The sequence below is a fragment of the Epinephelus fuscoguttatus genome, linkage group LG22, assembly GCF_011397635.1.
Source record: "Epinephelus fuscoguttatus linkage group LG22, E.fuscoguttatus.final_Chr_v1".
Classification (NCBI taxonomy): Eukaryota; Metazoa; Chordata; class Actinopteri; order Perciformes; family Serranidae; genus Epinephelus; species Epinephelus fuscoguttatus.
In genome coordinates, this window is record NC_064773.1 from 27,521,253 (window position 1) to 28,522,802 (window position 1,001,550).

The 1,001,550-nt window shown below is 41.3% G+C and overlaps 15 protein-coding genes, 1 long non-coding RNA gene, 1 other non-coding gene and 1 pseudogene across 65 annotated transcripts; 6 read left to right on the forward strand and 12 right to left on the reverse strand.

The window, feature by feature from the left end:
• Positions 1-6,669: 6,669 nt before the first annotated feature.
• On the reverse strand, positions 6,670-51,880 carry slc38a4 (solute carrier family 38 member 4). The gene is made up of 16 exons (XM_049567158.1): positions 51,735-51,880; positions 30,355-30,597; positions 28,348-28,444; positions 27,622-27,737; positions 24,695-24,768; positions 24,110-24,202; positions 23,903-23,984; positions 23,731-23,813; positions 22,920-22,978; positions 21,635-21,895; positions 19,875-19,954; positions 19,597-19,697; positions 18,908-19,032; positions 10,138-10,282; positions 9,514-9,611; positions 6,670-9,296 (listed from the first exon to the last, which is right to left on the reverse strand). The coding sequence occupies exons 2-16, from the start codon at positions 30,477-30,479 to the stop codon at positions 9,192-9,194; spliced, it is 1,644 nt and encodes a 547-aa protein (XP_049423115.1). The 5' UTR covers positions 30,480-30,597; positions 51,735-51,880; the 3' UTR covers positions 6,670-9,191.
• Positions 51,881-60,318: 8,438 nt separating this feature from the next.
• On the reverse strand, positions 60,319-60,429 carry trnal-caa (transfer RNA leucine (anticodon CAA)). Its single transcript has 2 exons — positions 60,392-60,429; positions 60,319-60,364 (listed from the first exon to the last, which is right to left on the reverse strand). It is a non-coding gene; the product is annotated as a tRNA-Leu (tRNA).
• A 36,748-nt stretch (positions 60,430-97,177) lies between these two features.
• On the forward strand, positions 97,178-103,386 carry LOC125883160 (amphoterin-induced protein 2-like). 2 transcript variants are annotated; one of them, XM_049567367.1, is made up of 2 exons: positions 97,178-97,389; positions 98,690-103,386. In XM_049567367.1, the coding sequence occupies exon 2, from the start codon at positions 98,773-98,775 to the stop codon at positions 100,282-100,284; it is 1,512 nt and encodes a 503-aa protein (XP_049423324.1). In that variant the 5' UTR covers positions 97,178-97,389; positions 98,690-98,772; the 3' UTR covers positions 100,285-103,386. The 2 variants fall into 2 exon arrangements, with proteins under 2 accessions (XP_049423324.1, XP_049423325.1); XM_049567368.1 differs by lacking the exon at positions 97,178-97,389 and adding an exon at positions 98,327-98,379.
• Positions 103,387-126,619: 23,233 nt separating this feature from the next.
• On the reverse strand, positions 126,620-208,608 carry LOC125882860 (anoctamin-4-like). 3 transcript variants are annotated; one of them, XM_049566784.1, is made up of 30 exons: positions 208,502-208,608; positions 206,005-206,499; positions 201,594-201,668; positions 181,827-182,051; positions 168,378-168,578; positions 165,648-165,796; positions 165,184-165,333; positions 163,474-163,574; positions 160,522-160,566; positions 160,304-160,435; positions 159,965-160,071; positions 159,321-159,376; positions 159,037-159,158; positions 158,704-158,838; positions 157,110-157,206; positions 156,837-156,897; positions 148,381-148,463; positions 147,544-147,684; positions 145,263-145,427; positions 145,017-145,053; positions 143,442-143,553; positions 142,738-142,795; positions 140,397-140,494; positions 140,020-140,162; positions 138,210-138,362; positions 137,956-138,103; positions 137,129-137,248; positions 135,138-135,243; positions 130,840-131,043; positions 126,620-128,382 (listed from the first exon to the last, which is right to left on the reverse strand). In XM_049566784.1, exons 2-29 carry the CDS (start codon positions 206,237-206,239, stop codon positions 130,852-130,854), a joined length of 3,447 nt encoding a protein of 1,148 aa, XP_049422741.1. In that variant the 5' UTR covers positions 206,240-206,499; positions 208,502-208,608; the 3' UTR covers positions 126,620-128,382; positions 130,840-130,851. The 3 variants fall into 3 exon arrangements, with proteins under 3 accessions (XP_049422741.1, XP_049422740.1, XP_049422742.1); XM_049566783.1 differs by lacking the exon at positions 208,502-208,608 and having other exon boundaries at positions 206,005-206,582; XM_049566785.1 differs by lacking the exons at positions 181,827-182,051; positions 201,594-201,668; positions 206,005-206,499; positions 208,502-208,608 and adding an exon at positions 177,938-178,372.
• Positions 208,609-208,712: 104 nt separating this feature from the next.
• Positions 208,713-251,295, forward strand: LOC125882957 (NXPE family member 3-like). 9 transcript variants are annotated; one of them, XM_049566994.1, is made up of 10 exons: positions 208,713-208,874; positions 213,893-214,043; positions 221,919-222,007; positions 240,578-240,708; positions 244,873-245,310; positions 245,606-245,898; positions 246,876-246,946; positions 247,058-247,129; positions 247,279-247,503; positions 247,588-251,295. In XM_049566994.1, the coding sequence occupies exons 4-10, from the start codon at positions 240,619-240,621 to the stop codon at positions 248,127-248,129; spliced, it is 1,731 nt and encodes a 576-aa protein (XP_049422951.1). In that variant the 5' UTR covers positions 208,713-208,874; positions 213,893-214,043; positions 221,919-222,007; positions 240,578-240,618; the 3' UTR covers positions 248,130-251,295. The 9 variants fall into 9 exon arrangements, with proteins under 9 accessions (XP_049422951.1, XP_049422952.1, XP_049422949.1 ...); XM_049566995.1 differs by having other exon boundaries at positions 213,902-214,043; XM_049566992.1 differs by lacking the exon at positions 213,893-214,043.
• Positions 251,296-255,438: 4,143 nt separating this feature from the next.
• Positions 255,439-262,879, reverse strand: LOC125882959 (angiopoietin-related protein 5-like). The gene is made up of 7 exons (XM_049567003.1): positions 261,902-262,879; positions 261,604-261,678; positions 261,465-261,492; positions 261,271-261,362; positions 258,838-258,955; positions 258,031-258,216; positions 255,439-256,126 (listed from the first exon to the last, which is right to left on the reverse strand). Exons 2-7 carry the CDS (start codon positions 261,670-261,672, stop codon positions 255,846-255,848), a joined length of 774 nt encoding a protein of 257 aa, XP_049422960.1. The 5' UTR covers positions 261,673-261,678; positions 261,902-262,879; the 3' UTR covers positions 255,439-255,845.
• A 135-nt stretch (positions 262,880-263,014) lies between these two features.
• LOC125882953 (NACHT, LRR and PYD domains-containing protein 12-like) lies at positions 263,015-275,160 on the reverse strand. Its single transcript, XM_049566960.1, has 11 exons — positions 274,634-275,160; positions 274,508-274,531; positions 272,632-274,381; positions 272,301-272,474; positions 271,930-272,103; positions 269,852-270,025; positions 267,533-267,703; positions 266,548-266,718; positions 266,296-266,469; positions 265,819-265,865; positions 263,015-264,819 (listed from the first exon to the last, which is right to left on the reverse strand). The coding sequence occupies exons 1-11, from the start codon at positions 274,902-274,904 to the stop codon at positions 264,272-264,274; spliced, it is 3,678 nt and encodes a 1,225-aa protein (XP_049422917.1). The 5' UTR covers positions 274,905-275,160; the 3' UTR covers positions 263,015-264,271.
• Positions 275,161-279,596: 4,436 nt separating this feature from the next.
• selenoo2 (selenoprotein O2) lies at positions 279,597-296,090 on the reverse strand. 5 transcript variants are annotated; one of them, XM_049566963.1, is made up of 9 exons: positions 294,438-296,090; positions 290,800-291,003; positions 290,530-290,707; positions 290,262-290,392; positions 288,760-289,037; positions 288,497-288,659; positions 287,991-288,176; positions 285,580-285,736; positions 279,597-280,328 (listed from the first exon to the last, which is right to left on the reverse strand). In XM_049566963.1, the coding sequence occupies exons 1-9, from the start codon at positions 294,869-294,871 to the stop codon at positions 280,158-280,160; spliced, it is 1,902 nt and encodes a 633-aa protein (XP_049422920.1). In that variant the 5' UTR covers positions 294,872-296,090; the 3' UTR covers positions 279,597-280,157. The 5 variants fall into 5 exon arrangements, with proteins under 5 accessions (XP_049422920.1, XP_049422923.1, XP_049422922.1 ...); XM_049566964.1 differs by lacking the exon at positions 279,597-280,328 and adding an exon at positions 284,406-285,125; XM_049566966.1 differs by lacking the exons at positions 285,580-285,736; positions 287,991-288,176 and adding an exon at positions 283,198-283,383.
• A 7,426-nt stretch (positions 296,091-303,516) lies between these two features.
• Positions 303,517-330,593, forward strand: LOC125882956 (NXPE family member 3-like). Of its 21 annotated transcripts, none has more exons than XM_049566978.1 (9): positions 303,534-303,734; positions 321,658-321,783; positions 322,157-322,298; positions 322,779-322,901; positions 323,044-323,490; positions 325,352-325,647; positions 326,457-326,524; positions 326,799-327,002; positions 327,085-330,593. In XM_049566978.1, the coding sequence occupies exons 3-9, from the start codon at positions 322,203-322,205 to the stop codon at positions 327,636-327,638; spliced, it is 1,788 nt and encodes a 595-aa protein (XP_049422935.1). In that variant the 5' UTR covers positions 303,534-303,734; positions 321,658-321,783; positions 322,157-322,202; the 3' UTR covers positions 327,639-330,593. The 21 variants fall into 21 exon arrangements, with proteins under 21 accessions (XP_049422927.1, XP_049422925.1, XP_049422935.1 ...); XM_049566977.1 differs by lacking the exon at positions 303,534-303,734 and adding an exon at positions 304,222-304,372 and having other exon boundaries at positions 321,658-321,787; XM_049566986.1 differs by lacking the exon at positions 303,534-303,734 and adding an exon at positions 304,222-304,372 and having other exon boundaries at positions 321,658-321,787; positions 322,157-322,220.
• An 832-nt stretch (positions 330,594-331,425) lies between these two features.
• Positions 331,426-342,448, forward strand: LOC125882954 (zinc finger protein 530-like). Of its 2 annotated transcripts, none has more exons than XM_049566961.1 (9): positions 331,426-331,720; positions 332,442-332,644; positions 332,800-332,898; positions 332,976-333,071; positions 333,298-333,408; positions 338,014-338,137; positions 338,233-339,352; positions 339,542-339,597; positions 340,931-342,448. In XM_049566961.1, exons 1-9 carry the CDS (start codon positions 331,687-331,689, stop codon positions 342,196-342,198), a joined length of 3,111 nt encoding a protein of 1,036 aa, XP_049422918.1. In that variant the 5' UTR covers positions 331,426-331,686; the 3' UTR covers positions 342,199-342,448. The 2 variants fall into 2 exon arrangements, with proteins under 2 accessions (XP_049422918.1, XP_049422919.1); XM_049566962.1 differs by having other exon boundaries at positions 339,545-339,597.
• A 614-nt stretch (positions 342,449-343,062) lies between these two features.
• apex1 (APEX nuclease (multifunctional DNA repair enzyme) 1) lies at positions 343,063-347,762 on the reverse strand. The gene is made up of 5 exons (XM_049567002.1): positions 347,664-347,762; positions 345,783-345,914; positions 345,485-345,648; positions 345,205-345,397; positions 343,063-344,199 (listed from the first exon to the last, which is right to left on the reverse strand). Exons 2-5 carry the CDS (start codon positions 345,841-345,843, stop codon positions 343,685-343,687), a joined length of 933 nt encoding a protein of 310 aa, XP_049422959.1. The 5' UTR covers positions 345,844-345,914; positions 347,664-347,762; the 3' UTR covers positions 343,063-343,684.
• Positions 347,763-347,950: 188 nt separating this feature from the next.
• LOC125882960 (O-sialoglycoprotein endopeptidase) lies at positions 347,951-359,534 on the forward strand. The gene is made up of 12 exons (XM_049567004.1): positions 347,951-348,097; positions 349,736-349,855; positions 349,955-350,074; positions 350,834-351,009; positions 351,155-351,250; positions 351,340-351,389; positions 351,491-351,569; positions 354,726-354,791; positions 354,926-355,016; positions 357,074-357,149; positions 358,006-358,104; positions 358,360-359,534. The coding sequence occupies exons 2-12, from the start codon at positions 349,741-349,743 to the stop codon at positions 358,397-358,399; spliced, it is 1,008 nt and encodes a 335-aa protein (XP_049422961.1). The 5' UTR covers positions 347,951-348,097; positions 349,736-349,740; the 3' UTR covers positions 358,400-359,534.
• Positions 359,535-359,538: 4 nt separating this feature from the next.
• Positions 359,539-365,846, reverse strand: si:ch211-214j24.10 (uncharacterized protein LOC558894 homolog). Its single transcript, XM_049567005.1, has 4 exons — positions 365,714-365,846; positions 361,894-362,691; positions 361,743-361,775; positions 359,539-360,393 (listed from the first exon to the last, which is right to left on the reverse strand). Exons 1-4 carry the CDS (start codon positions 365,727-365,729, stop codon positions 360,344-360,346), a joined length of 897 nt encoding a protein of 298 aa, XP_049422962.1. The 5' UTR covers positions 365,730-365,846; the 3' UTR covers positions 359,539-360,343.
• Positions 365,847-366,985: 1,139 nt separating this feature from the next.
• On the reverse strand, positions 366,986-375,025 carry LOC125882746 (zinc finger protein ZFP2-like). Its single transcript, XM_049566596.1, has 7 exons — positions 374,898-375,025; positions 372,345-372,547; positions 372,158-372,250; positions 371,887-371,982; positions 371,658-371,768; positions 370,510-370,633; positions 366,986-368,993 (listed from the first exon to the last, which is right to left on the reverse strand). The coding sequence occupies exons 1-7, from the start codon at positions 374,935-374,937 to the stop codon at positions 367,513-367,515; spliced, it is 2,148 nt and encodes a 715-aa protein (XP_049422553.1). The 5' UTR covers positions 374,938-375,025; the 3' UTR covers positions 366,986-367,512.
• Positions 375,026-375,901: 876 nt separating this feature from the next.
• Positions 375,902-377,361, reverse strand: LOC125882749 (uncharacterized). Its single transcript, XR_007448408.1, has 2 exons — positions 377,139-377,361; positions 375,902-376,378 (listed from the first exon to the last, which is right to left on the reverse strand). It is a non-coding gene; the product is annotated as an uncharacterized LOC125882749 (long non-coding RNA).
• A 2,534-nt stretch (positions 377,362-379,895) lies between these two features.
• On the reverse strand, positions 379,896-919,634 carry nav3 (neuron navigator 3). Of its 12 annotated transcripts, none has more exons than XM_049566143.1 (42): positions 919,394-919,634; positions 798,048-798,137; positions 778,460-778,919; positions 545,726-545,843; positions 542,601-542,653; positions 515,401-515,473; positions 506,671-506,845; positions 495,927-495,995; positions 485,432-485,574; positions 476,775-477,915; positions 473,014-473,129; positions 462,622-462,730; positions 451,083-451,493; positions 449,148-449,267; positions 427,595-427,718; positions 424,817-425,126; positions 422,532-423,258; positions 420,781-421,206; positions 419,941-419,982; positions 416,456-416,613; positions 415,134-415,328; positions 414,602-414,654; positions 413,360-413,383; positions 411,994-412,017; positions 411,717-411,794; positions 404,180-404,263; positions 402,991-403,102; positions 401,902-402,026; positions 397,869-397,892; positions 397,228-397,394; positions 395,994-396,147; positions 394,755-394,941; positions 392,623-392,720; positions 392,441-392,536; positions 390,280-390,448; positions 389,866-390,101; positions 388,761-388,915; positions 388,482-388,553; positions 387,736-387,932; positions 387,410-387,528; positions 386,431-386,634; positions 379,896-384,880 (listed from the first exon to the last, which is right to left on the reverse strand). In XM_049566143.1, exons 3-42 carry the CDS (start codon positions 778,526-778,528, stop codon positions 384,761-384,763), a joined length of 7,077 nt encoding a protein of 2,358 aa, XP_049422100.1. In that variant the 5' UTR covers positions 778,529-778,919; positions 798,048-798,137; positions 919,394-919,634; the 3' UTR covers positions 379,896-384,760. The 12 variants fall into 12 exon arrangements, with proteins under 12 accessions (XP_049422100.1, XP_049422102.1, XP_049422095.1 ...); XM_049566145.1 differs by lacking the exon at positions 919,394-919,634 and adding an exon at positions 842,579-842,648; XM_049566138.1 differs by lacking the exons at positions 778,460-778,919; positions 798,048-798,137; positions 919,394-919,634 and adding an exon at positions 612,403-612,889.
• Positions 919,635-929,507: 9,873 nt separating this feature from the next.
• On the reverse strand, positions 929,508-932,461 carry LOC125883205 (fish-egg lectin-like; annotated as a pseudogene).
• A 51,513-nt stretch (positions 932,462-983,974) lies between these two features.
• e2f7 (E2F transcription factor 7) lies at positions 983,975-994,271 on the forward strand. Of its 2 annotated transcripts, XM_049566164.1 has the most exons (14): positions 983,975-984,177; positions 984,710-984,825; positions 985,269-985,577; positions 986,192-986,351; positions 986,707-986,946; positions 987,594-987,758; positions 987,847-987,990; positions 988,163-988,339; positions 988,452-988,533; positions 989,397-989,712; positions 990,328-990,481; positions 991,334-991,728; positions 992,549-992,752; positions 993,299-994,271. In XM_049566164.1, the coding sequence occupies exons 2-13, from the start codon at positions 984,727-984,729 to the stop codon at positions 992,702-992,704; spliced, it is 2,397 nt and encodes a 798-aa protein (XP_049422121.1). In that variant the 5' UTR covers positions 983,975-984,177; positions 984,710-984,726; the 3' UTR covers positions 992,705-992,752; positions 993,299-994,271. The 2 variants fall into 2 exon arrangements, with proteins under 2 accessions (XP_049422121.1, XP_049422120.1); XM_049566163.1 differs by having other exon boundaries at positions 992,549-994,271.
• The last annotated feature ends 7,279 nt before the right edge of the window (positions 994,272-1,001,550 follow it).

Sequence of the window (1,001,550 nt, forward strand, 5' to 3'; positions counted from 1 at the left end):
GATAAAATTAGGAAGTAATGACACCTTAGGTCAATTTCGGTATGACATCATAATGTTTTCTGGCCATTATTCAGCATCATACCTCAGAAACAGAAGGGGAGACATTTGATAAATATTGACCTGTTGACCTCATCTTGGGGGTTGAAGTTTCACCAAAAAATACACTTAATACCCTTTGTTAAATTCCTTCAAGTCTTAACTACATATATTACGAGTCTGACGTAAACTGCATCTTCACTAGTTGGTAGAGGCACACAACTGCAGGGTGTTTTTTCTAGTTAATAAGTTATTCACCTGTTTTAAAATAATTATTCTTTATTGTCAGTGACTGATTCACACTGTCACCTAAATGGCTTTGTTTTGTTATTTTCTCCACTGTTGATATCTGTCCTCTGAACCTGATGATGACTGCTGTGTGACGTTCAGCCTCTGTTTGTGTATGTGGGACTGTGCTGTCTGTGTGTGTCTATACTGAAGGCTGATAGGATCCTGGAGGTCACATGACCAGAACATCACACACACCCTGTGCTTATTGGCATATTGAAGCCTGTGTTTAGTGTAACAACAGGGTGTGTTTTATGTGTCTGTGTTCACTGAATGCATGTGTGGTTGTGTTTGGGTGTGCCTCAGCGTGTGTATGACTGTATGTAACGTCTGCCACATGTGATCTTTTTACTGTATTGACGGATGCAGGATGCTGCGCTCAGAGCAGCCATCAGCTCCTACCAGTAGCCTGATGCAGCATATGTTGAACCAGATGCAACTCAAAGACACAACACCAGTCCAACAACACACATACACACACTCACACACACAGTCAAAATCATTTCCTCGACAGGGTAAATCTAATTCATTCCATATTATTTAGCAAAGTCGCTGAGCTGTGGCGACATTTGGCCGATGCTTTCATTCAGAGAGAGCAGGGCTCTGTTTGACTCCACTCAGCTGTTATGGAAATTGAATCTGTGTTACATAACAGGACATTAAGCTGAGTCCTTCACCTTTGGTTATTCACCACATTCACATAGGATGTCCTTTATCACCTACACTGTCATGATTTTCATGGATTTTATTATCAGTATTCATATTGGAAATTACATATTTGCTTTTATCATTATTTTAGGTGCAGTGATTTAATCCATAGTTTCTGGTCGTCTATCAAAAAAATGAAATAAAATAAAATCGGCAAATGATGCATTGGTCTCTCCCAAATTTTTTTTGTTTTTTGAAGGATGTAAATGCTTGGAGAGGCTGAACATTCTGAAGCAGACGTGATGATGTCGTGAAGTAGTGTGGGATCATGGGAGTTGTTGTCTTCATTGTTAAACATCCACCATAGCAGATGAAAGTCTATCTGACGTTACTTAGGCAGGAATCATGTTCATGGACGAGGTTATGTGTTACAGTTTTATTCAGGTTATGACATCAAATTTTAATGAAATTCCCGCAAGTAATGTTAGCTAACTTTTCTCTGGATGTAAACATTGTTGGAACACGTGGCTCAGGGGATAGCGTGGTCCTCTATGAATCAGAGGGTTGATGGTTTGATCCCTAGGTGTTGAATTGCCCTTAGAGAAGATACTGAACCCTAAATTGCTTGTGAGTGTGAGAGAATGTTTATGTGCAGGCGGCCCCTTCTATGGTAGCCTCAGACACCAGTGTTTGGGTTTAAGGGTTGGCCTGGTGTAAACATCTTCAGTTTTTGATTTCAAGCCAAACTCTGGACTGGACTGGTATTCTGTATCTTACCAGGTGTCACAATTGACTTAATATGTGCTTCTATAATGTCATGTAAACAAACCACATAGCTATCAGTTGTGTGCTTGAGATCAGACTGAAGACATAACCACTGACAAGATAGGTGACTAGCCTACTTGTTATCTTCCTACATTTGTTACGTTCCTTTTTAAAACAGAAAATGCATGTTTTATATTGTGATATTTACAGGGAATGACATAAAATATAGCCAGCAAGTAGCCTAGCTTGTTATTAGTGATGGTCATTTACCAGAAACTTTCAGTGGCGAACTCCCTCCAGCCAGCTACTGCCTTATTTCCTTTTTTGTAGGGAAATAAGGAGATATCCTAGAAAATTCCTCATTTCAACTTCACGAATCAGACATTCCTTGTCCATTGCAGCAATTATAAAGAGATCATCTTACAAAAGTCCAGCTCAAAATGGCATACCGTGTTGCTTGGAGCCACTTAGGACACCAAATCTAAAATGTCGCCATATTGGTGCAGTTTTAGTTGTCTTGAGAGACTAAATCTGCCATGTCTCCTCTAGTCACTATAATGCACTATATAAACGCAGTCCATTTACCAGTTGCGATACGTAAGTGTAGTTGTTTTTAGAAATTTGATATGGAAATGTTAAATGTTATGCCTTTTCAAAGGAGTAGTTTAACATTTTGAGAAAGATGAATATGAAGCTACAGCCAGCTGGTTAATTTAGCATAAGGACAAGAAATAAGGGGAAACCTGGCTCTGTGTGAATTAAACAAAATCCCACTATCTGCACATTTAAAGCTCACTATTTGGTATGATATATCTCATTTTGTAATCCGTGAAAAAAAAAAAAAAGTGTAAAGAGGTCATACTGTGGTTACAATTTTTTGGTCGGGTGTACTGAGAACTTTTTAGCATTGACTTTCATGTTTTGTTTTGTTTTTCCTGTAATTGCAAACTAGTCTGCGTTTTACTGTTCATTTTTCTTGCCCACTTGTTACGGCAAATCAAGCTCATCCAAGTTCACTTGAGGAGTTTTTCTGAGAATACTGTGTGACTCGCGGCTGGCTGGTTGGACTGAAAATCTCTGCAGATTGCTGCTGCCGCTGCTGTGGCTTTTTCCCACACAGATAGTAGGTTATTAACGGTGGCTGTATTCCTGGAATTTACCCCACTGTACAGAACAGTACAGCTAATCCTCATAAAAGGAAGATAGAGGGGGGGAAATGCAGGGAGAGAAGGGGGGGGGGGGGGGGGGGGATTAAGTGGTAAAGGGGGAATAGGAGGGAGAAACGAGGGAACTTAGTGAAGGGAATGGGGGGCAAGAAGAGCCAGGAAGGAAATAGCAGGAGACACAGGGAATCATTAAAAATTGAAACACAGAAAGAGGTACAGGAGTAAGGGTGGGTTGTGAAGTGGCTTCATTCATCAAGCAGGTTGGTTTCTATCATTTTCTTTAACAGTGATGAGACACGATGCAGTGTATTGTACATTTCTTCATTTATTAAATTATTAAACTATTTTTTTTTTCATCTTTGTAGCTGCACTGAAACTACTTAACACTGAATTGCTGCAGTCACAATGCCTGAAATGCCATGTGTGGTTTGTGTACAATGAGTCACACTTGGGTTGAACACTTCCTCTGTTATGGATTTCTTTAGTATGTCTATGTGGCAGATGAATGTACTTTTGAACTCAAACAGTCACGCATCCAAAACCCTCCCATCTGCTACTGCAAACACAATAACTCAAATACTAACAACACAATGGGCTCTTGGGAAGTGAACGTATTTCAGTGAACATGATATTAAATACAGCCATGCATACTGGAGCTCTGATGGCTCATATACTATCTGTACAATTCTGTGAGAGGATAGAGTGAGGGTGGAATATAAAGGTGTTAAAGATGTCCTGAGCACGGAGGAGAGTGCTGACAGCACAGAGAGGTGAACGGAGGATACAGAAGGTTATCACCCGGAGGTCAAAACCCACGGGTGTTGTGTAACTAGATTTACAACAAAACCGTTTGCTGGAATGTGACCTGCATCCTGATAGGGTGATGCTGCCAAATCTCTCCCTGCGTCTTTCTGCCTTGCTAACACACACATTATTATAACGCTCACACCCGCAGCCTCAGCCATACATGTCTCTGTAACCTTTGTTATCCAACATGCTTTCTCATATATCTAAATGAAAGCTCAAGTTCAGCCCGTCCAGAACATGAGACCCTGATGAGCAGCATGTCAGTGTGTCCGCAAAAAATCTTTAAAGGTCAATGACCTCGATGACAATGACCTTGGCAGTCTGCACGCCACGTCTTTTATTTATGAACAGAAATAAAAAGGTGCTCAACCACATATTACATTTTACAATTGGACATATTTTGTTTATTTATGTTTTATTTTTTTTACCTGTTTGAAATGAAAAGAAAAAATCAAATTCACTCAAACAAAACAAGTAACTAAAGCCCCTTAGTCATGTAGTCACTGTTTCTAAATGTAGTAAATGATGAATTTGCCTCTGAAAAAATAGAAAGTCTACATAAACAATTACTCAGGGAAAGTATTAAAACTAAAATTCTTCTTAAATACAGCACTGGAACTAATACAAACTAATCCCTCGATAGAAGTGATGTAGACTAAAAAGATCCTGTAACCACATTTTGGTTGCTTAACAGTAAAAAAATATTTTTTATAATATTTTTGCAAATATTATTGCTTGAAATCTTTACAAAAACAGCAGGATATCAACACACCTTTGCTGCACTGCAGACTTTTGTTCTTGTCCTCTACCAATAGTCACTAGTGGTTTCTTTGAACCATGACTATGATTTTCGATCACCTTAACCAAGTACTTTCATTGCCGAAACCTAATCAAACCTTAACCATAGCAGCGGCAAATCAAGCCATTTCATCATTTAAATTGGAGGACTTGAAATGTCTCCATACTTAAGACTTTAAATTTAGTTTGTTTTAAAAAAAAAACCCTGAACATTAGGAAAACCTGAAATCAGTAATTTGGCAAAATAAAATTTTCTCTTCTGATTTCTGATTTATTTATATTTGATGCACTTGTTCTTTATTCATACTCTTCATTTAGCAACTTTATTCTAAAAAATGAAATTGCTTTAAAACATTTTCAAGGCTTTCTGCATCCTCCTTATATATTGTCCTGGTTTGTCTTGGAGCCCAGATGATGAATCTGGAAAGAAAGAGGTTACCTAACCTTTTGATTTGACGGTCTGGGAACATTACAACCTGGTGTTACATGTCAGCAGTAGATGCTACCTAGACAAGAACAGGAGAATCTGTTTTATTTCTAGAGGCCTCATTTCATCTGATCATTATGCCAGAAATATGACTTTGGCTGTTACATCCTGAGACGCCAGTCTGGACAGAGATGTTATGTAAGCCCAGTGTGTGTATATAGAAAGTCATACACACATTTAAAATGGGACTTAGGTAATAGTGCAGCAATGTCATTGGTGCATTTCTATTGGTTATCTTATCTAAGTTTCTTTTAAAGTGCAACCTTTTCAAAATAAAGGCAGATGGAGAAAATTCTTTGTTTCACATTTTTATTGTTCATCATAATGAAACAGCATCACTGATACAAAAAAACATCCCCTTTGTTTGGGTAAAATTACAAATCTGAATGTTCGGCCTGATCCACAGGAAGCAGAGACACTGTGAACAGCAGAAACATTTAGCCAGTGCTTCTCCGCGGCTAGAGGTCCATAGAAAAATAAGGCAGGTTCTGTACAACTCCTTTCTAAACACTGTCAAAATTAGCTGGGGACTTGTCTGCTTTTACATATCCACGAGACGACTTCTCATCTAGGCCTGTACAATATACAACAGCATTGTACAACTTGGCTCAATCATGCAAAAGAAGTGAAGAGATATGAAGTTGTCCAAAAAGTGAGAAGAAATATTAATCCAGCCCAAATACCTGAGATACTAAAGGGGGTAGAGGTGTGGTGTTGGGAGCATTCTATTAAAAACCTGCCGCCTTTCGCCCTTTGTAAAATTAGCCATTCAAAAAGACGAAAGCCAACCTGAGGAAAAGACGAAGCTGTAGACTGGCAGAGTAGCCACTGACGGCAGGAGGCTAATGAAGTTACAACCAAACATTCGTGAAGAAATTAAGAGCGGGTGAGCCAGATTTTCAACAGAGAACAACCCATTATTGAACATTCATAGCGGGCACTGAAGGGGCTGCATAGACCCTACAGTCATGAAGCTAGCTGACTTTATCAGGCCGTGGAAAGCTTCAGTTCAAGTAATGTCATGGAAATAAAACCTCACCAGAGGTGGGTATGAAAAGGTTTTCTTTATGACAGCAGGGATCTGCATTATAAGCCACAGTAAGGTATAAACTACAACTGTGTACGATTGTCCTGGTAGAGGTTCAAGAACTGGCAAACATGGAAGGTTCTTGTGCGTTTTGTTATCCTGTGGTAGAGGTGTACAGCTACATGTTAGCTTAGGTATATCGCTACACGTTAGCATATGTGCTATGCCATGTGATAAATGGCCGAAGAGCCTTAAGTTCTTCTTACAAATTATTAAGATGTTCTGTCCTGTAAGAACCTTCCTGTAGTGTGGTCACGAAATACTTCAGATGATCTTTTCTTGCTTCTGTTAAGTGTTACAGCACTGTTTTCTGAAAAGCACATTCAACATCAATACTGCTTACTTCTGGCTTTAATTTCAACCCAGTGTTGGTCAGCAGAAGCCAATTAGCTAGAAACTTGTTGCCTCGTTTCTGAGACTCTGGGAAAACCGTGTTATAAAGTAGGCCATTGATTAATTCATCCTGATATGATGAGTTAACATTAAAACATGAAAATGGATATATAGAGAGCAAATTTTCTACAAATATACAAGCTTGAAATAAAGGAAAAAAAACCTACTGTCATACAGCAAGAGAAAAAAAAAGATCTAATACACGATATAATATTTATATATATATATATACTAAAACAAACACTGGATTGCAGAAGTCTTGTAAGGCAGAATCCCCCATCAACCCAGTCACAGACAATGTGTGTCAGTGTACCATAAAATAAAGATTATTTACAGAGCATATACAATTGTCCAAAAAGACCATGTTGTAATCCAAAAACATGCACATAATACACTATTTCATTTGAAATATCAATTTGTTTCATGTACATAGATCCGCAAAGGATCTATAAATGTTGTCCACTTTGGCTGGATGTGTTCGTGACACATAACAGCTTCGGAGAAGAGGTGAAATGAGGTTTGGGTGTTGTTGTCAATGATTCTACCAAAGGCACCGGTATAAGCCAATTATAACATGTACAATCCAAAGGCACCATTTCAAAGAATGTTCCTGTCAGGAGTTTAATCGGATTATTGACTGTGTGTGTAACTACAGAGCGAAACTATGTTACTACCTGATAATCAATCCACTGAGATTAATAAATGAACTATCTTGTCAATCAAGCAGATGAAGTGACCCAAACACACTAGTACAGTAAAACTAAACATATTTTTTGGTGAACTTTGACCGTTTATGGACAGAATTTTTAGGATTTTAGTTAAATACATGATTGAGCTTGGTTAACAGTCTTAGACTTTTTAAATGGGTCACATTCTCTGCAAGTTAATGTATCAATATTTACGCTAGCTCCTACATTACAGCAAGTGTCATGATGTGTGTGATACCGTTTATCATCCAGCTTCTCCCAAATCTCTACTCTTAAAAGGAAAACTTTGAATTTTTTTTGAAAAATAAAACCTATTTGCTGCTGGCGAGACCACTTTCATGTCTTGCTCAGTTCAAAGTTAAAATCCGCTAACTAGCAACTATAAATCTTTTCAGCTGAAACATTATATCTCTTAAGTCGACTTTGTATGAAAACCAAAATGTAAAATCGTCTTTATGCCAGGCTAATAGCCTGCTGGCTGTTACGCTAGCTTCATGTTTAGCATTAAGATGACAAGGAAGTGAATAAGAACGTTTTCCAAAATGTCAAACTTCTTTTAAGCTGAATAGCAAATAATCAAGTTGAAAAATAGAACTAAGGCCATTCCGAAATTACCTTTTGAGGAAAATGTTGGTTTTCTAACAGTGTTGGTGAGAATAATTTGGCACAAGTTGAAAATATTTAATGACAACCTTAATATCTTAAATTTCTAAACTCATTTTAAAATGGATTATTTCATGTTTGGCTCTTTTTGGTTGAATTGTTTTTCCTTGCGCAGTTGCAACTGCATATTTTAAACTGTTTTTCATACACATTTTTGTCAAGTATCTATAAAAATAACAACAAATGGTTTTAAATACACCTAGCTGTCCAGTCGCTATTCAAAGAGCCTAATAAATTACTCCAGCAGGTGTATGTACTGCATGTTGGAAATAATCACTTAGCTTCATACAACCTAAATGGTATGAAGCAAAGTATGATATTTTGTACAACACTCTTTTTTTTCAGTAGACACACTTAGTTATGTAAAATGATACCTTGCATGTTCAGATCCCTCTGTGACAGTAATACTGAAAGCACCTTCTTGCTTCGTGTACACAGCCAGGATAAAAACAGCCGGCAAGGAAGACCCTTAAGAGTGTGCATGAACCTGATTGACTTAAAAACTTTATGTGCATGTAGACTTTGGCGAGGCTTCTGATTGTTACCATGTAGCTGAGCAGCATTTTTCCTGAATAAAAGTTCTACATGGTTGAATTAAATTTTTGATGAACCGCTGTTTTGAGACGAGTCGACTGCCTGGTTAATTTCAGGAATTTTTCATGGATAGTTGCTTGAAAATACAGGTGGAGATGTGTTTTACTATGTCTACGTGTGTGTGTGTGTGTGTGTGTGTGTGTTAGCTCTATACACAAAGTCAAAAGTAATGCTAGAAGTGCTCCTTGTTTCATAGAGGACGACACACTCCCCCTCCAAATGTCTCCTTCAAGTGCACAGAGGACTGAGGGACTTGAATCGTCTTTCCAGCCCTGCAAATCGCAGTTCACATATCTGCTGCAGGCGAGGGCTGCGCAGTATGTTCCGTCTCTTCATAGGTGGAAATAATAAGGAAGATGACGATGATTTCAGGCTGTCTTGGTGGCACATTTAACCAGAGTCTGTTTTCCCCTCTCCAAGTTTTGATTCTGTGTCTCATCCAGAGCAAAAACATAAAGAAAGAAAGAAAGTAATCAAACAAAAAAATCCCCTCCATTGATATTCTCTGGGGGGGGGGGGGGGACTGAAGATGTCTGAACCAGGTGCAGCACATTATGCCCGTATGCTGAGGTTATCTGATTGATATTTGTGATTTCATTGAGGGAAGGGAACGGTAGATGAACCCTGCTCCCAAATGTTGGACCAGCAGAGACAAACCAGAAGAGACACGGTGGGATGGGATGGGGTGGGGGGTGGCTGTAGAGGTGGTTCGCTGCACTCGTAAATGTGAATCTCAGGATGGAAGAGGGGGCTTAGTGACCACTGCTGGAGCCCGGGGGGTTGTGGACCCAGTCGAGGGCGATGAGTGACAAGCTGCCAATCATGAAGACGATTCCCACGACTAGGAAGATGAACGCCTGAAGAGAGACAGATGTAAAGAAACACAGAGGAGGGATTAGATGTAGTTAAATGTGTGGTGATGCACAGTGGGGGTCTGTTGGAATTTCTAACAAGTCACGTTTTGAAAATGTTATCTGCCCCTTGGGGGATAGATTGAGAAAAATGATACAGTGAGAAAGACGTTGATAGAGTGAGCCTGTGTGTGTGTGTGTGTGTGTGTTTCTGCACACTTACCCCGATCTTCTGTGGGGAGCGGAATGGGAGAGATTTTACCAAGCGGAGGTAAAAGGCAGCAGGTAGGATAAAGATGAGCATAGTGGCCGCAGAGGAACCTGTGATAAAAACCAGGAAGATTAATTCAGCAGTTTTCAGACAGTTGCAATATTTTAGCTACAGATAATATACAACTTTTTTATGTGTATATTTTATGTGTACAAGCAAAAAATATATGTAAAACCCTGCCATCACCAATTCTAAATTAATAATTTGAAAGAAGGCAGCTTAATGTCAGGGAGACTTGTGTACTTTTCAGTGTTTGTGTGTGTTGGCAGCAAGAACGTGAGTGTTTAGATCCGGAGGTCACAAACAGCTCACGCGACTGCACAGCTGACTCGACCCGACACCTTAAGCTTCTGTTCTTCCAGCGTCTTTACTCAATAAAAAAACCCCTGATCTAAAGGTGCTAATCAGGCCTCGACTGCCTGACGCCCTGTTTTATTAACTCATACTTGTCCATGTTGTGGGTTTTTTGTGTTCCAAGTTTTTGTCTTTAAACCAAATCTTCCTCAAGAACATTTGAGGAAGTAGAACTGCTACACAGATGCTTTCCTGTGCGTCAGTGTGTCAGGCAGGACTCACCAATGAAGCCGAAGATGTCCCTGATGGTGGGGACGAAGATGACCAGCATGTTGTTGAAGGCCAAGATGGAGGCGGCAATCAGCATGTGGCGAGTCCAGCTGAACTCTCGACCGCTGAACAGCAGCGTGGTGATGGAGGAGCGGATCTGGACAAAAAAAAACAAAACACCAAGTATTGACATTTAAGTCTTTGGTTTGATTATTGTTCATTAATATTAAAGTTGTATAAAGTTCTCCATCAACTGAGCGATGACAGAGGAATGTGTAGGAATCACACAGCATTTTTTGTTAACTTTATCTGTATCAGTTTGGTTTACCCCAACTTTAAAAAAGTTAGGATGCTATGTATAACAAAATAAAAACAGAATGAAATGATTTGTTGATCTGTTTTTTTAACCTAAATCTAATTGAATACAGTAGAAGGACAAAACAAGAGTTATCTGAGATGGGCTGACTCAAAATAAAAGTGAAAGAGAATGAGTGTGCACATGTCAAATTGTTCATTGAAATCATGTACATCATGTTCTTCTGGCTTAAGAGGAAAAGGACCATCCATATTGTTACCGGACAAGGGGGTGGGGGTGGGGTGGGGTGTCTTTCTCAGGAAAGTCGCTGCTTATTCCAGTAAGACATGAGACACATTCTGCACGTGTTACAACAGTGTGGCCTCAGAGTAAAAGAGTGTGGGTACTAGATTGTTCTCCCTGCAGTTCACACTTGTCTCCCATCGAAACTATGTCATGTTTAGCAACTGAAGTTGTATATGATGCAAGAATGTGAGAGGATTTCACTTTCAAAATTTCAACAGTTGGTGCCCTCAGTTCCCAAACACTCACTCAGTGTTGTTGGAAGAAAAGATGATGTGACAAAGTGATAAACATGCAACTGTCCCACCTTTGTTGGAACACGTTGCAGGTATCAGAATAAGTGTTTACTTTACATAAAAACAAACCAACAAAAAAACCAATACCAATACAGTTGATCAGTTTAAACATCACATATCTTGTCTCTGTATTGTATTCAATTGACTTTAGGTTAAAGAAGATTTGCAATTCATTGCATTTGGTTTTTATTGAAGTGTTACACAGCATCCTTTTTCGAATTGGGGTTATATTAGAATAAAAATTAAACTTCAGCACTAAATTTCCTGTACTCCTCACTGGAGTGTAACTAAACACATGTCACTGTTATTCTTCTACACCCTGTGTCTGGCAACGAAACAAATCATTAACAACAGTCTGTATGTCTGCTGGCCTGCGCCTGCGGCTGATTCCCAAACTTGGCTACTGACTGAAGTGTGTCAAGTGCTACAAGAGGCTAGTGTGTGTACTTGTGAGACTGTGTGTGTGTGTGTGTGTGTGTGTGTGTGTGAGGGAAACAGTGAAAACCAGGAGACCCCAGCTAAGGCGCCTGGTGCTGCTGAGCCACAGGCAGCCTGTTCAAGCCTCCAGTGGGTGAAAGGTTATAGATATCAGGTGAAACCTGAAGCACCATCAGCTCGCAGGCCCCAGAGGGAAAGGTTACAGGAGGCGGTGCTTGCAGCACCCATTCAAAAAGGCAGGGGATTATCTCCCACAGCGTAATGGAAGCATGGGATTGCATCAGCCAGGAGTGAGATGAGGGCGGGCTCGCCTGCAGGGGGTGTGTCTTTACATGAAGCAACTATTGTCACTTGCAGTTGACTTTTTTTTTGTCTGCCTGCCTAACTTCCTTCCTCTTTTACTTACTAGTCCCACATTAAGGCAGATGAGAGCCACCAGTTGCCATGACAACACATTTAATTACAGCTGTGGCAGACATTTGTATGTGGAGAATGAACTATGAGAAGCAAACATAGTTTTAGGGCAGAGTATCTTCTTGATTTTGTTTACCTGAAAGAGACGAGGCATGTGCAATCCTTTCCATTTTTAAGAGCCACTGCTGGCAGAACACTACAAGCCTTCTTTGAATCCTTTCAAGTCTGACTTAAGCACAAGATTTATATCTCTAAGCATGGTACAGTGGGGGGAAAAAACACATTAAATGGATTTTCTTCACTGTCAGACTGAACCAAGTGACCTCCATCCTGCCTGTCTGAAGGCACCCGGACGGCGCCTGCGCTTCACTGCCCACTGCCAAGAAAGTGTCTCTACTTCTTGTGGGAGATATCGACAACAATTAAACCGCATCCCTCCTAAAATTCTACTGCATGCCCCCTCCCCTGCCCCCCGTCCCACCAGCTGTTGCATAATTAGGCAATCCAGGAAAACTAGAGCCTGGACGTGGTATTTCTCTCCAAGGCTCCAAACTATTCTGCACCTGACTGTTACTTGGCGCAAAGTCTTTAAAGTTCTCCCTGTGATATTTGCACACTTTGGGCTCCTTACTCTTTACCTGTCAGAGGCCTGCACACACATGTACACACTCAGAGTATGTGGACTGACTAGTTTTAGGCAGCCGGATAAATCCAGCCACATCTTGGTTCAACCAGTTAGCAACAAACCAGGGACTAAGATATAGAGCTGCAACTAACAGCTATTTCGATAACTGAATAAACAGTTGATTACTACTTCAGTTATTCAATTTGGAAAAAAAGAAAAAAAAAGCTATTATTTCCAGCATTTTATTGCAGAAAGCAAAACTTACTCCTATTCCTTTACAATGCTTGTTACCACTTGCAGATAAAAGAAAGCAAATGAAGTTACATCAAGAATAGAGATAAAGCCACTGCAATGAAAAAACAGAGATCAAATAAATACAAAAATGGGCATGCAGCCCCGTACTGAAGAGTAAAAGGAAAGTGTAACATTATATACTTGATCACATATCACTCAAGTTTCTGTTGTGAAGAAATAAAGGATTCACATAACTTGACTGTCTTTGGTCAATGGCATGAAAAATGTCAATACCTCCATAACCTTACCTTATACTCCAGTGTCTCTCTGACCTAATTTCAACTAGACTTGAAGTGTTCCTGTTGTCTGTTTTGACAGACAAACACACAATTGCAGGTTAAGTTAAAAAAATACAATAAAATAAACTAACTAACTGACGATATATATAATGTGGACAGAAATACCTTCTGTCTGTTTTCTCTCTGTATAGTGATGGATTAATATAGCTGGGTGTTACCTTCATGGGGCATTAGCTTTAAAAATAACAGGTGCTGAGTGTGAACTGAAACTACATGCAGCAGGAGAAAAGTCCCCTTTTCAAGAAAGAACATCAACAGGAAAGACACAAAATTTTTGACTGAATCGTCACTGCATAATTACTTTAAACTAGGCAGCCAAACTTGGCAAAAACAAAGATAAGTTTCACAAACTGTACTTTACTACAAAACAGAAATAAATATGAGATACAGTCACATACAAGTTGGACCCTAAAACTGAGGCCATGAATGTAGACATGAGCTCTCTAGTGGTGACACTGACTCTCTGCAGCGTTTCATCTACACTCATGACACAAAACCACACTGTTTCTGGATGAATCACACAGACTGTGCCCCTTTTCAAAACTTTACCTAAGAAACTTCAAAATGTACTTTACTGCACTGTACAACTTTTGGGTTCTCAGGTTGTGAAATATCTCAGGATGGTGATAATCTGCCTCCAGCATGACATGTTTTATTGTCTTTAGGCTTTTTAATTAATCAGAGGACCAAGCCAAGCTCTTTGTACATATGTAACAGAGCTTTAGAGCATGTGGACCAAATAACTTGTTACAGAGTGAGAAATGGGAGACCCTTCATTAATGACTTCATTTGAATTCCAAATGGAGTCACAAATTTAAGCTAACGATGGACGTTTAAGCTAACGCAGAGATAGGACCAACACAGAATATAGTGTGTTGATAGCACACAAGCTAATTTTAATTAGCTAATTAACAAACTAAACTTTTGTTGTAGTGTTTTGCCGTTAATGTTATGTGTAAGGAAAGCAAAGATAGCTCCACTTCTTGTTTCATGTTTAGCAGGATAAGCTAACTGCAAATTTTCAAGGCTAACAAACAAATGAACCCCTTTGTAAGTAAGGAAACAAACTGCTAACATATGGGGCTTAACAGACAAGTGCTCAAGCTAGCACTACATAGGAAGGTCTAGATTAAGACTGAAATTTTATGGTAACACATAAAGGTGACAGTGTTGCTGTTTAATCAGCCCGTTTACAGCCATCTCCAATGGTTTCAGTCTCCAACTGGAGCCTGAGAACTGGGGCATGTTTGACTGCACATTAAGCCCTTTCATTATAGACTAGATCCTGGCAAAGCCCTGTGTGATCTGGCCTCTGTTAGCATCTATCCTCCACATGACTGCACACCCACACACATACACTTTCATGCCTCGACACATGTCTAAACGTACACTCCCACACACACGTTCTCCCCTCTCATATAGAACTTCCTGACTGGAGCCAAGGACAGTGGCAGACGTTAATCTCTAGCTGGAGGAAGGCAGCGTTTCCCCACAAAATGAAGGTCAGGAGGATTCAAGGCGAGATTCTCAAATGTCAGATGGAAACTTGGCAGAGTGACCATGCAACTGAGTAGTTCTTTTGATGTGATGCCTTACATGCATCCAAGTTCATCAATCTTTTGACCATGTAACAGCAACACCGTTTAATTTACTGCAAGAATAGTGATGGTTAGCTAATTAAACATTCGCAACTCTGACCAAAAAAGAGACAAAATAACCATACAAAGACACAAACCCTAAGATGATACTAGGATCCTGCAAAGAGACACAAAATAACTACAAAAATTTGCAAAACAACCACAAAGAGACGCAAAATGACTACAAAGAAACACAAAACGACCGAAAAAGAAACAAAACAAACACAACAAGACACAAAATGACTACAAAGAGACATAAAACAACGAAAGAAAGAGACACAAAAGGACCATGACCGCAAAGAGACAAAACATAAATTCAGAAATGGATCAACCATCCACAAATAGGCAAATACTACAAATAGATACAAAATGACCATTAACGAAACATAATAGCCACAAAGGGATGGAAAATGACCACAAGGTTATGCAAAGGACCAACAAAGAGACACAAAATATTTCTGAAAATAGACTTAACAACCACAAAGAGACTCAAAATGACTATAAAGGGACCAAAAAAACCAACCAGCCAAAAAAGTAAACAAACTAACAACAAAGACACACAAAAAGATCACATGGTTATGCTAAGGAACCGGAAAGGGACATATTAAAACTACAAAATGGGCAAAACAACCGCAAATAAACACAAAATGATGACAAAGAGACACACGAAAAGCCCAAAAAGACACAAAACCTCAAGCAGATGCAAAACGACTACAAAGAGATGCAAAACTACATCAACGACAACACCAACAAAAAAAGGGAAAGTCATCACGACATCTGTGTGTCTTGCTCCTGTGTATGAGAAGTAGTAGGTCCTTTTGTTTATCTATGCTCAGGGGCTGACTGTCTCATAAACCACCTATCAGAAACTGGAGTTCAAAACTGAACCTGGCTCATGCTTTGACTCACACCCTTTGATGGGAATCCATACAGGTAAACACAAGCCAAAAACCAGTTTTTAACTTGACATTTTTTACAAGCTTCATTGTTGATTCAAGGCCCACTGGCTCATAGCTTTCTGTTGGCTGCAGTGAGATCTGAACCCCTAACTCCTGGCTGCCTTTCTCTTTTCACTAAGTTACAATTCACCTCAGCTGCTTTGCGGCATCCCATTTCAGTCTTGTGTTTCTCAGTCCTTATCAAATTTTTATCTCCTCTGTTATCCCAGTCCACCTCCTTTGCTCTTCTCCGTTTCAAATACATTACAAATGTATTCAATGACAGTAGCAAAGTCAGAGGATTGAGAAGCAGAGATAAAAGCTTTCATGTTCTCACATGTGAATAATCAGATTCGAATAATCAGAAATGAATGAGGAAACCAGACACATGCATGTAATTGCATGTTTGCGGTTAACCAGACTGGTTAAGACTCATAATCTTAAAATAGAAAACTTTCACTGGTATTCTGATTTGAAATTTGGTTCATGGCACAGCCAAAGGAGTTATTAATTCTAAAGAAATCATACCATATTGCTGTGAAATTCTTAGAGGTGTGGTCCATTAGACATAAACCGTCCTATCTCTTGAGCACACTGTGAAATTATAACCGTCTACATACAGTGACAAATGAAATCTCGGCAATCCTGTACAATCTGATGGATTTCTCCTTATAGACTGCACTGCAGCAACATTAAAGCAAAATCAAAGGGACACGTCTCTGCGCTATCTGACTCCCTTTCACATTTGGCACGACTCATCCTTGTGAATATTCCTTATATGGCATTAGATGGGATTCATGTATTCTTCCATGACCACCATCAAACAATCACTACATTGTTCCTCGCTATCTTTGATGCAGATCCAGATGTAGATTTCCAACAATTCTATCTTTAACACAATTCATTTGGAGGATTGTGTGATTGTGCGGCCCTAGCAGTGGTTTGTCTTTCTGTCTCCCTCCTCTGCCAGTTCACCCCCCGTCTCACTGACTCCGCCTCTTTATCTCCCTGAAGGTAGCAGTCAGGGTGAGGGTTTTTCCACTGTCCAGTCTGAGCCTGTAAAGTTCCACTGCAGAGAGAGGGGGATCCTCTCTCACATTCCCATACACAGAAATAACAGCAGTGTCTGCTGTGCGTGCGTGCGTGCGTGCGTGTATTAGTCAGAAGGATATGAGGGAGAATGGGAACACCCAGTGTGAGAAAGTATCAGATTAAAGGCCAAAATGTGACCAAATGTGATGTATCCTGAATGTGTGTGTACATATGAGGCGGTGTATTTATAATTGTAGATAAGTGTGTATGTTTATTTACTTTAAGTATGTATGAACGAGCGTGTGCTTGTGTGTGTGTCAAGCCATAATATGCAGTCATTGCTGCATCATTTTGTCAGCACTTTACTGACTGAATATCAACAAACTTGCTGCCCCCTGGTGGCTGCCCTTTGTACCTGCAGCCACTTCAGAAATGACTCACAAATTAACAGTTGCTTGTCTACATTAAACCAAATGTGTGTGTGCGTGTGTGTGTGTGTGTGTGTGTGTGTGTGCCTGGAAACTAAAATGGGACAAGTAACTTCCTCTGGCCAGCAGTCGTTTTTGTTCCCCTCATGTCAGACAAGGGCCAAGTTAAAATTAGCCCATGAACATATATGGATCGGGAAGGAAGAGGAGAGTCTACGTATGTGTGAATGAATGTGACTGAGATAATAAGTTTTGGTAGCTGGTAACCTTTTGATCCCAGCTTAAGAGCAAATGGGGCAACAGACACAAAAAGTAAGAGAGGCTTTACTGTTAAGATCCAGAAGTGTGTGTGCAGGCATGTGTGCCTGTGTGTTGGTGCAATTAAGAGGTGTGGCCGTTTACGACTTCAGCCTGTGTGCTCTGGGATTTGAGATGACGACAGAAGTCGATTGCCAAACCGAACAGCGTGTTCTGTCTTTCTTTTTTTGCCAAACTGCCAGGAAAGAAACAGCTGCATCCAGAAAATGACAGAAAAAAGACTGACTCTGCAGCAAACACAAAACACACTCTGTAAGCAGAATGACACAAAGTGGCAGCAATGTTCTACTGAATGAATAGATTTACAAGTAGCTGGCTGGCGTTGGGTGGAAGGCGGTGGTCATGTATTTTAAATTACAAGGGCTGAGTGTGTTTGCTGACGTGAATCAAATTATATCAGTGCCTCAACAGACTCCACTTAATGACACTATGAGGGGGGAGGAGACGGTATTACTGTAATGAACGTCACTGAAAAAGCCATAGAAATTAGCCCATAACATGATACTTTACGACTACTGCTATATGTGCACCCTGCTTGTCCTCAAAGAAGACTGGCTAAAACAAGATTTACTGCCTCACAGTTGTGTGCCGCCACAAACCAGTCAAGCTGCAGTTACAGTTTACAATCACGTTTGTGAAAACATGTATGCTTCACACAAACCTTCCCCTCGGCAGCACAAAAGATCTATACAATCAGCACAGTTTTAAGATAAGTGTCACTGTATCCGACCAAATGTCTCCCATTCTTATGATATTACGTGATGGCCAGAAAGATGTTTTTGCAGAACATTATGATGTCACAGTGAAGCTGACCTTTGAGCTTTTGGATATAAAATGTCATCACTTCATCATCTCATTTTATGAAGATATTTGTTTAAAATGTTGTCATTGTTAGCATATGAATTTTTAAATTATGGCCAAAAACATGTTTTGTGAGGTTAGAGTGACCTTGACCTTTGACCACCAAATTCTGATCAGTTCATTCTTAAGTCCAAGTGGACGTTTGTGCCAAATTTGAGGAAATTCCCTCAAGGCATTCTTAAGATATTGTGTTTACGAGAATGGGACGGACGCAAGGTCACAATGACCTTGACCTTTGACACCAAATTTTTATCAGTTCATTGTTGAGTACAAGTGGACATTTCTGCCAAAGTTGGAGAAACCCTCTAAAGTTCCTGAGATATTGCACTCACAAGAATGAGAGGGATGCAAGGTCACAGCAGTGACCTTGACCATTGACCACCAAAGTCATATCACTTTGTCCTTGACTCAAAGTACATGTTTGTGCCAATTTAAAAACATTCCCTCAGGGCCTTCTTATGATACTGTGTTCAAAATAATGGGATGGACAGATGGGCAACCTGAAAACATAATGCCACTGCCCACAGCTATTGCTGGCACAGAGGCATGTAAACATTTTAGAGACAACAAGGGCAGACTGTGTGTTTGTGTATGAGGTACTCACAGGGAACAGGACGATGGGGACAGTCAGGGTGACGGCAGTGAGAACAGCCAAACGCACCAGCAGCAACATGGTGTCAAATTTATACACCTTGGTGAAGGTGTGGAGCAACTCTGCCTCCACATTGTCTGTGGTGGAGGACAAAGAAAGGAAATAAGAATGTAATAATTTGTGCACAAAAGATGCAAACTTTTAGAAGAGCAAAAAAATACTAATGCCAATGTCAAATTTCCAGGATTTCAAAGGGACGTCTGCAAGACTACTAGCCACCTCAACAGAGTTGGTATATTCCTGGGATTTCAAAGCTCTACTTTTGTTCTTGTCCAACTAAACTAGACTTCTATCTCTTATTCTTTTTGTCTAGAATAAGGGACTGATATCTGTGTGTTTGTGTCTTATCACAGAAAAAGTTGACTATTCAGGGAACAGTAAGGCTTGCCTGGGTCAAGTAAAATGCTGCATAGGGCTAATAAAAAGAAGAATTAAACACATTGATACTTCTGGAGCTGATGATAGAATCTTGCTTCCTTCTAATCTTGAGAGTTGCATATGAACTAATTCGTCTTTGCCGTTATTTGATAACAGCTAATAAACAGAACAATAAAACAAGTTCAAAAAGCAAGTGGGAAAAAAGAAAAAAAACATTAACGTCGCACCCCGCTATTACTGCCTTTGAGTATCGTTGCTCTTACCATAAAAGGTGAGGTAGCCAAACAGCGCTGACAGCATGTACATGATGAGCATAGTCAAGATGGACAAGTTGGAGACGTTCTGCATCTTCTTCCGGGAGCGGCTGCAGAAACAATAAATGCAATTGTGAGACACTTCTCAACTTCAATAAATAAAAGACTATGTGCATGGCTTGTAGTGAGAGAATGGGTTTTACTTAGTTGAACTGGCCCTTAAAGGTTGTTTGAAGGAGTGCTGATGGTACTTTCATGCTTGGTGTAAAGGAAGGACGTGCACTTACTCTTTCAGCTCGCTGTAGATGGGCAGGACCTCAGGATGGCAGACAAAGGCGAAGGCAAGGATGGGCACAGTGTACGCTGTCTGGAGACGAAAAATGTACAGAAAAATTTAAGACACAAAAATTCAGCTTTAGGCAGTACAAGACAACGATGGTGCTAATATATATATAAACAGCTACAGCTGACGACAATGACTCATGACTTTGCTTGGACTTGAGCCCCTTGACTAAAAAAATACTTGTAATACATATTTTAAATAAAGAAATAAAAATTCTAAAAGGCATTCATGATTGATTTTTTTTTTTTTTTAAATAGTTAAAATGGAACTACATTTAACTAAGAGCGCATTATGACTTTTTTAGAACTTGAAACTCAAGTTTAGGACTTAAGACTTGGCTTAGGACTTGTCTGTCTTGACTGAGTGCAAAGATTTGAGACCTACTTGTGACTTGCATAACAATGACTTGGTCTCGCCTCCATTACATACTGATATGGTTTTATTTTCTTGATTCTCTTGAGCCTTGTTTTGAGCTGGTCATACATGTATGTGCGGTTTACCATCATATTGTTAACTACTTGATGATGCATCTCCGGCGATGCTGCAGAGCAATGCAACAGTAGTGTTGTAACCATAGTGTAACAAATTAGATTGTACAGGGGGTAATTAGATTGAGGAATGCATTACTTTTGTAATGAGTAACAATGGATAAGGGCGTTGCTTCCAAAGCTGAGGGAAAAAAGGACTTAAGAACAGAGAAACCTTTGCGGAGCACTTAAGGGCCTCAACACAAGTTGAGAGCTGATGAGACGTGTTGGGACATTGTGACCCGCAGCTTTGGCCCGCCATTTCTACTTTTTATTCACAAGTACCACAGACTGACGATAATACAGAGCCAGCTGCAATTTTTTAGGAGAAATATTGTCCATTTGTTGTTCCAGGCACATAAAAAGACCATCAGAGTGGCATGGAAGTGGAAAGGTAGTTGGTAAATGCTGCTTTTTACAAAAGTGCAATGATAACAAAAAAACATTTATGCTGCGCTTAATTCTTTGAACTGCAATTGGTATGTGATTAAAAGACTAAAATAGCTCAAAAGCAGCAGGTAGTCATGTCAAGGAAGGTGAAATGACTGCTTTCACTTCTAAACAATGTGAAAATAACAACCTTGGTTGAAGCAACTTAACTTAACCATCCCCATGTGAACACAAAGCTATGTGTCATTTTCTAGGCCTGATTTATAATCGCTTGGGCCCAGACTCAAATCCCTAAACACACACTGAAATGTTGAAACACACCCTAAAAAACCCCACCTTTACCAAACATGTCTTGGCAAATGCTTGGCAATCTACTTCTGTTGGATTTGTAGGTTGCTAGATGCATTCCTGTGTGTTAGCCCAACTGTCTTAGATTGTTTTTAAATACCAATGTATGGTACTCACATGGATTATGCTTACTATGTTGATTATCTCTTCTAATAACAGTTTTCATTATACATGGGACACTTTATCCTGGCTTCTTTTTTCTTGCCGTCACTGATTCAAATGGTACAATGCACCAATGGAGGACCCATTGTGCGAGTGAATAGATAACACACCTTAACAAAACCACTGGGGCTGCATTTCAAAAGTCACACCCTTTACACTTTCGCTAAAAGAAACTTTGTTTCTAGAGACCTGCAGACTTAAAAAGAGCTTCTATTCATACATGACACTGAACTGGAGCAAGTTGGACAAATGTAAGCTACCAAAAACCACATCGTACCTGAGAGTTGAAGACAAAGTATTTGGGTGTGCACATCTCCTCATCGTCGGGGTGAGGCTCCACATGGACGCCAGTGGAGTGATGGGCGTCATGGCTGCCAAGCACCGCCGGGGAAACGTCAGCTCGGGAGAAATCCATTTGTGCTGAGCTATTCAGGGGAGGGTACAACCCAGGCATATGCGAGGCGTTCATGCTGAGGTTGGCTGAATTGTGGTAAAAGAATGGAAGAGGGCAGGGCAGAATGGTCTTCTTGTAGATCACCTGGAATAGAACAATATTAAGTCATGTTGTGTTTTTCCAAGTGGTGTTCATTGAAATAATGAAACAAGATTTTGACATTGTGGCATTATTTTCCAATAGATGTGGTACTTCTCCATTTTCTACATCGTGTAATTTTCTTAACCATGTTTCCATGTAACCATGTTTGTCACATCTTTCTACATAAGGTTCTCAGCCATATTGGAAGTCCTCGGCTCTCAGGAAGGACGATATCATCATAAGACACCTAATTAGCAAGTAAACAATCTGATTCTATTTTGACAAAACTGTTTTTTACTTGGGGGTGCCAGAAATAAGCTGTTAACACAACACTGACAGTGATCGCTCTTGCATACACAGTCATGGGATCCATTCTTTACTTAGTTTGTCTTGCATGCCTCCCTGGTGAACAAAGAATCTAAAAAAACAGAGAAAATTCTTGATGAATTGAATTAATAGGATATCGTATTTCCATTAAACTTAACTATTTAAAACATTTCTGCATAAACTGTCTCAGGCATGGAAAAGTAGTGGGCCTGTGCTGATTATGCAGAGGGGTTTAAAATAGTAGGTCACAACAAAAATTCATGTGTTTGGGAAGTACTGAGCAACCACTGCATAAACGAGACTGGGATTATGCTACATAAGTTGTATGAGAGTTTGTAAACAGATGTTTTGGTATAGTTTTGCTGTTGTGAAACATGGATCCCAATGACTTCAATTCATTAGGCATTTTCTCTGTTTTTGGATTCTTTGTTCAGCGTAGAAGCATGTGAGAAAAACAAAGTTTTATTCTTGGATTTAACATTACACAGGGTGAATAACTGATATACAAATTGTCATTTTGTGAGTGAAGTATTCCTTTAAAATAAAAATATTGATTATAGCAGCTTTAGTATGTGTCATACGCAAATGCAGACAAATGCCTGATGTGAATTTAAAGTACATATAAAGATGCAGCTTTATTTGCCTGAATCCCACATTCTGCTCATGGTTTTTAAAAAGGTTCTTACAGAGTTGAACTTACCACACCCAGGAAGAAGACCATGCAGGAAAGGGAAAAGCCGCTAGTGTAGCCCAGGTAGCCTAAAGAGAAGAAAACATCAGTAATAGAAAAAAAAAACCCCGACACTGCAGATACAATAGTATCTGATACTGGTGCTATGCTATACTTTGCTATTCTTACTCTTTACCTCTGTTAATCTCTCCTGTCTTTTTAACATCATTTTGGTGTCTAATCTCAGAAATGGGTCACACTCTATTCTAGGTTGTGACCCACATCCTAAAATAAGAGAAATCTGATATGAGCAGCAGTTCAGATTTGAGCTGCAGTGTGAATGAAGCCTTTAAGGCCTGAATGGAGCAGAGACTCAACCTAACACCCATGAATACAAATCTAATGTCTGCAAACACCAAGATCATAATTACTGTTGTCATTTATTCAATTGAATTCGGTCATGTAGCTTTGATCCTATTTGCTTCTTTTTGTCTGACTGTATTAATTACATAATCTGCGCAGTGGGCTAATGGTGCAGACTTCTTGGAGCTGAGCCAGCTGAGGCAGATCTGACTCTTTAGCTCATAAATCACATCTGAGCGACAGTGCTGACTGCGGGCTTAATAGAAGTGTTACGTTACGGTAACTCCTAATTGCCTGAGCTGACTAAGGGCTCCACTAGTGTTGCGTTACTCCCGGTTTTGCGTAGGTGGTTATGGACAGCTGCAAGAACTTGGAAGGACTGAGAAAAAAAATGGCTTCAGACTGCAGGAAGTGACATGGGTCCTGCTTCTTTGAAGTCAGTGGCAGTGCTAGAAGTTTGTGAAAACTGAGTCCTTACCAAGATTTTTGAGGAGAGACAAAGGCAGAATGACTCCGATCGACACAAACACCACCAGGTAGTTCCCATTCAGGTACCATTCACTGCAAACACAGCAGGTTGAAATGAGGTCAGAGCCTATACTGTATCTATACACAAACACATAGTTATCTTTAGAAACACACACACTCACCCAGAGATTTCCTCCAAACCCAGGAAGGCACGGATCACTTCAGGCAGCTCATACTTCACGATAAAGAGGTAGCTGGACATAGCTGCAAGACATTACAGAGAAGCTTAACTATTAGTTTAGCACATTTAGCAACTGTATTAAAATTCAGTAAACAGCTGTATTTTCAAAAATCAAGCTGAGATACACACACATGAAATCACCACCCACCTCCGATATTCTGCATAATAATGGATCCGAACGCTGCCATTTTCCCAGGCCAACCAAATGCTCTCTCTCCCAGCTTTTCATAGATAAGAGATCCTGCCACAACAGACAAGATGACATTGATTTAATCGTGGAAAAAAACTCTTCACTGAATAACTGGATAAAAGCATCAGGTGTTTTTCATATTGCCAGTTTGTTCCTCTAAATTCACCTAAGTAAATTCCATTTAATGCACAATTGCTTTCAATGACCACAAGGGGGGTGCATCAGTACAGAAATACAGTTTTGCCAATATTGTTCTAAAGCAGAAGTTTCCAACTTTTTTTTGGCTTGTGAGTCCCTAACAAAGCAATATCTCCTTGTGACCCTTGTCATAAGTTTAATAACTATGAGTTGTGAGCAGTTCAGTCAAAACAAGAGGTAAAAGTATTCCACATTAACAGCTTTTCACAAAAAGAAGCAAAAATTGGAGAAAAGTGAACATGGTTTTGATTAATGTTGAGCTGATCAGCTCCCGAACTCTTTGATTAATGACTCCAGGTCGCCCCACGAGGGAATATGAATCCAAAGTTAGCTTTTCATACTAACCTCCTTCTTTAGCTGTCACAAGAAGCAGATGTACAGAATATAAGGAGAGGATGGCCACACCCACGAGGAGGACTCTGCACAGAAAAGGAAAGCAAAGGTCAAGGATCAGTCTAAAACTGAGATATGATACAAGTGTTTGCCTTGGTATTTCAAATCCATTCAAATCTAAAGATTAAGGAAGTGAAAAGTTGCGGAGGAAAGAAATAAAGGAAAAGTCAACAGTATGGAGAGGGTTTTTGTGCTGGTGGTATTATCAAGAAAATGTAACGTTTGTGATACCTCTATTGTTAGAAGAAGGCAGGAGTTCATTAGTATTTCCTATCTACTATCATTTTTCAGTAGCTACTCCACTGACACTGAGCTTCAGAGAAGTGCTCTCTTGTTCCCTGAAGCCTCCCCGACTCATTAGGTGGCCACGCAGCAGAGGCGTGGATAATACACAGAGGAGGGTGAGGGGTGTCAGATGTTGGAAGGCACCCATGAATGCTGATATGCATATGCACGGGACAGATGGTGCTGTTAGGTGAAATATGTCAGAAGAACTGAGGGTACAGGGTGCAGGAGTTTAAAGATGTCAGTGAAGCAGAGCTGCTCTACAGTATGTTCCAGATGGTAATGTGACTATACAGTAATTTATATTTTTGCAAGAGGTCATTCTGTCCCACTGGTGAGCTAACACATAACCATGTATCCTAATGACTCGGGTGATCCCCTGGCATCTCCTGTAGCACCACCAGCAGAGTGACATTTGTGGTTTAGAGTGAAATGTCTCACCAACTTTAGTATACACACCCATGCCCCCGTCTGGATAGATTATGAACTGATTGTGATTCCTATGACCAGGTTAAACTTACTTTGATTTATAAAACCTGCATAAATAATGGCGTTCCCATCAGCCTCAGCTGAGCTTTGGGTTTAGTGTTAATTTGCAAAGGTTAGCATGCTAATACTCTACACCAAAGACTGATTTATAGTTGTATGTTGGCTCTACACAGAACCTATGCCGTATCTACACCAGCAGCCTATGCTGTTGTAAGTATCTACACTCATGCGGTGGTGGTGTCTCTGCAATTACACCTCCAAACGATTGTTAGCTGTGGGGTTTCTATGTCACTGAGATGAGGTTCTGTGCAGTTAGGTTTTATTGATTCAACTATCCCTCTAAAGCCATAAAACATTGCTTTACAGTGACAAAATTAATAAAAGTATAGTGTGTTTGGCTCCATTATAACTCACAAGGTCCACAGACAAAACAATTTACAACACTATACAACATGCTAACGTTATTAAGATATGCCTATGACATTTACATTTATTATTAGCTAAGCCGCTAGCGGACCCTCCCTCTACTAATATAAATCCAGAAGTAACAACGACATTTACTGAAGCTAACGTTTCAAAAGTAATCTCCAGTGTAACTCACAAGGTTCCCGAACAAACAACTGTCCTATGCTTGACACATTTTTCCCACTGAAACAACATGCTAACATTATTAACATAAGCCTACAATATTTTACATTACGTAAATTAGCTTAGTTGCTCGAGACTCTTCCTCTACTTATGTGAAGCCAGGAACAACAGCAACGTTAAATAGGGGTAACATTATAAAATTTGTCTCCATTATAACTCACAAGGTTCTCCTACAAAACAATTCTATGCATGACACATTTTCCCCGATAATACAACATGCTAACATTATTAGCATAAGCCTACTATGTTTTACATTGTAGAAATTAGCCTAGTAGCAAGAGGACTTTTCCTCTACTTATCTTGACAATTTATTGTTTATATTTTTAAAATCAAAGTCGATGTGTAGTCCTAGTAACTTTCCTGGTTTGGTGCACATCATCAACATCACCCTGGTTCACTTGACAAAAAGGAAGTGGGATTTTTTTCCATTGGGGTTTATAAGCTCTGTGGCAAACAAGTGTTTATGATACTGACATGTTTTATTCGGCATGATAATCTCAACAAAGGGTTTTTATGATTATGAAAGCGTAAATGCCAGACGTAAGTGCTGCTAGAATGTTAGGCCATAAACTAACTAAATCCGGTGGTATGACTTTAACTCTGCCATCACACTGAGGCTGAAAAGCCATGTTTGGCTTGATGACTTTCTGTAGTCTCATTTAGCCACTTTTTTTTAATACATGAGAATTTAAAATTTACGAGTGTGGAATTTAGTGACATTTTTTATATCGTAAAACAAAACGAGAAAGTCTCTTAAACTTGTGTTAACGACAGACCTTATTTTAGGCATCTAACCAAAACCTCTAGCAAAAAACCCATTGACTTTAGGCGAGGGAACCAGGACTACTAACATGGTCATTTTCGGGATTTAGGACTCCTGGAGTGCTTTAGCATTTAGCTCGACGCACCGTTGTTTCTAAATACTATCTCACAGAGCTGCTTGCATGGCTGTGGACTATTTTTTCTCTAAATGTGAACAAAATACAGTCATATCTTGTTAACATTTAATACCTTTGATTTAAAAAACTATATTTTACAGTGAAATGTATGGTACATAATAAGACCATATGCTTAATACATGATTACTAGAAGTGAAAAGGTTTTCATTCATCACACGTAGCCTGATGAGTACCAACCCTTCACACATGTTCCATCCAGTAAGGTTTTACATTCCTGTTATATATCATCGCTCTATAATTAAACTTGACATGAAGATGTATTAATTGGATGATGGCGGTGTAACTGAAACCTGTGTTAGTAAACTATGTCTGTAGGTTATTTCAGGGCTTCAGGATTGTGAGGAACCAGCATGGACAATGTTGAGGCATAGATACAACCTAGCTATGTTTTTGAATGCCAGTATACAGACAATGGAAAGTTTGGAGGAAGTTATATCAACATCTGCTCTTACTAGAAGAATGCTGTCAATTTCTGTGTTGTGCCACAGCAGTACTTACGTAAAGAGCACGATGCCGGTGTTTGCCATGGCGAAAGACAGGCCCAGGATGCCACTGCCCATGATGGCATTGCTCAAGTTGAAGACAGACATCCCAAAGGAGGTGTGGCCAGGGTGCTGCTCAAAGAGAAAGAAAGAAGAAAGACATTTGTATGACAAAAACAGATCAACAGTGCTGAAAAGATCATTGACAGCAGCATAAAATCGTTAATGTAATCGCTACAACAAGAGAGAGAGAGAGCAAACATCTGGCCATGTGCAGCAAACCACACAAGACTTTAATACCAACAGTAAATACTTTGTAACCCACAAGTTGTAATTTAAGGAAAATCACCCCCTCACGTTCTCATACACTGTTAAACAGGAGTTGTTAAGTGCATTTCCAGTAGTTGTTAAGTTTTATTGACTGGAACCATTATCCCTCAACTTCTTTTTCAACTTATAACTGCCAGCATTTCCCAGAATGCCTTTTATTCTAGTGTACTCGAAACTAAATCCAAAGCGTTGTGTTTGTACTGGAAATGTCCATGTACAAAAAAAAGTGGAACACTTGCTACAGATTTATGTGATTGGTCTCAGAGTGCATATTTTTGGTTTGCTAACATACTGTAATAGGAGCTTCTAATAACCTTCATGGCTGCTCATACGGTGACTAACAAGCTCCATCACGTGGAGGGGCTGCCTGTTCAATAAACAGACTCTTGAATACTGTAAATAAATTACTTACATATTCTTCATGGTATTCCTCATATTTCTTCTTCTTCATTATTCCATTTGATAGGAACTTCTGGCTTTCTCCGTCATCATTGTCATCCATAAACTGGCTGCAAGGACCAAAAAAAATAAAACACAAATTAACATATCCATGTGGACAGTGGACAGTTCACTATATAATACTACCTTTATGTTGTATTTGGTGACTCGAAATGTCAAACTCCTGGCATCAATCTTAGCGTTGTGTTCAAGAGCAAAGAAAAGACATGAGTTTTGATCAGCTATCCTCTGTCAGTGCTGGTTAATTTATTCGGGATGCTTCATTTACTTAATGTGAAATTGAAAACTTGCCACTTCTCACCAGTCAATCAACACTGTTAGATCATTCTGAACACCCACTTTGAAGTCACACTGCGCTCAATTAATGAGATGCTGCCCTGCGGGTTTCTAACTCGATAAGTAATTAATTTATTCACTTAATCTAATGTCTGTCAGCTCCAAATACCCATTAGTGATAAATTAACATATATTAATGCTGGGGAACATGCTGTGCTTTCGGTCTGTCGTCAGAAATTATATTTACATGCACATGATTATCCAGGTTAGTGGGAGACGTCAGTTCAAGGCAGGTAATTGGAGAATGTGAGTACATGTGACGCAGTAACCTGGTTACAGAAAAACCCAGGTCAGTCATAAGATCTGTCCAGAAATTATCCTTCATGACTCTGCTCACAACAAGGTCAGTGGATTATTTTGAGTAACAGAGTCATTATTTCTGGAAAGGGACATTACTGTTGAGTTTTCAGATGTACTTTTAGTCGCTTTGAGCACTACAAGTCAAGTGCTATCTAGTTCCATGATACTGGGTTCTTGGATAAATGCCTGAAATAAGGTCTGTGATTAACATGGCAGTAACAATCATTTACCATCCCTGTCTCCCAGACCTCACTGTTATCCCAATTTGCGTTCATTTTTTCCACCGCAGTTCTTCTTTGACTTAGCTGTTAACTACTAACAGCTATTTTATAAACCTCCTGTGGTAGGCTGCACACTTAACATGTCATCATAACATGCCACCCTCCGCGTCTATGGACCCATCCTGCTGGCTGTCCAGTTTATATGGACAATGTTTTGTTACTGTTACCTCCAATGCCAGCTTAAAGGTGAGACAACTGTGTCTCCCATTCTGCAGCTGTATCTTTCATACAAAAAGGTAAGGCAGAATAATGGCGTGAAATTCCTGCCTTGAATCACAGCCAGGAGGAGTCTCTAACACAGTGTCAATCACTACACGTGCACACGCTGTGCAGCTTTCCTCTTCTCGTGCATGCTTTCTCAGTAAGGCCATATATCTTCAGTATGGGAGCTTTGCAAACACAATAGCTGAAAACAGCAGTAATCAAAAAAGCAAGGCTATTTCCTCCTTTGCCAACAATAGACAAGTAAACAAAAGACCTACAGTAAAAAGGCAAGCCCAAAATAATTTGTTAAACTGAGCCCAAAATAAGACAAGAGTAAACACTGGCGCAACTTTTCTGAGGTGGAGAGAGCTATGGGACCTGAGACGATTAAAAACTGTGCACACATTGCTGTGTACACCGTTGTTGGCAAAGGAGGGACTGACAGGTTCTTCATTGCCAACATTTCCCAGAATGCCTCGTGTACTACTGTCAGGATATAGTGACTGAATTATTTTTTTATAAAAGTTACCTGCTGAAGTTTAAAAGGTATGAATTCGGAGAATATGAGTACAGGTGATTCACGAACCTGGTCACAGAAAATTCCCAGGTCGGTAAAAAGATTTGTCTGGAAATCTTACTGCAGAAACCTTTCAAGATTAATCAGGTTTTTCTTCACCTCTCATTGAATTCACAGACAAATTCAAGAATGACCTAAAATGTTGAGAGGGCATACATTTACAGAACTATGCTACACACTAACAAAGCTGCAGTGTCAAATGACTGGTGAGGCTTTCTCATATGGGGAAGGAAATAGAAAACTTGGCATCATGGTTGCTGACCTGTCAATGGTGGCCTTCTCAGAGTCGATGGGCTCTGTGAAGCGGTCGTCCAGGCTGTCTGTGCTGTCATCATCACCCTCTGTGGAGACTTTCTTTAGTTCCATACGATCCATGGCTCCCGGCATTGTGGTGCAGAGCAAGGCGAGAGGCGGAGAAGTTGGGTTTTCAGTAAGTCAGGGTTTAGATTTCACAAGGTGGTGATGTGCTTCTTTCTCAACCTCTGCTCGACGTCTTAAAGAAGACCTGAAAAAAAAAAAAGAAAGACAGGAAACATTAGAGGAAGATAGTTTCTGAAGATGCTTGTTCACATCTCCAACAACACTTGCTACTTGCCCACATCTTAAGAATTCAAACCACACTCATGTTCACCACAGGAATGGCCATTTTCTGATTACAGGCTTGCAGACGCATGTATTGTCTGGCTTTATCTGCCTCAGCAGGGCCTTTTGGCCTTGGATGAAGAACACTTCAGAGTGAAATGGGGCCCTCTACCCTCCAAATCAGTCCATCTCGTTTCCTGGAACTGAGAGACTGTTTGTTATGTTACCTTGAAGAGGAAAGCTAGGACATGATGCAACCTTGGTGCCTCATACAGCTTTACCAACACTAGCAAGACTCGAGTCCTGTTAGCCTCAACGCTATATCCATTTCTACACCAGCTTGATTTGTGGTATGAACAACTTTATTGTTTAAAAAGTCTGCTAGTAAAATACAACATAAAGTCTCACTTGGGTAACTTCTGTCTTGGGGAAGACATTACAATGTTGACGTACATAGAGGTTGCTGGTGGGAGTTAAGTCAACAAACTTGAAACCAGGTCAAGGTGGCAATGAGTTCAAGAGGCCGCCTGACCACCACCATCAACAGGTCGCTTGTTCGTGTACGGGCTGGTTTGCTCAGCCTCACCCACTACCCTTAATGAAAAAAAGGGGGGAACACACATTTTCCATCTGCAGTATTCATCATGAAGTTATGTAAGGAGACAGTGAACAAAGCCTGAATGATTATAAATGCTACTAACAGCCAAATTATTTACAGAGCTGTTTGCCACTCACACAAAGAGTTCTTTGATTGGGAGGAGGGAAAGATCCGAAGTTCTACTCACTGGCTCTTTTTGCACAGATATCATACAACAGGGCCACTACACAGTCCCTTTGTTAAGAAACCTTTGCTTTTTACACAGAACCAGACGACGGCGAGTGACAGTGAGTGATTTCTGACAGCATTCTTAAGTCCCTGAAGCAAAAGAGAGGTGTGACATGCAATAGAAAACAGTGTCAACATCTAGTATGCAGGTAACTTGTGTCAGTGGCGCTTCATAAACTATGATAATGGCATAGCATGGCAATAACAACCATTTTTCATCCTTGTTATATGGCGGCTGATCTTGCCCTGTGCTCAGAGGGTAAGCAGCTTCCGGACCTCAATGTCTCCCCAATTTGTGGACTTTTTTGGCTGCTGTCCTTCTTTGTGAATTAGCTGCTAACTGCCGATAGCTGCTTTTTAAATCTCCTGACGGCGAGTCACATGATTAACACATCATCAAAATGTCAGGTCCCATCCTGCCAGCTGTTCCTTCTACACAGAAGTTGATTTGGCGCTGTTACTACCTCTGCTGCCACCTTAAAAGCGAGACAGCTCTGTTTCCCCATTTCATGATTGTACCTTTTATAAAAATGTTGAGGCAATAGCCACTTTTTCATTGCCTGTTCAAGGTGGGAATATCATACCGTCATGCCACCTCGCCATTCTGTATAAGGTACAACTGCAGAATAAGGGGGGCAGAGTTGTCTCGCCTATAAGCTGGGAACAGAGGTAGTATCAGCCCCAAAACAAGGTCTGTGTAAAACATAAAGCCACAAAGATGTGATCAGGAAAGATATTTTGATTACATATTATGTTGGCTACCTCACCATGGAAGATATCAATAGCAGCTGTTTGCAATTAGTGGCTAACTCAAAGAAGAAGAACAGTTGGCTGTAAATCTCTGCATATTGTGAAAACAATAAAATTTAGAGGCTCCTTACCCTCGAGCATAGGATCAGATCAGCTGCCATATAACAGGGAGAGTAAATGATTGTGATTGACATGTTATGTCATAGTTCTTATTACTAGAGGCCGACGCTGTAGCGTTACATGTCACAGCCTTCATGCCTCTTTTGATTGCTATAGCCGAATGATACCTGCCATGTCATTTGGTTCTGTGTAAAAATGCAAAGGAGGCATAAAGAAGGGATTTTGAAGCAGCCTTACAACGCAATCTCGGTGTACGAGGACTAATAATAGTGTGAGATTCCCGCCTTGAACAGCCAGTGTAAAAGGGGCTATTGACAAACAAACACGCATCATAGCGATAAGTAAACAACCATCACATCGTAGGTGTTACACAAGAAAGTATAGCTCTAAAATTCTCTTTGTTATGTTAGTATTTACAGCACCAACTGAGAAGTGTCACTTCCAGCACTGGGAATTTACTGAGACTATCTGGCAGCTAAATGCTTCTCTGTGTTTATGAGTTTATCCCTAATTTCGTCTGAAAATAGCTGACAGCTGTGGCCAAAAATAGGTAGGGCATTGAAAGTGAAGCAAACAGTAATGCTGACGGTTGAAAAAAACAAAACAAAACAAAACAAAGAGCTGAAAGACACAAAAAACAATAGTATATATTTTACTATATAATTTAGGGCTGCAACTACCAATTATTTTATTGTTGATTATTCTCTCAATAAATTGATTAGCTGTTTGGTCTATAAAATGGTGAAAACAGTTGATCAATGATTGACAGTGTCCTGAAATGAATTCTAGCTGTGTCCACAACCAAAGATATTCAGCTTACAGTCCTCAACTTATCAATTAGGGTGTTCGCCGGGTTCTTTAATCTTCAACAACAATATATAATTTTGTTAACTGATCATTGTTTTTGTTTTGTTTTTTGTAAAATCTCAATCTGCAAGGTAACTGTGAAATAAATGTTGGAGAGTAAAGCAGTACAATATTCCCCTCAGAAATGTCGTGACTGTAAAGTTCCATAAAGGGGAAATAGGAAAAGTACAACCACCAGTTGATGCATGTTAAACAACAGTTTGGACTGAAGGAAGTGTAGCAGCAGGCTTTTTGCATCAGAAAGTGTTTACAGTCAACACGCCACCATGCATGCACTAAAAACTTTCCATTTTCCAACAAGGTTACAGCTGAACACAAAGTCAGAGGTGTTAAAACTCTCTACCGTAACCCCACCTATCTGATGACAAAACTTTTTTCTTCCAACAAAGTTTTCCTCATTGATTGTCTGTTGTTTTCCCTGTGATCCTTCTCTTCGGAAGTAGGCTGTTTTAAAACCTCCAATATCTTTGAGCCAAGAGAGATTAAGTGGCTACATTACCGTTAACAACCACATCACACAGGCCAGTACACCTAATCTCTCACTGTCGCTCTCCGCTGTGTGGCGAGAGAGAATCGGAGAACAGTCTTCACTTTTCACTGCCAAGTGGATTAACCTGTCTTGGTTGACTTCACGCCTTCCTGAGTTTATCGCTGCTGTTGTTACAACCATAACACTATAGAAAGCACACGTTTGGCAGTGTGCCACAGCGGCCCGGCTCTTACTCAGTATCACATTTGCGGGGCTGAAACTGACTGTGGTTCACACCTCTGATTAACATATTGTGTGTAAAATGCTCCTTGATTGGCCACTTGTTGCTGGAACTTGTTCTCCTGCTTACAATTCATTGAATCCTCTCAAACAGAAGAAGACACACATTTGCACTTAGCCACACAACCGTAAAGGTAGACTGCTGAGGGCGTTTGCATACTGGATAGAAAAACACAAAATGCTAACGACACAGCCAGAAACAAACAGCGCTGTAGAGACGAGAGTTTACATGTTAATGCTGTATGCGCACAAATGCATCTCTGAATGTGGCTGAAGCTTTCAGATCCCATTGTGTCCTCTCGGTGTCCTGGGACGTCTTCACACTTCTGTTTACAGCTGTTCATTGTAATGCTAATTGTGGGCCAGGCCACCACGGCCAACACATTAAGCTTCTGCAGGTCTTTCATGATTACATAAATTCACAATGTCTCTATTTGCCTCAAACTTTAAGTCTTAGACGATGATCAGCATTAAAAATAATTTCTCAAGTGTTTGCTGAGGGATTCTGTCACTGATTTTAAAGCAGAAGCCACCATGCAAATTCATGCACAGTGGCTTGTGAAAATAGAACACAGGAAAACACATGCAAATGAACCAAACCTATCAGTTGTCATGCTTCCTGTTGTTGGTTGTTTTACCACATGATCTAAAGCTTTAAAAGGACAGCAAGCAATAACTAGACTTTGTTCTGAGAGTTGACAAGAGTCAACAAGTTTAGGGCCAAAAGATTACACATATTCAGTTTGCATTGGAGATCAAGAACCTTGCAGGTATGTATAGAGCTTAATTTGCTTTGCAGAATATTCAAACACCAAGCATTCATTGAAAGCAGAAAAGCTAAAAAAAGATCATAAAAATACTCCCAGTCTCAAAACTTTTTAAAATCAGTTTAAAGTCAGTCTAACGCTGCATGTGTTCACTCTGGAAACACTTCTAGTATCTCATACATCCTCCACCCAAACAAACTCTTGCATCAGCCACAACCTGAGAGTGAAATTCCTTCCAGCAGTGCACACTGCACAGACTCTGCTCTACTTGGCATTTACAGTTTAAGTTCCTTAAACATACCCTGCTGCAGCTAGAAGAGTCCAAACCCCAAAGCTTAAAGAATTTCCATTCTTGCCTTAACAGCAAGCATACTGCTATTTTTGGAAATTAAACAACGGAAAGCTGGAAGCCTTATTTTCATGCACACTGTGAACACAGTTTTCAAGCAAAGCAGGCATACTCACTTATGTTAAAAAAAGTTCCTTTAAGAAGTTTCGGATTGTTCCTTTATTTTCTTGTAGAAGAAAGTATATTCTTTAGAGAGAGGACAGACAAGTGAATGGGCGAGGAGCTGCAGCTCTTTTGTAATTCAGGTGAGGAAGCAGGCTTTTAAAAGAATGGGGGGAGGGCCTGTGCCAACCAATGAGGACAGGGTGGGTTCACTTAGGCCCTTCCTCCTTTGAGTGCCATCATAACTCCACTAACACACACACGCACACACACAACACACTGCCCTTACAGCAATAAGCAAGAGGGCTAGCGTCAGAAATTCAATTTGGGACCCCCACAGTAATGTAAGAAATAAGTATTACAATTTTACAACTAAATTTGAAAAACCTGATTGAGAAATGATGATACAGAGGAGTCAATGTAAATAATGAAGAGAAATCAATCATAACATGACCAGAACGTTCACCACCATCAGACTGAAGGCGCCAGTCCACACAACGCTGTTAAATACCCACACTCGCTTCAAGACATGATCACATGTCATGCCATGTGACCATGACTGTCCAGTTTTGAAATCATACAGGCCAAACTAATGTGGACAGATGAGAGGCCGAGGTCATGGAGAGCTGCTGGCTGACCGTGGGTGGACTGAACAGTTCTGTCAATCACATTCCGCCGACTGATTCTGTCGTCATTGTACTGTTTCTTCTTTGCTCACAAACACACACAAATGTTTGCACATGTAGCTGCACACTCAGATGCCCACGAGTACTGCAGGCAACTGTCAGAGGTTTTGGGGTAGGTTGTGCCGCTGGCTGACCAATCAGGGGACAGCGTTGGGGATGTCGCTGTGCCCAAGGTCGTGTTCGTGTCAGGGATGAGGTTTTTTATCTCTGTCCACTTTGTAACGCTGTCCAAAAAGAGGAAGGTACACACATGCGGCATGTGATGAACAAACTGCAACACAGCAGTTCTAAGTTTTAAATGTATTGAGTGAAATCTCTGTATCGACAAAATGCTACTAGATCATAAATAAAAACAAAATATATCAACTGGGTTAAAGACATGAAAACCAAATCCTTGTGGTGGAACAGTCTGCAAATGAGACTTCCTGTCTTCTGACAATCGCAAAACAAAAAAGACAACCATACCATCCTAATCATATGAGATCTCCCTTCCAATCACAAGAAAATCATTTTTTCAAGTTGGTTAATGTTGACATAATTGTCTATTTTGACTGCATTCCTTGAAATCAAGGGATGAGTATTGGTTAGCTACTACAAAGTGCTCCAGGCAAGAGTCCTAAAACACAGAAATGAGCTAGCATTTCAGCGGTTCCTTCGTCGACTGTCAGTTGATTTTTTTTCAATGGGTTTTTGAGACTTTCATGTTTTGTTCTACAACATAAAATAAATAGTAAATACCTGACTCATTAATTTTGAAGCTCTTATGTGTCTTAAAAAAGGTGGTTGCTAACAAGTGGCTAAATGACACTACAGAACATGATCATGCCAACGCAGCTTTACAGCCGAGCTGTGCGGGCGACATTAACATGGAGTAGTTTGTTTATAGCATAACGTTAGCCTCTTACCTCCGGCAATTGCATTTGCGTTTCAAAAATAATACTGATAATGCTGATAATATTGGTATGTCAGCATCAGGATCGACAAATATCGGCTTTAAAATGAACTATCAGAATCAGCCAATGTGCTTTTCCTTAATTTGCACAATAAATGAATATTACACTGAAAAGCATTCTATTTCATGTCTCCATCTGCTGGTGGGCCATCACAATAAGAGTATGCATGCCTAATTTCACTACAGAAGAGACTTGATGATCACTAAGCTTAAAGGGATAGTGCACCCAAAAATGAAAATTCAGCCATTATCTACTCACCCATATGCCGAGGGAGGCTCAGGTGAAGTTTTAGAGTCCTCACATCCCTTGCGGAGATCCCAGAGGAGAGTGGGTAGCAACAAAACTCCACCTAATGCAGGCTGGGCACCCCAGATTAAAACGTCCAAAAAACACATAATTGAAAGCACAAAATATCTCCATACTGCTCGTCCGTAGTGATCCAAGTGTCCTGAAGCCCTGACATAAAAAGTTGTTTGGAAAAACGTCATTTAAACTCTGCCTGTAGCTCTAACTGCCTCTCTGTAGACCGTGCTCACATGTGTGTTGCTAGCCCCTCTCCCCTTGGATCTCCGCAAGGGATGTGAGGACTCTAAAACTTCACCTGAGCCTCCCCCGGCATATGGGTTAGTAGATAATGGCTGAATTTTCATTTTTGGGTGCACTATCCCTTTAAGTGGGGTAAAAAAATGGTAATCGGACAAATGAGTTATTTTATATTGGCATACTGAATATCTGCAAAAATCCAATATTGTGCATCCCTAATTACTTTTGTTATTCATATGACATTCAGAGCATTAATATAGCAGCAAACAACTTTGCTATGTAAATATACAGTGTAGTAATGGTGTTCTGAGCAGAGAATGAAGTCACTATCCCTGCGTGTGTGTGTAATAATCTAAGCATTTGAGTTTCTCTGGGTGTGTCCCACTCACTAGCTAAATGCCACCACTCTGTACTGCACTCAAAGGGCAATTACGAGTGGTTAGCTTACACTGATAACAGCACCTGTGTCACTAGCAGCAAGTGGCGTAGCACTGTTAGCTGCTAGCTGCTGCTTAGGCACCTCCATGTTGAGAGCTCCATGGTCTGAATGTTGTATACAACTCCTGTAAAGCAACATTACGCTGCGCTTACTCAACAGCAGCCACTGTGCCTACACATGAAAAAGTATGATAATGCTAAATGCTAATAGCTACTCTAACAGTAGAACACATTGTGTACTGAACTGAGAAAATGCATCTTTTCTTGTTTGTGAAGTCCAGAAGTTACAGAGTCTTGCTTTAAGTCCAGGAGAATTAATCAAAAACATGAAGTCTAATTCATTAGCACATATGTGAACAGAAGTGATAGTAATGCATGTTACAATCCAAATAAGTAAGAGTTTGTTAAAGGTTAATGGTTTTCAACTGACTACAAGCTCAATCCCCCACTAACAATGTAGTTTAGTAATATGGGTAGTGGTCATTCAGGAAAAAGCACAGACACGAGAAAGCTAACACTTTGTATATGCAATTATCACTACACAAAACAACATAACTGAGCTAACAGCCGTGAAAGTCAAATCCCCACAAACCATGAACTCGTCACCATGATTCTGGGACATTCCTTAAATGGCATCACAGTCCTTCAAGTCTGTGTGTGGGCCTTCACACATACCCTCAGCCAATCACCTGAGACTAGAAAGCTGTCTCTGAGGCGATCCTGTGACATACCAAACAGGGATGGGGTTAGCTTGGGGGGTTGGGGGTCACAAACTTCAGAGTGGAACAGCAGCGAGCTTTAGAAGTGACTGAGCTGAGTCTTTGAGGTCAAAGACGTCAGAAACATGAAAACAATCGGGGCTCAAAAGACTTGTGTGTGTCAAGTTGGGGGTCAGAAACCTATGTAACCTGTATCTTGATAATATATTGTGTATGTAACAGCGTGTAGCAACGGCAGAGATTTCTATTATCTGTGGTACAAAAATGTAAAGGGACGCTCCACAAATTTTACATATGGAGATCAGTTTATCAGCATAAGAAGTACTATTGAGCCAGTGAAAGCTGTTGTATAATGTCTGTATAATGTCTTGGCAAATTCTCAAGAATAACCCTGATGATGTCATCAGGGCCGTCTTGTGTTTGGGCTTTGGACTTCAAGCTTCACTTCATTATTAACAGAAGGTCTGTGATACAAAGTGGGGAAACAGAGTGTAACATTTGACGTTGTGATGCATCGTTTTGTTTTGAAAACCCTTGTCGTCAATGTGAACATTGGTTCAGTTAGCATTTGATTTTTGCACAAAACACCTACTAAAAACGTCACTTATTTATTGACTGATCTATCTGGAACAGGCTGGTCAAACCTTGACACGTTTACATGGATTTCCACTCTTTCAGTTTCCATCTGATGCTTTCCAGTTAATGTCAATCAATGTTCCAACCAACGTTCTTTTCACAAGTATTTTGGTAAAATTGTGTCATCTTACTGACAGTCACCACCTACTACAGCAGCATGCCAAAACATTTTGACAGTTTTGTGAAGTTCGTTTGATGATTAGCTCAATTTTCCAAAGTGATGTTCTGTGTGATGAGGAAGTTTCTACCTTTTAGGTTCTGTTTTGACACAGGATTTGGTGAAATAGGGATGGTGTAACAGTATTTGCTTATTTCACTCTTATTCAATATGCAGCTGCTGATCTTTAAAGTGGCCTACTGGTTTGACCTCTCTGTGTGTTTGTTTCAACTTGAGAACATCAGACCTCATAAAGAGCCCACTGAAGACTTTCTAAACAGAACACTGTGTAAAATTGTCCTCCTCTTTAACTAATCAACAGGTGGATGTGTAAATGAAATTCCTGGAGCAGGAGAATAACACAGTGTTGACATCAGCTGGTCAACATAAGGGCACAGAGGGTTGTTTCCATCGTGGATCACGGGGTTATTAACCTCCACTTTCTGACCAAAACATCTCTAATGTGACACCATCAACTGTAACTTGTACTTTTGGTTGTCTGAATGGATGAATCAGTCCCTCACAAAAACACTTGCATCCCAAACCACATCAGCCTGTATCTTTGTTGTGCAGCTGACTGCCCCAACAACTCTGTCAGTGATCATTATGAGCTGGAATTTGAAGGCCTCTAAATTAAGCCTATACCTCTCAACACCATGTGACCGGCTGTGAATGCCACACACATTTTGCCGGTAAATTACTGGCCAGATGTCGTCCAATATCTACTCAAATATAAAAACAAAAGGCATCTTTACCATGGACTTTCTACAAAGGATAAGACATAAAGGATAAAAGCATGTGTTTCTTAAAAATAATCATATAAACTGTATGCATGCTTTGAAAACTAGGCAGCTCAAAGAATTTCACAGGTCCAGGGCAAAAGATATTTCTGTCCCCTGCGTGTAAAATCTATCGGCACTATGCACTTGTTTGCATGTAGGCCACTGCTATATGATGTAACGTGCATCATATGACACTTAGTCATTGTTATTTGTAGAAATGCATCCAGCCACAGGACATTTACATTAAGCCCTTTTAAGTTCATTTCATAACTAAAAAAATCATTCATTAAAAAAATCACATATTTTAACTTTATTTGAACTAGGCAGGTCATTTAAGAACAAGCAGGACTCAGTTGCACTAATTCTCACATGTCATGGAAGGTGCAAACTGCAACCACAGTCCTCCACTGGGTGCCACAAAGTGAATGTAATGAAGCAATTTTGATGTAGAAATGTAGTTGTTAAAGGGAAATGGAGGTCTGGTAATTTGTTCTTAACATCAACAGCCTGCTTCTCTAACCGCTAGACTCAATTATTAAAATAATCAAGAAAACTGTCACTCAGAATACCACAAGTTAGATGCCGAATTAGCAACTCAACTCAAAATTACTAACCACAAGCTGCGTTGTCCTGAGAGGAACTCTGGGAAAATGGCCTTCTTTGCTTTCTTGCAGAGAGTTAGTTGAAAAGACTGACTACTTGCATATCTGTACGCTAAATGTAAGCTATAGCCAGCAATTAGCTTAGCTTAGCGTAATGACTGGAAACGGGGGCATTGTCCTTAACAGTAATAAGTATTTGAAAAAAGATGTCTTAATATGGGGACAATGCATTTACTTTTGATACATGTGTATACTTTAGTATTAAACTGTTGATTTCAATGCCTGAAAATTGATAATTAATTACTCTATGGGTGAGGGGTCTCTGTTCAAGTCTAAAGCTGTTCAAAGCTGTTCATTTCAATGCCCAAACGTGACTGAGCAAAAGCAGAATTACAAACAACATGTCTAAATGCATTCTGATTTATTCGTTTTGTTACTCTTAAATATTCCTTGCTCCATACCCAAATCTAGGAATGTCCTTTTTGTCTGTAGAAACAGCTTTAGCCTGTGTGAAATGCTGCGATAATACATCAATAAAGTCCCATTATCCTAGTGTTTCCTAACTAAAAGCATGTTAGCTTGTTTCTGTTGCTGCAATTGATGAAATTTGTGTGGCATATCAAACGACAAATGTTATTAAGCATAAATAAAGATGTTGCAACCATGAAATCTGATCAGGTTTTGTACCATGTCCACTTTTGTGTTGGAATTAGCTGTAGACTGATGTGGCAGAGATAGCCGAGATCTTGTTTTTACATGGAATAGTGTATTGTGCTTTTGCTACCACTACATGGCTCAAGAAAGTGTCCACATACAGGACAACAGGTTTAACAGAATGAAGCAAAGAATAAGTGCATTTCCTAAAATGCTTAACTTTAATTAATTAAGCCCACTAGCCCCTCAGCCCAAATCCCAACTGTCTATTTGTCTTCTCAGGGGTAACAGAGATGGTGTAAAGGGTTGCAATGCTCACTGTGTGGTAGCCTGCTGATAGCTACTGGTGACGCATCTCATAAACAGAAGAACAGATTTACAGCTACACGTTATGTTAAGTGTAGTAACTTTGGAAGCTACTGTAATTAGTTATAATATGTAACATTTGAGTCCTTGATCGACAAACGCTAGAGCTACAGAAACATAACCACATCATACAGAACTAAAAGCCACACACATATGTGTTGAGCAACGTGCACACCGCACTCCAGATGATCCAGTGTCAGAGCTTCCACATGGGAGGAATTTATCATATGTGGCATGTTGAGACAACTCCCTCCTTTCTTTAGCCTTTTCACTCATTTCACATATTGGAAGCATTTGGACTATTAGACTCTGCTATTGTCTACTACTAACATCTGTTTCCAATAAGTCAAATCATTTTTGTCTTTAGGTTTATGTTGAAAACATATCTTGTAGATTTCCATTTAAAATCAGTACATTTTGACTTGCAATATGTTGAACCTAGAAATCATCTGATCCAGGAATATATTAAATCTCATACAACAACAGCCCTCTGACATACTTCCAGGAGATGCCAATGATCATAAAGAAGCAATGACTGACAACTCTGACTCTGTCTAGTACTGACTAAAACTCAGCTGCATATTTCTGATTCTTCAGCTGAACACCAGACTCCAAAGCCTGCACACGTGTGTGACGGTGTTCCAGCCTGGGCCATCATCTATCACCTGACAGGTGGTGTAGGTGTGTTTCAGACCTAGCTAAGCTCCAGACACTTACTAGCTACACAATAGCAACTGAGTAGCAGTGATGATTCTACCTCTGTAGGCCTCAAATGGTTGATTTAATGAAGCTATCAGAGAAGTTTACAGGGGAAATGAAACGACATCTGAAAAGTGGCATGTGGCTCCACCCAAACACTGCTTTTGGTAAAGGGTCACAATAAGTCAAAGGGTTGGGAGTCAATATCTTTAGCAATGCATTGTGTTTCGTAAACTTTTCATATGCTTTTTAGTGTAAAATCTTAAACTGTCAGATAACTAGTAACTATAAATATATCAAATAAATGAGGTGGAGTAGAACTTTAATGTAGCCAAATGTACAAATAGTTAAGGAAAGTACAAGTATTTAAAAATAGTACTGGACTGTATTGTACCTGTCTCATGGACTCTCTCAGAGCGTCTGTAGCATAACAGAGGCCTCCTACAGTCAAGCTAGCAGCTCTTTGAGGCTGTACTTGTGGTGATTGACCATTACTGTACCAAAGTTTCAATTCATCCAATAGCTGCGGAAACATTCGAGCCTGGACCAGTTTTGCCACCCCAAGAGCCACGCCCCTAGCATGGCTGGAAAAAAACCTCACAAGTCAGATCATGTGAGCCAAAGTCCTAAAAGCTAAGCCTATGTAAAGTGCTAAGCTATGTAACACATACAGCAAAGAGAGCTCTCGCACATGCCTCTTGGCTGAGATGACAGCTATAAGGCTGCAGAGGTCCCTGGAGGAATCACTGTCACTAATAAAAGTTTCACTTTCTTTTGGTTCTTTAGAGTAAGCTCGCACAAACCAATGTATCATCATACAACAGCTCGTATGATATCTAATGAATTAGCACCCAACAAATTAGCACCTATACCGGGTAGGTATGGTTTAGGAAAAGAGTTATGGTTGGGTTATTTGCTCAGAGAAAAGTTAGGTAGATTAGGTTTAGGAAAAAGAAACATGGTTGGGCACTGTCATGTTACGTACTTAACAAAAAGTTGCGTACAGTAGTGCAGTGGTAGTTGATGAGGTGGATGTACTACTAGGTAGATGGGCAGGTTACTGAGGAGGAAGTGGGTATACTCTCCTATATATTCCAATGGCTTTTTGACTAATACATGGGTGAACTGCAAACAGACAGGAAAAGAGGTGGATATACCCTGTATACTTGGATATACCCTCCAAAACGCCACGCTACTTAACGTAACTTGATGACGTACCTTAAAATAACTCAAAGTTCACTTGGTTTCTTCTTTACACTCCCTCTTTCTTTACTCCCGTAAGTGCATTCACCACGTCATCGCAGCCTTCACGATTACATGAATTACATACAGATTACTGGCTCGTACGAAACATACAAGTTCTACTGCATTACTTTTCATAGGTATATGTACGAACAGTGCAGAGAAAAGCCTACACAAACACAATATCTCCAGAGGTGTGGTGGCTGGTCATTATACCTTAGGACCATGGGTATTTTATCTGGCCTGGAGCAAAATAGACATGGAACTGTTAGAAGCATTTACTGGCTATGATACTTGGCACATCTATAACAAAGGGCCATAATTCCATAAGCACCAGTGATGGCTATTTTGGGGCTGTCCCATTTTTCCACACTTGGCTGAGTGCACTTGGTTACGCACACACTTTGGTGACATTTTGCCACACGGAACGTACATTTGCCGATAGTGTTCAAGCACGTATTAAGTGGCTAAGTACGCAGGGATATTTAAACGAAATTGGGACAGACTTGACAACGGCCCTTAGACTGCGCATTGGATGTTATTCTCTGGGAACAAAAACATTATCCAAACATGATCCAGTTTAGAAAAGGGTGTAAAGAAATAATTTTCATGTAGGGATGAAAAAAGGCGTGGATAATCAGCAGCTGTGATTTATGTTGAGCTGAGTATGTATGTATGTATGTATGTATGTATGTATATAGATATATGAATATATTTTCATGTTGGTACATGAACAGTTCATGATATTTCTATGACATGCATTTAAGGAAGTCAGTTAATATACTGGCATAACACTACGTTGGATATCTAAAGGAAAGTTAAAGATTATTAATTAGTGAATAAAAGGGATAGGATTAAATAAGTTAACTACTGTTTTGTAATATTTGTCATGTTCGAAATAAAGATATCAATCAAAAGAAATGACGGCGCAAACTACTCACCTGTATCCATCAGCTGCAGTATTTTTAGCCCCGGTAAACAGGTAATCGTTTTCCGAATTGGAAGGTTTGCAGACTTCACCAGCTTCTCGTTCTTTAGTTTACTGGTGGAACTCCACCAGCCGGTGATGCATTGTGGAATTTATACTTGGCCAAATACTGCTCAGGTGTGGTCTTACCATAAGTGTGGATAAAGTACAAATCAAGCGCACTGCACTTTTGGTCGTCGTAGAAATGGGATACACTTGCGCACTTACACTAAGCACATGGACGCGCACGTCAAGTGTCCAAGTGCATAAGTGTGATCAAGCACGCATAATGGGACAGGCCCTTTATTGGCATTCAATAACAAGAACACATAAGATGACAGAATACAGTACAACAGCTAACAAAGCTTTTTTTTTGCTTCTTATCATTGAATAATGAGGAAATAGTATAGGTTCCTTATGCGGAAGAGTCTTTGTAAATTCTTTGGGAGTGGGCAGAAAATCTCAAAGAACATTAGCGTTGCTCTGAATCAGGATCTGTAATTGATGGAGGACACTGAAACTTAAATAATAATTCAAAAAGCATGTGGAAATGCATGTGAAGGATCTAGTAAAACAAAATCACACTGCAGTAAGAGCCAAAGACAAAAAACATATTGACAAAACTCTGACTTCAGTAAACAACGGGCCTTTAGTAAACACCATACTGGCCTTTCGTACACGAGCATGGTGTGTCCTAACCTTGTTTGTGAACCCACTCTTGCGAAACCTCGCTCTGTTCATCTTATCAGTTAGTATTGATCCACGTGCTCACGATGACGGCAGCATCCTCCTTTGTAATAATATGTAATGCTTTTCAAGCTCAAGGTTTTGACCTTGACTTCAGAGGCAGGGGAGGACACTCAGATGGTCCGAAGAGGTTTCATATTTAAAAAGCACAGATTGAAATGACTTCAGTTTCTGTTTGACTAAAAGACAGTTCAGTCTGCTTTTTTCCCCACCACGTGTCTACTAGGAAAACACCACTCATGGTGTTATTTGAGAGCACACAGCCTTTGCTTTTGTCCAAATATCTGAGTCACCTGTACAAAGACGTCATTGGCCACCAAGCATGTGGGACAGACGGCTCATTTAGCAAGCCATCACATTTACAGAATAATTTTCTTGTTTGCACCATGATGAACGCTCGCCTACTTAAAGAGAAGCTTCAATCCCAAATCTAAAATACATATTTTTCCCCTTACTTGTGCTATGTATCAGTTTGGATTGTTGCCAAAGAAATACATTTGAAAAACTCAACAGCAATGTCTCTTTCTAAAAATCATGACATGGTTACTCAAGATAATCCACAGTCCTTGTTGTGAGCAGTTTAATGTAGGAACTATTTTCTTTTTATCAAACTACACCCTTCATCTGTATCACTGAACAGAGGGAAGCATGCATCTACTCATGGACAGAAGACTTGTGCTTGTGATAGTATGAGATGTAAACATTAATGGTGTCCTCTGCTGAACTGTAACGTCAGCTAGCTCAGCTGAGCTAGCAGTATTGAACTAAGGTGCACGCTTCCTTCTGTGCAGTGATACAGTTGGTGGGTAATACGGCAGAAAGAAAGTTCCTCCATGAAACTGCTCAAAACAAAGTCTTTCAGTTTTTCAGTTTTTCAAATGCATATTTGGCACCTTGAGCACCACTGTCTAGTTCCATTATTGTAGAGAAGGCAGACATCTCTACGGCTGATATCTCCAACACTCAGAAGCCCTTTTTAGATAGGAATTGTGCAAATTTGCAGGAAAGCCCAATCAGTCTTTTTTCAGCATTGGCAGTATAAAAACAAAATCGGGGAGTGCAGAAAAATGCCGCTTACCTACTTTTGTTTATACAGAATGCACCTTTTCCGGGGCAATGGGGGTCGTGAGCAAGTAACAAAACATGTAGCTCAGCGTGTGACATAAACAGTGACGTGGGAGGGAAGCTGCGACTGGTCAGGCGGCGATTCTCTTGTAAATCGGCCCGTTCTTCACCGTTCCTGCCATAAGACGGTTAATGGCCTCTTTGTTTGCGAGGACAAGGACGGCGCGCAATTCCTTGTCTCCCTAGTTGCTCATCTTTAAGGTGTCTGTCAGGTTTGTGTTTCCCTCTTGCTACTAGCTGCTCGCTAACTCCTGCAATCAGCTGTTTCCTGTTTATCCACCGCCAGTGGCTCACATGTGCGGCGTCATCAACAGCTCCTCCCACAAGTCTTCAACAGCCACTCCCGTTGCGGAAGGCAACCTCGGTCTGTTTAAACTAAAAGGGTTCCGCCAATATGACTACCCTTCGAGGCGGAAAATTGGGCACCTCGAATCAAATCGCCAATCTGGCTCTGTGTGTCTAAACACTCGCAGCTTGCCGGCAAAACGGCCCAACATTCGCAGAAAATCTGGCAGTGTAAAAGGGGCTTTACAGAGAAGGCAGACATCTCTACGGCTGAAATCTCCAACACTCTGCAACTCACACCAAAACTATCTAGACTGATAAACAGCACCACAAGTAATAGGAAATATATGTATTTTTGATTTTAGGGTGAACTCTCCCTTTAAGTAGACCGTGACTGTGTCCTGAATTGCCTTTTTAGGACAAATAAAGTCGTCTGAATCTGTAGAGAACATTGTACATTTTTAAGTTTATATGTGAAGCATAGATGTGTTAAATACACAGAACTAATTTGACTGCTTGTTTAAAGACATCAGATGACTGTCATCATGACATGTCTCCACCCAAGTTGACATTTGTACAACCTGTAAACAAAGCATACCCTGTTGTATGAAGTGTCCGCCTCTATAAAGATAAAGTTTCACATTTTGTGGGCCCAAAAATTCAAAACTCAACTCAGCAAATGAACTGCCGGGACCCTTTCTACAATCTCTAGCAGGTCAAATTAAGTGCAGCAGAAGCTGAATGGCATCTTTTCACATTATGTAAGCCCGAATACATAATTTAGGTCAATTTAATTATACAAAATGGGTCATAAGCATGCACTGTTCTCTGACAGATTTAATTCCTCTCTGATCAGGACAGAGACAGTGCGGGACTCCTCACTGAGTCTGAAACTGATGTACTGTTGTATCAGTGGCCATGAAACTGTCATGCTCTGATTATTCAGAGGCCCGGTGTCGTTATGACACGCCGTCATTTTGGAAGAGACTAGAGACTGTGATGACATCACTTCCCCCCTCCTCATCTTTCCTAAGGATTGCGTATTGTTAAGACTTTATAGACTGCAATTGTACTCATCAATATAGACTGATATTGGATCCTGTTGGGCCATGTTAAAGGCAAAAACAGGCCTTATATTCGCCAAGTTTGGGCTGCCAGTCATTCCTCATAGATGACGAGGGATTTTATGATTCTTTTTGGTTAAACTCTGAAGAAAATGTGCAAGTTCAGTGTGGTCTGTTCAGTTTTTACAAACCCTGCTGTTAATAGCAATCACAACTTGTAAAAAGTTATGGATCCTGAGCTAAGTGCTCAAGCAGCTATGTCGGCAAACATCCCTCTGTGTTTATAGGATCTTCAGCAAGACTCTAAAATCCTGGAGCTGACCTCTGACCTCAGACCACCACGTGGCGGGCGAGAAAAAAAAAAGGGACTTTCCCTGCGAGGATTAACAGTGTTTCTTATATTAAAGAACTTTGCATATGTATGCTTTGTTAACATACAAGTGTCCTCAGTGGACATTCCACATCACTGCATTATGCAATTCCATAGGTAAAAATAGGCAGCGCCTTATGTTTTACATCATGCCACCTTCTCAGATTTCTATTGAATGTGTTGACAGCGTTTTGGAAAACTGCCAACTGGTTCTCCCCTTTGTGGCACAGCGTCACTGTGTCTTTGTGTGAGTGACATCCTTTGAAAATGCCTCGGCATCTGGCTCACAGCTCATTTTGCTCAATCGCTCTCTAAGTTACATCAGCCAGCACCAGCAGCACTTCCACCCCCAGCTGCTCAACAGGGCCTGACCTACATGTCGTTCAGGTCTCCTAACAGCCAATGAGGAGCAAGAATCCACAACCAAGCTCCGCCCCACTGACAGGTGTTCAAGCCTGTGCTGGTATTTTCCTCACCTGCAGCTTTGAGAAGTTACTGAGGAGTCTTGAGTTGGGTGTTTTAACTTAGTTTGTTAGAGTGTACAGGTGCAACATTAAATGGACACTCCACCAATTTTACACATGAAGTTCCAAAGATACTTTTGTTTGCGTGCAAAAACAATGCTGTAATTTGCAAAGAATTAACTGCAATACGCAAAACTTACAGGTAAAAAATTGTAGATAGAGACGCAACAACTTCCAACAAATTTGTTTTAACTAATACATACAAATTATAGAAAGTATCAATGATTTGGTGAAGAGAGCATTATGACTTATTAAGGACTCAAAGCTCAAAGTTTAGGATTTGGGACTTGACTTAGGACTTGCCTGTCTTTACATGAGACTTGAGTGCAAAGACTTAAGACTCAGTCACTAATGACTTGGTCCCACCTCTGGTAATTAAAATACTAAATGGCTGGAGTGACCCTTAAAACTAGAGGTCTTACAGGGGAACTAATGTTTTTTTCAACCTGTTTTCAACCTATTTTCTGATCTACTTTTGTCTAAATGAGTGATAGGATGTTCATTATTTGACATTTCTCCAGTATGAAGCTAGGGCTGACCTGCCTGCAGCCTGTGAGCGTGTGCTATATTACATAATAGGGCACTTAGACAGCATCAAATGTCAAAATACGTCCACTAAAAGTGCATTTTTTTCCACACAGATAGGCTCGGATTGTTAGTATAATTATCCGACAACATAACGGAAAGGAGAAATGAAAGTCTGTGTTAAACTTCAGCTGGGTTTGGACATGTTCCTCTGCCTGTTGCTGCTCCCTCTCACTCCTCGTACGCTCTTCAGTTTCAATGAGCTCTGTGTCCGTGTACGTCTGTGTATTCCGTGTTCAAATAAATACGGGCAGTCATCAAATTCAAATGGCTCATCCAGATCTAGTTGGTCAAAATTGGGTAAAAATTCAGCCATGACTACTCCAAACAGAGTAACTCCTCGCGTTTGTAAGGTCACTTTAGCGGTAACTTCCTGCAATAACTCAAATCTTGCGAGATGTGAGATTTCAGAGCCAGAATTTCATTCTCTGAGTGAGTGTTTCGACTTGCCACAACAAACATGTTTGAATTTTTACCCGATTTTGACCAACTGGATCTTTTGGTGGATGTATTTTGACGTTGTCTGAGTGCCCTATTATTTAATAGAGAGCTGCAGGCAGGTCAGCCCACACTTTGTACTGGAGAAATGTCAAATAAAAAGTAGAGACAAAAGTAGATCGGAAAATAGGGCCCATGTTGAAAAAAAATTAGTTCCCCTTTAATAATGCAAATTTACTGATTTCTATTTAAACTTTAATCAACTTAATTACACCTTAATTACTCCGTACTCCTTTTTAAAATGTGTAGTTGCAGCCAAGCAGTGTGACTATAAAGTTTCTTCAACAAGTGACATTCTTCTTGTTTTTTTTTCCATCCCTATCTAAGCACATTTCTGTAAGAAAAACAATGCGTGTGAAGGAATGCAGCCTTTAGTTAAGCGAGTGTGCACCTCAAAGCTTGAAATTAACCACAGTCACCATTAAACACACCCACTTGGTTATTCTTAAAACTGGATTCTTTTCAGAGCTATCTGACAAAGGCATAGGTGGAGCTTCATTAAGGGAAGACATCACCAGATCACTTCTTCTTATGCAACTAAGGTGCAGAGAGAACAGAGCTGGTTTGAGAGTGTACATTCACTTTCAATGTATGGCAACCGGGTATTTTTAGCAGTCAGAAAGGCGATGATAGAATCTGAACTCACAACTTAAATATGCCTAAGCCAAGATATTCTCCTGGCTGAATGTATTCTTTGTTTCCAGTAGCTTTGCTGTATGTGGCTGGGATTATGGAGTGTCGCTTCAAATGCTCAACTTAAACTGGGTTAAGAGGATGAACATAAAAGTATTACAGCAAAGAAAGTGACAACAATGTGTATCAAAAGTATCCAAGCAAAGGCACATCCTAGAAAATCCCTCTAAAGACCTAAATGATACTGCTCTGTGTTGCTTTTAGATCCGTTTCACTCTCACAGTCTTTACCAGGTACAGAGTCAGAGAGACTACACAACACATCAGTTTAAGAGATAAGAATGAGACCAGATATAAGAAAGAAAAACTGGTTTCTGCTCAAGAGAGCCTATAGGCAGGTTTTTGGAGATTAAATCAAGTTAAAACAATTTCAAAAATTTTGTACAGAACTCTCAAGCAGAGCCTGGCAGCAGTTTGAGCCTGTGATTTGCAGTCATAACATATTTATTGGTTCTCAGTGAGACCTGCAGGCCACACTCGGCATGCTCCTGTGTCCTGTTACATAAACCCATGCCCTACATTACACCATTATCCATATTCCTCCTCTGCTCATCCCTGCAAAACTACTTTATCTCCATGACTTAGAGGCTGCATGCACACTGGGAACAGGAACAAAGCAGTCTAAATGATGCAAAGTGGAAACAATACCAGTCGCCTTTGTGTTTTCTGTCACTAGGAGCGAAAAGGCAGCACAACACAACATACAACGTGTAGTTTGACTCCATATGATCAACTGGTGACTGCAGGAGATGTGTGTATTTCCGAGTGAAATCAGACACTAAGTGATCAGCGTGCAGCAGACTACAGCTAATTCTCTTGTATAAATAAAGCCGCGTGTTTGGCGCTTTACGCGGCTTTATATTGACTTCAGGCAACACCCTGCAGGAAGCGCTCTGCACACCGCTACTGTTGCTCCTTCCCTTTAACGCCTTACTTTGTGAATGGATCAAGAAAAAGAATTCACAGTAGAAAATAAAGTTTAAAAAGCATTAAACTCACGCACAAACACGCCTCATTTTATTGCCTAACTAGGCTATAAAATCCTCTTTATTCCAGTAAAACCAGTAATAAATCAGAATTAAACTACAGCAATCAAAGATGTTGGTGGGAATAAACCAGCAGCTGCAGGGTAGGTTAAAAAAAAAGTAAGGATATGAAAATGTATGGTGGGCTTACCTAATGTTTCAGTGTGGCGGACAGCTGTAGCAGGCGGAGGAGGAGGCGCACTAGTGGAGACAAGAGTTGGAGACCCTTCCCATTTAACAAGCAAGGAGACTGAGTGGAAATTTCCATCTGCCATGTGATGATGGCAACTCCTGAAGCGTCATGTTACACTGCTGGGGGGTTTCTTGCATATTCTGTCATTCACCTCCCTCCAGCTACTCATTTGGCAACACACTGAGCGCACGAGCCGGGAAAAAACATCTTAAAGTGACGATTTGAGTGCATTCATTCGGGTTTAATTGTTCCCATTCCCTCATCTTAAATACACTATCTTAGGATATAATCATCGGTATGCGCGTGTATACAGGCTGGAGGATGTTTGTGCAATGTTTGAGATAAAAAGATTTGGTTTATTTAATGATTTGGCCGGTTTACTGAGTGGGATCCTTTGTTTACATTCCGCCTGGCCACGTTGTCGCTCCACACTGCTCTTTATGCGTGAAAGGGAAAGTGGGGAGGGAAAACGGGAGGAAATGAAGAGGTGGAATTTGGGTTACATCCTGCACTGCATAATTTTACTAGTATTGTGGTACAATCATGATGCAACTTGATATTTCTACTCAGTGGTGGAAAAAGTCCTCAGATCTTTTACTTAGCCTAAGTAAAAGAAGCAGTGCCACAAGGTAATCCTCTAAGTAAAAGGCATGTATTTAAAAAAGTCTACTTAAAGGGGCAGTCCATCTACAAATAAAAGATACATATTTTTCCTTCTACCTGCATTGCTATTTATCAGTGTAGATTGCTTTGGTGTGAGTTCCCAAGTGTTGGAGATACAGGGCATAGAGATGTCTGCCTTCTCTCCAGTATAATGGAAGAAATTCAATCTAAAAACTCAACAGTAATGTCTCTTTCCAGAAATAATGTCCCAGCAACTGAATCACTGCACAGAAGAAGCATGCATCTACTGTAGTCTCATGTAGCACCACTGAGCTAGCTAATGTTACAGCTCAGTCGAGGAGGATGCCATTAATGTTTACATCTCGTGTCACAAGCATGAGCCTCTCGTCCATGAGTAGATGCATGCTTCCTTCAATAGGTGGATTTATGCTTGTGCGTCAGCTCTATGCAGAGCCCATGCTATGCTATGTAGCCTACTCACGTGGCTTACACCATTGTGAGCATTTATATTTATGTGTCTTTGTCACTTTGCAGTTACACCTTCAAAACACTAGTCGGCGGCAGGGTTTCTGTGAAGTGCTTTAAAGTTGTGATGATTCAAAACACACATTAAACATGGCTTAATAGCAACAATTTCAAACACAAGTACAAAAAAAGGCTTCACTATAAATCACAGGATTCTAAGACAAAGCAATTTTCTTTCGGGGGACACATTTTCCCCACAAATACAACATGCTAATGTTTTTAGCACAAGCCTAAGCCATTTTACATTGTACAAATTAGCTTAGCAGCTAGCAGACATTTCCTCTACTCATATAATACCAGGGACAACAGCAACATTTAACAAAGGTAGCGTTACAAAATTCCAGTCAATTACAACTCACAAGGTCCACCGACATTATATTAGACAACAACATTTATGGAAATTTTAGGGAAATGGTTTCAGCTTACAGAAATAGCCAGGAGGTCTGTGTGGCGTTGTCACGTCTGTGATGTGTTGTTACATTTCTGGGGAGGTGCACGTCAGGTTATGGTGTAGGCTATGGCGTTGATTTGACCCAGAAGTATAAATCCTGCTTCAGTCTCGGAGGATGCCATTAATGTTCATGACATCTCGTGCTGTCACAAACACAAGCCTCTCGTCCATGAGTAGACGCATGCTTCCTTTTATGAGGTGAGACAGTTAGTTTGGTAAGACATTAGTTTTTGATATCTGGTCCATCTTGTTGCCTGTACTTCAGTACTTTGACCTGAGCAAAATGTCCAAAATTTAGTACTTGAAGGGAGTAGGTCTGTTTTTCAGATTCCCTCCGAATTCCTGAATCAAAAGCAGGCAGCTGTCAGCACTGTAACTCCGAATCTGCCAGATATCTGATTTGTGTTTCTCCTTTTTTCCTTTGTGCCCTTTTTTCCTGCGCTCCACTCTCCAGAGTTCACCTGTCGATCAAACAGTGTATGAGCTACTGTGATTTTTTCTTTGATTTTCTTTAGTTATTCTTCTGTTTACTCCAGACAAACAGCATCAATTTCTCTGTGCTGGTATTTTTTTTCCCCACAAAAGAACTACCAGACTTCATTCAGAAAACAAGCTTTTATATTATTTTTGTGTAATGCCAAACATTTGGCCAGTCTCACATGGTACTGGAAGAACTGTATGTCAAACTAATATGTATAAAAATAATAAATATCTCCCATATACGGCACAAATCCAAAAGAAACACTGTAACATAATTCTATAAACTTTCAAATTATGTGCAAAACCTCAAACATATGACCCACAGAGGAAAGAAAACAAATGCTACAAGCCTAAAGGCCCTGACACACCAAGCCGACGGTCGGCCGTCGACCAAAGTCGGGCTGTCGGTGAGTGTCTGTCGGCTTAGTTTTTGCGGTGTGTCCCGCACCGTCAGCACTTCAGCGTCGGCGGCTTTTCAGCCGATTGAGCATGTTGAATCGGCAGCGGAGCTAGTCGGTGAAAGAGATCACTCTGATTGGCTGTTTAGGTTTTATTCCCTCGCCCCTGTAGCAAGTGAATCTGCCTGTAGTGAAACCGGGGCTGGCCGGTGCTTCCTCCTCAGGCTCCACTTCACTCAGCTGCCCACAGATCAGCTGCTTCTTCTCACTTTAACCTGAATAACAAACCGGAGCTAGCTGTAAGCGGCCTGCGTTAGCCGCAGCATGACGGAGGGACGCGCAGCCAGTTAACCTCCACTAGTCTCTGAGCTAGCCCTGGCTCTCCGTTTGGATCCAACCGGAGCACCGAGACCTGGTTTGTTATTCAGGTTAAAGCGGGAAGAAGCAGCGGGTTTGTCGGGCAGCTGAGTGAAGCTGAGTGAAGTGGAGCCTGCGGAGGACACACCTGGACTGTCTGAATGTAATAGTCCGTGGAGGTGCTGCGGTGCTCGGCTGCACAGATAGGAAACCCCTCGACTGACAGGATGTACCACTCTGTCACTCCGCTCTCTCTCACACAGGCGCAGAACGTACGTGCCACTTGGCTGTCGGATGTAGTCCATGTAGTGTATACAAATGCAACTGACACGGCGACGTGACGCAACGTAGACGACGCAACAGTTGGCTTTCGTCACCGCTATTTCTTTGACGTCGGTTTGGTGTGTCTGCACCTTAAAGGTTTGTACATCTTCATCAGTCAGGCTTTTTTCAAGTTACAGACTAACTTAGATGTTTCACATGCGAGTAGTCAACTCATTCTCTGTGCGTCATTAATGCTTAAAAGAATTTGTTTTTTCTTTCATCTAATCAAAGTATTGGGTGGTTCCTGGTGAAAAGCACAATAGAAAGCAAAAGGGAAATCCTTTCCTAGATCATGAAGACGGCACGCTGATGGCACACCTTTCTCAATGGATTTTTACTATGTGTCTAATGTTCTCTGCTACTTCCTCCTTCTGTATTTGCAATGTGGAAAGAGGAAGCCAATGCGTGCTTGTCAACATCCGCCCACAGGTTTCACCTCTCTCAATGCCAGCAGGCGTGTTACTGTTGACGGGCATCACTTCCTGTAGGATGTACAGTTAGATGATTATCAGGTCTCTTCCCTTCCTATCTTCAGACTCTCGGATGAACACACAGCTCACGTACAGCCTTACGGTCCAGTTTTGCAGGCTGCCATCTTTTAAAATTTGGGGTGAGTGAAAAAATGGATGGTAGCTTGACTATTTAAAAATGGTGAATATTCTAGTGACAGTACCCTCTGACCAATCAGTGGTCTGTAGTGTTTCAACCCCACCTTCTAGTATCAGCCCGCATCGAACCTTAAATCTGGTGGTACCAAAAAAGGTACTGTCCATGACTTTTGCCAAAGGAAAACCAAAACACAGTGACCCCAGCTGACTAGAGCTGTGCCATATGATGCAGTGGATATGTGGCATATGGTCTCACTAGTTAAACAGCCTAATTTCCATCTAGTCATCTATTATTTTTACCCCTTTATCCAGTGAAGCCTGTCCCAGCATACACTGAGCGAGAAGTACACCCTGGAGAGGTCACTTAACCTGTGCTATGGCACTATTTTTTTGTGTGTGTAGTCTCATGGAAACTATTCCTGTCCATTGACTTTGCTATGGGACAGTAAGAAATTTACTGCACTTATGAGGGGAGCTGAAACTTATATTTCATTCTATAAAAAAGTGAGACCGTCCCCAGCCTTCATATTTTCACTGGATCCTTTCCATGACATTAAATAAGAAAATGCAATCCCTCCCCTAAGGTCTTAAAACAAGCATTTATGACAAATTTAAAGAGGTGAAAGTACAGCCACTCTTTAATTTTGAATAACGAGCTGCAAAATAAACTTTTTACAGCCACAGAAGTTGCAAATTATGAACAGGCTCCAGACTAGCTCCAGACTTTGCTGCTGAAGAGCTTGAGTGCCGCACTATATTCACTCCACCCAGACTTACAACAAATAGCCTAAAAATAGACATAGATTGGATCAGATGATGTTGCAGCCTCATGTCTGACTGTCCGTCATAATTAATTTGACATGATTCAAAGTCACGTGGCTGGGTAAGTTAAAAACATTGCCTCCAGGCAGAAAGACAGAATGCAGATAGATGAGCCGATAACATTTTGAAATCAGCTCTTGTGTTTGTGTGTGTTTGTTATAAAGGGAGATGTTTCATTATTGTGGTTTGAAATTGACAGTACTACAACCTTCTCCTGCACCTCTCCCCTCTCTGTCCTAAGCCCCTCCCACCAGACAATCACAGGCATATTATCAGAATCAGAATCAGAAATACTTTATTGATCCCCGAGGGGAAATTATTTATGTTACAGGTGCTCCTTGCAAGAGAGGAAAGATATGCGAAAATATAAGAAATTTCAACAATAGTATTAACAAATATATAGTTAAATAAACAGGAATTATTAACAAACATAAACGTAAATAAATATATATATATACATATATATATTGTAGACTGAACAAGATTATTTACACAAACAGCATAAAATTAATTGCAGTGTGTGAAAAAGTCTCAGGGCCACTCAGAGGGAGGAGTTGTACAGTTTGATGGCCACAGGCAGGAATGATTTCCTGTGGCGCTCAGTGGTACATCTTGGTGGTATGAGTCTCCCACTGAAAGTACTCTCGTGCCTGACCAGCACATGGTGGAGTGGGTGTGAGACATTGTCCAAGATAGTTCGTAGCTTAGACAGCATCCTCCTCTCTGACACCACCATCAGAGAGTCACACTCCGTTCCCACAACGTCACTGGCCTTGCGGATCAGTTTGTTGAATCTGTTGGCGTCTGCCACCCTCAGCCTGCTGCCCCAGCACACAACAGCATAGAGGATAGCACTGGCCACCACAGACTCATAGAAAATCCTGAGCATAGTCCGGCAGATGTTGAAGGACCTCAGTCGCCTCAGAAAATAGACCCTTCCTGTAGAGAGCGTTAGTGTTCTTAACCCAGTCCAGTTTATTGTCAATTATGCATGTGCTTCATATCCCTTGTTTCCCATACATTGATGTACTTAATCTCATTTCATTGTAGAGCTGAAGGCAGCTCATTCACTTCTTGCTTGCTCTCTCTCTGTTTATCAGACCACGAAAAACACAAGAATAAGCAAGTCTGCTGTCCCTTCTCTTTGCTCCCCGCTACTGTGGACTGCCTCCCTGGAAGAAGTGCAGGCAGCAGCTCAGTAGATGGACCTTCACTTGGTGGCTATAGTGGCTCAAGGTCGGCTAGCACAAACCCTCCCGTGCTAGATGTCACATCAGGCTGGTGGCCATTAGCAGTCCTGGGTGTCTGGTCCCCTAGAACTGAGGTTTACTCTGGCTGGATTCATGTTGCTGCAGATGCTAACTCTGGAGCTGCTGCCTGCTCACCTCTCAGCAAGGTGGTCTGTAAAGGCGGGGAGTGAGGTGGAAGCCACACTGTAGCCCTTTTTAGACAGGAAATGTGCAAATTTGCAGGAAAACCCAATCAGTCTTCGTTCAGCATTGGCAGTATAAAAACAAAATTGGGGAGTGCAGCAAAATGCTGCCTACCTACTTTTGTTTATACAGAATGCGCCTTTTTTTGGGCAATGGGGGGCGTGAGCAAGTAACAAAACCTGTAGCTCAGCGTGTGACATAAACAGTGACGTGGGAGGGAAGCCACAGCTAGTCAGTCCTTTGGCGATTCTCTCGTAAGTCGGCCCATTCTTCACCGTTCCCGTCATCTGACCGTTAATGGCCTCTTCGTTTGCGAGGGCAAGGAGGGCGCGCAATTCCTTGTCTCCCCAGTTGCTCATCTTTACAGTGTCTGTCAAGTTTGTGTTGCCCTCTTGCTACTAGCTGCTCACTAATTCCTGTTATCAGCTGTTTCCTGTTTATCCACCACCAGTGGGTCGCACATGCGGCGTCGTCAACAGCTCCTCCCACAAGTCCTCAACAACCCCTCCCATTACGGAAGGCCGCCCCGGTCTGTTTAAACTAAAAGGGTTCCACCAATATGACCACCCTTCGAGGCGGAAAATTGGGCACCTTGGATCAACTCCCCAATCCGGCTCTGTGTGTCTAAACGCTCGCAGCTTGCCGGCAAAACGGCCCAACATTGCCGGAAAATCTGGCAGTGTAAAGGGGGCTTGATTCAAGGCTCATGGTAACGTTAGCAACATGAACGAGAACTTGAAGCCACAGCCATGACCCTTTTGCCCCAGTAAGCAGAAGGCTAAGCTATTAGCAACACTTTCTCTCCATCTCTGCAACACATCTCTGATATTAATACATTTTATTTTGTTGATTGTCAGATTCAGTTTTAGACAATCTTTTCAAATCTATATCTATATCTATCTATCTATCTATCTATCTATCTATCTATATATACATATATATGCATATTTTTTTTATAGATGATTTCATTTATTGATTTCTCTCTGGATGTTAAGAGCTGCTTTTAATGGAGAAGATGTTTGACAGCAGACAAGTTATTTCCTGGCTGGAGGTATTTCCCACATAGCATTACCAGATATGGGACAAATAAATGTGTACAAATCTACTAAACATCGGCTAAATTTGAATACATATATAGATATTTTTAATCTAGCTAATCTGGGCCCCCTGATGATTTAACCCATCAGGCTACATGAGTCTGAGTCCCATAATCAGAAACATTATCCAGGTGTGTTTTGGAGCAGCAGCTGGAGACTCAGAGGGAACTATTTCCTGCCGAGCCAAACAATAACATTATATCAAAAAACAAGTGAGTGATTTTCAGTAAATGGTTAAAGTTACTGCGCACACACACGTGCAGGCGACAGGGAGACAGCTGTGTGTGGCACATGCTCTCACGCTGCCACAATGGTAAACTCTCATTTTACACACAGCTGGTTAAGTGTTTTACCACCAGTGATACATGAAAACAAAGTGTTTTGGTCATAGCTCGACTAACTGTGAACGAACAGGTGATAAAGTGTGTTCAGATCAGTTTGTGGGCTGAAGGAAACTAGGTGCAGAACTCTATATTAAATTATATTATAAGTCATTCAGAGTTACAATTGGTGACATATGATACTGAACCTATTGCACTCTAACTCCTGTAAAACACATTTAACTTTACTTTAGTTCAGCTCTCTATTGTAAAGCAGAATGAAGGAGTGACTGCACAGGAAGAATGTTATATAGTCTTTACAAGAGATGTTCAATTAGTAATAACTAATAAGCTCTGCATACATGTTTCTCAAAACAGACATCAGCTGGTGATGAAAACAAAGCCTTGATATAGAGGAAGATGTTGGAAATAATCATTGCCCAGTCCCTTATCATCATCACAAGGAACCACTTAGGAGTCGCCAGTGTGCTCTACCTTCATGAGGATTGTCATCTGTATTATTTAATTGATTGCACTGCACTGTACCACATAAAATGGTGTTAAGAGAGTTTGCTAGCCTCCCTTACATACTGTTGCCACACATGTCAAGCCTTAGCGCCTGCGTTTTTTTGGCCAATTCCGTTCAGCTCAGCCATGAGAAGAGAGACAGAAGTGAGGACAGAAAACAAATGGCTAAAGTCAAGAGGAAGTGAGATCAAAATTAATGGAGTATATTAGGTAAGATTATTTTTTTTGCCGTTAAGCTCTTTAGCAAAAGTGGCTCATAATTAGTGTTACTGTTTGCTAGCGCACATTAAATATGCTTTATTATTTCAACATCAGATTGTGTTGGTAATGTGCTAACTGGCTAACTAGCATCTTGAATCTGTCCTGTCAGTCTTCCCAAATCAGTTTTCGAATGATGAATACAGTCTACTGCCACCTGCTGGTTTGGAGAGACAAAGAACAGCAGGGATGTATTAAATTCAAGTGGCTGTGATGAAGCAAGCATCTTGTTGGAGTATTCGCCAGAAGTAGATTTAACTTCACTGTCACTGCATTTCACAGAGTGTCCCAAGAAATGAGACAATGCTGAAAAGTTGTGTCAGGAGTGGGATTTGAACCCACGCCTCCATTTGGAGACCAGAAGTCCCTTTAGTGAGGGAGAAGTCAATCCTTGAGTCTGGCGCCTTAGACCACTCGGCCATCCTGACCACTGGTGTAAGGGACTGCTATGATTTTCTTTAAAAAAAAAAAAAAAAAAAAGAAAGAAAATTTAAAACAACACTTTTGTTTTTGCTCGCAGTTAAATTTACGATCCAAAACTTTTTTTATGCTCTAGATAGGTATATGTCTGGTTGCAAATTTGTTAAAATCCGTGTTAGTGAGCAGTACCTCTCTTTTCTCTTTTTCAAAGATAATCTATCCACCTGACAGGTGTGACATATCAAGATGCTGATTAAACAGCATCATTACTACACAGGTGTGTCTCGTGATGGTCACAGTAAAAGGCCACTCTAAAATGTGCAAATCAAACAACACAGTGGTGTTGCAAGTTTTGAAGGAACATGTCATTGGCATGCTGATGTCAGGAACATACACCCTCAGGGCATTGGTGGATTAGTGGATAGAGCCAGCTCCCCATGTGCAAGGCTGTCGCTGCAGCGGCCTGGGTTTGACTCCAGCTTGTGGCCCTTTGCTGCATGTCATTCCCCTTGTTTCCTTGTATTAATACATATACAAGTATGTTTCCTTGTATTAGTTTGTGGACATAATGCGCAAAAAAAAAAACTTGGTTTGAACCTATGAGTTGTTTTTAGAAGGAATGTTCGAACGTCATTTTTGAGCAATTTTGACAGCCCTAGTAACTACACCAGCTCAGGACTTCCATATTCAGCGTTTTTACGTGCAAGATCATTTGAGACCAGCCACCCGACAACTGGTGCAAAAATTGGTTTGCACAACTGAAGAATTTCTGCACAAACTGTTAGATAAGTCAGGGAAGCTCATCTGTATGCTTGTTGACATGGGTGCAGATCTGATGACAAGTTTAGGGGGGACACAATCAGTTGTGATTTTTTTTTTTAATTGCACGCGTGCAAATCATGCCCACAGAGCGCTTGAGATTGCCAGCATATTTCATGATTTCATAGAGGCTCATCACCATCACCAAGTCATTCAAAAAGCACTACAAAGAGAATCATATGCTTACCTTTACTGTTTATTTCTCTTAAACAGCCAGTAGTACATGGAACTAGCCATCACCCTCCTTTTCACTGCTTCGCTGTTAGTTAATGCTACTTCTAGTTTCAGGGTCTCAGGCATGTTATGTCCACTCACATTCTCATCTCTTGCCTCTCACGGATTCCCATTTCTTCTCATCATCTTCCCTTTCTCCCAGTATATAGGACTACTGTATACATTTGTTCAATTTCAGTCATTTAAGCTATTTAGAACTGGGGGGGACAATTTGTGTTTTTCAGAATTTGGGGGGGACATGTCCCCATGCTTGTTGATTTCTTCATTGCCTTGACCTGACAGTAGTTCATCGCCTTAACCGACTTGAGCACTCACGTTCAATGGCATCTGGCACTTCGGAGAAGTTCTCTTTACAGATGAATCCCAGTTTGCACTGTACCACAGCTGGCAGACAGCGTGTATGGCGTCATGGGCAAGTGGTTTGCTAATGCCAGCACTGGGAACACAGTGCCCCATGTTTGCACTTGGGTTATGGGCTGGCATGAGTTACGGACAACAAACACAGGTTTATTTTAATGATGGCAGTTTGAATCCACAGCAACACCGCGATGACATCCTGAGGCCCACTGTCATGCCATTCATCCGCTGCCATGACCTCATGCTGCAGCATGATAATGCAGTTCCTGGAGGCTCCCAGTTATTGCATGACCTGCATCCTCACCAGACACGTCACCTACTGAGCATGTTAGGGATGCTCTGGATCGGCGTGTCCCGATTCCTGCCAATATGCAGCAACTTCGCATAGCCATTCAGGAGGAGTGGGCCAGCAGTCAACAACCTGATCAACTCTATGTGAAGGAAATGCCTCACACTGCACGTGGCAATTGGTCACATCAGATACTGACTGATTCTTTGGGGTACTGCGACCAAAAATGCATTTCTGTAGTACTAGTTATGTGAAATCCTGATAAATGTCTTTTTTCAAGATAAAACTGCACTTTTTAGAGGCCTTTTATTATGCCAATCTCAAGGCACACCTGTCATGTGGACGGATTATCCTAGAAAAGGAGAAGTGCTCACTAACATGGATTTTAACAAATTTGCAACCAAATTTGAGAGAGATATCTATCAAGTGCATAAAAAAGTCTTAGATCTTTAAAGGAGCTATATGTAAGAAATCTAAAGCAGATAGTCGTAAAATCATCCTAATATGTCACAGAGAGGAATAGAGAGGAAGGAATAATGTTCATATAACATACTGATCTCACTGACAACAATAGTACAGCCAGAATATTTGCAAAAAAAAATTTTCTGCCTGCAAATCATGTTTATGTTTTGAATTTGTGTTTTGGCCTGTTTCGCCACCCACCACCGTCTACCAGTCATGCAGTCAGTAGAGTTTCAGCATCAATTACAGTTACGACTGAGCTACAATGACTGACGGTGCGACTAAACCCAAACAACCTCGTTATGATTCCCCAAAACACCAAGACAAAACTCGAGGAAAAGCGAGGGTCTATATAGGCGATGCTTTTGAACGATGGAGACGGTTGAAAGCGAAGAATTTGAAATCGGATGTTGAAGTGGCTACTCTTCTCCTTGACAGGTAAGCTTTAGCCAAAGTTGGCTAACTAGCATCATAGCTAGATTGACATTTCGAATTTTCGATCATACACTGTAGCCTATGTGCAGGTGGGTCATTGAGCCGACTGATTTATTTTAGAAACAAACGTTAGCAGCACGGCAAGCAGCATTAGCAGTGTCCCAGTACACAGCATTAGCAGCCGGCTCCTCCTCCACTGCATCCCGGCAGCAGAGTTAGCAGCAGAGAAAATGGACTTGCTCGAACAGTCTGCTGGAAAACCGAAGATCAAGGACGCGGTGACGCAGCCCTGCCACGGCAGCCGCCCATGGGCAAACAAATCACCCCCAATTTCCACCAGATGCGTGTTGGTTGCGTCTGCACTCTGGCATTACAGCGGAGCCGATAGGATTCAGTTCTAGTCAATGTGTGTGTTTCCACCAGCTGCGGCTGTGCTGCGTTCCGGCTCCGTCTCAGCTGCGGCACTCCAGAACCTCAGCAACAGATACGCAAGACTTCTATTTTTGCCGGACGCCAGAGCACAACGCAGTAATTCAGCACAGAGCAGCAACCTTGAATCTGTAGTGGAGGTGCGGCAGGCACGACTCACGGCAGTATTTTGAATTTGAGTGCAGTAACCATTTTGGCCACATTCTTACATACAGTGCCTTTAACTTAAACAGCAGCAAAAAACAAAAGAGTTGCATTTAAATTTTTGTTTAGTGTATTTTAAGAGATTGTTGCCTAGTCTCAGTGCACATGGAGCATGTGGGGATGCAAAGACAGCCACCATATAGGTGTTTGTAAAGATCACTGAATTTTGTTTCCTGATAGTTACTCTTTTCACCTGGCTGTTATTCTTTGCTTAGGAAGCTCTTATTCAACTAAGTCCTCCTGTCCAATCTGTGGCACCTGAAGCACCTACAAACAGCCCTTCATCCACCTCATTCTCTCAGCCAACATACTCTGCAGGAGCTGAGCCTCTCAATGCCACTTTGCTTACTTTGTTCTCTTTTATTTACTTAATAAACTTAGAAATTAGCTTATCCATTTTCTTTTCTTCACTCATTCCCTTAAGGCATAACACCGATGGAAAAAACAAAAGAATAATGTCTGAACCTATCAGAGCTGCCACTGAGTTACAGCATCAAGATGCCTCATTATCACCCTTTTGATGAGTCTCCACAGTACACATATACCCATGTTGGAGGGATGCTCACTGTACTCCTTTGATGCTACATGTCATGAGTTGTCTCATGTCCTGAATCACAGCACAGAAACTCAGTAAAGCATCTCACATGAGAGTAGACCACCTTCATATGATACTGATTAAATACTCCCAACACTGTGGGACATCAGGCCCAGTTTCAGGCAAGTAGGACTTGGGAGCATTTAAGTTCACCAGAAAAAGTATCAGCTACATACCTAAGGACTTGCAGGCTGACATACTATACTACATAACCAAACTAGTGTGATGTAGCTCACAAAGGTGGATGACCCAGTCAGCTGAAATAGAAAGTGATGATGATGGTACCACACAATGTGTTGCTTGTCTTTACTGGTTTTATTTTCAGATACCGTATACTGGCCCATAGGAGAGTAAAGGAGTAAACATTGCTGGATGGTTTCACTTCAAAGATGGCTGACCATATATACTTAGCCCATTGGTTTGTACTCTATAGAAATAAAGGACATTTTGGATGCTGGAGCCTTTAAATCTCCACATTTAAAAAAAAAAAGAAACAATAAAAAAACAATAAAAACACCGTTTTTTAGCCTCTTTTAGCTCATTGTTTTGATTTCAAAGGCAGCACATTTATTGAATAATTCATTCTCAAAGTTCTTGTCAACCAAATTTCCCACAGCAGCAGACAGCTGTTGTGTAGTGGTTAGAGCACTTGGCTCCCATGTTGAAGGTCCTGGGTTCGAATCCTGCTGGGGTCGTCATCATCAGCGTAGGCTTGCAGTTGCAAGGGGTTCCCACCACCAAATCTGACTACCGAATCTAAACGGCAAACAGACAAAGTAAGCAGCTAATGTTTGCTGGTGAGCAATCTCAAAATCTAGCTAAATTAAGTTAGACAAATGGAGCCTAATATTTCTCAGGAGTTTAGTGGAGACCAGCTCTTGCATAAAGGAGAGTGAATACAGGACCTAAACCAGGCTGTTCTCATGCACTGCTGTGTATACACACAAAACGTAATATGTCAGAAATCATGCCCATGTAATGATGAGCCAGTAATTTATATACATCCCGTGTAATCAGGAAGGCTGTGATCACTTCACCAATGAGACTAAAGAAGGATTTATTATAAATAGTCTGCAGAGATAGAGGTAGGTAAGGGTGGTGAAATGGTCAAACAAGCATATGACTTTCCCCCAGGAGACTGGTGTTAAGGCACAACGTCACCATGTTTCATTTCCTAAAGCCTAACATGCATAATTGTCCTTACCTAACCTATGTAACTGTACTTACCTAAACCTACATACGAAACTTTATGTTAAGCACGTAATGTGATGATGCCTAACCATATTTCTTTTCCAAAACCTAAGGTATGTAATATTACTTGCCAAAACCTAACCTTTGAAACTTCACTTGCCAAAGCAAAACATACATAACTTTACTCTTCCGAACCTAAATTACATAACTTTACATTAATTATGTAATTATACATTAAGTACGTAACATCATTCATGGGGTGCTAATTTGTTTGATATCATACAAACCATTGCATGTGCATTTTCGTAAGATATAGATGGAAGCTGTTTGCTACAGTTAGCCATAGAGCTAATAGGTGATAGTGATAAAATATCAGATATCTTGTGTTTTTTAAGTTCCTCGGTTTCCATGAAGCCTACTATGATTTACAGTGAAAATGCCTGTTGTAGAAAAGGTCTACCAGTGCCCAAAAGTTGTAGATAGGCTTTAAAGATTTTACAGCTTTGGCCTTTTAAGTTTAGCTAGTATATTATTGAACCACAAACCTTGCCTTGTTCTCATCACTGTCAATGCAGAGGTAGCAGATGGGTGGTCTGCTAGAAATAAAGCCTCAGAGCCGTTGAAATCTATTGGTAAATATCAAAATGTCCCCAAAACTCTGTGACTATCTTCTGCATTTCAGTTCTACTTGCAAATTCACTTGGTTTCATCCTGGTCTTAATTAAGTTGCAGGAAAATAACTAATAACTGATCATGTCAGTGATCATAGGGCTCGTTATGGCTTGCGTCTGCACGTAAAGGCATGTACAGAACCTGGGACTGACTCAACTAAGTGAAACGAAGTTATGCTTAAGGTTTACGTCTGTGTTTGTTCTTTACTGAGCGTATTTTATTGTTTGCCTTTATATTGACATGACCTGAAGGCAGTAACCTGAGAAGTCCTAGCGACTGACTCTTGAGGAAGTTGCCCTTTAACCTCAATAAAGATGATGGAATCACTGAACTCACATTTGCTGAAATTACACTGGACCTATGTGATGAAAGAAGTAACGGATGTGCTTTCAGCCATGTGATCGTGAAGTTTATCGCATTGCAGTTGTCACTTTTGCCTTTGTGTCACAAACTTTCTGTATGAGCGCAACCCTGCCCAGTAGCTTCTGGTGTGTCCCTTGATTATGAAGAGTTAAATTTGGTCAACGATGTGTCTGTGTAACTGATGTTATTTCTTGTTTGTTTTATGTTGCACTCTATGCTGCGAATCAATTGCCCTTCGGACAAAAGGTTTGAAGTTGAGTTGAACCTGCCGCAGCTGTCCTGTCTTCTCTGTTCAAACACTGTTGAACTTGATCACTTGGACTTGGGCATAATACTGACAAATAGAGCTTACATAAACTTCAGAGTGGAACATACCTGTTACTGCGTGATAACTCCCATTGAGCAAACTAGTCAAACAAAACCTCTCGTTATGTAACCAACTCAGAAATGACAGACATGGACTGAACAAATGACTGCTCTTGTTTGAACGATTACTGGGAGAACTTGATTTTACTTTGCTGGAAATTGAACATGTGAGCCCTGCAATGCCTTGCTCATGGTCGGAGAGAAATGGTGCAATCGTCAATCAGTGTTTTCTAGATAATAACCACATCTGTGTTTTGCTGTTGTTGAAAGTCTGGCGGACTAACAGCACAGGAGGGCGAATGCTCAGACCCAGTGTTCTGTGTTTTTGTGAAATCCAACATCTGTCAGCTTGATTTAGCATAAAAAAATTCATCTGTTGGAGGCAGAGAGCACAGAACCCGACAAAGACCCTTCACCTCTTACAAGTGGATGTTTATCCAGATGGATGTTATTTTGACCGTGAGAGCAAAGACAGTCTAAGAATAGCCTTAAGCCTCTAACACAAATAACTGAACAAAAGAAGTTGAAGGTGAAGCCTTTCAGTAAGAAAACCTTAATAAAACCAACATGTCACTGCAACAAATATCAATATCAAAGAATAGACATGGAGTTAACAGAATTTTGAGATAAATGTCACGCCACCAGAATTACATTTTACATCAATGTAATGAGGAAGCAATTTTAATGAACGTATGTGCCGAGTCTTGAAATGTCAGTACAGAACATATATGTTAACTGACAACATATTTCATTTGTTTTCCATACTATAGCCCCTGGTAGCATCTAAAGCATGATTATGATTTAGAAGAACATGAAGAAAAACAAGAAGAAGATATACTTTACTAATCCCCAAGGGGAAATTCAATGTTTTCACTCCCTTGCCATATACATATACACACAGGCCCAAAATACACACACAGAGACCAAACAGGACCTAAACGTACATTAAATGGAGAGATGTCAGAGTGAGGGGGCTGCCAATGGACAGATGCCCCTAGCAGCTGGGGGTTTGGTGCCTTGCTCAAGGGCACCTCGGCCCAGGAAGTACCTCTCCAGCTACTAGTTCACACTCCATATTTGGTCTGAATGGGGACTTGAAAGGACAACTTCACTCAAGTCCCTGTGGACTGAGGTTTTGGCGCCACAGTTACGGTTGGTTATAGGCACTCACCACACTTTGTTAAATATTGAAAAAAAATCAACCCTAACCCTTTAACCAGAGCAGTTTTGTTGCCTAAATCAAACCGCATGCAAGACTCTGAACATTATCCAGACAGCCATTACATTTTTCACCACAGTGTAATTTAGGAAACAATTTGGAATTGTATAAAAATTATTTCTATGAGACAGGGTTGATAAAGGACTACTCGCAATTATGACCATTAAAAGCACTGGCTCAAACATCCCTCTAAATGGGTCAGCAGGTCAGCTGACAGCCTGAAATTCTGTCTTACAAGCTTGTGAAAGAGTTGCTTCTTGTATCTGTATCATGTCAGGAGGTCAGTCAGTCCACAAAATTTTCCCCACCCTTTAAGGGCCCACAGTTTGTGCGCCAGGAGGCTCAAATTTAGCTTGGAGTTCAAGTGTGTGTATGTGAAGGTGTGTGTGACATGCTGGTTAAGTTAGCTTATAGGGGGTGTGACAGTGGGAGTGGCCTAGCACAAAAAGGCACATAATTTCCAAACAAGCTATTAAGAAGTCTGACTATGAAGACAGTTTTCACCATGACCAGTGGAATTACACCGTCTCATGATGCCCTACAGCTCCAAAAAAACTTTCCTCCCATTGACTTACATGTCAAAAGATACGTCTGTAAACCAGTGGATACTTTTAAGGGTCACAAACCCTGTGAAATGACTATTTTCATTATTAGAATTTAACCCACCTAATGAGATAATATTTGGCAAGTCTAGAAGAGCTGCAAGATGAAATCATTTTATCCCTATTTAAGTTTACAAAGCACTGTACTGGAAGTAGCTGGCTCAGCTGGTGGAAGTCATACTGATCATCCCCGGATCACCAAGATAATTTTAAATGTCTCAAATTCAATGTTACTGTTGTAACCACAGTACACGTATGTCTACCATCCGCCCCGACCAACTCTCTACAAATCCAGCATGGTACAAGTAGTGTTTCATTACCTTCAAGAAACATTTACTCTGAACATAATCTTGTCACCACAACATAATCATGAATGCAATTAAATATATAAACATCATTTTTAGGAGACAGGGTTGGAGTTGACATAAATAATAATACCATCACATGAGCATGCATGTACTGCACCACATGGAAATGAACCTGCAGCTTTGTTATCAGGTAGCCTATGATCAGGAACTCGCTCACTCAGTGTGCAGAAATGTTATTGCCCTCTCACACTGTGGAAACCAAGAGGAGGAGCCTGACAGATTCCTTCTTATCTTAACTTGGGTTAAAGTGTTTGCAAATACTATACTCAGATTTATGAGGTACTTAACCCAGATATGCCTCAAATGGGTGGGTGGGGTTTGCCACAACACTGAAGGTTTAGAGAAATACAAGTCAGTTCAGTGTCTTTGTTTTCTGAATTGTCCCAATCTGTTAACTTCCACCAATCTGCCCTTAATGGTTCACTTCACCATCAACTGTTTTATCATTTCAGTTTTTATAAGTGACATTTTGAAGAATATAATTTCAGATCCTGGGTATGTATCTTTGTGTTGATCACTTTATCCTACAATAGTGACCGTTCAGAGGATGCTAAAAGTATACTCTATCTACATTTCTGAAAGAAACTTGTACATTGTCAGGTTTTTATTAAACTGTCCCTCTCAGCCATAACAAGCAGTTAGCGTTCTGAGCCCTCTGCGTGCCCCCTCATGCCAGGACTGCAACACAATAGTTCAAGGCCTCAACATAATTTCCCGATTCTTCCGCTTCTTTGCTTCAGCTATTAATTTCTGGGGTGTGTTACATAAGGTCTTATGCAATGTGTTTTTCCAACATCTATTTTTCTGGCCCCTGCTCTCTAATGGGTCTGGGGGCAGGTTTTTGGTGGCCGAGGCTGCTGTTGACATTCACATGCACATTCATGAAAGGAGCCCCCCGCTTCTCCCCTGCTGTCGTGGTCTGGCTGCAACAAACCCAAACAGGCCAACGGTCTGCTGGGTTGGAGGGACCACCGCCACGACGCACACGTATCCCAAAGAATTTGGGGAAAACAGGGCACGTGTGCAGTTTGTCAGTTACTGCACAGCTTAGCTCATCTTGGACATCAATATAATCTACTTTATTATAATTAGAGTTCGAGCAGAGAAAAGCAGAGAAAAGAATGATTTACAGGCCATCTGCTGTGACATATTTCTACTGTGGTTTCACACTGTCTGTATTGGCCTGAGACATCTGCTGTTTAAGGTGGAGATAATTGTTGAAACAAAACAACATCTACATGGTGTTGCAGTAACCCAAAAGGAAAATTAAAGGACACAGCTTGTGTTTATAGTTTGTTGCATTCATGAAATTGATCAAGATCAAGTTTTGTTAACACTTAGTCTTTTGGCTCTCATGCAGAAACAGAAAAGAAGAGGTATCACAAACATTTTAAACCTTTTTTTTTTTGTCCACTTGGAAGCAATGCAACAAGCAAAACACAACAGCGTCATATTATCTCATTAGTTTATCTTGCAAACCTGTTAGCATACAGTTACATCAAACAGACAGGGAGCAAAATTAGCATTGATCTGGAGTCAAGTTTCTCAGGCTGTTCTCATACACTGTTGATCAATTTTCCTATGAACAGTAATGCACCACACTAATGCATTTCCCACTTAATCATGACCAGTAATTTGGCATAACCCACATATTTTGGAAGGCTGCGATCACATAAACAGTGCACTAATGGGAGTAAAGAGGAAAGCGAGTGGTCTACCAAGGAGACAGGGGCAGTGAATGGGTAAAAAAACACAGGACATTGAGCCAGGAGGTGTCCTCTGCGACAGAATTTACAACCAGGTGTTACATAGCTCTGTCACACAAAGTGAAAACACAGGTGACTTGGACAATTACTGGAAATTAATAGAATACATTATATAATAAACACAGAATTATCTTATGTGATACATTTTAATCCATTCTTTGTAAACAATACGGCATCACCATCGCAACAAACTGTCATGCATATTTTGTGTGCCGTCCTGCCATTCCATGTGACTGTTTTTCACAAGGTGTAACCTTCTGTACTGTCATTGGCTAACATTAACTAGATGTAACTTTCTACACTAGCTAACATTAGTCCATAAGTTAATTGTTTGGTGTGGTGCATGTTGCTTACAGTCCCTGCATCATCACTTTTTGGCTGAAAATAGCTGCTAGAAAGTGGACCAAAAAAAAATAGGAATTTGTGAGCCATAAAACCAAAGCACAGAGCTAATTCGCTCTCCTTTTAGCTCGCTAGCTTTTACTGCTACTTTCACGGTCAGTGCAGCTAGCTAGGGGACAACCTGAGAAGTAATTACCTTCATGACACTGACTATATTCTTTGGTCTAACTGACCAAAAATATAAGCTATAAAACCCATATCATCTGTAACAGAGCTGTGCAGAGACCTTCAGAGGGGCAGGTGCTCTAAGTAAGAAAAGGGCACATGGAACAGTATTTAAAACAAAACACACTGACAAAATTTACAGCATAACCACTTGAATTATAGCAACCCATACTCAATATGTAACATGGAATCTTACAGCAAACCACATCGTAGTATTTTCATGTCCCCCACCAGAAGAAATCAGCAGGGGATTATAATAAATAAATATGAGGAAACTACTAATGTTATAATGTATTTTAGTACACTTTCACTTCAAATATCTCAAAAACTGTACAGTAAACCACATAAAAATTGACATGGACCTTCCTGAGCTGGAATCCTTTGAGAATGCCAAAATCTATTCAGGGTTTTTTTTTTAAATGACATTTTTAATATGAGAAAATTATATTTATGTGTTGTAAAACCTTTTGAACCTTTGTATGGTCAGAGTCAGGGTCAAAGATAACTATTTCATGATACTTTAACTTTGGAGGTCCCTTTTATATAATGGGCAGTAATATGCCATTTTACTTGGTCTATCAAATGTGAGAAATTATTGCAGAAATACGGATCTTCCTTCGTACTTTTTGGCTGCTCCAGGCACCTGTACCTTGACAGACAAGGATCACAATTCAAGCGGCAGCTGGCTTCCCCATTGCTCACAAACACTGGCTCGATTGACCACAGTGAGAGCCAGCAGTCAGGACCATTGTTTGACTTATGTTGCATAACTGATGCACAAGTTGAAGGTGAAGCTATGTAACGCTAATACTGTAAAAATAGCATGAGCGTTGCCACTGAATGTCCGCGGTGCACTCTGCCGCAACAGAGGGCCTTTCACCTGCAGCATCATATAAATTGACTGACAGCAGCCAGGTCATTTTATGTACAGATAAATTATTATTAATTGTTAAATGTTCTACTTGATAAACACCACTGACAGGCTTTCACAAAGAAAAAAAAACAAGCCTTGACAAAAAGACACTTGGACATCAAGGGGTAAAGGGGCAGGATCTCAAGCATCCTCAGCCTTCTTCTCTGTACGTGCCTCATCTGTAAAATGAATCAAACGTGACACTGATATTTACAGTCTCAATTACCTAAACATAACCTTTACTTTCTAACCGTGTTTCTAAGAATTGTCATTTGCAATAACATAACCATTACTGTGCGTTCACACCGAGCGCGAGTGAAGCAAATTACTCACGCGTAACGTGAGTAACGCACCGTGCGTAACGCGTGAGTTTGGACGCCGGACCATTTTGTTAATCCGCATTATGCGTTACTGCGTCAGTCGTGCAAGTAGCGAGCCCGCCCATTTTCACTAGATAACAACATCTTGCCCGCCATTCTCTTCTCAACCATGGCTGAGATAACCACCATCGCTGCTTTGTACCTGCTCTGGAAGTCCCAGATGCATCGGAGGGCCAAATGCCTTTGTTTTTGGGTTCACCCTATCCTGCAGAAGCGCATCCAGCACGGGGAGTTTCACCACCTCCTCCAGGAACTTCGTCTGGATGAGAGCTGCTTTCAGCGGTACTTCAGGCTGACTGGGGCCCAGTTTGAGGACCTGTTGGCGAGGGCTGGCGCAGCAGGACACCAACTACAGGCGCTCCATTTCAACTGTGGATCGCCTGTCCATCTGTCTCCGGTGAGTAGCAGTTTATTGTTGTGTCAACAACTGGACGTCAGGGCGTCAAGACGTCACTGACATCATGATGCCAGTGATGTCGGGAGAATCTCAACGCTGATTGGCTTTCGCGGCACAGCATCACGCGAATTCGCTTCAAAAGTTCAATATTTTCAACTCGAGCGATGAGGCGTTGGACGCGAATTTCACGTCTATCGCGCCGCGTCTATCGCTTCCATCATGTCGCACTAGATGCATCCATCACGCCGCCCGGCGCGAATTCGCGTCTCATCGCGTATTTGCATTGACTTTGTATGTAATCTCCATGGGCGAATTTGCGAATTCGCGCTCGGTGTGAACACCCCTTTAGAGTTCATCATCTGTAATATAACATCTAAATATATATTCCTATATAAAACTCTGGTTTAACTTGAACCTTGAAATGTAAGCCTCTGACAAGACCCAACAAGACGACCTGCCCCTTTAAACCCAAAATAGCTATTAGCTATCTTTGTCCTCATGTGACCAACAAAGGTTAACTACCTTCACTGGTCACATGAGCTTATCATATTTGTCCCTAAAGTGTCTCCTGCCCTCCTGAAGCCAGTGGGGAATAACATCTCAAAGACACTTGACCAGAGTGAAAGTTTGCCAGAACTGTAGACTTGACCTTGTTGCTCCACCCAAACAGCAGCTTCAGTTCTTTCAATGTCAACTCCATTATGGGGGCAAATGACATGCTTTGAAAGGAGGTACAGCAATCCGTCAGATCCTCTGTGGGAGTGAGCATTCAAGGCCACAGAGGCTCAGATACGCTGTCGCAATACAGCCATAATCTCCAATCCATCAAACATAACTCAGTGGAGTGCTGCCTAATCAAATAAGACTGTTAGCCTGATCTGAAAGTGCCCTGACTTGACTTGCTAATAAATTTGCCAATCCAGCAGATACAGAGCAACATTAGCATGTTCAATATTTACTGTGCTTTCTGTGTACTTTACTCTCTGCCAACTCTTGAGGGAAATATCTGACTCCTCAGCTGCTGAATTCTCAACTATGCTCACCAGATAGTCATTAACATTGTCCGTCTGCCGTCTGTCTGTACCCATTGGGGACTCTTTTGGCTGAACACCCAGGAGTGGACACAGGACAGGACAGGTGAGTGTTTCTGCAGACAACTCAAACAATAATACACTATATAATTCACAAGCATCTGCTTGACATTGCGATATAGCACACAATCTTACCACACACACTCGACAGACCCTAATCTTAACTGTTATTCATCAGTTATGAACACAAGCATGCACAATGTTATCAGAGCCTATTTCAACTCTACTCTCTTTCAGGCGGAGCCAAGTACCCACTCCAACACCTGCCACAAGACAACACAATCAATAAAGCATTAAGATATTTTATAAATACTGGTGATAGATATTAAATAAATAGAGCCATAAAATATTTGATTAAAAATGTGCAAAATGTTCTGCGTATATCCCACTAATTAAGTTCATATTTTGCAACCAAAGTAGGTGGGTTTGGTATGTCGTATTCACTGGCACAGAAAACTGATTAATAAACAGTAAAATGCAGCGTAGATTCCAGTGAAAATGTTATGGTTGATTGTTTTTTTTTTTTTTAATATTGGCTACATATTCAGTCTCTCTTTTCAAAGGCCAGTGTGTAATATTTGGCATGGTTTATTGTCAAATCTGAATCTGAATCTGAATATTCTACCCATTAATATGTTTATATGAGTGTATAATCGCTATAAAATAAAATTTGTTTGGTTTTCGTAGCCTTACAATTATGCTTTTATATCTATATCTATATCTATCTATATATCTATCTATCTATCTATATATATATATATATATATATATATATATATATGGGGACGGACACAGAGGGTATTTTGTGACAGTGCATTATTAAATCATGCTGGCAAAGAGGTTAAAATTTGTACATCCACCTGAATGTTGTATTTCCATCACTGCTGATTGGAGCCAATCAGAGTTGGAGTCATTAAATACCTCGACTACTGCCGAGTCATTTGTCCCTGGAGTTAATGCTGATTGTAACCTCTTTCCTTTAAATACAAAAGCCAGTTAGTGCAGGTCAGTGTTTTTTTTTTTGTGCAGTAGGAAAGGGGCTTCAGAGGTTCACATTAAAACCTCAGCTCATCTGCTTCATATGAACTTTGTGGGTGTGGTTTGATCAGAACCTTTGATAAGGTGGCAACATAAGTCAACAACCACACAACTGTCCTCAGATTTGAAATCAAATGTTGCTAAATCCTGATTGGTGCATGGAAGTACATGACATCACATTCTCCCTACTGAACCCCACCAACTTTAAACCACTTGACAAGATCACAGCAAAAACAGAAATACAAAAAAGTTGGTTGTTGATGTTGGATCGCTTCTCTTAAAAAAAAAAAAAAGGTGATTGAGGGAAAGGTATTTATGTCCACCTGGATACTTTCTTTGCTGTGATATTTTTGCTGTGTTCTCTGTCTTGTTTTATTTTTTGCTGTGTCACCACTCATGACGAGTAGTTGCCCCTCGTGAGAATGTTTGCACAAACAGGGATTTGTCTGATGGAACGTCATGCGCCAGTTGTTTTCACAAATTGAGTTGCGCTAATTCTACACACAGAGCTGCAGCTCAGGAGGATGAGATGCTACCATACGCAAGTGTGGGTGGCCGGCCAAAGCCCTGTAATTTTCCATCAGACAGCTGAACAAATGGAAAGGGCCTCTGGAAGTTTCTAAGCGGCCGTGCCTTATCAAGGGAAATCTTTTTCCCCCCCTTGTCCTTCTTCTCCGTAGGCTTTTGTCCGGATGGTTGAAGGGGGTTGGGAGGCCAGAAGAAGTCCCTGTTTGAGAATGTTATTGTTTCCGGAGGTGCAGATGACACGCTTCTTAGCGACCGAGGAAGGGTCTGCTGAGTGCGAGACCAACGCTTTGTCTGAACGCCTGCCACTTGCATGGGCCCCGCTACCTTCCTGTCAGTAGTGTATTTTTGGATTTGACCCTCTGACCTTATAAACCGACCACAAATGGGGGTAACTCAGCAGGAAATTGGTGCGAAAAAATTTAACGGCTCTAAAAAGCAGCAGTTTGCAGAGCAGAATGGAGTTCATAAAAAACTCAAAGCTGCTGCAGTGTCATTCAAGGACAAGCCTCATGTCCTCTACCTGGAATGTGAACTCTCCAACCTCCACTAAGCTACACCTTTCCCCACTGGCTGCTGGGTGAGGGCTCGGAGAGGAGAGTGAGTGTGTTTGTTGAGGGGGGTTGTCTTTATGTTTATTCAGTGATGATAGCATGATGTATGACGTGCACAGCCCTCCCACGGTTATCACTGCAAGCACACGTGTGTCAACATGGCAGCAAAGGAAAATGATCCCTGACACGATGGGCCACACACACACATCTTGACAAACAGGCTCAAAACAAACACCTATACACACAAAACACACAGCTACACAAACACAATGGAACACAAAAATGTGTAATGAAGAAAACATATTTATTTTTATATGATAATGCCTTATGAAAATGCTTAAAAATAACTGATTTGAGTTATTTGTCAAGATTGAATCATTCAAGGTCTTATGAAGACATCCCTGCCGGTTATTTTTTCCATTGAATTATACACAAATAGCATTTATTCTCTCAAGTGTTTACCTCCTGAGCGATGTAGCAGAGCTGCTCTAATATGATTCTGTGACTGGAAATTCAATTATAACAAGACCAGGTTCGATCATGCTGTCCGTCTCTGTATCTCAGTGCTGACCACTCTTACATGAAGTGGTCAGTTACTCTTCTAATAACTTTTGGGACACATTTTTGTGATGTTAAAATAAATGCTCTCTCCCTCTGGTCACTTTGCCAGTAATTTTTGGACAGTTCCGTCTTACGCTCTGTGGAAACATGGAGCCTAAAACTTGTAAAAATATAGTAAAAGGTTAAGCAAATACATCAATAAGCAATACATTAGTCAATTAATTGAAATGGAAGGTTGACTTAAATTTAATGTCTTATACTTTTCCTTTAACCTCCAACCAGTTTGTGGAAAACAAACCCCACTTATTTATTTATTTTTGGGTCTTGGTACAACTTTAATTACTTACCTACTTCCTATTTTCACAATGCAACATTTTTGAAATGGCCGTGTCCTGTATGTCCTGGGAAGGGAGTGGTTGAATGTGTGTGTGTGTGTGTGTTTACTTATGCTATAGTGAGGGAAAAAAACAAAACAACGTATTTTAGCAACATAGTGAGGACATTTTGACCAGTCCTCACTTTTTTAAAGGCCTGTTTTAGTTCAGGTGGGTTCAGGTTAACAGATTAAGGTTAGGGTTAGAAAAAGAGTTAGGGAAAGGGAGTAGAAATAAGAATTTAGGATTACAGTTAGGAATGGGTCGATAGGGTGACTTATCGGGGGCGGGGAGGTTAAAGAGTTAGGGAGCGATCACACCGAGATGAAACGCTAGAAACGTGACGCCACTTAAACCATTGTTTTCCTGTGATACGGCGCGTCTGAACGGCATTCAAGTATCTTTGTAGACGCGCGTTTTTGTAGACGCTTCTTTTTAGACGCACGTAGACGCTGAAAAATTAAAATGTTTTAAACTTTTTGAGCATCAGACGCCAGTAGCTAGCGTGCATTGAATAAGCGCCTCCAGCATTTCAAGTGTCTTTGAAGTGTCCACGTCTCTAGCATCTCATTTCTGTGTGATCGCCCCCTTAAAGAACGGGGGGGATATAAAACATAGTAACAGTAAATAGTAAATAAACTAAATAGAATATATTCATGGATTTAGTCAGTATTGCAATTGAAGCAAATTAGTGGGTACAGAGCAAGATAGTGAGATAAATATGTGTATGTATGTATGTATTTGATTATTGAGGTAGGAGCCCTGACTGATAAAAAAAAAAAAAGAACAATAAATTAGAGAGTAGGAATTAATAATTTGCAGGATCCCAAAACCAACCAGGTAGATGTAGTCACAGGTGTACTGAATTAACCACAGCACTGAAAAATTCATAATTGACATGCAACTTGATGACTCATGCAGAAAGCAGTCACAATACCAAAAATAGACCTCTATCTGTTTAGTTTTTTTTGTTGACATGTTGACATCCCATGGTGTTATCAATGATAATAAACATGTATTCAACCCAATTTATGATAAGATTCAGAGATCTTAAATTGTTCTTCCATTTATCATAATGTGAAGGCAATTAGGGACTGGACTCATTTGGCTTTAAGACTCATGGTATGTTACATTCATCATCAAGCAGGAGCACCCTCATGGAAGAAGATATAGTACAGGTGAGTAAATTGACAATCAGCACATTTATAGACATTGGTTTCATGATCTAATTCTAGTCTGTAATTTTCTTTCTTTTTCTTTCTTTCTTTCTGGAGAGGGAAAAGCAGTAGGACTTTGGAGGCATAGGAAAGTGATTTAGAAGTGAATGGACAGATTCATTTACATTCTCCACCAATGGTGCAAAGTTAAAGTACCAAATAATCATCAATAGCCCACCGCAGAGGAGCCACCCTGTGGTAAAATATATATATTTTAATTTAATTTAATTGTATATACTTTATTAATCCCCCCTGAGGGGAAATTCAATTTTCTCACCTTTTTTTTTGTCATTAACACACAGGTCCGAAAGACACACACGCACAAACAGGAGTGAGGGGGCTGCCTTGGTCAGGCAGTTTGAAGTTTGGTCAGCTCAGAAACTTCAAACATGGAGTTGAGGTATGGCCATGGGTGATCTGTTCAGTGGTGACCCTTCAACACTGATTTGTTTTTGTTTTTGTTTTTTTTCATGTTCTTTCCCTCCACATCCACTTCTCTCAGTAGTGTAGTGGTAGTTTAGTGGGCACCAGAGAGCTTTTGTTGTTTTGACATGATAACAATACAGCGTGTTTCGCTGTTTACGTGACGTCAGATAACTCGCTAATCTCCCCAAGAGAGCAGGTAAAGTGTACGAGCTGGACAGGGGGGCTGGGGGGTAACAGGAGCCCAGAAAAATAAAGGCCTCTTGCTATGCATTGCTATGTTGGTATGTGGATATGGCCTTATGTAATATATCTAAATAACTGTAGCAATAGTGTTAGTAAGATGTAGTAAAGGTAAGTAGTAAAACAATTTGATTTTTTTAAAAATCCGATTATAATTTCAAAACACAGTTTCTGGCTATGATCAATAGCATACTTTAGGAGATTTTAAAGACAACTCGCCTTTCAAACCTGCCAGCAGGGTCAAAGTTATTGAATAAATACCAAATACAACCATTTGAAGTTGTGTCACTCTCACTCCTCAGCCAAAAAAACACAAAAGTGCTTAAAAATTATTTGACATGCCTCCCTTTGATTTGCACCAGCCCCTTTCCCCTCATAAATAATGAACTGTCCCTTTTCATATCTCCGCTGTTAGCGTAGCCTACTCTGAGAATCTGCATAGCTCCATGTGAAACAGTATGTGGCAGCCCAAACAAAGATCCTTAACAATGACTGAGGCACACGCCAACAATGCTCATGACTCATGCAACCATTCTTTCAAGTGTTCATCTCTGTACCTCATCTGTCATCACCTTAAATACTTTAGTCACACAATGTGCAGGACTCTTTTGTCATCTTATTAATATCAGATTTGGACCGGTTCCACCATCTTCTTTTCTCTCTCAGGCACCACAGAGAAGTGACGCACCATTGTACTGAGCCATCATGCTGTCAGATAAATATTAATGGCTTCTATCTGCGTGTCAGACTGTACTTAAAATCACACTGGTGATTACCTGCACATTCTGATGCTGAAAAAGGAGGACAAACACTGAGTACAAGACACACTGTCAAAAAAATCTAAACAAAACAAAATATTCTGGGGATCAATCAGATGGTATGATCCTATGGACTGATGGATTCAGTCAAACTACTAGTTTCATTATCTCTTCTTATATCTTAGAATGACCTGGCTGGCTTGGAAGTTGTTGTACATCTAGCATAAATAGAAACTAGTTACTTGATACACCAATATTGCTTTATTCATAACACTACACAATAGCTCGATTTCTTTGGCTCCTCTTGTGGTGTGCCAGGCTCCTGGATGGAAGTCTCCTGCTGCAGGAACTGGTGCCAGTCTGGCTTGTGAAATGGTTGCTCTGTCTGAAAGTGGAACAGCACAGATAAAGTTTAAAACCTTTGCAATAGACCACATCACCATGATGTCATGTTAAAAACAAATACTTCTGGGTAGACAAGTGTCAAGTCATTTCAATGGTATGTGAAATCTAAAGAATAAATAAAAAATACAAGGCGCCCCCTGAGATTTAGGAATTAATCGTAAACCCCTCAGTTGACTGAGATTACTTAAAGTTGAGGGTTTTTTTGCCGGTCAGTATGCAATGTAATTTTGGGGATATTGTGGCCCCCAGATTTTGCTGCAGAGTGAGCGCTCTTCACTTTCACACTGCTGTCCCGTACAGGCAGCTGCGTACATGGAGGCAGCTGCGACTGGAGCAGAAGAGGCTCTGCCCTGTAAGGCTCTGAAATAATGTAATCTTCTGCTTTCTGCTGAGAAGTGATGAGTTTACAGCTCACAATATGATAGTCTCTGGCTTTCTTTAGTTACACTTTCTTAACCCATAAAGGCTGAAAATACAGCAGTACAACGGACAAAAGGCAATATGAGCAAAAGATAACGTAGGCAATAGAAGAGGGCAGATCGAAATTAAGTTAAAGTTAAGTTAAATTTTTAGAAGAACTGAAAATGGATGAAGACAGCTAAGCTAAATAGGAAGGAAGGACCATAAACACCAAATGCTGCCTTCCTGTGGTACTTTGTCCTCACCAAAGGAACAGCTAAAAGGCCAGTGTGCGAGGACCTGATTGAACTTGTCCGTTGATGATGTTGTTGATTTGAACACCAAAAAAAGAATTTCATATCAGGCAGCCAATTAAGGGACTTTAACCCAGCATACGCTGTATGATTTTGGCCTGTCCCAGATGAAAGATGACCAATGTAAAAGAAATGTGGTGATATCTTTAGTCGTGGCTCTAAAGCAGCGGTCCTACATTTCACACTGAGAGAAATTCAAGGATGGCTGTTGTCACAGTTTTGTGATCAAATACAGCCTGGGATAAAATGCTGCAGTGTTTTGGGATGACCATCTCACTGTGTGACTGCTGTTACAACCTATGTCCTCTAACAAACCAATAGAAATGCAACATAAACAGACAGATAGCAGCTTGACTTGGAGGCAAAACGTGCTAAAAGAAATGCGTGGGATTCCAGCAAAGAGGAAAACCTTGTCGAGTTGTGGCAGCAGAAGCCTTGCCTGTATGATGTGTCTTCCAGCTCTTACCATGATCATGTAAAGAAGAACATGGAAGGAAATAACAGCAGAGTTGCAGCTGCCAGGTGAGCAACCTAGCAGCTAGCACACACACACACACTGCAGTATGGTGGTATAAAACTTAAGGTTATTTAATAATGTGACCCTCTATGTTTTGCTTCATAGTCATAGTTTGCTTCATGTAGGGCAGTGTAGCTTTAATTAAACTTATAAGACTGATAAAAGCTCACGGTCTATGGGAGGCTTTTAGGATGGGTGAGATGTGTGCTCTCTTTCTGGTCTTGGTAAGTACATGCTGCTGCATTCTGAATGCACACTTCACCCTTCAGTTTATCAGAAACATTCAAATTTATAGTAAAATAAAAAGGAGATGCACAGTTTTAACTGGACAGGAGGGGTATGAAATATTGTGATATATAAAGGTAGTAACCAGCTGTCAGACAATTGTTATGGAGTACAAACTTTACAAAATAGAAGTATAACATTGCATAATTGGAAATACTCAAATAAATTTCAAGTGCCTCAAATTTGTAAAATACTTGAGTAAAACACATTGAATGTGAGGACATGTCTGCCTAATGTGTGCACATACTGAAATGAGCAGTGAGTGAGTAGAAGTACCTCATGTGTCCACATGAGAGCGCTGTTTTTCTACATAAATGATAGCAGTGGGGAGTTTAGTGTAGCTACTGACCACTTACTTGTCCCATAGGTCGGTGTCTGTAGAGGTTTAACGTCCAAGGACCCTGAGTAAATTATTCCACACTATTTGAACATTTGTATGTTGGCATGCTTTGGAGCTTTTCACTCCAATTAGAGGATGTTAGATGTAGAAATAAATCTGCACCCAGTGAGACTGAAAAGAATTTCAAATCATTTCCTACTGCATGAAGCCAAATCCATTTCCCCCTGTATTCCCTTTGGATTCTTTAGCTGCTGAATAAAAATAGTTGTTTTAAATGAGACAAATGGCTCAAGATAAAACATGTTTGGTTTTTCTTTCTAATTGGTGCCGGACCAGAGGATCAGAGCTGTACATGATTCCCCGGGGACACATGTACACATCAAAAAGTCTAGAGAGTAAAAGCCGGCACTGTTTGCTGCCATCACAAAGACCTAAATCTGTCAAATGTATTAACATTTACAGCAGCAGCAGCACAGAGATAATTTTATACAAAGAAATGAGCAGCACTAATGGCTAGTCATTTTCATCTTACTTATCATATTCTCCCAAATGCTTTTCTTACTGTACACTTCATTAGTCTAATTAATCAGAGCATTTTCTTTTTTTGTCATTTTCACTGCAGTATTCTGGTAATGTGAACATTTTATAGCACCCCAGCAAATCACTCTAGGCTAGAATGTACGCTGAGTGGCGAAAATGGCAAACATACGCAGGAGTCTTGTTCTATTATTCAAGACTCTGCTGTTTCTGCAGTGAATATTCCAGAGAGCATCTTTCACTCAAACACTGTGGGTGGTGCTTTCAGGTGTTTCTCCTTAAGGCTCATTCATACATCCTTTAAGTGCAAAAATAGAAACATCCAGCTCAAACATTGGAAATGTCACTGCCCTCATACTATCATGCATTCATGATGGCATAGATATAGCCAATAGATGGCAGAAGAGAGTCAAAGGTTTCGCGCAACAACAAATGATGTGACAGTGGAGGAGGTCGTGATAATATACCTTTAAATGCAGGCAGCATTGTAGACAGTAGTGGTCTGTGCAGCCATTTTACACAACTCGTCATATGGACAGAGAATTTCACTTTATTACCGATTTGTTCCGTTCCACCATTATTGTAAAACTTCCAATAGCCCGGGCTATTATTTGCTGAAATCACTGAAATCAACAGGTTAGGGTTTAGGCCCTGACACACCAAGCCGACTGTTGGCCGTCGGTCAAAGTCGGGCCTGCATTATTGGCACTTCAGCGTCGGAGGCTTTTCGGCCGATTGAGCATGTTGAATCGGCGGTGGAGCTTGTCGGTGAGAGAGATCACTCTGATTGGCTGTTCAGATTTTATTTCCTCGCCCCTGTAGCGAGTGAATCTGCCTGTAGTGAAACCGGGGCTAACCGGTGCTTCCTCCTCAGGCCCCACTTCACTCAGCTGCCCGACAGACCCGCTGCTTCTTCCCACTTTCCTGAATAACAAACCGGAGCTAGCTGGGAGCGGCTAGCGGAGCATTAGCCGCAGCATGACCGGGGGGAAGCACAGCCAGTTAGCCTCCACTAGCCTCCCAGCTAGCCCCGGCTCTCTGTTCGGATCCAACCGGAGCACCTAGCCCCGGTTTGTTATTCAGGTTAAAGTGGGAAGAAGCAGCGGGTTTGTCAGGCAGCTGAGTGAAGCTGAGGGAGGTGGAGCCTGCGGAGGAAACATAGGGACTGTCTGAATGTAATAGTCTGTGGAGGTGCTGCGGTGCTCGGCTGCACAGATAGGAAACCCCTCGGCTGTCAGGATGTACCACTCTCTCACTCCGCTACTTACTCATGCATCTCTTGGACTTCCGTTTTCCCTTTTTACATTATTTTCTCTCACGCATGCTACTTGATAGTCGGATGTAGTCTTTGTAGTGTGTTCAAATGCAGCTGACACAGGGTGACATGATGCGACGTAGACGATGCAACAGTTGGCTTTCGTCGTTGCTAGTTCTTTGATGTCAGTTTGGTGTGTCCGCACCTTTAGGCTCACACCAAACTATTGTTCAGCAAAGATCAGGAAATACAATCAAGTTGTTTATTTAAACCAGTATGAATATTACTTGTATAAAAATCAGGCTTCAGATAATAAATCAATTATGAATCATTCATTTGATCTAGCTCCAACAGACATCAGAGAGAGTTATGGTACCCGAGGATTACGGCACCCGGCATACCAACACAACATCATATTATCCTGTTAAAACAATACTCACAGCTTGGATTAAGTTTTATGAAAAGCCCTTTTGATTCTTTTTGTCTGAGGACACTTACTGACTAAAGGAATATTAATTACTTACTGGTTAATCGAGAGGGGGCAGCACGGTGGTGTGGTGGTTAGCACTCTCGCCTCACAGCAAGAGGGTTGCCGGTTCGATCCCGGGCGTGGGAGCCCCTCTGTGTGGAGTTTGCATGTTCTCCCCGTGTCAGCGTGGGTTCTCTCCGGGCACTCCGGATTGGGGACTAGGTTAATTGATAACTCTAAATTGTCCATAGGTGTGAATGTGAGCGTGAATGGTTGTTTGTCTCTATGTGTCAGCCCTGCGATAGTCTGGCGACCTGTCCAGGGTGTACCCTGCCTCTCGCCCAATGTCAGCTGGGATAGGCTCCAGCCCCCCCGCGACCCTCAAGAGGATGAAGCGGTTAGAAAATGAATGAATGAATGGTTAATCAAGAAATGGACACATAATTTGAGGTAGCCAACAACCTGATTTTATACATATTTTATATATATGTATATTTTAACTTCTCAAGGGAGTTCCTGGTTAAATAAAAAATTAAAAAGACTTGATTTTGAGTTTTGTGTTGATACATACTGTTGTTGAACAATGTTCGAGTAACATGTTGTACTAAACAGCACAGTGTGTAAAACAACTACCAACATAGTGCACTGGCAACATACATTTCTAATGTATACAGTATGTCGTAGTGGTCTCTGATTGACACATGACGTGATTAGAACTGAAAGTGTTAATGAATGTCAATTATGTCAGTTTCTTAAAGCAGCTAGCAACTAACACTCATTCTTCCACGTGAGAGTTCCTATTATTCCACACATCATCATTACCTGTCTTCTATTGTTAACATTTTCTGTATATGAAATAACAGTGCTCTCACATGAAAGTAGTTCATAATCAAGTATTGATATTCACGTGACATGTGTCTGTCTTTGCTGTCAACACAGGCTCAACAGTAAATAACACTGTGGGCTGGTGTTGGGTTGAATTTTTAACACACTGGTTTTAGGTTACGCTCAGATGAAGCATCCCCTTGAACCCAGAAAGGGTCAAGGCTCACATGAGAACCATATTTCTAGTGGTTGCCGTGCTACTGTGGTGTTTGTGGCCAATGAATATCATGGCATTGATGAGTACAACATGGTGTTATTAATGTTCAAAATAAATAACTGAACCATATTACTATGACTAATTAAAAATCCTCAGTGCTGCAGTGAAATTGTTATTCTGTATTCTTCACAGTGAAAATGTAGGTTTGGACACTCAAATACTACAAAGGGTCCTGCAAGGTGCTGCATGCATTATTTATACCCACACATTGTCTTACACACACACAAAGAGGAGGTGGTAGGCAGCTTTTGAACAGGAGGGGGAAATGTGTGGAGGTCGTGACATCAACATTTCTAGTGCAAAACAAAAGTGTTTGGTGTAACTCAGACGTAACATATAGGCACTGCAGCTGTCAGCGCTGAAGTGAACAAAGAGTGGAAACATGCAGGTGTTACATCAGCGATGGTGGTGTATGCTATGAGTTATATTGTTGATGATGAAAATTCACAAAAGATGATGCTGCAATTCCTCATTTTTTGTACATGTGGCCTATTTACTTTAAATCTAGACAGCTAATTTGTTCATTTATTAGTTGTGTCTAATCATCACTGCTGCTTTTATCAGTACCTAGACAGTAAAATGAGGCAAGAGCCTAACTTTACTGAAAATGTAAATCTTTTAAAACAGGTCACAAATAAACTTTACCTCTTGAAAAAGATGTTGGTAATTGACTGAAACAACTGGGCACTCTATTTTCTTTTTTTCTTTTTTCTTTTTAAAGATTATTTTTTGCGCCTTTTTTGCCTTTAATGTACAGGACAGTGTGAAATGGGGAGACAGAGAGAGTGGGGGGACGACATGCAGCAAAAGGTTGCAAGCTGGAGTTGAGCTTGCGACCACTGCAGCAAGGCATCGCCTCTATACATGGGGCACCGGCACTATCCACTAAGCTACCCAGCACGCTATTTTTTAACCAATGTTACCCTAAGAGACGGAATTACTGCATTTGTTGGGAACTATTTTCAGCTGGGGATGAAGACACATTTGGTGTACTTGTTAGGATTGCACCTGGTTTTTTCCTTTCCCTCTTCCCTTCCCCCCTTCTTTCTGTGTGAGTGTGAGCAGGTGAGGCAGGCTGCAGCAATCATCTCCACACCTGCAATCATTCAGCAATCAACCTGGAGTATTTGAGACCGGCTCTTCTCTGCAGTCAATGCCAGTTCGTTGTCAACCTTTGTGTGGTAAAGCTCTTGGCACCTGTCTTGCACCAGGTTTTGTGCATGTTTGTTTGTGGTCGTTTACCTTGCTCCTAACTCTGATCTCCTCGGTTTCCAATTTACATCTCTGGAACTTCAGCTGCTGACCTGCCTCGCCTGCTACTGCCTTTGCCTGCTGCAGTCCAGCCTCAAGCTGCATCCTCCTCAGCCTGCTCTGCTCCCCTGCCTGCTCCCCCCACCCTGCTTCAGTCCAGCTTTGTCCTCTCCCTGGTCCTCGTTATCTGTGGTACCTGCCAGTGAGTACAACCTGTCCATGTGGTCCAGCAGCAGTGTTGTTGCCTTGTATGCAGAAGACCTAGGTTCGTAACCTACTCTGGACTAGAGTGTCCAGAGTGGTGGAGTATTATTCTGTTGGTGGAGCAAATAAACCTTTTTTGAACTGAGCTCTGCAGTTGTCTGCATTTTTGAGTCCACCTGTCGTTCTTTAATTTAACAGCACTAGGATACAGCCACACATGAGCGAATGCTGGCGAGTGACCAGGTGAATGCCGTGGTGATATTTGTGCTGAATTTGGGCAGTGCCTGATGTGACAGTTGTATCTGTTAGCTAGCTAACAAATGAATGCTAGCTTGCTAATAAACACTGAAATATGATGTTTTTGGTTCTTTTTCCATTTTCTTAGGTTTCATGTCCGTCTCCCAAGTCACTGGCAGCATCTCTGTGGGGCAGTTTGTATTTTTCAAGGCCAATATTCAACAATATCAGCCCATTAGACACAAACCACCATTATCTCCACCATACAGATACATCTTTGCTATTGGTTGAGTCTGCAACTTTGCAAGTCAAAGTTCACCAAAGTTGAACTCCATGCAATGTGAAGATACAAAATTTATTTGCCCCTGGATGCAAGTGTCGTATTCACCCTAGTCTGAGTGGGCGGAAATTCGCTGCATAGATCAGCCTCTCTCATTGGTTGGAACAAGCCACCTGCTGAAGTCCCGCCCTACCACCTCCGGTTGTGTAGCAGTTTTCAACACATCCTGTACTAACTTTTGCGGTGTTTGATCTTGCGGGGATGTAGCCATTTTTCTGCCATAATTCACGTTCTGTAGGTGATATTTTTGTGGGCGTGTTACACCAAAACCTGTTTTCCCCCCGGCAATATTTTTGCAAGCGCACCATTACTGTGGCACCGCCAAGAATGATTGTGATTGGTTAAAAGAGAGGAGAAAAAAAAAAGCCGGGGCTGCTTTTTTTTTTTTTTCTCCTCTCTTAAAGTGAGAGTCGGCGCAGCCAGACCTTTATTTTCTTGAGAAAGGTCTGGTGAGTGAGGCTATATTCACCCTGATCACATTGAATGGCTGCCAATTGGAGGAAAATAACACCTTGTTTCCACCTATGCAATCTGGAAATCCATCGGAAATTATTTTTTTTTCTTCCTTTACCTCTGGAGGCACAGAGACGATCGCTCACGCCCTTAACTTCCGGCAGTGCCCCCAGGGAATCGCCGTGTTGTTTACAAATACTTCGGGTAGAAAACCAGCAGAGTTTAGCTATGTATCACATTTTTCACGTCACTACATCACCGTGTAGACTAATCTGATGTTTAGTCTATAAACACAATGATTGAACAAATGTTACTATTTCTGTGTGTTTTGTAATTAACATGGTTATTGTAGATTAGCCGGGCTAACCGTTAGCTGTTAGCGTCAGCCATTAGCGGTGTCTGTAATAACCATAGACTGCATAAAAATAAGGTAATAACTCCAACGGTCCGTGAATAAATTTTTTTTCCAGCGGATATCTTAGTTACAACATGATTGAGCTAGCAAAGCAGTTTTGTGTTGCTATGTGTGATATTTATTCAGTTATGGGAAATCACGATGTCTAGAAAGCAGCAGTGGCTGCAGCTGACAGGGACAGTTAACAAAGCTAACATCAGGATGTCATCTGTTAAAAGCCTCCCGTTGTCGGATACGACATGAAACTAAGTATGTAACTAAGACATCTGCTGGAAAAAAATATATATTTTTTTTTCACGTTGATGAGACAGTGTTTTGGGTGGAGCGGTCGGTATGGACGCAGAGCTTGCTGTTTCTGTAGGTACACATTCCTGGGGACACCTGCACGTCTCGGCCATGCCCCCTCCATTGTGATTGGCTAAAGCGCAGCAGCATCGTTCAAACTCAAAGCCCCGCCCTCCCCCCCTCTGTAGTCGTCTTTCACACAGGGCTGCCGACAGATTCTACAATGTAAATTGCAGAATCTGTCTTGAGAGATTACCACCTATGTGACTGGTGTCCATAGATCCGTAAATATACGGAAGATGCCTCTAGTGTCCAACGCAAGGAAGTGCATTTCTTTACAGATGGATAGAAACTACCTGTAGCCATGGGGGAGAGGCTACGTACTATGTACAAAGGAAAAGGATTTGGGCCTTACCTGACTTGCCAGACTTATCTTTTAAAGGGACTCCATTTTACATGTGGCCACGTGTCTTTGAAACAGTTATACAATGTGTTCTTTAGCTCTGAAGTAGCTTGATAAGGAAAATTACTCAAACTGTGGCCTAGGCTACCACAAGTGAAATGTATAACACAAAGCCTACATTACTAACTTAAAGTGCAATTTGAAAGACATAGGTTATTACCAGGAGGGGAGTCTGTAATGAAAAGCGCTCCTCTACTGTATAATGGGAAGTGTACGATTACAGTTCTTCCATTGAACCCACTCTCGCAGCTCTTCAGGCCTGTCACAGCTTCCAGTGCTTGACATGTCGTCATTAACAGCAACCGCTGTATGGAGAAGTGTAAGATGAAGCACTGTGAGGACTGGGTCGCTTCTTAAAAGTAGTCTGTGCTATTTTTTTTTGCTCCCAAGTGCTTATTTTCATCTTCCAGTTATGATCTGGGTCAACACTGCACAATTGGACTAAAAGCTTGTTTTTAGAATTTAGAGATAAGACAAAATAGAAATGTTTCATGTACACGTCCAAACTTTGCAGTTTTTGTAGATAGTAATTATGTCGCTCTAAGGTTTAGCAACACCTGTGCAGTTTGTATAATTTCACATAGGTCTGCTTTCAAAGGGAAATATTGTCAAACGACTCAAAAAAATCTGCTCAAGGGTTTGCCAGTGTTTGCACTCAAGTGAAGAATGGATGGATTTCCCTCTCTACCAGTGAGCTTATTCATTTTCACCTGGTGTTTAAAACTGCAGTACAGTTTTGGAAACCCAGTGCTTTAAAGTTCAAGTGCTGCAAATGGAGACAGTCAGTGCTGGGAGATGTACACTTGATGGCTGTGATTTGTCACAGTAAACATTACTGACATCATTTGATTTTTGTTTAAAACAGCAACCGCTCCAAATGCAATACTCACATATTCTCAAACGATGTGTGTGTAGATAAGTATGAGAAACAAAATTTCAGCACAAATTGTACCAGTCATTCTGTTTCGCCTGCTTCGCCTGACCTCTGCGGTGAACACTATATTATCTGCACCGGAAACCTCGAGCCGTGAATGTCTTGTTATGAGAACATCACAGAGAAAAAAGTGCTTGCTGCTTATGTCAGCCTTAATGGTATGTAAAGGTCAAGTGTGGCTTTAATTCACATCCTATTTGGTCGAAAATGATGTGTGATTTACACAGGTGTGTGAGGTACAGGCATATACTAATGAAATTCTTGCTTGTGTAGCAGAGTGGATTTTTCCTGCCTATTAGATTGTTACCAGGCTGCATCCAGTGACTCACCGGCGCTCCAATCACTGGGCAGAGCCGCTGGGTTTATCTTCATTCATGTGGTGTCGGAATAATTGGAAGGATAACAGTAGTTCTCAACTGGGATAATTTACAAGAACGCCCCATTTTCAGAACAGCATATTCGGAACTCGGCGAAAATTTTGGTGTACAAGTTACCATCATACATGCAGAAACAGGACGGCCGAAAGTAAATGCTCAGTTGATGGTGATAAACTTTTTATTTATTCACATATTGCATGTCAATTTTTTGATCATGTGTAATTTGTAATGTGGTTTTGAGTTGCTACCTTCAGTAGCTGTTCATCTAGAGTTACCTAGATTAGTTAGAAAAGTATCTAGGGATGTACTGGTGCAACAACAAGTGAGGAACAAAATCATTTTTTCAGACCGTTATCAACATCTTGTTTAAATGCTCCCAGCAAGGAAATACAACACATCTTCTTTGTAGCGTCCATGTTGTTTCCACATTACAACTTAAAGCTCATGACCAAGTTGGAAGAATGACGGATATGGGACCATGTGAATGCAGCACATCTTGTCGAATGGCTGCCACTTATGAAGTACATTTCCTGCCTAGCTTCCGTCTTGGTAGTGTTGTTCGCAGTCTGGCTGGGTCAGACGCTGTTAGGTTTCCCAGTGATTGCAAGCAGAGCGGGTTCAAGCCTTTACTTAACGCAACTTCCCTATGTGTGGAGAGAGCGAGCCACGGCCTGGTGCCTCTCATCCGCCTTTTGTCCGGGAAGCTGCACTCTCTGGCACTTCTATGCCAGGCTGTGCATCACTGTGGCGGCCTGTTCCATATTCCTGGCCTTTACTGCCTGGCATAACTGCTGTATATCTCCAATCGTCTCCACATCTCTATGTACTTTGTATCTTCACGTCTCTACTGCTCCATGTGTTCTGCCTCTATGTTGTTTGTCTCTGTTTCCACACTTAACACTCCTTTTTTTCATTTTTTTTTTTTTAACTCTTGTTGGATTGACTTTTCTTGTTCTTGTTTATTTGTTTTTCTGTAATGCAGCTGGTTCGGCTTCGCAGCTTTGTCTGCACTTGCTTCAGCAGAGAGTGGTAAAGCTGCCCATTGGGACACTGGGAATGTTACTGGTTTCCCCGTATGAATACAAGCTGTGTGTGTTTTATCTTTGTCTTTCTTTTTGTACAAGTTGGTTAAAGTGGCTGTATAAAGTTTATTTTTTAGTTTGTTGGTTTGTGTATTTGCAAGAGTTATGTTTCATGTGTTACTGTTGTCAAGATTATTCATATGTTTGTACTGTTGATTTCTCCTGATTCTGTTTAAGTGATTTCAAATATGTGTGACCTTTTGAGTCTAAAGTGGTTAAGTGCTCTAAGAATTTCCTGAGGGTGAAATTCTCTTGGGTAACATTGTCTACTCATCTAAAAAAGAAAATGCTATCAATAATATTCCTAGCTTAAATTACAAAGTATTTGTGTCTTGAAACATATATGACAAAGACATAAGCCTACAATATTTTTTAAAATGTTCTACCTTAAAGAGACAATTTAGAAATATGTTTATTTGCTTTCGGCTGAGAGTTAGATGAGAAGATTGGGATTGCTGTCATATCGGTATGTTAAAAATGAAGATACAGCCAGAAGTCAATTAGCTTGTATTAGCATGAAGACTCAAGAAGTCCTCAAGAACAGCACCAGGCTTTGAAGCCAATTTTTTGTGGTGACCAAACAATTCAGGGTTCGTTGCATGAAGCCATTGGGCGCACAAGACTTTTCCCCATAGACTTACATTGTGAAAGACTCTTCTGTAAATCAGGATACACTTTTCTGAACGTTGACTGGTTTCACTATCAGGGTATAATACACTCAGTTCGATAACATCTAAAAAGTCTACAACAGCTGCACTATTAAATCGCTTTATCGCCATTCAAATCAGTGGAGTGCTAAACTGGAAGTTAAGGTGCTGACACAACAAACCAACCTAAAAAGAACTAGCGGCGACGAATGCCAACTGTTGCGTCGTCTACGTCACCTCACGTTGCCCTGTGTCAGTTGCATTTGAACACACTACACAGACTACATCCGACAGCCAAGTAGCACGTACGTTTTGCGCCTGTGTGAGAAAGAGCTGAGTGAAGTGGAGCCTGAGGAGGAAGCACCGGTTAGCCCTGGTTTCACAACAGGCAGATTCACTCACTACAGGGGCGAGGAAATAAAACCTGAACAGCCAGTCAGAGTGATCTCTCTCACCGACAAGCTCTGCTGCTGATTCAACATGCTCAATCGGCTGAAAAGCCGCAGACGCCGAAGTGCCGATGGTGTGGGACACACAGCAAAAACTAGGGTGACAGATGCTCACTGACGGCCCGATTTTGGTCGACGGCCGACCGTCAGCTTGGTGTGTCAGGGCCTTTAGTCACTTGGCCGCACTTGACTGCCGTAAGTCTCCAATGCGCTTGCTCAGTGGGCCTCATAATGCAACAAATCAGAGTAATTTCATACTGCGCTTTTCTGGCTTCACATGCTACTGAGCAGCTGCCATCAGAATATAGTATTCTGACCAGGTCTATTTTCATGCTGGAAGCAGGCAAACAGTTAGCCTTGCTCAAAATGGAGGTAACAAAATCTACCTATCAGTACCAATGAAGTTAATTAACATATTACATCTTGTTTGTTCAAACACTACACAAACCAAGTGTAAAAACAAGTTGCAGTTTTATGGGGGGTTATGTCCCTGTCTTGGTATTTGCTGGGTGCAGTTACTTGCTGGAGTCTCCACAAATGTCCATTTTTGTGCTGAAGAGGTGTTGGGAGCAGCCTATAGAGGATTTGATAACCTTTGGAAAGACCCAAGCTAGCTGTTTTGTGATGTTTCCATTCTTTGTTCTACACTAAGGTACAATAACTTTCTTCAGTCGACATATAGTTAGTTAAAATCACCTAAAGACAATTTTAAAGTGATATAAAAAACAAGACAGCATTTGCAGCCCTGATCTCCTCAGAAAGGTCATTCCCAAGACGTGGAGCTCTGCAAAGATCTATCCCCTTTGTGAATTAATCAAGACCTTGGAGCAACAAGAAAAGATGCATCTGAGGATCTCAGTGTGCAAGAAGGAACATAGGACAATAAAAGATCGGTTATATAACTTGGAGCAAGGCCTCTCAGGGCTCTGTAAGTAATCAATAAAATCTTGAAAATTTTAAAAGCAACAGGTAACTGACTTTACAGATGCCAGAGAGCAAAGAATTGTAATCATCTAATCAACTGGTTATAAATGCATGAATAACAGTTTCCATTTGTTTGTTGGAAAGGAATGATCTGATCCTGGAGAGATTTCTGAGATGGTGGAAGTCGAATCGAATACTGAATTTACATGTTTGTCTAAACTGAGGGTTTGGTGTCTGATGCCGCAACTCACTGCCCAAGCACCGGACTTTGACAACCTCGAATTGAGAGCGGGTTGAAATTACACCAAGGTTTCTGCAATGTGAAGTTATTGAGTGGGACAGAGAACCAAGACTGTTCGATGTTTTAACATTTGCACTATGTTGTCCTATGAGCAATATCTCTGTCTTGTCAGCAATAAACTGCAGGAAATTTTGTAACATCCACTTGAGCAATTAAGAAAACCCAATAATTTACTGAAAATACACTATGCATTTTTGAAATAGAAACCCTACTTTAAGAGGCCTGCAATTTAATTTTTGATGCAGCTGCTTGTAACTCTCGAAACCTCTGAAATTGTAAATCGATTCTCTACAGCTCAGGATGCCTCTGTGACTTTTGCCCAGTGCATGCTGCGATGATAGGATGGTCTCCTCATCATGCTGAAAAGTAATAAGCAGTTAGAGCCAGCGGATGTAGAGATACATGGGTTGCTGAACTCTAGCTAAACTAAAAACCACCCAGACCAGTGTTCTACAACCCTTGTCCTCATCCAGTGCTCAGAATCCTGCTGGCATTTGCTCTAACCATGTAATCAGGGACTATTTTACACCTGGGTTGCAAAATAGATGCAATTACATACATCTAAGTGCCAGATAGTACCAGCAGGGATCAGAGGATGCTGAGTTGAGTGAAAGCTACAAGCCATTTGAATCCACCAAGGTGAAGGACTAAAATGTAGCCTGTGCTTGATATTCTGCACAGGCTACATTGTCCCTTGGTGTTGTTCATTACTTACCACATTCCTGTTATCAGCACAAAGGAGGTAGGAATTGGAAACATGCTGGTCCATCCATCCCTTGCATATCAATGACCTGACTGAGTGATCCTGGAGCAAAGATGGACACACTGGCAAAATCCCAGGAGGACTTCCCCTTTGATGGTTGGCGCCATGGAAACATACAGCGATTTGTCTGTCACGGTGTCCTGTGTGGAAAGCTCATAATTACCAGTGCATTGTGATTAGACTGAAGTCTGGAATATAAGACAACAGACCTTACACTCACTTGTCTTTCAGCTAATGGGATTGACTCATCTTCCAAAATGAGAATTAGATTGATTTTTTTCTCCCTTTTCTTTTTGTCGGGTATTGAATTGGCCTCATTTGTGAGGATCCGCGAGATCGAAAAAGAAAAAAAAACAGCTGATAGAGCTTCAAGCTCTCAGCTTACAACCTTGACAAAGTGATTAGTTGGAAGAATACTTTCATGTGGTATGAAAAACGCCATCTGCTACGTGCAAACACACATCCAAACACAACACACAGAGTGGTAAACAGCCCCGAAGCACACAGAAAGCATTTTAGAGAATACAGCTTCATGTCATAGTAATGGGGAACACTTAGGACTGAATGTGACCACATTAAGTGAATAAATAAAGCAGCAGGCTAAATTTCGTATTCCAACACTGCACGGATAAACACTAGGTTGAAAAATGAGGGGGATTATGTAAACCCTTTGCACAGCTTAACGCTGTCTGAAATATTTTGCCTCAACAAGCAAATCCTAAAATGCTGCTCTTCTTTTACAGTAGAAAAAAAGGAGAAAAAAAGCGTTGTTGTAAGCTGCAAACGTGTTTGTTTACTTATTTTCACAACTCAATCTTCTTTTCTCTGGCACATATTTAATCTTTAGACCTTTCATAACAGTGGAATCCAGCAGAGGCTGTGGCTCTGTTGAAGAAAATGAAAAAGACATGTTTCAGGTCACAGATGTTTAATTACAATGATGTTATCTCTAATTAAACCAAATCGTCTTTGCCGAGTCACCATTACCAGCACAATGCTGTGCTGTATTGGCAGGCTTGGCAATCTCTGCAGGGGTCATGAGCCTTCTGCTTGAAAGAATAATATCTAAACCTTCTAAACTGACAGGCAAAGTATATGGCCACAGATGTGTCTGTCGGATTTTAAGACTTCCGGGACGAATTAAAGTGGTCAAAGATATCACTCAAACACCATGTCTGGCATTTAAAGCTACAGCCCAGTCATGGGAATACAGTGTTGGCATTGTATATTTCTGCAATTCACAGATCTGATATGTTACATCTGTAAGTTCTATGTATCATATCAACATTTCTGAACTGCAGCTTACATGTATATGAGCTGAGTTTTTCATCAGAAGGAGGAGGGGACGGCTGTCAGCAGCAGGCCACAAACAACAAAAGAGGGTATTTTAAACAGCACATTGGGATATTTTCAGACATGTCCGTTGTGGCAAAACTGACCTTTTTCCAGCCATGTTTGTTGCAACAAAACTGAATATTTTAACAACATGTTAGCAGGTATTTTTTTAAAAAAAAATTGGGACATTTTTAACTGTGTCTGTTGCGACAAAACCAGGTATATTTCCATCCATGTTTGTGGTGACCAAAATGGTTATTTTAAACAAAGACATGATTTTTTCTTAATCCTAACCAAGTTTTTTTTGTGTTTAAAACCTAACCACACGTTACCACAGCACTGTCACAACATCATATTTAAAACTGAAACGGAAAGAAACGTAAAGTTTCAGTATATCTAAATGTGCAAATGTATCATATGAAACATGCAAATGTAACATACCCATGGTTTGCAGAAATGTACAATGCCAACATTCATCTCAGCTCAGCTCATCACCACCATTACCACCACCAGCATCTAGACTCCATAGGGGGAGTTTCCTAATCTACTACATCTTTACCACCCTCCTAGAATATATGATATATGGGGTCTAATCACCAGACTTTTCACATACTAATACACATGTAAATAAACATTCTTTTCTCTCAAAGTGAGTCTCTCCTGATTGAAATGGCTTTGTCACTACATGCAACACCTTTTACATTAGGCATAGTCCTTTGATCCACTGATGATTTAAAAATGTTGATACGTGCAGCTTTAATCTGTCATCTAGTGAACAGGTTTTGTCAATTTGCAGGTGAAAAGTTGTTTTAACACCTATTGCAATCCAGATATATAACAGATGTTTCTATGGCATTTTAATTAGGCTAAGTGACTTTCAGGTTCAGCAGGTGTGAAAGTGCCAGGAACACCTTTATATGCCCCTCTGCCATCTGCTTTTATAATCCAGCTTTCATACTCATAGCGGCTATAATTCGAGAGAGACTGTGTTTTGTAACTTCTAGACAAAACATCAAAGAGCTAAATGAACTAAAACTACTCCAGTCGTGTTTTCACAAAATGCTCTGAAACATCTGAGTTAGTGGTGCTGATGCTGCACGCTCTCCAACCGCACCTTCTCCCTCTCCTCCTCCTCCTCCTCCTCTCCTTCTCACACTCCCCCTCTCTCATGTTATTGGTGTACTGGCTGGTGATGTGTTCCGTATTTACTCTGAGGGCAACCCCTCCCACAGCAGCATGCAACCCGACCTGCAGGTGAACAGTTCAGCTGCAGCTTCCTCTTCGCACTCCGGGCGGATCATTTGCGGAGCGGCGAAGTTGCCTGTAGGTTTTTGTTTTGTTTTGTTGGTTTTTTTTTAAATTTATTTATTTATTTTAGGATTCATATACGGTCCTGCATCGCGTCCGGATGTTCGTGTGGATGTGGAGGCAGACGAGATTATGCCATGAATGAGCAGCAGTGAGGGCGCAAAGGTGAGCTGTCTGCGGGGTTTTTTCTGTTTGTTTTGGTGCCATTAAAGTCGTAAAATCCCGGCTGTTTCCTCCGTGACTGAGCCAGATCATGTGTGGGCAAAGAGCAGGAGAGGACACAGTGGGCTCATACTGATAATACAGTATATGTAACACAGTCTATGACTTTTAGTAACCATTATGTCATGCTTTTACTTGTATAAACTTCACCAGGGCTGTAACTAACAGTTATTTTCAGTATTACTTAATATGCAAATTACTTTCGATTAATTTAATTGATTGGCTGATTGATTGTTTCAGCTAGAAAGAATCAAAACATAGACCTAGAAATATTAATATTAAAAAGGCTGCAGCCACAGAATGACTGGCATTTTTTTCTTAAGAACTGATTTCAATGATATTATTTTTGAATAATATTTTTGGTGTCATTTCAAAATGAACACTGCAATAGACTGTAATGCAGACAGACAGACAGAAGGACAGAATTAGAGGGACAACTGAATAAAGGTGACCAATGGAGGGGTGGATGGACCATCTATTTATCTCTCTATCTGTGTTTAATGGTCTCTCCAATTAAAGTGATATCAGTCTCTTGTAATATAAATGGTTAATACACCGAGAATATTATTCAAAACTGAATGCTCTTGCAATATTTATAGTATAATTACACAACTCTGGTATTCATCTGTTTTCACAGACTGTTCTCACAATAATCATTTAAGATAAGCAGTAAAAAGTCCAGCAGAAATAATACTAAACCAAGTTAAATCGATTAATCGATAAGTCAATCAATTACCTGACAATGCTTTGATAATGGATTAATCATTTTACTTAGTTATTTAGTAAAAACACTAATTATTCTATGGTTACAGCTTCCTTAATGTGAGGATTTGGGCATTGTTCACCGTTCTCAGACTAGTGACATCTGGACGTCCAGACAAATGGACAGACGGACAGATAGATAGATAGGTTTCACTTATTGGGAAAAATGAGGTATGAGTATGGATTGCCAGCATTATGAATTAAGTTACAATTGCTTCAGAAGTTACGAATTTAATGTTGGTTACTATTTATTTTATTTTATTTACATGCATGCAGTGCCTGTACCTGTGTTACATGCTCTCATATAGCCTGTGTGTTCTTTCTGTTAATCTTGCCACCCTTTTTGCTCTTTCTTCATGTTACTGAACTCTGTTTAGTGCCAGCAGCGCATTTAGATTATTTTAAAAAAAAATAGTGAAAAAAAAAGAGATTAATTTCCATGTTCCCTCCTCCTTTCTTTTCTCTGTGTGTCTCTCTTCAGTTAACTATCAGAAGCTTGTAAACCTGACATGTGTATACCCAGTGAGACAGTAACCTGAGACCCCATCCCGAGGGAACAGCAGGATGCGTCCCATTGCCTCGAAGCTTTTAGCCAAGACCTGTGTTGGAGGCAGCCATTTGAACCCTGCAACTGCCGCCTTGCTGCTCTCCCTGTGTCTTGGCTTCCCTCCCTCTATGGCCACTTGCCCACCCTACTGCCTTTGTGCCAGTGATATAATTTCCTGCAGCGGGTGCAATCTGTCTGTTCTGCCCTCTGATCTCCCAGGCTATGCCACACGGTTGGACCTGAGCCACAATGCCCTCACTGTCCTGCCTGTGGACTGGATTTCCCGGCCGTTTGAACGCCTTGCTACTCTGATTCTCAGCCAAAACTCTGTTAACCAAATTGAAGTGAACGCCTTTACTGTGACGCCACATCTCCTCCACCTGGACCTTTCTTCTAACCAACTAACAGTGCTGAACTCGTCCATCTTCACTGGCTTGAAGGAACTGAAAGAGCTGCTGCTGTTTGGCAACCAGATCATCCAGATTAACCCAGGGGCCTTCAATGATCTTCTCAGCCTGCAGAGGCTCTACCTTTCTGGGAATAGACTGACGGCTTTCCCCATGGGGCTTTATTGGGAACCTGGAGGGCCTCGTAATCTGACCTTTCTCGATCTGTCATACAACAAGCTCTCCAAAGTGCCCATCCAGAGCTTGCTGTCTCTCACCCGGCAAGGTGGAATTTATTTGCAGGAAAACCCTTTGGCCTGTGACTGCGCTTTAATCGCCTTGCTGGAGTACTGGATGTGGAAACAGTATCGCCCCCTGGTGGACTTCCGTAGTGAATACCCATGTAGAGACAATTTGGAACCAACGTCTGAATGTAGCCAGCGAGTAGTGTCAAATATGCCGCTTGAGGCACAGACATACCAAGTAGAGCCTGGTAAATGGCTAAGAGTGCCATGTCCAGGGTTGGCATCCCAAGCCCAGGAGGAGCAGGGGGTGTTCTGGGTCACCCCAAAGACTGTGGTGAATTCATCAACCAATGATTCGAGTGCCCACCTAACAGTTTCCTCCAATGGCACTCTTGAAATCAGAGGAGCGCTGATAGAGGATTCTGGTATGTATGGGTGCGTGGCAGCCCGCGGTCGCCAATATGACCCCAGAGAGTCTGTGGAGGTCAATGTGGTTGTTGGAAACTTAAGCACTGCCCCCGCCAGTGGCTTGCCACACAGCAGCGGTGCCGAGCATTTCAACACAGCGTTCACCACCCTGGCTTCCTGTGTGGTCAGCATCATACTGGTGCTGCTCTACCTCTACCTCACTCCCTGCAGATGCCGCGAAAACCGAGGATCGAGAGGGTGCGGCGGACGAGCCATTACCCTCTGTTCAGACCCCAGAGAGGTAGAGTCGGGTCAGCGGCGGTCAAACGGAAAGAGGGTGGCTTTCTTAGAGCCTCAGGCAGAGGACTCTGATATTGGCGGTCCAAAAACACCAGCAATGAATTTAGGTCACGTTACCACTGAGGGAATTCTCAAGAATGGAAGTAGGACAGTAGGACAGACCTTCACGGACCCTGCTCACATGGCATAGCAAGGAAATGACCTTTTACAAATTCCTGTATTCTAACAGCCTAAACCCAAGTGTTTTGTTTTCACTGTCTCGTTTCAGTACACAATGAGAAAATCCATTTGATGTGAACTAGTGTGCTATGATTCTGTTAAGTAGTTATGCACTGTAGGTTTTGGGTGTTTGGTCTGATGCAGAAAATGCAGTCCTTTTGTAGGCAGCATTTCAATTATGTCTCGACTGTAAGTGGTGTCTGTTTTTTACATTAAGAGTTCATATTTCACTGTTACCACGAGAAATTGTTATTGCAAAGATCACAAAGATCATATAAACGTGGGTGGTGTTTTAAATTGGACTGAGAGGAATATTCACACTGGATTTGATAGGATGCTAGAGGCATTCATGGTCATTCTACAGTATGTGCATTGTGAATACTGACATCACAGTGACCCCTGTTATTTTTAACCACCTGTCTTGTACTGTGCAGCGTTATCATTTTCAAAACATGTCAGTACTATGTGTGAAATTATCTGTACACGCCCTCTTCAAATTGTGTAAATCAAACATAACCCTGTGAATGTTCTTTTCTCAAAAGCAGAGCAATACTACAACGTGTGACATAGAGTAGCCTGTTGTGTTGCTTTTAGGTGGAAACCTACAAAATGTTTACTTTGCCCTTAGAAATGCAGATTTGTGTTTACTCTGACAAAACTGCATTCAGAGAACTTAAATGTAATTCTCTTAAAAAAAAGGGTCATTTATTAAAATTGCAAATGCACTTTTTTCTTCCTTTTACCCACACTTTTTATAAATTGAAATTTAAGTTTTTTTCCAAAGACTTTCCAGGGCCAATTCCCTAAAATTCAAGGACCCAGCATGGCTTCGTTTGAGAAACAGATCAGAGGTAATTCCTGTTATAACAGTGAGAATTTTTATATTAAGACCTATAACCGATTTCACAGAGGCTCACACACAACAGTTAAAAATAGCCCATTTACTAATGTAACATAAAACAAGTATTAGTTGCTTAGGTTTTAAGATTTCAGTCTGTCTCCACTTCGATACAATGGAGGTGAATGGAATTTTGTTTGAGTTGTCCAAAGCACTGAAAATTCTAATTAAAGCTGCATTAACCAACACTTTTTTTTAACCAGCTAACAATGAGTCAAATGACTTTTTGTAATCTGAAAAGGGTTACTTGAAGTGAGGGACAAACTCATAACTATAACCCACTTTGTGCTGTTCGTCTCCAGGATGTGGTGTAGGCAGTTGAGCACTAATAAAACTATTGTACACTAGCTGCTCAACACCATATGGCAAAGCATTTGGCAGTTAAAACCCAGATATTTCTTGGAGGAAAAATGAAGCTAAAAGGAGAGTGAACATTTTAGTTTAGTATATATACTAGTAGAAACCTAACCTAAATGAATGCTAGCGGTGCTTTGTGTTTGCTGCATGTACGTAGGCAACAGTTTGCTATCACATTTGGCATGTTAACTTTATCAGATAATATCACTATTGTTGTTTACAGCTTGTTTCACTGCCCTCAGCTGGCTCAACAAATCTAGTAATAATGCTTTAAAACATAGAATTCAGATCATGATACATTGTCTGGCAAAAGCCATAGACTGTATAAAGTAATGGTCGAAGCCACCATGACATCAACCATTAGTTTGTGGACTCTGTGCTAGTTGCTAGCTTGGTTAGCATGGTGCATTTACAGCTATGGTGTATTGTGATAATACTAATCTTATTGCTAATTTTTACTAGCAGAAGACATGATGGAAACAATTAAAACAAAATGGAAGGTACTTATTGGAAAAACTGAACATCTGACTGTTTATAGGTTCTTTACGTACAATCAGATACTGTACAAGACTTTTAAAGCAACCAAAATGTTACTATTAATTTTCATTAACTAAAAAACACTGAAATAGCAACAGCTATCACTACCTGTCCTCTGTGAATCAAGGATTACGCCATTGTAGCAACCTGTCAAAGGATGGCACTCACCTGTCACTCAAAGCAGCCACGCCCTAATAACATTTAAACAGGTGAGTTATACAAAAATTCAGCCCCGTACACTTGTCATGACTGGGGAAATTAGCTACAGAGACCAAACTTGATTTTTGGTGTCAGACTGTAAACATGTTTATTTGTGCTGTTAAGTTGGGCATTTTAACATGGAGGTCTACTGGGATTGATTCTGTCTCAGAGCCGGACTCTAGTGGCCATTAGTGGAACTGCAGTTCTTGTCATTTTGCGATAGCTTTGTGTTTCAGCCATGGAGGCTGCTGCTTGGCTATAACAGTAGACGATATTCTTGCTGCTGTTGGCCGTGCGTGTTGTGGATTATCAAGGATAACATGGGCACATGTTGCTATTGAAATTTTTGATGCCATTTTTCAGTGCTGTGAGACCACATATAAAATTTCATTGAACTTCATTGTATTGGGGTGAATTAAAATCTGTATGGCTAGATACCACTTGACTACACTGATCATTTAATCCAATAGATGAACATGAAATATCATGCCCATATCAGGTGTGAGGTATTCACATGGCAGCAACTACTGTACTGTTTAACTAATGTAATTTGAGAACTATATCAAAATAGTAATATCTGTTGAAAATTAAGTCCACAGTTCCATAGAGTTGTCACAGTTCCTGTCTAGACCAGCCCACCTGGAGCTGGTTTGGATTGACCCTCAAGCAGGCTGGACATTTGTCAACCTGATGTCTGTCCATCTTGTCAAAAATTGACTTCTCTGCTCACCCTCGTTACACTGACCTACAACTTTACAAATGGCAGATTCACACAGGAATTGATCTTAATCAGTTCAGACAGGAGGAGAGTTTGGGCTTGGAGATGAGGCCCCAGTCAGGCCATATTAGTATCACAGAAACCCGAAAAGGGTTTGCCAGCTTGCCCCAAGCCCACCATGACCCACATTCCTCTGTCCTTCCTTTGTCTGATTGTTTTTTAGGTGTGTGGAATCATTTTCAAGGTGCCAGGAGGCTTGTTAAAGTTTCCTTGGCCACACACGTCCATGCTACCACTGTCTGAATATTAACTTCTTACGTGTTTCTGTTCTGTTAAAAGGGTGACTTTAGAGAAGAGCAATGGAGAGCAAGCCTTGTCACAACTACAGTGACTGATATTTGCAGGTATGAAATAAAATGTTTCAATTTGGAGGTTGACTGTGTTCTTTTATCCTTACAAGTGAATGTAGCAGTAATACTCACATGTGACTTGTGTAGTATCTGTTTTCATCATGTTTGGCTCCTCTCTGGGGATCTGGTCAAATCTTTTTTGGTATTACTCTGAGCTAAAATGAAAAGAGGCAGTTTGGGTGAAAAATGAAAAGTAGTGTTACATCAGAAGGATTTAAGGATGACGAATAACCTCTTAGTGAGTCAACAAATCGCATTTTCAAAAATCCTCTTACAAGCCTTTTGGATGGCTAGTGAAAAAAAAGCAAAACCTTTTAAAACCTTTTTCTTGTGCACTTGTCGGTCAGTACTTTTCCAAGTGGAAAGACATTTTATATGGACGGACACTAATTTAAGAGTGTGGTAATGACGGGGAGGACACGAGAGGACCCTTAAAACAGCTTTATGCTTTCTGAGGCAACAGGCCAGTGGTAGGTGTTGAATACAGTCTTAAGGTAGTGATGGATCCCAATGGGACTAATTTAAGTGTCCCTGGCCCTCACACAGTGACAAGGTGCTTTTCACAGGTCAAGATAGTGACATTTGGAATGTTGCAGGTGTTGTCAGTACAGTAGAGAGAACTAGCCGCTCATTTCCCCTTTACATTTAGCAGCTAAGTGGTCACGTAACTGAATAATATCATTGTAATGATGATGACTGCAACAATTTATATTATTTGTAGAAGAATGATATCATTCCAATCCAACCCTAGCCCTAATTTTACGTCCTGCATTTTGTTTTGTTTTTTATTGGTTTATTGGAGGTGCTCTACTGATACTACACAAATAAACCCCAATTATTTAAAGGTGAGCTTAAATTCAACACAATTCTGACAGAAAGCTTGCATTACAAACTGGGTACACTGAAAGAAAGACGGAAAAGCGGACAGTCATAGAAAGAGGGGAGGGTTGGCATTGTTAAAGTACAGGACTAAGCACTTTTTCAGTCAATCTCTCCCGAAAGGCAATCATAGGGCTCTAGTTTCCCAGCGTGGCGCAGGGTGGCGAACCCTGCGCAGAGCTAGTTTCGAGCAGCGCAACCCGAGGCGCGCTCGGTTTGGTAGTTTGGCAGACCGAGGTCCGCTGAGATGGGTGTGGCGGCGCAGCAGGGGGAGGTGTCGACAGATCCAGCTTGGCGCAGTGACAGTTTCGTGCCAAAAGGCTTCGTCGAAGATGCATGAAAAGCTCGCCAGCTGAAACCAGGTCTACTGTCAGCGCAGGCGGAGCGCAGCCGGTGTAAGCCGAAGTTTGGCTGACCAGCAGACAGTGCACACACGTCACCAAAACCTCACAGGCAGGTTTCCAGAATGTCAGGCACATTAATGATGCAATAAATACCCAAAAAAACACTATTCAATGCAACTATCTGCAATCAGCACATAAATGTATCTCCATATCGACTGTCTTGTCACATCTGATGTCAGATCAAAGAGGACTGGCAAACAAACAGCCACAGCATCAGATAGGGAGTATATATTCAGCATCTGTCATCTTATAAAAGTCAAAAGAAAAGAAACAGAGTGAGACTGCGAAAGAGAAAGAGAGAGCGCATGCGCACGAGAGAAACGCAACATTGATTTACAATTGTGGTGACCTCCTCCCAGGCTACCTTTACATCATCAGCCCGTGGAGGTCTGCTCACAGTTCCGTATATTCGGACAATGCGAGCTTGGACCTCCCGGACCTCCTGGGAGAAGTTTGGCCGTCTGACGCTGCTGCTCTCTTCTGCCATGGCAAATTGAGTAAACTCTAATTACGCCTTCGCGCAGCGCATTTAAGGGCGAGGAGAGGGGTTGTGTAAAACCCACTCCACGCCTTCTCTCCTCCCTCTTTCCGACTTGCGCAGGTAGGAGGGACGGAGGTGGGAAAGAGGAGTAGCTGCGCCAGCGCGTATGGTGTGCCAAACTTGCAAAATCCGCGTTGCGCCCCCGCCTCGCCCGGTCTGCGAAACTAGAGGCCATAGAGTTGCACTCAGTTGTTCACTTGAAATGTGACGCTAATAGGTGTGTGAAGGATCCAAAAAAGAGAGAGAAGTTCAAACCCTGCTTACTCTCTCACCCCTGCCTAAACAGTCACTGCAGTAAATTCAATCAGTACAGACTTCCTGAGAAATGAACAAATACAATGAATTGACATATAATATAAGGGGGTAGTGAGACCAAGCATGGTAAAGGATTCCTCCCTGATGGAGTCTAGACACTGGTATTGGTGATGGGATGAAGGGAATGCTGAGATCTGTATGAATGTGAAGAGAAGCAGCCTTTTGGTGAGCTCAGTACTGGGTGCTGGTAATGATGAGACTGGAGGTGAAAGGGGTGAAGGAGGGACACGCCACTTTGCACTGAAATGAGAGGAGGGTGGAGAGAGAGAAATGTGAATGAATGTGTAGCATAAAGATAGTCTTCCTGAATGAACTAACACTTAATTTCGCTTGGTGTTCATATTGCACTGTCAGTTTCATAAAATTACAGAAATTATTTGAAGTATCCACAGGTACCACGGGTACGATGCTGGAAAGGTGGGGGGAAGAGGGGTTCCAAAGCTATTTGACCATCCAACAACCAATTCTGAGGGATAATAGGGGCCAAGCCCCAAGGTAGTGCTGGGGCTCTGACGCCAGTTTTCATAGTGGCCAACCAGTGGAATTACTTGGTCATATTCCCAGCATCTTCTCTTCGTCGCAGCAAAATCCACTCCTTTGGGTTGGATGTCTTTAAGCCATCTGGCAGCATCCATCACCCTTTGACAGTCACTGAAGTTGTGGAGCTGTGCTATCATGGCACAGGGGAACCTAGACATCTGAGGACCTGGATCGCTTAATGCAGCTGCCTTTAGTTTCTAGTTGTAGAAGCTGAGGTATCCAGGACAGAGAGCAGATGCTGTTCAGTATTGGCTGATGCGTTTTCCACTGCTTGGATATTGCTCCTCCTTGCTAACTCCACGAGAGACATCTTTTAAACTCTGAGATACTCTCGGTCCATGTCATGTAACATCTTCCCTAATTTTTCGTTCATCATAGCAGCTATATTCGGCATCATTACCTCAAGAGCTTTTGACAAACTCGGGTCAACTTCCAAGCTAGCCGTGTCAGCTGCTAGCATAACATTGTTATCTTGAGGAAGGGCTGCTGGTGACCCTTTCTTTTAAGAAAGTTGTTTAGCATTTTGCCCACAGGTTTTCTCCAAAACTGATCCAAGGACACTTCCTAAAGTAAATACTCCACTCTGCTTTATATTTATCGCCAGCAAGGATAATAAAAGCAATATTGCAGGATAGCGTGCCAGAGCTCCTACAAAACATAACTACACAGCTATGCTATGCTATATCCGTCATGTGATGCCCTGTGGCACAATTTTTTTAATCCTCATTCATGTTCGCAGAGCACTGAACTGGAAGTAGCTTGCTCAGCTGCCAAAAGTTTGTCTGCTCTATGGGCTACGCAGTGCAGACGCAATGCTAATCATTCAGGTTATTTTATCCCCAGATGTTGAGCTGACTTGTGTTCATGCACCACTGAGCACCAACAGGGCCCCGCCTCCAATGTGATATTCAGTTCTCTTGATACATCTATGATAGGGGGCTGCTTAATGCAAGCTAATGTGTTTGACACATGCCCTTAATATCTGCTGTTTTGATTTTTAACCATTTTTCAATCAGCCTTACTGAGTTCCCATCTTTATGAAAATAAACCCCATTTGAGTTGGATTGAATTTTGGGTTCCAGAACAAAGCACAAATGAAAAGACACAATTGATTTGCATAACTTAAATTGTAGAGGATATAATGTTTTTAGAGCTGGAACTAAAAGTCAGGGTATCTGATTGACTTTGATTAAAGAAGAAAATCTGTATATCTCTCTTGTGAGTTCCTCAACTTTATGGAAGTGCAATATTAAATTGACGGAGTGCCCCTTTAATTTAATTTAATTTAATTATGTTTATATGCACCTACTTGCATATTTATATATCTAAGTATGTACAGTATGTATATGTATTTATTGTTTATGTGTGTATGCATGCATGTATCTGTCTGTGTATGGATATGTACTCTAAGTATATACTGTATATATAGTTATAGGCTGTACCCAATGTAAATGTTAATATGTATCCTATTCTGTTACACTCTATATTTCACATAAAGAGAAGCTCCACTCCATCATATTTTTGCACTGTAATATTTAGTCTATGATATTATTGTTGTAGTTTTAGTAATTTACTAGCAGCATTCTGTAGTAGTACTGGTGGTTTTAGTACTAGTAGGTGTAATAATGGAACTCTAAGAACTCTTTAGTTTATATAATAATATAATTTATAAAATTCTCCTGCAACATTCAGAAATTTGATAGACAAAAGTACGACACCACAGAGGCGTTTAATCTCCTCTGTGCCCAATATAAATGTAGTAATTTCCTGACTATCCATAATTCAAATGCTGGAGGAGTGTAATGGATGTGTGGGTTGCAGCTGAAATAGGAACATTAATATGAACACATTCCAGACAATGGGACCATTTAGCAAATTGTTTAATTAACATGATTTTACTAATGTTGGCCTCTTAACTGTACGGGCCATCCACCATGTTCTGACAGTAAGATCTAAAGCTGTGTGATGGGAAAAGACAATGAGGAAGTTTTACTTTGATCACTCTAAAATAGTGGTGATTGTGACCCCCTGCAGACCTGTTTAATAAGCCAAGAGTTGCTTATGATTATTATTACCTTCAATTATTTTCCTTGAGTTGATTGCATTTGCGCTTCCTTTTGGAGCAAAGACTCAAATAGCAGCACACACTGTAAAAACTTGTGTAAATTCTTGTCAAATATTCTTACAACATACACAAAAGATGAATGCAATTTGATGGAGACCTCCTCCATTTACATCACTGTAAGCATAGACACGTGGAGCATGTGCAACCCCAGTGGGATTTGATCCTGTAGCAAAAGTAACACTTGTGCTACACTTTATACACGCTCTACAAAGTAATGCTGCTTACATGCATAAAACAATATCCATAAAAATACACTACTTCTATTTGCATATTTTTCATTATACTGAATGGAGTGAAGAAATATTATTGACCCTATAAAACATTTAACAGATAAATAATTGAAACCAGCAGGCTTCTGGGAGGTAAAATGTATGGCTTACTTACAGTTTCTTATGAACGTCATGCTCTGCAGAGTTTGTGTCATATTTTCCAGAGGAAAAAAGGGATAACACGGACTGAAATCCCATTACCTGCAGGATGAAAACATAATTTATCTAGCACACCACCCATGAGTTCTGTAATGAAGGATTACAGTGGAAGAGTTTATTACATCCTGCAGGGTTTTGTCATGTATTCAAGATGGACTTTCTTTTTGATATCTTACTTTTTCCTCATTATAATAAAAGAATCATATTACCCAATTTATTTGTTTTTATTTACCTCTTTTAGTTTTCCAGAAAATAAAGAGTTTGTATCAACATGGGGGTAAAAAAAAAAGACCCATGAGCATTTTCTATTGAAGTCCATGAGAACCTTTTATCTTTATCAGTTATTTAGTTATTTATATCAGGTACATACAATATTTACTGTGAACCATACTTCAGTTGTCATTAGCATCACCAGTGGCTCCATTAATTTACACAGCAAGACAGATTTACATTTCAAACATATGAGAAATTGAGTCAACCCAGTTCCCTGAAGCCTTGGGGAAGTGTAAGGTGATAAAATGAATAACAAATGAATTTATTGATAAACTAATTATTGTGACACAACTAATTAGTTTGCACATATTATGTAGGTAGCATATATTTATTATTAACAAAAGATAATAATTTCAATACCAACTGAGTTGCCAGAATAAATGTTGGCACTGTATGTTTCTGAAAACCACAGACATGCTACATTTGGAAGATACATTTGTACATTTTATATGTAGTGGATAAGTTGAAACTTTACATCTCAATTTTTAGTTTTATGTTGAGACAAGGCTGTGGTTATAGTGTTGTTATGTTTAGGCACAAAAACCACTTGGTTAGGGTTAGGAAAACATCATGTTTTGGCTAAAAATAGATTGTTTGGTTGCCACACACAAAAATGACCTGTTTTTGTCTCAAAAAAACATGGATGGATATGTCCTGAATTCTCATTAAAAAATCCCCACTCTTGTCTCTACAAACATGGCTGTATCTATCCTGATGTGTTTTTAAAAAATGTCCGGTTTTGTTGTTTGTTGGTCTCAAACAGTTGTCTGCTACTGACTGCTGGCAGCTGTCTTGCCTACATGTCATGCCAGCCACCATCTCCTCCTCCTGATGAGAAACTCAGCTTATATTCATGTAATCTGAACTATGTCACTTCATAAATGTTGATATGATAAGTATGAAACGTACAAATGTAACATATAGTCAATGTATTCTAATAAAATGGTTCCTATGATACCCCACGAAAATGCACATACAATGGTTCATATCTAACGTATAAGCACCCTATGAAGGACATTAGCTGCTTAACACAAAGCTGTGTACTTAACGTAAAATTGTGTGGGTTAAGTTTAGGTAAATAAAGTAACATAGGTTAAGCTTAGACTACTAAAGTTACATAGGTAAGGTTTAGGCAAGTAATGTTACGTAGGTTAGGTTTATGAAAGTAAAGTTACTTAGGTCAGGTTAAGGCAAGTAAAGTTATGTAGGTTAGGCAATTAAAGTTAAGTAGGTTAGGTTTAAGCAAGTAAAGTCACGTAGGTTAGGTTTAGGCAAGTAAAGTTACGTAGGTTAGGGTCAGGAAAGTAAAGTCACAAAGGTTAGGTTTAGGAAAGTAAAGCTATGCAGGTTAGTTTAAGAAAGTAAAGTTAAGTAAGTTAGGTTAGGCATGCAAAGTTACGTAGGTTAGGTCTAGGCAAGTGAAGTCATGTAAGTTAGGTTTAGGAAAGTAAAGTCATGTAAGTTAGGTTTAGGCAAGTTAAGTAAAATAGGTTAGGTCTAGGCAAGTAAATATACGTGGGTTAGGTTTAGGAAAGTAAAGTCATGTAAGTTAGGTTTAGGCAAGTTAAGTAAAATAGGTTAGGTCTAGGCAAGTAAATATACGTGGGTTAGGTTTAGGCAAGTAGAGTCAAGTAGGCTAGACTTAGGCAAGGTAAGTTACATAGGTTAGGTCTAGACAAGTAAAGTTACGTAGGTTAGGTTGAGGTAAAGAAATATGGTGCCAACCTACCTTGAAATAAGTCAAAGTTTACTTGGTTTCACATGGTTCTGAACTCCAGTCTCCTCAGGTCAAGTCCTGTGTTTTGTGACTCATTCACCACTCCAACCTGCCTCCTAACGTGGACATGTCCTTCTTTATTACCATCAGTGTATTGGTCATGTGACCACAACTTTCCTGATTACATGAGTTATACACAAATTACTAGCTCATGATCAGGTTGGTTACATATGAATTGTTTCCAGTACTGGAAACTGGGCTGCTAATAAGAGTCAATTTTGACTCACTTATGGAAGAGTGTAGGCTGCAATGACCTATACATCTAATAGTCAAACACTCTTAAATCACAGCCTGGCTCGTAACATTGTATTTTTTTTTTATTGTATTAAGAAAGTACTTTAGCAGAATATACATCTGACAAAGTTCCAATTATAGCACCAAATCTGCAAGTGACAGTCTCAAGGAGTGCAACGGTAATAATCAAAGAGCGTGAACATAATTTTGCAAGCCTAGACTGATGAAGTGCTTGAGATCAGAACAGCGAGAGCTTAGGAGAGAGAATGAGAGTTTCATCAACCGACATGCTTTAGTTTAAGGGGCATATCAGCGAGAGTGGAGGAGGCAGACAGAGGAGGGAATGTGATTCAGTGCTGAGAGAGTGATGGGAGCTATTTGGTGAAGGGATGAGTGTTCAGCCCACAATAAGATAGGGAGGAATGGTAATGTTATGACTGTAGATTAGAGCTAGTGGATATGTAGGGTGAGGTTTCTAAAAGCCACAAAGAAAGGAGTTGTGTATTGGTGGTGGTGGTGGTGGTGATGATTATTAGCTCCTACCGCACCTCGTTAAAATGTGCAATGTTGAAGCAGTGTGCTGCAGGCAGTGCACAGAGTATTGACTGGGATTCACAGGATACACAGCACATTACCTGTGAAATTGCCAGAGAAATCTCCCTTGAAAATGACTTTTGGGAAGAAACATCTGTGCAGCTTAAGTGGGCAGAAAAACAGCACCAACCCTGGCACATTTGGAAGCTAAAAATGAAGCCATTTAAAAGAGGCTTTTTCAGTCTTTTTTCATAAAAAAAAGATAGACTGCAAACCTATTTTTAAGCTGACATTTTATTAATAATTTGAGGGTTTCGCGCAGCTCTCAAGCCTGGTTCTATGAGATGTGTGGGTTTTCCAATAATCAAGGTAATGTGACAACACCAAGAGATTTCCTCTAAGAGGAAAAAAAGAGAAGGTCATGTACTGGGGCTAATGACGGCCATGAATAAAGCAAGATAATTTGCAATCAAACGCTAATGATTGCAGCGTAATGAGGTGTAAAGGAAAGGCACAGAATGCTCACAAGGACACAATTCATTTAGGCACATTTCACCTCAGGCTTCCCGGTTATAACCGTAGCACCTACCGCCCTTCCCCCTACTCTTTACCCACTCTAGGAGGGTATACAGGATTATTTAGACTGCATGGCAATAATTGTCAAGAGACAGATTTTGTTAAATTTTTACTCAAACACCATCAAGGCCAAACAGAGACATCAGAAGTGTTTGGATGATCTGTCACTTAACCTCTTGATGCAGCTTTCATCTCCGTTCAAAGTGAGCAGATGTTTTATACCTAACATGTCATGTCCTCGAGAAAGGCACTGAATATAAAGTATCATGTTCTGTTTCTTTTTTCTATGTTTCACAGCTTTTGTGACAGCCCACCTCTTTTGCTTCCTGTGCTGCTCTGTTGTTTTCTTCTTGCAGGATTCTCAAGAGGGTCGTCAGGGCAACGGGATGTACCTGGGGTGGGAGTGGCCTAAGGTTTAAAAGGACTGCTCTCCCAGGCTGAGTTCTCCCTCACTTGGCATCCTTAACATCTCATAATCTCTACAGCTTTACAGTTAAATTGTACTGGGGACACTTTCACCTAAATATTTAGAACATATGCATCCCTCCCCAACAAAAACTTATGGGGTGCTGTTTGTAAAGTGGCTCACACTGAAATTAACAGCAACATTTTGCCACATTTAGCTTCAAACAACGTTTAAAAAAGTGGTGTGAATTTTTTAAAGTCACTTTTTTACCACATTTACAGCAATTAAACAGTTAAATCTAAATATCAAATGTTAAACCTAAATGTTAAATCTAAATCTAAATGTTAAATGTTTAATCTAAATGATAAATCTATATATCTAAATGCAAATCATATGTTCCTTATGTTAGCATGTAAGCTAACGTTAGCTAGTTTCATATAGTTTACATGCTAACATAAGGAACATATGCTGCGCGAGTTAGAATACAAACTTACCGTTGGTGCTGTAGTGGCTATATGGTTGATACTGTCGCTGTCGCCAGTGATGCACTAGGTAGTTCTTATCACGCTGATGTATGTTCAAGTGTTCATTTTCTCCGATTAGTTTGGTTTTGATTTGTTATTTGATGCTATTAACACCAAGCACATTGAGATTTAACATTTAACGTAAAGATTTAGATTTAACATTTAGATTTAGATTTAACATCTAGCTTTATATTCAACATTTAGATTTAACATTTAGGTTTAACATTCAATATTTAGATTTAACTGTGACATTATATTTAACATATTTCAAATATTGCTGTAAATGTGGTAGAAAGTGACAAAAAAAATCCACACCATTTTTTTTAAACGTTTGAAGCTAAATGTGGCAAAATGTTGCTGTTAATTTGAGTGTGAGCCACTTTTCAAACGGCACCCCATAAAAACACGGAGGTAGCAGAGGACTTTTATTTTAATAAATTTAAAGATATTTACACCATAAATTGATGCAGAAAAGGTGTAAATTGGTGTATAAAAGTTCCACAGAATGCAGGAAATTGTGTTTCATACTCAAATTTTCTGGGGGAGGGCTTCTAAATTCTCCTGTTTCATATGTCCCCCACCCAAAAGTTGAAACTGAACCTATACAGCCTTGCTCACACACATACCCTTACTCATCCATACATACACCACTGCCTCCTTCCATAGCTCCACACCCCATCATATTTTCTAAATAATTGAATAAATGAATATGGCTTTTGACACTTTTACGCATGTGGACTCCTTTTTGTCACAAGCCTGAGTCAAGTTTGTAACAAGTGGGGGCACGTCCAGTGTAAGATCCCTTTGGTAAGGTTTAATTTAGCCTTAGTGTGACAAATGTGGCTTATTGAAATTTCCACTGCATGGCACTAGGGCTCTACTCGACTCGCTCTTTTATGTTTTTTTCATTAGGAAAAGTTTTGGATAGTACATGGCAGTGGCATAACATAGTTATGACAGGCCCCAGTGCATGATATTATGATGGCAGACATGCTATTGGATGACATTAACAGACATATTACCCACCAATCAACACTGCCTGCACTTTCCGCCCCAGCATCTGGTCATTTTTTTGGTACCACCTCAGTCAGTGTTCCAAGTGAGCTGAGCCAATACTAGAAGGTAGAGTTAAAACACACAGACCTCTGATTGGTCGGAGAAAATCTTCACTTGCGGGACACGGAACATCTTGAACAAACCCGCCGATCTACTGCGAATAGCATCCTCATTTTTTTGGTTCACTCAACCCAAATTTTAAAAGATGTTAGCCTGCAAAACAACGCCGTACAATACGCCGTACAATTGACAAAGTGTAGGCATTCCTTTGTTTGGTTGTCGATGAAGGAAGATTCACGTGGTGTCATTATGGTGATCAGCTGAGATTTCCACCCACAGTGAAAGGGTACTCTCTGCAGTGGAAAAGGAAATAGAGAAAAGGACCTGTTACCAAAAGTGAGTTAAAGGTCTTTGCCCACCGAGTCCAGATTTTTTTCCAAAATTGTTGTATGTCAAGAAAAAAAAAAAAAAAAAAGGTCTCACGTTTCAATCATGTTCGATTTTCTGTGTTTTTGTTTCATCTGCCAAAAGCCTTTCCAGATGTGTTTGAGCAAGAAGCACTGATAAAAATGTAGTGAGACCTGTGGGACACATACATTTCCAACAAGAGAAGGAAACGGGGTGCACAGTATTACCTCATTACTTTGCCTGCTTTCAACAGGTTAGATAGTAGTAATATTAGGGTGGATGATGATGATGATTATGATGAAGAGGAGTATTAAATAAAGAATGAAGACCGCACACAGACACAGAGAGAGAGAATGGTAGTGTGGAGACAAAAAGGAAAGACAGCTCAGCCCCTCAGGGTACTGTGGTGCCAAATGCAAGTCGTGGCCAGAGAGTGGCGACAGCCAGGGAGATACCTCCGGTGGTGAGAAGCAAAGGAATAGATCTATCTTTCCATTTTGTCTCATATCGCAGGTAGAACAATAAAAGGCATAGGACTCAGTGTGCAAGGCTTCTGTGTGTAGCTGTATTTATCAGATTAGGGATTTAAAAAAGCATACAAAAATATGGGCTTGGTGAGCAAAGGCCTTAAAGAGGCAACAGACAGCATCTTTTCCTAAATATATCATTATGAAAATAATGTGGGTTGCACAGGGTAGTGGGCACAGTAAAATCAGACTATCAGCGTTTACATAGATTACTTAGTGGCTTTGTAATAAGCTTCTGCCTCCGGTGCCAAAATTTTGCGGAACAAAATCTGCTTTACAGCAGGAAACGCGTCATGTATTGCGAAATTGATCGGTCAGCCAATCAGGGACTGGAGCGGGTCCTTATGAGGAGTTGGGCATGAGATAGTTGAGTCACGAGCACAATGGCAGATGGACAAAGTTTGGAGACGTGAAAAATGGCCTGGCAAAAGAAAACAAGCTCCTCTGTCTGAGAAGGCAAAGAAGAGCAAAAAGGAGAGTGATAAAAGAAGAGGGAAAAACAAGAGTCAGGCGTTCAAGAGATGGAGGGAGCTCCGTGACCAAAGAGGCTTCAAAACCGATGTCCAGCTAGCTTTCTTTCTAATGGATCAGAAAGAAACACGGCTAAATGTTAGCTAGATGAGAGAGGACTGTACTGTACTGGCTGCTAGTTAATTCCTAGCTGGCTAGCATCGCAAATCGCTGCAACCAGGGACCGGGTAGCGAGTGTTGGTCGGCTGACATCCTCATTGCCATTCTAAAGCAGCCCTCAGACAGTGATACCCCCTTCCCTTCCTTCTGTTCTCTTCTCACGGAGGCAGCTATCGACAGACATCGCCCAGCTAAGTGATGCCCAGCTAAGTGAACACTGAACTTTGTTTCCCATTCAATTTGAGCTCCAACCGGCCGCATTGTTTCCATACAGTGCCGTTTATTCTTGAATCGGAACTGTTTACATGTGTATATTGGTATAATTCCACCTGTCTACTGTTGTTTGTACTGATACCGTACATATTGGTATAATTTACTGTGAGTTGTTTGTACTGGTACTGTCCATTCTGGTATAATTATTTGCATTACTATTTGTTTTTTCTTCAGATAAATCAGATAAACCCCCATTTAACCCTACACTACAGATGAACATAATTAATACAAGTATGTGAAAATAAAATGACACACTGCACCACACTGGGTTGCCAGGTAACGATACAAATCGCTAACTGCAGCATCACATGGCAAGCGGTTATTAATAAGTTTACCAACAGAGTCGAGGCTTTTAAAAGCTTGGTGTTGGATCTAAGCTTCTGCTAATTAGCTCGTGCTAACACTCTGGAGATGGGCCTTCAGCGCTGTGTCAAACCTGTTTAACACCTGCAGGAAGTTTGTTGATCTGGTGAAGTGTCAGACCCTCCAAAGGTCTTCCTCTGGAACTGTGAAAGACGTCCACACTGCGACATGTTTTGCCCTCTACACAGCGTGCTGCAGTTGTTGTTCTTCTCTGTGTTTCTCAGTGACTCACAAGCCACGTTTAAAGGTACTTGTACCACCATCTGCTGTGTCAGGGTGCTTAGATGCTGCCCTTGTTAAGTCAATGAAAGCAGTCTGGTTCTGTAGTGTCTGCACTATTTATCAGCTATAATTTAATTATCAGAAAAATGCGTAATTATAAAAATCCATCCCTAGTAATAGGCAATCTGTTGTGGTTGTCTGTGATTTCACCATTGCACAGGTTCTGGTATGTAGTCTGTGCTAGACCATCAGTCATCCTGGGACCTCTCTCTGTCTCTGTCCTGGCTGTCGGTGCCTCATTCCACATATTGGATCTGGTGTTTGTTTGATTCCACCATCTGTGTGAATGATGTGCCTCAGTTTTGCATCTTGTGTGTTTGTGTAGTCTGTTCTCCTTCCAGGATAAAAGGTTGTGTGGCTCAGGCTCTAGCTCAATGATATTTTACTTTTGGTCCACAGACCAAATCTGGCCCAGGATAGGGTGCCAGGTGGCCCACCGACCATTTTTTAAGTCACAATGAAAATAAATTGATTCACATTGGATTATTTTTTCTTTAACAGTAAATGAGGTGCTAAAGTGCACAAAAAAAACATCAAAATAGAACTGGTTTATCAATAAAAGGGAGGATCCCCTGGAACCCCTGACAGAGGTCCAGGGGATCCTCCCTTTTATTAATCAATTGTATATTAATTGTAATGTTTGTTTGTTGCCTTGCCCCTGGCCTCCTGTTATTCTGCAGATGTGGCCCCAGGCAAAGCAAGCTGAGTATCCCTGCTCTAGCTGATTGGTAAAGCTTCTTGACATCCTCTGGGATCCATATTCTTCATCTATATTTACATGTATCGGTCTATTCAGTGTATCATTTTGGTCATTAGGATTGTCTTTATTGTAATTTTATTATGTTGGTTATTCAGTACACATTTGCACATACGTATGTCCACCCAGGGAGAGGGATTCCTCCTCACTTCCTGAGATTTGTTCCAGTTTTTTTCTTGTCAAAGGTTTATTTTGTGGTTTGAATGGACACTTTAATGTAGACCAGCATTTATCTTCTAACCATTATTGTTTTTAAACATATTTATTTGACACTGCACATATTCTTGTGTATGCAAGAGCCATATTGTCCTTCAGCAGACAATTACAGCCACTCTACGACAGCCAAGTGTGAAGTGCATCATCCAACCCTCTCTTCCTTCACTGCAATGAGACAGTGGGAGATGTAAAGCCTTAATACTGAAGGGACAAATGAAAGAAATGTGCTGGCCACAGATATGGCAGCTGAAGCTGACCCAGATTCCTTGGGAAAGAAGGTGAAAGGCGCGTCTTATCTCCAAAGTAATTTCCTCTGTCTCTGAGGCAGGCGGTGACAGCTTTGCCCTTAAAATTGCCTGATCAAATATTTCAGCGCGGATGTCGGGTCACAGTCTGGGCAGGATGTGAGCTGCTACCCATATCTTCAACATGTTATTAGGCCTTATTATCTGTCCACTGTTTCACAATGGAAATGTGTGTGTATGCCTGTGTTACCGAAGTTATGACAACCAAATGACCTCAGAAGGGTAGAGTAAATGAGAGGAAGTTCTAAGTTTGAAGGACTTTTTGACTGTTTCTAACAAGCCCCCATGACAGACGAGATGTCTGTGAATCAGTAGGTACATTTTTTTTAGCATCACAGTCCCTGCAAAATTGTTTCACCACCAGGATTTGATCCACTTGGTCTTATAACCTTTCCAAATTCTAGAAGAGCCACACAAGTGAATCAGCTTTAACCCTATTAAAGTTTGCGGAGTGCTAAACTTGAAGTTAGCCGCTCAGCCACCATAAGTCTTTAGTGCGCTCTCTATGCACTACTCTATGAGTATAAATTTTATACCTAGGAAGTCAGCTAATTTTAGCTTCATGTGCTACGGAGCAACTCTCATAGGAATGAACTGGGCCTTGCCTTCAACGCTTTATCAAGTTTTCTTTATACATCCATGGTTTCTAACCAAAGTTAGCACTCTTGAATGGATTAAGACAGAGTTTAAAGTTAAGATTTTGATCAAAGGTTAAGACAAAGATTAAATTCTATGTTTAGGTATCTTGAGATAATGTTAAAGCAGTTATAATCAGTATCCTTATATTAACAATAGATCAGATTTATGTTGAAATGGTTGCTTGTAGTGAACCTACGGAGAATTATCACCTATCACTCTGCACAACTCCCCTGCTTTACAGTGTTTTAACATCTTTCAGCTTCTTGTTTTGGTTTTGGTTCCCTCAAATTTACTGTTTTGGTTCAGCTTCATTGCTCTATGATTGTTGTTTCTGGCTGCAGCAAGCAGCTGTTTTCAGTGAAACTGACCATAAGCTACATACATACTGATCAGCAGACAACGTTAATGACCCAATGCTGTGTTCACACCAAACGCAATGCAAATTTTCTACTCGTGTGAGTTTGAACGCTGGAACATTTTGTGTTAACTCGCTTTATACGCGCGAATAACTCACGTCATAAGAGTATTAAATCACTGAATCGATGATGAACTTCCGCTGGTATGTCCTCAGCATCATATGTCCCTGGAGAATCTCAATGCGTATTGGCTATCGTGGAGTGAATTGGAAGTTCCAATTTTACAACAAATAAGCGTATGATGCAAAATCGCGCTAATTGCTCCATTTCCATTGCTTGGAATGACTTGCTTCACTTGTGTCCATCGCGACACCAGGTGGGAATTTGAGTCAAATCGTGTCTTTACATTGACTTTACATGAATGTCACTCGCACGCATTATTTATTCAGGTCCTGTGTGAACACAACATTTTAGTGTTAAAAAAATCAATTAATGCAGCTTTAAATTTGAACTCGAGTCAAATGGAAGTGGTTGACATTTGAGAGCTGATGGATATGGACATGTGCTGTCAATTTCCACACCACAGTAGGCAACTGGCTGGCCCACATCATATTGTAAAATCCTACAAATGTTGATACAAGACATTTTCACAAGTCCACATAGCACTGATTATGTAATGTTAGTGATTTAAGTAGGTAAGTAGCCTAAGTAAAGCCCAGTTCAGACCAATGATTGACAATGAGACAAAACAGAGAAATGTTGCAGTGGTGTGAACTGGTTGTCTGAGCTCGACTCAAGGTGTCAGGTGTCATCTCTGCCGGTCAAATTGCCAGCGGCTGGTTTCAGAATGTAATGCACGTCACCTGTTTCAACAGCCAGTTGGCTCATAGTGAAGTCAACTGGTCAAGTCAAAATGACAGCAGACAGTGTGTTCGCTTGCTGCGGCAGGTGTCCTGTCTGTTTCCATCCTCATGGTGTGCCAGTGTCAGACGGTGGGTCACTGTTGCTGCTTATTCACATATATTTATATTATTGTGATGTATTTATTATGACTACAGTCCTTCTGATGCTCGTTTTGTTTATGTTTTTTGCCATTTCATCACTCCTACAAATGCATTTGTAGCCAGTGTCTCATTATAACTATCCTAATTAATATTTTGCTGAGCTGTTGCATAGAGATGATACACCGTCCCATCGAGTTGCATTGGTGTGAACCATCAGGATTTTCAAACATTGCAGAACGACATATTGCAAGAAGTTGCCTGTTTCAACTCGTCTCGTTGTGAATCTTTCGTCTGAACTAAGAAGAACTTTGGACCAACACTGTTTGAGGTCATGTAAATGTAAAATAAATACACCTTAAATTTCCTCTTTCTGGTATTTTCTATTTTTACCAAGTAAGCGCAGTCAACAAACATCAAAGATATATTGATTTGACAAAAAATGAATTTTAATTTCAGTTCAACTTTGCAAAGTTAATATTAAAGGAATGACTATGACAAGTGACAGTTCAGTAATCAGCATGTGATGAATGTGTGTGTGTGATCCTAACTGTGTGTGTGTTGAAGAATAGCAGAGAAGGAGGAACAGCCTGAAAGAAAAGAAAGGGAAGTAGAAAACCCGGTCAGAGCGAGTGAGACAAACTGAGGGAAGAAGAGAAAAAGAGGGAAATAGAGATGGAATTGTCAGCTGCGTCGCCCTGGCAACCGCAGCCAGGAAACAGCAGGAGTGTTTTATTTTCATGTTTTTTCTTTGTTTTCCTGGCGTTTGCAGCGATGATCCAGGATGTGACATCAGGGCCTCGCTGTCTAATGTCTATGAGTGCAAACAATCTGCCAGGCAGCTTACAAGCAGCGCTCGTTATCTGAAAATTGGAGCCAGGCACCTGGAGCCTTGATATTTAAAGGAGGCAGGCTTCTGGCACGTGGGTGATTCAACTGGACGGCGTGTAGGTTACGAGGGGAGGAAAACACGTGTCGGCCGCCATAGCTATCTGTTCTGTTTAAGCCTTTAATGGATGCCAATATTCCATATGGAGTGGGATATACAAAGGAGACAGTACCTGAAATATTTGAGCAACGAGAGAGGGAATGTGTTTGACTGAAAGCCCAACTAGACCACTATGCACACTGGAGGGTCTAAATGATTCTGCTTTAATTTTTAATGTGATAGAACTTATTTCCAAAACAAAGATGAATGCATCACATGAGATAAGACAGAAATACAAAAACAAAAAAACATTAAAACTTTATACTGGAGAATAGTGCAAATGAAAATTCAGAAACATTTTAAAGCACATCAAAGTAAAATAAATAAAGTACTTTACACAAAGCTATGGCTGCCCTTCTTTCTTTCCTTTGTGCAAGTCCAGTAGCTGCCTAAAGTAAAATACAATAGTACATGAAAGATATTCCACTAGTGCCGATTAAGCCAGTTGCTCAGAGCCTGGGGATGTGCCACATTGATGGACGAATTAAATTAAGTTTGTCCAGACAGCTCAATTGTCTGTGGCAGAGTAATAATCACAAAATCCAAAATGTTGGTGTGTGACAGTTGGTTTGTGGGATCAGACGTTGGTGGAATTGAGAGGTCACCATGTCAAGACGGCACAGACTTGGGTTTTTGTTAGCTGTTGCGGAAAGTAATTACTCCTGCCATTCCAAAACAAAATGGTGACTGTACTCAAGGGCTCTTTATTGGAAAGCTGGCTCTTTAAGCTGATCAGGTCACCCACGCAGCCAGGCAGGTACAATGATGGAACAAAAAGAACGGCTAAAGTAATTTAGCCAAACAGCAAGCACAGCTGAATGATACTGGACATTGGAGAGGAATTATGCTGCAATCCATTGTACTCAGAAATTGGAAAAAACGACCTCTGACATGGAAAAGTGAAATACCTTTTTGCATATGACGCCATATATCACTGTGCTGTCCAGATGGAGGACAGGCAACTGGAGGCAAAGATGACAAACAATGCACAAATGCCCATGATTTGCACTATTTACAGCTGATCAAATTTGGGCAAAAACGAAGGTCACTTTGAGTCCAGACAATAGCAGGACAAAAAGGGGAGAAGTAAAAAACAGCTGCAGATGTGTATCAAAATCTTCCATCTTCAGTCTGCAGGAGTGGAGTCGACTAATGTCAGACTTTAACTTGAATCCACTTACAATGTGCTGGGACAACTTCTCCTTGTTATTAGACATGACCCCAATTTGCAACAGCATTTCACCACACCTCTGGGAATGGTTGACCTAGTAGTTTGAAAATAATTCATCCAGGTCATGGTAATCCTAAGTGCTATATCGTAGGCAACTGGACTTGCTTGCATTTCTTGAAAACTCTGTACCAGTCATTTAGAACTGAAGAAGCTTCTTGGATGAGAAGCGAAACGTCTTCAAGAAACGCAAGCAAGTCCAGTTGCCTACGATATAGCACTTACGATTAGGTAGAAAATAGTTGCTAAAATTAGCTGATGTTAGTTAGTAACGTTAGCCTGACAATGGTGGTAGTTTGTAACAATGATCATGTCCACACCACGCAAACTGGTCAAGTTGTGGGGGAATCACTTTCCGTCATTTTGTGTGGCACACATCCAACGTGAATTTCAATTTTCTGATAATACCTGCTGCCTGCAGGTTCGTCCACACTTTAATGTAGTCACTTTACTCTATATCCAATTCACACAGTTTATTGTATTTATTTTGCTCTCATTGTAGTCACATGGTTGCAAACATACTATAAATTGGTCATTTGGAATTCCAACTCGGAAACTTTGACAAGATCCATCCAGCATGAGTTTGCTGACATAAACACACCTGATGTCACAACAACACGGCAGCGCACACAGTGAAATGAACAGAGCTTTTCATCAATTATTTCACTTTATGCAGTGTTTGTGTTGTGAAAAGTGTTGATAGTACGTTTTAGCTACCATTTGTGGACCCCAGTAAGAGTAGCTGATGTATCTGCATCAACTAATGGGAAATATAAACACAGATATAGATCAGTTTTGTGCTTGATACAGTAGATGACTGCAGATGTCTTTGCAAGTATTCATCTCCGTCCACACAAAACACCTTTATGCTATTGGCGGTGGTGATGCACACTATTATTAGTTGACTTATTTTAAATGCTGTTTCCCTTCTGTCTTTTTTTTTTAACCTGCTGGCATTGGTTTTATATTATGCTCTGTAAGGTGACCTTGAGCGTTATGAGAGGTGCCTTTTAAAGAAAATGTATTATTTATTTATTTACTTATTTATATTATTAATGATGCTGTGGCATTTTATGTAGGTCCTCTATAGATGCTTTTGAAGCTCACGGACTTGCCATACAAATGTTTGCTGCGGGCGTCCATGTTTTCCCAAGCAAATGCACTAAGATGCATTTAGAAAGGAAATTGGGAATACCAACTCGGAAATATTACCTACAACTTGCAATGGACTGCCACATAAAACCCAGGTGATCAAACTAAAGATGTATTACTTTATCATTTATTCAAAATTGTGTTTTTAAGCCATATATATATATATATATATATATATGTTTGGTTTTTTTGCCATTTGAGGGCAGCACAACAAGCTGTGAGCACTACGTTCACACATTATCACCTTATAAAGTTGATATGATGAATGTCCAAGTTAAGGTGGCTGTTTACACACTCTGCAGACACAGAGCAATATTACCATTCATTTGGAGTTTCTTTTCATGTGGCAAATGTAAGTCCAGTATTTACTCTTTTTGTAGCTCTGTTTTGGTCTTCACCAACACCTAAGGGAAATATCTAACTAAAGGCTCTGCTATCTTTACTAGCAAGTTGCTATGTTGCTTTGTCTGACAGCCATTTGATGCTGAACAGCAATGGCAACCCCAGAAATCTTTCATAGGAGGGGGCCAGATGGCTAGAAGACTAGTTGAAAACTGTGTCAGTATGGAGAATTAAGGAATCACATACTGATGTACTTTGGTTTATTAATTTACAGTTCTAAAATAATATTAATATTAATAATAATCTGATGTGTATAGACTAATACTGGTACAGCTGGGTATGGGTACCCACAGAACCCATTTTTCCATATCTTGAGGTGAGAGTAAAAAGAACCGCTTGAAAATCCCCATGCTGGTTTTTCCACTTCCAAATGCTAGCCTACTATTATTTAGCCCACTTTCTGGAAAGCTAGTATGACATGGTTGGTATCAATGGATGCCTTAGATTGTCTGGTTTCACAAGATACCAATATCCTCGTTAGCTGAAAAAAATGAGTGCGCCACAGCCTCTTAAAGAGCCCAAGAGTAGGTTGAGCACAGTGGGTTTATCACCTTAAAACAGCTGGAAATGAGACTAATAAGAACGATGAGAGCAGGGAGAGTGAACATGAGCAATAAAGTTGGGTTGTAAAACCAAAGCAATGAGGTGAAAGATTATATAGTTAAGTGATAACTCTCTGTGGGGTTGTCACTATGAGAAACACCTTTCACATTACACAAAGTCATTTGATCCAATGTTAAAACAAAAATATTGATTAGTGCAGCTTTAATATCGCAATATGGCAGCGAGATAGAGAGGCTGAAATGGCAACACAAGGTATCTGAAAATCTTTACTTTTAATACCTAGAACATATTTGAGAAAAAGATGTCAGTGAGTCTTGCTCTCTCTGAACCTTCATGCTTCACAATTTTACTTTATCACAGCCGAAGAGCTTCACCTAATGGTAATATCACTCAGCTGGACCAGCTGTCAATTTTCTCTGTCTATGACACAGATTTAAATTAATAGTGTACATGACTGCAACCACAGAGTGTCCCATCCCTACTGACTCAGACTGCCAAATGTATTTGCCCATTGGTGGAAAGTGGAGAACAAGTCCTACAGAGCTCCAACAATAGCCGATCAAACATCTATCAACATCAAACATGAAGGAATAGGGTATTTGTTCGAATGATGACATATATCTGATCCCATTTTCATATACAGCAGTAAGGTGAGAGTTTTGTTCAGTCATATAAAAAGATGCCATCACTTTCCAGTGGTGACAAAGTGAGTCCACACATCCCATCTTTCTATCTTGTACACTGCACACTTACCATTCTACCACACCTCAGCCCAGCTCCACCGAGCTGCCAAAATGCAGGATATGAGGAAATGTCAGATGTTATCCTCTGACAGCCTTACGTAACTCCTGAGCGTGTGTCAGGGATAATCCTCTTAGGGAGGAGAGGAGTCGCCTTAATAGGAAACAAAACACAGTTTGCCTCCTCTGTCCCCTGCTTTTAATAATCAAAATGGAGTCGAAGGCCACCACACTACAGTAATCCATGCTGGAGGACGAGCCCCTGCTCTCTAATCTATGATTATTTGTATGTTCAAAATGAGCAGATAGTGATAGTCGTTGTGTAAACAGATGTGTTTGAGTATTAAAATGCATCTGGGGAGATGTTCAACACAAAGCAAATCCCAGGAGCATTGTGTTGTCAGGCATAATTAAAAGAGAGACGTGTAGGAACTGATGCAAATGAACTTGTAAAAAAAACTACTTATTCACACTGATAGGGATTGCATGCTGTGGTCCCATCTTAGTTTATATTCAGATAAATATTAAAAATTATATTATCATGACAAGTATGAACATAAATGCATGTGAAAGTTAACTGCTGCCGAAGTGTGTCGAAGCACTCTGACCCCCTCTGGTGGTGTCAACAAGAACTGCTGGTGTGGCTTATCAGCCCTAATCTTTTACCCAGAGGCCCTAGCTACCTACCAGTGAGGACACTAAGGTCATGTCCTCAGGATTCATTTTGTGAATCTGGGGATTTCAGCAACCAGGGAGTAGTTTGCCCTCAACAACTGCAAACATCTACTTGGTGGGGATAGGCTGATTCCAGTATTTTCCATTTATCAGTGCAAAATGCCATTAAAGGGGAAAAAACATATTGATTTAAAACTCTCATGATGGGGAAAACACATTCATACTGAGGAATATTTAAGGTGCTTTTTAGTTTTACTTCTGATCTTTGCTCGTTTATTTCTTCATGAAACATTAAAAAAAAAACACATCAACACTAAAACAAATCTCCTGCCCTATTAAACACAAAACAGTACAGATGTTAATTTATTTCATTAAGTATATCGGAGTGGACTGGATTTTAGTGGATTTGATATTATTAGTTCCAAAGAAAAAAGTCAATTTCAATGCATACACTTATCACCTCTGCATTGATTTATTATAATCGTCAGCTTCCGACGTTTCTTTTTTAAATAAATCAATGCAGAGGTGACAAATGGGTCCAGGAAATCCTTTAGGGGAACTGATTGATTCCCTGCACCACAAAGGAGACAAAGCAAGTGGAGTTCGTGTTGTCTACTACTCATTTGATGTTGCTAGTCACTGTGGTTACATGGTCGATTGTAAAGTCATCAAAGAAATTTATTAGTAACACTACTAAAAGACTGTTACATTACCACTTCATTGGATTTAATTAATTTGAAGGGTACCAATTGAACACTCTTCCTATTTCCCTATAACTACTACCAAATTGTATCATTTTTTTTCCAGAGAAAACCCATTTGAAATTACAAACCTGTGAAATAGAATTACCATTTAATAAAGTTATGGACTTTGTTGGCATGATTTATCTGACAATAATGACCACAATGACCAGAGTACTGTATATCTGCAGGAACAAGGGTTGGCAGGGTTGTTCCTATAGTAGCTACCAGCTGCACTTGACTTAATAAACTTGCTGACAATGCTGAAGAAAGACACATAGCCAAGTCAAAGTTTCTTTACAATAAATAATGTTTATTATTGCAGTTATGAACCTAAATTTAAATGGAAAGCATTTCTCATTTAAGCCAACTGTAGACGCTGCCACAGCCTTTATAGAATTAATCTCTATTTAACTTTTATTGGTGGGATTGCAAGAAATCCCATCTATGTTCTTAGACTCTCATTATCAGTGGGATTGTTGGGCAAAAGCTGCAATCCAATCTATGTTCTTCTTCTTCTTCAGTGCTGTTGAGCTTCACTCAGACTTCAAAATCTTCAGCACACATAGGACATTCTTTTTAAATTACTTTTAGTGTTTGTATGTTTCATACTTTACAAAATATTCAGCCTTTTTCTGGCCTTTTCCTGATTCAAATGAATAGATGGAATGTTCAAAGTTAGAGGCTGATAAACTTTTCTCTTCAACTCCGCACCCCTGCAATTTTCACTCTTCATCTTTTCACCAATGTGTTGAAAAATTTGCAGTCTTCAAAAAAGGTGACTATCTACGCACGGACTTACACATTTACACTATGAGTCTCAAAATGTTAACTAGACAGGAAATTCCAGGTGCAAAATAGAAAAATGAACTAAGAAAACAAACAAACAAAAAAACAAAAACAAACATCCTCTAACATATTTTACAGCAACATTTTCAGCTGAGTCCCCTCTCTCTCACGATACATATTTAGGTGATAGGAATTACAGTCCGTGAGTAATGAGCCATAGTTTGAGTGGTGCCTCTCAGCTTAATCTCTAACAAAACTGTATGACCCAGGGGTCACTCAGCAGGTTGTCACCATGGCAACCTTTAACTGTAGGTGTGGACACACAGGTGAATGAGATTTGCGAATTAGACTGCTTCCCTGAGTATAGGGAAAGCTTTTCCGGTGGACTCTGGTGTATGTAGAATTTTCTAAATAACAGCTTGTGGATATAAGAATTTATTCAGGTGGGCCAATAGATTTTCAAAATAAAAGCCCCATAAGGTATCAAGAGCTCACAGCAGACTTCCTGAGTGCTAAAGATTTTTAAAATAAAAATTTCAATGACTTTTTTTCTTTATTGCTCACACTATATTTTGCCCTTTCCTATTATTCTAACTCTTCATACTCCTTAAGCTTTTCCTTCATACAAAGAGAAACCAGTGATGGAGTTTAGCTTCCAGCCATTTATCAAGCGATACTGTTCAGCTCCCTGCTATACATGACGCAGTGTAGTTCAGCTTCCAGCTTTTCAAGCATTGCAGTTCCTGACTTTCCAATTTTCAGCAGCCAGCAATCCCACCGCACTTTCCTCAGAAATTGCATTCTCTAGTATTTATTGCACTACACTATAGCAGAGCAGATGGCCTGACATTCATTTAAATATCTTTATTTACAATAAAGCAATATGTGAGCTCCTTGGACAAGGAGAAATGTAAACAGGGTTTGTCATTCAGTAAGCTCAGTAGAGTTATTCTCTTTTGTCTAAAACAAGAAATCTGTAAAAGTTTAGTCTTGCTTGAAATCTACATTCAGGATCTGAAGACATACGCTGTTGAGAGTCCAAAGTGGTAGAAACTATCTGGAGAAAAAAAAGGTAGCAAAACCCACTGCCGATGTTCAAGGGGACATCTGTTAGGTGTATGCAGGCACGTAGGCCCCATGGTTGTCGTGTGGCCCTGCTGGGTGCAGTTCATCAGCTGTCCAGTTGAAGGTGCTGGTCTGACATGGCAGGAGGGAAGTATGAGGGTCCAGAATCATGCAGGAAACCCAGCGCTCCTCTCCTTCCTCCAGTTTGCAGTGAAAACCGAACACTAGCTAATAACCTGGGAATAAGAGAAACTATATGGTAAGGCCTGTAAACACTGGGAAACATACATTACACTTCAAATGCTTTCATTTCTATTTTGACACAGCTGAGGTGTGATAGGCACTTTGTTGCGACTTGATTTTGTCCTTTTAAAAATCTTTTTATTAATTGTTTTAAACCGTGTTAGCATGAATTTAGTAGCTTTGTTATGTTTGCAATGTAAAATTCATTCATTAAATGTTTTGTGGATTATTTGTGGATTAATGCTGCCAAGAGTTTAAATTTAACCTAATAACCTGCTATGGAGCTTAAAATGCATAACGTTACTCACTCAGTCTTGACCATTAGCTTAATTACTGTTCCCACACCCATCACGTTTTCTGCTCTTGCACCACAGATATGCAGCTTATAATGATAACAGTGCCAGATTTAACACTCAGGATTTTTAGTCATTTTTTAAGAAGGGGTTTTTGATTTCAGACAGAGGTAGACAAAAGCTGACTTCTCATTTTTAACCACCAAACATTGATTTCTATGGCTGGAATAGCAGCTGTTGCTAATAGATTTTATTGCTATAGCTAGCTAGCTAATTAAGCTAACGTTATCTCCACAAATTGGTTGAAAACGCTGTCTCTAACTGACTTTGAAATCTTTCTAGCTGACTTATACTGTATCAACACTCATGTAAAATGGGTCTTAAATACTACATGACTGCACTTTACATGACACTGAGCTTCAAACTGATGCTAAAGATGCAACAGCAAAAAAAAGGACTACATTGTTCATAAATTGTACTGTAAAGCCACTTAGTCCTAATAGTTTGATGTACAAAAAAAATAATGAGCTGCATAGTTTATATATTCATATTTGTGTTTTCATTTTTAATGTTACAAGACAAATCATTCTTACACCCAACTCGTCAAATACCGACGCTTGGTCAGTGGCCCTATACGTCAAAATATGATGCACTAAGTACCCCTCCTGTGTCGGCGGTTAGGTTAAAAAACATCATGGTTTGGGTTAAAAGAACCACATTTTTTACTAACATAATGTAATGTCACTAGCATAGGATGCTACACATACTAGCACACTACCTTGTTATTAAAATAACTCAATTGACTTTTGGTTTCACACTGGACCAGTGGCGATTGCTCTAAGACTGCAAGGGAAGCTCAGCGTCCCCTAAAATGTCAAAAAATAAGTGGTCAAATATGTACTCTTGTGTTTTCATGTCATTGACGAAATATGCGGTAGAACGCGTTCAACTTTTGTTCAGAATCAGCTACTGATCACAGGTCACTGACGCGACTTTCTTCTCATTCATTCCCGTAGCGTCACAGTGCATTAAACAGTGTTGAAGCTCAGCGTCCAAAGACTTCAGTGGGGAAGCATAGAGTGGGTTGTTCCACTGCAGCGAAACTAGACAGTCATTGGATAAATGCTCGGTTTTGTCCCGCCCGTCGGACGCTCAGCATCTCTGGGGGTCTATGGGGCAGTGGGCTGGCCTCGGCTGGCCTGGACGCTGGGCTTCTGCATGATGATTGGATGATCTGTCTGAGGCTGAATCCCTTTTTGATTGACAGCAAAATGAGCAAATCAGCGATCTTGAAATATAAACCACCAGAGCATTTTTCAAGTTTCATTCCGTTGTTCCGAGTTGATCTGGAGACTTTTCCAATCCTCTTAGTGACTTTTTTTTGTTAAAAACGACTAGCGATAAATCTAGCATCTTGTTCTGGTGTTATTGGAGACTGTACTCGTGTTTGGAGACTCTGACTTCTGTCGCTCTGCAGTTACTGTCCCCAGCGAGCAGCGGGTGCTGCTGTGAGTCCCTCCATCGTCCTAAAGCACACATAGGCGGTCACTCTAGCCTCACGCAGCAGGGTAGAATTTACGTATAAATAAACGGACACATTTTATCATGTAGGCCGAAAATGAGCTTCCCGTCCTTGAAAGACCAGCAGACGCCACTGCACTGGACACAAACAGTGGTATCCTGTGTGAAAGTGTGTGCATGTCTGATCTATCCGCCTTCCCTCTCAATTGCCCTATAGGGATGTTCTGACTCTTTATACTACGCTAGTTGCTTGGTGTGTTTATGCTGCCGACTCATGTGTCTCATACCACCACTTAAGGGTGCCTCGTTTGTGTTGGTATCTGACGCCGAGGACCACTGACCAAACGATGGTATTTGACGAGTTTGACAAGTGAGACTGGGTTGTACAAGAGAAAAGGCTTTGGGTGAGCCCCAACTGAGGTGTTAAAATATTAAAAGTATAATTTTTGTAACAATGTCTTGGGTTTCTGGAGTGTAACTTCCCTAAATCCAATAAGCAGCAGGACAAAGTTGCTAATGTTAGCCTTAACTCTGATAGCATCATGGATTGACTTCTTAGTGTGAAAATACTACAAAGCAAGTCACAAACAGATCTGAATAATTTCTTGTACAAAGTGTTTCTGAATCCTGCTATACCAGTTGGCGCATTCAGGGCCATTCCTTGTGATGTGCCCTTTCTTTCTTCTTCTTCTCATTTTTTTCCTTCTGCAGTCTCTCTAACTCAGCCTCATACATCATCTCCTGGATCAGGTATTTCTCTCTGCGCATTCTATCCCGCAGGTCTTTTGGGAGGTCGGGGATCAGGTATGCAATCAGGGTCTTGATTGCAAAGACCATATGCTGCAAAAACAGAAGAAGTTATCAGCAATGCTAGAGCCTCCACAAGAAAAACAGACCAAATACTGAAGTGACAAGGTGGGAATAAGCAAACACAGGGGATTTAGTCCCTCCCTGGAGACTAACAGACATGTAGGCTAATTATAAACAAGCTTTAAAAAAGAGTCTGATTTGTTTAAAAAGTACACGAGCATAGTTTGAGCTTCTTTCCATATATTGTACAATTAAAAAATGCAAGATTAGGACTGTTTGGAATTGGAAATGCCTCTTTGCTGTTACATTGTGTCCCCAAGTGTACTGTTTTCCTGTTCATCATTGGATGCCTAACAGAACAGGTTTTTGTTGTTATTTGGCCCATATAGACAGTATAGGAAAGCTGCAGCAATGTGTGATTAGTTCCATAATGAAGCAATGACTTCTAAAATGTTATGCTCTAAAATGACCTCAACAGCAGCATATAATCATGTCCGAAAGAAAGAAGAAGCACAGGATGACACTGGTTATGTAATACAGTACAGTGCAGGACAGTGATGACGCTGTGCTGGTTACCTGAACAGTTCATGAATAAAACCTGGAGGTGTGTGTGGGTGTGTCTGTTCCATGTTTTTCTCCTCACTGACTTGGTCAATCCATGTGACATTTGGCACAGTGGTAGAGGGTCATGGGAGGATGTGCATGAAGCAATATTACATCAATTGGCCAAAGGGGGGGGTGCTATAGCAACCAACTGAAATTGCAAACTTTGAATGGACATATCTCATGCTCTGTATGTCGTAGAGACATGAAACTTTGCACAGAGATGCCTCTCAAATTTGCCTCAAGAACCCATAACTTCCGGTTATATAGATTTTCCGCCATTTTGAATTTTCTGAAAAACACTTCAAATCGATCTCTTCCTAGGATGCTTGACTGATCTGTATGAAACTCGGTGAACATAATCTAGGGACCAATATCTAAAGTTCCCTCTTGGCAAAAGTTGGAAAACTTACTAAAACTGAGCTTCTATTAGGCAATGAATATTGCGGAGGGCGTGGCTCATCACATAAAGGTGTATAACATCTCAAGGGTTTCACCGATCACCATGCAACTTTGTAGGCATATGACCACACATAATCTGAGGAGAACCCTCCATTATTGACCCGATCAAACAAAATGGGGACGCTAGAGAGCTAATTTCTTATCTAGGCCTAACCGCCATATCGATTTTTACTAAACTTGGCAGATATGTAGAACAGGACGCCTCAAGGTGACTGGAGAAATTTAATTCTAATTGGCAACTGGGTGGCGCTATAACAACAAAAGAATGCTTAAAAATGGCTAAAATGCGACCGGTCGCTGTGGCTCCCCCTGTGGCCCAATGTTGTTGTTTTTTCTAATTGTTGGTATGACTAAGTCATGGTATGGTATGCTGTACTCAGTGACTAGTAATACTTAAAAGCATTAAGTTTCTAGAGTTATATGTTTTTATGGACACGTAAAGAATTCCTGATGTCATGTTTCTTAAAGGGAGTTTGGTGTAATATTTCCCACCAGGAGCCGGTTGGGAAATAGTTTCAAAAGGAATCTAGTTGTAGTCTTGCAAATAGTGATCCAGCAAGATCCCTGGTCTTTATAAAATCTTATAGTGTGCGACTAAAAAGTCCCATTGTCTTAATATGTGAGAGGCTTTAGTCTGTAAATGTCTTTTTAAATTCCTCTAGTGTTAGGCATTAGTTACTTTGTGACATTGTGAACAAAGCTAAATGAGATTAATTTGAGCCACCTGTGTAGGGCTTTTAGTGTGCACATGGCACTGAACTGAGGCTGCTGATAAATGCAGGCAGCAGGTGATAGAGAAGTAAAAACAGACAGAACAGATGAGGCATAAATGCCCACAAACAATATATCAAAAACTTTCAAGTAGCAAGTCCGCACATGGTGAAATGAGGTCATGAGAAACTCACCAGTCTCAGGTACTGTTTTCATCAAAACTTGATTTATTTTGATGCCTTAAAATTAAATGTTGATGAGTTGCTCCAGTCAAAATATTTGTCTTGCTAGTGGTACCAATTGGTAACTGTCAAAATCTAAATGCTCTGTGGCTCCTCTGAGAGACAACATGAATTTAAAGTTAAATCTGTCAACACATAGACTAGATTCAAGCCTGCAGTCACCCAGCCCAGGCTATTATTTGCTTAAAGCCACAGTGTGTAGGAATTTCTCCCGTCTAACTTTGAAATCATATATTGCATTCAAATGGATAGCGCACTCTAGCGCCTCACTGTTTCAAATGAGTATTGCAACAACTGTAGTTGCTGTGGACAAAAAACCTATGATAACGTTGATGAAACCATGTCATCCGATACTTCATGGAGTATTCATTCAGGCTCCTACACAGACACAGGCAACGCGAGTTGACAAACCCCCTCCTCACCATGCTGGCTGTGTTTACAACTTACGACTGTTGGGGCGGATGTAAATTGAAACAAACCAATCACGTCTTGTCCTTTGACAACTGACAAGTGGCTCAACCTCACACACCTCATCCCTCTCCTCGCAACACTGCGCCGCTTACAGCTGTTAGCGGCCAGCGCCGGCACTACCGCAGCATAACAAAGTCCCACTCTTTGAGCATAATGCAGGATCATGTATTATGCAGCATCACGGGAGACGGAATCCTCGTCGCCAAGAAGACACAAAAGGGAGTCAAAAAGGCAACATGACCGGCGATTGCATTACCATTCTCCTTCAGCAGCTCTCTCTATCTGGGAAAGGCTACCCCGATGTGGACCCTCATTTTTTTAATTCACCGGTCACGTTGCCTTTTCTATTCCCTTTTGCGCTTTCTTGGCGACAAGGATTCCGTCTCCCATGATGCTGCATATGCATGATCCTGCATTATGCTCAAAGAGTGGGACTTTGTTTCAGATTTGCCAGGGTAGTAGCGAAGCGCCTCTTGCTCCTCTCCTTCAGCTCCTCAGTCACACAGTGCTGGCCTGGTTCTCAATGAAAATGCCGAAGGCGGGGCTGTATGTCCCTTGCTGGCGGGTGTATTCTCAAGATGGCGAAACATTATGGAACCCCACAGACGACTTACCCGCACAATGTACAAGCAAATCCGAAATTCTCCTTTTACGAGAATAAGTCAGATTATTGGTGAAGGTAATAGTACACCAGTTATGACATATTTATGAATGCAGAAATCAATTTTTGCCAATAAACAACTGAAAATGTTACACAATGTCCCTTTAAATCACTAAAATCAACAGGCTTACATTTGGACAGGCTTTTAATTCCTTTCACACAAAACTGTTGCTGAGCAAAGATGGGAAATACAATGAAATTGTTTATTTAAACCAGTATGAATATTACTTGTATAAATATAAGGCTTCGATTAACAAACCAATTATGAATCATTCATTTGATCTAACTCTGAGAGACAATGCATCAGAGAGCGAACGAGAGTTACAACACTCATTTTACAGCACCCGAGGATTACGGCACCTGGCATACCGACACAACACCAATTTATCCTGTTAATACTCACAATTTGGTTTCATTTTTACGAAAAACCCTTTTGATGGAACATGAAGTCATCTCAGTAGATTACTGTTTCCTTCGGTTCTCATACTGTAGTTTCAGTCAAATGAACTGAACGATTGAGGTGTGGAGAATCTAACCAAGCTAACATTACATAGCATCTCCACGTTGACCAAAAAAAAAAAAAAAATTATTTGTATGTGCCATCAAAGCAGCTAACTAACATTAGCTCAAGTGGGTAGCCAACAACCTGTTTTATACATCCAAAGAACTGAATGAATGAAGAATGAATTGTGAAATACCAGAATATCCTACAGCAAACCATTAAATCAAATGATTAAATAAAATTCATCTGTAGTATAGAAGTATTGACAGAGAAAAAAATAAAGTCACCTTCACATCCCCAGACCTCTTTATTTGCTGTGAACAAATTAGGCCAAAATATTGAAAAAGACGTAAATGGGCACTTATGAGTGGAGACAGAGAAGTCAAAAGCATTGACAAAATAATATTGAAGAATCCATTTCCAAACCCAGCCCGCTGTCTGCTATCATTTGTCACAGATTAAAAACACTGACCTCAAACACAATGATGAATGCTAGGCGGGCTGCCAGGACGTGCCAGAACTGTAGAGTGTATGAGTAGGGCTCTGCGGAGTCTGGAGGCTCCCTGTAGTCACGATACCTTATGGGACAAACAGGGTTTAAAGATTATCACAAAGCAGTGCTAATGACATCTATTGACGTCAGTGATTCAACTACCAACAGAAATCCAGGATGCTGACAACATCTGTATACATACAAACAAAATAAACTGTTAAAAGGCATATCAAGCTTCACAATAACTTGTGTACAAAAGATGTTGTATAGCTTGAAGTTCTATTTTGTATAACAGGAATCTTTTGCTTTAAATGACTTTGTGTCTTTATGTATTCTTGTTGAAGCTGGCTTCTGGGTTTTATCTGAATTTGTGTTTGAAGTCTTTATTTTGTAATTTAGATTTTAAATGGAGCTCAATAAGATCCTGTGTGTTGGTTAATGGGGATCATCAATAAAGTGATGGATGAACACACACACTCCCACACGCACATGCAGGGGCAGAAATCCTGGGGGGGGACAGGGGGGACATGACTCCCCCTTCAATAAAGCTGTACCCCCCTAGAATAATTTGAGACACAATTAATACTTTTTGAACAATGCAGTAGTATTTATTAAAAGCACAATGTAAGCAGTGCTCATTATAAAAGCGCAATAATGTGCTATTTAAATCTTAAAAGATTTAGTCCCCCCCTCCCATTCCTAGTAGTGGTATATCCCACACTCTTTCCAACGGGCGGGGCTAGCAGCCGTTAGTACTTGGCAGCAGCTGCAGCGTGTGGCTGGACCCCGCTGCCCACATCGCGCGGGGTAAGATGTACACTCGCAGATACAGTTTAACTTACACAAGTTACAACACATCCCATTTACTGTGACAACAAGCCCCAGGCCCAGGCTGATAATATGAACTGTCTGCAACATTTCCCCTGCATTGTTCAAAAGCCAGAGTTTAGTGGTAGTCAGAGAGGACAGGAGAGAAAGAAGAGGGAGAGGACAGGACAAGAGCAGTCAGTGACGGAGCGGCTCGTAGTTAATATCTGTAGGCTCTCCACCTGTCAGTGAGACAAACATGACAGACCTGCAGTTTAACTGACGAGGAGCGGCTATTACACGCGATTATTACGCACAGTTTTGAGGTGCGCAGCGGCAGATCTCACAGCACACTGTTTATAAACCATTCACCAGTTTAATTGCAGGAAATGTTTATCTCACTGCTGGTAAAAAAACAAAAAAAACAAACAAAACGGTTTGCTCCTGCAGCCAGCAAGAGACGAAGGAGCCATTCCACACACCTGAGCCAGATGAAAAAGAGGGAGAGAAAGAGAGAGATCGAGTTTCGGTCTTTGATGAATGAAGCCTTATTGTTTTGCTGCTATTAAACAATGAGAGACATGTTTTCTCCGTTTACTTAATAGCATAAATATTCACACTACTGTGCACGGGGAGACAGAGACCTGCTCTGCTCCAGACACACTCAGCACCTTGGACAGCACGGCGCACCTGACTGTTGTCGTTGTGTACATGTTAATTTGATTTCAATCATTTTGTTTTAAATCTGGACATGTGCAGGTGGACTCAGCCAGTGCTAAGAAAGGTCCTATGCCTGCCTGTTGGAGAGATTGAGAAAAGATTAAAGTGTCAAATTGAGGTAAAAGATGTTGTATAAAAGACAGGCTACAACTTTTTTTCCTTGTCCACCCCTGGAATTATTCTCTAAAATTTTACTGTTTATTGTCCCCCCCAACTATGAAATGGGATTTTCGCCCCTGTGCACATGCAATCCTTCCTGGGGTTGCACAAATGCTTGCAGCCAAATCCTTAAAATGAATGAGCTTCAGACGAATATTTCTTTTTTAGTGGAGCAGATACTTGTGAAAACCTTAAGAAATAACATGATGATTTACAGTGTATTTTGAACACGTCACATTCGATGAGCACTGAAAGATGTTGGTAAAGACACACACACTCCTTACCTGCAATACTTTACAGCTTCTCCAAACAGCTCAGAGCCATTAGTCATTGACTGTGACCTCTTCTCAAAGTCAGACACCCGAAATATTGAGAGACTGGCGTTAACGTAACCCATCATACACCTGAGAACATATGAGAAATCATTTTATCCAACAGTTACGGTAAAACAGGCATAAAATAACCCACTGCTACACAAAGTTATTGAAGTAAAGAAACAACAGGGTCAGGAGTCCAGCTTATTGCTAACTGCTATTAAACGTCCAGTGTGTAAGATTCAGGGCAATTTAGTGGCATCTAGTGGTCAGGATTGCAGACTGTAACCAGCTGAAACTTCTCCCGGTTAGAATTCTTTTCATGTTCAGGAGGTTTTTACTGGGATACGAATTATCTGCAAAGGTCTCTTCCTCTCCAAAACAAATGGACCCAGTAATTTAAACCAGTAAACACTGAATAAAGCAGTTTAACATTAAAAAAAATCTGTGTTGTCCTGATGTTCGTCATGAAGGGACTGCTAACCATGGTGGCCCATGCGAAAACACAAAAACACAAAATAGCCCTACTTCGAGCCAGGGTTTGGTTTGTCTGTTTCTGGGCTACGGTAGAAACATGGTAATCTCCATAGACAGGGGCCTGCTCCTTATGTAGATATATATAAACGGCAACAATAACCGGTGACGATAGCACAATGATTGTTATTTTCAGGTGATTATACTCCAAAGAAAACATACTTATTTTAATATATTCCATGTCTGCCAATATATCTTCCTTAATCCTACACACTGAACCTTTAACTAAACTAAAACATATTTGCTGTTAAACCATCACTCACCCTTCCCCTGCTCGACCTTGACCAGCACAAGGTCCATACTTGTAGGCATAAACAAGGCGAGGGATGAAGTCTGAGGTAACAGCGATGACAAAGGCATTGGTGATGACAGCCAAGACGCCTATGCCCTCCAGAATGCCATACCAAATCCCTGCCACAAGCATATACAATTAGACATGAGATTACACCTAAAAGAAACATATAAACAGTAACTTTAAAAACATCAGCATTTCTTTTATGTGTCGTATTTAATTCACCTATGTCTTTGGCTTGTGAGGGCAGAGGTCGCCGCCACTGAGTGACAAACTTGTAGGCGTCTAAACGAATCTCGATGACATTGTTGAGCAGTGCTAAGAGGGGGGCCAGAGGGAAAGCTGCCACGAAGATGGTGGTGAAGCCAAACTGTAGAACTGAAACACAAAACATGAGCCTTTAGGATAGGGGTTTTCCCGGGTCTACCCGGACCCAAGGACCTAATGCCCAACCTGGGATCTGTATGGGTTCAGGTCCACCATTTATTATGGTTCAACTGGGTTTGGGTCGGGTCTATTACTACAGGTCTGTTTAACATTATGGGAAATACCCGAGTGGATCCAAGAAGACTTGTGATCAATGCTGATCACAAGAGAAACGTATATGAGCTGTGTGCCAGTGAGTTATGGGAAGCGGAGGAAAAATGGATAGTGGGCCTGACAGTATTCACAACTTGGATAAATTTTATGAAAAACCCTTTTGATTCTTTTAATCAGTGGACCCTGACTGATTAAGGGGAATTAAATAATTGAGCAATGGACACATATTCAGATTTTCTCACTACTTCAAAGGTAGGGAGTCTCGCTTCTCATTTACCATGCTTGTAAATCTTACTGAATTACACTTCGGTGCACATGGTTGTACTGTGGAAAAATTATTGACAAATGTTTTAACATTTATATTTGTATGCACTATCTAAGCCGCTTAGCACCATCATACCTTGTCAATGGCAGGTCACATCATATCACAACAACAAAAAATGACAAAAGAATATAAAATAAAAATAGACACTATAGACGTTACACTAAGATGGATAAAAACAATATGTTGTATACAACATGAAAAACATTTTTAGCAGTAGAACTGCACTTATAGTAGCAATTTTTATTACCAGACATGCTAATATTTTGGGCCAAAAAGGGGTGGGTAGATCTATTTTTAAAAACTATCAGGTCCAATCAGATGTCTGAATACATTTTGTGGGTCCATTAGGGTTAGGTCTGTCATTTTAGACCTCTGAAGATGTCTATTTCAGATCCCAATGTTCCTGTAGAGAGAACAGTTGGTGTATTTACTCATCCAACAGATATGCAGATATGGAGCAACATTAGCATTTATTTGGAGTCACCTTTAGCTCTGTTCTCTGTTCTCTCCACCGACTCCTGGTAGAGAATTATCTGGCTCTGTTAGTAGCTAAATGCTCCATTAAGCTAACTAGCTAGTTGCTAACTTTGTTTAGCAGCTGTTTGGTGCTGGGCAGGTAGTGTACAGGGAGTTAATGAGAGCCTTTCGTCTGAAAACAACGCATAGCAATGACAGTGAACCAAAACAGCGAAGCTGCGAGCTGGAAAAACCAAAGCAATGAGCTGAAAGATGCTAAATGCTGAAGGAAACTACACAGCTGAGTGATAATTGTCTGCGACCCCTGTAACATTACACCTAGTCATTTCTTTTATTGTTAACATAACAATATAGATTAGTGCAGCTTTAAGTTTGTTGAGTATTGCCTACTCAGCCACAGATGCAACAGTGGAAAGCAACATTAAAAATGTGAGCTTGTGGAAAATCTACCCGGCCCAAAGTTAATCCACAGCAAATCAGTGTCACGGTTATGTAACTGCATCTGTTGGGTCACAATGAAAAAAAGTTTAATTGTTCAAAAAAACTGTATTAAAAAGGATTAAGCTGTGGAGTGCATTTGAGATAACCTCACACCTGAAAACTAAGGTTGGGGCACATACATGGATAAGGTTTTTACTATCTGTGCTAAACTTGTCAAGAAAATGTACGTGTGGCACTTCAGTTGCAACATACTCATTTCTAAGTATTCATCAAAGAGTCCATAGGCATTCATTGGCTGTAAGTTATAATCCCTCTCCCACTGTGGGAAGCTGGCCTTGGCGTGCTGTCCGTGCTCTCTCCTCAGCCTCCGCCGTGTCCACCAGTTCTGGATCAGCCTAACAAAAGAGAATAAACAGCATAAGAAGATTGATTCAGTACGCAAACAAGAGGATTTGATATCATCTGTTATTACTCTGCAGTCAGGAAAACAGTTGACTCATACTGAATCTGAATGAGGATATTCACTTTAACTATGAATACGTTTTTTTTTATTATTAATTACTTGTTGTTTCGTCAGAAACATCTTATATCTGACATTTGAAGGTTATAAAAAAACACTTAAAACTCACGGGTAGCCGAGCTCCATGAAGTTGTTCCAGGTCTGTTTTAGCACCATGATGATCCCCATCTGCATACAGAGGTCAATGAGACAGCCACTGGGGTGGCACTGCAGAAACACAGACAGAGATGTGGGTCAAATCAAGCTGTAGCCCTTGCTAACAATGACGCCCTGCATTGCTGTAGAAAGGTTTTGTAAGCATTGCACACTGCAACTCAGATTTGCATGTTGTGTGTTAAACTAGAAAAGTGCCAAAATTAGGTATGCTCACAAAGTCAGTATGTGTACTAAAATACTTGAGTTTTAAGTGTGCTGAGAGGTGTGCACAGAGGAAATGGAGGAGCTCCTCAGACTGCAAAAAAATCGTAAAAATCGCAACTGATGGTGAAATAGCTCCGGAATCTTAGAAAACAATACATATCACACCTCTTCCAAACATGCAGTGAGCGAAAACTCTGGCAGATGGATCACAAAACATGTCCAGATACTACGAGTGACAACAACATTCAGGGAGCCTATTGAGCCTTGAGTGAGCCTAAGCAATGGCTTGCTGTGGCTCTATTAATAGGTTGGAGGTAGGTGATATGGCCTATATCATGATATCACAATTTTCTGTAGGCTATATCGTGGTACAATATATAAATTTTGATATTCTAAAGCACTGTGTCCCCGTAGTGTTGTTAAACATGAGGATTTATTCACTGTGAGCTGGAAATAAACTAACACCTCTCCAGTTGCAGTGGTGCTCCATGGTTGCAAAATGCGATTTTTCTTCTCTTCTTCTTTTTCTGTCTGTGAGAAGGAGAGAGCAAGAGACCTGAAACGCTGAAGCAAGTCCCATGTTGGTGGCTTAAAAAATTAAACTGATATTGGCTATTTATACTCAATGTTTGCAATAACAATAGTAATTTTACACATCCTACGTGGAACACACCACGATACATTGAGTATAATCTATACATCGCCAACCCCTAGTTGGAGGAGCATGAATCTTCGCCAAAGTAGAGCCAGGGTGAGTGGTTTTAAAAGCAAGTGACACGTTGCTTAGCCTGTTCGCTGGTGCACGGAGCAGTTTAGGACATCCCCATTGGGAAACATTGTAACAAATTTTTTCTTATTTTAAAACAGTATGTTGATTTCTAGTATACACACTGTATACTGTACCCTCGTACATATAGTTCATACTGTATAAAATCTCATATGGAATTGTATGGGGAAACACAGTATTATTTTAATTATTTTAATGTCTTTCAACAGTGAGCAGCTTCTCCATTTCCTTTGTGCACTGCATTGTGGGAGAATTCACCAAAAATCTTTTTATTTTATTTTTTTTTAGTATGCATTTTTGACATGGCATACTAAAAAAAAATGTAATTTTGTTGGTGTGAGCACACTACATACTCTAAACATGCATTGCATAAATTTGTAATCTATTAGTTGTCTTTTCCATCTTAACGCATTGGTAGATTTTAAAGTGTATCTTGTGTTTGATTCAGTGTTTCAAATGGACTTGTCTTACAATCTGGTAAGGGATACTTGCAAAAACTGTTATTTTTGTCTTTAATACTCAACCCTTTGAAACCTGAGCAAATTGGCTTGATTTCCCTAAAAACATAAGAAGAAGGCAAAGAGCAATGAAAGAAGAAAATAAATATATAAAAAAATATGACAGAAATTAGTGAAAAGAGAAAATTAAAAACAGTTTAAAAAAAGAAAGAAAAAAAACAAACAAACAAGGAAATGACCCTGAAAAAGTGCATAAAAATTACAATAAATCTCTACTACAATTTTTAGATATTGATCTAGATATGTTTACCTGATGTACATACAGAAACCTGTAACACTGTAAATTATTGTTCTCAGGAACCTTAAACCTTCTTCAAAGGTTCATGTTGAATTATAAATTCAACATGAATTTATAATCAAAATGTTTTGCAAGAACACCTTTCAGATGTATACTTTTTGTATTTGAAGCTGCAAAAAAATGTCCAAGCACCATCATGGTTCTGCATGACCACAGAAGGCTGACTAAGGCTGCGCTTGGACTGCACATGACACTTAACAGAGAATTTTTCCATTTCCATTTCAGCAGCCATGGGAACAACTGGGGGCACATTAGCTCAGCACCTGAAAGCGCCAGCTCAGGCCTTTTGTCCCCTTGGACCACTTCAGTGTGTGTTATTTCCCTGCTTGTTCCCATAAGTACTGCTGGCAGCAATGCTTACTGCTGAGGGGGGGTTAAATGCTCGGTGGTTGGGCGTACAATAATAGCTTAATGTCCAATTTAGAACTACTAGAATCCATAATGCTTTGCTGCTATTCCCCAATGGGAAAGCAAAGTAATTACTCACTTCTTCCAGTTTCCAGCGATTGATGAGGCGTATATATGCACCAGGCCGGCCTGTAAATCTGTCAACCAAGGAAAAAAACAATAACTTAAAAATAACGTTTATCTTATGTCAGGTGACAGCTTTACTATCACTCAACATCAGCAGACTATGCAATGGCCAATGAAGATGTCTTAAGTTTAGGTCCTATTACAGTGACAAACCAAACACTCTGTTGGAAAATATAAATGCCAAACATATCTCAGATCAGCTCTGCTCAAACTTGTAAATGTATTAGAATAATAATGCTAAAAGCTGTAAATGTCCCGGATACCATAAAACGATCAACTCTAGATTTTCTAATCTCTATATTTAGAGGTTAGAGTCTTGGTTTGAGTTTTCTGGCACACGTTTCAGATTTACTGTAAAAGCTGAGAATACTTTGGTTCTCTTTGGGAGTTCTGAGAAGAGAGAGTCAATATTTTTCGTGGTCTGCCCCAGAGTTCTGTCTATTTGTCTATTTTAAAATATGGTGTCTTGTTACTCAGATAACACACACATCTACATTTCTGTTTCATCCAATGACATCAGTAAGTTTATGTTATTCTATTTGTTAGGGACTTTCTGGAGCTAGGCACAACTGATTTTCACTACACGTTGTACTATGTCTTACTGTGTATGTGACAATAAACTTGATTTGATTTGTAAGTTCTGCAGGACCTTCTCACCTTCCCAAGAAGAAGGCGATGTAGAAAGTTGAACTGTTGAGGTTGACGAACTGAAAAAGGAACATCTTGAGGGTAAAGCTGTTCTCCCACTCAGATTCTGTCCTTGGCTGTTCTGTGGTGGCATGAAGAGACAGAAAGCAGGAAAGGTTAGATAAACTGATAAAATAGGATAAATATGGAGGTGAAGATACTGGAGTAAAGTTGGGCGATTGGATGAATATATTGGCTATCGGCAATTGAATATATCGGCTATCGGCAATTGAATATATCTTTGAAGATGTTTTTGGGGGCATTTTTTAGCCTTTATTTGATAGGACAGACAAGTGTAAAAGGGGGAGAGAGAGAGGGAGTGACATGCAGCAAAGGGCCACAGGCTGGAGTCGAACCTGGGCCACTGCGCCAACAGCCTTGCACATGGGGCGCCTGCTCTACCACTAAGCCACCAGCGCCCCAGATTTAGGGTTAATTTTGACAACACCAAAAGTTTGTGATTGTTGCAACATTGTTAAGGCTAACCAAGACAGCTATGCTGAGTTTTATCAGGGTGATCTCATATGCTGTTTGTTCATATACCTAGGAAAAGTACTGCACCACCCTTTTCCCAGAAGACTTGTGTTGGAGACCGTGTGAAACCAAGTGAACTTTGAGTCATTTTAAGGTACGCTGTCACCATGTTTTTTCCTCAACCTTCCCTACACAACTTTACTTTCCTAAACTACGTAACTTTGCATTAAGTATGTAACTTACTCTAAATACGTAATATGACAATGCCCAACCATGTTTCTTTTCCTGAACCTAACCTACGTAACTTTACCTGCCTAATCCTAACCTACCTAAATTTATGTCAAATACATAATGGGACAATGCTTTATTAGATACCATACGAACCCTGATATGTAAGCAAGAACATGAAGAAACAACAACAACATGAATTCAGAATGTGTATGGTTGTATTTTTGTCTTTAGTAAAGAAAATAGGTGTAAGACTATTTCCTTTCTTGACATTATATGAGTTTATTTTGTTTTATATGTTATATTACTAAGTTGGAACTTCTCCACATGTTGCTTTTGCTTTGTGTGAATGAAGACCTACTCTGCTTTACAGTGTTGCTTTCGGTGTTTGGTTGCTCCTTAATTTTATTGTTTTCTCTCGATCTCCTGGTGGTGTGGTGGTTCACTTTTACACTGTAATTATAAGGCTTTAGTTTCTATCTTTAACTTTTTAACTTGCTCTTACTGCTGAGTCAGTTTGGCATCCTTCACTATCTTTTATTGCAGATCCTTCTGTTTCCTTCTCTCTGAAACTGTGTTTTCCTTTTTCTCAAAAATAGATAATATTTCTTCAGGGAGTGTAGTTTTGACAGGGGGCTCCTTGCTAGCTCTGACAGCTCGACCAACACAAAGATGAGGGGTCTAGCAAAGGGTCAGTTACTTACTTTATGGTTAAAAGAGTTGGATCAATACTACAGTACATTCAGTAATGATTCAACACAGAATTACAGTCATAATTAAGTCTGCATTAAAAATAACCTTTCAGCTTCAAGAACACTAAATCTGCTTAAGCAGTCTACTTACCTAAATTAGTGAGAAGAAGAGCAACTTTTTCATAGAGCTGGGAAAAGACAATGTTGGAGGCCATTAGTGAACAAGGAAGTTAAACAGCCTATAACAAGCATATGAATGTCATTGCACATACAAAAAAAAGCATCCTGCATTTAGAATCTTTGGATCTTGGTTGAGGTATATTCATGATTATCACCACATTTTTATGCACCACTTCACCTCTGCACCACTAGCTGCTGACCAACAGCTGACACTCACCACATTGAGGAGCATGATCATGCAGAAGTTGATACAGACTGCCGTTCCAGTGGTCGCCACCTGAGAGTTGTTCCTGATGAGAGCCCAGCCGAAGGCGGCAAAGGTGCTGACAGTGATCACGCGGTAAATGACAATGCCAAACACAGCAGCAATCACCACCAGTATCTGTGACACCAGAATGACATACAAAAATTTCACTAAAAACAAATGTAAGTATCAACTCACCATTGGATTTATGCTAGAAAAATGCTTTACAATAAGCATAAAAATAGGAAATAATACATGAGTTAGATGAGACAGATGGGACAATGTAAAATACTGTAGGTAGTCCATAAAAACAGTTAACACAGTAATTGTTTTGTTTATACAGAGTTTGTTAATCTCTTCTACTCCATGGGGACTGTTTTAAAGCCAGAGTGTAGATACTGGTAACATCTGAGACTAGAGGACCTATGGAATCCTTTGGTACCAATCATGTCATGCTAGCTAGCCAAGAAGGGGGTTAAATTACGCCCCAAAGTGAGGTTATATTTTGGAGAGGGTAAAAATTGCCATTGGCATTTTCAGAGGGATCCCTAGAACTCCCACCTCAAGATGTCTGAATGAAAATGGTTTCTACTGTATGGGTACCCACGAGTCTCCCCTTTACAGACATGCCCACTTTACGTTAGTCCCATGTAGTTTGATACCCTGGAAATCCAGAGGTGTCGTGAGAGCACAATTTGAATTTGCTCAGCAAAATACTCTGGCAATCAGTAATGATGCTCATTACCTATGCCCATGAAACCGAGCTACACCAATCACATCGATGTATCTAATATAGGTGGGCCAGAGGCGAGCTAAACAGATGACAACAGCATTGCGACGACAAAGTCCGGAGTCAGTCAGTAAACATTGCAAGATGGCTACGGATGAACACCATTTATTTGAAACTGCTTGGGCCGCTAAAATGAATGAGTTAGACTTGGCTTTTTCTCTAAAAGAGGAACAGAAGATGGCGCTCGAGTCTTTCCTTTGCAAGAAGGACGTTTTTGCTGTTTTGTCGACCGGATACGGCAAGAGTCTAATCTACCAGTTAGCTCCGCTGGTAGCTAAGCGTATACGTCACCCTGTGTATTCTTCTGATTGGTCGTAGTGTTATCCAATTGCATGCAGTGATATTTACAAATGCGTGCTTGGTGCCGCCCCTCGAGTTGGGCCATTTTCATTTTATTCATGGCCAGACCCTAAATCTTTCTAGATTTGGGTCTGAATTTCCAGGCTAGTAGTTTGAGGAAAAAACATTTTTTATTTAACTTGCTGTACTAATATGTTATTTTTGCCTATTGTATTTGAATATTTCTGAGTGCTGGGGTCCCTAAACAGTCTTGGAACTGCATAAATTGGGTAGGACTGGAAAGCTAAGACTGTTGTGTGATGATGTAAGTCCCAGTAGTAGCCATTACATTGTAGTGAGACCATTATTAACATGGACATCACTGACTAAAATGACCTATTGTGACCTAGGATAATCACAGCCTTGTGAAACTTTATGACGACAAAGTAGAGACCTCAGCCATTCAGAGGATGTTTGGCTTCCATAGGTATAATGACAATAAAGGGGTTGTCAGCAGGTTCCACAACAGAAGTGTTCGCCATCCAACAGCTGAAAAATGCAATTTTTGCATAAATCTCTAATTGTCAAAAGTTTTTGATGTCAAATCACAGCATTGATTTTCTGTGGTGATTCTCAAGGTCTTGGTGTCTTAATATAGTAATTTGGAGAGATTATGGACAATGTTTATCAATTCTCAAGTGGTCAAAAATGCTTAAATTTAACACCAAAGGTAACAAAAGGTATCAACCCAAAAAATGCTGCAACAACTTATGAGACATAATTGAACTTAGGAATGGCCATACTTTCATTATCATGTTCTAAGCCCATTAACATGATTAAGCCTCTCAGACAGGGCAAATACTAGGGCTAAGTATCGTTTCAAAAACTATGATACCAGTACCCTTAAAATTATGCCATATCAATAGAGTACTTCATTTGATACCTGTCATGTGAATGGAGTTGTAGTAGTAGTATAGCCATACTTTCACATTTTTTGGTGGCATCTCAGGACACTAAACTGCCAACTGTGTCAAATATGCCGCGCTTGACTTCACCACACCGCAGCTGTTGGATGCAGCTCCAGAGAGGGCAGCAACAGAAAGTTTGCAAATCTGGCAGGAAGTCCGAATGGTCTGGAGGAGTGGCACACCTGACACTGGACATTTATTTACCCCAAAAACTGACCATAAAGAAGATTCCGGATGCTGAGACGATGAGGCGACTGTATTTGTCAGTGAAGGCCTGGTATGGCTCAGGTTTTCCAGATATGGGGTTCATCCTCTCCTTCTTGGAGTACTTGGCCTCAAACTGAGGGCGTATTTCTTCCTGAGAGACAAATTACAAGACACAAGCAAAGCAAAATTTACCAGTGAATGTAAAGGGCTTTTAAAAACTCTGATTAGGCTATCAGGTACTCCTGGTTTAAAAACAGACTCAGAGAGTTTGATATCTCTGTCTTGTCTTCTGTACAAAGCAGAGTGAGACTGAGTCACTTTCACACCTACAAACAGCAGCCCTTCAAAGAACACATTTACCAGTTTGAGTATGACTGACAGTGGAGGGCTGGAGGTTGATCCATAAGACAGGCATGAATGTTATAAACCCACTAAAAGTTCTGTTAGAGCCAAATTGCTGTGTGACAACTGTATAGAGGTCTGAGCTTTCATTATAAAAGTGTTAAAAACTGTCCATTTTCAGTGAGTCATGAATTGATTTGAGACAGACTCCCTTGGTGCAGGCTGTCAGCACAGCAGTCCCACCTTTTTAAATATATGCATGCAGACGAGCACAGACTGAAAAAAGGTATGAGTAGGCAAACATTTCTCAAGGGCCAAGCTGCTCTGATGGCAAAAATATTGTCTGTGTTTGAGTTGAAACCACAAAGTCAAAGAGCAACAAGTTAGCTAAATCAAACTTTGGAGAAAGAACTCTGAAGAAAAATATAAGTGGCAGCAACTTTGTTTTTCACTCTTTCAACTTCTCATACAGAAAAACAAAGACCACATGGAGGAAGTACTTCACCTCCTCTTCCTCCCAGTCAATGAGGTCCCAGTCGTATGCGAGGACAGCTCTGCGCCTTTTCCAGAACTCTAGAAAGACCGTTGCTGAAACACATGAAGAAAACAGTCAGTTGTTTGCATATGACCATTTGTGTCAACCCTAGACAGCACTGATATTATACTCTCTAAATATTTGGTAAAACTCTTCAGGGGAAAGAACATGAGTTGGCCTGAAGTTTTATGGAGAGCTCCAGTTTCTATTTTTTCCTGCTAAACTGTATTTTAGAGGTTAGTTAGTGGTATAGACAATACGTAGGGTCTTGAATTCAGTTCTTTAATTAAAGGTGTTGTGTGTAGGATTTTGTGGCATCTAGCGGTGAGGTTGCAGAACTGAAACTTCTTCAAGTGTGCAGGAGAACTACAGTGGCTAACGCAAAAACACGAATGTCCCTATCTAGAGCTAGTGATTGGTTTGCCCTTTCTGGGCTACTGTAGAAACATGGCAGACTCAGTGACAGATGGACTGCTTCATATGTAGAAATAAACAGCTCATTCTAAGATACAGAAAAATGACTCTTAGTTTCAGGTGATTATACACTACTGAAAACATAGTTATGAATATTAGATTCAATTTCTGCCAATAGATCCCCCTAAATCCTACATACACTGAACCTTTAACTGGAAGCCAGTGCAAGGATCTAAAAATTGGAGAAATGAATTCTCTGTTCTTGGTGTTTGTCAGTATTCTAGCAGCAGCATTTTGAATGAGTTGTAACTGTCTAATGGTCTTACTGGGGAGGCCAGTGCATTATCGTAGTCCACCCCACAAGAATAAAAGTTTTAAGCAATGTTTTTAAAATGTCATAATGATAATAATCTTCACATGAGTTTTTACACCAGGATTCTTGACATGGGTTTTACATTTTAGTCCTGTAGAATCAAGATAAGTATTAAGCATTCGCCTTCCTTCTTATTGCTGAAGATAATTATTTCAGTCTTATTTTAGTTTAACTGAATGGCATGTTGCATCTAATTATTTACTTCCTCAAGGCACAGACAAAGCAAGTCTGGGGGGGACTGAAAGAAAAAAGTAAAGTTGCGGGCGCAAAACCAAAACAATGAGGGGGACAAGAAGGGAACTGCAGAGTTGGGTGATAATTCTCTGTTGGTTTACCACTTTGAGCGACCCCTTTTACATTACAAATCATCAATTGACCCATTTTTAATACAAAAATATTGATTAGTACAGCTTTAACCTGGTACGATAGCTTCACTCTGGACAAAAGTCACTTTGTTCCATGCTACTGGAGCAAGCTGCCAACACTGGTAAAAACAAAATGGTAATATTATACTTTGAAAGGTTGTCACACATAGAGCTTTGATGTTGCACTGACCAACAAACAAACCATGGGAAGCGAAAACAGTCACTCGCATCAGTGTCAATGACACCAACTAGGCTCGAGCCGGTTTGAAAATTTTCCAACCAGTTTGATTTAAAGCCAAATATCTAACCGAACCGATATATTGAATTATATACCTAATTTTACCACTGGGGGTCGCATTTTTCCCAATAAAAGCCCATTAAAGGTGTAATGTGCTTCCAATCCACTACATGGCGATAATGCTGTATTAACTGCCAATACACACAAGGTTACACAAGAAGAAGAAGAAGCAGAAGGACACTTCTCTCAAAGAGCATGGATACCAAGAGGTGAAGCTCCGTTGAATTTTTGCCAACAGCCACTAGGGGCGCTAACGCCATTTTGGACTGTTGCGCCCAGACAACATGCAAGATGTCAAGGAGAGAGGAGAAAAAAAGTAAGAAGAAAACAGTGTAGTGCAATTAACTGCAACAACTATCAGTGGAACACGCCGCACCTGGCCTTCCACCATTTCCCGAAGGATCCCGACAGAGGTGTACGTTTTAAAGTGTTTTAATATCAATTTAATATGCCAGTTTTGGTAGGAAGAGATAGATATATATATATATATATATATATAAATGGTCCATATATGTATATATATATATATATATATATGGACCATTTATATCAGAAGTGATTACTGCTTTAGCATTGAAATATAACATATTAAAATTCCTTATATATTATTGTTATTATTACTGTCCACTTACTGTACAAACTGTAAATAAATCATGTGTTTCTAGTTAAAATATAGATTTTTTTTTATTATTATTTATTTATTTTTTTGGTAGATTGGCTTATGGGGTGATTTTGAAGGAGTAATTAAGTTAATCTTCTCATAAGTGGATGTAATATGTAGAGATGCCATCTAGGCCGTTTTTCCTTGTTTTGTTTTTTTAAACGTCTATATTTTGCTTTACAAAAACGTGAAAAAGCAGCTGTGACCAAGCTATCACGAGGTGAGTAGCATTGTAAGCATAATTAATAGTGATATACTTCAGTTTGTCTGTGTGTTTTTGTATGTAAGCGGGTCTCCTTCACTTAATTTAAAAACATACATAAACCATACAATACAATGCAAGATAAGTTGAATATAGTCCCTTGACACGCCGCTGACGTGAAAAGCTCCCCCCCCCCAACCCGGTTTATCCAGTTGACGTGAATTTAACCAGTTGGAGCTCTTAAACCGGGCCGAACTGGTTAAACCAGAAATCGGCACAAGCCTAACACCAACCTCATTTTTTCCATAAAACATTTAACGGACAGGGACCAAAATTCCTCACGTGAAGACAAAGGTGAAATGGTCAGATCCCTCTTGATCTGTTCTCATTACATGTGGCTCTGTGCTGCCTGTTGGTTCGATGCCAAGATAATCAGACAGAGCAGAAACTGTCATGGGTTATATAGAGAGGTCACTGTGGAATAGGTGTATGGGGGGGCGGGCACTGCTGAACAAAGTCCTTTGGATAGCTTACTTATTTCCCCATGTCAGCCTGCCTCTCCACTGAACACTGATCACAAGCTTTTACCCTCTGCATTTCAAACAAATGCTTATTTTCTCTATTGTGTCCACATCCCTGTTGAACACAGCAACATGTTTTGAAGGCTCAGCTGTCTGAGAAGGGCACCGCTTCCCATGAGGAGCCAGCGGGGAGCACACTTCTGAAGAGCCTTAATGAAGGGATTTGAACTGATTCTCTGCTGCAGTTGAACCCCAAAATATATTCGATTGGACAGCAGCAGCAGCAACAGCAACTTTCAAGACACAGTTACTGCAAGGTCAGTACATAAGACTTTTCTTTAAACTCGATAAACATGTTACACTTGACTGGACTCTGACGTATCTAGTCAGCTGTAAAAACAGCTTCATCTTCCACATCGCTTTTCATAGAGTTTAACATTCTTTACTGGTTTCCCGATTCCTGACACAAAAGGTAAATATCAGTTTGGCATATTATTTGTTCGTGTGACAACCTCTCTGTGTGTTATGTTTGGATAAGTATGCATATATCTTGTTTTACATTTTACCCTATTTTAACAAACTCAGATTTATTGGTCTCAGGTTTTTTTTATGCACCCAGTCAGCTTCGATGTTTAATCCTTTTTTCTTGTCCTTGATGAAACTGTTCCTTGGGCTGTTTTCTTTCCTCTTTTACAGAGAATAGCAAATGACAGGTTATACTTAAAATTATGCTATACAACACTAAGTCAAATGTGGATCCTTTCAACCTTACATTTCAATAGGCTGCATGACTTCAAAGTTCAACACGTTTGCACTGCACTTAAAGGTCTGTAACTTATTAAAGGTTGTCAAAGTTAGTTTGTAGGAAAGATAAGAGGGATACTCAGATAATTGCAGTTGGCATTTGGCCTTTTCACTTCCTTTTCAATCCTTATTACCTTGAATATTCTTCCAGCTGTTTTGACACACGCATTGAACGCATCATTTTTGTCACATACATTTTAAGTTACAATCAACACTGTAGTCAAGTCTCTGTACATGCAGACAAGCAGTCCAGAAACATTTGCAAAAGAATCAGTTTAAAACAAGTTACTATAAGAACAGCTCTGTCATGATCTTAGTACAATATAAACACAAGTTCATCAAAGCAATTTTGCTCTTAGCATTTGAATCAGAACAAGCAGATCCAGAAGAACATCATGAATCTGCAGATGCTCCTGTTCAAATTGAGACCAAACATTTCTATGGATGTCAGTTTTTAAGCTACATTGAAGGCCAAAGTGTGGCCTGCAACAGACTAGATAGGATTGTTGGTTTTAGCCGAGCTGATTTCGGAAAACTTACGGCCCCTACTGGCCAGTTAACGGTACAAAACAGTTTATAAAACAGGTTTTTTCAACGATTGCGAGTCACTGCAACTACCTAAGGTCCTTGAGCATACAGTCATAAATGTGCACACAACAAATTAGGCTGATTGGTCTTGTAGTTTGTGAGATTAGTTGCAGACAAACAGATATGCATAATCACACGTACTTGCACACACACAACAAAAGGCGTGACAACCTCTATGTTAATGCCTGGTGGCAATAATAAAATGCAGGAAAAAGGATCAAATCAGTATAAACAGAATATGAAATATTAATTTTTATTTGCATGTGAAAATGGTGTTTTCCCTACTTTACCACAGCCTTGGTTTTCAGTGCTCATACAACTTCTCCTCAAAGCCGAATTGTAACAAAATTTAAATTAGATTTGATCCTTTTAGTGTGCAGAAGAAAACTTTAATTATTCCCAGGATGTAAGTAAATGCAAGCAAATGCCTCTGCCTGGCTGCTCAGGGATGCTCCTGGAGCCGTGAGGGATCTGACTGATGGGATTTCTCCAGAACCAAAACCTGACTCAGCCAGAGGTCACCCACTGGGAGTCAACACCACACCTATCTGCAGCAGGTACTGTAACATTTCCAGTGCACGTATGAAATAAAAGACAATCTCTAGTGTGATGTTTGCCAAACAAAGATTTTAGTGACCTTTGCAAGTATTGCCTTCACATCTAAAACTTTTTTTCACACAACTGCAATTCACCATAAAACATTTATATGTGTGAAACTGATAGGGTTTCCACCTCAATGAGGACATTGTCTGAATATGTCCGAGTGTCTGAATTATTAACACACATTAATGCAACAAGGCCTGCACAGCCTTCATGAGTAGATATACTGTAGTGTATGAGCCACAACACTTCTGTGAATTATACCATACGAACGTGTTTTCCTTTCTGATGTATGTATTTCAAGGGTAAGTTAATTTTCAAACTAGACCCTATTGCCCATGTTCTTGTTGTCTAATTGCCAAATGGTAACAACAATTTTTAAAAATTTGTTTAGTATTGAGCGAGAGGGCTGTAACAGGCTGCAACATGACCTATTGGGGCATGTTTGCACCGTCAATTTACATCCACGAAAAATGCTTGTTTTTGCCACTGACAGGCTCAAATTGTTATTCTAAGTGTCTGAGAGAGGATTTATAGAGAGGATCCCTACAGAGACAGACCTTTTTGTTAAAGAAAAATATCCTTTTTGTTTTGTTTGTTTGTTAACCAGAAACAGCCCCGAAATTGCTATTATCAAACCTACCAGACTCTATTTAAATAAACAGTAATTTTTCATCCTAAAATGCACTTTATTCAAAGTTGACAGGTACAAAATAAAACTCACAAAAATCTTGGTTCTTCCTTCCACTTTTCCAACAATCAGCAACTCTGGATTGCATAGACCCTTAATTCATGCTAAAATGACTGGCCAGTATGGCGGTGGTAACTTCAAGGGTGTTTCTGGTTAAACAATGTGGATCCTTCTCTTTAACAAAAAGGTCTATCTCTGCAGGGATCCTTTTCATAATGTTGTCAAACACTTAGAATAATAATCTGAGCCTGTCAGTGGCAAAAACAAGCATTTTTAGTGTACATAAATTTATGGTGTACAGTTGCCCCTACTGATTACATTGCAGCCTGTTCCGCAGCTGTTGACTACAGGCCTCTGAGTACAGGACATTTTTCAAAAATTGTTGTCTACAATCATGACTTCAACATAAAAACATGGGAAAATAGGGTCCAGGTTGAAAAATACCAAACTTACCCTTTAAGCGTTTGGCTGCATTACATTCAAAGCATTAATACAGAACAAAATTGCATACACCTTTAGTTTTAATGGAAATGTTCTGGCAGTGTTCGTGTCATGATTCTGTGTTGAGCTACAAAACACCATTAAATTATACACCTTCTGTCCTCTTTACCCTCAACAGTCAACAACACCATAATCGTGCTGGGCGTGTTGACCTTTGCCCTGCAGCTGTGTTTAGTTCTGCTCTTCATGCTGAGATGTTGGACATTCGACAACAGAGTACGAGAGGCTCTTAAAGACCCAGAGACTGTTAAGAAACTCATTGGTGAGGATTAACTGTAGTTTGCTGCTATTCCTTGCTCTTGTTTTTAGGTGGTATTCAAATTTTACTAATCAACAAAGTGTCAGTGTCGATCAATTAGTATATAAATTGCAAATAATGAAACTTTACAAGTGGTGTGAGTTGTTTTTGAGAAACAACTCACAGGTTAAGAAGCAGATGCAGCTAAAAGTTTACAGTGATATCAACCTTTTTACACTAAAAAAGTTTACTGCAAAGGTTTACTAACAAATATCTATCACATATGTCATGCCACCAGGTCTGATTTTGTAACATATTTTGTACCCATATTAGTCAGATTAAAAAATGTTTAAATAGCATAGAGAAAAGTCAGAGAAGCAGCATGAAGTGTGAATGTTGTCTCCCCCTGGATGAAAAAAATCTCACCTGCCACAGTTTGAAAAATGTCTGGTCAGCTGCCTTGCTAAGTTGAGCTGAATTTTCTAAAAACTTTCTTCTGTGTATATTTTTCTTTAGCAGAGCAATTTTTAAAAAAAACTTTCCTATTTCTCAGCCCCCTCATCCTTCCACCAGGACATTAATAAACAGACCAGCTATCAGCCATGGGATAAAATTGCTGCTTCATCAACAGCCTCGTCTGCAGCAGGACCCTTCACAAACTCTCTGTTTGCACCTTCCATACCCTGGGACCTTGTTCAGAGCTGACAGGCTCCTGATCCTCCTGCCGTTTACCAAAGTAAAATAAATTGTGGACATTCAAGGATAACTTTATTATGAGTATCTTGAATGCATCCTTTTTAAATTGTGTACAATCTACATGTAATGCAATAATGTGTTTTTAACTGTAACAATAAGTTTTGTTTTTAGAGACCTCTGACAATATTTCAGTTTCAATAATAAAAAAAATGTTAAGTTAAAGCTGCACTAATCAATATTTTTGTATAAACGACGGTTCAAATGACTATGTGCAATGTGAGAGGTGTTGATCATAGTGACGAACACACAGAGATTTTTCTCCAAATTAAGCAAATGCCCTCAGTCTCAGTTCTACAGCCAGTTTTAGTATCTTTCAGGTCATTGTTTTGGTTTCACAGCCTGCAAATTTAGTGTTGTGGTTGAGTCTCACCGCTCTCATCAGTCCAACTTCCAGCAGCAGAAGGCAGCCGTTTTCAGTGATGACGTTCTAATAAACTCTAAGCTACCTGCCCAGCACCACACAGCAGAAAAAGTTAGCCACTGGCTGGTGAGCATAGCACAATGTTTCCCACAGAGGGAGGGTAACTTTACCTTTCTGTGAACTTTTAAGCTGCACAGTGGATAATTGATCAGTCAATCTGATCACAGCTGATCAGATTGGATTGATGATGAGAGGAGCAGTTGTTTGTGAGTAAAAGCACACTTCAGACCCAGCACACTGAGAGTTAAACTTCACTTTCACTACGCCTGCCTTTTTTGCTGCTCCGTCCATGCTCTCAGTCTGTGGAGCAAATACAGCCAAACGGTATATATTCCAAAGGTGCACCTAATAAACTATCCAAAACATTAAATCTAAACATGGTGGCAGACCTTTTAATCATGGCAGCCCGCCACAAATTCATTTGTGGGAAACCCTGTAGCTAGTGAGACTTCTCTCAGTAGCTGGTGAAGACCAAAACTGAGCTAAAAGGAGAGTGAATGTTGAGCTAACAGTCACCAGTTAGACAGAAACTCCAAATGGTTGGAGTTGGAGCCCTGAGACTGGGAGGTTGTGGGTTCGATCCCCAGCCGGATCATACCAAAGACTATAAAAATGGGACCCATTGCCTCCCTGCTTGGCACTCAGCATCAGGGGTTAGAATTGGGGGGTCACCACATCACCACATGATTCCCGAGCGCGGCAACGCTGCTGCTCACCGCTCCCTCAGGGGATGGGTCAAATGCGGAGAACAAATTTCACACACTCAGGTGTGTGACAATCAGTGGAACTTTACTTTACAGTGTGTGGTTGCTGGTTTTGTGATTAGGCAACTTGTTAGCCACATGAAGTTTCTGAAGTGATAAGATATCAGTGTTTTGTGCTTGTTGTGCTGCCCCCAGGTGGCAAAAAATCCATGCAGTATTAATGCATGCAGGAGTATTGAGGGAGTTACAGCTGTACAGTATGTGTAGGAATCTTAACTCTTCGACTTACCCCAAACAGCCATGAATACGGCAAAGAAAACAGTTGCGCCATTGTCGAAGAGATGGGTGACCTGAGGAGAGGATAGGAAGTTGATACTGAAACTGACATTAAAAAAAATGAGTTAGAAAGTTCACAGTTAATCTTTAGCTTCAGTCCCTGACCACTACATTTTCACCAGAGTTGGCTTTAAGTTACTAATGTGCTCAATGATTTAAAGCAGAAGTTACTGATACACGTAGCTGACGCATGTCACATTTTGTCCCATTGCTGTGGTGACAGTACCTTGGCGTAGATGCAGCTGTCTGACAGTCTCAGGTAGGGGCAGTACTGGTCACAGATGGGGCACATGATGACGTCAGTGGCCTGGCAGATTTCTTTACTGGAGAACAACAAGAAGCCCATCAAACACAGTAAAATTCCAAATTGATGCAACTTTGAGTTTTCTGAAAGAAATCCAAGCATGTACAGTCCTGTGTGTGTGTGTGTGTGTGTGTGTGTGTGTGTATCTGTGTAACAGTTTTTATTTGAGTTGTTGAAGTTTTTCCTCTGGGGGGAAAAGTCCATGGTTTCATATTCTTCAGCACTGCAGAGTTTCACACCGTGTCTTATAAAGGGACAACAGCTCATTTGCATTTACATCTAAAGCATGTACTTTAATCAGAGAACCTTGAATACATTTAATTTCCTTTATTGCATTAAACAGGCATCCAATACAACAAGTTACAGGGGACAATTTCACACTCCGTTGCCTTATCTGTAATACTAAATTAGTTTTGTATTCAAAGTCACCTGACCTTTTCACTAAATAAACTTTTTATGTGATCTGTACTTACTTAATTTCTATACACAAATATAAGGTAAAATGTTCTGGTAGCAAAAGCTTTCTAGTTTCCATCTGTAGTGCGAGTAGTATTGATAAATCACGTCTGAGCAGGCTTTGGTTGCCTGTAGATAGAGAGTCAATGAGCAGAGCCAAAGAAGAGGAACCAAAGACTGTATAATACAGATGGACAACTTAACAGCTGCCCAAATGTGAAGCCAGAACATCAGTGCACTGCAGTATGAGTCATAAACCCTGCCCCCTCAATGTTAATGGTTGAGACATTTGCCAAACTAAAAGATCAAAGTACGTGTCAAGTACTAGTTTCTGTCATGTTCTGTTATTATCACTGTTATTATCACACTGGTGTTTATTTTTCTTTATTTTCCTGATAATTTTGCCTTTAATTAGTTATTTGATGCTATTAAAAGAGGGTTTGATGTCATGATTGACAGTGGTATGTGCCAATCAATGTGCTCAAGATCAATGGTGCTGCTCGCAATTGGTCGGACAGTCGTATGGGTTGACACTCAATATAGCAAAGACGGCGCAGACTCTGGCTTCGATTAAGTGACCAGCTCGACATGGCAGCGGCAATATTTAGGATAATTTGGCTTCATTTTTGTACCATGGGAGCATTTTTGTATCAGTCTATGAGTAGAACCCATTGGCAATCTAGGAGCCTATTAGCTTTTTAAAAGTGTATGTGCATTCGTATGCGGATATCTTTTTATAGGGATTAGCTGACATTTTGTCCTAATCCGTCAAGTGGCTAATCCAACAATAAAGAATGAGCTGTGTACAGAAGAGGAAGTCTTGGCCTGGATATCTGTTTGCTACACCAGAGTCCCTGAAATATTGGCCGTTGTCCCCAGAGATTTATTGCTGTCAGACCGATACTAGATGGATTCCGAGACTGGTATTTATTGTGCAGTAGAAACTAAGGCTTGTTCTTCCCTTGAAACTCTTAAAAAATATTTTCAAACAGCTTAAAATATAATACAACCACGAGCTCTGGGGACACGTATTTTTATCAGAGAACAGAGGTTTGTTTACCTGACCTGGCAGTGCTCCAGAGTGAAGAGGCCATACAGGAATACCAAGAGGCCGACAAGAGCTGCAGGAAACAGCATCCCTGTGTACCAGCCGAGCCAGGCGAAGTACAGACCTATCTTCTCCCCGAAATACCTCCTGAAGCAACAGAACATGAGAGTCAGGAGTTAGAGGTATTCCTCAGTTTGAGTGTCCTTGATAATACAAAGCATTCATATAAAATATAGCTTACTGTTGTATAGCGACAGTTTGGAGAGAAGCTGTGCTACAAATACCTGCCATGATATTGTGGTTTTGTGGACATTCAAAGCCTTTCAAGTGTCTGAATGTAGTTACCTGATGAGGTCCAGTGGTTGGTACTTGTACCAAACCCCCCACCAGGCCCAACATTCGTACAGCAGGTGCCGATGGTTCTCTGCTCCGTGTGTTCTGATGGAGTTCTTGCTGTGGTAGCTGCCCTGTTAAAGTCCGGGCCACACACACAAACACAAACACAGAGAAACATAATCTATGTCTGTATTGCTGTAATATCAGTACACAACACAGAAAGCAATTATGATTTAAGATCAGATGACAGAAAAATAATCAATGTATGGCTTTTTGGAGATCAGCCAAATTACCTCATGAAGAGGGAAAGCTGCCTCATAGGAACTGTTGTTCAAAAGACGATTAAGCCCTGAAATCAAAGACAGAGAATCATGAAAGAGGAGAAACAGAAGCCTGATGCTGTTAGTTGAGCAGAGCAGCTGATGTCACTTTTTATTTAAATTCAAATCACTGCTTGAGCATGATTTGTTTGAATAAAAAAATAAATCAAAATAAATTTTTACAGATGAGGTCACAGTGACCTTGACCTTTGACCACTAAATTCTAATCAGTTCATCATTGAGTTCAAGTGGACGTTTCTGCTAAATTTAAAGAATTTCCCTCTAAGTGTTTTTGAGATATCACAAGAATGGAACGAACAGACAGACGGACAGACAGATGGAAGAATGGACAAACAGACAATCTGAGAATATAATGCCTCCAGCCATGGCTATTGCTGGCATACAGCCGTAAAAACTAGAGGTGCAGTAGGACAATAGGAAATCTGATTGAAGAGCTTCCCAAAAATTTTTAACCTTTTTTAAATTAAAAAAATATGGTCATTTTCATGCCAACAGCTCACCGTCTCTCTCACTAAACACTCTGTCTCTCTAGCCTCCATTTTCCCCACATTTCAAATATTTCTACAATTTGTCACAATGCCCAGGGACAAACTCACCCATCTTGTTTTTACCCTCCTCATATTTGACCCGCTGAAGGATGTGGTGGACGATGCGACTTCTGGTGGCGTTGTTGAAAAAAGTGTCTTTGTTGTGGATGATGAAACTGCGGTGAAACGAACCAGTTATTACAAATCTGTCTGCTGTGAATGATATTTCTAGTGTGTGTGTGTGTGTGTGTGTGTGTGTGTGTGTGAATTCATTTGAGAAAGGCTAGAGAATTTCAAGTGGCATGAGTACAAAAGATGAAATGGAAATGTGCCAGGCACCAGTCTAAGAAAAAGTTGAAGTCATTCCTCAGGGACGAGTTTTTAAAGGACTGTTCCATGAAAACTTACTGATGTATCCTTGATCGACAGAAGGGGGCGGTAAAGCTCTCGTTCTCCTCCAGGTCGGGCAGAGTGTCGTTATCGAATTTCATGGGCTTGCGGGGAAGCCAGCCACGAAACTTGTTGATGCGCTTTTCCATCCTGCAAGTGAAGCTTCTGTTAAAGCTGCCAGAGCAGATTTTTCTGTATAAGCTGATCTGATGCTGCCTCTCTGACTGAACACCCACCTGCTCATGAACTTGTGCCGTCGGTGCTTGTAAAAGATTTTCCTCCTGAAATATGCAGGATGTTGGGAATGATTAACTTAGGACATAGTACAGTTTAGTAATGAGGATAATAACATAAATGAATGGTACCACTTCTACTACTGGAACTACAGGCTATTACTGTTTATATGCTGCTGCAACACTACTATTGCTGGTAATTATAAATATAACAATACTAATACTACAAACATTAAAGGTAGCCACTGGAGTTCTTTGACCACTAATAGCGCTAGTGAGCGGTAGAGTGGTGCCAGGATGACATTTTTCTGTAGGCCAATGTGAAGATAAAGCAGTACGGACAGTAGAGTACAGTTCAGTACGTTTTTTTCCGTCTCCACTGTGAAAAGTTGTGGATAATACCAATGGATCCGTTCCATATCGTCCCATTTTTGGTCACCCCTCTGTTGGGGTACCTAGCACACAGATCTGATACTAAACGGTGGAGCTGTGAACACTGCAGTCCATTGATTGGTCAGTAGCAGACTCTGCTCAGGGCTGAGCTGTGGCTGGTTTTGAAGCTCATGTAACCACTGTTTATATGGAGAGTTTTGTTAGCAAACTGTAACTATAAAAATAAAGGATGCTGCCTCTCACAGCAGGTGGAGTTGGAGAAGAATTACCTTAATTCACTAGGCCGACTGCCGGCAATTTTTAAGGAGGAACTTTAACTTGTTACGTTACTCAATGCGTAAGTTGACAATGTGAATCCATCAGCACACCTTAAATTTCAGTGTACCAACTTTGACCATTCCATTCCTCTCTTGGATGACAGACTTTTAGTAATGAATAGATAATTTGGTAATGAGTGTAAATGTTTATGTATTCTAATTTCAACCGGGTTGTGTGAACTGCATATATTCTCATTCTCACTTGGAGGAAAAAGCATTGCAGAGAGTCGTTCCTGCGGGCTCCGGCAACACTAAACCCCCAAGCTTGCCTTAGAAGGAATAAATGCACCAATCCACTATTTTTAAATATCCCAGTGAGGGACTCTCACTGCAGCCTGTTCTATTTTGTTTTGTTTGAAGATACTGGCGTGCAACCTCGTTCTGTGGATGATAAATGAGGTGCAGACTTCCCTGTGTCACCAGCGCAGAGGGAATAAAGCGGGTGCTTGACGAAGGAGTGAGTGACAATAACTCAGCTGACATTTGAGGGTACTGTTTGCGGTGGAAACACTAAGCAGACCTAAAGTGTAATTTACAGTTCTGCGTTGAATCAACACATAGGTTACGACGTAGGCTCCACGTCAATTTGGAGCCTTTGCCGTAACCTACGACATAGCCTGACACGCACCTCCCTAGAATTATAACTGTGCGTGTTTTGGAGGTGTAACTGCAGAGTGACACAGACACACCACCGCAGAAGTAAAAATGCTAACAATGGCATAGGCGACATGCGTAGGCTACGTGCGTAGGGTCAATGCACGACCATAAATCCCCTTTAAGGTCTAGGAACCATTCATGAAGGATTACTTCTGGTTCCAAAGGTACCATACTGAAAGTGTTTAGTGGGAATTTTCCATTGAATTTTAGAATATTGTTGAAAATAAGTTCTGTGGCTCCTATGCGATCCCCAAAAGTAATAAGCTAATGCTATAAATGAACTACACCACGTCAGAGTCCTGCACTGGGTTGGGTAGCCAACAGGTACCTGCAAAAACAGCTGATTTGCGGGTGGTTTTTAAAAAAACATTTTTTTCCCGGGTTCGGACTGGGTGGAAAAAATAACATGCGGGTCGGATCGCGGGTTTTAGATAAACACATCAGTCATTAGTTCGGTAAACTACAGATAACTATCTTGGTCATTATTTACTCTCTGAGGATCGCCTCCGCTATTTCGCAACCTTCACTGGTTCAGCTGTTTACACGTGTTTCACCATCTAATAACACAATTTGTGATTGGACGACAGAATCAACATGGCTGCCACCGTCTAACAAGCGCCGCTTCCAAAACAGTAAATAATTATTTAGGTATTTGAGAAATAAGTGAATAAAACGTACAACTGTCACTTCATAATGTTTCTGAAGTGTTTCCCTGATGGATTGCTTCTCTCCTCGATGGATTCTAAAAACACGTGACGGCTCGTAACTGCTGAACGTCGCTCTGGATAGACAGTAAGTCTATTATTACACATGTAAAGTTCCTTTACATAGATTAAAAGTTTAAAAGCATTAAACGTAACAAACGAGTGCTTTTACACTCGTATGGGAGAAGAACACAGAGGGTTGATGATGGAGCTGAAGTCAGGTTTTTATTGTGAGAGCTGCTTCATTCAGGTCGTTGTTTACTTACTGGCACCTTAACTGTGGCGATATGCTGTTCAATATTCAGCCAATATGACCCAAAATGATTACTCTAAATCCGGGTTACGGGTCGGGCTGCGGGTCGTGTTTCAACAGGTCGGACCGGGTTGCGGTACTAATTGGCCTGATGCGCGGGTTTGCGGTTCGGATGCGGGTTTGTACGTTGCCGGGTTGGGTCGGGGCGGATCTTGAAAACTGGACCCTTGCAGGACTCTGCACCACGTTCACGTGACTTAACATCACCACCACAACAAGGCTGTAAAGCTGTGTTAGGCGTGATGACATTCTATAGTCTCATATAGCTACTTGTTAACAACAGTCTTTTTTAGGACATTTAAAAGCTTCAAAATTTAGAGGTGGGGTTATTTGCTGGTGTATTTTATGTTGCACAACAAAACGTGAACGTCTCCTCAGCTTGTGTGAACCACAGACCTTATTTCAGGCATCTATCCAAAAACCCATTAAAAAAACACTGACTTTAAGACGAGGGAACCAGGAGTGCTGAAATGCTAACTCATTTCCTGGTTTTAGGACTCATCCCTGCACCACTCTATATTTTTATAAATGGGCCCATTATGAGAGACTTTATGAGTGTTTGTTGTCTCACCTAAATGGCATGCGAATGTTCATGAGCTCTGCGTAGCGACAGAGAACATCCCACGGTGCATGAAGCTTCAGAAAAATCACGTCACTGTTTGTTATAGAGGCCTGTGAAGAAACCACACACACACACACACACACACACACACATACATACACACACACACAATTTAATTTCAATAAAGATGGTAAGATAGTTAAGATAAGCAGAACTACAAAATATCTCAGTGCAGGCAGCAGCTACAACATCAATTCAACATCAATATATGTTTGCTATGTTCTGCTCTTTTCCTCACCTGTTTGCACTGCCTGACAGAGTAGGAGTCAGTCTAAAGGTACACGAATCAGGAGCTTACTGGAAAGAGACCTAAAAATAACAAAATGCCTCCATGCAAGAAACGCACACAAGCGGGCTGCTAAAGGAGAGAAAAGCTATTGTCTTCACCTGCATGTTCTAGATAATGATGACCTTGATGCTACTGCATTGGCAGATAGTGCAGAAGTTAACATACAGACACACACACACACACACACACACACACTCAAACAGATCACAACATCCACATTTTCCACTCTTTAAAGTGACACTTTTGCCAAATAAGAAGCAGCAGGGGAGAAAATTGCCATCAGCACATTTGTTTCGGCTCTACGTATGAGTGGTGGCTCGACAATAAACGCCACAGCAGCACTCTGCTGTTGACCCTTATGAGGCTGGCACACAAAGGCTCAGAGCAGTTTGAAATTCAGCAATCTGGCCATTGAGATTACATGCATTATAGGACTGAGCATTAAATTGCTTCTTCACACAAATTGGTATTGATGTTGCTCATGTTGCACACTATGAATGCAGCTGCAGGTTTGCCAAAGTAATCACAGCAGAGCTAATTCTCTGTCAGGGCAGGAACCTATCCAGCTCTGTGTTTATTTGCGGTTGTCAGTTTTCAAAGAAGTGGCTATTTTGGCTCTGCAACTTGGCCAGAAAGTGACCCCCCCCCCCCAAACTGTGCAGTGGCAGTAAAATATGATATGCAACTTCACTATATTGGTCCGGTATCATCAACATTGTCTCCAGCCGTAGTAGGCAGCTGTTTTTAGCAAAATTACTCTGAAAATTAAATAAATATTGGACGTAGATTCTTCAATGACAAGAAATACGACACCAAATGAATGCCAATGTTGCCCTGTGTCTGCTGGATATGTAAAAAGGCAATTGTGTGCTGACACATTTGTGCTGCCAGAAAACAAATTGATGCAGGTTTATGATTTCCCTTTGGGCTTTTTAATGGTTCTGCATGGGACTATCAGAATATTAATATTGCAGCAAACCACTATTTGCTTTGTCATAGTAGAGAGACGGTGTCCTGAACAAAGAATGTCACGCTCCCTCTGTGTGTGTTGTAATCTGAGCTCCTCTGTGGTTTGTTGTGGTAAGATGGTATGGCTATGCATCCATGTTACGCCAGGTTCAGACAACATAAAATTTTTGTCTGTTTCCACAGTCACTATGTCAGATTAGGCAATTGTGGAGTCATAATATCTTACCATGACTTGGCCGACAGACATGACAGACTACACACTGCTGTGTATAAAGGCCTTTACTTGACACCAAACTGCTCATCATCTGGATTTTATGGTAAGGCCAGTGCTGGTATTATGATTTAGCTGAACCTTTGTCAAAATAATGGAGTAAGCAGTGAGTGTATAAAATGTTCTTTACCTCCTTTTCCATCTGTAAGCCTTCTGCGCGGATGTTCCGCTCAAATATCTCCCTCTTCTCTGACTGTGAGCTGGACTTCCTATAAACCAGGATGTAGTCAATGCGACTATTTCCATCGCTGAAGCAAAGGCCACTGGACTTACTCCTCCCCTTATAGACAGACGGACAACAGAGAGAGTGAAGAACGAATATTAATTGGCTTCAGAGGGGAAGAGTCTGCTAGCTATTTAATAACTTATCTTTCATTTTTTATCATGGATGGATGAATATGTTGATGTAGCTGTTACTTTTACACAACACTTTATAAACTGCTGCACAATCTATTGGCCCAGCAAGCATTTGAGTTGTTTTTGCATTAGAGTGAGGATGGAGATATTTTGTAAAATGAAGGTCATTTGGACAGAAGTTTTTAACAGAGAAAAAAAAATCACAGACCCTCACAGGGCCTTAGTTTCACCACTGACCTCTGGGAGGCCAGTATCAGACTTTGTGTTGTCGTCAAGGATGCTGCTGTTGGTTCCCGGGTTCAGCAGAGTGGAGTCGTCATCTCTGGACGGGCTGCTGGTGCCCTCTGACCTTTCTCTCTCAAGCAGCACATTAACATCCTTCACAGCTGGAGAGAAGAGTAGTAGAAATAATTGAAGTAAAATTACAGTAATATGATACTGAAAGCTGTACAGTTAACAGTCTGCTGAATAAATACTTATAGACCCAACAGGTACAGAGCAACATTTATTTGAAGTCGTTTTTCCTGCCACCTGATAACTCTCTTTTGGGATTAACCAACTTCTGAGAAAAATATCTGGCTCTTGCTAGTCAGCTGGCTAGAGACTAAAATAAAAATGCTAAGCTGCAGGTTGTAAAACCAAATAATGAGCTGAAAGTCACTAATATGCTCTCTTTATCTATGAGCTGAGGGGAGCAGCAGAGTCAGCTGATCATTCTCTGTCACTAGAAGCGACACCTAATTAAAGCTCCTATATTGTGAAAAAAGAGATTTCTATGTCTTTTTAGAATAAAGCACATGTGCTATATAAATACTGTGAAAGTATCAAAACGCTCAGCCCAAAGAGAAATCCACACAGTTCAAGTTTATGATGTCACAAGTGTACTATATGGTCCGTTTGAACCATAAATATTCGAAATGGGTCCTTTTGTGTTTCTTCTTGGGATGTTTTGCAGTGTATGTGAATGACATCAGCTGACAGGAAGTAAACATGGACCCAAGCTGTTGCCCAACAATGCAATTTCAATTTTCAACGGCCTATAAAGATAGAGAAATGGAGCATTTCAGATAGAGGATGATTACAGGCGTATGCAGACAGACAGTATGAGATAAATAGTGTGTTTTTTGAACACTAAAGAACATGTGAACATGTTCTAGTAGAAAACTAAAATACATGTATGAACCTGAATATGAGCATAATATGGGACATTTAAATCTTAAGAAGGGTCTTTCAAACCAGAGGGCTTGTATTGTCTGCAGAGCAGACTCATTTCAGCCTTTCATGACAGGCACTAGTATCTTTATCCAGGCTGTACTAATGCACTGTTCGTACATTTACCTACAAAAAGTAATGCACTACAATCTGTAACACAATTACTCCTGATAAGCCAGTAATTAGTGAATATTCCACACAACCAGGAAGGCTGCGATCACAGGATCAATGCGCTGACAGATGTAAAGAGGGAAAGAGTTTAAAAACCGAAACATCATGTAAGGCCACAGTTTGGTTTGGTGGATGGGTCAAACAGCACAGGACTTTCCCCCAGGAGATGTTTCTGTCACATGTGAAACAAAGTGAACTTTGATTTATTTTAAGGTACATCGTGACCATGTTTCTTTCCCTAAACCTAACCTATGTATCTCTACTTGGTGAAACTATGTTATATTCATTCACTAATTCATAATATTATATATTATCATACATTATTATATATAATTTCTATGAGGATACGTTGCTTCATCATATTAAAGTACAATTTGGTTTGAGCACGCTACTTCAAGGCAGTGGACACTGTCTCTTAATTAGACTCGGGCTCCATTTGGACAGATAAACAGAAGGCCCTTTATAAGAGGAGGGAGAGACCAATTAAAAAGTTGACAGGAATACAGATTGTTTCTCCAAGACCCCACATTTGTTGCCTGTCACTGTAACATCCAGGCTAGGTTTCTATGCTGAGCACATCATGGAATTGGTTTGTAAGTCACAGACAATGTTGTATTCAGCTATTAGCTGTCAAGTAGCTTTTCTTTGCATTCATCATTAGTAAGCAAAACATCGTCCCCCTTCTTTGATGTAGAAGGTGACCAGCTAGTGCACCTGGAAGCTGTAACGTCAGTGATGATGATGTGATTTAGACTGGTGACATGAAATTTGACAGTGTGGGTTATGATCTCAATAGGAATATTTGTAGTTTCATTATGATTTTACTTTGTTATAAATCATGATTAATTCAATGTGACTACAGAATACAGCATTTTCCTTTCCTTTGATAAACCTCTGAGGAGAGAGCCTGTGTGTGTGTGTCTACTTGTGTTTGCTACGCAGTGAGGACCAAAACAAGCTTTTAAATAGCAGTTTGAAGACGTTTTCAGAGAGTGAGGACATTTCGGCTAGTCCTCACTTCTTCAAAGACCTGTTTGAGGGTTAGGACTCGGTTTTAAGGTTAGAATAAGGATTAGGTCAGGGTAAGGGTAAGGGTTGGGGTTAGGTATTTAGTTGTGATGGTTAAGGTCAGGGCAAGGTGCTAGTAAATGCATTATGTCAACCAGGGTCCTCACACAGAGAGAAATGCAAGGATGTTTGTGAGTGTGTGTATGTGTATGTGTGTGTGTGTGTGTGTGTGTGTGTGTGTGGGTTAGTGTATGTGTGTAAGAGAGGGAAGGGCTGGCGGTTGCTGAAATAATATCTGTGATATAGATAAGTGACTTATAATGTTTACACAAATACTTAACAAGCATTGTAATCGTAGCTGCTAGCGTAGCTTGCAACCACATGCAGTACAACACTGCTGTTTAAAACTGTTCACGTTACATTATTGTGCACATGGCCGTGTTATACACACATATAACTGGAAGCTTCAGAGTGCAACAACAAGACTGACTCGTCTCAGTTCTATGCCACTGTTAAATTTAAACAATGAAGGTATAAGTAACAGTGAGTTGAAGCCCTAGTGGTGCTGGGTCTCACCGAGGGGAGGCACATGGTCTTGAGTGCTGGTGTCCGTGGCTTTAGACGAGGATTCCTCCATGATGTCTGCCTTCCCGGAGGAGGGAAAGGCGAGAGGTCTGTCCGCTGCCTGGTAGCCTGAGGCCGAGGGCTGCAGCTGGACTCTGTGTCGGTGGGGGCGCCGCCGCTGGGGCTCAGACCCATGTAGAGATAAACTCACACCTACAGGACAGAGAGCACTTTTTTTTAACACTTTGTTTCTTCATATTTTGAAGTCACTCTATCTAAAGTAACCCTCCGGTACTACTTGTCTTTTGTGTTTTATTTCTTGCTCTCATTGTAAACACACATAAATGTACAGAAGAGAAAGAGTGAAAAGTGAACGAGAGCTCAAAGTGAGTTCTAAAAGCCACTTACTCAGCAACTAGCCAAGCACTGATTGAGTCACTGTCATTGATCAGTCAACCTATCAACCACCATTAACATATTATGGTCATTTCATTGTGGTTACGCAGTAAAATGTACTTTCAAACCCTTTAACACACCCAGTTACTGTCAGCTACTAAGCAGATTATTAGTCATGCGTCTAGGTTGTAACCATTCACACAAGACCTGTGCATACAACTAGCTTCATATTTCAGGCAGTCTCAATTTATATGATTTATTATTGTAAGCAAACTGTCATTCTACACATAAGTTAAAACTTTTGGTTTGACAACAGTAGAAATTATGACTAATAGGACTAAAATTCACCCTTAAATGCAAAGAGTCACCTTTTCATACCAAAGTAAGGCTGTGTTAGAACAGCATTAAACTTTGAGAAAGACACTTTGTGATTATGTTTTAGCTGAATGCCAGTTAGAAAACATAAACCAAACAGCAACCTCCAGGGCTGAAAAATGAAGCCAACGTGGAAGTGCCAAAAACCGCAGTTCTTTGAATGGTCATTCGAGGCTGGCTCTTAGTGCAAGTCAATACCCATTGACTCCCATGTTAAAATGTCCTACCTCACAGCAGAAATAAACATGTTCACAGCCTGGTGCAAAAAATGATTTTGGTCTCTATGCTGCAGCTAATTTTAACAATCATGGCAACCGTACTGGGGATGAATTTAATGTAACTCACCATTTACATTCTATCAAGGCTAACATTTACACACAATTAACGGCAGGCTTCTGACAGGCTGTCTGTGAGGCACTGCTACAATATATGACTCCACCCATCGCCCTAGTACGGTCACTTCTATCACCAAAAATCAAGATGGCGATAGCAGAAATGTCAAACTAAAGACTTCAAAACAGGAGTCCACAAACCAATGGGTGGCATCACAGTAGCTACATCCATTATTTTTTTTATAGTCTATGGGTAAAACCTGCATTCACTGATTGTTTTTTTTTTGGTCACTGGGGCACTGTGACAAGCTGTAAATGCAACATTGACAGATTTTCACCTTTGAAAGTTTGCAAACAGTTGCTTTTTCACAAATCCAGCAGACACAGAGCAAAATTAATATTTATTTGATGCTATGTTTCTGGCCACTTGATGAATAACTCCAATATTCACTCTCTTTTTAGCTCCATTTAGCCCCAACCAACTTCTGAGGCAAACAACAGGGGCCGTATTCACAAAGCTTCCTAGTGCTAAAATAGTTGCACCTAGTGATGAAATTCTGAGAAAATTCTTAGAAGTGTGACTTTTTCTTAGAATTTCTCCTTAAAGTTATTCACAAAGCATTTTGAGTTTAAAAGAGCTCCTAAGGTGAAAAACTGTTAGGAGCAGGGAGGAGGACTTCTAAGAGGCTTAAGAGTTTCTTAAGCTAAGGAGAAAAAGGTGTAAACACAAAGAGGTCAGAGAAATATTCTCCAAACGCTGGATGACAGTGAGTAAATGAAATGCTACAGATTAGATCATGCAGGGATAATATGTGTGATCAATCTCATTAGGGATATGCACACATTTCACACCCAACGCAATAACACTGTAACGCCAGAAATAAAATCACAACACTAAGATATTTGAAAAACTGGAAAAAGCAACACTGAAGCAGTGATGACTTGGGTCTGTCTCAACCTTCCATCAGCAGAGTGATCACACAAACAATGTCAACACTTTCACAGTCAGCAGTTCATTTAATTTCCACTGGGCGTCCACACCTTGCAAGCTCACAAAAGTGCATAGCTCTGACAACCAATCACATCTGTTAAACGAATGCATCATATCTAGCAACGGGGTCAACCACACCTCCTCACAAAGATAAAAGCTTCTGTCCCTTCCTTAGTAGGAGTCGCTCTGAGAACTTTCCTAAATCTCACGTAAGATTCCTTACTAAAACTTATTAGGCTAGGTTAGGAGTTTTCTAAGAATGTTTGTGAATATAGCCCCTGGCTCTTTAGCTGCTAAATGTTTCATTATCTTCACAAGCTAGTTGCTAACGTTACTGTTTCTCGCTGGTCAGGTAGAGAGTTTAACAAAACTTTCTTTAGCTTAGCTTTGGAAATGGCTACGAGGAGTGCAGTGAGAGTCAACCAAAACAGTAAAACAATAGAATCCTTAAAACAAAACACTGCGCTGAAAGATGCTAAAATGCTCTCTGGGTCTATCACTGTATAATCCATAGACCACGGAACCGGGGGAGCCAGGGGGGCCATGGTCCGGGTAACTTTTGTACTCTGACATAGAGGGCTGCATTGGGATTGGGTCCTGCCGGGTCCCGCGGGTCCCCATTAAACAGCAGAAGAAGAAGAAGAAGATGTAGCCTAGCGACAGGATGTCAACACAGGAACTTGGTGCACATGCATGAGCGTTTCCACTCCATATTTATTCATAAATGGACGAATATGCCCTAAACCAGCTTTCATACCAATTTGCCGCTTGCTCCACCTGTCTGTCTGTCTGTCTGTCTGTCAGCTCCATCTGTCATGAGACAAACATGAAAGAAGACGTGCAGTTTATCGTGTTTCACCGTCGATGAGCTGTCATTACGCGACTATTATGCACGTCTGCGCGCTCTTTATAACTCACTGTGTGAACCTATGTTGCATAATAAAGATTTGCCCCCTTGTAATTTTTAACCGCTCTCTCAGTAACTTCATCCTGGCGCCGGGCTTGCCTTAACCTCAGTCACTGCGTGATTTTATAAAGGTAGAAAAATAGATAAATACAGAGGAGGAGAATAGAATATGAAACAGCCTTTATTTCATTAAAAACTAAATGAAAACAACGAAATAGGAGCGCTATTCCTGACCAGTGTGTTAAAAGACATGTAGGCCAGGGAAATGAAACAAACAATCCCATGAATCTCTTTATTAATAGCCTATAAAATGACGTGTTTTCTCCTGCGGGACAGGAGAAGACACAAAATCAATGTATCTCTATTATTGTGCAGGCATAAATTCTCAGAGTTTTGCGGGAGCGGGCGGGAGTGGACATACACATTGCGGTTGCAGGCGGTAATGGTCAGAAATTCAGCGTTCTGGTTACTTTTCAGTAACTGCGCACCTGCGCTTGTTTTGTTGTGTGTGTGTGTGTGTGTGTGTGTGTGTGTGTGTGTGTGTGTGTGTGTGTGCGGCTCTGCACATCAGTCTGACATGAGTGTTGACTTGTGATGATAATGAATATGATGCTGATCTAGATTCAAGGCAGCAAGATGAGTTTTGGTTGTGGTTGTGGACTGGATGTACTTTGTTGTTTGCTACAGTTTCATCTGTGCCTTTCTGTGTAAATAGGCTTGGCCTGTTGTGTGTGAATGTTAGAGTGGGATCAGAGGGGTTAATCTGAGCAAGCATGTATTCCTGTTCATGCGTGTACTGTAGATGTGACTGTGTGGCGTCGGAATAAAAAAAGTGCTCCGCAACATTATTTAATACATCAGTAATATTGTCTGTTTCAATACATATGCCCCCCCACCCCCTCCGCGTGACTTGAAATTATGGCCCCCACTTGTTCAGATGCGTTCCGCGGTCCATGGTATAATCTGTTTCTCTAAAAAGACAAAGGAAAGCAAAAAAGGAATAAAGCTAAATTTAACAAAATATTCACAGTAAGTGAATCTTCATTGATTATTGCTACTTGCAAAATGCCCATATACAGTCTTAAAAAGGCTTCAGAACGCAGGAGGTTAGCATCTTGGAGCTAGCTTGTGCAGTTGGGAAATGCCTCAGCAAACCCAGAGCACATGATGTTCCTGAATTAATTCAGTTGGAGACAGGACAGAACTGGAAAGCTTTGTGCAACAAGTGAACCTTGACAGTAGAAGTATGGCTGTTTGTTAGCTAGGGTCAAAATCCAATTTAGCAATAAAAGCCAAAACAGGTTCAGATACTTTTTACCTGGATTGTGGAGTTACAATTAGAAAAGGTAGGATGAAAGAGACAAAGCAGGAACAGAGAGACCAAGACAGATAGTGTGAGAAAGATGTGTGAAAGTCAGAGGGAAGACCCAGAAAAAAAGAAAAGACAGCTCAGTAACTTTTATCTCCTTAATAAGGATTAACCTTGAAAGACCTTGAAAAGAATCTCTCCGCAGGAACACACAAGTTAATTGGGTCTATTTGTCAAACAGACTGTGTCCTTTGAGGGGGAGAAATTATTCAAAGCTTAGCAAAACAGCTTAAATCATCCATCTAAATATGTCTGTATCTCTTACTTTCAGTTCTCAGGAGAGCAGGAAGACCTCAGCGGAGGTGGGTGGCTGTCTTCGAGGTCTGCGTGCTGAATTTTCGTTTGTGACATGATAGGTGACTCAGCTAAAATTTCCGCTGAGCTGTAGTACCGGGGACAGAGATAGAGGTTGGGGAAGCGTCTCGGCTCTTCATCAGCCGTTGATGCTTCGGAACATTGGAGCCTATGGGTGCAGCTAAACAGAAACGCGATAAATTTAATACCAGTGAAAAATCAATGTGCAGTGTCCTGTTCCTTTACTCAGAGTGGTAGTAAACATTTGACTGCGCTGAAGTTTAACTATCCAAACAGAGGCTGCAGCGGTCAGACAGAATTCATACAGAGATGGAGCTGATAATGAATCCAGTGCAATTAAAAAAATCCATTTGCTGTAAAGAGCTTCATGGTGCAATGCACTGTACTGTATGTTAATGAAAACAGAGCCTAGTAATAAAAAGACTTGAGACAACAACCTTATTCAGAATGCACTTCCTACACATACTGCACATGTATGTAATGACCATGGGGGTCGACAGCACCAGCTTAATAACTTCACCTCCCTTATTCAAGACACTCACCGACACCGTTTCCTCAGCACTTAACGTCAGTCTCATTAAAGGAAGAGAGAATTGCTTACTATAAATATTGTCTCTCAAAGGACTAACACACCACATATTAGCCCACATCATGCTGCTGTACTGAGACAGTGCCAGTCAAACAATGTATCCATCAAACTTTAAAGGCCCTATGGTGCGTCTGTAACCCGAGCCACGCTGAGGACACATGGTCCCAGTGTTTGCGGCAGCACACAGGGCTGTTATCTTCGAATATGACATTGACATTCTTCCTCATTGCCTCCCCGTCTAACACTCAGTAAAATTAAAGGGATGGCCAGTCGTTGCCAATACAGGAAATATACACAATTTACAAGATGTAGATCAGGGTATACTCAACTTCCTTGGCCTGGGGGCCACTTCAACAGAATGACAGAAGGCCAGGGGCCAGCTAGTAAACAAACATTAATAGTATTTATCAGTATATTGCTGTCCTCCCTCATCTTTGCCAAGAGGCAGATCTAGCCACATCAGCCCACCACAGGTCAGGTGTAGAGAGGGATATTTCTAAGATTTGAGGACATTAACCTGGACCTCTGTTGGGGGCATTCACGGATCCTCCCCTGGCTTAAAAAAAACACAAGTTATATTTTGTTGCTTTTTATGCACTATGGCACCTTACTTTTATTCAAGGTTGCTAAAAAAAAAAAGAAAAGAAAAAAAAACAGTTGAATCAATTCATTTTCATTGTGAATTAGAAAATAGTTGGCAGCCCATCCAGCAACCTAACCCCATTGCTGTAGATGAGCAGCCCTTCCAAGTGTAATTACAAGTGGCAGCTAACAGATAGCTAACTATAGCTACTGCAATGTTAGCTAACGGACTTCCCCAGTTCTGACACGCTGCTGACCATTTAGCAGTAGATCACCAAACCCTTACGATCACTGCAGACTATATAAACATGGACAATGCATCTCCACCAAAGACTCTAAAGATCATGGGCGTAGCTATACTGTGAAGTCACATATTGGTTTGTGGACTCCTGTTTGGAAGACTTGAGTTTAACATTTTGTCCGTCACCAGCTTAGTGTTTTGGAGCAAGATGTGACCATATTTGGGCAAGAGGCTGGTACTGTGGAGGAGCAAAGGGTTGTTCTCAGTGACAAGCAGAGTAAACTTTTGGTAGACAGCCTGTCACTCAAAGTGGCCTTAATTATGCAGAACTGAAAGACTCAATAAAATGTAAACAGGTAAGTCCATCCATTATACAGTCCATGGTTATTACCCACAAGATGATTTCCTTTAGCATTTAAGTCAAAGTAACATTTGCCAAGATAAAGACTGACTCCTCCTGACATCCTTTATGTATAGAGTATGCTCTCTCATTGGCATTAGCATTCATTTATCCACCTAATAAGCACATGGTCAGATACAGACACCACATAGATCTGTTTTGCTGTACACAAACTTTTGCTAGATGTAGAACAGAATCAATTTGCTGATTGAAATCATTTTGTTTAGTTCAGATTCATAGTCCCTGGCTTTGTTATTTTGTATATTAACTTTTTATTCAAAAAGATCGACGCAGTGGTGAGTCTTCTCTCGTAAAATAGTCTCGCTGATCCCATTATGTTATTGTCGCAAGTCTGATTCTCCTTTCGTGTTCAGTATATCATTATCAATAATTTAAAGTCATCAACCCAACAGTTCTGAATCAGGACCTCCAGTATTTGGAGCAAGCAGCTCATAAAAATTCATGTGTGCAGTAGCAAGTAGGTTACGCCTTTCATTTCAGTGTGTCAGATACATATTTAATCAGCATTTCATATCTTGCGCTGCTCGTCTCATTTTCAGGTTGAAGCTAGTATTTCTCTCTTCTTAGTCAACAAAAAGGTGATTACAGATCTCTGCTACGATGTTGAAAGAGGAAGGGAAATCTAAATAAGTTGGGGGATTGAAATGATTTGGATGTGATTAAATGTGATTAAATTATATTAGACATGCTATCAATTTCTAAAAAAAAGCCCCTAATCATTATGGGAAATGTAGTTTGAGATCTTTTTCACTTTTACCTGTCTGCACTGTTCTCCAATAAAGCTCAAACTCCCTTAGCTAAATTGCTGCTTTTATATTTAGCACATTATGTATCACATATCTCAGCCCATTTGGATTTAATGAGGGATTTCACTAATTTTACAAATCAGGATCGGTTTAGTTGTGTTTGGAGAAGCTACTCAGCCTGTGGAAAGAGTTGTTTAATGTCTTTGTGACTCTGGAAGGAGAGTTCTAAAGTATGAAGTGTGTTCAGACAGAACGGAGGGCAAAATTTAGAGGCGGAGCAATTACAAATTCAAGGTGGAAAGACATGCTTACTGTAGGAGTTTCTGGTAGGCAAATGGTCACAGAGCACCTACCAGCAATGTCTACAATTTGATTCTGGCCAGATAAGAGGGGATAAACCTAGACTGCACAAATGATCAAATCTACATGAATGCCGTGAGATGAAAGCATTCTCTGCTTTCTGTCAGGGATGATCTGACAAAAGATGTCATAGAGGTGTAGAATTGGGGCGTTGGTAGCACAGTGGATAGTGCCGGCGCCCCATGTACAATGGCAGTGCCTCGCTGCAGCAGTCACAGGTTTGACTCCAGCTTGCAACCATTTGCTGCATGTCACCATAGAGGTGTAGAATCCATTGTTTTTGGATCTTGAACCATATAGTACTTTAAAAAATGTTTTGTTATTTTAAAATCTGCTTCCCACAAGGACCTTCAAGCGGGATACTAAGGCTGGTTTCAATCTTCGAACACTCCAAAAGACCCCTCTGAAACAACTCGTACTCAGACCTCCTCAGTAGGTGGTCTAAGTAAGGATTACTTCAACCCTGTGCTGTGGTTTGCTTAACCTGTGTATTGTGAACACAAAGTGCTCCAGGTTTGCTTAGCTCTTTGCCATTGCAATTCAGTCCTCTAAAGCACATCCTATTGCTCTGGGACACTCAAAAAAACAGGCTGTTCTCATGCACTGTTCATTGTATACTTACGAAAAGTAATGCACCAAAATCCATACATGTACCACATCATCATGAGCCAGTGATCTGTGTATAATCCATGTATTTGGGAAGGCTGCAATCACATTAACCAACGTGCTGATGGGATTAAACAAGGAAGTACTCCACATAAGGAGGCAAGATAGGAAAACACAGGACTTTCCTCCAGGAGACTGGTGTTCGGAACCATGTCACCATGTTTCTTTTCCTTAACCCGAAACCAAATTAACTTTACCTTCTTAAATCCCAAAGTTTGGTCCAAGGAAGAAAGTACGCACTTCTCAAGATATGCAACAAAGAACACATCAAACAGAACTGTCTACACGTACGACTCATGATTTACCACACACCTCTCTCACCTGTATATATAGTGGTAGGCTAAAGGTCTGAGCCTTTTCAGTCGGTTTACTGAGTTTGCTTCACTGAAGTGTTCCTTTGTACTTGGTTTGGCTATTAATTTCTCACACAATTAACCTGCAGTACCACAAAAACCACTTGCTGTAAGTAGCAAGACATCATGTCTAAAATCTATTGCAGATACTGTATATGATTGTCAAATCAAAGTGGGTTATATAAACTGCTACTTGATTTGCCTATTTATTAAATTTAGTCCCATTAATTATCTTTGCAGTTCTAGTTTGTAAGTCATAAAAAGCACAGTGTGGTTCCCTGCATAATAAAACCCAGCCTGGAGATGACAGCTCACGCTGAGAAAAGAATAAAAGATTGCAGGTGGAAAGGGAAGAAGGACGGGAGGTGGTGGGGGTGTGTGATGCGCTGCTGATGGGGTCGGGTGTCAGTCACTTGTGAGGAGAAATCGTTCGTTCCATCTGGATGCTCCCATCATGCCCCCGGGCAGAAGGGAAGGTGCATGTTCTCCCTGACGGCAAGCAGTACAGATTTTGCGCCTGCCAACCTGCTACCGGTGCCCGGATGGCACGGCCGCAGCACACACACACACACACACACACACACACACACACATTTACACACTCCTCACAGAGGCATGACCCATTTCTGTGTCTTACAACTGATGCAGCATGGAGGACAGAGAGGTAGAGTGGATGAAAAAAAATTACATTAACAATCAAGGGAAGTGGGGACAGCTCGGAGAACAAATGAGTGTGTGTGTGTGTGTGTGTGTGTGTGTGTGTGTGTGAAGGTCAAATGCTTGCATGGTCACAGGGAAAGAGATGAAGCAGCGCAAAGAGGAGTGTGAGTAGGACACAGCAACACATGAGAGAGAGAGCACTGCAGCAAAAAAACATCCACTGTGGTGAACAAGCCGCCTTTGCTCCAAGACAACTTGACAACACTCACCATGTGAAGGTGGAGAAGGAGAAAGACAGCTTCACCCCTCAGAGGGGAAGAGAGGGAAGGAGGAGGGGGGCTTTCCAGCAGAGCCGCAGCAGACGCCAAAACAGCCAGAGGATTTTTCCCCACACACACATGCACACACACACACATACACGCACAGAGCGTTCACCCCTCCTCCCCCCCCAGCTCCAGCGTGCAAATGACCTCGCTGAGGAAAACAAACAAGCACGACGTCCCACGAGGGAAACCAGCATCCCCACTTTTTACTCCTTACTCCTCATCACCGCATCCCTCGATCCAGCATCACCACAGACACACACACAGAGTCCCACACAGGCGGATCTGTCATCATGTAGAAGCTACGACCCAAAAGCTCACATAAGCTGTCAAAGATCTTCTCTGGAGGAAAATAATCACAAGCATGAGCAGGATGTTTACAGTGAGAGACAGAGAGAGGGAGAGAGGGAGAGAGGAGGTGCGTGCCGTTCATCGGCATTCTTAATCAGTCTTCCCTGGCAGCCAATCAGAGGTTAAGCTGCTCTGACAGCGGCCAATCAGAAAACAGGACCGGCTGTGTCAATGTTGCTGTAGCCCAAAACAATGACAGTTGGCACTCAAGACAGTGTCAGTGTGTACCTTTTGATGGAGGCTCAAGGGCACACACACCGCAGCTCACACACACTTGTTAATCAGTAGGTATTAAAGGATAGGTTCACTTCTTTCAAGTCTTATTTAAAAACAATATGTAAGTATAAATATTGATTAGTCCTCCTGTCTGTGCTGACCCTGGAGAGATCTCTTGCTAAATTAACTCTAATGTAACTGATGAGGAAAAAATCCACCTGTGTGAAAATGCATTTATTAACTCAGCCAAAGCTTATATGAGGGTTCAGTAGCGATCAATCCCTCCACTGCAGCTCAAGAAAGGCACAACAGAAAGTGGGAACTTTGCACTAACGACGCTGTAATTTTAAAAAAGATATCAACTTGACTTGTCTAACACAGATAGCTCACACCTCATATTAAGTAAGTATGGCAAAACATGACAATTAACATGACATCTTTCTTTTTTTAAAAAAAAACAACCTGAAATTACTTGCTACTTAAGTGGCCCTAAACGTCAAAATATGATGCGCTAGGTACCCCCCTACATCAATTTTGGACCCACAGGAATGGTGTGTCAATTTTCGTTCCTTAAATGTTTTTTAAATTATCTTCCATTTTCACAGGAAATGTACAGTTTCTGATCATTAAATGCATACAGTCTCATTTCAAAATAAATTTAAACATAGGTAAAAAAGTTAGTTTTTAGCTTTACTTCTTTAGGTTAAGGCAGAGCCAAATAATATATTTGAGCCTTGTAATGAAGGTAACAGTAAGTCTGAATTAGCCCATCCAAGATAGATCTACATGAGCATTTATTATTATGTTTTACCACAAGGTGGCTACTCTGCAGGGGGCTATTTATGATTATTTGGTGCTTTAACTTTGCAGGGATGGCAGTAAAAGCAAGCAATATGTCCACACACTGTTAAATTATCTGTTGTTCTCCAAGACTTTTTTGATCTGGGATCCATAGCTAGCTTAGCTGGGGAGATCCAAGAAAAGCCACTGCTATTGAGATTCAACAACATTTATATAGGCAACAGCCCATTTGATGCACATTTAATTGATGAAAAGTAAAAAAAAACATTTTTTATTCTGGGTATAGGCTACACTTTTTTGCAATTGAGAATGAAAGAGTCACAAAAAGGCCACTGGGAGCCACATGTGGCTCCAGAGCCCAACGATTTTTCACCGACACAGCCGTACCCATGCTCTACAGAGAAGTGAAACATAAAGTTAAGGAATCTGACTGCAGCTGGAAGGGTGGCATTAACTTGTGACGCCTGGACTTCAGGGTCAGTGGATTCATATGTGACTATAACGGCACATTATCTCACAGAGGACTGGCGACTGCTGTCTCACATTCTCTAAACTAGAGCAGTACAGGGAAGTCACACCGAAGCAAACACTGCAGACCTCCTGCAAAATGCAGCACAAGAACGGGGGACGAACAGACGAACGCTTCGCACATGGGTGTTGCCATTCAGTTAGCAGGATACCTGCATGTTTAGTATTTTGCTCACACGCTTAATCTGGCCTCACAGAGGGTGTTAAATCTGCCAACAATTTAGTCTGTCAGGTGTATGCAGCATTTCTGACAGGATTTATGACAGTGTTGGTCAGTCTGTCTGCGCTGCATCACAGTTTGCTGCAATAAAAATGATTAAAGTCAGATGAAAAGACTGAAAGCTTTATCTTATGAAGTAAAACGATGTTGACAAAGTTTTCCTTTGGGGCAATAATGTGGAAAAAAAGGTAGTAATTGCATCGCAATTCTCAGCATATCACCATATTGCTGTAATATCACATCCTGACCTAAGTATGGTGATAATATTGTATTGTGGGTCCTCTGCTGATTCTCACCCCTACTGATTAGTATAGACTTTTCAAATCAGTGCCATGAATATACATAAGTCCATATTTGACCCAGCACTGGGCTGCAGAAACAAACCATCTGGTTAAATTCAACCCAGCATTTTTTAAAGAGTGCCTTAGAAAGAAAGAAAGTCAAAAAAAAAGTTTATGGCAGCAAAAGGAAAGGAATAAGAAGGACACATACTCAGACTTTATGACTGAATCAAAGATAAGGACTTGACACTTTTTTTCCCCTCTTGCTTGTTGTTTATGCCTAGTATGAATAGATTATACTTTGATGCTCATGGCTTCCATAAAGTGATCTAAATGATTGAAGTGTGGAGAATCTAACTGAGCTAATGATGTGTAGCATGTCCATATTGACAGAAGTTAAATCATTTATATCTGTATGTGTGATCTTAGCAGCTCACCAACATTAGCTCAAGCGGATAGCCTGCTGGGCTTCAAGGGATTTTATATCCAGTTAACTTCTATAAAAATAAACCACTTCACAGCATCAGTGGCAATAAGTGTCTAATTTAGACAAGTGACATGAGTTCATGTGTAAAAATGTGTAGCTAGTAAACGTTAGTAAAAAAGGGACTCTGCTTTTAATTGAAATTTTATAGTCCTGTCTGCCATAATATATTTCCATTGCTTAGTGCAACCCCAAGGCTGTTTAAGAATGTACTATGGAGGATTTTTCCTTCAAACAATGTATAGTCCCTCTCAGTCATCACTCATGACCCACTAGAAGTGTGCGGCGGTGTATTTACCTGCAGAGAGGGGATTTACAAAAAGGTAGCAACCAGGTGCAAGGTCACAAGCTGCAGGCATCCATGAATTGCCAAATGAGAGTGAATCTGGGACTGCCTTTTACTTTTCACTTTCGCTGGCAAGTGTGTGGGGCAACACGGTGGTGTGGTGGTTAGCACTTTCACCTCACAGCAAGAGGGTTCCTAGGGCGGGAGCCCCTCTGTGCAGAGTTTGCATGTTCTCCCCGTGTCAGTGTGGGTTTTCTCCGGGCGCTCCTGCTTCCTCCCACAGTCCAAAAACATGCAGGTTGGGGATAGGTTAATTGGTGACTCTAAATTGACAATAGGTGTGAATGTCTTGCGATAGTCTGGGCAACCTGTCCAGAGTGTACCCTGCCTCTCGCCCAATGTCAGCTGGGATAGGCTCCAGCCCCCCCCGCGACCCTCAAGAGGATAAGCGGTTAGAAGATGGATGGGTGGGTGGAAAGTGTGCTTTCAAACAGTATCCAACAACCCTGCATAGTATACCTTTAAACATCCATGTACATATATAGACAACATTACCACTTCAACCAGTCAGAGCTGATCTATAAAGTATTTTACAAATTTAAATGTCAATCTGCTGCTGCAGTAAACTAAGATAGTTTCAAGAATGTACTGTACCGCACTGTACATACTGGTGCTGCTGTCACAGAGTGTCTCCTGACTGGCACTATAGGTGGGCAGCGGGGTGATTGACAGCGACGCCGGGCAAGACACTGGCTCCAGGTACTCGCTGATGGGTGGGACAGCAGAGGCCTCAGAGTGAACGCAGTCTGGGCTGGGGAGATTCTGGCCACTCGCTGGGAAAGGACTCTTCCAGTGGGAAAAGCCGATGGCCACTTGACCACCGAGGTCAAACCCTGCCGAAGGACAACGATCAGAAGAGACAGAGATGAAGAGAAATTTACTTCAAACTTACTTGGATTTGTTTGTTCTGTCTTTATTATGCACAATTTACACTTTAACTGTAAGACTTTTTTAAGTGTCACAACGAAAGATTAAAGTGAATGTACTTCTTCTCTATCACACATGATCATGGAGATATTTGCATCTCTGTGGCCTCTGACCACGTAACTGGCTCTTTGTAATGCTGGTGGAGCCATAACAGTCCAAAGTATCACAGTAATGTCCTCAGCAATGTTGCCCTCTAGTGGTGCACAATGACACCATCATTACAACACCCAACTGTCTCCTGAGTCAGCTGAGTGTTGCAGCTGAGAGCAAATGTGAATAGCTGGGTGCTCAACAACTCAGCAACTGTCCTGTCTCTCATGTTACAACTCTACAAACTAACACTTATCGCATTTAGCATGACAACATATACATACTGGAACAGAAAAAGCATCTTCTTAAACAAAACTCTAGTTTTGCTGTCACGTTTTTCTTTCAGACTTTCACTGCCTCAGATCACAGTACAAAAACTGTTTCTGTTACCAGTCTATGACAAGCTGCTTATACAGAAACACAAGGCACTGGTTTAAAGGACACTGGTTGTGCTCAGATATGACTGGGAGCTGTTATTAGGTGAAGTTCCTCAGCATCACTCTGACAGAAGAAGAGCAAAGAGCAGCTTTTCTTCTCCGCTTCATGAGGACTCTCAGACCTGCTGAACCAGCTCGGCTCACCTCCGGCCTTCGATTTTGTCCTCAGAAGGCTTCTCTCTCAGTTTCATGAGACCTCTGAGACTGGTGACCCAGCTCGGCTCAGCTCCGGGCTGAGCTCAGTGTCTCTGGCAGGTTGACTGCTGGGCCAAACAAGGCCATAAATTTTCTTTTTTCTTTTTCTTCCAAACACATCAGGGTAAAGTGGAACTGTAAATTCTCCTCAAACTCGTTTCTTTCACTCTTCCTCAAAATGGTGTTTGCTTTAATTGATTTGATACTGTAGCTGTGTCTTTGATGCAACAGTAGATTTCAGGAGTTTGAAACCCTGTTTTTTTTAACAGTTCAGTTTTATTTGTTTATCACAGGTCTGTGTGATTTGATTATAAGTTAGTAGCGGTTCTCTGAAGGTTCTGTTATGTCACACACATTTTAAATACTTGAAAATGCCTCATGAGTGAATTCTTTTACTATCCATCTTGAGGGATCCAATCCAAAGAGGACCTATTATGCTCACTTTCCAGTTCATACTCGTATTTAAGATTTCTATTACAACAAGTTTACATTCTCTATTGTTCAAAAACATTTTATTTTCCTTATACTGTCAATGCTGAAACTCCTGTATTCACCCTCTGTCAGAGATGCTTGACTTTAGTACCTGTCCCTTTTAGCTCCTCACAGCCTGCTCTGATTGGTCAGCAGGTTTTTTGTATTTCTGTGTCTCTGCTCTATCACTGCAGCCTTGGAATGACTGAGCATGGCTCGGACACTTAATTCCATATCAAGGAAGTCAGCTGCACATAGTCCACACTTGTAGACACACTGCACAAAATGAGCATAGCGTTAGTTCAGGCAGGACACGATGTCAAGCTCAGCTCACATCCCAGCTACATCAGCTGATCTCAAGCAGCCCAATCAACTGATGGAGCAGCTGACTGATGAAAGGGAGTCAGCTGATAGATCATATGATTCCTTAAACGCAACCAATTGGCAAAACTCATTCAGGGCACCCTATTTAGCCTTAGGCTTTCTGTGTATGCGCATGGAAGGACTGGGAGGTTTGCTCTCTCTGCCCCAGGCTTCCCTCCTTTGCGCATGGAAGGGCGGAGAGGTGTGCTCTCTCCACCTTAGGATTTCTGTGTAGGCCTAGGAAAGGCAGACAGGCCCCAAAACAGAACCATACCATCAAATATAATACTGCAAATGGAAATTAAGTTTTCTTTGACTAAAGTGTTCCTGACTGAAGAATGAACTTTTCACCCACATCCATACTGTAAGACGTAATGTTGTTTTTGCTTTTGTTTACTTTGTTGCTAATGTAGCTACAGTACATTTCATTTTCACTTAAAGTGAAGGGAAAGTCCAGTTTTTTGGCAGAGTGAAAACAAGTTGATACACTTTAGAATATCTTTAAATATGAACAAGTATGGAAAGCCATTTAAGTCAATATTAAATAAATAAATAAATAAATATGACTGTGATTCTGTGCTGTTGTAGTGCTGTTGCTCTGGTCTGAATCTGTGAGCTAAACCATGTCCCATTTGAATGTAACAGATGGAAATCGAAAAAGCTGGGAAATTAATGCAGCACAAGAAATAAAAATCCCCTGTAATAAATAAATGTGGAATTGTGAAATAAAAGTCCCCTGAAAAAAACATTTATTTTTATATTTATTGTATTATTTTAGGATTTTTTTTCATAGGCATATTTATTAATTAGACATATTAATGACATATTAAATGGCATTTTATACTCAGGGCTTTCCTTATGTGATTTAAGTTTAAAACTTAATCTTAGACTTATTTGGTAAGTAAACTTTAGAATTTTGTTTAAAAAGTTCAAAATAATTTTTGTGGTTTATTTCGCTGACATTATCCTTCATGAGATATTCATTATCCAACAAGCAGAACAGTGTGCTGTGATTTTCTTACTCTGCTGATTCCCTGCACACTGCCGTTATGTAACACACCAGGGGCAGGTAGGACTAGGAACACACTCACCCCCCCACCCCCTGGCTTCCTGTGAAACACAAAGCCCAGCAGATTTCAAAGGAGCATCAGCAATGAACAAACACAGCCCGATCAATAGCAGAGTAGTGGAAGGCCTGGCAGTCCCAGCTGGCTCCTCACACAGCACATTCAGCTGGAGGATAAATTCGGAGGTAAATCTAAGCTCTTCGTCTCATCTCAGCTATTCTATAGCCTCAGATTCTCTTCCAGAATAAAGGGGTTTTCACACGATGGAGCTCAACCGCGTTAGGCTGGGCGTCCCCGAAAAATAATGTTTGTGCTTAAGTCAGCACTTGCAACAATTGGAACACAGAGAAGGTCTTTATTGTCCCTCAGAGGAATTTTTCTAGTACAACACCTTCTGGCAAGAAAAATCTGACTGCTGCTTGAACATTATAGAAAAGAGGATGTTTTGGGGTGTGTAAAAGTTTGAGGAAAAATGAGTACAGTAAAAGATGCAGGCACTACTCCTACATCTGTGCATGAAAATGATGGCCACAAGCAGAGATTTTCTTTTTTTCAGTGATGGACAAATACCTGAATGTCTCTTTTTTGACAAGATAGGCTTATGTGTTACATGAAATTATGCCTCTGTGGAGATATACATAAATGTCTTTGCGAGAGACTCAGCACACACCTCTCAAATTTCAGTAACAAGAAGTGAGTGTGTACCTGAGTGTCAAACAAGCTGATTGGCTGATTGGCTGATTCAACAGTGGTACATTTTGGTTGCTTAAAGGGGACCTATTATGTTTTTTCATATTTTTCATATATGCTGTTAATTTCTCCCCAGTTTCAAATTCAATTCCTGTTGTAACATGTTCGCTTGTGATTAGAAGCTTTTATTGGTCATTTTTCACAGTAGAAAGTGTCACTGTTTTCCGTTGCAGTCATTCCTTGACTGCGATGATGGTGTAGAAAGTCGAGGTACAGAGGACCTGGAAATGCTCTGAATGGGGGGCTTAAAGAGACAGGCGCTAAAAAGGGAATCTCTGACAGGAGTAACCATTTAAGCATGTACACATATTCTAGTAGAAACCTTATATGTAAGTTTGAGCCTGAAAATGAGCATAATAGATACTCCTTGGAGCAGGAAAGAGGAACTTTTGTCTCCCCCCTCTGGCAGCAAGCGTAACTACATAAACACTGTTGATGTGTGCTTCAAACAAATGTCTGCAGGTGAGCTTGCCACATCTCCCCCGCACCCAGGAGCGCTCTCTACGAGTCTTTTTTTACTTCAATCCTCCTTCTGAATGCCGAGTGTCTTTTTTAGCTACACATGCACTCCAGAGACTGATGCTTTGGATGCTTTTTAGGATTTGCTGCAGTAGCTTTCATCGTACTCCCATCGTCACTATGGTCTCTCCCCACTTTCTTTATTTTTAAAATCTTTCTTTCAAAGTGTCAACATACACAAGAAAATATCAGAATGACACACATACAGATGAAGTATTGAGAAAAGTAGAATTCAAGTTGCTCTTTAAGTTAACACCCATGTCTATGAAAACATGGATGCTTCAACTGCCCCCCACCCCCATCCCCCAGCAGTACAATCAGCACTGTTTTAAGGTGGACACCTAAGATCAGTGCCTCCACCTCAGTATTCAACCAAGTGTCTCCCCCTCTGTTCCTGAGATATGACATTGACTAATGGCCAGAAGAGTGAACTGTGAGTGAAGCTGACCTTTGACCTTTTGGATTTAAAATGTCAACACTGTCATCATTTTATCCTATTTGACATTTGTCAGAAATTTTGTCAAAATAAGCATATGAATACTTAAGATAGTTAGCTTGACGTTTGACCATCAACTGCCACATTCAAATCAGTTCATTACTGAGTCCAAGTGGATGTTTGTGCCAAATTTGAAGAAAAAAAAAATCCCTTTAAACGTTCTTGAGATATCACATTCACGAGAATGAGATGCATGTAAGGTCATCATCAGTTCATTGTTACCGTATATCCAACTGGACACTTAAACACTCACTTAAATTTGAGGAATTCCCTCAAAGCATTTTTGAGATATTGCTTTCACGAGACGGGAGGACAGACGACCTGAAAACATAATACCTCCGGCCACGGCTATCCCCGGCATGGAGACATAACAAGCTAAAGGAGTGCCAAACAGAAAAAGACAACAAAAACAAAACAAATCAAACATTAAAAATATCCATTTATCTCTCCTGCTTTTGCTCCTTTTGCTTTAGTTGATGCAAAATGCACGAATACCCGATACAAAACTCTGGTATATTGCCAAATACAGAGCTTTCCCTGATGGCGATAGGCTTAATCAGCATTGTGTGAACTCATTTGGCAAGGGCTTGAATGTTACGGCTATTCATTTATATGTTAAAGTCCCACCCTCCTACTTTAAACTTACTTCCAAGTGGACATGGACATTATGTCCCCAGTCTGTTCATAGTTCCTTGTGTTTCTGTGAGTCCCTGCCCTCTTGCCTCCCTGTGTGTCTCTATGTTTGTGTATGTGTGTGTGTGTGTGTGTGTGTGTGTGTGTGTGTGTGGCTACCCCTGCTCCTCAACTTGGCAGCTGGCACCCCTTATCTTTATCATGTAAGTAATCAACCCAGACTCTCCACCCAGACATCACCAGGGGCCTGTATCATGAAGCAGGATTAATGTCTTAGCGAGGTAACTTCAGGGTTAACCCTGGGTTTTCGGTCTCACGAAGCCGGTTCAGTTCTTATCGGGGTAGATCACCATGGTAACTTACTCTGAACAGCTATCCTGCTCCGGAGCAGGGTAAGTTCAGGGTTGAATCTGATCCTATAAAAAGCACCACCCACTGGCCAATCAGCTGTTTGGAAAAAAATGACTCCGCTGACAGAAATGCAGCCCAGTCATGACGGGAAGTTTAATTAATCTGATTGATTTTGATCTGAAAGTTTATTTTGAACATTAAAAAAAGAAAAGAATGCAACAACAACAGACAATGAAAAGATTGTTCAAAAAGGAGTGGAAAGAAGTCAAACTTTCATCCCACCCCTTCATAAGAAAGAAACTGATCATTTGCGGACACTTAATAGCACCATTAATTAGTGCCAACATTTTTTTTGTTGGAGGAATTGATCCCTGTTAAAGATAATGGGCCTAACTGACAGCTTTGGAAATGTGGAAAATACACTTCTGTCTACACTTCATAGTGTTTGAGGGATTTTCCTTTTTGTTTTTTAAAGAGGGAGACTAGGTATATTTTTGCGCAGCTGTTAATTTCTAACACAGCTCAATATCAGAATGATTTTATTCAGACTATCAACTTGGTGTTGATATGATTTAATTGTGGCGTCAGCTTTAAGCTTTATTGTAGCATATATAACGTTATGACAAAGAAGACCAATTTATCAGACGCAATGATGTTAGACGATAATTGTAATACACGCAATTCATCTGCGCAGCATTGATTTCATGGGATTCAAGGGTGTGATCAGTGTCAGATGTACAGGTACAGGTACTGTAGCTACTTGAACCAGTGATGAGTAATTTAACCTACACATCATTTTATTTGCGACCTTGTTTTGTCTTGATTTTTCCCTCTCTCCTCCTCTGTTTCTTCTTTCCTGACCCGTTTTTTTTTCTCTCTTCTTTATTATGTGATTTCATTGATGTTTTGACAGGGGAATTTCTTTGATAAGCTTTAAGTGGCACTTTTCTTTTTTTAATCTTGTAAATGTTATACTGTCTGTTTTTAACATTATGCGCAAATAAACTAATCTAAACTAAAACTAAACATTATTCATCCCGTTATGTGTTGCCATGCATGTTTTCTCCTCCTGCAGCTGCCACGGTGTTGTCCTTTTCTGTAATGTTGCTTTTCTCCTCCTCATATTTTAGTAGAATTAATCTCTGATCCTCACGAGAAATACTTTTTTTCCCCTCACATACAGCGCTCTGTGACGCTAAGTGACGCTCAGTGACGCTGTGCTTCTCTCATGATTGTGATTGGTCCGCTGCGTGCGCGTTCACGGCTCTTGATAAAGCAACCCTGGGTTGAGTTACCGAGTTGATATCCAGCATCGTGATACCGATTATCCTGATTGTCATCGTTAGGGTTAGTCAACCCAGGATAGGTCTGGCTAACCCAGGAAAGGTTGATCTCGCTTCGTGATACAGGCCCCTGATCGGTTCGTCTACAACAGTGGTAGCAACATTCTCAGGCCAAAGTTGTTTTTTTGCCTAGATTGCTGTGTTTGCTCCTGAGTTTACCTTTTGTCTCCTTGTGCTCAGATTCATCTAAGCCTGCCAGCCTGTCACTCTGGATTTGCTGCCTGCCTGCTCATGCTTAAACTCAGCTCCCCATTCCCACTCCTCAGCCACTGGATCAGCCCAACTAACACTCACCCCCCGCCCTGCCTACCTGCCTACCTGCCTAAAAATCCCAGTTTGAAATAAATCTGCTTTCTTAGTCTGTGTGCTGCATTCTGGGTTTATTCATTACTGAATTTAACTAAAACCTAAAATAAGACATAAGACTGTAAAGCCAACCTAAAAAAAGTATTACAATGAAAAACACTGTGATGGAGCTAATGTGCTTCTTCTTGACTGTGTTGTGGTTTGATTAGATTTAGTTAACAGTGGCCTGGCGACATAACCAAACTTTTTTCTTTTCAAATTTTGCTAAATCTTGATTGGTGCATGGCCACTTGTGACATCACAGTTTCCAAATTGAGCCTTGCCTATTTCAACCACAGACTGTATAATGGACGTTGCTACAGGGACATCACCTGTTGGTTTGAGGACTCAAGTTCGGCATTTCAGCTGTCGCCATCTTGATTTTTTAGACCATAGCAACACCTCGCAGACAGCCTGTCACTCAAGCGGCCCCATCCTTAAATCTGCGTAATTTTAAGCCTTAAAAAATGTAAGTCGGTGATTTATATAATAGTTCGCCCTCAAGTTGGGCATTTTAACATGGGTGTCTACGGGGATTTACTCACTTACTACTTGAGCTAGCTTCAAGTGACATTTAAGGAACTGCGTTTTTTGGCACTTCATTTTTTCAGCGCCAGAGATTGCCACTTGATTTCAACCCCAACTGAAATGCAGAAATCTCTCATGTAAAATAATCCAAACTGTCTTAACTGTGGCAGAGAATGTGTTACTGTCAGAGCTCATTACTCACAGCAGGAATCTGACTGAGAAAAGGTCCTTTAAACACAAGAAACCCTGGTGATGGATTCCCTCAGTCAGAAAAAGTGATGCTCTTGCAGTTCATAAAGTATTAAAATTATAATAGAAATTGCTTCTTGGTGAACATTGAGGCTGGTGGATTTTAGATTTGTAGAAATGTCCTCAGTCGTCGACTGAGTGATTTTGGCTCCATAAAACTGAAGGGTTGTGCTGAAACTTGCTCCAGGTTCCTATAGTGTAACACAATTCAAAAAAGCCATAAAGAACTGCATTGAGCCAACAGTCCTCAACATCCCATGAAAGTCACCTGAAATGGCGGGAGGGGCTGAGGTGGTAATCTACACCTGGCATGTATCCGAACGACCTCCAAAACTCACGGTGCGCGCAGCCTTTTCGGACATAGTGTGTTCTAAGCAATATCTATGTCGCAGTCATCAGAAAAAAGTGCCCGCGTGGCTCTCTGAGGAGAGAGAGAGACCCAGATATGTAGCACTTCCACTTCCTGACACCCTGAGATGTAAGACAACAAATGCAGGTGCAGGTATCTGGGTCACGCGCTGCACTGTGCATTAACAAGTTTCAGCTCTGCAATGATCTCTGAGAGGCTTGCAATGGAAGTCCTTCAGGTGGAAACAGGGCTGGTGTCAGAGTGTTTAATGTGTCCACTGTTTCTGAGTGTGTTTTAACAGTGAATGTGCTGAAGGTGCAGCTGAATAAAATAGCCAGAAGATAAAAAGAATATCTCTTCTGCACTTTCTTCTTGTAAATGGCAAAGCAACAGCGTTGGACGGCTGACAAATTGACACCAATTAACAATATATGTTGTTACCCTACCCCGATTGTTACAGATCTTCTTTAATGAGAAAACACACTGTGTAAACGAGAAGAAGGGGGAAAGCTCATTACATTTATGTGTACACCACTAAGCGATTCCTGATCATTTATATTGGAAATGTCAAAAATAAAAAGGACATCTACACATGTACAGTATGTCAAACTCATAGTTTTCATACTTCTGGTGACTATAAATAATTCAAAGATGGCTAATTTACGGAATAACCGCTCTCAACATGGTTTTCATTTTTGCTTCTTTTATAACCATGATTATCAGATGCAAAATGTGCTCTAGATTTGGATAAATATTATCAGGGGGTTCATGAGAAATTTCATCTGCTTTAAAGTAATTTGTGGTCACAGGGAGGGATGTCACGATTAACCAATTTAGCCAGTACTGCGAACACGTAATGTCACAGTGATGCAATATCAAGAAGAGCTGTAAAACTGTCAGAGGCAACTAACATTCCAGTCTTATACCTGCCAAAAAAGGTGCCTTAAACTGGTAGCATGGGAACATTTTGGATTAGTGATGGTCACAAATGAAAGAACAAATCTTTTTTAACGACTCTTTTAAGTGTCCGATGTGTACCGGTTGTATTGAGGTTGTGGTTGATATGTAACATCTGAGTGCTCATGAATCCCTCCTCCCAGTCGCAGTTACTCTAGGGTACCGCTCACACTGCCTGTGAGTGAATGAGATGCAATTGAGTTGGACTCCACTTGGAACAGTTTTCGTATTCTGCTTGCCCAGGATGACAAATCGATGCGGTCAGAACGTATTTCTGTAACATCTCTTGGGCTAAATGGCCTACATACATACATACATACAAGCATGGGCTCCTTATTTAGACAATACATTATATACCATATAGATAACTTGACAGAAGTTAGATGTTTTACTGTACACCATAAAACATTATTTTATATCAATAGTCACCCCTGGTACTTTGAATACCCGACAGAAAAAAGTTATATTCCACAAATAGCATTACAGCAGTCAGCTTGCCACTTTAACAGCCTGCTAAATGTCATGTTGTCTCAGGGAAAAGAACAACTGGAGTCAGAGGAAGACACAAACGAAACGAGAGTGTAATTCACAGCATTTTTTCATTTTTTAATGTGAGCTGCAGACAGTGATACAATCCTCGGCTGTAGTTAGAGAAGCCAGGAGGCTAGAAGGAGGAGGATGGTGTTCCTGAGCTGCCTTAATGGTTGACAGAGTTAAACTGGTTGTTGTACTTGTTTGTGAGGTGACAGAAGTGTCGTCTTCTCTTTCTTCAAAAATCTGCACAGTGGCGTGATTGTAAATTAACATGGGCCGTTTAAATCGATGCCCCAAGGCCAATGGTGCATTCATGTGCTCCTCTGATGATCATTCTTCTGAGTTTAGTGAGTTAATGAGGTTTAAGTTGTAATGTAGAAACAGCATGGACGCTATTAGGACAATATGTTGTATTTTATTGCTCAGAGCATTTAAACATGTTGATAACGAAGAGCAAAGGGAACAAATAAATGATGAAATATGATCGGGACTAATTTTTCAGATTTTTCTGACATCATATGAATGCAGCACAAGGCTGTGGAGGTTACTGCGACATCTGCAGTGCAACTTGCCCTCAAAGAAGCTTACATGGCCTGTGAAGGATGCTGAAATGCATTTAAATGAAGCTTTATTGATGTTAACTTATACATGACTAGACAGCACTGAAGAGAAGTTTCTTGGGGCAGGCAGCACTAGCTGTCAAACGTGCATGTACTAACGGAGTGTAACAGAAACTGACACCCTTGGTGGCAAAATGTGGCAAAACTCCAAAGGTTCAATACATTTACATGTATCAAGTCTAAGGAACAGAAGCTGTGAAAGGAATCTTCCCATCACTAATTTGGATATCTACAAAATGACCAGGAAGTAGAAGTTGGATATTCAATTTGCAAAGCATGACATCAAAAAGTGACTGCAAAGTGGTCAGACACTTCGATTATGTTCCACCATCTCCAAGATAATCACCGGACCCTGTATGTCCAAATCAAGGTAAATAAAATGTAACTAGCTTATATACTAAGTTGCACAAAAACAGTATAACGTTTCACAACGTGGGAGAGGCTGTCCCTCTTCCTACTGTTCCCTACCGTTTTTATGTTTTCAATATGAACTATGCTTACATGTTTTAGTTGTTTTATATATAATCTTTCATTTGATTTTTAAAAGGTGCATACTGTATTATTTTGGTTTCAAAAGGCAGCTACAGTGTTATCCATCTTTTTAGAGCCTGGTCTCACTCCACAGTCGTTGAAATCCAGCGCTTGAACAGTGACTTGCGACGTCAGAAACCAACGAAATAAGGCTTCTTTTGATGTCAGCATGATATGCGGCCGGTTGCCATTATAGTTAAACAGCACCCGGTGGTGTCACAGAGGAAACACAGCAGGACGAGGATGAAAGTTAAAGCAGTGAAAAAGGGCGGGAGGGGTGGTGGATAGGTCCAACAAACACCGACTCACCAGAGAGAGCAGTGTTCTCGTCACATAAGATTCCAAAGTCAAACTCTGTTCTTTTTTCCCTAAACCTAACCAGTTCCTCTTCTTGCCTATATCCAATGATGTGTATTTTTTTGTTGAAGGAAAAAAAAAGTCAATTCGCTCTTCTGTTTGATTTAAACTCGCTTTTTCTATGAATGGGTCTCCATGCTGTGTAGTGAGACAAGCCTCCTATACCCAAAATACAGTCAAAACTTTAATCTATAAATGCCAACACAGCCTCCATAATTCTTGACCAGAAAAAAGGCATAGACGAGAAGCCGAGGACACTATCTGCAGACAGCTTGTCACTTAAATCAGCCTACCCTTAATTATACGAAACTTTAAGCCTTAATAAAATTTCAACAGGTGACACTAGAAAGACCAAAACATGTTTATTTCTGCTGTAAAGTTGGGCATTTTAACATGGGGGTCTGTGGGGATTAACTCGCTTTTGGAGCCAGCCTCAAGTGGCCATTAGAGGAACTGCAGTTTTTTGGCATTTAAGCATTAGTTTCATTTTTCCGCCGTGAAGGCAAGATGTGATGAATCATGAAAGTGAAATAACTATTTGTGTGAAGAATAACAACAACAACAACAAAAATGATTGCCTCATTATGTGGACACGATTGTTAGATTGTCTGTTAAAAAATGTTTCAAGAATTATCAGACACAGTCCCCTTAATTTCAACGTTGCAGAATTGCAGGGTGAGACAGTTTCAGACGCTGTGTGACAGTCCGACAAGCACTGACCTCTTTAGCCTCGATCTGAAAAAGCATGAGCAATGTCAATCCCCTGCAACATGGACTCACTTTTTAACGCCAATACAAATAAGTTTTTAAAAGAAAGAAAGCCAGACACTTTATCTGACAATAAACTAGATAAATGTCAATAAAATTCTATTTCTGCAACCTGAAGTTCCCTGATATCCTTCTGAAACTCACAGAATAGACCTGATAACCAAAACGCAGAGTCAGCAGAACGCCAAAAAACACACTCCTCCAGTACAGCTACTGCCCCAAACATGAATTCAATCATTTCCAGGGATGCAAGAGAAAATGTGAGCATGTTCATAGCTCCTGGAAATGTCTCCTAAATTGAGTTCACTCTCAGTTCTATGGATGTGTGTAGCTGTTATCAGTCAGTGCTGTAGAAGTTTCAGCATGGTGCGCTTGATTGTTTTTCATGTCATCCTTGACTGAATCCCTGCCTCAGGGTGAAGATTAGCTCTGTCTATCAGCTGCACAACCGCAGTAAATTCCAACAACAACAAAGCAGGGTGGAACTGATGGAAGATTATAATCGATTAGAACTTTTAAGAACCTACAGTGATGCTGACTAGTATTTTCCTCCCAAACAAAGGCCAGGGCTTTTAAATCACGGGCGGCACACTAACTTTTTGATGTCAGAGTGCAGGACAAGACTATAGATCTTTCCCTTTGTAAAACCAAGAGGGTGAGTCTCAACGGTCCAAAGCTCTCCCTCAGCACTTCATTAGTTTTTTTTAATTTTTTATTTATCACAGAGAGAAGAGAGGAACACCTGCATGCAGCAGCAGCAGCAGCACAGCCTCAGCTGAACCCACAGTCTCAGCTGTCACAGCCTCCAGCATACAGCCTCTCTCACTAACCAGGCTGTAATATTCATCGAAAAAATGTCAAAAGGCAAGGTCTGAATGTTCAAAAAAGCCAGAGGTTGCAGTTTTGTGACAGACAGGGAAATTATTTCAGACAGCTATGTCAACAACGCGCTATTTCCTGTCGCCAGCTCCTGACATTCAGACAAAGTAACATGTCAGGGGAAATCTTTAATTTTCTTACCGCTTAGCAAAATTCAACATTTAAATCCCCTCGGCGTGTTGTCAGTGAGCTTAGAACTGACAGCACCATACTGTACTGCAGTACGCTCTCTAAAATCTTACTGTAAGTCATCACTGACCCACTCACACCAGGCATTGCTGTTTTCATCGCACAGCTTTAATTTGCATAGTTATTTGGTACTTCAAGTTTTAATGTCACTGCAGACACTTTGACTTGACATAGCAGGAAAAGCGCAGGTGTTACTAATAACAGTAATGATGCTCTGTTCTGTTTAAGCATCCCATTAAGTCATCACAGTGTGACAGTGAGCCAGCATTAACAGCACCAGGACCCTGAAACTGAAGCAGCGACATGGAATTCATTTCTTTATTTATACCTCTGCTTTTCCTGCTGACATGTCAAGATGTCTTTCATGAATATATATATATATATAAATGATGCAAGGATTTATCCGCCAAACACTGATATCAGCTGACATTCACTGTATTGACTGCCATCAATCTATTAGCTAATAAGATGCCATCAGTGGCCAATATTTTTTTTTAAAAATGCTAAAAAAACAGGGCTTTAGACTACTCCAATTGTCAGTAGAAAATGTGTTTGGGATGACCAGAGATCTTCTGCAAGACGCCTCCTGGACAAAAGGACACAGTGAACTTACTATCCTTATAGTTTGTTTCCTGTTTTATTTTGAAAGGCGGGTCATGTCCTGTGTTACTTCCTGCCTTTGTGATTGTCTATACCACCCCGATTAGTTCAACTTGTCCTTTAGCCTGGCTGTCAAATGTTGATCGTTTACACCCTCTTTCTTCTTATGTAGTCTATGTTTTCACTGTTCCAGTGTCAGGTTGTCTATTTCTGTTCCCCGTTTCCAGCGTTTTCCCAGCATACAGTGTTTTCTGCTTGTGGTCCTCGTGCAATCCCAGTTTGTACATAGTTTAGTATTTTAGGGGTTCAAGCCCGTAGGCCTGAGACCCTACTGTTTTTGTGATATTTTATTATCATTATCATCATTATTATTATCATTATTATTATTATTATTATTATTATTATTACTACTATTCAGAATTTTTTTTTTTTTGCAAATTCCCGTGAGATGGTACATCGTAGAGACATGAAATTTTCACCAATATTGAAGTTGTGTGCAAATGGTGCTCAAGAAATATAATTCTAATCGACCAGATGGGGGTACTATAATTAAGATTGAATTTTTTTTTCTTTGGAGGGCCATGCTCTTTCCACCGTATGTTGAATCCATGTGAAATTCAACACACATGTCCAGCTCAATGTGCTCTACAGAACGCCTCAAGAAACATGATGGAACTACAGGTAAAATTTTCCGCCATTTTAAATTTTTTGAAAAACACATTTTTGACATCTCGTAAACCATAGGTGCTATTCATACCAAACATTCTGTGGATCATCATTGGACCAAGCTTATCAAAAGGTAGTTAATATCTCATTGTGATACTACTGACCAATGAACTTTGGAGGGAGCGTGGCTCAGTACATAAATGGACCTAACTCAATCATCAAAAATCTTGTAGGAAATTCCTACATAAGTACCTGAATCATACCCTAAAAGTTTTATTCAAATTGACCACTACAAGGCACAATTGTAAAAAGTTAATATCTTATAATAATCTACAGAGATTTGATACACAAAATCTGGAAATGATTGCCAAAAAGGGTGTTGCTTATCATAGTAAATTTAAATTTCAAGACATTTTTACATTCCAAACTTCAAAAAATCATAATAAATCACCAGTGTGTTCTACAGAGCTGAATTTTTGTCAGGACATCCACTGAATTGTGATCCAAGTTAGCCCCACTGCAAGCTATAGTCAATTCAGTGTGTCACTATATCTTTAAGAATACGCAAAAATTCATTAACATCTATACCTCCAAAAGTCTTCATTCAAACGCAACAAAAATTCACACAAACAATCTTTGGATACTAGATATCACATGTTTCAAATGGTGATCATATTTTAACCCTTTATGACCTACCATAGAACAAGTTCGCCAGAGCATATCTTTACAATTTTACCTGCTGTAGTGCCATTTTTTTGGAGAATTTTAATATGCTATACATCAATACAAGCCTTAAATCCCAAATTTTAATGATATGTGTGGACATATGTCCATACTAATGAAAGAAATTGCTAAAAAGTGCAATAAACCACACAAAAAATGAAAATCGTTTTTGTTTTTACACATATTTTTCTAAATACAGAAATATCATGGCTGTATCCCTCAAAATTGTAAATGTAAAAAAGTTGCACAATATCCTTTCAAACCACAGAAAACTTTTCATAACTTAATTTTTTGAGATACACTCATTTTTATAAAATGTGACAAAAACCAAAGTAAAATGCACATTGTGCACAATTTGCAAAAATACAACATACATCAAAATAAACTATTTACAATAGAACAACCAAAGTTCCAAGTTCAAAGTCAAACATTACTTTTCAATAGCACCAGGGAAGCTGTGATAGGTCTTGTGACAGTTGCTGTCCACAGTGAGCAATATTTTTTGCTGCATTTTTATTGATGTTGGCACACAGTGTTTTGATGGCAGCCTGGTCAAAGTACATCCTAAACAGCTCAAATGGAGTGTGATTGTCCACATACTGTGATAGAGGTGGCTGCACACCTGGCCTCCTTTTGGGCAATGTTATAAAAATTATGATTACACTGTGTGTGTGTGCTACTATTTTACACAAGTCATGATGAATTGTTCCTGTTTTGTACTGCAACACTGTAACATCAGCAGACTCATCAGCTAAGGTTAAAGGAAGTTTAGCACTATATTTGTAAGAGGAAGACAGAGAAACCAAGGGTCGGAGACAGGTCGAGAGCATGTCATCTGGGGGTCATTCTGGCAGGGGGTTTAGAGGAACTGAAACGCCTGAACTCTAAGGGCTCTAGTTTCCTGGCGCAGTGCAGGGTGACGCAAGGTGGCGAACCCCGCGCAGAGCTAGTTTCGAGCGGCGCAACCCGAGGCGCGCTCAGTTTGGTAGTTTGGCAGACCGAGGTGCGCTGAGATGGGTGTGGCGGCGCTGCAGGGGGAGGTGTCGACAGATCCAGCTTGGCGCAGTGACAGTTTCGGCCAAAAGGCTTCGCCGAAGGTGCGTTAAAAGCTCGCCAGCTGAAACCAGGTCTACTGTCAGCACAGGCGGAGCGCAGCCGGTGTAAGCCGAAGTTTGGCTGACCGGCGGACAGTACGCACACGTCACCAAAACCTCACAGGCAGGTTTCCAGAATATCAGGCACATTAACGATGCAATAAATAGCCAAAAAACCACTATTCAATGAAACTATCTGCAGTCAGCACATAAATGCATCTCTATATCGACTGTCCCGTCACATCTGATGTCAGATCAAAGGGGACTGGCACCGTTTGGCACGTTTGGCACGCGTAATGGAAACCCAACCTGATTTGATTAACACAGCTGCAAACTAATGAGTTCACACCCCTCTCAGCCAACCACAAACAGCCACAGCATCAGATAGGGAGTATATATTCAGCATCTGTCATCTTAGAAAAGTCAAAAGAAAAGAAACAGAGTGAGACTGCGAGAGAGAAAGAGAGCGCGCACGCGCGCACGACAGAAACGCAACATTGATTTACAATTGTGGTGACCTCCTTCCAGGCTACCTTTGCATCATCAGCCCGTGGAGGTCTGCTCGCAGTTCCGTATATTCGGACAGTGCGACCTTGGACCTCCCGGACCAAAACATCAGTTTCCTCCTGGGAGAAGTTTGGCCGTCTGACGCTGCTGCTCTCTTCTGCCATGGCGAATTGAGTAAACTCTCATTACGCCTTTGCGCGGCGCATTTAAGGGCGAGGAGAGGGGCTCATTTGATTGGTGTGATGTGTGTAAAACCCACTCCACGCCTTCTCTCCTCCCTCTTTCCTACTTGCGCAGGTAGGAGGGATGGAGGTGGGAAAGAGGAGTAGCTGCGCCAGGCGCGCGGTGTGCCAAACTTGCAAAATCCGCCTGGCCACACCCAGTTGGCGAAGCGCAGGTGCGCTGCGCCCCCGCCTCACCCGGTCTGCGAAACTAGAGCCCTAACGCCCACTTATGCTGTATAAAAACTTGCAGTAGATGCTCCTCAGGGAGCCTTTTCTCTATAACCTCATCTTGTGTGTTGCACTGTGAAACACTCCTTCTTGTACAAGAAAATACATTCTGTTAAACTCTGATATTTCGGCTCTGGTCTCTGTTGTTTTAAGGGTCATTACGAAGTAATTCTTTTGACAGGCAGAAAATGTGGTAGGGTATGTGGCAAGATGTCAGGCTCCTTTTCGGTTCTCCAGCCAGCTGCATCACCAGGGAGTGTCTCTGACCTGGAGCCTCTGTTTGCTGGAGACCGACTCCTTCCTCCCCCTCTGCCTCCCTCTGGGGTGCAGGGTGAGGAGACCCCCACTTCCTCCTCCTCATCATCATCATCAACTCTGCATACAGATGTTACACAGTGTGTTAGATAAGTTCAACATGAGAGTAATACAATAATGATGCGTATTTAGTGCAAAATGCTTTCAGTTGTGTTACATGTATATTTTCTTTACTTTACTCTAACTCAAAAACAAACAATATTTCATGAATATATACATACATGTCATAGGAAGGATCTCTCCCTTGGATGAAGTCGGCTTTATCTCCACTGTCGGTAGAATCCGGACCAGATGAGTGGACTGAATCTTCATCCGACACTGTAATTAGCTCGAAAGCTTTGTGCCAGGAGAATAGCTGTTTCGTGTATCCGGGTTGTTGCGGTTCCATAAATATATGTGTGCGAGTGTGTGGTGAGTATCTAAGGGTGTGTCTAAGTGTTGATGTGAAAGAGTAAAATACAAAACGAGAGCAAGAGCGAGTGTGTGACTGCAAGCTGAGAGAAATATTTACCGCGGAAGAAAGAAAGAAATTTCCCGGTAAATGACATCACTCCTTGCTGTCGCGGGTAGTGTCGCGAGAAAGACACGTAAGAAAATCACGTGACAGTTCATGCTCACAGCGTGATGACACTTAGTCCAGCATAGGAAGTGCTGTGAATACCCGCGATGAGGATTATAATGTTTTTGCTCTGTGCGCTTTTTACTGCATTTCTACAGACCTATCAGTGCAAGGAAACAGCACTCTGGGACATGATGAATGCATGGTATGTTAGTGTAACTCCTCCGGTTTTAAAATACAAAAAGAATTATTGCTCTGTCTTATTTGGTTGCAATTCTACCGGCATATGAAATCAATATGCAAATGGGGTCGCGGACGCTCCCGCCGGTAGGAAGGAGTTAACAGTTAGCTCACAGTGATATGCATTATCTTGTTGTAATTTCTACTGTATGAACAACATTTTCTGTTTCATCTCATTTTTAATCAAATGTCACAAAAATATTTGACAATATACCTGAAATCAGCAGAATGTGAGTTTTTTTTCCAGAATATTATCACCAACGCTTTAACTGTTATTGATATCTGGTTGTGTTTTGAAGATACTGACCAATAAACTTCGGAGGGGCGTGGCTCAGCAAATGACTCCACAACATTTGGGTCAATCATCACAAACCTCGCAAGCAATGTCTCAAGCGGTATCCGGAACGTATCCTGTTAAATTAATTGAAATTGACCACTAGGGGGCATCACAAATACAAAAATGGGCGTTGGATGACCAAAATCTGACTATAAACCAGAAACTCAATGTCAAATTATTACAAAACTTGCAGGGTATGTTAAATTATAACCATGAAAAATGTGTATTTAATTATTTTGGAATTAGTCAATAGGGAGCACCACCACTTACAAACAAGTGCAATGGCCTTTTGCAAAATTTGGCCATAAATTAGTGAGGGTTCATTCAAACATCACCAAACTCAGTGGACTTTTTTAACTAAGCCATTAAAGCATGCCCCCAAAATGTTTCTGCAGCCGACCAATAGGAAGCGACACAGTTTCCAAAAAAGAGTGTGGCCCAGTAGAGATTTGGACTAAGTGAATATGTCTGATTGTCATAAAATTTGTTTATTGTTTTTAATGCTGTTTAAGTGTCAGAGTTCTTGATGACCCAGCTTTCAAGATATAAGGGTCCATGCTGGCTTGAACCACAGAACTGCCGCTTGCAGCTATATCGGTATTTGTACTCAGTCTTAGATTTTGTTTTAGCGACTTCTTTGGTTTTCCTTGTCTTACGTCTTATCAATGTGTATACAAACAGGTGGAGTAGGGGAAAACCCAACGTGTAACCAATATTGAACTACAGCGGTAAAAATAGTAAATAACTTGCTACAATTATGCAACAAAGGTAAATACATCATGTAAAGACATTTACAAATTCATAATCATCATTTTAAGTTCTGGATTTCAGATACAAAATTATACTGTCCAGGTATGAGACATTAGGAAACCTGCAAAGCATTTTTCCTGTTTAACAAGAACAGCTCAGTGAGTCTCGAACAAAGTGCGCTTACCGATGGTGATCTGACTGACACAGCTGTAGAAGGTTCCTGAAGAAGCATTGTAGCTGCTACTGCTGGGCTCACGGTCTGTGACAGGTGGAGAGATCACACATGTAGATTCTGTTATCCAACTTACACTACAACAAAGGCATGGATTTTTAGTACAGGTCACCATTACAGTTTGTTACCTTTACAGCCATTGCCTTTGTAAAAGCAAAAAAAGTTTTTCTGTATCATATATCCTACAGTTCCAAATGTGTCCACTAAGCCACTAAGCCACTAAGCCTTGTGCTGGTCCTGGGGGTTTGAGAAAAGCCATGACCCTGCAGCGTTACAGGAATGAAACCCCTAATCCTGCAATGTTAGTGCCCTGCTCCACACATTGAGCCACACAAGGGGGAAAACCCTTGACCTTGGCAGAAGTAAGAAGAAAATAAAATCCATGAGTCTGGCAGCTTTAATGCCTTAGTCTACCAATTTATGATGGGAATGAAATCATCCACTGTGAATAAAACACTAGCAGTGAATGAGCCCATAACCCTGAAAGTCTTAGAGAAAGAAAACTATTCACTAGTCCTGACAGTGTTAAGGGAGGGATGCCTCAAACCCTGCAGGAGCTGTTTTGTCGCTTACTCATCTGGATGCACCCCAGTCTGCAAATCTGCCTTTACAACCCCTAACGCTTTGATTAAGAGGCTATAACATACCAATTCAATCTCACAGTAGCTACAGTCTCTGATGAGTGTTAGGCCAGCATAGCACAATAAAAGAATACATATGGAATGTGACTGAAATGGTGAGATGCGTGCAGCAGGTAATTCTTGCAAGTTTACTGGCACACAACCACAACTATATGCATGGGCGGATTATGAGACAATGGGCCCCTGGGCACAGATATGTAAAAGGCCCCACAACCTTGCCAACACAAAAGCAAGACACACAGACTTTGTGGTAGTTTTCGCATTATTTGTTGTTGTTTTGTGTCTTTCTTTAGTTCTTATGCACATTTTTCATCATTTTGTGTTTATTTGAGGTTGTCTTTTAGCCCCTTTCCTCCAAATTAGCTCTGGTTCTTCAACAGATCCTGAAAATATTTGGAACTTTGGTGCTATCTAATCTGTTATTACAGACATTTGTTAACGCGTTCAAGCTTGTTTTTTGGGTAAAAACAAGCTTGAATGTGTTACTACTGAGACAACTGTACACTTTGTTTGTCTGACAATTTCTCACTTGACTTGACTCCATTCTATCTTTCCAATCTGTAATATGACACATTCACTGATGTTGTCTCTGTTCACACTGCTGCTGTTTTTTTTTCTTCTTTTTTGGGGGGTTCTCAACCAATTTCTTTTTGGTCAAAATGCTCTAAATGTTTCAAAATTAGGTGCAGGAACTGGAACAGAACTGTTTACATGTTGGTGGAAAAGGGGTATGTGTGTCTTTTTGTGTCTCTTTCTGGTTGGTAATTTGAGTGACATTTTGCAGATGAAGGTCGGAGTGGGGGGGCACCTGAGACTTTGGGCCCCTGAGCCTGTGCCCAGTAGGGCTATTCAGTAATCCATCCATGACTACACGTATACAACACTATACAGTACAGTAGATTATAGTCAGGTTTATTTTATGGATTTGTAACTAGTTTTGTAGCAAAAGGTAGTATCTAGGGCTGCCACTGATTATTGTTTTCATCACTGATTAATCGGCAGACCATTTTAAAAAGCCTATAAAATGTCACAAAATGGTGAAAAATGGCCAACATATTTTCTTTGTTGACATCATGATTTCTGACCAACAGTCCAAAACCCAAGGATAGCTCTACTAAAAACCACTGCTAAGTCATTAAAGTTAAATGCAGGAATTGCCGGTTATTGTGTGCAAACATCACCGGGGAACATGAAAAGTTACAGTAAACCCTAGATTCACTCTTGTTTTAGAACAAGCTTTGTCAAACTGAGGTGTCGCCTGGCTACATTTCCATTTTTTTCGATGGCACAATTTTCGTAGCTACCTCTTAGATGTGTGCTGCTTATGGCCTGGCAACTGGTCGCTGCCTTTTTATAAATTCCCGACCTCATGTATGTGCTGTGCCCAGGAACGTCCCCACCACAGTAAAGTAAGAAGAAAGTAAGAAAATACAGACAGAGGGTAATACAGAAGGTCTCTGCAGATAAATATACCATCACATACTTCTAGTGGGTCATGAGTAACAATTGAGGGGAATTACTTTTGTCTATACATTTTTTATTTTTAGGAAAATCATGCATAGTATAGCTTTCCAACAGACATGGCACAGGATATAAGATTCATGTTTCTGACATTACTTTCCGTCTAGGTTTTTTGGTTCCGTCTCCTTAGGGGGCATATTTGGCTCTTTGGCTATTGAATGCTAACACATTCTCACTCCGACCTCGTCACATATTGATGTTTTCGTCATGGACTTTCCACATCCACATACCATGTGCAAGGTACCCTGGGTGAGTTGGTTGTTGAGGTTCTGGGACACCGTGTCAAGCTCTGCCTGTTACATGCATTGTCTTCTTTCAAGATACACTTCTGTTTTCACAGGAAATAAACGCACTACATCGATACAACACCGTGATTTGATGTTTTTTTTCCTTCTACAACAAACACACATGGTTAGGTTTAGGAAAAAAGAACAGGGTTTGGCTTTAAAATCTTTCAGGACACGAACACTGCTCTCTCGGGTGAAAGTTGATGTTTGTTGAACCCATCCACCACCGCTCCCGCCCACCCACTTGGACTTTCGCTGCCTTAACTTTCATCCTTGTTCTGCCACATTTCCCCCTGATGCCGCTGGGCGCCATTAAACTATAACAGCAACTGGCTGCGTATGATGCCAATGTCTGTCAAACCAAAACAATGAGCTGAAAGACAATGATTCATACAGCTGACGGGAAATGCAAATTTAAGCAGTAATTCTCTGTTGGTTTGTCATACGAGCAACACCTCACACATTACACATTGTCCTACTATCCAATGTAAATATAAAAATATCAAACAGTGCGGCTTTAAGGTCAGATCTACATAATATACGATATTAACACAGAAAAAAAATTTAAAATATAATTTCTTCTTTGCAGCCTTCACAACTTTTCGATGTATTTGTCAGTGTACAAGGTGCTACTATAATGAATTACAGCTTCAATCAACCTTGTGTGTCATTCTCGCTGCCATCATGGAAAGTTGTCCCGTAAATATATAGTATCGAATCACTTGAATGACTTGATGAGAAACACTGCTCTCCATCACTGAGGTTCCACATATAGTTCCACATATAGCAAGAAAGTAAAGGGCTAATTTGGAAGTTATCAAGGGAGACAGAGGTTAAATGATTAATCTGCCTCAGCAGAGGAAAAGACTTCCCGTGGCACTGCAGTCACTACTCTAAGGTACAGCCTAACATTATTTTGCCTTGGACTAAGAGCTGAATACAAATGCTTTTGCTCATTTTGCAACTTTCATAGAAAACTCTCATTTCCTTATACTCTAATCTAACACCTACAGCCCCGTCAAAGAAGAGCAACTGCAGCACGGTGCAGACATTCATCACTGACCGAAAGTCTTTTCAGCGTTAGCTGGCACATTTGCCTCCATGTTTGGAGATAAACCTGCAAGTATCGTTTATTACCAAAGTTATGAGAAGTCAGCGTGCACGTTTCACAATCCACATGAGCAGCTTCCAGTGACATCCATAGTGTATAACCAGATGAAGCTTTGGAAATGTTTTCACATCATTCAAGCTTTGTGTGCAAAGTCATTTCACTCACAATGAGGTTCATCCGCTATCTTTACTGACTGTAGCAGCTTCACAGGTTGATAGATAGACTACTGTTTTAAGAGCAGCAGATAAGAAGCAACATACTCTGATGCAGCAGCAGTGCCTCTAAATGATCTTTTCACCCACAGGCAGCTGTAATCAGAAAATAAAGAGTGTAGTGTGTGTGTGTGTGTGTGTGTGTGTGTGTGTGCGTGTGCGTGTGTGTGCGTAAGCAAAGACTGAATATGTTTCAAGTTAGAGACTGTCATGAAAGGGGCTCTAACTCCTGGTAGAAGAAAATAAAATATTTCTAAATCATATTGTTTTGCTCAGGACCCTGGTGGTCCCTGTACACAAATTTAAAACCACGTGCCGTCACAGACTTGTTTATTTATCTGGTGTTATTCATAACTCATTAAGGGAGGTGCTCCATTCATTTTTCATATGAGAATATATAGGCTAAGTCTTGAGTTGTCCCAAGCAGTCATCTGGAGCATTTTGGGGCGCCACACCCTCATTCCAGCCCACACTCAACAGTGAAATTAGGATAAACTGAGGAAGCCATATGAACTACACATGTGATGACACATCATATAATAAGTCATGTTACTGTTTACTGGTCCCATATGGTGCATAGGAAGCCTTTACCTGCGGATCCGGAGGAGAGGCGCGTCGCGATGGCGCGGCGAGGACTCCGCGGGCTTCCCGGACAAACCCGCACCACCTCCTCTTGACATTGCAAACAGATGACCTGGTTCTCCTGATTTTCTCCGACTTTGCCGCAGCCCTTGTGCTCCCCCCCAGCCTGGATCTTCATACCTGCGCTGATCTGACGGACCAGTCGCATGTCTGCTCCTGCCTCATGCTCCAGCATCCTCCTCATCGGCGGCGGTCACACTTATTACGCATGGCTTCGGCGTGTGAAGGCAACAACTTCTACTGTACCTAAAGCATCTTAAAACTCCACCCACTGCACTCGCTTTCAGACGATGTTCATTGAGAAGCTGCTCCCCGCACCGGCTCACCTCCGCTCCATCAAGTCAGCCTCTCTCTCCGCCCGTGCCGCGGTTGATGTTGCAGTCTTTACGCACGACCGCAGGCGTGGCTGCTTCACGTGGCTGGCGAGGTCGCAGTGTCAAGCTCCTGTGGGAATAGAAGTGGTACCAAGATGAAGAAGTCATAAAATAGGTCTCTATTAAGTACCACGGGGACGCTGCAAAACCCAAAAGCATAATTACTGTAATACTAATTTGATGAAAATGCCACAAAGTAGTCGCTAGAAGTTCATCAGAGGACCACGGAGATGCATGACATAACTGTCCAATGACGCCTCCAGGGAGGGCCGGGGCCGGGGCCGGGGGCTGGGCCTCCCAACGAATATAACTGGATTCCGACATTACTGTCATTAAGATGTTGCAACCTGACAACCTCAGGCACCCACTGGTACCAACATTGGCTAAGAAAGGTAGGATGGACTCCAATGCGCGCCATCGTCACTTCACATGATCAGACACTTGACAGTGCTATATACAGTAGTGTATATATCAGATGACAGATCAGATCAGATGTTTTTCATTTAATAAGAGTTCTTCTTTGAACAACAGTCGAAGTTAGGTTAAATTTAGGCAAGGGAACAAATGGCATGGCAACACATTCTCACTCTGATCTCATCACATATTGACGTTTTGGTCATGGACTTTCACGTCCACATACGACATGCAAGGTATCCTGGGTGAGTTGGTTGTTGAGGTTCTGGGACACCGTGTCGAGTTTTGCCTGCATTGTCTTCTTTCAACTTCCGATTCACAGGAAATTAAAGTTTACATACAATCTCTTTCAAAATAAACGTCGCACTATTGTCATTTTTTTTCCTTCAACAACAAATATACATGGTTGGGTTTAGCCACCAAAAACACATGGTTAGGTTTAGGAAAAAAGAACAGGGTTTGGCCTTGGAATCTTACAGGATGTGAACACCACTCTCTCACGTGAAAGTCGGTGTTTGTTGATACCGCACCACTTGGACTTTTGCCACCTTAACTTTCATCCTCGTCCCACTACGAGCCCCCCTGACGCCACTGGGCGCCCTTAAACTATGACGGCAACCGGCAGCTTATCGTGCTGATGTTAAAGGCCGCCTTTTTTTTGTTGGTTTCTGATGCTGCAAATCACTGCCTAAGCACCAGATTTCAATGACAGCGGAGTGAGACCGTGCTTCGCATGGCATTTTTAAAGGGATCCTTTAAACTCTTACCTCAAGATATCTGAATAAAATGGGTTCTGTGGGTACCAATGACTCCTTTAAACTATAACTATATAACTATATCAATAAGGCTTATTATTATTGCACTGCTAATTTAGGGAAAAGGACAACCAGCCTGTTAAAAGAACAATGAATTGTCTATCACAGATGCATTGAAACACATCAAAACAGGACTGTTGTGGAACTTAAAACATTAAATGTTCTGTAATATTAACTATAAAATGAGAAACCAAAGTATATCAGTATGTAACGCCTTAACTCTCCATACTGACTTACAGTAGTTTTCAAATAGCTTTACACTTAAACAGCATAATAGAATTCCTGAATTTCCACTGTAGTTATCTAGGAGTGAAATAAACAAATTACATTTGTTCTCCTTACTGTAACAAAGTTGTATTTTTGTGTTTTAGAAAATAATCTTAAAAATTTCGAAAAACATTTCAATTTTTAGAAATCTAATTTTAAAAAAAATCAGGATAAAATACCCCACCCACAAAGCAAAACAACTGGTCGAACAGTCGGATCTGTCTATCTATCTGCCTGTAAAGGGCATGTTCAGTCACACTATGCAGCATTCATCAAACACATAAAGTAAGGTCCAGTCTTCTCGGCTAACGCTCTATATAACAGTTGTTCTAAGTGGCATCCTCAGAGACTAAAAGCAAAAGTCACCAGAAAAAAGCATTAAGCATTTAAAGACCCTGAAAACTTACAGTGAATGAAACTCTCACTATTGCCAGAGGCAGAGCAATTTTGTTTGAGATTTCTGTTCCTCTATTTTACCCTCCTCTGTGCCCTCCTATTTGCTTTTAAGTTAATGCAGAACTTGTATTAACTGCTGCAGGCAAAGGTGGCGATCCAGTGGCAGGACCATATACTCACCTATTTTGATTATTTTATCCTTCCAGTTTTTATCCACCAGCAGGGACCCTTATTTATAGATCATAAAATATACACAGTACATCAAAAACTGATCTGGCATTGTACAGATGCTTCTCAAGTCTGGCAAAGCAGTGCAAAAGAAGGAGGAGCAACCAAAACTATGATGACACGGTACAACAAAGCTGCAAAGGTCACTTCCCTATGACACACAGGCTTGTTTGACAGCTTTCCATCTAACCAGGGGCTGCCAGCTCAGTGGTATCGCTAATGTGAAGAACTGTAATGTTTAAGCTGCTTAGCTAGAAATTTGTAATGCAAGTTGGGCTTGAGCTGGAGCATCATTGCTGCTGTTTCGCCTACAACAACTTCAACAGTAAGTAAACACTGATTTCATAAAATTAAATATGTCATTTTCTGCACTTTATTGTCAGGAGTTTGTCCACATTGGCATTAGTTTGTATTTAGGACCAGAAACCTTCGGGGAAGCAACACCTAATGCTTTTTATCAGTAGCTGTGGTTTGCTTATCTGCTGTCAAGCGATCAACTTGGAAAGGCGTCCAGCTGAACACATTTCTTGTTCTGCTGCAGTGAGAGCTGTCAGTAGCTTTCTAACACAGCTGGCAGGAATGCTGTTCTGACATAGAAGATCCAGCAGTCACAATATTCAGACAGATATATTGATGCTATCACTACATTGTTGTCTCATCTGATGATAAGTAACACTGATGTCCCAGGCGTGTTTGCTTGGAGTGCTGGTTGTGGTTCATTTTGGTCGAACACAAGGAAAAACATTTTACTCAAAGTAGATTGCTTTCTGATTGGAGTTCATTTCACTACCAGTACACCAGCTTTTATATTATGTATGTTCCAACAACTGATATTTACCACAAATGGGAACTGCCCATTGGTCCGACATCCCATTGTTCCGACCATATTAAACCCATTGTTCTGAAGTCCCGTTGTTCCAAAATCATCATGAAGCCCTGTGGTTAAGGTCTGGTTAGGTTTAGGCACAAAAAACACTTGGTTAGGGTCAGGAAAAGATCATGGTGTGGGTTAAAATGAAAAAGAAAGTGACAAACACATAAGCTGTGAGCCTGCTTCGCCTCAAGCTTTTCCCAGCTGACCCAAAGCCGGTCGCGGCGCACCATCAAGGCAGAAATACGCCCGCCGGGAGCCGTTCAGCACCGCGGACCATCGGACTAATGGGATGTCGAACCAATGACGTGGACCCCACCAAATAGGTTAAGCCTCGTATCACCATTTAGATCAGCAGCCCCAGAAGTTGATGAAACAGCCATCTCCAGAAAAAGGTGAGGAAAAAAATAAGGATTGTTGCACTGGGTTAAGGCACTGTGTAGGTAGTTATAAAAAAATCAGGTGCCTTTACATAAGACTACTTTACACTATATGGTTCAAGTGACCCAATTCCGATTTTTTCCTCTCAAGTGGCACAGATCGGATCTGTAACATGAACGTGTAAACAGGAAAAAAAACGCATGATGTCGGATATTGCCAGATCAGATTCAGGCCTCCTTCATATGTGGAAATATATCGGATATGAATCAGATATCTGCCAATAGGTCTGTAATCTAAACAGACAGATCGGATATTTCCTGGCAATCCACGTCGTACGTCATGAATAATGCGACGACAGCGCATTTTGATGATGTGCTCATGAGCGAGGGAAAGGAAGGAAAGCCGAATAAATCGCACGTTAATCAAAAACTATGAACCAAAAAAAGCACAATCTATTCCGAGTGAGACAAACTGCTTGATCCCCGTCTCCAGTGTACCAGCAGAGAACCTGCAGAACCAAATCAGCGAAAAAACACACCAGGCTACCCAGCCTCTCTACCTGAGTAGCTGAAGCTGCGGCTTGCACCCTTGACACACACACACACACACACAGACGCAACTGTGAGAAATAAATATATGAGGTGTACGCTGCTTTTCTTTTTTTCCTTTTCTTTCTTTCTTTCTGTCAGCGACATACACTCCTAACACAGAACGGGTTGTTTTTATTGACTGAGTTGATCATTAAGCCATAGTGATACGCGGATCAGCTCTGATAGCACCCAAATCAGCATGTACCTATCAATCATCCAGCCGCACCCATCTGCAGCTGCACGGACATTCCCACCGCTCTGTGTAGGCTAAGTTACCTTTTAAATTATGTGCAGCAGCGCCAGCTTTCCAGGTGACTTATTCTTTAACGATTAACTTCAAATATTTAAAGTTAGTCCTTAAAATTGTTTTCAGTAATGTAAACATTTCCATGCGTGCAGTAATGTCGCTGTAGCAAATACCGTAGGACATTTACACAGTGGTCAAGAGTGATGGACCGGAAGTCTCGCACAAAAAAACGGAAGCTGGCTGCGTTCTGTTTTGCCTCCGTGTCTCTGTGAAAAATAAGGTGAATAGAACATGTAAACAGCAGTCAGGAAAAACCGGATATAAGCAACAAATCGGAATTGGGCATCAAGACATGGTAGTGTAAAGGCAGCCATAGTCACATAAAGATGAAATACGTTGACTGGCCAGCTCACTTAATGTAAAGTCCATGGTACAGGCAAGCAGTCCAAAAATGCATCTGAGGCACTGTAGTTACTAATCCTTTATCAATTCTTGGATAAACCAACGTGTTTCAATTAAAGAGACTTCATTAGAGTGTAAGATGCATTGGCAATAGGTGTCTCATGTAAGGGTCATGTGACCTGTTAGACAAAAACCACATTGAAAGAAATTGCAAATGGCAATGAAGTAAATGTATACTATCAGTAATTCACATATCTAGTAACAACAAGTCGCTACATAATACCCCAGTTTGGTGTCTAAAAAGCAAGTGGAAAACCAGCGAAGACCTGCTAAATCAAATCCTGTTGTGTGTTTGTTGGTTATATCTACACCTTGGCAGGTGACTCACCCAGGTAACACACAATTCAACATCCCCTCCACCTCCTGATGACAAAGTCAGTTCATAAACTACATTAATTTAGAAACGCTGACATGATTGCCTGACATCAGCTAGAAGTGTCAAACTCCATTTCCAGTCAGCTTGGTGAAGTGGGCCAGATCCATGCAAATAGTCATGGTTTGCAGAAAAGTATAATGGCAACATTTTCTTCTGGCAATTAGGCTGCAAGAAGACAACTTCAGTTTATATTTTTACCTTAATTAACCTCTTTTTGTGGCCTAGTCTGGCCAGGCGTGCAGTATCATGATAAACAGCTATTCATGAACACTTTGCAAAAAAATAATATCACACATACAGCAGTTTCTTAACAACTACAAACTTCAGTAATGAAGCTGCAGCACCAATTGATTATCCTACTGATTTCTTACTGAATGTTTCCCACAAGACGCTGGAAAACATTGTAAAGTGCAGAAACTGAGCCAAATAAAAGCAAGTAAAAGCTAAAATTCTGACTCCAAACATGGTGTACAATCTCTGGCTTCCAGCTTTGGCAGTACACTACTGAGCACTCCGAGAGCCTTTGAGAAAGAAAACACTTCGTCTGAGGAAGGCCCCTTTTGGCTCAAGGGAAATAGCCCAGATCTGTCGAGTAATAACTCAGCTACTGCAGAGATACTTTATACTGTTCCACATTTACGAGCAGGGTGTAGACCAAATTAAGCTGAGCAAAGTCAAACCTGCAGTTTGGTAATCAAACTGCGTGTCAAGATAAGTGTGCTTAGCTTGGAATCATCCCAGACTTTACACGTAACGCTGTCATCATCTCTGACAGCTGTGACTTGGGTGTTTTTGTAAAGGTAGAATGTGTGTGTGTGTGTGTGTGTGTGTGTGTGTGTGTGAGGGAGGGAAAGTATAGCAAAATCAGATGCATGAGCCAGTGCAACAAAAGGTATCTATAATGTTCTGTCCATCTCCAGTTACAGTACCTGTACATTCTGTACAATCCAATACTACAGGAGCTCTGACTACAGCCTCGCAATAAAGTCAACACCTCCCTGACACAACTCTGACTTATCCAGCCCCATGGCTTTTCCTTTGCATAAATCTGTTTTACAATGCAAACAAACACAATTCCAACATTGGCTTCACATGTAAGCAAACAACTGACCATTAAGATTTGACTCCTATACACAACTGAATACACAAGTGTAAGTTTTTAAACACTGCTGGATACTCAGTGTTGAAATTGAAATACTACTAATTTTATACTATTACATTTGGTGTAATACCTGTATTATCAATACAAGGAAAAGACATAACGGTAGTCTGAGCTCAGACTTTATTCAGATTCCTTTTGACATCTCGTCTTGTGTGTTACTCATTATCAGCCATACTGGTCAAGTCCAGCAGATGGCAGACTGAGAGGAGTGATCAGTGACAAGTGAATGCAGCGGCACATTCTTGATAACATCATCACATACGCAACCTCTGTGATGTCTGGAAATGTCTGATTGCAAAACACTACAGATACAGAAAATCTATAGAATATGAATTTAAGATTTAAGGTTCAAAACGTGGCAACAAGTTTAAAGATGAAATAAAGTCCACTGCTGCTAAAATTAAATCATAACAAAAGTTTCTCTAAATAAGGAAAAGATGGCAGAATAATGAAGAGTAAGGAGCTCATAAGTCAATTTTGATGGGAACTTGTCCTCAGGGTTATCCTAACTGTCTTCTATGGAAGATTTTAAATGGCTAAATCAAAACAAATCCAATCAAGAGAAAGTAAAATAAATGCACATTGTTATATGCATGTTCTTTTTATGTTTGCAATTATTGTCATAATTCAATAAAAATGTGTTAAAGGACAATTATTATGTAATTCTCTTTGTAATAAATGACTAAATTGTTCTTCGTTGAGACATGAATTGTCCATGTCACATTAAAATTAAATCTAAGGCAGAGTGAAAAGATGCACTATATTTTAGTATTGCTATGGAGGACTTTCCATCCATCAATCCATTTTTATCCACTTATCCGGGGCCAGGTTGCAGGGGCAGCAGGCTAAGCAAAGCACCCCAGACGTCGATCTCCCCAGCAACACCTTCCAACTCCTCCTTGGGGACCCCATTGCATTCCCAGGAATATATGAGATATGTAATCCCTCCAGCGTGTTCAAGGTCTGCCCCAGGGCCAAGGGTGGCGGATGTTCACCAACAGCCCAACTTTAACCGACCAACGGCTTGGTGTGTCAGGGCCTTTCAACTACAAGAAAGAGAGGCTGTGGTCTTTGGTTGTGGTCTTGGTTAATGGTTGATCAATCAAAGGAATTTCTGTAGTGGCTGGATTTTGTTTACTTCTTATGATTGAATGAATTGAGGATTTTGTAACGAGTTCAAGTTTTAGCAAGCAATGCTCTTTACAATAGCAAGGCGTTGCTTGCCCCTCCTCCTTTTTTGATGTATTTCATCAGGTACCAGAGGAAGTGGTCACAGTTCTATCTGGCAGCCTGAGATAAAGACTGATCGTCAACCATGAAGGCCAGAGCTTGTAAAAGGGAGTTCAGCATCATCTTCCTCTTGCTGGTTGTGTCTGTCTTAATTATTCTGCTACAAAACATGGAGGTGAGAACCTGACTTTGGTGGGACTGCTTGAAGGGGGACCCTAATATCAGTAATGTCTTCACTGCAAGTAAATCTTATTTGAGTTTAAAGTATTTTCTCTCTTAATCCTGCATCTTGACTAACTGACAGCAGCAGCTTCTATAGTTAAAGGTTAAGGCTGGCATTGTTCTAAACCTTTGTGACAAGACCAACCTACTGGTTCCCATTCATTCCTACTGAAGACATAAATCTTAACAAATAGTTCACAAATGTATAGTGTTTTGAAAAGCCAAGTCATGGCCACAAAATGTTGGACACTAAAGAGATGACTAAATGCGATTTCAGTTGGACTATAAATTACTCTTTAAATATGACTTTTGACTCTAAAAAATACCCGTGTGTGTTACTGTCATCAATTTTGTTGTGTTCAAAGCTTAATATTCCTACTGAATCATTAACTTTAACCTCCACTGTGATTTGTCATGATTAATCAGGGGAAATTAGTTAGAGTTGTTGTCTAACTTCTCTCATCAGTTTGTGAAAATACTGAGGGTCTTTGGTAAGTGTATGAGGAACACACACACATTTGAAACAGGGGAGGTTGTGTGTCATCCATCCATCAATCCATCCATCCATCCATCCATCCATCCATCCATTTTCATCTGCGTCTCAGGGGGAGCAGGTTGAGGAGACTTCTCCAGATGCCCCTCTCAGCAGCAAAGCTTTCCAGCTCCTCCTGGGGGGATCCCAAGGCGTTCCCAGGCCAGATGAGATATATAGGAAAGCAGTAACTTAGTTCATAGGGACTTCATTTGGGAATCAGAGGGTCGCCCGCTCAAGTCCCCGTGCGGACCAAATATGGAGTGTAGATTGGTAGCTGGAGTGGTGCCAGTTTGCTTCCTAGGCACTGCTGAGGTGTCCTTGAGCAAGGCACCAAACCCCCAACTGCTCAGGGCGCCTGTCCATGGGCAGCCCACCTACTCTAACCTCTCTCCATGTAATGCATGTATAGGTCCTGTTTGTGCATGTGTGTGTATTCAGGCCTGTGTGTACATGACAACAGCGTGAAAAGACTGAATTTCCCTTTAGGGATTAATAGATATTGTATATATTCTTCTAATCATGTCCAGAAAACCTCTAACAGGAGGTGCCCAGGAGGAATCCTGATCAGATGCCCCAGCTACCTCAACTGACCCCTTTCAACATGAAGGAGCAGCTGCACTACACCGAGCTCCCTTTGGATGTCCGACCTCATTACCCTATCTCTAAGGCTGAGCCCAGCCACCCCACGAATCAAACTAATTTTGGTCGCTTGTATCCACGATCTCATTCTTTCTGTCACTAGTCAGAGTTCATGACCAGACGGTGAGGGTTGGGACATAGATGGACCAGTAAATCAAATGCTTTGCCTTCCAGCTCAGCTCCCTTTTCACCACGACAGTCCAGTGCACTGCCTGCAACACTGCAGAGGCTGCACCAAACCGCCGATCCATCTCGCTCATTTATGAACAAGACCCCAAGATACTTGAACTCCTTCGCTTGAGGCAGTAATCATCTGGTTTGCGGCAGAGAACCATGGCCTTAGATTTGGAGGTGCTGACTCTCTGACTGCTTTACACTTGGCTGCAACCGCACCAGTGCATGCTGGAGGTTCCCAAACTGCACCCCTTTCTCCTCCTGGCTGTGCCTCAAGATCTGTCTGTGAATGTCACAAACATAATCGGTAACAAGGGACAACCCTGACGGAGGCCAACACCCACCGAGAACGTGTTCAACTTTGCGCTGAATGTGTGGACGGAGCTCTCACTTGTGTCATACAGGGACTGGATGGCTTGTAACAGTGAGCGTACCCCGTAGTCCCGCAGTACCCCCCACAAGACTCCCCAAGGGATGCAATTGAAAGCCTTCTCTAAGTCCACAAAACACATATAGACTGGATGGGCGACTCCCACAACACCTCCAGCAGCCTCTCAAGGGTAAAGAGCTGGTCCACTGTTCCATGGCCAGGACAAAATCCACATTGCTCCTCATAAATCCAAGGTTCGACAATCTGTTGGAGCCTCCTTTCCAGCACCCTGGAGTAAACTTTTTGTGGGAGGCTGAGCAGTGTGATACCCCGATAGTTGAAGGACACCCTCCGGTCTCCTTTTTTGAAAATGGGAACCACCATCCCAATCTGCCACTCCTCAGGCACCATACCCAACACTGAAAAGGTGTGTCAGCTGACAGCCCAATAGTGTCCAGAGCCTTCAGCATCTCAGGGCGAATCTCATCCACACCCGGTGTCTTGCCGCTGGGGAGCTTTTTGACTAACTCAGCAACCTCAAAGTGCTCCTTTCACCGCTTGACGGTATCCCCAGTTGGAGTATTATTTCAGCCCGAATTAGCCCAAATTAAAATTGAAAGGAAAAATAGAAAACAAAAACAGAAAACATCAATCTTTTATTGTATTTCAGTGCTCAGAATAATAAGGCCACTGGTAGACGTTAGAAAGAAAAACAAAAACCCTGAAAAACAGAAATTGGACATTGAAATGACAAACTAATATTGTAAATTGAGTATTTGAAAATTAAGAGTAAAATTTAACATCCGGAATGGAAAGTAGAAATGCTTAAATGTAAATGCCCAAATTGAAAAATGAAAACATATAGTATATAATCTGAAAGAATTTGAAAGACTCAATAAATTATTAAAATACAAGTCATGTTTTTTCAGGGTGGGGCTGGAGGAGGGAATCTGCCTGCAGCAGTGTGAAATACAGTACACTTAAGGCTGCAGACTGCTCCTGCTGCTGGTCGGAAACCAAGCTTTGGTGTTTTAAAGATTCCTAAACTCACACAATAACACAAACAACCGATTGCGGCAGTGGTAGACCAGCAGGTTCACATGTTCACTGAGGTAAAATTATTGTTTTTGTCAATGGAGTCTGTTTTTTGAAAAAAGGATAGATAAACTTCACTTTTAGTTCAGTTTCCCATTGGAAAGGGCTGTCTGTTTGGGAGGAACTGGATACATGAGACTTGAATTATACTGTACCAGTTGTGTGAGATTTTGAAAACGGATGTTTTGATATAGTTCTTCTCTTTGTAAACCTGGACTATGACTTCAGTTCATCAAGATTTTTTTCTGTTTTTGGATTCTTCGTTCAGTCGAGGCACACAAGGAAAACAAAGTTTTTCTTTTTTTCACAAATTCAGTGTAACACAGAGTGAGTAATCAGAATACAAATGGTCATTTGGGGAGTGAAGTATTCCCTCAAAGGAATACTTTGCAGATTTTCAACCGGCTTTGTATCGTAACAATGCTAAACTTTTTCCGGATATTTTCAGACGAAAAGCAATGCACCCAAATTCGTACATATCCCATGTATTTTGAAAGGCTGCAATCACGTGGCTAATGCACTGATGGCAGTAATAAGGATGCTGTCTCAAGCATTTGTAAGGAGGCAGGTTGGGATGGTGGATGGGTCACAAAAAGCCAGACTTTCACCTGGGACTTTTCCCTGGAGTCACGTGTTCGGATCTGTCTAAACTTGGATTCATTTTACAGAATGTCCTCACCATTTTTTCCCCCCTAAAACCTAACCTCCATAACTTTACATTAACTACATAACTGTATGTTAAAGGGATAGTGCACCCAAAAATGAAAATTCAGGCTAGCACACCTAATGGCAGATGGCGCCCCAGACCAAGAACACAAAATTGAATCCACAAAGTATCTCCATACTGCTCATCCATAGTGAAGTGTGCTGCAGCCCCGACAGAAAAAGTTGTTTCGAAAAACGTCATATGAACTCTGTTTTTAACCTCACTGTAGCCTGTAGCTCTGACTGCTTCTCTGTGCTCCGCGCTCACGTGTGCGCGCTCAGTCTCGTCAGTACCGATGTCCAGATTCTCAAGACTTTCCTCATTCGTTGGCATTGCTTTGCATTTGAAACAACTACACCACCAGGTTTCCAGTGCTCGACTCCAGTATTCTGCGACTGGCTGAGGCTCATGAGCTGCAGCGGCTGCTTCGTCCAGTACCCTGAGTTCCGTCCGTATACTCGGGCTCAAACAAATACGGCTCAACAAAGAAATGCTGTTCCTCCTCAATTTCAAAGTCTTCAGACATGTTGGGCTGTCTTTTGCTAAAAGACCGTAGTGCAGATTACCTTTTAGCTACTGTGGTTACTGTTGTCTCCCCCTGCGGTGCACGTGTCACGTGATGTAAACATGGGTGAGCAAAGCTCATGCTTTCGCTGGTCTCGCGCAAGCGTGCACACGTGAACGCAGAGCATAGAGAAGCAGTCAGAGCTACAGGCTACAGTGAGGCTAAAAACAGAGTTCACGTGACGTTTTTCGAAACAACTTTTTATGTCAGGGCTGCAGCACACTTGGATCACTACGGATGAGGAGTATGGAGATACTTTGTGGATTCAATTTTGTGTTCTTGGACGTTAGTCTGGGGCGCCATCTGCCATTAAGGCCCGAACGTACTCGGACATACCATAGGCGGAGCGGACTCCGCAAGGAATGCCCGCAGTCATTCGGGCTTTCATAGTCAAGCACAGTTCCGCGTTGTAGTTTCCTGTAAAAATGTCCATGAAAAATCTCTGGGATGTGAAAAATACATGCCGCGCAGTCACTGGTGCGCAGAGCGGAGTCCGCGCGGTCATAAAATCTGAGCTTTCGCACACAGGGCTTGCGGACGTCCACTTTGAGTCCGCGCGGACCTCCGCGGAGTCCGTTCTGCGTACGTTCTGCCTGAGTATGTTCGGGCTAGCCGCTTCCCCCGCCGATCTCCGCAAGGGATGTGAGGACTCTAAAACTTCACCAGGCCCTCCATCTGCATATGGGTGAGTAGATAATGGCTGAATTTTCATTTTTGGGTGCACTATCCCTTTAAAGGGATAGTTCGACATTTTGGCAAATTCGCCTATTGCCGTAATCCCTATAGTCATATGGACAGGTACATTATCTTTAATTGTCAGTGCCTGCAGTTCTGAGATCGGTGGAGCAGAGCTGCCCGCTGAAATGGAGGTGAATGGTACAGCCCCTTCTCTCCCTCAAAACTAATCAAATACACCATCAAATGACTCCAAAACGCTCTAGTGGAAAACACATGGCTTGCGCATTCCCCACGCTACGAAATAATAATGTATAATTAAGTAACATTACGACACATGAAGCAAATACTCGGAACTACTTTCTTGAGTAAACCACTGGGCGGAGTGACACAGTGCACAGCTGAGACAGTAGGCCCGTTTCCACTGAAGAAGTTCCTGGTACTATTTGGAGGGCAGGAACTACTACAGGAACATCCTCTCACTCGGCCCTCTCAACCGCCGTGTTTCCACTGAGAGAGCGGAGTCGGAGGAAGGTTCCTGTAAAGTTACCAGGCTCTGGATGTGATGTAATCGTTGCATGACCATTTTGACCGCGGCGACATAGGAGCGTAGGGACGCCATTAGTTGTTAGTCCTTAGCGGTGTCTGTAATACTCAGTAACTCAATAAACGGTCCGTAAAAATTTTTTTTCCAGCAGATGTCTTAGTTCAAACATGATTGAGCTAACTGGAGTAGTTTCATGTCGTATCCGACAACGGGATGCTTTTAACAGCTGACATCCTGATGTTAGCTTTGCTGCTAGTGTTAGCTGTCCCTGTCAGCTGATGCTTTCTAGACATCGTGATTTCCCAAAACTGAATAAATACCACACATAGCAACACAAAACTGCTTTGCTAGCTCAATCATGTTGTAACTAAGATATCTGCTGGAAAAAATATTTTTTTCTCGGACCGTTTATTGAGTTACTGAAGCTATGAACGAGCTAACCCTCGTCTGCTGAGTTTTAAAAATGCTGGCTATTTTGCCGCTTTCTGTTGATGTCACATCCCGTCTTGAGTATATCCAATCAGCACCAGGTAAACCCCAAGCTCCAGCCAGGAGTTTTTCAGGGCCGTTCTGAGTACCTACTCCGAGGCAGGGACTTGTTTAGCCCCTGTAAAAGTTCCAGAACTCTGTCCTTCGGGGGTGGTTCCTGCGGTGGAGACACGCACCAACGGCCCCGGCCCCGTAAAATTACCCCGAAGATCCTGTGGTGGCAACGGGCCTAGTGCCATTGTTATTGCTTGTAGCCATTTGCAGTATTGTCAGCTGGATGCACGAGAAGGTTTGAGTAAAGTTTTATGTTTTTGTAAATCATGGTTTACACATGTATTGTAAAAGGTTGTGGTAACAAGCTGAAGACATGGAGCAAAGTGAAGTTTCACGTAGTTCCAACCAGTAATACGGACAGGATGAAACAATGGCTATTTGTGCTAGACGTCGATCCCAACACGCCTGTGGAAATGGTCCGGAAAATGTTTGTGTGCTCCTGCCATTTTTTACTGGAGGACTACACTGGAAGGATGGAGCGCAGAAGCTCAGGAGTGGTTCAAACTCCTTTCTTGAGAGACACTGCCATACCATACCAGAGCATATAGTGAAGTGACTGGCATTACTTCTCATTGTTGGGAATAAACAAACTGTTAGGGAACATTTTATGTTGTTGTTCCTTCAGGAGTTGTGTTGATTTATGAGTGTGGAGTTAGCATGTTCTCCCTGTGTTCTGGTGATTATTTTGAGGCGTACTCTATATTTATATTGCACAGGTGTACCTAATAAAGTGGCCAGTAAGCGCCACATTTACACCATCGGCTCTGGGTCTCCCTTCAGCCCCTGGTTGCTTGGCAGCCTCAACCTCTCTTCTTGCTCTCTCTTCCTCTGTATATTCTGGCTTCTTCTCAACAAACTTGTTTTAATGACGGGAGTAACTGCACTAAACATAATATCGTAATATTACATTATTATTTCATAGCGTGGTGAATGTGTAAGCTGCAAGTTGTCCACAAGAGCGTTTTCGAGTCATTTGATGGTGTATTTGATTAGTTTTGAGGGAGAGAAGGGGCTGTACCGTTCACCTTCATTCTGTGCGCTAAGCAGCGGGCAGCTCTGCTCCACCGATCTCAGAACAGCAGGCACTGACAAATAAAGGTAATGTACCTACCCATATGACTATAGGGATTACGGCAATAGGCAAATTTGCCAAAATGTCGAACTATCCCTAACTATTTAAGAATATAACGTCATTCATGGGGAACAAAGTTGTAGCATATTATACAAACTTTCTGATAGGATGTCATACAAACCGCTCTATGAGAATACGTTGTCCATCTTGCCAGTGCCCAGAGTTCCTAGCTCATCTCCCAACTATAATATGCTGGATGACACAGTTTTCACAGGCTCTAGGGTTGTTGCACGAACTTCAGATTGTACTTTTGAATGTGGATCGACAGAAACCTGCATCTACCTCTCTCTCAAACTCAGACCAAAATCCAAACAGTAGAACTAGGCAATGCTGATCAAATATAAAACGTTTTCAGAAACATATTTTAACTTCATGTTTAACTGTTATACAACAGATTGTTTGGTTCTAGCCTGCCACCATATTGCTTTGTGTGTTCAACTGGCATTAAGTCACCCACCAGCGGGATCATTTGTTGGTCCGGTGTGGTGCAGTGCATTCTGGTAGTTGTAGGTTTTCTACCTCTTGCCACAGTAGTCCTTTTCCTCTGTTTTCTCTGGTATGTAGCACCAATTTCAAAGTTATTGTATCTTTCTACTGCATAAACAGCCCAGTTTTATGAAAAAAAAACTATCTCCAGCTGTGAAATATGTCTTTAATGTATACATTAAAAATACACATATAACAAAGTGTACTGTATTTCCTTTTAATTTAGACATTTTAAATTGTCCATACTTCATAGCATATAATCTATCAGAAAATACTATGAGACTGGAAGTACAGTGAGAAAGTAATGAAAATTGTAAGGCTTCCACAGTGATGTTAATTGTGACAGATATTCATGCTGCAGGGCTGTCTGTGGTCCCCACCCTCAGATTCATCACCAGGAAGTCAGACAATAAAGAGCAGGATCACACTACGTTTTGACTCTCTGCTAAGGTAAGACATGTGATATGCTTAAACTAAATATATTTGAAGTTTTAAATTAAAAGTTGCCACTAACTAATTCTGCTCCACTACATTTCAGAGAGTAATATTGTACTTTGGAGTTCATTAAATGAACTTGCCTGTGGTTAGCTGAAACTTGATAAACTTGAAAAAGATTTAAATACAGACACCTTATCTGCCCTGACTGTGTCAGTTTTCGATTACAGAGTACAATTTTGTGTTTCTGACCCTGAGCATGTAAAAGGATATGAGATATGGACTGTGGGTGTGAAAGTATATGTCCCTTTTGTGTTTGTTTTTTCCCATTCCATTTCTTCATCATTCCTTAAACTCCCACATGATACCAATAGTCTTCTGTTGGCTTTTTTTTTTTTTTTTTACAGTTAAACACATTAGGATAATAGATATTGATTTCAAATGTCCCCTGAAATACACCTATCTCTCTGTATTTTCAGTACTTCAGTATTTCAAAATAAGTTCATGTCTTGCTCTGTCCCCCCGGTCCAGCGCTGAATATTAAACCCCATTGTGCGTACTGACACACTTTGTATAACAGGGTCTGGCTAGTGTGTGATTCCGTATATCAGTAATCAGTGATGGAAGTGGTGAAGTACCTGAAAGCCATACTTAAAAGTAAATGAACAGATATTTTAACAGAAAATGACTTTGGTAGAAGCTCAGTTTACTCAGAATTATACTTGAGTAAAAGTCTTAAAGGATCTGATATTTACTGTACTTGAATATCAAAAGTAATTTCATGATATTAAATGCGCTTAAGTATTGAATGTACACATTAAAATGGAGCTTGCATTAGAAAAATGAGGTCTGGGACTGATGTTCAAATGTATTAAATTTTGGAACCAAACAGTGCAGAAAAACATTGAAGATGACAATTCCAACTAATTTTGGGAGGCCCATTCATTTGATGATATTATGAGATTGCCAGAGATCGAAAAATCTGATAGGACAATGGCGCTTAGACAAGATTTGTGGTAAAAGTATGGTCCAGTTTCCTGTTTTTATAATGGTGCAGGGACAGGAATGAGCTGTTTAATTAGAGCGCTATGATATGAGGCATCAAGGTTATTGCTGACACTGTGTCATTAACCTGAGGACATCTGTGTTTTGTTAACTGCTTCGACTTGAATTGCTGTGCAAATGACATGCTTCAACTGTTCAAAATAGATCAAGCAATGGCAAAGACATGAAATTACTTTAAATAGCTTTGGGTGGGGACAAGATCAATCGTTTGCATGCCAAATACAGTAATCAAATCAGCAAGCAAATTTGAATAGTTGATGAAATATCCATGATTGATCTTAAACTGATGTCATATATTTTTTGCAGATCACTTAAGATCTAACAAAGTGGTGTTTAATGTTTTCCCTCCATTCGGTAATGTAAGTGTGGTCGCTGTGGGAGATTTTTCTCCAGTTGCCTCCAGTAAAAGGGAAGCCATTGTATGTTGACGAAGTAGATGTTAACGTGTGGTGCAACGTATTTAAAATAGTCAGCTGAACACTGTTAGGCAGAATGATGCTGTGTTTGCACTGCGTGAGAAAGGACACATTGAAAAGGAACACCACTGTAAACAAGTGACATAGATTTGTTAAAGATGCATGAAACTTGTGAAGACAGTTTATCTTTGTACACACTTCCAACAAATGCTCAAGTTAGTAATCATAATCTGGAGCCATTACTGAAAACATCTCAAGAATTAATAGGAATAAGAAAGCAGGGAAACATCATACTAAAGTGTGTGTTACATGTTAAGTTGAAAAGCTGCTTCCTTGAGAAAATGCAAGTGTAATATTAAATAAAAATGTGGATGTGATCGCTGGACCTATTAATGGGGTATGTGGCAGAGGGACACATACATATGGTGATATTTTTTTTAAAAACAATGTATGTTCAATTTGATGACAAGTTGGCGCACAGAGGACAAAACAATGTGCATATCCCCACAGCCATTTAGTGATCGCTACACCTACTGTTTCACAAGAGGAAAGGGTCACTCGTAAAGGTGACTTGGGCTTGGACAGTACATTAAATACAAGGAATTGCTATTGATGGAGTTGCAGGACAGGCATATGTAGAATTAAGCCTGTTTCAAGTTCATCAGGATCACATATTTAAGTCTTTGAAGACGTGTCCATCAGTTGTGAAGATGAAACATGATAAAAGTGCATGCTGTGGTTTTCCTGTGGAAACTACACGGACAGTTTGTTTTTTGTTTTTTTTTTTTCACAACTTGTCTGCATTGGTCTTCATAGCTTAGCACCACAAAAGGGTGTAAGCTTCTTGTGAAGATTGATGCACTGTTAATTTTGCAGTCAAGTATTTTATACCCATAATGCGTGGTTGTGACCGTCACCCACCCTCCCTGGAGACTAGCCTAACAGCCTTTATTGGAAAAACTTCCTAATATGAGTCAGAGAGGGCCGTGATACACCAAAGTGTGTCAAGGGGGAAGTAAGGAAACAAGCAAGGGGGAGGGGGCAGGTGGTTAAGTCCTGAGTTTTATAGTGACAGTGCATGCGGAGAAGAAGGAGGAAAAACAAACAAACAAATAAACAATCAAACAAAAAAAAAACAGAGGAGAAACAGGCAGTGTAGCTGATGTATTGTGGCCTTGAGGTGGTTGTGCTCCATGCAGATTATCAAAAATAAACATATACATGTCTACTATACTGTACTGAAAAACAAAAACAAAAGAGAAGTCTATACTGAACACCAAAAATGTGAGAGTCTTGGTGGAGGGGGAAAGCCTGATTGTAGAGAAGAGCTGCCAGCGCGGTGTGTAGGTTTGAGACGCAAGTGGGCCCCTTTGGAGTGATCCCATCGGTTCTTTGCGAACCGATGCGTGTATTTGAACCCTCCCAATGTTTTTATGAAAACCATCACCAGGGTCCAGGGCCAGCCCTGTGGGGGAAGGGGGGCGGTATGGCACCCCAAGACCGCAGGAGCGCCCAGACCCCAAGACCAGGGAGCCGCAGAGGCTGCAGGACACCACGCAGGCCCAGGGACCCAGGGCGGCAATGGCCGGCACCCCCAGAGAGCCAGAGACACGCCCCAGATAGGCGGGGCAGGAGGGCCCACCCACCCACCACCCGACGCGGACCAACACCACTATTTTGTAAATGGGCTCCCTGGCTCCAACCCTCAGCCCAGGAGGGCCGGGCCCCACGAGCCACGCCATGCATATCTACAGTGTGTGTAAACCCACCACCCCCCTCTTACTATGATTCTCCGATCCCTGACGGAGAAACATTAACCCTACACCGTGAATGTGAATGTCAGTGCCCATAAGTGTGATGTAGTGCATTAAAATTGAGGGACATAGGAGACAGGTGGGGGCAAGGCTGATAGCTACAGCACACTGCTGTCCTGCAGCCCGTGCAGCCATAAGCACCTGGAACCTGTTCCCATCTGTCCCACAAGATGTAGGTGTATGTGGTGCTTTAAAATTGGAGAGCAGATAAGGATGGGCCGGGGGGCAGCATGGAGGGCTACCGGACACCACTGTCCCATAGCCTGCCCCATCATGAAGCCCCCCCAATCCATCAGTGGTCTGCACCTCGAAGAGTGAGTGTATGTGGTGCATTAAAACTGTGCAATGTGTGGTGAGTGAACTAAATGTGGTTTAGGAGGCCAGGCCAGTGTAGGCCCTGCCCGAGGGTTGGAGGGATGGATGAGAGGGGCTAGAAGGTGGCGCCAACCAGACCCCGGCGCTGCGAGGCCCCCAGCGCCCATGGACAGCGGGCCAGGCGGGCCCCAAGGAAACCCAACAGGTCCCCACCCAACCCCGCCCCACAAGCAACTGCAGCGTCAGACCCCCGCAATGGTCCCAACCTGGGCCACACCGCCCGCAGCAAATCGACCCCCAGCAGAAGGACGAGGCGCGCCACCAGGGTGCACGGACGACGGGCCCCACCCAGCCCCCCCGAACCCCGACGCGCAGGAGCACAGGCCAACCCACAGACCCAAAGCCAGACCCCCAGCCCATCCGACCCGCCCCCCACCACCGGCCGCACACAAACGGGCAGGCCCACACTGCGCAGCACCAGAACACCCCCCGCGGGCAGCCCCCAGCCCCCACACCAGGCCCCCCAGCCCGGGGGAGGACCCCGGGCCTGCCCGAGGCCGGGAGAGAGGAGCAGGGAGGGACGGGGAGAGGGGGGAGGGAGGAGGGAGGGGGAAGGGCGGGAGCGGAGCGAAGGGGGGGGAGGAGGAGCCCACCCACCCCGCACCACCAGGGGTGGAAACAGCCCCCCAGGGGGGCCGGCCACGCCACCCCAGGCCCAGGGAGCATGAGGAGACCCCACCCTCCCCAGGCACACAGGGCGAGCAGTTCAAACGCACCCACCCCCAGGAGAAACCGCCCGGCCCTGCGATCCCCCACAGAGCCAGGGAGCAGGCCCGGATTCAAGGGGGAGAAGGTGCACCTAACACATGCTTAAGACCTTGAGTTCTGATAAACCGCTGTGGTATATTGTGGTGAGAGAGATAGAGGGATTAGGGGTTACATCATTAACAGAAACCCGTTACATATTACACAACAGTCTTTCTTGAGTTGTAATATTTATATGTACAGGTGGCATATGCTCACAGGCTGAGTGGCACTATACAGATACGTTTAGTGAGTGAGTAAATGGTGACCATTTTTCTGTAAAGTATGTTAATTGGTTTCTGTGGCCAGCAGATATTTTCTCCAGCGAAATATGTTCTACAAGGAGATTCAGCCAATGGTTGATGTTGAGGGTCTGTTTATCTTTCCAATTGACTAGGATTGTTTTCTTGGCAATGGCGAAAGCTACAAGAAGAGAGTTGCAGTGGCTGTTTGGGAGGTCAATTGTCATCAGGTCACCAATTAAGCACAGGTTGGGAGATAATGGGATCCTGCAGTCCAAAATGGAGGAGAGTTTTTGAGTGACTGTTGACCAAAAGTGCTGGACGGGTGAACATAACCAGAGTGCATGAAAGTAGGTGTCAGCAGTGTTCTGAGTACACTGAGTGCATGTGTCAGATTGACTAAAGCCCATTCTATTCATCTTTTGTTGGGTGATGTGTGTTCTGTGGAGTACTTTAAATTGGATAAGTTGTATATTAGTGTGTCTTGTCATCTTAAATGTATTTTTGCATATCTGAGTCCAGAAGTCAGGGTCCGGTGATACACCCAGCTCTTTTTCCCATTTTAAAATTGGTAAATGTATAGAACTGGTCTTTGACAGTAGTTTATAAATCTTAGAAAGGTTCTTCTTATTACCCAGAGAAAGCTTTGTAATATGTTTGACAAATTCTGGTGGCTGCAAAGTGTCCTGAGGCACTGGAATTCTCCTCTTGATTGTTTTTATCAATTGTAAATATTGTAGAAAATTTCCATTTCTTATTTCAAAAGTTTGAAATAAGTTTGTGTATGTCATAAGTATATTGCCTTGGAAAAGGTGATGGAGATGAGTTACTCCCTTCATCTCCCATGTGCTAAAATGGAGAGGTCTTTTGTTAATTTCAAAATCCGGGTTGTGCCAAATTGGAGAGAGCAAGCAAGGTTCTATCGGAGAGTTTGTGATTTCTAGTGTTTTCCACTAGGCTGATAAGGTGGAAGCAATCATTGGGTTCTTAAAACAGTTATGACGTCTGAGTGTAGTGGTGATAAACAGGAGGTCAGAGAGTTTTATATTGTTGCAGTCCGCCTGTTCTAGTTCAAGCCAGGAGTTGTAGTCTTCGTTAGGATATAACCATTTCAATAGGTATTGTAGCTGGTTCTAAATAGTAAAGTTTAAAGTTAGGAGCGTCCAGTCCCCCTTCCAATTTGTTTTTCTGAAGGGTGCTTAGGCTAATTTTTGCTGTTTTGTTCTTTGAGTAGAATTTTATAATTGCAGAATCTAATGACAGGAACCATTTCGATGTGGGTGTGAAGGGAATCATGGAAAAAAAAAAAAGTTAATTTGGGGTAGAATTTTCATTTTTACTGTGGCTATTCGTCCCAGGAGGGAGATGGGAAGATTATTCCAGCACTTCAGGTCACTACAGATCTTATCTAGCAGCGGGCTAAAGTTCAGGTGGACCAGGTCTGATAGTTTGGGTGAAATATTTATGCCAAGATATCTTATGTTGCCCACAGGGAGAGAAAATTTTTGGTCTGCAGGATTCCAAGAGTTCTCCGTTATTGGCAGTATTGTCAATTTGGACCAGTTGATGGAGTAGTCCGAAAGTTTAGAAAAATTTGTTATGAGATTAAATACTTCATGTAAAGACGATTTCGGTTCTTGTAGATAAAGTAAAATGTCGTCGGCATATAAATTAATTTTATGCTCTGAATTGGTGGAATGGATACCTATGATCTTGCTGTTCTGACGGACTGCCGTGGCCAATGGTTCGATGAATATTGCAAACAGTAGAGGTGAGAGTGGGCACCCTTGTCTGGTTCCTCTCTGCAAAATGAAGCTTTTAGATGTGATCCCGTTGGTGGTGACTGTGGCCTTAGGGGAATTATATAAGGCTGATACCCACTGGATAAATGACTCTCCAAAGCCAAATCCACTCAGGGTGGCAAATAGGAAGGACCAGTTGACCTTGAAGGCTTTTTCTGCATCAAGTGACAGAATAATTGCTTTGGTATTAACGCGTTGTACTTTACTTATCAGATTAAGAACTCTTCTGACATTATTACTTGAGTGTCTGCCATTAATGAAGCCCATTTGATCATTATGAATTATTGATGCGATTATTTTCTCCAGTCTAGAAGCAAGTGCCTTTGAGATAATTTTGATATCACTGTTGATTAGTGATAGAGGACGGTAGCTAGAAGGAAGTGTGGGGTCTTTGTCTGGCTTTAGTAATAATTTGATTGCTGCTGTATTCATGTGAGGTCTTATACCTCCATTCTTTTTGATCTCTGTCACTGTCCTGATGAAAAGTGGTGCTAATATTGTCCAGAAATGTTTTATAAATTCGGCAGGAAAGCCGTCTGGACCTGGAGCCTTACCTGTTGGCATTTTGTCTAATGCGCACTGCAGGTCATTAATAGTCAGGGGGGCGAAACATATTTCTGTGTTCCGTGGATAACTGAGGTAAATTTAGGTTATCGAGAAAAGCCTGAATATCTTCTGGGTTTGGATTTTTTACTGTTGAATATATGTTATGGTAGAAAGAATAGAAAATCTGATTGATCTCCTGAGGAGATTGTGTGTAATTTCCGGACGGCCCCTGGATTGTTGGTATCAGAGATTTTTCTTTATTGCGTTGGAGCTGATTAGCCAAAAATTTTCCTGATTTGTTACTGTGTTCAAAATCATTATATCTTAGTTGCTGTATGATAAATTCAGTTTTCTTTGATAGAATATCGTCCAGTTGCGATTTTGTACACTGTAATTGGGTCCATACTTGATCACTTGGATTGTTTGCATATTCCTGTGTTAGTTGTTTAATTTTTTCCTCAATGTTTTTTTCTGCTTGCAATTCCTGTTTCTTCTTGTAGGAGGAGTATGATATAATTTTTCCTCTGATTACTGCCTTCCCAGTTTTCCATATTAAAGATGGAGATAAATTTGGAGAGTCATTGTCTTCAAGGAAGTTTGCCCACTCCCATCTCACCATTTTGTTCAAGTCTGGGTCTTTAAGTAAAGAGATATTAAAGTGCCATGTTGGGGGCCGTTTATGGGTGGTTTCTATTTGCAGATTGAGTGATATTGGTGCATGGTCGCTGATAATGATCGGGTGTATTTTTGTGGTAATTTTTTGTGAAATGGAGTTATTTAAGAGAAAAAAGTCAATTCTTGAAAATGAGCGATGCACAGGAGAGAAGAAAGTATATTCCCTCTTCGATGGATATTTGAGTCTCCAGCCATCGCCAAGCCCAAAATCATCTATATATTCCTGTATTACCTTAGCCGATTGTGATTGCTTTGTGTGTACTGAGTTACTAGATCGGTCTAATGAACCATTTTACACAGACAGTTTGACTCACTATTTGTTAGATTCAAGCATGTGTTCACAGCATTTGCCCTATTTTCTGATTTACTTTTGTCTAAATGAGTGATAGGATGTTCAGTATTTGACATTTCTCCAGTACAAAGCTTGGGCTGACCTGCCTGCAGCCCATGAGTGCATGCTATATTAAATAATAGGGCACTCAGACAGCATCAAACAACGTCAAAATAAATACACTAAAAGTGCATTTTTTTCACGCAGATAGGCTCGGATTGTAAGTATAATTATCCAACAACATAACGGAAAGGAGAAATGAATGTCTGTGTTTAGCTGGATTCGGACATGCGCCTCTGCCTGTTGCAATTTTTACCTCCACCAAGGAGGTTATGCTTTTGCCGGAGTTGGTCTGTTTGTCTGTTTGATGTCTGCAAAGTAACTCAAAAAGTTATGAACGGATTTTGATGAAATTTTCAGGAAAGGTAGATAATGGGACAAGGAACAGATGGTAACATTTTGGTGGTGATCAGTTGAAGCGAACTTGATGTTTTGGTCATGCACATAACGTTAGTGATTGACATTACATTAGCGGTTAGTGAAAGTTAGCTACACGTTAGCGATTAGCTAACATTAGCCAACGTTAGCGATTAGCTAACGTTAGCGATTACATTTAAGACATCTTCAGCTGGTACTAGAGCTAGCACATTTTTAAACAGCCATAAACGGCAACATTGCCTATTTCTTTCCTACAGGTGTGTTTATTCCTGCCGTTACGAAAGTTAGCTAAACGTTAGCGATTACCTAACGTTAGCCAACATTAGCGATTAGCTAACGTTAAGGGGGGGTGGGGGGTTCGGGGGTGAGGCTGTAGGGAATATCACCTATTTGGCGGAGGTCTGCACTCTCTGAGCGCTTTCCTAATAGTATATGTGCTACTGAAGTAACACTGCTCCCTCTCTCTCCTCGTCCCTCTTCAGTTTCAATGAGCTCTGCATCCGTGTACGTCCGTGTACTCCATATTCAAATAAATACAGTCCATCCAGATCCAGTTTGTTAAAATCGGGTAAAAATTCAGACATGTTTATTGTGGCAAGTCAAAATACTCTCTGCTCTGAAATCTCACATCTCACAAGATTTGAGTTGTTGCAGGAAGTTACAAATGCGAGGAGTTACTCTGGAGTAGTCACGGCTAAATTTTTACCCGATTTTGACCAACTGGATCTGGATGAGCCATTTGAATTTGATGACTGCCCGTATTTATTTGAACACGGAGTACACAGACGTACACGGACACAGAGCTCATTGAAACTGGAGAGCGGACAGGGAGACAGAGGGAGCAGTGTTACTTCGGTAGCACATACACTAAAATTGCAACAGGCAGAGGAACATGTCCAAATCCAGCTAAAGATAAACACAGACGTTTCTCCTTTCCGTTATGTTGTCGGATAATTATACTAACGAGCCTATCTGTGTGAAGAAAAAGCACTTTTAGTGAATGTATTTAACGTTTGACGCTGTCTGAATGCCCTATTATTTAATATAGGCAGGTTAGCCCGAGCTTCGTACTGGAGAACATCCTATCACTCATTTAGACAAAAGTAGATTGGAAAATAGGGCCCAGGTTGAAAAAAAAATTGGTTCCCCTTTATCTCTGTTGTTGTTACAGGAACCAGACTTGCTTCCTGCTAATGGTTAGAGAGAAGTCTGTCAAGTTTACAACACAAGAGCAAGAACCCACATTGGTTTCTTTGCAACTACATAGTAGTGTTTCTATGTGAAGTGCAGACAGTCTGATATGCTGCACTCTCACGGTAGGCTACCAAGTGTCTAGAGATGCACCAATCCAGCTTCTTCAGTTTCGATACCGACCCCAATGCTGTGGCTGATCTGATACCATGGTTGACCTAGAAAGCTATATACCTTTACATGTAGAAGAGAAAAGACTAGAGGCATCAGGCATTGATGACTACACAGGTCTTTCCTAAGATAAAATGAAACAAGATGAAACAGATTAATGCAATGATGAACTATTCAATTTTAACAAAAATAAACAAATGTGCAACAGCAGTTGAAATAGTGTGCACACAGCAGATTATCTCCTTCGCTCCATGACGTATGACGTAGCTCACGTTGCAATAGATTTAAAGGGAAAGGATCATAGGTTGCATTTTCTGATACCCGATCCATCTATTTTGATGATATCAGGGCCAATATTCGATCCAGATATCGGATCGGTGCATCCCTACAGGTGTACAGATTTTAATTGTTTAGTCTACAAGTGCGTGACTTACAACATAGTAATAGCAGTGATTTGCAGACGACCACCGTCTTATCTGATGTCTTTGAAGAACATTGAGGCAAGTTATTTGATTAACTGGATTCAGTAAGTAGTAGAAGATTTCAGTGATGACATTTGCAAATCACCAACAATATACAAACAAAGAAAGTGTGCTCAGGTATTCAAACAACCAGCACAGAAAAAGGCACACTATTCTATCAGGCGTATGTGAAAACAACACGGTGTGATGTGGATTCAATAGTGTTGCCGACATATTTCAGTGATTATGAGGGGATTTTATTATTATTATTATTTTAAATGTGGATTTTTTACAGTGCAGAAAGAGAATAACCTCAGGCTTTTAACAATGTAGGTTTAACCCCCAGGGTCGTGCACAGATCTGTATGGGGGCAGGTGCGTGTAGTTAAAAAGAGCACATGGAACAATATTTTAAAACACTATACACCAAAATAATTTACAGCATAACCTGTTAAACTAAAGCAACCCATACTCAACCATAATGTAACATGCAATCTTCAAACAAACCCCATCATATGATAGTCATAGTCTCCCACCAGATGAATTCAGAGGGGGATTATGATAAATAGGAGGAAATTATGAATATTATAATATCATTGAGGCGACTTTCCTTTTAAATTTCTCAAATGCTGTGGGATAAAACCAAATGAAGTTTGACATGAATGCAGTCAGGGTCACCCTGAACTGGAATCCTTCAAAAATCACATGTAACCTATTATAGATTTTTAAGTGAAATTTATAATATGAGGAAATTATGAATGCGTTATAATATAATTTGAGGTGATTTCAGCTTTGAATTTCTCCAAAACTGTACAGGAGCTCCTTTTCTCTAAATTATAAGAAAGAAAACTACAAAAAACAGAATAATGTCAAACATTATTGCAATAAGATTTCATATAATGTGCAATATAATGTTGTTTTACTTGGTATATCAAATGTGAGAAACTACTGCTTACATGCAGACCTTCCTTTGCACTTTTTGGCCGCTCCAAGTACCTGTACAGACAAGCATCAAAATCCAAGAGGTGGCTGGTTTTAGCAGGTGCTCTCAAACGACTGCTCACTTGACCACAGTGAGAACCAGCAGCCAGGACCATTATTAATCTGATGTTGCGTAACTGATGCACAATGTAAAGGTGACGCTATGTACTGCCAATTCTATAAATGTAACGTAATAATCAATCACACAAATAAAACTCATCTAAACGTCGCAGCTGAGTGTCTTTCTGCGCAGTCCTGTGAACTCTCTAAAATAATGGGGTTTCACGGTGACATTCTGTGGTACACGTGGTCAAGTTAAAAAAAAAAAGGACTTGTACAATAAACAGGTTTTGCAGGCTTGGCAACATTTTTTCTGTATGTTCGTAAAGCCTGGCCTGCCAGGAGGTTCCTATGTGTCTGCATACATACAGTACACACATCCGACTGTAGTTAGGCCTCAGGAAAATCGCCCTCCTGAGGCTTAAGCACATACAGTACATTTGTACATACAGTACAAATGTACTGTATGTACAAATGTACTGTATGTACAAATGTACATACAGTACATTTGTACATACAGTACAGCATGCATGCAGGATGCCGGGAGGTATCTATTTGTTTTCCGGCAGCAGAGGGGTTCCTGAGGCCTCAGTACATACGATACTACATATGAGGTGTCTCAATATCTATACTATGTGCACCAAGAAGCTGCTACACATACACTGTCTACATTTGTCAAGTATTCATAACAGGCAACAACAAACAGAACAATGCCACATTGTGCACCCTCCATATAAGCATTCAAAATGAACAAATCTTTATGCAAAATTGTAAAACACTGTTCTCTGAATAAATGAAATAATCAGCTAATCATCTACATTTCATAATACAAAGTAGGCCCATGTTCAGTTGCAACATTCAGGCTAACGGTGTTTTGCTCTCTCCTCCCCATTTTGTTCTCCGTTGTTCTCCTTACTGTACTTTATTCTCCACTGCTTTTCTTTGCTCTCCTCCTCTCAGTATGTTCTCCTTTCCTCATTTGCTTCCCCTCCCCTTTCTTTTTTAGATAGTCACACACTAATTAATAATTATCTTCAAAGTAAGCATTAGATATTCTTAAAGAATTCAAGAGAACAGATGTGTGCAGTGGCTGCAGCATCACACTCTTCCTCTTCTCCTCTGTGGTCTTTGCGCATGTCATGTTTGCACATCACCAAACCACATTTCCAGTCTCTTTAAATAACTGTCAGAGCTGTGGCGTGGAACATGTAAGCATTTTTTCAAAGTTGACTTTTGGTTTATGACGACACAAGGAAGTGGGGAAGCAGTTCAGCATTTGTGTCCATTTCCACCAGACAGTTGGTGAATCTGATGGTTGATGTTGGAGGAAGAGGGTGTGATTTTACCAATGGATTTTACGCCAGGCTAGCTTACTTGATGTTAAGCTTAATGGTGAGTTATTTCCTCAGTGGGCTGGCTGTATTGAGATGTTTTAACGGTGATTCAATTTCACAACAGTGATAAACAATGCTGAGGCTTAAGGTAAACTCTATGGTTACCTGGCTATCTATGGAGGCAGATCAGGGAAACGTGGCTGCTCTGCAAGGGACTACATTTGCATGTGTTCCCCATGGTGGAAGTTGAAGAGGGAGGGGCGGGGGCTCGACTCAAAGGCAGCTGTCAGGTATACAACTCGCTTTTAATTCAGTCAGTTTCTTTAGGTGTGAGACCAAATATACAAATTATAGGAAAACATGACTAGTATATTCTGTATGCCTTCATACTTGTGTATTATTAAGTTATTATTCATTATACTTTGAATTATGATGTTTCAAATTCTGGTCAGGGTCTTAGTCAAGGTTCTTAATCCCTGTATCCCTACCTTTCTCAGGATGAGGAAAACCGCAAATGCAAGAGTTGGATGTTCGGCTGCTCGGACATTGCCTGGGTCAGGTCTGCGTCAGTTGTTTGGCAAGCCTAATGAGAAATGGGCCACTGGAACAAGTCGTAGATGGACTAGAGCAGAGAATATGGACTTGTTGGATACCTATATATATAGGTATAGATAGATAGATAGATAGATAGATAGGATAAGATATTTAGATATAGACACTGACAATATCCATCATCTGCCAAATCACAGACCAAATAAAGGGCCTGTCCCATTTCTACCCCTTAAATCTTCCACTTGGTATTGAGTGCCCTCGTTTGTGAGATAACTCTTGATGAGGGAAGTGAGAAATATTAGGGTACAGCTCTTTCCCTAAGAAATGGGACACCACTTCATGCAAGTCAGCATGGCCGACGTGCAGGCATACGTCAGGTGTAGTAGCGACGCAAGACAGCGGTAGTCATTCAGGTTTGAAAATGTTGGCTCCAGTGCTTGTGTTGTGGCGTGTGCTATGTTTATTCTTCTCTGTCTGATGAATCAATGGAGAAGAAATGCTGAAAACAGGAGGCGCCTACAACGTCTTGTAGTTCTGATCGATTTTGTTCAGTAAGTTGATTTGTTTAAATATTTTTGATGCTGTGCTCAACTGAGTTGCTGATGAGTTTACGCTAGTGACCATCTGTTGATTGTATAACCTACATTCTGATCGTACAGTAACAAACTGTTTTCCAAACTTTTGCCGAAGTTGCTGACTTCATCTCCCACCTCGTTGTAAGTGTGGGTCGGGGCTCCCTTGGAATCTAAGGCGAATTTTAAGTGTTGGAAACCACTTCCACTACCTCAATTCTGTTTTGGGACACCGCTAGCCTAAACGTGAACAAGCACAACCAAGCGCAAGTGGATATTTCTAGGGGAAGTTTGTGTATTATTCTCTACCTACCATACTCTACCTTCCTCTTACCTTACTTAGGATACCTTTTCTCGGGTGGTCATGGCATAGGGTTTCACACACAGACACAAAATTCATTTTATTTTTATGGTTCCACACCGAAATGTTTCTGCTCCAGCTATTTGAGGGTCCTTAGCATGGAAAAGTTTGGGAACTCCTCACCAAGCCACATTTCAGTTGATGCAATCATCAGAGGCAGTAGACCACCATGTTGCAACGCATGGGTCTCATTATGTGGATATACAGTATTAATGTTTGTTAAAACATGTCATCAAAGTAACTATTAGTACTTTATTATAGTAATAACATAACAGTGCTGCAGCATTTCACCCATCTGTAAGAGTCTTAACAAAAATATAATCCATTTATTTAATTTGAAAAAAGGCAGGTCTAAAATCTGCATACATGACGGTGAATTCATGTTTTTGTCTTTTTCAACAATCCACTACAGACTTTTTTCTACCTGACATAGATTTTGGTACATTTTGAACAGGGTCAGATCACATCCTTGGGCTGCAATATAAGAGAGTGTCACAATACAATTCTGTGCTAGTTTTTTCCCTTGGTTTACTTGCAACTATTTCAAATACAGTCATAAACCTGTAGGTTTGAATTTCTGATCAGATATCAAAGTATGTAAACTAAAAAGGACAAAAAGCCTTACTATACTGTATATTATATTGTTTGCCAGTGTACCTTGGCAGGTCTTCTACAAGGTGCTTTGCCATGCTGACAGACTGACTCTCAACTCTTGTACACTCACTTGCCGAGTATACATTGAACAAATATTGACAAGATGGGATCCCTTAAAAATTACTTAAAAAGACCTAACACTACCAAGCACTCAATATTCAACACTAACTTGTTTTCAAAGGAAACCTGTTAGTGTCAGATTAATTTTAGTTTAATTAGTTAAAAAGACAATAAAATTCATCCAATATTTTCCTTGCACGTGACGTGGGGCACATGTTATGATATTCTAATGTCAGCATAACTGGATAGGGAAAATTTAAAGTAGTTATCTGCATTGTTTTTACAAAACTAACATAACTCACCCTCCATCGTGGAAAACTCATGAACATGCCCTCAGGCCGAGTGGGGCTGAGCTGTCACAGAGCTTGCGGAAGAGTAAACTGCTATATCCTGCTAAACCCATCCAACGGAGGGCACATCACAGGTGATCTTTAATCTGCTGCAAGTGAAAGATCATCACGTGATGTAATCTGACTGACAACAGCCAGGTCATTTTATTTATTGCTAAATTTCATGGTTAATTGTTCTTCTTGACAGAGGTCAGGGTCAGGCTTTCACAAAAGAAAAAAACAAACAAAAAATAACCACCTTGACAAAAGGGCACATCAAGAGACAAAGGGGCAGGTGCTCCAGCACCCTCAGCCTCTCCCTCTACACCTGCCGGTTAACTGTGTTCACCTTTGTTTGCCAACAGAGGCAGAGAGAGGATTCACATTCACATATTTAATTTTGTGTTTTTTTCTTCATCTCTTTTATTTATATTGTATTATATGCATGTTTCCGCTATGAGTAATTGTATGTTATTTAATGTGTGTTTAATATATATTTAAAAAAAGACCCTGCATTACAACAGTGGTTATATCCAGAAAAATGGACTGATAAACATTCATCTCAAATATCGCACTTACTCAAAACTGCACAGATTAATTGATTATCCAGATATGTACAGTGAAATTATGCAACTAAATTCACCACAGTGACGCCATTAGGTATTCTTTTGCAAATTTCAATTGATTGCTTATTTCTTGGTAAATGTTTACTTTGACCTTGACTTAAGTGCATTTTTTTTAATTCTGGTCATCTCAGAAGTATCACCACATGAATGGGCATCCCCAGTTTAGCTTGAAATGACACCTGAAATATTTTTTCTAAACTGTTTATTTCCCAAATTAGACCATTGAACATTAAGGCCCTGACACACCTAGCTGACGGTCGGCTGTCGGTCAAAGTTGGGCCGTTGGTGAGCATCTCCTGCTATTGTCGGTGCAGTGTGTCTCGCATTGTTGGCCCTCGCCGGCACTAGTTAGCTTTTTTTCCACGGATTCAGCATATTTAATCAACGTTGGCGAAAGTGGAGAAATCACTGATTGACAATTCAGCTCGGTGCACGAGAAGAAACACAGAAGTGAGGAAAGTAAACAAAGAGCTAAAATGGAAAGGGAGTGAGACCGAAACAATTTTGTTATATGAAGTAAGACTGTCTTTCTTTAGCCATTTAGCTCTTCAGCAGAAATGTTTCCTGATGGTTTGTGTTGCTGTTACTGGCACACAGTAAATATGCTTTGTTCTTTCGACATTAGATTGTGTTGTTAATGTGCTAACTAGTTAACTAGCATCAACACGTTGTTCCGGTTTCCCCTTTGGAATGATGATTGGCAGCCACCTTGGATTTGACCTCTCACTGTCCTCAGAGCTCAAATCTGATGTTCCTCCTAACCAAGCTACAAATGTGCAAAAAAAACCTTTTTTTATGGGATTACAAAGGAATTTTCCTATCTCTCAATAGACCTAATTTGACAGTAAACAATGGACACACTAGTTTGACTATTTCATTTGTTTACATCTGCCAAACATTCAGCATAGGGATGGGAATTGATAGGATTTTATTGATATCAATGCCATTATCAATTCTGCTTATCAATCCGATTCTTTATCCATTTCCTTATTGATTCCTCCTGTGAATTTTCTGTGTAGAAAAAGTAGACCTTACAGGTTTTCGGTGTCAACAACACAAATTTTATTGAGTTTCTATTCTAAACAAGAGATAAGTGCTTGTGTAAGAAACAAACAAATATGAAATTGGTCCACCGCTATCATCTAAAATGGAACAAATGAAAGAATATTTGTACAGCTACATCAAATAACGTTACAGAATCTGTCATTGAAGGCGTTGTGCTATCATTAACATGGGACAGGACATACGTGGAATCATGAATCATGAATCATTCTGGAATTATTAGGCTGATATTGCTTTGAATGCAACAGCATAAAATGTGCTGAAAATAGGCACCACCATCTCTTTCAGTGTTTCCCCTATATGCAACTATTTTTTCTTTTTTTTTTTCTTTTTTTTCTCCATCTTAGCTCTTTAGAGACTATCCTTATATTATTTGGCGCTACAGACGCTTCATATCCAGGTCAATTCAAACACTTGTGAGTACAATGGAGGAGAGGAGAGGGCTCCGTCTTATCTCTTCATAAACTAAAGCTATATTATTTTGTGCGACGGATGCTTCATATAATAAGATAACATACTAATTACCATGTTATACAGTGAAACGTTTCACCTTATAACGTGATGGCTTATATTGTTTACACAACGGCGTGTTATTTCTGTCTCTACATGGTCTCTGTATCGCGCATGGCAAAGTTAGGCCCCGATGTGCACACACACACACACACAGACAATCACGATGGCGATGCTTAGAAGATATATCGTTCAGGCCTAGCTGGTGATGTTTCCGCCCTTGCATGTAATTATGGTGCTGCATAAATTGCACGTCGCACTGTTAGTCTTTTTTGATGAAGTGAAGCCTTGCTTTCGACTGCTTGTGTCTCCCCGCCATTACGTCTTCTTTGTTGCTGAACGTGCTGCTGACCGATGAGCATGTCATGCGCCATCGACGTAAAGATTCGGCGTAATGAAAAGAATCGATAAGGGAATTGTTAAGCATAAAGTCCAATGATGTCGATGAATTGAACCAGTTGGAACCGGTTCTTAACAGGAACCGGTTCTCGATTCCCATCCCTAATTCAGCATCTGCTAATTGCAAAGCAAACAGCCATGTTCTCCCACCATTTGCACATGAATGTAATGATTCATATGATAGCCTGTTAATTACTGCTCCATGAATGACGTTACATCCTTAACATAAAGTTACGAAATTAAGGTACAGTTACAGAGGTTAGGTCTGGTCAAGTAAAGTTACCGTGGTTAAGTGAAAAGAAACATGGTGAGGACGTACTTTAAAATGGCTCAAAGTTCACATGGTTCCAAACAGTTTCTGAACAAGTTTGTTTTGGTCTCACTCACTCTTGGCTTTATCTCTGGGTTTACTGTACTCACTTCCATTTCTCTTCTCATGGTGTGTACTGAGCTGAATTGCCAATCAGAGGGATTTCATTCACCAACGGGCTCCACTGGCAGATTCAAGATGTTGAATCGGCCCCAAAAAACAAACAATGGGGGCTGACGTGGGTCCAATTTTAACCGACCGAGGGCTTGGTGTGTCAGAGCCTTTCAACTATGAGATAGAGGCTGTTGTCTTGGTTGTGGTCATGGTTAATCGTAGATTGATCGAAGGAATTTCCTGAGTGGCTGGATTTGGTTTAGTTCTAATGATTGAAAGCCACACATACTGCACTACTTGAGGATTTTGTAACTGAGTTTAAATTATAGCAAGTTCTTTACCATAGCAAGGTGTCACTTAACCCTCCCCCTGTTTTGATGTATTTCATCAGGAAGTGGTCACAGTTCTATCTGGCAAGACTGATCATCAACCATGAAGACCAGAGTTTGTAAAAGGGAGTTCAACATCATCCTCCTCTTGCTGGTTGTGTCTGTCTTAATTATTCTGCTACAAAACATGAAGGTGAGAACCTGACTTTGGTGGGACTGCTTGAATGGGGACCCTAATATCAGTAATGTCTTCACTGCAAGTAAATCTTATTTGAGTTTAAAGTATTTTCTCTCTTAATCCTGCATCTTGACTAACTGACAGCAGCAGCTTCTATAGTTAAAGGTTAAGGCTGGCATTGTTCTAAACCTTTGTGACAAGACCAGCCTACTGGTTCCCATTCATTCCTACTGAAGACATAAATCTTAACAAATAGATCACAAATGTATAGTGTTTTGAAAAGCCAAGTCATGGCCACAAAATGTTGGGCACTGAAGAGATGACTAAATGCAATTTCAGTTGGACTATAAATTACTCTTTAAATATGACTTTTGACTCCGTGTGTGTTACTGTCATCATTTTTGTTGTGTTCAAAGCTTAATATTCCTACTGAATCACCACCTTTCACCTTCACTGTGATCTGTCATGATTAATCAGGGGAAATTAGTTAAAGTTGTCGTCTAACTTCTCTCATCAGTTTGTGAAAATACTGAGGGTCTTTGGTAAGGGTATAGATTTCATTTCAACACCGGGGGGTGAGAAACACACATTTTTGAAACAGGGGAGGTTGGGATCCATCCATCCATCCATCCATCCATTCATCCATCCATCCATTTTCATCTACTTATATGGAGCGGTGTCTCGGGGGAGCAGGTTGAGGAGAATCCTCCAGATGCCCCTCTCCCCAGCAGTGCTTTCCAGCTCCTCCTGGGAGGACGCCAAGGGGTTCCCAGGCCATGCCTGTCCATGGGCAGCCCCCTCACTCTGACATCTTTACATTTCATGCATGTGTAGGTCCTGTTTGTGCATGTGTGTGTATTTTGGGCCTGTGTGTATGCCAACAGACTGAAAAGACTGAATTTCCCCTCAGGTATTAATAGATCATGTATATCTTCTTATAATCCTTCCAGCGTGTTCTGGGTCTGCCCCAGGGCCTCCTACCAGTTGGATGTGTCCACAAAACTTCTAACAGGAGGCGCCCAGGAGGCATCCTGATCACATACAGTACAGGCCAAAAGTTTGGACACACCTTCTCATTCAATGCGTTTTCTTTATTTTCATGACTATTTACGTTGTAGATTCTCACTGAAGGCATCAGAACTATGAATGAACACATGTGGAGTTATGTACTTAACAAAAAAAGGTGAAATAACTGAAAACATGTTTTATATTCTAGTTTCTTCAAAATAGCCACCCTTTGCTCTGATTACTGCTTTGCACACTCTTGGCATTCTCTCCATGAGCTTCAAGAGGTAGTCACCTGAAATGGTTTTCCAACAGTCTTGAAGGAGTTCCCAGAGGTGTTTAGCACTTGTTGGCCCCTTTGCCTTCACTCTGCGGTCCAGCTCACCCCAAACCATCTCCATTGGGTTCAGGTCCCGTGACTGTGGAGGCCAGGTCATCTGCCGCAGCACTCCATCACTCTCCTTCTTGGTCAAATAGCCCTTACACAGCCTGGAGGTGTGTTTGGGGTCATTGTCCTGTTGAAAATAAATGATCGCCCAACTAAACGCAAACCGGATGGGATGGCATGTCGCTGCAGGATGCTGTGGTAGCCATGCTGGTTCAGTGTGCCTTCAATTTTGAATAAATCCCCAACAGTGTCACCAGCAAAACACCCCACACCATCACACCTCCTCCTCCATGCTTCACAGTGGGAACCAGGCATGTGGAATCCATCCGCTCACCTTTTCTGGCCTCACAAAGACACGCGGTTGGAACCAAAGATCTCAAATTTGGACTCATCAGACCAAAGCACAGATTTCCACTGGTCTAATGTCCATTCCTTGTGTTTCTTGGCCCAAACAAATCTCTTCTGCTTGTTGCCTCTCCTTAGCAGTGGTTTCCTAGCAGCTATTTGACCATGAAGGCCTGATTCGCAGTCTCCTCTTAACAGTTGTTCTAGAGATGGGTCTGCTGCTAGAACTCTGTGTGGCATTCATCTGGTCTCTGATCTGAGCTGCTGTTAACTTGCGATTTCTGAGGCTGGTGACTCGGATGAACTTATCCTCAGAAGCAGAGGTGACTCTGGTCTTCCTTTCCTGGTCGGTCCTCATGTGTGCCAGTTTCATGTAGCGCTTTGATGGTTTTTAAGACTCCACTTGGGGACACATTTAAAGTTTTTGCAATTTTCCGACTGACTGACCTTCATTTCTTAAAGTAATGATGGCCACTGTTTTTCTTTAGTTAGCTGATTGGTTCTTGCCATAATATGAATTTTAACAGTTGTCCAATAGGGCTGTCGGCTGTGTATTAACCTGACTTCTGCACAACACAACTGATGGTCCCAACCCCATTGATAAAGCAAGAAATTCCACTAATTAACCCTGATAAGGCACACCTGTGAAGTGGAAACCATTTCAGGTGACTACCTCTTGAAGCTCATGGAGAGAATGCCAAGAGTGTGCAAAGCAGTAATCAGAGCAAAGGGTGGCTATTTTGAAGAAACTAGAATATAAAACATGTTTTCAGTTATTTCACCTTTTTTTGTTAAGTACATAACTCCACATGTGTTCATTCATAGTTTTGATGCCTTCAGTGAGAATCTACAATGTAAATAGTCATGAAAATAAAGAAAACGCATTGAATGAGAAGGTGTGTCCAAACTTTTGGCCTGTACTGTACCTGAACCATCTCAACTGGCTCCTTTCAACATGAAGGAGCAGTCTCTCTTCTGAGCTCCCTCCAGGTGTCTGAGCTCCTTCAGAGGAAACTCATTTCAGCTCCTTGTATCCACAATCTTGTTCTTTCGGTCATTACCCACAGTTCATGACCATAGGTGAGGGCTGGAACATAGATGGACAAGTAAATCAGGAGCTTTACCTTCCAGCTCAGCTCCCCCTTTACAATGACGGTCTGGCGCAGTGCCCACATCACTGCTGGGGCTGTGCCAAACTGCCGATCCATCTCACACGCCATTCTACCCTCACTTGTGAACAAGATAGTGATACTTGAACTACTTTGCTTGGGGCGGTTACTTTTTCCCAACCCGGAGGAGAAAATCCACCATTTTCTAGCAGAGAACCATGGCCCCAGACTTTGAGGTACTGCCTCTCATCCAGACTGCTTCGCACTCAACTGCAAACCGCCCCAGTGCATACTGGAGGTCATGGTGTGATGGAGCCAACAGGACCACATTATCCGCAATGACTCTCTTGTTCCTCAGGGAGAACTACACAACACAGCAGTGTTCTGCCGAGGGTTCATGAGCATCCCCAAACTCGCTCTGCCCCTGTTACCCATGGCAACTGAAAAAGGCAAGAGTCCAGCTCCTCTGCAAGAGTTTGGCTCCAGAACCAGTGCTACGTGTACAGGTGAGCCCAACTATATCTAGTTGGTACCCTCTACCTCCCCACCAGCTCCATTTCCTTCCCCACCAGAGAAGTGAAGTTCCACATTCCTTATGTCAGTCTGTGACGCCAGGGTTCAGCATGTGTGGGTCCCTGCTCTTGCCTGCCACCCAGCACACAATACACCAGACCCTGATGCCTGTCCCTGCAGGTGGTGGTCCCATAAGTCTGAGGCTTCATGGTGTCTCTTGCCCCATGGTGCAAAGCCTGGCCACTAGACACTCGCCAGCACCTATCTGTGCCTTTCCCTCATTAGTTTAAAGTGGAAATGTCTTAAAGATCATCATAAATAAAAATAAATTAAATTAAATAAAAAATAATAATAAAAGTCCTCTGCTACTTTCATGTTGGGGGGACAGACAGACATGTTCAAAATATCAAGGATGACGTGTCCTCTGCATGTACCCCCAATATACTCACCCCTCTAAATCTATGCCTATGTTCCCTGATGTTTTATACTTTTAGTGTGGTTCAGTCAAATCTGTATGCATTCAAATTCAATGAATCTTTTAGCTATGACAAGCTCCCACGGTCATAACCACCAGGAGTTCAACACCCTCTATGGTGCTTCTAAGCTAATGACATATAGCTTGAATTTTTAGTGAACAAGAACTTGAAACACACACAAAAAACTCTGGCAATCTTGGGCAATCTTAACAGTGGTTACCCCCCCCCAAAATACTCATATGGTCTTCTCTCTTAGCCTATGTACTTTATTTAGTTCATTTCCTTTCAGCACATTTGTTTGATTCATTTTATAGTCACTATCTCTCTCTTGACCCCCTGCCAGTTTCGCCATGCAGTGACCACCATTGCTGCCCTGAGAGTTTCCATTAACCTCACCAAGAATCATAGCTTCTTCGCCTTCCAGCCACTCTCCACTGAGGATTCTGTGGAGGAACGCCTCCTACTGGACTCCATTGCTTGGCCTGAAACTCCACTTTTGCCAGGTCCTGTTTCCCTGGAGAATACCAGTGATCCAGCTCACAGCACCTTCACCATTCTCCCAAGGAGGGGAGGACAGTGGCATGTAGGGGATCAGCTGGAGGTTATGATAGAAATGTGTGACTTCCAGGGTAGTCCCAAGAGGTATGGGGGGGACCTCTTACTTGCCCGGCTGCACAACCCAAAGCTTGGTGCAGGTGTTGCTGGGCAAGTGGTGGATCATCTCAATGGGAGCTACTCTGCTGTATTCTCTCTACTCTGGGAAGGAGACGCGCAGGTTGAGGTGATGCAAAAAACTATGTGGTTGTACTGCAGGTGTTTAATCTGTCCTTTAAATGATTGATCAGTAAGCCCCCTTCTCTTTAGAGTAGTTACTGTAGCTACATCTGTTAGCTTTCACTTCTCACATAGCACATACTGTATACAGTTTGTAATAAAACAGTGGCAGATTTACCACTCCAAGTTCTTAGTTATTTTAGAAACAATGTGCCTTTTCCATTTCAGATGAAGCCGGGGTCTCATTTCTTGCCACCAATTGTAGATTATTTGTCAAAAGCTCTGGTTCTCTATCCTACCAGGTGATGCTGGTTCACCCTAGTGAGGCCATTGCAGTGCTATGTAGGCTGACCAAAGAACAGCCTGACAGGATTTACTTCAGGAGCCTCTTCCGCTCAGGCTCACGCTCTGAAAGTAGCATCTGTAACGTCCGCCTACATCCAACCCAGCCGCTGTGCAACTATACTGACCTCCGTACAGGCGAGCCTTGGTTCTGCTACAAGCCAAAGAACCTGAGCTGTGATGCCAGGATCAACCATATGATGGGAGGATACAAACAAAACATCAAGGCCAACGAGGACAAGCTCTTTAATAAGTGAGGAAACAGAGAGATAGGACTGGCATTTTGTTCTAATGAATGCATACATCCGCTGTTACCTATGTGTCTCCTTGGTGGGGAGTTTCAGAAGTTTGCAACTACAGACAGTTAAGATTGAATCTGAAGATGTTTACAGTCTAAGATAATACTGTTAGAAATACAACAGCCCACCTGTGGGCCCTCCTATGGTGATTCTGGATGATTATGATATGTAAAACAGCTGCTGTATTTGTTGTTATTTAAGGGGTTTTCTCATAGGACATATCATTCGAAAGCTATCCTCCTCACGGTGCCATTAATGGTGACCATTTCAAGATACAACCACCACAGCAGGCTCAATAAACACTTCTGTTGGACAAAAAAGAAGAAGAAGAAGAAGAACATCATCAAATAAACAGTTATAACTCACCTATAAAGCATTATCATAATCCACAGATCATATTTTCCAGACCAAATCACAGCTTACACAACTTACACTTCTCACACACTAGTAGTTCAGATGATCTATATCCAATGTAAAACACATGATTACATCCACAGATATCCACAAACTGCTGTTACATTGTTTTAAATTTCACATTTCTCCACATATTATCCATAGTTTCTCCCATACTGCATGTATACAAACCAACTGGCATATCTCAAAATGAGGGCAAACTCCGAGTATATTCCATTGACACTTCACTTCAGCGGCCAACCAGTAAGAAAACTGGATAGTGTTCGCTGTGATTCATTAATATTGGATTGTAAATGTATACATTTTGTTTTGATTGGACAGCAGTAAGCTGCCAATCATCAGGCCTTATTGTCTAGCAACTAATTTCCATCATTTGGAAGTGGATTTGCTTTAATCAAATGGGGGTTGGAAAAACCATAGATGCACACAGGTTAGCTAGCCAACCTGCTGTGACCCCTAGCGCTGGGATCTGTGCCTCTGACAGTAAGATATTTTCTTATGTGTGCTTTTCCTTCAGTGGTGCCAACATGAAAGTCTTCATTCAATCTTCAGCACCTGCCAATGTCACTGTGTTGCCAAAAAATGAAGGTAAAGCCTGATTTACTGCCACCACTGCCTGTAAAGATAATTTAAAACTGAATATGACAGAAAATGAAAGTAAAACATGCGTGACAAAGGACTCTACTTTCCTCTGGGTAGTGTTTTCCTCTAGAGAGATGTATAGAGGTCAATTTGAGAAGAGCCCCAGGAGCATGGAGCACTGGATGAAAGGTTCATAAAGACGCACCAGCTGCTGGTGGATTATAGTTTCTCATAAGTAAAGATAGTCTATAATAGGTTTATATAATCATTTTATATTTTATGCTTTTTTCATGGGATTTGTTTGCAATAAGAACAATATAAACTAACCCCACCCTTAGCCTTTAACTTCCTCTCAGGTCAGCCAGAGGTGAAGAGCAGCTATTTGACACCTGGACCCTCCGGCTATTATTATCAAGGTGTATGGCGAGCACTAGGAGGCCCCACAGTTCACCAATTCAACAACCCCCCTGCCATCAGTCAGTGTCTGAAAGGCAAGGTGGTCCACATGTATGGAGACTCCACCATCAGACAGTTTTTTGAATACCTCACCCGAGCTCTACCAGGTAGCTGATCTACAGGATTTATGGCAACAGTTTGATTTTGTTCACACTGTTCACACTAATCTGTTCCCTCTGTCATGCTTTTAGATCTTAAGGAGTTCGACCTGCACAGCCCGAGGCAAGTTGGACCTTTCATGGCCTTGAATTATGCAAACAACATCATGGTCACATTCCGCTGCCACGGTCCTCCTATCCGTTTTGGCAAGGTCCACACCAGTGAGCTTCGTTACATTGCTAATGAACTAGATGACATAACTGGAGGCACCAACACTGTCGTAGTTCTTGGCATCTGGTCTCACTTCAGCACTTTCCCCATGGAGGTATACATCCAGCGGCTGCAGAACATCCGCAAGGCGGTGGTGCGACTGCTGGACAGGGCTCCAGGCACAGTGGTCATCATCCGGACAGGAAACCCCAAAGCTTTGACACTTTATGAGACAATAACCAACAGTGACTGGTACACTCTGCAGCGTGATAAGGTGCTCAGAGCCACATTCAAAGGACTGAATGTTCATCTGATTGATGCCTGGGAGATGGTTCTGGCCCACCACCTGCCGCACAGCCTCCACCCACAGCCTCCCATTATTAAGAATATGATTAACGTTATCTTGTCCCATATATGTCCTTAAAGGGCAGTTAGTTGTGTGTTTGTTGGGAGAGAGGAGTAGGGATTAAAGCACACATTAAGTTTATGTTAATGTTATTGCTGTGTTTCTACCATGTGCTGCGTTTTTCCTTCAGCAGCCCATGCACAGGCTAGACTGACAATCAATTTTTAATCATGGAATGCTGAGTGAGCACAAAAAAACGGCTAGAAAAAATATCCCTCGAAAGAGAGAACAAGATTCTGCTGTTCTATGATTATGTATACTGTTTGACATGTTAACTGAATTACATCTTTGGTTGTGGGGTGGTGTGACGTACAGATATATAATTTCCTTCTGAATTGCAATTTTTGTATTTTTAATTTTATATAATGTCAGGGGAAATAACAAATGACATTTACTCTTGTTACTGTAATTAAGTTGTGCTTTTTTTCCCTTTTGTTTTGAGTTCTTGTACTTCTTTTCTTCTTGTACTATTTTTTTTAACTGTTTTTGTTGAGTTTGTTTTTTTTAAATCATACCCTTTTATCACAAGGATTGTACTCAGGTACATTTCTAGATATATCTGCAGGGAACTGTTACATGAAAGTCAGGTTGATGCTAGGACTTAGTAAACAAAACCAAAAGTGCACAACAATGCAGTATGATTTTGGATAATTTCCTTATGGGATATTGTCAGCATTATCATACTCTGACAAAGTTTTAAAAAGGGTTGCATCTACCTTAATTAAACACTGATTTAAAGTAGCACCCGGTGAGAAAGCTAAGTTACCCAAATCAACACACCTGTTGCTGACCCAGTTGCGTGCTAGGTGTAACCAACACACTAAAATACCACCAGCAGCAACTTCTGCTTTTATTAAGCAGGTGTATATAAACTGAGTCTCTCCTTTGCTTTGACTTGTATGTTTATACATCTTAGTCTTGTTACCATGGTGATGTTGATTCTGTAAAAAGCGGCAGGCTATTTATTTAATGTAACCCTAAATGGGTTGTTGCATGTGTCATGGTGTCCATAGAATTTTTTTTATTGTTTTATCAAATGTCTTTAATTTTCTGAGTTTTGTCCTTTTTCTGGGTAACTGTAAGTGGGCTGCAAGAAGGAAGGTGGTTGTACCATGAAATTTCAATTAATAGCCTGGGCTATTATTTGCTTAAATCACTGAAATCAACAGGCCTCAATATGGGAAAGGTGTCTATATGGGACAGGCTTTTAATTCTTTACTGTTGCTCAGCAAAGATCAAGAGATACTATCAAAAATTAGGCTTCAGATAACATATCAATTATGAATCTGATGAATTTGATCTCGCTCTGACAGACAGAGCATCAGAGAGACAAAGAAATGAGTTATGGCCCTTGAGGATTACGGCACCTAGCATACCAACACAACAACACTTCTATAAAAAAAAATTAAGGAGTTGGCAAGACCAGGCTTCTAATTGAGACAGGTGTTTGTTTGTCAAAGTGCAGCCACACCAGGCCAGTAATTGGGAGTGGGTGTTTATTTGGGACCAGGCTTTTAATTGAAGTGTAACGGTAACTGATAGTTGTATGAACAGACTGAAAAGTGCAATCTATAGAAATTGAAATAATTGTTTGTTTGGACAGAAGGGCTGATGCTGATGCTGTTCCACTTGTGTACATTGATATTTAAAGGGACACTTTGTCAATTTTCAACCAGCTTTGTATAATAATAATGTAGTATGTGTAAATGAGCAGTGGTAAACTTACCTTCATCTTACCAGCTCTCAGTTCTCCCAGCTTAAATCCGCTCAAGATAGCTGGCTCTAAGGTTTTTGCCCAAACTACGGATTGTAACTTTGTTATTTTCAAAATGCCCGCCACCAAAAGATTCAAACAAAACCCCAGTCACCAGTATATCGCCAGTATAGTTTGGTAAGATTTTTTTTTTTTTTTTTAATTTTGTAAGTGCTCTTATTTTGAAGTTTTTTGTTGTAACCTGTAAATATTGTCAGAACATTATCACTGGCATCGTCAGTCTGGACCGCAGAAATCAAACTACTATAATCAACATTTATTAAACAAGTTAAATAATGCAACACATCGCTCTCATCTGTTAACTGTTTAACTTTAGGAGCATGTTGGAATCTCTGTTGGGCGTCTATGTGGAAATTAGAAGCCTTCTGCTGTCTACAAGTACACTGTTTGACTGTAATTCGTCACCAGGCTCTTCACATAAGGCGAAGAGCCTGGTAGTTGTTCACTCTGAATTTTGTCTGGATTCTGGTTCCGGTATAGAGAGCGGATGCGGAATTCACCAAATTCACCAAAGTAAAACTTTAAATTCTGGCGCACCATCGATTTGGGGCGATGAGGGGTGTAAGAAAATTGATTAACTTAATGGCTTGGGCCTTTTCTTGTAAATTATATTCTTTAAATTAAAAAGTTTCACCGCATTTTTATTAGCTTGGCGCTTTTATTTTGACGGAAAGGCGCATCCATCGAATTCCGGATCCCGTCTCACTTGCCCTGGCTCCGGTTCCTTGCCAAAACGGCCACTAACGGCCCCAGACTAGACTGTAATACAAAAAGTGGGCACCATGCTGTTTCCTGACTTGTGAAAACAGAGGCTGAAAAAAAATGAGAGCAAGATTTTAAAACTAAGCAGTGTTGATCTGCGCTGCCTATTTCTCACCTCAAATGTTTTCAGAAGAATACTTTAGCTCACTGTTTAACGGCAATTTGAGATGGTTTGTCACCAGCTGACTGGTCAGGGTACCTTCAAGCAATTTTTTCATTTATTGTTTTGGACAAAAAGTAGAACTGCGGTGACATCAGAGGCGGAAGTAACTTCAAAATAAAAGACAGGAAGATATGCTTGCCTATAAAACTTATAAATATCCTATAAAACTTTCCCATGTATCTTTTATTTCCACTTACACCTGATGTTTTAAACTTTCCCATGTATCTTTTATTTCCACTTACACCTGATGTTTTGCGCATTTTGAAAAGCTGCCTGCCATTGCTGTGAGCAACTTTTTATTCATAAAAATAGAAATAAAATGTTATGATCGCAAATTTTATGGCTACAATAAAACTTGTTGTTCAACCATAACGTTGCTGTTCAGAGACTAATAAGGGAAATCGTCATGCATATTGTTCCCATGAAAGACGTATAGGGATTCTCTCTGTGTTTTAATATTCATTCGCCGAATTGTTTGCAATAAAGTAATCGAGGATATAATAAATTATTGTGTGTGCCGCGTTGTTACTGTAACTGTAGCGATGAGGAAACTGCGCCTCATTGGGAGGTTGACATAAAACCTAAATTAAAATAGGAAAAGTTATTAGAACGTAACATAGCAGCTCCTTCACTTGCCTTCATATGAACATTAAAGGTTCCTCATCATATTCAAATGTTCAATAGTAGCTAAGGTGTTTGTATTCATGTATTTATTAGTTTATTTGTGAGGGACATTGCAAGAAATACTAACATGTTAAAATAATATGAATCAGATGTGTTGCATACAGTTAGGGCTGCCACTAACTTATATATTTTTTAAAAAATAATCGATTAATAATTGATTATTTTATTCGATTAATCAGATTTTGAAAAAAAGGCACAGGATGTATTTTTGTATGACATTTCTATTGTCATAGTAGGTGATAAAACATTTTAATTACATGTAATTAAAATGCTGCCCATCTCTGCCAACAATACATAGGCCTATGTGATACAACAATATAAAAGAATACAAGTAAATATATGCTGCATATAATTTGAACTGTCTATATCAATAACCTGAAGAACTGCAGGTCTGTATAATCCAACAGAAACTAAGAGAAAACCAGGCATTCAACGACAGCAAATAAATCCATAGGCCTACTGCCATCTGCTGGTAAAAAGGACAAACATCAGCTTGACACTTCACTGACACAACAATGCGTTATGGAGAAAACCCGTGTTAACAGTAACAACAGGGCACACACAATAATTTATTATATCCTCGATTACTTTATTGCAAACAATTCGGCGAATGAATATTAAAACACAACCTTTGAGGGAATCCCTATACATCCTTCATGAGAACAATATGCATGACGATTTTCCTTATTAGTCTCTGAACAGCAACGTTATGGTTGAACAAGTTTTACTGTAGCCATAAAATTTGCGATCATAACATTTTATTTCTATTTTTATGAATAAAAAGTTGCTCACAGCAATGGCAGGCAGCTTTTCAAAATGCGCAAAACATCAGTTGTAAGTGGAAATAAAAGATACATGGGAAAGTTTTATAGGATATTTATAAGTTTTATAGGCAAGCTTATCTTCCTGTCTTTTATTTTGAAGTTACTTCCGCCTCTGATGTCACCGCAGTTCTACTTTTTGTTCAAAACAATAAATGAAAAAATGAATCTGCAAAAAACCAAAATCGAGCTGTTATTTGAATTTGGTTTTGTCGTTTTTCGTTTTTTGGTTCTGATAACAAAAACGGAAAAACGGCTCCGTTTTCTCGTTTTTTCGTTTTAAACCAAAAAGGAAAAAACGGGAAAACCATGGTATTTCCGTTTTTTCCTTTTTGGTTTAAAACGAAAAAACGAACTGCCTGAAGGTAGTTTAGTTTCTTCTACTTTTTCAATTATTACATTGTCAATTTTAATTTGAACTAGGACATCAGTTTGTGTTTACCAAATAACATAATCTTTGTTTTATCCAAATTTAGGAATAGTTTGTTCAAAGTGAACCAGTTTTTTTTTATGTGGTCGTTTCCAGGAGTTGCTGTAAATTTTCGCAGGAGCAAATAATGTTGGTGTACAAATTTCATCACATTTGATATCAAACATCATTAATATACAATATAAATAAGATGGGGCCTAATACCGACCCTTGAGGTACACCACAAATTATATCCTTACAGGTTGAAACATGATTATCTATTTGTACAAATTGCTGTCTCTCATTCTGATAGCTTCTCAGCCATCCTAGAGCAATACCCCTAATACCATATCGCTCTAGCTTGCTTAACAAAATTTTATGATCTATGGTATCGAATGCCTTTTTAAGATCAATGAAAATACCGACTACAAATTTCCTTTTATCAATACAATTTGTTATTTCTTCAACCAAGTCTGTTAACGCCAGAGCAGTTGATCTTTTTTTCCTAAATTCATATTGGCAGTCTGACAATAAGTTATATTTCTCAACAAATACGTTCAACCTATTAACAAAAAGCTTTTCTATAATTTTTGAAAACTGTGAGAGGAGTGAAATGGGCCTGTAATTTGTAAAAAGATGTTTGTCACCTGTTTTGAATAATGGGATTACCTTAGCTGTTTTCATTTTACTTGGAAAAATTCCTGTCTGGAAGGACAGATTACAAATATATGTGAATGGTTTAACAATTCCAGCCATGACCTTTTTGATTATTGTCATATCAAAATCATTAAAATCTGTGGATGTCTTGTTATGACAATTATTTAGTATGCTAATTATTTCATTTTCATCTGTTGGTTTAAGAAACATTGCATGCGGATTTTGCTCCACTAATTCCCCTGGTGACCCGGATTTTTCCGTTCCACTCTTGATGATTTTTTCAGAGAGCTGGGGCCCAACACCCGCAAAAAATTTGTTAAAACCTTCCACCACTTCCTCTATATTTGGAATTGATTTATTGTTTTCCATAAAGTAATCTGGGTAAAAGTTCTCATTTGTCTTACTGATAATGTTATTAAGTACTTTCCATATGTCCTTCAGATTATTTTTCTTACTTTCAATTAAATTAGCTTAGTAGTCCTTCCTGCAGATCCTCATAATAGTGGTTAACTTATTTTTGTATTTTTTGTATTTCAGTTCTGCCTCCTTGGTTCTATATTTAATAAATTGCCTATGTAAGTGGTTTTTCTTTTTACAAGCATTTATCAGTCCTTTTGTTAACCATGGGCTGCTTGTACTTTTATTTTTCCGATTGACCTTTTTAAGTGGACAATTCTTATCATACATTCCTGTAAATATTTCTAAAAATTTATCATAAGCTATATCTACATCATCTTCTTTCAAAACTGAATCCCATTTTTGAAGTAATAGGTCAGCTTTGAGTGCATTAACTGATTTTTCTGTTCTTATTCGTGTGTATTTGATATTTGATTTATCTTTCCTCAATCTATAGTTACGATCATACACCATGAAAACAGGTAGATGGTCACTAGTATCATTATACAAAAGCCCACTGACTATATTATTATATGCAATATCGGTAAATATATTATCAATCAAAGTGGCACTTTGCAGGGTTATCCTACTGGGTCTTGTAATTGCTGGAAACAAGCTCATACAGAACATTGTATCAATAAAGTCCTCTGTTGGTTTGTGTTTCCTGGCATTTAGAAGATCTATGTTATAATCCCCACATATAAGTGAATCTTTCTGGGTGTTTGAAGAGAACAGCTTTTCCATCCCTTCCTTAAATACCTCTATATTTGCTCCAGGAGCCCTGTAAATACAGCTTACTATTATATTTTTCTGTTTTCCCATACATATTTCCACTGTTATAGAGTCATACACATCTTCCACAGCCACAGACATGTTTTCTATCACCTTGTAATCAAAGTTTTTGTCTATATATAGTGCAACACCACCACCATTTTTACATTCCCTGTTTGTGTAAAACATTTCATACCCCCTAATTGCAAAATCTGTTCCTTTGCTTGATTTTAACCAGGTTTCAGACATAGCTATTATGGTAAATGATGAATTAAATTGGTCCAGACAATATATTATAGAGTCATAATTTGCATAGAGACTTCTGCAATTAAAGTGTATAAGAGATATTTTATTTTGCAGATCAATGCATTTATTACAATTTGTTTCTGAGTAATATTTACAGCTATGGTTAAATTTTGCATAGAAATTATTATAATTATTGTTTGTTTTTTAACCTCTTAAGCAAAAGCAAATGCCACAGCCCTTCTTCTCTGTTTTCTCTGGTCATGTTGTGCTAGTTATAAATCTATTTACTACAGACAACCCGGTTTTATGAAAAGATCATCTTTAAAGCAGTGACATACTTCTTTACTGTAATTTATTTTGTAGTCATTGTATGCCCCCTAATTTTATTTAAGTACTTTTAATTTTACGTAAGTGAACGTTCTTCAAAGTAAAAATACTTGGGTACAATATATTGTATACTGCATAAACAAAACCTATGTATAAAAGAAAACTGGAATAATAATATGAAATGGAGATTAATTTTTATAAAAGTTCTCATACAATATTAGTGTGGATATGATATATGTGATGTGTGCCCACTGTCAATCACATGGTGAAGGTTTTTTTTTTTTTAACAGGAATAAAAACCATTGGACAAACGAGGGTTGCAAACAAAACTGTTTAATGAATATGCACTTCAAAAACATATGTTTGTTCAGCCTTTAGATGTCTGCTTGTTTTATGTAACAACCAATTGTAAGAATATAAGACTTTAGAGATGCCTCTAAAGCCAGTTATGGGCATCCAACATTCTTTTGGTTTTTTTTACATTCTTTAAAGGAATACCTCAATGATGGCCTGGCCTCTCAGCTACTCTTTCTGAGGTGTTACATAAAGAAGTTATTACAGTATAAAGAAAAATCAACCCTTGTAAGTGTGAAATAAACAACACAACCAGTATCTAAAAAAACAAAACTGATTTTATTTTTATATAAATATGTGATAAAATGTAACACCACTCTTACATGCTACAAGAAAAGCCAATATGAAGTTACATGTGAGATGGGTCCTCTCACACAGACTTGATCATCATTCTGGTGGCCCTCAGGGAGTATGGCGCATGAGTTTTCCAGGTTTCCCAGTGGAGGCCTGACGCCCAGCCGATATGGTCACCAGCAGGATGCCAGTCGCCATTCAGACTGGCGGATCCGCAGCGGCTGTACCACCAGCCACCACCGTCTGACTGAGTACATTCCATGAGAGCAATGTCACCAAAGATGCATGGGGAGCAGCCGTCATTGTCACGGTCGGAGGTGCTGAAGCCGTAGCGGTTCTGGCTATGCATGGCGTCACCTTTGGGCAAAGATGGAACAAATTAAGGAATAATTGAGTTTAGAATTTAGAGTTTTGCTGAACATTGGGCACAGTGACCAGAAGTTGCAGATGATGGCACCTTGAATTTCCCTGCATTTTTAAACATTCTCTTTGTGTTACATTTGTCCTAAAAACATTAAAATGTGTATCTTTTGTATGCTAATATGTAGTGTCACTGCAGCACAACTATATATAGTATAGTATATACTCATAAAGCCAGTGAGCCTATTCAGTAATGTCACTTATACAGCTATATCTGGCTTAAGTTTGCCAACATTAGCTAACCTTAGCCACCATAAGCTACTGGTCATGCCTGACCAAGTAACACTGTAGAAGTAAAACCCCTGAGTGCAATACATTAAGGTGTATTTCATTACTTATGAATTAAACTTTTCATTAATAAGAGGAAAAAGTGTTGTTTCATCTTTAAAAGTACTGTCTCACATCAAATCTCCCACGTGTAGCATTTTATGTGTAGATCAACACATCATTAATCTATACCAGAGCTGCAACGATGAATCGTTAACTATTAGAGTAATCGCCAACTAATTTGCTCATCGATTAATCAGTTTGAGTATTTTTTTTAGAGAAAAATAAGTCAAACTTCTCAGATTTTAGCTTCGTAGATGTGAATACTTTCCAGTTTATTTACTCCTCTTTAACAGTGAACTGAATATCTTTGGGTTGTAGATAAAACAAGACATTTAACGGCGTCATCTTTTCACCATTTTCTGACATTTTATGGAACAAACAACTAATCAATTAATCAAGAAAATAATCAACAGAATAATCAACAGTGAAAATAATCATTAGTTTCAGCTCCGATCTTGACACATTATAATTGAGATCATTCCTGAGAAGACTGCCAGCCCATAGCTGCTCTACACTTCTGCACCAAGGCTGGTTTAGAAGCTGCTGGACTGCTTTACACCACAAAACCGGAAGAGGGCGCTGCTGTATCACAGAAAACAGCTTAGACAGAGTTTGTGCTGACAGCAGATGGTGATGACAGGAGTGAAATTCAAAGGGGAAATCACTTTCAGTGCAAGTGGTGGAGCAATGATCTTCAACAAGTTGAAAATGTCATAACTGTAAGGACTAACGATATTAGGCCACTATTAGTGTCTGATACAAGCAACAAGCCACCTTTTAATGTGGACCCCAGGACAAGTAGTTTCAAAGGTAACAACAATAAATAATAAAACCTCCTTTTCTTTTCTTGTGCTGACACAATAACTTGACTTATTGTGACTTCACAATAACGTTGTTGTTCTGTTAGAAATTTCTGCACTGAGCAGCTTTCATTTCCAAGCATTAAAATGATAACGTACAAATAACAGTGGCAAAAAGATTATTCCAACCAGTCAAGCTGGCACCAGACGTTAATATGACATCATAAAAATGTTTTTTTTTTCTCATTTAGATGTAACACACGTTCAACAAGGTAAAATCAGAAAAGAGAAACATTGCTTAACAAAATGTGGGGGTGTACAGGTGACACTCAGATGTAATGCAACATACATTGAATCTCATACGTCCATTGTATACAAGCCTTTCCAACTGCAGGCTACTATTGTGCTCAGACGGCAGAAATATGTTATTCTTGGTCAAGATGATGTTTGTAAGGTGTTGGAAGAACTTCAATTCAACAAAATATCACCATCATCTGTCGTCAGTATTTTACGTCAAATCGACGTTGGCATTGACATTGAACTTTGGTCACTCAACATCACAGCCTAAATTTAACTACATAGTAACATCTTACAACGTTGGTGCGCAGCTGGGAGTGCAGATGAAAGTGAAATACATGGAATAGCATCTGTGCATAAGCAGCAAAGAGAAAAGAGGGACAGTGAGAGAAGCTAAAAAGCAGCTCACGATACCTGCGGTTCCACTGTATTTCCCCACATGCAGTCTGAAAGCTGCTTTTGCACCGCCCAATTTGAAGTGTGCGTACTCAGCAAAAGCAGTGTCATCTTCGTGGTCCCATAGGTCGACTCTCATGGTCCACTTCTTGTGTTTGTTCTTGGTCAGAGAGAAAACCTTTTGCAGACCAAGCCAGTGGTCACCTGAGAGAATCAGCATAACATAAGGAAAGGATAAATGTTTCTTTATGATACATCTTTGCTTTGAGTTGTTGCTGCAGGATGAAGGGTTATAGGTCGCCTATAGGTTAGTCAGGAAAGAATTCAGGCACAGCTGAACGTTCAATCTTGCAGTTTAGTTTAGTTTTAGAGCTGGACTGTGTCAGCCTACGATTCAAAGATTATGCAGAAGAGCATATAACAGGAGAGTCTTTCCTCCTGCCAGTATCAAGGAAAAATTATGTCTTTATTTAATTCAGTTGAACCCCTAATCCTCTGTGTGTCACAAGTCCTCTCTCATTCATTCAGTGTGCATTCATTAGTCTGCCATGTTTTCCACTTCACCAACTGTCACAAATGTCACACCTACCTGTCCTCTGATTACCCCTTTTCTGACAGCCCTGTCACCTGGCCTGCTCTTACTTACCCTGATTGTGATAGATGCTGCCTGTTCTGTGTCTGTAATCGTTACACTATATACTCTGTATGGTTTTTTGTTCTATGTAAGAAAGACCTGTCCAGGATATTTTTTTCAGTGTTACATAAGGCGTTAGATTACACCTCACACCCTCAATAAACAAAACCAGTTTTAAACCCTTAACTTACGTGTCAGGTTTCCAAAACCGTTTTTATATGCTGCCCATTTCCTGTTGAAGGACACCACCCCTTTGCTGCGCCTCTGAAACACCGTCCAGCCTCCATCGGGGCGCATCTCACAGTACACCTAAGCAGTAAACACATTATGTCAGGAAAGCCAGGTGCCAGGCTTTTCAGATAATATCTAAAGACTGAGACATGTTCTCCAAGGGCTTGGAAAAGTTGACATTATGTGTTGGATAAACAAATGAGATGCATGCTGTATTTCTTTTCTTCACAAAATCTGTCAGAGCACTGATAAAGGTCCAGTATGTAAGATTTAGCGGGATTTAATGTATCTAGCGGTGAGGATTGCAGGTTGGTTTTCACTGGGAGCTGAATTATCCACAGAGGTCTCCAAACAGGTGATTAAAACTGGTAAAAACACTGAATAAAGCAGTTTCACGCTACAAATCAGTGTCACCTCTGGAAAAGGTGAGAGTCCAGCCCCTCTCCTGGAATTTGGTTCCAGAATCAGAGCTGCGTGTAGAGGTGAGCCCAGCTATGTGTAGTTGATACTGACTCACTCACTCCTTCCCAGAAAGATGATGTTCCACTTCCCCAGAGCCAAACTGTTATGCCAGGGATCAGCATGCCCGGGGCCCTACTCCTGCCTGACGCCCAGCACACAATGCACCCAACCCTGATATCTGCCTCTGTAGGTGGTGAGCAGCTTCTACTTGCTCAAGCTGGACACTCGCTGGCTAGCTCCACCCTAGGTCTGGCTCCAAGGGGGGGCCCAGTGTCCACATACCGGGCGAGGTACTCGGTATCCAAATTAGCTGGGTCATCAAGGTCTTCTTGAATTGCTCTTAGTCTGGCCCCTCTCCTGGGACCACTTTGCCTTGGGAGGCCTTACCACGGGCTATTAGCCCCATACAACACAGCTCCCAGGATCACAGGTACACACAAACCCCTCAACTATGTTAAGCTGGAGATTCCTGGACTGTATTTAAGTACTGTACTTAAATGCAGTACTTGGATTACTTTACTTTGTTACTGTCCACCGCTGGTTAAAACACCAAATAAAGCAATTTCATGTTACAAAACAGTCTTTGTAACCTAGCACCTACTAATGTGTGCTCACTTTTTTCTTTGATATCTTAAGATCCAGATGTTCTCTCTCCCTCTCCAAAACAAATGTATCCAGTGATTTAAACTGGTAAAAACACTGAATAAAGCAGTTTCGTATAAAAAAAATCATCATGGAGGGGCTTCTTACTACGGTGGTAGATGTGAAAATGCGAGTGGCCCTATCTAGAGTCAGTATTTGGTTTGTCTGCTCTGGGCTACTGTAAAACATGGCCATGCAACATTATGGAGACATAGACAAAGACCCGCTCCCTCTGTAGAAAGCACAACTGTTTGTATTCTCAGATTATTATACACTTAAGAAAACATGCTCATCTTACTATATAATGACGAAAACTCTGTCTGTCTGTGTGTCTGTTCCACGTTGGGGTTTTTTTTGTCCTCACTGTCTTGGTCAGTCCATGTGAAATTTGGCACAGTGGTAGAGGGTCATGGGAGGATGCGAATGAAGCAATATTACATCAATTGGCCAAAAGGGGGCGCTATAGCAACCGATTGAAATTGCAAACTTACTAAAACTGAGCTTCTATAAGGCAATGAATATTGCGGAGGGCGTGGCTCATCACATAAAGGTGTATAACATCTCAAGGGTTTCACCGATCACCACGCAACTTTGTAGGCATATGACCACACATAATCTGACGGGACCCCTCCATTATTGACCCGATTAAACAAAATGGGGGCGCTAGAGAGCTAATTTCTTATCTAGGCCTAACTGCCATATCGATTTTTACTAAACTTGGTAGATATGTAGAACAGGACGCCTCAAGGTGACTGGAGAAATTTAACTCTAAATGGCAACTGGGTGGCGCTATAACAACAGAAAAATGCTTAAAAATGGCTAAAATGCAACCGATCGCTGTGGCTCCCCCTGTGGCCGAATGTTGGGGGGGGGTTCTAATTTTTGGTATGACTAAGTCATGGTATGGTATGCTGTACATAATCATGGAAACTGTCAGTGTGTCATTCTGTCAGTCAGTCATTCTGTCTGTCCCATGTTTTTCTACTCACTGACGTGGTCAATCTATGTGAAACTGCACAAAGGCATTGAGGATTGGCATAGGTAGAAGGTGACAAAGCTACCAATGAGTATGGACTAGTTTTATTATATTCTATTTCTGCCAATATATCCACCTAAATCATACACACTGGACCTGTTCAGTAAACAAATGACACAGCAGAATAAGCACTACATTTTATGATACGCTATTAGTATAGACAGGCGTAGCAACAGTGACTAAGAGGGTGGGGTTAGTGAACAGACAGGAGTTGTTGTACATCACATCTCAAGATTAGGGTGTTTTATCATACCTTAAACGGGGTCTTGACTTTTTGAGGCTGGATTACATAAACCCCACTGGATGCTTGTGGTGAGAGAGCCTTAATCTGTGTGCAGTCTGTTCCTGAGGTTAGCATGACAAGAGACACACATTACCAACATGACCAACACTAAGTCTGAATATATGGTGTAAGTATCCTGTAAGCAATAATAAAATTCACAGTACCTTGAGAGGAAAGTGGATTGTGGTGTTTCTAGCAGTAACACAGAAACAGTTTAACAGTGAGATTACATTGTCTGAAGCATATAAGTCAATAGAAGGGGGAGACACTGGAGAAAGGAGCAGAGTTTGTTGTTTTTATTACCTTAGCCTGTACTGTGCAGCTCAAAAGACATGCCAAAATGAGCACACCAAAGCCAACCAGACTCTTCATTTTGACCTGATTTTCAGAGGTGACATGTTAGCCTTGATATATTTAAAAAACAGTTTATAAAGAAATGTAATCTTTTATTTAAACTAAACAGACAGTGTTACTTTAACAAGTGTTAAATGCCACCAGCAGTTTGTAAAATAAGACATTTCAGCATTCATTCACTTTCACAAGACTACAGTGTATAATACTTCCTAAAATAGCCAATAATAATATTCTGTCTGACACTTACCTGTGTGTTGGATGAACCTTGTATGCAAGCTCAAATTCCACGACAGGAGTGCCAGTTTCTCCCAACAAATACACTACCACACCTCCTTCGCGTTTACGACAAATGCTGTCACTTCCTGTTGTGCAGACTGAGCAGGAGCAAAGTCTGAACAACAGACCCAGTCATCTAACTTCCCCAATTCCAAAGTGAGTTGTTATTTCTACAAAGTATGTCACACAGCTTTCACAACTATGACATTTAAACTCTGCTGTGGAAAAAACTGCCCGGCAGTGTTTATGGGTTTATATCTCTAACTTTTCCCATCAGGCTGGACCTCTCAGAGCAAACACCATTCCATGGTTGACTCAAACAAGAAATACCTGCTGAAGCCTTGGATTGGTTTGTCCGGTACTCACTGTTAACTCATGTCTGTGAAGCATTGTGAAACAGCGTGGGATAGAAGACAGCTCTTTTGAAATCCACAGACTAATGAAATAACAAACTTTTTGCCCTGAATTACATTGAATTTTTGATCACCAAAAAATTCAGAATTGTGATCACCAGCTGATGAACCCTACCACTGATGCTTACTCCAACCTCATCAGGAGGTTGACTTTTATAGTGGAATGTCTCAACAATTGTTAGATAGTCTGCCATGGAATTTTACACAAATATTCATAGTGCCCAGTGAATGAATGTCAGTGACCCACTTGTGATCCCCTAAAATTTCGGCACCAGCAGGTCAAACCTTTCACATCCAGTGATATCTCTTTACCTGCTTGATATATTGGCACCAAATTTTGCACAGACATTCATGGTTTCCAGGTGTACTTTTACACTAATGGTACCATGTGGCTGACATTTATGGTTTTGAGGTAAATGTCTTGACGACTATTGAATGGATTGCCATGAAATTTGGTCCACCCCCAGAAACTTTTTGTCGAGGATGCCAGATTGGGCCACTTGGGGTGGCAAACCAAAACTAAAAGGCATTACTGAATATCAGGATTAGATTATCCTGTTGTAGTATATAGGCCACTTGAAATCTATGTCAGTAGAGTTAAATAATCGCATACTGTTATACTTTGATGTCTTATTTTACGTTTTAAAATTACTATTTTTCATAGACTTACATAGATTATACTGACACTTGAACAGTTAATATTTTAAGCTACTGTTTTTTTTTGTTTTTTTTTTCCAATGAATAAGAACACGTATAAAAGAATTTGATCAATTTCTGCTCATGTCATCTTTTGACAGTATCATATGAGAGTTCTGTATTTGAAGCTCAAGTCTTTGGCAGTACTCATTATAGATTTACTTTACAGCTTTGCCTGCCTCACTGCCCTGAGTATGATGTCAGGTCGTTGTTGGTCTTTTATTTATCTTTAATTTGTCATTTCAAACAATTTTAACAGGCTTCTCTTTGTCTTTTCTTCCTCCTTATTTTCTTCCTTCTGTTTGTATATTACAAAAGACAATTTGTCATTATATTTATTTTTTCCAATTAAGGGCCTATTGTGCACTCTCCTTTGTATCTTGACCATTTTGTGGACATATCATTGACAACAGTATAATAATTACTATTAATTATTACACTGTCTGAAGCTGTAGGCTATATTGTTTACACATTTCATAACAACTACCAACTTTAGCAGCTAGCAAAGTTGGCTTCCGCATGGCTGCTGCTAGATAATGTTGCTCTATGTATACACGTGACCATTTGCCCCAAAAGTACTGAGACAACCTGACCCAGAGTGATGTGCTACTGCTAGCTATACCACAAGCTAGCTTTAGTGTCATAGTGTCAGGAGGACCCCTGGCCTTCACTTGCAAAATGTCAAATGTCTAATTAAAATGCACCAACTAGAAGAGACACAAAAAGACATAAACCCAAAAAAGGATGCATAATGACCACATACACAACACCACCACAAAATCTGTGTGTCTTGTTCCTATGTAGGAGAGGTGGTGGGGGCCTTTTGCATATCTGTGCCCAGAGACCCATTGTTTCATAATCTGCCCATGCCTTGAACCAAGAATCGTGTTTTTATTAGCTTAGAAAGAGCCCTTCATCTCTATAAGTGAGGGAGTGGGTCTTCTTCCACAGAGCATCCCACGTTTCTACAGTAGCCTGGAATGGACAAACTACATGCATAGAGGGCCTCTAGTATATTTACATTACCTGAAGGACACTGTAGGTTCTTAACAACTTAGAAAAGGAGGGGTGAGCATAGGGATATTCATTTGGTTGTAATCTGCAACCTCACTGCTAGATGCCAATAAATCCTTCATACTGCACCTTTAAATTAAAATTGAACTTGTTCCCACATCAACCTGTGCTTGAAATACATCAAATCTTTCTGCACTGGCTGACCGAGAAAGGAGTTCTTACAAACTCTCCACTGTACAAATAGTTACAGAGCAGTCATTGTCCTCCATCCCGAACCCAGGGTAGAGGGGCTCAGTAAAAGTGCTGTAGAACGTGTAAAGGTGGCTGAGGGTCCCAGAGGAGGAGACGCTGTAGAAGGACAGAGTGCCACCCGACCAGTCCAGATACACTCCCACCCTGTGGGAGCGAGACGGAGGTGCTGAAATTTCCACAGACTGGTGGTCATACTGAGCACTGTAGTGATCCTCAGAGCAGTACAGACTCCAGGACTGCTCTGTGTAGCCAAACCCACAGAGGTGAGAGCTCGCCCTCCGGTGGATCCCCTTCATCGCCACAGCGACGTCCACCCAGCGTCCTCGCCACTCCACTTCCCAGTAGTGGCGTTGGGTGAGGCCTTGGTGACACAGCACCTGGGAGACACTCTCGAACCTCTCTGGGTGATCTGGGTACTGCTGTCTCTCCCTGACCCAGGTCACCTGCTTTCTATCGTCGTACAGGAAGAGAGACCTGGCAGCTGTGTTTGCGTCCAAAGTCAGTGTACAGGCATCTGTATAAATCACAGACATGGCTATGTCAGTGTTCTTTTTAATCACAGTTTTTATTTCATAACAATGATGAGGTCCAAGCAGGAGACCACAGGGTTCCTGTGTTCCTGTTTGCCTTTCTCTCCCTGTGTTTTGTTTTGTCTGTGTATGCTGGCATGCGTGTGGTCTCTCTCTCTTGTTTCCCTGGTTCCTGGCTCTGTTCCTCATTCTCACCTGTCTCTCAGCTCATCTACATGCAGTATATCTCCTCCCACTCTTCAACCACTTATCAACAGATTGTTGTTCAACCTTTGTGGTTCACCACTACTGACCTGCCTAAAGAATTGTTGGTACTTGTTGTGGTCACATTTAAAGACATTGAACTCTTTGCAAAAATATGGAGTTGTCTTGTTCCAAGAAAGAAAGCAAGAAAGAAAGGCACTTAAGAAAGTGTTGGCCATTTAAGGGACAGAGAGACAGAAACAAACAAACCAGATCTGAGTCCACACTGTCACTTGGAAATAAATCTGTATTCTGCCATCTGCTGGACAAATGACACTACAACATGTCAAGCCAAAAACAACTGAAAAGCCAGACAGACTGCAGCATGTATATGTCACATTTTTATGTGAGTGCAATCAAAACATTACTGAAACTACAACTAAATTCAAATGAAAACAAAAATATTAAAACAAAACTTAAACATTGGAAGTAAAAGACTTTGCTTGGTCAATTCAAAGATTATTTTAGAGGCTTGATTCAGTGCTGTAACAAGAAGAATTTATGTGTTGTTTCTATTTATCAGAATCACTAACTTGTTTTTTAAAAAATGAGGATGGACCTGTTTTTTTTTTCCAAAGTGTCCAGATGTATATCTGTGACAGTGAAACCTGATCCTGAGCCTGCCGCTGCAACAACTGCAAAGCTTTTGAATGTCGTCTTCTGCCCACGTCACAGTTTGTTGCTGTTTGGTGAAATTAAAAAAGAATGAAAATTACATAAATAGAAAATGCAGCACTTACAGTTTTTCAGTGTTGATTTCAAGTAGCACTCTGCATTATGATCCACACTGTGGGCAGGAGGATATACATACACACATATTAGTAGACACATAATGAGGTTTTATGATAAATTATATCTGGCTTTTCTAACCAGATATTATACATGTGATATGTATATTATGTGTGCAGCTCATGAAATAAAAAACAGATATTGCCAGATAAGTGAGTGGCAATAATAACCCCTATAAAGGGAACTTAATTGTTGCGCGAAACTTAGAACCACGGGACATGTTGCTTATTCGAAGAAATACCCATCTTAGCAAAGCATGTGGTCTGATAATGTTTTTCACTTTATTTCTTTGAAAGAATTTTCTTAAATCTATTTTTTGGGCTTTTTGGTCAATTGTATTGTTGATACTACAGAACAAATGGTCTACCAGGAAAGATATAAGCCACCACCTAACACAATAAATCATTAGCAGGGACAGATTGATTTACCTGAGATTTTCCAGCTTACAGAGCGGGTCGTTCAAATGGACAGAGATCAGCTTCACGCCAGAGTCCTGCAGGTAGTTGTAGCTGAGGTCCAGCTGCCTCAGGTGAGAAGGGTTAGAGCTCAGCGCTGAAGCCAGGTAAGTGCAGCCTTTCTCTGTGACTCCACAGAACGACAATCTGTGTGGAAGCAGGGTATTGAATTCTTATCCCAAAACACATAATTTGCCTGTGGCTTTAAATGTAAAGCCAGCTCACCGTAACGCCTCCAGTTTACAGTCCGAAGTTGCCAGTCCAGCAGAGAGCAGATTCACTTCTGAGTCCTGCAGGTCGTTCCCGCTCAAGTCCAGCTCCTTCAGGAGGGAGGTGTCGGAGCTGAGGACGGACGCCAAATCAGCACTGCATTTCTGGAGACAGCACTCATTTAACCTGCAGGAAAGGACATGTTTTGGTTCAGGTGGCAGAGGTGTGGACTTGAGTCACATGACTCAGACTTGAGTCAGACTTGAGTTCTCCATTTAACTAACTTTAACGCTATTTCTTTTCAACAAGTCGACAGAGTTTTCCAGATGATCCACTGTGTATGAACCAGTCCGACAGCATCCAATCAAGTTGCAGGAGAACCATCAAGACCTAACGTTACGTTACTCAGCAGAGGTTAGAAAAAATGCTACCAAAGACAGACAAAGGCTACACGGTGGTCAAGAAAGAAAGAAATTGCAGTATGCAAAACATGCATGTGGAAAATTAAAGATGCAACAACTTTCAACTTTGTTCAACATTCGAAGTTGTACAAGAACAGTATGTCCAGGCTAATATTAGCATAGTTAATGAGCTAATGCTTAGTTAAGATTAGCTTATAAGATACGTAAATTGCTTTACAAATAAACACAAAATTTAAAAAGGATTTATGATTTTTGTATATTTAAAGAAATATTACTCTTGTTGAAATGGCATTACATTTGGTGAGGAGCGCATTATGATTTGTTAGCACTCGAAACTCAGTATTGACTTGGGACTTACTTGTGACCTCCAAAACTATGACTTAATCCCCCCTCTGGTAGGTGGTACCCAACAAAATTGAAAATGATCTGAATCTTGCTGGATTTTTACTGATCTTATGTATATTTTAATAAAAATGTGATGGACTGTTGAAACCAAATTGAAAGTGCACGTAGAACTGAGTCATGACATTGATATAAGCCACTGTATTGTCGTTTCCACTGAACCTGCGTGACCTGACCTTAATGTCTCCAGTTTACAGTGTGGACTTCTCAGTCCAGCACACAGCTGCTGTATGTCTGGACCCAGGTTGTTTCCACTCAGGTCCAGCTCTTTGACGGAGGCAGAGTCAGAGCTGAGAGCTGAGCCAATGTGATCGCAGCATTTCTGTGTAAGGCCACACCAGCTGAGCCTGACAGGAGGAAGAAAACTTCAAATAAAGATACAGCACACCACATGTGACTTAGTGATCACAAACACATCTTGTTTACGCAACAAGACTCCACAAACATCATATATGATGGCACATTAGTGGTAAAAATTATACAAAAATTTACATAAGTTATGTAGATTTGATTGATTTTTATTTAAAAAAATTTACCACTTGGGGGCATGCTAGTAAACAGTTGTAGTAGTTGCAGCTCAGCCTTGCATCCAATTTTTCCCAGTGGCCACTCGCATTATTGCAGTGAAAAAATCCCCAACAGCCCAGAAACATTTTCCATATAGGCCACCATTATGAAAGAGATGTATGTGAAACTGTTGACAGGACACCTCAAACTGCATTATGAAGCTTTCTATTTTGAATTTTTAAGCCACAGTGGTTTGATATATGTGAAACTTTCCTCAAGCTGAGAAAATTGTTGAAAAAATCTTTGACATCATCACAACATAAAGGGCTCTAGTTTCCCGGCGCAGCACAGGGTGGCACTGGGTGGCAAACCCCACGCAGAGCTAGTTTCGAGCAGCGCAACCCGAGGCGCGCTCAGTTTGGTAGTTTGGCAGACTGAGGTGCACTGAGATGGGTGTGGCCGCGCAGCAGGGGGAGGTGTCAACAGATCCAGCTTGGCGCAGTGACAGTTTCATGCCAAAAGGCTTTGCCGAAGGTGTGCTAAAAGCTCGCCAACTGAAACCAGGTCTACTGTCAGCGCAGGCAGAGCGCAGTCGGTGTAGTGGAAGTTTGGCTGACCGGCGGACAGTGCACACTCGTCACCAAAACCTCACAGGCAGGTTTCCAGAATGTCAGGCACATTAACGATGCAATAAATAGCCAAAAAACCACTATTCAATGAAACTATCTGCAAACAGCACATAAATGTATCTCTATATCGACTGTCCCGTCACATCTGATATCAGATCACAGGGGACTGGCACCGTTTGGCACGTTTGGCACGCGTAATGGAAACCCAACTTGATTTGATTAACACTGCTGCAAACTAATGAGTTCACACCCCTCTCAGCCAACCACAAACAGCCACAGCATCAGATAGGGAGTATATATTCAGCATCTGTCATCTTAGAAAAGTCAAAAGAAAAGAAACAGAGTGAGACTGCGAGAGAGAAAGAGAGAGCATGCGCGCACGAGAGAAACGCAACATTGATTTACAATTGTGGTGACCTCCTCCCAGGCTACCTCTGCATCATCAGCCCGTGGAGGTCTGCTCGCAGTTCCGTATACTCGGACACTGTGAGCTTGGACCTCCCGGACCAAAACATCAGGTTCCTCATGGGAGAAGTTTGGCCGTCTGACGCTGCTGCTCTCTTCTGGCACGGTGAATCGAGTAAACTCTCATTACGCCTTCGCACGGCGCATTTAAGGGCGAGGAGAGGGGCTTATTTGATTGGCGTGATGTGTGTAAAACCCACTCCACGCCTTCTCTCCTCCCTCTTTCCGACTTGCGCAGGTAGGAGGGACGGAGGAGTAGCTGCGCCAGGCGCACGGTGTGCCAAACTTGCAAAATCCGCCTGGCCACACCCAGTTGCCGAAGCGCAGGTGCGCTGTGCCCCCGCCTCGCCCAGTCTGCGAAACTAGAGCCCAAAGTCTATCAGCCAATCAGGAACTTGCGGGGGGGGGCCAGCGGGAGAAACACTACTGTGCATTTTCTGTGGGCCACGGAAGGAAATCCAGAAGCTATGAGCTACGAAGCTACGAATGCGCCATGCTAGCAGCTCCACTGGAATGAATAGGGTCCATCTTGGGGTCTAGTATCTAGTTATGATTATACATTTATGATTCAACCATATAGCATAGACCATTAGCATTGATTTAGAGCTGTGTTTCTGTCTACAAAGTGAATGTAAGTCCAATATTAATTCTAATTAAGTTTGCATGTTATTTGGCACTGGGCATATAGGTGTACAATGGTTTCATCAGAGCTTTTTAGCTGAAAAAAAGTCATACTGAACTAATATTCTCAGTTATCAACTTAAAAATTTGAATTAGTGCAGCTTTAAAAGCAGCATCAATATTGATACTATGTCAGACAACTAAAACAATACATGAGATTGCCACAGTAACAATAATGTAGCAAGAACAATTACGATCTTCATTTGCACTGACCTTAGTGTTTCCAGTCTACAGTGTGGGCTCCTCAGACCAGCAGTAAAAAGCGATACACCAGAATCCTTCAGGAGGTTGTTGCTGAGGTCAAGAGTTTTCAGGTGTGATGCATCTGACTTCAAAACTGTAGCCAAGTCTGCACAGCAATTCTCTTTCAGCTTGCACTGATTCAACCTGTAAAAAAACAACAGGGGTTTTTATCTCTGCACAGTGGTCACTACAATGGACAACTATTTGAATGCCATTTTCTTGTATAAACATGGGTTTTGATGCTATAGTTGCTTTAGAGTTGACCCTAATGCGTCATGACATACACTGCCACCCATTGGCCAAGTGTTGTAAGTGCACCACAAATCTCTTAAATCCAAGATGGTGGACAGAATGCAAGAAATGTTGTGCTTCTCAGGATTATCTTGCCAATCCTTATATAATAGGGGACCCTTTGCAGGTAAATACAATTTGGTAATATCAAGTAACGTCTAATGAACAATACAGTTGTCAAAATTACAATGTATGGATTTTATGTTGGGAGGAAATTATGAACAATCATCTTTTAACTAAACTGGATACCATGCAATGTTGGCTATATCTCAACTACAGTTAATACTACTGCAACTTTGTTGTTCTTGAAAATACTACATCTGCAGTGACTTTTTTGGCATTAAATTAATTGATGTGTGTTGTTAGAATGTGACTGGCATTTTTTATCACAAAAACAATATTGTGACAATATTATTGTTATTTTAGTTTAAAAAAAATAGTTCAATGGGGGGAAGTGTGGAGTCAAGAGGAAGAAGTTGAATGAGGGAGGGAGGGGGTACAGGAATGATGCAACACATTCACGCTGACCTTGACACATATTGACGTTTGGTCATGGACTTTCCAAGTCTACGTGAAAGATACCCTGGGTGCGTTGGTTAATAACAATCTGGGACGGTCAAGTTCTGCCTGTTACATGCATTGTCTTCTTTTAAAATACACTTCTGTTTCACAGGAAATTTATTTTTATTTATTTTTTTTTCTTTCAAAATAAACGCACTATGTTGGTACAACAACGCAAATGCATTTTTTTTTCCTTCAATAACTAACGCACATGGTTGGGCTTAGGCAACAAAAGCACGTCATTGGGTTTAGGAAAAAAGAACAGGGTTTGGCTTACTATAAACAACACAGTAAGATTGTTAGAGACTGTTAGAGACTGAACAACGGTCTCCCAGGTGAAAATAGCATCCAGTCAGTGTTTGGCTCTTTTTTTTCCCTTCAATAACTAATGCATGCTGTTGGGTTAAGACAACAAAAACACTTGGTCACATTTAGGCACAAAAACACATGGTTGGGTTGAGGAAAAAAGAAGAGGGTTTGGCTTTATAATCTTGCGGGACACAAACAACAGTCTCCCAGGTGAAAGTCACGTCCAGTCAGTGTTTGACCTTTTTTTTTCCTTCAACAACTAATGCATGTTGTTGGGTTTAGGCAACAAAAGCACGTGGTGGTGTTTTGGAAAAAAGAAGAGGGTTTGGCTTTATAATCTTACGGGATGCAGACACACGCTCTACCGGATGACAGTCAGTGTTTGTTGGACGTACCCACCACCCCTCCCTCACAACTTGGAGTTTCGCCACCTTAACTTTCATTCTTGTACTGCCACGTTTCTCCCTGACATTGTCTAGTGTTGTTAAACTATAACGGCAACCAGCCACACATATCATGCCAACCTTAAAGGACAGTTTTTTTCCTCAGTGGCTGATGCCACAAGGCCAAGAGAGGGATTTCGACAACTTCGGAGTGACAGTGGGTTGAGAGAGGAGTAGAAGAAGAGTGGAAAATGTGTTAAAATATTTGAACCGACTAGTTTAACAGCATTAAAAATATATTTTTTATAGTTTTACATAATATATGTTTAAAAGAAATGAACTTAATTTTTCTTTTTCATGACTAAAAAGGAATAAAGACATTTACGAAAAAAATCTTGACCAATGTAGTAACAATTCATGCATGAAGGGGTTAAAAATATTAATCATGAATAAATTCAAGTCCAAGCAAGTGATTTAAATTTGTCAGCAAGAAGAAGGTCTAACCTGATTGTTTCTAGTTTGCAGTGGTGGCTGCGCAGTCCCACACATAGAGCCTTCACTCCTGCTTCCTGGAAGTCATTAGTACTCAGATCCAGTTCTCTGAGTTGGGTAGACTCTGTGCTGAGAGCAACAGCCAGTGCCGCACAGCAGGCTCCTTCGAGTTTACACTTGTGTAATCTAATAAAAGGGGCAATAAAAAGGTCTTTTAATATTCTGAATTGAACAATAGCAAGTGGACTGCATTTAATTCAATAGCAATTATGACAGCAAACCGCAGTAAACCTAAACCACAGGTCTTTTAACCACATGAAGTGGTTGTTTGCAGGATTATGACTTATGATTATAAGTTTATGACTGTAACTATTGTTACAGACCTTAAAGTCCTTAGTTTACAATGTGGGCTCCCTAATCCAACAGCAAGCAGCTTCACCCCTGAATCCTTCAGGTTGTTGTCACTCAGGTCCAGCCCTGTCAGGTGAGAGGAAGTTGAGCTCAGCGCGGAGGCCAACATTTCACAGCAGTTCTCAGAGAGGTTGCAGCGATTTAGCCTGGAAAAACAAACAAACACATTTTCTTTCTTAATGGGAACATAAAGTGCTCAGGTCAAAGTCTGAGAAAAGCTGCACAGAAATGTAATTTGTTTGTTTATAGAGCAACTAAAACCAACATGCAAGAGGAACACTGTTATCCTGTGGGTAAACTCACAGAGCATGTGTGGAGGAAGTAATGACAGTCAGCAGCTTCACTACCCCTTCTTCTGATCTTATGTACTTCTTCAAGTCAAACTTCTCTGTCGCCTCTGATGTCATCAGTTCAAAAGTGAGAGCAGACCACTGGACCGGAGACAGCTTTTTGGGCTCAAGCCTCCCAGAACTCACAAAGCTCTGGATCTCCTGCACCAAGGACTCCTCTCTGAGCTCACTCAGGCAGTGGAAGAGGTTAAGCTTGGCCTCTGGTTCCTCTTTGATCTTCTCCTTGATAAACTGGATGGTTCTCACCACATCTTCCTCTCCCTCAGCTTCCAAAGGCAGTATTCTACCCAGGAGCTCCTGGTTTGGCTTCAGTGACAGTCCAAGGAGAAAGCGGAGGAAGAGGTCCCAGCGGCCGTCAGGGCTCTCCAAGGCTTTTTCGATGGCAATCTTGTGAAAACTGAACACAGACTTGGGGAACCATCTTGTAGATATTCTTTTCAGGTATCCAAGGAGGACGTTTTCCTTTCTTTGCATGTAGGAATGACGGGCGTACACAGCTGCCAGAAACTCCTGGATGGTTAAATGTACAAAGCTGAAAACTTCTCCCCTCCTTTTGCCCTCCATCACAAAGACCTCTGTGCAAACTCCAGAATAGACTGTTGCCTCTTTGACATTGATGCCACACTCTTTCAAGTCAGCCTCGTAGAAGATCAGTTTGCCTTTCTCCAGTTGACGGAACGCTAGCTCTGCTAGCTTCAAAACTACATTGTCACTTGTCATTGGGTAGTGCCCTTCTTTCATCCGGTCTGTCTGGCAGAGAAGGAGGTACGCGTACATCTCGGTCAGGGTGTTGGGCATGCCTCCTGTCACATTGTCATGCAACATTTTCTTCATTACGGTGACTGTGATCCAGCAGAACACTGGTATCTGACACATGATGTTGAGGCTTTTTGATGACTTCACATGGTTGATGATTCTGATGGCAAGGTTATCATCGCGCAAACGCTTCTTGAAGTACTCCTCCCTCTGTTCATTAGCGAAGCCCTTCACCTCTGTCCACTGGTGGATGTGCTTTCGAGGGATCCGGCTACCTGCCGCAGGTCTGGACGTGATCCAGATGAGAGCGTTGCCGAGCAAATCTCCTGTGATGAGGTTGGTGATCAGCACATCTAGCGAGGCCGGCTCGGTCTCATCTCTCAAGACCTTGTTGTGCTTGAAGTTCAGGGGAAGTAGAGTCTCGTCCAGGCCGTCGAAGATGAAGAGGACTTTGAATTCTGTTCCCAAAGTCTCAATTGGTTTCATCTCAGGGAAGAACTGATGGAGCAGCTGCATCAGACTGTAGTCTTTCTCGCCAATGTTGGGATTCAGCTCACGGAAAGGAAGCGGGAAGAGGAAGGTGATGTCTTGATTTTCCTCCTCTTCCGCCCAGCTCAAGGTATACTTTTGTGTGCAGACAGTTTTACCCACTCCGGGTATACCCTGGGTAAGCACGGTTCTGATCTGCTTCTCTTGGTTGGGCTTAGGTTTGAAAATGTCACTAGCTTTAATGGACGTTTCTTCTGTCGTCACATGGTTGGACCTCTGCTGTCTGACCTCATACTCCTCGCTAAAGCCTCCCCAGGATCCTTCAATCACATGCAACTTGGTGTAGATTTTGTTCAGGTAGATGTTGTCTCCTTCATCTGCATTCCCTTCATAAATGTTTTGGTATTTTTTCCTCAGGGTGAGTTTCAGTTTTTCTTGGATTGCACTAGGGCCAGTTTCTGTTCAAAGAATAAATTATAATTCCTCATTCCATTTTAGTTTTGTACAGTTCAATCTTATGTCTGTATGTCTGGAAAATAAAATATAACTTGATTGTGTGTGTAGGCATGTTTTTATGTTCTTACCTTTGCCTTCTTGATTGCTCGGAGCTGATAAGGACAGAAAGAGAAGAGATCGTTGTAACATGGCCAAGCTGTTTTTCCTTATAAACTAACTACAGAGTCACAATTTGTATTTTATACATGTTTTACCTTCCTCGTACTTCTTCTTCAGTGTTTCAGCCCACAGATTGAGTTTCATTCTCATCAATATATCCACAGTGACTGTAACAGCACCATTATAGCCATAAGTCTGCACCAAAAGATCCACAGTGCCCGGCCTGTCTGCCCCATCGACCCGAGCCCTTGGAATATGAGGGAATCCTTCGAGAACATTGCTGTAAAGGAACCACTGGAGAGTCCTCAGGTCTTTATCAACCAGCTCCTCCAAAGTGTCCAAGAGCAGCACGGGCACACATGCCATAGTTGTTTTCTGGTCATGCGATCAACCAGTCCTGTTGTTTCATGCCCATCCTCTCGCAATGTTCAAATGCAGCAACAGTTTCAGTTTTGAGATGATGTACTTTGCACTCATGTGAGTGATATCACTTCTCACCGAGGTTTACAGTAAATGCTTTGTTCCCAACCCTGTTATCAGCTTTCCATAAGACTTTGTTTATGTCCCATGCATGCTGAAACAAGTTGAGCCAGTTCGGTCAAGTGGGTGGTATGCACGTATAGGGGAGACTGATGAAAAGCATAATAGTGAAGTAAAAGAATGTAAGCTTGTGAAAAGAGACTCCCGGTAGTACTTTATGCAACGTTATTAGTTTCACACTGTGTCACATGTACAGTTAAGTTCTTGTTTTGGTGACCAGATAAAAATAAAAAGGGAACATGAATGTCCTTCCCTCATGAGATGCAGGAGTTCAGCTCTAGTGTGTTTGCATGTCTTTTTGATAGTCTGTTAGTGTGCTATTGTGATATGTTTACAGTATGCAAGGCACAACTCAGTGCTTCCTGTCAGTAGTGCAAAGTCAGTAGGTAAATATGTACTTCCTTTTCACAGGCAGGAGCAGGACCTATGAGAAAACAAGAAAGGCAGTGAACTAGCACTGTGGTTACAGCAATACAGTTAATAATATGTCAAAGAAATATGTGATCAGTGCCACACACTGGGTATTTTAATTCAAATAATTAATTACATCTATCCTGTGTTTATATGTCAACACTGCTACCATAACCCTAATAAGTGTAGGGTATAATACTCCACTTATATTACAAGTTTGCAGTTACTAAAAATACACTAGTAACTTTTTGATAAAACAATATACATTAGGTCTCTGATGAATGATTTAAAAAAGCTGTTATAAATACAACTGTCTGTTAAATAGCAATATATCATTTGTTGGTTTCACATCAAAGGCATTTTCTATAACATGAAAAGTTGTGGCACCATGCGCTGTTTTTACAGTCTGGTGCAGAATGAGGTTTGCATGTTTCATGCGGTGGCAGTATTAAATCATACATATTTAATTAGTTTTACATGACCCTGGCCTTTCCATCGTTATCTACAGTAGATATGTGAAAAATCATGCAAAAGCTTTGATGCTATGGAGTTGAAATTTTTATCATGGGCCAAATATTTTGGACTGAGGGCTGAGTTCTGCCCATGGGCCACTATTTTCCTATATCACTGCTCTATAAGAATAAATCTTCACGATTAAACAGGCTGCATATGAAAAAAAAGTCTAAGTTAATATTTATAAAGAGCTTAACACTCCAAACCTCGGCTAATCTGCCTTGTCAACACTGTCAGGGAGTGGTTTCATCAGATTTTTTTGACAGTAGCCTGGTTTAACAACCCCACCGCTACCATTTGATTTATAGGTTGCACTAAAATTTGTGACATTACCATTATCACTAGGCCCGAGTCACTTCAAGACAGTGAAAAAGGCGCAAACAAACACGCATGTCCAGATATAATCATGTAAAGAATAAATAGATAAATAAAAATAACTTTCTGAGTCTGGCAAAAGAAAAAAATAACTTTCATGTAGGATCTCATAGTTAATGAAAGACTCTGAAGTTTCCAGGGCCTTTAGAGGGCTTGTGTGTAAGATTTAGGGGGATTTAGTGGCAGCTAGTGGTGAGTATTGAAGATTGCAACCAGCTGAAACTTCTCCCAGTTAGAATTCCTTCGATGTTCATTGTTAAGGAGACTTTTACTGTGAGCTGAATTATCCACAGATATTAGAGGTCTCTTTCTCTCTAAAATATGTAAAAACACAGAGCAAAACAGTTTCACGTTACAATCAGTCTTTCTTCCATGCTGTTTAGCACGTCACCTTTTTTTGATCCAGACCTTATGGAGATTTTTACCGGGAGCCAAATTATCTGCAAAGGTCTATTCTCCAAAACAAATGGACCCAGTGACTTAATCCGGTTAAAAGCAGTGGTGGACAAAGTGCTCAACTCTATTACTTGAGTCAGGGTATAGATACTCCTGGTCAAATATTCCTCCAATACAAGTAAAAGCTGCCTTGTCAAATTGCACTGCTAAAAAAATTAAGGGAACACTTGATCTTCACAGTATTACACCAAGTCAGTTAAACTTCAGGGAAATCAGTCTGTCCATTCAGGAGATTTCATTTACTTTGGTGCAAATGAAAGTGACAACATGTGCAATGGAGAGGCAAAAGCAAGACAACCCCCAAAAAGGGAGTGTTTTATATGTGGTGGCCATAGATAGTTGGTCTCTCCTTATACTGCCTGACTAATTCTTCTCTAGTTTTGTGTTCTGATAGTGTCCTTGTCACTACTGGTAGCATGAGGTGGTACCTGTAGCCCAATCAGATTGCATAAGTAGTCCAGCTTGTCCATATGTGCAGTCACAAGAAGGTTTGCTGTGTCTCCCAGCACAGTCTCAAGAGCATGGAGGAGATACCAGGAGACTGGCTGTTACACTAGCAGAGCTGGACAGGGCCTTAGAAGGGCATCAACCCAACAGCAGGACCAGTATGTGCTCCTTTGTGTGAGGAGGAACAGTAGGAGCACTGCCAGAGCCCTACAAAATTACCTCCAGCAGGCTGCTGGTGTGCATGTTTCTGACCTGTCAGAAACAGACTCCATGAGGGTGGCACGAGGGCCCGACATCCTTTAGTGGGACCTGTGCTCACCACCCAGTACTGTATTCACTAGAGAACACCTAGATTGGCAGGTCTGCCATTGGCACTCTGTTTTCTTCACAGATGAGAGCAGGTTCACACTGGGCACATGTGACAGACATGAAAGAGTCTGGAAACGCCGTGGTAAACATTATGCTGCCTGTAACATCATCCAGCATGACTGGTTTGGCGGTGGGTCAGCGATGATCTGGGGAGGCATATCCTTGGAGGGTCACACAGACCTCCATGGTGCCCTGACTGCTGTCAGGTACCAGGATGAAATCCTCAGAGCGATTGTCTGACCTTATGCTGGTGCAGTGGGACCTGGGTTAGGCAAGGCTCCTAGAATTCGGTGGACAAACATTGGAACAGGCTAGCGAGTGCCCAGGTGTGCGTCATTTAAGAGGCCCCGCCATCAATTCTGGCAAATCATGAACAAAGAATTGGGGGTATGTGGTCACATTTAAAGCATTGAACTTTGTGAAAAATATTGTCCATCACTATAGCTTCAGTATAAAAAAATCTGTATCAGACCTGGTCTATCTTAAAACAATATTGGTGGAGCCCTAATGCTGCTAACACTGCTAAAACTTTAGATTTGTAAAAGGTTTATAAGACAGGAGATATCTTAACTTGCTTGAATTTGGGGGCGCTGTCATTTATAGTTTGTTATGCAATGGTTTTACTGGTCCCGCCCACTAAAATTAGGCTGTATGTGGTCCATGACTTAAAATGAGTCTGACACCTCTGGCCTAATCTAAACAGACATAGACAGCAACAAAGCAAGCATGCAAGAAAGCACTAACGCATGAAAGGAAGCAAGAAAGCCAAAAGAGAAAAAAAAAAGCAAGCAAGCAAGAAAGAAAGATGGCAGGAAAGCAAGAGAGCAAGCAAGAAAGTAACTTTTTGAAAGGAAGAAAGAAAGACTCCTAAGAAAGTGCTGGCCATTTAAGGTGCAGAGGGACAGAAACAAACGAACCAGACCTGATTCACAGAGCCCACTCTGTCACTTGGAAATACATCTGGTTTGTGCCATCTGTTGGACAAATGACACTACAACATATCAAGCCAAAAACAACTGAAAAGTCAGACAGATGGCAGCATGTATATGTCACATTTTTATGTGTTTGCAATAAAAACACAACTAAATTTACAAATTAAACTCAGATGGAAGAAATTATTAAGCAAAGGATATTGCTTGGTAAAGTCAAAGATGATTTTAGAGGCTTGATTAATTGTTGAAACAAGAAAAATGTACGCATTATTTCTAATAGTCAGAATCATTTACTTATTAAAAATATGAAGTCCCAGTGGCCATCTGGACTCTCCAAAGCTTTTTCCTCAGCCTTCTTTGAAATTTAGTGGACTCAAGAGTACAATATTTGTCTTTCAAATGGAGTGGAGTCAAAGTTTCCAAAGAAATAACTCAAGTAAAGTACAGATACTCAAGTACTGAAATGACAGTACATTGTTACTGCCCATCACTGGTTAAAACACCAAATAAAGTAATGTCATGTCTTTCTAGCCCAGCAACTGCTAATGTGTGAGCACTTTTTTTCATTGATAACCTAAGACCCAGATGTTCAGGTGGTTTTCACTGTGAGCAGAGGTCTCTTCCTCTCCAAAACAAACACATTAGGTGATTTAGATGAGTAAAAACAATCATTTGCTCATTGTGGAGGGGCTTTTACATATTGAAGCAGATACGAAAACATGAATGACCCTATCTAAAGCCAGTGTTTGGTTTGTTCATTCTGGGCTTCTGCAGAAACATGGCAGTGCAATATGGAAAGGAAAACACAAGAATTCTTATCGCTCCCAGAATTAAAGACTAAAGAAAACATACTTGTTACGACACAGGGATCATCACAATACTTATCATATTATATTCCATTTTTGCCAGTATATCCCCATAAATCTTACATACTGGACCTTTAAAATACTGAGCTCATGCCAAATGTGTGTAGGATTGAAACAAACCTTGCAATTTACACACTTTGTGATAAACAGCATGTGATCTTTTATTTCAAACTTCATGAGAATGTTAGACGTAAAATCCCAACAATCATTTTACATTTCCTAGTTACAGTAGCTTCAAAAAAATAATGGTAATCAGTGTTCGCATATCTATGACTTGACACATTGACTTTATGAGTCCACTTTCTGTAATTAATTGATGTCAGTGTGTTCCTGGTGTTTCAGGCCCAGACAGGTCATCGTGTGACTGGTCATCTGAGCCATCATACTTCATCAGCAAATTCATTGACTACTTGTAAGGATTCTGTCAAATTTAGTCAAATTGAACGTAAGGAACACAGTCTATGTATTACTCTTCAACAGCTTTAAACACTGAAATAAAATCATTATGATCACACAAACAGATCTATGAACAGGCTGATAAACCCTGGAACACACTTGGTTATATAACATCCTCCTTTCAGGGAGCAGGAAAGAAAGTCTGAGGTGGGAGTGGAGAGCAGCAACAGTAGTAGCAGTCAGCCACATCTTGTTTGCTCTGAAATGGTCCACCAGTGGAAACAGACCTCTCTCCTTAACTTGTCTGGGAGGCTCTAAGATGATCAGGTGATACAAATCCTTTGTGCCCAGGCAGGAGGTTTCCTGTTGTAGGCAGGCTCTCTCATGTTCTGCTCCTTTTCACCACACGCATTAAGTCCATCCAAAGGCTCCGGCCCAACTGCATCAGAATATGGTGTCTCCAGAGCTTTGAGGACCCTGTTGACCTGGTACAGATAGGGTTACTTCTGTTAGTCCTTGAAAATAGGATTCAAATTGCTCTCATAGAAATACAAAATCAAAATTGCTCTAGACAAACTCCACTGAGACATCCCAGTCCATGTGAGGGTCCTAAGGACGGAGGGATGCTGTAAAGCCCTGTGAGGCAAATTGTGATTTGTGATATTGGGCTTTATAAATAAAATTGACTGATTGATTGATTGATTACTGTCTGTCCCACTGATGGCTTTTTGTCTCCACCTAGTGGCCAACTCAGATATAGTGTCTCACATTCACAACCCTGTCCTCCTCCCTTTGAGGGCAAGTGTTGGCTAACAACTCTCTGGGGAGAACCCTGTGAAACACTACTGAACTCCATGTTGCCTTTTATATCAGCTGTAATGGATCTAGATGTCCCAATGGAGATTTTGACAAAGTCAGAGACATTCATAGGACTCCTGACCTCCGAGAAATCTCCCTTTTCTGCAACCTGAATTGCATTCTGGGCGATGTAGTTGCGTAGGACAACTTGGGGGTTGGTGTTGTTCATCACACTGAGCCTCTCCTTTTTGATGAGAGACAAGTCACGTGTGCCATCACACTCCCTGGCTAAACGCCTCCTGGTTTTTCAGTGCAAGAGAGATTGGTAAAGAAAAGTAAATTAGTTGATTCATCTCATAGGGAAATAGATATCATATATGCTGGAATCACATATGTCATACATATAGTGGAGTGCCATATATGTGCATTTTCAAAATTGAAAGAATTTTGTATATGTATGAATATCACATATTCTAACATCACTGGGTTCAAGTACACATATACACTACTATGTTAGTGCCATATACGTAACTGTACAAAACTAATGAATTTGGGTCATGTTTGTGGCCACCAAGAAATTTTTCACTCTCCTTTTAGCTCTATTTTGGTCCCCACATAGTCCTTAAAGCTGGGGAAGGGAGTTTTATTTTGGCATCACTAGGCAAAAAAATCCATAATAAACTTAGAGCAACTTAACAATTTAAGTGAACTCAGAGAAAACCCTGCTGCTGCAACCACCTCACCAGGAGGAGGCAGCAGCTCCGGAGCAGTGTTGCCAAGTCTGCTTATTATAAACAACTTTGGGCTTGTTTTTCTGTAAAGTCACTGAAAATATCGGTAGTCGCGAGTCGCATTTTTTTTGGGCATTTCTAAAGCGTAGTTGCTTATTTGGGCTTGTTCCCAGCTCCATAATAAGTTGTCAAGCAGATATTTTCGATATGTTATTTAAACGTAGGATAGTTTGTCTTGCCTGTTCCCTCTGTCCCTCCCCTTTCCCCATACACACAGGAGACAGCAGAGTTTTTTCCCACCCGCATCCTGCTTCTAATTGGCTCTGACCCTGATGGCAACGAGTACTAGCCAATCAGAGGCAGAGCAGGGTAATGTGTTTTTTTTTTTCTGGTTAGGAAAACGTCAGTCCTGTAATTAAAAGAAAAAAGTTAGATGAGTGCATAAAAAGCAATAATAAATAAAGAATTTGTGAATTCAGGATATTTATTTGTGTGTGCAAATTTTAATGATAAGAGGTCTACTGTGTATATAATGTACTTGGTACATCAGTCTATATTTGATATCCCACCTGTTTTCTAATGTTAATTAATGTTAAAAGGTAGTTTAACTCCCTCTTGTGGTCATTGTCCTGAAGCTCAGGGGGGAGAAAAATAAATAAACTGTGTACCATGGGTACAGTTTTGCAAAACTGCGCGCAGTTTACTTATCTGTCCACATGGATGTAAATTGACAATCTGTACCCACAGTTTAAAATTCGTCCCCACAGACTGTAAAACCATGCACACACTTTATTTAATTTTCTCTCACTGGAACCTAGGGGAGCTCCGTAGAAAAAGTTGCTTGTTTTGGGCTTGTTTTCACAGGCCTGGTTGCTTATTTGTCTCACGAGATCTGGCAACACTGCCCTGGAGAAGGACACCAAGCCAGCGGTTGCAGCAACCCAATTCCAGCCAGTACAAGCCCCCCTCCAGGGGACGGTACAGCCCCAACTACCTGCCAGATTAGTAAACTTTTGGTTGCGGCCATGAGCACACTGTGACACCTGGTGCTGGGGAGTTTTTCCTCCCAATGAAGCAGTTCACAGTGGCCAGGAGTGAGGTGAAGGTTACATGGGTTCGCTAGGTAGCTAATTCTTGTCTCATTTGCAGTCTGCGCGTGCATATGACTGTGGTCATCTAATGGGAGGGGCTTGGGAGAGAGAGGTGAGAGCTGCAGGACGTGAATGTATTTTTTTGTCTTTCCACATTTCTGCCTGCCCCTGCTTTGAGGGAAATATCCAGCTCTTCTGCTGAATGTTGCACTACATTCAAAAGCTAACTGCTAACTTTATCTGCTGTTTGGTGCTAAGCAGGTAGCGTGTAGTGGGTTCATCAAATGTCTTTTATTGAAAACAGCTGCCTTGTTGTGGGCAGCGGAACCAAAACCTAAAAAGATAAGACACTCCTGAGGGGAACTTAGAAATCTATCTCTTTTACTTGGGAACTGCCCATTGGTTCGACAGCCCATTGGTCCAACAGCCCATTGTTCTGACCATATTAAACTCATTGTTCCGAAGTCCATTCCGAAATCATCAAGATGTCCTGTGGTTAAGATCTGGTTAGGTTTAGGCACAAAAACCACTTGGTTAGGGTCAGGAAAAGATCATGGTGTGGGTTAAAATGAAAAAGAAAGTGGCAAACACATAAGCCGTGAGCCTGCTCCGCCTCAAGCCGGTCGCGGCGCACCATATGCCCGCCGTGAGTTGTTCAGCACCGCGGACAGTCGGACTAATGGGATGTCGAACCAATGGGCTGTCGAACCAATGACATGGACCCTTTTACTTACCTGTATCGGCTAACCCAGCAAATCCAGTCATCGCGCTGCTTTTTCTTAAGCTCATCCTGATCTGTCTCGAGCAGCTCCTTTAGCCGTCCCATCCGTTCCAGTTGCTGAGACACAGCTGGACTGTCTGCCACCATCCCAAACATCACTGGGTTGGTTTGTGCCATGGACAGAATCATCGCCAGCTCACTAGAAAAGGAGAGAATGCTAGAGGTAAGTGATGTTAACCACAACTCTGGTGCTCTCAACATAAATCCTACCAAATGTTACAAGACACACATTTCACTTACATATTGTCTTGGTTAGATTTTTCCCCAAAATGCTAGCATTTAAAAGGAAATACAAATTAGATGAGGAGAGAGATTCAGTCATTTGAACTGTGCACTACTCAGACTGGATTAAATGCACATTTTTTTTAGGAGTATATGGTGGGGCAGCTAGAGACAGTTTGTTCTTATAATACAGTAGCTGCTCACACACATGTATCCAACCACCATACACTCCCTCACCGGTCCTCCATAGTTGGCTTATTAGCCACCTTAAGCTCCTCAATAGAGGCACACTGCTCTAGGATGAGGTCCACTAATGGCCCCACTGTGGCCCTCTCATTCTCGCCCTCCTCAGGCCAGGGGACATGGCTCAGCAGGCGGAAGGTGTTGGTGAAATCTGCACCTAGAAACACATTATATTATAGCACCATGCCAAGACTGCAGAAGCATTACCAGGAAAAGTTTTCCTGACATTTCCAACTTTGTCTCATAACTATTTGTACCAGTGTTGTGCATGAGGCGCAGCAGGTCTGATATGAGCTCGCTGTCCTCTGCCTCTTCTTTTCTCACAAGGCCCAGTTTTTTTCTCATGATACACAAGTAGAAGGCTTCATATGCTGGCATGAATTCATCCAGGACAGCCCCTGCCTCAGCTGCATCCAGCTCAGAGCCCAATGCCTCTGCCAGACAGGTTCCAGCAACACACAGATGGTTGGGCTTGATAGGAGTAGCGCCCTCTCTTGTCAGAGGAGTTGCAAACGAAATCTGGATCAAATCTGAAACACGGGTGGAAAAGTTTTCATATATAATATCATATGAGTAATTATATAATGTGTACAATGTGTATATTTTTCCTTAATGTATGTCCAAACAGACTGTAATCTGATTAACCATTTCACTAAGGCAGAGCTGAAATTGTTTTTAAGTTTAACTCATGTGATCTTTTATTTCAAACTTCATGAGAATGTTAGACGTAAAATCCCAACAATCATTTTACATTTCCTAGTTACAGTAGCTTCAAAAAAATAATGGTAATCAGTGTTCGCATATCTATGACTTGACACATTGACTTTATGAGTCCACTTTCTGTAATTAATTGATGTCAGTGTGTTCCTGGTGTTTCAGGCCCAGACAGGTCATCGTGTGACTGGTCATCTGAGCCATCATACTTCATCAGCAAATTCATTGACTACTTGTAAGGATTCTGTCAAATTTAGTCAAATTGAACGTAAGGAACACAGTCTATGTATTACTCTTCAACAGCTTTAAACACTGAAATAAAATCATTATGATCACACAAACAGATCTATGAACAGGCTGATAAACCCTGGAACACACTTGGTTATATAACATCCTCCTTTCAGGGAGCAGGAAAGAAAGTCTGAGGTGGGAGTGGAGAGCAGCAACAGTAGTAGCAGTCAGCCACATCTTGTTTGCTCTGAAATGGTCCACCAGTGAAACAGACCTCTCTCCTTAACTTGTCTGGGAGGCTCTAAGATGATCAGGTGATACAAATCCTTTGTGCCCAGGCAGGAGGTTTCCTGTTGTAGGCAGGCTCTCTCATGTTCTGCTCCTTTTCACCACACGCATTAAGTCCATCCAAAGGCTCCGCCCAACTGCATCAGAATATGGTGTCTCCAGAGCTTTGAGGACCCTGTTGACCTGGTACAGATAGGGTTACTTCTGTTAGTCCTTGAAAATAGGATTCAAATTGCTCTCATAGAAATACAAAATCAAAATTGCTCTAGACAAACTCCACTGAGACATCCCAGTCCATGTGAGGGTCCTAAGGACGGAGGGATGCTGTAAAGCCCTGTGAGGCAAATTGTGATTTGTGATATTGGGCTTTATAAATAAAATTGACTGATTGATTGATTGATTACTGTCTGTCCCACTGATGGCTGTTGTCTCCACCTAGTGGCCAACTCAGATATAGTGTCTCACATTCACAACCCTGTCCTCCTCCCTTTGAGGGCAAGTGTTGGCTAACAACTCTCTGGGGAGAACCCTGTGAAACACTACTGAACTCCATGTTGCCTTTTATATCAGCTGTAATGGATCTAGATGTCCCAATGGAGATTTTGACAAAGTCAGAGACATTCATAGGACTCCTGACCTCCGAGAAATCTCCCTTTTCTGCAACCTGAATTGCATTCTGGGCGATGTAGTTGCGTAGGACAACTTGGGGGTTGGTGTTGTTCATCACACTGAGCCTCTCCTTTTTGATGAGAGACAAGTCACGTGTGCCATCACACTCCCTGGCTAAACGCCTCCTGGTTTTTCAGTGCAAGAGAGATTGGTAAAGAAAAGTAAATTAGTTGATTCATCTCATAGGGAAATAGATATCATATATGCTGGAATCACATATGTCATACATATAGTGGAGTGCCATATATGTGCATTTTCAAAATTGAAAGAATTTTGTATATGTATGAATATCACATATTCTAACATCACTGGGTTCAAGTACACATATACACTACTATGTTAGTGCCATATACGTAACTGTACAAAACTAATGAATTTGGGTCATGTTTGTGGCCACCAAGAAATTTTTCACTCTCCTTTTAGCTCTATTTTGGTCCCCACATAGTCCTTAAAGCTGGGGAAGGGAGTTTTATTTTGGCATCACTAGGCAAAAAAATCCATAATAAACTTAGAGCAACTTAACAATTTAAGTGAACTCAGAGAAAACCCTGCTGCTGCAACCACCTCACCAGGAGGAGGCAGCAGCTCCGGAGCAGTGTTGCCAAGTCTGCTTATTATAAACAACTTTGGGCTTGTTTTTCTGTAAAGTCACTGAAAAATATCGGTAGTCGCGAGTCGCATTTTTTTTGGGCATTTCTAAAGCGTAGTTGCTTATTTGGGCTTGTTCCCAGCTCCATAATAAGTTGTCAAGCAGATATTTTCGATATGTTATTTAAACGTAGGATAGTTTGTCTTGCCTGTTCCCTCTGTCCCTCCCCTTTCCCCATACACACAGGAGACAGCAGAGTTTTTTCCCACCCGCATCCTGCTTCTAATTGGCTCTGACCCTGATGGCAACGAGTACTAGCCAATCAGAGGCAGAGCAGGGTAATGTGTTTTTTTTTCTGGTTAGGAAAACGTCAGTCCTGTAATTAAAAGAAAAAAGTTAGATGAGTGCATAAAAAGCAATAATAAATAAAGAATTTGTGAATTCAGGATATTTATTTGTGTGTGCAAATTTTAATGATAAGAGGTCTACTGTGTATATAATGTACTTGGTACATCAGTCTATATTTGATATCCCACCTGTTTTCTAATGTTAATTAATGTTAAAAGGTAGTTTAACTCCCTCTTGTGGTCATTGTCCTGAAGCTCAGGGGGGAGAAAAATAAATAAACTGTGTACCATGGGTACAGTTTTGCAAAACTGCGCGCAGTTTACTTATCTGTCCACATGGATGTAAATTGACAATCTGTACCCACAGTTTAAAATTCGTCCCCACAGACTGTAAAACCATGCACACACTTTATTTAATTTTCTCTCACTGGAACCTAGGGGAGCTCCGTGAAAAAGTTGCTTGTTTTGGGCTTGTTTTCACAGGCCTGGTTGCTTATTTGTCTCACGAGATCTGGCAACACTGCCCTGGAGAAGGACACCAAGCCAGCGGTTGCAGCAACCCAATTCCAGCCAGTACAAGCCCCCCTCCAGGGGACGGTACAGCCCCAACTACCTGCCAGATTAGTAAACTTTTGGTTGCGGCCATGAGCACACTGTGACACCTGGTGCTGGGGAGTTTTTCCTCCCAATGAAGCAGTTCACAGTGGCCAGGAGTGAGGTGAAGGTTACATGGGTTCGCTAGGTAGCTAATTCTTGTCTCATTTGCAGTCTGCGCGTGCATATGACTGTGGTCATCTAATGGGAGGGCTTGGGAGAGAGAGGTGAGAGCTGCAGGACGTGAATGTATTTTTTTGTCTTTCCACATTTCTGCCTGCCCCTGCTTTGAGGGAAATATCCAGCTCTTCTGCTGAATGTTGCACTACATTCAAAAGCTAACTGCTAACTTTATCTGCTGTTTGGTGCTAAGCAGGTAGCGTGTAGTGGGTTCATCAAATGTCTTTTATTGAAAACAGCTGCCTTGTTGTGGGCAGCGGAACCAAAACCTAAAAAGATAAGACACTCCTGAGGGGAACTTAGAAATCTATCTCTTTTACTTGGGAACTGCCCATTGGTTCGACAGCCCATTGGTCCAACAGCCCATTGTTCTGACCATATTAAACTCATTGTTCCGAAGTCCGTTCCGAAATCATCAAGATGTCCTGTGGTTAAGATCTGGTTAGGTTTAGGCACAAAAACCACTTGGTTAGGGTCAGGAAAAGATCATGGTGTGGGTTAAAATGAAAAAGAAAGTGGCAAACACATAAGCCGTGAGCCTGCTCCGCCTCAAGCCGGTCGCGGCGCACCATATGCCCGCCGTGAGTTGTTCAGCACCGCGGACAGTCGGACTAATGGGATGTCGAACCAATGGGCTGTCGAACCAATGACATGGACCCTTTTACTTACCTGTATCGGCTAACCCAGCAAATCCAGTCATCGCGCTGCTTTTTCTTAAGCTCATCCTGATCTGTCTCGAGCAGCTCCTTTAGCCGTCCCATCCGTTCCAGTTGCTGAGACACAGCTGGACTGTCTGCCACCATCCCAAACATCACTGGGTTGGTTTGTGCCATGGACAGAATCATCGCCAGCTCACTAGAAAAGGAGAGAATGCTAGAGGTAAGTGATGTTAACCACAACTCTGGTGCTCTCAACATAAATCCTACCAAATGTTATAAGACACACATTTCACTTACATATTGTCTTGGTTAGATTTTTCCCCAAAATGCTAGCATTTAAAAGGAAATACAAATTAGATGAGGAGAGAGATTCAGTCATTTGAACTGTGCACTACTCAGACTGGATTAAATGCACATTTTTTTTAGGAGTATATGGTGGGGCAGCTAGAGACAGTTTGTTCTTATAATACAGTAGCTGCTCACACACATGTATCCAACCACCATACACTCCCTCACCGGTCCTCCATAGTTGGCTTATTAGCCACCTTAAGCTCCTCAATAGAGGCACACTGCTCTAGGATGAGGTCCACTAATGGCCCCACTGTGGCCCTCTCATTCTCGCCCTCCTCAGGCCAGGGGACATGGCTCAGCAGGCGGAAGGTGTTGGTGAAATCTGCACCTAGAAACACATTATATTATAGCACCATGCCAAGACTGCAGAAGCATTACCAGGAAAAGTCTTCCTGACATTTCCAACTTTGTCTCATAACTATTTGTACCAGTGTTGTGCATGAGGCGCAGCAGGTCTGATATGAGCTCGCTGTCCTCTGCCTCTTCTTTTCTCACAAGGCCCAGTTTTTTTCTCATGATACACAAGTAGAAGGCTTCATATGCTGGCATGAATTCATCCAGGACAGCCCCTGCCTCAGCTGCATCCAGCTCAGAGCCCAATGCCTCTGCCAGACGAGCCAGGTTCCAGCGACACACAGATGGTTGGGCTTGATAGGAGTAGCGCCCTCTCTTGTCAGAGGAGTTGCAAACGAAATCTGGATCAAATCTGAAACACGGGTGGAAAAGTTTTCATATATAATATCATATGAGTAATTATATAATGTGTACAATGTGTATATTTTTCCTTAATGTATGTCCAAACAGACTGTAATCTGATTAACCATTTCACTAAGGCAGAGCTGAAATTGTTTTTAAGTTTAACTCAAGTGGTGAGCTGAAAAATGAAGGAAATGCAGAGGTGCCAAAAACTGCAGTTCCACTAATGGCCACTAGAGGCTGGCTCCAAAAGCAAGTCAAACCCAAAAGACACCCATGTTAAAACGTCAAACTTTACAGTAGAAATAAACATGTTTTCAGCCTGGTACAAAAACCGGTTTTGGTCTCTATAGCTAATTTCAACATTCTTGACAACTGTACAGAGATAGAATTTTTATATAACTCACGTATTTAAATTTTACTGAGGCTTAAATTTATGTATAATTAATTAAGGGCGGGGCCACATTGAGTGACAGGCTGTCTGTGAGGTGTCACCACAGTCTTTGAGTCAGATCCACCCCTCACTTTTCCACAGCTCCACCCTTCATCCAAGTATGGTCACTTCTGGCTCCAAAAATCCAAGATGGCAACAACGGAAATGCCAGACTTGAAGCAAGAAATGGGAATCCACAAAGCAATACGTGATGTCATGGTGGCTATGTCCATTCTCTTATGCATTCTATGGTCAATGCATCTATCCATATTAGAATACCCAACTTTACAATGGAAATCAACATATTTACAGGCTTCTACAATTAACGGTTTTGGTCTCGGTTTCCACAAGCAAAAAATTAGCATTAGCATTATCTTTGTTAACCATGGCTGTAAATGCACTGTGTTGACTAAGCTAGCATCTACCATACTAACTTTGCGTATTTTAAGGCTCAAAGTTATGCATAATTAATTGAGAGCGGGCGCTTTGAGAGTCAGGCTGTTTATGAGGTGTCACCATAATCTCTGAGTCAGATCCAACTCTCATTCCTTCACAGCTCCACTCTTTGCCGAAAAAAAAACAAGGTGGCGACAGCCAAAATGCTGAACTTGAGGCTTTAAAATGGGAGTCCACAAACCAGTGGGTAACATCAGCTGCATCCATTATTTTTATGGTCTATGGTGAACTTTATTGAGACAAGCTTGGGAAACAGTTCTTCAGATCGGGAGTAATCTAAGAGGAAAACGCTAAGAGGACACTCTGGTCAAATAAATAAATGCACTTCCACTCTCAGCAGCCTACCTGTCCATGAAACCAAAGGGCCCATAATCCAGAGTGAGACCCAAGATGCTCATGTTGTCTGTGTTAAGGACACCATGGCAAAAACCAACACACTGCCACTGGGCCACTAGTTTAGCAGTTCGCATCATCACCTGGGAATAAATAGGTCAAATCTGAGGATCAGAATGCAAAAAGCACCAACATAAAATGAACCAACCTAAAGAGAGACAAAGCCTTAAACAGCGTCTGTCATTATTAGCACTCATCTTATTAACACGTCGATCCTCACCTCTCTAAAGAAAGCCATATTCCTGTCTTTCCGGTCACTATGAGCCTGATGGATGCAAGGATAAAAAGTCTCAATGACGTAATCCAGCAGCTGAGCACGAATGTCATGCCGCCCTGCACTGGGACCCTGCAGACCTGAGAAATCATCACGGCCTAGAAAGATCTCAAAAGAACCAAATCTGAAACAAAAAATAAAATGTCGATATTTGTCACAAATAGCACTACAGTCAATTTTTTGTGTGTGCCTGTAAAGACTTTAAATGTTTCCTACCTGATGAAGGAAGGGGCGACACGCAGGACGACTGAGCAGCGCTCAGAAATGCGCCTGCCACTGTTGAGTGGATCTCTGCTGACGTAAAGGTCAGAGGTCACAAGGGAGGCTGCACGGGTGCTGGGTATCCCCAGGGCAGCCATGGCCTCGCTGCATAGGAACTCCCTGATGCTGGAGCGAAGCACTTTCCTGCCATCGCCATCTCTGAGAAAATGTGTCACACAGATTTGTTTGATATTCAGCTCTGATTAACCAGTGGGTTATGTATTTTGTGTCAGCCAGATAAATTAATTTAGTTATCCAATGAAAAATGATTGGTACTGGATTACATTTACAGTAGTTTAACTTGCAAACTGTCTCATACGTTCTGGTAAAGTTCCAGAGCTTTTAAAAAACAGCATTATTTATCTGTCCTTTTCTTTATATTTCGGCCATTGATCAAAACCATGTGATTTCACAAAAAAAAATCACTTAAGGTCCTCTTACTATCTTTTTCCTTATCTTTCAACTAGATCTCACAGTGTCTCTTAGTGCATGAAGTTTGCCCAATGGGCAATTAAATGAAAAAAAAAAGGTTCATTTAATTGATTTTTCTTGAGAGTTCACTTTGTCAACTGAACAAACTGCATTTACCGATAAAACTATGAGAAGTAGTTGAAAGCTCAGGAAAGGGCTAGTAAGTCGATCTTGAGTTCATTAAGAGCTTTGATGTCATGTTTCAAAGTTCAGGAATATGCTTTCACATTCCATGTCAGGTTACAATGTCCCCCTACTTTTTAAGACATGCATAGCCTATACACTGTGGCGGCTTTTCTTATAGGCAACATAGGTAGCCAATAAGGGCACAACCCTGAGGAGGGGGCAGCAAAATGTGAAAGAATAAATACATAAATACTTTTTTTTTAAAGTCTTGTCTAAATACCAATGGTCAGTCTGTAGTAAGGGTACCATAGTCCTCTAGTCATTGGGTGATCATCACAGGCTAGAGCATTGATGGGTATGGTGAAGTGGAGTGCATGCGGAGAGCATTAGAGCAAGAGAAAATGAGAAGGCAAAGGCCATCTTGAGTGTAGCATCAAAACAAATAAATAAATAAAAAAGAAAAAAACTGAAATTGAATTTTGCAAATTTGCACATAGTGTATTATACCATATTCTTATTCTTATTATTACTATTGTTATCTAAACAATTGTGTTTAAGTTTAATTAGCTCTTGATATTTTTCATAATTAGCTTTTAATATTTTTTCTTTTTTTGACGGGGGTCTAGCACTGTCTATACTACACAAGGGGTCCGTTTCACAAAGCAGGTTTAGTGAAAACTCAGAGTCTGTTAACCTTGAAATGAGGGAAACTCTGAGTTTTCCGTTTCAAAAAGGGAGGTAACTCAAACCATAGAAAGAGGGGTAACTCTAGCCTGTTTCAGAGAGAGAGGTAACTTAAGCTCTCGGTCAGTTACCATAGTAACAGACTCTATGAACCTAACCTGGTCGGGACCAGGTTTTTCTCAATGAACCTCGAGTTTCTCTCTGTCTCCGCCCTCTTTCAGAGCCACACACTCCATTTGATTTCCTTATTCATTCAGTCAGCAGGCGAGTTTTGGCGTAGCGTAGTTCTGCCGTCTGTCATTTTAAAAAATCATTTAAAAAAATCAGAGTCAGTATATTAGAAGTCCATCAGGCACAGTAGGTGTCGACTTTTTTCACTAACATGGCATGACCTTTTGATAACGATCCCGTGGATGAAGAAGCAGCATTACTGCGCAGAGAATTAAATATTCGTCGGGAGATGGTTATCAGACCACGCATAGATGTTTTAGCATTTCCAGACAATTATATTTTTGAGCTGTAGCCTACCGTTTCACATCACAGTCCATCATCTACATACACAACCTAATCCGTCCTTACATTTGCAACATTACCAATCGTAGTCATGCTCTCACATCCCAGCAGATATTGTGTGTTGCGCTGCGTTTCTTTGCAAATGGAAGTTTTTTGTACAATGTCGGAGATGCTGAGCACTTGAGTAAGGCAGCTGTATGCAGGGCGGTCAGAAAAGTGTGCTCGTTTTACAGGCATCTGCCTTCTTTCTGTTGGCTGAGTAGAAGTCTGTGTTAGTTTAAATAGGCTTAATTATTTAACAGAAAATGATATAGATGAAAAGACATTTATGTGTGTGAAAACAGCATTATGTTGGGGATAAAACAACTGCACAGTCAAACAGCCACTTAATATTTACTTTACAATGTAAAACATGATCAAAATGAGGTACCCCCATGAGATTATGCCGAGGTCTTACCTGTTTGAACAATGTGTTTACATTTCATCCTAAACTGCTGCAAGTGCGCTTCTCCCCCGCGGGATTGCACCTAAATGAAATAAATTAATAGGCTACCATTCAAGACCCGAGCAGCAATGTTCTCCCACGCTGTCTCCCTCTCTTTTGCAGCTGCAGCGGTGTTGCACTTCTTTTTGAAAACATGTGCAAACTCGCCGTATGAGCGCATTAAGATTTCTAATTCTAGTGGGGTGAAAAACGCAGCCCTCCTCTTCCCCGTTGCCATGGTGACTCGTCGAATCGGGGCTCCATTGATGCTGGCTTTTTATAGTTGTGGTGCACGCGCTTAACTCCAAGTGAAACTACTCCGAGTTGATTAAACTGATTCAAATCAGCTGTTCTGGAACTGGAAACTCAGAGTTTCCTATCTCAGAGTAGATCAACTCAGAGTTCAGTATTAGACTCAGAGTTTGTTAAACCCGCTTTGTGAAACGGACCCAAGAATATTAACCTATAACCTAAGTCAACAAAGCCCCCAGAAGTAAAAGAATGGGTCAACTTTATGATAAAAACTGCCTCTTATGAATCTATGTTGACTAGGATGACTAACTGTGCTCAAGGGCCAATCTGAGGTTGGGGGGTTGGAATTATTTTGTATAGTCTGGGGGCCTGGAAGTGTGATTTTTTTTTTGTTTTGTCTTGCCCTGCCAATTTTTTGTTTTTGTATTTATTCCTGTTTGTATATATTATTTTCACTGTCAATTTCAATGTGTTTATTTATTCAAATTTAATTATATTATTTTGATTGTTTTGGGGCGGATTGAGACTCGTGCTATACCCCCTCTTGTATGGATCTCTATTATCCTGTTTTTATTATTTTTGTCAGTCATGACTGAATGTCTCAAAGTTTAATTAGCTCTTGGTATTTTTCATAATTAGCTCTTATTTTATTTATTTTTTTATTTTTTGGACAGAGGTGTAGCACTACCTATACTACACAAAAATATTCATATATTCTCTATGCTCTCAAATATTCCTTATAGCCTACTATCTGTGTGTGTAAACAGACTAAATCATCTGGAGGAACTATAGGTGTTCTGGTTCTCCTCAGCACACAGCTGTTAAGCAATGATGTGTGCCAAGCAGTTAAGCTTTTAAGCAGCTCTGCTTGGGTTAGTGCATTCACATGCCTCTGGTGAGCAAAGCTTATAAAAGACTGGCTGTGTCACCTGCTGAAATGAACATATTCTCATTTGGTCAGAGGAAACTGCATCCAGTATTTTGTCCCAGAGCTATAACCTGTCCTTAAGGTGGATCATTATACATAAGCTGATCCAAATATGTTGCACACAGCAAAAATTACCTGGAGTAAGGTGTCACTCCTGCGCCTTTCACCTGAATCTCCCATCGCCCATGGGTGCCGGACTCCACCTCCCCCAGGTACATCACCGCTCCATCCCCCAGCTGTCCCGCAAACAGTCCGAACTGGTGTCCGCTGTAACAGTGCGCAGCCGGCTGGGAGCCCGGCAGCAGCCTGGAGCCGCTCAGATACTCCGGCCCCACAGGATTACCCACCACTTCCTGCACAGTCAGGCCGAGCAGAGCCAGGGCAGACTGGGACTGGGCCACGAAGGTCGGGCGCACCAGGGGCTGCAGAGCCCGGATTCTGGAGAAACATGCCGCTTGGACCGTTCGGGACCCGGGCTCATCCGAGTCATCCACCGGCAGCTTTTTCAACGCAGTGTTATTGAAAGATAAGCGCTCCAGTGCCGTGGATGCGCACTGAGAGGGCTCCATGGGAAGTGAAGTTAGGACTCAGTCATAATCAGGGCTGTGAGGAGGCGTTAGTGGGTACTGTATGGCACGGAGTTATACGTCAGTGTTCAGGGGTTGTACCAACTTTGACCTCTTTAGTCAGTGTTGGTTCAAGGAACCATTTAGCATGTGTATTTATATTCTAATGCATAGTTACCTCCGTTATGTTTTCGCCGGCGTTGGTGGTTTATTTGTCTGTTTGTTTGTTTGTTTGTTTGTCTGCAAAATAACTCAAAAAGTTATGAACGGATTTTGATGAAATTTCCAGGAAAGGTTGATAATGGGACAAGGAACAGATGATACAATTTTGGAGGTGATCGGTTGAAGCAAAGTGGATAAAATAATAAATAAAGTCTATGGTCTGACAGCCTTAAGACGGTGAAAATAGCGCCATCTGATGGCCGGAAAGCACGTCTTGTTCTACTTGCTAAATATTGTAATTCTAAAGTTGAAATTAATGTTCTGTGTTGGAAAAAAAGAAAGTGAAAAATACAAAAAACACATTATATTCTATGTTGGTACAAAATAAAAACGAAAAAAAAATACACCACAGTGTCTCCATGGTGAAGGCATATATAACCTAATAATGATAGTGATGCAAATAACCTAATTGTGATGCAGGCTGCAAAATCTGATGCAGAGGGGGAGGGAATATCACTTACTTGGCGGAGGTCTGCATTCTCTAATTGCTTTTCTAGTTGTGTATGAATTGCATGTATAGACTATAACACTTTTGACCACTAGATGGCATGTGTGTATAGTCTAGGAGGTAACATAAGTCACAGATGATTTGAATCAGGTGTTTTGCGGTCACAGCGGAAGTTGAAGTCATTTTGAGCTTATGTGTGGGAACTTGTGTAAAGTATAAAATGCAGAATTAATCTGGATCACTTCATGTTTCATGTTTGCATCAAGTCATCAAGGTCATCTACTTCTGTTTTTATTGTCATTCTGCAAAGAAATGGGAACATCACCCAAAAAGACTTCATTGTTTTGGACATTCACTCATTCAACCGGACACATGTCAAGAACATAGTTTTCACCAGTGCAAGCGACTGAATTGAAAACTTTGTATTTTATTTATTAACAAATGTTCAGAGAAGTTTTTACATGTAGTTACCTGTGTAACTGAGTAGTCCTGCTTGGTGCAGTACCCCCACCTGGACTCAAGCTTCTTTGAGGCAGCTGTCTGACTGATGGACTTTGTATATAAAAACAAGGCTGAAATTCCTTGCACTTTCCCATTATTAGTGAGGTTTTATTTCATTTGTTTGTTTATGTAGCCTATGACATGTAAACAAGTGAACACCCTTTGCAATAAACTCAATTGTGTTGTTTTTTCCCTCTTGCGTGTCATTTCTTTGTATTGTATGTACATTGTCAGTTTGATCTTTTTCATCATCTTACTATCTTACTATATCTTCTCACTATGTAATGACGAAAACTCTGTGGGTGTGTCTGTCTGTGTGTCTGTTTCTCGTTTTTCTCCTCACTGACTTGGTCAATCCATGTGAAATTTGGCACAGTGGTAGAGGGTCATGAGAGGATGCGAATGAAGAAATATTACATCAATTGGCCAAAGGGGGCGCTATAGCAACCAATTGAAGTTGCAAACTTTGAATGGGCATATATCATGCCCCGTATGTCATAGAGACATGAAACCTTGCACAGAGATGCCTCTCCTCATGAGGAACAAATTTGAACTCATAACGTCCAGTTATATAGATTTTCTGCCATTTTGAATTTTTTGAAAAACCCTATTTATGGTATTTACAGAGATAACACTGGCAATCTGAACAGGTCAGTTGCAAAAAAAAAAAAGCACTTTTAATGCGCAAACTTATACGGGACGCATTTGCCCCCATATCTACCTCGCGGCTGCCAGCTGCATGCGCCTCCCTCAATAATGAACCAATTTTAAAACAAGTTGTACCTATGAATCATACGCACACATACACATGGGGAAATAGGGCCCAGGTTGAAAAATACTGAAGTTATCCTTTAATGCAAGTCCTCCCGAGTCTGACCTGTCTGTCAGCGAGTCCTCCTCCACCTTTTTTTAGACTCCACCGTAGACAACGGCAGCATTTCCTACCATGTAGCGAGCCACAAGCTTCATGACTTCTTTCGGACTGATAGGTTTAAAGTTATCTCTGTTATTAGAACCAAAAGACAGTCATTGCTGTTTCGGAGCTGAAGGACCAATGTTCTAAAAGTAACGGAAGCATCTGATGGCTTGTTTGAAAATGTACTCAAGTATTTGATTACTCAAACAGCAAACTAACACGTTATACCAAACTCTGAGTATGTATTATTCTATTTCATTGTAATTATATTTAAAGAATATTTTTCTTGTTTTATTTAAATTGTTGCTTAATAAATACAAATGTATTCTAGGCTTGTCACGATACCAGAATTTCAGTAGTCGATACCAATACCAGTGAATTTCCACAATTCTCGATACTCATTCGATACCACCATAAAAGTCAAAAAAACAAAATTCATGTATTCTAAATTCACTACTTTATTAAAACTGTTTCAAACTTTAACTCATTTAACTTTAACTCACTCGTCATGGCTGTGATTGTCGTCGCCTTGTGCCTATACCGAATCACAGCCTTGACGATATACAATACAACATCACTCCCTCTCATGTGTGCTTAAGCGTTGCATGGTATACTGGTACCAACAGTAGACCGCGGTACTAAAACACCACGGTACAAATGATACCATAATGTTGGAATACCGTAGTACTACGGTACCTCACAGTATCACTACTGTGGGATAAGTTCAAAGTCCAATCACAAGAGGGTGAGTGTCCATGCGCCGTCCAATAACGCTGCGCGCTGGCCACCTGGCGCTCAATATGCTGCTTCAGTGGTTTGTTTTCCAGTGACATGTCAGGTATTAGCTGAGCTATTGAGTATCTTTGAGCAATGAAAGTTAGTATTTATTTATTTTTACTTGTAGGCTACATTTGTTAATATAAGCTATGCTACAGTGATTTGTTTTCCACAGAGCTCTAAGGTGCGAGCATTTTACTCGCACTTGCAACTAAAAATAGTTTTGTGCGAGCAAAAGAAATCATTCAGGAGCATGCTGTGCGAGTACAGATTTCAACCAGCAGCAGAAATGAAAGGCGAATCCTGCCGGTTGTGGGTTGAACGGGGGTCACAATATGGCGGCCATAGTGCTCCGCGGTGCAAGATAACAGCTGGCGACTGAGAAGTCCGGCTCCAGGTCCAGTAATTTCCTCTTTGTTGGTGTCATGACTGCCCAGAAATACCTGAACAGCCGAGCCACGGCGGCACACAGGTATGTGATGTGTCAGAGGACAAACGAGTTGTTCACATTTCTCTCTTTGTGGCAGGTAACGGTCCACAAACCTCACCGTACTGAAGAGCCTGTTCTTAACTTATCAGAGGAGGAGGGTGGCTGGTAGATTTTTATTTTATTTATTTATTTATTTTATGTTGATCCCCCCATGTTAATCACTTATTGATGCTGTTTTTGAAGTATGAATAAGTCAATAAGTAATTTATTCCATTGAAATATCATTGATGTATTATAGAAAAGTGATTCATCTTTTTATAAATGACAAAAGGCACATTTGCCTAATTTTTGCTGTGGTATCATGATACTACTCAGAACCGTGATACTTTCACTGGTATCGTACCATGAGTCCCAATTTTGGTACCATGACAGCACTAATATACAGGATCACAGAAAGACACTGAGAAGTAATTCATCATTCAGTCCCCTTCCTACGCACCTGTTTGGAAATAGATGTGGGAAATATTCCTTTGCTCTGAGCATCTTAAGTCTACCAGAGAGGAAAAGTTAATATTGACAATATGGCGGCACGGTGGTGCAGTGGCTAGCATTGTCGCCTCACAGCAAGAGGGCTCCTGGTTTGAGCCCAGGGTGGGGGGTTCGAACCAGGTGTGGGGGATTCAAACCTAGGGTGGGAGAGCCCTCCTGTGTGGAGTTAGTTAGCTTCAACCACTTCGCTGTCCTGAAACAGTTAGCTAATAAACAGCAACAATCTTGTTTTTATGTTTTTTTTTTAAATAATGGAATGTTGTGTCCAAATGCTGAAATTATGATAAAACAAAAACAAAACAAAACAAAACAAAACAAAAACCACAACACCCCACCATGGTAAGTGTCAACAGTCTAGATTAGTCAATTTTGTTTCTGACACCACTTTTAAAATTCCAACAAGTTCTGTAACAATTCTTCATCCTAGATAAATATGTGTTTATTGTAAACATATGTTGTTATTGTTGTAGCAACAAGATTATCATCACCACATAGGCAGGTTATCCAGTGAACTGGTAATTATTTTACCTTTTATGCCCATATTGTAGATGAAAGACTCAGAAGAGGAGGAGGCAGTGGTTAAAGAGAAGTGAAACTTTTCTTGGTGGGATGTTATCACGTTCATTTCTGTCAAGACAAATCCAGCTGTTAATGACTTGATGTTATATGTTATACTGTGTATGAAGCTGAGTTCTGTCAGCTGCACATTCAATCAGATGAGTCAAATCCAATGTGCAAAATTAATAAAAAGAAGAAAATCATAGAATATAAAAAAGGGAATGACAACATGCAAGCATGCAATATGGTTTATGGTTTTATCACAGTCTCTTGTCTTTCAAAGGTCTTCCTACTGCTTAACATGGGCATCAGTATGACAGATATTTGCAGATGCAGTTTAAGGTTCCTCTTGTGGTTCTCTATTTTCAACCAAGCGGTAACAGTACCTCACCATTTAAGCTGTTTTTTGTTTTTTTTGTTTTTTTTAGATTTTCTGATGATGTCACTAAGTGGACCACCCATGCCAGGAATCTTGGTGTAATTTCTGACTGTGTTCTCAACAAAAAAAGTAACACTGTGGTGAAGGGCTGGTATTTCCAATTAAGAAACATTGCAAAACTCAAGTCCATCCCCTCTCACAACGACATGAAAACTGTAACCACTGCATTTATCTCCTCAAGGCTTGACTGTTGCAACTCTCTGTACATGGGTGTTGGCCAGTCATCTTTGTCTCGCCCACAGCTTACTGGTGCCAGAAAAAGAGACAGCATAACACCAGTGCTAGTATACCTACAGAAAAAAATCTTCTTTTATAGCAGGAAACGCGTCATGTATTGCGAAATTGGTCGGTCAGCCAATCAGGGACTGGAGCTGGTCCTTATGAGGGGTTGGGCAGGAGATAGCTGAGTCATGAGCACAATGGCAGACGGACAAAGTTTGGAGACAAGTGAAAAATGGCCTGGCAAAAGAAAACGAGTTCCTCTGTCTGAGAAGGCAAAGAAGAGCAAAAAGGAGAGTGATAAAAGAAGAGGGAAAAACAAGAGTCAGGCGTTCAAGAGATGGAGGGAGCTCTGTGACCAAAGAGGCTTCAAAACCGATGTCCAGCTAGCTTTCTTTCTAATGGATCAGAAAGAAACACAGCTAAATGTTAGCTAGACGAGAGAGGACTGTACTGTACTGGCTGCTAGTTAATTCCTAGCTGGCTAGCATCGCAAATCGCTGCAACCAGGGACCGGGTAGCGAGTATTGGTTGGCTGACATCCTCGTTGCCATTCTATGGCAGCCTTCGGACAGTGATACCCCCTTCCCTTCCTTCTGTTCTTGTTTCCCATTCAATTTGAGCTCCAACCGGCCACATTGTTAATTCTAGAATCGGGACTGTTTACATGTGCATATTGGTATAATTCCACGTGTCTACTGTTGTTTGTACTGGTACTGTACATATTGGTATAATTTACTGTGAGTTGTTTGTACTGGTACTGTGCATTCTGGTATAATTATTTGCATTACTATTTGTTTTTGCTTCTGATACATCTGAAAATTGTTGCTTGGTCTCTTTAGTCATTTATTTAGTAGAGTGTCCACACACCTTCTCATTCTACATATACATAGAGGTATACCTGTGGCTTTACAGCCTACATTTTATTTAATTTAGAGAGTCTAATAGAGTCATATTGTTGATTATCTCTGATCCCCACGGTCAATTTGGTCATTGCAACAGTGCGATGCAGCACCACTGACGCTAGGTGGCGCCAAGCTTAAAAAGCTTAAAAATGTTTCTGAGATGGCTATAACTGCGTTAGATATTCTTTTATACTTTGGAAGTTTGTATAAAGACTTCTGCTGTTAAAATGAATGATAGATATCCCATGTTCAACAGTAATATTTTTGTTAAACTGCTTCTCTGTATAATAACAGTAAGTGGTATTAATGTTCTTAAAAAGATTATGTTCTGGATCTATAACCTGTTCATATTCTGTTAAGTTTTGGTCCAAGTTAAGACATCCAATGTACCGAAAATCATTTATGTTATCGGACATGTTTGTGATAAGGGTGAGAACAAAACATAAAGAAAGAAATGAAAATACAAAAATAACATACAAGAAATAAAACTACTTGTTCACTATGTGTTCAGAGTCATGAACATGGCTCCTGGACTTGATCTAATGGTTGCACAAATTATCAAGCTGCTCAGTGCTCCTAATACACATTACTTTGGCCTGTTCTGGATTCCCGTTCAATTTGACAAACATTTTGCAATTTGCAGTCCATGTGGACTGGATTTTTCCCTTCTTTCTCAGGAACTTTGCTTGTTTTACTATATCAGCATTTGCTTTGGTGAGATGCTCATTAATATAGACATTTGTGCCCTTTAACTTACTGCCCTGCTTGAGAAGATCAATTTTGTTCTTTCTGTTGGCAAAGCGGACTATGACAACATGTTTGACTTTCTGGTTCTTTGTTGGTATAGTGTGACATGCTTCAATGTCATTACCTGTGCCTCCGTTGAGTCATCATGTTCATCACTGTCCTGTTGTTGTACTCCTTTCAGGGCCTTGGCATAAGATTGTGGCCTGATCGTCATACCGGTTACAATGACATCATTCATTCTCGAGTACTGTGGTTCTTCAAGAACTTAATCTTGTTCGTTTGCTCCTCGTTCTGTTTCTTGAGTTCTTTAATTTCATTCATCAGATTTATTATTACGTTATTACGTTGCTGGTTGGCTATTTTTGCCATTTCATCAGACATCATGTTCACTGCATTTTTTAAGTCTTCAGTGTCTTTCTTAATTTCTTTAGTGGCCATCTCGCCACCAAAAAGTTTAAGTTTATTCACTTTATTAATCCCCCTGAGGGGAAATTCAATGTTTTCACTCTTGCTTGTCAATTACACACAGGTCTGAAAGACACACAGGACCTATATATGCACAAAGTGGAAAGATCTCAGAGTGAGGGGGCTGCCCTTGGTCAGGTGCCCCGAGCGGTTAGGGAGTTCGGTGCCTTGCTCAAGGGCACCTCGGCAGTGCCCAGGAGGTGAACTGGCCCCTCTCCAGCCACCAGTCCACGCTTCATATTTTGGTCCGGACGGGGACTCAAACAGACGACCCTCCAGTTCCCAACCCAAGTCCCTATGGACTGAGCTACTGCCGCCCCACAGTTTCACAAGCCACACTGCTACTGCCAGCTAGGTCGCTGACTGTTTTACCTGCTGCAGGGTAGCTGCTCCTTGGCCTGGTGGTGGCTGCTACAGGGCCCAGTGGTAGCTGCTGCTGGGCCTGATGGTAGCTGCTCCTTGGCCTGATGGTGGCTGCTACAGGGTCCTATGGTAGCTGCTGCTGGGCCTGGATGTAGCTGCTCCTCAGCCTGGTGGTGGCTGCTACAGGGTCCTATGGTAGCTGCTCCTCGGCCTGGTGGTGGCTGCTACAGGGCCCGGTGGTAGCTGCTGCTGGGCCTGGATGTAGCTAATCCTGGGTAACCAGTAGTAGCTGGTAGCTGGCTACTGGAGCCTTTGCCTGGCCTGGGTGCTCCCAGATCCTGGAGTCCAGTTTCTTTCCCAATAAATTTGTTTGTAGTTGCAAATTCCACTCTTGTGTAGCGTAAGGCCACACTAACCACAAGTGATGTGACTTTGATGGAAGAAATACATAGGATTCTTTAGATTTCAGTCAGATTGTAGAGATATCAGTCAGCTGCTGCTCAGTGCTGCTGCTCCAAGTGTCAAAAACTGCAGTTCTTTGAACAACCACTAGAGGCTGGCACCTCTGTAGTTCATTCCCCCTACATGACAACTGTACGGGGAATGATTTTTCATATAATAATGAATTTTCATGTGACTCTCCTGTTCATATCATATTACAGCTATGTAAGTTATGCATACCTAAGGGCGTGGCTGCTTATATTGACATGCTGTCTGCTGATAGTGTCCTCGACCTCTCAGTCAGCTCCACCCTCATGCCCAAATATGCTCACTTCTGACTCCAAAAAACCAAGATAGCGATGACCAAGCCTCAAAACAGGAGTTCACAAACCATGGGTGATGGCATGGTGGCTATGTCCATTATTTTACAGTCTATGCCTTTTACAGCTAAACAGTACACTAAAATATGTTTCTGAAAACATTTGAGGTGGGCAATAGGCGATGCAGTAACAGAATGCGATAAAAAGCATTTTTCACAAAAGTTACCAACTGCAGCTTCAGATAGCAGAATAACTCCTGGTGCTTCCATACCATATCGGCACTTGCTGAACCCAACAGCCAACTGCAAGTCAATGATAAGGTCTGATCATGATCTAGAGAATGCAGAGGTTCAGAGCAGTAAGTGTCCCTCCTCTGAGCCTGAAGACGCAGTACTGGAACTGGACAGTTAAGTTATTTCCCTGGTGAAGGTCTGCACAAATGGACACAAACACAAACCGACCATGAAGATCCAGCTGATACACTGACAGAAGCGCATGGCCACTAAAAGAAGGAAGGAGATAACCAAGGCCAACCCTCCAGAGCTGAAGCCTTTTCCCTTCAACTGGTAAAACCATCTGTCCTCATTCTTGTCTTACAAGTGGTTTCCTTCATTTCTGTATTTATTACTCTGGTTTTATTACTGGTTTAGTACACAGAATATAATGCACTACACTATGTTCAGTTGAATAAATGGTGGCTGTCGAGGGACATCTAGCAAATCAAGCCCCTCATGTTTATTTTTACTATCTCTTTAATGGTGCTAAGCACTGTGGGTCACCCATGGTCTCTTTAAAGGACAGTGATGAGAGTGAGTATTTAAACATAATTTACATGATCTTTTTCACCAAAATTGCATAACCAGAGAGAAAAGAGAGCTTAGACACTAGAATTTCCATGCTATTCCAAAAACAAATTTTTATATCATTTTATTTTATTTATTATTAACAACTGTGCCTGTAAAAGAAGCTCACCATATAGGGGAAGCTCTTTTGCAGCATGGGAGTGTCTGAGAAGATAAGGCAACAACATGACCACACCATGCTCCATTTTAGCTGTGACAGTTATTCATGCTGCAGTGCTGTCTGGGGTCACCACCTTCTTCAGGAAGTCAAGCAAACAGAATAAATTTCCTGCACATACATAACATGCCGGATCACAAGAAGATTTCATCACTGTGATCTCTCCAAATGATTCTCTGCTGAAGTAAGACACATGATTTGCTTAAAAAAAGTGTATTTGAAGTTTACCATTGAGGTACTTGTATTTTACTTTTACTTTACTGACTGTTTCCATCTCATGCTACTTAATACTTCTGCTCCACTACATTTCAGAGATAAATATTGTACCTTATACTGTTGCATTTATTTGACTGTAGGTAGTGGAAACTTTGTCGATTAAGATTTACATATAGTTAAAAACAGGATCAGGACGTGTTATTTCAACGCAGCTGAGGCTCTTTGAAATCAGGCGACAGCACTCTGTCATTGTTGAGCCTGGGCAATGCAGCAGGTCTGATACAAATGTAACAATCCCTTCTAAGTGTAAGCACCGCTTAAGCTAAACTTACTATGGAGTTCCCTTTCCTCCCTTACCTAAACATTAGGTGGGCACATAATCAAAAGGTTGAGACTTCCCTCTTGTACCCATCTTTTCTGTCTTCTGAATACACCACAGAGCAGCAACTCTGTCAGGGACACCCTGATGATCAGTCACCCAAATGTGGAATGCTCTGACAGTTTCTGATGGATAACCAAGGGAATACCCAATTGTCCCTAGCGTCTAGAGTTCCACAGCTGGACCTCACTGGAGTTCACCTCTAGCCACCGTGGGAAGGGGGGTCTTACCTTTAGGCAGTGACGAGGATCAAGCCAGGTGATGAAAAATTTAAAAAGAATCTTTCCCTTTCAATTAAGTCCCACTGTCTTATTTCAACCAAGATTCAACAACACCTCTCTGTGTGTGATATAGAGTCAAATAGAAATCAAAGAGTAAAAATTAAAGGTTAAAAAATTGAAGGAGTAAAAGGGGAAAAAATTAACTAGACAGACCACAAAAATGCCCCTAAGCTCAGATTCTGTGTGACTTTTTAGACACAATGCGAAGCGCTTCCTGTGAATATGACACACAGTACAGCTTTTGTCAGGTTTTCTGTTACACCAACCTCCTCATTTCCTCTTGAAAGTACTCACCTTATCTGTAACATATACGCACTATTATCAAGTCTCACAAATTTACTCTTTTGTTAACTGCTAGGAGACAGTCAGTGTGCAAACAGTGCATGTTGGTGTCATCCAGTGTCAAGTGGGGATCATGTGAGGAGATGATAAGATTATATGGAAACTAGTTTAGGCACATAAATAGCAGCTAGCCCGTCATAATAATTGGGTGGCAGTAGCTCAGTCCATAGGGACTTGGGTTGGGAACCAGAGGATCACCTGTTCAAGTCCCTGTCTGGACCAAAAAAATATGGAGTGTGGACTGGTAGCTAGAGAGGTGCCAGTTCACCTCCTGGGCACTGCCGAGGTGCCCTTGAGCAAGGCACCGAATCCCCCAACCGCTCGGAGCGCCTGTCATGGGCAGCCCCACTCTGACATCTCTCCACTTAGTGCATGTATAGGTCCTGTTTGTGCATGTGTGTGTTCGGACCTGTGTGTTAATGACAACAGAGTGAAAAAACTAAATTTCCACTCGGGGATTAATAAAGTATATAAAATTAAATAAATAAATAAATAATAGGGTGCACTGGGGCTTGTAACTACCTTATGCCACTGTATACACCAATACAAATGATTACTCAAAATGCAACTGCTGATAAATCAGCAAATAGCATACTTCTATTTTTTTTTATCTTACAGTTCTTGTTTTCTGTGGTATACTGTACTTCTCATTGTCTTGCAAAGCAAATATTTTATGTTTCATGCAACAGATGCGGTTAACTGCTCAGTCTTTTGGACTATGATTTCCATCATCCTCTTCATCAACATTTTCTAGAGCTATCTGCAATTTTATAGCAGGCTTCTTTTAGAGCCAGCATGGGCAAATGACCAGAGAACACAAACATATTCAGTAAGGCAAGGCAGGTTCATTCATATAGCATATTTTGGTAACATGGCAATCAAAAGTGCTTTACATAAAAAAATCAAAAGCATTTAGACAAAGTGCAAACGAAACACATTATCAAAGGATGTTTGAATACAATTGAAATGTCATCAAAGAGCTAGAAATAGAATAAAATACAAGCATAGAAGTAACAGTGTCGTGTAAGACTATAATAAATAAAATGTAGAGGTAAACAGAGGAGTCCTCAGCCTCGATTTAAAAGAACTGAGAGTTGCAGCAGAACTGTTTGTTCCAGATTTGTGGTGCATAAAATCTAAACACTGCTTCCCCATGTTTAGTCCGGACTTCAGGGACACAAAGCAGACCTGTCCCAGAAGACCTAAGAGGTCTCGATGGTTTATGGTGTAGCCTTTGCAAGCCAACAGTAGCATTTTGAAATCGATCCTGTGTGTAAAAGAGTGTGTGTAAAAACCTCAAAACACGAGTGATGTAATCTACTTTGTTAGTCATAGTGAGGACTCAGGCCGTAGCGTAATGAATAAGCTGCAGCCATCTGATCATTTCTTTTTCTCGGTAAACCTGTGAAGACACTAGTGCAGTAGTCTACAGAAAATAAATGTATGAACAGGTTTTTCTCAAATCCTGCTGAGTCATAAGTGCTTATATCCTTTATGTTTTTTGAGGTGACAGTAGGCTGACTTCGAAATTGTCTTAATGCGGCTGTTGAAATTCAGGTCTGAGTCAATGACTCCACCTAGATTTCTGGCTTGGTCTCTGGTTTGTAACATTGCCAGTTGAAGCTGAGTGCTCACTTTTGAAAGTTCCTCCTTGGCTCCTACCTCAGTTTTGTCTTTGTTTCATTGAAGAACATAGTGGCACATCCAACCATTGATTTGTGCGATTCACTAAGTCAGAGCTTGTATTGGACCATACCTCTCTGGTGATATGGTTATGTAAATTAATGTGTCCTCTGCATTACTATATATACTATATATAATTAACTGTATACACAAAGTAGTCCCTGTCCTTTAAGTAGTAATCAAACCAGTTTTGTACTTTGCCACAAAGTCCCACCCAGTTTTCCACTCGGTCCAGTGATATGTGTGGTCAACCGTGTTAAATGCAGCACTGCAATATAGCAAAACTGAAACTGAAATTCTGCAACTGTCCACGTTTAAGTGGATGTCATTTAAAACCTTAACAGGAGCAGTCTCAGTGCTGTGGTGTGGCCAAAAGCCTGACTGGAAGATATAAAACCAGAATTAGAAGACATTAAAATCAATTATTAAAGTTGATTGGATAAAATTGTGTCATGGAATTTGAATTGATTTTAGGTGGACACAGGCACAATACATATCCTGTACCTGATATGGAGGCACTGACTGACTGTCTAATTTTCTGAATTTTGTCAGAGAAGAAGGAGCCAAATTTATTGGCTACTGACCGAAGGGTTTGTTATCCTGCCGACATTATTGATGTTTTGGCAATGATGTCAGAGAAGAAAAGTACCACGTTGCATTTCTCAGATCTAAATTATAATTATAATAATTATAATTATAATTATTTCTATTCGGATCAGCATGGCATTTCTCCATGGCGATCTTCTCTTATCAGAGATTGATTGCCTTAACCCTAGTGGATGCAATGGTATCATCAACAACATTTGCAATTTAGAACTGAAACGATGAAAGGATGGGTGTGGGGAAAAAAACCAGAATAAATATTTTACGGGTGTTTTAAGTAATATGCCATTTTTGATTACATCTGTTTGAACATCTGTGTGTTCAAACAAATGTAATCAAAGAAGCAGCTGTGTTGAAGAATTTGTTGCGTCTTTGCAGAAAGAATTGTCATACTGCCATGGCTACATGAGTCTGAACAGACATGGATGTAAACTGTAACTGCAACTTCACTGGTTGGCGGTGGCGTACAACTACAAGGCAGTTATTCTAGTGTTATACAGTCTATATTCCTGACTCTGTTCCTGCGTCAGGGATTCTGGCTGATGTCCTGTCTCTTCATGTGTCAAGCTTCCTGGCTGACATTTAGTTTGGTCCTGAGTCAGGGGTCCCAGCAGAGGTCTTGTCTGTCAAAGTCTCCATTCGGCGGTCAGGCTGACACCTGTTTGTGATCCCTAGTTGGTGGTCTGGCCAATACCTGCTTCTACTCCCCATTCAGTGGGTTACCATGTTGCAGCTGTCTTTCGTTCCTGTGCTGCTGCAATCCACTAAGGCTAAAGGCTCAGACACACTAAGCCGCCATTCGATCGTTGGCCAAAGTCGGGCCATTGGTGAGCATCTGCTGCCCTTGTCAGTGCAGTCCCGCACCATTGGCCTTTGTTGGCACCAGTTGGCCTTTTTTTTATTTATTTATTTATTTTTTTACACCAGTTCATCATGTTGAATCAGTGTCAGCACAGCGGAGCTTGTCAGCGAATGAAATCACTCTGATTAACAGTTCAACTCAGCGCATGAGAAGAGAAATGGAAGTGAGGAATGTAAACAAAGAGCTAAAGTCGAGAGGGAGTAAGACCAAAACTAAATTATATGAGATAAGATTGTCTTTCTTTAGCCAATGAGCTGTTCAGCAGAAACATTTTGAGATGGTTTGTGTTATTGTTCACTGACACACAGTAAATGTGCTCTGTTCTTACAACACTGGATTGTATTGTTAATGTGCTACCTTGCTAACCAGCGGCAAGATGGTCCTCTGGTTTTCCTTTTTTAAATGTTGATTACAGACAACCACCATCTGCTGGTATGAAGGGGTATGTCCTCTCAGACAGGCACATGACATACGTGCTTGTTGGACTTCGTTTTGGTGTGTTCATGTGCACTTTTTGGTCAAGACATGGAGACGAGAGTTGACACAGGAGGGGGGCTCTCGTTGTCGCTAGTTCTCCTACATTGGTTCGGTGTGTCTGGGCCTTAAGAGCCCAGAGGTGCTCCTCCTGACTTGTCATCCTCCCAGTCGTCCACCTGGTCTTTCTTCAGATGTGCTCCAATCATCTGATCATACTCCTGCCTGTCCTCTAAAGCCTCCCTGGCATCCTGGTTGCCTTCCACACCTGCTCTGCCCATTGGCACTGTCTGGTTACCCTCTTGAAAGGCTTAACTGACCTGTTGTGTCTGCCTGTTGTGCCCTGGGCTGTCCATCTGAGTTCTCCTGAAGCTTTCCTCTGGACCCTCTCACTGTGCTTGGTGTTCCAGAACTGCCTTGTGGGACGTCTAGGATCCATCCCTTGAAGTGGGGGCTGTCATGTCCCAGTCTACTATTGAAGGTTATTTTTGTCTTGTTTTTGTTCTATGATGTTATTTCCTGTTTTGTTTTGTTACTCACCTCTTCTCTTATTTTTAGAAAACTTATATATACATATACTCACTTCCTGCCCTTTTGTGTTTCCCACTTGCAAAATTACTTACCTTGCCCTGACTGTTTCACCTGTCCCTCAGCCTCCTTATCAGGTTTCACCCACCCCTTGTTATCTTTCCCTTCCTGTTGTATTTACTCTAGGTGTCCCCTTTTCTCTTCGCCAGTTCATCTGTCCTGTTCTCAGTGAGCATTCTAGCCGTAAGTCCATGTTTCTTTCCTAACTAATCTCCAAGTGCTCTTGACTTTGTTCTGACTATAAATCTGCTTAATGTTTTTGAAACCTCTCCCTGATATTTTTGGACAGTTATCTGTATATTAAACTCTGTTTTTGCCAGGTAAAGACTTTCTATTCAAACCACTCTTTGTATTTCTGTGATTTTAAAACATCTTAAAACCACATAAATAGGATAATTAGAAATATCCAAAATGCCTTTCCACCTAATAAAGAGCCTCGATACGTTTAAGGGAACAGGATCTCGTCTTTAAATACTTTATCTCATGGGCACTGTATCGAGTAGACTTTTAGTTTTGCAGGTAATAAAATCCTTAATTCTGCTGGCCTTTCCATTTGGGGGTTAAATGACGCAAGATTTTTGCTATATTATACTACAACTGAAATTGCCTTGAAGGGGCTTAGTTGTGAGTTGACAGTTGGCTCTAAATATTGACATACTCAAACAACTCTGTCTCTTCTGTTTCTTCATTTTCTTACCTGCCATAGGTATTGTGCAAATGAGGCTGGCTTAGATATGATTATGTCTCTTTCCTCTCTGAATCCACTTTGCCTACAGCACATCCAAGCCAACCTTCCTAACAATTTCTTTCTCTAAACTTCTCTTAACAATTACTCATATTCTCCTGGATCATCACATATTCTTTTCAGTCTGGTGAGCTGACTTAAAGGTAGACTTTTGAGGAAGAAGGAGTGAAAGCTTTGGGCATGAAGAAGTATATTTCACTGTGTAGGCTTGGTGTGAAGGGAGGAATACAGGGCAGGATCTTTTGTTGTAACGCGTGTTGAGAAAAAGTATTTCTTAATGTGGATTTCAGGGCTGTGAAGTTACAAAACTGAAAAAAACTAATAGAGTGGAGATCATCCTTTCCAAGGAAAGGAATTATTGCCTTTTTGTATTTGATAGCATTTGGTGTTCTACCCAGGAAAAACTCTGTGCCATTTTAGTCTACATTGCAGTGAAAAAGGTGTTGAGGTATGGTATATCTTCAAATTGACGTTGTTGTGTCAATATTTGTATAAAAAGACTCAAAATCTAAAGTGCACATGATCAGATCTGGATCAATTGTTGGGAGAAATGTTGATGCTTTTGTCGTAATATCTCCATCGAGAACACCTTTTCAAGTAATATTTACAACTCCCTGGGATATTTCTTGATTGGTTGACATTTCAACTTTTTACAAGAAGATGCATTTTCAAGTTGTCTTTATTGTCATAGCTGCACTTGTCCATGATGACAGTGGCATGCCAGAAGATGCTTCACAATAAGTAGCATGAATAAGGACTTAAGAACTGTGTTTATGACTTAAGAACAGTCACAAAAATGTTTTGCCAGGATAATCTTTCTAACTTTTTTTTTTAACCCGTGAAAACAGTTCGAAAAGTAAAAACCTTTTTTATATATTTATTTATTTGGTAGGATCATTTTTCTAAATTTGTTTTTCTAATACTCATTTCATCCACAAGAGCCTAAAGTGCGCCACTACTTCATGTTCTAAATAGGACTAAACATATTCATATTATCTTTCACTTGAGTTTTTATCTCTCCATGCACTCTAAACACAAGGTAAATATGTTGCATGTTAGCAAGTTATGTGCTTATTGTCATGCCCTCCTTTTAGCTAGAAATGTATTTTTAAATTATATTAAAATTAAAAATTATTGGCTTAGATACATGTGACTGTTAGGGCAGCGCTGGCAATAGTACTGAAACTGGATATATATGTATATATATATATCTATATCTATCTATATATATATATATAGATAGATATAGATATATATATAGATATATAGATATATAGATATAGATATAGATATATATATAGATAGATATAGAGCACTCTGCCAGTACTACATTCTTAAGTGAGTCTGATTAATAAATGAATCTTCTGATTTTGAAACAGTAGACTTATGTTGTTGTTATGTAGACTTTCTGGGGCTTTCGCATGGTTAAATAAATTAATTTTATTTTATAATGAAAAAAAACTGCCCCCTCGCAATTTAGACAGCCCCCTTCGTCACTTTATCCTGGTGCCAGGCCTGCTGCACACAATGATCATCTACGTATTTCCTTCCTGTCTTACAGACTGGAAGGGTGTGTTAGTGTAAACACGCAACTATGTAGGACTGCAAGATCTCTGAGTGTGTTTTTTGACTTGCAAGAAGCTCTTATACCTATAAAATCAGGTAGGCTCTATTTTTTATTTCCCTTACTCTTTGTCTTTTTTAAGATGGCACAACAGCTTTGTTTACTTGTTTATCTCTCGTGCATGTTGCTTAAAACAATAGTGCATTGCCTGGGCAGCTTTCTTGAAACAGCTCATACACAAAGAATACACAAACAATCTGAAATAATATTTAAAAAGGCCCCAAGGGACTTAAAGATTATGCAACTCATTGGTATTCTACCTACTGTGTATTTCAATTTGTTTTTCAGAGGAAAATATCCAACATTTACCCAACAGAGACACTGGTTTCGTTGCAGATTCAAATTTTGGCCACAAAATATAATAATTAATGCATTATTATTCATCAAATTATCCAGCATTACTTTAAAATTTAAAGCTCTACCTCCAACAGATGTTTAGTAAATTTAAGTAAGTTATGCTGGCAATTCCTCTTTTTAACTCTTCTCTTTAAGTATAATTTAGAATGCAGGACCTTTACTGAGAAATCCTATAATATTCCTCTTAATACCTCCACAATTTCTGATTAGATGGACATGATAACACTTAAATCACATAACAGTACTCATTCCTACATCAGTAAATCATTTTTTTCTAACCTGATCTGAAGTCTCCGCTGCACATGTGAGCATATTTGATGATTGCCTCCATCCAGTCCTCTCATTTTATCGTATTTAACCATAATTGTCTTCGTTTTTGTTGATGGGCAGTGGCGGCTGTTATGCATGACTTCTTCTATTTTCGGCACCCAATAACACAGGGTGCAAAGTAAAGCAGGGTTCCCAAATCACTAAATCCACCCCTGGTAAACTCACTTGGGTAACGCTGAGAAAAACAAAAAATAATACAATTTATTAATTTCCAAATAGGTGAATTAAGCCCCATTTCCACCAAGCAGTCTGGTGCGGATCAGTTCAGTTTGGTACGCATTTTTTGCATTTCCAGTGGTAAAAGTTGTGGATGGTACCAATGGAACGTTCCTTACTGTGCCCGTTTTTTCAACCTGCTTTGAAAGCCACGTGGTTAAAAAGTAGAGCATGAATTTAATTAGCTGACGTATTTCACAGGCTGTGACGCTATTAGTGTGTTAAGTGATAAGTTAGCATGGCTAAGAAAAAGACACCCCAGTCAGAAACACTGGTGAAATACACTTAGCAAGACATGCTCAACTCTCCGCAGAACCCTGAAGCCCCACCCCCCACTGCTGCACAGAGCGATGTTTGCTTGTGTATTTAAAGTTTATTAATGTGAGTCCAAATTGCACCAGATCTGACACTGTACATCCTTGGGTCCACAAGTGTAAAGCCAGAGTTGGGGATTAATGGAATAAATGTTACTAAGTTACATATTTAAAATACTAAATACAAATAACCATATTCAGTTCATTGTTTAGTCCATGTGGATGTCTGTACCAAATTTGAAGAAATTCCCTCAAGGTGTTCTTGAGATTTTCTGTTTACAAAAATGACACGCACGCGAGGTCACGGTGACCTTGACCACCAAAATCTAATCAGTTCATCATTGAGTCCAACTGCATGTGTGTACCAAATGTGAAGAAATTCCCTTATGTTGTTATTGACATATTGTGTTCACAAGAATAAGATCACCGAGTTCACAGTAACCTTGACCCTTGACCTAGGACCATCAAAACCTAATCAGTTAATTGTTGAGTCTAAGTAGACAATTGTGCCAAACTTGAAAAAAAATCCCTCGAGGCATTCTTGAGATATCGTGCTTACGAAAGATGTATGGACGTATGGACGTATGGATGGACGGACAAATGGACAACCCAAAAATATAATGTCTCCGGCCACAGCTCTCGACAATTCGAAGGCATAAAAAAAGTTGTATTGACAGTGTATGACTGATTTTACTGTTCATCAGAGTTACGGCCTGTGAAAATAAATGTTGTCGTGTCTGGTTATTTTGGCACACAGTGCTCTGAAGAAGAAGAAGAAGTTGGAGCAGATTGTGTCCATGGTGTGAAGGATCTACAGTAATGCTATCTGTCTGTGTCCTAACTTTGAAGGTGTGTGCGTCCTGGATGGAGGGCAGGCTGGCACAAATGATTCTTTCTGCAGTCCTTACTTTCTCTTGTAGTATGTTCTGTTCTTTTTGGTGACTGATCCAAACCACACAGTGAGGGATGTGCAGAGAAAAAACTGTATTATTGTGGAGTAGAACCTGATCAGCAGCTCCTGAGGCAGGTTGAACTTCCTGAGCTAGTGTGTTGATGGTGCAGATGTTGGACATCCATTTATGTCCCAAGGAGATGATGAATCGCAGAAACCTAATGGTTTTCACAGCAGACACAGTATTGATCAGTATGGTGATGGATGGCAGTGGTGGAGGCCTCATCATGAAGTCCACTGTGTTAGCTGGGCACCACTTATGAGCCTAGGCCATGGTACAATAAAGTCCCCTTCCTGTTGGTTTGCTGTGCTTCCCCTGGGGCCGAGCTGCTAAGACTACTGCGCTACCTCCTTGCCCACAGGATCGCTCAGGACTCATCCACCTCCTTTTGACTGTGATCCTAACACCTCTACTGCTGGTCTCTCTCCAGAAAGAAGCGGATTATCACATTTTTAACACATCAGAGAATATTTACATAATGGCAAGGGGCTTTACCAGCACTCAGGTGGCAAAAACCTTCAAAGGTGGTGGAAATCCAAAAAGGAAAAAAAACCCCTGCCTTTTCAGTAGATCACAATAATGTGCTTGATTTTATGGATGACTGCAAATGATTTTAACTAATATTAATGATTAAATGAGTTTAACATGATTGCTTACTAATAAGCTAAAATAAAGCAAAATCACAAGAAAGAAAAATAACAGAATTCCTCAGTAAAAGGACTGTCTCTTATAAGGTAAGATAAGAGATAAGATACACCTTTATTGATCCCATAATTGAGAAATTCCAGTGTTACAGCAGTCAAAGAAAAAGAGTCAGATTAAAGATTTCAAAATTAGATTTAAAAAACTTAAATAACTAGGCATGCAAATAAGTACAAAAATCCAAGAGTCGGCGATAAATAACAATAACAATAATAATAATAATGAAAATAATAGGAAGTGGATAATAATGAGCAGCAGTGAATGAAAATGAGCAGTGGATAAAGGGAGCACATCCAGTGCAAGTGATTGTATGTGCAAAACAGCAGACAGCTGTGGTGTCCATAAAGTGTCCATAGTGTCAATAAAGTGTCAATGAAGTGTCCATGGTGCAGTCTACTGTGAGCAGTGTTGGTTATGTAGCCTGACAGCAGCAGGCAGGAAGGACCTGCGATAGCATTCCTTCACACTCTTTGGGTGAATCAGTCTATCGCTGAAGGAGTTCTCCAGAGCTTTTATCTCCTCCTGCAGAGGATGGGAGTCATTAGCCCTCAGAGATGACAGCTTGGCTGTCATCCTCCTGTCTCCCACCACCTGCACAGAGTATCAAAACAAACTTTTTTTTTAAAAAAAAAAAAAAGCTCTCTCGTCTTATATACCAGGGAAATGAACGATGAAAACATCTTCATGTATAATAAAAATACTCATACACACAAGGTTAATGTGCGGCATGCGGTTCTTGCAGTTCAGACATGTCAGCAGCATTTTCATGCCGCTACTTGTTTGTCTAACAGTCATCTGACAGTTGGTACACACAGTTCTCAGGAAGAGGGAAGTGGCAAGACTGTTGGGAAACCTTGATATACCTCAGCAGGTATGACTGTTTCGTCATCTGCAAACCTCAGGAGTTTAACTGACGTCTTTTCTGAGGTGAAGTCGATGTAGAGGGCGAAGGGCGGTGAAGAGAGCACACTTTCCTGGGGGGGTGCCTGTGTCTATGGTCTTAGTGCCGGATGTGATTTTCCTCAGCCTCACCTAATGCCTGTGGTCTGTCAGGAAGTTTGTGACCCGCTGACAAGTGGAGGCTAGGACAGTTAGCCAGGTGAGTTTTGTGAGAAGAATGTCTGGGATGATGATGTTAAATTCCAAGTTGAAGTCTATAGACAGGATCCTTGGGGACCCTGGGGAGTCGAGGTATTGCAGGATGTAGTGTAGTCCCACGGTAACCGTATCATCCACTGACCTGTTTGTCTGGTAGGCAAACTGCAGGGGGTCCGGCAGTTGTCCTGTGATGTCAGGTGGGTCAACACCAGTCTCTCAAATGATTTCACAACCACAGATGTCAGGGCAACAGACCTGTAGGCATAGCCTGAGTGTCAGACTGAAGCTCTCAGAACCTTCAGTCTGACATCGTCTCCATTCAAGGCGATTTACAAGGGGGAGGGAATTTGATTTTTCCCTAACCAATCAGTAGAGATCAATGACTCACCCAGAATCTGACGTCATTAGTATCCATGCCTCGGGGGTGCCGAAAACAAGTGAGTTTAAGTTTAAGTTTATTTATTTATTTTTAAGTTTATTTAAATTCAATGTTTTCACTCTTGCTTGTCAATTACACACAGGTCCGAAAGACACACACATGCACAAACAGGACCTATACATGCACAAAGTGGAGAGATGTCAGAGTGAGGTTGCAGCCCTTGGTGAGGCGCCCTGAGCAGTTGGGGGGTTCAGTGCCTTACTCAAGGGCACCTTGGCAGTGCCCAGGAGGTGAACTGGCCCCTCTCCAGCCACCAGTCCACGCTCCATATTTTGGTCCGGACAGGGACTCGAACAGGCGACCCTCCGGTTCCCAACCCAAGTCCCTATGGACTGAGCTACTGCCCTCCCCCATTGCGGGGGGCGGGGTCTATGGTCTGGAACCAGGCTACTGTAGGCATTTAATCCTGTGATGGAGGGTTTCTTTCAGACTGGAATGATTGTAGAGCGTTTAAAGGAGCTCCAGTGATCAGTTAAAGATGTGTGTGACAATAGGGGCCAGTTGGTCAACACATACTTTCAGGCAGGATTGAGACATGCCATCTGGGCCAGGTGCCTTCCTTGTCATCTGTCTGTGAAAGAGCCAGCACACATCCTCTTCACAGATCCTCAGTGCAGGTGGGGGGTCAGTGTGGAGAGGTTAGGGGGTAATAGGGGGTGCAGGTAGTTGTCTGACGTCAAAGCGGGTGAAGGGTGTGAAGGTGGGCTTATCAAATCTGCAGTAAAAACATTCAGGTCATTGGTCACTTGACAGTTCTCCACAGTGTGAGGAGAATGTTTCATGTGATGGGTAATGTCCTGGAGTGTCCTCCACATTGAGTGTGTTTACAAGGTCTTTAGTATGCCGGTTTTGATTGGGTTTTTTAAGTATCCCGTTTTTGTGTTTGTGCATGTAAACACCATATCCCGAATTCAGAAACCGGGTTATGCCCTTTTCCCGGTTTCAAGAAACCCGGTTTTGCCACCTGGAGCCGGGATACTGGAGCATGTATACGCCTTATTCCGGTCTCTGAGGGCTGCCTGTTGCGTGCGCAGGTGCCAGAGTGACGCACCAGATATACAAGCAACATGGCGGCCTTGTACTGCGTGGTGGCAGTGACAGCCGAATACCTATCAAAGTTGGTGTCGTATTCAATATTTGTTGTCGCTCTCTCCTCCCATTGCTGAAGATGAAGTGAATGAGCCATAGCTGTAATGCAACGTGAGTATTTACTAACGCTAAGCCCGCTAGAAGCCACAGAGGTCTCATTTTTGTCTTACTTCTAAATATAATAAATATACCACATTTCCCGCTCAATCTGTTGTAAACAAAAGACGTAAAAAAACGGGTTACTGGTATTTATCATGTATACAGGGATATGAATAACCGGGTTTCTCTGTGTTCCATGGAAACATCATATCCCGGATATGCTCAAAGCCGGGATAAGCCTCAAAACCGGGAGACTAAAGACCTTGTAAACACAGTCATTGATGGCGGGTCATTTTCTGAAAACCTGTTTTTCAGCTATTCAGAGAAGCACCTCTTTACTTCTCTGATTGTCTGATCTCCTTTGTCAGCAAGTTTCTGGCCTGTTTGTACAGAAGTCTGTCCTCACCTCTGTGGGCGTCCTCCTTGGCCAAAGCTGCCTATGTTTTACTGTAAACCAGGCCTTACTGTTGTTGTAGTATGTGCAGGAGGTTTTAGTCAGCACCCATTAGGGTTGAAATTCCATTTCTGACGATATTGCTGTAAGAACATCAACAACATACAAAAGTAACATCCAAAAAAAACAAACCTAGAATTACCACCCTGTGTTTGTGTGCCTCTGCGAACCAATCAAGTTGTTACAGGTTATATCCATGTCTGTGAAAACATGAATGAGTCACACACATCTTTCTCCCAGTTTCAAGGTGGACACCCAAGATTAGTGTCACCAATTCAGTATTTGACCCAATGACCCCCTTCTGTTCTTGAATTATGATGTTGAATGATGGCTATGTGTTTTTGCATAACATTATGATGTCATTGTGAGACTGGCCTTTGACCTTTTGAATATATGCCATCACTTCATCATTTTATAGACATTTGTGTGAAATTCTGTCCTAATTTGCGTTTGAACTCTTGAGTTATGGCTAAAAGTACGTTTTGTGAGGTCACAGTGACCTTTGACCATTAAATTGTAAACAGTGTAATCTTGAGTCCAGTGCCAAATTTGAGGAAATTCCCTTAAGGCCTTACTGAGATATTGTATTTATGAGACTGCATACACGAGAATGGGATTGACCACCCAAAAACACAATGGCCCTCATTTATCAAATAAATGCACAAAACAGTGCTGATCCAAGCACAAAAATTGTCTTACCATAGGGTTTGCCGTTGACTCACGAAACAATCTTATTTCCCAATCACAGTGCAGGAATGATAGGGAGTTGATAAATGGAAACAATCTTCATTTACATATTCAGCTCCAGTATATTCTTGGTTTAAAGGCCTCACCCCTAGAGTTTACCACATGGAGAGGCATAATACAGCCAACAGGAAAAACTTCTCTGAGTTAGAAATGGAAATGCTGATGTCCCATGTCCAGTTTAACCAACTGTTTCTATTTTGCAGCCTGAAGAGAGACATAAAAGTCAAAAAAATGAAGTATAGAAAGAAAACTGCTGTGGTCAACAGTGTTGCAGCAGACAGTTAAAATTTGAAGGTAGAATATTTAATTTATCCATCCATGACATGTACAAACCTACAGCATGCATATTGATAATATGCATGACATAGCCAATAATATATGTCGCCTATATGTTACATAGTTCTGATATTGTTATAGTAGCCTATTCATATAAAAGCTTCTTGCTGCGGAGTGTGTGGCCGCAGGGGGTCTGTGGGTCTGCTTCCTTTTCTGACATAACAAGTGGCAAAGGAGACACAGACGCACCACCTGTGTCTGAGCCGGACAAAGGTGTTAAAATTTAATAACCCACTAGGCTACTAGTACTTAAATATTTACACCGCTGCAGAGTTAAGTTATTTATTTTTAATGATGTTTAATGATAATTGATCTAAACACGCTTTTAGTTTGTCAGTGTTAAAATAAAATCAAATTAAAATTAAGTAAAGTGAAATAAAATAAAATAAAATAAAATAAAATAAAATAAAACAAAACAAAAGAGTAGTTTTAGATAAATTAAAGTCAGGCATCAGTGTTCATCCTTCTGTCAACCTGGTGCCAGCCCCACAGAGCCAGGCGACTGCCAGCTGTGATAGAGATTTTACATTTAAGTGATTAAAATGTAACTTCAGATACTTAGATGCCAGAATATAGTCTAATAACAATTATCTAATTTAGCCTCTGCTCCACAAGTCCACATTGACTCAAGGATGAATTCATTAGAATATGGAGGTCAGAGGTCAAGATCATTGTGACCTTGCATCTGTCTCATTCTTGTGAACATGATGGGCTCTAGTTTCCGGCACGGTGCAGGGTGGCGCAGGGTGGTAAACCCCGTGCAGAGCTAATTTCGAGCAGCACAACCCGAGGTGCGCTCCGTTTGGTAGTTTGGCAGACTGAGGTGCACTGAGATGGGTGTGGCGGCGCAGCAGGGGGAGGTGTCGATAGATCCAGCTTAGCGCAGTGACAGTTTCGTGCCAAAAGGCTTCACCGAAGGTGCGCTAAAAGCTCACCAGCTGAAACCAGGTCTACTGTCAGCGCAGGCGGAGCACAGCCGGTGTAAGCCAAAGTTTGGCTGACTGGGGGACAGTGCGCACATGTTACCAAAACCTCACAGGCAGGTTTCCAGAATATCAGGCACATTAACGATGCAATAAATAGCCACAAAACCACAAATCAATGAAACTATCTGCAATCAGCACATACATGTATCTCTATATCGACTGTCCCGTCACATCTGATGTCGGATCAAAGGGGATTGGCACCGTTTGGCACGTTTGGTACACGTAATGGAAACCCAACCTGATTTGATTAACACAGCAGCAAACTAATGAAGTCACATCCCTCTCAGCCAACCACAAACAGCCACAGCATCAGATAGAGAGTATATATTCAGCATCTGTCATCTTAGAAAAGTCAAAAGAAAAGAAACAGAGTGAGACTGCGAGAGAGAAAGAGAGAGCGCACGTGCGCACGACAGAAACGCAACAATGATTTACAATTGTGGTGACCTCCTCCCAGGCTACCTTTGCATCATCAGCCCGTGGAGGTCTGCTCGCAGTTCCGTATATTCGGACAGTGCGACCTTGGACCTCCCGGACCAAAACATCAGTTTCCTCCTGGGAGAAGTTTGGCTGTCTGACGCTGCTGCTCTCTTCTGCCATGGCGAATTGAGTAAACTCTCATTACGTCTTCGTGCAGTGCATTTAAGGTTGAGGAGAGGGGCTCATTTGATTGGTGTGATGTGTGTAAAACCCACTCCACGCCTTCTCTCCTCCCTCTTTCCGACTTGCACAGGTAGGAGGGATGGAGGTGGGACAGACGAGTAGCTGCGCCAGCGCGCACGGTGTGCCAAACTTGCAAAATTCGCCTGGCCATACCCAGTTACCCGCCTCACCCTGTCTGCGAAACTAGAGCCCAATATCTCAACAAGGCCTTGAAGCAATTTCCAAAAATGTTGAAACCAACATCCACTCGGACTGGAGAATAAACTGATTAGATCTTGGTAGTCAAAGGTCAAAGTCATTGTGACCTTGTCTGTCTCATTCTTGTGAATACAGTATCTCAATAACACCATGAGGGAATTTCCTCAATTTTTTGCCACAAGCATCTTCTTGGACTCAAGAATGAACTGACTAGAATTTGGTGGTCAAAGGTCAAGGTCACTGTGACCTGTGAGTAATGGCCAGAAAAGTGCTTTTGCAGAACATTATATCACAGTGAAACCTACCATTGACCTTTCGGATATGAAATGTCATCACTTTATCATTATATCCTAGTAGACATTTGTGTAAAATTTTGGCATAATGAGCATATGAATTTGTAAGTTATGGCAAAAATCATGTTTTGTGAGGTGACAGTGACCTTTGACCATCAAATTCCATTCAGTTCATTCTTGAGTCCAAATGGACGTATGCGCCAAATTTGAGGAAACTCCCTCAAAACCTTCTTAAGATATTGCATTCACGATAATGAGACAGATGCAAGACAACATGATGTCAGACATAGCTGGCCTCAAGCCACATGACCATAATATGCAACCCATCTATAAGTGCCTCATTGGCTGATATGTGGGTAGCTGTACAGTACATGATTGTTTGTCTCTTATATTTCCAGATTGCTTGTCTATTTCACAGTGACCCTGATGAAGGCCACAAGCTGACACATGGTGTTCTGCATACTCCCAAGTGTTGCTGGAGTTTTACCTCTTCAGAATTTTCCCTTCATCCATGCATGTTGGAAGTAGGTGAATATGTGCCGGATACTCTAACTCTACCTCTGTAACGAATATGAAAACAGATATTGTGCAACTTGTTGTGAGTTTAATCTTGCAAAGCTTGCTATCAGATTGGAAAACAGCCTGTTTAAATTTTTCCACGATGATACAAATGCACATGATCAGGTCACCTGGGAATGAAACATATTGAACTACTTGCTTGGCTTTGGCCTTGGTTGTTGATTAAGCAACATGACCATTTCCTAAGAAGTGCACCGGGCTTGCGTATACCTTTTGCAAAGACAGGATTTCACAGGTTTTAGCAAGTAGTATTCTTTAGCATAACATTGTGTCAGTTAACCTTTTGCTTCATGTTTTTATTTTTTGACTCACTGCCAGAGGAAGTGGTCACAGTGCTATGCAGCAGCCGTAAAGGACGACTACCATGAAAGCCAGAGCTTGTGTAAGAAAGGAGTATGGTGCCATCTTCCTGTTTCTGACTGTCCTTATCTATGTGCTATGTAACATGAAAATTCTGGAGGTGAGCATTTGGTTTTAGTGGGGCCGTTTGAAGGGTGGACCCTGTTTGGAATATTAGGTTTCAGTATATAGTTTTGAAATGTGTTTTCCAGTGTGGCTCAGTGACAGTAATGTTCTTTATTGCAAATAAGTGCAGTTAAATGGTATTCTTCCTCTCAATCCTGCACCTTAATGTGCTGACAGCAGCTCCACTAGTAAAATGATAAGGCTGGCATTATTCTTGACTTTAGACTAAAACCATCTGTGTTCCAACCTACTGGTTGCCATCCATTTTTACTGAGGACATACATCTTTGCAAATGGATCACAAATACATAGTTTTTAAAGGCAAGAGATATCCCAAGACCAACCCTGTCTCCTACAAATTACGTTTGTATTTTAATAAACTGCTTTCTTTATAATGTTGTTGATCGCTGCCTGGATTATGTTTAGAGACAACGTGTCTTTTAGGTTACAAAACACTGAATTCATGTACCACGCAGATTACACAAGGAGGTGGTTGGGGACAACTCAGACATACAATGTGCGGGACCTTGACACCAGATCCTTCGGCTCGCATCCAGACTCCTGTCTTCCGTTCAGGCAACAAAAGCCCTTTGGTTAAGGTTAGGGCTCCCTTACCAATATCATTTTGGGCACTGGGCCGAGACAAATCCTGCTTCTTGGCACTTTTGTGTTATGTAGTTAATTTGCTCCAGTGCATTTGTTTGATGCAACGATGTCACCATCTTTCTTTCAACCACTTAGCAGTTTCACCAAAAAGTGAACACCACTGTCATCATCCCGAGAGTTTCCAGTGACCTCAACAAGAGTCATAGCTTCTGCACCTTCCAGCCAGTCTCCCGTGAGGACGCTCTGGAGGAACGCCTCCTACTAGACTCCATTGTTTGGCCTGAAACTCCACCTTTGCCAACTCCTGTTTCCCTGGAGAACACTAGTCATCCAGCTCACAGCACCTTCACCATTCTCCCAAGGAGGGGAGGAGGACAGTGGCATGTAGGGGATCAGCTGGAGGTTATGATAAAAATTTCTGACCTCCAGGGTTGTCCCAAGAAGTATGGGGGGGACTTCTTACTCGCCCGGCTGCACAACACAAAGCTTTTTGCAGGTGTAGCTGGGCAAGTGGTGGATCATCTCAATGGGAGCTACTCTGCTGTATTCTCTTTACCCTGGGAAGGAGACGCGCAGGTTGAGGTAATGCTAAAAACTATCATGTTAAATGAGATTGTACTGCAGGTGTTTAATCTGTCTTCTAAATCCTTGGTTCCCAGCCTTGGGGTCATGAACCCCACTACGGTCGCCAAAGCGTCATGGGTTGCAGGGCCTTCTTGATTTTAAGAGGTGTATGAAAACTTTTGAAAAATATGTGCAGTAGGCCAAATATTCCCCAGACCCTGTATGTGACCAAAACCAAATTAAACTGTCCTTTTTAAATTTCAGAATGTTGTTCAAGATATAAAATTAAGATACATCACACAGAAGGGTGTGGTGAGGATATGAAGACAAGCTTTACTCTCAGAGACTTCAGTGTCTGCTGAACAGCCTCATCCTGCATCAGGAAAGTACGTTGTTAAAACAACCCAAGAGCAAATAGAAAAATAGCCACGTGAAATGGAGAGGAAAACACTCAATTTGTCAAAAAAAATTAAGTCTTAAAAGTATGATTAATTGTATAAAAAATGAACAAATACAAACATACATAAGAAAGTCTCTAAAATATGAGGAAAACTCATCTCTGATGTAGTATTTACAGGAAATAATCTCATCAGAATTAACCCACATCATTGTTTAACTTCTTGCAGTTATTGGGTTCTTTAATTGGCTCAACTGTCCAGTTTATCAGTTGTTCTCTACAATAGGTGTTGGTGTATTGAATATAATATGAAGTATCCATAAAATATGCCATTTGTTCAGGGGTCATCAGTTTGCTCAGGGATAGATGATTGTTCACCCAGCCTAACCCACCTGTTAACTTTCACTTCTCACATGGTACATGTGCAGTTTGTGATGAGAGTAGTGGCAGGTTTACTACTCAAAATTCTTAGTTATTTTAGAAACAGTGGGACTTTTTGATTTTAGACAAAAGCAGGATCTCATTTCTAGCCACTGGTTAATTGTAGATTTTGTCAGCTGTCACTTTTAGTTTTGGTTTAAGATAGCTAATAAAGCTAACAGTAGCTCTAGTAATTGAAAGTAAAATTGGGTGTAGGTCTCTTTTTAACATTTGAGGGAGACATATATTGACACACACACACATATATGTATGTATGGCAACATGGTGGTGTAGTGGTTAGCGCTGTCGCCTCACAGCAAGAGGGTTCCTGGTTTGAACCCACGGTGGGGGGCTCAAACCTAGGGTGGGGGATCCCCTCTGTGCGGAGTATGTTCTCCCCATGTCAGCATGGGTTTTCTCTGGGTACTCTGGCTTCCTCCCACAGTCCAAAGACATGCAGGTTAATTGGTGACTCTAAATTGGCCCTAGGTGTGAATGTGAGTGTGAATGGTTGTCTGTCTCTATGTGTCAGCCCTGTGATAGTCTGGCGATCTGTTCAGGATGTACCCTGCCTGTTGCCCAAAGAGATAAATTCTAAATTCCATGAAAGATACAAATGGGCTGAACTACCTGTTTTATTGGCTAGTCAGACAAAAAAACTTACCCCTGGGGGTAAGTGCTAAACTGACTGATAAACACATTGCATTATCTGTGACTACTTAATAATAAAAGTCAACTTTTGCCAGTTAACTGCTTTAAATGAGAAGCCTCAGCAGAACAAAATGTTTGGTTTCATTTTTTTCCCCACCAGTGTCACCACAGACACCAATCTGTGTGTGTTAACTATGTCGCTCTGGTCATAATACTGCAAATATAGAAACATTTAAGTACTCTTATCAGTGGGCCATAGGCTCATTCACCATTGTGTTACCTCATGGAGCAATTGACTTAAGAGACCTCTATTTAAATTTAAATCTTTGATATTATTACTTTAGGTAGGGTTCACTTTATTTGTCTTTATTGATATGACTGAGTGGAAACTCTGGTTCTCTATCCATTCAGGTAACGCTGGTTCACTCTAGTGAGGCTATCACAGTGCTGCGCAGGCTGACCAGAGAACATCCGGACAGGATTAACTTCAGGAGCCTCTTCCGCTCAGGCTCACTCTCTGAAAGTAGCATCTGTAATGTCTGCCTACGTCCAACCCAGCAGCCGCTGTGCAACTACACTGACCTCCGTACAGGCGAGCCTTGGTTCTGCTACAAGCCAAAGAACCTGAGCTGCAATACCAGGATCGACCATGCCATGGGAGAACACAAACAACACTTGAAGGAAAAAGAGGAGAAGCTCTTTCAAAGGTGAGCCCTGCAATTTTTTTCACTGGCCACTTGTGGTATTGCAGCAAAAAAAATCCCCTGCGCCCCAAATACCATTTTGATAGGACAAGGTTAATTATTACACTTTCTATCTTGAATTTTTGATCTATGAAGGCTTTATATTTGTAAAACATTCCTGGAGCCAAAAAAAAAAAATCTATTTTAAAATCTGTGACATCATCACAGTGTAAAGTCTATGACCCACGCAGGACCTTGCGAGCGGAGCCAGAAGGAGAAACACCTGCACATATTCAGTGGGCTGCATACCGCGGAAGTAAACCTGGAAGCCAAAAGCTTCTTTTGCATATGCGGCAGGCAAGCAACTTCAATTGGAATGCATAGGCGCCATCTTGGCATCTGATATCCAGGTGGTATTATAAATCTATGCATGGAAACAGCTTCCTGCTGTGCCTAATACAATATATTGCTGAGTAAAGTTGAGGCCATCAAAACAAAACAAAGAGCTGAGAGATGCAGTGATGTTCTGTTGAGCTGAGGCGAACTGCAAACTCAGTGAGTTCTTCACTGTCAGCTGCATCTTGCACTTTAGAACGTAGTCATTGTTTATATGAAAATATTCATTGGTGCAACTAAAAAAAGGATTTTTAGAGGCTAAGTTTTGCAAAAACTTGAATGAACTTTCAAGCCGTTGTCTTCCATTTTAGTGCTTGATTGTTCTAGTATTAACTCCATAAAATATTTCTGATTTTTGTCCTCCTTTCTTTTATTTATTTTGTTTATGTTATAGTATGTGTCTGAGATATTTTGTCGTGTTTGCTTTTTTTTTCCAGTGGTAACACGAAAGTCTGCATTCAGGCCTCAGGGCCTGCCAGTGTCACTGTGTTGCCAAAAAAGGAAGGTAATACACAATTTTTCCAACGGCCACCTCTGCCTGTTATAGTTAAGGTAAAACAGGGAAGAAAAAATGTACTACTTTCTTCTGGGTAGTGTTTTCCTGTAGAGAGATGTATTTAGGCCAATTTGAGAAGAGCCCAAGGAGCATGGAGCACTGGGTTAAAAGTCCATAAGAGGTCCAAATCATTTTATACCTTGGTTCTGGACTTTTCATAAGATTTGTTGACAATAAAAAATACATTAAATAACCCCACCCTTATCCTTTAATGTCCTCTCAGGTCAGCCCGAGGTGAATAGCAGCAATGTGACATCTGGACCCTCTGGCTATTACTATCAAGGTGTATGGCGAGCACTAGGAGGCCCTACAGTTCACCAATTCAACACCTCTGCCATCAGTCAGTGTCTGAAAGGCAAGGTGGTCCACATGTTTGGAGACTCCACCGTCAGGCAGTTTTTTGAATACCTCACCAAAACTCTACCAGGTAGCTGATCTACAGGATTTCTGGCAACAGTTTGATTTTGGTCACACTGCAGCTTAATCTGTTCCCTCTTTCACACTTTTAGATCTTAAGGAGTTCAACCTGCACAGTCCGCAGAAAGCGGGACCTTACGTGGCCTTGGACTATGCAAACAACATCTTCGTAAAATACCGCTTCCATGGTCCTCCTATCCGTATTGTCACTGTCCCCACCAGTGAGCTTCATTACATTGCCAATGAACTAGATGACATAACTGGAGGCACCAGTACTGTTGTAGTTTTTGGCATCTGGGCTCACTTTGGCACTTTCCCCATGGAGCTCTATATCCGGCGGCTGCAGAGCATCCGGAGGGCGGTGGTGCAGCTGCTGGACAGGGCTCCAAGCACAGTGGTCATTATCCGGACAGGAAATCCCAAAGATTTGCCACTTCTTGTGTCACTATCAAACAGCGACTGGCACTCGCTGCAGTGTAACAAGGTGCTCAGACTCATGTTCAAAGGACTGAATGTTCATCTGATTGATGCCTGGGAGATGATCTTGGCCCACCACCTGCCGCACAGCCTCCACCCACCACCTTCTGTTATTAATAATATGATTAATGTTATCTTGTCCTATATATGCCCTCAGAAGGGTGGTTAGTTGTGTATTTGTTGCGGTAGAAGAGTGGGGATTAAAGCTTATACTGAGTTGCCATGTTATCTCATGTGTTTGTACCTAGTGCTACATTTTTAAATTCTGCATAGGGACAGACTAGACTAAGTACAATCTTTCAAACCGATTTTTAATCAGGGAAAGCTGAGTGAGTACAAAAGAAACAGAAATGGATGGAAAGCAACTCAAAGTCATGGTAGGGTGGGTATTATAAATGACCACTGCTGAATGATCACACGTAACACATACAACGCCATGTCCCTTGTCTTGGGATTGTGAGCAGTGTTCCAGGAGATGCAGAAAATCATAACCATAGTCTAATCAGATTAACAAAAGGTAATATTGCTATGAAACTTTAATACAGAAAACCTGTCCATAAGAGGATTGTATATGAAAAATACTACGGGGTTCTATTTACAATAACCTTGGATTTGAAGCAGCCGCTAACTGTGCTCTGCTGGTTTCACTCAAAGATTTGATGTAGTTATTGTTGTTCACCATAGTTTTCTTTTGCTTGCACAGGAAATTAAATTCCGGATCGAACGTATCTCAATTCATCTTTACACAATCGATTTCCGGCCTAACTTCAAAAAGAAACTGTTAACACTTTAAACTCGAATTAATTAAATGGAACTTAAACCCTTTCCTTTCGGAGCATTGTACTTTAAAGGAAAAGTTAGACATTTTGTGCGCCTCCTTAGTGGGAATCAGATGAAAAGATTAAAACTACTCTCATTTTGTCTATTGAATATAAAGCTTAAGTCAGTTCACTACTTATGAGGGTGGAGGGGGTGGTGCAAAACTGGGGAGGCATATCCAATAATTGTTTGAGCCCTTGGGAGGGACTTGTGTTTTTTATGGTTCCACACTGGCGATAGCCGTGGCCGGAGACATTACGTTTTTGGGTTATCAATCCATCCATCCATCTATCCTGTCATTGTGGACATGATATTTTGAGCACCCGATGAGGGAATTTCTTCAAATTTGACACAAATGTCCAATTGTACTCACAATGAACTGATAAGTTTTTGGTGGTCATGGGTCAAAGGTCAAGGTCACAGTGACCTCATCTGTCTCATTCTAGTGAATGCAATATCTCAAAAACACAACAGGATTTCTTTATTGTTTTGTTTTTTTCTCAGATTTGACACAAATGTCCACTTGGACTCAACAGTGACATGATTACATTTTCTTATTATGATACAGCAGTGGCGATTGCTCTAAGACTGCAAGGGAAGCTCAGCTTCCCCTAAAATGTCAAAAAATAAGTGGTCAAATATGTACTCTTGTGTTTTCATGTCATTGACTAAATATGCGCTAGAGCGTGTTCAACTTTTGTTCAGAATCAGCTACTGATCACAGGTCACTGATGCGACTTTCTTCTCATTCATTCCCGTAGCGTCACAGTGCATTAAACAGTGTTGAAGCTCAGCGTCCAAAGAATTCAGTGGGGAAGCATAGAGTGGGTTGTTCCACTGCAGCGAAACTAGACAGTCATTGGATAAATGCTCGGTTTTGTCCTGCCCATCGGACACTCAGTGTCTCTGGGGATCTATGGGGCAGTGGGCTGGCCTCGGCTGGCCTGGACGCTGGGCTTCTGCATGATGATTGGATGATCTGTCTGAGGCTGAATCCCTTTTTGATTGAGCGCAAAATGAGCAAATCAGCGATCTTGAAATATAAACCACCAGAGCATTTTTCAAGTTTCATTCCGTTGTTCCGAGTTGATCTGGAGACTTTTCCAATCCTCTTAGTGACTTTTTCTTTGTTAAAAACGACTAGCGATAAATCTAGCATCTTGTTCTGGTGTTATTGGAGACTGTACTCGTGTTTGGAGACTCTGACTTCTGTCGCTCTGCAGTTACTGTCCCCAACGAGCAGCGGATGCTGTAAGCCCCTCCACCATCCCAAAGCACACACAGGCGGTCATACTAGCCTCGCGCAGCAGCCCCAGAGGGTAGAATTTACGTATAAATAAATGGACACATTTTATGATGTAGGCCGAAAATGAGCTTCCCCTCCTTGAAAGACCAGCAGCTGCCACTGTGATACAGATATTATTATCTGGAATAAAGAGATCTTTTGATCTTTAATTCTTAATGTGCTCCTCACAGTGAAGAGATGCAGCAAGCATCTTGTTTCCACAACCAATACCATCCTTATCGCCAGTTACATTGTGGAATAAAGAGACTTAAAATACATAGAAGTGGGCATTTGAGGGTTTACTCATGAGAAAGCCAAAGAGTTTCTACAGCATGACAATTCATAGTGTCTGACAAACAAGCAGTATCAGTTCACAAGTATGTGACACTCCCACAAGCCTTCCTGTACACTCACATTAAGAGGGGCTTTCCGATACATAAACTGCTGCTTCCTATAACCAGATCTGTGAACATTTACTTCTCCTCTGTTAGCATGTGCACAGATTTGGTCGGGGTCCAGTCTGCTCTACAGTGTCTTACCCTGTCCTCATGAACACAAGATTGCTCTGATTAGCTCAGAGGTCAAGGTCACTGACTTCACAAAATATATTTTTGGCCATAAATTCATTCACTATTTTATTTCACACAAGTGATTACATTTTATATCCAAATATCCAAAGGTCAACTTCACTGTGACATCATAATGTCCTGCAAAAACACTTTTCTGACCACTACATTATATTTTAGGAAAAAAAGGGAAGATATTTGGTCAGAGACACTTATCTTGGGTGCCCACCTTGAAACTGTGTTGATTGTATACGCCTCCTTTGCTTGTTATTTTTTTTTTTATGATTTTTTTTTAAATATATACATTTATTGATTTGGGGTGATTGTGTACGAGAATGTGTTGCGTATTTATTACTGTCTATTTTTCTAATTTTTTTTTATATTCAGACATGACACAGCAAATTTCGTTGTACTTATTGTGCAATGACAATAAAGTCTTTTCTGTTCTATTCTATTCTATTCTATTCTATTCTATTCTGCTGAGGGAAGATAAGTGTGAAGCACTCATGTTTTCACAGACATGGATGTAAACTGTAAGTTCAACTTGAGCAGTGCACAGAGGCATCCCTTTATTCTCATTTAGTCTCATTTAAAATTTTGCAATAAATGAACCTTTTGCATGAAACCAGAATTTCTAGAGACAAAAAAAATTCTAGGGCGGCACAGTGGTGTGGTGGTTAGAAGATGAATGAATGAAAAAATTCTAATTTTAACTTTTAATCAACAAAGGGTAAGATTTTTAAAATCTTATAATGTCCGCCATGCCAGGTTACTGAATATATCCTGGCTGGCCACTGTTGTGTATAGTTTGGTAAAATGTTAATTATGCACATAATGCTAATGTCAACTGTGTGTGCGCTGTGATGCACGCACATGTGTGCATCTGGGAGTGTGTGTGATCTGTGAGTTTTTTGTTGCTGTTTTTTGTGGTAGGAAGGCTTGCTGTCATGCACCCATATTCTGCTGAAGTGCACACACAGGCTTGGATTTGCAACTCACTCCTGTGCTGTTGGCGTCATACATTTTCCCCAATACCACCTCTGATAAGTAGAGAACAGTCCCTTAGCTTATGTTGGCATGAAGACTGGAAACGAAGATAACAAAAATCAAGTAAAAATACATTATTTTGTGAGTAATATACCATAGTATTTGTGCTGGAAACGGGGAAACAGCTCGCCTGATTATATTAAATGGTATTCTATGATGCTTTGGGAGTACGGGGCAAACCATGTCCAGCAGGTGGCGGTAACAACAACAACAAATAAGTCACCTGCCGTACAGTGAAAATAGAGAAGAAGACGCCTCTCAAAACAAATCAATTCCACCATGTAACTTTAACTGCTTGTTTTCAGTCTTTATGCAGTAAATTAGAGTGCTCTCTTATTTAGGGGAGAAGTTTTGTAGTTTCGGAGAGATAGCGACGCCAGTCCCATCTTTGTCATTTAGTTGTTTCCAATACTAGCCAACTGTAGCCGGCCGGGTAGCTAGCTAGCTGGCTAACAGCAGCTAACCTCTGCTACCCAAATTTTCATCACCGGTGTGAGAAGATGGACTCAAGTGTCTTTACGGCCATTTCCAAAGGTTTGTTTTCTAGGACAAGGAGGACATATTAAAAACAAATTTGTGGGAGAAGTTGGAGTAAGTGACAGTTTAGAAAACGATGACTTTTTCAGTGCTTTTACTCTAGCTAACATAATTAGCTTAGTAAACTAGCATAATAACTTTTCTTTGGATTGTAACGTTACCCTGACGCGTTTTACCGTGCATCCTAAATCATTTTGCACACATACTATCATATGGATACGAGTACTGCATGTATAGACTACAATAATGTGGCAAAAGTGTAGCTAAGTTTAGCAACATTGATGTTATTGAACATACACTCCTCGTGTCTGTTAAGGTTGCATTCAAAACAACACTGTCAGCTAATAAACAAAAGCACGGTCCTCATACTGAGTGAGAATTGGGGGTTAGCAACATGGCTATTCTCTTAACTTTTACTGTCCTCACGTTCGTGGGTTTATTGTCAGGCATTATACTTCATTTAGTTGTGTAATTATACAAATTATTATTAAATCATCAAATTAATCCCAGAATGTCCTCAGGAATAACTCAATGATTAACAGCTTCAGTCTGACTCCCTATATTTGTACAGGCTAATGTGTTAATTTGACAACTTCTCATGTGATTTAGCATGATTTTGTAGACTGATAATATCTGATATATCAGACTAGTTTATTTAGGATTAAAGGGACAGGTTGATCAGCTGCATTCACTTTCAGTCTGCTTTTCTATTTTTCAGGTGACCCTTTACCTCTGGCGTCACTGCGTCTCCTGGTCCCACCTTTCCAGCTTATGGCAGCCTCCATGTGTCAGGTTCTGAAGAGACAAGATGTGATGAACTACTGGAAAGTGGCAGAGTTTGTCTCTTTGGTGACGGACATGGTTCCAGAGCTGTTAATGTACAAGCACAGGATGCAGCTTAACCTGGGGTTAAGAGCCAGGGTAGGTACCAGTGGAGGACACGGGGCATTCATAGCTAATGTGGTATTTTTGTAAGATGGAGGCGATTACAGACAGTGAAGGACAGCTAATGATGTGTGAGCTGCATTGTGAACACATGAGTATTGTGTTGCAATATTTGTTTTTCTCCTCATCAGTATATTCTTGAGCTGTGCCGAAGTGAACAGCCTGTGGAACTTGACTTCGTCTTGTCTCATCTGGACCAGATTAAACCACAGCACCCCGCCCTGGTAGATGTAAGTTATCATCACCATGTAGGTTGTTATCCCATAGTGAGCTTGTAATATTTGTAACGTTTATGCCCATATTGCAGATAAAAGAATCAGAAGAGGAGGAAGTCGTGGTTAACTTTCGTGAGTTAATCCAGACTCTGCTGAAAGATCCTGAAGAGAGACAAGACTTTTTCTTGGTGAGTCGGTATCACTTACACATCTGCGAAGCCAAATCCAGCTGTAAATCTTACTCACTGTTAGACTTTCAATTAAGATGAATATTATCAGCTGCACACATTCAGTTATTTGTGGAAACATGTCTGAAAAAAGTCATGCAGAATCTGAAAAAGGCAAAGACAGCATTATGTGTAGTATGCGATGTGGTAAAATTGTTTTAACACAATCTCTTTTTGTCTTCCAAAGGAGGTCTTTCCTGTTGAGTATGGACCTCAGTATGAGAGTGATTTACAAATGCTGTTCTCTGAGTTCCTCTGTCGGCTGGCTCAGCTGTTGCCAGTTCCTGACCTTGAGCAGGTAAGGGGTGTCATTTTTTATAAAGAGGTAACAGTGTCTCACCATCAAAGAATGACTTACTGAGTACTGCTGAATGGGAAGAGATTATCCTTGCATTACAGGTAGACAGCAGTAGCAATTGGAAAAGTGGTTAATGGTATGCCACTCTTGTTCTAGTGGTTATGATTTACATGTGCCATATACTGGTCGAGCAGAAGTGGAATAGAGTATGACACTCTATTAAAATAGAAGTGATAAATCATTTTAAAGTTGCATACAGCATCAGCATATCATAATAGTGGCATCTGTCAATAAGAATTGGGATATCGCGTTTCTCCAGCCACAGGCTTACTATAGCTTGACTAACTATGTTAAATGTACGGTGCCTTGTAAAAGTATTTACCCCTTTGGGCACTGTCCTATGTTGTTGTGGTACAACCTGTAATTTAAATTGATTTTTATATGGATTTTTTGTAGTGGGCCCACACAAAACAGTCAAAATTGGTAAAGTGAAATGAAAAAAAAAAATTGTTTTAAAAAGAATCTGAAAAATAAAAAAACTGAAAAGTGGTGTGCACATATGTATTAACCCCCTTTGCTATGAAGCCCCTAAATAAGCCCTGGTGCTACCAGTTACCTTTAGAAGTCACATAATTAGTTAAATGAAGTCCACCTCTGTACAATCAGTCACATGATCTTAGTTTATATACACCTGTTCCAAAAGGCCCCAGAGTCTGCAGCACCACTAAGCAAGGTTTGCTTCTAAGCAAGTGGCACCATAAAGACCAAGGAGCCCTCCAGACAGGTCAGGGATAAAGTTTGGGGAAAGTACAGATCAGTGTTAGGCTATAAAAACTTTGAACACCCCACTGAGCAACATTAAATCCTTTTATTACAAAATGGAAATATAGCACCATAACATAACAAACCTACCAAGAGAGAGCTGCCTACCAAAACTCAAGGATCAGGGAAGGAGGGCATTAATCAGAGAAACAACATAGAGAGCAAAGTTAACCCTGAAGGAGCTGGGAAGCTCACAGGAGAGACTGGAGTATCTGTCCCTAGGTCCACATTAAGCCATACAATCCACAGAGCTGCGCTTTATTGAAGAGTGGCTCGAAAGTTCAACTTTAATCTTACATGACCAGATTACCGTCTTCTCTAAGTTTGGGGAGTCTCCTGCGTGTCTTTTGGTAAACTCTAAACATGTTTTTCTTTTGTCCTTAAAGCAGTGGCTTTTTTTCTGGTCACATAAATCCCAGCTCTGTGGAGTGTATGGCTCAAAGTGTTCCTGTCTTTGCTCTCTTTGTTGTCTCTCTGATGAATGCCCTTCTTGCCTGGTATATAAAGTTTATATATACCATATAGCAGTAATGGCCACATGATATACAGTACAAGCCAAAAGTTTGGACACACCTTCTCATTCAATGCGTTTTCTTTATTTTCATGACTATTTACATTGTAGATTTTCACTGAAGGCATCAAAACTATGAATGAACACATGTGGAGTTATGTACTTAACAAAAAAAGGTGAAATAACTGAAAACATGTTTTATATTCTAGTTTCTTCAAAATAGCCACCCTTTGCTCTGATTACTGCTTTGCACACTCTTGGCATTCTCTCCATGAGCTTCAAGAGGTAGTCACCTGAAATGGTTTTCCAACAGTCTTGAAGGAGTTCCCAGAGGTGTTTAGCACTTGTTGGCCCCTTTGCCTTCACTCTGCGGTCCAGCTCACCCCAAACCATCTCGATTGGGTTCAGGTCCGGTGACTGTGGAGGCCAGGTCATCTGCCGCAGCACTCCATCACTCTCCTTCTTGGTCAAATAGCCCTTACACAGCCTGGAGGTGTGTTTGGGGTCATTGTCCTGTTGAAAAATAAATGATCGTCCAACTAAACGCAAACCGGATGGGATGGCATGTCACTGCAGGATGCTGTGGTAGCCATGCTGGTTCAGTGTGCCTTCAATTTTGAATAAATCCCCAACAGTGTCACCAGCAAAACACCCCCACACCATCACACCTCCTCCTCCATGCTTCACAGTGGGAACCAGGCATGTGGAATCCATCCGTTCACCTTTTCTGCGTCTCACAAAGACACGGCGGTTGGAACAAAAGATCTCAAATTTGGACTCATCAGACCAAAGCACAGATTTCCACTGGTCTAATGTCCATTCCTTGTGTTTCTTGGCCCAAACAACTCTCTTCTGCTTGTTGCCTCTCCTTAGCAGTGGTTTCCTAGCAGCTATTTGACCATGAAGGCCTGATTCGTGCAGTCTCCTCTTAACAGTTGTTCTAGAGATGGGTCTGCTGCTAGAACTCTGTGTGGCATTCATCTGGTCTCTGATCTGAGCTGCTGTTAACTTGCGATTTCTGAGGCTGGTGACTCGGATGAACTTATCCTCAGAAGCAGAGGTGACTCTTGGTCTTCCTTTCCTGGGTCGGTCCTCATGTGTGCCAGTTTCGTTGTAGCGCTTGATGGTTTTGCGACTCCACTTGGGGACACATTTAAAGTTTTTGCAATTTTCCGGATTGACTGACCTTCATTTCTTAAAGTAATGATGGCCACTCGTTTTTCTTTAGTTAGCTGATTGGTTCTTGCCATAATATGAATTTTAACAGTTGTCCAATAGGGCTGTCGGCTGTGTATTAACCTGACTTGTGCACAACACAACTGATGGTCCCAACCCCATTGATAAAGCAAGAAATTCCACTAATTAACCCTGATAAGGCACACCTGTGAAGTGGAAACCATTTCAGGTGACTACCTCTTGAAGCTCATGGAGAGAATGCCAAGAGTGTGCAAAGCAGTAATCAGAGCAAAGGGTGGCTATTTTGAAGAAACTAGAATATAAAACATGTTTTCAGTTATTTCACCTTTTTTTGTTAAGTACATAACTCCACATGTGTTCATTCATAGTTTTGATGCCTTCAGTGAGAATCTACAATGTAAACAGTCATGAAAATAAAGAAAACGCATTGAATGAGAAGGTGTGTCCAAACTTTTGGCCTGTACTGTATGCCGTATGCTACATAGTAACCTATACACCAGGGGTGTCCAATTCAAATTCAGAGAGCTCCAGTTACTGAAATTTCCTCCCAGCAAAGGTTCAAACCTCATAATGTCAAAATTGCAGCCCACTGGGTCCCATTCTGGAGGTTCTACCCCCCCACTAGTGGTCAACAAAGCTTCATGGAGGGTTGAGAGACTTTCTTGATTTTAAGGAGTGGAGGAAAACTTTTTAAAAAAATATACAGTAGGCTCTTATCTCAGGATTTTATTCATTTCTGTGAAAAAAAAATGTTAATCTTTAAGAGTAGAATGTCATTTAAGCTACAAGCATCTCACAGGATAAGGGCACGGTGAGCACAAACTAAACTCACAGAGTCACTCTTTGCCTGGTCCTGCATTAGTAAAGTACACCGTTAAAGCAACCAAAAAACCAATAGAACAAAATTGTGCAGTTTGTCATGTGTTCTGTATATGTTCTGTTATTGTTATGCATTGAATATAATATAAAAAATACCCACCTTAATCAGGGATTGCCAGTTTATTTAATGATAGAAAAGGGGTCCCTCAAGGGAAAAGGTAGGGAACCACTATGATAGCCTACCCCTATGTCGAATACAATTTTAACAAATATCAACAAAATAGGATTTTTTTTTTTTAGATACAGACATTTGGCACTTGTATTGAATACAAATAGTGGTAACCATCTTTTTCATGAATAATATTTGTCCAAGCACTATGGAGTTAATGCCTACATTTTCAGTAAAAGAAAACAAGACAGAATCTTCTGAATAAAATAAATTCAAAAGTGTGTCTTTCAGAAAAAGTGCAAGCAGTGTTTAGAAGCCCCTTTTCTATTTCTTTCTTTTTATGAAACTTTTTTTTTTACTTCTTTTTGTAGCGAGAGAGATGAGCCTGTCACTGTCCTGCCAGTAATTTGAAACTTGACTTAAATGGAGATGGTGCCATTGTCATGTACATGTGTTGATCCTCATGAGAGTGAGCCTGTAATGCTTTGCAGTTTTAATAACATATATAGCTGAAACAGCTCACAGCTGTAAATCAGTCCAAACATGATAAGATGTGTTGTACTACTTTAGTTATAGCAGAGAAAACGGTCTCAGATACAGTCTGTAGCTGGACAGTAGCAAGCCAGTTGCTTCATGCTGCCATTTCTCTCACCTCTCTCTCAAACCGTTGTTCCCTCTTTTGCGAACTGTCACGTGTTAAACATGTAAAATGATTCGACTGGCTTGATTAAGTGAAGCTGTTGCCATTTTAACTCAATGAACTGCGCCTGGGTCTATAGTCACGACCTTCAGAAAAAAGCAAGAGTCTCAAAGATTATTATTCATTCTTATCAATTTATCAGCACTGTTCACAGTTTCGGATAGAACCGTCGCCGGGTCAGACATCTGTTGATACTCGGTATAATCATTAGGATCTGTCTCAAACTGCGAGTGTAGTCAACAAGAGGTACAGTGGTCCACTCTAAAATTCTGCACTGTGATAATAATAATAAAAAAAGAAACAGGTCTTGCTATTTTGTTTATGACGTTGAAATCTTTTGATTTTACAGGATTTGGTGTGATTTGTTTAATCTTGCATTTTCCACAGACTGTTTCCTGGCTTGGAGCCGAATGCTCTGTGTTGGAGGATTGTGTGCATTCAGTCTCTGAGCCTACAGACTTGAAAAATTTGCTCCAGCACCACAAACACCTCGGGCATTTAGAGCAACATGGTAAGTCATTACCCATAACTGCATTTATTGTACGTCAATAAAGACAGAACTCTATGACAGTGACATCTGTGTTATTCTTGTCCTCTTATTTGCAGTTCCACCTTCTAGCATGGGCGACAGCATCCTGTCCTCCCTCTCTGCAGCTCCCCCCAGCCGAGTGGCAAAACCCACAGAACAACCCAGCCAATTAGATCCAATGCAAGGCCTCAGCGATGACAAACACACTGTATTCGTGGATGGCGTAGCAGTTGAAATAATCACAGTGACAGATTATACAGAGGTTGAATTAGACGCAAGCACCGACATCGAGGTGGTGGTGGAAGAAAACTGCTTTGACCGAACAGTGGTTGAAGATTCACTGGTAGTGCTTCCCGATGAGACAACCAAGGAAGAAGAAGTGGGTGAAGCAGAGGAAGAAACAACACAAGCTGTAAGTGGTTTGGCAAACATCATCCATCAGGAGATGAAGAAGGATGATATAGTGTCCTCCCACCAAAAAGTCTCAGTGGGACCTCATGACTGCCCAGACTGTGAGAAGAAATTTAAGTTTGCGTCTTCGCTAATCGCCCACAGGGTCATCCACACTGGTGAGCGCCCCCACCGGTGCAATGACTGTGGTCGCTGCTTCTCTTTCAGGCAGTCCCTCGACAGGCACAGACACACGCACAAAACTGGACGCAAGTACAGCTGCGCTATCTGCAGGGAGACGTTTGACTCCTTATCAGCCCGCACAGAGCACAAACAAACACACATGGAAGATAGCGTTTACACATGTCATCAGTGCAACAAGAAATTTAACTGGGAGCTGGCGCTTGCGAGGCATCTAAAAACTCACACTGATTATCACGATACAAACAAGCCTACAGGAGACCATAAGGATGAGCAAGAGGTCGTTATAGGTGATGAAACTGTCAGTGAGGCTCCTGTTGTGCTTGCTGAGCCTGACAGTCAGCTGCAGGCGGATGATAATGGCGATCATGATCCAGAGAACACAGAGGTTGAGAACAGTGAGCGTCCCACCTCTGAGCCAGAAAGCACAGTACCTGAACTAGACAATGAAGTAATTTCCTTAGTGAAGGTCCGCACAAGTGGACGCAAACGCAAACCTACCATGAAGATCCAGGTAATAAATTTACAGAAGCGCATGGCCACTAAAAGAAAGAAGGAGATCACCAAGGCCAACCCTCCAGAGCTGAATCCTTTTCCCTTCAACTGGTAAAACCATCTGTCCTCATTCTTGTCTCACAAATGGTTTCCTTTATTCCTGTTTTTATTATTCTGTTTTTATTACTGTTTAGTACAGAGAATATAATGTACTATTCTATGTTCATTTGAATATATGGCAGCTGTGGATGGACATCTGGCAAATCAAGCCCCTCATGTTAGTTTCTCCTTTCTCTTCAGCAGTTCAGAGCACTCTTATGGTTCACACATGGTCTCATCAAAGGACAGTGATGAGAGTGAGTTCACTTCTAGAAATTTTGATCTTTTTCACCACAAATACACAACCAGAAAAATAAGAGAACTTTACACATTACAAAAAATCAAAGCAGCTTAAAGCATGTACCCTGTGTATTACAGGTTAGTAATTAAATAATAATTCCCCACTGATTTGTAAACTAAACTAAAATTGAATTGCAGACAAAAGAAAAAGATGGAGATTGTCTATGAAATATAGGTAAACTAATGTAAACAAATGAAGTCTGATGCTAAAAATGAAGTAATTACCAAGTCAAAAACCTGTAATAACAATAATGTTCTCAATATTAACATCAAGGTAGTAAAAAGTTAAAAGTAAACCCTAACCTTAAAATAAGTAATTGCTAAGCTGGGCCTGTACATCTTTAAATGATTTGATATGCAGCATTATGTTTTTGGGTTGTCCGTCCATTCATCCGTGCGTCCCATACTTGTGACATCTCGAGAAGGCATTGAGGGATTTTGGCACAAACGTCCACAAAAACAACAAGGGAATTTCTTCACATTTGGTACACAACATCGACTTGGGCTCCATGATGAACTGATTAGATTTTGGTGGTCAAAGGTCAAGCCCACTGGGACCTTGCCTCTGCTTCATGCTTGTGAATGTGATATCTCAAGAACACCTTGAGGAAATGTCTTCAAATTTGGCACAAACTGTCCACTTGGACTAAAAGATAAACAGATTAGAATTTGGTGGTCAGAGGTCAAGGTCACTGTGACCTCATTTGTTTCATTCTCATGGGTGTGATATCTCAAGAACGCCTTGAGGGAATTTCCTCAAATTGGGCACAAACTGTCCAAGTGATTAAAATTTGGTGGTCGAAGTTCAAAGGCCAAGGTCACTGTGACCTTATAAAATGTTTTGGGCCAAAACTCAAAAAATCATGCATGCTAATGCCTGCCCGCCCTAAAACTTTGCTGATTGTGTAGATCTTCTGTGCTGCCAGGTGGAAGACGTGTGTGAAGCATCCATATTTTCACAGACATGGATGTAAACTAATTGCAACTTAACTGCTGCGCAGAGACATAGAACAGCGAGGTGGTAATTTTAGTATATTGGAAAAACTACACGTCAGCATACAATTTTTTAAACTTAATTTCCAAGGAAAATGTCCAACTTCTTTCAGAGTAATTTAATTTTAATTGTTACGAGGTAATCATTAATTCGCAACTTTGCAAGGTTACTGAAAATCCTTTGATAGTACTTAAAAAAAGAAAGTCCAAAATACAAGCATGCAATTTGTACCTTTTTTTTAGCACAATTTTAATTTCTTGGCTCCAGTCTCTAATAATGTTTTTTTTCCCCATTAGGTTCTGTAGCAGATGGCTCGTCAGCTGCTTTCTCCTGTCCTAAGTGCTTCTTCCACCACTCAGAAGAGGCACACGTCCAGCAGCACATTGACAAGGTCCACTCAGTTGAGATGGAGGATGACGAGCTGTCCTCTCAGCCCCTTGCTGAGGAAGAGGGACGCTTTAGTTGTCCAGACTGTGAGAAGAGCTTTAAGTTCCAATCTTTACTAAAAGCCCACCAGCGCATCCACACTGGCGAGCAGCCCTTCTTGTGTTCTCAGTGCGGGCGGCGGTTCTCCTTCAAACAGTCCTTGGAGAGGCACAAGCATACGCACAAGTCTGGGCGCAAGTACGAGTGCCTGATCTGTGGCGAGTTCTTCAAATCCGTGGTGGCTCAGAGGGAGCATAAGAGCACCCACATGGAGAACGGCGAGTACCTGTGTTCAGAGTGTGGCCGTTCGTTTGCCTGGAAGTCTGCACTGGTGAGACACCTCAAGACCCACAGCGAGGATGCTGACAAGGTGGAGCGTTCTTACAAATGCCCTCACTGTGACCTTGGCTTCAACTGTGCCAGCTACCTCAACAGGCACCTCCAGACTCACCAGGAAGAACGAGTGCACACCTGCAACTGCGGAAAGAGCTTCGCCTACCGGGCAGCTCTCACTGCACATCAGCGCATCCATCAAAAGGAGCGGCCGCACATATGTACACAGTGCGGCAAGGGATTTCTCTACAAGGGGGGTTTACTGAGCCACATGAAGATCCACTCAGAGGAGAAGCCCTTCATGTGTTCCTTCTGCGGTAAGAGCTTCAAGAGGGAACGTAACATGAAGAAGCACGAGCGCTGCCACACACGGGAAAACGTTTTCAGCTGCTCGCAGTGCGACAAGAACTTTGTCTATAAGGCGACTTTGATCAGACACGAGCTGACTCATTCAGGTGAGAGGCCGTACCTCTGCTCTGACTGTGGGAAGGGCTTCTTTTCCCATGCCGAGCTTCTAAAACACGAGCGTTTCCACACGGGCCACAAGCCCTTCCAGTGCCCCCACTGTGGTAAGAGATTCACTCAGTCCTGCTACCTGACCATCCACTTGCGATACCACACAGGAGTCCGGCCATACTCTTGCACCGAGTGCGACAAGAGCTTCCTCAGTGCCAACCGCCTGAAGAGACACCAGCGAACACATTCAGGGGAGAAACCTTACCTCTGTGTAGAATGTGGGAAGGGATTCAGGCAGTCATATAATCTGAAGATGCATCAACGAACACATATCATGAAGTTAAAATAGACTTTAAAGGTACACTATGCAGAATTTCCCCCCCCAAAAAACAATGTTTTCACAGCTGCCCAGAATACCAGTATTGAGTCTCATCTTTGTAAATTTTGAAACTATTCCAGGTGCTTAACTTAATTGACATCTAGCTAGAGAATCTGTAAGCCTGTCACAGGCTGTGTGTTAGTCACAAAACTAGGCCAATCACTAAGTTTGAATGTCCTTCTCTGAGAATAACTAAGAATAAATATAGATGAGTGATGAATTTTGTTGGATTGCTGTTCAGTTATTCATGGGCTATTTGGGGTTTTTGAGCAAATGTAGAAAAAGAGCATTCAAATACTGATTTGGATGTTGATTTCCATGGCAACGATTGAAGCTTCAAAAATTTCAGGTCAGTCGTACAATAATTAGAGTTAAACAAAAGTAAATTTCTCAGTCATGACTTTTGACCCTCTAGAAGTGTGTTGCTGTGAATTTAAATGCAAAGCTCATTCCATGAGTGACTCTGGAGTTGCCTTTCACTTTAACTGGCAATTTTTACAATCACTAACATACAATTCCTGCATAGTATATCTTTAATTTATTGCTCTGGAGATAAATACTTTGTAACTTCAAGGGGTATGAGACTAGTTAAGAATGGGAGAAACAACTGTAGATGGACTGTTGTGAATTTATCTCCTATGCAACTGCAAAGAAGTTCATCTAGTTTAGAATCTTGTTCTAGCAGGAATAAGTTCATGTCGAATGTTTTCCATTGAATTGTATGCATTCGATTTTCAGGTTCTGTTGCGATTAAAACACACTGTGCAGAGGAATGTGTGTTTTTCAGATCCACTGTGATCATCTCGACTCCACCTTCAAATAATGAACACAAGGTTTTACATAAATTCAGTCTTTATTGTGGGTTTGTTTTACAACAGAAAATTCAACACTGCTTTGGAAAAGAGGCTTAAAACTTTTTTTGTGCTAGAACAAGTTGCATTTTCTTAACAGCAGCTGTTAAGTTTTGGACAGTAACAAAAACATACTGCAGGCTCTGTGGCATGGAGGCTCGTCTCAGGTCAGCAGTAGTACAGACAGGAGCCACACTGTAGCGCAGTTCCACAGCCGGTCACGGGTCATTGTTGAAAATCAGCTTAGACATCTTTGAGTATTTAGTGTTGCATCTTTACGGAACAGTTGAGGACAGGTGAACATCACCGGGATTACTGACAAACTTCAATTGTGTGGAGAGGATTTATGGGCATTATGACTTTTGCTGTGGAGTCGTATTATCAACATTTCATGTGAAAAAGTTAAAAGTACTAGACAACTAAGTTACAGCAGAGACTACTGAGAGATAGAGTTTGGGCAGCACTTGTTTCAGCCCAAATAGGGAATGCCTCACTCTTAACACACATACACACATACACACATATACACACACACACTGGCATACATATTTGCCAAGTCGGAACGGAAGTACTACAGAAACAGTTTAGGCTGCTCAGACATTGACCTACACAGCTATGTGCAGAGTGATGGGGCAATGGTCGCTTCCCAAGGCCTTGTTGCGAATCTTGCTGTCGCACAGACCTGGCACCAGGCTGGACGACAGCAGAAAGTAATCGAGCCTCCAGCCCACGTTCTTTGCGCGGGAGTTCATCATGTAGGTCCAGAAGGTGTAGGCGTTGGTCTGCTCGGGGTACAGCTCGCGGAAGCTGTCGGTGAAACCGGACTCCAGCAGCTGGCTGAAGCCCTCGCGCTCCGCGGGGGTGAAGCCTGCGCTTTTCTTGTTCCCTTTGGGGTTCTTCAGGTCGATCTCCTGGTGTGCCACGTTCAGGTCACCACACAGCACCAGGGGCTTCTGCATGTCCAGCTCGCTCAGGTATGCCCGGAAGTCCACGTCCCAGGTTTTGCGGTAATCTAGGCGCACAAGGCCCCTGCCGGCGTTTGGCACATAGGTGGTCACCAGGAAGAAGTTGGGGAACTCTGCAGTGATGACTCGGCCCTCCTTGTCATGCTCTTCTTTACCTAGAGCATTGGTTTTAGAGGTTTAGTAAACTAAATGCACTTACTTCACCAGGATTCAAAGACATGTCCAGTTAAATAGTTTTTATAGGTTTGCAAGAACATTAAAAATGAAGAGTCATGAAACTCGGCAAGGCAAGATCGCAGTGTACAACAATATGTAAAAAATATCATTTACTTTCGTGCAGACAATCATCTATACAGTAAATGTGACACTACTGTTAGCAGCTGGTTAGCTTATGTTAGCATAAAGACCAGTAACAGCTGGCTTGGTTTAAAGATAAAATCTGCCTACCTGCCCCTCTAGAGCTCACTAATTAACAAGTAATAACTGATTTGTTTGATCAAGAAATTTCATTTTTGGTTAATTTTGCTTTCGATAGCTCGAAACCCTTTAACCGGTGACTGAGCAGTTAATTTTTAGGAAAATAAAAACTCAAAATGATGTTAAATACAAGTCCAGCATTCCACTGATTTGGTGAGCTTTGGCACCACATTTAGAGGTGTTGCCATATTTATTTTGTAAAAGTAACATGCTGAAACATAGCGGCCGATGTCCACCCTCTAGTCTCCACTTCGTTGCAAATCTGCAAGTCCTACGATGACAAAGCAATGATCTGCCCTACCCTCCCTCTGATTAGCTAGTGCTTGTTGCCTTCGTTGATTGGATTGGATTGGTTAGGTTTAGCAAGAGGAGTGGACTGGGTTAGTTAGGATAAGCCAATCAGAAACAGAGTAAGGCAAACCATTCCTTCACTATCCTATAATTTGCAAATTGGCCTTCTGATTAGCTAGCCTTGGCTGCTCTGCACTGCGTACCGCCTGAGACAAGTGGGAACTAGCTAGCGCCGCTGCTCATTCAGCAAATACCACTCTGTCCTCTGGTCCGGAAAACAAACTAGAATTTTTTGCCTTTTATAGCGACCACTGTAGTTCAAACTTTGGTTAGGTCTGCTTTGGGCCCAGAGTTAAATTTTTAAAATTACATCATTAGAAGACACCACTCACCAATGCCATAGGTGACTTTGAGGGGCTCAGTCTTGCAGAGCATGGCCACACCACTGTAACCCTCCTTTTCATCTGACCCGGCCCAGTACTTGTGAGGGTACTCGGGCATCGAGGTGATTTCAGCAGGAAGGGATTTCTCTGCACACTTTGTTTCCTGCAGGCACAAAATATCTGGAGCCTCCTCACGCACCCACTGTGAGGAAGAGCACATGTGTTTACCCTTAAAACCAGTCTCAGAACTTAAATTGGCATACTTTGCTTTTGTTTACTGCAAACTCACATCCAGGCCCTTCTTTTTCACCCAGGCCCTCAGGCCATCGACGTTCCAGGAGGTGATCTTCATATTGGCGTCACGTCCGTCTTTGCTGGTCATTTTGTCGGGGGGATCATCGTACAATACTGGGGCCTCTGGTTCCTTAGGCTTCTTTGCTTTCTTTGCAGAGGCTGTGAGGCGAAATAAATGTATAGGGTCATGAAAAGTGGTAGGCTGCACATGTTTTTGTTAGGAAAATGTATTTAAAAGTTGTTTAATGTGTAGAGATCAGTATGTGTTTGTGCATTAGTGAAAGCTGTAGTACCAGAGCCTGAGTCATTCTCCCCATCTGCAGCTGCATCCTCTGCATTCTTGCCTCTCTTCATACTTGAACTCGCTCGGACCGCAAACACACCTCGCAGACACACGACACGCACACACAACAGCACACGCGCCGCTGGAAAAACAGAAGAGCAATTTAAGTGACGTGTTCATCTGACACTGAGTGTCAAATGCTACAACAACGTACAAGACTAAAATTGCTTTTGTTTTATATCATTGTACAGGTGGTCAGACAAAACAAGCAATTTTAAGATGCCACCTTGTAGTGGTGGGAAAAAAAAAAAAAAAAAAAAAAAAATCGATACAGCGCAGTATTGTGTTATTTTTGTGTGGCAATATCACATCGATACAAAGACACCAAGTATCGATTTTTTTATTTTATATATTATTAATAATACAAATTAAACTTTTGGTAGCCTACTAGAATAATCTAATGAATTGCTTTTTCAGTTAACCACATACACTTTGCTGTAATGAAATGACTGAAGTGAGATGAACAGACTACTCAGTTTCATAGAACTGTTGATGTTGACAAAGTCTTCCTTTGGAGACATAATTTGCCACTGGAAAATGGTAATAAACACAGTTTATTGTAATATATCTTATCCCAATACTCAGCATATCCCAACAAGTTTAAAGTCGCAATAATAACAATACAACAATTTAATAGCCTTTAACAGGCTAACCATCTGTTTAAGGGAAAAAGTCAAGAAATTAATTGATAATGAAAAATAGCTGCATTTATTCCGATTCAACATATTTGAGGTTTTCAGTCGTTATCTCGAAGGGTTGGAACCAGTGTTTACTAAAGCCATGAGCTGCAATGACTGCTCTACTCAATTAGTCGACTGACAGAAAAATAATCGCCAACATTTCTGATGATCGATTAATCGTATTAATAATTGCTCATGCAAAAAAAAAAAATGCAGTTTTCAGCCTCGCATATGGAATTATCCTGATTTTCTCTGTCTTAAATCTTAACAAACTGAATATCTTTGGGTTTGGGAATGACAAAACGACATTTTAAGACATCACCTTGGATTTGAGAAACTGGGATGGACGTTTTTCACCATTTACTAACATTTTAAATGCCAAACGATTAATCGTTTAATCTAGAAATTAATCAACAGATTATTTGATGATGAAAACAATCATTAATTGCAGCCCTTTTAAGTCTGACCAATGTTTTGCAGTTAAATGATAAACTTGCCAGTTCTCTCAGAAGGTTAGACTTTGTTATGGCGACACACACAAAATCAAATGTGCACAAACACTCATACTGACGCATGTTTGCACCACGTATCACACTACCGGATGTTGGCTGAACCACGATGCCTCTCTTCTTGTAAGAAATATAAATTCAGCTCAGAGTATATTCATACTACAAAACACCTCCCTTTCACACCTATGCATTTGTTTTTACAAATGGTGCTGGTCAGCCTGTCAATAAAAGCGTTTTAAAGGCTTCAGTAAATTCTGTGAGCAAGAGGAAGCACGCCGAACGTTTATTTTGATGCAAGTCGTTGCTGTGAAAGAGTCAAGCACACTTACTACAACATACTGTGATGCTGCGAGCCTCTGGCTGCAAAATTAAATCTCTATTACACCAGAAGCAATTTGGCACTTTTACGTGTTACACAACATGTTTGAAAGCAAGCTATGCTAACGCTAGCTTCCCCTCTGTGACAAAGAGCACAGAGGCAGCAGACGGCCTGCACTGAGAATAAATGGATAATGACCAGCAAGCTAATTAGCTTCCTACACAGCCTATTTAATGCATCTACAAATGCAAATCCTTTTAAATAAAGCCTATACATTTCAAACAGCTACGAGTTTCACTTAAAAAATATGCAAATAATCTTACTTGCACTTTCACAAACACGATGCAAAGACCAGGCAAGTGCTCCTTCAGTCACTCCCCCCCAAACACACTCACAAAGCACGGCAAAGATTTCTGACCACGTGTTTGCTCTCCTCTGGGACTGTCTAAACATATGCCTGATTAAAAAAATAAAATAAAAACCACATTTTTATCACATTTTGAATGACAAAAAATATACAACCATAACTGTCATGACACATATTATATTATCCCAACATGCTGCTGAAGTAAAACATGATTTAGACAAAGCTTTTTGGTCAGGCCATCTCTGCAGCTGCCTGTGTTTGGGTCCTTCAGCTTCAAATGGAGTAGTCGAGTTGTAGAAGTTAGCCGAGTGACAGACAATTATTAGTTTAAAAGTTTAATTAGAACTAATTTGGATTAATGTAAACCGGCGAAGGAAAGCAAAAAGCTAGGTATATTTATTTGTGTTATTTAATGCAGCGTTAATATATCGTTTAGTCATACGAAGACAGTATAGTGTCACTACTAGCAGCTACACAACCATACAGGGTGTTTTATTGGGTTAGACGTTAGCTAACATAAATGTGAACAGTATGTACGCATGTTAGGTTTAATGTGGCATTTCATAGGTAAAATATGTGTCGGGAGGGTTACTGTATACGCAAATGCAGTATCTGTTACATGTCGTATTGTTTCAAATTTAAAAGAACCATTTACAATGTGACAGTTTAATGTTCACATGCTCCCGAGCACACTATTAAAGGGATAGTTCAGATTTTTTGAAGTGGGGTTTGTATGAGGTATTTATCCATAGACAGTAACTTAGAAGTCAGTCAGCACGCCCCCAGTTTGAAGAAGCAGGCCCACACTGAAGCTAAGCATTCTACTGCTGTGGAGGGGTCAGCAACACAACTTATTTTAGCTATCTAAGAAAAGTCCCACCTAAAAACGATTGTATCAGTAAAGGTGTACGCCATATTTAGATTATATTACCTGCTCATATCACACATTGATTTGAAGGGAGAATGACGCTGTTACATCTCTATTCAAAGCCAGAAATTTAGTGATTTAATATTGCTGAAAACAAGACCATGTTTCCTCTGATAACTTCAGACTCAGACATTCAGGTGGTTTTCTATGTCATTTTTAAAGTTTAGATTGTTATTCAGCATAAAATATCAAAACACAAGCTGTACTCACAGAACATTCACCATGCTAACGTGCCTAGCATTTATAACAACCAGAGAGCTAATAGATCAATGGCAAAGCATTAGGGAAAAGTAAACACTGATTTTGTAAAACACAAAGTAGCAAATTAACTATCTATGATTGTTAAAAATAAGAAATAACACAGCTTAACAACTTAAACAACTCTATTGCGAAGAAAATAACTTCATGTTCACTCTGTTTTACCTCCAAAATCTTTCGCCCGGTATGCTCAGCATCTTAGCTTTCCCCAGAGCTCACGCAGCAGAGAGGTTGCAACATGACGTTACAAAAAACAGCAGAGCACTTGGCCTCCCCCTCATTGTGTTATTTGCATACAGGCAGGAGATTTGAGCAGTGCTTTCAAATGAATCCCTGTTTATGTGAGTGTGTGTTGGAGGAAATGGAAATTCAATCAATTTAATGAAAATAAAATGATGGCTTAATGTAGGATTAATGTATGTAGGATTTTTTTTTTCTGAAATCTGGGAAGCAATTTTTCTCCCTCAATCATGTTTTTTTTTTTTTATCTTCCTGGGGCATTTTCGCCCTTTGCCCCCGTCATTTTCTGAAGCTAGACTAGTGGACATTGCAGTTACTAATATTAGACCAAATATAATGTGTAAAATTGGTGCAGTACCCCTTTAATATCTCATATTATGGGAACTATTCTGACCACGAGTAAATCGGCGTCCAAGAAAGATAAAGTAATTCTAGGGAAATACACTTACAAAACAGATACTTTACTGGTGTAACAAGGTGGTTACTGATGTATGCTTTCTGCCCTCTATGCAAAGACAGAATGTAGTGTGTAATGTATTAGTCTTTACTGCACATTGCTTTTCTCTTTCCTAAATTTTTGTTTTGTTTTGTTATTTTTTTAGGTGCCATGACTGTAATAATTGGATTTGAGGGCAGTGCCAATAAGATCGGCATAGGAATCATCAGGGATGGTGAAGTGCTTTCCAACCCTAGACGGACATACATTACGCCTCCTGGTCAAGGCAAGTGGGATTATGTCACCTCAATTTGAGTTGAAGATGCAGACGGGCATCATAACAATCTTGCATGTGAAGCTAACAACGTGTAATTTTATCCATCAGGGTTCATGCCGAGCGACACCGCCAGGCACCACCGTGCTGTCATACTGACTGTCCTGAAGGAGGCGCTGGAGCAAGCAGGGCTGAAGCCTGCTGACATCGACTGTGTGGCATATACCAAGGGTAACGTAACATCTTGAGTGTTCACCTTGTGTTAGAATACTTACACCAAAAGTTTTTATACATTGGGCCCCAGACTTGGCTGTGACAAGCCCTGTCATGGGCTAGATTTTCTAAAGTCTGAAGACAGAGCCAAGAGGAGGTGCAGGAGTCTAGTTTTTCCCCAGGTCAATTGAATTACAGTATGCTGAAATCTTAACCCTATGGGCCTGAACGACGCATAGTGCGTCCAAATTCACACCTGTTCTTCTCTATGGTTTTTCTCTGCGACTGTGCATCATAGTGAGAAGCCACGCATATCACGTGAAACAGCGGAACCGTAGCTTCCCAACAAGATCAAGCACTTGTCAGTAGTCCAATGTTTTCAAAGTGAAAAAAATGATAGAGTTACACTAAAATTATATGTAACAGAGCTTTCATACAGCTTTGCACACACATTACTCTTGGAAGGTTACTTGCGAATGCAGAGCTTAAAAGTAAAGGCGGGAAAAATACCCCAAAAAAGGCCTAGGGCCCATTGGGTTAATATGGATTTTTTGCCCATTTATGTCAAGAAAATCTGCCTACCTGAGCTTTAAATGACAGTGGCGCAGTGTAGTAGTTATGATTATCCATAAAACATCCTTTGTTCATCAGTGTCCACAAGGCTTCATCAGACTGACAGACTTATGTGATGTTTTCTCTCAAACAAGGATATAATGTCTTTTATCACTCCAACATGACCAAAACCTCCCTCCTTTGTTCTTCTTTCTTCTCTGTCAGGCCCTGGTATGGGTGCCCCCTTGGTGACGGTGGCTCTGGTGGCTCGTACGGTCGCACAGCTTTGGGGGAAACCGCTCCTTGGTGTCAATCACTGTATCGGACACATTGAGATGGGTCGACTCATCACGCAAGCCAACAACCCTACTGTGCTGTATGTCAGTGGAGGGAACACACAGGTTGGTTTCAGGATGTGGGCCTCGCTCCCACTGCTAGTCTGTTGGACTTCCTGATGATCAGCTGTCAGTAAAACATTTTAGTGGAGCTTTGACCTACACTGAGTTTTATGTTCATTAGGTACCAATCTAACTTCTATTCGTGCAGGTTATTGCATACTCAGAGCGGCGATACAGAATATTTGGAGAGACCATCGACATCGCAGTTGGCAACTGTCTGGACAGGTTTGCTAGAGTTATAAAGGTGTGTGTCATTCTAGTCTTGTTAGAGCAGTCTTTTTTTCTTTGACTGTATGTGATAGGTGTGTGTCTTAATACTTCTTCTCCACTCAGATTTCCAATGACCCCAGTCCAGGTTACAACATAGAGCAGATGGCCAAAAAGTGAGTGAGAGCCACTGAACAGCTTCAGTGTTGTGTGCTTCATGTTTGTTTTTACACTACTAATATTCACTACTAACTTTGCTTCTCGTCTGTGCTGTTAGAGGGAGTCAGTATGTGGAGCTGCCATATACAGTAAAAGGAATGGACGTCTCATTTTCTGGGATTTTATCCTATATTGAGGTGAGTGGTTTGCTTGTTTGTTGAACTATTTATTCAATTCAATTCAATTCTTTTTTATTTATAAAGCCCAATATCACAAATCACAATTTGCCTCACAGAGCTTTACAGCATACGACATCCCTCTGTCCTTATGACCCTCGCAGCGGATAAGGAAAAACTCCCCAAAAAAACCCTTTAACGGGGAAAAAAACAGTAGAAACCTCAGGAAGAGCAACTGAGGAGGGATCCCTCTTCCAGGACGGACAGACGTGCAATAGATGTCGTACAGAACAGATCAGCATAACAAATTAACAGTAATCCACATGACACAATGAGACAGAGAAAGAGAGAGAGAGAGAGATGCAGGTAATGACAGTAGCTTACAACAACATTATTGAAAGTAATAATATTATAGTTATAGTTCTGGCTACTGTGGTACAATATGTTGAAAGTATGTATTAATATCTGGCAGTATACAAGTGTGACAATAGTCATGTGCATAATAACAGTAGAAGTATGACTCATGACTAATGATGGCAGCAGCAGCAGGAGGCATCTGGCAGGACCACGACAGCAGCACAACCACACATGTCACACTGTCCAGGCACCGCTGTGATATGAGTTGATCTGAGAGACAGTGGAGCACAAAGGCTCCGGAGAAGAAGCCGAGTTAGTGACATCCAGAATGGCTGAGTTAGCAAGATGCAGTAATAGAATACGAGAGAGAGAGAGAGAGAGAAGGAGAGAAGGTGCCCGGTGTATTATAGGGGGTCCTCCGGCAGACTAGGCCTAAGTCAGCCTAACTAGGGGCTGGTACAGGGCAAGCCTGAGCCAGCCCTAACTATAAGCTTTATCAAAGAGGAAAGTCTTAAGTCTAGTCTTAAATGTGGAGACGGTGTCTGCCTCCCGGACCGTAACAGGAAGATGATTCCACAGGAGAGGAGCCTGATAGCTGAAGGCTCTGGCTCCTGATCTACTTTTGGAGACTTTAGGGACCACGAGTAACCCTGCGTTCTCAGAGCGCAGTGTTCTGGTGGGATAATAAGGCACTATGAGCTCTCTAAGATATGACGGAGCTTGACCATTTAGAGCTTTATAAGTTAACAGTAGGATTTTAAATTCAATTCTGGATTTTACAGGGAGCCAGTGCAGAGAAGCTAAAACAGGAGAAATATGATCTCGTTTCTTAGTTCCTGTTAGTACACGTGCTGCTGCATTCTGAATTAGCTGGAGAGTTTTTAAGGACTTATTAGAGCTACCTGATAATAGAGAGTTACAGTAATCCAGCCTTGAGGTAACAAAAGCGTGGACTAATTTTTCTGCATCTTTTCGGGTCAGGATAGGTCTAATTTTCGCAATATTACGCAGATGAAAAAATACAGTCCGTGAGGTTTGTTTTAAATGAGAATTAAAAGACAAATCTTGATCAAATATTACTCCGAGGTTTCTTGCGGTAGTGGCAGAGGCCAGAGCAATGCCATCTAGAGAAACTATGTCATCAGATAAAGAGTCTCTGAGTTGTTTGGGGCCAAGAACAATAACTTCAGTTTTGTCTGAATTTAACATCAGGAAATTGGTGCTCATCCAAGTTTTTATGTCTTCAAGGCAGTTATGGAGTTTAGTTAATTTTATTTATCAACAATAAATGCTATCAAGAGAATATTGATTGAATCTTCTCTGTTGTCTTTTGACATGGTGTAGATCAGTGTTAACTCAGCTAATGGCTTGTGGGGCTAACAGAGTGCCAGGTGGCCTGCTGACCATTTTCTAATTTACAATAAAAATAAATTAATTTGCACTGGGTTTTTTTTTGTACTTTGAAATTAACGCTTTTTGAACCAGTTAAGTCGCAGTTACAGTTTACCTTCATGTCTGTCCAGAGTCATATGTAGCCGTGACAGAAGATAATGCTTCAAATATGGAAAGAAGCTACATATTCTAAAATATGGATGCATCACACACATCTTCCCCCCGGCAGCAGAGAAGATCTTTACAATCAGCACAGTTTCACAGTGGACACCCAAGATTAGTGTCACCAATTCAGTATCTGACCAAATGTCTTCCATTCAGTTCCTGAGTTTTGACTTTGAATAATGGCTAGAAAAGTGTTTTTGCAGACCATTATTATGTCACAGTAAAGTTAGTCTGAGTAGGCGGAAGTTCGTTGTATAGATCAGCCTCTCATTGGGCGGAACGAGCCACCCGCTGAAGTCCCGCCCTACCACCTCCGGTTGCAGTTTTCAACATGTCCTTTACTAGCTTTTGCAGTGTTTGATCTTGCGGGGATGTAGCCATTTTTCTGCCATGGTTCGCATCCAGTAGGTGATATTTTTGTGGGCGTGTTACACTAAAACCTGTTTCCCCCTGGCAATATTTTTGCAAGCACACCGTTGCTGTGGCACCGCCCAGAACGATTGTGATTGGTTGAAAGAAATACTGGGGCGTTTTTTCCTCCAATCTTAAAGTGAGAGTCGGCCCAGTGAGCAAGACTACAGTAAAGTTGACCTTTTGGATATTAAGTGTCGTCACCATCATTTTAACGTATTAGACATTTGTTAAAGCCAAATGTTTTGTGAGGTCACAGTGACCTTGACCTTAGACTTTTTGACCACCAAAACCTAATAAGTTTATCCTTGAATCCAAGTGGAGGTTTAGGCCACATGTGAGGAAGTTCTCTCATGGCCTTCTTGAGATATCATGTTCACAAGAATGAGACTGATACAAGATCATGGTGACTTTTGACCACCAATATCGAATCAGTCATCCTTGAGTCCAAGTGGACGTTTGTGCCAAATTTGAGGGAATCCTCTTAAGGCCTTTTTGAGATATTGCATTTACAAGAATGGGACAGGTGGACAACCTGAAAACGTAATGCCTGTGGCCACAGTTGTCACGGGTGCAGAGGTGTAAAAAGTGCCAGGAGAAGATACGTGCCGACCCCTTGACAGAGGCTTAATATGGATATATTAATTATTAATCTTTGTTTATTAACTTGCACTGTGCCTCTTGTCATTTTGCAAAAGTTGCTCCTGGGCAAAACAAGTTGAGAATCCCTGGTGTAGATGTTAATTAGGCAAATCCTTGAGCTGATACTCTGTTACAATTTGATGCCTACTACTTCATCATTCTTTTATTTCATGCTTCTAACTGTTTCTTCTTTTTGTCTTTCTTCCATAGGAAGTTGCACATAAGATGCTGGGCTCTGGTCAGTGTTCAGCAGAGGACCTGTGTTTCTCCCTGCAGGTACTAAGAGCCATCATTATTGCTCTGTTATCACAGTGCTGCCCCATGTGGTGGATCTGTGTATGTCAGTTAGTTGATAAGCTCTGCAGAACCATTTATAGATTGTTGCCCAACATTAAACCTCCCTCCCATAGGAGACTGTGTTTTCCATGCTGGTGGAGATCACAGAGAGGGCCATGGCTCACTGCGGCTCCCAAGAGGTCCTTATCGTGGGGGGCGTTGGCTGTAAGTACATCAGACATAGATGCCTCAAGGAAAAAAAAATGGAATCTGAAATATTTGAACCCTGTTTAAAAATCTCTGTGATGTCCTTTGTGCCTCTGGGTTGTATTGTTTGGTGTAGTTTTCATCATCCAGTGCCCAAATGTCAAGACATTTCCAGCAGCTCTGATATTACAATGTCACTGTAACTTCAAAATCAGTATGAAGTGTGAAAGAGTCAGGTTTTCTTTGTAGAGTTGCCAAGTTCATCATTCAAAAAGGGACAAGCATACAATAGGAGTCAGACAGTATGTACACTATTGTATTGTACAGTATTACAACAGTTGTGAAATGCATTGAAATCACAGTGTGAGTCTAAAGTTGCTTAATTTTGACAGGTTACCCATTTTTGTTCTGTGGAAAAAGTTACTTAACACAAGAACACAAATATTGTCTCTCCTGAATTTGTCATGTTAGCAGAGTAGCAACAACACAAAAGATTCTTCCTGTCTTTGTAAGTGGAAAACCATAGAAAATGTCCATAGTTCAAACCTGTTTAAGACTCACGGTTTGGTACAAGTTTGGTACAGTGGGGGAAAAAAAGCAAATGCATAACGATACATATAAGTGTCAAAGACAGACACAATCTTTTTGCCAGGGACTAAGGTAACATTTTGCCCACTGGCACCTTTGGTTAGGTATTTTATTATAAATATAAAGATCATGTATAAATACTGAACAAACTCTTTCCCTAATATAACTCACTACTATATCTTATGGCATACTATAGTATGACTTTTTATTACCTTTTTTATGACATACTATTCCATGACTTTTTATAACTTTTTTAAAGTATGCTATTCTGTGTTTTTTTTTATGACTTTATGACATACTTTACTATGACTTTTTGTAACAAACTATACTATGACTTTTTATGACATTTTGTTGACATACTATACTATGACTTTTTATAACAAACTATACTATGACTTTTTATGACAATCTATACTATGACTTTTTATAACAATCTATACTATGACTTTTTATGACATTTTGTTGACATACTATACTATGACTTTTTATAACAAACTATACTATGACTTTTTATGACATTTTGTTGACATACTATACAATGACTTTTTATAACAATCTATACTATGACTTTTTATGACATTTTGTTGACATACTATACTATGACTTTTTATAACAGTCTATACTATGACTTTTTATGACATTTTGTTGACATACTATACTATGACTTTTTATAACAAACTATACTATGACTTTTTATGACATTTTGTTGACATACTATACTATGACTTTTTATAACAATCTATACTATGACTTTTTATGACATCTTATTGACACACTGTACTATGACTTTTTATGACATTTTGTTGACATACTATACTATGACTTTTTATAACAAACTATACTATGACTTTTTATAACAATCTATACTATGACTTTTTATGACATCTTATTGACATACTGTACTATGACTTTTTATGACATTTTGTTGGCATACTTTACTATGACTTTTTTAGTAACATTTTTATGACATTTTTTTGACATACTATACTATGACTTATAACTTATAACACACTGCTGACTTTGTATAACATACTATACTATGACTTTATGACATTTTGTGACATAATATACTGACTTTTTTAACATACTATACTGACTTTTTATGACATTTTATTTGACATAATATACTATGACTTTTTTTTAACATACTATACCATGACTTTTTATGACATTTTATTTGACATAATATACTAAAACTTTTTGTAACATACTATACTATGATTTTTTAATAACATTTTATTTGACATAATATACTATGACTTTTTTTAAACATACTATACTATGACTTTTTATGACATTTTATTTGACATAATATACTAAAACTTTTTGTAACATACTATACTATGACTTTTTATGACATACTATACTATGACTTTATGACATTTTGTGACATAATATACTGACTTTTTTAACATACTATACTATGACTTTTCATTCCTTTATTCACCAGATGATTCGACCTGTATGACCTCTTGTTTCCTCTGCAGGTAACTTGCGTCTACAGGAGATGATGGGAGTGATGTGTAAGGAGAGAGGAGCCAAGCTGTTTGCTACAGATGAAAGGTAAACCAGCCACTCTACACTTACTTTTATTTACATTTAAATGACAATAGTTGGCTTCAGATTCACACCTGTAGACAATTAGTTGGATGCCCCTGGACTGACACTTCTTATCTTTGTATGCATACACTGTAACTGGTGTTGCACAGAACCCTGTTTCCAAACACAAACTCAGGATGCCTCCAGCCATCTCACCATCCAATGGTGTGGGTGTCCCATGATGGAGTATCTGCTGTTTTAGAGGCCTTTTCAGTCTAACAAGAAACAGTCTAGGTGCAAACATGTCATCATCGTGAGAGATAATCATGCCAAATGTTAAACAGGACCGCACTGTTGCTTTTGCATTTAATTCTATTAATTACAAACCACACATACTGCTAATCATTTTCCAGTCTATGCCATTTTAGACTGTGCTTGTGCTGCTTTTTCCACCTCAGGTGCTGTTGTTTTCATTCATTTCAATTAAATATTTCATCCAAGTACTTTAAATTGAGAAAGTCATTATAATAAACACACTGTCAGTGATAGAGTATTGTTGGATGGTAATGTGGTTTCAAATACAGCCAAAAATATAATGGCATACTTTGTAAAACAGTTAGCAGGAATGTGAGGTGGATGTGAGTGCTAGTAAATGGACTGAACATGCAAAAACACTAGTATGACCCTTTAAGAAACATTAACATTTGGGTCACCCGTATCAAAACTGTTGTATGAATATATGTATGTGGAAAGAGCTGTCGTCATTTCTTTCCATCACATGCCCTTACTACTAAGTTCCTAAAATAGTCTGAGATTTCAGTCTTTGAGAACATAGTGTTCCAGGTTCAGTCCAGATAACAGTGTTCACTTTGTACCACAGATTCTGCATAGACAACGGAGCAATGATTGCTCAAGCCGGCTGGGAGATGTTTAGGTCCGGTCAGGTGACAGAGCTGGAAGACTCATGGATTACACAAAGGTAGACTCGATGTTACTGGTTGTTTTTGAATCTGTCCACTCTGCTGTTCTCATTTGTCTTGTGGGAAATGATGTTTATCCAATCTGGTTGCTTGTGATTTAATGATCTAACAAATTGGTAAACAGGAAAGTTGTAAAACCTGGATCTGGGCACTCCCAAAATGTAGGAAATTAATAGATTTAGTATTGCCACCTTTCTGTGCTGTCATTCCTTGTTATCTGTTCATGTAGACCATTAACATTTCTCTTGTCCCAGGTACAGAACAGATGAAGTGGAGGTGACGTGGAGAGATTAAAAGAACAACATCTTGGTGCTACATAATGTTGATGCAGCGGGTCTGTTACGACGACTCCACTGAAGCAACACTTTAATTCTTTGAAAATTAGGCATTTTGCTTAATAGAGAGCCAGATTTGGTTCTGAGAATATTTCTTGTGCAGTTACATTTACATATTTGGGAGAACTGTGCTACCCACAAATCTTTCAGGACCGCCGCTCACTCTAACACAATTTATTCTGCTCAGTAGAAGTGGTGTAGTGGTGAGAAAAGTGTTGCCTGGCTCCCTGCTGACAAGGAACACATTTGGTCACTTCCAGCACCATCGTTCCCTGTTTCGCCTGAAACAAGGCTGAGCGAAGATGTCAGATTTACAGTCTGGCTTTGACACTTTTAATTGACTGTTTTTTTTCTGTATGTCATTGAAACCCCATGTGGTGCAGGATTTGCAGCTCTTGTACAATTATTTGGTGTTAAAAATGTTCAGTTTGTTCAACCACAAATTGTCGGTTCTAATGCACTTGTAACAGAGTCCTGCTTCGGGTTGTCTACCAACCAAAAAGGTGATTTGAGGGTGGTATTTGTCTTACTTTTGTTAATGGGTGAAAAAAGAACATGCAGGTCAAAGCACAGGTGCTGGGTAATAAATATATTAAAATTAAATGTGTTTTCAAGTTTTTATCCTCTCACTGCTGACCTTGTGTGTCGACTGTCTTCTGCACCAGCTGAAATATGACATGTTTCTTTTAGGTGTGATACCACCAGGTATGTTGCCTGAAGATGGGCAGCTCAAAATTATGACAATAAGCAAAAAAAAATCATTAAAAGTGTACTTCCTGGATTATTTTATCTTCTTTTACATGAGTGAAATGTCCCAAAAAAAATCACTTAAACATGCCTATCAGTCATTTATGGTTATTATAGGATATGTGGTTTAGGTTCAGGATGCAGCTCTTGTGTCAGTGGGTAGGGTCGTGGAACTAGTTGGTCATATGTGCAGCTGGTGAGGGGTGGGGCTTAAAAATCAAACCCATGCAGGACTCTGACTTGTATTTGTCAGGGAGGGAAACATGGGGGGAACAGAAACATGTGATTTTTAAATGTCAGCCTGTACAGCAGTAAAATACCACTTTAAATAAAAAGACTAAATGGAACGTGTCAAGTTTATTCATTTTTATTAAGCAATACTGTTCACTTACATTCCTCCTCTTTCTCCAGTGTAATTTTTTTTTTAATTCAATAAATTTTCTTCTCAAAAATCAACATACTGAACATGGTGAGATCCCTTATGGATTCATGAGTAACATTCGCCCGATTAGGGAACCAAATAAAAACAAAAAAGAAAAACGGACACAGCATTAAGATCCGACGGGGTAAAGGGTGAACTCTACTGTGCCTTTGACTATACCCCTCTGTAAACTGAAGACACGGATACACAAGTCCTCTGCATACATTAACCATAAAACTCAAGCAGGTACAAGACATTCTTCTGGTTTTAATTGAAAAGGGGGGAAATAAATCACTCTGGTGAGGGTTTCTCGCACACGGAGATTGGTCACAACAGATTTAACAAAGTGCTTGATTGACCACTCGCTTTACAGAGGACAAAGTGATAAAACTGCAGCTTTCAAAAGGAGGGGAAATTAAATTACAGCTCCTCAGAGATTGTTTCCTTTAAAAAAGACCAGCTCTACACATACAAGCTAAAAATGGTAATGAGAGGCGATGAAAACAGGTCTGATTAATTAAGGCAGGCTTTCTGTAAGGCGTTAAAAAAGTCCATTGCTGTAAGATCTCAAAGGAGTTAGTCCAAAGTGTCTCAGTGTGGCTTTGCGTGAAGACATCATCCTGAGTGCAGTGTGTGTGAATGGGACTCATAAATTTGTCCATCTTTACGTGTTTCAATGTGCATGTAGGTGTGTGTTGTATATATGTTTATATATCCTTTGGGTTTCTCACACTGCTAGGCTGGGTGCTCCTGGGCGTCCTTGTACCAGACGACCTTTTTTGGAACTGCAAAACAGAAAGAGTGTGTCAAAGGGAGAAGTTTGAAGAAAAGAAACATGTAATGACAGGTCCACAAAACTGAAGCCAAAACATCTGAACCACCCCCTGGTGGCTGGCTGTAGTATAGGTCATACACCCCACCCCTCTAAGTTAGCAGATGGGACATGGGCCAAGCTAAAAACTATATGTACACGTCAAATAATTTTTTCCCAAAGATGGTTTCTGTCTTTTTAGGTAGTTCTTATAATGCTGATGTTTGTTTTGGTTGTGACTGGTAATTTGATGTTAAGAAGACAGAGCTCGATGTCATTATTGACGGCTGTGTACCCGCCAAGCGCCCAGTGCAGGTAGATTTCTGTTTGGCGGGAAGATCTAAGAAGGCTCTCCGCCGCACTGGCAGGTCAATGTTTGTACCAAAATCGTAATGTAATTGATTGATTGCATTTTTTCCCCTGTTAAAGAGGTTTTTTGGGGGAGTTTTTCCTTATCCGCTGTGAGGGTCGAAAGGACAGAGGGATGTCGTATACTGTAAAGCCCTGTGAGGCAAATTGTGATTTGTGATATTGGGCTTTATAAATAAAATTGATTGAATTGATTGATATCTATACTGAGACCATCTACTGCATTTTGGTGTCATTTAGAGGCGTTCTGCTCCACTACTTGTCTTCTGTCAGTGTCGGAGTTCGACACACTAACATTCTCAAGTGCCACTAGCACTGTTCACCACAGGGACAGAAGGTTGATCCACTTAACTATCACTTGCCACCATTTAGCTGCTAGCTCCTGCCATGCTAGTGAATAGTTGATGGTTATGAGTGTTGCCAATATTTATGAAGGTGGAACACAATAATATGGAGGCTCTGTAGTCTGACGGAAACAAGACGGAAAACTCTTGTTGAGTCCCACGCTGTCATCAGCAGCACATTCCTTCTATTTTTACCTTTCACAATAAAAGCCACAAACACAAACAACTCGTCACTGCTTACCACCAAAGACAAGATTATTTACATGCTGTGGCTGTGGTGATGAGTTGCTCAATGTAGTGAAATAATCTGCTTCAGATTTTGCTCTGGCCTCTTCTTTACATTTGTATTCAACATAAGACCTTATTATCTCATTGGAATACACTGGGACAAATGTATATGTGACAAAAATTATTATTTTGGATGGTTAAAAAAACTTGACCAATAGATTGTTCATCTACCAGTCCTTGTGGCTAGTGAGTCAAAAAGTGATTCGACACTGCCAACAACCTTGGGTATTTACACATCTATACAGCTGAAGTCAGTTCAACATTTCATAACTATTTCAGTCTTGCTCAAAAAAAAAACAAACAAAAAAAACAGTAAACATACCTTTTTTCTGTTTGTTACAGGTAGCATTCCATTCTAAGGAAACAAAAACAGAGTCACTGTTAGAATTATTGCACCGAAATTATCATTTTAAATTAAAAAAGAACAAAAAATCTGGCAGGACACAGTCTTCAAAGCTTCTCATAACTCATACCTCTACTGTGATAGTTCAAAGCCTCCACTAGATGGCGACAACTAAGCAGCAGCTTCCCGTTGCTCTCGTCCACCTCTTGGCGTGTGGTGGGGGTGATGGAGGTAGCGACTGGAATAGGCGTTTCTTCGGGAGGCTGGACTGTCAGAACTGTCTCGATCAACTGTAGGTCTGCTGACTGTTCAGCGTCTGTGGGCTGAGGAGGGGGGGCAATGGCTGCGGGGCGAGGGCTGGAGCCCTCTGTGGCCGGCCTCGCCTCACTGATGAAACTGAGACCCCACTGGTTCTGTAGCAGCACACCGATGGCGGGGCGGTCCTCCTCCAGCCCGCCGCTTGTTGCTCCCGCCTTCACCTTGGAGGCGTAGCTGACAGCAGGCTGCAGCTTGGCTGGGCTGTCCTGCACTGGGAAGGCAGGTGGGGGCTTGAGCAGTGACAGACTGTCCTCCACCCACCTCTCCTTTTGGTTAACCTTTTGTGGCCGCTCGCTTATCCGGCCGACCCCCTTCTGACTTTCCCTGCGGAGGCTGCGGCCTTTGTGCTGCTGGCCTTTGCGTTCTTTTTCCCTGCGGAAGCTGAAGGTGTGCGTGTGGCCGGGTGCGATCAGGTCGCCCTCGGGTGAAAGCTGACGGGGCTGCTGGTCACTTCCGGAGATGCAGCCACCACCACCACCTCCACAGTTGCCTGAGCCGGGAGAAAGGCGACGGTTGCGAATGTGTGGCTCTGAGTTGGTGGTTGCGACAAGAACTGCTGGGTCACACAGGGTATCGGACTCACACACGGTGTTGCTGGCTTCCCATGTACCTAAAAGAGATGTTGACATGTCAGTAATATCCACTGTTGTCACATCCTACTTGAACATACCACGAAATATCACACATGCCACAAACAAGTTCTGGAGAACATCACAATTTAGACTAAGCCTTAAGAGCTGTAAGCTCCAAAACCTCTCTCAGGCTTGTTTAACAACAGTCTTGAGTTCAGTCTTGAGCGCACTATGTGTCCAAACAGGTGTTTCACACCACAGGATCCTTCACTTGCCACTGCTTTATAAACGGTCTTTGCATTTGGCTGTTTCATATAAACAAACATCAGGGGTGGGTGACACACTCTCATGTGACTTCACTGAGCCAGTAGAGTTTACACAGAACAACAGTTGCCTGTATTGCTGCCTGTTTATGAAGTAGTGTAGAAATGAACAAGATGACCCCATATTGAATTAACAGGATCAAGCAGCTGGGAGAAAAAACACAAATCCCAATTGTCCAGTGAGTGTGTGGACCATTGTAGTGCTAAAACAATTAGCTGATGAATCCACTACTCACCTGAGAGACAACGGCCAACAATTCTGATGAGCCATTTCCCTGCTATCCATCTATATGATTAATCCTCTATTATCGAGCAAAAATGTTGGGTCCCAGCCTTTAAATGTTAAACTGGCACAATTTCCCTCAGCCTTGTCATTGTAAATTTAAAAAGTTAGGGGTTTGAAGTGTTGAGTCAGACAAAACAAGCAACATAAAATCTCCTGAGGCTCTCAGATCAGTTCAGATCAAATACAATCTGATTTATCAAAGATGTAAATACCAGTTAGCCCCAGGCCTGTTTAAGTGTCATCAGTGTTTAAATAAAACTACTTGCTGGAAAGTCTCAGGGAGCTCACTGACTGCAGCCTATCACAGCTTCTTATACCTATCACATACACCTCAGCATTACTGATCACACTGTTGTTTCGGAACAGTGTGTTATTCAGTAAATGGCTCATCGCGACAGGGAATGATTGGATAACTTACTGTTTACAGGAGGGCTATCTGTACCTATTCACTCACCTACTGCACGATACACACCCTCACATAAGCATACATTTATACTACAGTTCATACTGTACACACTGTCCTGTTCGGTATTTATATTTATACCACTGTCTATACTGTACATACCAGTTCTATAATGTATACACCTATTCATATCATGCCTCCAGCTCTTGTTCTGGATATAATATTTACTATTAGCACAACTTTTACATGTCCTGCATTTGTTTTTATACTTACCTGCACTGCTTACTATGTTCTACTGTACATGTATCTTAGAATATTCATATCACTACTGCAGTTTATCCTCAGTTACTAAGACATGCTTAATGAGGATGAAGGGATCTACTCTATCTAATCTTTGCTCTCTTAGCACAGCAGAGGTCCTCAGTTACAAATATCTCAATGCATTTTCATTGGTTTCACACAGATTAACTGTGTTAAACAAAAGGAAAACATCTATTCACAGCTGATAGAAATGACTTGCATAACTGTAAATCTCTAATGCACCCTTGTGAAACTCATTTGTGTAATTCTTCTATCAGCAATCAGTCCATATCCATATATAAAAGATGCAACCTTTGTGTTGCTATTTGCAAGCATGGATCGAAGAGGCCAACGGCATGTACAAATTAATGATTAATTTAATAAAAATGAATGACGAAATATGTCTTAGAATTTCATCAGGGCATCTAAAAAAATAGAAAGTGCAAGTGTAGAGTGTGGCAAGGTTTGGTATCTCTGGTAAAACCATCTTTGGAGAACAGAATACAACTCATACTGTGATATGCTGTCTTGCCTTTTATGGCAAAGACTGTAACTATGCAATGTGTCAACAAATGGCACAGGCACATAGCACCTATTGAGGTTGAATCGATCCATACCGACAGCTGTATTTTATATTTTGCTGTCCAATGTATAATGATTGATCGAAACAAGATGTATTGATTGATATAAATATTTGTTTTGTAAGTGCTTCAGTTTCGGTCTGTGTGTGGACTGATCTGAAAATGTAACATCTGCAAAATAAAGGTGTTCAAGCAAGTGATTAAAAAAAAAAAACATACTGTTCATACTACTTATACTGTACATATACTGTGTGTATACACATTCTATTTATTCTATTTTTATTCGGTAAATTCTGTACATTTGATTTTTTCATTTCTGGTTAGCTGCTAAACTGTTGTTATCTTAGTAGCTTTACTAGATAAAATGACAAAGGTAAATCTAATCTATCCTTGCTGAACCCCTTTCTGTCCACATGGCACAGACAGACAAACAAACCCATCCATGATTACACGTCGTCGTTTTTCAAAGCACGGCAACTGAAAATAAAATACGTCCTCGACTGTGAAACTCCCAACAGGTGCTCTGCAGGGTTACAGAACTTGTGGGGCCACAAATTTAGATGCAACACTCAAAGCGATTATGAAATGGATACACCCGGCCTGAGCAGCGTGCCCAATCCAAACCGCCACATTTCAAATAACCTGGTATGGTAACGTTAGTTACCAATCCAGGGAGCCCGTCTAAAACACCGTGACCGAAACTAGCTCAAACAGACTCTTCATTTTCTGGCTTAAAGAGTAACTTGACTACTTTGTTAACGTCCCTTCGGATCAAACAACACGCTGTGATTCTTGTGTGCGGTGCTGGCAGCTAACGAGACAGCCGAAGCTACGAGCCAGCACCGGTGTTAGCAAACTTTAATTAGCAGCGTCATGGTGCGGCGAATAAAACTCGACGGTTTACAGTATCTGCCGTTGCAGCATGGTCAGTGTAGTTCAACAACATCTCAACAACTGCTGTCGTCCACGAAATGGCTCTATTTTTACCAAATGGTTGAATTAACAGCTAGCTAGCATGTTAGCCGAAGTCAAAGTTTCGTAACCGTCCATTCAAAGGCTGCTATCGATACCTCTAGCATAGATGCTAACACCGTCGGCAGGACAACAAAATACGCTCTCAAAGTGAACTATTTCGGTCAGATATGTCACAAAGTTGTATAAACTTACCTGTTTTGATATGCATGTCTTTTCGTTGAACGTGTCGCGGAAGCTAAACCGTTTAGTAACTTTTGTTTACAGCGTTATGATAACGACGGCTCGCTGGATGAGTCGTGTGTGGCCACCCGGAAGCGACACGAGAATGTGGGTGGGACCGGAAGTCCTTGCAGATAAGCGGTCCGGCGGGAAACTTGGAGGGAATTTTGGTATTCAAACCATTCAAACCCAACCAGATAGTTAACCACGTGGTAACAGGGCTGTATATTCATGATCGGGAATTTTCTTCAAAAGGTATTTGTATAATAAATAGCCAAGATTATTTACGTAAAACATTTTGCCGACCATCAACACATCAAAAGCTGTGGAAAGGAAAGAATGGAGACAAATTAGACCTTATGCAGGTGTGTGCTGCACAGCAAAATAGGCTATCATTCCTGTTTCGTCACACAGATGAGACAGCCATATTAAGAGTCTTAAATATGATGTAACTCTTTTCATGACTTATTTAGCTCTAAGCTCTGTCATTTTACATCAGTCTTGAGTGGATCACAGACATCTTTCCCCTGTAACTCCTCCCTCTCATTGTTTTCCTAAATGTTAACACCCCAAAGACAACCTTTAATCATTCTACATACATAGAAACCTGTAAACAGTCACACAGTGGGGAGGAAGTATGCAAAGCCTGGCCAATTAATGACACTGCTGTTCTAATTTTCCACATGACAAGTTATTCACATCACTACAATGATGATTGTTTAAAGCAAAGAATAAGCTATTAATTATCACAAGAGACAAGGATGGAAAACTCACCTTGGATAGCTGAGAAGCCATCAAACGCTTCATCTCTGTCTCACCCGCAGACTTCATTCTCTGCTTCACCTTCACTTCCATGAATCTTCATTTGTTCATCTGTGGTCAGTCTGGCTTCTTTTCTAGTCCTGTTTCTCCCTCCTAATGTCCATTTTTCTCTGCTCTTTGCTTGGCTTTATCACTGTTCCCGCATTCTCCACCTCATCACTTTGATCATTTATCTTTTGCATGGTCTCTATGTCATGTTATCTACAACCACTCCTCCCCAACTTTTAACATTTAAAGCACAGAGAGATATAGAGTGAATTAACTTGTATTAACTAGAACCTCATTCCTGAATTGTTTTATAGGAAACTTAAAGAGTCTAAAATATTAATTCAGGTCAACTGATTGCCATCAGGCTCCTCCTGTTTTCAGGCTCCTCTAATGTGCAGGACCTTTCACATTTTATGTTTGCTAATTTTGAATCATTTCAAAGTGAGTCGAATTCTGTCACTCTCCCCGGGGCCAGACAAACATGTCAGGGCTAAGATGTAATATAAGGTGTCCCGACACAACTGTGTTTCTTCTTCATTTCATCACTCAATTACAGTATAACTTTAACTCTTGAGGAGGCCATAAAGTGCCAAAATAATCCCTTTGATTTGGGCACCTTAGTAACTCACAGACCTATGTTACTTTATTTAGGGGGAATGCTCCTTTAATTCTTGATGACACCTTCTTTTCCTAAGAAGGTTGAATACACGTATTGTGAGTCACTGTGAGCATAAGCATCTGCTAATTAATGTAATCTGATGGATTCATCTGTTTGAGTCCATCAACAGCCAACAAGCATCAAAAAACTTGTTCAAAAAACATCCATACTTTTTCAAAAATCGTTCTTGTGCAGTAAATCGTCATCACAATAAAAAATAAAAATTAAACTATTTAAAGACAGTTTTTATTTTTTAATGACAACGCAATATCTTCTTATAAATGCATCATTAGCTCCTGACAGCTCAAAGACTAAATGATTCCACAATACCCTTCTCCATGTGGGTACGCATGTGTCTCTTTAGCCTCGTAGACGTGGAGAAACTCTTCTTACAGAACAGACAGCTGTGTGGCTTCTCACCGGTGTGTGTTCGGATGTGCATGTTGAGGTCAGATGAGCATCTGAACCTCCTCTCGCAGTAGGAGCAGGGATAAGGCCTCTCTCCTGTGTGAATCCGTTTGTGGAGAAGGAGCTCGCCAGAGGTGAGGAAGGTCTTCCCGCACTGGGAACACTGGTGGGGCCGTTCGCCCGTGTGAGTCAGGTTATGTCGGACCAGCGAGGTCGACTTGGCGAACCTCTTCCCACAACGGGAGCATGCAAACGGACGCTCTCCCGTGTGTGTGTTGAGGTGTTCACTCTGAGCCCGCTTGGTTTTAAAGCTCTTCGGACACTGTGGACAACTGAACGGCCTGAAGTTACTGTGACTGCGCTGATGCCGCACCAGCTCTCCATGTGTGAGGAACGTCTTCTCGCAGGTGGTGCAGACGTACGGCCTCTCACCTGTGTGGGTTCTTTCATGGCGTGTAAGGCTGGCCAGCTGGGTGAAGCTCTTCTCACAGTAGGAGCACTGGAAAGGCCGCTGGCCGTTGTGAGTCAGCAGGTGCCTGTTAAGGATCTGGAGCTGTGTGAAGCTCTTCCCACACTCTGTGCAGGGGTATGGACGCTCCCTGGTGTGGATCTGCTGGTGCTTATTCAGAAGCCACACATGCGTGAAGCTTTTCCCACACTCGCAGGCAAATGGCCGCTCGCCGGTGTGTTTCATCTGGTGCCTCTTGAGATCAGACGCTCGGCTGTATATCTTCTCACATAGGGGGCATTTGTACTGTCGCCTCACCACATGCCTCTGCCTGTGCTTCAGCCGCTCCAGGATGCTGCTGAAGCTCTCACCGCATTTTTGGCATTTGTACTGTCCGCCTCCTTTCTCTGATGTCTCCTCTGCTACCACGACCTCTGTCGTTAGGTCAAGGGGAGGGTTGCAAGTCTGTCCGCAGGCGGTCCGTTCGAAATGCAGCTTGAGCAACCCCATCTGTGTGAACCGTTTCCCACACTCAGAACAGAGGAAGGGTCGTTCTCCAGTGTGAATGCGCTGATGTCTGGTCAGATCCCAAGAGTTCCTGAAACCCTTCTTACATTCCTCGCAGGTGTACGGGCGCTCACCTGTGTGTGTCCGCCTGTGACGAGTCAAGTCTGAGGCGCGTGTGAAAGTTTTGCCGCACTCCTGGCACATGTGAGGGTCGGGCCTGTCGTGGATGGGGAAAGGCTTCGGAAATGTGGGACGCTGGGCCTTCTTCTTGGGGACTTCACTTGTCTCTGCAGACTTCTGGAGTTTGCTGTACTGCTCAGGGTGGCTGTGCTCAATGTGCTGCAGCAGGTAGGACTCCTGCATGTGGAAGAACGGACACTCGGAGCAGGCGAAGACCTGGGTGGACATCTCCACAGTGGTACCTGTGCAAAACAGAATACATCAGTAGTCGTTTAATGTTTTCCTCAAATGTGGGGAACTTCTTGTTGTTTTGTTGTACAAAAGTCCCTTTTATCTGCAACATTGCTGAGTTCAGAACACAGTTGAGGCTGTGATATCTGGCCTTTACATCTACATCTCTTATATGACCACAATAAGCTGGCTAGAAAGTGTCCACACCAGTCATTTCTTATGAAGATCCGTCTATCTGTCATGTTTTGGCCATCAGTATCTCAGCAAGCCTCAGGTCAACAGTGGGTCAGACAGTCTGATGATCTACTGAATCTCATCTGATTAAATCTGTTCAGTGTCCTGCTCAGTTATCTCCTACCCTGGTTGTTTTCATTTATTTTTTTACTATTTCTGGTGTCACAACTGAATGAGTGTAACATAATGATTTATTTGCGAAGTACTAGCAGTGTTTTCTACGCTGCTATGCTGAGATGCATTATTACTGAATCACTGTTTCATGATTGCAAAATGTTCTGACAAAATAAACGTCAATACAGAATTTCTGAAGAAAGCTGAGGCACTCAAGAGGTTAATTTATTTAGAAAGCCTTTAATATCTCATGGCTATTTAGTCACAGTAGCAGCTGAAAACATGCCTACACCTTTCAGCCATTACAGTGTTTACATCCTTAATGCCTCAAATGCCTCAGATTTCTACAACAATTCTAAACTGAAGAGCACCAGAGGGACGTCTTTTTCACACCTTCACAATAACAACGGCTCATCTGGGCAGCTTATACCAACATTTTCCTTGAGCTCAGGTTTTAACCGTCCACACAAAAACATGAGGTACATTTTAAGATTAATCCACTCAGGGGAACGTTTTTCCGGAACGGCTACAAATTTAGGTGAAAAAATGCCAGCGTACTGTGGACAGACAGCCAAAACAGAAAAAGCTATGTTTTTTAATTGTGTGTGTGTGGACCCTGCTCTTGGAGACACATTGACTAGACCCTAAATATTATTTCCTGGACATTATTTACATGTAACAGTTCTTATTTGATTGCAGTTACATATTAAATATAAGCAGCAAAAGATAAAACGTAGTACGTAGTAGAGAGGTGACAGACACCGCTGAGATGTTATAGTCTGCAGGGACATATTTGGCAAATATCAATCCCATATGATCTGGACAGTAACAAAATATTAATATTGTTCTTTGACATTAAATTGTCTCCACCATGACTTGTTGACAGCCTTGCACCTTATTAGCTAAACATGTAAAACTAGAACTACCACCTCGCCTTAGTAAACCAGTTAAGTTGGAGTTATAGTTTCTGGCTCACATGGAGCCAATAAAGTAGATAATACTTTAAATATTGATGTATGGCAGATGTACAATGTATGTATGAGGAATACACGGATGTACAACAGGACAACCTGAAAACACAATACAAAGCCCCCGTGTGCACAGTGGGTTCTATAATACATTATTGGATTAAAGTGGGTGACAGAAAGGGGGGAGACATGGCCAATGCATCTGGTTTACCTTGTGCTCCAAGGTGCTGAAGGCATTTATGGTGCTGCAGGAGAGACCTCAGGTCGTCAGGGGTGGAAAGTGCTTGTAAGCAGTCCTTGAGCACAGAGGGGGCAGAGGTCAGCCATGACACCGTCTGTTTATGGACAGAAGAAAACATGTCAGCAAGAATGAGGCCATCATATAGTCTGCTCAGAGTGACATGGGACAAAACTTTAACACTCAGACACAGAACACTTCATCCACCATGACTCTAACAAAACTGCAGCTACTACAACTGCTGGGAAAGATCATGATCTAAAAGTACTGGACTACAATACTGGATTTTTAGGTAGATACAGATATTCATAACGATACATTGGCTGGTATTATTTTTTATATACACTTGACAACATAAAGTACACTATGTTATCAATTGTATTTTGTTTTGTACTAATACAAAACTTTTTGTACTAACTTCAAATATATTTAAAAAAAAAAAAGAGTTGGCAAACACAATGCTCATGAACCATAAAATATTCTTAATTTTGTAAAAAAAATAAAAAAAAAAAGACATGTTAAAGGTCCAGTGAGTAGGATTTAGGGCAATATATAAAATGTATGTTTTCTTTGGTGTATAATCACCTTAAAATAAGAATCATTTTGTTTTCGTTACCTCAGAGGAATGAGCTGTTTTTATCTACATAGGGAGCAGGTCCTCATCTACAGAGATCCCCATGTTGCACCGCCATGTTTCTACAGTAGCCCACAACACGCAACCCAAACACTGGCTCCATATAGGGCCATTCATGTTTTAATGTTGGCCATCTTATTCAGAAGCCCCTCCGTCACAAGAGCTTCAGAAAAACATCAATTTTTAAAGTGAAACTGCTTCATTCAGTATTTTTACTGGTTTAAATCACTGGGTCTGTTTGTTTTGGAGAGGAAGAGACCTCTGTGGATAATCTGGCTCCTGGTAAAAACCTCCTCAACAATGAACACTGAAGGAATTCTAACCAGGAGAAGATTCAGCTGGTTGCAATCTGCAATCCTCACCACTAGGTGCCACTAAATCCCCCTAAATCTCACATACTGTTCCTTTAATATTATAACCGTTATTCCACACACAAAAGCAGACATAGAAAGGTTGGGGCATTCTTAAACACAGTGCATGTAAGTACCTGACTGAGGTCTGGTACCGGCAGGAGTTTCTCCAGTTTAGACAGAAACTCCCACACAAGGAGCTGCATGTCTGTGTCGTAGCTGGGACCATACTCTGTTGGAAAAACCTCCTGGGAAGAACAAAGATAACGGTTGCTCAAAAATACAACTGTAACAGGACATAAAAAACAACTGCACAAAAAGATTCTCTTTATGGTGCCAGTTGAGTTACAGGTGAAGCTGCCTTGCCTGGTAAAAATGCTCCCTCTCTGCTGGATCTTTCAGTAGCGTTTGGATGAGCTCCACAAAAATGGCCTCCTCTGCATCCACCTCTGCATCTCCACTCTGAAAGACATTACCAGCGTTATCTCCACACACTATAGAGGCTCTTAATCAATGCTCCATCTGACCCGTAATTACATGGCGAAGGCCCCTGTGCCCCATGTGACAATGACAGAAAGGACTGACATGTTGTCGCCTGTTTTGGGGAACTGGAATGAGGCACACTGATGTCACTTACTCCTGTGTGTCCTGGGGGGCGGATTCGTTCAAGGTGAGGCTGTAGGCACAGAATGTTGGCTGTTTCCTCATTTCTGCACAACTCAAGAAGAATCTGAAGAGAAACATGTAGACAGAAAAGTGTCCCTTAGATCAGACATATTACTGTACTATTGTTACTTGATCTCATACAAATGCCACTGACTCACTTTCGCTCTCAGTCGAAGAAGCAGTTTGCCTCGCTGCTTTGGGCTGAGCAGGTCTGGAACTGTTGCCGTCACCAGCATCACAAACTCATCAAGCTTTTCATAATCAAGGACCTCTCTCCGCTGAGCCACCTGCCACATGGCTGCAGAGAGCAGCCGCAGAGGAGGTATCAGCAGCCTTAATGATGACAACGGCAGGAAGATGTCTGTGGAAACATGGACATGGAGTGGACAGGGTCATGATAGGAGGTGGAGGACGTTTTCAGATCCTTTACTTTAGTAAAAGTACAACTACAAAACCATGAAAATTCTTCACACCAAGTCAAAGTGCTGCATTAAAAACCATACTTAACTAAAAGTATGTAAGTGCTATCGTTAAAAAGTACTTCAAGTATGAAAAGAAAAAGTATTCAAAGTGCAGTAAAATGTTCCCTGTCAGTGTGTTTTACTGTATTTTATTGTGTTTCATGTATATGTTGTATCATATTACTGCTGTATTAATGTGTATGTTGTATTTTACTGGTTGTGCTCGTTTTCACTCCTTTATATACTGTCGGGTAGTTTCATCTACAGCAATGCATCATGGTCTCTAAGATCATATGTTTGTAGCGTGGCTGTCCTGTGAGAACCACATGTCTAAAGTTTTTTCATAGTGTCAGACAAACAGCCTCGTTTTCAGCTTTGTGGCGATGCATTGTCCAGGAGGGTTTTTTAAGAGTTTGTTCCACTTAAGAAGCAGGAGATTTTTCTCAACACATAAAGGAACACTTCATCCTTCAGTTTATCACAAATATTCAACATCTGGACAGAAATGGATAAAACTGTATTTTAAAAGGTAACTAAAGTTGTCAGATGTAGTGGAGTAAAAAAAATACAGTATTCACCTCTGAGATGTAGTAAAGTAGCAGTATAGAGCTGCATAAAATCACAACACTCAAGTAAAGTACAGGTAACTTGAATGTGTACTTCAGAAGAGCACTTGAGTAAACATACTTAGTTAAATTCCACCACTGGTCATGATGTACTGTGGTGAAATGTCTTCTTGTAACACACTTTAGTGGTGGAACCTGACTAATGTGTGCACGTTGGCACTTAAGTTTAAATCTGACTTCAATATTGAAAAAGGCGAAGGACTTATAGGGGAACACCATCTAAATTAAGAATTCAAATATGTTATTTCTATGGCATAGGAAAGTAATATCAATATTTGCTAACATGAGCTACTCTCTTTCAAAGCCGGAGACCAGAGCGGTAAGTATCAAACTTGTGATGTCACAGGGCAGGGGTAGGCAACCTGCATCAAGAGTGGTGTTTTGAGTCTCCTTAGTGAAGCTAGCCGTGGATTCCAATTCCAGAAAGGAAAAGTTTTGGAGGAAAACATTGAATTTAATAGTATATTAGTATAGTATAATTTAGTATAATCATAGACAGATTTATTTACTTTTGCTGCAAGGTACCAAATATTCATATCATCACTACTGCAGAGTAGCCACCTACTGGTAAAACATATTAATGATTAGACCTATAAGTAATGTTGATAAGCTAATTTACACTTAAAAAGGCTGTGTTACCTCTATCATACGGCTCAAATATATTTTGTGGCTCCAGGCAGATTGAATTAATTTTTTTGGACCAAAAAAGGCCCTCCTGGTAGTAAAGGTTGCTGACCCTTGTCATAGGGTATAAAGCTCAAGTCTGGAGCCGCTCCATAGAAGAATAATAGGAGCCTGATTTTGTGAACCCACAGGATGTTTGTTTTCTTTTTTAAACCCAAATAAGCTTTATTCTATTGTAGTGTTCTCCAGTGTGAAACAGAAAATGTACCAATATACTCAGAACATTCCCCTCTCATCTTTCACCATTTATTGTCTATGGAGCAGCTCCGGACTTTATACTTGAGTTTTGCACTCTAGCTTTGGGATTTTGGAGATATTTGTTCATTTTTACTATAATTTTGGACGGTCTTAGACCTTAGGAGTAACATGTATAGATTTTTAAAATGGGTGAAGTCTCCCTTTAAAGTAAGTAAACATTTAGTTACTGGGGAAATACTGTATGAGATGTTTTGTTGGAGCATGTATTGGAGTCAGAGTGCACATTAGAGAGTTGTGTTACAGTAAAAACATGCCAACTACACAGCCTTACGTGTTCTATATAGTTTTGTCTATTTTACTAATACTTGTCTTGCTGTCTCAGCACTGTACCTGCCATGCATAATGTCCTGCACTTAGAAATCCCTCACACACAGTACTAATACACCAGAACTCCTTACAGCTGATTTAGCTTAGTTAGCCTCAAAGCTAAAAGAGTGGGAGCTGTGGTTTACAAAATACTGGTTTGTCGGAACCACAAAGGAAACTTCACACTTTCGTTTACTTACGAACAATACTTAGGTTCTTACATAAAGTTAATATTAACTTAATTCCATGTGTTCACATGACATCTGTTAGCTACAATCACTGCTGTTAGCTGAGGCTAACTCATAACGACACCATGCAGCACAGCTAGTTCACTGTTAGCTGCGATAAAAGGATTTAACGATGCAGTAAAACGGACCTGTGTTTTCCACTTGATAGGAACTGCCTGTGGTTTCCATGATTAAAACAATGTATAGTCACTTTTTAGAATTAGTCGACAGAGATTGCAAGCCATTTGTTGTTAGTTCCTCACAGACCGGAAACACGTGCGGAAAACTTTCAAAATAAGACATCTCACTTAAGTACAACCGGTACAAACAGTATAAAGTGCAGCTATCCAAAATACCTCTCATGAATAGCACCAGCTGATAATATGCAAAAAGCAGACATTATATATATATATATATATATATATATATATATAAGGAAATTCATCAGATTAGTCAGTGTAGACGGTTATTAAATAATCTGTGTGGGCAGAAACACAGTAGGAGGCTTATCCCTCATTATCTATCAGGTAAACTAAACAGTGTATTAAAGGTCCAGTGTGTAGGATTTAGGGGCATCAACTGGCAGAAATGGTACTTAATATTCATAATTTTTTTTTTATCAGTTTCTAATCACCCCCAAAAACGAACCATTGTATTGTCATTACCTTAAAATGTAGCAATTCTGGGGCAACCTCTAGCTCACCTGGTAGAGTGTACGTCCCTATCAATGAAGGAATAAATGTCAAAAAAATATCTTGAAAAGAAAAGATCTACATACCAAGAGGGTCATCTCCCAGAATCTGGCATTATTCTACAGCAGCCCAGAACAGACAAACCACTCACTTTAGATAGGGCCATTTGTGTTTCAGGTCAGCCATGTAGTTCTCCTACATGCTTGTTACAGGTGAATCTCACTGCTAGAAGCGGCAAAAATCCTACACACTGGACCTTTAATGGTGGTTTGTTGTGTATTATTGCCTAAAGCTAACTACTAGTTTATAACCCTGACAGCAGAAATAACACTCCAAGGCAATGTTGCAATGCATGCACAGTAAATCAGTAGACTACTGAACTTAGCTAGCTTTTATATAATAATAGTGATTTAAAAATGTGTGTAAATGTGAAGAGCTAAACAAGAACCAAATGGTCACCATTTAGTAGGTAGGTAAAACATTTTATTCGAGTATTTTCGATGTGCAAAGTTTAACATTTTTCATGTGCTGGGATGATATTCCACAACTTCATCAGTTTATTTTGTCTTCTTTTTTTTTTAACCTAATTTCCCCTCTGGGGATCAGTGAAGATCATTAGATGGCCATTGTCACTTTTTAATAAAAATACTTTCAGTTTCTTTCTCTTCCCCAAGGGAACAACGTGAATCCATCCATGCAGAAAGACAGTCCACAGCAACTGGCAACACGTCACCGAGGGAAGGAGCTCAGTGGGTCAAAGCAGAATGCCACATGTGTACAAGACTGGCAGATCTGTGGTCCAAGCTAGGAAACTTGGGATGTAATATCCATTAGCGTGGTGTTAAATTCAGTCAAAGCTGGGTTAGCGTTCCTGACAGCAGGGCAGGACCATCACTCCATGTCTTCAGGCTCCTGAGTCCAGGGGACAAACCCTAAACCTAAACGAGAGTAATAACATTCAAGACAAAATTTAAACCCCAGCAAACAAAATAAGGTACAGATGATCTACAGTGAGGTCACCAAATACAACATTTTGCTTTAAACTGAATAAAGGCAGAGTGTACTAAAATGTTAGTTGTGGCTCTAACAGCTTACTACATTTAGGGGAAACAGTTTGTGCAAACGTCAGCACCAGTATTGCTACACTGTGCTCTCAAACTACTCAGTGCCTACAAAGACTATTCACCTCACCCTACCTGTTCTTTATCATTTAAATCTAGCCACAGCTTAATTTATTCCCTGACACAATCTATATCATAATAACAAGCTATCACTCCAAACTACTCTGAAACAAAGTCATTTTAAAGCCCAAATCAGGAGACGTTTACATGGAAATTCCCATGGCACACTGTGTAAGAGCTGACATGTCTGGTTGATTAATTTTTTAGAAGGAGTATGAGTATGTTTACATTGTAATTACTACTGTGGTCTCCTGTACAGGAACTCGTATCTGATGTTTGAACAAGCAGCCAAACATAAAGGGCAACAGCAGTTAGTGGCTGGGTCGAATACCTGAAGGATAAAAGCTTCTTGGCTTGAGAAACTTAAACTGAAATACAGTTTAGTGAATAACATCCTGTTAAGTGACAAATTAAAGGCGTCATTTAATTTTCTATCACTTCAGACTAATTTAGCTCAGTGGATTAGCAACTTCCGTAGCCGCCCTCTCAGTTACAAAATGAAAACTTCTCCACTTACCTTTCTACGGGACGATGTAATACATGAAGAGGAAAAACGCCACGTCAAAGAGCACGAACATCCAAAAGTCATACCAGTAGGAGTGCTGCGGTAAAGATACCGAAGCTCCTTTGGGTTTAGACATTTTATCGTCTCTTTCTGACTCCGTCATGGGAGACGTGCCTGGTCCCATGTTTGCCTTGGGTACAGCTGCGCGAGCTCCCCGGAAGAGAACAAACAAGATGTCGAGTAGCCCTTCAAAATAAAATAACATGGTGCTAGGTTTCGATAACCAATACTAGTATTTCATTTGTAATTTTTTCCCCAGTAAAAACATAACTTTTGACACGTTCACTGCATTTTTCACTTCCTGCATTTTCTTGTTTATTTGTATTCGTATTGTAAACACTAATTTTAGATAGATGTATGACAGACTTGTGTCTAACAAAGCTTATTACCCACCCTCTGGGATCTAGCAGTCACTGTTTTTCTATCTGACTACACATGACTGTCAGGGGCGTAGGTACAGACAGTGTAGGCAGTGACGTTGCACTGGTGCCCTGGGGGAGGGGCGGGGGGCTCGAATTATGACGCCCACCCTGAACACGCCAGAGGGTCGCTATACGTTCTTTATGCTGCCTTTGCATTTTTGCAAATCAAACAATGGCGGCATTATGCTCCTCCAGCAGGCCGGCATCGCAGAAGCAAAAGAGGTGCCACAGGCATGACATGTAACACTACAGCACCAGCCTCTAGTGTGACATATAAAGTGAGATTTATACTTCTGCGTCGAATCGACACTGTACCTACACAGTAGACTCTGCTTCAACGTAGAGCCTACACAGTACCCTACACTGTTGCTTGACATGCACCTCCCCAGAAATGTAACTCAGTGGAAACAAAGCTTTTATTTGACAGAAAAGAAACAATAAATTGTGAAAACAATAAAGCTCCCACAAAGTAACATTTTGTCTTGTGTGTGATTTATCCTGGCTTCATATGAGTGTGGGAAATCTCTGCTAGTTGCTAGGCTAATATATACAATGTAAAATGCCATAGGCTTGAGCCAAAAACATTTACATGTTGTATTTGTTGGGAAAATGTGTCCAGCGAAAGACAAGTGTTTGTCTGTGAATGCTGCGAGTTATAGTGAAGCTGATTTGTGTGCTTGTGTTTGAAATTGTCTCTATTAAGCCATATTTAATGTCTGTTTAATGCGTGTTTTGAATCAACTAAATTTTACAACACTTCACAGAAACCCCCCTGTTGACTAGTGGTTTGGAGGTGTGACTGCAGAGTGACACAGACACACCTCCGTAGAAGTAAAAATGCTCATAACGTAGACCAGGTGCGTAGGCTATGGCATAGAGCTGATGCACAAGTATAAATCCAGCTTAACATACGCATTGGCAGCGCTTTTATTAGATAAACTATGAAAACACTATTCAGTTAAATAAATTATTTCTTATTTTCTTTGGTATTTTGTCACATATAGACATGCAATAATGATTGTCCGGTAATATGTTAATACCTTGTGTGCGAAGCAAGCTGAGCCAAACTGCAAACCGATTGCACAATCATGCCTTTCAAACATAAAACTCTGTGTGTGTGTATGTGTGTGTGTGTGTGCTTCATAAGTAACAACTAGTGTGCACTCAAGCCCACAATAATAATATGCACTGGGGCTTGTCGTAGCTACCTCACACCATTGGACAGTGTCATCCTGTCTTATTTTGGTTCGATGCCCTTTAGTTGTTTAGTAATCACGTTTTCTATAGAAAAAGATTTAGATATTTAGCTCATATTGCTACTAACATTATTGTGACATTGGCACTGACATATTTTTGATAAAAGCTGCTTAGTTGTCCACTTATTGTAATAATGTCAAAATGCTGATAGGTGCAGTGTTAATACGGTTTATATCCTCCTGTGCCCTGAACCTTTGTTTGGTATGCATTTTTAATTTCTCCTAGCTATCTGAGATCAAAAGACCCCAATAAGTATAAAAAGCTAAGCATTGTCAATGATAATAAAGTCCTCCAGTGTCCTCCAATGAGATTACAATAAAATGCCATTGTCTTCAAACAAGTACTTCCTAATAAAGTCTTAATGTCTTAGCTTGTTACCGTTGCTTAAATTGGTCAAATTTGTTGCCATATCAAACCAGTTTCAACCACTATGTGATCAGGTTTTGGACCTTGTCCACTTTGGTGTCAGCATTGGCTGCAGACTGACTTGGCAGAAATGGCTGCCATCTTGTTTTTACATGGATTAATGTATTGTGCTCTTTCTACCACTAGATGGCACAAATAAGTGTCCACAAATGAGGGCAACAGCTCTAAGTTAAGTACAATGAAGTATAAGGTCAACCCAAAATGTTCACAGGAGGATATTCAAACTGATTAAGTTTATTTCTTCTGCTGACAGCTCTAGATTCATTGCTCTCAAGGTGAGGAGCAAGTTTTCTACAGACACTTAGGGATTAAAGGTACTTGGTTTTGCTAAAGTAATACAGACCATTTCTATTGGACCTAGTAAGTTCAGTGTCCTGTTTACTTTAACCCTGATAAATGATAAACGGTTCTGACTTAATTTGTGACCTGTACTAAATGTTTTTTTTTATAATCTCAAAGTACAAGGCCACTGTAACATGCTGACATTCTTTATATTCATTTTGAATCACTCATCTCCGATGCCTTTACCCTCCACTCCATTAACCGCCCAAAACACACCATACATTTCAGTTGGACACAGAAAAAGGCTCAGCATGTTGTTTGCTCGTGTGACACCAAATACCATTTATTAGGGCTTTACAAAGACTACAAAATCCTCCAGATGAGTTAAATCACTGTCTCTGTCTATTTACATGATATGTTACATACAAATGTACAAAATATAAAACATTTAAGGACAAATGTTTCACCCAAAAAGAAGAAAACTTTCTCTCAAACCAGAGTAAATGCTATGGTTTTCAACTGAGATGTAACTGCAAAGTGTAAAGTGGGGAAAAATGACCAGCTGATCATCAACACTATGGTGTACACTGTTAACGGTGCCAAAGTTCTGCTAGCTTGGGATTCTCATGGCCCACAACAGGAGTGTAGAGTAGCTGAGAGGGTGAATTGTGGGAGATATAAGCTCAGGTTTGATACACGAGTGTAACTGTAGGTAAGGAGCAACCTGTTACCATGGTAACTGCCCCTTTATCATGCAACTAAACACCCTTGCAGACGCAAGGCCGACCAAGTTGGCCAGATACATGTGTGAACCATCAGAGGCTTGGCTGCAGAGACACATGTGAAGCTGAACACAGGTAGGATTGTAGAGGATAGGATTGTCCTGAGGTTGTGACAACATGACTTCTTGGTCTCTGATGGGTTTTGACTGACCAGTAGCACCTGTTGGATGTATACAGTACGGTGTCAGGTCAGCTTCGGTGCCTCGGACAGCTTGCAAGCCTAACGTGGCGGTAAGCTTGGGTGAAAATGTCCAGAGAGGAAGTGCATCTAAGGAACAACAGGGCATTCCTAAAGACGGAGAGGATCCAGAGAATATTATGGCAGGAAGGGGGGATACTGGAAAAGTGCCTATTTTTTCTCAGTCTGTGATTTTTGTGAGCTAAAAACTGTTTCTTACTGTACACCGTATGCCTCCTGCATAGGCAAAACATCCAATCACCACAAGACACACACCTGTTTCTGACAGCGTGTTGAGTTTTTGCATTTCTTTTTTTTCTCTCTGTTTTCAAAGTACAATAATTTACTCAGCGGGTTAAGCATATTGTAACATCAACAGGGCAGAATGCATCTTTGATTCACTGTGCAAGACTTAAGTATTTACAACCCACCCCGACCTCAAAGTGTGCAAAACCAACCCACTCGTTAAACAAAGAGAGGACAATCAAAATTCAAAATGGCTTCCGTCCAATACACGCATACGTAACGGTAAAGGTCTCTCCTTGATGCATCCCCTTTAAAAAGCTTCAAAACATGCTCATCAGGCTAAAAAACCCAAAACAGTTTGGTTGTGCTCCTGTTCAAGTGAGCCCAGCTCAACTGGGCGAAAAAACAACAACTAAAAAATACCCCACCCCTTTTTTTAAATGTTTTTACAATATTGGTCAGTTTTAAATTCAAATACAGCATTTTATACTTTAACTGTCAGAAACAAGAAAGGGCGGTTTGGAGGAAGAGGGAGCAAGAAAACAAAAAACAAAAAGAGGCTGTTTTTCCGACTACAAGCAGCTTCTTTGACATAGCAGGAAGCAGATCATCATCATCGTCTGACATTAGCGTCTCTTCTTCTCACTCGGGAGCAGAGGATGCCTCCCAGACTTTTGCACATTTAAGGCAGTGAGAAAGCACCAATATCATTGTTCCCTTTCTCAGCTCTTGGGCCGATCTGGTTCACTTGCATTTCAAAATACTTTGGATTCTTTTTTGGTACCTCATGGATACCATATGGGTGCAGATGCTGAACAAGACTATCAAATGAGTTCCAGACAGGACACCTTGTCACCTTGCATCATTCAGTTCAGTATTAATTTGTTGATTGATCAGCTCTGATTCATATCTGTTGAAGTAAAGGCCTTGACATTTTCAAAGTCAGTTTACTGCTCTCCTGACTTTTACTAGTTTACGTTCTGAATGTTGCAGCAAACCCCACCTACTTGGTTCTCCATGCAGGTTAACACAAATGTCATAAGAATTCAGCTATTTGCAAGTGACCGTTCGCTAAGCCCTGCCTCACATGTTGCTTCATCTGTCAGGCTTTCCATTCTCACACCTCTGCATGAGTTCATAATAATACTGATAGTATATTAGCCACTCAACATTTTATTAGCTGCAGCTAGGTAGCTAATTAAGCTAACGTTAGCTCCATGGGCTTAATGTTTGCGTATGTCTTGTTTTAAAACGATAATCTTGAAACAGGTCTTTAATGTGCGCTTCATACATGGTAACGGACTGAAAGACTGAGGCTAATGGAGCTTAACAAAAACAGCATTTTTCTTGTATTGCAGTACAGACTTAGCTTGTTAATCTAGTAAGATTAGACTATAACATAATTCTGTTTAGTTGCTTAGCTAGCATACTTGTTCATATGTATCTCAATCAAGGACGTTATGTCTTCATTTGGGTGGTCTGTTTGTTCATCAGCAGGCTTATGAAAGAAACTCTGACCCTATTTTTATTAAACTTGTTGGTAGGATGTAACATGGGCCAAGGAAGAACCCATTAAAGTTTGGAGCAGATTCGAATCACGGGACGGATACCGAACTCGCAGGAACAGTGTCGGGCATTGAAGCCAATTTTCATACTGGCCAATTGTGGAATTACAATTTCTGGGTCTGTCATGTGACAACACTGAGCCCCAAAATACTCCCCCCCCCATTGACTTACACTGCAAAAGAGATGTCTGCAAATCAGTGGATGTTTTTTTTTTCCCAGCAACACAACCACTGCGAAATGACATCAATTCACTATCTGAACTAGTCCAATAACATTTCTAAAGTCTAGAGCCGCAAGATACTTTTGCCGAGGGCTAAACCGGAAGTCAGCTGCTTGGCTGGCGGAAGTCAGACACTCGGCCGTAAGTCGCTAGTGCGCTTGCTCTATGGGCGGCATGGAAACCACGGAAATCAAGGTTTGTTTGGCTTTATGTGCCACTAAGCAACTTTAATAGGAATGAACAGGGTCCTGCCTCCATCACTGTATCCAGTTCTAACATTCATGGTAGATTCAAGCATTATTTTTGACTTTCATTGACACTAGGGCATTTGGCCTTGTCATGGGGCACTGTCATGAAAAGGCGTTTGGGGTGAGAACTAACCTATGTGTTTAGCAAACACTATCAGTCTCAGGGTTATACTGGCTGGGGTTGCTGGAGTTTAAACCCCCATAAATTAAATAAAGAGCAGGTTAAACTCAGTTACTACTGTAGGTGGTAAACTAATTAGCCAATCATGCTAACCTTTGCAACTAACCCTCAGAACTCTGTAAATGCTGAGTATCTATGAACTGCATCTCTCTGCATGCCACTGGAACACGTGGAGAAAGCCTGACAGATGCTGAGTTACAGTTGCTAATGACTGGACAGTCACTGTTCAAGGGAGGTGTTTAGCAAACGGTCAATACAGACAGTTCTGTGGGGACCCACAGAAGGTGCTGCCTGCTGCTCTCATGGTGCATTGTAAGCTATGGAGTGACAACAGGCTGTGGAGCGTGGAAGGCCAAGAACAACTTAATCTAAGTTTACAACCATGTTCGGCTGTGTGCTGTGATGTTAAGTCTCTGTGTGTGTATGGTTGTGTTTGTGTGTGCGCGTGTCTACATTTGGCAGTAAATCAAAGGGAAACATTGGCACTTGTCCATTTTTTTCTTCACAGTAGCAATGTGGCTGGATGACACACAGACAATGGGCTTTCGTTGTGCTTGTTGTTGGCATGCAGGGCAGCAAGGAGCGGCTTGGCAGTGCCTGACACTGAGGAGGCTCAGGGCAGGAGACCAGCACCATGAAGCTCAACTGACGACTGAGCAGGAGGGTTGTGCGCTGTTATGAAAATGTAATTCTTGTGATCCTAATTGGGCTGCAGAGGCTTTGCAAATGTTTTTAAATCAACCACGTCTGGTGCCATCATGGAGGCGCAGAATTGTCCTTATGTTCAGAAAAGGCAAAGACACCCAAATAAGGTGATATAGTGGTAAACAAGGAGACGGAGAAGTTTGTGATTTGTGTATAAAGAAAATCTGTTTAGAACCAGTTTTCTAACAGCTGAAAACCTCCATTGTGACCACCAGAGGGCATTACATCACCTGAAAACACTCAACAGTCCCTCAATAGGTGGGGTCAGAGATGAGGGTCCCAGGGTGGTATAAATAGTGCCTTGCTCAAGGACACTTTGGCAGGCTGGATTGTTGGTCACATGGGGACTTGAACCAATCGAAGCCTCTGATTAGAGGACAGTGTCCTCCTGCTGCCTGTGTAAGTGCATGAGTGTGTGTGTGTGTCTGTGTGAGAAGCACCTCTGTAAACAAGGAAAGACATAAACAACAGAACCCATCTCCCCCCATTGTAAACATCTGAAGATATATCTGGGATTTTAAAAAAAAAAAAAAAAAAAGAAAAAGAAAAATCCAGTTTAAACTCTTGGCTTTCTCTTTTTTTCTGACACTTCAGAGATTGACACCCCATGTTAAAATTACGGGGTGATCTGTGGCTCATCGTGAGTGAGCACAATGTGATTTACTCCTTGGAAGTCAACTTCAAAAGGAACTACTGTCCCTTGTCAGACACATCCTGCCTACACACATATGAAAAGTTGTATTCTAAAATGTTATACATCCATTAAATGACTAGCTGAGCTTAATTATATACTTAAAATATAACGGATCCAACTTGTATGATTGTTTATCACGTTGATCACTGAGGACCAAGTTGGCTGCTCTTTAAAACATACAATAATCTGATTTAATATTGCACCATTGTAATGTAAAAATATTCTATCAAATGGCAGGTATACCATTTTGATAATAAAACTTTTCATATATTATGTATCTGTGCACTATAGGGGGTGTCTGGTAGTGACCGAGGTTCAGAGGTTCCCAGGTTCAAGGGGTCTGTGTCTCCCAGCGCAGCTCTTCGTCTCATAGCGCCGACTCCAGCGAGGAGTCCAGCTGGTCGTCATGGTGACTGGTGCTGTCGCTGTCGCAGCTTTGCGTGCTGGAGTAGTTAGCTGCTTCCTGCAGCCGTAGCAGCATGTTCATCTGGAAAGGCAACACACAAACAAAGAAACGCCTTAATGAGAGAGATTGTGTGTGGGAAAACAGAGGGCGTGCAGACATCAAACAACATTTTTCGGAAACTTAACGTGCCCCTGAAAACAACTCTGTTTGTGAAAACAATCCTTTTCTCTCAAACTTGCAGGAAACAGCAATACAAAATTGTAGCGCAACCCAAATCCGCCACCCAACTAAACGTTCGCTTGCCCTTCAGCTCATAAAATGTCTTCACCCTCTGCCATTTTTTTTGCAAGCGTCGATTGGTGCTGTGTATGCGCAAAGCTCAACAGAGAGATGAGAAGGAGGTATTTAATTGTGTTTAACTCACCTGCCCAAGTACGACATCCTCAACAATGTCAAAGCAAAAACAGAGGTGACACTACCTTGTGCTACAATGAATGGGCATCACAAACCCTCTCAAACTGCACATCAATGTTCAATTGGTCTGGTGAAAATTTGGTTCAAATAAATTTGTTGGTGGTGACCAATCATAATTATATAGTGTCTCTCTGGCTAAATGCACACAGCTGCAGGGCTCTAAAGTGATCACAAGAATCCTGAATTGGAAAGACAGGACACTTCCGATCAAGTGACAGTGCCTGGTCAAGAGTGGAAAAGCAGTAATGAGACTAACCACCATACCTAAAACCCCCATTATAAACCTCGGTCTAATGACTCACAAACTTTGTCTCTATACTTTACACGTGGTAAAAAGCACTTTTAAAGCCTTGTGGTAAATCAGCCTAATAAAACTGCAGAACTCCTCATCCCTGCAACTGAGCTAATGGTCTAAATAATGCAGAAGTGCTGCTGCATATGGTGCATTGCTTCGAGTGTTCCTAAAATGAGCCTTGGAACACCTGCACTCAAACTGGTCTCGCCTGGACAGACAGACACACACACACACACACACACACAGACACACACACTCACACACGCGCACACTTGCTAAATCAAGCCAGTTGTTTTTGGATGGCTACCCTTTAATTCCTCTCGGGCTGCAATAACCCAGCAAATGGAAATTAATTCTCTCTCTCTCTCCCCTCCCTGAATAGTCCAGCCTCCTGCGCGTGTGTGTGTGTGTGTGTGTGTGTGTGTGTGTGTGTGTGAGCCTATACCACCTGGCTACTTTACTAGCGTCTTAATTTATTTTATTATTATTGAAAAGAGCAAAGGTAACATTCATCCTAGGGAAACTAGCATCACTGAATTGATAACTTTATGAATCTGCATCATGAATATATATGTTTGATTTGTTTAACTGAATCAAATCATCTGGTTTGGATCACAGTTCACATATGGAGGCGTTATCTATCTCCATAGCACGTTCCTCTCTGCTTCTATCTTTAGTAACACACACAGCTAACGTCACTTACCTCATATTCTTCCCCTGCTGTTAGATTTCTTACATTGAGCCTATTTTAATTCACTTTAAAGTCCCTCTGTATTCTCTGATGTTGTTCTTATATGTTACAGGTAAACTAGAAACTCCCTAACAGTAATCACTACAGTTGTTTTGTGTTTGTCTTCCTCACCAGTGGGTCTCCCTCAGTGTCACTCTGAGACACCTGCTTGGACGAGGCTCCCTCCTTGGATGAGCTGTAGCCGTCGTATCCCACATCCTCCGGCCTCAGTTGCAGCAGCGATTGGCCGTCCTGCTGCAGCGAGGCCGCGTTCCATGGATATGTGTCGTTCACCCACTTGGATGGATCCTCCCATGCTGCTCTTTTGCCGTATAGCTGCAGGTGTGCCAAAGAGGGAGAAAGGGTATAGATGACATAGTAGAACAGATATGAGCAAATAAAAAAAGTCAAACTCTGTATCAGTGCCTGAGAAATTGGGGTTATTTTCTAAATCAGATTTTGATACTCCTGTAAAGGTGCAATCACAAAGCTCACTTGCAATTGTTATTCATATCTGTGCCTCCTGTAATGTGCCAGAGTTATGTGCAGTGACATAAAACTCACAGAGTGTGGTGACTATCATTATCTTCTAAGTTTCATTACTCGTCTCATATCATCTGAACAGCTGTGCCAATGGCCCACAGACTTAAAGAAGTATTTCACTGCTGGAAAGGCAGTCTTTTCATAAAACAGGGCTGTCTCTGCAGGAGACATGTGCAAATACTTTTGACATTTGTTCTACATGACCAGAGAATACAGAGGAAAAGAGTTGTGGAATGTACTTTTGCTCAAAAGGTAGAAAACCTACTGGTAAAAAATGATTTTGAATTACAGTTAAAGAGTGCACTAGGTTTCTGAGGACATTTTAGGTGAGAAATAGGCAATACAGTAACATAATTTTGGCTTATATTTCACCAGCACTGCCTACTTCTACAGTTTGATAAATGTTTACACTCAGTTTAAGAGAGAGGGAAAGGTCTCGATTTCAATCTGCTTCTTAACTCTTTGTGTCCGTGCTGATAGGCATACAAAACTGCGAATAAATGCACACATATGCCACAATAATGCTGCCATATAGCGATCAGAAAAATCAAGTGTTGCTGGGACATACCTGAAGCCCTTCCCTGACAGCCTCCAGCAGGTAGGGCACCAGGGAGTAGTTCCACAGGTCAGTGAACCAAACCCGAGATCCTTCTACATCCAAGGGACACGACAGGAACAGACGGGGGCCTGTAGGGACAAAAGAGCCCAGGTGATGAGTGCTGACATGGTCCAAAGACCAAAGACATGGAGCAGACTCTCAACTCAAGAGTGGAGGCACAAGAACATCACAGAGTTACACCACTTACTTTTAAACACCACACTGGCTTCAATATCGGACTAACAGTACAGACACAAGCAGGAGAAAGTCTGTGTGTGTGTGTCTGTGAGACTGACCTATGGTGACGTCAGAGGAGCTGTGTGCCTCCAGGAAGGTGTTGAGGTGCTGCCAGGTCTTGGGGATCCAGTCGATGATCTTAATCAGGTCATTGCTGCGCATGTTCTTATCGATCTCCGTCTCTATCAGCTTCCGCCGCAGGAAACGGCCCAGGAAACCTTTGACCGGCTCGGTGTGGTTGGTGCACAGCACCCACCTACGACGGGACAGACAATCGATGGTGAAACAGAAGCAGAAGAGGTAATAAATCAACTGAACATTTAACCACATTCCTCATCAAAGCAGCTCAAAGTGAAGAGTTTTGGGCTCGTTTCCCTTTATAGATTCATATTAAATGAATGTCTGGCTCATGATAAGCTTTTCCTAATGACTTTATATTTGCCAAATCATCAGCTAGTCAAACATGCCAAGCAGAAATGATCCCCACTCAGAACATGCATTATTGTCTAATCATTTTCATTTAACAAGGCTAATTATCCAAGAGATGTGATTACAGCACTCTCAGAGGAAGAAAGCCTTTAGTTTACGATCTGTGAGAGATAATATGTTGACAGAAGCACATCGTCTGACAGGTGAGATGATGCAAAGCAAACAAAACTGAAAGTCATTTCTCTGTGGAACCAATAGCGTACACACAATATGACAGGTATCTTTGAAAACACTACTAATATCATAATATTTTGAGAGACAGCACCAGAGTTCATTTCTGTATAAGTCAAGGTTGTGTTGTGTGTGTTGCACAAACCTGAAGTTGTGGTGTAGCTCGAGGTTAGGAGAAGACGACACTCCCTGGTTCATGGTCCCGATAACATAAGGGCTGAACAGAGAAAAAGACAACAGAGTGTGTCACTAAATAACTGAAAACATGAAGATTATGCATTATGTTGTTGTTAGATCAGTGATGATAAACACCAGGTTGGCTTCTCAATTTGAGACACATACTGTTAAAATGTGTTATTTTTGGCATTACAGTTATTTTAGCTGTGATTTTACTGATATTCAATACAAGACATTTGTGGCTCACCATTTGTGGTACTTGCAGTTGAGGAAGCCGTTGAATATGTCACTGAGGGAGCCGATATGGTGGAGGTTGTCCAGGATCACCACAGTGGGGAGCTCCATGTCTGTGTCCTCAGAGTTGCACTGTTCTGCCAGGTTGGACAGGTACTGACGCAGGTCCTGGGGAAGGAAGGAGTGACAGGTTTTCAATTGGATGCAATTAAGATCTGAGTCCTCACTACCTTTTTATATATGTTGATCTCTGGTTCTTTAAATAAAAGCCATCCTCACCATAGACTGTATGAAAGAAGTGGATGGAGCCTACGGGTCTGAAAAGTGAAGCCAGTGTGGACGTGCTGTAAAACTGCATTGTTTCTAATGGCCAGCAGGGGGCGACTCCACTGGTTGCAAATAGAAGTCAGACTGTAGAGAAGTCTATGAGAAAATGGCCCTACTTCTCACTGGATTTATTACCTCAGTAAAAATTTCCTAATGAGTTCATGGTCTCAGTCACTAGTTTTAAGTCTTCCCCAATACAGCATGATGTTTATTCTGTAAATGATGGTCCCATTTAGGGTAAAACAGTGTACGCAATGGGTGAGGCATGGTGGCTACATCTATTTCTTTTATACAGTCTATGCTCTGACAGCCAAATTACAGCCAATGGTGATGTGTGTCACATTCTGGAACCCATTATTTAGATGTGAGTGTATTTTTATTACACTCAAAAATCAAAAACATCAGAGGAAAATGTCAAGTTGTACAGTCACTCTGTCACAATTAAAGTTTCACACTTCACTTCACACTTCTTCTAGAGCTGCAGTTTTGTACCAGCATTCAGAATGTAAGTATGATTATACACAAGGAAATGTACATGTGATAAGGAAAACCATGTCTGATAGGCTGGTGGCCACTTTTTACAATTTAATAAAAAATATATATACATTGATATCTCCATTTACATGCACACATCATCCGAATCTCCTCTGGCATTGTTCAAAGGCATTCTGGGAGATGTAAAAGTCACTAAACCAAAGCAGTACTGTAGATATGGCAGACTGGGTGAGAAAAATTGCTGCCACAGTGCACCAAAATATCCCAAACTGCCACCTTCAGATTCCCCTTCCTACCTTGCTGGAATTCTGGTCCACGTTGAAGCTGGCCACGTTGTGCTCCGTCACCTGCTGCCCCATCTGGGAAATGATGTACTCAGCCAGCTTGGCAGCCAGGAAGGACTTGCCGGTGCCGCTGGGTCCTGAGAGGATGATACGACGATGCTCCATCAACAGGTTGAGGTACCGCTGGATGATGGGCTTCGGAATCAGCGTGTCAAACACAAGGCTGTCTATACTGTTCTCCTTCACACCTGGGAAGAGGAGGGAAGAAGGAGGGAGGGAATAGAAAATAAAAAATAATGTTCAAGGTTCAAGTTCATATTTATTTCTCTACTCTACTTTCTAACATTTCCCTTAAAAACCCCAAAGTAAGTTTCTATATCAGCTCTACTCCTGAAATAGAAATACATTGTTTTCTTGCTGCTATACCTTTGAGGTTGACCTTGATGACGTTGTTGTCGCCCACCAGGTAGCCGCAGGGCAACAGCTCAGGCACTTCGGAGGCGTGGGAACGAACCACCTCGCCCATCCTATAGCAGACAATGCTGTCTGAGCTGAGACCCAGGCTGGTCAGAGGGTCCACCCGAAACACATACTCCTGCAGGCAGGGAGAGGTGAGAGGACAGTGAAACATAAAGAGCTGCACTATCGATCATCATGAAATATAGGTTGTGATTCTTGTTGTCCAACATATCTTCAAAGTGACAGCGGAGCTGGTTGTGTGTATCTGTCAATCTTGCAGACATAGATGGTTGGATTTCCACCTCAAGCAAATCACGTCACACAGAAAACCATCATGTGATGGTGCAAGTAATAAAGACAGTTATTTGAGCTTGTTTAAGAATTGGTTTCATAATGTTTTAGTTTCAATCATTTTATTTAACTGATGACAGTCAAGCAGACCAAAATATTGTAAATAAATGAATATACCAGCCGTAACAGAGACAATGTTTTTAACATCTTTACTCAAGCGGTTTCCATTGTGCAGAGTTATTACATTTTTTTGTAGATATATAATTCTTAAGTTTAACTTTGGCTTACTTTAAAGACAAAAAAAGTATGCGTTCATCATACAAAATTCAATTCCATGCAATCAAGAGGAATAAATTGCTTTAATAGATATGAGCCTCTGTACGGCTGAACGGATACAGCATTTGTAATATGCATTGCTCTATTTTTTCCAATTAGTTTCATCTCAAAAAGCAGTTGTATTTAAATAAAATTAATATCCAGTAATTTCTGTTACACACTTTCTTTTTTAAGGAACAGGCACATAATAAATCATTTACCCCACATATAAAAACATCATTTGATAAGACCAGTGGGAAATAAGTGCAGAATGTTTTATTCTAACTGTTTGCAAAAGTACCCAGCTAAGTCCCCACTTATTTTATTCTATTACAGCTATAATATGCCGCATTTTCACTGCATGGTACAGCATGGTTCTACTTAACTCGACTCGCACTCTTTTGGTTTTCCATTAGCAAAAGTTGCGGATAATACCTGGCTGTTCTTTTTGGTACCACATCAGTCGAGGGTACAAGCAAACTGAGTCGATACTAGAAGGTGGAGCTAAAAATACTGCCGACCAATGACTGGTCAGAGAGTAACATCACTGGTGTTACACGTGACATCCTGCATAAACCTGCCATTTTATAAGAGCCAAGCTAATGTCAACAGCAGCCACAGTGTTTTTAATTCACACACCCCAGATAAAAAATGGTTGCTTGCAAAACTACACCGTACGCTATGCCACACACTACTTGGTATAATTAACAAAGTACAGATGTTCCTAAGTTTGGTTGCCCATGACAGGATTCAGCGAATGTTGTGTTGAACAGAGCCGACACGATGCATAAGTGAACTAAGCAGCTGCTTAGGGCCCCCAGCAGAGGACCCCCAAGGGTGCTTGAAATGTTCCACAAGCAGAGCCAGGCTTATGCTCACTGTGCAGTTTTCACAGACTCCGAAAATAAGGCAAAGTATGTGTCAATGTTTACAACTTCAAAAGAGGATGGAACAATCTATCCTTCTGATCATAAAAAGAGAAAAAAAACCCCACCGTAAACGTGAAGTGCTGGAACAGCAATCAGGTAAACATCGAAGTTTGTCAGTAAATTAAAGTAATGTAAAATGATATGCGCCTAAGCTAATATTTACAATACACAAGCTGGTTCAGTGCTATGTGCCAACATGTGACAATGAGGGGGACCCCCAAATCAAATCTACTCAGGGCCCCTAAAAGTCTATGGTCTACGTCAGACCCTGGCACTGACAATGCTACAGCAGTTTCACATGGCATCGCTATGGCGATCAGCTGAGCAACCCACCTACATTGAGGGGATGCTATCCACAGTGGAAAAAGAAATGGATTAAAGGACCTGAAACCAGACATTAGTGGAGTCGAGTCGAGCTGAGCCGGACCATGCAGTGGCAGACATTTCGACTTGACATTGGCCTATCAAAAAAGCTAAATGGAACTGAATCATCATTCATGTTATTAGTTGCATGTGTTTTTTCTGCTATGAAAAGTCAAACCTGTTTTGAACTTAGATAACTGGCCTGAACATATGAGCAATGCTGTGTTTACCTTAAAGAGGCGTCGGATGACCCCATCCAGGACGTCCCACTTGGTTTTCCCACTCACACCTATAGACCCAATCAGGTACGCCTGGCTTTGTGTACCCTGAGAGATAACAGGAGTCAGACACATGTAAGACTACAGTGGTTTTAGCTTGAGGAGAAGAGAATGTAAAATCTTCATGCACTAACCTTGGTGCTATATGGCCCACTGCTGATGGTAACCACTATTCGCACACTGCGGCCCTCTTTGCGTAGATTGCCCTCATAGCCATCATCGAGCAGAATATCTGAAAACAGAACTTTTTGTTAGGAAGCCAACTTTCATCTGTCAGAGCCTTGATTCATTATAAACAAACTCTGCCTGCTGGCAAATTATAGCTGGAAATGGACAAACAGCCTCCAAAGTAAAAGATAGCTAATGGGTCCCTTTCATGCGATAATTACTTTTACGTCTAATCAATGTTTTCATACAGAGAGGTTCCGAATGAGTGCACAGAATGATAATGTAAAAACGACTGTGGGTTAGGAAATCACAATCTGAGGGAGGGGAACAAAGAGGAAAAAGAAGAATATGTCGGGATGGGAAATCACTGTGAAGAAAAAGGTTTATTTAAGGTATTTGTTTAGAGTTAAATGGTTAGTCAGTAGGATGTTATCATGACAGCAGTGGGACAAAATAGCAAGAGTAACTACGAGAAGACAGCTGTTCAAAGAAAAAATGACTTATGATATTTATCAATCTGACAATGTGTGCAAAGAGGCAGAGGACATTAACATCACATTACAGCAACAATCAGACATCCCACACATCTTTTATTTGTGCAATTCTTCACCAACAGCAACAGAACTAAAGGCAAACTGATAAACGTTTCCCTGATGACCATCAGGTTACAAAAATCTTGAGTCTTAGGTTTGTCAGTGGTCTTTCACATCTACATATTACACGCAAGGTATCCTTCTGCGTCTGCTGTTGATGTTCAGGGCTTAGGTTTGGACAACAGAAGTACATGGTTTGGCTCTACATTTATGCAGGAAGAGAACACCAGGCTCCAAGGTGAAAGTCCAGGGCTTGTTGAACCTGTCCACCACCCCTCCTGCCTGTCTTACAGGGACTTTCCTGCTCCTTATATCACGTTGTTACCGGCAGCGTTACAACCTGACGCTGTCCAGCGGCGTATCATACTGCTGCAACAGGTGCTGTCTGGCCACATGATAATTATACTGCCGCAACAGGTGCCATCCAGCTGACTGGCGTTGTATAGCACTGCAAAAGGTTACGTCCAGCTGTGTTACAAACTACAGCTGCCCAGAGGCGTATCATACCGCCATGAAAGGAGGTTTTTTGGCTGCAGTAAATAGAGCACACTCTAATTTTCTGCAGCCCTGGTTTTTTTGCTTTGTGCAAGTTTTTTGATTAGTTAGTTTCTTGCCACCTTTAACCTCTGATGACAACCCCACCACTAACAGCTCCCACCATAAATCTCTCTTCATTCTCTTTATCCCAGACTCCATTTTGGAGAGGGAAGGAGGTACTTTGTATTCGGCTGGCTTCCCTTAGCCGAGGGCTCTGTGTTGGGGTGATAACGGCCCGTTGGCCCACTCGTCTTCCCACGCGTCAGTGCTCTCGGCTCATCCCTCCATCAATTAACGAGGGCCGGAGTCCTCGGAGAGAGCTGCGCCTTCTATGTTAATTACAGGACAAGTGAGGGGGACAAAACTCTTTCACTTCTCCAATGGAGCAGGCCTGGAGAGATTCTCAGCATGTTCATGTGTGTGTGTGTGTGTGTGTGTGTGTGTGTGTGTGTGTGTATAACAGGCTCCTGCTGCGTTGCCAGCCCTCGCAGTAGAAAGAGAGCAGCTATTTCATCATTTCATGTGGCTCCTCCGGATCATTTCTCTCCGCAAACACAATTCTCTCACATTTATTGAGGCAAGTGTGGAGAGAGCTAATCCAACTTGATGCCACGGAAAAAAACTTCTGCCCTGAGAGCTGCTGCAGACCATAAAGTGTGTCCTACGGCTTAACTAGACACATGAACATGACACTGACAATGCCATAGTTTGAGGTTTAACTCCTACTAGCTGAATACACCTGCCAACTGCAACTACAACTACAAAATATTTCTTGGTGGTATTCTGTTGAATGCTCACTCCTGATTGGCAGGTGAAAGCATTCTGACATGTATTATTTTTAGGTCTGACGTTTATTACACTCACTTCTACCACTCTCACACTTACTGCTCTCACTTCAGAAACAACCGCAGGCTGCTAACGCTGATTTACACCAACACATCAGACACTGGAGCTGACACTGAACTGACCTGACATGATGGTGTCAGTGATGTTGAGGTTGTTTAGTGACAGCCCCAAGGACTGACGGGAGGAGGACGAGGACGTGCTGGAGGTCTCAGAGGGCGGCCGGGCCGTCTTGACGGGCGTGGCTGTCGGCGTGGCGTTACCGCTGGACTTGAGACGATCGTTCTCCGCTTTCAGTGCCTCGATTTCGTTCTGTTTGTTGACAAAAGAATGACAATTAGGCAGAATCCAACAAACCGCATTCAAAGACTCTGAATAATAATCTGCTCAGACAGCAGACGGCCATTTCCCTGCATTCAGGCTGTTGTTATTCTGAATCAGTGTTATTGGAATTATGGGCTTTTTGATCTTCAAGGCTCTCTTTGTACTGAAGGTTAAGTCTCAGATAAGGAGCCTTACATGATCCCCAGATCTAAGAGGAGACTATAGGCTTCTACAGATGAGGCAATCCACATCCACACAGATCCACTTAACTGAGACATTTATGGCGATATTCTTTGAACATGGGTTCCTTTTAAGAATACGAAATGACGCAGCAACATTATACTTTGAACTGATGGGTGGCGTCTCATTGCAATACATCAATGGGAAGGACAGAGGTAAATTATATACGTATATTTGCAGGGAGGAAACTTTATTAAACAATTTCATTCCACCTCTCTGAAGCGTGTTCACCTTGACAGCTTATTTAAATGATAAGTCATTTATTATTTGCCAGTTTTAGAGGTGATACAGCATGCTGGCTCAGTGTGATATGTGATAGCTGGAAAGCCACAGTATCATGTGTTCTCCTAGTTTTATATTACCTTGTATTACTCTTCCTAAATATTTTAGACTTAAATGAATAGTGGGGAGAATGAAGAAATATCCTAACTACAATTACCAGCTAGCCTGCAGTGTTTGGTGTAGCTATAATGTGCCAGTGCCTTTAGGGAGAAACACACCACTTTAGCCCAAATAAATAAGACAGACAGAGGGAAGTTTTGCCTGCATCAGCCTTTGCAGAAAAAAAAACTGTAGCAGAACCAAAGGTATTTCTTCATGTGATTTTGCCTAAGATTTTGTCAAAAGAAGGGTATAAACATGACTGAAGCCAATTTGATATTTGAGTTCTTCACCTTTATACTACCCCGACAAATGGGGAATTCTGCATGCAGCTGCAGTTTGATCTTTCCAAACATAAACAGATACCCACAGGTCAGTCGGCACAAGCTTGACCCGCATTTAGTCAAGTGTAATCTCACCTGCATGCGATTCATGGCCTCTCGGATCTGGTCCAGGTGGTGGGCGGAGCTAAGCGCCTCCAGGCGAATATCTGTCAACTTGAGCTCCTTCTCCCTCAGCTCGTTCTTCAGCTGGAGGATGATTTCCGCTTCGGCTTCGGTGCATTCGCACAGCCTGCGACCGGGGTTACACATAGGGAGGAGGAGGGGGTCACCTCAAGGGTTATACCAAACACACACAATATAGAGAGAAAAATACACACTTAAAGGAAACAGGAGAGCTTGAGTTCAGAGGGAAGCTGGAGTCAGTGGTGAAAACCGCACAGGTAGCTAGAACATGGAGGTGAATGGGGAGCTGGGACATTTGGGACAGCGAATCCACCCCCATTTACAATACTCCCCATTTACTTACTATGAGCACAATGACAACTATAGTGTAAATGTTGCAGTGATAGTGAAGATCCTGTAGTGTGTAGTATTCCCATTATCACGACTCAGCTATTTTGATAGTAAACAGGCACAGATCTAATACAACATCTAGAGTTAGATGCAATGCAACAAGAATCTGTCACACTGAAATTCAATAACTGACACGTCCACATGCTCAGCCCCTGAGAAAACTATACACACTTCTTAAAAAGGAAATTATCTCACCAGCTGCTACACAGCACAGCAGATGTGCACAGTGCTTGCATGCTTGTTGCTGGTTGGCAAATTTGCCACATGTTGTCCCTTCTGCTATGACACAGTGCCAATTCGTTCTGGTGTGAGCTTATCCTTTTCACCCTTTGCTCAGCCTACCGCTACGTCTCATGAACTGGACACCTCAGAGGTTCTGGTTCAGTTTGTGAACCTGAGAGATCATCACCTCCGACATGCCCGGGTGCACTAAGATGCAGGAGGAAAGTCACACCAACACACCCCACTGCACACACACACTCCCTGGGAGCAGGCCACACAGTGCCTATTACCGAGATCTGTGCTTGTAGACCACATGGCCGTTAAGCTTTTTCTTTGGCGTCCAAATGGGGGAGGACTTGCTATCGCAAACGCACTTGCTACAGCAGGAGAGAGGTTAAAGAAAAGGATGAACAGATAGGTCGGAAAAAGTGAGGTGAGGATTAACAGACATATGTGAAAACAAAATAAAAAAATAACAGTGAAAATAAATTTAGAGTCGATTCGTATGCACAAGGGGGGAGAATTACCTGTGTGTATATGGTTGTAAGAGTGGATGCATGTGTAACAAACTCACTCTGTGGTGGAGGGTGAAGAATGCAGCGTGGCAATGCTGCCTTGCCTGTTATCGTGCTGCAATTTGGGCGAGGACGGCAGTGAGTCGGTCATCTCCTCCATCTCGTCATGGGCCGACTGGGATTTGGTTTTCTTCTTGCTGAACGCCTGCTTGAAGGAGCTGCGCAACTGCAAGACAGATAACACAAACACACAGGCAAAGACGTCAATATCGCCACCCACCAACTCTACAATCACATCATGTCAGCTCCTAAGAGATATGTTCTGGTGATTTCGCATCTTGCCAGATCAGGAAGTCACTGTGTGTTGTTTCCAAGCAATGGTCACTGTCTGGTTTAGGTAAAGAGGGAGGCAAAAAGCAAGGCCGTAAGTAGAGATGGAAATGAGAGAAGGAGAAGGGAGACCAGGCTTTTTAATGACCCTGAAAATTAGGGCTGAACAGGCAATCAAAATGAACAAGGGAGAGGAAAAGGGAGGAGGGTTGCTGTATCCATGCCGACGTTTCCAGAGAGAGGAAAGAAGAGGTTGCTCTGAGAGGGGGAACAGGAGGAACGAATAAGGGAGCAAAGAGAGGAAAGGATGGGAGGATGAGGAATAACCACAGCACACACACACACAGAGGACACTCTGGGAGCCACTGACCTGAGCTGGGATGGAATCAGCCACCTGAAGATGCAGAACACACCCAACGTTAAGCCACACAGACACACACTCCTGCTTACTTCACCCACCAACAACAAACCCTCTGGTTGATTAAAGATACATGCTGTTCATGAGTCTGATTTACTGAGCACATTGTTCTCAGCAAATACAGTTACTGCTGTTGCGAGGATGATGATAATGAAGAGTAGTAAGTTTAGTGCATTTTTGAACAATATGAGTCACCAAATAAGCATATATGAATATAAGCATGTAGTACAAGACGCTGCATGAAATCAACAGGACCGTAATCACGTTAAACAGAACACACAAACACAGCACATTCATTTATTTAATAAAAGTAAATGTAAATTTAAACACTTAACAACACCACCCGGTGCATTCTGGGAAAGGCTCCAGCCCCCCTGCTAACCTTGCTGGATAAGCAGCTATAGAAAATGAGAGGAGGGATGGATTTTACAACATAAATCATTCTGACAGATTTTCACATACACAACTAGTTGTGTAATGTTAGTATTAAGGGTTGAGCCTGCAATAAACAGTCCTGATGTTTACACATGTTTACAGTTATGAGAGTATGGTGCATAAAGTCCTCCACAACGAGGTCTGTGTCATGCTCACGGCAAATTCAGCAGGTCAGATGCTTGCTGCAAAGGGGAAACCTCCGGGGCAGAAAACTGAAGCCAACACAGAAGTGCTAAAAACTGCAGTTCCTCAAATGGCCACTTGAGGCTGCCTCCAAGAGATAGTCACTCTCTATAGAACCCCATGTTAAAATGCCCAACTTTACAGCAGAAATAAACATGCTCACAGCCTGATACAAAACACAGTTTTGGTCTCTATTGCTAATTTTAACAATCCTGACAAGAGTACGGGGATGAATTTTTATATAACTCAGCCATTAACATTTTATTAAGACTTAAAGGTATGCATAATTAAGGGCGTGGATACTTTGAGTGACAGGCTGTCTGTGTGACCACAATGAGCAGCCCTTTTTAAATAGGAATTGTGCAAATTTGCAGGAAAGCCCAATCAGTCTTCGTTCAGCATTGGCAGTATAAAAACAAAATCGGGGAGTGTGGCAAATTGCCGCCTACCTACTTTTGTTCATACAGAATGTGCCTTTTTGGGGGCAATGGGGGGCGTGTGCAAGTAACAAAACGTGTAGCTCAGCGTGTGGCGTAAATAGTGACATGGGAGGGAAGCCGCGGCTGGTCAGTCCTTCAGCGATTCTCTCATAAGTTGGTCTGTCCTTCACTCTTCCACTCATCTGACGGTTAATGGCCTCTTCGTTTGCAAGCGCAAGGAGGGTGCGCAATTCCTTGTCTCCCCAGTTGCTCATCTTTACAGTGTGTCAGGTTTGTGTTTCCCTCTTGCTACTAGCTGCTCGCTAATTCCTGTTATCAGCTGTCTCCTGTAAGTCCACCGCCAGTGGGTCGCACGTGTGGCATCATCAACAGCTCCTCCCACAAGTCATCAACAGCCCCTCCCGTTGCAGAAGGGCGCCTCGTTCTTTTTAAACCAAAAAGGTTCCGCCAAAATGTTTACCCCTACGCGGTGGAAAATTGGGCACCTCGCATCAACTCGCCAATCCAGCTCTGTGTGTCTAAATGCTCGCTGCTTGCCTACAAAACAGCCCAACATTGGCGGAAAATCTGGCAGTGTAAAAGGGGCTAGTGAGTCAGATCTATCCCTAACTCTTCCACAGCCCCACCCTCTTATCCAAATTTGGTCACTAGATGGCGATGGCTGAAATTAAGAAGTCGAGGCTTCAAAACATCCACAAATGAAGGGATGGCATCACGGTGGCTATGTCCTTGCCTTATTGAAGGACACCCCGCCTATTTTTAATGCCATCCTGTTGGTGCTACTCTGTCAGATCTGCTGCCTTCCTGCTCACTCTTCAGTCACTTCTCAGTAACCTTAGCTGAACTCTATCCGTGTCTCTACCCGTGTGTGCACCGAGGCAGGGTTTATGCAAATGAATAATTAATTACTGCTTAAATAAGGGATTGATTTGCATTCATAAGCCTGACTTGATTTATTATTGGGGGTGTCCCTTAACATAGCAGGCTAGGGTGTCACTGCCAGTGACGAACTTTTGGGCTGCTAGCATGCATTTTCAAGGGCAGGCGTTTTGCATTGCAGCAGAGGGTGAAAACTGGCTCTGGCTCTGCGCTCTTTGGCTGAGGCGGAACTTCTAATATGTCATCCGTCTGACTCAGGGGGCTGCAGCAAATAACAGCTTTCCAGCCAGGGACACTGAGCTGCTATTGTGGAGTGAGGCAAAGAACAGAAAAATCGGAGAGAGGGACAGAGGGAGAGGAGAGAGCTTTATGGTTGTGGATGTGCATTTTTTTTCCGATAATTTGGCCTTTTTATGTCTTGTTTTGTGGGTATTTGTGGACACAGTCCTCAGTAGAAAGAGAAACAGGAAATGGGTACTGCATAAAGCAAATGTTTTGAGGTTAAATTGCAAACCCAAAGCAGGTGCAAGTACCTCTTGGACACTTTAGCAACCTGAGCTACCAAAGAATCCCAGTTTCCAAAAAGAGAGACAAGTTAAAATGAACTTTGTGGAAGACTTTGAGTCTTTCTAGACTTTCAAACTTGACCAAGTTCAGTTGAGTAACAGAGGGATTAAGAGCCCTTCTCAAAAGTACTGTGGGAAGTGAGAGTGTTTCTCTTCTGCCCAGACTTTCCCACTTGACTCAGAGATTCAACCAGCACTTCTCTTCTCTTCTCTTCCCCTTTGGGCAGCTGTTGCCCTGGTTTCATGCTCAACTTCAGTATCCATGATGTTAGTGGCCACTTTGCTTCTTTCCAACCTAATTTGCATGCCGTTGTCACTGTATATGGATTCAAAGCGCGTCTCAAACAATAATTGCAGGGTGGTTGACTCCTCTGCTCGACCTCCCTGTTAGCCCTCACCGCTGGGTGGTACCTCAGCCACTCAGCTGACACATCTCAGCTCTGTAACCTAGCAACGAATATATGATGGCAGACTGTGTTGTCGTTAAGCAAGAGGTGAGAGCGATTTTAGGATTTTGCAGATGACCTGTCTTCAACCTGAGAAGTGTCAAAACACTTGGACTGTGGAGGCAAGTGTTGACTTGATGGCAAGCAGTGACTGATTTGAAATTGTACCAACCAATTATTTCAAGATGATTCACTTACAGAGCTGCACAAACCCACTTTAACCACCAGTTTCACAATAAAAGAAGGAAGATATTGCAATAAAAATGTATTGCCATTTGGGATTGAAATCATCATACTAAGCCCTGCGATAGTCTGGCGACCTGTCCAGGGTGTACCCTGCCTCTCGCCCGATGTCAGCTGGGATAGGCTCCAGCCCCGCCCCCCCCGTGACCATCAAGAGGATGAAGCGGTTAGAAGATGAAGATGAATGATCATACTACTTTTGATTCGGAGTTTTGATTAAATACAGAGAAGTCGCAACCAAACTCAGACAGAGTTCTTGATTAGGTCGAGCTATATGCAGGTATAGTCAGAATAATCAATGCTGATTTCGAAGCTCTTCCTGTTGGTGCGACAATACAAGAAGCTTTATTCCCTGGTTCCACAAAAACGCCTTCATCTATGTAAAGATGACATTTAATCTTTTAATGCAGGCATACAGAGTGTATTTGAACTAGATTAACTACCACTGAATAATTCATATGTGTTTGAATATGGAGTCTTTCACCACCTAATCCACCTCCTAAACAATGACTAGAAAACTGAATGTAAAAATAAACGTCGCTTGATGTCTACTGCAACTTATTGGAACAGGTTGAGATGGAGATGCCTGGGTTGCATAACCTGTAGGTACACTGAAGTCCAATTCAAAAGTTATATACAGGTGTTTTTGTCTTTTATATTTTTTATTTTGTGGCATTTGATGCAGAAGAGCAGTTGAGCATGTCTTGTCTGAGATTTCCTTTTTTGGTCAAATTTTGAACTCAACCTTTCTTTGCAGTTTTTGTCTCATAGTTTCCTTAGTTTCTCCACCTACCCAGCTCTTCTTCTTCTTTTTTTTGTCTTCAGCGTCCTTGCCCAGACTGCCCATGCTGGAGTGACTGGCTGCACTGTTGATGCTGGACATGCTTTCTGATGAGTGCTGTCGTCTAATACGTAGGTCTGGAAATTACAAACAAAATCTATATTAGTGCACTGAAAAGATGAGATACAATGCAAAGCTGATCCATACTTTAAAATGTTCTTCAAAAACTGGTCTAATTTTCTCTTTAAACTGTCTAAACATGTCAGACCTTGGTGATTTGGTAAAACCCATGCTTAATGGTGGTATCAGATGTTAAAGTTTAACACTACAGTAAATGCTTGTAAAGTAGCTACTTTGTTAAAAAAAAATGCAGTGCAGCCAAACAAACTCATGTTATTTTGATTAAGTCACCTAAAAATAACTGCAAACTCTGTGACAAATGTGTTCTATTTCCTGTGATGGCTTCACAATAAAAGCCAGCCTGTGTTTCGCAAGTTTGACACTTTGAACGTGAACCTGCAGCAGTAGGAATTGTTGGGTTAGCATTCGCACCTAAAACAGCTCAGACAACAGCTTTCAGGGAGTGAAAAGTAAAAAGAGGCAGATTTGATGAGATAAAATTAGCCAGGTTATCGTTTCCTGTGAATCCCTCATGGATGTAAAGGCAATTTGTTGCGAGCGCGGCAATGGCGGACTCCACCACTACCAATGAAAAGATAGAGATAACAACAAAATGTAAAAACATTGAATGGCTTTGCTGAAAAATATAAACCGTAAAGTCTTGAAAACACAATTTTATAACTTATTATAGCTTTACAGTTCAGCTATGTTGGAGGCAGCTGTGAGGAGGTTGGATACTTGAAAATGTCATTTCGCAAAATTGATTACACACCTGATTTAGGTTGTTTATATGACTCATCAAGGCTTTCCAAAACTGACGAATACAGCATAAATACTTCAAGTATTAGGGCTTCAACTCTCCCTGGGGCCAATTAGGCTAAAATAAGCATCCACATATGGAACACTAATGCGTTTAAGACCTAAACTTTAGATGAACTAAGAGAAGTTTGCTCCAACATCCCCTGCTGGTTCCTTCATTACCTTTGTGTAGGTGGTCAGGGCCGTTGAGTGCCACCTGGATGGCTGTCTGGGCATCGGTGTTCTGTGTCTTCAGCGTCTCTATTGTCTCTCTCAACTCAACCAACTCAGACTCCTGGGGAGAGAGACAGTTTTTAAAAAAAGGATGACGCACCAAAAACTGCTCTTTGTCTGGCTTGTGTTGAGCACTGTCACTGAAAACAAATTCCTAAATTTGGCTCTGGCATGGCTTTCAGGGAAGGAAACAAGAGACAAAAATGAAGAGAGGGTAGAGAAGATAGGAGTTTCCCAGTGGATTTGCCCCAACCCCGGCACCACCTGCTTAGAATAAAAAAGCTCCACTCTGTTGAACCAACACGATCAGATAGAAGGAGTTTCCTATTTTGCCATGCCCAAAAACCCACTGAGGGCTGCAGATAGGGTTTCCGCTTTAATTAAAAGTTGGGACGGCCTTGTTTAACAAAGACATCCCACCAGATCCCAGTCTGCTTTAATTTATAGAGGATTAAAAAGCTGCCAGGGCTCGTCAGCACTCTGTGTGTGTATGTGTGTGTGTGTGGGTGGGTGGGTGTATGAACAGAGGGGAGGATTCATAATTTGTGGCAGGGATATGTATCTTTCAACATATTGCTGCTGCTTCTGCTGCTGTGTGATCATTGTTTCAGCACAATTCAAGCTCCTCTGAAACCTCCTGTCGGTCAAAAAGTCGACTTTTATGAAAATGGAGAGAAAAATAGACCCCGGAGCAGATATATGCTGGAGGACTTTTGGAAAACACACTGGTTTAAAATGGGTTTTTGGGCCTTAGGTATATGGAATATACTGAACCCTTGCATGCCCATGCAAAACTAGGAAATTCTACCCCCCCTGTGAAGCAAAAGATTTGTACTTTAAGCAAGTCAAACACCTTTGGTTAAGGTCAGGAGTAAAGTTAGGGAAAAATTCAGGCAACAACTAAAACTTTAATAGAAAAACGAAAACTTCAGTGGAAACCTTTCACATGGGTCAGGAACTGAAACTAAAGATAAAAATATCCATTAATCCACAACCGCTGACCTCTACGTTCTTACATTTCACTGCACTATTTCAATGTCAAACCACTGCCTGTTTCTAATCATTTCTTCTCCCTGTAATCCCCTTGCCATGGAGTTCATATACAGTTTATTTCAAATTCAGGACTAAGCTCTTGTACCTTTTGTTCAGCGGTCATGGTGAGGCTCTGCAGGCGGCAGGTCATGTTACTCAGGCTCTTCTCGAAGGCTGCAACCAGGTGAGCCTGCAGACACAGAGAGAGACACAAATCCAGCTTCAGCTGCTGCAGGAATGTAGAGTGCGGAGGTGTAATGCATAAAAAATATCTGATTAGATTTTAAGAATTAACGAGATTTATATCTTAAAATTCTGCTCTTGTCTTTAAGAATTTAGAAGATTGTTGTCTTGTTAATTCAGAAAAATGAGCAGATTTTTTTTTGGCATGAAAAGTTTTCTCAGATTTCTGATAAAGAAATCTTTAAAACTCAGAAACACAAATTGTTTTTCCCCGAAGTAAATGCATTATGCTTCCTTAGTAGAGTAACTTCATTTATTCACTGGAACATTTATTTTTCCCTCAGGCAAACTATAAAAACTACATTTAAAATGGCAGAGCATTCAAATGTTAGTTTTCAAGAATAAAAAAATTAAAAAATCTCACAACTGACCCAAGCTAATTTGGACTCCTATCCACAGTAAAACACGTTCAGTCAAAATCCACAGTACAATAAACACCAATTATCACTTGCCAAAAAAAAAGTCCTCCCTTGAAGAAAAACCCATCCAGAGAATTAATAAGTTGGTCTGCTGGTTGGTGACGATAACTTTCAACTGAATTTTTACTTGAGCCAAAGACAGCCCAGGATTACATGAGATGTGGTCTGAAAAGTTTGTTTGCCCAAATCTGAAGGCTCTTACTGAGCCCTTCTGAAGAGGTTCCCTGCACCCTAATATAATGGAGTGCTGCTGGGATACCTAGCTTCAAAAAAGAAAACAACAAAAACACATAGCCCTTCACTTTGAGTCACAGTTTGAGATTTCAAGGGCAAGTTCACACAGAGCATATTCAGAATGGTTTATTTGAACGGGGAGTTTGTTAGAAGTGATTACATAACTTCACAGTTGCATCTTATTGCTGTGAATTAACCATCCTGGATTTGAGCATGCTCCAAAACGTCTTTCTGGATGAATACCACCAAGAAAACACTCAGCACGGAGAGAAAGCTGTGGATATTACAGAGGCACTCAGATCAGTGCCCTCCCTGACTTCATCTGTCACCTGAAGATGCAGAGGCGACACGCTGAAGGATGGCAAATGTTTCGCGGCGTCACGCCATCTGCTCTGCTGAACCTGTGGTTTGTGTTCGTGTGTCTGGATGTGTATCCAGACTTGCTTGTGCATGTGTTTTTTGAATGCATGTTTATGTCTGAATGTCTGGTGAAGCCGTATGTTCACAGTTGTGTGTCCTTGTGCAAATCTGAGACTGTAAAATCTGTTTTTATATATATGTATGTATGTATGTGTGTGTGTGTGTGTGTGTGTGTGTGTGTGTGTGTGTACTGCCAGCTCATCCTGCCATCTCTAGCTAGAGACCCTGAGACACCTGTCAGGTCTGGTGTGTCACAGAGAGGTGGGCAGGATGCCCAGACAGATCAGACAATCTCTGCTTAACTCAAACACACACATTTACACACACATTTGTAAAACATTTACGGGCATTTACTGAATTTAACAGCATTTGTTCCCAAATGTGCAATCTAGCTCTGTCAAAATGGGAATATTCCTCATTTATCTATCCTTTTGAGGATGACAGGACCTCTTAAATCTAGAAAAAAACACACACACTCATACTAACACACAGTAGCACTCTGTGCTGCCTCTCCCACTCTGTGTCCCTGGCTGAATCAGCAAAGGTCTTGACCTTTAGAAATGCCAACTGTTCCAACTCATCTCTCCAGCTCCACATCTCTTTCCAACTCCACCTGTGAGCTCCGACTCAACACCCCCCTGCCCACCTGTCCGCTCTGAAGGAGGCATTGATCAGACTTTAACACGTCCCACGGCTGAGCCATCTGTTTTGCTCCCGGGGCCCGGCCCCAGTGGACACGCATGAACCGTGAACTCCCGCTTTTCTGACCACCGTCCTGATCCTGTGGTCTGGGGTAGAGGTTGACGGTGGGCCAAACCAGTGAACTGGACGAGGAGAAGTCATCTGTGTTAGTGCTGCCTGACGCCATTGCTAAAGATGCGGACGACATCTCAAAAGGGTTCTATGTCGGCAATGCACAGTCACGACTACAGTGGTCTAAGCCAGCACCTGCTGCTGGGCTCCCTTTTTTAAAAACTACAGTATGAAGGGGGAGGGGACGATGGGAGGGAGGGAAGGGACAGTAAGGAAGAATACAGCCAAAATGAGGGAGGAGAAGAATAAGCAGAACAGGGGGTGATAGGGAGGGGGGAACCCTTTCCAGGCTGAGCAGAAAGGGAGGGGTGACAAGGTGAAACAGTGAAGGGTGAGTAGAAAGAGGAAGGAGATTGAGGGAGGAGGAGGGGTGCCTGTGTGAACTCTTAAACCCGATTTAATGTCAGTCCAGGCAGGAAAACATATCGCCTTCCTTAGCTGAAAGATGGTACAATAACTCACCAGTTTGGCAGCATTTGTTCTCTGTAATCCATTTTTGACAGGATGTTGGTTTTACTAATTCTGCTCTGATTTGATCGAATAATACCTCAAACAAACACGCAGATAATTAAAACGATATCTGTGGAGTGTTTTTAATCCAACATGACAGTGCAGCAGCAAATATATTCTTAATGTGACTCATTTTTTATGACAGCACGCATGACCGAGAGTATTGACACCCCAGAATATTTTGTTTAAGATCCAAATTTAATTTCCAGCACAAAACAAACCCAGTACAAGATAATAATAATAATCATGTATGCAGTGGCACAGCAAATTAGAGAGATCAGATGACCTCAATCACCGAAACAGTCCCTGTGGCTTTCAGACAAGAAGACGGGAGATGAAACGATTATTCAGCCACTGAAAGTTTACATGACGATTCCGAGGACTGATCTGCAAATCGCTTCCCCAGAAAATACCCTCTCTTACTAAACTGACATCATAAATTTTGGTGATTTTCATGGTTAAACTTTAAGGATTGTGTTCCTTCGTAGGTTGAGACAATTAGACAATTGAACGATTGACGCCTTTTCTAGAATCACAAGGTCAAGGATGCATTCATTTCAGGTTATAACCAAATTGAAATGACCTTTTAGGATACACACCATGGCATATATGTATTGAATAATAAATGGTGAAGAAATTAGTGTTATGTATCATCACATTAGAGAAGCAAGATGTCCTCAAAATGCTCCTTCAAAGTGGCAACAGTTTTTGGTAACACTTTACTTGAAGGTGTCTACATAAGGGTGACATGACACTGTCATAACTATGACATGACACTGTCATGAACTTGTCATAAACATTATGTACATGTCATTAACATTTATGACTGCTGTCATTAAGTGTCATTTGGTTCTTTACTTTCTTGACATTAACCAGGATGACATTACCAGAAGATGTCTTTGTCATAACAATAATCATTATGTCACCTTGTCATAAACACAAAAAGAGGTGCATTTCTTGTTAATGTCAAGTTGTCATAATAAGGACATCCAAACAAATTTAATGTCAACTTGTCATGACAAAGACAACTTCTGGTAATGTCACTTTGATTAATGTCAAGTTGTCATAATCAAGACAACCCAAACAATGTCAACTTGTCATTACAAAAACCAAATAACACTTAATGACAGCAGTCATAAACGTTTATGACATGTACATAATGTTCATGACAGGTTCATGACTGTGGCATGTCATAGTTATGACAGTGTCATGTCACTCTTATGTAGATACCTTCAAGTAAAGTGTTACCCAGTTTTTTTCTGTGGTCACAATATCTAACGTTTATTTGCACATCATGTCCTAAAAGTGTGTGTGAAAGACAGAGCAGTAAGTATGTGTGCTTAAAAAGTATTTACGTGCATGCATGTTTGAGTCAACTGGAACTGTTTAGCCAAGTATCTTCCAATGTGTAGGTTCCTGTATAAATGCATGTATTTCTACATGTGCTCAGGAACATAAATGATTAAGCGTTGTCTCTGGCAGTTCTAACATGGCACAGCGAGTGTCTAGTTCTGGACCGTGGGTGGGCTGCTGAGGCTGACATATCCATAGGGTCACACTCCCCACTGGGAGGATAAGACGAGCTTATAACACCAGCAACCCATCACGCTGTCATGTGGTTACAGTGTGAAGCAGCTCCAGTACAACACAGCCAGACATTTTTTTTTTCTTTTTAAATTCCCCAGCCTCCAACATGAGAGTGGGAGCTGTAAAGCACATATGGGTTTCTGTTGTGCAAGTGTTTGCATATGTCTTGGCACAGTGAGGCATGAGACTGGTAGCCTTTTCCACTGCTGATTTAATGCTCAGTGACCCTGTAAAGGGCCGGTGAATATCAACAACAGATTTCAGGAAACACTTAAATCTTTTATTCGCATTGTCTCGGTCTTCCTATTTAAATAATTTTGCTACACAAAGCTATGGCAACATACTTACTAAAATATATGCCACAAATGATTCGGCCCCTGTAAAGTGTAAATTGTTCTCATCCAGCCATACTTGATTAGATCTTGAATGTGTTTTTGCTCTGTGTTATTGCAATGTTACAGCATCCCTTTCTCGCTTGTTGCAGGATAATGAAAATCCTGCAAGAAGGTTTTGAAACCTGTTAGAATCGAATACTGTACATAATGATACTGCATCAAAAAGCTTTTACTTTACTGTAACCATACTGAACTGTAAAGAAACTGTGAGAATTCTCGGTTTGCAATGGTGTCAACCGCTACACACAAAATGTGGGTGCGAGCTACCTACTGCTGTGGAAGCCCTGAGAGGCAAGTGAGAAAAAAAATCTTATGATCCATTTTCTCATCAGTTGTCTGATCTAAATTGTCTCCTCCCCTGTGTTTATGACTGGAGAAAAGGTTAAGGATAATCTCTCTAAGTATCTTGAATCTTTTTTTCATCTGCATTTCTCCATGCAATCTAAACACAAGGTAGTTACATATATTATGTTAGTAAGTTACGTAACATTACTGTCATGTCTCTTTTTTGGCTGAAAATGTATTCTAATCAGTGTTAATCTTCCATTAGCATTGGCTGTATTTCTAGGCAAAATAAACACATGCCAGTAATGTTAAGTCAACTTGCTACACACCATGTATGTACCAGGTATTTAGAGTGAATGGAGAAAATAAAACTCACCAGGAAGAAAACATTAATTCTTCTAGTCCTATTTAGAACACGAAGTAGTCATGCACTCTTGCGGCAAGCCTCTTGTGGCGAGAAAGAGTATTACAACAACAAACGCACAAAAACAGGTGCATAAAAATGATTCGGAACAAAAATTCACCAACCAAAACTTTCATTTCCACCCATTTTCACAAATGAATAAAAAACTTTATAAACACATAAACACAGGAGAGAAAATGATTTAGATCAGATTTAGAAAATGGATCAACAGAATATTTTTTCTCACTTGCCTCTCACAGCTTCTGTGCATGTAAGCTGTGAAGCAGCTTAAGGATTTAATGGTTGTCATTTAAAGACTTGACACCACTGACAGTGACTCATCTCTTCTTCAATTCAAGGCTCCAAAGTAGCTTCATTGCCGGTGTCCTGAGTCAGTGACGTGTTATAGCCGGTAAATGTACCACACTGTAAAGTACAGATAAAGCTGAGTGGACACGCTGTCATGTGTGAATCATGCTCGCTACACTGCTCGCTACACTACACAATTGTGTAGTTCACTGTTGGGTAAGTTGCTTGAAAATGTGGTCTATTACTCATTACATATTGCTCAATGAAAAAGTTATACATTTCTTTACTAAATTCCTCAACGGCAAAAATAATTTGTTACATTACTTGTTAACGTTACTTTAGTTTTGTTACTTAGTTCAGCTCTCTCAAAGGTGCATTTAAACAACGCATCAGTAACACCCACATGTCAAATATTATTTAAAATTTTATCTGTATTTAAAATGTATATCAATTAAAAAAAGACATCATGGTTTAATAAGCAGCCGGCCTATGTTTTGACAGTGTTTAGTGACCATCAACAGCTAGCTTAACTTTGACTGCACAGGACAGGTGAGTTTTGGCTTTCCACTGGCTAACATGAGCAAGGTAAAAAGACGCAACATGTACAATAAGACAACTTTAGAGTTCACATTTCTCTTATTTGGGTAGAGATGAGCAGCCTCCTCACACCTTGTGACCCTGCGTTAAGGTAACACATACGGAACCAGTCTTTCAACTGGCCTGACTTTGGGAAATCGACTCGTGCAAGTTGCACAAACTTCAGCTGTGCAACAAAATTCTGACATGTCAGAAATTCATCTGGATGTCTGATAGTCGATTGAGAGCAGTTGATCAGGATATGATCATTCCCTGCTCCCACTGCAAATGATGCCCGACAAATCTGAAGTTCGGTGCAACTCTAAATGAGTGGTGCAGATCAAAAATCCAGTCAGAAACAGGCACATATTGTACAGTGTGTGCCCAGCTAAACCGACGTCGACTCACATGGCGTTACTCAAGACATTTTGACATTTATCAGATTTCACAGAGCTCCCTCTGGAGCCACAAGACTGTCTACAACTTTTATTTTTAATATATGCAGTAGTGCTCCCCAAAACCTCAACACATTTCAATGTCTAAAGTCGGTGGAGTTCCCCTTTGAAAGTGTTGAATGGTGATTGATTCCACTGAGACTGTACTGCCAATGTGAAGCTCTATGCATAGTCAAGCTTTATGTGAGATTCACCATCAAGTGGTGTTACATGACCAAAACAAACCAGAAGTTGTCTGATTGTCCCTACATACTGTATCGCCTCTGTTATAAAGTCAGGTCTCCCGCTTCCAGTCGTCAAGTTTCCCTGCAGTTCAGCCTTCAGTTTCAGCTCTGCACAACTTTGTGATCAAAGCGTCAGGCCGAACCGAAGACCCCGTCTGCCTCCACGCTTGATCAGGCACTTGGCATCAAGGGTGGTGGGGGGTGAGGTGGGGGCTGAGCTGAGCCAGACACTGGAGTTTGTCGATCTATCTGCATCTGAGCACAAAGACAGCTCCGTCTGGGGGTTGGAGGTCTCTGTATCTCACTCTGTTTCACCCACGCATGACGCACTCGAGTCTAGATTCACTTATCCTCATCTCCCCGTTCTCTTTCCATGCCTGTCTATCTCTATTTGATTCTTCCTGCTTGGGCGAATTTGGGAGAGGCTCCTGTTCCTTGCTAAAACCCCACCGGCTGAGACAAAAGCAAAGAGACAATCCTCTCTGTACCGTAGATACACAAACACACACCAGACAACATCCCATCTAAGGACAACACAGAAACACACACCAGAAAAAAAAAGAAAAAAAAAAAAAATCAAACAAGCAAAAGCCTAAGTACACACACAGTGGCTTCAAACACAGAAAAAAGGAATTAGTGGGTGTCTTTAAGATTTATATTCCTTCCAGAACTTCGATAAGCAACGCTTCCCATAAAAGCTTTCTGACAGCAGGTTATCATGCAAATGAGCCGGCTGTTTTGACGGTGTCTTTTGAAGTAAACAAACTCACATTGGCAGACAGCTGAGACGTCAGGGTTGCCACCTTCTCCTGAGAGGCGTCCAGCTCCCGACGCAGCTTTCTGATTTGCTGTTCGGGGGAAGAAATTAAAGAGGTATAGTTAACGCTCCTGAAAATCAAAGAACATAAGACTGATTGTACTGGCAAAGAGGCGTTGAACTTGCAACTCCCGTGTTGATAACTTTGATGTGATAAATGTGCAGTTACATGGTAATACTGTGTAAAAAGACACTGGGGTGAGGTGTGAACACAAAGTGTGGGGGATTACCGTGGAATTTTGGACTGTTTGGCCCTTGATTGAAAAGAGAAGAGTGAAAATTAACACTATGTTGCATGCCTCCATCAAACAGCATGTACTGATATGACTGGAGACAAAGAGGTTAGCCAAGCACTGGTTTTCTGATGGTTACACTCTGAGCAGCAAAGCAAGAGATAAAGCTAAGTATTACTGACCTGGGTCAAATAGCATTTGCAAATACCTGATACTGTTTCCTATAAAATAAGTTAAGTGCCAGATGTGTCAGTTTAACAAAGTGGACAACGCATTAGTTACCAGTCAAGTCCTTTTTATGATTTCTTTAAATTGTTCCTTCTCATCTTCAATGCTGCTATTAGCCACGTCACTGTTTTGCCAACCTAACAACTAATGTCTCAAGTAAATTATATTAAATTCAAGTCATGTGTAGGTCACCTGTGAGGGGATTTGAAATAGGAGTCAGTTTTGAAGGAAACAAAGCCAGAATTGGATCACTTTTGGTAATACACTATGCACGACTGTCAGTTTGTGCTATGTGGTCTGTCCTCAAATTAAACTCCACCCATCTGGCAGGGTTAAAACCAACACCACAGTGCATTTGCAACTACTGTTTGATCCAAACTTGAAGTTAAAGCTCAGGGATTCTAACAGAACACAGAAAATAAAACCATAAACCTGGAAATCAAGGAAGAATGGATGAAAACTTAACAGGATTGTTAAACAAAGCCAAACAAAAAAGAGCCAAAGGGCGCTGCATGCATTGAATATGTATAGTATGAGTTTTATTAATGAGTTATCAGCTTATGTAGCACAGTGCGGTTGATGAAGATGAAATGAATGTAAAAGATTTACTAGTAATAAACAGCAATGCAACATGGGGTTAAATTGCTTTATAAAGAACTTGATACCATTTTATGTTTTGGTTCAAACTTATCATTAACTGTGGGCCAAATTAAGCTGAGCACTATTTGTGCTAAGACTGACTTGGACAGACTCTCTGGATATTGACGCAGTGTAAAAGAAAGACACACAAACATTAATATACGAATGCAGAAAAACACAGCAGCCACCTAAGGGCAGCAAAACTCGTGTGTGACATGGAGGTTGTTGATGTGAATCACAGCAAAAAACAGTCAGGTAACTGAAACTGAAAAATATAAAGTTCTTTCCTCTTCCTTCCAGTTACCTTTAATGTGTTTATGAGCAAGGCACTTAACCCCCGCCCGCATCTGCAGAGCTGCTCGGTGGCCAACAGTGCAGCACTGCAGCTACACTGAGCAGCTTCATGGTGTAAATGTCTTTGACTGTTTGTATGTGAAGCAGGAAGGTGCTGAAGAGAAACAGACATGCAGACAGAAGCAATATTACCCATCCTTACCTCTGAGTGTGCTTTCTCCTCCGTCTGCAAGGAAGAAGCAAACATAATTAAAACAAAAGAGATTACTGGCTCTGTGTATTGTGCTCAATCAAGCATATAAAACATGAGACGCATTTTAATGTCAGGGAAGAGAAATTGTGGAATGGCCAACACATAGCTAAAATGAATTAAATCCAAGATTAGAATAACAGAAAATGTCACTTCCTCCATCATTCATCCAGGCAACTCGCCATCTCCACCCAAAAACAAATCTGTTGCCTCACTGAACATAAAGACTGGAACGCTGCCTGTGCTGTTGGAAACCCAACGCTGGTCCAGAGTCTTATCTGCCAAAGTTACATTAGAAGCATGTAAAGATGCAAAATTATGTTTTGGTTTTACAAAAATGGGAGATTGAAATATTGGAGGATAGTATGTGCATCACTTTGACTGAATTCTAGTGTTGTCCTCTTAAAGAAATCCTACTTTTCTTTTTTTGTATGCAGCTGTCTTAGATTAGCTTCGTTTAACAATTTGCACCAGCAATCAATGTTTAACTGTAAAATCTCGCAAAACAGTGAGTTGAGACGTTTAAGGACTTAGGGTGCTGTTTGTATAAAAAAGAAGGCAATGTAGCTCTAAATCTGTAATAACTTTTTTGGCCACTTGGGGGCAGCGTAAAAAGCTGTAAACACTGACATATTATCACTTTATAAAAGTGTAATGGCAATCTTGTTCAAATCAGTGTCATAGATACACATTTAGCAGCAACAAAGGAACATTAGCATTCATTTTTCCGAATTATTTTCCCGTTACCTTGCAAAAAAAAGTCCTTTAGCTCTGTTTTGGTCTTCATTTAACTACTGAAGGAAATATCTGGCTTTTTAGCTGCTAAATGCTCAACTATGTACTCACCAGCTTGTCACTAACTTTGCCGACTGGTGCTAGGCAGGTGGTGAACAGTTTATTAGTGTTTTTAACTGAAAACAGCTGCTTACTGTGTCTGGAAACAACACTGATGAGAGTGGTGAGTCCCAGGTTGGAAAACCAATGAGCAGAGGGAGGCTAAAACACTCCACATGTTGAGTGGAACTGCCAAGTCTGGTTGTAATTCTCTGTGCTACAAACTCATTATGTTGCTAATATAAAAATAGTGACTGAAGACATTACACCATGATTTTCTAGTGTTAGGTATGCAGCACCTGACTGTAATGCTAACTCTGAAAGCTGTAAATTCACAAAGAGAATCTGGCAACTACTTACCGCAGAGTACAGTGAAGACGTGCTGGAGACCAGAGATAATGAAGAGCCATGAACTGTAGGCACATATAGAGAGTAATGAGTGATAAAAGTGTCTTGAGAACCTAAATAAAAAATGTATTTGTTACAATATTCTTATATTCTTATTCTTATTCTTATTTATTCATGATTACCCAGCTGACTCAATAGCACTTGATAGCTATGTTAAGTCAATCAGATGATGTGAGCTGTGAACTGTTATAAGAAGGCAGTGAAAAAAACATAATTTGCCCGTTAAAAAGCTGACCTCTATAAGGATGCAATCACAGGCTCTTGCATCACCCACAAAAAGATCAGAACAGAGCAAGCCATCAGCCAAGTCACTCACAGTATGAACACACAGCGAGAGCTCATTAAATCTGGTATTAAAGTACTTGATGACTGATGGGACTTTGGTGAATGTGGCCCTTATATTATTTTAAATGGCGTTTTAGTAGGGAGGTCACTTTTGGAACACAGCTCATTTAAAGAGTATGTTTTTAACAGTGTGTCCCACCTTCGTCAGTGCTGTCCCTGAAGGAGCCGGAGCGGCTGATGGCCCGTGGTCTGTCCTCCAGGGATGTTGCGCTGCCACCCAGTGGGTGACCCTCTCCGTAAAGGTCAAAGGAGTCCTGGGCGGGGATGCTGTTGGAGCGGCTCATGCTGCTGCTGCCTGGTGGCAGGTTATACTGGCTGATGTTCGTGGGGCTCACTGCACCGAGAAGAAAAACACCAAGATTGGCGCTGATAAGTTATAGCCATTGAAAAGACAAAAACAAACTATATATATATATAAATTATATATATTCCTTCTGAATTATCATGACATCAGAAAGAATGAGACCACAAGAGCTAGTGTAAAAAGTATGTATATATACTTCATATTATGAAAGAGTAAGACTAATAATGTTGCAATGCAATGTTGCCTAGTTTGAACTACACAACTTCAGCCTTGTATCTGCGATGCATTGACGAAATTCCCAGCATTTGTCTTTAAAAATTCACAAGTAGCGCTTGAGCCCTGTTTTGCAAGTGTTCAGCCAAATGCAATTTGCCTCTGATCTGGGACTTTTAAGTTAAGTTGCATTTGCAGTTTATATCCATGTCTGTGCAAACATGGATGCATTACACACATCTCCCACCCCTGGCAGCACAGAAGATCTTTACAATTAATCAAGTGAACACTCAAGATAGTGTCACCAAATCAGTATCTGACCAAATGTCTCCCTTCTGTTATGTTGTTGAATAGTGGGCAGAAACTGTTTTAGCAGAACATTGTGATGTCACAGTAAAGCTAACCTTTCACCTTTTGGATATAAAATGTCATCATCTCATCATTATATCCTATTAAACATTTGTGTGAAGTTTTGTCATAATTATCGTAAGAATTCTTGAGTTATGGCCAAAAACATGTTTTCTTAGGTCACAGTGACCTTGACCTTTGACCACCAAATTCTAATTGCTTCATTCTTGAGTCCAAGCGGATGATTGTGCCAAATTTGACGAAACTCCCTCAGGGACATCTTGAGCTATTGCATTTACAAGATGAGACAGACGCAAAGTCACAGTAGCCTTGACCTCTGACTACCAAAATCTAATCAGTTTATTGTTAAGTCTAAGTGGGCATTTGTGCCAAATTTGAAGAACTTCTCTCAAGGCGTTTTTGAGATATTGCGTTCACAAGGACGGGATGTACGAACTATCCCAAAACATTATGCCGCCAGCAATTGCTATTGCCAGTGTGGATGAATATATGTGTATTTACGGCCTATTGGCAGGTTATAACTCAGCTATCTATTCAAGATGTGTTACAAGTACAGTTTATTCCTGAGGACTTACGCAGGTTGGAGTAGTGGTATTTTCCAGTGGTGGTGCAGGAAGCTCCAGGGGGTGACAGTGGGGACTGGCTGCCTGTGTCCTGAAGCCCCCCTGTTGAATGGGACCTCAACCACTCCTTCCCTTCCTCATGGGACGTCTGCCGGGAGGATGGCGGGTACCTGACACCCACAAAGACAGAGTAAACTCAAGGCAAAAAGGGAGATATGTGAAAGTCCAAGTAGTGAGGTTCTGTGGTGATGATATAATTGCAGAGCTACATAATCGAAGCATGTGAGCAGATGGCAAAAAAACATGCAGCTGCGCACACACACACTCACATGCATGTATCTACACGTGCGCACACACACACACACACACACACACACACTGCTTTGGCTCAAAGCTGCCAAACACACTGACACTGCCGTTCATCTCTTCTCTCCCAGCTCCAAAGTGGCTCAGCAACAGAAGGCCCCCTTATCGCAGGCATGACAATCGGCCATATTTAATCCTCTGAGGATGATAATTGAGTTTGCACTCATCCCTTTTCAGAGCCGTCTTACTTCCGACGCCCCCATTAATACGCTTGTCACATCTGACCCTGCTCCAGTCCCCCACGCCTAGGCTTCGTATTCTCCCCACCAGGGATTGGGTGTCTCAGAGTGTGTTGAATGGTGTGACACAGCAGCATTTGTGCCTTACTGGTGTTGACACGGAACAGACTGAAATATCCAAGGGTCAGTGTTTGACTCAGTGTACTCTGTGCTTTCAAAATGGCCATAAGCAGGACCAACATGCTTATTTATATGACTAAAGAGGGCAATTACTAGTCTAAGCTGCTAGGAAATCTAAAGATCAGGCAAAAAATGTTGCCTGGTTTAAGATGTGAACAGACGGCCGTAAAAATTTGTGGTCAGAGAAAACAGTTGAGAAGAAAACACTGCAGTCTGTACTGAACATCACATCCAACAAGCATAAAGTGCAGCATGAGATCAGATGCTTTAAGGCCCAAAAAGACCGTCAGCACCAAATGCCATCGAAATTAAGAAAAAATGGTTTGAAACCAGCATGCGCCATCCAACGCCTCTGCAGCCGTGCTGTATAATTGGCTAGAGAGGTTGTTCCCTGCAGAGGTTGCGCCACTGTGATGAATGGGTTATGGTATTTCTGTCTCAGTCTCTTTAGTCTCAGCTAAAATCAAAGTATCCATTCTACTTCTCCCCCTCGGCTAGCAGAGCAAATGTTATCAGGAGGTTTAGGCCATTTTAGGGAGCTGAGGAAGAAATGCTCTGTCATTGCGCCTGTGTTTACTGCATTCCTAAATGGTGAGAGGAGCATGAGGATGCATACGGAGAGCCAGACATACAGAAGAAGAGACGTACACATTCCTGCCTGATCATCTGAAGTAGCATTTATACTGCACCAGAATTTCTTGCCTCACTTAAAAGAGAATTAAAATCTTATCTGGACCAGTTGTCTTTTTTGTTCCACAGCATTTTGTGGAGGTAAAACAATGGGTTAAAAACTGAGGTCCTGCGATGCGAATGCTGCCCGAGATAATCACAAGATTTGCTGATCTATAGTTCTGTGGTTCCCAAACCTTTTAAGTCATTTGTACACCAACAGTCCTGTCAGATGAACTGAAGTACCCTTTCATCAACGCCTGTTATTGCCTGACTTTAGGTTGATTATTGAAGTGTTTATTCATTTCTTTTACATAACATTACATTATATTCATTTGCCAGATGCTTTTGTCAACAGCAACTTACAATACATGCATTCAAACTACATAAGAGCAAGAGCGAGTTATGCTTTAGATAACTATTCTAACTTCTGATATATTACTTGAAGATTACTATTTCAACTGGTTATCCAGTGGTATTATATTTTGTTTTGCGCTGGATCGATGTCTGTTTTCCTCAGAGCCTATAGCAACTACCACAGTTTCTACAGTCCCTTTGGTTTTTCCGCAGTCTGCCATTTTTGTCACTGGGAATAGGAATTGCAAACAACTTATATTGATACTGTTTTGTAACTGAGGGATAGCTACTGTGAAAAACAAAAACACTACCGTCTTCGTGTTTTGGTTGTACAATGGTTGACCAGGTCCCCAGGAAGTGTGCTGGGCTTTGAGGCCAATTTGACATAGTGGCCAAACCGTGTAACTACAACTTCCGGGTCTGTCATTTGAAGCCATTGGGCCCAAAAAGAGTTTTACCCATAGACTTACTTAGGTAAACAGACGTTTGTAAATCAGTAATTCCATATTTTGAGCATCACAATCCAAACAAAATTACTTGTTTTACTATCTGAATTTGATCAATTGCGTCCAATAATGTTTCTAAAGTCTAGAAGAGACACTTGATTAAAACATTTCATCCCCATTCAAGTAAGCAGACGGCTCAACTGGAAGTTGGCCACTCAGCCGACAAAGTCTCTAGTGTGACTGTGGGACAGATGTCCCTGCCTACAACTCTAAAGCTGTATTCAGTTCTCTTTATACATCCATGTGGTTGATGCACTTCCTTTGTGCCGTAAACTGAGCCTTAATTATCCCAGGAGACTGCAGCCAGTGGTGGATGGATGGATGGACGGAGACAGTTGGAGCTAACTATTTTAACAGTTTATTCATTGCTTTAAACTATTTTAACTGTTCATTCATTACTTTAACTATTTTAAATGTTCATCCATTACTTTAAGCTAAATATTTCAGTGTTTATCTGTTATTGTAAGATAATTGTTTTAAACTATCAATCCATTACTATAAATTAACTACTTCAAATGTTTATCCATTACTTTAAACTATTTTAATAGTTTATCCATTCCTATAAGCTAACTATTTTAAATGTTTATCCATTACTTTAAGCTAACTATTTAAGTGTTTATCCATTATTTTAAGATAACTATTTTAAATGTTTATCCATTACTTAAAGCCTTTAACTATTTACCATTACCTTAAGGTGACTATTTTGAATGTTTATCCACTACTTCAAGCTTTTTTTTAACTGTTCATCCATTATTTTGAGGTAACGATTTTAAATGTTCATCCATTACTGGAAGGCATCTATTTTAACTGTTTGTCTATTACTTGAAGCTAAATATTTTAACTGTGCCTAATGTTAGCTTTTGACTTCAATCATTTATCCATCACTTTTGGCAGTTTAAACATCTTTGCTTGCTTGCTAAATATTTATATCTAGGTATTGTAGCTTACTCAACATGAGGATATGTGTTTTTTTTGAATTGCAATTTCATTTTCTTTTTCAAATTAGTTGAGCTACTTCACAGTATTTCCACATATCCTCAAGCACTTGCAGAAATATCCCTTGGCATAAGGGTAACTCTGGTTGGGAATCACTGCTATAGATGATGCCACACATACAACAACATGAAAAGTACACTTGATATTAAAATGATTATTTGCATGCACGTGTATGCTAATGATCTACGTGAGTGAATAAAAGAAGAGCAGTTGAGAATGGGATCTGACTGCAGATGTGTTGTACCTCAGTCCCTTTTTGGGAAGCGTGTTTCTGTCAAGAGGCATGCTGTTAAAACACAAAGGATGAGTGAATTAGATGAACACCAGAACACATTTGTTTTTATGCTACATGAGAAAAAGACTTTGGCCACATGTTACAAACTTGACTTTTAACACACACGTACACAAAGACACACACAATGGAGAAAACAAAAACATTACTAATGCATCACAGTACAGACAACAAATATAAAACACACGCCGATTTAAATATTAATCAATTGTTTCATTTTTGAGACATACAGCTAAACTACTAAGGGAAAATAAATTTGAATCCTGTTTATTCTTTGATATGTGATGTACTGCATGCACAGTATGTGGACAAAACAATGGAAACATCCTGATAGAGACTTCTCATGGGAATGAGCGTCTGAAATGCTTTGACTTTATTGTGGCACTTTTTCTAGCATGGCTTTGGACCCACAACTAATACTTGACTGTGTTAAATGGCTTTAATGATGATCCCAGAAACAGTAAGACTTTTATCGGGTCAATGCAGTAGACTGCATGTGGACAAGTTGGCAGGTCAGTTGTGGTAGTGAGTGGTAAAAGGGTAAGACTCTAGAAATAATGATAATACCAACACCATGCCAGAAAAAGAAATGTAAATCCAAACAAAGTGCGTGCTGGATGGGTGAATTTCTTTTTAAAATTATTATTATTATTATTATTATTATTGTTACCATATTACTTAGGCTTCCTTTGCATTGTATGTCTATATAGGGTAGGGAGATATACTTTTTGTCTCTGTTCTCAAATGAAACAATGAATACGATTCAGCCTAATCGTATTCCCTGTTACTCACCCCTCAGACAGGGTGGACTTGACACTGCCGGTTCGTGTAACCTTGGGCCCGTGGTGGCCCAGTGGCAGATCAATGGACTCAGAGCTGGTGTGCAGACTGGTCATGCTTTGGCAGCTCAGTGTGTCCTTGCTGCCAGCTGACGAGCTACAGGCAGGCCAGGGCCGAGCGTTGGAAGGCAGGGAGAGGCCAGAGGCCGGGCTGGAGGCCGGGGAGTCGGTGCACAGGTCTGGGGTTTTACCGTACAGTGGGCTGCTGCCACCGCTCAGGCCGCCAGCGCTGCCCAGGCTCCCTGTGCCAGAGGAGGGCGAGTCCAGACTGGCCTGCCTCGCCAGCGTGCCGTGGGGGCTGCCCAGTATTGATGGGCACTTGCCAGAGTCGGGAGTGCCCGGAGAGCTGGCCTTGCTGCTGGCTTTGGTGCCAAACAATCTGAGGGTAGAGAGGTGGGTGCAGTCATTTAGAAATGCTCAAAGAACAAGTGATGAGCATCTGCAAGATCCATACTGGAAAATGAAGAACTCTGGTATACTTTGGGTTTGAGAAAGTGGATATCATTGAGGTTATCTAATGTATAATACATTTCAAATTGTATTACTGCATTGGTCACACGCATCAAGAAACTCAAGGATCAGTGCAGTGGAGTGACAGTAACAGCTGCTTAAACATCCCCACATCTTTATTGTAACACCAATTTTAAACTACAGATAAAATACTGAGCACACTTTTCAACTCATTTATCCCTCGTAGCAAACTCCAACTCATTTCAGCTGCGAACTCTCAGTAATTTACGGTGACACATCTGCTTTCACAGCTTTGCCCGTTTCAACCCTGTGACTTTAAAGAACCTAATCTGTTAGGCCACTCTACTCTGTTCGCCTCCCACATATGCTCAGACAGCCTGCTACTCATATTGCGCCTGTCCCAGTCTGTCATCGCAATCACATGAAATATATAGGTGACACTCACTTGAGAGAAAAAAAAAAGGAAGCTTGAAGACATGCAGATGAAACGGGTGGGCTTGACAGATCGGATGGGACGGATGTTTGGACACGCCTGCAGAACGCATGCCTCTAATGATTCAGGGATTGGCGTGCCGAGAAACTCCTGTCGCCTGTCTGTTCTGATCAAACTGCTGAGCTGGATTTGCCTGGCCCAAATGAAAAGCCATCACCCCTTCATCTTCGGGGCAAAGATATGTTTCATCTGCAGCAGCTTATCACCTACACCAGGGAACAATCTATGTAATGGCACCCTGTGGCTGTGCAGCCCAGTAAACTCGCTCAATCAATCTTTCTACGAAGGCGCTGAAATATGATTTATTAAGTGTCATATTTATTTGGTGCATCCAAACATATCTAAATTTGCTAGAGATGACAGAGTGTTTTATTTAGCCATGGTGAGACTTTACTGCTATGCATGACGTCTTCGATAAATGCCCCTCTCTGTTACAGGAGTCTGGGTGACAGTCTGCATAAGAGAAATATTGCTGAGCACCACATGAGTCCATCATAATGAATGAAAACAACCTTAAATTCTGAAATAGATTAAATTAGAATCAATGGAATCTAATCTTAGTAAGACCTAAACTTGCAGCTGAAGACGTGCTTGCTGTACTAAAGAGAACATCCCCTATTGCTAATAATCGAGGGACTGAAAAAGTACAGCATGTGATGAGATGCTTGATTCACGTAGAAACACACATGGCGAGGGACAAAGACAGAACAGAGGCGGTAGGCGTGTTTTGTGTGTCTGACCTGCGGAATGTGGGAGAAGCAATATCAGGGTACTTGGAGCCTGGCTGCCTGAGGCCAGACTGGCCTGCTGAACTGGAGGTGGGGCTGGACTTGGGGGAGGTGGACAGTCCTGCGGTGGTGTCCTGGTCTGACACCGCCACTTTCTCCTTGTCCGTCTGGTTGATGGTGATGGGACTGGAACGGTCTGAGCCAACTTTTCCATCCCTGCGTTTGGCACCCGCTTGCGTTGCTGCCCCTCCAGCTGACTTGCCACTGACATTTGAGTCGATGCTGCTGGAGCTGGAGCGATGCCCACTGCGCCCTGCTGCCACCCCACTGGAGGATTTAGCGGGTCTGGGTAGAGAGCGGTACTGCAGGGTTACTTTGGAGCCACTGCAGCTGAGTAGGATGCCGTCATCCTGGGGCTGTGAGCCATCCAGGCTGGTCTTACGCACACCGCCGATGCCTGTGCCTTTGCTGAGGGCAGCTGAGGATTTGGGCGCCTTGCCCAGGGTGGCTGAGCCGCTGGCGAGCGTTGCACCACTGGAGGTGATTAGGGTACCACTGGGACCCGGGATCTTCTTGTATCCAAAAGAAGCAGTGGTGGGTGGGCGTCCAATGCCGGAGGGAGGTTTCTTACCTTCATCTCCACTACTCTTCCCAGCATCTGAGGGGGAGCGCTGGATGGCAGCTGAACTCTTGGAAGGCGCCTTGCCCTTCTCGGAGGCCTTGGCATCATCAGTTTTGCCTGTCAATTTGCATAAACACTTATTAGCACAAATACAAAAACATTATCCTCAGCAGATTCTTGGCCCAGCACTTGCTTTTATCACCTGTGGTGCCACAATGCAGGAAAAGACAAATAAGTGTACATTTTGGCCAACAGCCAGAAGTCTGTTTATCACAGCTCAGCTGCATCGGAAAGCAATACTTATCTGCAACAAAGCTGCTAAACTTGCTGAGTGGGCTGAAAATATAAGAGCAGCTGCACAATCTCCAGGCACAGGTATCAGTGGAGAAAAAATAAAAAATCATCAAATAGTTTTTAGGCAGAGGCAAGAAATTTGCTGCAACCACTAACTCTCCATTCCAAAAAATAAAAAAATAAAACTTTTAAAATTTAGTATAAAAGTGAAGCACATTACAGTCATTTTTTCACTAAAACATTTTGACATATCACAGGAGGGAAAAGCACAGGTTTAAGTAATGAAATAAATGAGGACTGAATTCTGTTTAGCTGCTTCAGTTTCAGGGTCCTGGTGTTGTTCATGCTGACTCACTGTCATGAATTATCGAGACACTGGGCTTTTCCTAGTATTAAGAATTAAATGTCTGCTGTAAAAGAGGACCATTACAAGGTCTTGATAAATTAGAACTGCGAAAGGTCTTACTGCATAGATAAAAAAAAATAGCCCAAAATATAATTTGCTTAGGAAATGCATCTGTTAGTGTCTAGATGGTTTATATTCCTCTCCATAAGTTTAAGTTGGGTTCACAAAGTTAGTCAAATACACACTGGTGTACTGTTTTGAAATAGTTTCAGTTCATTTCAAATACATAAAACATACATATTAATGACTGCACACTTGTTAATGGAATATAATAAATAAACTAACTTTAAAGAGTCTTTTTATCTAAAAGAAAAACAAGCTCAAAGACATTGCAACTTATCCTTTTTCAAATGAAACATGTATAGGTTTGTACATCAAAGCTTCATCGTTTATCACCATTGTTGACTGAAAAGAAAACTGGACCTTTTGAGATGTTGTTTTATCACTAATTCACTTTGAAACGCTCAAATCTGAATAAAAAACAACACAGCTGGAACAGATTATCTTAGTTTCCTGCCTAGCGTAATATTTTATATATCAAGGGTCCAGTACAATGACAGACACATTTTTTGTTTTGGTACCTTGTTGCCTTTCAGTTTTTTGTCTCGGTACCTGCACCATCATATGCAAATATGTTTAGGTTTTTTTTTTTTGCATATTTCTTTCCTCTACTGTTCTTTCCTTAACTGATTTTTTTTTGTAATTTTCTGGTCTGACACATTTGACATCACAGAGAGGCTGGAAACAGGTTAGTAAACAGTAGAGAGCAGCATTAAGCCCAGTGAAAATGTTACTTGGTCTCTCAAACTGAGTTATTATTATTGAAACTTGGTGCAGACTAAATTTTGAACGATGTTTGGGCGTTGCTTTGACAGAGACGTTAGTGGGTGTTTGTGTTTTTTGTCTTATGGGAAAGGGGTGCTATTGTACTTCATTTCTACCTCTAAATTCTAGATTTAAAAAAACATCTCCTACCTGGTGTTTTGTGGGCAGCAGAGGTACCCTTGGTCCTGGGTGGCGTGATGCCCACCTGGGCCGTCATGCCCCTCCTCCACGAACCCGTCTGGGACATCTGGGCCAGCGCAGCGGCCTTCTGACCGGCATCCTCGTACGAGCCCTGGGCTTGAGAGGAAGAGGAGGATGAGGAAGGCTTCCACCGGGAGGAGCCGCTGCTGGGGTCCATGCTTGCGTCCAGCTCCTCCTCCACCTTCTTCAGGTCCTCGGCTCCGGCCCAGCTGCTGCTCACCTCCTGCTCTGCATGCTTGGACCTGCCTCCTTTCTGGGACTGATGGATGGTGGGTGTGAAAGAAAGCACATGAAAATGTAAATACATGGTTCAGTTAAGTAAAGAAACTGCGGTAACTAAAATCTTAAATGTTGTAGTGTCCTTAAACGCACCAGTGGGGGGATACCTGCTCACCACTAAAGTACCATGTCATGAAAGTGCAATTTAAGTGTCTTTAAGTCATTTTCTTTGCATACTTGGTAGCAATCAAGTCTTGGCTAATTTGTCATTTAAAATCTAAAACATAAATCTGAGGTATGATCCTTTAAGAAGCGTTATATAAAAACATACAGCCACCACAAAGAGATGTAAGTCCCTGCACAAACAGAGCAGCGGGGTGTGTGTCTGTGTGTGAAGTCGTAGCTATCTTTGGAATCACCCATGTTCAGATCTCCTCTTTTGGGACACATGCAAGCGCACACACACACACACACACACACACACACACACACACACACACACACACACACAGCAGTGAAAGCTAGCCTACCTTGACAGATGGCCAGTCTCCCTAGCAACACCAGAGTCTCTTAAGAGCCCAGTCTGTTGAGTATTTCATGAGGGGCCAAAGATACTTGGCAGAATATAGCAAAAGCCTGTGAGGAGAGCTGAGCAGTGGCCTTCAGTTTGCAACTAATTCCCTCAGCTGTGATTTCAGAGCTCACACATAGACTGGTCTTGGTTTCATACTCAACCAACATGCTTGTATCTCCACATTTGATGAAGAAGTTTGGTTAGATCTGGAGATTTAGTTTTTAGCATAAAACAAGGCTTGTCTTCCATCTTTTAGAGCTTATCTGCTATCAGTTTCTGTAAATGCTTTGTAAACTTTCCCTCTCATGTTCTGTGTTAAAGCCGTACTCCAGTGATTTAGTATCGCACTTTCATAAAGTTGAGGGACTCAAAGAGACAGATTAAAAAAAGAATGATCAAAATCTGCCAAGATGTCCTGATGTTACTCCCCCGGTATGGGTCAAGCTACAAACACACTACCTACAGTTCCCATGATCCAACTCAATACCATCTTTAAAATAAAATCTTCCTGCCAATAAGCCCGCTTCTTTTAAACTCTACACCCTCAGTTTATAACACAAGCTTTCGTTTAAAGGTCCTGTATTCGATATTCAGAGTATTAATATACATAGCAGCAAATCACTATTTGCTATGAAAAGATATAGCAGAGTTATGGCGCCCTGAGCAGAGAAAAAGTTAAGCTCCTCTGATGTGTGTTTCCGTTGATGGTTCAGCTGCACATGCATGTTAGTGCTTGTAAGTACCTGCACTAGCTAGATAATTACAACCGCTCTACACTGCTCTCATAAGGTGGTACTGCTGATACCGGGACAGTCACAGTGCAGAAATGTAGCACCCATCCTCTGGTTCCCATACAAGGTTAACACCATTAGCTCTGTCAGCGCTGTTGCTGTTGTTAGCGCAGTTAGCACCATAGCTACTGTGCACTTACTTAACCATCTCCTTGAGAACTGTGTGCAGTAAGCCTTAATTAGACTCTGTATCATAGATACACTCTGAATGTCATATGAGGCTCAAGCCTAAACTGAAATTACCCTGATGACATCATCAGAATAATTTTTTTAAACTTTGGAGAGCTTCCTTTTGAGCCACAGAAGACATTATACAATGGTTTTCACAGGCTGGGTAGAGCTTTTCATAACAAGCAAACCGAATTTCATGTGTAAATTCAGTGGAATGTCCCTTTCAGTGAAATGAAACTTAAACTGAAAACTGGCTTAAACGGAAATCACTACGCTACTAGTGGCGATCAACTCCACCTATAAGCTACTGTATAGAGTTCTCCAGGGATGACATTTTTTCTGTGGGCCGACAGGGAAGTTAGCGTCGTCCTGGTTCCCTTTGTTAAAAAGCCTATAGGGATTTTTCAGTTTGATTTCAAATTACCGCAGAAAATAAGCTCTGCAGCATGCAAAAGTTTATGAAACTTGCACATTTTCTTCAGCAAGATAATATTCGCAAATGAACACCACTGTAATGATTTTGGAGATGTAAATGCAATCACCAGATGAAAAAAAAGCAAACAATACGCTACAATGAGGCTGATGTTTGACGTACTCATTTAGCCACTCGTTAGCAACCACGTTTTTCAAAACAGCTTTAAAAGGTGGCTGTATTTAGACACAGTGGTGGTTTGAGCTTAATGCTAACACGGTAACATGCTCATAGTGACAATGCTAACATGCCTATGTTCAGTATGCATAATGTTTACAATGCACACCATCCTAGTTTTACATGTTAGCATGCTAATGTTTGCTAATTAGCACTAAACAAAGTACACCTAAGGCTTATGGGAATGCTAACCCCTTGCAGGTATTTGGTCATAATCCAAAGTATGTGAGAAATTACATTTTTGACCTGATGATGGCGCTAGAGGCAAAGTCATGGGAACACTAAACTTAATACAATACTAAATAGTTAATGCATGTCCTTACCTGGGCTCCCTTGCTTTTGCGTGATGAGCTGACAGCAGAGTAGGCGGGTGTGTTCAGATCATCAGTGCTGATGTTGTCCAATGTGTCGCTCAGGCCGCTGCTCACCGAGCTGCTGTCGTCCCAACTACAGAGGAGAGGGGAGAGAAGAGGCTGGTGAGCTCATTGTTCAACTTCATGTAGTAAATGTAGCAGTTGTAGTAACAGTGGTGGCCATTTAAACAGGAGCAGTTTCTTCTGACCTTACACTGCAGTGCTCTGTGCTTTACTAACAAGCATTATGCCTGCACTCCATCTGCCATCTTCATCTTCTCACTCTCATTAAAACTTCTTAATGTCACTGAAGGATTGCAGAAAAAAAAAAAAACTGGAATCAAGTATGTGTATAATTCTCTCACCAGCGAGGCTAGCAGACTTGTAGATCATTTGTAATTGCCCAATTTGTCTCTTCAAACAGCTGTGTTCCATTTTAGGGCCCCACTGACTTGTGGGTATGTGAGTTCTTTTTTGGGAGAAAAAAAATAGGCATTGGCTCATTAATCGTTAAGCTTCTCATTAACTCTGAGTGTGTGGAGGAATAAAAGGATATTCATTGGCACTGCCATTATTTTGCTGTTGTTGGGGGCTGACAGACACCCAGAGCCCCCTAAATGAGGAGCGTACGGATCGAACAGTGATCACTTCCACACACACTCGGTTAATTACAACAAAATTACAGCTCTGAAAACTCCTGTAGTATGTTTCTCTAATCTGCAGAGCCATGCGCAGCTATCAGATACAATAAATCAACTTCAATAATAATATATTAGCTCTTCTTCCCTTTCATTGTTCTCTCCCTCACACACACACACACACACACACACACACACACACACACACACACACATATAAAATGACAGCCGTGCAGCATCGCAGCTATGACAGCTCACATACACATGCACAGTATGGACACAGAGTCCTCTCAGTGTGTGTGTGTGTGTGTGTGTTAGAGATTCCACACTTAGTTTGCATGACGAATCTGATCAAACATCCTTAAGAGTTCAATTTAAATCTAGGAGGCAGAATGAATGAGTGTTATGCAGCAGACACAGAGCGAGTGATGACAATCAATACTAACAAAATGACTGTTAACACAACGGCATCACAGTGACAGATAACAAAGAGCCAACAGTCTCCTTTCATCCTGATGTGTGTTTTCAGTCTGATGGATCCCAAACACACCCTGCATTCCAAATGATTTTTTAAAATAAAAATCCAAAACTACTTCCAGAAGCTAATTACGCTTCTTTTTCCCAGCCAGTCAATTCAGGCTTGCCATCTATAATTCATGGCAGACGAGGATGAGACCCGAAGGCAGGCGGAAAATGAGAGAATAATGACTCATTCTTTAAAAGGCTCACAGAGGAAGAAGGGAGGGGAAATGTGGGCGCGCTGGAGATGTGTGGGCATGTACAGTAGCCGATAATGGTGCTATTGATTTTCTAAAGTTTGTTCAGAAGATCAATAACCATAAGTGTCGTTACGCTTAAAACATGCATGTCATTCATTAGCTTTATTGAATCCTTTTATTGAATGGAGTGTTAATAGTCATGAAAATGAAAAACAAACCTCTTAACATGACACAATCTTGAATCTTAAATGTTAAGCAGCCTGTTTGTGTGGAAATGTAAGGAGCTGCTACTGGAATCTATATGTAAAATGAATAGATAGTCTGTATTAACCTGGCACCTGTAAAAGGTTTGTAATGAATGTAGTGCAGAGCAGACACCTTGCAACCCAGTTGTCCACTGGTGCAGTGGGAAACTGATTTGCTCTTATGACAGAATCAAAATGACCAGCATTTATCTTCACAGCCAGAGTTTGACCAGGTCTGAGACTTAGAACTGCATGAACTACAAAGAGCAGGCTTTTTATTTTGGGATGGAATTTTACAGCTGTATATAATATGTAAGGGATAATGCCCGATGAGGTGTCCATTATCAGGTATTAATGGACAATGAGGAGGCTGTTATTTCCTGATAATGAACACCTCATCGGGCATTATCCCGCTTAGTACATGGTTACTTGCCAAAGAAAGAAATTAATTTATATTTTCATGCATTTTCCAATCAAAGTATAAAGTTTTTCACGAGCCATAACTCAGCATCCCCGACAACACCTGAGGGTCTGACTAATGAGCCATCTTTTTTTTCAAAAAATACCTCACCCATTTAAATTCTATTAAGATCTTAAGTTCCGCATATTTCAGGGTTGGGCCGCTTGAGTGACAGGCTGTCTCCTGGTTTCAAAAACCAAGATGGTGATGGCCAAAATGCCCACCTTGAGGCTTTAAAATGGAGTCCACAAACCAGTGGGTGGCATCACAGTAGCTTTGTCCCTCATTTTGTACAGCTCATAGAGCTATCCGCTGTGTCACTGCACCCAAATCAGTATCAAGAGTTTTACAAAATGATATTGAACTGCTTAGTAGGTGTCCATTATCAGGAATTAATGGACACCCTGCAGCCAATCAGAATTGATTATTCACCAAGACAATGGTTTAAGTTCAAATAATTCAGAATTTTAAGCTGAGAAAATAAAAAAATCCCACTTCTGTATGTCTTCTGTGTGGTCATGTGGCTTAAAAACATTCTGTTCAGAAAGGAAGAAGCCTTGAAAAAGAAAAGAGGCTCTAGGCTTTTGTGTTATTGCACATCATAACCAATTGCTTAGCTTGCCATCCTTAATCTGTCATTTTGGGATTTCATTTTCCTTCAATTCAAAGCCATTATCGGAAAGATGCCTCAGAGATGGATATTTGAAGCACAGAGCGGCTTGTCACACGAAAAATAAATGACATCCTTGCTGTCAATCGGAGCTTTGTATCTACAGCTTCACTGCTGCTCTTTAATAAAAAGGAGGCTGCTGCTAAGTGATGTGAAAAGAGCTCTGATATCAAACACAAGTTGAACAGAGTGTTTAGTAAGTGTTTCTGTGTGCACCAGTCTATAGCAAACAAAGTCTGTGAAAATCGAATCGATCGCTTTTGAAACATGCCTGGCTTGTTCCCCTTTAATCATTTCCTCTCATTTACACTTAAGCCTGTCTTTGCTGATACGGTTGCTTTGTTTCGAGTTGAGGGCAGCATCATCTGACAGCAGCTTCTGACTTGTTCAGAGAAGCCAACAGCAATTTGAGAAATACGTCTGAGTGTTGAGGTTAAATGTGAAGTTGTTGCTGGGCGGGGTCTTTAAGTTCTGGCGCTGGCAGTGGCTGCTGGGTCACCTTGACAATCTGATTTAAAGTTACCCCTCTGCTCAGCCGACAGTGACAGGGGAGTTGCAGTGCACTCTACAGCTTCCTCTGAGACCAGACTTCAGTGCGTGACAGACAACAGGGGCAGACGGAGCCAAATTTAATGCTCCCAACGAAATGAAGCAGTCCAAAGTGACTTGGCTGCACTCCAAAACCCAAATTTTGCCTGGAGACATACAGAAAAACTGTCTGTATGTATATATAATTCTATTTATTATGAGTAAAAAATATTGGTTTTGAGAGCACACAAGCATTAGAGAAGAAACATGTGAGAAACATGCTTTAAAGATGAAATTTAGAGAGATCAAAGACACAGATGGTCTTTTACAAGTGCTGATTGCTCCTTATGTCTAATTGCACATCTCAAATATCATTCAAGCTTCTTTTAAAGTGAGAAAAGGGTTACTTTCGCCACATCGCTATTAATTTCCTCCAAACTGAGACAAATTGGACTTGATATCATGAAGTGCTGCACATTTACTTGGGTAATACAAAAAGGGGGGATGGTGAAACAGCAGTGAGAGGATGGTTAGTCTATCATCATAATAAGCAAGGCAGAGGCAGATGGCTGTGAAGAAGCTCAGTGACTTCCACTTCTTATCTAAACACGAGTCTTTTCCCCTGGCTGCAACATATCGCTCGTTCCTCCTAGGGTGGTCTCTCTAATACAATATTGAAAATCTCCTTTCTGGGGAATTAGTCTGAATTGTGGGTAATATGATTCTAACTATTTCTTTGGGTAATTCTTGCTTAATTAACATAATGAGTCACAGTGAATAGCTCTTGGAGTCATAATCACAAAGTCAAGAAGCCCTTTAGCTTTTGCATGCACTTCTGGAAACGTAATTCTTTAAGCAAATTTGGTGTTAATTAACAAACTGAGTTAGTATAATGGAAAACAATAAAAAGCAGAACGAATTTGCTGAATGGAAATGCAAACAATGGACATATTATCTTGAAGAAACACCGGTGAAGAAGTTGTAAATGTATTAGCCTCAAAGCTAGTGCTGTAGCAAGATAGTTACAGAGCTAGAGGACAAAATACACACACAAAGTGCTATTGAGAAAGCATTTAAAGGGGCTTATGTAATTCATCTTTGGCTTCTAATATATTTATCCAAAAGAAAATATTAGACTTTGTTCGAAATAGAACCATGAAGTCCTTAATGACATTGTTGTCCCTGGTGTTTACAAAGTTCACCATCCTTTATCATGACAGACACAGGCCTTCAGTGTTTGACATTAAAGTTAAAATCAAAGTTTACCTAGTGAGAAAATTTAAATCAAACTTTTCTCAAAAGCTCAAACTTTAATAGTATTTATGGTCAGCACTTTTTTCAATATAGCTATAACGATTGCCATTCAACGTATTTACATTTTATTATGACCTTTTTCTATGCTTTCATTGGTAGTGGCAGGGTCCGCCATAACTGCCCTGGCTTTAAATTGTCTTCACAAGTGTACAGGTTCCACAGGACACAATGTAGCATGTAAACCAGCAGTACTGATGGTAATTTTTTTTTATCACAGTGCATATCAGACATATCAGAGCCATCAATTACAACTAAAGCTAAACGACCACTTCCTACTGCTGCTAATTCATATTAAGTGCTCAACTGGCAAAAAAACTGGGTGACCTTTATTGTGAAGCATTCATTGAAAATGCATTGTATTTGTCACTGAGGTCAGCACTGACCACTCCTGTTCATTAAAAATGTTTTTACAAAACAAGACAAGCATCTTCTGACAGCAGATCAGTTTTATATATTGCAGAAAGTAATGGAATGGGAAGGAGCAAAACCAGTGAGCTGTTTGGCTGCATTCACACCAAATCAGGCATTGTGGCAATTAGCCGCAGGGTTGTGTAGCAGTGTGGGAGTGTCACTTAAATGACCCATTTGTGGGTAAGTGGAGGGTGGAGACCAACTATAGAAAGCCAATTTACCCATCACATAGACTGGGTATTTGTCTTTGATAAGTTTGTTTATGTTGGCTTAAAAGATTTGTAAAATTCCTTTTGATTATCATCACTGTGGTATCTGCCACAAGAGACACACATGCGCTCACATGAACAAAGTGAATGCTCTTTTTTGAAGGATAGTACAAACGAGCTGTTAATACTTTTTTTCTCCACTTTTTGATAGAAAGAGACTGTTCCCGTGGACAGCTAAAACTGACCCGGACTGAAATTATTATGATTTTAATATGTATTAGCAATTAAAAACTACAGAACTAGAAAACTGAGTCATTTAAACAAAAAATATATTCTAAAAAAATGCAAACAAGGTAAAAAGTATCACACACCCCAAAAGGATGTTACATCATGAAAGAGGGTTGTGGAACATGTTTATAATGCAAATGAGAAGGCAGGAATATAGAAGGTAGGTCTATCAGGGAATGCAATCTAGCAGACATTGCTTAGCAGTTGCTTTAAAGGCAGGAGGACATGACTCTTCAAAATAAGGAAGTAGCTTATTTCACTCCATAGCACCAGCGTCCTTTCAGAGATTACCTTGAAACTCCAATCTCAAACTAGAGAAGGGTCAGGAAATGATTTCTGAAAGCCATATACTTCTGCACACAGTGAGGTAATGACTGAGTCATTGATATTGATCAACATCCCTACAAACCCTGCAGATAGGTCAGGGAAAGCCATCCTCAGTGCCCCGGCTGCTCCAGTGGAGCTGCTCAGCCAACAGTAATAGATGACTGTGTTTGTCTGTGTGAATAGGAAGCTGGGGACTGCTGAAGAGGAGCATCAGTGCTCTGTGGATCTTCAAGGGATAAAGGGTTGATATAAAAACAAGAACAACAAAACTAAATTGCGCTCCTCCTTCTGAGAGCTTGCTCGACTGTAAGGGGCTGAATTTTTCATCGGGCCGACTCCCTGGATCAGCTCCGATCGCTCCGACAGAACAGAACCGTGGCTAAGCAAGCTCCTCCCCCTCAGACCTGCACACTTTCACATGCACGTCACTGCATCTCCTGCAGGAGGGGGGGGTCGCATCCTTAAATATGGCACAGCCGAACTCAATAACCTTACAGCGAGGGCGGGTGAGCCGGACTTCTGTGTCATAACTTCCTAAATTAACAATGAGCAACAATGTACAGAGCAGAATGCTTGAGAGGAGACGGCTGTGGAGAATATTGCCTTCTCTCCAATTCTCATAAGCGAGGCAGAGAAATGGGCAGATGGTGCCAAACAAGTCAGACTCTCCCCCTCAAAATCCATCTGAAAACACACTGTATTTCTCCTGTGATGGTTCTGTTCATTGGACAAACACAACTGTGATGCCTTAGATTGTAATGCCCCACATAGTGCAGCCTTTTATCAGTCAGTGTATAACAGGGGTGGTATGGTCTTGTATGATAACTAGTGCTATAAAAAGATATGACCTGTTTTTCAAAACCCTGAACCTGTTGGGGAAATCTCAGCACGCACAGTCTATAAGAATGACTCTCCTTCCTTTTCAGATGTTGCTGAGGTGCTTGGAGCAACGCACTTAACCCCAAATAGCATGAGCAGTGCTGCTCACCAGCCGAAGGCAGCGACCAGGTGGAAAGATGCCACTTCACCAGAGAAAAGAGTGAAACCAATGTTTTTATTTCTTTGCGGATTCTGTTGCAAATCCTTGATTTTTGTGCCTGCTGCGCTGAAGCATTTAGCTGCTCCCATGCTATGAACGCACCGCTGTGGCTCCACTCAACCATGCAAACATTACCTCATGCAATATTCAATACACTTGGTCTTGTTCTTTCAACGGCCCAGAGGAGAAGATGCTATTAGCAGCATGAACAAAGGATAACATCGGTGATTAAGCTATATCATGGAGATTAATGAGATTTGGCTGATGGGGATTGATGAATATTAGGGGGGATAGTGTTGAAGTAAGTGAAGATGGGATGTCTATAGATAGGAAGGCTTACTCAGAGGACCTCTTACGTAACAAACGGAGGGGGAAAAAACGCTCACATGTCATGGCATTTGAAGACACTGGCACCAGTTTGGATTCATGAATGGCTTGTGTCTTACACTTTACTGAGAATATCATTATTAGGAAAATCCTAACTCTAGTTTTGGTCATTTGATGTTTTAGCTTCAGATAAAATTCATTAAAATCCTGTGGATGAATTGGAAAATATATTGATAACAAGATCAAAAATCAGTTCTCATCTGACAGCAATTAAAAGTAAAAAACACCGTGTAAATTAATTCCTATTTCCTCATCCTTCGATCATCAACAATTCAATTAGTATTTGTGTACGACTCTTTCTCAAAGCTGGAATGAGGACAGAGGCTTTTGATGCTGCTTGATTGACAGTCAATAGGAGACTGAAAGAATGGGCAGAGAATTTTTAAATGAACAAATAAGTTTTATCTACTATGAACTAAAGCCTGCACCAAGGTCTAATGATCAACAACTCAAATACCCTCATTGTGTTTGTAATAATAATTTTGAGACTGAAAACCTTTTCATTAGCAAGTCCTGACATTCTATCTCAAATAAAGTATTTCTGTTCCTGTTTCCTGGAGAGCTTGGCATTGGCTGCTTTTGATGTTAGCTGAAGTCTGCGCAACTTCATTCACTCTCCATCTGCAGTCTACAATGACTTTACCACACCTAGATTTCAACAAATAACACAACAGATGGTCAAAGAAGAAACAAAAAAGTGTCCAAGCAAAAGTAAAAGCTTTTACAAAAGCGTGTAAGTTGGTCTAAAATACATAAATGCACCTACAAAATCAGATAAAGGCCTAAAATCCAAACTTTAAGGATGTGTCATTGTGTTTTCTGGATGCTTGCCTCAGGTACCTTAATAAATCACTATGTACACAGTGCTCAGAGCAGAAAACAGAAAAACCACAACAAAGACGTCCTTTTCCAACCCCCCTGACAACCATCTGTCACAATCAAAACTTTCAAATGCACTGTATTTCCTCTCCCTCCCACACAAACACACATATAGAGCAGAGCTCTGTAATGTAAATGGAAAGCACTCATCCTCATTTGCCTGTACCATAATCTGAGTTAAGGCTGCTGAGCTCCTGCAATTAAACGTGAGAAAACACCAAGACATCCTCTGAAATGACTTTACTCTTCTTCTCCTGCCAAAGCTGGCTCTTTCTCCCTGACTCTGATGGAGTACACAAAGAGCCAGCCTATCAGAACAAAACTAGACAGTCTGGCTCAACTCTTGCAAACACACAGCACACACAAGCATCAATCAACTGTTTACAGGTTGAGTGTGAAGAATAGTTTCCAGCTTTGCTGTCAACTTACCTCTTGTGAGATGGACGCTGCCTTTCGTCTTGCCACAGAACTCTGTTTCCCTACCGCGCCTACTACCACAGGAGGCAAAACCCCACCTGGCAGAGAAGCCAGAAGCTGTGAGACGACTGGGAGCCCAGAGAGGAAATGGGAATGAGAGACAAAGGAAGAAAGGACTACCTCACTCTTCCACTTTCACCCCGTGCTGCTGCCGCTGGCTCCCCCTCCTCTCTCTTTGTCTCCCCCTCCCTACCAGGATGGGCCCTTCAGCCGTTGGAGAGGCAATCAGACATGTCGTCAGCAGCGGGCTACCAAGGGTTAATTAAAGGAGGATGACAATGCAGAATCGAGCCAAATCGAGGAGGAAGGGCTGTGCTGGATGAGAGCCGGCTGTGCCTTGTCTTCGCCGGATGCCTCTGACTGGAAGTGATCTCATGCATAATACGTGAGATGCTCAGAAAAGTCCGTCCATACAGCCTCGTGTTGGGACATTATTCATGACTCTTGAGCACTGACTCGTCTTTATTTATCCAGGAAGACTAACACCAGTGCCTACCTAATTCACATTCGCACAGACTTGCTCAGAATCACGACTTTATTCGTTGACGTCTGGTGTCAGAGGTTCAGTAAATGCCACCAGAAATCTCTTCCAAGATATTACAAACAGTATGAGCCTGCTTCATCCGTTCCTCCTTCTGTTCAGTGCTCTGATAACCACCCAATTCTTCTTTCACTGCAATCAAACTTTTGTCTCTGATGCTGGAAGTGTAATTTTCCTCAGTAAAGAGCTTAAGAGCTGGATACAGGTTGAAGCAATGTTGTGAAATAAGACGACGTGTTTGAATAAAAATGTTTTGGATTCTTAAAGTGCTGAGTCAAAGGAAGAGAAAAATCTCTTGCATGTTGATAAAAAAAAGTGATGATACTCATCGAGTGTGGAATCCAATTCAGCTCAGCACAACTCAATTAAAGAAAGGAACAGAGTGACCTTGGAGGGACGGGCTGAAAATGTGTCTGTTGCCAAGCAGTGACAGACAGCAGGACGTCAGCGCTGCCTGGCTGGGCTGCTCAAAAAACGTCCTGGCTTCCTGCTGCAATGCAGTCAAAGACGACAACAAAATCTTTAGCTGTTGAGCAGCGTGGGGTTTCCAGTGAGCCAATGCAACCCGGCAGGGGTTTGTTCAAGTCTGTGGCAAACTGCTGGCAAGTGTGCAAACAAACAGGCCAGATAAGTGTTCACGAGCCACCGCCAGCCCAGCCACTGACCTCCTCATCCTCTGGTCTGAAAGGAGATAGACGCACTAAACAAAGGATTCTCAACTTGCTTTACCTGGGGGGCACTTTTGCAAAAAGAGGAGAGGCCAGTCAATAAACAAACAATCATATTTATCAGTATATGCAATAAATGAATTGCCTGTTTTTAGCATTTGCTGTCCTCACTTATCTTTGCCAAGACACAAATCCAGTCACAGCAGCCCCGCCCAGGTCAGGTGCGGACATTTGGAGCTTAGCATGGACCTCTGTCGGAGGCATTGGGGATCCTCCCTTAAAGCTCTATTTGGATGGTTTTTAAGCACTCTGGCACCTTATTTATATTCAGAGTACGAATGACAAACTCCTGTGTGAATCAATTAATTTTCATTGTGGCTTAGAAGATGGTCGGCACTCCATCATGGGCCAGTAGTACTCCAGACTTAATCATGTTTTTAAATACACTGTACTGCACATAGCATATGTGTATTTTCTTAAAACATTTAAGGAACACCCAACACAACTACAATGAAGTTTCGTCTACAACTTCCGATGATCAAAATGCATGAACTCAAGAAGCCTTTGACAGTAGAGCTGAAAAAATTAGTCGACTAAGCAATTAGTTGATAGAAAGAAGAATGATCTGCAACAGTTCTGACAATGGATTCATTATTTAAATATTCTTTCAAGCAAAATGTCAACAGCTTCTCGAGTCAGAACATTTGCCTGTTTGCTTACTTTTCTATGATAAAAGTAAATTGAATATTGGACTGTTTGTCAGACAAAACAAGCAGCTTAAACATGTCATCATGGGTTCATGGGAGATGTAATGGGCAAACTGTTCACTACCAAACCTAGTGTCATCTTCTGTTCTGGCACAGGAAACCCTTTATCTATCCAGGATCATGGCTTTACAGCTTGATAGACAGCAGCAGCACAGTAGCAGCTCTCCCAAGCCCCTCAGCTGAGGTTTGAATCCCACCACCAGAGAACTTGGAACGTGTCCAGAATCAATGATGAGGAACCGACAGCCGACTCTCTCAATGGGAAACAAAGTTGTCACAATTAACTGTAACTGGAAACTTCAAACTTGACACCTAAATAAAAGATCTATCAAGTCTTTTACCTCTTTTATCATCTTTATCTTTCAGCTTTATTTTAATTTTATTTGTTTAGTCAATGAAAGATTAATGATGATGAGGTTAGAAACAGAATTCATGAATTGGATATTCTATTCATATTATGTTTGACATCTTTTTACAGGTCCACTGATCAAAAACGAGAAACACAAACAGTAACAGGTTCAGCGCAGCTTCATAAATGTTTGACTGCCTTAATTACGCCATAACACTCGTCATTTAACAAGATTACATTTTCATAATCCACAACAGAGTCGGGCTCCATGGCACTAAAATGAATTAGCAATGATAGGAGATTTGTCGATTCTTATCTCCACAAACTCATTAGGTCTGTCAGATGATGAATGGAGTCATATCCTCGGAAATTTTCAACCAAAAGAATTGATGCAGCTGCAGCAGAAGTCCCACACAGTCTACTTATCCTAAAATCTATCTTGCATTAGCCCTATATATAGACAGCAGTACTGCAGACAAATGAACCCCATTATCTAAAGCCACATTAGGGTTCTGTAACAAAAAATACTCCTGTGTCTCCTCTACTTTAAGACCATTCTAAGTCTCTTTTGTTGGGTGTATATACAAATAAATATGGCAAATTATTTCAAAAGCTCCATTTGTTTCCAAAGTTATGAATAGAATGAGAGCGAGCTGGTAAAGTTAAAGGGAAAACTGCCTCCAGCGCACATTCAGGCACAAGATACCCTTAAGATGAAAACAAGAGCTAAATGTAATGCTTTCATTTTACGGTTGTTTTTTCTTGTTATCACAACTTGTTTCCAGCTGCGTAAGAGAGATGATGCTTCGGCTTCAAAAGCATGCAGACAATTCAATCTTGTAAATGAATTCCCAATCCAAGTAAACTCTCAGGGGCACGAGCTCTGCATCAACAGTCAAATAAGCTGCGGCTCTCTCCTCTGTAAACACCCAGCCTTTTAACTAGACAAACTTATTCGATTAAAAGTTTTAAATCGCCAGAGCGTTAACACTCGAGATATATTGGAACCATTGCGGGTAATGGAGGGAATCGCTCTCTTTCTAATACAGCACTACATCACTACGCAGTTAAGATCCGCGGGTCACCTTCTTGTTCTCCTCTACCATTACATCACATTATTTCTAATGTAGCTTTGTGGTACAACAGTTTTAACAGACAACAGTCATCAACATGCAATAGCTGCATGATGCATTAATTCACATGAGCTGTCGTACATTCTTCACGTGTGACCTCTTCAACACGTGCATTATGCACCAGGGAGGGATATAAATGTCTTATTACCCTCTTATGTCCCCTTTGTGTCACTTTAAGATGAGTCATCATTATGGCATCACTGTTTCCCATAAATCACACACACTACCATCAGACCTCTGAATGGCTGGGCTAATTTGCATGAGTGGAAGGTAAAATGCTTATAAGTGAAGAGAAACATGGAGATACAGAAGAGAACAACATGCAGCAAAGGTTCCTGACTCATCCCCAAACTGTGGACATAACAGTAGGATGTCAAAAGCTTCTGAAAGCTTTCTCAATAATTTAATTTTTCCTCTCCTCTGTAAAAAGTAAAGCATGAATGAACAGTTGACTAATGGAGGAAAGTTGGGGATTGTATGAAAATTATTAATGGGGTAAGAAAGGTCAGAAAACTTTGGATGAATGTAATACATTCACTTGAGGAAAATGTGCTCTTTTATTGAAAAATTGAGATAATCTCATAAATTAAGAAAAAAAGAAACTTCCAGATTAGTATCTCATTAATTCAGAAAAAACAAGGGCAGCAATTTACATCCCTCAAAACTTTTCTCATAATTCTGAGATAACAAACTCATTAAGTCAGAAAACCAGGGCATTTTTTCTCAAGTAAATGCATTACAACTCTGTAAGAAACAGAAGGGATTTTATTTTCTGTTTGCTGAGGGGAGGGCCATCTAAGGTTTTTGGAGGAGAGCAGGGGAGAGACCTGCCCTTTTCTCCTACTATATTTTTTATTTTACGTTAGCCTCTCCTACATATTAGGCCTGGGCATCGTCTGATGCAAGTCTTCTTTTATTTAATTTTTTATTGAGAAAATACAAATAATATTTAACAATTTTAGGCTTTGCCTCTTTTAGTTCTTAACGGCGAAACACCTCAAACCAACTCAGTTGAGCAGAAGGTTAAGAAACCCTCCCCAGTCTGGTCATTTTCATACAATCCCTTAACTCTCATACAAAAGAAGTATGGCAGGTATTGAGGCAGTGACCTGTGTGAGCTGATCTAGAACTTCACCATATGGGACCTGTCATCAATCAGAGAGAAAAACGGGCAGGTCTGACCTCACCCTGCGTTACCCCTTCAACCTGATCACCCAAGGGTCCAACCTGATGAGTCCAGGTGGATAGATCACCTCTGGGACCTCGCCTGAGACATCTCCGGTGTGTGTCTGCTGCTGACTTTGTGTGGCACTCTGTTTCTGTGATCATGAACCTTTCTGCACTTTGAATGTCTTTAATCAAATATAATCTCTTCTATATTTTAATATCTTGTACAGTAGCTGCTGGTTCTTCATAAAGAACTCAGTATCATCAGTCTCCTCTAAGACACATTCAACACACCAGTATTCTACCACACAGAAGGTAATTTGTATTGCATGTTAGTATGTGGTGAACACAAAGAAATTCAACTTAAACCATTAAACCATCGGAAAATGCTAATTTCCTGCAGAGAGTTAGATGATAAGAATGATACCACTTTCTTGTCAGCTGTAGCCAGCAGCCGGTTAACTTAGTTCAGCATCAATGCTGGGAATGGGGACACAGCTAGCATGGCTCTGTCAACCATATGAAATTCACTTACCAATACCTCTAGCTCACCATTTAACATATAATGTCTCATTTATTGATTAGGGAGCTCTAAAGGTGTTGGTAGGCTGATGTTTTTGTCCACCTTTTTCTCTACCAAGCTAGCTGTTTCCTGTCTTTATGCTAAGCTAACGTAACTAGCTGCTGGCTGTACCTTCATATTTAGCGTACCACTATGCCTGGTGTCAATATTCTCATCAAACCCAAAATGTCAAAGATTGATTTTTTAACCAATGACTTTGTGCTAAATTGTGTCTAAAATGTAAAATGAAGCCGGAGCCAGTAGCTGGTTAGCTTAGCTTAGCATAAAGACTGGAAACAGGGGGAAGCAGCTAGCATGGCTCTGTCAAGAGGTTACAAAATTCACTTACTAACAGACGATACCTCATTTGTTCATGAAGGAGCTGCAAAGGTGTTAGTGGGCTATCTTTTAGCCTTTGCATAGAACCAAGCTAGCTGTTTACTGTCTTTATTCTAAGCTAAGGTAAGGAGCTGCTGGGTGTAGCTTCATATTTAGCTTACCACTATGCATGGTATCAATATTCTTATTTAACCAAATGTCAAACTACATTTTTTTAACCAATGACTAAGCGCTAAATTGTGTCTAAAATGTGGAATTGAAAATCCAAACTAGTGCACTGGAACTGGAAGTAGTTCTATAGTTTTTTTTATTGGGCTTACATATAGCAGTCTATCTCTGGTGGCCTACATTGTAAAATATAATACAGAGGTGGCTATGGCTATTTATCTGTGTGTTTTTTGTGATAATACCTCAAAATTAATGGAGTTATTATTTTCTGCTAAGACACTACGGGCCCTGGTGTCTTTTACCTCTCAGTCTAAGCAGATGAATTACCTGCCCCTGACAGACAGAACTGTGCTTCACAGTCAGAGGGACATATGGCCCAAAGATCATCGTGCTGAGAGGAATGCTCAGAGAAGGACAAGCTGCCATGGCAGAATGTACAGCAAACATAGAGTTAACATCTGATATACAGTATGTCAAGGTGTGCGAAAAAGATATGACATTTAAGGGAATAGAAATTGAGCTTTTTAAACAGTGCAGAGCCCAAACAAAAAACAGGATGTTTTCACAAAGTAAAACAGAGGTGGTGTAAAAATATGGACAAAAATTAATTAAAGCTTAATTCAGAGAAAAAACAGATGCATGACTGCTAAACTGGAAGGCTCATATTTAGCCAGTGAAACACCACCTGTGGACATTTGAAGCTTGGAGGGAAAAATTTAACTTCATTCATTTGAGGGCGACAGGGTTTGTTGGACTCTAAACACACATTAAGAAAAGGGAAGTAGGGCAGCATGTCTTTTTATTTCATCACTGCCCGTACTAGAACTACTTGACTTCACTTATTAATTCAGCGAGTACAGTAATTAATGAGGATATCAAGCCTCCCCTGGAGTAAATTAAGAGAAATATTCAGATTAAGGACAAATAGAGAGAGCAGCATCCAGAGTGGAAGACACAGCTGAATCAATGCCAGAGAATAAAAAATGAGAGGAAAACTTAGCTTCCAAAAAAATGGAAACTTTCCCTTGTGCTACTCTGAATGAATAGATGTTAATTAGCGTGTGTTTGTGTGGGCCGCAATTTGCCTGTTTTAGAGAGGAAATATATCTGTATGCAAGCACCTGCGTGAGGACACACACAAGAGCCAGACACAGCTGGGTACTCAAATCGGCGATAAAACTTCTTCCAATTACCATCACAGTGTGCTAAGTTTAGTCTGTGTGCCTGTGTGCGCTTCATTAAGGTGGAAAGACTGGAAAAAAGACAAATGTCTGGAAGACAGAAAAAGAGACTGACAAGTGCCAGAAAACTTCAGAAAACTAGAAAGCAGAGACGTCGAGGCGCTACACTTTCAGGTGCAACGTGAGAGGATATTTTCTTCCTAAGTGGTGCCCCTGGCAGAGATGAACTACACAGAAACTTATATAACGACCGGCTTTGTCATTGATGGCAAAAACCTTCTCCTCCAAATCTCCTCGCTGCTTACGGCAGCACTGAAGAGCCGCGCAGCTTCACCACGACTGTCACCGCTCTGCAGAGTGACAGCCAGGATCCCGCTGCTCAGCCGCACACACACACACACACACACACACACACACACACATATGCAGAGATCTCCAAACACACACACATTTAAATGTAGTCTGGGACAAGCACACAAACAAGCTCTCTTTTTGTCAAGCATGGACAACACAACACACAGTCACACACACAAACTGGTCTCCAATCCCCCCAAAGCTTCAGATAACAAAAAAAAAAACAACAAAAAAACAAAACAAAACAAAACAAAACAAAAAAAAAAAACGCAGAGCCAGCTGCCACAGTCCAGGCTTCAAACAAGAGGGTGAGCAAGGCCCGGTTACTTATTCATGTCTCTGCTGAGAACGGGAAGCCTGTCGGTGTCAAAACACTCTCCTTGGGCGTCTTTTCTTGACAGTAAAGCCACGAGCATGCGCTCATCTATGTTGCATGACAGGAGGGTATTTTTAGAGAAGGGCTTTTAGCCAAGCCTGAATTCACCATTGTTTTAAAATGGACTGATCAGAAGAGGGATCTGAGCTTTTGTTGTTCAGCTGCTTTGGGCCAGATGGTCAGTTTCAGGAGAGTCGACAGTATTCTTAGCATAAATGGGAAAAAAGCTGCCAACAAATAAAAGGATTTTTGACACTCTGTACCATGCCTCACTTAGTTTGCTGAACACTGGTGATAAAAGCATGGGCTCTGTCCCCATACTGATGATTAAAACACTCAAATCTTAACTTCTCATCTTTTTCTTCAGCCTTCCAAGCAAACCACCTCCAGAAACATAGTGCATCACTTCCTGTGCACCGGAATGTTTTCCCAAGTAACATCCATGGACACCCACATAGCTGATCGGACCAAGAAGTGGAGGTCAGCAGCATACACCACCTATAGTCGCATCGGGCACATATCTGATGTAAGGTTGACTGCAGCAAACATAAACCCACACTGTTCCAGCCCCAGATGGTCTCAGTCACCTGCTGGCCGCCAGTCTCGATCTGATGAGTCATTTAGATGAATTTCCTCAGGGGCTGTGTTGGTTTGGGATAAAGCTGCCATGGGTGGCAGCCAGAGAAGTCGTTATGGACGGAGAGGAGCGTGAAGCATAATGAGCCTCATGGGAGCTCAGTTTATGTACACAGACCTGCTCCTGCTTTCTGCCTCCCAGGAACACTCTCTACTACTGCCAGTGTGCCAGGAGAACTGGGGAGTGGAGGGACATGTGCACAATCCCAATTACTGCTTATTCCAAGAGGTGGAAGAGAAGGGAATGACTGAGCATTTTAATGCTTGGCCATTCTTTCCATTACTGAAAGACAATAACTACACAGTTCTGCAGTATAATAAAAATAACAAATAATTTGTCCCAAACTGCACTTCATATCCAACTATCAGACAACAACAGCTCAAATTCCCTGCTCTGCTCTAACAGTTTGTAACTCAATATACAGCTGTGTCCAGGTGCCGAAGGCAAAACAACTTTTAGAAAAACAAGTGTTGTGACCCCAACAATTACAAGGAGGCTGTTATACAGTAACAGACAATAACATCCATTAAATGCTCCTGTTTATGCACTGATGCTGCAAGCAATATATTTCTGTTATACAGATTCAATTATGTGTAACGCAACCTTCAACTGCATATCCACAGAGATAACCGTGTGTAACACCAGTGCATTTCCAAAGCTGCTACACTTATGCATGACTGCAGAAAATACTTCAATTAACACTGACAAGTCAGATTTTGGTTTTGAAGAGATTCTCGCAGACTTTTCTTACAAGTTCAACAATCATCCGACATTCGCACTGTAGAAGAGGATTTGTCCGCAGCAAACCATGGGCCAGTTTCACACATATATTTTAGACTAGTCTGTAGTGTTAGGTCAGCCCTACTTTTGCTCTTAGACAAGTTACTGCAAGTTTCCCAAAAATGTGGAATGACTTATTTTAAGTCTAAAAAGTTAGCCACTCTACCCCCTGCTAACTGCAAGCTATGTTGCCATAGTAAGGCCGGAGATACACTTACTTTTAAACCACAAGTTTACATAGATGACCAGCTGTGTTGTGAATCTTATTGTTCACATACTTGCCTATGTGCTACGCTTTTTACTCGGGGATTCCACTAGAGCGCTAACAGAGAACTCAGACCATAAAGAACTTCTGAATTTGTACGATGCAACGTTACATGGTGACACTTGAGGAGGTTACTCTATTGCTAATCCTGAGATCACGGCAGAAAAAGTGACAGTGGTGCCATTGCCGATGGTATGTAAGGCCCCTAAATCAAGCAGATTGTGACAATGGGGATAATATTTTTCGCTGCCTGCTACACTGCCCCCATTGTTTATTGCATCTTGCATATATGTAGCATTGATTTCTGAGGACATGCACAACAAACGCTCCAAACGGATTCAGGATACATGGGGCAGCCATCATGCAAATGTTAGTGTGTAGTTAAAAGCAAGTATATTTCTGGCCTTACAATCAGTGACGCTTACTGACACGGAAAGCGCAGTAACCTGTATGAAACATACAGCAGTAGGGACATAAAATAAACCCTTCTGAACCAAATTAGTCCTACATAACATAGATTAGACGAGGTAGCGTTGTGCAACAGTTGAATTTACACATCTATCAGTCTGACAATTACAGTAGTTAGCTCGTAGTTAGGTCTTTGTGAAAGTAGCCCCATAATGCAGTGTTGGGCCACAAGATAGTCAGGTTGGGCTGTGATTGAAGTTTGAGTCATGCTTTTTCTCTTACATTAATAATATCTGACTCTTAAAAATCTCTGCTAATCCACAACTGAGTGCAACATGCTCATATTCCTTCTCTGGGGCTTGATATATAACATCTGAGGAAATTTACATTTAAATGAAGGATTTAATAATGAGCACAACAGAAATATTAACTACAACTTTGATCAGAAAATCTCTCCTGAATGTCACCAACTGAAGCCTATTCAAAAGGGCCTTGTCCCTTTAATCACCTACTTACTGCACACTAGCATTTTCTCCTAGATAAGGGAGCCAAAATACGGCAGCAATGGAGCAGACATGCAAGAAATACATATGATTATGATTCTACCTGCTAGTGCCAGAAGCAGTAGAAACATGTGTTGAAAGTTTTCACCTCCTATTCTGGTTAGTTCATCGTAAGGACAGCTACATATGACAGACGGCAGGAGAAACTGCACAATGTTTATTTGACTCACTTCCAATCTAAGAATAAATGCATTTGTTAGTATTTCTCATTCCTTGAATGGCAGCATGCGCATTTGAGGAGAAGAAAAGTTCTTCAAAGTCAGCAAACAGATTGTTTGAACTTGGGCCTTATCCTCTACTCATTTCACTTAAAGCCGGGGGGTTGTGTGGAAAAGAAGCTGAATGCTTTGGGATAAAGAAGGAACCAATCATGGAAGGCAGATTCTGTCCTATGGAGGGAGCTAAAGCCGGGCTGAGGTGTGAAGCCCGGTGAGCGATCTCTTCGGAAATGAATTTCCCCCCTGAGCTTTGTCGTATGTCAGCGGGTGGTGACAGCTCAGCGTCTGACAATCACACATGTCAGAAGGAGGCAGGGGGAAGCATTAAAGGCATGTGTACTTTTGCGCGTGTGTACATTCATATAGATTTGTACGGGAAAATGAAGGAAGGAAGGAAGAAAAAACAGGGTTCCAGAGTTCAAATTCTGATCCAATCTGGAGTCTCTTGCCTGCAGGCATCTTAAGGGGAAGCAGGCATCAATGTTTCCTCATGGCCCCTGAGGCCCAGAGCGCTAACGCAGACTAAAGCTGAGAAAAGCTGCAATTTTTTTTTTTTGGATTCATGTCAATGCAAGGTGAGACACTTTGGGCATAATATTCAAATACAGAGAAAAAACATGTGTAGGGTGAAGCTAAGACCTGGCAAATGGAGGAGACAGTTCACAAGGTTCAGACTTATTCTTATCCATCCCCTTGCCTGAGTGTCAGGGGCTGACGGGGAGATCTGACAGGGGGCAGGTTAATCAGCTTATTCTGAATCTCTGGTCAGATCTGGCGTGTTTTGACGCTCTGCCGATCACAGATATGATCGGACTTGCCCCTGGCTGTCTGGCTTGACTGACTGTTGTGACGAGCATGCTTCTGAGACCGGGCACGTACTTCAGAAATAGAAGGATCATCTGGGATGTGAAATAATTGGATTATATAGACCAGTAACACAAACAAAGACATAGATTCAGCAGGAAGCAAAACATCACCACCTTTTCTGCAAGGCATATTTCACCCTGGTTAAGTTTGCCTTCTTTAACCATGCTCATTTAGCTACTTGAATAGAATCCTTAATCTGAAGTAGACTGTCTACAACAGCACTTAACTAATTAAAAGCATTATAACAAAAGCCAACTAATTCTTGAGAGCCATATCTGATTGCTTTTCAAGCCTCCCACTCCTCTAAACACTGCCACTCATTTAAATCTTGGCAGAAGTTGCGATGCTGGGAAATGTCGCTGCATCATTCGATTCCCAGCAGCCTCTCTGAAGGCTTGTCAACACAATCTTAGCTTGACAGCTTCAAATCAATAGCACCTCTCTCCTTTTCATCTCATTTAATCTTGGACGTCCCTGCAGTGGGGCAGTGCCCTGGCTATCACCTTTGAAAGACATGAACTTATTTCCTATTTTCACATGTGGCTTTATGTTTGTTTATATTTGTTTATGAGCAAATTAGACATGTTTGGCGTACTATATGATTGCTCCATAGCTCTTAAAGACTGGCCCACACTAAAAAAAAAATCAAATCTTAATAGATGTTTCAAATGTGACTGTTTTGTCACCAAACAGCACATCACACAGTAACAGATTCTGTTCACTAACAATCAGAGTTCTGACTTCCAAAACCGGAAATCTTACAAATCTCTATAAACAATCATGTGACTTTAGAGTAAACATACATGGCATAAAACAGGCAGGGACAACTAGCTATTAGTTCTTGCACTACTCTTTACAGAAAATTCATGAAATTCATTCAAGAACATGGAACAAAAATCTGGATGAGGTCATGGAGACAGCATGAACATGTAATATACATGTTGCAGCACGAGCTGAAGGTGAGTAAAAATTGTCACATATATAAGTTTCATTTACATATGGTGATTCTATGTCAGACAGGCTGTTTGTTAATCCTTAAAAAGCCATAATGATAACTCTTGACATGAACTTGGGATGAAAGTAGAGATGGTTTAAATACAAACTGGTTGTAGCAGGAAAAGCCCTGTATAAATCAACACAGTCTTACTCCCAACTCAGGAGTCGCCCCACACATCAAGTTGTTATAGCTTCAAACTGTCTACCAATCTCACCACAGCGTACCGCTTTCCTCATGCACATGCCTCACTAGCTGCACAGCACAGTCTAGTGGATTTGCCCTTGCAAACATCCACCTGGCTTCAGCTGAAAGTGAATGGCAACAAGCGATGCCACTGAAGCTTTCACTGTCAAACACATTGCAAGGTGCTCTGGAGAGGAACATCAACTAAACGCCAGAAATCTTATCTGGAATGTGAAATGCGGACACTGTATGCAAATTTGGATATTTAACAGCTTGCTTTCATGTATGCAGCGTGCTCTCACATGAATCTTAAAAGTGTGGATTCTCAATTAGACCTGGGTGCGGTCCACAGCAATGTCAAACACACATCAGCAAAGCGAGCGGTATGACTGACAGACTCCATCCTTACCTGTCTATGTCGCCCTGCATCTCTTTGCTCCCTCTCTGGGATACTTCTCGAGAAGAAGCCGCGTCTGAGGCTCGGCCTGTGTTCCGCGCATACAGATGGAGGCCACCGTCTGTAAGGTATCTGTGAGAGGAGAATTCATTAGAGGGCGTAGATGTCTGATCACAGCTTGGCATTGAAAGAGTTAGTCAGTGTTTTTGTTGTTTTAAATTTAAAGAAGCTGATTAAATTAAAGCAGTAGAGATAATACAGGGACCTGATGGATATACTGATTAATGAACACTGTTTAGGCTGTATGTGCATTTTTTTTGAACTCACAAAAAAGAGCATGTTTCAATGTGTGTATGTGGCAGTGAGCAAGTGGTAATTGAGGCTAGTGCCAGAAAGCTATCAGACACGGCTGATAGGACATGGGGATCATTAGCGTTGAGCTAATTAAGCTAATAATTCAGCTAATCACCTTTCCCTCCCGACATGTTACTACATTTTCTGTTCTGACACGTCTTTAATCCTACACATGCTTCACTCATTCACTCTGACAATCTTAAGTGCATGGGAACGTGTGTTCATGCGAGTGTGTGTGTGTGGAATTAGCTCAAGGCATTTGTTGCTATTGAGTGAATGAAGGTCAGAGGCCCACACACAAGTTGTTGTGATGTTTTATGGAAGACAATGACTTATCTTTTTTCATTCAGGTTCCGGTAATCTGTCAGTGTATCGAACGCCCTCAAGGTTCGCGCTTCCTTTTAAAGACATGACAAACCTATGATAGCCTTGGTGGGTGTCAGCTGGTCATTTGTTTTAATGTACACAGGAAGATGGGTGAGGCCTTGGTGACTGCATGAATACACAGCTAAGTGTGAATTTCAGGCCGTTTTTCAGCTAAACCCAGTAGTTACTGCGACATCCCTTTGTGTCACTTGTATTCATGATCCTTCAAAATATAAATGGCCTTTAAAGTAGTATGAATGATGTACAGGACCATCCTATATGTAAATCTTCTGGTAGTAAAGCTTACAAATCTCACAGACTGTCATGAACATGAGCATGCTTTAAAATTAAAATTAAGTAATGTGTTCAATGCATAAAAGAGGCAAGGAAACACCTTATAACTACCAAGGACTGCATGTAGGAAGGGGCAACTGGAACTACTAAGTTTCACACGCAGTACAAAATAATAGCAAGTCCAGGTGGTAGATTTTTATCAAGAGCAAATACTAACATCAACCAAACCAAATCCTTTGCCCCAAAAAAGTTTCAGCTGTCTAAATAAACGCTAGCACCAGTCTTAACCAAGTTTTCAGTTGGTCGCCAACACCGACGAGCTAAAAACTTGTAGGGATTATTAGTCTAATGGTCTGAATACAGTCTTAATATTTTGAATTTTACATTCATGTCTGTTAAAGATTCAAATATACACATAAATATTCAGTCACTGATTTAAATAGAAAGGCCCCATCACCAAAATTCAACCTGCTATTAGTCTCACTTTGATTAACAGTTCTATCAATTTTAGACAATAAGATAAAAAGCTGATTATGAAGATGTTAAATATTTGTTTACATGACTTAAATGGTACCTTGTAGAGTTTTTGGCCCCTAACAACACATGGAGTAATGTGGGTGCTCTATTTGTTTGTACCATGCACACATATGCATGCGTGTGAGCACTCAGGTGACACAATTCACATCCTTCGGTTGGTTCATGCCATTCCTCTGGTTGGCAGTTGGTGGTGGTAGCAATGTGCAAACAGCGAGGAAGATTGGTAATTAGCAAATAAGCGTGTAAGGGTAAAGGATACAGAACATGTTAACATAACATGTGTTGAGTTACATATGTGAATAAGCCTGTAATTCATTGATTGGGCCATTAAAGCAGGAGCTCAGAATTAGTCAGTGCATCAGAGGAAGCCAACATGCTTAGCACTAGTCATCCTACCCGCTGGTGATATCATCCATCCGGCCGTTCCTCCCTAGGATGTCCCCATCACTCATGTACCCTGCCATCTCCATCTGCTTCCCTCCTTCCAGCCCTCCTCCTCCCTTCTCCCCCTGCTCCGCCCCCCTCGCCCCTGCTGCCACGGCTGCTCGCCTCAGGGGGGCACTGAACACAAACCTGGAGGGGTCCGAGTGGCCGCTGTAGCGCCCCGTGGTGGTGCCAGCGCTCGTCGTGCTCGCCCTGGGCGCAGCGTAGCTGCTGGGCATTGAGGGGGCTTCGCCTGCCTGGAGACGCGGGGTTTGTGTTTGGCCCAGACGCCAGGCCATGGGGGAGGAGCGTGAAGTGAGGGCTGGTAGACTTCGCCCATTGACCTCAGTGGTTACCGTGGTGTCGAAGGTTGTTTCTAGTGTGCTGTGGAAAGAGAGGTGAGCAAAATGTGGGTTAATTTTGATGCAGCAAAAACTGAAAATGATCAGCATTGTATTTTCTAACAGTTTCCAGCTCAGTGTGGAGAGTTTTAGAAGAAGTGCCTTAAATACACAAACTCAAAACTCTATGTCATTATATCAAGTGCACTCCTGTGTGAAGGGCAAAGCACTGAGGTGAAAGAACCAATCATATTTTAAACAGAGAGCTGTCTACATCAGTCGAGTGCCACTCCCTTCAAATCTGCTGTTTCCTCTAACATTGCTTTGTGTATGTGTGTGTACGCATGTGTGACCTTCCTAAAGTGCTGTTTCTTCCAGTGTGTTAACTTGAAGGAGGAGGAGAGGAGAAAGTGAAGGCTCCCAGGAGAACATATGTCAGACCATCACGGTACATCACATAGAGATGGAGAGAGTGAGAGAGAGAGACAGCTACTTTTCCATCCAACTATCAAGTGTGTTTTTGCAAACACTTGAAATACCACAGAAAACAAAATCTGAATCAGGTGCATTTTCATCAGCAGGGTTGAAGGAAGTAAATAAACTCTCTGAAATGTCAGAAATATAGATTTAATGGCAGTGTGCAGATCTTTACTGACTTTCCAATCAGGTTTTCTAAATTGTTCTATCACCATTAGCTAATGAATAGCAGGATGAACATGCATCTAGAAGGAGAGATCTTGTGTAGGAGAGAGTGAAAAGTGTGAGTGTGAGAATAAGTGAAATCTTAGCAAATAAAAGCAGCCAAGATAAGGAATCAAACCTGGTGGAGGGAGACAAAGAGGACTGACTCACTATCCTGACAATCCTCCATTAGCCCTGCAACAGTCACTTTATTCTCTAATGTCGTAGAAGGATCTGAACATGTCATCTGCTGTGCAACCCACGAGTCTATCTATCGAAGAATGCCTTGCCAGACAACAACAAAATAAGTCCTAATTGATTTTTTCAAATTTGCAACAGCGCTACAGAAGTGCAGTGAGTGAGTCAGCAGGATTGCAAATGCAAAACTAATACACTCATGGCCACTCACACACCAAGCCCTGCAGCTTGATGTATCACACTGACACAGAGAGCGAAGCATGGCAGCAGTGGTACCTCGCTTGAGCTCTCTCTGCTGGGAAAACGGGTGCACTACAGTCACATGATGACAGCCAGAACAAACCACACTCAACACCACAGAGTTGCTCTGATTTGTGTCCTTGAAGATAAGTTGCTTGTGTGTACTCCAGGCACAAACATCTTTCTGTAAACAAAATGATGGCGTGCAGAATTATATAAAATACATTTTGCTATGGAAACACGATGAACACATAGGAAAAGTGTAAATAGGATTAAGGCTTTACATGTAATTGTTGCATGGATGCTAACACTATGATAAACTGACTGTCATATTTGATTTAGGCAATATGAGGATATGATGTTTGAACGTTAAAGGGACAGTTCATCCCAAAATCAAAATTACATATTTTTCCTCTCACCCATAGTACTTTTTATGAGTCTAGATTGTTTTGGTGTGACTTACCAAGTGTTGAAGATATCAGCTGTAGAGATATCTGCCTTCTCTCAAATATAATGGAACTAGATGGCACTCAGCTTGTGGTGCTCGAAAACAACAACAACAACAACAACAAAAAACACATTTGATAAACTCAACGGCAATGTCTCCTTCCAAAAATCATGACCTGGTTACTGAAGATGATCCATAGTCTTTGTTGTGAGCAGTTTCATGAGGGAACTATTTTCTTTCTACTAAAATACATCCATCAACTTTATTACTGTGCAAAAACGTGCATGTGCTGCTAGCTCACCTAGCACTAAAACTAATGTTACAGTTCAGTTCAACCAAGGAGGACGCCATTACTATTTACATCTCATGTTCTCACAAGCACCCAGGCAGCAATTTTTTCCCAGTGGCCACATGCAGTACTGCAGGGGAAAAAAAAAAAAAAAGAAATCCTCTGCGGCCCGGAAAGAATCTACCCCACACACCACCTTTGTAAAAGAGATATCTGTAAAACAAGGTCAATTATGAATCTGTCCATTCTGAATGTTTGAGCCATGGTGGTTTTACATTTGTAAAACTTTCCTCAATCTTTAGAAAATGATTTAAAAATCTGTGACAACATAACTTTGTTTGTTTGTCTATGAGTCTATGAGTCAAGCAGGAACAACTGCGCATATTCAGTGGGCTGCATACCCAGGAGAAAACCCTGAAGCTAGAAAACTTTTTTGGTGTATGCGCCAGGCAAGCAACTCCATTGGAAGGAATAAGTGCCATCTTGGCATCCAGTATCTAGTTATTACTAAAATCTATGGCAGATATAAGCTTCCTTCTGTGTAGTGATATGGTTGGCGGGTGTAGTTTTGAGTTTTTCAAATGCATTTTTTTGGCGCTTTGAGCACCACAAGCTGAGAGCCATGTAGTTTTGTTATATTGGAGAGAAGGCAGCCATCTCTATGGCCGATATCTCCAACACCTGGTGACTCACACCAAAACAATCTAAACTAATAAACAGCACTTACAGGTAAGAAGAAAATAGGCATTATTTGATTTCTGTCCCATTATTACATTAAATTGCAGCATCATCAGCAAGTTCATTCTAATGTAAATACACTCATCATCTTCCTGTTCTAACTTGAAAATGATGTACAGCTGCAGCCAATGCTAAAAAGACAATTTATAACATGTTTGCTACCCGGCTGCTGCGATATTGCCTTTGAAAACAATCATTTTAAGGGACAAATGTAGCTGATAATACAGTTGCGATGGAGGACAGTAACTGGATATGTGGGATGAGACACCTATTTGGATGCCTGCCTCTGTACGCTGGCCTTCATTAGGTGACAAAAGCAACATCTTAAAGCAGTGTCTGGCACATAGCAGTGAGAGAGGTGTGAGAACAGCGTTGTGTGTGTGTGTTCGGTGAGAAAGGGCAGAAAGTGCACCCCTGTGATGCCAAGTGTCAATGTGAGAGGGGCAGCGATGCCAGCCATATTCACAACGCATCTTTATCAACACCTTCTAAGACACACACACACACAAAAACCCAGTGACACACGCAATGCTGTGTCAGAGTGCCGAGAAACCAAATTAAACAAACATAAAAAAACAATTGCTTATCTGACAAGTGATCACAGCTGAATATGGAAACACAGAATCAATTTGCCACGGTATGGAAATCAAAATCATTTAACCATTCGTACACAATGTAGCCTGCTAAATCAGCTTATCTTTATCTACAGGAAGCAGAACAGGAAGAAAAAAAGACAGATAAACTGAGGGAGACTGTGTGTATGTGTGTGTGTGTGTGTGTGTGTGTGTGTGTGTGTGTGTGTGTGTGTGTGTGTTTGTGTGTGTGGAGGTGTTGAGATAAATGAGCGTGCAAAATGAAGGATGAGGCTGAGCAGGAACTACAGAAAAGGTGCTGTATATTTTACAAATCGAACCTACCACATATGAACACACACGCTCAACTGAAAACATGAATGATAGTCTATGTATACCATCAACATATCATTGTAAAATTAACTGCGATCCAGTAAAGGTAGAATATATATCATTGGTGGTTGGTAGACCACATTTCCCATAAACCCTGCTGCTTTTCAAGGATCTTTGCTTTATTCCACTATCTCGTATAGAGCAGAACAAAAAACCCAAATAAATCCTAACAGAGGGAGACGGTTTTGTTTAGCCAAGAGATCAGCAGGAGAAGCATCCATGTTGACAGCAGGGGATTGGTTATTGCTGAGCAATGCTAAATATAAATACACTGGAACTTTCCCTCGCTGCTGCTAATGAGGTCTGAGAGTTTCAACATGGAGTTCTCATGGAGGTTCATTCACTGATCATGGTACAAATGGAATTCTTCAGCACCACTTCAAAGCCTCTCAAATGTCACGTACAATATTAGCCACAAGGTCTTCATTATAGCAGGTTTTTCATCCTGTATAAAATCCAAAATCCAAGATTCTAATACGCACATGTACAATAGCAGCAGCTCAGATTCTGTCAAAATACACTATTTGGTAGGGCTGCATAACAGATTATGATGGAAATCCAATCTGTCCTGTGACGGAGAATCCTCTGAGAGCTTCTTCTTCAGACAAATTACCATCATCTTGAGTGCATATGAACGTCCCCCTTATGTAATATTCTCGACTTCCGAAGTGGAAATTTTCTAAAAGTTAAGTTGTGAGTGGGTTTGCCGATGTTTTCAGAAATTGCAGTTAATATATTGAAATTTTAGTTTTATACAGACTTTTTGGCAATTTTCTGTAATGTCTGAGGAAAACGTTGATTTTCCTAACGGCATCATCACTTCTAGCCACCGACTGTAATAACAGTAGCATCCATGGTGCCATTGCCTAGCCATTGTCACGCGAACTTAACCACTCGGATGCCAAGCCTATCGTGTACATGACTTCTCATGTCATAACCACGAGTTCCATTTGAAGGCAGCATTAAATCACAACAAAGACTTACACTGTATTCAAAGTCACTCCCCTGTTCACTCAATTGAAACTCCCTAAAATTTCTTTCTCACCCCTCTGTGTCTCATAGCTGTGAAGCACAGCTTAAACGCAAGTAAACACAAGGTCATGTTGTGAAACAGTCGTAGGTTTAGAAAAAAAGATCATGTTTTGGCTTAAAATAAGCACTTTTGTCAGTAACGTGACATAAATTTGGCGTGACAACCATACTGTAACGTTATGTTTGAACATTGTTGACTTTTGGTGTGATACGGGACATGAGCTGTGATCTTCTTGAAAACCTGGTTTGTTTGACCCATCCACGTTCCCTCCCTCTCGCCCTATGCAGACTTTCTGCCATGGATGGGTTTACAACAGAGTTACATTGGAGCCCAATGCATCTCATTAAGACACTAAAGGTTGCCTTTGGGGTCGATATCACATGCTGAGTGGAGTGTCAAAGCATCCTGGTAATGAGAATGGGCAGGTATTACAAACACTTGATACTTTTCTCTACAGTGGACAGTTAAATGAGATGTTAGGTATTTGAGAAACACCCTTTTGCATCATGATTGACAGATGTAGTGTTGCACTGTTCATGAATTGCATTGTAGGATTGCTGGCAAATGTATACTATTTACTGTCTACCATTAGGTAGTGATTTTTGAAACAGGATTATATTCTGAGCAACATGAACATAAATCTTGTACTGTCACAGCACCTTTGAAACTAATAGGTATGCTAATTTTAACTGGCATAGTGGACTTAGTCATTTATGATTTTGTTATTGGGACCTATTCAGGCAGCTGTGAGTTATTAGTTGTAAGCAGTCTGGTTTCATGACCTGAATTTATGTACAAAAAAGAAGTTACATTGTTAAGATTCAGTTGCGCAATACAAAAAAAAAAAAAAAGCAATTAAAACGGCACTGAGATTGAGTTGGATTCGTGTACATACTAACATGAAAGCAAAACCAAGAGAATTAAAAAAGAAAGAACTACACTACAAATAACAAGTGTTCTATTGTTATGTAAATGATTTTGAGGAAGTGTCATGACTGTGTATTTCACAGCATTAATGTATTCCAGCCTCATTGTAGAACCTAGATATCCAATTTATACACTTTGTAACTCAGCAGCTCACGCTTGATGAGTAACACAGTTATTGCTCTCCAGCTTTTGGAGGCAGAAAATATTGGAATGTGCCACTGCCTTATTTTGTCTGCTTGTGTCTATATGCATGTGATGCTGGGTATATATGCTGTACGTGAGGCAGGCATCAGGACTGGCAGATGTTAAAGCCTACTAAACTGAGAACAATTCACAGCAATTGCTCACTTCTATCACAGCGCACATCTTCAATCTGGACTCCGAGAAAGGGTCCCCGCCCCACCGCCAACTCAGCCATCACTCACACGCATTCACATACACACTCCAGTCAGAACAGCCAAGTCGCTTTCCATCTTCCATCATAGAATGAAAATTCATCTTGTCAAGAAGTGCCTCATATTACCTTCCTCCAGCTGAATCATGTCACTTCTCCACTCAGTCTGACTGCTCTCACAGGAACATTGTCAGGGATTAAAAAGTGTCTCTGGCTTTGACCTATCATTACTGTTAAGAACGTGTAATTTGGTAGTTTAGCTACACTTTTACTGTACGGTTGCAATCATTGCAAATTGCCTGGCATTGAAGCGTAAGCTAAATGTATATTAAAAAGAAAAACGTGCTCGCTTCAGAATGCACACAAATAGGACCAGCGGCTATCGTCTTAGTTCTAAAGCAATGAATAATTTAGCCTGCCCAGTTCTCTCCGTTCTCCAAATGTAAACACAAAATAAACAAACTCGACCGGGTGGAGCTATTATGTTCAAAATGTCATCTGGCGGTGGCTGAATCCCCGTGGGACTAGACAGGGATCCCTCAGGCCCCAGCAGACAGAGAGACAAGAGCAGGGGAGATTTCCCTTTTCTGTTTGTTGTGCCAGGTTTGTCCTTGAAGATGACAACATTTCTTCACACATGGAGCTGTCCCTTTTCCCTTCAAATGTCAATCAATACCATTTTCCATTGTCTGGATAGGTAAAAAAAAAGCAGTGGAGGGAAGGTGAATGTGTTTTTTGATCAATACAGATTGCCTGTGGAGGCACCGGCATCTCTAAAACATGGTGCGGATGTGAACTAAGCAGCTGTGTCGGCTGCAGTATCAAAGTAGCAAGGTCAGTTCAAAGAGAAAAGGACACAGTTTCAGGGCATCGGAAACCACAGCTTAGCCACTTAGAGGTTTTTCAACTGGGTCAGAAATTTAAGGTAACATTAGCTGCCACCAGCTCCCAGGCATGCAATTTCAATGTAGATTTGCATAATGCACGTGGAACGTCTGGGAGTCTTTAGGGAAATGTAGCAGAGAGGCCAAACACATAATGATGCAAAACCAATGGTGGAAAGAGCAGATATTAGTGAGCTCCATTATCACCATGGGTAGTACATTGTATCTAAGGTGGCAGTGAACTTAGGAACAGGGCTGAATAATACAGATAGCTTTAGTCAAATGAAGTTACAATATTAAGAGGTAGTGTTTAGGTTGTGTTTCCAATCACTCATGAGACAGATGGTTAAAACATCTGTTTTGAATGTATTCCTTGTCAGAAGATGCCAAAATGCATGCAATAGCAATGCTGTACACATGTTGTTCACATCAGTCATGTGACAAGTAATGGCATAAAAAATGTAACAGATGTCCTACATTTCACTGAAAACTCAGTGAGAATCCTTTTAACACATTCTAATTTTGTACTGGCACTGCAGATGTGCCTAGTTTAGTCAATATTCCTGTATTCTGCTCCATTAGTATTAAATGAGCAAGCACACCCCGCGATTACAGCGGCGACCTTTCCCCGCAGCATATGTAAAAGTTGCAGTGGAGGAGTGTGAAGGAGGTGGGTGAGTCATGGCCCCATGGCTATGTACTGTGAGACAGGGGATAGTCCTTGAGGGTAACAAAGGACAACAAAGATGGCAAAGATTAAAAAAGCCACTTGAAATTGAAAAATGATGGATTGCCCTTGTGGCCAGGGGTTGAGGGCTGACCATGAGTGCGCAGTGTCCCTGGTCTGGCCGGAGACCTGTGTTGCATGTTGTTCCCTAACTCTCTACCACATCATTTCTTGTCATCTCTAAACTATCAACTACTGATAAAAAGGCAAAAAAATGCACCAATAATACTTCAAAATTGAATAATAATGAATGGAAAACATCTTGAGTAAATCTTTATGCTATTTCTCACTGATCAAAACTCCGAAAATCTCAAAATAAGGGAATGATCATGATTACACCTTCACAAATTTGCTTTTATACAAAGCATAGCAGTCTTTCCAGTACCATATAGAGCTAGATTTGTTGAGGTGAATCTTTCCACGAGCACATATGGGCTCAACTGATATTTTGGACATAATGACAACAATTGCTCACTCTCAATCTCAATCTGTCGCAACAAAAAAACATCCAATATTTCGACTTTTTTTCAGTGTAGTCACCCTTAGAGAAAGACAAAACTCCTAGCAAACATTTGCTGGAGGGTGACATTATGTCCCTAGCCAAAATGGCTCAGGCAGACATGAAAACCTGCAGTTATGAGGCAGACATCCAGATGCTAACGTTATTTCAATGTCCAATAATGGTCCACTCATACCCTCTGTCGGGGTAGAGTGACGAAGTCCGTGCAGATAGAAAGTTGTGGTGGATGAACAGATAAAGCATAGGGTTTTCACCCAGGAGACTAGGGTTCAAGTTGCATGTTTACTGTTTGGTCCTGTTAACACTGTATTTCAACATTAGTAGGATGCTCAGGAAGTATGTTCAGCTGACGGCCAGGCAACATCGCTGATATCGGCACAACTTTCCTTTTGGAACTTTTTTTTTTCCAACCAAAACAGGACGTCTTGACTGAACGTTCAAACAACGGTCGTTCAACATCTCAATTTTTGCTGGGCTATGGCGGCTGTTGCTGTGCTGGTGGACTATATTTCTGCTTTTATGGCTCCTGCTGGAACACCCAGTCTGCATGAATGGGGTGTAAACAGAAATAGAGGGAGGATCCCAAAGAGAGAGCACGGAGAAAGAGAGTGATGAATATGACAGTCATGTCTGCTCGAGCATAACAGTGATTAATTACTTAAGGTCCTTCAAAGCTTCATGGTGATTACAGCCATTTCTTATCCAGGGGAGAGATTAGCACCGTCTGGCCGGGCTTTTGTCATAGATAGAATTGGCATGCACACTCTGAGGCTATCCTTACATTGAGAATATAAACATGTCCGCAGTGGCACACACTCACTGGCACACTTTTTTCAATGAAATGTAATGGTTGCCTATTGCTTTGCTTTAAAGGTTCTCACAGGCACATACATGTGCAGACGCACCATATATGATGCTAATGTTGAGGTATGATGATGCATTTTGCACATATTTAACGCTGTCTGTCCTTGTGCGTAAGATGCATGTGAATGAGACTTAATGTTTCAGACCAATCAAAAGCCTCACACCCAAAACCCATGGTTCCCATTGGATTAAATGGGGTGGTAAGACAATGTTGCTGTATTGATCGAGCCTGGCTGTTACTTCTCTGAGGAAAAAAGAACTCGAAAACAAACACACACACACAGACTGCCATCTGTCATGGCTGTCTGCAGCCTGGCCACCATCTTCCTCTGCAAATGGGGCAAAACACACAAAATAATAGACTGAGCGAGAGGCAGAGAGTCGAGCAGGGAACCATTGCCTTGGGAGCTGACATAAACCAATGGATATCATTTTGTCCTCGCCTGAGACCGCAGTTTCTACACTGTTAGATTGTCCATGCAGCCCATGGCTCACAGATGGGACACTTTTTTAAGGTGCTGATTGTCCATCAGCTCCTGAATGTCATTACATGTGTGCCAGCTGGTGAGGAAGGGGACGTCTGTTTTTTAATTAAATCCAGGAAACGTGGAGGGGAAGATGGCATGGTAATAGAGGGAACATCATTAATAGATGGAGACATATCTCCCCGTCGGATCAGTGTGATAAACTGCGCAGGGCGAGTCGGAGGTATCAGAATCAGAACTGCTTTTATTTTCCAAGGGCAACGGATGCACAAGGAAACTGCTGAGATATAAAACTATGATCACAAAGAAAATGTCTTGTTTCTTTTGGTTATTTTCACTGGTTTGGTCGTGACATGTGTGGGTCTCCTTCAAAGTGTGTCTTTTGTTTTGGCTATGACACATTTAAAGGAAGTTAAACATGTCTCAGCTTCAGACTTGCCACACAATACGTCGGTGTGACAACAGCCTTTAAACGCAGCCCTACAGGCTGCAGATCTCGGATGAGATAATTAAATTCTGTTTTTTTCTGTTGTTCTTGAAGAAAGATGCTATGTTCTTCCTTCATCTATTTCAAAACAGGTTCCCACACTCTTAACATTTTCCATATTTGTTTGTTCCTGTTGAGAGTCACAGAGACAATAGAATATATACAAGCACTCAACATTTTCATATTTCTTTCTTTACATGGAACCCATTTGCCAGAATGAATATTGCCATTGAAAGTTTCTACAGACCACAGGTACGTTACATTTGTATGCTCTAAAAACCAGCAATACACCTCCTTCGCACTACCAAAAAGCAGACAGACACAGTTAGCGACCAGCTGGTGAACACAGTGCAGCATTCAGGAGCTGAAGAGTCAGATATTTCCCTCAGGAGTTGGTGGAGAGCAGAATGAACCAAACAAGCCAAGTTCTGCAAACTTTTCTTATACTCTTTAGAAAGACAGGAAACTATAGTTGTGATTGTATCACAAGTCTCTCACAAAGGTGGAAGTCTTTTTAAATAAGCACTGGTAGCCAAATTAGTTTTCTCTACATTTGCTTTCTTTCTAGAACAGTGTGTCATTGAAGTAGATTGCTGCCTGCAGTGAGCCAGGTGGGGGGTCGAATCTTTGAAGCCAACCAGGCAAAAGCTGCAGTCATGGTCAGACAGAACACAAAGTCACACTAATCTAATGCCAGTGAAAGTATAAATAATGAATTAAACCACATAAGAAGCAGATGGGAGCATTTTTACACTTGAGTTGTGAGATATAAATGATCCTATTTGAGGTGTTACATTACACTATTGCCTCAGTTAAATAAGACAGCGGCTTAAAGCTGGGCCGCTCAGCATAATTCCTCAACCCTGAAACAAGTCATGTGGGTTAAATTTTAAAATTCTTTTAAAGATTTATTCTGATTGGTGGGGCTCATTTAAAACTCCTGACTTCATGAATAAAACGCCAGTGAGGAAGCAAATTACAACTGTTAGAACAAGGAAGTGGTGGCTTTAGACTGTATTTTAGGAGTGAATTACTGCTCAATTTTGCATGTGCTGTGGCTACAGCCTTGACAGTTTACTTAGTTTAAGACTGGAGGGTTGATGGATTGAATCAAAGACTGCTTGAGAAAATGTAGCCAAGAGATATGAATTTGAAACTATACTCTTGTATCTCCAAGACTAGAATCAATCTCTTGTTGTCACTTTCACCACCAAATGGGCCTTGAAAAAAATCAGACCAGAGTCCTTTACCATTACCAGTGAGTAAGGGGCAGTACCATCTGTGTGCCTACCTGTGGCTGATCTGTGTCCCCCGTAGACTGGACATGGTTTCTTCCAGGTTCTGCCGCAGGTCAGCGATGTTCTTCACCGTCCTCATGCGTCTTGTCTCAGGATCCTCTCCTGCAGACACACATTTTATATAATTTACTAGGATGTTTGGACCTGCACACACATGCATATGCACACACACACAGCAGTCACCCACACCCACACCCACAAAGGCTACACGCACAATATATTAGAAGTGAGGAGGACATCTGACATACAGTATTTTATTGGATGTCACTGAACGCCTCAGTAAGGAAATGGAATGATGACCGATTTCGATGACAGCCAGCATGGGTGCTACATCTCTAAACCCCGCATTGACAATTGGGAAGTCATTCAATGAATCAGCCTGTCAGGCTGCACCACATGCACTTCTTTTAGTCTTATAAAGTGGATACATTATTTTACGCAGTACTGACATTTTCCCTTCGGGCCAATGGAGAAATGTCGTGCCATGACACCGCGTGCTCTGTCAGTTAGTTCGGGACACAGTCGTGCCTGCGAAAGCAAACTCTGTCAGAGCTCCTGTGCTTCTCTGTCAGGCACATCGGAAAACGCTGCCACTTCACTCCACTGTCTTCCTACCCCTCCCTACAGCAGCATGCAGCTAAAAGTCATATGTTTTATGCTCTTCTCAGTGCTGCGTTGAAAATGAAGCACTAGTTTCACTCAGGCATTCGGCCCATTCTGAAGGAGTGCTGCTAATAAGCACAGGGCGGGCAACATTTCAGAAGTGTGAGCCGTGGGCGCACACCAAAGTATCTGCTTGTCCGCTCCAATTAAGCTTTTCTGTTAGCTCGTCAAGCTAGCCCGTATCCACAGGCGGGTACCACAGAATGGGTAATTAACAAGTGGCATGAGACACAGAATGGATGGCGGTCACACTGCTTTCCAGTTTTAAGGTGCTTTCAGTAGTCTCAACGGTGGAGATGAATAAGCTGGCAGATCCTATACAACAAAGCAATGCAGCATTATGGTGAGATGAGTGTGAGAAGCTGAGCTGTGTGCTGGTTTCAGTGCTCCGAGCATACGTACTAACAGCGAGCTACTGTGATTACAGTGACTGGGGCAAATGGGGGCAGATGGGAGCAGTGGTAGGCTGGAGGTTTGAAAAGGCCCCCAGCGACTCCTGTGGCACGGCTCAGTGCCAGGGGGGAGAGAAATAGTTGAGGTGTTTATGTGCTGCAATATAAAGCAGGTAGGTATTAAAAATAAGCAGAAAAGCTCAGCCAGTTTTCCCTCGATAACTATATAGTTCTTAAAAAACAAATTAATTTCAGAGCTGACCTCAGGCATGTGGATAAACTTTCCAGTAATAATGCACAGACTGTATACATTTCTTTTATGTAAAAAGTACACAGTGTGCAATACATTTTTTGGCCTCACTAAAGTTCCTGTCTTTTCCCCTCACTGAAAAATGATTTGTTTAGAACAGACACTGCCACTGTGTACCTGATTTTGCACCAATTTTTTACTGTTTTGGTGTACACTGTATGACAACACACATTGTTGGAGTCATTTTGTAACCAAGTTCAGCCTTGGTGACTGACACTGAATCACTTATTTAACATGCTGTGATTGCTGCTCCATAGATAGTGAATGAGGCTGATTTTGTAGACCCACAGAATGTTTGTGAAACACAAACTGCACCCATATACATTCCCCTGGGTGCTCTCAGTGTCATCTACAACATCTTTTACCATTCATTGTCTTCGGAGCAGCTCCAGACTTTATATCTTATGACATCATCACAAATTTTGGACTGTCTTAGACAATTGGAATACCATATATGAATTTTGAAAATGGGTCAGTTCCCCCTTTAAGTAAAGGTGGAGTCAACTGACCCTCATTTTCATTTACTTTTTTTTTCTAAATAAAATGACCATTTTTTTTATCAATCACTTACCTCCTGTTACTTTGAATACGAGGAGAAACTGTTGTTTTCCCGTATACCTCCACAGTGAATGGAGAATCCAAAAAAGAATTGGGGTCATTGGGGACCACTTTAAACAACAGCAAAACTAAAATGTAATGTTTTAGGCAAAATGCATGTGTTTGGGAAGTACTGAGCATACAACTGAATAAATGAGACATGGATAATACTGCACCAGCTGTTTAAGAGTTTGCCAACTGATATTATGATATAGTTTTGCGGTTGTTAAGCGCGGCCCCCAGTGACTTCAATTCATGAAGAATCTTCACTTTTTTGGATTCTCCGTTCATCATGGAGGCACGCAAGAAAAACAAAGCTTTCTTCATGAATTCAAGGTGACATGCAGCGAGTAATTGTTGTACAAGTGGTCATATTGCAGGTGAAGTATTCCTTTAAATGCTTTAAAACTCCAGTGAATAAAGCTGTGACATGAAGCTAGTAACAGTAGCAGATACAATGAGATTTGTTAGGTGTTCACCTGCCACCAACGATAGGATTCAGTACCGACTAATACTGTTTAGAGACAGTTCCACAAAGATCCATTCACTACAGTATCTGCATTCAAAAAATCTTTTTCAAAATTAAGTCAAGACATGACCTCAATTATACTGTATCAGACTGAGTGATGACCTCACAGGGTGCAGAGCAGCCTGGTATAATTGAGGTCATGTTTTGTCTTTGCAGAGCAAACAGACCAAGGGTTGTGTGAGGATGAGGTGGTGCAGCATGTACTTAACCTCTGACCCCACATCAGATTTCAACTCTATGAGCGGTGATTAGAAATCGATGAGGCACGTATGATTTTGTTCTAAAACTTACTAGAAGAAGGAATACACGCAATCACAGCAGCGAAACTGTTCACAGCCAATGCACGGAAGCTTCTGTGGATTGAATTTATTCCTGTCAAGATGGAACACGTCTGAAACAGCACTGAGAGACAGAAACTCTCCTTTGAAGCTCAGAATGATGTGCTTTTGTCATTTTTCAGGAGGTTGCAGCTCCTTAAGGAAACGACTCAGTCCAAGCATTGAACGGGGGAATGGATCCCTGGTACAACAAAGTCAAAGCATCACTGTTATCAGATTTTCTCTTCTTCCCATTCTCGTGTCTTCCTCTCCTCCTCTCACCAGGGCCCCTTCGAGAAAGATCCAATTACAATCCCATTATAAAAGTGACATGAGGAGATCTGGCCCTGGAGCCTCCGTCATGAACGGACACTTCATGCAACATTGAGAAGCAGCCCAAGGCGTGTGTGTGCATTTATGTTTCTTTTGTGTGTGTGTGAGTGTGAACAATTCACTGCAGCACAGGAGCAGGAGTCTCCCCTGCACAGCAGAGAAGAGGCAAGAAGAATTTTCTGTAACTGCATCTCACTTGCAAACCAACACTTTTCACACTCATACACACACACACACACACACACATTGGAGTCTCTTTGAATAAGAAAACTAACATTCAGTCAAAAACACAATACCTATAAGCAATTTACCAGCTCAGCACCCTTTTGTGGATCAAGAGGAGTGGCAGAAATGTGTGTAGCCAAATCCCCAGTATCTAATACCCAACGTAGTGGCTGCTTATACACATGTATAGTTGATGTTTTCACTTTAGTATTCAACACTACAGAGTGGTGAGAAACCACAAAGCTTTCATTTGGATTCAAGCTGCTGCCCAGCTCTTGGCCCTGTGAGGCTGTGAAGCAGCCAAACTGAGACCAGGTCCATGGGGAGGATTGAAAAGGGCACGAAAGGAGGGAAGGTGCACAAACACACACACCTAGACACACACAGTGGGTATAGAGCAAATGCTGCTTCGAGATAAACTTGACGCATCAAAATGCAAATGACTGAAATTTGGGACTCACACAGTTACACACACACATACTCTCCCCAGCACACCCACACACATACTGTAGCAGTGGGTGCCGGCTCACTCCCTCTCATTCAATAATGCATGTGAGCTGCTGCTGATGCCCCTCGCTCTAGCTGAATACTATTAGGGTGCCATCCCAGTGTGTAATTATAATACACACATGCATGCCAACACACATACATACACAACTAGACACAACAGTGAGCTAGCTCCAGCCTTGTCGCAGTAGTTTGTCACAAATCAGCCTTAATAACGAAGCTTTGGCTGTCAGTCACCGACTATGGCAGCTCTCACGCGCACACAGATCGATGCATCCATACATGCAATTTTTACGGCCCTGTTGCTGAATGTGTTTCCTAACAGGCGTCGCGGCACATTGAGAGCTTGTTAATACGCATCAATGACAACTGCTCCCCCGAGGCTGGAAGCTCAAAACCGCCACAACAGCAGCTGGATACTTTGAAAGCCAGCTTTGACAGGGTGAGGGAGTTCTTTAAGGATGTAAATGGCCCCACAGATATCTGGATAGATCTCTGGCGCACACACACAGAAAACTACAGAGAAAAAACACCTGTATGCATGCACAGAGTGCATATGAGCACGCACACACACACACACACACACACACACGCACAAAGGTGTAATAATAAGCTATTGATCATGTTGGCTGTGTGACTCATGGGCAGTGAGGGAGGTGCAAGATAAAAGCTGTGCTTTCGCAGTGGGTGAGGTGTTGATTTTCCATCATCCATATCTCAAGGTATTTCTTCTTTATGCTGCATCATGCCTTAACCTGCTTCAACAATAATCTGCTCGTTGCCAAAGCTCGCCCTGCTGTGCTGCACATTTTAGTCATAATAATCATCTCTACTGTCACATCATACTTCACTCTCCCACATCCCTTTCCTTTCCTCTCACATCAAAGCCAGGTTTTTACATGGGGGCTCATTCCAAAAGCACAAATCAGACTCCATGTCAAGCTCTCCCAAGCTTCATGTTAATGCAGCTACTGTCGAGGTATGGCAATGTACCTGTAGGTATAGGTTAGACCCCAGCTGCTAAATTCGTAGTGCAGCACTTAACAATGCTGCGCACACAGCAGAGAGCCTCATTTGCAGACTGTGACAGTGTGTGGATGCAAGAGATAAAAAGGATGTGTGCATGTAGAGGGGATCTTTTTATCTGCCCGTGCCCATGAATTCAAATGCTTGTGTAAATGATGTGGGTGAGGATGCCGAGAGTGTGTATGAATTGCACGAGGGAGGGTGTGTGTGTGTGTGTGCTTTTAAAGCCTTGTCTCACAAATTTCTTTTAAATAATGTCTTAAAATGCTAATAGTGTGCCCTGAGAAGTAGTTTCCCTATCATGAGGATTAAGGAAACCCAGCTTATTGAAGGCTTTTTCTGCTCCGACGTTCTTATATTCTGCTCAAGTTTGCATTTTTTAAACTTAACTAAAACTTAGTCACTTCACATTAACATAAGTGTTTTAACTTCTACTAATTTTCCGATTTGTGGTGTTGTCATAGTAATCCTTTCAAGTTGGAGGAATGTAAACCACAAATGATGTTGTGTAATGTCCTCCATACTCATGCTCATTTCCTGGACTGTGTTGACTTACGTGGGCGTGGCTGTGTGTGCAGCACCTGCTCCAGGTCGCCCAGCATCGTCAGGATCACCTCTTTATCCAGCTGAGCTGTTCCCTCACGAGGACCGCCCCCTGAAACCTCCTCCTCTGCCCAATACCCACCGTCCTTCTCCTTGCCTCCCCGCTTCCCTCCACCCCTTCCTGCCGTTGGCTCTTCATCCGAACGCCCGCTGCCGTCTTCATCTGTGCAACCCTCCTCCCTGGACTTACGTGCTGCCTCAGTCCGTGGGTGGCCGCTATACGACGCCCGTTGTGGGCGCCCGCCTGCACCTGTGCATCGCCAAGGGACCGGGATGAGGGAATGCTCTGACTGCGAAAGTACCTTGGTGAGAGAGAGCGAAAGGGATCGTGCTCTGGTGCCCCGCACACCTCCGCCCCTTGTGACCACCTCCTTCCTGGGGCTTCCCTGCAGGCTGCCTCCTGCTCGCTGTGTGGCGGATGAGTACGACGAAGAGTTCTGAGGTTGTGAGAGACGAGACGGTGGCTCGTCGAGCTCAAAGGAGTAAACTCGCTGCTCGCCATCGCTCAGCAGGGTCAGGTTTGTGAGTGAGCGCTGCTTGATCCGCAGGTTGAGGTTGTCAGGGAGAGGCTGGGGAGGCCGTCGTGCCGGGCTGCCTCCCTGATACACCGAGAACTCTGCTCCTCTTTTCATCTTCTGCTCACCGCTCCCCTCCCTTTTCCCGGCTTACCTTTTCACCACTGGTGGCTCAGTGAGTAAAACTACTCATGCAAGTGGGTCTACCTGTGCGTAGCTCTCTGTTTCACATCTTGGCTGCACTGTCAGTGGGAGAACAGATGGAGAGAAGGAGGAACCGGAGGACGGAGGAGGCAGAGAGATGTGTCCCCACGTCCCACGCCTCCCGACTGCGGTCCAGGCTTCAGAGGGCTGGAGGGAAAGCAAGCGCAGGGCGAAGATTGTAGAGGAAAGCTCCCTCTCAGGCATGTAGGTAGAATCCAGATCCATCCTTGAGCCAGTCCATGCTCATGGTCAGACGTTGAGCCAGACACAAACACTTATTTCGTCCACTCCTTCTCCTGTCCTCATGCTTTCTGTCAGTCTTCTCCCCTCTTTTCTCCTCCTTCACCACAGTCAGGGGCGTGGATGAACGAGCCGCTACATCTCCCTTCCCTCACTAACACGTTCTCTCTCCCTCCCGCGCTCACTCTATTTATCTTTTCCCTCACTAAACGACAGTCTCTTTTCATTCACTCTTATCTCCCTCCCTCCACCTTCTGTCTCTCCTTTTAATTACTACCTCTCCGTCACACTTCTCCTGCCTCCCCTCTGACTCTCTGACAGTCCCTCTCTGCTCACAGTGGAGAATGAACGGGTGGTGAAGCCGGCGGATGGGCTCACATAGCTCTCGGTCTGCTTGTTCATTCCTGCATGCAGCCTGCAGTACTCTCTCTCTCTCTCTCTCCCTCTCTCTCAGCCCTCCTGCTCTGTGCTTATCACCCTCTCTTTCTCTTAATCCTTCTCATTCTCTCACTTTGTGCTCACTTCCCTCCTCTTCCTCACCCCTTATCTTCCCTCCCTCGCACTATCATTCCCCCCACTCTTTCTGTCTCTCCATCTTCCCCTCGCAGTGTGACAGTGAGTTGTTTGGACAGCAGCACCTGTATGCTTGCAGCCCCTGCTGTACCGCACCGGCCAGCCTGACTTAATTAAATGCTATCTTGAGGAGCTGAAGCGGCCAGCCCACAGCTTATCGCGGATCAACAATGAGACCACAGAACCAACATATCCCCATCAATCAATGCGAGCTTTATTAGCCCTGTCGCTATTAGTCACAGCTGTCTTCCACACATTCTTCAATCGCAGTTACCAATGGCAAGCAGGGACTGAAAGCAGTTGCCTCAGAAACCATATAAAAGTTTATCCTAATTGTTTGTTTACTGTGAGTGACATAACTACATATTCATCAGCAGCTATGTACATTTTTTTGCTATCAAAACACACTCATACAAATCAATAAAATTTCATCTGAGACTACCATCTGCTGTTGCTGTTTTTACATTTCTTGTCTACAAGTAATTCCCAAAAGCTTAAATCAACATATGACTAAGGCGCTTGTACATGTAAAATGAGTAGGCCTGTCATGTGGTATTTGCGGTGCGCATGCACTTGAATTTTCCTCTCGGAGACTCATTTCTGCGCCGCTATGGAGGAAGAGTCGGGAAAGGCGAAGGATGCGAGACGACCATGAAACGTGTGACAACAAAAAGCAAGTGTTTGAAATGGACCCCAAACAAAGGCATTGGTCAGCGCTGCAGTCTAATTCCATCCTTCAAATGACGGGCTTCTGTAAAGCCGCAACCAAAGCAAAATGTCTGGAATGTCACCACCGACCTGACATGCCCAAACCTGTAATCACCCGCTGTTGTTTGTGTGCACGCCGAGCTTTGTAGAGTCTTTCTGGCTTCACTTTGAACTTGACATCTTATTTATCATCTGTGATGACCTCTATTATTTCTGTTATTATATGGCTGGAGTTTCGTTCCAAATTATCCATCAATTGAACCAAGTGACATTTCTTCTAAGAATGATTTGGAAGGATCTGAGTCACTGTGCTTTAAACAGACTACACAATACAGCAGATAGTGGTGAATAATGTCAAGCAGCACAAAGATCTTTTATGTAAACTAGGATGAGTGAAGTTGTGACACTGGAGTCTTCATTTGCAAGAAGCCAAAATGCAATTGAAACAATGGAACTTCTCTGTGCCAGTGGTTTGTGTTGTGATTGTGTGTTGCCTGCTCTAACCTCTCATTCTACTCCTTGGCAGGAATTTAAGATTGTGGTTAGAAACTCCTTCAAACTGGTCAAACGTCCCTGGGCCCTGACCTCTCAGCCACACAAGCTCAATTGCACAGATGTCCACTGACTGTAATTAAAGGACAATAAAGATGTTTGCAAACTTTGCAAACAAACAGTAGGATTTTATTTCAACCAGCAGCTTTCAGCTGTATATGTGATATGAGAACCATAGTTGAATGGGATCATAAACTCAAACATATAGAAAGTACAATATATTGGCATAGGGATGTCAACAGATACCTGTTAATGGGTTAACTGGTGAATATATTTTTGATTGGCTACGCACGTTGTTCAATTGGTTTATTTTGCTGCTCTTCAGTGCACCACCTGGGTCTGCTGGGGGCTAGCTAGTGGCACTGCCTATTCACCCTCCAGTCTCACTCCACGTCACCCTGATGAGTACGTGGCTGAATTTTGAGCTGCAAACCCACCTTTCCTATTGTAGCATATGTTATCACTGTTAGCTCTGTTAGCACTGCAGCGTCAGCATGGCTAGTTCAGTCAGGACCACTTTAGTCAAAGAAAACTTTATTTTCATTTGAAGTATTATATTTGGCGGTATGGCTCTGTTCTGGGTTCTCTCTGCCTTTCATAGGCCTACGCAGAAAGCCTCTTCCACGCGTCTACATGGAAAGCCTAAGAGAGCACACCTCTCTGCCCCTCCACGTGCAAACAAGGAAAGCCTTTGGGAGAGAGAGCACACCTACCCTCCCCTGCCTAAACTAACGTGATGCTCGATTTGTGCTAATTTTGGTAACAATGCTAAAGGGGGTTTGGGGCTCAAAATGAATCTGCTTACTCAGTGGGGCTGCCTGGAGGGGTGACTGGAGGGTAGTGACCCTGTTTCAGCAGAGGTTATTGCCGAATGAGCGGTGCTGCTAGCTAGCTCTTACCCAGCCCAGGTGGTGGGGCTGTGGGCACTGTTTCCACATGTTAACACAGCCAGCTGTCTTCCCCGTTAGCAAATCTAAAGGCCAGACATTTGCATCACAAAAAATTATAATTTCACCACCTCTGAATGGATAGCGCTTTGAAATGTGGTGTTAAAGCTCACTGAGGCAATGAAGCGCCAGACTAAATGTAAAGGCCTCTTGTTTTTCAAGTCATTTTGCCTTTTATTTTCCTTAAAAAATAACCGGTTGGTTACAAGTAAATGGGTGTCGAAAGCAAAATTAAGCAAAACTGACATCCCCATATTGAAGAACATGGTCCATTTTCTGAGTGATTTCAGCCTCTGATCCTCAAAACCACCACCTTTACTAAATCAATTTCTCTGTTGCGTGAAGGCTTAAAACTCCTCCGATACGCAGTTTTCATGCTGCTTTGTAGTTTAGGTGTGAAGTCCATCCATTTCTCCATCTGCAAATGGCTCAAATATCTGAACTAATGGCACTTTAGGAGCTTTGGATTAAAAAAAAAAAAATCCATCCAATGTCAAAAAGCACAATGCAAAAACCACCCATGTGCTGTGGTTGAGAACAATAAATGATGTGTATGTACTGATGATTACTATGTGTCATATGGCTGGTCGTGATGCAGAGTTGGGATTGTAACACATAATGGCAGCCTGCAGGAGCGTAAACAAAGAGCTGCAGATGCTCCCCATGTCCGTCTGTCAGCGCTGACCTTTTCCCTCCGCTACATGAAAAAAACGCTGAACAGGGATCCCCCCCAGTTAACACAAATAAACACACACTGAAAACACACCAGCTGCACGACACCACAGCATTGTGCTATCCACAGCAGTAGCCTTCAAAAACTCTCCCACCCTGCAGCTACCCTGTGACTATCCTTCATTACCAGTTCCATGGACCCTGCAGCCTGCTTTTCCTCAAATGTTAGGTAAAGCAGCACATCATTTTTCTATTTCGTAGAGCAAATGCATCGTCTAAACATTTCCTCTCACACGTAGAGCAGCACTGCAGCAAGTCAACATTATTTAATTATAGATGCTGAACAGCATATGAAGGTTAAAACCCTATATGACCAATATAACGAGAGACAAATGGTATTGCACAGTCACACACCCACACAGAGAAATATCATACATGCAGAGCCCGCAGCGTGTGTGTTGACCTGCTGTACCTGATATCTCCTCCAGGCACTGTTTGGCTGTCTTGCTGTAGACCAGCTCTCCCTTGGTGGGGCTGAGGCAGGGGTCTGCTGGGGCCACCATGGTGCAGTCGTTTTCTGAGAAAGTCCTAAAGGTGAAAAGAACAAATAATAGACAGGAGTTATACAGACAGGCTGAGATATCTGGAAAACTTGACTACAGCCAATATAGTCATTTTAGAGGAGCCGCAAAAGGAGAGTTTTTACTTTGAGCTACTCCAGTGTCATGCTCATGTATTCACTGTCAAACAATGTAATAAAAATAATGATGAAATAATGCCTTCTAGTAGTTTTATTAGATTGTCATGATTATTTCAAAGAAAGACAGTTTCTTTTCTCCCCTTAGCACCATTTGCTTTTAGTTTAGTATGGCAAAAAACTAGCATCAGATTAAAAATTTAGCCTCACATAAACATAATATGGTCTGTGTGGAGTGTCTAAAACGTGTTTGTACAGTTGGAATTTAAGGGTTAGAAAGAGCCAGTAACTGAGAGATTTTAGAGCAACAGCCAGAATCCTCCCTCCTTTGCATCCAGTCTGTCATCTGTGTTTCTGCGATGTTAAACATGAAAAAAAAGAGTCTGAATTTCTGAGTCACTTCTTGGTCTCAGTCACATGTTCAACAGATGGACACCTCTGAAGGGAGGAGGGGACGGTCTCCGATGAGATTCTGCAAATGCTTCGGAGTGTGTGTGCGTGCATGAAATATGTGTTTGTGTGCAACTGCCTCTCCTCCTCAACCCTGAGCCGCATCACGCTCCACTGTTTGTTTGCTGATCTGAAGAAACAAGGATAGAGTCCAACACACTTCAGGAGATAACAGTCCCACACACATGCGTGCACGGAGAATGAAAAAGAAAACCATGTATGTGCAAACACACAGTTAAACACGGTGACAGTCAGATGATACACACGCAAACACGATGAAATGCACACTCACACAGCTGACACTTTCCACCGCATACACACGGAAATCCTGGAATACACACAGTCAAGTGTGTATACAAAAACACACCGAGAGAGCACGAGCTACTGTATAATATTCATTCCCTCCCATATACACAACACAAATACACACACACTCAAGGGACCACCACCACCACCTGCAGAGCTGCAGATAAAAATTGGCTTCCAATTGCGACAGCAGCATCAGCCTGTGACTTCAGCTCATGTGAAAAAGCTTTTTTTCCTTCTTGCAAGCTTCCCTCACCTCAGTGGATTCACGAAAACAGTGACAGAGATATTCACTACTACTACTACTGCTGCACATAACAATTTAGACCCAAATAAGAGAGACAATATATGGGGAAACACACTGTGTGTGTGTGTGTGTGTGTGTGGGGAGGGAGCACAAATCAATCCTGCACACTAACTGCAGCAAAGTCACTACAACCACGCTGACTCGTCTGTCAAACTTGGCAGAGGCCACAATGTAAAGTGGGCATAGAAGAGAAAGCGAACAAGACAAAGATGCCTAATTGGGCTGAAAATGATGGTAAATTGCAGCACAGCAGGAGGCCTTTACGCTTACTGTCTGCATGCTGGGTAAGGCCTGCTGGTAAGGAAGAACATTTATAGTAACAGAAGAGGAGGACGAAGGTGGAGGCTACAGAAATATGCTCACAAGGAAATATCTTGGCACAGAGGAGAAAGGTAGAGTGGGGACAAAGAGGAACTTTGACAAACTTTGAACACAACTGGCTGTTAGCAAGCTTCCTCGCTCGAAAAGGTTTTCTCCTCCTTCAGGAAATCTTTATTGACTGATGTGAGGTCCAAGCATTTGAGCAAAATGTAGTAAACAGCCCGGAGCAGAAAAAAAACAGACAGAAGCTTGTAAGGTTAGCATGATAGCAGTTAGCTTGCCAGCTACTATACTTCACCAGCTAGTCCTGCATGCTGTCCCTTTGTCACACACACCCTTTAACACTTTCTATATTGTAAGGATGGATGGATGAATTTTGGTGTGCCACTTTCTGATGTGACAATCCTTAAAGAGACAGTTCACCCCAAAATCAAAAATACATATGTTTCGCCTTACCTGTAGTGCTATTTATCAGTCTAGATTGTTTTGGTGTGAGTTGCGGACTGTTGGAGATATTGGTTGTAGGGATGTCTGCCTTCTCTCCAATATAACTGAACTAGATGGCACACGGCTTGTGGTGCTCAAGGTGCCAAAAAATGCATTTGAAAAACTCAGCAATGTCTCTTTCCAGAAATCATGATGCAGTTACTCAAGATAATCCACAGACCCTGTTGTGGGCAGTTTCTTAGGAACTATTTTCTTTCTACCAAACCACATCGGTCAACTGTATCACCGTACAGAAGGAAGCATCCATCTACTCATGGACAACAGCATGTTTATGACAGTGTGAGATGTAAACATCAATGGCGTCCTCCTGAGCTGTATTCAGGTGGATATCTTGAACACTCGGTAACTTCCACTAAAACAATCCAGACCAATAAAAAGCACTACAGGTAAGAGAAAAATGTTTGATTTTGGGCTGAACTGTCCCTTTAACAGCAGAGAGAGTGAAGCTTTTACCAGCCCAACTGTCCATTGAGTCTGTTGGCCAACTCATCAACTAATCAGAGACTGGTTTCTAATGGCCACTAGAACTTTAAAGTGAACTGCACCAAGTAAAGAAACTTTCAGCTTCTCTCTCCAAATGCAAATAATAAATTGGTCCCCAGAGGAGTGATGGTCTCTTTATAGCTTATGTGTTTTTGGGTGATGATTTCGTAACAAAAAAAAAAAAAAAAATCAGTAAGAGGTAGTAGTTTGAGAGCAGCTGTAGTGGTTGCATTCTCAACTCTTCTCACTCTGGCAAAATTTCTAGCCCCAGTTACTGACAAAAATGGCAGCAAGTTGTAAACTCGAGCCCAGCTCACAATGTTCCCTCAGAATCTTGTGGGTGACATCACAGATGGTACACTTCTTTCCCTACTCAATGTTTACTTTTTAATCATTGAGTGGGCGGCCTGTGCTTTTGCAGTTTCGGTTTTGGTCCCCTTCTTCATATGTGACTATCACCCACTGTTGGCCTAGGACTGATAGTCGCAGCAGTTTTAACTTGCTAAATGTGTGGGATTAAAGTAATGCTAATGCTCGAAAGAGGCACAGCTCAATGTGGCAGAGCTGACTGTGCACAACGGAGGAGGAAGACGAGAGAGGGAGAGAAGGGGTGAAGGATTAAGTCTTGTTTAATGGGATTCCTAACTCTCTTTCTCTCTGAGCACAAAGGCATCCTGGAGACTTTGGCGGCTCCTCCATTTTTTTCCCCCCTGGATTACCTCTACTGTTGTAAGAGAAAATCGGCCCTGCTGGGCAGATTTACCCACTTCCTGCACCTCTGATGGCTGGAACGCCAGGGAACCACGCGCCAGCTGCATGCATCAAAACAACAGCGGTTGAATGAAGTGAAGAGGGAAGGGTTTTTGAACGCTGCCAATGTCTGGATTCTCACATCAAAGATGAAACCCAGACAGTTAAATAATAGGCTTTGGCAAGCATCAGGCAGTGGATGTTAATTTGTTCTGTAATGACTGTGAAAAGATGTGGAGGCGAGAGCAAGATGCACAGTGGGGGGCGCCAGCTGATCACTGGGAGTGCTCCAGGAATATACTGTATGTGTGTCCGGATGTGTGCAGGTATGACGTTGAGTAAAAGGGTCAATATATTGATCTCTTCCAGGAAAAAAAGTGTGGGAGAGATGAAGATAAACAGCATGTCTCACCTGTACATGAAGGGGGCCACAGTGGCAGTATTGGGGTGGTTGTGCTGCTGCTGCTGAGGAAGTTGAACTACTCCGTTCCCTCCAAGCGCTCCACCTCCTCCTCCACCCCCTCCTCCTCCTCCTCCCAGCATCCCACTGGACCCAGAAAGGGCTGAGGTGCTGGTGGAGGAGGTCATGCTGGTCCTTTTGCCCTCCTGGCCCCCACTGGAGCGCTGTATGTAGAAACTCCCACCCTGCCCTCCTTTCGTGAGCTTAGCTCTTTCCCCCTCTCCACCCCGCATGTTGCCACTGCTGTTCAAGGTGGCCTGGCTTTGGCTCTGTGACTGACTCTGAGACTTGGACGTCGTGGTGGAGGGAGCTTTGAGTCCTGGCTTAGGGATGCCGCTAGAAGCCGAGGGGGTGCCGCCATCTTTCTTTCCAGATGATGGCTTCCCTCCCTTGGGGATGAGGCTGGCAATTTTGGAGGACTTCTTGTTGGGGTCAGCAAAAGACTCTCTCTCCTCTTTGGGTGGAGAGCTGTCCTTAGAAGATTTCCCAGATCTGCTTTTGTCCTCCTTGTCTTTAGAAGAGGCCATGGACCTGCTGCTGGATGCTTTTGAAAATGAGGAAGGAGAGGAAGAAGAGGAAGTCTTGCTTGGTGCAATGAGGGACGATGCTGAGGTCTTGGGAGACATTTGCTTGGCCGTAGCACTGCTACTGCCGCTGCTACACACCGACCCCGTGGGCGTCAATCCATCCTCACCATACTCTGACAGGTCATCCTCCTCCTGCAGAGCCATCTCTGCCACAGACGGCGATGCTCGCGAAGCCGATCTAGGGTTAATCAGGCGGAACTTCTCCAGCATGGACCTCTGGGGTCCGCTGCTGCCAGCTGACCCTACTTTTGACCCATCGCTTCCATGTGGCTGAAGGCCTTCAGAGCCCTGGGGTGAAAGGGTGGGGGAGGGTGAGTGCGTGGGGCTTGCCAGCATGGACGAAGTGGCGCTGTGCTTGAGGTTCATGGACTTGCTGCGCCAGGACTTGCCGGCGGTGGGTGAGGGGATGGCAGAGGCCAGCTGCTGCCCGCTGAGACTGGTGGGAACCGTCCCACCAATACCACTCCCATTCATCCCGCCAGGTACTGGGATACCCCTCACCGCTTCTGAACCAGGGAAGAAGAGAGAAACAGAAAGGCTGATTATTAAAAGTGCTTATTTGGTAAATTAACACATCTAATTCGATACGGTTGTTAATTTCCAAATCATATTTCCAATTCAAATAACTGAGCCACTGATTGATTTAAATAAAAAGTTCAGTGTTATAACAGTGACATCATTTACAATAATTAACTGTATAATTTTGCCTACAAATTTGCAATTTGGTTAAATTCGGTCATTCATTCATGTAAAATAGACATTTGATATCTAATTTTGGAACACTTCTGCACAGTAGTAATATTCAATGTAGTGACTCTGACACTGGTGAGGATTTTAAGAGCAAACCAAAAAGTTTGGAGCAAAGACTCCCAAGATCTGATTGTGGCAAACTTTCATAGTCTTCCTGGATTTATTTGACATGAGAAACCACCTTTTCTAAAGTCACAGCTGAATACCCTGCTGTCTTCCTCTGTGGTTTAACACACATTCAGCTCAAAAGTCAAGCACAAAAGGGAAACTTTCAGTGGATTTCAGTGTTATTCCCAATTGGCAGAATGTCTACAGTAGGATGGGTTAAAAGAAAAGATTTCACTGTTATTATTACACTGGAGTCTCGAAGGAGTTTGCACTCATGTGTGTTGTAGCTTCCTGTTCAGACTTCTGCTTCCTGATTTACACTTCTATAGATGCCTGTCGCAGCATGTTTTCAGGTGGATAACAGTGGTTAGAAGGGGCGGGCCACCATGTTGTAACCATGACAACAAAAGAGATCATACCAGCTATGTTAAAATGGACGGAGAATATCCAGCCACCCCCAGATTCTCTGTTCAACATCATTAGTCTTTGATGATCAGTATATTCTATGAGTTATTTTTGCGTTTTCAGGTTGGTGATTTTCTGCCGTTCCTAGAATTATTCTTGGATTGTATTGAATTTATTTGTGTTATATGTGCAGACAGGGAATGTAGGAGCAGGAAGAAAGTGAGCTTTTCCACTTGGAAAAAAATGTGAACACTTCAACCTCAACTCAAAAAATGTCTTCCATATTGAAGCTGCAGTGGGTGTAGAAATTGATGTCTGCCTCTGATCCAGGGATTTCTCCCTCATATGAATGTTCAATACTGGTAGAAAATGGCAGCCCTAAAAGAAAGACCTTGCATCAAAACCAAAATTGCTGAAATATTTCCTGCTGTAAAACGTGTATCTGCCAAAAATATCCAGTCACTGTGTCATCCACATTCAGCCATTTATCTACATGCAGAACATTTGCAAGGTACATTACACTGGATGGATGGATTTGAGGTTAAATTTGTCCTTCAAAGGTACTCTGTGGGATTTTTAAAATCACTAATAGCACTATAGAGCAATGCTTTTAAGAGCGTTTTGGTGAGAAAGACTGAATTCAAGGATAACTTTTGTTTGTTTACAAGAAAACTCCATGGGGAACATGTTTCCTGGTTGTGTGCAGAACAGACGTTCCATATTTAGTACAAATAAATGAATGAATAAGTCAATGGCAACAAAACTACAGCATGAAGACAATAGGCCTTTTTCATAGTTCTAAAACCACCCTTGTGTCCGCATCGCAATAACGTTTTATAAATATATTCAATATTATAATTTCAAATCATTTCTGGAGTGATTCTTCATTCATATTAATTCATATTTGACCACTCATCACATTTGCTGTCATGTATTCCATTACAGGCCTGTTTGCTGAGCTCTGTCGCATTACAAAGACATTTACTTCTACTAGATCTTCAGTCAAACGGTGCTTGGAAAATACAAACACACGCATACATGCACACAGAGCATATAAACATCCATCATGCATGTAAAATAAATGTTTTAGCGTCCAGCGCTGAGCATTGACCTTTACATAGACACACCACTTTTCCTGTTTGGTTGATACTGCGACCATCGGCAGCCCCCACCCCCTGTCTTAAACACACACAGATCCGGTACCAGACAGATAAGTATAGTATTTGAAGATGGACACAACAGAAGGCAGACAGAAATGCATCTCCTTCTGGGTGTGAGTTAGTGGCCACTTCAGAGGGAAAGACGCAAAGAAACAGAGTGAAAAAAAAGAAGGAAAGGCAGAATTAGAGACGGGGCAGGAATAAAGAGAGGAAGGCGACAGAGTGACAGCATGAAGTTATGCCCCATTAGACTGAGTGTCTGTCTGGCTGTCAGTCAGCAGAGTGAGCAGGGTTCAGCTGGCTGTGAGTCACCTCCAGTCTGCAGTTTAAAGCCCCTTCAGGCAGGCGGCGGGGAGGGGGTTTCAGTTTCAGCTGCGGCCGCGGCCCAGAGACTTTAACCGGCTTACACTTCTGACAACACTCTCTAAAACCTTAAAACATGCCTGAAAACGCCTCAGTGCACTGTGTCAGATCCTGAGTGAGAAGTGCAGTCTGTCAGGCTATAACAGAGACTCGTCTTCACATTGTAGCGCAGCGCGCCAACAGCAAACTGACTTTTTATTCACTTCCATATATCTTCAGTCAAGACGGGCAATTATTATTTGTTTATTTAAGATTCCAAGCCAGTCAGTTTACTGCAGTTTCTGTGAAACTTGGTGATCAAATTTTTTTATGACTGCAATTGAAGTCTGCGGCTAATCAAGAGGCGTAAAACTACTGCTGCTAAAGCTGAGGGCAGTCATGAATATCTGCTGACATCATGTCAGGAAACAATCCAAAATAAACAGCTGGGCAGTATAACATATGGGTCATCAGTTTTGCAAACAAAGCATCAATACATCTACTCACTAAAACACACTGTAGATATATACAGTATCTATATGGCTGAAGCATTCATGATATATTAGATTATTTTAATCATATCAATTTAAGCACATTTTTAGGTAAATCTCAATATTTTTGTGCCCAATATTTACTCCTCGCTCCTCAGCTACTGGTTATGCTTAAAACCTGATCTTTGTTTAAAATAATGCTGAATAATTACAGAGTCTATTATACTACAATTTAGATAATTATATATAAAATTAATTGTAGCTGATTATAAAATACACCATAAAATGCCATCTCAAAAATATTAGAAGGCAAACGAAACTTCTACTCTTCTTCCTCTAACTCCGAGGACTGATTTTACATATGTGTGTGTGTGTGTGTGTGTGTGTGTGTCATATCTGCGCGCATTTAAGAATGTGTGTAGACATACATGTGTGTGTTTAAATCTATCCACGCACATTTTAATACCCAAGCAATACAAAACAATGCATGTATCTTGTCTGCATGTGTAAGTGAGTTGTGTCAAAGTGCATGAGTACAATAGCAGAACCTCCTCTTCCCTGTCTTACAACATTGTTTCTGCATATTGAAAAGGGCAGTGAACTGGCAGACACTCTCCTGTTTGCCTCTAATGAGTTTGCAGGTTAGAACGCTGAGATGAGTCAGAATACAGAGGGTTCTGATCTCAGACCAGCAGAGGAACATTTGGATTATATTTAATCAATAGATCCCCACCAGGTACCCTCATAAAGCAGCTGTTGCTGAAAAACAACACACTAATTTTGTATTTTTGTGTGTGTGTGTGTGTGTGTGTGTGTGTCTGGAAAGCTGTTTGGTGCTGATACAAACATGGATGAGAGTGCATCCATTCTTGTGTTTATATTTCCAAGTATATGTGTGTATCCTCTCTATTACCCTTCATCTTTAGAGACAGTGCAGTGGCCCTCAAGGCGGTTTATGAATGTGAATGAAAGAGGTTACAAGCGTTTGTGTGATCCTGTGTGTGTGTGTGTGTGTGTCTTTCTGTGTCCAGTCAATTAACCCCGTCTTTAGACATCCCTCCCTCCCCTCCCCTCCCTCCTTCCCCTCTCCTCCTTCCCCACCCCGGAGGCAGTTTTGAGCGCCACCACACTTTTCACCGTGCAGTGACTTGTCGTTGCCATGGCAACAGACTCCTCTTTTCTTTTTCTTTTTTTTTTTTTTTGCCTCAGCCGCCGAGGAATGAAATGTCATCTCTACTGGGCGGCGGTGGACCCTCTGCTTACAAACACACACACCGCAAACAACAAGCGTACGTGCTGTTTGCAGCCACATGACAGATGATGGAGGGAAACCGAATGTCTGGATTTAAGTGGGTAGTATTTATGAGATGACACATGCAAAAAGTCACATACATGCACCGCTCACAGATGCACAGGCATACACCTGAAGTCTGCTCAGATAAAACCTGCGGCAAGTTATGCAGCAGTGACCTCTCTTGTCATCTGAACTGCAGCTCTTGTTTTGGATACATTTTATCACACTCTGAGTTGAACACTTTTCAGCTTTAGCGGCTCTCCCCATTACATCACTGTCAGACAGATAATACATTATCGCCTTGCTGGAGGAAGTCAGCAGCTTCTCCACTCAGCTTCCACCGAGTTTTGCAATTGCCTCCTCATCCTCACTCCCTACAACGAGCGGTGCAATCATCAACTTTCTTGAGTCCAATTTTACAGACATGCCCTTTGATGCTCCAATTTAGTTGGCTGGAGTTAATTAGATAGTTGCATGGCAACAAGAATGATGAAATCCTCTTTGTGCCCTTTGAGCTCATGTTTTTAAGAGCTTCACTGCGTGTGAGTAAAACAACACTCTAATGGGTTCACTCCATCCCCATATGAGGCCATGCATGCCTGTCAATGAAAAAGTTATAGAAATAAACAAACTAGAAGATGACTTTCACTTGTGTAGCTGTCTTTACTGGCACATCAGTCACTATTAGGGGTGTCCTTATCGGTATCCTTATCGGTAACCCCGCATTCAAATGAATTGACTAATAAAACATCTGATTACATCAATATTTGAACCACACCTTTAAAAATAATAAGTCTAACAGCTGTGTTAGGTCCTGATGGAAATAAACGAGCCTTGTCGAAACTGATCAGGAGGTTTTAACAACAAATTGAAGTTATAATTGCACTGGGACAGACTGAACAAGTACTCAATACCTTTAAGGTGTCAATCAAAATAACCTAGTACCAAGGAGTATCAAAACTTCTCCAGTAAAATGGTACCTGCATTTCATTCTTTATGTACCCAGATCTAAAAAAAAGACTATTTGTATGGTTTTGCTCACAGCCAGTCACTGCAAGCGTTCTTCGATTTAACGTGACGTGTGATTGGCCCACTAACACGACAGCTAATACCCATACAGTCTGTGGTGTGGTCAAGTCGAGCGCGGTGGTGTCCGGCCCCCCTTCAACCCTGAATAGGATACGCAGTTATGGAGGATGACTAAATGAATGATGTTTTGTGGAGTGTTGCTGCTTTATATGTTTTTAAATTAGTCGAATAAATTATTGTTATACGGGTCATTCTTCAATAAAAGATTATAAATCTGGACCAAAGAAAACCAGCACCCCAGCTCACTGTTGCTCCAGACCTTCTCACCCAAGGGAGCAAAACAGGCATCCTGTCAGAGGACGCAGAAACCCAAAGAACATGCATCATCGTCACTTAAAAAAATGTAATTTGCTGACATTACTTTAACTATTTCCTGTCCCACAATTCATTTGGGTTTAAAGACACTTCTGTTTAATATAAAGATGCCTCTCTGCAATTTAACGATATGCAGAAAATGATCCACATGAAAACTAAATAACAGGCAACAGGTGTTCTCATTGGTCAGAGCAGTAAGTATCCTCCAGAATATTAACTTCACTGATTCAAAAATGTGTCTGAAAGAATCACTTTGATATATAAATATATCTATGTTGGATGATTAATTTGGCTGATAGATTTACATATTAAACATATAATTTATGGTAAGGAGAATCTGAGCTCAAAGTCTTCGCACAGAGTAGCAACTGGCTCAGGTGTCATCACATGACCTGAATAAACTTTGTACCCTTGTTTACATCCCCTTCTCACCACGGGCTTCATAAGAACACATCTTGGAATGATTTTAAGAATGAGAATCTGATAGCAAAAGAAAAATAGATAGATACAAGATAAAATGTTGTAAAGAGAATATGTAACATGAAAGGGGCAAATGAAATCATCTTTAAGAGAAAAAATAAACTCAAGAAGATGTCTAAAAGGGCTTGTAGCAGACACTTCCTGTATCTGTTTCAGTCTTCTTCTCTCTCTACTACCTGCTTTTGCCCAGAAGGTTCTGTCTGCATCGCTGACATTTCCCCACAATTGATTTTTCTTTTTTTTTCTCTTTCCTTTTACTTTAGACCAAAACACTGTTTCATCTCTCCTGCAGTGAGGCTCCAACGCCTGGCGTCTTATCTCTGCAAACTGCAGGTTTGTCTTCTGGCACGACTCAACCGCACTGTGTGAATGGCCAGGATTAGGACACATCCACCCTTTTAAAAAGAGCCAACTATTTTCATAAAACACTAAAAAGAAACTGATCGACTGAATTCTTTATAACGTGATGTGTCGAAGGATAAATCGACACAAATCACTGATCTTTAGACTAAAGCAAAAGACTAATAGGATTGGTTTTAATAATTTCTGCTTCCTCTTTTCTCTATTTTCAGCTACAAACCCTGTCCACCCTCTGACTTCTATCTACTCTCACCACGCCATCCCTCGTCCTCTTTTTGAGTTTGACATCTCTGACTCAAGTTGGAGTTGAGTGCACACCCTGCGCGAACTTTTAGGATTGAATGCAAGAGAGAAAGACAGAATTAAAATGAGAAGTTGCTGGAGGCATTTTTTTCACTGCTATTGCTGCCACTCACTGCATCTCACCTCCACTTCCATCACCTCCTTCTGATCCGCTTGCAACTCTACAGACTAAATCCTGCATGCTTTCCCTCTGTGACTGGGCAATGCTTTAAGATCCAAACCAAGATCTCATAAAGCATTTTATGATTACATATACAGTACTGCGAGCCAAAGCAAAAGGTTTGTCAATTATAATGTCATAAACTTGTCAGGAATGGTTTAGATTATTAAAATGACTGTGAGCAATAGGTAGGTTTTAATTATTATCACTGTATGAGCCAATAAGTCATGATAAATCTTCTGAATGAGCCAATAGCAAAGTAATTAAAGCACTGTGAGCAGATATAATTTCTCTTCACAACAAAAAAGGGGGCTGTTAAAGCAGCTATTTATTTGCGAATAATCAATTTTGTCTTAAATCAACTGCTGTGCACGCTAACTCCACTGTGAGACCCTTCTTTTAAAAACATAATCGCTCCAATTAGCTTCATCATGCTTGGCAGAGCAGCTGCCTGAATGTGCCCCTTTGGTCATATCTCAAATGGCTCTTGCCATGCTGTGAAAATTTGTCACCGCCTCCATTTAATGGCATCCATTATAACTCACTTGGAATAAAGAACTGGGGATGATTCAGCAGACTGGTGAGGACTGGTAAAGAGAGGGACTGGGCTTCTCTGCAGCTTTTGTCTGTCTGAGTCAGTGGTGCCACCAAGTGGTTGGGATGGAGCATGGTCCTTTCTACTATCAGCTTTCTAACACAATCAGAATCTGGGCTTGGTGTCACAGTGTGTGTTGTGGTACTAAGAACGGTAATGTGCTGTCTTACCTCTGTCGTTGCCACTGGCATACTGAAGAGGCTTGCTCTTGTCGATGCTGTTGAAGCTCTGGCTGCGACGGTTGAGGTTGGATAAGCCTGGGCTCCTGGAGGCCCCGCTGCCTGCAGCAGGTACTCTGGAGGGGCCTGGTAACCTGCAGCGGCCGGAGAAAAGAGAGAGAGATTAGACGTTAAGATAACATATTGGAGTTTTAGCTCTGTAGAAAAATTGCCTTGAGGCAGAGCTCCTCTGGGGGCAGAAAAATGTCTACATGACATTATTACTTAGCCAGAAACATTATATTTCTTTGTCTACACCCACCTGAGATTTAACTTATTTCTCCCTTGAGAGCAGCTTTTTCTCAGACAAGGTTGTGAATAAATAATGGCATATTTATTTCTATGCTCACAAATGTTCATTGCTTAAAAGAGGACCTTATACCCATTTTCAGGTTCATACCTGTATTTTGCTTCCTCATACTGTCTGTGCTAGACAACCTCGTCTCACTCCTAACTCGTCAAATACCGACGCCGATGCACAGAGACAGTTTACCAGCAGTATGAGACGACCCAGGCGACAGCATTTGTTCACACCCCTGGCAACTACTGTAGTATTAATAGCAATAAAGTCCACACTGGGCGGGTGAAGGGGGAAATGAATGGGACAAACAAACTCCGGACTTGCATCCAGAAGCCCACTGTTTGTGTCCAGTCTTAAACCAAAAGTCAATCAAGTTGTTTTTATAACGCCATAGTGTACTATGATAGGCAGCATGGGATTTTACATGAAATACCTCAAATGTACTTATTTTAAGCCAAACCATGACGTTCTTCTCAAAACCCTAAGCATTTCTTTTGTTGCTTGAACCTACGGTAGTTAATCTGAAAACGTTTTTTACCTACGTTGTCAGTTGACTTCAAAAAGACTATGCAAAGAGTATGCATTTAACAAACAGAAACCATACATTTCCTGTGATACTTTTAAAAGAGACGATGCATGTATGAGCATAAATTGACACGCCATCCTTGAATGTCTAGAACTGACGCAGAAGGGGTACCTAATGCGTCACATTTTGACATGAAGGGCCACTGACCAAGAGTCTGTATTTGATGAGTTGGGTTTGAAAATGTGTTGTGCTAGAACATCTATATTCACCCTTTGTCTGAAACATTCTGTTTTAGTGCCTGTCTCTTTAAGCCCCCCTCCCAAAAAAACTCAGTCTCCTCTGATTTGTCAGGGTTTCCTGGTCCTAGCATCTCTGCAATGTCATTGCACCAGAGGAATGAGTGTAATGGAGTCAACAAATCAACAATCAAGTTTACATGTTTCCCTGTCGTTAGCATGTAGCTATATGTAGCAGTGTCGGCTGTGTAATGTAAACACTAGCAGTAGCGTGCCTGTAACAGATGACTATATAAGAAATCCAGTCCACGTTGATATCGGCTTGTCTTAAAAGTTGAAAAGTTGAACCTATCCTTCCAATTTGAGCCTTGGATGGTGGGAGACCCCGCTGGGAGTGAAAACAAGCCTTACTTGGACTCAAAAGGACAGATAAAAGACCACAAGCTAGGCCTTGAGCTGTGCTGCATAGACTCTACACAGCACAGAAAGTAAGGCAAAGAAAGTTCGACTCACTATAAGTTGAAAGAGTCCCTCCATTGTGTCATGAATACTGACCCTGGACTCACTGTGTGTCAGTGTGTAAGATGAAGAGAGATCAAGAGAATGCTGTAAGATAGAGTGTGTGTTCCCTTGTGGGCTGAGAAAGAAGGATGAAAGAAGGAGGTGAACTTTGAGTTTTGGTGAAACAACGTGACAGAATATAGAAAGACACAACAGATTGCTTCGTGACAGGTTGATTGAGATCTGTCAGCGTCCATTGTTGGACGAAAAAATGAAGTCCATGTAAATCTGGAGACGTATAATGACTCTTCATTGTGTCCTCCCTCTCTCTCATCCTCCTACATGTGTAGTCATTGCTTATTTCTGTACATCTATTGACGCTGTATAGAGAAACAAAGGCTTACACACCTACTGAGGTGGTTGGTGTTTTCAGTCAGTCTCCCAACTCTCTTGCACATACGTACACACTTTTGCATAATCTTTCTCTCTCAACAGAGTCAGAGCTGCTGGTGTCAAATGTTGATTTGCCATGCTGCAGCTGTAGGATTTTCATGACTCCCATGAGGACGCTCATAGAATTATATCATCAAAAACCTGTTGTTATTGTACGATAACTTTACATCGCATTTTTTTATGAACCTTGCCAGATGCTTTCAACCATCTGTTTGTGAGTAAGTTATTTCAAAAACAGATTTGGCATCTGGCTCAAGGATCATAACAAGATTTATGACAGGTTGGATCGATTTCTATGTGCTTGATTTGATTTTTATGAACTGATTTGAAAACTGCTTTTTAGGTCACCGACTAAGGATCCATACCTTGCTTGGTGACACATATTTTTTTCAATCACAACCTTTTTTGATTGCTTGTTTGCACTTTGTGACTAGACTGCATCCAGACCAGCTACAAAAACAATGTCTGACAAGGGTTACAAAGACAAGAAACAGCACAGCAATATCACAAACTCTCACAGCTGACAGAGTGCAGAAAACAAGGTGGGCGGAAAGGTAGGTAATGCTGAAAAAAGGGCATTGAGTGAAGACCTTGCTTGAGTCAGAGGGCCGTGGGTGTTTCCATTCATAGCCCAGTCTTTGTCAATATTAAGAGGGAAAGAGAAAAAATAAAAAACCTTGAATAGATTCTAACAACTTGGTGTCTTTCTGTCTCCCTGCCTGAAAGCTGTCGTGATGTCCTTTAACAAAGATAATCGATTCGCTACGCTGAATATGTCACTCGTGTCTGTATCGCAGATGGAGCCGAGATGTCGGAGGGGAAATTCTTTTAAAGGGTAGAATCATGAAGTGGTCAAAACCCCCAGCAGGAAAAAACATATTTCATATGTTCCATTGAGTTTTTAAGGCCTTGACATAATAAAACTAAACAAACAGAGTAAAAAAATCTACATGTAGCTTTGATTAAAAACTTCATTTTTTAAAAGATCTCACTAAACTTCCTGCGGTGCTGTTTTATGCTTCTGGCAAATAGAAGTAGTTATGATGAACTTCATCTGGAATACACAAAGTTCTCAGTTTCTGCGTACCGAAATGTCATGTTTTTTAAGCATGGGCAGATTGTGAGACAATGGGCCCCTGGGCATGGACACACAAAAGGCCCCAACACCTCTACATAAAAGCAAGACTTGTAGACTTTGTGGTGGTTTTGCCTTTGTTTCTATTTGAGGTAATTTTTGTATCCTCTTGGTAGTTTTGAATCTATTTGTAGTGTCTTCTTAAAATAATGTGTATTCTTTTGGTTGCATTGTATCTCTTTGAAGTAAATTTGTGTCCTGTTTGGACTTTCTGTGTCCCTTTGAAGTTATGTCGTGTCCCTTTGAAGTAAATTTGTGTCTTTTGTGGTCTCTTTGTGTTCCTTTGTAGTTATTTTGTGTCTCTTTGAAGTAAATTTGTGTCTTTTTTGGTCATCTTGTGTCCCGTTGTAGTTATTTTGTGTCTCCTTACAGTTCATTTGCATCTCTTTGTGGTCTTTATGTGTCTCTTTGTGGTCGTTTTGAGTCCCTTCCCAGTGTGTACGTGTTAATTTGAGTGACAGTTTGCAGGTGAAGGCCAGGGGCTAGGTTTAATGTAGAAATGTGGTTATTACAGTTAGTTAGGTTACATTACATTTTGCCAACAGGTAAGAGCAAGTATAAAACAAAAGACAGTAGTTGTAAGTTTAAAGATCAGATATGGATGAGATACGTGGACTTCAGGTGACAGAGCTTGACTCATTTTGACAAAGAGAAATTGAAAGATGGATAAATGAAACTAGATAAAATAACTGTGCACTTTAAGACTATTTATTACCTTTAAAGGCCTAATCATTGAAAAAAATTTAATTCAAGATGCTTTGAAACTTGTTAAGAACCTGCAGAAACCCTGGATAAGGAAGTCCATGGAGTGATCAAATCAATAGTGGTACAATCTGGGAGTAACACTTTTATGTCCCCAGAGTGTCCTTTGAAATCTAGGTCAGAAATGGAGCAGAATTAAAAGCTGGTGATCTGCCTTTTGGCCTTGCACTCCACATTGGATCTGGAATCTATTTCATACCAAAACGAGTCCAAATATTAGAGAGATAGTTGTTACCAAAAAAAAAGTCTGCAACACATACTGCTGCCTGCTCTCTATTGTCTCTGTGGAATGCTTTAGATGGAGCCTGTTTTATACAATCCACAGTTTATAGATCCTTTTCATTAAAAGTATATTAAGTATCCTTTTTGAAAATGATCTTTGTTTTTATTAAATTTGGCACATGAAACAGCACTGTTTTCTCATACTATACAATGCTGGATAAAGAACATTAATCACCTAGCCTTGCTAATGTTCCTACTTCATCTTTTCACATCACTTCAGCAGGGCAGCTCTTCATTTGCAGAGGAAGGCAGCTCCACTAACTGATGTCAGTGAAGCAAATTATGCTTTAAGCTGCAGGGCTTATCAAACTAACCATCCGCTGCATTTGATGATGCAACGAGAAACACAGAAAGCATTAAATAAAACATTCAGCACCTCTATTACTGCAGCAGAGAGACCTGAATGGTACTGTATATAATTGCAACAATTCAAGTTTACTCTGGGTGTCTCCCTTGAAAAATAGAACAATGTGGCTCAGCGATTAAGCAACCTGCACAGCATGTAGTCAGAGCAAAACTGCCTAATAAGTCGATCCATGTGCTGAACAATGCAAACGTTGTTTCATACAGGCAACCGTGCAAAAATAAAATGTGCTCAAGTGCAAAATAAAACTGACATCGAGAAGCAGCAAATGTGCCAGTGTCTACAGTACATTCAGTTCTTCTGAATTCCTTAGATCCTAAAACCTCTGACTGTACGTCTACAGTGGCAGCACCAGCAGACCTTACACTCTTTAGAGAAGCCAATAAAGGCCTGAGAGCAGAGACTTGGTAGTTGCACTGAGCTGCAGAGGTGGTCCTAAGCCCAGAGCTAAGACTGCTACAGCTCACAAATGGACTATTACAATAGCAGCTCCACAAAAGAGAAAGATAAAGGGTCGGAAAGGGATTTTAAGTCTAATTTTCTAATGAAATATCTCACAACAAAACAGAAACAATAGAACCTCAATGACTCCTAAACACATGCACATGCACTAATGACAGTCGCTACAGGGTTTTCAGCTCCCACAGGTACAGGCAACAGGGGAAGGAACAAAAGAGAGTTAGAGATAGAACAATTAAAAGAAAAAACTAAGAAGACATGAAAAAGAACAAAGGAGAGAATTGAGAGAATGGGAGTGAAAAGGAAATGGATTCAGATAGGGAGAGAATCAGAGGAAAAAATAGTGTAGCTGCAAAGCCAGACAAGAGAAAATGAGAGATAAACAGTGGGGAAATGAGGGGGAGATTGAGGCAATTCAAATGGAAATCAGAGGTAGTCCCTTTTATCATAAGATTCTTTCATCTTCCAAAATACATGTTTGATAATGCATCAGCAAAATGGAGCTCGAGAGGGAAATGTGATGTAAATTCTGGACAATGATTTTGTTTTAGGATATACTTGGGGAAGTGTATCAGACACAGAAAGGATGGTGGCCAGAAGAGAGGGATCGGTCAGACACATTATTCAGCCTGTCAGTCAGCGCCGATCCACAATAGTTCCTGCGGAGGGGAGAGCGCTTATGATTCATTTCTCCTGCCAAGGTTTTGCCACTGATTATGCCAACTTCTACAGAAACATCTTCAGTTTGTCTGAGCGCAGGTTATCTAGTCTAGCCAGCCTGGAATTTACAGCACCTTCAGGGCAGAGCCAAAGCTACCTCAGGGTCATTACAATGGTAGAAAGATACCACGAGCTAGCAGGTGTCTAACAAGCTGTCAAACATCACCCCCTGCTGCAAAGATTGTGAACTTTAAGGACCTTATCAGTTTTTCAGCCCATTAAGAATCAAACAAATATTTATTTGTAAAATTTTACAAAAATTTATTTTTACATCATAGCTATCCATTTTCCAGACTGTGCATGTTTTAAAAAATTAAATGCATATTTTCTACCATTGTAGGCAGCCATTGATCTCCATTCACTTCTGTGTTTTATTAAAAGCGACTCTCGAAAATTGACACATCGTAATGCAGACTTGATGTTGGATGGATTGCACAACTTAAGTACATACAGGGGTGGCGAGTAACAGAATACAAGTAACAGTATTCAGGTAGCAGACGACTGAGGGGAGATCGCCAGGGATTTGTAGTTAGGGGTCCAAAACTTGCAAACACACCAGTATGGTCCCTATAAAGGGGGTACATACAATGAGGTACATACAATATCCCTGTAGCAGATGCAAAAATGCTACACACAGATGACCCCAGGGAAGTAAAAGCACTTGGCAGTGTGAGGGTGTGTGAGGGTGTCTTCATCAAACAAAACCACAGAGTGGTTCATCAGAAAGAAAGAAACAAGTCAGTTAGAGGAAGCAAACCATTCTGAAAAGTAGAAATGCATGAGGAGTTCTACACTGGCACTCAATTATCACCAGTTACTCATCCTTGGAAAGCTAAGTATAAACAAAGAAACAAGAGCAACCTCTTGTCTTAGACATGAACTCATATGTTGCTATCTCTTTATGCATACTTCACTATTATGAACACCAAAGAACATAAATCATAGCCAACTGGATAACATGAGTCTAAACAAACCAAATACAAAAATAGAACACTGCAAACATGTTCCCGCCTCTGCTAACAATGGAAACAATCCATATGAGTGACTGCAAGTGAACAGTGCAGTTGTTGCTGTAGTAGTGCCTTCAGCTCCGGCTAACGAGCAGAACGTCTCATAAAGAGCCTCAGAAACACTAAAACTCCAGCACCTTGAGGGGAATGCTCTTCACCACATCGAGCACAGTATGTGAGAGAGACATCAATTGTTTTCCCGTTTTAGAACAGCTAAAACTTGCTTCGGGGAGACGATTCATAGAGATTAAAAATAACTTCTCATATGGCAAGAAAGCAATTAAATGTGGTAATCACGATGATGTGAAGGAGGATCAGATGGAAGCAGAGGAATCACCGCTCACTGACCTCCAGTGCAGGTTCTTCCTTTGTGTTGTGTGTATCTTTACATGTGTGTAGAGAGATTTATTTCTGCAAAGCAGCAGCAGTGAGGTTTGTTGTCAGTGATGTGAGAGGGCAGATTACCACCCATAGGGCTGGAGATGCTGGCTACAGCATTTTTGCCATTGCTCAGTGGCGGCTGGAGAGGAATTATTTGCCAACATGCTGTTTCCCACTGCCTCTGAGCTGGAACAAATGCTGCAAGCATCAGACAACTGGACTCTGGGGTGTGTACATACAGTATGTGTGGGTACTTCTGTGGATGAATGTCTCATATGCACATTGACTTCTCATATGTGTGTACATTTAATGTGTACCTGTGCTAGTGTGTATGTGACCATGTGTGTGAGAGCCTAAATGCTTATGTTTATGGGATGGCAGGAAGATCAGCGGCCCCACGTGTGTTTGATAGGTTTACCAGCTTGCACATGACACCACGAGAGTAGCTGTGGTTCCCTGACTGCTGGCTACAGCCGAGAGCCTGGCAACACAAAGAGTGTCATTATACTGTCTGGTAGCTTATTTAGCAGCAGCTTCTTTGCCAAAATGTGTAAAAGGGCTATTCCCAAAGGACACATGACACAGAACAGCACTTCTCAAGTTGTAAAAGCGCTGGACCAAGAACAGAGATTAACAGAGTTTAAGTGCAAGTAAACTACTTGTTCCTTCCTTGATTTTTTTGTGTGTGATTCTGGGAACCTTTTGGGGGCAAAAGACTGGGGATATTTTTATGCACTGAACTCTCCAGCATCACTGGTCACCCTGATCATGTGGGTATGACTATGACATGTTTTTCTAATGTGTTTTCTTCATGTATTCAGCCATAATGTCCAAGTGTCGCAACTTGCGTGTTGGTGAAAGTTAATCCTACAGTAGTTTTGCTGTGAGTCATTTCAAATTAGATATCGTCTTTCATAGTAATTACTGACTGAACGCTTAACGTTTTCTCAGCTGTGGAATTCTCAGACTGGTTTGGAGGTAAATTATGTACAAGTACCTTCACAATTATATATGTGCCTATCTAAGTGCACCAGCCTTGATGCTAATAAGAAGGAAAGGCATGTTTAATAAGGCTGAATCACCTGTGAAAAGGTAACAGGAAATATTATAATGAACATTTAGCGGGGGTGGGTAGTAAGGCATCACTAAGTAATGCACATTTTTTAGGAAACAAGTCCTTTTATGTTCCTTTTTTTAAACTGTACTTCTCCTCTGTAATAGTATATCTAGTAATAGTATATTTCTGAGTCAGTAACCTATTTTTACTTCCCCACATTTGTCATTTATACCTTCATTACTAGTCTTTTCTGAATGCAGGGATTGAGAATAGGGGGTACAGCATGCGAGGAGCACCTCCAACGCAGTTGCAAAGTTGCAGCTGCCAGAAAGAAAAAGAAGCACTGTATGCCTTTTGACCACAATACGATGATGGCAGAGACAACCTGAAACAAGAAGCAGCTTCCAATGACAATCCCAGACCACATCTGGCCACGCTTTTTACACTAAAATCTAAAAACAGACAACAGTGGCACACTGAAGTAAGTTGCACATACTGCAGGTGAAAATGTCATTAGCTAGCTAATGTTAGCCATGTAAATTTTTCATATGTGATGATAATTTTGATGTTATAGTAAGGATGAGAGGGGTAGAGAGGAGGAGATGGAGAGAGAGTGGGAGATTGTTCATATCTTAGTTGTATAGGATTTCCTTATTTAATTAGCCAACTTAGTTAGCATTAGCATTACTTCATTTAAAAAAAAGATTAATCAACAACAGATGTTTTTTAATATTACTTTGCACTGGTCAGCACACCCTAAAAATATATTAAAAGTTTATTAATTATTAAATTATTATTTAAAGTAAGGTAACTTCCTTCCTTCCATCCATTTTCATCCGCTTATTTGGGGCTGAATCGTGGGGGCAGCAGGCCGAGCAAAGCACCCCAGATATCCCTCTCCCTGGCAACGCTTTCCAGCTCCTCCTGGGGGACCCCAAGGCGTTCCCATGCCAGATGAGATATGTAATCCCTCCAGCGTGTTCTGGATCTTCCCCAGGGCCTCCTACAAGTGGGATGTACCCGGGACACCTCCAGCGGGAGGCGCCCAGGAGGCATCCTAGTCAGATGCCCGAACCACCTCAACTGACCCCTTTCAACACGAAGGAGCAGTGGCTCTACTCCAAGCTCCCTCCGGATGTCCGAGCTCCTCACCCTATCTCTAAGGCTGAGCCCAGCCACCCCACGGAGGAAACTCATTTCCACCGCTTGTACCCGCTTTCTCATTCTTTCAGTCACTACCCACAGTTCATGACCATAGGTGAGGGTTCGGACGTAGATGGACCAGTAAATAGCAAGCTTTGCTTTCCGGCTCAGCTCCCTCTTCACCATGATGGACCAGCACAGCGCCCGCATCACTGCTGAAGCCACACCGACCCGCCAATCCATCTCATGCTCCATTCTACCCTCATTCGTGAACAAAACCCCAAGATACTTGAACTCCCTCGCTTGAGGCAGTAACTCTCCCCCAACCCGAAGAGGTCAATCCACCGGTTTCCCATAGAGAACCATGGCCTCAGACTTGGAGGTGCTGACTCTCAACCCAACTGCTTCACACTCAGCTGCAAACCACCCCAGTGCATACTGGAGGTCACGGTGTGATGGAGCCAACAGAACCACATCATCTGCGAAAAGCAGAGATGAAATTCTGAGGTCCCCAAACTGGACCCCTTCCTCCCCTCAGCTGCGCCTCAAAATCTTGTCCATGAAGGTCACAAACAGGATTGGTGAGGTAACTTGCATTTTAATACTTTTATTATCTGGGTACTTTTACAGTCTTAGTTGAGTAGGTTTTTTAAAATTGAATTTCCAATTTGAGGATTAATAAAGCATGTCTTCTTTTAAAAGCTTTAATGATTTGTATGAGAGTAATTGTACTTTTACCTGAGTATAGATTTTTTTAATGCTAATCACTGATATTCAGCAAATTAAGAGAGACCATCTTCTCACTGTGAGGCACTGCTGCAAGCCGCCGTGAGACACATCTACACCCTGCTAAAGTATCCTTGAGCAAAACACTGAATCCCTTTCAGCTGCTCTCTAGCTCACCCTGACCTTTGACCTCCCTGTAGTGGTAACAGAATATCATAAAAACATGAAAACATTAAGTAAAATGGACAAACGTGTGAGGACAAGGGGTCATGCAAAAAAGCGCTGACAACAATGAATGCTTACTGTACAGAACTTTAAACGACACAGATAATGTGAGAATTAAAATGATCAATAATTCAAAAGAGGTATACAAAGTGTTTTCCATGTTTACCTTGTGTTTTTCTTCTGCGGAGACCCTATTCCACTGTGGCCCGGAGGACTTGCATATCGTGCTGTGAGACTGAGGAGAGAGCAGACAAGATGACAGACTGTTAACACAGTTAGAGGAGGAATGAGACCAGAGTCTTACTGGAATTTTTTAATCCATGCCTTAATGTAATAACGCGTGTGAGAGGAGGCATTCAGATAGAGGCTGAGGGAGAAGAAGAGATAACCAGGGAGAGAAAAGAAGGAGCACATGGTACGCACTGTACCGTAGCACACCAGGGCAAATTTTTTTGACTTTTCACATGACCACTCACATGTGTTTATTACCACACATGTATGACTCAGTCAGTAACATCTCTAAATCCGTTTACAGGGCCGCTGGCATAAAACAGCCTGAAAAACTTTCACAATCAATTTGGTGGTTGCACCGTTTGAAGAAAACCCCAAGATGCACAACACACGAGGCAGAGGCGAAGGAAATGCCCACAGAACCAGTCACTGTTTATAACCCAACACTCACTGTTAGTCATTCGCAGAGACGGGAATTAACGCGGGCTGCCCCTCCATTCATGTTTGACAGGAAGCAGTTAAGCTACTTGTAGAGCTCTTTATGAACAAAGAGACGCCTTTAATCATCATGCGTACACCCTGTAAACAATGAAGAGTCGAAGGCCAGGTGGCAAGGCTGTTGTTTATTCCTGTGTGTAAATGTTCTAAGTGTGTGAACTGCATGACTCGCGAACCATGTGAGTGTTTCTCACTTGTTGTCATAAACTGAGTGAACAGAGCCTCTATTGAAAGCCCCTCTATCAACCAGACATAATCTTCTGTTTTAACTGAAGTAAGTAGCCTAAATGCCTGGGAGAAAATATTGTTTGTGGCTGGCTTTATTGCTACAAGCAACAGTATCATTTTAACTCCTGCCAGCGAGGAAAGAAAAGCTCTTGTTTGATGTTCAGGGTAACTATAACACAGCTAGCATTATGTTAAACAAGTGGCCTTTTCTGCTATTTATTCACCCCTTTAATAAAGACAACTACACAAACTACATTTTTACAAGGAAACTGGAAACAAAACTATACCCAAACATGGATAAAAGACAAGTGTTGAAAATGTATTTAAGATATATTGCACGCAGTGTCATGGCAGGCTTAGCTAACGGGTGCTACAGTTATTAGCTTATCAGAATTAGTTATGTACACAAATATGAACCACTGCATGTTGAAGAAAAGAGTGACAATGACTACAGGAAAATGTTTGTTAACAAAGACAGTAGTAGTAAATGTTGTAAGCTCACTGGTTTCACAGTTTCGTCACAGTAACTTCACATAAAATAAGTATAAATTACAGAACCAAACAAAATGCTGACTGTACTTCCCAGCTAGCATAACAGAGCATTAAATAGACGGAAAGCTAGATAAGCTAGCAACTAACAAAGTCTCCTTTCAAGAAGTTTCATGGAGAGAAATCTTTTTTGACTGTTACATATTACTAATAAATTAGTTTGTAGAGAATAACAGATAATTGCAGATGTTTCTTCATACCTTCCACACACTGACCAAAGACAGAAAGTTGTTTTCCAGTCAGTTCCTTTGAGGAGGGAGCCCCATTTGAACAACTGTCCTCTACAATGACCAGAGCAGTAGCTATGCTTCAGCTGGAGGACAGAGGAAGCAACAAGCACTAGCACTCTGTTTAGACGTCCGTCTTTTCTGACAACGAGGAACAACTTGTTCTCTGTTTTGTGATTGTGGGCTGCTGGTTTGGCGTTGGTGAGTGAAAGCGGACAGAGACAATAAACTACCTATACTGGGTAGCTGAGTGACGCACTGCAGTTATCACATTTTATTTTCTGCTCTCTCTGCTTTTAGCGTGCCGTTCTCAACTTTGCATGAAACTGAATATTAACAAATGCCAAGAGACTTTTACATTTCAGCATTTCATGCATTAAGCTCACACTGTGAACCAAAGTGAATTAAAAAATGAATTACTAGGGAACCAATCACAACTTGTATTGTGATTACAAGTCAATCACAATACTGCTTTGAGTAGAACATGATCACAGGGACAAGAAAATCTGAATTATTATATCATATTAATAATACACCCCAGATATAACATCAGAAAGTGGTTTTATAAGGAATAGGGTTCCATACAAGTACTAGCCTTGACTTTTATAAACTAGAATTACTGCCTCACGATTGTAAACTTCCAACACCCACTCAAGATACAGCAGACAATGCTTCAGACATAGATGTGCTGCAAAGAAGCTACATATTCTGAAACATGGATGGTTCACTAAGGGGAGGTTTGTGCAAGATTTAAGGAAAATACCCTCAAGGTCATCTTAAGATATTGCGTTAACAAGAGTGAAACAGAGGCAAAGTCACAGTGACCTTTACCTCTGACCACCAAAATCTAACAACATTATTCTTGATTCCGAGTGGATGTTTGTACCAAATTTGGAGAAATTCTCCAAATTGCATTCTTGAGATATTGCGTTCACAAGGATGGGATTGACAGATGGACAAATAGACAACCCGAAAACATAATACATCTGGCCACAGCTATCACAGGCGCAAATGCATAAAAATCTGTTGCTGATTAATATTTTGGCCGCCTCTTCTTCATGCATCATTTCCTGTTATGCAGAAGTACAACAAAAGGAGGACTGCTACAAAAGTTTCAGGCCTTGCCGAGGTGATTTTCAGTCAATATCTTGAATAAATTTCATCATTCTGCCGAATCAAACCAGCCGTCACGGAGCGTCTGTGATATTTAATGCTTTGTTCAGAGAGGTCGAGATTTGAATGATGAGGATCTTTTAAGGTGGTGAGCAAAATTTTAATTAGCTGTCCAACTCTTGAAAAGGTTCCCATTCTCTGTAATGCACACACACACATTTACATTCCTCACACACAGTCTCTCTATTTACACCTCTCCCTCTGGACAATTCACCTCACTTCTAAACCACCTGTGATAAAGTGCCGAGTCACTATACATTTCTAATTGACCTTGCAGGTTTTCATGATGCAGTGTTATGCAAATGAGCTCGGGAGCAGACAGCAGAACAGAGGGGGGAACAAGTTCAGGGCAGTTTCACATTATAGAGGTGAGCACCTTTGCATCATGTTATTAATGAACTATATGATACATGACGTGTCGGTTAATGATGTCTGGCAACTAAATATGCTGCCCCTATAGCCCGCACCACATTTCATCTCATCTCCCTGTAGTATGTTTTGTGCTCTATTAAATACCCTGAACGGCGCTTAGCACACAGACAGGACAAGCTTAGACACAGATTAATGGAGCCTGTCACATTCGAAAATGCTTTGTCAGCATTTCGATGGAAACATTTTTTTGTTCCCATTTATAGTGGGAGTCCAGTGCAAGGCTGTAAGCAAGGGTTATCTTTAAAGGCAACAAAGTCCACAGGAGTCTGAAAGAAGGTAGTGTAAGTGCAGCTCATGTAGGAGGAGCACACAGTTGTATATGACAGTAAAAAAATCAGGGGTGCTGTGGTGCACATTTTTCCACCGCAAGACCCATCCTGACCCCCCCTGCCCCCTCCTTCAGCTTTATAAAATGCAATGAAACATGAAGGAAACGGTATAGAGTCCCCAGCCTGGAGTGCTTGTCCAACCCACAGCATTTAAGATGTTTCCAATGTGGAAAAAGAGACACCAGAACACACGAGGGCAGGATCTAGGACTGGGGAAAGGGGATGAGGTGGTGGTAAGGAGGAGAAGGAGGGGAGGGTACAGTCTGTCACTTTTGATCCAATACAACATACATCAACAAGGCCTTCGTTTAATAGTCCACGACACTGCGGCGCACATGCGAGCGATATTGGATGCCTTCACTGTCCTATTAAATGTGAGTAATATCAGTTTCAGCTTGATTGTAGCCGCAGCCCTGAGGGCAGACACTAACGGATGGGTATGAGATCCAAAATGGCGGGAGCTTAGGCACTCGGGCCAACGTGATGACAGCAGGTAATGACATCCGACCATCGTGTCCAAAGGAGGCGTCTGTCCAACGTGGCTCTCTTAAATTAGCTACTTCTTGTATTGTTGCTTGGACGCAGACTCACACATGAGGTCACATTTCCACAAGAGCATTTTGCACAGTTAACTCGGTATCAAGTGTTCACTGATGCGTGCTATATGGCAACATGTTGCACTGAGCAGTAGTTTAGCATAGTTTAGTAGTAGCAGTAGTTTTGCATGAATGTTGTACAATGAAGAATCTATAGTACAAGTTGAAGCCCTTGAATTCATTCAATATGTCAATAAGTCCTCCAACCTTAACAACAAAAATAGGTAATTTAAGTTGCCCTAATGGCCTAAGGGTTTAGGGGTTAGGGTGCTGACAATGGACCACAAAATCTAGGTTAATCGCCGGATTACGCTAAAAATAACTACTTAATATATTTTGTCTGACTATGTTGGAAGACAAAAGTGTTTGTAGTTGCAGACTGGCTGGATGGATGGATTAAGTTTCTATAGCTGTTCAACCACTGAACTAGTATTTCTGATTAAGTACAATACTGCCTTTAGCCCAACTCGTGAATCTTTGTTACCTGTCATTTCTCTATTATCATCTCTCTGATCAAGACACACAGTACTCCAGAATATACTATAAACTAGAAGGGCATTGGGAAAGTGAAGACCTCCACTAAATGTCCTGTTTCACAATGTTAATAAAACCGAAAGTAATTTCTGTATCGATCCTGTAAGTTGGATCTGCTCCAAAATTTAATGGGTTCTTCCTTGGCCCATGCTACACCCTCTATCCAATTTTAATGACGGTTGGGTCAGTAGTTTTCCCTTAATCCTGCTGACGAACAGACAAACAAACCAACAAAGAAACTGAACCGAAAACGTAACCTCCCTGGCAAAGGTCAAAATGAGTAACTTGCCACTGCCTTTCAAAACAACCCGTATGAGTATTTCGTAATTTGACACTCCTATCGGGAGAACATCATAATTCATTAGTGCTTTCAGAAACTGTTCGAAAAAAAATTCATATTAGTTTTTTTTTTTTTTTTGATCTGCCAATGCTACGGTACAGGTTAGGGTTTAGGGAATTAGTTGTAATTATGGAATGATCAGGTTTAAAGAAACAGTGACTGTTAGCAAGACACTGGATGCAAACAATGGTGACTTTGGTGTCAAACCAACACCAAACCATCCACTCTGACCTTGTCCCTATGGAGTGTTGTGGTGATGCAGCAGTAATACATCATTATCGACTTGCTCAGCTACAAAAAACCCTACAAACCCTACAAAGACACTGCTTATAGTGTGTAGTACTACACTAATCAAACAAGCTGTTGGCAAAACTAATCAATGACCTGAACTAAAACTGACAGTATCCAGTGACAAAGATATGATACCTATTAATAAAAAACTTAACGCATCTCCATGATATATGACATTGTAGAATCACAGGACAAGCAGAACCAAAGCATTTACCAGTTCATGATGCCACTGACACTATTCCATCCTCCTCATATCACCATGTGTTTCCCAGATAGATCCAAACTCTGTTGCCTGGATGTTGTCACACACACACTACACAAGCTAAAACTGTACCTAGGAGACGAGTCGGGCTTGGCCAGGGTGTTGGCTCTCCCATAAGGCAAACGGCTCTTCCTGTCGCGAGACACGGCGGTTGGCAGGCGTGAGGTGCGCCAGACCAGGGGGTCAACTTGTTCGCCCCGGGACATGGTGAGTTAAAGAGGGAGGGTTTGCTGTGCCCTGTCAGGCCTGGGCCCCCCTGCCTTCTAGAGCACTGAAAACCTCCCGTGGCTCCGGGCTGTCGCGATCTGTCCAATGGGGAGTTCCCCTCGGACACACACACACACACACACACACACACAGTCACACACATCCCATCCCTGCCCTAGAGACACACCAGTCAGGCCAGCAGGTGCTGTCTATAGAAAGCTCCCCATATCACAACTGTAGATGTGCAGTAGGCCAAATGTGTGTGTGTGTGTGTGTGTGTGTGTGTGTGTGTGTCTTTCTGTGTAAATCTGTGAGACAGATAATTTGATAATTCTAAAAGCTTAACATTTTTAATTTACAACATCCATTCTTCTGGCTTATCTTATATTTTATGAAGTTACTCAGACATGCTAAATCTTCAGGGTCGGCTGGGGCTTACAGGAATTCATCACTGTGGAAAATTAGAATAAGAAAAGATTTTTTTATGAATATGTTTAATTACATTTCAGTGTTTCCAAAGGTGGGTGAAAAGAAAGAGGAGCCTGCGCACCAGCCAGGCATGAAGCCTCGAACAAAGAGAACACTACGAATCTTAAAAAATTATTTGAAGTTGACATGGCACAATATAAAAAGTGCAGAGAACGCAAACTTTAAACATCAGACGTATCAGTTTGTGCAGTAGTTAGAAGCTACTTCACATGCAGTGGATAAACTCACTTCTACACAGGGAGACGCAGTTATAGTATAAAACATTATTCCTGAAAAGGATGAAGCACCAAACACAATAACAGAAGATATTCTCCAGTATATCTCAAGGATTTTGTTATCATCTCATTTAAAAGGAAATGAGCAAATTTGTATTTTGCCTCTAGCTCTGATGATAAGCTTATGAGATAAACACAAAAGAAAGATAAAAAGAAACTCATTTTCTCTACTGTATTTATGAAGTTCGCTGGCTGTGTTTCCATTATAACTGTCTTAAAAAAATTCAAGCAAACACTTTAAATGTCACAATAAAGAAATGCAAATTCGACACATTACCAACTGCGTACGGCTCCGTAAGTCATGGTTTGATCAGAAGTTGGCAGTATGGAATGCACTCTACACATGGCTATAATCTTCCAGTTAACAGAGTACTAGAAGTAGAGCTTGCAAACTAACAACAAAACAAGTTGCCTTGGCCATCTAACCCAGTGATGTAGACTTGAGATCTGCCTTGGCCTTGGTCATTATTTGAAGGTCTTGGTCCACATTTTTGCATGGACTTATCTCAGTCTCAAATAGGGCTCAGGATTTCATTTCAAAAGTGATCAAGACTGCAACTTCAGGAATATCACTAACTTGCCTACGCAAAAAAGGAGTGTTGAATAAAGATGGTTAAGTCAGTCTTAGTCTGAGTGGGCAGAAGTTCGCTGCAGAGATCAGCCTCTCATTGGGCAGAACGAGCCACCCGCTGAAGTCCCGCCCTACCACCTCCGGTTGTGTAGCGGTTTTCAACCATTTTCAACACGTCCTTTACTAACTTTTGCGGTGTTTGATCTTGCAGGGATGTAGCCATTTTTCTGCCATGGTTTGCATCCTGTAGGTGATATTTTTGTGGGCGTGTTACACCAAAACCTGTTCCCCCTGGCACTATTTTTGTAAGTGCACCGTTGCTGTGGTACCGCCCAGAACGATTGTGACTGGTTGAAAGAAGTCCAATCTCAAAGTGAGAGTCAGCCCAGCCAGACCTTTCTTTTCTTGAGAAAGGTCTAGTGAGCAAGACTAAGTCAGTCTTATCTCCTTAGTATTTGTTTGCTCATAGAAAACTAAAGAAAATTCACACATAAAATTCACCTCTGTAATGCCTTTTGATTATTTAATAAGACATTTGTCATAGTACATTTATACAAAGACTCATATAAACAGTATGGCGATAAGAGACACTGGCTGAAAAAAAAAGAAAAAAAAAAACCACCACGTAAATCTAGGGTTGGCTTATACTTTCAATTTCACTGGCGTGTGTTTTCAAATAGTGTGTACAGTAAATCATATTCCACACTGACTGACAGAATCTTATAGATTTTGTATCAGCTTGTTCCAGCTCTTCAGTAAAGCTATATAATCTTTAAACTGAATGAAATATTCAAACCCAATACTACATGTTTTTATAGATGCTTCATTCCATCAAATCCAAGCTGTCTTGTGCATCATTTCATACAAATTCCCCCCAAAGTCTGCCTGAAATATTTGATCTCCTTCCTCTTTGAAAACCCTGTGATCTCCACTAGGATTTAAAGTAAAGTTATGTGGGTTCAAATGATGTTTGACTGCACAGCATGAGCTTGTGATGATTGACGTATACCAGTGAGTCAGCTGCATTTTAACAGGTCAAAGCATTTCAGAACCAGAAGAATTTGATTTTATTTCCTTCACCAATATGAAAAATACAGCAGTAACACCGCAGTATAAAAACACAATAAAAAAACCAAGTGGATGTTGTTTGGACATTGTTTTCTTGCATTTCTGCGGGCACTGAGAGTAGCATGGGATGCAACATGTTTGAGTCACAGTCACGATCTGGTTCACTCGTCATCAACCACACACAGGCACACTTTAGAACCACTGGACCATTATTAACCACAAGCACAGTCAGAGTTAATTACACTCTTCCCTACTTATGTGATACTAGGCCAGGTTATACTATGCCTCCAGACTGTTCTTCACACAATATTTGGGCAAAGTATTTCCATTCTTTCCCTGATTTCTCTACCCTGAATCATCAAATTCATTCTCCACACCTTTTTGAACTTTCTTGAGCCACAGAGAGAGGCTGAATGGCTCAGACTTGCCCCCCAAAACTCAGAGATTAATAGCTTACTTTATCACTGACAGACACAGACTGATCCTCTGACCTCCACTGTGGCCTTTAACGTTCAGACATGATTAACTTATTAGCCCAGGGGAGTGAGACATAACTGGGGCTGTGGACAGCGAAGGCAGAGGGTCTAATTTGGAAATTAGCTGAGCCATTTCTCAACAAATGTCTTTCAAGAAGACCTTTGTCCATGAATTCATATGTTCTCCTTCTTATAGGTGGGGAACTGAAATATCTCATCAAATAATAACTCAAGAACCTTTCAGCCAACTTGTATCCTCCTCGTATTTTATGATGTTGAACTTCTGTCATGGCTTTATCAGTATGTGTATTGGTTTGGCAGGCTTGCCAGGCTGGACTGATACAGCAGTGTGTTTCCAACTTCAGTGTTCGGTGTGTGTGAGCGTTCTCCACCTGTTGTTGGGGGGAGGCAGTAGTGTGGGAATGGGAGGCAGCTGTGCCCTTAATAACCCCCCACAACACACACACACACACACACACACACACACACACACACACCAATACACGATACACTGACCTCATTGCTACCACCTCCTAACCCATCCGAACAGAGTGGGACTGAGTGAGACTAACTGCTCTTATTGCACTAATTCTATACACACACACGGAGAGACACACACACACCCACAGTACTGCCAAACAGAGCGACCGTGCAGTAACTTGATCTGGTTTGGGGGAATGCTGCTCATGTGTGGCATGTCAGGCCTTCCTTTAGATGCTCTACTGAGGCCTGCTCTGTCTATTTACATCACACAGGGTCAGGCCTCCTTTGCTTTTACTGCCTTTTACTGCTTAGCTGCCTACATGCCAACACTTCTAATGTACAATACATGTCTTCATGTATGTATGTATCCTCCAGTGTTACCAGTCTGTTGTCAATGGCATTCTTAGTCATTCATTTAGTAGGCAGTACAGATTGATTATTGTATGTAGTAGGCAGTACGTTAGTATCATAGACTGTACAAAATAATGGACATAGTCACTGTGGCATCACCCATTGGTTTGTGGACTCCTGTTTTGAAGCCTAAGATTAGCATTTTGGCCGTCGCCATCTTGGATTATTGGTGCCAGAAGTGACCATATTTGGGTGAGGGGGTGGAGATAGCCCTGACGCTAGCTGCTAGCTTGGTTTAAGATGGTTCATTTACAACTATGGTTAACTGTCATAATGCAAATGCAAATTTTTGCTAGCAAAAAAACAGGCTTAAAACCACTGTAACAAAATGTGCTTACCAAAAAAATGAACACACAACATCTGACACCTTAGAGGGTCTTTTAATACAACCAAACACTGAACAATACTATTTAGGTGACCAAAACTTACAATTAAGTCTCATGAACTGTAACCAAACTCAAAATAGCAACAGCTACGGCTACGTCCATAATATGTGAATTGGAGGTTACGCCATAGTTACGTTAGACTACCTAACTTATGTTATTGCGTGGTAGCATCTAGCATCACAAATGGTAATTCAAGGAACTGCAGTTTTTGGCACTTTCGTGAAGTTGCCGCTTGGTTAGTATGCAATTCTGAACATAGCCATTGTCTTTCCTGTTCCACACAATCTTCCTCTTTGGCAAAACCTAGCACCTACATTACCCACGCAACTTGACCACTGGTGGACTTTGCCACCTTCAGACAGAGCCAAGCTAGCTAACTCCCCCTGCATGCAGTCTTTGTGCTAAGCTGAGCTAACAAGGCTGTAGCTTTATATTCAACATACAGATATGAGAGTCAACCAGAGAGTGAATATTTTCCATACATTCTGAGGCTAGGCCTGCATTCAAAATGTAAATCTAATGTAACTGCTCCCCTCCGCTGTCAGCCAGCTTGACTCTTCCCTGTCAAAACTTCCTTATGCAGCAAAAGCCCTAATGAGAAACATTTTCCATGAAGGCTGTTATTCATTTTGCACTGAGAGGCGGTGATATCCAACAAATTCCTGTTTACAAAAGCTCAAACTGGACCTAATTAAGCATCCAAAAGTGATAAATCATTCGCCCTCTATTCCAGCATGGACCCTAAAAAATAATTGGTCAACTAATTCAAACCAGTGACATTAGCTTGCTTCTGCGACCTCTTGGCTACCTCTGCCCCAAATGAGACCCGAAATGGTATCTGGAGCACGACGTACCTGGACTGCATCTCTTGTGTCTTGAGGCTGCTGGCGGACGGTGCGGTGCTGCTGGTCTGCTGGCTGAGCTCCACCAGGGACTGGTAGTACTGCTGCTGTTGCTGTTGCTGCTGCTTGTAGCGCGACAGGATGAAGAAGAGGCCCAGGATGCTTTTTAGGTTGCCATTCCTGATCTCTGTAGGGACAAGACAGGAGGAAAATGTGAGCATCTACTTGGTACTTATAGTGCTACTCCATTGTCATATGAATCCATACATTACAACTGTGCACAGGGCTATACAGATTTACCCTGCATCGACCCTGCTGTAGAATCAATCCATTTTCTTGGAATAAAGTCATTTTTGCAGACTTTTGTTTTTCTTTTGTCTAGAACCAAAGCAGTGTCCTGTGACACTAAAAATGAATATTTTCCAGACCATTTATTGTGTCTTTCAAACACTGTAAAGTGAACATATGTTGACTTTTTCAAAAAACCCACTTGGGGATGGAGCTCCAGTGCAGCTGTTGTGCGGTAAGCCTAAGAGTTTCATAAGAGTAATTATACACTGGTGTTAACTGGAGGAGATATTGATGTACTGTGTATAATATGCAGAGTTATAGCATTGACCATCACTTAATAGTATTCAGCATGAGGTAACACTTACCCAGTACCGGAATAATTTAAACCACTGCTCTCAAGAAGAACCATTTGTCACAGATCCAGACTAAAGCATCTGCTAACACACAGCTGGTTCATTTAGGAGTGAAGCTCAGCATGGGAACTCCTGACTGGTGTTTAACTGGCAGACGTCTGGTGTGAGGGCAAGTCGGAGGCTAAACAACCCAAAATATACAACAGGAACTTCAATTACAGTTCTGTTTTTGCCATGAAAACAGGAACTGATGGTTTACTTATAGATGCTGCTGGTACAGTAGCGGGATGATAGCAGAAGTGAGACATTTCTGTATATTAATAAAGGTGAAATCATAAAAATGGTTGAGACAAAATGGAGAAATGATAACAGCTGTGTGTGAGTTTACAACATAAATTATACCTAAAATAAAATCAGCTGAGACAGTAAAGCAAATAAGAGCAACGGAAAGATAAAACACAATGATCCAAACTACATTCAACAGACTTAAGAGTAATGTGTGAGAGTTAAAGAGATTATGTTCCTGTTTTTGATCTCCACCAAACTGCAGCCCTGCAGATAAAGTTACCCTTTACATATGCTGAGCTGGCAACAGCAAGAAAGCTCCTAATCAATGAGAAACTTTGTCTGGAGTGTTAATCTTATCCTCAACAGTTCCTGAGTTCATCTCAGACAAAACTCAAACAAATGCATCCCTCGCCGACTCCTTCACACACAGCCGAGATGGGATTCAGCAGTCACAGAGGCGGAAGAATTGATCACTGTGGCTAAGGCACCCATTTGTGAAATGGACTTTTCAGATCAAACCCTCGGCGGGAGCTGGCACACACAGGCATGGGAAGGATAGCAGCGGCTGACGCAGGGCTTTTTTACTCCATTTTTCAATTTGGTGGGGCTCAAACATTCTCCCCAGCCATCCATGGCTACACTGTGCAGTTTGGAGACTGTGAAAGTTGGAGAAGATTAATCTCTTGGGGGTGTTTTCCATTTTCTAACACCCAGAGGCGGTAATTTATACTGGGGCCTTAGAGAGAGTCTGAACAGCAGCGTTTTCTGTGCTTAAGGGAGAGACAATGCTGCAGATTCAGCCGCCCAAAGAGCCGATGTGGACCAACACTGGAGGCAACTGGTAAAAGTTACAGAAATGATCATGATGAGGACACGTGGAAGAATAATACTTCATCCATCCCAAAAGGGAAGTTGCCCTCGAGGTCAGGGTCGGCTAAAGAACAGCACATTTCATGTATTTTATGTCTCACTTAAGGAAACTTTAGCAAGGTGTAGGCTTCCACCAAGGTTACATTAACAGGCAGTTCGGAAACTGTCCTGGGGCCCCAGAGCTCTGGGATCTCTGCTTTATGCTCATTTATTTGAACAATTGTTCAGCATTATTCACAGTGAAAGCACAGTATCAGCTGATGTGATAAGGACCTTAAAGGGATACTTCACCCTCCTGATGATCACTTGAATATTAGTTACCCTGTGTTACACTAAAACCATAAAGAACATGTATTAGTTTATTTGTGTTACTCTGAGGCTTTGGTGAATCTGAACTAACCCTTTACAGCATCAAAGTCACACAATGACACAAACTAACTGATCGAGGCAGTGGTAGACAAGCAGCCCCCGTGTTATTGCTTTTGTCAATGGAGTCTAGCTTTGAAGAGAGCATCCTTAAGTTTTACTTTTCGTTCAGGACCCCTTTAGAATAGGGAAAATGAGACTTGGATTAGTTTTGTGAGAGTTTGTAAATAGATGTTTTGATAAAGTTTTGCTGTTGTTAAACGCTGACCCTTATGACCTTAGTTTATCAAGAATTTTCCCTATTTTTGGATTCTTCGTTCAATGCAGAATATGACATGCTAGATATATTCATATATATTCATGCTAGAAAAACAAAGTTATCCTCACAAATCCAACAAAACCTGGGGAGAGCAACTGATACTCGAATGGTCATTTAGGAGGGGAAGCATTCCTTAAAAGTGGGTCATACCCTGTGTCAAAATCTAGTTTTACAGTAAAACCGTCATGACTTCCTTTGTGCTTTTATGTTCCAAAGTCCAAATCATGTGTTTGACAAAATTACTAAACAACAACTCTTGGACTTGTTGTAGCATGCAAAAAGAAGTACATATTGTACAAATACCAGAAGGAAGAGGGTATTTATATGTATCCAGCAGCTCAGTGTTGCAAGGGACCCGTTAAGGCGCATAAAAAAACTTCAACGGCTTCACGATTAGAGGATAGTCTCATCATATTTGGTTTTAGCTGAAAAATATTATCATGCTTTGCATCATGTAGATGATCTATGTTTGATACTATTTAATGTAATATTTACATATTTTATGTATTTCTCCCCAGTAACCAGCTCTTCTTTTCTATGCTGTGATATCATTATATTTTATCACATCATGTTGTCTTGTTATGTTATCTAGACTTAGAAACTACATTGAAGTGCTCAGGATTAGCCCGGAGCCTCTCCAGCAGCAGCAGAAAAGTTAGGATGATTAATATTTTCAATAATGGACATCATATTAAACATTTGATCAAATGAAATTGTGTTGACTGTGAGAAAGTAAAAGACACTGTTCTCCAAGACAGAGCAGGGAGAATCTAGTCCTGATATCATCTCACGGCAGACGGTTCAGCCACGATCCATCCTCTAACATCACTCCATCCATAAATTTGTCATCCTTTGTCTTCTTAGAGATGAAGCCTGTTTAGAAATCTCAGTCACACTTCGGTTCTTTGGTGTAAGAACTTCAGTGTGAGAACATCAAGGTGGATGATTGGCCATGCATGATTTTGACATCAGAGACCTGAGACCATGATCCATTTTTGCTTAGGGTTAGAAAACTAGAATATGTAATTGAGGTTAGGAAAAGATTGTGGTCTTTTTATTGAAAAAGTCAACCAAGTGATAAAAATCAAACCAACGTTCTATATAAACATTTCATCATTATGTTGATATGAAACAATTCTTTGTGTGGTATTACATTTCTACAAAATGTATCAGCCAATGCAATGTAGTTGTATATGAACAGAGTTGTTCTCGGCCAACTGATGCTTTATCTTATAATTATTTTGGTGCTGCTGCAGAATATTCGAAGAAGAATTATCTGCACTTGTAAAGTAGGACGTATGCAGGATTTATGCATCAAAAGGGACTTTGAGAAGTTGCTGCTGTGCAGCATTAAATATCTCTCTGCCCAAACTTCAAGCACTCTCACTGGCAACACAGACAAAAGAGCACCATACCGACTTTTCCTTTCAAGATGATGTATGAGAGATATGAGCACTTCAGATATTTTCTGCTTGACCATCAATTGTCTGAAGTTCATCTGGCTTGAAGCTCTGCAAATGTTTCTGCTGAAAATTTATCATGAAACTCTCACAAAGTGTCACCTTTTGTTCTCTTTTCTGTTGCACCTTTCCCAACTATCTGAGAGTTTTGGGGGAAGTTGTGATAGAGAAAAGGATAGCTGGATTACCTGCGACAGCGATAGGACATTGCTTTTTGCCCATTAGACATTTTTGTCAGCAATACACAGACTTTTTATCCCACTGAAAGCAGGAGGGCTCTTGCTGCTCTGAAGTTGCGTAGAAGATAAGTGTTTCTGCTTGGCCCAAGCTCGATGAAAATGTGCTTTGCTTCTGGGGGCCTTTTAAGTGGTTGATGTGGTTGCATTCATTCTTTTTTTCTTATTATTTGGAGCAGTTGGTTATTTCAAGAGCCACAGAGGACTTTGGAGGAGTAGAAGGAGTGATCCTAGCATGGCTGCATAATACAAAGAAGAGGACAAATACTGTGTGAGCATTTAAGGACTATATATTCTGCTTTTACCTAATTAATCAACCTTTCTTGGGTTTAATCCTCAAACAATACATGTCCACCTGGGGTCCCTCTTTACAACTTCAAAGCTGGTTAGGTCTTTGCTTCCGCTGCTGCCCTCGGCTTCTTTATGTAAACTCGGTTTTAATTCCTAGGAGTTCCCAATAAAGTTTTCAGAGAACTATTGTTGAGTTCTGCTGCTGTGTTTTGCTTTCTAGCCCAGTTCTTATTACAAAGACAGCCAACAGGGTTTTTTGTAAGCAAAACATTAAACTTACCCTCACCCTGGGCCTCACCTTCTGGTCAGAGAACAAGCATGTACCCCTTACTGACCCAGCACAGTGGACTAATAAAATCAGACCTATTTAAAAAAAAAACAAAAAAAAACTTTACACCCACTGAGATGAAGCAGGAGGGACTTTATAGTGGTGAGTGGGTCGTATTGTAGGTTGCACGCTAGCATTTTAACCATAAGGGGCCTGTCCTGCTATGGTCTCAGCTTCCCTGCAGTAGAAAGAGGCTTTAAAGACCTGTTGTAAGGACCCCTCACTGTAACCCATTATCAACTGCAGGAAATGTGTGTTTCGGAGCTTTACACCTGTGTTTTAAGGCTGGTAACGGTAGACTGAACTTCCTGTGGATAATTATCACATTTCAAGTAGTAAACTTTTTTTTTTGTTGGTGTTAGTTTTGATGACTTTTTTTTTTTTTTTGCTAAGGGGTTAAGTGTGGGTAGTTGGTAGCGCTTTTTTCTTTATAGCTAGATCAAGAAGCTAGAGGCACTCTGGTGGCTCTGCTGTACCTGTGAAAACCGGTGCTAAATGCAGGTTCGCTATAGCTGGGTTTTAAGCAAATTTTCAGAAAAAAAAGGGCAAAAAAAAAAAAGCAAATTTATGTGTTGTTCCATCCACTACTGTTATGTAATTACTGGGAGTTGGTTTACCGTAATGCAGTGGGTGATGCTAATTCTACAGTTGGGTGCCACTGCAGAAGAGGGTGCAACGAGGTACTGTAATGATAAACCACCAGTCAAACCTCAACAATGGTTTGTATGATGGATGTATGATAATGGAGAACACACTGGACAATGGTTTTGAACAGCCTCCAGAGACAACAAAGAGACATTGCAATGGCCTACGTGTTGACGATGTGTCATGACTCTACGTCATCCTTTATTTGCTGAATCTGTTTCCATTGCACTAGATTACATTTACCTCTTTATCGATAAGCTAAGTTTTCTACCTTTGCCAAGCAGATTCTCAGATTTTTAAAATTTTTGACATTTCCACTGTGGCTATTTTCATGCGCAAATTGAAAATAGGCATCAAAAGAGGTGGATGGAAATGCACCTACTTGTCTGTAGCATTAATTTCTTTTCTTGCTGTGAAAAAAAAAAATCTTGCCTTGATTTCATTATGCCCTATAACCTCCCTTAGCGGAAACGTGAGGGGGACCATAACACTTCAACATGATGAGTTTTTCCGGAACTTCACTTTACAGCCTCCCCCCAGTGAGATGCAAGGGGACTTCTAGAGAGGTTATTACAATAAGTAGGCTCTCTCAAGAAAAAAAAAACAGTTCCTGTATGCACATCAAACATTCAACTTTGTTTTTAAACCCACGCCTTGTAAAAGATAATAAAGACTGCATATGCCAGCCAACAGAATCTGGAAAGCCCTGGGCTCATTCAATTAGACATGAGAGGGCAAACACAGCCATCTAATTCCACTCACAAACACACGCAGCACAATGCGGAGTAAGTCTTGAGAATAAGGCTGACAGAGGCAGAGAGTGAGGTAGAGAAAGATGGACTGAGTGAAGTGAGTGATGAAATGCAGCAGCAACAGTGATGGACAGAGTAACCCAATAGCTCATATATTTACAGACCCACTTTGAAATTCCAGGCTCAGCGAGTCACTTTGCTGTTTTTAGTGCTGTGGGGGGGGGAGTCACAGAATATAGAGCTGTCGGTCAGTGTGTCAGGCTCTCAGAATATTTCTGCTGCTGGAGAGGTCAAGGGCACACAGCTCTTTTATGTTTAAAGGGGAGCAGGAACAACATGGGGCCTGGGCAAGCACAGGTCCTAAACAACAGCTGCAGATATTTTCTGCTAGAATCATTGAGACGTGCTTGTACCTGTAGGTATGGGATTTAATCAACAAGTCCTCCAATGGCTACAACCACATAGGTCGTATGGTCGTTACCCTTTAATATGACCCACAGGAGTGTTTCCTACATTAGCACTCCAACCAGTGTGGTTGACTTTAGCAAGGAGAATTCAGATTGGGCATCATCACGTTACTTTACATAATGTGACGACAGGATAGATTATGACGACGTGACATTATTTTAAGTATGTACATAACTTAGTAACTCAAAGTTGACCCTTGCTTTCACCTGAGACAGGAACAGCAGTCTGCCAGGTCAAAGGCCTTTGTTTGTTTGACCAATCCACTACCCTGTCAACCTCCACACACTGCCTTTGTCATTTTTTATACTATGTCATGATGACTTTGTTGCTCTTCATATTACATCACATAGACTTTGTTTCTCTTTATACAATGTCAGACAGACATTGCTGCTCTTTATGCTACGTCACCTGACATCCTCCTTTGCTCCCATTATTATTGCTTTGGTCCCTAAAGGTTGCTGCCTATGCTACACGTGAAAGGGTCATTCTTAAAATCAGAAAGCACTTTGTGCTGCATTTTGTGCGTGAAAGGTGCTATATGAATAAATAAAATACACAAATAAGTAATAAGCTGCTTGTACAAACAGCCTACATATTTTGGGGGAGGACAGGCTCAATTTTATGGAAAATCCCAATCAGAAAGAATGAGTTTAGGTTTTCGTAACCCAATCATTTTCATCACACCATATTTATAAAACACTGTAAATGGTACAAATTATCCATGACTCTTTGCATCAAAATATGCCATTAAGTTCCCTGTTTCTCAGGATTTATGTTAAAGTTCCAGAAAGGCAGATTGTTTTTTCACAATTGTCAATTGTAAAATAATTAGTGACATGGCTGGGAAGGCACAGGGAAAATCCAGAGGATAATACAGGACATAGAACTGTGTGTGTGTGTGTGTGTGTGTGTGTGTGTGTGCATGTGCACGTGCGCGCGTTACTTGTAGGTTTAATATAAATGTGATATGATGTGTAATGTATTAATGTTTCATGTTTGCCTGACAACTTCCTAGGATAGTATGTGGTACACTACCTTGGTTGGTATGATTTTTCTGCTGGAAAGAGATTGTAAGCAAAATCTTATGGTGGAAATCATGAAATTTAATGTAGTTAATTCTGAGCACATTTTGTCTCTGTCAGTGAACACAAGTGCATCTCAAATTTTAGCGACAAACTCTAAAGGAAAACAGATTAGGTGAAAGTTCTACTTCTTAAACTAAATAGACAATTTAAAATCAGAGCTGTAACAGAGCTGTAACTGGGGCTGTTTTCCTTGGAGAAACATGGTTTTCACATGGCAGCAACAATTTGCTCTCCAGATTGGGACAAGCTAGCTTATGTATGTTGGCCTCGTCTTAATGTAGGGCATGTCATGTGTACACTACGGGTGTCAAGTGGGACACATTACATGCAATGCTACAAGCACCATCTGGTGTGTGTTTCCCTTAACACTTCAATAGCTCTTTGCGTGCAATGTACAACTGACTCTTGTTGGATTCATACATGAACTTTGAGGGAATCTTGGGTTCCTCCTGCAGAATCCAAATCAAGTGTAAAACAAAATCATAACAAATAGTTTGGAACTTAACTGTAATGTTGGCTCTGGCCTTGTGAGACAATTTTAGCATATCATTCAATTTGGCAAGCAGTCATTGGGTACAGAGCACTGCCGCAGTCATGGCTGTCATATAAGCTATGTGCTGTATACCCTGGTGGTCGGGAGGCGAATCCCTCACTGGAGTTTTTATCCTGCCACAATCCACTTTGATGCCCTAATGATTGCCTACGCTGCCATAGTGAAAGCTGGAGATGGAGAAACTGTGCACCCTGTCATGATACCAACGTGGTAAATTCCATTGCTGTGAAGTATAATAGTATGTCTTGGAAATGGGTTTTAACCAGTTTTTTGAAGATATTTGGTACTGTGAAGAAATGGAAAGCTACCCACAGAAGGTTGGGTGGTGCAGGAGCCAAATGAATTTTCCAGGTCTAGAAATTAGAAATACAACAGGGAGATCCTTCTGCTGTTCCACAGATTCAATTAAGAGTTTAATCACTGTTTATTCTTCTTACCTTCTGCTGAGAGCCCTTGTACATTCACTCCTCTGGCGTCCAGGAAACTGAGGCAGGCGTCCACATTCTCGATCTGTGGAGAAGACGGCACACAGTCAGCACAAAGGACAGACACAGCAAGAATGTGACGATACTTAACATTCAATGAGCCTAAATGTCTTGGGGCAGAGGGCTCGGAGGATGGGGATGATCGGCCTTATTACCCATAAAGCACATCATTGTGTAGTTATTACCCAACCCCCACTCGACCCTGGGGTCCGGCTGCGTGACATACTGACTGCAGTGTGTCACCACCTACACATCCCGGGGTGCAGCCTGGCTTGGCATGTTGCACACACGCCCATATATATATATATACACAGAGACAAATATACAGTAAATTCACATCAACGCATACCCCATCATGGGGACACTGGAGAAACACTCAGACAACAATACACTCACACATTTGCACATAAACACAGGGCGTGTGGGTCAGCGGGGCCCACTTGAAGCCCTTCACAACATAGTCAACAACTGTCACCTCTGCAAAGTGGTATCAGTTTCACAAAGGCCCACTGAGGTCGCAGTTTGTACGGGGAATTTTTGAATTCATTGACTGCGGCTAACGGGTGGCTTCATTAGCATGGTGGCCAGCCGCCAGCGCCCCTCAGGAGGTCTTTTATGATGAGGTCAAAGGTCGGAGCGCTCCGCGTCAGCGCAGTGTGCCAAGGCCACACAAAGGGCAGGCTGGGCAACTCAGCCAGACATCCAGCGGGCAATGATGATTCATGAGCTGTGACTTCCCTCAGCTCACTAAAGCTCTCTCTCTCTATGTCATTTTCAATGCTATTTTGCTCACTGTCCCTGTGTCTCTTTAGTAGCAAGAGGGGGACTTTATAGAACCAGTATAATGAGTCACATATGCACACAGGCCGTTTGGATACTTGCTGATTTTTCTCTTACTCCCACTGAGCTAAACTTAATTGTCCTCCATGGCTTTAAAGGGCTAATGTGTATTTCTCTTACATTTTATTTAACTGAGAAAATTAGCCACAGAAAGCCAGAGAGCATGAGTGATTAAAAAAAGTCTCTTTGCTCCAGTCTTTTGTGCCCTCTGACATTTGTTGGATTTGATCTGAGAAGAAATCTGGTGCAGCTGATTCAGCCGCAAATTGCTGGAAGATGCAGAGAAGTCCTTTTCCCATAAATGTGTTATCATCACAACAAATAATCTCACATCCTATTAAACATGAGAAATGTCTGAAAATGACATGCATCAAAAAAACGATTTATTTTTCAGTCACTTGTATTGGTTTTGAAAGGCACGCACAAATGATGTCGTCCTGGTGACAGGTGTCGGATCAGAAAAGGCTTCTATGTGTCAACAGATCATAGACCAATGACGTATTTTGTCATTTAATTTGAAGGACTTATTGAGCATGTGACAGCATTGCTATCAGGTGAGCTGTGTGACAGCAGACGTAGCAGCAAAAGAGTGAGCAGAACACTGAGGGCTTGAGTACACCATCAGAGGTAAAAGGGCGCACTGGATTTATTGCAGTGGGAGTACTATGCCATGTGTAGTGGCAGGTTTGGTAAATGCACTTTCATTTAAAAAGCAACCCTCTGGTCTTCTGACCACTCAAAGTGCTTGACACTACATGCCACATTCACCCTTTCATACAAACACTCATACACTGGTGGCAGAGGCTACCCTACAAGGTGCCACTTGCTACTCAGTTAAACATTTGCAAGCACTCGCACACCGGTGGAAATCGGGAGCAATTCGAGTTTAGTACCTTTTAACTTTGACATATGAACTAGAGGAGCCAGGGATTGTCCAGCTGATCCTTTATCAGTGGAAGACCAGTTTACAGAGAAGATCACTGACCATGCATGTTCTCTCCGCACATTCACACTGCCCAATACAACAACATCCTTTACTATAGGCTTCTGAGCAGCTGCTCATTGGATCAAGCACTTTGCCCAAGGGTACCTCAAGCACTGGCTAGGGATGGGAATCGGATGAATGAGACAATTTGAAACCAGCTCTCAACTGGAACCAGTTCCAAATGGTCTGATCCATCTGAATTGCATGCCTTCGAGCTTATCTGTTTCTCAATGCCGGCAAATAATGATGTCAAACTTGTATCTCTGCGGGTGGAAACCTGTAACAAGAGGAAGTCCTTTTGAAGAGGAAGAAATGGTCCAGAGTGTGGCTTCAATTAATGACAAAAGATGATAAAGGTGCTGCTGTTATGATTGTAAAATGATCATTTCAAGTAAGGGTGTAAACATCAGCACTATGGTGAAATATCTTTCGTGCCAACAAAACCTTAGCATTTCCCATCCCTAGCAGTTGCTGAATAAAAGCACTTCCTTCCCAGTCACTTTCTCTCCACAGACTGATGTGTTTACACTGGTTCTATCAACGGGGAGCCCTGTGGGACAACAACTCTGACACAGAGCTTCTCCATCTGCCCGACACAACCTCCCTCTTCCCACCGCACACATTCTCCCAGCAGGCACCAAACCTCTCCTCACATGTGGTCTTCCGTATTCTCTTCCCACAAAGACACTGACACATGTGTGCCCTGGTGCTGGCTTGTTTGATTATCCCACACAAACTCTCAGAAGTTTGTATGTGTAGAGACATGTGCCGAGCAGCATTTGCGAATGCTCATTACTACAGTCTTAATTAGACAGAGCATGAGGACGATGTTGGGTGCAGAGTTCTCAAAGTGCAATCACCTGCCAAAATAAACAGCCTGTAGGCAGGGATGATATGTAATCAACAATATTTGTATGATAACAGTCATTTTCATCAAGGGACTGCTCAATTAGGCTCAATCAGTTTCAAATATTTACCGCACAAAGCTAGGGAGACCCTGCTAAAGCACTTTGCATCTGTTCCACAGGCAGTGTGTGTGTCTGTGTGTGTGTTTGAAGGCTGGTTTAATAGCTGATAAAGACAAAAAGGACTCATAAACACAGAGTAAGTCTCTAGTTGGAGACAGATCTCTGTCTCTTAAAAGACAGGCATCACTAATGAAACTCGTGCCTTCTTCCTTTGAGTGACACTCCAACCAAAAACTCTGAGGCTTTTAGACGAAACCGCTGTTTGTTTTTAGGCGGCCTTAACTCTAAAATGACGTAAACAAGCGGAATAATGATTGAAGGCGTTGATGACGGCTGGGGCATTAATGTTCCGCAGGGTTCTGGCGTTGTTTAACTGCTAGTTTGGTGGGCGGTTTGGCTTTGCGGCATCCTGTAACAGCTTCTCAAGAAACCGACATCATTTATTTTTCCGACGCAGGCTGGCATCAGATGGATCCACATAAGCCATTAAAAGCAATTTGGAAAAGGGCATTTTGATGAGGCGCACTTCACCCAATCATGAAGTACTTAGAGCAGGGGAAAAGGGAGCACGTTTTGAGAAATGACAGGAGGGCACACGTGCAACACTGCGCTGCGGGAAGGAAACTTGCCACTAAAGCCTGGAAGAATAATGATGGGAGAGCTGTTAAGTTTCTGTGATAATCAGTTTCAATTAAGCTATGTTTCATTTACAAAGCCACTCTACAAATCAAAATATCACGTTCCATCTGACACAGGCAGTAGAGCAGACAGAGGCTTGTACCATGGCTGGTTGACACGAGGCAAAAACCGCATTCCCTGCTTCAACCTGTCCTCTGCAGTCTCCTCTAAAATCACTGATGAGTTCACATTAATACTTTAGGAGAGAGGTAGAGAATGAGGAAGAAGACAGAGGGGGAGACCAGCTGAATGAAACTCTCCTGTATCTATTACCATCTTGTGCAGCACAATTTCTTAAAAGATACATTGAAATTACTCTATATTGAAGCTGTGATGTCCTTGTAACGTCTAGTAGTTGAAATGACAAGAAAACTTTAATTGTCCACAGTTCCTCTCAGGAAATGTGGCAGAAACTTTGGACACACACACACACACACACACACACACACACACACACACACACACATATATATATATATATATATATATATATATATATAGATATATAAAAACTAGGTCAGGTCATATATATAAAAACCAAGGTCAAGAATGAATATTTTTTGACTATGCTTAGTTAAAGAATCATAACAGGTGTTTTGCCACCCATTTTGAATCTTGTTACCTGATTAAATGGGAATTATCAGGTGGTAACCAGCATCATAGATATGAGTTAGAAGGGTCCTGCTACACCCACTACTATGTGCAAATTTTTCAGTGCATAAATGCCCCTTAGCATAGGGAGCAGTTATGTTAAGATTCAATGTTACTTTCATTAGATTTAGGTTAGGCTTATAAAAAACATCATGGTTTGGCTTCAAGTAAGACCATTATATAATGTATGCCACATGACATGGGTCACATATGTCACATGACATATATCACATATTTAAAATAAATCAATGTTGACTTTTGGTTTCACACAGGGCACAAACCCCAGTCTCCTGGGTGGAAGTCCTGTGTTTGATTCCCCCACCCTGGACTGACCACCAATGCCAATGCTATGTCAGCTAATTATTAATGAAATAATGGACTGTACTAAATAAAGTTAATGTGACATCACCAACTGGTTTGTGGACTCTCATTCTGAAGCCTCAAATTTGGCATTTTGGTCATTGCTATCTTGTTTCTTTGGAGTCAGAAGCGACCATATTTGAACGAGAGGCTGGAGCTGTGGATGAGTGAGGGGTGGTTCTGACTAATGAACTGGGGTGGCTCCTCACAGACAGTCACTCAAGAAGCTACACCCTTAAATATGCATAACTTTAAGCCTTTATAAAAATGTAACAGATGAGTGATAAACAAAATCTCCCCTTGTACAGCTGTGCAGCTGAATGGGGAAATTAACTATATAAACCAAAAGTGTTTTTTGTACCAGGCTGTAAACATATTTATCTCTGCTGTAATGCTGGACATTTTAACACAAGGGTCTAGGGTATTTTCTCTGTTTTGGAGCCAGCCTCATGTGACAATACAGATTTGGCACTTCTGTAGTGGCTTCTCGGCCTCAGGGGTTGAGCAGGACCCTTCTAACCCATACTTACAATGCTGATAATCACTAATAACAATCGCGTACTTCTGCAAGTTGTAGCTGCATGCGCCAACAATGTTCAAATGCATACCATACAGTTATAGATGTTTGAATGTTTTTTTCTTCCTCTGTTTCAAGTTTGAATTCACAAGCAGACAAAAATCTATCTCCCCCATAAACTTACTTCATGTAAGTTTAGGTTTCAAAAGTCTGATCACTATTTTTTTTTTTTTTATTACAGAGAAACAGAATAGAAACCAGAGGGATATAAAATCAGCATGATTGGGTATACTATGATATAAAGTACATGTAATCTTAGTCAACTGGCTAAAACATTTAAAATCATTGAAATGCGCTCTGGTGCATTGGTTATGAGTAGCTGTAAATTGGCCATTTGCAGTTTGTTTTTGCTCTATCTTTTAAGGTCTTCTTTTCTGTCTTCCTCCATTGAAACACTAGTGTGAACTGTGTCATTTTGTACTTTCAAAGCTGCATAGACAAAATCATACGTAAGTGTTCTCTGCAAAAATGTGACTCATCTTTTTCTCTGAGTGCACTTAAGATATACCTTTGGTAGACTTTCGGTAAATCTGAACAGCAAAGCTGTGGCATTTCGACAGTGCGTCAGTGTACTGTGTATTCTTTCCACCCCTAGTAAAAAGTGAGACATAAAATGAGACAGTAGTGGCTACATCTGCATGTTTGCAGCTTAATTTCCTCATGTCCCTCCTTGCCTTATGAAAGGCGTGCAGGGGCCCGCTGGGCCTCTCTAAACATATCAAGTGACTGATGCATGATGGCTGGAATTGGAAAGTGTTATCCCTCAGATGCAACTGTCAAATACAAATGGGCCAACACCTTAATTACCACTTCCTACGGGACAGAAAACAACCCCCTTCAAGACAGGACTGGAAAAGCAGGCGTTAGCGCTTTACAGCACATGAGAACAGCTCGATAATTGAAGGGTTTTATTCCAAAATGCTACATATCCACTGGAAAATACATGCCACCTTAAATCCCTAAGTCAGTATTTCAAAAACACAGATGACTCGAGCTCCGCAAACAAACCTATTTCGTGAGTAAGTCTTGGGATGACTCAGATGACTTCTAGTTTTTCTTTCCAATCTGTTTTACTTTAAACCCAATGCTTATTTTCTGAATGCTGTCAATGTTTATTAATTCATTTTACACCAACATGAAGATTGCAATCAAATCTTGTCCTGGTGGTTGGAACCTGAATCACCAGTGGGGTCAGAGACAGTCATTAGAAGCTGCGGGTATTTTGTGTTTCTCCAAGAAACCAACACAGCAAGAGGCTGATTGGCTTTTATAGCATCTCTTTACACTTTCTTTTGCTTAAGGCTGAAATCAAAGTCTAGCGATGAGTCAGGGGAATCCAAATAAATCAAATCAAAATCCCTCACGTACAAACCACTTTGTCATCGTTTTAAGCCAGCAGATCAAAATCGATACTGACTAAAGCCAACAAAAATGAGTTTCGCCTCAGACACCCCCATATCATAGTTTGTCTTCCATTCAGTGCACATGGCAAGATGAAGACACACTTTTGTACCTATTAACTCCTCTTGGCACTTGAAACTTAATGAAGTAAAGCTCATCAATCAAAACACATAACCAGGAAGCTTTCAACAGGCAGAATATACTTTATTAATTATTGCTGTTGAGCTGCTTTGGAAGGCAAACATTTACACACAGACAAAGCCAAGTCCCTCTGCTCATTGCAGAGTAATGGCTTAAAGGTTTTGAAAATACCAAAGAGAATTATTTGAGTGTTTTGCCAATGAATAGCTAAGACTTGAAGGACATGACAGCTTAGAATACTGTCAGAATCTGAAGCCACTCGGCCTTCCTTTTACCAAACAAATCACTTCTCTCATTGTCTATCACCTCTCCATCTACCCTTCTCTTCAGACAGGGGGTCTGACACTGGTCTCGTCCCCAACACTCCATTGATTCCTCTTTCACCCTGCCCCTATCACTCTAAATGTATCCAGAGCAGACAGCTCCTGACAGGCCATGAATCAAAACGGATCAAATGGGACAGAGCTTTACAGCAGCTGATGGGCAGAGGGGCAACTGGGTTAAAGGATCCTGTCTCATAATCCAGGGATCATCGCTCATCATGTCAAAACCCAAAGTAAAGAAACTTTTTCTCATCTGGCATCGGCTGAAGAACTGTTTTATGCAATATTGACCATGGTGGCAGTCCTCACAATTCCTTACCCTGACTGAAATCTCAGGACTGACTGAGGATCAGTCTTTCTTTAATCTTTGAAAAAGAGATAATTGCTCATTTTGAGAAACACCATGAGCGTTAACCTTATGCTGAACGTCACACATTCAGATTTATCTGGCCTGCTTCGGCTTCGGCTTCGGCTTCAGCTGACAAAGCCAATGTTTGCATTCACAGCAGCATATTATTATGAAACTGCACACCATAAAACTTTTTCAAACGCAAGAACGCCAAACTTAAATGATTCAATTCAAGTAGCCGGGTCTTCCGAGACAAAACAAACTCAGAGCTGATTTTTATCACATCATGCCTCATATTCATGTAAATAAAACAATCATTTTCTTTAAGGGTTTGACTGGCTGTGACGCTCATGGTTCTGCAGTACTTGCTCAGTCAGCATATAAACACACATGATGTATAATCAACAGGATCTGCATGGCAACACAAGCCTATATCTATGGATGTCTCAATTATATATGGTGGTTCAATTTCAAATGTTTACAGCATCAAATAACTTGGAGGGCATCCATGTGGCTTTGCGCATCTGCTGCACAGACGGAGTGTGAGTCCACATGTGTGTGAACCAGTGGTACAGAGAGAGAGAGAGAGAGAGAGAGAGAGAGAGAGAGAGAGAGAGAGAGAGAGTCAAACAAAGATGTTTCATGGATGACAAAGACCAATGAGCCATCTCGTCGATCTCTGGGCTAATCTCTTTAAATCCTTCTTCAAGGAACAACTCAGATCTCATTATCACTTCTGTTGACGATGTCGCCTAAAAAATAGCGAAATGATGCAAAGCACATGCAAAGATTGCCTTTGTTGTCATTTCATCTGTTCCCTTTTCTCCTCCTCTGTTCTCAATTCTATTTTCTACAGCTACAATAGAATTATGTGCGATTTCACAACAGCTAAAATATTAAAGTGAAACATGTGTCATCACAGCCCAGTTGGCAGAATAAAATGTTGGCATTGTACGTTTCTACAAACCACAGATATGTTACATTTGTTTGTTTCATATGTATGACATGTTTCAGATTACATGTGTATGAGTTTCTCATCAGGAGGAGGACACCTAGGTGAGGCATGTCAAGCTGTGTCAGTAGATAATCCCTAGCCCTAACACTGTAACCCCAACCTAACCTTAACCCCTGACCCTAAGAGAAACAGTATGCTTTCCTATCCTAACCAAGTGATTTTTGTACCTAAACCTATAACAACACAATTTACACCACATTGTCACAACATACAGTATCACTGGCCTTATGACTGGGTATTTAAAAAAAACTTTTAGCACTTGTAAATTCTCTTTTAACTCTACAATAGCACTTGGCTATTTTTTTTAAATAACAAATCCTAGCCCAAACCTTACCTTAACCCCTAAAATTACGATGTTAAGAAACGTAAAGTTTCAACATATCCACTAAACATACAGAATGTAACATCCATGGTTTGCATAAACACTGCGCGCTGGGGTTCTATTCCCCTGTTGGGAGTTATTTCTATTCACCGGCTCATTATACATTATCCCACTTATTATACGGCTAATTATCAGTTTAATAAATAATTTGAGACAGAACATTGATTAATTATACGATTTTTATTGATTTATAAATTAAATCGGGAGGAGAGGGGAAAAAAACTGCCGGCAACGGCTGAATCTGCACTACAATAGCTACAGGGAATCAAGAGAAAATGAAAAGAAAATAGCCTAACAATGCACATAGGCTATAAAGTGGACTTAAAGTTAAGATCTTTTTTTTATTCTGGTAAAGGCTAATGTTCAACTTTTCTTCTCATTCAGCCAGTCATTAAACACCTTCAAGCCCCATAAAGTGCTCCGTTTGGTGTTTAGTTCATGTCTTTCTTCTTCGATGCGATCAACCTCCCTGTCATCCACAATCTTGTGTTTCCTCTGTTTTCCGTGCGCCTCTGAGCATCCCTCTTCTCCCGTATTCTTCTCATCTTCAGCCAGTAACCATGACTCAAGATTTTCATGCTCACCAAATATGTTAAAAGTTATATCATGAAAATACTCCATCTTTGTATCTTGTAAATTATTATTTTGAAGCGGTAGCGGCTATGTTAGCCCGATAAAAAAGTAACTGTCGTCAGGGCAGCGTCCCTAGCAACACTGGGCTACATAGCAACGGTCATTACACAGTAATAATCAGACCTCTGAATGCCGTGACTGACCAATCAGAATACAGCATTTAATAGAGCCGTGTAATAAAAACATTTATCCTGGTGACTGTGCTGATCATCATGGAGGTCAGCTTCAGGGATTATCCAGCAAGTAAGTGCTACCCTTGTATAAGGACGATGGACTCACACGAGACAGATTTTTAAAATATGGTCCAAGTTAAAGCACCACGGACCGAAATATCCTGACTTTTATTTCATATTGTGAATAGAGCTTGAAAACAAGAACCTGCATTTCCCATCTTTAGACTTGCCTTCTAGTCCATAATAGCCCTGATAACATCATCCAGGTTATTTATTCTCCCTGCAGAGCCACATAAAATATTATTTAACTGCTGTCATGGGCTGAGTAGAAGTCAAAGTGACAAGTCAATTGAACTTCATACTGTATGTTAAACTGGTAGAGCATCCCTTTAAAGGAGTATTTAAGCATTGAAGTATTGCATTTTCATGTAGTTTATACACCTACATCATATAACTGTTTACACAGACTGCGTGGTTCTTGACATGAAAAATTGGTAGGGTGTTCCTTTAAGATAAAAAATATTAAACAACTTAAAGACAGGGAAACTCCTACGTGGCTTTGAAGTGTCTTGTTTAAAACACTGAAATACAGCATGAAAACTAATCTCAGTTGATGGCTTTGTAAGTAAATATAAAACAAACAGCTGAAAGAAGATGTAGAGGCGTTCTTATTAATCTTCATATCGGAGTACATTAAAGAGAGTATGCAGAGGAGGATAAATGAGTGGAGGATGTTTTTCAGAGGCGAGAGGACCAGGATAAGTATTTCTTGATAGCTTTATGGCCCAGGGGAACAACTCGGCTGTCTTCTGTTTCTCCGTCACGTACACACTGTTACGGTCCTGTTCTGCCTAGGTGAACATCACCAACATGATGGATTGCATTACTGTTGACAGGAGACAAATTTCACCTGTCAGTCCTGTCTGAGGCTGTTTTTCCCAAAAGGGTCAGCGGGGTTAAGCTGCTGACTCTTGTGGTATCTGTTTGCGTAACCTGCTGACCAGCTATGATGCAAGGTGAGACATACTGCCACAGTCTTGCTGCTTCCTTTATGTTCTCAACCTTTCTGTTCTACTGTTCTGGATACAAAAAAGGCAACGCCTTATTATGTCTCATTACAGTATAGACTATTATGTAAAAACACCTGAAGCAGGATGACTTTTATTTTCTATCTTCAGGCTCTATCGCTTCAGTTGAGCAAACCTAGAGGCTGAGCATGTAATATTTTATGTTAACATACAAAAGCAATCCAAAGAAATCCATGAAATGACCATGATCTTTTTAACATTGCATTATGTGGTGTGTGGTGTGACGGCACTATAGAAACAATGCCAATGGAAAATCAATTAGGATCCTTTGTGATGGTGGACACACACATTCTTGGATAAAAACATCCCACAAGGGGGCATGGTTAATGTTACCACCCCACAGGTAGTATAGAAAACAAGAGAGTCCACGTAGGGAGGAGGTAAAGGTGTGTGAATGGGTCATACAAACACAGGACTCACACCCAGGAGACTGCCGTTTGTGTCACATGTCAAACTAAAATCCAGCGTTGACTTGTTTAATCTTTACATACTCATGTCCTTTACATAATGATGTCATTGATGTGAAGTACTAATGTCCAAAAACCTGATATTTTTCTCAACCCAACTAACTAGGTTCGGTGCCTAAACCCAACTGTGTCACCACCACATAATTTAACCACCACCATGTAATGCGGTGTTAGGAGGTTGCAGTCATTTCACATATTTCTGTGAGATCAAGTTGTACAAAATGATTTGTGATGTCACTGAAGGTCATCTCCTAAATGGACAGAGATAACTAGTCATAGAACCGGCTGATGACTATAAATATTGAACAGTGCAATATTAAACAGTGATAACAGTTAGCAGCCAGAGATGCACAATTTTGCCTTAGCACAATTTTTCTGGATATTTATTGGGACTCCAGATGTAAATGTAAATAAGACCTGATGCCAGACTGTCATTGCATGAGAAAGTGTTTTCTGTTTGTGAACATGGAAAATTTGCTGATAAGAAGACGCTTTTGGAGCTGCAAATGCATTCAAGAGGGAGGCTAGTCCTGAAGAAATGTTGGTTAGATGGCCTGATGTCGTCAGCTCAACAAAAACACCACTGATGGATGGGTTATAAAAAATCAGTGTAGAAGATATCTGGGGAAGTGGTTTTTTTTTTTTTTTTTGCAGTAAACAGACAAAAAAATACAATAGGCCTATTATGTTATAGTATTATTGGCTGCTTCAATCATAATGTACCTGACTGAAGCTGCTATGAGACAATAAAAGTCAGGAAATGAAGCAGAGGTGATGTGGAGATAAAATCCTGCGATTGTCACATTACTCTTTTGTCTTGTGCTGTGGTGAGCAACTGTCGAGTCACTTTATAACACACCTTTATGATTTGCTGCAATGGTCTTTAGGCCCCTGCAGTCACTCAATGCTCTCATTGTCTGTCTCTCTCTCTCTCTCTCTGTTTAAACCTGGCTAGAGTCTCTCACCGTCTGTGTGTGTCCGATAAAACCATGCAGCAGATTGCACACCAGCTTTTCCCAGATGTTAAGTATCAGATGCAGTTTCCTCTGCTGCAATGGGCAGTCAGCAGCGATAAATCAGGTGCAGCACCTGTTTGTATAAATTTACATTTCCTCCTCCCATATTTTGCGCCTCTGAACAGTAGCGTGGCAACCTCAGTGCGGCCCTTTAGTAATTAAGGACAAACACAAGCTTCTTTTACAAAGGAAGCAAGTAAGCACTGTATCCAGAGAAACCTGGACTCCCAGGAGATCTTCAACCTCCTTTATCCCCTTGCTCTAATACAAAGCTGGGGTGATAAACAAGAGCACTCTCTGTGTAATGACTGACAGTTCTCAAAAGAGGCAACAAATGGGCATGCAAGTTTTGGGAGTAAGTGTTAAAAATAAATCCAAACAAAAGACATGAACCCTGACTTTTCACGCAAAACACGGTTCTTGTTGTGTTCACTTTATGAGCCAGTGCAGACTACAGGCCTCTTTTTGTTCAGGCAGTGAGGAATGAGAGTGATGCTCAGCGATCACTTGCAGCCGTGACACTTGGCATGTCACGCTGCGGGTGGCTCAGGAGGGTGCCAGACGGGTCGGGTTTACTGAGGGCAGGGAGGTGGGTGAGAGAAGCTAACAGCACGAGCCAAGGTGGCCTGATTATGAATGAGCTGCCAATGGGTCCTATCATAGGAGGAAAAGAGTCAGAGCATAAAGAGGAAAGAGGATTTATCTTTCATTACCTATGCTTATATGTCTCTCAGCTAAGGGCAGAGGGAATTTGTAAAAGACTGATTGATTTATACTTTATTATGTACTCCCAAACTGCAACATTCACAGTGAATAAGAAGAGGATCAGAACAGTAAAGACAGACTGCAGCTGGTGCATCAGTCAAACAAACTGAGCTGGATCAAAGGTTAGCAGTCTTTCACTGCGCCTGCTTTAACAAGCCAGCTCATTGCTCCCTTAACAGAACATCTGCCGGTGTCGTTCAGTTATAATGAGTGATTAAAAGCTTCCAATTGAGCTACAAGTGACCCTGTAACGAGTCCCTGGGTGCTCTGCTCATGCTGCTAAACTGGCTAAACATATGAGAGGGTCAGTCAGTGCACCAGAACACACACCACTTGCAATAAAAAAAACACTGGCGCTTGTGGAGGAACAAAGAAAACGATGGACCCCAAAGAAGCTTCACAACAGTCAGAGAGCGATGGGAGCGATGTTCACACCGTGAGAGAACAGCTTTAACACAACAGCTGCTGAGGCAATTGAGCAGCCATACATTAAATCACACCACGAGTCCATGGTACTGGTTCTATACATCCTAATTTGGGGCATCACACATTCATCATGCACCCCTTTCAACACGTATTGCACCAATAATGAAACATGCTGACACAAGATATCTTGTTCTTTGACTGTATGCTTGTTGAGAGCAAGACAAATGTGTGTTGGTCCAAACAAGATATGGATGCATTAAATATTAACGACTTAAATATGAAGACAGATAAACCCCAACTGTTCCTGTTAAAGCTATACACACACACGCACAAAAAAAGAGGACATCTGCAGTCCAGGATGCCGCCTCAATATTATATGTACAATGGTCTCTGTAAAAGCTCCCGCTCATGTGTTTATCATATATTTATACTGCATCGATTGTGCAATACCGAATAAAATTGAAACAAATTATTAAGGACAAGTTCCAGCTGGTGTGCAGACCATTCTCTTTAACATCTGGCAGTTAAAATGAGAGCAGCGCCTATTTCTTCTTGTGGTGACATCTGCATGAAACCTCTGGGTTGTCCTCTGAGAACCTATTTAAAACATTAAGCACACTGCCAGCAGGTTTGGAAAGAGGAGGTTGGCAGCTAACGGAGTTCAACATTAACCTTGTCTAATCGTAAAAGGAAAAAAAAAATAAAAAAAAAATTCGTCCATATCCTCAGGATGTTCCAAGACCTCAAATTGCTACCATAATATAACTAAATGCACAGCTTGTATTTGTCGCTAGCATTTGTTAGCTATTTAAGTTTGTGTCCAGTGCAGAATTGAATCACGCTGCAGGACTGTGTTGCTGTTGGAATTCATTCTAACTATTGTGAATCCAAGCTAATTACAGCTGCCATTCTGCATGGAGCAAGCTAATGGACCAAGCTAATGGCAAGCCAACAGACGAATGAAAGTCTAATATTCACTTCTTTAAGATATTTTTTTAGGCTCCACTAACTCCAGAGGGAAATATCTTGATTTTTTTCTAAATGCTTCACTATGCTCATTAGCTAATAGCTATTGCCTGAAATCGCAAATGCAAGTCAGTCTTAAAGTTCTCAATTTGTTTACAATTTCCAAGGGGTGGTATCGTGGACCAAAGCGACTTTTTGATGCAATTGGACAGACTTACAACCAATCAGCGCAACATAATATGCAACATAGCACTGAGTGATGGACAAATGTAAACAGACTACAGTGTGTTGAGGTTAGCTGTAATAATGTAGTTTCAATATGTCTGTGAACGAGTTGTACTTCAACAGAAAGTACCATATCAGCTGCAGCCATCTTGTTTTTGTTTTTTGTTTTTTTTTTCAAAAATCACTCAACAGCGCTTCTCTCAGCTTCTTCTCAGCGCTTATGCTTGTCTCAGAAAGGCCCCATATTAGACGAACAGTTGTGACTGGCCCAGCCCGGGCCCGGCTGGCTGCAAACCTGTCTGAACGGGAGGCAAATTTGTAATTCCTAGGATAGCAGAGGCATGACCAACCCTACTCTGCATGTTCTGCCTCTGATTGGCTTATTCCTACATTCCTGCCCTAACCCTAACCGACCACACTCCAACCCAACCAACAAAGGCAATGAGCACCAGCCAATCTGAGGGAGAGTTGGGTGGGTCGAGCCTTCGCTATCCTAGGTTTCGCAAATGCGTGAATGGGAGGCTGCCTCCCCCCCCCCCCCCCCCAAGGATGGCTTTCTTCTGATAAGCGTGTACCCATTGCTTTTGTTGACTGGATGACAAGTGAAATTGTTTAGGGTTGGGGTAACAATATTAGGGTAAGTCAACAAGAGTAGGGGCAAAAAACCTCATGAACGAGAGGGGAATCAGAGGTATCTGCCAGAAGATTTGTTTTGTTCCTAGGCTAGTCTAGAATGGGTTTGTTGGAGCTTTTTAGCTAAAAACATGAGATGTATTGATATGACACTGATATAGTTCATGGAAATTAATATTTTGAACAAAATCTGCTTTGAAAGGATTTTGTTCTGTTGCTGCCTGTGACAGAGAGGACTGTCTTTTACTTGCCAGATTTTCTGTCTGACAAGGGAGTTGAATTTAAAAGCTTCTGGTCACAAGCTCACCTCTCTACCATGAAGGCACCCAGCCTGTGAAAAACAAGAGAGAATGAATAATACCCCCTGTATAGCTTTAGTTTCAGCAGTCTAAACTGCCATCTGCCTCTGCCCACTTTAGGCCACTCGCTGCCAATCGCTGGGCATGCACAATGACATCAGGGATGTTTCAGAAGCCCAGAGTTCCCATCATCCATTTGTCTGTGTATTTCCACACCAACTGACTCTCATAATAGGTAAGTCGCCTGACAGCCAGGGCTGGTGTACTCAAATCAACGACCTGAAGAAGTGTGTCACACAGATGCCACTTGGTTTGGCCTTGCAGGAACCCAGGCCAGTGACTCAAATTAGGAAGTCAATCAATTAGAAGCAGAGATTAATGGCGAGCTATGCTGATGATGGAGCATCAGGCCAGTGAAGAACATAGTACTGAGTGGCTCTTGCTGTTTGTCCTCTTGTCAAGCTGGTGTGCAGGCTGCCAACAGATGGGGCCCAGATGAGACTGGTGGACTTTTATAGTCTCCAAGAAACCCTAGACTCAATTAGGCCTCAAAAGCAGCACACCAAGCCCGCTTCTAAGGCCAAACTCTGAACAGTGCTGCTGTTCTAGTATAAGTGGAAATTAGTAACCACTCCGAATGAGTTTGTTCAGTTCAGTTAAGTTGAAAGATTTATAGATACTGACTATGTAGTGTGGTCATTTTTAGCCATGCTTGCAAAAGGCAATGTTAGTTTGTCAGTGTGTCCACCAACTTGGTTGAGACTGCCACTGTCATGAAATTGGGTACAGACATTCATGTTTCCCTCAGAATGAATCCCAATGACTTTGATGACTCCTTCTCTCTTCCTCTACCGCCATTATGAGGTCTGATTTTTAATTTGTTCAACACCTTGTTCTATAACCAAATACCAGCACAACCCATCAGCCTCAGCTGCACTTTGCATTCACTGCAAATTACCAACCGTTAACATGGTAACAACTGCATCACCAAACAAATGCACAAAAAAGCTACTGTCCCACTGTTCATTGCATTATGGTGTTACAGTGTGGCACTTAAGTTCTGCCTTTTGCTGCTTTGAACTTTTAACTTCATTTAAAGGGTAAGTTTGGTATTTTTCAACCTGGACCCTATTTTCCTATGTGTTTGTGTCTTAGCGACTAATGGGAACAACTATGTTTGAGATTGGTCCAGTAAAGAGCGAGACTGCTGCAGATGGCAGTGGCGAACCATATGGGGCATGCGTGCACCATAAATTTATATCCACTGAAAGTACTTGTTTTTTCCACTAATAGGCTTAGATTATTATTCTAAGAGTCTGACAACACTATGGAAAGGATGCCTTAAGATATAGACATTTTGTGAAAGAGAAAGATCATTTTTGTTAAACCAGAAACAGTGCTGATAGTGCAATTGTCAAATCCACCAGACTGTTTAAATAAACAGTAATTTTATCATTGTAAAACACTCATCATTCAAAGTCGACAGAAACAAAATAAACCTCACAAAAAACATCTTGGTTCATCTTTCCACTGCTCCAATTATCACCAAATCTGATTTGGTTGAAATCAACCCTTAATTCACCCACTAAAATTACTGATTATTTAAATGGAGTCTGGTGATTTTGGTGATGGTAATCTCTGTGGTGTTTCTGGTTCAGGTCTGTATCTGTAGGGATCCTGTGTGTCAGACACTTAAACAAGTAATCTAAGCATGCCAAACAAACACATTTAGTGGTTACATTGCGGTCTGTTTCACTGCTAGGCTGCAGTGATGGACCAAAAATTGTTGTTCCCATTACATCTTGACACACACACAAAACAAGAAAAAAGTATAACACAGAAAAGCACTCAGCACTGATTTATTTGTCCTTTATATTTCTATTACAAAACCTTCCTAGAGTTTCTTCCTCATTTGAAACCATCTTACTTCTGACACTGCTATAACTGATTAACAATTTATTCAGAAATGAGTGTGCATGCCATGGTGTATCCATCCAACAATCCAGTGTAACATAAACTGATTTACCTTGAGATATGTGGTGCACCAAAATCTGACAAACTGTATCACAATTTCACACAAATGCTCCCTCAATGCAAATCGACAGCCAGATAAATTAAATTGTCAAATCAAACTGGATTGGGACAAGAGCCAAGGGTGCATTCAGCTGATCTAAATATGATCCATGACACACTTTAAAAATCCAATACCACAAATGAAAAGCAGCAAGATAGGGTTGACTTTAAAATGGTGAGGAGTTTGATGTAATCTCTCCTTCCCTGCCCTGTTCTGCTGACAGATGTTGCATCTCTGCATCTTTGCATTCATGTAAGATTTTGACAGTGTTTGTTTTTCCCTGACATCCTTTGCTGAGGTCGTGAGAAGCTAAACATACACACACACACACACACACACACACACACACATTCACACATCCAGAAAGTAAAACTGCTCAGTCATCGTATTGCAGGGAAGCGCTCTCTGGTTTGCTAATGATGTCTGTCTATAATGAGGAGGATTAGTGTTGCGAGGCTTTAATATTTTCTGCTGAATGGGCCTCTTCTGGGTCCTCCGCCTGCCGCTCTCGTGTTTGAGCACGATTCTTCTGAGAAGTGAAAAAAATAAAAATCCTTCAATCCATTCAAAAACCTGGGTGAGCATATAATTCCTTTGGATGTCTGTACAATTACGCGGAAACTGCACTGTCAGAGGGCGTGAGGTTTTACATGGGAGAGGGATTGCAGAGTGTGCTGTGAGGTGAGTGAGACATTTGAAGGCTTCACACAAAAATCTGTGTGGGACCCTTAATCCACAGAATGTATTTATAGTTTTACATCACATGTATTTAGCTGACACTTTTATCCAAAATCCCAAAGTCAAATCCATCCAGTGCAGGTATACAAGTAATCCAGAAGAGTTGAGGGCCATAGCAAGAAGTGTGATAGGAGAGGCAGTAGCAATCCTAGACTCCCGGGGGGCCCCAGGCAAAGAAGCCCATCAAGCACCCCATAATTAATAAATACTACCATGCATGTGCAATAATACCATAGCTGGTTAGAGAGAGAGTTAAAGAGTTTATATTTGTCATGGCAAAATGTGCCAATCACAGTGGCCACTGGGGGCCCCTTTCCCCAAATGTTTTTAGGGGGGGGCCCACACATTTGCCTAATTTGCCTTCCTGATGTGGTGCCCCTGAGGAGATGACATTAAAAACTAAACTAAGAGGAGATGACAAACAACATGAACCGAAACTTCAGTCTCCAAAGCTGCCTCACATCACTCTCAAGCCGCTGAATCAAATCCATGTTCTACACTTTCTGCCTCTACTCTTATCTACTATCACAAAGCTATAAAACAGCAGAAAGAGAGGTATTCAGTCCAGTGGAAACATACAAAACCAGACTCAAATCTCTGCTGAGTTGAAAGCCCCTTGTACCACGCTCCTGTCTTTCCTTGTTCTCATCATCTTCACTGGCTCGCTCAGTGGTTGCAGATGGTTCCTTCCGGGACCAAATATGTGGTCAAGGGTACGGTTCTGTAGACAAGCCCTTTTCCCAAATTCAGGAACAAATTCCCAGCAATCATTAGTTCCTACACCAATAAATCCAACCAAAACTATTTCCCTGAAACACACCGGCCACAAGCTCTGCTGGGAAAAAAATGGGCATGTTCGCAATTTTGACCAGTCTGACCGCTGAGAACACCAGGCCTCGAATGTGTGGAATCCCATTTGCATTGACAATGTACATGTATCTACATGAAATGAAACCCTCCAGGAAATGCAAAAGAAAAATACTTCTTCTTTCATTAGTGGAAGCAACTACTGCACAGTCCTGAAAGTAGAGGTCTGACATTTGTAGATTGCTGCACGTTTGCTTTAACCCCAAGAGAAACATTAAGAAAGGAAATCTGCAGTATTAAAAGGAGTAAGAGCAGGGATTGGAGGGATATAAGTGAGGAATAACAAGCCGTTAGTTAATGTGTGGTGGTGTAACTATAACTCCTTTTAATTGCATTATTTCCAGTATAACTCAAATTAAGTTATGGGACAGCATTTTAAAAGCTGCAATATTTTAATCTACAACATCACATTAGCAATTAAGTGACCAAAAATTGACCTTTTAGTATTAATAGAGGATACCTGCACACTATATATGCAGGCTTTTATTATACACTGTAACAGTGAGGAGATCAAAGGTCAGACTCTTTTACATATTGTTCCTGATGAGAGCAAATTAGAGCAAGTAGAGGAGGGAAAACTGGGGAAGCTATAAATTCATACCTCTCCAGTTCTTTGGTGTTTCCCATGAGCCTTCTGAGTAGTCAAAGGTGATACCCTTTGGCCTTATAATTATAAGGTCTATAGACAATTTAATGTACGACAATCAGTATTCAGGTGCCAATTGAGGCAGTGGAGTGGCTGGCTGGCTGGCTGGCTGAGTTCAAATAAACAGCAAATGTAGACAGTGCCAGACCCAGCACATTTGAGACCCTAGGCAAGACTGCTAGCATTAGCTCTTTGGTGAAGGGTTCCCATGTGTTTGATTTTTTTTTTCAATGTCAAAGAACACTTTTTTGTGCCTAGGTGGCTGCCTATGTCTTCTGTAGGAAGATCTGCCACAGAATGTAGAGATTACCCAGCTCAATCTGATCAGTCATCAAAATGAATATAAAGTACTTTCAATGCTATTTGGGATGCACCAATTGTGAAACTGAGTGCTGATACACTTTAAAATGACAAACTGGAGGATAGCAGACACCAATGTGTTGGTCTTTGTTGTGGTTTATTTTGTTCATGTTGTTATTCATTCCCATTTTTGTGCCGGGAAATCAAATAAATCTTAATTATGAAAAATGACAGAACTGGTTTAAAGCCCTTCACTACTTCGCCCAATACTAGTTTTTACTAACTAGAGCTTGAACGCCTTATCATGTAACTTAATGCAATCTCTGTCAACAGTTAGTTCCAGCTACTGGCTGCTAACAGCTAACATTAACTAGCTCTCCTCCTGCTGATGTCAACACAGATTTGTTGTTCATAATGTAGCATTACCAGGGAAACAACAGGGTGGCGCGTGAAAAGTGAGTTTACTGCATCATTTTGTCCCGACATCATCCAGTTGAAGATCTCTGTTCATCCCAAACATGTTTTCAATTGTTCCCGGGAAGAGGGGATGACATGAGTCATGAAGCACTGCTTTTTAGCTTGCACAAAATGTATGTAAACAATAAAAAACATTGGCCACTGCTATCAGCAAATGTCACCTCATTTGTCAATAGGCTAATGGCAGTCAACAAGGCGAATATCAGCCGATACCAATCTGCATCCAATAATTGGTGCATCACTAAATGTTTCAGTTCATTTAAGTGATGGATGCAACTGGCACATTTTAAAACAAAAACAAATAAACTAAAACTTTGGAAGAATAAAGGGTATGGATGAATTGTCTGCTGGTGGCAGATGTCTGTGAACCTTCCTTGGCCATTACTCTCACTGACTATCCACACATTGGCCAAGTTTTTCTCTGTTGGATTAGCCCTGCAGGAAATGACAGAACTTCAACTGACTTGTGGATCTCTCGCACTGTGAACATGGGTTTAGAGAAAAAGGGTGCATTATGCATGTAGATTAGCTGTAAAGCTTGCAGATGCTGGTGCTGTGCTGCTTTCTGCTCCTCAGCTTCCAGCAGCTGCTCAGTTGGCCACAGTCCACTCACCAGGCCGGCAGCGACCCTCCACTTAGAGAAACAGGCTTGTGACTGCAGGATCACTGTTTCAAGTCCCAAAAGGGGGGAAAAAATCTGCACAGAGGAAGTAAATCAGACTCATCTGCCCCGCCACTGACAGCTGCTGCTACTGTGATGTCCCTGGCCAAGGAGTTTAAGCTCCAGGTGCTAGGTGGACGGTGGCAGGTTTCCAAAATTCACAGCTAGCGTTGTCAATATGCAGCCAAAAGTTAAAAAAATAGCTTCAGTTACTCTCAGGACAGAGGGAAGGTTGTCAGTAAGTAACTAAAGTTTCTGATGGATATTAGTGTTCAAGCCCATGGGACAAACTAGCCTAACAAAATAGTTTTGCACTTAGAGAGCAATATGTTCATGTGTCATCACCGTGGTCTCTTAGGGTCGTTTAGTTCATTGGGTCTGGTCTGGCCAAGGGGGAAAAACAACAACATTGGCTTATAATTCTGGTCTGGTTCATGTTTATGCTAACTTTTTACAATTGAACTAAGAGCTGTAACAACCCATACTAACTCTCAGGTCATCAAATACTAATCATTTGTCACAGCCCCAGGTGCATGATACCCACACGCAAGGCAGCATTTAGCATCTGTATGAGACGCACCCGGGCTTTCAACTAATTCCGCTGTAAACCCATCTACAGCAATAGTAGACCCTCAGAGCAACTGATGTAGAATAAAGGGTCCTCCCTGCAGTCTGAGGTTGGGGTGCTGGATGGGTCAAACAAACACAGGAGAACACTGTTTCTCAATGCTTCGCTTCAACAAACATCAACTTTCACCCAAGAGAGCGGCGTTAGCGTCTCATAACATTCTAAAGCCAAACCCTAAAGTGCAGCACACACTGCCGCCAGCGCGGCGCTGTGGCCGTCAAATGTTGCCCCCCAACACACATTGGCAGTGGTACGCAGCGGCACCGTCGACACTAAAGTGTATTTCCCACCCCAGCCCACTAGGTGGCTGTACCGACACTAGTTGCCAACTGCTAGTAAGGGAAGAAGAAGAGGAAAAACTTTGAGGCAACAACAACTTGGATTTCACAGGTGAATTTCTTATCAAATTTGTCTTATTAAAAATTTTAACAACCGGAGATGATACTATGGCAGCCGAAACGTACATAAAAGGCTTTTCTTGCAGCGCCGGCCGCGCTGGAATTAGAGCAGTGGGCTGAAGCAGAACGGTGCGGCGCATCAGCCGGCGCCAGTGTGGCTTTGTTCATAGAATATAATGGAGGCGGGCGTTTTGACGTGCGGCGTATGGCGGCGGTATGTGTTGCACTTAACCTTTTTCTAAACTTAACTGTGTGTTTTGGTTGCCTAAACCTAGCTCTGTGTTTTTTTTTGTTTGTTTGTTATATTTTGCCTAAACCCAACAATGTGTTTGTTGTTGAAGGGAAAAAAAAAGAAAAAAAAAAAAGCCAATCCGTGGTGCTGTACTGACGTAGTGCATTTATTTCCTGTGAAAACGGAAGTGTATCTTGAAAGAAGCATGTAACAGGCAGAAATTGACACGGTGTCCCAGAACATCAACAAGCAAAGCACAAGCAAAGGGTACCTTGCACGTAGTATGTGGACATGGAAAGTCCATGACCAAAACCTCAATATGTGACGAGGTAGGAGTGAGAATATGTTGCTTATTTTAACCCGACCCATGATCTTTTCTTAACCCTAACCAAGCAGTTTTGGTTGCTAACAATAGCTGGAAGTTTATTTTGAAAACACATTGTATGCATTTAACTAAAAGAAACTGACACATCCACAAGTGACGCTAGAGGGATACCTAGAGTGTCATGATTTGAAGTGCAGGGCCACTGACTAAGTCTTGATAAGTTGGGAGTGAGAATGTGTTGAATGTATACATTTAAGGTATACAATGCAGGATTTTCCTAAAAACACTGTATAGACTGATCATGGTCAGGTGCCAGACTGTAAACAGAAGGTGTTAAGGTAACAGAATGCGCCTTAACCAATCAAATATAATGTTTCGAAACACCAATGGGGTTGGCTTTCACTTTCACTTTCACTTTCACTGGCGAGTGCATTTACAAACAGTAATTGACGATCCTACATAGTTTACCTTTAAGTCACATAGACTGAAAAGTCAGTTTTGGCAACTGTAATCTTGCATCATCAGCGCCACATGGAAGCAGTGGAAATCAAATTCTGCTGACTGACAGCAAGTCATGCTGCAGTTTATGTGTCGCAACTCAACCTCCTTTTATTAATGATTACAACCAAAAACAGGACCAAATAGAAGTTTCACTGACAGTAACAGAGATAGTTGCTGTATGGTTACTATGTATCACTTATTTGTTAATTAAGCATTGGCAAAATAAAGCAGAACACAAGCACACATCTTTTAAACTCCTTTTCAAGTCCTTATTGATTAAGAAAAATCTCTGCACTGCTGTGTAAATGTGTTACCATGGCTACCAAATCACTATGAAAATATTCCTCTCACAGATGCCCTGTAAGATCGCTTTCTTGACAGTACATGGTTTTTCCAAACATTGGTTTTGCTGGCTGGCTCCATCTTTGTGGATGTTATGTGTTGTTGTATGTGTCAGATGTTTCCTTCCTTTGCGCCCACACTATAAGCAACCGTGCTTCCTCAAACTTCAGTTTCCCAAGCTGGCCGGACCCTCCGTGGTCAGAGCAGGTGGTGGATCAATGGGCTTAGTAAGTGACTGAGACAAAGAGCAAGCTGCACACACACATACACACACACAAACCCACACAGAGGTCGCTGGCATATCAAGCCACATGCTTGCAGTGCTGCTTGCTGCTCGCCCTTAGCGACCAGTGCGTCAGTCTGGACTCAGCTGTTTCCAGCCAGGACTAGAATTACTTAATGTGACAAATTATATAAATAAATGCACAAGAGTTTATTTTTCCACAACAGGCTTTGACACTTTGAGGTCCCACAGTGACATTAGGGGACTGACATGACCTTGATATTTCTTCCTTCCTGCTTCTGTAATGTTGTTTTTCTAACAAAGTGCACAGTCTGCTTCTATTGCAGCTGGACTTACCATGGAGGAAAAAAGCTGATTACTGTGATGAACGTGTGAAAGCAGTAGTAAAACACTTTCTGCTTTATTTCACTGATGGGACTCTTGGAAAGACTCCCCTGATACTCCTTAGAGAGTTCATCAAATCTACTGACTTCTCTACAAACCAGCAGAAACACTGAAATACTGACACATATAACAGGAGGACAATGTGTATGGTGCAGGGAGAAACTGCTCCAATAAATGTAAAAAAGCTGCACAGTAAGCCGTACGTACACATAACACAGCTTAAAGATAATAGCTAAGAGACTGACACGCTCTCAGGACCGAACACACACTCCTCGCCCACAGTGTCTTACTAAAGCAGCTCAACAGCTTTAGTCACTTTTAATGGCAGGAGGGCAGATGCCAGGGCAAACCAACACTGCATAAACACTTAGTCAACTCTAGTTAAAGTGAGGGGCAATTATCTCACAATGACGACAATCAGCGGTTATACAGCCCGTCATCTCATTAACAGAGGGGAAAACGACACCGCCAGCATCGCTCAGCCGCATGGCAGCCAGATATACAGATGATTGAAAGCGGCATATTAAGTCAAGTACAGTAGGCCAGGGGTTGAACTTTTCGGGGCTCTACTGTGTTTTTGGTTAAGTGGTGATGTGGTTAGTACAGTCATCACCTCTCTGAGTAGTAAAAATGATGATGGTTTGCAAACAGTCGTTAGCGTTGGCTGATTACAATGATGGTGTGCAGTTAACATGTAAAGCAACGAGTGACATTTGTCTTTGGTAGATGATCGATTTCAACTGTGACACTGTCTTGTGATATGTAACCATATATAGATACACTACAGGGTTCAGTCTTTGTGTGCTTTAAAATTTTGTCCCTTCTGACCGCTGTAAACTTTCTCTGACTGCGAATCAGTACAAGGTGTTCATTAAGGTGGTCTCAGGTGAGGGTGCATGGTCGGTGTTAGAAGAGGTACTTAGAAGACTTACATGCACTCAAACTCATAAAACTTCACCTGCAAAATGATCACTGTGTGTTACCTTGAATTTGTGAAGAAAACTTTGTTTTTCAGACATGCCTCCGTGGTGAATGGAGAATCCAAAAAGGTAACATTCTTGATCATATGCATGTTTCTGGGAAGTATTTAGGACACGACTGGATAAATGAGACTTGGATGACATTGCACGAGTTGTGTGAGAGTTTGTAAACTAATGTTTTGATATAGATATGCTGTTGTTAAACGTTGAACTTATTGACTTCAATCCATTAAAAATGTTGCATTTTTTTTGATTCTCTGTTCACAGTAAAGGCATGCAGTAAAATCTGAGTTTTCTACATAAATTCAAGGCAACATGCAGTGAGTATTTGATATACAAATGGTCAGTTTGCAGGTGAAGTATTCCTTGAAGTAAAAGTACAAAGATATTATCATATAATACAAGGAAACAGACACATTTTGCTGGAAAATGACCAAGGTATGTGACATTGCTGTAAACTACTGCATTATTTATACTGATGCATCAGTGCATAAGTAGCATAGACTTTTGGCCACATACAAGCTGCGTTTTAGGTCACTGAAAACAGACCTTCCTTTTCTAAAACTGTCCAAGATGATGATGTTTTCAGTGCGGCATGTAGATAGAAAAAACTTCATTTTTGGTTCCTAAAGTCAGAGTATATGCTGTCAACCAAGGCACTAAAAATGAGGTGACATTTTGTGCAGGATGGTGGCGGACATGGACAAGAAAGTGCTGGTTCCAACCTTGCTAACAGGACTTTTTACATGTTTACACATATTTGTACAAGCACTCTTCTCCTACACTGAGGAACAGAGGTGTCAGAGTATGTTACAGAGGTCACTTCTCCAGGTAGCCTTTTGGTAACAGCTCTTTCAAGCTTCTGATTGGCAGATATTCCTTTTCTACTTTATTCCATCACTGGCCAACATGCCATGAGGGTTGGGTTGCTGCCTATGGGTTTGTCATACTCTTGACAGCCCTTCAGTTGTGTTGAACTGAGATTCTTTTAAAACCCTGCTTGTGTGGAATGGATTTTTTTTTCCAAAAAAAAAAAAAATAAATAAAAAAATCTCAAAAATACTTGTGTTAATGCGGAGTAGAACTTAGGTAGCTTTGTCCAGTAGTTCCCAACCAAGGGGTCGGCCAACTCAAAAGTCACAGGATACAGATAAAGAGTCGCAAAATAACCGACAAGGCTTAAAAAAGAAATAAATACGTTAAGATTTTGCTCCATAAATCTATAATCATTATTAAATTTAAATTAAACTTTGTGAAATATTGGATAATTCAATGCTAACAACTCAGACAAACCTGACAAGACACCCCACACAGACACTGCTTTGTACGGAGTCACAAGTCAAGTAAGCTGGGAGCCACTGGTTTAACAATGCATTGGATTATAGCAGCTCATTTGATTATCTAAATCCAAAAAGGGACATAGTCACAGCAGCTGTTAAACAAATGTGTTGAAGTAAAAAGTACAATATGTCCCTCTGAAATGCTGTGAAGTAGAATTATAGAGTAGCAAAAACTGGACATACTCAAGTAAATTACAAGTATCTTACAGTTGTACTTGAGTAAATGTACTTAGTTACTTTGCATAACTGGAGTAATGTGTAAAGCTGTAACTTAGTCTAATGTCTTGATCAATGGATCCAAAACAGAATCTTGAGAACAAGCAGGGTACATTTTTTTTTACTCCCCAGCTCTTACCAGGTGATTCAGGAATGCATTTTCAATCACAGGTTTGTAATATTGACGGTCAGGGGATGTTAAGCTGTTGTCAGTAGCTGTGGATGAGCGCATCACCTGAATGTAGTGTGATCTCTGCATGTCAATACTAACTGCCTGTAATCCCTGTAATCTAGAAAGTTCATTACTGTTGCTACACATGTGAAACATCATTACAGCTTAACAGTAGAGCAGTCAGTACTTCAGATAATTCTCTCTTACACAGCAGTGCACTGAGAAATGAATGAAGCTGAATACAGAAGTAAGGCTGAAACACTCACCATTTGCGACTGGCTCCTGGGGCTGCCATTGATATCCTCCACCTTCTCATTCGCTGCGTGAGAGAGGAAATGAAGAAACGAGATGTTTACTGTCCTCCCATGCTGAACTTTAACATCCCAACGTCCAATGACTTTTGAGTTCAGGTGCACAAATCCAGGAGGAAACCTCTGCTGAGGTTAGCATAGGGGAGTGTGTGTATGTATGTACACGCATGAGTGTGTATGTGCATGTGTATGTGTGTGTGGGTGCAGAGAGATGCAGGAAAGGTCTGGGAAGCAAAGCTGCCTAATTCGTCAGCTGCCGCCAGAGAATTACTGACAGGCCAGCTTGGCCTCATTGTCTGCGAGCGGGGAGGGTAAAGTTTCATCCAACAGGGAGAGGGAGAGAGGGAGAGAGAAGTTGGGGAGAACAAGAGAGTAAGGAAGTTAGTCACGGGTTAAAAAAAATGAGAGAGATTTAGGGAGACAGGCAGCATCAGTGAGAAAGGCAGCGTATGTAAGAGAGAGGAAATTGTGTTTGTGTGTATGTGTGTGTGTGTGTGTGTTTGCGAGAGTGTGATAAACAGAGAGAGGGAGTCCCAGAAAGAGTAGAGATCAGAACAGTAATGGAGACACAAAGAAAAAGAAAGAGAGAGAGAGAGAGCAAAGACAATAGACTTAAGAAGAAGAAAAAGAATGCGTGAGAGAAATGTGTCTGAAAACACACAGAGCTCAAATTGCGTAAGAGCCAGTGCTGTTGCAAAATTAGTCATTATTTATTACCATGCGATTGATACTGGGTTCAATATGCAGTCAGTTTGGAGGCATTTACTGACCGTTAACAGGCTCCATATGACCAATTTATGATCTGGCATGTGTACAATTAGTGCATATCACAGTTGTGTCCCATCTCTATGATCAGGGTTGGATTTAAAACTGTATGAAAAAACTGTATGTTTTTCTCTATAGATAGATATCTGCATATGTATTCAGAATCTGTAGGAGCAGTATAATATTTTGATATCGAAAGCGTTCTCATTTCAGTTTGCATTGTGAATGGTATTGACCAATCACTTTTGAGCAGGCTTTGGCTGCATGCAAAAAAGCAGCCTGTGTAGAGAGGTGGAATGCACTGGCTGAAACAAAATCTCAAAACCATTTTGCTATCTTCTGACAACAATCAAGTTTTTTTTATTAGCTTCTGTTTATAGAAACTAGTTGTCAACTCCATTCTCATGGCTCAAGTTTCTTATTAGACTGTAGACACTGACGAGCGCACGGAGGAGGAAGTTCTGGCCCAGACGTCCACTGGCAATTCCGGAACCTCTAAAACATCAGCCTTTGTCCTCCGATGCTAAATCTTTTTTAGACCGATTACCAGTGGGCTCCAAGATGGCAACAATTTCGCCTCAAGAGGCAGTGAAAAAGTCCCTCACGCTGACCCATCCATACACCCTGATCTCCTCCCTAACAGATTTTTCAGACCTTCAATGTCATGCTGCTTCCACCTTTGCTTCTCACAACTATTGTAATTTGCGTAAGCTCAAGAGGTCCTTGTCAGTAAGTAAACATAGGTCATTTTGGGCATTTGAACCCAATCATTGCAAATCTGTGTGGCAGTAAGAGTCCAGGTAACATACATTTCGTCAGCTGCGCATGCCTACAAGGGCAACTCATCCACACACAGCCCAAAATTCATGACTATGCAGGCTGTACATGTGGACTCTACGTGCCAACAAACGTGCAATCACCTCTCTGTATGCAGACGCCCAAGGTAGTAAAAAAGTATTATTTTGAGCGTGTGGTTGTTTTTCTGGTGAGGTCAGTGTTGTACCTAATTTCCACTGCATGGCTCTGCTCAACTTGACTCAACTCACTGTTGGTACCAGGTCCTTTTCTCTATTTCATCTTCCACTGCAGATGGTATCCTGTCAGTGCAGGCAGGTTCTCAGCTGATCGGTATTAGAAATGGTGGCATGGCCATATAAAAAAATGGGGGTTTATGGAGGAAGTTCCGTGCCACGCATGTGACTTTTCTATTGATGGTTCTCTCTGAACAATCAGTGGTCTGCAGTGTTTTAATTCTACCTTTTAGAATTGGCTCAGCTTGCTTGGAGCCCTGACTGAAATGCAACCAAAACCAGAGAAGAATAAGTTGAGATGAGTAGAGTCATTTGGTGCCATGCAGTGGAAGTGCTGCATTAGGCAAATAACTTGGTAACCTGCTTCAGAGGCACTTGAAGACGCATGTTTCCTTTCTGGTGTAGGATGGTTGCCACCCACCACCTCCAGCTGCTGCACCAAAACGTTCCTAACCAGTCTACTGACAGGGTGTAATCACGTTACTGTAATCTGTTAGTTAAGTGGAAGGCAAGAGAAAAAGGGAAAGGAAGATCAGAAAGAGGAACGAAAGGCATGAGGGGGGAGAGAGACGAGACAGAGACCTAGAAAAAGTTCCACTGTGAGGGAGTGAAAGAGACAGACGGAACTGAAAAGAGACAGAGACATTAAAGAGGAGAGAAAGAGAGAGAGACAGACAGAAAGAGAGACAGAAAGAGAAGTAAACTCTCTCTGGGGTCCAATCCGAGACACATTCCCCTGCACCCCAGGGTGTCAGAGTCATAGATCTCTGCTGCCGCGGCACCCAAAACAAGAGAGAGCTGCTGCGATTTGGCCCAAATATCAGACTGAGGAACAGCTTCCCTCCAACTCACCACAACAAAGACCAAACATAGAGTGTGTGTGTGTGTGTGTGTGTGTGTGTGTGTGTGTGTGTGTGTGTGGGTGGGTGGGTGGGTGGTCGCTTCATCTACCAGACAGAACGAATGAATTATAGACACGCAGTGTTTTATCACTACTGATAAGACATGGATTTATTCCTCTTTGCTTTATTAATATTCTTTCTAAACACTGAAGTTCCACATGATGTAAGACACTACACTGCTTTGGTAACAGAAATCTGTCATGATGATTATCCCATTATATTACAATTGAACGTACTTTAGGTGTGAACTTAATTACTCGAGCGCAAAGAGAAACAGAAAGCTGTAGGAGGAAGACGAGAGATAGATGATGGAATAATAGATGAAGAGGTAGATAATAGAGAAACAGTAGACACAGGCGTGGGCGCATATTTGGATGCCTACCTATGATCTGGATGATCTGTGCCAGCAGGACTCCATCGGTGACGTCCTGGCTCAGGTCCTTGATGAGGCGCTGACAGCCAGACTTGGCCAGATAGTGATTGGCCCAGTCTGTGTAAATCTGTAACGACAGAATAAAACATCCTGTCAATGTGTGTGTGAGAAATAGAGACAGAGAGGAGGTGTGTGTGCATATCCAACACGGCGAGGTTTAACAGCTTTTGGTACAGTAAATCCAAAGTAATGCAAATCATGAATTACATTAGCAAAGACTCAACTCACAGGACTTTTTAATGTCTATCATGGATCATGTAACTTCATAAGTTCAAGTCCCAAACTTCAAGAAACAACTGAAGTTTTGCATTTGTACATTGAGACAGTTGCACTTTTGGCTCTGCTCCTGAAGACTACTTCATCCTGACAGTCATTTCTAACCTGACTTCTTCTCTATGCGGCGCACTGCTCTGCCTCTCAGTCCGTGGTTAATGCTCTGCCAGGGAGCGCTGTCCAAACACTTCCCGCTCCCTGCACATCTCCGCTACTCAAACACAAATATTTCATCAAGCTTTGGCACTCGGGGTGGCACGGAGAACTACAATGTTTGTGATCTTTCTCCATGGGATTCATAAATGATCCCAGCAAACACTTTGACATGAAGACGAAATATGTGTTAATGTGAAAGACTGCACTGACAAATCCCCAAATTATGGACAATGCACAATCTTTCAGATGTCTGCTGGAACTTTTCTCATTTGAACTTTTGTAAGAAGCATGTAGAAATGAAAATGCCACAAGTTCCTGGAATACTTAAACACAGATAACAAACAAAATACTAGGAAAGACAAAGCACATTGAACATAAGTCCCAAAAATCCCAAAACAGAACCTTTCTAGAACTTAAAATGAATGACTTTTACTATGAACTGAGTCTGAATAAAGACAGTTGCAGTAACAGGTGGGTTCACTTTCCCAACTATGTTTCTAAACCCGGAAGAGCAGCGTGCCGTATAATCTTTTGTATTGTCACCTAACCCTCTTAACAGCCGCTTTGTCTTTCATTAGAGCCCATAAGCCGACTGATAAGCGACGCTTTGTCTGGCGGGCGACAGACTGATCTCGACAGCTGCTGCGGTTTCACCGGCCGCCGAAAAACGAAAGATGTGAATCACATTGGGCTTCCAAGCGCTTTGCCCCACAGAAGCAAGACTCTACTGAAAGAATCAGGATCTTTCGTATGCGAATGGATCAATTTTTCTCATGAACTCGAGGATGGAAGAAGCTGTGAAAGTTTAAGGGCCAAACTCTATCCTGGAAATACTCATTCAAATATCCCAAGTATAGCTTGAAACTTCACACATGTATTTTTTCCCCCAGTCGCCGAACTTTCTAGGATTTCCTTTCAGACCTCTCTCTCTAAGAAGCAGACAGCACCTGGAAAATGACATGAAGTAAAAAAGAGATCCGGTTCTTCCCACTGTGCGGAGGGTACGTTTGATACAAATTTCCACAGACAGCCGTGGAGGAACATCTTTATTCCTGCTAGGCTTGAGTTGAGATTCTGGGACCTGAAAAAATCTGTACCAGCCCATATAAAGACACTAACTGCTGCTCTGCTGCCTGAAACTTTTCTTGTTATCCCTGGATTTAAAGAAAAAAAGCAATGCAGGCCTGAGAAGCATGAAGGACTTTGAATGGTGAAAATCCCCTGAGAAATGTAAGATCTTCCATGAGGTTGGGGGGTCTACAACTTAAAAAAGAGTCCCTTAATGCCAAGAAGTCAGATGTAAAATCCATAATAAAGTGGTAAAGGTGTGTTTTTCTTGAGGTGTATCTGCACTGTACCTCCTGTCAAACTGCGCGGCAGAACTTTAACATCTTCGGATTTTGTGCAGATGAAGTTTCTATAACTAGAACAGGCTTCTCAGCATCTCGAATGGTAGACATTTCCCAAGGAATTCCCTCATAAAACTTGTTTCTCATGATGAAATAATCCCATTTTCCCCTCATTTACCTCACACGCTGCTCACAATTAAAAGCATTTCTCTCCCGCTCTTTTTCTTTTTCTTGGAAGGGGGACATTTGCTCCTTTAAAGACGCCGCCTCTCAGAAGTTTGTATCTGTTGTGGTTTCCCTTCAGCGACTTTCTCCGTGATGAGAAGTCGTAAAGTGCAAAATCAAAAAAAAAAAAGAAGAGAGCCATCATAGGGAAAGTACCACTAAACCTGCTTGCAAAAAAAGAAGCATATGCACACAAATACACAGGGCTCACATCCACAGACACACTGAGAGACACACACCGCAAATGCAAACCACATCCCATCAGGGGGCAAGTAAACAAACAGGAGAGCAGAAGGATGGAGAAAGTGTGTGAAAGAGAGGAATTAAGAGTGTATGTGCAGCTCCTGCTGACAGCAACAGTCACATCAGGCTGCGGGAAATTCCACCAAGGCTTGAACACAAGCTGCTGGACTGCTAAGTTCATCAGAGACCTGGGACGAAGAGGAGGAGGAGGGTTTGATCTGTTACATTGTTTCAGCAGTCACCTCCTGCTGCCATACATCTCTCTCTCTCTCTCTCCCCGTACCCTTAAAAGGGAGCAAGGACAGAGGATTAACGCTTCTGCAGAGAACCTGAGTAAAGACTCAACTCTCCTGCCAGCAGCACTCAGGTTTACATCCAAATTTAGCTCAAACGTTAAACAAATTATCAAAAAATATGCAGAAGAAAATGCAAATTAATGTGCATTTCCATCAACTGCTGTTATGCAAATATTTAAGTTGAGTGCATCAAAATAAAGAGCTCCAAATTAAACATGCACTTCAAAACGTTTCTGGGAAAACAGAAAGGATCTTTCAATCACTTCCTCAAATGAGCAAGTAGGAAGTAAGGAGAGGAGACAGACACCTAGTGAAGGGTGCGATACCCAGAGGATGAATTCAATTTGTGGCTAAAGTAACCAGCTGCCTCTGCATCTGCTGCAGCTCCTGCAGGGATATGATCCCAACGAACACAAATCTTCAGGGCCACACACAAGCTATCCAGCCTGGAGGTCAAATTTTAATTTGCATTTGATTTGGAAAGTTTGTGTTATGCAGCGTGGTGTTGGTGGATTAGCAGCGTTTACCACAGCAAGACAACACAGCTTCACACAGGCTGACAATCAAAAGAAAGTAAACTGAAGCGACTTTAAAATTCCTCTCTGAGCAAACACACTTCCTGTCTGCAAACACTTGTCTTGCTGAGTGGAACAAAGGCCCCATATAGGAATCTATAAAGGATCAAACAAGCCTCTGATGGTATTCACAAATAAGATTTCACCCAGGCATGTTGTGCTTACAGATCTGCCTGCATGCCAGTTTATAATGTTGTGCAAATTTCCACTTCACCAGAGTTCAAAGTTAAGGTCAGACAGATTAAAGTAAGCTACTTTACGTTCATAGATCACAATTTGAGTTTTGAACTAAGTTCCCAATAAAACCTTGATAAACTAGTTTAGGTTTCTGTCTTGTGTTTTTTAAATAAAGTTAAATTTTATCATCATATTTCATACACATATATTTCCCAAGCCTGGTTGGATGCTTTAGCTCAATGTGTCATTTTAAATTTGTTGCCAATTTTGTGGTTTTGCTGATGTTGCTGACATGTTTTTCAGAATCAGCGGACACAATTTGCATAAAAATGTGACCTGCTTTTCCACTGGACTCAAAGAGCAACCTCCAGGGCTGAAAAATGAACCAGATGGGGAAGTGCCAAATATTGCAGTTTCTCAAATGGCCACTTGAGGCTGGCTCCAGAAGCAAGTTAATCCCCAGTGACTCCCATGTTAAACTGGCCAATTTAATAGCAAAAATAAATCTGCTTAAAGTCTGGTACAAAAAGCAGTTTTGGTCTCTATAGCTCCATCAGATCTACCCCCCACTCTTCCACAGCTCCACCGACTTTTGGCTCCAAAACACCAAGACGGTGGCTGCTGAAATGCCGAAGTCAACGCTTCATGCTTTGATTAATGCTTAAAGTTACACATCACTAAATGCGGGGCTGCTTTGAGTGACAGGCTGTCTGCAAGGTGTCAAGGCATTCTATCAGTAAGATTCACCCCTCGCTCCTCTACAGCTCAACCCTCTCATCCAAATAATGTCACTTCTGGCTCCAAAAAAACCAAGATGGCGATAGCCGAATTGCCGAACTTTGGGCCTCGAAACAAGAGTTCGCAAACCAATGGCTCATGGTTGGAATCTATACTGATTTGTTCATAAAAGCCCTTCAAATAGCCATATGAACTGACTTCAGCAGTACCAGCAGCTGTGTTGTCTTCAGTGTCATTAGCACTTAGACATGCTGGTGTTGTGTTGGCATACCAGGTGCTTTAAATCCTTCAGTGCCATAAAACAAGAGTCCTTAACTGTCGCATGCATTCAGACTTTTAAGTTGCATACTGCTGCTACAGTTCACCGTTAATGTTCCATTAATGTGCCCATTAATGCACTATCTGTATTATATTGAAACCGATTAAACAAAAAAACAAACAAAAAGTTATCTCAAACAAAGTCTCAGAAAACGGCCAGTTTCTACGTCTTACTTTATCATGTACCAGCAGGCGAACATTGAAATTCCACCACAGAAAATCAAAGTTATTCATTCACAACTTTTAAACCCTGTTTACCTAACTTTGTGACAGCTCACCATAACGCTGAGTCACCTTGTGTTTGTTTAAGTCCAACCTGCCCACTCTGGAACAGCTTGTGCTCCAAAATTCACTTTCAAACTGTCAACTTGTCGAAACAACGCCACCATGTTGGCAGACACTTTCAGGGACATTATAAAGTTTCTAGCCAAAACCTCTTTTTGGTTGCTTTATTGTTGTATAAACTGAGTCTGTACTATTGATTCACAATTCTTTGTATAACACAGAAATCAAACTGGATGGAAGTAATGCCAGGAATCGGAAGAAATCTGCCAAAACGTATGAATCATGGAGGTACCACTTTGAAACCTTTAAACCACCAACTCCTATCTGGACATTTTCAGAAGTCCTTCGCCAACAGAACAGTTTGAAACATTGCAAGGAAGGAAAAAGCTTCAACAGAGCTCAGACAAATCAAGGCAAACATGAGAGCAGGAAAGCCTCAGAAAAAAAAAAACACATCTTTCTGTTTCTAAACCTCAACTTCAAGTTTAGCTAGTAGAAGGTACAACTGGGTTTGAAGCATGTTGAAGCCTGCAGGTGTTACTCTGATGTCCTGGGTTCAAACCTGACCTGGGACCTCTGTCACCTGTCACCCCCACCATCACTGTCTGGTCCCCTCTTCTCTCTGAGCTTCCTTACAAAGCACAAACATCAAAGAAACATTTTCAAGAAGCCTGCCTCCTGTCTCTGCGTGAGCGCCGGCTCACTGATCCACTCACTTCATGACTCCTCAGTGGCGCTCAGAGTTCAGTCTGTCAGCCTCCTGCACTCGTTCACCTCTCCTCTCTGAATCCCAAATCGCTCTGGGAAGCAGAGCCAGCGCTACGACAGAGGCAAAACATCAGCAGTAACGCCACCTTCAGTGGTGCTGACTGAGACTACTGACATCATAGAGACACACATGCTGGATGAGACAACACACACACTCACTCTCACGCACACATACATACATGCACATACAATCTACAAATCCCCCAGCTAGTCATACACAAGAAAACACACATACACAAACACACACACTGAGCCCCCTCCACTTGCCCACCCTCCTTCCTCTTTCTTTCTTTCGGCAGCCAGCATCAATCAGCAAAAGTCCAGTCTCCGTGCTGATGTTGTCCTCACTGATGGCACATCAAGTATCTGTCTCCCTCCTCTCTACCTTCTCTGCAGATCTCTCCCCTCAGCAGCGCTAACAAACAGCCAGCTCTTACCCCAGAGCAGATAAACTGCCTTCAACAGTCCTGATCACAATGCAGTGACTACAGCTACGCAGGTATTATTGGCAGAGCCTGCAGTGGCGCTGTTCATCCTCCGGGGGGAGCAGAGTAAAAGGAGAGAGATGGGATGCTGGAGTGAGAGAAGGAAGTCAAACTGTACAGGACTCACCAGAGTTCCCCCTGTATTTATCAATTCAATTGAATGACTGTTAACGTATGGCCTCTTTAATCAGGGCATCATTCCAACGCTGTCTAATAAATTAGGAAGTTAATTGCATCCAAGGGGTTTGTGCACATATACAATCACATGGAGGACATTTAGCTGTGTAATGCTGTTTGAAACAGGCTAGCCGGGAGAGACGTCTCCTCTGTGGCTACACTGGCTCTGAAACCTCAACTTGGCACCAGTGCCGCTCCCGCATGGGTCCTAAATGTAATTAAACACAACATAAAGCTGCATTAACTAAACGAGCGATGAGCCAATGGAATCGGGGCTGTGATGTGATGGAGCTTCCTCCATTATTCTCTGCCTCGTCTCTGTGTCTGGGTCATGACAAACCGGGAGTGATGGAGGGATGGAAACAGCATAGATCGGATGGAGGGATCACTGTCAAGTAAGTTTATGGAGAATGGTGGAGAAAAAAAAGGCAGCCACAGGAAGTCAAACTCAACAGAAAATCTGTACGGGTTGTGCTGTTCAATTTACAGGTGATCTCTGGGGAAACCAAAGAAGTCAAAGAAATGAGAATTTGGCTCTTTTTTTTTCTTCTAAATGTGTGAAAGAACAATCATTGCTGCATTTTGTAAGGAGTACAACTTCCATTTTAGTACACTCAGGGAAATTAAAAACACAAAGCTGTAAATTCTACTACAAATAATTTTGTGGTTAATTTGATAGAAAGATTAGACATCTATGCACTTTATATACAAAAATAAAACCATTTACCGTCCATGATATGGAGGACTGATTCTGGTACAGAAGTTGAGTAATTATATCCTATATTTTGCTCATGGTCACACATGAATTATCATGACAATCCCATCTGACCACTCCTTGAACACACATAACTATTGCCTATGAAAAAGCACCAAAAGAAAATAAAAATTACAGTTCTATAAGATGCCACGTCTGACACAGGCACAGAGGGGGAGGGCCAACGACATGCTTCAGGCTGGACAGAACAGCCGGGCGCTATCAAGAACATTTGGTGTGAACCATTCGACTGTTAAACATCTACAGTACAATAGCGGTACAATACCACTGGAGCCTTCACTGACTGCCTACGTTACAATCTCAGCACAGGATTGGCAGATACGGCTGGCCCATCTCTGACAGCAATGCGCCAAAATCAAACGTGGCAGTATTGCAAGCCCATGCAGAGAGCTATCACAGCTGTTCTCGCTGCCATATAAGATATTGACCTGAAACCATGATCCATGTGATTTTGATGTATATTATGCGTATTCATTGATTCTGATATTTGTTGTGAAGAGTAACTTCAAGATTTTGTTTACATTTGAATGCCTCAATGAGGTGTATAATATAGTGTGTACAGTAATAGTTGGTATCTATGTATGTAGCCTAATTCCTGGGTGCAAAACAATTCCAAGTTCTATTTGTGATGAAGTTAAAGATCTATGCCAAAAAACTGTAGTTCCTCGAATGGCCACTTGAGGCTGGCTCCAAAAGTGAGTCAATCGACACAGATTCCCATGTTAAAATGACACAAATGCCATTAAAATGCCCAACTTTACAGCAGAAATAATATAACTCACCCATTTACGTTCTGTTAAGGCTTGAAGTTGTGCATAATAAAGGGTAGGGCTGTTTTGAGTGACAGGCTGTCTGTGCATAGAGTCCTCTGCGTCAGATCCACCCCTGGCTACCCAACAGCTCCAGCCTCTCGCCCAAATACAGTCACTTCTTTCTCCAGAAAACCAAGATGGCGATGGCTAAAATGCTGAACTTGAGGTCTCCAAATGGGAGGCCACAAACCAATTGGTGATGACACGGTAGTTACGTCCTTTATTTCATACAGTCTATGCTCCAGACATAAGACACAGAGATACTCAGCTTTGAATAACAATCAGTGTCTGATAAGTTTTTATTCCATTGGCCTTTAAACTAGTGGTGATGCCACATAATCGTGCTTATATGAACATGCCTTAGACTCAGATCTAAGAGCAGTACAGACAAACTTGTCCATTCCAGCCGACAAATGTGAAGTCAGCATTCTAGCATTGAAGTCTGCGTGCTGCACAATGAAGGTAACACATTCAAACAAAGTTACAAAAAGCAAAACACATTTTTATGTGGAGGGGGACTTTACATAATAAGAATTAAGTTGAATGAACACGGTAGAAAGTTGGCTAGATCAGGGATATTGCAGCTCAAGGCCTTGTGGTACTTTGCAAATTGGCAACAGGGAGCCAGTGAAGGAAGACTGTGGTAATAATGTCATAAGCTCTGGCTCGAGGAGGCTGCTGAACTTTGAATAAGTTCAACTTTTCCAAAAGTAAAGCTGGTGCGATTGGACAGCTGTGCATAAGATAGTACTTTTTAGAGGAAGAAAAAAGTGTGAATCCATTTTTCTAGGGTCAGTAAGAGAGATGAATTGCCTCATCTTGGAGATATCTAACTGTGACCATCTGCTGCTTTCAGAGTGTCTGGTGAAGAAGAGGTCCAATTGAAAGGTAACTATGAGATTTCTGACAAAACCCCTTCGAGGGCAGGAACAACTTTCTGTGTCCAACTATATTATGGAAGCACCTGGAAGCCATTTCCACTATATAAACCTTTTCTGGTGTTTCCTGGGATGAGTCTGACGCATCTCTGTTCCCTCAGAAACCATCATTATCTTGTCCTGGGAGCCGAATAGAGAGGCCTCCTTCAAACCCACCTAATCCTGAGGTAATAGCGGCAGGCAGCTATCCAACATGGCTCTACTCCAATCTTGCAAACACCCAAGTGGGGAGTTTACTACGGCAATATACAAATCGTACACTTGAAGTTTCCTTGTGGCCTGGCACTAGTGAGGAGGGATCAAAAATAAGAACTTTATTTACGTGACAGCGTTCTCCACAACAATTTTAAGAGGCAGGAATGGACCGCAATCTGGAGAATATGAAAGGGATGAGCGGGGAGCACCTTTGTTGCCGTGCCAACTGTCAATCACAGCCAAGTCTGGGTGTGTCCGTTGGAGGAGATGAGGAGAGGAGATGTGTCCAGTTGTGTTTACAACAATCATAAAGCAGCTTTACGCACAGTGATAAAACACTAATCGAATGCAACAACAGATGTAACATAAGAAGAATTAATGTGAATAATCAATTTATGCACGTGAGAATAAAAGTGGGGCTTATGAAAACACACCAATTTACTCTAATTTTTCTTTCCAAAAACAAGCTCCTTTTACTCCTGAGCCAAAGTCTTACTCACCATTTCCTGAGAGCCTATTAAGTGTGCATCACTGTTTGTTTGGCTTATTTTTTCCAAGGAAAACTGATTAGCATGTTGCTTTCAGGGTCCTGCTGCATATTCAGCCAGCTGCATATATTTATACCAATGATTCGTCATTGTGCAACTCAATCCAAGAAGCTGGACATACAGGTGCCTTGGTCGTGGGCACTGGAGTAGCTGCAGCACAAGACAAAAGTGACTTTCATGTATTTTCCAAGCTATTCTGGAAACCAGCACTTTCTCGCTTCCTGGCTGGCACTGACCGAATGACTTCACTACGATCAGCAGATAACAGGAGAGAAGCGCACGCTGCTAAAAACTGAAACATTCAGTCATTGTTCGCTCATGCCAAGCCACTTTGTCGTTCCAGGGGAAATCCTGAGCAGAAAATGACATAATTGCATGGCTGGGAGAAGTTTGGACACACAATCCACGTTGGATGTGCTCGCACACGTCAGTCAGCGCTGATCTCTCGTGGTGAAGCAAAGACTGAAGGCCAGGGAGTAAAAAGAGGGAGAAAGAGAGGATGGTCAGACAAAAAAAAAAAAAAAAAAAAGGAACAACAGCTCCAAAACAGCAAGAAGACAGATGAGCACAACACAATTTGGAAACAGACAGCAGCAGGCAGACAGGAATAAAAAACAGACGTGTTTGTTGACCAATTTGATAAACTATCAGTGGTTACAAGTGGCAATTACAGGCAATCATACGCCAAAGCAGCAAAATTTGAAGGTAGCACACGGGGGAACTATTATATGTAGTAGCTTTCCATTATTTTTTTGCCAGGAAAAAAGCTAAAATACCTCATATCATTTTGTTTCACAGAGCCAGCCTGGCACATGAAGGACGCATCTAAATCATGGCTATATACCAACTATAAAACACAGCGCACAATGTAACCCAATGACTGTGAACATCAGCATCAACACATCAATTTCCTGCCGACCTCTAACCCACACAATGAAAATGTATGAAGCAGCATGGCTGGAGGAGAGATGCTCTGCGCTGTACCGACAACAAACCAAGAGTAGTTAAAGTTCAGCGGCTGGTTCATGTTTATGTGACGGAAATCCATCAGATGCTGGCCGAGTCATTTTATACAACCTTCAAACACACATCCTGAAACACAAACACCCTTCCTCCCACTGCCAGTAGCCTTGACCCCAAGCCAGAGGAGCAGAGGACTAGATTTACACTGTCTCCAGGTCCAACAGGTCATTTAGTGTGCACAGCTATAAAACACAGAGGTGAGGTGGTGAAAACTACATTTAAGTAGTGAAATATAAAGACACAGAAGAAAATATGAGAAATGTGTTGATAAATCGTGCCAGTGTGTCATTAAGAAGATATTTAAAAGAAGCTAATGAGACTTGGAGCGTTGGTTAGTGAGAATACACTGTACAAGATGGGGGGATATATTATCTTTAAAAGAAAATAAAAGTTAGATTCTTTCAAAAGAAGACGATGCCTGCATTGGTGCTCTGAGTGTTTTACTGTCAATGCAAAAATGGTATTTGTCATCCTGGTTACACCCTAAAATATCAATCATTTCCATTAACAATATCAAGTTTGAGTCAAAACATGACTAAGTATTCAAAATGCCCTTATTTTGGAGGCATAAAGAAATTTGGCAATATGCTTCCCACATCAAACTAGTGTTTTTAATCTCCCTCCGTTCTCTAAATAAAGGCAATTCATCTATATTTCATCATGTATAAACTTCGGCCATATGTTTTAAGTTTTTGGAATCACTTTATTCTATCGCTGTTATTTAATCTGGTCCCCTCCACAGTATGTTTTATGACTGAGATAAAATATTAGAAATCCCATAAATAACCAAAACCAAAGCAGTGTGTTCAAGCCATCATCTCTGCTCTTAAAGCACAGACATAGAGACTGCAACAGATGCTGAAGTAGTCTCTCTCTCTGTCTCTCTCTCTCTCTCACACACACACACACACACACACACACACACACACACTGCATCCACACAGCAAGGTTTATGAGACTTTTGCAGTATCTCACCTTACCATGGTAACCGCAGCATGTGAGGCAGCGTCTGTCTCGCTGGCTCTGTGGCCTGCAAGCCAGACGCTGCCACCGTCTTGCTGGTGAAGGACACGCACACACTGGCAGCCGCACACAACCTCACAAGCACTCTGAGCCCTCCACGCCTCTCACCTCCCTGTCACACCCATTCTGTGTTTCACAAAAATCTATATCCAGAAAGCGAAAGGAAAACAATTAACAGTCATCTTCTCAGATTCACGTCGACTCTGGCCAGTTGAGATTAAAAAGAGACACGTAGCTGTAGCAGGTCTTATAAATAGGCAGCAGATAACATTCAGTGTCTCAGAGGAGCCTGTGGAGAGCCCCGTGTTAATTAGCTCTGTAGCCGCTAAGTCACAAGATGAGCTCCTTCCACATGCTTACATCACACACTGCATCACCTCACTGTAGTGGTGACAGTCCTAATTGAGGGCCTGTGTGGAACAGAGGCAAACTTTTCCTGCTCGGAGGCGGCCTTAACAAGCGTCCTGGGGCTTCCGGCTGACACCCGTCTATTCGGGGATGCTGCAGGGCTCTGCAATCATTCCTTCAGACCTCCGCAGGCTCCTCCCACTCCAAAAACACACAAATAAATCAGGAGGCGAGCAGGCTACCGTGTCATTAGCTGTAACTGCTGCAGCGAGAAGCCCTGCCAGAAATACACAGTTACAGATGCACTCAAACAGATCTTTATCGTTTCCCCACAGGGTTTGAATTATTCTCCAAAGTAATTCCAACAAAAACCAAATCATGAGGACATGATCTGTGTTGGTGTGACTCAGTGCTGGCCTGCACAGATTAGTCACACTTCCTCACAGCATCTGACTGGCTTACTGTTCATTAAATCAAGATGAGTCAGCGGCTGAGTTTGACTAGTTGTGGTTGGTTGGCAGTACAGACTGGGCTGAGCCTGATTTGGAAGCACTTTCACTGACAGCAACTGTTGCTTTTGCCACTATAAGCCATCCTGCCTGGACAGTGATGATGATAAAGTTGATTTTATTTGACAGGCTTTTTACCAAATTACGACAAGGAAAACACAGAAATAAGAACACGTGGGGATTGTAATCAGGCCTGTGCAGATGGCAGGTCAAAAGGTTGCAGAGTTTTGTAGACACAGTCATATTTACAGCCATAAGCTTATGGTAAACACTGTATGCTCTAAGCCCACAAAGCAATCAGCAGCTCGCCAACTGCTAAGATCTTGATCAGGTATCAGCCCCATTGGACGTATCTGGCCTTAGTTGTTTGTGTAAAAAGCTCATTTATAAGCCCATTTATATGCAGTACACAACACATGTCTGTTTGGTTTCAATCGGGACTGCCATCTGCTTGTTGAGAAACAAATTAATGTAGATCGCTAGATTAATGGGTTTTTGATTGGGTACCGGCCAGACTGCCAGGAGCCTGGGCCGCATTTTTTTAATAACAAGCCTCTCAGAGGACGAGGACAGGACAGCGACACTACGCCCAGCCACTTAGCGAAGCAGCCAGACTGCTAAACTGCTGATTGTTTTGTGCACTATTGATGAGCAAAGTCTTTAGCTTCTATCATAACACACGATGGTGCTTGAATAGGAGAGGGTGTCATTTGTTTCAAGTGGCTGGGTTTTACTTTGGCTAGAAGTTGTTTGTGAAGGCAGAGTGAAATCAATCACTCTGTCTCCATCCATCATTTAAGACATTTCCTTTTTGCTCCATCAAGTCTTCAGTTATTCCAATTCTACCTGACATTGTTAAGTGAGAGTATAAACCATCGTGATTGTTGTTAAAGAATAATTCCAGTTGAATGTTCTTGTTATTGTCACAGTTTTGACAATTGTTTATTATTTATTTATTTAGGGATACAATGGCTGAGAATATGAGAGCAATAAGAGGGTCTCCCCCTGGCCATGTGCTAAAGGAGCTATATGTAACCGGAGAAGGAAAGTTGATTTTTGAGTCCATGTCCAGGTTGTCAAATACAGACACTTTGGATTGGAAGTTCTGTCCTGCAACCAACCCAAAGTGTTGGTATTTCACGACCTAGGAACATGGATGACAGTGTTGTAGTGGTAGTTAATGAGGTGGGTTTACTTCTAGGTAGACTACAAAGAGACACTTAATCCCAAAAAGATGCAAAACAACTACAAAGAGATGTAAAACCACCAAAAGATGAAAAATGACTACAACAGGGGGCAAAATCACAAAAAGGTGCAGAACAACTACAGAGACCTAATACCACAAAAAGATACAAAATGACTAGAAAGAGGTGCAAAAAAAGATGCAAAACAACAACAGAGACAAAATAAAAGAAAAACATAAAAATATGCAGAACAACTATAAAGAAACACAAAAGATAAAAAACTAAAGGATGAAAAATGACTACAAAAGACACAAAAAACAAAACAAAGTGTGTCTCACTCCTTTGTAGGAGAGGTGGTGGGGTCTTTTCATATCTGTGCCCAGGGGCCCACTGTCTCATTATCTGCAAGACTCCATAATCAACTATCTTTCTCCTGGGTTACATCCAGCACCTTTACACAGCACTCTAAGAATACAAAATTGAGGCATCTCATGCCATTGTAATCATACAGTATTCAAAATGAAGTCTGCCATTTATGAAATAAAATGTTCACAATTTATTTGAAAGGTGAGGGGCAGATATTCTGTTAAATTCCCTCCAGTTGTAAGAGAAGGCTTAGGTAGGCTATATAGGACTTGAATCAAAGACTCAACACTTGTTCACCCCCTCTCAATAAAAGGTTTTCCACACAGCGACCAGCAGAGGGCTCCACCACACTAACCCTCAGCCTCCTCATCCAGCAGCAGAATCAACCGACTTTGCCTTTTGTGGAGCCGCTGCCTGGCTGCTGAAAAGTGGCCGGGGGTCGGTACCAATGAACTTAATGAGTCATTCAAAGATCATCTGTGAATCACTGTTTGAGAGTGAAAGCCAGGACGGCCGGCCACTTCAAATGCAGAGTGGCTTTGGCTCTTTGGTTTGTAATGAGGCATATTTCCCTGTGTGCTCTGCAGCCATAACCTATAAACCAGATCCCCCTTGCCCAGACCTCAAGGGAACAGATTACTGAGTACTGACAGCCAGAATGCATGAAATGCCCCTTTAAAAACTTTTAGAACTCACTTTTATGTATGTATATATATATATATATATATATATATATATATCATAGCAATTAGGATACAAGTGTTGTAGGAAGGATAGTGATATGCTTTATTTGTACATTATGAAAAGAAGTAGTTTGCCTTATTATGATCTCAGATTGAGGTTTATTTACTTTTTTTTAGTTCCAACTTAGTCAGTGTTTGCGCTATAAGTGAAAGCTGAATATAGCAAAACAGAACCTTTAAAAAAAAAAAAAAAGTTCATTTAAGGTACATCACTATCAGTTTACTCATCATAAGGGATAATAATCAACAGGGGCAGGACCATGTCAGTGTTTTGCAAGTCACAAGTAAGTCTCAAGTCTTTGCATTCAAGTCCCAAGTCAAGTCCTAAGTCATAAACAGAGGTTTGTTTTTTTTTTTGTTGACTTGCTGGGAACAAATAGGATTAATGTTAGTTGATTAAGGAATTAAAGAGAAATTAAATGATTTCTAGCACATATGTAAAAATAAAATACTTTTTGATCTACTGTCTGGGAAGCTATGAAGTATTGCCAAGTCAAAGGCCTCCAAATCCAAGTGAAGTCATGAGCCAGTGGTGTCAAAGTCCAAGTCCAGTTGCAAGTCTCTCTTGATTTTGTCAAGTCAAGTCTACAGTCTTCATTTGTGACTAGACTTCAACTCACGTGCAAGTCATGTGTCTTGCATCCACAACTCTGCTGTTCAGAGTATTCAGTGAAAGATGTCTTCTGTGGATCTGGCAAAAAAATCAGCAAGTCATCTAGGGGCATGAGGTTGGGCATTTATCATTCAGGGAGGGTCTAACAAAGAGACCATACTGAGTAGCATTATGGGAAATGTAGGGTCCATACCAGACACCAAAAGTCAGGATTCTTGGCCCACCCTGCATCAATTTTGACCATTTCTTTTTAATCTGTTCCTCACAAGTATCCTTCAACCAAGTACCACACAAGTACCCCTTCAACTTTATGTTTCTCACACTGTTACCCAACTAAATGAGGTTAGTTTAAGGGCTAACTGAACACTGAGGGCTGCCTGGGGCAGGAAGGGGTAGGTAGGACAGTTTTGCTCTACTACAGCAAAGCATGTGGCATTCGTTTTAAGCAACAACTGCTGTGCATACTTAATGATATTGGTAATCCATGGAAATTAAATTGTATTATGAGCCTCCTTAAATAGTCGTATTTTAATCACTATTATTTTGGGAAAAACAGTTTGCTTAATCAACTCAAGTCCACAGTTATTAAGTTTATGACCACACCTGGTACATTTGAGGCCTGCAACTAACACAATCAAGACAAACACACCAACTTACATGTGGAAATATTATTGTTAACTTAGTTTTCAATTATTTTATTTCTCCCATATGCCCTCCTCCACAGGGATAGGTAAATTCATTTTCCCCATGGCTTCATACAGTAGAAGCAAAGTCTGGCACATCACACCCCTGTCTCCCCTACTGTTCGTTCCCCTGTGTGAGAGAATCATCAAGTTTTCCATGACCTCTACGCCCTCCTTACACCCATCTACAGACATTACTTAATTAATGTGGCAGCATACTGTGGAGGTGAACACAGTGGAGGAAACACGAGGCATGTGTGCTGCTGAGTAGGGAGGAATCGGGGGGAGATTGAGGTCATGAACTTCAAGGGTCGGGGACTAAATGAACCTCATTGGCTGCCTAATGGTGCTGTCATCAGGGTCAAAGAGGTTGTCTGACTTCCCTTCAGTGAAGGTCTTCTTTAACACCAGCTTGTGCAGGGAGCTCAGTCATAATGCTAAAACCCACATGAGCTTCCAGTGGACACAAATTGCCTTTACAACTCTTTCTAAATTTAAATAGCTTAACAGAGAAGTTTTACCCAGTTTAACTTCAGGATGAAACCAGGACACACCAAAAGTATCCAACAGAAAGTAAGACCTCCACAGAATTATAGAAATAAGCTGATATGGGTTGCCAAGCAGATGGGAATGTTGCCAGACTGCGACAAACCAATTTCACACCCTAACTGGCCTCTAACACCAAAAAAAACCCCTTCTCACACTTAATGCCAGAGCATTGCCAGTTCTGTGCTGGCACCAGTAGAGGGACCTGCAGACCAGAAAAAAAGTAGTCTTGATCATTAATTGACTCATTCCAGTGATCCTGCCACTAATCCCCCATGAGCTCAGTCAAACCTTATTCCTATATGTGATGTCACTGCGCATGGCAGCAGCAGAATTAGCCGTTTATTGCAGGCTTATAATGAGCCACTACCTGGGGTGTAATAAGTATAACCGCTGTATCCTCATCTTTACTTCTTCCTAAGTCTGCAGACTGTACTCTGATGGGGATCATTCATCTAATCTCTCATTTTACTCGATTAGCCTTTGATTGAGCTGTAGGAGAACTGAAATTAAAAGGTGTATTTCACAAAGGAGACTTGGTAACATAAAGAATCTCTTAAATTGCCGATAAACACCTGCATAAAACAACTTCTAACGATCAGAAACAATCCAAAACAACACTCCTCATAGTGACTCATCATCACCCAGAATAAGAAAATAACCCAAAAACACAATGACGACCACTCACCCTAGACTCACCTCCACTACCAGACAGGGAGTTCCAGTAACAGTCCGGCTTATGCAACCAACCTTCAAAGAGTTACATCAAACACTATGTAAAAACACGGGTTAAATAACGGTGCGGTTAGTTTGGCTGCTTGTACCACATCAGCCCTGACAGTTACTGTAAATGCAGTGTGGATGTGCTAAACATCTGGGGCCGGGGGTCTGTGAATGGGCCCTGAGTCACAGGTGACTGCTGCTGAGTCACAGAGTGTGGTTTACTGAATGTGTCTTCTCCTTTCACTCACTAACAGACTGTGAGTCGCTCATTCTTGCCTCGTGTGTCACTGTTACCATTAGCCTTGTGTTTTTTTTTTTCGTCTGTCATTTCTTTCCTCACTCTCTGGTGATTGATTGCACCTTCACGTGTGGGTTGTTTTCTGTGTTTTGATGACAAAGGCTTTTCCAATTGAGGCTATCAATCAAGGACAACTTCTATTTCTGTTAAAGGAATACTTCACCTACTAAATGATCACTTCTATATCAGTTAGTCATCCCATGTTACAGTGGAACTATAAGGAAAACTTGTTTTTCTCACGTGCCTTCGTAGTGAACGAAGAATGCAAAAACTGAGAAAATTCTTTATGAATTAAAGTAATAGGGGTCCACGGTTAACAAGAGCAAAACAATATCAAAACATCTGTTTACAAACTCCACAACAAGTCATGCAGTATAATCCAAGTCTCATTTATCCAGTCGTATGCTCAATACTTCCTAAAGACATGCATTTTCGCGAACATCTTACTATTCAAAACACCTCTGCAGAAAAAGTCTCACGCAAGGACAGGTAGCGCTCCTGTACAAGCGTGTGCGTTTGAACTCTGAACAATGGAATGCACAAGCAGAGTTCAAACGGACACCTTTGTCCAGGTGTGCTACTGTTACCACGGTTTGTAAACAGATGTTGTGACACAGTTTTGCTGTTGTTAAACCCAGGCCCCCTTTTACTCCAATTCATCGAGACTTATCTCCATGTTTGGATTCTTCATTCACTTTGGAGGCAAGCCAGAAAAACTAAATTCTGTTCTTGAATTCAACATAACACAGGATGAGTAACCAAAATTAACAGGCTACTCTGGCTGCAAGTAACACCTAGTTAAATTAGTGATTAGGGTATTTTTTAAACATAAATGAATTGATCTTTAGGCCTATAAATGTCAGAAAATCACATAATAGCTTCATTATATAACAACTTGAGTTTTCTCTATTGTTTTCATTCCTTTTCCTCTGGACTATCTGAACAGGCTGTAATATGCAGCTGTTACAACAGAGGTTAGAGTTCATCCAGTCCACGCTCTGTCAGGATTTCCTTCTTTTGCTTTTTCGAGAAGAAACGACCCGAGAAGCCGCCTCGGCCAAGTGGGAAATAGCCCCGTCTTGACAGATGCATGGAGACTGGGCACAGCCAGAAACACACTTCTGCCAACACTGTGTTTCCCATTGATGACTGGTGACATGAAACAACAGGAGGGGTCTCCTTCTGCATGTGCCTCTCTGTCACAATTACACACATGCACACGCATGGCCTTCCACTCTCTCAGTCACCCCACACAGCTACAAAAACAAAGTCGAGACAAGGGAAAGACAGTGTGTGCGCAAATGTGTGTGCTAAAGAGGAGAAAATGAGGCAAGAGGTAACTAAAGAAGATGGCTAATGTAAGGGTTTAAAAAAAGAGGGGAAAAAGTGTGTGTGTGCATGAACGAGCAGAAGTCAAAAATACCATGAAGACATCTCTCTTTGTGGTTTTTTTTGGTTGCATTAACCCCAGAGTCAAAGTTATATCGTGTGTTATACAGTGAAATATCATCAATAAGAAACTGAAGTTCAGCAGAATTTGGGCATACGCAACGTTAAATTTGAGTTTTTGATAACATCTGTAAGAGCAGGACTACGGACAAACACCTGCTCTCAGACGGACTGTGGTGTCGTGCAGGAGAGAGAACCAAATGAAAGAAAACAAAAGGAAAAAGAGAAGCAGGTTTTTATGAGTGAACCTGCAGGACTTCCAGCCAGGGCAGAAAGAAAACACGAACAGCTATTTTTGACCTGAGTCAAGTTGACGAATGGCCTCGGACTTTCCAATTCCCTGTGACTTTGTTCCTTCTGAGTTCTATTGTTTGGCACTGACACGGGGCAGAAAAAAAAAGTAACACACAGCCGTTGCTGCAGGACACTTGGGCTCACCAGTTGCTGCAAGGTCGAAGTGAGCCCTGCCAATTTGCTCGCATGCAACTTCAAGTGCATTCAGAGGGGCTCAGTGTGCGAGGAGCAGCTTTGTACCCAGAAAGAAAAACGTCGTCTGAAGAGAGACTTGTCAGGATCAGTGAAGGGACGGAACCTTTTTTCCTCTCTTTCCTCTTCAGCCTTTTGTTGTCTGGAGGGGAATTCGAGACGCTGCGTTGAAGAGGAGGCTGCAGGAACTTTTTTTTAACATCATATCATGCTTGAAAATCTCAGGGGCTGTCATCACAGCACTTTTAAAAGCTCTTTCTAAACTGAGCATTAATAGCTCCCTCCTTTCTGCTGCAGTCCCGTTTAAGCTGGGCGCCTATTAGCTTCCCTAATTACCAGGGATCTTCCAAGGAAGAAAAGGAGGGGTGTTCTGCAGATGGGACCCAGGGGTGAAGGATGGTGTGATCAGGTTACAAGAACCCAGTGGCTGACAACATTATTTATGACCCATTCCTAATGGATTTAGAGTGACAGCAGTTTCAGTCCACTGGCAGGGTCAAAGGCAGAGACAACAGAGAGCTAATGCTCAGGAAGGTGACAGACAGCTTTGTAACTGACCCCTCTTGGTTTGGGGGGATGTCAGTGTGTGTGTCTGTCTGTCTGTGTGTATGAAACAGGGGCCTGAAAGTTAGAAAAAAAGGTGAACAAGAAGGAGGAAAGGTTAGGGGAGGCGGTGCAGGGAAACTTTTCTTCTCTCCGAGGAGCGAGAGTGACGGAGAGAGATGTGTCTGGGACGAGACAGCGAGCGTTTTTCCAGTCTATTTGCCCTGCGTCTAGACCCAGAGTCAACGGGACAGGCCCAATAAAAAGGCAGAGCAGAGACAGGGTTAGACAGAGTCCAAAAATACTGATGAAAGGCTGCACTGTGGAGTAGCTGAGGACACTTGACTCCAGTGACAGCCATCAAAAAAACTCACCCGTCCTCAATTTATCTTCCAAACACTCACTACAAGCACAAAATGCATCTGATTCTTTCACTAAAGCTTCAGATGAAGCTGAGTAGGTTTATTTAGATGGAGGATTTTTTTGTGACAAAACCATTTTGATACCTTGCAGAGATATAGTCTGAGTCATAGTTTTACAAGTCCCAAGTAAGTCTTGAGTCGTTGCACTCAGGTCCCAAGTCAAGACAGGCAAGTCTCAAGTCAAGTCCCAAGTCAAGGTTAAAAAGTCCCAAGTCAAGTTCTAAGTCAAGACATGCATGCCCTGAGTCTAGTCCCAAAGGAAAATATATTGAATCAGGACAATTTTTTTTAAATGTCTTTGGGTGTGTGGAACAGTATCAAGTATTTTCAAGTTAAAAGTCATTGGTGTCAAAATCCAAGTCAAAACGTTTTTCATTTTGACAATTCCAGTATAAACTCATCAAATCTGTGACTTCAGTCTGAGTCCACACCTCTGGTACCTTGTGATAGCTGAAAAAAGAACATGAGACAGGAGAAAAACCTCTGTGGCAACGTACATCTTTTCAGGCTTTGGAGGTGGACTTGAGCGCTAACACTAGCTACAGTACAGTAAACAATCCCCCGCTCTTCCATTAGCTTCCATTAAATAGGGCAATTAGAAGTCTTAAGCAGCACAGAGAACAAACTCCACAGTTTCCTGATTCCTTTCCAAGGGATAAATACATAAATTAAACATTAAATTTGGGTGCTGAGGATCAAAGTATACTGTAAGAGTGTTTGATGTAGGCACAGATTGAATATGCATATTGTAAAGGAAGTGTGTGTTTTCTGACACTGATTAATGTACATGGAGTTTTGGCCTGGCTGGCGTTTGATAATCAAAGTCCAATGATCAAAAGGACGGTTGGACTGTAACTTTCTGCGCTGTCGAAAGGCATGACCATGGGCCTCCTTTTCCCTAGAGATCAGGAAGCTGAGTAAGGCACTGAAACTGCAAGGGTTAGGGGTTCAATTCCTACTAGGGCGTGTTAGAAATGTATGCATTCATTACACTAAAAAGAAACTCAACCTCACAACCCTGGCGACTTTCATGTCACGTCAAAAAAGGGATTATATGCTTTCTTCAGAGTTGATAAATTACTCCACCCTCCACCAAGAGCTTAAAAAAACTATTCCACAACTCAAAAAAGCATTGTTGTCAAGGCTCTGTAAGGCTAACAGTGTAATGAAAAGAAAAATTACAAGCACACACCTGCCAGGTCACCGCTCCTCTGACTCAGAGTCAGCACAGTTACACTCAGTCCCTGTGCTAAACACTGATTGATTTGTTTTGCCTTATTTAGCTGAAAAAACCTCCCCAAGAGGTGCAGAGCTCCGACCAGACACCAGCTAAGCAATCTGGCTTCATGCTCCCAGAGCACACTGCAGCACACGCCAGCACACACTGTGTGCAGAGCCCAGGGGTTTGGCGTTGCTGTAGATCGATTGTTTGCCCAGCAGAGAGAGCAAATTATAAAAAATGACTGCGTGTGTTTTGGTGTGGATGTAAAAATGGCTGTGGAAGTGTGAATGTAAGAGTGTGTCCTGCACTTTCAGTGCTTTATAGAAGTTATTTTCTCTAATCTTTCTAAGCTTTTTTCTCATAGAAATTCTGGACCATGTCCGCAGAATCAGGTCTGGACATTGCCCGGACTCACTCTATCACACATGTAGGACACAACAGGAACTTGTCTGTATCACACGCATTATCACCTACTGGAAATACTCCTGTTTAAGTGAGGGTTGGCACTTGGGTAGAACATGCAGATGGCAGGACATGATGCATAAAGTAGGCTGCAGAAATTGCAGTGTTTTGTTTACATACAGCAGGTCCGTAGTTTGGTCATAAACACCCAAGTCTCTTGCGGTTCCGTGAATTAATCTGACAATTTTGATGACGGCCCTTACCGTCAGAAGTTTCCAAATCTGGTCATCTGTTGAGTAAGACATTTTTGTGGCATCTTCGTGTAAATGACCCTACTTCCTTACCCTGAAAAAGGCTTGGAGTGGCCATCGGGCATTTCTGGCAAATGCCAGATGTGGCCGACCCACCTTGTGGACCACAAGGCCACCACTAGCTATGTGAGAAAAAAACATGTAGGAAAAAAAAAAACACCTGTCAGCCGCGTCCACCCTGGTTTTGGAACAGCTGATCTGATTCGAGGTTACACATTTCCAATATTGTCATTAAATCTCTTATACTGTAAGGCAGGTGCAGCAGTACAGACAGTTGTCCCCTCCCCCACCCCCTCAAATGGATCTCAGAGACAGACAGAGCGGTGTTGAATGAACATGAATTGAATAATAAAGGAATGAAAAAGCAAGACGCTGGAGCGGAAAAGGTCAGAGAAAAAAAAATCTTGAGCCTGATGCTGGAAAATGTTTTTAAGATAACACATTTATTATTAAAAAAATAACACTACCATCTGATGCCAGTGCCACGCAAAATGCTGCTTGCTTAGCAGTGATAAGAGTCGGCCAGTATCAAATAAAGAGGAGGACGAAAGAGTAGTGTACTCTGGACAGATGAGCAGCAGCAGGCCGATTCCAACAGAGAACATGGGCAGAAGAGGAGGCCACAGCTGAAGATGAACTGCATGACAACCTCCCGGCAGGTGGTACTACTACTACTGCGCTTTTAACCAGTTTTACTTTGAAAGTGTGAAATACTGTATGTTTCACACTGTCCATCGTCATCACACTACATCTATTATAAAACTAACTGTGACTGATTCATACATTTGCATTCTAACATACAGCTCCTTCGGGTACCAGTGAGAGTTGCAGTGCACGTGTCAAAGGGGCTTTACGTTAAAAACAACAGTTCACAGCAGATTTTGTACTGCATGCACAGGAAATCTATAAAAGCCTCATCTGTATATTCCACACAGGCACACGTAGTTAATTTGTCTGGCAGAGCCATTGTAGAGAGGTGTTTCAACATCGATATGCAGCGTAAAGCCTTAACAAACATAAGACCTCAGAGGGAGAAACAAAATCCGTCCCAGAGAAGACAAGACCTTGAAGCGTGTGGGTAAAGTCAACTTTTCCAGCAGAGTAAATTTCTGTGCTGCTAGCAAAGCCATTAGGAAAGCATTCGGTCCGACACATTTCCACTCAAAAACAGCCTTTTTTTGTTTATCAAACATTAGAGAGTGGAGTGAAACAGTTCAGATTTCAAATATGGGTGGCAGATGGAGATGAGAGATGAGTCAAAAGTATGGCAGAGAAAATGGATGAAAGCCTTTGCTTTCTGCAACTCATTTAAAGTTTGGAGATTTTTAGTTTATGGATGCAAACAGTGGCCTGTTGTGGGGAAAATGGTTCTGGCATCGTACCAACCTCCAAAGAAAAGGGTGAATTTGTTTGCTCTGAAATGTCAAGGTCTTGGTCAAACAAGAACTTGCAGGTTGAACTGCTGCACTAATAAAAACTTCATGACTTCATACTTGACTTGGACTTGCCCCAGCAAACTTACAGTAAAAACTAAACCTCTATCAACAGACACAGCATACACACTAGCTGTAAACGTACATGCACACATTCATCTGCAATATCAAAATCAAATCAGCAACCTAAATTTTACAACAGCCCGTGCACACAAAATGTATGTGGAAGGATGATGGAGGGATGAGAGGGGAATAGACAGAAGTAGAGATAAGGACAGGAAGCAATGAATCCTTTATCAACACTCATCTTCCTGGCCAGATAGAGCAGAGGAGAGATGGCGATAGCGAGTGTTAAATATCCAGTCAAGTGCCGCTGCCTGCAGTGAATAACAAGCAGGTGATCCAGCCACATCTGCAGCCCCGCTGGAACGAGAATAATGCGGACGCAACCAATAAGTGGCTGTTCTGAAGTAATAACCTGTCTCTTAAAGTAGCCTGCAGTTTAGCAGATAAAGTGTGCTATTGAGAAGTGCTCCAGGAGTAAAAAATCATTATCTCAAGTTCATTATTCAGCGAAGTGAGAAATATCCAGCTGGTGCAAGCGATATGATTTGGTCTACTTTGAAGCAAAGTTGCTCACTAGTGTTTTAATTCCACAGAAGTGTTCAAATAAAGGCAGTATTGAGAAGCCAGAAAAGAATGGCTTTATCAACTCGAACCGTCGTGTTGCAACATACTGTCTTTCTGATGAAGACCCACAGCTGCTTTGATTTGATGACTGATCTTTCTGCTGTAGTCTCAACAGCAAAGCCAATCACCACGTTCTGTTGTCAGCCAAAAAACACTTGAAGAAATACCTCACATCAGTGCTTATTTTCTTAGATCAGGGGCCTCATTGATTGTCTCAGACCAAAATCACTGCAGGAGACTGGGTTAGCCTTTCAGTGCTTCTCACAGGCATGTTTTCAAGTGGGCTGAGCTATGGATTACTTTCCACAATTGGTTTCTGAATAGGTTTTATTCGTTCATATTCTTGTCACATCTAGATTCTATTTTTTTTGCTGTATGTACAACTCATAGCCCAGATACTTGTTGACTGGGAATTTGTCAAGCCAGCAATCACACCATCTACACCTCCGCCTGTATTTCACTGATTGGTCCATCTGACATCAGAAAAGGTGCGAAGGAGATGGTTCCAGATGCAGTTTAGACGCTCTTTTTTTGAGACATACCGATGCCCTAAAAATGATTGTTACCTAATCTTGAGGCTGTCTTGTAGACAAATAAAAAAATCTGAATATAACATTTTGGTACCTTTATTATTTCAGTTGATATCATACTGAAAAACAATGTACTCCTTAAAAAAATAAGCTGAATCAAATGACTATATTCAACAATTCAACACACCCTATTCTTGGGACTGGGCAGTAATCGAGCATGGTAGCACTGATTGGTATCTGGGGTTAGGAAAAATGTAATGAAGCCACCATGTGCAGTCTGCTGTCTGCACTGTATATAATGGGCACTTAAAAAGGGCTTTTCCATTGGCACTTTTGGCCACGGTGAGTCAAACCATGCCACGTTGATTTGTGTTTCCATTACCAGCTTAAATGAGCCAAATTATGCCAAGTGGAGCCCAAGATGTGCCATCTCCGGTGTCGGGCCAACAGTGCGCCTGACTGCCTCCAAGCGGGTTGCATTGACGTCAGATGGGCGTCAACACTCAGTGACAATTCAGCAACGTGTTTAAAAACCCTTCGCTGCTATTGCAAGATACAGCATCACACACAGCTTCATCAGTTTGAACTACGAACTAAGAGAAAAGAGAATGGCAAGAGCTTGGTCTGTGGATGATACCCAAGCTCCGTTTGCTGTTAAGAGTGAGAACATTGTGCAGGATGACTTGGCTGGCACAACAAGAAATTAGAGGGTCTTGTGAGACATTGTGAGCAAGATGAATGAGATGGGCATCTGGCATAGATTCCTGCAGTGCTGAAAGGAAATTAAAAAACTCCAACAACAGTCCAAGAAAGTTTTTGAACGCAATAGCACAAGCAGTACGGACACATTTTGTTGGTTCACAAACATGCGCTGTCATCAGTTAAAGACACACCTTGAAGCTAGTAGCCTGTTGTATGGAGACAAAAAAATCCCTGCCATGCTGGACGCATCAATCAAACCAAGTCAATCCAGCACACCTGCACAGAAAAAGGCTAAAAGACTACTTAGTAAAAAAACACTACACATAGGGTGGGAGGAATGGGGAAGGGGCAGGGGTGGGTCAGTGGGTTATGTTTACCCCAAGGTCTACTAAGGCAAACATAACATTGTGTGACTGACAGGTGATCTCTGGGATATGTAGTGCAAACAACCATAACAACAAGCACCAAGCACCAAATATTGGGAAAAGCGGAAAAAGTTCTGAGGATTAAAAAAAAAAAAAAAAAAAAAACATCAAATGAAACCTGAAGATGCTGTCAAATATAATGATTGCTGTACTTTGGTGGCACACAGTGGGGACTTAGCATAGCGATGGACAAAATGTTCTGAAAATATACTGTAGCTTTATATCCATGGTGTTGCAAAATGCTGCGAAACCCTCTTTGATCTTGTTCCATTACAGGAGCTACTCCATCTCCCCTCCTCTCTGCTCTTACAGTAACATCCAGAGCTGGCTGTTAATATTCTCCCTCTCACCTCCCTTATCTCAACCGTCTCCTACTACTTCTTCTTCTGCCTCGGCTTCTCCTCCAATTTCTCTCCCATTTTCACCTTCCTCCTCATACTTTCTCGCACATTCATCTTCTGTTACCATTACATCTTCCTCTGCCTTCTCTTTATTCTCTCCTCCTCTTCTTCCACCAGACAAGTGATCACAAAGCCATGCGTGTACCCAAGTGGGATACAGAGGGAGGGAGGGAGGAAGGGAGGGAGAGAAGTCTAGTCTCGCCTATGAGACAGAGGGAGATGATGAGAGAATCAGGTGCTTTGTCTGGATGACATAATGTGACTGAATAAGCAAAGTTTCACAGCTGGGCTCTGGTCAAAACTGCAATATATGATTGCCTGCCTGTCTTTGCACCTTTTACGCTGTCACACTGTTCCCTTTCCTTCATATCATTTTCTGTTAGAACTCCATTTAATAAGCACAGTATCTTCCCTCTCGCAATCACCTCTTGCTCTTCACTTCTTCCTCTATGTCTCCATCCAGGCTAACGTGAATCAAGTCCAAATTCCGATAGGGAGTTATGGTTTAGACAGCTCAGAGAATAACAGCTCAACAAGAGGCAACAAGGGAGATCCCAGGGTGTGTTTCTGATTTACCTCCCCAATATAACGAGGCCGCCCCAGAGGCCAGGTAAGCAATGCTTCTGGGAACAGATAGCAATTCACTTCATTCACGGATGGATTCTCGATCGAGACCCCGAGCTCCCTGAGCTGCAGCTGCAGATTTGACATATAAATATACAGTATAACTTATGCCATTTCTTGGAGGCTATAATCCAAAGTGCTTTTCAGTATGGAAGGTGGGGATCCAGTGGGAATCAAAGTCCCGACCCTGTAAATCAGCAAGCAGTTTGGATTTCTCAAAATGAAATCCACCCTTCCCATAAACCCCTGGCCCTGCTCAGTTTGTTTTGAAGAGTAAGGAGAAATATAAGAGCTGATGAGAATATTGTGATAAGAGGAGATATACACTCTGGTCAAGTCAACTGATGTGAGCTAGTACTTACAAAGGTGCTGTAAAGCAGTGAAGCACAATTCAGTGTAAAATGCAGACTAGATGCTGGTAAAGACGAATAAATTATTTGTGGATAATGTCCTTTGTTTTAAGTCATTGTAGAAGATAACACAATCAGCCTACCAACACCTCGAAAAATCTTCAGTTACTATGTTGTATCTCATTTGTTTCATCTAAGTAATGACCAAAACATGAAAACAGCACATATGTTTTTTTTATCCAATTTTTGTGGAATATGCCCATGAGAAAGTACAGATACAATAACAACACCCAAAGGAGAATGGCCAGACTGGTTCAAGATGATAGAAAGGCAAAAGTAACTCAAAAAAACATGCGTTACAACCAAGGTATGCAGAAGACTGTCTCTGAATGAACAACACGTCGAACCTTGAAGCAGATGGGCTACAGCAGCAGAAGACCACACTAGGTGCCCCTCCTGTCAGCTAAGATCAGGAAACTGAGGCTACAATTCACATGTGCTCACCAAAATTAGACAACAGAAGATTGGAAAAAGGCTGGCTGGTCTGATGATCCTCGATTTCTGCTGTGACATTCAGATGGTAGGGTCAGATAACGCACCAAAGCTCAGATCATCTCAAACTAGTTTCTTGAGCATGACAATGAGTTCACTGTACTCCAATGGCCTCCACAGTCACCAGATCTCAATCCAATAGAGCACCTTTGGGATGTGGTGGAACAGGAGATTTGCATCATGGATGGGCAGCCGACAAATCTGCGGCAACTGGACAATATGGACTGAAATCTCTGAGGAATGTTTCCAGCACCTTGTTGAATCTATGCCACAAAGAATTAAGGCAGTTCTGAAAGCAAAAGGGAGTCCAACCTGGTACTAGCAAGGTGCACCGAATAAAGTGAATGTATTTACCTGCTTAGCATGAGAATGGAAATTCTCATGAAACTTAAAAGCTAATTTCCCAAAATGTGAAATTATTCTTTCAAAAATGGCTAGGCTAAAAATCTTACTTGTGGGACCAAATTCTGTTGGAGACATGCTCTTTTCCACACCCTGCAGTACTGAGCTCTTATTTTTTCTGAGCAAAGAACTAAAAGCTTGTAAAACTAGACTTTATTTCAGTAGTGTCATGCTTGACACAATGAGCTGCACTGGACACTTTGTGGTTTCTCTGCAGCTGATCACATCGTAGGTCACACTCCTGATTCAGAGTGTCTGTCTGCTGAGGCACCTCGCTGCCTTCAGTCACTGCACTGTGAGCAGCAGCACAATGTGTCTGTGGCTTCGCAAACGTGGGTGAAAATGGGACTGTGCGTAAGTCTGTGCGCAAGACAGAGTTCCTGCAGTGTCTGGCTTCACAGCAGTTAATCCTAACAGCCATGGTGTGTGTGCCAGTCACTTGCAATTTAAAGTGACTGGCTTGATGTAGTATAGTAGCAGGCATGCAGACCTTACTATGCTGATTCAAAATGTTTCATGGCAAAATAACCTGCAGAGGCTGCAGGGGCACCAGTATACAGTAAATTATGCACTTTTCTTCTTGATTATTACCAAATTAAAACATTGCAAAAAAAACAAAAAAACAAACCCTGACCATTTATCATGGCGATTTTAATACTTTGCACAGAGACACATCTGTTGAAGAGTTTGCTCACTTCAAACTAAATGACTTGATTCTTGTAAAAACCAGCTATTTCTATCATGAACTCTTTTTCGTCCTTGTCCTTCTGTTCCTCTCTGTGACTTTTCCATGCCATCCATCATCCATCGAGGTCACCACAACCTTTCGACTGAAATTTTCTTGGCATCGCATAGAAGACAAAAAATCATTCATCAAGGCAAAATTTGAACTGGCTTTGATGGGTATACGAACGAAGGAAAAATCTGCTTTTGCGAAACTGTGATGATTTCTTTCTTTCTTTTTTTTTTTTTATAGAAAGTGGGCAACCCCCTAATTATCGCTTAAACCCAGAATGTTCCACATGGCTTTGAGGCCACGTGACGTCAAGTCGTGTCTCTCTTTAAAGTGAGACTAAATCATCAAAAAATATAACAGTGAGTCATTTTCACCGATAAAAACTGCTATCCCAGGGAAGGCTTTGTAAACGATACACTCTTCTCCAATGGAGGGTTTAGAATGTGTGGGCCCCTGAAACCTTAAACCCTGGGCCACTTGTTTTTTGTGGAGCGTGTCAGTAATTCACCCCCCCAACCCCTCCTAGCAGGGAGAAAGTGATATTTTGCAGCCACGGGGGAATTACCCCCATCACCACAAACCTCATCTTAATACCCTAATATACAGAGGATCTTCTAGGAAAGGAGGGGGCGGAGGGCTGAGACAGAGTTGAAAAGAGAGATGAAGTGAGTTATATCAAATGAAGCAACTTTTCTTCAAAGGCAGCTCACAGATCAGTTTGTAAGGACAGAGCGGGAACACAGCCAGCTGGTGCACGTACATTCACACACACTCTAGAACGTTGAGCTCTAATTTTGAAATGTCTCCCTCCCCCCTTGTTATTTGTCAGCAGGGTTAGTGGCTCTGATTGAAGTGGAATTAGATCCACTACTGCTCTATCTGGTGACCAGTGCCCCCGCTGGAAGCAACATCTGGCACGACTGGTTTTAACCTTGATTGCCCTTTGCCTCCCTGTCTTGCTATAGTGAGAAACAATACTTGTGGAATCACTGCTGCTGAGTGGAAATGACACAATTTGAAAAAAATCTCTATATATTGCAAAAAAGTTGGAAAAGTTAGGGGAGGTGGAAAAGATGATGCATCAATAAGAGGTAAATGCAACTAAGCACAATGGGAACAGATTCAGCAAATAAATGATGACGTACAGTCATGGCATACTGTCATTGCATTGGCCACTGTAAGCGTTCTTTGTCGTCTCTGCATGGCTTTTACCAGCCTCATCCACACAGGGCTTTAACCAGAACTCTTAAAGTAGCACATAGCTGTAATATCAGTTTTGAAAGCTCTCTATTTCCATTGTCCGGTGTGCTCTCCATTATTATACATCCATTGTTCTCCTTTGTTTGAGGGTTAACTTGTACTCTTTTGATTACAACAACATCTTGTGCCCTCTTCTGCACTGGCACCTAACTGGAGAATTCGCACCATCTACTTATGTTGATGAACCAACCCCCGATGTTTTAGAGTAGTAATGGATGGAAAAGTGCATAAATTGGCATTTTCTTTAGCCAATTTTCTGTAAATTTGGTTCAAATTTGCACTACATTTGATTAGAACCCCAGCAAGTTTCCAGCATCCTAGATAGTTGGATTGTAGGCTGATAATACTTTGGTTTGTTTTTATCCTACACTCCTTTTTTTATTTACATATAGGATGCGAAAGACAGGTTATAGGATGAAAGTAGCTCAAATATTAAGAAAAGGAAAAGAAAAGGAAAGGTACCATCAGACTGCTTTTGAAAAAGCTACTTTACACTCAACTGTGCATATACGCACCACTAGTCAGCATATGATCCTGTAAAACATTCAGCGTTAAGTGGATTAAAATAAAACCCCTGATAAAAATGTAACTAAAAACCTGTTACCCACAGCCAAATCAGATTTACACTATAACTCCTCACATGTGGTTCACAGCATCAGTGCAGTGCTTACATTTATGTCAACATCAGCCTGCACTGCATCATGTCCATCACACCCATATGAGAAAACACTTAAGCGCGTTGCACTGTATGTTAATCCAAAGTGCTGGTAAACACGTGCCACATTTCTCAGCATGCCTCTGAATGCTGACACTGCCAGGAATGTGCGTCATCTTCAGCTCCTACAATACCTAACTAGCGGTGGACGTAGTTCCCACAGCCAGAGTGACCTCAGACTGGTCAGGTAAACACCCACTGACCCTCGGTACACAAAGCCAGCTATTTAGTGAACACAAGGCTTGTCAGTGCCGTCCTTATCTCAAAAAACTGCGCCTTTGAAAATGCAGGACCATGCTCTTCTAATATTTGGCGTACAAATGCATGAGCACACTGCTCAAATTGCACCTTTAGCAGTGAGGTTTATTCAATAAGGGTTTAGAGGACTATTACTATGATTACTGCTTTTAAACTGAAGCTGAGAAAAGTGTTCTTAAAGGATTAGGGAAGCATCTGAAACTGCATTAAAACCATCAAAGGATGCTAAAGCTTCACAGTCTATACTATAATAGTACACTTCTTAAAGTCATGGTATTATTGACTGAAAAGTATTGACCATGCTAAATAAAATAATATTAAGAAAGGAGAGAAAAGCCACACACTCATAATCAGAAACTGTGACACTGCACGATTAATACATTCTCATAGGTCCAATTTTTCACCCCAGTAAGTGCAAACTGTTGCACAAACCTCTACAAGAAAATCAACTGTCAGTTTTGGATCCTCAAGCTCACTGTCCATCGCTCCCACACCAGCTTTCAGCCAGACATTTGTCTCAAAGTGTTTCTGTTTCCATCTTGAGCTGTGCCAGCATGCACACCTCAGGGGTCGACCTTCGGCCCGAACCATTTGCCAAACAAACTAGTAGTAATGCCTGTCCAGGACTGGAAAGGTACCTCACCTTACCCTGAGCCCCGGAGGAATGCGGCTACAGCATGGTGAAGAGTTGTGCAACAGTGACGCACATCAAAAGCTGATATGGTCAATTACTTCTGTAAAGCCCTAAAGACTAAAGGAGAATGAGAGTGCCTTAGAGTTTTAGAGGCTGATGTGAGAGATGGCTTACTGATAGTCAATGTCCCAGCGCTAGTATTAGTCATAGGTATATAAGTGTGCAACGACTGATTGATGATCATGGCCTAAATTACAAATAATGAGGAATGAGGGAGAGACAAAGAGAAAAAAAAAACTTGCATTCAAGTCCATTTCTTTGTATTTATTTTTCTTGCCTACTGTGTTTTACCCTTGTTTGAAGGGCAATTTATTTCCAGTGGCACAAAATGACCATAATACATCTGCAGGGAGCCAAAGGGACTGTTGATCAATACCAATGACCCAGTGATTTAGAAGCAAAGAGGGAGGCAGTGACCGTTGTGTCTCTGAACATCAGTGCATCCTTTTCAATCCATACTGCTAGTGTTCAAACCAAAACTATAGCCAGTCACAGAAGGATCATACCCGCCCTCACACAGTTGATTTGTTCCAGGGCATTTAAGGTAACAAGAGACCAAGAGAGAGGGGGATCAGGAGGAAGACAGGAGAATACAAATGAGGATTTGATTTATTTTGCCTTGGGGGAGATAGATGGCAGGTACCTGTTTGCTCTGTGTAGAGTATTGAAGTCCACAAGAGTGGTTTAAAAGTTTGGGCTACAATCAAAACTCACTTTGTTCCCTGAGAATAAGTCATAGAGGTGAATTTGTCTGGGTGGCATTGGTTCAAAGTCATTTGTAAGTTGATTTTGTGGCAGAAATGGTGGAGATTAAATTTAAGGTAAGGTGTTTTCATGTATTGAAGGTAAAACAAAGCTTTTTAATGGTTGCTCCTGAAAAACTGATCTGTGTACTACCCAACCCCAAGAGACCTGCCAACAGCGTCCTGCAGTGGACATTCAGGTACCAAGCAGAGCTCTGAAATCTTTGGTTGTTCTATCCTGTCTTCACCTTTGATGACGTAATTTGATGACAAGCATTCTGGCTTTAGCATTCTCGCTCTCTCTCAGGGTTTGTCATGAGGGACAAACCCCCAGCTGGTCTGAGTGCAGCGGCAGGAGGATGGAGGCTCCTTTGGAACAGCTGAGCTTATGTCTGTGTATGACTGGGGTAAGCCAGCAAACAAACATCCGTGACCGCTGGTAAACACAATTAGCATGCCATAAAAGATGAATGGCGTGTCTGTGTAATTGTCAAAAAGAATTATGTGCTCACAACAAGCTGGAGAAATTTCACCTATGCAAAGGCAACGCTGTCAAACAAATTATGGTTTAACAATAGTCATCCCGTCTTTCCTTCCCTGCATATTGAACAAAGTAGAGGCAAGGGTAAGCATGTTTGTTACACATCATTAACCACTGTATCATGTCACATTGCCACTAATGCTCTGAGACAAATCTCCTTTCCTCCAATGTCACCGATAAGCTTCCTCTATCTCTTATCTCGTATCTCGACTCCTAAACAGAATCAAACATATGCCTCCGATCCCCGCTCATTAGGATATCAAAGTCTTAATAAAGGCTCTTTATCTCTTCCCAACCAGACCCAGCTAATTGAATCCAGAGCTAGATAGCGATCTAGTAAGTGTGTCAGTGGATTAGTAGGGCCTGTCACCAAGGTAACCCAGTACGAGGGGGAGGACTGAAGTTGCTTCCTGGGTTTTTGTTGCTTCCATATGACTGCAGAACATCCTCGCTCAATATCCGCCTGATAACACTTCCTTCCTGAGGCAAGCGTTGCCACGGCGCAATCCCTCATCTCTCTCAATCTGTGTCAAGCAGGAAATGAGACCGGCTGTAAAACATGACAGTTCACTGACTTGAGACCTCCTTGTTGCCAGGCCATTGTCAACCTGTATATCTGATGAAAACAAGAAACTTTTAATTTGGAAAACAAAACACAACCCTTGGGTTTCTCTGTCTCTTTGTGAAGCTTTCATATCCTCCCTTTATTCTGTTTTGTTTGCTCCCTTGATTTGCCAACTCAGTCTCCTTTTGTTTGTATGTCTTATATTCCTGTTTTCCTTCCTTTTATTTGCTCCTCCGCTCTGGATCGGATGATGTGAAAGCAAAGCATCCGCCATTCTGCAGCGGTTGCTGGCAGCCTCGGTTTGCCAAAGACCTTGAAATGTGGTGAGGGTAACTTTGACACAAAGTCGTGCGGCCTGCCGAGATCAGGACCTTGAAAAATTGAGCTGTAGCGGTGAGACGCAACAAGACCGCTCTCGAATGTCTTGATCCCAAGGCGGGGCGGCAGCCTTGTCTGGAGTGTTGGCCTTAACTGGCCACAACACCAATGTATGGTCAAAGAGATTTTCAACATAAACTGCCCTATGAAGGAAACGTTGTTTCATCCATGTCCTCATTCTTCTTTGGCGACAGTGTGTGAAGGATTCTTTTTCCTTGGGCTTTTGGTGTTTGAGCTGCTGGTGGATCTAATTTGTTATTCAATTACCCAAACATTTCTTAGATATCAGACAGATGTTGGAAATGTACAAGGTGCAATTTCTTGTGCACCATAGGATTTTTCATGAGAAAAGCTACCAGACACAGAGGATTTAGACAGCTTTCATGAACTAGCCACACATTAACTCGTGCTTAAGCAAAATGGCAGCACAAAACAGATATAGATAGGAGATGCGCATATGAGAATGTCACAGAATGATTGGGAGAAAAACATATTTTGAAGTCCCTGACGTTTCTGTTCATGGCTGGTTGATTCTGGAGTTCTGATAGTTCAGGTAAATCACTAAAAAGACCTTACTAATCATTAAGGCTCTGATCTTTGCCAGTTCTCTCTCTTCCCAACATTTCCTTTCTCATGAACTTCGACAGTGTCAACTCCCGCTTCTCCCCGGGGCATCTTCCTCCTCCTTCTTTCTCTTGTGAGAAATGGGCTTTTGCACGCTCAGAGGACGGTTGCAACACAGGAACTCCTGCTAGCCGAGGCAATCCCTCCTGGATTTCATTTCAGTGCTAGATAGAGCCTGACAGTGGAAGTGCATCTTGGGAATGTGCTTAACTGGTGAATCTGGAGGCCCAGAGCAAGATAAGGAGGATAAGCTAACGGCTGGTCTGCAGTCTTTTGACTACAAAGAGGTCTGAATGCAACACTCTGTTTCAAAGATACCCAATTAGTGCTTATTTCCTTTTATCCGGCATACTAAAGAGAGCTACATAGAAAAGATGCAAAGAGTTGCATATTCAGCCAAAACAAGTGTGCAGCAAGTGCCTTCAGTGATTCATCTTTAAATACTATCTACCCTCAGCTGCTGTGTTGAGCCACCAGGTGCAAAACCTGTCTTAACTGGGATGAGCACACAACAACAAGCCTGGTTTGCTTGCCGCTGAACTGGATACGAGCCTGTAAAACACATGAAAAGGCTACAGTGGGGAGGTGATTTGAAACGAGCCGGGCGGAGCTGGAGAGCTTCCAAACAGGTGCTGCTGCGCCGACGTCCCAACAGGAGGCTGTAGGCGAGGCAGACAGTGTGTGTGTGTGGTGGAAGCTGGAGAAAGGTTTTTATGGTTATTATATTATCTTATCCTCTTGGGAACCGGTCCTGATCTGCTGCTTCCTGCTTCAGGGGAAGTGAAGGGACGGAGTTGGAAAGATAAATGTGGCCTAGTCAAAATGATCTTGTGCGAGTGTGTGTGTGTGTGTGTGTGTGTGTACGTGTGTGTTTAGACAACAGCTATGTCTCATATTTTCATATTATACTTCTGCAAATTTGGCAAAATAAAATGTGAATGCACACACTACTTTTATGCACAAGAGAACAGGACAATTTTCCATTATTTATCAAGCACCATTAACATTATGGAAGGTCTTATAGGCACTGAAAGATTGCAACCGGCTGAAACTTCTCCTGGTTAGTATTCCTTGAGTGTTCATTGTTCAGGATTTTTTTAACAAGAGCCGAATTATCCCCAGAGGCCTCCTCCTCTCCAAAACAAACCAACCAAGTGATTTAAACTGGTAAAAACACTGAATAAAGCATTTTCACGTTACACATCAGTGTTTCTCCTATGCTCTTTGGCACATCACGACAGTCCAGCACATGCTAATATGTGTTCGCCTTATTTCTGATCAAAACTTTCAGGAGGATTAAACCAGTATAAAACACTGGATTAAGCAGTCTCATGTTACAAATCAGTTTTTCTCTGACCGTGTTTGGTTCATCTCTGATATGCTGCTAGCCTAGCACCTGCTAATGTTTGCTCACCTTTCTTAAGAATTAGACGTTCAGGGAGTTAGAGGTCTCTTCACCTCCAAAACAAACAGACATGGCAGCCAACGTGAAAATGCGTGTTTTTTGTTCTGGGCTACTGTAGAATCATGGCGGTGCAACATGGCAGATGACACGGATGAGGACCTGCTCCTCAACATCTCATTCGAAGGTAGTGAAAGCACAATGACTCTTATTTTCAGGTGATTAGACACTAAATAAAACAAAAAATTTCTGCCATTATATTCCCCCAGATCCCACACACCTTTAAGGCTGCAACTGAAATGAAGTATAAAAGAGGAGGGTGGAAAGAAAAGCTTTAAATGCCTAGAAAGAGATGAAGAGAAGAGCATGCAAAGTGCGCAAAAGACTGGTTCTGTCTGTGTTACTTGATCGGAATCTGGTCAAGAAACACACACACACACACACACACACACACTAAAAGAAACACACATTTCAAAGCTGTGAGGTGGTTTGAGGCGTCAGAAGTGGACTGACAGGTATGGATGTGTCAGTTATTGTCAGAGGGCTTCGTGTTGAGTGCGCAGGTGGGAATCTGAGGAAACCAAGCCGACCACTGGAGAAGACTTCAGAAGAGGAGGCTCCGAGGAGAATGTCAACATCGACAGCCTCCCAAGAACACACACACACACACACACACACACACAAAAGCACTAACCACGAATGTTAAGCTTGCCTTTGAGGTTTAACAGGGTTCTGTTGCTGCCAGTACACTCACACACCAACAATAAATCCAAGTGCCGGGATTGTCTTTGAGGTGTGTCTCATTTTGTCTGCTAGCACTCACATAAACACACACATACATACGATAAATCCAAGTGACACGGTTGTCTTTGCGGAATATCTCATTTCACCAGTTAGCGCACACACAGCTTCAACTGTTATGTTTGCCTTTGTGGCATATCTTATTTCGTCTGCTAGCGCTCACACACACACACACACACACACACACACACACACAGATGTCTGAGAGGTATACGACTGTATTTCATCTGCAAGCATGCAAGCGTGCACACACACACTCCAGAGGCTATGGCTGTCTTTGAGATACACCTCCAGACTCTTCTCAGAAAGAGACAAAAAGTCTTTTCTAAGAGTTCTGGGCTGAGAATGGTGGCCTGTAAACTCAGGTAGCATCTTGGTGTCTCTTCAGACAGAGACGTCAGACAGCTCTCTGTCTGTCTGAGCATGGCAGTGTTCAGACTGATGCTCAAGAGGAAAGATACTCAACGACACACACGCCTACACAGACGCTGACTAAAATGATACAGTCGTCTTGCTTTACTTTACTTTCCTCAGCTTCAATGCACACTCTTTCTTTCACGTTTTGAGTCGTGCAAAAAGAGTGTTACAGTAAAAAAACATCTGAACACCTGGTAAGTCTTATTAAAAAAGATACAGTCTAAAACTTTGGTACAGGGTGTGGTCCCTGAAACCTTTTCACAGCATGTGAATTTGCTTCTGCGTGTGTGACTGAAGTTTCTGCAATGGAGCAATAGTAGTTTACTTTTCCTCCTTCTTCTTCCTCATCTGATCACACAGCAAGGTAAAAGGTTATCTGTCAGCCAGATCGGACTCCAAAAGAAACTTCTAGTTGTGTCTCTGTGAGTCCAGACAGACGTTGGCCGGCCAGACGGGGTCCTCCTGACAGGCGAGTTATTCCTGTCGCTTCCTGCTAGGACGAGCCTCGACCTCGCAAACATCAAAGCGGAGCTGAGCTCCTGTGTTGCCGGGGCAAGGCCACTGAAGCGAAGCCGCCAGCTCCCACACACATGCATGATAAAGTTTAGATACAGACTGATACAAAAACGCACACACACACAACCCGTCTAGATTATGCCAGCATATCTTCATTGTTCAGTGGTGTTGGTGGCAGATGAAGGCAGTAGGAGTCATGCTCCCTTTCACAAGATGACAGAGCAGCATTATCAGTGGCTAAGACCCGAAAACTTTGACTGTATAGTTATGAGACTTTCATGCTTGGTTTCAAAGATGAAATAAGTCTGGGCACTTTTTACTGTTCGCTTATCAGCAATAAGCATTTTTCTCTCCAGCTGGACAAGAAATACTCTGATAAGCAATTAAGTGCAATTTTGTTACAGAGCACTAATTCAGCCCAGATGAATGACATGTCTAATTGCGTTTAAAATTACTAAATAATGAAGAGAGGTTTACACCAGTGGTTGCTCTAAAAGACAGCAACAAATGCTTAAGAAAGATTAGAGTCCCTTTTGAGGAGACACCCTAAAATACAGGGCTCAATTATAATACACACAACTGAAACTAAGGGTGATAAATGGTTCTGTAATCACAGAAAAGTCATATGAAGAAGAACTGATTAAAAAAAGTAATAGGAAAAAAACCCTCAATATTAAAAACAAAGGAGAAAGGAGCAGAAAGCATCTTTTTCATTAGAGCAACCAGTGGAGGAAGATATGAGAGACGAGAGTGCAATTTCACAGAAAGAAAAACATGAAAACACTACATTAACCAGGAGACTTCTCCAGCCACGCACGGCAGTAACAAAATAGGCTGCTATTATCATGATGAAATGCTGAGCTTATGAATCTCATAAGCGTGTGCAAATATTGGCAAACAGCACAGATACTGAGACGGGGGAAAAACTTGCTTAATTATACATTTTTATTCCACGCTGAGACAGTTTGGTTGCTACTGTGACACTGACCAGAGAAGAGCTCAGGTCTTAGCAATTGTGTCTAAACCATTCAACTATCTATACCTTTTGTCCACCACCTATAAAAGCTTAAATCAACCCAGAAGATATGTTGGCGTTGTACAGTACATTTCTGCAAACCACGGATATGTAAGATTTGTACATTATTATGCAGCGGATATGTTTAAACTTTACATTTCAACAATGCTGTGGTTAACGTGTGGTTAGGTTTAGGCACAAAAAACACTTGGTAATGGTCAGGAAAAGATCAGGTTTTGGCCTAAAATGTCCGATTTTGGTGCCACAATCAGGGCTGAAAATGCAGCCAATGTCTCGCTGAAAACAACCATTTTTGCTGTTTGTTGGTTTTGAAAAATGGTCTGCTGGTATCTGCTGATTGGGGCAGCTATCTCGCTGTGTCACACCATCCACCGTCCCCTACTCTTGTGGATCAGAAACTCAGCTCATAGTCACGTAATCAGATCTACGTCACTTTAGAAACATTGATATGATACGTAAAAAATGCACAAATGTAACATATCGGTAGTTTGCAGAAATGTACAATGCAAACATTTCTTCTGGCAACTGGGCTGCTTAAAATGTTGAATAATGATAAAGTGTGCATAAAACAAAAGTAGTTTCAACAGCTTACTGCAAAAATGACCAGAAAGGACAAAGGGAAAGAAACAGAAGCCTTAGGAAGCAGCTGCATGACCTGTTTCCTAATCAAACTATTAAGATTCTTATTTTCCAGTAACAGAGAATTACCCTTTCTCCATTTTCCTGCCCTCGCTCCCATCACCATTTGCCAGATAGCTTTTCACAGTTCATGAATATTTCCTTTCCCTTTAGGATAATGCGGGTTTATTACAACTTGGACCCTATTTTGTAGTTTTGGCAATCATTTCTATCAGTTATGACAACACTGTACGCACAAAAGTGGTTGTTGAGATCTGGGAACATGGCAACGATACAGCAAAGTCTGATGGGACAAGAAACACAATGATGGGATAGATTGTAAACATCTATGGATGTTTACAATTGTCAGTTTGGGTAATGACTTCACCGCTCGTCTTATATCCGTTTATACATCCGCCCTATTAGACAACTTTTTAGCAGTGTTGTTAGATCTCAGCAGTTAACTTGGTGAGTACAATGATAACAGGAATAATGAGCAAAGCTATAAAAGTAAGACCCAAGCTGCAATAAATCAGAATTATCCTTTATAGTGATGAGGTCAGTCCTTATGAAACAGAGGCAAAAGTTGACCCCCCCACTTTGAAGAATGAATAATTTGCATATAAAACCCAACAGCCTTGTGTGTCTGTTTATGGTAACTTAATATTATGCATGGAGGATGAATGTTTTATTGCATTATTTATTCTCCATCTGGTCCTATCAGCTCATGTTTGTGATTTGTTGTGTAGTTTTACTGTGCTTTTTATTAAATTTATTCCTCATTGAGAACTGAAACGAACTGTGACGAGGATCAGACCTGGTCAGAGAGCCAAGTCGAAAGTTGATTTCTTTCCATGCAAAATATCTGCTAACTGGCAATCAAAGCCCTCTTACATTCCCACTATAAAAACTGACCACTGAAACAATTACAACCACATCTAAATTAGCCCCGCTGCACCCGCCCTAAAAACACAATCCATCAAGAAATGTGAGGGAGAGCTGTGGTCTGCATTTCCTCACTGCTTAATGAAATGCCTGGATACAGTCTGAAACAGCTCCAGCTCCTCTGAGAAAATCTAGAAAAGGCTATCAAACAGAGGTCACTTTGCTTTGCACAATCTCCCCACATCAGTGATGTTTCTTCACAGATGCCAAGATGTCTGCCTCAAATATTCCAATTAAAACTAAACAAATCAATGCTGTTGTCTCTGTATTACTACACAACAGGCCTGTAAAAAACTCCCTCCACATTCTTGGATGTTTTGCAAAGTGACAGAACATCTGAATACGTGCCATATGCTTTATGATATGGGATCAAAATTTAGTCATCACTGCTGCTGTTTATTATGCTGCTTTGAAACTGTTTCCAAGAAAGCGCTGTGTGAAATGCGCCTCCGGCTGTGATGACAAAGTCCTTTGAGGTGTTGGATTTTCTTAGTACACCTGAAAACTTGCATAATAGGGATGGAACCAGTGTCAGCAAACATCATCAGCGCTTAAGTGTCCTTGGAAATGACAGTAATCCCAAGTCAGGTTCAGGGGGTTCATACAAATTAGTGACTGGAAGAGTGTTGAAAATAGAAAGTAACTCGATGGAAGGTAACCTTCATAACATCTTATGAGGCATGGAAAAACAAGACTTATGCCTCATTTTCACTGCATGATTCGGCTCGACTGAACTCACTGTTGGTACCAGGAACTTTTCTCTATTTTGCTTTCCACTGCTGATAGTACCCACTCGGAGTAGGTGGAACTCCCAGCTAACTGTCACAGTGGTGACACATGAAACTCCCATGACATCATCTTCAGTGTGACTCTTGCTGAATCCTTTCACTGACAGCCACATAGAAGAACATCTGCATTCAAGTGTTCGTCAATTGAACGGTATAGTGTAAGGCGTTTGTGCAGGATGTCCAATGTTGTGCAAGTGATGACTCTCTCTGACTAATCAGTGGTCTGCAGTGTTTTAACTCCACCTTCTAGTATCACCGCAGCTCGCTTGGGACCTCGACCGAGTGGGTACCAAAAAGTACCTCGTATGATCCAAAACTTTAGTTTATGGAAAACAAAAAAAGAGCAAGTTGAGTTAAGTAGAGCTAAAGCCAAAACATTAGCATTACAGCTAGCATATTTGTGTGTCTGTACTAGGTGCTTTTAGCTAAAGGCTAATTTTGACAATCCTAATTACAACATAGTGGCGTAAAGCTGTTAAAATTTGCCAGTTAGCACAAAACAAAAAACTACAGCAGATGATATGGGAATGTCAAAAGTTTTGGATCATCATGAGTGTACCATTGCGTGTCCATGGCAATTCATCCTATGTGGAACAGAAGAACACTGAGAGGAACAGAGGTAAGAGAAAAGTTCAAAGTCATTATGATTCATCCTCTGGGCACCATGAATATCTTTACCAAATTTTAAAGACAGTAGTTGTCAAGATATTTCAATAAAAGCCAGGAATGTCAAACTGCTGGTGGCGCAAGAGGAAGAATCAGGAACTCACCAATGTGAGTAGGATTTATCCTCTGGGGACCGTGAATGTATCAGTTCTTAGCAGACCACCCGTGCATCTGCCTCTCTTTCCCTCTCTTTCTCTTACTGTCTCTCATGCGCTCTCTCAGCACTTCAGTGTCTGGTCTGCTTACAGCTTCAATTCCATGTTTAGCTCGCTGAATTGAGTATGGCTTTGAGGTTGCTAATGTTCCATGTATCTGCCTTCCCGAACCCACAGTGTCTTGTCTGTGTGAGTGAGTGACTGTATTTCTTTGAACCATTAAGTCAGAAAGTTGGAAATACTGACTTCTTTAAATGAATAACACAATGAAGCAGCCCTCAATGTGATTATTCCAAGTAGGAAACTTTCTCCGCCCAACTTTCCTCAAATCTTACGTCAACACCTGTAAAGGCTAAACAGCATTATTTATCACTTGTTTATATTGCTAAAAGTAATGTAATTGTGTTCCACACCGAGCAGTTCAGTAAAGCTTGCCAACAATCTCAAATATTATTGGCCCAATATATTGGTGGTGGTGTTAGTTAAAGAATTTCTTAGAGGCGTCTTTGTTTCCCTGCTTTTTCTGAAGTGGTCCAATAGAAAACGCAGAGGTTGCAGATACTAGCTACAAGCTGACCATTTCAAACTTGTTTCTCAGAATGGAAGGCACCGAGACAGAAAACAGAGATTTTTCTAACAACTGAGGCACACTCATAATGAGGGAGCAACAGCCGGTGGGCAGTGTTGTGGACAGACAGCGGCAGGACTTCCAGATAACTTGTGCAGTGTTTAAACGGCAGCCCCCAGGGGTCTGAGGCTCCCAGCAGGTGACCGGTGTAAACAATCTCTATCAGAGGACCCTGGTCTGCTAGCGCACAGAGCGGACGACCACCCTTGAGTTTTTTATGATCCTCTGAGCATTCAAAGTTCCAGACGTTTGGAAGAGCCCAACGTTTTTGTGTTTTTTTGTGCATCTGGCCTGAGAGATAAATTAAAAAAAACACTGCTGAAAAAGACAGGGCTTTTGAATTTAGGTGATTTACAACAAAAATCTGTTGCACCATAAAAAACGCCTCTTGGGCCGTGATGTGTTTGCAGTGGGTCGTGAGGAAGATTGGATCCATATCTGGATTTTTAAACGTTTTTATTTATCCAGGGAAGGTTGACTTAGCATGCATGCATTTGCAGCAGTGCCTTACTTCATACTCACAATGTTCCACTCTTTCATGTCTGAAGGCTTCATCTGTTGGCTGCTGAGCAGGTCCAGCAGAGGACTTAGAGGTCCAGTGCCTTGCTCAAGGGCACTTATGCAGACTTAAGAGCTTTTTTTATTCAACTTCTCCATCCCAGATTGAAACCACAGTGCCTCTGTGACCTCTGGACTGCCTCTTTCTTAAAGCTTCAGCGACTGAATGAAGAGACTAGCTGTGGAAAGTGTGTGCGTGTGTGTGATGACGCTTGTGTGGTGGAAACTGAAGGTGGAGTGGAGGACAAATAGTGAAAGAAAGAAAGGAGAAAGAAAGAAATGTGCTTTTTCACAGTGAAATCTCTAAGTTAAAAGCTAAAGAGGAGGATGTTGACCGGATGCCAGTGAGTTAAAGCGGAAGAAACGCCAACTCCTAACTGCCTCAGGGTGAGCGTGACTTATCGAAGCCTGCAAAGAGTATTGATACAGAAAAACGTGTGACCGGTCGGCTTTGCTGACGGAGACCTCGTGCAATTTTTCCAGTGAGGACAGATGGAGGCTCGCCGCTAAAGAGAACTTACTGGGAAGCCTGTGCAGTCCTGACGCAAGAGGGGCATAATTCCACATGTCACAGAGCATCAATAAATATGTTAAAATATTTAAACAGATTTCCCCTAATTACACCCCTCCTGACCTCTGGATGCGACGCTGCCTCTGGGCCGACCACTTCAGGCTCGTGTTGAAACAACCGCAGATGTAATTCCTCACGTTAAGCGTCCAAGTTCGCCCGGGATGGTATTATACGGTGCACCACTTGACATGGATGGCAGTGCTCACCGGCTCTGCTACCACTTCCAAGGCAAACATACTTTTACCCAGTGCGGCTAATGCTCCAGCCCAAAACATTAGCTGAGGTGTCTTATGCTGAGGACAGACAGAGTGCAGCCACTAAGTAAGCTGGCTGCTGTCTCAGCTCGGTGCTTGGGCTTGGCAGATTTGAGGACAGTGGTGGAAAATGTACCCATAATTCCCTACTAATATTCCCCCCACCTCTTGATACACCGACTGTCTGCTGACAAAATGACTCATTTAGCCTTAAGTGTCCCTCTTTCCTCTTACCACCTTGTCTCTCATGGTGGTGACAGCTCCAACTAATGCTAATACTTAATAAAGTTAAAGATTACTTGTATAGATATTATACATTAAGATTTTTTATTCTTGTGTACTAATCTGTTACGCTGTTTCAAGTAAGGACAAATGGAAAAAAACAAGGTTGGATGCACAGTTTCACTCAGTTGGAACAACTCTATTTGACATACCCGCTTTTAACGCTAATCTGATGTATTTGTCAAACTACGCTGAAACGCTACAAGGATAACAAAATGTCACTTTAATGCAGTAAGAGGAGTTTTTTGATAATGCATCTTTGAGTCTAAAACAAAGGACAGGAGCAGGGCGGTGCTTAGACCTCAGCAATACTGCAGTTGTTAACAGCATGCTTCAACACACCCATTTACACACAAACACTATCAAACTGATCAGTTTTTCCCCCAGTCACTAACTTGAGTCATGTTCCCACTGCTCCGTTTGGAACCGTTACACTTTCAAGATTAAAAGTTTAAGAGAGCATGCAATGCGAGGCCTGTTGCTGCAGCCAAATATTGCAAATGTCAACTTCCTGGCAAGCACTGATCACCTTTAATCATCATTTTGTAACGGCACTTTCCCCCTTCAGGCTTGAGCAGAATAATGGTAGTGTTGGTGAAGCCTTCATGGTTGTTTGCAGCTGTGATATTAATACAATGCATACAGTATTACCTTCTGGGCAGAGTGTTGTGCGTTGCTCTCTAGATAAAGCAAGCAAATTGCCTTTGTAAGTCACTGCCAAGTGTCGAGGTCTTGTTCTCACTAGGGCCACCAATGCTAATGCTACAGTGTGCTCTCACAGCGCTGCAAGGTGCTGCTTTGACATTTTCACCGCAACATCTGTGAAAATGTCAGATATTAAATTGAGTAATCTCCAAATCCTGGGGAATGTTTGCACCTAGCCTTCTGAAGGGTAACTGTGGTTTGAGCTAAGACTTTGTGGGGTTGTTTGCAGCAGTTACTGTACATGTGGGCTACTATAAAACAAGCTGGTCATTATATCATGACCACTTTAACATTGGGGTTTTCATGTAACCAGTCAGAGCTTATTTTGCAATAATGACTGGCTTACTGGACATTAGCCTGCTGCGACACAGCTACTAGCCAAAGGCACTGTAGTCTAAACTCTTCTTTATTAAAGTACAGGAAAAGTAAAATCTGAGATTTTTTTCCAAACATATTTCAAATGTATAAAAATACTTATGGAACAGACTAGGAACTATACCGAATTGAATTTTGGAGTTTGACTGTCAAACAGTTTTTCCCCATTAGCTAGGGCAGTCCTGAAATCATGGCTTCATAAGGCTGTGGTATGACAAACTCATATCACATATTAATTTTTGCTTTACCTGAACTCTAGTGATCTACAGAGTCATCTGGAGCAGCACCCGTAGGCTAAATTGTAAAAGAAACGTAACCATAGCAGCATGAGCATACGTATACAGACTATATACACACCTTCAGCAACCTGTTGAGTTTACAGAAGAGGCTAAGCGCTATGATCAAGGGTGTTCTGGCTTTCCAAAGTTTGATTGCATAACCTGCAGTTATTATAAAAACACACATACACCAGAACCATTGGGCCATAAAATCCGTTAGCAAGGTGGTGTTGAGCATACGAAGCTGTAAAAATGTCTACATGCTGCTATGCCAAAGGCAGAGGAGAGAAACTCTCCCAAAATGGGATGAAGTGGGTTGGTATTAAGAGTAAACAACTCTGCTATTAAAGAGTTACAGCCTGGGCTTTGAGCGCCAAGTGCTACTTTGGAGTGGAGACCTGGGAAAACAAGGCTCTCTCACACTCACACACACATAAAAGCTAATGCACAATCTTCTCTCTTTTTCACACACACTCACAGTCTACTCCTAATGGATGCACATGCAGACATACAAATGTACAGAAAAAGGGTGGATGCAAATTTTAATTTCACACATGCATGCACTGTATGCATGCAAATTGGTGGCATGAAGTGTATAAAATGTAAAAGCTGAAGTTCGAGTTCCTTCAAAGACATTTTACAAGGCAGAAAACCTGCAGCAACTACAAAGTTGAACTTTCCTGCCTGTTTGAAACAAATGCAAATATTAAAACTATAGTGTGTTAGCATCATGCATATTGAGGCCTCACCTGAAATCTATTAAAACCCAGTAACAGAAAAGCAAATGGACGATTGAGAAATAGGATCCTCAAGTTCACATAATGGACAGCACAAAAACAGCAACCTTCTACAGAGCAGGAACAATAGTCAGTTCTCAGTACTGACCTTTCAACCTCATAAAGCGTTTTGGGAATAGGATAGGATAGGAACTTTTTCATCGTTTTAAGAACCCCCTTTGATTTCGTCTGCACTGCAAGAACTAGAAGCAATTGTAGCTTTTAGAACACCATTTTGAAGGACGTTTTAGTTTCTATTTTATAATAGGTACTCTCCCAGCACAAGTGGAAATATGAGTGATATAAGTGATCAAACACGTAAGCAAATGCAACACAGTTCAACGGCCATTTTTAAAAAATGCATTAGTCGCATAAACAACAAACAACACAAAACAAAAACAACAGCCGGTAATGAAAGAAATGAGGAAAACAAAGACAAATGGACAGACAGAGAAGTCCAGGCTTTACTGAGCATATATGCAATACATGCAATTTTGAGTCATTAAAGCGAAATATAGAAAACCGATAGCCAGCCGATGTCACTTCAACGCTACTATTGGCGGGAATGCAAACAACCAAAGGCAAGTAGTTCTTGGTGGAGCCCTCAGTAGGCAGTTCCCCCTGCATGCAGTCCCTAGAACTGTTTGGTCTGAGAACGCCTGTGGAGTCACCTGTGGTTTGGAGTGGGCCTCCAAAAAGATATCTACAATGAGAAGTAGTGAAGCAACTCCACTATTAAATGGGATACCATGTGTGCTGACCATTTTGTATGTGGTATAATGACATATTACCGTCCTGTTTATCTTTATACTTGAATTATGAACAAGATGTTGTTGGTACTTTGTAGGATATTGTGAATAGTCATTCAATGTAGCAAAGTTACCTACTGGGACACCACTAGGTCAATCTACAAGGGAAAGGAGGAAATGGGATGCAACTTTATCATCATAAACTTTGGGTTTTACATTCCTCCTCACCATCTCTTTTTGAGTTGGGTCAGAGCAATCATCTTCCTGTTAAATCTAGCCCTGGATCTTCTTGTCAAACCCGCCTTGCAGTTTGTCAGTAGCAATTACCATTGTCAGTCCTGCTGAACATCCACTGTACTCAATGTATTTTAGGAATTTTCCCTCTGAGAGACTGAGAGGAAGTGACTGCTGGGTGGGAGTGTAGCCGCCGCTGGGCCAACCCAGATATCAGTCATCAAGTGGAGGTTTGTTGGATGGGGGAGAGAACATTACCTTTCAGCCCAAAGGCCCTATCTCCCTCTCACCCTCTCTTATGTGTGCCGAGAAATGCTGTATGAGATTGACCATCAGAACAGCCAGAAGGCCCCCTTGGACCAGCCCTTCCTCCTGCTCATTCAACACATCTGGGGAGCAGTATAGCGATCACATGGAGAACTCAAACATCCTGGTGAACAGCCCAGTCAGCACAAAGAACGGACCACATGGCCTTAAGTGTAGTAAGTCTGCCTCGGGTCTGCCAGTTTACAACATTAAGGTTTTCCTTCTGGCGCCTCACACAAGGAGCCTATACCAATATATGGGACTATCGTAACAAATCAAGTTCAAATATTTTACTTGAGACTAATGCTGCCCTCTGCAATAGGCACTGACTCTGTTTTAATCCAACACTGCTCAAAAAACAGCAAATAAGAAATATTCACATTTAAAGCCATTGGACAGCTCTTCTCCTCTAACGATGAATGATTGGCAGATCAGTATCTTGCAGTATCTGTTGGTATGCAAGGCAGACTGTCTGAGAAGGACATTTCATCTTTCCCACACTTCTGCTGTCTGTCCAACAGCTTCTCCCTTTCCCCCTTTCTCCCTCTCCTCCTCTCTGTGGTCTGGGCTATTGTATAACGCATACTGTATATACTGCTGCCTGTGCCAGAGGATCCCTGCCCCCTAAACGCTGTAACTCAAGCCTCCTCCCCAAGACTAATGGCCCCTGTCAAGCTCACGGAAATTAATATCAGCCAGCGCTGATCTGATGACAGTGAACGAAGAAGGGGCGATGTTTGCTGGTCTCCGTACTTCCATAAACCTACTCGCATTCATTCAGACACTTCTGTGAGATTCACTCAGCATTGCTAAATGGATGGACTGATTGACAGGGGGAGGGTGTGATCAAATGTTGGTCAGAAATATGCTCCAAGTCAGTGGTCACCAAGGATGCTTGCAGATTAAATATGTGCAAAGAATGGTCCAAAATGTATCTCCCTTTTGTGATCTTGCCATGACCAAACTCCCAATCCCATAAGATCAGCCTGGCATATGCTTTAAGACTTCTACCCTCAATCCACTTACTCTCCTTCCTTTTCTGCTCTTATGCTCCATTGCAACCGAATTCAAATGGCTCAATTCCAACTGTAACCTACAGAGTAATATTTAGTTCCTTAAATCATGGCGCAAGGCAGTGTCCCTGACACAGCTACCACTATTTCCCCTCTTCCCTTCAGGCTCATACTTTTCCTTCCCACCCTCCCAATTTCCTTCCCCCACATCCTCAGCCCCCACCCTCAAGGTATCTTACCTTAAGCTGTTCACTCCACAAGACCAAAAAGAGGGAGCCAGATGAAGAGGGCGATTACGGTTTAAAACCTGAATGAGGTGCTTGCATCTGCTTCCAATCCAGAGGCAAGTTAACTCCTACCATCCACATCTTCTTTGAATAAATACTGCATAATAAAGACAACAGTGCTGCCACTCACCCTCTCTTCTCTGAGTGGTCAGCCCTCTGCCTAAGTGTTTTCAACGCTTGTACTTCCTTGTTCGTCAAGGGTTGAATGACCTCTCTCCAATCAGGACAACAGAGTCACACGACAGCTTGGGTCATGGGCAACTCATCTTCTGCTTAAGTACCTTGCATCAGCCTCTCCACATGAATCATATCCTCTTGACTCACTCTAATTGCACTCAAATAATCTTTTCTATTCCTCTCCTTGACCGTTCTCTCCTGAGTATTTCTTTTCCAAGCACTCCACCCTTAAATTATTATTGTCATCAAATTATCCTTCAGTGCTTCCAATTAACCAAGGCACTAAACACTGCAATAATTAAATCAATTGTTAATATTGTTTGTTTTTCCAAGGATCAGCACTTGAAGTGACACTAGAGGCACCATGGTGACCTGGAGGTTTAAGGTATTGACCATGGGCTGCATTGTCCCTTGTTCAAATCCCACAGGGGACCTTTATTGCATGTCATTCCCCAGTCTTAAATTCATCTTTTTCTACCCAACCAAACTTACTCTCCACTACAAAATGTGAGGAATTTGCAACATTTTTTAATAGCAAAATTACCACAATCAGAAAAAATATAAGCTCCTTGAGCCTTGGCAAAGATGTGTTACCTACTTATATGAATAGAACCTCTGATATGTCATATTTTGCTCCTGTGGACTCTACAACCCTTGCAGATGCTGTGCATCAGCTCAAGTCCTCCACCTGTTGCCTGGATCCAATTCCAACTAGCTTTTTTAAAACTACTTTTAGCTGTTTAAGCACAGAGGTACTACAAATCGTTAATTGCTCCCTCCAGTCTAGTGTTTTCCCAAGTGCTCTTAAAACTGCTGTTATAAAACCATTGTTGAAAAAGAACAGTCTAGATCCCTCAGTTTTAAGCAACTATAGACCAATCTCAAATCTCCCTTTTCTTAGCAAGATCCTTGAAAAAATTGTGTACAGTCAACTGAATAATTACCTGATAACAAATGACCTATCTGACGTTTTTCAGTCTAGTTTTAGATCTCACCACAGCGCAGAAACTGCCCTTACTAAAGTTTTAAATGATCTCCACTTAAACATGGACACTGGCAAGCTCTCAATCCTCGTACTCCTAGATCTCAGTGCCACCTTCGACACTGTGACAGACTGCATAACTGGGTGGGACTTTCTGGTCCTGTCCTAAACTGGCTCACTACCTACCTACAAGACAGGGATTTCTTTGTGTCCATCTATAATTATGCATCTGACAAGGTTGCTGTGACCTGTGGGGTTCCACAGGGCTCAATCCTTGGTCCACTCCTGTTTAATTTATACAGGCTTCCGCTTGGGCACATTATACAGAAACATAATATATAATACCATAATTATGCAGATGATACACAACTCTATATCTACCTCTCTCCTGATAATTTGAGCCCTGTGGAAACACTACTCAAATGCATCGATTACATTAATACATGGATGAACCAAAATTTCCTCCAGCTAAACAATGATAAAACAGAAATCATTATCATAGGTTCAAAAGCAAAAAGACAGGAAATCTCAGCCATTGTTCGTTCATCTGCTCTCAAGTGCAAAGAACATGCCAGAAATCTTGGTGTTGTCATCGATGCTGATCTTAACTTTCACTTTCACATTAACAATGTCACAAGATCATCCTTCTTCCATTTGAAAAACATCTCAAAAATCCAAGACTTTCCGACAAATTCAGATGCTGAAAAACTGGTTCACGCATTTGTAACAAGCGGACTTGATTATTGCAATAGCCTCTTTTCCAGACTCCCTCAAAAATCCATCAAACAACTGCAACTTATTCAAAATGCTGCTGCACGTATTTTAACCAGAGCTAAGAAATATACACACATCACCCCAGTTCTTCAGTCTTTACACTGGCTCCTATTGAAGGCCAGAATTGAATTTAAAATTCTTCTTATTGCCTATAAGGCACTGAATGGCCTTGCCCCAAATTATATTAAAGAATTACTTGTGCCATATGAGCCAATGAGAACTCTCAGGTCATCAGCTAATGGTCTCCTCGTTGTTTCCCGTATGCGAACTAAAGCTTGAGGGGCAGCATTTAGCTGCTATGCTCCTAGCAGATGGAATGCCCTTCCAAGCAATGCACCAACACTGAGCTCTTTTAAAAGTAAACTTACAACATTTCTTTTTACCACTGTTTTTAACTAGCCTGTTAATTGGTATTGTTTTTATTTGTCACTAAATACTAGAATCACTATGCACTTTAACCCTCTGCGGTCCAGAACCGCGCCGGCGCGTCAAAATCACGTGACCGATTTGAGATGACGTAGCAGCAACACGTAGCCTTGCTGAGTCTCTGTTTCATTTTGTGTGGAAAGTGCAACCTTCAAGCTTTGTACCACTTTTTAAATCGTCTTGATAGGCCATATAAAACCGGACTTATGATAAATAATAAACGCCATGATTTTCCTGAATATTGTTGTCACGTTTGATCCGTGTTTGATGCAGGAAGAAACGGTAAAAACGGGCCGTTCGGCCTGACGAAAGTGCTAAAGGCAACAGCAAAAAAAAAACAAAAAAAACCAAAATGACACCCCCTTTCCTATTGGTTGAAAAATGCACCACGTAAACCAATTACAAAATTGTATGGCAACACACATCATTTGTTGCTGGGGGAGAGGGGGAAGTTGTGGGAGTGACGGCGGAGAGAGAGACTGCAGCGAGAGAGACAGCAATCGTGATAACAGGTAGAGTTGGGATTTGTGATGTTTAGCGTGTTTGGAGTGTATAGGTAGTGTGTGGTGTAGTGTGTTTTGGAAGAGGAGAGAGGAAAATGAGCCTCCGACGACTGCACTGAGCGGTACTTGGAGGTCTGCACAGAGGAGCAGACGATGTGGCAGGGCATGCCCACCAGGTCCGGATCTCCGCTGGCTCAGGCAGCAGAGCCACACAGTGTGTCACTCCTCCTGTTGTCCTCCTGTTGTGTCCTCCTCCTGTAGTGTGTTGTGGTGGACAGGAACTGTTTTTCAGAGTGGCACAAATAATTTGTGTAAAAACATGTAGAAGAAAAGCAAGCACTCTAAAAATAAATCCCCTAGAAAGGTGCACAGGCAAAAACAGCGACAAACACACATGTTTCGACAGAAGAAGACTTTCTGTCGAAACGTCTGTGTTTCTGGTACTGCCACCCAAGTTGGTTTATTAAATTTACCAAAAGGACATTTGTGAGTGCTGGCATTTTTCCCTTTGACAAATAATTTGTGTGGCATCTGATTGTTTTGTAAGTAGGCTAGTTGTTCAAAAACGCCTGAGGCATTGCTTGCATTTTAATGTAAATAGTTATGTATAATGTTCTTGTTTGCTAAATTAGGACATATGTTTTTGAAGTTTACAATTTATATTTTTATTCTAAGTTACAAAAATGGTTCGTTAGACATGTTTGTGGTTTTCACAGTAAAAAATCTAACTTTTTCCTACTCGGATTTTATGTTTTTTGTGTGATTTTAGGTCCAGTGTGTTAATACAGTATGTCAAAATGAAAAAAATAACTGTAAAGGCACACAGGTGAGGTTGTGCTGAAAAGAATGATACCAAACAAGGCAAGGTAAATAGTTTTTTAAGGTGAAATTTAAAGGTAAAATGAAAAGTAGTCAAAAACAGCCAATTACCCCCTAGACCCCATAGGGTTAAATAAGATGCGTCCATGTATGCTTGCATTCATTCATGTTCTTGTTTGTTATCTGTCTGTGTGCTTGTAAATATGTGCTCATATTTTACATGTCTTCTGTGAAGCACACTGTGTTACGTTCTGTATGAAATGTGCTTTATAAATAAATCTTCTTCTTGTTCAGTGTCCTGTCATCGCTTTACTTTTGGCTCTAATAAAAGCATAAACTGCCCCAAAAATACAACTAAGAAAAGAAGCTGACCTGTTAATAGAGTTGGCCAATGTCTACAAGGAAAAGAAATCTTACACAAGATCTGTCTTTGTTGTGCTTTAGATTGAAAGGCTAAACCTTGTCCATCCCTTGAAGACATCTGTATTGGAAAGTACCATACAGCAGAACAAAAAGCCTCTTGTCTTATATCTCCAAAGGGGCAGCTGACTTTGGTCAGACAAGCTATTGGCGTGTGGCCCTTTAGCACGTGAACCCTGGTAGCTGCTACAAGGAACCTCTTGTCCTCACATTACAACTCCAGTAATGAGTCTCTTCAGTCCAAGATGGCCGACAGCCCTTCCTCATCATTAAGGGATTATGAGGGAAAATGTTTGCTCATTTGCCCAAGCTTTCTGGACCACCACAAATCTGCCTTACGGGCTAATGTATGACCTGAGCCCTCAACCTATGAACCGATCACTGAGGCGATGACCTTCCAGTGTTGACTGAGACAAAGATTCTCTGTGTATGTATTCACCTCCCTTACCACGTCAGGAGAGCCATTACATTATTAAGGAGATTATGCTGAAAAATATGACTCTTGAGAGTGAGTGCTATTCATCAACAGCAATAGAGAAGAAATTGTTCCTTGTTTGGCAGGAAGGAAAGACATCAACAAAACAACAGACTCTTGTAAGCTTTGGCAATACCACTGTCCTCATTGCAGATGCAACTCAACAAACCCACTTCTTGTTTAAGTGACAACAATTAAGGCCGCTGGGTTGGGAGAGGAAACGAGCAGAGCTCCGAAAAAGCCTCTGAGGATGCATCAACAAAAAAACCCAGGGTTGTTAAAAACGAGTATGAGCTTTCGCATGGGAGCAACAACAACAGCAGCCAGTAAATAAAACGAAACTCCAATGTGTGTCAGGAGACTTATCCTGTGAGAAAACTTGCTCTGGCCCAAACAGCAGAGCTTTGTTGGCCATGTGGGGAGGCCAATGGAGGGAGGAGAGGGAAGAGAGAAAGCAAAAGGGGAGGGTGGAATTAGACTTTAGCTCCCCACCTCTGGAGACTCTGTCAAGGGCCGGTAGTTCATGTTTAACACTCATTAATGGCAGAGTTAACACACTTTATGGGCAAACTTAATATAGCGGAATGGCAGAGGCAATAAGGTTGTGATGTTGAGGCGGAAATGACTTTTTTTAATGGAGAGGTGCTTTGCACTTTGGTGGAAAAGAGGCCCACCTGCATCCCAGGGGAGGAGCAATACCAAGACAACAGAAGGGCAATAGAACGGCCCTGAAACTGAAGTGTAGAAAGCCACTGTGGGATCAATGTAGATCATTCAGACCTGGCTTACTGAGCTTCTGGACCTCAGATATGGTCTGATGTTGTTACAATGCGGTGCATGGAAAAATCACTCATTCATTCTCTAAATCTGCTTGTTCTTATTCCGGGTTGCGGTGATTCTGTGTGTAACCCAGCATACAGTAGATTGCCATTAGTGTGATGTTTAATCATACCTATGGGTGACTGAGACTCTCCAACGCACTTAACTTACAAGTCTGTAAACTGTGTGAGGCAAGGCACTTGAACACGGTGTGAACACACAAACCACATAAAGAAAGATATAAAGCCAGGAATCAAGTCCAAGTTCTTCTCGCTGTGAGACGGCAACATTAAAAACTCAACCGCCAAGCCTCCCAGCACTGAAAAACTGCTTTATAATTTATATTACTGTAAAAGACCTCATTTCATTTTATTTCATTTTTATTGACACAGACGCACAGACATAGACGTGCACCCACAAGGCTCCAGTTGCAGCTTTGCAACATGCAGTTTCACACTCAATTTACTGTTACCAAAAGGCCATGGACACATCAAATGCTGCCACAATGCTCTGCAGACAGGCCAGAGGCTAGAGGGGTCACGCACCACTGAGCCAGCCTATGACCTCATAACTACATTAGAGTCTGCCTCGACCTGCATAATCTTTCCGCAACTGTAAACCTCCTAGAGCTGCATCTCAGTGTGTCCAGCATCGCTCCAGCCTTAATGAATAACACTAGAAAGGCCATCTGCCTTGCATTTTAGAATTAAAATCTATCAGGTTTTAAATATTACACCACAGCTATATTTAACTGAGATATGGAAATAATAGTTCTTACAACTAATAGAAGAGCCAGAAAGTTTCATCTACAGAAAACAGAGGTGCCAAAGTGTGTTTTTGTGCTGTTTTTAATCCCTTAAAAATGTGTCTTCTGTTTTTGCTTCTGACTAAATTTAACACCTGTAGCAAATGACAGGACCATCACTAAAACAATGTAAATCCACTGCAAGGGTCAGGGGCTTGATCCAACTGTTACCACCAACCAAACAAACATGCACATATGCTACCTTCAATGCGATTTGAGTAAAAGTTCCATCAAATGCACACATGAAAATCCCACACTGAACGCTGCTGCTCAGAGTAAACATACAGAAATATATGAGAAAGAGTAACGATTTCCATTTGGCATTTTATTGGCCCTTACATAAGCCTCGCAGAGACAAAATGCAGAAAATAAGAAAAACCGACATGTCTGGATTGAAAAAAAAAGGGGGGGAAAAATAATGAGAACATAGATGCTGGTTGTGGGTAATGATGAGTCTAAATGTGAGGGCTAACCGCTCCAAAAAAACATGTGTGCTCACTCTGTTAAGCGCCCTGTAAAAGCTCATGCCAAGGGAGGGTACAGCAATGAACCACCACCCAGTATCCCACCAGAGCGAGCTTTTCATCCAGCCATCTGTGTCTGAGGGCTGGTTTGTGTTTTCTATTTATTTATCAAAAACATCCAACAGTCAACCCTTAAATGTAACCTATGGTTAGATGATTGATGCTGTTTTTTGGCGGCACTCTGTTTCGTATTCAGACTGTTACAAACATTCACACCTGGGAGCTACCAACTGAAACCGCTGTTTTTTTAAACTGATGAGCTCTACTGGAGCAACTGGAGATGAAATTTGCACTGGAGTGTCAGATTTTTCCAGCATGGCCTAGGTTTTGAACTAGCAAGCATATGAATATGTCCAAGTGGATGCCATCCCCATAAATACACGAGTGATGGAGTGCTACATGAAGACGAAATTTTCTGCCAAACTTTGTACAGTTTTTGTCGTTTCACATGACAGATTTCTGATTTCAGATATTTGGTTTTTTTTTCTTTTTTTCTCTAAGCTGTCACCGGTTTAAAATAGACAGGGCTTAGTTGGAAAAGGGTGATGTCACATAATTCTGTGCATCAGTCAGGACTTAGGATTTAAGGGGTTAGCTGGGATTCACCAAAGTCACACAATAACAAACTAACTAACTGATTGAGGCAGCGGTAGACCAGTAATTCCCATGTTCTGTGGGGTAAAATTACTGTTTTTGTCAAGGAAGTCTGGTGGCAGTACACTGCTTGGCTTCAGTGACAGTACTTCCCGCTTCTCCAAACTGGGAGTTTTCTGACGGCAATCTACTGCAGGTACAACTGACAACAGCACATCATTCAAAACCCTAAGCTATTCCTTTAATAAGTCTATTTTTCTGAACTTCAGCTTGGTTTGCAACTTATTTAGTTGTCTTTGCTACTCTAAATTTGACTGAACCGACTGAGTGCAGGAAACGCTTAAAAGCATGAGGACATTAAATCTGCGTGGAAATCGGTTCTGCTCCTTCAGCCCATAAGTACACTATTAGCCCGTACATTTAAGTGCATATATCTGTCTAGTCACAGTTACTCTTTAAAACACCCCTCTTTTTCCAGGTGCCTCGGAAGTGCGTAGAAGTCATGTTGATAGTTAGTGATCTACTGCCGCTGCTGTGTAAGCCGTGAGTCAATACCACAGAGACCGCTCGCTTGACTCATAACATCAGCAATCATTCCCTGTGCATGCCTAAAAACAACACATTCACAGAGCGATGCCGCTTGTTAGCATGTGCTATGGGATATGTTTGGGTGTTTGCTCCCTGTCCATGCTTGGTCGGACACTTCTGACACCGGTTGTTATGGCTCTCCCAGATGTTCCCTTGCAGCTGCCTGGGTCACCATTAGACACGCTGCTGAGATAAAGATAAAAAGGTGAAAGGAGAGCTAGAGGAAAGGGTAAGGAAAGAGAAGAGAAGAGAAGAGAAGAGAAGAGAAGAGAAGAGAAGACAAGAGAAGAGTGACCTACTCGTTGAGCGGAGGAAAGGTTATCTGTGACAGCTGGAGAGACAGAACTGGGCCAGGTGTGTGTTAACTCTCTCCTACTGCTTTTCTCATTATGAATATCACAGAGGAAAGGATAGACAGAGAAAGAAGAGAGAGAAAGAAAGGTGGAGGAAAAAATGATAGGGGGAAAGGATGGGGGGAAAAAAAAGAAAATGACAAAGCGAGGGGGGGGGGGGGGGGGGTAAAGGTCAAAGGAAAATACCAGTAAGTGAGTTGGAGGGAGTGGAATGAGAGTAAGGCTCCAGCGAGGAGAGACAGAAAAAGGAGGCCAGGGAAGGACTCAGAGAGGAATGCTGGGAATGGGAGAGAGCAGAAAGACAGTGACAGGAGATGGAGTGGAAAAAAAGAAGTGCTGGGAAGATGTGAAAAGAAGGGATTGAGGGAGAATAAAGGACAGAGAGGGGAGAACGGTAAGAAAACACAGCAGACAGAGAGACCGCTGACAGACAGCTGAAGAGAGACAAATAGGGGAAATCTGAGGTGGAGGTAAAGATGATCTGCCACCGCTACACTCTCAAAACATCCTCTCTGTGTGCATGTGTCTCTTCCTAGTAACCCACAGTAACCTTATATGAGCATCAGGTGGGTGGAGTGTCCAGCATGTGGACAATTCCGACACAGTACAGTGCCAAAAGACTCTCGCCTTTAATAATACTTAATTGACAAAAGAGGGGAAAAAGCATTTAGCACTTGCCTTAAACTGATACTGACTTTTTTAGGTGGCAAAAATACATTTTGTTGCTGACTCTCCACAGCAGTAGATTGCTTAGCTCCCATGTCGACATCTACTGTAAGAAATATACTCTGGATAAGTGCCCCATACAACCCCACTTCAAAAAATCTGAACTATCCCTTTAGGAAGGTCCAGATTTGAACACTCTTCTCCATCTACAGTCACATAATGTTTCTTCAACATAAGCAACAGCATCAGATTAATGGGCATCACGTATAATATGTAAAAGAGTGTGTCACTATCTAACGCATGCCTCTTTTGTTTCTCCATGTTTGCGTTTCTTCTTTTATGGCATCAAACAACAAACAAGCAGACCATCCCTCTCTTGGATCATTTAGCAAGGCTACCTTTGAACTAGCAGAGAGCCTGGAGCAAGTGTGTGCGTGCATGTATGTGTATGTGCTACTAGTGCCAAACCAGCCTCTTCATGAGAGCATGGTAGCTTTCTTCCACACACATGCACGCTTCCCTGCATTCAATCAGCGCCATGATGCCTCGCAAAAACAGCGTTAGAAACATCAGAGAGAAAGCTCAGAATAAGATTAGACAATAACAGGGCGCTGGGAGGCTTTGTTCACTGTAATCTTACTTATTTGTTAAATTATGGAGCCTCGGGCCAGGGAGAGTGTTGGGAGACCTAAAAACCCAGGTGCAAGCTGCTGTGATGCAAGTGTATTTAAGCAAGGCACTGAATTTCTAACAGCTAAATCGGTAGCTTCATTTGAAATTCACCAGAAATGTGAGGTTAAAATCTTTCTTTCACTTAAAGAAGTGCCAAAATTTGCTAATTCATACCTCTAGTAAACAAGAATGAAGCCTCAGCCATCATGGGATTCTTCATGAGTTCTTACTTTAAATGTTTCACTGCTGTTCTCATGTACTTGAACTTGTTTTGCACCGAGTCTTATTTTTCTTGGTGTTTTGGAGCGAAGACACTATGACTGTACTTCCAGGGGAGGGTATTTTTAACCGGTGTGGCCGTACTGTAAACACCAGCCACTCTGTGTGTTCTCACTCCAAGATTTAAACACCACAGCCGACAACAGACTCCCCGCGGCACGGAAGGCAATGAAATACTGTGTGTGAGACAAAAAGCACAGGGAGAGGGAGGGAGAGAAAGAGCACTGGAAAGCACAATATTGTCTCAAATATTTTCCCAATTCCGACCCAGGGGTCATTAAGGAATCTCAGCAGTGTGGGGGGGATGCTGCAGAAGTGGACAGACTAATGCAAATAAAAGTGAGTGAATCACATTAGGGGTAGTTCTTCAGCTGCAACATATGTTAACCTAATCGTATTTTTCACTTTTCTTTAATTTGATAATCTTATGGTTCAAAAATCATGTGTTTGACCAAAAATCACTGCCATGTTTCCAACTTGGATCAGGCCAAGTGAGCTGGGGTGGACTCCCCTGTTAACACATTATTTCTGATTGGTTGAACAGACCACAGACTGTTGACCTCCATACTCCAAATGGTACCAAAGCTGCTAGGACAAACTTCTGCAGAGCTGAGCAGCAGCAAGGACATGACAAAAAGCTGCAGTAACATACTAGGCCTGCATCCTTTTGTTATGCGTGTCAGTGGTTTCGACCAAGGCAATTTACATGCCAACTCTCATGTTATTCTATACTTAAGTTCAAGAAGTTGTGGTTCCCTTTTCAAGAATGCAATTTAGAATCAATGAGAGCCTAACAACCACTCCAGTCCCATCACAGCGTGTTTTAAAAATCACTCCCTGACCTCGCTGGCTGGAAGAAGTACAAATATAGCAGCGCTGCGTCTCCTGCTCGTTAGTGTTCACACCTCCTTCACAACGACAACTTGTCTTCCAGATATGGAGTCCGGCACACGGCGAGTCAGACCACCCATGACTAGGACACGTTCAAACCCATCCTATCCAAACGCCACCCCTCCCACTGCTGGAACAAGTTGGCCCCCTCTCGCTTCCCTCTGTTCCTTCTGTTGTTTCAGCAGTGTCAGAGCCACTCGAGGGGGGAAGAGTGAGAGCTGAGCGAGAGCCAGGAAGAGAGAGCATGCTTTGACCACTGACGTGCTGGACAAAACCATAAATGCATCATTGCTGAAACTGTGGTTAAATGTGGTTCAAATTACTTGTAGACAAATTATCTAATTTTCCACAAGTTTTCTTTTAATATTCCTCCTTTACATCACTCCAAATGTTGAGGTCATAACAGATGCAAATGCCACTGTAATGGATCTAATAAATATAAATGCTGATTTTAAGTGACTGTGATGGCAGTATTAAGTGCAAATGTCCCTCATGCATATGAAAGCAGTCTTTTTAGTTTTATGCATTTGCACATGGATGGTATGATCAAGTCATGCAAGTCCATGTTTACTGTTATCATCTCATTCTAATTTTGTCATAATTACATATTGCATAATCTGAACTGCTGGGACAATGCCACACAAAATGAGCCTCTAAAAGGCTTGACTGCTTTACGGAGAGTTGCAATCATTCATATGTTGAATGCATGAAAACCTTGCATGCAGAACAAAAAAAAAACAAAAAACATCAGAATAAGTGTGAGAGCTATAAAAGACCAAAAAGAGAGAGAGAAAAGGACAGAAGAAACACACAGTGACAGGCCCACCCAGAGAAAGAGAAAAAGGGAAGCGGAGGTTTATTTACATTCTACTCACTCACTCAAACTCACTGGACCCCAACATCATTCCCTGAGGCACTCCACCTCACTTTCCTACTTTGAACCCACACATGGTGTTGCCTAGGGCGTTATCAGGCCAGAGCAGGAGATGCACCAAACAAGAAAAATATGCAGTAACAGACTCTGTGATTATTCTCCTCAATGTGCATACACACACACCCACACGGAAAGAGAATCAACAGGATGTTTTTTGTTCTCTGAGTAAGTGTGTCTGGCACTCGTCCGCACTTCCGGCAAACACTTGTGTACTTATTCTTGAGGAGCAACATTCCGGGATAACATTTCACTGACATCAGAAGCCAGCAAAAATAGCAGCCTGCGATGGTCACAGCTGGTGTATACAATGAGATAAAGACACATTCACCATGTAGAGAATGACTCCATTCTGTTGACACAAGAGACGGCATGGCAGGTTAGACCGACGGCAGAGAAAGATAACTTTAGAATCAGTTTACACTAGGTACTTCTGGTATTGTAAATACCCCATTTTTGCATTTATCCTGCACCCAATTATTTCTGAGAACCTAACTGAAGGCTTTACAGCTGTACAGCCATTGTATTTTTAACACAACTCTTGTTAAGAGACCTGTAAAAGTAAGGCACAACTTAAGTTTCCCAAACATTTTGCTTTTGTGGATGGAGCGAGTAAGTGCACAATAAAAAAAGGGACTATGTGGTGACACGAAGTGCTAAACTAATTGGTGTTTGGAAGCTGACCTGACCAAGTCTTCACCATACTGGGGAGCTTGATTCAGTAATTGGCTGTATTCTCAGGGACAAGACCAAAAAAGGTGGAGATTAAAAGAGAAGGCTCGTCACTGGGGTGTCATTATAGTGAATGTGGTGCTCAAATCAACTGCTGGAGAGCATCAAGGAGAGGAAGACATAACTTTAGATAAACCATAAGCTCCCATACAATTCTTCAAGGATGAATAACGACGAATCAAATAAACATCATTTGTTCCTCTGCCATACTGTAGATTTAATAAAAAAGTGCGATGCAATTTTCGGCTCCACCTCAAGACGAACTCCAAATTACCCCCTAAATAAGTCCCCAGGCTGTGTGATTTGGACAACTGCCAAAACTCTTGATGCACAAGATAATTCCCCATCAGTGGTGGTGGCGCTGACACTTCATTAAAGCGCGGTTGAGTCAGATAAGCTCTTCATTCCAACTCGTCATCCTGCAGTGCCAGAGGCAGTGACTGATTTGAAGTGTCAGTGGAGAGTACAACAGGAAGAGCAAATGTCTTGCCTTGTACTTGTCTCTATCATGCAGGGGCTGAATGAGAGACCTTGACAGCCCCAAATTAGAGATGGATTAAGACGGGAGGCCTCAGAAGAGCACAGGTGTTGCACAACACTACCAAAGAAACTCAAGGCTTATGCTGCCACCTGCCAATGTGTGTGTGAGAGCTGTGCAACATGAACATCAGTCATGAAAGTTAGTCAAACAAAACTTGAGCAAAGCAAAGTAATCAGCTGCATCACATTTAAAGTGATGTGATGCCATCAGGATGTCTATAGTAAAAATGCACTAGGATTACAATTAGCAATAATTATAACAACAGTTGTTACTTGAAAGCTGTGCAGCATATGCGAGTATTTGAGGAGGACCTATTATGGTCATTTTCAGGTTTCTACGAGAACATGTTTACATGCTTTAATAGTTAAAAAAAAAAAAAAAAACACTTTATTTTCCTCATAGTGTGCTGGAACATCTGTCAACAGTCTGCTCTGATTGGTCAGCCTATTTGAGTCTTCAGTATTTTGCTGTCTCTTCACTGTCACTGCACCAAAGAATAGCTGAACAAAGAAAAGCTGCACTTTTTATGTGAAAAATCCCCAGTTGAATGTTCCGGCAGAAATATGATCTGAAATCAGGGAGAAATTTACAACATTAGCAACCATGTGTACATGTTTCCCTGACACTAGCATGTAGCTACATGTACGTTAGCAGTGTGCTTGCAGCTGGGGAAGCAAATTTGAGAATCCGATAGCAAAGGAATGGCAGACGTGTCCATGCTGTCGTTCTTACCCTAACCCGAACCAATTCAACTCCTCTTGCCTAGACCTAACCAATCCAACCAACAAAGGCAATGAGTACTAGCCAATCATAGGGAGCGTAGGGCGGGTCATTCCTTCGTTATCCTAGGGTTCGCAAATTTGCGCTGGGAAATGACTAATGGAGAATAGCAGCACTTTCTACTTTGAAAAATCACCAATAAAAGCTTCTAAACACAACCAGACATGTTCAAGCAGGGATATGAAATTAAGGAAGAACTGACAACATCAGAAACCAAGATTATATCTTTCCCTGATGTTAGCATGCAGCTACATGTAAGTTAGCAGTGTACTGAGTGACTGAAATGGATAATAGCTGCACTTTTTACTGTGGGAAAAATTACCAATAAAAGCTTCTAAACATAACTAAAATATTTCAGCAGGAATATGACCTGAAATCAGGGAGATAGTACCAGCACTTAACCAAGTTTACATGTTTACCTGACGTTAACATGTAGCTGCATGTAGCAGTGTAGGGTACGTAACATAAACGCTTGCAGTAACGTGCCTGGAGCAGAAGACCATATAAGAAATCAATCACAATGTGATGTCATACTGTGGCCGTAAGTGGTAGAAAGATTACTTCTACAAAAGTTTACAAAATTATTTGAAACTTTGTCCACATTTAATATTATTATTTAATATTCATTGTAAAACTTATATTTGACAGAATATGAAAAGCTTAATAGGTTCCCTTTCCATCCTGCTGCTAGCCATACTTCATTTTTAATGGCCAGATCACGCAATATTAAAATACCCAACAACTGTGCTTTATGTTCTGTGGTGCCCTGCAGTATAACAACCCAGATTTTAATTTGTCAGCAAATTTGCTGTCATGTAATGTAACAAAAACCTGCGAACAGACAGAAACACACACAAAGACAGACATAACTTGTGGACACTCCCATGAAACTAGGTGCAGTTTATTATGGAGTAAATCTGAGGGATTATCTATCGCACAATACACACAAACTGTCTGAGATTAGCTGCAACTAATTCTGAATGCTGTCCAAAATTAACCTTGTCTGGGCAGCTTAATTGTGCCCTTTACACACTGTTAGACACCCTGATAGCACCATGCATCAGTTCCATGCGCATTCTGTAGCAGATGGAGCCTGAGTGCAGCAGTCACACATCTTCAACCATGGCTACATCTATTAAATGTGAAACCTCTCAATCCAAAACTGGTGTATGGCCTACCGTGTCAGACTGAACTGTGAATCGAATTCGTTTCAGCCGAGCTTGTCTTTCACTTGGACATGATTCTCTTGGACTTCCTCCTTGGCTTTGCTCAAAACAGCATCAAGCCTGCTGTCTTCTGCAAACACCACACCAAAGAAAAAACAAATCCCTTCTTCCGCTCTGCTTAGTGCTTAACCCTCTTATTTGTTTTGCTTGCTCTTGTGTCGTGTTCATTCTGCTGGCACAGGAATAATGTCCGGGTACCGCAATGCTGATTTGTGCACTTTCGGCTGCTTATAATTTAGGTAATGTAGGAGTTTCAATCTTTTTACACCACTTTGCTGACTGCATGTTGTTCTGCACGACGGCTATAATAAAAAAAACATAGAGGTAATAATAAATAAATGTGTCAGGGGTCAAACAGTCATCTGATTAAGCTCTTTATTGACCAGACAGGTGGAATTTTCCACTGCCATGATTTCAAACCTAAAATAAAACAATCGTTCCAACTTCGGCAAACACCACCCAGGTTAGGATGTATTCAACCTCGGGCGAACAAGCCAACACATGCTGACTATTGTATATACGGGGGGTTTGCATGTGCACAAACAAGCATGCAGTCATGCACTGCACACACACATAGTCCTACGCTTGATCCCGCTTGATGATAGGACTCCAAACTAAACAAGGAGTGTTGGTTAATGTGAAGGAGTAATGACAGCGTTTACTCCACCTTCTCTCCTCTGAAAGCCTGGAGAGTAAAGCTCTTAAGGGACTACACAACACAATCAGACAGACTAATTACCCCCTCCATACCACCCATTCCTCACCCACACCAACAGGCTGGGGCAGGCAAGAGTTCGGACTGCCTGTGAGCTTTCCAAGGACAGGGACTATAGTCCGTTGTTGTGCATTTCAGGCAATTTAGCTGATGCTCTATGCACCTAAATCTTGCAAGCCACCATTAAGAAGAGGGGCAAAGGTCAGCACCACAGCACTCTTCTGACATTTCTGTTACACAGAGGATAATGGAGTCCTAAATAAATTAAGAAAGGGACAAGTTGAACACAGGTTGAGGAGGGAAGTGTGGGGAAAGCCTGCATGAAGAATTTCATTTTCAGAATATGATGGGAGATAGATGCTGACACAAGTTAAATCGGCCTTCAGCATAATTTTCTTCAAACCCAGATTAAAAGAAAACTCTCTATTAGAGCCTTTTAATGGACCAAGCAGGAGACTTGTAAGAACCCAGTTGTGTTAACAAGCTGAAAGTCAAGCTGAAGTTGCCAGTTCAGCAGCAGGTTAATGATGAACCCCCCTTCCCACCCCATCCCTTGTAGTCATCCTGCAGGCGATTTGGACTCAGTCGCGGACACGCTGGGAGGATTTAGAGGTAAGGGAACGCTGACCCGTGCTTTGATGTCTCTGGCCCACATTTCCTTTGGGTCACGAGGAAAATCAGCAGCTTTGTTCAGTATCAAAAGTCCAAAAGCCAGAAAAAGAGTCAGGGTCAGGGAGTCTTTCTATTTTTTCTTTTTTTTTTGTGTGTGTGTTTTTGTCTATGTTGGGAAGTCTTGTAACGGTAGAAAAGAGAGGCGTAGGGGAAGAGGAGGAGGAGGAGGAATCAACTGGCCAAACAGGAAAGTTTCAGTTTGTGCTCTGACAGTTGTGGATGTGGGACGGGCTGAGGCGCTGCTGAAACTATTTGGCGGGGAGTTTTGAAAACTCCTTCCTTCTCAGGACGGAGGGACCCCGCCTTCCCTGCTGCAGCCTCAGAAAGTGAGCCAAACATTTCTGCAAAAAGGAAAGAACTTGGCACAGCCTGCGTTTAGTATGGGGAACCACTTAACAATGATCTCTGTGCATTTGTTTAACCTTCTGCAACATTTTGTCGCTGTTGCGGGTATTCAGAATATGCTCTGGGAGCAAGGGGGCAGTGCCGGTAATCTATCTGAAATATTACCCTACATGGGAGATGGAATGGGGAGAAAAGCAGGGAAAAAGAGCATATTCAGATTGTGCTCCCCTAATCTTTGAGGCTTCTCAGGTAGCAGCTGTTGTATTAGTTTTCCCTCACATAGAGGAGCAGACACGGTTCACTTCCCAGGTAGGGATCTCAATAGCCTTGACTAAAAACACACAATCAAAACCCCTAAACTCTCCTTGACTGTCACTAAAACACACACACACACACTGAATGGGCAGCAGGATGAGGTAATACACTGGCAGAGAAGCATTACTCATCTTTTTTCCCCTTTTAGTTGATGATCAAAAGCTAGCGACATCATCCCACCGTAGCACACATGACTCATCACCATGTGCCTGACCTCAGAGCGAGACAGACACCTGCTGAAACCAAGAAGGGAAAAACAGCATGCCAGACTCTAAGAGAAAAAGACACTGTTGGCTCTTTCATCCCTGACACCTGTGGAGTGTCACTATGCTCCCTGCACACACAGATGCACTAAACAGACACGCAGCATGACTCTGTCCATCCCCACTAACCTTGCAGATCTTGCTCTCCTCTGTCTCGGCTCTGGACTTCCCTTCAGGTGTCCTCTCCTGCTGGTACTCGGACTTGATTGACAGCTGGCAGGAGAGCCCCGGCGGGGCGCCCTCACCTGCCCTGAGCTCCTGCTGCCGGGCCATGTAGCCCTGCGAGGTGGCTGCCCTGACCGCGCTGGGGATGGGGAGAGCAGTATGCACTGGCTTGGAGCCCACGGCGGAAGGTTGCCTGAGCTTGGAGGCTACGCCAACCACCGGCATGGTACTTCCCAGGCACAAAAATAATAACACAGGAGTGGGAGAGGGGTCCGAAAAATGTACGCAGAGGAAAAGGAAACAGATCTGCAGTGATCCCTATTGATGTCTGGCACAGGAGAGGAAGGAAAAACTTAAAAAAAAAAAAAAAAAAAAAAAAAGTAAAGAAAAAGAAAAAAAAAACAGTTGCCTCTCAGACTGAGAGGAAAGCAACTGCGCTCATTCTGTAGCCTACAGCAAGCAGGACTCACAGAAACTGAGAATGCTTCTCCTTCCTCCTGTTGGCTCCCTCCTCCTTCTCCTCCCACAAGCAACACTCCTCCCTCCCCTTCCCTCACTCTCCCTCTCTCCCTCTCTCTCTCTCTCTCTGACAGAAGTGGACCACAAAGTCGGCCAAAACAGTTCAAGGGGGCGTGAACTCCAAAAAAAAAAAAAAAAAAAAACATGATTAGTGAAACCTGGTTGTGTGTGTGTGTGTGTGTGTGTGTGTGTTCAGTGCTCCCCAACACAACTGTCAAAACAGCTCTCTTTCTCTGTCCCTCTCTCTTGCTCTCTCTCTGCTCACACTAACACTGAACACTAGAAATAGACGTGCTGTGCTCTCTGTGTCTACATCTGGAGCTGCCCCTCCCTTTGATGAGAGAAATAGTGAAAATGTGAGAGGGGAAAAAGCCCTCAGAGTTATACAAAATAGAGAAATCTAAAAAAGACCATTTGAGGGTTGAAATGAGAAAAGGAAAATTCCAGTGTGAACAGCTGTTGGAGCTGTCTTTGTGAGGGAAAAAAAATCTAACTTAAAAAAACCACGACAACTTCCAATTAGGGACCAGACTGCAAGTTTTTGTTGCTCAACTGGTTTGTACCGCTGAGCGTGTTGTTGCAGTGACTGCACTTTGCCAGAGAGTCGGAGAGTATTTGATCCCTCTCATAGTAACTCATGCCTGGCCATGCTCACTTTTTCCCTTTATTCTCCCTGAATGGAAACAATGAATGAATCTTAAAAAAAAAAAAAAACCTTATCAAGTTGCAGAAATGAATCTAATTGTTTTTTTTTTGGTTTGTTTGTTTTTTTTAAATAATAACCTAGTAATATTATGCATGCATCCATTCTTCAGCATTTAAAATTCAGAATCAGGTGCCAGATGTCTTAAGATTCAACAGGAATGTAGCAGTAGTAGTTATATTCATTACACACTAATGGAGCCTGGAATCCTTGGAAGTAATGTAGAGGCCTCAGCACAGTAGGCTTTAAGCCAGGGCTGGCATGATATCAGATTCTCACTACACGGTCATCATGGCCAACAGAATTTAAATTTTGAATTTGAAAACACTCCCTCACTGGTGAGTTAGGGCATGTCCCAATACCCACACTTCCCCCAGAAATACCCGCTTGCACTTGGATGTGCGTGTTCACGTTTAGGCTAGTGGTGTCCCAAAACAGAACTGAGGTAGTGGAAGTGGTTTCCAACATTTAAAACCCACCCTAGATTCCAAGGGAGCCCCTACCCACACTTACAACGAGGTGGGAGATGAAATTTCCCAGAACACCTTGCGAAGTCAGCAACTTCGGCAAGTTTTGGAAAACAGTTTGTTACTGTACGATCAGAATGTAGGCTATACAAACAACAGATGGTCACTAGCGTAAACTCATCAGCAACACGGTTGAGCACAGTGTCAAAATATTTAAACAAATCGACTTACCCGAACAAAATCGATTAGAACTAGAAGACGTTGTAGGCGCCTCCTGTTTTCAGCATTTCTTCTCCGTTGATTCATCAGACAGAGAAGAATAAACATAGCACACGCCACAACACAAGCACTGGAGCCAACATTTTCAAACCTGAATGACTACAGCTATCTTGCCTCGCTACTACACATGACGTATGCCTGCACGTCGACCACGCCGATTTGCATGAACGGGTGTCTCATTTCTTAGGGAAAGATCTCTGATTCAATAGGCAGGATCTGAGCTTCTCTCAAAACTCTCTTTTTCATTCTCTACACAACTATCTGCAACACTTTTCAAGTGCACAGCTGACTGCAACACCATGAAAGTGATTCTCGGTATTCCCAGATATGATCTATTGCCTCTTGCTCCTCTCAATGATAGCCAGCTTTTTGTCACACCTTGTCGCCATGTGGAATAGGTATGAACACTTTTCTCTTAAGACACACTTGGATGACTTAGCATCCTGAAATATTTGTATTTGAGTCATATCGATTGGGAAATTTCTTTATAGAGTAAGAAGGCTTAATTCTCTGCAGTGCATTTAGAGAGCTGGCAGATGCTGACTAGCATTAAGCCAGTTTTCTCCATTAAAAATAGGACAGAAAATGCTTAATGATGCGTGGCTGTATTCATCTTTGACTAAACGAAATTAAACTGACAGAGTGCTGCCAATATGAATAAAGCACTCTTCAGAATTAAGTCCAAAGTTAATACATTATTAATGGTTGGTAAAAGTGTGTAAAAGATCTTGACTGAAGTAACCAAATCGGAAATGGTTGAGGCAGGAGGAAAACTACAGCAGAGTAGCTGCTGAAAGTGCCCACAAAATTGGCTTCGGGCTGCTTCTCTGTAACAAGGAACAGAGGCTGTATCAGTGTCCAGTGTAAATCACACTGGTGTGGACAGTAGGAGGCTGACAGCATCTCTCACAAACATGACAACCACAGCAACAAACAAAATAACTGTAAATTCTCTTTCAAATTGAATAACAAATTGGACATCCTGAATATGAAGTCTATTCAAGCCTTTTATTCTGATCGGTGAAGTTTGCAGCGTTAAATGTGTTGTTCTGTTCTGAGTTTGTGTTAAAGTTTGTTTTATTAATGCAGGACAGATACAAATCTGTGGGAGAGAATTTCTTCAAAGACTACAGCTTTGGGTACTATATGTATTCCATCAAATGTTTTGTTGTTTGGCGAGAGAAGGATGAGCCGCACTGCATTTGGACTGCATTAACTGGACACATTATGACATGTAGCAATATCTCCCCCCTTTTTTTCTAAGGACTTGCTGCTCTGTGTGAGACATAAAAGGGAGTGAAAGTTTTATATGGAAAGGCTCCATCTGGTTCAGTTTAGAGAGGCGAGGAGATGAGCTGGAATCAGATGGGGCACATTGCAGTGTCACGGCAAACCGGAACTTTTTAACACGGCACTGTCCAATAAAAAAAGCAGGGGGGAAGGGGGGAAGGAGGGAAACTAAACACAGGGCTTGTCTCACAAATGTGATCTTACCACAAAAATCACAACACCTAAAACGTATCTCCCTCCATCAGGCCTACAGGCTCCCTTTGTGTCCTGAGTCTGACTTGTACAAGAAGGTCAAGGTCAAATATTCCTTGTAGAAATCAGTTAAGTATGACATGATTACTTTACACACCACTGCTTCCTCTTCTACTCACTTTCATACTGCCTCAGTGCCTTTGACAGTCAATTGCCTTAATAGGGACGCTGCTTCCTCCGGCCCAGAATAGCACCAGCTACTCCAACATGTTTTTAATCATGCACCAGGGGCTATCATGACAGGCCTAAAACAACAGGATACCACGTGAATGAATGGCGCAAGTCCAAGCTCGACCTCTACTGCTGCTGCCTGCCGAGCTGCACGAATTTGAGCGCACTTGGCGGGCATCCAAGTCTGCCTGGAACTGTCGGGAAACCCGTCTCTGACGAGGTCCTGTCCCGGGGGTGCTGAGTCGAAACAAGCTTACACCAAACCTCAGAGAGATTTTAAGAAAACCTTTCACTTCCTCTTATTAAATTTAAACTTTTTGGGTTTAATCACCTTACGCTGCAAAATAAATGTCATGTGGGAATGAGAATGTCTCTGCTATCTGCAGGTAAAAAGGCCACTGCTGTAATACGGTGCTGAAAGTTCCTCGTTTAACAGCCACAAATTGCTCCAAAGTCAACATCGGCTAAGCAGATATCAGGTTCACTTCCATCCTCAAACATCGCCATGGGCAGGTCAGCACCCTTATGTTTGGCTACCGGGGCCGACCACTTCTCTAAAAATAGTGTAACGTCAACTGTGTCATGGTTGAAATGTGGAGAGAATGGAGTGAGGGTGAAGACTGGAATGGATATCGCTGGGAAGGAATTAAATGTTCACACTGTATGCTGAATGGCTCAACTTTTTATTTTCATCTTTGAGTGATATTTCAGGATATGTGGCAGCCAGACTGCAAAGCAATCAGTGAAGCTTTAGTCAAGACCACCTCTGTTGAGTCCAAGTCTATTCCAAGATTAGATGCTGTCAAATTTATAGAGTGAGTCTGAACAATTGGTCGCAACCAAGACAAGAAAAATACCACAGCAAACCAAACAGTAATCCCTATCAAATATAAAATAAATTACTATGAACAAAGATGTAGCCAGACATATTTGCAGCAACACAACCAATCCCTGCAACATCCAACTAACTGATATACAAAATTCTGAACATAATTAGCTCTATGCATCTGAAAGGTAAAGACAAAGACCATTTTTCAACAAGAGCTGAAGATAACTACTTGTTAAAATGCCTTCGTCTCATTCTGGCAAAGACATGAAAAAGAGTTCACCGCACCTAAATTTAAGCCCCGGTGACTATTCCTGTGTAGGCTGCCCAGCAAAGCTTCCCTAGTCTAGGTTTCCGGTAAAAAACCACCACTAAATATCTGGTTGAGAGGGAACACATTCCAGCTGAGGGAAGGCAGGAGGTGGAGGTGGAGGTGGAGGTAGCGGTCAAGGAGGGATGGATGAAAGCTGGAAGGCCGACACGCTTGCTAAGTGCTGCTCTCCACAGGCAGCTTCTGACACAGTAATTCAGCGCTGTGTGTAAATGGGTACACTAAGGCCTCCTTCAAAATAATAGTCTTATGTGTGCTTATAAGGGATAGTTCAGGGTTATGTGGGGTTGTAAAGGGAACTTATCTACTACAGTCAGTGTTTTACATACAGTAAATATCTGCTGGCACGCCTCCAGTATGGAGAAGTGGAAGGGATGCCAACACAGATGCTAAGGAATGCACCACTGTTGATTAAAGGGAAACAGCAAAATGTATTTTAGCTACCTAAAAAAAAGTCCTACCTAAACAAATCTATAACAGTTCAAGGGGAAGCTATAATGAGAGTATTTTCAGCACTTTACTGCCTGTTCTTACAGGAGAGCTGTTAATGGCTTCAGTTGCCCATCTATGCTCTTGTCAAAACCACCAAACTCCACTGACAAAAAACGTAAATTTGGCTTGCTGAACAGGGGCATGGATGGATTACTGAATGAGTCCAAAGTGCTGGCTCCTATGTACGTGAGGTGGTGGGGCCCTTTGTATTTGTGCCCCGTGCCCATTCACCCATGGACACAGTAGCTGCTGATCTACCACTGCCTCGCTCAGTTCATTTGTCTTATTGGGTGACTTTGGTGAATCCAAACTAACCTCTTGCTAAAGTTACACAATAACACAAATGAAATGAACTGATCAAGGCAGTGGTAAGCCAGCAGCTCCTGTGTTCAGCAATATTAAATTACTGTTTTTCTTAATGGAGTCTGGCACAGGGCACAGGGAAACGGAGATCTGTGTGGGTACAGGCGTAGCTGTGGCTCAAAGGTAGACCGGGTCGTCCACCAATGGAAAGATCGGCGGTACCATCCCGGGCTCCTTCAGTCTGCATGTCGAAGTATCCTTCAGCAAGATACTAAACCCCAAATTGCTCCCAATGGTTGTTCCATTGGTGTGTGAGTGTGTTAACACTGAGTAGCAGGTGGCACCTCGTATGGTAGTCTTGGCCACCAGTGTGTGGTGTGAATGGGTGAATGTGACTCATAGTGTCACTGAAGCCAATAAACTAACTGCTGTAAAAAGCGCTTTGAGTGGATGACTAGAAATGCTTTGATGACTATAAAGGCTTTGAGTGGATGACTAGAAAGGTGCCATACAAATGCAGGTCCATTCACCATTTATATGACATCCTAAAAAGAGAGGGGTGTACGCGGGGAGTACCACCAGTTGGTCCAGGAGCTTCGCCTCCATGATGGCCGTTTCCAGGCTTTTTTTTTTTTTTTTTTTTAGGATGACCCGGGGCAGTTTGAAAACCTGATGTCTATCGTTGGGCCGTATAGCTCTGGGTATCCAGCAACCACTACCCCCAGTTTCTCCTCCATTGTTTATTAACTGTTAACTTGTTGTCATGAGCACCACAGAAGGCCCACGTCTCAAATCATCTGACTGGACAATGGGAAAAAAGATGACAAGAGAGAGATGATGTGGGGTGCTTTTCTGCTCTTTGTTGAAGTTTTTTTCAGAGCTCTCTGGCAACAACACCAGACGCCTAGAGAGCAGAAGTATGAGGTGCATCGCAATGCAAAAAATACAAGCAAAAAGCTCCATTCTCATTAAAAACAATTACAAAAAGCCGTATGATCAGGGCCTAAAATATGTTTTGCTGCTGACCCAGTCCACAGCAGTGGATTGCTTAGCTTTTGTGTCAGCACTCTTGCCTGCTTCTCCAAACTGGGGGCGTGCCGACCGTATGTAATACACTGACTGAATAACAACCTCATACAACCCCACTTCAAAAGATCCAAATGATCCTTATAACCTAAAGCTTCTAACAGCAAGTGTTGTGCTAAAGTCTGTATCCCTCAAAATGCACCACTCTTAGTTGAGTCTGATACCATCTTTGTGATGTTCATGCCAGTGTTGTGGTTTGGATACTGATGGAAAACAAAACAGTCTAATAGCAGTTGAGTCAGAAAGAATAGCAGATATTTCTGGGATATGGAATCAATAATGTCATATGTTTATTATCTGTTCTAGGCAGTGGGTGGGTGGTTGGTAACCTGCACTGGTTGATGTGTGTGTGGTTTATATGAAAGATACTGCCCAGGGTCACATGACATCAGCGCTGAGGTTGTGCTGGCTGTGAAAACAAACACGCCCGGGGTGCTGGAGATAAGAGGGGTCAAACACCTTCTACCCTTCCAGCATGTGCACATACACACACACACACACACACACACAATCACACGTAGAGTATAAACACACACCCCCGGGAAGCTGGCGAGATAGTCACGCACCTGGACCTGTCAGCACTCTGAATGCTATCAGTCAACCGCACGTCAGACAACATGGAAAATAAAACAAACACACACTGGCGCTGGCACATGCACAACAAAGAGGTGCCTGAGCACAGGGAGGCATGTAGGGCGGCTCAGTGAACACAGGCATGTGCCATTAACATACATCAAGCATGACCTGCGGGGACATAAACATACATTCACTTTCATCTTCTCTCTGTCTCTCTGGTTCAGGATTCACAGATAGATTCCTGCTCCTCAGTCAACCTTTGGCTTCTCCGCGGTCAACCACCCACGCAAAAAAACATGCATTCATCCAGAAACATTCATGGGAAATCTCTCCTCATTTCCCACATCCTCTAGTTCACATTGCAGATGTTAATATTCAATTATTTGTTGTTTCTTTTGGTGGTAATCTAGGATGTAATTAACGTTATCAGTATGAAGTGACCCTGTGTGTTGGACAAATCTCACTCAGACAAAACTAAAAGTATGTGTTTGAACAGCACTTCATTTAATCATTTACATTCTGATGAGCATCCATATGGGTAACATGTATTTTCTTGTTTCTTGAACAGCTACTGGCAGGGATTGCTGTTTGACTGCGTTTATCTGTGTACTTCCAATATTGGCAACAAAACAAAAATACTCAAATTCTTTGCTCAAGTAAAACCACTAATGCCACAACAAAATAAGATTCCATTCAGAAGTTTACCAAAGTACTAAGCACTAGAAGTATGGTACAAGTATTTTGATATTGTACAAAGTCAAAGTATGTCATGGTGAGAAGATGGAAAATGAAAAGAGTGCAGATGTATTAGTTGGAAAATGCACCTCAAGAATCAAAAGTAAAACTCTTCATTCAGAAAAATGACTCCCATGATCATTCTTCTGGGTCTGTAAATTCACTGCTTCTTTTTTTTTTTTTTTTAAGATATTTTTGGGGGGCATTTTTAAGCCTTTAATTGATAGGACAGATGAGCATGAAGGGGGAGAGAGAGAGAGAGGGAGTGACATGCAGCAAGGGGCCACAGGCCAGAGCCGAACCCGGGCTGCTGCGGCAACAGCCCTGTACATGGGGCGCCTGCTCCACCACTAAGCCACCGACGCCCCAATTCACTGCTTCTAAGCAAAAGGCAGATCGTATTGTTATCTCGGAGCCTGACTGGGTAAAGCCTCTCTTCCTCCAGGCAGCTGCCTCCGTCTCACTCAGACTCACCCTGGGTCTAAGTCAGCAGCTTCCTGTACAGGAGAGCGCTCACTCTGCAGCTACCTCTGGATCAAAACATCCGCAAAAGCACAGTCCGGAGTAATTGACAAAGGAACAAAAAAACAAAACAAAACAAAAAAAAATGACGGCACAACTTGAAGAATAATTTTTCATCATTAATCAGTAGCTACTGCTGACAGATACATTAGAAGCGTAAAGTACATTATTTATAAAGTTATTTACTTGAACATTTGCTCATTAGGATATTTACTCTCAACTGTTGGTTTTGCAGCTGTAGACTACATTCACTTGTCCACATTAAACTCTCATTCACTCATTCACTTATATATGCATTTGGTCACTCCACACTGCATGCCTATATTTATTCACTTGTTCACCCATTCATTGTTTATTCACTTGCTTCATTCCAACTCATCCATTCACTTATTTTTAACTGCTTTAAATCTCCCATTCATTAACTTATTAATATATGCATTGTTTCACTGAGCAATTCCCTAATTAATTCACCTAATTAGTCATCCATTCATCCACGCTCCATTGAATACTCATTTCAATTCAATAATTCACTTTTCACATTTGGTAGTTGAACGTACCCCCACCTCCACCATACACTTTCCAACTCCTACATTCCGTTACTCTCCCATTTATTCACTGAGGCATTTGTTCAGTTACTCGGAAAGTAGTAGATATGTTCTCCCACTGTTGCTCCAACTTACTCCCAAGCAATAATGTCAAAGTCCACTATAGCTCATATTACAAGTTAAATAATACACCACTTTTGGGGTCAGAACTTGGACCCAGAATTACGCCAAGAATGTTTGTGAGTCAAGAGAGTCATTGACACTAGTTTTGGTTTCCATCCCATTGTGTTGGAAGAGTTAAAACAAAACAGTACATATCATTCCCGCTCTGTGACACAAGGATGAATTGATACTACAAAAGGGGATGACGGAGGAAATGGTGATGAAAATACATCCTTTTCATGCAGCTACTCCTACATGCTGGGATGCATGACAGTACTCACAACTGCTCTTTAGTTTTCAATGACAGGCTTCTATCATAGAGAGAAAATCTACCACATAGACAGACATTTTGGGTGACATTTCAAGCATCAGAGTACCCCTCAAAGTCAGCTCTTACACATCATGACAACTGCTCCTTGTCCTGTCAAATACAAACACTCAGCTTACCCTTACATCACAAAACATCACTTTACAGTCTCCACTGTCAGAGCTCTCCTTGCTGTCCCTCAGTTAAAACACTGCACTTTTACACTTGACAAACTGCAAAGGCCATTGACTTTCACTCCCCGTGGCCCAGTCTGCGTAAATCAATCCCATTTACAACCATCGCATTCCTTTCCCTTGTGATTCTCTTAGGTTTTCCCCACATCCACCCTGCATCCCAATGTTTCTCCTCTTGTGAAAGACTCGTGTCCTCGGCGAATCTTGGATTTCACAGCTGGAGTTGATAAAGTCCTAAAGTGCTGAATGGGAGTCTTCCCTCAAAAACAACAAGCAGCAGAGGGGATTTAGAGTGTGGGTAAGCTGCTCAAGAGAGGGCACAACATAGGCTTACGAAAAAGAAGAGACTTACCCCTACAATAAAGAATAAGTGTTATGAAATAGTTAATTGAGTTATTTGCCTAATATAGACTTTGACTATTTAGTTATGTTACACCAGAGCAGAGGTAATGCCCTGCATTAATGGTGGAAATGACTCTTTGATGCAACTCTCTTCACTGGCTCCAAGCCTAAAGACTTTTTGTCTTTTGATTGATTAATTTGTTTAATAAAGTGTACTGTGTCATATACATCCGTACCTTGCCCATTAAGGGCTTACAACACACCACACAGCATTAACAACCAGGATGACCACATGACAAATCAGAATATAAAGTTCCACATATTCAAACAGAGAACATTCAGTTTCCTTGACAGACATTTCCTATTATAATGGAGACAGTGTTCACTGTCTTAGTTGCCATTCATTTCCTATAAATATAATTCTTTCCAATAATAAAATCTCCTCATTCCCCCAAGCACATCCTGTAGGAACATCTGCCCTCTGTGTAAATTACATTATATACATGGTTCTGTGTATTAATCATCTTTGGTTTCATTCCAAATTTCATTCTTCCATTGCTCCTTATGGGTATTCCAGTGTTTCCCACGGGATTTTGGGAAACTATGGGGAGTGTTTTTTTTTTTTTTTTTTTTTTTACACACATCACACCAATCAAATGAGCCCCTCTCCCCGCCCTTAAATGTGCCGCACGAAGGCGCAATGAGAGTTTACTCAGTTCGCCATGGCAGAAGAGAGCAGCAGCGTCAGACAGCCAAACTTCTCCCAGGAGGAAACTGATGTTTTGGTCCGGGAGGTCCAAGCTCGCAGTGTACGAATATACAGAACTGCGAGCAGACCTCCACGGGCTTATGATGCAAAGGTAGCCTGGAAGGAGATCACCACAATTGTAAATCAATGTTGCGTTTCTGTCGTGCGCGCGTGTGCTCTCTCTTTCTCTCTCGCAGTCTCACTCTGTTTCTTTTCTTTTGACTTTTCTAAGATGACAGATGCTGAATATATACTCCCTATCTGATGCTGTGGCTGTTTGTGGTTGGCTGAGAGGGGTGTGAACTCATTAGTTTGCAGCTGTTTAATCAAATCAGGTTGGGTTTCCATTACGCGTGCCAAACGTGCCAAACGGTGCCAGTCCCCTTTGATCTGACATCAGATGTGACGGGACAGTTGATATAGAGATGCATTATGTGCTGATTGCAGATAGTTGCATTGAATAGTGTTTTTTTGGGTATTTATTGCATCGTTAATGTGCCTGATATTCTGGAAACCTGCCTGTGAGGTTTTGGTGATGTGTGCGCACTGTCTGCCGGTCAGCCAAACTTCGGCTTACACCGGCTGCGCTCCCCCTGCGCTGACAGTAGACCTGGTTTCAGCTGGCAAGCTTTTAGCGCACCTTCGGCGAAGCCTTTTGGCACGAAACTGTCACTGCGCCAAGCTGGATCTGTCGACACCTCCCCCTGCTGCGCTGCCACACCCATCTCAGCGCACCTCAGTCTGCCAAACTACCAAACTGAGCGCGCCTCGGGTTGCGCTGCTCGAAACTAGCTCTGCGTGGGGTTTGCCACCCTGCGCTGCGCAGGGAAACTACAGCCCTTTGACTTATTTCCACCCAGCCGACAGTGGGACTTATATTCATTGTGCCGACAGTGGCTTGGAAAACCGCCCATAACCGTGTCACACGGGGAAGAGGGAAGAGGGAAGGCGGCTGGAGTTCCTCCAACATTTGCGGTTAGATTATCATATATTTTTATTGACAAAAATATAGGCTGCTTTGGCTGATTTTTTTTTTTATGCGCACATGTTCCCCTAAATATTTTTTACAGTTCGCACACACGTATTTTTAGTTGAGTGAAATGCTCGCACTGTCTAGAGCTGGATCTGACAGCCTGAGCACATCGGCACAAAACGCTACGGCGTTCGAGATATTATTTATATCATGAGAAGTCAGTAGCTTACTTTCGGCAGCCTAAATCTTTTATTTAGAAACTATGGCGGGTCGCCATAGTTTCGTTAATTAATGGAAAACACTGGTATTCAGTAGTTTTTGTTGACTATACAGTATTCATATTACAAGGTTATATGAAATGTAGATCAGAAACAGAAAATACTGCAGTGACTTCTCTTGTATGTATTTTCTCAGTTAAAGATATTTTTGGTCAGCCTATCCTCTCTACAACTGGACAAGGTGGTTCCACAGCCTCACTATTTCTCTCATCCCATATCCCCTTCAATAGTCCACAATTGCTCCTCATGGCTTGACTCTGGGTGGCATTATTATCAGGAGCTTCCTTAAAACCCCACAATCATGCAGTAGAAAACAAATTGGCACCAATCATTAAATCATAAAGCATTGAAAATCAAGGCCAGGACACCATTTTTGTTTATTTATCAAAGACCCCAATGCTCTACCTGTGGATTTTAAAAACTTTCTTTCCACTGTACGTCTCATATTTTCATTAAAGACTAAATAATTTTTAAATAAGTGTTGTGTACTATGAAGACACTGATCCAAACTAAAATATATGGCTGTTCTGCTGTTCGTATTACTTGCTAAGGGGCTTTTCACACCAAAGTCTGGACCAAGGTTTGAACCAAGGTCCTCATTTTTGTTACACTGTATCCATCTGATCTGGTTTGTTTTGGTTTTACTTTGCAATCATGCAAGCGCACTAAAGAACTTTACATACCATACCTATGCCCTATCCTCATCACCTGGGAGAGCTGTGCCTCCCTGTACTTGACACCAGTGATTTTAGTTTGGATAAAACTAAAAAGTCCAAAAGTCAGCACCAAACAAGGTAAGTGTGAAAGGGCCCTCACATTATAATGTGTCTGCAATCAACACAATGTCATCAGCATATAACAAGATACTAAAGTTAACACTTTCAATCAGTATGCCTAGATTGGCTTGTTTGATTTATTGGGCTTAGTTGTTTATATAAAGGGCAAATAAAAGATCTTTATTGATCCAATGAAAAGCTTTCTTGAAACCAACAGAACAAGTAAACATTCTAAAATCATTCTGCTTATCTATCAACACACAGTAGGTGATTATTATGCTCTGTACAAATGGCAAGGAATGGAAATAAACAATTGAGACAATGTGGCACCATCATCCCATTGCTTTAGTGTCATTCCAGGCCAAATTCAATACCAAACTCATATGATATGAATGTTGGCGCACTTATTTCTATTGTTAGTGAATTATATTTTGAAATGACAGGTCAAGCACAACAGTCATCACATAAGGGATGAAATTATCAGATGAAATTTTAAGCTGGTGTGGCTACAGGCAGATACCCCAACAATAACAACAAAGTGAGACAGTGTCTTAACATGACTTTTTTTTGTGGAGACATTATTTCATTAAGATAATGAGGCATCTTTTTGGTATTTTTACTCCTTTGCAAACAAAGAAACTGCATGACACACTGTTATGACACTGGAACAATGGAACATAAAGAAACCTTGTTTTTCAGCTCGTTCTAACAGTATTCTGGTTTCTGATTATCTTGGTGCAGATGCAGTATGTCCCTGACTCTCCAGTATCTCAGCCACTATGAGTTCAATACCAACTGACATTTTTTTATTTTTAATCACAGTGTGAAGAGTGTCAACAACTTGCCTGAGAATATTTCAAGTTGAGTCCAACGCTTTCACAACTAAATTAACTTTTTCACTTCTACTGAAAATATATTTTTGGTCTTTCAAATGTCTGGAAAAGTGCATTCATTTGTAACAGTATCCTAAAATTTTTGAGCTTCCCAATAAACACAACTGCATCGATCACCACAACGGAGTACTAATTCTGCCTGTCATCCTGCACCCAAGGTTTCTGTACATATACATTACGATAGGCTGACAACTAAACCAATTTGAAAGCAGATGTTGAAATGCTTCAACATGCACCTGAAAATCACCCAACGTATAGAGACAAGATGAAGACAAACTCAGCTCAGAGGTCACGGCCATTCAGCTCCACAGGAGACACACTGCAGGAAACTCTGCCTCAGCCAGCAGGAAGACCCTCTCAACAGTCCTCTCACCACCTCTGGCATGTGGACTCCACTGGGGACAGATTTATCATACTGTATCCACAGTGATAAGTTTTATTTTGGGGGGGTCTAATGAAAGCCTGTGTTGGATTCTAGAGTCAGTTCATTGTAATTACAATAACTCAATTAAAGCTTTAACACTCCTCTCCTGGTATTGATTAAACCCCTGTAAACTCATCTCTGTTCATCAGAATTACATATTTGGATTTTTTTTTTTTTTTCATTAAAAATAGTTTAGATACAATTCTACACAGTAAGTGATTTGGGGAACTACTTCCCCCTTGTCACCAAAATTACCAAAATGTGTCCGTTTTGTGTACCTCCCATCCCTATCAATCCCCCAAGTTCAGACCCAGATGCCGTCCTATCTGGACCCAGAGCTATAACCCATTTATTACTGACATTTTTTTTTTAGTTAGATAGACTGCTTCTATTTTAATCAGTGCAGTACTTGTGGCACTGGTTTAACAGCCAGAAACTCACAAAGCTATTGCATGTTATAAATCATCTCATGTGACACTTCTCAGCCAATCAAACCAGCACAGACACAAGTGAGTGAGATGCACACGTCAGTCATTCCTCCCTGTTAAAAATTATGCTATTACCTACTGACTTCACACCTTTACCTCATTTAGGATGCACATGTCTATAAACATGCAAATAAGCCCCCACTTCTATCTCCATAACTCTTGTTCCTGATCGCCAGCTCTGACAAGTTGAAGTGAAAGTCAAACTTTGCTTGCAAAATACCGATATATAGCTGCACCTGCTTCTCCTCCGATACCCCTTGTTTCACTGTAGCTATATGCTTATGATATAGAGAGCCCAACCTTGCATGTTGATGGTTCCTTTGGTTTGTGATGTATGAAACCCTGGCTGTCTGAATCTGTATTTTGAGACTACATTGGTGCATTTGCAGTTCCAAGCTGAAAATGTTCAGCCATGGTGCTGGCTGCTTATTTTGCTCATGCTATGTCTTGTAGCACATACAAAAGCACCATATGGACATGTTAACAGGGTTCAACCTTGATTTTCATTAGAGGGGGTCTATAATTTAGCCTTGATATTAGATCTTATCTCTTGGCAGATCTAATGACACACACGGGCTCAAAGACAACATAAAAAGGGACCCCCACTTATTTATTATCACTACAGTCAACACCTTTATAATATCAACAAAGGCAGAGTGTTTGAACCCCATAAGCTTTCGCCAAACACCAGACAAGTGTTCTTTATCCCCTGAGTAACTAGCTTAAGCCTCATTACTTTCAAATGCGTGTTAAGGCACACAAAGCTTTTAACCTCCATCCCCTGGGCTGTAAATAGGGAAAGCTTGTTGTTTGCTCATCTGATAAACACATATTGGTGTCATCTGTGGCTGGCCTGGGGTTGCTTTGAGTCGCCCTCATTAGCACTGAGGCTCGTATAATGGTCGCTTTAACGCTGTCTGAGAGCACCGGCTGAGAGCGCCGTCTGATTAAAGAAGAGGGTTAAAATAAAAGCTGCCTGACTGCCTTCAGCCGTACCCCTGGAAGCTGGCACGCTGTCAACATGTCCAGATGTGAGCGTGATACAGTGCACATGTACTGCACCTATGGGCTCTCATATATACAGTACGTACAGAAATGTATCCAATTACATGAAAAGACACTACCAACATTGCATGATAACACACACACACACCAGAAAAAAAGCCAGTCTGCATTCACTGTACAACGTCTCATTATGTTTAATGTCTACTCAACAGCACTAGCTTGTTAAAGATGCCTTTAAACACAGCCTACAGCACTGTACTATACATGCTTACTGTCTTGTAAACTACACGCGGTCGTTGCATAAGTTTCTAAGAAAAAGCAGCTGGCGGGCGTCTCTGCTCTGTTTTGATTTATGGTGTGATGAGGAGGGGGAGAGGGGAGCGAGGACAGTCATCTAATTGGTACACTCTGACCCGCCAAGCAACAATTCAGACGTTTTCTGAGAGATCCAGATCCACCTCCACAGCTGAGTCGCCGTGAGCAGGAAGCATATCTACCTATGACTGTGTGTGTGCGTGACAAGACAGTGTTGGCGGTGGGAGTTCCTCTCCTCTGACACAAATGTGTCGGCTGTACATCCTGTTGACTGGCGGCATATTGAAGCAGATGGGACTTATGGGCCCGCTGCTTCATGACTGCTGTACATGAGATCTGTTTGGTTTTTTTCATGAAGTTGTTTGGTCACTTAATCTTCATTCCCCCAACATGCAATGTATAAAGCTAATATGATATTTAGGGTCTTTTTCACTGAGAGATATTGGTCTAAATACTGTTCCAGAGAATAAAACTCTGTTGAAAACTAATATTTACATAAGATGCACATTTCAGTGATGATGTTTAGACATTTTGGGGTTTAAACCTGTTTCCTGTGGCCGTGTTTTGCAAGTGTGGCCTATGCTGAGCTGCTTGTGGCTACTAATGTGAGGCTAGTGTTACAACAGCAGTGCTGAAAAACAATAAGGAACTAAAATTACTCCTTCACAGTTGTATGGCTCTGCAAGCTAGTCAAGTTGCACTGTACAAACATGGATGCGTCACACACATCTTCCCCCAAGCAGCACACAAGATCTATGCAATCAGCACAGTTTCAAAGTGGACACTCAAGATTATTGTCACCAATTCAGTATCTGATATAATGTCTCCCTTTTTATTCCTGAGTTATGGCGTTGAATAATAACTACAAAAGTGTTTTTGCAGAATAAATGATGTCACAGTGAAGTTGACCTTTGACCTTTTGGGTGTAAAATGTCATCACTTTATCATTGCACCCTGTTAGACCTTTGTGTGAAATTTTGTCATAATTAGCACATAAATTCTTGAGTTATGGCCAAAAACATGTTTTGTGAGGTCACACTGACCTTGACCTTTGACCTCCAAAATTTAATCAGTTAATGGTTGAATCCAAGTAAACATTTGTGCTGAATTTGAAGAAATTCCCTCAACGTGTTCTTGAGCTATCATGTTCACAAGAATGAGACAGATGCAAAGTCACAGTGACTTTTGACCACCAAAATCTAATCAGTTAATTGTTGAGTCCAGGTGGACAATTGTGCCAAATCTCAAGAAATCAACTCAAGGTGTTCTTGAGATACTGCATTCACAAGAATGAGATGGCTGCAAGGTCATAGTGACCTTGACCTTTCATTCATTCATTCATTCATTCATTCATTCATCTTCTAATCGCTTCATCCTCTTGAGGGTCGCGGGGGGGCTGGAGCCTATCCCAGCTGACATCGGGCGAGAGGCAGGGTACACCCTGGACAGGTCGCCAGACTATCGCAGGGCTGACACATAGAGACAAACAACCATTCACGCTCACATTCACACCTATGGACAATTTAGAGTTATCAATTAACCTAGTCCCCAATCTGCATGTCTTTGGACTGTGGGAGGAAGCCGGAGTGCCCGGAGAGAACCACGGGGAGAACATGCAAACTCCATACAGAAGGGCTCCCACGCCCAGGATCGAACCGGCAACCCTCTTGCTGTGAGGCAAGAGTGCTAACCACCACACCACCGTGCCGCCCGACCTTGACCTTTTACCAATAAAATCTAATCAGTCAATTGTTAAGTCCAAGTGAACATTTGTGCTGAATCTGGAGAAATTCCCTCGAGGTGCACTTGAGGTATCACGTTTACAAGAATGAGACAGAATGCAAGGTCACAGTGACCTTTGACCAACAAAATCCAATCAGCTCATTGCTGAGTCCAAGTGAACATTTGTGCCAAACTTTAAGAAATTCCGTCAAGGAGTTCTTGAGATATAATGTTCACAAGAATGGGATGGACAACCTGAAATCATAATGCCTGTGGCCACATCCACTGTAGGCACTGAGGCAAATCAAACGAACTTAAAAGCTAAACTGGCAGCTGACAAAAGATGAAACTTGTGTTTGCAGCAAGAGCTGATTAATATTAAATGTACAAGTGGGATCATTGCCGATGCCAACAATCTCTGCATTAACAGAGACTCTAAATCTCTGCTGCTCCTCTTTGCCGCTTATCTCCCTTCCCCTGCTGTCTCCATCAATCAGTGAGATGCTATACCAAAGCCTCAGAGCCAATGCAGTGTAAAGTGAGTGTGTCTGACAGAGAGACACACACTTCTTAGAACAAATGAGTGAGAGAGAGAGAGAGAGCAAGGAACAGAAAAGAGAGTCTGTGTGTCTGTGTGTGTGTGTGTGTGTGTGTGTGTGTGTGTGTGTGTGTGTGTGTGTGTGTGTAGAGATACAGAGAGAGCAAATGAGTAGCTTTAACGTGAGCACAAAATGAGAGGTAAAAAGTAAAGAGTGTTTACTCCTGTGTATGTGTGTATCTAAGGGTGGTCCAGCTGGTGTGTTTACACTTAAGGCTCTTTTCTGTGTTTTCAGTGTGTTTGATGACAGCCGCTGAAAGCTTAATGGCACTCTGTCCTGCCTGGACCCTGGTTATTACAGGATTCTCTTACAGTCAAACAGCAACACAAGCAAACGGTTTGATCTTTTTTTGGACCAGGTTGCAAATACAAAAGATCTTGTTGGTGCTGAAGTTAGTAAAACTGAGCTTGTGAAGAAGAGAGCAGTAACAACAAAGTCAGGATGATACACAACTGCAACTGACAATTATATAATGCCACAAGTCTTCCCTGTAATACACTTTTAAAGATGCAGTTATCTGCGGTGGATATTGCAAATTTTGTTTACTGCGGCAAACTGCCTAAATACTGGAGACCTAACATCTTGTTTACATATGACAGTTAAGAACAGGGAAGGTCCTTTAGTTAGAAAAAGAAGTAAATATCTGTAGTGTAAAACCAAACAAAATGAAAAAATATTAATATAACATCAATATCCATCCATCTATCCATTCATTTTCATCCACTTACCCGGGTCCTAAATATGAGGGTTGAAATAAAGCCTGGATGTGTTGACTATTGGGGTAAATAAGGTCTGAAACTAAACCATAATTATGTGGTTCACTAATTGTGACCAAAAGCAGATAGTGTCAGCCAAACCTAAGTTATGTCTAAGCTGTTTTATCCGCCAGTATGCAGCATGGACTGAAAACGAATGAACTTAATAGTTCCTCCTGTTGCAGAAAGGTGGAGGAGGTGAGGATTTGAGTGACAGCTGCTGCTATCCTTTTGGGAAAGATTTGGATTGAATTGGAAAAGTATGCAATAGCCAAAAGTGCTTGCGTTATCCTCTTGTGCAAGGCATCTGTCCTGTAGCGGTTCATGGTTTTATTCTTTAGTGCATGTCATATGGTGGAACCAAATTATTGTATTGTTACATCAGCTAGTTCAAAGCACCATCTGGATACTTATAGTTCTTTACAAGCGTTGGTTCTGGTGTTAATAGGCGGCTGTTGACGAGCTAATGGAATGTTAATGTCATTCATCGTGGTTGCAAATTAGGTTCCTTTTAGGGGCAGCACATGCATGCACTGTAAACACTTTGTAAGTTAAATGCCTCTGTAAAGGTACAGTATCCAGGTCACCAGGCACTGGAGGTCTCAAACCCAAAATGTATTAAACCACCACATTTGAGTGACATAATGGCTGATGTAAATTTGCATTAGAAAGATATATGTTGCCCTAGGTTGACTGCTTAGGTGGGGAGTATGCTAGCCCAACTAATTTCTAGGTATGTAATCATAATAGATTGAATTGAGTCCACTAGCACACAAAACATTGCTTAACAATGAGAACACGGAACAAAAGTAAGAGTAACAGTGGCTCAATAATTACTGTCAAGGTTCATATACAAAACAATAGTTATTTGCTAGTCACTATTATTATCTTAAACCTGGGGCATTTTACACTGCAAAAATTAGGAACGATGCTCCCTTTTGGAGGGTGGGTTACAACCTGAGGCAATAGTAGGGGAAACACTGAGTACAAGCCGAGTTTGTCTCAGTTTACCCTACTTCAACTCTACTGAGCCCCTGTTAATTTCAGAATCTGGTGTACTGACACATGCCTTGCAGCTCACAAGATGCAGCATGAAACAAAAAGCTAAATGGATACATTCTCTAAGTGGTGCAGGGGATAAGACATGGTTCACCAGGGGCCAACAGTGCAAAGAAGTAAAAGTTTGCAATGCAAGATACATTTTTAAAGTTCTTCAAATTATAGCTCCAACATGATCTCAAACTACTTTCTGCATTCTTCACTTCAAGTCACAGTAAAATTAAAGCATCCGTAGAAGCACTGAAAATCATCCATTCACAGTACATGACAGGGGAGGATGTTATGGTAACAATACCTAAGAGTGGCAGGCTATATAGGAACATCTGTCATTTAACAAACTAGGTGAACTGTCTCAGAACATTTCCGCAAAAATAAGAGAAAGTTCTGTGCCACCTACACAGTATAATGGGTGTGGCTGTGAGTGCCAAGCATGTGTCTGAATGTGTCATTGACCAATCAGATGTTAAAGGAACACTCATTTAGAAACCAATTACTCACCCCATGTTATGTTAAATTTGGGAAGAAAACTGTTTATTTTTGCATACCTCCACTATGACTGAAGAATACAACAGAGAACATTCTGGTTGATTGGTAATAAAGGGGGCCAGCTCTCACACAGCTTGAGCAGTATAATCCAAGTCTCATTTATCCAGCTGTATACTCAGTACTTCCCAAACACGTGCATTTTCCCTAAAACCTTAGTATTTAAAGCAGATTTTCATTTTAGTTCAGGGGCTACATACAGTTTGATGACAAGTGGGCCGGACCTGTGACTTTGTGTTAATACAAGTAACAGTCTGTCAGAACATTATAGTAGTTGACGGGTGATGAAATTGTCGGACAAGAACATCGTAGGTTCTACATAGTTCATCTGTATCCTACAGTCCTCCGAACGGCTGGATGAGATCCTCTGGTTGGCGGGTGGGGTCTGGCACATGTGCCATACGTTTGACACCCCTGATTTGGAACATTACAGCATACACACCTGGGCAAGTGTGTGCGTTGAACTGGTGACATCCATTAAGGCCCAGGCCGTGCTACTCATTTGTGCATGTGACTTTTGATGTGGAAGTCAGGGTGCAACATTATATTTTTTGTCTACTGGCCAAATGGCTAGTAAATGTAAAGTAAATGTTATACCATCCACTTAGTAAATTCCTGTTTTTTTGTTGTTGTTTTTTGGCTGGTGAGCGAAGCAAATCTACAGGCACTACTGCATAGTACTTGCATATTTTACTAGCATTTGGCCCATGAACGGTGCTGATTTCTAAGTAAAAATGCATGTGTTTATGAAGTACTATGCATACAACTGGATAAATGAGACCAGGATAATACTGCACAAATTACATGAGATTTTTAAAATAACTACTTTGATAAAGTTTTGCTGTTCTTAAACGCAATCCCCTTTTACTCCAGATCATTAGGAATCTTCTCCATCTGTGGATTCTTCATTCACGGTGGAGTTATGCGATAAAAATGAAGTTTTCTTCATGAATTCCACTTAACATTCAGTGAGTCACTGATATACAAAATAATAATTCTGTGGATGAAGTTTTTCTTTAATAACATCATGTAGCATAACCCAATATCACAATAAATCTCTCATATTTGCATGTGGAGGCCATTAATTAGTCAAAACCAACCCAGTTTGAGTACCATGAACTCTGTGTCTGAACTCTGTGGTGGGACAGCAGTGGAGTAGTAGCAGTGGAGAAGCCATTTAGTCAAAGTGATCTAGCAGTGGGGGAACTCATGATTTAGCAGTGGAGTAACAGCTGGCGCTACAATGTCCCAACACTCACGTCCCAAACACTACTGTGGATAACCACTGGCAAGAGTCAGTATCGACACTTTTCCTTAACACAGATCCGGCAGCCACTTACATGTAAAAGTCATTTGCTGTGCAGTTACTAGTTCCTTGATGTGATTAAAGGGCTAAATTGACTTTGAAATCATACCCCAGAGTAACACAGACTTTATTTTTGTCTTGTAGCAGTAGAAGTAAATCAAATTGAGGAGGAAAGAGCAAGTTGTGGGGCTGCCAAAAACTTCTAATTCCTTCCTACTTCCCTTTATTGGCTCCCTGCCTCCAGTCGAAACAGAAATCGCCATGTGCAGATCTGTTGGTTTGGCTCTCACAGAGTTTAGACTTTGATTACTCCGGGAGTTAAGGATTTCTTTTTCAGGGAGGACATATCTGAGGGTGCAGTCAGCTGGCTCACAGCCAATTTCAGGTTATGATTGGCAAAAATATACCAACGCAATTAAATGAACACAAACAGACGTTAGTCAGTTTCCAGTCATCGATAGATAAGCAAACACATCTTTATCACATTTTACTGTAAGTTATGTTATGTTGCCTCAACACTTGTGGGTTCTGGGCCTTTTTCCGTTCACTTTTCATTCAATTTTTCCCTTTGGATTGCACAAAAAGAGGATGAAAGGGAGGGGGATTTGCTAAAACAAACCTCAGCATGCCAGAGGTGATGGTGGTTATTGGGAGATCACCGCCACACGTAACAGTTTCCAATGTCTGTTGATCATCCAACTGACAGCAGCAATAATTCAATGATATCTTTACCTCACCTTGACCTTCCTTAGTGGATGTGAGGACAAGTATTTTCCTCTCTTATCAACATTTTTGTGGATTTTTGGGGAGAGGTAAAAGAGCATGCATACATCAGCACACTTGCAAATCACTTGAACGGGTCACTATGCTGGTTCAGTACAGTGAGGATGACGCTTTGGCCTTTCTGTGGCTCCATTCAGACTTTAGAGCTGAACATGTGGCTAAGTGCTGAGAGCCTCTAGCATGAAGCCCATTTCTCTTGCACAAATCGCTCTGATGAAAACCAAACGAGGGCTGAGAGAGGCCAACGGCCAGCCAGTCAGCCAGTCAGTAAACGCCCCCCTCACCCCTCGCTACCCACCCCTCACCACCACATGCGCATTGTCCAATTAAGGTCTTCTACTCTCTGCTCTGTGCCCAGGCAGACTGCCACATGCTGCCAAGCCCCAAACAGTCTGGTCAGGGGAGTTAATCTCGCTCTCTGGGCCTGACAGGCCACAGTGTGTGATGCTGCCCGCTCTGACACTCCATCATCAGTGGGTGGGCACTGGCGCGTGGGCACAGGGCTATAAAAGGCCTGGAGGAGTGAGATCTATGGCCCCCTACCCCTCCTGCCGCTGTGTTTGGACCAACTGCCAGTCTGAAGAGAGTGTGTGGATGTGTTTGTGTGTGCGTGCCCTGGAGCGACGTAGCTAGACTTTACACTTGCTACAGGATTGCGAGCAGTGTTATAACATATTGCAGACTCCTGCCAGTGAACCGTAACACTGAGCCGTAACTTCACTTTAAATGAAATGTCGCTCTGCTGTGAAAATGGCAACGGTTAACTGGCTGGTAAGTTTGCTGATGTATAATGTAACTGGCTCCTTTTAAACTTTTTACTGAGTTATCTGTGTTAAGCAATTCTGCATGGAGAGCCATGCAACAGCAAAGCCCAAGGAAGTATATTTAACAATACACTTAGTCATGGATGCAAGTAATCTATTAGCAGAATTATCCAAAATGCCTTCAGCTATATTCTATGCAGTTCATTTCTGGGAAAATTGACAGAGAGGTGGAGAGAAGGGGTGTGAAGAGTGCCAGCTAAAAGAATAGTTTGACATTTTGAGAATTACTCTTATTTGCTATCTTGCCAAAGGTTAGATCTGAAGACACTTACATATCTGTCTGTTTATGATGAAGTTGCAGCCCGTTAGCTTGGCATTGAACAAAGACTGAAAACAGGGGGAAATAGCTAATTTGGGTTTTTCTAAAGGCAACAAAATCCACCTGCCAGCACCTGTACAGCTCACTAACTGACATATCTTGTTTGTTTCATCCATACAAAAACTTAAAAATAATTTATGGTTTTAAGGCAGGTTATGTGCTGGCCTACTTGTCAGTCAGGCACAGTGGAATTGCCTCGTAACCTCACAGTGATTCTTTTTTGAGTCGCCGAACTCTATAAAACTGCAAGACCAAGAGCCTTAATTTACACCCCATCTTTACTAGTTACCAGTCAGTTTTAGAATTGATTCCATTTTTAAAGCATGGTTTAGCCCCCCACTACAATGCTGAGATGCTGCCCCCCTATTAGCCGGGATGTAACCTCAGATCCTCAGGCAGGGCTCTGCTGGCTCAAAACAAAAGGTGACCAGGCTTTTGCAGTCAAGGCCCCTCAGCTCTGGAACTTCTTGCCTGAAGGTCAGAGCTTTGCAGAATCAGTGACATCTTTTAAATCACCTCTTAAAACTTGTCTGTTAAAAAATTTCAGACCATCGCAGCTATCATTTTAGTGGCCAGCGTCCACACTGTAAGTAGCAAATGTACTTGTACCCATCTATGCGCCAATGGGAGTGTAGGTCCTAAAATGGGGTGAGGGTCAGGCACATTGTTGGCGCTTTGCCATTTTGAGGCAGCGGAAAGTGATCATGCCACTGACCAGCAAAAACCTGGTCTAAAGTCAATGGTGCTGTATTTTCATGCTATTTAAAGGGTGCATTATTTAGATAGTAGGATGCACCTACAAAGGCAGGTTCACAATACTCTGCTTGTAACACACACAGGGATGCTCTGATGGGTTGCCGGTTGGTGAAGTAATACATCATTAATGAGGGGAATACTGATGACATTCTCTAAAATGTGAACACAGCAGAGAGCAGAGCAGAGCTGCTGTCTGACTCCCCATAAAGAGAGAGACGCTGCATTTACACGCTTGGAGTAGTTAACCTTCATTCATTATTTGAGAAGTTACAAGTTTAGTTTTAGTTTAGTAGTAAACATGCCCAAAATGCATTTGTGCCATTCACTTTAGAACACTTCATACTGTTGAAATAGGGCCCTATATTGGTAAAATGTCACATTAATGCTTTGACCTAGCCGTGCAAATTAGCTACGATCTGATTGGGTAAGAACATATGTAGCATGCTAGCATGAATGTGTGGACTTCTCCTGTATTACCTTATGTTTGAGTACATTTACAGCATACAGCACTCAGGACCTCGACAACTAATAAAGCTCATGATTGGTCACTTCTCAAAAAGTTACATAAAATTAAAAATAATATGTGGCTCGGTGTCAGATAGGCTTTTATTATAACTAATATTCTTACAGAATTCTTACAGTTTTGATGCAGCTCTTTTAAAACCTACCTGTGATACATTTTAGGCATTTTAATGTTTTATTGCCATGCCAATAAGCTCCATGCTGACAGCAGTGAAAACAGCACTGCAGCAGTTCGCCAGGAAAAAAAAAAAAGTGTTGCTTACTTGCAGAGTGATTGATGCCGCTGTAGGGCTAACCTGAGGGAACAAATCACTCTTCCATTCTTTCAACAGACCCAAATGCAAATGCTATCTCAACATCAGTGAACTAGGGCCCAGTCAAAGTGCACTATTAGCAGATCACTTTGCAGCTATAGAGAAAATGAGCCTGTCTGAGGACGATGATGATTGAGTGACCCGACAAGGAGTCAGTTGGGCCTGCATGCCAGTGCACATCCATTAACAACTCTGTTCTCTTGAACCAAGAGTATATCACAGCATGATCTAGCCAAAATGAAAAGGTTTAGGAATATATCTTGCAGGCTGGGTAACAAAAGATGCAAGCTATTCTTTGTGGCATCTGATGAAAGTTTTATTTCCTGACCTGTGGAATAGAAGGAACCACATTTTCAGATTTGGTTTGACCACTTCATGAGCTCTAGGCTTGACATACTCAACGAGACTGAAAGAAGTCTGCCTCAAGTCTGACAAACGCACTCAGTATCACTCGGGGTTATCTGATCTCGTTGCTGTAAATCTTTGAGATACTGTCAGATACAGCATTGATCTCTATCTGCCTATTTGGTTTGCAGAGTTTTCTAAAACCCCTTTGAGAAACCAGAAACGAGCTCAAGCCGCCAAGATGGGCCTGGAGCAGAAACACAGGATGAAAGCCAGCCACAGGCTCACTCCTCTGACTTCTCGACTACCGCTGTCTTTTTGTATTTATCAAGGGAAACAGCGGTGCACTGCAGGAAAGTTTTCCAGAAGTGACAGTGGTTACTGGTAAGTCACAGTCGGGTGCTACAGTTTCCTACAGTCACTGTAATTAGATCAACAGCAGAGATGACAAGTAGTCACATGTGTGTGAATGTGCACACGGATATTAGCATTATAATATCTTCCATCCATAACCTGACTATAGGCTTGGATTCCCCACGTCCTGAGGAAGTCATTACTGGCTACTGGTTGTTTCCAACCAAAGCCTGGTGGTGATTATATCTTTTCATAAGCAGAGAGATGGTGGAACAGGTTCTTTTCTTGGTTTTCCTTCTACACACAATGTTAAAGGGACGTTTCTGCACAAAATCAAAAATACATCTTTTCCTCTTACGTCTGTACTATTTATCAGTTAGACTGTTTTGGTGTGTGTTGCCGAGTGTTGAAGATATCAGCCATAGAGATGTCTGCCTTTGCTTGAATATAATGGAACTAGATGGCACTCGGCTTGTGGTGCTCAAAGCGCCAAAATATTCATTTGAAAAACATCTTTTTCTAGAAGTCATGACCCGGTTACCCAAGATAATCCACAGACCTTGTTGCAGAGGTGTGGACTTGAGTCACATGACTTGGACTCAAGTCAGACTTGGGTCATAAATTTGATGACTTTAGACTCGACCTAACAAAATCAAAAACCTTGCAACTTGACTTGGACTTTAACACCAATGACTTGTGACTTCACTCAGACTTGAGCCTTTGACTTTAAGAGAAGAAAGTTATAGATATTTTTCCATCACGAGATGAATTAAATAAAACAAGAAATTTACAGAAAATACCTTTTGTTGTGGTTAATAGTACTTTATAAGATGACAGTACAATGTCAGCTCTACTTTCTACTAACGGTTAAGCTCAGTTGCAATTGTTTTAACAAACTTGTTTAATAAAAAAATAAAATTTTAAAAGGATTCATGATTGTTATGAATTTAATATTTTATTACTCTGTTGTTAAAATGGCATTTGGTGAGAGTGCATTATGACTTCTTTGAAATTAAAACCCAATTAAAGCTTAAGACCTGAGACTTGATTTGGGACACACAGTCTTGACTTGAGACTTGACTTGAGACCAGAGTGCAAAGATTTGAGACTGACTTTTGACTTGCAAGTTGATGACTTAGCTCCACGCCTGCCTTGTTGTGAGCAGTTTCACATATGAACTATATTCTTTCTACCAAACTGCACCCACCAGCCATGTCACCGCGCAGAAGTTTGCGTCACCTGCTAGCTCACCTAGCACCACTGAGCTGGCTAATGTTACAGCTTAGCTGAGGGCATTAATGTTAGGGAAAACAGTTCCTACATGGAATTGCTGTTGAATGTTCATGTTTTTTTCTTTTGTTTTTTTGTTTTTCTTTTGGTGCTTTGAGCACCACAAGCTGAGTGCCATCTAGTTCCCTTATACTGGAGAGAAGGCAGACATCTCTATGGCTGATATCCCCAACACTGGGCAACTCAAACCAAAATGATCGAGACTAATAAACAGTACTAAAGGTAAGAGGAAAAAACATATTTTTTTGATTTTGGAGTGAACTGCCCCTTTAAGAGATGCTGCTGGGGAGAGTGCGGGCTGCAGGGACATGACTGTCAAGAAGAAAAGAAGCAATGGAACTAACTGGTGGTCGAGCCCAGTGGCTGCTCTGCTGAGATGCTGAGCTCCATTTTTCCACCCAAACAAATAACGTCACAGCACCTGTCAGAACAAATAGCACAGCACTGAGAGAGAGCAGTGTGGCCTAATAAAGTACATACACTTTACACGTCTACTCTGCACACTTAATAAAGGAGACGTGGGGAGAGTCAGTGGTGCATAAACAGTGTAGTTACTCTGGAAAGGGAAAAAGGAAGATGCAAATCAGGTAAGGTTCACAATGGGGTGATGCAAATTACCAAGCCTCCTCAAAAGCATGACAAAATGATGCACCCATCCATCAATCCTTCATCTTATATCCACTTATCCTGTGAAGGATCAATAGCCTTAGGTGTGTGTGATGACATGAGGAGACAGGTGTTTGTTCAAAACAACAATGACGGCTTCTAGAGATACGTACAGATGCTGCATTAGCATCAGTTATATCACAACTGGAGAGTTTCTTCATTAAAGGAGAACAAAGAACAGCAATGACAGCTTTTCTCAATGGAAAAGATGTTTCCTCTGTTATCCTGACTGGCCTGTGATAGAAAGTGATAGACAGATGATTCATCCAATCACCTGCCAAGTATGTTTTGAAAGTGCCTGCCCTTTTCCAAACATCTTCTCAGATGGTTCTGTGTAACAAACCATCTCCTGCGTCAGGTTACCAGTAACCTGGACTTTCAAGAACATGTAAGGCTTTAGTTCTCCCCCTCATTCCCTCTATATCCAAGGTTTTGGAAATACGCTTTTAAAAAGGCAGCAGCAAGATGACTGTCATTGACATGTGCTGTTTAATGGGCTGTAATTGTTGAAAAACCCAAAAAATGCAGTAAGTGGGACGAATATTGATTTTATCTCACGTTTACATGGCATCACTTTCAAATATCAGTATCACTTAATTAATGGCAGGGCTCGATCCACAGCAGGAGGTCAATCGATTGGATCAGAGGGTGAGGCTAACAGACCAGCACCCTTCCCTGCTGCTCAGCTCTCCAGTGCAGCGTACTTTACACTCCCTCTGCTCTGTCAAGTCAACCCAGCTCACTTCTTGATTCTAACCTGAATCAGTAACTGGGAGACACAGGTGAAAAACCTGGCGGAGATGAGACTGCAGGACACAGTGCAATCAGTTCTGAGCTTTTGTTTCCCTTCTGAATATTGTCTGTATATTACCCCCTTGCAGGGCTTATCTTAACACACATTAAAGCTTTTTTTATTCCTGGTACCTGGATTTACTGCCACCGCCTGAGGCCCAGAGAACAGTGGAAAAAACTGAACCTATAACAGGCATATCTTAAGGCTGCATCTCTACATATGGGTTGTTAAGTTCCTATGGAAAAGAGCCTATGCACCAATAAACTAGAGAAGTGCACTCAGCAGACTGCAGATCTCTGCTAGACAGACGCTTTCCCTCCTCAGCTGATCGCAGCCACTCTGGATAATGCTTGTGATTTCAGCAGATGCGCTGCAGCGCATTTTATTGGGAGACAATAGCATTATGAGAATGAATTTATTTTTAATAATGAACACACAGCCACAAATCTTTGACCCATCTCATTAATGACTGGACTTTGAACGATATTAACTTTGGCTGTTGTAGCACAACAAAGTAGGAAATGATAACAAACACAATCTAAAGAAAGAAAGAAAGAAAGAAAGAACCACAATGCTCCTGGTGTGGTATGATGGCATGAGAAGGATGGGACAAAACTGGACTGCAGCTGGACTGTGGAGAGCTGCAATTCGTGGAAAAGTCCCGCCCAACAACCCCAAAGTCAAAATGGCGGCAAGATGACAAAAAAATGGGAATTTGTTCATCTTTTATCATGCCTAACTTTGGTCAATCATAACATATTGAGTATAAAATTATTCTGCAGATGCTACAGTATAAAATGAGAACAAGTTTTTCTATACATGTCACTTTGTTAGTTTTGCGACGAAGGCCCAAATTTGGCCTACAACAGACGGAAAGGCTTGTTGTTTTAAGCTGAGCCGATTTCCAGAAAACATGCGGCCTCTACCAGCTCTCTGAGAGGAGAGGATTCAGCAGTCAACAATGCTATAAAACAGTAAATAAAACTGGGTTTTAACACTTATGAATCACCACAACTACGCAAGGCCCTTGAGCATACAGTACAGTCATACATGTGCACACAAAAAATTAGGCTGATTGGTCCAGTAGTGAGTGAGTGGTCTGAGATTAGCTGCGGACAGACAGATACACTCACACATGCACAAAATCACTCTCGCACTCTCTCATGCATGCACATGCACGACCAAATGCATCATCCCCTCGAGGCTTACACCTGTTGGAGACCTGTTGACTAATCAACTGCAGTATACTTCCTGTACTTAGAAAATAGAGCTCCTGTGACAATCGTGATAGATTTTATACTCAATAGTGTAAAATCCAAAGCCAATTTTGAAATGTTGTTCAAGAAAACTGAATTAGACAAATATATATATCATCTTTCATTTAATCAGCAGCTTTCCTCTGCTTCAAGTAAGTGAGAAACTTATTAAACTGAGCTTTTGATATGTGAAATAAATACTTAATGGAGCTGCTGCTGTTGAGCCTGCCAGAGCGAATGTAGGTAAGGAGAGTCTGAGTTGGTGACGAGCTGCTCTGCAGATTATTGAGTTTTCTGGAGTGGAATGAAGTGCTTCACATGGTAGTTTATGAAATTGAACATTTTCGGTGCTGAGTCATGGTTAGGCCTGAGTGACTGCTCAATGACTTGTAAAGAAAGTGTGTTTGTGTGGATGTTTGCATGCATTTCTGTCCATATTTGTGCATGTGTAAGGACTTTTTTTGTCTTGTGTGGGCACTTAACAGTTCATAACCTTTGATGGCTTTGTAATGACTCTGTGCTCTGCCAGGGGAAGGAAAACTGGAGTTGAATCCAAGCAGCGGTGGAGGGATGGAGTCACATCCTCCCCATAATTCATAAAGAAACATTTGTTGTATTACCCACTTTGAGACGCAGGATAAACATTCATCACCAGACCTTTGTCAAATTTAATACAGTGTAATACCTTCAGCATGAAGAGTGGATTGGAGTTTTACCTCAGCACATATTTCTCAGAGGCAGAGCTGCTGTAGTAACAGAAATAACCTCATTGGCTGAGTTAAGCCTCAGTAGGTGGAGCAAAACTATTTATTTTGTCCCTTCTCTCGTTAGATGTAAGCGATATAATGAGCTCAGACTCCAGTAAGGCACATGATTGGGCAAAAAAGCACAGAAGGAAGGGGTAACATCCCACTATGGGAAGTGAGCAGAGGCCTTAGCATCCCGCCCGCCCAGCTTGAGAGCGCTCCCACGACTACTGGACTGTGAAATTACCACAAACACGACAAGAAAAAAACGAAAACACATATTTCACTGCCTCTATATTGAGGGCCAGGAATGTTAATTTCACAAACAAACTCCCCTCCAGATTCTGCAGTGCAGAGATTGGGGCATTAGCCTTTCTGTGGTTTCTGCACAGGGACAGAAAACAAATAAACTCCCTGCTCTTGAAAAATGAGTCGGGGAGGCCAATTAGAAAACACAACTCAAGCTTGATGGAGATGCCAGAGGCAGAGAAGTGAGGTGGGAAGGTGTGAGGAAATATCTGGCAGAGTCAGGTGCTGTCAATCAGACTTAAAAAAAAAAACAAAAAAAAAAAACAGAAGGCGATGAATAAATAACAAGCTTGATAATGCAGTTTGTCATTAAGCGGAGCTTTGTGGAATAAACTGTGGACAACTGCGAGCTGAAAACTGACACACCAGCTGTAATTAAATGCACATAAGGATTTTTATTCCCTCTTTTGGGGGTTTTTAACCTTGTTGTTTTTCCTTCGTGCTCCAAGACATATTCTTTGCACGCCCACTTGAGCGTGAGGTCAGGCGGTGAGAGAGGCCAGGTTTGGCTGAGTGTTCACTGTGGGGACGATGGGAAACCATCTCTCTCCTCATGGCTAATACCCACTGGAGCCACTGTGCACAGCCACTGTGAAATGGGCCTGATAGCCCAGATGGGAGTTGGGGGGTTGGGGGGCATGTGGATAAGAAGGGTGAATGCTATTGGCCTGAAGCAGCAGGCGATAGGCTTCCGAATATTTGTAAAAATGGTTCTGGAGCACACATACTCATTATGTTAATAGCCAGCTCTTAAAGGCTGACGTATGGACAAATCACTGTGGTGAAACAGCACCGGGACTGGCGGAGGTCACAGAGTGCGTCCACAGGATCAGGGAATCTTCCGCATGTCCTGATTTGACCTCTTTATTCCATAGCAGTCATTTTGGTTTCCCCCTGATTCCTTCTATTTTATTTTGTCCCATAGAACAATTTTGCAAATCACCTAGTTTACAAGGATTACGTTTCCACTAATTTTGTTTACCTGAGTGGGTTGAGTCTGGCAACATGTCTACAGTCATGAATAAGGGTTTAATCACCCCCTTTCTCTCCCTTCTTCCATCTTTCTCATCATTGCAGCAGGACCAAAGAGGGTGATCTTTATAAATATAATGGTTATGACGATAGTGAGGTTAAATCTAAAGCACAGCTGAGTACCCACATCTTCAAAATCACAGTTAAGAATGCGCATGTTAGTGTTACGACTTGTCTCAAGAGCGCTACAATTCATCAGTCTGTCTGTTAATACAATGTCAGAAAATTGTTAAAAACCATAATCACCACTTCCCAGAGCCCAAAGTGACGTTGTCAAATCCCTTGTTTTGCCAGAGTGACGGTCTAAAACCCCAAATTATTCTAATGATAGAAAGCTGAGAAACACAGTGAATTCTCACATTTAAAGACTTGGAGCCAGAGATTTTTGGGCATTTTTAATATCAGCCGAGTCGCTAGAAGAAAATGTTGGCATTGTATATTTCTGAAAACCACAAATACATAATATTTGTGCATTTCATACATCTTCATTTTTATAAAGTGACGTAGTACATAAGATAACCTTGTCATCTGGAGGTGGAGGGAATGGCGGATGGTGGGTAACCTAGGTGGGATGCATGCCAAGCTGCAGACCATAGTTTGAGAACAACAAATAACACAACTGGTTGTGTTTTAGCGAGTCAGTGCTATGTTTTCAGTGGCGTCTTATGCTCCTAATGTGGGTGTTTTGCATGACCCATCACCATCGGGAACAGTGCCACTAAAAGCAATTGTTAACCGAGACATGGTTAGCTTTCCTGTTGGGGTTGTGCCCCAAAAACCAGGTACTGTAAGCCCAAACCTGATCTTTTTCAAACCATAACCAAGATGTTTTTGTGCCTAAACTTTACCACGTTAATCTCAGTGTTGCTGAATAATAACATGGAGAGAAACGTACAGTGCCAACATTTTCTTTTGAAGATTAGACTGTTGATATAATTCAAATCTCTTAAATGAGGCTGCAACTACTAACTTTTTTCCCTAATTGAATAATTCTCAAAATTTACGCATTTAATCAAATAATAGCTTGGCGCATAAAACATTGGCAAACAATAAAAAATGTCATCAAAGGTCTTGATTTGTCTAGGGCAAGGCGATATGGAGAAAATCAAATATCAAAATATGTATTATCAAATACCTTGGTATTGATATTGGGACAATATTGTAGGGTTGACTGGTGCTTTCGCAAAATATTTATACAAAGATTTTTGATAAATAATCAACAATAATTTGGACATAATGACTAATTGGGTAGGGGCAAATAATGAAACTGTTAGAACAGTTTGCTAAGTCCAGAAAATGACATCATTTGACTGTTATCCAGCCTTTAAAACCAGGAAAAGACAATGCAGCTTTAGACTTATGATTAATTAGTTATTAAATTTGTCAATAATTACTTTATTGTCAGTTGCTTATTAGTAATTGTTTCACACTAGTATCACACTAATGTATCTTAAATCAGTTGGACTGTCTGGCTGAAATGACCTTTTCCCAAATGTATGTAATTCACAGAAGATAACCCTCTAAATTTTGAAGCTTGAGAGACAACATTAAGAGGAAAGAATGAAAGAAAAAAAAAGCAAAGTTAAAGTAGCAGGAAGGCTAACAAAGGCTCCCAACCATTTAAACTGTGATCTCATATATGAAAGTAACTGAAATGAAGTCATTCATGTGGCACTACTATATGTGACAACTGGGGGCAAAAGCAGAAATTCTCTCACAGAAGTTGAAAATCTACACCATCTGGAACTCTCCCTGAAGTTACAAGTCAGGCACAAGCTCAGCACACTTGAAATAAGTGTCAGCGCTGCAGCACTCTGAGCTTGTGCAGCCTGCATGGAAAAACACAAATCTCTCAGGTCCGTGTTAGCGGCTCTCAGTGGCCCACTGAGGTGTCGCAGAAAAGTGAGAGCTGCTGCTTTGGGGCTCGAAGCCAAGGGCTGCCCGGTGGGACCCGCAGTGAAGTCCACACATCAAAGCAGTGCTGCCGTAAGCTGCTTTTTTAAAGTCAGTGTCTGCATAGACTGTCCCTCTGCTCCATGGACTGTGTGGTTTTTGTTCTTCAACACTGCCTTTCTTCCTCTCTCACTTCGTTACTCTCCCTTTCTATTTGACCCAAAGAGGAAGAACAGGAAGAGAGAAAGAGAAGGAGAACATAAGGTAAGAAAAAGAGGCTTCAGGAGGGCACAGCAGCAGATCAATGACACTACAACAAAAGAGAAAAAGGCAGTCCCAAAGGACAAACATCTGTTTATGTGTGTTATGTGTGTTCATGTGTGTTCATCTTAAGTCTTAATATGCTCATAGGCCTTTTGGGGTGTTCTGATGACAGCTTGCTTGGATTCCTTTAAAACATCCCATATCCATAATGCCAAAAATGAAAACACAAGTTTCCCTGACATTTTGGGAAAGCTTTTGAAACATTCAGACCATCTTTGGACAACTCATTCAAACCAGACCAAGTGAATTCTTTCAAGGTCACCAGCTTTAGTCACTAGCAGGAAAATGATTAGACTGCCACGTAGAACTTAAAGAGGTACTCAACCAACTTCAATCAGCTTTGTATCATAACACTGTGGATAGTTTGTGTAAATGAAATGTGGTAAACCTCCCTCAATCTGACCAGCGCCCAGATCTCCCTGCTCCCCTGCTAGGGAAACTCCACCAGATGACACATTTTGCATCATCTGGTGGAGTTTCACTAGCTCTTGGGCTGCTGCTCAAACTACAGATTGTATTTCTGCTTTTTTGTATTGCCTGCCACCCATGCTGCCACCATGGACACAGACCCAGATCAGACCCCCCCCCCCCCCAAACTAAGACCAATATCCTATGAAATGTTGAAACTAGACATTGCTGATGAAATATAAACCTAGATAAACATGTTTTAGCTAACTGTTTACCATTAATATGAGGTTGTTTGTTACTTGCTGGCCGCCACTCTGTCAAACACACATGTTTGCATTACATCACCCACCAGCAGGAGTGTTGATTTGTCTGATCCGGTGCAATGCATTCCGGTAGTTGTAGGTTTTTTACCTCTTGAATACCACAGCCTTTTTTCTCTGGTCATAAAGCATCAATTTCAAACATATTTGTGTCTTTCCACTACATAGACAACCTAGTTTTATAAAAAGACCATCTCTCCAGTGGTGAAATACGTTTTTAAGGAATCAATTGACATAAGAGAACACAATTTACACAGTGTGAAAGATTAGGTTAATTACAAGATTTACGCATGTTTCCTTATTCTCTTCGTTACTGATTCTTTGTTCAGACAGTTTCCGATTTGAAATCATATGTAAAATTAAGATTCTTGCCATTTTAGACTGTATTTTGTTAAGACAAAGTCCTTGTATGGCAAGTTTTCAAATGAGATTTGAATTTTTTTTCTCAAAGAAATACTTCAGCCATAAAATGACCATTTGTGTATCAATTATGCATCATGTGTGATGTTGAATTTGTGAAGAAAACTTTGTTTTACTTAAATACCTCCAATGATAAATACAAAATATTGTGCATTCCATTAAGCAGAGCTCAAATGCACACACTTGTTAGGCACGCTCTTCGACTTTTCATGACACTCTTCATGCATCAGTGTTTTAAATAGTACACTTTTAGAAAAAACACGTGTTTAGGATGTAATAAGTACATGACTTGCTAAATGAGACTTGGATTATACTGCATGAGCTGTGTCTGACTTTGTTACTAGATGTTTTGATATAGTTTTGCTGTTGTTAAATGCGGCCCCCATTTTATCCAGTTACTCAGGACTTTTCTCAGTTTTTGGATTCTTCGTTCACCGTGGAGGCATGTGAGAAAAACTAAATTTTCTTCCCAAATTCAATGTAACAAGGGGTGAGTAATTTATATACAAATTATCATTTTGTGGGTGAAGTATTCCTTTAACCCTTTGGTCAGGACCTCCTCCATACTGATAGTGTACCACATTTGACATGGTCCTAACAGATCCTAAAGCTTTAGCTCATATGTAACTCTTCTTGCATAATATGGATGAGAATTTAATGCCATTCAAATAAACATATATGTTCCCTTGAGCACCACAACAGACACAGCACCACCAGGAACAGTAACTACATGAATGAATTAGCCAGAAGGGGAGGTTAAAGTCAAAATATGCTTTCATTCATCACTTGTCTTGTGTTCATTATACACAAACAGTATTTTTTTAATATATGGCCAGGGCATCTGAAGTCTGACATCCTTTAAAGATATTTGTTTCAGTAGGTGTTGATAACACACAGAATAGCAAGTGCCAGTCTACTTTTGCTCTACATCACAATTCTTGAGCTGAAAAAGCCTGAGATATTTTGTAAAAATTAAATATTAATAAGAAAAAAAATCTCAACAACTGTACTTGCTGATGTTTTCCATCCTGTCCCAGAAGGGGGCATGTGTTGCAGACAGACACAGCTTTAGTGATGAGGAGGGAGTAAATGGATTAGTCTCAACTGGGTGCTTTTGGATCAGCATAGAATTGGAAGCTATTCTCATGGAGGGAAAAAAAGACATCATATATGTCATTTATCCTACAGCATGTCCAACGGTGATTATAGCCTATATTGTGGTTCACTGGTTGCATAACTTTTTTTCTAATCTAGTCATGGGACTGTGTGTGTGCCTGCACGGATCTACAGTAATGAGCCAAAAACAAATTAGGAAGTAATTTTGACGCCTTGCTGCATTCTCCTTCTTCCGCCTTCATTTACATTTCTATCACATACAAACAAAAATATGTTGTTGTTTTGTTTTTTTTTTCGCTCTCCAAACAAAGTAATTACCGTTGACTGGGAGGGAATGAGGCGAATGACCTTTCTGCAGCGGTACAGAGTGGGGCTGCATTTCACCGTCTCTGTCTGTCATGCAGCTGATGTGTTTTCTGTTATCTCATTGTGGACGGTTAAAGGACAACGTGGCCACATTTTAAATGCATAAATCACTCAGCCATAAAACTCATTACTGAATACATGAGGACAGTGTGTGTGTGTGTGTGTGTGTGTGTGTGTGTGTGTGTGTGTGTGTGTGTGTGTGTGTGTGTGGATATTGTAAGTGTGTGGTTTTGGCTCCTGACTCTGGATTCTTCCAAAAGATTGGAATATGCTCTTTGACAGGAAAATTATCAGCCTGGTCACTAGAGTTAAATGATGGAAATAATTTAGAAATTCAGATCTACCGTGCATCAGTGGTGAATTGATTCTGTCATTCCCAAAGGGCCAATAAACATGAATGACGAGCCAGATGACATCCAGCTCCAAGTCAAATCATCCGCTCTGCATGCATAGAATAGAAGGGATCTTTTTTTTTTTACTCTTACAGTACAAAAAGACTATATTTCCTACTCTAACAATTATCCATTCTCCAAAAGCTCTGTCCCAAAATCTAAGGTCAAAGGTCATGAGCAAGGTACAGATCAGATGTTGACAAAAATAAACTGGCAAATGCCTTTAAATGATAGACGGTTCACTTTTGCTCCTCAGCAAATCTGTCAGAGCAGGAGACAAAGCTTTAAGTGATTTTCTTGTTCTGTGTCTCTGCCCAGGACGCTCTGCTCTGAGTATCTTATAATGACCAGTTGGCCAACTTGTATATGATTCTGATTATGGTGCTTGGACGCCGCTCTGTGTTTTGCTGTTTATCCCAGCCAAACCTGTGTGTGCCAGCTCAAATAATGTCCACCCTGGTTGAATAACACAGCATGAGAAAGTTCGACATTTCAGCCCGCCTATGACTGATGTGTCTCCTGCCGCTCTTTTTCTCCCCTCTCTGACGTTCTTAAATGTACATTTTTACATTTTGAGTGTTCAGCTGACAGGCCTTCGCCGAGCGCTTCGCAATAATTAGAAACTGCTAAATTAAAGAAGGATTACGGTTTATTACAGCTTGAGTCTTATTTTTGTAGTTTTGTCAACCATTTCAGTGAGTTTAGTCAGCTGGCCGCATGGAGTAGCTTATATGTGAATGTGGAGTACTTACAGCGTTGATAATTAGCCTTCCCTATGTCCCACCCCTTTTTGCTCTGGGCTCCAAACAGTTGAGCAAGCTTGAAACAAAACCTCAGTTGACTTTCCTGTTATACTTAGATATGCTACGTGCTAGGCTCGTCCATGTTGTCAAGCCAAACCAAATTTAGAAGATGGTTAAAAGATGTGACTGAGAGACTGTCACAGTCTTTATGGACACATTACGTTGTATATAGTCACATCTTAAGTTAGAGCTACTGTTAGCAAAAGGCTAGCCAACTAGCTAGCTAATGTATGGCTACATCAAGAGCAGCTAGCTTAATTCAGATCACCAAGGTCAGTGAGGTTCACTTCTTCCTTATTTCTGTGGTCTCATTAAAGAGATTTGGAAAAAGACAGGTAGGTTGTTTGCTTTTTGTTATCTATTTTTAAGATGACATGAGTAATTGTTAGCCGCCAAAGATTAAGCTAACGTTCCTTTGTTTATATTGCCTCTGTAAGGCTGTGTGCCGCCCCGAGGTAAATAATGTAACTTTCTACTGTAAAAAGAAACTAACGTTAGGTCCGCAACATGGTCTGTAGTCATTAATTAATACACAGTGTACTTTACTGACCCGCAGAAGGAAGAAGAGAGAGAATATCCAGAAAATATCTAATACACGCAGCACCTGGCTAAGCAGAACTGACATTAGCGTATTTCTTTTTGTCAAGCTTGTGCTACTTAGCAATAGTAACTTAGGAGAGTGGGACTTCAGATAGGTAAATTGGTGTCTAGGCTCTGACCTTGTCATGCCCCACAGGGTAATACCAAAGTTAGGACAGCAGGGAATGGTCAAACAAATGACCCTGGGCAAGTCTCTGTGGGCCAGTCAAAAGCACATTCCTGGTGGTTTACTTAGTAACATTAATTAACAATGTTTCTACTGTTTCCTTTGCAATTGTGACGATGAAAAAATAAATGAATAAATGACTGTTATATCCTATTTAATGTTGGCGTGAGAAGCCACCTATGCCTTCCAGTGAAGCCATTTTTTTTTGGTCTGCTTAATTTCCCCCCAAAGGGACTCAGAGCCTACAGGTGGACACTGGGGTGGAGGTGGGGCTTTTGAATTACTACATACACAACAGCAGTTGGTTGCAGTAGCAACAAGTGACAGCATAACTTTCAGGTGAGCGGTGTGACAGCAAGCATGAGACAGAAGAGTGATGGGGATGGTTTAAGTTCACTGACATAATCAAAATCGTGCATTAGTACATGTTTCAGTAAGAAGAGTATTCAGCTGAGGACTCAAACTGACTGTTGGAATTATCTGCATTCTTCGCTTCATTTACAGTAAACAATGGTGAAGGAAGTAGTCAGATCTTTTCCTTAAGGATCTGCAGGGATCCTGTGTGTACATGATGTATTCAAACAATACAGTGTTTGAAGTATTCAAAACATTTTTTGCAAATTCTTAAGCTTTTACTAGCATACATTGAGGTCGGTTAATGGTAAATACATCCAAATTCCTTCGGTTTCTGTATCACAATATGTGTAAATATTGCCAAAAACTTGTTGTTGTTCTGGCCATCTCAAGGGTGCTAGGCAAATAGTTAATGAATAAAATATTTTAACATCAATGATTTCAAGGATTCAAGAATTTGTTGTGGTCATTATACAACACAGAACCCCTTCCATGCTATAGGTATTTAATAATTATTAGAGCACAATATTATCTATAAAAGAGGCAATAAAATACTGCAGCACAAACTTGTTAAAAGTAGAACTAAAGGAAGAAATAAAGAGGAAAGCTGCTGCTATTACTGACAGATGATGGCCAAAACTATGAAAGTTAAAGTGGGCAAGCCAGGTAGAAAAGTAAAATATCTTTAGCCCTTGCAGACCAATGTGGGTGGAAAGAGAGTTAACAGAAAGGTAGAAGGTTTTTCAAGGTAAAGAGCACACCAAGGCCAGCACAGGAGGAGAATGTGGAGGGGAGAGATATGATTCAGCAGTGAGAGGGTGATGTGAGGAACTGCATAAAGTTTTCAGCCGTTCTCTCACATAAACTCACACACACAGACGCTGGTCTACCAATCAAGCAGGGATGGGAGATAGCGCACACATACGGCTCTCTTGCAGGCTTCCAGCATCCTATTAACACATGAGTGGGGCGATTTCTTTTTCCTGCAATCCCAAAAATAACACATTGCATAACACTTTCTCTCCATCCTGCTCCTTTTTGCTAATATTTTGCTCTCAGTCTCCCTTGCTCTCTCCTTTTATACATTTACCTGACATGCAGAGTTTTTAGGTAGGAAATGCTGTGTCCTGGCTCTTGATGAAATTTGGAAGTGCTGCTGTTTTTGTGTTCAGCCAAGCTGAAGAGGACAGGTAATTGAGAGCAGAGTGTTGGCTGGACTCGTTGTAATGAAGTGGATGAGACTTGGAGAAAGAGAGACCAGTGAATGTCTACTACAAACATTAAACTTGCAAATGCTTATTAGCACTGAAAAGACAATCCTGAGTATTATCTGAGCTCAGGGACCAGACCTGAACTAAATGCAAACTGATTTACTACAACCTGGCAATCGGGACTGGTAGACAAACCTGGCAATCTTGATAAGACAGGCTGCATCAGCTCTGCCAACAACAAGAGGTGGAGACTGAGCAACACTTCCTGCTTCACTGCAGCCAGAAGAGCTAAGTCCTTTACCGAAACAAAACTCAGATGGCAAGAATTCCACATACTTTCATACAAAACAAAATTAAACATGTCCTTGAGGAAAAGTCTGATGATAGTAGAAAAATATGACTGAAAAACACATGAAAATGTACTGACTTCCTTTAAAAAAAACAACCAAAAAAACCCTTTCTTTTCCTGTCTTACTTGCTTTAAACTACTATTACATTTAAATGTTAAATCTTATGGATTTCATATCTAATATTTCTCTTTTTAAACCTGCACTAATTTTTTGCTACTAGAGGGACAGCAAGAAAAACAAGTTGTTCACATAACACTGACCTATCATCCCCTTTTGATATTGTAGAACTATTATCAGAGTAAGACTCAGACTAATTATCAGAGGTGGAAGACTTGACTCACTTGATTTGAATTGAGTCAGACTCGAGTCACAAATTGGAGGACTTAAGATTTACTTGACTAACACTGATAAAATACTCAACTTTACTTTGACTTGGTATTCATGACTGGACAGTTGACATAAGTAGGTATACTATGGAGGATTGTCTGCTACTGTTTGAAAACAAGCTTGCCAGCAATAGTGAAAGTAAAAGCCAACCCCAGATTTACTCTTGTTTGTCGTTTCGATACCTCGTCGCTACCTTTTTTTTCCACAACCTCGGTTGCTGTGGGAGCACATGTCCCTAAATGTCCCAAACACAGAAAATAAGAAAACACAGGCAGAGGGCAGAGTCTCTGCAGAAAAATACACCACTGCATATATCCATCCATCCATCCATCCATCTATCCATTTTCAACCCCTTATCCAAGCACACTGAGCACAGTATTCCAGATGTCCCAGCAACGCTTTTCAGCTCCTCCTGGGGGACCCCAAGGTGTTCACAGGCCAGATGAGATATGTAATTGATCTGATCCAGGTTTTCCGACCAGCCCAGCGCTCCGCAATTCAAGCAGTCCATTCCAGTAATCCGCTCCAGCTCTTACTATCAATCCACCAGGCCAGCATGCAGACGGCAGACACACACGGAGGGTAGGAAGAGTAGCGGTCAATTTAGTTAACTGACTATTTGTTTTCTGCTCTGGTTTTTTGAGAGTGATATTTTTATTTGGTTTACACTCTTACTGTTTAAGTAAAGAGCACTGATGACATTGTTTTGGGCACAATTAGTGAAATTGGAGCCATGGATGGACTGTTTTGTGTTTAAACAGTTGTACAATATTGTGTGTAGTTTTCTGTCCCCTCTGTTGGTCCCATGAAATAGCAGCACCAGGCTGGCATTGACACTACTAAAATAACTGAAAAGGAAAGGCTGCATTGTTTGTTAAATGTCAACAATGTCTTGTGGTGTTAATCTATTTTTTATTTATTAGGGGGCCAAAGCACAAGTGTGTGGAGTCTTGCTGCTATTTTAATTTCAACATTAGACATTTTAAAGATCTCTTGTGTTGATTTATTTTCTATTTATTAAGGGGCCAAAGAAAACCAGCTATATTTTTATTTAATGTTAATGTTCAAGTTTAAAGTTTGTTTATTTAACCCTGTTAACAATAAACGGGTCAGTTTCTCATACCAACTGTTGTGGATCATTCTAACTAACCCGATTATGTAGTTGTTCTTGTTAGAGTAATATCGCTTGATCAAACCTTTTCTAACATGACTGACAACAAAATAAGTGTACATGTATAATACGTGCTTGGATCGGATCAGTATCGGTATCGGCCAAAACTCAAGGCTGTAATATCGGTATCGGATCGGAAGTGGAAAAAGCTGGATTGGGACATCCCTACCCGAACCACCTCAACTGACCCCTTTCTGCGCAAAGAAGCAGTGGCTCCACTCTGAGCTCCCTCTGGATGTCCGTGCTCCTTACCCTATCTCTAAGGCTGAGCCCAGTCCCCTCCTGAGGAAACTTATTTCGACTGTTTGTGTCCACGACCTCATTCTTTGTGTCAGTACCCTAGCTACATACATAGCTCATGACCATAGGTGAGGGTTTAGACATAGCTGCACACTTCTAGTGAGTCATAAGATATGACTGAATGGGACGATGTCTGTATGGGTCTAAACATGAAAATCCTGCATAGTACATCTTTAATTAAATATCTGCATTTTTCTAGGTATTGGAAAGTTGCATTTTGTTTTTTAACATGATTAGGTGATTTCTAGTGTAATGCATGCAAACCTAACAATGGCACATGGCATACCAGCAGAGGCCAACACACAAGGCAGCTGTCATGGAGCAGGCTCAGTGGTTAAGTGGGTAGTTGATGAGGTGGGTGTCCTACTAGGTAGATGGATAGGTCACTGAGGAGGAAGTGGGTACACCATTCTATATTTCAACAGCTTTTTGGCTGGCACGTGGGTATACTGTAAATGGCTAGTAAAAAAATGTGTGGGTTCACACAAAACACGTTTTCAAAATTAGGGAGAGAGACAGAACAGCAGTATGCAAGGTCAGCAGCTCAAAAAGCAGTGAAACCACCACAATGGTCAACTTTATCCATCACCACATAACTCTCAAAGAAAGGTGCTGGTATGTAAATGTGTCTTTTAAGCTACTTTATTAGCTTATTGACTGGTCAATCATTAGTGAACACAAGATCGGAATTTCATATGACCTGTGACTTGCTTGACCTGTGCAATGACTTAAATTGTCTTGCTTGACTTGTAGCATTGACTCGACTTGCTTGATCCTCACCACAGTAACTTTGGGACTGGCTTGAGAGTTGAAGGTTAAGACTTGAGACTTGTTTTTTGACTTGCATATGTGTGACTTACTCCCACCTCTGCTAATTTTAGCATACAGCCTGTGGGCTCATCAATGCGAGTGACTCCTTTCACACTATACATAGTCATGTTGTATATTGTACATACATTTACATAGTGCATATGTAGTAAGGCATTTTTCCCCTTATACTTTAAACGATTAACCTTACATTTAGTCCTTGAACAACTTGCTTTGATAGTGCTGTACTCAGTTACGGTCATGCTAATAATGCTAATATTGCGGTATCAAGAAATGCTTCTACAGTGTCTTCAGAGTCAAAGAGAAAAGAGGGAGAGAGTTTGGGTCAGTACGTGTGTATTCTTGTGAGCTTGTGTTATTTTAGGAGAGAGTGTCGCTGATCTTGTGACAAAGAGATGGAGGGTTGAAAAAGAAAAAGATGAGGAAATTAAAGAGGAAAGTGATGATTGAAATGAAGACAGAGAAAGAGAGAGGTTAATGGGCAAGTCAATGGGGCTTTACAGTGCCAGCACAGTCACTTTAGAGACAGAGAGAGAGAGAGACACACACAGAGAGAGACAGAGAGAGAGAGAGAGACAGAGAGTCAGTGGAGATTTATCAGCGTAACACTTGACGCAGAGTGAGAAAAGCTGAGAGAGAGATTGAGATAGAAAGTCAGACAGTCAATGAGCTGTTTGCATTATAGCACTTGTGGAAGCCAGCAAGAGGCCAGTCACATTCAGAGAGAGTGAGCCAGGATATATCGAGGATAAACACAGCTACATGAGCCTCCTATCTCTACTTTGCAAGGGAAACAATTCTAAATGGTACATGATTCAGTCTTTAACTTAATCCATTTTTACATTCACTATTACGTTATTGGAGGGAAGGAAAAGGAAGCAAAAGAGGGAATGGAGAGGAGAGGAATTGAGAGAGCAGATGGAGCAATGGGGTGCAGAAGCAGCTCCACTCACTGAAGTGAAAAAGACAAAGGGGGAGAGACAGAGTGAGTGCAAGAGCAATGCAGGTCGTACACCCTGGGTCTCTCCGAACAGGGAAAGTGGAAACATTAGTTCAGGGTGATTTGAGCAATTATTGTAAGAGTGACAGGACGTGCCACTACACACAGGAACAAGTCGCCCTTCCACGGGTTGGCTACACATGTCCATCTTATGCTAGTGACCTTGACAAGTGTTATGGTGGTATTTTAATAACAGCAGTTTGCACAGTAAGCCAAACATGCTTACTCTTTGTATGTCTCTGCAGTTAAAGTAACATGTCAGACCAGTAGTCCAGTGGCCTAGCTTTGTTGAATTGCCAGATGTCTATGGGATGTAATAATGGGCCAATCCCATTTCTCTTCCGTTAACCTTCCCACTTGGTTTCAAGCGCACTTGCCAGATAGATTCCCCTCAATGACAAAGGGGTAGTGTTGAGGGGTAGGGAATTGTACCTACGAATTGGGACACCACTTCATGCAAATTAGCATAACAAACGTGTTCACCTACGTTGCATGTATCGTTCGAACTCAACACTTACAGATAACAATGCATATGCAGAAACAAAACACATTCTGACATATTTTGGAATTTTGGCATACTTATTTGTGAAAATAGTACTTATAATTGCGCAACGGTTTTCTCATGGAGGCTGCCATCTTCCTGGAAAACTCGCCTGACTGGACAGTTTCGCAATGCATCCTGGGAAGTTTAGCCTTCCCCTCAGTTGAGATAGGTTCGTAAGTGTGCATTGCACGGCCCTTCAAATTAAGTGAGAATTTTAAGGGCTGAAAAGCACTTCCCTAAAGTTTGGGACACCCTAGCCCTTCGCAGAAAAGCGCAAAAACAAGGTCTAGGGCCAATTTTGAGGGGAAGTGTGAGTATTGGGACAGACCCAATTACTGTATTCAATTTTAGCTGAATAGACAAAGACAAAGGTTCCATATGCCACTCAGAAACACTTTACAGACCAGAATACTAAAAGAACCTTACCGATTACAACCATATTCAGATGTTGGTATATTGATCTGAAAGGCCTAAGGAGAGACCTGAGAGGTTTAAACAGAGGTAGGTGTATGACTGGAAAATGCTGATAGCTGTAAGTGATTCATGGTACATGTATCCACTGATAAAACAAAAGCCACTCTCTCTAACCAGCATATAGCTGTTGGGGACTTCCTCTCTTATCTGTCAGTGGTCTGATAAAGAAATCAAAGGGGCAACTCAAGGTCAAACTATTGTTTCCTCTCCTCACTCCCTCACCTAAAACCTGTTTCTCGTTTCCCCTCTGTCCTTCCACGAGATGTTTCACTGGGGTTTAATTCTCAACTCCTAGATAGCTTTACCCTTTTGCCTAGTGGGTGGTTTTCATTTGTTTCCATCTGTTTTATGTGGCTTTCATTGAAATTACAAAGATCCCCCAAAAATCACATTCCTCTCTTTGAGCCAACTAAAGTCCCGCACTCTCTATAATCTGCTTTTCACCTCTTGATTTCAGGTTTCATGTAGTTTTCTTCCTCTCTTTTCTATTCACTCCTACTTTTTGTTTATATTTCATAACTAAGCTGTCATATATTTTTTTAAGGTGCTGACTATTTGCCTGCTAACGACTTATGTAAATGATTGTGCACTGCCCTGCTGCATTCGTAAACTAATCTGGAGAGAAAGTGTTTCTACCTGGCATACTCTCTTCATCTCCTCAGCTTCCTCCATCTGTCACCGTCTGCGGTTGTTTGAGAAAAGACACAACATTGCAACCCGACTCACTGGCTCTGTGTGATTTTGTAAGACTGGATGATTGGGGAGCAACCCGCTCATCAATCACCAAACCTCGGTCAGAGACATTCCTGCTGTAAATATTAGGTGATTCAATATTACGCTGCCCTCATTATCTGCTATTAGGCTGGGAAGGAACACACAAATTCTGACTCTGTGGCCCGAAAATCCTGTCTGGGCCCTAGATGAGGAAGTAATCACTCCGCTACATCGTCTGAACATTTTCAGTACAAGAGAGGGCAGCTCACCACCAAAGCCGCACCAGAATGAAAAGGAGCAATTAATGGGCAAAGTCATTTGAGTTTGATAGTTGCTTTCAGCTGTTCTCATGCCTTTGCACCATCCAACGGCACTGGAATCATTACTGATGAGTCGACACACTCCTCCACATTTCATATATCTACTTTTGTACCAGCATTGATTTACTCTGCAGTTTGCCCTCAGTTTCCTTTGATTCGCTCAACTTTCCAAGAATCTGCTGGCTATCATGCACACATCTTTAAACACATAAACACTTGTACTTTGGGTTCTTTTGCCTGTAGTTTGGAGCTGAAATGATACCTCTAGACACTTGAGTTACTCACTTACAAAACATCATCAATGGAAATTATCAAAGCCTTGTTTAATCCATATAACTACAGTGCACTATGTTTTGCATGGATGATTACTACTATGGTACAAAGCACTGACGCTGTGGACAGGTGATGTGATGATGGTGCCTCAAAACAGAAGACGTGATTTGATGCCACGGGTTGCAGAATGGAGGAAGGGAGAGAAAACAGTGAGGAGCAAAGAGAAGAGACAGGCTAGAGAAATAACGTCAAGTCTCCAAAGTTTAGGATCGTTTCAAACTGAAACTAAGCGAAAACACTGTACAGTGTGTCAGTTGAAAACCCAAGCAACTAGCCAGACGAAGGCTCTTAAAGAGTGTCTGATAATTACGCCTAATTGATTTTCAACCAGCTCTGTGTCATTGCAATGTGGGCAGTAATGTAAACACATATGAATAACCCTGAATCTCCTGGATGCCAATGCCTGGAGCTCCTCACTCACATTCCACTCTGGGCAGCAGAAAGGGAAGCCAAACAGAATTCTGCACAAACTCTGCACACTGTGGTAACACAGAGTTGGTTGAAAATTGGTAAAGTTTTCCTTTAAAGATCATAAATCAATATGGTGACTGGTTAGTCTCTCACATATTGACTGCAGGATTGTTTTTCTGTATATTTTCTTGAGCAAAACTTTAACCTAGGGATGTAACCACATAAAATATAATGCTGCTGCCCATTTGTGATTTGTGATGTTAGGATATACGCATATTAAATGGACTGAACCGTGACAGAAGCAGCTGTGAGACAGAAGACAGAAAGAAAACAACACAGCTGTATTTGGGTGGCCCTGCAGTTGGAATGACTTGCATTACACTTGACGTTGGAAGAGGACGTGTGCAACATGATCTAGCCCACGGCAACCACGCAAACACCGAAGAAGATGTGTTTAGGGGTCATTCATCGGTGTGTAATGAGTTTGCAGCCCCCCCAGTGCTTTCGGAATGGAGCAATCCTCATTCATTAATATTTATGACAAATCTTGGCTGGTCGCACCCTGACTGTGTGTCTGTGCTTGACAGAGACGGCTAAACGAACCCACACAAGTAGCAATTATTTCCTGCTGCACCTCTGCTGAACTACTGCTCCACCTCTGAGAGGAGCTGTTGGTAAAATTTAGATTTTTCCAACTTGAAGTACATGATTTTCATCACTCAACAACATTCAATTTGAGTCTCAGCGTTAGACAGGGATCAGGCAGCGGGGGCTTGCAGTGATATTGCAGGATAGTTGAAGGATCAGTGCAGCATGGGGTCAGGGTGAGGGATTAATACTACCGCTGTGGCTCCACACACAAACACAAACACACATGACCCATTATTCTCCTAAGTTGCTGCGCACTTCCTTTCCAGCAATATATCCGCGGATTTATGAGTAGACCTTGAGAACATGTAGCTGATTGTACTTTTTGTTATGCTTGGACATAATGGGAGATTTGGTACAGGAGGGAGGGTATAGCTATTTCCATACAATAGCACAGTGAGGCACTGATTCAGACTCACTGTAAGCAAAGGGAAGCAAGACATCCAAGCAAAATAAACTTAATCTCATTCATGGCTTCTTGTGTGCATTCCTGGACAGTGATTTTGTGCAGGTTGCACACACACGAGCGTCTCATCTATACACCACATAACTCATTTTCATCTGATTAAAATCAAAGTGCAATTGCATGGATCGTAAAAATCAATAAAACAGGCTGGTGAAGACTAAACACTGTGTAAGATGCATAAAAACAGCATTTACCTGACAGAATTGTTTGGGAAACCCTGAAGCAAGCAGACAACCTAAGAAAATCAAAATTCATACAACTGGAAATAGCCAAAATCAACACAGATCTCATCAGTTTTTAAACATCACAATTGACATTCTGCTTTAGAGGTCGAGCATCCAGCAGCTTACCTGCTTGGCACGCAGATCTGCCTTGGAGGGCATGTTAGGGCTGGCAGCAGGGGTCACGGGGGCACTACGGCTGCCCCCGGCCAACATCGCGCGCACAGATGCCAGCCACTTCATGACGGTGAGGTGGGGGAATTTCACCCTGGCGTGCCCCAGAAAAAGTGTCCAGAGGGGAACACGAGTCAAACGGAGCCTAGAGGTGGATGGAGAGAACCGTGTGGAAACTACACCCAGAGTTTTTGTTCACTGGTAGGTTTCTATCTATGAAGCATCACTTGTCTTGGGCGAGGGATGTGACAGGTCTGCTACTGCCTCACACAGCCCATTCAGTCCCACTGATCCCTCGAACACACACACATTTACACACATACACACCATCAGACATTGACACAGATCCAAGCGTGCACACTCTTACAGTTTATACAAGCATACAAACACACACTAATCCTACAAACATGCATGCACATGGATACACACCACCCCCACCCACCCACTACCCTAGTGACACACAATCCTTCCCCTGTCACCATCTGTCACTTTCCCCACTCCCCGCTGCTCTCCGGCCACATTACTTCAGCCCTAACTTGCATTCTTGTCTCCTACCAACACACACACACACACACACACACACACACACACACACACACCCCCCTCCGGCTATGTCTCATGGTCATCAGACACAGCAGAGATGGATGGCTGGCATTAGTCCATCATTCGTGCTTCACATGCAGGTTGAGTTGTACATGTGTCTGTGATGGAATGAGTGATAGACAGATGGATGGATTGATGGTTACTGCTGATCAATTTATAGTTGGATGGGAGGATTTACATGGGTGTATGTGGACGTCTGCTGATTTATATATGGTGGGATGATTGGCTGGTCGGATGCATGCATGTGGATGTACGGTACAGCAGATTTATACATGGGTGGGAGGAATGGATATATGGTCTGATCTCTGATTGATGATGCTGATTCAAATGTAATGTCACTGCTGACTGTTGGTCTTTGCAGGCATATACTACTTCAGAAAGGTCACTCTCTTCTACTGAGAAATACCATTTTCCATTAGCAGAGAGCATTGGTGTCTGCCACAGTGTCTTTTTTAATACTAAAGTCCTTTAGGCACAGGGGACATGACAAATAAATGACAAAAATGCAAAACACTCGCCTCATACAGTGTCTGGCAGTGATGCAAATCTGCAACAGTTGCAACACTTGTTCAGGACAAGTGCTTGATACAAATAGATTCAAATGTGCGACAACTACTGGGATCACAATGGCCCACAGCAGCATCTGGTAGTCTGTGTAAGGTAACCTGTTGTGTGGCCAAAGCTACTCTGAGCAATTTTATTGAGTTCTAGCAAAATGCTCTGAGTGAATTTGAGTTCCCTCTGCTGAAAAGTTACGCAGTTTTTATGTATCCTTTATTGTGAAAGGTAAGAACGAAAGGAGTAGATCTGGTATGCCCTGCTTTCGTCAAGACTGAAAGGAGTAATAAAGTTTGCCGTCTTGGTTTGGACTACGAAACTTCCATGTTGTTGATTTATAATCCTCATAAGTCAGCCCACACAGAATCTATGCTTGCAGAACTCCAACGACACCTCTGCAGAGTTTCCGCAGGGACAACAAAGTTCTCGTAAATAGTGTGACATTATTGCATTACAAGCATATTAGAAATTCTACACATATTGGCTTAAATATTTACTTGGATAAAAAAAGCTACCCAAACATTTTAAACTTCTTCCCCAACAACACTTTCTACAAAAAAAATTGAGGGATATAAATACATTTTGAATTCCAAAAACTAGTGTATAGGATGTTACCAAACCACCACTTATGGATTCCATGGACTGAAAAAGTTCAATGAAACTTACAAGGTACTCTCTGTAGTTTTGGTCTGCCCAGCCTTTTGTTGTCTCACTATAACATTAACGAGTTTTTCCCTATAGTGCTTGTTCAAGTACTTGTGCATACATGTGCTAGCAAAGCACAAGCTACGTTACTCATCAAACACTGCACCATAATGTCTCTATGGTCAAATTGCAGCCTCCAAATAATACCATTAACCCTTTAAAAAAATAATTCTGCTTAATACTGCCAAAATGCCACAGGCAGAAGATCAGCATCGATACAGTAAAAGTGAACTAGCTGCATTTCAGGCCTTACACAGGCAAGCCTCTGGGGATATGACTCTTATTTGTCCTATTGTAGCAATAACACCAGAGGGGGGCTTCTCGTGATGCTGGGTTTGCTGCCTCAGTGATGTGGCTTCATCAAAGTAACCACAATAATGCTGAAAAATGTTCTTACAGATATCCAGGGTTTTATACAGCACTTACAAATGCATGTGTACAGAATAAGAAGAACTCCTGCCAAGGAGCACATATGTAAAAGAATAGAAACAGGGAGAGAGGAGAAAAAATGCTCTCTGGTTTACATAAGATTTGGTATAGGAAGCAATGGGAATAATCAGAACAAATGGAATGCATGTTTGAGCGATTGCTTGGAGTTAACCACGCAATTCTTTAAGTCTGTAAGTCTGTGTCTTTATGAAAACCACTCTGATCCCACAAGACAGCGCTTCATGTTTTTGAAGTGACAATCCTACAGATCAGAATAGCAGCGCATAGTAACAAATGTCACAGTGTTGTACATTTAGAAAGAGGATAATCCCCCCGCAGGCTTTACATGGGGCTGGACGGTGTTATGCTGGCTGGAAGACACCCTCCAGACGAAACATAGAGGGAGAAAGTGTGTGGCTGTGTGTTAGTGTGTGTCCAGCTCGGCCTGACGCCCTGGCTGAGAGGGACATGGCCATATGTGGAGGCCAGGCGTCCGTCTCTGCTGGTGTCTGTGTCATACTGGTGAGGATATGGCCGGAGCTTCCACTTAATTCATCTCTTAATCCGCCGTCTCAGTGTGGCGTTGCACATGGCACGGTGCGGCTGCACTGAGACAGGAATGCTGCGATTGACCAACACAAAAGCGAGGTTTCTGAGAGAGGAGGGAGAATTAAGACATCGAAGAGGATACAGAGATCTGAAGTGACAAGCATAGCCTACTTCTGATGACTGGTGAATCATGACTGAGTGTGTGTATATGCATATCTGTGTGTGTGCATAAGAGCGTGTGTGCATGTGTCGATCTCCAAACAAGGAACTGTGCCTTTGGGGAGACATCAACTCTGTCTAATCTCCGACTGCGAGACGTTTCCAGTAACAAACACTGAATCATGCAAAACATGTCACTGAGCCAGGGTACAGCCTCATCTGCAATGCTCTCTGCTTTCATGCCTTGGTTCGTAATGAAACTTCCTTGTCGCTGTAATGGCTTCAATATTACAGTGGGAAGGATACAATTAAACCTCAGATGAAGCAAAACCCAACAATGGCTCTGACATGAATATAGCCGGAGGCAGAGTGAAACACAACAAGTGGTGTGCCTGTTTTGGTGGGCGGTTGGATGGGAAATAAAAGTCGTGTCAGTTGTGGTTTGTGAATGAAGATATTTTAATAATGAAGACTAAAATGCACACATGTTGCACATTCATAAAATTAGTTACTGGTTCTTTAAAATTGCATAAAACAATAGCAAATAAAATATATTGATGCAATTGGTTGTGATGCTCTGCATAACAATGTCTAACAAAAGAAAAAGAAATACCATATAAATCACCGTATTATTGATGCACTAACCCCACTTAGAATCACGTTTAGTTTTACTGATAGACTTTATACATGGTTTATGTGTACAGTGGCAATTGTAAATCAGAATATACAGTGACGCAGATGCATATTCTTAAATTAACATGCAGGGACAGTGTCACACAGTGTTTGAATCCCTGTGTAGCATATGCAGCTTTTAAGCATCCTGTATGCAGCCTGTCAGGCAAAACCCAGGGCAAGAAGATAAAGGTAAGACCTGACACAGTACTGATTGTTAGATGATGTTGCATTACCATCTTTAAAGGTCCAGTGTGTAGGATTTGGGGGATATATTGGCAGAAATGGACCTTAAAATGAACTGTTTATATCTACATAAGGAGCAGATCCTGTCCACAGAGATTGCAGTGTTGCACCACCATGTTTCTACAGTAGCAAAGAACCAAACACAGGCTCCAGGTAGAGCCATACAGTTTTTGTGTTGACCACTGTAGTTAGCAGACCCTGTGCAACGAGGGCATCTGAAAAACACAGACGTGAAACTCACATTACAAATTAAAAACATGCAGAAGATGTATTGTTTCACTCCTGAGTAAAGTCTGCAGGGTCAAGCTAGATGTATGCTTCCTGTAATGTCCCCAGCACAAGGATGCATTAGCTAAAAATGAGGTCAACACGTTTTTTTGAGTATAGCCCGAGAACTCTGCAACTTGTCGTGGCACATTGTCGTGCACCCCCCAGTTTTTATGTAAGTAGCTACACTTATCAGACATGGCTATCACAAAGGTTGGTGAAAGCAAAGAACTTAAAGAAGAAGTAAAATAATCATTTATTGCTTATAATAAATTATCTCAGGGTTTTACAAATTAGTTTAAAAACAGGGGACCTTAAAAACTTGCATTTGAGTAAACATTTTGCCAGTTGAATCAAATTGTTCAGAGAATTCTCAAGTGTCCAGACTTTGTTTCATTAAAATACATGTGTTCCAATTATTTTAATTTATTTCATTGCAGGGATTTTATAAAAGGGATAAAGTGTGTCTACAAATACAATTACAATTCCTCCTCAGCACTGACGGTTGCTGACTACTTGCTTCCTCACAGAATATTTTGTTGGTATGCCCCCTGGCCTTTTGGAGGACACTGCAACAAAGAATTTGTTGAGCATTAATGCCTTTGTGTATGCTCGTGATGTGCATGCCATTTGTGAAGGCCCGCACAAGTATAAACAAGGCTTTAAAACAGCCTATGTGTAGCCTGAAAGACAAAACCCAGGGCGTCTTATGCCATCTTCTAAAGCTTAATGTAGGAAGCGCACTGCAAGGTGACCTATATGAAACATTTTATATCAACTGAGAGCTTCTCTTATCTGGATTATGACAGCTGGACATTAAGAGGACACGTTTAGAGAGATTTTAGTGAGTAAGTGAAACTAAAGCTGCAGTGGGGGGCCGCAAATACAGGATTTAGAAAAGTGAAGGGACATGTCCCTCCTGACAATGATGTCCTTGACAGAGTCACTAGTAAGAACGGCTCTGCGGGGTTGCTGCAACTCCAAACTTAAATCAAAGTGGTACTCTGACTTATTTTAAGAGGTGATTGTATACGCCTCAAATATCAAAGGAGCTTTAGCTCTCAAAAAAGCGCAGCCTGCAGCTCACTACAACAGACTGAGAACTGCATTTCATCTTTTACAAAACACTTTATCAGCCACCACAAAGAGCCGTACGACAGAACAGAGGGCCCAAATTTATAAACATTAAGCTTCAATGTAAACCACACTCCCAGCAACACCGGGAGTGAGGAGGAGGATGGAAGGGGAAGGATACTGAGGTACAGTACAGGGACAGAAACTCACAACATGAGTAGGTTTTTTAAAAAAATCATTTTTTATCTTGATGTTTTGGCAATAACGTCTTTTCATGTCGGGCCAATAAAGCTAATGTAACTGAAACTGAGAGCAAAAGATGCAAAGGGGGAGGAGGAGGGAGGAAGAAAGGGCGGAGTTACGAATGTTTGAACGGCGAGCTTTGGAACTCCTCCACATTCCGTCCCGCTCCCACATCCCTCCCACGTTTTCAGCGCTCACTCCGTGCTGAAATGCCCCAGCGGAGACGGCTGCTTTCATCCAGCTCCAAGCGGCCCGGGAGAAAATCAAGAGAGCTGTAAATGTCTCGGCGTGAGAGAGGCATTAAAACTAATTCCCTGAAGACAGAAAGGGCTTTTCCAAAGCAGGCGGGACAACACTCTGAACTCCACCCTCAGACACAGCAACGCTGCATATGGGGACCGTTGTCACCTTTGCACCACATCCCTTGCTACAACTGGAGTTCAAATTCCTTTGGCTAATCCAAAACTTTGCTAATATGAAACAGAAGTAAATTTAATGTGCAAGAAATTTTCATTGCTCAACAACCCTGATTTTGCAGAACTGACAGAAACTACCATCCACACTGAAGATCTGGTGGTATGCTTTAGAGCTTATAATGACGAAATGCCCTGTGCCTCTGCCCAGCACAAATATCTTTCCAAAAAAATCTAAAGACAATATCAAGACTTGGAGCTAAGTTCCTCTCAGATGACAGAGAAATGTGTCCCATACAGACTGTTGGCATTTGTACCTGTGAGGGTGCGATGCAGCCACACTGTTACATTAAGGAGCTGAGAAGAAGCAAAAAGAACAAAGTCAGGAAATCCCAGAGGGTGCAGGGGACACCGAGAGCTGTTAGTCTGCATCAATGCCCAGTTTCCCTTCTGTGAGGTCTCTGTACTTGTTGTTTCCTTTGTCGAGGCTGTTTTCACTCTCACTGTAATCTGGTGTGGTGACTCTAATCATGATGATTCCATGACATTATGAACTCTGAGCAGGCTAAAGTTAGACTGCATAATCACAAACATGAAGTTGTTATCATTATCATCACTATAATGCGCAATGATTTATGACTCAATAGTACCAAAATATTTGTTAATTGAGTATAAAGTCAGACTCATGCTAACTAAACAGATGTGACCTGCACAAGTGTCTGCCATAGATGTATAATAATAACTACCAGATACCAGATGCCAAGATGGTGCCTACTCATTTCAATGGAGTTGTTCGCCTAGAGCATACGGCCAAAAGAATTCTAGCCTCTGGGTATGCGGCCCACTGAATACACATAGTTGTATTTCTCCCGTTGGCCCTGGCCGTGAGTTCCTGCCCAGCTCATACCTTTACACTGTGATGATGTCACTGATTTTCAAACTCATTTCCTTGGCTCTCAGAAAGTTTGTGAAATATAAAACCTCCACTGATCAAAAATTCATCATAGAAAGATTCATAATTGACCTTGTTTGCAGTTTAAAGCTCAGTTCAGACCAAAGATTCCCAATGAAACGAGCTGAAACAGGCAAGTATTTGCTATGCGCCACTCTGCAGCATTCTAAAAACCTGCCAGTTCACACCAATGCAACTAGATGAGATGGTGTATCATCTCTACGCAACAACTCTCTTTACCACCATTTTGACTTCCAGCTTTTCAGGTGTATTTTGTGGCTGAATATGATTTGTAGCTTCTTAGAATATGAATGAGGTTGGTAATAGTGAGATACTGGCTACAGATGCATTTGTAGTAGTGCTGCAACGGCGATAAGTATACAAAAATGCCACAATAATATGAAAAAAACAATTAATCGGTCACTGAGAATGTGTGTGTGTACGTGGGGGCATAAGCGCAAGCAGCAACAATAACCCACTGCCAACACACTGGCACACCCTGAGAGCAAACGAGCAAACACGTTGTCTGCGGCCATTTTGACTTGACCAGCTGATTTCACTACAAGCCCATTGGCTGTTGAAAGAGGGGACGTGCTCTATGTTCTACCCAGCTGCCAACTATTTGACCAGTATTCGACACCGTGAGCAGACTTGAGGCAAGTCAGACCAGACAGTTCAGTTGTGTGACTTACAATGGCACAAATACATTGTTATATTATTCCCTTATTTATTTATATATTCTTTTCCTTTTTTTTAAAGGGTTTTTTCTGTCTCTGTTGACATTGTGCTTAAGGAAAAGAAGCATGCCAATACAATGCTTTGTTATCTTTGAAAAGTATGCTTCATTATAAAAACAGAAACAAACACAGAAAAAGAAAGGCTGGATGTTGTTTGTGCTGTTTCTCACTGCAGCTGACTCTTATCTTGTGTCTGTCTGTTTTCAGAGAGACATTCATCACCTGTGAACTATAGTTTGCATTGCGAGGGTAAACAGCATCTCAGTCTAACGGAACTCATTCCCAAGTTTCTTCAATGGGTGATAAATCACCCATGTCACCTGAAGTAAAATGCAACTGCTCGTATCTTCCGCATGTTCCAACAGACACGCCCTCCATATAAGCATGGCTGAGATGGAGCGATAAACAACCCTGGGCTTACAGAGCAGCGTGACAGGCTGAAAGTATGGCAGCACAGGTGGAACTGATTGGAGGATGACATACAGCAGGGTCAGAACAGGCCACTGTTTAACTACACATGCATATTGATACAGTGAAGTGGAAGAACTTTAAAGTAGTGACCTTGATGAGAGGACTTCATTCTGAGCCAGAGGACTGGTGTTGCTGCAGTGCAGCGCAGCTTGGCTGTAGTTATGGACGGCCCCTCTCATCCTCTGCCAAAGGATCCAGGGGCCAGCGGGGACTTGAGACGTTTTTGGAGGGCCTCTTTTTTCCCAGCAACAGCTTTTTTGGAATGAGGCAGATGTAAACAATTACTGAGCAAAATGCTCATGACGGGGAGGAAACAGAGGGGGGATTAGCTGAGTTTCATCTCCAGAGTTTTGGCATTAATTGACACACAAGCGAAAGCAGAGCCGCTTTTTTTTTTTTTTTTAGATATGAGGGAAAGGACCCCCTTCACATCCCCTCTTTTACTTTGTAACACACAGATTCTGGCTCAGTCAGAACAGCACCACAGCGCTTTGAGACCCCCCAGTGAAAACAGCCCGAATCAGTGGTTTCTCCTCACATGGGGGATTGTGTCAATCAAAGGGGAAAAGAACTGAGGGTTTAAGTTGTGATTGTCACAGACAGGAAATCTAGCATTTGTGGAAAAAGGTTCCAGTCGGACAGGTCCAATGATTCCCCAACTTTATCCAACAGTAAATCTTTCTTCTGTCTTTGAACTTGATGAGAGGGGCTAAATAAAAGTCCTGCACTGAGTCCAAAGACAGAAAATGAGAGAAGTGAAAAGAAAGGAATGTAGAAGGGAAAGTTATTCCCAGGGAGGGGAGAGAGAGAGAAAGGGGGACTTTGAGGACAGACAGAAATGTGACCTCCAGTGATGTGCCTCAAAATCTCCATAAACCTGGATATAAAATTCAGTGAAGCCTATCATTCATGATATAATATTCATACAGCAATACACCTTTGGGATCAGTACAACCTGAAGGTTAGATAAACAGGCTTGTTGCCAGCAGGTTGCCAGTTAAACCAGCAAAACACTGTGGTTGTACAGGGCTGTGAAACAGAAGAAGTGCCTTGCCTGATTTCTACATACTTGGTCAACATTCCCTGAATACACAGAAGTTACGAAAATACAAAAAAAAAAAAAAGGCAGATTTCTTTCATCTCCTTAAGTGGCTGCTGAGCACAACGCAGTCCCAGAATAGATTTTGGGTAACGACTCCCCACGCTGCCTGAATAATTTATCCCTACTTTTCCCTAGAATGAGGCTGGGAAGTTTCTGCCAAAAATAAAATCTCTAGTAAACACGAGCTCTTTAATATGTGTGTGTTTAAAAAAAGATAATAAGTGGGCATTACAGGGTAGAAATGCTGCCTGGCATTTTGGCAACCAGATGTCTGGTTTATGACACGATAGGAAAAGGGAGGCGAGAGAGGAGGTCACGAGGTACATCGGAGGACAACAGACCTTACAAGCATGCCTCCGAAATGGCTGACACTGTACGTTTTGTTCTCTAGGTGTGTGCTGGCAGTGGATTCAAAAGCCTACAATACATGAAGCAGACATGCCAGAATTATCAAACACACAGGAGTAGGCATGTGACTTTCAGTTGGAGCTGTAGGCGACTCGGTGAGTGGCAACAGAAAGAGATGTTTTGTCAAAACAGAAGATGAACAACACTACTGCATTGTTTCACTGCCAACTTGGATGGGCGCCATGTGTCTTTCTAACACCCGCAAAGCCTTGACAGTAAATTGTGTCTGATTGTGAAGGCAACATCTCGTCAAACAGGTTTGCCTGCTCGTCGCACTGCGCAATTATCCAAAAAAAAATGCATTGCGAAATTCATCTGGTATCTGACTGTCACAACAAACATGAACCTGCTTCCGCCAGGATTGAAATATGATAAGAGTGGGAAACTAATCGAGTTTCAGGTTCAAAAGTTCAGATTCATAGCCTCATTGGCAAGCATTTACCCAACTGAAGCACTATACTAGTATCAAGAGTGCTTCTGTGATTGATTTGACCTCTGACTTCTTTGAGGATCAGGTTAAAGAGAAAAGGCTGAGGTTTAAGAACCTGAATGCAAAGAGCAAATGTAGAGTTTGCCTCAAAAATGGAATATGCAAATTGTCTCTATCCCCTCCATTGTCTGCATCAGCACACAGTCAATTTCCACAATAGTTTTATTCTTCCATTATCCACAAAGTAAGCTCTTCTTTCATTTGAATTTTGGCATACAATTAGTCATGTCTCTGGCTGTCATCTCATTTTTCCTTTTGTTTCTCAAAGGTTTTTCTTGTTACCAATGTTTCCTTGAGCCATGCTTTTAGTCTCTGTGGTAACTGTGTAAGTATCATCATAGTCAATACTGTCTACATCACCCCTCATTAAGAATGAGGTGATATGCAATTCTATCAACAGCAGTAAAAAAATTACTCACAATAAGTTGACTTTGGTGATTTTCCATTATTGGGATTAATGTCAATATTGCTTGCAGCAGTACCGAAAGAGACTGCTGGGAAACCAACGATGACAGAAACTCTGCAAAAACAGGCTGCATACACACCAACCTCAAACATGCAAAGGATCTTAATAAAGAATTGGCACAATAAATATAAAAAGATATGATGCCATTTTAATACCAGTACCCTTAAAGCAATTCTGATACCCAATAGTACTTGATTTGATTTCCATAATATGAATGGAGTCACGTGAAGTATGCTATAAAACTTTAATTAATAGCCCAGGCTTTAATTTGCTTTAATCACTGAACTCAACTGGTGTATATGAGACAAATCTTAAAAACATATGAATTCCAAATCATTCATTTGATCTAGCTCCGACAGATGGCACATCACGTTTTATGGCATATGTACCCTGCATATTAACACAACACCTCTTTATCCTTTGAAAACAATATTCACATCTTGGATTCGTTTCTATTAAAATCCATCTTGGTCCTTTTGATCAGTAGACCCTTACAGACTAAATAAATATAAATAGGAATGGACATATTCAGACTGTACAACTAATGCAGAGGTAAGTAGTCACCACCCTTTATCATCTCTCTTGTTGACCATGCCTGCAAAGCTAAACGAATTATGCTTTCATGCTCATGGTTTCAGTAAAATTAACTTAAGGATTGAATTGTGGAGAATCTAACTAAGCTAACGATGTGTTGCATTTTTGCACTGACAAAAGTTTAAACACTTGTACGTGCAATTTAAGCAGCTAACTAACATCAGCTCAAGCAGGTAATGTTGGCTGACAACCTGGTAAAAATGAATTGCTTTGTAGCATCAATGGCAACCAGACCTAGTGTCTAAATGAGATCTGCGTATCTTTGTCAGACGTGTTGCCACACCTGTTTTGATGGCATCTTGGCACGCTGAACCGCTAACTCCGTCAAATACACAATGCTTGACATCACCAAACCCCTGTTGCAAAAAGGATCAAATGCATGTATTGTTTGACTAGAGACATTTCAATACTATTTGGCAGTGGCTTATTTCGGTCAATACCTCAGAGGTATTGAATACAGATACCCAGACGTACATTTTAAATAGTTTAAAGTATGGCTTTTAAAGTTTTGTTGCTTTTCACTAAAAAGGACATTCACTAAAAAAAGATGTGTGTCCTATCTGTGATGCAATACAAATGTTTCTTATCAAAATGTAAGATAAAGTGATTCCAGTATGTTTTAGTGCCATTATAAGAGTTTTAAGAATATTTTGATGATTGTCGGGATAATATTATGAATTGCAATTATTTTAGCCAGGATAATCATGACATGAAAATTTTCATATCATCCCATGTGTACTCCTCATCTATTGTTTAGCACTTTGCATATAAACTTGTTCTGGTAGAATAGAGTGTCTCAATGCTGACTAGGTCATGCTTGACTAGTTTTTCCATATAGTACAGCACAGGGATTAGACAACCTATCCCTCCACTGTGCATTACAATCTAATTAATCATAGTGCAGCCTGACAATTCAATTATTGTTCAGCTTGTCTCTTCGCCCTCCTGTTTGTTCCAGAAGCCTCTGCGTCCTTGTCTGATTGGTTCCTACGAAAAGGTGCAATTTGTTTTGATGTTGACATGCGCTTTTCAGCTATGCCCTGTTTATTCACACATGAATAAAACTCCTGTCACCCACAAACCACCAGATGTTATTTGCTGGAAACATATGACCTAAGGATATTTCCATTGTGTTGTGGGTGAGAAAATGGTGTGTTTTTTTTTTTTTTTTTTTTGACCAGATAAAGATAAATATACAGCAAGAAGCCACCAAAAGAATAAAAAAAAAGCCACGGCATTACCAAAAAGTGAAGAAACCAGTGTCGAAAACAGAATTTGTCAATAGCAGATGGGTGGAAGATAAATCGTTGCAGACAGAGGGAGGAAAACAGAACCATTTTCCTTTTCCTGTTGCATATTATTTATGATAAATTCATACCAATGTTTTGTGTGTTTTTTTTTTGTTTTGTTTTGTTTTTTGCCAAAATGCAATCTAACTGTAATGTTCTATTGCTCTTGAAAGTGTCAAAAATGGTGCAAAAATGCAAACCAAAGTCAGTGTCTCACCATAAATGACCCCCTCCACGCCAGCATATAACATGGACAACGGGAAGTCCACCTGAATGTTTTGAAGTTAAGTGCCTCGCTCAAAAGCCCTTTCCAAAAAAACAATGTGTCAGCCACCCCAGAAGGGTGTGACCCATCTCTTTAACCCATAAACTACTAATACGCCATTTCAACATTTGAAGTTGGACGTGTGGCCTTTTACTTTTAGCTCTTGTCACTGTTGAGGTCCACCAAGCAGCCGCAGACAACCAATTTAAGGTTAGTTGCCTAAATCCCCAACTATCCCAAGACTGAGGGACATTCTCAACCTTTTGTCCCTGCCATCCTGAGGGCTTTACCAGTAATCTTTGATCACACGGTCCCTCTTCTGTAACATCATACCACAAAGGCACACAGGTCTCATACTGGCAGCCATAATGGTTTTCCCATGGCACGGACACAAACAGACACCAATATAGCCTCATACACAAGCATGTGTGGTCCTGAGTTGACTTCCTTTGTGTGTTGCTGTTTTCCTTTGAGGTAAAGCAGGCGTCCGCAGGAGTGAATGAGTTTTTAAGTGGCTCTGGTGACTTTGAGGGACAAACAAGCGGCAAAGGTCCCATCCCAGCACCCAAAACCTCAGACTGAGCTCCACACACGGCAGGAATGTGAGCGAATGAGAGAGTGTCTGAGTCAGCGCATGCATTTCGTTTGGATGTGACTCTTTGGTATGTGTGTGTGCGCGTCCTTTTGATTTGTGTGTGAGTGCATCAAGACTTAATCAAGCCATTGTTCCTGGACTGAACATTGAGGTTTTTGCAACTGTTGATATCACCAGAACAGCAGAAATATATTATTTTTATTCCAAACATCATTTTTCTGTTTCCCCTGCTGACATGAGGAACAAAATCCTCACCATTTACTTAATTAGAGGGGTGAGCTTTCACTCACGCATTGTGTCTCTGAAATGTTCGGGCAGCTCTGAGCACCGGGCAGCTGCCAATCGGTAATGAAGAACAAAAGCGGCACATCTGCTGTGGCTTTGGCTAGAGAGTACCAAGGCAGCCTCAAAGCAAACTCCAACCTTTTATAAGAACCATAAAAAGACCGCACTCAGTGCTGGGATAGAAAACAAGAGGGGAAAAAAAAATCATAATAATAATCTGGGTAAACAAAATCTGCTGGCTGTACAGAAACACACTCAGATGGAAAGTCAACGGTGCTCCAAGGCAACTAGAGGACAACTATCGACGGGGCTAATCCACGGGAACGTAGAAGGCAGAATTCTTCCAACGGAGGAAACTGGACACCATCATTATATCTGCCGTATCTGCAGTTCTGGAAAGAAGGAAAACATGCAAACTAGACTAAAGTCTTTTGGCTTTTGAAAGCTCCAACGTGTCAGACAGATATCACGGAATGAGCAAGTCCAAAGAATTACAGCACACGAAATATTCTCTTGGAGATGTGGGTTTGGTTTATCAGAAGAACTGGAAGGCTGTGGCATGATGTTACCCATCCTGTACGAGGGATCAATATGATTACAAAAGACAGTTTCTTTATAAATCTGTTCAACAGTAAGGTTAGATAGGGAGAGAAGGGGGTGGAACAGACAGAACTAAAGTTTGGCTCTTTGGAGACTAAGGCAATCAGGGTCAAATAACTGAGAACACAGCAATAGTCGGCCATGTCTTGAAGCTGATCCCAGTCTGCTTCAGCTAATTGACAGATTGGTGTCGTGAGGTCACCGACTTGACAAGAACCAACAACTTACATTAAAACCACTGTGCTAAAGTTACTAAAAGCTTCCCAAATGTGGTAACTAAGGCAAGCATCTGTTGTTTTGTGACACTGCTTGGTGGTTTTTCTTATTTGTATTGAGATTGTATCAAATTTTAGATGCTGAGTGCAGCTCTGAGGTCAAACTCAGGATTTTGGTATCACAGCAAAACTGCTGTGGAAGCTTCCCAGCTGTGGGCTGGAGCCACCAGCTCAACACTATAGTTTAGGGCTGCTGATTGGAATGGCATTAAAGCACCATTTCGCAGGGTCAGGTCTGGGAAACAGGCGAGCACCATCCATCATGTCCCGATGAAGACGTTCACAGGAAACATGTGGTCAATCTGCGTTTTTCACCGTCAGCAGTCATCTCCTCACACAATATGCACTGGCCTTCGATACTCTTTCTTCTGCTGTGTCTAAGATGTGGTGATGAAGCTGCTATCAGCTTTTTCAGGCTGTTCTCGTACTGCATTTGTAGGCTAACCTACAAAAAGTAAAGCACCAGAATTTGTATATAATCCATGTAATCATGAGCCAGAAATACCATGACCAATGCACTAAAGAGAGAAGTAGTATAAAGACATGAGCTTGTGTATGGAAGTAGGTCGGGGTGATGGATGGGTCAAACATACTCAGGACTTTCCCATAGGAGACCAGAGTTATTTTGTGGTACACTGTCACCATGTTTATTTTGCTAAAACTAACATATGTAATCTAATGTAAATAATCTCCTCAATTTATATGGCCTAAACCAAACCTACGAAACATTCCATGCTTAAACCTGACCTACGTAACTTTATGTTTAGTGCTTACTTTACATTACCTATGTAATTTGACAACACCCAACCATGTTTCCTTTACCAAGCCTAGCTGACACAACTTAACGTTAAGTGCATACAATGTAAGAAAAAACTGTAACTGCAAAACCTTGCAATTTATTGTTTTTGCACTTTATTTAAAGTAGGATATTTTACTGTAATTGTACAGTTTTTGTTTTGCAGAAACAGAAAATTGTACTGTTTTAACTGTTTTTCTGACAAACTTTTAGTGCCATCACCTAATTAAAGTGTATATTTGTAATAATTCAGGGAAAAAAATGTAAAATAGCAGCGTTTGTCCACAAAAACTTGAATGAAAACTTAAATATATTGTTTTTGCAATTTCTTTGAATTAGGATATTTTACTTTAATTTAAATGTTGCTGCCAGTCATTTGACCATTGTTTTTTAGGATTTTTGTTCTAGCGTAATGTGATTATGCCCAACCGTGTCTCTTTTCCGAAACCTTACCTACCTAACTTTACTTTTCTAAATCTCACCTACGTAACTTTACCTGGGGCGACATAGGGACTTGGCTTGGGAACCAGAGGGTCGCAAGTCCAAGTCCCTGCTCGGACCAAAATATGGAGCGTAGCCTGGTAGCTGGAGAGGTGCCAGTTCACCTCCTGGGCACTGCCGAAGTGCCCTTGAGCAAGGCACCGAACCCCCCAACCGCTCTGGGCGCCTGTCCATGGGCAATTATTGGCTTTTCTGATTCCTCCACTCTGAGGTGAAAGGTCAGGATCACCACAAAGCAAGACCCATAGAGGTGGTTTGCATTTCATGTTTTAGCCAACTGTAACAGGAAAGTTTGTGTTGGAATAATAGAAATATTTTCAGCATGTCATTACGGTTTTACATTTAATAGGAGGCATAACTGACTTTAGTTTACTTATTTGTGGTTAGACGGTCTGCTTTTAACCTGAAGGCTGTAAGTTTGACCCCCAGCTGAGACCTAAAACATTTTGCATCTCTGGAGCAAGTTAAATTGCAGAAGAGGAATCATGATATTAATAAAGAACACAGGAAAGACTGAAATGTACTAAATGCCATTCAAAATATGACAAATATGCATGTTCTTTGCTATTATTGGTATGGTGGTATTTTGAAAGGTCGACAGTACAAAGCAGCACATTCACACCATTAAGCATTGGAGAGAACATCCTCACTAAAGCTAAGCCTTTTTTTTTTAACAATTACAACTGCGTAATGTTTTTTTCTGAGTAGTGTGCATACATGAGAACAAAAGCAGTAAAAAAGCATGACTAATTGGGCTTCGTGGGAATTACTGACACAGTTGGAACTAATCTGTGACCAGATTGTTTGGTTGAGAATAACTAGTGTGTAAAATACATTAGTACATGCCATAACAAGTAAGTTCTAGCAATTATGTGCGACCAAAGAATTTGCTGCGTCATATAAAAGTTAGGCTTTAGTAATTTGCCGAACAATCTTGTTTGGCAGTTGAAAGAAGCTCACAGCCTCACTGGGAAAGCTACTACCACCACCTCCTCTTGTTAAGACAGGGCACGACGTGAAAAGGCTCTGGTTTGGCAGAGCAGCAGGCGAAGCCGAGAGCTGGAAAGCAGAGCTGAATCCCGGCACGCTGCTGCCTCCATCCTCATGCTGTATTAGGGGAACAACAGGCCTGCAGCAGCAAATCCTATCCCCAAGTGGGAGCAGCTCTCGTTCCCTGATCCCTGCTTAAAATGGGATACCACAGACCGTTCCCTCCCAGAATGACATGCTAATGCTGCACTCCGCTGAGCTGTTGTTGTTATCTTGTGTCACTATGATTCTGCAGGCTACATGCTAGGTTAGTTTCCTTACAGAGACCTTGCAGCTTGCAAGATCGACAGGGAAACAGTAGTGGGTAGCCAAGAGTTACTCTTCACACCAATCCATGGTAAGACTCAAGAAATTATGTCTTACTCAAAGCATCCTGAATGACCTCAGGGAGATGTAAATATGGTGTGTGCTCTGTACAATAAAGAAGAAAGAGAAAAACATGACTTTAGGAAGGCTGTGGAAATAAAAGGAATACTTAACCCACAAAAAGATCATTTGTATAATCACTCACAGGGTGTTACCGTGAATTCCTTTAGAAGCATCTCTCGCATGCCTCCATGGTCAACGAAGAATCCAAAAACGGAGAAAATTCCAAAACTACATCAAAACATTTCTTAAAAATTCTCACAAAACTCATGCAGTATCATCCCAGTCTCATTTATCCAGTCATATGCTCAGTACTTCCAACACACATACATTTTTTGCTAAAGCCTCATAATATAAAACACTATATGTGAGTGGCGAACTTAGGCAATAGCAAGCGTTTGAACTCCGCTCTTACATTCCATCAAAATCCTGCTGTCCAGCTCAGTCACTGGTCTGGAATTCCGCTGTCACTCACCCACCCTTGACCCTCCTTTTTGGACTCTTCGTTCACCTTGGAAGTATGCGTTAAGTTTTGTTCTCAAATTCAAGGTATCATGGCTTGAGTCACGGATATAAAAAATGAAGGTGAAGGTGAAGTATTCTCTTGAAGAAATTGTGATTATGGATTAACAGGGTGTATGTGTTGACTTCAATAGTGGAAATCAAATTTAATACCTGAAACTAAGAATAGTCCTGTTTTTGTTTCTTTAATAGGAATCATTTATATCTACATACAGAGAGGGACCTCCTCTACGGTGCCCGCCATGTTTTTCAACCCGGAACGGACAAAACAAACACCGGCTTTGGACAGGGCCGTTGGCCACCATAGCTCTTTTATGGCACATGGGAGAAGTTTCAGTTGGTTGTAATGTTGTAACCTCACCTCTAGATGCCACTAAATCCTGCACACTAGAACTTTAAGCAAAGCTTTGTCTCTTTTTGGTACCTGTTGCCAGCTCATTCAGCAGGAAGACACTGCACAACCAAGCGCTGAAAATTAGATAAATCCCAGCTGATAGGGTGAAATGTATGTTTGGGTCAGGGTTGGGTGGGGCAAGGGTTACATTGTTTGTACTAAGGTTAGGCAACAGAAGTTACAGTCAATATCTTTTTTCAACTTTTTCTTTCACACCAGTGTTTTCAATGCTTGTTAAATCAGTTATGTAAAAAATCCTTTCATAAGGGGTCACATGATTCATGTCCACAACATGCAGTCTGCTTATGTAAGCCTTCTCTCATTTCCTCAAATCTGATGTGACTGTGTTTATGTATTAATGGATGAAGGACTAGTGCTGTATCACTGAGCTTAAGCCAGGAGTAATTACTGATCTACACTGATCTACACTGACTATGTGACTGACCACTGTATGATACAGTCTGACACATGACGTATGGATTAGCTGACAACCACAAATCAATTTGCTTCAATGAAAGTTAATCTCCCACTGATGTAGTGGACACTTCATCCTGGGCATGGAGAGAGTTCTGTGGCTGTGTTAAATTTTGTTAGCAGTGCCAGGGAGTGGATTTTCCTTGAATGCCAAGTAACCACTGACATCCATGCTATAAGGCACAATTTCTAGGAGGGGCCGAGTGCTATTTCACAAGCCTATAGATCATATCCAATCTTAAAAACACTACATGTGAGCAGTTTTTTGAAAAAACCCAAACTGCCTCTGCCTACCTGAGAGGCAGCTTACCACCCTCCTCTTCTCTCTGTCTCGTTTTCTAATAACTCCAGTAAACAAGTTCAATAATTCAGTAGCTACAGCCGGTACCTGCAAAGTACCAGGACAAACATTCATCTTATTGGGCTGTGCAGCAGGAGAAGGGGAATAGCAAGCACTTTACTGATGCTGTTCTATTTGCCGGGAGCACCTGAAATGTGAGAGCAGGCTGACCAGGAGACTCTCTCACATGTAAGGGTCAAACTAGAATGTTTGGGATCACTGTATAACTTTGTCCTACATCTTTTTGATTTTGACTGTTACTCACTGCACTTTTTGGACACAGCAATAGTCTGTTTGTCTCCTCCGAGCACTATTTGGATTTTGGTGGTCAAAGGTCAAGATCAATGCAACCTTGCATCTGTCTCATTCTTGTGAACACAATATCTAAGGAACACCTTCAAGGAATTTCTTCAAATCTGGCTAAAAAAGGTCTACTTGGACTAATGGATGAACTTATTCAATTTTGGTGATCAAAGGTCGAAAGTCAAGGTCACTGTGACCTTGTCTGTCTCATTCTTGTATACGTGATATATCAAAAACACCTTGAGGGAATGTCTTCAAATTTGGCAAAAATGTCTACTTAGACTCAATGATGAACTGATTAGGTTTTGGTCAGTGGTCAAGGTCACTGTGACCTTGCAGCCGTCTCATTTTCGTGAACACAATATTTCAAGAACACCTTGAGGGAATTTCTTCAAATTTGGTGCAAAGGTCAACTTGGGCTGAACACTAAACTGATTGGAATTTGCTGTTCAGAGGTCAAAGGTCAAGGTCAGTGCAACTTCACAAAACTTTTTTTGGCCATAATTCACGAATTGTTAAGCTAAGTGACAAAACATCACACAAATGTCTAACAGGATAAAATGATGAAGTGATGAATTTCATATCCAAAAAGGCAAAAGGTCAACTTCACTGTGACATCATAATATCCTGCATAAAAAAATAAATAAATAAATAAAAAACATTTCTGGCCATTATTCAATGTCATATCTGAGGACCAGAAGGGGAGACATTTGGTCACATACTGAATTAGTGACTCTAACCTTGGTTGTCCACATTGAAGTAGTGCTCATTGTTTGGATCTTCTATGCTGCTGGGGGGACGACATGTGTGAAGCATCAATGTTTTCACAGTAATGGATGTAAACTGTGAAAGAAACTTTACTGGTGTATGTAGTGGATTCTCAAGAAAGTTCTGAAACAATTTTTTCCTATGATTTATGGGCATTCATGTATTTATACGTATCTGGATCTGTATTAGTGTAAGTCACACTAAATCTAAAGATATGAGCATCATGTTTGTATGCACAGATTTGAGACAAGTATGACTCAAGGAAGAAGAACTGCTTTTAAGTTGATTTCACTTGACACAGTACCTTTGCCTTTATCTCCCTCTAACTCACCCAGTAACATTAAGTCCTTCCAAATGGGGCTTTAGTCATGCTCCTTTTCGAGATTCAACAGTTTCTTTCTCTCCATATTTACTCTTGTTCTGTTTCACTCACTCATCTGTCACGTTGCCCATGTGTTTTAGCATCCACAGCTCCTTTTTGCTTTTATGGTGATGTTTAATGGGAGTATTGGCGGAAAGGAAGAGAGGACTGTGACCATGAGGTGCCATTTTCATGGCTGGGCTTTTTTTTGCCAAAAATCCCACACACACACTCATTTCCTCAAAAATTCTGAACCCACACACCAAAACACTTCCTCAGCAACACACAAACAAAGATGGAAAAGCCATCCGGGAGCCTAAATGTTTATAGTTCTCTAGGAGCCACTGGTGGTTTGACACACGTATGAGAGTCTCTGTCTGATGAAGAACAACTTACATCAGCCCTCTTCCCCTGCCTCTGCTTCTTTCTTCGGTGCTTCACAGAGGACAGATTATTACTGGCTCATTTTGTGGCTGTATGTCACCAGACTGCTTATGTGCCATTTGGACTCAACTGCCTTTGGTCTTAATGAAGCCGTGAAAACGTCAACTAAACACTGACCAGAGTCCTTCTGGTTGAGGATGGTTGTGCAACAGCACTGTGTTGTGAGAAAACGAATAAAATGAGTTTTCTTCTTTTTTAGTTTTCTTTGAGTTCAAGAAAGATGCCTTTTCATTGGTCTCCTGGGCACTTTTTAGACCCAGAGCTAAGAACAATCCCTATAAACTTTTACAGGCGTGGTAATTATGTTCAAATACTGGCTATTCAGGGAAAACTGTGTAACTGCCCTGTTTTTAAAACGTGTCACTACCTGTCTACCTGCAGTCCTCTCTGGGAGCCACAGTTCTGTAACAATAATGCTACTGAGTAATTATGTTAAATATATGTACTAACAAGCTAAGCTCATCATTAAATCAATTACAATTACCAAGGCCTATTTGGCAACAAAGCCAGACTCTGTTATTAGAAAAACCAAAGACATTTAGTGGAAGAGGTTATTAAGAGAGTGGGCGGTGAAAGGAGTAACGAGAGAATGGAGCATATTCTTTCTTTCTAATTTCACATTAGTGTTGCCACTTCTATTTTTTTCCCTATTCCAAATCAAATACATGTGTTCAAGGGAAACTAATCTTTTTAGCATTCAGTGGAATCTTTTCAAAAATGATTTACATCCAATGAATGTAGTGAAAATACAGAAAATACAGCAGTTTTAATCTTTAACTGCAATATTAAATCACCATGAAAGGCTGCATTAAGTAACAATATGTTGTCAATTTTCCAATTTTAACAGTTAAAGTTGCGCTAATTGGTGCTTTTATGTTAACATTGGAATTTAATGTGAAAGTAGCTGGTTGTAGTGACAAGCCTGCAGAAATTTATAACCATGCCTGCAGTTCCCCTTAGTTCACAGAATGCTTTAGTATCTTCCAGTTCAATGTCTTGGTTTTCCTTTACTTTCAGTCTCAGTGTTTTCATCAACCCTAATTCCTGCCCAGCACCAAACAGCAAACTGATAGAGTTAGCAGAGAAGAAAGTGGAGCATATAGCAGCTACGGAACCCCACAATTTTTTAGAAAGACAAAATCAGAGCTAAAAGAAAGTGAATATTTGACTTTCAATCACCAGTTGGCCAGAAACATCAAGGCTTTCTGTCTCTCAAATCTCTTAGATGTGTTTGCTTTCATGTAGGGCTGCAACTAATGATTATTTTCATTATTGACAAATCTGTGGATTATTTTTACAATTAATCAGTTAATCCTTAAAGCTATGAAAGGTTTTTTTTTTTTTTTGGTTTTTGTTTTTTTTTTTTTAAACTGAGAAAAATTATCATCAAAATTTCCCAAAGCCCAAAGTGACATCTTCAGTTTGCTTCTTCTGTCCAACCAACAATCCAAAACCCAAAGACTCTTCACTTACTATAATAAATGACAAAGAAAGGCTGTGAATTCTTATATCGAAGGAGCTTGAACCAGCCAATATTTGATATTTTTGCTTGACACAATGACTGAAACAATTAATAGATTATCTAAATAGTTGGCAATTAATTTGTAACAGTACATCAGTGGTGTGTTAACAGCCTGTGCTGCTTCCCTAAAATGGCCAGAATCCAGCACTGTTTACATCCATGTTTACTTAGTAGCAGTTCTTCTTCCCTGTCTTTTGCTGGTGCATTACAGTACGTCTCAGTGTGTTATCGCCACATGTTGATCAGTGCCCCAGTGTGAGACCATTGGAGGGACTATGCATTGTGTAACCAGCATGCATGTGTGTCCTCATGTGCATGCACAACATAAATTAGAATTGCCACCTCATGGTTGTATGCCTCCACAAACCAGTCAAGTTGCAGTTACAGTTTACGATCGTGCCTGTAAAACATGGATGTGTCACACACATCTTTCTATGAAGCACAGTGGATCTATACAGTTAGCATAGTTTCAAGATTAGCTTCACCAGTTCAATGTCTGATCAAATGTCTCCCCTTCTGTTCCTGAGCTATGACGTTGCATAGTGGGCAGTTTTTGCAGTACATCATGATATCACAGTGAGGTTGACCTTTGACCTTTTGGATGTAAAATGTCATCACTTCATCATTTTATCCTATTATACATTTGTGTGGGCTTTTGTCATAATTAGTGAATGAATTCTTGGGTTATAGCCAAAAACATGTTTTGTGATGTCACAATAACCTTTGACCATAAAATTCTAATAAGTTCATTCTTGAGTCAAGGTGGACAGTTGTGTCAAATTTGAGGAAATTCCTTCACAGTGTTTTTGAGATAGCATGTTCACAAGAATGACAGATGCACGGTCACAGTGACCTTGACCTTTGACCACTGAAATCTAATCAGTCATTCTTGAGTCCAAGTGGATGTTTGTGCCAAATTTGAGGAAATTTGAAGGCATTCCTGAGAAATTGCATTCACAAGAATGGAACGGATGGATGGACAAGCAAAAAAATGCCTCCAGCCATGGCTTTTGCTATCTTGGCGGCAGAACAAAACAAGGTCCCATTGAGAAAACAACTCCATAGTGCTACAAGAGGTCAAAACTGTGGAAGGAACACTTAAGCTAATTTGGTTTAATGCACCACAGATCTACAGGGTTGGTCAACATGAGCTTGCTGTTGACAATTAAATGTACCCTTGTTCTTGGATCTCAAGTTCAAACTACAGTGTGTGTCTATCTAGAACCCCACTCAAGTCTAATTAGAGCTGTCAGCATGTCCTCTGCACGTGAAGGAGAGGACAGTTGCAAGATGGATGCAGGGTGGGAGCGACACTCTTGAACTGTCATCTTCCAGACTCTGTGGTTAGCCTGTCGACACTAAGATGCTCACTGTTGTCACTTCCTCTGACGTTCTCTGTGGTACCATCATTAGGCAGCAGCATTACTCAGACCAACGCAGGAGGAGCCTGTGATTCTTGTTTGCTCCTGAGCTCAGGGAGAAAAACTGGCAGATTAACGGGATCAGGGATGTGAGGGAGAAGTGAGAGCTGTCTGAACTGGCTGTTTGATGAAGGAGAGCAGAGCAAACAAACTGCTGCAGGTGGATGATCACTGATTTAAAAAAGAAAAAAACATGGTTCAGAGCTTTGGCAGTGCACTTCAAAGTATTACTGCTTGATTATGGCTATGGCTTTCTTGGACGAAGCTTTAGAGGTAATTATTCACAATTTATTACACTGACATTATTTAGCCTACACTGGCATCTAACTTGTCTTTTTGCAATTTTCAAGACTCCAAGGCCTGTCTTATGATGCAGAGGTTTTAGGTTTGTGTATGAGTGTGTACGTGTGGTTGTACATGCAAAGTAGTGAAGAGATCCTTGGCACATCATTGCTCAGGGCAACTGGCTATCGCCCCGAGCTGCCTCAGTCTCAAAAACAAATCAAAGGAACAAGGTGTTTGTTTAGGGGCAGAGACTATGCACACATATATACAGTACACTCACTAACAGGTACCTTACAAAATAAACAAGAGTTTGACATTGTCTGCACCCAGGCAGGCAGATACACGAACAAAAAAAGAAAAACAAAATTACCGGCAAAGACAGGTAAATAAAGTTATGCAACCCAGCCCTGTCACTGCCTCTCTCTTTATTTTTCTCTGTCGTACACACACATACACACACCAGGCTGTTTTAAATTCAGGGCTCAACCAGTTGTTTGCACTGAGCCTGCTGTAAGGGAGCCAGATCCAGACTGCCACATGCTTCCAGGGAAACAATGGCAGCCAGCCCTGAGGGGGGTGAAGGGGGAGATGTGAAGCCCCCCACCAGCCTACAGCTGCCCTGAGGTCTCCAGCATTATAAAATGAGTTGGCATCAAGGTCCAAATGTCTATTTATTGATAGCCAAGGCCCTTTGAACTGATCTCATCCAGACCTGACAGTCACCTAGTGACTGGTCAGAGATGAAAGAGTAATATGCAGCAAGTGGCTTTTGGCCCTGCAGGCCTGGCTTCAATAAAAAGAAGGAAAGCATGCCCCATTATCATACAACTCTTTAAAGTATACCATAAAGGGTTTTCCTAGAAACAATGTAAAGACTTGTATAAAAGTAATCTCTCTCAACCATAAAAAAAGGTAGCAACCAGGTGACAGAACATAAGCAGCAAGCATCCAAGAGAAATTGCGGACCCAGCTTCTTTCGGATGAAGCTTTGAATGTTTATCGGCATTTTTATGACATTTTCACCCTAATAAATTAGCCTTAAATTATTTACATTAAAAATTAAATCAGCTCACAGGTGTACACCTCTCTTTAACCCTGTATCCAAGAAATTTTGTCTGTATGTAACTTAACTTTCTTAATTCTTAATTATACTGTTGTGGCACCGTAATCGCTGCCTGGATTATATTCAGAGACACTGGCTGTGTTCGGAACCGCATACTACATACTACATACTGCCGTACTACATACTACATACTCAATCAACAGACATTATGCAGACCGTTTACACTGTAGCATACTACATGATAACCCACAATGCATTCCACTCCTGCCCGGACTGAAATCAGCCGGCCTTCAGCTGATTTCACTTAAGCTCTAAACTCTGTAAATATATAACTTTAGCAACATTTGAAACATTTTTAGGCGAGAAAGTAGCCGTTTAGATCCACAACGTGTTGAAAACATGACCAAATAACAGCTAATTACAATTCTGTTCGGACGATTTCGGACGATTTCGGCGCTACTCAAGCTAGCCGCAGTGAGCAACGCACTTCCGGTTATTTTCACAAAATAAAACACCCGTTGCCCTTTCTTATACAAAAAACCATAACGATAAAATTTGTGCTTTTACTTTGAAAACGGGAGGTGAACCTACCGTTGATGTAGCTAGCTTGAAACCGCCGTTTTGACCGATCTCGTCCCGTTAACGGAATTTGACCGTACAAAATGCCTCACCGGAGAGTCCTCTCAGCTCTGAGACGAAGATCGGCCCGCCGTCTTCAGTACAGAATGATGCTCGCAATCGACCTGGGATTGTTCGCAGATGTAAGTTTCTTTTTTAATCAACTATAAATCTAATCATAATATACAACGCAATATAACATACCGCACAGCCTGAAAATTGGAGGGAAAAATGTACATCAGTGAACAACAAAGTCGTTGTGAATTGAATGATTTCATTAAGTTTAATAAGTTATAATATACAGTAGTAATACATATGATTAATAAATAATCTCATTCAAAAATGTTAAAAAAAAATACTTTTTTCATATATAATTAAGTAATTTTCCTTAAAAAAATCATATTGTTCATTCATATTATAATCTATTACAGGTGGCGTCAAGAGGGCCATACTGCAGGGTGAATCCCAATGTTCCTCTGTTGGGCCTCTATTTTAATGGTGGTGACACCAGGAAGGATTTCCGTGTGTCCCGAGAGTCCCTGGAGAGCCTCATCCAGCTTGTGGCAGACAAGGACCATGGCTGGGAAAAGTCCTTTGAGGTCCTGGTTTTTGTGTACTGGTTGGCCTGTGGAACGTCCTACCGGGTTGTGTCAGAGGCATTTGACATCCCCCGCACCACATGCCATGACATGATTCACTAGGTCAGCAAGGTCATCCGGGGGGTATTCAGGAGGCTCATCCACTTCCCTGACATGGAGGAGCTGGAGGAGATTGGTGCAGGATTCCAGCAGCTGTCTGGTTGTCCGGCTTTCTGCAGAGTGGCAGGAAGCATTGATGGGTGCCATGTCCGCATTGTCCCACCCGGGCAGTTTGCAGGGGACTACTTCAACAGGAAGCTGTTCCACTCCATCCAGTTCCAGGCAATCTGAGACACGGTAGCAACTGTTTAATACCACAATCATAGAATTAAAATACTTTTCTATCTATATTTAACTGTCGCTTCATCTTTTTGGTGCTCCTTTTTAATGTCATCCCCTTGGATCTTCTTAGATCTAATTACTATTTAATACCATAGACACCTGAGCACATACCTCATGTTTCACCATTAATCTGTCTGTGAAGGTTCTTATTCATCCAGGTCATGGCTATCCAAAGCTGTCACTGCTCGCTCTGCTCCAACTTCCATATCCCCATACTGTTTCTAAGTTTCTGGAAGATGTGAATGTAATACTGGCACTGTAAAATATGATGTGCTTCCTGTGCTATGATCAAATCTCATCTTTTCTGCTCCTATTTCATTCAAGGGAATCAGAGAAACAATTATGTAAAGCTAAGTTTGGTTTGTGGGGTGATCACCCTACTATTTCTGTCTGCACTAGTCATTTTCTTTTCACAGTCACTCATATCTTGTACACATTAGTGTATAAAATAACAACAGACACACACTGACACTTGAAACTTTCTCTCCCTAAACATTTAATTACATTAAAAAAAAAAAAATATAAAGAACTCATTTCTTCTCCATGAACTTCTCCAGCAATGCCATCAGCTTTTCCTCCCTCATCTGACTCTCTCTCTTGCTCCTCTCTCTCTCGACGCTCCTCCCTCATCCTTGCATCCATCCATTCTCTCCACTCCCTTTCTCTCCTCTCCATGCTCCGTCTGTCCTCCTCTCTTCTTTCCCTCTCAACTCTCTCTTCTCTCTCCTGCAACTCTCTCTCCTTTCAGCCCTCTCCTCCGCATCCTGTCATCCTCTGCCCTTAGACCATCGTATCCACTGAGGAAAAACTCCCCATAAAACTCTTTTAATGGGGAAGAATCCCTCACCCAGGACGGGCTATTTTAAGATATATTATGCTCATTCTAAGGAAATAAATATCTTACTCAAAACCTTTCACGGCAGCATTGCGCCTCCCGGTGAAGAGGGCCTCGTTCTCCCCCCTCCACCTGATGAGGCACTCAGTGTCTTCATCGGTCCCTTGAAAAAACAAACACACCAATAACGTTGAGATATGCGACCTAACTTCGGATTTAGCTTCAACGTTAACCAGTTCAGTGTTTCCTCTAGGATTTTTTTCACCTGGAGCTGGACTTCTCCGGTAAGCTGTTATCATGCGCCGCCGTATTTGACAAGAATACATATTCCTGTCCGTGTCTGTGACCGCCGTTTCGTTTCTGCTGCTGGTTGAAATCTGTACTCACACACAGCGTGCTGAATGATTTATTTTGATCGCACACAACTATTTTTAGTTGCAAATGCGAGTGCGGTGACGGGGTAAAATATGGCCACACTGCTGACATTTTACTCCGTCACCGCACGCTGTGTAATTGCCTTATCAAACCACGCCGCTATTTTTCGGCCTTGCTTTTCACTTATTCCACCGAATACCGAATGTGTGTTTTTTTGCAATATTCGTCCGAATATAAAGTTTTGTAGGAGCAGCAGCGGCGGCATGAATGTAGCGGAAACACTGCAGTTAATAGGTAGTTTTTTTGATCAATCACAAGTCCTCATTCTTAGCAAACTGTAGCCTATTATATTAGCTGATAACGCTGATAACACAGTTTCTACTGCAGCTGATGGACAAGTTATACGTCTTCATCTGATATGTCTAAATATTACTCAACCACATACAAGCCGTCACGTTGCTAAAATAATTCACAATTTACTCACATTGGTATGGTTGTGGCTGTGGTGTGTCCATTTTCCGACCAACTTCTTGTTTGTCCTGTTCGCGGCAAGGAAGTGACGATCGATGACATCACGTTACGTTGCATCTTGGGTAATTTGAGTGTGAGTAGTATTGTCATGATGTATACTCAACATTTCTGGCGAATCTAGTATGCATCCGGGAACTTCTCACATACTCAAAATCGCATGCGGCGCAGTGTAAACACACTGCATACTCAAAGAGTTAGTGTGAGTAGTAGGTAAGTATGCGGTTCCGAACACAGCCACTGTTTCTTTTAGGTAACGAAACATTCATGTACCATGTACGCTTAAGAAGGAGATGGCTGGGGAGGATCATGGGCGTACAAACTGCAGGACCTTAAAGGACCTTCAAGGCTCCAGTGTCAAGGTCCTTGACACTAGAGCCCTGGGTTGGTATTCAGACTCCTTTCTTAGGTTTAGGTAACAAAAGCACTTAGGTTAAGGTAACAAAAAGATTGTGATTTAGGTAAAATGTTAATACAAAAAAAGTAATAAAAACACAGTGTTGTGGTCATTACAAGTAGATGTTGTATTGCAAGATTGCCTATTTTGGCAGAAAATAACTGAAAAACATTGTCAGTGAACACTTTATTGATAAGTAAAATATGTTTTCAGTGAACATTTTGCCAAAATTTCTAGTGTCATCATTTTTTGTGACCTGCCAAAGCAGTTTTTTGGCAACATTTCCTCTTTATGTTATTAGAAAACATTGCTGTTTAGAATTAGTTGTATACAAATGTCATTGCAAGGAGAGAGGACTTCTCCATTTGTGTGGCAAGCTGAAGAGCAAACACTTTTTTTGTCCCAGTGAAAATGTGTTTGAAAGGCCGACAAATATGGATTGACGCAGAAAATTCTGTGGTATGTACATTGTGAATTTTGGAAATGATTACATCTATCTTTTCAATAAATGTTGACTTATGAACTTTGGCGCTTCGACGTTATTGGAAATGTTTCAAACACACGAGTTGAAAACAATCCTATGCAGCCACCACTGGAATCAAAGTCTACAAACAGTACAATGCTTATAATATTAGTGTGGCCTAACCTGTGTCTGCAACTGCGCAGACATACCATGTTTAAACAGAAAAAGACATGCAAAAGGAAAAAAAGCTACACAACATTTGAATGTAGCAGTAGTATACCTTAAAGGCACTATGTGTAACAATTTCAGTTGTTCTTTGAGTCAAACAAATTTTGTAGTCCAGTGTGTCCTAGCACACGTGTATTTACCTCCATCAGCGTATCTAAGTATGTCCGTAAGCTCTGAAATTCTATACATTGCGACCGGTGTCTCATCCTGTACGTGCGCCATCTTGAAAATACAGGCATGTACAGGGACATACTTGAGAAATACAGAATCGCCTTTCGTGTTTTCACTTGTTGGTTTCCGGTTTCCGCCTGCAGGTAGAGTGACGAAAAGCAGCAGCAAGCAGGCTAGTCACAAGTGCCGGTGCATTTGAAAAAAAAAAGCAAAAAGGCAGCGTGACCAACGATTTCAAAAAACGAGGGTCAACATCGGTGTAGCCTTTCCCAGGTGGAGAGAGCTGCTGAAGGAGAATCACAGCTTACAGCGGCTAACAGCTGTTAGCGGTCAGCGCCGCTAACAGCGCTGCTAACTGCTGTTAGTGCTGTTAGCGGCGCTAGTCACTAACAGCTGTTAGTGACGCAGTGTTGCGAGGAGAGGGATGAGGTGTGTGAGGTTGAGCCACTTGTCAGTTGTCAAAAGACAAGACGTGATTGGTTTGTTTCAATTTACATCCGCCCCAACAGTCCTACATTGTAAACACAGCCAGCTTGGTAAGGTGGGGGTTGTCAACTTGCGTCGTGTGTGTCTGTGTAGGAGCCTGAATGAACACTCCATGAAGTATGGGATGACATGGTTTCATCAATGCTATCATAGGTTTTTTGTCCACAGCAACTACCATTGTTGCAATACGCATTTGAAACAGTGAGGCGCTAGAGTGCGCTATCCGTTTGAATGCAATATATGATCTCAACACTAGATGGGAGAAATTCCTACACAGTGCCCGTTTAATTAAACGATGTTGAAAGAAATGGCTGCTTTGAGGCTTACCCATTCCCAGTATTCAAAGTCAGTAAGGGATTAAATATAGTGCTAGAGGGCTGCAAACAACCAAACTAAACAATGAGTTGCTAGATGTTCGAAAGCAACAGAGTGTGGTGATAATTCTTTTTGAGTAATTCTCAGTATACAAATGTTGTTTATAGCCACTTCACAGAAATACATCAGGAAGGCTGCCCTAGTTGCATCTGTCATGGCTGTTCTATTATTCATCTCAAGCTATCAAAGTCAAACTTTTAACAAGGTGGAAACTAACTCTGTCATATCAATAGCATTATGGTGCAGTGCCTATTTCTTCTCAGAAGATAACAAAGCTTCAGGCTGCAGTACTGTACCTGCAGCAGGAGATTGTGGTCTGACTCTGATTTAGACTTGGGAGAGTTTTAAGGGTATTTTTAGTTACCATCCCTTTTGGTTTTGTTACATTTCATTAAAGAACTTCGGGAGTCAAAGTCTCGACCTGACCTACATACTGCACTGGCCACTCTTTGTTCGTCATGGCCAGCAGCAAACTGTGAAGCTCCAAATCAACTCACACTGCAGCAGTCTTGCTCGTCTCATTCATAAAAAGTATCTCCATGCCTTACTGAAACACTCATATGTGAACCTCATAAAGACACCGCACCTGTCACATAGAACACACACTTGGTGTAATTTATCTCTGGCCATGAATAGTTTCACAACACCTCCCATACTGTGTGTTTTTAGCTGTGAACGTTCAAATAGGAAACCTAAAGCTACTTTATGTAGGGCCATAGGAGAGGCCGGTCCTGATGTGTCACATGAAGATCTAGAGAAAGATGTGCTATGATTTAGATTGGAGACCACAATTTTACAAATTGTCACCCTTTTTCTGCAGCTTCAAGAAAAAGTTCGGAAACATGACTTTTAAGGGCCAAATAACCAAATAAGCTCTTCCACATGTGTGGGGAACTACAAAAACAAACTTGGTGAGGAGTTTAATTAACGGCTGCGTCTGGTGATTATTTCCATTATTGATTGCTGTAATTTTCACATTATTTCTTTCTATAAACTGATTTTTTTTTTTTATCAAGGGCTGCAACTAAGAAAAAGATTATTAATTGGATAAAAAAGGTATATTTTAGTATTTACACTGCAACAACCTGCAAATAGAAAAAGCAGATTTATGCTGCAGTACATCAAATGTAAGTACAGGTAAGGCCACTACACTATAAAACATGAAATTAAATAAACTGACATTTGGGATGCAGCTATGCACTAATAATAAAACAGATCAAATATATCTAAAGTATATTTGATCAGCTATTACTCGAGTTTCTGATGTAAGGAAATATAGGATTTACTCAAGACTGTCTCTGACTAGGGGCATGAAATATTTCAAAAACACAAATTATGTCATACTCGAGTTTCTCTCCCACCTAATTTCAGCTAATTAGCATCAACTAAATCTGCAGTCTCTGGCAGGTTTAAAAAATACCTTCTGTCTGCTTCCTCTCCATTTTGAGATGGATCAATGTGGCCAGGCGTTAGCTTTATCAAGCATTATCTCTAAAATGGCTTTAACAGCAGCCCGGGGGTTACATTGATCGAACGTCTTGCTACAGAGACAAAGGAGGCGGCATCATTTCCTGTGATTCATCCCATGAGCTACACAAGGCATGATACTGGCTGGCTTACTGCCCCACTGCCACAGCCTATGCTTTGGATCATAACATAGACCCAACTAATCAATGATGAAATTTGTTGCCAACTAGTTTTATAGTTTTTAGCTTGATCACTGAAATGTCAGAAACTTGTGGAAAGTGATCATCACAATCTCTTTAACTGCAAGATGATGTCATAACATTGCTTGTTTTGTTTGACCAACACCCTAAAATCTAACGACTTTCAGTTTACAATATAGCGAAACAAAGAAAGTCAGCAAATCCCCATGAATTTAGAAGCTTTGAATAGGAAATTTGCTGTTTTTCGAAGAATCAGTTATTCACCTATTTGTTTTAGCTTAAGTTAATTTCATGATATCAATAAGTAAAGCCACAAAACCAGCTGAGAAAGTGTAGAGAAACTTTCTGGTAACATCTATAGTTGCTCTCTGTCAAGCTATCAGAGCTAACAGGCTTGCTCCTACTGTATATCATATGGTGTTCATATATACTCATGGATGGATTACTGAATGGGCCTATCGGGCACAGGCACAGGGCCCCACATATCAGGGACCTCCCCTGGTCTTCACCTGCAAAATGTCACTTAATTAACGTGAACTGACCAGGAAGAGACTCAAAATGACCACAAAGAGGCACAAAGCAACCAGAAAAGACAATCAATTACCTCAAAGAGCCACAAACTACTACAAAGACATGCAGGGTCAACCCTATGTTTCCAGGGTTCTATGTTCCCCACTTAACCCTGGAAAAAATAAACAAAGCTTCTATGTTCCCCGCTTACACATAAAGGGTTCTACGTTTCCCACTTGGTTGAGCATAAAACATAAAACCGGGGAAACACAGAACCTTTTTTGTATAAGCGGGGAACATAGAACCTTTTTTGTGTAAGTGGCGAACATAGAACCTTTTTTGCAGGGTTAAGTGGGGAACATAGAATCTGGGAAACATAGAACCCTGGAAACATAGATACGCTCCCGTGCCCAGGGGCCCACTGTCCCATAATCCGCCCATGCGTACACTGTATTAATGCAGTATGAACAAATGAATAGAAGCTTAAAGTCCGGGTAAAGCAAAATGTGTAATGAGTTTGTCATACCACAGGAAAATGTTATATTTTAACCACCCAGCCAGATTTGAATGATTAAGTAAATCTTCCACTACTGTATATGAATTTAGGTTCCAAAAGCGTGAAAAAATGAACGGCGGTTCCTTTGTTTTACATCTTTTAATCCTGTCACATAACATTAATTTTGCTTATGTGTTTTATCAATGTTTAGAGGAAAATGGGAACATGTATACTGAGCATTTGAGGCTGATTAAAATGCAGTAACCCTTTTAATACCATTCTTTAATCAATGTGCAAACTAAAAAGTAGACATTTTATTCCTACTTGTTCAACAGTATCAGTTCAATAACATGAAACAAAACCAAAGAGTGATCCTAATTTCAGCACTTCAACCACTGTCCTAATAGAAAATTTATCGCCTCTCTTCTTTGGAACATGTCTCCAGAAACGCAGCTGTGACTTTTGTCACATGTGATCCAAATGAAAAAGGCCTGTAACTCATTTAGATCTTGACCCATATTTTTTAGATTTCAAAGCCTTTGATTTGTTTCCATATTTTTGGAATGAGTCTCGATGGTGTCAGATGAAGAATTCTGATCCAGAATTCAACCGTTTTGTGTAAACAATGAAACCGATTCTGTCATCGCTCCAAATACACAGATGGGTTTTATCTTCAGGAATGTTACTATTAGAGTATTCACCAATGGCTGTTAGTTTTTGAGAAATTAAAAATAAACACAATTTTTTTATGCATGGAAAAATCATTCTCTTTATGCATTTTAACCAGCATGAATGGAGCACCCAGAGGACTGATATTTTTTCATATTTTCGCTCACAGAAAACAAACAAAGCCTCTCCATATTTTTCAAGACTGTACCTCTGTCCTCCTACATGCTGGCCATTTCAAAACCCACCCAAAAGACGAACAAAGAACGCGGAGATATACTGTGCTCTAATCCTGCTGCTGCTAATAGCTCGTGCCAGAAGGTTAACTGGAATCACAGCATCCGTCAAACAACACTAATCCCTCTGATCTATACGCACACAGTATGATTGTCTGTCTCCCACCCAGACTGACCACTGCCCCCTCTCTACACCCCCCTCTTGTGGTTACATGATGTTTGAGGTCAGGTTAGCAGTGCGTGCCGGCTGGAGATAAGCTTCCCTCCTCCACGCTATAACCTGAATTATTAAAGTGATCCATGACCTGCCATATAGTGTGGTCTCTTGGCTCCTGAGAGGGCTGTGACATGTTTAATCCAAATGGAGCTACACACACTCAAGCTACTGCGAGTCACTTGTCATGTGTCATGTAATCTTTTTCTAGTGTTTCAGTCTCGGTCACATCACATTTGGGTGATTTTAGCTGCTGGGAAATGGAAAATGTCAGATAAGATTTCATATAGTTTGAATAATGTTGTTTCAAAAACTACCAAGATTTGATCTTTTTGCTTATATTTAAGAAATAAGTATACGTACCACCCATGAAGAATTTAAGTAAAGAGGGGAACAGCTACCACTATCTGTACACACTTTTGATAAGACGTATGAAAACCAGCAGCAAACACTATTGTAGAAAAAGAAAAAAAAAGAAGATTACAGGGCTTAGGGAGCTCTGTTCCTGAGAAAATAGCTTCTAGGCTGCTGGCCTGCTCCAGCTCAGCTTCTTCTTCCACAGCCAGATAGTAGAGACCAAATAAAAAAAGAAGAAGAAGAAGAAAAAGCAGCCAGAAGCGCAGGGGGAGAATATTTGTTCGACAGAGAGGAACGGTCGGGGAAATTAACTTGAGGCAGGTGAAGAGGAAGTGTCAAAACAGAATTAATGTTGCACCCCAAAGCTTAAAGGCGAGATAATAGAAGATATGAGGAGCAGACTCAAAGTTTGACCTTAAACTTTAGACAGGAGAGAAGAAAATGTTATAGCTCAGGCTCTTGGCTGTGATTTTGTACCAGTGTAGCAGTTGCTGGTCCCATTTCCATCAGGTAAGGCTGGTGAGCTACTGCTGCACTGTGGCTTGTTTTGCAAGATAACGTTGGGCAGTATCAAACAAAGAATATTCTTTTTCTAACATTAATATACCAGCCATGTTGGCACTGTACATTTCTGCAAACAACAAATACGATACATTTGATTTCTAAAGTGACGTAATATATTAACTGACTCTGTCAATGGGAGGTGGAGGGGATGGTGGATGGTGTGCTACCCAGGCAAGACGCCTGTCAAGCTGCAGTCCACTGCAAACAAGCCATTGCTGTGCTTTCAGTAGCACCAAGCATGGGTGTTTTTAAGGGACCCATCACCGTGTTTCCTGTGGCTTCTCAGCCACCAAATGTGGGTGTTTTTTATGGCCCCAAAATGTTTCCTGCAGGTTTTTAGCCCCCAAACATCTGTTTTTTAAGGGACCCATTATTGTTTTTCCTGGGACTTTTCAGCCCCCAAACGTGGGTGTTTTTAGGGACCCATCATTTTGTTTCCTGTGGCTTTTCAGCCCTCAAACGTGGGTGTATTAAGCGGCCCATCACTGTGTTACTTACAGATTTTCTGCCCCCAAATGTGGATGTTTTGTAGGAACTTGTCACTGTGTTTCCAGCACATTCCCAGCTCCCAAACATGTTTTTTTTTTTGGGACCCATCATTGTGTTTCCTGCAGCATAAATACATAAATATTTTTCAGGGACCTCTTGCTGTGACCCCAAATGTGGGTGCTTTTTATGGCCCTATATTTTTTGGTGGCTTTTTAGCCTCCAACCATAGATGTTTTCAAGGGTCCCATCATTATGTTTCCTGCAGCTCTTCAGCCCCCAAATGCCGGCGTTTTTTTTTTTAGGGACCTGTCGCCGAATTTCCTGAGACTTTTTAGCCCCTAAACATCACTGATTTTTAGGATCTGTCACTGTGTTTCCTGCAACCTTACAACCCCCAAATGCTAGTTTTTTTTAAGGACACATCATTGTGATTCCAGCTTTTTAACCTCTGAACATGGGCCATTGTTTTTCCATCAGGGATTGTGACCCCAGTGCCAGGTATTTTAGGCCAAAACGTGATCTTTTCCAACCAATAACCGAGTGCTTTTTGTCCGCAAAATTAACCACACGTAACCACAGCATTGCCAAAGTTTCAATGTAATGTATGTATGGTTTGCAGAAACATACAATGCCAATTTTTTTTTCTGGCCATTGGATATACATTTTATACTCGTCAAACCATTCAGTGTGTCCTCATGCGCTGCAGAGAAGCATCTGTTTGTAAACATCCAATATTGACATGGTAGAACGAAGTATGAAGAAGGACTTCTGAAATAAAAATATCACACGATGTATTTTTGATGATTTCACATCCAAGATATCAGCATGCTCATCAAACCTAAAGTCTGGACGGAAATTCTACTTCACTCTCCTCATTTTCTCAACAGGCTCAATCCAGGATCATGTGGATTATGCTATAAAGACCCATTCTAAATCAAAATCAGATCTTGCATTTCCCCCAGCTTACATCTTCAATATCAGTAACAAGTCTCGGTGAGGAGATAATCCGCCATTCTCCAGGGTACCTGACAGGTCAACAGTGTTCGGGACATGGATCGCTGCTCGCTGGGTGGTGTGCATGTGGTGAGAGGGGAGAAAATCTAATGGGGAAAGGGCTGTGACATGTGCCAGGCATCCACACACACGTACAGTGTGTAAATAGTTATGGGAGGTTTATCTCCCAGCGACTTCATTCTGGCACACATCACTGAATTAGCTTACAGTTCAAGGCTCATCCCATCCCACTGGAGATAATAAACCCGAATCTCCAATTTAATTTCCCACCTATCTTTGCTTTTTGTTCTGCGCTCTCCCATGCATCTCTGTCTTTTTGTCCTGCTTCCAATCCAATTAACTAACTGAAAGTTTGAGCAGTGAATGCTGATAAATGCTGCTAAAAGAATTACTAATTTGATTCTGATGGAAAACAAACAAGCTCTTGATAGAACCGAGCTCATCATTTTTCACTCTGCTCACTCCGACCAGATCAGATGGAGATCAGAGCTCACAAACCTCACCGGAGGGGAGTACTGGGAGGCGTGTGTTTGCAGCGTAGCCTGTGTGTTATCTAATCAGTTCAAACAGGCTGAACACAGCACTGTGTCTCATTTCAACATAAGGCTGATAAAAATCAGCACACTGGTGGCATGTTGGTCCTCCCCAATCTGACCGCATGGACCGCATGCACACATGAGCAGCAGCAGCAGTGCAAACACATACACAGCTACACAGACCCTGAGGCAGCGACTTTTGACAGAGGGCACCTTGAAATGAAAATCTCAGTGAGTCACTGTCAATATACAGGAAAACAAACAACTCGTAAAACACACCATCAATTTTCTTTGTAATTCACCTGAAGGCAAATAAAAGTGTCATCACATGAGAAGCTCCTGCCCTCTAATGCTACGTTTCATTCGTCTAATATATGTGTTTAACAATACTACAGATTGACCTTGCTTCCAATTCCAAAAAGGCAGTAATTATGCGAGAAAAAACAGAAGCGCATGGCCTTCTTTCCAAGCCCCTGTGATTAATAACGTCCGTGTCTGGCATAGTTCAGTGCCGATTGGATTTACAGCAGCATAATTGATGGGTGGACTCCTACTGTGAGACAAAAGTCAAGACAGGATTTCCTCCTGAGCTGCAAGCGTGAAGATTCCCAGTGTGCGAGGACGGAGAGAAGTCGAACGGAATAAGAGCCAAACCATCTGCTGGTAAAATGAGTGGAAGATTTGTGGAGATTTGTGAGAGGTGAGTCTCAGGTCCCCCTTCCTCTGAGCAGCTCTGAGATTGGAATACAGATTGAAGATGGAGCTGAGAGAGAGAAGAGCAAACTGAGTTGGTTTAATGGAGGACAATGGCTCCATAGACTGTGAACAAAGAGTCTTTCACACACCTGAATGTGTGCGTTTAGTTGAGATGAGATCATAAATGAGCAGATAGCGAGGAACATGGGTGAGGACTGAAGGACAAGGGGTTGGGATGAGGGGAAGGGGGTCTTATAGGGGCAGTGAAAGTGAGAATGAAGAAAAACAGCAGGGGCTGTGTTTGCCTTTAGGGTTTTGTTGACACCATCCAATAGCAGCAGGCAGGGTAACTTGTGTAGACAGAGAACACCCCGAGGGTCTGACATGTGTTCTGTGAACACGGCGTTCAAGTGAAAGAAATGCAGTGGGAAAAAAAAACACATGAATGGAGATGCACAGATAGCACCTGATGCACTGTGCTGTCACCTTCCTAGAAGCTGTTAGCCTCATGCTAAGTGCTAACAGGCTTAAGAAATTAGCCTTTTGCCCTGTGGATCTTGGGTTTTACTTTTTTTTTTTTTTTTTAATCCTGTGGTCTGCAGTGTTTCATCTATAACTACTTTAGTTGTCAATAGTGGTCACCCACTTGCAGCAGAACACTTTCAAATTTTGTGCTTTAACACAACACATTGCTGCCACTGCAGAAATTAATGTATCCTATATGTACCAAGATGGAATATAAGGGAGGTACCCTGTATTACTTCAGCTACACTTCATAACTTCTCACTCTTTTTTTTTATTAATCTTTTTAAGAAGTGCAACAATGCGTTTCCTGTTTTCTTATCCCAGTACCCAGAACAATCCCATGGCCCTCTAAGGGGAGGGCCAGAACTTCTCTAAAAATAATTTTTTGTCATATTTGCTGAAAAGGTCTAAGTCTACACAGGAGTACATGGGAGATGATTATGTGAAAAAATCATGTTCCTCTGCCTTCTCGTATTGCTTTTCATGGCCTCGCAAAGCATGAATGAAAACAACCAATCAGAGGTAAGGAGTCTCTGATGCAGTTGTCAATCACTGCTCGTGAGCTGCGGTCAAACTGTTCAAAACAGGCACCGCTGATCAAATATGCATAAAGATTCTGTTACTGCATTGCCTATTTCTTGCCTTAAAACATGAGAGGCATATTTTAGTGTACTGTTTAGCTGTAAAATGAGAAAGTTGCTCCAGCCGGTGGGTGTAGCTTGGTTGCTTTGCTGAACCGTTTCTAACATAGAAGCCAAGTCACAAAGGAGCAGGTAAGCAAATATTTTTCTGCAGGCTATACATCTCATATAATACTTTGTTGATGTAATGACAGTTTTGGCAAATATGACAAAAAGTTCTTTTCATAAAAGTTACCAACTGTAGCTTAAACAGTATTCTATAAACCATAACCACAATCTTTCCATAACCGCAACCATACTGTTTCCGTGAGTAGTTATTGCGGTAAGTAGGAATTTTAACAAAAGGTAACCAAACAGGGGTTCTGATTTGTCCAATACTGATGGTTTGGGATGGTAATAGGTTTGGACTAAAACAAGTATGCATAAGGCCCGTTTCCACCGCAGGAACTTCGGGGTAATTTTACGGGGCCAGGGCCGTTGGTGCTTGTCTCCACCGCAGGAACCACCCCCGAAGAACAGAGTTCTGGAACTTTTACAGGGCTAAACAAGTCCCTGCCTCGGAGTAGGTACTCACAACGGCCCCGAGAGACTCCTGGCTGGAGCTTGGGGATTACTTGGTGCTGATTGGATATACTCAAGGCGGAATGTGACGTCAACAGAAAGCAACAAAATATCCGGCATTTTTAAAACTCAGCAGACGAGGGTTAGCTCGTTCATAGCTTCCACCGCCATGTAAACAAACTCAATAACCGGTCTGTGAAAAACATTTTTTCCGGCGGATATCTTAGTTACAACATGATTGAGCTAGCAAAGCAGTTTTGTGTTGCTATGTGTGGTATTTATTCAGTTTCGGGAAATCACGATGTCTAGAAAGCATCAGCTGACAGGGACAGCTAACAGCAGCAGCAAAGCTAACATCAGGACGTCATCTGTTGAAAACCTCCCATTGTCGTAAACGACATGAAACTACTCCAGTTAGCTCAATCATGTTGTAACTAAGACATCCGCTGGAAAAAAAAAAAATTCACGGGCCACTTTGTGAGTTTAGTGAGTTATTACAGACACTGCTATCGGCCAACAGCTAACTGCATCCCTACGCCACTACGACGCCCCGGTCAAAATGGTCACGCAACGATTACATCACATCCAGAGCCTGGTAACTTTACAGGAACCTTCCTCCTACTCCGCTCTCTCAGTGGAGACACGGGGGTTGAGAGGGCCGAGTGAGAGGACGTTCCTGTAGTAGTTCCTGCCCTCCAAATAGTACCAGGAACTTCTTCAATGGAAACGGGTCTATAGTCTACAATACAGTTGCACCACCGTGCAGTCCCACTACATATTTAATCTGTATAGAACACACTGGGAGAAAAGAGATACAGAGACTCGCATAAATTACCTAGAGTGGCCTGAAGTCATGAATGTTTGACAACTCAATGTAAATCAGAGAAGAAACCAAAAAAAAAAAAAATTGGCATGTCTAATGAGTCACATTAAATGAAGTTTGGGGGCATTTTTGCTTCAGGCTCAAATTAATGCAGCTCTCTTGCTCTCTTTGAGCAAGAGAGCTGCATGGGTGGTACCAGTGGGGACAAAGGCCCTTACTTCTGACTATGCTGCCATGTTTAAACTACAAAGAACCACAGACTTGTGATTCCTCTTCTTTTTGAACCAAGTCAATGAACCCCACTGTTATGTTCTGCATTTTGTAGTGGTCTTATTTTTCAGTCTTTTTTAAGAGCAATAATCAAACACTAAGGGAACTCTTGTTCTATTATTTTTTTAAAATCAGCAATTCTGTCTGATATACAATTTTGTTCTAATGGAAAGCATTAAAATGTCAATAGTATTAAAGTAAGGTATAAGCAAGAAAAATGCATGAAGGGGGACTTGTAAAAGTGCTATTACTTTATGAATGAAGCTTTCTTGGACATTTCTCCCATTCTGGGAATACCTGTCAGGATACGTTTCTAGGAGAGCTGCTGTTTTTCATTTTGTTGCGATCTGTGGACAGATTCTTTCCGACAGGTTTGGGTCCACTGGGATGTCCCTCTCTCTCAGATGGCAAGCAGCCGATTTGGGCCTATCTAGTACTGATTGTGGAGCTGTTACCAATGGTTACGAGATGCCAGCTCCTTGGAAGAGTGACAAGAATTGTGGATTTGGGGACATTTCTCCCTCTTGTCCTCTGATTCATGTACCCAGCAAGGTTTTGAAAATCATACTGTCAAAGAGTGAAAAGATCCGGGGTAACTGTGACAACACTGCAGTCAATTCTTAGGTTGTCACTCCTCCAACCTGTGGCCATGTCCCTTGTCACCCATGCTCACTGTTCTCCAAACACTCCCAGACAGGTGGAAAATGGCTGCGCTCTAACTGTCTGAGCCACGGGCCCGTTAATCCAACAATTCATCTCAAACGGAGCAAAGAGGTTTTTCCAGACCTGAATTTGACCTCAATGCTGGAGGTAAACATTAAGCTAGACTGCTGTTTGCTGTCAAGCCTCAATAACCTGTGTACCTGAGTGCAGCCTAGGGGCTCCCTAAAGCAGGGACTTAAAATCTTTTCCAGCCCCATGTGAAAATGCATAAGACGCAGACTCCAGTTTCACAAAGATTTAGTCACAGCAGCTACCTGAGAAACTTTTAAATTATATATTGAGCCTGTGCATGGCATGCCTATCAACCATCACACTTATAATTGATATTCTCTATGTTTCATAGCACCAAATCTTGCTTCTGATGCATCAGACTAACTTTGGCCCCAAGACTTCTCAAAAATGTGTTCCTGAGATAATACTAGAAACTGAAACCACAAAAAATTAATTATAGGTCACCAGGTGTAAGATCTTCTATTTTTAAGGTTAATTAATCAAAAATGAGCATTAAAACTTGTCACATAATCAAGGCAGCACAAAAGAAAGTAGCAATTATCTGTGAAGGTGAGAAATGACAGCAAAGAACGCCGGTCTCAGGTGTTTGAGATGCGATGCTCGCTGCATGACAAATGCATCACCGCTAATTACATCAAGGTCGTAACTGTTGGGATCAAAGAGCACGGCGATGACTCGGGTTCTCCGATGACCAAAGATTACGAAAGCCCCTCTGCCCTCTTTGTAATACTGCAGTTCTCAGCCAGGGTAACCCCGAAATAAAATAATGCTGCAGACTGAAATGAAAGAACAAAGGGAAGAAATGCACAGAGGGAAGGCTGGAGTATTATCAAGCATGCGTTTTGTTCTGTGTGAAGAGTGACAGGATAACAGAGAACAAAGCGTAAGGAGGAGAGGCAGGGAGGAACAAAGACGGAGTGAAACTAAGACAGAAGCTATGCTTCCGTCCAACCGTCAGACAAATTTAACATAAATGTTTCACTATTTTTTTTTTTTTTTTTTTTTTTATTGTGACAGAAATTAAAATCCACATTTTCCCCATCTACCCAGACGGGAAACACAAGGAAGGCTGGAGGAAATAAAGTGGCTCCCAAATGTCTTAAAACTGACCAAATCAACATGATGTTCTCACATACTGTGCTTTTACTGAGACTTAAAAACAGAGATATACAGTACAGGCCAAAAGTTTGGACACACCTTCTCATTCAATGCGTTTTCTTTATTTTCATGACTATTTACATTGTAGATTCTCACTGAAGGCATCAAAACTATGAATGAACACATGTGGAGTTATGTACTTAACAAAAAAAGGTGAAATAACTGAAAACATGTTTTATATTCTAGTTTCTTCAAAATAGCCACCCTTTGCTCTGATTACTGCTTTGCACACTCTTGGCATTCTCTCCATGAGCTTCAAGAGATAGTCACCTGAAATGGTTTCCACTTCACAGGTGTGCCTTATCAGGGTTAATTAGTGGAATTTCTTGCTTTATCAATGAGGTTGGGACCATCAGTTGTGTTGTGCACAAGTCAGGTTAATACACAGCCGACAGCCCTATTGGACAACTGTTAAAATTCATATTATGGCAAGAACCAATCAGCTAACTAAAGAAAAACGAGTGGCCATCATTACTTTAAGAAATGAAGGTCAGTCAGTCCGGAAAATTGCAAATCTTTAAATGTGTCCCCAAGTGGAGTCGCAAAAACCATCAAGCGCTACAACGAAACTGGCACACATGAGGACCGACCCAGGAAAGGAAGACCAAGAGTCACCTCTGCTTCTGAGGATAAGTTCATCCGAGTCACCAGCCTCAGAAATCGCAAGTTCACAGCAGCTCAGATCAGAGACCAGATGAATGCCACACAGAGTTCTAGCAGCAGACCCATCTCTAGAACAACTGTTAAGAGGAGACTGCGCGAATCAGGCCTTCATGGTCAAATAGCTGCTAGGAAACCACTGCTAAGGAGAGGCAACAAGCAGAAGAGATTTGTTTGGGCCAAGAAACACAAGGAATGGACATTAGACCAGTGGAAATCTGTGCTTTGGTCTGATGAGTCCAAATTTAAGATCTTTGGTTCCAACCGCCGTGTCTTTGTGAGACGCAGAAAAGGTGAACGGATGGATTCCACATGCCTGGTTCCCACTGTGAAGCATGGAGGAGGAGGTGTGATGGTGTGGGGGTGTTTTGCTGGTGACACTGTTGGGGATTTATTCAAAATTGAAGGCACACTGAACCAGCATGGCTACCACAGCATCCTGCAGCAACATGCCATCCCATCCGGTTTGCGTTTAGTTGGGCGATCATTTATTTTTCAACAGGACAATGACCCCAAACACACCTCCAAGCTGTGTAAGGGCTATTTGACCAAGAAGGAGAGTGATGGAGTGCTGCGGCAGATGACCTGGCCTCCACAGTCACCGGACCTGAACCCAATCGAGATGGTTTGGGGTGAGCTGGACCGCAGAGTGAAGGCAAAGGGGCCAACAAGTGCTAAACACCTCTGGGAACTCCTTCAAGACTGTTGGAAAACCATTTCAGGTGACTACCTCTTGAAGCTCATGGAGAGAATGCCAAGAGTGTGCAAAGCAGTAATCAGAGCAAAGGGTGGCTATTTTGAAGAAACTAGAATATAAAACATGCTTTCAGTTATTTCACCTTTTTTTGTTAAGTACATAACTCCACATGTGTTCATTCATAGTTTTGATGCCTTCAGTGAGAATCTACAATGTAAATAGTCATGAAAATAAAGAAAACGCATTGAATGAGAAGGTGTGTCCAAACTTTTGGCCTGTACTGTACACTTGGCAATTTGCAAAGCCTTCAATGAACTGCCAGCTCATACGAAAAGGACCAGACAGAAAAGTATTTCAGAGATGATGTTGGTTTTTCTGCCGCTCAGAGGTATAGTGCAGTTAATCACGGACTTGGCAAAGTGCCGGCCTATATTGTGGATGACCCTAACTCGACCCTGAACATAGCCAGGGCCACCGTCAGGGCCGGAGGGGCAGGAGAGGTAGGGAGGTAACCAGTGAGAGACCACAAGAGGCCACATTGAGGGGAAGAGAGACGGATCAGGGCTCCATGTGAGGGAAAACAGAAGAGCAGTGAGTGTAGGGTTGTAGAGCGAGATAGAAATGAATAGAGAAGGCAGGGAGACAGAGGAAGCATGACTGGGAGCCATGTCCAGAGAGGGTGAAGTGAACCAGAGCAGAATAAGTGTAGGTCAAAGGCAGACAGGGAAACAAATCTTCCGTCTGTGTGAACATACAACATTTAACTGAAGTAAAGGCTGAAATACGCACGCACACTTTCATACGTCAGCACACAAACCGACAAGCAGGGAGGTCAGGGCCACTGAATAAAAGCCTGGATTGAACGCCACTGCTGGCATCGCTCTAGAGCTTGCAGATTTAAAAACTTGAGTAGAATAATAAAACTTGTGAGTGAAGCGTCTCTGGAGCATTATTCCTCCAGCCGTGGCATGAAAAATACCCTGAATGCTTGTGCTGCGGTGGAGGCTGAGTGAAACCGGATCAGGAGCTGAAGCAGCAGCTCAGCGGGGGACGGCGTGTGGGTTCGGAAGCCGGGTCTTTAACGAGGTGTCTGACTGATTGGCTCGGCACTGGCACAAACTGATATGCCCAGCCTCTGTGTGGCCTGAGCAGCACCCAGGACAAACCACCAGGGATCATCAAACGGAGGCCGCGGTCCTGCCAAGGCTGCTCGCAGCCCATTATCGGCCTGGAATTAGAACATTTGTCTCCTGCCAAAGCCTTTTAATATCAACAGCCCATGTTTTACATGAAAGGATTTCGCTGACGCGCTTATTCGTAGCAACTTGCAAAGAATCTTGGAGTAGACGAACCATGAAAAGTTAGACTAAGGGGAGTAGGAGTCATGAATCGCACCGCCTGAAAACATATGCAACACAGAGGAGCAGAAAGTAATGTACGATTTTAGAGAAAAGGACTGATTATAAGAAGGACGAGAAATGGACTGAGCCAACTGGGGAAAGAATGACGCTAAAGGTGCCTCATCAGAAGTGCCTGTCGAACTGTCAACCGGCCCCTCACTCCACACTTTTCTGACGGGAATTGGGGAAGCTGTGTCCAATTATTTTTGTAATTTTATGAAACAGACAAAACAACAAGCACAGCATCTCTCTCTTTAGTTCTTTTTTCATTTGTTACACAACTACTTCTGTCACATTTCCAGTTTACAACAACAGTCTCCAGGGGAACCACGTCGTATGCACTCTCTTTTCTAGCATTATCCAGCCATGAATCACTTCAAGAGATGATTTTTAAGCCCACAATAGAGCATTGCAATTTAATTTGCATTCCTTACTTATCCATAATTACAAAGAGTGGTTTGGTGACTCCTTTTTGTTTTCCAAGATGTACTAATAAACAGTCAATATAGTAGCACTTGAGTAAGAATTACTTGCTGGATTTATACAAGATTTCCATAAAAATAAATGCTGCAAACACCATTAAAAGTAGGGTATAGATACAGATTGATGGCTGCTACTGTATTAAACTCTACCGAAGCCATTGTCCAAGGATTCAAGATACTACACTGTCCACTGGCTACAATAATGCTACAGTATTACAGTAGGAGCCTGTTTCACAGCATTGTGCTGTGACTCAGAGTATTACTCACATAACAGTGCTTTGTTGTTAAGAAGCAATTTAACACATACGCTTTTCCGAATCTTCTAATCTGCTGTTGAAAATTGGAACAACTTTGTAGAATTGATAGCTTTCCCTGATAGCCCATTTTTCTTTTTTTTTGCGCAAATTGGTCTTTTGAAGCTGCACTTCAACATTTAGTGTTTTACACAAAAATGAGGAACTCAAGAGACAGATTATTAAAAGAATGGTAAAAATTGTTGAAGCAGAGGCTGAGATATGATGACTTTTCGTCCCAACATTCAATTTTAGATTTCATATAATGTAACTTAATAGTGTCCTTGTAGCCCCAGTTCTGAACACATGCTTTCTGCTATTAATTGAATAACTGACTTTTAGGGGGGCAGACCTAAAAGTACTGTGGAATAAGGTGATTATTTCTTACTTAAAGCTATTTAAGGGGAAAACAGAATATAAGGCGTTGGAAAAGATTTAAAGTAAATGTAGAGAAAATCTAAAGTACCTTTCACAAATATAATCGTTTTAAATAATGTTCACAATAAGATCTGTGGAATATATCATGTAAATGGGACATTGTTTGTTATAAAAGCAGCACAAATAAAACTCCACAGTTTAAAAGGAGTACATGAGAAATGTGTTTTAAAAATTTAGGACAACTGACCCTTTAAGCACAGCTCAGAACCTCATGAAAGCCTTGTCAACATCACCCTAAACCTACCTGCAGAGTACCCCCAGACGTGTAATAGCCCCACCCATCAACAGATGGCAGTGTTCTGTCTGTGATGGTGAGGGGAAGAGAGGCAGCAGCTGCACAGCAGACCCCTGCAAAGAGGGAGGCTGCTGTAATGATGGATCTAACCTTGGGAGACGATTGTTAGGCCGCAAATGAGCTGCCGAGGTAGAGTTTTGGGCGGAGCTGTGCCTTCTCCCCACAGACCTGAAGATTAACATCATTTTACATTTATATTACAGGCGTTTAGCAGATGCTTTCATCCTCTGTGACAAGTGTAGTAGGATAAGCTTCAGCTGCTAGTTCACCAACTAATAGAGGAAAATTGTGGGCACCATCACGCTCAGACAGTGGTGAAGAGTTGGCTGATGAGCAGATTGTGTAAGTCATCGACTTAATAATTTGTGTTCATTGCTCATATTTAATCTACTCATATATAAAGGCTGAAAAAAATGTCCTTGGTAACATCTCTGCATGCTGCTAATGGATGAGAGAAGACAAACCAGAGAGGAGAGAGGTGGGAGAATGAAGAGATAAGGGCCAGGACAGAAAAAAAGAGGAGGAAATGGGAGCAGAGGACGAAGAAAGAAACTGGGAGAAGCAAGAGGGAGAATGCTGCAGATTGGGAATGCTCGGGAAAAGGTCAGCTGCCTCTTCAGCACTTCTCCTTGATAAACTGAGGGAAACGGTGGCCTGGATAAATCCTCCTTTGTCTTTATTTACTGAGATGTCTGGCTTTTCATCGCTGCCTCTATAAATGGGCTCCTGTGGGGCAGAAACAGTCAGGCTGAAGTTAAGACAGCAGAGTAACTCAGCAGATAGAGGTGGTGTACAGTGGTGTGTGGAGAGGTGGTGTGTTTCTATCTAAGATTTTAGGAAGGGGTTATCTGCAGGTGTCTGACAGTCAAATGTTAAACTTTTTTAGATCTTCTTAAGATTAATCTATAACCATTTATACACTAATACGGCATATATAACTAAACAGCAAGAATGGCAAGGCATATCCATGGTGAGAGATATTTAATGGCTGTGGCAGAGAGTGACAAGTGCATTGGACTTTTATGTTTAGTATAGTCCACTTAACTTCAGAATAAAAGCAGATGATGTTTTGACATTTTTATATTGTTTTAAAGTACTGCCATTTTGTATTTTGTTGTAGTACTTCAAAGAGCTTGGATGTGGCAATGCTGTTATACATAATTGGTGTGTCCTATTTAACTTAAGACGCTACACATAATAGGCTGACAATATATTGCAGCTACAAGTTAAAAACTGTTTTGGCAATTATTACTCACTTTCTTTAAAAGTGTTAGAGAAGATACCCCTCTCTAAAACTAGAGCTAGTAGGCAGTTCGGGTAGCTTAGCATAAAGCTAAACTGCTAGCCTTACTATGTCCAAAAGTTAAAAAATTCCCCTAACCAGTACAAATTCTAACAAAAAAAAAAAAAAAAAAAACCACACAATGTCTTGTTTGTTTGATCTGTACCAAGTCCAAGACCAAAGAGGTGTTTACCCCTATGTAGGGCTGCTCGATCATGGAAAAAATCATAATCACGATTATTTTGGTCAAAATGGAAATCACAATTATGCAAATGATTATGCGGCGCACATGATGGCTTATATTGTTTACATGACGGCATGTCATTTTTGTCTCTATATGGTCGCGCGTTCACAACTCTCCTCTGCTCTGTATCACACATGTCGGAGTTTGTGCACGCGTGCGCACACGCGCACACACACACACACACACACACACACACACACACAAAGTCGCACATACACACACACCAACCTCTCTCGCTCTCCCTCTGCCATTTTCCGCACACTTTTTTTGAAATCTTCCACGATCACCTGCCCCTCGCATTATTCGTAGTTCACCTACTTCACTGGTTCGTGAAGTGAATAGAGGAGAGGAGGGGGCGGTATTGCGCATGCACGGCTTCCGCAGAAGACAAAATAACATCTCCAGGCGTCCGTGACCAAAAATTGTTTACCCTCGATTTCATTAATTTTGAAATCGTTTGACCGCAAAATTGTAATCCTGATCACCACATGATTAATTGCACAGCCTTACCCCTATGTCAAGCAAATGGGGGCAAGGAGCAGCTGAGATATCAAGAGAAAATAGTTTAATCTTGTTGTGTTTTGGGGTGCCGGGAAGCAATAAAGATGGGATTTTTTCAGATTTCCATGTGTAAAGAGCAAACATGCTCAAAGACAGCTCTGGACTTAGCGTCTGAAAAGGGAGGAGATCTGGGCCAGACTTGGCAACATGACAGTTCCCCAAAAGAGAAGCCTAAATATCTTGATTGCTCCCTGGTAGCTGGCTGCAGAAGGAGTGTGGGACGAGACATGGGCCAAAATAAAATTCAAGTACATGTCAAACAAATTTTTGACCAACAATGTTTTCTATCATTTTAGGTAGTTCCTATGTGTTCATTTTGATTTAAAAAAGGGGGATTGAGATCATGATTGGCAGTTGCGTGTGCCACTCGGTATGCTCGCTATAATGGCGCTGCTTGCAATTGGTTGGACAGGTGTATGGGCGGGAACTCAATACCAGCGGAGTTGACAACTGAGCAGACTCTCCAAATAATGTCACCAGCACAAGATGGCAGCGGCAGTATCTAGGATATTTTGGTTTCATTTCTGTACAGTGGGAGTAAGCGGAGATGCTTTGTCCGCCTTTATATAGACAAATTGGGCGAGCGATTTGTGTATGCCGCCATTGCTGCGGTGACATGTGTCAGTCATCAATTCATTGCGCTGTCAGTGTGAACCATATGACAGCATCATGACTAGCTGGATTAATGATGTTAGACAGTGGCCTCCAGTAACTGATGAAGGTATCTTAAATGAGTACCGATATTAATATAGAGATTAATCATTTGTTTGAGCGATAAGCAGGAAAGATTAATAAGGTAGTAATAGGGAGGGAGCTAGTAATAGGGAGATAATACACTGTATCATTAAACACTGTGTAATATAACGTTAGCATACGTTACATGTGCTGACGTTAGCAAGCTAGCAACGTGACATTTAATTGTTATAGACAGGCTACGTGACCATCACATCATACTGAAGGCGATAAATATTGATCGCCTTCAATATGATGTGATGGTCGTCTAAAAGGGGGTGTAAAATTTGCCCGACCCATCCGGAGCTCAGGTAATTTTGACCCTCAATCAGAGATCTGTAATTGCCGTTTTTTTTTTTTTTTGTCATCGGAGGCCAGGCAAAATATTTTTGAATACCTAAAACAAAACACAAACACATGTTGTTGTTGTTTTTAGTCATGTAGCCTGTCCATAATGATTAAATGTCACGCTGCTAGATGGCTAATGTCAGCACACGTAAAGTATGCTAACGTTATATTACACAGTGTTTAATGATACAGTCTATTATCTCCCTATTACTTTAATCTTTCCTGCTTATCGCTCAAACAAATGATTAATTTCTATATTAATATCGGTACTCATTTAAGATACCTTCATCAGTTACCGGAGGCCACCGTCTAACATCATCAATCCAGCTATTCATGATGCTGTCATTGTAGAGAGTCAGTTCACTGACAGCATAATGAATTGATGATTGACACATGTCACCGCAGCAATGCCGCCACCGCAAGATGGCGGCATACACAAATCGCTCGCCGAATTCTTCTATACAATCTAGACGACGGCTAGTGTGAGTCACAAAAAAGGGGGCCCTAAAGTGTCAGGAGTTTGGGAAAATCTGGCAGCTTGGTCTTCCCGACCAAGTTTGAGGGAAGTACTTGCGGCAAGTCAGCTGTTGTTTCTGTAACCAAAGACACAACTTACTTGCGGTTGTTGGTGTTGTGTTAGTTATGCTGATGTTAGGCTACTTTAATGGTAGTTGAAACAGACACCAAGATTTTATAATCAGTGTCTGTGGTTTAAATGCATTATGCTAAGTTCACACTATGAGAAACAAGTAACAAAGCAGCTAGCAGTGTTATGGTGATTCGATCTATTCAGAAGAATTCTCAAGACAAACAAAACTTTGAAGGGTAGCGCACATGTTTTGCAAAAGTTACAGTGAAGGTCTTGATTTTTAAATATAGGGTTTTTTGCATGTTATAAATTAACAACAGTATTTCACCATGTGCACCAGAAGTGTACAGTCTTTGTTCTTCTGCTCATTTGAATCAATTACTGACCAGACCCCACTTCCTCCTCCTCCTCCTTCGCGACTCACTACCCGTCCTCCTGCTGCTCAAACTAACATTACCTCCCACTATCAGCAGCACCCACTCACCACATACTGAAAGCTGATAGTAAATATTTGGGTTATTCCAGCAGTAACCACAGTCCAATCCCCCTCAGTATGATAACATAATGCTGAAAAATGCTTATGATAGGGTCTCCTAGTGGCTCAGCTGCCCACTGCCAAAACCACATACTCAAACCTTGGCACAAGAAATATGGCTTACACTAAGCTTTCGACAAGCTTTTCTGCTGACTTTCCATTCCTGAACAATTTCATAACTATCAGCTGTCATAAAAGGTGAGCAAGGGCCTGAGAAGGAGACACTTCCTGCTCATCTCAGCTGTGACCGCATGTTAATGAGGAGGGGAGTTCACTTGGTCAACAAATAATATCATCAATCAAAACACTGTCTGTCTGTGTTTTACTACATCAGTATGTTAAGGGTGTTGTGTGAATCGACAGGGAGTAAAGTGGAAAAAAGTTCCTTGATTGAAGCTCTGCTGTGTCTGATTCTGGTTCTTCATCATATCTTCATCAAATAAAATGTGGTAAGCAAATTTAATGGGAAAAAATAAATGATTTCAAATAAGGGGCCTATATTTTTGAAAAATGGCCTAATTGTAAATGTTTAGTGTCTTTTCTCGAGTTGATGCAAATGAGCAATTTGTAAAAATGGGAATATTGGGAATATCTTGAAAGTGTGCTACTATTTATTGCAATAATTATGCTAAACTAAAAACATGATGGCTCAATAAGAAAATATTACTCAGGAGTAAACACAAGAGCAGAGCTCTTGCTGTTGATACTAAAAATGGGAACAATTAATTGCACAGTGAATCAGTCACTGTGTTAAAAATGAAATAACTACCTAGTGAGTAGGTGAGCACCTGAAAGCCAAACTTGAGACAGATTTATTTATTTATTTATTTATTTATTTTAAACCAGATATTGACTTTGATAAAAGTAAGTCACCTAGGGCTGGGCGATAAATCGATTTTATCGATTAATTCGAATTTGCAGTTTAGGCCAATTTGTTTTAATGAAAATCAAGTTTCTATTTAAAATCCGCCACCGCCGCTCCACGCTGGGCTCCGGTCGTTCAGAGTGGGCTCACACCTTCCCCCCCCCCCGTGCGCTTGATACACAAACAACATGGCAGCGAGCGGGGAAGAACTCCTTCTCAAGAAAGGGAACGAGTTCTTCAGCGCTTTTGTGTGCACACCTGTGTCTGTGTCTGTGCTCAGCTGTGTGTGTGTGTGTGTGTGCGTGTGCGTGTGTGCGTGTGTGCGCTCGCGCGCGCATCAGGGCCGAACTCCGCCGTGTGCGACACAGAGAGCAGAGGAGGATTTTAGACGCGCACCATGTAGGGACATAAATGACATGCCACTGTCTAAATAAGATGAATAAGTGTTACCAACGCCAAGCTGGCAGACCCCCGAACCGTAGTAAAGGGACCTCCGAAGACCATTAGCTCCTTTAGCTTGTGTTAGCTCGTTGTGGCAACAACACATAAACAACGGGACTTCGTCTGTGTTAAAGAATGGCACTTTATTTTCAGCACTGCAGGGATGATCAGCGTTGCCAGGTGTACGATAATTATCTTATTTGTACGATAATTTGGCCCTCTGTACAATCAATAATCCCAAAAAAGGCCAAATGTATGATAATTTGACCATTTCATGAATGTGTGCTTGTAATCAGTATGCCAGAGGTTTTTTTTGTGAGCCCTGAAGGCATCTGTTCCCATGTGACATGTTTCCAGCCAATCGCACTTTGCTTTGTATGAGATATGGGTGACGTTGGTCTCTGAACAATAAGCACGATTGGCTGAATGGTCAGCTGTACCCGCCCCACGAGGCGCTAGGACCCATCAGGAAGTCAAGCGAGAATGAGATTCAAAACAGAAGAAGAAGAGGAAAAACAGAAGCAAGGAAAATGGGGGAAAAAAGTAAACCAAGAAAGTAAACAATAGAGTGACGATATTTAAGCAATATCACACGAGAGGGAGTGATGTTGTAATGTATATCGTCACAGCTGTGATTCGGCCATAGGCAAAGACAATTACAGCCCTGACAATATACAGTACAACATCACTACCTCATGTGTGATATTGCTTTTATACAACAGTTCAACAACAGCTTAAACAGCAATGCTGAGTAAGGAAATGTTAACAAAAGGTGATGAAATAAATTATTTAAGTATGTTATGTAGCTCCGCGAAAACAAACATTTCCCCCAGTCCGTTGCCAGGCAACGCAGCACACACGCCAGGAACTCACAAGCTACTTTGTGTTTACATTGATCTGCAACTGTGTAACTTCGCCCAGTTCGGCTGATGAAACATTGGCAAACCTGGATGTTGGCATGGCCGGATTCAGCTTCCACTCTCCTTCATCCTCATCAGTTCCTCATCAGATGATCATTGATCATTCCTGACCGTGTTCTCTTCATTTTTGCTCCTCTCCAGTTTGTCGAGCTCGGCTGATGTTACACAAACACACCTGGAGGTCTGCACAGAAGAGTCCTGGCTTTCCTTTTCCTCGTCCTCTCCTGACGACCACTCATAATTTAATTCAAATGTAATTTTGGGGAAAATATCCATCTTCTTGGTGTAATGCTAGTGTCAGTTTGTGTCAATGTAGCGAGTGTGACAGCTGGTTAATTAACGGTTGTATTTATATTTATAACACCTGTGAGCGGAGTGATTTTACTGTTACATGTCCCAGTGATGTTATACTATGATCAGCACTCACAGAATGCTTCTCGTCCAATCAAATTACTTGGTCGAAACTAACTGTTGTATAATTGCCTTTAGCGCATCAGTAGGATTGTTATTTTGGTTATGACGGATGTACGATAATTTCCCTCAAAATATGATAATTTTGAGTCTCTGGTACGATAATCCTACATTTCCTACCTGGCAATGCTGCGGATGATGCACAGCCTCTCTCATCAGTGCCTGACTTTTACATGGAGGGAAATAACTCAAAAACAGCATGTAGAACTGCGTAGGCTTCTTCACTGTGGCTGCTCGATGTAAATAACGTAGCACATGCCTCACTTTCTTCCTGGGGCGCATCCGTCTGATGTGACACGCCACACCCAGCGCACTAAAGTCTCATACCTCCTACATCAACCACACACACACACACACACACACACACACACACACACACACACACACACACAAGCCACACACATCAGGCTCAGCCTGTAACATAAGGCTATTTAGTTTGTTTAATTAAAGCACAAGATATAGACCTGTTCTATAGTAAAGGTAACCTTAAATGACTTCTGCTGTGATCCAATATGATGGTAGGGGAAACACTGCCATATGATAAGAAAGGGGTCCGGTGGAAAGCGATCACAGATGCAGTCGCAATGTATATTGCAAGAGATATGGTGCCCATATATAGGCTACCGTGGAAAAGCTGGGGTTTATTCACATGCTGAAAGCTTTGGACCCCAGGTATGTGCTACCAGGCTGCAAATATATATATTTTTTAACTAGGAGGGGGAAAAAAATCAATTTAAATCGTAAATCGGATTTTTTGTGAAAAAATTGGAGATTTTTTTTTAGGCCATATCGCCCAGCCCTAAAGTCACCTATTAGAATATAACTTGAGTTAAAGTCTTTGAGATTCAGATATTTACTGTTCTTATGTATGAAATGTATTTTATTATGTTAAATGTAATTAGTAGTGGAATAAAAGCAAAGTAGAATAGTAAGAGAGTAAAGTACAGATACTCCCAAAAAATACTTCAGTATTGTAACATAGTACTACTGCTTTGTTACCTTACATCACTGTACCCAATAGAATTTCAAATATTTTGTGGCTACTGACGCATTTGTTTTTGTAACCGTGAAAACTGAATCCATAATTTACATAAATTGTGACTCAAAAAATGTGGCAATAAGTTTTTTCTCTTGGAAACTGGGAGAAAAAGTGTATAAGTAAGTGTATTAAGTCGTGTGCAGGTGTTAACCTTCACCTGGCTGATAATAAAACCTTGCTATTCCGATTACATTTTACTTCCTGTGGACATAAATGGGATTTGAATTGATTATTAAGAGCGCAATTACTATCAAGAAGTGTCACTATATAGATGAATTCATTTCAAACGGACTGTAGAATGAAGGCAGAGGAGTTGAGGAAAACTGTAACATGGTGAAGAAAGAAAGAGAACAACTGGAAGAGGATATCCAAGATGATATCTTTAGCATTTGTACAGACTTAAAAGCACTGTATGTAATTTGTCAAATACCAATTCTTGGGTTATTGGTTCAGTGCAACTACCAATCCAGAGCGTTGGTATTTGACGACCTGGGAATGACACTCAACAATCGACTATCTTTCATCAGAGTTACATACAACACCTTGAACATCTGTTGAAACTGAACATGATGATTATCTAAAAACCTTAAAGTTTGCAAATGCTTCTTTAAAAAGGAAAAAGTTGTTACTGAGATCACATGCTACTTATCATCATGTATCTAACTAGGTTTTGAAGTATTGAGTGACAAATTAAAGAAAGCAGCATGTTTCTGAAGTGAAAACATACTAAGGCTGGGTGATATGAAGACAGTCAAATATCACAATATTTTAGACTGAATACCTTGATACTGTGATAATAATGAAGGGCTGAATATTGGTGCTTTCACAAAATATTCACACGAGATTTTTTGATAAATTATAATCAGTAATATGGATATAATGACTAAGTGGGTAAAGGTAAATAACAGGACAGCAAGAACAGTCTGTAAGTTCAGAAAATTGCATCACTTTCCTGTAATGCAGCCTTTAAAACCAGGAAAGGACAACAAATGTGATATTATGATATCCAAAATCTAAGTCGATATCTAGTCTCATATCACAATATCAATATAATACTGATATAATGCCCTAATTTTAAACTCCTAATCACTCCTCCTCTACCTCCGTTTCCCCCTTTTACTTGGGAAGGAAAGCTGGGTATTTATATGACCCAGCCTGGAAATCAGTTATAGCAAAGGAGTGAACAGAATAGAACATATTCAACTCTTTTTAAGAGCAAAGGAAATGCCTAATCTCAGCAGAATGGTAAGAGACATGAAATTCTTCTGGGAAAACTAAACCAGGGCTGTTGCCGTACTGGTTGCCACCTACGCTGCCCAGAAACTTCAAGCCTAAAGATAGATCTCTTCTGAAATCTTGAGGAAAGCACTTGGTGAATTGTTTCAATTGGGGGTACACTGAGCGCAGACCTGCCATTAAGCTTTGCTGATCCCCCTGAGCCAGACACCCCTCTCAGGAGGCTCACAGTGACCTCACTTATTCCCAGCTCATGCTGTCTGAAATGGGGTTAGTGCTTCAGCAGCGCCAGGATAATGCCTGGAAGACTCCACTACTGTATGTATGTATACGACAGTGACACTTGACCAATCCTAAGGCATACATCCTCATACATCACGTCTGGTTGCCACTCACAACAAATCCTCCACATGAAGGGTACCATAAATTCAACACAAACAAACACACCCTGCTAATGAAAATTAGTGGAAAGGGTTAAAAGTGAACCTTTTATGTAATTAACCCTGAGAGGTGAGCTGGTGTAATGGCGCCGTCCGAATGTGACTCATGTTGCTAATGAGACTTCTAAATGCGCTGTAACAACAGGGTCACAACCAGCTGACCTCGCTGTCGTCAGGGAGCCGCACATGGTTATGAACGCGAGGTATGAAAAACAGCATATTTCCACTCCCCTCCTATGGCGAAGTGTCTCACTGCATGCTGGGTAAGAGGTCAGAGGTTACAAAAGCTACAGAATCGCTCCATTACAGACTGCCTCGAGACTGACGGCTAAATCCTCATACGCTACATTTGCCCTGGAGGTATTACAGAGAGGGAGCGTGAGGAGGAAAAGGACAGATAGAGTTAGAAGTAATAAAGAGTTTTCCAGTCCGGTCAGATGTGAGCCTGCGGCTGCACCGCTGCTGCTCCTCCTCTGGCTGCTGTGGTCAGATGCTATTAAGGACACATAAGAGAGACGGATGGCCGCTGACAGGCTGAGGAAAGACCCGAGTGAATTTCTCTGGTTTTCTTTGACGTCTTAGTGTTCTAGGAAGGTGGTGGCAACGGCAGCGAGGGGAGGGGAGGGTTTACACGGGTTGAATTTACGCTGTGGTCTACGTCCGGATCCCGAGTTCATGACCCCCCCTCCCTTCTCAACAAGCAGCTCTTTGTGTTGCCTCTAATTTGACAGGCCCTGAGTTTTCCCCCTACTGTTTGGCCGTGTGTTGAGCTTTTCTTTTTGCTGTTATTTCAGTGGTACTATTGCAGCAGAGAGCCAAGAAAACACGTAGTTAACTTGTCAAGATTATAAAGCTTTCGCAGCTACTATTAAGAAAAAAAGGCAGAAAATTGTGAAAAGTGCAGTTTGATTAAGATTGCAGAGAACTGCCCAGTAAGAGTGAAGAGAAATTCAGTATGTATAATTTATAGCAGCTTCATGCCATTGGAAAAGAAACTCAAATAGCATACCAATTAAGTTATTTTCTCTGGTTTTTGGAGGCCCAGTGATTATTTGGGATAGAGGAGGTGCAGGGAGGCCTGTTCTGGTTTGGCCTGGAGGCCCACATCAGGCCTGAGGCATGGAGATCCTCTCCTTTGGTCCTCGTGACCGCTGACGTCTCCGGTTACTTTGTGCAGAGCGGCCTCGCTTCCCGCATTGCTTATTCTCAGACTCGCTTTACCGTCTGTTTGTTTGTGTTTCTGGGTGTGTGTTGAGTTGGAGTTCGCTTGTGTATCTTTAAATGAGTATGTGCAAAGTGCTGACACGGATTCACATATTTTTCTGTCCAAACAAAGCTTTGCAACAAGTGTCCGTCAATTAATGCTCGTAGCCCTTTTCCTTGTCTGTTTAGGTTGAGACTGACAGTGATTGACACTCACTGACAGTGTACCTGACACACAGCTGGACCATCCAGATGTGGTAAATACCAAGCGTATGGTAGCCTGCAAATCAAAGGCTTAAGTGTGATCCCTAACAAGTCCTCCCTCATTCTAGTGGGATTCAATACAATCACAATTTACATTTCAGTCATTCCTGCTTTGGATCAGTGTCACAAAGGTTTGACACCATGTGTGGGCGCTTAGAATAACTGTAAAAGAGACAAAGTGCACAAATGATTGAAACTGGAGCTAAGGAGAAACACAGCGAAGTCCAGTTGAACCGTCAGGACACTGCATGAACTGACAAGCTAAGTGTTGAAAGAACACAGAAAACAACCTGTTATTTAGAGTTGACCACAGCTTTAAGGCATGGGGCAAAATCTACCTTAGCAGCTTTGTACATCAGCACCCACATTTTGAATGAGACACAAGCAGAAGGACAGATATGATTTTTGTCTTCAGCCCCTCTGCTCAAGCTCCAACCTGCTCGCTTCCGTTTTTCTGGAAAAAGACTGCCTTAGGGGAAAGCGACAGACTGCTGCCCCACGTGACGCTTGGCGCCAGCGTTTGGCGACTGGCACTGCCAATCTGGGCCCGTCACGGGACCCACCTTGAGAAAGAAGCCACCCGCTGTGTGGCACAGATGGGATGCCATTGAGCTGGCATGCTCCTTTAGTTCATTGATTCATGTTGACCTGGTGATATTTTTGCAATAGAAGCAGAACGGAGCTATAATTCATTCACAAGTAATCTTTCATATTGACGGCACATAAAACTGAAGCTGCAGTTCTGTTCTGCTGCCAGAAGTCAGAACAAATGGCCTGTTGAGACTACACTATCTTGGTTGTGTTATGAACTGCATGCAGAATAAATGCAGTATAACTTAGGACAGATGCACTTGAAGAAACTACTGTGCTACAAGTTTCTTATTGCTGCAGGGGGGATCGATTCCAGATCTGCCTTACGTCACTTACAGGATGGAGGTTGTTTATTCCCTTCCGACGCGGTTATTTTTGGGACATGGACGTTTCACACACAAGGTGCCTGAGTTCATATTGCACAAAGCTGCTGGGAGCCAAAACAGGATGAAGCTTCCTTTATCAGAAAACAGATGCTGAAAAAGAAACAGATGATGGGAGCAATACCAGGGGTGGATTCTGACAAAGAGGTGAGCTGTGAATCAGAGATGGACTCAGCTTGAAGTAATAACACAATGGGATGTAGGAAGGAGGAGCTGGAAACAAGGATTTCCAATTTTACCCTGACAGTGTCTGACAACATGCTGGCTGAAGATGGCAGCGAGTGGTAGACAAAACTTAAGGACAACATCAGAAAGCTGTGGCTGACTTCAGAAGAAAATCAAGCCAGAAAACATTTCTGTAGATGAAGGCAGTTGCTCCACCTGAGCCGATCAGTGGCCAGCAGCAACAAGGCTTAGCAGCTACTTTGCATGAATGAACATAACAGCATTAGCGTGAAGAAGAGTGATGCTGAAAATAGCACTCAGTCAAACCCTTGTGGATAAATCAGCGTTAAAAAATACATCAGTATGCTCGGAAACAAAGAGCTGGCCTCTGTGCAGCAGCAACATGTGAATTTCTGTCAGTGGTTACCAAACATCCAAAATGCATTTGGATTCAATTTGCACAGCACCTTCTGTTTAAACACCGCTGAAAGCTCTCTTTTTTTCACAGGGTGAGGTGAATAATGAATCAAAGTGAAATTTAAATTCAGGATGAGCATCATCCGGCCTAACAGGGATATATGATGCAGCCACATTAGGTTTAAACTATAAAGAATAAGCTTTAAAAGAACCTACTGTGTAATCCCACAGCATATATCCATCAGTATCAGTATCAGTATCCCTCAGTAGACTGCAGCTTCATTCCTGAGAGGAGGTCTGGAAAAATCAAGGTTTTCCCAATGTCAGGCATTCACGGATGAGGAATGGCGTGTCAGGATTTCATTTGACTCTAATTTTGTTTTCCCGATTTATACTGCTTATTCTACACTGTATAAACTGAAGTTCACTTTGAGATATTTAATCTGAGGTGGGGATACACTCAAGATCTTTCTGATGTCAGGATGTCAGACAAGAAATAAAGCTAAAGGTTCAAGTGGTCACCAATAGAGTGTATCCATTATCTACGCCCACTTTGTCCAGCGAGACAGAAGATGAGGAATGACTGATCGTTTTACGCCGTGTTCCTGAGGGGGAAAAAGGGGGCAAAATAAGTGGGAGGTTAGAGGGAGTGAGCTGCAGGAAACGCCCGACCGCAGCCCTGTCCTCCCCCTGATTTATCCTCCTCTCCTTTCTGCAGGGCCATTAAGGGTAAGACAATATTTTCATATTGTTTTACTAAACACTATGTGGCCTTATTTATTGCTGTCTCCCCAGACAGCTATAGCATACCTGCAGCGGCAGTTTGCACAGCCTCCTGACCGGACTGAAAAGGCCCATTGAAGCTCCATAAGATGAAATATGGAGCTGTCAGAGAGTGTGCCCCCCCACAGAGGGACGCTGCACGCAACTGTATGTGTGTGTTTCAGATAAATGACCAAATGTGATTCTGAGCAATGAATTATATTGTCTTTCTTTCCATGAGTGTGTTGTGTCAAGTCACAAGGGTGTTTTTGTACCTACAGTGTGAGCGTCTGTATGTGTCACTGCGTGTCAATTCATTACTGTATATTGTTGCCTGTCTGTGCAGAGTGTGCTTGTTCACATGCAGCCCTGTGTGTGTGTGTGTGTGTGTGTGTGTGTGTGTGTGTGTGTGTGTGACTCTTGGGTGGCTTAATGCTCCCAGTAGCAGCTTTGTTTAGACATTCCTAACCACTGCGAGCAGACAGGGTGCCAATGGTTCTCGGCCTTTCTGAGCGTCAACCAAGCGTGTCAGCGCGAATCACACACTCTTCATTTCTCACGCTGCCTCTGGATATACACACAAACACACACAAATTAACATCCTGATGTGCCAAGGCCAAAACAATCTGTGGCCACCGAGGACCGTCATTTTCAACACAACATCTGCTGGTTGATGGACATTAATATGAGGCAACTGTACCTGTGCCTGTTCAGATCACTTTGACCTTGCTGGCTGAAGTGGAGAATAGACTGAAAGGCGGCACTTGTCATGGCACTTTAAAGACTAGGGATACACTAATTGCCCCCTATTCTGACATGATTAAGTGAAACGGGTATTGGCCAGACGTGGCGGATCCATATTAAGGATGCATGATAATATCGACCTGTCATTTTTATTGGCAGATAAAGGCTTTAAAATGAAATTTCGATATCAGCTTGAAATGAACATTTCTGTCAATATGACAGGCAGCTAAGTTATATCATTTTAAGTAGGCTAATCGAAACAAGTAAAATTTGCCCTGGTTATGACTGTCAGGATTCTCCCAGAGAGAATCATCCAAGCCTTTTCTGTTGAAGTAAAGACTCGGTAAAAATTGATCGTACAGCCAAATCAAACCAAGTGAACATGACTTAAATACAATGATATACACACAGATTGGTGGCAAATGAAAGGGAAAACAAACATTCAGTGTCATCTGAAGGTGCTGTTCCACCTCTTGCCTTCAGAACACCTCAAGTGCTCATTGTCATCGATCCACCAAGTCTCTGAACTCTACTGACAGGATGAAGAGTACTCATGCCCTAAATACAAGCATCCACATTTGTCATATTTCACTACCCATATTTTCAGGCATTTCTTTAATGTGTCATCCGTCTGCATTAAGCAGAACGGCACGTCCTGCAGAAGCTGAAAGTGGTTGGTGGAGAGTGTGAAAGCATGGACTGATACATGATGCCAAAAAAATCAAAGACTGACACCTTTAGATAACTCCGATGGCCTCTGCAGCTGAAGCGTTCAAATCTGTCCATCTATCAATTGTGAGCGGCGTTTTAGTCTCGCACTTTGTGTTACTTTAACATCATCCCATCATGCCAAGACATGTTGTAAACCTTTGGCAGACACTTGGTCTCAAATGTCAGCCTCAAGGCCTGGGATTGAATCCCACAAAAGATCTTACAACAAAAAAAGAAAAAATACAAGACGAGTTGAATGATTGGAAATAAAATTACAACCCATAAAGATATAGTATATGATATCACATAACAGATGTCTGGTTTGGATTGACATCTGAATGTTTAAAAATGAAAATAAATTCCTCCAGTGAGGCTTGAAAGAGCACACAATGGAAACTTGTGTGGGTCCCAGAGGGAATCAAACCTCCAACCCAGCTCAATGGAGCTCCGTTGAATGGGTTTTGAGGACGGGAAAAAAAAAATTCACCCACTTTTAAAGCAACTAATAGTACGAGACTGAGAGCTATAGCATGCAGGCAATGTATCCCGTGTGATAGCCAGCTGAATCAACAGGGGTGTTTACTGTTGTTCTGATGAGACCGCTACAGCAGGGAGAGGGGTAGAAGAAAAAAAATTACAACTCTGTCTTTATGTTTGTGTTTGTCACAACAAGCAAATCTACCTTTCACAGCAGCAAGAGGCTTTAGAGAGCTCATATCAGATCAAAGAACAGGGAGTCAGTGGGGGCTGTTGATACTTATTAGATGGCTGGAGAGGAGGAGATGAAAAAGAAGGACAGAGAGTGAAGAAGAGCATGAGATTATAGAAGAAGAAGCTGGATTTTTAGAGACACACAGACAGATGAATAACTAATGTGTGTAGAAAAAAAGTATCAGGTAAGATCCAAATCATTTTCTCGCACACAAACACATTTATTTTTGTGAGCCAATGCACTGAAATGCATTAACGTACCCTAAACTTACATTTTAACCCTGAAATGAAGTGCTTTACCCTGTGTTGTCCCCAAATTGCAATGTTTCCATGTACTACATGTACATATTAATAACTACAAAATATGATTAATACATACAACATATCCTGAAACAATGGTTTGTATGATATCTTACAAAAAAGGAACATACATACATGAAAACAGTTCATATGATAACTAACAAATTAGCATCCCATGAATGTCGTCATAAAGTTACGTAGGTTAGGTTTAGGCAAGTTAACGTATGTAGAATGGGTATTGGAAAAAAATTACGGCTGGATGCTGTCACGATATGTACTTACCATAAATGAGGTAGGTAAGGTTTAGGTAAGTTATGTGCGTTATCGGTAAGAAAATAAAAGTAGTTTGGGTTTCAGAAAAAAAATTATGGCTAGACGTCGTCACCTTACATAGTTAACAGAAACTTAAGTAGATTAGGTTTAGGAAAGTAACGTTATGTAGGTCTGGTTTAGAAAATACAATCATAGCTAGACTTTACATACTGAATATAAAGTTATGCACTTAACAAAGTTGTGTAGGTTAGGTTTAGGCAAGCAAAGTTATGTGCATTAGGTGTAGGCAAAAAGATATAAGTAGTTAGGGTTTTAGAAAAAAATTGTGGTTGGGCGTTGTCACCTTACGTACTTAACGTAAAGTTACAAAGGTTGGGTTTAGGAAGGTAAAGTTCCGTAGGTTGGATTTACAAAAACAATCATAGTAAGGTGTTGTCACCTTACGGACTTAACATAAAGTCACATATGCTAGGTTTTGGAAAGGAAACATGGTTGGGCGTCACAAAGTAACAGTGTACTTTAAAATAACTCAAATTCCATTTGGTTCCAAACACCTATCTCCTTGGAGAAAGTTGTGTGTTTGTTGACCCATCCGCCAGCTTAACCACCCTCCTTACAGTAGGTGGACTTTTCACTCTTTATACTACTTCCTGCTTTACTCCCGCCAATGGGGAGCAGGTGCAATACCAAGATAGATAAACTCTAAATCTAGTGTTTCACCCAGTGTCTCATTGACTGATAAAAACACAATTTCTTCTGGTGCACACAAACTCCCAAACTCTACTCCTGAGTCTACACTGTTTGACATACTGGGCAGATTAGGTGTGATGTGATGTTGAAGCAGGGTGAGAGATAAAGGAGAGTTGGTTAAGTTGAAGTGAGGAGCTTGTCTCACTTTGGCCCTGTCTCTACAGATCAAGAGATGCAGAAAGCGGGGCAGCCAGGGGAAGCAATGACCCTGTCAGAACCACTAACTCTCATCTGGTCAAAGGGTGGAGAGAGAGAGAGGGAGGGGGACACATGTACGTGGAAATGGAACTTCTGTGTGACATAGGGGATCTGAGTTTTAAAGAGCCATGTTTGAGCCATGTTAACATGATTTAGTGCCATGAGGGTTTGAAGTTAAAGGGATAGTGCACCCAAAAATGAAAATTCAGCCATTATCTACTCAGTCATATGCCGACGGAGGCCCTGGTGAAGTTTTAGAGTCCTCACATCCCTTGCGGAGATCGGCGGGGGGAGTGGCTAGCACACCTAATGGCAGACGGCGCCCCAGACAAACGTCCAAGAACACAAAATTGAATACACAAAGTATCTCCATACTGCTCATCCATAGTGATCCAAGTGTGCTGCAGCCCCAACATAAGAAGTTGTTGCCTGTAGCTCTGACTGCTTCTCTGTGCTCCGCGCTCACGTGTGCACGCTCAGGATGATGCACGGCCTCTGAAGAGCAGCAGTCTCGTCAGTGCTGATGTCCAGATTCTCAAGTGCAGGCATCGCCAATTCCCAGTCTGAGCAGCAAAGACTTTCCTCATCCGTTGGCATTGCTTTGCATTTGAAACAACTACACCACCAGGTTTCCAGTGCTGAACTCCAGTATTCTGCAACTGGCTGAGGGTTAGGCTCATGAGCTGCAGCGCTGCTTCGCCCAGTAGCCGGAGTTCCGTCCGTGCTTAAACAAATACGCTCAACAAAGAAATGCTGTTCCTCCTCAATTTCAAAGTCTTCAGACATGTTGGGCTGCCCTTTGCTAAAAGGCCGTATGCAAATTATCTTTTATCTTTTATCTGTGGTTACTGTTGTCTCCCCCTGCAGTGCACATGTCACGTGATGTAAACACAGGTGAGCAAAGCTCATGCTTTTGCTGGTCTCGCGCAAGCGCGCACACGTTAGCGTGGAGCTACAGGCTACAGTGAGGCTAAAAACAGAGTTCATATGACGTTTTTTCAAACAACTTTTTATGTCAGGGCTGCAGCACACTTGGATCACTACGGATGAGCAGTATGGAGATACTTTGTGTATTCAATTTTGTGTTCTTGGACGTTAGTCTGGGGCGCCATCTGCCATTAGGGGTGCTAGCCGCTCCCCCCGCCGATCTCCGCAAGGGATGTGAGGACTCTAAAACTTCACCAGGGCCTCCATCGGCATATGGGTGAGTAGATAATGACGTTTCATTTTCGGGTGCACTATCCCTTTAAGGCCAATTTAACAATGAAAAACTTTAGGAATGACTTTACAAATGCTGGTGTTGTTGTGCAGGAAAGATTCTTTCATTACATGGTAAAGAAATAACACCAATAATGAATGTATTTAAACTTTTTTTCTTTTCTTTTTTTTTCTTACATTTCAGAATATTAAAGAATGTTTTCAATGTCTGTTTCAGTTTCTTTAAGGATCATCTGACACCCTGTGGCAGAGACAGCCTTGAGTGCAGGACAAGGATTTGAAGCTTGGTGGGCATAGAAGATGGGAATTGTTTTTTCCATCTACCAGCTCAACTGTATGTCTGATCCTGTATTTTCTGTTTGTTCATCTATGTATTGTCTGTTTTCTCTCTATGTCTGCTTGTGTCTTTTTCTTTTGCTCTGATGCACATCCTCCACACTGCACACATGACTACACACACACACAAAAATAAATGCCAAGGTGGCTCACCTTCATGCTGCCCACAGGTGATGTGCGTGTGACATTTTGTCAAACTTACAGCTGAAGAAAGCCATCATAAACTCATTCTGACAGAAGCAGCCAGTCCCACGGCGCACCATCCGATACACCACGCTGAATCACATTGCAATTTTCTATACTGTCAGTCTGCCCACCACTCCACTGTAATTGCAGCAAAGGCTGCAAAGTGTTGGTTGTCAGCTGGCATGTTACACTTGGTCATGCTAAATCATGCAGGCTGATGTATGTTGCTGTCTGGTTCTGTGTCACTTGAGAGGAATAGCAGACACAAACACTGTTAGATTTAGTAGTTTCATTTATTTCCATATGCAGCTTTGCAATCTGGTCTGCTGAGGCTGCTATCTCTTCTTCTGTGATGGATTTATCCTTACTGATTGTTTGTGAGGTTAACCATCAAATATGGAAGTCAGTGACGATGTATTGAATCCAACCCCTAACCTCTATTAACCTCTATTAATTACCATCTCAACAAAAATTCAAGTCTTAAGGTCCAGTTGCACCTAAGGGCTGTCAATTTCTTTACTTATTTATGAAGAGTAATAAAGTGTTAGACAAAACCAACAAGTGTTTACGGATCCTTTCAGGCTGTGGGGCTAAAAATGGGAAGTTTTGTCTTGTCAGTGGCGTCAGAGGAAACAACAGGGTTTATCCACTGGGACATACATGTGCTTTGCAATTTAGCCATCAATAAGTCACTCTGCTAAGAAAATATTGGAGACCTTATGTTGAACTTTTGACCTGAGGGTTGTGATGGACTATAAACATTGAAGCTATTCATTCCCTGGGGAGTAGGAAATGTGTTGGGATGGATGGATGGATGGATGGATGGATGGATGGATGGATGGATGGACGGATGGTACAGTGGACGGTGCTTACTGAGACACCTTGCTGTACACCAAGGTGCTGACTAGAAATGCACTGATCTAACTTCTTCTCTTCTGAATGTGATTCTAATTCATAAATCAAGTGAAACAGATTCCTGAGCCAACATCAATGCTCTGTTTTTCCCAAGTTTGAGAGTCACTGTCCCGTTGTGAAGCACTAAATTGTTACAATGACATTGAAAAAGAAACTGTTTAATATGGATGAGTCATGTTGTGGCCAAATCCCAATCTGCCTAATAAATTCAGTATTGGCACCAATTCAAATCTGGCAGTCTAGTTTGGTTTATCCTAAGTCCTGACTGGAAGCACTGGGCGCCATTCACTAATATGAGTGTAGAGAGTTCTTACTTTGCACACAAAATAACTATGCACCCAAAACTACTAGATATGCCATCTTAACACCTGCTTGAAGATACATCAGAATTATAAATGGACCCTTTACATATGTGCAATTTCGTGGCACTAAAAATTTGTGGGAGTAGCTGATCATTATCGATCAAGTCAATAAAACAACAATGAAAACCAAAACTGTTACATTTCAGTAAAGATATTCTCATAGACACTATTGTAAGTTAGCAGTGGGACTGACTTTTTACTGTACAATTTTTTAATTATGACAATAATTGGTGAGATTGAAAGGGTATCATTTTCATAGTTATTTATTTATTTGTCCATAAGGGCTGTTTGTGAATGAGGTCCAATGACCGACCGACAGACTTAATGACTGACCAACTGAGCATACCAGTTATTGTACTTGCAAGAACTCAATTTACTACAGGAACCCCTAGATCAGCATGGTCTATTTATTCAGATCATTCAGATCATTCACACTTGGACCTCACAAGTACTTGACACCGAGAGACATGCACCTAGAGACAGATCAACAGTACAGTGACTAACTACTATGGCCCTAATCCTATGTCTCACAGAGGAGCAACTACTCCTATGGATTTACTAATATATGTGACAAGGTAATTAAGAGTAAGGGGGGAGTCTATTCACTGCCACAGCACGTTTTAACCCTGACAAGCTCTGTTGCTAATGAACTGCACTGAGTAGGAGACTAATGACTTTTTACTACCAGTCTTGGGATCATGCCAAAAATCCACTTTCAAACCACACCGCTTACCCAGGGTCTTGTCTCTAAACTGGCAGAATCTGGGATTGAATTTTTCAAGCGGCTTGCTCCCAGGATAAAGAAAAGAGATGACTTCATCAGAGGACAAGGGGACTCTCCCAGGGTAATTAATGAGGTTTGACTTGCAGAGGATAAAGTTAGTACTGGTGAAGATGGGACAGTGAAGCCAGAAGAAGGATTTATGCTTATTGATTGGTGGAAGGTTCAGCTCCAGGTCAGCTTGTGCTACCTGGGGAAAATCTGATAAAGGGAAGGCAGGATATAGCTACATGCCCCTCTGAGGCCGCCCGATCAGCTTGAAACAAGCTCCTGTGAACTACAGCCTGGCAGAGGTGTTACATCATGGTGCTTTTAAGAGGTACAATAGAACAGTTCACCCATGGTTCAGGTGTATTTTCCCAAAGCTTGCACTGCTTCAATGTCGATGCCACTGGATGGATTGACAAACATATCCCTATCCCTGGGTACTTTAATAATGCTATATTGTTAAGAAACTTACAATGCAAAAAATTAAGTGGCTGCTGCTTGAAACTAAGGAGAATCTGGTAGGATGTGTCACAACCTACATAAAGATACATATTCTTTGCGTCACAAACTAAGATGAGAAAAAAACATTAAGGTTTGTTGTTGTTTTTGTTTGTTTTACTGATCATTTAACTTACCCCATATTATACCATTGACAGTTCTCAATGTGTTTGTGCATAGAAATACTGCTTTGTATCCAGTTTGCTCTCTAAACTTTCAGTTGCATGCATGAATCCAAAACACTGAATTAATGAGGGCCACTCAGGGGTCAGCACTGTCACCTCACTCAGACTGAATGGTGGTCTGTGTGTGTGTGTGTGTGTGTGTGTGTGTGTGTGTGTCAGCCCTGTAAGACACATTCAATATGGCCATGCAAAGTATGGTGGGATATATAGGCTCAGGCCCTCTGTAACCCTGCACAGGATTAGTTTGTATAGAAAACTGATAGATGAATGAAGGACAGTCGACTTTGCATTTACATGCCTTAATAAAACTGCATGAATGGGTAAAACCCTAGGTGTGTTAATTGGCTTATGCACATAGTGATTAAAAGCTTAATGAAGTAATTTAGTCGGACTAGTTTTTACATGACAATTTTCATGGGTGGAAAATTACCTTAATCCAATTCTAATTAAATTATTAGTGTGCATGTCAAAGCAAATGACTGCAATGGCTTAAATTTAATCTTCTCTAGAAAGACACCTTTGCTTTCACAAAAGAAGATCTTAATGTAAATGGGGTGGCAACAATACAATAGCAGCAACACCCAATCAAATACAACAGCATGGAAACAACCTTTGTGAAGGGTAGGACTCCAATGTTTAGACCTTTTTCTAAAGGTTGTGAGAGAAAAAAATATAGGATCACCTTACAGCAAGGCTGGCCAAACTATGACCAGTGGGCCAACTGCAGCCCATTGCCAATTTTTAAATGGCCTGCAGCAAATTTTTAAAAACAAACAATGTCTGAAGCATACTTCTAATAAATTTTGATGGGTAAAACTACAAACACTGGACCTTTTGGCGCATTGTCAGACGCTGGCAAGCTATCGACTATCAGGACTGCTTCTTTAACTCCAAAAATGCAGCTGCAGTCTACTAGTAAGCTACACTGTGTCATCTTTGAAAAGCTGCTTTACTTTTCTTCAGACTTGGGCAAATTGGTGGGGATGGAATTACAGTCCAGAAAATCCTGTTGTTTATTCTGGCATTGTGTTGGCTAAAATGTTAGCCACAATCTAATGTAAACAAACATGCTTGCAACACAATGGGCAGTATCCAGGTCAGCAAAATGATCAAGGTCATCTCCATATATGATACGATAAGTCAATAACGTAATTATCACAACAGGCCTAGTCCTATATAATAACACGCTGACTGTGTTCACAATGAAACAGTCAACAAAGAAATAATAAATAAGCTTCACTTCACATTGTAGGGCTTTTTGTTGGACTGTATTACAGGCTGCTATTATTGTGTCCACCACCATTACATGTGAGCTCAAACAGTCATTACACTTGCCACAGGATTCTGCCGGGGACATGTCATTTTCCCCCAAGTGCCAAAGTAGGCCCATTTTCCAGGTGAGCTCCACTGAACAACATGAAAGGTCTCCTGATTACTCACATGGGTGACTTTCTGCCTCCAGCATGCTGCTGTGCTAAACATGACCCCTTCACCTCCCGTTCAGCATCAACATGTTTCACCTGCCAACTCTGCTTACAACCAGAAAGCTCCTTCTTGCTGATCTCTGCTGCATGACTTGAATTAAATCTCTCGTATTATTTGCATTCTTGTTGTTGAGTAGTGGTAGCAGCAGGAAGCGGTAAAAGCACCTGAGGATAAACAGCTGAGGCCAACGCGCGGCACCACAACCCCCCATACATATGCACCCCATTTTGAACCCACCACTCACCAACACCCTCCCTCCCTGTCATGAATTTTAATCACCTTACAAGCATGACATTAACCTTTTCGTACAGCAAGCAGCCGTCACATCCTCTCATGTGTGACCTGTGATCTATCCTGCCTGTGGTTAATTTGGGGTGGCAGAGGGTGGTCCCCTACTGGGGGGTGGGGGTGAACAACCAGGCGTGAGACAGGTCCCTTGGCACCCACCTGGAGATTAAACCCTGAAGCGAAATACAGACGGAAAGCAGGTTAGCTCTGACATGCTTGAAATAACATAACCTGCGTTTCGCTCCAAATATCTCGGTGAAATAGATTGCGTCATCGGTGGCGTGCTAACAACTGTAGCATCCAGCTCAGACACAGTCGCGCAGCTTGACTGTGTGCCTCAAGAGCATCAAATAAATTCTGCAAATGAGCTTATCGGGAGTGACTTATTTATTGTAATGCCAGGAGATAGAATAAGCTCCAATTCCAAGATCACAACAGCAGCAAGAAGTGCAAAGGTTCAGATCTGTAATCCTCTCACAATAGTCACACAAAAGTAGGAGGATAGGAAAATAGGAGGATTACATAAGAAACCAAAGTCAGGAAAACAATGAAGAGCATGTTAAAGTCAACAACACTGAAGGTAGGGATATAAGTCAGCTGCGAGAGGATGAACTGAGGTACTTCGAGTTTCTGATGATAAACCAAGAGCGAAGTAACAAGGTCATTTCCATCAGGGTTTAAACATCGAACCCTCAGAGGAAAACAAGCCAGGAAGCTGATTCATTGCCTTCTGTATTAAAACTCAGCTAAACTTTTCTTGCTCTGCGATAGAGGTCGGAAGTAACTGCTGCTCAAAAAGCCCTCAGGAAACGAATTCCGACTGGTGGGGTGATGATGAGCCCAATCGAATGCAGATTACACTAATTGTGCTGCAGTGGGGTGGATTAATCACGGTTTGAGAGACCTGAGGTAAAGAGGTGAAAGCTGAATGGTTTGCAGGTGATAATGAGCTCCGGAGAAACTGCTTCGCCTTTCACTTTCATCAGAATTACAATCAAATTTTCCACCATGTGTACCAAATGAACACAAGTTTGTCTCTGTGACACTGGTTCAAGAAACTAACAACAACTCACAAGGAGTCAGACGCAATGTAATAGCTTACGTTTTGTAGTTTGTCTGATGTATCTCTTGTATCCAATCCCTTCAAATACATGCTTATTATTCTCATACAGTGAGCAGTTTTAGAGAATAAATTCACTGTGGACAAAGTTTGAATATGAATAACAAACTGTGAGAGTAGTGACCATCTGGTACAGGCAGCGTGTTTAACCTCCTCCCACCTGCTTGTCCATCTTCATTTTTCTTGAATTTGTTTCCTGCAAGGTGTCTCTGTGCAAGTTAAAACTCATGGACAATCATTTGTGATATCTCTGTGAGTTCTGTTAAATCCGATAACTCTGCATGGACTAATGTGATTCTAATCTTTTTTCAGCATGTGCAGATCCTTCAGGCTGCTCCCTACAACCGTCTAAAAAGATGGCATGTGGGGAGCAGAAGACAAACAGAATTCCCAGTGGGATGCATCTGTACTGGGTTTAGGGTCTTGGGGCAAGAATACCCAGAAAAGCACGTAAAATTTAGAGCAGAAAGTTTAAAATGCCCCTGACAATCGAAATGCACTTTATTGATTTACCCTGCCTTTTTTGAGAGAGAGAGAGAGATGCCAAATAATCAGAGATAAATGTCACTAGCTTGCCGAGCAGTTTGTTTGAGAAACAGTAGATTATTTTTACAGCATTCTCTGCAAAAAAAAGAACAGTGTTTAATCAAGAAAAAAGTGGACACAGCCTGAAGAAATACAAGAGCACTGCAAGACTTTTAATATCAAATTAATGTGAGCAGAAAAGTTGTCTTCTGTAAAGCCACCAGCCTCCAACAATGGGAAAGAAATGTGGCACATGTGCTACATAGTGGCTTAGATTGAAACAAAACTGTAATAGCACAGCTTGAATAAGTATTTGGCAGTATACAATGCAAGTTTGTTATTTTTAGCTTACTAAAATCCCTACACAAAGCTGCCAAAAGACTCTCACCATGAAGAAATCAAGACGAAGAGTTTACAGCCATGCTTATGGCTCTTAAGCATGGGTGTGAACCGAAGACAGGGTGAGTTTATTTACATAGAACCTTTCAACAACAAGGCAAAAGTGCAACTACATATAGGCTAAAAGAAACACATGATAATGTAAAATAAAATAGAAAAAAAAAGTAAAACTAAATGTTATCATCAGCATGCTGACATGACAATGTTGACTTAGAGATGTTAAGCTAGTTTGTTTAACATGTTCACTATCTTAGTTTGGCATGTTAGCTTGCTAAAGCTCGCAAACTACTTAACACAAAGTATTGCTGATGGGAATACTGGCCATAAACAAGAATCTTGGACTAATCAAAATTCCTGATGACCTGATAATTGCGCAGGATCAAAAGTCACCGCAGTAACTCCTAGGGTGGTAACAATACACGTGTTCAAATCATTCGGTATGAGGCCTTCAGTTTGGTAAGCATTACAAACCGAACAAAATGCTGAACTATCCTATTATATTTGATGAATAAAATATACAGCTTAAACTGTGTTTCATATAATGTTCTCAGTGCCACTGCGCTCAACAAGGCAGCTAATTGTACAGAACAGGCAAACGTGCTGTCTGCCCCTGCCACCTTCAAACCAAAACATTCTACTACACTGAGGCACACTGGGAAGCAGCTATGCTAAGCTAGCTTGTATCAATATGGTTAATAACGGCATTACCAGGCCAGAAATAGAGGACCATCTGATATCCTACAGGGAAAGAGTGCTGGATAAAACCACACTGGGCAAAACAACAAGCCCCCGCGCAGCTACAGACTCTCCTTAGCAATTACCCCAGTAGCACAGTAACATACACGACCCTCGAGCCGAAGCATGAGCCACTGCATGGCCACAGACTCTCTTTAGCCGCCGAGCCAGCAGCAAAGCCCCCTGATGCATTTTGATTCTGAATGTATGAAACTATTCCAGTACTCATTTTGCATCTTATCGATACATGTAACGCAGTCATGCATTCTATCTCTCTTATTGTTAATATTAACTACATTCTGCTGTTCTCTGAGTTGTCGTTTTGATGGTATAGCTTTTTTACCTCAATGTCAATTAATTCCTTGTGGTATCGAAAATGATATTAAATATAGATTTTTTTAAAAGTACTGTATTGAAGTTAGAAATTTCAGTATAGTGACAACACTAGTGGGACATTAATGTTTGTACCAATTTTTATGATAATCTATCCAATTCGTGTAGAGACATTTAAATCAAAACCAGAAGTCACCATGCGATCATAATGGTACTAATTAGAAAAGAATCACCAAAGTCAGCATGATTCAAGCAAGGAGGATCATCAGTGTCTGTACAAAATGCTATGTTTGGATATGTCAGTGTGGACCAAAGTGGTGGACTGACAGGTGGCTCAACATCAATATCTTCTGGGAAAAAAAAAAAAACAAACCACTCACAGGTGTGCCCCTGTAGTTCTGGTACAGCAGAGACAGGTACTCCGATGGAAACACTCTTGAGCCCAGAAGAACTGCCCGGTTGTTGCAGTTCAGCAGAGATAAAAGTGAATGACCTATAGCCTAACGGAAATCTGTGTTTCCTGAGAGGTTGCATCACTTACAAAGATATTGTCACCCTCAAGCTGCTGCATGAGCACAGAGCAAAGAGTCCGTCTGACCTTGCAGACATGACTTCATAAATACTCTGCACCTTTGATCAAACTGCTGAAGTTTTAGTGTCAAGATTCGTGTTCACATGCCAAAGAACAAGAACGTCAGCGATATATCACTGGCTATCATGGCACTGTAGCATTTTATGACAAGCATGTGAGCCCTTTTATATCGTGCAGAAAATCCATTGCTACTTTCACTCTACAAGGTCACTTACCCACAAGTTACACAGCATGTGCATCATCCATTGCAGTTGCCTGGAATTGAATACGCAGGCATCACTTTGCATTATTAAACCACAGTAGTCTATCAAACCTGGCTGGCTCCCCTGGGAATCTTTCTAACTTGTCCAACATGTAACGGAGACCCAGGTAAGTGTTTATTAAGAGGAGGAGGGGTAGGAGGCTGAGAGAGATTTCCTTTCTCTCTCTGGGGACTGGCAGGGTAGCACTGTGCTTCACAGAAACCACCCGCAGTATTAGCAGTATTAGCACGAGGAGAGATATGTGATCAAAACATCTGTCACTCAGAAGCCCAGGCTAAGCCCCAGAGTGACCACCACCTGCCCAAGTGGTTTCTGAAATCTGAAATTCATCTCCCCCTCACAGAATGTGTAATGCACATGGAAGCCATCCAAAAAGAGCATTTGCCCTCTAATGGATTCATGGGGGTTGTATTTGGAGTGCAGGCGATAGGGTATAGCAACAGGTGAGCAGCTGTAATCTGAAATTATGGTTTCATTCTTTACCCCGAGGCACTGGAAATGCATTAGCACAAGTGGAAGAGGGTATCTGTTTGTCCTACTCTTCTTTTTCTAATCGCTGCTACATGAGGACTGGCTGTTCTTGCTTCAGGGCAAGAGAGAAATGAGAAGAGATGAAGGTTGAAATTTCCTCCTAGCGTGCCCAATGCCTTACTCATGAAGAGAGCTAAAGTAAAACCACAACTTTCGGGTCAAAGATTTACTTGCCCGGAGTCAATTTTTACATGCAGACAAATTAAAAATAAACAAATTGCTTTGTTTGTTATTGGTTTTTGAATAACAACAAAAACTGTCAAGTTTAATGTTGATTTCAGTAAACAAATACACATTTTTTGAAAGACGATATGCCTCAGTAATCTGTTTTGCGATTATCTGACTCAACATGGTTCGTACAAGCAACGGCAAGGCTCTGGAGGATTGGACGTCAGCCACATAAGCAAGATGATGTCGGCTCTCATTACGGTACTCCAGCAACATTTTTGGAAATTTGACATGCCTTCAAAAACTGACCACATTTTATCAGCCTTGCTCTCAATTTGTGGCAAACAGTGCAATACACAGTTGTATGGTTGCCAATGGGAAAAGTTTGCCTTCAGGACTTTTAGCCAAAAAGGAATTTCTTGGTTAAGGTTAGAAAAGAAATTGTAATTTGGGTTAAATGAATAGATTTCTGCCAGAAAGGGCTTTCTGACAAAAAACCCTGAAGGCACATCCTCAACTAAACTCCTGTCCCCAGGATAATTGAAATGCTTGCCTGCACTTCAGTTTATAATGTCGCCAAAGTAAATAAGTTCATTATGAAAAACTCTTTATACATGTACATGTGTACATGTTGGGGGTTAAACAGTCCCAAAGTTGTCAGTAGCCTACTTTTACTACCTGGTACCAGGTATCGTCACTTACTCCCACCCCGTCAAGAGGATCATTCCCTCATGTATGAAGAAATCAAGACAGAAAAAGCAGAGTAACTGGAATGAAAAAAAAAATTAAATGGATAAAGAAGCTAAAACAAGAAAAAGGTAGAGCAGAAATGGTCACAGACATACAAAAAAAAAAGTATTCAAGGCAGATGCTGCAAGCATAACCCCGCTAACCCTGCTGATACCAGTAGAGTAAAATTACACGCCAGATGCAGGAAGAGGCGGTAGCTGCCTGCTGCTGAGGATGAGCGACACAACAACAGGAGGTAACACTGCTCGTGCTAGGTGGCAGGTAGCGGGTAGCAATGGGGCCAGTCCCGAGGGCTGAATATTTTTTCCAGTTTGACTCTGGCTTCAGCTCATGAAGTTTGTCTTTACCTGATGTCATTTCTCGTGCCCAGTACTGGGCATGTGAAACTCTCTACACAGATGAGAAGGAACAGAGATGGCTCACAACTTGGCTATCTCTATTATCAGCTCCAGAAAGAACGAAGTGTTTCATTCTTTTTTTGCCACTTTACCATTTACCACAAGTGAGTGATTAGATTTACTGACCCGACATGGCATTTAACTTATCACACGCAATCAGGCAATTCTTATTGTTGAGCATCGGTAATGATTCTTTGCAATGAATTATAACTATACAATATGTGCTATACTTCATATATGCCAACAATACTTGGCTCTGTTTTATTACTTTTGCACTACAATTCACTAAGCAGATCAAACAGCAACAGTACTTTATTGCTCCAACACAAGGCATGCTTGCCTGTGTCAGGGGACAATAGAGTCCAAACACAAACAAAACAACACTCAAAGGTCAGTGGCCAGTGACATGAAGTGATAGCACGCAAGCGACAGATTGCAAAAGATCTAATCACCAGATGCCCTTTCAGGAGCAAAACAAAGCAGCGCAGACAGCAGGGATGTGTCGACTGCCTCAGTTAATATGAACTGCACAAGATAAATCGCTGTTTGACACTGGCATTTTAAAAGTCTGTGGCACTCACTCTAACTCCCGTATGAGCACTGTAGGAACAGCAACATAGAAGATGATTCATGACCAGGAATACTCTGAGAAAAGTAAAGAAAGTTAATGAACAAAAACTTCCCTCTTTTGTAACAGCTGCAGGGTAGATGGCCCTGAGCAAGGCAGCTCAGTCAGTGGAAGACTGTATTTTTCATGGCAATACAAAGGCAGGTCCACAACAAAACAAAGTAAAAAGAAGTTTTGGGAAAAAAAAAAAATCAATAACAATTTATTTTCTTATTAACTTTCTCATTTTTTTTTCTGTCTGACTGTTCTAAAATGTATTCATAGTGACCTCTGTTCTATTGTCCGAGACCAGGTTGATTGCTTTTGCACAAGGCTTATATTTCAAAAGAACTGACACATCTACCTGTCCATCATTCAATCACATCTCACACTGGTCTCCAGCTCTGTTGCTGTCCCACTGTGCTCTGCAGAAAACTATACCAACATGGCCTGCTAAGAGGAAAAATGGAATCTAAGGTAATACATATCTTGGCCAAAGAAAAACAATGCAAGCGCAAAAAATCTACCCAGTCACCAGAAAATATGTGACCTTACATGTTTATGCAAACCATGGATACATTACATTCGGACATTATTATGTTATGGATACAATGACAATTTTTTAACAATGCTGTGGCTTAAGTGTGGTTAGGTCCAGGCACCGAAAACTCCTGGTTAAAGAAAGTAAAAGATCATGAGTTGGCTAAAAAATACCTAGTTTGGGGGGTACAATTCGGCATGGGAAAGTATGGCAATATTCATGAAAAAGAGCAATGGGTTGCTACAAAACACCTTGGTGCTTAAAAAGCCACTGGAAACACAGTTTACTAAACATTAGAAAGCAGCATGGAGGCCAGTGAAAATGTTATGGTGGTTACATATTATATATATATATATATATATATATATATATATATATATATATAAAACTTATTCAGTCAGACACTATTTGTGTGCTGCTTTGGCAGAAATTGGTGGTATTTTGTGATGGTGCATTTTGCATCTTGCCAGTAAAGAGGTGTTCAACCAGTGTTAATTTCTGTCACTGCCAATTGGAGCCATAGCCAATCAATACCTGTGAATACTGCAGAGTCATTTGACCTAGGTGTGAATGCTAATTGTAACCGTTCCCATTATATACAAAAGCCAGATATTTGTGCAGTAGGAAAGGGTTTTTATTTTCATGATAACAGAGCCATTAGAGGTGATGGCATTCTCAGTTGAATGACAGTTAAATAAGGAGAGAAACATATTTGACTAACACCCTTTCCACATTCCTAAACAACAGTCTAATTTGTCATTGACTAGTTGATTGCCATCCCTTCCTATCATTGACTGTCTCCCATCTCTCTGTAATGAGCTTCTTTAGTCTGCTCTGCACTCCCTTCATCAGAGCTACAAGGCCCTTTGTGAGGGGCCCTTATCATGCCAGTCAGCTCAGCATTGAATATCCTCCCTAATTAAATTGAAGCCAGCTTGGCAGGTGTCCGTATAATGAAAGACCAGGGGCTCGGGCACCATGCTGGGGAAGCAATGACTCATGAGGGTTGGTAATTTGCATAATGAGCGCCGATTCGTGGACAGGACAATATAGCTGAAGACTGCAGGTGAGAAAAGGGTAGAGAGCGATAAGAGAGTTGGGGCACAGCAGTGTACCACTACAGACCACCAGCAGTAGATGCTAATTGGACAGAACAAGTGCCAAGCATGATTTTAGCGGGAGAGGAAGACAGGCGTGGTGAAGCTCGACTGTAGGGCTGCAGAACTGTGGAAACAACCTGACTGACAAGCTATACGCAGATCCATTTCCCTGTCTGTCAGTCAGTGAACGAGGCACGATGTCACAGTGGCACCCCTGTGACCTACGGTGATCCTGTCCCAGTGTCAAAGCTAGTTGTGTGATTGTCATGTTGGAGCTAGCCTTATTACAGACCCTGAAGGTAGGGGGTGGGGTAAGTAGTAAACACTTCACTCACGTAGAAGTACTGTTACTTTGATGTAAGTCAAGGGTGTTCATCATTTTGACTTGTCCAAAACTTATTGTAATTCACAAGTAGAAATCTCTTATTTCTACTATTTCACATGCTTCCTAATTTAACTTGTAGTTTATATTAGTGCTTGTTTCAACAAAACAGCCACAAATAAAGTGGTTTAGAGTTCCAAACCACCGAGGGCATGGAGGATTGTAAGACAAGGGCATCTACCAGGCAGGGAAGACATATCAAGTTCCTTTATGGGAAATGTGGAATTTAGTGTTTTTAGAGGTTGACTATGGACTAACAATTGAGACCATAATTATGATGAACCGGCTCCAAAAAAAAAAAAGAAAAAAAAAAAAAAGATCATGTTATAGATGTAATTTAGAGAGAATTTCTAAGACCAACAATTTCTGCCTACCAACAATTAGTGTATGGTAGACATTATACCCTGAAGTACAATTTTAGATTCAATGTCTGGGACTTTCAAGACTTCCATTTAGCTAAATAGATCACAGTGATGTTATTGGCTCCTGAAATGACAGTTGGTACTTTGTAGGGCTGAATTGGATGGCCACCTTTGCAGGTTTTCATCGCCAATGATCTCCTCAGTATAATAAAGTACAAACAGGTCTTAGTTTGGATTTCAAAGCGAACTGCAAACCCTTGGCACATTGTTGGCCACCCCTCATGTAGGGTTTACCCTGCTAAGACTGAGGATTAGATTCTCCCATGCACACCTAAATTGCATCACGGTGAGTCTGCTCTTCCTGGCCAAAGTAGATAACCATCCCATTAGTGACAGCTGCAACTTTGCAGTTTATCTTCCACATTCTGGTGCAGGCTGCAATTAATTAGCTGTGGTTGGGTGGGAAAGTGCAGGCACGGAGAAATGAGAAATCTCCCCCATTTATTCAGTGTGAATCTTAATTGCCTGCTTGTTTAGAAATCATTAATGGTGGAGCCTCAGAGTACCAAAGCAGCCCGGCTCATGAGATTGTACCCAAAATAATGAGGGGGAAACCAACACTAACGCAGCTCGTTCTCCCTTGTTTATCTTGATGATTTTCGTCATTAATCAATATTGACTGGCTAACAAGGCGACTAATCTATCTGTTATGTGAAATTAAGTGCTTGTCTCCTTTTCTAATCTATTATGTTTTTTAAAAAAAATGTGTTAACTTTGCAATCACAGAGAGATTTATTAATTCTCTACATAGTTGAAAAGCTGAGTTAGCTCGGCAGAGAAAACAAAGCCACAGAGCATAAAAATTACAAAGAAAGGAGATGGATTCCTTCTCTAGACAAAAACACTTGTAGACTGTGTGTGGGAGTAAACACTCAGGCAGGAGTATGCAGAAACTCAAGCTTTTACAGGGTATGCACTCATCACTTCCCTTGGAAAAACACATCAACAGAGTCGCATATAAACAAGTCCTTGTAGTTTGGCCTTGCATAGTGTTAGCTGTGGAGACTGATGTGTTTGTATCCACTTTTTGTTGTCACTGAATACATACATACTGTTGTAACACTTTGTAATGGAATGTATCTCTACCATGTTTATACAATGGGTAAAGACTGTACAATATTATGATTGTAGGTTCCATCATTTATTAACATTCAAACACTTTGTTGAACTCATGCTCCATCATCTATCCATCAACAGTTACATATTTCTGTTGAAAATGCAGAAAAAGAAAGAGGCTCAGCAGATCACACAGTGGGGTTAGTGCTGTAGAGGATAATAACACTGCTGGTGGACTGATAAATACACTTTCTATGCGTAACAGAAGTGAGTGACAGTTGCAGCCCTGTGATGCGGCAGCCTCAGGCAGAGTGAGGATGTATAGTTAGCCTAGCAGTGAGTGGTGTGTGTGCAGAAAGTGGCTGCAAAAGCAAGGAACCAACAGTCAAGGTCATGTATGCTTTTGAATTAATGGAGATTGAATGCAGCTTTAAACATGGGAACATTACTACTTTCACTATTGTTACAGGTGGTCAGGTCTCTGCATCAGGTTTCTATTCTGTGCTTAATGATCTGCACATTCACAGGGGTACAGTAGTCTGCAGTGAGCAATGTGTAGCCTGGTCCTTCAGCCAGGACCTTTCTCAAATATGTCAATCTCCTACAGAAAAAAAGGTACAAAGATTGGAAAGAAAGGGAGTCATAAGATCTATCTCTGTTCAAAAAGCCATAATTCCCATCACTACAATGTTGTTTTTTTTAAGCATGACCACAATTGTTCTAACCTTGACCAAGTGTTGTTGTAACCATGATGACAAAGGACCTCCATTTTAACCCAGAAAACAATTTTACCTAATCTTAACAAAGAGCTTAACCCAAACCAAAATCTTTTCTGTAGACCTAAGCAAGTATTTTTTGTGCCTAAACCTAAACTAAATGTTCAAGATGTTACATGATATAACAGATTTGCAACAGTTTCGAAAATTATGTCCTGCCTTTGTACGTTGTTCTACAGAGAATAACATATTTTGTTATTTCCTGTGGAGATAAAGAAAAAAAAAAAAGCAGAGCGCACAGCTCCAAATCTTGACACTGTAGTGGGTGCACAGTTGTGGCATGGATCAAAACAAAGAGAGAAAGTCTCATTTATTTTGGGCAAATATAAATAATGCCCACAACAAATAAGAAGACTATTTTTTTCTTAGTGCTTTCATTTCATTTGGAGGACATTTTGGGTAAATCTAGATACCAATTAAAAAAAGGAATCCCACTTTTGATGTCTCTATTAAATTGTATTTTTTAAACTTCATTCGTGAATTCAATTAATCTTTTGCTTTATCGAGCTTTAATCTAGTTTCTAATATCTATAAGCTTTTTTTATTATTTGATCTTTGTATTGATGGACCAATTCATTTTTTTTAATCATCTTTAATTGTTTTTAATGTTTCTTTTGTCCAATAAAGTTTCAATTAATGTGCTGCCTTATAACCATTTACAAGGCTCTTTGGGTTTTCTTGCATCCCACAAGTCTGAGAAGCAATAAAAATGGGTAGACCAAAAGAAAATTGACATTTTAGAATGATCTTGTTCAGCTTTATATTTTCCCACAATCGTCATGTCATTTGTGTATGTATGCCCTCTGTTCGCACTGTGAGCTCTGATGAAGCATGTTTGAAGCTCTCATTCTGCTGGCTGGCAGAGGTGACAGTGCATTTGAATATTTCTCATCTTTCTGAAATATGTGCTTTCTACATCTCTCCTCCCACTATTCTGGCAAATGAGCACATCCACAGCAGCAGAGATCAGCGGAAAGATACTGTAGCTCGGTCTCACTTTCTTTTTCTGTCTCCGTCTTCACCCGCGGCTCATCTTCCCTCTGCACTCGATGGGTGGGAGGCAGAGATGTTCAATCCATTAGTCTGTTCTTAGTCACACTATAAAATTGATTGCAAACGGAGAGGAATTAGGGGAAAATTGAAATTACATCATCGCAGCATTTATCTCGGAGGCATTTCGATAGCTGAGGAAGCCTGATAGAAAATGCTTACTTTGAGAGACCTCTGTGATACAAAATCAGATTCGACACCAGGACTCACTAAGGAAATGTTAAATTAATTATCCCTTTTTTGGGAGTTTTATCACAGAGAGGCTGACAAATGACAAAGGAAAGAGTTCTGCAAAGCTCCAATGTGATTAATGGCTTTAAATGCTCACTGACTGCACGGGGTAAACTCTAACCACTGACTTTTTAAAGCAAAGTCATTTGGCATACACAGCAGTACAAGCCAAATACCTGTGTTTTATATCCAGGGGATATGAAAAAGACTCACCCCTAGTGAGAGGGCTGTAAAGAAAAAGTGATGTAATATGCCAAGAAAATGGGCCGTGTTGAAAAATTCATGTCATGCTGTTTGGCTTAATGAAATCCCCTACAAGATTTAACTTTGATCATTCATTGATAACAATTGGCAATAATTTGTCAACTATTAAAATGATCACCAACTAAATAAATAATCAAATAATCTCTTTGAGTAATAAAAAAAACTATATATCATCCATATATTATGGATTTGATTTTCCCTAACCAATTGTGAGAGACCAACACCTACGTCTGAATTTAACGTTTTAAAAGCTAACAGTGATGTGTAGCCATGCCAACATAATGGTTTTGCTGGGGTTTAGAACAGCCGTGATAGCAGCATCTATTGCTGCTTTCCATTGCTGTTATTACTCCTTATTGGTTTGGCGCACCGCTTGACAATGGCCTTAGTCCCACCCGTGGTGCTGACTGGCTTATCCTTAGTCCCCCTGCACTGCTCATTTTATCGACTGCTTTGCACCCAGAAACCGCTGTTTCATGTCATAATGCCAGACGAATCAGTCAACTCGAAGTGGATGGATTCAAAAGTTTTAACCCAGGCAAGTATGTTTTACATAACCTGGCTAACCTTGGCTTGTTAATCATTGGTTTGATCATCCGACTGCTCATATAGCTTACCCAAACTGACTTCTTGTAGCAATGTCATCGTGTTCTGAGATCTCAAGCAGTAGAGTAGATTTTTGTCATAGCTAAAATGACCAACAATGGTTCTAACAATGGTTCATTGGAGAGTCCAAGTGGATGCTTGTGGCAAAATTGAAAAAAAATTCCCTCAAGGTTCTTCGGACATGCAGTTCAAAACATTGACAGAGATGAGGTCACAGAAATCTCAACCTTTGACCAGCAAAATCTGGTGGGTTCATCCTTGAGTTCAAGTAGATTTCTGTGCCAAATTTGAAGAAATTCCCTTAAGGAATTCCTTAGATGTCCTGTTTACAAGAACAGGATGGATGGACCTATGTATGTATGTAAATATGGCTGGATGGCAACCCAAAGCATAATGCCTCCAGCTATCGCCGGTGTGGAGGCATAAGAAACCAGAATCATATAAAATCATTTTAAAATTATTTTTTGTGTAAGGAGAAATATCACTCTATAAGTCTGAAATTCAGTGGGAAGCTACAACTCAACACTGTTGTAAGCAACAATTTATTTGCACATCAAAAGGATGTGATGGCATGCTATACAGTAGTTGATGAGAGATTTTGCTGGGATAAAGCAGGTTACTTATTCCAATATAAAATCTAAAGTATAGTTTATGACCTTTTACCTTTACAACACAAACACTGTAGTTGTTTTTTTTGCCATTGTAGGGCAGCATCCATTCAAGGTAATATAAAGTGGCATTGAAGAGCCATTTTGTGAACAGCAGCTGTAGCAAAGACCTCACTGAACCCTTCTAGTCATTCTGCAAACAGTGGGGTAGGAGGGTGGGGGTGCAGCTTTTTGCTGGACAAATGAGAACAAACTGCAGAAGGACACAAAAAAGATCAAGAATGGCCTCTCATAGGGTGAACAGGATGGCATCGTGTGGAGTAAATTGGATGCTCATTAAAGACTAAATCAATGGGAAAGGTCAAGGACAGTGCAGTGCAAGTATCCCTCTAAAAATGACTTGGCTAGATATTAATATCTCTCCCCGACTGTGTGTGTGCGAGAGTTTATACCTACATGATCCAGCTCACACACAAAAACAACTAAATCAAGATTGCTGCAGTTCTTCCTGTGGTATTACATAACCTCTAGGCGGCTTGTACTGCAGACTAGGAAGATGTTTGGATGAGAGGAAGTAGAGCCGGTAGCTCTAAAAGACGAGGTGCAGAGCTGAGTACAAAGAGGAGGAAGGAGTGCTCGTTGAGGCGGCTGCACAAACAACACTGAACCCCGCTGCCAAGGTGACTTCACATCTCTCACTGGCTCTTTGTCCTGCTGAGCCTTCTAACCTGTTGACGAGATGCCACAACCCAGCACCGGGCTCACTCCTCATGTTGACTGATGTTGGAGAGCTGCTCGACATGTCAAATCTCCTATTCTTTATCTATTTCCTCTTCGCTGTACCAGTCGCACAGACCGACAGAGAGAGAGAGAGAGCTGTCTAAGAGCAGCACTTGTCATAAAAATAATCTCTCTTAGCAACCAATCCCGAAAGCAAACAAGAGCTATTTTTTCCAGTGATGGTCTGAGAGGCTGGAAGGCAATTCTTCTTTTGTCTTTTGTTCTCGAAGAGAAAATGTCATCAAAATCAACACTTGCCATAATTGCCTAATGCAATAAGAATGCATTCATGTTCAGATGAGCCACAGTTACCAGTGAGGTAAACCTTTCCTGTGTTTCCTGCAACAAGGCAGGTAGGATACACACAAACACAGAAAATAAATGTTTTAATTCCTGCAGATTTTTAATAATTCTTCACACATTTCCCATGAAGTTACTGACACAACGCAAAACCCACAAACTATAAGAAACAGGGCAAAGGTTACATCACCAGTGAGGATAGAAGCAGAAAGCTGCAGAGAGATCGAAAGCAACCTGTAAAATACAGCTTCTTCAAATATGTCTTCTGAGTAAGCCTCGGGAAAAGTTTTCAAGATAATAACATCATGACTGACACAAAAGTTAAACTTTCCACAACTTTTTGTACCCCCCACAATGTCAAGAAGTTTAAACTCTGACAAGCTTGAGTTTTCAGTTCATGTAGTCTGAAAAATTCATGATCGAGCACAACACAAGCAGCTGGATGTTTCTCAAGGATGAGGAGTTTACGAGGCAACACAAACTTGCCAATGTTATGTGTATTTAAGCCAAGAATAACTGCACTGCAGGGCTATGTATCACTGTGCACATACACTATATTGTAATGCATTTATCGCTACAGTGTAATCTCCTGGAGAGCTGAGCTATTTGCATACATTAGGAGAGACCCCACACATAAACTTTAGTCAGAAATTAATCTGGTGCGTTGACAGACAACCTTGGGATTTTAAATATGAACACAGTCTAAAACCTCATGACCTGGGACACATTAAGTAGTCAGCATGAGTCTAAGCACTGACATTACTGACATGAAAGTCAGGTGGAATGCTCGATGAACTTGAGCATGACCGACTTGTTTTAATAGTCTGAACACACACAGTTCCCGCACACCTCGGTGGCCTTTTTAAATGTAATTAAGTTCCAAATTTATTCATTGACTTCAAGTGTGAAGAAATGCAAAGGACATAGAAGGTTGAATATGGAAGGGAAGATCGAGCACAGAGGGAAGACAAGGGATAATTCTCAAAAGAATCAGAGACAGAGGTTACGAATGATTGAACGAGAGCTGAAACAGAGAAGGTGAGGTGTGTGTGTGGGTGTGTGTCACTATTAGAAGTGTGAGTAGTACAGCCTTGGATTATATAGAGCGAGGATTAACATCTCTCCACAGTCAAGGGATCAGTGTAAAATTGCAAAGGTGTGCCACTGTAATTTTCACTGCTGTCTGGCCGCCTCCTCCGGGGTGTGAAATTTTCACCCTATACCAGATGAGGATTTGCACAGTGGCTTGCCACTTCTTTTTTTTTTTTACACTGGCAGGATCTCTTCCATCAGAATGCACTGAATGTTTCAAGCTGTTAAAATATTTTTGTTTTTATTTTTAACGCAGGATCAGAGCTTTCCAGTGATACCACACACATCACTGTGCTGCCATCCCATCACACTATAAATCCAGATCAATTGTCTACAAAATAAAAACATGACAAATTTCTTTACAATTCATTACAGGGTCCGAAGTTAAGGTTTTTTCCTACTTGCCCTGCCGGGCAAGTACTTCTCAAATCTACTTGCCCCATCTAAATTCTTACTTGCCCTGTCTAAGAGGTTCTTTTTCTGGCTGTGTGGTGCATATTTTCGCTCATGACTTCTATCTCACGTCAGCAGAGACGCTCAGCCGTGTCCCCCTCAATGTATATGGTGACTACTGCCCTGTCATGCATGCATAATTAGGCTACAGTTGTCTGGGTGCGCAAAGGTGGAGTGGCTGGTCTTGTCATACAAAGTTTGATGGAATGTCAACTGGACAATATGGAGATATTTGCATCTTGAAAGCTGGACTACAAATGTGGATAGACAGGGAGAAACACACGCAAGCCTAAGACGTGGTAAAATAAAATATTCCTTACTATATGAAGTGACTGATAACAAGATCTGTATAATGGATTGTAAAGAAATTCGTCAGGTTTTTATTTTGTGAAAATTGATCTGGATTTATAGCTTGATGGAATGACAGCACAATGGTGTGTGTGGTATCACTGGAAAGCTCTGGTCCTGCGCTTTCATGTGATATGCGCAGGCATTTCTGTGCGAGCCTGCATTCGTGAGTAATCCATCCAAGAGTAATGTGTGTGCAAAGCTCTATGAAGCCTGTTATACATACTTTTAGTGTAACTTTATCTTTTTTTTTTTCGCTGTGAAATCACTGGACTACCAACAAGTGCTTGGTCTTGTCAGAAAGCTACAATTCCACTGTTTCATGTGATATGCGTGGCTTCTCGCTATGACGCACTGTCGCGGAGAAAATCAATACAGAAGAACAGGTGTGAATTTGGATGCACTATGCGTTGTTCGGGCCCATAGGGTTAACCAAAGGGAAACTGGAGGCAGGGCCTCTGCCTGTCCTGATATCAGTAGTAACCAGCGTATGAGCACAGTGCAAACTGTGACACTAAGACAGCCAGAAACACTAGTAAGCACACTTGGACAGACAGGCCAATGAATTAGCGCCCCTGCCAGTTAGGTTAGGTTAGGTGAGGGAAAGGAATCATGATTGGCCACTCATACTTGTTATGTACTATAACATAAAGTTATGTAGGTTAGGTTTAGGAGAGTAAAGTCAGGTAGGTTAGGTTTATGAAAAGAAGCATTGTTGGTGTCGTCACATTAGGTACGTAATATAACATGACAACATGACAACATACCTTACAATAACTCAAAATTCAATTGGTTTTTCCATGGGACATGCACACCAGTGTCCTGGGAAAAAGTCCTGTGTTTGTTTGACCCATACACCTCCCCATCCTGCCTCCTTATGCAGACTTTCTCTCTTTGATGTACTAACTTCTATACTCATGTCTATGCATTGGTTATGTAATTCACATTTTCTTGAGTAATATACAAATTACATGCTCATTTCTAAATGGGTTATATATGAATTACTGTGTCATAATTATGTGGGTTGTATACCAAAGACTGGCTCATGCTGACATGGGTTATATATGAAATATTGGCTCTTGAGTACTGGGGTTATCAATAAATGACTCATGGTTGCCACCCTAATGTATGAATTACTTCACCTTTCTCCATGATGCATATCTACCTAAAAGTCAGTCCTCCCATGAATCACTATGTCATTCGTGCGTTTTAAAGAAACACCTATGGCAGGACAAAAAAAAAAAAAAAAGATCATTACCCAGCTTTATTGGTCACATGATTTTCACTTGTATTGCTAGTGTCTCCACTTTATATTTAATACAGCCTTTACAGCCAGAGACATGGCCATTTAAACTGAGGGGGCTCCACATAGCAGCACTGCAATGCCAGACAATGTCTCCCCTTCGAACAGAACTCTGGTGTGAATTGTTACCAGTGAGAAAGTTATGTGAAATGACTAGAGGAAATGACTCTGACAAACAAGCTTTGATGTGGAGACAGATGTGGACATTTCATATGCAGCTACTCATGTTTAACAAAATGGAACAATGTCTCCAGACTCAACTAGCTATGGCAGAAGAAGCAGGCAATTTCAACATGTGTCCATCACATGGAAACACACGTTCTTTGACTCTCATGAGTAGATGAGGGTTTTGTTTACACAGTGCGGTTCACTTCTAAGTGGACGGTTTGAGCCTAAACAAAAGGAAAGGAAAAAATGTACAAAGTAAACTTTTCCAGTCTCTTTTGTTCAGACCAAAGAAAACTATTTGCAGGTGTGAGTGCATCTTGCAAATGTACTCACTGCTGAAAAGCAGCAGATCAGATTGAACCTTGTAACCCAGCAGCCACTGTAGCTGCTTCTCTCGAAGGTCTGTTTACTTTGCCAGTCTGTATTTTACATTTTTATTTTCCTCTACTATATCATTCGCTCTTTCTTTTTCTGAGCTGCCTTTGTGTTTGTCCTTGCAGAAGTGGAGTGGCTTTTTCTGCCAAAACACAGGTGACAGTGGACGCCTGCAGGGGAAGGCTAATGAGGTGCCCTGCCAGTCCAAAGCCTGGCTCCTCATCTGGCCTCTACAGCAGGGGACTGCAGAGAAGGAAAAGGACCACTGCACCTGTCACCAACTAGTGCCGTCTAAACATGCAACAGTAGGCTAGTGATGAAAATGCCCCTGCGGAAGTCAGTTTTTTACTGTGGACTTTGTCGTTAAACTACTGCGGCACTTTTGTGACTACTGCAACCTGAAACAGCCTACATATTTTTTATGGTCCTAGCAGACACATGGAATGGACTCTGCTATCACTGTCCAATTGATTGACAAGTCTTAATGCATAAATAACTGACACGAACCAAACCTGAGTTACTAATGTTTTCTTAAGCTTGCAGCAGTCTTAAATATTTTGATGTATAATCAGTTCAGATAATAACTGATCTGCTTTAAGAATTGTTTACTCGTGTTCTAAACTATAGCCCTATTATTTAGTCCTTTTTCTCAACAAACATTAATGGATGTCCGACAGCAAGTGATATCCTTTAAGCAAACACATTTCCTTGTCAGTACAAGAGTGTTATGTTTTTTCCACAGTTCAAATCACCTTGTTCAGTGTGAGTTCTTGTTCTGCACCAGGTACAGTTTTTAGCACCAAAACTAGTCAGCATATATGCAAATGTATACACAATACACAATTTTGGTAATGATATTTTGCTAATACAATGATTGGCCTTGAAAGAACAAGTTGAGCCGCTGCTCATCAGGCAGCTGGCACAGCGCTAAAACAGTGTGTAGACAGGTCTGGCTAAATGAGCCAGCGACAGGCTCTCTTTCAGTGAGCTCACCCAGTAGTACAAAGAGGCCTGTAATGGCAGAGAAAGACAGCAGGCAGAATCAACATATCTAGCCAGCATATTTTCACATCTATCTCTGTAAATTAAGGGACTATTTCCACTGAGCCAGAGTTGGTAATTGTTGGAACAGTAACCAAGACTGTTTGAATGAATTTTAATTTGTTTCTGTCAAGTTTGAATGAAGTGTGTTCTATGATCAGATAACAACACAATTAAGCAAGTCTTAGTTTGGTAAAGGAGAGAAACTTGAATTCAGCACACATACCTGTATAAATATATTGGCAGGTTCGCTGGTTGTTTGGCTGACGGTGGCCTGTTGAAAAAATCTTTACATATGGCTCAACCCTAATCCCAGTACACATTGATTTGGTGATTTGTGGGCCAAAAGATGTCTAAAGACCAAGACACACCAATTCAATATCAATGAACAATGTTAGTGACAAAGAAGTTCATCTGTTGGGTCCCTTCACATCATGTGTCTTGGCCAGGAAGTTTCACTTGAACACACCACAAAGACTACAGCCATCAGCCAACCAGCACATACAGTCTATGCCTTCATGAGAGGAAGTGATTCTCCACATCAGCAGATGGTGGAAGCCTGTATTTGTCATTAAAAAGGGAAACTAGAAGACTTAAAGGACAGATTCAAAATGCTGACGAGCTCAATGGCTATAAACAAGAACTCTTACTTAATATAACAAGTTGTTTAGATCTCACACCTTCTTGGTCCTTGCTTGCATTGTGTGCTGAGCTTAACTACCAATCAGAGTGATTTTATTCACCAGCAGGCTCTGCCGTGTCTGTGTCAACATGCTGAATCCAGCAAAAGCAGGTGACAAGGACCGACCAGTGCCAAAGGTGCCAGACACACCATAAAAACTAGGGCGACAGTCGCTTACCAACAGCTGGACACTGACCGTTGGCTTGGTGAGTCAGGGCCCCTTAGGCGTCTGTCAGATTTAGGTCAAATCTGGTTAACATGTGAAAGTTTGGATGTCTCGGTAACCACTGTTTCAAAACCATTTTAATGTGAAGCTGCAACTCACTGTATATATGGAAATATAGTGCTGAACAATGCTTTTATGTAATCTAAATATCAAGGTATAAAAAAGAAAGATCCTCAAAGTTTAGCATTGGTAATAGAAGTCTGACAAAAGAACATTGGCACAAGGTCAAAATTTACTGGATCTTCCAGCAGCATGTTGTTGCTTTTATCATCTGATGTAGTTTGCTCAGTTGTCATGGAGATGATATTTTTGCCTGAAAGGGTAGTGCAAGAGGAGCTCTCGGTCTCTCAGTGACAGCTTAGCAAACTTCATCCGCTGATGAAGATGCTGCTGACAGGTGCAGAAAATGCCCAACAGTTTGACATGGTGTGACAGCTGGTTTGACAAAAGCCTAAAAGAACTTTCACACTTTAACCAAATATATCTCAATCTAGATGTCTTTTAACTTGCAAATCACCAAATCAATGATTACTGGCAAATTCAGGCAAATGAAAACTAAAAATAATGAAAAAATGTGCCATATAACAGCTAAGCAAATCTTTCATATTAGTGTTTATCTTGGCATGTGTCAGTCACAACACTCAATGACAGCAGGTGAGCATTATTCATTCTTCCAGCTGACTGCAGGTCTGTCACCCGCCACAGGAGAGCATGCTTGGAAGTGGGTCACTGTCAACACCGTCTGCCTCCCCCACATATGCTCCACCAGCACCGCGTCTACCCCCAGGAAATACATGACACCTCAACAAAGAACTAAGGAGACAATGTCAAAGTGTGCAACCTCACTACAAAAGTCTCTGCAGTTGTTTTGCAGAGCGGAGGTGCAGCGAGATGACGCGTGTTCCACTTCACCGTTGTCATGCTTTCCCATGATAGACTGCTCCGGCAGCAAGTGGAAACATTTGTGATGATCCAGAGGCTGGTGACTGAGGCTGGCCTGATGACGGCTCTCCCGGCAAAGTCAATACTCGGGAGATGAAGCGAGACCAGGGTACTCTGTTGGAAGCAATCAGGGCAATTTCCAAGATGAAAAAACTCCTCCTAGGATCAATGCGTGTGTTCTCTGCTGGGAGGTCTGGTTTACCCACATGGCTGCAGAGAGAACGTGCTGGATTAAAGGTGACAGTCTGGTCTTGCTTGAGCACGACCGTTGGAACTGAGCACAGGGCTGGTAAATCGATGGTAATCAGCAACCTGGCAACATTTTTGTGAACTCCTGACTATAAGGAACAGCTGCAGCTGTGTTTGACACTTTAACCTTGTGCCCTTAGCAAATAACATTTAGCTTTTAGGCGGCTGGCTGACACTTTCATGCAGTGCAACATACAAATTGAGAGCCAACATGGGCTAGTTATTGTGCTGAATGGCACATGAGCTAACTGTGCTCTTTTGGTGAACAGTAGGGTCCTGCAATTTGAATGTAAGGAAGCACCGTTTTCTCCTCTAACTGGGGTCATTTCATGGCTTATTGCCTCACTTTTGTTTCTTCTTGCAGCCAGGAACATGAGCCATTTACACGGCTGATATAACACGGCAACAAACTGCAGTAATGGTGCAGCAAATGAAATGAATTTGAAAACATCCTCGTCATCAGTCGGGCCGTTTTTGCATTCCCTCAGACCCATTATGTTTGCATCTCTGTGCTCAACGAGCACACTTTAAACAGATACTTGATGGATAGTTTTATGGAAAGTGGACAAGTTTTTTTCTGCATAGGTAGGCCATATGGGAATCATTCGGAGACGTGGAGAATTGGACAATTCAGCAAACATTTTGTTCGGGATCTGTTGAATAATGCAGTGCTGTGGTTGTTGAGCTGAGATTGTTCTGTTGTTATTGTCACCACATGTAGTTGGTTTTGTTACACTGCCAGGCATTGTTTTTTATTATGCTATGTACTGTGTGCTGCTGAGAAACCAGTCAAAATGGGTCAGGGAAAACTCTTTCAGAAACTTCAGAGATTATTCCTGGGCAAGAGTTGGTACTATTCACCATAAGGGCTACACTGTACAGGCTTAATGCTTTATGATTCATTGCAATTGGCCTTCTGTTAGTGCTGTGAAAGGTATATATATGTTAAATTAAAGAGCGCAGTCATAATTCTGTTAAACTCATCCCCTGCTATGCTCCCTCTGATGTGGTTAGCACTCAGTGTTCCACCTTTATAGGGAAAGTAATCCATTAAATTTCATCAAACAAGGCTTCAGAAAATGGAAACTATTTCCTGAATGTTTCTCGCAGCAGGTTGTCTACAGTATGTATCCTCTGCTGCTCTGAAGCTACTGCTGGAAAGCTTCTGAAATATGCTCTTCCTCCTGTGTTTCCCATTTTACAGTCTGTCAAGCATTGCAGTCTGGTATCTGCATATCGACCTGGGAATGATACTAAGAAAACTGACAGAGGATCTGTTTTCCGTACAACAGCTGCCCATTGTCATTTCCAATATGGATGTTCTACATCTCTTAAAGCACATCTGTTATGGAAACCAGTTGATAATAAAGTTAGTGCACCGTTTTATTTCACTTTCATTTTTCTTGTTTGCCAGAAATCATGACAGAGTTTATTAACATTGTTAGCTGAGAGGAGTGGAAAGACATTTGTGGGAAAGACTTCCAAGTCTTGCTGCCATCTTTTGTCAGAGGCAGAAACAAAAAAGTCATTCATATTATTTCCAAACATTTCCTTCTTACTTTTCACCTTCTTTTCCCATCCAATTGTCACATCTCCTCGTTTTTGGTTTCACAGAGAGCTTTCTCCAGTCATTTCTCAAAGTATTCTCCAAAGAGCATCCATCTTCCACTGTCCCTTCGGTGTCTGCCTTACGAAAAGTCGCTACTCTGTTGAACTTTCAATGACACTTAATCATGCTCACTTATTAATCTCACCCTGTCTGTGTTGTCAGCGTAATGCAGCGGTGGTTTCCTTTAGAAACTGCAGCCCAGGACTTTCTCTTGACTTTGCCTTTCCTCTCACATCTCTTTGAGAAACGAGCGATTACTAAAATGCAGCCAGATGTTGGATGTGTCTGAGGTACCATTCTCATTTGACTGAGGCAAAGCTCTACCCCAAGCCAACTGGCAGGCCGTGTTAGAGGGAAATGGTTCAATTTAGTCTGAATAACCAGGCTTTAGTGGTAGATGAGCAGCGGTGGAGCAATCTCCAGGGTTGCCAATACACAGAGCAATTACTGTACACACATCTGTTGCTGTGGACTACCTGTCAGACTGGCAGATCTATTCACTAGTAAGCAGTTCTTGGTCCGGATCCTCAAGACACAGAGCCAGGGGTGCAATAGGCTCTACACTGTGTCCGCCCTTCATGTCTTCCCTAGTGAGCCCCCTACTGACGACATGTGTGAACTTAAAGACAGGAGTCACTCTGGTCCTCAGAAAGAGACGAAGGGCAAGGGATCAACGCCAGCAGAAATCAAGGAGCCCCCAGTGAACCATAGAAGGATGCGTTGCCATAACAAACTTTGCTGAGTGTGAGTGGATGAAAGCATGGACCCTAAGAAACTGACAGTGCAGAGTCTCCAATGTCTAAAACATTAGGAAGTAAATCAAATATTTCCTGGAGTCTTTTCATTTTTCTTAGAACCAGTGTCATTCTTTAAAAAAAGATAATTATGGTGGGCGTTTCTTTTTTAATTTAAAGTTTAAATCAATAAAAATCTTTAAAAGCCTCATATTTCTGCCCACAGCCTGTCAACAGTGTAGAAAACCAAACCTTTGCAACACAATAAAGTAGGCTACAACATGGATTTAATTAGTGGAGATAATTTGCTGGTGGTAACGCTGTCGTGTTTTAAGTTAGGAGCGTTATGGAAAACTTACACAATGGACATAGATGAAGAAATGCTCAACTCAGTCCACACCCCTGCAGTTATTAAAAGTGGCATGGATTTAATTAGCGCACATATTTTTCCAGTAGTAATGTTATTAGTTTTATAAGCCAGTAAGGTGAAGAACAACACATCCAAGTTTGTCTACTGGTCAGAAAAATTGGTGAAATATTAGAAATAATAATAGATTTGCAAGACTCTCTGCAGAGCCCTGAAGCCCCGCCTCCACGGTGGCATGTGGCCACGGGGCGCTGTTCGCTTGTGTGTGAAGTAGATCAGAAGAACAGTTCTTGTGAAATGTGAAGGACACAGAGAAAGACAGAGACTCCTTGCTTTATAGTTAGATGGGAACCAAATTTCCCTTTATTTAGCCATTTGCAGGGTTAGAATAGTTACCCCTGACATGATTAACATTTAATTATGTGTTGGATAGCGAAAGTGACAATGGTCCACCTCATTAAGTGATCATAAAGTGAGGCCAAAGAGCCAGTTCACAGGCCGTCCACACACTATGAAAATAATAATGATGTTGAGAGTCAGCCAACACGGTGCAGTGGTTAAATTGGAAAATCACATTCAATTAAGACTGAGGCATCACGTTCCCCAGGGTATCGAGGCAATGAGATCAAAATGAGACTATCACAGAGTAAAAAATAAACAGAAAACAGGGCAGTGGATCTGATTATTTCTGCTATGTAAAACAGATGGCATCTCCACCATTCACTAAAGAAACTAAAAACATGACTACTCTGCTCTTAACTATAACAGTATTGTACATTTAATTGATCTAAGCAATCTTTCTTTTATAGCATTGCTTTTACTGTGTGCTTGAAAAGAGTTCTGGATCTTGTTCTAAATTTGTCAGGAAATGATCCGTCACACCACACCATACACCTCTCGCACACAGAGAGTGTGATAAGTTTGGTGAATTCTACAAGAACCATGAGCAAGTGAAATCCTCAAATTGTAAGATTTTGATATTCAAAACACGTCTTCAGAAAAAAAGACTGGAAACCCTGGATGACAGAGCAAATTTCACACCGTAAAAGCTTTTCAGCACATTCAAAGCACCGCAGACCTTTATTTTCATCTTGTTCCTCACTGAAACGAAATCAAAACAGCAGCACATGGACTCATTCGTTTCATATGCTCACTGCTATTATTCATATTCAAATAAATAAATCTCCATATTCATGTGGGACATTAGGGTGATTACCATAATCAAACAAAACCATCATCAAGAAAACATGCAGCCTCTGGCAGCTTTTATACTACATTTTACAGTGTGAGCCATCAGGTCAGTTTCTGCAGGAATACTGATTATTTTAGCACAAATCAGGATGTGGGTGCTCCTCTTCAAGAGCAAAAGGAGATCTCACAGATTTTAGCAAATCGCAGACAGTGCAAGAAGACTAATAGCAAACTGACTTCCAAGATGTGCATCCTCTCTGAATAAGTGCTGCGTAACCCATTCACTACTTAACAATTTAAAAAGGGATCGTCTATGGTATGTTGCCAACATCAAACATATTGGTGCAGAGACTTCCTCCAGCCCAGCTCTTGAGCATTGTATTTGTCATCGTTTAAAAGCCATACATATACTATTAAACACACACTTCCCAGGCATTTGCAAATAAGTTAACTGCTAGCGCTTGCTAACTTCACTCATTCATCAGATGTTCTTTGCCGTCTGTATACACCGATGTGTATCACGTGATACTACTAGATTTTAAATTAGTAATACTGGACTGTATTTTGTGTAACTTTAGACATGTTTTGGGATTTTTATGAACATAATTTAAACAGTGGCCCAAACCATGTATATTCAAAACTTTTCCAAAACATTTTGTTAATTTCAGTTTCCAGCCCCGGAAAACAGTTTTTCTAATTTCATAACTTTTCCAGGAATTTTATGACCAGGGGAACCCTGATAGATGTCCCAGATTATTTGGAAATTTTACAATGCCACATCATAAAAAAAGATTCATAAAGTCCCACTTTCCATGTGTTAGCATTTATATGACTTTTCAAAGACTGATGGACATTATATTACCAAGTAAGGCCTTATTTTTAGATTAATGATTTCAATACCTTTAAAGACTCTAAGGGTCTGCAGAAACCCTGGCCGGCTCTGCCAAAGAAATGCACATGCTCTTTAGGGCCCAAAACACTGCATGGCCCTGAGCAGCTTTCATTGGAATAAATGGGATGCCACCTTTGAACACTGCATCCTGTAACAACACGGTAACAACAACCTCTTGATAACATGAATGGGTTTATAAAAAGTGGACTTAAATTTATAAAATCAAATTGCACTGTCAAAGCTACTAGCATACAATAAAGTTGCCATGATGATCAAAGTTTTATTTGGACTAGATAAAGAGATATATGAAGATACTCTAACATGTAACATTCAGCCATATTAAGCACTATTAAGGCTTGAGAAAGTGCAGACTAGTCAGGGTCCCTTCAAAATGTAACACACACACACACACACACACACACACACACACATTTATTTATTTATTTATTTATTATTTATATATTAGGAGATGGGCATATTAAGATTGACAGTTGATGGTGCCAATTCTCAAGTCAGGTGCCATTAAACCATTGAAGAAGAAGAGCGCTAGTCAACCTTCAAACTGTTGAAAACAATGTGGAAATTATGGTGGAAAAACTGCATTTATGTTTATTTCATGTATTCATTTAAGGAAGGTTACAGTGTCCTCATTGCTCCGCACAGATTTTTATGCATTTTTCTCTCATCAGTTTTCATTTCACCAATGAAGCAAAAGCTTCAGATGTTTAAGTCACATGCTTGAGTGATTAATTCACTATGTCTGTTTCCACTGTGCTTTGTTTAACTTTAACTAACTCAATACACTAACTTTTCCACCTCAGCCAAGATATTTCAACCTTTTTTTCCACTGAGGATATCTGTATGCAAATTAAAGTGTATGTAAAAACTGTTAGATGGAAACACACTGATGTGGCAAGTACTATAATAAAAGAGTTCATCCTAGGGGTCAGAAACTCAGATGCATAATAGTCACCTTGTAAGACAATTTCACCCCTAATCAAGAAAAGCAGAATGAGAGAGAGCACTGCTTCTGAATAGGTGCACCAGGAGACGGATATCTGGACAGGGGTCCTGCAAGTGCCAAGGTTTATAGACATTAACTGTGACAGAGCTGTTGCTGAACTGTTTTCAGGAGGCCCATATTTCTAGCAGGGCCCCTGGTTAGTATGCCCACCTCACTTCTGTCTCCGAGGTAGCTGAAGATTAAATCAAAACTTTATACTACTGTATGTCTTTCATGCTCTGTAACCCTCCCAGCTTTATTCATGACTCCATAAAACTGAACAAAGGACAGACTAAAGGGAGTGAGGTATCTGCTTTCTCCACCCTAATCTCTCTAAATCCATACAGGAAGTCCCAAAGAGCAGCTTAAACTGACTCAATAAGAATCAGGTTATAAATCAGATTTGAAAACTCATTTGCGCTTCTCTAACGATCTTTGCTTCACTTACTGGATTTCTTATTCATTATCAAATAAATTATTACAACACTAAACGCTTTGCTTCGACTCTTTTATCGCAGAAACAATCCACAGCATCATCTTGTCAGACTGACTCAAACAGGACCGCACTATCCCTCGGCCAAGAGGCCCACAAATAACACCAGAATTAGAGATGAGAAACATCGCTTTCTTCCAGACAGCATGTTTATCTGAAGGGGCAGAGAGACTGTTTTCATCCAAGGCCAAGCTTTGCTCTCTGTGATCAGTCGGCCATGTTGCGGAGGAAATGCTTATTATGTGGTTGTGCGCGGGCCTTGTTTGTTGTGACCTTGAGGGCTCTTCCCATGGCGCAATGGGGCTCTGCGAAATGAGACGAGTGACCACAGGAACCGCCCTGGGAAGGGAAAAAAAGTGACCCAAACACTGTCAAACTGTTCATTTTCTCTTCCATCTTCTGATCTAGCCTACACAAACACTTTCCCAATGTCACAGGATTTTGACACATATTACACCATGTCTCCATCTGTCTGGGTATGTCTTAATCTTCTCTTTTTATTCCTTCCTGCTCATCTCAATTCTGCTCTCTCTGCCGCTAAACCACAAGATTTCCATTTGCTTTCTTTATGCATTTTACCACAAAGCATTACAATGGCAAGGAAGCTTATGGAAGCTACATCATCAATACTTGAGTCATGTGTAGTGTATGTGCACATAGTGGACTCTGTAAAATCCATATGTTCTCAACACAAGGACCCACACACTTCCTCCTTGCAAGCAAACGGGCAGGCGTGGTTTTGAATAGAATGCTTCATTACAATCAGAAGATGGACCAGAAATACCCCATCAATCTGAGGGCGAGAGGAGCTCTTCACACTGCCGCTGTGTGAAGTGTGCTAAGAGAGGCAGAGAGCTTCAGATGTGCAGCTTATTATAGCCAAGACTCCCTGCAGCAACTCGTCATGGACCAGCAGCCGTGTTGTTTATGCAAACATGTTAAATTCATCCACCTGAAACCAACCAGCCCGCCCTGATAACTGACAACCAACCAATGTTTTTAAAGTAAATGTGATGTTGGAGAATTCTAGTGGTTTGATTGGCAAAGACACTGTGCCAGGAAAAAAGTCCAAAAAAGTCCAAACATTGACTCAAAACAAGAAAAATCAATATACAGCTTAAGTAATTTCACAATGCGGTTAAGCTCCCCCAAATAACAAAGAAATTTTTTAACAACATGAAGTAATGCAAAAAATACCATTACCTAAAATGTCACGACATAAAAGATGTAGCAGAAGAAAGGTTCTGCTACCACAACATGTGGAATAATCTGTGGCGTTCACTTCTCACAATGAGCCACTCAAAGTCAATATTAGAGCCATTCTTCAGCCTGTCAAATGGAGCCAATGCATTTCTTTACCTTCTTACCATGTTTATTCAACATGCAGGTGTACACATGTTTCAGCAGATGAGGGAAATAAAGAGATTCTCATGTCTGTCAGAAAGGTGAAAGGGGTTTCCTCTATGCCTGACTTTTGATTTCCGTTTCATCAAAATGTTGACACAGGAATTAAGAATTTCTAAAGAAAAAGAGGTTTTGTTGGTGACTTGCTCAGAGATCACCAGGGGATACAGAAGCAGTGATGGCAGCAGTTTAACAATTTACCACATGCTTTGACCCTCACCTCACGGCAATCAGGTCCTGGAACTGAACTGGACCCTACAAGGTGGGGCCTTTCCCTGAGGAGCTGCAATGTTCAAGGCCTGTCCTTTTTTCGAAACCAAGGTGGCAAAGGCCTGTGGCGGGGGGCATCTTGACTAGGAATGTCACGATTACTTGATTTCACTGTTAACCACGATTTTAAACGGCACGGTTAATTATTTGTAAAGATTCCTCAACACCGTCACTCTCCAAAGATTATGCCGGGAAGCGGAACCATATACAGTAGGTCAGCGCAACTCGCACGGAACGAAAACAAAGTTACACAAGCGGCGTCTCCGAGTGATGAAGTATGGATGAAGAAGACATCCCCCCCCAAAAAACGGATAAAGTCAGCCGTGTGGTATCATTTTGGCTATCGCAAAATGACCAAGGGGTCATTGTTGACGACAGCTTTCCAATTTGTAAAACATGCCGCAAAAATTCGCAGCCAAAGGATCAAACACGAGCAACATGATACAACACCTGCGGGACAACCACCCGGCTTTACATGCGCAAGTAAAGGTAAATGCACAATAACTGGGTTAAAATACGTCAATCTGAATTTATCTAATGTAACATTGAATTAAAAATTATATGTTAGCGTGTCATTTGCAATTAATGGCATAGTGGTATGATATGAGTTGGGCTTACAGTGCAACGTGACAAGCTAAGGCACGTCTCAAAAACTCTTTTGATGGATAGTTTTGCAGTTTGTGTGCACACAGCGTGAGGTTGGAATGGTTTTGGGTCCGTGTAGCTCTTTGGAGTGAGACGACAGGCAGAAACTCACGTCCACACGAGTGTGGGATTTCACAAATGCTCGTCGTTTATTTTTAAATCAACTTATAAACACTCTAAATAGGGGTGTAACGGTACACAAAAATCTCGGTTCAGTACGTACCTTGGTACACAAGTCATGGTTCGTTTTTTTCTTTCCAAGTACATACCCTACAGCTGTTCTGCAGTGTCGGCACACTGCTTTTGTCTTGTCAACTTGTTTATTTCGTATTTTACCCTGAAACCAAAGTGTTCCCAAACGGAGGACTTAAGGTTTGCAGGTGGGTCTTCAGGTTCGTCAGGCTCACTTGCCATGTTGTCAAAATGCGAGAATGTGCTGCACAAAGTGAAAGCAGAGATTTACGGTCGGACTCGGTCCTTCACTCAATTATGTCCATCGGGGAACTAGATATTTTAAATGGTTCGGCTCACAAAAACGGAATTAAAATAAAGCAAAGTAACATAAAATAATATCCTGCGCCCAATAATTCGGTACAGGGTCGTGCCGAACCGAAAGTCGCGTACCAAACGGTTCGACACAAATACATATACCGTTACGGCCCTAACTCCAAGCTTACCAAACCCGGTTGTACGGCTACTACATTTTCATGCATGAACAAAATAGTCGCCACACGTACTTAAAACCCATCACTGTTGTGTTGAGAGATAAAAGATAAAGCAGGAGCACATAAGTATACGTCCGGCCAGCTTTGGGTGCACTCAACAGACTCAAATCATAACAGGCGTTGCTTGATGATGTTGCTGCTAGGCAACACAGTATACACCATGTTAAAGGCACATTTCATATATTCAACTGTTACAAGTTCAAATCCTTTTTTTTTAGTCGTCAGACTGTTTCAGTGTCAGTGTGCAATGTGGAAGATATACGTAATGTCTTCTCAAGGTCCTCAGTCAGTTAACATTTAGCATTAGTATTACCTTCTTTTGCTTCCTCCCATCTGTGTTGAGTAAATGTTGGACTTGTCCTTCCAGCACGATGTCTGTTTCATTTATTATGATCATGTGATTTTACACATTTATAGTGTGAAATTAATAATTGTGCTAATCGTAAAACCGAGATTATTTCTCTGACAATAATCGTGCCAAGAAAATCTATAATCGTGACATCCCTAATCTTGACAGCTTTACTTTTAGATACAGCCCCCCTCTATTAAATATGAAAGGCCCCCACATGATTGAGCTTTACACTGCTGACTTCTAAAATCAGAAAAGACATGGCCTGTGATTTTCAGTCTTCTATGATCCTTCGCCTTTCAAACGGGGCAGAGCTCCATGGGAAACAGTAGGAGAGACACAGTCCAAAGGGGAACCAGGATTTGACACAACAAGGGAGAAGCAGGTCCATGGAGCTGTGTGCCGGACGAAAAAACAAGCGCGTCGTACCGAATGCGCACCAATGTGGCGTCGCTTTGGGTTGTGAGCGCGCATGATGCACGTCTACATTGAAAGTAATGGGTTTGTGCGTGCAAAAGACGATACATCTGGATGCTGCCCATGCACACGCACACGTTTTAACCAAGGCGGCGGCCAAAATCACCCAGGCGGCCGGCCTTTGTCTTAGATAAGCAGGGAAAACCCTGGAATACAATTTTTTTGGCTCTGGAACATCAGTAGTAATCAACCGCAAATATATGAAGCTTTAGGCAGGGGTTGGGTTGCAAGGGGATGGGGCAGCGAACATTTAGTTCACTGTATGCATCCAACACTGAGGCCTTCAACAGTCCAACAAACTCACAATGACACTAAAATCGCTCAGCTCTGTTGTTGATCTTATTAATAAGTGTAAGGAAATGTTAGCCATGTGGTGCTAACAGTTAACCCTATCACTGTGTGTGTATGTGTGTGTGTGTGTGTGTGTGTGTGTGTGTGAGCACAAACTTTGCCCAGGGCATAATGTAGCAGAGCTGTCATAAGAAGCATAAAGAGAGTGGGGCAGGAGCTAACAAATCAAGATACTGCACACAGATCTAGAATGAAATAAGATTTTACCAATTTTATGAGTAATGTTACAATTGTGGTGGGCCACCACAAGTAAATCGGTGTATGGATAACGCTACAGATTTAGGCATTCTTTTAAATTTATTTATAATTTCTTTATTGTCAAAACAAAAAATTAAAAAACAAATTCCCCACCTACCTACCTACCTACGTACCTAACAAACAAACATCCAAATAGTCAAACATTTGGGTCCAGGCTTTGTTTGTTTATGCTGATTTTCTCCCACAGAGGACGTCCTCGTCTACAGGCAATTTTTTAAGAGCTTCCAAAGAATGACGTGTTGTAATTAATGGCCACATCACATTATACAAGATCAGACTGACTGAGAAATAAACATAAAAAGTCAGCCAACAACCATTAAGGAAGGTCAAAAACAGCAACAGTGTCTTTCAAGAAGTGAATTAAAAGCTGACAAACTTATGAGTAGCTCAGCATCAGCTGCTTTCATCAGGTTACCTGTACTTCATCATGGTTAATTAGAGATGACTGAAGATGTCAGGGAGAGTGAGGATGTTTGGCACAGTTAGATGCCTCCACTGTCCTTATCAGGCTGATTTTATCGAGTTATAATAGCCACCTTCCTCCCTTCAGACATAATAAATCTACAGAAGTCTTCTCAGGACTCTCCTTGCTGAAGACTGGCCAAAGCCAATGAGTCATATTCAATTACTGCCATGAACTCCAAACACAACAAAGCCTGAGGCATACAAGGACAGCAGTGCTACTACAGTGCACATGAGGAATCATGTAAACATCATCCCTGATCTGTTTCAGTTTAAAGTACTTAGGAACATTTAAGCACCCTGTCTGCAATCTAGCATATGAATCACTTGGCTAATTAAATCTAGCCAATATGGAAGTTAAGACTTGAATTAAGTTGGAAATAGGGATGTCAACAGCTAACCGTCAACTGACCATGACTAAGCCCCACCCTCAAACGCGATGAGCCAATCACAGTGCGTAAAGCCATTCCCATATACTCAAACATTCTCTGCCTGGCTGTTAGTGTTGTTTTTGGCGGCATGTTTTAATTTTAGTTTTAGTCTAGTCTTTATGTCAAACTGTCATTTTAGTTTTTATTCATTTTAGTCACGTTCATACTCTTTTTTGTCTAGTCAAGTTTCAGTCAAGTTCTTGTTTTAGTCGACAAAAACTGATGACATTTTAGTCTAGTTTTAGTCAATGAAAATTGTATTTTAATCTCTTTTTAGTAATGCAATTCTGTTATACCCAGTCAATATAGTATAAGTACCTAGTATAGTATAACCAAACCAAAATTTTCTTTTCTAAATTAGCTCCCAGTTAGAGCTAAATATATATTTATTTATACAACAGTTAGTTCCGACCGAGTAATGTGATTGGACGACAGGCATTCCGTGAGTGCTGATATGGAGTATAGAGTATAACATCACTGGGACTTGTAACAGTAAAATCACTCCACTCACAGGTGTTATAAATATAAATACAGCCGTTAATTAACCAACTATCACACTCACTACATTGACACAAACTGACACTAGCATTACACCAAGAAGATGGATATTTTCCCCAAAATTACATTTGAATTAAATTATGAGTGGTCGTCAGGAGAGGACGAGGAAAAGGAAAGCCAGGACTCTTCTGTGCAGACCTCCAGGTGTGTTTGTGTAACATCAGCCGAGCTCGACAAACTGGAGAGGAGCAAAAATGAAGCAAACACGGTCAGGAATTATTAATGATCATTTGATGAGGAACTGATGAGGATGAGGGAGAGTGGAAGCTGAATCCAGCCGTGCCAACATCCAGGTTTGCCAACGTTTCATCAGCCGAACTGGACGAAGTTACACAGTTGCAGATCAATGTAAATACAAAGTAGCTTGTGAGTTCCTGGTGTGTGGGCCGCGTTGCCTGGCAACAGGCAAGGGGGAACTGTTTTTTTTTTTTTTTCGCAGAGCTACATAACATACTTAAGTAATTATTATTATTATTATTATTATAATTTCATCACCTTTTGTTAACATTTCCTTACTCAGCATTGCTGTTTAAGCTGTTGTTGAACTGTTGTATAAAAGCAATATCACATGAGAGCGAGTGATGTTGTACTGTATATCGTCACGGCTGTAATCCGTCTGCGCAGTGTGACGCACAGCCTAGGAAACAGAAATACTGCAAAATAATAATAACGCGACTAAACATTATAACGTTATTTTGTCTCGTCTCGTTTTGGTCAACGAAAATGAAGAGACATTTTAGCAGAGCTTTTATTTTGTAAACCACATTTAGTCGTTTTTATTCGTCAACAATTTTGCATTATATATTTAATTATAGTTATTGTCACATGACCACCATTTATGCGTCTTGTCTCGTTTTTGTTACGTTATAAAGGTTCGTTGATGACAATATTTAGTCATACTTTTCGTTGATGAAAGCAACACCACTGGCCGTTCATTGAAAGGCATTACAGAAAGTCAGTTTTGTTCGGTTTTATGAGCTTTTTTGCAGATTTGGAGTTTAAAAATGGTCAAACGGTGTGCATGGGATACATGCAACTCCGACACAAGATATCCTGAGAGGCTGGGCGATGAGGTGTATTTTTTACACTTTAAACCACATATCAACCGAGAAAAGTGTCTCCCTTGGATAAAGTTGTGTGGTAACGTTAGACCACAACATCAACTCAACATGAATTAATAGATTAATAATAATAAGGATGTCTACATCTGTTTTAAGGTAAGTCAACATTGTGTTTGAGGCAACATATTGTCACTTTGCTGGAAAGAAATATAAGTGTATCTTTAACATCTCCGGCTAACGTTAGCTAAAGTTAGCCTAATGTTAGCTCCTAGCTGCGTTGTTCATCATGTCACCTTGTTTGCTGGGAGTTCATTAGCCTATTTTGTTCTAGTTTTGGTACTTTGGTGATCGTGCATCATTGTTAGCTGTTGTCCAAAGGGCTCTACTTAAGCTACCGTTAACTTCTGGAGCTTAGCTTCATTAATTTATCTGTAATCGCAGAGATAACAAAGGTTGGCAAATGTTATGCTGAATGATTCAATGTCAATACTGTAGCACCAAACTAACGGAGAGACACTTGGTAAAGATGGTAAAAAGGCTGTTATTCTTTTCTCATATTCTGAGCCAAAAACCTTAACTTCAGTTTACACTTTAACTTAACTTTAACTTGTTGTCTTTGATGGCAACGGCAACGAGATGCGGTTCACAAGTGTACACTGTGACCTGTAAATTTTGGCTTGTAATTTAAGCTTTTCATCGACCTTCTCAACAATAAAATGATGAATATATCCCTCCAATGCCTAGTTTAGGCCCTTTTGGTTACTTCTCAATGACATCTGATCGTTATGTCCCCAAAGAACATCAATTGCCTCCTGCGAAATGCCGTGTACTGTGACACCTGTCATAGCGCCCCGGTCACTGAATGTTGATAGTTTGTCCGAGTGAGTGGAGGGGTGTGTGGCTTAGCCTTAGGTCAATTGGTTAACCACTGAGAATATTTTTACTAGTCACACATGTTGGTCTTCAGGTTAATATTGCGACTCTTCAGTTTACTGCATTGAGCACCACTCGATACTGCTAAGAGCTAGCTAGCTAGCAGCGCCCGAACACTGTTAGCTTTGTTAGCACCATTAGCAGTGTCAACCAGGCCCCCAGGAAAGCTGCTCAGCCTTGCAGCAAGTTTTTCCCAGTGGCCACATGCAGTATTGCAGAAAAAAAAATCCCCTGTGGCCCAGAAAGCATTTTCCCCATAGGCAGCCACTGTAAAAGATACGTCTGTAAAACTGTTGACAGGACACCTTGAACTACAAACAAGGTCAATTATAAATCTTTCCATTCTAGCCATGGTAGTTTTATATACGTATATACGCACAATTAACCAAAACTGACCTACTAGTTTAATGTGGGGGAAAGACATACATTTCTAAAGATAAATCTTAGATGAGATTAAATTATCCATTCAACAGAGTGGAGGAAGCCTCACACTGCAGAATATCACCACTTGTATCTCAGTCCAGATACATGTATGCACATTAGGGCTGCCACGATTAGTCGACTAATTGATGACTAATCGACTATTAAAATAATCGGTGACTATTTTAGTAGTTGACTAATCGGTTTGAGTAATTTTTCATAGAAAAGTACTATAAAAGTACCCCAAAATACATTAGATGACGCAATTTTGGGGTTTGGGCAAGACAGACCGACATTTTTCAACATTTTAACACATTTTTTTATTAAATGATTAGTCGACTAATCGAAGAAATAATCGACAGATTAGTCGACAATGAAAATAATTGTTAGTGGCAGCCCTAATACACATCATGCTCACTTTACTAAATTTTTGTCAGTATGATCACATTTGGAGGACAAGCAATCATCTCAGTTAAATTCAGCTCTTACTGTAGGAAGAACAGTGTTTAATATGACCAGAGAAAGAGTCAAAAGCTTGATGCAGTGCAGAATATAGAGCTGCTTTCTCATATCATGTGCAAATCAAACAGGCTAACTGCAGTGGGCATAAATCAGTCTGGTTCTTTTGCTTTTGAATTCTTGCACTTACAAGTAGCACCCAGAGAATGTAACCTGTACGACCTGATGCACAGGACACCAGCGGAATAAATGTAACACTGATCCCATGTTCATCATGTGGCTTGTACAAGCCTGCATCAGTCATGAGTGAGCGCCCGTGTCTCGCAACCCCTGCAGCGCTGTGGCCCCTCTGAGGAACCCAGCTGTTGTGATAATCCTGTTATCTGCCATTAAAGGTACAGAGGTGGAGGAGGGGGGGTCATACAGCCTGAATGTTGATGCAGACACGCCAGAGCAGCGGAATAATCCAGCACACCTCACCTGCCTCCACGTGCGTTAGGTTAACCCTCACAGCTCCAGACTAGATCTAAGCAAATCCATCTGAATGCGATCCAGACACAGTAACATGTATACAGGTGCACTCACACAGGCATTGTTATCGCTGACAGCTTGCTCCTTCATGAGATCCTACTCCATGCTCAAGGGGAAGATCATTACATGCCAACATGCGGTGAATTGCACATGCATAATGTATGAAACATCTAGAATCAACGTATGCATGCGGAACTCACCCGTGCGCAAAGGCTGAGAACAATACCCACTCAATAGAAAATCAAATCATCAGGCAGTGGAGCACACTGCAGAGACAAAACTCACTGTGATGTCAAGTGTTTCCTTTGTAGCTCAAACACTGCAACTATTAAGAGCACAGTTCCTGCCGGTGCCACAACTGCTGAATACAGATCCATCAAGGGTACTTTTAAGCAAGTTATGAATAAAAGCATTGATCAAATGCTGTATTTGATATTCAAAGTTTTTTGTTCAGTCGAATCATTACCTTTGCTTCAATATTGTTTTTCAGTCAGAGTCACAGCACAGCTCCCAAGTCACAAGACGATTACCATTTATATAGCTCAAACTATCTGTTAAAAAGTAGATCCCTTATTCACAGGGGTGATGGGATTCTATTTAAACACCTTGCACTCTGTTTGTGGCCTCGTCGCCTTTTTACGACAAGGTGATATTTCAGGATATAAGACTGCGACAGACCTTGTGTAGAAAGGGTTTCAGCAGTGGTTTATGGCAGACATACACATGCACACACTCGCATGTAGGTGAGGGCAATCCATCTGAATTCCCAATCTGACTGTAACCACGTCTGAAAGCTGTTTGATTTAAGACGGGGTCCTAATGGGTGTAATGCAGCTCCATGTCAGTGGCTGTACGATCAGTGTGTAAACTTTAGTCATCAGGAGTGGCAATCTCATCTCAGTAACATGCAACACATGATAAAGAGAGCATGCCATTAACTACACCCAGGGGAATCACGGTCTTTATCGTACCCCCACATATGTGTGATTATAGTTTGGTGGTACTTGGCTCGACCCGCTTGAGGGTTGTGTAAATCCCCAAGGTGGGGAAAAGATCCCTCACAGAGGCTCCTATTAAAAGAAAATGTAACCCATTGAGTTTCTTCAGATGCTTTATATCTCTTAAATCTGTACATGCTAAGATAAAAGATTATGTAAGTCAATACACCACAATAACTGATAAAAGTACTCAAACTGTGTCTTGAAAAAGATTTTTTTCATCAGATTATTCAAAATAAACACACAAAACATATTAATCCAAACCATTTTAAAGTGTAGGAACTTGAACAAAATATCTTTCACACTCTATAAGTTATCTGAACTATGTTCATTTTTTAGTTTTTGAGACATGCTCATTTTTATTAGCAGAGTGGAAAGGCATTGTGACGGGTTCATCATTCATTCCTCTGGCGCCACCGTGCATTTTCGCATGGTTTTGCACCAAATATAGCATAGCACAATGACGTCATTATGAGTGTACAATGTGATGACATGGAAGACAGAGGCTTTAGCTTTCTGCTGCAAAAAACAAAAACCTAAATGCTCTTTGCTATTATGGTTTTTATTTTAGGTCTATATATACAGGATTGTGCAAGCAACAATCTCCTGGGACCACTACTGGGAGATGACTGGAAAAAACCATGTTTGTACAGCACGAAATGTAAGGTAACGTAAGGTCATGATGTGATGAAGAGGAAGACTTAGCTTTGTGCAGCGAAACAAATGAATGCTCTAGCTATTACGGTTCTTATTTTCAGTCTATTCAAACAGGATCATGCAAACAATGATCTCAGCAGACGACTGCGGGACAAGGTTAAACCTGAGGTATTACCCATTATTAAAGCTGGTACAGTATGGGTCATGCTAACTTTGCACTCATTATCTTTGTTGTAAAGATTTGGGGGACAAGGATTTGTGCAAAACCGCAAGCTGCAGGAGCCTCCTACTGCTTTCCAGAAAAAACGATTTTTAAGTGAATTATTTAAAAACCTTGTCTCTGAGTCTGTCCAAAATTGAATGCAGAATGTAGCCTCCTGAAATCTTTACTACTAAGGTGATGACTGCAAAGTTAGCGTAAGCCATAGGCTACGGGCACCTTACAAGCAAATCAGATTTTTTTTGCTCTTGTGTGATCTTATCTAATTAGATCTAGGCCACTTTCATATGTGGTCCTAAATCTAATACATATCCGAACACTGGCCATGTGACCACTATGACAAAGGTCATATCGGAGCTTGTGTGTTTCTTCAATATATGGTCTTTCCATGTCATACCTCACTGCACAGGCGCAGATCACTCACCATACAGTGTCTGAGCACTACACTACAGAAAGAAACTACAGAAAACTGCTGTAACCGCTGCTGCAGTAAGCTGCCCTAGTCACCAGCAAATAGAGCCCGACAGCCAGACGCCTTCTGACAGGGACAGCTTGCCTACATGCCAAGACACCGTTGTTGTGAGGCACGCACAGAAATATTTGAATGAAGCCCTGGATATCCTAAGGTTTGGTAGAACTGTTCCTCCATGAAACCCTCCACACTGCAGCCCCACCACTCCTGACTCCTCTCCCAACCACACCCACACCTCTACCTCCGCAGAACTACCAGCAATAGCTGCTAATAGAGCTAGTGGACCAAAAGCACATTTGTACATCAGCCTGTTACCCAAAAAGCAAGCCCCCATTTCTCTGAAAATATACTAAACACACCTGTTTTACAATTGTTACATTTTTAGCGTTTTTTTAGGCACATGTGTGTGACATTATAGTTGCATGTGAAGCATTTTAATGGCAGATAAACATTCACACTATTCGAGGCAGGAAGATCAGATTTGGGGAAATAATGGGAACTGAATATTGTAATATCACCTAGCCATAGAGTCAAAATAGCTGCATTCATGGGAAATACATCGATCTGAAATGTAGCAGATTTTTCATTTAATTTGTACCCAGAGAGCTAGGCCAAGTTTTGACAGAGTGTGTTAATGTTGAAGGCCTGGCTGACAGTGACACAAGTAGAAATCTAGCAGCAAATGAGTTGGTTATAGCTGGTTAATTATTGTGATTTGCATTTTAAACCGAACTGCAAGAGCCCGGATCCATTCTGTTGGAAATGTATTCCCTCTGACACAGGATTTGTGGTAGACTTGTACAGTAGGTTTCTGGTTTTCTGAGCTGATGACAGACTCTTTAATTATACCCTAAAATGCCACCAATGTGGCATGAACAAGGAGCGATACAGGCGAGTGAAAAAATAGCTCCAGGGTGTGCTTTAGGAATGAACACCAGATTTTACATCTATTACTAATGTGTGTTAGTGTTCTAAACCTCTAAATTATGTATTTTATGTGTGATTTATGTAGGTATGCGGAAGTTTTGGTAACTTGGGGAAATTCTGAGGCAAGCTTTAAAGTAAACTATCTTTGTTTAGCATATTTAGAAATATTTGTCTTTATTTCCTACGCTGTTAATTTACTTTTCATCATGAGGCAACAATCAAAGAAATTTGTGGTGAATGTAATTTTCATCAAATTATATACAAAACAAAATTCTAAAATAAACAGTGTTAATTTCTTTTCAACAGTAAAAACAGCAGCTGAGATGTAGATGTATCTGTGGGAATTTTACAATCCAACACCTTTATTCAAACAAATGGTCATCATAGCATTCTGAGTTGCGGCCCTTTGCTGCATGTCGTTCCCTCTCTCTCCATCTTTACGCTCAACTCAAATCAAATAAACGCCACAAAAAATAATCTTGAAAAAAAAAAAAAACATCTAAAACCAAGCATCACAAACACAAGGTGACTATCTCAGACATTTACAGCTTTAAAAACTGCTTTGTGTCTGTGTGCCTCGGCAGGTGAGCGATCACACATTCTGCATGTGATGTCAGAATTGATTCAGTGCTTCAGAGCCCATCAAACAGCTGGCTATAAGGACAAATGAGGATGTGCGACTTCCCCACCCAGCTGTGATTCAGTGTCAAGATAACTTGACACAGACTGTATCTGTGTCACTGTGGCGATGTGGGGTACAGATACTTCCCAGCAATGTCACAGGGTTCAGCTCTCTCCCTGCCTGGACTCTCGCTCTCTCAGCAGACTAAGTTTTTCCACTCTTGCCCATCTCGTTCCCCTCGCTGTCTCCCTCAGTCTTCATTTGGTGTCATTTTGTCCTCCCCTCTCTGTCTAACTCTCAATGGCATCACTGTCTCTCTCCCCTTTCTCTGTCTTTATCTTTCTCTCCCTAACGCTCTGTCTGACCTGCACATCACCACTCTCTTCGCTTTGCCTCTGAGGCTTGTTTCCGTGAATGCCGCGCTTATGACGCTGTCCTGTTTTGACATGTTTTCCCTCCGATTTTATTCAGTGGTCTGAACCCACTAATTCCTCATGGAATGAGCTGCTGATGTACCATCTCGAGCCAAGTGTGTGTGTGTGTGTGTGTGTGTGTGTGTGTGTGTGTGAGGGCTGGGGTAGGGTGGGGGAGTTCTCCCCAAAATGTCACCACACCATTACCAAAAGTACTGATATGTAGAAAGATCTGTATGAAGAAATGTCAATCTCACAAGAAACCTTTCTGGCTACTATCATCTTCTGCCAAACCAAGCAAGATTTTATCTAACAAGTCAAAAGTAAAAGTTAGAAGCAAGCTCTGTCAGCAGCCCCAGGGGGCCACTGTGTTCATTTCACTCCACAATATATGTATCAAATACAATGTAATGACAATCTATGCTGTCTGATGGCTGTGTTCAAGTAAAAGCCATTGGGTCCTGCAGCAACAAAGTTACATAAGGCTATTAATCATAGCACTCACTTAAGAAAGTCCCACTTGCAAAGCGCTGTATTTTTTTAAATTCATGAACAATGCTCTGTCAAAGTCAGAAGGGGGAGGTGCATAGAAACATCATGTCGGCACATGTATTACCAGTGTCACCTAATGTCACCCCCATGTGTGGAAAACATTCCCAAAAAGAATGTATGTATTCCAACCAGAGAGAATTTAACAAATTTAGGGTTACTAGCTGCTAATATTTTCCTATTGTACCAATTATCAAAGCTTTACACCACTCCTCTCAACCCAATTGCAAATTATCTATGATCAGGCTGGATTGAGCCAGTCTCCTCTGATTGAGGTGGCCACATGAGTCCCTTTACATTCTGATTGGGCTTTCATTCTAATAATTAGTGTGATATTAGGGTCCATGTAAACACACCTAATGAAAAGAGCCTCCACACCTACATAGGCACTGCAACCCTCCAATGAAATTGCTGATATCCAACATCCTTCACAGACAGACAAACAGAACACAGAGCATACACAGAAATACCATACTGTATGTACCATGCTGGTGATTATCTTGACTGCATGTAACTAACCAGCTGAACAAACAATAATTACAAGGGAGCTGTCAAACATTGCTTCTTGGGCTGATGATGACAAAATTGGCATACATATGTAGATAGCATTTTCCATCAACAATGACGAAAACAAAAGGACAGATGGACATAGTCCCACTGATTTATTTAGCATTCTGGCACTACATGCTTTCATGATCATCTATAGGTTGCTAACATGTCCTCTCACAGTTCTGCACAGCGTGGGGCACATCTGCATATCAACCTGCCAGGTAAATTATTTAGTCAACATATGCTATGTGCTCTCACCAACTGCCATTGTATCTTCTGCTCTGACATCAACGCCATGATACGATGGTATGCATCAAATCCCAGTAACAAAAATCAATCTGGTATTAAATTATTCACTCATCTTTCACCAACTCGCCCCCGGGAGTCCATCACATGGGAGAGTCCACATGGGGGCGAGCCAGTTAATTCTTACACAATTCAGTGATAGCTCTCTCCCAGTGGGCCGGCTTTAATGCATGGGTAAAGCATGAAAGCGATGCATATGCAGAACAACAGCTTTGTAGGGATGTACTGGTTTAAATGGTTTAGAGAAACTTCATTAGAGGTTTGCCAGAGCACAGAAAAAGCTCTAAGGTGATTGGCTGATGGGGAGACTTCCTGGAGACCCCTTAGCAACAATGCTGCCGCCCCTGCCTGACCATCCACAACCAATCAAAGAGAGCAATTTTTCCCTCAGGGTCAGGTGAACACTCTGATCGTAATCACTGCTTCTTCATTCACAGGGATGAACGTGAAAATGAGAAGCACCATCCACCTGGGAAAAAGACAGTGAATAAGAGGGGGAGGAAGAGAGACAGAGAGGCGTGGGAGGGAGAGGGAGAGAAGAGGAGAGAGAAGGAGGGAGGGGAAGATAAAGACTCCCAGGGTGATGGGAGGAGGAGTGCTGGCCAAACACAGCTTTCTTCTGCTTTAATTTACAACTTTTGGATTCTTAACTTTTGGACATTTGGACACAAAAATCCTACAGATAATCTCCCTCTGGTAATCACAGGGATAGACTGCAAACTCCACGCAGATCAGATTTTATGTTTACAACATTTCAGCCCTGCCAAGTTGGTCAGCTGGGGGTGTGACAAACTTGTGAGACAAAATTTAACAGAAGTCTAACAAGAGCCTGGTTAATAAACCTAATCTTAACAGCTGAACACTGCAAAAAGGCCCTTGAAATGAATCATTATACACTCTGGAGAATATGCTGATTGATGTCGATTGATATCACCCTGTCTGTCCATTAAATATGAAGCTACAGCCAGCAGCTGGTTACCTTAGTAAAACACAAACACGGCAAACGGGGGAAAAGGCTAGCCTTGCTCTGTCCAAAGGTAAAGAAATCTCCCCATCAGCATGACTAAAGCTCACTAACTAATACATTTGGCATTTTCGGACCAAACAGTTCTGGGGACTCCCTAATTCCCCTTTTCTGCCAACATGCAACAGGTTCAGTTCTGGTTCCCATACCTGATTTTGAACCATTCAGAGCATTTCAACCAAAAATAAATTGGTTCAGAACCAGAGAAGTTGGTTCCCAGCTGGAACCAGAAAATAGCAGGTTTTTCTTAACCTTACATGGAACCGTGATGACATCAGTGGACGTGTCATATTCTACAGGTTGGCAAGAGAAGACAAAGACGGCAACAATGGAGATGTTTAGTGAGCGGGATTGGGACAGGACAGTTTTTTGGGTTTTTTTTGGGAGGGGAATGGGGCAAGAGTGAAAATCCACTCCTGTGTCCCCCTCTTGTTCAGACACAACAGAGAGGGGGGGGGTTCTTAAAACTATGTTCTTGGAGCTTTGAAAAAGTTCCTCCGATCCGAAAATGCCTATTACATGTCATTTATTTTATCCATACAAAAAAAATAAAGTGTTGAAATGATAGTTTAAGGCTTTGCAGGGTTATAAGCCATACTATTTCTTGGTTTGGAGCTGTAACAATCTGGAGATTCAGCTGCTGAGGTAAGCTACCAGGACCACTGGCTTCAGCTTCACATTTGCTGAACAGATATTAGAGTGATCAGTTATCTTGTCATCTAACTCAGCAAGGAAGCAAATAAAACATATTTCCCAATATGTCAAACTATTCCTTAAATTGCAAATCTTGACTGGAATTCAACTTGTGTGCCATCATTTTCTCTGTACCACAAGTCTGGCTTTCACTGACTATCCACCTTACATCCATCTAATATAAAGTGAAAGGTAACAACCAGGTTGCATTATAAATCATTGAAAAGAGACAGAGAATTACACTTTCTATGTCCTTAAAAATGTGTGTTGTAAGTACAGCAATTTCTTCTGCCGGGTTCAACTATCAAGGCTGACAGAGTGGAGTCAGTATGAGACTTTGGGGACGAGACATAACCCATCAAGTCAGGCAATTACAGCACACATCCCACTGTAACCACAGAAACATCGCCAGGAATATTAAAAACCTTCCAAGAAGCTCTTTCTGCTCAGAAACATTTGTCTCCTGCCGTAGCTGAAGGCAACAGTTAAGATGGAGAGGGAGAGCTTATCTTTTGGCATGACACACATCTTCAAACCAAAATGGTAGCCAAAGTGAGCCAAATCAATTCCCTTACCAGATGAATATTTCATGTCACTCTTTACTCAGTTCCAATCTCAGCTTCAAGGGAGGGTCCCCTCACCTAGAAATCAGCTTCCATTTTGAAGCCCTAACAAAGAGTATGCTGCTCCAAACATGGCCTTGTGTTGTTGCATGACATTTGACAGAGGGTGTTTACAAAAAGAGACCAAAAACTAATATTGAACAAAGAGTGAGCATATCTATCTAATCTAAGTGAGCCATAACGCTGAAATACCCTCTGATTGTTTGAGTGGCCACATGGATATTTTTGTTAGTGTTACTGCAGAGCTTTGCAATCATTCACAATGTTATCACAAATCCAAGAGCAGGAGCACACCTTCATTCCTGCGCCTTCTCTAAAAGGGTATAAAATGTTGTTGCCTGGCAGCACAAGCAGCAACACGTCTCTGTGTGGCTTTAAAAGGGTAAAAAAAAGCACTCCCAGATGGCACTCAGGTCTAAAAGGAGAAAAAAATAATAAAGTACAATCATCTTTTTTTATGGGATCTTAATAGTGCTACAAATGTCAGACCTGATGTATTACTGCGCTTTCACTGCGCTCGGATGTTCCCCGGGCTTCGCCTGGACAATCATTACGCTTATCAAAAGCACTTCATTAGAGGAATCAGGTCAGAGGCAGAGAGAGATAGAGATGCTGTGTGTATCTATTATTTGTTTCGGTCTGTGTATGCATTTTAGTAGTTGTGTATGTCTCAGTGTATGCAGGTGACTAAAGGAACAGAAATAGTTCCTGTGTGTGTGTTCTTGTTTTTCTAGTCCAGTAAGTACCAATTCTTTGCATCTATGGGCATCTTTTTGCATTGAGTGCACCTAAGAGTACAGTATGTGTGTATATGTGTGGGTAAGTGCTTTACTGTTTTTCAGAGAGACACAAGCTTGTGCCGTTGTCCATAAATCCCACATTCTGCAGACAGCGTGAACTTGGCCTGACGCCTGAGTTCTCTCAATCGATCCACCCACTGCCGCCACAGATGAATCTGACCCTCTCGAGGTCACTGCGTTCAGAGTCAGAATCCTAACTAGCCACAGCTAAGCTCACCATTATCTTACCAAGCTCATGCCCTCCATAGCAGAACAGCAGACCATTAGCACACACAATATCTCTCTACAGGAAAAACTATTTGTCTCATTTTTATGGGTATTATTCCCTTCCTATTCCCAGAGTGGTTAACATAAAAAGCATCTCAAACAGAGAGTAAATATGCATTCCCAACGGGTAGGCTGGGGCGGGCCCTGCCCACCGCCACGCCACACGAGCCGAGATGAAAGACTGGAGGCGCTGAGGGGGAGCAAAAACTCCACCTCCCCCCCCCCCCCCCTTCGTCTTTATAAATAGCTATTAGGAGATATGGAGCGAAGGAGCTACTGGGAATTCAGACAACAGCAGCAATTGGACCAACATGTTCTCTTTTTGTAAAGAGAACAACAAACCAGGCGATAAACAAACTTTCATCCCTTGGCTTCCACATACATACAACTGGAAAACAGCAAAAGTCAAAGCTGATTGAAAAAAAGCAGTGCACACACAGCAGGAGAAGATCAAGAGCATTGTGTAGCAAAAAAGGGAAGAACAGGAAAGTTTTGCTTACCTTTTTCTGGTCCTCCAGCTTTTGACTCGTCGACTTCTTCCCATGTTTGCTGGCTTCCGGTACATCCATCCCTGGTCCAAATAAAGAATAACTCCAGAGTAAAATCACAGGAAATAAGCTGAAGAGAATCCAGGTGGCTACAGTTTCCCAACAAGATCCTGTGTCCGGCTCACGCCTTCACCCGGACACAGGCGATCCATGGCAGGTGGTGGTTTGTACGGTAAAAGTAAAATGTGTCTCTGAGTGTTATCAGCGCTGGAAGGTTTCAGAGAGCAGGATGAATACCAATCAGGTAGCGAAAGGCTACCGAGACAGCGTCATTATGATGACTGGAGTAAAGAGAACACCAGAGAGGACTTTCAGCCTGCAGGTTGTGTTGTTTTACATGAAGATAACAGTTATGCTAGCTTCTTCCTCAGAGTGCAATCCCTGGCTCCGGCACACAGTCTTCCCTCCACATCTGGGGAGAGAAAGATAAGACATGTTATGATTCAAATGTACAAAAAGCAAAAAAAAAAAAGAAAAAAAGAGAAGCACAGTTTTAGCTTAACAATTAATGCAAAAGCTCTCTGCCTCTCCGAAAAGTCAATATTCCCCTCGGTGCTGCACTGTACAAATGGCGGGGGTATCTGCATATCAAAGTGAATGTTGCCATGGTGCTCAGAGAGGGAGAGAGAAGGAGAAGCTTCTACTACATGCTGTTTGTTCTACGCTGAGTGATTGTTTTTGATTGTTGTCTTTTTTTCCTCCGAAACCTATTTTCCACCAAAAAGAAGCAAGGGGAAGGACTGAGTCATGCTGAGGTCGGGTAAACTCGCACCCTGGGAAGGGTCCAAGCATGGAAAGATAACCACAGGATCGGTGGCTGGCCCCTCCGTGGACTCTACTAGGGTTCAACTTGTCTTTTTGGTTTACTGGCATCCTGCAACACAACATCTGCCATTCAAAGGGTCTTATGCTGTACATTTATAGCATGATTTGTGGATGAAACACCAAAAGAACCAGTGTCATACTTTATCTATTGAGCTATGTAGGACTTATTCTATACGGACAGATTGGGTAAGCGTGAATTTAAAGTATTTCCCCGTAAACTCTAAGAATATATCCTTATGTATTTAATAAATAAATACATAAATAAATAAATAACTATATCTGTATGCTTGTATTTAGCCATTTCTAATTCAAGGTTCTCTCTGTGTGTGCTGTATTCCAAGCTTCTCTGTGGTTTGTCATGATAAGCCGGTCCAGCTGTGAATGCATGTTAGTATATGTGTGTATCTCGCTGGCCAGTTCATTGCTGCCACTTCGCATTGCACCCATATGGCAGTTACCACTGATAAGGATGTGGAAGTGTTACACATGGACTCTTGTTTCCATCTGATTAACAATGTTAGCTCTCAGCGCTGTTGCTACTGTTTAGCACTGTTTATAGAGTTAGCACCATTATCTGCTAGCTGCCAGCTCAGCCACCTCTATGTTGAGAACCATGCCCACACGACTCAAACAGGGCTGCACTGAGCGGGGCCGAATACAGGTGTTTTTTGCGTTGTTGTTATTAATTTCCCTTTTGTGCCAGGGAAACAAAGAAATAACTGTACTGTCATTCGTAAGTCATTGTGTTCGTCATTACACACAAATGCACAAATTCAATCATACAAACATGAAACACATCTTTTCAGAAAAATCTTCAAAAGCATTTCTAATTTATATGATATATTTTGGTATAAAATCTGCTTAATGCTTTATGGCACAGTCTAATGTTGTACGGCACAAAACAAAAAGAGAGTGATATCTTTCTGGCAAAACAGCTGATGTTTTCTCTTTCTTGCACTGGCAGACAGTCAAAGCAAATTTAATATTTGCCACTGTCTCCTATGTAGAGCAAACTGAGTGGTTTGAGACAGAAAGATGCAAGGTTAATGAGAAAAATGGTCTTAATTTGAAGGAAAGCCAGCACTAGTAACATTACAGAGGCTTTTGCTCATTTAAAACATGATTTAATTTGTTTACACACCTACCTCCGGCATGTACCACTTAATTTGACAATGATATATTGGTGCATAATACTGTGTGCACAGTATCCCTCCTGCAAGCTAATACTGTATTTGTTCCGAGAGCCGAACACAGAGAAGGAACAATCAGCCCACACCAGCAGAAATACACTATACAGTCCCATATATAGTTTCCCCACACACAGAAATACAATTGTACTGTCACTGAAATCGATATTCTCTGCACTGCAATTCAGCCAGTGTCCATCCACAGAAGTTGGCCAATCAAACGCTCCAATAATCTCTCAAGGTAACACGCTGTGAGACAAGTCATCACAGAAAACAGCCTCCCAGCTAACCACCCCCAGGCCATTAGGGAATCTGACTTGTGTTCGCCTTCATCTCCTCTCTGAACACCGGCCAGATCTTAACAGTTTTCTTTGCCACTGAACACTTACCCAGCTCCAGAGTGCCATGTAACACCGCAACCCTGTCAGTTACTTAAGGGCAATCATGTCAAGCAATTGGCAATTGGTTCTTAGGGGACATCATGATTCAAGCACCCAACGACATTTTGCACAGAAACCCTGAGTGTTAGCTGTTAGCAATAAGCTGTGAAAAGCATTCCTTTCAAATACCATGGGGATGCTGTGCCATTACATTACATTATGTAGTAGCCTCAAACAACAAGTAACGCACAGGGAATATTGCAGCAATAGGTGATGAAGAAAATTAAGCATGCTCTCCTAAGACAAGAAACGCCACACATTTTGACGTAGGCAATAACACGGCATCCCAGAAATGCTAAACTTGCTAAAAGCACAGCTGTATTGCTCCTAGACTTCCCCATTTACCTCAGCCGTAGAATTATATGGGGGCCTTTCTAAAATCATGCATACTGCATGAGGGCTAATTTGCCTCCTTTTTCTTCTTGAATATTACAAAAGAAACAATGGAACCTCACTGGGAAGGGCATGGCATACTTTCTGTTTGCTGCAAGGAAGCGGCTAGTTGGCACTCCCTGTCAGAGTGACAAGATGGTCTCCAATGTAGGCCACTGGGGTCAGAGGCCACTCTCCATCTGCTTTCCTGACAAGCAACAGCAGGTAAAGAGCACCCTTTTCAGGGAAGTAAGGACAGACACTCCAGAAAAAAAAGTGCCAGAAAAGACATTGTTCCACTGCATATTGTTTGCAGTGCTTTAAACAGGATCTCAAACAAATCAGCATTTGTTGACAGTGCTTAAATTTCCAAATTCATACTAATCCTGCGAGTATATAACCAGGTAATTCACTTAATCATTGGTTTGACAAAGATTTAAGGCAATTCATGGGAATACAAGGACCTCTGCTATTTCAATAATTACTTTCCAAATGACCTATCTCACTTATTTACTCTTTCTTTGTCAGCATCAACAATGCAGGTCAGTGTTGCAGTTTCAGTTTAGCATGCTTTACTTAGATGAATGTCGTGAAAACTATATTGGCAAATTTTTAAGGAAGATTGATCTAAACACTGACCACATTATGTGGCAACAGTAAATACTATGTGTTTAAGTTAAAATAAGAATGAACTCTTTGAGGAGATGTCTGGTAGTCATTTTGACGCACACAGCAAGAAGTGCATGCTGCTTTTTGTCAGTGAACTTTCACGTCTATATATGACACGCTAGGTATCCTCCTGCATCTGTTGCTGTTGTTTCAAGACTCCATGTCAATTTATTTTTACTACATGTATTGTGTCTTTTCAAAATACACTTAAGTTTTCTCAGGAAATGTACAGTTTCTGTATTAGATGCATAGTTGTGCGACAAAAGCACGCAGTAAGGTTTAGAAAAAACATCACACAACATTCACAAAGTAAGCACACAGCAGGCTTCCAGGTTGAAGTCCAGGGTTTACTGGACCTATCCACCTGCCCTCCCATCTGCCCCGTAGGGACTTTCCAGCTTCCTATATTACCTAGTCAACGAAAGTGTTACAAACTGCTGCCAGGGAGGTGGCTTTGTGCATCAGTATCTTACCCAGACATGGATGACATAGTGCCAGTATTTGACGACTCCAGGTGATGGCTGCTGTGTCAGCAACTGCTGCCGTCCTGTGCATATTTTATCGCCACAAAGGGTGCCAATGTGCACCTGTATCTAACGGCCAGATTACTGACAAAGCAGGGATATTTGATGAGTTTGGAATGAGGACAGGCTGGAAAAACACAGCTGTCTCTAAAGAAAATAACGATGGCTCTCTACTGTTCAGGGTTCTGTTTGTGTTATACAGTATGTAGTATTAAACAAGATGTGTTTGTACAGAATATAATAACAAACCAGTGTGGGTTTTTTTACATTAATAAATGATAATAAATAAGATAATGCAGTTGCACGGGAGTTCTTTCAGAATGAAGAAACAATAGTATTCTTACTTATGTACTACAAGTAACACCTGAAAAGGTTTTGATTAGCTGATGTTCATGCTACCTCTGTACTGTAGCTGATAAAGCTAATCCTATCTTAAAAGACAGACAGACTGTACCACAGGCTTAAAACACAGAGGTCCTAATTCAGAGCTTTTAATGTGATAAACCTGAAACTAAATTATGAGAGGGGCCCAGAGCTGTTTTTCTTTACTTGACAACTTAACAGCTAACAAACTAGCTTGCTAGCTTACCAGCTTGACAACTTAACAGCTAGCTAACTCACTTGCTGGCTTACCTGCTTGACACTTAACAGCTAGCAAACTCGCTTGCTGGCCTACCAGCTCGACAACTGAACAGCTAGCAAACTCGCTTGCTGGCCTACCAGCTTGACAACTTAACAGCTAGCAAACTAACTTGCTGGCCTACCAGCTTGACAACTTAACAGCTAACAAACAAGCTTGCAGGCTTACCAGCTTGAAAACAGCTAACAAACTAGCTTGCTAGCTTACCTGCTTGACAACCTAACAGCTAATAAACTACCTTGCTATCTTATCTGGCTGCAATTGACTTCAAGCTATTGCTTGCTTGCTAAAACTCATCACTCTCTTGGTGTTTTTGAACAAAAAGGCAAAAGAACAAAACTCACTCTCATGAAAATTAAAAACACATTTCTGACATAGCATAAACAGCAGAAACACCAGCACGCTATCTACACAGCCAAGAGTTTTTTTCCTTTTTCGTCGTTTGGCCAACACACTGAATAAAGCTTAATTAGCTACAGCTGAGTACATTTGTCATTGACAATCAAAGCTGGTGAAAATAATAGTTGCCAGCCACCTAAAACTAACCTCCTACAATTTGTCAAGATATTAATTAAGTAGGTTTTGTCAAAATTAAAATACGTGCACTTGCAATCCTGAAAACTGCACACCATTTAAAATTGTGATGCAGACATAAAAGCTATTCACTTTACAGTCATGTAAGTCCAGGCATGTCATTCAAGCAGATATAATTGATGATTTTTCCTGTCACCGTCTCTCAGTCTTAAAGCAGGTATTATATTGATTGAAAGACAAAGATAAAGACTTTAAATGTTGAACTGTGACAACTGACAACTGAGATGTGTTTTACAAGTAAGAGAAAAGACATTTTAACAGATGTAAAATTCATTTTGAAATCTTAAGTGAGATGAATGGCCATTTGTGGATAACGGCAATTAAAATAATTCTTACGAAGCTCTAAACAAATTGGTTTATAATAGTTGCTTTGGCTGTGTGTGATCATTATGAACTAATTATCCAAGTATTATCCATATGGGGACCAGAAACATTCATTTAGTCCAATAGAAAAAGTTCCAAATCAACATTATAGAAAGATCATAAAAAGAATTAATCAGGATGCTTTCAGTATCTTTGACAAACACATTCTCATATTTATTGTTTAAGAGAATATTAATGTGCGCTTTAACCCCCTTCGGCTGTAAAAAATCTTATTGGAAGCACAATCTCCATATTTATGAGCAGCAGCCGCTGCAGTTTCATCACAGCCTGGTGTAAAGTGCCGGTGATCCCACCTTCAATCTCTACAGCTGGTCGACATTTCCCCCCACCCAGTGGCCTTTCACCAGCACTTGGTATTCAACGGGTGTCTGTAACTCTCCAAGTGGTCAATAAAGTTTGATTCATGAGGCCTGGGGCCGTAACTACACACTGCTGCTTTAATTCGAGGAGATGTAAATGATGGCCATAGATCCAGGCTGATTTCCTCGGGGAGAGCAGGAGGGATGGGGGTACATGTGCCGTAAATCATCACCTCAATAGGTCAGAGGTCAAACATAAAGAACGCCTTGCCATCACATTAAAATACTATAATGCACTAATGACATTACTTCAATATAAACCTCATTTTATCAGCATCAGTGAGAGCCACGACCAATCAAAACACACCTGATGTGGTTCGCCTACATTTTGAAACAGGCATACATCACAACACTTTTTATCTGCAAATGTAGCACGATACATACAATTAATATTAAAGCAGCACAGCAACAGTACAGTGCAGATTCCTACAACCAAAATAAAACTATAACATTTGTTGTTTCTCTTAAAAATCTGCATACATAAAGCATGATTCTCATATAGACATCTGCATGGAAGCACAGAGCCAGCGTCCACTTGACTGAAGAGACATAGAGTAATGGGAATATTCTCAGCAATTAGGACATTTGTAATAGCCTTGCCATACTTCACTTGGCTCCACAATGGGCCATTAATAATACTGATAAATCTAATAAAACCAACAGGGATCCCTTGCTACACATTACAGCATTAAAAGGGACTTAACTGACCACTCGGCACTTCCCCTGTAGAAACCACAGTACGGTTAAAACACACTTTCACAAATTACTTATGAAGGAGTGGACACCAGAGTTTTATTTTACAGCGTGCTAATGTGATTCTAATGTATACCATTTAGTATTCCAGACTGGTAACATTTATCAAAAATAACATATGTGAATATGGTAGGTAAGCATAAATTGGAAGTATAGTCAATAGGAAACAAAGCTACAGCAAAATACCCAAAAGATAAATTCAAAATATAAAAATACACCCACATTTCAAATGCACCACAAAAGAACTGAAAGCTTTATGAAATAACAATTACCACACTACGACATATTTACAGCACAGCATAGCGATGGGGACCATATGGGAGAACAAAGAAACCAGATGCTACTGCAAATATTAATGAAGTGCAAAATGTGTATTGTTGTATTAACATAAACAAGCCTGCAGAGGCCATACGAGTGAGAAAGTGTGTAGGTGTGTGTATGCAGGCCTGATCTAGGACACATGTATGATGGGGGTCTTATACATTAGTTACCACTGGGAAATTTTCCAGGCTCCGGACAGTTAGGCACCGAACAAGAGTAGTGTGTTTAGTGTTCAGTTTGCTGCATCAGCTAAAGTGAACTGAGCATGTTGTGGTGGCTGGTGAAGAGGATGCTTCTTCCTCTAAGACTGGAAAAGGCCATTAAGTCCAAGGAAGGAATTAGCATGCGAGACACAACATGCAATAAAACATGACTCCAGCGCTATTCTTTTATATAAGTTGCGGTTATTTTCCTTGGTTTCCGATACCAAAATTTAAGTTCAGGTCTACTCCAGGTGCTCCCTGATACTCACTGGGCTTTAATGGATGCAATGATGCTAAGTCACACCCCTCCCTGCAGGACCAATTTGGAAAATAAGGTGCCAAAGACCCCACAGCTAGAGTTCCTGACTTTGAGTAAGGACAGGCACAGGTAAACAACCACGCAGATGAATGGCAGCAACACCTTTGATCCCTCACCAGCCTCATATCGCAGTTTAGAGCGAGACGCACAGAGGAGAATTGAAACTAGTAGGAGGCAGAAAGCGACACAGAGAAAAAAGAAACAAGAGAGGAGAGACAGAGAGTGCAACGCAGGTGAGAAAACTTGAAAGTCTAGGGACCTCAGAGTCTAAAAACTGTGACAGCAAGCGAGCAACAAAAAACAGCTGGAAATGCATCATAAAAGGAAAACCCTGGTAGGCTGGTTCAACTATATGAACAACCAAATAAAACCAATGAAAACACAAAGTCCTGCCTGTGTTTATGCAAATGTGTCCTGATTTTACATACCAACGGTCATGGAGTGATAAACAACAGGCTGCAGGTAGTAATATGTTTAAGCAACATCTTTAATTGGTATGGAAGTGACAACCTGCACCAAATGCGACCCTGGCTTTTTCTGTTGTCAGGGTAACTGCAGAGAGAAGGCGGCAGTGTGTGTGTTTGTGTCACTGCAGGTATCCTGGCTCTCTTTAACAGGGTAATCACTATTGTGAAGGTGAAGACTGACATGAGAAGCAGCAGCTCATTAGCTTGAGGAATGCATGCTGCAGTGTCAATGTTGCGCTGTTTGTTTTGTTCCACACACTTGCCCGAGCCTGACATTTTGCTGGCACCTTGCTGTTTATTGTTTCCAGAGATGACACAGCGTTTGGTAGTGACGGCAGAATGACTCAAAAATGATATCAGGACCCTCACAGCTAAAACAGTACCTGCCAAGCACCCCTGCTCACTGGAGATTTGATATCTCACACTGGCAGTCAGATTCTTCAATTAAACAAAACAACATATTAAACAAAAATATGAAAGCATTTACAACAAATGTACTGAGAAAAAAATGGTAAACGTTCAGGACTTTGCAGCATTAACAGTAACATGTAAATCACCATTGGATTCCAGAAATGCAACATAATGCCTATGGTAAGCATGCAAAGCTAACTAATACCAGAACTAAAAAAACGGCCAATATGGCAAGGTTTATATTTTATCATCTATGACATTAGTTTCCATCTTGTGAGTTTTATAAAGGCCTGCAGATGCAGGACATGGAGATAAGCCTGGCTGAGCCACTTTGTGCCATGACAAGATCTTTAGACAGTAAACAAAAGAGGGCATGTGCTGCTGCCAATCTGCTTGTTAACTGAGCATAGAGTTAGTTCAGGCAGGACACAATGTCAAGCTTAGCTCAAGTCCCAGCTACATCATGATCTCAAGCAACCCAATCAACTGATGGGGCAGCTCATTGATGGAAGGGAGTCAGCTAATAGATCACGATTCCTCTCTATGGAACCAAATCTCTTTCAGGGTGCCCTGTTTAAACTCCTGACTGAATTTTCAGAGCCTCCTGTTGATGTCATTTCCTAAAAGGGATTAACAAACCTAGCTAATTTCTGTGGAAAGTTTAATGTGTCGACTCAAAAAGATTCCCAACAAATTAGTAATGGACATAGCATTTAAGTAGGCCTGCATTTGTTCTACCTGCTTGTGTAATGCAAAATGGTCCAATTGTAGTGTAACCATAGATAAAGAATTGTTGATACCCCATTGGTTGTTGGATCATAAGTCAGTGTCATCAGCATATTGGAGAAGGCAAGACTTGCCTGTAAATGAGTGCAGGTAAATGGAGGAGCTGTGTTTTTTTCTGGATAAAAAGCACTAAAAAAAGAGTTGTGTCTCTAGTTAATTAGAATCTTAATATTTAGGGTATAATTGCTGCTGGATGCTCATGACAAGAGTGTATACAAGGCTTAGATGAAGTGAATTATGCTGCCTAACCATGGAATCAGGATGACAGTATATGACAAAAATTTATATCATTTTATTGGACAAAAGCAGGATGGTTAAATTAGGAGAGGCAGCACAATATACTGGCAACAGTGGACGTTCAGAGTTTTTGCAGTCCTCTGCAATGAAAGTAACATTCAGATGTTACATAGCTCCCTAACACATGGAGGAGACACAGGTACAGTAAGTCAAATCTATGCTTGACAAATGTGAGTTTTTACCACTCCTTATGACAATTAATTGTTTTCCAACATATGAATGATTCGGTTTATATAAGCCCAACTCTTATGTAAGCTTAACTATTGAGCATCCAGTTTGCAGTGATTAAATATTGAGATTATATTTAATTGGTGACAAAACTGTTTTCCTAAAACACGTAGATCATAAGCCCTTGAATATAAAAATGACTTACTGAAATTCGTTACGAAATTTAAACTTTTTATCCATAAAAAGTAGCTCCCTTACTTGCATTTGTTTACAGGCAAGTCGTGCCTTCTCCATTATGGCGGGGACCTTGACGTATTGCTGCAATGGGCTGATATATTAAATGCTGCATATATGTAGGGTTGGGCGATATGGCTAAAAATGTTGTCGATAAAAATTTTCATATCAGTCAATAAAAAAGGTCAAATCATTATTTCTTTCAAGTTTAAAAGCAGATTTTTACTTCAGAGTGGAACTTGGAAAAAAATAATACGCTTCATTGTGGTTTAATCTACTGTTTATTGTGAGAACATGGTAGGTACTTGCAAAACAGCAGACCATTTCACAAATCCCATTAGGCGTTGCGGGAGGTTGGAGCCTGTCCAAGTTGACATTAGGCAAGAGGCAGGGTACACCCTGGACAGGTCGTCAGACTATCACAGGGCTGACACATAGAGACAGACAACTATTCATGTTCACATTCACACCTACAGCCAATTTAGGGTCACCAATTTACCTGCATGTCTTTGGAGAAAACCCACGTTCGAACCCTTCATCCTGGGTTGCTGTGAGGTGACAATACTAACCACTGTACTTCTGTGCTGTCATATATAAATATCTATGGTGTAAATCACCTCCAGAAGTAATTTACCAAACTTCTTTCTATGCACATTAGCAGAGATCAGTGTTTCATGCAATGGGCCGTACAGAGGAGAATTTGACTCTTTTCTGGTAAACCTTGCTTTAATTTTCTAGCTATCCTGCATACATACAGTCCATCAGTTAGTTATGTTTCATAAATAACAATAAATCACCATACATACAATGTATCCCAAACAACACTACCATCAATCTTTTTAAAATACATTTCTTCTGGAATACAATGTTAAAATGGTTTTGAATGTGTTTGTTCTTTTCCTTTTTTCAACTTTTCCTTTTCAGTTATATGGGTTAAGAGGCACAATCTCAATTTTCCAAGACCACATAGCAAATATCTGTCCATCTACTTTTTGAAAGGCAGTGTAGCTACTCAAATTGCTTCCCTCACTTAGGTCTGAATAACTCCTAATGCCTGAGTCAATCTAAAGTCAACTGAAATTCACTTTTTGAACTACAGTGGCTTCAAATCTACTTCTTCATATAACTTTCTTAGTTTAGAAATCCAAAATGCCTCCCTTGTGCCAACTCCCCTCTCCTGACTCTTACCTTTTATTAATCACAGTCTTTGATCAATCTACTCCTGCTACAAGAATTTGACATCAGTTTGGAGATAAATAAATCTCTCTCTGCCCCTCCCTTTGCCTTCTCCAGGCAATCTGTCGCCCTCACTCTATCAGTCTCTTTCTCTGTCTAGCCGAGGCACCTCCAGCCCCCAAGCCGCCCCCCCCCCTCTCTCTCTCTGTGTTACATTGTGCCTGCCTGGGTTCATCTGACAGGGAGGATGAAACGGGAAAGGAAAAAAAACCCACCATCCCGCTCCTCCATTCATCTACATACAAGCTGCATTACCACCCAATTACACTTAGATTACATTAATGTGCTTTCACCCAGCCAAGCCTCCTCTGCATGCGCCAAACCCATTCTCCACCGTCGGCGCTGCCTGCGTGGAGCATTATGGAGGCGCGTAATCTTGTGATATTGTGTCGGGATTAACATCAAATCTCATTATGGCTGTGGTGGATCATGGGAGAGGGAAGGATGGTGGAGGATAGAAGGAGGGGGTTACATCTTTACTTTTTTTTTTTTAGGTTTTTAAAGCCGAGCAAGAAAGAGAGAAAAGAGAGATGAGATCAGGGCTGTGAAATCTCAATTACACATGATGGCATTTGGGATGTTGATTTATTATATACAAGAGTCTGTTGGCTAATTTGCCATGTGGGCCTGTTGAACACACATGAGCACACACACAGTCAACCAGGAACCCAGCAGAGGTCAAAATGAGATGTGTCGCGACGGAATACGACACAAATCAAACAGCCGAGCCCTCCTCCGTCAGCTCACCACGCCTCGCCCCTCCACACCAAACACCTCTACTCTGTTAGCATTTTTTCCTCCAGCCTGGCATGCTCGCGCTTCATAAACCTCTTTTTTATTACCAATAGATCCGTGAAGGTTGTAATTGCCTAAGTGATATATAGCAGACAACGGCACGCGGCTCAATTTCTCTCCATTTAAAAGGCCGCCACGCCAAAGTGGTGTTGAGGGGAGCGCCACGTCCTGTTAAATAAAACAGATTGTCAGGCTAAATAACGGGGGCCAAAATTACATTTCAACACATACACCCCAATTCCCAGGGGGGCTGGTTGGTGGAGAGAATTGAGGGACGGAGGGGGCACTGCGCGCGCACACACACACACACACACACACACACACACACATTCAAACATTTTCTTTCATGCTGACACGCACGCTTAATTCCCATGCTCTGCATTCTGAATATGCTAAACACACACACAGTATGAAAACAAACATACATAGATACACACACACACACACACACACACACACACACACACACACACACACACACCCCTCCCCCAGCCGTGCACCGTGCTGGCTATAGAGCCTCAGGGGCCTCACTAAATCACACTGAGGCCCCCAGCAGAAATAAGGGATAACAGCGCAGCAGCGTTACAACCATTGATTGCCAAATGCATCATCTTTTTATATTCACAACAGGGTGGGGTGTGTTGGAGGGGAGGGAAAACTCAACAGGGACTTGCTGTACATGTAGGCAGTGGTTGGAAAAATCTGTTCTTGCGTGGCAATCAAATTCCATCAGGGGTGCTTTCACAGGCAAGCAATGATGACGTGAATAAGATGATGTAAAAATGCAGACTGAGATAACCTCGATCGTTCTTAGTGCAACATCAACATTTCCAGGCATGGTGAATAAAGCCTGCATCTGTGTTTGACTGCGTTGTCTGCTGCTCAAATGCGCACAGGAGCCCCACAGTTCATGCATCCCCATATGGATCTCTGAGCCAGTATGTGTGTCAGATATAAGCAACCATAGGAAGCAATAAGGATAGTTGATTGTATTGGAATCGCTCTCATAATATCGGAAATGATCCTGTGACGAAGTTAAGACAAAGATTTTGACCATTTTCTCATACGTTTTATATTCAGCACCTGAGAAACAGCCTTCCTCTGGTCTCAGCCCTACTTTGATTCAAGATCTTAAATTTCTCTCTCTCTCTCTCTCTCTCTCTCTCTCTCTCTCTCTCTCTACACTGATCTTTATTTGTATGAAATAATCAGCTTTTGAGATAATATCCAAAAGAAAACTTATAGGCAGGTCGGAGGGGTAGGAGAAACGGATTAGCAACGAGGGCTCTAACTTAACTTTTTTCCCCACTGAAGTAAACACTGGCTATCCCAGTGATAAAATGACTGTTTTTATTTCAGACTGACAGCATGGTTGGAGTCTTTCGAGGTACAATTTGCCTGTTAGGCAGCTGGGGACACCAAAGAATGAAAAATCACGCCACCACTTCAGGAAGCCAGTGTTAACAGCTTGACAGCTGCAGTTCATCTTCCTGCTGTGTGTACATGTCAGTGTGTGGGATGTTGTGTACTCTCTTGCCATAGAGTGTGCCAGGAATGATCCCTAAAACCCAGAAATTAGTTAGCATTTTAGCACTCCTGGTTCCCTTGTCTCAAAGTCAATGGGATTTTTGAATGGGTTTTTGGTTAGAAATAAGGTCTGTGGTTAATACAAGCTTAAGCCTATCCCAGCTGGCATTGGCAAGAGGCAGAGTACACCCTGGACAGGTCGCCAGACTATCGCAGGGCTAACACATAGAGACAACCATTCACACTCACATTCACACCTACGGACAATTTAGAGCCACCAATTAACCTAGTCCCCAACCTGCATGTCTTTGGACTGTGGGAGAAAGCCGGAGTACCTGGAGAAAAGAGCATGCAAACTCCGCACAGAAGTGCTCCCTCGTGGGATCGAGCCAGAAACCCTCTTGATGTGAGGCGACAGTGCTAACCACCACACCACTGTGCCACCCGCCTAACAAATACGTGTACAGACAAACCAATGTTGAATTCAGACATGTGACACATTGTTTATGTTTTAATACTAGGTTAGGTAATAATGACTAGGGCAGAAAGTGACAAACATCTAAAAGCACTGAAAACATGAATAATTTTGTTGTTAATTGAATTGTGGTGGAAAAACATGTCAATTTGGTAGTAAATGTTGAAAAACTGGATATTTTAGTGTTTTACAGACATTTGTCGGGACTCTGGACACCCAGCTTGAAACCAGGACAGTCCCAGACAAACAAGTAAGTACATGTAGATAAGATAGCAAGGCTAAAGTTGAAGTAGACTAACGGTCGACCCCTGTGCCATTTTTAGAATTCTGGGATATGTATTGTTAAAAATGCACTTAAAACTGTGTTGTAAAACATACCAGGACAGAATACCAAACATCAGATTTTGAAGTGGCAGTAGCACTAGCACTGCATCTGTCAATATATTGTAGCAGCAGTGCTGCTGATACACTTCAGTCCTTGACCTGTCTGGTGCACACGTGGAATCTTAACACAGTCAGAAACCAAAGAATGCCCTCTGGTGTGTAACACCCTACCCAGAATCATACATGGAGGGTGGGGTGAGGTGTGGTGATGGAGGAGAAGCAGGAGAGGACCCTTCAAGTCTCCGGTATTCCATTAGCCAGTCTGTGATGTACTGCTCCACCACATAGATCCACACACACACACACACACACACACACACACACACACAGATGGGAGACCAGTTTCCCCGTCTCTTCCCAACACCCTCCCCCATCCCTCTGCCTCTCCTCTTCATCCTCCTCCTTCACACACCTCACACCCTCTGTCAGTCACCATCCATCACACAAGACCTCCACAGATGGGCCTCAGAATAACGCACACACACTCACACAGGCATAGTCACCAATAACACACACAAACACACAAAGGCTCTAGACACCCTCACTCATACAGACACTCGCAAGGTTGGCCAGACACACACACACACACACACACACACTCACAACAGCTCTCAGCTTAACACTCTCTCTCTCTTGCTCACTCATACACACACTCCACCCCACAAACTCTTTCATCTGTGGCTCTAAGCAGCTCAGAAACCAAAAACCTCCACGGCTGAGGGGAAACCCAATTAGGACACAATTAGTGCCATCAGATCTACCTGAGAGACGGCGCCCCGCGCTCGTGCTGGCAAAACAAAGCGTCATACGGGATGTGGCGGTGGCAGGGTGTGTGTGGGTCTTTGGAGAAAAACCGCCGCTCGCTCACTTCCCGCGGTCTTTAAAGGCTGCCGTTAATTTCCCTACGTTTCTGATCAATGCTGAAAAAGAGTAGCGCTAATTAGCCTCGTTCCTTTACAACCAACACCAGTACAACACGCTGGATCAGGCTAATTAGAGAAAAAAGGAGAAAGGGTCGAAACAGGGAACTCTGAAAAGTTGCGTATAAAGGAAACACATCAACCACATGGGTTCTTGCCATGCTAATCAACAAGTTAGGCGCCAAAGCACGAGGCAGTAACAGGAACCAAAAGCTTGTTGCTCACCTTTAAATTTCCAGTACTTTAAAGGATGATTCCACTGAAAAACATATTCCAATTGGGATCCAGCTCTTAATCTTGTGAATGTGTCCCATCCAGCACTCTGTGCATCACATATCCAAACCTGCCTGCAGCCAGGAGAGAAAATTCCTCCCTGAGAATCCAACTGCACCTTGTTAACCCTTTCCTCCTGTAGCCCGAGGAAAGCCCCCTCCAGTGCCTGTGTGTGCAATAGAGGAGGTGCAGCAGTAGTAGTAGTAGTAGTAGTAGTAGTAGCAGAATGAGGTGGGATGGATGCGGGGAGTAGGAGGGGAGGGGTGCTGGCTGGCGGCTCACATCATGAGAGAAGTCGTAATCTGCGCATCGGCGTGCTCTCAGCGAGGGAATAGAGCCACCAGAGAAGAAGATGATAAGAAAGAAGGAAAGGAGGAGGAGGAGAGAGGCATGAAGGCAGGCAGTGGTGAATGAGCGGAGGATGCGAGCTCCCTCCCCTCACACTGCCGAGTCTCTCCCTCTCTCCTACACACACATTCATGCACACACTCCTACCCCCCGCCCTGATACAGATTGCATTGCACTGATGAAATTTTAATGGTTCTTTTAGGAAGAATAATGAACATGCTAGTCCCTGGAGTTGTGTGTATGTGTGTGTAAAGGGGGGGGGGCATGCTTTATACTACACACACCTACAGAGGCATGCAACAAACATGTGCATACACATCATACAAGTGTGTTTTTCTCCCTATCTAGTTCCCTCTTTTTACGCACGTTCACCAGAGCATACTCCCACTCACACGCCACAATCCTGCACAGATTCACTTACATACTCCCCCCTTTCTTCATTTGCACACCACATACTGAAACACACAGACGTACACGTGCCATGCAGTCTCACACTCAACAACATCAAACACCGCTACTGACACACACACACTCCTGTCGCACAGGGAAGACGGGGTGGGGGAGTAAACAGAGAGATCCAACCCATCCTCAAAATGCTCTCTTGGTGCACACTTGCATCCACACACACAAACACACACACACACACACATACACACAGGCACACATGAGCACACACCCCAATGAAGTGGAACAAAGAGCACCGAGGCAGCATGTGGAGGCACCAGTAGGAACACCATGATGGGAGGAGAGGAGTGAAGTGCGCCAGAAAACACACTACCTTCAAAGTACCTTCAGTCTACTACAGTACAGTGTAGAGTAGAGTGCAGTAGGGTAGGGTGAAATAAATAATAAAACTAATCAAACTCAAAAGAAAATAATTTTAATTTAATTAATTTTAATTGTATGTATCATCAAATAATCACACAGTTATACTTTATGAATATTACTTGTAATGAATTTTGAGTGGAAATTTAAACAGCAAAATTTTATTAACATAAAATATTCAATTCTTGTCAACTTCTTTCTAACTGCCCAGTTAGTTTCTTGACCAAATAAATGCACAGAAACAGCTGTAAACTGGGATGTACAAAAAACTCCAATTCCACGTGTTTTTAATCTAATTTCAATACAAAAAATGCCTATTATAACATTTTTTTAACAAATGATACTCATATGAAGACGGTCCTTTTTTATTAATTCGGCCTAATCAATTGTAGAGTTGTTCAAGTACCAGTATCACAAATGCTTTCGATACTGCCTAAAATGCTGAATCGGGTATCGGCGAGTATGCCAGTCTATGCACTGATCTGATGATTCATGTAATTTACTGACAAACTTTAAAGTCGTTTTTACGCCCACATTAACAGTTTTTGAATAGTAGTTAGCCGTTAGCAAAATGTCAGACATTTTGCAATATTTTACTATGCAAAGTCCCTCCAGTTTAGGCTTTAACCTGAGCTATGCCATGCAACAATTATAGCGTTCATTTTACATTCATGCAGGGCTGATAGTAAACAGCTGCTTTTTTCTTAAGCAATGGTATTGTATCAGGACGCTGTATCAGCCATTACACAAGTTCAGGTATTAGGACAGAAAAATGGTATCGGAACACCTGTAATTAATTGTTAACTCTAAAAAATGTAAAAACAAAATAGTGAAAAATTTATATATAGTTTCCCAGAACCCGAGTTGGCATCTTTGCCATTGCTTTGTTTGTCCAACCAACAGTCCAAAACCTAAAGATATTCAGTTCACAATCATATAAAACAGAGAAGGAAGCTAATCTGTGTGGAAAGGCTGATTTGAGTAACTGGTTGGAGATTCTGTTTGACAAATAACGTAACCGATCAATCATTTCTTTACAGTAGCTACCTAATTAAGCCTCTGGCAGCATACCCATCTCATCTCCTACATTTGGAGTGCCAGACTGGTGATGTTGTCCCAAGCAAGCACCAGCTGACATTTGCCTTTAAAAGAGAATAAAATCTCCTGAAATTCTTCAGGATCAAAATGGATTGCAACACTGCACTTTTGTGTTTTTGACTTATTAGCGGTGTTGTGCGTTATGTTTTTCTAATCAGTAAATCTGCCATATAACTATGTTAAAAAACTCCCAGCATTCCAAGTTGCTCTCCATGATCTACAATCAAAGCCCTAACAAAGTGGTTTCTCAATAACATTAAATAGTCTGACTAAATAATAAAAAAAAAACTCCTTACATATTACGTAATAAGAGTTTACACTCATAAACTCAGCTGATCTGCCTCTTCATGGCTGTGTGGGTGTGCTTTGATCAGATTTGACTGACAGTATACTGGCTGCATAAAACAAACAACCCATCAGATGTCAAATGTTGCTACATTGTGTTTGCTGTGTGAAAGTATGAGACAGAAAAAACACAAATATAGAAATCAATCAGGGGAAATGAGCAACTGACTTTAGCAGAAAGTGTTCATATATCACCACATAGCTTATAAAAAGCTGATTGTGAGATTGTATTTTCAGGGCTTTTAAAATTAAACCTCTATCCTATTGATCCAGCTTTCACTTCCTCCATATCTAAGCTAAAGAAAGGTAACACAAGCAAACTAGCAGCCAGACTCATGACTGGTAGGGAGACTGTCTTGCCCTAAACTGAGCTTCTCAAGTGTTACTTTCTCTCAGGTGTTAGGAGTGGCAGACTGGTGGAGCTCCTGTGACTAAGCGTGACCTGTAAGGGGCAATTCAGGACAAAAAAGTGCCTAAATTTGTGACCAGAGTCTGCAGTCCCTTGCTTTTTATATTAATGTGCTGGTAATGTTGCCATCTGTGTGCTGTAGTATAATAAAACACTCAATCATCATTGCTGCAATGCTTTTATAATCTACTATTAAGAAATGTTGATTAGCTTATTGGGCTGCAGCTGTTCTGGCTGACAGTGATAATAAAGTCTGTTAAAAACAGAGCCAGCAAAGTGGAGGCAACACTTTTTACACTATGTTTACATTTCCATGCATCATAATCAAGCATTAAGCCAACAATGTGACAATTAGCTGGCTGGCACATTTGAGATTTGCAGTCACTGATCAAAAAAAACAGAAGGATTCCACACGTCCTTTCCCTGCTTCCAGTGTTATTACTCAACTGTATGGGCAATATCAGCTTCAACCATACAGGTTAAAAGGTTCTGAAGGCCATAATCAGCCCTGTAAATGGCTGTTATTAGTTGTCATTAGGAGCACAGATTTGAGGAAGCATGGCCCTACTCTACCTCTTACATTTAAGTTAATTATTGGGCAGCAACCATATGATGGCTGCTGTAATTATGATGGGAGCAGAGGAGAGAGTCGGGTGACGTAGTAAAAAAAAGAGCGACAATTTCTGTTTAGAGAGAAGGTCATGCTAATAGATGGGTGAAACAAACACAGGACTTTCTCCTGGGAGACTGCTGTTTGTGTTCCATGGAAAACTTAAAGTCAATGTTGATGTAACATACTTAACTTATTTGAACCTAAATCAAAACCGTCCCTTAACCTAACAACATAGTTTTGGTGCCTAAACCAAACTTGTTTGGAAAAGGAGTCAAGAGTCAGGTCACAGATCTAAAATGCCAGGGAGACAGATAAATGGGTGAAGGAGGTTGAACTTACATCAAACCAGGATTCCTCTGGCTCCTTCACTGCTCCTCCACTGACCACATATCAGTATTCATCACAGCAGTCAGCAGAGCTAAAACAATCCTGCAAAGAGAGGAGACAAGAAGAGATTTGTTGAAGTTTCATCTCGGTTGTAGATCAAAAATACAAATGTGATCATCATCTCAGTGAAGTCAGAGTCAAGTCTCTCATTCTGGATAGAATAAAGAACTGTGTGGCTATCAGGGGAAAGTGGTTTTAAGTCCTCATACATAGACAGCTTAAGATGTTTAATACTGCAGATTCTGGAAGTGATTTGTTCAGCCACATCCACTTTAATGCCGACTGCTACCTCCTGCAGCTCAGAGTGGTCCCCCCAAAAATCTCAGCGGGAATTTAACACAGTGTGACCGAAAGTTTACCCGCTTCAGCAGGACATTAAAGAGACTTTGAGCGCAAAAACTGTTTTCTGGAAAGTTTTCCCCGCGTGAAAAAAAATCCAATAAACTCTGAGTCAACTCTCTTCGGCTGTGGAAATTGTTCTCATCCCTCATATTCCCCACCAAGGTGCAGCATCCTACCTCTCAACCGTTCCCGAAAAATCAATTACCTGTGAGGATTATACACCTCTATCCCCCGAAAACAGTGGTGAAAACGAAGAATGATAATTTAAATCTTCAGTTTTAAAGGCCACTTTCATTCCCCTCCAACACAGCAACTCCCGAGAGGCCGAGGTCGAGTTTACACACAATGTCAGGGAGACGGAGTGTTCAGAATGTGCCTCTTGGTCTCACAAACACGCAGAGCCACTTTAGAGGGGTTTTTTTTTTACTGAAACAACACTACACTTGAGAATCCGGGAGAAAACAAGCCAGTCGAGTCTTTAAGGAGGCTGTTTGAGGTCTGTCAATAATGATGGGAATACCGAGGAGAGAAGGCTTGAAAGGCACTTAAGAGCCAAGCAGGGGTTTGATGGGAACAGCCACGATGTGTGACATGTGAGTCGTCCTCTATCCTGGGATACAGAAACAACAGCTTACAAGGTTAAAGCTGCCTAGAGACTGGATGTGCCTCACTGGAGGAGTTTCGTGCAAAGATATTTGAAAAGGAAACAATGCCTACTCTTGAAAATGCCATACAGCTCAATATTAAAAAAGACATGCTACATTAAGGGTTGTTGGTAGGTTGAGCAGAGGTCTGATTGGAAGCTTCATGATGTACCATCTGACATGTAAGCATTTCTGTTCCTTCTGGGATGCAAAAAAAAGCACAAACACATCTTAATAAAGTGAAGGCTGTCTGGAGCAAAGAAATGTGTCACAATCGGGTAAGATCGTAAACAACAGGTAATACTCTCCCTGGTGGATGCTCTGCCCAGATGTCAACAAGCATTGAATTCATGAGATGTGTTAAAACAGTAAAATGTGTGAAAATTCTCATGCAAATTAGGTAATTTCTTGCACTGAACAAGATGCTGTTTGGCAGCCAACATAGAGAAAACAAAATAAGTGTTCTCAGTGATAAATTACCCCTCTCAAAAATGTTACGTTCAAAGCATACCGGAAGGAAAAGCTGTCTGGAAGGTAAGAAATAAATCTAAAAACAGTATGCTTTGGAACTGGTCAGCATTAATGTAAAGAATATGCAAGTTATAGTAGATGAGTCCTAAAATACAAAACCACAGGTATTGTCCTAAAAACGAATTCAAGTCATGACAGCAAACACAACCCCTTAAACTAGCACCACCATCCCTGATGGACAGTGTTTAAATGCTGAGAAAAGAGGCAGATCCAATGAACAAGTTGCTGCAGGAAGTGACCTTTTCCTTCACAATCACTACTGCCCGTCCCCTGGCTTCCTGGTTTAGTGACCATGATGGAGGACATTTGAAGAGACGCCAAATTGAAATCGGTTACGGGTGAGCTGAGGTGTGTGTTCAAAGATAAGGGTTTCAACAGCTAAGAGAAATATGTGGGGTCCTTCCTGCAGGGCGATTAATGGCATTAGCAGTGGAGCTCTTCTCACTCCGTCTGGCTCTCTCCCTCTCTCTCTACCCAGGTGCAGTTTGGTTTTATACCACCACGTTTATGAGGGATCATAATGGGTGGGTGCAGCTCAAAACAAACGGGAGGCCAATTAAATGTAAGGGCTTCCCGGGCAGGCCGCCAATAACAGGGCCAACAACTCGTTTTATACACAGCTCTCAGAGGAGGCGCACTGGATATTATTTCCTGAATGCAAACAAGGGATTTTTTGTCTTTGCTTTAGTCCAAAAAAATGGATGAGTGATGTGGATAATATATTGGTATATGTTCACTTATTGTGGAATATTAATGTGCATCACAATATAGTAAATTTGCTGAAAAAATACTGATAAACTCTCTATGAATAAAGTGCTGATTGTTAGTGGCTAATCCAGCCAATTTCATACTGCGATAATGATATAAAAATCCCATATTGCAATAAAATAATCCTGCTCACTGATTTTTACCTCGAATGGCCTAACACATTAAGGTACAGCTAGCTTGGCATAAACGGTAAGACAATATCTGTGAAAGCTGACTGATCAAAAATTTCACAGCTAGGTATTTTCCGATCCTAATTTGCTAACTGACCGATCAAAAATCCATGTCAAACTTCCAACAATCAATTTTATATTAACAATAAATTAAATGACAATGTGAAATATAACAGAACTCACTTGCAGTGAAGAACCCACCAAGTTTTATTCCCCAACTCTGCAGTTTTTTACAGCCTTTTGTAACTTACTGTTTACAGCACATTTACTGTATAGATCAACTCTCATTAACCTTGTTTCAGCAGCAACAGGGAGTCTAAACAAGGCTATGAGTCTACAGTCATTCTAGTGTCTCTGTTAGACTCTGAGAGGCAATTCTGTTACTGAAATGCTATTTGCTAAATAACACTTAACACAGCGTGCAGCTGAGGTTGATAGAATTATCATTAGTTTGCAGGTATTTGGTCATAAAGCAAAGTATTAGACAAGTTGAAATATTTACCAGATAATGGAACGACAGGGAAAGTGATAGGAATACCAAAGTTATTACAAGTCAGTTAATAGTCTGGACCAATTTCATGACAATTTATTCAATAGCTGTTCAGTTATTTCAGTCTGGACCAACTGACAATTGCTAAACCTAGAATGATGCTGCTAGCACGGTGAAAAAAAAGTTGCCGGAAGGCAGTCACCGGCAACTTCTAAGGTGGAATGTTTTCCTGCACGTTACTCAATCAACGCACCTCAAATGGCAATATAATACAGATTCCCTAAAGTTCTGAAAGGTGATAAGATCATTTTTATCTTGTGGGAACAAGTTATTTCGTGCACACAAAGTAAAAACACTATCGCCATTTGGGACTTCAGGGGCTACGTAATATAATAACTTTGACCATTGCATTTCTTTTTGCAGCCTCTCTTGCATATCATATGCTTTAGTGATGTGTAAATTGTAAAGATTACATTTTATTTGAGGGAAAAAAAGTGGAGCGTCATTCTGGTGTACTGCAGCAGCACTACACCCTTGCCCCGGACAGACAAATGTTAGCCACAAGCTAGTGAGCTAGTTAAAGTTCCAATATTTTTTTCTTGAAAGTATATGTAAACCAAACCAAATCTAAAAGGAGAGAGAGTTTCAGAGTTATTTTGCCGTCAAGTACACAAAAAGATTAATACATTATTTTAAGTACAAAGGCAAGGCAGTTATTATAGCAGCGTGAGCAGAGTGGTGTTGTGAATATGAAGGCTTTTCTTTGTGAGAAGCTTGTTTGACACTGAACCTTGTCATATCCATAGAGAGGGCTGTTGTTCAAAAATCAACCTTGACATCAAAAAGCTAAATTTCTCCGTGAGAAATTAAGTTTTACAAACTATTAAAAAGGAGGAAAGAAACAATGACAAACTGAGCTCCAAAATGAATTAATGGACTTTACTGCAAAAACAGTTAAACCAAAAACCTGCCAAGCAAACTCATCACCTATTGCAATAATGAAATCTTTAACAAGAACAAAAATCTGTGACGGGAACAAAAACGTGTAAAAGGGATTCATGAGTTCCCTATGAATCTTTACCCAGGTGGAGACGTGCTATTTAAGTGAAGCAAAGATGCTCCATATGGCCATGGCATAAAACAGGTAAGACCATAACTCCAGGCAGTTTAACACAGCATTCTAGATAAACTGAGTACAGTATACTGCCTGGAAAACGACAGGCACTGGCATCTTCACAGCTTTCCAGTAACACTCGTCGGGGTGGGAAAGCAGCCGAGGACAGATTTCATCCTCCAACAATCGTCAGGTTAACGTCGGCATTAGATTTTACAGATGAAACACATGCCATGCAAATGTAGAGTGTGTGTGCCAGTGTGTGTACTTGTGTCATTTTAGTATTCAAAACATGATACACACACCACAGGCTTGTCACGGGGATCCCTCTGGAGTATGGGAGGACTGAAACTAGAGCAACTTGAGAAATGACAACAGATTCCTTTGAAATTAAGCTTTTATCCATTCAATCTGACATGAAATTACACCCATGATTTCATTCATAACAGTTTTCTTCGTTCAAGGAAGACATGCACATTGTTTATTTACTGAGATTCCAAGTGCTTGATCCTAGCTAAGGATGTAAACTGTTAATCAGTTAACTGTTGAGATTATTTTTTGACAAGCTATGCATGTCAGTCTGTAAGTAAAGTCTGCTATTCTTCAGTTTACTGCACTGTGCACCAACTGGGTCTACTGGGAGCTCTCTAGCAGTGCCACTCAGTCAGGGACAGCGTTGCTGTGGAAACATTGTGCCCACCTTCCGATCTCCCTCGAGGTCACCCTGATGAGTAAGTAGCTAAATTTTGAGCCACAAACCCCCTTTAACATTGTTAACTATCACACATTAGCAGTGTCAACATGGCTAATGGTGCTAACATAGCTAACAATGCCAAAGGGGTTTTGTGGCTTAAAATGAAGCTGCTTACTCACAACCTAGGGGGAGACCAGAGGGTGGCCGCCATGTTTCTGCAGCGACACCATCCTGGTAATCGCCGCATGAGTGGCCCCACTAGCTAGCTCCCACCCGAGCATCAACACGCCTGCGCAATGATTCGTTTCACTGTCAAGATTTACTCCATTTGGTCTGATAACATTACAAAGGCCTAAAAGGGCTGCAAGATTAAATCATTTTACTGCCATTCAAGTAAGTGCAGGACTAAACCACAATCTAGCCACTTGGTTGGTGGAAGTTGGCCGCTCAGCCGTGCTCTGCTGTGCATGGCAGACGTAAGTCTTTGGTGCTCCTGGTCTATGGGCCCAAGCAGCACCGATCACCTGGGTGATTTCATGCTGCAGAAATAGAGCGATTTTGGCCTCATGCACCACCTAGCAATTTTCACAGGAATGAATGGGGCTCCACCGTCAATGCTGTATGCAGGTGTCTTAATACATCCGTGGGTGATGCAGAGTGCAGAGTGCCCAAGGCTAACATTAGCTAACCTCTGAAGACTGGAGTGAGCAAGACATTCACATTACAAAATGGACAGTTCTTTAAGATGTGGCGCTAAAGCTCACTGAATCAGTGGAGCACTGGACTACAAGGAAAGGCCTCTTGTATTCTACGTCCTTTTTTTTTTTCTTAAATATTAACTGGTTAGTCATCGGTTAATGGGCGTCCGGCTATCATAAGCAAAAATCAACAGACACTGACATCTCTATCTTAAACATTACTCTACAAGTAGACTATAGTCTCATTAAACTGAAGGTTCTCTTTCTTCATTAGTCTCATAGTGGCAGTACAGAGTGGCCTCTTGGGAGTTATGGCTGCAGAGCAAAGGGGCCTCAGAGGAAGTCATCACCCGCTGGTAATGTCCGTTCATCCTGTTTGAATGAGAACATGGCTGGGACATGACTAACCTCTGGTGTTGTTAATTAACTACCATTAACATGCTTCACCCAGGCCCCAGCTGTTTCTGGGCAAGCATGAATGTCCAGAGAGGCTCTCTGGGGGAAGTGGAGCTGAGAGTGACAGCTTGTCGCAACATCCTGGCTGGCTGAGCGCATCTCCTCTGTGCCATCGAGGCAACTCAGGGCTCCGACACTTTTTAAATAGAATTTTTAATATAATTTAAAATTTTTCACTTGTTTATTTGTGTATCTTGTGGACATATTTATTTTCTAACCTCAGTTTTTCAGACCAAGAATGTTTCCTCAAATGAATTACCACACTGTTACATGGAGACTTCCAAAACGTGCTGGATTCACCACTGCTCTGCTGTCATAATGAAGACAGGCTGCAGACAGGCGGAATGGCGTGTTAACCAAGCACATTAATAACCACATCATGTAGAGATGGCTTGCATGATGAAGGCCAGCCACCCCAATAATGGACAGGCATGAGCAGCAAGCTAGGAAGAAGAGATTGACGACTGAACTCACCCCACCCCCCACACACTCCCACTAAAGCCCCTGCCCTCCATTACCCCTCCCTGTCTGCCTGTTTTGTTACATCTCATCTTCTACCGATCCATCTTGGTGACATTGGTGAGCATACGCTCAGGTCGAGGTCAGGGGCGCATGATAGAATTAGCGTCTTGAGGACAATGGATTACTCCACTTACTGTCAACGGTGTTGGGGCGAAGGGTTGGTAAACAGGTTACTAGAGGCCGTATTAAATGAATCAGAATGTTGATTTTATTTAAATGGTAAACCTACAACATACAGTTATCTGCATGGCTCAATGAATAGCAATGTCAGTCTGTGTGTGTGTGTGTGTGTGTGTGTGTGTGTGTGTGTGTGTGTGTGTGTGTGTGTGTGGGTCAGTCAGGTCACCACTTTGGTCAAGACAGAACTACCTCTATCTCAACTCTTACACTGATTGCCACGAAATTTTGTACAGACATTCATGGTCCGTAGAAGTTGAACCTGACTCATTTTTTTGTGATCCCCTAACATTTCATTTAGTGCCACCAGCAGGTCAAAGTCTGTACTTATTTTGGAAAATATCTCAACGTCTTCTCGATTGATTGGCACAAAATTTAATACAAATGTTCATGGTTTCCAGATGCTGTATTCTAATGACTTTGATGATTCCCTAACTTTTCCTGTGATGGCATCAAGAGATTTGTGGGTTTGCATGAAATATTTGTAACACTATTGGATGGACTATTAAGAAATTTGGCACAGACATTTGTGGGACTACTCCTGGAAAGAGAAAGATTCGAACAATCTGTACCAGAACCCTCAGTCGACTACGATTGTTTAAAGTCAAGTAGGCGTTGTTTTGTTTTTTATTTCTTGCCAGTCAGTGTGCAGTGTAGGCTACTTCTAGGGACATCTAGGCCCCCATTCTGCTGCAGAGTAAGCACCTGTCACTTTCCGGCTACTCTTTGGTACAGACAGTGGCGGACGATGCAGCAGCACCGAGAAGTAGAGGCTCCCAGCAACTTAATATGACACAGTATCTGACAGATATCTAGTGTCGGCAAAACGTCGTTGCACATTGCCGACCCAATATTAGCGCAGTTAGCTTTTTTTTTTATCATATTACGTAAACACTGCTATTACACTTAACATCCCGCTTAACATGTTCAAACTTTAAATTCTATATGAAAAAAGAAACTAAATGCTGAATATTCGTATTGTCTAGCCACAACTGATTTGACAGACATTCATGATTCTGTTCAAGACTGTTTAGACCAAAACCCCCAATGGTGATCCAAAATAATATTTTCATTCGAGTGGTTTAAAGTTGGTCATCTGCTGAACATCTCATAGAACCAGGGAAAATATACCTTAAAGTTGCCCACTGTGGAAATTTCAACTAAACCGAAAGGGAGAAAAGTGTATTACTGTAGAACAAAAGTTTAAAGTGGTCACAGCTTGACCCCGACTGGCTTTCCTGACAAAGAAGTACCTGAAATCCATCCAACCTGGCCACTGTGCAGCATTCAAACAAAACTGACTTCTCTCAAGGGGACCATCTCATTTGAATTTCAGATGATGGTGTTGTCAGCTAAGTGGGGTTGAGTTTAGCGTTTGAGCTGCAGTGTATCTGAAAATTAAACCACCAAAACTGCATAACACAGGGTCCTTAATGCACATTTACACCTGTGCCTGGCAGCTAAGTAACTGCTGAGAGGATTTCCACTGGCTGTTTGTGGCTGCACTGTGAGCTGGAGCTAGGCGAAAGTGTTGGAATGGTTTCTTTTACATGCCTCTGTGTTGAAAATAAAATGTTTCACAGTGAGATAAAATACATTAAACTGTCTGACATTTCAGCCAACATTATCGCGGTTTATTCTCTTACATTGAGTGCAACTAGACTAAGAGAGTGAATGAGAGCAGCAGCAAGAAGCACAGTAATCAGATGCATTGTGTGCTGACAATATGGGCAATGATAGGATTAAAGAATAAGGGATAAAGAAGCGCAAAGAAACAAGATTAACAGGGACTGTCCACTGAGGTAAAAGGGGTGATTTGTCTCCTCTTATTCTTTTCCAGCACAACTGCGTAATAGGGGAAAATATGTGATGGGGGGATGTGATTCACAGAGGAAGGGGGATGTTCAGTAACAGTGAGGACCACTACAATGAATTAAATGGTTTATCTGCCGCTTTGCTGCAGGAGGGCCAATTCCCAGTGAGACCTGCATCCCATACCTCTCCTCTCCAATGGTCTTCATACCACCATTATGCATGGAAAAGTATCCCTCTGCATAAATGCATACACATGAGGTAAATTGGCTCCCTTGGTGAGCAGTTCTTCAGTGGAATGCAGGGTTAAGATGATGCGACACTGAGGCAGTGGAAATCATATTATTTGTCCTAATTCCTTCAATGCCTGTGTAAAACATTAAGCAAAGAGATTAAATTATGAGCCAGATTATGCACTCCCGCTAGTTAATGAAGAGGAAAATAGAAAACTGCCTGTGCGTTAAAGAGATCATTTCTACAGTTAACTGGTAATGAAAGCTGGGTTGGGTTACATACCAGAGAGCTTTGGCTGAATGCATCAGAACGCAAAAGGGGGGAAAAAAACAACAAGCAATTTCCTGTAACACCAAATTGAGCCATGTATCTGAAAACTTGCCTTTAATGACAGGGCGGGATGAAACTGCTAGTTAATTAGCCTGGCGCTGGAACATGGAATAAAGTCAGGAAAGACAAAATGTTGACAAAGAAATTAATTACACACGACCAATCATAGACATAACGCAGAGGGGGCCTTTTCCAGTTCTCCCCTGGAGTCACAGAGAAACAACAATAAATAAGACAAGCTAATAAAAGCTACACGAGGAGGATTAAAGCTATTATGAACAATTTAAGGCACGGCTTAAATACCGTCTGGAGGAGGGGATCTTGGCCTCTCTCCGAGCCATGCAGGCGTATGTGGCTCTCTTGCAAGAACAAACACAACCATTACACCTTAATTCATTTATGTGCGCATTTGCAAAGTCACTGTGATTCAAAAGGACCCATTTTGACCTCTGGCCTCAAGCTACACACATAGATATTCAATTACACTCTACTTAGTCAATGTCTTCAAATGTTTGTGTTTGTGTTCCTTCCAGACTTTTTTATTGGGAGCTTGTAATTTACCTGCTAGCTTGTAGCACAATTTTTAATCAATATTTCCTGTCAAATGTTGAATGTCTTAGCTTTGCGATAGGCAGGATACTGTAAAATTAACTTCTTCAAAGCAATCAATCACCCTGCTGAAGGCACTCATGGAATCCCTTCGTTACCACAAACACAATGAAAGCTTACAGCGGTAGCTACTGTCGAATCCTCCGTTATTTAGCCCGTCCTTACAACTACAGGCAATCTTTCCTAAATGTTGCACCACAGGCATAAAACTGTGTTACCCTACACATGTGTATGTGGCTGAGCAGCTTGCGTCTAAGCAACAGCAAGCATTAACTGCCAAGTCACATCAATTGCATTATTCTGACATACACTACCAACGGATCCATTTCAATTTAGGGCCCCAAGGCCCTTTGACATCCTTTATTATCAACACAGAGAGCCACTTGTCTTCGGAGATTGTGGAGCATTACCACATTGGCTGTCACTCAAGACACAACAGCCAATCAATAAAGGACAGCCAGGCTGTGTGGAAGCTGTATGATATGTTTCATGACAGCCCGGCTGGATGAGGGGAAGATTGGATGGAGGCTCCTGTGCAAACGAGGCCAGGTTGGTGTGTCTGGAGCCAGAAATGAAAGAAAAAATGAAAAGTAGTTTTTCAAAACACCCATGCCTTTTTTTCCGCTTTTTTTTTTTTTTTTTAAAGTGTTTAAAGGCACAGCATGAGGAAAGCAACATCAGTGTGTCAGTTCACCACTTCGGCCCTGACTAATATTTCTAAACAATTATTTGATGAATTGCCATGGCATTTTGGTAACACCGTACCCAAAGAATAAGTTTGACTCAACACATTCTCATTCCTAACTCATCAAATACAGATATCTGGTCAGTGGCTCTACCAACATGTTCTCATCCTAACTCATCAATTACCACCCCTTTGTCTGTGGATCTATATGTCCAAATATGACGTACTAGGTAGGCACCCTAATGCTTCAGTTTTGGATATTCTCTGTCAGCATGTCAATTTACACTTGGTACGTGTAGTCTGTCTTTCAAAGTACGCTTCTGCGTTCACAGGGAATGTACAGTTTCTGCTCGTTACATGCATACGCTCTTATTCAAAATAAATTTACAACATAGGTAAAACACTTTTTTTTTTGAGTTGACTTCCTTAAGTTCAGGCAACAAAAGCATGTAGCTTAGAAAAAAAACATCATGGCTTGGCCTAAAATATGAGCGGTTGTTACTAATGTAATATAGCATCATGCGACATACTTCACATAGCATGCTACACATACTAGCACAGTACTTTGTTATCAAAATAACCTTTTTGTTTCACACTGGAAACTAAAAGCCAAACCCCAGAGTTTGTTGGACCCAGCCCCCACCCATCAGGCCCTCCCTATATGGACTGTCTTGCTCCTTATACTACAGTTGTTGCTGGTAGAGTTACAGATTGCTGATGCCCAGTGTGTAACACACTGCCACAAATGGTGCCTCTGTGCATTGGTGTGTGATGCCAACATCACTCACAGTTTATGGTATTTGGGTATTGGCCTTTTCAAAATAATCCTAAGTTTTCACAGGAAATGTACACAGGTTTCAAAGGTGGAATGAACAGCAGGTGTCTCAGTGAAAGTCCTGAGTTTGTTTGACCAATCCACCTCCACTCCTGCCCATGCTATGCATATTTTCTCACTCTATACTACAGCAGTTGCTCAAAGTGTCAAAACATATGTGACCGGGTGCATCTCATACTGCTGCTAAATGGTGCCTCGTTGCATCTGCATCTGACGCCAAGGGATACTGAGCATTGGTATTTGAAGAGTTGGGAGCGAGACCTGGTTGGTAGAGCTGAACAGAGCCACTAGGCTGTAGACTTTAGTTCTGCTGTGACTTTAAGTGTAATTTTGTTGTAATTTATTATCAATTCACAATACCAGAGGTTCTATGCTGCTGACATGAGGCAAGACAGAATCAGATGTTTTCCATATGGCATCACCGCATCACATGGCAGTAGGAGCTGGGGCCTGACGTACCATGGAGAAATCAATATTCCAGAGCAAAACATCTTTGGCTCCCATGGGAGACCCTGGTCACTGAGCCAAAAATATCTGTAGGTGAGACTAAATAGGCAGCTGTTGTTAACTACTAAACCTTATGAAAGGCCTGCTTTGGCCCTATTTAATCTCCAGAAACTGTTGTGATAGACATTTTTGTGGACTGTAAATAATAGCCACAAAAAAAGCGTTCTGCGACAGCAATAGGAATAAAAAAAAAATGGGAATTTAATGCTGGGCTTAAAAAAAGGCAACTCCAGTATAGCATGGCAGTAAATTAAATCAGGATGCCGCTACAAAATGGGTAATGCCAGACGTCTATCTCAGCACTACATGGAACGGCACCTAATGTGTGTCAGTCTGCCTGTCACGCAAAATGAACAGCCCAGGGGTTGTCTGGTGCAAATCAAATTCCAACGAGGGGTGAATTCACATTTTTTAAAAAGCAATCTAATTAAATTGCGATGCACGGTCATGTATCTTAAATTACATGCCAACACCATGCAAACGCAGAAAAACTAACACCAGATGCAGACTCTAAGCACATTGCTGCTGGGGTGTTTGACAGAGAAACCCCATGAACATGTTTATACGGGATGAGATTAAAGCAAAATTCCAGAAAAGTAATTTCATTTTCACGGCTTTGTCTTTGATTGAAACTAGTTTAGCATTTTGCGTGTATTGAATTGTAAGCCCAAACCTCACCTGCCCAGATGATACAACACAAAATCTAATTTCTCTGGCAATTTCCACATCCAGCATTGTGGTTCCTTTCAGCACAAAGAAAGAGATCAAATTTACCTTAACCTCGGGAAGAAAGGGAAAGAGGGGAGGGGGGAGAGGAGCGATTCAGGAGTTGAATGAACGACAATCAGAAGCTGTGAACTTGTTGATGTGCAGGATCAGGACTGATATTGAATTGAATTTATGAGAGGCCACCCTGTGCGCACAGCATTGATGTTGGGGGAAGCAGGTCGGTGCCGAGGTTAAGGTGAGGAGGGACAAAGTGGGAGGGAGGAGCGTTATGTTAAGGTCTGGTGTGTGTGTGTGTGTGTGTGTGTGTGTGTGTGTGTGGGTGGGGGGGGTTCCCGTCAGATGCAGCCGCTGAGCATTTTAAATCTGACTCATAGAGGAGATGGAAAGGGACAACAAAGGCACGTGGCCAGAACACCGAAAACCAAGAATCAAGGAATGAGTTTTCACCGAGGGAGTGAGGGAGACATGGTCAGGGGGATAGAAAAAGGCCATGAATACAACACTGCAGGTAGAAAATGTAGCTTGTTTTATATTTGCTCTGATACCCTTCTAGTCAAAACCCCAGTTGATACTACTACCATGCTAATAAACTAAAGTCACCATCCACAGGCAGCAACAAACATTAAGTAAAAAACACTCAAGTTAAAAAAAAAAAAAAACACTTCAAATATTATTGATCTTAAATGCAGCCGAACAAGTGTCAACGCTAGAGATTCCCTTTTCTGTGAAGAAAAAGAAAGCATAACTCTAGCATGGCCATGTCCTCTTGACGTGTAAATTACAAATACAGTCTATATACACTCACTACTATAAAGCAGAGGTTCTTAACCTTTTTAGCCTGTATGAAATGAAGCACTCATGGCCCCTTAACACATTTGTAAATAGGCCGATCATTGAATGACTATTTTCAGATAGCTTTATTTGAATGACTTTTATTGGTTCAAAGAGGTAAAAGTATCCAATATTTTACAAGAAAAAAAAAACTTGAAAAAGTCAGAACCTGGTGCCTTGAATCACTGTGTCACCACTCAGGCTTACATTGGGACGCCCAACCCCCAGGTTGGTAACCACTGCTGCTCTAAAGCATTTTGGAGGGCAGTGGAATTTTGCACTGAAAAGTTCGACTATGCAACAACCATTCTCTATTGTGGTTATTGTAGCAAAATGTGTTTTCTTGGTCTTGACGGAATAGTTGAACTACACTTGCACCGATTTGTCGGCAGTGCTCGGAATCGGGCTGGCTGTCACGTGATTGGCCGTGACCTGCGACCGGCCGGTCAGTCTAAAATATGCTGATTTAAAACGCAGGTCAAATTCCCGGCGCACCACATGATTGACACTGTGTAACATCAGCAGCGCACACACACATGTGCAACTCACGCCTTGGGCGATGTGAGAAGGGGGGCCTCAGGGACACACTGGTTTGGGTAGGACAACTATGGAGTAAATGATTCCAGCCAGAGAATCAGGTCCGAGAGGATACTTTAATTTTCAATGCAGGAGGTTCACAACAAGTGTGTATGTGTGTGGTTCTGAAATAAACAAAAGGAAAAATAGCTTTACCCCCATTTTTACAAATATGGCTTCTCACCTTAATCATTCACGCACACACATCAAAAGAGACAAAGAGAAAGTTGTTAATTGTCCGTGTTAAACTTAACTATGGAGCTCTTACTGCTGCACGGTGCTGCTTTAAACTCATGGGCACGTGTCCACGTGCCGAAGATGCGCGTGTCCTCACTCTTACTGGCAGGCGCGTACGCAGCGCTAAGGGCTTTTGTACAGGCGACCTACACCATGTTGGCTGTATGGAATTTTTGTCTATTCAAGAAATTACTCACAAATGCTATACACCAAGAATTATTCTTTTATTTATCTATGTTTTTATTTATGTATGTCTTTTTTACTTATTTATTTTAATACTGTACCTGAAGTTATATTTGAGCAAAAAGGAAAATGTTTCTTAAACTGTGTCACTGTTTTTGTTTGTTTGTTTGAGATGATTATTGAAAAGCTGGTTGTATCTTGGTTAAAATGTTCTAAGAAAAGGAAAGACAAAAAATATTGCAATATCTTGTATGCTGTAAAGTAGTTTGAAAAAAATGAAATCGGAATCGGCCAAAATCGGAATCGGCCATTGTAACACTCTGCAAATCGGAATGGGACCAAAAAATTGTAATCGGTACGTTCAACATTTTGGGATACATGCTTAATCACGTTCTTGCTAGTTATGTGCTTAGGGCCAGGAGTCAATTAGCTTAGCATAAAAACTGGAAGCAAGTGGAAATGGCAAACTTGGCTCTTTCCATACTAAAAAATGTGACTGCAAGCACCTCTAGGACATCGCAAAATAACATGGTGTATCTCTTAACCCATAGCCATTTTCCCCGAGCATCCAGTGTTTATGCTAAGCTAAGCTAATTACATCTCTGCTCAACTTGAAAATGGTATCGATCTTCCCATCTAATGAATAGCATAATGAGCCTGTTTCTCAAAATACAATTTATAAAATCAGATATCTGCATATGAATGCAAAATCTGTAGGTAATGGGAAAAGATTTTTGGTCTTGAAATCATTCTGGTTTTTATTTGTAGTCAGCGTAGTATTGAACAATCTTGTTTGAGCAGGCTTTGGCTGCCTGCAGATAAACAGTCTGTGTGGAGAGACGGAGTGCATTGGCCGAAATGCAATCTCTGATCCCATCAGCTATCATCCTATGACATGTTAGTTTTATATTAGCTTTATTTTGGTTAATTAATCAGCATTCATTTGCAGATATCTGTTAACAGAGATTCGACGAAATGACTGGCACATTGAAGAGAACATCCATGCATCCATCCATTTTCTGTAACTGCCTATCCTCTTAAGGGTTGCAGGGAGGCTGGAGCCTATCGCAGCTGAAATTGGGAGACACGCAGAGTACAGGTCGCCAGGCAATGAAAGCACTGACACACAGAGATGGACAAGCAGTCACACTCATATTCCAAAGGGGAAAACTTGGACTTGATATCTGCTTGGAGCACTAGGTTTCCCGAAATATTGGCCGTTGCACCCAAAGGCTTATCGTCAACTGATTGATGGCCGATAAGTTCACAGATTGTTCAAAATGTCACTGTTTCTTCAAACTATATTACAATATTAACAATTTAAATATCTGACCCATCAAACCACAGGAAATGGACAAGGAATCTCTCGGCTTGGCATTCACATCTGCATGATAACTGTAAATGACTTATTTGAGGCTGTATCAATCACCCCTGGTTTTCATTAAATCTAGGCCTGATAATATCAGGTTATTGATACTGAAGTTAGTCTACTGTGCCAAAAATATCAGAACGATACATTCTGTGAATATTGCTCAGTTGGTCAGTGGTGACTGAAGAAGTACTTCTGTGCAAGCTTCCCATCTGCGGTGGGATTTCAACATGTACCAGCATCCAGCTCTCCCCTTGTGAGGTGTACAAGGCTACAGCTCACCTGTGAACCAGCTGTGTCGGGGCTATTAGGTGGGTGAGCGAGAAAGGAAAAGAAGTCACTGGGTATGAATTAATGAGGTCCAGTCTGAGACAGAGGTGTGATGCCTGGTGCAGTGCATGCTCAGTGCCAGGGTTCACTCATAAAACCAGCCAGCCTCCCAGGGCATCATTACAAGCTCCCACACACCTGCCGCAAAGGGAACACCAGCTATTGTAAGATGTATGTGTGTGTTTGCATGTGTGTGTCAGTGTCAGGGGCTGCAGGGTAAAGAGGTGATTTTACACTTGGTGATTTTACAGTGTGTGCTCCAGGAATTTCATGACTTCTCTTCCAATTTTGATTAAATCGTTTCAAGTTTTAATGACTTTAAATAAACAAATAATCTAAGAAAATTACTGCTTCCAAGAGGTATCCAGTTATTCCTCTGCAGCACCTCAGAAAACACCTCTTGAAGTTCACACCATTTGGTTGCTAAAAAGAATTTCAAAGCAAATACAGATCTCCCCTGGCACTACAACTGAATGAATTAAGTGACAACAGGAACAAACAGCAGCTCTTGAGATGAGACTCAACAGGAGAAACACAAATCAGCTGCTTTAAGACCAACAACTATATTACATGCTGGGAGCCCTTCAGTCTGTAATAAAGCCAAGCTAATGCTACACTAGGAGGCAGATTGCTTTTCTGTAGTTGCAACTTTTCTCCATCTCCCACTTGGATTGCCTCGGAAATAAGACAGAATTCTTTGCCAGTCTGCAATGTCAGCTTCATATGCTTATACGATGAGAATCTCAATGGAGTGCTGCAGGGATGATGGGTTTTTTTTGTCTGTTATTTTTTCTTGGCTGACCCGTTAGGCCACATTGCTCGGGTTGCCTAGTCAAAAAGCCAATGGGATTTTTCCGTTGGATTTCGGATATTGCAGATAATAAGATGTGCCTTGATTGTGATTGGCTGGAAGCCGATGTAAAACCACCATGACCATACACCTGTGACCGCATCACTGTATTACTCCGCCTATTTAATTGTTAAACCGTTTGCAGCTGTTACCTGTTTTGTTACCTATCACAATGTTGGACTTTGTTGTGAATTTTGGTTTACTGGGTGGATTGAGCTTGCATGAGTGGCTGGAGGAGATGGACGGGATCGAGAAGGAAGAGAAAAAAGAAAGTAGACACGCTGAAATTAATGAAAGAGAGACTGAAGAGCTGGAAAAGGCAAGAAGTGGAGCTGGGACAGTTAAACAGACTCTGTGGTTAGTTCGCTGTTTTCAGACCTGGTGTGCCGAGAAGGAGGCTACTGATTTTAAAACAGTCACCAAGATTGAGCTAAACCAGGTTCTCCGCCAGTTTTATGCCACGGTGAAAAACGGGAAATGTGAAGCTTACGGTTTCAGCAGTTACATTGGCCTTGGTGCGTCACATTAATGATCCGCCCATCAGTCGATCCTGGTGTCTGACGAACGATACCGAGTTCACCACCAGCAATAACGTCTTCATTGGAGTAGTGAAGAAACTTCGTCGAGAAGGTCGCGACCAAACATCCCACCACCAAGCATTAACACAGGTCGAATTTCAGAAAATCAAGCTCTCTCGGGCACTGAATCCAAACACACCTGAGGGTCTTGTCAACAAAGTTTGGTTTGATGTGCAGCTGCATATGGGACGCAGAGCTAAGGAGAGCAACCGCCAAATGAAGCCTGACTCATTCATCATCCGACAGGACAAAAACGGTCAGAAATATGCAACGCTGTCATTTAATGAATGCACCAAAAACCACCAGGATGCCGGCGAACGAAACAGAGAGAGTCTGCGGGGATTTATGTTCGAGCAGCCAGGGAACCCACTGTGTCCTGTCGCTTCACTGGAGAAATATCTGTCACTGCTGCCACCCAATCCACCGGCCTTTCATCTCCATCAAAAGCGGAGAAACTACACCGACGATGTATGGTAAGTTAACATGTAACGTCTGTTTGTTTTGTTACAGTGTAGCTTAGTTACTTTGAAACATTTAGGGGACTTATTTTTCTCTCTCCTAACGGTTAAGTATACTAGAGAGCCCATGGGGGTGAACTTTCTCAGCTCCATGTTGCCACAGATCTGTAAAGCAGCCGTCACCAAGACCATCTACACCAACCACTTCCTGCAAAGCACCACTGTACAAAAACTGTGAATCCTCCCTGCAGTCATCCTGGCGTCCAAACTACAATGAGAGAAAATCCTGGAGCAACATCCTTGCTTCTGGCACAGCGCAATTAAAACGCATCTTTCCAGAGTCAGACACCCCTGTACTAGCAAAGAGGAGTGCTAACATAATTGAACACTACTTCAGCAATTGCACAATTAATGGAGATATCCAGATAAATGTAGCTAAATCGTCAACCCAGATAAATGTCAATAAGCTTTAACCATGCTTTCCACTGTGTTTCTGTAGCTCCTGTGTGTTTTTGCATCTGTCTGTTGCTCGTTGAGGAACTATATGTTTGGCAGAAGAGTGAAAGAATGATTATTTCTCATTAATAAATTATTGCAGCTCTTCTTAATGTGTGTTTATTTTATGAAATCCAGCCAGGTATATGTAGTAACCGTTTTATAAAAGCAATTAGCCCCGTGAGGCCGTGGTTTGCCTTGATTTTACCACGGCTAAGGGTCGTGCCTAACAATGCCCCTTAGCCGTGGTAAAATCGCCAGCAAACCACGGCCTCTTGGGGCTAACTGCTTAATTAGCCACTTGTTAGCAACTACTTTTTTAAAGACACATAAAAGCTTCAAAATTCACAAGTGTAGTATTTACCAATGTATTTTATCCTGTAGAACAAAAAGTAAAAATTTTTGTTCTATGGGACAAAATTTTTTACTTTTTGTCCCGTAGAACAAAAAGTAAAAATTGTCAGATCAGATTCAGGCCTCCTTCATATGTGGAAATATATCGGATATGAATCAGATATCTGCCAATAGGTCTGTAATCTAAACAGACAGATCGGATATTTCCTGGCAATCCACGTCATACGTCATGAATAATGCGACGACAGCGCATTTTGATGATGTGCTCATGAGCAAGGGAAAGGAAGGAAAGCCGAATAAATCGCACGTTAATCAAAAACTATGAACCAAAAAAAAGCACAATCTATCCCGAGTGAGACAAACTGCTTGATCCCCGTCTCCAGCGTACCAGCAGAGAACCTGCAGAACCAAATCAGCGAAAAAACACACCAGGCTACACAGCCTCTCTACCTGAGCAGCTGAAACTGCGGCTTGCACCCTTGACACACACACACACACAGACGGTGCTTCTGCATGCCAGCCAAACGTGTGCGCAACTGTGAGAAATAAATATGTGAGGTGTACGCTGCTTTTCTATCTTTTTTTTTTATTTTTCTTTCTTTTTTTCTGTCAGCGACATACACTCCTAACACAGGACGGGTTGTTTTTATTGACTGAGTTAATTATTAAGTCATAGTGATGCGCGGATCAGCTCTGATAGCACCCAAATCAGCATGTACCTATCAATCATCCAGCCACACCCGTCTGCAGCTGCACGGACATTCCCACCGCTCTGTGTAGGCTAAGTTACCTTTTAAATTATGTGGAGCAGCGCCAGCTTTCTAAGTGACTTATTCTTTAACGATTAACTTCAAATATTTAAAGTTAGTCCTTAAAATTGTTTTCAGTAATGTAAACATTTCCATGCGTGCAGTAATGTCACTGTAGCAAATACCGTAGGACATTTACACAGTGGTCAAGAGTGATGGACCGGAAGTCTCGCCCAAAAAAACGGAAGCTGGCTGCGTTCTGTTTTGCCTCCGTGTCTCTGTAAAAAATAAGGTGAATAGAACATGTAAACAGCAGTCAGGAAAAACCGGATATAGGTTCTTCCTTCTTTTTTAAGTTTTAGAGAGTAAAAAAATGAAATAAAAGAATAGTCTATGAACTTGTCCTTTAACACTGGCAATTATTTGTCCTACCAGTTCTAGAGGGTAACACAGTTCATATGATTCAGGATCATCTCATCTACAGGGCTTGGCTCGCCACTACCGTTGAACTCCGTCACCACAACACAGTGAGGAGAGCAGCAGTAGAATCACACACTCGAAGAGAAACTCAGAGAAACCAAAGGCAAAGAAAAAGACCCGGCCTAAAAGGCCAAAAAGAAAATTAGTTTCTGTCCCTTTCAATCAATTAATAAAGCACTGAAACATTTTTCTAACTTCTCATTTTCTGTTACAACTCCTAAATTAATTATGCATTTACTCTGCTAATTTTTACATATTCAGTGCTTTCCTTTACATACATGAAAACTTAACATTAATCCGCTGCTCCGACCCAGCTTGTCATTTAGCTTTGCCACGCTGTGCACGCAAAACACACGCACACACACAAGCGGGCGACTAGCTTCCCCAATTACATTCAAAACTTTACCATAACAGACAATAACCATCAATTTCCTCACTCAGTTAACACGTAACACCGGTCAGAATCAATAAATAGTTCACACAAAAAAAACTCAATTCACTCACCTGACGTTCAATATAATGTGTTTCCAAGCGGGTCAAACTCCACGGCTCACACCCAATGCAGCTACCAGTCCGCTTTAGCAGAGCCAGGTGACATGAGGAAAATAAGCATGAATTTAGCATCTAGTTTCTCTAGTTTCTCTTTTTGAGCGTACTTATGCAGCTAATTACCTGTTGCTAGCAACACGGCAGCTAAAGGAAAAACACGAGGCAACTTACGTCTTCACCGAAGTAGATGTACAATAGCTTATCCTCGTCGGTTCTTCGTCTATTAACATCCAGGAATAGTGCTCGACCAAAAACTGATATCTCGCCAGAAAGAAAAAATGAAAACTTAAAGTTCCTCCAGAAAATTCACTGCAATGTTTGAAAGAGAGTCCTTCGCGTGTCGCCTGCACTTCGCAAGCGCAAGTGGGGAGGTAAAGTGAGGTAACTTCCCCACGGTCTAGGTCGTTAACTACGCACTAGCAGATTCCTGATTGGCTGGCTGCATCTACCTGTTGCCATGCGGAAGTCGCATGAGCAACTAGATAAAGGAAAATGTAACTAAAAAAATGTCACCCAGCATCTGCAAAATAACCGCATTTCACATCATTTTACAAAATAATATCCTTGTTATAAAGATTTTAAATCTTTTATTCTGTTATTTATTGAACCACAGTGTGCTATTTTATATATATATATATTTTTTTTTTTTTAACTCCTATTTATTCTCTTTTAAAGAAAATTAAATATGAACTGAACTGCTGTTTTATGTCATCATCTATTTATTATCATCCTTTTTTTATTTAGTGTTATAACTAACTTTTAGTGACCTGGGTCACACCATAGCATCAGCTAACATAGCTAAAAAACACAGCACAGCAGCTATAAACACAACTGTGTGATTGGTTGATGCCTCAGCACGTTATTGGAGCACTGGATAAAGTTGAGGGCAGCTCAACTTTGATTTGTAGCACGTCACGCCTGTTGGCAGCAACACGTGTCAGGTGTCAGTTTGTGGCTTCATGTCATCAGCTTCCACTGAAAATCACTTGTAGCCTGTTGCTGTGTCGCTTGTGGTGGACTGGACTGTAAAATAAAGATGGACAACATGGCAGCTTCCTGAAAGTGAAGCCAAAACATCTACAGTAGACAGTCATGGGATGATGACCAAATTCAAAAATCAAAGTACGCGTTGAATACATTTTGTATGGGCAGCAACTTGATGCTGTGGAGATCTCAACCGTGGAGACTCTGGCTTCAAATAACAACACCAGGGCCAGATGGCAGCAGCAGTATCCGGGATATTTTGGCTTCAATTTTGTTCAGTGGGAGTAAGCGGAGCACATCGGCCATCTTTAACTATATACACACTATGGTTTGAAGACAGCATAATGTTGTGTTCACACTGGGCATGAATAAAACAGTTAACATGAGTGAAATGATGTAGCCTAAAATCAATATAACGACGTAATTAGACACGCATTCCCACTAGGTGGCGTGATGGACATGACACAAATGGCACAAAATATGCTAATTAAGCAGTGCAAATATAGCAAGTAGCGCAATGACTCATACACTTATTTGCCAGAGCTACGCCACAATAGCCAATCAGCAATGAGATTCTCCTAGGATGTACAGTATAACGCCATGGACATACTGGCAGAAATTAATTCATCAAATTAGCATTTCATGCGTATATGAAGCAAGTTATTCACACATATAAAGCAAGTCAACACAAAATATTCTAGCATTCAAATGTGAATTTTCACATAAGAGCTTTACAGGCAGTTTCAAATGACATGCTAGCAGGCTAACAGTGTTTCTGTGGTAGCAGTTTCATTGTACTAAAATATGTTTAGTGTGTGTTATGTTTTGTATGTGAAAATTCCAGTAGCATTACTGAAGTATAGTTTTTGATCAACTATTGACTTAAGAATTACAGCTGTCATTATTATAAGAGCAAAATGTAAAACTGTTATGCTAACTTGAACAATTTTCTCCATTAAAATCACAGCCATGTGGGGGAAAAAAACATTAACCAACCCCACATTAGGCTTCTTCAGAGTTAACACTGCAATGGTGATAAAACCACTCATAAACAATGTGAGAACAACTCTTTAAGAACAAAAGTTCTGAACTAACATTTAAATATACAGACCAACCATGCAAATCTGTTTATCCACCATTAGAATAGTTTGTTAGCTGGAGCGATTATCATTGTTGGTTCTCATACAGATGGAGGGCTTTGAGACTGGAAGAGAGATCAGAAGGAAGAGAATTCAACAGTCGGCCACTTAAAGGAGATCCACATGTGTTCAGCCGGGAAAAAAACGAATAAAAAGATTCTTGTTTACTTGCCACAGTTCTCTAGCAAACTTTATGCCACTGCAAGGATTTATTTGCATTTTGGATATCAGCTGGTCTTCACTTTTTAATCCTGGATTACACGCTCAAATCACTGCATTAGCTGCCCTCTGTGCATTCATCCTGCTAATAGGGGAGCTGAATAACTATTTGTGATTATGTGGTTTCTTTTAACGTTCAGCAGCTGAAACAAGAGCTACATTTGGACTGGTTTTGAATCACTTCTCTTGTGGATATAACAATAGTTAAAATTAAAGCCTAGGAATCTGCATTAAGACACCTTCAGATGTACAACTCCACATTCATTCACAGCATTCTCCAAACACACAGCTCATTATCACCCCACACATGCACTGACACATCCAACATATGTCAGTGCTTTAAGGTGACTCACATGTAACACTAGTCATTTCCGTTCACCTCTGTATAATGTTCACAGCACCTTATAGATTTTGCAGTTTAAGCAGCTGGTCAGGTGCATGTAGTCATTTTAACTGCTCTACCAGCAGAATAGAGGCCGTTTCTCACCACACTCTAAATCTCTAGCCAAACCCAGCAACACACATACTGCATGCTAAAAAAGCCTTTTCATTATTCATGGGGAGTTGGTTTTTTCAATGCAAGCGTAGTCAGACACCCCGCTGAGTTTAGCTGGGTGGGGCTGGGATTCACAGCACCGGTGCCTGAGGAGGGGGGGTCGCGTGCACGCAAGTGATCTCAATGACGGCATGTTTTAAAAATAGTGACATGCCGTCATGCGGAGCAGGTCTCAGGAGGATCGGAGGGGGGAATTGAGCAGTGTGTGGCATACTCTTCTCTCTCATATTGTGGATCAAGGTGCCAGTAGTCCCAGTAAAGAATGAGATCACTCTGACTGGAGGGAGGCTGTCAAAGCTCCTCATCATCTGTCATGTCTTCACTACTTTGGTGGTCCGTCTGAACTGTGACCGCAGGCTGCTGAAGTCATGTTGGAGTTCTTCTGAGCTGTTATTCTGATGCACAGTGGTTAATATAAGAGGACACAAGAACATATTTCATCTAAGGAAACACAAATAATCAGCAAAAAAAACATAACATGTTAATTATTTGGATCGGGAAACAGCAACACTGCAGCATTTATTGAGTGTTACCTCACATGAATGTGAGAAATGGTCAGAATGGGCATGAGAAAATTACTATAGCTTAACAGAAAAAGTTAAAAAATATAAAAATTGCAATTTTTGGGGTCTCTCCCTGCCTTAGGCTTTACATTCAGGCGCATGGAAGGGCAGGGAGGTTTGTTCTCTCTGCCTCAGGCTTACCTCATTTGCGTGTGGAAGGGCAGAGAGGTGTGCTCTCCCCACCTTATGCTTTCTGCGTAGGCCATGGAAAGGCAGAGAGGCCCCAGAACAGAGCCATACTGCCAATATAGTATAACACTGCAAATGGAAATAAGGTTTTGTTTGACTAAAGTGGTCCTGACTGAACCCCTTTTCTGATGGCAGAACTGGTAGGGGTTATATGCAGCAAGTAGTAGGTAGGCAGAGTTTCACCCATGTGCCTTTCTTTCTCTGAACTACTTCCACCACTTTTTGTGTGCACAACCACATGCACAACACCACTGTGCGGCTGTGACAGCAGGGTTTCTGCTCCGCCTCCGAATATGGCCATCCACAATACTTGTGCCTTTAGACATGGATGGATGACACATTGTACCACCTTGTTCCTTTGAAGCATACTGAACCCTTTATACCTTAACTACATTGTAGTCCCCTTTGAAGAGGACTTTCAGGCATGTCTTTGTTCTCTTTTTGTGTCACACAACAGATCTCACCAAGCCCATAATCTGCTTCAAACATGCTTGCTGTGAACATGCCATTACTCTGAACTAACCTGCCATTTAAATGAGGAAAAATAAAATCCAACAACACCCTGTGTTAGTTGATCTCCGAGGCCAACACTAATATCATGCCAGGAAACTGCAGGCCACAGTGGCTGCAGGATCCAAGTTTTTATGGATCATCCCTTGCCTTCATTCGCCAAATAAAGAACCAAACCTGCCAGCTATATTCAAAACTGACAGTGTCTACACTGTGTATTTAGATGAGATGCAGAGTCATGTCTTTACAGTGTGCTGATAAGATTTAGACAGCTGAAATGAAATGTTTTATTGGATGCCTGGCTTCAGTTTTTTGGATAGAAAAGAATAAAGGGCTGAATCTGTCGGTCTAACTCACAGATGCATCTACAAAAGCCCTTGCAGACTCTTGCTGACTGGAAACACGGTAATTAATAATGCAGGTCTCATTCCAAAATGACATCCACCGTTTCAAAAATGGAACCGTTCAAAGAGAAAATGATTGCTGGCTTCAATATCCTTCAAGGTTTCAGGCATCTTAAACCCTCCCTTTGGATAATACAAACATTTTGCTATCATCTGTGTTCTTCTTTAAATATTAAGCAAGAAAAAATGTTTTTCCAAAATGGATACATTGCATTTTGGCAAGAAAAATTTCATTTGTCAATACTTCTCTGGAAATCCATGTGCAACAGAGCGTGGAATTGAGAACAGTGCCAGTGGGAGCGGGCGGCCAGTGCTGACCAGAAATGTAAATTGGCGGTCTGAAAGCGCGGGCCAGGAGCCTTGTCAGCTGCACTCCTGCAAACAGTAATAACTCTCTACAATCACACCATAATGATATGCTTGGGGTCCTGTTAACTCTGCATGTAATAATGGTCTCGCTTTTCAGTGTCTGTTAACAGAAAGGATGGTAGCTGCGGCGCTGGAGAGCAATGGTGTGTGGAGGGGCCCCACAGTGGCAACAGGGGTCGCACTGGATCATTATCCTCTCCATTAACATCCCAATTACACACCTTCACTCACATTAAGAGCAGGCAGATATGTGCTGTGACCTTTGTTTGAGGCGTTACTCTGCCCCTCCTCTGTAATTCAGAAACACAACCTTGAACCCCAACACACTTCCTCTCACACTGCTGACCACTTTCTGCCCCTCCTCCACCTCTAACACTGGCAAAACCATCATTACCTCCACAATCCTAACAGTAAATGAAATTACTCACATAGATAAACAAATACTGAAATTTGCTGAAACAGTGGGTGGTACCAGTTGATGGCTGTCATGAACCTCAAGTTTTGTAGTAGTCACCTAGATCAGCTGTTTTTGTGCTTTGAGTAGAAAGAACTTATTACTCTCTTTCAATTTGAGCTCACTGTAGTCAAAAGAAGCCTAAAATATAAAATTCTCAAAGACAAATAAACACAGACAAAGTGATTATTTACCAATATATCTCTACAAAGGTCCAGTCACTTTATCTTCAGAAAAGTGAAATGACCCGTCCGCCAGAACAAATGCTGGCATTGTTCATTTCTGCGAACCACGGATATAAATCTGTATTTTCATATGTTTCACCTGCATCTTTCATATGTAGCCGATATGTTTAAACTTAAGGTCTCTTTCAGGTTCAGTTTTCAATTTTATGTTGTGACAACACTGGGGTCAACATGTGGATAGGCTTTAGCACAAGAACCACTTGGTTAGGATTGGGAAAAGTTTGTGTTTGCGCTTAAAATACTCACCCTAATCACGGCTGGAAATGAGTGTCTATTTGCACTTGGGTGAAAATAGTCACACTGCAGCTATACGGCTATTTAAACCCATCCCTACAATGCGTTATTATGGATCCCACTGTGTGCTTATGATTGAGTATATGATTGGCTGGTACATTTTCGGAGATTAAAGTGGTAAGTTTATGAGAAAACATTCACCAATGTACTGTCAGAAAGTCAGGTGACGTAGTTTAAAGAGGTACACAGTCCAAGAAGGAAGTAAGATGGGGTGGATGCATGGGTCAAGCGCAGGATTTTCTCACAGCAGACTGGGATTTGAGTCCTGTGTCAGTCAATGTTGGCTTTTTATTTTTTAATGTAATTGAGTTATTTTCAGTTTTTAGGATGTATAAAGTCGCTGAATGCACACTGTGTACATAAACTTTGGCAGAATAGCTGAATAGACCACGTTAACATCATATTTCAATGTTGCTCGTTCGCCCAAGACTATACACGTACACCCTGATGTATATGTCCACATTGGCTATTCCACCCTAGCTGCAAATAGCATTTTTGCCTGCGGACAACTGGGAGCTACTAATATCTTCCTAAAAAATACCCACTTTTGTTGTATGTTGTGTGACCTGTTCATTTAATGAGAAGCTGGGAGAAAAAAGAAAGGGGGGCAAAATCTTATTCTCTGCAGTCTCATTTCAGTGTATTAAGATGTTACAGTACACTGATGGCAGGAGACTATACAAGTTAAGTTTCTACCAAAGTTCATCATGACTTCAAGAGTGTAGTATCAGACTCCAATGCAAAAAGGCACCTTTCATGAAGGTATACGTTGCCAGGCAGCGTCAGTTTGAAACATTGGTGGTAACAACATTAGTATGATATGACACAAGGCGGCGTCACTTTATAACATCGCCAGATGGCATCAGTTTGAAATGCTGCTGATAACACTGTAATACAAGGAGCTGGAAAGTCCCTTTAGGGCAGACGAGAGGGGAGGTGGATGGATCCAACAAAACCAGACCTTCACCCAGGAGCCCACTGTTCACTTCTCATGTAGATGTTGAGCCAAACTATGAAGATTTTTCTAAACCTCATCACATGCTTTTGTTGCACAAGGAAATAAATGTTAATTTTTTTCTTTTGAGGACTGTATGCATCTAACGATCAGAAACTGTTAATTACCTGTGAAAACAAAAGTGTATTTTGAAAAGACACATGGATGTGAAAAGCTTAAATTGACACAGAGTCCCGGGACATCAACAACAGGTGCAAGATGAAACTTAGCACATGAATGTCCACTGAAATAAAACAGCGATATTTGACAAATTGGGATGAGAATGCACTGGTGAAAATACATTCATGCATGTTCTTTGTGTGCCCGAGAAGGAAGGTTTACCTGCTGTCTGTCTGTCTGTCTGTCTGTCTGTCTTAGTTTTCGGTTCACACGAGTGAGCAATACAAACAAGGTTTCAAAACAAATCCATTACATTTTGGTTTAGCTTGTTCTTACGATGGCCAGGTGCTCACACAGATCTTCTATATGAAAACTGATTATAACCATGTTGTCATTTTGGGTGTATTCACTCATAGCAAGATATTATGCATAAAATGGGGGTTTGTGATCATCAAATGTGCCCCTTTGCACTTCTGTGGCCCTGTCAGCACATGCATTAATTTCAGTAATTAACTCAGTGAGTGGAATATTATCAAAAGGTCCCTACTGAAAAAACATATGGTCAAAACTGTGAAAACTAGGGGTGCCAGTGGCTTAGTGGTAGAGCAGGCGCCCCATGTACAGGGCTGTTGGCGCAGCGGCCCGCGTTCAAGTCCAGCCTGTGGCCCTTTGCTGCATGTCATCCCCTCTCTCTCTCCCTCTTTCCCCCTGTCCTGTCCATTAAAGGCAAAAAAAGCCCAAAAATATCTTTAAAAAAGAAAAAAACTGTGAAAACTAAAACACAGGTTTAAAAATAAAATCATTTGAGGAGAAAACACTACAGAGGTCAAATTAACTGCTTGATGCAAACACACCCCGACTCCTGAGGTGGCACTCTACAGTTTAGACAAGCTGCTCCATGACATAAACATTGCTGGAAAATCTGGGCAGGGAAAGTGACAAACAAACTCCTTGCAGCCTTAATTACTGTTGTCAAGGTGCCCCTGTGCAAAGCACTTAACCCCCAATTGCTCTGGTGAGCTGCTCAGTGGCCAGACATTGAGAGGCTGGGCAGGTCCCAGGTGTAAACCGGTGCAAATGTGAATACAAAACAGGATGTAGCCGAGAAAGAGCATGTGCGCTCAGTCAGCGTTCTCTGAATAAATAGAGATTAATGAAAACAATCTTTCCGTTTCACTGCCCTCTCCACTCATCTTCCCTTCTGACACTCTTTTTCCTCTTTGCCCTCCGCTCCATCAAAAAGCTGCTTTACATGTATGAGGTGCGCACAGTGGAGCTGTGATGAAAGAGGCAGAAATATATAGCGGAGGGACATGAGCCTTGAGCGCACCTATGGTACCACCGGATCATTCCCATAATTCAACACCGCGCCCCTTTCCCCAGCAGCCCCCCCTGTGCTCTGCAACATGGTGCTTCAGCCATAATGCGTTGACAATAGAGGGAGATGGTTTATTTCATGTGCCATTTCCAATGGCACAGCAGTAATGAGGAACAACATTAACATTTTGCTGACACGTGTTTCTTCCCCCTCCCTCGTTGGGCATTAGTTTCCAGTTTGTAGCGTGGTGTTGTTGGTGTGCAGTATTTCATTGTACTGTAAGTCAAGCATTACACACCCAATGCACTTGATTTCCTAATGGCACAGGAATGTCCTGCCGTGACATAAAGAATTTTCTGATATGTGTTATTTATGATAATATTTACTACTTATAACTTGCCATATCCTTTCATCTGTTTTATTTTTCAATTAACTGATTAATCATAAATCATTATCATGTCTTCTGTTGCTCTGGAGTTGCTTTGTAAAGTCTGTGAAAATACTAGACTATCAGAGCGCAGCTCAGGCTGCATTTTCCTGACCAAACCCGACCCGAGTCCAAGACGGTTATAACCGAGCCCGGCCCGAACCCGACAGCCTTTCGGATTTTCAAGTCCAAACCCAACCTGAGGCCGACACAGTTTGTAACTTGACATAGTTATTGTTATCATGGTTACAGCTTGTCTGGTTACCATGATCACACATGGATAGTGTGTAGCGTTCAGGCGCTGTCACGTAAATAACAAATTCCAGCATAGCACAACACAGCAGCATGTCAAGTGGGCCGAACCCGAACCGAACCCGACCAAAATTTTTGATTTGTTATCCGAACCCTGTGCTTAAACCATGGTGTGCAAACATTTCATTCACACATCTGGGATTCATCAGTATTTGCTAATCTGAATTGCTCATACTCGGCAAAACAAATCTAAAACTGCCTCAGAACATGCATGCACACAAAAGGAATAGAGAACAATATTTAAAACTGTTAATTTATTAGTGCATGCACTTGTTTTACGCTTTTTCATCTTCAATTACTGCCATAGCTAAAATGTTCAACTATAAAAAAAAATGAGTGTCCGAGTCTAGTCTACAATGGGTGGTAAGAGAATGTCTATATTAATATGTGACAGTTTTGATTTTCATTGTTTTTATTTAATCTGCCTGTAAAGAACGCCTCCCACCAATTGGGCATCCAGGGTATTAAAGATTCTGATTTACCTCCAAGCAGGTGCTAAGATGACATTAGCCTTGCTGGAAGTGTTGCAGCCCCTCTCAGGAGAGAGAGCGTGTCCTCAGAGACCAACACGTGTGGAGAGAGTGACAAACACCCTGCCAGCTGTTTCCGACAGCCAAGACATTCAAAGATGCTCGCTGAAGCCCCGACGCTGGTGATTCTGAGACTTGATATGTGTGTAGAAACTTCACCACTTTCTCAATGATGCACTGCCAAGCAAACAGATTTCCATATAAAGAGAAATGGGGGTGTGGCAGTGTGCTTATTGCAGATAGTTGATAGAAACCTGTTGTCCTTTTACATAAAACATTTACAGAGCAATTTTAAGCACATTTTAAGCAAACCTACTTTACTTTGTTTACATTCATGTTTGCTTACTCTCTGTCTTTTTTTTTTTGCTACATTTCTTGGCACCTCACCACCATTAACATTCAATCTGTGGAATAGCTTTAAACCATGTGCACATATTGCATTAACCTCATGTGCGCATAAAACTCACAGAGAGCCACTCTTAAAAACACTGCTCCATAGCGCTACTAGTGGTCAACAACTACACAGGTTACTTTAACCTTGAACTTAGCTTGAAGGCTAAAAGTTTTTGACACAAAGCTTATGTTAGAAACAAGCAGTAACCTTCAGCGCTGAACAATGAAGCCAGCACAGAACTGCTGAAAACTGCAGTTCCTCTAATGGCCACTTGAGGCTGGCTCCAAAAGCGAGTCAGTCCCCATAGACTGTCATGTTAAAATGCCAAACTTTACAGAAGAAATAAACATGCAAACATGCCTGGTACAAAAAACAGTTTGGGTCTGTATAGATAATTCCTACATTCATAACAACTGTGCAGGGGGTGAATTTTTATATGATTCACCTATTCACACTTTATCAAAGCTTAAAGTTATGCATGATAAAGGACGGGGCTGCCTTAAGAAAAAAACAAGATGGTGACGGTAAAAATGCCAAACTCAAGGCTTCAAAGCAGCAGTCCACAAATCAATGGGTGATGTCATGGTAGCTTCATCTATTATTTTATACAGCCTTTAGCTATAAACAGAGGGTGTGACAAAGGCATGAGCATTTACAATGTATCACTTTGAATTATGGGAAGTGAAGGATCCGGTCATCACTATTTGAATTACAGTATATTTTGGGGAATTTGCCTTTAATTCTTTTCAAAGCAATATTGAGAGCAACAGCAAAAATGATTCAGTTGCTAGACAACCAGTGCTCCCCAAAACAAATACAAGAGCTGTAATTCAAATATTTACAATGATCCTAGTCTGTAGAAAAGAGAAACGAAAGGTAGAGGAGCTGACAGATCTCTGAGCCTAAGCACAATGTTCTACAAGACCTTATTATCATTACCTGTGTCATGAGAAGTGGCACTCCTGATAGTGAGGAAGGCTGCCTGTGAATGGATGGTCTGGGAGAACGACAGGGGGCTTTGGTATGAGAAAGCCCCTCCATGCCGTACCTCCCATAAAAAATAGATGAAACCAGGCAATCTTTGAAAGAGTAATTGGTTCCCTGGTGACTGCCTTGCACCACTTCAAATTCCACCAAAAATAAAGCCAAGCAGACAGAAGGCTTGTAGGACCCAGAAAGACAGGATAGCAGAAGCGTGCATTAAAAGCATTTGCAAAATGAAACACTTTGTCCACGCTTTCACACATTTGAGCAGATTTTCATGTCTTTGTCTGAGATTGCAACAATCTATCAGCTCAAGAGCCGCTAATGGCTTGACAGTGTGACAGCCTCCTGACTGGTCAGAGAGCAGTTGGTTTGTGTGTGTATGTGTTGAATGCCCACATATGAGCTTTACTGATGTCACTGCAAAATCCATTTGAGCCATTTTCTCCACAAAATAGGTTAAAGAAATCAATCAGGTGCTCCACATCTCGTTGTGGTTTAATTACTCTGATAGACAGCACTGCAAATCAGCAGCGCGCTCACTGAAATGCACACGCCTGCATACTGACAAATGGCATCAAGCGTAATTGCCTCCAAATGAGCAAATTAATGGACATGAGCATCAATATCGGCGCCGGAGAAATGTCACGGCTCGCAGGCTAAATATGGAAGAAGCTTTTGCTGTGATTCTTTCAAACGAAGAGTGTTTGTAAGGGTGAGATAATGTCTCCAAACAAATATCTGTTCATTAAACTATCTCAAGGTCACTGGTGCTGAACAAGTTAAGCAAAAATGCAATAATCTTTCATTAACTGGCAATTTATTAAAAAGCTGACATGTGGTAGTGTTATGATCCTTAGTATGACAACACATTTAGCTCCTTATTTGATGCTACTTATTCCTACAAGGGCGCATTAAGACTTGCCGCCTCCCTATCACTTCTCTCATTATCAGGCCCAGGTGGCTTTGTCCTAATGGACATCGCCCTCTGACCGCTCTATTTGACAAATCCATAAACACATAAACACATATCCTGTGGGCAGCGAATAAAAATCTGTCAAGGGTAATCGAAAAAAAAGTGAAGATGATCTGGGCATTAGAGAGGGCATCCTTTAAGATCTAGGGGCAAATTCACAAAGAATTGATTGCAGCCGCTGATGGCACCACGAATTTCACATCATTTGCAACCACTATCTGCCCGTGTCAATGTTTGATTCACAAAAGATATCGTGCTAATAATATTACAGCATCCACAAAGTTTTGCAGCGGAGTGAAATTGGCACTTTTTGTGTCTGACTGCAGTAATCCTCATGACAAAGTATAAATGCTGCATTTGCCAAAAAAACAGAAAACAATACGCGGAATGATGGCACAGAGAAAAAGAAAAATTAAATTCTCAATGAGGCATTTGTGGCAAAGAGAAACTGTATTTGGATGTGGGTGCTGGGTGTGACACCCTTTCTAAATGCGCATCAATTACCACTGACTCTATGAGATGTTAATAATATCACTGTAACTGCGTGTGGCTATCAGCGCTGATCTTTCTGAAATTAACTGTTTTTTTGCAGTGAGGCACATTTGCATAGAAAGTGGCTAATTTTGCACCTAATGTATACGTATTACCTGACTGAAATAGGCCTACCTGCAAACAGCACAGGAGCACTGAGATGCTGTTTCTTTGGCAGCGCAGTTTGGGGTGCATTTCACCCTTTGCAGGTGCTATAAAAATTGCCCATTTTTTTGTATTTTTGGGCAGGTTTAGCTGCCACAAAAGCCATGTAACCCTTTTTTTGAATTTGCCCATTGATGTACAGTGTTAACTGTGGACATTAACATACACCTCCTGTGAAAGTGTCCTTGAGTCACCCTAAATGCAAATTGTTTTGGTTTAATTTGCTGAGGTTTTTAAGAAACGGAATGCTGCCAGCACACTAATACACTTGAGGTTAAAGGGGACCTATGCTTCTCCATATTTTGTTTCAAGAAATGAAGTAATAGTAAAGCAAATATCTACATTACGTAGCCCACACTGCTAAATTAAGCTTCATGCTAATGTCAGAGAAACATGCAAACTTGGTTGCCGATGTTGTTCATTTCTCCCCAATTTTGGATCATATTCCCACTAGAATGTGTCTGGTTAAGTTTAGAAGCTTTAATTTGTGATTTTTCAAAATAGAAAATCCCAAAATTCTCCATTACAGTCATTCCCTGACTGCAAGAAAACTGCTAACATGCATGTAGCTACATGCTAACTTCAGGGAAACATGTAAACTTGGTTGCCGATGTTGTTAATTTCTCCCCAGTTTTTGATCTGATTCCTGCTGGAACATGTCCTGTTGTGTTTAGAAGCTTTTATTTGTAATATTTTTAAAGGGAGAAAGTATCGTTATTCTCCATTAGAATTATTCACAGGCTGCAAAGATGGTGCAAAGATGTAGAGAAACGGAGGACTAGGAAAGTGACAATGTCCTGGGACTGAAGAAGTAGTCCCTCTGAATACTGGTAACTGCATGCTGTGTTGCAGTTATTTCAGCCACATACCTCAAAACCTAAATTGAACTAAAACTATACTATCTGCATTGCTAAATATGGTGATGGTTTTGTTGTTTGTCTGATTGTTTTTGGTGATCAGTGTTTTCTGTGGCACCAGTCTTTTGATGAAATTGTATATATGTTTTAGTAAATTTTTAGCTGTTTGATCTTTGTTAGTTTTAGTCCTTTTTTTAGTCAGCAAAAATATTCAACATATAAATATTAGTCTTGTTTTGGTCAGGGAAATTTTTGTCTCATTCATGCATTTTTAATTTCTTTATCTTCGACTGGGTCTACAGCCGTCACCATCATTATCACAGCCCAGGTTTAGCTTTAAAGGAGCAGCTGAAAGGTCTGAAAACCTTAAAGGATTAGCAAGCATTAGCAAAAAATCAAGGGGAAGATTTAACCCTCTTTGAGGCATGCACCACCGTTACATTAATCTGATGGCAGTTTAACATGTTGGTCTCATGTCTGAATAAGAACCCTGGTCGTTTTGACTTCACATCGGCAATCTTACTGGGTCGAACCGAGAAACAAGTCTGAGTCAAATGCCATCAGATTAACATAAAGGCTGCAGCAGCACAAGAAACATGTGGAGAGAGGGAAGAAAAATAAAAATTATGCCTCTTATGCCACCGTCTAACATCACTGACAGAAAATAAAATCAGATTATCAAACACTGCAAGAGAGCAACATTAAAGTTGAGGAGCTCCTTCTCATCAGATCATTCTATAAAAACTGTTTTCCCCTCAGATTTAAAAGCGTTGTAACACCACAGTAATAACCCAACCAACAGTCTCGCCCTTTATCTAAGGTTCTTTATGCCAACTGAATGGCTAAATATACAGCAAAGTGCTTTGCACGCAGCATTTGCATTAGGTTGGTATAAGATTGCGGATGTCGCTAAAAGGACACCTGGTTTTAAGCGGCACAAACACAGCGGTAGAAGGGCTCAGTGGTTCGGTGAAGAAAAACAACTTTAGGCAACAAAACTATTTGATTATGGTTAGGAAAATATCACTAAAAAAAAAATCCAACTTTGAGTGGAACAAACACAGTGGTAAGAGGGGTTGGCAGTTAGGTTTAGGCAACAAATTGCACTCAAACATTAAGATAACAGGTATTATACAATTCTAAGGTCATACACAACTCATTCTGGAGACGCTTAGTAGAAATTTTCAACTTGTGCAGCTCTTTGGTTGCAGTATACTTATAATAGCCTTTCCCTCTTCCTATTATGCTGAACACATGTTGTAATGTTCTTTGCTGAGGCTGGGGTTGGGACAGTCAGAAACTGCCTCTCACAAGAACACTCTTTATATTCCTGCTGAGGGAGCAAACATCATAGCTTGAGGAGTGGTGTCCAGATTGACAGCCATTGATCTCAGCAGCAGCTTGGAGGTGGCTGTGAAGAGGGGGGGTCTCTATACTGTATGCTTCATTTTGTCCTTGAGAGGATGGTCAGAGGATACAATGGGAATGAAGTATAAAGTGCTGGGTAATGAGTCTGTCCATTCCCATTTCCATCCAGGCAATCTACTCAGCCCAGTGCACTGCAGAGCTCACTATGGATGCAGGACCTGGTCTGCAGGGGCGTGCAAAACAACTTGCTCTAAAAATCAGATTCCAGTTTTGTAGACATAAATATTGACCATCATGTCGAGGTCAGTGGTGTTAGATCCCAGGTGTCTCCGCCTTGCCCCAGCAGGAAATGGGATGGAGGGAGACAGTAAAGCCCGTTCAGCATGAGAGTCTGCAGCGTAAGCTAAAGCACTCCGACAGCTGTGCGATGTTCTGGCTGCAGCTGACAAACATGTCAGGTCATTAGGGCAGCTTCATGCTTAATCAGGAATAATACCAGAAATACACCAGCAGTAATGTGTCACACCTTATTGGGCACAGCGTGGACTGAAACATCCTCCGCAAACATTTTTCTCTTTTATCCACTCCTACTTGAAAAGATGAACTCCACTTTATCTTCCTACTGGACATCTCCAGCTTTTTTTTGTTAAAATGTTTATTATAAAGACACAGTAATATCATCAGCATTCTGGTGTTTAGTTTTGATTAGATGAGCAAGTAAGTGGAGTGAGTGTTCCTTTGTAAGCAGCTGCCACCCAGCAATGCTGATGTTCTGTATTTTGAAACCACACATCCATGCAGAAGAAGAGACGAACCATTCAGGGAACTCGAATACAGTAACATCAGCTCCTATACAGTTTCCCTCTCTGTAGCTTCTGTGGTTGCCATGGTCACGCAGCAACCCTGGGCAGCATGGCAGCCTATGTGTTTGCAGTGAAAACAATGGAAGCGGCAGTGGCAGTCGGTTGCTGTATGAAAACCTTTACAATGTGTTTCTTCCTATAATGGACTTGATGAGACGCTTTTGTTTCTGTTTCACCAACACTGCCTTTCCTTTATCACGCACAAAAACTACTTGCACTCTATATTGACTGAACTGTTAACATAGATGGTATAATGTGACATTTTTCATATATAAGCATTAATATTGCAGCTCATTTTACTGTGCCATTTTAAACTCATAAAAGGTAAAAAAAACCAAAACAAACTTAAGCATAGAAACAACAGCATAACAGCATAATTTCATCCTGACAGTATGATCTGCAATTCCCTTAAAAAATACAGACGCTCCTCTTTCTATTAATGCTGTATTAGGATGTATTGTATGTAGTGCACATCACATGCCACAAGGGGTCAGTCTCTTCTGGTGGAACAAGTAGCAGAGATGACAAACATGGTGACTGCACGCAGTGGGGATAACATTACAGGACTGAACAGCGGTCAGCAATGGCAGAGAGAGACTGCTGGGGAAAAAGTAGATTTTCACATCTAACTCTGTGAATTAAGAGGTTATTTTGAGTAAACCAGAGTTGGTGATTGTTGGAACAGTGGACTGACTAAAACAGTTTTTGTGAGTTTTATTTAGTTTCTGTCGGGTCTAAATGAAGGAGGTTTTATGATGTTTGTAACAAGGCAATTAAGCTAACGTTAGTCTTAGCTCTTAGAAAGAGAGAAAACTGAATTCAGAAAGTGTACGGTTGCATTTCTCTGTTTATAATGAACATAGCTCCAAGAACGTTTCTTGACATTTTGTGAACTTATATTGTTTATTTGAAGGTGAAGCTATGAAGGTATATAAAAAAAAAATTAAAAAAAAAAAAAAAACAGATACCGCCCAAGCCTATCTAAAGCCATAATACATTTACATTTTAACTCTCAATCAGTTGGCTGTTGGATGGATCAATGTGCTATTCCACCGGACTGGGCATTGTTTCTTTGACCTGAGCTGTGAACCACAAACAGGGTTATTGTCCTCTTCAGCACTTCAGCAGATGATGGATGATTCTTTTTTTATAGCACATTTGCAAATCTTTTCTGTAGCTTCTTACTGTATAAACACGTCATTTAAATCATCTAAATTTAAACATCAGCACAGTGTGCCTTCAGCTCATTACTACCCTGCCATTTACTCTGACTTCTGGGGCCTTTTAATGTTTATTTGCACACATTATTTGTGTAAAAAAAAATCAGTATCAATGATATTATATTTGCTTATTAATTGTGTTAGAAAAAAGATGTAGCAATAGTGGTGGCCCTAGAAGTTTTTCATAAGGGTGGCCAGATGGGGCCACTGAAAATCTTGGGGTGGCACCAAAACCAAAAGCCATAACTGAATAACAGTAATTTTATCATGTTGTTAAAATTAAAAAAGAAAAACTGAAAACTATGTCGTTATGTAGAGAGAAGGAATTGCATACTCATATACTTTGGTTTCCTAATTTAGCGGTTAATAATACTAATTATGTGCATTAGCTGACAACAGAATAGTTTTGAGTGGCCTAATCATCCTATTTTAATGTTCTGTAGCTGCATGTTAGGTGTTTTATTGTCCTTCAAGTGCCCTTTTCCTTAAAAAGATAACTATACAGCTTTAATTTGAAGGAGTACGTTGATTGTAAGAAACAAAACATTTAATAGGAACAAGTTTAATGGAGACCCGTGGGTACCCATAGAACCGACAGATATCGATAGACAGATATCTTCAAGTGAGAATTCAAGGGATCCCTTTAAAATGGCAATGCCAGTTGTTCCCTCTCCAAAAGTTCGCTATTTAGAGTTATTTAGCCCCCTACCCAAAAAGCAGGGTTGGGCAGTAACCATTCTCAGAACCCATCGGCTGTATTCGGCGTCTGACTTCCGGTAGACGGCAATACAGCCTCTGGGGGCAGAGTAGGCGAACTTCCGTTTCCGACTTCTGTTTATAAGTAAATATGCTGAACCATTGCGATGGATTCAGAGTTTGCAGTGACACCAATTATGTTCCGCCTCATTAATTGACCGCACAGAGTGTTTAACCTGGCAACAACTGCAGCCGGCTCAAACGTGATTGATCAATATGATCTAGCACCGGAAACCAGAGCTCTTCCGCTCTTCTTCCGGAGGCAAGATCTCCGGGGTTTGCTTACAGACTCTACATTCACTGAATGTAGAGTCTGTATACAGAGACTAGGCAGTAACTAGTAATGCGTTAAAGTAAAAATATTTGTATGGAGTAGTGTTACTAATTACTGATAAAATTTCAGTAATAATATCACAGTTACCCCAAAACCAAACAACTCATTACGTCACTTTTATTATCACTCCACCACTGCTTTGAAAAACAACAATCGCATCAGCAAATCCATTTTCATAATCATTGCACTGCATCACAAAGCAGCAAAGTAGGAAGATTGAAACGCTTCCTTGGGCAGCTCAAAATATTCCCATGACTTTTTTTTCCTCTAGATTTTGTCTCAAGGAAAGACGACAAGTATACTGTTTCACTTCGCTGTGAAAACACAGTGAAATGACATATCCTCAGATCTCCAGTCTGAAATACCTACTACATCAGACAGCATAACTTTGAACTCCAGGAAATACACCCCACCATAGGTGAGTCCTCCTTGGGCCCGGAGGTTGGCCGTCGCCCTACACTAGTTAAAAAAACAAAACTGGATTTTACTTGTGAGCAGCTGCAGGCTACAAAGAACTAATGAAGTTTGTGGTTAAATATGTTGTGGATGAAATGTTGCTCCACAACTGACTCTCCATCTGTTAGGCAGATCTTTGGGAAAATACCAATCACAAACAACTAAGGACCCTCAAGTATAAAAAAAATAAAAATAAAAACTGCAAGCTACCTTGCCATAGCTACACTTTATTGATTATTGATTATCCTGCCATCCAATGGATGCCTTAGATTATCCAGTGTAATAAGATACCCCAACCTTCTACCTAACTTGGAAAATAAGCAAGTCACAGCCCTTTAAAGACAGTAATATCTGCCTCTAATTATCCATCAGGGTGGCCATGCCCCACTCCCGCCCCCCCCTCACCCCTTGCGGGGCCACTGAGTATTACCTGCTGTTATTAATTAAGTTCTCCATAAGCTCCAAAATCATCTGCCGAATAATCTTTTGTGATCAAAAGTTCCGCTTTTCATTTCAATTTCATTTTCATTTTCTCACCCTATCAAGCACTTGTAGAATCCAAAGGGTGTTGCATACATGCGAAATGATAATCTGCGATTCTATCAATGAAATCATTTATTCTCAAAGAAGAGGATCCTTTATACTCAGGCCTTAATGTTTGAGGTTTGTGCCTGGCAGCCTCTCTGTAGAGTCCCCTGTTGACTGATACCATACCACTGGTGGTGATTAGATCATGATGGATGCTATGAAGTATCCAGAGCCACCAGACCGATATCTGAAATTATTTTAGACTCTCTGCTCTCTGGGGGGAGGAGGAAGATCAAATAAACGAACTCCACAGGAACACAAATTGCGTACCCTTCATCTATTTGAATGACCCTCCCACTGAATTTTTGGACTTAATCTGATGGCTAATCCATTTTGACTGGCTGGCTGTACAGAGGAAAAGATCAATAACCGCAGCAAAATGGGAAAATAATTGTACCGCTCAGCATCGCTTATGATCAATTCACCTTGACACAACATGGCTGGCTGGCAGAGACGAGAATGTGCTGGCCAAGAGAAAACAATGCAGTGAGGAATGGAAGTGACATCCATAATCAACAAAGGTGTACACTCAGGAGGAACTGTACAGCAACACATGTCTGAGCAGAGATATTGGATAAAGCGAGATACCCCACTCAGCTCACTTCCTGATTCAGTGACGTCAGGGAGAGAGAACAGGCTCTGACTGGAGGGAGAGCTAACCATGCCCGCTTAGGAGACAGGAAGAGTAACCGTTTTCTTAACATTGGATAAGCCTACGGTGGGGTATCTCCTTTATCCAATATCTCTGGTCTGAGTCACCATCTCCAGGAAGTAGGAAATACTTTCTCAATTTAACCTTCCTTAATTTTTCTCACTATTTCATGAAAAGAGCAAAGCCAGTAATGAACTGAGCATACTAGGAAGTATTGTTTCTGTTTCCAAAGTCTGAAATAACTTATTGTTTTACATGTATGCCTTAAACTGTACTGTGGCACAGCGGGAACTGCCCATTGGTTCGACAGCCCATTGGTTCGACATCCCATTGTTCCGACCATATTAAACTCATTGTTCCGAAGTCCGTTCCAAAATCATCATGATGCCCTGTGGTTAAGGTCTGGTTAGGTTTAGGTACAAAAACCACTTTGTTAGGGTCAGGAAAAGATCATGGTGTGGGTTAAAATGAAAAAGAAAGTGACAAACACATAAGCCGTGAGCCTGACAGTCGGACTAATGGGATGTCGAACCAATGGGCTGTCGAACCAATGACATGGACCCGGCACAGCAGGGCTTTGAGCTAAATGCTAATGTCTACATGCTAGCATACTCACAATGTATGAAAATGACAATGTTAATAGGTTGAAGTGTTGTAGTTGTAATCTTTACCATTTTCACCAATGTAGCCTAGCTTATGAGCATGCTAACATTTGCTAATTAGCACTAAACACAAAGTAGTACACCTAAGGCTGTTGGGAATGTATTGCAGGTATTCGGTCATAAATCAAATTATTGAAGTGTGTATAGTTCATCCTCAGGGGATCATGAATGTCTGAAAATATAGATACATATATCTATCCAGATATTTGAGTCTCAACCAAATTGGTGGACTACCATGAACACAATACACAAGTTTATTTTAAGGCAATCTCAAAGACTTGCTCACGTGCTGTAATTTCTCACTAACACAGCAAATGTGTATTCATCCACAGCTGAAAATAGTCCCCAATAAATGCACATTTACTGCTTTTAAGTGACGATTGTTGAAAATTGCAGTGCCCAGCCTTTTTTAAAAATTACTGAACCTTACATGTCTGTTGGTTTAAAAAAAGTTATGACCTCAGTAGGAACTGGGGGCTGTTGAAATGTACTGGGAAATGGACTGATGAATTGTTGGTTTTGGTTTTCAAGGACAAACATTGAACAGCAGCCTTATCCTTTAACTGTGTATTGTTTGTGCTTGTCATGCAACAGTGTTTCAGAATTTCTTTGTTCTTTTTAAAATCTCTATCATATGGGTCATGTGTGTGTGTGTGAGTGTGTGTGTGTGTGTGTGTGTGTGTGTGTGTGTGTGTGTGTTTGGGTTATCTCTACGATATATCTCTATATATTTTTCAGTTGATATTTTTATGTATTATTGCTCTTCTCACTTGCGCAAATAAAATTTAATAGGTTCCCTCCTTTCCTAATTAGGTTGGTGGTACAATAACAATGAGTCAGACATGGTGTCAGACGGTTGTATTAAATGAAAGAATGATTGTGTAATTACAATGGGAATAAAATCATTGCTTTGCATGAAAAGTCAATTAAAAATACACTTACAAATGGTAAATATGTTGAAAGAGCATTGTTAAATTCTAACATCTAACAGTTAACTGTCATAACTTATTATCTGGATTTTGTCAGTAGTCATGAAACCACACTGATACACAGCACACAGTCTGAGATTGTATTTTTTTTCTTATACTGAGCTCATTGTGAATAAAGGTAAACATGCTCAGTTGAATAGCGAGTTGCTGAAAAGACAGACAATTGATTTTACTTTGCACATCATCTTGTCATGCCAACAAAGCCAAAAATATGTTCACTGAGGAACAGAGCGGAACACAGTCTGTACTTCAATATGACGGGGGGAATTGCTTTCAGTATGGCATGAAGGAAAGTAATGGGATAGCTCTGCTGTTTACACGGATATGGAACAACAATATGCCATCAACCAACACAGATTGGACGCAATACTGAACTGACTCAACATAATAAACAGAAAAAGGTGGATGATGAGCAGGTAATCTAAACATCAAGTGTTAAGATGAGAGTGGGCAGTTACATACTAAGGTGCCTGTGTCAGCTGAGAATGAAGTGACACTGCTGCTGGATGTAGCTCCATACGTTACTGGCTCATACCCAAATTGTTTCCAGTATTAGAATTAGTGCTTAAGCATTTGAGTTGAGGCTGAAAAAAATACCCTACACCACATTATATTTCTCTGTTGTCCAATCAAATGAGAGCAGAGGCGGTCTTTTCTGCTGTCTGTGGACAATGAAACTGAAGGAAGCAGTTGCTCATAATTATTTTCATCATGCTTGTTGTGTCATAACTGCAAAGGCTGTTTACTTCTCATTTGGTTATCAACAACACTACTAATGTTATTACCTATGCAAGTTAAGTGACTGACAGCAGCTGAATCTGTTGTTGCCTAGAGACAGCAAAGTGATGCTTCTGCATGTGCAGGCTTCTTAAAATCAAGGGAAGAGAGTGTAACTGGTGGGTTCAGACATTAAAACCAAGTCCAGTGTGACTGAGAACTAAAGATAGGCTTCAGTACAAGTCTGTTGTATTGCTGAGGGTCCACAGAGCAAGGCATTAAAGGGACCGTTCATCCGAAAATCAACAATACATATTTTTCCTCTTACCTGTAGGCATATTTATCCCTAGAGATTGTTTTGGTGAATGTTGCAGAGAGTTGGAGATATTGGTCGTAAACATGTCTGCCATCTTGTGAATATAGTGAAACTAGATGGCACTCAGCTTGTGGTGCTCACAGTGCCAAAAAAATACATTTGATAAACTCAACAGCAATGGCTCTTTTCAGAAATCATGACCCTGTTACTCAAGATCATCCACAGACCTTGTTGTGAGCAGTTTTATGTACGAACTATTTTCTGTGTACCAAGCTACGTTTACATCTTGTGCTGTCATGAGCACGAGACTCTTGTCCATGAGTAGATGCATGCCTCTTCCTGTGCCATGATATTACTGGCAGGTGGAGCTCAGTAGTAAGAGGCCGTTTACACGTACACGGTGATTTTGATAAACGGAGACATCTTCCTTCGTTTGTGCCCTTCGTTTACACGCAAACGGAGATTTCTCCTCTGAAAACGAGTCTTTCTAAAAAGTCCGGCCAGAGTGGAGATTTTGGAAAACTCCGGTTGCGTGTTTGCATGTAAACTGAGATAAACAGAGATAAACAGAGTTATAGGCAGTCGACGTCACAGTATGCGCCGGAACTTGCGCCTGTGTCAAAAGTGCGACCTATGTTGCTATGGTGACGATGGATACATGGAAGGCTTGAGCTTCTCGTTACACTGCCAACTACAGGTTTGGCATGCTCTTGTGTATATATACACAGGTAAGTGTAAACGAAGATCTTTTTGAAAACGGAGACAGTGAAATGTCCGTTTATGAAAATAGCCGGCAACGTGTAAACGGCCTCTAAGAAAATAGTTCCTGCAATTAACTGCCCACAACAAGATATACAGATTATCTTGAGTAACTTACTTCATGATTTCTGGAAAGAGACATTGCTGTTGAGTTTATCAAATTTATTTTTTGGTGCTTTGAGCACCACAAGCTGAGTGCTATCTAGTTCCATTTCACTGGAGAGAAGGCAGACATCTCTATGGCTGATATCGCCAACACTCAGAAACTCACACAAAAACAACCCAGACTGATAAATAGCACTGATTTGGAGCCAACTGCCCCTTCCACACCTTTATTCCCATGTGGTTAGTGTGATAGGTTGTGGTTGTACTAAGTGGCTCCTTGATGTGAGTGTGTATAACTTCATCAAAGTACAAGAAAGAAAGCACCACTTAAACGTAAGAAAAACATAGTTGTTCTCCATTATTTCTTGCCTTATTGCCATGCAGGCAATTTACAAACGATTAAGTATATTGTGAAGCCATGGATCCAAGGTCGCTGCGGTTGTGACAGAAATGAGAATATGGTGGCAATACAGCGTCAAGGAAAATGTGGGGGTAGACAGGTTCAGGGAGCAGGTAGAGAGGCTGTTAGAGTGTGATAGAATGGGCAGGAAAGGGCAAGGTGAAGTGAGAGATAGCAGCTGTGACAGCCAAGAGAAGTCGAGAAACCTTTTTTTTCTTGTGCAGCTGAAAGTGTGATTCCTATGCGTGCTATTTATTTGAATATTAAAGGCTGTGCAAATCATATGAGCCAATCAGCATACTCTGAAACTGAGGAAATCAAGACATTATGAAAAAAATTATGTTTTGACTAAATAATCTTGAGTTAAGGTCCACTTACTCGGTTTTTCTCGGGTTTCAATCACACCCCTGGGTCTTCATGAGGTGATGAAATTTTCAAGAACTTACGACTTCCATGACAACAACTCCTCGACAACTGAGCAAAAATCACCCGCTGATGTTGTATATGATGATGCAGCTGAAAGCACAGGAAAAGAGGAAGTGGACCTTGAGTTAGGTTATTTTCTCAAAATGCAAAAAAAAAAAAAAAAAAAAAAAAAGATCAGACCAAAAAATAAAATAAAATCTATAATTACATTTTAAATAAATAAATAAATACAATTATTTTAAAAATAATATTAAAAATAAAAATAGTGATAAAAATAATAAAAACACACACAAGCAACAAACAATCTGTCAGAAAATCAATTTTATACGGCAAAAAAACAATTGAATTCCCTTGCTTGCTCACATTGATACACACCACAATGCTTTTTCCTCACCTGTTCTTGCTTTCTGCTCCCCTGTCTCTCTCAAACACACACACACACACACACACACACACACACACACTGAAGGACACAATCGCGATTTCCTCTATGCCCCCTCCCTGCCCTCTGTCTGCTCCTCTCCCCTGCTCTCCTGGGTAATCAGCTATGAGCGCATAAACACTCATCCATCCGCGGCCGCACACCTGCTGCAATCTGTTGACTTTGAGCAGGATCTTTCACCTGTCGCTGGCAGCTATGAGAAAGGTGCTAGCAGGTTGGTTTGGAAATGTACCAGTTCTGCCTGGTTAGGTTTCAGCGTGTGCCCAAATGCGACCCATCAGGATTATCTGACAGCTTTGAGAGCCATCACAGCAGAGGTGATAAATGTTCTGATGTAGGTGTCATTCCTTTTTCTCTGGGTGGTTATTGACCTTCTGTTGCACTTTTACTCCACCGTCAATAGACTTTTGGAAATTTATTGTTTAAGCCTTCAAACAGTCTGCAGATGTCACCTCGGACTCTGGGACATGTGATGGCCATTTTTTACTTTTTACACCCCGCCAAGTGTACAATTGGATTGTATTTCACTACAGATTTTATTCGACTATGACCTGATAATTGCTTATTACTTAAGAGAAACTGCAGTGCGGAATGCCACAGTAATCTGAAACAATTTAAAATGTCACAATTAGTGCGTCAGATGTAATAATTTCAGTATTGATTAATCTGTTTTTTCCCCAATTTATCAATTAATTGGTCTAAAAAAAGTCAGGACATAGTTAAAAATGCCCACAAAGACTTTCCAAATCCCAAGTAGGCATATTAACATAGTTGGTTTTGTCCGACCAGCAGTCCAAAACCCAAAGATATTCAGTTTACTATGATAAAAGCCCTGGAAAATCAGCACATATCCTTAGTTGAAAAGCTAAAACCAGCAAATTTTTTTGGCATGTTTGCTTCAAAAATGAAAAATGTTTGCCAGTTGGTGTGCTCTGATGGCCAATAGGAGGTGGGGCACTGACCATGAACTGCACCCTCCACTTAAACCATAACCAGTACAGAAGATAATGCATTACAAGCTGTACCAGTCTCCTAAGAGGGCGTGGTCTCCTCTCCCCCTCATCCTCCCACCTCATTTGAAGTGTTAGTGAATATTTTGTGGATGGATGAAAACAGATTCTAAACACCACAACACTATATACAGTATCTCACATAAGTGAGTACACCCCTCCCATTTTTGGAAATATTTTATTATATCTTGTCATGGGACAACACTATAGAAATGACACTTTGATATAACTTAAAGTAGTCAGTGTACAGCTTGTATAGTAGGATAGATTTACTTTCCTCTGAAAATTACTCAAAACACAGCCATCAACATCTAAACAGCTGGCAACATAAGTGAGTACACCCCACAGTGAACATGTCCAAATTGTGCCTAAAGTGTCAATATTTTGTGTGCCAACCATTATTATCTAGCACTGCCTTAACCCTTTTGGGCATGGAATTCACCAGAGCTCACAGCTTGCTTCAGGAATCCTCTCCCACTCCTCCATGATGACATCATGGAGCAGATGGATGTAAAGACACCTTGCGCTCCTCCACCTTCAGCTTGAGGATGGCACACAGGTGCACAGGTGAGTTTAGGGCTGGATACATACTTGGCCAGTCCATCACCTTCACCTTCAGCTTCCTCAGCAAGGCAGTTGTCATCTACTAGGTGTGTTTTGGGTCATTATCATGTTGGAAAACTGCATTGTGGCTCAGTTTCTGAAGAGGGGCGATCATGCTTGGAATTCATGTTTCCCTAAATGAACCGAGATCCCCAGAGCCGGCAGCAGTGAAACATGAATTCCAAGCAGAGAGCATGATCACCCCTCTTCAGAAACTGGGCTACAAGTTTTCATTATCAGGTTTTCCAACTTTAGGCACAATTTAGACATGTTCACTGTGGGGCGTACTCACGTATGTTGCCAGCTGTTTAGACGTTGATAGCTGTGTTTTGAGTAATTTTCAGAGGAAGGTAAATCTATACTACTATACAAGCTGTACACTGACTACTTTAAGTTATATCAAAGTGTCATTTCTATAGTGTTGTCCCATGAAAACATATAATGAAATATTTCCAAAAATGGGAGGTGTGTACTCACTTATGTGAGATACTGTACTGTACAAATTTAATGTTTGCTCCTTACTTTGCTGCTCATTTTTATCTGCTAGCTTAATATCTGATATGGACCCAGTACAAGATCATATTAGTTTAATAATGTTTTCTTTTCCACTCCCAAAACAGTTAAATTATTACGAAGACAGTATTTTTTTTTTTTTTTCACTTTTAATTCATGAAGCTCTAGCGAAAATCAGGAAGACAATACTTTTCATGCTCAGGCTGTAAGATTTCTTTCTCACCCTGCCATTCACTCCTTGCATACATGCTCACTTACTATCTCCAGGTGTCATTGTCTGGGTCTGTCAACTGAGTCATCAGCTGATTCACATTTAACCAGAAGCACAGCTATACACGTTCTCTGTCAGCCTATCATGTTACTGCTCCCTATTTTAAATATGGTTCTTTCTGTGCCGTAGTTCTTTCTTGCTGCCATCATGCACGCCCTCCACCTCCCCATCACCACCTAGTCTTTACAGATTCATCAGCCACATACGCCTCAGCAGCCTCAGAGTCAGCAGCCAACGCCACCACCAGTGTCTGAACGCCATGGGGGGATTTATCTTACTGCCACTCAGATGTCCCTCGATCACAAAATATCGCCCTCTGGTGTCCAAGCACCAAAGACTTGTGTTAAATCTTAATCAGCACAAATCATCTGTTAATCTGTACACTCATATTCTGTATTAAATATTATCTTGACTTCAATCTTCTGTCTCTCCTGATTGAAATGGTTTCACATGTAAGTCAGTTTCAATTTCTATTAATCTGGTTGGAAAGTGTTGTCGGCAGCACTGCAGTGAAACCACCGAGACAAGAGATTTGGTGTTGCCAGATCTCACGAGAATGTGTTGCTGAGACAGAGACAGGTCTCAACAGGGCTGCCTGAAAAAATGCTGTTGTTGTGTCAGAATGTTCAGGACGTGTCTGGCGTATGAAAACTCAGCTAGTCTCCTAAAGGGGCGAGGCAGTGGCAAAGCCCACGTGACACAGATATAGGAAATCAATCAAAAGTAAGCCATCTTGGTTTATCAGTGGTCTTTGCTGCAATATCCCCAGTTCACTTCCCGCCAGGGAGCTTTGTTGCACGTTCACAATCTCCCTCTCTCCCCATATTTCCTCTAATCTCTCCACTACCATTTAGTAAAGGTATGAAAATGTCTCTTATGTAAAAAAAAAATTAGCTTGTCAGTCTCTCCCATAGAGCTGAAATAAGTAATTTATCCACAGAACCCTAACCCTTGGGCACAATTCTTTAATAGTAACTACGTTTAGGATGCTCATAGAAAATGTTAGCTGTTGAAAAACAAAATCGGCTGGTATTCTGCTTTTGGATTCCTTCTTTTTGTTTTTGTGATTGTGACATAGTACAAAGGTATAATCAGATACACAGACATTAACACAAAATGTATGAAACAGACTCCGAGTATTGTTAGTGTTTGTGTGCATGTATCAAACTGTGTTGTGTAAGTGTGTCATGTATTTATGTATGAATAATTGTAACTAGAGGAATATTTAAGTGTGTGCAAGAAGGAGGAGGATAAATAAATATATAGTAATAACAATAATGTTGGTCATTAGATTATTTAACCCTCATATCTATATTTATAGACAATCAATGGTTGGGCTTAGTTGATCCTAAAAAGATCAACATATTAATCTATAAAACAGCAGTCAGCTGCAACAATATTTACAATATTATGACTTGATTTCATTGTATCATACAAGATTAAAACTGTAGCACAGATGGATGATAAATCCATACTGAGGGCTTGGCTACTGTAAGTCTTTACTGGGTAAATAAAGGACTGTAAATGCACAGTGTAAATCCAAGAAGAACAGCAAATCACTATGCATCAATACCCACAACTGCTAGGTGAACACATTATCTAAACACACCTGCAGTCATGCTGAAATCAGTACAGATCTCCATGTAATGCTGTCATGTTTCCTGCATAATTGGCAATTACAGCAAACAGAGGCAATCCTGTGAACAAACACCATCAGACGCCAGAGATCAGATTTTAAAGCTGTTACAGTGCGGAGCTCCATTGGTAATCAATGGAGGCTTAGAGGCATCTACTGATCGGCATGCAGATGTCCTCATCACGTGGCGGCGATAATCTAAATCCTGTACACATGCAAACACTACGGTGTTCAATGGTGCTTGTCAGCACCACAGAGGTGACCCAGTGTGATCAATAGCATGTTGTATAACACCTTGGCTCAGCGGGGATTTGGTTTGAAGTGAATTAAGAGGCTTTGGATGCAATTTCTTTAAGAACAGGGCAAACTGAAAACACATTTTCTTAATCAGCTTCTCACTATGAGCAATGTGGTTCTCAATGAACACACAATTCATTTCATGAGAGATTGGCATTTCTGTTTTTTTTTCCTCATTCTTTTCACTGGTTTGTGAGCAGCCCAGTGCTAGAACTGTTGTAAGTTTCTCTAAACTATGAATATGTTTCTACGTTACATACATCATATCAACATTTTTAAAGTCGCCTGGTTCTGATTACATACATATCAGCAGAGATGTTGGTACATTTCCAGCTGTGCTTGTGGCAACAATACAGGTAGTTTTTAACAAAATGCTGGGACATTTCCAGCCGTGTTTGTGGCGACCAAACCGGGTATTTTTTAATGAGATGTCAGGACATTAACAACTGTGTTTATACCAACCAAACCGGGTATTTTTTAATGACATGTCACAACATTAACAAACCGGGTATTTTTTTTATTGAGACATTGGGACATTTCCAGCTGTGTTTGGGGCAACCAACCTGGTATTTTTCAACAAGACGATGGGATATTTTCAGCTGTGTTCTTGGCAACCATGCAGGGTACTTTGTAACGAGATGTCTGTGTTCATGGCAACCAAACCGGGTATTTTTTAATGAGATGTTGAGACATTTCAAGATGTGTTTGTGGTTTTCTTAATGACATGTCGGGACATTTCCAGCAATGTTTGTGACGATCAAACTGGGTATCTTTAAGTATATGAACACATTTCTAGCTGTGATTGTCACAACCAAACCGGATATTTCTTTATTGAGACATTGGGACATTTCCAGCCCTGTTTGTGGCAACAAAATGGTATTTTTAATGAGATGTCCTGACATTTCCAGCCGTGTTTGAGGCAACCAGGCAGGGTACTTTTTAACGGGATGTGGGGACATTTCTTGCAGTATTTGTAGCAACCCAACCGGGTATTTTTTTTTTACTAACATTAGGGCCTTGGCAACGGGGTCATGAAGTTGCAACATATCTGCTTTACTGTATATAAAACATGCTTTCTATGAAACGTAGAAATTTAACATATCTGTTATTTGCTGCAGAAACATACAACGGCAACATTTATTCTGGCTATTTGGCTGTTCTAAGGGTGGGAAAAGGTCTACTGAGTCCAGGTCCACCATCCACCCCAACACCTCTGTACAACATGTGAGCAGTCCAAAAAGGTATCCATTCACTGATAATAGCACCAGTTATGTTTCGCAGTACAAAGCAAATAAGAAGTATATGAGTGAAGTATGTGCTTTCTAGAAGACAGGGTTGCACATAGTCCTGACAAAGCAGGCTAGCTGAGTTTTTTAACGTTAAATTCAAAATTATAAATAACCAAGGATGTTTCTTTTCCCCAAACTTTAACTTTGATTGCTGCTTATTTAGGCATGAATATTTAATTCTGTAGAGAAAATACTTAAGATTTGCCAAGAGGCAGGGCACTTCACAGGCACTAACAGCACTTGAGTCCTGCGGGTGTGCTCAGGTGTCACCATCTACCCCGAATCCTCTGCGGAGGGATGGTGGAGCCATGATGGACGAGACAGAGCTGAGGACCCTTCAGGAGCGCAGTGTTCCATTAGCCAGGCTGTGATGTACTGCTGGTTCTCCTCGCTGCACTCTCTCACACACACTCACACTTTCTGAAACCACCATTCCAGCCTGTAGAGGAGCATGATATACCTCTTCATTCAGCTTCTACGTACATGTTCATTTGGAGAAAAAGTGAGATTGGCTAGCCAAGCCAAAGAAGAAAACATGTACATTTTGCCTTATCAATTCACATTAAGAATTTTTTCAAAATACTGTCTTGATTTTTCTTTTCTCTTTTTTTAAATCTTAGAACTTTTTTCCTTTAATCATTAGAATTTTCTAGATTTTTTTATAGGATCTTTGTTACCTTTTCCCTAATCCTACCATTGGTACAAGAGCTGTTTTATTTTTTTTTATTTTATACAATTGTGCATACAGTCCCCTCCACTGCTAGCAGCTGGAGTCCAGGGTCGTCCTTGAACACGCCCGACCTCGCACATCTTCATTCTTCACAGGCAGCAAATCACCGAGGACGATCTCCGGCTCAACTGCCCTCCATACAGAAAAAAATTTCTCCCGGGCAAAATATAAACATCTATTCACTTATTCTCCAAGGACGGCCAAAGAAGCAGATAAGCTTTGTTGGTGCGAGGTGGCAGTTGGCTGCAGCTGGGAATGCAGCACACGCTTTTGTCTTCATGCACACAGCTACCAACATGGTTTAGGGCCTGAGGGAGCGAGTCACAGAATGAATAAGAGAGGGAGAGAAAAGTGAGAGGGTGTCACAGACAGAAACAGAGAGGATAAAAGATGATGAAAGTGTGACAAAGGAGATGGATGCTAACTTGGAGGCATGGAGAGAAGAAATGACGGAGGCTGAAAAACAACAAGAGTGAGAAATAGAAAGTCAAGGAGAAGAAGCTCGGGTGTCATCTTTGTTACCACACCTCACAGCCTCTGATGACAGATACAAGTGATACACTTCTCAGAGTCACTTTCTTTCCCTCATGAGAGCAACACTTTGTAGATTCACAGAATGAATCCACAGCTCTGGTTAGCAGCCAAGCTCAGCTAAAGCAGAACAGCAGTGAGGTTTTGTTTACTATTCACCAACATGAGCCACCGCCTCAATTAATCAGGAGCAGTCTGCTAAAGGCAGATCAGATCTGTCTGTTTGGTCGGAGCTCATTCAGCCAATATTCGACACAGCACGTATGCTCTCTTTCACCAGTCTGTTTGGTATTCACACACTCACATTTACAACTACTGCCCACTGCAATTAAGCTCCACTGAAGTGGTTGCAGAGTTTGGTGCCTTGCTTAAGAGCAACTTAAGTAATGGTTGCAGAGGAGGGGGAGAATTAGTAGGTCATGTGGGTTCAATTTTTTCCAGCTACTGACACTACAGTCACAAACACCCACCCAGGTCACTGAAATACAGTCTAGTATGTAAGCTAAAAAAACACCCCTTTTGCTGAGGAAGTCCATGAGAGGTTTTTGAAATCACCGTGAAGTGCAGCTAAAAGGTCTGAAAAGCTAGGAAGAGGACCTTTTCTAAAGTAGAGCCATGATCTGAAAGAGTGTACTTTTCCAATTACTAGAACCAAAGTTTTACTTACTACTCAAAATAATATCTTTACAAGCCATGTAAACAAGTTAAATTAAAATGTATTCTGTAACCACTGACTTTTACTGGTTTACATGACAACTGTTCCCAGTGCAAGTGTAGCTAAACTACAAACACTTTGCTGTTATCAGGTTAATATGCTCTCAGTCTGTCTGTATATCTTTTACGCTGGTTCCAAGATAACTTCCTCACAAAATAACTCCACTCTGTATCATTGCTTGCATCATACAATTTTCAGACAAGTAGCTAACAACTAGCTTGCAAGATGTCAAGCATGACAGTATTCCAGGTCTCCCTCTTAGCACATCATATTATCATTAAAGTTTATCATCTATTTATCATTTTAAACATTAAGATAATGAGGGCTGAAGAGCAGCTCATTCTTTGTCTGCTAAAGCTAACATTAGCTCCTGCAGCTACTGTAGCTTTTGTGGCTGTTGGACAGATATCAAAATCTGACGCATGACTCATCAGCAATTTATCAATAATTATAAAGCCAATTTTTAATGTTGTGATTCTTTTTGAAAACAAAAGAGTAATGTTACGTTTTACCATTAACATCATAGTGCGAAATGTCAGCTAACTTGAATTGGTAATATTTCTTCTAGACAAATTGCTAATTTTACATGAAATGTAACTGTTCTCCAATTGGCAGGTTTTATAAAAACAATTCCTTAAAAAGGACCTCAACAACTGTCAGAGTTATGATTCAGAGTCTGGAGCGGGATAGTGTGCGCACAGTTCTCAACATGGAGGTGGCGGGGCTAGCAGCTAACGTTGCTAACTCAATAAACAGTGCTAACCCACAGTGCTAACTGTGCTATAATCATTACCTGGGATCTAAAGGGTGGGCAATACACTGCCACAACACAGCCGCTCTAATATCAGCGCTAATCGCCGCATGAGCGCAGCGTACAACAGCAGCGAAAAGCTAGTTAGTGGTTAGTAGTTGCCACTATATTAAAGGGATAGTGCACCCAAAAATGAAAAATTCAGCCATTATCTACTCACCCATATTCAGACGGAGGCCCTGGTGAAGTTTTAGAGTCCTCACATCCCTTGCAAAGATCGGCGGGGGGAGCGGCTAGCACACCTAATGGCTGACGGCGCCCCAGACTAACGTCCAAGAACACAAAATTGAAACCACAAAATATCTCCAACATGCTCATCCGTAGTAATCCAAGTGTCCTGAAGCCCCGACATAAAAAGTTGTTTTGAAAAACGTCATTTGAACTCTGTTTTTAGCCTCACTGTAGCCTGTAGCTCTAACTGCTTCTCTGTGCTCCACGCTCACGTGTGCCCGCTCAGCGTGATCGGTGATGTGCGGTCTCTCAAGAGCAGCAGTCTCATCAGTACTGATGTCCAGATTCTCAAGTGCAGGCATCGCCAATTCCCAGTCTGAGCAGCAAAGACTTTGCTCATCCATTGGCATTGCTTTGCATTTGAAACAACTACACCACCAGGTTTCCAGTGCTCGACTCCAGTATTCTGCGGCTGGCTGAGGGTTAGGCTCATGAGCTGCGACGGCTGCTTCATCCAGTAGCCTGAGTTCCGTCTGAATACTCGGGCTCAAACAAATACAGCTCAACAAAGAAATGCTGTTCGTCCTCAATTTCAAAGTATTCAGACATGTTGGGCTGTCTTTTGCTAAAAGACTGTAGTGCAAATTATCTTTTAGCTACTGTGGTTACTGTTGTCTCCCCCTGCAGTGCACGTGTCACGTGATGTAAACACGGGTAAGCAAAGCTCATGCTTTCGCTGGTCTCGTGCAAACGCGCACACGTGAGCACGGAGCACAGAGAAGCAGTCAGAGCTTTTGGCTACAGTGAGGCTAAAAACAGAGTTCATATGACGTTTTTCGAAACAACTTTATATGTCGGGGCTTCAGGACACTTGGATCACTACGGATGAGCATGTTGGAGATACTTTGTGGTTTCAATTTTGTGTTCTTGGACGTTAGTCTGGGGCGCCGTCTACCATTAGGTGTGCTAGCCGCTCCCCCCGCCGATCTCTGCAAGGTATGTGAGGACTCTAAAACTTCACCAGGGCCTCTGTCGGCATATGGGTGAGTAGATAATGGCTGAATTTTCATTTTTGGGTGCACTATCCCTTTAATGTTCTGACTGTTATACAACTCCTTTCAAAGGGATTTTCCTGGTAAAAATGTATCCTGTTTAATACTGTGTCTTTGCACAATTAAAGGCTGCAAATCAATCACTGTGCTCTACTGAAGAAACCTTTTAATTCATAGAACTGTACTAACAAGATCACTGTCAAAATCAGTGTGAATCTCTTCACCCTGGGTTTTAATGCTTTAATGATGCACTGCGATCCAGGATCAAGGAGATGGAAAGCATCTTCCTTTGTAGTGTCCTGGTAGATGGCCGGCACATGGGTACAGAGGGATAACACGGTTTAAAAGGAGATATCTGACTCTGCCTGAGAGCACTGCACAGATAGGGAGAGAGAAAACCCAGAGAGAGAGAGACAGAGGAAGCCAGACAGGCCAAAAGAAAAACAAAGCCAATTATAAAGGAAGGTTTGAGAGACAAAAAGGGTAGGGGAGAGATGAGAAGGTTATAGAGTCTGACAGAGATAGAGACCATGAGGAAGAGCCAGGCAGAGGGAGAGAAAATGAGACGGAAAAGGAGAAAAACAGGACAGACGGCGGCAACGAGAGAAAGAGCAAAGGGTGAAAAACAAGAGAGACAGAAGGCAACTGGAAGATCAGGCGTAGAAAACAAAATCAGAAAACAGGATCAGAGAGAGGTGAGTGAATCAGACAGACCCTCAGAGGATGTCGGTAACCAGAAGGTCACTGGTTTAAGGCAGTCACACATACTGGTCTGTACTGGGCAGCTCCCAGTGTGATACGATGTGAATATAAAGTAGGGCATTGCACAAAAAAAGCAGAAGTGCTGAGTGGACTTTCCCAGCTCAAGCTCAATAACTCAAACAAACAAGGAAATTGGGAAAAGACACATTTACATAGCAGAGCATGCAAAGTCAGACAGGGCTCAGACTATAGAGAGGACACAAGGATGTTAAAGCAGAGAGCCAGAGACAGCCAGATGCAGCCGGAGGTGACAGCTGACTGTTTCCAGCTTGCATCCAGACAAACCAAACCAGCCCCAGTTTGGAAGGGATCCAGGAGGAAGCTGAGGCGATAATGAGACAGTCCTCATTTCCTCTGTCCAGACTGACCAGCCAGAGGATGATGGGGAGGAGGAGGACAGGAAAGGAAAAGGCTGCAGGGTCAGAATTGTCCAGCCAACATTCAAACAAGCAGGAGGTGAAGCGTCTGAGCAACCAGCTGTGATGGAAAATGCCTGCAGCAAGGAAAGCGAGGAGCACAGCGACATATTGTGTTATCTACAGCGAAATGACCATTCAGGCTTCCTAGACAGCAGGAGAAGGAGGCTCTAGCCTGTGGCTGTTCCACTGCTTTTCCCATATAATATTCATACTTAGACAGGCAGCCCAGGTTAATTAACAGCCGCCAACGTGAGGTGTTGTTTTAGATTAACTTTGAGGCTGTGCTGCTCAGGAAGGTGTTCAAAGCTGGTGTCTCGCATTGATATGAACAGTAAAGGAAAAGCTCACATGTGTTCAAGTGCTGAAAGCATGGTAATGTAACTGTTACAGTCCATCATGGTGAACCTTCACTGCATTGGAACAATGGAAAGTGCATGCTGGGAAAACAATAGCACCCAAGTGCCAATAAGCTAAAAGACAGGAGATAAAACCCGAGCAGAGTTTGAGGTCCGACCTGGACTAGGATCAGATATGCTGCTCCCTTGATATTTGGGCAGATAGGATCTTGTATAGGATCATCTTCAAACATTTACTTTCTCCAGAGGTGGGACAAGTCATTGTTTTGCAAGTCACAAGTAAGTCTCAAGTCTTTGCATTCAAGTCCCAAGTAAGGTCAGGACAGGCAAGTCCAGAGTCAATTCCCAAGTCAAGACCGGCAAGTTCCAAGTCTGGTCACAAGTCCTAAAATTTGAGTTTCGAGTCCTGACCAAGTCAGAGTGCAGCCTGGTAAGACCATCCTGACGATGTGAGCTCAACATTCTGTTTCGCTCACTGTATCAGTCTGGACTCGGTGCCGCCCCAAAACACTTTCAAGAAATTAAAATCCCCACAGGGATCTGCACCGTAGTTGACAATGTAAGCAGTCAGTTAGGGACTGCATTGTCTTTGATGATATGAAATGCAGGCCGCAGCTTACAAAACAGTAATGGCAGCTCCTGAAAAAACAAGTGCTAACTCTAAAATTAGCTGAATAAACACAGCAATAAGTGACGTTATTGCAGAAATAGAGTCAATAATAACAATTACACAAGAACAAGCGTATGCACTCAGAGTGTCTCGGAGGAAAAATACATTTTTGCCAACACATTCTCACTTGACCTCAACAAATATCAGCGCTTGGTCATGGACTTTCCACATCAAGATATGACGTGCAATATACCCTGGTACCATTGGTTGTTGACGTTCTAAGATGCCGTGTCAACTTCAAAATAAATGCAATACTACGTTATGTTTGGCCAACACACACATGGTTAGGTTTAGGCAACAAAAGCACATGGTTGGGTTTAGGAAAGTTAATGGTTGTTGGATCCATCCACCACCCCTCCCACATGACCTACTCAGACTTCCACCCCCTTAACTTTCGTTGTTGTCGCACCGCGTTGACACTGCTGGGCGCTCTTAAACAATAACAACAACTGGTGGCGTATCATACCCTAAAATGCCCTAAAATGCCCATGAAAATGCCCTAAAAAACAACAGAGCGTACAAGCTAATATCTGGGATAACTGAACAAACTGAACCTCAACAACACACACACACACACACACACACACACACACACACACATATATAAAGCCTTATTTTTTTGTAAATTCTGAATCATTCTGTTTGTGTTTTTCTGGTTACATTTAGCCAACCTATGCATAATGTATGCGCAACCAAAGTTGTGTTTTACCTCAGTTTGTCTAGCTCACTGTGCAGTTTCCATAAAGAAACAACATAAAGTGAAATGAGCCGCTTTCAGTGCCTTGGCTCTGTTCTCAACAAATTACTGTCTTTGCCAAACAAGACAGGTGAAACTTGACAAGCCAATCAACATTTATCAATAGTTAATTGAGGAGAGTCCATCCAACCACAGCAAATGTCTGTCTGGTTTGTGCATTTTACAACACTCTACAACACAGATGGATACTGTAACAGTTAATGAGGGTGTAATCCATGATAGAACAAAATCTAGGAAAACTTAATTGAAAAATAAAACAAATATAAAATACAGATAAAACACCGGCTCAGATACTCAATAAAAGGAAAATACCTGCAAACAGTTCCAACATATCAATATACAGTAACTGTGACTAAGTTAAAGATAAAGGAGAGAAACTGGGCTGATTTTCTGCCCTGGTCATTGTGATCAGACACTGTTGTGTTGCAGAGAAAGAGGAGGAGGGGGGACTGAGGTGGGGGCTCAGTTGGTGCACTGCATCTGCAGGCAAGCAGAGTTCATGCTTCACTGGAGAAGCTGGATGACTTCACCATTTCCTCACGTTTTCTCCACTAGGTGCACGCACACAGTCGAGTAACTACACACACACACACACACACACAGGCTTGCATCTCTTCATAGGCACATATCTCCCATGTGAGGAAGGTGACTTCACTTTCCCATCAGGTAGGATGACTTCATTTCTGTCTCTCTATCTGCCCTGTTTGCTCCTTCAACTCATTTTCTCACTTGCCTTCTTTCTTAAAATGCATCTTTTTTTAAACAAGACAAATAAAACTTTAATCACTGATGACATTTTGGTTTTAAGTCTATCTTAAAACAGCACTGATAAGCCCATATGTACATTAAAACGGTTATTGGTTGGTGCAATTGTTCCTCCTGTCCATACTGGCTGCGAAGACATCCCTTCTTAAATTGATGTCATTGTAAGGTATGGGAGACAAATCCACAGTCCTCGCTGTGTGTAACATTGTGCAGTTCGTCTGAAGATAATATGAGGCTTCAGCAGTCTGTGTTAGACAAATCAAGTTGTGATTTCAGTGACTATGAGTTACCACTGTTATTGAAATTGTTCTGGCTGCTTCAGCAGACAGTAGGGAGGTTCAGTGACACAAAGTGGGATGTGACAAATTTTTAACTTTGTAGGATTACCAGATGAGCTTTCCAACTCAGACTGTTAGACCATATATTAGCTTTGGTTAGACTTTGAAATTCTTTTACGCAAAATGGCATATACTGGATATTAAAGTTGTAAATTTACGAGTAAAAAACTCTGAGATTCTCTGAGATTACAGTGGTTAATTTACAATAAAAACATCACAACTTTCACGGGAAAAAACCTTCAATATTCTCTGAGATGTTGGCCTTACACATTTTTGAAAAAATTAAAATAGCGAATTCCAGGGTGGCGATAATAAAACGAACTTTTACAAATTTAAGTAAGGAAATTGTTTTACCATTATACAAAGCTTTGGTGAGATCTCATCTTGAATTTGGTAGTTCTGTCTGGTGTCCTTATAAAGCAAAATATATAGAAAAAATTGAAGCGGTTCAGAGAAGAGCAACCAAATTAATCCCAGGTCTGAAAGAGATGCCATACGAAGAGAGATTAGGGCACTTAGAATCACCAACTCTTGTCTATAGGAGGTATAGAGCTGACATGATTGAGGTTTACAAACTTGTCCACAAAGTATATGACTCCACAGTTGAGCCTGTTGTCAGTTTTTGGAATAATAGGTATGAATTAAGAGGAAATTCCTTAAAACTCCTCCCAAAAATGTGTCACTCTGACAAAAGAAAAAACTTTTTTACACTTAGGGCTGTAAGAGTATGGAATAAGCTTCCAGAGGATGTAGTGCAGGCTCCATCAGTGAATTCTTTTAAAATTAGACTAGATAAATTCTGGTCAAATAAGGATTTTTTTTTTATAATTATAAAGCAAGGATATGATTTTTGTGGATCTGGATTATTTTTGAGATAAAGTGAGATTATCTTGGATATATTGTTATATGTATTTAAGTGATATGTATGTATTATTGAGGTTTTGAACTGTATATTGTGTTTTGTTTTCCTTGTATGGCTGATAGTATTTTGAGTCTGATGTAGAGGATTTATATCCTGTATCAGATGTATTTTCATTAAATTTCATTACACCAAATGATTTTTCAAGCAATTTAGAATGTTTTTCAATGTTGGAATAAAACCAGGAGAGTTTAACCACAGCTGTTGCATGCTCTAGTTATCCTGACTAATTGGAGGAAGGTGATCATAAGACTCTTGATGTTCCGAGAAAATCAAACATGTTTAACAATATCATAACTTTTTAGTCTTGGCTTTGGCAAATAATTAAGAAATGGTGCATTTACTACCTACAGCACCAAACAAGAAGCAAACCAGCTAGACATTTAACATGTTGGGGACTCCCGAGAGGTAAGAATGTGAACAAGTCTTGGTTCTCTCGTACTGTGGAAAAGGAGGAGAAACTGATGGAGCTGCGTAGTGAACAAGAGTCCATGTTTAATTCGGCATGTATAATGCCAAATAGGACATCACACATCTTGTGTTTCTAGAGTTATGTACTTTCACTGACATGCCAGGAATTGTTAATATATCATTTCTTAAAGAAAGTTTGGTGCAAAATCTTCACCAGGAGCAGGATGGGAAAAAAATCTCAAAAGGAATCTAGCTGTAGTCTAGAAAAAAGTGACTCTGCAAGATCCCCAGTCTGCCTAATCATTTAGCACGCAACTTAAAAAGTTGCATTGTCATCAGATGGAAGAGGGTGCCAGACTTTATTTCTTAAAAAGTCTTTTCAAAGTCTTAATGTATGGTATGCAATACACAGATATAATGATACCAAAGAGTCAATGTCTAAAATGCTTACAAACACTTAACACTAAATGTGGTGTTTTCTGTTATCTTGTCCACCTCAAGGTCTGTGCTAAGTGTACAGTGGTATATACCTGAAGGTGGTACATGCAGATACAATCCAGAAGAGACTCAATGAATCATGGTTTTGTGCTCCTGCCATTCCTAAAATACTTTGGTCCTCATGAGGATTAAGACAATAGTGGACAGAGCTGAGAGAGAATTGGCTGCCGAGTTATTAACTCACAGCTCAGATAAGCAGAGATCACTGCTGCTGCTGCCAGCCGTGCTGAGAGGCACATCACCAACACCTTGCCCACAAGATAAGGGAATTAGAGGGGACAAAGGCGACAGTTTTTGCACAGTTTGCCAACATGAGCATATTGGAGCTGTGCGTGTGTCCCATTCAGACTGTACCATTCCCCCCTCTACCACCACCGCACACCACACACAAAGAGAGACAACAACGCATGAATGCAGGAGGCAGTGAGAAGGAAAGGGAATACAACAGGCAGAACATGGAGCCCTGTGTGCATTCAAGCCTCCTTTATAAAACCCCTCTATTTCTCCGAGGATGTGACATTTCAGCCAGCAGTCCTTCATGAAGCCAAAACCCTGTACTCACAGCATTTCTGCACCAGCAGGGCAGGATTTCATGATCACCTCACTGTGTCGGAGTGAACACAAGAGGACGGGCTCACTTTATTAGATGCAGGAACACAAAGATGAGCGTTGAGACCACATGCACATCAACAAGGTATGGATAGATCTTAGTGATTAAATATAAATACACAAATAAAAATATTATCTAAAAAGCATATTCTGCTTTGTCTATTGTTGGTGATCATAAAAAGATTTTTTTGCCACTCAAGAGTATTTAAAGTTTTCTAGCATCCCTACCTCCCAACAAGCCCTCCAACCCATAAGAGCACAGAGGCCATATGTTCCTACCCTCTGAATATGACAGTTAACGGTTGCAGTTTTAAACATGTGGCTAAGACTGTGAAACAATGCAGTTGCACCAAAACTACATGGTTATGTTTTGAAAAAAGCATTATGGTTGGCATAAGATAAGTATGTTTGTTGCTAACGTAACATTACATGACATATCTCTTACTATTTTATGTTGTTAAAAAAAAACTCAACATTGACCTTTGGTTTCATGAATACCGGTCTCCTGGATAAAAGTCCAACCTATGAGGCCATATCATGGCAGAGGACAGTCTCCCATCCACAAGTGTACGGATATGTCAGCCAACAGTGGCTTCTTTTAACTTTTATTCATTTGGGGTTGTGTTAACCTAATAAATGTAAGTACAATATTTACTCTCCTTTTAGCTCTGTTTTGGTCTCAACCGCTAATTTTCTGTTTGCTGAAAGTTCAGTAGTTGGTCACAAAACCAAAACTATGAGCTGAAAGCCATTAAAAAGCTCTCCTTAACTGCGGGGATTATTCTCTGAAGGTATTCGGACTGCAATTAATCTTCATTGTCAGTTAATCTGTTAAATTATTTTCTTGATTAATCGATTAGTTGTTTGGTCCATAAAATGTCAGAAAATAGTGAAAAATGTCGATCAGCTTTTTCCACAGTCCAAGATGACATCCTCAAATGTCTTGTCCACAATAAAAAGATAAAAAAGTTTCCCGTCATGGAAGAATAAAGAGACCTTAAGCAGCTGGAATCAGAGAAATTTGATTTTTGTTTTTCTAAAAAATTACTTTAACAAATTAATCGATTATCAAATTGGTGATTAATTCAATAGCTAACAACTAACCCAATCATCGCTACAGCTTCCTTTTCCACATTTCACATAGTTGTTTCATCATTATTAAAATAAAAGGTTTATTAGAGCAGCTTGAATGATATATGGTACTTATTAACAAAGGGGTCTGCTCACAGAGTTTGAAGCCTTCTTGTTAGCCATCTTAAGTGAACACGACTTCGCCTAAAGGTACTGAAACAGTACTAACGTCTTTCTCCTTTGAAAAGTCCCATTCAGTGTTTAAGTTAGACCAAAGTATGCAACTAACTCATTAAAAGTTGGGCATGCAATGTTGCAACAGCCAGGTGACATGTAAAAACAAAGGAATCTGAACATTATGTACATTTGGAACGTCATAATTTGTAAATTTTGCTTCAAAATCACTGATTACTTCTTGACTATGTACTCTGAATCCCACCCTTCATCATTTGCTGCTGAAATGACCCAGTTTCCCCTCAGGGATCAATAAAGTGCATCTTATCTCATCGTGTGAAATTTCTCATCTCACCAGTATTGCTGTACAAAGTCACATAGCCGGAGGCATCTCGGCAGACGTTATCACATCCCAGTCACTTCCACAGCGTCAGTACGCCCGGTGTCTCTCCACCTCCCTCATAAAAAACATGAGGCTCTGCATTGTTTGACCTCTGCACCTGCCTGCAGGGGGGACGCCTGCTTGATTTGTTGAGGGGGTGGGTCAGCCAAGATTTCCCAAGCAGACAAAGCAATAAATCGAAGGGGTGACAACCGGGGCGGTGATAGTGGTGGTGTCGGTATGGAGGACAAGTGAGAGGAAAAGGAGAGAGTCCCTTGCGAATACCGAGGTTGGAGCATTGAAGAGTTGAGGCATTGTTTAAATGGAAAGAAATCTAGATGCTGCAACCTTTTCCTAAGAGCCCACACACAGACACACAAATATGTCCATCAGCGGTCCCTTTGGTTCTGGGTCATGCCTTCCTGTCTGGGTGCTACTCGCTTCACACTCACCCTGGAGGCCTGATGTCCAATTAGATCATACAGTGCAGCAGGAAGGAAGCTGCTACTGAGGAACTGGGGTTAGGTGGACAAAGGTCTCATTCCTCCAAGAATACGGTGAGGCAGTTTGTAAGGAATGAATATATACATAGAAATCAAGTTTAAACTCAAATTATACTCAAATCACAGTAAAGAGTCGCGTCACTGACAGATTATTGTTTATCATGCACACATACTTGTGTACACACACACACACACACACACACACACACCCTTGTAATCCAATATCTCAAACAGCCCACAGGCACAATGCAATGTTGTTTTCACAGTCCTTCAGTGCCTGTGGACTTTTGCAGACGAGGAAATGAGCGGAGCTTTAGTATCGAGCAGAGGGGTCAAGAGATATACTCATTTCGTGAGGGAAAATACGAAGAGACGAACACAGGCTAATTAAAAGGAGGTTTCTGACCCACATCCCCTTTGATACATCTCACTGCTATCACACAAGTAACAGGGATGCCCAGCAACAAGAGGCAATAATCAAAGTTATCGTGTCAATGATCTGAAATTAGTGGAATGATTCAGGGATGTCCCTGTACATCTAACGGTGTGCAGAGCTATAAATCTACTGATAAAGCTTTAAAAATGTTTTAAATTCCAACAACAAACATTATTTAGATGTAATTTACTAGTAGGTCTGAATGCTGGTTACAAATTCAGGTTGTTCTCATGCATTGTTTGTTTTTATATCCATGAACAGTAATACACCAGAATTCGTACACCAGTCAGTCAAACCATTAAAACCATGGACAAATGAAGTGATTAATATTGATCCTATTGTTACAGTACAATGTTCTGCTGGGAAACCATGGGTCCTGGCATTCATGTGGATGCCACTCGACATGCACCACCCACCCAAACACCATTACAAGTCAAGTCCCCCCCCCCCTCCTTGGCAACAGCACTCCTCCATGGCAGTGCCCCCATGCCACACCACAAAAACTGGAAAGTGGGAACTCTGAAATGGCCTGGGGAACATGACAAAGAGCTCAAGGCTGTGACCTAGCCTCCAAATTTCCCAGATTGGGTGGGTGGTGTGTGTCAAGTGGCATCCACATGGATGCCAGGACTCAGTGTTTCCCAGCAGAACATTGCATTGTAACAAGACCATCATTTTTATTCATTTCACCTGTCAGTGGTTTTAATTTGGGGGCTGATTGGTGTATTAAACCCACACAATCATGATCTAGTAATTTGTATCAAACCCAAGTAATTGAGACAGCTGCAATTACATGAAGAATGTGCTGACGGGAATAAGGAAGGAGGTAGTAAAAGGGTGAAAGTCTGTAGTAAAGAGGCAGATTGGGGTGGTGAATGGGTCAAACAAATACAGGACTTTCCACAGGTGAACAGTGCTTAGCACCGTGTGAAACCAAGTGAACTATGAGTCCTTTTAAGGTGCGTTGTCTATTTTCAAACCCAACCTACATAACTTTACTTTCCTAAACCTAAACCACATAACCTCATGTTCTGAACATGACAACGCTCAATCATGATTGTTTTCCCAAAACTAACCTATGTAACTTTTCTTTGCAAAACCTAAGTAACTTTTCTTTCCTAAACCTAACCTACGTAACTTTTCTTTCCTAAACCTAACCTACGTATTTTTACTTTCCTAAATCTAACCAATGTAAATTTTTTCAGAAACCTAACCTACGTAACTTTACTTTCAGAAACCTAACCTACGTAACTTTTCTATCCGAAACCTAATCCACGTAACTTTTTTCAGAAACCTGTTCTACATACCTTTACTTTCTAAACCAGCCTATGTAATTTTACTTTCTAAAACCTAACCTACGTAACTTTTCTTTCCGAAACCTTACCTACCTAACTTTTCTTTCCGAAACCTAAGCTACATAACGTTACTCTCCTAAATCTAACCTACATCATTTTTTTCCAAAACCTAAGCTATGTAACTTGACTTTCCGAAACCTAATCTACGTAACTTTTCTTAAATCTGACCAATCTAACTTTACTTTCTGAAACTGTTTCTATGTTTTTTTTACTTTCCTAAATCTAACCTAACTTTTTTCCAAACTAACCTACATACCCTTACTTTCTAAACCTACGTAACTTTACTTATATTCATCTAACCTACATAAGTTTTTGTACTGAAACACAACCAGTATAACTTGAAATTCCTAAATCTAACCTATGGAACTTTACCTTCTGAAACCTAAGCTACATAATTTTACTCTCCTAAATCTAACCTATGTAAATTTGTTCCAAAAACCTAACCTATGTAACTTTACTTTCCTAAACTTAACCTACAGAACTTAACATTAAGTATGTAACTTTGAGTTAAGTACATAACGTGATGATGCCAACCATGATTCTTTTTTCTAATCCTAACCTAATCAGTGAGGGCATTGATTGTTGGGTGCTTTAACATGTGCACCATTGTATGAGGATACATTGACACATTGAATCCATGTATACCTATTCATAAGATGTTGAAATGAAAATATACAAGGCCTTTGTGTATTGGAAATGGACATATCTTCATTCAAAAGCCCACACTTCCACTCCAGTAGGTATTATCTATTCAATACACACTGCTGGTGCTCAGAATCATAGATATCACCATTTAGTACAATCAGTTAGTCACCAGGAAACACCTCCAATAGCCCTGGGTGGTCTGCTAAGTGCTCCACATCCAGCTGATACTCTCACTGAGCATTTGTATTCAAAATGCACTACTCATGTTCACCCTACTCCTCCGCTGTCCGACAGCTTCATGCATATTGCATGCGCCGGCGTCAGCCCTTTGCTGCAAAGGGGCTCATCCTCAGCCAGCAACAAAAGGACCATCAGAAGAGTCCAGAGAGCAGCATCCCTGTACAGTACATCAAACCAAAGTGAATACAATGCCTGATGCTGTGCCAGTCACAGAGTGAGGCGCCGCTTATTGATCCCATCAAGGACCTGCGGTGAGGAGAAAACATCTCAATTTGTAAGCACCCAGCATCAAAAAAGGATGATGGAAAGCGGCATGTCTGGAGGACTGACCAGGGAATATCTGTGAACTGAATAGGAATGTCAGAAATAAGGTGGAGAATAAACACCTTCGCTTTGTTTATGCATGAGATTTCCACAGTCTGCACTGTTGATTTGATACTTATCTGACTACATAGCATACATTTTAAATACAAATGTGTGTGAGACAGAATTCATGTGGGAACCTAATTTGGATTTAGGTTTTGTCTTTGTCTTTTAACAACAATTCAAGAAAAATAATATTTCTTGTCATATATTTCAGTTTTAGGCTAGTTAGTCATTTACATTCATTCATTAGCAGATATTTTTTCCAAAGCAACGTATAAATGAGGAACGATTAAAGCCACAGTAGATCGAGGAAAAATCTTAGCGAAAAAATCTTAGAGAATAAGTCACTCAATGGTCACTTTCACCCCACAAGGCTGCAAGTGCAAGACTTGAGAATATAAAGAGAAACAGCATATTAGGTACTCTTGGAAGAAGTAGGTCTTCAAGCAATTTCTGATGGTAGAAAGGGATTCTACAGACCAAATTGATTTCGGTAACTCATTCCACCACAGAGGGATCACACAAGAGAAGAGTTTGAAATAAGACTTTCAGCCCTGTTGCATTTTTACACCCTAGCACAAAAAAACCCCTTGGTTTCTATAGCTAATTTTAACTGTATTCTGTACTCTAACTGTATTGGGGATTAATTTTTATATAACTCATCCATTTCCATTTTATTAAGGCTTGAAGTTATGCAATTTTAAGGATGAGGCCACTTGAGTGACAGGTTGTCTTCGAGGCAACACTACAGTTTGAGTCAGATTCACCCCGTGTTCCTCACAGCTCTACCCTCTTGTCTCAATGCGTTCTCATCCCAAGTTGTCACATGTTGCGGCTTTGTCAGTAGCCTGTCACATCTACATATTACACACCAAGTATCCTTCTGCGTTGGCTGTTCCAGGATGCTGCAACCAATGCCGGGATGTCAAGAAAAACACATGGTTAGGTTGAGAAAAAAACATAATTGTTTGGCTCTACTGGAAGAAACACCAGCCTCCCTGGTGAAAGCCAGGGGTTTGCTGGACCCATTCACCACCCCTCCTGCCCGCCCTAGTCGGACTTCCCTGGTCCTTATATTACATCGTTCAACCTGGCGGTGTCCAACCACGTATCATACACACCGCCCAGCAGCATTTCATACGGGCTGCATTTGCAAATATGACCGCTTCTGGCTGGGAGTCCACAAACCAATGGGTGACCACAGCATTGTTGAAACATAAAGAAATGTCAAGTTTGAACGTAGCTGTTACATAATAACGAACAAATTAAACTACGGTGACCAGACGTCCCCGATTTCCGGGGACAGCCCCCGATTTCCGGGGACAGTAGATTTGACTGTGTGTGTGTGTGTGTGAAGTGAGGTAAAGTAAGTATGATTGTAACATCCAGTGCGTAACATGCAGGAGAGGAGATAGAAGGAGAAACTGGCTGAATGTAGTCTGTCCCCCTGATGAGTGACTTTTGTGAGTGCACTTTATAAACGTAGGCTATTCTTTGATTTTAATAAAGTACTGATGCTGTTGCATAGGGGATACAGTTATTTTTATTGTATGAAAAAATCATATCTGCAGTAGAAAGTTGCACTTTGGAAATTTGGTTTGGTACAAAGTGGTACATGGTCTGAAAGGTTTAGGAACCTCTGATGTAGCACATTTCAAACAGAGGCAATTACATAGAGCAGATAAAAAAGAGCACAGTGACTAAATTATATAAGTATATTACCAAAACTGATGTTATTTCTTTAAGTAACTATTCACTTACTATTGGCTCTGTTCTTGCAGTTTTTCTCATGTTCTCCTCTGCTCTTATTCTACCCAGGCTCCTGAGGCAGAGGCTACGGAGGTGGATGAATGAGGGGATCACGGTGATGTCACCCATTTTTTTGACTGCCACCTTTTGTGTCATAAATATCAGTTCAGTATTCAGGTATGAGTAGAAACCTTTAACCAAAAAAATCCATCCTCAAGCTAACAAGATTAAGATATTTTTGTCTTCCTCAGTGGATGGATGGTTGGTGATGTCACTCATTTGTTTGACTGCAACCTTTTGAGTAATAAAAGCTGGTCAAAATACATGAAAAAGTACTTATCCCCATTGTTTATTTCATAATGATGATATTTAATGATTTTTCACCGCCGCACTGAAAATGTTGGCAATATACAATGCCAACATTTATTCTGGTGTCTTCCTGCCTTGCAGTGACAGTAGGACTAGTTATTTTTCATTTGCAGATCATGGTGATTAAGAAAGCTCATATACCTGAATGACAGAATTCAGGTAGGAGGGAGCTCTGCCAGCGACCACTCTGTAGAGCATTAGTGACTTGAACTAATGAAATGAAAACTAATAAAAGACAAGCAGCAACAGGGAGCCACTGCAGAGTAATGAAAAGTGGAGTGACATGAGCTGTCTGTGGCTGGTTGAAGACCAGACGTGCTGTTGCATTCTGGACCATTTGCGGAGGCTTCACTGTGCATGTTGGCAGCCCTAACAAAAGGATGTCACAGTAGTTTAAACCTTATATTCATCCTGACAAAAGGTCATGCATTTTACTTTTTTATTGATGAAACTGTGGTGAGGACATAACAAAAGTAAGATCTGTAAGAACACATACAGGCCCAGGCACAAATGTGAAGAGTAAGCATACTCATGCACACCCTCACAAAGACAATGAAACCACAGACTTTATTCATTCAGCTGTTTTCATTAAATTACATGCAATAATGACCAAAGGTGTTAGACATTTGTCAGTAAATCAGCCTCACGATCTTGCCAAAGTTTACAAGCTGATTATAGCTGTAAACACAGCTGCTCCACATAAACCCAAGCGGTGCAGTAAAGGGAGGCCACAAACAGAGCTTTCACCGGATATAAATTCAAACAGAAGCGTTGCACATCTATACCTCGGCTTTTAAACAGTGACAATGAAGTCGTCAAAGACGTGAAACAATTCAATCAATTCCTTCCTGACAGTCCCAGCCTAATGTCAACAGCATGTAAAACTGAACAAAGCATTCATTTCCAGCTTCCTCTCTGAAGTGTTTGTTCGGAGGTAAAAGGTACAGGAAGAAATATGGGACCTATTGAACTTTCTCACAAAGCAAATGAAAGATGGGAAGGGCTGCAGTCTGCTCTGAACCGTGCACACACCTGAGACAGTGATTCAAATAAAGATCCTTTATCCATCTGTCCTGAACAAACTTGAAGCTGCCAACAAAGTAAGAGTGCTGGGTGACAAATAGTTTTTGGTACTTTGGAGAAAGAATGACTGATTTGCAAAGGTGAACCAGACTTTCCTTCCACAGACATTACAAAGGACTGCCCTATTTTTTGTATTACAGTAAGTTAGCACTCAAATGTAGACGTGCTGACAGAATCCTTCTGCCCTGGGAGCATTCCCTAGGTCTCTGCCTGAAAGTGAGACCGGAGGGCAATTTAAAGTCTTTGGATCTGCGGGAGAAAAACAACAATGAAAAATATAAAGATCAAAGTTGCAAAGATGTGGCCAGTCTCAGAACTCACCACAAGTGGAATAGAAGTAGTCACATCGAGGCGTGCCAAGTGATGAAGTCAGCCATTCCGGGATGTTGGCAGGCAAATAACCAATTAGAAGGCTAGGGAGCCGTCATCGCTCTGCCCGACAGCGATCACGTGGGGGAGAGGGGAGGAAGTGAGTGGCTTTGATGGGCAGGTGATGAGAGACCGTTGCCGTTACTGGTTGGGAGACTAAACTAATTGGGGCAGGTTGGGCGCAACGTGAACTCTTGACTTCACACACACTGAAAACCGCCGCAGTCCCAGATGGAAACACAACTCCTCAGAGGAGCATCTTAAAGTAGCTGCTCGAAGAAGAAAAAGAGCACGTCTGATTATGTTTACGTGCCAGCTTTCACTTTTATGGACTTGTGTGATTTTATGACCTTAAATTATTGTAATTAACATTTCTCTTTTAGCTTTGTTTGCATGCTTGCGTACATGCGTGCGTGTGTGCATGCATGTGTGTGTGTTGGCATGAGTGAAAGAAAGGCTCATTTACACAAAGCAGAATATGGATAGTGCCTCCAGTTATGGTTACTACTATTATAATTACTGTTCTTACTGGCCAGGTGTCAAGGGTGTATCCTGATTGCCCCTTCATGCATGCTGGGATGAGCACTTACTTCTCCATCACCCTGAGAAAGAGGTATTCATGGGTCCTAGTCCAAATTCAGTCCAGTATCAGGTCTTTGTGTCAATATGTTTTCCACCTGGGTGTTACATATGATCAGCACTGACAAGAAAAAGTTTTCTGAGCAAAGATGAGGGGGTATAAACAGTTCGGCGCAGGGAAAAACGGCATGTATTGCTGCTCTTTTTAACTGCCACTGCTTCTTAATTTTTGGTTGATCGCATTTTGGATCAGGTCAAATTATCCTTTAATGCAGGGAAAAGGAGGTGACTTACAGTCTCATACATGCACATATTTCTATTTATTTACTTATTTATTGCTGTTTTTGTATTACACTGTGGATAATGTTGTTTGTAAGATTTGATTCAGCTGTCAATTTTTAACTATGGAGATGGCAGAACTGTTGTTGTTGTTTTTTGCATTGTGGCTAGCACAAAAGTGTTTCCTTGTGTGTGTGTGGTTTTTTTTTTTTTTTTTTTACTGTGGTTTTCTGCCTGTCATCGATGTAGTGCTGTTGTGCTTGTTCTGGTGTCTGTTTCTTTGTCTTTTTTATGTCAGTACCATGCTGCAGCACAAATTGCCCACTCAGGGACAATAAAGTTTAACTTGATGTTTGGGCATCACATGAATTGGACCCAGTTGGACCAGGTCCATTCCAGACTCAGCCAGTTAGGGTTGGCATTTGGGAGATCAAATCAGACAATTTGTTATGTTCAACTCTGAACACTTGCCTTCTGATCCAGTCGCCTGACATTGTTATTAAAAATGTATCTATCAGCTTTAAGTAAAAAAATTGCTTTTAATCAATCCATTAGTTTTATGTGCAGTTTCATAGCTCACTTAAACTTCACCCCCAGCTCTCTCTTACCCCCTTTACCATCAACAAGGAATAAGTTCCATCCCATTTCCTTCACCTCATTTTAAACCGTTTGCAGAATTTCAACCAACACATAAATTGGCTTGGAACCCCAAAAGTAGGTTCCCAGCTGGAACCAAAAAATAGCAGGTGTTCCCTGACCTAAAGTGAGAGCTGTGATGACTTCAGTGGGGATGTCACATATGTCACAGGTTAGAAAGAAAGGATAGAGTCTCACATGTTACAGTCTCATACATCTCGTCATCAATATTTGTTCTGTGCTTGTTTTTTGGATGGAAAAACAGGACATAAGGACAAGAGCTTCTAAGCAATCAGTGCAAACTACCATCTTGCCACTCGTGTTTACTTCAATTGTGCATTGTGCAACATCCACCACTGATGTCATATCCTCGATTACAAAGATTCAGTACAAGCTGGTGGAACATGGGCTGGTTCACTGGATAGCTCCAAAGGTCCAAGAATCCTGAACAGAACCGGTTCAAGAATCAGAGCGGATATGGTGGAAAAGTGGTATCTGGAGAGTTTGCAGCCCTTGTTGCCCCTGTCATCATCATGTGAGATATCTATTCAGTATCTCATCCAAATCTATACTTTCTTTGCCTTATTTATGCAATTTTCAGCATAAATTAGCAGAAAAGGCTGTTATTGTTGGATGTCCATTTCTATTTTACAAAAGAAGCATGCAAGAATTTGTGTCCTGCTGAGATTTTGTGAGTCTTTCTATTGAGTCATTCACAGTGTGCTCCTCTCTGACTTTCAATCCAAATAATAAATCTGTGCACATGGTGGAAATAGTGATGTGCAGGGTGATTAAGCTTACCGGGTTCCCATAATCTTAAAGTTTGCCCACAGCTTTACTTTAAGTTTTTCTTAGTAGTAGTTGTAACAGTTTGAGTCGTAGCAGTAAAAACCGTTTTGTACAAGTAGCACCACCATTAGTATTTGGTAGTAGTAGCAGAGTTAGTGGTGACAGCAGTAGTAGTAATGGATCCTTCACATCCATTGAGGATGAACATAAGAAAAGAGGCCAGTCCATCAATCACAGAGAAGATTGGCCTACTTCCCAGAGCCCAAAATACTCAACATAATCTACTATCATTCTGTGCAATCACCTGTTCACCCGAATCGAAGAAACTCCTGCGACAACACTGTTAACCATTTCCGGCCTTCTCTTTTTAAAGACATCACCTGGACACAGAGAGGCACAAAGGAGGTCCATGATGAATGAGTGTGTGGTGCAGTGAGAGTACAAGCAGCCAAGTTTCCCCATACAGGACGTAGAGAACCACAATAACAAACAGGCAGTGACAGACACTGCAGACGTGATGAATGGATATCCGTGAGCAGAATCTCTCAGCAACTCCTAAAGGCAGCACGTGAACTTTAAATACATCTCCTGGCAGCATACTGTTAGCAACATCGGGTTACAGATGAAGCCTCTGCATGAGTCCTACTCTGTAATGTCTGCTTGCTGAAAAAAACTGCTGGACTTTATCCTCAAGAGGAGCAGAGGGGTAACATCTAAATTAGCTCTCTTCTCAGCTGTCTGACAGTGTAAGGGATGGGCTGTGAAGTAGCCAGCTGTGGGGAACTCCAAGCTTTGATTCACAATGTATATTTATATACAGTACTTTGAGTTGTCTGCAAGAGTAATGTTAGACAAACATACATAATGCACTTTATGTTTAGTATTAAGTCGGTTGAATCTCAAATGTTAAGGAACTTTGAGTGTTTTTTGTACCACAGGAGTGAGACCTAATAGTAGGAATTGGGGGTGAGGGCAAAATTGATTCATATAAGAATCTCAATTCTTATCATCTACAATTCTGACTTGATTCACATCTTCCAAAAATCAATTTTAAAAATGTTTTTTCTTTCCATCTAGCAATGTTGACTTGCAGCAAGCCCTTTCCATATTCTGTAATGGATTACATTTCATGGATTACCAAGCTCTAAGAAATACACAAAATCCTTGAATTAACGATGTCACTAAATGGGCAGTGAAATAGTCCGCATATGAAGGAAGTCAGGGTGGTGGATGGGTCAAACATACACAAGACTTTGGTCTAGGACACTGCTGTTCATGTCCCATGTGAAAGTGACGTCATATTTCATGATTTATGAGTCAAGTACTTTACATCGTACTTGACTCATGTATGTAACAAATGCAGATGAAAACAGTGTCTCTAAAACTAACAAAGCAGATCCATAGTGCTGCCACCACACAATTTAACACATTAGGTGCCACCACCTCATAATGCAATGTTAAGAGGTTGTGGTAATTTCAGATTTCCGCAAGATGATGTTGCAGCAAGCACTATGTCTACTGCCTAGTCAGACACTGCTAACACAATGAGTCGGTAGCTTTTCTAAAACTGACCATAGAGCAGCAAGAAAGTCAGCCACATCTGTATTGAAGGCAAATGTTTGGGCGAACTTTGAATTCTACAACCTCCTGGGAAAGAAGGAGCTTGAGATGACTTGTTCAATATGCAAGGTATGCAAAATTAAAGTTTTTATTTGTTTATTTAGCATGAACTAGTCCAAACCCATTGGTAGCTTTGTCACCTTCTACCTATGCCAATCCTCAATGCCTATGTGCAGTTTCACATAGACTGACCACATCAGTGAGTAGAAAAACGTGGGACAGACAGAATGACACACTGACAGTTTCCGTGATTATGTACAGCATACCATACCATGACTTAGTCATACCAAAAATTAGAGGGAAAAAAACAAAAAAAAACCCCAACAACATTGGGCCACAGGGGGAGCCACAGCGATGGGTCGCATTTTAGCCATTTTTAAGCATTTTTCTGTTGTTATAGCGCCACTCAGTTGCCAATTAGAGTTAAATTTCTCCAGTCACCTTGAGGCGTCCTGTTCTACATATCTACCAAGTTTAGTAAAAATCGATATGGTGGTTAGGCCTAGATAAGACATTAGCTCTCTAGCGCCCCCATTTTGTTTGATCGGGTCAACAATGGAGGGGTCCCCTCAGATTATGTGTGGTCATATGCCTACAAAGTTGCGTGGTGATCGGTGAAACCCTTGAGATGTTATACACCTTTATGTGATGAGCCACGCCCTCCACAATATTCATTGCCTTATAGAAGCTCAGTTTTAGGAAGTTTTCCAACTTTTGCCAAGAGGGAACTTTAGATATTGGTCCCTAGATTATGTTCACAGAGTTTCATGCAGATCAGTCAAACTTCCTAGGAAGAGATTGATTTTAAATGTTTTTCAAAAACTTCAAAATGGCGGAAAATCTATATAACCGGAATTTATGGGTTCTTGAGGCAAATGTATTCCTCATGAGGAGAGGCATCTCTGTGCAAAGTTTCATGTCTCTACGACATATGGGGCATGAGATATGCCCATTCAAAGTTTGCAATTTCAATTGGTTGCTATAGCGCCCCCCTTTGGCCAATTGATGTAATATTGCTTCATTCGCATCCTCCCATGACCCTCTACCACTGTGCCAAATTTCACATGGATTGACCAAGTCAGGAGGAGAAAAACGTGGAACAGACACACACAGACAGAGTTTTCGTCATTATATAGTAAGATAATTGTTACCTTGTTTGCTTCTGTTTTTACATTACTACAATCAGTTGATATGATATCAACTGTTAATTACAGTACACTGAGTTGCATGTTACTATGCAGGTATCACTACTACATATTGCTTCTGATGGACAGTAATACAACTTCCCAAGTTAAAGTTGTCTCAAGCATTATTGTTTTGTTTGTTGAAAAATGCCAAAATACCAGTTTTACAGTTTAATTTGTTTCTAAAAATAAGGCGGCTTATCTAAGCCTACCAAATTTATTTATGTAACAGCATTTTTTGTCACACCGTGTTATTCTTGAGGTCGCAAGTGCAGAAATATTAAAAACTTTTCAGTAAAAAAAAGTTTATAGGGTATATGACTACTGTCTGGGTACAAACTGTATTTGACTGACATCCCTCTTTAGTGTTTTTGTTGCACCTGTTAAAGTGGGAGAATTTACACCTTTGTCATTCTTACTGGCTCCATTCAGCTTCAGTGTGGGCAGGAGCCTAATTAGCCAGAATAAGTGAAAACACCCGTGTATTTTTGTTGAGACTTAATAAAAGGTGTTGATTAGGCTCTATAATCATATCTGCGGTGACAGTTGGTGTTCTTGATATTTTGTCAGACCTCAATCTGCATAGTATAAAAAATGTATTCCTACGAATGTTGGTCCTAATAGTCAGTATTAACCAAAATAGATTATTCTATAATGTGCACAGTTTATATTATCACATAGAAATGCTGTGTAATTCAGTACAGCATATTTCTGTATGGTGATAAGTGGAATCACTAAGTAGAAATTAATTTCCACAATCTGCTTATCTATGGTCTATAGGTCTCATTTAGCACTCATAGCTTGTTGTTCAAGCGTCTGTTTGGATTCAACCCAGAGAAGGGGGATGTCCAGCGGGATGATGGAAATTTACTCCCTCCTGCTGGCAATCCCACTGGTCTGCGATCAGATACTGGGCCAATCTACGGTGTTGTTTACAAGGAACCACAGCCAATCACTCTGCTGCTTGTGACAGTCATTGGCAGTCTAATAACTACACACTGTGTGTGGTATTTCAGGTGTCTTGCACACTTCCTCCAATCAAGTCCAAATCTGGTCCCCTAAACGTCCTTGTTCGTGAGTAATTTATCTGCTGTGGCTCCGAGCCAAAGTATAATGAACAGTCTAATCCATAGATACGCTTCTGCCCGCTATCGGGTCAATAAAAACAAAAGGGGGTGTCTCCGTCGTTTAGGTGAATTCCACCTTCAGCACTGTTCACTGATGTTTGAACAGTCTCTGATCACACATTCTCATTGATTTGAAACTAAAAAGCTTTGAATGTTTTGCTTCAGATGGATGCTTATGTTAGCTTTAATTAAAGCTCCATGAACCTGAACTAGACCTGCATTTTTAAATACTAATCTTTGTCTTTACTTGCATTAAACTCTTCAAATTTGCTACTTTTGTACTGATGTCTGGTTTTCATCTGGAAGTACTTTTACAGCTTTGTATTGCCTCCTTATTGTCTGGTTTTAATTTAGGCAATATGCATTATCTCTGCCTTTATTACTGTGTGTAAATGAGAGCTGCTTATTCTCACCGGACCACCTTGTATAAACAAAGGTTAATGGAAGAATGAATGCCTACACACCTCCTCTCCGTCCCTTCCAAACCCCCCCCACCCCCCCACCCCCCCACCCCCACCCCCCCCACCACCACAGGTAGGCCACGGCCGGGTGGACCACCACAGAATAATCACCTGCAGTGAGGGGAAATCACTGTTGCTATGGAAACACCATTTAGGAATCCCATGATCCCAGGCGCACATGCTGCCTTCAGCCTAATTTGCCCAAATTCATACTGGTCCATCCTCACATTTGGTTATGAGTGCTGAAAAACATTAACACTAATAAACACTCAGTGTGTAGCCATTTGAATTAGCAGGGTTATTACGCTAAAGTGGGCCACATTATCACTCAGGTTGGCCTGTACAGTGATTTTAGTTACCACAACAAATGGCTGCAGATTACAGTCTGCATAATAAAATTATGCATTATTAACAATCAACATTTTATTTGTATTAGGCTATATAACAAAACCCTGAAAGACTAAATGTTTAAAGCAGTCACAGCATTTAGCTTAACAACCAAATTATTGTTTCCCAAAGTAAATTCTTTTACCTTGAAAACTGAGCAGAATTTACCTTGAATTTCAAAGGGGGGTGGGCAATAGATCATGACACATGTAATCCTGCTGCAACACTGCAAGTAAAATGTTCAACCAGTCTCCCACAGCAACCCCACTGTCTCTAAAGTAATAGTTTGACATGTTGGGAAGTACACTGATTTGCTTCCTTGTCCAGAGTTTCATAAGATCGATTTTACTGTTAATAAGGGAACTTTTTGTTAGCTGTTTCCCCGTTTTGAATGTTTATGCTAAGCTCTAGTGCTGCACGATTTGCTAAAATGTGCACTTGCGATTTGAGTGGACAATATCGCGATTGCGATTACAATATAATAAAAAAAAAAAAATGGTATCAATAGTCTCCTTGCTTGATTGAGTGTTTCCCCTACATTTTATCAGGGGGGCACTGACCTGACCTGACATAGTTATTGTTATGGACAGTGTAAATGACCATCAACAGACTGCGTACAGTCAAACACGCTGCTCACACAGCAGCGCAGCATGGCACTGTACACACAGTGGAGTGAGCCTGTGTTGCGTTCAGGCGTTGTCACGTAAATGACAAATTCTAGCACGCCATAGCACAACACAGCAGCATGTCAAGTGGGCCGAAACTGAGCAAAGTTGCTAAATTTCATTCATTCATTCATCTTCTAACCACTTCATCCTCTTGAGGGTCGCGGGGGGGCTGGAGCCTATCCCAGCTACATCGGGCGAGAGGCAGGGTACACCCTGGACAGGTCGCCAGACTATCGCAGGGCTGACACATAGAGACAGACAACCATTCACACTCACATTCACACCTATGGACAATTTAGAGTTATCAATTAACCTAGTCCCCAACCTGCATGTCTTTGGACTGTGGGAGGAAGCCGGAGTGCCCGGAGAGAACCCACGCTGACACGGGGAGAACATGCAAACTCCACACAGAAGGGCTCCCACGCCCGGGATCGAATCGGCAACCCTCTTGCTGTGAAGCGAGAGTGCTAACCACCACACCACCGTGCCGCCCAGTTGCTAAATTTTTCATTTGTTATTATACAGTTTGTTACGGAGTCCGTGATTTCACCATGACACTTGCAAATGTTTGTGTAATTGTGCTTGGATGTTGTTTTATGAGGCTCTGGCGGCTTTCAGTTGTCTCTTTGTCTTTAACGTTACTCGGCTCGTACTTTTCACTGTGCTGTCTCAAGTGTGTTTTTTTGCCACCAACACAGCCAGTTCTTTGTTGTGCTCATGCTCTTCTTCAGTGTCTGTGTTGGTCACTGCTGCACGCCGGGTGGTCACCTGACCATACGTGCCGCACACCAAGATAGCCTGTGGGTGTAATGTCAACAAACTCCACACACTACAGCAGAGGCAGTCACGTTCACAGGCACACACGTTAACATTTATTTACATTAAATTGCAAATCGCAGCCTTTTATGCGGTTATGTAATCGCACAGCCTGACATCGCGATTGCAATTGCGATTAGATTAATCGCGCAGCGTACTAAAATCGGCTAAGCATCTTCTTGCTGTTACTTCATATTTGACTGAATGACACTGGTATCGATCTTCTCATCTAACTGTAGGTAAGAAAGTGAAGTATTTCCCCAAATAGCCTGGCTCTACAATGTGCCATTTCACTACATATAGAGTGAAAGTTAGAGTGAAAATGTAAAAAATTATATGGTGGCACCAGGTGGCATTGGTGCATTTTGCCAACCTCACTATTACCCAGAATCACTTCTGGGTAATAGTGAGGTTGGCAAAATGCACCAATTTGCTTAACTCTGGATATCAGGAACAACCTCAGTGCTAAATGATTGGGACGTCCCTCTGTCAAAACTAATTAACACTTGAAATTCAACCAGTTATGGAATTAGCCACATTTGAAGGTTTTGCTGTTGACAGCCATCAAATCAGATTTTCTATTTATGTGATTTCGTCCTATGAGCAACACTTCCACCTGATAAAAAATGGATGCTGAATTTATTGCAGCAATTCAAATATTCATAGCCATAGTGCATAAGGCTCAAAAAACATAAGTAAGTATGGATAGTGAGCTACAACCCGTTGCCAAGCAACACCTTTTTGTGTTTCAGTCAATTCCCTCAGTTCATGTTGTGATATCCTGTCAAGTTTATGTTTGTGTGTTTGTGTCTACTTCCTGTTTTATTTTGAAATGTGTTCTCATTGTGTTTTGTTTCTTTACTTCCTGAGTTCCCCCCCCCATGTGTTTCACCTGTGTCGTGTTCCACTCACCTGTATGTAGTTAGTAATCAGCCCTTGTGTATCACAATATAAAACATGTATTTTCTGTTTAAAAAGTACAAATGTAGGACCATAGCAAGTAGGCTATTCACCCATCTTTTAAGTAGTTACACAACTTGATCATTGCTTAGTCAATGTTAGGTCTTCGTGCTTGTAGCAGGCCACGTCAATTCATCTGGACAAATATTCAGGAAATACCAAAAATAGTGAAAAACAGATGATTTACTTGATCAAAGTCACAAAACTTTGACACGTTGTACATGCAATCTGTGACTCTCAAACTGCCCACAATCTGCCAAAATGCTCACCGCTTTCCTATCTGGCAGGACATAAGCTCTTCGACACACAGCAGTCCTGACAAACCCTGTTACACAAACAGAGCAGCATCGTACCAGTGTGCCAGTTTGTTCAGAAAGCAAACCTTGTAACTTTGCCTCTGTTGACTGAGGCTGCCACTGTTACATAAGGCCTGATCACAGAGCACGCAGAGAGACAGAGGAAACAATCACATGCTGCAGTCATTAATACATCATCTGTCATCAATCCAATAAGCTGTGCAGCCCCTCTGAACTCTTTGCTTTCCTCTGAGGTCGCCTGAGGACCAGGCTTCCACAAGAAAGAGACTATTTCCTCCGTGACACAGGCTCCAAGCCCTGCTCTATTGTCAACCCATGTGTCCTGCAGTATGTAAACAATTATCTCGCTCTACAATTATTGCCGCGCTGGCAGTGACATGGAAATGTGGATTACAGAGAGGGAAAAAAGCACAAAGGCAGACTTAATGAACAACTGGAATTGCTGACTACACCAGTCAGAGTTGCACGGGGTTAAACAATTAGCTAATTAGACTACTGGATAAACAGTGTGGTTGTATATGTTTATTCAGGGGATGTTCCGGGGCGAAGACATTTAAAAGCAGTGCGCTGATGCTGCTGCTGAGTCAGTGTTAAGTCTGGTTGCAGTGATGCTAAAACAAGTGCAGCAGCTGGAAAACAGCCCCGACGTGAGTGTCAAAACAGCCAAAGAGCTTGTTTCGAGAAATTGAACATGGAGGCTCGCGCTCCGGGCCCGTGTCTTCCAAGGACAGCCTCAGTGGAGGAAAATGGAGATACAGCTACGAACATAAACTGCATCAAGCGCAGCATGACAGTTTCCATAAGTCTGCAGGGAAGAAGAATTACATCCGCTACCCTAAAGTATCATGATCGTGTGAAGAAATTAGGCATGGGCACATCAGGAGGAGAGAGAGACGGATGCACAACGGGTGAAGCAAATTCGTTTACATCCAAACTCATGCAATATGGAGGAGGTAATCATCACTGTGGCAATTTCAAAGTGGGTGCTTTTCCGAACAGCGGGAGAGGAGCGCATTAGCTGTTCATTAGCCAGCAGGCAGGGAGCCATGAGCACATTGATTAGGTCTGTGTGCAGCGCCAGGACCCATGTCTGCGGCCTGTGGACATTAGAGAACCGCTGTATCTCTCACACAGAACTGCCACAACTACATGTTTACCTGATTCATCACTGAAGACACACACAAATACATAACCCGGATATATTATCAGACATTAACGCAAAGAAGCAACCAGAGGTTTGGACCAGGAAACTCAACTAATGCAGATCACAAAGATAAACATCCTCTCTGCAGGCTTGTTGCTGTAACACAAACCCTTTAGAGTGTCTGATATGTGTTACTGTGTTACTCATTCATCATACTGAGAGTGAGTTCTCCTTTCCACTGCTCCAACATGGGCCTAAACTTAAAGGAAGAACTGGGACTCATTTGCTTAAATTAGATTCCTTAATTTGCACATGTAATCAGGTGGTCCCATAAGCCGCTAGACACTCTAAATATCTTTGATTTTTAACTTTGTGTTTTGCATTGCATCACGCTATTGACTCTGTTTGGCCTATGAGTAACTCCGCAGTTACCTGAAACTTAACTTAGGTGGTTAACATTCTCTCTAAATAAAATGCCTTGTGGGGTTTTCTTCTTAAAAAGCAAAAATTATGAGAACAGTAAGTGTCTCTCAGCAAAATATATTGCGTGTATCCCCACCATGTAATTGTGATCAGTTGCTAATAAACTTAAAATCTACCTAAATTGAAATTAGCAACAGTGAAGGTGTAACCTGCAAATGTTTGGTACCTACTTAAAGCTGGGGTAGGCAGTTTCATTTTGGTATCACTGGGCAAAAATCCCATGCTAAACTTTGAGCATACTGTAATTCAAATTGTCAGAGAAAACTCAAGACTCCTTCACCTCCTCTTGGCTCTGTTTAGGGATTTAGAAAATCTCTGCCGTGGTAGGAGACTCTGACCAATAGGTCATGTCAAAGAGAAGGCGTTCCCATCTGCTGTTCTACAAATGCAGATGCGTGTGCACGTCCCTTTGGTTAAAGAGGGAGTTGGTATTCATTGGCCACAACTGCTTACACTGCAACGTAATCCAAAAAAGGAAGACAGACTTATCAAAACGAGAGTCTAAAAGAGTCTGAGAATACATGAAATAAAATATATGTCAATACTGGCGAGACATTTTAGAGATGCTGCGAATCATTTAGCCTTCTGTTGCTTAAAGGCTCACTGCTAAGGCTTCAAGTTCAGGGTTACGTAGCTAATGTTAGCGAGAGCCTTGAATCCTGAGAAGAGCCCCCAGTCAGTGGCCAAGGCAACCTAAATCCGGCCAGCGCAAACCCCACCTTCGGGCGACCTCCAGCCAAATCAGCAAACTTTCTGTTGCTGCTGTTACACAGGTTAAACCCGGTGCTGCCGCTGGCCACCAGCTCACTTTGACACACGGCTCCTGGGGGGTTTGTGCTGGGTAAATTCAAGCCGCTACTGTCCCTGACCAAAGGTCCATATTTCAAGCTGCTGCCCGCTGTCCTCCTGGTGAAGAAGGATTTCAACCCTTCATCTTTTCCACATGCCTAATATACAGTACATTTTCCAATAATCAATAACTAAACTTATTTAGGCATGGCGTGTTCAATATATACTACCATACTTCCACACACTGAACACTTGTTGCTGATGCTACTTCAACAGGATACATTCAAATGGACTAGATAGTCATGGAGTCCTCACTTCAAATGTTGCACCTTTTGCAAAGATATAGTTGCAGACAGGATTTAGATATAAAATGGCAGCCTAAGGTTTGATCCTTTCATAGAGGTCACAGGTAAGGGGCAAAACAGTGAGACTGACAAGGACACTAAGGAGAATTTGGTATTGTGCTCAAGGACACTTTAGCTCCAAGCAGTGGTCCTCCTCACTTTCAGCATGTAGCATAATCTTCATCTCCCAGCACTTGAAGCAGCCATGTTCCTGACTGATAACAGCCCCTGTGGAGAGGCAGGCAAAGCACCCCCTACCTCTGTCCACTCCAGACCTCGTAATCGCTCCGTTTTCCTGCGCCCACCACCGCCCCCCCATGAACCTCCTCTGGCAGACACTGTCAGGTCTGACTTACCAGGAGTCCTTTCGCTGACACAGGATGAGATTCACCGCGGCTATCTTCCCTGTAATGCCGTGTCCTCCTACCGCACTCCCACCTACAGTGCTGCTGCTGCTGAGAGGGGATGCGCGATAATCCTCAAAAGGTAAAAGGCACAATATGTGGTGAGGACTTTCTCAGTGAGCAGAAATGTAGCCTCGGAGGTGCTCTCCACCCGCACAGCATGTTGGTCACCCTCCTCCGACTCCACACGAGCAGAAAGGTGTACTTTTCAGACAAAAAAGCCCTTTTACCCTCACAAGATATTTTGCTGAGTACCATCCTTAATGGGGAACATGAGTGCCAACTTTCAGCTGTAAAACAAATAAAAGCAAACTTCAATGTCCTTTCAAGCTGCTGACTCAGAGTGTAAACCTCAGGCTCTGCCAAAATCAGATTATGAGAGTTAATATTTGGCTTAATTTGCGACAAGATTCCTGGCAGTGATTTACACTGTGTATGATCACTTCATTTTACAGTAAGCCAGGGTTCTTCTGTGTCATTTAGAATTACTGTGAAAGAAACAACTAAATCTGTGCAGCCACTTTCATCCTCTCCCTTGTCTCTTCCTGTCCCTTTAACAGAGCATTTACACCAGTGCTGGCCCATGTCCCAGAGGACTCCGATGTTTGTTATCATGGCAGCACGCCTCCCTCTCTCTTTTGCTCTTGCTTTGCTGACCTGACCTTCCACTGTCCATTTGTCTATGTGTGTGTTTGTGAGAGAAGGGCGGTGGTGGAGATTATACGGCCCTCCAGACAGCTGTAAAAGATGACTTATGGCACCATGGTGTTCCAGATGCAACAGTAGCTTCTCCTGATAGTGGAAAGTGGAGGGGGTTTGGTGTTGGGATGAAGGAGTGAATTGATCTGCTAGGAATTGGAGAGGGAAGAAAACCAAAGGAGCGATAGCCGGTTTCTTTTCATGTACTGCGGAGGAGATTAGGGCTTAAGCTCCGGCTGGTCGCATGGAAAAAAAATCTCAGCGGGCCAAGAAGGGGATTGAGGAGGAGAAAAAGGGAGTCAAACAAGGCCACTGCGTGAAGCCCTTTTCTTGCTCACTTGTATTCCCCTGTGTGGAAATATGGCAATCCAATTAGCGCTCCATTTCAGACAATCCGCGGCTGTTCACTAAGTGTCAAACCTGAGAGGAAATAGAAAAGGGGCAAGGATAGAGCCCTGACATTTCTGTTCTATACATATAGGCTGGCGCCAGCTGCGGCTGACAATTTAAATGTATGCTGGAGATAAATCACTGTTACAGGTCCAATTGAGTCCTCTCCTAGTGTGTGCACTTAAGGAAAAGGGAGAGGGCACAGGAGGAGCTAATGAAAATCAATTCTTTAGGGTCAGAAATTGTGAGAATTCTGGCAATCTTACCTCAATCGATTGCAGGTAAAAAGATGGGAATCATCCAGCAGAGAGGAGGACTAACACAGCTTCAGTTCTTTCGATGAAGCAAATTTGATGTGGCACCCAAGTGTAACACAGCTATTTAATGGTTTAATAACCTGGGAACTTTTATAGAATAGTAGTTAAAAGATCAAGAGAAAGGACAAATCATTGGATATTTGGATTACATTCAATAGACTTTTACATCCATTGCCAAAATGTTTAAATGAGAAAATTCTGAGTAAGGCAACTATAGTATGGTGATGGCTAAGGAGAGACCGTAGATATCCTCAGGGTAATTACAGATTTCTGGCAAAACATCATCTTCTTTGACTGCTGACCTTACACCAAACAACCTTTCAATCAATTGCAACAGATTTCCAAAAAAAAAAAAAAAACGAGTTTTACTTCAGTTGGCACACACTCCCATGATCTCAATCATTTGGTGTGACGTGATCAAAGATCTCAGTCAGAGCTGTCTTAATTCAGTCTTTTTTCTCATCTTGACGTTCTGACAAAATCAAAAACTTCGTTTTATCAGAAGTTTTTGGTCTTGGCTCATACAAATACTGAAGTTTCATGACATGAATACTATCAACAACCAGCACAGCAAACAGAAAGCAGCAAACCAAGTAGAAAGACTCCTTTTGCTATATCCATTCACAATTTTCTTCCTATCCCACTCCCACCACTTCCATCAATCAGCTGACTATGGGTGCTGCCTCTCCATTAAAACAATTAAACTTTGTGACGATCTCTTTCAGCCATTCATGTTGGTACTGCCAAACTTTAAATCTGTTCTCTTCTCTGCTCCTGTCAGCTGTCATTTTAGGCAGAATAGTCTCGCCCTCCTCCACCCCATTCACCTCCAGTCACCTTATCCAGAGCCCAGGATGAGCTTATCAAAAGCCCTCAGCTCCCTCTTCCTCTCATCACCACAATTACCACCACCAGCGTCTAGACTCTAAAGGGGGGTTCCTTAATCTACTACGTGTTTACCACCCTCCTGGAATATGACATCATGATGAGGTCTACTTGCCAAAGACTTTTGACATTTCTCATACGCATGTGTACATATAAATTAATATTCTTTTCTCTCAGAACAAGTCTCTCCTGATTGAAATTCCACCAGGAGGACTTGAGGTAATCACAAAAGGAATAAAGTTGTAGTCTTGCAAATAGACTCTGCAAGATCCCCAGTCATTGCAAATCTTACAGTGTGTGACCAAAAACTGGTATTGTCTGTCGATGTGAGAAGTTGTCAGACTTAAGTCTTTTGAAAGTCTATTAGTGTACAGTAGGCATAAGGTGCATAGACAAGGGAAACTGTCTCAACAGATACAAACTCCCACACTTGTTAAACAAAGCAAAATTCTATTGTGAGATCACCATGTTTCAGCTCGCAGTCTTCCTCAGGGTCATTGATGACCGTGTCATGGCTATCTTTGCGAGGTGCAGAATCATCTCAGCTTACCAGTCTGATATCCACAATAGCCAATGTTTGTTTTCAAATAGCCACGTGTCCTCGGGAGACATACCAAACGTTCATCATTCAAAGCAGCACAGCGAGTAAAACCACAGCTTCATGCATAAAATGTAAATGTAATCTCCAAAAAGTCTGTGCTTATCCACGAACACTTTGTCTCGCCCCTGGCTCCAGCATAAATTGTTTAAACCGACATGCACACACACAGGAAACGAGCCAAACTTAGCGAGCCTATTTGGAAGCTTTTACCCCCTTTTCCCACTATTTTTACATTTTGACAGTCATCTGTGCACAGATGCAGGAGTGTGACGGCAGTGAAGCTACTGTAATCAACAGTTTTCCAGTGCAATGAGACCAATCTATGAAAGCGCCAGTGTAGTATTGATGTTTCTTGGCAAGACTCCAGCCCCGCTCACAGTGATCTGAGAGGGACTCGGACCAAAATAGTGTGGGATAGAGCCAAGCCTCGACAGCACATGCAAAACTGGACGAGCCAAGAAAAGATTTTGCCGCTTTATCGAACAATCAACAGTTCAGACTGCGTTTAATCACAAGCGAAACCTAGGGAAGTTTGTCAAACAGCCAGTGCTTTACTTGTCCATAAATGAGCTTTGCTAAGGGCATATGATCAGTGACAAACATGAGTCATAAGTTTACTGTGTGCACGATAAGGAAATGTTGCTCACTCTTTTTGCTATATTAAGGAGTTCAGTTAATGCTCAGTTAAATCTAAAAAATGTGTTGAAACAAAGCCTGCTCTCACTTTCTCTTATCACTGTCAGCACCATCATTTATCCCACATTTCTTCAGCCATGAACAAACCAAGTCTATCTGTCGAGGGAAGCATTTCAGGACCTCCGTCTTATCTGAGCTGTTTGTTTGGAGAAGAATCCAATCTGGGTCTGAGCTAGCAGGACATCAGGCTCAGCACCGGGCTGTCTCTACAGGAGGCAGGGGCAGATAAAATTATGTAGCACAGACCAGACATTCATCGAGCAAACTCTTAAAATAAACTCTCCTATAAGGCTTAGACACAAACAAAGTATTACTATATACCAGGGTATTTAGAAATCCTGAAGGTATGATTTTCAATACCATCAAAAGTACTGATGCTCCACTTTCTATTAAACTGATACGGCAATGCTGTATTAAGACGATATATTGTAGTTCCCAGCATGCGCCACCAGAGGTCAGTCTCTACAAGTGGAACAGGAAGCTACGAAAGATGGTGACTGTGAGTGGTGGGGATGATGTTAAAGGACTAGTAAAAACCCATCCAGCAAAGGTAGAGAGAGAGACAGCGGGAAAAACAAACATTTTTCATCTAACTCTGTGAATTAAAGGTCTATTTTGACCAAACCAGAGTTGGTGATTATTGGAACTATGGAAAGACAAACAAAGATGGTTTTGTTGAGTTTTGTTTCACTTCTGTTGAGTTTGAATGAAATATATTTTACACTGAGTTAACAGCACACATGCCTATGTGAGTCAGCAATCGCCAGTTGTTTGGCTGATGTGGCTGGTTAGGAAATTTTAACAACCCTCAAACCTACATTGTAAGCTAGACAATGTCATACATGTTACGATGACTTCTATCACCAGCCGCTCAGCTTTTATGGTTTTTGTTTGTTGTTTTTAACAAATACTAGCATATACCATATACCCTGGTAATCAGGAAGGCATGAAAAAATGGACACGCCCATGCCCACTGGCTATCCTGCTAATTTAGCCCTTCTTCATTTATCCATTTTGACCCCTTTAACTCCTACTACTTGCAAGGCTCTTCCATTTTCCAATCAGCTGCTGCCAAATAGTGGTCAAGTGGGACCATTTAATACCATGCTAGTGCTAAGACAACCCCCCCCTCCCAATCCTTAGCTCCAGTAATTTGCAGTGCAATCAAACACATGTATAAAGTTGACAAAAGAAACAAGTAAAGAGCTGTCTGCCACCAACAAAGTCTTGTCCTATTAGCCAATGAGCAACATGTTGCTTAGTATTTTCTTCCAGAATATCTATTTATGCCCAAAGTTGTCATCATTTGCACTCCATCTGCCTTCCACCCCCTTCCAGTCTATCAGGCCATGCTGAGACTAACATGAACCACAACCATGTCCAGAAATACATGTGCACACATGAGCGAGTCAGATCAATGATAATTCCAGCCACACTCTCAGCAGGAGTCCATCAGATGAACCCGCACTGAGGTAGGAGGACGAGCCCTTCACCCTCCCCACTTCACACATCTGATTAATGACCTCGGACCTTGCAGGCGATGACCCCACGGGTGTTTTCGAGATGAACATCCAGCTGTGTGGTAGGAGCTGTGTGTTCAGGGGTCAGAGGTCAAGGCAGGCAGCAGAGAGGCTGCCTGTGGTGTCATGCGGGAAGCGTCTTGTGATTTTAAAGTGGTACGGAGGGCAGCAGCATGGCGTGGCGATTACATTTAGTATCCTTCATGTGAGAGTGCAGGTTCAAGCCTCTGTGGCAGCAAATGTCAACACTGCTGACAACTCCCATAGCAAGACACCAACTTGCTTACCGGTTTGCTGCTCTTTAGCTCAACACAATAAAGGGCTGCAGGGATGATATTTTTGTAGGCCAACAGGGAATTTAGCGTAAGCCTAGTTCCCTCAACAAGAGGCCAATGGGAATTTTTCCATTGGATTTTGGATTATTATATAAAATAAGCTCTGTAGCAAACAAACATTTATGATACTTACAGGTTTTGTTCAGCAAGATAATCCTCACAAATGAACACCACTTTTATGATTTTAGAAGCATAAATACAATCACCAGAAGTAAAAAAGCTAACGTCAGGCTACAAATGAACTATACCATGACTAAACCTTGCCATTACAACAGAGCTGTGAAGCAGTGTTTGGAGTGGTTTGGTTTAAGTTAGCTTCTCAAGTAAAAAGTCAAAATTTACAAGTGCAGTATTAGGGACGTATTTTATGTTGTCGAACTGAAAGTCTCTTAAGCTTGTGTTAACCACAGACCATTTGTCAGGGGTCTAACCAAAAACCCATTAAAACACACTGGCTTTGAGACAAGGGAACCAGGAGTGCTAAAATGCTAACTGATTTCCAGGTTTAAGGACTCATTCTTGCACCACTCTATGCCTATATGGACAGGGGCAGAGAAAACTCTGATTTCTGCACACAGTAATCAATGGAGTTTCATTAAAAAAATGCAATTTTCAGCAGTGCTTATTTGCATTTGAGTTATTCGGTTAATGACCTTCTTGGGATAAACACTGACAAATTAGCATAGTGTTGTGATCCAGTGCAGAAGACAGTTCCTAATTCGGCGTGTGAACATTTCCGCTGTGATTTCATTTCCCAAATTCAAATAGGAAATTGAGTGGCTGTGGCTGCTGAAGCCAATATTACACAGCATCAAATCATATGCTGTAATTGGATGTTTCTAGCATACATCTCAGGTGATAAAATGCTAATTCGTTTGATAACAGACCACTGATTGTGCACATTCATCATGTAAAGAAGGCTGTCCTTGAGGGGGATTTCTTGTGATGCAAACTCTCTGTGACAAGGAGAGGGTTAGAGCTACCATCCAAGCAGGTTATTCCAACACGCTCTGATGACTGCATCATCAACAAATTCTGCCTGCCTGCGGTGTGACATCCCCCGCTGTTTTCAAATCTAATCATTGATATTAAAAAGCCTAACCAGTGCTGAACTGGGACTACGCTGTGGAAGAGATGACAGGTCTCCTTCCTAATTCAGTCTATTTTTTGCAACACCCACAACCGCCGCAGACACAACCTCCAACCCTGGCATCATACCCATCCACTCTGAAAGACAACTCCACACCCCACAACACCCAAACCCTATCCGGTAACTGCCAACCATCGCAGTTTGTCTTGTGTGACACGTCTGGCAGTAATGCGGCTATCCGTCAGCGGTGGCATGTCATGGCGTAAATCATTGGCAACGCTCGATGAGCTCCAGACATCACACCCACCGATGGGGAGGAAGAGTCAGAAGGAGAGCAAGAGAGAGGGGAAGAAAGAGAGGAGGTAGAGAGGAATATAAAGATTAGGAGATTGGCAGTAACCATGGTGATTCTGCTTTCTGTCCAAACTCCATCCCTCGTCTTCCCTCTCAAGAACTGGCCAACTGTTTTAGCATCAGACAAGGACAGTGTTTGAGAGGAAAGATGCAGGACCCAGGCTCATCGAGATCACACTTCTAACACTACTGCTTTTAGTCTTTTCCAGAAATATCTCCCAAGCCTTGTAATTACTAGCTGAAATTCTGATTTGACTGCTTGTACCTGGCCTTTTGGGTATGACCTTTTCCATAAGTCCCATCATACAGCACAGAGGCGTGTCCAAAACCTCATTTTGAGCTCTGGAATTTATTAGTGCAACCTACAGGCTTGGTCATTGGCTCAGCAGTGTGCATAATAAAGGGCAAAACCATACTGAAGATGTTTATTACCGCAAAAAAATCAGTAAATCTTGCCAGCATGGTAAGGGAGCTCTCAGTCTGCAGACATCAATCTCCAGGGAGGGAAACGGGATCAGAAAATGTTCTCTGAGCCTCAGCCGGCGGATTTAATAATCGGTTGCTTTCCTGTATGTTTTCCAAGCCTCGCAGACACAGGACAAAACCGTTGCCAAAAGGAGGACAATTGGGATGTTGAAAGTGGTCTGTCACATATCTGCATACCGATTCACTGTCCATGCTTGACTGGCTCGTTTTAATGGCTTCCTAGAAAATATGGGGTTTCTTTCTTCTCCGCAAAGACGTCCTTTCCTCGTACTTACTTAAAAAAAAATAATCCAAACTCACTGCGTAAATCTAATCTCTTACTAGATCTAAAGAAACCAAACCCCAGCGTTAAATTGGTCCCAAAACAATGGCAAAACAGCAGCTCCTGCTGGGTTTAAGGAACAGAACAATTATCTCACTTGCATCTAAACTTAGCAATGCCTCAGCCAGAATCTGAGACAGTGTCTGGCCTAATTCTCTAGTCAATTGTCCCCATGTTGAGTGGATAAATGTGTGTCATTTTAAGGACGTCTCTCCAGTGAGGGGGCAGTAGCTCTGGGACAACATGTACATGTCCACTCCACAAATAGGCTGATCCATACACTGCAGGCATGACATGTCTTACTCATAAGCTCATGTCTGTCTGCCCGTCTGCCTGCCTGTCTGTCTGTCTACTGTACTCCAGCATGTGTTATGATGAATGAGCTTCCTTCAGTGACAGGGGAGGTGCCCTTGTTCAAAGTCACAGCCTTGGGCGAATCATCTCCCTTCGAAAAGCTGCCCTCTCATCCCTCTGGGAGGACAGGGCACACCTTTGCATGAACTCTTGGGTATCTTTACACTTGTACAGAAAAGCTAACAGTGAGCTCAGATCATACACAATCATACATACTCACTCGAGCATGGACATTTACAGGCACAAATGTGCTCACATACACACAGCAGACTGGCATTATTAGCAGGCAGTGGCCAGGCTTCAGGGCTCTTGGCAGGCAGGCAGCAAACAGAGCCTGGTGTGTGTGTGTGTGTGTGTGTGTGTGTGTGTGTGTGTGTGTGTGTGTGTGCGTGCGTGTGTGTGTGTGTCGTCGCTCCAACCTCCCATAGGCACAAAGCCTGCATGGATTTTCAGCGGCAGTGCAAGCACGGAGTATGACATGCTTTGATCCCAATTGTGCTTTTGTGAGAAAATCTGAGAATACGTATATAAGGATTTCTTACATATACTACCTACATATATGCACTAAATTTAAAAATGTACTGAAATCAATGAGGGGCTCATTTATGACTCCCTGAAACCTAACACCAGGGGCCAAACATAAAGACGCTCCAGGTCACGTTTAAAAGATGCTGTCCTCTACGTCTATAACTAAGTGTTCCACTTTGATCAGTGGATCTGATTTCTGGGCCCAGGCTCTTGTGGTGCATTACCAGCGACACGCAAGCCTCCAATCTCAGCAGAAGCGTGCTGAGAAATCCATTAAAAGCTCCTCTGTGGCTGCGGACATTAGTAATATGTTTAGAGGGAAGCCCACAAAGGACTGTAAACGTCCTTGGGAAAAACTATAAGAGCATAAAGGAAATTCAGCAAAGAAAGCCTGGATCGAATGTGCCTTTGATGGCAGCCATGCAGTGTGTCGCACTCCTAGATTGGCATGAATATTAGGCAAATAAGTGGTAGTGGTTATATAGTTTGAATAAAGAGAGGTGCAGCACAGTTTTTACTTTGAGGCAGCCCACTAAATTGGTGCTGATGAAGCCAGACAAGGAGAATTTGGGGGGAAAGGGCTTTGAACAGTCTTTAGATTTGTCAATTATGGGGAGGTTATTCGGTGGACTTTTTAAAACGAAACGTCCTTAAATTCTTCAGAGAGAAGGAAGACAAGTCTGTCGGTTCATCAGGGAGAGAGAGAGGCCAGTGCTGGCTTCTTTAGATCAGAGCTGAAAAATCCCCAAATCCTTGACACAAATTGCTACAGTATGCTTTAACAAAGAGGTTATTGTTAATGTGTAAAATGCATGTAATTTTTCATCCTACATTGTGACAAATAATTCCACCAGTATCACGGCTCATGCCTGGTTAAGATAAATTTCCCATGGGGATCCAAAGGATGAAATTAAGTGATTGCAGCTGCAAATACTAAAAGAATGAAGTCTGGAAAAAAGACTATAAAGGGTGAAATAGCGCAGAAAGAAACGTATTACTACAAAATGAATCCATTCTCCTCTCCGTAAAGCAGATCACACTTAATGCAATTACAGGGTATTAATGCTTGCTGCTGGAGCGCTGCCGCACAGTATCATTGCTAAGCGACTAACATTACTCATAATCCCATGTCATGTGTGGAGCATGACGGCGTAACAAGCTCTGCTGCTGTGATGTCATAATGTATGCTGAAGCTCCACGTGCCTGCAGAGCATGATATCACCAGGCTGCACCGCTCTCATCCGAGCATTTTATTTCATCAGGAAGAAGCACTAAGACAGAACAATTATGATCATCATAATCATACTACCGGAAAATGTACAATTTAGCAGTTATTAATCACAGTGATTAATCTTAATGATTTGAATAAACAAATTCACCACACAACACCTTGGGTATTGCTCGATAGTTTCATTCTAAATGAAATGCTTTGGTTTTGCCCATATTTAATGATAATTAATGGGGAAGATTAAAATGGTATTATTATGCACAATCAACTGTGCTTTCCTTGAAGAAAACTGATATTGAGTGCTTGTATTTGAGCTAGACAGACGCATGAATGCAGTGCTGATTTTAATTTGCTTCAAAATGAAGCAAACACAAGTGCCAAGCAAAGGAAGTAGCCTTGTGCTGGGGTGACGTCACAGTTGGGAGGAGCGTCCCGCTGCCAGAGGACCACATGTTCGATACAGTCGCCATTGTGTCAAAAAAAAAAAAAACTAAATAAATAAATAAATGCATAAGCATAATTTCTTTTCATTTCTTTTAAACAGACAGTAGTGCAAGTCTCAAAAACAGACACAATCATCCTGCTATAGGTAACATTTTACCCACTATTGTCAGTATAAAATAAGAACATTTTAAACACTGAAGACTTTCCCAAAAGGCAACAGGCTATAAAACTGAAAAGCATCTCTTATGACATAAAACTGAAAGAAGGGAAATAAATACAATAATAATAAAAAAAGGCTTTGGTGATATAAATCATCAGTTTCATCAGGATACAATATATTGATTCTTAGGACAACCATATGATATTTGCCAATATTACAAAGTCTGTCAGGATAAAATTTCAATTCGATGGGATTTAGGGGCCTGCAATCGATATAAGGTAATATCACATGCCCATACAATCTGTTACAGAAAAAGCTGCCACCACTTTTTCTACTTTGGGCCATAGTAGATAAAAACAACACACAAATAATCTAAGTGATTGTAACAGGTCAAGTGCAATAAACACACATAAAAGAGCACATAGCTTATGTTAGCCTTCATGAAGAGATCTTTTCATTTTAACCAAAACCAAGATCTTTTTCCTAAAACTCCAGGGCCATCTGGCTTAAAGTTCTGAAGGCAAACTTCTCCCAACAGCCATAAAACATGGATTAACAACATCATTTGACAAGAGTATAAAATTTAGGTTCATAGACAAAACCATTGTTTTTAGCTCATCACTTAATATTAGCTCAAGCACTTATACACATTAATTAGAGTAGTGGCTAGCTCTCACCATTGGTTTAAGTCTCCTGACAGAACAGTTCGGTTGAATTTCTGCCTGCATGCACGTTTTTTCAGCCAAACATTGTTAAACCAGAGCAGCTAATGTTGCTGTGATGTTGCCAGAAGTTAGCGGAGTGAGATACCCAACCAGGTAGGTGCATTCTCTTTTATCTCATAAAAGACATTGTTTACATACGGCATGTGCTTTGTCTGCTGTCTCCGGAATCCAAAATATTTCCAGGGTAAATAAAGTTAACCTCATCGTCCTTCACTTAGCTGCTTGCCATCTGCCTGCTGCTGTTTGATGGCGACACAGAATTTTAAAACAAAGGCTGTCCTAAAAATTATGATATGGATCGATGTTTTTACTTTGTGTTGATGATATTGAATCATTGATCACTGAATTAATATATCAATCCAGATTAATAGATCCTTACACCCCTATTGTGCATTAGCAGAAGATTTTTAATATGTTGCACCATGGCTATATTCAAACATCCTAAGCACCCAAACATTTATCAGCCTGGTAATCTGCACATCTGGGTGTTGCCACTGAATGTGCATTAGCATGCTGGATGTGTTTCCATTCATACACCCTCTATCTCCGGTACTGTTGTAGTTGACCGGCAACCCACAGAGAGTCCTTCAGTGTCTTATCACCATAGTGTAACTGACTGGCACAGCATTCAGCTTGTCTTGCTAACAACAGCACAAGTTGCTAACGGCATATGATGAAAAGATTCCAGGTGAAACTCGCACTTGTGAACTTCCCATTACCTTCATTCATCTACATATCACGTATTCTGTGTGCACCAGACCATGACCCCTTCACCGTGGTGGTTTGGAACAGATACACAAATAGTTCCAGCCCTAGTGAAAGCAAGGAGAAATAGATAATCTGGCTCTGCCAAAAGGTAAAAAATAATTGCCTACTAGCTCCATTAAAGCTCAATAATTATCATGTTATATTTTATTTGTTTGATCCAGACACAAAGCGGAGTGTAAGGCAACAAAGTGGAGATTCCAGGACAATGTTTTTATCTTAAAGTCCCACTGATTGTCACACACCTGAGTGTGTGAAATTTGTTCTCTGCATTTGACCCATCCCCTGAGGGAGCGGTGAGCAGCAGCAGGAATCATGTGGCAATTCCAACCCCTGATGCTGAGTGCCAAACAGGGAGGCAATGAATCCCATTTTTATAATCGTTGGTATGACTAGGCTGGGGATCGAACCCACAACCTCACAGTCTCATCTCAGGGCGGACACTCTGCCACTATGCCACTGAGCTGGTTTGAACCTTTGCTTCAAATCTTTACGCTTAGCTAAGCTAAACGCCCACTGGCTGTACCTCATTATGTAGCATACAGATATGACAGGTATTAATCGTCTCATCTTACTCTCACAAGCATATTTCCCAACATGTCAAACTATTTAAAGGTTTGTTTTCAATGGTATTAAATGTGGTCTTCTGGTAGTGGGCTGCTCTCCCAAAACCATGAGGTCACCCCATCACAAGATCACTTCCTTTGCTTGGCAGCTGTGTTTACCTCAGTCTGAAGCAAATTAAAAACATCAGCACTCTGTCTAGCTCAAGTTAAACGCTGAATATCAATTTTCTTCTACGACAGCACTAGATTTCTATAACCTTTTCATGAACTTTTCTAAATATGTAGAAATGCAAAGAAACACAACCACTCTCTCACTGGCTTGTGCACTTCACACTTCTCTTAAGAAAGAGTCTGGAGTAAATTCACCATCAGCCGTAGCCAAAGACACCCAAGCAGTGTTTTTTCTCTCTGTGCCATCGAAGTTAGCATCCAACTCTGACAATCCAGTCCAAAAAGATAGAGATGAAGTCATTCCCAATGCATATTACTCACTGGTAGCGATTACATCACTGTGTTTCATAGCAACCTCCAGACTTACAAAAAGCTTACCTTCAGGCTGTGGAGCATTGAGCTCTCGCTCTCTCAAACACACATACACACCATTTCTTTCCCTTATTACCATTTCATGACTCAGAGTAAATCCACTCTCACCTTTTCCTCTGCCAGGTGTGAAAATCTACTTAAATGCAAAACCTGTTGCGTTCCACGTGGATCTCAAGGTTGCGGTTAGCAGACGTTGGAAATGAGAAGGCAGAACAATGCACTAAGACAGACAGATAATAAATCTAGCGAGGGGAATCTGAAGATAACTCGCTATGGGGCCTTGGATTTGCTGATGGACTTTTTTTCCTCTTTTGTCAACAGTCTTATGTTAATGAGCGGCAAAAAAAGAGGCCTGCAGCGAGACTGATCATCAGAGACTGGCCACATACAGCTCCCCTGTGCCATGTGGTGGATGCCTTTTCCAAAGCGCCTTACTGTGTGCCATGATTGCATTTTTTTTCCTATTGGGGGGAATGGAAAGATAATTGGACAGTGTTGGGTGGAGCCACCCTACCTACTGGGCCATATGAGGCATTGAAATCTCACCCTATATACATATGTGTAAACACTGATCAAATGTGTTTAATTTCTTCCACTTGAAATTATGTCATAAAATATTATTATAAACCTGTATTAACTTAGTTTGGGGCACTTAGAGGCATCGCAGCAAGCAATAAACCCAGCACTGACATATTAACAGCTCATTAAGTTGATATGGAAAACGTGTGAGCAAATGTTAGCCTATTTACACATCTACAGAAAACAACGTTAGTATTCATCTGTAGTCATGTTTCTGGCAACCTGACGAATGTCCATTATTCACTCCCTTTTTAGCTCTGTTTTGCTTTCCACCAACCCCTTCAAGGTATGCTAAGCAGGAATTGTCTTGTTTAGTACTAACACATTCAAACTTGGCCCCTCCTGCCTACAAAAGACATGTATAGCTGCAGAAACATTCCATTCGTAGTGTACAGGACACGCCCCTACAAACCACGCCCACCACTAGTACAAGACAAAACCACCATCACAACAGTTATCTGAACCTTGCTACAACACGATCAGCGTAGTGAACAAATACAAGGCCAAATGTAGCAATAATCCACTTTACAGTTCATAATACATGAAGATGTGATTCAGTTTAGAACTTATGAGATGTAACCCTTACCATCACCCTAACCTTAACCGCCTCTCTTAACCTAATACTTCAAAGTAGCTAACGCTAACGTGGCAATTTCATTAGGGCTTCCGTTTTATGGGTCAAGGAGCAAAGGGGGGCAAATCGTGGACTGATGTATATAGGTATGGTTGGAAAGTCATGTAGCTGCTCCAGCTGCAGCCACAACTTCTCACCCTCAACTGTAAGCTATTAGGGATGTTACATTTGTTGTAATGGATAAACTTTAACTTTAGCAAGCTAACTAAGCTAATTGGTGGCACCTACCCATCCAACAGAAAACAGACCAATGCTGCAGCACTCTTCATCCTCATCCTCTCCTTCAGCAGCTGTCAGCAAAAGTGACATACAACCCCAGATTCACTCTGGTACTAGAACAAGCTTTGTCCATTGGGAGTTTTGCCTCGCTAATTTGCATGTTTTCTGTACTGTGTCCACCTTTTTTTCCTCATAGCTTTCACTTGGATGCATGTGTTACAGTCTGGCATCTGGTCACTACGTTAGTCACATCCTGTTATTGGTTGGGAGCTATACGCTCACTGCCCAACGTAGTACACTACAAGAAAAATAAAGTATAAGCACAAGGTAGAGTCTTTGCAGATCAATGCACTGCCACATACTTCTAGTGGGTAATATATGATGGTAGAGAGAATACTTTTATACAGTATGAGTATGAGTCTCTACATTGCTTTTTAGGAAAATCCTGCACAGTTTGCCCTTGAGGAAATGCCTGGCTCTTTACCTGCTAAGTGGTCCACTATGAGCCTTTTTCCACCAAAATTAGCGAGTATATGCAGGGTTTTTTTTTAAATGTAGGCAAACCGGCTTAAAATAGACAATGGGCTGCTTTTGCATTACCAGTAGACCAGAGCCGTGCACATGGCTCTTTAGTAGACGAGTATGCCAATTTGATCTGTTTTTCACTGGTGTGTCATGTTTGGCGTCAGGAACACGACAGAAAACAGGTTTAGTAAATGGTAGAAAGCAGCAGGGAGCCAAGTGAAAATCTTACAGTAGTTATGTCTTTTTTTATATCTTATTAAGTGACTCTCTCAAGCTCGGTGCCAAGTCATTTTGAACAATGCTGCTTTTTTTGGATAGTGCATCATTGCATGACTCCCGAAAAGGGACAAAAATTAGCACATCCACCAGGGTGTTATGTTTCCATCACAGCTGACCAGAGCAGAACAAAGCTGGGGCCGATACATATCTGTGACTACTGCAGAGCACTATGTCCCAGAGTATAAAGTGAATACTGATTGTAACCTTTCCCATTAAATACAAAAACCAGGTATCAGTGGGTGTTAGTGGGTTTCTTGTCCAGTGGGAAAGGGGCTTACGTTCACCAGGTAGTTGCTACTTCTGTTTTAGGTGGAGCTTGTACGTCTTTCAAAATCCATGCCTCCAGTTTATACTTTCTGCTATAAACTTGTAGTCTCCAAGACTAAGGTTAGATAACCCAGATGACATCAACAGGGTTATTTTTTCAGACTTTAGAAAGCTTATCCAGAGCCACAGAAGACATCATACAATTGGTTTTACGGGCTGAGTAGTACTAATAAAGACTGGTGAACCAATCCAGTGCAAAATTGGTGGAGTGACCCTTGAACAGCAAGCTGCACACTTAAGAGCAAGTACAGTTACTTGGGGGATATAAAGGACAGACATATATGCATACTTAAGCAACACAGCTAACTGTGTAGCCTATTTCCTATTCTTAATATAATTTGATTTCAGTCAAGGTTTAAACTGTAAGTAAGCTACCCACATGGGCTAAGTCATATAGTATAGTACATCTTTAAAAACACATTTTGTTGTTCCCAAGTTTCACAATTTAAAAATCCTACAAACACACCTCTATAAAGCACATGTTTCCCATGTGTTTGTAATACCTTGTGGGCCAACTTTTATGCCAATGGCTCACAAAGCGATGTTAAAAATATACCGTTGATGTGGCAGGTGTTTCCAGTGTTATAAAAGAGTGAAAAGTTCAACCATTCCACAATACACAGAGCTGTGAAAACCACAGTATGAGCCACAGCGTCACTGTGACTGACAGGTGATAATGCCATCATTACTCATGTTTCATTGGAAAATCAGTGCACATTAGCTGTGGAAGCTTTACGACGTTTCCTACAGCTTTGACGCACTTCAAGGGGAGACTGCACATATTGAACCAGTCAATTGTAATGCACGAGGGGGCCACTTTTAAGCAGCAAAAACACAGAGCCAATACAGCTCAAGCTCTCTGAGGTATATTAGCATGAAAAACAAAGCTCCCAGGACTGTTTTGGTGGAACAGCACCTGTCTGAATCCCACTTTGGCTCTGCAATGATGCCTCAAGAGTGGCGTGGACTTGGACATGACAGTCAAAAGCAAAGCTGCCACTTTGGACCACTGTGATCCCTAGGCCTTAGGTTGGACCGGCTGTTCAGAAGAGGTGGCTGCTGTCCACGTTTTTCCAGTGCGGAAAAACACCAGAGTGGGATGAGTGAACGGAAACAGGACAAATTGCCTTCATCCCTCCACCCCTTGATGCCAATGATCCCCTGTGCACACCCAAATAACAGGGTTGCCTTATAAATAGTGTCCAAAGATGGCTGACGAGAGCTTTGTGGCCACCATTACAAACATCCTGTCACATATGGTGCTCGGCCGAGCATGCCAACACACACTGTGGCTGGGCAAATACGGCTGCAGACCTGGGGTCAGGACAAATTGCCTTGCTGGGTGTCTTTGCCAGATGAGGACCGTAGCTAATCAGCAGAGATGTACAATGGCGTGGGCGGGTGGGGTAGACAAATAGAAGTTGTGAGTCTGCTGCTTTCAACATGAACCAAGTGAGAATTTGAAAATAGATGTCACTGCTGAAGGGCAGCAAATCATATGACTTGAATGAAAAAGACAAGTAGTCTCTGTCTGTGGTTCTTCAGTATTTAGAAGGCATAAGTTCAATGTTCTCTCAGTTTCTACAAAACAACTAAATGTATTTTTTTTTTTAGCTATGAGCAGTTTTGTTTCAATAAGCCTGTGCCAGACCTCTGAACTGCAAACTTCATCTTCCACTTTAGACCTGGTATCGTGTCCACTGACAGATGCTTCCCTTTGTTAGAGACACAGTTGACCAATCAGATGTTTGTTGACAGGATCAAAATTGAAGAAGCCTACCAGGCCACATTCATCAACATTTGCACCAGAAATGTTGACAAAATGTTGAAAGGAAAGAGACGGATGCAACTATACAACTTGCTGTAAACCAACTCAATGTACAGACTCTTCCCTCTAGAGGTGGTAAAAGTAAACCCACAAGAAGTGTGTGATGGTTTATTTATCTGCAGAGACTCTGCCTCCTGTCTTTAATCTTATTTGCTTCTTATTTTGGACAGCTGGACTGTAAGCGCCACGCATTCAAGACGTGGCTACACAAATCACGGACACACTGGCATGGAAATGCATATATAACAATGTAAAACACCAAGTGGACAAAGCTTGTTCCAAAACGAGAATCTCTCTGAGGTTTGCCTTCACTTTCCCTGGCAAGCACTGAAGGAGAGCATTGGGATGAAAGGCGACATGCAGCTGACCTGTTTTCTTTTGGACAGGTAGGTACCAGCAGTCAGTCTTTCCATTACAACAAATGCAACTCCAAAAATCGGACAGTAGCTTGCAGTGTACTGAGAAGCAGTGTAGGGAGGAAGGGCTGAGTTTGAATGTATTGTTTACGAACGCTCACCGACAATTGCTGTATAGTATACCTTTGAGGCCTAGTCCATACAGACATGGGCATCCTTGTAAAAAGGATTTTTTCCTACTTTGTTCTCACAAAAGTCCCCGTCCACACACACACACTGTTCCAAAAAAGTCTCCATCCAAATGAAAACGCAAAAACACAGTTGAAGCACTGTCAAGGAAAGGCAAGGCAAATATACTGATATAGCACATTTCATACCCTAAGTGCTTCAAACAAGTTGACTTGACGGATCTGTCAAGAACATCCCAAAGCAACAGGCAGCAATATAACCATACAATCCTAACCATAATCCACACAAAGAAGAAAAAAGCCTGAAAACAGCTATTACTAGAAAGCAAGCTGAAACCTATAATCTTCATAGAGCATTCTGATGCCTCTGTTCCTCAGTACAGTGGAATTGAAACTGTGCATTTTTTCTGCCACGTCTGATATGAAATATCCCCTCATTTGCGACACCTCACAAAGGTAACACACACACTGCCATAGCAAGCCAAAAACTCCGTTTGAAAACGCATTGAAAACGAATTTTCTACTAATCTTCACCCTGGGTGGAGTTTTACAAAAGGTTAATTTTTAGAAACTTAAAATGCAGATTCATATGGATAAAGGCCAAAACGCATAAAAATACCCATTTCCATTTGGATGAGGCCTTAAATTACCTGCTCTTGGCAACTGCTAACACAGCTTTTGTGTGAGCTAAAATTGACGTTGGAGCATTTGATACGTTAGCCACTACTGAATAAGAAACTGGCCAATATAAAGAGAGAAACTAAATGGCAGGTCAGTCTGCTGATTGTCAGGCTAGAGTTCAATAGTATTTTACTGAATCTGAGCCCAATCTAAAATCCACCCATTAATTCAGAATCCTCCAAAATTAACATGTATCAATTAATCTCTTGTTTTGTTGACTGATTAATTGCTTAGTCTATACAATGACAGAAACCCAAAAGAATGATCCATAATGACAGTGACTGCTGGAACCCAACCCTAGGTTTTGCCATCCTATTATTTATTGAGATTTCTAATGAGGAATACTCTCATTGTTTGCAATTATGTTTAATTTCAAGAAATGACTCCTTGAGTGGAAGATAATCCCCCACTGGATGAGCATCAGGACATCATAAAGGGTACAGACACCATCTTACAAATCAAAGGTCACAGATGTGCCGCAAAAGCCTGTATCCATGAGCAACCTTACTAATTAACTGAACCCCCACCAGCTCACCCTCTATCCAGATAAGAGCATCAATTAAATGCCATTAATGAAAAATTTAAAAGTACATGGAGGATGGACATGAAGGCTGCTGCTAACCTTAGTGACAGCAGCTCTGACTTTAATACATTATGCATCAAAGAAGTGCCAGCACCCTGTTGTTTTGTCACTGTGTTCAATAAGAGGTTAAAAGAACAAGTGATGTTCTTTAACAAGCTCTGCAGGGTCACTGATCAAAATCTTTACAGCGTGTTTAGGAGCAGAAGCTTGACCTGCAAGCTTCACCTGCCGCACTGTTCCCCCAACTTGTTCCAAAATAACCTGAGCTCCTGGGCGCACACACAAATCAATACTAATGAATAGAATATCCAGGTCGGTTGGAGGCTGAATGCAAGTAAGAGAGTGAAAGAGAGTGAGTAGAGGGATAGAGGGTAGAAATCTAGGAGAGCTGAAGGTAAGAGCAGAATATCAGGCATTGAATTGAAAGACTGGAATATTAGAGATTAGGAAGTACACCACATTTCCATGTGATGATGATTCATGAAGAGGAGGCAAATGTTGGGTCAGATATTCTACACCTCTGGCCAAGCCTGGCAGTGGTAAACTGCATAAACACTGCAATTACATGGTTACTGCAGATGCAGTTTTCCAGGATAATTAGCGACCCTCCATTTCAAAATGAAGGGGTTTCCTAAAGAATGATCCACGTATAGTTCTACGAGGAGAGGTAGTTGTAAAAAGATTATGGAACACAAAAAAGTGCTTTCCAAAGATGGTACAACTCATTACTGTATATCCCCAGGCTGTAGGTAAAGATTACATACTGGTTTTTGAGGCTGCTGCGTCTTTGTTGGTATCTATGGAGGAAAATTAATCCAAATATAAACCGTCATTTTCTTCATTCATGTTCTGGTGCACTTCTTCATGTTGACAGAAACCGATCACGATGCCCAATAGATACAGTATCAAACAACCAGCTGTGAGACTCTTAATCCTTCATTAAATAACCAAAACTCTTAAATTATGTCTGTTCTCTTTTGGACAGCAGAATGAAGAGTTGCAAACTAAACCCACCAGGAATTTCAAATCATCAACTTGCAATCTGTTATGTCTTGCATTGTTATCAGGGGAAATCATAATTTAATATAACTCTGAAGCATGTATTCTGTACTAGATCATTTTATAATGATCTAGTGGTCCCTGATCAATCCTTTGACCGCATGCCACTCACACTGCAACAGGGCCTGAATTTCAGTGTGGGATTGCAGGTATTAAGCATAATTTCATAGATTCACACAAATCTAGCACTTGTAAGACAGGAAATTCCTGCACGCATTTACTGTGATGGCTAATAATGGTAGGGTAAGGGTACTCAATACCTTATATCAACTAAAATAACCCAGTACCAAGTAGTATTGAAACTTCTCCACTCAAAGGATGCCTGCATTTGATCATTTTTGGACCCAGCTCAAGGAAAAAAACTTGTATGGTTTTGTTTGCAGCCAAAAAGTGCTCTTCAGCTTAATGTAATGTGTGACTGGGATGTGAGAAGTATGGCTATACTATATGCCTGGGACATCTGGTGGTGTTCCACGCAACTGAATGCACTCAATCACATGATGGGTATTGAATGAAGTAGATAAAAAAAGGTACCAAATGACATGGTACTGGTATTATATTTTTTTTGGAATGATTCTCTGCCCTAAATACCGTGCAGTCAACGTTCACACTAGAGAGGTTTGCGGCCAGCAGGCAGACTTGCCTGATTGGTGCATCAGACTAGGGCTGCCCCTTAAAAGTCAGAGATTTTAATCATCAGTTGGAGACCTCTCAGTTGACTGAGGTTGCTTCAATTTGAGCACTCATTTTGTTTGTTTATTTGTTTTGCTAGTCAGTGTGCTGTGTAGGGTACTTCTGGGGATGTTTTGGTCGCCAGATTTTGCTACAGAGTGAGTGCTCTTGAATTTCACACTACTCTTTGGTATAGACACCTACAGACCATGCAGCAGTAGGAGGAGTACTGCACTGTAAAAAAAAAAAAGCAAAAAAAAAAATCGGCCTCCAGAGCAGAAGTATAAAGTAGCAAAAAAATTGAAATAAGTGAAGTACAAGTACCTAAAAATTGTACTTAAGTACAGCACTTAAGTTAATGTACTTAGTCACATTCCACCACTGCTAAGGACATTGATGCAGCTCAAAGAGATGACCACTAGAGAGAAGGAGAAAAAGGCAACAAATTACAGCAGTGTATATAGTTAAGATAATCCTGAGGAAAGCGACAAAATGCGAGCTGGGGTAAGATTAGGACGTAGGAAGTGTGGTTAAACCCCCCCAAAGTGTCTAAATCCTCCCCATGTGAACCATTTAAGGTGTAATTCCCAACATTTTTAATAATGAATTTCAGGCTCTGTGCAAGAAGAACATGACAGTTTAACGGATAAATATATATATATTAATTTTATGGGTCTGAGGCTTGCACATTTTTCAGTGTAGCTAATAAAAACAAAGCTCAGAAAAAACAGCCACATTTATTTTGTCTGCTTTCAATGATATTTCAAACTGTAACAGACTCTACTGCACAGGATGTCCTGCACCAATTTCTTTGCAAAACTGCTCCTCCTTTAGTAGTGAAGTGTAGTGAAAGTCAAGTGAACTCTTGTACATACACTACAGTTTACTGCATCGGTTTACAAGTGAGACGCCAACACAGAAATGGCGACTTGTTTCCTTCTACTTACAGCCCATAATAGTATGTAAGAAGACATATAAACTGAAATGTATAGATGAAGAATTCTAAAGAAGAAAAGTATGACCCCACCACCCCAATATTCTACTTTTGCGTCTTTGTTGGCATTTTCTTGGTTCTTGCTGGTTCATCCTCGCGTGTGTTATAGCAAGGGGAAAATATCTGCCTGGCATCAAAAATTGCTGTGTGGTGACAGAATACTGTAATGGAAAGCGTCTCACTCAACCACCCGGCCTCAACAGTATTAAAAAAAAAAGACAGAACTAAGAGGCATGTGAGTGATTTCCAAAAACCACTAAAGACAGAACCACAGAGGCCTGCGGGGGCAAGAGCAGCTAATGACATCAGCAACCAGCAGCAAGAAGAGCTTTCCATGTTACATTTACATTTTTATGTTTACACGGTCCACGTGACTCACAGCTTCTGATGATTCGGTAGTCACCTGATTGTCAGTCACATTCCTCCGAGTTTGTGTGCATAAAATGTCATCAGTAAAATATCTAATATTAGGTTCCAGCCACCGTGTCTAACCAGTGCTTGCCGAGGCAATGGATTGATCTGTGCATTCAATAACTTCAACCATCCGTGCAAGTGTGTTTGGTCATGCACTGAAAGAAAAAAACCCAGAGACGGAGAGGAAGAAACACAGACTGAAAGAGCGCAGAACAGGAGTCAGTAGTTTAGATTTGTTTAGTTTGGGTTTTTGAAGCATATACAGTAAAAGCACCCATTTCAAACCTCAAGATAACACAGAAGAGTCTGTGGTGATCCATGTCACAGATTCAGCAGAAACATGTATTCAGATGGATGCAACAGGAGAAAATGTCAAATGTAAATCATTGATTAATGTCAAAAATTAATCAGTGATCGAAACTGTCACTGATTAACTTTCTCTAGATCAGCTAATCCATTACTTGACTAATCATCAATGTGGATTTCCAGAGGCCATCACATCACGAGTATCTTAGATTGACCCTGCCGACACCCCAAATTCAACATCTGTCATTTCATGTTTTACACACTGATGCTCCAGAAGCTGAACAAGTCATACCTTCGTTTCCATCCCATCAGCAGGGGATAACACCGGGGTTAAGCTAGGTCTACTGAATTGGCATATGACGATATCCACTGTGAAACATCTGGATGGATGATGACATTTTTGTTTGGGAACAATCGCAAATATATGCGTTACTCAACCACCTGAACTGGGCCCGACCCCGAACTGCCAACTTTATGTATTATGGTGGCACAATTGACAGGACTGAGGACTTAGACAAGGACAGGGACAATTAGGACAGCACGCTGCAGCGCTCTCCAGGGTGTGTGTGTGTGTGTGTGTGTGTGTGTGTGTGTGTGTTTGAGAGACAAAAAGGAAAGGCCCAAGTATTAATAACTTACTTGTAACCCCAGTATATTAAAATAAAACAGTAGTTAGTCCAGTGGCAAATCTTTACAATGGAGGAGACTAATTTGGTGGCTAAAAAAGGTACCACTTCACCCATCTGGCAGCCAACAGTTCATCTAGTACATAAATCACAGCTGTTGCTTTTTCAGCACACAATAAATGCCGGGAGCGCCACCACAAGCGGCTGTGGCTCAGAGGTAGAGCGGGTCGTCCACCAATCGAAAGATTCCCGGCTCCTCCAGTCTGCATGTCGAAGTATCCTTGAGCAAGATACTAAACCCCAAATTGCTCCTGATGGCTGTTCCATCGATGTGTGAGTGTGTGAATGGGTGAATGTGACTTGTAGTGTAAAATGCGCTTTGAGTGATCGGATGACTAGAAAGGCGCTATACAAATGCAGGTCCATTACCACAAACCTGCGCCCTGGTGTTGGTGTGGCAGGAGGGTGAGTCAGCAGTTGATGACTATCAGCCATGAGTAATGATGGCATCACCCATCGGTCCAACCCTAGATGAGGGATGGCAGATATAGCCAAAATTGTCTATTATGGTGTATGTAATTTTCGATCATGTTATAGGTATGTCATGATACAGGAACTTTTCTGTTAATTCAATTAAAGGTCCAGTGTGTAGGATTTACAGCTACCATTGGCAGAAATGGTACATTATATTTAGAACTTCATTTCCATTAGTTTATAATCACCTGAAAATAAGAATTGTTGTGTTTTTGTTACCTTAGACTGAGTTGTTTACACCTACATACAGAGTGGGTCCTCTTTCAAAGAGTTGGCCATCTTGTTCTACAGTAGCCCAGAACAAACAAACCAAACACTAGCTCTAGATAGGGTCATTCATGTTTTTGAAGTTTGGGTTTTCACGTCAGTCACAATAGTTCTCCTACACACTTGGCACACAGGAGAAGTTTCAGTTCTGCAAACTCACCACTAGATGCCACTAAATCCTACACACTAGACCTTTAAGAAATAATTTTACATAACCACACTGTACTTCATCACATTTGATTATTTTCTTCTTTTACACTACCCACTAACCCCTAGCCCTAACTCCCATGAATAAAAAAAAACAAGACAGCACTTAAGTTAAAAGATTCAAAACAGTAAAACTAAACTTTTTATAAAATGGAGGCTTTAAGGTTTTTGAGAACAATATTTTCAAGTATTACAGGATATTGTACTATATACAACTTCACTCCCCTCCTCCATGTCTACCTAAATCATGATACCTTGCCAGGCAGGTGGATTCATGAGAATCACACAAGAATCAAAAGATCACGCAAGATTACAGCCCTGATTTGCTGCATAGTCTGAATAGCTTTTGCAGCAGAAACGGTATTGCTGGATCTCTACCGATGGACACATTTCTACCATCACGCAGAATATACAGTCATATCACCCAACTCTACCTTTTATTTTTAACCAGTTCACCAGATACAGTATGTCTAACCAGGTCAGTGTCCTAAAAAATGGGACATAAATAAAGGAAAGATAGAGAGAGTAAATGAGTGGGTGAGGAAGGACTTTATCACTGCTGGAGGTCTGTTCCATTGTTTATTAACTCCCTGACTAAAGACGCATATCAGCAGACCAGATTGTTAAGTGCTGGCATGTGCCCACTTGGCAGAGACTTCCTCTGCATCACCCCCTCCAGTTAATGTGTGGTCTTATATGGTGGTTTACAGGCTGTGTTAAGAAACCAAACAGCTCGTAATTGCTTCATTATCTATTGTTAGAGGCAATTATGATACAGGAATCAATCCAAAGGTTTTGAAAAGGAAGCAGAGCAAAGTAAGGCTACTGATGTAGGCGAGGTTAGTGCTTTTATTACTTTAAAACTAAATAGCTGGAGTTTGGCTTTCACTTCCGAGGCCAAGTTTAAGCTCTAGTTTTCGAAAAGCACTTTCACTAAAATCACTCAAAAAAACCCATTTTTTGAAGTTTTTGAAAAGTTCCAATGCAATTCACCTCTTACAGGTAAATCTCACTGTAGATTTATGGGATAGGTGAAAAACTTGTCTGGTGACGAAAATGGAAGCATACAATACAAATATCTCCTCAGATTTACAACCAAAAACTTTGAAAGTTTGTGGACACATCTGTAGTGCACCTTGTTTTAAATAAAAAATTCTATAAGAGAGCGACATTTGTGACACCACAGCTTGTTGGTTCTCGCCTGACATCACCAGACCAAACTGCAAATGCAAGTTAGTGTGGAGCCTCTCAGCTCATTTTCAAATTCCAAAACCCGATATCAACAAGCATAGTTCAAAATGCCTCAAGATGCAATCAGCAGCAAAACATGACATAGCGCTAAGTCATGGACAAATGTAAACAGACTACAGTGAGATGAGCCATGTTGGTGTAGGTCAGATATGTCTGTGAATGAGTGTTGCCATTTTGTCACCTGAATTTTAAAATAGTTCAAAAGAAAGTCTCAAAGCCTACTATGTAGAATTGCTTAAAGGCTGCGTATGAAATGTTCCCTTATTCCATTGTTTATGGTATCCCACTCTTTGTCACATCATGATATGACAATACTAATGCTGACTCATGTAGTTAGTCAATGTCCCATGGGCTGGTGCATTCAAGGAGGTGTGCTCATTAGCTCATGCCATGTTCATTCTTATAAAAGAAATGTCATGGGAGAATATCAAACGGATTTCATTAGTGTGTTTAATGATTCATTGGTTATTTTGAAAATGTGACTAAGCAGACATCTGTGCTACAGCAAATAAGTTGGAGTCATCAACAACACATATAGTATATTGTCAGCCAGAGATTTCTGGTAACCACTGTCCTTGACAACCAATGTAAGCATACAGTCCAACATCCCAGGAATCAAACAGAATTATTTGCACTGACTTCTTAACTTAGTACACACAGATTTATGACTGACCACCAGACTATGATGCTATGACAGGAAGTTCATGGCAATTCAATCATAACCTCAAACCCCATCAGCCAGTGAGTATCTGCCCATCTTGTATCCAAAGTGACGCATACACATCCTGTCAATTCATTCTCTAACAAAGCTAGGGAGCCTAATTGCCATGAGTATCTTCTGACGAGCACGGTGTCTGGGAAAATAATTGATGCTGAATCAGTAATTGGACGAGATGCTTTGCCGTGTGATATGTGTGTGCAAATGTGTGTGTGTGTGTGTGTGCATCTGACGATGATCATAGGGTTTGCAGTGTCATCTAGACCCAGAGGACATTAGCAGCAACACCAGTGAAATGAGAGGGAAATGATAAACAAACTAGAGTTCATTCTGTATGCATGAGTTGCCGCCCTTGGGCCTCAGCAATGCTGTATTTGTGCCATTTTCACATCTTTTGAGCAAATACAGCCACATTACCCAAGTGGATGGTTATATATAGCTTTTGATAGACACAGCAGTATAAATTGTTCCAAAACCAATGGCGCTGAAACATATCCCTGTATATGTGTGTGAATAGAGTTATTATGATGAGTTTGTCTGTGTATCGATTTCGCCAAATTGCTTGACTTTGTAGCTGTTTCGGGCACAATTAGTTAAAGCTGGGGTCGGCAGAAATCTAAGAAACAAAACAGCAAAATTTGAATATACCCCCTCCTCCTGAAGCTCTCACCTCTCTGACCTAAATCCCTCACACCAAACAACCACATGCACATACACGCGTTTCATACAGTGACCCAGTGTTTCCCACACAATCATGTATTTAATTTTATTTTGTTGTACCGTTACTCCCAGCACATTCATTCAACTTCTCCATACCTCGCTCTCTCTGTTTATCAGACCACAAATGAGACAAGAATTAGCTAGCTAGCTCCCTGCAGTCCCTCCTTCTTGCTCCCCGCCGCTGTGGACTGTCTATCCTGTTAGCTGACCACTGGCAGAGAGTCAGGGGTCTCCGGTTCCCCGGAGCTGGGGTTTGTGTTGGCTGGATTGAGATTGCTGCAGCCACTGACTGCGGGTCCATCTTTGGAGCTACTGCCCGCTCTTCTCTCGGCAAGATGGTCAGTAGCGGCAGGGAGTGAGGCAGAGGACACACTATGTGCTATAGTATATGCTACATGGTGGCTTAGTGGTAGAGCAGGAGCCCCATATACAAGGCTGTTGCCGCAGCGGCCCGGGTTCGAATCCAGCCCGTGGCCCTTTGCTGCATGTCATCCCCCTCTCTCTCTCCCCCTTTCACGCTTACCTATCCTGTCCAACAAAGGCAAAATATCTAAAAAAGAAAAGAAAAAAAAAACGTTTGCTACGTAAGCATGAACTTGAAGCAGAAAGCTAAACCATTAGCAACATTTTCTCACCATCTGAAACCCTTTGCTGATATTGACATGTGTTTTGTTTATTGTCAGACCTTTTTTTGTAAAGTGCATCTTCCAGTTTTGTGTTGCTTTGCTCTGTAGACTTTGTAGTGTACAAGATTCTCTAACACTGAATCAGGATTGCACCATCTTAAGTGACGTGCACACTAATCTGCATTTGTAGAACTGTCAGCAGGAACACCCTCTACCAGAAATGACATGCAATTAGCCAAAGTCTCCCAACTGATTTTTTTTGCATGTGAAAACAGAGCCAAGAGAAGGTGCAAAAGTCTAGTTTTCACTCGTCTTAAAATGCAGTATGCTCAAAATGTATTATGGGATTTTTTGCCAAATTATGCTTAAAATTAAACTGCCTATACGAGCTTTAATCTTTACACCAATACTTTTTTTCCAGACTTTGCAACATGTTGCTCTGATATCAAAGTGCACATAAAACATGATCAGTCAATCGAACACCTCCTGAGCTGAATCAGACAAAGCCTGACACATTTCATTTCAATACAAAAAGTTATATTAAAAAAACATATTTGAGAATTTCCAAAATCCCCCTCTTTCCTCTGTCTGTAAAACATTAAAATATTTTTTGATTGCCTAACTTGAACTCACTCACATCAATTCGTCAAATCAAATATGATTTGGGCCCCTGAGTTGAAAATCCCACCATATAAAACCCCACATGAAAAGGTGTTAGCTGATGGGTTGCAGCCATCAGGGATATCATGGATACAAGGTTTGTTTGAATGTCAGACACTTCTCTTAAATTTCCAAAGAACATGCTTGAGATCTAAGTTATTTATTTCTTCTTTTAGTTCTCCATCTCTAGATTTAACAATTAGGGAAGGGGTGTAGGTGGAGGCAGTCCTCCTCCAGGCCTACAGTTCAGCAATTCAATCAGATATGAAGGATCTGATTTAAATCCTTCTTGCAACTAAACCTAGAAGTAATGCTCTGTTTCACTCTGAAATATGTCATATTATAGGAGACAATGTAACCTCTGTTTCACTGTGACTTTGACCAATTGCCTCACTTACTAAATACATGGTCTTTGCTCTGTGATGCAGTGCTGCTGCTTGTTCCTCAAGCTCAGTGAGCGTCATCTTATATTTCAGGTATATTTCTTTATGTCAGGTGAGGTGGCACTCCTCCACTATAAAACACAGCGGAAAACTGTGGCGTACTTGGCCATAAACAAAACTCATCTTTCCTTTGACAAATTGGAAAGTGTTCACTGTGTCTAATGTTACTGACTGTGCATAATGCAGCCTGTTCATAGAGTGCCTCACTAAAAATAAGGCCATTTTCCCATCAATCTTTGTCCCATGGGTGACAGTCTACATTTCATCTACCTTCATTTATTCTGCACTAAGAAAAAATGTAGCCCTCTTTACTGCCATTGTAGAATATACAATATTACACAGTGATAGTGTGTGTGTTAACATACAGCAGTGAGACTACATAACGTGCACTGAGATCAGTGATTTTCCATGTAGCCTCGAGCTGTTCAGTTCTTGAATACAGAATGAGAGGTTTGCATCCTCTGGCACCTACACCACAGCTTGCGCTTTGAAAAGTACATTGAAGCATTAACATGTGGCGTTGCTAACCTAAAGTGAACTCACATAACCCCTCAAAAACCTCATGATTCATCCGAGCCCCCTAACCCGCGGCTAACCCCAAGCACTAACCCACCACCGCTTTGATGGTACGATTGATGCCATGCTGATTATTGTATGAGGAGAGAAAGCGATTGCCTTCCCTTTGTGTCAGCAACATTCCCTGGCTGGGGCTTCTTCTCCAAGACACGCATGCACACAAACACAACTGCTGGTTATGCAAGTACAGTCACACACACACACACACACACACAGCTAGTTGCCGAAGCAGAAATGAATCCAAACACTAATTTCATATACAAACTTTCACGTACAAACAATACCGAACACAATCCTGAAGCCTGAGCTCGGAGAACTCCTCAGGGGCACGAAGGGGATTAAATACTTTCATAATGATATGTTGCATTGTGCAACAGACAGACGCACTGAGAGCGGATCAGTGCTTCCCGAAGTCTTCAGGCTTTGCTACCTTCTCATACTGAGAAAGACAGACAGCAGGAGGAGGCAACTGGGTTAATGAAATGTGTTCATGGGCCTTTGATCGCCACCAAGTTGTAGATCCGAATGGAGATGTAATTCTAATTGGGACTGAAACTCCCGGATGAGATGTGATCAGAGCCTGTGATGGGGAGTAGTTGTGCCAAGAGAGAACAGCACAGTGCTTCATGTTGGAGATGTGGGGCTTGCAGAAACAAAAGGAGCCCTGTATAATGTAAATTAGCCACCTTAATTTCTTAGAATAGGTGTGTGGATGTATATGTGGTAAGAGTGACAAATCCTAAGGGAGTCACAGTGAACGTGCCGGATTCTGCTGCTAGTACAATAATAAAAGGAGATGTAGTCATGAGGGAGGGTTTGGGTTGTTTTGTATGTGGGTGTAGATGGGATCTCATAACTTCTCCCTTATCCCCTTTACTCCACAGATCATTCCTTTAATTGAGGTGGAGGCTTTTCATGTGAATGCTGCAGGCTTCTGGCAAAAGTCTATCTTCATCTCCCTGCAGTTAGCGTGTAATGTGCCTGCTTCAGCACTTGCCTTTCCGCTACAAGATCATTAAACCGCAATGCCATTCATCATGTCTGATTCGCTCCTGAGAGGGAGCAAAAAAAAAAAAAAGTGCGACACAACCAAAGTCTCCTTTCTCCTGTGTTTAATACACACCCATTTCAATGTCAAACTCAGCTTGAAATGAGTGTGGAGATGAATGAGCCTGATGTAAATAAGAACCAAGCAAGGATATTTCTCCTTGCTCTGCTCTCAGCCTGCCACTTTCAAACTGATGGCTTATCAATCTTGTGGCAAATGACATTAAAATGCAGATTCACACCATTTGTGTGGTGCACAGCGGTGATGTCTCCTATTAACACATTAGCATGAGTCAGGGCTAAAAAAGGTCCATTTAGTTCACTGATACACTTACTATACATAAGAGGCAGTAGATGCAGACTCTGTTATCTCTCCCTATGCAGCTCAAAGTCTATTTTCATATTTTCTTTTCTTGTAGCTGTTCAGCTGTAGCTTGTTCCTGCCATGTCTCTGGCGTTTTGGGCATCAAAGTAAAGCCCCACTTGTCAGCCCCTGCCAATCAGAGGGAACGGAACGCGCCTGTAGTCAGCTCTCCTTAACAGCAGTAATGTGTTAACATCAGATTCAATGAGGGCTCAGCTGGTTTGGATGAAACCAGTTTGCCAGAGAATGATGGAAGCATTTAGAGCATTTAATTGACACAATGACACTTTAAACTTAAGCATAGCTAAATCCAAAAGTTACTGCTGAGCCTGTCAGTCACAGAGGACCAACCCCACTTTTCTTGGTTTTAAAGGGACTATACATTATTTATGAGAAGAAGGGGTGGCTCGCCTTCATGGGTGACTGGGGGAAAATGCATGACCCTCCCTTCTCCATAAATAACCATATTGTTTTTTTGTTTTGTTTTTTAATTTACACAAAATGTAAGGATTGGAGGCAAGGCAACAGGCAAACACCATGGCCAGCATTAACATGCATAGTATGCATGATGACTTTTTTTCCAAATAAATGCTACACAATAGTGGCAGCAGTGGCCAACCAGAATAATATCAGTAACTTGGCACGGCGGACATTATTACATTTTTAAAACTTACCCTTTGGTGTTTAAAAGTTAAAGTTGAAAACAAAATCCTGGATTCAAAGAAGCCTTGGTTTTTCACCACCATACCACTGCCATACACGCAGGAGCACAAAATGTAATCAGGATCAGGTTTCATGCAAATGATTTACTTTTGGCATCATTTTAAATGAGACATGTATAATAAAGTGATTTTGATCAAATATTAGAATTTAAAGTTTATATTTGGTTATGTTTCCTGACAGAAGTGTAACATGCCTTTCAAACCTGTCAGTGGGATTCTGAGTTTGGAAGGCTTTTGAAAAGAATACAAAGTGCAACCATTGAGATTGCTATGTCCCTCCCCTAAGCCAAAATAAAAAACACAAGTTTCTCCCCAGTGCTTAATAAATTATTTGACACTCCTCCCCCATTTTGCACCACCTCTTTCCAACCCTCATAAATAACGAACAGTCTCTAAGTGAATTAAAACAAGAGCACCATGGGGTGGACAACATCATTTAATACTGGCAGTTTAAATCCCTATATCGCCTGAGAAAATGTAGCTACACAAATAAAGAAGGAACTGCCTTCCCCCACAGCTCCTCTCGCTGAGCTGACCGACAGTCAAAGAACATGTTTACACTCAACAGCTCCATTTTCAGCAGACTGTCAATGTGTGGGATTGTGTGAATCTGAAGTGGGATGTTGCTGGCAAAGAAAATGCACACTCTGTTGGTTCTCTGGACCAGTAAAGGTTAAAAGAGACACTGGCCCATAGAGGCCGTGGCGGGGAAAGGGGGATCATGTCAGGTGTCAACAAGCAGCTGTTGGAAAGGTTAATTTCACCAAACAAGCAGATTGGATATTAACCTCAGTCTGAGGCCCTTTCTAGCATCTATGCAGTCTTGGAAAAGTTACGCCATGTCACTTTGAGTAAAATTAAGTCTATCTCAGCATATCCCTTTCACCATTACCTTAGTACTTAACAGGAAAAGATCATGTTTTGGCGTAAAATACCCAGTGCGGTGGCATAATGGTGCTAGGTATGCTGCTGATGTGTTGCTAAAAAACAACCAGTCTTATTATTTTTTGGTCTCCAATAGTGGTCTGTGACTTGGTAGCCATCTCACCTTGGTCTCACGCTTCCACCATCTTCTCCACCACCCTATGATGAAGTCATCTCATATACTACGTCATTTTAGAAATGTTAATATAATAGACAAAGCTGACCAGAAATAGCTAGGGCCCTGTCAAACCTGTGCTTAAGAAGTTAAATTTGACTCAGCCACCTGGTTTTTCCTTACCTCTTCCCCTCCGCTGTGACCTCACCTGAGCACCCTATAATTTCAAGGACTCTAAATCTTAATTTTCAACACCAACCTTACAATCTCTCATTGTACTGGAGAATTTATCCACAGCTCCCGGCTACTCAGGGGCACTGTGCGCTATCTGTCATGAAAGTTCATTCAGCATCCTCAAAGAGCAGCTTCACAGGCCATCAGTGTCATGAAGCTCTCTGCCATGAGCGCTCACTGGTGACAAATAATCCCCCTCCTACCCTCTCTTTGTGTCTCTCATTATTCCCTATTCTCTCTGTGTGGAGACACGAGCAAGCCTCTCCCCGCTCCAAAAACAGAAGACACAGTCGTCTGTGTCCTGCACTCTCTCTGCGCTTTGATTACACAAAGCTTTGTCTTTTATCTTCCTTTTTGTAACAGCCTTTAATTCTGACTCTTTGCTGGTGTCAAAAACACTTTCAGTCAATTCTTTGAGCATCCGAAAGTAGTTTGCAAACAGAGCAGACTTTCATTGGTTAGCCCAGATTCCCTGCAACAATCCATGACATGGCAGAAGAATTTTCAGTTATTGATTAGTCAGTTTTGAGATAAACTAATTATGAATCCATGAGAGCATCAGATGGCGTCCCTCCAGGTACTACTTAGAGCCCGATTAATCAGACGAGACTCACTCCGAAAATGACAATGGAGCTAATCGATACTGATGGGAGAGCATGTCGCTGTTCTCTATCAAGGCCGTTAAAACCCTCGTCTGCGGAGGTTCGCCCTAATTCAATCCGACACTTTAAATGAAATATCTTCAGCCGTCATTGATCTCAGTGAAACGCTACCCTTGTGATCCAACACAGACACGACCCAAGGGCACGGAAAGAAGTTGTAAAATGAAAGCTGTGACATGAAAGAGAAGGAAGGAAAGGAAATGAGAGATTGGAGGAGATGGGAGAGGAGAAAGAAGGTGTTAGAAAGAATAGAGAAGATAGATTAAATGAGGAAGAGGAAGCAAAGGGTGAGCGACGGGACTAGAGATTGAACGAGTATGATCAAAGCAGTGCAGAAGACTGGAAGAAGCAGACGATGGGAGCAACGGTGATAATGGAGAGCTAAATTGAGGGACCAAAGCTGGAGATGCGGGTCAAGTCCCTCAGGGTTCACTAGTGGAATTGTGCAACACAGTCAACTGCTCGCAATCAACCTCTATGAACTGTAAGACTCCGACACATACCTGCACCATATCTTATCACCTCAGAGTTCATGCTAAGTACCCAGCTACTCACCATCTACCTATTTACTGCTACAAATTAACTGCATCACTTCCTTTGCACCAGAGAATATATTCAATGAATCTTTTAGATACTAATACCAGTATGATACCTGAGTTTTGATCAGTTTTCCAATAACTTATGAACATGTTTTTCTACCAAAGATTTTTTTTCATTTCACAAAGTTCCAAAATGTTAAAACCTGTCAAAGACAAACTATTTACAAGATCTCTGCATAAATAAAGAAGTCTTTCCAAACTGACCAGACATTTATTGCCAACTTTCCATACTCTGACCCACAAACACATTTCAGTCGGTTCCAAAAAAAGTTGAGGTTCAATACCCAGCACTACTTGCTGAAAGTTTAATCATCATAAAACAAAAGAAGACAGACAAAAAATGTCAGATCAAAACCGAAATGCCACAGCCATAGAAAAAAAAGACTGTCAATTCAACAAGCCACTCCACAGGAGTTCAAAGCAAAAACCACTTTCAAACAGGGTCGAGGCAAAGTCAAGTCAGAAACCAGAACAAATAAAGTGTTTTAACCTCATATGGTGGCTTTTATTGTATAAACCCAATACAAAGAGTTAGTGTTTTTTCAGATGTAAATTTTTTTTTAAAAGGCCAGGGTTTAAGTCTGATCACAGACCAAAACAAAATTCATTCAAATGTTTTTAGCTTAGAAAAGAGCACTTTTTAGTTAAAATTCAAACTGCTCGAATGTGGTGGAAAATTGAATCTACAATCAATAGAGACTTGTTTGAAACTGAAATTCAGTGTAGGCTTATTAATGTGTGTTCTGTGCAGCAGAGGCAATCCTAATGCCCTGTTCTCTAACAGTAAGCTAGGCTAATGCTATTGTTGCTTGTTTTGCTCGGAAACTAGCAAGCTGAGCTACATGGATAATCACAAAGATAAAAGCTAACGGTGATGTTCGCTTGTCACATCAGTTAGATAGTTGTGGCAATGAAAATTAAATAAAGTCATTGCAACAGTTTGATTAGACAAAGTAGCTTGAATTTGAATTAATTTGAACAGAGTAGTGCAAGAATGAGTCCTAAAATCCAGAAATGGTCGCATTTTAGCAGAGGTTCCCTTGTCTCGAAGTCAGTGTTTTTTTGAATGGGTTTTCAGTTAGATGCCTGAAATAAGACTTTCACCCTGGGTCAAATACACTGGTAAATTTTGAAGCTTTTCTGTGTCTTAAAAAGGGTAGTTGCTAACAAGACATCATGCCGACACAGCTTTACAGCCTTGTTGCAGTGGCAATGTTTCTCTGGTCTCTGTGCGACGCGCCCACGTGCGCGCGCTTGCGCGAGACCGTGAGACATGGGCACCGCCTTCATGTGTGTTCACGTGCTTTCGCTGGTCTCGCGCGCACATGTGGGCACGCTGCACAGAGAGGCAATTAGCGCTGCAGGCTACAGTAAGGCTAAAAGCAGAGTTCAAATGACGTTTTTCCAAACAACTTTTTATGTCACGGCTTCAGGACACTTGGATCACTACGGACGAGCAGTATGGAGATATTTTGTGGTTTCAATTATGTGTTTTTGGACGTCTGAATCTGGGGCGGCGTCAGCCTCCATTAGGTGGAGTTTTGTTGCTACCCCCACTCCCCTTGGATCTCCGCAAGGGATGTGAGGACTCTAAAACTTCACCTGAGCCTCCCTCGGCATATGGGTGAGTAGATAATGGCTGAATTTTCATTTTTGGGTGCACTATCCCTTTAAGTCATTTGACAATTGTGTAGTTCATTTATAGCCTAACATTAGCTTTTCACTTCTGGTGATTGCATTTAGGCTTCAAAAATCATAAATTGATGTTCAGTGGGAAGATTATCTTGCTGAAGAAAACATGAAAGTATCACAAACAGTTGTCTGCTGCACAGCTTATTTTCTGCAGCATTCCAAAATCCAATGGAAAAATCCCATAAGCTTTTAGACAAGGGAACCAGGGAGATGCTAACTTCTGCGTCAGCCTACAGAAAAATGTCATCGTGGAGCACTCTATAAGGCCTGTGGTTAACAAACGCCTAAGAAACTTTCATGTTTTGTTTTACAACATAAAATATATCAGTAATTACCCAATGTGTAAATTTTGAAGCTTCTACATGTCTTAAAAAAGACTGTTGCTAGGAAGTGGCTAAATCAGACTACAGAGCGTCATTATGTCAAACAAGGCTTTACAGCCCCATTGTGGTGTTGACACTGAAATCATGGGACCATAACTTGGTTTGTTTATAGCTTAATATTCATTTTTTACCTTTTTACCAACATTTTTAATTAAAAAAAATTAAAGTGTCAAACTTTAGTTTGCCACAAACTTATTTTTGGCAATAATCCAGGATCCAGTGGAAAAATCCCCAAAAATTAACCTTTTTGTCGAGGGAACCAGAGCAATGTTAACTTCTGTGCTGGCCTACAAATAAATGTCTGCCCTGCAGCACTCTCTTACTTGTTAGTTGTAATTTTAAATATTTTAAAAATCCTTTGGTTCCTGATTTTGGACTACAAAAGCTCCAAGACTCTTTGAATGCCTTTTTTTAACTTTAATTATCATTGGTTAAACATCAATTAATCAGTTGTTCTATAAATAATCAGCAAAATCAATGTTGTAGTGTTAGTTGGAGAGGGATTGTACCATTGGGTAGAGGGGTAGATTACCAAGGAGGAAGTGAGTATAACTCTCCTATATTCCAATTGCTTTTTGGCTAATTGATGGGTATACTGTACCCAGAAAAAAAGGTGGGTATACCCCTGTATGCCTGCATATACCCTCCCCTACTACCCTCCCCAAATTTTAAATCCAGTGTTGAAAGAAAATGTGAAACGGTAAAAGGAGTGGAGAAATATGCTCATAAGCAGAAAATACTTGAATCATCATCTGAAACTGGGAAACTCCAAACACACTGGACCCTAACACTGCAGTCCTGCTAAAAGCACTGAGAAGTAAGCCTGACTTGGCAACCACACAGCCTACCTGCTGGTCTTCAGAGCAGCATTCACCACAGTTAATGACTTCTCTTGGGCTAATCAAAGTGCTTACTTAGGCAGCTTCATTCACCCGACCAGACTATATCTACCCCCGACATGACTACAGAGGGCTGGCACGCCATCACGCCTACCTACTGGGTTGATGGTGAGCGAGGCTTAGACAAATCTCTCTGGTAAGGTTATTAGTATTCCCTGGGGATGAGATCCTGAGCCCTCTCAATTCTGCAGCTTCTGGTTGAATGAATGAGAGGGTTAACACTATCAGTGGGCCCACAGCCAGCTCTGGCCTCACACCGGTCCTGTGGGATGGGACACCAGATGCTGCAGCATCTCACTTGTTACACAATCAAGGAAATAATTGGTGCGCCTGACTTGGGCGTGTAATTCAATTAGGGCAATAAAGAAGTTGTTATTATTCTCTGGAACAAATACAAAGAGGGGAACATGACGGGAGCTACAGCTTCTTTGGGAAAAATTGGATATAATCTTTTTCAAGCAAGATTAAAAATCACTATAAGTTTCCAAGAGTTTACAGTTTTGATTTTTCTTTTCTGTGGCATATCCCCATAGAGATTTGGGTTGGCTATAATATTCATGTGCAATCCATTTTAGAATTTACAATATGACTGCTATGGATTTTTTGGTTTCATGACGTTTGGTTGCATTGGTTTCTTATCAGACGACTCTTTACAGCCTCATACAGACAAAAATCGATGCTGCAAGCCAGTGAATCTATTCAGCCATCCATTATTAAAAATGTTCCAGGCATTTGTGAAAGCAGGCTGTGAGTGATACTAAATAGATTAGGATGAGCCCTAATCCACATCTGTGTCTCATAAAAATAGACCTCAGACAATGGTTCCCCCCCAAGGTAATATTTCAATAACAGAAATGGTAAAACCTTTAGGTGCATCCTCAGCCCTGAGGCATCTTCGAGACGTTATAAAGGGAGCAGAGGGCAGTGTGATGGATAGAGCTGGCCATACAGCTTCACATAAAGTTTGTCATTATCAAGAGAGGTGAACACAAAAAAGGAGACCACCAGGTATGGAGCCTTCTGGAGAGCAAACTGCACCACCTTTACTTCTGTGCATCATAACAGTAAGTTTTAGCTCTTTTAATGTTGACTAGTTTTAATCCTAGTTGGTTATGCATCACAGTAAGCAGTACCAAATTGATCAAATATGAAAATTAGGCTTTTGACTTTGCCTCATGATTATCTCCTTCTGTGAGTCCCAGTTAGTCTACGTTTCCACTCACAACTGCATGACTTACTGACAACAATATGTGAAGATGTGTTCAAGCACTGATTCAGATATATCCTATTTATCACTTTCCCGTGCATCACTAAGCCGCCTTGTTAACCTGACAGCACCTTGCAGAAGTGGTTTGTATATTTACAACCAACAACCAGACACACTCATTTAGAGCAGGTGCAGTCTATCTGGAACAATCCATGTTGTGCATTCCCTTTTGTTCATTCCCACGAGCCTCTCTAAGCGCTTTATAACACCGCAACAAAACACCAAGTGGCAAAATCGCACATCTCTCAACGCAAATTGATGGTAAATTGTCTTACCTGATATCTAGCGGCTGAAGAAGGGAGGCTCTCTCTCTTCTCACCGCAGCTCTTTATTCACACAGGCAAACCAAGGTGGCTTTTTAGAGGAGGTGCAGCGTCGGAAAAAGCAGTTTTAGCTCTCCTTAAGGATGTTCCTGGAGTGCGGAGAGGACGGCTGTCAGCGCGGGGAACCGCGGGAGGAGAAGCTCTCTTCAGGCTTGAGAGAAAGCGGCAGCAGCCTGCAGACCTCCGAGCGCCAAGCCCGTCTGAGCGCTCAGCGGGGGAGTGCAGCTGCTCGGCCGGACACCAGGTGGCGGTGTCGCACGTCAAATCCCTCGTAGTGGTTACCTGTGGGGAGGGTGCTCCGTGCTGTGGCGTCTGGGAACAGGATGGAGAGGTGTCTCAGAGGTGTCCTGCCCTGCAAAAAGATTCATGGGATTAAAAGAGGAAAATAACACTGTTGTCACAATCAGCAGAAGAGTCCTGGAGGTGATTCAAGAGGGTCCCAAACTTCTTCCCAAAATACCATTAGTAATGCAAAACACATTACTCTGAATTTTTTGGCATGCACATTCGAGAATTCAGGGTAAAGAATATCCATGACTGCATTTATGTGAAAATGTTGATCACGTGGTTTGAATGCACTTATTTCAAATTGCTTTGGATGGACTCTGTCAAATGAATATAATGTAAAAAACAAAAAAAGTACCATAAGCATATTAATTTTTGTATTGAGAAATGCACTGTGCAAGTGTTAAACTCAGTGATGTGATATCTACAACCTAAAATGTTATATCAACTCTAATCAAAGAAGTATTCAGATGATTTGCTTAGTAAAAGTACCAGTTACCACAATGTATAACTATTTAATCAAAATCCAACTGGACTTAAAGGTCCAGTGTGTAGGATTTAGGGGGATATATTGGAAATGGAATGAGTATGTTTTCTTAGTGTGTCACCACCTGAAAATAAGAATCGTATTTTCTTTAGCTTAGAATGAGCCATTTATATTTACATAGGGAGAGGGTTCCCAACTCCAGAGACCACCATGTTGCACTGCCATGTGTCTACAATAGCCTAGAATGGACAAACTTGACACTGGCTTGAGACAGAGACATTCTTGTTTTTGCGTCAGCCACCATAGTTAGAAGCCCCACTGCAACAAGAACATCACCTTTGCTGTTTCTTCTTCTTTTTTGTAACGTGAAAATGCTTAATTTGGTGTTTTTGTCAGTTTAAAATCACCAGGTCCATTTAACTTGGAGAGGAAAAGACTTCTGCCGATAATTCAGCTCCTGGTGAAAACCTCCTGAATGTCTTGGTCTTGATTTAGTTAGAATATAAAGGTGAGCACACATTGGTAGGTGCTGGGCTAGCGACCGGTCTCCGACATGCCAAACAGCATAATTTTTTTAGCATAACATACCTAATCCCAATGGTAGAGATAGCTCAATCAGGTTAAAGTTCAGCAACACAGATTTCATTAAGACAAAGCGACTTACAATGTGCTCAACCAAACAGCTGAGCAGGACAACAAAGGGATAACATGAAAATACTAAGTAATAGATACAAGTATCTCAACAGTGACATATGGTACATACCATCACGTTAAGTCACCACTATGATAGGCTGCAGTTGATGCAATATAAGTATTATTTCATGTGTCATCCACCTCAGCTTGAGATCTTGCAGTAATAGCTCTAGTTACCCAATTAATCAAGTAAAGATATGCATTTCATTAAACAGCAAGCCTATGCCATTTTTTTATTAAATGACAAATTTATGGTGGTTTGATTTTTTTTTTAAAATACTAAATAAACACTTTGCATATGGTTGGCAAAATCTAAAAAACATGTATTTCAACATACTCTACATGGTTGTTGATAGAAAGTGATGTATGTCTTGTGTAGTATGAAGCACTTACTTTTCAGTGGTTGACTAACAATATTCTCAAGTGGTTTAATGTCCCACGTTCTGGTAAGTTTTTCCTCATCAATTATGGTGTGAATGTCTCTAATTTTGTCAAAATTAAAGTCCTCTACTACTTCCATGTTTCTGTGTTGTGTTAAAATATGCCTCCTCCTGGAAATCTACACCTATGAAGATGTCAAAGTATCAGACTGTACAGTCCATCGTCCCTACAAATCTACAAAATTGACTTAATAAAGTACAACATTAGTGAAACATCTGTTTGTTGAGACTAGACTTGTGATTTTGTTTAAATGTAAAATAAATAAATAAATAAATAAACACATCCTGTCTTGTGCTTTGACTTTTGCAGTATTAAACCAGGAACACGATCTTTCCCAAACCATAACCAAGTGCTGTTAGTGCCTAAAAATAACCATTAAAAATCCCATTATGCTTTAGTTGCTACAAGCAGATATTTTTTTTGCAAGAATGGATATTGTAAATTACCAACACACTGTCAGTAAACAAATGTTTACCACCAACACCTTCTCATTATGTTAACTGAAAACACTTAGACTGGCATAAGGTTTCTTTCAAAACACATTTCCTGTTTAAATCACTAGTTTTGACAAAGTGGATAAGAACACACACATTTCTCTTCATTCTTTGCATGGCCATGCCTTTGTTTGCAACATAAGATATAATTTTACTATCAACATTTCCTGGCTAAAACAAAACACATACAGTTACTGTTCAGTTCAGTTAATTTATTGATTTAATCTATGTTCTTGAGTGCAGCATTAGTTTCCTTTGTTCAAACTTACCCATTCATCCTTCCTTTCCTCCTCTTGATGTGTTTTGGCATACCCATTCTTACCATGCTTTCCTAGGAACTAAATGGAGTGGCAACCAAACACTTAAAATTTGTGTGATTCTTAATGGTTATAGATATGCATATCAGTGAGGAATACTTCAGTCTTGTTTGTATCGTTCATGTTTACTGATAAAAGTAATCCCATGTATCTTGTTACACTTGCTACACCTGTTTCTGGAGAAAGGGGTTAAGACAATGAAGTATAGTTCTGCTTAGGCTGGTTGTTCAGTAGTGAAGGGCTCCGTTAAGGGGTTTTTATCAATCAAGAGTAGAGGATGTGGCTCTGTGTGTGTGATGTTACCTTAAACCTAGAGTAACTGATTTGATGTGAACACAACATTGACATATCATCTTTTTACTTGATATTGTGAACAGACAGGACAAGACTTACCTGCAAGGACTCCACAAAGGACGTCCACTGCTAAAAGTACAGGAGGTCTTACTAGCAAGAAGACTTACTGCACAGGCCCAAGGACTGGCTTTGCTGCGATGGATCTGCATTTGGTAAGAAGATTAGGTAGCCAGGTTTCCTCCTGTTGGTATTGTTGGTGGTAATAATGCAAAATGGCTGTGATATTATCTGTTGTCTCCGTTGGCTTGTTAGCTCCTGCACTAACAGGCCGGGTTATGCTACAGTAGCAGTAGATCCACTTGCCGCAGGCTATCCTGACCAGGCCAGCCTTTTAGGGCCCAGCTTGCACCTGACATCAATATGACGATAGAAAAACGCAGGAGTCTTAGTCTAAGAGACTTTAAATTGGGTCGACGATATTTTAAATGTCTAACAATGTTAGAATTTCACTTTGTGTGATTGTCAACATTATGACATTTTGCAGATGTTGTGTTTTTGTTCTTTGTTCTCCATACCTTACAAGTTATGTCATTAGTCTATGTCAAGATCACATCCACATGAGACGACTGGAAGACGTTTGATTTTGGTTACTTAACAGCACAATGTCATCTGTTCTCAGTATTCTACGTCAAACTGACCCTGGCATTAGATGTTGTCCTAACAGTGAATGAGGTCAGTTCAAAGGTTCTGCCTGGAGAATCAGAGGAGCAAGAACATATGGCCTTTCATTTGACATCAAAATGGGAAATTCTCATTTGAAAATTAAAATGTATTAAATAAATAACTGCAGGACTCACTTTGCTGAAAAGTATTCATGCAATTAAATCTTCAGATTTCAGTAGGGTTTTGTTTTAATAGATGATGATTTATGATTATCATTTAAAAGAATTTTAGATGTTCATGGGGTATAACCTCACCACTGATGCACCAACATCCATTTAACATCAGTCATAGTCCAACCACATGTCCCTTTGTAAAAACAAACAGAGACACATGTTGATTCACAGGACAGCATTGTTTTTAACTTCACTTTACAATTCAAAAAAGCTGTTTGAAAAAGCTTTCACTCATCTTTTTTGAGTGCTTGTGGTTTCCATAGAAACCACCTTGATACATACAAAGATGTGGGATTGTGGTTTTGAACAAGATTGGATTTTTCCAGATCTACACCTGAGGTCACACACACCCACACATACACACTTCAACAAACACAAACACTTCCACATTTCTCTCTCCTCCACCTGACCTGCTCTAGCCTCTTCCAATCTCTGTTTCCCTGACATCACTAGAGAGGATAAAACAAGTGGTCACTAATGATTTCTGGCTGGGGGTGGGGGGGTCAGATTTTGTCAATTCAGTCACTAAACTTCACGTGTGTAGTTAAGATCAAAATGAAAGCCGAGTCTGAAGATGGGTGTGGCCTGAGCAAGGGAGCCTGAAGTAGAGGTAGAGGGAATATGAAGTTGGGAAGGAACCATTGGCCCTCCACTTTACACTCCTGGCCCTCATTTAGTTTAAGTTGCCAGTCAGTGTCGTGCGGCTGGAGTGATCCTATTGCAAGCTGGTCTCTAGTGTGAGGAATGATCTATTTAACCTAAAATATGTGCATTTGACCCACAAAAAGATGTTACAAATCTATCTGTTAGCTTGTTATTAGGAGAAGTAGTGATGCACAGGTCAACACAAAACCCACAGGGCGGGTTTGGGTAAGCTTATGAGAAAATATCATACGTTCAGGTGGGCTGGTCAAAAAGTGACAAAGCAGTGTATTAACAACTTACAGAAACATTGCGTGCAATAGTCCACCTTCCACTTTCTCTTGCCTTCTCTCTAGCAGTTTCTCTCTCTCTCGCTCTCTCTCTGAAACAAATACATCTGTCCTCAGTCCTGGGACCATTTTTTAATGTTAACACTTGGTTGAATAGGCATTATCACCAGGAGTACAGTGGTATTTGTATAAGTAGCCTACCCTGCACTCACACTGTTAAGTTCAATCAGGAGAGTCTCGTTCTGAGAGTAAAGAATGTTTATTTACATGTGCACATAAGTATGAGACGTGTGAAAAGTCTTTGGCAATTAGACCACATTGTAATTTCATATGCTCCAGGTGGGTGGTAAAAACGTGGTAGATTAGGGAACCCTATGGAGTCTGGAAACTGATCTGAGGATCTGGATGTGAAAAGGAGTGGGCTTTTGATGAGCTCATCCTGTGCTTTGGATAAGGTCACTGGAGGTGAATAGGGTGGAGGAGGGCACAACAATTCTGCCTAAAATGACAGCTAACAGGAGCAGAGATGAGAACAGATTTATAGTTTGGCAGTACCAACAGGAATGGCAGAAGGAGATTGTGGCAAAGCTTTATTGACTAACTAGAAGAGGGAATGCCCATAATCAGTTGGTTGGAGGAAGCGCTGGGAGTGGGATAGAGAGAGAACTGTGAATGAATGTAGCATAATTGAGACCCATTTTGAAGGATATGTAACTACTATTTCTACGGCGGCAAGTTTACATACATTAGTCAATTATAACTATAAAATGAAAGGATGTTTTGCTGTTTTGTTGATCACCACCTCCAGCATCCACCTACTGCATAGCCTGACCTGAAGACACAGAGGCACTGCACCAGCACTGCGATATTATACTGTTAACAAAAGTAGTAATGATGACCAAGCAAACCCATGCAGACTTTATTTAGTCATGTGGAAGTAACAGCGTTGCTAGTCCAGGTGCACAGTCGTCCTTAGTTCATAGATTTTGGATGTTTTTATAAGCGTCATTAAAGCTCACCTTTTGTTGCCTACTACTCTGCATCATTTGGGTCCCTTGACTCATACTTGACACAGGTAGTCTTCCTCCAATCGAGAGCTTCTACACGGTGAGGCACTAAAAGAATCACATGCGATAGGTGAGTTGAACACGAGAGCAACCTACAGAGGAGATGTGTTGATTAAAGACATTTAAAATAACGTGAGGGTCATGAATGATATTGTTGTTGAGTTGAATCTATGTCTTATTGAGAATAGTATTTGTATTTCTCAATAACTGTTTTGGACTATACATATCCTCAGAGAGATGTTACTTGTAAACGTCTGATTTAACATTATTTGTTTTGTCTTACATAAGTTCCTTAAAGACTGATCTTTGTTCCAATCAGCAGGATCCTTAGTTTTCCTGTAAATTTTCCAATTCTTATGTTGTATAAATAGACTAATCAGATCGGTAGATGCTTACCTTTAACTTTAATTTCCCTCCAGGGGGCAGGTTGGCATCTGGTTACTTCACAATAAAAGGTTCCAAGAGTCTTCAGCGTAAGATATAAGTTAGTTCTGTCCATTGAGATCAAATCACATATGTGGTTGTCGAAATGAATTTTCTCACTCTGTTGAACTATAATGTATTTTAGAGGAAGACAAGGGGCTTTAATCGCCCATACACAGAAGATCACATGTGCTAAAGCAATCAGACAAAACACCAGAATTTATAATTCTTTCAGGACGAGTAACGAGGATCTTGTCTAATGATGACTTAGATCACACGTGGACTCTGATGGGCTCATCGATTAACTGAGTTAAATTTGTGCTTTTAAGAATATTATTTGATAAAGAATGATCAAGCCAATTGCTACTGAAGTCACCTGAAATAATCATTTCACCTGGGTTCCTAAATGAAGTCCATGTCTCTGAGAAGGCAGGTACTTAAGGTTTGTACTGAGTGACCTATACTCTAATTACTCTAATTAAGTCTAATTTTTAGACCTATGACTATCAATTATGAGTCAAGGGAATAACAGAGTGAGGCAGGGGAAGTGTCTGAGAGAGGAGGGAAGGAGAGCCATAGTACAAACACATATATACACACACACACACACACACACACACACACACTAACCTTTCAGCCTTCTAGCTTGAGTTCTGTGCCCTCAGGTTAAGACTGAATGCCATTTGCAAGACCACCCAAAAGCTATAAAGTGCAGAACAATAGTCACTGCGGTATAATTACAAGATGACTGACTGGTGTCGTCAACATTTCCTGATTCACTGTCACTTAATGACAGGCTAAATTCCAAAAACTGTACCTCGCTGCCTCTGAGAAAAACAAACAAAAAAACCCACAAAATCCCACTATTTTAATTCAAAAGAAAAGAGTCAAAACGGAGCTGACTTCTTAAAATGTGGCTTTATAGTTACAGTGCAGTATCATATTATTACATCTAAGCAGACATTCTTGCAGATGAGACACTACAGTGAAAAGAAAGGCAAAAGTGAACTCCATCTGCATTGAGGAGACACGTCAGTTCAGTCAAAACTGTCCATGACAACGGAAAGGCATAGAACATTTATTCTTTTTATAGGTGTCATATCTTTGAACAGATTCAAACAAAGCTTCATCATAAAACCAAGCAGCTCACTCTGCATAGCTCTTGAGAAGGCTAAGAAGTAACCCAAGAAATAAATCAAAAGGTCCCAAACAGAAAATATTTTGGCCACCCCAGTTGCCATCCCAATGTGACTGGTTATCTGCCCAGTCAGTTTAAACTGTTTGATGAGTAGAATGAACTTTCGTTTACAGGTGCACTTCAGTCTTAAACCTGAGATCAGTAATGTGCCAGAGTACTGTCTAGCCTGCCAAAAAAGCCACAGAGGAAGAAGAAGAGGATATGCTTTGATTTGGAACGGAGCTGCTGAGCAGAGCTCACTAGTGTAGAGGCTAGCAGTCAGCTTCTTAATAAGTCTCTGGGGATTCTGGGCTACATTGCTCTCATTATTTGCTCTGGCTCCTGAAAGAGCTTTATTTTATATTTGTGTGGTGTCACTCTTGTGTTGTGACAGGTAGGTCTATTTATCTTTTAAACTAAACTATAAACAAGAGTGTTAGACACTGCAATATAGTAATTAAAGTAGGTATGGGTAGTGGAGACAAATTGCCCCACCTGAGCCATCCCAGCACAAAAAGTCTGGACATGCCACTGGAGCCATGTTTTCCTCGTGGCACAGTGAGGCAGTCACCCACCCTGGGGATACAGAGGTTCAGCAATGTAACCCCGTAACCTTGGTGGAAAGGTCCTACACTTTCTGAACAAATTTCATAAAAGTCTTTACATTGGTGTGGTTTGTTTTTTCCAGGATTGTATCACCAACAATTGAATTGTTATATTATAATTTATAGCATATTTAAGTTCTGTGACTTACCTTTCTCTGTGTCTTCTGTCAATATCCAATATATTTAACTCAAGTAAAACTAACTGCATTTTCTTCGTAACTCGTCCTGTCAAAGCCATGCAGGCATGTCATTACGTACTTAAAATGGATGCATATACACAATGATCAGCTAATTTGTTTTGGAGTTGAGTGGGAAGGTGGTTGACTTTTAATTACAAATTTCAAAGTTCAAATCCTGCTTTTGCCATCCTGCATGTAGTCTGAATCTTTGCATTTTCCAGGAAAACTTCTGACACTTTTCACACAGTGTCATGCATTTCAGCAGCCATGTTCACAAAGCCTCCCAGAGTTGCTCCTGGTGACAAAATTCCAAGAAAATTCTTTGAATAATGAAATTGCACCAAGAGTTAAGGCTAGATTCTGGTAAAGATATAAGTAATTCACAAAGCATCTTAGCTCTTAAAGGATAACATAAGCATTTTTCAACCTGGAGCATATTTCCCCATGTGAATTGGTCAACGAGACTCATGTGAACAATTTTTGAAGTTGGTTCAGTATTGAGTGATATAATCATCCATGACACTGAAAATCCTTTTGACAACACTTAAGTATATTTTCTGTAAACTATTCCGGTTATTATACTCTCTCTAGATCTCACACACACCGTTTTACTGTTGTCTGACTGCAACAAGTGTAGGTAAAGAAGGTAAAGAGACGCTTCAGCCACTTATAATAACAATCTGAGCCTGTCTGTGGCAAAAATAACCACTTTTAATGGACATACAGTGAGGGTGTTCAATTGCCCCACGTACTGCCCATCACACGGTTGCCAGCTGCTGCCCCCTTTCTCAATACTGGACCAATTTAAAAAAAATTGCTGTTTACATAAGTCTCTTTCATCAACTTACATGGAAAAATAGGGTCCAGTTTTTTTTTTAAAAAAAGAAAAAAAAGCCAAAGTTATCCTTTAACAGAGCTCCTAAGTCAAAGAACTTAGAAGAGAACAGAGTAGGACTTTTAACAGGCTCAAGAGTTTCCTATGCAGACAAGAAAATTGTGGGAAAACAACAAGGTAAGAGAAACACTCACTAAGGGTTAGGGTTAACCCTAACCCCTAACCCTGACTGCTCTTGCAGTTCAAGAGACAGACAAATACACTGTTTAACCAATTCCTTACATGCCACTTTAGGAAAGGCTATAAAAGGACATCACCTTCCAAACTCTTTATATGCAGATTACGCTGTCCGCAGCTTCAACATGTGGAGACATCGAATATTTGACAGGCCTGCCATGCATAGATATGTTTGCTAAGCTTTGAGCGGACAGCCACTGTTTGGTAGAGGAGGTAAATGAATACTTGTTGATGTCCAATGTCTCTACATAGTGTTGTGTCAAGTGACATTTGCTTTATATTGTATTTGATATTTCTCCTTTTACACTTGTGTGGTTTAAAAAACCCTTTTCTTAAAAAAAAAAAAGTGTAATATTGCTGAAAACTCTATTATTATTATAAACACTATTATTGGGGCGGCAGTAGCTCAGTCCATAGGGACTTGGGTTGGGAACCAGAGGGTCGTCTGTTCAAGTCCCCGTCCGGACCAAAATATGGAGCGTGGACTGGTGGCTGGAGAGGTGCCAGTTGACCTCCTGGGCACTGCTGAGGTGCCCCTGAGCAAGGCACCGAACCCCCCAATCGCTCGGAATGGCAAGAAATGATAGAGCTTTATAGGGATGACAGCCGAAACACCATTTAGAGATTCCTGTCCTTGACAAACATGAAATCTCCCATGATAAATAGAGATGAGTGTGCACTGAGTATCTGCCATGCAGGTATCATTAGCGTGTGCACTTCAGGACTAAACCAGAGTTGGTAACAACCCAAAGTTTGTTCAGGTCATAGCTCAGGTGACGGACTCTCATGCACATTGGGACACGGGCCCAATATCTGCCAGCAGATGGGCGACCAGTGACAATGCCAACTCTGTTGAGAGAGAAGCAGAAATCTGTAAAACCATCATCTTAATTCTGTTTCCATCAGCAGAAACTCTGCACAGAGCTTATGAAGCCTCTGAGATTATTGTAGCGCTTTCCCTTTGCAGAAAATGTGCTTTTGGTACAGATTTCATATTAGTGTATAATGCACTTACAGACTTTTTTTGATAGAAAGTCATCCTCACAAATATTATTACCAGACTGTGAGTACTGGCTTACCTTTGGTAGATGTCACCGCGTGAGGTCACTCCAAAAACAGTTCCGTCAGTCCCCACTTCAACCATTTTCATGCGTTGCCCTGCCACTTGTGTCCAGCCTGAGGTGCCACAGCTTACTGAGTTTATTGTCTGTCATAAGAAGCATACATGGAGTCGTCATGATTAATGAGTGAGTATAGTCCATGTGACCTAACAGTAACACCAACACCACCAAGAGTTAAAGACATGAGATTTCAGAAGTGCCAACCCGTGTGAAGTAGACCCGGTTACTCGTGTCGACTCCCCAGCATCCGTTCTTTGGGCTACAGGTGTAGTACTTCAACCTTCTTGACAGGGAATTCCACCTCAGGTAACCCACTCCACTGTAGGTCAAAGCTGAGCTACATCTCAGACAGTAGGCTTGGTTGGAGGTAGTGACTCCCACAAGTTGATCACTACCTCCAGCATCCACCTGCTGCATAGACTGACCTGAAGACATAGAGAGGTACAGGTCATTTAGTCAGCAAACAGCTGTTACTGTTTAGACTTTTATACACTGTGTGTCCTGTAAAGGTGTGTTGCAAAAGTAAATCTGTCACTTGGGGATCTTTCTCCATAGTAGGAGCACTGTACTGGACCAGCACTATGAAAAGTATTAATGATGACCAACCAAATCCATACAGACTTTATTTATTCATGTGGAAGTAACAATATTTCTAATAATAAAAATCATACTAACCAGTGGATCATACAAAGTTGCCAGCAACGTATTTGTAGACGATGTTTGACGTGCTACTTCCCCAAAGTCCTGCATATCCCACTGAGAGATGCTTGAATCTGATTGAGCTCAGTCGCTGCCAAAACGATCCGATCAGGATATACGGATAGTTATACCTGTCTGTTGCCACCACTTGCCCCTGCCCAGCATCAATCTGTTGAGCATTATACAGCCGTGGACCCTCATCGCAGTTCCAGTCTGTGAAGACAAAAGCATTACAGGGAATTGGAATTGCAGAGCATTCTGGGGCAGCGCCACCATGTTTGGAGGATAGTGTACCTAACTACATTAGCTGTCATTGTCTGTCACCAGTTATTTGTCATGTGTCACACTCTTGACAGAGGGAAGGAAGCAATATACTGAAGTTAGTTAAAGTCGCTACAAGGAACTTTTAACTGGATATGCAAAAGTCTCTCGTTTTTGCTGATGTCTGTGCATGACCTACAACAGCAAATGAGACCATCGGTGTGAAGATAGGCTATTTCTGTATAGTTTATATCCATACCTTTAGGAAACTGTCTCCGGGTCCGCCTCAGGACGCTTCCAGGATGAAACGATTTACAGCACTCAGATGGCACACGTCATCTTACCTAGCTGCTTACATTTATAGTGACTAGTCGCTATTCCTCCTCCTCCTCGACCTGACGTCCACGGGGAGTTAAAATAGCAGCAATCATCGGGTAAAAGTTCTGTGAAAGCACTGGACTCACCAACACTCAGCCAGGTCTCAGTCACACAGAGAAAATCCAATCCTTGTGAAGTCAGGAAATCCTTCACGATAAACGTTTTGTTCGTTAGCGATCTAGCATTTACCAGCCCAATCCTGGCAGGAGCCGGCGGGTCCACAGGGTTAGCTGTCCGGGGAGCCACACACAAAGGCCGCAGGTTGCGCAGATTCAGATTGTGCCAATGGGGATGAGGAGAGCAGGGGAACACCTCATCCGGGCCGACGACAGGTACCAGCCAGGCGTCGACAGGGTCCAGCAAGTGCCAAGAAATAAAGAGGCGAGACGAGGCACCGCTCCATACTCAGTCCAAGAAGCCGTGGAAGTGCTCGCCAAACAGGCCTTCAGCCTTACCAGCCGACCGCTGTGTTTACCCCAGCGGCAGTGGCGCTTACGCTGGAGAGGTGGAGCTGGGGCGCAGCAGAGGTGAGCTGGGATCCCCGATAGGAGCGGGGCAAAGTTTTCCCATCTTGTTGTTTCATTCATCCCCAAAACAAACACATGCGCAAGCCAGGTAAGCATCTTTACGACAATACGCGCTAGAGCTCATGGGAAATGTAGGCTTCATTCTGGCAAAACACTACCGCTTTTGATCACAGGGTCGCCAAAATCAACTCAAAATGAAAGTTCCTTGTAGGGGCTTTAAAGATAGTCATCCTTACAATTTAGGAAATATAAAATGGTCATTGGATCTTGACAGCTTGCCACACATTTCAGTTTGTGATGCAAGCAAGCCAATGTGCTAATCTAACACCATCTAACAAAATTAAACATATTATGTCTGCTTACCTTTGTGTCTGACTGTATATTATATATACTACATTTAGTGTTTTCAATCTTATTCACTGTGTAGTCTTTTGTGTTAGTTTTTGTAAACAGCCAGTGGATGGCTCACTTACTTGGTGCAATTGGTGGCACAACTGGCCTCACAGGAGGCCTCACAGGAGGCCACACAGGAGGCCGTGGGGATGGCCTCACAGGTGGCCGCACTGATGGTCTCACAGGAGGCCACACAGGAGGCCGCACAGATGGCCGCACGGGTGGCCTCACAGGTGGCCGCACAGGAGGCCGCACAGGAGGCCGCACAGGAGGCCTCATGGATGGTCTCACAGGAGGCCGCACAGATGGCCTCATGGATGGACGCACAGGAGGCCGCACAGATGGCCTCATGGATGGACGCACAGGAGGCCGCACAGAAGGCCTCATGGATGGTCTCACAGGAGGCCGCACAGATGGCCTCATGGATGGCCGCACAGGAGGCCCCACAGACGGCCTCATGGATGGTCTCACAGGAGGCCGCACGGATGGCCGCCCAGGAGGCCGCACTGATGGTTGCACAGGAGGCCGCACTGATGGTTGCACAGGAGGCCGCACTGATGGCTGTGCAGGTCTCTGTTTTATTAATTCTGCAGACACAGTACCCATTAATGTAAGGGAGAAAAACATATGTTTTACAATAAGAAAGTCTGATTTTATTTTCCCTTAAACGGCTTCAACAATTGACTTAAGCTGTTCTTTAGACACTCATCGTAAACAGCCAGTGAATGGCCCTCTTACCTGCCGCATTTGCCCCCTTTCCCCGTGCTGAGGGATCACCTGTTAATATGAGAGGGAAATACATATCCATTAAAGTAAAAAAGTCTGGTCTTATTTCATTTGAACCTGCTTCAGCTATTAATTCTGTAACACAAATATAATGAGACAGTGACTTACCATAACTGATGGTCAGGTGACACAGCACCAGCAAGATGGCTGCAATAACTTTCATGTTGTCTGTGTTTAGGAGTCTTTAGTCAGCAGTGCACTTCTAGATGTTCATCTATATCTGGGTGGTGCTGCTGACCTGCATCCCATCTGATCTGTGTCGCTTTTATACTCTAGATCCATGGGTCTGAACAATGTGCTTAATCACAGCCAGAGCTGGTTCTGCAGGCTGTTCAGGGAGGCAAGGTGGCAATTTTTTATTTAAATGTATCCACCCAGTTTGACAGCTTTTGTGAGGTGAAGAATCCCATGTGGTACTGACCAAAACAAAAGAACAACTTGTACAGCCATCACAAATGAAGTCCTGGCAAATGTTCTGTCAGGAAGACAATACTTTCCATGCCCAGGCTGTAATTTTTCTTTCTCACCCTGCCATTCACTCCTTGCATGCACGCTCACTCATTATCTGTAGATGTTATTTGAGCCCTTAATTGAGTCATCAAGTGTTCTACAGCTAATTCACATAGTGGATTCCATAGTTCTTTCATGCTGCAGCCATGCGCGCCCTCCACCTGCCCATCACTGCCCAGTCTTCTCGCATCCATCAGCCTCATCCACCTAATCAGTCACCACCACCCTCACCAGTGTCTGGACTCCATGGGGGGGATTTATCTTGCTGCCGCAACAATCTCCCTCTGGTGTCCGAGCGCCAAAGACTTCTGTTAAATATCAGTCAGTTCACATTATCTCTTAATCTGTACTTGCATATTCTGTATTGAATATTATCTTTACTTCATTCTTCTGACTCTTCTAATTGAAATCTTGTTAGAGAAGTTAAACTGTCAACCCAGGTCCAGAGAATCACCCCATTGTCAAATTATTTAATCTAATAGATTATCTTTTTAAATGTATTCAGTTTGCATTGTTGGAGGAAGCACTACATCCCTTCGTTAGATAATGATCAGTAGCTTGTTATCTCACCTGGCTCTCTACAAAGGTAACCATACTCACCCTCCTCCAAATCCATTTTTCAAGCTCACTGGTTAGCAGGCTCTATCTGGTTTGTTTAACCAAAGTATAAAAAGGCTTGTCCTCATGAGATTGCAAGAAAATCAACGAAAACTTAAGCAAATAATATATAACTAGTCCATACCTATTGAGTGCACAGTTGCCCACGTACAGTTTCACATGGTGTGTGTTTGGGATACAGGTCATAGGAAATTGCAGATTACATAGTCAACTGAACCCATTAAGAAGAGCAATGTATTCAGACAGAGTTTTTGTGAATTTGATAGTACGATTGCTTTATTGAAAGTACAGTAGCACCATTGCCAATAGTGGGATAGTTAGTGGGCTAAAACTGTACATTAGTAGTTGAGGTAGCACGTTGAAAGGCAGATAGTTAAAGTCATTGCCTTATAGAAGCTCAGTTTTAGTAAGTTTTCCAACTTTTGCCAAGAGGGAACTTTCATGCAGATCCGTCAAACTTCCTAGGAAGAGATCGATTTGAGGTGTTTTTAAAAAAAAAATCAAAAGGGCGGAAAATCTATATAACCAGACGTTATGGTTTCTTGAGGCAAATTTGTTCCTCATGAGGAGAGGCATCTCTGTGCAAAGTTTCATGTGTCTACAACATAGGGGGCATGAGATATGCCCTTTGAAAGTTTGCAATTTCAATCAGTTGCTGTAGCGCCCCCCTTTGGCCAATTGATGTAATATTGCTTCATTCGCATCCTCCCATGACCCTCTACCACTGTGCCAAATTTCACATGGATTGACCAAGTCAGTGAGGAGAAACACGTGGAACAGACACCCACACACACACGCACACACACACACCCACAGACAGAGTTTTCATCATTATATAGTAAAATGTCAAATAGTGAATCTGGAGGTTTGATGGATTTTGTTACTTTCGGACAGAGCCAGGCGAGCTGTTTCCTGGTTTCAAGTTTTGGGCTAAGCTAAGCTAACCAGCTACTGGCTCCAGCTACATAAGCTACAGCGTTCATCATGCACACAGGAGATTGGTATTGATCTTTACATCTAGCTCTCAAGAATTTAGATGAACGTATTTTCCAATATGTCTGAGCAAAACTGTTCCTTTAAAGACATTTCGCAACATCTTTCTTGAAAAAATTATCTTCTTTTTTTTTTCCATTTCCTTGGTGACCCTCAGCGTTCAAAACTTGGGGTTTTCAGCTTCTTGATGCCGCATATATTTGTTATCCCCATCAGAAAAAAATGATGGCTACTTGGACAGGAAATGACCAGTGAGGGTAATTAGCACATTCCCATCAGCAAGCATGTGAGTGATTTTAGCAAATTTTGTGGCAACCACCTGGCAACCACTCTTGTGAACCTCTCATCTCTGTCCTTCTATCAGCCAGTCAAATGAACTATGCTGAACGATTGCATATTTTTATATTCTAATATAATAGTAAAGGACAAAAATGAAGATGGCTTTGGATACTTAACTCAGACTCAGACGGGTATTTAGTGCATTTTAAGATGCATTAAAGTTGGTGTTGCAATTCCCTTTGAATCACTTTTGTAAAGCTGCCTTCCTCATGCTAGTTATTATCTGCATTTCTCAGAAACCGTTCAATAATTCCCCTTACAGAGGGACATTAACCTGCTCTTCAGTCAAATGATAAAGAATCATTTTTAGAGGAAACTGATTAAATCAGGTATCAGGTCCTCCAGACACACCTGATTTGTCTTTCTTAATGTTTTAGAATTCACCAGTAAATGATTTAAATTGCTCTGTCGGTGCCCTTTTTAAGAAGTTGCTCTTTTTCTTCATTTTGTGCACTTCTCAAACACAAATACCCTGAAACCCCCCCAAAACTGTATCAGGCTATTCACATGTGATGGTCCTGATAGACTGACACATTTTCTGGTGAATTCAGTGTGATGATTTGTTTACAATGGGTGTGTGTTGTTGCTACCCAAATGATACCAAACATGTGTTTATCATAGCTTAGTTGTGTTTCCTCCTTCAGGATAATTGCTAATGAATCAAAGAACAAGTCTAGCCCACCAATTAAAGTACATTACTTAGAACAAGAAACCTGAGTCATGGTTTCAAGGGTTTGGTCAACAGGGCTTTATAAAATAAAAGCTGTAATTAAAAAACCTTCTTTTCTTCCTGGAAAAGAAAGTGTAAAAACACTAATTAGTTGTCGTAACTTTTTAGTCAGCTCTTCCTGTTTTGACCTCACTTTGATGTTCACGTTGCTACACCTTTGTGTTTACACTGAAAATTGTGGCAGATTTAACATGTCACGTGCTGCTCACCCAGGCAGTGTGCTGCAGGCATTACGGGTCCAAGCAGCAACAGTCAGTGCTCTGTTGTTTTTGTTCTCATTCTTCTTCTTCCTTTTTTCTTCTCCTATTATTTTTCTCAGGTAAAAGTGTTTGTACAGCAATAGTCGTAAAATGCAAACTCACCAAAATTGGCAGGTTGGTTGCAAATTCCACTGACTACTCAGCCACAAAAAATTGTGGTCACTTATCTGAGGGTGGCACTGTTACAATCAAGTTTACAATTTTGCAATTATCTCTTAAACGGCTTTCTTTCACCATTTTAATCTCTCAAATATTTTGCTTTTTTTTCTCTCTAATGGTATGCTGTTAAAAAAAAGTCAATTTATGTCCCCTTTTCTCAATTTTCTCTAAGGTCTTTGTGAACTTGTCCCAGAGTTGCTGTTCCATTCGTCCCAAAACTTTGACCAGGATAATCTATAGACATCATTGTTCTAAAGTTATCAAGGAAACTGTGATACATCCATCCTTTTTGAAGTTATGCATCGATAAATATTTATCTTTCAGTTAAATTTTACATAAATACTGATGAATCACAAATGGCTTCAGCAATTGTAATCTAACTTAGTGCACATGTGTGGAGGCTTTGTCCAAGCTTCACTAAGCAGCTGTGGGATATTCTGCCACTAGAGGGCACCACATATAAGAAAAGTTTATATCTCATAATCAGCTATAGGGATTTGTACGAAACTTTCACAATCTAGAGTTATAACTCAGTCAGTGCATAAAATTTGGTTATTGGTGATTGGCATTATTACAATAAATCTATCCTTGTAGACATTTTACATCCCAAACTTTAAAAGATTATTTCAACTCACAAGGACATCCTACAGAGCTCATCTTTTTCAGCGAAAATGCAAACAAAATTTCTGGTCTGATTAATGAGTTTTGTGTACTGACAGGGGGTCATTTAAGAAAGGCTTAATTGGTGACTCTAAATTGCCCATAGGTGTAAATGTGACCTTTTTAACATGTTTGGAATAATAATATATGCAGTATGACACAAGTCAGATGAAATTGCTTCCATTATCTTTTACTAAAACCATAGAAAGTATGACAGGTGGAGGTTATACATGCCTGACATTCTTAAAAAAATGATTATTTGACTCTAAGGTATATCATTACTGCATTAGGTTACTCTTACACTGCTCCTTCTCATTTAATATTATGTTTCACGGTCCAATAAGTTTAACAAAAATACTTTTTGCCAGATGTTGTTTACAGAATCTCAAGAGATTTATTAAAAACACAATTTTGAGGGTCTGATAAATGACTTTTGTACACTGACACTAAATCATTTAAGAAAGACTCACATTGCATCTAAAAATCAATTATTTCTCGTGGCCTTAATTTTCACTGTTGTCAAAATAAGTAGTAGTCTAACAAGGAGATGAATGAATCATAATACCATAACTTACATGACAAAAGATAAAATGCTACTGATTTCTTTATTGCATATTGTATACTGAATAATCACAAGAAATGATTGAATGAATGAAATTATTTTATTTTTATTAGTAGTACTGCTGCTACTGCTCGCTGTATGTATTATACATACTAAAATGTTGTGGATGCTTCAGGTTGTAACCTTGTTGTGTGTGTATAAAAAATCATCTGCACAAACATTATTACCAGACTGTGAGTACCTTTGGTAGACGTCACCGCGTGAGGTCACTCCAAAAACAGTTCCGTCAGTCCCCACTTCAACCATTTTCATGCGTTGCCCTGCCACTTGTGTCCAGCCTGAGGTGCCACAGCTTACTGAGTTTATTGTCTGTCATAAGAAGCATACATGGAGTCGTCATGATTAATGAGTGAGAATAGTTCATGTGACCTAACAGTAACACCAACACCACCAAGAGTTAAAGACATGAGATTTCAGAAGTGCCAACCCGTGTGAAGTAGACCCGGTTACTCGTGTCAACTCCCCAGCATCCATTCTTTGGGCTGCAGGTGTAGTACTTCAACCCTCAGATCCTTCAGATCAACAGGCCAAAAGTATCTAATCCAATCCACTTTATTTATATAGCACATTTTAAAAACATAAGTTTATCAAATTGCTGCACAGTGATTTGCAATACAGAAAAGCATAAAAAAGTAATTACACAATGATGCGGACAGAGACAAGCAAGCTAATATTGTATTGTCTGAACACTAACCAGACATCAGCTAATAATGTATAATTGATCAACCACTATCTAACAAAATGAAACATATTATGTTCACTTACCTTTGTATCTGACTGTATATTATATATACACTACATTTAGTGTTCTGAATCATATTCACTGTGTAGAGTTTTGTGGTAGTTCAGGGGTTCTTTTGACACTTATTGTGAGCAGCCAGTTGATAGCAATCTTACCTGGCACACGTGGTGGCAAAATTGGTGCTCTTCTGGCAGCTGGATCCCCTATTAATGTGAGAGCAATATCTAATAGGCCTATGTTATCTTTTTAAATGTATTCAACAGACCCTTTCCTGAAATTGTCAATCAAGATCTTGCATTACAAATCCTACAGAGAAAATTGATAAAATGTACTTAATGTGTCAGCAAGTTCCATAGAAAATTTGGCCCTTTGCCTTTTCAACATTTGATGGCTTTTTCTACTTGCAGCCTGCTGAGTAGGAGTTAGTTTTAACTATTTTATGGTTAGGTAGCCTAGTTTAATTCAGGGGTTCTCAATGTTGGGGTGTGGCCCCCTCCAATGGGTCTGCAGAAAAAAAATAGCTTTTTTGTTTGTTTGTTTTGATGATTATTGACATAGTAAATAATTTTTTCAAGTTCTACCACAAATATCTATATTTGTATTATTATCTTAATTTGACCCTACTTGGGTCTCAAACAAATATTCACAATAGCCAGGCTAGTTAGCTTAGTCGAGCTTAGCTTAACTGGGAAACAGGTGACCTGGCTCTGTCTAAAGGTAAGCAAATCCACTACCGGCAGCACTAAAGCTCATTGTTTAGAGAGTTATATCTGGTTTGTTAATCCATACAAACATTAAAGTTTAAAAATAAAAAGTTTTGGTTTTACTAGAGGTTGTGTCAGACTATGGGTGCGTTTGTAAATCCAGTCTGACGCTCTACACTAAACCAAGAGTGCTGTTGTTTGAAGAAACAAAGTGTACATGAATGAACAACCCATTAAGTTAATCACACAGTCACTCCTCTTGGTGCTCTGCTGCTTTGAGAGTGTGAAGTCTACTGGTACATATCAACAGTAGGCTACTGCGACTTTACGAGTGGTCCAGTTTGTGTCTTGTCTTCATATAGTTGTAAGACAACCAGCAAAGACTTAAACTAACAATATATAACATCAAAAAGTGAAGTAAGAGGGTTTTGACAGGTGGATTTTGTTACTTTTGGACAGAGCAAAGCTAGCCGTTTCCCTGTTTCCAGGCTCCATGCTAAAGTAAGCTAAGCCAAGCTAAGCTAACCAGCTACTCCAGCTCCAACTACAGGCTACAGTATTTGGCATACACATAAGAGTGGTAATCTTTTTATCTAACTCTCAGCAAGAATTTGAATAAACATATTGTCCGAAAGTCAGCAAAACTATTCTTAAAAAAACATTAGCCTCAGATGCCTACATGACAGAAATCTGCTGCTGAGAATCTTTTTTTTTTTTTGATAAAGATGTCTTTTTCCCCATTTCTGTGGTAACAAATGTTTCCAACCTTGGAGGTGGTTTTTATATGTTTTTTTTTTTGGAATCCCCAACAAAGAAACAAAATGCTAAAGCCTCCTTGGGTATGAAATGACCAGTGGGGGTAACTAGCACATTCCCATCAGCAAGCATGTGAGTGATTTCAGCAGATTTTATAATTAAAATTTATTTTTAATTGCCCGGCAATCATTCTTGTGAACCCCTCATGTCTACCCATTAAGAAACCAATCACCATCATCTTTGTCTTTCTGTCAGACAATCAAATGAACTGTGCTGAATGACAGCATATTTTGTATATTGGCAAAAATTAAAAAAAAAAAACAGGACAGGGAAAAACATGATAACTTTTCAACCTGGTCCCTTTTCCCCTGTGTAAATTGGTCAAAGAGACCGATGTGAACAGCAGTTTTTGAATTTGGTCCAGTACTGAGCAAGCGGGGAGCGGCTGGCAGCTGCAGGACTGGCTGCAATGGAAGCACACAGGGCAATTGAACACAAACACTGTATGTCCATTAAAAGTGGTTATTTTGACACAGACAGGCTCAGACTGTTATTGTAAGTGTCTGAAGTGTCTCTTTACTTTTCACTTGATCCGGTCTGTTTGTTATTGGCTCACTAAGTGGAAGTCTGGTTCTGAAATTTTAGAAGATGTCACTTGTTGCAGTCAGACAACTGTGGAATCTGAAGAGAGTATAGTAATCAGAGTACCTAAAGTAGTTTAATGTTATCTAAGAGATATGCATTGTCATGGATGATTATTTACCTGATTTCAGTAATGTGGATCAGGTTTCTGATTTTGATCCTCGGCCAAATTTATTTGAGCCGGAGTATACGGATGTAGAGCAGACAAGGAGACAGAGAGGGACCACAGGCAGCGCAGGGTGAAACAGCTGCAAGGTGTGAAGCTCAGGAGACTAGTGGAGTTCCTGTGGGTGCTGTGACCCTCTGCCCACAGAGGAAAAATGTAAAAATATCAACTGATTCAGCACTGATTATAACGAATGTGTGTGTGTGTGTGTGTGTGTGTGTGTGTGTGTGTGTGTGCGCGCATGGTGGAAAAATAGATTTATGCTTCAGTATTATACAGCCTATAATATATTTCATTATATGTCATGCCTACATTTACCCCTCCTATACAGTACATGAAAGAGATACCTACTGGCTAAGAATGACAACTGTCATGTTAGTTGTTGTAAGAGCCCCTGTACACAGTCTTTTCTGATAAGATAATCATTTGTTATTCCCACAGCGGGGAAATTTTCAGTGCTATCTCAGCAAAGGGGATAGTGTAACAACATGAAGCATAGGCAAGATGTAATGAATATCTAAACGAGTAAAATAAAAACCTGAGCTGCCTGTTGTCACTCTCTCTCTCCCCCAGTCCACTGTCCACGCGCATACATACGCGCTCAAATGAATACAGGTGGCATCAAATTCAAAGGCCTCATCCACATTGTCGGAATTGGCTAAAGAAAATCATCCATGCCACTGAAAATCTTTTAGATAACACTAAAATACATTTTCTGTAAACTACTCTGATTATTATACTCTATAAATGTATACTCTATAGATTATGATACTCTCTTTAAATCTCACTCATGTTTCCACTGATGTCTGACTGCCAATAAGTGACATCTGGTGATATTTCAGAACCAGACATATGCTTAACAAGGCAATAACAAACAAACCAGATCAACTGAAAGGTAAAGAGACACTTCAGCCGCTTATAATAACAATCAGAGCCTGTCTGTGGCCAAAAAAAACCACTTTTAATGGACATACTGTGATGGTTTTCTATTGCTCCCTGTGCCTCTATTGCAGCCCATCCCGCAGTTGCCAACTGCTGCCCGCATATCAGTCTTTTTGACCTATTTACATGGGGAAATTGGGTCCAGAATGAAAAATGCCTTAGTTATTCTTTTAGATGGCAATGGCTGCATAACTTGTATTGTGGTCTGATCTGTGGTATTTATTACACTTTAAGATGCACTAAAGGTTGTGGTGCAATTCCATTTTAATCATATCCACTTTTCTTTAAGCTGTCTTGCCTTATTCATGCTAGTTATTATCTCCGTGTCTCAGAAACCGTTCAATAACCCCACCCCCACCCCTTAGAAAAAGACATTAACCTGCTCTTCAGCCATGATGAAGAATCATTTTCAGATGGAACCAATAAAACTATGAATCCAGTTCCCCAAGGACACCTAATTTGTCTTTTTCACTCTTTTAGAATTCACCAATAAAGGATTTTTATTGCTCTGTTGGTACCTTTTTAAGAGGTTGCTTCTCTTGCTGTATCTCTTCAAAAATACCCTGATAACCAAAAAATAATTTTGCAGCATGCTATACACATGTGATGATCCTGACAGACTCGCACCTTTTTTTGTTGAATGCAGTGTAATGCCTTGTTTACAGTGGGTGTGGGTTGTTTCCTACCAAAAGGCACAGAACATGTGTTTATCATAGTTAAGTTGTGTTTCAGGATAATTAATAAGGAATGAAAGAACAAGTCTGGCTGACCAATTAAAGCACTTGACCTAGGACAAGAAACCTGAGTCATATGTTCATGGGTTTGGCCAACTACCTTTAAAATGGGAAACTGTAATTATAAACAAATTAAAAAGTAGTTGCACTTACTATTTTATTCAAAGACTGTCTCTTTGTTCAGCTGTACCTGATAAATGTCAAAGAAAGTATAAAAGAAAGAAAGGTCATGACGTCAGTGAAAGGTTTCAAATTCTCCATGGGTGCCACTGCATTTTAAGTTAATGGGGTGGGCATGGCAAATCACACTTTTACGGTCTATCATTAAAGGAGAGGAATGGGCTCGCTGTCTCCTTTTTTATGACCTGTAATTTTAGCAGATTATTATTACCTTGCAGAGTCATCAGTAATATGGTGCTCTGTTAACTAGCTAACATTTGGTGTATTGGTTGATGTGTATTTCCTCTGATAGCTTGTATATTTTTAGTTCATTTTCCCCACTGCAGGCAATAGTCGGACATTGTGTAGTTTAATTTTTCAGATTAAACATTAAGCCATAAAATTACAATTCAGCAATTCTGAAGAAAAGTCATTACAGCTACCGGGGCGTTGGTGGCTTAGTGGTAGAGCAGGCGCCCCATGGACAAGGCTGTTGCCACAGCGGCCCCAGGTTCGACTCCAGCCTGTGGCCCTTTGCTGCATGTCACTCCCTCTCTCTCTCCCCCCTTCACGCTCGTCTGTCCTATCGATTAAAGGCTTAAAAATGCCCGGAAAATATATTTTTAAAAAAAAGTCATTACAACTACCAAAAGTCCTACCCCATATGCCATTTTAGGTAACATCGACACAATTACGTGGGGAAAAAAAAGGCTTAAATTGCTAGGGAGCCACATTAGCATTATGTCTGGGCCGCACTGCCTGCGTGAGCAGTGTGTGACAACTACTTTGCTGAACTGGTGCGACTCGCATCCTTGCGATGTTCGCAGACAACGTTGTTGCTGCAATGCTGCTTCAGAGCAGCCTGCTGCTATAACTACTATTTCCACAATTACAAGCCAATACTGCACTCATTTATAGAGCTTGCAAGCTGCTGCATCGCCAACAAAACGGTTGTTAAAATATTTCACAATAAAATGCCTCCTGTTAATAACTAAAGCGATTTTGTCAACAGAAACCTAGAAAGGTTGAGTAAAACGGAGACATTTAAATCTTTTTTGAAATGCCTGTAACACACAGACATTAAAACTGTAGTGAAAGGTGGCAATATGATTAAAACAAGATAATTGTGCAACACATTCTCAGTCCAACTGTGTCACATATCATTGTTGGTCATGGACTATCCACGTCGACATATGACATGCAAGGTATCCAGGGGGCGTTGGTTGTTGACGTTCTGGGATAGCATGTCAACCTTAGTCTGTTACATGCATTGTGTGTTTTCAAAATACGCTTTCACAGGAAATTTACTGTTTGCATACATCAACGGACATGGTTACGTTTAACCAAAACACGCACATGGTCGGGTTTAGAAAAAAGAACAGGGTTTGGCTTTACAGTCATACGGGAAGTGAACACTGGCCTCCCAGGTGAAAGTTGGTGGTTGTTGGACCCTACTCGGACCTTAGTCCCCTTAACTTAACTAACATTTCACTCTATTATGCTGATGTGAAAAGTCGACTTTTTTTGTCGGTATCTGACGCCGGAAATCACTGCAATGTCAACCCTTTAATACCATTCATGTTGCTACGCCTCTCTGTTTACAATAACTGTGGCAAACTTGAAGTTCTCAATAATCATTGAAACAGTGGGTCCTTAATTTAGCACAGATGCAAAAGCAGGATTCTCCAGGCTTCTTCTTTCTATCCAGTGACCATCAACCGTTGCTGGCAGAGTTTATCAGCTTCACCTATCTAGCTATTGAAGCTAGTGTTAGCTTCATGAGTTGTTTGCAAATGTTGTCTCTAGGCTGACTTTGTACTGTATTTCTTCTAAAAACATTCTGGTGAATTTTTATGAATGAATTTGTGTTTTTCGCATATCAATTTCAAAGTCCTCTGCTACTCTCAACATGAATGTGAAGGGAAAAAGTTAGTTACAGTATACAGTTGGATCAATTAAGGTAACAATGGAGTTTCAGATATTACTTTGCCTTCCATTTCTATTTCATCTCTTTACCCTTGTTTTTATGGGTGTACAGTAACCAACATTTAAATGCCATCAGTAGGTTTTGTACAACAACACTTGGGAGCTTGGAAGGGATATGAGGGTTGATACAGCCTGTGATGGACTTGTATTGGCTGCTTAATCATGTGGGCTCATATTGGCTCACCAGAGACACTAGACATGCTTAGTCCTTTACCCAAACTCCTCCTCTTTCTCCTGCACCTCTCCTCTTGGCACTTCCACACCATAGAGCATGAAGATGTAAACACTGATACAATGCCCAACATTGTACTATCTTGGGAAAACAAGATTTGGTAGCAGAGTCATGGCAGGTCCATCTTAAGCCGGATTCAAGATGAAATTGGTATGTATGTGCACTTGTGCTTAGTCTTCTCATAACGATCAAACTGGTATTTCATTCCTTCAAGGTTCTACGTAGAATTTTCTGTCACCTTACTGTTACTGTCTCTGGCCTCTGATTTATTCCCCATCCACTCTTTCCCCTCCCCATAACTAAGTACTCCGTTTTCCTCCTGTCTCTCTACCACAACCCTAAATAGCAGGAGGCAGCATCACATCCTGTTTATTGGTAAACAGCCTCACATTTTACTGGCTGCTGAGCAGGTATGAGGCATTAGGTGTACACTCATAAATCCTCCAAGATGCTGTCCTGCATTTAAATGAAGATACAGGGAGTCTACCGTTGGCTGAATGCTCCCCATTGTTTTCTCTTTTCTTTGTCTCTGGCATTATTGTAAGTGGAAAATTTTGATTCCCAGTAATCCTTTCCCAAGAAGTACAGTAATATTTTAAAGATATAAAATAAGCATGCACACTCATACCCAAAAAAAACAACGACAAAAAAAGACTTCTAAAACCTGCATCAGCTGAGCTGTCATCTCATCTTTCCATTAGGCTACCTCCAAGAGAGATGGGTAAAGGTTGCAGGCACCTCCAGCCCTCCGAAGCCCAGAGGATGCCATTGTCCTAGGGGATAATCGCTGATAGGTGACTACGTGACTTGAGGCTCCGCAATGCCTCAGGGATCTCAGGGACCCACCCCAACCCCTGAGGCCCAGAGAGCCATGACACTGATGACTCTATCCACTCTCTAATGTTGGAGGCCATCCATCACAGGAACAGAGGTCTAACTGTGTTGTACATATGCCCACATTCAGTGCTCTGTTCACTAAAGTGTATGGCCCCCATTTGATGCATCTAGCCTTGTCACTCACCATAAATGTGTAACCTTGAGGATTTCAAAAGACATGGTATGCCATCATTAAAATTCTACATTGATGAAAATTTCTTCAAACGTGTTGTCCACATTCTGTTGTAAGGAGAGAGAGAGATCACACTAGACTGAATGGTACCCCAACCTTACTTACTCTGGGTACGCCAAGCCGAGGGGCCGGTTGCATCAATAGGGCTTACTCCTGGTCTCAAGCTAACTCGGTAGGAACTTTGTGTTCTAAGGCCAACCTAATAGCTATGCTGGTTGCATCATCTAGACTTAATCCTTTTACTCACTAAGACTGAGACTGAGACTGAAATCTTATGCCTAGTCAGGAGCAGGCGTACAGTCAAAATCTCGGCCGTTGTATGTATCTGCAGCCTAATACACACACATACCACATTAGCTTTCCTGCCAAGGTCTCATCTAGTTAACTTACAAACATGAACACACCTTGTCCATCTTGGTTTGCTGAACGAGTGACCAAACAATTAGTTAAAAAAAAACCAAAAAAACAATGCTAATGTTAGTTATAAAGCCAGCTAGCTAGCTAATTAGCTGGTCAGTTGAAGCACATTAAGCAGCAAAATAATAGGCTCGTTCGAGATGAACTACGCCTCGCCTGAAAAGTAGGCGAGGCGCAAAAAAAAAAGTAGGTGGTTTTATCACCGTCCACTTTTGTAATACGCCAGAGCAAGTCGGGATGAAGTCGGACACAAAACTAACCGGCATGCATTGTGCGCCGATAGCCGGTGATCGAATCTGCGCAGGACTGGCTCATCTTGAACGAACCTATTAACTTACCTGCAAATGTCACTTCGGTCCAGTCCACTCAGATTCTGCTGTGGTCCTAACTCTTATATACCACTGCTAACAACACACTGTCTGTCCATGAGTTGTATGGTGCAGCCAAGTTTGTTTAATGGCCTTTGTCTCTTATTTCACATCACCAGTGGAACTCCACCTGCCAGCTGCTGTCAGGCAAACACAGACATGCTTCTCCGGTCAGTGTTGATCAGCTTCATATCTCTATGTCTTTGAAATTTCCTTTTCTTTATCTCTGATCCTCCATAACATCATTGCCGCAAATGATAAATGATTAGCTACATGTTAGCAAGACAGTGGGAGAAGGTTAAAAATGTACCCTGGCAGAGCATAGCTACTAGGCCATAGCCAGACTCGCACATTGCCAAGACTAGGCGTAGTTAAATCTAGACTTAAAGTTGATGGTGCATAGTCCAACTTAGCAGTTAGGACCAGGCTTAGTAAAGACCTGTTGGTGCACTCCACTCCACAAGTGTTCCATGTAACTTTCTTAAAAGGTTCAGTTCCATAGCAACAAGCTGGGCAAGCAAAAAAACATTACCTCAACCATCAACCATTTACAGTATCACCACTGTGGATCTGTACAGCCATGATGAAACCCAGGTGACATCGAAATGTGTAGTAGCTGTACCAGCTAACACTGGCAAGCAAGTTAATCGAAGTCCCTGTGCTGAAATGGACTACCAGTCTGTCCACTGACATCTCCACAACGACACCACAAAGTTTTTCCATTTTCGAAAGTGCAATTGGCAGTCCATCAGACACACCACACCATCTTCCCAATGGTAGTTTGTTAATTCAGTGTTTCCCAGTGGTATCATTCCTCATTTGAGTTCAGTCTCTTTAGCTTTGGGCCACTATAATTTAGAGAACTTCAAGTTTTCTTTGAACATTTAAATGCAGAGAATGAACTGAAATAATCCCCAAATCTACTTCCTTCCCCTGACAGTCCCCATTATCTTTTAATAGACTGTTACCAAACTGCTTCTTCAAGCCTTAAGCTTATCTCCTCTGCTCTCTCTGTGATAAATCACAGCATCACCTTGAGTTGTGCTTTGTAGCACCTATGGAACAGGTCACCTGAAAACACAGTGCTAATGCAAATGGAGCCATAAGAATGCTAAAGTGCAGTATGGAAATTGAATCAGGACACGACTATGGGAGACATACTATTTGTGTGTCAGGACAGGGAAAATACAAATTAAGCAAGGAGATAGGAGGGGAACAAATAAACCATGAACAATGAAAACAGTGATCCACAATAGGCATGGGTGGTATCTGATTTTTCATACCTTCATACAATTTCACTGGGGTATATGATATGTGATATGATGATTTTTGAATTTAAGTTTCTCTCTTTCACCAAACTATGCCAAGCTTAATTGCCTCGTTAAGTCGCAGTAAAGCAATCTTTGTTTAAACTCAAAAGAAAATTAAAGCTGCAAGCAGCGTTGGGCGGGACCTCGGACTGCCGCCGATTCGGCCTCCAGCTCACGTAGACAGTTAAAGACACAAGTTTTAGATGATTAGACCCCTCTCCACTCTAGCTCACAGCTGACAATTTCTCCACATTTGCTCATGTTACCTTCATAGGCACCAGCTCACTTCCTGTTGGAGTTAGGTCAGGGGTGTCGCACATGATTTGTAGGTCTTGATGAGACGAACAAGCCAATTTCGGTTAAATCTTTCTACGACATTCCTACAGGCCCCAGTGGCCATTTTAGTGTGTCTAGGTGGTGCTAGAGAGCCCATTTTGGCACTTTTGGGGATATTTTTTCATTTTGTCAAATCTTTTGCAAGTCCTGACATGCGTGCCAATTTTGGTGAGTTTTTGAGCATGTTTAGGGGGTCAAATTTGGGTTTTAGGAGACAGCGGGAGAAAGACTAAAGAATAAATGCACCAAAAACAATAGGGACTTCGTCCTTTGGCCAAGGTCCCTAATAAACTAACCGGAACCATCTTGGTTAGTCTTGTCAGTCCTTTAGTTAGTTAGTCCATTCTGGCTTGGTTGAAATAAACCCTTTATCTACCAAGTTAGATGTAAAAATATGCTGTAGCAGGAATGACATGGGCCACATGTCTACAGTCAGTCCTATTATGTTTATCTCAATCACTCACAGACAGTTCAGCTGTCTCTTGCACCACACTGACCACCAAGAGGTTCCTCCATCCTTTTTCTTTTGCCTCTTCCTTTTCCCCTAGTTCTACATCTGATTCCCTTCTTTTCCGTTCTTTTTCCTTTTCTCCCCGTTCCATAATCTCACCACCACCTCTGCCAAGACACAGTCATTAAAATCTGCAGCGTCATTTCATCACAACCTCTCATCTCGCCTTCTTGTTGGTGCTCAGCTTCACAATCAATGCAGCCAGAGGAGATAAGAAGCTTTACTAATTCCCCTGACACATCACTCCTCTTTTCCCCCACACACAGACATCCAAACACACATCCAACAGCCTTCTTGCTCCGGTTCCGTTGTTGTGCTCTCAGTCTCGACTGAATGCCAGTAGTGACACCTGCCAAAAGCCATTAAGTGCGGAACAATAGTCTTTATATAATATCATCATGGCTAATTGGTGTCTGCTACATTTCTTAAACCCAATTTATACAAGACTGGCATTACCAGGGGACGTCATGTGATTTAGATATTACCCTTCCCACACACACCCTCTCTTACTGCATAAATGCTACTCTTCTGACAATTTTTGAGCTTGCTCTGTCTGCGAATGGGTCTTCATGCTGTGTAGCAATTCGAGCCTCCTGAATTTGCATCCAAAATAATTTTAAAACATTGATTTATATAATTGCGAGTGCAAGTTATACAATTTTTGACCAGTAAAGAGGCAGATAAAAAGGGAAACAGAAAGCTTTGTAAATAAAAAACACAATCTAAATCCCAAATTCTTCGCATTGGGCTCATATTATCACATGACCTCTGTGTTTTTGGTCGAAAATTTGTTGTGGAATTTTACTTGACAAATTACAGACATGGCAGATTCATGCAGAATCAACTCAAAGACAACCTCTGCAATTATTACAAATAACTAGAAGTTTATGGACACCACAGCTGTCTGCTGTTTTGCACATACAATCACTTGCACTAGATGGGCTCCCTTTACCCACTGCTCATTTTCATTCACTGCTGCTCATTATTATTATTATCATTATTATTATTATTATTATTATTATTATTATTATTATTATTATTATTATTATTATTGTTATCGTTATTGTTATTTATTGCCGTTTCTTGTATTTTTGTACTTATTTGCATGTCTAGTTTTTTAAGTTTTAAGTTTAAGTTTAAATTTTGAAATCTTTAATCTGACTCTTTCCCCTTGACTGCTGTAACACTGGAATTTCTCAATTATGGGATCAATAAAGGTGTATCTCATCTCATCTTATCTTATCTTAAATCCTTAAGTAATATTAGTCCTATATGAAGAGGGCTTTAATTGTACAAATTAAAGGCTCTCTAAGTCTTCCTAAGCTTGAAAAGTTTTTGTCACATGGCTCCCTGCATGTTTTCCTAAGTGGGAGGGACTAAACGTTAGGTAAGGTGGCTAAGTTAGGTGGTTAGCAGTAATTTTAAGGGACTTGGGACGTACCCAAAAACTTTTCAAGCTTAGGAAGACTTAAAGAGCCTTTAATCTATTTTATAAAGTAACAAGCCTATAAATTTCAGTAATTGTAACTGTTTTATTTCTTTGACAAAGTAATTAGTTTCATGTCTTGTTATTGCCAAAAATAGTGGAATTATATAGTATTTACTTTTGTAATGCATTACTGTAATTTTACAGTGACTGTGTAATGCATTGCTCTCAACACTTCCAAAAAAAAGTACTAATAAAAACAACTGTTTTTTTTTTTTTTTTACCACTTTTACTGTTTTAAAAAATGCAATAGGTTACTCGACATGGATCTTGACAAAACTTTTTCATCTGTCTCACAAGTTCCTGACCCTTACTAACGGATACTACATCAGCAAACTCAGTAAGCTCTGTGATGACTCTTTTAGCTCCATCAGAGAGCTGGTTTTGAAATTAAGCTTTAACCATAGTAGGAGGATAGAAGTGTTCACTTTTGATTTTTACTGTGCACATTTGTTTGCAAATTTATGTTTGCAAAAGTTTGGAGTCCATTGTGCTTTTGGCTGCTAAGGTCAAACCTTCATGTTGCACAGAGCTCAAAGAGAGTAATCTTTTGTGCTTCACAGGACAGCAGGATGCTGCTGTGACTGAGCAGAAACAAATCAAAATCAAACCTCTAAATGCTGAGGGAGTAGCTTCTAATCTGTTTAATCAACCAGAGAGTCTTTTGATGAATTGGTGAGAAGTTCCATCTCTGCAGCTGCTTCAACATCAGCTGTAGTTAAATGTCTGCTTCAATTTACAATACACCACCACACAGGAGCTTGGATTAAAGTTCAGCCGTGTTTAATGAAATCTGCCTCAGATCTTGTGCATGCTACGTGCAAAACTGATGTAGAGTCAGCACCCTGGTGACTGTCACACGTAGAGCCATGCCAACATGAAAGAGAGAGCCACTCAGCCACACCAGTTATTAACGCCTATTTTCAATTCTCAACATCAAAAGTCAGGTCGGCATGTTTTCAATTAACCTCAGCGGAATATCTGTCATTATAGCTGCAGTGCTCATGGACATACATGTACGTCTCCTGTAGCAACAACACGAGATGAAAGCATTAACATTTTTGCCAGAGGTGAAGGATTCTGGATGAATATTTCTGCTCTGTGGTGCACAGAAAATGTTTTTCCTGCACACACTATTTGCACCAAATCCACCTTGATTCAATCTTTAAAGAAGCTGAGGAAAAAATTAAAGCCTTCATTCAATATTCATATTTTAGACATTTGAGCAACTTAGATAAAAGGCAAGAAGAGAATTTGGTATTTCTGTAATCCAGTGCCGGGTGAAGTGGAAAGCAGAAATGTTTTTTACTTCTACAGTGCCCAGAAAGAAGACTTGAGTGAATGATTTTTGAAAATTCCCAAGACCCCCTTTTATTTTCTTACTTACTAGAAGAAGGAATATGGCAGTGCAGAAATTTGGGGCCACTCCATTTTAACATCCCACCTTCTTCTTAGATAGTACAAATTGACAAGCACATATTAACTGCTCAAACACAACATTAAGCACCATATTTTTTTTATATTATATACGCAATTATTATCCCTCCGCGCTGCAGGTAAGTGTGGCCGGAGGCATTATGTTTTCAGGTTGTCCGTCTACAGGTACATACGTTTATCACATTCTTGCGAACGTAACATCTCAAGAATGCCTCAAGGAAATTTCTTCAAATTTGGCACTTAGCCACATTGTTCACTTGGACTCAAGGATGAATTCATTAGATTTTGGTGGTCAAGGGCTCAAAGGTCAAGGTCACCGTGACGTGGCATCCATGTCATTCTCAGGAATGTGATACTTACAGTGGCATGTTAAGCGTGACAGACAGCCGTCTGTCTCTCCACCGCCCGTGGTGAAACACCATGCACCATAGAAAATGCAAGACTCTCACACTGAGCTGAAATGAAGTGAGTGCTTGTAACTGAAGTGAATTACATAAATAAACAGTCTCATGCTGCATTTTTGTTTATGATGTGTGGTGTTACACCACGTGTTGAGTGTATGAAAGCTTTGAGAGTACAAAGTCCTTTTTACTATTAGGGTATGGCAACATGTTTTTACAAATGAATGCCAGGTGTGGTTGCAATTGATGCTGCGAAGCAATTCATTTTTATGTATGGCCACTTGGTCAATGGCCTTCACATCTACATATTACACACTAGGTATCCTCCTGCATCTGCTGCTGACGTTCCGAGATGACCCTACCGATGCCAGGGCATCGGCAAAAGCACAGTTAGGTGTAGGCAACAAAAGTACAGGGTTAGGTTTAGAAAAATAACATCATGATTTGACTCTTCATTCATACGGGAATTACACCAACCTCCTGGGTGAAAGTCCAAGGCTTGTTGGAGCCATCCACTGTAACTCCAAACCCACCATTTGGGGACTTTCCTGCCCCTTTTATTACATCGTTACCCTCAGCATTTCAACCTCACGTCATCCAGCAGCATTTCATACCGCTGCAATGGATTGTGTTGCGAAAACAGTTCTGTTTGTCTCGTCTGAATGTGATTTTCTTTTAATTACCCATGTGATGTGAGAAGCAGCTGGCCCTCAGGTATTTTCATATTATCTCATCTGGCCCAATTCAAAAAAGTTTAGGCACCCCTGCCCTATGACATCACAAATTTGAGGTTTTATACTCTAGTGTTTGAATTTACAACAGAGTTGTTTATGAGTACTAATATTTTTGCCATTATTGCCAATATTTGTTTGCTCACTTAGCATCTTCTGTATTCACTTTAGATCTACTGAGTTAATGATATCTGCCACATTTTGTGAATATTTACAGCTTGTCATGCATCTGACCACAAATCTAATACTTATTTTCTGTGGGGAGGACAACAATTTTAGCTAGCCTGCAAGCTAACATGAGCATTCGTGTCATGGTTTTGTAGTACCAAATTATTACTGAATAGAAATGTTCACTGCAGTAGTCGTCTTAACCATCATTTCATGAGTTTGAAATGGGTTTGTGGTCCTGCCCCCTCCGCTATGTCAGCAACATGTCAACCATTGAGGGTGAGAAGTGTCCAACATTTTGGGTACTCATAGTGCAATACATTTTGCCATATTTCACAGTGTGAACGCACTCATGTATTCAAAATAGCGAGTTAAGTACAGAAGTATCCAATTTGAGACACAGCGTCAGATTCATCCTCCTGAGCAAAACTCCTTGGCAGCCCATCTTGTAGTTGTAGAGATTTCAGTCTGGACAAAAGTGGTAGACTGCCTGACATTGACATCTATGCTGCTGGCATGGCTATAAAGCTACCTTGTCAGAATAAGATGTATTATCAGTCCAAGACATGAGGTTTTTCAACAAAACACATCTGTGATGAAAATATATAGTACATATATATAATATAAAACCACCGGAGCAAGCGTAGCCAGACCCCACTGCAGCAGCTGCTGGTATTTGGGACTCAGCGTGGAGACCCTGTTGAGAAAATGTGTAGAAGAATGGGACCCCAGGCTGATGATCCATTTCACTGCAGCGTGATGCTGAATCTACTGAGCTCAGCCTCCTGCAGGCTCCCAGCTCTCTCCATCACCCGTACATCACACATGAACCCTAACAAGCAGCTGGCCGGCCGGCGCCACACCAATTTGCACCAAATTGTTTTCTTCTTGTATTGTTGGTGAAATCAAATCACATCATGCCACAGATGAGAAATATGAAGCGACATCATTCCCACTCAGACTGAGGGGGGCATTTGATGGAGAACACCTCTCAGACATAAACAGATTTATTTTCCATCCATGCTATTTATCTGTAATGATTCATATTGTGTAGTTCATCATCTTTTAGTCACCCAGCCTCTGGCCTCCTCGTGTTTTCAGATTTACGAAGAAAAATGGATTTCAAAATGCGTCCAATGCTTAGGTGGTAATAACTGTAATAATGCAGGCTTTAAATGATTTGTATTGTGGACAAGTTTGTACACTGTGCGAGTCCATGTATCATCAGTCCACACAGTATTACTGACTCAAGGGTGCCCTCCTTTAGTAGGTAAATACCACTGCTCATTACTATGAGAGACATGTCAGAGGTAGGATGTTGACAAATTTAATGTAATGACATCAGTAAAACTGCTTCATGAGTAATGTAGCACAAACTATGAGTCATTCTTAATGAACTGGGCAGTGATTCTCTTTAACCCTTGATGCAAAAAGGCTTAAATGTAATGAATTCACACAAACACATCATCTTATCAGTAATTTCCAACATGTAACTGAAATCACAAATTATGTGTTGTCATATTTTTTTTTTTTGACTTGGAATAAGCCAAGCTGCATGTAGCTGCCTCTTCTTGTCTTATATGTTTATGCTAAACTAGGCTAACCACATCCTAACTCTCAGTACTCAGCACACTGACATGACATTTTTATCTTACCCATGGAAAGAAAGCAAATCAGCTTATCCCTGTATTATCTCTACATCCAGACATAATATGATGTGCCAAAGCGGTCTACACTTTTTATTACAATGTGTCACATACAGATTCTATCCACATTTCGTAATGACGCTTTATTTCATTTTAGCCACAGGTTGTGAACATTAGTTAGGCTACCACTCTAAACTCCAGCATCAGCATAATTAGGTTGTTTATGTGATTAGGGATCTCAAAGGATTCAGGTTGGTAAGGCCATTTCAGTACTCAAATCAGATTCTGTAATTTCAAAGTTAAGAGTTAGCTGTACCATAAAACTGTATATTTAAAAAAAAAAAAAAAAAAAAAGTACACATAGCCACCATGACGTGACATAGCGTAGTTTGTAGACTAACGTTTTGAAACCTCGAGTTTGGAATTTTGGCTGTCGCCATCTTGGTTCTTTGGAGCCAAGAGTGACCGTGTTTAAACAAGATAGGAGTTATGCTTCTATCCTGATTGATTGGTCGCTGTGGTAGCAACTTGTCAATCACAAGGTAGCCACACCTTAAAGCATATCCTGCTTCATCATCTATTTCACTCTAAATGGGACCATAATTTACAAAAATGGACATCATGTTATATTGAACAAGCAAGTGAGACCATAAACTCATTAGGGAGAATGTTTACTGAGGTTAATTGAGAAGTAGGGTCATTTTCTCAGACATCTATACAATAGGACTTCTTCTTTCAGCCAGTAAAGTCTCCCCCTGCTGGCCATTAGAAAGAATGCAGGTTTAAGGCATTTCTGCATTGGCTTCGCGGAGATAACCCCTTGAGCTATACACTGTCTGTGGATAAAAATCCAAATTTGAAAGGACAGTGAAGCACAATGATGTTTCATGCTTCAAAAAAAGTGATTCATGAATATTTTAAAAGTGTACCTCAACTATGCCCCGACAAAGTGTAATTGTAGAGATGTTTCAAGTCAAAATTCAACTTTAAGCAACATGGAGTTGGGAGGATTTGCATATATCTATTCCAACTCTGAGATTTCATGTCTTTAAAACCAAGTAAAATGATTGAAGGCAAAATCACTTATGATTTTTTATCATGTTCTTTTGGGTCACTATTCCTATAGGGCCTTAGAGTCTCGTTAAAACATCTATTTGCAATCTGTCTCTTTAAAATTTAGCACTGTATATAATCAAAATGGATTCTTTGGTGAGAATATGCCCTGATAAATCAATGCTGCCATCTACTATTAAACGTGTTAAAGGCATTTATGAGAACTGCCTGTGGGATACTAAACAGATCAGGGTGAGTCTCATAAAAGCAGACCTCGCACGGTTTCCCCCAAGGTAATATTTTAACGTAAACAGTAAACTCTTGATTCATCACGAGCCTACAGGCATCCGAAAGGTTAAAAAAAGAATAATTTTGAGATTATAAAAAGGAGCAGAGGGCAGTGTGGAGCATGGAGCTGGCGATGCTTTGTAGAAGTAGTGCATGTCTACTGCAATTTATGTAAAGGTTATACGTATCATTATCAAGGGATGCAAACATTTTAAACATCCATTTTATATATTAGGGCAGTGATTTAACCTGGTGGCGGGTAAAATGCTTTTTGGCTCAGCTTGCAACAGTGTCACCTCCTTTAATAAAAACTGTAATTTAATCACCATTGATACTGATATCAATAAAATCTGCATTATTGTGAAGCTGGGAACAGTCCAAGTTTTTTGAAATCTACAGACCAAACAGCCTACACAATGCGATTGTTTCCATCAACAGAAAGAACATGGATATAAAACTGACTCACCTGTTAGGTAGCAGCACTTTTCTCAGTACAGCATTTAGCAGACCATGGCAGTTTTCAAGAAAGTTTGAGAGAAGGCAGCAGAAGCCTGCAGAACTCACAGCAGTGCGGTGCAGCTACTCGGCTGGCCACGGGGTGGCAGTGTTGCATCCTAATCCCTTATGTTGGTGGCCTGTGGAAAGGATTCTCCATACTGAGCCTGGGATAGGCTGGGGACAGCCACAGGTCCTTGGGAGGTGGGCTGCCCTGCAAAAAATAAAAACAGAATAGAAGCTCTCAAAGAGAGATCCAGTCTAACTTTCTTCCCCCATACAGTTAAAAATGCATTATTATCTAATGATCTAAGATTGCCTCTGGGGTGTGGGTGGGGTAGGGGTGCATTTGGGATGCAAGAGATAAATGTATAAAAATGTATGTGTATGTGGCCACCATTGTTTGCCAGAAATGGCTTCATTTCTGGGTGCACTGCACTACATGGACATCAAGTCTAGATCTTCTGGTATAAATATTCCCTTTATTATCTGAAAACATTCTGACTAATTTCACCAATATTAGAGTGCTCCATCCAATTAATTTACCTGTATCATTCTCTCACAAAACGAGATAAGTGCAAGCTGCTCACTAGTAGACAAGTTTTTGGAAGAAAAAAAAAATTGTTAGAATGAAAGTGCATGCTCTGGTGGTCAGTGAGGTAACAAGTATACCAGTTTGTTGTTAAACGAAGTTACCTTGGACTTATTTATCAGACTGGCAGGGTAAGATGCACATTCAGCCACTGATGCAAAGAGCCTTTAAAGTCTGATAAGAGTTGCACGAGTCTAATGACAGGAGCAAAATCCATCTTTCAAAAGCCAATGCAATGACAGAGTACATTTTTTTCAAGGGCGAATCTAATTCCATCTTTTTACTAGAGATCACATGTGCCTAATTCCATCTCTCGAAAGCCAGTGACGCAGAGGAGTTTGTCTTTCCATGCCAAATCAAATTAACAAACCCATTGTCCTATTTCTAATCATGCATGCTGTCCAATTTTATCCCTCCCAGCCAAACCTTTGTTTGGATATCATATCTCATCAAATGGTTGTTATCCATCGTTTTTTACCCAATTAAATCATGGTGGTCCCATAATGAAGCCAAGCTAACAATGACATTTCAGTCTTTGGATATCTCCTCCAATCAGCTGTCATATCTTCAATCTTTTATTTCACTTTGTGTGTCATGCCATCATAAATCCCATGCTTTTGACACCAATTAAAGAGATGACTTCAGGTTTAGTTTGTGAATAGTTATTTCCACTGTACAGATACATCTTAAAGCAATATATTATTATGAATTGTCACCATGTTTCCTTTCCTAAACCCAACCATCCATAACTCTATTTTCCTAAATCAAACTTACATAACCTGACGTGAAATACATTATGTTAAGAGCAGAACTTTACCTTAAGTACATCACATGACAACACCCAACCATGGGTCATTTCGTGAACCTAACCTACGTAACTTTGCTTTCCCAAACCTCACCTAAATTTGGTGCAAATTTGTTAGATATTGTACAGTCCATGGTTTGTATATTTTTATATATATATCTATATATATCTATATATATATATATATCTATATATATATATATATATATATATATATCTATATCTATATCTATATATATATATATATCTATATCTATATCTATATATATATATATATATATATATATATATCTATCTATATAATTTGTTAGCTGATTATATGTGTAACTACCATTAAATGCAAGATCACTCATTCTGTTGTAAAGCTGTATGTATAGTAAATGCAGCGATATGACCCCTGTCCTCATGTCTGAAGCAGCTTAGTGAATCAGACAGTCTGCTCCCAGCCAGGCATCTGTCTCCAAGGCTTTTAACATCATCTCAGTTAACCCATACACCCATCACCTCCACTTTGGAGGGCGCACATTGATTTTCAATATGTTTACATGACCATTGACTCCAATTAAACCCAGAGTGCTTATTGGTAAGCTCGTTAGGTCTGATCTCATCCATTCATCCCTTCACATTTGTGACATTCATTCATTCTAAATACAAATTGTCATCTGTCTGCTACTTCCTGTGTGTTCTTTATGTCAATAAATTATGAAATCATTGTTACATCTATTATAATTATGGTTATTAGTAGTAATAGTAGTAGTTGTAGTGGCAGCAGGAGCACTTCACTATCGTACAAATGCTAAACTGGAAAGACTTTGGCTCATGTCACTGCTTCCCCAAAGTCCTCTTCACTATGTGATGCTTTCAGTGGCTGCTGATTTGCTGTGGGCAACACATTATTTTGCAAGCCCTAAGCTTTGAGTTTTATACATATACACATATATAATATATAAAATCACAAAAATCATAAATGTTTTTCTTTTTTTGTACTTAATTAAAAACAAATTTGTTGGAAGTTTTTGCTTCTCATTTTTCTTGACAGCTGCCTAGTTTTTGTACACACAGTAATGTAATGCTAGTTTGGTTCAAACAAAGTTGTATTGGGAAATCAAGTGTCAATTTGCTGGAAATAAATTGTCTTAATGTTACTTTGGATCAGGAAATAGAGTAATGAACTGATTCATGGCACCCTTTTTAGAAAAACACTTTTTCATCTGTGTGCTTTGGGTAAGGTATTAAAGGGATAGTGCTACGCACTCTCCCCTTGGATCTCCACAAGGGATGTGAGGACTCTAAAACTTCACCTGAGCCTCCCTCGGCATATGGGGGAGTAGATAATGGCTGAATTTTCATTTTTGGGTGCACTATCCCTTTAAGTTTATTTTCTACTTTTAAGTCAAAAGGCTGAAATCACAAATCACTGGTGTTGAAGTCCAAGTCAAGATTCTGTCTTTGATTGAAGTTATCAAATCTGTGACTCAGGTCTGACCGGAGTCCAAGTCTTGTGACTTGAGTCCACACCTATGGAAATAAATGATGTGGGAAACAAAAAACACGAGAATATGATCCTTCCTCTGCTACTATCGAGGGCAAGGAGATGACTTGAGGCAGTGGCCTCAGATACCAAGTCACAACTTGAATTCGTCTTCTTTTCGTTGTCGATAAAACTTGTACAATTGCAGATAGAAAAAATCCATTTCCCTTTTTTGTCAGTGCTCAACATGTTGTTGTTTGAGCCACAAATTTGGTTTAGCTTGATTGTCAGTGGAGCTGTAAACAACACAACTTGCTCTTGACCTCCCTAACATGTTCCCAACGCTAGGCTTAGCCTGTTGCTACTATCCGGGGACACGTCTTCGGCAGAGGTAGGCAGAGGTATGATCACATTTTTCTCTCTACACTGTCAAAGGCAAAAATGCCACCTTTTTGTTTGTTTGGTTTTTTTTTTACAGGTTGCATCAGTTAAGGTTGCCATTGATTTAACCCTTGATTAATGACCATCATTACCACAAGGAACGTTTTCTCCATTACGTCTATGCTGGCCTCCCTCTTCATACGGAAGCAGTTTATCCAGCTAGCCCAACAATCCAGAACGCTCAGAAAAGAGTCTCAGACCGATAGGGTTGCGCTGTCTTTGATTCTTTACCGACAAATATAACTTGACTGTTGGGCTAACTGGATAAACTGCTTCCATACGAAGAGGGAGGCCAGCATAGTGAAAGACTATGGCCTTCGATGGCTTCAAAACACAAGAAAGTCCTTCCACAGCACACAGAGCATGAAACAACTGCAGCACTGGCCATGTGCTTGCCTACTGCCCAAAAACGACAGTGAAACTTAACTCAACTTAATTAAAGCTGCATTACCCTTTGCATCCACAGGTGGCAGTATAACAAAGGAAAGGCACAAGACAGATTAAAAGTCAACGTATGGCATACAAGGCCATGACAACGTCAATCATTTAATGTTGTTGGATGCCAAATTCTGATGTTTATTTTATTAAATATAGCTAGCCATGCAGTTTGTATGATTAAAAATATAAGGACAGAGGGTTGGTCTGATGCCTCCATCTCAAGGGGAAAAAATATCTTATATAAACTAATCTGACATGAGAAGAATGTCTTCAACAAATGATAATTGTGGTATTCACAGTTTTTCATGGTTTATGGAGCTGACTGTATTTTTCGTTGTTCATTAAAGATGATAATTAGGTAATGAGCTGATTGCTGTGATCTCAATAAGGAGAGCAAGGGGTGCATTTAATTACATTTGTGCTGCTGCCCGGCTTTCAATGCAGACTGGAGTCATGGTTTAAGTGCTAATGTTACTTGGTCCACCTGCAGGTATGATTTTTAGGTAAAAATGACTTATTCAGACAGCAGATGTTAAAATTGCCATCACAATACTGTGAGGAGGAAGCCATAGTTATAAGCTTTGCAATATTTGGAATCGACCTACCAGGCTGACTGTTGTCTTGTTTACAAGCAATTTCACCAGTTAATCTGCCAGAGATGTAAATTAAGTGCATGCTGTGGACCCTGAAACAACAGTAAGAATAAATCTTTTTATTTTCTACAATGCGCTCCCTATGTTCAGAATATAAAAATAAAGCTCCTCCACAAATGCACAACTGCCATCAGGCTGACAGGGGTCATATTTACACATTTAACTTGTTAAAAACAACTATATAAAATGATGACCTTATCTGTCATAGCTGAGCCGCTGCACCATCTGCCAACCATAAAGCATCACAGAAAGGTACTGAAGGTCAGGGTAATGGTCTGTAACAAATCCAGTATACCTAAAATAAATAAAAAATGAACAAGGAGGAAATCCAGCACAAAGCACTCGCACGCTGTTAGGGTGTCACATTAATTTAAAACACTGCCAGGGAAGAAGAGGGAATGAAGTTTACAGCATATTGGAGCTAAATAGTGGATTGATTTGTGGCTCAAATTGTTCCCTGTGTTACTGAGCAAGTATCATAAAACTATTATTATGCAATACTAATGAGGAAACTAATCTTCGTGTTGTCACTTTTCAGCACACATATATTTATCACAAAAGAAGGAAACAAGTTTAACCACGGTATGTGGAACAGTGATTAGTTTTTTGTGCCACTCAGTGAGGCATGAGGCTCAGAACCATTCCTTTGTTCAAGACAATTTTTTAAGCACAGACTGCATCCATTTCTAGCAGAAAGAGTCAATGTATGCCATCCTTATTTTAATTTTTAAGGTTGTTAAAGCCGCTACAAGGAACTTTTAACTGGATATGCAAAAGTCTCTCATTTCTGCTGATGTCTGTGAGTGACATACAACAGCAAATGTCTCCAGGTCCGCCCCAGGAAGAAACGATTTGTTTGAAGTAACCCGTTCTCATTCTGAAGTCATTGAATGCTGGGGCTTGGGCAGTGACTTGATACACAGCTGGGCACCATAAGTGTGTGAATGTGCCAGACAGTGTCAGGAAAAAACATGGCCGAACAACAACGCAATTAAATGGACAAAAAGTCCAAGGGCGCACAGGAGGGGCAGTGGATGGGTGCAACAATAATCAACCTGCGTCCAGGAGGCCAGTGTTTGCTTCAAGCATGAATGCAAAGCCAAGCCCTGTTTGTTTGTTTTTTCTCAACCCAACCATGTGCTTTTGAATCCTAAACCTAACCACGTGCCTGAGTCGGCTAAACATGGACTTTATGCAAACTGTACATTTCCTGTGAAAACAGAAATGTAGTTTAAAAAGACACAATGCATGTAACAAGCTGAAGTTTACATGGCATCCCAGAATGTCAACAACAGACACATCAAGGCTACCTTGACCATCATATGTCAGTGTGGAAAGTCCATGACCAAGCGGCGATATGACAAGGTCAGAGCGAGAATGTGTTGTTTGAATGTGCTCTTTTAGCACTTTTGTGCACTGCGCAAGCCATAGCTTAAGGGGTCACAAGGTCCCTTGCTTTTAGGTAGGTTAAAAGTATATTGTGTCACTTACTAGTTTATTCCCCAGCCACTCTCTCCCCTCCCTGTCCTTTGTCTCTATAACTGAGTGCTCTGCTTCCCCATCTCTCTACCATGACCCTAAATAGCAACAAGCCATGCTGCATCCTGTTTATTGGAAAACAGCCTCACTTTTTACAGACTGCTGAGCCAGTATGAAGCATCAGGTGTAAACTCATAAATCCTCATAAATGCCTACATTTTAATAAGATCATAAGTTATTAGAAAGTTTGCTGTAGAGCTTCAGCACAGAAGTACCAAGCTTCCTAAACATTTATATCAGCTGAACCTCTCCATGAGGCTAGTGGTTAAATCATACCTCTCCGACAGCCCAGCACAAGACTGATCGTTGAAGGTCGCACGCACCTCCAGCACCGACTGGCCCCAGAGGATGCCTCTGTCCTCGGGGACTGAAGCTGATGGAGGTGCCTGTGTGACTTGTGGCTCCACAGAGCTTTGGGGACCAGCATATACCTGCATACGCACCAGAGGCTGTTCATCCATGAGCCACGAGACTGATGACTCCACTCGCCCTCTGATGTCAGAGGCCATCTATCACAGGAGCGGAGGTCTATCCGTGCTAAGTATGTAAGTATGCCCACACACAATGCTCTCACTACACTGTGTGGTCCTTATTGCTACAGCTTCTATATCAACTCGATACCTCTTTAACTTGTGGTGTAAACACATATAGCTTCAGCTGTGTCTAAGCTAATGTTAGCTTGCTAATGCTAATGTGGAAGGTTTGCTTGTGGAGACACACTCGAAGAATAATGCAGTGCCTCTAACTTTACAGAGCATTGGAGTTTGTTGTTTCCAGCAGCCGGCATGTTTGATCTAAAATCAAAGTGTATGAAACAGCTGCAACCATATGTTTGATCATTGTTTTGAGAATCTGAGGAGTTAACCTGTACAGCAGCACTTTATAAAATATTCATATATCTAAACCTCCACTCTGACATCTGTCTAGCAATCATTAACTTGTCACTCTTTTCTGTTTTCTCCCTGCAGTCTGTTCCTTGAATGGAGAGAGGGTCGAACTGGTCAGCGTACATGACAGCTATACAGTAACCTGTTGGCTTTATAATAATAAGACCCTCTCAACATCCTCCAGCCATTTATCCATTTTAAACAACACAGATCACATCTGCCCTCCGCATTTAAATATACCCATGAACTTCAAGTTTCCTCTGAATGTTGAAATGCAGGAGACAAACTGGAATAATCCTTATAGGCTTCCAAATCTACTTCCACAGACAGTACCTATTATCAGTTAATAGACTGTTCCCAAACTGCTTCTTCAAGCCTTTAGCATATCTCCTCTGGAGATAAATCACAGTGTCACTTTGAGTCTGGATTTGGTGCATTTGTGAAATACAGACAGGTCACCTGGAAACACAGTCTTAATGTTAATGAAGTCTTTGGATTGTTAGGACATTACTGGATGGAAAAGGAGAGGGTTAAAACCAGATATACCACATGTGCATGTGTTAATCTGATGCTGTCCATACCCAACCATGCTCTACACTGGATGTAGATGAATGCTTCAGAGGATTTGTGGAATCTCTGATCCTAAAACTGTTGAAGTTACCGAAACTTTCCCAGTGAATAAAGTGCTGATTCCAAATTCCAATACACTTTTAATTTGCCTTTGAGCCATTAAATTGCGCTCAAAGATCATACTGTAGGTTTAACAAACAGAGGGGGGCACTGTGCACTGCATTTCCTCTCTCCCTCCCTCCTAGGTGCACCGCTGTCCTCCAACATCTGATTTCATTTTCAAGTTATTTTTCCTCATCTCAATTCTGTACCACCACCTACCCGTCAACACACACGCACACACCCCACAGCTGCCTGTTCTTCTCCATTGAAATTCGAAGCATCATTTCATCACAACCTCTCATCTCGCCCAAGTTCTTCATGTCTGCGCTCGACTTTCCGATCAATACAGCCAGAGGAGATGCGATAAGCTTTACTACCTCTCTCTCTCCACTCCTCTCTTCCTATCCCCTACACACACACACAAACACACGTACACACAATAACCTTTCAGCCTTCCAGCTTGAATTCTGTGCCCTCAGGTTACGACTGAATGCCATGTGCAACACCAGCCAAAAGCTATAAAGTACGGAACAATAGTCGGTGTGGTATAATAACAAGGTGACTGACTGGTGTCTTCAACATTTCCTGATTCGCTGTCACCTTAATGATAGGCTAAATTGGCACTGTTTTCTCCTCTGTACTCAAACTTTGTGGCATGATTAGGAACTTAGCTGGCACAAACGGAGCCCAGATGGTCACATTTACAATAACTATTTTATTGAGTTTGTGCAAAATTACAACCATTCCCCCCTAGATTGATGACATTACAGTGCAGCACTTCATTTGCAGAGCAAGAGAGTAAGCTCGGTAAGCAGTGGAGGGTGAGAGGGCCCTCCAGAGGTGCCTAGGCTCCAGATGTCAGAGATTTTACCGGGGAGGTGCTATCCCACAAGATTTATGCCAATTTTAGTGGGTCACACTCAGTAAGTGACAAAATAAGATGTACTCCATGAAGGCAGTATGTATACTAAAATGTCTGAGTGTGCTGTTGATGTGCACTCTTGTTATATGACGCATTTCAAGAGAAATGGAGCTGTTCACACCGAACGTCCGTCTCACACCAGTTTCATAATTTCCTGTTCTTACTTCTCTCACTTTGGTCCAGACTGAAATATCTCAGCAACTACAGGATGGATTGTCACCAAATTTTGTACACATTGGTTCCTACATAATTTACTCTTAATAATAGTTTGGTTTATGACCAAATGGTATTCCCCATCAGTCTCAGCTGCTCTTTGTGTTTAGTGCCATTAAGCTAACATGGTAAGCAAAATGGTGATGATGCTAAATATTAGTGTCCCACATACCACACTCTAATTCTTAGATTTTCTGTCTGTTTACACTGGGGAAGTGACCAACAAGTGTGAATTCACAATAGCTGCGACCTCCAGACCAAAGTTCAGCCTCCTCGGGCAAAAAACGTGGCCACCAAAGAGACAGGAAATTGTTGATGGACGCTACTCTACTGCAATGCATACAGGAAACAGACGACTGCCTCACAGCCAGACGAAATGAATAACTGTTTAGCAAAACACTGAGCTGTTTGTGTCACATTGAATTTGTCAAGAAAACTTTATTTCTTGCATGTCTCCATGGAGAATGAAGAATCCAAAAAGGGCTAACTCAGCAGCGAACTGAATAGCCTACAAGAGTGGATAAATGAGACTTGGATTATACTGCATGGGTTGTGTGAGAGTTTGTGAACAGATTTTTTGCCGTTAAAAATGTTTTTCTTCACAAATTCCAGTGGTCCATGATGGAACACAGCATACACCTGCTCAACATTGGCATGTTAGCATGTTAGCATTAGCCTTGAAGAGCCTAGCATGGCTGCAGACTCCTTCAGTAAATAGTACATGTGTGGAAACAGTACATGGTTAGTATGCAGACTGAATTTGCGACACAGCACAAAACTTGTTTTTTAAAATGTTTTTTTTGTTTGTTTTCTGAAGTGCAGCTCACCTTTATGATAGATTTGTACTGTGAATTACACCTTTAAGTGCAAGGCTCAAGCCCTCACTTTGAACTGAGCTAATGTGACAGGAGCGTCTTTTGCACCTCACAGGATGCTGATGTTGCTGCTGTCTCTGCTGCTGAGTAAAAAACATGTAAGTTAATTTTATTTGTAGGGCATTTCATTGATATCAAACCTCTAAATGCTAAGGGAGTATCTTATAATCTCTTTAATCAACTTGAGAGTCATTTGATGATTCAGTGAGAAGTTCCATCTCTGCAGCTGCTTCAACATCAGCTGTGGTTAAATGTCTGCTTCAGTTTACAGTACACCACACAGGAGCTTGGATTAAAGTTCAGCCGTGTTTAATGAAATCTGCCTCAGATCTTGTGCATGCTATGTGCAAAACTGATGTAGAGTCAGCACCCTGGTGACTGTCACACGTAGAGCTATGCCAACATGAAAGAGTGAGCCACTCAGCTACACCAGTTATTAACGCCTATTTTCAATTCTCAACACCAAAAGTCAGGTCGACATGTTTTCAATTAACCTCAGCGGAATATCTGTCATTATAGCTGCAGCGCTCATGGACATACATGTATTTCTACTGTAGCAACAACATGAAAGCATCAACATTTTTGCCAGAGGTGAAGGATTCTGGATGAATATTTCTGCTCTGTGGTGCTCAGAAAATATCACACGTGTTATTTGTACCAAATCAGCTTTTAACAGAGACTGTAGGAAAATTAAAAGAGTACATTTTATATTTATACTCTAGGCCTTAAGGCAATGGTGTATTTAGAGCAATTTACATGGGGGGGGGCAAAAACATTTTATGTAGCAGTTCAATTTACAGTTTGAAAGGTCAAGGGCCATAGTGGCCTGACAGGTGTTCCAGCAAGTGATTAGGCGACACAGTGTTGGATGAAGGAATAAGAAATGCAGTCAGACCTAACGCTATGGGTGGCCATTTAAGTGCCAGGTCTGCCCTGGATGATCTCTGTGCAAACACCGGCTCTAATAATTCCATTAGCATTTTTGTGTCAGCCATTAGTTCTCCTACACGCTTGGCACAAGGGAGAAGTTACAGTTCTGCAGCCTCACCACCAGATGGCACTAAATCCTACACACTAGACCTTTAAATGTTGAACATTGAATTGATTTTTGACTCACTGAGTAGATTAAGCCTGTTGCTTCATTGATTTGGACTGCAGAGCTGTGTTTATTAAATGATATTAAATGTTGAAATTCCTGTATACTACTCATTATGATCTTTCAGGAGGCCATGGTAGCTCATAAAGTTTGAAATTTGCAGAATTGTTTCTTGCCTTTGCCTCCATTTTATTTGTTTTACAAGTATATATATATAAAAAGGCTACTGTCAGCTGCAGGCAACATATAGAGTAGGCCTAGATTTTGCAATTAAAGTGCCAGTTTATTGTGCCCGCCCCCCATAATCTGATGCCCTTCCTTCCCAATAATCCAGTGCCAAGTCTGAATGTAGTGAAGACAAGAGATTAAAAACCTGTTCTTGACTTCTCCAGAGCTGGGAAAGATTTGATTGAATGATTTTAGGGTGTTATTTGGCAGGCGGATCTGTTCTGCCATTATCTGCCGTCAGCACTGTGGGGCGCCAGGATGAAAATCACAGCGAGAAAACCAAAGGAGAGGGAGGTGGAAGGTTGTCTAAGAAATCTTCTCACACCAAAAACTACAGCAGAGAAATACTCAAAGATAACTTTGAACACAATCAGCTTCCATCACCGTCAACATGACCAGAATATAAATCCACTCCCGTCAGGCTGACTCACACTCCCTGCTATGTGTTTTAAATATACAGCAGATTATAAGATATTCAGTGAGTGAAACCGTAGTCACTTATTATTCAAGGCTGATGTATTTTCTGTTAATTCTGAAGCCGATACTTTTATAGGTTAACGAAGATGTATTTTCATTTCCTTCTTATTTTCCTAACAGTTTGCCTTGAATTCATACTGGACGGGTTAGGGCAAGACGGAAAAGAGCCTGCATAATTTGCATTCTAATTAATGAATAAACTAAAATTTAGTGGTGGAAAGTAACTAAGTAGCCTACATTTACTAAACTACTGAAGTACAATGTTGAGGTATTTTTAGAGGGAAATGTTGTACTTTTTACTCCAGTACATTGATGACAGCTTTAGTTACTGGACTAAATTACTACATTTCAGCTGAAGGCCTAAGATTATAAAACATACAATAAATGTATTATAATAGACTGTTAAACCAGTGTCTATCAACCTTTTCCCCAAAAACCTGTCCATAGTAACATTTCCCCTCCAAAATTCTCACATAGTTTCATGAATATAACTGTTCAAGGTTACAAGAGGACAAGATTGGAGCAAAATTCTCCCCCTTAATCATTTCATGACAGCTCCAATTTACCACACCAATCTCTAGGTTGGGAACCACTGAGCTAAATTACCAAACTGTACAGGAGGTCCACCTTGACCAGCAACGCATCACCATACAACAGTTCATCTGATATCTTACAATCAGCACCCCTAGGTTCAGGAAAACAATCATGATTGGGCGTCTCCACATGACCTTATGTACGTACATACTTAAAATTAACTATTTTTTTTTTCGAACACTTTTGATTTCACAAGGGTCACAAAGACTGGTCTCCTGGGTGAATGTCCTGTGTTTGTTTGACTTAAACACTAGCCCTATCCTGTCTTAGTCACTTAACACTACATCATATGACTTCCTCCTTTGCTCCCAACAGCCTGCAGCCACTGGTGTATTGGAGGGTATATGCAGGTATTTGGTGTATACCCTCTTCTTTTTCTTGTTGTCTACAGTGTAACCGACTATCAGTCAAAAAGCCTTATGAATATGTTGGAGAGCACACCTACTTCCTTTTTGGTAACCCTCCAATCTACCTTGTGGTACACCCACCTCATCAACTAGCACTACACCACTGCCTACAGTGCTTAAGTCACGTGAATTATGATGCTTTATTTTTCTAGGTTTAAGTAAAGACAGTAAATGGAAACAGGCTGACCAGCTGCAACAGTAAAATGCTTATGCAAGTTTACATTTGATGCTTTAAATATACCTCAGCGTAAGTTCAATCAGGAAGGCTTTCTTTATGCTTCATCCATTCACAACTCTCTCCATCCCAATCCCTCCGCTTCCTCCAATCAGCTCACTATAGGTGATCATTCTTCTAGTTATCCAGTCAAACTTCACTAAGATCTCTATCAGCCAGTCAGGATGCTACTGTCAAATTTTAAATCTGCTGCTGTCAGCTGTCACTTTAGGTAGAGCTGTTGCACCCTCCTCCACCCCATTCACCTCCTGCCATTGTATCCAGAGTCTAGGACAAGCTCACCAAAAGCCAATTTCTCTTTCATTTAGATCACCAGCATCTAGACCCTGGGGGGTATCCCTGTTCCACTATGGCTTCATCACCCTCCTTAGACATAAGACACCTCAATGGGGTCTAATCACCAAAGACTTTTCACATTTTATATTCATGTGAACAAGTAAATAAATATTTTCTTCCCTAAGAATGAGTCTCTGAAGTAAATTTGGTTAATAATACCTCTGTACTTGCTAATAATGGAGTATTTTTACATTGTTGTATTGGTACTTTTAAGTAAGGGTAGTACTATATCCACCACTTCTGGAAAGTAGTGATGCTATAAGTAAACTTTACTTACTAATACAAGGGTATAAGTATTCCCACCCTAATTGGTGCAAGAGAACTAACAGAGTGAGGTAAATGTCAACTAGGCACTGTGTGTACACACCCACAGAGTCCGAGAACAGGTCTAGTCAGGGGGTTGAATCATAGGGCCTTTAACTTTGATCAAATAGGTGTAAATGAATGGAGTCAGTATCTGCACATTTCAGTTCATACATTCCAAGCTACTCTTGGAGTGAGAGAAACAGCAGATACACACACATTCACATGAATCGATTTGGGCCAGGGACTGAAAAAAAAAAAAACTTTTGAAAAATCCCCCTTTACTCCCGTCAAAAATGCAAGCAGCCAGAACCTTAAGTCTGACAAAACACATCCGTAATACAAACGAATAGGAAAGACATATAATAAAAAACTACCGAAGCGAGTGAAGCCAGACCCCACTGCAGCAGCTGCTGGTATTTGGGATTCAGCGTGGAGACCCTGTTGAGTAAATGTATAGAGGAATGGGACCCCGGGCTGATGATCCATATCACTGCAGTGTGAGGCTGAATCCACTGAGCTCAGCCTCTTGCAGGCTCCTCGCTCTCTCCATCTCTCATACATCACACATGAACCCTAATAAGCAGCTGGCCGGCCGGTGCCACGCCAATTTGCACAAAATTGTTTTCTTTTGATACTGTTTGGGTGCTACGTGCCAGGTGAAATCAAATCACATCACACTACACATGAGAATATGAAGTGGTATCATTCCCATTGAAACAGGGGGGAGCGTTTGATGAAGAACACCTCTCAGACATAAACAGGTTTATTTTCCATCCGTACTCTTCATCTGTAATGATTCATATTGTGTCATTTTCTACAAAGAAAAATGGGTTTGAAAATGCATCTCGTGCCAAGTTGGTAATAACTAACATTTGTGCCCTCTGCATTTTTGTAGTGTGTGTATTTATGTACATTCCCAAGATTTTTGGATGCAACTGACCGCTGATTATGAATGCCAACAATATTTGTATGCATCCACAGGCTATGGACAGGACTGTGCCTAAATAACTTAATGGACAGTCACATACAGCTCTAAAAATCACGCTAAAGTTGAGGTTATTTGTAGAAAACTCAAGCTTACATTTGCCAGCAGTAGTGTAGATAGAAGTTATAGCAGATAAATGGCAGATAAAGCATCTCAATCACTTTAGATTAATTCAGTTACCTGTTCTAGTACAACCTGTAAATGATTCACTTGGGTTGCTGTTTGCTGGGAACACCTTATGTTAATACGCTACATCAGCAGTACAGTGAAATCCCTACAGTGTCTATGTGATGATTCATTGTTGAAATTGTGCAGAGGCCATTGACACAAAGTTCATGTTTGAAATAACAAAATATTGACTGTAAACAGATTAAATGGCCCTGTTTTATCATCACTCGTGGCCACAGAGGACAGAGATGGTGGCTGTTTTCCTTCAATCCATCTCTTTCCGCATTTACTGGGTCTTTTTCTATTTCATTCTCCAGTAGGGAAAAACTGCAGGGTATTGACACTGCAGCTAATCATTTCACCCCTCTTGAATCAATATCAATCTCCATGTTTGTATTAAGGTTGTTTGTTTAGGCTGTGTACTCCCATCAACAGGACTAATCCATAGATTCAGTTTTCAGCTGTCAATACAGGGGTTTCTTCTCAGGTGACGTAAGGGACTGTATGAAAGTTTTTACAGCAGGCAGAAATACAGAGTGTTGTTTTGTTTCAAATTTCTTTTTGGTGACAGGAGGGCAGTTAAAGATAGTGCAAATGTCACTAGTCAACAGTCTCATGCCAATGTTTATTGTATGACATTCTTCCTTTGTGAGATTTAAAAAAGTAATAATTATCAATGTATATGGCTTCCATGTGCATCATTTGTCTCTAGTGTTTGACCAGCCAGGTCACCAGAGGAAAATGTTGGCATTGTGCATTTCTGCTAATGTTTCATACATATATCATAAAAATTTCTAAAGTGACACAAATCAGATTACATGGATATGAGCCGATCTTGGCATCTTGAGGTGGAGGACATGGTGGATGATGTGATACCGAGGTGAGACGCTTGCCAACCTGCAGACCACTGGAGACCACAGTTGAAGACAACAAGCAGCAAAACCAGTTGTTTTTCAGCAAATCATTGCTGCGTCTCCAGTGGCAACGGTGCCATCAAAAGCAGGTGTTTTCCAGTGAAACCATGGCGGCACTTCCAGAGGTGACTCTGCCACCAAAAAGGCATTGTTTTTCAGCAAGACGTTGGCAGACATCAAGCTGCAGACCACTGTTTGAGACCAACACACACCAAAACTGGTTGCTTTTTAACAAAACACTAGCAGCACTTCCAGCTGCGATTGTGCCACCAAAACTTGGTATTATGAGCCAAAGCATGATCCTTTCCAAACCATAACCAAGTGTTGTATGTGCCTAAACCTAACCACATGTTACCCACTGCATGGTTGAAACATAACGACACAAAAGTTTCAACATATCTGCTGCATAATAATGTACAAATGTTGCATATCTGTGGTTTGCAGAAACGTACAATGCCAACATGTTGTAAGCCAACATGGACATATGCAGAGAATGACAGCTGTGTCGGTGTATTTGGGATTTTCTCATCAAACTTAGCTCAGAGCCAGTTGGATCTATCTGCTATTGCTGAAAAAAAGAGAATTCACCTTAATCGTTATTAGCGACTGAAGAGTATCTGTCTCACTAACCTCCCGCCTTTAGGAAGCCTTTCATTTGTGGTTTCTTTGCAGTTTTAAACTTACTGTTGAAATTGATATTATTGTGAGATTTGTAGGTCAAAAAAAACTATAATTAGAAGAGGGGCTTGTATGTTTTATTTTATTTTGTGATTTCCCACCACAATAACTTTCATATGGTCCCTAAGTCAACCTGTGTCATGGGGGCAACAACGGCACAGACGTGGTAGAACTTGGCTGGCTTCTTCAGTTTGACTGGTAACTCAGTTTTCTGTTTGATAAAATTATTAATTTATTAACTGGCCAGTCATTAGATATCTTGTGCTAAATTGGTTGGCTGACAACTACAGCTAAAGATAAGACAGTTAATCACCACAGACTTCATTTGGAAACTGTGATATGGTCAGAATATTATTTTTTACTCAGAATAAAATGATTGACACTCGCTCTAAGTACTTCTAGTTATGTGTCTGTTTCACTTCACCAATTCTCCAATGGACTTTATTACAGCAGAACTCATGATTGGTAATATAAACCTCTTTTGCAGCCTATTGGCTGACATACGAAAATGTCTGCCTTTGGGCTGTTGTAATTTATTTCACTGCATTTCAGTTTAAAACTTTGTCCCACAGAGATTCACATAAAATTCCATAAAAGAAAATATATATATTTACTTTGAATATTTTTTGTTTCTGAAGAATAAAAGGATTAAGAGAGCTGCTATCTTTCTCATTCAAGCTACTACCACACTAAAACACCATTTCAAGGTGATATCCACCAAATATCCATCTTCATGTAATCTGAAAATGAAGACATCGAAATGCCATCAGACGTCTAAGTGCTATTGATCTTCTGTCTGCTTTATGAGGAAATGCTTTGCAGAGGAAGAAACAGCAAAGAGGTGGCGGGAGGGCAGGAGAGTCATGCTGTTAAATGTGCTATTAATCAAGGGGAGACTCCAGAGGTGGCGGGTGATCAAACATTCATTCACTTCCCTAACCTCCTGTAGGATGAATACAACACCTATTTTAAATTAAACAAAGAGGAAACGTGAGATGAGGAAAGAAAATAAGCACAAAGGTTCAGATAAGTGATCAGCCTTGGAAAGCTACCGCAGCATAGTCAGGTAGCACCTTTCAGTGTGCAGCACTATACCTGAGTCCTAACCTCTGACCTCTCTGTGGGAAAGACTGTACTGGAGATACACTCATAAAGTTACATTATAATGACTTTTGGCCTTAAAAAATGCAGTTTCTGTTGTTCACCTTTGTGGGACAGTGTTGTGTTTGGTTGCACTCTAATGTTCCTGACAGGGATAATAAAGTCAGCTATAATCCATGACTTCAAGACACAAGTTGCTGACAATGTTGCTTAGCAATTAATCGTATAGTTGCACTCATAGTAGGCTGCTATATGAATGGATAAAGTCAAATGGAAGCAGGGGATGACTCTAGAAGGAGTATTTTACAGGGGTAGAAATGGTGCTCAAATCCTGACTTCAGAATCACACTGAAAAAAATCCTGAAAGCAAACAGATTAGGGTCTAAACTACGATATTTCAAGATAAAGTCAGAAACAGAAACTTTGATGACAATGTGTTTAGCATCCATGTTTCACTGTAGCTGAGCTGCAAGATTAACACCTGATGAAACTGCTGAGCGTCGCACAAAAAATGGCAATCACAGTTTACCAAAATTCAAGTTGATGTTGCTTATTTGCGGTGGTGGAAAATGTACTCAGATTTTTTACTCTAGTAAAAACAGTAATACCTCAGTGTAGAAATATTGCTACAAGTAAAAGTTCTGCATTCAAAATCTTACATAAATAGAAGAACAAAAGTATTAGCATCAAAATATACTTAAAGTACCACAATTAAATGTACTTATTAAGAGCAATGGCTCATTTTAGATTCATATAGATTTTACTGGATAATAATTATTGATGCATTATTGCGTTCATCACTTTAATGTTGCAGCTGGTACAGGTGAAGCTCATCTTATTTATTTCATATAGTGCTAAGCAGCTTGTTAAATTCCCCCAGGGAAATCAAAGTTGTATCATATCTTAAACCTGTAATAATACATTCTAAAAAAAAAAAAAAGTTTAACAAAGTCTTGAAAGTTGTACTTAGGTATGGTACTTGAGTAACGTACTTAGTTACTTTCCAGCACTGCTCGTTTGGTTTAACAGACACTAAAATCCGAAGATATTCACCAGGAGTTTTTGCTCCCAAAAATCAAGTAGTAAATCAAGTAGAGGAATACTTCAGTCTTTGTGTTGAGCTTTGTGTTGTAACTAATCTGTCACGCGACTTGACAGATCGGTATCTTAGGACTCACAAAGCCATCCCTGGCCAATCAGAGTTGTGTATTGTGTTGTGACATGGCTCAAATGTTAGAGACGAGTGAAAGCAGGGGGAGGTGGGGGTCACTTTTGGCTGTTGGGGCCCAAACAGCTTCAGCTGACTCCCTGACAACATGAAAAGGGCAAGTCACAACCTGCCTGGCTGAGAGCTCAGCACAGGAACACTAAAGCTGAAATAATGGCTTGATTGGTTAATGGACAAAGAGTCGCCTGCAACAGTTTTGACAAACAATCAAACCCTTAGGTCATTTTAAGTCCAGCTTTTCAGATGCAAATATTTGTTGTTGTTTTTTTTTGCTTTTACAACAGTACATTGAATAGACTTGAGTGTTGGACCATTGAGTTCAGGTTCTATTAACATTTCATCTATCACCATGTATGGACAGAAAGTCAGCAGAATAATCACTAATGAAGATAAGCCACATCTACACAGGCATCTAAAGCCTAAAACTTTGGCAATCCAGTATACTCTCATATACTTTGAAATGCACAAAATCAGTTGTCCCACATGTCCCCAACCCCCAACCCCCAACACACACACACACACACACACACACACACACACACTGTCCTCAGACTACAGGACCCACCTCAGTTCCCTCCAATCAGTGTCTCTAACAACTGTTTGTTTCAAGAAGCTGTAGAAAAGTTAAATCTGTAATGAAATCCTCATACTACACACAGGTGTATTTATAGATCATATTTAACACAAAGTATTTGTAACATTCAAAACAAGGGTCAGATCACAGAGGTGATAATTACGTGCTAACGAGTTTCAGTGTGTGTCTTTGGGATGTAGGCATTTCATTTCCATATGTTAACACTTGTCACTTGATTTCCCTTCCCACTATTTGTCTCCACTCACAAATATCAGTGTTGCGTGTGAATGCTGGATATGTCTCAGTGTGTGTTATGTATCAACATATAGCTTTGTTGTTTAATTCTAGGTTTTGTTAGATTTTTAGTAATGGCAAATGTGTTTTCAGGGCCGACATGCTATACACGCCAACCTGCTCAGGTCAAATAAAGCAAAACAAAGAAGGTTTAAAAAGAGTAACTTTCAAGATTTCATAAACTCAACCTCTACTCTTTTGTTCTTGGCTGTACTGTACCACTATATATTGCTGTAATCCACATGTTTATAAGTACATATTTTAGCCATGCTAACGGTACTGCTAAACAGAAGGCAGTCTGTCAGTCAGATTGTCACCCACTTTGACTGAAATATCTCAGAGCGCCATTTCCGACACATAAGATTATTTTGTTGTTTGTTTCAGACATCTGTCCGTCCTGGAAGAGGGATCACTCCTCGGTTGCTCTTCCTGAGGTTTCTACCATTTTTTTCCCCTGTTAAAGGGTTTTTTTGGGGAGTTTTTCCTTATCCGCTGTGAGGGTCCTAAGGACAGAGGGATGTCGTATGCTATAAAGCCCTGTGAGGCAAATTGTGATTTGTGAAATTGGGCTTTATACATACAATTGATTGATTGATTTGTTTGCATCAATATGATCAAAATCTAAATAATCTGTTTTAATGGAACTGATAGGAAATTTGAGCTTTTGGAGTTTTTTTGAAACCTTAAAAACCTTAATAAAGTTATAAAGCTTAATATTTACTACCCTTCTTGCAGACATTTGAAAGTAACATGTAACATGCATGCAAATTTCTGTGGAGCAGCTTTCAGTTAGTTTTTACTACTACAATACCAGTCACCCCAATTATTACCTATACATACTGATGACAGATATACTTGCTGCTACATCCTGGTCCTCAGCAGACATGAGGACACTTGCTCTATTTTAACAAAGCCACCCGTAAAAGTTTTGGGAGCATGTGGATGGTGATGAACACAGAAGGCACTATAGGTAGGGGAAGAGCTAATGATGACGGATGGGATCCCAACCTGCTGTAGCTCAAAGGGACAAATACAGTGATTTTATGGGTCTTATAGGAATATTTCATTAGATGCAAGGATTTTGTCCCTCGCATTTATCGGTGTGATTTCTTTTTCATGTTTTTGCCTTGACATAAACAATGTACTTTAGTTGCAGATGTCCCCCCCTCCAGCCTGAGTTGACAGCAGACATATAAAAATGTCCAAAATGTCTCACAGCACCAGTCAAAAACTGTTGCAGAGAGCGTAAAAGTCACCAAGGGTCAACGTTACATATCTATGTGACTTTTGAAAGGAGCATAATGCAGAAAATCTGTTTAATGAGTAATTTAAACGAGAATATGTGACGGCAAAGCGCAAAGACACACTGCGATGGAGGGCAGGCCACACTTGGGAAGCTAACTTCAGACCGTGTGTGAAGCCTTTACTAAATGCCAGTGTCAGATGTAAGACATTTCAGACGTTGTAAAACGTCTGCACTGAGCTCAATGTGGATCGTTACAAGTTTCCAGGGGAGCAGTTTGAGAAAAGGTCAGTGTGCAATACCGAGCAGCGAAACAGAGGCAAGAAAAACTACATCTATGTAAGTAAGTGAAAAGGGCAGGAGAAGAGAGACAAGTGGACAGAGGAAGGCAGCAAAGCAGAATTTAGCAAGATGCAGCTTTGATGGTTACAGGAAATGTCTGCCCTTTATCCATTTCATGATTAATGTATTCCCAGAGTTACTTTGTGTCCACTGTACAGCTCTAGGCTGTTGGCTTTTCACTGAAGCTGCATTTCCACCACGTAGTTCAGCACAACTCAACTCAACTCCCTCTTTATTGGTTTTCCATTAGCAAAAGTTGTGCATAGCGCCTGGGTCCTGTTTTAGTACCACTTAACGCAAAATTCTAGGTGACTTGAGCCGATACTAGAAGGTGGAGTTAAAATGCTACAGACCACTGGTCAGAGAGAATGGGCACTAGAATCTTCACTTGTACGACACAAAACATCCTGCACAAAACCCACCGTTTTTAAATAGCTAAGCTACCATCATTCTATATACAAAATGACCTGGTACCAAAAGTGAGTTGAGTCAAGTCAAGGCCATGAACCCATTCTCGTTCCCAGGTCGTGAATTACTGAAGCTTTGTCACACCCTTCATAGTCTCATAGCAACGCACGAGGCTATCTATGTGACGCACAGCTACAACACATTGTAACGCTCGGTTTGTGTTGTTGTGGTTAGGTTTAGGCTACAACACTACTTGGCTGGGTTTATCACATAAGTACGCGTAACATTATGTTAAAACGACATTGACTTTTGGTTTCAAACAAGATGTAGGTTCATAAGGGATGTAACATTATGTTAAACCAACACTATTTTTTGGTTTAACACAGGTTGGAGATACATAAGTGATGTACTGTAACGTTATAATAACACTGACTTTTGGTTTCACATGGGACGTAGGTACGTAAGTGATGTAATGTTAAAACAACATTGATTTTTTTGGGGCGGGGGGCTTTTTTGCCTTTAATTGACAGGACAGTGTGAAATGGTGAGAGAGAGATTGGGGGGATGACATGCAGCAAAGGGTTGCAGGCCGGAGTCGAACCTGCGATCACTACAGTGAGGCATCGCATCTGTACATGGGGTTCCCGCACTAACCGCTATGCTAGCAGCACTGATTTTTGGTTCCACATAGAACTGATTTTTGATTTGACACAGGATGTAGGTACGTAAATGATGAAACGTAATGTTAAAACACTGATTTTTGGTTTCACTCTGGACATATGTTATGTCACTTTCGTACATAACATTAAGACAACACTGATTTTTTGGTTTCACATGGGACTTAGGTATGCATGTGATGTAACGTAGCGTTAAAACAAGACTGATTTTTCGGTTTCACATTGGATGTAGGTACGCAAGTGACATAACGTGACGTAACGTTAAAACATTGTCTTTTGATTTCAAATGGGATGCATGTATGTAAGTGATGTAACATAATGTAACGAAAACGCAACTTTGATTTTTGATTTCATGTGGGATGTAGGTACATAGGTGACTTAACGCAAAAACAACACTGACTTATGGTTTCACCTGGGACATGATCTGTGGGATTTTTAATATTTCCCAGAATGACTTTCATGAACAAACCTCAGAGAACACGTCTGAACTTGTTCCACTCAACTGTGGGTAATCCCAGCATGCTATTCACCAACAGTGCTGAGGCAGCACAGAAACAAGCAGGGCCAGAAAGAATTATCAGGCATGAATCAAAATCTTGTTTGGGTAATATTTTACATTTGCTGTGTAATTTTCTCAATTTTTTTGCTGTTTCAAATAAGATAATACATCACACAATACCCTTGTCAGAGAATTACTGCCCATTCAAAACCTATAATAGTTTTGAGGTCAGTTACTTGTACATAGGTGGGGTTTTTTGTTAACTAATGTTAAGAGAAGCACACAAGAAGTAGAAAAGGAACAATCTGCCAAAACCCCAACCCAGCCTTATCCACACACATGTTGTCAGACTGAGCTGTGGAGGAGCAAAGAGCTATAGTAACAGAGCAATCAGAGCTTCACCAGGTCAAAAAGTTTAAGTGCTGTTCTGTTTGAGATGTAAACCAGAATACTGCTGAAAGGAGCATCAGTGCCAAGTCCATTACCCTGGAGTAACAAATCTGTTCACACTTCACTCAGTTAAGAGTTGTCTTTTGATTGTGGCTTTTAAACCTCTTTGTGTGGTTAGTTTGGGGCTCCAGTTGGATTCTCAAACAATGAAAGACATTGGAGTGGGTAATGGGGAGCGTAATGACATAGTGAGCCTTGTGAGTTCAAAATCAATGCTCATACAAAGATGATCAGCAGCTATTAGTGTAACCCTAATCAGCGTTTCACAAGTGTTGACAGCCAGAGCTGCCATCTGCAAATTTGCAATTAGACATTTCCAATAGTTTCATTTGATTTGATGTTCAAAATAATTACGGTAACAATGCTTATACGTCAAACTCTGCAAACAGAATACCAACACTGCACTGAATACCAAAAAGGAAAATGATTATCAGTGATTTTTCCGTAGACTTACTTTGTCAACTTTGTTTGCCTTCCACCCAACTAAGCTGCTGTAACCAAATCGGACAAAGGTTGCTGAGTGATGCACAGTTAGCTGTGTTCTGGCACCAGCTCTGGGAAGGTTTTAGAGTAATGACCTGGGCCGATTAAGGCTGTGAATAGCTTCAGCTAGCAGAACTGTGGGTCCTTGTTGGCACCTGAAATTGGGCCAATTCTGGCATGTTATTCATTAGATATTTATCAAGTCTTGGATTAGTCTGGGAACCCGATGTGCCTCTGTTAGGTTGGTTAATTGCTTGGAAGGCTTTCACATCAGGGACCCAGGCAAGGATCTGAATATACTTGGACACAAAGTTCAACTGGTTTGATTAGTATCAACACTGTATACCATCCCTGGGCAGGGTATGTCAAGCTCACTTCAGAACGTGGTCTTATAGTATGAGTAGAGTTGCAAAGGCATTTCTCAAAACTGCCAGTCTCCTTTGAAATCTAAATATGCATGCAGCGCCTACCAATCTCATCTTCCGAAATGCACATCCAAGGTTGATGAAGTAGGAAGTCAGGCAAGAATTTCATTCTTGACATTGTTTCCAAAATACAAACTATAGTAGGCATAATGAGAAGGTTGACTGCATTGTATGGGCTTGGGATCTTGTGATTGCTGCTCTTTCTACAGCTGCATGCAAGTCTTTCTGCAGGTCTTTTGCAGTCAAATGGGGGTTTTGATTTGCCTTTGTAGCAACTGATGAGCAGCTCTCTCAGAAAGTTTTCTTGGTCATCCAGACCTCAGCTTGACCACAGTTCATGTTACCTGCCATTTATTTATTCCCAACTGAGGAAACAGCTACCTGAAAACACTTCACTATCTTCTTATAACCTTCTCCTGCTTTGTGGGCATTAGTTACTTTAGTTTTCAGAGTGCTAGGCAGCTGTTTAGAGGAGCACGGCTGCTGATTGTTGGACAAGGTTTCAGGAGGTAGAGTATTTATAAAGCTTTGAAATTTGCTTCGCCTGGGCTTTCCTAATGATGACTGAACAAGCCATAGCCCTAACAAGCTAATTATGGTCCGAGACCATGGTAAAAGTTGTCTGAGAGCTCATGTCCTGGGGTGCCCAAATTTTTGTGGGCGCTCCTTTCATTTTTTTTCCACTCTAAAATTGTACAAAACAAAAATGATACACTAATCTTGCTTAAAATGTTGAAAAGCATGTTCGATCTTTAACTTCCTGCCTTTTGGAGATCAGTTTATCCTCTTCTCGCTTATCAGTCCCCCCAGGATGTCGCAATTGCCGCAACTTTCCAATCACTGCAACTTTACCTTAAATTTGAGGTAAAATTATTCGCTCTTTCATGTGTGTTTTATCATGTGCTTATCCCTTTAAATCATCTTGTGACCCCTCACATTTGTCTGGGGACCCCCTGAGGGACCCCAGCCCCCACTGAAGAAACCACTGTCATAATATAAAGTAATATGTATCATTTGATCTTTTAAATCTAAAACTTAACATGCAGTGTAAAGAAGGGATCCACTTCATCAGTATTGCAGACTAATGTGTATTAATTGTTTGGGACTATAGAAAAGTTGTAAACTGTGTCACAGATTTACTGTATTTCAAATGACTGTTTCCCTCCTTCTTCACTTGCCCAGATTTGAATAGCGTTTGGCGGCAGATTTTGTGTATTGCGGTCTATTATTATGTAACAACTTGGGGCTGGTCCCCGGACAGCCTCTTTGCATGCAGGGCGGGACCCTGCGCTGTCTCCCTCCACACAGCATTTCGCGCTGTGGCTCAGGTAATATTAGCGCCACTGATCTTGTCCCCTCCTCCCTCACCGGCTTCCCATCTGTCTGTTTCAACTGCACAGCTAATTACAGCCAGCCGCGGAGACAAAGCCCGGGTGATTAGGTTAAAGGTATTAATAGTGGGTTTCTATGTGCGGGGTTTTAGTACGTGACGCTGGTGTCACTGTGGGAGAAGGAGCAGGAGCAGGGGGGAAGCCAAACTTCTCAGCTGAAAGTCAAAGATCGTCTATAAAGACGATGAGTCACTCGTTTGAAAAAGAAAATCGGTGTACAACGAAGAAACTCGGGCGTCATGAGCACCACGGCCGTAGTATGGCAGTTTTATGGTATTTAGAATACTGTTTTCAGCCGTGTAAAAGTTGATCAGCACTAAGTATCGACAGTTACTGAAATGACTTAACTAATGTTAGACTGTGAATGGCTTGTTAAATATTCCACAGCTGTCTTCGGCTGTGACCAGGGGCCTCAGGGTGGGAGGAAGGTGGGGCTGGTTACTCAGGGCCCCAACGGGAGGGGGCTCCTTGAAAAGCCTAGAGTGAAAAGCATGGATTTGGTTGATTTTTTTGTTTTTGAGTAATTACTGCCATAACTAAATTTGAATTGCCTAAATGAATCAATTGAAAGACTGAAATCTTTACAAGAAATAGTGGAAGCCCTCTAAAGGCCCCTACAAAATGGCTTACCCACCTCTACACAAGGACTCGCCTTTAAATCCACCTGGAGCCGAGTTTCACCCCTGTTCCACCAAAATTAACACGTGCATGCAGGATATTTAAACATGGGTAAACCTGTTAAAAATAGGCAATAGACTCCTTTTTCCATTACCAGTAAACCAGAGCTGTGTACACAGCTAATTAGTCTCTTTTAAACTCAGTGCAGACTAATTTGGATCGATTTTTGAGTGCTGCTTGGGCAGAGACGGGCAGTGTTTTGTGGTGCCTCGTCATTGCATCTTGCCGGTAAAGAAGCTAAAATTCATGCGTTCATCCGCGTGTAGTGTTCCCATCAATGTAAATCAGAGCCAGAGGCAATAAATACCTGAGACTACTGCAGAGTCATTTTAATGCCAAATAAAACCTCTCTCACTGTATTAAAAACCCAGATGTTAGCAAGTGTTTGTGGGTTTAATCTGAGTGCTCGAGTGACTGCTTATGCTGCTGGAGCACCAACGTATACCGTCATGTCTTTACCCAGGAAATTGGGAATAGAAAAAAAACAGAAAGAAAGCAAGCAAACTGACCAGGTAAAAACAAGAAATTGTAAAAGGTGCATGAAAAGGAGATGGATCAAGAGAGGACAGGTGGGAGGCCCACAGACACTGCTGTGGATAGCTATACTCACCTCTTTTTCCGGTTTTACAGTATACCCACCTATCAGCCAAAACACTATTGAAATATATTGGAGAGTATACCCACTTCCTCCCTTGTAACCGACGCATCTACAGTAAACCCACCGAATCAACATCCTCTGCACCAGTGGTTCCCAACTGGTCCAGCCACGGGGTCTAGATTTCTCCTTAGTGCAAGGTCAACAGAGTGAAATACATTTAGTGCATACTTGCATTTGGTCATGTCGTCGAACTAGTTTACCATCCCGGTCAAGTGGTTATCCATCCACTCTCCATCAAAGCAGCTCTTTAGAATACAATTTCTGTACTGGAAATTAACTGTACTAATGAAATAAAGTGTGTTTTTCATAAACTTGACACGTTTACGAATCACTTGCGTCCATTCATATTCGATCCACCACCCGCTTTTGGACCGGGACACACCAGTTGGGGAACCACTGCTCTACACCACTGGCTTTGCCTTTCTGTATCTCCCCAGAAAGCAGAATGCTGCACGTTGATTTTACATCTATTAATTTTCAAATTGTACTGGAAAGGTGTTGAGTAAAGTTCTTTTAAAGACAAAATTGCATCAAGCTCCATTTCTTCCTGATAGACTTCTACAAAGCTTAAATTGTTCTCTCTCGAGTAAATCTTAGCTTTTAGTATTAGGGTCTTCTTTGTTTATGCGAGTTGTTAGAAATAAACCACCTAAAAGTGTGTATGACACAACTTTCCCCGCCACTGCTTGAGAAAATAGCTGCGGAGTGAGACCTCTCATTATTTTACCCTCCCTCAGGCTTGGACAGAGCGCGCCGGTTGCCCCGCCAACACAACTCTGGGAGGCGTGGCCAACATCCACGCCCATTGGTAGAAGCTGAGGCGCGCACCCGAGCACGACAACGCTGACTGGCTGGAGGTTGAGTGACGCACCGTTGACCCGGGCGCTGATTGGCTGGAGTCAGCCAGATGCCTGAGAGCGCCAGAAAACAAGCTTGAGCGGGTGATGCTGGAGTCTTCTCGGGACAGTGTAGAGTTTTCCGCTACTCGGACAGGAGTCTCAGAGGACTGGAGGGACGTGCTGAGGAGGACTGCCCGCTTATTTTGAAGAGGGAAATTAGCTGTTATGTTAGTCTGAAGAAACTGCGCACTGACAAGCCTCTAAAGCCGGACACAGAGCCACATTGGAATAGCTCATTCATTCAGGAGTGGAGGAAGGTAAGAAATGACGTTTTCCCTCCAGCGGTTTCCTTCTATAGTTATGGTATGCCCGTCAGCTGAGCTAGTAATGTTAGCTAAGTAGCTAATTAAAGCTAAATTAGCCTTCGTGACTATAAATAAGTCAGTTATATAGTCACTCCCTTTGAAAGGCTTTGCCACACCTAAATGTAGGGACTAATTTGAGTGAATTGGCCCTTTATTAAGTGGAGACTGTCATGGCTACATCTAATGCTACATTGAGTTAACGTAATTAATGAACGTCATGTAATAAAACATCCAGTTCCAAACTTGCTACATTAGCTGCAGTTTAGTTGGTCATATTAGCAATAACCAAACTTAATTGATGGGGCTGATTGCTAGGTTATAGCCGTTAGCTTGCTAAGAGCTAGTTAGCTGATGTTATTTGCGCCAAATTCAGCTGACCACTCGTCTTAAGTTTTCTGTACATGCTAATTTTCCCTTAACCTAAACATTCCCCCCACTTAGATACTAGTCAGATAATCTGTTTCTGACTTTATTTAACTTTTAGGACTGCAGTTTTTCCAGATGGAAGTTGAATGTCTAGCACTGAAAGACCTCACGAGTCCCAGGAAAAGTCTCAGGGTGGAGCAGGAGGAGGAGGATGGGGGCCAAAGTGAACAAAAGGTAAGGCTAAGGTGGCCTTGATCTCTTGGGTGGGGTCTCAGCAGAGTGGCAGGTTTGATTATGATGCAGCTGAGGGTGAGCTGCAGAATCAGGCTGATCAGAGACAGATGTCTGGAGTAATGTGGTGGCATCTTAGCAGTCAGATAAGGTTATTAGAGCTGTGGCCTGGGTGGCTCTTGGATTTGAAACGGCTAGGCTAAGTTGGAAAGTAGTGGAATAGAGAATCTTGAAGTGTCTACAAGTCAGTGATTAGCTTGAAAGTACTTGATTTCTTATTCAAAGAAGCAGCACTCAGATTCATTAGCCAAGTGTCAACATTTGACCAAGATAATATTCCAAAATAAAACTCCTGGATGGAGATTTGAGTTTATGCAGCAGCAGGTGGGCATTCACCCAGTATAAGCAAATGTTTGAAACTCTAAACACAGTTGTTTCCATCTCAGGAAAACATCTGCACAGATTGGAGAAAATCCACGCCAGCCAAATCTGCCGATTCCACCTTTCCCGTTTTGCTAATGACCAGAAAAGGTGCCACCCCTGACCTTGCCCACATCACCCCCATCAAACACACAGCCCTGGCCGAACCCTGGACGCCCACGGCCAATCTGAAGATGCTCATCAGTGCCGCGAGCCCAGACATCCGGGACAGAGAGATGAAGAAGGTGCTGTTTAGACCCATAGAGAATGAGAAGGACAAGCCGGCGAGTCCAGATACTGTGGTGGAGGATACAGAGGTGGAGGACTCATGTCAGGTACGTGAAATGGGAGCTAAACTAAACTAAAACTATGTCATTAAAAAATACAGTTTCTACAACAGCCAAAAAGGCATTTGATAAGTTTTGTTCTTGTCGAAAATTATTCTTTGTCAGCTGGGGGAAAATCCGCCAGATTGCACTTCTTGTTTGATAGTTTAATTAAAGAAATGCCCTCAGAGGAACCCAAAATTTCAAGTCTTAAATGTTCATGGAGTAAACACATTTCCCTCACTTTATTCACATAAGCAGCTGAGCTCTCAAGATTGTGAGCTTTCAAAAGCACAAATACAAACACTCAGTTTTGCCTAATAGATAAAGTCATATTGTATATAAAGTGGCAGCCGGAGCCTGAAGTCACTGAGCTTTTGTGATACGATTATTTCTTAAATCCGACATGAAGGTTTTTCCAGCCTTATCAGGATTGCAGGATTTAATTCTTTTCCAAAACATGTGCCCTTGTAGACATTAGTGTAAAAGCAAATAATGGCTCTGAACTGAGATGTGTGTTAATGTGTATGCTACATGATGTCAGATTCTCTTAATTATTGGTAAAGCACAAGACAGAGGAGTGTTAATCATCTGTCTATGTATACGTTTGTCTGTCTGTCCAGTTTGAAGCTGTGGAGGAAGAGGATGACGCGGACAAAAAGCCGAGCAGGAAGCAGAAGAGCCTGGGTCTGCTGTGCCAGAAGTTCCTGGCCCTCTACCCTGACTACCCACCGCCACACAGCCCCATCTGGATCTCTCTGGATGAGGTGGCGACCAATCTTGGTGAGAAAGAGAGTTTGGACTTGTCCCAGCCACTGCCTGTGCTGTTGCTGTAAACACCTCGTGGGAGGGAGATGATAATGGCAGCAGCTAATGTCCGTTTAATGAGCATTATAAAGTTTTTATGTTATTGCCTTTGGATTTAGGCACAGTTGCTATGGATACTTGTTTTTCATATGAAGAGTATTTTTGCACTGCATTTAATGGAGGGTTGCTGAGCTGCAAGGCTCTTTAGTTTTATAACTTTCATTCGTTTTAATCACAACAGTGACCATTTGGTGTGTATTTACTCAGATGTGAGCATATATTATCCAAGAACGAGTGGGTCATTTCTGTGCTCTTGTACTCAATTTTTCAGGAGTGGAGCGGAGGCGGATCTACGACATCGTCAACGTGCTGGAGTCTCTAATGATCGTGGGTCGGATTGCCAAGAACAGCTACACCTGGTACGGTCGTCTGCGGCTGGAGGCCACGCTGGAGGAGCTGCAGAGGAGGGGTCGGCAGCAGGGCTACCACCTGCAGGTGGATCTGGCCACTGAGGAGAGGGAGGCTGGACCGGGGCGCGAGGACGACGGAGCGGAAGGGGACGCTGGCAACGGTAATGAACTGAGAGACTAAACTTAGAGTGGAAAACAAGAAAGAAACCATCTTCTACCTTTTCCACCAGCTTGAATTTCCTCATCCCCTTCTCCTAGCACCCTTTGCATGCTTTAATGGTGGTGATAAAAGGAGCTGCAGTTTATTGTTGCACTTACAGTATAAACCATCTGTTTAATGCCGCACATCTAAAAATGTAAGGAGCACCTTCCACCAAATCATCTTGACAGCTGAACGATCAGTCCCTTCAAACCCACAAGAATGAATACAAGCCTAGTTTCCATAGCGACTCCTCATACATGTACACACACATGCACACAGCTTCTCATTAAGAGGGTATGTGTGTTTAGTCTGGATAATAATAGTGCTTGTGGCAAAGAGGTAGTTAACAAAGGTACATGATGCCCATTGAGTGGTTCATGTCTGCTGGATTTGTTGTGGCTGGTTGGATGTGATGACCTCAGTAATAATAATACATAATAGCTGTCATCGCAGCTGAGCAGCACAACAACAAACACCTACAGCAGAAATGGTGTTATTAAGGCATCCGCTGCACATTTAATCTCATGCATTATGATCAGGTCATTATTCCTTGCTGCTGCAACGACCCTGCTGATTAATAAGGTCGTCTTATCTTTTATTATGTAGAGTCCTGGGCGACTGGCAACAGGAAAGACAAATCTCTGCGCATCATGAGCCAGAAGTTTGTCATGCTGTTCCTGGTGTCTAAAACGCAGACGGTGACTCTGGACGCAGCGGCGAAGATCCTCATCGAGGAGAGTCAGGACTCGTCAAGTCACAGCAAATACAAAAGTAAGAAGGCGTTAAACAATATGTCCTGCAGTATAAGTTGCTGTTTCTTTTGTGTAATCAAAACTAAACCTCATCCCTGTATCTTCAGCTAAGGTGCGGCGACTGTACGACATTGCAAATGTGCTGACCAGCCTGGGCCTCATAAAGAAGGTCCATGTGCGTGAGGAGAGAGGCAGGAAGCCGGCCTTCAAGTGGCTTGGCCCCGTTGAATTTAAAAAATCTGGAAGTGCTGGTAAGAATTAAAGACAAGCTTTTGACAGTGATTAAAGGAATAGTTCCAATTTTTTTTAAGTACACCGACTATGGATAAGTGCCTCATACAAATAAAAAAAATCAGACCTATCCCTTTAAGATGCATCAGTGTCATCTGTAAGGTGTTAGATTCATTGATAACTGCTCCTCAGCTGTAGAACATACTGTGAATCTGGCGGCTGCCGCGCTGCCTGAGGCCACGCAGCCAGGCCAGGACCTCAGAAGAGCCAAGATGGCACGGCATGCCTCTTTCAACATCACACCAACCTCTGCAGCCGTACAGCGGCTGATCAACTCTGCACCCTGCAGTCCACGACGAGACATTACGGGTAAGACATTTTTTGTCCATGCCATTGTTTAGTCAGTCAAAACGGAATAATTAATGACATCAGAAGATTTTCTTATTCTTGTGGGATGAATGGTTTTCTCCTCACACTGCAGGTCTGCCAAACCAGCCCGTGGATTACTCCAGAAAGACAAGCAACAATGCAGTGTGTCGACTGCAGTTTGGAAACAGCGCTGAGTGAGTTAATACTAACACACACACACACACACACACACACACTCAGATACTCTGTATCACCCCTGCATTCTCTTGGTTTAGATTCATCTACAGTCATCTACCACCGATTTACTGCCAAACTATTTACCGCACATAGTTGCTCTTTTTGCTAACCTTTGCCAGTCTATCAGTATTACTGGAGAAAATCCACATCAGCTGCTTTTAACAAGGGCAAATGGTCCTATAGCTGTTGGAAGATGAAGTCATTATATTATAAACGGTTCAGACTGAAGCTACACTATTACATCTAAATGAATAAAGTGAGTTTGTACTGTCACATTAGGCATTAGAAGCTATTTACAGTGACCTAGTTATAAGATGCAAAGGCTCCCCATTCACTGAAGGGGTTTTTAATCTCACTCTTCCATACATAATATTTCACAATCACTGCCAGTGTTTGCATTGGCTGGTGTGTTTGTAGCTTTAGGTTACATGCAAGCTATGGATATGAATAGTTTTTGTCTCCTGTGCGTGTATGCATTGGCTCCATAGAAACGGTACACAGTAGTTCATGTTATTTCTATGGTTGGCTTGCTTGTGGCCAAACCACAGCTGCCCCAAGACTGTGGCTGTTAAGTGTTTTCAGAGGGAGGGAGATAATAGGGCTCAGAAGTGTGTGTTGAAAAGGAATATTTTAGACATGAAGCTGGGTAAGAATGCACCAGAGGCAGTGGTAGCCCACAGGATAAGAGCTGGAGGTTCATAGCTGGGAGGTGGCCAGTTAGGGGGGGACTAGAACCTGCAGGCCCAGTCAGGCTCAAGCTAAGAATTAAAGCTTTAATTCTGATGAATAATCATGTTTTAATTCTTTGTTTCCCCCATAGTAACCGTCCCACCAGCAGCAGCAACCCATTAGCTCCATCCTCTGCTCATCCCACCCTGCTGGCACCTTCCCTCCACCCAGAGCACCTCTTTGCACCTTCCCCCTCTCCCCACTGCTTGGCCTACCTGCCCAGCCTGTCCCAGCCCTCGGTGGTCATGCTGTACAGGGCGCCAGACAAGCCCGAGCAGATGCCTGAGGGTCAGAGATCGCCTCGGTTGGAGTCTGAGGAGGGGAGGAAAAGAAGGAGGGAAGAAAGGGAAGAGGAGGGGGCGGTGGTGAAGAAGAAGGGAACGTTTGGGTTAGAGGAATGTGAAAAGGTGAGGTGCTGTTTGATGCGTTTACTTGTATGTTGAAATTTTTACTTTACTGAGACCAGTTTAATTATTTTGGTTCACTAGAGTTATATAAAGTCTTTTTTCTGTGTTTTGCACCCACAGTCACAAGATCCTGTTAGTATTTCTGGAGAGCAGACCGTTAAATTGAAAATATGAAACACTACACGCTCACTGACTAGGATAACTCCTGCCTGGTATAATTAAAGACTATATATTAGTAATGTATGGGATATTTGATAATTGGAAACCCTAGTCGTTAATCAGGCCACACGATTCCAGTAATTGGAAAAGTCCAATTTTTTATGATTAGATTATCTTTTAGAAGGTAGATTAGGAGAAGAGACTTAAAGCACTGCACCTTTGCTTCAAGAAATTGACTCTGCAGAAGTTAATGTCATTAGAAGGCGAGGGTTTTAAGTACTGAGCTAAGTTGTTACACGTTATAATATAAACTGTTCATTCAAGGTGGATTGTAGAGGAGGAATAGTGCCATGCATCGGGGGTTACATGGATACAGTAAAAATAGGGTGGTTCTTCTATTATAAATGTCCATCAGCTGGTCCAGGTTAATTTATTTCAAGTTTGTTTTCCCTCCAGATGAGAGCTGAACCTCAAAGGGAAGCAGCAGAGTGTTCACAAACGCATAACAGCGGGATTTCCCCAAATCACCGGGTGCCCGATGAGAGTCAAGGTGCCAGCAGCAGCGAGCCCACCCAACCATCACACTACCTCTATGTACCCAACAACGCAGGTACATACACAACTTTGTCAAAACTCTTGACACTCAATCAAGAATAATCTGTTGCTATAACCATATGCAGCATGTAGAAACATTACATTGATGTTAAGAAAATTGATAATGGTGCAAGTTTCTGGGTTTATTAAATCAACACCTCTGATGTGTAGTAATGATGTAGTGATACCTGGTTCTTCCCATTCCCATATTTAGCTTATCAAGATTGTAGGTTTAAAAAAAACAAACACGTATCTAAACTAACTGATTTCTGTCTTAAAAAGTATTTAAAACATTAGTAAAACAAAACAGTTGTTTGAGCACAGATTGACTCTTCAGAACAGGGGTGAGTTAATTTGGAGCTTTAGGAAGCTTCAAGAAGCAAATAAGTGTTGGAAGTCTTGTGGGAGAATCACATTATTAAAACTGACGAAGGGGAGGCTGTTTGTGCCAGTAGGTTCCTACAGGCAGGAAAATCCCAGAGGGACCGAAGTTTACTTAGAGAGTGTAAACAATATTAGTATGAGTAACCTTTGGGGAAATTACTTAAAATAAAAAAAAAAAACAGTACCTAATTCATAATTTTTACCCCTTAAAACCTTAATAAGCACAAGATAAGAGTAAAATAGATATAATTTCGTTAACTAAAAACCGTCACGTTTTTTATTTGTTGGATTTAGGGCAGTGCGATATGTCTAATAATAATATTTTTAGGCGATATCACGATATGCAATATGTATAGATATTTTGAAAACAACACTAAACAACTGTGGACTACTAAAATACTCAACTACTAAATAAACTAGTTAAAATAAAGTTAAATAAAGTATGGTTACAATACAGTTAAATGTGTGTTTTCCTGATCTACAGGTCTGAATAGCTTCAACTTCCTCCTCTCTGCCGGCCAGCCACCAGCCAGTCTAGCACTTCCTCCCAGCAGCGTTCCCACCTTGGCGCTGCCCTACGTCCTGGTGCCCTCCGCAGCCCTCTCCCACTACCCCCTGGTGGCCAGCGGTTTACAGCAGCAAGGCTCCGACGCCCATAACAAACTGAGCTTCAGCCTGCCTGCTGTGATGTCACCTGCTCACTTCATGGTGGGGGCGGCACCATACGGTCTGGCAGCTGCCACATCAGAGATGAGCAGGTCCCCGCTTCCATCGCCGTCCACTCCAGAACAGAACGGGCTGTACGGGTCAGCGTCGGGCACTCCACATTCTCCCTCAGGACCACGTCACACTGTCACCATCAACACACAAGAACCACTGGTAAGGACTATTGTAGCTCTCCTCACACGTACACACATCGCTGCTCTGAAAACGCATTAACTCCGACATCATTTGCCGTCATAATGATACATGACCTTTCTGGTACCAGGCACTTGCAAAATGCCATGACGCAGCTTGACATGAGTGCTGCATCTGTTTTGTGAAGGTTTCCCCTCATTTACTCGTTTAGACAGTTACTCATTTAGCAGTTCAAGATGATTAATCTCCAAGTTGTTGAATAGGGATTAATGTTCTTGCCTGCAATGCTCTTCTCAAACAGTCGCTTTAGATGACCTGCTGAGGCGCTGGATGGATGGCTAATTAATGCAGCATTAGAAACAATGTGATGGGTCAATGGCCGTGTTGTAATGAGGCATAAATCAGGGATGTCCTCTCGTTCCCCCCACGTTCACTTTGAATACAGGCAGAGTGGTGCTTTCATGAAACATCCAGGTGTTAGTTACCAGAGTATTTTCTCTTTTAAACCCTGCAGAGACTTTATATTTTCTTGAGTTCATTAGAATTTCTTATCTTTTCCATTAATTTACAGTATTTTTATCGTAGTCTGGTGATAGAGTTGTGAGCAGGGGCCGAGTTGTCATTTGACGAGAGACGCCCCAAGTTTTGAGATTTGGTAGTCAGCAGTTGGACCTTTAACAAGTCACCTGTAAAGAGCTATGACATTGACAGTTATGTCACACCTGAGAGTCTTTGAATGCATCTCCAAAGAAACCCCACAGTACGTGACATTAATGTAACTACCTGGAGCAGGTTGTGTTGTAAATGTTCTCCCATCTGACATCACCCTCTGCCTTCACAGACCCCACATACTCCAAAGGAAACCACACCATCTGCCTCAAAGGCTTTCTTCCAGACCCCAGGCACGCTGGGAAGTGTAGTCAGCGCTGCACCCGCTGCCCGAAAAAGAGGCTCTGCACAGAGGAGACTGGACGTCGGCCACCCACCAACCAGTTAGACGTGTGAGGAGACGGAATAGGTGCCAACATGCTGTTTTAACACTCAGGTGTTGATCCTTGAAGTGAAAAATGTGGTTTCAAACTATTGGTGCTTTGTTTTATTAATTATTAAATTAAGGGTTTCCTGAAAAACCTAAGAACACAAATTTAAGTTTGTTGAAACTTAAATTAACTTCCCCAAAACACAAGGCAGCAATGTGAAGATTGCTAATGACTGTACGTTTTTAACAAATTGTGGTTTCCATTGTTTGTTCGTGACATTAACAGTTGAAATGTGCCTCCTGGTTTAATTATAGGACACCAGTTTTCAGAGTGAATGAGTGAAGCTGTATTGCCAATGTTACAGTGCCCTCCTGTGGTGGGAGTCGGCCGCTGCTGTATTTTTTTTATTTCAGCCTTAATTTTCCCTCCCAGATGTGACCATGCTGCCTAATTCCCCATCACTTGTGTATTAAAGCCCAATTGCTATTTATATTTTAGCTAATATATGTTGAATACAGGGACTGTAATTTAACATTAACATTTTGAGCACTAAGTACGTGACAGAACGTCTGTCTAATTTTCAACTGATTGTCGTTTGTTGGCCCCTTCAGGTTTTATTTCATCACCAAGGTGTAATAGGAAATCTATTAGCTGCTGATCACCAGTTTACATGGACAGTAGTGGACAATCCTCTCTTGGCTCATTTCAGAAATTACTGTGAGGAGAAGATCACTAACGCCTTCAATGTTTACAGCCAGCCAAGAATCTCGAGGAACAGTTCTTGGACTTCTTGTTGCAGGGCAGGTGCATTTATTTACTCATCAGGAAGACTAATGTTACTGGTGCTGTGTTTGTTTTCACTCAGTAGCTGCAACCATAGTGCTTAATGGTTAAACACCAACCCTGTAGCTTTGTTCCTGACTGACTGAAGGACAATGTGACTTTCAGGTACTTGAATACTTGTGACTTTACTAGAAATTGATTTTGAAGAGATATCAGAGTACTGTAAAGATATTTTCTATCCTTAATTTAACCAGGCAGTCTCCCAGTATGACCACAACCTGCTTTTGGCTGGTGCACTTGGGGGTTAAGTGCCTTACTTAAAAGGCACGTTGCCAAGAGAAGAGAGTTATTGCCTTAGTACAGATTTTCTCAGGTTGTCTAGAGACTTGTATCAACAGTCCTCTAGTCACGAGCCCACTAACTTGCCTCCAGACAACTCAGCCATGCTTTGCATGGGAATCATTTAGGAGAGCTTAGCTATGTCACACCAAAGGGTGCACAACTCATCCACTCTGACTGAGCAGTGGATGTGTCTTCATTATTGTACAGTTTTATGTCAGTAATTATTTTTGTACATTGTATTCATAGTGTCATTCATACCTTCACATGCAGAATGTTAAATGCTGCTTGACTGTGTTTGAAATATTGATTATTGCACTGCTAGTTTTAGTAGTCGTGTCCTCTGATCTAATTTTCACAAAACCTGGAGCTCTTCCTTCACTGTAGCTCTGCTGTCTCTGTAGTTATGAGCCAAACTGGTTCTCTTCTGTATGACTTTCACAAACTTTAATTAAAAATGTATGCCGCTGACCAGCTTTGTTCTGTGTGTGTTTTAAACTGGGGAATTTGTTGCTGTATTTTCAGGTATTTTTTCACCAAATGTTAACGAATATAACCTTGATTTTGGATAATAAGATAGCCTCCCTGTTCTGAATTAACTGTGCTCTGTAGTTTTACTTTACAATGGGGAAAAAAAAACCTAAAATAGCAATCCAAATGTTGACAGAATTACAGATGGCTTCAGTTTGCCAATTTACAAATTTACAGATGCCACCAATAATTCAGAGTCCAATTCAGAATGGCCCAGCAGATGGAAGCAAGCCATGCTAATGTGGTCGGTTGACACTCTTCATCTGTAACACAATTCCTGTTTGCTGCAAACTCAGTGCAGTATTGTACACATCAAACATTAATATGGGACTGACAATCTGCATTATTAAAAAAATGATTCACTGCTCAAATGCCAGAGTAAAAAAAAAAAACAAAAGCACAGAGGTGGTTAAAATTCAAATTATGCATGCAGAGAACGCATCGGTACGCTGAGGTTAAATTCTTATTCATAATGAATGAAATTCCGTTGGGGAGAAGCACAATCAATACATCAAGTGTGATCTCGGGGTCAGATCAGGCTGATTGAGTCACACTTAAAAACACACACACCATCTGTGTGAGGACATAAACATCTAATCTAAGCTTTTATATCAGCACTAAAATGGAGCTGAGGGAGCTGCCAATAGATGTGTTTGGCCCCTGCCAGGCACTTATGACACTAAACCTCAGCAGATGGGACAATTAACTTTATATAGACCGATAGTTTAGCCAAGTATCTGCTGTGGCCAAAAACCACTTCAATGGAAACACGCTGTTCCTGAGGCAAACCAGAACAATCCACTTTCAAATACACCGCTACCACTGCAATTCCCACCACCGTCATACTGGACTGTTTTTTTTTAACCACTGCACTACTATATAGTGTGAACCTACTATGCTTGTTCTTCTTATTCTACTACTACTACTACTACTACTACTACTACTACTACTACTACAAGTTCTACCACTACACCAAAACTACTGCAAGTCCTGCTACACTACCCTACTCACTAGTACAAGTTTGGCTACTACTATATACTAGTTCTAGTACTACCATGCCACTAACTAGTTCCACTACTACACCACCAACTATTGCAAGTTCTTCTACTACTGCTATACCACTAACTATTACAAGTTCTACAACTACAAAACGAACAACTGCAAGTTCTACCACTACTACTACTACAACACTACTGACTATTACAAGTTCAAGTGCTACTATACACTATAACTACTTCTGCTTCCTCCACGCCACTTTTACAAGTTCTACAACTACACTATTATACATTCTACTACTACACCACTCTTGCAAGTTCTACAACCATTTCAAGTTCAACTACTACACTACTCACCATTGCAAGTTCAACTACTACTTTACACAATTGCTAGTTCTACTACTCCCACACCACTAACACGTTCTACTACTACACCTCTAACTATTGCAAGTTTTACCACTACACCACCATCTTAAGTTCTACTACTACACTATTATTGCAAGTTTAACAATTATACCACTAATTATTGCCAGTTCTACAACTACACCACCAATCACTGCAAGTTCTACTACTACTAGTACACTACTCGCTATTGCTACACACTATTGCTCACCATTACAACTATACACTGTTGCTAGTTCTGGTACTGCTACACCACTTGCTATTGCAAGTTCTACTACTACACCACTTCTATTGCAAATTCTACTACTACACCACTGTTGCAAGTTCTTCTACTACTAGCCTACTGCTACACCACTAACTATTGCAAGTTCTACTACTACACCACTGTTGCAAGTTCTTCTACTACTAGCCTACTACTACACCACTTCTATTGCAAGTTCTACTACTACACCACTGTTGCAAGTTCTTCTACTACTAGCCTACTGCTACACCACTAACTACTGCAAGTTCTACTACACCACTGTTGCAAGTTCTTCTACTACTACACCACTAACTATTGCAAGTTCTACTACAGCACTGTTGCAAGTTCTTCTTCTACTACTACTACTACTACTACTACTACTACTACTACTACTACTACTACTACTACTACTACTACTAACTATTGCAAGTTCAACAACTACTATACATTGTTGCTAGTTCTAGTATTCCCACACCACTAACTAACAAACAAGATCTACTACTACCACGTCACTAACTTGCTAGTTCTACTATTCCTACTCCACTATTGCTATTTCTAGTTCTACTACTTCTACACCACTGCCATTACTACTTCTGCAGTTACCACTGTGAACACGTCCATGCTACCACTAGCTAGAGTTCTTAGTACGCCTGCTATTTAATCTAACTTACCACCACTTATGGCTGTTACCACTAATACAATGACTGATAGAACTACTAATTCAGTGCTGACACTACCCATTAACTGACTAAGGGATTTGGTCCTTAGGTCAAAGATTGCTAACATTACAGTAGATATTTAAGCCAAAACTGAAATACATTTGGCGAACAGGTGAAAGCTTTAGCTTACAACCATTGCCTCAACATTACTTAATGACTATGCAACATATTCTTGAGACGACGTGATTTAAGGAACAGTTTGACAATTTGGAAAATGCATTTATTTGCTTTGTTGCTGAGAGTTAGATTCATTTACATGTTACCAAGACATTTACTGTAGATATTACATCAACAATACAGTATCTGCTGGGTGTGCCACTAATACAGTGAGCAAAAATGGTCCTGTGGGCCTGAAGTGTTGAATCCCCCTCCAAATCAGTGTGACATATTCATTCATTTTACTGGCCCGGCTTGCTTCTGAAACACTATACATGTGGTCATAAATCTCCAAATGGTGTCAGCGAATGTTTCCTGAGGGCCCAGAGTGATTTAGAGGATTTTTTATTTTGCCAGAAGGCATGAGAGCATGTCAGAATGTCTCTTGTTACGACTTACATCAAAGAACTACAAAATACTTGTCTAGTTTGAGTGAAGAGTCTCTGAGACAGTGAATCAGAGTTAGAAACTCATGCTTAAAGTCTCTCTCTTTTCTTTACAAAGGAGCTATAGGTTTATCTAGAGGGGGGAAACAAACATATGAAGTTCTTACACAAAGTGCAGACGCTCACATCTGAAAAACATGTAATTCTGTGTACCCACCATCCACTACAGGTACCATAGTCCCTTCAATTATTATTTTATAAGAGCAACCACCTTTGTTTTCCCTCTAAATGCTCAACACTTCGTTTCCATTCATTTAACCGTGGATCTGCTTTGGGAATTCCACACCTCAAGCCTTGTTTTCCATAGGAGGACCAGAGGTGCTGCAGCTTTACCTGATTCAAGCAGTTTTATTTTATTACTGCTTAGTTTCTGCTCCCAGAAATTCTTCCTGAATTACACTAATAGGCCCCAAGTGTATTGCCAAATCTGTGATCTTTAAACAAAAAGCCATTCTTTTGCAAGAATTCCTTAACATCTGCAATAGATATTAACAGTGTCTGTATGTTTTCAATATATTATTAGAGATTAGATAATTGGAAATTTGGTAAAAGGAAATATTTCTGTACTGCGGTCATCTATCTGATCAATTTAGGAGACCCCTGTATGAATAGCCTTTATTTTTTAATTCCATTTAGGAGTAAAAGTGAATTGATTTTTACTTTTATCTTGCACTTAAGTCAAGGTTTTGCTTTGGGAATTTGTCCCATTTGCTTTACTGGGCTTTGTTAATTACAAAAATTTGACTAATTTGTCCACAGACCACAATCCCAATAGCTGTAGGTCATTTTTTTTTTTTAAATATATCACAAGCTGTTATCATTCCATGACTGTCCACCATCCTATTCTCCCACAAATCCCATTTTACTAAGTGTCTTTCTCATTGTATCATTAATACCGACCTTAAAACTGAAGCTTGAGATGCCTGCACTTCTTTAAATGTTCTTCTTGGTGCTTCTTAGACTTCCTTGAGTTATCGCTGCATCCTTGACGAAATCTGGCACTTCCATTTTAAGATTTCTCCTTTTGCTCAAAGCAGCTCTCAGTGTGATTCTGTGCAGTCTCCGGCCTTTAGAAAAGGCTTTGTCACCCTTACTAGACCCATGGCAAACATATTCCTTTCTCACTTCTTTTGGAATTTCTTTGGATAAAGGCATAGTTTCATTGTAGGAACTTTGTGGTGACGGCTTCACTGTTGGGAAAAGAGATTCAATGAGGCCCACATTCAGCAGAGCTGGCTGCAATCAAGCCTGGCTGTGTGCAATCAGCTGAAGGCAACTAACAATCAGTCAGGGTAATTGGCTGATGGTGAATGGGGCAAGACCATTTTCACATGAGTGAGATGAAGATATTCCCTTTGTCTAATCCACATTTTGTCAATCTATCTATTACCATTCATTGTGAAAAAAAATATCCAGTAGAGAAACAGGTTTTCCCAGCACTGCGTCTGCACACATGGCTTCAATTTATGTCCAAATATAACCGTCTCTCATATATTTTCCAGTTATTCATTCAGATCATGGTCTGATCTTTCATCACAACAGCTGGCCTTGTCATCATCCATTTAATTAGAATAATGCTGAAACTGACAGTCATCAGTCTGAAGAGGCTATGTCAGATTATTGCTTGAGGCTGATTCAATATTCCTCTATCAAGCGCTCTGTTGTTATGGACCTTTCAAAACAAATAGCATGACTAGAAAATAATGAAGCTGAGGTTTGTTGGTGACAGCGCAGGGCTCTGTTTTCCTTCACTGCACATATTATCTTAACAGCGGGGGACTTGAATCAAACACACGTCGGTTTAACTGAAAACCAGACTCACTGTGTCTCTGTACATTAAAGTCTTTAATTAGACGTAAATAAGCCTATACCCTCCTTAAAGGGGTTAATTTTGTGGTTAAACCTTTTAATTAAATCAAATTAATCATGCTATTCTGCTCCCACTGTCACCATGTAATTCCACTGTGGTGAGACTTGTCGTGATATCATGAGAGAGGTCATGAGGGTCGCAGGTTTCATAACCAGCAGACTTTATGTGACGCTGTGCTGAATCATGCTTGCTACCTCATTGTGTGGCTCTGTAACAGTTTCAGCCTAAAGCATTAAAATGTTTTTTTTGTCTTTCACCTATAATAAATACTCAATTTGATATCAAAGTGTTTTGTAATCTCTAATTAGGTGCTACTGGGTCCAATCTGGCATCAGAAGCAGGAGAGAAGTGTAGAAAATGAAAGCCTTCAGCAGTTATGTTGTGTATATATTTACTCTGTTTGCATTATCATATATGTTGTAGAACTTGTGGTAATTGTGCACCACAATTTTCTTTTCTCATGCGTAATTTCTACCGTAAAACACTGGGTTGTCTGTCTTTATCCTTTGGATCACAGACGTCAGCCATGTTGTATGTTAGCAGTTATTATCAGGATGTGGTTTGTGGTGGCTTTGAACAGTGCTGCACTGGTCAGCGTTGTCTCTGTGCAACAGACTTTACTGATGCATTGACACATTGGCCCCTCTTTTGGCTTCTCTCTGAGCTACAGATGTTTTCCCTGCTTGTAAGGCAGACATGAACAAGTCATCATCTATTACACTATGTGACCAGCAGGGAGCAGGATAACTGCAAGTTTGGACAGACTGACACAGCAGTGATGAAGCATTCACAGTATACAAAGCCACATACACACCCAAAAAAGCAAAGTGTCCACCCATTTGGGCAGTTATTTAAGTCTAGTCTTTCTACGTAATTTTCTGAAATCCTGACAGAAGGACAAGCTCCTTTATTCCTGTGGAGTTTTAGACACATTTAGCACCACACAGCTGCACTCGCTCAATGCCACACAATCAGGAGTCCTGCACTCAATGACGAATCTTCCTATAGGCGAAATAGGCATCAACGTAGGGTGCCACCCTTTCTGACATTCAGAAAAATCAAACATAAGGAAATTTGGTGAAGTGTTTGTAGGCGGCTTTAGAGTAAGAGAAAATGAAAAGGCAAAAGCCATCTGAAGTGCAGTACAAAAACAAGATGAACAGACAGATCCAACCACACAGCCATCAAAAGGTGTGCTCTCCAGTGTCCTTTAGTTTTGAGCAGAGAAATCCAGGCTCTAAAGGCAATCCTCATAAAAGCTTTCATGACATTTAAAGTCAGAGCTATTGGCCCAAAACATAGGGCATGCCCTTTGAGGTATAATACACCACATCTTCATCGTAGGTTTCTGTTACCTCTATAGTTACCCTTCATGTGTAGACAGCAGTGGTGCCCCTAAGCGAGGCCCATGGTCACCCTGGTGCAATTGCTGCCCCTTACCTCTCACTGGCAAATATAATTGGAGGTGGATATTATTGTCTTTAAAAGGCTGTGGCGCACTAATCTTTTTAGCTAGTGCAAAGTGGTATCTTGCGAACCTAGAAAACTAAAGGCACCTGTTTGTAGGTTGTCAGAATGGGGCTAAATTAAACTCTAAAGTTAGGCTAAATTTTTTTGGGGCTTTCCTCAAAGGGGTCCCCTGAACTCTCACCTCAAGATATCTGAATAAAAAATGGATTCCATGGTCAATTGTTGCCAGAGGTCTGCTGAAATGTGGTTAAAAATCGAGGTCATGGCTAAAAACACAGAAATTGTCCAAACACATTGTAGCTGCAACCAACTTGAGGCGTGTTTGACACAACACCTTAACATTTACGTTTGAAATCAGTTGACTCCGCTCCTCAACACTGAAGACAAAGGTTTATGATCCCCTTCTGCTACTGTTTCTCGGTGAGTTGTGTTTTTTTTTTAATTTTCTAAAAATGTCCGACCAGTTTCAGAACTTAATGTGACCTTTGTTTTTTCCGAGTGTAATCAATTGAAACAGAGATAAACAGGGCAAATTACAGGGATTTGTACAGTGTAGTCTTTGCCTACAGTTGCCTGCCCTCCAGCACACAGATGTATAATGTCATACGCAAAGGCGCTATTCCTAAAATTCAGTTATGGCATTTGGTTTCGGTGTGCCACCTCAAGATTTTCAGTGGCCCCATCTGGCCATCCCTATGGAAAATTTCTAGGGGCACCACTGGTAGACGGAAGAATAATTCAACACTCCTCACACGCTCTGCCCCTGTAAATCTTTGGGAGGAAATCATATCTGTCTTTTATAACCCTTTTATAAACATCAAAGCTGCCACTGTACATACGTTTTTATTTTTGAATTTATTAAAGGCAAGGGTGTTTTTCTTTTAAATAAAGCCATAAAACAAGGCCATCTT

Excerpts from the sequence above, each read along its gene's own strand:
- e2f7 (XM_049566163.1), top strand. The coding sequence starts at position 984,727 with ATGGAAGTTGAATGTCTAGCACTGAAAGACCTCACGAGTCCCAGGAAA. Across the intron at positions 987,991-988,162 it reads TAAAAAATCTGGAAGTGCTG|CTGTAGAACATACTGTGAAT; the intron begins GTAAGAATTAAA and ends ACTGCTCCTCAG. Across the intron at positions 989,713-990,327 it reads GGTTAGAGGAATGTGAAAAG|ATGAGAGCTGAACCTCAAAG; the intron begins GTGAGGTGCTGT and ends TTTTCCCTCCAG.
- apex1 (XM_049567002.1), bottom strand. The coding sequence starts at position 345,843 with ATGAAGAGAGGCAAGAATGCAGAGGATGCAGCTGCAGATGGGGAGAAT. Across the intron at positions 345,649-345,782 it reads GGAGAATGACTCAGGCTCTG|CCTCTGCAAAGAAAGCAAAG; the intron begins GTACTACAGCTT and ends TTCGCCTCACAG. Across the intron at positions 344,200-345,204 it reads CAAAGTCACCTATGGCATTG|GTAAAGAAGAGCATGACAAG; the intron begins GTGAGTGGTGTC and ends CCAATGCTCTAG.
- LOC125882746 (XM_049566596.1), bottom strand. The coding sequence starts at position 374,937 with ATGGAAACCACAGGCAGTTCCTATCAAGTGGAAAACACAG. Across the intron at positions 371,983-372,157 it reads GCCCCCCAGGACACACAGGA|AGTGGAGATGCAGAGGTGGA; the intron begins GTAAGTGACATC and ends AATGTCTTTCAG. Across the intron at positions 370,634-371,657 it reads CGGTACCAGACCTCAGTCAG|ACGGTGTCATGGCTGACCTC; the intron begins GTACTTACATGC and ends GTCCATAAACAG.
- LOC125882957 (XM_049566994.1), top strand. The coding sequence starts at position 240,619 with ATGAAGACCAGAGTTTGTAAAAGGGAGTTCAACATCATCCTCCTCTTG. Across the intron at positions 245,311-245,605 it reads AAGGAGACGCGCAGGTTGAG|GTGATGCTGGTTCACCCTAG; the intron begins GTGATGCAAAAA and ends CTATCCTACCAG. Across the intron at positions 246,947-247,057 it reads TGTGTTGCCAAAAAATGAAG|TGTTTTCCTCTAGAGAGATG; the intron begins GTAAAGCCTGAT and ends TCCTCTGGGTAG.
- LOC125882953 (XM_049566960.1), bottom strand. The coding sequence starts at position 274,904 with ATGGCATGTGTGCCCGTGCTGCTCTTGGACACTTTGGAGGAGCTGGTT. Across the intron at positions 265,866-266,295 it reads TGTAAGCTGGAAAATCTCAG|TGTGGATCATAATGCAGAGT; the intron begins GTAAATCAATCT and ends TCCTGCCCACAG. Across the intron at positions 264,820-265,818 it reads GAAATCAACACTGAAAAACT|ATGCCTGTACACTGACTTTG; the intron begins GTAAGTGCTGCA and ends TGATTTATACAG.
- selenoo2 (XM_049566964.1), bottom strand. The coding sequence starts at position 294,871 with ATGGAGCCCTCTCAGTGCGCATCCACGGCACTGGAGCGCTTATCTTTC. Across the intron at positions 290,708-290,799 it reads GTCGCCCCTTCCTTCATCAG|ATTTGGTTCTTTTGAGATCT; the intron begins GTAGGAAACATT and ends TTTTTGTTTCAG. Across the intron at positions 285,737-287,990 it reads TGCTGGGTTAGCCGATACAG|GAGGCGTTTAGCCAGGGAGT; the intron begins GTAAGTAAAAGG and ends CTGAAAAACCAG.
- LOC125882959 (XM_049567003.1), bottom strand. The coding sequence starts at position 261,672 with ATGAAGAGTCTGGTTGGCTTTGGTGTGCTCATTTTGGCATGTCTTTTG. Across the intron at positions 261,493-261,603 it reads GCTGCACAGTACAGGCTAAG|AAACACCACAATCCACTTTC; the intron begins GTAATAAAAACA and ends TGTTACTGCTAG. Across the intron at positions 258,217-258,837 it reads CGGTTTTGGAAACCTGACAC|GTGACCACTGGCTTGGTCTG; the intron begins GTAAGTTAAGGG and ends TGATTCTCTCAG.
- LOC125883160 (XM_049567367.1), top strand. The coding sequence starts at position 98,773 with ATGCGTCCCATTGCCTCGAAGCTTTTAGCCAAGACCTGTGTTGGAGGC.
- LOC125882960 (XM_049567004.1), top strand. The coding sequence starts at position 349,741 with ATGACTGTAATAATTGGATTTGAGGGCAGTGCCAATAAGATCGGCATA. Across the intron at positions 349,856-349,954 it reads CATTACGCCTCCTGGTCAAG|GGTTCATGCCGAGCGACACC; the intron begins GCAAGTGGGATT and ends TTTATCCATCAG. Across the intron at positions 355,017-357,073 it reads TATCGTGGGGGGCGTTGGCT|GTAACTTGCGTCTACAGGAG; the intron begins GTAAGTACATCA and ends TTTCCTCTGCAG.
- LOC125882954 (XM_049566961.1), top strand. The coding sequence starts at position 331,687 with ATGGACTCAAGTGTCTTTACGGCCATTTCCAAAG. Across the intron at positions 332,645-332,799 it reads ACCTGGGGTTAAGAGCCAGG|TATATTCTTGAGCTGTGCCG; the intron begins GTAGGTACCAGT and ends TCTCCTCATCAG. Across the intron at positions 339,598-340,930 it reads ATCAAAGGACAGTGATGAGA|GTTCTGTAGCAGATGGCTCG; the intron begins GTGAGTTCACTT and ends TTTCCCCATTAG.
- slc38a4 (XM_049567158.1), bottom strand. The coding sequence starts at position 30,479 with ATGCCGGGAGCCATGGATCGTATGGAACTAAAGAAAGTCTCCACAGAG. Across the intron at positions 24,769-27,621 it reads ACCGGCATCGTGCTCTTTAC|AGTCCTCCTCGTGGGTGTGG; the intron begins GTAAGTACTGCT and ends TTTTCTGTGCAG. Across the intron at positions 23,814-23,902 it reads GGTTTGGAGGAAATCTCTGG|TGAATGGTACCTGAATGGGA; the intron begins GTGAGTGTGTGT and ends CTGTGTTTGCAG.
- LOC125882860 (XM_049566784.1), bottom strand. The coding sequence starts at position 206,239 with ATGAGGAGGATGCTGGAGCATGAGGCAGGAGCAGACATGCGACTGGTC. Across the intron at positions 159,377-159,964 it reads GGAGGGTAAAAACAAGATGG|GGCTTAATCGTCTTTTGAAC; the intron begins GTGAGTTTGTCC and ends CTTTGATTTCAG. Across the intron at positions 137,249-137,955 it reads CAAGGTCGAGCAGGGGAAGG|GTGTATGATGGGTTACGTTA; the intron begins GTGAGTGATGGT and ends ATATGTTCTCAG.
- si:ch211-214j24.10 (XM_049567005.1), bottom strand. Across the intron at positions 361,776-361,893 it reads TTTGAACTATCACAGTAGAG|AATGGAATGCTACCTGTAAC; the intron begins GTATGAGTTATG and ends TTGTTTCCTTAG. Across the intron at positions 360,394-361,742 it reads CTGTAACAAACAGAAAAAAG|TTCCAAAAAAGGTCGTCTGG; the intron begins GTATGTTTACTG and ends TCTGTTTTGCAG.
- nav3 (XM_049566138.1), bottom strand. The coding sequence starts at position 612,663 with ATGCCGGTGGTTGGCGTAGCCTCCAAGCTCAGGCAACCTTCCGCCGTG. Across the intron at positions 495,996-506,670 it reads ACACAAGAGATGCAGTCCAG|TCTCACAGCACGATATGCAA; the intron begins GTACGTCGTGCT and ends CTCTCTCCTCAG. Across the intron at positions 387,529-387,735 it reads CTCCTCTGACGTCACCATAG|GCCCCCGTCTGTTCCTGTCG; the intron begins GTCAGTCTCACA and ends TTGTCCCTACAG.
- LOC125882956 (XM_049566968.1), top strand. The coding sequence starts at position 303,664 with ATGGCCACTAAAAGAAGGAAGGAGATAACCAAGGCCAACCCTCCAGAG. Across the intron at positions 322,902-323,043 it reads ACAAAAGCCCTTTGGTTAAG|CAGTTTCACCAAAAAGTGAA; the intron begins GTTAGGGCTCCC and ends TCAACCACTTAG. Across the intron at positions 325,648-326,456 it reads GAGGAGAAGCTCTTTCAAAG|TGGTAACACGAAAGTCTGCA; the intron begins GTGAGCCCTGCA and ends TTTTTTTTCCAG.